The 1,140,583-nt window shown below is 42.3% G+C and overlaps 4 protein-coding genes and 1 long non-coding RNA gene across 19 annotated transcripts; 2 read left to right on the forward strand and 3 right to left on the reverse strand.

The window, feature by feature from the left end:
* The first annotated feature begins 142,384 nt into the window (after positions 1 to 142,384).
* AGAP1 (ArfGAP with GTPase domain, ankyrin repeat and PH domain 1) lies at positions 142,385 to 731,434 on the forward strand. Of its 5 annotated transcripts, none has more exons than XM_019492038.2 (19): positions 142,385 to 142,846; positions 310,586 to 310,644; positions 324,784 to 324,871; positions 353,499 to 353,584; positions 359,161 to 359,302; positions 367,945 to 368,079; positions 424,097 to 424,224; positions 437,739 to 437,894; positions 443,608 to 443,700; positions 518,012 to 518,116; positions 540,938 to 541,106; positions 566,118 to 566,279; positions 591,568 to 591,729; positions 642,923 to 643,000; positions 657,348 to 657,502; positions 662,923 to 663,013; positions 668,869 to 669,091; positions 720,918 to 721,173; positions 721,748 to 731,434. In XM_019492038.2, exons 1-19 carry the CDS (start codon positions 142,684 to 142,686, stop codon positions 721,949 to 721,951), a joined length of 2,655 nt encoding a protein of 884 aa, XP_019347583.1. In that variant the 5' UTR covers positions 142,385 to 142,683; the 3' UTR covers positions 721,952 to 731,434. The 5 variants fall into 5 exon arrangements, with proteins under 5 accessions (XP_019347583.1, XP_014449741.1, XP_059583159.1 ...); XM_059727173.1 differs by lacking the exon at positions 142,385 to 142,846 and adding an exon at positions 260,554 to 261,566; XM_014594255.3 differs by lacking the exon at positions 642,923 to 643,000 and having other exon boundaries at positions 142,388 to 142,846.
* Positions 731,435 to 764,414: 32,980 nt separating this feature from the next.
* Positions 764,415 to 767,021, reverse strand: GBX2 (gastrulation brain homeobox 2). The gene is made up of 2 exons (XM_006277573.3): positions 766,473 to 767,021; positions 764,415 to 765,712 (listed from the first exon to the last, which is right to left on the reverse strand). The coding sequence occupies exons 1-2, from the start codon at positions 766,954 to 766,956 to the stop codon at positions 765,189 to 765,191; spliced, it is 1,008 nt and encodes a 335-aa protein (XP_006277635.1). The 5' UTR covers positions 766,957 to 767,021; the 3' UTR covers positions 764,415 to 765,188.
* Positions 767,022 to 788,627: 21,606 nt separating this feature from the next.
* Positions 788,628 to 837,621, reverse strand: ASB18 (ankyrin repeat and SOCS box containing 18). Its single transcript, XM_059725552.1, has 5 exons — positions 837,385 to 837,621; positions 818,747 to 819,014; positions 794,627 to 795,131; positions 791,938 to 792,051; positions 788,628 to 788,853 (listed from the first exon to the last, which is right to left on the reverse strand). The coding sequence occupies exons 1-5, from the start codon at positions 837,614 to 837,616 to the stop codon at positions 788,668 to 788,670; spliced, it is 1,305 nt and encodes a 434-aa protein (XP_059581535.1). The 5' UTR covers positions 837,617 to 837,621; the 3' UTR covers positions 788,628 to 788,667.
* A 37,610-nt stretch (positions 837,622 to 875,231) lies between these two features.
* Positions 875,232 to 1,067,679, reverse strand: IQCA1 (IQ motif containing with AAA domain 1). 5 transcript variants are annotated; one of them, XM_019492023.2, is made up of 20 exons: positions 1,067,596 to 1,067,679; positions 1,043,205 to 1,043,532; positions 1,037,148 to 1,037,267; positions 1,035,485 to 1,035,676; positions 1,032,952 to 1,033,023; positions 1,016,158 to 1,016,363; positions 961,765 to 961,849; positions 951,907 to 952,044; positions 941,781 to 941,856; positions 937,545 to 937,625; positions 929,092 to 929,198; positions 928,510 to 928,596; positions 918,186 to 918,256; positions 912,970 to 913,052; positions 907,733 to 907,840; positions 901,971 to 902,170; positions 892,659 to 892,745; positions 886,434 to 886,611; positions 882,546 to 882,784; positions 875,232 to 875,825 (listed from the first exon to the last, which is right to left on the reverse strand). In XM_019492023.2, the coding sequence occupies exons 1-20, from the start codon at positions 1,067,604 to 1,067,606 to the stop codon at positions 875,691 to 875,693; spliced, it is 2,604 nt and encodes an 867-aa protein (XP_019347568.1). In that variant the 5' UTR covers positions 1,067,607 to 1,067,679; the 3' UTR covers positions 875,232 to 875,690. The 5 variants fall into 5 exon arrangements, with proteins under 5 accessions (XP_019347568.1, XP_019347570.1, XP_019347569.1 ...); XM_019492025.2 differs by lacking the exon at positions 1,067,596 to 1,067,679 and adding an exon at positions 1,049,288 to 1,049,393; XM_019492024.2 differs by lacking the exon at positions 1,067,596 to 1,067,679 and adding an exon at positions 1,049,148 to 1,049,213.
* LOC106738522 (uncharacterized) lies at positions 901,204 to 1,038,923 on the forward strand. Of its 7 annotated transcripts, XR_009462057.1 has the most exons (11): positions 901,205 to 901,287; positions 903,275 to 903,367; positions 915,967 to 917,173; positions 943,888 to 944,005; positions 945,750 to 945,859; positions 947,814 to 947,905; positions 965,651 to 965,810; positions 1,007,791 to 1,007,872; positions 1,013,573 to 1,013,846; positions 1,036,636 to 1,036,693; positions 1,037,874 to 1,038,923. It is a non-coding gene; the product is annotated as an uncharacterized LOC106738522 (long non-coding RNA). The 7 variants fall into 7 exon arrangements; XR_009462058.1 differs by lacking the exons at positions 1,036,636 to 1,036,693; positions 1,037,874 to 1,038,923 and adding an exon at positions 1,016,482 to 1,017,210; XR_009462060.1 differs by lacking the exons at positions 1,036,636 to 1,036,693; positions 1,037,874 to 1,038,923 and adding an exon at positions 951,733 to 951,845 and having other exon boundaries at positions 1,013,573 to 1,014,056.
* Positions 1,067,680 to 1,140,583: the final 72,904 nt, after the last annotated feature.

The following is a 1,140,583-nucleotide window of genomic DNA, read 5'->3' on the forward strand; positions in this document are numbered from 1 at the left end:
CTCCTACCTATAGCAGCCCCTTCCCCAAATAGTCTAGCATATTCTGTACCCCATCCCTGACACTGCCCAGTGCCTGAGGCTAGAAAGAACAGGACAAGAGAACCCCATCCTGGACAATGGGGGACTAGTCTGGCCAAAGAGGGGATAGTTCTGCCAAAGTCCATGCAGTGAGTGCGAGCTGCCCAGCAGTGCGAGTCACAAAACCAAGGGTGTTTATACACATGCTCCAGAAAGGGGGGGGGACTTCAGTTAGAGTGACTCCAAGAGCCCCTCTAATTAAAGCTCCCAGAGTATCACATGCATCAGTGTCCCCGCACTAAGAAATGGTGGTGGGGGCACTTTAACTACAGCTCATTGAAAGACCTTTAGTTAAAGCAGCATGCCACTATTTTTCAGTGCAGAGACACTGATACACATGATGCTGGAGTCTGCTGGAGCAAGATAATTACCATGCTCCAGCAGACTCGAGTCTGCTCCCACACACTATAATTATAGTGTGTCAGAGCAGCCTTGCTGCATTTCTACAGGTACCTCAAGTGACCAAAGTGACAAAATCAAGTGGCCAACATGTGAGTTAGGGGTAAAGCCTCTGAACTACAACTACTTAGACCTTAAATGCTGGAGGCTGTAAGTAAGAGAGAAACAGTGGAAAAACCCTAGACATACCCTGTTCACTCTCCCTTTCAGCAGCCACTCCCTGGGCATGTCTATATGAAACACTATGTCACTGTAGCAATGAGCTATGGCAACATAGCTTTTCACTATGGCAACATAGCATGGGTGGGCACTAATTGTGACACTACTGTGCAGTAACTTGTTGATGGGCCCTGGTGGCCCTGAGCTTCCAAGGGGGAGCAAGGCTCAGGGACACCAACGTTCCCTTCACCTCTCCCTGCTGCCAGGCCAAGATAGACTTGTCCTCAGTTTGCTCCCCTCAGGCAGCTGTGACATGCTGCTCTTCTGCTTAGAGAGCTTGGATTAAACTCCAGTTGCTGTAGCTAAAGACTCAGAAAATTGTTCCCTCGACTGGCGCTGAGAACGACATGTCGGCACCTGCGATTCCAGGGGCTTTCTGATTACCCTGTGATTCCGGGTGGAGATTGCTGCCATCTCCAAACAGCATTATCTGCTGGCTTTAACTCCCCACCCTTGCTAGGTGGCACCTCCAAGTTATCTCAAGGAGTTTGTGGCACTACCTGCTGGTTGGGCTGGCTCCTGATCTCTCTCCAACACCCCTCCTGTGGCACAGCCAACTGCTTGAGAGTGCAGTTATAGGCATTTTCATGATTCCCCATTATAGCCTATGGGCGAAATGTCAAAACCCATTGAAATGGTGAAACAGTTTCAACGAAACAGGACAGTGCTTCAAAACCAAACGAAACAATTAAATAAAACACTGTCCCTTCAAGACAGGGAAACAAAAGTTTAAACGAAATGGTGCTGTTCCACACAGCCATTAGTAAAATAAAGCTGTTCATCTTTCTGGGCTTGCACAGTTTCTGTAGCACAGTTTTTGGCATGCATCCCTAACCATGGAGAACCACCTTTAAATCTATTGCTGCTTCCACTGATTTCAATGGGCCTAATATCAGGCTGTCAGTGTAAAACCAGCTCCCATCTGGAGATCTTTGCATGCTGCATGTTTTGGTTTGTTAATAAATAACTGATACTAAGATAAGCTTGTTCACTCGATAGAGCTCAAATGATTTAAACAAAAAGTTATATTTTAAGCCTGCCTCTTTCATTCATAAGGTAAAAAAAAGGTATTTTGGCAAGTTTAATAAAAGCTGTATTAACCTGCAGTTCTGGTTTGATTTATTAAGTTTCCACAAATATTCCTGTACATGTCATCAATGAAATGATTGATTTATTTAAAGCTTTTACTCTGCTGGTCTAAAATCCTATTCAGTTAACCTACATTGCTAATGCTTCCCAAAAAAGTCTAAGCTACTTATCTTCCCAAACAGGCAGGAACAAAAAAAAAAAAAATTATCTATGCTGTTGTGCCAAAATTATTCTTTCCTCCACAACCTCCTCAGATCCAGAGCAAATCACTTTCAACGTGGCAAGACCTACTTTTCATCTTAGCTCAATCAGCAGCTTCTATTTTAAAGGCCTCACAAAGAATTCTCAAAACTTGTAAAGGGAAAAAATGTTCACAGTCCTTTTAGAATGATGTCTATTTTCAAGTAACACTCAAAGTAGAGATAGGCCCAATCTATAACCTCAGCTACAAACAACATACATGTGCGTTTTATGTATGAGGTTTGAAGGTTGTGTCCTTAGCCCATCTCTCATCTATAGTCAAGATTTCCTAAAACTTAATTCCAGCCAAAAGGCATATTTGGAACACCCCATGTCAGCTTTGGGCACCCACTTGCTGCTGCATGCATTGGTTGGCATTGTCATATAGTGGCAGAAATTCCTCCGTCCAAAATGTGGAACCAACTTGCCCAAAGTTGGACCAATAGGTTTGCTATGTGTTTCTGTTTTTCTTAAGCAAAACCAACAAAGAGAATTACAGACAAGTCAAGTTACTTAACTAGCAGAAAAACCTCAAGAGCAGCCAATGTGAAGATGAACCGGTGATGCTCCCATAAAGGGGTTCTTCTAGCTAGCTTCCCAAAACACACAGGAAAGGGGAAGGGAAATAATCCATCCAACCCACAGGATTCTCTTAGATAGGATTCCTCTCTCCTCCTCCTACCAAAGCCAGATACAGCTGCAGCTCCTTATCCTTTAAAATAAGCATTGCCAGTGCTGACCTGGTCGAGTTCTCTCCTTGCTACTTAATGGCAACTGCCAAGGGCATTTACAGAAAGCCATCTGTACAGAGGTTGTAAGAGCAGAGCAGGGAACCATAACAGAAACAAGCACACATGCCATTGCTACACTCACCTCATGCCCTGGTAGGGTCCATCAGAGTAGAGGTAACTTCAAAGGAGGAAACAGTACTGCAAGAGAACATTTTACCCTTTCCATGCAACAAAGAAAATCAGTTGCCCCTTTATTCGAATCCAGCAGGTTGACATTTAAACTTCCTATCTCTTTAGAAAGGATAATACAGTCCAAAGGAGAATTCCTAGCATGAGGCCCAGGGGTAAGCAGGCAGATTACTAGCAACTGGAGCCAAAAGGCACCAAAACTGACTCACAAACTACAGGGGTGCCTATACATGAGCCAAGAGGCGGCTCTGATGCACTGTAATTATAGTGCATGGGAGCAGACTCAATTAATCGAGTCTGCTGGAGCATGGTAATTACCATGATCCAGCCAGCCCCCGCATCTCATGGATCAGTGTCCCCACACTTCAAAATGGCAATGTGGGCACTTTAACAAAATCTTGTTCAATAAGCTTTAGTTAAAGCACCCCCACTGCCATTTTGAAGTCTGTGGACGCTGATATACGAGACACTCAGAACACTTTAATAAGAGCAGCTCTCAGAGCTGCTCTAACTTAAGTGCCACCCCCACTCCACCCCATTCCCAGAGCACATGTAAAAATGCCTCAGGTGTCTGGTCAAAAACAGTTGCTCATGGCATTCGAGGATGACTAGGGAAGACTTCAATATACTTATAAATAGATCAGGGGTGTCACACACCTCTGTATGCTGGGCTCAATCCAGACCACAGGGTTCCTTGTGAGCTGGCTTTGGGCTGAAGTACACCACAGCAGGTTCATCAGCTCCACCTCCAAAGCATGGCATGTAGCAGGGACCAGAAGCCAGGCAGGTTAGGCTGCAACAGTGCAGATAGACAAAGTGACCAGAGAGCTCTGAGACTATGTCAGGTCTTACTTGCCCTCCTGCCACCAATTACCACGTCCATTAGGACCCAAAGGCTGTAGTCTGGTGGGCCAGACAGTCTCTCCAGGGGCTGGAGGCCACATCTGATACCCTGACATAGATGAAGGGCTGTTTTTGAACACTTACTCCTTAGTCAGTGAGTCAAGTTAAAATGTGAAATAAATGTGGAAGACATTAAGAATACAAATATCACAGAAGTTTTGGGAAATATCATGAAGGAATTACTGAAATGACAGTAGTGCAGCGGATAAAGACAATCTTGCTGCATCTAAAGCACATTACTTGTCACCAGGACAAGCAGGCTTTTCTCTGAACTGTCAGAAAGTTTCCTGTTTAACCTTAGGCAAATTACCTTACTGGTTTCTCTGCTTCACACTAAGAATGAGACAGTTATAGCAGCCTCAAATGGAGTTATAATTTTTATTCCACACTTCAACGATGCATTGAAAACTTCCTTTTGAAGTTACTGTAAAAGTGCAAAATACTAATGAAGTGGAAAACAAAGAAGATGTTATCTGTATGCAATGCAAGACCCACTAGGTAGATGAGGATCATTTGAGCTCCACTCGGACTATTTTCTCACTGGATCACCAAATAAAGGTCAGAGAGGCTGCAGTCCTGTACTGAAGAAGATCAGGACTCCAGCATTCAAGCCAATAGACACGGCTGCTCTGAAGTCAGTACTAAAATATTAAGATTATAGATTAGATTACAAAGAGTTTATAAAACGTGAGGACCAACACAATTAGGGAATGAAAGACAACAGAATTCTAGTATAATAATTTCACAAATACTTGTGATAGTTGCCTGAAGGAATAGTTGAATGAAACCATGAACATGAATTGGAAGCATTTGCAATTTGTCTCAACAGTAGGTGATAATTAGAGAATGGTTAACAGCACTAAGGTGGGTCAAAACAAACCAGAAGAAAGGCAGTCTAACAGCCATTTCCTCCTTGTTCCAAGCATTTACATTCTTGTTTCCATGACAGTGGTCTAAGGTTACACTGCAAACACAGGATTGGGCCTGTACTAAAAGCAAGGGAAGGAAAGCCTGGAGTCCTTTATTTTACTTGAGGACAACAGGGTGACAGCTTAAGGATGAATCAAATCACTGCGCCAATACTTGTTTAAGCAACAGCAGTTGGAACCATTACTGTTAAGCACTATAGTGTTTATTGTAGCAGCTAAGTAGGGGGCAAAGTGCTTAAAGCCAATCTTCAAACTGTGCTGAGAGAACACAAAAATAATTGTTTTCCATTTTCTGACCACCCCACCCCCACCCAACCCCTATTCTACCCCTAGCATGAAAGCCCCCCTTTTCATCAAAGGCAGCCCACTGCCAGAACTTTTTGACACAAGAATTAAATGGAACATTTCATCTATTAATTACATAGTTGCCATTTTCTGGCACTCCCACGCAAAAGGACACAATGGCACTATAGAGAACAGTCAGGTTAGAAAACCCTAGAACCCACGGTCTTGATGACTGCAAGCTGCAACTCCAAAAGGGAAAAGAGAAGCTTATTCAAAAACAATGATTGCTCTTCAAATTAACTTGCAGATGTGAGGAAAGGGTGCGCCTGTGGGAAGTAGGAGGGTCTGTAAAGACAGTTCTGCATTTTGAAGTATTTTTCACTTATTGTAGCAACCAGTCAGCTTTAGTCAATACCGAACTTCTTCATCTGTGTTAGAGTTTTCTCTACCATGTTATCATTTCTACCAGAGATTTCGCTTTCCCTGTACATGCAATAGAGAGAAATCTAGATAAGCAGGTGCTACTTGCTTTTGAACCACTGCTGTCCAACTCAGCTTGACCTCTGTATCTTCACTTGTGTATAAGTGGAAAATTGCAGTAATCCTGTTTCTTTTAAAGTTTGATACTGCTGGTCTGGCTGCACAGAGCAAAACTGCATCACTTGCCATGTGAATGAAGTGGGAGTGAACCAAAGCATTTCAATGACCTCTCTTTCTGGCAACACGTGAAGAAAGGAATGGTGTACTCGACTGGAAAGGAGAATACTCTTCCACCTATAGCACTGAGTCAAGAGTGATCTGCTGAGCAGATGAAGGTACAAGGAAACATCAAGAGAGCTCCCAAAACATTTGTGGTTTATAATAAAAGTCAGTCCTTAATGTCAACAGCCACAGCTTCTATTCAAGCAAATAGGAGTTCAGAGCACTCTAAAAGACACAGATCCAAGATACCAGCTAACCTGCATTTCCAAATTCTCTGGGGTTTTCCTGCCTCTCATGAAGCTCCCCAGTGAATTGTGCAAGCCAGCTACATCCCTCACTGCATTCACAACTTGCTTAATCCAGTTGGAGGACAAAGAGACATCATCTTTACAATATGAATGCAAAATCAATACCATTTGTCTCCCATGACTCTTGAGACACAGAGTTTGGGTAAGGCATCTGGAGAAAATGAACAGGCTGGTAGACATTTGAATGCATTTAGATCAGGGATGCTTAGACCCCCCAGCCTGTGGGCCAGATCCAGCCCCTGACACCATGTCATCTGGCCCACAGGACTCCCCACAGATTCACTAGATTGGGCACACAGGGCAGTGAGAGGCCCGATCCCAGTGTGGGATGGTGCGGGGCCTGAGAGCCTGATCCTAATATGTGGGGCTGGGTGGAAGTACTATGGGACCCTGGGGCCCATTCCTGGTGCACAGGGTCCAATCCAGCCAGCGAACCATACCTGTAGGCCTCATCTGGCCTTCAGGGCCAAAAAAGTTGAGTGCCACTGGTCTAGACGAAAGCAAATTAAAGGTACCACAAAATAGATGGGTCTAAACAATTTCATGACAGATTTACAATGTTCTGAGTCGACGCATCCTCTCCTCCAAATCATTCCTGCAAAAGTTAGACTAGTCTAATATATATTGAATGGAACCATGCTCAGTATTGAATACTCAGTACAGTTACACTAACCAATTGTGCATGTGGTGAATATATATCATCTTCCCTGCACATATACACACTAAGGCTCTTCTCATTCAGTTACCCCAAGGTCCTCCCCAGAGGGACTACATGATCCTACCTGCTGTGAGTGCAGACACAAAGCAGTAATTTAACTGAGAATAGGAACAAAACTATGTTCAAGCCTCTTCTGGTGCTACATCATTAATGATGGGCCACACCCTTGCTTGCACCTTAGGCCTCTTTAGACAACTTATGGGTCACAACCTAAAAGTGGGTCACAAGAATATTTGAAAAGGTCATGAACAAACTTTAAAAATGGATTCTCCTTTAAAGGAGAAACACATGGGAAACTGTGGTTTTCCCTTGCAAGCTGTAAGAGTTCCAGTCTGCAAGGGGCTGCTTGAGGTCTCCCATGCCCCACACACCCACCCCCTGCCCCACATACTGGGGGGCTGGGGCCTGGGGACAGGGGGCAGTAGGTCAGGACTGAGGGGCACTGGGTTGGGACTGGCCATCAAAATTTACAAATGGATCCTGGCACAAAAATGGTTGAGAACCACTGCTTCAGGACACTCCAGTGCCACTAAAGCAGTCTGGAAGCCAATGAATCCAGCAACTCCCCTGAGTTAGGAACCATCAAGAGCTTAGCCAAAACAACCAGCATTCTAGTATTTCTTAGCCTGCACAGACTTACGGAGACTAGTATCTATCAGAACTAGAGACTGTATTAAGAAATATATTGGGCCAAACCAGGCCTCAGCAGCCCCAGGGACAGAGTGTCTTATGTGAGACCCAGGGGTACTTTTGGGCTGTGTCCCTTCCCACAGATAAGCCAAGAAGCTTTCTGGCTTCATATAATCCCACCAATCCTGCATTAAGTAAATGTAATGACCTCCAGCTTCTTATCATAGATTTCACATCACAAGCAACTCGCTGAGTATGCTTGCTTGATTCCTGCTGCAAGGGTGTCAGTTACATTCTACTTGTCGTGTTCAATTGCCTTAGTTCTCAATCTCTGACACCCCTCCACCACTAGTTTGCTGTAAGGAAATAAGCATGATTCCTGACACCATGCACGGCACAACATTCTGTACACCATGCTTATAGTCTCCTTTATCCATTACCGTTCATTGTCACATACCAAAAGTTTTCTTTTAGTGCAGGCATGCATACTCCCATCAATTTTGAAGGGTTATGCTGATTCTCTTGAACAGTTTATTCACTGAGAAAACTACAAGTAATTCCAACCTCCACCCACAACACTACTGCTATGTTTGTTGATCAGATGACAGGTAGACTCCAGATAGACATAGTAATAGAAGAGGGAAAGTGTCAAAGCAATTTTGCTCTTTGGACAGGAAATTCTCTTCCCTGTAATGTCATTGCATTTGATGCATCACCTGCTGCTCTCCAATTCCTGATCCTAGGATGTACCTCTTCTTAGTAAGCATGGCAACTGCAAAGGCTTTATGGCAACTAATCAAAATTTGTCCAGAAAACACCACATATTAACACATCAATAGTATTCAACTTCCCCAGCTTACCACCCTATCCAAAAATGAATTTAAATCTCATTAGGTAGGTATAATAAAACCAAGTCTTTCCCAGATAGGACAAATTATTCTCCAGGCAAGTTTTATATAAGGAATGGACAATCATAGGTCCTAAACTAAAGCCATATTTGTTAGCCTCAGGCAGGGCTCCCAGAGATCACAGGCCAGTAAATATTACTTCAAAAAAGGCAAAGTTATGGGTCAGCTAGTGAGCTATTTGATATTCAGATGTGGATATAAATCTGTCTTTCTGAAGCTATTCCATGCTGTATTAATACTTACATTCTGATTTGAAAAGGAAATAGGATTGGTGTCTCCCACCTCTTAGAATGGTGCTTTAACCAGACACTTTCTCACCTGCTCTGCTCCAAGAAATATTTAATACTAAGTAGAAAAATTCAATAGGAGAGGCTGAGATAAGAACCACAGAATATCTTGTTGTGGGGTAGTTAGAGTACCCACATGAGAGGGTTGGAGGCCCTGAATCAAGCTACTTCTCTGAATTAGGCAGAGGGGAAATTTCAACCACATCTCCCCACATCCTAAATGAATGCCCTTGCTCTGGGCTCTACAACATAAAAGAAGCACTGTCTCCTCCTCTCACTGGTTTTGTGAATCATGCTCAAGACCACTTCTACAACTAAGCCTGAAAAAAAATCTAAAATGTTTTTTTAAATGTTAAAACTAGAGGTTTTGACATTTCTAAATTTCTTCCATCATATTTTCAAAGCCAAAATCATATTTGTTCATTTAACCCCATTTGTCAATAGTTATAACTTGATCAAGAATTTTTTTTCTCTGACAAATGGTACTCTTTGAGGGAAAATCTAGTGCTACTCATCTACAACATTCAAAGCAAACCTGGATGTTTCTCTGAGTGGAGTCCTTGGGCGTGTCCACACATGCAGGCATGTGCGCTTGCAGCAGCTCAAATAGAAGTGATGCAAATTTGAGCTGGGGCTTTTTGCCTCAGTGCACGTGCCCAGACATGCACTTCAGTGTGGGGCAAATTGTGCCACTTGGGGCAAAATAACCCTGCCTGGCTCATCTCAGATCTGCAGCTAGGGGGAGCTAGAGGCTGGGGCTAGCTCCAGCAGTGCAAAAAACTGCCCTGGCAAGCAGCTCAGAGCCACTCACTCTCAGGAGCTTCTGTGGCCTGGCCAATTGGTAACTGGGGGCACTACCCCTTGTGCCAGCTGGACTGCTTTAGACACAATTTTGTGTGGGGCAAACTGTGCCATTTGGGGCAAAATAACCCTGTCAATAGTTATAACTTGCCAACAGGACAGCCCAGAGAGTTTCTTGCACCCTCTACCCACCACAGCAGTCTGGCAGTGGAGACTGTTGTGTAGCTATGATCTGCTGCACACCTGCCAGACCCAGATGGGGACTGCACCGCCACTAGAGGTATCTGCCCCTCTGGGACAGCTGCCAGTGGGCTGTGGCTGCAGAGCTGGCCTTTGTGTGGCACTACTGCCATGTGTGCCCCTACCTGGCCATCTGGGCCACTATCACCCAGAGGATGTTCTCAGCATGGTGGCCTGCTTTGAACTGTCAAAGCATGTCCTCCTGGCCCCAAGTGGCCAGGAATTCAGCCACCTCCAGCTGGATCCCGTGTGCCAGCTCTGAGCAGGCTCCTCTGCCTGGGTACTGCCGCTTGCCTCACTAGCAGGAATTCTGGTGTTCCCTATTTTAAAACTGAAAAATCCCAGATAAAAAAATCCCAAAGTCACTCTGTAAAATACCATGAAATCCATGTTCTTCCACAATTAAAACAAAAGACCACTAGAGAGAGAGAGAGTGCAAATGAGCAAGCAAGCAGTTGAGCAATGTTTTATTGATATATCTACAATGTTAAAGCAATTTGGAAGCCTACCAGTGTCTCTATCATCATAATAAAATGAATTCTAAGTACCTACATATTTTGCTGTTTGCCTTTGGTTGTTTTTTTTTGTTGTTTTTTTTTAATCATAGAGCAGTTAGAGCTCCCCCCTGACCCCTTCACTCACCAGGATTTGGGGACATCTGCCTCTGCAGCCACAGCTCCTTCCAGCAGGTCTCATCCTGTCTGGCAGCTGAGCATGCAGGGTGTATGGTGGGAGGATGTGGGGTTTGCAGGAGGAGGGTGGGAAGAGGTGTGGGGGTCCGTGGGGTGTGTGGGTGGATCGTGAGAGGACTGTGGAAGGGGACTGCTCAGGCAAGGTGGATCTCCTGTCCCCCACAGGATGCACCCCCCCCATATAGCTCACAGACTGCTCCCCCACAGGGCCACAGGCCCTCTAACAGGGGCCACCACCTCACCCCCCTGCAGGGCCCACATGCCCCAAACCCACTCCCCCAGCCCCTCCGATGGCTGCCCCACCCAGACCCAGCATCCCGGCACTTGGGAAAAAGAAAAAAAGAAAAGCCCTGCACTCACCGGCTCTAGCAGTGGCTGTGGGTGCTCTGGGGCCTCCTGGCAGAGCCCCCTCCCCCCACCCAGCCCCTGCTCCTTGATTGCCTCCCTGCCTGGCCCCACCCCCACTCGCCCCCCTACCTGGCAACACCCCTGACTGCCCCCCTGCCTGGCCCCAGCCTCCCAGCACCTGGGAAAAAAATTAAAATAAAAAGCCCCATAGCAGCAGCCGTTTGGGTCACTGGGGTCTCCTGGCAGAACCCCCAATACAGCACAGGGCAGTGGGGGGCAACGGGGACCAGCCCTGGCTGCCTGGCCCCTGCACTGCCACTGCCCCATCGTGTGCATGTGGCCCAGGTTGGCAGGGCACTGCGTGGCTCCGTGCACTGTCGGGCAGCTGGGGCCACTGTGACTGTCACCCAGGGCCTGGCACTGCTCAGCCTCAGTGGCCCCAGCTGCCTGACAGCACGTAGAGCTGTGCAGCGCCCTGCCAACCCCAGCCACCCCCGTGCAATGGGGCAGTGGCAGTGTGGGTGCCAGGCAGCCAGAGCCAGTCCCTGCTGCCCCCCGCTGCCCTGTGCTGTATGGGGGGGCTCTCCCAGGAAGACCCAGTGACCTCAACAACAGCTGCTACTGCCAGGGAATGCGGGGCTTTAATTGCCAGAATGCTGGGGCCAGAAAGGGCAGTGATCGGGGGGGCTGCAGGAGCCAGTGGGGGATGAGGCCAGGCAGGGAAGCGATTTGGGGGGGCTCAGGGCACAGGCGGGGGATGGGGCCCGCGGGGGTCCCCCCCATGGTGCCCTCCCCCCCTCCAACACCGCCACCCCCTACTTAATCGGCACAGAGCCCGGGTCCAGCTCCCTGCAGCTGGCATGCTGCAAGCCCTGCACAGGCAGGCAGCATGCTTCAGCACTGGGGTGAGGGCCAGCCATAGGAATACTTTGGCTGGCTATCAGAGCATCTTTGTGAGAGACCCGAGCCTCTGGTTGCCTCAGGGCATGGTCCTGGACCATGCCCTGCCCCGCTTTTTTTGCCTGGGGTATATTTTGACCCTTGGATATCCAGGGGTCTAATTTTGCCCCCGCACTGGAAATTTTCAGCACAGGGAATTTTTTTTTGTTCCCACACGTGCGTCTTGCACGTCTCAGAGGGCTTTGAGATGCTGCAAGAGGCACGCGCATGCTCATCTGGACGTGCCCCTTTAGTTCAAATATTGGGAACAATAACAGTGTACTTGGATGAAATTTAACAGCCTGTGGTATTTAAGAGGTTAGATTGGTGTTAATGCTTGTGCCTCAATGAATTATGCAATTCTGCTCTCCCTGATGGGTCAGCATGAGCCAATTCTAGTCCAGGGACTGATGGCACTGGCACAGGGTCAATTTAAATATAAGTAAATATTGAGAGGCAGCTCCCTTCCTGGTGCTGATAAAATAAAGCTGTTCCTAAGGCAAAGATATTTTTTCTCAAGTCTGAGCAAGTTTAAGATAGAGGCCTTCCCTTTGAAGATCTACACACTTTAGATCATTTGTAAATGTGCTGTACAGCCCAAACCAGAAACTAATAATCAAGATCTAGAGAACTAGTTTTTCCTCTTCTCCAAAAATAACTTCACCATGATACTGCTGCAAGAAGTTTGGCTGGGAAACAGCCACACCCTTTTGTCATAGCTAAACCCTACTGTACCACTCTGAATTGCTGCCTAGTGTTGGTATCCTTTAACATCCTTTGTAACCTACAGTCCTCTTCCATTTAAGGAGAAGTAATAACAGGTGCACAAATCCTTAAAAGCAAGACAGTGGTTAGTGATGAGTGTTTCCCTGTACTAGAAGCTGGAATCTATGAGGTTTCCCGGATTCTACAGAGTAGAACAGTTCAGCTAGCAGATTACCAGAAAAAATGAGAACAGTACCTCTGCATTTACAAAGAGAAGGAAGAACTATCCTGAGGTCAGGGCTTACACGGCAGACAAAGGAGGAAACTTACAGCCAGCAACTTCACCACGGCCAGGAATTCTTGCTGATAAGCCTACTCCTAACAAAACTCTGTAGTGTAACTAGGGAGTGGGCAAGAGGGGAACTAGCCCCAGGCACTAGTTTAGAGGGAGTACCTGAATGGCAACCCACCCTGGGAAGTCTTTGCCGCAGCAGTAGCAGCTGGATGTGGGGACATAATCTTGCAGCCAGGGGTGGATGAGCAGCTATGCAGCAGTGAACAGGTTCCGAGTCCCCAAGAACACAGATAAAATTGACCACACTGACCACTCTTCCAGCTAGCTCTCTCGCCCTTGGCCACCCTTCCCTCTACAATACTTTCTCTCACGCAGAATTTTGCCCAGAGTACACAATTAAGCTCAACTATCCTACATAAAGTTAATGAGCAGAAGGATGATAGTGAGAGACTGTAAGCCCACTGTGCTGAAAAAGTCAGGCAGATGGATGCTCAATCACAGATAGTTCAGGTTGGTCAATTTAGAAAGGGAAGTCCATTTGCTGATACACATATCAAAATCCTGTAAACAGATAACAGACCTGCCATGTGGTTAGTAGCATCAGGATCTAGGAAAAACATGAGCATCATGGTGAAAAGTCATCTAACGAGAAAGAGAAAGTAGTTACCATGTCTATAATGCATTCTTAGTTCTGGTGACCAAAATAAAAACACCTTTTTATCCAGGAAGAGAACTAGGTTATACCAGCAGAATAAGCGGAAGAGTAATAAAGGTTGCTCAGAACTTCCCTGGCACTATCTATACAGCTCTGGGACACAAATGCCCTGAATACAGCAAGTAGAAAGTAGTGAATCAGAAGGACAGGATATTTTTTTATTCTACCAGTAACCCACCACAAGATGTACTGAATGCCATAACAGTTGATGAAATATAAAATCGCAAAAGTCAAGTCCTTTACTTACAGGAAACCACAATATGTACACTCATAGCTGTTTATGTATGCAGGAACACCAAACTGTACAGCAGCTTGGATACATTTTGGTAGATCCTTTTCTCTCATTGTGCATACCATACCTCTACCAGAAAACCTAGAACTTACATTGATCAAAAAGTAGAGGGCAATGACCTACAGAACTAAGACTTACAAATTATTCTTTTTCTCCTTTCTGTATTTGCCACAAGCTTTCATTTAAAAATCCTGTTACCCCTGAAAGGACTTCAAGTGTGGGGAGGAGGGCCATAATTAGAAAGGAAGAGAACAACCAGGACACAGAAACAGAGAGGTGTGGGAAAGACTCCAGCAAGATAGTCTTGCCTGTGTAAGCATAAAAACAAGCAAGAAACTTGCATTTTAGAGTGGGACCTGGTGAGGTGGAATCCCAGAGCCAGAAAGGTGGCTGACCAACAGGGAAGAGCCCTTTAAAATATTTGTAACAAAATGGCTTAAAGATCATTTCCATATACATTTATTTAAATTGCATGCATTACTGAAAACAGTCATCTCCACAGCTAAGTCCAACCCTGCAACTGGCTGTGCTAAGCAGGGATCCTGGTTTTCTCCGTTTAAAAATTGCAAGTTCTCTGATAAGAACCCAGTGCAAATTATCTGATTAAAAAACACCAAATCCACATTTTTCCATTATTAAAACTAAATGTCACTATACATATAGGCATCAGTGAACATGTTTTATTGACATATTTACAATTTTAAAGCAATTTGGAAGCCTACAAGTGTCTCAATCACTATAATAAAATAAATTCTAAATACCTATATATTTTGGCATTTGATTTGGGGTTCATCATGGAAAAATCAGAGCTCCCCCCCCACATCCCCTTCACTCACCAGGACATGGGTCTCCCCCAACAACAGAGCAGGTGAATGAAGAAAGAGTACTTCACAATGAGTGCAAATGTGGCTGAAGGCTCCTCTGGAACAAAAAACTCCAGTCATCTAGGTTTTCCTTGCCATTGGATTAAGGTTCCCACAAAATACTGTGTGGTTGCTGAAGCACAACAGCAACCCCATGTTAAAAAGTATCTTTTCATAGGTACATTCACAGGTATCTTCCTTCAGTAGCAAGTCCTACAACAACAGGTGAGTGGCGAGGGGGGTGGGCATTAGTGATTACCAGAACCCCATAGTCATGGACCTACACAGAGGCAACGGTTATATGATGGTCATCTTGCAGTTGGAACTGAGACAGGTGTGCAATCTGGCAGTGGCAATCATGACTAAGTAGCCTATTTAGGATCCACTCTGCTCACCCCATATGGAGAGGGAACTAGAAAAGGCACTTGAAACACAGTCTCTTTCGTATCACCTGACTGGAAAACTGCATCCAGTGGAATCACTCTATCTGCACTCCACATCAAATTGTGAAGTTTGCAACCTGGAACATCTGCACCTAACAGTGATTGACCAAATCAAGAGGGAGCACTCATGGCCAAAGAACTTGCACAATTCCATATTGGCACTGCTGCACTTAGAGTGACCAGATAACTAGGAAAGGGGCAGCTAACAGAGCATGGCGATGACTACACTTTTTTTGGAAAGGAAAAGGTGAAAAGACAAATACATCTAGAGCACTAGTTTTTAATCAAGAGCAAGATTATTTACTTAGATGCCAGAATGTCCACCTGGCATCAAGAATCTTGTAATCCTTGGTCTTCAACTGACCAACAAACAATAACCAACAGTCATTAGAGTTTATACACCCCAACCTTTAATGCAGATAATGAAACAAAAGAAGAATTCTATTCTAAACTTGACCAAGCCTTGTCATCTGTCTCCAAAGAAAATAAGATCATTCTTCTTGGCAATTTCAGTGCTAGAATGGACAGGGACTCTGAGCTGTGGGGAGGAGCACGTGGAAAGAAAGGGGTAGGAAAAGTCAGTTCAAATGGAATTCTTTTCCTGAGCAAGTGTTCAGAACATGAGCACATCATCACAACCTTCTTATGCCACCAATGGAAGACATAACAGAAGCACCCCGGCTCAAAACACTGGCATTTGATTGACGATTCACAGAAGTTTAGGGCTGGAAGGGACCTTGTGCGATCATCAGGTCCAGCCCCCCTGCTCTGGTGTCTGGCATCAGCCCCCCTGATGTCACAGTGTATGCCTGGGATCAAAGCAATGTCTACATCAGCTGTGACCAGCGCAGATAACTGCTGAACAGATTATCATATAATATATTCCATCATGCCCATTTGTATCACCCCCCAAAAAAGTAAACAAAAGAAGCAATCAAAGAAGAGGTTCCATACTCAGTGCTTGAATGACTCTGCTAAAAGCATTCATCTCCAGCAGTGCCTCAGTAAGAAAATCTCCAACCTCCCTGATGATCTAGACACCACTAATTATTGGAAAACGTCAAGAAAGGTATCCCTGAGGTATGAGAAGATGCCCTAGGTTTCTCCATAAAGAAACATCAGGACTAGTTAAAAAATGATAGGGAAATACAACCTCTCAGTGACAAAAAAAGGAGAACCTTCAAAGCTTGGCAGAACAATATCCGTTCCAAAGAAAAGCAAAGCACTTATTACCACATCAAAGCCAAGACGCAGAGGAAAGTCAAGAGCAAAAGCATAAGTGGTGGGAGGACAAAGCAAAAGAAACTAAAAAGTTTGCTGACAGCTATGACATGCATACATTTATTCAGCACAACTAAAGTTAATCTATGGGCCAAGCTCACAAGGAGCCATCCCTCCCAGGTTCAAGAATGGAAAAATACTCATGAAAGACAGCTCCACCATGCATAGTAACACCTCTTCTTCTCTGCAAAATGAAGATGGTGCTTAATTCCCTAGTGGGGATAGCTGAGGGGCAGCTGATGTTATGCTTTTTGCTCTGATTAACCTGTTAGTGGCTAGGTGTATCTGCAATCATTTTTTAACCTTTCATGGGGTACATATTCTAAGGCAGTGATTATTAGCAAAGCATAGACTTCACTGTACAGACATACAGCAAGATGTTGTCCTTAATCTAAAATCTTACTAGAGGTTTTGGTTCATTTCAAAATGTTGACTCTCACTATCTATAAATAACTTATTGCACAACTTCAAAAGGAATTCACTTGCTTGGATAGCTTGGGTTAGAGGAGATGGTAGAACTAGTATACCTGCTCTGACAAAATCAGCTTCTTGATTTGTGGTTTTTAATAAATTGTCTGTTGGTATGCAAGCTCAAGAATAGATTATTCAGCCACCAGATATAAGTATATTGTTGCCCAGCAACAGGATTCAAGCAGAGGTCAAAATCTTGAGTGAATTTGGTTTCCCCTGAGTTAGGCTATATTTTAATAATACACATTTGAACATAAGCCAAGTAACAGTTATTAGCATGGAACACCTCACCTTCTATTTCTTAATTATATTTTCTGCATACAGTCATGCTGTTTAAGAGGAATTTTGTCTGATAGTATATTGGGTTTCCCTTAGTCACTGCAATATGGGTAATTGCTATGTAATTACACTGTCATAAGTATAATGTAACTGCACTATTGTGGTGCAGTGATTTATAGAATAAAAATGTATTTGAAGAGTATTATAAATGTTCTGCATGCCAGCAATACCAAATCCTTTAATGCTAGCAGCCTTTCTGGGCAGCTTTCCAGCATCTTCATTTTCACACATTTAAAGTCCCTTATAATGTTAGATCATCATCTAGTCAATACTCTTGAGAGCACAGTAGCTTGTTCTGATGACATTTCTAATAGCCATGCATGAAAAACACGAAACTTTTTTGTGCACAAATAAATCAATTAACTGACAAATAGCTTTACGTTTTCATAGCATGGATATCAATAAACTGGTGGTGGGTCTCAGGATGGGAATGTGTAGTTGTGCAAAACACATGTTTGGCCTGGGTGGCTTCTAAAGTCTGAAGGATATAAATTGGCAGCAGTGGCAGTTCCTTGATATGAGGATGACAGTCCACTGGTAAATAGGGGAGTCATCACTAAGTCCACAGATGACTCAGGAGGCCAATCTGAGATGTGCATGTTTAACCAAAAATGTGGCAAATAGTTCTGGGAGGAAGGAGTAGATCCTGGCAATGTCAGGTCATAGCACCTGCCCTTTGTCTCTCTCATTGATCTGCCTCTATAGTGAGTACAGCTTGCTTGAAATGATCAACGCCTTGCCATATATCACAATACTACTGGAGACAATTCAATGCTTGAGTCTCCCAGGCATTGATGTTCATATCACATTTCTTCAGACTGGCTTTCAAGGTGTCCTTGGCTCTCTTCTTTTGCCCACCTCTAGAGCCATGACCATCAGTGAACTAGAAGTATAGGACCTGTTTTGGGATCCAGTTTTCAGGCATTCTTATGACACGTCCTGTCTAATGGAGCTAGGCTGTATAAACATGGCTTCAATGGTGGTAATGCTTGCTTGAGCAAGAACAGTGGCTTTCATTCTTCTGTCCTTCCAGAATGGTTACCTCTGAGTACATGACATGTTGTTAATTCACACCCTAGCTTACTTTACTTGGTCATGTATGACTACCCAAAACTATTTCAGCTGCTGTTTTTATTAGTTATATTCGTACCACTTCAAAAGTGCATTTTCATTCAACAGATTAGACTAGGAACAGCATTATTTGTTCATTCATTTCTCTCCTAAGGAAATCACATTCTCTTGGATCCTTACTAAGTCCTCAGAAATCAGGGCAATGTTTAGAATTTTAATGGTGCAACTCTAAATTATTTGCTGGATACCCTAATCCTAAGTAAGAACTTGAGACAAAAAGGACTCTACATAAAGTAAAAGACCAGATCTCCTCTCCAAAATCAAGCTGTCCTCTTACTTCATACCTAGTTCAAAATGTAAAGAGGTTTTGTAAAGGCCAACATTTTTACATCAGTAGTTCCCATTCCCTCTTCCCTCTATAACGTGTAAAGGGCCTTTGAATTTTCAAAGCATGACATACCATTGCTATTTGATTAAACTGTTCAAGCAATGAGCTGCTCAAATGCTGATTGCGCTAGTCATCATGTTCTTTTATCCACTATAGTCCAGATTGAATGCCATTGTTTAAGATGAGATTCTACAGCTTGATTTCAAACTACTACTGATTTCAAAGGTTGAAAATAGCTGCTCATATTAACAAGCAACATCTGCTAGGAAGCCTATTCATACTATCTTTATGCTACCAGGACTGTAGGGAGCTTATCACTCAGGCCAATCAAGACCCACATGTAGTAAGCCATGCTAAAGGTTAATTTATAGCTGCTCCAGGACCAGAAACACTTTCATGTTATCCAAACTGTTAAGAGTCACCAAGTCAGGCTAAAATCAATGCCCCCTGCCCCGCATCAGCAATACTGCACTGTGGTAGAAATGTACTAGTAATATTAGGATTGCAACCACACCCTCAACCCATGCACCAGCCAGTACAAGGAGGCCGTGGCCAAACACAATCACAAGATAAATCTTCTCCTGAAGTGCAGCCATGTCCACTGAAGAAAGCCACCAAGGGTTTTGGGAAGAGAGTATTATGCTTGGTGCTTCTGTTACAATGGCTCCAGTCACCTCTGCTCACAAATGGCTATAAAATTTCTGTCCCCTCCAAAAAAAATCCAAATGTAGTGCTAGAAAAGACCATTTAGTTAAAAATGTCTAGATCATCCCAAATATTTTATCTATCTTGCTTCTAAAACCTATGTAGAAAGATTCCATATAGTCTGGTCAAGTGTTTTATTACTTCAACACTTAAAAATGTATTCACAATATCCAACAAAAGTCTTTAATGCCAATCAAGTCTTTCTGTCCTTTCCCCAGAGAATATTGAGAACTGATCACCAACCCCTCTATACTGACCTTTTATGTTCTGAAGATATATGTCCTCTTCCTTAATCTTCTTTTCTTAAAAAAAAACAACAGAAAAACAACAACAAAAACAGTGTTGTGCCAAAATCCAGACACAATATTCTGGCTATGGTTTCACCAGTGCTAAGTAGAGCAACAAATAATGACCTCATTTGATCTGCATGGAATTTCTGTTAATCCATCATAAAAGTGTATTTACATTTACAACAGCATCACATTACTGAATAATTTTGATCCAATATTGACCCATTATAACCCAATATCCTTTTTTGCCATACTCCTATCTAGCCAATTCGTCATCAACTTGTGGGCAGTTGACTTCTTCCCAAGTTTAACACCTTTCGCTTTAATATCAAATATTGATTTTGATCCCTTCTTCAGTAGATCAGAGGTCTTAATTCTGTTTCTGTCCTCCAAAGCAGTTACAACCCATTCTCCCACCCTATATCTGTAGGAGAGCCTTTGCCATCAGGAGGTTAATAGGAATGTCTTATGTTCATTCATTCAGAAAATCCCAGGGCAATTGTCACAGCACGATGCAGCTTGGGCCACCAGCACAGGCCCAGGGTCTAGTGGCTACAGCATAAGGTAAGAGGCCTCATGGCTGCTGGCTTTAAACGCATCTACTTGAAGGCCTTTGGAAGGTAATCAATAACACAAGGAGGCCTAGCACCAGACTGAAGATTCTGCTGAATCTAGATAGCCTCCTCACCACTTTTCAGCATGCCCCAGAATACCCCTGGAACATTAGTTCTTGCTAAAGGACTGAACAAGAAGTGTAACAGTAGTTTTGGAAACCATTTCAAATCCTGAAACGTGTATGTTTAGAACACACTGAACATTTCCCCCCAGCTAGATTTCTATTCATTTTCTAAACAACTCTATATATTTGAGGTTGGAACTAAATTTTCTGTGATAGTGAACCTGAAACATCTGAGGTTGGGTGACAGTCACAATTGAGATTTAGGTTCATTCTATTAGATAATTTAGGCAAATTTCACAAGGTCTCAGAATTTCACATCAAGGGAGTCCCACAGAACCAGGGGTTGTTTAAATTAGCACTCAACTAGAGCTCTGTATGGAAAGACTTTAGAGATACTCCATTTGGAGGTACTTTTAAATTTGAGGAGCCTGCTGTAGGTGCCAGATGAAACTGGACACAAGGACTCTGCAGTGGATTCTTCCAAGCAAGTCATTCACAAAGGAAGTCAAATTCAGGGAGGATGACTTATGGGACATGCAGAATGAGGAAGAGAGAATCTAGAGAACTTAAACAATTAACAAGCAAGCTGATAACATGCATCTGAAGAAACATAGAAATTGGTTGTGCATGAGACTAAAGGCACAGACAGAAGTGACAATTTTTGCTCATATGGCCATAGAAAGTGGTTTATAGCTGTATCCAAACACAAGTGCACAGCTTCAGACTGCTTAAAAATGGCTGATTGGGTGAAAATCTGAACCTTCATTGTATGTGGGGTCAGATGAAGGCATTTCAAAACAGAGCATCTTCTGTAACTTCTGTCTGCCAACCTATGGCTTTTTTCAGAATGGTAAAGGAGAAAGGGAGCAAAGGGAGTTCAGCCTGGGTTTTTTCAGCCCCTGCTGAAGGCTAGGGCAGGTGTATTGGACCTCAAGGGGGGTTTCAAGTCACCCACCCCATTTTCTAGCGCTGGCTGGGGAAGCTGCAGAACAATCTCCCTCTGCTCCCTTTCCCCCCCTCCCATTTTGAAAACAGGGGGCATTTTTACACATGTAAGTGCCGCAGCACCAGGCACTTTGAAAAGCACCCGGTACTGTGTCGCCTGCAGCTGTATAAGCAGCAAAATGCATGGCAATGTACAGAAAATGGTGGTGGCACACTTTTGAACTAAAACACATAGAAGGTGTTTTAGTTCAAAAGCACACTACTGCCATTTTTTCCACACTGACACACATTTCACCACTTATACAACTGCAACGAATGCAGCGCTGTGCGCATCAGCTCACATGCGGAGCAAACTCGATTAATCTCCGGTGCATCCGGGCACAAAAATACATGCGTAAAAATGCCCGGGGACAGGCTGGGAGGGAGGAGAGGCTGTTGCTAGGGGAAACCGACTGCAGGATCCCAGCCAGTAGCTACATTCCCCCCTGGAACCAACAGTGAGCGTCTGTTTGGTCCGAGAGATCGTGGTAATTTAGAACACTTCCTGCAAAGCGTTCTGTGTTGTAGCAGGGAGCTGCACTTCTGTCTGCACCCTAAGAGCAAATAAAGTAATCAAGTGTTGACAGCCCAGCTAAGGGTGGAGCATGTGCCCTATACAGGATAGTTTGTGCAGAAAACCAAGGGGTTTGCCCCATCATTGTACTCTTTTCCAAGACCCTAAGGGAGACTTTTAGGGCCTGCACATGCAAGTCTAAGCCCAGTACTTTCACAAGTCCCACAAGTACCAGCAGTGGAGGGATTACACAGACATGCTCTGTCATTCTAAAAGCCATCAAAACCACAGCAGAAACCAATATGAGAAAATGTGGCTTTCTGCCAGAAAGTAAATCAAGAGAAAATTATTCTGCTTTTAAGCTAGTCACAGTAAAAATAAGTTTCTAGGACTAAGACATTTAAACTATGATTTCAGCACACTAAAGACAGCTCTTAGAGTTTAGTTGCAATATATTTAGACAGTGGTGCAATATATTTATACTGTTCAGTGGTTCTAAGATGCAAGACCGGAGGAATAGATGTGCAGGCTCCTTGTGTTTCCAGCTGCCCACACACAGCAGCCACAATACCAGTTACGTTTTTGCTGAAGATGAGTCAGTATTAAAATGGCAAAATTCAGTAAGCTACAAATTTGGGAATTAATTTTTAAGTTTAAGAACACGAGATAAATCCTGCATTTTGCAACATTTCTAAGTAATATACTTGGTTACCACACATCAAGAATGGAGCCTCTGAGATCCCAGTTAGAAGGAGAAAGTACTCATAGTTCCTCATTAGTATCCTTGAAATCATTTGGTTTTAAACATTTTAAAATGGATGCCTAAAAAGCAGCACTCCCGCCTCTGAAAGTAACTGGGGGGAAAATGAAAGCAATATTTTCAGTTCTTAACACCTAAGGTGATAAATGTTGACCTTAATGGACAATGATTCAGTGAGCATTCATTTTTTACAAAAATTTGTGGGATACTTGAATAATTAGTGCAACATATTCTAAGCATACAAAACCCTGAAGACCCTTCCAAAGACTATTTCCATTTGAGCCACTGCCCAACTATTAGTCGTAAGAGAAAGAAAAAGGTGACCACAGAATTCTGAGTACTATTAACTGCCTAAAACATTCGAAGTTATCAGTAGGACCTGTCATTCTCTTCCCTTGTTACTAGCCTCTGAGGATACATATAATAATGGTCTAAAAGTAAAGTATTAGACCTGTACTGAAATGTCAAGCTCAGTCAAAGCCTGGATGACCTAGAGGAAGTCTGGATTTATACACTATGTTAATGAAGGGAAATGAACTGAAAGATTAAGTTTTATATTTTGTCAAATTTAAAAAGAGCTTTCATAATTTCAGTATGGTCTAATATTTCTTCTAATATTTGGAGTTTATTCGGATCAACCTGCTTCAGGAATATTGAGCATAGGTCTGCTTATTCTTTTTAAAAGCTGTGGGATACAGTTTAGATTTGCTCAACTGACCTAGGAACAATTGCTTTCCTCATTTCTATCTAGTGGGAGAAATAGCATTATAGCAGCAGTAAGGCCAGCCCATTATCTCAATGTTTCGGCTACAATGACCCAAAGTGAAATCGGTTCAGGGAGCTCACACATATGAGTTATTCTTTCATGTTATTTTCAGACATTGGAAAACAGCAGTACCATAGATGCAGTAAGGGTTAAAACCTTACTTTTTCAAAGGAAGTGTTATTTCTAGAGCACAAAACTACAGCAACTGAACAGGTAACTGAGTGTCAGCCCTATGCCACATCTGTATAATATACATAGGTATTGTTCTTTGTTTCCTTGCTTTAACTTAGCAAACATTTTAGGGTTTCTTCCCATATTTTTTAAGACTTAAGTTTTAACTCTACATTAGTGTTGAATTCACACTCTCCCATCTGTTTTTCTCTTGCCCATTTTTCCTTTTATTGTTGCATCAGGGAAGTACAGCTTTTGCTGTCTTTTCAGGGAGGCATTCAGTCTCTATACTTTTTGTCCTTCCCTCCACTCAGACCCTGGTCTGTGACACTCTTTCCTCTTTACATTTACTTCAAGGCCAAACTCCCTTCACTGCTGCTGGGCTGACACAGCTGAAAGTGCAAAAAGGCAGGGGGAAAGCAGTGAGGCAAGGAGCTAATGTTCAGCAGGGCTTTCTTAATAACAGAACAGCTGCTTTGAAGCTTCAAGGTCCAATTTCTGTAGCTGAAGTTGCTGGTAATAAAATAGCTACATTTGTCATGGCTTCCAAGTGTGCTTAGGTGTATGAGTTTATTTTACCTTTATAGCTTTTGGTCAAAGGTGGCAGAATGGAAGCTATAAAAAAAAGAGACATGATCAAGTTGTGAAGCAGTTATGATTGCTACATGCAACATACTTGACAAAAAAACATATAACTAAAGCAATGAAGAATCTGGCCACTGACCAAAACATGCCCTTTATTTCTTTACCCACAGAGACATCATTTACCACTTCCTCAGTTACTGGAAATTGGAAAACATGTATTGCAAGTCTGTATTCCCACACGCAGCTTCTCAAGCACACATTTCCACTATGCAAACCCTCTCCCAAAAATGACGAGTAGTTGACTTACTGTGAGGGAATTTGGTAAAGGCTGGCTATAGAAGGCTGGAAGAAATAAAGCTGTGCCCTGAAACTGTCATTTGAATTGATTGTCACTGAGACCAGACCTCATTCTATGAAGATTTAAAGAAATCCTAGTTGTTCTAAATCCTTATGATGCCTTACTTGAACTTCTTGTACTTAACTCTTTGCATGGAGAAAAACACCAAAAAATTCAGTCCAGAGGCATAGCAAGATTTTTCAGTGCCTGGGGCAGAGGTTGAGTTGGGAGGGAGAAATTACGGTGACCACTGAAGAGCTGGGGAGTAGCAGGGAATGTGGGCTCAGGTTACTACAGCTAAGGGACAGGCTCGCTGCCCACTGGTGCAACAGCCCAGCAGCACAGGTTCCCCAGGCGCCACTCCAGCGTCCCATTCATTCCCCTCCTTGCCAGATACGCTTCCAAGTGCACAGCTATACCACCCATGGCAAAACCCCTGCAGGCAGTTGGGGAGGGGGTCAGAAAACACCATGCCTCACTCACCTCCTCCTGTCCCCACATATACAATGCAGGACATTGAGCTATGCCTACCCAGCTGGCTGATTTCACAGGCAAATCTCAGGGCCAGCTGCCATTTCCAATGGCTCATTATGACCACTCCTCCCCCCCCCCATGATGCCTCTGATTGGCCAAAAGGCCCTGATGGCCCTGCCCCTGCCCACTGATTGGTGGAGAGGGGTGGGGCCACAGGACAGCCCTCTTAGCCAATCAGCGCCAAGAGGCAGGGGGCAGCAGCCATCTTACCTGCTTGCATGCAGCTTCTCTCTACCTTTCCTTTGGAGGGGGCTGCACAGCTCCCCTCATTTTATTTTTAGCAAGTTTCCCCCCCCCCCCCCCCAATGGATTTCAGGGAGATAGCCTGATTTCATGATTTCTGCAAAATCCATGCAATTGTGATTTGGGTAGGTCCCTACCTATTGCAGGGCTGCCCCTGACATGGCAAAGATTCCTGGGGGAAAGGGGCTGCACTGACACTTTATCTAAGTCAGTTCCTGGGGCTGGTGCTCTGCTCGCCTCCACACACCATCCAGTTACACTTCTTGTTCTGCTCCTTCTGTTTATCTGGCACCATGTTCTAACTCATGACTTAAGATTCTTTCATGAATGTAAGGCTGTATAGGTAGATGCAAGCTTTTGAATCCAAGTGTTCAGTGTATGACATTTACTCTGCATAAAATATGACCCCTCAAGAAATAAACGTATATGACAAGCTTTTAGAATAGTTTTACAGAAGCAGTGCACAAGCTCTTTGCACAGCAATAAAGCTCAGCCTACAAGTCTCATCTTCCATTCACTAACAGCAAGAAATGTTAGTGCTTACTTACACCATTGTCTAAAAATTATGCCCACACACCTTGTGAACCTGGGCAGAAAGTAAAGCATGGAACGTCAAGTGTAGGATACGAAAGCAGCCATCAGTTAACCAAGAACGAGGATGCAGTTAACTAAATTGTTTCACCCAAACTCCATATCACATTTCCAAGTCCCAAGTTAACATGTCATATTGTCGAGCCTAAGAGGCCTGATATTGTGGCAATAAAAGCATTTTGGTTTCACTGGATTCATATGTTCATTCAATTATGTTCTTTAAGCAAGTTATCTATGCCAGTCAGTTCTTAAGAGGCAGCATATAAGTAATGAAATCCATTCTGTCCCTTCCTATTATACATGCAACTTGATCTGAAATCAATTTGACCAAGTATTCCCTCATCATTTTCTTCAGTGTTCTTTAATGCCATTCCAGTAGCTAGCAAGTGGAAGCTAAGTAGCAGGGAAATCATAAATGCTCTAAAGCTTATTTGTGAATCTGACAGGAAACACTTTTTCTCTGAAATACTCAATTTGACAAGAAATCACATTACACACCTAGCAGATACCACATTATTCTTATACCCAGGGAAACTAAATCAAAGACTACTTATCCAGACCCTCTTTTCCACACAAAGAACTCTTTAACATATCACTGCAACTTAAGGCTTAACTTCTATGAAGTGCACTGTTGTAGCTACTTGAGTCTTGATTCAAATATTGAAGTCAATGAGTTTCAAAAAGATTCTAATACCCTCTGTCTGAGTAAGCCATCTAAAAAATAAACCTAAGATTTTAGTTAAAAGCAATTACTTTGCATACAGACGATCTCAAAACATTTGGTAGAAATCTGCAGTTCAGACCCAATACTATTCCTGTCTCCTTTCTACCTCATTTGTTTCCATGCCAGACTCAAGACAGGAAGACTTCTTTCTTTATGTGGTACAAAGCAAGTTTTGTAAGAAAAACTGCTTATGGTCCTATTCCACTGTTTACTGTAGTGCTGTATAATGTACACATTACACAGTTAGCTCAGTATCAATATCAAAGTATTTTGTATGGAGTTCAAAACCTACCTGAGAACCAGAGTAAATACTTGGGCAGTTAACCTGTGCTAAGTTCTGCACTACTGCAACTACTGCCAGTACCTGAATGAGCTAGATTCATGCTAGCTGCAGTTGACCAGTGCTAGTCACATCTGTGTAAACACTACCTTTTATTAGAGTTCCTTATCCACAACTAGGATCAACCTGTAATTTATAAATGTAGAACCAAATCCTGCAATGTTAAATATTTGGGTGGATCAATAAGGTCACTCAAAGCCCATGCAGAAGTCAGTTAGATTGTCTATCAAGCCTGTCATTACAAGATTTGAGCATGAATACCAAGTAGCATAACCCAGGGGTGGGTAAGCAGAGCACCTTTTAGACGGGGCGCCAGAAAAACAGCCTGTGCAGGAACTGCTGCCAGCATGCAGGGAGGCCATGCAGCAGTGGGGGCAATAACAGCCCCCAGCATGAGAGGAGATTGTGACATTACCACTGCCGCCGGGGTCTTCTGAGTCTCTGGTAATGTTCTCCCCCATCCAGCATCCCTACACTCAGCACAAACCACCCCACCCCAGGGCCCCAAAATTTCCAGTTATGCCTCTGTGAATATATTATATACTTAAAGATCATTGCTTCTTAATACTGGATGCAATGCTTAAGATTGGCACTTAATGCTGCATAGCAACACCGTACAACAGTACAAAACACAAAGGGACTCAATAGATTTACATGAATACTGAAGATAGTGCACCTGGTTGACGGGGTGAGAAAATGGGTTTTAACAACTTAGGGAGGCAGCCTGACAAATTGCCAGGCTGTGATCAGTCAAGAGAAGCTAATGAGCCTTCATTGCTTTGAAAGATTCAGGTGCATTGTGTTTTCAAATACAAAACCACCACATGAGCATTTGAAGCATACTGATAAAAAAAAAAAAGGTTTTTTGGTGCATGTAGCAAGCAAAGCCAGTGCTAGATATATCCATTAGATCAGGGGTGTCAAAGCCATTTGGCCCTGTGGGCAGGATCTGAATCATGGGACTTCTCAGACAAGATGACCTGTGGTAGGAGGCAGCTGCCACTGCCACACATACTCTGTCCACCAAAGACTGTTTAGAAGATCCTGGTGTAGGTAGACATAGCACTGTCTTTGCTTGCTACATGCACCAAACAGCCGTTCTTTTTTTATCAGTATCTTTCAAATGCTCATATGGTGGGTTTGTATTTGAAAACATAATGCACCTGAATCTTTCAAAGCAATGGAGGCCCATTAGCTTCTCTTGACTGATCACAGCATGGAAATGTCAGGCTGCCTCCCTAAGTTGGCTGAGCTGCCACCGTCACTCATACTTTGCCCACCCCAATTTTGTTGTTCTTAAAGCAGCAGCAACCAGGAACTCTTTTGGGGCCCTTGCATGGTAATGCTGCCAGGACACAACTTCTGCAGGGCTCAGGGCAATTCTGGCACCCCTCCTAACTTGGCACTTAAGGAAGGTGCCCCTTTTTCCAACCACTAGTTATGCTACTGAGCACAGCTCCAGAAATCAGGAGGTTAACTTGGCCACCACTCAACCCCATTTTCTTCTGCCACTGATTTTAGTCAGCAACAGTAACTAAAACCCCCAAACTGAGTGGTGGGTAAGAGGGGGGGGAGGGGGAGGGGGAGGGGGGAAGCGCAACAGAAGCTTTAAATGCCTGGGTGAGTCAGCCATGCTAACATAGTAGCTCTGGCAACTGCAGTGACAAGCCCTGTGGGTTGATTCTGGGTGATGGAGGTGGGCCAGGCAATCCACAAAAGATCCTGCAGTCCAGATAACCCACTTCCATGAGCCTGATCAAGCCCATGGGCCAGGTTTGACACTCTTGCATTAGATGAACTTCAGTATTCTGCAGTGCAAATTCCCCTAGGATATTACATCTTCAGAGTATGTTATTTGTTTGCTCTCCTCTGAGTCTCCAAGAATGAGACAAGAAACAAGACAAAACTAAGTGAAACTACCCATCCAGGGAATAGATTTGTGACATAGTTACTCCTCTATAACTGATTTGTGTAACCCCAAACCAGGGTGCCCAAGGGAAGGAAAACTACCTCTCACATAGTCATAGGACCTACAGGACGCAAATCCATGGATCTAAGTATTAAGAGAGCTATCTATGTAATGGCATTTGAGAATGACATCAACTTTAAACTTTAAAAGTGAGTGGAAGTCTTCAACCCAGTTCCAGAAAAACTAGAGATAGAAAGGTAATCTACAGAAGCTTCATTATTTCCATTCAATGGAGCAGAACAAGGAGCTTATTGTTATTATTGGAACCAAAATTATTGATATTTCTCCTTTACCCTTCAGAAACATTGTCCATTATTTCTAACTCCTTTGTCACTTGGGAGAGACAGCACACAGCAATGCAGTGCTGGATAGAAGAGCATATAAAACTTTAATTTTCTTCCTTTTGTAATTAGAAGGATAGTGTAGATTAAAACAGTAAATGCCAGGCCTGCTAGGGTAAAGATTAAGATTTTTTTTCAACAGTTGATTAAGTTTATCTATAAGAAAAAGGGGTCATTTTCCTTTGTGAAAGTGCACCCTCACATTTAAAACAACACATTTGTGTGTACATGGTAACTGCTTTGCCAGCCTAGAAAACTCAAATATCATATTTCAATAAAAACATGCTATTGGCTCAAAACTGTTAAGTTTTTTTAAAAACTGGTGACTATTTTTGTCTTTAGTGGCTGGGTTTTCAACATTCTTATTCCCAAGCTTTTCTATGCAGCTACATGCAACATACTGTTCGTGCAAAATGAGATGCAGCTCCTAAAATCAAAACACATGGAGTGAAAGCTTGAAGAAAATCAATTACTGAAAATTCAACAATAAATAGCAAGATTTAACACTATGGTAGACTGACAAAAGGAAGACATGTGTATAGGCAGTAGCAGAAAGATGCTGGTTTTAGCCATATTCTAAACCCAGCTCTGTTCACTTGGAGTAGATTTATTTCAGCAAATGCCTGAAGAAAAGGTAACTGCAATGAGTTCAGACAAAGTACAAGAAATCCCAAAGGGAGCAGTGTCAGCATCCAGAAGAGATCAGCCCTATTAGTGAAGCTGTGTCTGGAAGGGCTGATCACTCTGCTTTAGTCAAGGGATTTTGAATGCCAAAAATTCTCATACTGAGACATGAAATACAGAATAGTAAGCTATTTTCAAATTTTTTTCAAGAAAGAACCCCTGTTTAGAAAGCAATTAGAATAAGGATGAAAGATTCTGGGAACCACCTCAACTGAAGCAGAGGAACAAATTACACTTCTCTGAAAATCATCTTATTTGATCTTATTTCTAGTAAATGATTGTTCATTCTTTCCTTAGGATTTATTATGCAGTTTAGAAGTTGGTATGATCTAGTCCCTCCAATAATGGTTTAAATCGCTAGTGTCCCATTTACTCAGATCACTGCTTTTCTGATGCATTGCTGATATACTTTATCAGCAGAAAAAGTATCCCAGCTTAAGTGACAAAATGGCACTGAACACCTGCCACACCCACAATCATATCCAAAGTGTACGTTATTTTCAGGGCCAACAGTGCACTTGCAGAATCAGATATATTAGTGAAGACAAGTAATTGGATCTTACCTGTTGAATTGACATTAATTTGTTTTATAGGGATGAAAAATCTCACATTTGATATAAGCAGACCTGTGTCACAGACTGGAAATTCAAAAAGTTGGCTGACTTTACTACCAGACTTGCAAACAAGTTAATTCTGCCAACTGGATTGTAAACATAGGCCCAAATCATGGTGTTCATAGTATTCATCAGACAGGAGCCCACTTTCCTAAAAACTCAGGGGTTGCATGCCAACATTCTGATCTGGCCACATCTGTAATCGTACTGACAACATCTACCTGCCTTAAATATGGCTATCTGAGAAATTATGCCAAAAAAAAAAAATTAAATAGTATTGAAATGATCTACCATCTACCAAGAAATCAAACAATAAATCTGAAAAGAGCATTGTGATGACGGTGGTCTTACATATGGTGTCGCCTGTTGGTAAGGTAGCCCCTCATCTCGTCTCGTCTCATCTGCCACGACTTTGCTGGTAAATTCTTACGAGAGGGTTCTAGTGGAGATCTTCTCAGAGGGGTTCCCCAACACGGGTATACTCACAGTTGTTATGCGCATTGTTCCATGGGGCTCCGCCACCCCTACACCCTGTCCACTCGCCAACCGATCCTGTGCTGGTCAGATGTTAATCTTCGGTCCTCTGCAGGCTTGTCCCGCCATTGGACTCAGAAAAAATGAAGGGACGCGAGCTCAGCTGCACAGCTCAGCCAGACCGTCCCCTTTTCTCTCTCTATCTTTCGGTTTTCCCTGTTTTTCTTGGTGTCTTTCCTCCCTATCTTCTTTAGAAATAGTATTCTCCTGGGGCAGAGAGTGTCATGGAGCTGTCTTCCCTTCCCCAGTGACTTCCAGGAAACTCAGCACCCATTCCCTGCTCTATTTCTCTTAGGGGAAGCCCTAGTAGCAGCAGGGAGCTTCGGCGTTCCCCATGCTCCCCGTCTTCCAAGGGGAGTACTGGTCTCTCCTCATTCACTTTCTGTTGAGACCTAGGGGATTTCCCCTTTCTTGCCTCCACCAGAGGCTTAGAGGCTTCCCCTGCCTCTCGCGCTGGTAAGGTGCCTTAGCACGCCAGGCATGATGCCTGTTGTCTCTCCCTCTCTCTGGCTCCTCCTCCCCATGGGTACTGTTGTGGTTTTTAAACTTTCCTGCAGCAGCCATGTCAGCCGCCGTGACTGGCCCGGCTGCCTCCCTCACAGGGAACAGCTGCTTAAATAACCGGCGTAATGCCAGCTCACGCGGCTGCAGCTGCGGCCGCGGTCCCGGCTCCAGCACCGCCGAGTTTTCTGGAGGTAAGTCTCCCCCTCCGGGGTTCTGCTTTGGGGTTTTGCGTGCCCCTCAGACCTCCCTCGTCTCTTCTCATGCCTGTGGAGGTGCATTGCCCCACAAGCATCCATTTTTATTTGCCATAAAACTATTTAATTTGAAAAAAAATTGCACTCATTTATTTAGCCCAAGAAACCAATTTACCTTCTCTATGACCACTTGTTTTTCTAGCATTCAGATTGTTCCCTTACCTAGCCATTTTCTAGTAAATTAGAAGGATATTTATCCCCATAACCTTATCTTTATCATCTGAATCAGTACTTACCTGTTACAAAAGCCACATACAGGAATGTTATTCTCCTTATTATACATATTATTTCGTTGAAACTTAACATACGTTGTACTTCCTCAGGTGTCCAACCCATACTACTTTATCTTCTCCAAGGGGTAAATTCTATAATGTACCTTTTGCTCAAGATGCATTTCTTCTTGTCATTCTTCCTAAAGCCATTTCTAAATCATCCATTGATCTTCAGTATTCTACTGCAGATACTAAATTTAATAATTTTGGTATTTTATTGACAATGTACCCAATTCTCCCATTATTTCTACAAATTTTTTATTCCTGACCCAGACTGGATTTTGCAAGGGTTTGTTTTTTAGAGGAAAAATAATTGCCTAATGAAATAGTTTTTTTAATGAAGCTGTAAGTCACCCTTCCATTAACACACTGAGATGCCTGACCCCCAACTAAAAGACTTCTAGGAAAAGCTGAACACTCAAAACCCTCTATTTGATTTGAGGTTTATTAAACATTGTCCAAGATCCAGCCCTATGCGAAACATTTTTCTATGTTAATTTTCCACCAGGAGTCAAAAAAGTTGTTTCAAGCATTAGCTTTAAGTTCCATGTCAGTTACCAGTCATAGAAAAACAGTATGCTCTTCAAATTTTCAAAGTATATTAGTAACTTTTTAGTCAGAGCTCATTTCCTGTAAAGTTAACAAACAAAATTCTACAGTTGAGGGGTAAACGCTTAATTGCAAAAGCTGGAGCTTTAAAAAAATATTCAAATATCAAACAATACACAACAAAATCCTGCGAACTGGCAACGCTAGAGTTCTGCTCTGTTGCAAGATGTTAACTGCTGCCAGCAAGCAAATATTTGACCTTTGAAGATGATCTAGTTAAACCTGCTAGTGTGCTAGGCACTCTTCATGTTGAAGGACCAGTGAATTGCCTTTTGTATGACTACTGCCTAAGGCACTGGGCCTCATAGCCAAGCTAAATTCAGCCAAGCTGCACAGGCTGAGGGGTTTGTCCAAGTCTAATTGTAAACAGGGCCAACAAACCCAATTGGGATCAGCTTATGAGAGTTGGATGGAAAGTGACTGAAACGTTTGCAAAGGTAGCCCAGGGAGGGAACAGAAATTGAGATTCCTTAGGATATAGGATTTGCATAAATTTTGAGACAAAAAACTGCTGCTTGTTTCTATTGTGTCAAGGAAGAACAGGACTGTGCATACACTTTCACTGTGATGAAGCAAGCCTGCACCAGAGAAAGACTTGAGCCATACTATCCACTTCTAATGTTAATAAACTTACAGAAACCAATTATTAGCTAACTCCTGGACCCAAGAGTAAAAACTGTGCAGTTACCAGCAAAAACACTGTAATGGTGGGAAAACACTGTCTCCCTAAAACCACTGCTCCTGCTATCTGTTCCTTTACCTGTAGCTGTATGGGCTATGCCCAGATCAGGCCCCTAACCTCTGATGTTTTCACCCAGGTCCTGGTCTTGATTTGTGGAGAATGTGACCATGTTTCCAATTAAAGACAGTCTGATAAGGAAGAACTTTCTATCTGAGAGATGCTCATTGGGGGACTCCTCAGAGAACAGGTCAGAGAAGCTGCAAAAGGAGGTAACTAGGGTAAAAAACATACTTGAACACAAGGATGTCATTCACAATGTACGAAGAGACCACTAAGACTGTGGGAGAGAACTAGCCAGAAAAGACTGCAAGCAAAAAAGAACTGGATACTCCAGAGTGAAATCTGGCAGCTGGCTACCTCTGTCAGCAAACAGTGTTCAGCTTTCAAACCCCAATCATCAAAATGAACAGACAGGAAGCCCTGGTGTTATAAGAGAGGGCACTGACCTCATTGGTGGAGGAGCAAAGCTGTGCACCCCAAAGCCTGGTGAGACAAAAGGCAACATTTCCAAGAGGAAATGAAAGGATGGGAGTGTTTGGCAGTCCCATTATACAAGGGGTAGAGGCATTAATCTATGAGCCTGTTCTGATGTTTCAGAGGGTCTGCTGGGAGTTTGAATCAGATATGTTAAGAGGCTGCCAAGACGCATTTGTTCCTCTGACTATTACCTCATGCTACTCTTCCATGTGGGAACTAATGATACTGCCATGAGCAAATCAAAAGTGACTATAGGATCCTGGACACAAGGGTGAAAGAAACCTGGGCTCAGGTTGTGTTCTCATATATTCTTCCAGTCAAGGTTAAAAATAAGAGCCTGAGCAGGGGGCAGATGCATCCTGGAAAGCAACATGTGACTGAGCAGATGGTGTTGGCTGCAGGGCTTTGGCTAATCTGACTATGCCAGGGTGTTCCAGGAAGAAAGCATGCTGAGCAGAGATAGGGTCTGCCTAACAAAGAGCATCTTTGCTCACTCAACTAGTGAAAAGTTTAAAGTAGGTTTAAAGGGGATGGAGAAAAAAGCCCACCGGTAAGTAAAGAACAAGGTGACCTGGATAAAAGCCAAGGAAGAGGAAGCGGTAATACTGGAAATGTTAACAAGGTTGTAAGAGGGGAACTAGCTGGAAAAATTGTACTGAGGACACAATTTTGGTACAGATGCTGGAGAAAATAACTAGGCTCATCCCAATTCATGGCTAATAGGGAGCAACTGGTTGAGAATCTTAAAGTGTAAGGTAACTTGTGTGACCGAGAAAGAAATGATCTTAAGGAAAGAAAGAAAACAGCAAAATAAAAAAAAATCTGATTTTGAAGTCTACTTTTCTAAGAGACTCAGAGAACTGGTAGACAAGGTTCTCCTTGAGGCAAAGGGATAAAAAGAGAGTTAATACTTTCTTTAAAAGATAGGGACACGTGAGCACACTATTCCAAAGCAAAGCAAAGAAGAAGTGTAGCAAGGGACCTCCTTCACTAAACAATGAGTTGTTAAACTACTTTAAGCTAAACATTATTTTTCAGAAAGTAGAAACTTGGCCATATTACAAGGGATGAATATCAGATTATAGTAGGAGCAAGAAACCAAGAAACGAAGCATATATTAAGATATAGCTAGCAAAGGACAAAAAAAAAACAACAATAGCATAAAAGCTGGCTGAAGCACTTCAAAACTGCCATAGCTGCACCCAGTGGCATGCTCTCCAGCCAAGAGGGAAGGGGCAGCAGAGCAGATGGTCAGTGGGATATGCAGCTCACATCTCCCAGAAGCTCTACAGATGAAGACGGGGGGAGAGAGGGTAGTAAACCTTTACCAAGGTTTACCAATGGCAAAAGATACCTGACACCATCAAGACCCACCTTCCACCTTTTCAGCCCCAGAGACACAGAATAAAAGTATCAGAATTTCCCACTAAACCTTGCAAATATTTGCAAATATTTTTCCTGCTTTTTGTTCTTAGATAAAAAAACATTTTTGCTGAAACCTAAGCATTAATCTCAGGCAGCCACCTGGCATTAAATATTTTAGCTCAAATTATCATAGATTGGTTTGCAGTGTTACAGGCAACTGAAGACAGTCTTACAGGAAGCATTAAGCAACTCCTAATAGGCAGCACTAATAAGAATATCACCTGAAGCTCCTTGACTACACTTTAGGACATTTGTTGCTATGCATTAGTTGGGTCCAACCAAATTCCCAATCTACAAGGTTAGTTAAATAAGCACGTATTCAGTGTGCTAAACATCTACTTTTACATCAGTAGCAAAGTTAGAAATAGTGAAAGAAATTAGCAAAGATTTGGTGAATTTAGAGAGAAGCCAAACACGCTCTTCAATAAAAAACAAGATCTTTCCAATGGCTTAACAAAAGCATGAGTTTATCATTCCAGAGGCAAGGATTTCTTAGGGCGGTATCTTTTACTGGACCAACTGCATAGTTGGGGGACAGCGACAAGCTTTCAAATGCAAGATATTCTTCATCAGACCTAAATTATAATTCCACTGAGGTTATCGTCTCCCTCAGCTCTGAGATAGTGACTATATTCTGAAGATTTAGATATGTATTTCTGACTCCAAAAAAGCCCAAAGGTACCTCCCTTAAGAAATAAGGGAAGTGGAAGTTTCACTCCAAGCTAGTCTTTAACAAAAGGTTGAATTACTGGCATTCCAATTCCTCTCATCAGCTGTTGTCTGATATACACTGGCTTTTGAAAGAAAAATCAAACCTCATGAAACATGCTCATGAAATGTTTGCAAGTTGGAACAGGTGCTAGCAACTCACAGGTCCTAACTGAGCCTACATTCACAATATAGATCAAGAACAGCCCATCACCAAAAAGCCTACTTTCTAATGAAAAAGCATGCCTATATGTAAGAATGTTTTTTAAAGTGGAGATAGTAGTTTACTGAATTCTTTACCTAACAAGCAACAGGGAAAAATGTTTTGTAGCTTAAAAGAACTAGACCTTGTTTTAAACCAGGCAGATTTAAAACCCCTTGTGGGAAGTTAGGTTTACCAGAACCCAGGACTAAAGACAATGCTGTCTCTCAAAGCCAATAAGAATATCAGTGTGACAGAGTCAAGTGCTCAAAAGTTAGGAACTTCCAGAATTAAGGTGGTCCAGGCAACTTAATGTCATCCCCTTATATGTCTTATATGTATGTATTGTCTAATGAATTCTGTTCACTCACGCTTCTCAAAGCTGGGCATCCACAGTCACTGGTCACTTGCTAAATTTATTTGAATCTTTGCCTCAAAACCCCAGCTACATAATAGTGGTCGTATTTAATCAAAACAGTCTGTGAATTTCATTCATGATTTGGGAAGCAGTATGATATTACAAAACACCAGACAAATGCCCAGAAGAAAAATGTTTCTTATTTAGTTTGAATGCTGTATGGTTAATAAAACCTGGGTCCACATACCACATAAGAATGTAAAATCAACATCCAAGAGATACCAAGTGAAGCAGGCATGCTGTATAAGAAACAGGACTTCTATCATTTTAGTAACATGTATATGGAGGAAAGTATGAGATAACTGTAACTATGGGCAATACTACCAATACCACCTGTAATTACTAACTTCATTAAAACTTAAACAAACATTTTCTAGTTTTTGATTACATCAAACCTATACCTGATGAAGTAGCTGGGTAGGCACTACATCAGACCACCATTAATTTCCAAGTTTGTGGGGGTGGGAAGGAGTATTGTTCCTTTTAGCAATAAGCCAAATCGGAAACATTTATGTGGTTTCCCAGAACTTTGCTGGGTCTTATACATTGGGACTCTGACCTAAACCACTGCTGACTCAGGCTTTACAGCACCAAAAAGGTTTTCCTTCCTCTTAAAATTTACGGTTCACCTTCCCACTTAAGCAGCTGTTTTCTTTGAAACAAGCCCTTGGTGGGAAACTGAACAGTTGATAGATACTTGCCCTTCTCTGGCAGCATAGTTTACATAGATGGTACATTCAGTTCTGCTTTGGTATCCCAGGCATATAAGGTAGGGTCACAAGATAATCTTCACTGCTGAAATGTGTACCTTGAAAGGAACGTGTTCCTTTCTCAGCAGTTCCGAGTGTTCTATTTTCATCAAAACAGAAAGAAAAAGTCCTTAAGCCCTCTAAAAGCATGCCTTCCTTCCCCATGCCACTTAACAAGGCTCCACTTTCTTTCCCTGAGAACACAGGGAGAGTTTAAAGCAATGGTATTCTTCAAATGCCAGAAGTACATCTTCCCAGATAAGGCAGAGTACTGCAGCTGCTTTAGTATCTGATTGTAAGCAGCACAATCTGACTTCTAGTTGTCTGTTTTGGGTTCTGATTACAAGTACAGTTTAAGCAACTTGAACTTGTTCATTTATTTTTAGTCATGTTCACAAAAGAGACCCCCTTCCAACTAAGCTGCCAGCATGACAGCTGGAGGGACTTCAGAGAATTTAACCCAAACTTTGGCATATTATGTTAATTATCTACTTGTTTTCCTGCTTTTAAGCACCCAGTTAATAAGCCAGTTATATCTGACCAAACTGAATGCTCAGCTGTGCACTCCTGAAGTAGCAAAAAATGACTCCCTACCTCTGAGGAAAGGCAATTGCTATAGCTACCTTTGCATGCATATCTTTGAGCCCCAAGTCACAGATGTATTTCAATACCAAACTTCTTGTATGAGATGTATTTAAAAGGAACTTTCCTGCTTATTCCAGATCATTTATTTTTTGCAAGTCTCCCAAAATTTCTGAAAACTGTCAGAAGCTGACTACAAAGACTAGTAAAGTTCTCATTACGGCACAGCTACCCTACTGGAACATCACAGGAAAAGGAATACAAACTGAAAAATGAGTAATGAGCCAGATAATTCCTCTTTCTGCTTCGTTCCCACTCTATCACCATTCCCCATTCAGTCCATCTCTTCACCTTCTCCCATTTTCATGTACTACACATAACATGTTCCTGTTCCAGAGGGTGGGCCAGCCTGGTATTGCAGTATCTCCAGGCCTGGTGCCAGCTTCCTGTGGAGGGAACACCCACCCATTTTTTAAGGGCCAAAACAAAAGGTTCCAATCAACATGTTTGCCCAACATGGGCCACGTATTTTATAGTCACATTAAGTGCTGGCTGTATTTAATCAGCTTCATAGTTAGTTTCCATAACTGAGCATATGCTGCTTTTGGCAGCGGTTTAATGATAGACAATGTATTTAATGAGGTGTCCTTGTATGTGAATGTAAGATGAGCAGCTTTTTCCCCCTATGCTGACTGGGGGGAGAGGGGGAACCTCATCTTATATTTGAATAAATGCAGTAATTTATTACAGCACCCATCTCCTTGAAGAGGGCCTGTGCAGTGGGGATGGAAAAACAGCCAGGCAGGGAGAGCCTGACCTGCCCTTATCTGCTTCTTTCCTTACATCTTGATTATTTCCTAACAGAGTGGTTCTCAACCATTTTTTGGACCAGGACACATTTGTAAACGTTGATGGCCACTCCTAACCCAGTGCCCCTCACTCTGGACCTGCTGCCTCCTGCCCCCAGGCCCTAGCCCCCCAGTTGTGTGGGGCAGTGGATGGGTGTTTTGGGCATGGGGGTGGTACATTTGGGGCTCCAAGCAGCTACTCGCAGGCTGGAACTCTACCAGCCTCCAAGGCAAAAGCTACTATTTCCCACCATTTTCTCCTTTAAAGGAGAATCCATTTTTAAAGTTGGTTGATCCATTTTTAAACCTTGTACTGTCATTCTCAGTTACACAGTCTTCATGGACTCATCTGCGCAAAAGGGAAAAGGCACTGAGAATAAAGCCTGTGGTATAGCACATGTAATGGAGAAGCATTAACAATTACTATCTTCATTTACCTGTAGAGACCAGAGTGCAGGCCATCCAGGTCCAAAGTTTCTCTGTAGACCACAAAGATTTAAATAAGATTCAGTAAATCTTGTACCACTAAAGATGTGCATATGGTTAATAATTGCAGAGGGAAGCAAGCAAAAGGCCTTTCAGTTCACCTTCACAAAAGGCATTTGTAATAACAGAGGCAAAAACAGCAATAATAAATGTTATATTTCTGAAAGTGGGTACAGGTGGCAAATGAATGCCATTTACAATGATTTAGTACTCAGTAGGGACCAACTGCAGTCCTTGCATAAACTCCCGTTCAAATCAGTGGATGCTGTGCTCAGATAGACCAGAGTTGAAATTAGACCTCTGAGAATCTGGGAATGTTGTTTAGCCAAGCAAACATGGAAGGGTTGCTGCATTTCACATCTGATGCTGAGCCAAGATTTGCAAGCCAGCAAAGTTCAGGGAGCAAAGAAATGTAAAGAATCACCAATTCTCTTTCACACATCTTATTATTTTCTCTATTGACAGCTCTAAAAATGGACACAATACTTTCTGACTAAGAGCAGAACAAATGAGATTTTTCAAATTTTCTGCAAACCACAAGCAAATTGTCTGTAGTTCAACACAATGCACCGTTCCAATTTTGGCCCCTTGTAAATCTTTTAATAAAGTTATTAGAATTTTACATCAATTTATTTCAATCCAAAAGTGCTTTGTTTTAAAAATGACACAATGTTATGGTTGTCAGAACTTAAAGATTTTAGTCAATAAACAATTTGCTGAAAATAAACAAATTATAAAATGATTGTCAACTAATCAGCATTTTTACCAGAAGTTTTCAGCAACATATTTTCACTCAGCTCTTAATTTGAACACTCATGGCTAATATTTCCCTAAAGCCTACAGGTCTTTTATGGCCAAGGATGGGAGGGATGAGATCTGAGACCTAAAGAAGGTATAACTGTACTAGCAGGAGCCCTTGGGTGTCTATACATGTGCTCTGGGGTAGCAGGGAATTATAATTAGAGCAGCTCCCAGACTACCACTCTAATTAAAACACTGCAGCATCACATGTATTTAGTATCTCATGTTTCAAAATGGCCGCAGGCATGAATGCTGCATGTCCTGGGAGGCTGGGGGGGCACGGCAACTGCCCACAGGCAGTGCTGTCAGTAGTGGGGGCATGGCGGCAGTGAGCGTGGAGTTCCCGCAGGCAGCTGCGGTGGTGTCAGTAGCGGGGGGGAGGCGAGTGCTGACCAACAGTCGGCAACCACTCGCAGACACTGCTGGCAGTGGTGGCCAGAGCCATTCGGGGACTGCCCGGAGACGCCACCAGCAGTGTCAGCAGCAGGGGTGGGGGGTGAGCAGTGACTGCCCTCACTGCCGGTGGCACTTTTTGCAGGAGGTGCACTGCCAAGCTCAGGGGGGGCACATGCACCCACATGCACTCCCTATGCATTGCCAAAGGCTGCAGGGCACTTTAACTGAACCTCATTTGAGCAGTTTTAAAGCTCCCGCACCACCATTTTAAAATATGGGACGTTGAATACACATGACACTGCGGCATGCTAGAGCGTTCTAATTTTAAACACTCCCACAGACTCAGTTAATCAAGCTGTTTCTGCTACTTGTTGTTCTGCTCTGATATGTTCCAACTAGAATGCATTGGAGCAGATGTATAGGCACCCCTACGTTTTATATTTACTTCAGTCAAAGCCGTAAGGAGGAGTGCTGCCAAGACTTATCAGCTGTTGACACTAGGACAACTGATGAGCTAGCATCTCAGCTAAGCATTCACTGTGAGTAGTGACCTCAAGGCACCATCAAGAGCAGAAAGAAGAAGTATAATCTAGTTCAGGGCTGTCCAACTTCTGAGTAACTAAGTTGTGCTGTTGGTAGTGGCTGCACGCCTGCCACAGGCTGTACCACCAGGAGCCATCATGCCCTGACCCCTACCATAAGCTCCCCAGCCACAGGGTCCCCCACTGCAACATACCACACAGTTGCCATGGCCTAGGGGCTCCGCCAGCACTGCAAGCCATGTCATATTGTGCCATGGTACACTGCCCACTCCAAGAGGGGCATGAAATTAAAGTTTTTCCAGACCCCAATTCCTGCTCTAGCCCATGATAGCGGGGAGGAGGGGGAAGGTGGAAGGATGGCCAGGTAGGAGCTCAGTGGCCACAAATTAACCCACATACAGCCCACAGGCCACCAGTTGTTCAGCTCTGGTCTAGTGGATTAAGCTAATTGCTATCATGAGACTAACCCAGCTCTGGCCTTAATGCCTTCCATAACCTTTGTGGACATAGACCACACATTTCAATTTGAGTACAGTACCTAAATCCAAACATGCTGAGTAACTGCCAAGTTTCCCATGCTTTGTAATGCTTGTGTCTTTTTCTCTGTTTCTTCTGGTTTCAATCATCCCTCTACCTGAGGTCTCATCCTAACACAATTTCCTCTTCCATATCCTCCATCAGTCCTGCCAACTGCCCTTTGCTTCTCTCTGTTCCCAACTTGTTCCGCAAAATTCAACATTCACCTACGATATAAGGAAGGTCAGAAAAAGTCTGCATACCAATCCCCAGTTAGAGCATGCATGCTTCAATGCCTTTGAAAGCTTCCCATATAAATGATAGGCAGATGATGAACTATATTATGCACAAGGCTTATTTACATGATATATAGCATGGCTCATTATTTCTTCTCTTTTTCTGAATATTCAAAGACATGCAATATCAAGCCCTTGGCCTCAAAAATACTTTGTGGCAGTAAGTTCCACGTGTCAGTTTGTTTATTGTATTTACTTTCAACTGGTGCTGGAAAAGATCTCCCAAGACTTACTGCTCTCTCTTCTTCACAGCCTTATTTCTAGTGTCTCAGTTGCTCCAGAGAATTTTTTGATTCATGCAGATTGGAATTGATGAAAGTAAAACAGGTCAAAAAGCAACTCAAGTACCAGGACAGTGTATTGGGGATGGCAATGAAACAGAAGGTGAGGAAAGATCAAAAACTATTCTGTCACATTGTACTTTATCTTCTGGAAGTTCATGGGTGGGGTGGAGGTTGTACATGCTATATAATTGCCACCACTGCCAAGATGTAATCATATTTCCACATGCAGACAAAAATCACCACCAAAGCATAAGCTTTTAAATTTGATAGCTAAAAGAAATACAAGATAAAGATGAACCTGTAAACTTTAAAACCTGGTTGCTAAGAAACAAAACAAAACAAGGACAACAAAAAGTCAGTTATTTTCATACATAATCAACAAGGATCCTTGTTTGTCTTGAACTTCTTACAGGTCTACTGCCCCATAAGCGTCACAAAAGCATCAGGGTCAGGTTAATCCCATCTACATAATAACTGACATCTTTTAAGACTGCTTCCGGGGGGGGGCTTTTGTAAAACCTATGATCAACCTAATTGCAGACTTGAAAAAAAAACTATTTATGGATCCATCTATTTAAACCCACTTTGGTCAGTAAAAAATTTGAACTGATCCTAAAGGAAATTAATATCTACTTGCATCAGGTTGCTTATGGAAAGTTACATGCGGTACTGAACTGGAAGTAAAAAAAGCTATTTTCCGTTTCTGCCCTGTCCTTACTACCTGACCTTGGGCAAATTGTTGCTGTTTAGACTTTGGTTTCCCTTCTGCCTTTGTCTGATCTATCTCAATGTTCATTTACTAAGCTCATCATACTGGGTCCAGATCTTGTGTGAAGCCTCTGTGTCAGAGATTCTCAATCAAAATGCCGGGACACCTGGAGTGCCGCCAGATCCTCTGAAGCGTGCTGTGACGTGTGAGAAGATAAGTGAGATGTGATGAGATAAAGCAGGTAAGTGCAGGCTTGGACTTGTCCCTGCCTAGATATAATCCTCTACCTGCTATTCCTGGCCCCTCTCAAAGAAGGTAAGCACTGTAATATCTACATTAGCTTTTGAAATTGCATGCCACTTAATTCACAAGAATTATGGAGGCATGCCTCAAATCCAAAAGGTTGAGAACCACTGTGTTACTACAATCAGTAGAAGTTACCATTGCAATGGAGCTAGTGGGTCCAGTCATTTTAGACAGTTGCCACCCAGAGCCCCCAAAATAATTCAAGCACTCAACCCACATTGAGTGTCAACCACTGAATTAACTTCAAGGAGCTGGGTTCTTGTGCAAACGTTAAATTGTCAAATTTAACGTTGCCTTTTTTTTTTTTTTTTTTTTAACCTGTTGGCACTCATTTTCTGCCCAGGAAGTGAATGGACAATGAGGAGTAAGTAATGCAAGCCAGAGAAGGCAAACCTTCCCAAACAGATCTCCAAGATGATCTCCACAGACACAACTGGGGCAAGTGTCTGTTTAACATAAAATAAAAGATGGGGCACCTACCTTGAGGGGGTGACTGTAGATGGGGTAAGTCACTAAACGTTTTGGGTAGTACTGATGAGAGACTATGTTCATGCATTTTTACTCCTTTTGTTTCAGTGCAAGGGAAAAACGGCTAGTGGCCTGAAACCAAGCTTGGGACTTAGAAGACTGGTTCAACCCTGCTCCACAACAAACTTCCTAAGTAACTGGGAGCAATTCATCCAGTCTCTGTCACCAGCTCTAAAATGAGACTAAGTGTACTGCCACAAGGGGAAGTTCAGAAGGCAATTACAGTGAAGATTTTGGGGGATTTAGACCCCTATTAAGGGGGACAGACATCTGTGATAGAGTTAAGAGCATTTCTGCCTTTGGATCATCTACTATATGCTACTAACAGCTGCCTCGGTTTATTTCATTGATAACCTGACTGTTTGGAGCACATAAAGAAATATTATAATGAGTTACAGTAATAACTTGTAGCTTTCACATCTCCTGTGAGCAGCTATATTTCAAGATTTAAATTCAAATTAGACGTGTATGACCTGTCTGGAGGAAAAAGTTTCATCATTAGCATGACTGCAGGCACATTGCTGAGCAATACAAAGGAGAATAATGAAATTTTCTCTTATCCAGCTAAATAATTTTTAATCACATTAGCTATAAGGACCCCTGCTGCTAATTCTTGCTCTTGGCCCTCCAGATCCTGAAAGTAAAGCCTAGTAGGGAATTCAATCAATGATCCACCCCTATAGAATAACTACATTATTCAATCACACTAAGTGGGAAAATTATTCACATAGAAAAAGAAATTGAAAACACAGAATTCAAGTAGAAAGTCTCACACTGAAATGTTATTCTCTTAAATCAGAGGAAAACAAAACCTTTATCAGCCTTTTTTAATTTGGTGGCTGAATTTTGCTAGTATGCCACTGAGAATCTAAAATAACTTCAGGGAAACCAAAAGGAAAAAAAACATTAAGGTAAGAATCAAGCCATTTATGCTGATTCATTAGTCACCATCTGTGCAGCTGAAGATTCAGAAGGATTTAACTCCTGTTTTAATAACAGTACTTCTGTTGTTCAGACTTACCTCCAAGCCTTGAAACGGCTTTTAATATAAAACTTCAACTGTCTGAAGGCAAGCCAATGAAAGGTTTATCCCCAGTCATATTTTAGTAGTCACATCAAATGTACTTAAAATTCTTGAATTAATCAAAACACCATTCTTTGCTAATATGAAGCTGTTGTGGAGGCCCACAACAAAGGTATCTACAAAGAATCAGCCAAGGAAAATGGTTATATACCAGTGTTAGTAACAAAATGTTGTGAGGATCTGAAGCCACTTTGACTATAATTATAAAAACCCACCTCTGGTGATGGCTATTTTTCATGTCTTCCAACTGGGAAAACAAGAGATTACACAAATTCAGACTCGGTATTATTAAGAAAACCAAGATTTCCTAGGCATCCAATTTTAATAAGCAATAGTAAACTTCTCCCACAAAATCTATGCAACTGAACCTTTCCAGGGTTGTCTAAAAGCTCTTTTTAGATAGTATATGGTATGTAACTTGTACTCCATCATGGAGTGTCAATTCTGGACTTTTATTGTGATGTTGGAGCTGAATGAAGCTACAAACCTTTAGCAGCCCTTGTGTAGTGGACAGGCTCCTGGAGTCAGGCAAACGTCCTGATCATATAGTCTGTAGCCTGCAAAGCTTGTGGCTTTTTGAGTGACTTAAGTCTATAGAGGTGTCACACTGCCCTGCCTTCTTCCTAAATTCATGCTAACACAACGAACTACCTCTCTCCAAGTATGTGGAAAGGATTTCAGTTGGGTCTCTATTTTCAGTTCTTCTAGAATAGTTCCAAAAATACCTGGTTCCCAACCACATGAGGTTTAGAACAATGTTTAACACGTGGTCCCAGTGAGTGTAAAGGGCATTTTGCATCTTGCAGGACTAAGCCCTAAAAACACTGCTTTGAAACTAAGCACCAATTTTCCTCTGCCCTGGTTACAGCTGGAGAATTGCCTTGAGACAGCCTCCTTATAGGCTATCCGGCTGCTGCCAGCTGCTTCAACACTGTGTAATAATGTCAGGTAGTTACAGCTAAGTATACTGGCAAACATATCTTCAAATCTGGCCAGAATAGCCTAAAAGTTAGTGTAGTCAGGATTTCTGAACCATAAAAATATTAGCCGCTCCTACTGTTATGCAGAAAAATACAAGCAGGCTGGAGGAAAAAGCAAATTGAAGCTGAATTATGTGCTATGTTAGATAATGGTCTCAGTCCTGCCAGCTCCCAGTTGTGGCAGATGGCCAGTACAATGAATTAGCAATGACCAGATGGGCCCACTAAGTAGCTTAGTGCACTAAATTGATTTGATCACAGATTTGGTATTAATATGTCCTTTAAGGTTTGTTGTTTGGGTGCAGCTTTGATACTACTCACCTAGATTCAGCCACCAGCTGGAAAAAATGAAAGAACTTCAGTATTTAAACAAGCAGCTATATCCCTCAGCACAAATGAGGGACACTTCCATGCCATTTAAGCCTAACTTGATCTATTCCTTTCACACCAAAGGCCACGGTTTTACTACAAGCCACTAGAGGTAACAGTCTAAGACAGGCAAGTGGAATTTTGTTTTCTGGCTGGTGTTTCTCCAACCTTAATAGCAATGTCCATACTCTATACATCCATACCATTGATGCAGGATGTAGTTCAGCAGCATTTTCCCAACAGGAATACAAGCTGTAATACTTGGGCAAGGACAACCAAGAGTGTTAGCACTACTAATCTGGCATAGCTATGATCTACTCTCCATTGCACCTAATGATTCTCCTCCCACAATTCTGTATGATGTGGGCATCCAAAGTTTGGACACAGGTCAGCTCTACCACATGCAAGGGTACCAATTCCTATAGTGTCTGCTCTAAAGCTATTATCATGAAGTAAGATGAGCTATATTGGGGTAGATATTGTCTAAGTATTCCTTTGAGACTTAAGTGTTGATAAAAGCTGAAATAATTTCCTAATTTTAGCCATTAGGGTTTATTCTTCTACAACTACATATCAAGAAGAATTTCCCTGGAAACAGTGGGATCATCAGAAGAAGGCATGCATAACTACACCAAAATTTTCCTTTACTTAGCAATGAACGGTTAAACTCCATCACTTTGGCATTACTTCTGTCCCTATAGACATGCACTCAAGGAGAAAGGAGAAGACAATAATCTTTTAACAAGGAAGAGTTAGAGACCAAAGGTAAATAAAGCAAAACACTCAACATTCCTTACATTTCTTCTTGAAACCACAAGTATTTCCAGGTTCCTGAAGCTTCAGCTTCATGTTCTGACATGGTATTCATTGATCCTTTGTTCTCATGCCTACTAGCCTGTCTATAAGCAATTGCTTATTTAAGGGCTTCAACCTCAGCCAAATGCCCTTTCACTGGAAAAGCTATACAGAGTCATTAGGGTCCAACCCACAACCTACAAGAGACTTAGTCCAGTCATTTAACTTCCAACAGAGTACATCTTCTATGTTCAATACTTAGACAATTTATGGCCACCTGGCACCACTTTGACTTGTTTTCTAGGGTCTAAGCTTCTACCTAACTACCAAGTGTGCAGCACACATTTGTTACTGAAGAGGATCAAGCTGCTTCACTCGATACTAATTTGTTTCCAACCAGGTGGGGAAAGGGAATAGAGCTTGCTCTCTGCCTCATACTCCAACAATCGTACCTCCACTCATCCTTTCTTGGAAGGCTGAAAGCAGGTCATAAAGTGATCAGCAAACTCATTGAGCCTTGGTTCAATCATAGTTTCTAACTTTAGAAGCTTTAAACTTTGCCACAGGGGACATCCCAGAAAACCAGGGCACAGTGATCAATCCTAAGGAAGCCATCAACCCTAAGAAGGCCAAAAATCTCTTTGCATTCAAGTTCCTCCTGAGAATATTTCCAGAAAATTCCCCAGAGGGAAACCCAACTAACTTGGTCATTCTTCTGACCTTCCTCCATATGTATCCCATCACTTCCATTTCTTTTGTTACATTGAGCAGTCAAAGGGGCAGGTTCTTTTTTAAACAGTGGGCATAACACAGATTACATTGCCTCTTAACATGTTTTAGCAATTGTGTCAAGCATACTCAATAGAGAGGCAAAAGTTTAATTAGTGATCTTCAGGTTCAAACTCTAATCTTGACTTATTAATCAATTTTTCCCTTGATCTCAAAAATGTATTTCAGATCACTTTTCTGCCTGCACTCCTTTATGGCAGCAGACAATCTAACTTCCTTGTAGTGACTGGAGAACAATAATTTTGCATAACTGAGTCACCTAGAAACATTAATTATAAGCCCATATAAGAGCAACCTCAATAAATGCATGGTATCTGCACATTGATATCAGAGGGACTGTTTTTGAGATTGCTTTAAATTTTGTTTTCATCCCTCTATTGAAATAATACAAAGGATGAACAAAGAGTCTGTCTGTGCTAGGCTTGCATATAGGATCCAGAACAATCCCTGGATCACCACAGGGTAGGCAAAGACAACATCCCTTCACAGGATCACCTCCCTTTTCCTCTCCACCCACCTGCTGCATACATTTCCTTTTCTGTAGCTTCTAAACAGCTGTCTATTGTCCCTTTACAAGAAGTTGGCCAGCCTGTTGTCTCCCTTTAAATACAGCCCCCACGCTTTCTGATCTCCACTGCTTTGGGACAGCGCCTCAATACACAGGCAGAAGCAATGGCTGTTGTACAACTTGGCACAAGCTCCTTCAACTCATCAGAGCCAAGTAGAGATACACAAGGGGAACCTAGATGAGCAGGGACCCCACCAATCAATAAGAATCTAAGGTGGTGATCACACCATGACCAATATGCCCATGTTATGTACCAAGTGCCACTCCAAGCATCCTTGACAATAGTTTGGCCACAGGGTAGACTGTTCCTTTACAGGTATTTGCAGCAATAGTTTCTATTTTAAGTGTAGCAGCACAAATATGTTCTGAAGTCTTCTTCTCGAGTGATGAGAGCCTCTACTGCATATGAAATACCAAGCCTGCCAAATTATCCTAGTACACCACCAGGGGCACAGAAGACAGAATCTAACTTTTCTTGGCCTATGTATACTCCTTCTCCCCATAAAATAACAATGCTTATTCTCACCAAACAAGTAAGTAAGTGTAGTACTTGCTTAGCAACATACCTTAATAAAGGAGCATTCCTTAATATTGAATTATTCTACATTGATCCCTTTTTTAAAGTGTAGTTATACTTATAGGTCAATACAGTATTCAGCCAGAAACTTGAAAGGCAAGTCCTGCCTCTCCCAGAAGTTTTCCTTCTAGGTCCTTGGTGCACAAGTTTGTTACAGGTTTGCACAGGAAGAGAAGGCTGCTGACATCACACTTACCTTTAACCAAACAGATGCACTTCCAGAAAAATACCTGTATTTTAAGCAATACAAAATTTCATTTACATTTATAAGCTTATCAGTTCTCAAAAAGCCAATGAAACAAAAGCATAACAGCTCCTTAATCCCTGTGAAAGAACACTCAAAATACAATTCTAATGAACCCAGTCAAATGGCTTCTGTACCCTGTTAACAAATATAGGCAAATTAGACTATTTGAACTTAGGTATTTTACATGCTTGTGATAAGCAGCTACACTGAAGCATATTAATGAAGTACATTTGAAGTTAGATAAAAATAGGCCATATCTGATGGTCTTTTATCCCCAAGCTTCTCACTGGAGTTACTCACAGCTGTGTGATTTGTTTGCTACCAATCTATAAATTTGTGTGGTAACACAAGCTTCCCTTTGTATGAGGACGGGGTCCTCTATATTGCTTCTTCAGTAACTGTTTTCATGCAGTGCACACTATGCCATTAGTCTAAATTTTCACTAAGGAACTTTCATCAATGTGTATGTAGCTTCCCATTAGTATGAGGTCTGAAACTATTAGTTTATTTGTTATTAGATGTACATCCCACCCTGTCTGAAAGGCTCAGAATACTTTACAGTAAACAACCCACAGAATAGAAAGCGCTTTCTCCCTTTCCAGGCCACAATTTGAGTACAGGGCCAATTGGCATTATTTAATCCACGCATTGTCATCATCAGCAGTCCTTCAATATAAGGAAATCTTCCAGTGAATGGGAGAGTCATCAGTGAGTCTGGAGATAGCTGAGGCGGCCAATCTGAGATCCACACATTCAACTGCAGACATGGCAACTCAAACATGACCAGTGGGTTCTGGTAGTGTTAGGTCACAGATTTTTTCCCTGTCTCTCATGTGTCCGCCTCTATGGTAAGGCAAGTTTGCTTCAAGTGACTGACACCTTGTCATATCTCACAGTGCCACTGGTGGCAATTCAGTGCTTGAGTCTTCCAAGTACTGATGTTAATATGGCATTTCTTCAGATTGGCCTTCCAGGTGTCTTAAATCCCTTTTTCTTACCTCTAGCGTGGTGACCATTGGTAAGCTGAGAATATATATTTAGCAAAATATGGCCCATGGGCTGGATCTGGGCCACGAGGCCATTCTATCTGTCCCATGGGGCCCTTAAAAAATTTAGAAAATTAATATTTCTCCACCCTTGGTTCCTGGCAAAAATGACAGGAACCAAGGGCAGTAGGACCTAGGCTTGTCGGGGGGAGGGGAAGATGAAGGCAGGGGAAGCTGTGGACCACCAAACCATGTGGCACCCACAAGGACAGCCCAGCCTGAAGAAGGAGAACATTGGGAATCTGCAAGCCATGGGACGGCCAACAGTACAGCACAGGTAAGCAATAAGCAGGTAAGAAATAAGGGGCCCCTTGAGATTTGGAGCTGGGGGGCAGCAAAGGCACCAGTCACAGGGCTCAATTGCCTATATACTAATGCTAGGAGCATGGGGAACAAGCAGGATGAACTAGCACTCCTGCTTGCAGAAAACACCTATGACTTAGTAGGGCTAACAGAAACCTGGTGGGATTCATCCCATGACTAGGTGGTACATATTGAGGGTTATAGATTGTACAGAAAGGACAGGGTGGGGAAGAAAGGGAGAGGGGCTGCGCTCTATGTCAATGAGCAATATACATCAACCCTCATCAAGACGGAATCGAAGGATGAGGAAGTAGAAGGATTGTGGGTTAGGCTACATGGGGGGCAAGGAGAAAGGGATTTGGTGGTAGGGGTCTCCTACAGAAGAACTAGATTTGGGGCTCCTGAGGCAGCTCTTGGAGACCATAAAAGCTAAGGAGGCGGTAGTCATGGGGGACCTAAACTACCCAGACATCTGCTGGGAGATGCAGACGACAAAGTCCCACCGTTCACACAGGTTCCTATCCTGTGTACAGGACCTCCACCTGATGCAGGAGATACATGGTCCCACTATGGGGAATGCCTTACTGGATCTGGTATTGGCAACGGGGGATGATATGGTAGGGGACCTACATATCAGTGGCCATCTGGGGGACAGTGATCATCTAATAATAGAATTCTTCATAAGACATCAAGTGGGTAAGGCAACTAGTAGGGTGAAAGTGCTAGACTTTAGGAAAGCTGATTTCAATGAACTCAGGCGATTAGTCAAGGACGCACTGCAGAGTAGGAGTTTTGAAGTGATGGGAGCCCAAGAAGGGTGGCTGTGCCTTAAGGAAATGATCCTTCAGGCACAAAGGGAGAGGATCCCAATGTGAGGAAAAAGAGGGAAAGGGGCCAGGAGGCTTCCTTGGCTGACCAGAGAAATCCAGGGCAGCCTACTGGCCAAAAGGGGGGCACATAAAAAGTGGATACAAGGAGAGATTACCAAAGAGGAATATACCTCCTCTGCTCGCACTTGTAGGGGGGCAGTTAGATGGGCCAAAGCTACCATGGAGCTGAGGATGGCATCCCAAGTTAAGGATAACAAGAAATTGTTTTTTAGATATATAGGGAGTAAAAGGAAGGCCCAGGGAGGAATAGGACCCCTACTAAATGGGCAGAAGCAATTGGTGACGGACAGGGGGGACAAGGCTGAACTCCTCAACGAGTTCTTTGCCTCAGTGTTCCTAAGTGAGGGGCAGGACAAGGCTCTCACTGGGATTGTAGAGAGGCAGCAGCAGGGCACCAGACTACCATGCATAGACTCTGAGATGGTGCAGAGTCACTTGGAGGAACTGGACGCCTTTAAGTCGGCAGGCCTGCACGAGCTCCATCCGAGGGTATTGAAGGCACTGGCTCACGTCATTACTTAGCCACTGGCGGGAATATTTGAACGCTTCTGGCGCACGGGCCAAGTCCCGGAGGACTGGAAAAGGGCCAATGTGATCCCCATTTTCAAGAAGGGGAGGAAGGAGGACCCGGGCAACTATAGGCCAGTCAGTCTGCCCAGTCTCACCTCCATCCTTGGCAAAGTCTTTGAAAAAATTATCAAGGCTCACATTTGCAAGAGCCTGGCAGGACAAATTATGCTGAGGGGAAACCAGCACGGGTTCGCAGCAGGCAGATCATGCCTGACCAATCTAGTCTCTTTTTATGACCAGCTTACGAAATGCCTGGACACAAGAGTAGGGGTGGATGTCGTATACTTAGACTTCAGGAAGGCCTTCGATACGGTATCCCACTCCATACTGGTGAACAAATTAAGAGGCTGTGACTTGGATGACTACACAGTCCGGTGGGTGGCAAATTGGCTAGAGGGTCACACCCAGAGAGTTGTGGTAGATGGGTCAGTTTCGACCTGGAAGGGTGTGGGCAGTGGGGTCCCACAGGGCTCGGTCCTTGGACCGATACTCTTCAATGTCTTCATCAGCGACTTGGACAAGGGAGTGAAGTGTATTCTGTCCAAGCTTGCGGATGACACAAAACTGTGGGGAGAAGTGGACATGCCGGAGGGCAGGGAACAGCTGCAAGCAGACCTGGATAGGTTGGACAAGTGGGCAGAAAACAACAGAATGCAATTCAACAAGGAGAAATGCAAAGTGCTGCACCTAGGGAGGAAAAATGTCCAGCATACCTACTGCCTAGGAAATGACCTGCTGGGTGGCACGGAAGTGGAAAGGGATCTTGGAGTCCTAGTGGACTCCAAGATGAACATGAGTCGGCAGTGTGACGAAGCCATCAGAAAAGCTAATGGCACTTTATCGTGCATCAGCAGATGCATGACGAACAGATCCAAGGAGGTGATACTTCCCCTCTATCGGGTGCTGGTCAGACCGCAGTTGGAGTACTGCGTGCAATTCTGGGCACCGCACTTCAAGAGGGATGTGGATAACCTGGAGAGGGTCCAGAGAAGGGCCACTTGTATGGTTAAGGGCTTGCAGGCCAAGCCCTATGAGGAGAGACTAGAGAACCTGGACCTTTTCAGCCTCCTCAAGAGACAGTTGAGAGGCGACCTTGTGGCTGCCTATAAGTTCATCACGGGGGCACAGAAGGGAATTGGTGAGGTTTTATTCACCAAGGCGCCCCCGGGGGTTATAAGAAATAATGGCCACAAGCTAGCAGAGAGCAGATTTAGACTGGACATTAGGAAGAACTTCTTCACAGTTCGAGTGGCCAAGGTCTGGAACGGGCTCCCAAGGGAGGTGGTGCTCTCCCCTACCCTGGGGGTCTTCAAGAGGAGGTTGGATAGGCATCTAGCTGGGGTCATCTAGACCCAGCACTCTTTCCTGCCTATGCAGGGGGTCGGACTCGATGATCTATTGAGGTCCCTTCCGACACCAAGATCTATGAATCTATGACCCAAGGGAAGTCCGGCAGGCTCCCACAACAGCAGGCCCCACCTGGCCCCATCCCCCCAGTCAGAAGCCCCAGCCAGGGCTTCTGCTGGGGCTTCTTGCCTGGCTGTCCCATGCTGGAACTGCAGGTAAGGGGGAAGGGAGGGGGAAGAGCAGGGAAGGAGCCCAAGGAAAAGTAGCCTGGGGAAAAGCTGAGCGCGAGTGAGGGGAAAGTGGCCCCTTACCTACCCTGTGGCTGGCACCCCACACTGCAGCCACCCACAGCCTGCCTGGGGCTGCCTGTGCCTGCTCCAGACAGCTCTGTGGGCTGCAAGTACCTGCAGCAGAAAGTGCCGGCCACAGAGCAAGCGAGAGGCCGATTTTCCACCCGCATGCTCAGCTTTTCCCCTGGCTCCTTCCGGGCATGGAGGAAAGTGGCCCCTTGTCTGCCCCATGGCCAGCACTCCCTGCTGCAGCCGCTCACAGCCCATGCAGTGCTGTCCAGAACAGGCACAGACAGCCCCAGGCAGGCTGCGAGCAGCTGCAGCGCAGGGCGCCAGGCACGGGGCAAGCGAAGAGCCACTTCCCCCCCACACACTCAGCAGCACGTTGTGACCTGGTCCTGCTGCCAGCCTGGGCCCCACGCCGGCTCTGGCCTCACCTGTCAGGGCTGTGCGTGGTGACTGCAGCTCCGCCCCCCCCCCCCCCCACCACCACCACTTGCCGTGCCAGGCAGTGTTTGCCACTGTCACCTCTGGGCTGCCCAACACGTGAGCAAGCTCCAGGCGGCCACAGCTGCTGCCCGCGATGGGCAAGCCCGGAGCCAGCTTGGAGCCCAGACTGGCAGTGGGGCAGGTTATGAGCTGGTGCTGAGCATGGGGAAAAGCAGCCCTCATTTGCCTCAGGGCCAGTGCCCCACACTGTAGCTGCTTGCAGCCCACATGGGGCTGCCTGTGCCTGCTCCGGACAGCCCCATGTGGGCTGCGAGCACTTGCAGCAGGGAGTGCTGGCCATGGGGCGAGTGAGGGCCACTTTTCCCTGTGCTGAGCACCAGCTTCTTCCCTGCTGGTGAGCAAGGGGTCGGGGCTGCACACTGCCTCCTGCCTGTACCATGTGGCTGGGAGGCACTGGGTGTGAGTGGGCGCAGGAGCCAGTGGGAACACGGGGCCCACACCTGCTGTGCCCACAGCAGGGTGGCAGGAGTGCAGGGTCTCTATGGAGCTGGGCCAGCTCCCCCCTCTCCCTGCTGGTGCAGCCCAGCTTAACTCCACAGACCCCTGCCAGCCTGTGCCCCGCTTTGAGCCCACTGGTGCTGGCCCTGGGACATTGGTCCGAAGATGGTGACCAGGGGGTGGGGCACCTGTCAAGGGGCAGAGCTACTCATGCGGCCCTCAACAGCCTGCCAAAACTGGGTAAGCAGCCCTCCGCTCAAAATAATTGCCCACCCTTGGTCTACATGCATATCCTCATTCTCTGTATGACCAGTCCCAAGCCTTCAACTGAAGCCTTACCTAGCAGCACTGTGGGGTGCACTCTTATCCTGCCCCTCGTACCTGCCCCCTCGCCAACAGGTTAAAGGGCAGCATGTACACTCCCAGCTCTGCAGTCCCCCCACAAGCACAAGAGTTCTGGCACCTACAACTAAGAAAAAGGAGGAGAAAGGGTTCAACAGGTTAGGTGGTGAATACATATAAAAACTCCAGTTCCTTTCCTCCTTTCAGTAACTTCATAAAAATTTCATAACTTCATAAAACAAGTGAGCTACAAAGAAAGAGACAATCATTTGGGTCTGCATTTGGGCAAAGTTTAAAAATCCAGAGAGGTACTTCAATCTTTTGCATCTATAGAGAGACCACTGACCCTTGGTAGACACCATTCTATAAATTGCTAAGAACTAAGCATCAATAAAAGAATGTGAAACCCAAAATATTTCATTATAAGGTTCTAAAAGATGGTTTCACGACAGGCAGGAAAACTCTAGGGGCATTTATACACATGCTCTGGGAGTGGGGGGGAGAGAAGTGCTTTAATTAAAGCAGCTCAGAGAGCCACTTCAATTACTGCACTCCAGCAGCCTCCCATGTCTAGTGTATTAGCATCCCTGCCCTTCAAAATGGTAGTGGGGGCACTTTATCTAAAGCTTGTTCAACAAGCTTTAGATAAAGTACCCAGCCACCATTTTGAAGCACAAGGACGCTGATGCACAAGCCGTGGGAGGCTGCTGGAGCATGGTAATTGCCACACTCCAGCAGATTCAATTAATCAAGTCTACTCCAATGCACTGTAATTACAGCTCATCAAACCAGCCTCCCTGCTCATGTATAGGCAGTCTTGATTCCTAACCAGGTATAATACATGCAGTATCTAACTGAACGACTGAATAACTGTTTCTAAAGACTGGTGAGCTGTTGATCACTTTCTTGTTCAGTCTTTGGCATTGGCACACACTCCTGAAGAAATGGCATGCAAAATGGTCAATGTGAAAATCTAGCAGATGCCAAAGCAATTGAATCCCTATCAATGGTAAATCAGAGGGAGATAGGATTGTGCAAGGGAGCAGAAAAGTACAAGGACTTATCCAAAGGTAAAGAGTCAGTTTTCTACTTTTCACTCAGGTCAAAAAAAGTTCAGTGTGCTTATCAGCTGGTCTCCCATAATAAGAACTTGACTTTTTCTAAACTCAACATACCAGTAATAGTCCTTGAAGACTAAGTGTGTATCAGTTTTAGAAAGGAACCAAAATTTTAGTTAAAATTATCCACATTTTTAAAAATGCTTTTCACTTTTGGCACTAGAACAAAAACTCTAAAGGCTTATTTTAGCTGCATTCAGTAGCATTCATGCAAACAACAAATTAACTCTAAATAGGCATAAATCAAAAGGAATCAAAAGGAAAATTAAGTCAACCAGACAACTCTAACATAGCTTTTCAACATCAAGTCATTCCCAGGAACATTCCCTTATTTTTTTCCTCAATATCCAGTCCAACAAATGGCTTTTATGAACTTCCTGGAACACCAAATTGGCATATTTCAAGCAACATACTACAGAGGCCCCTGACTATTTTTTTTTAATACCTGAAAAACCAGAAACCAGGTACTTAACCTATCGCAAATTTGTGATGCTTTATTAAATAGGGTCACTTTATAGAACTACTCATTGTCTAATTCTCAGTGGAGAGAGATTACAAGCAATGAGTAATTTCTTGAAAACAAGCACCTGATCATAAACAAAGCACTTGATTATTGCCACCCCACCTCACACAACCAGTTACAGGTTAACACATGTAAGGTAATAAAGCAGAGTTAAGTGTTTTATTCCAGTCTTTGCCAACTATAAATTAGCCTTAACCCCTCAAAAATCCTTGGGCAGTAATGTTGGACTTGCTACACAGGTAACTGATGAAGCCTTATTATGGATGCATGTATGAAGAACCAGGCTAGAGCTTTTTGGCATAGCACATGCACGAATTGTTACAGAAATATTACTTTAAAGTAATTACACAGGTATGAATACCTGAATTCTACTTTTGCTATTACAATGTTGTCATTTGGGCATCCTTTCTAAATTATCTGAAGAAAAACTGAACTTCATCGAATACGATGTATAGACAGGATACAAGAGAAGATGTATGCACAATTCTCTGGGTGTGCCATGTACAAGTCTGAACTTAATGTTAAATTGTTTGCACCTCAGCATAGGGGAAAACAGAACCACTAGTAGGCTGGGAGATGCAGCGTCCTTTATACTAAACATTACAACTGAAAAAAATAATTTATAGTCACACTACAGGGGTGTTTTATTGTGCTCTCACCAATATTACAGTGGTACAACTGAGAATAAAAATAACGTCTTGAAGCCCTGGGCTGAAGTCATGCCCAGGCCAGCTCCATTTAATCTGCCAATTACATCAGCCATGAATTTAGCTCTGTTCAATGGCCTGGCAGTAGAAACTGTGGCTTAGATTCTAATTGCAATTTTTTTTTTTATTAGTACGTCCCAGCAGTATGACTATAAAAATACAACAGTCTTTCAGGCTACTTCCTTCTCTGTAGCTCTGCAAGCCCAAGAACACAGAGGCAGTGGTAATATCAGCTTTCCATCTGAACAGGACAGGCTGTGGTATTGTCTTACTAAAGATAAACAGCAACTAGGAGAAAACTAGAGACATCTCAGGTTCTTGTCACAGCTTCCTTGCATTCCTTTGAGAGATTTTTGACTATGAAAGATTAATTCAACTTGCACCTAAATATAGACTTGTGGATTTCTTACTGTTTCTAATTAAAACACTAACCTTACTCTAAAACATTCAATTCTATCCAATAATCTAAGTGATGGCTCAATGTATTTTGCCCTTTAAAGCTTCCATTGTGATACTTATTTTCTATACCAGTCTATGCCTTCCTTGACTAAGAAAGTCTTCCTTCTGCAGCTACAAGTTTGTGAAGAGAGTTGATTTGAGATGCCTGTTATAAATGTTAGTTGAAATCCCCACCCACCAATGGACTACAAGCCTTCGAATGAAAATGCATCAACAGTGCAGTTTTCAAGCTTAGTTCTCAGCTGGTTCATAGAAAGTAGGCATTTATGCAGAGGATCAGAGGCTATGAGACCACAGTTGTCTTTAAGAACTTCCAGATAACTTTCCCTATAGTTACCACACACTTTTGAGCCTGGTTTACTGGCTGACTCACTTCTGCCGAAAAAAATATACAAGGACTGCTCAAGAAAAGCACTGCTGCTGACTCAAATTACAACCTGGAAGGTTGATGTGTACATTCAAAAGACCCACACGATGCATCATGTTTCAAGTCACACACATCTTGCAAGTACTTCAGCAGTAACTATTTGGTGTAAAGGGGACATTTGCATAAGCAGAATGCTTCAACTAGAGCACAGAAATGCATAAAGACTTCCAGAATTACTGGCTCAATTGCTTCGCATAAGCATGCTTATTTGGGTATAATGCAAGCTAAAGAATGAAATACTCAGTTGACTCAGAGATAGCATGGAAGTTAAACATTTTGGCTGCCCATACACATGCTCAGGAGTGGAGGGAGGGGTGTTTATTAATTAGAGCTGTTCCCAGACAACCGCTTTAATCAAAATGGCTCACCATCACATGTATTAAGTCCCTCTGCCTTTTAAAATGACCGCAGGATGCTTTATCTAAAGCTCATCCAATGAGGTTTAGATAAAGGGCCCTACAGCCATTTTGAAATGCACGGGGGCTTAATACACTTGACGTTGAGGCAGCGCTGGAGCATTCTAATTAGAACGAGGAACAGACTCGATTACCGTGATTCTATTTCGAATGCGAACGAGCACATGTATAGGCAGCCTTTGAGAATGGGTGCTGTGCAGAGTTCTACTTTATATTAGATTTTTTTTCTCTACAGCAGGTTAAGGTTAAGACACTTATTTTAAACTGATGAGAACCAAATACACAGCCACACAAACAGTGTTAATTTATACCTACTTAAATAACTATGAATCACAAACCAAGCTTTTCTCAAACCAGCTGTGTCCTTTTCCACTGATAGCTCAGAAGAAAAGTCTCATTCCAGTTCTCTAGTCCACCAACATAAGAGGAATCAAGGCCATATGTTGCCTTTCTGCAATTTCCCATTCAAGTTTTGTGTAAACTTAACAGATGTCAAATCAATACCTCTAGCCATCAGCTAAGCAAACTGTTTCCTTGCTTTAGCTTGTCTTTTTTAAGACTACTGCTCTTCATCTGGAAACCAGGGGACCTTCTACTATTATCTTAAATAGTAGATTTAAGATATTATCTTAAATAGAAGCTGCTCCCAACTGAAGAAGAATATTTCCTTCCTACTTAAAGAGGAAAAATAGAGCAAAGGTGATGAAATGCATGGAGATCCAGGAAAAAAGAAACAAATAACTTCTCCCTTTCTGTGTTAAATCCATTTATTGGACAAATTTCATGTCTGAATGAAGTCTGATGCCATTGGGATTTTTCAGAAATACACTGATGGTGTTAAATAGCCTTATAATATATCACTCAGCTCTCTGTATCATCCAAGGTGTCAGTTGGGATTTGTTATAGTATCCACTGGCTGTTATCAACTAGTCAAAACGAACATGGTTATATTAAGTAGTTACCCTTTGGCCTTGTGGAGGTTCCTCTCTTTACAGCTATTGTTATTCAAGTGTAGAGCACTTGACATTTGTGACCTCTCTGCAATTCAAAGTTCTGATGGTGCTTGTGTACCGAAACATGAGTCAGGAACATGTGGAAGCCTATTTGTCAGCAGTCTCAGGGGTAGTCCTGCATCAGTTCTGTTCAGTGGCACCACTCCCATTGTCCAAACTAAAAGTAAAATCCAGGGCTCTGCACCTTCCTTAGACTCCTTGCCTGCATGTAACTGAAAGACTGAATACAGCAATAATTCATAGCTTGACTCCAAGAGAAATTAACATTGCTACATTTCTTTCACTGCCCCTAATAAGCAGACAATTCATGCTTCCTGATTTCTTGTGTTGTATTTTTCTTAATCTCATAGCTCATATTATATCAAGAAACCACTTGAACTTCTGAAAAGGTAATGTTCTTTAGTTACCAGCAGCCCACCTGTATAAAAGGGAATCTAGATAAATGCATACATACATACATACATACGTGTGTGTGTGTGTATTGCATATTAAGAAGCACAAAGGAAGAGCTTCATTTTAATCCATTATCTTCAGCTTTAGATATTCTGGGAAGAAGTTCCCTACAAGAGGCTTCAACCAAGAAAAGATTGTATCTAGTAATTTGGAAGAGAAACTTCAGACAAATACAAGGTACCTTGCCAAAAAAAGTTCTGCTAACTCCAACAAGTTAGATTTCCAACATGTAGGAATGATTAACAAGTGTAAGTATGACCATGCAGCTGATGGAAATGTGCTGTGTGCCTAAGCCTGAAAGCCCACAAGGTGTTCATTACCTCTGATATTTTTACTTCCTTATCTTTTTACCTTTCTACAACTGCCCACCTTGTTCTTTGAGCAACTTGCCTTTTCATATCAGCCTTCAAAACTACTGCTAGTATATTCATCACAGACTTGATTTTCCCCATCCTTATTCTCAAGGCTGGGAAAGAAAAGAAAATGAGTTCTTATTTTTTAAATTGTGTCCCAAGTAACATTTCTAACACAAGGTCTACGCTTTTTCTGACCTTACTGGGCATGTATACTGGGAAAAGCTACTTTGAATTCCATTAAAATGATACAGCAAATCTCTTCCTTATGTTGTTTAACAGTTCCATGTCTTATGCCCTGCTTAGCATTACTTTCTGGGCATTTGAAGATAGCATTTCAAAGCCAGATGTTCCAAAGTTGATTTAAAAATGCTAATTCAGAGATTCTGATATGCTGAGTTCTGCTCTTGTGGTTTCTTGTAGGAAATGAACCTCAATAATGGAATTATAACCTTCTAAATAAAATGAGCTATTCTACAAACCTGGGACTATTTCAGGTTCTGCCTTTTGGAAGGGACATGAAATATTAATTATTTCTAAAATAATACCAGTGGAAGGAAAACTGAAAGGAAAAACTACATAAGCATGTGCCCAAGATTCTCCAACCTAGTCAAGCTCTATATCTTTTTGGAGTAAACTAAATGGAGCTTACCCCCAGCTTTGGTAGACCATGTGACTAAGGGTACATTCTTTTCTCCATTCTCATTTATTAATGCTGCTTCTTTTCTCCTGTATTTAATTCTGAAAGGTATGTAGCTCATATGTGTAGCTCATACAGTCTATGGAAGAGGGCTGTGATGGACAGGGGCTGTTATGGCTCCTGAGAACACCTCTTCACTCCTGGTTCACAACCCTACTCCACCCCTTCAAGATATCTACAAAATAAGGTGAGAAGTGACATGTGAAGGTGAAAGAAAGAGGTTTCCTCCAAAAATTTCAATTTTCATGAGGACACAAATTCCAGTTAATCAACCCCTTCTAGGACTATGAAAGAACTGATTCAGTTCAGTTCTCAGAGTCTCAATAAGACAAACAAATGTGAATAAACCAGAAAATGTTTGTTAGGTTAAACTATTTATAAGTAGTGGAGAAATGGAGGGAAATTCTGAGAACTCAGTTATTCTATACACCATCCTCCTCCCTCTGAAGCCTCCTCAAGTAACATAGCTGAGAATATATATATATATATATATATATATATATATATATATATATATATATATATATATATAGTGCAATATATATATTGCACTATTAATAGCCAGATGCAAACTAAGGTAAGTGTAGGTCTGGTGCTTTGAGGACGTAAATGATTAAAATTTGGCTGTAGACCTGCATCATAGCTATTTCATCCATTACCTACTACTAGTACACCCACAACTCAAGTAATAATACCTCTTAGAACAGCAAGTAACTAAGAAGTTGCTTCTAGGTAATGTCAGTTATATTCTCACTACTGATTACTGAAAATTTGTTGGGTTTGGTGTATCCTAGCATTGTCTATCTTCTAGCACAGCTAAAGTTATATTTGTGGCCAACATCAGGCAGCAAGGCAATGGTAAAGAAAACAACAGCTTGGACCCCCGAACTGTCTCAAATGCATCTAAGCCAGGTTAGAATACCATATTTCACACTGCCTTTAACAGCATATACAGACATAAAACCAGCCTGACAGTTGTAGTTGCATAAAAATTGTTTCACTGAGTTAACAAATAGGCACCATATTTTCATTGTTTAATAATTTATGTTTTCATTATAAGCCATAGAGGTGCCAAGGCATTCAGCTCAGGATAGTGCCTTCATGTCTTCAAAGCATATGTTAGGGGTTTGAGTAGGGAATCAAATGAATCTAAGGTACAGCTACAGTACAAATCAAACCACTCCAACTTTGCTTTTCAGGTCATTACTGTCTCATCTTTATAATAGGGACTTTATATACAGCATAATTTCAGTCCTTGAACTTCTCTAAGGAGGTGGAAATTGTACAGTGATACTGAGAGGTTTAAGTGCTACAGGAAGTAGAAAAGTAAAGAAAAAAGGAAGTCAAAAGCATTCCTCCTTTATGGAATCTGCACTTCAGTCAAACTTCTATCAATGGCTGCACTAATTTATCCTGTTCAGGGATTTTAGTATTAAAGTATAGTGTTTTCTTAATTGAATGAAGGAATGACTTTAGACCACAAATGAAAGCATACATTAGAGAAAATATCACTATGCCCACCTGTCATTAAAGATACCTATTTTCCATCTTCTGATTGATTTTTCTGAGTCTTCACATACCTTGAAAACAAACACAATGCTCCAGAACTATTAATTTACTACATTTATATTTACTTCCCTAAAACTTAAGTATAAAAACACTGCTGTTACTTCCCAGGACTGACTTGCATCCAGAATTTATGATTACCTACACAAGGTATGCTAGCCCAGACTTCCAAATACAAGATATACTTTTACAATAAAAATTTAATTTTAGATTCACCAAAATTAGAGAGGCATTTATCCCATTATAAGCTGTCCTTTGACATTTGTATAGCCTGCTGAAGAGGAAAAGGTTGTATTAAAAATGATTATATAAACATGAAAATGATATGCCTTGTGGTATTAAAGGAGGTTCAACTAATTTCTTTCAACAAGCATCTTTTATCTCCTGGCAGGGGTGATCAGAGTCAGCCTACTCTTGGGTCTTAAAGGAGAACGAACATGTTTTGTTTAACTTAAGTTCATCCAGAGTGTTGCAAACTCCTGAAATTTTTATTACAAGTCTCATAAAGCTATGATGTTCTCCTGTGGCCAAAGTTCTTGGAATCCTTTATACCAGTTTTGCGTTTCATTTCAAGGAAATATTTCTAGCCCTCATGACCATAGAGAAAAAGCTAGAAAATATCACCCAAGTAAGCCTTAACTACCCAAACATAGAATGAAAATAACCCAAAATTAAATTTCAGTCATTTATGAGTTTTGGCAACCAGAATCAGCTGCTTTTTTATTTCCAGTGAGGCTGACAAGAATGCATGTATTTAGACACATTTCAGTCTTACATTTGTTATACACATTGAGATGCGACTCCTACATCATAATCCATGTTTAGTGGGTATACTGAGCCCTTTTTCTTCCACTGCCAGTCTTGAAAACATGTCCACTACAACAGTTTTATACATTACACACCAGAAAGTGATATTGTGCTTCAGTACCGTCTATTGTTAGAAACAAAGTTTGATTTCAAACGTTTCAGTAACTTTAAAGCCTGGTAACATGGAAGTTGAGGCCATTTAATTTTTTTATAGAAATGGAGTTAAGTAGCATTTACCAACATAAAAGCATCTGATTGTGCACTGTTTCATCTATTTAGCTCTCACTTTTAGGATTGCCAGGTCAAACAAAAGTTATACAAGTTAGATTCACGCCTACCTTACGAAGTCCGCAGATTACTCTGCACCAATTTAATCCAACCGAAGTTCAACTGTTGCAACATGCTTTTAAGCAAGACCAACTAATCGCCACTAACCAGAGGAAAAATGTCTAGAATTTTAGACAAAAATGTCAATCCCAATGGATAATGGTGTTGTATGCTGTTTGGACCAAGGAAAATAATCCCATGGGCAGATCCAGCTTTTTGTCAAGTTGGGTGCAGAAACAGCCACTAGTGTTGCAGGGGTGGCTGTGCTCCCTGCTACCAGTTGGCCCCAACACTGAGCAGGCCCACCTTGCAGTAGAAGCAGCAGCCAAGGACTTTTTAAGTTCTTCAGGCAAGTAATAATCTTCCCTCCCCTCCTGCCAGTTCCCGCTGCCTTCCCTTCTGTGCTCAGCATCATGTCCTTTCCCTTCCATTTCTCCCCTCCCCTGCCCACCACTGCTGCTGTCCCCAGCTGCCCCAGAGACAGGAGGGAGTGGGAGGCTCCAGGACCACTCCTGCCCTGCTCCAGCCAAGCTGAACAGGAGCCAGAATCAGTCAACAACAGCAACAGCAAAGGTAGGCAGGTTCCCTTACTCACACCTGCTCTCAAGCTGGCAGGGAACACCCAGGGGGATTGGACACGAAGGAGGAATCATCTGCTGCTGCTGCTCTCCCCATCTGGGACAGAAGTCAGCTGGAGCAAGGCAGGAGTGACTACGGAGCACCCTGCCACCCCTAGGTCAACAGGGATAGTGAGGACAGCAGCAGCAGGCAGGGGAAGGGGGAATGGGAATGGAGATGGAAATGGAGCCAGGAATGGAGGTGAAAGGAGAGGAGGGAATTCTTACTGCCTTCGGGAACTTTAAAAAAAAATGTCCCCAGCTGCTGCTCCTATGGCATTGACAGAAAAGGAGGTGCATCAACACCACTGCACCCCTTCTGGATCTGCCCAAGTAACCCCAAGAAAACTTTCTAGAGCCCCATTCTAAAAATATTTAGCCATCCACATGCAAAAAGATGCCACTATGTGGAACATCACAAAGTCAGATGATGCTAAACCAAGGTAGTCTTGAGCCCTCTAAAAGTTCAAGAAAATCAATGTTTCAGCTTGCCACCATCAGAACAAAGTAATCTCTATAGTTTGTGTTGCAATTCTAAGTACAGAGTTGTCAGAAAAATCAAGAGCATGTACAAAATGTAATGATAGTACAGCCAGAACATGGTAGAAGAGGGGTTGGCAATTACTTCAGCTGGAGGGCCACTTAATGAGTTTTGGTGAGCTGTTGAGGGCCGCACACATAAAATTAAGGGTGAAGATATCATTTTAACAAGTTATAGATAAAAAACAAATTATATGCTAAAATTCAAACATCTGCTATTTTAGTTTTATTTCAAAAAAGTATTTTGTCGTGATTTTATATTTTTTGAGTAGTATATACAGAGGTGATTGCATAAAAGCTTTAATAAAAGTTTTACTCTTGTATATGGATAATTAGGTTAATGAAAAACAAAGAAACTCACTGAATGGGTATTTGGGGCAGCTTCATCACAAGCAGCGTTGGCACTGCCATGGGCTCCCAAGCTGCAGGCAGGCACAGAGCTGGGCAGGTGGGCAGGACTGCTTCTGTCCAGGATCACCAGTGGAGGCTGAAGCCAGAGCAGCTCGCCCGGGGCCCACAGTGCCAGGAAGCCAGGCAGGGCTGCTTCCATCCAGCATCCATTGCAATACCAGCAGAGACCAAAGCCAGAATTGTCACCTGCAACACCCACCTACAGGCCAAGTAGACTCAACAGGTGAGCTACATATGGCCCACAGGCTGTATTTTACCCAACCCGTGTTAGAACATAAAAATCCCAATAAAGCTTGCTTATCCAAACCCAGCTGTTAGGAGGATACTCAATCACTGCCTACCATTTCTTTCTTCCCTAATACATCATTGCTGGACTTAAACTTGGTATATGTTATGTAATATTGACAAGAGTTGCCTTTTGTTTCCACCAGTTTGCATGCGCTCATAGAGATTTAACAAATGCTGGCCCCACCTTTGTCACTTGAATCATCTTCTCAAAAGATAATGTCACTTCAGCTGATATTCAGGTGCCATTTAATAGCCAGAACGCATGTTCCAGCAAAACAAAGCTGCCATCAGTCCTGGACTCCTATAGTAAGTTCTCCAATGGCACATAGGCCACCAATAAAAGCAGCCAAGTGACAAGGCACTCTAGCAATATATCAACGTCAATGAGCAGATCTGAACTCTGGAGGCCACTCTTTCTAGATAAACCAGGTCCAAGCACAAATTTAGTAGCATGGGAGACAGGAATCTACATGCCCATGTTACTCCTACTCAATTCTGGTGGCTTCTGCACAATTCAGTAACTGCTGCACAGCGCAGCTACATACAGTACGCTATTCTGCTGGCATTATTTTAACAAAATTCTTCTGTATTAACAGACCTAATACCAGTTCATGCTCCAAGCAATTCCCCTATACTGGGAATTCCTACAGCCTGCAATGATTTCTGTAACAGTAGATTTTCTATGAAACTTCTATTCTCCCATTTAGATGGGCAATACTAGCATTGCTCAGTTTAATATCATTCCAGTCTATCTCATACTAGAACCCATATTTGCCAATAAGAATAGAATTAGACCATAAACACAGAATTACATTTAGGATAATAAACAGAAATAAATCCACAGTAACACTAGCCTCTGTACTAAGTAACTTATAAATAGAAAATTCCTTATAAGCTGCTTTTGACTGAAAGCCCAGTTTGGAGCTACTATCTTTCTGTGGAAATGAACTCCACAGGAAAGCTTCCACAAAAGCTATAAATACCCTGAATTCATTAACAGATCTTTTCATTAGAAAAATTATTTTCCTGTTATGCTTCTTGCCACTGCTACTGCCAACCCATTCTCATTTCACAGGCTGCAATTGTGTAACTTTCAACTCAGGCTATTTGTGGAGAATTCCACAGGAAGAAAACATCAGGACAAAATCAAGAGCTAAGGCTTATTATTTCTGTGCCAGAAAGATAGCAAAAAAGTCAAAAGGAGCAGAAGCTGTCTCAAGGTTGTTGTTCCAAGTATCATATCCCCTGTAAGCTACCAACTGCTTTACATAGAGAAAAACTATATTTCATTTCAGTGACCTATTCTTTAAAAAACCTTGAAGAAACAAGCTCAGGCAAAGCCAAGGAAGTTGTCAGGAGCAACTACAGTGGATTCTTTTATCTATGCATATTCTAAGTTGTATCTCAGTCATATGATCATCACAGCAATGCTCTGCTGCAGGCCTCAGTCCTGAGACAGCATGGCTTTGGAGAAGGAGACTGCACAGGTGCTGAAGTATTATATTTCCAATTTAGTTACTAGAACAGGACCTCAGTGTATCACATCTGTGTCATTACTTCAGTAGTTCATCAGTACGTGTCCTTTTTCCGCCAAGACAAATTTTACACTAAGCACTTCAAGTGCTGTATCTACATCAATAAAAAATAAGATTTTGCTTCATGGCCATTCAAGCTTGTCTTCCTCCAGGCACCTGCCACTCTCCAATTCAATCAGCATATGTTTACAATGCAGGCATTTGGCCACTAAGAAGAGTGCCAGACTCTTTTCCATTTGGAGATGAAACCAGCCAGCCCCTATTTTAATAGTGCCCATCTGGGCCAGGTTTGAGGTAGCCTAGAGGAAAAAACTCATACATTCTTACAAGTTATCATTTCTCAGACCACTCCTTAAACCAGCAGCACTTAGCTGATGTATCTTTACCATGCATGTATAACTGAAGTAGGGAGACTGCGATGCTATGTAGAATTTAAGTTACCAAGCTTTCATTTGTAGTATTTAATGTGGAAAAGCACCAAGTTCTTTAAATAAGAACGAAGCTCTCCATACATTCATTTCTCTTATCTGTGTTATAAACAAAATATTTGGCAATTACTCCAGACTGAGGTAAGCACTGCTTTTGCTTAAGCACAGCAGTGTTAAGAATGAGTAATTAGTTTAACTGATAGAAGTGAGGACAGAGGTGCAATTTGCAATGCTAGATATTAGTCATTTCAAACTCTCAGTGCAATATTAGACTCAGTATTTTATCCCGTTCTCTAACGGAAAGGGGAAAGTGAAAGCAGTGTTTCTGCTCCTCTTAAATACTGAGACTTTTTAATCTTTCCCCCTAACACCCTTTTGTGGAAGTCAGACATCTTATGCCCTTTGCCTATCATCCATCCATGTTACACTTCCAGCTTCTGTTTAAACTCAAGGCTTTCAATTCATGTATTTGTTTTTCTTTGCCAGCATTGCTGTTTGTAATAAAGCTAGAAAGGGTAGAAACTGGGCATGAATCCTAGGAAGAAGTGTCAGAAAAGTCTTTATACATCCTAGGAGGAATTTTACCTTCTGGGCACAGCGCTTTTCACAGTGAAACAAAACATTAGCCAACTCTGAGTAGCTGCAATAATCAGTAGTTTGAGCAATTAACTTAATAGCCTTATCTTCAGGGTCAAATTACACTCTGATTCTTTGGGGGGTGGTCTGCGGCAGAGGCAGCCAGAAGAAGCCACTGCCACCACCACCTGAGCTACTTAGAAAGGCACAGGGTGGGCCAGAGACTCATCTTTGGGGGGGGGGGCTTTTGGGGGTCTCTCATCTCTTATGGGGGGGCTCAGCTCCTCAAACCCTCCTTATCTTAGTTTTATTCCCAATTCTGCTTCTGGTTTCAGTACTACAGCAAGCCCCTTCCAGTTCCGTAAGCAACCTCTAGTTTACTTTGAAATTGCAATCCCCAGAGCCAGTTTTAGAAGCTAACCAGGGAAATTACTAGGACTCCAATAGGCTATCGTTTCTAGAGAAAATAAATTAAGTTTAACACAGAAAACAACACAATAACATAGTTTATGTCACCATAAAATGGCAATCTGGTATGCCTGGGTAGATCCAGGTTGGGGTGCAGTGGTGCAATTGCACCCCTCTGGTTCCTGGTCCACCTAAAGTTTAAAACCAATTGCCTGATTCTTTCTAAACTTTTCATTCCACCAGTGTTAGTAACCCTCTCTCCTTTTTAATGGTCTTGAGGTTTCATTAATCAGCCTATCCTTTGTTCTGCAATTATGCTGTCTGCCAGTTGCTCCTGGTAATGTTTTGCAATATTGCAGACTGTTCTCAACTCATTCCAAATAAAATTATGTTTGTTTTTGCTTCAATCTTAAATCCTAGGCCCCTAGCATATTAGTAAAGCTTCTAGTTTCTTTTTACCTGGGGGAAAATACATTTTGTGCTATATGGGATGATATATCACACCATCTGCACCCTGCTTTTCAAAATCTTAGATCCAACCACACATTCATTGGCAGCCATTGGTCTTGGGAGACCACAGGGATTGCGCCCTTGATAGATTACCAGATACCACCACAGATTCTTGAGTGGCTGAGGAGTCGAGTGCCTAACAGGTAGACCCTCCGGCAAGTTATACATACAAACTTGGTTGAGCTTGCACTGGCATGCCGAGTACCGTTTTGTCTTGCCTGCCTCTGATGCTTCTTCTCTAGCTCATTGTTGACCCTGTCCCTCTCAAAATGATATAGACCCTGCTTCATGGTGGCTTTCCACTCACAGCAGTCTGAAGCAATTGATTCCCAGCATTGTCCACTGATGCACAGCTCACAGAGGTCTTTCTTGTAGGAATCAACAAAATAGAGTTAGGGCCATCCAAGTTGATGTTTGCCAGTAGTCAGCTCACCATAGTGCATGTCCTTGGGGATTCGGCCATTGAATCCCCAAATTTTCTTTTGAAGTTTAGCCATGGCATTGCTTTTTTTTCTAATGCAAGCATTAATTTTGGCTTCCAAGTCAAGATTTTGTGAGACACTGGAGTTCAAGTAAGTGAATTTTTCAACCACGTACAGGCTTTCATCATTTATTGTAACTTTTGGAGGGCAGTCAACTTGTTGATCCATAACTACCGTCTTCTTTAGACTAATGTTCAGACTGAAATCATCACAAGCATGATTTCTCGGGTTTTTGTTTTCTCTTTGAGATGAGCAAAGTTAAAGAGTTTCCCATCAGATCTGGTCTGAAGGTATACTCCTTCTGAACAGCCACTGAATGCATATTTGAGTAGGACAGTGAAAAAAAACCCAAAAAGCATCAGAGCTAGGACACATCCCTTTTTGATACCATGTTTTATTTCAAATTCTTCTGAATGTGACCCACTGAACTGCACTGTTCCATGCATACCAACATGGAAGGACTTGATTATGCCCAGGGGCTTAGGAGGGCAGCTAATCTTCGTCAGGATTCAGAACAAACCATCTCTGTTAACAAGATCAAAAGCTTTGGTAAGATCAACAAATGCCATGTACAGAGATTTCCTTTGTTCGCAGTGCTTTCTTGTAGCTGTCTCAAGGAGAATATCATATCCATTGTGGATCTACCAGATCTGAAACCACATTGAGACTCGGGGCAGACTCTGCCCACAAGGGTCTGTAGTCTTAGCTGAACAACTTTGGCAAACAGCTTCCCAATGATGCAAAGTAAGGATAGACCACAATAGTTATTGCAGTTGCTCATATCACCTTTGTTTTTGTAAAAAGTACCTGTGCTTGCCTCCTTCATGTCTTGGGGAGCTTCACTGTCTCTCCAACACCTACATGTTAGTTTGTGCAGATGGAAGAGGAAGACAGATTTCCCACACTTAATAACTTCAGCCAGTATGCAATCTGTACCCGAGGCATTACCACAAGCAAGCTGATCAATGGCTTTGTCTACTTTGTCTACAGTAGATTCATGGTCAAGTGCTGTCAAGGTTGAGAGGTCTTCAAGTGTGTCAAGAGGGAAGTCACAGACCACATTTTCACAAGAGTAGAGTTCGAAGTGATGTTCAACCCATCAATCCATTTACTTATTGTGGCCATTGGTGACTTCACCTGTGGAGGATTTTCAAGAGACGGTCTTCCTCGGAACAGGGCCAAGAGCTTTTCTGATGTCCCATACATTGCTTACATGTCATCTTGGTCAGCAGCTTTTTGGATACTTTCACACAGCTGTAGCCACTAATTGTTTGTGCACCATCTTGCTGTCCATTTGATCTATTGCCAGATCTTTTGAAGTGCCTACAAGTTGGAGTGGCTAGGGTCATAGGCGATGTGTAGGGAGGGCATGGCGGGGCATGTGTCCCCCCAGACATTATCCACCACCAAAGCTGCCACCAGCTTCTACAGGTGGTTGCCACCCCCCAACCACAATCAACATGGCTGTGGCCAGTCCCTGCTCACCGCCTGCCGCTTGCCACTCTCCCCGCCACCTGACTGCTGTAGCCACCTGTGGGCAGTCCCCACTCAACCCACCCTTGCCGCTGATGTCACTGTGGCCACCTGCAGGTGGTCCCCACTCACCGCCACCACACTCCTGCCACCAACACCACTACTGCCACCTGTGGGTGATCGCCATTCCCCCCACCCCCCCACCCCCCAGCTTCCAAGGGCATGAGTTGTTCATAGCTAGGGTCACACTTATATTTAAGGAGAGCTGACCATTTCTTTTCTATGAGAGAAATCAATTTCAGATGAGTTCTCATCAAACCAGTCATTTGAGCTGAGTTGCAAGGTACCATAAGAGTCCAGTTTGATAGATGGCTCTTTTGAGCTGAATCCATTTCTCTTTTGCAATATTATGTGGCTTAAGATATGATAGAGCCCCGGAGAGAGTTCTAATTAATTAAGATTATGTCTCTTCTTTGTGGTCATTGTGTTATCTATCAATATCTGGCCTAGGCTTTTTCACATGGTTCAGGGTTGCTAGTGTCACAGAAGCCAAAAAAAAAGTGTAGGTAGAAGAAGCATTTTAGTCAGTAGAAGTAGAGATCTATTGCTTCAGCCACTGGCTGCCTATAAATTTATCAGGGGAGGGCAGCAGGAAATAGGCGATGCTCTATTTACTAGGGCATCCCCTGGAGTAACTAGGAACAATGGCCACAAATTGATGGAGAGAAGATTTAGGATGGACATTAGAAAGAATTTCTTCACAGTAAGGGTTGCCAGAATCTGGAACGGGCTTCCAAGGGAGGTTGTGCTCTCCCCTACCCTAGGGGTCTTCAACCGGAGACTGGACAAGCACCTAGCTGGGGTCATTTGACCTCAGTGCTCTTTCCTTCCCCGGGCAGAGGCTCGGACTCAGTGACCTACTGAGGTCCCTTCCAACCCTAATATCTATGAATCTATGACTGTAGCTTATTTAGGATATGTTGCTGCCTTCTTGATAAATGCCTTGTTTGAGCATTATTGAGATGCAAGTAATTCATTATTACTACAGTATGCTGCAGTATATCAGTATTTAATTGCATCTACAAATTTATTTAGTGTATGCAGTTTTGGCATATTGCTTCAGCCTTTTTACGGCAATTTCTTCATCAGTCTGAGGAGCTTAAAGGCTACCAGGTAGCATTATAAATGGATACAAGTCAACAATTTGGGACATGGTTTGAACTTGTCCACAAGGGCCTCTGTAGTCATTGTGAAGGCCCCACTGGTATAGGTTTCAGACATAGTGACCCTGTCCAGTCTACAAATGACCTGTATAGAATGGTAGTGTACAAGTTCATTCCTTGAAGGCTAATACCTTGTCTATTAGGTTTAAAAAATATAAGGAAAAAGATTTTGTTTCCAATCATTCGTGGAGATGCAAGTAATTACTAACTCATAAAGATGCCTTAAAAAGTAGAAATATTGATTGGCACAAAATTATAAATGAAATTTATATTCCACAATATTTTACAGAAGAGAGTTCTTTGGTCACAGTTTATATTTTCAGTCTCCAGAAAGTGTTTTGTTGTTCCCTTTTTTAATGAAATAGCACTGTGTTCATTGAAGGACAGCTTCAGTGTGAGGGAATATCTTCCATTCACTCTGAAAGATCATGTATTTTCAAAAGCACATGCACATAACATACAGATTAAGTAGAACCTGAAAACAAGAATCAGTAGATACTGAACAATTGGCAATGTCAACATAGAATGGAAATTTTAGCAAAGGTAAGTTTTAACAAGATTGCATTCTACTAAATGAGGCAAATACAAATCTGGCTTATCATGGAACTATGGAAAAATAGCACGATCGTCTTAATCTAAACATCCTTGGTCAAGTTAAATTACAGACAAAATTTGACCCCTAAAGGAGTTAACCAAGACAAATTTAGAAAAGGTTCATTGCAGATTTTATACGTTTTCACATCAAATGATCACATCAAGTTATCACATCAAATGATCTAGTATGATCACAATACAGAAAGCAGTTACTCTGAGCAACTGTAAATAATGCTACATGTTTTGTGCTTTAGCTATAGATAACCTAAATGGTAAATTTTCAGCATAACGTATTCTACTTCTGGTTTTTTTAATGTCAAAATAATAAGGAAAGCCATCAGGTAGTCACATACTAAAGAAAGCTGCCAAACTTTAGCTCTACAAATGGGTGATACTTATGCCTGTGACTTGAATTCTGATATCTTCTTAACTGTAAGGGCCTTGCCAGATGACCTGTTTAAGTTGCTGCCAAAAAATGCTCAGCTATCTTTACAAGGAAGCGTTCTTGGATCATTCCCAATCTTAGCACCATTTCCATTTAACTCTGTCTGTAACAACGGTGAGAAGGAAGAAGCTTCTAATGTCTGAAATTATTGCACTCAAAGTCACAAAAATGTCTTAACAGCAGGGCTCAAATTACACTTTGACTCTTGTGGGGGTCAGAGCCAGTGGCAGCAGTGAAGAGAAGGCACAGGGCAACCCAGGCATGGGTTCTGGGTGGCTTCAGCAAAAAACACCCAGCAGTGACAAGGGAGAGGGCTTGCTTTTCCCCCATGCTAAACTGCAGTTTCTGCCCAGCTGCCAGGAAGGCTCTCATCTCTTATGGGGGGGAGGGGGAGGCTCTCTCATAAGTTATACTAGTCACTTAAAGTCTATATACAAGTTATCACAGTCCTTGTAACCAGTGTCTAGTTCCCCTTGTAATAGGTTATAACAATCTATTTTATTTCAGTCTCTCATAGTCTCCAGCTCTCAGATTTCCTGGATCAAAGAAGAGGTCCCACCTTCCTTTCCCGCAAGTAAGTTACCTCTGCTCCTCCGAGTTGCAGGTTTACCTCTCGCCAGCTGCTATCAGTGAGATACTGTGCCTCCGCAGTTTTCCACAACCTTCCTCGGCTGCTCTCACTTGTACTCTGTCCCCTTCCAAGGGATGAGGCTTACTCTGTCCCCTTCCAGGGGATGAGGCTTGAGTTGGTTTTTTTGACCGCTCCATGCTGTCTTTCTATTCCTGATCATTAATTTCTCTTTCTTCTCAGGCGCAGGGACTCCCAGTGACAAAATGTGGCTTGATGACATCACTGCTCCAGTGCCCCAGACTCCCGGTAAGTATCCACAGAACTTCCACTGCAACAGGTCAGCGCTTGTCTCCCTATTACATAGATCAAGTGACATGAGAAGATGGACCCTAACTACTTCCCTGTTGCTAGGTTTCTGGGCTTGTGGAGAGCTCAGAAGGCCAGGTACTGTGGCTTTGTGTGTTGCATTAAGTTTAGGTAAGGGCAGGGTGAATGAAAATGAAATGATTCTTCAGAGTAATCTAGTCTGAAATCTATTCCTACAGTGTTTTATGCCAACATCAAATGAGTCCCCCATTGGGCCCAACCTTGACAGAGAAGTGTGGGTCAAGCTGAATGGACTGAGATCTGGATATGGACACTTCAAAACAACACTGTACAAAATGAACAACTTAGACAGCCCCATGTATCAACGTGGTGTCCAGCAAACAGCACAGCACTTAATCAAAAGCTGCAATCTGTATAAATGCTCAAACACAATAAATGAAATCTGCACACTGAGCAATAATACCAGTGACTCATCGTTGACCAGAGAGAACAAGGTGGGGAGGATTAGAAACAAGAGCTTCACCACCTTGGGTCACAGAGCCCAAGGGCAGGGCTAGCCCAGCACTTGGGCATAGGTGACAAGCTCTGGCCTAGGCTGGACTGTTGTTCTGCAAGAGGGATGATGAATGAGGTGCCGCAACGCTCCATGGGATGTCGGCAAAATGGAACCTTTCCTGAGTCGTGATGGTATGTGGTACAGCTGTTTGTTACGGCACTGTAACCTACAGTGCTGAAGTCTGAGACCACATCCATCCAAGGTTATTTTAGAGCATCATCTGCCATTTTTTACAGTGTTCTGTGTGCCCTGAGCATCTCTTTGGGCACTTTTACACATGCTCAAGAGGAGGAGGGGGGGGATACTTTAATTAGAGTTGCTCCGAAAGCCATTCTAATTAAAATGTTGCAGCATCTCATTTATCAGTATACTCATGCTTCAAAAGTTCAAGCACCCCCACGACCATTTTGAAGCACAGGGACTCTGATACATGAGACGTGGAGGCTGGCCGGAGTGCGGTAATTACCACATTCCAGGAGGCTCGATTAACTGAGTCTGCTCCAACAGGCTATAATTACAGCACGTCAGAGCAGCCTCACAGGACGTGTATAGGGACTCTTTCATCACGGCTATAGAGAGCTTTCTGTGCACCTACCATGCAATAAGAGTAAGTTCTGTACCAGGCCTCCATGATTAAAAGTGGCTTTATTTATTGTTGTGTATGTTTACTTTTACAAGCAAAGTAGAAAATCTGAAAAAAGAAATCAGGTCACTTATATAAGCTGATATTTACCTGTTTCTACATATATAAGATAGGAAAATTCTGAGTTGCATTTAGTTCTTTGTTTACTTCAGACAGGAAGTACAAAGTATTCGCTATTCTAAAAGGGTTAACAGCCAAATGCACGTAGAAACACTGCCAATAAAACATACCTATAACATTTAATTATAAGTAAAATAGCAGCTTATTGAATACGGCCATTATCACTCAGTTCAAAGAAGTTTGTTCTGCAATACAATTGTAAAAAACCTCTCATGCTTAGATATTGATAACCAAACACTTCCTTTTCACCAAATGGCTGCCATGAATTTGATCTAGTAGACTGAATTTCCACAGCATAGGAAAAATTCTAGGTTGTCTCTCCCAAATCAAGAAACACAGCAGAAAGTACACAAATGAATAGTCATAACATATTTGTACCCCAGTCCTTGTCCCTTAGATGGCATTGGCAGCCAATTTACTTTACAGTAGTTCTACTTTTGGGGGGAAGGGGGGGACAGTTCCCACCACTGCACACACACCAGGAGGCATAGGTGGTATGTGCCCCTAGATATGCATGTGGGGCAAAGGTGGGCTGTTGCTGCAGGCTGGGACTGGGGGCAATGCCAGGCTCTTCCTGGTAGGGGGCTACACTCAGGACAGGTGGCAGTGGCACTTGGACGGGGGGTTGCAGCCTCCCCAAAATTCAGCCTAGCTCCTGCTCCCAGTGCTACCGCCACATGCCCCAAGCACGGCCTGGCCCAGCCCCCACACTGGAAAGAACACAGCACCACCCCAGCCCCAGCCTGCAGCAGCAACTCACCCTCACCCCATGCACAGGTCGAGGAGCACATGCCCCCCGTGCCCTCCCAGAGTGCATGAAACGACAAGAGCCTCCCCCCACCCTGCACCACTAAGATGAGCCGCGGCTCTGTCCCATGCCCTACCCCACCCCAGCTGGGCAGCACCTGCCCTGCCCTGCCCCAGCCCCACTCCCTTCCTCACCACAGAGGCCTCTATTCCTCCCACATTGCCCCTTCCCCCACAACACACTTACCAGCCAGACACCACTCTCCAGGCTGCAGGGCTGCATATCTTAATTGGATAAACATCAGCAGATAGGACTCATTAAAAATTGGCTACTGGTATCGGCCCAAAAGATCTCTATCAGTGTGCACTCCTAAAAATTTCATTTAGACCCTAAAGTCTCATTGCTTCTTGTACCACGCAGAGATTGTTAATTACACAGATTTTTTTTAGGCAGGGGCTCTACAAATGAGGAATAATCTAACCCACAAGAGAACAAAAGCAGGACCAAACTGTACCTGCATTTACTAACTGCTTCAAGTGACTGTTTCTAATATTAACTGCACATGCATTCAGCTAAATGCAACTAGTAAGAGCAGCTGGTATCCTTTGCCTACCTACCTCTACCTAACTCACATGGCTAGATCCCTACATACTGCCTTGGAATTAAGGGGATACCAAATCCTTTCGGCTGACTCATCTCAAAAGATGCCAGTTCTCTTGCCCCTTATTCCCTTCACTCAGTAGCAAAAGTGAAGCATTAGTCAACTTAAATTTTGTTTTTCTAGAAAGTATATTTTTAAAGTTAAACCAGCACTTCTTAAACATTATCCCTTTCAGAATTTAAGTAAAGCCTATAACATCCCACTTCTTAATTCATGACACACAAAGGACTTAATTTACATACCATTAAGCTGAATCATAACTGAGCCACAGTCACCAAGCATCCAGAATACAGAACTTTTATTGCTGTCAACAAGAGGTTGCAAGGCTTTGACAGACAAATCTCCTTATCCATTTCCCTTACGTTTCCCTCCCGGGTGACTGCCAAGTTTGCATCACAATATACTAGAGGTGCCTGTGGAAAAGAAGGCTGAATTCTCTCCTTACAGGCACACTGAACCTGTGCATGTAAGTAAGGCAGCTTCTTTATGTTAGTTTTGCAGATATAAATATGTATTAGGTCCTATGGCTGAAACTTTTTTTTTGGAACTGCAAAAATCTAACTAAACCAAGAGTTTAACCCTTAACGTGGCAAGGACTTGGGCCATTAACTCAAAGTCACTTTCATTATGTATATTTCTCTCATTCAATTATGTAGGGAAGTCCAGCAATATAGTGCGCATTGTTGCACATCCATCATGTTTGTTCTAACCTGGTGTTCTGAAGGAGCCAAAAGTAATGGAACTTGCAAGTTTTGGGGGTGTTAGTTATAGCCATGTTAGTCTAAGGACATAGGCAAACAAAGTTCTTTGGGTAGATGTGATATCTTAGATTAGATTTGAGGCTCCAGGGCAGAAAAACCCCTCTGCTGGCTAGGTGGCATGAGGCTGCTCTCGCTCAGTTTCTAGAGCTGGGTAGGCATCAGGCTGTTTCTTCTATGTCCTGGTATACAAATTATACAGTCAGGCAGCATGGAGCTTCTCCAGCTCAGCTCCTACAGCCAGCAGGGCACAGGGCTATTCCAGATGCAACAAAGGGGTGCTCCCCATCCCCCTCCAAAGTTTTGCCCAGGGCACCAAATTTCACAGTTATACCTCTGTTCTAATATCAAAGGCATAACAACTTGGCTGCATGCCCAGGGCATCTGCCTCATGCAGGATCACTGATTACTTTAAGTTACTGCTGCACTGCCAGTATGATTACACAGCTGCAGCAGCATCCATATTTTCTTCCCATCTTCCCTCAAAGTTGGCACCCAGGGCACCTGTCACAGTCACCCCAAACTACTTATGCCAACATCTAACAAAATAAACTCCTCCACTTTAAACTGCATGCACTTACACCCAAGAGCTATTTAGCCTGGTACCTAAAAGTATGCATTTAAGTCAGTGACCTAGGCCATGGAAAGACATTTATTTATAGTGCTACAAGTAGGGGTGCACTGATAGAGATTTTATGGGCCAATATTGATGGCCGAATTTTAACAAGCCACATTGGCTGATACCAATCCAATTGCTGATATGCAACCAGGCAATGTGGAGAGCAGCATCTGGCTGGTAAGTCTGTTGTGGGAGAAGGGGCAAAGGGGGAGGGAAGAGGAGTGGGGGAGGGCAGATCAAGGTCCCTTCAGTGAGGAAGGGAGTGGGTCTAGGATAGGGATGGGGCAGGGACTGCACAGCCAGGGCAGGGTGCAAGACAGAGCCATGAGCAGCTCATCTGGGGGGCACAGGGAGGAAGGCATGGGGGGGTGCCCCCAGATCCGCACACAGGGCAAGGGAAGGCTTCCACTGTGGGCTGGGGCAAGGGCAGCACTGGCCTCTTCCCAGCAGGGGGCTGGGCTGGCTGCACATGGGGCAGACAGTGGTGGCACTGGGCAGGGGATCATGGGGGGTTGTAGCCATGCCAAAATTTGCCATAGTCCCCCTCCCAGCAGTGCCACCACCCAACACCAAGTACAGCCCAGCCCATCCCCACACCAGGAAGAGCCCAGCGCCCCCTCCAAGCCCCAGCCTGCAACAGCAGCCCACCTAAACTGCCCTGTGAAGCCTGCCCTTGCACAGATCTGAGGGCTGAGCCCCCACCCTCATGCTCTCCCAGGGTGTATATAGCAGCAGGAGGCACCACCCTCTCCCCAGACAAGCCACTCACAGCTCTGTTCCGCACCCTGCCCTGACTGTGCAGCACCTGCCCCAGCTCCACTCCCTCCCTCCCCCAGGGGCCTCAATCCTCCCCTCCACACACCCCTTCCCTCACAAGAGACTTACCAGCTGGACCCGGCTGCTCTCCATGCTGCTGGGCTGCGCTTCTGGCCACCTGCATGATGCAGTGCAGCTGTGTACATGCACAGGGCATTTATTGGCAGATTAATTGGCCACATCAGCCAAAAAAAAGCCGATTGCCAATACTGTCAATTTTCCTTATATCTGTGCTGATCCGATATGAGACCGATGTATCGGTGCACCTCTAGCTACTGTGGGGGCTGAGGGGGAATCAAGGATTGGGAATCCTCGGGAACGCTAGCTGGGGTTGCAGCTGTGATCCCGTGACGGGCAGATGGGTACTCTCTATCACCGGAGCAGAATTAGGCACAGATGAGACACGTATCAATTGGAAAAACAGAGATGGCTTTACTTACACTGTAGAGTCGTATACAGCGCAGGCAATTGTAGTTGCAACAATTCTAATCTCTAGTTGCTAATCGAGGAGCTCTTGTAGACCGGGTAGCTCGGGTCTAACTTGGGCATGCAACACAGAGGATACGTCGCAAGGCTTCACCGACGGGGAGTCGTTGGCAGGTGATCAAGCTGCCGGAGTTCCACTCCAGGGGGAATCGCGGAGTTCTCCAACTAGGGCAGAAACGCCCCTAACCTTTTATACGGCTAGTGAGCCAATTGCCAGCCACCACGTGGGAATAATTTAACATCGGCCAATCGTGTTATGCAAATCTGCATATCCTCGGAGGGAACTCTATCCATGCCGGAACTCTTCACCATGCCGAGAATTCCCCTGCCTTACCGTGCCTTGTGCTGGAAAGTTCCACTGTGTCGAGGCACTGATCCAAATCAGCTCTGACAGCTACAAGTGCTTCAGCACTTTGGAGTACAACAGAAATAGAGTCTATGGTTGTCAAATGTAAGTAGTATCTGCTACCACTACTGACTGTCTGATCCAGATCAGTAGGGAGGAACAGGGAGCACCTTCCTAGCACCCTCCAGCTACTGGCCTGAGCCATTGCAAGCATGTGGCTGCATTTCCGGAATCAAAAGTGAATGTCTGTTCACTTGCTTATCAATTCAATCTATGCAGGTTAGATTAACCTGTGAAGATTTAATTGATTTAGCCTCAGGCTTTTTGATTATCTGTACTTAGTCGTGATGTAAATTACTAGTTTACACTCAGTGGGCACTAGCCAGGTGCTTGTAATTTGACCTTGTATGCAATGCACGCCCCAAGCATCAATTTTAGGGAGCTATAACAGCAAAGTTGTTTGTGGAGTAGATGTAGTAAAACTAAAGCCCTGAAGTCACTTAATCATCCAGTGTGCACTGGCATTTTAGATGAGTATGACATTAGCACTCCTACTGTTAAGCTGGATAATGCATTTTTTATTGCTTGGTTGTAAACCAGATTCAAACAAACTAGCTTCTTTGGGTATCTACTGATCATGTAGACCAAGCTATTGGTCCAGGGACTTGGAACCCTCATACTTATGCACCACCAATCAAAAAGGTGCATTTTTCCCCTCACTGTTTCTTGCCAGTGTTTACTAAACCTTTGGTTCTTTGTGCCAGCAGGCTATTAATCTTTCCCACTCCATTGTGTCAATTACTGGAAAACTTGTGTCCCTCAGGAGTAAGATCTGACACACTCAAATGGTCTCTCCTTCACCCTCTTTACAGTGAGTGCATTCCAACTGAAGCTACAGAATAGCATTAAAATGGCTGATTTTTAACAAGCCATATCAGCTGATACTGATCTGATTGCCAATATGCAGCCGGACAGTGTGGAGAGAAGTGTCCAGCTGGTAAGTCTGTTGTGGGGGAAGGGGCAAGGGGGAAGGGAAGAGGTGTGAGGGAGGGCAGATCAAGGCCCCTGCAGTGAGGGAGGGAGTAGGTCTGAGGTAGGGACAGGGGCAGGAGCAGGGGCTGTACAGCTGAGGCAGGGTGCAGGATAGAGCAATGAGTGGGTAATTGAATTTTAACCCTCAGTCTCACCTGTGCAAACAAGCATGAATTTGTAGCACAAATTAAAAAGCATGTGATGTTTTGTGGACTGTAGAGGAGCCAAAACAACACACATATGAAGCAGCATGAACTAACACAAGTGTAACCAATCCTTGAAGTTGTAGCTATCCTTCAAATGCAACTTTAACAAGGTTCCCAATTAATTCAATGCATGCGTCCACATCTGCAGTAACCCCACCACCACAGTGCACATGTTCCAGTAAGGCAAAGCAGACAGCTCCTCTTTAACAAAAGCGTTCATTGGGCAACTGAAGTACAGTAAATATAGCCCTTGAACTAAGCAGCCCACACAGCCTCTAAGCACTATAGAGTAAGACTGGATGTTCTCTCCCTTCTGAAAAAGCAGGAGTTCCTGACAACCCACTGTGTCCATTGTTTCAATCTTATCATCCTGCTTCTCTTGATGGCCCCAAGTTGTCACCTCCAAAGCCCCATCTAAATTGTTAAGAAGACTATTCAGTGGTGTTGGCTATAGTTGTGTTGGTCTAAGGATATAGACAGACAAGGTTCTTTGGGTAAATGTAATATATTTTATTAGACCAACTAAATAGTTAGCAAAAATGTTCTTTGCAAGCTTTCAGACACAACACCCAGGCATAGGGAGAGTCTGCTGTTGTTTTGTGTTCTCCTGGATGGAATAGAAGCCAATATGCAAAATGTAGGCTTGTGAAAATACAAATGCATGGCAGTGAGGATTAGAGGCTATGGAAGACCATAGGTATGAGACAGGTGGGTGGGGTGGAAAGGGGGGAATGTTGACCTGGTGATAGAATGTAGCTAGTAGAAGGAAAGATAACTGTGGGTCAGGTGACCCCAGCAAGGTGACTACCCAGTCTCCTCTAGAAGATTTCCAGGGTAGGTGATTTTACCACCACTGGAAGGAGCTTATTCCACAGTCTGGACACCCTGACTGTGAAGAAATTTTTCCTAATGTTGAACCTGAATCAGTCTTCCAGAAGTTTGTGGCCATTACTACTTGGTGCAGGGGGCTGGACCCAATGATCTTCTAAGGTCCACTCTGGCCTTACAATCTAGGAATCTAAGTGCATCCTATCAAGTACGTCAGGCAGTTCTGGCTCCAGTCGCTCTCAACTCCTTCCTTCCCTATTGTACAAACTATTTAGGGAAACTGAGGCGTGCAACATTGTTACAACATGAACACATTTAAAACAGAAATATTATATAGTCTGTCACAATCTGTAGTGGCAAACCTGATTTGTTCCATAAGTAAGCAAAGAGAGAATGAACAGAGCACAGACTCATATTAATAAACACTCACACTGATACCCTTTAATGACCTTGCCTCAAACACCACATAGTGGAACATGCTCATCAGAACCACTAACAGTGCAATCAGTTCCTCTGCTGCCACAACACCTGGCAATCATTTAACCTGTTCCCCAGCATCATGGTTTAACTTATTTCCTTTACCCAGAAGGGAAGAAATGTCAAATACTGGGATGAGTTTGATTTAACGAGCTAAATGGTCTTTAAGATGTGGCTCTTTTTTCTTGCACTGGTTCTCCCCCACCTGTATGATAACAAAAGTGTGTTTATAACCCAGCATTGTCAGGATAAAAAAACCCCTAGCAATCATATACAGGTAACTGATTCTCCTTCTTCTCCTATATCTTGCCAGCTTTTGTCTGTTATTCTATTGTAAGATCAGGCAACTCTGCATGTGCTACTACTGCTGTTTTATCATAATTTGGTGTACCATCTTCTCACTTCTCAGAAATCCTTAGTTTGTCTATATCCTTCTAACTCTTCTGTTCTTAGCTTCAATTCTTCTAATAGCTCATCCTCTAGATTATTCCTATTTCAGACTGCTTTCCTATGATCCTTCCCAGTCCTGGTCTTCTTTCCATTTCTGTAAGAAGTGTGTTCTCTTGAAGATGAACATCAGTGACTGGCTACCACTAACGGTGAACAACTGAGAGCTGCAAAAGACTCTTAAGTGGCATTATAGCTCCAAGCTTCTGACAGTAAGTAATACTAGGAAGGAAAAGTGTGCTCTGTTAAGCAGACAGACACTTTACATTACTCTGAAAAAAACTGGGGAGATTCCCTTAAGCCATATCAGTACTGGGCTTTTTACTGTTTGAATCCTTGCAGTTTAAGAGCCTTAAGAAATATGCCATCTATACTCATCATTTTAAATTTTGTGCTAAAAACCATTTATTACATTCAATTCTTTGGCTTCAGTGTGCCCTCTTAAGTATTTCAGCTCCAAATCCAAGGGAATATATACCAAGCAATTTGAGCATGACCATGGCTGTTGTTAATCCTCCAACAAAATTGCTAGTTTTGATTTGGGTAAGGTTTTGTTTTAATTCCTAATTTCCTGCTAGTACAGTTCTAGCTCTACAACTGCAGACACATTGGGTGTCTATACACGTATTCTGGGGTGGAGGGGGGAGCACTTTAATTAGAGCGGCTCTAATTAAAGCGCCTGCAGTGTCCCAATTCAGCATTCCACACTTCAAAATGGTGTCATGAGCACTTTAACCAAAACTTTTTCATAGATTTTTTCATAGATTTTCATAGACATTAGGGCTGGAAGGGACCTCGGAAGATCATCGAGTCCAGCCCCCCGCCCAAAGGGCAGGACGTCAGCTGGGGTCATAGGATCCCAGCAAGATAAGCATCCAGTTTCATCTTGAAGGTGTTCAATGAAGGCGCTTGAACAACCTCCGGCGGCAGGCTGTTCCAGACCTTGGGGGCTCGGACAGTAAAGAAATTCTTCCTTATGTCCAGCCTGAAACGATCTTGTAGTAGTTTGTGACCATTCGTCCTCGTCATCCCTTGGGGCACTCTGGTGAACAAACGTTCCCCCAGATACTGGTGATCACCCCTGATAAACTTGTAGGTGGCCATCAGATCACCCCTGAGCCTGCGCTTTTCCAGGCTAAAGAGCCCCAGGGCTCTCAGCCTGTCATCGTAGGGTCTGCTTCCCTGACCCCTGATCATGCGCATGGCTCTTCTCTGGACTCTCTCAAGCTTCTCCACATCCTTTTTGAATTGTGGAGCCCAAAACTGGACGCAGTACTCCAGCTGCGGCCTCACTAAGGCCGAGTACAGGGGGAGAATGACGTCCCGGGATTTGCTTGAGAAGCATCTATGGATGCAAGCCAGCGTTTTGGTCGCTTTACTAGCCGCAGCATCGCATTGCAGGCTCATGTTCATCTTGTGGTCAATGATGACCCCCAAGTCTCTTTCTTCCATAGTGCTAACCAACATAACACTGCCGAGCCTATAAGGATGCTGCGGGTTCTTCTTCCCAAGGTGGAGAACCTTGCATTTATCGGCATTGAACACCATCAGATTTTCATCTGCCCACTTGCTGAGCCTGTCCAGGTCAGCCTGGATCACCCGCCTGTCTTCTGGCGTGGATGCTTTGCCCCAAAGTTTGGTGTCATCGGCGAACTTGGCCAGTCCGCTTCTGACTCCAGTGTCCACATCGTTAATGAAGATGTTGAACAGTATGGGTCCAAGGACAGAGCCCTGGGGGACCCCACTGGTCACAGGACACCACGATGAGTGACTTCCATCAATTACTACCCTCTGGGTCCGACCCCGGAGCCAATTTTCCAGCCAGTGGATCGTGGGGGACCCAAGGCGACAATTGGCCAGTTTCTCCAAGAGACGATCATGGGACACCAGATCGAAGGCTTTTTTGAAGTCAAGATATATGACATCAATCCATCTCCCTTGTCCAGGTGATAGGTCACATGGTCGTAGAAGGAAATGAGATTGGTCAAGCAAGACCTACCCGCAACAAACCCGTGCTGGCTATCCCTTAAGATGTTGGCGTCTGCCAGTCCATTAAGGATGGCCTCCTTAATAAACTTTTCTAAGATCTTCCCCAGGATAGAAGTCAGGCTGATGGGCCTATAGTTAGCCGGATCCACTTTCCTCCCTTTCTTGAAGATAGGCACCACGTTGGCCTTCTTCCAGTCTTCGGGCACTACACCAGAGCGCCAAGAGTTTTCAAAGATCCGCGCTAGAGGCTGGGCTATGATGCTCGCCAGCTCCTTGAGTACCCTGGGGTGAAGATTGTCAGGGCCGGCTGACTTGAAGGTATCCAGCTTCTCAAGATGTTCCTTCACGAAGTCAGCATTAATGGAGGGCAGGGGATCACCCTCACCCGGACTTCCCGGCCCTGTAGCAGGCACGGGCGTCCCATGGGGCTGATGAAAGACCGACGCAAAGTACCTATTTAATAGGTTGGCTTTTTCCTGGGCGTCAGTTGCCCCATCTGGTTCAGCAGGGGTCCAACGTTGCCCCTGCTTTTCCTCCGGCTCCCCACATATCTGAAAAAGGACTTTTTATTGTCCTTGATGCTCAAAGCTAGCTGGAGTTCAGTTGCAGCCTTGGCTTTCCTGGTCTGCTCCCTACAGGACCGGACCAGTGCAGAATAATCCTCCTTGGAGGTGACTCCCATGCTCCATCCTTTGTAGGCCTTTCTTTTTAGCCTCAGGAGGTCTGCTAGGTCCCTGGAGAGCCAGGGGGGCTGCTGTGCCCTCTTGCTGCCTTTCCTCCGAGATGGAATAGACTTAGTTTGTGCATTGAGGATCGCTCCCTTGAGGAGCAACCACTCTTCTTGAACTCCCCTCTCCCTGTGGTCACAGTCCCTTAGGGCCTCACTGACAAGCCTCCTGAGCTTGTCAAAGTCGGCTTTCCTGAAGTCAAGGACTTGCGTGTTGCTGACTGACTTGCCAGCTTTTCGGCGGATGGTGAAGGTGATCAGCTCGTGGTCGCTGTCACCCAGCTTCCCATCGATCACTAGGTCGCCGACTAGGTCCTCCCCAGTAGCCAGCACCAGGTCGAGCAGCGCTTTGCCTCTCGTTGGCCCATAGAATTCTTAAGTCAGGTAGAGGTCATCCACGCACGAGAGGAAGCTCTGCGACCGCTCAGATTTTGCTGAGCGATCCTCCCACGAGATGTCTGGGTAATTGAAGTCACCCATGACAACCATGGTCCTGGAGCAAGTATATAAGCCTCCTAATTTTGCTCTTGGGGGGGGGGGGGCCCTTCCAAGTGCTTGGGAAATCCATGTCACTTTGGAACTCCCCCTACACCTGTAGTTTCTTTTGAATAAAAGCTTCTGCTGACCTGACCCAAAAGTACTCTGTGTGTGTTTCCACAACAAGTATCATCCTATGCATGTCATTCCCAAAAGCAACTAAACCTTGAATACAACATTCTGAGAGAAAGAAAAAAAAAAGCCTTCACAGCTGTGTAGCAAAACATGAATATATGACAAGAAGGTCTTTAAAACAGAAGGCAGACAATTAAGGGCCATTTTATAAGTCTAGGATTTTTGCTAAGCCTGTGGTTTGTGGTTCAGGTTGGTGATTATTATGCCTCTCTCAGACCTGACCTTCATCCCTTTAGCACAGTGCAGGGCTGTCCAACTGGTGGCCCACAGGCTACATTCAGCCCACAAGGGGTTAACATGTAGCCCCAAGCTTCCACTTGGCCACCACGGCCCCATTGCTGTGGCTGCAGCAGTATTTGGGGACTCAGGGCTCCCCCACCCGCATGCCTCCAGCCCAGGGAGTGGGGCAGTGCAGCGCAGTATAGTACAGGCTATGGTGCCCAGGGAAACAGCAGACCAGAACACCCGTGCAACATGGAGCCACAGGAGATCCAGCAGGGAGCTGAATATGAGGCAGGGTGTTGCACCACAGGATGGGAGGCATCAGTTTGTATGGTTCAGTGGAGCAGAGCAGGGGATGTCTGCTCACTCATACATTTGGGCCGTGCAGCCTGAGAGGCCTATGGTCCACACTAGTGTTGCCCCCATGGACTGCAGCCCCGGTTAGGGTGGCCCATGAGGCCTAGGGCCCCTGGCTGCTTTGATACTGCATGACCCTAGCATAGTGCATTCGCTAGACCTGCCTGCACCCCATTATTCTCTTTCAGTAGTGGGCAAAAGCTGAAGGAAACTGGGTTTAAAACAGGTACAGCAAAAGCTGTGTTATCCGGCACTTTATTAATCGGCATGCTCTATTAACCGGCATGACAATCAATGCAGCAAAGGCGAAACCAGAAGTCCCGCTGGGGCACTTCCAGCTTCGCCAAGTCTCACTTCGCCAACTTCAGACCATGGCCTGGGGCAAGGCAGCCTGTGTGGGGCTCACTGCCCTGTCCCTCAGCACGCTGGCACCAGGGAGTGAAAGCCCTGGTGCACTGAACACGGCAGGAGGGGCAGCAGCCCAAACAGGCAAAGACACTTCTCAGGTTACTAGCATATTAACTGGGGAGTGATTAACTGGCACTCCCCATTCCCCATGAATGCCGGCTTTTGCTGTACCACATTTACATGCTAGGACTCAGACCCACCACAACTGATGTCAAGAACTTAAGAAAAACAGAGGACTGAACTATCCAAGTCCCCCTACAGTATGTGCACAGTTATTTTTTTTAACTAAGTTTTATTGTGATACAGACTCCAAAGTGCTAGCTTTCACATTAAGATACTGATAGCTCAGCACACTCAACTGCTTGGTTGCTTTTCACTATCAGCTTAAGACAGGAAAAGAGATGTAGAGTTAAGATATCAATTGAAGATCTACCATAAGAAAAAATCCTGTAGGAACCATGGCATAGCAACTCCCATGTATCTTTTATATTCCCATAGGTGCATATTTTTTAAATTAACATGGTGAACATAGCTTCCTCAACCCTCATGGACGTCTTCTGTAAAATGGCATAATTCTAGACCCCTGGTTAGCAAACTGCACAGAGAAGGTTTCCTGTGGAGATGCACAGTATGGAGATACAGATGCAAGCCAGTTACCAAATACATAGAGGTAGGTCACAATTTTCTTATAAATCTTTGCAGCAGAAATATGACTGTTGTCAAAGTTAAAGTAACACATTACACATGCTTAGCAAAGTAAAGGTAAATTATTTCTTATTAAATATGTAGTAACTTAACTTTATTTAGTAAGTTAAGCTACTTCTTACCAAATAACCCTTTCAATATACCTTTTTACTATATTACCTGTTCTCTTCTGTGTTACAGTCTTCATGCTAGAGATGTATACACTATAAAACCTGACTGGATTTAGATAATAAGTTTTAACTATACTTCTAGAAAGAACTGTAGTCAAAGTAGTTTTGGACCCATATTTCAAGAATGCTTTCTGTCTTTGAGATGAGTACAAAAGACTGTTCAAGTTCAATATAATATTTTCAGATATGTTGTCTTTCACCTCCCCTATGCTACAAAGCTTGTTGTGCCCCATCCTCCCAAGTCGGACAATCCTGGCTCAAGGAACCATTCCTATTAGTTACAAGATCATTAAATGCAATTTGCTTAAAGCACTTGTATTTGTTGGCATTTCTCTGGTCTCATCCTTATTAAAAACACTTGCATAAGGCCAAAGGTATTTAAGGTTATATCTGCCTCTACATCTCTCCACTGGAAGCTATGATCTATCTGTGCCATCTCAATTTATTTTGAGTAACTAATTGTGTTGTCCAAATAACAGATTATAATTCAGGTTCAGACAGTAAACAGGAATAGAGGATGTCTGAAGGCACAAGTGATTTTTGTTCTAAGTAAGATTTCTTGAACAAAAAAGAGGAAGAGAAATAAAAGAGCAACATAAAGGACAATTGTTTCCAAATGGAATATTTCATGTTTTTCCATTAGACATCAACTGCTGTAGTTGTTTTGGAATATTTTATTAACATGTCTGCTAACATAATGGCCAGCTTCAGGATTTCACCAGAAAGACAAAGCAAGCTCCAGCTACCCTTCTGTCATTTTGTTTCCTCCCCTACTGACAAATTAATTTATTATAGCTGCATACAATTTAGGTATTAATTTTCTCTTTTTTTAGACAATATTCCTGTCTCTTTTGCAAATAAATAAATAAATAAATAAATAAAAATCTTGGTACTAGCTTATCAATTACTTCATGCAGAACAGATGAAAAGACAGGATGTGCCACACTTGGCTTCCTGGGCACCCACCCAAGGAATACATTTGGTCCATGACATGACCTTTATCACATAACACTAAAGCCCTTAGATAAGACAGAATCTTAGAAGAACAACTGTGCAATGTCGCTCACAAGAAAATTCCGATTTGAAGATATGAGGTCAACAAGCTCCAGATCATTTCTTGGAATTGCCCAGGGATTAATCGTATTGCAAGGCATTATCCTAGTCTGGTTTTGGTATTAAACTAAAGCACCTGATGTGTATTCTAGATATTGCCATCAAGACAGTTGTAAGTGGAGGCTATTAACCCACACTGTCCCGGAAGTAGCTCTAACAGAATGTATCTACATGTTCATTAATGCACTGTAATTATGGCACATTAAGTCTAGCACATACAACAACAGGTACTAACTTAATGCACTGTAAATCGGTGCTACAGCACATTACCACAGGAGAAAGCTTTTTGTGTGATGTTTAATGCCCATTGGAGTAATCTACTGCACATTAAAATGGTTTTTGCCAGCCACACTAATGTGTAGTAGAATTAGTCCAATGGGCATAAAGTGCCTTGTGTGGACGTGCCCACAGGCACTAATCCCAGCTCTCTGGTGCTATGCCACTCTTTAGAACGTGCAGCCTATTAGGGCTGTGCGAAGCTTCGGGTGCTGATTCGATTCAGAGGAGATTCGGTCCAATTCGGTGGCTGAATCACCAAATCTGAATCGAATCAGGGGACCAATAAAAAGGTCTGAATCATAGATTCATAGATGTTAGGGTCAGAAGGGACCTCAATAGATCATCGAGTCCGACCCCCTGCATAGGCAGGAAAGAGTGCTGGGTTTAGATGACCCCAGCTAGATGCCTATCTAACCTCCTCTTGAAGACCCCCAGGGTAGGGGAGAGCACCACCTCCCTTGGGAGCCCGTTCCAGACCTTGGCCACTCAAACTGTGAAGAAGTTCTTCCTAATGTCTAGTCTAAATCTGCTCTCTGCTAGCTTATGGCCATTATTTCTTGTGACCCCCAGGGGCGCATTGGTGAGTAGAGCCTTGCCAATTCCCTTCTGTGCCTCCATGATGAATTTATAGGCAGCCACAAGGTCACCTCTCAACTGTCTCTTGAGGAGGCTGAAGAGGTCCAGGTGCCCTAGTCTCTCCTCATAGGGCTTGGCCTGCAAGCCTTTAATCATACTAGTGGCCCTTCTCTGGACCCTCTCCAGGTTATCCACATCCCTCTTGAAGTGCGGTGCCCAAAACTGCATGCAGTATTCCAACTGCGGTCTGACCAGCGCCCGATAGAGGGGAAGTATCACCTCCTTGGATCTGTTCGTCATGCATCTTTTGATGCACGATAAAGTGCCATTAGCTTTTCTGATGACTTCGTCACACTGACAACTCGATTCAAAGATCTCCAAAACTTCAGAAAAAATTCGGAAAGCTACAATGATTCAGACAGTCCCCGCTGGCTGCAACAGGGAGCTGGACCTAAACGGACTGGGAGCTGGTAAGTAGGGGGTGGGGGAGGGGGAGGCTGGAGGAGAGGGGAGAGAACCATGGGGGGACCCCTGCCAGCCCCCAGCCCCTGCCTGCTCCCCCCAGCTCCCCCAACCACTCCCCCAGCCTTCCCCCATGGCTGCCCCGCTCAACCCAGCTCCCGGTGCTTTAAAAAAAGCCCCACTCACTAGATACTGCCGGGTGGGAGGGGTGATCCCCACTGCCCCCCCACACTCCACGCTGCATGGGGGGCTCTGCATAAACCCCCCAACCCCCCCGCTCCCTCAGCCCCCCCGTGGCTGCTCCACCTGCCCCGGCTCTGGTCCTTTATGGGGAAAAAAAAAAATGAGAAAAACCCTGGGATTTACCACTCCACATGTCATGGGGCAGTAAGGGGCAGTGGGGATCACACCCTCCTCCCCCCTGGGCAGGAACTAGTGAGTCCAGGGGGCTTTCTCAGCTTGTTTTTCCTTAAAGGGCTGGAGCCACAGTGGGTGGGACAGCCATGCAGAGGGCTGGAACAGCAGGGGAAGGTCAGGAGGCCTGTGCAGAGCCTCCTCCCCACACAGTGTGGAGCACTGTGGGGCAGCAAGGATCCCCCCCACACACACACCTGGCAGCACCCAGCGCGTTGGGGCTTTTTTTTTCTCCAAGTGCTGGGAGCTGGGGTGGGCAGGGCAGCCATTGCCAGGGCTGGGAGAGCAGGCAGGGGATAGGCCTGGGTGATTCGGCTGCTGCTGAATCTCTGAATCAAATTCAGCTGAATCCATTTGGGACAGTGATTTGAATCACCAATCCGAATCACTGTCCCCCAAATCAACTGAATCTGAAACGAATACTAGCAACTTCACACAGGCCTACAGCCTATATGATTCCCCCTGTGGCTGCCATGGCCACACAGCCTCTCTACACCACCCAGGGGAAGATTACATTCAAGACAAGCTGACTGAAATCAGGACTAATAAAAACTGTTGTTTTGTCTGGTCATTGAAAGAGAGCATCTGAATTAGAATTTGTGCTATCCTCAAATTGCACTTAAACTGCAGGACCAGCTAAAATCTGGCTTTAGAAATGCAGCCAGACTTTCATACCTCTAAAAATATTCAACTTAAATATAAGGGCAGTCATTAAAGCCTTCATATCTATCAAGATGCAAGTCACATTTATAACACTTGTAGTAAATGTGCAAGCACCTTTTATGGTGCGTTTGTCTTTTGTTGATACAGCTGAAAAGCTGCTGTCCATCTGCTTTATAGCCTCGCATTTGACTTACCTATCAAGATTTTACTAATGTATAGAAGTCAGTTAGCCTAAAAGAAAAAACATCTCTGCTTTTTCGCACAGTGTGTCTGACAGTAGTTAAGGCTTAATTCTACATCTATTCAGAGCTCTGAATATGTGAATGCTTATTCAAAGTAGCCATGAATTATCCCTTATTTAAAAAACAAGAACAGAATTCAAGTAATGTACTACCAGAGGTGTAATGCAGCTGCAACACACAGGGATCAGCAACTTCGGGCTGCTGCCATGTCATTGGTGTAATTGTGCAGCTGCAGCCTTTTTTTTCTGCCTCCCCTGCCTAAGTCAGCACCCAGGGTGGCTGCCCACCATGCACTCCTCTACATCCTGCCCTAGTTATGCTACTGCCTACTAATGTCACACAATAAGCTTTTTCCAAAATACAAAGAACACATACCTTCTCCATGGGCTGCCTTCAAAATTCATGGTTTTGCTTCTGCTCATGTAGTGTCTACAGTACTTAAAGTCTACAGCCATAAGGTGCTTGTACATGTAATGGGGATTTAGTCCTTCAGGGTCACATTCTATGCCCCCCTAAATTGAAATGGTGGGTTTTATTTTTCTATTGCTGTATACACATAATTGTTCTAGCAGCCACAGGCACCTGCTGAATGCAGAAGCAGTGAAGGGCTTGATCCTTTTTTCTTTTTTTCTTTTTTTTTTTTTGGTGGAGCCTGCCTGCCTCTCCCATGGCCGGGGTGAGCTGCCAGCATGCCGACTGGCCCCTGAGCTGAAAGGGGCCCCAGCTGTTCCCTCCACGGTGGTGGGGCCCCCTGGAGCTGGCCGGGTGGGCTGCTAGCGGGCCGGGTGCTGCCCCAGCTTGGAGGTGCCCAATCCAATTCCTTCCTGAGCTCTCCCAGGCTTCCAGAACCCTGTGCACTGTCCACACCACCTTCTCCAGCTGCCAACACATCCAGCCGCCTTCCTGCCACCTCCCCGCACTGACCCGGAGCAAGCCAGTCAGTTCCCAGGTGATCCCACGTGTCCTGCCAGCTGCAAGTGCCTGCTGAAAGCAGAAGCGATGAGGGGCCTGATCCTTTTTTTCAGCAGAGCCTGCCCGCCTCTCCCGTGGCCAGGGGCCAAGCCATAGGCAACACATGGTGGGGGGGGCACAGGGGGGCACATGCCCCCCTGAGATTGGCTCTGGCCAGCCAGGGGGTGGGGAGCACCAGCCGATGGCCCCCCTGAGAAGCACCAGCAGCACTTTCAGTTTTGTCACCAGTGTTTCCAGGGTTGTTGAGCAGGCTGCTGGGACACTCCCCTCACCAGCTGGTGATCGGTCACTGGGGGACCCACCCCCCTCCTCCCTGTTAGGAGGCACCACTCTCCCATGGGGAAGCCGAAAGATTGGCTGCAATGTAGTTGCAATGTTGCAAATTAAATTACATTGGGATGTGGTTTAGTTTGTGGGTTTAAACCCCCAAAACTTGCATACATGTATAGCGTGATGCCATTAAACCACACAAAGGGAAATTTTCATCACATGCTTATAGTAACATCGTCATGTGTACAAGTGCCTATAGATGCACATTTTGCCAAGTCCCTTGCCAGGCCCTTTTTTTTCAATGATATTACACCATCCATTATCTTCTTTCTATCTAATGGCCAAAGAATAAAGAGTTTACATTCCAGTGTCTGTGCTCCTCTACAACCAGCTAAATGTAGCAAGTTCCCCAATTACTCATTTCACACATATGGACATATACACCACAGCAAGGGCTAATCAGTTTGCATGATAGTTGAACTGTACCATGACCACTTTATCTACTAACTTTAGAGCCTCTTGTAAATGCTAAACCCCTAAGACCATTGTGCATCCATGGTGGTCTTGATAAGACTGAGAAAACTGAGCCCTCGCCATACTACAAACGCCTTGAGATGGTACTATGACATTTTTAGGAGCACCAAAATTACCTGTGGTTCCACCACAACCTTTCTATACTGTTATGGTCTTAGCCAAAATGCTTTCTTTTTCAAACAGGTCCCTCAGCTTATATTATGCCTAAACTACATATCTGAAAGCGATTCCATTATCTACATCCTGTTAATTGACAGTTGACACTGCCCATGGGAAGGTTGTTAAAAATAACCTCTCAAAAGGCCAACTAAATATGAATTTTGACATTTTCTTCTCTAAGACCATTTTTTTCAGTACAATAGCCTTCCGAGTGAAGCAACTGCAGATCATTCTGGTAGGCTCTGTAATTAGTAATAATGCCAAAAACTTTGGATATTAGCTTCTTAATGTTTTGCCCTTGTGATAAACCATCCCAGTGTAGATGCAGAAAATAGTATGAAAAAGGGCTTTCTAGCAGTTTACTTTGTCAGTTCTGCAAATGGATTAACTGCTATCAGTTCACAAATCTTAGGTTCATGTACCCAAGATTCTTGTAGGTAAAGATGTAAAAATCATTTCTTGACCTGTATATGCTCCAAATTCAGCCCAGACTTGGCTTAAACACCAAATCATTACATGCTTTTCTTCACATTCAGTGTTTGAGATGTTCATTCTCACCAGTCATGAGCCGTAGCTGATTTAATATGGCTAGTGAAAACAGCTAACAGCACAGGCACTGAAATAAAGTAACTCTCAAGTCCTTATTGCACCTCAGGAAAAAAGTTCTGAAGTCACTAATGATTTGGTGTTGGGTTACATTACTGTAACTTCATCATAGGATGCAGCCATGTCTACAAGACCTCTTGTGGTGGAAACAATTTATTACTGAGCCCAAGTTGAATGAACTACAAAATAAGCAGTATTTGTAACTCTAAGGCCAGGTAGAGACATTACACTTTTACCAGTATAAGTGATCGTAAACCAGTCTATACCCATAACAGAACAGAAGTTTGGCATACAAACCAGTTTAAAAATGGTGGAACCCTGTCTAAGATTTGCCCCCGCCTCTCCCACCAAAGGGGTAATGTGTGTTCTGTTCACTACCAATCTAAACTATGCCACTTACAGAAAACTGCAAAACTTAAATTGATTCCACCTCAGGCTTTTTGAATGTCTGTACATAGCCTAAAAGTCCCAGTCAATTAAATGGAAGCTTGTAAATCCAAGAAAGGCCAAATCCCAGATATTAATGTTCAGTTCTACAGAGACTGAGTATATTTAGCTTTAGCACAATATATACCAATTTAGCTTACATATAATCAGACCAGACCAATACATTAAGCCTACATAACAAAAAACAACATCCTCTTAAATGCTTTGCAAAGTTTGATTGTCAAACAAACTTGTTTTGATGCGTATTTATAATCTGTTTGATAGATTGGGTTGCTGGAAATAATATAACAAAATATGCAGAGCATTACTTTTGTGTAAAGCAAAAAGCTACAGCAAAAGAAGTCAGCTATCAGAATGCACTGCTGAAACGGATCATGTTACCAAGGCCATTTTGCTGTTTCAGCACTACTCACAGATGTATTTTAAAATGCTCCTGAGGTGCGAGATCACCATTACAGCCAGAAAGCAAAAGGAACATTTGAGGATGATTTAGAATTCAATCCTGCAGAGTGCCAGTAACCTCCTGAGGGATACTAGGGTCCTTCCAACTCCTACAGCATCAGGCATCCAGCTGTTTTGCTGATGGTGTTACCAACTGACAGGGTTGTTTTGGTCCCTGTCACAGCAAAGCACCATTGGGGTAGTAGCAATAAAAAAGGAAAAGCCAAGACAAGGCTGTCTTTATTCCCAGAATAAGTGTTTTCATTGTCTGCAGACATTGAAATGCTGCTTTATAACACAAAGGAGTTATAAAGCTCATATTAAAGACATTGGCCTGGGAAGCCAGAAGAATTTAAGTCTTACTAGAAAATGTTTAAATAATACATTTAAAATAGAAATGCATGGATACAAAGACTCAAATACAAAAGAGTATATTTCAGCTAGAAATATTAAAACTGTGAGAAACCATATGGTGAAACCTTGCATTAGTCACAACTGGCTGAGAAATTAATTTGGGGTAAGCCATGAAACTAGCAGAACACAGAAATCAAACCTGGGGTCTAAGATCTGCAATAGACCTGATAGGGAGACCCTGGGAAAGTGACTTACATTGATGTTTGCTTCCCCAATCTTTTTACAGTCTTTAAGTTGGTTCATGCTCCCAAATGTTGTACCTCATGTAGTATATATGGTTACCCACTCTTCTGCAAAATGGGTACTTCAGCAATGGTATAACAAAAATAAGCATTTGAGATAAATTTTGCTGGTGGCATGTTTGTATTCCCAAACCTAACTTAGAAGTTCTCTCTTCCACCCAAACAAAAGAGAAGAGAATGGAGCTGCACTGATCCTTGTCTTAATCAAGGTTGCTATTTGACTTTGGTTATGCTATTCCTTATGTGTAGCCAAAGCTGGAGATTTTGAGTGGGGTGTGCCAATGTTCCTGGTGGGACTAAAAAACCTGGATATTTCTGGTTCAAGTGTCTTGCCCCTTGCTCAGAGTCACACTAATTGCCACATTTGGGATCAGGAAGGAATTTTATCCTATGGTCAAATCAGCATTTTACCTTCCTCTGTAACAGAGGGCACACTTCTCTTCCTTGGATCTCTCAAGTATACCTTAACAACTACTTCATGTCTTGGAGCAGCAGGACATTGGCCATCGTCCTCCACACTGCTTTACCTGTGGCAGGCAAGGTGTCCTTGGTGTTTGGGAGGTAACGTCCCTGGTAGTTGTCCTACACATTTGTTTGTGCAGTTGTAAAAAAAAAAAAAAAAAGATTAGACAAAACACTCCTATAAAATAGCTTAGATAGGGATGATCCTGCCTTGAGCGGGGGTTGTACTAGATGATCTCCTGAAGTCCCTTCTAGCTCTAGGTTTAGTCCTAGAAAAACACTTAAGAAAAAGAAGACAAGGATACTATGTAGAATTCTGGATATTCATTCCTGCAGAAGGATCAATATTTCCACACTTAGCAGTAAGTTAACTCAGATAGATATTTATTGTGGTCCAATCCATTTTATTTTGAAAAGTGCTTTTTTTTTTTTTTTTGGTTTTTTGGTTTGTTTGTTTGTTTTTTGTGTAAACATAAAATTCTAAAGAGCCTTATGAACAAATGCATAGGGATATAAAGGGCAGCGTTCCACAACAAATTAAATGCCACGTATACCAACCTTCCAAAATAAGTGTCTTGGACTAAAGAAAGCAATGAGATCAATGAAAAGTATGTGGAAGGTTTTTGGCCAAGAGTGATGAGGTCAGGGAGTTCAGACATTTTTTAGCCAGCTGTAATGCACTAATTTTAGAACACTTCATTTAATTCATTCAAGTTTCTGGGATTATGCAAGGCACTGTTGGATAGAACATCAGAACCCAAGGGGGAAATAGAGAACATAGTCCTTGGTATCTAGTGTTCAGAGCAAGCATTCACAAAAGTTCTTTGTTACCTATATGCTAAGTAATTAGTTAAAGGGGGACCATTAGCACATTCCAGCATAAATCCAGCATTTGTTTTCCATTCTTATGGATAGTTTAACACTCAACACCCTAAATAAATGCTCTTCTAACCAGAGATACAAGTGTGACAGAGCTGAAGGCCTGTATGCAGTGCTCATCTTCAGCAGTATTTGCACTTTGTTCTTCTCGAGGCATGGCATTCTTAGTTTCATAGTAGCTAGGGTCAGGAGGGACCTGACCAGATCATCTAGCCTGACCCCCTGCCACAGGCAAGAATGAATGCTGGGTTGACAAGACCCCAGACAGGTGATCATCCAACCTCTTCTTGAATTTGCCCAAGGTAGGGGCGAGGACCACTTCCCTGGGAAGTTGGTTCCAGATTTTGGCCGCCCTAACTGTAAAATATTGCCTTATGATCTCTAACCTAAACCTATTCTCCTATTCTCTAGGTCAACTCAGCCTACTTAGACACCCCTCCCTCCCTACCCCCCCATGCAGTCTGGAAAGAGTGTTCTATCTGGAACATCATTTTGGCCTCATTTGCCATTTTACTTGTCAAAAAACATGGTCTTCTGGCAGTCAAGTGGCTTTGCCCAATGCAAACATCATTGTGAAGGGGCCCAAAGAAATGGTAGAGCAAAATCCATTTGATCAAGGGTAAAGAACTCCCTGCAGGAGAATGCAAGTGTCAGCAGGGAGCCTGCAGAGGAGGGAAAAGAAAAGATTACAGCTAACCACGCTTTGTGCAATGAGTTTGACTCAACAGAAAACCAAGTTTGAAATTCAGTCGTTAGTTATCTTTCATGCTTGAGAAAGTCTAGTTCACTTGAGATGAACTTTCCTATATTACTAAAACTTTGAACACGGGTATTTGATAACAGTTTTCAAATACCTGAAGAGTGGTTATACAGAAGGATGAGGACAGACTATTCTCTGTGGCTACAGGAGCAGGAAGAGCAAGGCTCTGAAATTGCAGCAAGGGAAGCTTAGCATGGATATTAGAAAGAATGTTCTCATGGTGAGGGAAGTTAAGCATTGAAACATTTTACCTAGAAAAATTGTGGAATTTCCATCCATGGAAATTTTTAAGTTCAGGTGGGACAAATACTTCTCTAGAATGGTTTAGACTAGTGATTCTCAACAATGGTGCCTTAAGATATTTTCAGGGATGCCACAGGGGGTCACAGCTAATGCTGTTAGGGGTGCAAACATGATTCACAACATAAATTAAGGCATTTCAAATAGGAATCCAGAGAGTTAAAAGCATTCTGTCCTGTTTTCTTCCTGAATTCTTTGCAATGAAAGAGTTTGCTCTATTAAGAGCAAAATGAAAGGGAGAACTAGGAGCTACCCATTTTCAAGGGGTGCCTAGAGTCCAAGAAAATTGAGAACACCTGGTATAGACAGAGATGATCCTGTCTTGGGCATGGGGTTAGACTAGATGACTTTTTGAGGTCCCTTGCAGGCCTACTTTTCTATGATTATATTTTTCCTAAAAAAAAGATGTTCATCTTGTTACTCCAGAGGCTGGATTTTAAAGAAAGAACAAACATTAGCAAATTCTTTAGAAATCTCACAAGTTGGCTAGCATTAATGAAGTTTAACATACTCACAAGGTTCATTTTAATGCTCACACTTACAGCAACTAAGATTTTAGCAAACGAATTTTGTTACTCCGCACCAAACCCTACCTTAGCATCCACCATAGACTACAGAAGCAGCTATCAGCAAACCTTTTTGTTAAGCATGCCACAAATTAGCCCCACACTCCCACCGAGTGCCAGTGACCCTCTTGCCCTGCCAAATCTACTACTCTCTTTTCTCCTTCCTGCCCCATCCGCTACTGTGTTGCTTGTCTCCTTGCTGATCTGCCATGTGCCACACACAAAGGCTGCCCATGCTTTCTATGGTACATGTGCCTCCGGTCGGTTGGCCATCTCTGGTCTAGAACATTAGGAATTCATAGGATAAATATTGCTCTGCCATGGCCTGCTCTGACCAACTGAAGCACTGTCTTCCAATTGGAGATCCTCATGAGCTAGTTTTTCACACATATGTATTCCATTCATCACTGAAATATAATCTCCTCTGATACTTCAAGTTCTGAAGCACAAGTTTGGAGGTGATGTATGCATGTGCAATCTAAAAACAGTTCCCTACAGCATAGCTTGCAGTGCTAAACCAAAACCAGGAAGACACTCGCTTGCGCTCACAAGATTATATCCGGCATGTTACTCTTGTGGCAGAGGGTGAGCACTAAGGCTTCACATAACATGAATTATTTTGTTTAAATTATTCATGGGAAAGGCCTAAAAATGAACCACCCCCTGAAGATGGAAAGACATTCTCTCTGAGGGCCCCTCTATAAATTGCACTTAAGGTGTGATTAGCCAGTTAATTGCACTTTAAGTTGTGACTCAGCTTAAGCTGGTCACCCAGTTAATGGTATGATAAAACAAGCAACAAGCTACAAAGTTACTCCACAAAAAGTGTGTAATCACTAGCTGAGGGGCTCCCAGCCAAAGGTATGTACCACCTGCTGCCAGCCCTGCAGCTAAGGTTGGTCGTGGTGGCAATGTTCCTATGCTGCCCTGGCTGTAAACCTCAGTGGCTATGAGGCTTGCAGTAGGAAGAATGCTGCCTCACCCACAGCAAGCTTCATCAGGTGTGGCGCTCGCAGCAGGGGCAGGGATGCTGCCACCGCAAGCCTCATCAACTGCAGGGCTTGCAGTGGAGACAGCATTCTCCCCCCAGCACCCACTGTAAGCCCTGCAGCCAGTGAGGCTCACAGCAGTGACAGCATTCCTGATGCTGCCCCTGCTGCAAGCCCTGCAACCCATGTCAGCTGATGAGCCGGCAGTAGGGGCACTACAGGGAATGTTACCATCAGTAGGAGCTCTGTCAGCTTTGGGGCTCATAGCCATGGGAACTGTTGTAGGGGGAACCTGGGATTACAAGCCCAGGCTCCTCCAGCATCAGCAATAAGGCACAAAAGGATCTAATGCACAATCCACACAATTGCACCTCCTCTTGCCATGCCACATGCACATGACAGGAGGCATGATTGTATGGATCAAGCATTAGATTTCCCTTGTGCCTTCACCTGCACATGAAGAAGGGCCCTGAAACCAAGTGACTTTATTTAGTACATTTAAATCCTATTGACTACAGTTTGAAAGAATTTAATCTGTTCAAAAATGGAGAGCCATGCACTACATGTTGGCATTTCTCCACATCATCTTGTGTGAATTACCATTAAACCAATTTGGTTAGGGCAGTTTAATATTTCTGATCACAGCAAAAGAGGCTTAGAACTATTTTTTTTTAAAGTTTTATGAAGTAATATTGCAGAACTGGTAATTTTTTTAAATTTACTTTTATTTTATATTCTGCATGACTGATGTCATACAGTAATGATACAACATGGATTGAAATTGAAATATTTTTTTTAAAAAACAAACAAACCTATGTTTAGCAAGGAAAAAATGTCAGCATGTACAGCTAATAAAATTCCATTCTGATTGAAATAGGAATTTATGACACTTCTTTGTTGTTGTATCTATTAGGTTTTATTTCTGAGCAAATCAAACAATCTGAAGTACTAAGTACATATTACAACTAAGAAAATCATTCTTTCCTAGTGCTCCCTCTTCATTTGATAAGAATTAACATGCCCCAAATCAAAAGTAGTCATATATCAGAAAGGATGTTTTCAGTGGAAGAAAATAACTAGGCAGTATTTTCCAACAGTCTATGGAAGCCACCATGTGAAGAGATGTTTGCACTGGATTAAAAGGATCATGATATATAATGAACCATTAAAAAGTGCATGGCAATTCCAGCAACTAAAGCCTGAATTTACCAGGGAACAGGGGGAGGAAGGCAAGGCAGCAGCCTGAGATGCATTCTATTTTTATTACTGAACTACCATTGACTACAGTCCCTAGGTGTGCACGCAGCATTAGCAATCTACTGAGACATGGCTTTCATCATTTCTTGCTCAAGGAAAGCCCTGTATCAAGTGGCAGACACCTGTTTATTCCCTACAGTAAGCCTAACCCAGGTATTACTACATAGTAGAAATAATTTTCAATAGTAGTTTCCCCTATTTCCCCTTCCCCCCCCCCCCTCAACTTTGTTCCATGAAATCCAACACCAGGATTTATCCAATTTTCAATACTGCTTAGAAATCAGTGATGTTCCTGGCTCTGTTGTGCTTTGTATTATACGGGTAAATAGGACAGTGACTGACAGAAGAAGCTTAAGATCTGTGTGGACAAAAATGATAGGAGGGCAAGGCAAGTGATTTACTCAAGGTCAAACATATTCATAACATAGCCACCCAGACTGATACATGCAGAAGGAACAATTATATCAGTATCAAATGTTAAGTCAGCAGGCTCTTCCACAGATACAAGCATAGCAAAACCATTGCAATTTTAACCTGGTTGCATTTAATGCTCAAGTTCCAGAGATGTAGCTCTACAGGAGCATACAGACCTAACAATACATTGCAACAACTGATTGGGAACATGGAGGTGCAGCCCAGCAAGGGAACTCCTCAGGAAGGTATAGCAACTCCATAGTATGACCTATAAAGCAAGCAGTGTAATCTTATGCTAACTAAATCACTTGCACCTTGATGCTTTGTACATAATTCATACGTTATTAAAATGAACTACTAGTATCACTTGTAGTATGTTGTTAGGTGTAGGGTAGGCACACAAAAATCTTAGATATGATGAAGATATACATATGTACTGTCTGCTGCCTTGGAGCACCTGCCTGAGGAAAAAAAATATTTTTTACCTAGTCTAATTAGTTTTCATAATGTTTTTACTACAGAGGTTTTAATGCTACATTGATGCAATCATTTTTCCGTTAGGTCTTACACACATCTTTAAAGTTAATTGTGATCATTAAAACTGGCATTTTCTGTAACCTCTAATTGGTGTAATTACCAAACAAATTACAAAGTGAAATACAGAAGGTGTAACAGGAGAAGTAGATCTTCCAATTCTTCAGGGATGAGTTTCATGTGAATTAGCAAAGGTTGAATTCAAGTTTATGCTGAATATCTGAATTTTTTAAAGGAATATAGTAATGTTTAAAAATACTCTTTAATAGAGTATACTTGCATTGTATGTCTAGTTGCAAATCAAATAATGGGTCATTTGAATTTAGTCCCCTTTAGGGCCATATTATAGTCCTGTTCTGCAACTGTTGTGTGCTCAGAACTGAAAACTTCATCAAGGAACAGCTTTATGTCAAGTACCAAGGCATTATTCAATGATAATAGGAGCTCAGGAGAACCGGTTGTCAGCACTTTCTAACTGAAGGAGCTTCTACTGGTAGCCTGAACTGTTTCAGTAGAAAAAAAATGTTTAAGTTGTAGCTAACGAGGAAGTAATAATACTGTTGTGGTTATGATGATCCAGAGAATGAAAAAAGCAAAATTTGTTCATTAATATCTTTTATTGAACTAACCTTGCAGTTAAAAGATTTAGACAAGCTAACACAAAAAGTGCCCTTCCTCGGGTTTGGAAAAGGAGCAGACACAGATGAACCTCAATGCCACTTTAAACAACTGCTTTTGTTTAACTCCATTATGTAAACCAGGAAGTAGGTGGCAAACCCTTGGAGCAAAAGAGAACATATCAGAAGTAGCTACAAGCCAAGTAAAGAACAGTTACTATAGTTAAATGTCAATAAGTAGTTAAAAATAAGAGTCAGTTCAAAAGATCAATGAGCCATAACTACTTGTGGTACAAATTAAGGTTAACAGAGGAAGTGGACAAATTATTCTGAATAATAAAACCATAATCTGTGCTAAGTCCTTTTTTTATTTTTGATATTAAGTAAGTATTTGTGATCCAGGCTCACCCAAGTATGTGCTCCCTTCTCCAAATAGAAGGGATAGGTAGCTAGGCAGGAGTGTTGTGAGAGAGATCTGCAAAATACTGGCCAGTTCCCTCTATTCCCTATAGAGTCAGTCTGGGATAAGGGACAGCTTAACTATATACAAATTTATTAATATTTACAGGGAACCTTAAAAGGTAACTGTTAATATACAACTGATACAGATGTTTACAGATAATATAGGGCTAATAACCTTGTTTCTCTACAACGGATGACTACAACCAGGGTTCAGGTAAGTTACAAGTAAACACGGGTAAGTAATGGGGAGGGGTCGCAGCAGGACCTCAATGTAGATTTTACACTCTAATGTTAGTTTTCTTCCTGATACAGGAGCACACAATTCACAGGATACAATATCACAAAACACAAAATACCACACATCACAAAACATAAAGTGCAATATCATAAATTATAAGGCACATAAGCATAGAAGCAACTTTAAACCATTAAAAAGGGTCCCCAAGGCCCTGCCACATTCCTGGGGCTTGGATTACGTTCTAGTGACCCGTTAGGGAAGACCTTATTGCCCCTTGGGCCTCACACCAAGCCCCCTAGGCAGCCCACAAACTCAGAAGAGACCCTCCCTGGACTTCCTGTCCAGGACCCCTTTCTAGCCAAGAAGGCAGGGGCGACGCATAGGGGGTATACGGGGGTGCACGTGCACCCCCTCAGGCCATGCTCCCTGTGTAACCAGAGAGCAGGGGGCAGGCAAGAGCACCAGTGCCCCCCCGTGCAAGCACTGGCCATGGAGCAGAGCCACCAGCAACAGCAGCCATGCCACTTCTGCAAGTGGCTGGGGGAGTTCTGGAAGCGACATGGCAGCTTTTCTGGTGAGTGAGATCAGACGTCAGGGAACCCCCCCCCCTTCCTCCAGTTGCTGACTGGTTTCAGGGGGCACATGTCCCCCCTGACTCAAGAGGCACCGGACACCCATGCAAGAAGGTCTTCCACTCCCCTGTGGGAACCCTATTCCCCAGCAACTCATGAATCCAATGCCCAGGTGGGGTTCCTTGTCCCCTCAGGCGAGTGGCTTCTTGTTCGGAGAAGCCTCCAGAGCCTCTGGGTCCTCCTGGACTGCTCCCTGTTCAGAGCCTTGAGCACCGTTGCGTGCTCTTGGGGGCTTTGGCTTTTGCTCAGGGTTGGAGGCCCAGACCACCGTGCACAGCTACAGGGCTCAGTCAGCTCCCAGACCCTCTGTACAGCATCTCCTGCACCGGGTTCCCCGTCATATGCCGGGAGATGGATCCTCGAACCACTGCAGATGTCTCCTAGAGTCTCGCTGGCTCCATGCACCCAGAGCCCTGTCTGCATGCCAGGGTTTGCAGACCCAAGACTCTTGCTCCCAGAGTCTGGCTCCATGCACCATGCTGTGCACTGGGAGCTCTGGCCTCATGCGCCAGGGGTTGCAAACCCAAGCCTCTTGCCCCCAAGGTCTGGCTCCGTGCACACCAGGGCTTGCAGACCCAAGCCTCTTGCTCCCAGGGTCTGGTTTCATGCACCATGCTGTGTGCACCAAGTGGCTGGGGACCTAAGCTGTCTCTCACAGCTCCCAGGGTCTCACCCCATGCTCTGCACTGCACACTGACTATGGCTGAAGCCATCCGCTGCTCCTGGCTAGTAAAAGGGGTCCACAGGGGCTCTTCAGCAGAGCAGCATCCGCCCACTGGGCAGATCTTCCCCAGCTCTTCTTAGCCCCATTCTCATCTCTGCCCCCCAAAACATCTGCCCATGTGCTGGGCACACTGCTCTTTTATTCACTCCAAGGCCTCCACTCCTAGAGTGCTGTTGGACCTTCAAGGTGCAGTCCTCAATCAAATCCAGGCTCTCCCTCTCACCCTGTGTAGGGGCGGGGCAAGCCCCTCCCTGGCCGCTGTCTGATTGGTGAGAATGTTCCACCAATCACAATGAAGATTTTCCTGAGCCAGACATGCTGGACTTTTATCAGTAAGTCTGCCACATATTGTTTGTCTGTTGCAAGGCCCATCTTGGTTGTACGGTCAGAGATAGATAAGTTGATCTGCAAGAAGTGGGTGCTATGTGCTTCTATCCATTATCATTTTTTCTGTAAGAGCTCGTTCTAGGGTACAGCTGTTGTTTAGTTTCACCTGCACTGAGTGAGGCATGTCAAATTTTGCAATAGACAGGTATAGGACCCACAGATTTTGTTGGGGTGCTGATGATGGAGATTTATTGGTAGGTTTTTTTTGTCTAAGCAGAACCTTGGTGTGCTTGATGTTTATTGAACTTAGAGAGTTTGGAGAGACCGCAAATATTTTTTTCAAGTGCAGGTTGTAATTACTTAATGATATTTCTCTATAGGTTTCAGTATAGGAACCTGTGACCACCAGTGTTGTGGGGCAGGTTCCATTGTAGTAGTTATGTACACAGTTTTTGGGAGGCTCATCTACTTCTCTACTTCCTTATCTATACATCATTTCTGTGTAAAGTGATGTTTTTAAGATTGGTGAGGTGGGGAGTCAGAGGTATTCTCCTCAGAGTAAATGGAGTGGTATCCAAGGGCCTGGCTACAGCTGACAGCCTTCACAGATAGATTCATATGATGCGTTAGGAATGACAACTAGTTTTGAAGTACATGAGGTGGTCTGTGGGATTTTTGCAAATGGTTGTTTGTAGGATGTGGTTTGTGGTATCTAGAAGGCTGACATTAGTATTAGAGTATTCCAGAGAATGGATAGAAGGATGCCTGTTAAAGCTGTGGTAGAAACCAAGAACTGAATTCATGTATTCAGTCTAGATGATAAAAACTGTGTGCATCCTAAAAAACTAGCAGGTTGGGTACATCTTCCTATAAAGCTCTTCAAGGTGGTTTATATGCAGTTGGGACATGGGGGCTATTAGCACTGGATTTATGACCCAGATAACTTTTTCTGGGCAGACCCAAACCCTCAGATCAACCATGACTTCTTCCATTTGATAATAGGTAAATTTTCTGGTTACACAGTGATAGCATATAAGAGTAATGCAGGCAAGGCAAACAATAACCACCCCCCCAACCCCCGCCCCAGTACATTTTCTAACCGTCAGCTGTGGGCAATATCTACAACATAAAATTTTTCTGCAAGTCTGTTACATCAGACAGGATAATTGCCAGTGAGCCATCTCCACAAAATAACAAAACAAAAAACAAAACCGCAAAAAAACCCCAAACCAGAACTCCAACAGGAACTAGAAAATGGGGAGAGCTTTGACACTAGGCTTTATTTGTCTTCACCTCCTAATGAGGGATGAGAAAAAAGAAATGGTAAGAAAGCCACCTAACACAAAATATTCCAAAGGGATATTAATATGTCTTCCTTCTTACTGAGATGGGGCTCATTTGTAAAAGATCCAAGATATTGCCTTATCTTTTTAGGAGATCTCTTTTGTCCAGATTTCTTTTTCTGTCTGGGGATTTTATGAGCTTTAAGGAGGAGAACCAAATTTATCATCTGTTCCTTCACTTTAAGACATGCATGCCTTTGATTCTATACTACCATTGACTTCAGCTTTTTCTGAATGAAGACTTACATTTTTGTTCATGTATTGGTTAAATCAAGGGTGCAGACAGAAGTGTAGCTCTCCCCTGTAACTTAGAACACATTGTAAACCCTAAAAGTCTCCCTTAGGGTCTTGGAAAAGAGTACAAGGATGGGGCAAACCCCCTGGGTTTCTGCACAAACAATCCTGTATAGGGCACATGGCTCCACGCTTAGCTGAGCTATCAACACTCAATTGCCTTATTTGCTCTTAGGGTGCAGACAGAAGTGCACCTCTCTGCTGTAACTCAGAAAGCTTTGCAGGAAGTATTCTGAGTTGCAATGATCCCCGGGACCAAACAGAAGGTCACCGTTGGTTCCAGGAGGCAGAGAAGCTAGCTGCTGGCTGAAAGCCTACAGCCGGTTTCCCCTAGCAACACCCTCTCTGCCCTCCCAGCCTGTCCCGGTTTTCAAAATGGGAGGCAGGGGGGAAAGCACGCATAGGGAGCTCAATCTAGGGGTTCCCCAGCTGGTATCAGAGGGTGGGGTGGGTGAATTGGATCCCCCACACCCCAGGGGAGGCTCCAATAAACCTGCCCCACCTTCCAGTGGGAACTGAATACCCCCCAGACTGAATTCCCTCTGCAACCTATCCCCCTCCCCACATTCTGAAAACAGCTTGGAGTCTAGGAGGCAGCACAGACAGAAGTTACAGAAGATGCTTTGTTTTGAAATGTCTTTATCTGAACCCTCATATAATGAGGGTTCAGGTTCTCGACTAGTTGGCCATTTTTTAAGTGATCTACAGCCGTGCACTTATGTTTGGTCACAGCTATAAACCACTTTCTGTGGCCAGATCAGATGAAAATTATCACCTCTGTCTAGGCCCTAAGTGTGCCTTGACTTGCTCTTCTGACAGAAGGACTTGGTATCTGGGATAAAGGTGTATACATGAGCAAGATGCATCATTTCCAAACACATTTTTTAGTGGAAACCAATTGGGACTGAGCTAAAGGGGGATGAGGCTTTTGCTATTTCCAATTGCCATTTTAACCAAATTCCATAGAAGTCACCCACTGTTAGTTGCTCATACTGAAGAATCTTTGTTGTTATTTTATGCTTCAGTGCAATTGTTATGCCTTCAATTGTACTCTATCCCGCTTCTGTCAGATGAAGCTTATGGTTTGAGATGTGCATGTCCTTACAGGAATCACTGAGGCTCCAGGCATAGGTTGAATGCCATCCAGTACGACAATCTACAATTGGTTGTTTTGACTTTCATTTCCTTATGATGACTAATATTTTGGGGCTTCTCCATTTTTTTTTTTACATACACATTGAACTTTATGAATTATGTTAGAAATGGTACATTCCTTCTGTGAATCTTTAACTGCAAGCTGCAGTGTATGGCAAAACAGGGCCGCCTCCTCAGTGTTACACCAGTAGCTTCAACAGCTATATTAAAGCCCAGTTTCTTCAACCAACTGAACCAAATTACTACGGTCCACTTCGTTTTGACAGGATTCCCCAAGCAGATTTTTCTGTTTCCTCTTCATTCCAGATTTGTTCCACTTCCTCATTTTCTTGGACTGCAAATCATTATCTTAACTGCTTTTAACATGTTTGGTCCATTATGTGCTATAATACTACTACATATTTGTCATGGCATGATTCTATACATCAGAACTTTCCAAACTGTGTGCCGCGACACAGTGTGTTGGCGGCAGTGTGTAGGTGTGTTGCGCAAAATGCAGAAAATTTTGCGGAAGGGTACCGCGGAGCTCCCTTATTCGCGTCTGCTTCCCTTGGCCCCTCCCCCGGAACTGAATTACTGTGTCGCGAAATGATGCGTGTCTAAAAAGTGTGTCACCAACATGAAAAGTTTGGAAAGCTCTGCTATACATATTAAGACTTTTAAGGATCATGGGCCGACAATGTCACAGGGCTAACCGGACCCTATTGTGCAGCCACAGGTGCATCTCAAGTAGGGCCAAGGAGGTGATCCGCCCCCTCTACGCAACACTGGTCAGGCCACAGCTGGAGTACTGTGTCCAGTTCTGGGCACCCCACTTCAAGAGGGATGTGGACAGCATTGAGAGGGTCCAGAGGAGGGCCACCCGCATGATCCGGGGACAGCAGGTCAGACCCTACAATGAGAGGCTACAGGACCTGAACCTGTTCAGCCTTCACAAGAGAAGGCTGAGGGGGGACCTGGTGACCGTCTATAAACTCACTAGGGGGGACCAGAAGGGGTTGGGGGAGACCCTGTTTCCCCTAGCGCCCCCCGGGATAACAAGGAATAACGACCACAAGTTGCTGGAGAGTAGGTTTAGATTAGACGTCCGTAAGAACTACTTCACAGTTAGGGCAGCTAGGATCTGGAACCAACTTCCAAGGGAAGTGGTGCTGGCTCCTACCTTGGGGGTCTTTAAGAAGCGGCTTGATGCCTACCTGGCTGGGGTCATTTGAGCCCAGTTTTTCTCCTGCCCAGGCAGGGGATCAGACTTGAAGATCTACAAGGTCCCTTCCAACCCTACTTTTATGATTTTATACATTCAGAGGAGTCTTTCTCTGTCATCTCTTTCATTTGCAGAGTTGGCACATTGTCCTACACAATATACTATTAACCCCTAAAAGTGATTGGCCAAGTCATGTGCCACTATCCACTTTAATTAAATTAGTCTTCCCTCAATTTCTTTTTTGCTTCCCTCCCAAAGGGTGGCAACTAGAGTGGCAACTTTATTTCTCATTTTCAGCATTCACTGTAGGTTTTGTCCCCAAGCCTCACAAACTTCTGAATCTTCCATCAACTGAAATGGCCTTCCGTTTACAGTAAGTAATTTTAGGCAAGCATACAATAAAAGCTGCTGAACCTACTAAAGTACCTTGTGTTGTACTAGACTTCTGGAGTGCGGAATCATCAGGACAGCATGTATATTGTGGCTGTTTGTTATTTTTATTCTGTATTTCATCCTTTTCTAAATGAAGGCCAGCATAACTCCTAGGGATGGTACCTTTGAATGTCTTTCTAGATTGGCAGCATGGTTCCCAAATATGCCTGAATTGCATTCCAGTTCCCCAACTTGACAGGCAGATTTTTTTTTTGCCACTGTCATATTTGAAGACTTCTCTCACAGAATTTCATAGATTTCTCCCCATGATTATCAATCACTGTAATAAATTACAATAAGTTTATAAACAGAAGGAAACAGTGCAGCACAGATGCGTATTTCAGAAGCTAAGCAACTGTGATTATGACTAAAGTGGTGGCAAAAACGTTGGGGAAGTAGTGACTGGGAGATATCACTGCAGATGAGGAACATAACACTGCTGCATGCTCGCCCCTCAAATCAAGCATTATTAAGCAGGCAAAACTAGATTATAACATTCAAGGTTTACCTGCTCCTCTACCAATGTCATATATACACCTGCTTGCAGTAACCCCCTGCTGTCTACAATGAGCAGGAGGAGCAATCTCTATGCAAAAGAATGAATGAACACTGATTTGACATAAATTCCAGAAAGATGCACAAGCCCAAGGTAGAACATTTGAACTTCTCTGAACATTGCACTGCTGACCAGAGTAGCTGTTTTTAAAACAATGAACCAACTTGAACAGGAAATGTCAGAACAAGAAATCACCAGACTAGATTACGTTAAATATGGCCTAAACTAAGGCTACAGATTCTTACCTTATTATCTAGATTAGTTTTTTTATAATCCTTATAGCCCTCAGTGGGTTAACTGTTGTTTTCTCTCTTTTCTACATCCTTTGCCTCTCTTACTGTCCCCCCTTCTCTGTTGCTTACAACAGCTTATGCATCTTAATTTAGTTAGCCTATAAAGCGTAAATCTACCTTGCCTAAATGCGTTTACATAGATAAGCTTGTTTCAACACCTAACAGATAGTGCCAGTTGTTTCCCCATTACCAGAATCCCTCAAACATTCTATGACAAATACTTAAACAGACCATCTGTCAAAAGAACACCAAACAAAAAACATCAAAATCCATGAGTGGGTAGTTTGACTCATGAAACTGTGGTATCATGTGTGGGGATATAAAATTGATTAATCCAGGTAGAATGTTTTAAGAGTCAGAGGTTGAGAATTCTTCCAAGCATGAGGGAGGTAATCAGGGACGTTCATCTCAAGGTCCGATGGTCAACACTAGTATTAGCCAAAGGCTTTTTCTGTCTTAAAAAAAACAAAACAAAACAAAACAAAAAAAAAACAAAAAGAAAAGAAAGAGAGCGAGAACCCATTATGACACTCTATGAAGGCTGAGAGAAAATATTGAAGATAAATATACAAGAATATTTAAAATATGTTTATTTGGATAGCAGATGTTTAGATATTTACTTTTGCTTTTAGTTCCTTCTTCCATGAAGTGCTTTGTACTTTCCTACAATGCTCATTCCGTGCTTTTGAATGAAGCATTTCTGCATCTTATTTTCAAAAGGAGCAAGCTGCTTTTTCAGATTGCACTGGTTGGACATGCCTAGGTTTGATGTGGTCAGAAATTATGGTTATAAAAAGTGTCTGTGGATGTGAAAGCCCCACTAGAAATGGAGGTTAAATCCCCATGACAACCATGTGGCTGTGGGGAGTAAATTTAAAATCTGAAGAACAGCAAAGAGATTTAACAAGCAGGGGTGTCAGCTATGACAGTTATGCTCAGAGAATTAACTCAGTTGGAAGCATCATTAACTTAAAGGAAGACAATGACAGATATAAAAAGCAGTTTTCAATAATGCTTTCATTTCAAGACATCCTCTCCGATATACAGAGAAGGTAGAAAGTTATTCCATGTCACTTAGAGCCAGTTTTCCTGGATTCACTCATTATGCTCTTAGTGGAAGGTTGTGACCAAACACACATAGTTGCTGGCTAAAACAGAGTTATTTCCATTGGGCACTCTTTAGCTATACTGCATGTCAGATAAGCTAGTAAGTTATTGAAAAGTCAGCCTTCTGGTAATAAAAAACCAGAACTAAAGGCTGTTATTCTTTCCCTCTGACCCCCACCCCACAAAAAGCTACCTGTAACAGAGGGCTTCTTCAGAGCCAGTCTACCAATGTCCCACCGACCTGTTTCTGGGCCAACCACCCGCCTTCTCTCCTGCCATGCCTTGATGATATATAATTACGATATTAATTAGGTGGGATGCTGCCCATTTCTTGCCCCGATGCCAGAGGGCGCTATCTGTGGCTCTGTTCCTCCCCTACACTGCAGCCCAAGCCTCGCAGATGGCATCCACTGTTCTTATCATCACCAGCCCCACACTGAGCCCCAGAATCCTCCAATCTGGACCCCAACCAGATCCCTCCGATCAGGTGGCCTACTTCACCCTCATTCTGGGCTGCCTAGCTCCCTGAACTCTTTCCCCTCTCAGGTATGGTCCCCCCAGGACCTTTGGCCACACAAGCCCTCGCCTCACCTCCAAGGCCGGTCGAAAACCCCAGGCCTTCAGCTCTTGGCATACCTCACAGTGAGCCCCTGGCCCTTTTGACCGTTCTGGTCCTGACCCCAGCACTGACCAGTCGAGGGTATTCTAAGTCAGGCTTCTGAGTCTATAGCCCACTCTCTGACCTGGGTCTGCCTTTTTGGCCCTTCTATGGGGTAACCCTCCCAGTTGTGGACCTGGGGTTATTAATGCACCCTGACCCACCTTTCACCAGGGTGGTAACTGGCCTGGTATTTCCTGTGGGCTCCCACACCACTGGGAGCCCCACTAAGCCACCCACTCCCAGCAGGGTGCAGTTTTAGGTCTTGCCCAAGACCAGGAGCCTCCAAACCATCCCCTACAGCTCCTGCCCTTACCTCTGAGATGTTGCATGCAGCCTTCCAGCCAGGCAGTGTTTCTGCTTGGCCTGCCAGCAGCAAACTGCTGTGTTTATACAGGTGGCCAGAGATCTAAAATACCACAATCAAGCACCTGCTGGCTGCTTGGCTCAGTCCTTAAAGTGGCAGGCACCAACAGTGCCCTGTTACACTACCCCTTATTCTTTTCATCTAGGGAGACTTCCCACCTTCTCACCACATAAATCGGGACCAATACTCACTCTTGGTACCCATCTGAGATGTTTCAAGTTTGCCATAGATTTAGACTTCTGTAGTATTCATTCAGTACTTTTACATATTGTTCCAATTCTTTCTTGGAAGACAGGAGAGAGTTTATAACGATAGTACACAAAACCTCTTCCAGATTTGTGGCTTTGAGTCAGGCCCTTCATTTCTTCTCGCCAACTCCTCCACACTTATGGGAGACGAATTTACTTTCTCATCTTATATCTTAGACAAACACCTTGACTTATAGGCAAAATCCTGGAACCACTGAATTTAAGAACCTTGCCACTGAAGCCCATTGCACCAGTAGCTGTAAACTTCATTGATTCTAATAACAAGTCTGATGTTTTAACCAAACTGACCCCATTGTCAAGGTAAAAATCCACCAGAGACTTTTTAGTAGATTTATCATGCTCTTCATTTATACCCAGACTCAGAGACATGCCTCACTGTTTTGCATATATTCTAAAATGGACTGGACTTTATGTTGATACCCAGGGTACATACAGATGGGGAAGGTTAGATCATGTTAAAAATGGCCACCCAATCTAACTTAATTCTCCCAGGTATGGACCTTACTCTTAAGGCACAGACAGAAGTGCAACTACTTGGACTAACTCATGGTGCTTCATAAAAAGCATTGTAAGTTAGACTGATCCTCCCAACCCAACAGATGTTAGCTGTTGGTTCAGGAGGGTGGGCAACTGAGCTCCAACTTGGAGCCCATCCAGGAGGAGAAGCTGCGTCTCTGAAGCCTCTTCCCTCAGCTCTGACCTCTGCCCTCTCCCAGCTCCCGTGATGACTCGGGATGGGAAGGGGCGAAGGCAGGAGAGAGAGATCCCTTCTGTGGTTTCCCCAGCTGCACTGAAGGCGGGGGTGGCTTGGAGCCCCCCCACCTCGGCAGGGCTCCAGTCCACCCACTGCACCCTCCAGCACTGGCTGGACAACCTCCAAAATGAGCTTCCTCTGCTCCCATTCTGAAGACAGCACCAGGAGCAGTGCTGGACTGTCAGCTGAGCCCTGCTCCAAGCAAGCCCAGAAAGAAGTTACTGAGGGCACTCCACTTTGGAGCACCTTCATCTTAAGCCTCATGTAATGAGGGTTCCATTTTTCCCAGGATTGGGCCCTTTTAGAGCACCCTGCAGCCACGGCCTTCTGTAAGGGCACAGCTGTAGAGCACTTTCAGGGGCCAGATCAGATTAAAATTGTCATATCTGTGCCTTTAGATCCCCAGTTGGGTCAATCTAAGTGCAAACTGTACAGAAGTTCAGGCAAGTTAGTTTGGTCTTGGACCTGATCCAAGTTAGACTACCTTGGAGGTACACTTAACTTAGATTGTGTCGGCCATTTTTAGACCAATCTAACTGAACTTCTGTATAGTTCCCAGTGCAGCCCCAGGGCTGGGAAAGCCCCACCACTGGCCCCAGCCCCAAGGTTGCTCTTTCCCAACCCCCACTGGCACTGGGCTGTTTGTACCCCTCAGTCCCTCCCCCCACCCCAGACTGACAACCCCACCATGGACCAGCCCATTCCTCACTCTCTTCCCCCTGCCCCCAAATCCACTAAGTCCCTCATCTCACAAACTGTTCCTAATGCCAGTTTTATTGATATTGGTCAGTTCTGGGAGCCAAGAAAGTAAACTGATGTGGGTGGGATGGGGGAGGGTGCTTTTCTGGGGGAGGGAAAGGTGGTTAGCTGGGGGTTGGGAGGGAAGTCAAGGAGCTAAAAAATAGCCCCAGTCCCCATCCCCCCCCCCAGCAAGCCCCCTGCAAATGCTGCCTGCACCCCAATCCCTCCCAGAACCTGGTTTCTACCCTCCTTGAAACCTGCTTGCTCCCCTAACCCCCCATTAGTCCCCCAGTCCCCCCCATCCTAGCTTACCTTAGATTGGGTAGCCTTTTTGAACTTGATCTAACCTCCCCAAATGTCTGTTTATATTCCTGGCCTGAACTACTGCAGAAACTGGAGCTGAAGGTTTATAGCTACTGGAGAATTTATCTTCTCTATTCCCTGTTCCATTTTTTTCTCATCCCAATCATATCTCTACATTCAATTTTGATTGCTATGGCATTTTAGCCCCTGAACATACAGAGTTTTGTTACCAACATGTTCTAGTCTCCCTGGACAAGTGTGAAACTGTTTCAATTGAAGTTAAAACTGTAAACAAATCAGTCCCTGGGCACCCAAAAAGATTGATGCCGCCCCCTCCCCCGCCATTTTTAAGGCAGTCTACCTTCACTCACCTGCCACATGTTGATGTTAATGGCCGAAAATGCAGGAGGCTGCCATAATTCCAGCCCTGGTGTACTGAGCCAATACATAGCTCCAAACAATCCCTACACAGTGTCCCATGCCTTGCAGATAGCATTCAAAATCACCTACAACTTCTCCAGCTGCTTTGCTGGGCCACATTCAGTCCCAAACTTGGCCTCAGGCCCTACTCTGTGGGCCTTGGCCTCCTGGCCCCTTCTCCGGGTTACACTATTTGGTTCCTTACTGGGCCACTTTCTCTCCACTCAGGCCCTACTCTATGCAGACCTGCAGGCCCCACCCAGGCCCTACTCTGCATGGCCATTCATGCTCACTCTGCCCCACACTGGGTCACACACTGACGCCTGCTCTGGGCCTCAGGTCCCACTCTTGGGCCTCAGCCCCCTCCCCCCCACCCTTGGGACCCTCCCAAGGTCCTGGCAGTATTATTGCTGAATGCTTTTCTCTCAGGGTATGCTCCCCTAGCCTTTCCCCTCCATAGGGCCACCCACAAGGCAGTGGGAACTGGGGCTTTCCAGTGCCCCACACTTGACTTTCACTCACAAGGCACAGGTGCAATATTTCCTGGAGATTGCCTGCCACACCATCCAGCCCCAGCAGGGTGCACTTTCATGTCTTACCCAGGACCAAAATGAACCTCCTCTATCCCTATGGTTCCTACCCCAACCTCCAGGTGTTCCACGAGCTGTGGTCTTCAGGCTGAGGGATGTTGCTCCTCCAGCTCTCCAGATGTAACTGCTATCCTGCTCCTATGGCCTGGGCTTATACACTCCCTGCCCAGCCTTCCTCCAATCATGTGGCTGCCTGAGGTCAGGTGACTGCCTAACTGGGCCTGAACTCACCTGTCAGCTACTCTACAGTCTGACTGATGTTTTTAAAGTGACAGGCACAAACAGTGCACTGCCACAATCCCACACCACAAAAGCTTTAATTGGAGTTCAAACCAAATTAATCTGTTGGAAATGAAGTGTAGTTTAATCTCAAGCAAACAGGGTTTCAATAAAATCTATATGTATGTTTAGACAAAGAAAAGAATTTATGGCAAAAGAGGGTGTGAAGTTAAAGTTATTAAGATGACTAGATCAGCATGTCAATATTCATTCCTATGGTATTAATTATTCATTCGCAAACTGTATGTACAAGGAAACAAATAGAAACACCCCTTATGGTAACCTTCAAACTATTAGGAGAATGGGCTCAAATTTTAATCTGTTATTGTATGCAATCAACTCTAGCTGGACATGAATTCATTGGACTGAAAAACAATTATTCTGGATGCCTTGATGTGGTGTGTTATATGACATTCAAACTGCAGATACAGGAGCCAGCTAACACTGTATTATCCATAAGTGTTCTGTAGTGGCAATCTCTATCTTTACTGTGGAATTAAGTTTTCAAAATTGCTCACTGAAGTACTCCTCGTACACAACATTCAGTTCTCTTCACTGATTTCAGGCATCTTGGCAAGCCACATGTAGTGCTCCATCTTCTAAATAGATAGGCTCAACTTTTCCTATGGGCAATCAACTTCATTATCATTTAACAGAACATGTGTTATATGAAATTATGCACATGACTCTGCTTCCCTTAAAAGGGTCCTATAAACTTTATCCTTAATAAATATGACTGTTTTAAGCAACATTCATCTGGAAGGAAACACACAAACAAACTGGTTTAAAAAAAAAAAAGTCATTAAAATCTGGAGCTGTATTCTTTTCAAGTAAACTCTGAAGATTCTGATGTATGTAATGGATATGGCAGAACACCTGTTTCTTTAGACCAGTCTTGTTGCAGCAGTAGGTTATACTTTCTGGGATTAATCCTGCAATGTACATGCTTCGTAAGAGCTACTTGCAAGACCCTATTCCAAAGAGCTTGCATTCTTCATAGGCCAGACATGAAATAAGAGGAAAAAATTTCCCCATCTTACATTTAAATGATTTTTTTCCTTGCCCCCAAATTCATTGACCTTAACGCCTTAATCCGTCTGGATGCCTCAGCTGTGGTACCCTACATCAGTCCAAACTGGAGGCCCAGAGATCTTCTGCAGCCCAAAGGAGGTTAATTGGCAGATTCTTTGCCCTCTGTGGCTGCCACTCCCTCCATCACTTCACTTCTGACACTCAGATATGAAACACCAAGTCAGGCTTACAATGAGTGTTAGTCTCAACATTTATTTACTTCATTTGACCTGAATGCTCCTACATTCCATGGTTAGAACCATGAAAATATTGATCACATACTGACTAGATTCATACTTTGTCCAAACACCTTTCACTAACTTGAAAGCATCAGCTAGTGCAGAATTGCTTTAATCCATTACATAATCTATTTACCTTTAAATATTTTGCAGTCTTCAGCTACTTAACAACAGTCTGATAAGTTTGTTTACAATATTCATGAAAGTTAAAGTGATGAATAAAACTTCAGTAATATTAAAAGCAAACAACCCCCACCCCAACAAAAAACAAATACATTTTTCACCCAGATCCAGACATTTCACTTGAGATCTAACAATCAAAATAAAGCACTCATAGATCACCAGTTCTGTAAAACACATTCAAAATGGTCTTTTTTTCTTTTTCTTTTTTTTAATCTAAAAAGAGCCATCCTTTACCAGACAGGGAAATTAAGTAAACTCGGCTGCTTCACTGAGAAATGGCACTTGTTACTACACCTCGGTACAGTTTAAAGTGCAAGCTGTTGTTTACAGCAGTCAGCTGGGATAGCCTAAGAGGTATACAAGAAAGCCCTTTGTATGGAATAAAGTACCCAGCTCAAAGTTGTATGAAGGTCCAGCACTCAAATCCTACAGGCCTTCCTCCATTTCTTTTACTCTTCAGCATAGCCCTGCTAAATCAGCTGAGCCCTAAGGACAAGCAATTAAGCACCACAACAATGCCAACTTGGCCAACACTCCCTTAGGTCTGACAAATACCTGGCAATCTAAGCATTCCTTGTGGTAGGCCAGTAGGAGGTGCTCCTGCATTGAGCCACCTGCCTCACTGCACCCGACCACCTTCCAGGCTCCAAGTGCCTCCCTGGGGACGCCTCGCATGTGGCCGACCCCCTTCCTGGAGCACACCCACAAGCTTGGGGGTAATGCTGCTACCACCCAGGGTCTAGACTGATCTAGGCCTATGCCCCCTGGAAAACACAGGCCTAGTTGTCCTTGAGGGTACTTGACCCACTGCAAGAACTTGGGGTGCTTCCATCAGTCTGAAGCACAAATATAGTGGTCTCCCTTAGTCAGCCAAACCAAGGGAACCCCAAGTCATAATCTAGACCTTCTACCAATAAGTCTCCTATGCTAGGTACATTTGGAATATGGTACAGGGTACAGCATTGTTGTGGTGCTTAATTACTTGTCCTTAGAGCAAACAGTGGCATCGTAGCCTTTGATTACACATCTGTTTTACTGTAAGCTATATATCTAGTTAGATCTCAAGTAACTTACTCACAAGTATTATCCAGAGGCAGGTGGAGATTCCGTTTAGAGGCAAGCAGTTCATTGACCATGAGTTTCAAGAGAGAGTGAGTTCTCTGACAGTTTTCATCAAGGCTGCTGCCCCTCCTCCTGGGAAGTCTTTAGCTTATATAGACATTATGACCTTATTTACCTGATCCAATGAAGGCCAGGAGTTGTTGGATGCCAGTCAACCAATTCAAAATGCATCACTGGTTGCTGGGCAGACTGGCAGAGTCTTTACCCCACTCTGTCATGATGACATTGCTTAGAATAGTAGGGAGTTTAAGCCTCCCTACCCAGGTGTGTGAGGCCAGTCACATAGGCAGAGAGAGCAAGTTTCCCTAGAATGTATCCAGATCAGGTTACAACTCAGGGTTACCTGAAGCCAATGCGACCAGGGGTGTCTGCCCACTGCAGTGACCATGGTAACCTAATTGCCAGATAGGTCATCAGCCTGATAGCAGAGTTTGGGGAGAGACAGAGATGGCATTCTGCCACATTCCTAACATGAGCAAGTGGGAAGGGAGGAAACAGAGCCTTGCCTCTATTCCATGGAAGGGTTAATAACCTGTTTGTGGAACAATGAAAACTTTCTAGCCAAACAATTGCTTCACAGTTCTACTCAAGGGAAGAAAGGGAAGGCACCACCCCAACTGAAGACCCAGCCTTTTGGGTCATATTAACCTCTCATAGGAAATCCTAACCTAAAATAAAGGCTAGTTTGTCATCTGTGTTTTATGGAAACTATTCAAGAACATTTATTTCAAAGGACAGCTGCTTAGTATACTCAACTGGCACCTTACCAAGCAGCATTATATCCCCTTTAATATTTAAGGAAATGTTTCCCTCCTCCATCTTCCCCCATCTGCTATACCAGAGTATCTAGTAAACTGCAAGGATAAATCATGACTGACTCTTTTTACCCAGTCTATTTACTATTTTCAGAAACTCAAAATTCTTATTTTCTTGCATCTTGCAAATACAAATGTATTTGCCCTCTCAGCTGAAGTCAGCAAGGTACTGCTGTGGCAGCCAGCCAGCATGAATTTCATACCTTTTCTGAGCATTTAAAATCTGGGACATATTGGTTTTGCATTAACCCTCAATAGTATCACTGCACTCCAATAGTATTTTCCAAACCATTGAGAAAAAATCTTATTAGATGCATCTTCTTCTGATGAAAATCACCTGCAACTTCAGGGCTAGGTACAGACATTCAAAAAGCCCAAGGCAGGATTGATCTAAGTTACGCAGTTTTCTGCAAGTGGTGTAATTTAGATCGGTGCCAAATAGAACACATAGTTGTTTGGTGGGGGGGGACAAATCTTAGACTGAGTTATGGCATTTTTGAACCAATCTGTGCCAAACTTTGCTTCTCTTATGGATATAGACCAATTTCCAATCACTTATACTAGTGCACGTATAACATCTGTACCTGGCCCAGGTGTTACTAGGTAAATTCCCTTAAATATCAGGAGTAGCAGTATAAGATCTAGCTGACAACAGACTTGGTTTCAAATTCCTTTGGGAAGAATAAAGTCAACATGCTAAAGTTGATGAACAGAAAAAATGAATTTTACTATAGGGATAATTCATATTCTGCTCAGGCTGTCCACTCACAGCCCTTGATACCAGATAGAAGGCAGGACAGAGTGGTACTCTGTAGATCAGGGGTAGGCAACCTATGGCTCACCTAGAGCCATTCGATCTGGCCTGGGGCTTTGGCCAAGTGCAGTAGAGAGACGCAGCAGACAGGCACTCTTGCCATGCTGATGCAGAGAGAAGCAGAAGCAGATTCTGCATCTTAGGTGCCTGCCCACCCGCCCTTTACCCAGGCTGGGTCATGCCAGCCCGCAAGCTGAAAAAGACTGCAGACTACTGTTATTTTAATTCAGAGGAGCTTAAGCTTTCATAAGCAATAGCTTACTTTGTCAGATGCTATGAATGGACTTGAAGGGAACAGGGAGTATAAATAGAAAGCAGCAATCTGAGTAAAAAGGACAGGAAGGGAAGGAGGAAAGGAAAGGAAGGAAGCACTGCTGAAAGGTAAGTATGGTAAGCAAAGCAGTAAAACCATAGGAACATAGAGGGAGCTAGCCCAGGTAATGAGAGAAAAACTCATAGTCTCCATTTTGACCATACTTAATGCAGTCCAGTCCGTGGACTATTTTGTTCCATAATTTTGCCTTCAAGTCAGTTTTTAAAGTTTTATTCTTTAAGAACACCTACTCTGAGTTAAGTGATGGAATTTCAAGAGAGGTTAAAGTGTTCTGCTACCACCTTTTAAACTACAAAAATCATTTGTACTTTTCTGAACCCAAGTTTGTTGTTTTTCAGTCTGACAGATCATTGCCCTGAGGGAGCAGTATATCTGTACTTCATAGCTCAGTTCTAAATGCAGGGTGTGATAAGGTTACCAAGCACACTGATTTTGGTAAGCTTTAGGTCAGGTTTCAAAGCCTAAGCTGTGTCTTGTAAGTTTGCAGTATTCAAATTGGATACCATTCTGTCTTGCCCTCTCCCAAGTCTTCTACAATCATCGTACATTTTCCTTTCCTTTCTATTATTTTTTTTCAGTCCTTCTAATACAGGGGTGGGCAAAATGGCAGATCTGGTCAGTGGCCAGATTCCATTTCCCAGAAACCCCTGTCCACATTGCTCCGACCGGTTTCCATAGAGGCCCCAGGAGCAGTAGGGCTGTGACACAGGGCTGGGATTTCCATGGGGACCAGCCTGAGCAGCTCTGCCCTGGCTCTGGACCGTGCTGTCACCTCCACAAAATCCTGGCCCTGGCTCCAGCCCCAGAACAGCTCCTCACCCAGCCGCCCCTGCCAGCACTGCTCAGGCTGGTCTCCATGGAAATCCTGACCCCATGCTGTCACAGCCCCACTGCTCCTGGGGTCTCTATGGAAACCAGCCACAGCAATGCAGGCAGGGGATGCTGGGAAATGGAGTCTGTTGCTGGCCTGATCCAGCCCACAGGCTGGACATTGCCCGCCCCTGTTCCAATATCTCTGTAGAATTTTAATGATCTAAGTCACTTCGTTTAGTAGATTTTTTTGAGGAAATTGTACTTGCTTACTTTCTGGGAAGCCAAACGTAAGAGCCAAATAGAGAACTTGCTCCAATCTCCCAAATTCACATGAAACAGCAAGTTTCCACTGAATAGCGAACGGCATCTTGGGTATATACTTGGCTCCTTCTGGGGTCTATTATAACAAGATATTAACTTCCCCACCAAAAGGCTAACAGTGTTTGCATCATCACTATTTATTTTGACAGACTTTTATTTTTTATCCCAGCAGATGGCAATCTGCTTAAGTCTAGTGTCAACATAATGCTTTAGCAAAAGGGAGCTTTTTACTACTGTGTTGACTGAGAAGGCTTATGCCATGTTCAGTCAAGTCATGATGATTGCTAAGGCCATGCAAAACAGCACCGTTTCATTTTGACTTTTTGATGGGACAGTGTTTTGTTTTGAGTTCTGTTTCATTTTGAAACCACTGTTCGGTTTCATTTTGTCAAAACTGTTTTGTTGTTTCAACACTGTTTCGATATTTCGCCCATAGGCTATTATGGGGAACCAAAAACCTGCCTATAACTTTGTCAGTTCTTGCCTGATTCAGATGGAACTTGCAGGGATGGTAGCTCCTTCTGAGGCCATGAAGCCTGCCAAGTTTCAAGGATATAGATACAGGGGTCTCTGGGAAACTGCACCTCAAATTCCTGAAAGCAAAACTTGTGTCACGTGTGTGTGTGTTAAGGCACAGCAGGGTGAAAACTGCAGGGATGGTAGCCCCTGCTGAGGCCATGAAGCCTGCAAGCTTTCAAGGAGAGAGGTGAAGGGGTTTCTAGGAAACGGCTCCTCAAGCTGCTGACAAGAAAAACTCATGACATGTGTGACACTGTGTGTTAAGGCACAGGGGGGTGAAAACTACATGGTAGCCCCTGCTGAGGCCATGAAGCCTGCCAGGTTTCAAGGAGATAGGTGATAGGGTTTCTGGGACACTGCACCTGAGGCTACTGACAAGCAAAACTTGTGACATGGGTGACAGAAGGCAGACCAGTTCAAACAATGCTGCCTTTTATGTTGTTTTTCCATTCCTCCCCCAGAGCACTGGGATTGGAAAGGACCTCAGGGAAGGACCACAGTCACTGGCCAGCTACACAGTCAATATAAAAGCAGTCTTTCCCACTTCTTCCCCCTCCCTCTCCTTACTTTCTGTTTCCCTGCGGGCAAGCCCTGCTTGAGTTTTGAAACTTGAAACGTTTCGAAACTTTCAAAGCATTTTGACTGCCCTTGTTTCATTTTGAGGCTGTTTCAAAGTCCTTCGTGTCATTTTGATTTAGCTGTTTTGAGCTCAAAAGGAGTCGAAACAGTGTTGAAACGAAACAGCCGGCAAAATTTTGCACAGCGCTAATGATTGCCGTTATTTAATTGGCTCCATTTTAACTTTACTACTTCATGAAACTATCTGCAGGATCTGGCATCTCAATAGGATTTGTTAAGAAGTTTCATCACAGCTTTTTGTTATATAAACCAGAATTCAAATGTTAACTTTTTTTCACTTTCAAGTTAACTGTTAATCCTCTTACAACAAACTGAGAATGCCAAATTAGCATATTTAAATACCTGTACTCTAAATAAGCCCCAAGCATACATCTCATTCCTGACTATACTTATGTCCCTGATTATACAGCCTACATTTCAGATTAATCCAGATAATTAGCCTTAATCCATTGCTGCAGATTACACAGCTCAGGAACAAAATGCCCTGTCCATCATCCATTTATTTACCTAGCACTTCACTATATTTACCTATAACTTCACAAAAGAGGTCACTATTACTTTTATTTATAGAGAAAAAAAGGAGACAATGGGTAGTGACTTATTCAAAGTCACCCACAGACCAGTAGAACAAACAGAAACAGAATATAATTCAAATCCCCAGCCAATGATTCACCCCTTAGACCAGCAGTTAGCAACCTGTTCAGGTTGCAGGCTGGAATGACCCAATTTATGTCAGAGGCATGGATAGGACCCAGCCACTAATCCCATCTCTCTCAGTGGTGGAATGGGAAGAGCTACCACCACCAAATGCCCCTGAAGCCTCACATGCATGGGCCAGATCAAATAGCTCTTTCAGCCACATCTGGCCCAAAAGTTGCCAACCCCTGCAGTGGACCATGACTTCTAATGGGTCAGGCTATTTTTACCTGGTGTTTACAATGGTAAGCAAGCTACGAGGCTCACGACTATCAACTCAAACTTGGGATCCGAAACGGAAAACATTAATTCCCCTTGGTCTCAATGAACTAAAGCCAAAGATCTGGCCCATCCACCACCTACAGTGTATTTCAGTTATAGATACAGTTGTTTGGAAGCAATTGCCTCCAATCTAACACCTGAAGACCACCCTTATTTGCCAAATACAAATATTTGTATTTCATTCCTACTAATAATTTTTCTTTATCCTACCACTTCTTCCCTCTATGCTGAGATCCCATTTTAATATCTCATATGTACTTTAGAAATTGGAAGCCTCTAGCAATTCAACATTAGAGACAAAATGAATCCTTACAAATGGAGTGGTTTAAGACTACAGTCTCTCAGATGAGTGCTCTTGTTTATCAAGTACTCTTCCCTGTAGGCAAGCTCTCTCAATGTTCAGTCTGCGGGGGACTTAGTTTCAGAAGAACATTCAAGGTGGATTAAATTAGGACACAGAGAGGAGGAATTCACATGTCTATAGAATGGTATAGTTCATTTTTAGTTAATCCTTAAACTCTCAAGATTTTATATTTACTAACACAAGTTTAGAGTCTTCTCCCTCCCTCCCAAGGCCTGGGGGCTATGAGTTAAATTTTACTTCATCTAGAAATTCCTTCTGTTCACCCATCAGTGATTTTAGGTCATGTTTTGGTTTGTCTAACACAGCTAGGTACACAGCCATCCTATGGTTATTAGCATTTGTTAAAGCACTTAAACATTACCTCTTCCAATAAGGGCCAAAATGACAACATGCTTTGTACCACTCAATTTTTAGGTGCCAAATACTTACGTTTCAAAAATTAACGTCTTTGTCCCACTAGCTCAGCTTTAAATGACTGCTAAGCTTCCCTGCTTTTGTTCAGTATTTTGAGGATCTGACACTGTTGTCATTGTCTAGAATTCATACAGCAGCAAGCAAAGTTAGCTGGATTGCTGGCAACCCCAAAAAACAAGAAAGCCGTCTTCCCTCAAATACCTTGTGTGACGGGCTAGCTGGCAGTGACCTAGCCCAGGGGTTTTGAAGGGGTAAAAGATGATTGGAGGACTTGGGATTCCCTGTCCTCACCAATCAGGCCCCAGAGACTTGCCCTGCATGTCCCCTGATTGGCTCCTTGGGTCACAGCACAGCTGACTTAGGCAGAGACCAGCAAGAGACCATGAGGAAGGAGCTTCAAAGAGCTGGCAAGAGCTGAGCCAGCAGGGTGGAAGCAGTTGCCCCAGAAGAGCCTGAAGGAGCAGAACCTGTAGGCAGCAGTTGGACCCTCAGCAGCATGGTGTGCAGCCGGCAGGAGAGGCTTCCTGCTGGGCTCCAGGATTCCCTATGAGAGGCTGTGGCCAGCAGGAGAGGCTTCCTGCTCCAGCAAGGATCTGAGCAGCAACCTGAGGGGTTCCCAGCTCAGCTTCCAGCTCCTCCAATCAGAGACCAGGCAGCTGGACGTGAGGCCGGGGCTCCAGGAAGGTCAAGACCCCTAGCAGCTTGGAGCAGGACCAGTACTGGTGGCTGTGTGGCAGAATTCTTACCTACTACATGGGAGATCCCAGTTCAAGTCCCAGCTTTGGTGACTTTGGGTGACAGAGCTAACAAGAAAAAATTCCTCTTGCAGTGGAAAGGGGCCATTGTGTTTTCTCCCTTTCCAGGTACCTAGGTCCTATATTTCTTTGTCCTTTGACATTTTGTATTTTGTGCCTTTTTATATTTCCCCAACCAGTATTGTTTGCTCTGCTGTTTGTGTTTTATATTCTGTTAACCCTGTCTTTTGTCAATGATTGCAAGTGTCTAACCTTTGTTGAATCCTGCCCCTTGGGGCATTGTAGTGTCCACTATACCCCCTGATTATGCCTGTTATGTTCCCAGTATTGTTCCCTCATTAAAAGGTATATGGTTAAGTCCCCAGTGGTGGTCTGGCTCTGCTGTATAGGGGGAGGAGAGTCCCTACACCTCCCAAAGCACTTATGCACCGGCTTTGATCCCTTCAATTGGAGAGGGGGTACCTTTTGGAGTACCGCCCGGGTTATACTTGTACTGAACCCATTGCTTCTGTAATCTATATGATGTGAGATCATGTTAGCAAATATCCAGTGACACATGAAGGGGATTTCTTAAAGAAACTGAACACCGCTTTTTTCCCCTTCACCCAACCAAACGTGTTTAGTGTGCTGTATAGAGCTAAGCATAGGAGCTCCAATGATTAAGCATTCAAGAAGGGTATGGAAAAGTTAAAAGGAACAAACATCTCTTCAAACATCTTTGGGTAATACAAGCAGCAGCTCATAATTGCTACAGAATAATTGACAAAGTAAAGACAAGTTTTGAAAACAGCATGATTTGGAAGATAAGCAAAATAGATAGATAACCTGCACTTTCCTGCACTGGATTAAGCCCCTTGCCTTTTGCTTCCTTTCCAGGAACCTACTGTGATAGCAACATTTACTACTCTAAAAGCCTATGTAGAATTACTGCTTCTTCACTTAACCTGAAGTGAGAGAGATGCTGCAAGAACCCATTTCAGCCAAGTTCTGCATTTAGCCACTAATATATCGGAGGACTTTTTGCTAATCCTATTCTTCAAAGCATTAGAAAGCAATCCAATGGATAGTAGTTGTGTAAACAATTTTTCTTCATTTTTCTTGTTCTCCATCCCATGACTGGCTTGCACTGCCCAGGCTCTTCCCTACCCCTTTGAGGCACCACTAGTAAGCCTGGTATCTAAAGCAACCCCTAAATTCCCCTGAACACCAGGGCTAAAATGCTTTGTCACTTGCCCAAGTGCAAGGGGCTTGCCTATTAATGTAATGATCACTGGACAGGCAGTTTGTGTCTGCAAGGCTGCCCTTAATTTTTTCATATAAGGCTACAAAGCTTTGACTTGTATCAACCCTAGCTGGTCCAATATCAGTATCCTGGGAACCAGAAAAGCAGTATAAGCCTTACCCTGATGCTGAAAGAATGGGCCACAAAAAGCAAAGTACTTCTATTTGTGTAGACGAGGAGTGCTCAACCTCCATCCCACAGGACAGATCCAGCCTGCAGTACTGTGTTGTTTGGCACACAGGATTCTCTACAGACCCAGAAATTTTGTGGCCAGGGAGCAGTGGCATTGCTCCCCTACTGCCAAGGGTGGTGCTGGGCCCCTGGGACCCAAATCCATTGCATGGAGGGTGATGGGGCAGTGCCAGGCCTCCAAGACCCACTCCTGGCACACAGGGGATGGGAGGGCATGTTGCTGGGCCCCAGGGCCTGGTCTGGCCCTCAGACAGGCCCCACATCACTCATTTGACCTGTGGAGCCAAAAGGTTGAGCATCACTGATATCAGCTGTATTCATTGTCATATGAAAGTTCAGCACTGAAGGCACTAACCTGAAATGCTGTATGCCATATTTTCTCACAATGAACATGCGCCCTCCTCCTCTCCTCAAGAAACAGCTGCTGGACATTATAGTGAACATTATGTGCAAAAAATATGGTAAAAGCCTTACCTGGCAAAAGTGAAGGTAAAATCTGCAGGTGACTTTCAGGGAGCTGAACATGAATGGCGCATGCCCCTGGCGGCTGGGGCGGGGGGGGCACAGATGCACTGGTGGCAGTGGGAGCCCAGCAATGGTAAGCTGGAAGCTCCCATGGATGTTACCAGCACTGTGGGGAGGGGGGGTGGCAAGTGCTGACCAGGGGTCGGCTACCAGCCTCAGGCACCACCAGCAGTGTCAGTGGTGGCCAGGGGTGATCGTGGAACACCTGCAGATGCCACTGGCGGTGTCAGCAGCAGGATGGCAAGCGGCAACTGCCTACAGGCGCCGCCAACAGTGTCAGTGGCACCTTTTTGCAGGGTGTGCACTGCCACACTCAGGGGGTGCATGTGCACCCATGTGCACCCCCTACACATTGCCCCTGGAGCCAAACAACCAGTAGGTTCAGCTCCCTAGCTGCTGCTACTCAGTTACTTGCTTCAAGGAAAGATCTTTTTTTTCTTCATTCTACCTTTCAAAAACAAAGGTGTGTATTTTATTCTGGGGTATGTTGCGTGCAAAAAAATTTGGTACTACCAAGGAGCCAACTGTAATTGTTCACTTCTCAGACACAACAGAAGCTTTATGTTAGTTGAATATTTTAGAGTACGCCCATTAGAGGCACATTCTATAATTAGCCCTTAACACCCATGTACAATGGTAGACCTTCCCTGACAATCTTTAGGGTCCTTCATATACAAACCTGAATAACCATATACTTAGTGACCTTATAGGTCTATATTTTCATTATATCCATAACCATCCAAACTTCAAAAGAAACTACACTGAACGGGGACAGTCACCTACTAAGCTGCAAGAAACATAAGTCTCACCTATTCCTTGGTCTCTCTCCATTAAGTTCTCCTGCTCCTCCCCTCCCCTCAAGTCATCTTCATTGTCCTCTTAGAATTGAAGTTTGTACTTTTCTATTCTGGGAGGTCCACCATTTCAGTAAAGCTGCAAACAGCCTGAACATGTGGACAATTGCTTTTTCTAGTGTTTAAAGGGTGCATATAGCAGCACAAAAGTAGCACCTGTCCATAGCCTTAGTAAATATTTGACCTCATTAGGTTACGTACCCCTCCAACAACAACAATAATAAAAATAATAATTATTTTTTAAAACACACAAAACTACCTAGGCAGACAAGGTTCTTTGGGTAAATCTGATATATTTTATTAGACCAACTAAAATAGTTGGGAGAGAAAGGGTGAAGGGTGTTTGTACCCAAAAGCTTGCAGAGAAGAATTTTTCCAACTATTTTAATTGGTCTAATAAAATATATTTATCCAAAGAACCTTGTCTGCCCATGTCTTTAGACCAACAAGGCTACAAACAACACCCCCAGAACTATATAGACATCCATCACTTTAAGACTCAGAATTGTCTTCTAGGCAATTTCATTATCAGCTATTTTCCCAGATAAGACTTAGTCTGGGACCCTTCCAGCTCAGTTTCCAACCTATTACTATACATGTCAGACCATACAAAGAGACATCCTTAATCCCTGGTTTCCATGCTGGACTGCAGCAATGGTGAAACGTGTATGGTACACTGTTATTTTTTTAAAACAACAGGCATATTTTCACTGATATTATGGCAAGCAAGTGTCAGGCTCTGGCATCACACATGATCCAAAAACTTAAATACTAATATTCTACCCTGGTTGCTATTATTTATCAGCTTTCCCCCGGAAAGTCAGGATATACAAACTATTAGTGCCCAATAACAATATCCACCATCCTGTTCTGCAAGAAGGAAAGGTTATCTTGGTTTGGTTCTCCTTCCCATCTGTACCCAAGTGATTCACAGTCAAACTGTAGCCACCGATAAAATCTTTCCTATTGGCCATCCCCACCTCCCCACTTTTCAGACCCAACATACTGATACAGCTTCTGATCAGGCAGCATGTAAAGACCAGTTATCCATGACCAGGGCCCATTCATGCAAGACACAACAGAACTGAGTAGAACTAGAGCTAACAAGTCTTGTTTAATGTTTTGCAGTATCCGTGACTATAAGTTCTTCCTCTCTTTGTTATGTGATACCACTGATTATGGGTTTTGAACCATTCTTACGGCGTGGGACTTGCGGCAATGGCACTGGACTTCCCCACCCAGGCCTGCTCTGCCGTGGCATGCTGGGTCCCACCCACTGGGTCATGGAGGCCCCGGGGGAGGGCAACAGGGTGGGAAGCCCACCCCTGCCCTGTGCACAGTTCTGGGGATGAGAGGGCAGCAGGACAGGCCCTATGAGGAGAGACTGAGGGACCTGAACCTGTTCAGCCTCAGCAAGAGGAGGCTGAGGGGGGACCTGGTGGCTGCCTACAAACCCATTGGGGTGATCATCAGTAAATAGGAAGATCCCTATTCTCCCCAGCACCACCACCTGGGGTGACGAGGAACAATGGTAATAAGCTGATGGAGAATAGGTTTAGATTAGAGATCAGAAGGCAATATTTTACTGTTAGGGTGGGCAGAATCTGGAACCAACTTCCCAGGGAAGTGATCCTTGCCCCTACCTTGGGTAAATTCAAATAGAGATTAGATGATCACCTGTCTTGGGTCTTGTGAACCCAGCATTCATTCCTGCCTGTGGCAGGGGGTCAGGATAGATGATCTGTTCAGGTCCCTCCTGATCCTAGCTACTATGAAACTATGAAGTGAACCAGGTTTAATAGATGGGAAGGCTTTCAGGCTCCACAGAGAAGCCTGGCTTTTTCAAGGCCAGTAAGGCATATATTAACTTAAACAGGCCAAATACAGTTATGGAGTTGGAATCCCACCCAGCAAAGCAATTCCTCTTCCTCCTCTTCCTCACAAGTCTGTGTTATTTACTCAAGTACAGCAGAATTTATCCTTTTGTACTGCTGTATACTCCACTTAAGTTCATAACCTTGGGACTAAGGAAATGTGTACTCTGAATGCCCTTACCCCAACTTAATGTAAGTAATGCACTTTAAATACAGGGCTGTCAATGCTGCAGTATTAGCAGCCCCAAAAGCAGCTAGCTTTCCCTGCATTTGAGCTTTTAAACACTGTTTGGGCTGCTATTAGCAGGAGTGAGACCAACTTTCATTTCCCAAGGCTTTTAATAGCAGCCTTTTGACATCTGCTTCCCCTTCATTTAACTATGCCACGGACTGCACAGGTAAAATATTAAATAGGCAGAAGGGCTAGAAGAGGCTATTCAGATTGCCACGTTTGTAACTGTAGCCCTACTCATGAGGGGATGCAGGGATGTGGCTGTAGTGACTCAGTTTCCCTCAAGAGTACCTCACTTTAACAAGAGGGTACAAACAAGTCAGATTTATATATAACCATAGGCATATCTACAGTATGTAACATAACTCATGAAACCTTGAGTGGAAGCCTGATAACAAGATTACCCTTTTGAACAGTATAACTTAAAACTTCAACTCCAACAGTCTCAAAAAGATGCTTTGGGATGAGACTTTTCACCTTGTGCACAGCCCCAGCTATCCCAGATGGCACAAGGACTTCCACTACTCCACGATCACATTGACTGTACTGCCTTCTTCAGCCTTTTAAGTGCATCTCCGTCAGGCCCTGCTCTGTTGCAGCAGTCAGGTTTTCTTTCTACTGGGATGTCCTCTGTGGAGGAGCAAATCCTTCTCCCAGCTGCACTCAGACCAGACTCTTCCACAATTTTCCTGGGGCTTCTTTCAATGGTACATGGAGCATAACAAAAACAAAGACCTCTCTCCTGCTCCTTCCACAGCTCCTCTCTCCCACTTTTCCTCCCACTATCCCTAGAAGTAGTCTAGGGGCTGTAGTTGAACCCAGATCTCTGAATCTGGTTTTCCTGTTTGGGGAGGCTCTCTGCTTAACCCCTTACAACCTGGGGGGTGGGTCACATAATAATAATAAGAGCAACAAGCAAATTGGGATTGGCATTTAAGTAAATTATGCAGTTACCTAGTGTAAGTGTAATGCATTGTATTTAACTAGTTGATTTATCCCATTAGCCAACAACACAATATACTATTAAGATTACTCCTAAATAGTATTTCAGTGACAGGGGGTCCCTGTAATCAAGCTCATTGCAAAAGATAAAATTATTTCACAGGAAAAAAGGTAATAAGGACTACTTTTAACCACTTATACCTTCCTCGGCTATGCTTCACAGCAATTATAAACTAGTTACCGACAATTTCAGTACGTGAAACAGAGTTTGTTTAGTATGAACTGAAATATGCACTCCACATGGCTTAAGTCTGATATAGGTTGATTTGACCCAAATTTGAGGACACAGCAATGCGCAGAACTGTGTTCTTCAGCTGTAAGCCTGATGCAATGATTTCTGCAAACAGGAAAGAGCTAGCTTACTAATAGCTATGCCCTAATCTTGGGTTCTTCCCATAGGGAAAGACACAGGAGGAGTAAATGAACAAATCTCTATTCCATATGCATTTACTAAGTGCTCATGTCATAGTCCGAAGAGCAACCAGTGGGAACAACATTTAATTGGATGGTTCTCTACAGGGAGTTCTGTAGCTGCAGTCATATTTTCAGGAAACTATTACTTAGTGCTGTTTCTTTGCCCTTCAGTAACTCGTGCACTCAAACACCTTCAGGAAATATGTGCAGATGAAGATAATAACTCCTATAACAAAACCAGCAGCCTTGGCCCTCAGAATTCCTGAAGCTGTCCAGTTGAGGCCACCACATAGAACAGCTGCCCTCAATTCAAGCCTCATTCTGCCACTTACTTAGATCACTTAGTTTTGTAGCTGCCAATATTCAGAATCTGCAAGTCTGGTGAGACATAGTGGGCCATATTCCATTCTCTTGTACATGACACAGAAGCTAAAGGAGAAAAGCAAATCTAGCCCTGGCTCCTAATATTATTATTTTTTTATATTTATTTATTTAACTGATTTCTTAGCTCTTTTGACTCCAACAAAACCATCATCATTTAGAAGCTGTAGCAGCTTCTTTAATTTCCTTATGCTAACTGAATCCTGTACAATATTTTTTAACCACCGAACAATTGCAAACCATCACATTCCAGACAGAGATGGACACACAACCAGAGTTGGTAGCGTATACCTGGCCTTTATCCTAACAGGATCTGGATTAATCAGGCTAGAAATCCCACACTGATACCTTGGAAAACGAATACATCGTCCAGACCACTGATATATTGCCCTTAGGCACACTACTGAAGCAACTCTTATGCTTCAAAGGAAGGTACTTGCAGGAAATGGAGGGGGTAGTTTCACTTAAAATCCACCACAAAAACTGCTTATCAAAACTAGGGTATGCTTAACCAAAAAATATCATCTTTTAATCTGCAGCCACAGAATAAAAGCACAATGATCATAGCCAGGATTTACCTTTCCTTTATGTCTTAGTGTGATGTTGTGCCATCTCTTTAGCCATTATATTGAACAGCTTCTATCAATTAGAAAAAATTGCACTTAACCTTCAAGAGATTAAATACAAAGTTCTTTAAACACCTTTAACCCTCAACTATAAGTCACATGTATTCTGTATTTTGCTGCCTTGTACTTTGTACAGTCACAAAAGGAATAAAACTTTACGTAATCCAAAAGGTAGAAAACTAGCCCAACCCCAAATGCTGTTTTACTTCTACTTTTAGCTTTCTTCCTGGAGACAAAGGCCATCAAAATAGGAGTATGTGCACTGTAATATGATCAGTTCAAGTAATTAATTTGGCTATTCAGATCCTTGCTGTTCTGAGTTAATGAAAGAACCGCCTAATGTCACTTAAAGTGGGAGTGTATTAGTGACTGCAAGAATAAAGACAAACAGAAGTGCTGGTAACTATTTTTCCACTCACTTGATAACCAAAGTGTTTACTTAAGTGTTTTGTGGGCAGATAATTATCCAATGGGACTTCATCTTTATTCAAGTATGGGTGACCAGAAGAAACTTTAAGTCCTAATGCACATAAAATTAACTGAGTAACACAGACCTGATTGGATAGATCACATAACTGGAATAGACAATGACATGGCTAGGGAGAAAGGACGGGCAGACAAAGAGTGTCTGCCATGTATATTAAATAGACATAGTTTTTAATGTCATTTCAAGTAAGTGGGAGACAACTCAGGAATTTTCAACAGATCTGATGTAGAAGGCGAAATCAGCAAGGGCCAGGTCTTAGTGGAGGAATCTATAGACAAAAGCAGGAAGGAGAGAGAAAGTGAAGGAGAGAGAGAAATCCAAATGAAAGTATTCTGGTGGGGACAAGAAAAAAGAGGCTACAAATACTGTGGCCTGCTGAGAAAGTAATCCTCTGGACAGACAGACATACAGTTCAGATTGTTTGGTGGAAAGCTCTTATCAATTTGGCTTTCATTAGTATGGAAAAAAACTGCTAGTGAATCGAAGGTGAGAGGCAACTTGGGTACTAGGGTCCATGACATGACATTGGCAATGCTAAAAATGACTACAGAGTAAGTTTGCTAGACATTAGAAAAGGCAAACTAATGAACTGAACAGTAGTAGATAGGATTCCATGCAAATCTAAAGGGGGTGAGGAAGAGGGAGGTAGGTGCTCAGGACAGTTGATTATTCCTTAAAGGGACAATATTTGAGTCACAGAAGCATTCTGTCCCCATGCAAAGGAAGAATGGCACACAGTCCCAAGAAGCCAGTATGAATAAACAGTGAGAATTTCAATTACTTGAAGACTTAAAAGTTATATCTTGTAGAGAGTGGAAGCTTGGTTATAGTACTAAGGATGAGTATCACTGTCATCTGAACATTCAGTGACAAAAGTCAGAAAGCTCAAGGCACCATTGAGATATAGATAGCAAGGAACAAAAATGTTAGAAGCAAGAGAATGAGTAAAGTAAATAAAGCATAGGGGAGGACAAGCCTTCAGAGAAAGTGTCAATGAGTTGTTCCCCATGTCCATTGGCTGCAGTGTTAAAGGATGTAAAATTGCAATAGAAAGACTTACATTAGATGTTAGGAAGAACTTTTTCACTAGGAAAGTGAGTAAATACTGATAGAAAGATAACACTATGGAAATGATGATGTCCTTCATTCTTTTTTTTTTTTTGCCCTGGGGAACAGTTTTCAAAGTTTCTTATTTAGTATCTAGCTTTCTAAATGAAAAGAGAATCTTACTTTCACTCACATGCCTTAAACATTACTGTATTTAGAACTGTTTGCAAGAAAAAGGGTTTTTTGGTAACCTGAGGAATGGCACTTTAGACCTAAAAGATTGCCTAAAAAAATTAAAAACTTGCTTCTCACATACTGCTTGGACCATAATGGTTACAATTACATTATTTACCCTACCATTTAGAAACATAGAAGGATGAAATCCCTTCTAGCCCAAACTTTCTATGCTCTGTTGTGTTTTAAACATTATGATTTGTTATTTTGAAAGAAAGAGGACTGGAAAGACCTCAAGAGGTCCTCTTACTCCTAAAGACAGACCACCCACGTCTAAACTTCACTAAGCATTGCAACTGTTTGTGTAACCTGCACTTAAGTTCCAGTGACTGATACTTTAATGTTTAACTGCAACAGGTTACTTAAAACATAGGAAGCTGTGTCTACCTAAAGAGTGTCAGATACTGCCAATGGCGAAAGGACAGACTGTACATTTATTTTAGCACTGCATCAGGTTATGGATAGCACAACAAGGTATTAGAGTATTTTAGTTCTTAACAGCAAAGAAACACTACTTATGCTTTACAGTAACATCTAAAGCAGCCTTACCAGAAATGCTATTGAAAAATAATTGAGTGAGCAAAATACACAGCTGCAACAAGGAAACCAGTTCTGCTAACACCTCTAATCACTGCATAGACTCTTTGGTGAAAAATTGCTTCTTTCCTTCCATATACTAAGAAGCTTGTAACATAGGAGAACAACCTTCCCAGAGACACCTGAACGGATACTTGAATGTTAAGTCCTTAAAGAGCAGAGAGCGTGCAGTGCGGCACATCCTGAAAGTAGTACAAACAGTGACAAAGATATGATCTTGTAATTTTGTAACAATCTTAACAGGCTGTACAGAGTTTGGACAAAAGATGTTTTAAAAGTACATAAAGATTGGTTCTTTCATGAGAGGACTAACAAAAGAATTACCAAAAAAGATTTGATTGCTTAATCTTACCTGAAGTTAAATTACTATGAAGTTTAAGGAATTAAAAGCCCCTCCTAAAAAAGACAATTAAAAAGGAACTAGCAAACAAAACACTAGTCTTATTTAAATTCAAAAGGTGTAACACATCAGACTGATTGATATCATGCAATAAGCATATTATTGACACTGTTATAAAGAAACCCAAATGTCATGTTGTAGATCAGATGGAGCCAGGGGAGGGGGCATTAATTAAATTAATGTTTTTCTAATAATTAAGGACATCTTAAGTTTTTTTGTGATATGCAATACATGCAACTACTAAGAGCTACTGAACAGTTAGTAGTGTATTCTAGTTTTTAGAAAAACATAGTCTATGTAGGCTTTTTCACACACCTCTGCTAAAAAGAAAAGTAGATGGAGATGGACACTAACAACCTGAATGTGAGAAAATATTCCAACATTATTTCTTGTTTTATTTGTTTTTTGCTTCTCCTTTTTTGCATTAGTTTTTAGTACTAAACATTAAATTCTCAAAAAGAAAAATACTTCTCGAGTTTTGAAGACTTTTAAGAGGAAAAGGTGCAAAACAGAGCAACATATAAGCACTCACAGTTTGTATTACTAATAAGATTATCATAGACTGACTTTAACAAAAGCCAACACCTCAAAACACTCACAAAACTCTTCTGTAAATTATAATTAATCAACAATAAGAAAACAACCTTCACCAAACTATTAAGTCACATGAAGTTCTCCAGACATGCAACTCTTCTGGAAACAAAACAAAACAAAACACAGATTAAGAAACTCACAGTACTTCAGAAAAAAAAAAAAAGAAAATTAACAAAAAGCCTTCAATTCTATTTTTAATAAAAATAATCCACCTAAAAATCTCCACTAGAAGAAACATACCAAAAGCCATCTGAGCAGGTATACAAAATAGAGGCAAGTTTTCCTTTTTTCCACTGTCTCCAGATCCCTACCTGATTGTCTTTGCGATAACAGAGTTATGATTAATCCCAGGCTGTTCCCCTGCAGACCCAGAGTACGTGGTATATTAGGTTACTGATGACAGATGATTAAAAAAAAATAAAAATAATTAGATTTTTTCCTATTAAAACTGGATGTATTTTTGTTTAAGTTATAATGTTTTAATTTCTAGGTATACACTTGTACAAAATAAAATGCGAGTTTAATACAGAACACTTTAAGGGATAAACTTCTCAGAATCTCTTAAAACATTTAAATAACAAGGTGAATGCATAAGCCTCTATCAAAACCTCAGATATTCCTTTCCATATAAAGAAAAATCAAGAGAAAAGCATCTCACTTTTGAAGTCAAGTTTCATAAATATGGCACAATAAGGCATGTACTATATAAATCTCATGAGAAAACTAAAGGTTGTGCTGCTGAGTATAAGCAACTAGCAAAGTCATCAACAGATCGAAACCACTAGCTTTTGATAGCAGCAACTTCTTCAGCAGTCACAGAAAAAAAAAAAAAATGATTCTTCATTTGAACTAATTCATTCAGAGGCGTGAAGCTGGGAATTAAAAGAAAAGCTGTACAAATGTGTTTTTCTCTTCCTGGCTATGAATAAATATGAATATGCAGAGATAAGCTCTGTTTTAAACAGTTGAATGACAGCCTAAGTAATTATAGAGACTGTCTCATTTTTAAAGGATTAAGGAATAGGAACTTAAATTCTAGTTATTTTTACCTGGGCATATTAAAAATATTCTCCAGCTAACCTAAAATAATCAGTTTTAATATACTGCTCAGCTAATCCTTTTGTTCATTAGGTCATTGAAGTTGTAAATAGGAAACATGTTTTGGTAAGAGAACTTTGTATCTAAAACACAAAGGGTTCTTTCTGGACTAAAAATAAATTATATATGATGTTTTTTGTTCAGTTATATTTCAGTTACCATCCTAATATAGCTATTTGACAAACTATGAAAAAAGCTGATTATTTATTATTTTAAACAGTTTATCTTTTGATATTTTCTAACATAAAAATATAAAATGAATAAGATTCTGAAAATTGTGAATAAGTGTGGGTGTGGCTATAGTATACCCACCTAGACAGCAAACAATCTAATAGAAAGGGGTTGTTTTTTTTAGTTATAAACCTATATGTTTAATGATTACATCAACCAATGAGAATGCACTTTTTTTTAGAAAATATCTGAGATAAATTGTCAGTTCTAATCAACCTTTCCATTTCTAAGTCATAGTTTAAATGGATCCATTCTGAATCTATGGTATATGCAGACCTGAAATTTGGCAGACAAATTTTTTTTAAAAACAAAATTACATTGACTATTTTATTTCTTTTTATATTTACATGCTAAAGCATTTTTAGTAGACTAGGAAGGCATGAATTTAATAGATTAATTGATTGTAAGGCAGGAAGAAACCTTGAAAGATCATTAGGTCCAGCCCCCTGCACCAAGTAGGAAAAACCTAAAATAAAGTTAGATATACTTGTAAGTACAGTACAATCTTCACCAGGGCTGAGGAAGAAAGCAAGTAATGTTTCATATATGGGACCCTTACCAGTTAGTCTTTATGGGTATATGCAGTGTTCAACATACCTGATCAATCATCACATATGATTGTAGATTGGGAAAAGTCTGTGCACCTGTTTATCACTGCCAGGAGGTGTGCTGGGAACCTGGTGTTAAGTAGTTTGGAGTGGGGAGAGGGGTAGGTAGATTTATAGGGGGATTAGCAGGTGTGGAGTGAGGTTTGGAAGGTCTAGAAGAGAATTAGCAAGACTGGGGTGGCTGGTAGGTTAATGGGGTAGGGGTTGTCTATCCTGGGGTGGAGATGCAGGGGCCTAAAAGTAGCCCCTTCAGGTTTGTAGGGTAGGAAGAGCACAGCCCCAAGACTAGGACCAGTGTCTGGGTTTTCCCAGCTAACCCATTCCTGATTTAATGTAGTTCACTTTTTCTGGTAAACTAATTTCGATTGGGCCATTTTTTGCCTGATTTAACCTCCCAGAATGTTTGCACAGATCAGCACTTAGATTGACCTAACCCTAATTAAGTTGATCTAAATGTAACAACTGTATGTACCCAATCAGGTGAAGTTCTGTAGGTGTTATAATGAAGGCCTTATTTTCAAACCTGGACATATATAGCTATCCATAGGCTATGATTTTGCACCAGTAGATACTATAGGATAGTTTTCTGAATTTGTATGAAGTTCCCTTATAAACAGTACAGTTATTAAAGTTTGTTTATTCTAATGGCAGAATAATTTAATGGAGTAACAAGAAAACATTTAATTAACAGGCAACTCCTTTTAAGGTTTTGTCCAAAAATAATACTTTATTTAACTTGAAAATGACCCCTTGTTGTTTTGCCGTGCTAAAAGCATTCAAAAACTCTGAAGGCAAACTATATATTTTACCCACTTCATTATAAAGGATGGAATGTGGTTGTAATTTTTTGAGAAGCAAGGATTGTCTTGGGATGTTAACGTTTATTGGACCAAATGCATTGTTGGGATAAAGTTAGACATAGCTTTGAATGCAGTGCAATCTTGTGAGAAGGGAAGCAAGTAATTTTTAAAAAGATAAATGGTAGTGCAAAAAGCTGATTTGTTTAGTATTTGAACTTTACTACTTTCTTATTCATGCACAGTAATAGCCTTTTACAGTTAAAATTCTGATCTTTATCCTTTTTATTATTTTAATGATCAAAAGTCTTTAACAATCTGGATGATGGGCCTGAGTGCACATTTTAGCAAATCTGAAGATAACACCAAGTTGCAGAGACTCTGTGGGGGTAGGGCTAGGATATAGAATGATGTGGATAGACTGGAAAAATATTCTGTGATGAACCAGATGAAATTTAACCAGCACAAGCACAAAATCCTACATTTGAAGCAGATTAACTGCATGCACATACACAGATTGGCTAGACTACAGTACTTCAAAGAAGGACTTGGGGGTCATAGTATACCATGGTTCAAAAACATAGAACCTGCTGGCTTGGGAAGCCTGAGAACTTAGCCTCTGCCCATGGCTGCACCAGGGCCAAAGAGTTGTATTAACTTAAAGTTGCACTCTTGCTGTAATTGCTTTTTCCTCTTCTCCCTAGCATCTCTCTGGCTAGGACATTGACACAGGTTCCAGCTGGTGAGGAGCTATGCCAGGGCCAGTCAGTGGAAAGCTGATTCCATGCTGCTGCTTCCTACCTCATTCCCTACCCCCCCAGCTGCAATGCAGAAGTAGTAGAAGCATGGACACAGCTTCCAATTGCCTGGCCCTGGCACAGCTTCCCCACAACAGAAAATTGTGCCTATGCCCCAGCCAGGCAGCCAGTGTCACAGGCTCTATTCCTAGCTGCCTGGCCTGGTGCAGGTACTGGAAAAGCCTCCCATTGCTGATTAATTGCTGAAGCCACCAAGTCTACATTGGACTCGAGTCAGAGTGTTTTGGCCTATGGTTTGAAAAGATTGCCAATTGCTGTAGCAGGCCATTAGCTGAATGTGTGCCAGGAGCGTGCTTCTGTTGCAAAAGAGGCCAACAGTATACTGTATTGTATTAATAGGAGTGTCACCTGCAAATCAAGGGAAGTGATTATAAATCTCTATTCAGCACTGGTGAAGACTTCCCTGGAGCAGTGTGTCCAGTAGACAGCAACAAAAATGACTGGAGGCCTGGAAAGCATGACTTGCAAGGAAAGGCTATAAGAGCTACGGTTATGTAGTCTGGAGAAGAGAAGACTGAGGTGAGATTTGATAAGAGTCTTCCAATACTGGAAGGGAAATCACAGAGAGGATGGAGATGGCCTTTTCTCTGTGGCTGTAGGAGACAGGTCTAGGAGTAACAGCCTCAAGCTGCAGCAGGGGAAATTTAGGTTGGATATTAAGAGGAACTCTCTGACTATAAGATTGGTCAAGCATTGAAACCTAGAAAAAGTGTGGACTACCCATCATTTGGAAGTTTTCAAGAGCAGTTTGGACATATGCTTGGCTGGGATAGTTTAGCAAGGGATGATCCTACCTTGAACAAGTGGCTGGACTAGATGACCTTGTGAGGTCCCTTCCAGTTCTGCTTTCCTATCGTCCTATAAAAAGTAAACAACAAAACAATGCTCAGCAAAAGTTCAGCAGGAACTAGCGAGTCATGTTGATGATCATATCGACAGATTCACAGGGCTGTGTGTTAGTACAAATGGCTGTTCCACACTGCGCTGGCAAGGAGTGAGAGTACAGATATGGTGACAGCAATCTCTGGGTGAGTGGATCCATATTATGGATTGATACCAGCTCTGACTCAGGCCTTTCTGTTGCACGGGGCTAACTGGAAAGCATCCTCCCCCTCACCGCCTGCAGTCATTGATAAAACAAGCTGTTGCTAAATGGCTTGCAGGACCAGAACGCCAGGCAGGCTCCCGCCACAGCAAAAATCATCCCTTAAAACAATGCCTTGTTTCTGTCCTCAGTATTGGAGTGGAGCAGATCAAAGTGCAAGAGAAGAGACATGGATTGGAGACCCTACAGCTAGCTACTTGGAAATCAAAGTCATTGGGGCAGTGGGGAGGAAGATGCGGGGCTGTGGTGGAAGGAAGAGGGGGGTGTTTCCAGGCTTCTGGTGGGAAGCTCATGGAACCAGCGTGCACCTTCCCTCTGCTGTGATCGCTGTGTTTCCAGCCTCCAGGCACCCCTGGTCGGGCTCAAGGTGCCTTTGGGGAGAAATAATAATAACCCAGGAAGGGTTTTTGTTTTATTTTAATACCCACAGTCAGAGGCCAGCACCCGCAGCTCCCCCCCCCCTCAGGAAATCATCAAAACCATTAAATTATTGTATTGGAAGCTCAAAATTATGGTCTTTGTTGAAAACTACTGACCATTGAAAAATACGCAAATAAATTTGCAAGTAAATCTTCTTCCTTACTTTATATTGCTCACTGCAAGTTGCCAGTGAGTGAGTGAGTGAGAGAGAACTGGGTCATCCAAGTAGAAGCATTTCTTTATTTGGAGGGAAGCAGTCGTCAGAAAGAGCTGACAGCCAATGCAAAAGTCAGTTAGACTCCCTGAGAGTGACTTGGGTTTTGCATAGATGGCATCAATCAGCTGCCTCAAAAATGATGGAATCAGAACTTATGGCAGAGGTGATATCTTTTATTAGACCAACTAGATAATTGCAAACAAGTTATTTTATTTTGCTTCCTTTTGCCTCTAGACCAGCGGTCTCCAACCTTTTTAAGTAGATCACTTTTTGAATTAAAAAGCAACCCAAGATCTACCCTGTCTTCCCCTTCCCCCAACCTGGGAGCTGCGCAGGGCGGGGAGGGGGCTGGGAGGCAGTGAATTTTTGAGTGCCTGCAGCTCCCCCCTGTAGCCCTGCTCCCAGCGCCGCTACTGCCTGGTTCGAGCACAGCCCAGCCCAGCCCAATCCCCTGCCGCGAAGAGCATGGCGCAGTCCTAGGCCCAGCCCATAGCAGCAGCCAGCATGCAGATCTGGGGGCACGTGCCCCCCACGCCCGCTCAGGATGCGCCCCGCCCCCATGAGCTGCTTGCAGCTCCTTCCTGTGCCCTCAGGGCCCGCCCCAGCCTCAGTCCTCACTCACCGCTGCTGCAGCCACTTGCACTGTTTCGGGTTCAGAGGTGATACCTTGTACTAGACCAGACAGAAAATAGCAAGAAAACGGTCCTTCTTTGCAGACAAAGGTTCTTTGGGTAAATCCGATATTATTAGCTCAACCCAAAGACCCGTGTCTGCCTATGTCCTTTCGACCAACACCCCTGAAACATGGATCTTTCTTTGCAAGCTTTGGGGCGTGTGTGCCCTTCTTCAGGCTGAGGGAAAACCAAAGGGGACATGGACAACCTTTGATGCCCCCTCAGCCTGAAGAAGGTTGCGCGGGGCCTCAAAGCTGGCCAAGAAACATCTCTTTGCTGTTTTCTAGCTGGTTTAATACGAGTGTTGCCTCTGAACCAAGAGTTGGGGAGTTTTGTTTTCCTCTGGTGCATTTTTAACTTTTTCACTATTCTCGATGGTCCACGGGTTGTAATGATTGTGCAAATCGCATCATTTCGGTCCCCGCACCCCGCCGCCTACAAGTCCCGCGCAGCAGAGCGGCGGCCCGGCCCGGGCCAGAGGGGCGGGGCGCCCGGGCCAGAGGGGCGGGGCGCCCGGGGTGCGCAGTGACGCAGGGGGGCGGGGCCTGCGCGAGTGCAGCTGCAGCAGGCAGCGGCGGCGGCGGCGGACGCGGTCGGTGCGCGGGGGTCGCCAGAGCGACGGGCGAGTCCTGCCCCCCCCCCCCCCCGTCCCTGTCCCCGGGCACCACAGCGAGGCCGGGCCGGGGGTGAGGCGCGGCCGCGGCGCGGGGTCGGGTGCGGAGCGGCCGCTGCCGGCGGCTGCCCCGCTCCCATGGGGCGCGCGCTGCGGCGGGCGGGCGGGCGCTGACCCCCGGGCCCCGGCCGCGGCCGCCGCCATGCAGTGAGCGGAGCGGGGCGGGGTGGAGGAGGGGCCGGGTCGGGCCGGCGGGAGCGGCCGCACCATGAACTACCAGCAGCAGCTGGCCAACTCGGCGGCCATCCGCGCCGAGATCCAGCGCTTCGAGTCGGTGCACCCCAACATCTACTCCATCTACGAGCTGCTGGAGCGCGTGGAGGAGCCGGCGCTGCAGGGCCAGATCCGCGAGCACGTCATCGCCATCGAAGGTGCGAGGGCCTGGGGGCCGGCCGCCGCCGTGCTCGGGCCACGTGCTCGGCAGGGCCCTCGCAGGAGCGGGCCGGATCGCTGACGTTCAAGCGATGCCCTCGAGGGCTGGGGTCGGGTCTGGGTGTAAGGGTGTGAGCGTGAGCGCTGGCTGCGGGGCTGTGCACCAGGGGTGGAAGAGGGGCTCTATCCTTGCTGGCTGCTTGTCAGAGCTGGGGGCGCAGGCAGCAGGCCCCCTTGGTGGGCAGAGCTGGGGGGTGTAGGCAATGGGCCCTTGGGGAGGGCAGAGCGGGGGGTGTCAGGTATTGCTGGGGGCCCTGGGCAGCAGGCCCCTGGGGTGGACACACCTGGAGGGGTCTGGCAGAGCTGGGGCAGCAGGCCCTGCCCGAGGTGGGCAGAGCTGTGGGGCCAGGCAGCAGCCCAGGGAAGCATGAAGGAAAATGCACTTCTAAGTGGCATTAAGAAACTGGATAAAGGTGAAGGATAATCTCCTAGCCAATGTGGGGCAGTTGTCTGCAGGTAGCGGGAACAGTTTTAACTAAGTATTTAACTCCTGGGAGCTCTCTGAGCTGGGGTCTGAAGTCTTCCTTGGTGTCATGCTCTGCAGCTGAATGTGAAAGGTGTTTAGGTTGACGGTGTGACTTATTAAATGGGGAACTGACAGCTAGCCAAAAAGTGTTCTTTTGGCGGAGAATTTTTTGTCCTTACAAACCTGTAAAAGGAAAAAAAACCTGTAAGAGTAGGTGCTGTTGAAGAAGACTCCTTGGAAGAATATTGAAAACAGTTATAAATGATTGTCTGTAATGTTACGCAAGTAGTGTTTTCATTTCAGTAACCTAGGTAGGTGATTTGAGTAGCAAATCATTGCATCTGATAGTGTCTATCACTTTGACATTGTTTGATATAGTGACTTTATTGGAGACCAGTATTTCTCAACAACTGGGTTGTGACATAATGGTGTGTGGTTCTTGTCACTTAATATGAAATAATGGCGTGGGGTTGTCCACTTAAGTTGTTTCTTTTCTGAGTGCGTTCACTTGGTCTCTTGCTCTCTCCATTCACCGAATAGAATGGAAACTCGTAGGAAGAACATAAGTGAAGCAGTTGTGCTTGTGTTCTCAGTAGTGCCAATATTTTTCCCTAGGGATAGGAAATAGACTGTTTTGTTTTCTTGTTTGTGTGCTTGTTGGTTTGGTGTGTCTATATATAGCCATCATATAACTAGTATTCTTCATGGAGGCTAAATATTTTTATAAAAAGCTATTTTTTAATTGTCGCTTTAGGCAAAATAATACATGTGCATATCTCAAATTGTGAGGTTTTTTTTTAGGTTAAGAAGCTTGCTAAATTGTATCCTTTATTTAATTATTTATTTTTATTTGTTGACACATCTAGAGGGAATGTTAAACACAGTGTTAGCCACATATACCTGTGGAGTGTAGATTTGTTCTTCTCATTTATTGGTCTTCTGTATTGCTTATTTCTTGCTCAGTTCATATGAAAATCATTATGGCTTCTAATAAAACTTTGATGTGACAGGACTCTGAATGAAATTGAAGAGCTGGTTCTAGATGGTGAGTAAAATTTTTTCAGAGTATAATGATGCTCTTTACTCTTTGGACCGTGAGTCAGGGAACTGGCATACTGTATGTGACTCACAAGAAATCTTCCTTTTAATAGAAAAGGAACTAAGAGTATTTCCCATTCTTAATGCTTAAATAGTAACAGAATATTAAACATGTGACCATTTATTTAAATCTAGACTAGTTGAGTACATTTGCTACCATCGCTTTAAACGTGTTGATGTGTTCAGCAACAATTGGTCAGATCATTTGTTCTATAATGTCCTACAGTCTGTACAAATAATGCACTTAAGCATCTTAGGTCAAATTCTTTTAGTTAAAAGACATTTTTTCTCAGACTTGTAATGAACTAAGTGGTAATTAGGAAGTGTTGCTTTACAGCTAAGGAGACCTCATAGAAAGTGGCTTTTAAAATTACCTTGCACATCTTCCATATTTCATTAGGGAAAAGAGGAAAGGTTGGTGTATAAATTGCTGTTGCTGGTATGTAGTTAGACCCCAGTACTTCATACAACCACTAGTATGTGTAAGTAGTCAGGTGGGATAAATTTCTGGCACAAGTTCATTAAGCAGAACATAAAAAAAAGTAGCTAGAAAAGAACATGCTTCTGCCTGCTTGTCTTGGCCAGTATTTGGTACTACAGAAATGAGTATGTATAGTAGCTGAAATACTAGCACATGATTCTTCAAGAGATCTGATAGAGACAGATTAAAATGGATTTGGATTTGGAATTAGAAACTTTAAAACCGATTGAAAGCTTAATTTTAATGAATTGAAAACACTGCTTTATCCTTCTGAGAGATGACACTTGAGTAGGGAATATCAAGTATTGAATCACCTTTATTAAAAATGCTGTTATCTAAAAGCTTTTATTTTAGTAATTTGGATGTTATATATGAATACAAACTGGGGAAATATTTCCAGCTACAGCTGAGTCCACACTGATATAGAGCTTTCAGCTGTAACAATTGCTTTTTATGTTTCTTTGACCTTTAAGTTGAGGTTGGTTCTACACAGAAATGGGATTAACTAATAAAGCCAGATGAGTGTGCATGGTACATTTTAAGATTTCTGTGCTTGTTTTCAATCAAAGTGGCATGGGAACATCCTAGGAACGTTCTGGTTGCCACTGATAGTTCAGCACAGGTGTTCTTTTCTTGGTTTATGAAAATCCAGGTAGTTGGTTTCACTTTCAGATGTTTCAGTGTTTAGATTGCTAGCCTGTTTGGTGGGGGAGGAACCCTTAAACACACTTTGTGCTTCTGTTAAACTTGGCCACCAAATCCATCTTCCTTTTATATTGAGTAGTCAAGGAAAATTTATAATTGCAGGTTCTAACCGGAGCATTGCATTTTATTTTAATAAATCTCTTGCTACTGCTTAAATATCTCATTCCAAAGAAAAATAACTGAAGAATATGGTATCTCTGTATTCTGACAGGAACAACCTTGTTGTAAGTACCTTAAATACCTTGAAACAAAAGATGTTTTCCATGTAAGATAAACTTTTAAAGAAGGAATATGAATGCTTATGCTTTACTTGCTGTTGGGTCTAGGCCAGGAGTAGGCAACCTTTGGGCCAAATTAGTGCAGTTTGCTCCAAAGGCAGGCCTATACTTCTGACCAGGACACCACTCCTCTTTCTGTCTCTGTCGATTGTAAATGATATCCAATATCTGGGTTTTGCAGGCCAGCTGAAATTGCTTCACGGGCTGTATCTGGCCTTTGGGCTAGAAGCTGCTCACTTCTGGTCTAGGCTTAAGAATAAACGCTTAAAAATAAATTTATGTTGGGTGTTTGAGAAGATAGTGTGTTAAGAAAGTCAGTTTTGTAGGAATTGATTTAGTGATTTTTTTTTTTTACTGTTGTTTAAGATGCATGAACCAAAATTTGTTATGGAACTTCTGCTTGATATCCACCATGCCTGCGAGAAAAGCAAGGGAAGTTGATCCAAGATGACATCAAACCCTTTGTTTCATGTAAGCAGGTGTATTACCAAAAAAGAACTTGCCGCAGGCTGTACTGCTGTCCTCCGACCCCGCTGACCCCTCGGGCTTCCATTCTGCAAATGGATTCCCTACCAATACTATATATAGCGCAAATAGTCTTGCATTTTGTATGCCATCTTTCTAAGAAATTAAATGTCAGACTCCTCCTCAGTACTGCTGCAGTCATTGAATGGATTTTTTCCTTATTGGGGAGCGGGAGGGAAACAAACATTGAATTTTGGGTGAGGTAGGAGCTTTAAATCAATCTTTGCTTAACTTGGGTTGAAAGCTTGGCTTTTAGTGTTATATCCTAAGTGTTTTATAAAACAAGGCCCGACCCCATTTTGCTGGTATAATGTGTAGGAACCATAAAGATTTCTGAAGGAAAAGGGAGTATAGGCTTAAGATGTGTTAAACTGGATACCATTCATAATAAGGAACAGGAGAGATTGAAAGATAGTATTTTTCCTGGAAGTCACTGTGTTTGTAAAGTTTCAAGTCTGTCATTTGACATTAGCTTTGGGTGAGGGTTGGCTTTCAGAGCAAATGAGTTTTGTGTTTCTTCTAGCCCTTGGTTTGTGTGCTCACTACTTCTGTAGCTGTAATGTCTTGTATTTTTAAATGAAGTGTATGGTAGGGGAGTAGCATGACATAGGAGGAAGGCTGAATTACAACAGAGAAAGAGGAGAGCACAGTCTTGGAGTTGGAATAGCATTGCTTGGAATGGCAATTACTATTTTTCAGTTAGTTGGGAAACTAGTGCCTTCCTGCTCAAAACTTAGGGCTGGGACTTTGGTATAACTTAGGGGTGGTCAACCTGGGGCACAAACAGCATGGGCAGCCTGTGTGTGTAGCATGTGACAGGGTAGGAAGCAGAAAGAGCAGCAGATGGGGAAGGGGATCAGAGTAGCTCTTGGAGGGTGGGGGCTGATTTGTGGCACATCTGCTAAAAAGGTTGGCCCCCACATGATGTAACTTAACCATGCTGTAGCCTGTTTTAAAATGTGGTGTGGTATTCCTGGTTTTCATGTTACATCAGAAGATGTAACATAACTTCACCTACTGTATCTTTCTTCCCTAAAAAGGAGCTCCTGCTGTAAAGTACTTTTTATATAGTAAAGGTGTGAGAAGAAAAATTTTGGATAAATTAAATTAGGTAATTGGAGCCTAGAGACACTGCTGAGAGCAGAGGTCCATGTAGAGAAAGCAAGAAGGGAATCATATGGCAGCATCTGCCTCCTTGTCAGGCAGAACCAGCAGGTGCCAGAGCTTAGAGGTTGCTATACTGCCACATTGCTGGGGTGTGAGGGAGAGCTTTAATGACCTGCTGTTATCCTTTAGTGTGCATATCCCAAACTAACCCTTGGGTGATCACCTTCCCCATTGGTCCACCCCTCTCTGTGCTACACCTCCTGCTCACTCCTGTGTGGCTCAGATAAGGTCACTTACATGGGAGTGGGACCTTCCCACCAATCCTGCTCCCATCCTGTCTGCCGCCCACCCTGTTTTCGTTATCAGTGGTGATGAAGGCATATGGACATGAGAGCTTCCATCCTGGAGGTTTCTATGTCCCAATGTTAGATGTAACATTGTTAACTCATTTTTTTTTTGTTTTGTTTTGTTTTTTAAGGATTAGGAGGGGCTACATCACCCGTGCACCCTGTATAACTGTTAAATATGGTGGTCTCTGGTTCTGCCCTGCTTTTCATGTATGTGCTTATGGGTGAGGGAGACAGCAGGTGACAGTGTCTTTTTGGTTGCTGCTTCCACAATCCTCTATTTAGTCTATATTAAAAGAAATTCATTTTTGTTAGGAAACCTAATTTTACATATTAAAACAAGAATGAGCATTGTATTGGTAAACTGCAGTAAAGTACGTGTGTGTGCATCCACATCTGCACCGGTGTAAGCTTTGTGATATTTAGGTAGCCCATGTGCTTCTCTGTGTTGAGGGGGAAAAAAACTGACAACCACAAGGTTACATCTAGCTTCTTAAGATGACTTGTGATTGGAGAGTGTTGGTAGATATACAGGAGGTGCTAGAAAACCGTATCAGTGGTAACTAGACTATAGGATACTTGGAAAGAGCTGGACCTAACTAGAGACATGTGATGCCTATCTGTATTTCCAAAAACTGATGCAAGGAACCGTTGACTTGTCTTTCTATTAATGTGGTTATAGATTGAAAACACTTCCATATGCAGACACACAAGGGAGCTGGGCAGTGGTGATACTAACCCCGTGGGTGCCAGCTAAGCTGATGCAGTGGCTCTGGCAGGAACTATGGCTCACCAACTTATTTCAGTTGGACATCCTTGGTGAAGTGACTTTGTGTTTGTATGTGGTGGAGTGATTCTAAACAGAAATTATTCATCTGTAAATGTATAAAACGAGATCATCCATGTTTCGGAGTATAGGTTGTAGTCATGTTGGTCTAAGGACATAGGCCAACAAGGTTCTTTGGGTAAATCTGATAACTTTATTAGACCAGGCACTTCTTCAGCCTGACAAAAATGGTGTTTGTGCCCAAAAACTTGGGAAGAATTTTTCCAGCTATTTCAGTTGGTCTAATAAAAGATATCAGATTTACCCAAAGAACCTTGTCTGCCTAAAATGAGATGAAGTGGTTAGAGCAATTCTGTTTAAGGCCCCTTTTCATGTTACTGTTATATGGGAAGATATCTTTTTTTCCTGGATGCAATAGTGCTCTATTTTTGGGCATTTTAAAAGTAATATTCCCTGACTTGGGTGGAAGTATCATGTTGGTTACTGATGGTAGTGTTAGTAAGACCTCACCGTTTGCTTTAAGAAGTATCATATAAATTATTCAGAAAGTTATTAATGGCCATTATCAAGGGAAAATCCCTTTTTATAGCAAAGTTAGAATGCTGAAGGTTTAAAAGCAGCTGTAGTAACCAAGAGAAGTACTTTCAGCTATTTGCTCTTAAGCTTATCTGGTGGTTATTTTCTAGTAGTTCTGTAGTAATAGGCTAATTGAGCAGGTATATCTTTTTAAAAGAAGAATTTAGTTGTTCTCCAGTCAGTGAGAAAATCTATATAGGAACTTTGAGTTATTCTCTGTTTCTAAGATGCTAAATATGCAACAAATTGATTCCGCTGTCAGAGAGCAAAGTTCTTTTTTATCTTTTCTTTTTAAAAGTTTTTTGGAAGAGGGTGTATCAAGAATTAAATCTAAGTTAGGCAGCAAAATCTCTTTAATCTCTGAGGACAACTGTTTTTTAAAGTGGACAAATGAGTTAGGTAAGAGAGAATACAGATGAATAGTTTTCCAGGGAGTGTACAGTTGAATCCCAGGGCTTTCCAGGCATTTTGCTTTTGGAGTGCTCTTGTATATATGCAAGCAGTGATAACACTAAAACATCTGGAGTTTGACACTACTTTATACATAACACTATTTTCATTACTGTTTAAATTAGGGCTGGGTAATTATTTGGGCCTGAGGGCCAGAAAGGCTGATTTGATGAGCTGTCCCTAACCAGAACCTCTGCACAATGACTCGCCAAACATCCGTGTGGGATGGGGCCCAGGCAGCAGTGTTCAGGAGTGGGGCAGGCAAGGCCAGGGTCACGGGGCAGGGGCACAGGTTGGTGACAGTGTGGGGCTGGGGCCAGGTCCAGGTCAGAGACTTTCTTTGCCTACACACCCCTACAGCAGGCATGGGTTCTGCAGGAAGGGGTATGCACAAGAGTGGATCTCAGCTCTGCCTTGCACAGGCCCCAGGCTGTCACTGCCACACAATTCTGGCCCCAGATGCAGCTCCCTGCTCACCCATACACCTTGACGTATGGCTCCCTGGAGCTGCAGTTGGGTCCAGGGCTGGGGCTGGGATCTTGGAGTTGTGATAGCACAGGGTTAGCCACTGGGGATCTGTAGCACCCACAAGGGGGCAAGGAGGGCTGCAAGTCCTGCACAGAAGGCTTGGAAGGAACTTAGCCTCCTTCCCCTTGCCCATCCCCTCCCCCAGCCCAGGGCATGCAGCCCACAGGTGGGGGAAGGAGGGGACAGACCTGGCGGCACCTCCATGCCCTGCCACATACTTGCAGTGGGCAGGACAGGACGGGGGGGGGGGGGGGGAGTGGGCAGCGTTGGGACACCCTGGATGAGGTTGAGCCATGCCCCCTTTCTCCCTAGGGCCAGGCTGGGGCCAACTCAAGCCTCCTTCACCTTCTCTTTTGTTCAAGCCATGCCTTTCCATTAAATGCAGATTTCTCATCCTGTTCTGTTCTTGCGTTCTAACACTTAATGTGTTGTGAAGGCCCAAAGGCAGTATTCTCTGTGGCGAAGTCAAATACAGTAAAGATAAGCATCCATCAACATGTCACTAGTTCCTTGAATAGCAGTTGGACTGAAACAGGCTGTTTCAAGTTTTTCATTATGTCAGTAGTTGGTCCCTGAGCTATAAGTTGGGAATATAGTTATAAGGCTATTTGGGTATAAGTGCCATGTAAGATATCGCCCTTGTTATCCTTCACATGCAATGTCTCTGCAGGAAGCATTACTGACATTCCTCCCATTTTATTTTCCTTAATTGAAGAGCATGGCTAGGAGCAGCACTTTCCTTACAGTAGAATGCATGGGAACATGAAAGATTTTTATAAATAACTCTCAAGGACTCTAAATGAAGTTTCAATAGCAAATCTGTGGAAACTCAAAACTGTTTAAAAGTGCTATGTTCTAAATGAACCTTTCTGCTGCCTGTTTTAGAAGTCCATATCATATGGAGTGATGTCACTTCCCCTGTATTCTGTCACCTGCCAGCACATTAATCTTAAGTTTTCAAACAAGGCATTCCTAGTAATGCTTTTGATTCATTTATGTATCTTCACAATGTGGGCGGGTCTGTGGCTCAAGGATTGGACTCTTAAGTCATCTCATGACCCATCAATGAGTGGTAGAGATCAACCTCGAATTGAGGTATTGCCAGTGATGAAGAAGCAAGGTTAGAAAGAGAAATGTTATGTCAAGTGAACAAACTGGTCCTATTTTCTGTCCTTTGGATTTCAAGAACACTATTCACTAGTTTGTAAGAACTGTGAACTAGTATTCCTCTTGCCTGTAAGTTGGTGAAAGATTATTTTGTTTTTTGTGTTTTTTGTTAAAGCTACTAGTGAGTGGGTTCTTCATAGCCCAAATGGAAAAGTATGACCAATTACTAAAAACTTAAAGCAGCCAGTTTTTGAATAGGACTTTTAACTGAGCCTTCTTGACTTTCATAAATGTGATTTGATCTCCCGGAGCCTAAATCTGGAGTACTGTGTCCAGTGCTAGGTGCTGCACTTCAGCAAGAACATGGAAAAACTTGAGAGGGTCCAGAGGAGAGCCACCCATATGATCATGGACTTGAAAGACAAGTCATATGAGGAGAGGTTGATGGACTTGGGCTTCTTCAGCCTACAGAAGAGCAGGCTAAGAGGGGACTTGGTAGCGGCTTACTGCTACATCAGGGCAGTACATCAAGAACTCGGTGAACAGCTGTTCACCAGGGCACCCCTGGGGAAGACCAGGAGCAATGAATACAAATTCCTGGAAGATGGTTTCAGGCTCAATTCCAGGAAAAACTCCTTCACAGTCAGGGTGTCCAGACTGTGGAATAAAGTCCCTCCAGTGGTGGTGCAATCACGTACCCTGGAAATCTTCAAAAGGAGACTGGACAGTCACTTCACTGGGCTCACTTGACCCCTGTTGTCTTTTCCTGCCTGGTGCAGAGAGACTGGACCCGATTATCTACAAGGTTCCTTCCAGCCCCTTACAATCTATGAATTCATGAAATCTGTCTTAAACATAATTTTGGAACTACTTAGACTTATATAGAATAACACATTTCCATAACTTATCAGATGAATAGACCTGAGTCTTAGCCTAATTTACAACAAATACAGGCTATCCATAAATAAGTGAAACTTCTCTTACTCCAAAACAGAATTATTTGCTATTGGTAGCTAACCCAGTATTTCTGACACTTGACTGCTTCATTATTTCATTTCCTAAAGATGATCAGGGTAGGATCAAACTGGGGAACTGCCTTATCAACTCTCCACTGGATTATTCATGTGTCCTTGTTTAGCTGTGAACTGCTGTAATAAAAGATGGAATTAGGTCTGCCATAGAATCTTTGTTTTTTCTTTTTAAGAATGGATTTAATATAGGTTCCAGGTAAGAGTTGATTTCAATAAATCTTTTTGCCCCAATATGTTATCTTCAGGAAGTTTTAAATTGGCTTTAAAGCTCCTCTATGGAGAACCAAAGAATGAGAAAAATCAGTTTGTTCTTCACTGGTAAAGTCTCAGTTTAAAGTCTGTAATAGATTATGTGAAATATCCTGCAAGATTCTTTGGTTGACATCTAAGTACATTTTATAGGGTAAACTTATTCTTGGGTTCTAGCCTGCTAAACAGGCTATTGAGATGTGTGAAAAAAGTCAAGTTAGTTTGACAAATTATGTGAATTTTTTTCAGCTGGTAAAGCTTGCTGCCTTCCAGCCTCTTGGGTTGTTAGCAAGTGAAAAATATGTATACAGACATAACAAAGTTTCAAACACCCCTGAAATGTTTTGAGGAGGCAGTGGCAGGTACCCCACCAGTTACCGTACAGACCTGGCAGTGGCTCCTGAAACCTCGCTCTCCAGTCCCAATCAATCAGTTAGTTCTCCTATCGTTTTGCCTCTGGGAGAGGGACAGGTTGGGGGACTGGGAGGTGAAACTTAATATTCTGGTGCTAGCACCGCCTCTCCCCCCATCTCCTCTGACCTTGATGATAGACCAGGGGTAGGCAATGTTTTTTGGCTGGAGTGCCAAAAAACCCACAATGTCTACCTTGGTAGGTGCCGGAGTGCCGGCATGCCAGAAAAACAAAATTGGGGTGGGGGGAGGGGGCAGTACGTGGCAGGATGCACTGCATATTAGTATATTTAATCATCTTAAATGTTGCCTTTGTACTTTTTTTGTTAAGCACAACCCAGGCCTCTCCCTTGCTGCTGGCACAGAGGTGATGGCAGGGCCCCAGAGCCTGGTGCAGCTGTTCGTAGCCAGCCTGGACTTTGGGCAGGCTGCAAACAGCTGTGCCAGGCTTCATAGCTCCAGCATCAGCTCCATGCTGGTGGTGACTGCGTGCACCTCATAGAGGACAGTGGGAGGAGGGCTATGCTGCCTCAGGGCCAGGCCCTATTTCCACTTTCTGCTCCGAGGTGCACGCACAGTCACTACCAGCATGGAGCTGATGCCGGAGCTGTGGAGCCTGGCACAGTTGTTTGCAGCCTACCCACTGCTTGCAGCTGCCCAGAGCCCAGGCTGGTTACAAACAGCTGTGCTGGGCTCTGGACCCTCACCATCACCTCTGTGCTGGGAGTGGAGGAGAGACTGGGGTTGCGCTGCTTCAGGCCCCTCCCACTGCCTGTTCCAAGGTGTGAGTGTATGTGCCGGTACAGAGCTGATGCTGGAGCCCGGCGCAGCTGTTTGCAGCCTGCCTGCTGTACCCAGCCCCGGCTCTGGGTAGCTTCTGCCAACCACGGAGCCCGGGTTGCTTGCAGCAGGGCTTGCAGCTTCTCAGCTGCCTGCTGGGAGCAGCCCGGGCTCTCTGGTTGGCAGCAGCTACCCAGAGCTGGGGCTGGTGGTGGTGTGTTGAGTGAAATGGCTTCTCATGCCATGATCAGCACGCATGCTGGGGGTTGCCGACCCCTGCTATAGACCCTGATGCTCCTACCTGCCTCTTTCATTAGACTCTTACTAGGTCCGTACCTGTTGTCCCCTTGCCAGGCCCCTGCTACACTATGTCCCTACCCTCGAGTTGCTGCTTCTGGAGCTGGGTTTTGACTATCTATCCTCACAGCTGGGGTCAGGACTTGGGTTGCACATGAGTCATCCAACTGAAATTCTTCTTTCCTGAAATGTTTCAAAGCGCATTACACTTGGAACTTACTATTCTCTTAAAAATCATGCATGCTCATTTATACTTCAAATAAGCAATGGTCAGGTTGCTTGACTCCTGAATTTAAATGCAAGTTAACTTTGGTACCCTCTATTCTGAGCAGATTTGAACTAATCCTAACTCCAATAAGCTTCATAGATTTATAGGTTTATCTTAAATATTTTCTTTATTTGACCTAGGTTGTATACCTCATGCTTTAGTAGTGACTTTTTTGTCATGACAGTATTGCATGTGTTAAACAGGGTGCTTTAAAAGGGAAGCTTAAGTACCTCACTGGTTTGCAAAGATATTGCTGATCGTGTGGGGCATTTATAAACACACTTTTTTGACCTGCAGTGCACTGAAGAGCTGCTGCTTCAGAGCAGACTTGATTAACCGAGTCTGTTCCTTACATGAGCTGATGCAAACTGTGCGGCACTGCGTGCAGTTGTAGAAGTGGCAAAATGTGCATCAGTATGCAGAAAATGGTAGCAGTACACTTTTGAACTAAAACATTTTCTATGTGTGTTAGTTCCAAAGTGCTGCCGCCATTTTCTCAGCGCTAACGTGCATTTCACCACTTGTACAACTATGAGTGATGCAGCACCAGGCACTTTTCAAAGCACCCAGTGCTGCAGCACTCGCACGTCTAAAAATGTCTGTGAGTTTCATCTATGCCAGTGGTTGAATGTAATCACGAAGTATCGAATACTGACTCGAGGGGAAAAATGAGTGCAGTGATGGAAATACGTTGTGTGGGAGGAGGCTGAAGGAAGAAGAACTCCACTGGGTGAGTAGAACAACACTGCTTTAGACGTGAGATTTTTCAAAAATATTCTATGAACTTGTCTGTTTCTCTGTCATTTTCACATAAAAACATGGCTTGAGAACATTGACCTCAGACTCTCAGTTTTCCTGTACATTGGTCCATCTAGAAATCAATTTGAAGTATTTGGATGTACAAGTACAGCATATTTGGTAATGGGTCCTTCAAGGTAGATTGTAAAAAGACAGTATTGATACAAATTAGCTTCATAGTTAGCAGCACTATGAAACTACCTAGTCTTAACATGAAATCTAGCTATAAACTGAGGCACTGCTAAAAATTTTTGCTCCTCAAATGAAAGTTTAAGCAGAACGGTAGCTAATAATCAAGTATTTTTTTTTGCCTGGAAGTTAGTAGTAAGTAAACTTAAACTAGATGTTAACTGTAACAGTGGAAAACATCCTTTACAGTAAAGGTTTTCTCTTAAGTGGTTAGGTGTTGAGCATTTTTGTTGCCTTGAGCGGGGCATGGAGTGATAACTAGCCAAAAAAAATGTAACTTTGTGTGTGTAGCCAAATGCCAGTAATAAATCTTTATCCAAAGACCCAGGACAGTGTGGCCTTTTTTTCCTGTGTATTTTTTTTCTTTAAAGATCAAAGCTAACAGATATGAAAGCATCTCTTAAACTGCAGGTTTTCTGTATTTATTCAGTAGACCTAGAATGGCACGAGGATGACCTTAGACTTCTTTATGTGGAAAACCAGTTGTCTTACAGCTGCTTGTTCAGAGTTGAGAAAAATCTAAAGTTCCTTCCTGTAAAAGATATGGAGATATGATTTGAACTTTTGTAGAATGAGAGATAAGGTAACTTATGCTCCCATTGCTTGGGTCCGGTGGAGGGGGTGTTGAGAGAGATTCATGCCAAATTGGGCTGAGGCTTCCAAAATCAAAACAGAATTTTTTTTAAATAGAAAAGAAACAATTTTCAGTGACATTGCTAGTGCCATGATTGCAGTTGCTTATCAGTATCAAAATGTTTCCAGAGTGAAGAGTTTCTCCAAAAATATGGAGAGGTGGTTAGCAGTGTAAGTCTTAAGTCAGGCAGGAGGCACTTTAAAGACTAACTGGTTCAGAAAGGCATGTCCTTCCACAGGTGACAAGGTCAGCTTCTCAGGGCTGACAAATTTCTACAAAGGAAGGTAATATCAAGTATGTGTTGCAGTGCTGCTGAAAAGTGGTATCAACCTCATCCTCGCGCCCCCCCCCCCCCACCCCATAACACGCTATTAGCTACTGTATTGTTCCTTTTCTTACTGCCTAATTGACCTTCAGCTAGCCACTTAACTTGATAAATACCTTGGTAAATGTGAACCAGAATAGTTTTACTGAATAGATAGTCCTCAAAGTCTCTCTTCTGCCTCACTGCTTTGCTGGTTGTTATGGACTTCCATTAATCTTCCTTGGCTTGTGGGGGTAGCATATACACAGGTGCTGGCAGTGAGAATCATTGCCTCTGGCAGACATTGGCAGATGAACTTGGGCAAGTTGTCCTTTGGACAGCTACAGTGCTTCACCCTAATTAGCTTTGGAAACAGTTTGACATTGGGCAACAAATACAGCTTGATAAACACATAAGATAGTACTTCCTATAGAGACTATAACATAATACTGAACACCATCAGTATCTGTTTTGTAGATAGCTGGACTTAATGCTAGTGATGGGTGATGTCAATTCAGTAACAGTGTAGAGCTACTTTTCTGTTTATCACCTAAGGCGAATATGAAGCAACTTGGAAGTGAGAGGAGGATAATGAGATCAAGATGAAGCTGAGAGGTGAAATCTTGGACACTTAGGTGTGGCCCAGGATGCTGAAAGCTGCTTACAGCACTAATAACCAACTAAACTAAATGCCTGCGGAGTTGAGCATCTGGGGCCAGAAGCATATCAGGTCTTGAATCAATCCGTTGAAATTGTTTGTCTTAAGGTATTCACTGAAGCTATGGCCATGAATGCCATATTTTCTTGCCTACAGTGCGCTCTGGCATCAGATATGCACCACTTCATTCTGCCTTTCAAAAACAGTATCATTCCTCATAGTCAGTAACTGAGTAGCAGCAGCTAGGGAGCTGAGCCTGCACATTGTTCTGTCCTTTGTGGATAGGGTACGGACTACCTTTGGTTTCATCTGGTAAGCAATAGAAACTGCTCTTACCATATTTTTCATGTATAACTCGCACTCCAATTTTCAGTAGCTGGTTTTTGGGGAAAAACTATGTTCTACTTGAGAAAATAGGATATTTGCTAGGAATGTGAAGAGGATTGGGGGTTTGTTGATAAAGGGCAAGAGGAAGAAGTTAGGAGGTGCTGAAGAATCAGTGCTCTACCTAGTTACTATAACATGCTGAGTACTGAAATAGACACACTGTCGAGCATGAAATTCTTCTTTCTCTGTCTTGAATTCAGGTTTCAGAAGCTTTGGAGAAGAGACAGATGATAATGTAGCCAGTGAATGGCCAAAAAACCACAAATGTGGCGGTTGTGGGGGAAATCTGCCATCCTTAAACTGTAATTTGTTATAACTAAAAGCTTGCTTCCAGGCATCAGCTAACTTTTAGTTAAAGTATACTTGCCATGAGAGTTTGTTACCAAAATTTGATATGCCATTTTACCCTTAGCAAGTATAAACACACTAATGAGGTAAATGGAGTGTACCCCTGATTATCCAGATAAGGGAACAGACAAAGTTGGTGGAGGCTTGGAACTGAAGTTGCATTTCTAGGGTCCAGCATTTGGCTAATACTAAAAGTTAGAATGAATGTGTTAAGGTAGAAAATGTCCAACACTACTTGGTAACCATGAATTGACAACTTCCTCAGCGAACAGCAAAGAAACTAATAAAAGGGAACAACGATTTCAAAGTCAAATGTAAGGGACTAAACTGCATAACAAGTGTCAGAAGTCAATTTGACACCTGTTATTCAAGGATCTTATCTTTTTTTAGTCATTGTGACCAGTGTATTCAAATTCCTGGCTACTACCTTTTTAGCTGTTACTGTGTCAAACTGGTAAATGGGTTGGTAATCAAACTCGCTCTTACAGGCATCACTGCAACTTTTTCAGGCCAGTGAAGAGAGAGTTCAGCAATAATCATTAGTTGACATTGGAAGCAGTATCATAGTAAAAAAATGCATACTTGTAGCACCTCTCTTACTTTTAGGCTGACAATGCATAGGACTCAAAAGATATGTGCTGCTGGTTGGCTTGATTATAAGAATATTAAGCATAGCTCTCTTTGTATAGATATATGGACAGGTTGGACAAGTGGGCAGAAAACAACAGAATGCAGTTCAACAAGGAGAAATGCAAAGTGCTGCACCTAGGGAGGAAAAATGTCCAGCACACCTACTGCCTAGGGAATGACCTGCTGGGTGGCACGGAAGTGGAAAGGGATCTTGGAGTCCTAGCAGACTCCAAGATGAACATGAGTCGGCAGTGTGACGAAGCCATCAGAAAAGCCAATGGCACTTTATCATGCATCAGAAGACGCATGATGAATAGATCCAAAGAGGTGATACTTCCCCTCTATCGGGTGCTGGTCAGACCGCAGTTGGAGTACTGCGTGCAATTCTGGGCACCGCACTTCAAGAGGGATGCGGATAACCTGGAGAGGGTCCAGAGAAGGGCCACTTGTATGATTAAGGGCTTGCAGACCAAGCCCTAAGAGGAGAGACTAGAGAACCTGGACCTTTTCAGCCTCCGCAAGAGAAGGTTGAGAGGCGACCTTGTGGCTGCCTATAAATTCATCACAGGGGCACAGAAGGGAATTGGTGAGGTCTTATTCACCAAGGTGCCCCCGGGGGTTACAAGAAATAATGGCCACAAGCTAGCAGAGAGCAGATTTAGACTGGACATTAGGAAGAACTTCTTCACAGTTCGAGTGGCCAAGGTCTGGAACGGGCTCCCAAGGGAGGTGGTGCTCTCCCCTACCCTGGGGGTCTTCAAGAGGAGGTTAGAATGAGCATCTAGCTGGGGTCATCTAGACCCAGCACTCTTTCCTGCCTATGCAGGGGGTCGGACTTGATCTATTGAGGTCCCTTCTGACCCTAACATCTATGAATCTATGAATAAGAAATAAAGTGGGAAGGAGCATATGCTTTATGAAGGTAAAGTTGCTGATTTTTTTTGCGGCTTTGCTTTCACAACCCTTCTTGCAATCAGAAAGGAGACTGCAACATTCAGAATGCAGTAGAATCTCAGGAAGAAAGTCTGTATGGAGCTGATCAAATAGCTGAGGGGTAATGTGAAACTGGAATATTAGGGTTGCTGAAGGGATATTTGGCAAGATTGAGAAGGAGGATGTAGAATTTACAAGAAGAAACTAGTAGTCTTAAATGGATGGAGAACTTCAGGACTGCAGATGGGTGGGAGAGAAAAGGTAGTATTTGCACAATGAGAAGAGCTGAGGTAGATGCAAATGGTGTAGGGTACGGACAACTGCCAGATGACGGGGCTTTCATTTTGACCATTTGCCACTGTATATACAACCTGGTACAGCCATTTGTCAGTCTTCCACAAGTCATTTTGTTGAATTATTTGCTCCCTCCACCTCTCCTTCATTTTTCTCGTGTCCTCTGTCCAGAAATTTAAGTTTTGCTCTATACTTGGAGAGCCCTGATGACAGGCACTCAAAAAATGGCCTTCTACTTAAAGTTGAATTGCACCAAAGAGATAAATTTACTATCATATTCTACACAAACTAGCTTAACCTCCTAGTTAAAAAATTATCCAAAAATCTCTTCAGTAAATACTGTGGTATAGTTATCCTTTTAAAGTTCGTGAAATAATTGGTCATCCTGAAAAATAAAATGAAGATTTGACTCAGTCTTAATAGTAGTAAACATTCTGTCCCTTCCTCTCCAAAAGGAGAGTGGAGTTGATCAGTGGGTTGGCATTGACTTTGCTACTAATGCCAATTGACTGATAAGCAGGGATCCAGGTTTTCCATTTCCCACAGAAAAACAAGTAAACATGGATTTTGCCTTTTACCAGAGGCAAATGTGGATTTCTCATTTTACCAGAGAAATCCATGGATTTTGCCATTTTGCAATAAGGTCCCTTCAGGCTGGCAGAGTTATAGCCTGCTGGGAGGGAGCAGGAGGAAGGTGGAGAGACAGGGGTTGCCACATGCATAGACATGCATGTGGTCCCAGGCAGCCTGCAGAGCAGCTCCTGCAGGGAAGTGCAGGGGGAGAGGGGCCCCTGTAGGGAGGGAGCTGGGCAGTGCTGGGGCTGCTGCCCAGCTGGGTGTGGCTTGGGGCCTGGGGCCACAATGTTTGGCTGCAGGGCCCCAGCAGGGAGCAGGATGGGGCCATGGGTGGCTCGTTTGGGGGAGGGCTGGTTCCCTGGTGCCATGCGCGCTCCCAGCGGACAGGGAGACTCGCGCCTCCCAGATCTGTACCCAGGACAGGCACAGGCTGTGGACTTGAGCTCCCACCCAGCATGGCTGGCTGTTGTTTGAGTGTACTTGATTAATTTTGAGATGCTACAGGGTACTGTACTCCTTAAAGTGCAGCACCTGTAACCTTCCTCTAATCCACCTCATTTCTTGAAATATAACCTCATAGGATCAAACTTTTTTTTGGTCAAAATTTTAAAGCAAGAAGATCTATCTGTCTCTAAAACAAGAAAGAAAGAAAGAGAACTTTTTTGAGAGGGTTTTTTTTTTCTTCCTGTGGGAGTTGATATGTTCAGTCACATATTAATACCTTTCCTTTCTTGCTCAAAAAAAATGCATGTCTAAGCAGGGGATGATGAATAGGATAAAACGGGTTCTGCCTGGGCGTTGGCATTTGGTTCAGTTATACTAGAAAAGTTGTATTTAGCAGTATATGGAGGCATCTGGCTATTGATTCAGGTTGGTAGTTGGCTGATTTTTTTTTTAGATTCCAAACAAAACAGGGAGGAAAAGGGTGACCGTCATATTGCAATTGTTAAATTGCCTGGCTCCTGTTTTTGGTTTTGTCCAAGTGTGAAGACACACACATTCAGTTGCTGATTAGCTCAGCAGTTAAGTGAGATGGCCTTTGAATGCTCAAATGGGATACCTAGAAGCATTGGTTCTGGACCTGTCTTTGAGTATTTGTTTATAAATGGGGCAGATTTGCAATAGCTTGTTAACTTTGTTAACTGGTGGTGATCTATTTACAAAACTCCAGACATGCGTTGAATGATTGAGACATTTCTAACACCTTAGACGCTGGATGCCTGTTTTGAGAAATGATAGGATGTCGCATACAGGACATCTTTCCTGTACCTTTTACAGATTTCTCCTGAGATGCATATTTAGTCTTTTGTCTTCTTTCATAGCTAGCTCAACTGAAATGCATACATAGTTTTCTTGCCTTCACTGGCTCAGCCTTTTTCTCTGGCTTTTTCAGATGTACACATAATGAGTGTATTAGGTCTCAGTTTTCTTGATTTGACCTTGTCACAACCCAAAGTTGTGAGTTTTTGTTTGTGCGCGCTTCGGCAACGCTAAATTATGTTCCCGCTAAAATTGCAGCTTCCTTGCATGGTGGAGTTCTCTGCTGCAGAAGAGAACTCCGGTGCAACAGGGAATTTCCCGCCAAATTTGTAGCTTCTTTGCATGGTGCATTTCTTTTGCATCTCGGAGATGCACGGTGCAAAGGAGTTCCCGCCATTTGTATAAGAGTTCGTGCCACATTATTGGGCAACTCTAATATATGCATACGTGGTGGCTAGCGATTGGCTTGCTAGCTGTATAAAGAGCTTGGGTGGCTTCCGCCCAAGTTGGAGAGAAATCACTTGGAGAGCGTGAAGATCTCTAAGTGCTGCGGATCCTCACGGACCCAATGCATTTCTTAAGCGGGCAACAGAGGTTTAAACAGCCTCTGGCCTCTCCCCGTTGCCGAGCGCAATCCTAGACGTATCCCTTTCCTATATACTCAATTTTCGAACCCACGGAGCCTTAACAACTCCGGGGCCTGAGAACCGAACAGAGCCCATGGAACTTCGACAACTCTGGGGGAAAGAATTGCCGAACCCGCAGAGCCTTAACAACTCCGGGGCCAAAGAACCGAATTTGTTGTAGTCCTCCAACGAGGATTTAAGCGGAGCTGCACCTGGAAACTGTCCAGCCTACTCCGCGACCATCTTGGGTGTAAGTAAATAATCTTTCAATCAACTATTACGCCTCTCTGACTAATTCTAGCCCGTGCGCGCCTTGCCGCCGCGCAGTTTCCTCCGGCCCCACGTGCCCGGGCTGCTGGCCACAGCCTGCGTGCGCAAAGACGGGCCCGGCTTGCCCCCGGCCCGCACAGACGTAATCAAGCACAGAGAATAAAACCATGTGGGGTTTTATTTTGTATGGTCCCAGATTGAACCTTGCATTTTTGTGCAAGGTGCACTGTCATTTTAATTTGGTGAAAAAGATTGCATGTAGGCCCGGCCAAGCTGTTACTGTTTCACCATCATCATCCCCTGCTGCCAAATAATTAGACCTGTGGGGAGCCCCAGGCCCTGCTCACTAGATCAGGGGCAATGTTGGGGCAGGGGTGGTATAGATTGGCTCTGTACCTCTTGTTTGACCTGTGAGGTCAAAGATTGAGCACTGTGTTTAGCTCAAGTACTTATCCAAAATAAATGCTACATGTACCTTCTATTTCCTTTAATTCATGGGAATGGTGTGGATTGCAGTATTGGTTTGAGGTTCTTGTTCATTTGTTTATTTCTCTGTAGAATAGAGTGAATCTGGTAAAGGCATGGGTGGCATGTTTTGTTTTATTCTAGTAATACTGTGGTTCGTGTAAACTGCGTGTGCTAGTAACCCATCCCTCTCAGACTAATGGAACTTGTGTATGAATGACAATAGACAGAATTAGGACCGCCAGTTGAATGAGCACTAATTTTAAAGGATGTTTTGGCTATATTTCTAACAGTAATACTGATTTCCTTCAGATAGACTAGTATGCCAGTGAAATGAGCCAGGTGGCTTATGTCAAAGAGTATACTAAAGTGATTTCATAACCAGATCATAATTGTACGGTTGGCTTGTAAAACCCTGCCCTATCAGAAGGAATCTTTTGAGATTTCTTCTTGGACTCTGACTTTGGCACTAGAAAGAAGTGTCCTAAAGTTCAATGCTGATCTCTTGTAATGAGGCAAGAATGAAATGGAATATTGTGTAATGCTTGGGATTATGTATTGAAAAGAGGTGTACTGATTTATATCGGTCCATATTGGATCAGCACCGATAAAAGGAAAATTGACATTATCAGCAAACGGCTTTTTCTGGCCAGTGTAGCTGATAATGTCACCAATAAATGCAGTGTGCATGTGTGCAGCTGCAGCATGCCATGTGGCCAAGAACACAGCTCAGCAGCTTGGAGAGCAGCTTCCAGCAAGTAAGTCTGTGGGGTGGAAAGGGGCATGGGGGTGGCAGATCGAGGCCCCCATGGTGAGAGAAAGGGAGAGGGGCAGAGGCAGAGTCTGCCCAGTCAAGGCAGGGTGTGGGCCAGAGCTGTGGGCGGCTTGTTTTGGGGGCAGCTCCCGCTGCTGCGTGTACCCCCAGGGGAGGCATGGGGGTATGCGTCTCCCCCAGGTTTGTGCACGGGGCGAGGGCAAGCTGCCCGCTTGGGGCCGGGGCTGCATCAGCCTCTTCCTGGCAGAGGGACTGGGCTAGGGCTATGCTCAGGATGGGTGGGGGTGGTGCTGAGAGGCGGGGCAGCAGGGTGGGCTACAGCCACCCCAGAATTAGCTGCATTTCCCTCCCTCCCCCTCCCAGCACCACCACCCACCCTGAGCGCAGCTCTAGCCCAGCCCGCCCTGCCAGGAAAAGGCTGGTGCAGCCACTAGCTCCAAGCCCGCAGCAGGCAGCCCACCCTGCGCACAAATCCAGGGGGCACGCCTCCCCTAGGGGTGCATGCATGGGTGTGAGCCACCCCCCTTGCCTGACCCCCAGATGAGCTTCCTGCAGCTCCGTCCTGTGCCCCGGCCCAGCTGGTCAGCCCCTGCTCCACTCCCTCATCATGGGGGGCCTCGATCTGCCTCCTCCCCCCTACAGATTTACTGGCCTGGCACTGCTCTCCAAGCTGCAGGGCTGCATATCAGCTATCAGATTGGTATCAGACAATACATTGCAAGCTTACTAATCGGACGTTGGTATTGGCCAAAAAAATTTTTATTGGTGCACCCCTAGTATTGAAGATGTACCATATTTATGTATCAATCCATAGTGAATTTAATGTGGCATGGGTTATAACAGATGTGAATAAAATGGTGGTGTTAAATATTCTTGAGTACAGACTTCATGAATAAAGAATGGGGGGCTTCCCCCCCCTCCTAAGACCACCTTCTTCAACCTAAAGATGTTTTTCTTTAGATTGTCCTACCTGTGCACATAATTGAGGTTGTAGGTATATATGTCTTGTGGGTGCTAGGGACAATTAAGGAAACAGTATAATCTGTAAACAAAAGAAAAGACTAACACTACTGTTTTATTTTTGACTTTCTAATTATAAATATTAAAATACATATAAACATTAAAGATGTAATACAAATATAATACAAAAGAATAGCTAGTTCTTCAGGTTTGTGGTACTCATGTATATATTAGAAATACTTGGTTCCTTGCTTTATTTACTTGGGGAGAACAGACTATGTAAAAATGAGCAGCTCCATTTTGAGGATGAGCTCTTTGAACTTGAACAAAAATTGCCTTTTGGATTTAAAGGAACTGAGGGGTGGGTTGCAGTGTGGTGGGACAAATAGGTCTTATGTGGCAAAGGGATGAGCCAGGAAAAATAAAGAAAATTCCTGTAATCTTCTGAACTGAAGACTCAACCCCTTGTATACCACCTTTTATTGGTGAAATGTTGAGATGTCCAAAAGAATGGAAACAGGTGGGAGGCTGGAGGGACTGGACATATTTAAATCAGCTGATCCTGATGATCTCCACCCCCAGAGTGCTGAGGGAACTGGCAGAGGTCATTACAGGACCCCTGGCACGGCTTTATGAGCACTCATGGTGCTCTGGTGTGGTGCCAGATCACTGGAAAAGGGCCAAGTGGTTCCCATTTTCAGAAAAGGGAGGAAGGAGGACCCAGGAAACTACAGGCCAGTTAGTCTTACCTCAATCCTGGGTAAGCTTTTTGAGAGAATTATCCTGGCGCATATCCACGGGGGGCCAGCAGGGAAGGTTGTGCTTGGGGGGGCAACCAACATGGGTTCATTAGAGGCAGGTCCTGTCAGACCAACCTGGTGGTCTTCTATGACCAGGTCACAAAATCCTTAGATGCAGGGGTAGTAGTGGACGCAGTCTTTCTGGACTTCAGGAAGACCTTCGACACTGTCTCTCACCCCATTCTCATTAAAAAAAAAAACTAGGGGACTGTGGTGTTGACTCCTGCACAGTCAAATGGGTCGCTAATTGGCTGGAGGGCCACACCCAGAGAGTGGTGGTGGATGGGTCATTTTCGACCTGGAGGGATGTGGGCAGTGGGGTCCCCCAGGGCTCGGTCCTTGGACCCGCACTGTTCAACATCTTCATCAGAGACTTGGACAAGGGGGTAAAAAGCATCCTGTTCAAATTCAATACGCCACTAAGATGTGGGGGGATGTGGGCACGGTAGAAGGGAGGAATAGGCTGGAATCGGACCTAGACAGGTTACAGGGGTGGGCAGATGAGAACAGGATGGGTTACAACACTGACAAATGCAAGGTGCTGCACCTGGAGAGGAAGAACCAGCAGCATGCCTACAGGCTGGGCAACTCCCTTCTCATCAGCGCAGAGACAGAAAAGGATCTTGGAGTCATTGATGCCAAATAAACATGGGCCGGCAGTGTGGGGATGCAGTCAGGAAGGCCAACCACACCTTGTCATGCATCCACAGATGCATCTCGAGCAGGTCCAAGGAGGTGATCCTCCCCCTCTATGCAGCAGTGGTCAGGCCACAGTTGGAGTACTGCGTCCAATTCTGGGTGCCGCACTTTAGGAGGGATGTGGCCAACATGGAGAGGGTTCAGAGGAGGGCCACCCGCATGATCAGGGGGCAGCAGGGCAGGCCCTATGAGGAGAGGCTAAGGGACCTGAACCTGTTCAGCATCCACGAGAGAAGGCTGAGAGGGGATCTAGTGGCCTGTTTCAAATTAGGGGGACCAGCAGGCATTGGGGGAGTCCCTGTTCCCCTGAGCGCTACCAGGAGTGACTAGAAATAATGGTCACAAGCTAGTGGAGAGTAGATTCAGGCTAAGACATCAGGAGGCGCTACTTCACTGTCAGGGCGGCTAGGATCTGGAACCAACTTCCAAGTGAAGTGGTGTGGGCTCCTACCCTGGGGGTCTTTAAGAGGAGATTAGACAAACACCTTGCTGGGGTCGTTTGACCCCAGTACTTTTTCCTGCCACAGCAGCGGGTCGGACTTGATGATCTACCCAGGTTCCTTCTGACCCTACCAACTAAGAAACTAAGGTGTGTTTTCATTAAGCATGTAAATATTCCATCTGTACTATCATTTAAAGGAGTAACCTGATCATTTAATTTACCAACTTGTCCTTCAGTTGAAGCTAGGGCAGGAATTGAGCTAGTGAGTATTGACATGAAACTTCACAAGTAGACTTTTTAAGACTTAAAATAAAAAGAAACATAAAATGTTTTTCTTTTTAAACAAATAGCATGTAAAATGGTTCTCAAATGTTCTCTGAATTTATAGGCTGTCAGTAGCAAAGCTATGTGGGCACAAAATAAAAGTAAGCATTAGGTCTCTCTCTCTTTTCAATGTAAGAATCTGGTAGTTCTCATTACTTATTTGCTCTGGGGCAGGAATTGGTATTTGCTACAGAAACACAATTTTGCAACTGTAAAGTTGAATGTTTTTTGGTAACCCTGAAGTGTACTGCTTCTATTAAAGTGCTGTGTCTTCAAGAGCCATTTCTTTTTTACAACTTGTCATAAAAGGTAATTTTTTTTTTTTTTTTTTTTTTTTGTCCAGAAGTCTGTCTAGCCAGAATGATCAGGAACCTACTATACCTACAGGCTTAACTTTGCTCTTGATGTGCATATAGTGTGATGCAGTTTAACTGTTTTCAAAATGTTATGGGATGATATGCATTTTACAGGCGTATCACTGGGACAAACTTAGGCAAATTTTAATAGTTGCAGCCAAAAGCATATTTGTAGTAGGCCTATGTCTCAGGAGCCATGATGGAGCTCCCTGTGTAACTCCTGCTCTACTTGGGATCTCTGGTCTTCCCTCCATTCTCTTTCTTGCCATGCCTTGCTCGAATTGATTCACTTAAGAAGTGGGAGGCTGCCAAGAACTGCTGCTGATCTGCCATTGCAGTGATGCTAGTGTGCTAATCACCTTATGGGTCTATTTTGTGGTCTCCAGCCTCCCCTCTAACCACGCCCATGCCTTGCAGGTGTTGCCAGTTAATGTCTCATTGGGCCCTCAGCCCCAGTCTGATAACTTGGTTTATTGGGCACCCAGCCCTGTCTGCTAGCTCGGTTGGGTGGGCCCTCAGTGCCAGTCCAATATCTCTGTTAGAAACTTTGCTCCACTTCATTTCTCGGTTCCCATGTTCTTAAGAGCCTCAATTGTTCCTCAGAGCCTCAATTCAACGTGAGGCTCTTCCCAGACTATGCATCTTTCAGAACTACTGCTGCCCTTTGGGCCCCAGATCAAGGAATGGCCCCTCCAAGCCTCTGGCCCTTAAGGGTTTCAGCTGGCCCTCCCTGGGCAGGAGATGACTCTCCTCACTGGCCCCAGATATGTTCTTTGCTGCTTCCAAAGAAAAGGGTTCCCCGGGGCTCCAGATTTGCATGTGGTCTCCCCAAGCTCTCTCATGCGCACAGCCACCCAAAATGGGACCTCTTCCATCCCTTCAGTCCCAAATCCAGTCTTCCAGAATGAACCCCTCAAATTAAAAATGAAAAACAAAAAAACAATGCATACAAACCAAAATGCAAATCTATGGAGAGAGAATGTATCATCCATGCCCAGTCCTCTGTGGTAGATGGATATTGCCATGGTTATCTCTTTTCCTCCTACTAATTACACGTGCATTTGTATTTGCAAATTAGAGTATAAACTTTATTCTTCTTGCTGATGAATTGCTTGAAAAAACTATTTAGTTTCTAAGTAGCATCAAGAAGGTTGTGGTTTATAAAAAGCTACTCTAAACAAAGGGGAGTGTAACTGCCTTCATCTCTACGTGGAAAGTTTTATACATTTTTTTTGTTGTAATTTTCCACATATACAGTTTAATTATTGGAGGGTCATTGCAAATTCATCCCTTCCACTCATACTTAGGGGCAGGCTGTGGGAGGGGGCAGGTAGTGTGGGAAGGTCAAGCAGCTTGCTTCCTGCTCGTGCCTGCCCCTGCTCGCCTCTGTTCTCCCTCAGCTGGCTCCATCCACATTCTAGCCTGGGCACGGAGCAGGTCCCCCATAGCAGTTGTGGGGCTGGGTTGGGGTTGCTGCAGTATGCATGAAATCTGTGGCCACAGAGCAAAGGTAAGAGTTGAGGAGGGAGATGATGCTGGGAGGGGGCGGGGTGGAAAGGCTGCAGGGGGAAATTAACTGTGCAGAGGGGGAGGGGGAGGCAGGCAGCACCTGTGGCTATGCCCTAGCAGCTACTAGCCTTCTACCACCCTTACACATGATTCTAAGATGAGGCCCCCCCCCCCGCACTTCCCAAGTTAAATGGGGGGGGACCTCATCTTAGAATTGGGTAAATACAGTTAAATGTGTACCTAGTGTGTAAATAATATCACTGTAAAGATAAAATATTTTTACCAGTATTGGGGTGCAAGAATTGGCTCAATACATGGAGTCAGTTAATAGGTTAAATAGCCTAAAATTTCAGTTACCTTTTCTTAGGTTAAGGGATGTCCAGTTTTGTGTGTGCATCAAAGTACAACAGCTGTCGTGTAGGTTGTGGTGGTTGAGTCAAAGATAAACAGCTGTACATAAGCTCATGAAAGAATGCCTTGATAAGTAGTTTTCTGTTTTAAGGTGTGTCTTTTGCTATACCTAAAAGTTTGCGATAGTGTGACGTGGGTATACATAAGCAACTCTAAACTACTGATACCCTGTCTAGCTAGCAGGAAGGCTGCCAAAACAAAGGAATATGCTGCAGGCAGTACAAGCCTGCTTGAGATGCTCTGCGTCTGACAGCCCCTGACTAATTCTGTATCATGTTTTGATATACCCATAACCTGATATGGTCAAGTTTAATTTATTCTTGTCAGTTTTATTTTTAACACTTATTTGGACTAAAACAGCTTACGCTTTTCTGTGTGTGCTCTGTTTTCTTCCTCTCCCCAATAAGTGCATTCTTGTCTTTTGATTTGGGACTATAAAACTTAATTAGGTAAAGATACTGCTACCCCTCTTCCCCCCCCCGACTTCTTCTCTTCTCCAGACTAAAGAGCTAGCGTTATTTATCTTGCTTTATAAGAAACTAGTTCCTGAAAAATTTGGGAATTAATCAAATTACATCATTTGAAAGCAGCTGTACTACTTGTGATCAGAATGGGGAATATTGAATATGGTTTGCATCATAAACTGGAAAATACCTATATACTTATCCAGAGCGTGGATGATGCTCATTATATACACAGACCTTCTGATGTTGTGGTATTAACTCTGAGACTGACTAGCTAGCCTTCATTCAACTTCTTAAATCAGTTTTGGGGTTAATATTAGAAACCTTAAGAAGTTGGGTACATGGTCAGTAGCTAGTGGGTATGAAATTGATCATTTTAAATATTTCTAGCAACTATTAGAGAATTGCTTCGTCTTCACTGTCTGTTAAACTGTACAAATAGTTACCAAAGGAGAAGATTTTATGCACAAAGTAGAAGCTTATTTACTTAAACATTTTATATGTTAAAGGGATATGTAGATAACTACCTACTGGAATTGCTTATAATATAAGCAATAGGGCTGTGCAAAGCTTCAGTCGCTGATTCTGTTCGGCGGCTGAATCTCCGAATTGAATCGGGAGACCCATTAATCTCTCCAAATTGAATCGGAAGCCTCCGATTCGTTTCGGAAATATGCAACAATTCGGACACAGACACAGCTTTTTATGGTTTTTTTTTTCTACATACCTCAAGGTACCAGGTGGCTCATGAATGCTGAGATGGTGGGACTGATGGTGGAGGGTCCCATGGGAGCATGGGGTGGGGGGGGCCAGATCACTTGGCGGTGGACCTGGGAGCAGACCAGAAGTACTTCTGGTCCACTTCTGGGTCTGCTCCTGAGCACGCAGGGGGACACCCCCCCACCTTCCTGCCCGGCACTTCTGTGGGATGCTCCATCCGTCCCAGCATCTTGGTGTTCATGAGCCATGCCTGGTACCTCAAGGTATGTAGAAAAAACATATAAAACTATGTCTATGGCTGAACTGCTGATTCTCTAAATTGGAATTGAATCTTCAGATTTGGATTTGGCTGAATCGAATCAGGACAGTGATTCAGATCAGCAGATCTAATCACTGTCCCCTGAATTGGGCTGAATCTGAATTGAATACGGCCCAATTCACACACCCTTGGTAAGCAACGAACTGGGACTGCTATTGTATTGTGCAGTTAAGGCGGTGATTCTTACCTCAGTGTCAGTGCTCCAAGACCCCATTAAGGGTGATGTGATGCTTGGCTCCCGTGTGGTAAGTAAGCCCTTTGCATCTCCCCATATCTGTCTTGGAGCTCCAGATAAGGGGCACGTGTGGCTGTGGTGTGGCTTTGATCCAGATGCATGAAGGAGGGGAAAGAGGGCAGTTATGACCCTGATCCATATGTGTAGGGGGAAGGGGTGACCCTGATAGTGACCTGAGCGGAGCAGGATTCAGCCACGTGGAGCTCTTATGGCTTCCCTGCTGCCAAACTTTCCAACCCAGGGTGATCCCTGCAGGCTGGAGGTCATGGCCTCATGGATCTGAGGTTGAGCACGCCTGTGCTAGAGGATTAACTTCTTATTCAGCAAGAGAAGTTATAAATTGAAAAACACCGTGTGTCTTTGGAGATTGTTAGAGCAGCTAGTGTAGAAGCTAAGAGGCAAGTAGCTGTATTATTGCAGTCTTAAGCTTGTCCATCCCCTCAGCCAAGTAGATGGCTCAATTTAGTTGTTTCCTGGTAGAAACACTGGTGACTATAATTCTGACTGTGGAGGGACAGTGCTTTGTCTTGGCACTGGACAAGTGAGCCATGGAGCAGTGATTTTCTTTGTGAAAATGGATAATTTCACATAGTATGGCAGGGGTTTGGAGATTACTTTTTCTGCTGTTTTTCAGGGCTACTTGGGTGTGAAACCTGAAGACTTTTTAAAGTCCTTGAGTGTAATATAGAACAGATGAACTTGCGGGAGAGCACTGAGTCTAAATACAGTAGTAGAAGTCAGTAATGATCCAATTTTTGGCTTCATTATTCTGGTAAGCTTCTAGATAAGTGACATTTTGTAATGGCCAAGTTGTATCAACGGGGATAATGGTTTGGAGAGTTTTGGAAAATCTTTTAGAAAAGGCCAGCAATTAAAAAGGCTGAACACTACACAATAAAAATGCACTGCTTCATTCTAATGGCAATAGCTTATTTATTCCATACTTGAGGAAATCCAGGTGTGCCAATTCAGCAGTGTACTTGGTAGATGCAGGATGGTGATAGACTCTACATTTTGGGAATGAAATCAAAGATGTCTGTTAGGATATTTTGACTAGTAGTGAGCATTTATGAGCTACATGTTAAAATAAATTTGGAAAAAACAGTGAAATGCTTCTTAAACAAGTTAGTCGTTAAAGGGACATGAAACATTTTGGCATGGTAGGTAAGCAAAATATTGCATCTGAGGATATTGGTATATTAGACATGTTTAATTTTTGTTGATGATGAACGTTTTTCTGTGACCACTAACTACCAGTTTGCTACCCTGTAAGAAAGTAGAGCTTGTTAGTTTTGCCTACTCTGTGTAGTAGGTTTAATGAGTGTGCACACTGGACCTGAAGAAACCAGTTAAATGCCATGCTGTTTGTATAATTGTGGCTTCTAACAAACTTGGTTTTTCTATAGATGGGGTCTGGCACACCACCTATACGAAGGTTAGTGTGAGAATACAGTGGGTGCTGTTACATCAATTTCTCAACTGCATCGGCTAGCTTGGCATGAGCAACTTTAACAAGATTTTTTTTTTAACGTGGAAACAATAATTAATGGGGACAAAGAGAGCTTAGTATGCTAAATGTAAGTGTAATTCTAGATAGCAGGCTTAGGTGAGTATATGGAATGAGCTGAAATTGCAGACATATTTGGACTTCCAAGAATACTTGATGCACAAGACTGGAGTCTGGTGAAGAGTTATGTTTGTGTTAATGGAATTGGCACAAACTGATTGCAGACTTGTACCAGTAGCTTTAAGATCAGATTTAACTCGAGTAACTGCTAAATAACACAATTGAAAGCTTGGGAGGAGTTAACGTTGAGCATGTTTGTGTGAGAGCGATGCACATCAGTTCTTAAATTTAGCAAAGGACTCTGACTTAAAGTTGAACTTCATGCTGCAGGCAGATGGCTGTGGAAGTCTGAGAGAAAGATCATTAGGTTTGTGGAACCTGCCTCAACTTCTTTCACAAATACAGGATCCTAGACTGCTCAATTTATGCTTCTTTATCTAAGTAGCAAAATACAAACCTAAATTATTGTACTTTTAGCCTAGTGGTGCCCAACCTTCTGGCTCTGCAGGCCAGGTGAGTGGCATGGGATTGGCCTGTGGGTGTGACCTCACGAACCTGGATATAATGAGGTCTTGTACTTAAGAATACTTAAGAATCAGAACTTGAAAGGCCATAGATTTTACCCAGTGAAGAATATCACCACCATATGTATTATGAAAGAATAAATAAGGATATCCTCTGGCTTCATTGTGTTGTCACTGTTAACACTTTTGTTTTAAAGCTTAAGGCTGAATGTTGTGAAAAGGAAACAGCTGGAGTGCATGTGGGCATGCTGTACAATGCCTCCAGTTTTATAAGATCATTACATAAGGAAGATGAGGTCTAATTGTTAAAAATAGGTTAGTACAGTATTTCTTTAGGCTGGTGAGAATTTTTGAGCTGTACACCCAAAAAAACCACCAAAATCCTGTGACTTGCATTATCCTGTTCAGATTTTGTCTACTGACTAACATCTCTCCAGATTTTGTCTGTGCCAGGGGCAGGCAAAATGCAGCTTGTGGGTCACATCCGGCCCACCAGGCACTTTCATCCAGCCTGTGGCACTCGCCAACTAATTGTACCCCACCCAGCCCTTTCGCCGATGAGGGTGGGAGCAAGTCATCCATGTGTACACCCCCTGCTGACATCTCCTACTGCACCTTCCTCCCACCTTTGTGGGCAGAAGGGCCTAGTCCAGCCAGCAGCAGCTTCTGGGCAGGGCTGCTGCAGCTGCCAGTGGACCTGCTTGGCTTTCCTGGCATCCTGCTCACTCTGGGCACCAGGGAGGGAAGGAGCAGGGCCAGAGGTGCCCAGGGAGGTGGCAGCGCAGAGTTCAGGCGGGCAGAGTGTAGGTGTGAGGGAGGGTGAGGGGGTGTGGGGACCCTCCTGCACTCCACCCATTGTGTGTAGCCCTGGCAGGTGGCAGCAGCAGGCAGGGGCACTCAGGGCACTCGTGGCTGGTGCCCAGTGGCACATGACTCTGGCCAGTGCTGCACATCTCAGCAAGGCACAGCCCAGCTGGCCTGCCTCGATTGCCAGTGCTCCCTGCTGTACATGCGCAGCCCTGCACTCATGCTATTGGAGGGAAGCTCCATGCACTGGAGCCAGCTGCCTGCACTGCTCCCTGCTTCCCTGCAGAGTCAAGGGGCAAGGCTACCCATGCAGCGATACATCCTTAAGTAATATTAGGATTTTGGGTAACTCCTGACTAAATTGAACACAAGAAAAATGGATGGTACCGGGGTAGACTTAGTCTCTTGTTAACTCCAGGTTTTTTATATTGGTGGAATTGTTTGAATGCCAAAATGAAATACAGAGCAGTGATGATGACAGCTACAACATTTTCCAGTAAAGTTTATTTGGCAATGATTGCTGACAATGCCCAGCCCTCATAGGTCTTTCTAAAGACATCAGCAGGTGTCAAATGTTGGAAGAAGAGGAAATGTTCCCTTAAACACTTATGTCATCCATAAGTGGAGAGAGAGAAAATATGATTTGAAATAACAGACCTTGAAAGACTTGACTGCCATGTATATGTGTGCCTTTTTAATCTGAACTTGTCGCTTTATATTTCTAATACTGGATAATTTCAAGTTATATGTATTAAGTTTAGTACAATGGGTGGAGGCAACCGGTTTTTTTGTTTTTGTTTGTTTGTTTTTTTGCAAAGTCCTGCAGATAGAACTTGGCATTTAACTATAAAAGCTGTATGCTTGCATAACAAAGTTATCCATAGTTTACTGCGAGTCTTAGGACTTCAGTAGGAGCGAGATTCAACTGGGATATACTGCATCTATACGAGTGGCAGACTGTGCTGTTGTTACCATACGGTCATTTAATACTTGTATAATCAAGTACTAAATGACTGCACAGTAACCAGTGTTACTGTGCAGTAGCCTCCCTGCATGGGTTTTTTTCTTATTCTACTGTGCAGTGGCTTCACATAATGGTTAGTACCCTCCAACGCTACTGCTAAGTTGCACCGATCTACTGTGCAGTAGCTTGTTGCTACTGCGCAGTAGCGTCTCATGTAGACGCAGCCTCTTTCTGCTTGCAGTTCCAGCTTGGAATGGCAGCTGCTCCTTCGTAAAAATAATAATGGTCCAACACGTTTGCTGATCCAGAATGTAAGGTATAATTAGGTAGTATAAGACTAATATGATCCTTCCACTGACTAATGATTGTATCCTTTTGATTTATCAAGTTAATGCAATAGCTTCACTTTGTAATAGCAATGTGTTACGTGTGACATCTGGCTAATCCTTGGTGTTTAACAACAGACATCTTCTGAGAAACTGTAAATTTAATTTTAGTTTGAGCCTTTTAGTGTAATGTGAACACATTTGACCAACTTAAATGGTATTTTGTCTTTCTTATTCACGGTCGTGACAAAACAGTCTTTGGTAGCTCTCAAACTGCCTTCAGTGAGGGTAAGAACTGAGACATATATATTACTGTAGAAATAATGAGAATTTTGTGCTTAAGGTCAAGTAAATAGGTTAAAATCAGTTAATAAGTGAGGAAATGCACTAACTCCATATATGTGTGAGCTGGTAGTGTTTTCTCATGTCCTTGTCCCTGGTTTACCATTCTGTATCTTTAACTGAACAGCTGGGTTCCTAAGTTAGAGCTTTGTAACTTGGATTCAATATTTGATGGTTACTCGAGCTTATCACTAAACTTTGCACAATGGATTGCGTTTATTCTGAACTGGGATCAACTAGATCACTAGTTCTGTTTTTTGGAGGTTTTCTTAAAGTACACATTGGGCACGTCTACATGTGCCCTTATGCCCTATATACGGTTGTTTTTAGCTGCTATGCCACCATAGTAGCATGCTATAATGAGGGAACATGTTGCTACAGTGACATAGCTGTGGCATTACGGTTCATGACATCCAATGCTACGACGCTATAGTGCGTTGCTATGGTGACGTAGCGTCATGTGCAGACGCACTCCTTATGTACTATATTCATGCATTTTCTCTGGTCACTACATGCAGAGTTAGAATTACAGGAAGCTCAGGGGGGCTGACCCCCCCCCCCCCACGCGTACAGTTTGATGAGCATAACCTGGGGGTTCTCTGATTTTATTAAGGCATCGTGATGGGCAGCCCAATTTTTTTTTGCAGACCTCCCCAAGAGCTAAAGTGTAACATGAACCCTGATTACATGGGATTTGCATGTAAGGCTCTAAATCTGACTGAAGCTAAGATTGTAGGTGGTAAGGGAAGTGTGTTTTGCTGCTTCTAAGAATCTGACTAAATAAATTACTGTCAAAATTTATTAAACAAAAATTTCTTTTGTCTTTGACATTCTGTAAACTGCAGGAAAGAGAGTAGATTAAGTAAGCCACAGCTGTGCTCTGGGAGTAAGCCTTCTAAGTGGATGACACTACAGCCAATCATGCCTGAATTCATTTCTACCCCAGGTTATTTTAAACCCAGGTTTCTCATCCTTAAACACTTAGACTACTAAACTGAAGGGGAGCATTAATGCCCTTCCCTCTTCCTCCATATGCATACATGGTTGCCATTCAAACAGTGGCATGGGTTCTTGTGCGGCCAGCAGAAACTGCCTGTCAACCATTTCAGTTGTTTGATTAAATGCTACAAACCATCGAAATAATTCTGATCTAAATGGGGTTGTGCATACTGTTCATATATTTGAGGCTTTTAATAAGTGCTCAATAAGATGGTTCAAGGGCTTGAAGACTTGGGTTCAGTCAACATTTTTAGAAAGAATGAGTAATTTTTTTTTTTTTATTTGGATTCAGATATGAGACTACATGAGTGCAATTTGTTCATAAAGGTGTTTTAGGTTATAATCTTAAAAGTAAGTAAGTCTTATTTATTAAAAGGAAATTAGAGCCATGATAATTTTCTCCTGCTCTCTCATTAACATACCTAGTTTACTGTAATGGTGGATACCTGGCTGGCAGTATTGTCAGCTTGATGAATTGACTGACTTGACCTTGATTCCTCTGATAGTTGGTAGAAAATAAATGAATAAGATGAAATATTGAAGGTCCTTTTGAATTGGGAGTGAATTTGAATAATGAAACAATTATTTGCTCCTTAAAGGTAAACGCTACCATTGGGCCTATCCTAGTCCGTGGATGGGTAGAATGGACACAGTAAAACTATTTAGACTGACTATATGAAATCATGAAAGTAAATCACTCAATATGAGCTGCATATTCATGGAGGAAGATAGATCTGATTTTAAAAAACACTGCTTGCTAGCTTCAGGTAAATATAGGGTGCAGACAGATGTAAGTGTAGTAATATCAAAGGATGGGATGCAAGCCATTGTGTTGCAGTTGTTACATGTGCATAATTCTCAAGTGTTACAAAGTAGCAAATGTAGCAGAACTGCTCCAGTTGCAATCCTGCCTCATTCAGGGTCAAAGTTGAGGGTGATTTAGCTAAACTTGTATTGATCCTGCAGATGTAAGGTAGTAACGGTTGATGCATATTCCTGACAAGCAGCTTTTCCCCTCCCACTCTCCCCCAAGATGCACACTTTTAAAGTGTTTAAAAATGTCTGTATCCATATTCTACCAGATATCACCTATGGAAAGTTGTTTTGACATGGGTAAATTAAACTGGCAGGAGTACATTCTTTGTTTTTACAAATATCAAAATACATGGATGAGGTGCACTTACTCCCTGTGGTCTACAGAGAGATATTGGGGTGCTTCTTAACACTGAAAGATTTAACAAATCTCCTAGGAAAAAAATCTCAAGATGAGAATTATTAATGAATATATTTGTCAATGAAAATGAAAATACTTTAGGCCAGCAGTTCACGAAAGCTGACAGATTGTGCACTACTAATTTTAAATGATACTACCTTAAGGTATCACCAGCAATTTTTTGTCAGATAAGGTAATTATAATAAATCTGTTAATGTGTACCGCTGACAGATTGTCTGCATACCACTGGAGGTACACACAACACGGATTGGCAACAGCTGCTTTAGGCAATTTAAGTTTTTAACCAATCCTTAATTATGCCATTGATATAGAGAGGTTGACCTAAGTATAGTGTCAAATCTATCTAGTGTAGATGCAGTTACTCTGGCAAGATTGCTTTTCTGAATATGACTTAAAACAGTCCCCCAAACAAAACTACACCAGCAAAATGACTTCTACTTGTGTAACAGTCCTTTTTTTAAAGGGACTTCTTGGTATAACTGTGGTTCATGTTAAGAAAGAAAAATGCCTGAAGAGCATAGGAGTACAATGGAACTTCTATACAGACCAGACCTTGAGCTGATTGAGACCATAATAAATTCCGTAGTCATGGTTTTTTGTAATATTTCCATCTTCCACAGCTTTTTTTTGTTTTGAACTAAGTTCCAATTTCAAAGCGGCCGAGGGCTGTACACCATGCAAGCCACACCAGTGGGGGCCTCATGTTCTGGGGGCCACACGTTGAACAGCCCTAATCTAAACTTAAGAGGCATAGGTTAAAATAGCAGTTCCAAGTGCACCCATTTATTAAGACATACTGAGAAAATTTATAGGGCTTTAGTCATCATGTAAACTCTCTTTACTTGGCAAAACGTCATTGAAAATAATCTGGCAGAATTAACTAAAAATGTGTGGCTCCTTCTCTTCCCCCCCCCCCCCCCCCCCCCCCCCCCGTGCTTAAATTGAGAAATAGCTTCTTCATCTATAGCAGAACCAACAAACTGCACTATTTGTGTTTTATTTGCGATTTTGAACAAATAGATGTCCAGCTTGGGTACGTACATGCTATTACACTAAAGGGGTTAATTTTTACTCAGAAAAAATGGCTCCTTATTTAAATAATGTTGGGATTTTCTGAGTCTTGAAGCACCATGTTTTCATAATGAACACATAAGAGCAGTTTGAGGCTCCGTAGCTACTTCATGATTTAAGGTCTGAAAAAAATTTGATCTAAGCTTTATATTGTGACCTCATTTGGCAATCAAAAAATTGCCTGGCAATCAGATAGTTATCCTAACCTATTTTAAATGCTGTCTTTGTGACAGGCTACTCTGTTTCAAGGTTGTACTGTGACAATAGCAAGACTGCTGTTTAAAGATGAGTAAGGTAAAGTAGTGGTTCTTAGTAAGGTGCAGGGAGCTGAGCAGACAGCCTCTGAGTAACAGTGTAGCTAGCATTGACAAGACTTAAAATGTCAAGGGCTGCCTGTTTCTGTACGGCTGTTAATTTTTATTTAAATAGTATTTTTAATATGGGACTCAATGAGAGAGTGTTTGTTGTGGGTTCTACTAGATCACGTGTAGTTTGGAATTCCTTTAACACCAACACGGATGTTACGATAGATGCAAAATAAGAATTAATCCAAAACTGATAATTTAGTAAGAATTTGCTCACAAGTTAGCATTGTCTGCCCTTATCAGCTGAGCAAGGTGGATGTTAAGGCTGTTAAATGTACAGCATATTTATTATGCTCCGTGTTAAGGGGGATTCTTTTCAACTAGCCGAACAAACTGATCAATAACTGTTACACTTAATTGTTCTGTTTAATAAAATTAGGATTTTTCCTAAGCAGTAAAAATGACAGCAATGGCCCTAAATAGTTGAAAGATCACACAGTACCTATTCAAGTAGTCTTACTTGAGAAGAGTTCCAAGCTGTGAAGGAAAATTAAAATGAGCACGTTGGAAAAGGGATTTGACAAGCATCATCCAGGGAAACAAAACCCCGAAACCTGTGATAAAACTCAAGTTGTTTATATCAGATCAGCACTTCTGGTTTACTAAATGTGGCTTCCTAAACTTTGTACTAGATTGTTAATGATATTGCATTACTGCAGTAATGCAAGATAACTGTGGTTCACAGACCAGGAATGAATGCATATAAAAATAAGTGCTTGACTGTGTGTGTGTTTAAATATGGGTACTTGACAATTTTTTTTACGCTCTTATTTGAATTGTGGTCATCTTTACCTGTTGCTTCTGAGCCATTCAATAAACTTGTCAAACTTGCTCATTGAGAATGAAGGATGAATTCAGTGTGCGCAGGCAGATCTACCTGAGGCCTGTTCTGCCCCAAGTCTATTTTAGAAATGTGCACCATCTTAATATTATTCTCATAAATCTTACCCTGGCATTCTCCCCCTGCAATGACCAAAGTCTACTGTTTGTGGAAGGCTGTCTTGAAAAGATGAGAACATTTATCTTACAAAAGCTTAAGTATTTGAAACAACTACCTGAGTGTATATTTGTCTAGACTGATAAGTGGGTCAAATAGTCTTTGTCCATACCTATGAAGTAGTCTCTACTCAGGTTATAATTAACTTAGTGTTATTGTCTAGCCCTGTTTGAGTAGTAGGCAGACTTCAGGCCTTAATAGTGCTACTGGGTGGTATTCAGAAGTTGTAGGTATTCATTGAGCAGATCCTAATCTGATACAGGCTTTTCAGGGGCCTCTGAGGAAGTCATGAAGTAAACCAGGGCTGCACCAGCTAGGGTCTCAGTAGTATGACCTATGGGCCCACTTGGGCCACTGCTACGCTGTATGCTTCCCCCTTCCCCCTCTCCCCCCAAGCACCTCCTACCCTGTTCCACTGCATTTATAGATGGCAGTTCCCTCTTTCCCCTCCACACTTCTCAGTTCCCTGGCTTTGGGCTCCCCCGTTGTACCACACCATGGCCTTCACAGTCAGTCACTACTTGCTGTACTGCCGCATGGGGCAGAAGCAACAAGTGAAAGCCAAAGAAGGGAGGGGAAGCCTAGAGACATCGTATGTTGCAGTAGCTAGAGCAATAGGGGGAGATGGCAGCTTGATGAGAGCCCAGGTTTTGCAGATAAACTGCTCATGGGCTACTTGAGTTGCCAGTTGAACAGCCCTGATGTAAAGCTTTCTCTGAAGTTACAGCTGTTTAGAACCATAATTCAATTATTGACATGAGTTTGTTTTGGGTTTTTTGATGCTTGCTCTCTTGGTCAGCTGCTTTGTATTATAAGAAGAGGTTCTATAAATGTATTGGCCAGAAAAGAAACACAAAAGAAGCTGGGCCCATTGCTAATAGTTGCCCATGGCTGTGTAACAGAAGATGCAAAGAAAGTGGATCTATTCAACAGCTACTCTGCTTCTACCTTCACAAAAAATTAAGTTGCAGCCATGCAACCAATAAAGACTAGTTGGATAAAGAGGGGACAGGTTTGAGGTATTGGATTAACAAAAGAGACTGTCAGAGACCTTTTGTTGGGTCTGAATGAATTAAAGTCAGCAGGATGTGATGAACTCCATCCCAGTTTACTGAAGGAGCTGGAAGAGATCCCTGAGTCCTTGGCAATGATCTTCATGAAGTGGGAGATGGGCCAGGTACCAGAGGACAGGATAACTGCCCCTCCTTAAAGGCAAAAAGGAGGACCCAGGAAACTATAGACCAGTTAGCCTCACCTTAGTACCCAAAACATTACTGGGGCATATCCTAAGGAAAGCTATTTGCAAGCAACTGGAGGAGTAAAGGCTGATCACAAGCAGCCAGCATGGATTTAGGAAGAACAAATTGTCAGACTTGATCTCCCCTTTTGACTGCTTGGATGGTTGAAGGAAATTCTGTGGATATAGTATATCTGGACTTCAGCAAGGCTTTTCATAAGAAGCTGTATGACTTCTTTTCATAAACACATTGGAGAAATGTAGTCTGGACAAAATTACTATAAGGTGGATAGACAAATGTCTCAGTAGCCACAAGCAAAGGATGATTACAAATGCCTCTGTTTGAATGGTAGGAGGTTTCAGGTGAAGTCCTACGGGAATGTTTCCGGGGCTAAATGCTGTTCAATATGCTTATTAATTATTTGAATGCTGGCATAGAAAGCCACCTGAAAAACTGCTCAGGTAACACAAAACTGGGAAGGAGTGCGAATATGTTGAAGGATGGGAGCACAATTCAGAAGGATCTCAATAGATTGGAAAGCTGGGCTGAAGCAAACAGGATGAAGCTCAGCGCAGATGAATGCAAGGTGGTACACTTTGGGAGGAATAATCGAAAATACGCATACAAAATGGAGTCTTGGTAGATCACGGACTCAGTATGAGTCTGCAGTGTGATATCACACGAAATGCACATGTGGTTTTGGGATGCATCAGCAGAAGCATTAGATGCAAGACATGGGAGGTGATAGTGCCTCTCTACTTGGTACTCATTAGGCCTGACCTGAAATATTGTGTGCAGTTTTGGGCCCCATGTTTTAACAAGCATGTGGAGGAGTTGAAGAGGGTCCAGAGGCAGGTGACAAAGACAGTAAAAGGCTTGGAAGGCAGATTATATGAGGAGAGGTGGAAGGAGTTAGGCATGTCCAAGTTATGGAAAAGGCGCTCGAGGGGACATGATACTTCTGCTTCAAATACTTGGAATGCTGCCATAAAGAAGTGGGGAAAGCTCTTATTTTCTCTTGCTGCAGAGAGCAGGATGTGGACCATGGCTTGAAGTTTCAGCAAATTAGGTTTTAATTGTATGTCAGGAAGAACTTCACTGTTAGAACAGTGGGGTAGTGGATTAGACTGCCTAGGGAAGTTGAGGACTCTCCATCTGTGGAGATGTTCAAAAAGGTTGAACAGCCGCTGAACAGGGATGATCTCAGTGTAGCTGTGTCTGTGTTCTACTGTGGGTATTTCCCATGCTTCTGGACTTCATTTATTGTTGCGTAGGGCTGGGAGGGACTTCCCACTGCTCCTCTCCCATCCCTTGCTGCTATGTGTTGGGGCTTTCTTAAAGCCTTCCTTGGAGGCATTGTGTTTTGGCTGCAGCCAAGGCTGGGGATTCTGACTGAGGTGTGCTAGTGCTCCTGCTGGGACTTAAACCTAGAGGTTCCTGGCTAGAGGGTCTTGCCCATTCACTCCGGGTCAGACTGATCACAGTATTTGGATTCAGGAAGGAATTTTACTCCATCAGGTTTGTATGGATTTTCAGGGTTTTGTCCTTCCTCTGTAGTGTGGATTGCCCTCTTCCTGGGTGCTCCTGAGCCTATATTAACAACCTTTACAAAAGTAGGACATAAGCTTTACCTGTGGCAGGTTAGGCTGTTGTCTTGTTGTGTTACAAGGTTAACTGTGTAGTTTTACTGAGAGGTTAGACAAGGATTTTGTATAGGATGGTTTGGATAGGGATAATCCTATTTCAGGCAGAGAGTGATTAGATGACCTATAGAAGTCTTTTTCCAGTCTCTGATTCTACCTGGGAAGACAAAAATCAGTTATGAAGTGTATTGGTAGCTGAATCCAGTACCCACCTCTTTGCAAATTCAGTTCTGGTATTATCTTGATAGAGACGACATACTAGGATGGAAGATAACATTCATACTGTTCATAAAGGTATGTTGTTTTGCAGTCAGGTTACCTATTATGAACTTAGACTGATCATCCAATCATGTTAACCTTAACTAATCTAGGAAAGGACATGATAACATTGTGTCTGGTTTTGTCTTGAGAATTGTGAAATCTTTAAATAAAATACTCCATATAAAGTAGAGTTGAATCACTGCCAGGAGAACTTTTGACTCCAAGTTTGCTTTCTGTGTGAGCATGGGTTTAATGAACAGTCCTTTACAATCATGGCTTGGTCTCTTTTTGCTTATTGCTTACGTTGTAACTAACATCCATCTGCATAACTGACAAATGCCTAGGAACTCTTTAGCTCCATCTGCTCTACAATGTACTGTAGCTGTATACATTCTTTTAATAGCTTTGCACTGACTAGGGCCTGTGAAGTTCAAGGCTGTTATTAGTATTATCATGCTTTGAGTAACAGGGTTTAATGACATGGGGAAAACCCTGACAGAGGTTTTTCCTATAATTAAGAAACATCATAAACATCAGAGAAAGCTAAATATTGTCAGCATACTTGGGATAAGTGCATAGCCTTGTTCTTACTCCCAGGACTCTGGGATTAAACTGACTACACTCTTCTTAATGTGCTGCACCTACTGGATGAATTGTCCCAGAGGAAGATTTTGTTTGTTCCTATTGGTGGTGGGCAAACTGGGATATAGGTACTAAGTACATTTTTTGCAGGCTTTTATCAAGACTCTCTGATAGCCTTGGATGTTCATTTTATTAAGGGCTGACAGCAGAGCCTTGCACTCAAGTAAGCTTGCTGTTGATAAGAACTGTGACTTATTTTATTTTATTAACACTAGTTGCAATGGGACAAATTCCTCCTTAAATTTTTGGGATCTTCTTATTTAGTAAGGAATAACTTGGAACCTATAAGAGGCAATGTGCTTCCATAGGTAACACAGATATATGTAGTTCTGTGCTGCTGTTGTTAGTATGCAGAGAAAACAATCGAGCAAGCATTTCAAAATCACTTTAAAATAAAACGTCTTTTTCAATAGACAGGTAATAGAAAATATGGGTTATAACTACTTATAGTTATTTGTTACCGATGAAGATCACTTAAAATGCTGTGTAGTATTTAGACCAAAATAATCATATGGAAACGGAAGACTGTAAATCCTAAGGATTAGAGTGGTTTAATTTAAAGATGCAGTTACTTATGGATACTGGTAAACTGTTATGAGGTTACGTAGGTGCAGTTAAACCAGCATAAAAGTTCCTAAGGCTGGCTGGTTATTCATGTTGTGGAGCAAAATGCAAGTGAGCATAACGTATACTAATAACGGTCACTGCTAAGAGTTCTGCTGCAGTGCAAAAGTTTTGAGTCTCCCATATGCTCCAGAGATTGGGCACTGGCCACATGTTCAGTTAGGTGTGATAGGAACCAGCCACAAAGTTGTCCATTTCGTGTAATAACTTTGTGCCTTATTCCTTGTTTTATTACACCATTTAATTAGATGAACGTGTGGCCAGATCACTATTTAAGACGCCGTTAATCATGTCTTAAATGTAGTGTCTGTCAGGAGCCTGATGTTCACTGGTATGGTACGACTGTATAGCATTACTATGGATAAAGTACTCTTGTTATAAATATAGACTGTGATTTTTGTTAATTCAGTAGACCTCTAGTTAGGCAAAATTTTCATTTACAGATGAGAGTTAAATGTGGTATCATTTAGAGGCACAAATACGCTTACTTGGCTTAGATTATTTAAAGAATGTTTTGCTTTAGGTTTCCACGCTGCTTGGCTATCAAAGAATGCATCCTCTTGTGTGATGCAAGTGTTGAACGGATAAAGTAAAACTATCAAAATCTCCGCACATGTTTTTCCTATAATGACAAAACTGTTGGACGGGAATTTAACATCCAGAAATCATATCGTAATCCCTGCAGAGTTGTACTCGTTGATACAGAAATGTACTCCTTCTAACAACCTGAATAGCAGTTCCTTAAAAGTTTTGTTGTGGTCTGTTTTGGTACAGTGTGTTTATTTACAAACTGTTAGTTCATTAGTCACTTCCAGGGGGAATTCTGTTGCAAATCACAGGTATTTGATTAAGTTTCGATATGAAGCATGCGGGATTTTGTTTGGGAAAATCACTCAAAAGTAGTTTGCATGATGAAATAGTGAAATTAAACAGCTCTAAAGTTTTAATTTTATTTACTTTAAGTGTTGCTATCTCACTCAACCTCCAGCCTGAGGATGAATGGAGGCTATAACATGTATATCCCAAATGCCTAGCACTTTTGAAGAAAGGTAATGGCGATTCAAAACTTGCTCCTACACGTTTTAAAAACCTCAGATACAACAAGTCCTCAGAACATATCTATCGTATGTATCCATGAATAGTATCTGGTTCTTTGAGTAACAAATTCTTTTTAATAAGCTAAAAAGAAAACACTTTAAAATAGCTATTAAAAGGTTACGAGCAGAAACTTCTAGATATGCGATCAAAATAGTTTTGGAGAAGCCATTTTAACTGGTTCAATTTCTTGAAACAGCCTGTTTCAACTTCTTGACTGTTTGAGAAAAATCTTCCTAAACTAGAATCTAATAGTTTATATAGGTAACCTTGGCAAAGGGACTTGGTGAGTGGTAGTAGCAGGAATTTAGTTCACTTTTGAGTTTAATAGCTCCATTGCAGCTGCACAGTTGCCAGTTCCTTCAATACCTTGTTTTCATACAAGTAGTGACAGCTGTTTTTTTGTGCAAAATTTGTCTTGGCTACTGCTCAATTACTATTGTTCTCCTGTTGTACTTTTATGCTCACTTAGTTTGAAAGAAGCTTGCTTCCCTACATTTATAGTGCATATGGAGGGGAAATAAGATTGGCGATACCATGTGCAGTACTCCAGTTAAGAAAAAATAATTTCTTGTTGATCGCTGTTTTTACTGTATGCTTGTTCAAAGGTTTTTGGGTCTAGGATCCAGAACAAAGAGCTAGAAGCACAGCTGACTGGTAATGAAATAGCAGATTATTTGCAAAGCACGCTCCATTCAGTTAATGAAGTTGTAGGCTGTTCCATGAATAATAAAGAACTGTGATTTAAGGTCCGATTTGTATGTTTACCAGTATGAAGAAAACTCTGAAACTTGTTGGTTGTGTCACGAAATACGTTTTCATCTCCTTTGGTTCTTGATCTGTCTTAATGGTTTTTCCTTACTCTTAAGTTGCTTTTTTTTTTTTGTTTTTTGCTAACTTATGGTGGATATTTTAATACGAAAAAGGCTTGTATGGATATGAGCTTTTCTTGTGGGTTAGCAGACTGAGGTCAACCTTAGTATTAGACATGAAGAAACAACCTACTCCTTTCTCACTAGAAATTTTCTTAAGAAAAGCTGAAATGATTCTTTGTTCCTAGTGAGCACAATGATTGTGCAGAGAGAGAGAGAGAGAGAAAGAGATGTATCTATTTTTTTCTTAACTAGGAAAATAACATTAAAACGTGAAATTACCTAGTGCAGGCAAGGCTAGTAGTACTTCCCTTTATATACATCAGGGCTGTTCAACTGGTGTCCTGTGTGCTGCATGCAGTCTACCAGTGGTGAAATTGTGGCTCCCATCCAGCTGCTGCTGCTTCCCCACTCATTGCTCCAGTTACAAGAGCAGCTGAGGTCTCTGTGCTCGGTCTCATTCCGCTTTTCCTTTCCCTGCCTGCCAGTTCAGTGGGGCAGTTCAGTTAGGGAAGTCTGGGGCCCAGGTGCCTGAGATGCATGATGCAATGGGGAAGTCTGGAGCTGGGGAGCTTCCTGTGTGGCAGGGTACCTAGGTGTGCAGGGAAGCTAGGAGTGGGGATATGGCTCCCTAATGTAGTAGTAATAGTAATAGTAATAATAAATCCCTTGTAGTAAAGAACAACTTAAATGTTGGCATAGCTAATGAAATTTGAAGTTGAATGGGAGCTGTTTATAATGAAAAATGGGGGCTGTATCGGATGGAGAAATGTGGTTGATTATCAGGGTAGGAGGAACAACAGTAGCACAGCTTTCTGTTCCTAGCGTGGGTGCTGGGAAAGTGCCTTACCACTTGGCCCGTGTTGGACCGGAGGTGCGTTGTTCTGGGCCTTGGCTTGCAGAAGGTTGCTGGCTCTTGTTGTAAATTAAATCCAGTGTTGGAGATCAGTTTCTTGATTTGCCACTAAAAGCTTTAATGGCATCTTTTAGTCTTGCCTTTGAAAAAAATTATATTTACAGTAGTCTTCTTAAATAGACAGTACATATGACAAAAAGCAAGGTCGTTATATTCTTAAGGCTAACAGATATGCTGGCCACACAGAACCCTGCTGATTATGTCCCTCTGTTTTTATTTTGTTTAATTTTGTCCTCATTAGCTTAATGAAAAACTAGGTTGGTGAAGCAAGTTGATTTTTTGTTTCTTTTTTGCATGGGTTTAACTACAGTGGGCTAGACAGATTTGGTACTGAAAAATACGTTACAGCAGTGGGGGCCCACCTTAGTGGCACTTAGCTCTGAGCACAGACCAATTTCCACTTCTCCCTGCTGCTGAGCCCCCCCCCCCCCCCCCCCCCCCCCCCCCAAACAACTCCATGGGCTGGATGAAATGACTCCACAGGCCATAGGTTGCCAATGTCTGCCTAATAGTAATATCTACAGCAAGAACTTAGGGGGCTCTGGAAGGAAACTAGGTTTTTAAAAAATTCTACTTATTATCCCTTATTGACTTACTGTCCCTTGCACCAGAGCTCTCAAAATGGATTGTTTGGGGCAGGCTGCCTTTTTAAATCAACAGTAATGCATGAGCCACCATGTGAGCAGGCACATTTTATGCTCTCTCTCAAGTTCAGGGGTCAGCCTTTGTGGAACAGTGGGATATTAAAGTTTCTGTATAGAAAAAGTCTTAGAGTTATGGATCTGAGACATTAACAAGAATAAATAAATTAAATAACCTGACTAGTGTCTTACATAAAGTACCCATATAGTTTGGAGTGCTGAGGATCCATGTGTATGCTGTTATGCCAAATAGGCTAGTTGTCAAACTCTTTGACTTCTTTCTCACTAGTGTAAAAGACCTTAATTAGCAGTAGGACACTAGCTGGTTGAATGTTACTGAATGCAGAAAGAAGGCCAGAATAAAGTATATACCACCACTTGTCTATACCAGTGGTACCCACCTTTTTGCCTGGTGGCCAGATGGGCAGTGCTTGATCCCTCCATGTGTCAGATCCAGTCAGTGGTCCCAGTCCAGTGACCAGGGTGGGCACCATCTGGCCAGGTGTGGGGGGAAAGGGGGGTCAGGCTGGTTTCAATGCAGCCCTGCAGGGGCTTGACCTGGTCCTATGGGGTGAGGTGGAGGGTCTGTGACAGCCCCAGCCTGGCCTGGGGGAGAGGGGGTGCAGCATAGTCTGGCCTGGCTTGGCTTCAGAAGTGGAAGGGAGGGGGAGTGGACCAATCCCACAAGGGAATGGGGCTTTGGATTCCTAAATATCCGGGTTTATCTGTGAATCACTTGTAATAGTACTAATATTCTGCAGCACCCTTAAAAAGATGGCACTCTAGGTTGAGAATCTCTGATCTAAGATAAGCATCTTAATTCTCCGATTACCTCAGTAGCGTAGACATGTGAATTAATCAATTTGAATGGAGAGGCAGGGCTTACCTTTGTTAGCATTCAGCTTGATTTAATAGTGTGGAATCGCAAGTTACAGTGTAACCAACCAGCTGTTTTCTTGTAGCTTCAGAAATGTGTGCGTGTGTGGGGGGGTTGGTTGACTGAGCTAGAAATGACCCGGGTTGGAAAACCTGAAAGTAAACCTCAATTTGAAATGCAGCTAATAAGGCAGTTCAGTATAGTCATTTTTAAAAATACTATTGGATATATTTGGAGTATAGTTAGAAGCTAGTTTAAAGGAAATGCAAACAAACAGGAAGTATTGACTGACCTTGGCAAAAACTTGAAGTGCTCTGTTAGTTGACCCAGCTGTGATCAGATTGTTTAAACAATGAATATAGGCATCCAAGTACTAGTGCTTATGCTGGCCTCGTGCCACATGCACAATAAGGAAGAGTATCCTTGTGGCTGAAGTAGCTAATGAAAGAAAGGTTTGTTTTTATTTGTTTGCCTTTTTTAATAACAGATGACAGGAAACTAGTGATCTATAGATCACAAAATGCCATTATCAATTATGTCTTGGTTGCCTTCAAAAAAGGGCACTTTTGTGGTAAGTGGGATGCTTGAATAAAGGTTACTTAACTTCCTTCATAAATAGAAGCTAGAATCTTGCTGTCCAATTTGAGATTTTGTTTTAGGTTATAAAATGAACTGCCACATTTGAAATAAATAAATAAAGCTAGCCTAGATAATTTTGAGGTTGAATAGAAGCAAAGTCTCAAATTTAACAAGGTTGAAGGAAAAAGTGAGCCTCTCATTGTGAACTTGTAAAGGACAACCCAAGTTCTTGGTGGGCAGTTCACACAAGCCATTTAATGGAGTTACTAAAACTATTGCATTAAAATTATTAGTAATAGTTAGTTGACTTAGTGATGGGACCCTAACTTGGAATCCATGGGTGTATCCACACATGCAGGCACGTGCACTTGAAGCAGCTCATATAGGAGCGGCACAGATTTTGAGCCAGGGATTTTTGCCTCCGTGCATGTGCCCAGACATACACTTTGGAGCGGGGCAAGTTTTACCACTTGAGACAAAATAACCCTGCCCAGCTCCTCCTGGATCTGCAGCCAGAGGGTGCTAGAGCCTGGGGCCAGCACCTGTGCTGGCTTCAGCAGTATAAAAACCTTCCCTGATGAGTAGCTCAGGGCTACTTGCTCTCAGGAGCTTCTGAGGCCCAGCCACTTGGTATCTGGGAACACTACCCCTTGTGCCAGCTGGACTACTGAAGTAGCTCTGACCTGGTACTCCACTGCAGCAGTCTAGCAGTGGGGTTTGCTGCCTGGCTGTGACCTGCTGCCACATGTGACAGCATCTGCCCCCTTGGAACTGAAGCCCTGTGGCTGCATGCCTGCCAGACCCAGATGGGGTGCCCCTGCTCTGCCATCTGGGCAGCTGTCGCCCAGAAGATGTGCTCCTTACGGTGGCCAACTTTGAACTGTCCAAGTGTGTCCTCTTGGCTCCAAATGGCCAACAGGTCAGCCACCTTGTCTGCCGTCCAGCTGGGTCCCCAGTGCTGGCCCTGGACAGGTTCCTCTGCCTGGGTCTTGCCACTTGTCTCACCAGCAGATCCTGGTGTTCCCTGTTTAAAAATTGCAAATTCTCTGATAAGAAACCCAAATTCTCTCATTAAAATACCCAAAATAGTGTTCTTTCATTATTAAAATGAAATGCCACTATATAGAGAGATCAGTTTGGCAATGTTTTATTGATATATTTACAAGTTCAAAGCAGTTTACAAGATATTTACAAGTTTGGAAGCCTACCAGTTCCTCTACCATTGTAATAAAATAAGTTCTAAATAGCTATACACTTTGGCATTTACTTTTGGTGTTTTTGACATAGAAAAATCAGAGCTGCCTCAACCCCCCGTTGCTCACCAGGATGTGCAGCTCTGAGCGGCACTAATATGCCAGTGCCCTGACCCTGTCCTTGCCCCTCACTCGCAACCCACAGCCTGCCCCAGTCCCCTCACTCCTGACCCACAGGGCCAGGTATATGGGTGAGGGGTTTGTGGGGATGGCTTGAAGGTGTGGGGTTTGTAGGTGGATTGTGTAGGGGAGGGGGCTGTTCAGGAGGGGTGGGTCCCTTGCTCCCCCACACAGTTCATGGACTATGCAGCCCCCACAGGGCCTGAACCCCCTGCATGGCCCACAGCTCACCCACAGCAGCTGTGGCCATTGGGGTACTTGGGGCTTCCTGGTACAGCCCCCACTATGCAGTGGGGAGCAGCATGGCTCAGCCCTGGCCTCCTGGCACCCGGCACTGCCTGTGCCATATTGTGTGGGCCCAGGCCAGCTTGGCATGGCACCGTGCGCCTTTGGGCAGCTCCACACTGCTCGGGCTGTCACCAAGGGCCCCGCACCACTCACAGGGACCACGTCATGTCGGGCTGGGTCCTGTGTGCACTGAACCAGCCCAGGCAGGGCCTGTGCAAGCAGGACCTGGCCTAGTGTGACAGGTGGTCCCCCTGAGTGGCCCAGAGCTGCCTGAAGATGCACTGCATTGAGCTGGGCCTGCATGATTTGCCACAAGCAGTGCTGGGTGCCTGCGCCGTGGGGGGGCTTTGCCAGGAGGGCCCCGATGGGCTGCTGCTGTGGCTGAGTGGGGCTGTAGGCTGTGTAGTGGGCAGGCAGGGGATCCACCCCTCCCCCCTCGCTTCAGTCCCCCCTACCTCCAGTCCCTTACTTACCTCCAGTGAAGCCAGGGTCCATGCAGTCTACATAGGTCCAGGCTGCCCTGCATGTGTAGGCAGCGTGCTTCAGCATCGGGGCACAGGGCAGCCATAGAGACACTCTGGCCAGCTACCAGAGCATCTCTTTGGAGGACCTGAGCCTCCGGTTGCCTTGGGGCACGATCCTGGACTGTGCCCTGCCACACTTTTTTTCTGTGTAGTTTTATTTATTTATTTATTTTGATACTTGAATATCCAGGTACCAAATTTTGAACCTCCACTGCAAATATGTAGCACGGGTAACATTTTTTGTTTTCAGCGTGCCTCTTGCCGCATCTCATGCTGCTTTGAAATGGGGTAAAAGGCATGTTCAGGCTTGTCTGGACACTCCCCATAGTTGCAAAACTGGGCAACATAATATTAGTAACCAGTGGTGCACTTAGTGGGCATTCACAGGGCAGGTTGGTCTGTTTCTAGTAATGATGCTTATTTTCATCTGTCAAATTTAGTTTCAGATGAGTAAGAACATTTAACTCCTTGTTTTTTTTCATCTAACCCCTTGAAGCAGTTGCCAAAGTAACGTCTTGCACAAATGCATGGCAGGGCAAGTGATTTGCACTGAAGGCAACAATTTAGAGTGCCTGTTGTTTCATCATAGCAATCATACCATCAGTCTAAACTGGGGTTGGCAGCTTAAGGCCTGTGGTTTGGATCTGGCCCATGAGGAGAGTGGATGTAGCCTGCAGTAGCTCAGGGAATGGGCAGGATGTTGCAGCCATAGCTGCAGAGGCATCCCCAAACATTCAGTATATTTTCTCTGCAGCAGCAGGGGAGGTGTTCCCAGGGTCCTAGTGAGCAAGTGTTTTTTTCTTTCCTATGCTTTGCTTTAGTAGCCCCTGTTGATGTGGGGAGGCGTGTGGTGGTGCAGCCTGCAGTGGAGGCTGGGTTACAAGCAGTGGCCCATGATGCCAAAAGGTTGCCAACCCCTGATTTTAAAGTTCTATAATAAACTTTACTGGGAGAAAATCAGAGCTCCCTCTAAGAACATGGAGGTGGGGGGAGAAGAGGTTTTTTTTGTTTGTTTTGGGGGGGGATTGTGTTGGTTTGTTTTGTTTTTTTTTAAAGCAACTGCCACAGGGAATGTTCTATGCCTGAGTAGCATGCTGGTAAACTATTATGCAGATTAACATAACGTGTGAGTTCTGGGGAGGATACAGGAGGTAGTGCCCCTGACCTGTATTCCATGACTTGCAGAATTTGCATATCTCTTGAAGGATTAAGGGTTAAACAAATTTACCAATGCAAAATAGATATATCCAAGGCACAGATTTGACTACTTAGTATTTAGTGCTTAATCGTTCGCATAAAGTGAAAGCAGGAACACTCGGTGAATACATGCTCTATGATCCAAAACATGCCTGGGAATCAATCTATTAAGAAAACCTTTTTAAGCAGCATTTAAACCAGCAAGTTACTTTAGCTTCACTGCTGTGTCTATAAGATGCTATAAGACTTTGCCATCTTCCTGAATGCTAGTTTTTTATTTAGCAAACAATTCTTCAGAAAAATAACTGAGATTTTTTTTTCTCCTGCTGAGGGTAGAGGACCTTCTTCCACTTGAAACAGCTTTTCCTTGTATTTGCCGCAGTTAAACCTGTCAGTTTAGTTTTGGGTCTTGTGAAAATGCTATCCATGCACATGAGAAATACGTGCAGGAAATGTTCTTCTGGCTAGAGTTTGCCTGTAGAAAGACAACGTACAAATGCAGAACTAACTTGTTAATACGAGATTATCAAAGAAGGGCTTTAATTTGGCCAACCACTGCCCTCCCAATACCTTAATAGGAAAACAGTTTCAGATTGGTTCTTAGAGCATATATCTAGTGTACTATCCTCTCATGCAGTTCTTTCATAAACATGGCAAGTGTAGTTTCAGTCTGCTCTAAGTGGCAACGATTAACACCATGTGATATGAAGGCTTCTGTGTTGGGAGTTTCACCTCTAGAATAGGAGCAGCGGGAATCATAAAGAACTTGAGTATTCTCAAAGCCTGTTAAAACTTTGTTCATGCTTTACGCAACAATAGTTTAATCAAAATTAATCTTTTTTTATATCAATCTAACTCTTTTTGGCAACAGCAAAAAAATCAAAAGAAGAACGGGGCAAACTGTTTGAAATTTGGTGGGGTAGTAGTTATCTAAAATGTTTTGCCTTCTGCTCCTCTGAAATGTTTACTATTTGCATTTTGCTAGTTTTGCTTTTGCATAGATATCAAAGTTATCTGAGTAGCTGTTTAAGAGTTAACCTAGTATAAGATGGAATGTACTTCCTTTGTTATAAATATCCTTATTTTGATTAGATTTTGAAGAATCCAAGCATTACAGAGCAAACTTTTTTTTTTTAAGCTGCTAATGTCAAAGGTCAAAACTTTGACAAGACTCTAAATAAAGTCATGGGCTTTTTTATGAAACGTGATGGACATCACGATGCCCTGTGAAAGCTAACTCCTAATGCAGAGGAGGCTGTAATGTCACACTTTTCAACTAGTTTAGTTTAAGTTTAAAGAATTTTAAGAAGTATTTGTCAGAAAAATATCCAATTCCTCCCTATCTTAATTACTGAAACATAGAAATTAGAAATTATAAGGTATTAATTGAAAGAATAAAGATGATTTCCCTAAGCTAGGAAACACCAATGGCACACTGGTCAGGAGGAATATTATTTTGGTGTTTGTGTCAGATAAGTCATGACTTTGAGGGTATGTGTAGGCAAGCTTTAGTTGTCAGTTAAATATTAGCTGAACCAGACCTAATCTCAGTCTTTTGTTCTAGAATATTTAGATGGGGATTTGCTAGTAACTCTTAGGTTAGGGACAAGCATTCAAAAAACCTGAACCTGCATTGATTCAACCTTTGTAGGTTAGACTAAACCTGCCTAAGTTGAACCAGTTTGCAACATACAGACATTCGCTCTGGACTGAGGAAATGCAGGCACATGCCTGCAGTGGCTCATGCTAAAAGCCAGGGGGTGCTAAAGCAGCCCGTCCTTCCCTTGTCCAGTGTTGAGCTGAGGGGGTGGGGCATGGCCAGGCCTCTGCAGGATGATCTGATTACGGAGGGGTGTAAATCCCCACCCTGGCCTGCACCATCCCAGGCTTTTCCCCGCTTACTGCTCAAGGGCAGGAGTGTTGCCAGCCCCCAGCCCCGGGCTAACACTCTGAGGCACAGCGGGGGTTTGCAGTGCATGCATCTGTTGATGATACTGAGCTTTTCAGTCGTCCTCTTCCTGCTTCTTCATATTGTCTGCAAACCCAGCAGGGCTGAAACTTCCCCCTCCCTCCACACACCATCTCTCCCCTGCCCCAGGTGTGAAGCGAAATCCTTGGTGATTTGATGAATCTATTCTATATTCTAGTTTATTCCCCCACCCCTGGGGGTACAGGAAGCCCCCCGAGGCTGGAGGCTTGCTGCAAGGACAGTCTGCCTGAGGTTTTCTGCACCTTCGGGGTGCAGAAAACCTCTGGGCTCCCCACCCTCGGAGTGTGGTGATCCCCTCGCCTCTTTTATTCCCAGCGTAGGGAGATCACAATCCCCCCACCCTGGGGGGCAAATGGGGTGCTCCCGCAGCTGGGAGCTCCTCAGCTGGGATGCATGGGGCTCCCAGTCATGGGACCTTGTTTTGCCAGTGCAGGGGGAGCCTGGGATCGGGCTCCCCCTGCACTGGCAATAAGGCACAATTGTGTAAACTATGCATTGGATCCCATTGCACCTTTACCTGTACATGGAGAGGAGACTTGCGTGTGTGATGTACTCATGATTTAGGATTTCTTACATTAAGTAGTACATTTGAAAAAAAAATGCCTCTTTCGGTGTAGCTGAGCCCCATGTGAAACTCAGTTGGCTTGCAGGCTTCCTGTTCTTTCATGGTGAATACTTAGTTTTTAGACAAGAGTCTTGCAGTATGCAGCATGTCCTTCTATTGGCTTTAGTGACAAAAAAATAAATCAACCAGACCTATCAAAAATCAGATGAAAATTTTCTGTTCAGTGTTGTAGGGCATCCTTCAAACATATCTGCTTCTCTAGCAGTATCACCATGGTAGCAACCTATTCATGAGTTTTTAGTTTGTGTATATTCATGTGGATCAATGAATAGGACTGTTTTCAAATGCATCTGTTGAAGCTTCTTACTTGGTTTAAAGCATTTAACAGCATCTGGTTTATAGGTCTAGTCATTCCTGAAGAGGTGTGAAGGGTTTTAGCAATAGGATTCCTGAGATTTTCCATACATCTTTCATTTTAGTAGGGCAGTTGTCATTTGAGCTGTGATTTGGTGACTTTTCCTATTTCCTAACTGAAGGAAGGAAAACTTAATCATCACATGAAGGAGCAAACCTTATTCTGTTGAACTTCATTGAGTGAATTTTAGCTGAAAGTAGTTTTAGTTTTCATGTCAGTAATAGTATTAACATGTACTTACTCCATAAGATGTTGTAGGGTTTAATACAGCATTATTTTTTGCGAAACATATGCATGTATGTTTTCACTAAACTTATACATACGTGTTGCAGTTTACATGGTGGCGAGATATGAAAACAGTCATTTCAGTTTTGCTGTTCCTGAAGGAAAAAAGGAGAGGCAAGGTTCTTGGAGTAAATTACTAGCAGACAGTAACATTCTCTAGTTTATTTTGTCAGAAATTTTAAGCAGGGTACTGTCACTTACATGGTGAAGAGAGGACTAGAAAGAATAGACCGTAATAGCAAATTGCAAAACAAATCAGGCGAGTGATCATAGTAATATTTGACTTGCCACTAAGCAAAGATGTTTCTTTTAACCTAATTTTACAGTTCTAAGTAGTATATAGTTGTTTGTATAGTCTTTAAAATGCTGCCCCCTTCTGGCCTCTGATCTCTGTATGTGCTCTGATTAACAGAATCAACAGTTTTACTGTAACACATTATTAAAGCAGGATAGAGATGCACCTTAGACTGGCCAAATTGGAGATGCATAAGCTTTTGTGAGCAAGAGCTCAATTTATCACCTGTTAGAAGTGATGAAAGTTTATCCATCTCAGATTACCCTACAAGGTGCACTCTGCTCTGCTCTACTCTGCTTTCAGCCTGACTTCAGACACTATGGCTAACTACCTCTCATTTTATTATTAAGGTATCCTTACAATGCTGTTCTGAATATGTCAGTGGGCTGTTCAAAAACACTGATTTATTTTTTTTTTTGATTGGTGGGGACAAGACTGATCAGGTAATCAAGGATCTGACAGTGTTATAACATGTTGGCAAACTAGCAATGGGATTGTGATTTGATCTGCATGCCTTTTATTTCATATAAGACTTGATTAAAAATGCTTCATCTCCATGACCTTTACTTATGGAGTAACAGTGTAGCTGATAATCCCACTTCCCCCCCCCCCCCCCCCCCCTTTTCTTAAATGATTTGAATTAGCTTTTGCTAGTATTTGGATGCTCTGCAGGAATAATGAAATTTGCTTTGAGTAGGAATGCTTAAAAAGAACAAAACACAGAAAGCAGTATTGTATAGATAAAAATTTACTTGGTGCATACTGAGGTACAGTTGCAAGTTTCTCTTGACCTTTTCAAAGCCTTTCTTCTCCCCTTGAAATCCTAGGTATTAGAGTTTTAGACCACAATACAAGTGAAATGATGGCTGAAAATAGGAGTAATTTACTAAGATAAAGCTTTTTGCTTCTAGGCATTTGTTTGTACAGCAGCTCACTAATAAGACCTTAAGACCACACTTAATCCCATTTTTTTCCTAGTAAATAAGGGTAATGGGACACACTCAAGACAAGTAATTAAGACATAAAACTTAAGTTCTCGGTTAAGTGAAGTAATATAAAAGTGACAGTATTTTATTTCAACATATCTGTCATCATTTTCTGAAGCTAAATATTTTGCTTACAGTATTTGCACTTTGTTAGGTCTCTGCTTGTACTTCAAAGTTCTGATCAAAAAGTAAAATAGCTAATAGCCCACAGAATGACCTAGCTGTTTGATTTGGTACATGATGGAATATCTTCTTTAATTAGGCAGACTTTTTGATAGCAAGGTACTACTGTAAAATGGCTTCTTGTAGATTAGCATGCTGCACATAGAATTACAGAATCAATGTACCAGAAGGGACCTGGAAGATATCGAGTCCAGTCCCCTGCCATAGGCAGGAGGTTAATCAACTCAAACTAGTTCAATGAGGTGCTTATGCAGCCTCCTCTTGAACACCTCTAAGAATGACAACTGCACCACCTCTACCGGGAGTGTGTTCCAGGTTTTAGTTAGCCTTATGGAGAAGAAGTTCTTCCTTACGTCCAGTCTAAATCTTCCCGCTAGTAGTTTGTGGCTATTGGTCCTTGTCCTGGCAAGGGGTGCCTTCCTGAAGAGTTGGTCCCCCAGATCTGGGTGCTCCGCCCTGACATACTTGTAGGTGGCTATCAAGTCATCTCTCAGCCTCTTCTTACTCAGCCTGAACAAGCCTTGTTTCTGGAGTCTCTCCTCATAGGGCCTATCCTCCAGGTCCCTGATGATGTGGGTGGCCTTTCTCTGCACCCTCTTAAGCTTATCCATGTCCTTGAAGTGTGGTGCCCAAAATTGGGCACAGTACTCCAGCTGCGACCTCGCCAGTGCTGAGTAGAGGGGGAGAAGCACCTCTCTGGATCTGCTGGCAACACATCGGCTGATGCACATCAGAGTTCTATTCACCGTGCTGGTGACTTCCTCACACTCCTGGCTCATATTCATCCTTTGGTCAATTTGTGACCCCCAAGTCCAGTTCAGATGTTGTCGACCAGTGGGCTACTGCCTATCCTGTAGTTATGGTGAAGTTTCTTCCTACCCAGATGAAGGACCTGGCACTTTTCCCTGTTAAACCTCATTTGATTCTGATTAGCCCATGGAACCAGAACTAGGTCATCCTGGATTTTTACTTTATCCTCTGGTGTGCCTGCCTTTTCCCACAGCTTGATATCATTGGCAAACTTAATCATACAGCATTCCACCCCTTCATCCAAGTCATTAATAAATATGTTAAAAAGCATGGGTCCGAGCACCGATCCCTGTGGGACATCACAGGAGACAGCCCTCCAGGATAAGGCCATCCCATCAGTAACAATTCTTTGGGACCGGCATCTAAGCCAGTTATCCACCCACCTCTATGTAGGCTGGTCCAGTCCAGTACCCTACAGTTGAGAGAATTTAATGGGAGACAGTCAAAGACCTTACTGAAGTCTAGGTAAATGATGTCTACCTCAGGTCCCTTGTCCAGCTGGTTAGTTACCTGGTCGTAAAAGGACACCAGATTTGTTAGGCATCATCTACCTTCCACAAAGCCATGCTGGCTATTTCTTAATACCCTATCAGTTTCAAGTGTGTGATTGATGGCCTCCTTAACAATTTTTTCAAAAGTTTTTTCCTAGGACCAAAGTCAGACTGACCAGTCTATAGTTTGCAGGGTCATCCCTCCTCCCTTTCTTAAACATGGGTACTATGTTGGCCCTCTTCCAGTCATCCGGGACCACTCCTGAGTTCCATAACATGAAACCTTGTGTATATATGTAACTAAAACTGCAGTATTCCAGCATAGAAGAGATACCTACAAAGATATTAGAACCAATTTTGCGGAGTTGCTGCAATGTGAAGTTGATATTTTAAAGTGGACGGGAAGTGCTTTTAAGGGGCATGTACCTCTTCACTTAAGGATATAGTAATGTACATAGTACATGGTTTTTTACTCATAACAGATATTATGTGGAGGATGTTGATCTTTATTTTTTAGAGCAGGAATAGTATTATTTTTCTGGAGATGAGCCAAACCAAGCCAAGCAAGAGCAGTGCAGTGTCCAACCTGTGTCCCTTAGGAGTTCAGATCAAATGGTTCATAGAGTCCATGTGTTTATGATGTTATGTATTTACACAATATTATACAATACCCTCAGTTGATTATCTTAAGGTGCATGGCATACTTACCTTATTTCTCTTGAGCTGATAGTTGAAAGTAATTTCATCCACAGAATTTAGAGGTAATGGATTGCAGTAATAACCCAATAATTAAGATGGGTAATTTTGGCTTGTGTGAACTAGGAAGGGTAATAAATTAAACTAGAATAGAGAAAATGTTTTAAAATTATTTCTTCTGTAGAACTAATTTGTTAATGTTTCTTCCATAGGGAAAAAAAACCTCATTCAAATTATGAGCAAACGTACAAATGAAGAATTTCATTACACCAACAAAACTGGAAAGCAGCAGAATTTTATCCAGTTCATGGACAGAGTTGCATGAGAACCAGATTGTTTAAAAAACTGTTTGGGGGAAATAAGCCTGAAAGTTGAACCAGAAAAAAATGATCGGACAAATTGGGATGTTCTGGAGTTGTGATTTCTAAAGATACCTGGTTTCACTGGAAATATCTTAGAGGTGTATTAAAAGTCTGTTAAAATGGTCAGAAACCTATTTTGACTATGAAGTTGCATTCTCTAGGACAAACTTGCCATATACAGGTAGATGTTAAAATTGTTTCAGTCAGTATCTATGCTGAAAATTGTTTAGAAACTTGGTGAAAATGCCTTGACCCAAGATAAAATATTTTCTGCAGTAACCAGAAAGTTATAAAAGGACAGGTGACTTCACTTGTCTATCCTAATATGTGCTTGTGTACATCTAGGCATCTGAGTGGAAGAAAGCAGTAGAAATAGTGTAAAAAGCATTGATGTCTTGAGGGAGGATAGGACTTGCCAAATGAAGCTCACATAATACATGAAAAAGTACTGGAACAAGCTTTAACAAAAAACATGGCAGGGAAAAAAAGTATTTGGCATGCTACCTTTTTATATTTAAAAATTAGCTGTAAGAATGATCCTTAAGGTAGCATCAGAAAAATATGCTATAATTGTTACCTTCAAGGGTTTACTAACCTTCTTGACTATTTCATGAAGTTCAGATTGCATGAAGTTATAATGTGTATCATTGCTTAAATAATTAAGGCATGGTGGCATTGCACAAAAACACATACTTCTGTATCTAATATGAGATTTACACAAAATTGTAATATATCCTTTTGAAACTTGTATTTGCTTTCTGAGGTACAGAACTGTAGCTAATTGCTGTGTTGCTCAGTTTGAATGTTTTTTTAAGTTTTCTCAGATTCTGTGAAATGAGCCTGCAGTCAGGTGGACATGGTTAATGAATATTAATTGCTTTTAACAAATTTGATCCCTGTATTTCTATAACAATTTGCAGTAGCAAGCAGTTTGCAAGTACTGAGCTACTGCTGCATTTAAGGTCAGACTTGTGTTCAGCAGTATCTGCAGTTTGCTTCAGGGTGAATTAGTCTAATACTTTGAGTTAAGCCGTTAGAAAATTGGAGGTATTTTGCATTTGTTAATTTGTTGAATTTCTGGGTTTTGCACATGTAATTTGAAGTATCAGATTTTATTTTTCCTTCATTATTTCAAGGTGGTACTCTTCATCTGGACATAAAAGCATCATCCACATAAGGTAGCTTTATTAAGTATTGTTTTTGAATAGACTCTGTTGAAGAGTCTGTATCTTTAATCAAGAATGTAAATGAGGAACTTCCATTAAAACACAGCAACTCTTGCCAGTAGGTGGAGGTAGTGATGTAAGCTATGATGCTTAGTTTTTCGGTTGTTGAATAAAACAGTGGTACCAAATAAAAATAATCATATTTAATCCATGTATTTCAAGGGAATTAGAAACTTCAAAAAATATTCCCAATAAAAGGTATTTGAATTCATCAAAAATGTTTTGGGTGTTTTGTTTTGTGTGGGGTTTTTTATTTTTTTTTGCATCATGTAAACTTCTGAGTAGTTTCCTCTAAGTTTCTTAATGGTTGTTACAAAGAAAATGATTGGTTCACTTTTAAGTCCGCGCTGAAGCTATTTTCATAGATGGACTCAAAAGGATAGACTTTCTTTTCCTTTGTTTGAATTTACCTTTTTTCCACTTGGGGTGTGCCCCACCATTTATTGCTATTAAAGGTTTCATTCTACCTTTTTAGACTTCATTTTAGTAAACATGTAGGGTTAGGGGGGAAACCTGGTTCTTAGAACATAGGAAAAAGGCATAATTAGATTAAAATCAATATTGAAATAAACTTTTACATGTATTCTATTTAAATGACCTCATCATTCTAAAGATTAGCTTACAACATGCCAGTCATTACTCATAGGGGATTTAGGTTTTTTGTTTTAAGTCCATTTTTCACCCTCAAAAGTCGAATGTGGAAAACTTCAGTTAAAAAACAAGCAAACAAAAGAATAGACGGATTCAATATGTAGGTTTCAGATCTTACATAAGCTATTATGAGTTCCTATTTTATAGAGTTAAGAACTTTCCCAGGTATCTTGTACTTGTATCTGGACAGATAAAAGAAGGTACCCATATTTGCTCATCTTTGCTCAGATTACATCAACAATTTACTGGTTTGAACAAAAAATCTTTTTCCATTTACCCTACAACCATACTGCCTAACTTGGAGGCAAATTAACCCCTTTGAAACTTGAATGTCCTATATAGTATTAGTATGACCTGATTCAATTGATTTGCTGTGCAACTTCTGAATAGAACTAGTATATATGCAGTTGACAACTGTGAAAAAATTATTGTGGTTCTGCCCAGGTGACAGAGCTGTTGTTAATGACAATTTTGGCTTTCCCCAAATCAGTGGACCTCAGCTTGCATTCATTGCATCTCTAATGTTTCCCTGACTAAAATGAAAGTAGTATCTTTTTTAATTTTTAAGGCAAGCATTGTTGAACTGATATCTTCATTATTGTAATATAATCAAGGTGCACCTCTTAGGACCTCATGGTGCTAGGTTTTGCACAGATCAATAAATGTATGATCTAAAATGTAGCTTCCATATATAATGCTAATTACCAGCTGCCATAGTAGCACCCCTTGGGGGAGAAACTTGTAAGTAAGTTAAAACATGGTTAACTTCATGGGATGCTATAGAATTGCTGTGGTATTAAGAAGTGAAAATTGAGCCAATGGGCACATAACTTTTTAGTGGAGTACAGAATTTATCATTTTGTTAATGAGTTGAAGCAGCCATATACAGTGTAAGTAATATACTAGCTCAAAATATATGCTTGATTCTAGGCACTGACTTGGTATTTCTATTGCTTTTTGAGACATAGGTGTGAAGAATGTGGGTGTTAAGGGATAATTTTCTGTAAGTTATTAGAGCACAGTATTCTCCTAAGATACCACTCTTCCTCAAAAAATGCTAAATTGACTCTATAGCTGAACCTGAAAGAGGGTGGAACTAGAATCCTTTTGAATCCTGAGCAACCAAGCTATGTAGTTAGGATTTGTTTGATGTTTTCCAAAATAATGGCTAGACTACTTTGATTTAGAAATAATTCCCTACAAAATAATTTTTCTGTACTGGAGGCAGCTAACTGCAGTGTTATAGCTCCAAAGTAGGGGGATACTTTTAATGGCAAAGGAGATAATGTCTCCCTTTCTGGTTTCCCACTTAACCCTTGTCTGTATCTTAGTTTTAGCTGTTCCTTTTCTTTTGCTCCAATGAGAGGGGGTGGGGAGGGGAAAGGACTAGTGGTCTGATCCAATGAGACAGTCTTTGCCAGTATTCTGTCTTTTAGTGCACCTAGTGTTGGCTCAATGATTAGACTTGGAATAGTCTCGTCTAGAACAAAAACCTTAATATTCCATATGAGAATATGGTTTCCAGACCATGAATCTTTTTGATATATCATCACTTGGCTTTGAGTTAGTCTTCCTTACTGTTTTGTTAGATGTCTTTTTTTGGTTCTTCTGGTTCTTTTAAAATACTTACTTACATACTTACAGAATGTTACTGATGTCTACTAGTTAACTGGTTGCATTAACTAGTTTTTTTTTCTTTTGACATAATTGCACACATGAGTAGTGGGGGTTGGGAGAGGACCTCGAGACCTCACTAATCTAACCCTGCCCTGAGACGGGATGTAAGATCCTACACTGTCCCCAACCGATGTTTGTCTAGCCTGGTTTTAAAGCCACTAGTAATAGGGTTTCAAAACATCTTCACAATGCCTGTTCCTACGTTTTGGTATCTTTGGAATGTTGTTCCAAATATCCTACCTAAAGTCTTTTTTGCTGAACATTAGTCTTCACTTCTTGTGCTGCATCCTCAGTCCCACCCTTTCTTGGGGCGGAAAGATAATTGAATCATGTTTTTAATATGCAGACGTATCCTCTTCGTTTTTTCTAGAGCAGTGGTTCTCAACCTTGTTAGACTTGGGGCACCTCCCTAAAAACGCCAACTCTTACTTTCACTTGTTTTTTGGCTACAGGAAAAATAGCAAAGCAATTTCTATTGCAAAAAGCTTGAAGATTGCAACAGGTCCAAATGTTTTAAGACACCATCTACACTTAAGGCATGATTAACCAGTTAATCATGCCTTAAGTGGCTACCTGACCACATGTTCAATCAATTGATGGTGTGATAAAAATGGGAATAAGCTACAAAGTTATTTCACAAAATATGTTTAATAACTTTTGTAGCTGCTTCCTATCATGCCATTAATTGAACATGCGGCTGGGAGCTGTCAGCTGACATTGGCTCCCAGCTGCGAGAGCACCCCATGCAGGCCTGTGGCTAGAAGACTATAGCTGAGGCAATGTCCCAGCCACACAGATGCTCCATGCACCCCCACAGCTGGGAGATCACCCCAGCTGCAGTCTCCCTGCTGCAGGGATCTCTAGGACACCCCAGTGGTCAGCTGATGGGGTTTCTAGCTGTGGGAGTGCATGATGCACACCTGTGGCTAGGAGCCCTGTCAGCTGAGGCAGCTCCCAGATGTGGGAGCTCACTTCAGGGTAGTGCAGGGGGAGCCTGGGATTAGGCTTCCTCTGCATTGGCAGTAAAGCATGATGGGATCTGACTTGCATAGAAAGAAGCATTATTGTGGTATCACATCTGTGAATGTGGTACAATGGTAGGAGGTACAATTAAGTGGATTGCGCATTAGATCCTGTTGCACTTTCACCTGCATATGTAGAGGGGCTCTAATGCTATAGATCCCTATTTGAAATCTCTAGACTTACCTTGTGAATTGTGTTTCACACCTAACACTGATACCATTTCAAGGGTGCTGTGAGGTGCCATGCAAGGGTCTCAATCCTGTTCAAATTGATTCCTTTGTTTTGCTCTCTTGTTAAACCTGTTAAGTAACAGGGAAAAAGTCATACACTCTTTAAAAGTTGGTTTAGAAACCAATAAGACTTAATCAGCAAATGGAAGTTTCTGACCAAGTTTTGAAATTTCTAGACAATTTATAAATTATAGCTATGGCTTCCTAAACTTAGGAGTAAGATGGTACTGAAATATTTTATACAAAGCAAAGCCCTGGATTGCTAATCAAACTCAATGTTAAGTATCCAGCAGAAAGAAAGTGTCGTTTATGCTGCTTATTTATTTAACAAAGGGGAGAAGCAAAGGGAAATGTAGGTTTTTGCTTCTCTAATGGACACTGAATTTCCATGCTTGAACAGCTTGAAACAAATTGCATGTAAAAGAAGATACTACTAACCAGGAAATGTTGTTGGCTCTAAATAAACTTATGAAGTAACCTGAAAAATTTAACCAAGTGTCTGTCTGTCTACCTTTATAGCATACACATGCAGGTTAATCTGTAAGGTGCCTTATCCTGCCTTCTACTTGACTTCAGACTAATACAGCTAACCGTCTCGCATTGCACTGATGTTAAACATGATTAAATGGCTAGCAAAGAAGGATAGATTACTTTTTCTGGAGAACTGACTCCACACAGATGCACAAGTTAAAAAAAAAAAAAAAAAAAAAAAAAATATATATATATATATATATATATAAAAAATATGTTTACCTGAATTCAAGACTACTTCAGATTTTAAGACAAGCCCCCAATCATTAGATTCTCTGGATTTTTGATTTTTTTAAAAAGTGAATGGGGGAGTTAGATTTTCAAAGGAAAATCATGTACAGCACAGTTGGAAGCATAAAATGTTTTTGAAAATCCAACCTGAAATGTTTGTTTAGTTGCTAAAATTTCTGAAGCCAGATGTTAATTCTTAAAATTTAGGTTTTCTATCTTTGGGAAAATTAGTAATTATTCCTCGTGTGTTCTCCTGCATCAGTCTTTTCCTGACTTGCAAAGCAAGTTCCAGATCAAAAATAGGATCACAGAGCTTTTGCCTAGATGTCATAACAGGAAAATGCAGGTGTTCAAAATGAATTGTTAACGGAGTTTGTTTTTAAAATTACGTTGACGTTTTTAACTTGCAATTTGGTTCTGTCCTGCCTCTTGTAACATGTTTTCCTTTTTTTTTTTTTAAAGAAGTTTTTTATTCAGCCTTATCTAAAGAAAAAAGTTCTTTTTTAATAAGAAACTTAAATATTTCTCTCAAAATGGAGTTGAGCAACATTTTAAAGGTAAGCTGATGTAAAAATATTTTTGTCCTCTTGCATATAAGTATGTGACATCTGAATTTGTCTTCAGGAAAGGTTAGATGCATCTTGCAAATAGATGTTAATTGGGAACTTCAGTACATTTGTTCATCTTGCACTGACTTTGTGAAGTGGCAAGAATTGCTAGCTTACTTATTGACGTGGCAACCGTAGTGCATTGTTTAGAATGATTTAATAATATATTCTCTGTACCATGCCTACATATGGGAAGAATTTTATATCAACTTGATTTCAGACATGGCTTTATTTATTTACTTATTTGAAAGAGCAAACCCTGAGTTTCTATTTGAAAGTTTGAGAAGCATAATAGCCAGGGGGGTTGGCTTTGGACTTCCTCATTATGCTTGCTCTGAAGTCTCCTGCTGATTGGAGACAGATAAATGAGCTGAGCTTGTGATTGAAGTTGTAGGATAGAAGCAAGTAGGATTTCACAGTGGATTGACTTGTCTGCCTATTAGTTAAGCAGCTTCTTAGATCTAGGGCTGAATTTCATATAGTTAAACTAGAGGATTATATAAAATATTTAATATGGGAAGTGAATTTTAAAATTAAGATATTAAGTCTTCTCAGTCACGTAGGAGATCACTCAGGAAGTCTGGGGGTGAATTAATTTTTTGTTTGAAATAACAATGTTGGTTGTACAATAGGGAAATGCGGCTGAAACAGTTTAGTTTAATATGCTCTGGTGCATGTGGGATGGACTTCACTAAAATGTTCTACCACCAGGCAGTTAGAACTACACCTGTATTTTTGATGAAGGAAACAATATATAATTCAATTTGCATGCAAGCTAAATTTTTAGTCTTTGATTTGGATAAAATTGTATTAGCATCAGTGGACTTGTCATATCTCTTTCATTTCATACAAAAGCAACTAACTTGACATTTGTCTTGTTTATTGGAAGGGCTGTGTATCTAAGACAAAAATAGAGGCTAAGAGAAGTGCATGGCCAGTAGTTTCCCTATTTTTGCTGAATTCCACGGGACTGGCTGAGAAAAAACACTTACTGTGGTATTAAATTTGTGTTTGAATTTAGATTGTGGTTCTGATTCTACACAACTGTTTAAAACTGGGGCACAGATGCACCTTCAGTGGGTAATGCATGTGCATAATCAAAAGCACAGAGTTGCCGTAAATAATTCATGTCAGCTGGGGCACTTGGTTCTGGTAATGAGATCTCAGGGGCAAAGCCTCAAGTGCTTGGCTCCTTCCATATCTATGAAATAGTCTTTTCTGTTATGATTATTTAAAGTGACAAATTCTTAGTTAACAGCTAATGGGATTTGGTGTGTTAGAAGGAATTAATTTATGGGGGAAGATAATTCCATATTTGCTTCCTTCTTAATGGTAGAGGATGTGTTATTAAGGAAAATGCTCCTGAATGATTTAATTTCTGTAGGGCAAGCAACTACTGGCACTCAAGCGGGGGGCGGAGAGAGGGACTCAATTGCTGCAATGGATGAAAGATGTATTTTGTAGGTAATACCTTATTTTGGTTGGTTGGCAGGGGATGCATTTTGCACACAGACTCAGTGACTTTGTGGTACCTGCCATTAGTATACTAGATGCATGTGGGTTTTCCAGTGGAGGCTGCTTCTGGAAAAACTTAATGTCTGACCACACAACTTTGTGTATAAAAGACACTGAAATTAAGCTAGCTACTTCAGTAGGTTTCAACAGCTTGTCCTTTTTGAAAATATCAGTTTTATGTTAGATCTGAAAGCAATTGCTTCTCCATTCCTTTGCTTGGATAGTATAGAACAGGTTTCTGTTTTATCCCTGGACCTGCCCCTTGCCTATCTATAGCACTGCATAGGAAAAGTGGTAAGAGATCGTATTTGCTGAATATTTATGGCTTTTAATGCCAGACTTAAACTATGTAATCACAACATTTAAGTTCCAGTTTAAATTGGGTTAAATTAGTTATGAAGGCTATACATTTGAGAAACAGTGAACATTTTGGGGGTGGAGTATTTCTCTACATTTTCAGTGAAATGAGAGCTGGGTTCAAATTTTTTGTGCCAGAAAGCTTTTACATGTATTCCTCCAGTCGTTAAGGGACTTAAAGCCTTAAGGAAAAAAGATCAAACATGCACATTCATAATGATTCTAGTTTTAGCCTCTTTTGTATCGTACCATGTTAAAGTTGCTTGCTGTTTTTATTAAAAAAAAGAAAAAAGGTTAATCACTCTAAAATATTCCTTAGTGAATGTGTTTAATAGATGCGGACTTCCCTTGTGTACAGTACTGTAACAGTTAGGAGAGACTCCTATAATTAATAGTAAATTAGCATATGGGTATGCTGTGTGAATGTTGCACTTCAGCCCATCTGCTGTTCATGACACCTGGCTTTCAGTGGCCTCTTCATAATTTCATATATAGCTATTACAGATCATTCAGTCCTCGATTAGTTTGTTTACCTTTCAGGATGTTTTAGAGTGCAATCCTCCTCTGTGGATTGTATGAAGTCTCTACCTAACTGTCTTAGGGAAGTTAAGCCTGTGTGAAATTCTGCACTGTGCCACCCCAAAAACCTACATGAGCAGTTGAGTTTTTGGTTGCTAGAAGATTATCTTGAGTTTTTTATTTTGTTTCCTCCTTTAGTTTAGTCAAGAGTTCTCAGCCTTATCAGCCAAGTGTTTGTCTATTTCTGGATAAAGCATTACCATGCCAGTTCTGAGCTAGTCTCCTCTCCTATGCACTTACAGAGATGGTACTGTGAAAAGTGTCCTCTTCACACAAGTCTTCCTTACTGCTTTGAGAAAAAAAATTGATACCTGCATGAGTTGACTACTATTCCCTTTAATTTAAGGGTAGTTTATTTGACCTGTCTTTGGGTCGAGGCCCACTCCAACTGAGGACATAAGGAGAGCAGCCACCAACTGATACATACTTCAGTAAAGAGAATGGGGAATTGAACTGTGGGAAGTTTCTTTAGAGAACAGTGGCAAGGAACAGTTGCAGATCAGTCATCAACTGCTGGTAAGATTTCCAGCTATGTAGTATCTCTCCAGGTAACTTGTTCAGAAGTTGTTTGGGGGGAGAAGACCAAGCTACTTAAGAAGTAATGGAAGACAAGTCAGACAAGGTTCCTTGGGTGAATTTGATATCTTTCATTAGACCAACCCAAATGGTTGGAGAATAGTTATTAAGCAAGCTTTCGGGTTCAAAAATCCTTCGTCAGGCTAAGGAAGCTTCAGCAGTTGGTGTGTGCTCTTCCTGGATGGAAGACAAGTCTGCATTCTGTGACCTGAATATAGGTTTGTGTGTTGGGATAAGAGCTTGTGTCCAGTGATACTTCAATATTGATGAAGGCATAAGCCAGACCTGTACAACTTGTAAGCAGCTGGGGGCTGAACAACACCCGGTGGACTGTACCGCTGGGAGCTGCATGTCCATGGGCCAGACCAGTGTGAGCTATGGGGCTCCCTGGGCTGCATTTGGTGTACCTGTGTTTTTATCCCCTTCCTGCTGCTTTCCCCCAGCCATGCACTGCTGCGCTGTGCGCCTTTGCAGCTCGAGGCTAACCCTCAAACCCTCCTAGCCATGCCCTGCTGCACCAATTCACCCCTCAGGGCAGGGGCAGGCAGCAAAAGCTGAAGGAGTGAGGGGCAGAGAATGGATTCCAGCTGCTGTTGCTGATGGGGGAGGAGGAGCAGTGGCTGAGCAAGAGGCTGTGGGGTCTGCAATTTAACCTCTCACGGGCTGCCATTTGGACAGCCCTGGATTAAGCTAATTTAGGCCAGACTCTGTTTTCCTATGCTTTTAGGCAAAATATTGGTTATGCTACCTGAGTATAAAAATTAATAAACTAGAGAATCCTAACACAATGCTAACTACCCAAGTTACCTATGTACATGAACACACCGCCTTCATTCTCCCTTAATCAGATGTTATGCTGATTTGTCCTTTCAAGCTTGAATAAAAAAAGTGTGGATTCAGACAGTCCCTACGCACTTAAAATGAATGAGCTTATATTGCTTTTGCAGCAAAATGACCTGTGTAGGAGTCATGCTGACATGGTTGAAAAAATTAGGATTTAAACTATCAATTTTGGTTATTTGCACAAAGTGTGCTTTTTGTTCCAAGACTCTTTGATTATTTTTCTGATTATAAACCCCAAAATACAAATTCTGAGTTATTCTTCAGTTGAGAAGTGAGCTGTAATCTTATGGCAAGTATAGTGCAAGAGTATTACAAAACACTTGGTTCAGCTGTTCCTGTGGAGACGGAAATCACAGAATAAGCAAGCATTCTGTTTTTTCCTGGAAGCTTAGCATGTAATGGCCCTATGGGTTTTGGCAGAAATGGGTCAATCTTCCTTTTGTCTGCTTATCAGAAAAGAAATCAAATACCTGCTTTTCAATTGTATTCAGCTTTTTCCCCCTAAACTTTCACCTAAAATCATAATAAATCCAGGTTTTTACTGTTTCGAGAAATGCATAATTGACACAGTGCTTTTTTACAAATAACTGAATAGGTAAGTAAATAAAGTAACAACATTTTGATTTTGACTACTCTGAATATTTGTCGTGTGAAGAACTCAATGAATAGTGAGCCTTTTAATATTTACTAAATTTGGAAAACTCGTCTGTTTATTTCAGGCACGTTGATGCACTTTTAAATAAAACTATTTAAATAATATTTCTTACATTGATTGAGCCCTACATCTGATAATGTAAAGCAATTAAATGAGTGTAAAGGAAAGAAGTAAGTTTACATCTCTTGGGATTGGGCATGTCCTCAAATTTTGTTAATTTATGTGAAGTACAATAGAGAAGTATTTGATTCTTGGCTGATTTTATTGCTAGCAAGTTAAATTTTCCTGTTTTTAAAATATTCCAGTTAATCATTCAAATGAGTTAAAGGAATCCGAGTGCAAACTAAAAATAAAATAGGTTAAAATAAGAGCAATAATATTTTGTTTTGATAAGAAAGGATGCATATTTTTAAAACATCCCCTCTGTCCTTATTTCACCTTGTTGTCCTTGGCTTTTGGAATGGTGTCAGAGTGCTGTGTGCTTTTACATACCATATGTGCTCTAGCACTTGGCTAAATATAGTCAGCTAAAGAAGGAATAGTACTTCAACATTTTCACTGACTTATTAGAAATAATAGTATTACTACTTATAATCTGAATGGAGTTTTGAAGGGTGGTATTTTCCATACTGCAGCTATCAACTGTTCTTTACCTAAGCGAGAAAAGTGTTGCATTATTAACACAACAGACTCCTTGCTTTCAGATCTTGTTAACACCTTCCCCATTCATGTTTTGAAGCAACAACTCTACAGCCACTTGTTCTTCCTTTGGAAATTCATCCTGACAAAACTGTTCTTTTATGCTTGCAAGAATTTACACTATAAAATGCATATAATTGTATTAAAGTAAAAATTTAGAGACAATGGGACTCCTTTGGCATTCAGTAATGGGTAGGTTGAAATTTGGGGGCTACAAATTGGGAGATCACTTATCAGTTGGTATTTTCATGCAGGTTATCCAACTCTAAAATACTCCATAACTGTGAAGCAAGTACTTTTTGAATTGGTGAACAGAAAGATATAAAGCATAGTAAGTACTACTTCCTCAAGTTAAAGAATTATTCTGCATAACAAGATCAGGATTTCATTTAAAGTTATAGTAACGCTCTATGTTGCTTTTAAAGTTAAGTAAATCATTTTTATCGCTATCTGTTAAAGGTTAGATTTTCAACCTGCCACCTGCCTTCATATTGTTACTACAGGGAAAGTTGAACACAAATGCCATTTGTGCAGCTTTGGTCCATTTAAAAATGGATAATAAATTACTGTGTTTACTTGAATCTAAGACTAACCTGAATTTAAGGCAACCCCAATAATTAGATTGTAGACATGGAGAAGATAATTTTTTGTCATAATTTTCCAAGTCTAGAACCTAATTATTGGGGGTTCTGTTCAGTTCATCCCCCTAGTACTGCAACAAGGCAGGCAGTGAGCAGGTGGTATGGGGAGGTCAAGCAACTGAACTGAATAGGTTCAGGTTAGAGATTAGGAGGCACTATTTCGCTGTTAGGGTGGCTAGGATCTGGAACCAACTTCCTAGGGAAGTGGTGTTTGCTCCTACCCTGAGTAAATTCAAAAAGAGGTTGGATGAACACCTGGCTGGGGTCATGTGATCCCAGCATGTGCTCCAATCAGTGGCAGGGGGTTAGACTAGATGATCTATTCTGGTCCCCTAACTACTATGAAACTTGTCCCCTACTTGTGCCTGTCCCACTGTCATGTCAGGGGCCGCTTTCTTGCTCTGCCTCTTTCCCCCTGGTTCTCCCGCTCCCTCCACCCCAACTTACCCTTGCTCCAGGGTTTATCCACGCTGCAGCTTGGGACACAGCCCCAACTCAGCCCTTTGGTAGCTGCATGGGTTGCGTGCTGCTGCTACATAGCCAGGCTAGGGCTGTATTCAGTGCCCCAGGCTGCAGTGTGGAGCCTGCCAGCATGGAACAAGGGTAAGTGAGGAGGGAAGCAGAAGGACAGGTAGGGGGCCAGAGCCTGCGTGGGCAGGGGAGATGGTGGGGTGCAAAGGTAGTCAGGGGGTCAGACAGCCTAGCAGAGGCTTCTGGCCTGGGACCATGGGGCTGTTCATGCCTGCCTGTGCCGGAGCAGGAAATTCAGGTAAGTGGAGGGTGGGGAAGCAGGGGAGGACCATGGGCGATTTGCCCCAGTCCTCAGGGCCCAGCCGTGCCAACTCCTGCAGAGTCCTGTGGTCTGGCCATGTGGCCAGGATCCACATGGTGCAGAGTGGCCAGCGGGTGGGCAAGAAAGTGGGGAAAGCGGTGGCGGGGGAGGGAGTGGAAGTGAACAGGTGTGCAGGAGTGTAGGGTCCGCACTGGTGTCCCAAGACCAGTGCTGGTGGGGCAGCAGGAGTGCAGGGCATGGGCTGGCAGGGGCTCTAAGGAGCCGGGCTAGGCCGTGCCAGCAGGGAGAGAGGGGGAACTGGCCCGGCTCCATAGAGCCCCTGCCAGCCGGGACCCCGTGCTCTTGCTGCCCTGCTATGGGCCCTGCCAGAGCTGTCCCTGGGACACCGTCACGAGTCCCATGCTCCCACCCGGCTATCGCTGGTTCCCGCATGCTTGCTCCTTCCCAGTGCCCCAGCCCTGCGGTACAGGCGGGGACCAGCGCACAGGGCCTTGACCCCATGCTTACTCATCTGGGCTGAGCAGCAGTGGTGTGGAACAAACTGCTGCGAGGGGAGGGGAGGGGGGGAAGCGACCTTTCCCCCTCTCCCTCCCTGTGGTTACTCTTCATGGTGCAGTCACCTGGAGCCCACACGAGGCTGTCCCTGTGTCTGCTGCCTCTGGGTTGCCCATGGGGCAGTGGTGGCAGTGGAGAGCAGGCACAGGTTGCCCCGTGTGGGATCTGAGCGGCTGCACCAGGAAGCGATAGCAGTGGGAGGCGGGGGGGGTTGCCTTTCCCCCACACGGAGCAGCAGTTTGTTCCACGCTGCTGCTGCACAGCCTGGGCCCTGCACTGGCTCTGGGCTCACCTGTTGGGGCTAAGCAGCCATGGCAGCAGCAGCTGGGCAGAAACTGCTGCTCAGCATGGGGGAAAGCGCCTCCTGCCTCTTGTCACTGCTGGGCAGATCTTGGTGCTGTGCTAGGCTGTGGTGCGGCTCCTTCACTGCTGCTTTTGACCTGCCCTGTGGCTGCTCTACACGGTCACTGCTGCCACACTGGGCAGGCAAGAAGTCATGGTGAAGAAGCTGCACCACAGCCTAGCACTGCAGTCTCTGGGCGGCCCCAGCAAAAACTGCCCAGGAGGGCAGTGGGGCATGCTCTCACCCATGCCGAGCAGTGGTTTCTGCCCAACTGCTGCTGCCACTGCTGCTGTGGCTCAGCCCTAATGGGGAAGCCCTGAGCCAGTGTGGGGCCCATGTTGAGCTGTGGCAGCATGGGACAAAATGCTGTCGGTGTGGGGGAAAAGCGGCCCCTCCCTCTCCCACTGCCAGCACTTCCTGGTGCAGCGCTTGGAGCCCACGTGGGGCTGCCTGTGCCTGCTGTCTGCTGCCACCGTTGCCCCGTGGGGCAGCCTAGAGGTGGTGGTGACACAGGACAGCCCTGTGTGGGCTCTGGGTGACTGTACCAGGAAGCTCTGGCCACAGTGAGAAGGAGCGGTTGCTGCCGCCCCCCCCCCTCCCCCCCCCCCCCGCTCAGCAGCAGTTTGTTCCTTGCGGTCACTGCTCAGCCTCCATACCCCCTGGCACCCCTGCACACCCCACACAATATACAAGAGTAAGACTGTATTTGAGCTATTATGCAATCACTTATACAGCACAAATCAGAACAGGTTTTTTAAGTTAAATTAAAATATATTATTATGTATATTTGATTTTTTTGTATATAATTTGTTTTTTTCCCTAAGATAGCAAACCCTCTTCCCCAGAGGACTACTTCCAGGGGCTAGAGGAGGGACTTTCAGTGGCAAAGGTCAGAGGTCGGGGGCAGGGCTTCCAGTCCCAAGATAGTGACCAGGGGCTGGGGCATCTGTCAAGGGGTGGGGCTACCCTTGTGCCCAAAACTTGGTATGCGGCCCTCCATCCAAAATAATTGCCCGGCCCTTGTGTACAGTTGAGTGATGAAAAAGGCCACAACCATTGTTATCAAAGAGAACATGGGGCTACTTAGGAAATGTAATAACTTTCTTCTTTCAATGTGCGTCCTAAATCACTGTATAATATCTTACCATTAGTTATTTGCAGTTCTTGGGCATAATCAGTCTTGCTACTTGGAGTAGTTAATCTGGTCCATTAGAGGGATTTATTGACAAGCCAGAAGTGTTGTTTGATAGTTTGCTTAGAAAGTTTTGTATGTGGCTGTAAACTGAAATGTAGGAAAAACAGCCACAGTAAGAACTAGGTTTCAAAGTTGCACTTTGAGTTAAACTTACAGGCATATTGCAAGCCTCAGTCTTTTTCACTGGGTAATTTTGAGGCTTCCAGCTCATTTCGTTGGGCAGAATTACTTGGTTGTATATGGAAATGACAGTCACTATCAGCCCGACTACAGGCTAAGAACAGCTGAAAGGTGGTACACTATACTCTCTGCTAAACGTACTTACATTGGTTCTGAATTTTCTCCTTTCTCTTTTTATGTAATTTTTGTGAAGAGACCTAGTTCTGTAGTTACCAGGTTTCATTTAACCATGATGTGAAGATTTTTTTTTTTTTTGTCAAGGTCTATCCCTTTACTCCAGCTTTGAGTGAGGCTCTTCATTGCTACAGAGTATTTGCTTAGAAATATGCATGGCCAGCATTTTTTAGATAAATATCACTTTTATCTTTTACAAATTACTTCTGGATTTAATGTTTTGTTTTATGCGAAATCATTTAATTATCTGCTTCTCAGGTCATCAAGATCATCTCAGGAAAGTGATCATAAACCTCTATCCTTTAACAGGTGGTATTTCATGCACAAAGGGAAAAGAGTAATGTCCTTAAATTGGGTTCAGCATTTCTAGGACTGTGGAAAACAACCAAATATGTAAGCCCTGTGTAGTGTCTAGTTTGCTATGGTTTGAAAGGTCGTCCTAACTAAGCCAACATGTACATCCTATTCTGAACAAATTTTATTACATTTATTTCCTTGTTGATTATGCAATGAACTGGCAAGATGGTGGTTTTTGTCATACCACTAATCATTAGTGTTTTTTTACTAATAGACATTCTCTTCTCAGCTGAAAGCTACCACAGCTGCGGAAGCTGTCTAAAAGATATAGTTTGCCAGCTGAACAAAACAGAACAGATTTATGTCCCTTCTGCAAGATGACCTCTATTTGTGACTTGACACAATAAAAAAGTCAGGGTTTTTAGCCATCTGGGTTTGACCTTCTTCAGAAATCAAGACTACATTGCTCTGTAATTAGCTTTGTCAATTTAAAAGTACTTTAGGAAGGCCTGGCTGAAAAAAGACGGGCTGGTTTTTAATTGGTAGTTCAGATAGTTGGGGAGATATCTACTTTACTAAGAGTTATATCAAGCTTGGGCAAAACCTTGTGAACCCTCAACCCCATTGAACATCTTGTAAATCAAGAAGGGGTAGTATACATGGTAAGGCAAAGGCACTGGGAAGAGTAGCTCAGTACTTAGTTTGGTTTTGAAGTATGAAAGTGTCTATTCAAACTTTATAAAAAGGGAATCGTAGGGTACCACTTAGACAAAGTGCCTTTTTCTCAAATGACATTCTAGTCCGAGCCCCAATCAAATTTAGTGAGATGTTGGCTCATAGGTTACTTTATGTATTATAGAAATCTTGAATTACTTAATTTCAAGAAGCTAGACAGCCCTGCTGCTGCTGTTGCCTCGTTTAACCCATTGTAATGGAAATGCAGCATTTTGAGTTAAATTTGAGGTTTTTACTCGACGTGAAATAACTTCTAAATGTAACACTTGTATCTGTTACCTTTGTTCAGGTAGCTCAAATGCTGTAGTCACTGCTACATGGGTAAAATGAAGATTGGTAATAATTGTACTGGAAAATGTGTTGGTGTAATGTTCCGGGACTGCAAATGATTTTCAAACAGCAGGAAGTGACCTACTTTTTTTCCCAGCATTTGCCTTGCTTCTGGCTATTTTGAAGGCCTTTTGAATTTGTAGATTTGCACTAAAAAGAACTTTGTTATATACAAACATAAATTGGGTAGGATTTTAGTTCTGTACAGTTAAAATGTTAAAGGATTGATAAAATAATGAATGTAGAGGTCCTTGGTCCTGGATGAAGTAGACTAGCATGTCTTAAGAAATGTCTTTGACACTGCTTCCAGTGTGAACACTCCTTAGCTGAAGAGGAGGAAGCATAGCAAAAATAAAAGCTTAATGACTTAAGCTAGCAATAAATGTACGTGTGAAGTCCGTTAAGATTTTTAATTTCTAGGTTGAATTCTCTGCCATTCCTTGAATGGTTGGTCATGGATGCTTGGCATTATTCATTTCAGTATTGCAATTTTTTTTAATTATTTTTGATTTGGTCATGACAAGAGTCAAGAAGTTGTACTCAAAGTAGCACTGACAGCACATTCAAAGGTACTACTCTAGAGAGATGACAACAGGTGTTGTGTTTAACTTGTTTCTGTGGGTCTTGGAATACTTAAGTAGCCCCAATAGAATAAATCTCACCTTTCTTTCCTGCTCCCTCCTTATAGGGAGAGCAAAACTTTTTTAATGGAAGACTTGTAGCTTCTGTAAATATGGTGATCCCCTGTCACAATCCCACTTTATGGTGATGGCTTGCATTTTAACTTGTTTTTAAGGATATTTAAACACAAAATAATGGAATTAATAGTCTTATTAAAACCTTTACTTCTGGCTATGTGCTCACACAGAGACACAGCTTTAGCCCTAATTGCCATGCCATTGACAACTGCTCCTTCTGTATTAGTCATTTCATTGATCCAAAGATTAAGGAGTTTCTCAACCTTATCTAAATGAGGAATTCTAGTCACCAGTGACACTCGAATTCACAGGGGTTGTCGTTTTCATGCAGTCACTAATTTTTTGCTCACTTTTTTTAACAGTACAAAGTTGATTCACTTAAACATAGTTGATTCTATGCAGCACTATTGCATTCTCTTAATTTATCAAGGGTTTCTATTTTCTGGGCTAGGGTGATAGACTTACGTGCTCTTTTGGGCACAACATCAAAGGTTTTCTTTGTTGCCATTTTCACAAATATTTCGGGGTTAACATAACCAAAAATGATGAACAGTTTTGGAGGAGGCAACAAGTGATGCTAACACTATGTAGGCAGACTCCAAACTAACAACCGCTCTACCACAAACAGTGTAAACATGCAGTAGGGTATCACAAGTTGAAACATGGTCAAGTCATATAAAGTGTGTATATGTGAATCAGTGCAACTCAAAACCACGTAACTGGGGGTCCGACTGTACTAAGTAAGCTCAAAATAATGTAATAAGTTGCTACACTTGCATGAGCTGTGAAGTCCGATTTTTAAATCAACAATGTCAATAGTGTGAGATGAGAGAAGTCCATAGCATATATTTAAATAAGTAGTACTTTGTAAATGAAATGTAATTCTAATTAGGGAAATCACTTTTAAATGGCACAGCTTTTTGTAAAGATAAGTAAATGTTACTAAAATGTAAATAAGAATGAAAAATAAGAATGGGTTTGTTCAGCTCAGATCATCTAAACAGATGGTCTTCTTAATAGTTTTAATCATTTGGATTTGTAAGCCCTTCAGTGTTGAGTATCTCCTATTTGCTGCTTTACAAGGCAGTGGTTTGGGAAAGCTGCATTTCAGGAGATTACATGTTTGATTATGATGCAGTCAGGCTTCTGACAATTGAGATATGAAGGTTAAACAGTGTGTTTTGGCCTTTTATTTTTGGATGTGCATTGCCTGTGACCACACTATTTGTTTGCACTAACTGATAGTAGATATCCTGATATGCATAGTGATGGTATAGTATTTTCGGCGCTGAGAAGCAGCAAGCCCTTTGATGAATGAGTCTCCTTCCTTCCTATGAAGAATCTGAGCAAGATGGCCAACAGATGAAGGCATGGAGACTGACATGTATTTTGAGTGCTGAGTTGTACCTGCCTCCTGCATTGCTTGCCAGCAGCTGTACAATCGGTCTTCAGAAGGGTGGGGAAACTAGGCCTGTCTAATGCATATATTTAAGGATATGTTGGAACTTAAGTGGAGGTAGAACCCTCAGCACTTCTGCTGCTTTCCATTTCACTGGTGGATGTAAAAATAGCTATAACAGATGTAGCAATGGACAGTGGGGCTTTTTAACCTATGAGAAGAATAGAGTTAAATTGCACCTTCCCAGCTCCTGTTACTCAACCTGTGTTCAACTTTGTGGGATGTTATGCCCCCTTAGCTGTTTATTTGGTGTTATTCCCATCAGTAAAACATCTAACGTATTATTTTTTCTGTACTGATGCTCAGTAAACTATTAATCTTTGTAGGCATAATCTCTACTGTCTCAAGTACAACTACAGCTAGTACTGCATGCTGTATCTCTGCCTACTCTTGAAACATTCTTGGTAAAATAGTAAGGCAAGAGGCTGCTTACCTGATACTAGAGGTGTATTTAGAAGTAGTCAGTTGTAGGTCTCTTGATCTTTTAAGTCCTTAAACTGACATGGATTCCCACTGACTGCCCCAAATCCTTATATTCCATATCCAGGTTGAGATAACCAAATACTGAATAGTGGAGTAATATTCAGGTGTCATTGGTGGTGTTTGTAGCTTTAGTGCTTCAGTCTTGTCACCTCTTGGCTTCCACATGACACCTGCATGGTTACATATATCCTTTTTTAGTTGATGGATCCTCAGATTGTCCATGAAGTCACTATATGGTTTTGTTTTTGCTTATTCCCGAAAACCTGGATTTTATTCACTTTTGAAGAAGACAAAACGTGTTACTAGTTAATTCTGGTAGACAAAAGTGTTTTCTGTCTGCTGAAGCAGGACTGTTTTCAAGAAATCAATCTCTAGCCCTTCTGTGCTTTGGCATTTGTGCCTTATTATGCATCTTGAATCTTTCAGGCAGAATATCTACAGATGCTACAGACTCTGTATCGGTAACTGCACTGCACAAATAAAACAGAGTGGGATATAATAGAGTTGAAACTTGGATAATGTTTATCATCTTGGGTGACTTCTCTTTCTTGATACTGTAACCAAAATGCCCAGTGAATGGCTAGGAGCAGCTATATCTAACTTGACCTCTGAAGGCTTTTTAGAGTTAGAGACTGTTTATGCACCATACTTGATCAGACAAAGCAAGCTTGAAAAGTAATGCTTACAGTAAAGAAGGACCTTTTATTAGAGTCAGGAGAGGAAAACAAATATTATTCCATAAAGTAAAACAAGGTATCCCATTCTTTAATCCACTGAAGGGAGGATAATCTGTCTGAGAAGTGTAATTTAAGAAATTTACATTCCTATATCTTCTGAGTAGATATTTTGAGGATGTGAGTATTTATTTATTTTCCAAAAATGTTTGTTACTATTGGGCAGTCCACATATTTTTCTTGTGGAAAAAGTATATTAAATATCCTCTTTCAATGATTGGATCTAGTAAAGCAGTATTAAGTGAGAATAACCAGTAATTTGACTGATCTCCAGCCTTAAAAGAATCCATAGTGTTGGCAGGAGGGAGCAACTTTTAATGCCTGAATGCAGAAACCTTCCGCTGCTTGCTCCCCCCCACCCCCCCACTTTTTTTTTTTTAATTTCTTGACTGTTCCATTAGTTTCAGCCAGTCATCTTCCAAATGTTTGCAGACATGTAGAAGCATTCATGCTATTTAGCCATAAGTAGAACAAATGGTGGAGAGCTTTTGGGGTGCCAGGCATAAAATAGATTTAAGAATTGATAAAACAACGGCCTGATGAGCTTAATTGTGTGATGCTGTTCAGTTGCATTTCAAAATGATGGAAGTAGTATTATGGAAAATAGAATTGGGTTCTAATAACTAAAACATTGACTCCATTCTCCTCAAAGCTTTTGATTAAGCAGTGTTCATGTTAGCAGTCTCAGGCATTCAATCCAAAAACTGAATGCTTCTGCTAGTTTGTTTACCTCTCCTTAGTTGGTGTACAAAGATAGCCTATCCATTTGACTTTTTAAACATTTAGATGCACTGTGGTGCAGAGTTGTATTTTTTTTGTTGATTTTCCTTCTGAACGTTGTTTTCAAGAAAATGTTAACTCAAAATCACTTCTGGCTTTCATAGGCAATCTGGATTCCTCATTATTGGTGATCAGCCAGAGGTTCTGCAGGTCAAATTTATTTTCAGGTAAACCAGCCGAAAATCATTGGCTGCAGAATCTACCCTGGATGCCTGTGCAAATACACCAGAGGCAATTAAGTAGTGGTGCTAAGAGCCTGGTACCTTCTTTGAAAGCATTTGTATCTCTGATTCAGTTAGTCTGTGAGGCCTGCCTTCTACCCTGTGTTCTGCCACAGAAAAATGTTAATCCTTCCTTGCACCTTTAAGTTGCTTTTGGCTGAACATTCACTGTTTTTTCAAATAAGTCAAGAAAAACACAAATATGTCCATCATTCTTTAGGCTGTTAAATATCTACCAAGCTTATCTCAAAAATGGCTTTCTTTACCAGTGAATATGCAACTAGCTGAGTAGATAGTTCACTTTAAACATATAAAATACTTGGGTCCTCCTGGATTACAAGAAATGCTGATTTGGTCAGCAGAGAAGAAGGCAGTTTTCTTGGGGCAGGGATCATTTCCTGTGTGAAAAGGATTAGGGTGACTTAAAATGCCTGAAGTTAGATGCTGTGACAAATTAAACTTGAGGGAACTACAAATTAAGCCTTGATGGAAACATATGGAGGTTACAAAAATGTACCTAATGTCATTATTACCATTTTTTTTTCCTGGGCACTGTAAAGGCCCATCTGTTTTGCATTGTGAAAAAGTGCATATAGTTAATAGAAGACAAAATTGTTAATAACACTAATTAAAGAGTCAAAAACAAAACCACTCGCCACCTCCACACCCCCAGCTGATAATTCCAGGAGAGCTGCTCTGAACTGAAGACTTAGTTTTCTTGAACCAAATGTTTTTTAATAGACTTTTGTTAAACAGTATCAGAGGAGGCTAATTGTAAACCTTTCTTTAATGGAATAACTTCAGTAGTGATGATTTTTTCAAGTTTTAAGTGTTCTTTTTGAGTTTAATGGCAGTTCTGATTTAGTGCATGTCAGATGATGGATAAGACTGAGTTCCTAGTTATGGATGTATTTTATAGGAGGGAAACAAGCTGATAATCAAAGTGTTTTAAAGGCATTGAGTGACTAGACTAACGTAGAGTTTGCTACCCACTTGATAACTTAAGAAGTGTTTTGGCTTTACTGTAAAGAAAAACAACTTGGCTTATCAGTGTTATTATATTTGTAAGGAAAATTCTCTAAAACATTACTAGAAATGTATTTGACAAGATTTCTCAAATGCATAACTAATAAGACTTTAATTTTCAGACATTACTTTCTAATTTGTTTTTTCTTTTTAACTTTCTGGCCAGAAAAAATTCCCAGTAATCAGCATTTCAGTTTTTTAAAACAAAGATATGCTTGATCAACAAAAGGACACTTTGGAACAGGGTAATGATTTTAAATGTGTCCATTTTGATGATTTTTAATTTCCCTACTGGTTCCGGCATTCAGCTAATGATAGGACCATTTGAAGGCACTTTGTCCTCTTCTGTTATGAGGCCACCTTCCTTTGCAGTTGCCATAGCAATACTACCTCCTTTACATTCGCTTAATTATTTGAAATGAGGCATATGTTTGTTTGCTTCCAAGATGGGTCTGCATAATGTATGACATGAGAAAGACAGACAGCAGCAATCTGAATGCAACAAAGGCAAAGTGAATGAATGGATTGCAAACCTAGCTTTTTGACCATTTTCACACTTCCAGAATATCATAAAATTCTGGTTACGCTTATGGCTCGTGTCATTGATTTGCAGATCGCATTTTCAGTTGAGAAATTTAACCCAGAGAACCCAGAGGAGCCTAGGAAAAAGTTGTAGCTATTAAGTAATCCTAGACATAAATGCACTGGAAATGTTTTGAATGATTCTGACAAGGGGGTTGCCGAACAGGTCTGCTAGCATTACAGTACTTCATTTAATAATTAGCTGAGACTACAGTCAACCTGCTATCTAGCAAAGTTATTTTTTCTCTATTAGTTGTGTTGAAGTACTTGTTTATATAAATCACATGGAGAATGTTGGACTTAATTTTGGAGATAAATAACAGGCCAGATGAAGACAAATATTTAGGAAATGAAGTAATGAAAGACGTTTTCATGCAGTATCGAGGGGTTGCTTAGTTCAACAACTGAAGCGTACTTCTGCCTAACAAATATTCTTTAATTTTCTGCTGCTTTTTCTGTGGCTTTTATGTCAAGTACCTGACTGACTTAGAAAAGGAGCAAGAAAATAAGCCAATTCTTAGACCTTGCCTTCAAGTTTTACTTAAAATAATAGCACTTTTAGGTGATTATTCTCAGACTGCATGGTTACTGTGGGCTATTTTGTAAGCCAGTAAAGTTGAAACAGCTATAAATACTTGCTTTTAGTGTGGGACCTTAGTGCTATAGTTTAACGCAGAATGGAAAAGCATCTTCAGACTACATACTATATGCTGGTATATGCACTTTTGACTAACCCAGCTACTGGAGTGTTTTCACATTAGCCATTTTAATTTTGCTTTAAGGCCGGTATTTTGTGTATGTAGGAACTTTTAAGTTTTAAACAAAATATTTGAAAGATTTCCAGATGGATAACTTACAGTTTTTTTTCCTGGCACCTTTGGTTCCCTCAAGACTTCTCCACTGGGGTTTCAAAATTCCTCATGTGTCCAGGCTTAATCTAAAAATGTTTAGTCAGATTGGATTTGGCTTTGTCTATATCCCACCGGCAAAATCCATGTGGATTAATTTGCAGCATAGAAACTGGTACACAAGTTTTAATTAAATGTTTGAGGGACATGAGCTTAATGTCAGACCTTTTAGACTGTTTAAAGTAACATAATTGAATATGTAAAAGATTTCAGATTTCCATAGGGTGTAGGTATCAGTCTTCTCTCAAACTTGAATTCAGAGGAAAAAGATGGCCTATTCTTGTGAGAACTATTTCAGAGGAGTGGGGAGTGTGTGTGTGCGTGCGTTCTTTTAGATGAAGTGAAAAAAGGTATATTAAACAGTCTTCTAAGTTGAGAATTGACTATGCTCATATGAGATTGTAGCCAGCCTGCTGTGGCAGCATGAGGGTGTATCATGAATTGATCATTTTTAATATATGTTTTGGGACATCTTGAATCAAAACCTGCTAAGGAGGGTAGCTATTATCCTGGCACATCCATCTCCTCCTTGCTCCATACCCCCACCAAAAAAGAGAGTTAGATGGTAAAAAATAAAACAAATAAATTGTGAGGCTAAGTTCAGACAGTCGAAAAGCCTGGTGCTAAATTGATTCATAGTTTAAGCTGTGTAGATTGAACCGATTAAACAAGTGAGCAGACATTCGCTTTTGGTTCCAGAAATGCAGCCACATACCTGCAGTGGCTCCTGCCAGAAGCTGGGGAGGGGTGGCGCTAGAGCACGCCTCCCTGAGAGCGCACAGCTTGGGCCACTGCTAGCCTGCTCCTAGCAGGGGAGGTGCAAAGCATCCTGGGACTGTGCAAAGCATCCCCATCCCTTAAATCCAGAGGGGATCTGGGACAGAATTTCAATAAATGGTTTTAACCTAAATCAGTTAAGTATGATACTACGTCAATCCAGGTTTATCTCAAACCAGTTTTGGCTGTTTTGAAAGTGGTTTATGTGTACTGAACCTCTGTGTTACAGATTTGAACTGGTTTCCAATCACTTATACTGGTTTATGTGCAACTACTGTCCCTAGCCTGAATGTTTACTGAGTAACAGAAACAGGAAATGACTCTCTGAATGGACTGAAACATGTTTCCATCCTAGTGTTGAGTTTTGGGCTCTTATAGAGTCAAAATAGGGTGGTGATGAGAATCAGGGGCCTGTGCCTTTCCTGGTCATGTGAATGTGATATGTAACTGATCATCTGGCACGTAGAGAACATCTGACAGCAAGGCTAGGGACAGAAATTGCACATAAGCTGGTATAAGTGGTAAACTGATTCAAATCTGTAACACAACAGAAGTTCAGTGCATATAAACCACTTTCAAAAGGTTGAAATCAGTTTGAGATAAATCTGGATAGATGTAGAATCAGATTTAACTGATTTTATATTAAATTAGTTTATTGAATTTTTGTCCCAGATCCCCTCCCTTCCAGATTGAAGCTGTCTGCTCTAGCAGGGCAGGGAGGTGTGCTGTAGCACCTCCTGGCCGGGCTACTGTAGGCATGTGTCTGCATTTCTGCAATCAAAAGTGAATGTGTGTTAACTTACTTATTGGTTCAATCTATGCAGCTTAAACTAACCTGCAAAGACTAAATTGATTCAGCCTCTGACTTTTTGACAGTCTGTACTTGCCCAAGAGAATAATTTGAGATGGAATGCCACGTAGTAGTAATACTTATAATTAACCAGAGCTTTTTCTTTGCTGTATATGCTGCTGAAATAGCTGTCTTGCTTCATTATTGTTGGTCTGCTTGTGATAAGCTAGTCATTTTTTTTTTTTCCTGACTTTCCTGGTAGTAGGGTGGAATTAACTGTATATTCTGTTTGTTGGTTTGTGATGAACCCCTTCTTCCAAGTTGAATTGAATTTGCTGTTTTAAGGTCTTGATTCACTCATTATATAAAGACAGTACTACAGATATAGTATAAACATTATGTAGCGATCTAGCATTTTCCTGCAGCATATTGTTGATAATTAGATGCTATAAATTGAGAATTTAAGATAATAACCTTGAACATCTTGTGGTTTGCAGCACTTCAGTGGTCTCATTAGAATTGTTTTGCTTATTCTTGGCTTGACATTGACTTTGCATTGCTTTGTAGTGTTGGCACACTTTGTAGTTTACCCATTTCCATTTATTCTGTGAGCTTGTGACAAAGGTTGTGGATAATATGCTGAAGTGACAAAGTGTAGTTATTCCTTGTGAGGAATAAAGGGATGCTGAATTGGCAGCTTAACTAGAAACTGAATACCTTATAGTTCAGTAACTTTCCCAGCATAACACTTGTTTTACTATGCTGATGATCACTTAGTTTGGTGATTGGCAGTGTTTTCAGTGACAGGCCAGAGTGACCCAGGTTGGGTCCAAGGCAGGCTGATGCTAGGAGGCAGCCACTACTATCATTGACCCCTTATCTATTTGCTGCTATATCCTTTATCTTTTTTAGTGATTGTAATGCTCTTGAATATTCCTTACTTTGCAGCTGAAACCTAAAGTGATAGGCAGTCTTGGATCAGGTAGAATAGAAGCAACTTTAGCCTGCGCTTTGATATAAACATGGCTTCTTATCTGCAAAATTAGACTCTTCATTTCCCTCTAGTATATTCAAGTCCAACTCTACAGCATTATTCTTTAGTCTTATTGAAACAGTGTATTCTTTCCCTCTATGGACAAGTTGAGATTTCATAGTATGGGCCAAGGGTTAAGTTTCATTAGTGTTGATGTAGAGTATATTAACTTTGATAATTCCTTCACAGGTTTCTGATTATATGGTTATAGCCCAAAACACCAATGTGCTTAATATGTCATTAATAAAATCAGGGCAGAGTTGTGATAGATACATTTTGACACTTTTTTCTAACTTTTGATTCACCTGCATAGCAATACACCAATATTTTTAAAAGGAAAAATGGAACAGAACAACAGTTAAGTTAGAAGACAAGTTGTGGTGTTAATTGATGACACTTAATAATTATTGTCAAATTTCTTAATGATCGTGAAATAAGTGTGTGTGTGTGTGTGTGTGTATTCTAGTCCTGAACGCAGAAGCAAGTCTCATCTCTCCTTTCTAGTTCCCTGAAGCTGTGTATTGTTCCATCAGGCTGCACTGTAACAGCCCATTGTACAGTAGCATTATTATCACTTTGCAATGCTAAGTTGTGGATCTGGACTGCTCAGAGGAAGGGAGATAAGGCAACTTGTTCAATATTGGGAGTGCCTTCTGGAATTGAACATAATACCTGCCCTGATACAATAATCAGATTATGTTGCTTTGCAAACTGTAGTGAAACTACAGGAACTGGATACATTTATGAATGATAGATTGAGTAATGGCTGTCGAACAGAACGGTTGGAGAGGTTTCCTTTGGCATCTCTATGCAAGACATGGTGGATGCCAGGGTGTTGACTCTAGGGATATCACTCTGAGATAACCAGTTCAGTGCTTTCCTTGTATACCATCCCCTTCTGCCTCTGTCAGAGACAGGATACTGGGTTAGATGGACCATTGGTCTGACCAAGGATGGTGCTTAGTATGTTCTTATATGTTCCATCCATAAAAAAAAGTTTCATGCAAGAGTAGGTAACATAAGGCATCTGTAGGCTGCTATGGGCAGAGCCTGGGCAGATCACAGCAGGGTATATTTGGTCACACTAATTGAGCTGACCAGTTCTACTTTCTCTGCTAGCTTTGGCCAAGGACCCACTGTTCAGGGCCCCTGCCTCTGCTGCAGCCAGGCCAGGGCTGGTTGGGATGCAAAACAAACAAATGAAGTTAAACAAATAAGTTAGCACTTAGCTGTCTTCCAGTGGTTTTTCCAGGTTTCACCTCCAGGTTGCCTCCTATCTTTCAGAGGCTTTGCAGAGCCTGCAGGCTTGTGCAACAAAGCAAAGGATCAAGCAAACAAACAGAGAAGAGCCCTGCTCCAGGCTCTCCCAGTGGCTGCTTAACTCCTGGTGGCTCCAGGCAGCTTGCACCCTGGCCAGGTGCAGCCACTTGAGGTTGCTTTCAGCGTCTTTTATCCTTCCCACTCCGGGCTCAGGTGGATAACCCTCTCTCACTCCCTACACCTGTCAGCTCCCTTGCTGAGGGACTCGCTACCTGGTTCTCCAGCCTCTGGTGAGTACTCCCATGTCTGGGCCGGGTGTGCAGAGGTGGTTCTGGGGTATGGGGCTGTACAGACTCCCCCGAGCCCCTAGTAACAGGGCCCTGCCCTGTTACAGCATCACAATAGGGAGCTGTTAATAAGAGTTCAGGTCAAGTCAGTCTTGATGCTCCCATGAGTGTTGGAGCACCTTAGATGCTGTAACAACCCTCCTCCACTCTGAGGCTAGTTGAGTTGCTTTGCATCACTGGTGATTCTTTGGGCAGAGAAACCTGGTGGCTCCCATCTCTTCTCCAGGAATGGGTGGCTGTTAGCTCACAGGGAGCTCATCCACCCTTTGACAGGTCTTGTTTTTAGTCCTGCTGGGTGTCCACACACCCTCCTCACCCAGGCAGGCCCAGGTGGGGGTGCCAGTTTAGTCTCTGATAACAGGCTGTACTAGTTTACATGGTACCAGATGGCAGATCAAGAGAGGGCTTGTCTGACAGGCTTTATATGAGTTAAGGGACCTGAAACAGCTGGACAACGACTCTATACTGGATGCCCAGCTCTTCTGACGTTTGTGGTGGCAAAATAAACACTTGATCTTCGCTTCCATAGTTGTACATTGTTCAAGCAACTGAAATACCGCGATCTGCAACAGTTTTCACTTGGCAACAGGGAAATAAAGGTGGGCTGGCTGGCTGGCGCTCTCATGCTTGCAAGGCTTTGTTCATGATTCATTATTTCTGTGCTTACTGCTCAATGTTTTGTTTGGTATAGGAAAGAGAAGCTCTTGTAAGGCCTTTGTAAGCAAATACTTTAATCTTTATTAGATGCATTGTAGTGGGATTTATTTCTTCCTTAAGATACGCCAATTTCTTGAGTCAAATTAGCTTTTGAGTGCGTCTGGTTCAGCCTGTTAGGATGTACTCCTCCTAATGCCTTTAATAGCTGCAAGCAAAAAGGGTTCTGGAAGGGTTGCTACAAACTATAAACAGGCCAGAAAAAAGCATTCAGTAATACAGTTCACTCAGATGGTTTAGCTAGATACTTAATTGGCAAGAAGAAAGGTGTCCCTCCCCTGTTTTGAATAATTTATATTTAATTGATAAATCAGTTTTAATTTTCACGCTGTTGGACAAGGCTGTTAACTTACCTATGTGAAACTGTTGGCTGTCTCTTGCTCATTTCAGATGTTAATCAGGTTGAAAATCTCTAAGCTGTTAATGCTGAAAGCCTCTCAACAAAACAAATTATACTGTTATACAGTCAGCTGGTTATTGGCCATATTCTGTGACCCGTTGTCTTCATAACATGTGACACTCTTTTCGGAGTTGTGTTTGCCTCAAGTGCTTACAAGCTTATTTCTATTATGCACATAATTACAAAGTCAGAGTTATTCAATTTATAATTTTCCCAGTTGGAAAACCGTGGTGGGAAATTTTGTGGGCTGGAACAGATTGGAAACACAAACTTCCTGGGTATCTTCCCCTAGAGGAAAATTTTCCTTTGGCCTTAACATCTGTTTGTCTCCAGATTAACCTTTATAACATCATATTGGTCTGATAGTTATTTGTAGTGAAAATAAAGTTGAGTTGTTTTAACCGTTGCATCTCAACTGTGTAGCTTTTTTTCTTTTTTCAGATACAAAATGTCAACACCACATGCATAATGATACTTTATATAAAATTTTCTGGAATGTGTTGGTACAGCGTCACTAGCAAGAGGGCTATTGAGAATGGTCCTCTGAACTGGAAAATTAATGTCTGAAATAAATGCCTTTACAAGGTAGTTTATAATAGCATTTAAGCATATGGATGGTCCAAGCAGGAGAAGGGGAGAAACCATGTATCTGTAGGCTACCCTTACAGTCAGTGAAAAGGAATGTCTTTTTTTTGTGCTCGTTTAGTATCGGCCTCTTGTCAGCTTGGATCAAGCGTAGCTTGTGTTAGCTGGTTTTTAGATGGAGTTTTGATTATCTTGCCTTAGGGCTGCAGAGAAGTATTATATACATTATTTACATGCATTGACCCTCCAGTTTGTGAGGTTATAGTACTTACTTGCTTAAGATTTTGGAGGTTGGTGGAGGGCTTATGTTACTGTTTCACCACTTCAAAAATTGTTTATGCTTATTGTAATAACTGGAATTCCTTCAAATAAATTAATTTAATTCAAATATGCAGGCCATTGTCATGATCAGGTGTTAAAAATGGTGATAGTATGTCCTTAAGGTGATGAGACTGGCAGGATTTGAGAAGGCATCTAGTATTGGACTTGTCTTGAAAATGTAATCTTCATTCCTGTGTTAAAGGATTAGAGAGAATCTTGAAGTGACAAGGCAAACGTGGTATGGGACTGGTGAATGGAGGTCTCCATAACTTCCTTCTTCCAGTGTTGCTTCCCTTTTCACTGTTATCACTTTGATGGCCATATTGTGGCCCGTTCATGAAAGCTAGTTGGAAACTGCTCAGCAAAGAGGTGGTTGCCATACTACAAAAAACTATTGACAAAAGTTGTTGAGCTTCTGGGAAGATTGGGGTCAAAGTAATAGATTTGGAAGGGAGATTTGACAATTGAAGGTGGTAGGGGCAGAGGGAAATAACTAATTTGTTTAATGAAGTGGAGAAAAAAAATATTTCTTCATGTATATACTGGAAACTGGCTTCCATTTTGAAAATACTATTTCATGAAAGAGCACTTGTGTAATCTGAGTTTGAGAGGGGGGTTGTAATTGAACATTAAGGCTAGCACAGAAAAAAACACAATAAAAATGTTCAATAATTTGTGCTGATGCCCAGCTCTTCTCCCCTTGTCCTTTTTTATACACCATCTGTCTATTACAAGGTTTCACTATTTTTTCAAAGTGCCCGATCATCTTTAGACTTGGTTGCCTTTATTACTGCAAGGCCAGTTAGCTCAACATAAGGTTGAATTTTGAGATGGTTGACTCAAAGCTTGAATAAAAAGTTGGTGTATGTGTTGGGGATGGTTGGGGGAAGAGTACACTTATCATGGGATTCTACTTTTTTTTTTCCTTCCTACAACAGAATTTTCTTGTGGTGTCTGCAGCCTTATAATGCAGGAAGGTCATTGTTTTGAAATGAAAATTATGCTCATTTACCATTAAAAACAGCTATAGCAAAGCTTATTCAAATTCTCTTATAGGAAATATTTTGATATTCGTTAATAAATCTTTTCAGTTCTTCTGAATACTTCATAGATTTCATAGACATTAGGGCTGGAAGGGACCTCGTGAGATCATCTGGTCCAGTCCCCTGCCCCAGGGGCAGGAAGTCAGCTGGGGTCAGATCACCCCAGCAAGATAAGCATCCAAGCGTTTCTCAAAGGTATGCAAAGTAAATTCTTGCCACTTCTGCAGGGAGTCAATTCCAGACTCTGGAGACTTGGACAGTAAAGAAGTTTTTCCTTATGTCCAGTCTAAAATGGTCTTTCAGCAGTTTGTGATGATTAGACCTTGTCTTCCCTTGGGGTCCCCTGGTGAACAGACATTCTCCCAGTTCCTGACCCCTCCCCCCTTATGTACTTATAGGCCGCCACCAAGTCACCCCTGAGCCTTCTTCGCTTCTGTAGACTGAATAGTCCCATGCCTCTCAGCCTCTCATCGTAAAGCCTGTTCTCTTGACCTCTGATCATGCGTGTGGCTCTCCTTTGGACTCTCCGTAGCTTCTCCACATTCTTTCTGAAATGTGGAGCCAGATGCAACCTCACCAAGACCAAGTAAAGCAGGAGGATGGCTTGCAATTGGGACCAAATAGCGTTGCCATTTGTGTGTCAGCTAGCCTGAGGTACTATGTGAATGGGGATGCCTAATCATACAATCTAGCTTGAGTACCAACGTTGTAGAAAGCCAAAGCATAGAGTGAGAAATAAGTTTGGAAGTTCCCTTGTCAGTCACTTTCAGCTTCCCTTTTCTGCACCTTCTCCTTTTCTCAATTGAATAGGAGTTGGAGGGCAGCTTTGTAAAATCTTCTTGCCAGAACAGTTCTTTTCCTGAGGAGGTGATTTAGCATTCCACTGGTTATGAGCAGGGTTGAAAACAGATGAATTTTGCTTACCAGTTTCCTATGACGAATCGCAGCCCAGTTTTCGTTGTATCCATATTTTCTTGATTTATATTTGGCCTTTTTGTCCAGCACGAGAGCCTGTTGAACAATGTCTCATTAGCAGGGATCCTGGTTTTCCCTGATAAGTCACACATTCACTGATTTAAAAACCCCAGAATCCGTGACTAAAATTAAATGCCTCCCTGTTGGTGGCCCTCACTCCTCCCCACAGCCCTGCCAGCCCTGCTTGTACCCCTCACTTCCCCCACAACAACCCCCCAGCCCAACTGGTGCCTCTCACTCCCCCCCACAACACCTCAGCCCTGCTTGTGCCCCTTGCCCCACAGCCCCTGCCCCCAGCTGCTAGGGCTATGGGGCCAGGGGCCCAGGTTTGCAGCTCACTGCCTCAAACAGAAGGAGCATGAGCCAGCTCCCCTACTGCTGCCTGCCTGCTGCAGGCTCAGGCAGGGGCAAGGCTGGCTCTCAGCTGCAGCGCGCAGTCCCGGGGGGAGGGGGGGAACCCATGCTACTCAGATCTGCGTGGGAGGCAGGGACAGGGCAGGTGTCTGCTGCAGGCTCATGCTTCCCACCCTGATGCCCTCTCCTGGGGCCTCCACAGCGCAGCATGTGTGACCCAGTGCAGCAGGGCACAGTGGAGTTGTGCAGGAAAGTTGTATGCCTCTGTAAGCTCCGCGATGCCCTGGTGACACTTCCCCTGCAGGCGGGGGCAGCAGTGATGGGCATAACTCTGCACTGCTGCCCACGCTACCCCCGTACACACAGGGGAAGCGTGACCAGGGCAGCGTGGAGCTCACAGCAGCAAGCAGGGTTTCCTGCCTGGCTCCGCTGTGCCCTACTGTGCCGGGTTGTACACGCTGCACTGTGAAGGCCGCAGGGGAGGGCAGCATGGGGGGGGAGCATGAGCCTGCAATGCATACTTGCCCTGCCCCCTTCCCTCCCCCCCCGATCTGGGGGGGTGCAGGCGTGAGAGTACACATTGCAGCCAGGAGCTGGCCCCACCCCTGGAAAAGCCTGGCCCGTGGTGCGTGGACCAGGAGCTGCACATTATAGTCTGAGCAGGCTCCACGCTTCCTTGTGCAGCTTCCCACACTCCTGCTATAAGCCACGCATGGAGATGTAAAGCCTGCCTGCCCCGGTCTGGCTCAGCTCATGGTGCACGGACTGGGAAGCTGCGTGCTTTTGGCCCAAGCAGGCTCCGCACTTTAATGTGCAGGATCCCTGAAGGGCCAATAGCGCACCGCTCTGGGTCCATGTGCCGCTGACCAGGCAGGCACTCTTGCAGGAAGCTGGCTGGGGGCTGAGGGAGCGGGGAAGTGTTGGGGAAAGCCTCATGTGGAATGCCCACCCAGCCAGCAACAGATGGACTGGGAGCAGCGTGCTATCGGCCTGAGTGGGCTCCACGCTTTCCTGAAGGGCCAACAGTGTGCCACTGCCAGTCCACATGCCACCAGCGGGCACTCCATGTGAGGCTTTCCCCAACGCTTCCCCGCTCCCTCAGCTCCTAGCCACACAACTATGCTCTGCCCCCCACCTGCCCAGCTGGCTCTTTGCCAGCCCTGGCAATTGCTCCCCGCCCCGCCCCCGGCTCTGCTGGTGCCCCCAAGCCATGACCCATAATCCCCCAGCGCTGCCAGAGGGGGGCCCCCAGGCCCCTGCAAGCCCCACTTACCTTACAGGCTCCAGGAATGAACAGTGAGCCTGAGCCAAGCCTTGGGTGACTGCAAGCCTCAGGCCCTGCCCTTTCCCCCTCTGCCTCCTGCTCCAGGCAGGGCTGGGGCTTTCCTGCCCTTTCTGCAATTAGCTCTTGCAGGCTGGAACTCAGGCCGCCTGCAGCATTCTTTGCAAAAGGGGGAAATCCGCGGGTATCCCTGCTGAAAGGGAAAATGCGTTTTTTCTCTGATAGTTGGGAAATCCATGGTTGTCCCTATTTTTCCGTGGGAAACAGAAAATCCGGATCCCTGCTCATTAGTTCAACAACTGAACCCTTCTTGTGGCTTAATGTGAGGCTAGTTAATATTGAATGACAAAGCTGGAGTGTTTACAAAAACTGTACAAGCAACTATACTTCCTGTCAAGCTAGCCGAGATGTGCTTTTGCAATGCATTTAAGTTTGCATAAGGTAGAGCAATAGGTTTACTGCTGACTAACTTTGTGGTAACATGTATACCATGGTAGGTTTAGAGGTAGCCACCAATTTACTGAAGTGGGTTTGTGGTAGTCTTGTGGAATTGCTTGTACTAATGATTTTTATGTGGATATAGTCGCCTCTTTTCAGAATGCAGGTTTCTTTTAAGGTGACGTTAAAAGGATTTAGTTGATAGGCAGGGTGTATAACTTTAGGAAATTAACACCTATTTGAATCCCACAACTAAAAACCTTCTCCCAATAATGAATTGATGGGAAGCGGTTCTTTTTCACATCTCTGTCCCCCTCTGTGCTTCACACCCCCTCCTACCCATGAGATTTTCATATGCATCTCCAGTCTATGCAACATAGTTTTAATCCATTTACTTTGTTACTTCAGCTCAAAGGTCACCAATAATTCTGAGTTCTTAAATGCAGATAAGACCTGAATTTAATTGTTTGTATCTTTCAAGGGCCATAGGATTCTTGCTTGGAAGAGCGTGTTTTAAAGTGAAACCCAGTATCAGGAAATTCAAAGTTTAAAAATTGTTTTGAGACAAGTATTTGCTGTAATGGTGTGAAGTAAGGTCATTATGTCAAGAATAACAATTCAATTCAAGACAAAGGTGGTAGACTGACATTTTATGAAATGTCTTTGGAATCAATTTTAATAATATCTTGCTTTTTCTTTTCACATGACATTTCATGTTTAACGATTTAGAGAAGTATGGTCACTCCTGAGCTGTGTATTAAAAGTAGCAGTTTTAGACTGCTATCAATAACTCTTAAGTATGCATAATAAGATATTGATAAAGAGGAATATTCTCAGGCTTGGGTATTATGGTAATTCCAGCTTCTGTACCTGTAGTTAACCAATTACCTGTTCTCAAGGGGCAAAAGTATTGTGCTTTGTCTTGTCGCGTGAAAAACTATTAAGCACTTTGTCACCCTTAATAGTCAAGAGAGTTGTGGAAAATGAGGATGAGGACAGCAGTGTTCTCTGGAGAGCAGAAGAAAGGTTGTTCAAATGAAAGCTAAAATCACAAGGAAAAGATCAATGTTTTAGTTAAAGTAAAATCAAGCTAAGCTGTTCCTGCAACAGTATTGTAGCTTTGACACTCCAGGGAGTATGCAAAAAAGCAAGATGAGTTATCCTTTATTGGACCAGGTTTATAATCGGGCAAGATGTTTGACAGGCTTTCTGGCCCTGTGCGCTGTTCCTCAGGTCTGGAAAAGAAGCAGTTACAGCTGGAGCTGAATACCATTTAAAACCATTACTCTTGTTTAAGTCCATTATGTAAGTGAAAATGATCAGTTTCTGAAAAAGTAATGGGCAGTAAACCTGTGGAGCCACAGAGTTGTTGGAAACATTTACAAGGCAAGTAAAGAACATATGAACCAGATTTTACTTTAATTTTTTTTTAAAGGAAGTTATCCATTATTATCTTTTGAGCACAGTGAAGTTACCAGAGGGCAACTTCATAACGAGCCATAAAACATTGTCTGTAATAAGTGTGTAGTTTTTAGTGTTGGGTAAAAATGATGAATATTTGTTCCCAACCCCATCTTATAAAGATATTGTGTAGGTTTCCCTTTAGGACAAGAACTGAGAGGTCAGAGATGGAGTGATGGTTTTGAGAAGTTTGTCCACAAATGTTCAGGTATTTCTGTCCTTCATCCTTCTCTGTGGGAGCTCATAATGGAACATAGTGGTTGCTTTGCTTAACCCACATCGTTTCCCTGAGCTGGTGCATTGGGTGAGGAGGTATGTCTTGTTTTGTGACAGGCATATATGTAGGGTCCCTTATTTCTGATGGTTGGATTGTGGGATGCATTGGCAGGCTTTCCATTGATTGTTTGGGCAGAATCTTGTTCCTTCTGGTGTTTTGTCAGCAGAGGCTTTAGTTCTCATTGAGTTGTTTGAAAGCTGAGCTGGGATGGCCGATGGGGTGGAAGGGTTGGGAGTATTTTCTTTTAAGGTGTCATCCTTCTCAAGTACAGGGTTTAATTATTTAATGATCTTTCTGATAGTTTCCAGTGTGAGATGGTATTGTCAAAATGAGGGATATGCAGTCAGCAGAGACTTTCTTCCTTTGTTTTGTAGAACTTTCTGTGCAGTGTTCAGATGGCATGTTGAAAGATTTGGTCTATTTCTCTTGAGTGTTCGTCTTGGGTGAAGGCAGTTTGACTGGAAAATGGGTGTTTATGGACACTGTAATCTAGTGCAATTTGAGGCATGGTTTGGGATTAATGACTTCTTTTAACAGGGCAAATGTTTGCATGTGAAAAGGACATTTCTGATCCCTTGGACATCTTTAGAACATGTATTTTTGTGTAGAGCAACTCATTTTTCAGCTTCTCATCTGGTATTAAACATAAGTCTTCCTTGGTAGACTTTGGGCATAATATTGGTTTATAGTTAATCCATCACAGTTTAAGCCATCAAACTTTTTCTTTTGTTTTTACTGTAAGCTTATAACAAAAACTGGTTGCTTAAAACCTTTTCATCATGGGAAGGGAAATGAGCAAAGCAATTTTAAACTAAAGCAGGCAACTGGAATGGACTACTTTATTTCTAATGATCTTTGGGGAAAGATGGGTAAGTATTTGACTTTTTAAATGCATTAAAGGTCACTGTCTCTTAAATTGTGCACAATTCATTAGATGTTTTGAGTGGGGATGTAAATCAGAATCTGTTACTGGCTTTATTACCTTAGACCTGCAATGTGCTTGACAAGTTGTTTGCCTTACTTACAGGAAATACGGTTTGAGATTTACTTTTATTGAAGTTAATGGGTCTCGCATTTATGCCCTGTAGGACTATTGTACTGCTATGTAACCGACATGTTGAGACAAAATAGAAAGCGGCCTTTTGAAGATTAGGTATTAGAAAACCATTATAGACTGCTTTTTCTTCCCTGTTTTCACTTACCTATCAGAACACTTGTAGAACTGACTCGGTAGGAAGAAATTGCCCAAATAATCTTAATAACTATGAAGCATCATGTATATTATGTGAATTCTCAGCAGACCACCTTAGTAGCATCTGAATGGTAGAAATCCAAATACAGATGTGAAAATGTAGAGTTTGTGCGGGCCGGGAGCGATCCGGGCCCTTTTGTGCGTGCGGGCCGTGGCCAGCAGCCCAGGCACGTGGGGTCGGAGAAGACCGGGGGCGAGCTAGAATTAGTCACGGACGCGTAATGGTTGATTTAAAGATTGTTTACTTACACCAAAGGTGGTCGTGGTGTAGGCTGGACAGTTTTCCAGGTACAGCTCCGCTTAAATCCTCGTTAGAGGACTACGACAAGTTCGCTCTCTCCCACGGAGTTGTTGAAGCTCCGTAGGTTCGTCTGTTTCTCGTGCAGGAAGGGATACGTCTAGGAATTTATCGGTGATGGGGAGAGGCCAGAGGCTGGTCAGGCCCCTGTTGCCTTTTAAGAAATACGTTGGGTCCGTAAGGATCCGCAGCGCTTGGAGATCTTCACGCGAGGCGAAGGTTTCTCTCTCACTCCGATTTCTCTCCCTTCGATTTCTCTCCAACTTGGGCGGAAACCACCCACGCTCTTTATACGGCTAGCAAGTCAAACGCTAGCCGCCACGTGTGCATATTTTAGAACTAGCCAATAATGTGGCTCGAATTCTCATACAAATGGCGGGAACTCTTTGCACCGAGTATTTCTTAGATGCAAAAGAAATGCACCATGCAAAGAAAGCTACAAATTGGCGGGAAATTCTCCGTTGCACCGGGGTTCTCTTCTGCAGCAGAAAACTCCACCGTGCAAAGAAGCTGCAATTTAGCGGGAAAATAATTTAGCAGTGCCGAAGCGCACACAAAACAAAAATCACAACTTTGGGTTGTGACAGAGTTGACAAACATGTTGGAAGACTGAAGTTCTCAAGCTAGAGGGGGAAATGTAGCCTGGTACTTGTGGGCTAAGACTTCTCATGTCACCACGAAGGATGCAACTAAAACATTTCCCTTCCTGAGTTCAGATGCTCTCTGCTGATGGCAGTAGCAATGCACTCTGACTTGCATTACTTTGCATCAAGCTCTGAAACTAGCAGCGTACTTTGAAATAAAATCTGTTTTCAAGTATTGAAGCATATCTAAGGAAAGCTTAGGAGTCCATTTCTTCTGAATTTGTTGCTTGGGGCCTCTCTAACATGTCTTGTGTCATAGCCCAGCCTATCTCAGGCATTCACAGAAATGTAACAAAGAAGCTTACCCAACCTGAAAACCTACACAATAAACATGTGTCCAGTTTGTTGCCTGTACTCTTCCTACTCATTGTTTTCCACTTTTTGCTCTTGATACGTTTGGGTGAACATTTTTGCCCTAATATATAAAATCTCTGTATTCCAAATGCTTCAAAATATTTTCTTACTGCTTTAAGTTGACTAACATATCCCATTAGCTAATACCAGTATTTTCAATGTTCTTAGAGTCCCCAGTAAAGGGTGTCTGGCTTCTATGTCTGTTCCCCTTTGAAATAATAGTGTGGGTAGGGAGCTTGCTCCTTTACCCCACTATTTGTTAGAGCAGTGCTTCTCAACCTGTGGGTCATGACCCAAAAGTGGGTCGCAAGAATATATGAAAGGGTTGTGAACAAACTTTGAAAATGGATTCTCCTTTAGAGGAGAAAAATGTGCAAAACTGAGGCGTTTCCCTTGCAGGCTGGCAGAGCTCCAGCTTGCAAGGGGCTGCTTGGGGCCCCCTATGCCCCACACACTGAGGGGCTGAGACCTGGGGGTGGGGGGCAGCAAGTCAGAAGTGAGGGGCACTGGATTGAGACTGGCCATCGATGTTTACAAATGGGTCCTTGTCCAAAAAAGGTTGAGAACCAGTGTATTAGAGGTTCAAATACACTTCTGGATCTTTTGAAGTAGTGCGCTTACAGATTGTCTCTAAAGGAATTCCTGTTGAGTTCATCAAGCTGCCTGGCGTCAGACTTTCGTCAACAGCGTTTTGAAATTCTGAATTAAACTTATTTTGTGTTTTGTTTTTCAAAACCTGGATTGGGCACAGAAAGCAAGACTTAAAGGTCTAGCAGAAGTTTATCAGAAGAATATATCTTGCGGACTTGTCCATCTGAACAGTTTTGTGAAATCGGACATCTCCAGGAAGACACTGTAGAAGCGGAAGTGCTTTGTGGGGGGAGAGGAGGATATTCAGTATCTCTTTTTTTGTGCTCCTCATGAAAATAAGGCATCAGGTCTTTCATGTGGTTTGAACCTATAATAACATTTTAACTTGATGCTTTCTAACTACGGATGATATGGGCATTTTTAGAATGTGATGTCAACATAAGGGTCTAATTATAGTGCTTGTACTCATTTAATTAGGGTGTGTTTAAAACATCTGTTAAAATACTTTGATGTTAATTTTATGTGACATATTCAACAGATTTTAATTTGAGAGACTTTCACTGGAGTTTCTTGAAAATGCTGGCCTAAATTCTGTAGTAATTGAAATGCCTTTTTTTTTCATTTCTCCCCACTGTACAGTTTTTAATGTATAAAATTGAGCCATTTAAAAAGAAAACTCCTAAGACTTGAGCCAATGAACAACCGAAAGGTCTAAACTACTGTTAGCAAGTTTTTTGAGTTATTCTTCATGTATCTCCTGTTCAGATGCATGGTATGAAAGCAGCTTGCTTAGAAAAAAAAAATGGTATGTGAAATACAAATTTAAGAATTGGCTCATTAAAAATGTAAATGTGATGCAATGAAATAGAAATCTCCTTGAGAACAAAATGTTATAGGATTAGATCCAAAGAGTCAAGGAGGATAAAATTAATTTTAGATTTAGGCTGTGCATGAAATATTTTATCTGGTGAAGCAAGTCATACAATTATTCAGAAATTAAATCTTTCAAAATATACTTCACAGAGATGGCTTGAACCCAATTTTAATATTAATGCTTACATTTGTGTTGGTGTCATTTTCTGGGTTTTCCTAATCTGGTAGCTGGTACTTCTGAATGTTCCTGGTGGCTTTTTATACCACTATACACACAACTATTAATGCATGCAGTGGGTTAAGATGCTAAAGTACTAAAAATGACTTTACTATATTAGATACTAAGTCAATACTAATGAAGTATGTATGACTTAAATGAGGTTCAAACTGTTTAAGATGGTGAATTGCAGCCTAGTCCAGGAGATAATTTCCCTGAACCCTTTGTAAAGATGATTAAAATATGGTTAGGAAACACTGGGTGCCATCTACATGTACTATTAGCATGAAACAATGAACTCTGGCTCGTATCACTCCAGAGTTTATTGCTCCTGGGCACTGCGTTTACATGTGCACCTGGGACCGCAGCACATTGAGCCAGGTCAGAGTAGCCTTGGCTGTCGAGGGCCCTGGGGGTCTCAGCCTGCCAGCCTGAGGCTGCTCCGTCTGGGCACCGTGTGCTGTGGAGAGGCTGGCTGGAGCATGAGGGTGCTCCAGTCTAGAGCTAGCTGGCAGGCTGCCCCTGGACTGAAGCACCCTTGTGCCCCAGTCATCCCCATCAGCATCTACATGTGAATTGCTGTGCACTGAAGGACTCTTCCAGAGGATAATACTTGTAATTACAAGTACTAACCTGCAGAGGAGTTGATTAGTTTCCTACGGCCTAATAGGGCCACTCATGTAGATGCTGAGACATTACTGAGGACCTAATTAGGCAGCTCTGGAGTAAACGTCTTGTGTAGATGTGCTCACTAAGAACTAATGAAGGCCTGCTGTGTCCCTTTGGTAAATGTATGCAACTCTTCCGAAGGCCAAGTGATGTGATATTTTGAAAAATTGCCTGTTTTGAAAGGGGTTATTTGTTTCATCAATTAAACAAATAAAAACTTTACTCTTGATTTTAAATAATGGCTGGACCTGCAAATAGGCAATTACTATTAAGAACTGTACTCAAAATACTTCATTTTCTGAAGGATTTCTGTTTCAGTTCAAATAATGCAAAGCTTTTTTGTTTGCTTGTTGTTTGTTCTGCTTTTTGCATTCATAATGTGAAATTACAAAGGGCAGTAACTTGTGCATTATTATTGAAAGGAGTTTTGTGCTAACTGGCTTGTTGTTGAAGAGTCTGTTATAAATGACTAATTCTTGGTAGATGTACTTCTGCCTTTACCAACTTCAAGAATGTTCTGATGAATTGCAACTTAACGTTTCTGTACTATGGTCATGCCGATACTCTCACTCACACATTTAAGTATACAGTGTTATGAACAGTAATGAATTACTGCGTGGCTGCTCAGTAGGATTCTTTAGTCTGCTGATCTTAACTCTTCAAGCACGCCCCCCCCCCCCCTTCACAAATAGAATAGATGATATGCACAGTGGCTTCATCACTTGCCTGACATCATACCGTAAGCGTTCCTAGGAAAGGTTCTGATTTCTGTTGAGTCATACCCAGAAGTGAGAATAAACATTGATCTGGGGACTCAAGGTCTTGGGTTCAGTTGGCTTACATATAGGTGTGCCTTGATTCCAGTCTCTCCCTATAAGTACACTCAAGCCAATATTAATTTGCTTAAAAGAAAATGTGGTTTTTTTGTATTGTACCATTAAATTTTGGCACCTTGGTGCTGTAGGGGATGGTTAACAATATTGCTGCAATAAAGCTAAGCACTGTGCTGCCTCTGAAGGCACAACCTGGGTAAAAGTTGAATTCTTGGGGCTCCTGTATTACAGGTAATACCTTCTAGCTTTCATATATAATTACACAAATAACATCATACATGGGCCTCTTTCCATATGTTAGGGACACTTTATGTAAAAGACCTTTTTTGTTTTGTTTTTAGAGTTCTTATAAATAGTTCAGCTCTTCATTACTCCAGGCGGTTTTATTAATTTTCTCTTGCTTATCTGTCCAGGACCTTCTGTAAAGGTTTAAGGGTTCTCAGAAAAATTGCCATACTACACAGCCAGAAAGTTGAGCCACATCTCTTACCATGTGAGCCAAGTAATCTGACTTATTATGCAACTTAACATAGCTAACATTTTAAAACTATAATGACTTAATATATGTAAATATGACACGTACACATCTACATAAGTGTAAGTGTAGAACACATTTGTTTAATTATTTTTTTTGATCCTTTGGCTATCCAAAAACGATATCTACCACTTCTGTTTACTGAAAGCTGTGAAACATTAGTTTTGTTTTTTTGGGTTTTTGTTTTTGTTTTTTAGATCCTTGTGTATTTTTAGGTAGGTTTATTTTTTCCTAATCTGTACTTGCAGTGGAAGTCAGAAAAAGAGGGTGGTGAAATAAAACAGCACCCTTCCCTTGCTACGCAAGTTTATCACTGTGATATCCAGTTGCCCGGTACTTCTGGCATTGAACAAAGACTGGAAAACGCTACATAATTGCAAAGGGTGTACTAGTTCTAGCCTATTTGCAAGGGATGATGCAATGCATTCAACTGGGAGGACTGTAAAAGACATGGGAGCCGAGCATCTATGTTACTCATTTTAACAGTGGAAAAAACTATATAACCATTGTATACAAGTTAAGTATTGTTTAAATTTTTCTTAAACTTCTGAAATCCCATTTATTTTTGAGCCTTGAATTGAAAGCTTGCCTCTAGATTTTGGAATGAATTTCATGGAAAAAGAACTAAACATTAACTTTAAATCTGAGCTTTTTCAAGGAATAACTGATACACTGGAAATGGGCATTCAGCAGTGGAAATGCTTATGTCAAGGAAGGAAGGCAAAATTGTTACAGTACAGCATGAGCACAAACCTGCCAGCCTTCTGGACAGGCTTTTTTTGCACTAGTAATTAAAATACTAAATATGCCTGCCCAGAGGAAACTGTTGACTATAACCATAATTAATTGCCATAGTGGTAGGCACTTCACTTGGACACTTGAATATTGTTTTAAGCAATGTCAGCCAAACAAAGTAATAAGGAAACCCCTAAACAACCAAAATGCAAGTGGGGTGAGATAGTCTAACCTGTCTGAGACATCATTATCTTATAAACTTAGTAGAATGAAATGGATAGTCCACTGTAGTTGAAAATAAAAACTTGACTTGGATTTCATAATTTCTCAGAACCAGGAGCAGTGTGCTGTTTTGCGTATATAAAGTTATATAGTCAATTTACTGTGTCTTGTCATTTAAAATCAGCTCGATGACTTTTCAGTTATATTCTGTTTTGTGCTGGAGGTGATGAAGTCATAAAATGGCAGAGATGTCTTTTACTTCATAAGACAGAACTTTTCTAAAGCACCAATTTGATTTCTGGGCTGTTTGCTGCATGTGAAACCTTTGACAGGAGTCCCAATTGATTCTTCCATGTTCAATAATGTGTTCATTACAATGGTATTTCCTGAACAGCTGGGATTGCTTAGCTTTGGAACTAAAACGACAAAACCAAGGAAGTGATTTTTTTCCAATCAGTCTTTTTCGAATGTAAGAAATGGTTCTAAATATCTTAGTGATTTAATGAAATGGGAAACACTGGGATATTTTTGGGGTCATGACAATGGGTTTATAGTATTGTCTTTGCTGTCATGTACACTACAAACTCTGGAATGAACTTGGGCTTTCAAAATCAATACAAAAGTTACTGCAATTAATTTTAGTTTTTAATGTGTGGCATTACATTAGAAGGTGCTCCTGTTCCAGGCTGTTTCACGACTTGAGTGATACAAGATTATGTAGGCAAAACATAGTCTGTCTATTGACATATTTAAATGACTTGGTAGGTCTTAAAATTGGCAGTTCAAATATCAGCTTTTTAGTTGCAATGATTAATAGCCTGTAGTAAAATAAAGCAAATGTTAGAGTTGACAATATGTAAATTTGAGGGAGAATGTCAACTCTCGTATTGAAGTTTGTTTAATAATTTTGGAATGGTTTTAGTCGTCTTTGCATAATATTAAGTCAGTATTTAAACAGTAACTTAACCAGCTATTGTGCTTCTTTTTCCATCTAAAAGACCGCACAATTCCAGGGGCTTTTCTTATCTGATAAATCACATGAAATTGTGCAGCAAACTGGTTTCTTCTTTGGGTTAAGTAGTAGATAGAGTAACAATATTAATCTTTCATTTCTGATGTTTGTACATTGAATTGCAAATGAATTTACTTGAATCTTATGAGAGGTGTTGGATGCCACACATTGGGCAAGGACATTAGAGTGGCTTTTAGCACAAATTGCATCTTGCAGTATGTTTTGCAGCCCTGTGCTATCTGCTCCAGAGAGCAGGGCTGGCCCTGCCCCTCTGCGCTCTAACTGGAGCAGGGACGGGGCATGGTCAGATGCCATCCCAGCATGGCCCCCTGAGGCAGTGGGGGCAGGGAGGGGGTTTATTCCCCCCTCCCCTCTCCCACTTAGGGACTGTAGCTGGAGTCTGTCAGCCCTGACTGTCATCTCTGCCACTCACCCCCAGCCAGGCAGACCCTGGCTGGGGTTCCCCAGTGGGAGAGGGGAGGAAGGGGGAATAAACCTCTTCCCTGCCCCCTTTCCCTTAAGGGGCCATGCTGCACTGTCATCTGGCCGAGGGCTGGTGTCTGGCCATACTTCCCCACCAAAAACCTGGCAAGGGCTGCTTTTCTCCTTCACCTCCAGGCACATCCTGGCTGGGGTCCCTGCTGGTCAGGGTGGGGGTTTAAACCCCTCCCCAATCATACTCAGGCCTGCAAAGCCTGGCCCAGCCCCCTTACTCAGCTCGGCTTCCCTTTAGCCTTGCCACTTGGGAAGGGAAGGGAGAGCTTGCTCTAGTGCCCTCCGGCTTCTAGCCTGAGCCACCGCAGGCATGTGGCTGCATTTCCAGAATCAAAGGTGAATGTCTGTTCCCTTGTTTGCTGGTTCATTCTACACAGGTTATACTAACCTGCAAAGATTGAATCAATTCAGTCTCAGGCTTTTTGGATGTCTGTATTTAGCCATACTCTGCACAGATCTTTTTGTAGAACTAGTAATCAGAGATGCCTAGTAAACTGATTTCTCTGTTTCCTGCAAGAATATAACTTGTGTAGTAGATTCTATCTACTGTAAAAAAAAAACAAAAACAAAAAAACAAAAAACCAGAATCCAAGTCAGTTGGTGTAACTTAACAGACACTTTAAAGTATCTCCTGAGTCAGTTCAGTTCTGGAAGATCTTTGTACAAGATCTTTTGTTTTAGCATATGTCCGACATGACCCGTGGAAGACTTTTGCACAAGTTCCAGTTCCCTGTGACGACTCCTTCTTATCACTATATCTGTAACCAGTCCCTCAGGAGGCTAGTGAAGCAGGCCCAGAGCCAGAATTTGCTTTGGAAATCTCTTTCTGGATCTTGTATCTAGGCAGTTTGTATTTCAGGTTATGTAACACGAAGTGTTCAAGTATAGTCATTTGTCTTATGTTGTGACACAAACATAGAAAAAATGTGGCAATTCTACAAGTTCTTAAAATCATGTATTCACGGTTTATATCTGTAGGTTTATGTATAGCTGGAGTGAGAGGGCATAAAAGGGGTCTTTTTATTTGTACATCTTGCATTCAAAAGTGTATGTAATTCTATTCCAACTACACCATTAGCCTGCCCTCTTCCCCTCCCGCCCCCCCCCCCGCAAAAAAAAAAAAAAAAAATTCAGCCTAAGAAATTGTCTCAATTCCTGGAGCATCACATCTACAACATCACTATAACAAAAATAAAGTAATTGTAGGATTTGATTTGATGTGGTGGGTCTTAGATCTCTCTGCTGTAACACTGTGAAGGACATCAGTGAACAGTTTTAGTAGGAAGTCATAGTGGGGTTGAGATTTTTTTTTTAATTATTGGTAATTATGCTGGGATGACTGAATTTTTGTCTGCTCAGAGTAATATTTTTCTAAAATCTTAATGGTGGTGCTCTGAGGGTTACTAGGCTCAATAGAACTGCTCAGCTGAATCATGGATACATTTCATTGAGTAGTAAAAGCATTACAGAGTAATGACTTTGAACATTCTCTAGCCTGAAAAGGAGATTGTGTTTTTTCTCAGGTTCTCCTTGTTTATTTTATATATATTGCTGGCTTCAATCACTCCAGCATAATTACCAATACATTAAAAAAAATGTCAACCATATCTCATTTTATCTTATACTAAATATAATTAGTTTAACAAAAAACCTCCTCAGACCTTAATATAAATCATGGCTAAGCAAACAAATGAAGTTGAATCACTTTTGTGTAGAATTAGTTTTTATTCACTTTCTGCTAAATAGAAACCTTTACTTTTTGTCAGCTCTTGTCATTAATAGTCATATTGTCTTCTTATTTAAACAGTATTATCCATTTCCATTCTGTTTACTGTAAAAAAAATGCTGGAAGGTTTAAGAAATTGACAACCTTTTCAGCTTTTAATGAAACGGAAGCTTCCACGCTCATTGAAGGATGTTTGTTTATATTAGTAATGTCTTACAAAATTATGTTTGGAAGGAGAAATGACTCACCATTGCAGCGTGACATCTGCTGAGGCTTCATGCAGTTCTAGGTGGTGTCTGGAAGCATTCAATTTAGAGTAGTTATCAGCTAAAAATGTGTACAAGCTTTCACTATTCTTAATGCATATATACAATAGTTAACTACATTTAGCCAAAGATACTTACTTCTGATGGCTTTAAATGGGGTTCTGCAATTTCTTGCTGCTGGGATTGGTTGCTTGCAACCTCAGACAACACACCTCTGAACCCCACCCCCAGTGCTTAATAGATGCTACAGAGGGAATAGATAGAGTGCAGCAGGCAGTAGGACCCAAGGGATGCTGCCCCTGCTGTTTCAGCTGCATTGAAGGGAATAACCTAAATGCAACTTTTGGATGCCTCTGCTCCCTGGCTGAAGCCTGCTGCTGATCACCTGAGCTGGATCCAGCCCATGGGCCATAGGTTGTTGATTCTCACTTTAAAATATTTAATAGTTTCTATCGAGAGTTGTTGATAGATTCAGAACACAAGTGGCATATTCATTCTTAAATTATACATTAAAAATGCTACATAGGGAATGCTTAAATAGTGTTGCTTAAATAAATTAACATTCAGTCTCCAGGTACTTGGGGGGGGGGGGGGGAAGCTTTTTAAAGCAGTGTGTAACAAGACCTGCAGCCCCATGCAGACATATCTAATTGTGCATATAAAATGTTAGTCAATGCATTACTTAATGTATAAAATTAAAGTTGTTGTTAAAAGAATGTTATCCACAATGCAAGAGAAGTTTATTTTTTTTATCAGCATCTTTTTACTGCTCTTCAGGATAAATTCCATGATTCTGTAGCCATTTTGCAGTATACTCTATTTAAATACCCTAACCACATACCACATCCTATTCATAAGATATATACGGTAATAGCCTGACTGTCATTAACTGAACTTGAATGTATGTTTTTATTGCTGAATGGAGGCTGCAGTGGGTGTCATAGATAGCAGGTTGGTCCCTTAGCTGTAGGTGTGGAACCATAGCCTTCTGAAGAGAGAATACGAGTGTGTGCAGCCTTTTAAATGATTCATTGAGCGATCTGTATTTTCTGTGTGCTCATCTGAAAATGTGGTGTGTCATTGTATATTTTGCATTAAGTTTATAAAGTGGCATCTTGTAAAACATAGCATAGCTTAGCATGCCTGAAATAACTAAGCAGGCTGAGAAGGTTAATGAGGAGGTGCTCTATGTTACATTGGCTGCTTACTAGCTGCATGGGAAAGACAGAGAATTCAGATTCCTGAAATTACCCTTGTGGGAGTAGGAAGTCAGTTTCAGTTGAGCAGTCTGGATAAAGGCTTGTCTTTGAAGTAGAAGTCAAGTCCCAAGATCATATGGTGAGATGACAGCAGGGCCGAATATAGCATTAGGTTTCTTAGTTCTTCCTGAAAATGGAGATCAGGCTGCAGATTGTTCAGTATTACTGTTCCTGAGAGAGAGAGTACCTCCACTAGCTTCAAACTAAGCAGTGATTATGTAGCACACAAGTGCTTTTTCCCACCCCCTAAATTCTTTTATCAGATACTCTGTTACTGTTGTAATGATGCTACTTTGCTTTTATAGTTTTATACCCTTGCCCTCTGCCTCCCCTCACCTTCTTCCCCCTGCAGCTCCTTCCCCACTTATTGTTGGACCTTGGCAGGGTGGCAGCAGAGGGATTTTGGGTGAATTATTGGGGCCCCATTTGGTGATTTTTGCCAGGCATTTAAGACTGGTAAAGAAATGAGAATACATGGAAATGGGAAAGAAAGGTACAGCTGAGCTGTGGGAGTGAAGAGGAAGTTGAAATGTATGCAATGTAATGGCTCACCATGCTGTCAAAAAAGCATCAGGGGTAAAGGGAACAATGGGCACTACCATGTATCTTATTCAGATGGACTGTACTAATGTATCCTTGTGTTAGGTTCCCATTAGCATGTTTGCCTGTTATGGGCCTTGTGTTTTGTACTCATGTTCAGTGTTGGGTGCATTTAATCAACTTCATAATTTGTTTCCATTATTGAGCACATGCAGCTTCTGGCAGCAGTTTAATGATAGTGTATCCAATGAGGTTTCCTCGTATGCAGCCATAAGACAAAGGGCTTTTTCTCCCCTTTCTAATTGAGGGGGGGACCTCATCTTGTAGTAAATACAGTAAGTGTTGTGCGTTTTTTTTAGCCCTCTTTTGCTTAGTAAGTTGTCTTTTGGTTATTTGCATGCTAACTGTCTTTGAATTTAATTGTACAGGCAACCCCAGCTTAACGCTCTTAATTCATTCCAGAAAAAACAATCGTTAAGCGGAACCACGCTAAGCAAAATCCATTTCCCCATATGAATAAATGTAAATAGAGATAATTGGTTACCGCTGCTTCTTGCCGCAGCTTTTCGCCGCCACCACTCCCCACCCCTCTGCCTGCCCACTGGCTGCTACTGCCCCACATGCCAGCCCGCGCCCTGTGCTCCTGCTGGCCTGCCTTGGACCCCCACTGGCCCTGGCCCCAGGCACTAGTGAGGGCTCTGTACTCACGCCTGCCCCCCCACCCGCTGCTTCTTGCTGCTGCTGCTGCTTCTTCCCAACCCCCGGCTGCCAGCCGCTCCGGCACCATGTGCCAGCCTGGGCCCTGCGCTCCTGCTGCCCTGCCCTGGGTCCCTGCTGGCCCTGGCCCTGCAGCACTGGCACAGGGCGTTCATGCCCTCCCACCCACTCGCTGCCACTCTGCTTCTCGCCGCCGCTTCACTGAGCGCTATAATGAAACTGGCTCAGCGCTAAGTGGAATCAGGTATGAATTTTAAATGACTGCTATAGCGAAATAGTGCTAAGTGAAACCATGTTAAGCGGAGGTTGCCTGTACTCCTTTAAATGTGTCAAAACCATGTGGAGGCAGATGTCAAAGGGCTGCTATTAAAAACCTTGAAAATAACTGTGGCTGCTGGATCTCTCCACTTTCAAAGCTTCTAATAGTAGCCCTGAAACTGACTACTACTAGGAGCCTTAAAATTGGCTACTAGAAGTGTTGAGAATAAGAGGAATTTCTAGGCTGCTTATCCACAGCACTGATAGCCCTGTAAACAGTACTCCTTAAGTACACAACCCTGTCAGTGCTCTGTATTAATTTAATGAGCATTATTCACAAAGTTTGAGTGAGCACAGACTCTCCCTGTGCCTGAAGAAGGGTGGTTGTGTCCAAAAGCTTGCAAAGAAGAATTGCAAGAAGAGGGTTGGTCTAACAAAAGATATCAGCTCTACCCAAAGAACCTTATCTGCCTGTGCTCCTGCTAAATGCATGAATTTCTTTTGGATTGAGAGACTATACAGGCAACCCCTGCTTAGCACTCTTAATTGGTTCCTGAAAAACTGAGCATTAAGCAAAACAAGTGTTAAGCGAAACTGAAAGTATTTGATGACCCAAGATGGTGACTGCAGTTGTTTTTAATGACCCAAGATGGCGACCGTGAGCGTTATAACGGTACTTGCTGAGCACTAAGTGAAATTGGATATCAATTTTAAATTAGCGTTATAGCGAAATAGCTTTAAGCAAAACAGCATTAAGTAGAGGTTGCCTGTACATTTAAGGAGAGAACGCTATGTATGATCTTGAGTTAACTATGCAGTTTTTGCAGGCATCTTAATGACATTAGGATGTTCCTTCAGTGTAATTTTTTACACATGTTGAAATAGTGTGTGAATAAAAGCTTTTCTTGACAAATTTTAATAAGAATTTTTAATAAGAACTTCAGTTTAATTTGCTTTTGGCTACTACAGTACCTTTTTGACAGAGGCAACAGGCTTATTTTAAAATAAAATTATCACAATAGGAAAATGAATCTTGCAGAGATCCTATTTTGGTCACACTTTTTTGTATGTTTAGAAAAAAAAACAGGGCTAGTTTATTTTACTTTAGGTAGAGATCAGATTGGAATTAGACTTTTTTTGGTTGAGAAGGAGAAACAGATGAGTAGGCAAACTGTATTAATCATATTGGCTCCAGGAGCTTTAGTGTTTTTGGTTCCATTCTATAAATATTACAAATGAAATGTCAGGTTTAACCATTTCAAATAAAAACATAAAATATGAATCCACTACCATTCAGATTATGCTGCAGAATGTTTCTTCAATAGATATGCTTTAAAGGAAACTTACAGACCAATGTTACTCATGCTTTTGTCATGCAGAAAGGTTCAGGTTTGTTTTTTTTGTTTTGTTTTGTTTACTCTTAAAAAGGGAAATAAATGGAAGCTAGTAGAAGGTGTGTTATATTTGTCTTTTTGCAAAGCTATGTTTTCATGAGCAAATAAGTCATGGTGTTGAGTGCATCGGTAAATGTGATATAATGGAGAGATGCGTTAAAACCCACACTTAAATATTCAAAGGAAAAATAGCTAATGCTTAACATACTATATAGTGTAATTTGTTAGTTTTTTATAGCCTTTGTAGTTATTTGTTGTACTTGAAGTTTTCCAAAATTTTCACAGATTTATAGTACTTTTACCATTAAGAGGAAGCATTAGCATTGTTAATGTTTTTGCTTTTACTTTATGAAAGTTCTTGAGTAGCATAGTCTTAAGTTTGGTCAGACACTCCTTATTGGTTGATCAAACACTCCTTATTGGTTGTAGGTTTATAATGGCACTGAAGTAACCATTTGCAGACAAACTGTAAATATATGGGCCTGGAATTTTTCTAGCAAAGACAGACTATGTTAAGGAGGTTCGTTGACTTACCGCCAAGTGAGGTTTGTCACTGGAGCCTTTTTTGTAAGGTATCTCACCATTTGCATCTCTAACAAAAAGCCTAAATAGTTGAGCTACAAGCAGAATGTAAAAGCTTCTCTGGTATTTAAGGGATGAAGGGAGAGCTGGATTCTTCTTGTACTAAATAACTAGGTAGCAACTTCTGGTTAAGGTTGGCTTTTGATTGCTAACCATTTATTTTTGTGTGCGCCATATTTACTCAAATCCAAGATGAGAATTTTTCCCCAGTCAGCATTGGTTGGGGGGAGAGCCCTTTCTCTTAGATTTGGATAGAAAATGGGGGTGGGGGAGGCAACTGCTGCAGCTCTGACTGACTGTAGCAGCCTCTTGCCCACCCCACCTCTGCTTGCCCTCTGCAGCTTCTGCTCCATCCTTGCCCCCTCCGTTTTCCCCACTTAGTGTCAGACATGGCTCAGCTCAGGCTGAGAGTGGGTTCCCTCCTGGGCATGGAGCACGTGAAAACTGTCCCCTGCCCAACCAGTCAGCAGTGATGACACTGCTGAACCCAAGGCTGGCAAGGGCTGCACTTTCATGTGCTGTGCTTAGAGGGAGCAGAGCCTGAGCAGCATCTGACAGTAAGGAAGGAGAGCAGAAGAGACAGATTGGGGAGTGGGGGGAAGAGGCAGAGGCTATGGGGATCTGGGGCTGGGGGGCTGCCAGTGGTGGGGGAAAGGGGGGAGCAGGAAAGCTGCAAGGCAAGTGTGGGGGCAGAGGGAAAAGGGGCCATGACTCCCTCAGCCACTGCTTTCCCTGATGTAGCAGTAACGGGGGGTGGCAATTCAAGAAAATCCTCTAAGAATTAGATTCTGTGCCTATAGAAACTAGTTATTGGGTAGTTGTCTTAAATTCACAGTTGACTTAGATGCAAATAAATATGGTATTAGGTAAATTAAGTTATTTGCAGAAGAACTGCATACAGTGACTTGAGGCCTTTCTTAATAGACAAAGTATAGTGACATAAGAGCACAGATCAATGACTCAATGTTAAACTGTGCAGCTTGTGAGACCTTGGGTTCAGATTCTGTACTGCTGTTACCCTCCAGCACAATATTATCTCATCCAGTTGCCTTGTCTTATTCTCTGATTGCACATTGATCTATAATAACAAATAGTGGATGGAAAGCAGTCTGTTAACTCCAGCTGAGAAAAGAAAGTGAAATCCCATTTTATTGCTGTATTGCTACAGAACAGTCAGTGTGACCTAATTTTCTCTTCCACAAAGGAAATTTTGCTACAAGAGGCAAGTATTTGGAATGATAACTGTGCCTCTGGATCTTAACCTGTCATCTTTTTTTCCTGGCACAAAGACCATATATAGTGTGTGGGGTGTTTGGTTAATAAAAGCAACAAAAATCACTAAAGAGTAAAATGGCTGGATATCTCCCAATAAAAGTTAAATGGAGGCACATAAATAAAGGTGCACTCCATGGGTGCATCCAGACAAGTGCGCATGTTCAGGGGCATGCATTTCGTGTGGGACAAATAACAGTGGTACATATTTGTGCTGCTGCTTTTTGTCCCAGGGTGTGCCCCTGCACACATACTCCAGCATGTAGCAAATTGACCTGGGTGGGGTAGAGAAGGCAATGACCCCAGGAAAAGGTATTGGGGCCATTGCCTTCTCTACCCCACCTTTTCCTGGGGTCCTGGGAGCCTCCCAGGGCAGCAGTGGAGCCAATCTAGTCCCTTGGAGCCTGGCTAGGAGCCAGAGCATGGCTCTGGCTGGCCAGGCTCCATTTCTGTTGGTGTACTCTGCTACTATGTGCTCCACGCCACTTTTATTTGTGGCTGTTTTTTTTTTTGACACTGGGATCTCAAAAATTAGTAAATTACCTGTGTGGGGAACAGGTGCATATATGCCGCATGTGGTTTGCTATGCCTCACGCTGCTTTGAAGTGCCACAAACCGCATGGGCGCACTTGTCTGGACGTGCCCCTTGTGTTCAAATTGCTAATTAAAAAAAAAAAAAAGTATCTGTCTAAACTAATCACCTTAAAGTGCTCAGCATGGTAATATTATGAAGGCCAGTGAGGGAGTAGCAGAAGTGGCCGACTTGTACATCTCAAAAATACCGAAAGATATACTTTCTGTAACAGCTAGTGTTGCCAAGATTAATACGACCCTAATGAAGATAAGACCCTTACAAGAAAAGATTTCAAAGCTAGAGTCTACATACCGTGTATATTACTGTATATTCATATGAGGGCAAGTTAAATATCTAGAACACATAGAACACAGGCTTTTAGAAACTATCATTTGATTTCCTTTTTTGGTATATTTAGTTGGTGGATTTAATGATCTTGTTGTAGTCATGCAGTCATTAGGAATGTCATGAGTGAGAAACATCTGAATATTATGAACGATATTTACATTAACAAAATCATTCTCCTTGGCAGGGTTTGGGTTCTGGTTCTGTGTTCACAGGATGATTATAAGAAACATTACATATTCAATAATAGATGTGTAGTGAATATGTTCTTGTCAAATCTGACCAGGAGATGTCTTAATTGATGCTGAAATAGAACTGCTCCTCTTCTAGTTTTTGTCTTTCCTGGGCAGGTGGTGTGCTTTAATGTTTTTTCATTCTTTTTTCCTTTTACTACATTTAATCCTGTAATCTATGTGGCTGCTGTCTGTTGACATTGTTGTATCAGCTGGGTGTTCCTAGTTGCAGATTTCAGAGAACATGTGGTGACGCTTGCATGCGTGTGAAGCCAGTTTTTAGTGTGCCAAAGTTGCAGAAATGGGTGCGGTTCTTGGATTGTTACAGAAGTGAATGACAAATGTTTAGAGGCAAACTTGGTAATTAAAGGGTAATTCTTTTTACTTAAAATTAGATTTGCATTTAAGAATGCAACTGCAATCTGGCAGAAGCAACTACTTTTAGACGAGGTGTTTTGATTTAAGTCCAGGGCAGATACAGGCTTGGAACTGGCTAGAATTGATACTTGTTTGGTGGGGGGGATTGTCATTTGGCAAAGCTTTCAGAATCTCAGCCTAAATAATTACTTGCATGTCAGTTGCTGAGTTGTATTTTGTGCTGTAGGAGTACTTGTTTGCATTGGGGGGGGGATTTTAAATGAGAAGAAAGATTGACTGACAATTTGTAGAATTACTTTTTAATTGTAATTAAGGAATCATTGAATGAGTTTCTAATCATCCCCAGAGGTTCAAAAGGACAAAAGCAAATGCCAAGCTTAAAATACCTTTTATAACTTGGGCTTTCGATTACCTGAGTCCTGAGAGATGCTGAAAGATTTCAGCATGGCATTAAGAAGTCTGAGTTTGTGGCACTGGCCACTGGCTATGATTGCACTTGACTTCCTGGTGACTCACCAGTATCTTTGTTGTGGTTAAGTTGGTATTGTTAATGTGTAAATGTTCAAAAAGTGAAGGATGCTGGAGGCTTAATTTAAGCCATAGTTCAGATTTGTTCAACGTAATAGTAGGGTTCAACATGGGAGGTTGATACCAGGAACAAAAGGATGGAGAGGTAGGAGGCAAACCTCTTTGTGCTGGTGGGTCAGTCTTCCTGAATTAAATCTTTATCTGCTATCTCTAAACCTCAGCATGGTGTAGTTTGAGCAGAATGCTGAATATCAGGCACTGGTGCTGTTACGTTATATCACTGTAATCTTAACAAAAAAATCTTGTGCCTTGAAAGGGAAGTCAAACACTGATATTTTGCAATTAACGCCATTTTAAGAACGCAGCTGAGATGAGAGAGATGCAGTATCAAAATAATTTTTAAATGAACATAATAAACTTGCTTGAATTAATACTTATATAAACACTCATAGATCATTTGACTAGATGTATATCCTACTGATTACAGTTTAGTCTATTAAAATGTTGAGATATAAGCTCATTTTGCAGAAAAGAGGTGTGTGATAGCTGTGTTTTTGGCCCCTGAATGCCAGGTAGATGGCAAATTGGCATGTAAGTTAAGACTACTAAGTCTCTTCACTTTGGGATACAGAGTACAGCAGGATATCAAATAAAAAAAAAAAAAAAGTGTATCTAATGGGGTGAAGACCTTTTGATTTAACCACCAAACCAGTTTTCAGGAATAGCTTGGTTAACTTTCTAAAACTGCTACTGATTTTTGGTAAATCAATCTCTGCATTGCTACCACCTGCTAAAAATGGGGATCATATGTTTTTGGGGTAAAGGGAGAGAAAATCCTTGGGTGTAATACTGAAGGCCATACAACAGTCTAGAGGAGCAGCCTAGGGTGATTTTTGTTTGTTTATTTATTTATTTTACTTGAAGGGCAAAATTGATTAATATAGTACTTCATTAGCTAAATATTTAATTTTATGTTGTTCCTTCATTTGAAAGTATATCAGTGAAGGAAAGTGTCCTTTGCAAAACAATACAATTTATAGTTTTCTTTATAATTATGCAAGGTGTCAAAAGCAGCTTTCATTCTTTGGGCTGTATGGTTGTATTTGACAAATCTTGACCATGCTTATTATGCCTTCTAGAGTCAAATGAAAATAACTTGTGATGTGGTATTAATATATGTTGGTTTTGTTGTGAAGAGGTACCTACTATTCAAGAATGTTCTGGAGCAACTGGTATTGATATGGACTTCCTGAGCATAGTGGGATAAGACCTCTGTCATCTATGGAGAGAAGACAGGACAGAAACTATACCTTGTGCACGCCAGCAAACCTGGTTACGCTTATAAAAGTATTCTTTCAATTTCTGAGTGGTAAATAAATCTAGGGTGAGTAGGAAATTTAAATAGGAGATGAAATAGGATTTGTTATGTAGTATTTTTGCTAAATGAGATCTAAACTGGTCATTAATGTAGTCACTGTCATAACTGAGGTAAGTGATTCTACCAAATTGTACTTGAAGCAAGGATTTCTAGGATGATATCTTTTATTGGACCAAATATGTAGCTGGGATATATTTAGACAAGCTTTCAAATGCAAGACCTTCTTCCTCATGGCGGATCACAAGTAGCCAGGCACAGTGTAGTAAAGAAGAACAGCAGAAAAGTGGTGGGAGGGGGTGAGAGAGATTCCCAGGAGTAGCAGACACTCAAAACTCTGACAGACATGCAGCTCCCAGCTGTAACTCATGGCACTTTGCAGGAAGCACCATGAGCTATAGCAGTGCCCTGGACCCAACTATGTATTTGGGTCCTGGGGGTTGGGTTATTGAGCTGCAATTTAGAGTGCTAGATGAGTCTGTACCTGCTCTCACCTAGCTTCACCCTTCCCTCCTCCCAGTTCTGGTGGCAGACTCAGAATGTGAGTGGGGGAAGGGAGTGGAGGTCGCTTGGTCGGTTTGGGGGTTGCTAAACCAGTGGTGGAGGGTGGGACAGGTGGATGGGAGCCATGGGAGGGGGAGAGGAATGAAAGGCTGTACAACCATGCCCTTACAGAAGATCACAGCTACAGAGTGCTTTTAAAAAGGGCCTGATCCTGCAACAAATCTGAACTCTCATTACATGAGGGTTCAGATGAAGATGCTCCAAAGCAGAAAGCCTTCATTAACTTGTCAGCCTGCGTGGGGAGCAAGGCTCAGCTGGTGTAGCCCATAGGGGAAGAAGGGAGTTCCCCCTAGGGTTTGCCTGAGGGGAAGATTTGTTGCAGGATCAGGCCCCTTTTAAAAGCGCTCTGTAGCTGTGATCTTCTGTAAGGGCGTGGTTGTACAGCCTTTCGTTCCTCTCCCCCTCCCATGGTTTGACAAAATGTCACTTGGCACCCACAATTAGCAGAAGAAAGGAAGCTGATGACTGGGAGATCATGGTCTGTCAAAAGAGAGGAGGGTCTTTCTCATCTTCCAGGTGTGGAAAGAATTCAGGAGTTAGGGGTAAAAAATAATGTGCCATAAAACCAGTTATTAGTGTTTAGCCCTGGTTTCTTAGTGTCCAGACAGCTGGTGAACTTTTATTCCCAAGTCTCTCTTAAAGTTGTTGGGTAGATTTCCCTTAGCATAGCATGCCAGTGAAGTCAGAGAGGGAGTGGTTGTTTGATGAGACATGTGGTCCTAATGGTGCGTTACCCTCCCTGTCATTTATATTTTTTTTTTCCTGAGAGAGCTCATTCTGGTGCATAGTTGTTTGATTTCACCTGCATAGTTGCCATGAAGGCACTTGGTGCATTGGAGCTGATAGATCACATTTTGGGAAAGGCATGTATAGAAACCATGGATTCTGATGGTTTTGCGATGAGAGGTATTGAAAGCAGTGAAAGAAAATTGACAGCAAAGTAAAAAGCCAGATGTCACAGCAACATTTTCCTAACTCTATCCCAAATACATACATCATTCAATAAAAGGTATCACCCTAAAAAAAATCCTTGCCTCTTGCATAATTTCCGGATCATGGTGGTTACAACATCAGTCTTGCACTATTCTAACAAATGTATAAGAATATGGCTTATTTAATGTAAATGTGATAACATAGCATCTATTTAAAAAAAAAAATATCTGCAGCTTTTTGCCAGAAATGTATAATTAAATGTTTACACTGAGATATTTTTACATGTGCCATTCTTTTGCATAAGGACATACCATTTCTTTCGGCTGGGTATATATAGTATGTCTTGTGAATAGATTATGGAAATGGACAGCTCACCAATGGATGAAAAGGTTTTGGAGAAAGGAATAGTGCTTCTCAAGGGAGGGGGAAAGAATACCGTTCCTCTGCACTTGTAAGTGGGTCCACTGAAGGTGCAGTCCTCTAAAAAAACACAGGAAAATGGATTGCTCTGGTAGGTTGTAAGCAGCCTACTTGCATGGGTATAGTAGGCTGAAAAATGTGGCATGGACTCTGGGAGGGAAGTGGTTGGGGGAGAATTACAATAGCCAGTGTTGTTTAAAACATGGTATTGCAAAGGTGTGATGGTATATATTCATTTCAGTATTTGCATGCTTTCAAACATTAATCAGAAGTGTTCTAGGAAAAAATATTCATGAAAGATTATTGAATATTTTACAATAACTAGAGAGATGGGTGGAGTGATATTTTACTACAATAGAGGGATGGGGGAGTGAAGTGATTAGAAGTGCTTTACCTTTGACAGCAAATGAGCACTTTGGGAGAAGGAAATACTGTATTCAGTAAATTGGAAGTACTTCATGTAGTACTTGAATGGATTTCTGAACTTGCTTTTTCTCTGAGAGCATTCCTGCTAACTTCATTCATTCATTTTAAAAAGTGTTATTTGCATTATATCTATTTAAATAACTTATGTCCTGGCAGCAAAGTGAGTTTGATGGTAGCGAGTTAATAAATAACCTTATTTTTATAACATTGTTCCCCACGTCTTCTGAATGAATATGCATCTGGCAGCTGTGTCAAGTGCAATGCAACCAGAAAATAGTATGCTGTGCATGTTAACACGCTGGTACAATAATTAGGCTGCTATTATCCAGAACCTCTTTTTTTATTGGGGGTTGAGCAGACAGGGGTAATCTGGTATTAAAACTCAGAACCAGTGTCACCTTTTAGAAGTTTCACCTCAGACCCACTCGATGCTTTAAGGTGAAATTTTGATGATGGTGTTTCATGCATAGTAAAAGATGCATTGCTGACTTTGTCCTTATTCTAAATGTATTGATTGTGAAGGGTGCTACATTTAACAACCTTGAGCAGAGAGAGATAGTTAGCCATGTTTGGCAGAACGCAGAATGTAGAGTTGCACCTTATGGGCTAAATCAGAGATTCATAAGCTTTTCTGAGCAGCAGCTTCCTCCATCGGGATGCTAAATAAGCTGTCCCCAAGTAGCAATTTACTTTGCCTTCTGCTTAACAGTTTTGGCAATAACTGACTCCTTGGACCCTGCAGACCCATGAAGAGGGGCAGTTGAGGCTCTCTCACCTTGCTGTTAAATTGCCAATGAGTTTCAACTCTGACCTTGAGGCAACATCTGAAGAGATGTGAAGATACCTTGTATAGATAGTGTTTTTGGCTTCTCTGAAGTTGTTACCAAGGCCCATTATTTGTAGCTTTTTCACTGTGAGCACCTGAAAACCAATTCTACTTAACCAGTCAGCTGATGATGATTGACATACCTGACCTGAACTGGTGTAGATTTGGTGTTGTGTTTTATGTTCATGCCAGATGCTATTCGTATCAGCTCCTGGGGAAGGGATTCTCCTTACCGAAGTGAGAGATTTTGTTGGATGTGTGTGTTTGCTGCTGAGACAAGGGTCTGGTGAGGCAGAGTCCAAAAGCACCTGCTCCTCTTTTTCCTCATTAATTAATAAGGTTGCTACAAAATCAGCTAGACCTGTTCTTTTGGTGGAGAGACCAATATGGAGCTGAGCCTGAAGAGCAATGTTGCCTTTCTTTTTGCAATGCTTTTCTTTCTACTCTGGTCAGGGTCCCTGCTGTGGACCAGTGAAACTTGGGATCTCTAAAACTGGAAAGTTTGGCTTTAGGTGGCTGTACTGCTGTGACCAAATGGTTGCACCATGAGGAAATACCACCTTAAAAATGACAGTCAGGCTAAAATGACAAACCTGGAGTATTTAGGTTATGTAGAAAATAACCTTCCTCTTGCAGTTCTTCCTGCACCTTAAGCAGCCATTCATACTAAGAGTTAACTTGGAGGTTGGATTAGACATTCTAGACTTTGGTCAAGAATAGCATCATATCGCACATTCTTCTCTCATCCTTTCTCGAAGCCCCGCAAGGGCCTGCGGCAGCCCTTGAATTGGCAAGTGATCTAGATGAGAAGAGTGGCTCCTAGTTAAGTTCCATCCTTTGCATTTTTGGGGAGGTAGACCATGTCTTAGAGACCTCACCTTAACCTTGGAAGAACCATTCAGCTGATTATGTTGTAGATCACCGTTTCTTAACCCATGGGTTGCGACCCAAAAGTGGGTGGCAAGAACATATGAAAGGGTGGTGAACAAACTTTAAAAATGGATGGACAAACTCTAAAACTAAATTCTCTTTTCAAGGAGAAAGAAGTGGGAAATCAGAGCTTTTCCCTTGCAGGCTGGCAGAGTTCCAGCTGGTGCGGGCAACAGAAGCTAGTGTCAGCAGCAGGGCTGGTGAGCACCCGCAGAAGCCAGCATGGGCATTAGTGGCGGGGATGGGGCTGCTGAGCATATGCACAAGCTGCTGGCAGTGTTGGCAGTGGGGGTATGCACCCCCTTTCCAGTTGCCCTGGGCAGAGCTGGGGCAGCAGGTGGGAGGGAGGGACACTGGGTTGAGATGGGCCAGTGATGCTTACAAGTGGGTGCTGGAAGAAAAAAGGTTGAGAGCTACTGCTGTAGCCTGCCTTTACACAGCCCTACTCTTGTTCCATCCAAGCTGCGAGTCCAAGGCCTTGCAGGTAGGTCACCTGGGGTGTAAGTGAGGGATGGGCTAGGGCGGAAGGAGACTTACCCAGTGCTAGAGCTCTGCTCGGTCTCAATTTGGAGCCGGACGATTGGGTTTCGCCTGCATGAATCTGGAAAGGGCTTGGTGTTGCCGAAGATGAAAAATAAGAAAGGTGCGGCCTGAGCCGTCTGTGTGCTGGCAGGTGGCTGCCAGACGGGTCGGGGCCCGGGTCCTGCTCCGCTCCGCAGGCGGCGGCGGCTCCAGCCCGGCTCTTGGGCTGCGCCGGCGGCGGAGCTCCCGCACGCTCCCGGCAGACGCGCGGCGGCGCGGGGGGGGGGGCGGTGGCGGCGGAGGGGCCGGGCCGGGCCGGGCCGGGCCGCGGTGACAGCGGCGGGGCAGCCCCCGGCTCCAGCCTGCAGGGGAGGGCGGAAAACAAGAAAAAGAAAAAGGCGGAGCTGCGAACAATGCGGGCCGGGCCCCGCGCCGCCCGGCGGGCTCGGGCTCGGGCTCAGCCCGCGCCGCCCGGGGCCATGTAGCGGCGGCGGCGGCGGGCGCGGGGCCATGCACCTCCGGGACAGCATGCAGCGCGGCGCGGCGCAGCGCAGGACCGTGTACCGCATCTCCGTGACGCTGGTGAAGAAGGAGCTGCTGGGCGCGGGCGGCGGCAGCCCGGGCCGGGAGCGGGAGCGGCGGCGGCGCGGGGGCAGCCAGCCTCCCGCCTGCGGCAGCCTGCCCCGCGCCGCGCTGCTGCTGGAGGAGGACGAGGAGGAGGACGAGCAGGAGCGGGACGCGCCGGGCCCCGGCCGCCCCTTCCGCGCGCTCAGCGCCGGGCAGCTGGAGCTCGGTCGCCTGCAGCCGCCCGCCCGCACCCCGGGCCCCGGCCCCGGCAGGTGGGCGCGGGCGGAGGGCGCGGCCGGCTCGAGCCCGGCCCGGCAGCCGGGCCTGCTGCGTCGCAGCTTCAGCTTCAGGCACCGGAGCGGCGCGGAGCTGCGGGTCCGCGCCCGGCGCCACAGCAGCTCGGGCTGCCTGGCCGCCCCGCCGGGCCCCGGCCCCGGCCCCGACAAGCGCAACACGCTGGACGTGGCCGAGGTGCTGAGCCAGGCGGAGCCGCTGGAGCGCTGGGAGCGCAGCAAGGGCAAGAACCGCACCCTGGACAACAGCGACCTGCAGCGCTTCTCGCAGCGCCGGGACCGGGACAGCGACAGGGACGGCGCCCCCCGCGACCGCCGCCTGCTCCGCTTCTTCAGCGGCATCTTCGCCTCCACGCCCTTCTGCAGCCCCCACGGCCGCTCGCCCCGCAGCAGCTTCTCCAGGCCCAGGGGCTACTTCAGCAGCCTGAAGAGAGCCACGGCTGAGGCGCAGTCCAGCTCCGAGAGCATCAACGGGTCCCCTCACAAAGGTGCCCTTCCTTGGCGGGGCAGGGGCGGGGGGAGAGCGTGGCGCAGGTGCCTCCAGGTCCTTTCAGGGGAGTGCCCGAGTCCTGCAGGCAGGATCAACCCTGGAGGTTCCCAGAAGAGATGGGCAGAGCCGCCAGCCCACTGCCCTGCTGTTGCCAAGAGCTCTTTTGCCCTGGTGGTTTCCATTGGGTTTCCGACTGCAGAAAAATATGAGCTGGCATTTTCCCCTTTGAGCCCAGCCAGGGGGACCTCCCGAGGAGATGGGGCCGAGAACCACCGGCCTAGACACCTGCCTGCATTTGGGCTGGGATATTGCCACTGAGGCACCTCTGCATGATCCTCTACCCCAGGGGTTCCCAACTGTTTCAGATCGTGGACCGGAAGTGGCTGCGGACCAGCAGACTGCAGTCCAGAAGCGGCTGGCACACACATACAGGCATATTTGGTGTAAAAAAGTGTTGGCTGCCGGTTCCCGGTATGCCGGTCACGTCTGGACATCCAGTCCGGCAGCCAACCTTCCTGCCAACCAGGAGCCGACCCTTTGCAGCCCAGTACCATTACACGGTCATTAATGCACCATGCTTATAGTGCATTAAGTTTAGTACCTGTAATAACAGGTACTAACTTAATGTTCCATAATTGGCGCTACTGCACATTAACGCAGATGAACTTTTTTTTTGTGTGACGCTTAATGGGCATTGGACTAAAGGTAGTGCAAATTAGCATGGTTTTTGTCAGCCACACTAATGCGCCCTGGAATTAGTCCAATGCCCATTAAGCGTCTTGTGTAGATGCACCCACTGTGTAGACAAAGCGCATGGGAGATGCGTTGCATTTCCCAGCATAGTAGGTGTTGCTTGTCACCTTCCATTTCAGGTGCAGGAGCCAGGAAGTGATGTGAAGGCAGAATAGATTATTCCCATAACAAATGAGACTTCACCTCCTTGTAGGTCTCTTCTTTGCCGTTCCCTTAGCTGGAATGAAATGCCATGGATCTGCAGCTTAATCATTTAACCAGGAAAGAGGGCTGGGTTGCTTTTTTGGAATTTGGGTCACTAGGCCACTGAATGTGCCTTCCTGAGAATGTGTTTTCATGAAGCACCTTTCCAAAATAGGATGCATCATGCTCAGTGACTTAAAATATCTGCCCATAAAAATACCCTGTGCAGGATGTGTTTAAATGACCAGTTCAAGTGGATTTAATCAGCTTGATAGTGAAAACGTGCAAGTATCTGAATGTAATAGTTATTTGTATTGCTGCTAGTCCTCCAGCCTACTTGACACCAAGAAGCTGTCTTCACTAAAATACAGGAGTAAAGGAACATGGTTTTAACATTAATGGGAAAAGAAAAGCAGATTGAGTTTAGTTGATGGTTTTATGTTAAGCTTTTCAAAACCTGTGTGGGCATATATGCTGAATTTGGGTTTTACCACTTACTTTTTCTGAGGTATTGGTTATAGACTTCTTGCCTTTCTTTTTTTTTTTTTTTTTTTTTAAGAATTTAGGGTCCCCCCCCTCTATTATATACTTCTTTATACACAATCCTAGGTTTATCGTAGAATTAGCAATTGCACCAGTCTCCAGAGTAATGGCTATTTGAAAAAGCAAAATAGGCGGTAGACCTCTAACTAAAATTCGCATTGCCAAAGGTCATGGTTTTTCTTTTCCATGCATGTAGTTAAAATCTTCCCAGAGTGTGAAACAAAGTGGTTGCAGGGAGGTAATAATAGCTGGACAAAAACAACCTGTAGATCCAGTGGTCCACCAGTTGAGATCAAGTGCCTTCCTTTCTTAAGCTGTAATGCACTGTTGCCAATTTCATTCTGTAGGTTAATAAAACATTAAAGGCATTTATGTGGGTTTACAAGCAGTCTGTACCAGAACTTGTGGCTTGACTTCAGTGTTAAGGTTGAGATAACCACAAAAAAGTGTGTTTCACACAGCTGTTTGTGTTTGCCACTTAAGAAGTATGCCCAGAATGCTATTTTGTTTGAAGAGTGTGTGTGCGTACATTCCATTTCCATATACGTTTCCTTTTTCCTCTGAGTGCATGGAAAGGTGAAGTCCAGTACTTTTTAGGGTGGGGGTAATTTCTATGATTGTGTGTTAAGACACGTCACTGAAATTTGTCTCAAATGCTGACTGAGTAAAACTCATCAGTGAGAAACAAGCTTTTAATTGCAACTCCAATTGGGATGGTAAACCATCTAATTGTTTTACTGTATCACACACATGAAGCTAGGTTTATATGAGATTTGGTTACTGTATAAACTGGACTGGTTTAACTGGGCATGCCTGTTATCACCCTGCAGGCCACTGTTTAAATTCCACCCTCAGACTAAATCTGTCCCTTTTTTTTGGTAGAAAAGTAAGTTTTGGCCTTATCTTCACTACGAGGAAAAGGTTTGTGCTTTTAGGGAAAATTGCCTTTTAAGTGCACTCCTCAGTTTGGGTGGGTGTTTCTCAGCATAATGCTCATAAATTCAGAGTTAGCTCAGTTCACGTTGAATTCACCTTGTTAGCTTTTAGGAGCTGCTAGGGTTCTGGAACTGATGAATCAAATGTGTTCCAGCATGTAAACATAATGAGGGGAGACAGGAATAGAGTTGTAGCCACTAGCCCTTTACACTTTGACTCCTGAGAATTGAACACCAACTCTGAAGGTTTTGCTAGAAACTAAAAATGAGCAGACATTTAAAAAAAAATTTCTTCTAGATTTTGTGGGGATTGGAGGTTAGCATAATGACCATCAACACAAACCGGATATACCTTGATTTAACTAATGATTCCTTTTGTTCAGAATGGACTGGCTTGTGGAAGCAAACTCACTGGGCTGTTATTACAGCTTTCTCTGATAAAACGTCTTGCAAAGCTCCCTTTATTCATAATATTGGTATTTGGATCTTTGATAGACAGAAAGGTGACATATAAATCTGATGAAAACATAAATAAATAGGTAGACTTACATTTGTTGACTTCTTATACCCAGCCCCCAAGGATGATCCAAGAAGAGAAATGATTTAAGGCCCATGTAACCTAGAAGAAAATAGACAACTGCTAATTTGTTTCCTTAATGTCATAACATGTCTCAGTGTGTACTGAATGTTTAGCTTGTTTAGGTCTTGTTTTGAAATTTGCTGTTAGATTTTTCTCCTCATTGCACACATTTGACTAACACTAGCACTTCTAAAACTTAGAGGCAATGAAGGGGTGAATAATGAGTCCAGAAATTTAATTATGCTCAGCATCACCATTGTCCAAACTCTCCAAAAAGTGAACCCTCCTTCAGGAAGTCCAAGACACTTGAGACTCCTTGAAAGAAAACCTTTATAGTGGCAAAGATAAGACCACTTCTAGGGTTTCTTTTGCATCCTCTACCAAACTTTTTGAGAAATGATTTTAGCTTTTAATAACACTTTGTTTTATTTATATGCTTTGAACATAGCAATAGTAAGATAGATGTTAAACTTTAACTTCTGTAATGTCTTCCACCCATTACAAAGTGACTGGAGCAGTTCATACCTCAGTGCTGTTGCCTGGGCTCTCTTGGGGCTTCTATACTTGTGCAGGGAGCCCAGAATTCCAGCACATTGGAGATGCGTGGGAATTGCCACGCTTCGGCAGACTCCAGTGTCACATGTTTGTGTCCCCACGCTGAAAAATGGCAGCAGGGCACTTTAGTTTGAGCTTTAGTTCAAAGTGGCCTGCTGCCATTTTTCAGTGTGGGGATGCTGATACACGTGATGCTCCAGGTGCTTTTAATTAGTGCAGCTCTCAGAAAAGAGACACAATGCTTCCCAGAGACGAGCCTATGAGCTCCATTTCATCAACCTGCTGGATACTAGAGATCAGGGACTAAACATAGACATTGGATTTTTGATACATTACAATCTGCCTGGCAACTGATTCCCCAACCCAGCCTAGCCCCTGGCTTCTTTACTTTTCATTCCATCCAGGAAGAGCACACACCAACTGCTGCAGCGTTCTTAGCCTGACGAAGGGTTTTTGAACCCCAAAGCTTGCTTAATAACTATTTTCCAACCATTTGGGTTGGTCTAATAAAAGATACCAAATTCACCCAAGGAACCTTGTCTGCCTATGTCCTTAGACCAACACAGCTACAACCTAAGCCGTGCACATGTATAAACGCCCTTGGTGACTTGTTCAGATGTTCCCTGTTCAGATGTGTAGGCCTTAACCACAGCAGAGAGGAAACTTTTCAAAAGCACCTAAATCTTATCTACTCTGATTTGGACTTATTTGCATTACTGCTGAAAGTTTTCCAAGTGATTTAGAGCATGTCTTTATTGCTTCCCTCCTGACCATAGGAAATCAGTCCATGCTCTTGCTAGAGCAGTTCAAAAGCTTACTGCCCAACACCAGAGTGCTGTGAGATCATTTAAGGGTGTCCCAGCGTGCTGTGCAATATTTGCATTGTTAGGTATGCAAAACTTTGCATAATTTGCCAGATAAACCCAGAGATTTTAAATAGGAACCCTTCATGTCAGAAACTTTTAATGTTGTCGCCTGAGTTCTTTGCAATTGAAGAATTGCTGTTTTATTTTTCTACACCAAAAATAAGTGAAAGCTAAGATCTGGCATTTTTTTAGGGCTATCTTTAACTCAAAAAGGTTGAGAGCTGCTAGTTTAAGATTTTTGGGGTTGCTCCTGAGACATTTACCTTGTCTGCTTGTCTTTGGTTCACCCTACCAGGAGTAGGTGGGTAGATTTAGTGTGGACCAGGGGTCAGGAGGGAAGCAGTATATGATATAGCCTTTAGCCTCTTTCCTATGCAGGCTTCAACATGGGTTAAATAAACTTTTGAGTGCTCTCCTTGCACTTCTTTACATCTGCTTCAGTGTTTTTGGGTGGCCAACTATTACCTTGCTTTGGAATATAGAATGTGTTGAATTTGCCAGACTGTTCCATGACTTGTTTTTTAATAGTTGCATTGTAAAGGTTACTTTAAAATACAGTGGATGGAATCCAGAACAGGCTTTTTCTCTGACAATGAAAATGTCAGATTACACTCAATATGTGTGTTCTTCCCAGTATGGACAAAATAGAATTCTTTTTTAATGGATAGCCTTTTCTAATTATTTGAAGGGTAGTTAATTACAAAGAGAATTTCTGATGTTTTTTTTTTTTTTGAGTAACCCTGTTTATTCCGAATTCTGTCCAAAGCACTAAATAATGAGAGAAAGCTGGAAAAAATCCTTCAAAACTTTTACTTTATGGTTATTTACCAAGTTGAAGTGAAAGAATGCTTTTTTTTTTTTTTGCTTTGAAGTGATCTCAGGAAATGTAAAACTCAAAAATTCATTAGAGATTTATATTCCTTTCCCTTGAAGTCTTTGTTATTGCTAGCTAGTCCAAGAAACTTTGAAAGAAGATGGTGAATGCAATGGAGAAGGATGGGAATGAGGACACATACAGCAAATTACAAAAGATGGTGTTTTGAAATCTCACCTACTTTATTCTTTTTCATTTTTTAAACACAACTAAAGTGCAAGAGTTGAAGAAGTCTTATTAGGCAGGCAATACTTTAGATCAGTATCAGAAAACCAATAAAAGAACTTCAGGATTTTGTGCAGTGATCTCTCTTGGAATGGATGATAAAGTATTTCATATCAAGGTATTGAACACTGAGTTATAACCAACTGTAAGCTGTTACCAGAACAGTGAGTGAGTGTGTGTGCATGTGCTGCAGTTCAGAGATCTTGGAAATATCCCTTTACTGTGTACTCAATACCATTAAGCCTTTTGCTTTAATTTGGTGACAATAGCTCCCATTTCTAATGACTGCATCTGGTGGAATCCTCATTTTAAAATAGGAGCATTATATTTTCCAAGCTGTTTACATCTAAAATTTGAGTCCTAGAAAAGATTTCCATGCTATTTTTCTGATTATATAAGATTAGCTGGGTGTGTGGGTTATGTCCAGATGTAGTTATGAAAATAAAATCCAGTGGATGAAAGGATTGTAATCATCTTTAAGCATCATCATCAGTTGGATAAGAGGTTTAATTTTTATTTATTGGGGAGGTTGTTTGTCAGGCTGAGTGGATGCCACCTGCAGTGAATACAGCTAGATGATTAAGAACCGAAATAAGTATTAAGGCTACTGGCTGAATTAGAAGGGACTAGATTAATGTTTGAATGCTATCAAAATGCACACCAGATGCCAGCAATGATGGGTATGCCTTTTCTGCTTAGGCAAGAATCAAATTTTAATTTTTAATGCTGTTCTGTATTAATCTGATGGGTGCTTGTAGCTTAATTAATGACCTTGCAAGCAATATAATGTTCTTTGAAGGGCCCTGATCCTCACTGAGCATTGATGTCTACTACTCAGTAATTGTTCTTGGTCATTTAGTGGCTGCCTGCTTCTCTTAAATCAAGGGAGGAGGAGGATACATACTAGTTGTTTAAAGTGACAGCAGAGTAAGTTTAGATTGGATATCCGGAAAAGCTTTTTCATTGTTAGAATAATGAGGCAGTGGAATAGACTGTCTAGGGAAGCTGTGGGCTCTCCATCACTGAAGGTGATCAAAAAGAGGTTGGACATGGTCGAGGTGTAGCTATGCCTGTGTTCTTGTTTGGGTATTTCCCATGCTTCTGAGTGTTGCTGGTTGTCCTCGCTCCCCTGACCTAGATGACCTTTGGAGGTCCCTTTCAGCCCTACTTCTCTATGATTCTGTGATTCAGGCATAGTAGGCTAACATGTATACCATGTGCCAATGATGTGACCTCCAGCTCTTTTTAGTTTTGGTAGGTTAGACTGAGAATTAGGAAGCTTTCCTATATGAGTAGGGCATTAGTCAATGAAGGAGAACACTCTTCGCAGCCATCTTTCCTTGTATTTGAATAACTTTTATTTGAGGTGCTTGTATTTGAGGGGCATTTTGTAAAGGGTAACAGGTAAAGAGCTTTTCTGGTGCTTGGTGTTCTTAGTATGGGGTGTCTTGGTGTTCTTAGTATGGGGTGTTCACAGTTTGTAGCACTGTATTTTTTTTTTCAGAGTAACAAGTGCTTGAGCACCCTTGCCTTTTCTGAGATAAGAGTGGTGCTTGAGTAATGAAAGATCTTGTTCCTGGAGGAATTAACACCTTCCCGGGTCAGGCACAGCTGTTAATATAACCTGTTAAGCCTCTTTAAGATGGAAAAATGACACATTACTGCCAACAGCTGGTTGATTTTCCTTCCGTTTTAGCATGTAACTTGTAATTGCTGCAGGTAGAGAAGATACGTTTTTAAAGCACTGTGTTGAAAAAATGAGGACCTTCCTTGGAAATTTATTTGCAGTTCTCCACTGGGAGGTTATCTCTAAGTGAGCTTCTTGTTACTTAGGAACAGTTATATATATATATATATATATATATATATATATATATATATTTCAGGTAACACATTTTGTCCCAGGCTAGATTAAGATCTGATCCTCGATTTCATGAGATCAGTTAGCAGTTCCAGTTTAATACTGCTGATTTTTCAAATACAACTATAACATTTTTCTCTCTTAAGTTGAGAGTGTAGCCTTTACTCATCAACATGTTCACCTTTTGTTTAAAGTAGAATACATAGTGCTTTGTTATATTCCTATTATAAATCTTATTTGGATAACTGATCAGAGTGCAAATTAAATTCAAGTGCTTGTTTCATTTCTGATTTTGAGCCAGATATAAAAATGAGCATTAACAAAGATTACTAATGTATCAATGTTGCCCTTGACAATAGTGTTAGGATTTTCTCTAGGCAACTGCAGTAAACATACAGTAGAAGCAGGTTTCTATGCCAAAAGAATCTAGAGTGGGCTTTTCATATGTAAGCAAATTGGAAATGAAAAGCAGTGTGTTATTCTGCAACACAAAGCTGTTACATGGATGAGTCTTAAAAATAGGTTATTAGCCAGACTGTTGATGTTTCAAACAAATGTACAGTGATGATATTTGTCAGATACTTTACTGTGTGTACAAAATAAGTCTGTGTTTCTTATAACAATATAATCAGCCAAGTTGACTTAGGGATGATAACACGTGGTGAGTTCTGGGTTTCTAGAATTTCCTTTTATATATGTATTTATTTTTTGTAGAGATTTTTGGAGAAAAAGAATAGTGTTTGTTCTTATTTGGGGGGGAGGGGTTGGTGCGGCTTAAACAGTCTGATAATGGGAAAACACTATAGGACCAGATTTTTTTCCCTTGCTCCCAGACCGCATTTAAATTTCATGGGAGCTGCAGTTCTTTCTGTGAAATTGAGTGCCCTAAGCTTTGAAAGCTTACACAAGGTTGTTGTTGTTGTTAAACCCAATCCTGTAATATTACATGTAAAAAGCAAAATCATGATGGAAGAAGCTGATAGGTTTATATAACACAAACTGAGGCTTATTGGTTGGTTGACAGGTTTAAAATGTGTAAGCAGGTGGGTACTTAAACTTTTCAAAACATAATCAACATTCACTAGTAGGTGTAACTGTTGTGAACAGGTGTTGGTGGCAGTTCAAGGAGTGCATATCTTTTTCATACAAGGTACCCTTTCTATGATGGCATTTATCTCCAAAATAGAATTTTATGATGTGGAAGTAGGTTCTGCAGAGCAGGTCTTAACTTATACACTTAATTCTTGGGAAAAGTCTAGCCTCAGCAACCATATTTTATACTATGATTGGTCTCATTAGCTTTCAGAGACTAGGGTGGAGGTCAGTCTATATTTAACCAACTGTAAGTATATCATCCTTGAAAATACTGCTTTGCTATTCATGACTTTATCTGAACAAAGTGCACCTTTAGTAATACATCTGAGATCCTGTTTTAATGTGCAGTCTATCTAGTCATTGATAGCATCAACTTGTTTCTTTCCCAAAGGCAGAACATAACTTTTATACCACTTGGAAGTAAAAGTATTTAGGAGGAATACTAAGATGTAGAATTAAAATGGTAGGGAAAGTGGTGTGTCACTTGCTTGTGATGCATATCACATGTTCTGTGTCTGTAAGGACTGTTATCTATGTTTATTTTACAAAAAAAATGGGACATTGTTTAAAATTTGTAGTCAGTTTTGGAGCAAAAAAGGCACTCTCCCAGTTACTTTAAGAATACTAGTTACCTCCATAGAATAATTTTAGAATGCTTCCATTTCAGTGATAGCACCAGTTCCTGCATGTGGTTTTCCTGGATGTGGGTCTTTTATTTCTAGAACGGCACGGCAGTGAACTACAAATGCAGTTCTTGGAAGCTGAATTAAAAGCTCTAACTGTCCAGTGACAGGTCACGTGCAAGGTTTTTAGTATTAGGAAACACAGCTCTATCCTTGTGTGTGATTATAAAGCTCCAAGTATTATATCCCAACATTTTTGGAAGCATGGTTGATTGTGATTGTAAAATAAAGGACAGAAAGGCCTGTGTTTTGGCTATAGCCAACTTTAGGCTTTCCAAATTCCTATTTATATATTGTAGCTATGAATGGCCATGACTTTAATTTGGCCTGTCTATTTAATTTGAGAAATAACTGTGTAAAGCTTAGATTTCCCCTTCCATCTTGTTTGACCTATAATTCTATGAACTTGAAACATGTAGATGAAGAAGGTTCTCAATTTCTTGAGTGCTAGTTTTGTTCAGTTGGCTAATTTTTAGAGTAAGTACAAAATTGAAGGCAAAAGGAAGCAACATCAGAAACTTCCCTTAGGATCCTGATTTCAAATATTATAGTAGGCAAGCTTATTGGAGGAAAGGGACTGCTTCCCCTTTAGAGCTCGCTCGACCCATTGACAACTATATTTGTTCCTAGGTGTACCTTTATGCTCTTTGGTACACCATCACTGAATAGGGCAGTTGTCAAAATTTGTCAGATCCTGGGAGCTTGGTGATTTCATTCTCAGTGTAGTATGTTGAGGTCTAAGACATAGCTTTTCTGTTAGTTCTTAATCACCATTATTAATTGTCCCTTGACCTAGAAAGAAATCTTTTAGTAAGGAGGAGATACTGTGAGGATTTTTAGTATTACTGTAAAAATAAGCAAGCACAGACACAAAACAGTTTTGATGCCCCACACTTCCTGGAAAATAAAGGCAACTTTGGACTGAATTTGAAAATTTTTCTGTTACAGTATGAAAATTCTGTGCTTATGTGGCTGTTGCTATTATGGGTCTGTTGGAGATTGACAGCCTGAGAAACTGGGACACTGACCCTAATGTCCCTTCTGCAGCTGCCTGATTTGGGAATTCTTCTATTCTGATAGACATTTTTATATACATTGGCAAAGCAATTGCTTTTTCCTCTCAATCCCTAAATCCTTTAAATAACAGCTTTTGTTGTATTACTAGAGAACCTAGATTTTAACTCTTTTGTAACCATTCAGTTTTAATAAACAAAGCAGTTAAATCTAGACTTGCAAATCTCTTCAGAATGTTTGTGCTATTAAATGCAAGATTTGGGAAACATGACTTGGCTTATTAGCCAGGTTGAAAAATTCTTGTGCTGCCACATTAGCAATTAAAACTAAAGTCTTGCCTTGTTTTAATTAGATATTGGACAACAAACGTGACATCTTTCTAGTTAAAACCTAATCATAATTGTAATACTTTGTGTTAAAATGTCTCCTTTTCTTGTTTGAAGCTACTCTTACTAAGAACACAAATATATATGGTGCATATTTCTCTGCTTTGTTTTCAGTATTTGATTTTGCTCTTTATTTTCCCCCTGTCACAGTACTTTACCGTATTTCCTGCATCTAAAATTATTGTTATCCTTCAGATGATTTTTACCTCCCTTTCCACTCTTTCTCTAGCTGCAGAAATGAGCAAGTAGTTTTCCTAACTTTCTTCTTCTATCTCTTGGCTGCTGTGATTAGGTAGAATCTCTAATTTGCACTCCTCTAACTTGTATTTTTACCTTAATTTCATATGGTATAGAAAGATGGTCATGCCTCCATGTAATTTGCATCATTTTAGTATGCAAATTACAACAAGACCAGGAGTGAACAGTTTACTGTTTATACTGGTATAGCTGCATATTTTAGGTAACTGCTGTTTTCTGATTTATTTGATTTGATTTGATTTTTTTTTTTTTTTTTTTTTTTTTAGTGGTAGGGAAGCAGGTAGTCCATATCTGGTTAGTAAACAGCTTCTCTGATATTGAAGTGGTAGAGACTTCATTTGTCCACATCTATCTTGAAGTTGTAATGGTTTACCTTTTAACTTTTATATTTTAGGGGTAACTTTCCAGCAGTTGAGGTCATTTTGTGGGGAATGTGTTACTGGTCAGCTGCTTTTCTACACAGTGTTTGTGTAGCCTGTCTTTGACAGCAGGGAGTAACTCAAGTATCTTTTTTGGCTTTTAGTCAGGGGTAGAAGCGTGGATTTTGATTTCCTGTTGATACTCACTGTATTGTCAATTGGGAAAGCGCCCAAGCAGCAACAGAATCAACTAAATGCTACAGTATGTTTCAGAAGTTTCATGCATTAAATTGTTGGAAAAGTAAGTCATCCTTACAATTTACCAATACAGGTGAGTTTGTAGAAGTTCTCATTTGAGAGTAACTTCTTATTTTCCAAAGACAGTCTGGAGTTTTCAAACCACAAATTCCCAAGGCCTCTGTGTTCCTTGTTAATTACTTAATTTTAAAATAATTTATAGGTAATAATATTTCAACTTGCTTTGAAATACTATTTCATTTTCATTTCAAAAAGAGTTTGTAACAAATCCATGATTGTTCTACTTCAAACTCACTGCAACAGATCTCACTTGACTGGTAAGGTGCTCTTCTATATGCCCATTGGCTTATTACCACATCTCCTTGTATGATCTGATCTGTAACCAGTAGTTGATGGCAACATTGTATCTTACCTGCTTTCTAGATAACTTTCTGTTATGTGAAGATTATCCTTCCTTACATTTTTTCAATTCTGTTATGATAGCAGAGAAAATAAATTGCTTAACTTGGAAGGCATTGAATTTGTAGATTTACCATATCTGTTTGTTTGTGAACTACTTACAGGTGATGGTAGATAGGGAGTCAAAGTTGACCATGGTTTGAAAGGCGTTTAATAAATTCTTGTCCATGTGTAAATAGGCAATGTAATCTTTCTTTACTTAAGTTATTCTGAGCTTGCTTAGTTGGGTGGCTTTCCACCAGGTACCTGGAAAAGATTTTAGTTTTTAATAAGACATCTCAAACATAGTTCTCTTTCTGTACAAGCAGAACAAAAATTAAGTTTATCCTAACCAAATTAAGATTTTACAACCCCCCCCAAAAAAAATAGCCAGTGACCCAACACCCACATCTGTTGCTCTGTAATGTGAGTCATTCAAATATAATTACTACATACTATAAAAAATCAAAATCCAGGATCTTACTGGCCTGTATATCTTGTTAAAGCCATGAAGGTACCCTTTATTAAGTTATTTAAGCAGTAATTGATTCTTATCCTGGTATAAAAATACACCATTACAAAATGGCAGCCTTGTTATTTATGACAATTTAAGCTATTAAATTTCAGTAATTCACATTTGCTCTGGATAAACTTTTATATCTGTTCTCTCACAACCTTGTTTTACTTGTGGAGGATAGAGGCATGTTTGGCCCTGTTTAAATTGATCATGTTCATGAAAAGTAGTAGATCAGAATGCCTTGAAACTGTAATCTTTATACTTAGTTCTCATCAAGTATAGTACACCATGCAGTAGTGCAAGTTTCCCCAGCTACTGAGCAGATACCATGGAGACGTGCTACTCAACTGTTAAACAGGAGAGTAATTAAGAAGGCTTTCAGATTTGTGCATGTTATCATATTAGTTTATTGACAGAGTGCACATCTACTTCACTGTCTGATGGCTCTTCAGTGAATGCATTGAATGAGATTAGTTTTGGTTTTCTCTCAGTTGCACTCCAGTTAAGCTTATTATGGTCTTGAGCCAAATAGCACAAAAGGATACAAGGTGTTTGCTAATGAACTTAGATAGGTGTGTGAGGTAGACATTTTTCACGGGTGCCAATTTCATTACTATATTGTAAGGCAGTGTTAGAGAGATATTGTAGTAGCGATGGTCCAGGAATTATCAAGAGGCAAGGATTTTTGGGGGGTAATATCTTTTATTGCAGCATTTCTCAACCCATGGGTAGTGACCCAAAAGTGGGTCATAAGAATATATGAAAGAGCCATACACCCACACCAAACCCCACAAATTGTGGGGCTGGGGCTTGGGAGCAGTGGGTCGGGAGTGAGGGGCAGTGGGTCAGGACTGGCCATCAATGTTTACAAATGGGTCCTGGTACAAAAAAGGTTGAGAATCACTGTTTTATTGGACCACCTGCATGGTTGGTTAAAAAAGATTTAGATGCACGAATGACAGTCAACATAAGAATAAAGTTAGATAAGCTTTTGAATGCAATGTCATGACATCAAAAAAGATACTCTGCCTTCCCCCCTCTATGGTGACCACCTTTTCCAAATTGAAAGTCAGGACATATGCCCCCCCCAAGCAGCATGGCTGGACTAGGGCTGTGTGGGGTGGGGGGGTGGGGGCGATGCGGATGCTGGCTGCCTGTTGCAGGCTCAAGGCTCCCTGCTCTTCTGCTCTTCCTCTAGGAGCCCCGTGCCAGCCGTGTGCCCCCTGCTTACCCAGCAACAGTGGGCATCACAACTCCACATGGCCGCCACACCGGTTACTGCATGGCAGCATCAGGCTCCCAGGGGAAGGGCAGCAGGTCAAGGAGCCGCGAGCCCACAGCAGGCAGCTCGCATCTGCCCCTGCTCCGTGGACAATTCTGGGAGGCCACGTGCCCTGCCCTCCCCATGCCTCCTCCTGGGGGGGTGTACGCAGCAGTGGGGAGCCACCTCCTCATGTGCTTCCTGGCTCCTGGACAAGCTGCCTGTGGCTGTCCTGCTCCCCGCCCCAGTTCTGTGGCCCCATGCACTGCCCTGACTGGGCAGTGCTCCCAGCCCCTGCCCAACTCCCTCCCTCACCATGGGGGCCTCCATCTGTCCCCCCTCCTCCATGCCTCTTCCACCCCAGAGACTTATCTGCAGGGAGGTGCTCTCCAGGCTGCCTGGCTCTTTCTCAGCCACGTGCAAATAAAAAAAATCCTTGCCTCCCACATTACTCTTCTAGGACATCCTGGAAAGGTAGTATTTCAAGCTTACAAATGAATTTTGGAATTTCCCCTTCTGAAGGCGTTCAGAGAATAAAAATCTTTTTTGTTTCAGATTTGTTAGTATACTTTGTATTTTATCTGCTGATTTTGTTTCTTTTAAAACGTTTTGCCTTTTTGTCTTAAAGATTGAAATGATTATAAATAGACCTATGTTTCTAAGAGAAATGCTGTTTTGAAGAATTTGCTACATAATTTGATTGAAGGAATTTCACTCCTCTGGTGCACAGTTTTTATATTTGGATTTATTTAGTGCACTGGTTTTGTTGGGTTCTGATATGAAGTGGTTAATTCTGTTGCACAAAACTCGGGTGATGGCTTTTTTTATAGTGCTTACGTATAGCAGCTTATGTTAGGAATCTTGAACGGTGGAGGAGGATGGTAGATGTGAATGACTTGTTTTGAATTTTGTAAATACAGTGTTCAAAGGTATCTCGTGATTAATGATCTTTTCAGGCTCATACTGATATCCTTGTTGCAAAGAATGCTGGTTTTGCTCATACTGGAGTGGCAGGTAGTTAGCTGTCAGAGTTGTGTATTTTCTACTTTAAATCCACATTCCAGAAGGGGTTAATAGTATACTTAACTGTTTCTTCAAAGCCACTCAGAGAAAGTGAATGCTTGGGGTTTTTGACACTAGAAATGGAATTCATCTGTGCTATTACTCTGGCCTAGATTAGGAGTAAATAAAATGTCTCAGCTAGTTTTTATTTTTTACAAAAAATAAGGCTGTCTCCTTTTCACTGTTTGACCTTTGAAACTGTTTGTTTACTTGAGGCATGACTTTAAGGTAGTAGTTAATCTAACTATTGCTAGTAAAGGGTACTGGCCTCTGGTGCTCTGCAAGACATGGAATAAATTAGGTGACTGTTCAGTGCCACCGGATGTCAGACAGCAGTTGCACTTCAAAACACTTATACCAACTTTGGTTTGAATTTGTGCGGTTTTTATTCTGATTTTGTTCATGTTTCCTTAAAGTATATGTCTTTTTTGTAGTTATGGTTTGTCTGATCAGTTAAGAAGGACTTGTTTAATGTAATTCTTGAATCAGTAGTCTTGCCTTTGAAGACTGAAACCTCAAGAAGATAAATCCAGTGAACAGCAATAAGTTTAGCATGTAGTAGTTGTGATGCTGTAGACAGGGAAGAATTTGTAGATATTAAGTATTAATTTTGTATTTTAATTAGGAACCTGCAGAGCTACTTGGGGTTCATGTTTAAGATGAAAATAAACATGATAGTGCTTTTGTTTCTCTAGGAGTGTGGTGGTTGATTTTCCAAGCTAATTTCTTTCCTGTGTTTTGCTTTTCAGTATTTAATCCCATTTTTAATTGTAAAAAAAACCTAAAACAACAAAGTTTGAGCAGTGGGATTTTGAACCCATGTCCAGATGTTCATTGAAGCTTCATGGTTTCTTTGGCAGGGAGGGAATGTCTGTGTTAGATGAATGTAAAAGAACCCATGGGCAATTAAGAGTGGGAGCTGTGGTGCAAATATGCTGTTTGTTTGCCACCCTGTCCTCAGTCTCTGTTGGTAATATAGATGTAATTAAGTTAGTTGGAGAGATCCCTAGTTAGGCTTATCTTTCCTTGATCTTTTTTTTCTCTTTTTTAAACTTCTGCCAGTTCAGCTGCTTGCTTTCAACCCTATTCTGTGACTAGAATGAAGTGTGATAGGTTAAACTTAAACTAAGTTTTTTCTTCCTTTTTTTTATTGCCACAGTCTAATATGTTTTATTGCTGTTAATATGTTATATTGATACATCAACACAGAATAACAAGGAGCAACCTGGCAGGAGGAAGAGTTTTGCCTTTTTGTCTTATCAACACACATTAAATTAAGAGAACAGATCAGAGGTCAGAAATGATATGGGCTGAAACGTGTATTCTGAAAATGAGTTCAGGGCCAAATACTAAAAATGCTAGTTTAGTGTTTTGTTTCTGCAGTTTGTAGGTGTAATGAAGATAATAAGTAATGAATGATCTTGGGTCTAGTCATGTGTATAGATGTCTAAAATAGCTTATGTATGAATGCAGTAATGGTGCACAGAAATGATTTAAACTTACTTGGAGCCAGTTAGGTAGAAATCTTTCCCTAAATTATCTCACTCCTCTCCCCCTCTCTCCAGTCCCCCCCCCCGCCCCCCAAATATCTTCTAAATTGATAGGTGAAAGGTGTGGGAATGATTCTTCAGTTAACTTTTGCTCTGCTTTTGCAACTCTACATTCAAATTAAAATATTCTAATATGGGTTACTCTTTATAATTACCTTTTTTCAGTTGGATTTCAGTGCTTATAATGCTCATAATACTTTAAAAAAATCATCAAAGAGCAGACTTCCACATGTGGTCTTAACATTTTTGGCTGTCAACTAACCTGTTAACACATTTAGCTGCCAACACCTTGGCATTGGATCTACTTTTAACTTCAGGCAAGGCTTTGTGGGGTGCTCAAGTCTCAGGTGTTGAGTTAATCATACTGCATTGCAGTCACTTATGGCCTGTAACTGAAGCTGTCATTTTTCCTCTGGGATAGATAAAACTGATGCATAGCATAAAGCACTTTTGGGTTTCAGTTCTAAGTCCTCAGCTTTGTAAGCAGAGTGCTTCTGCTGTAGATACTGAACCTTTTCAGTTTCATTGTAGCTAAATAAGGTATCTAAAAAGAATAAGGTACTGGAACACTGGAAAAAGTATCTTATAAAGTTAGGTTTTACAGTTTGACAGAATACATTGCAAAATGTTTAGGGTCTATGTTGATTTTGTGGTTTCATTTGGAAATTGCAAGGAGGAATGGGGCAGATGGCTGTGTGTTTGGTCTTAGGAATTTGCTCAGGGATGTAGATTTATGTCCAGTTGCTGTGCTATGCTTGTTCTCTGCATGTATACCCATTCCTGTTTTGTCTACAGTTAGGTTTTTATTGTATTTAGCAAGCAGCATTACACTATTATGGGAGGTGTACGATTGGTACATCTTTGTTACATATTTACACTTAAATGATCATGAATTGGACACCTTTTTAAGTAATAAAATGTATTATTGAACTAAGTCTGAGTGTTGTATGAAGCCAGTGCCATTAATTATAAAACCTCTGACATCTGGAACTGTAAAAGATGTACCCATACATTCAAACATGAAGTGTTCAGCCTGAATTCCAGCTTTGGGTACAAGTGAGTGAAGCCACAGGTAAGTAATAGATTTCTGCTGCAGTCTAGCAGTTGGAATAATTTGAACAGCAGTACAATCTACACTCAGCATGACTGATCAGGAAGAAATAAGGCAGCCAGTGGCAGATCATTTAGTTTCAATTCATTCTTTAAATGGTGTCTCCAAAGATTGGGACAACAGTGGATTGACTTGTGCAATGGTTCACCCCCATTCTGTGCCCATACTTCTATCTGCTTTAAGCCATTCTCTGAACTTCCTGAGGTACAAGCTGAATTTTGCTGCTTTGTTCAGTGGTCTTTGAGTAAAGGTAGACCTTGATTGTTAATGCATTAGCATTTGGTAGATCTCAACAGCTGTTATCAGGGGGTTAATAGAAGTAGCTGGTGGATAATTAGAATTAATTTTGTGTGGCTGATGTGTGCTTATTTTTGGTTCTGTGGAAAACCTTTGAAAAACAAATTGTGTATTTATATTAAATTTTGGGGCGGTAGCTTCAGCCAGTGCACATCAGCAGCATAGGAAATTGGTGTTTTGTCTTACTTCTCCAAGCAAGGTTCTCATTTGATCGTTGTCTCCTTGCAGGAAAGTGGCTTGAAATGTGCTGCCTTAAGTTATTCCTTTTCGCAGCCTTTTGCAGCTGGCCTTTAGATTGGCCATGGATTTGAAGCTCTGCTTCTCCTGCTTTGTTTGGTTCCTTCAGGGGAGTCAAACATAAAGCTCATATGCTGGATACAATGTGTGGAAGTGAGTAATTTAGTCTGCTGTCTTCTCCCAGGGCCAGAATGGAGGAACAGGGGCAGGAGTCGCCCACATGTATGGTCTGCATCCCTGTCACGCTGCTACAGAGGGATGTGTCAGTATGGCACTTACTGCAGCTGGTGCCAAATCTACTTTTCCCCATTGCCAGTTGTCTCAGCAATCAGCAGCATTCAGCAGAGGGGGTGAATAGCATCAGCAGCAATGGCAGCAATTCTGACACCTCCCTCTGCAGCAGCATGAGGTTGGTCAGGACACATGAATCCTCATTAACCCCTGGATGGCTAGCTACACCAATATCCCTCCCCCCAATAGTTCCTTTGACTGCAGTGGCAAGGCTTCTCACCATGGTTTCCAGAGCCCTGGCAACATGATGGGCAGAGTCCAATGAAGCCACAGAGTGGGCTGTGGGTACCTGCAAAAGGGAAATGGCTCACTGATCAATTTGATACCCTTGGTTTACTTGAAACTCACTGTAGTGGGGTCAGTTTACCCACCGGGTTTTGTCTTTTCCCATAAAACCTTCACAAGTTCCAATCTAATATCTCCTAGGATCTCTCACCATAGGTAAAATTAAAATGAGTCCAGGATTTCCTCAGGGTAGTGTCTTTTATTGGACCAACTGCATAGTTGGGATAGAGTTAGACAAGCTTTTGAATGCAAGTCTATATCAAGTCTGAACAGTGAAAGCCAATACAACATATTAAAAAATGGAGGGACATGGAGAGATGGGATCAAGGAGTGCTACAGCTCCAAGGAGAGGGGATGGGGATCTGAGCATGCTACAGCTCTGGGGAGGGAGGGCAGGGAGAAAGGGAGAGGGAATGGGGATCGGGTTGTGCTATAGCTAGAGAGAGAGAAATTGGGGCATACTACAGCTCTGGGGAAGGAGGGATTTGGTGGGGGGGAAGGGATGTGGTCTTCAAGAGGATATCAAAGCTAATTAAGTGGCCCTCCAGCCAAAATAATTGCCCACCCTTTGTATAGACTGTAGTTGTTTGATGATTCTTCTGATTGGTTCCAGTGCGGGGTGGTAGGTGACCACCAGGGTTGTGTGGTCTCAGGGGGATTTCTTTATGAATTATAGCAGGTTACTTCAGGAAATATAGTCTTGTTTCTTTACTGGAGTGTCCTTGTTTGTAGAAAGTCAGATTTTAGCCTGGCCAGGTGGGCATTACAAGTGTTCTCAGAGCAGATGTAGAGGTGTATTACAGTGGATTATGGTGTCTAGGAAGTTGATTTTAGTGTATGGAATATTCCAGGGAAAGTTTGATCAAGGGATGATAGTTGTTAAACCTGTAGTGGAAATCAGTATGTGAGTCCACGTGATGAAAATACCATCTATGTAGCACAGGTATAGTGCAGGTTTGATGGTTCAATTTTCTATAAATTCTTTCTTGAGGTGGCTCTTGAAGAGGCTGGTATGTTGGTGGGGAGGACACCTTTGTGCCATGGTATGAAGCAAGTGTTGATCATTGAAAGTAAAGTTGCTGTGTGTGAAGATGTGGTGGGTGATTTGTGCAATGTTGCAAATCTGAGTGTACTCCATGTTCTTGTAGGGATTTTGGGAAGGAAGCTGTGCTTCATGGGATGTTAGGGTACACGCGGCTGACATCCATGGTTACAAGTGGGGCATTCTTGGGGCGGTGGTGAATTTTCTGGATTCTGTTGAGGAGGTCTGTGGTGTGTTGTAGAAGAGTTGCTCTTTGAGTGACAGGTCATTTCAGGATGGTTTCTGTGAATCCTGATGGCTCTTTAGTGCGAGTGCCATAGTTGGATATGATGGATCTGCCAGAGTTACCTAGTTTATGGGTCTTTGAGAGCATATAGAAAGTTCCTGGCATGGGAAAGTGAGGAATAAGTAGAAGTAGCTTTTCCTGAAGCTGGCATGGGAAACATTTGATATTTTCCTGTTCCAGAGCAAGTTCTAGTGTTGGGTTCTGTCAAATTTCTTCATAATATTTGGTGCCTGAGGGTTGTCTGTTGGCTTCATTCATGTAGTCCTGATGGTTGCAGATGACTATAGCTTCACCTTTGTCTGCTGATTTGATTTTAATTTTGTTGTTGGCTCTTAAGGGGAAGCATGGCTTTTCTTTCTGAGGGAGGGAGGTTGTTGTGGTCCTGGCTTTTGTTGAGAATGTCAGTATCAGCTTTCTTCCTGAAACAGTTGATATAGCAGGCCAGTGTGTGGTTATAGCCACTGGGAGGTGACCAGTCTTTCACAGTTGTGGCAGGAGAGTTGTTAGATTTGTTGTAGTTGTGGAAGTATTCTTTTCAGGTGAAGTCTGTAGAAGAATTCTTCTAATTCTCTACATATTAGTATCTTGTTGTCAGGGTTTTTTCTCTGGGCAGAAGTTCAGGCCTTGGGAGAATACAGGTATGTCAGAGTGTGGTAGAGGATTTTGAGAGAAGTTGTGTTGTTGGTGTTCCAAGCGCTGCTGTCTTCCTTCCCGTGTTGCTGGCGCACTGCCTCTACATCACTCTATTACTACCATACAATTGAAACAATTTTAGCAATATTCAGCTTCTCTGAAGTCTAGTATTTCATGTATTTTGGTATCACTTCTAATAGGTGAAAGGCAATTTATTGATGGAGTCGCTTTACGTTTCCTTTCCTGCATTTTAGTAGAACTATTTGTTGAAGTACAAGTTAGAGCTCAAGCGCTTTTCTTTTCTCTTTTTCAAAACCCTGTGAGTTCTAGGGGCTTGCATCTCCTCAGGTGCTCCCATCAATAGTGTTTTGGCATTGGTGAGGGCAAGTCCCATTACACCTAGAGGAGACTAAATCCCTGTTTTGGGCAGCAGCAACCCTAATATGAAAATGACTAAAGTTATCTTGACAGTCGGAGAGAGAACCTTAGAATGTTTAGGCATACATCAAGTTCTAGGAATAGCTGCACCTAATGCTAGACTTGTATCAAACTTAAACTGCTGAAGATAATCAAAAGCTTTCTGCAGAGGATTTACAACCTTTAGAGAAATTTGCAAGTTGTTTGTGTGTTAACTGTTAGATACTTGTGTAACAACCTGCTACCTTATATGTGAGGACTGAACTGTATATATGCTACTGTGTCCTGTGATGATTACAATGTTTCTCGAGTTGGGTGAGTAGAACTGATATTTTTCTTAGAACTCTGAACACATCACACAGTTCTTTTCTTTACAGCTTGCAGATCTTCGGATTTCACAGATGCTAGATTGAAGTGCATCTAATTCATGGTTTATCTTTGCCATTGCGCGCAGCACAGAGGATTTAAGGCACTAAATCCCCATATAGGGAAGCACTAACATTTATTGGATTCCAAATCCAAATGCTTTTCTGCCCCTTGCTGGCTGTTAGTATAGAGATTAAATTTACCATGTTTGCCAAGTAAGAGTTCCAGGTGATTTTGCAATTTGATGGCTTCAGCTAGACCTGTAATAGTTTAGCTGGAAACTAGAGCCTTTTTTGGTACTACTTCTCAAGCATTTTCCAGAGGTGTTCATCATGGTATTACTGTAATGCGTGATGGTTGCTATTTAAGCTGTCACCTAAGATATAGGAGATGAAATGTATACATGTGGCATTATACTAAGAGACTTAGGAATTACAGTTATATTCTAGGCCTTATCATTGAGAAAGTAAAATTTAGTCTAATAGCATTTCATAACTATTAAGGAAATTACAAATGTTTGCTAAACAATATACTGCATTGCAAAAAATTAGTGGGAAGTACTGGGTGATACTACACAACCCTGAAATAACTATAGAGTAAGTAAATCATTGTAAAGGGGAGAGCCTGTGAGAGGGTGTTGTTTGCTACTTTTGCGCGTTGGAAGTGGTGCCGCGTATTTGCTCACCTATAACTTAGTCACTTGTTGGAGTGCTTGAGCCCTTTCCAGAGAGCAGGCTTCAGTTATCGCTATAACCTTAAATAAGGGTTACTTTCAGATCAAAGTTTAACTGTACTGAAGATACTGTATTTCCTCACATATAAACTACACCTTTCCCCCAAAACCAGCTGGTGGAAAATAGTGGCTCCCCACAGGTTTGGAAATTTTAAGCCATGATGATTAACTCTGCCACTATTCCGTTCACCCCACTGCCAAATTTCTGGAGCCATTGGGAAGTCCTCTGCCACCCCCCAGCCAGACAACACAGTTCTGTGTGTGAGATTGAGCTGGCACCCAGGGTGTGACCTGATGTGCCAGGTCTGGGGCCATGTGCTGCACCAGGTCCATGAGAAAGTGATTGATCAAGCAGAAGCCAGGGTTGCTCTGTCTGCTGACTTTTCTCTTGCTTTTGGGGTTGTGGGACTTGGTGGGTGGGGGACGGAAGGTTGGCAGGGAGCCACAGCTAAACTCCAGGCACCAGCCCTGCTGGCACAGAGCGGGACTGGGTCTAACCTTAAATTGACCTTGTATCCCAGCCTAATCAAACGTGATGGGTCCTGGGCCACACGCTGGATTGGCCATGCTGTATGCCAGATCTGGAGCCACCTGCCAGGTGGGTTATGTTCTACACACTGGGTCAGACCTGCTGTTTGAACGAGGTACTCCTTGCACAGTTGCATCTGCAAAAAGAAGTTACTCAGTGCCTGAATTTTCCATCAATACTTATTGCTACATGTCTGTGTTGGTTAAGAAATGAGCAGTTAAATGTTTGCTTTTGTTTGCTTTTTGGCATGAAATGCATGTGCAGATAACCATATTTTCAAATGATATTCCTTCATATTTGATTGTTTATGCAGATCTTGTTGGAATTCCTAGCATGGCTTTACTTGTTTGAATGGTTTTTGACAAAATTTTGAAGTAGGACTTTTTTTACTTAGCTTCCTACTTCCATTGGGATGAAAAAATAAATCTTTTGGAGGGATGCAGAGATGGAAATATTTAATAAAATAGAAGATTACAACCATAACCTTCCCTAAAACTTATTGGGGGGTGGGGACTAATTAATACCTTTTTTTCAGAAATAGGGATAGTAGAGAGATACAGGTTACTTAAGCATCTACTGTTAACAGATTTGAATTGGAAGCCTTAATATATTTCCCATTGTCTCACTAAAATATTAGTATTCTGTTGCACTGATGTGTAGAAATGTTGACACTGAAACATTACGTGGGTAGTAGTATGGGTAGTAGTAGTAGTAGTATAATTCCCCTGTGGTAGATAGTGTTACATTCTTTTTTTTTTTCATCAGCTATTACAATAAAGGCTGTGTTGCTGCACTTCTCCAGGTCACTGAGCAGCGGCACTAATCCTTCAGTTATTCTTCCCACATTCTGTATGACTTTATGTTGTGGTTTCATTCCTTTATGGCAGGGATGTCAAATATATGGCTTGTGGATTGGATATGGCCCATAGAGCTGTTTCTTTTGGCCCACAGGGCTCCTAGAGGACCTGGGAATTTAGAGGCAGAGTGAGAAGACAGGATAGGAAGGGAGGAGCAACAGCTTGCTGCATTAACCTCCAGACAACCACTGCTTTCCCCATCGCCAGAGCTGTGGACCTGGATCTGTCCTGTGAGGAGCTCCAAGGTCCAGATGTGGCTCAGGCGTATTGAGTTTTTCACCCTTGCTCGAGGGTTTTCTTTGCATTGCAAGCAGAATCAGACATCTGAGAGAGCTAAATTTTGGAATCATTAGCTAAGCAAATTTTGAGGCTTTTCTTTAGTTTGCTACACAAGATATTCGTAGCAATATGGTGTTTCCTTATGTTTCCCCAAGAAAACTTTCTACAAGGTACTTCATTATTGAATTGGAGTTTGTATTCAAGGATGTAGCAAATAATAGTGGAAGCAGAAGAGCTTATGAAATCAGAGAATTTGACAATTTGGCAGCTAATAAACTTATTCCTTCAAAACCATGAATTTGTGCTGCAGTATGATCATATAATCAGTTTTAATTATGTATTTGTCTTTTTGCCCTGCACTTAATTTCTGAGTTGCAATTACAGAATAATCTTGAGATACTAAATCTAGAAACAAATGCTTTATAGCATACAACCTTCAGTAGTGAGACACTTACTTAAGCAGTCCATGAGAAAAATTAGCATTGTGCCCTCATGGAGGGTAAGAGAAGTAAAATAGTACTTGGTGTCATTTTATGGTTTGATACTACTTGGCCCTAGGATAAAAATACTGAGCTTTTTGGAAATAATGCCTTCAAGACTCGTGATCTTGTATCGTGATGAGAGAGTACGAGTGGCAGAGAATTTCTACATAAGGTTTTGTATACATGATTTATGCTTTTCAAACCAAGATAATATCCCTTCAGAGCATTTCTTGGGGCTTTTAATCATTCTGTAGAATTTTCCTGGTCATCTCAGTGAACATGAAGGAAACTGTCCATGCCTTTGTCTTCCCATACAGCGTCTACCTCATGCCTAGTCTATATGAGAGAGTTCAACCATTTTAAGTTTATTTTATCTTCTTGGTTAAACAAATGCAAAATGTATTTACTCAAATCGCTGTAGATCAACATGGAGGCTTGTAGTGACACCCTTCATGGTATCACTTTATTAGAGCCTCTTGTATACAAATGAAGGGATTTGGTTTTCAGCATCACATTGAATTACCCATAGATGTTGTTGAACTCACCACGTTTAATTATCCATAGATGTTGTTGGCTCACTTCGGAGACTGCCAATCATCAACAAATGTTCCAGATAAGTACTTGTAGCTCTCCTGCTTGCTTCAGTCAGTTGAGTAAACTTATGTTCTCGTGCCTTCATAAAGGTTCATTCTTATAGCTCCTTGCAGCATTATCAAACCATACTAATGGAGTTGCAAGAGCTCTCACATCAGAAAAGGCAGTCATCACCCGAGATGAAAGATTAGCTAATCTGGACTGTTTCCCCTGAAGTGTAAGTTTCAGTGGTTTTGAGCTGTACAGGCTATTCATCCATTCAGTAATTTATTATATTATACCTTTCTCCTTGGTAGTTACCCTTGCAGCTGAAAGTACAGGTGGCCAGCAGGCAAAATAAATTTGTTTCTTCAGTCTGCACTATAATGCAGTTACTCGGAAAGGCTGGTTTTGTCCAAACTTATCCATGTAGACGTATCTAATTTCTGCACTGCTGGTGTCTCCTAGACATGCTATAGGTAGGATTGTCAGAGGCAAGGATTTTTGTGCATGATGTCTTGTACTAGACCAACTGTGTGGTTGAGATAGGCTTAGATAAGCTTTTGAATGCAGTGCATTCTTTAGTAAGTGCATATGATTTAGGCACTTGCAAATAAAATATGAGGTTATATTGCAGTAATGTATACCTAGTCTCTGAAATTTGAAAGAAATATATGGTATGTACTCCAGCCCTGAAACTGACTGTTACAATCCCCGTATGACAGGTGAACTAGTTAGTTACTCATGATAAAACATCTGGCTAGCATAGAGGCAGAATGATAGGCCCTGAAAAAAATCCTATTAAGCCTTTGTCCTATAAGTAAGGCCTGGTTTAAATCATGGGCCCAGCTCACAGCGCGGTGGCTCCTTTAATCTTGGCATTCACCCCACGTGTACCACTGCTACTGATTGGCTGAGGCCCCCCCCCCCCAGTCAGTGGCAGGGAGGCATGTGGGGGGGAACTCCAAGATTAAGGGACCCACTGCACCACACGCTGGGCCTGTGATTTAAACTAGGCCCTACCTATAAATGTCAGTGATGTGTAATCTGTTGTTAAAGTTGTAATTATTTTAATGTATATAAAGAACCAACTTTTTTATTGTATTACTTGAAAGCTAGGTGTTGTTAGGCTTAAGACTACCAGTGCAGAATTAATTCTGTCCTCTGGTTTGTCCAACCTGTGCAAGTCGGCATTACAGGGTAGATGCAGAAGTGATCAAACTTTGTGTGGATTTTGATATTGAACCTTCCAGTATTGCAGTGTGGATTGCCAGCCTTTGAACTACAATATCTAGCAGCAGCAAAAGGCACCTATTTCAAAGGGGTTGGGTTGTCTTGCCAGCACCATATACTTGTAATCAAGCTACTATTCTCTCCCCTCCCTTCCCCCCCAGCCTTTTCCTATGAAAATCTGCTTCCCAGTGCATGTGTTCTCTTGATGTTAGTCAGTCATGGTCACTTAGCAAAATGACTGTATGGTATTGCTGGGAGACTGAATGTTAAAAAATATTCCTGTGCCACCATAATAATGGTTTACTCATTTCCCTAAGAATGCATCCCTTTAATTAGTGAAACAGTGAAGTCTATTTTTGGTTTTGGTTTGTTTTTAACCTTGGATGTAAACTCGGGCACACCATAGTTAGCAACAGATACAGTCATGATGAAGCCAGAAAACAGATATCCCAGAATGTGGCTTTCCTTCTCCTTAACCGAGAATTTTTAAAATGGAGGATCTAAAAATGGTATGACTTCATAGCATTAGATGACCAGCCTTCACACTGTAATCAAAAGCTCTTTTTTTTTTCAGTTAGAGTCTTTTTGTTTTTCCTATAGTTTGGTGTCTGTAACAATGGGATCTTGACTTAGATTTTCAACATAATGGAATTTAGGAACCGTGAATTCTACTCAGGTTAAACCTCTGTTGGAAATATGTGCCTGGTTTTTATGCATAAGTCTTTTTTCCAGGGGCTAAAGTAATTTCTTGTCTTCTTTTTATCACATGACAGCAGAATTGTGTAAGGGGAGTGAATTCTTTGTGTATGTTTGTGTGATTTACTGCTAGCAAAAATATGGGCAGTTATGAAGTCTTGAAGCCTCTTCATTTGTAGTCAACAGGTTAGTTTCAGACTGCCTGTATTATTAAATTGCACATTTTGTTTCTCGTTGTATTTTTCATAGCTCCCTTCCAGGGCTATATTTAATGTGTAGTATATCCAGTCCTGTTTCCGGTATGGGTCTTAAAACTCTTATGGTATCACAGAAATCCATTCAAGCGTTTTCTTTTCCGCTTCCAGTTCAATTCTCTCTCCCCATCCCAAGCAAGTGTAGGATGAAGGTTGATGTTGTAGTGAAGGAACAGGTTTGGAACAATTTTTTTCTAATTCTTAACCCTGCTATAGAACAACTGAATTGCTTAAGGCAAAGGGATTCAGAATACTACTTAGCTCCCTTACTAGTTCAGTGTCTTTTGGTTGTGGTACAGCTAGGAGCCAAGGGCACAGTGGAACAGATTTTATTCCAACCTGTTTGAGTCCCCGAAAATTTTCATATGAATGGTGGATGGGCCCATTTCTTCTTCTTTTTTTTTTTTTGTGACATAGCTTTAAGATTGAGATGATAGCTTGGAACAAAAATAGACACATTACTTGATATTTTGGGACTCTTAATAGGATGGAATAGAGATTGTCCTTAGATGTCCAAATAAACTCTAGGCACCTAATATGTGGAATAGGATCCGGTCCTTTGAGTTCCAATCCAACCTTCTCTGCTGTTGTCATTGAAGTACTGTGGAGATGGAAACTCACAAATATCTTCATAGGGTTGTTCAATTTAAATCAGGTATTTCTTAATAATGATGGTAATCTTGAACAAGTACTAGAGATAGTCATTACAACTTACTGTTAAGACATAAATGAAGAGCAGTTTGGTATAGCTTATATTGGTGCTTCTTCTGTGGTGTTAATTAGAAACAGAACTGAAAGAGAGAGAGTTGCATTTTTACTGTTATCTAGAGAGGAATCAGTATTCTTGATTTATAACATAATGCTGTGAGGTCAGCTCAGGAGAACAGAGAGAACGGATAATAATGGTGAATTAGATAAACTATACTTTCATAATGATTCTCATTACAATGAAGGGAGTAGTCTCATTTATATATGCTGTTTTAAAAGAATGGCCATCTGATGCATTAAAGCTGATTTTGTGTCCATTAGAGAAATGGAGACCTAATGCATTTCAAAATAGGCCTCTCTCCTTCCACATGATTGCATTGGAATGAAATGTCTCAGAATAAGCTTTGACCAGCAATTGACAACCTTTTTAGGCTGGGGCCAGTGATTCAGTTCAGATCAGAGGTGGGCAGGCATTGGGACCCAGGTGCCACTGTTTTTTTTCCCTTACCTTCACCTGTTAGATCATCCAGAGCATGACAGTTAAGATGGAGAGAGAGTAGCTAATAGCTGTTGAGTAAGAAGGTTTTGATGATTTCATTGCTATCTAATGTCAGAGAGTTCCCAATAAATCTAGATATCCAGCAATTTTTACTTTTCAGAAGAAAGCCGAAATGCATGCACAGTTTCGGGGTCTTAAAAAAAAAAATTGGGGGTGGGCAGTAAAATTGTGCCAGAGTTACCTAATTGCTGTGTAGATTACATGTTCCCACTGAATTAAAGAATGGTTATGTAAGAGAGATTTCGTGATTTCAAATGCTTATTTCTTTAGCATATGTGATTGCATCGTGTTCTAGAGTATGATTAATAAAAACAATTTCCTTTTTAAAAGGAAGATGGGGAAAGGGGGAAGTACATCTGTACCATCTGTCAGACTATTTGCGGAATTTTCCAGATGACAGGACTGACTTAATCAGTTGCAACTGGTAACGTCAAGGCACAAGATAGTAATCGTGCAGTGTGCCTGGCTTGGCTGGTGCTTTCAGTCAAATGGGATAAGTTAGGATTAGGAACCCTAAGGAGGTTTTTAGTTCAAGCAGCATTTTTTATTCAGAGTTCTGTTGACTTCAGGTAAATCCCTACTTTATATACTCCTGCTTCAAACACCATGTTGTGGCTGGGTGCTGTCAGGCACAGCTCTGCTCAGGCACAGTTTGGGTTTTCTCCCAGGCATGGAGCAGGTGGAAACTGTCCTTCCCTGGTCAGTCAGCAGCACCGGCACTGCTACGTGACCAACAGGGGTTGTACTTCCATGACTGGGGAGCGAACAGCGCCTGAGCAGCATCTGACAGTAATGGGGGGAAGGGGAAGAGGCAAAGACTGGGGAGTTGGGGAGGAAAGACGCAGAAGCTGTGGGGGACTGGGGTGGGGTTTGCAGGTGGCAGGGTGGGCAGGAAAGCTGCATGGGAAAGAAGCTGGGAGGCAGAGGGTAAGGGGAGGCTGCCTGATTCCTTGCCCCCAGCCACATAACTCCCTTCCTCCAGCCACTGATTTCCTTGCTCTAGCAGTTGGGGGAAGGGTGGGGTGGGATTTAAGACAGCTGGCTGACATTTAGATTCTATACCTGGAAAATTATAACAAAAATATAAATTTTCCATTATACAGAATCTAATTATTGGGGAGGTTGTCTTAAATTTCAGGGTCATCTCAGATTCAAGTAAATACAGTAATTTGGGGTAATGTGCAGTGTGTCAATATTTCATGATTTGAGACAGTTAGTCATCTTAGCCTGAAGTCAAATAGAGGGCCAGGTAGATTTGCACCGTGCAGACTGACCAAAGTCTGCATGTTGAAAGGGGGAACTACCTATAGCTCATGCTCAGCATCTATCAAATGAGCTTCAGCCTACAAAAACTTTTGATATCTCATATATCTGAAGGAGTTTTTTTTTTCCTTGATTTTTATCCTGAAGCCCTGGGGTCAGCCCAGACAGTTACACAATTTAAAAATATGAAATTGAACAGAAATAAAACACACAAGCAAACTATAAAAACAAAATTCAGTTTTTTAAATCAAGTAGTAGGCCAGCTCCTCAAGCATTTTGCTGTTTTCCTTTGGAGATGCCTGCAGTCACTGCAGATAGCCAGTAGGAGAAGGTTTTCTAGATTGCAGCGCTGAGTAGGTCCTGCAGCTCCACGTGGCTCAGTGTGGGGAAGGGAAATGAGACTGGAAGAAGGGCATGTGCTCCATGGGTGGTGGGGAAGATGGGACACTTTAATTAGATTGGCTCCAAGAGCTGCTCTAAATAAAGGGCTGCCGTGCCTCTTGTATCAACACCCCCACGTCTAAAAATGGTGTTGTCTAACGAACTTTAGTTCAAGCATCCACAGTGCCATTTTTAAGCGTGGGGACACTGATAGCTGAGATGCAGGAGACTGCTGAAGTGTGGCAGTTGCTACGCTCCAGTAGACTTGATTAATGGAGTCTGCTCCAACGTGGTGGAATTCGTGTCAGCCTGGGTGCTCGTGTATAGGCCCTGAAGAGCTCAGGAGCAGAGCTGGGGATAGAGTACCTGCTTCTAAATGGGGGGGTGTTTGCGTCTGTGTATGCACGTGTGTCTACTGACTAATACAGGACTGAGGAGTGAGGTGTGTATCCTGCTTGCCAACAGACTACATACACTATGATTCAATTAAAAAGGTAGTACACAAGGGCTTCATGGAATATTTGAAAAATTTTGACTGACATTTGGCGTTATGGCTGCTGGCAGATGTGGAGTGTGGAAAAAAGGCTCTTTACTGGAAGAAGAAGCATGTTAGTTCAACCTGGCTACCTGGCATTTGTATATATTAGGAGCTGCAGCAGGGCTCTTTGATGCTTTTATCTAAAGCTGATTCAGGTATGAGATAAAAGCACCAAAAAGGCCCACTGAAGTATGTGATCTGTACAGCCATTGGGTGAGCTGGGTCAAACTAATGCAATGCCTCTTATGGGCATGCGCTGCAGTTGGGGCGGGGGTGCGCTGAGCTTAAAGTAAAGCTCTGGGGTTTGGAGGTTTTTTTCCCCCCTCTGTTTGTAAGCAGTCTATTTGACCAGTCAGTTGACTGCCTTGCCAACCCTAATTTGCTGAGTTTTGTAGGTTTGAATCCTTGGGTTCTGATGTATATAGGTAGGGTTTACTTTCTTTTGTATTAGTGCAAGTGGTGATCAAACTGTTCTTCTGCAGTGTCCACAGCAGTATAAGAACAGTATTAAAACCAGATTATGATTTTTTGAAAGTTACTTTGTTTGTAATCTATATATTTACTTAAATATGCTCTTTTAATTGGGATTTACACCTTTAGTTATCAGTAAATTTAAATTTTGGGACCTTTTAGACAATTTTAGACCTCAGTAACACTTGTGTCTTTAGAAGTGTGAAATATTTACATCCTTCTCTCTCTTCCCCTTTTTGTCACTGTGTGGGAAGGTAACAATCTGCAGTGAACTGAATGACAAATAGAAAGTTTCAGTAAAACTGTAAGTGTTATTGAATGTTTGTTCCTAAGTTTGCTATAAAAATAGTGAAGCACATACTAACAAATTGGTGGAAAAAGAAATTTAGGTCAAGTGTATTGTTGTGAATGCCAGTGATACAGTATTTGAGTATCATGAATTTATAAGCATAGGTTTCTGTGTTTTTAATCTGTGTTGAGTATTTTTGAAGGAAAGCATTAATAAAATGGAAAAACTGGTGTTTTTGCATAAACATCTATTCATGTTTTGTTTATCTGTAGCCCAATTAAATAAATCATTTAATGTTCTATTACATTGTGCAAATAAGGGGTGGTGAGGGAGCAAATTAAACAAAAAATGTTTTACAACGAATATCTTCCTCATTTTTTCTCTCTTTTCTTTTACAAAGTCCAGAATAAGTAGATGTATCTTTAGTGCCTAAATTAATGTTTCTGGCTGATAAGGGGTAAAATAATGTTTTTTCTTGTGACCAGCTTATGTTAAACACGTAACAATAACATAGCAGTAAACATCATTGCTTTCTTTTTTTCATTTAGTACAAAATAATCAGCTTCATAAAGATTACAAGCTGACACGTAGTACGATAATTCATGTAATTTCTGGTCTTTCCATATGCCAGAAAACAGTTTACTAGTTTCTCAGTTAAATTTCAATTGTAGGTTTGAGTTTATGGATTTTCATGAATCTGATATGAGTAGGAAGAATAAATAGAAATGACTCTTTGAAATAATTGTAGGGATAGCAATTATTTTTTAGTATTAAAGTGTTGAACTGTTGCCTTTTTAGACCAGTCTTCAAGTGGTTTTTACTGCAAGTTGTAAAGGGAAAAATGATTGTGAATCTCGGTGCTTCTTGTTCCAAAATAAACAAGACTAGAAATGTGAAGTTGACTTTTTATAGTATTATTTGTAATGAAAACTCTGCATTTATTCCTTATACTTACTGCTTATTTGTACCACTCTCACAGAGGTACCTGGAGCTCAAAAAACATCTAAGGAGATAAGGTGTCTGCTTTTAGCAGTTTATCTTGATTTTTAAATAAATGGCCAAGATTCAGATGCCAGTTCTTCAGCTGTTCTGTGTTCCAGTACTGACCTTTGGCGTACAAGTAGAAGGAAGTTCATGTGTAGAAAGCCTCTTCAAAAGAAGAAGCTTTCTGGTGCATGGGAGAAGGACACTTTCCGAGAACAGAAAGCATGGGAAGGCAGCGTTGGAAGGGACAAAAAAGGGTAAACGGGTGGAGTTTGAGGAGAGTTATGTGGTTTAACCCAGAGAATACATGGTGTTTAATAGTCAAAGGATACAGGTTATTTTTTGGTTATGAATGCAGTACATTGAAAGATGTGTAGAGTAAATTATGTTGATAAAATGGGTTTTAAAGTTCTTATTTTTTTTCTACATTTGTTTCTTGAAAAGATCAAGGGGGACTTAATGGTTTAGATAACTTGCTTTTGCAGTGCATTCTTTGTTTCCTCCAAAATGAGGAGGAGGAAATGAAGTAAGCTTATCAGATTTATGTTTAATCCCACATAGATAATGGCTTGATGGATGTCAGGGAGGGTAATGAATAGGGATAGATCACTCTAGATCCATCCAGTTCAGTGTCTTCCTCCTAGCATCCACTTCTGCCACTGTCAAGACACAGAATTCTGGGCCAGATGGACTGTTGGTCTTGACCCAGTATGGTACTTCTTATGTTCTTATATTACTGAATCTCATCCTGTGTAGGATAAGTAGTGGCAAAATTAGCGTGGTGAGCTCCAGTGTTGGTTTTAATAATACATTAGTATTTAAAAGTGTTTAGTACAGAGATGCATCCTCATTCTGTGTGTGATTATGTGGCAAGAATGAAGGAAACCATAACAGAATTCCTGTCAACATTTTACACCTGGGTAGTTCATCTTTCAGTTACATTAACTGAAGCGCTAAACCTTCTTTTCTGTTAGACAAGTAAGTCTCCAAGCAAGTTGCAAGGAGACTGAAGGAAAATGTTGTTCCATAACAGATTGCAGTCTTGTGTTTACCTAACCTGTACAAGGCCCCATACACTATGTTTGTAAGACTGATTTATGCTAACTTTTTAATAATATAGTTCAAAGTACTTAATTCAAATAAATAAATAACCCTATCTTTAGGGATTAGGAACAATGCAGTTAATAATCTTTACTTAATTTTTTAGTGTTGGAGTACTGTCTTCCTTGTTTGTGCTCTGGGGAAAAAAATTTCATTACATGTGTAACAGCCATTAGGAATTTAGTCGCACCTTGTGTTCTGAAGGAATAGAAAAGGGATCATGGGATACGCAGGAGCAGACCTTTTGAATAATCTTTTGAGGAGTGATGAAAGATTCAAACCTTTATTTCTAGGGGGAGATGTCAGGTCTTTACTCTTTCATCACTTTAAGCTGGATTTGCCATGGCTTTCAAAATAGAAGGGATATATTTAAAATACATGGGCGCTGGTTACAGTTAACAGGCATGGCCAGAATAGTACCATGAACAGGACCAGATTAATAAATGGCAGTAATCTTTTCAGGTTCTTCTTCTCAAGTCCTTGTCAAACTAGATGTTTTTTTTAGAATTGTGGATTTGATTTAAATCACTGGTCAGGAAGCCTCAATCCAATCGTTGTTTTCTACAAAAAGTGCATTCTTGTTGTTTGATGTCCTTTATTCATTTAACTTATTGAAACTTTGCACTTTTAGAGAAAGGTAGGGGCTTGACTATGTGTACATAAACTTGCAGAGAGACAATAGCGCTGATGGGTGGGTAATCAGGTCTGTTATCCCTCATCTCCATATACTGCTGTTAACGAGGATGTTATCTCTGGAGACAAACTCTCCTTATGCCTGAAGAAGGGTATTTGTGCCCAAAAGCTTGCAAAGAACAATTTCCCCAGCTATTTAGTTGGTCTAATAAAAGATATCACATCTACCCAAAGAACCTTGTCTGCCTGTGATCTCTCCAGACACAAATCTACAGTTTGAGACCTGAAACTAAGCATCACAGAGATGCTTAATGGGATCTTCCAGACCAGTGGTTCTCAACCTTTTTGTACCAGGGCCTATTTGTAAACATCGATGGCCAGTCCTGACTCAGCGCCCCTCACTCCCGATCCACTGCCCCCTCCCCCAGCCTCCTAGTGTGTGGCGTGGCGGGGGGGTCCAAGCAGCCCCTCCCAGGCTGGCAGTTGGCCAGCCTGCAAGGGGAAAGCCACATTTCCCACATTTTTCTCCTTTAAAGGAGAATCCATTTTTAAAGTTTGTTGATCTGTTTTTAAAGTTTGTGACTCTTTCATATATTCTTGTGACCCACTTTTGGGTTGCAACCCATGGGTTGAGAAATGCTGTTCTAGACTAAGCATTGAGTCCCTTTGGGTAAAGTGGTTTTCTTTAATCTTGCCTGATTTATAGAGGAGCCTCTGGGAACCCTGTAAGATTGGCCCCCTAATACAGTCCATGGCTTGTTGTGACCTAGTTATAAAACTTCTAAAAAGGTCACATGAATATATTGTCTCAAATTGTATGTAAGTAGGAGTTGTAATCCCTATTACATGATGATGCCTTTGAACTTTAACATATCTTAAATTAAAACTATCTTTATATAAGTTTATCTTTTTAAAGCATCTTAAAAAATAAAAAATACAATTAAATTTAAAAATCTGATTTAAATAAAAATCAGATTAAATTTTTTTTTAAATAGTTTATGTTTATCTACCTTGAGAACTGTTATATGATTGAAATGGTTGGTGACAAGGTACATAGCTGAATTTAGCAGATTAGTTGGAATCTGACAGGGGGTGACGTGAATGCTTCTGCTATGGCTGTTGAAGAGTGATTACAATTGTAGATGATATACCATGGGGGCATTTTGGTCACTACTTATAATACAAGATATCTGCTCTTGTTGATACCTTGACAGGATGCAGACACAGAATTTAAATAACTCATACTACAAAAATGGAGGGGGAGTAGCAGTCCAATTAGGTGCCGATACCAATGCTCAGTCTGTAGCCCAATGTTACTGAGTTGCCTTGCTTCTGTTACTGAAGCTCTTTTGGTGGAGTAAATTTAAAATTTATCAAATCTTATTTACTCAGCCATTTCAGGTTAGGAATAGTGTGTTGAATTTCTGCTAGTGAGACAACTGCTTGTCCTATAGCCAGTTGTAGGTTTAATGTTCATACTTTTAATGTTTTCTTGTTGGTATTTGGAAAAGTACTTGTTTCTTTTTAAACAAGTCAACACCTCTTACTAAACCAAAATATGGTTAGGATGTGCTAGAAACCTAGGTTTATTTATAGAAACACATAGCTTTTATGTGGTTTGAATCATGGTTTATACATGGTGAGGTGAAGGATTTATCTTGTGTTAATGTCCATCTACTTTTCTTCATGGTGAGATCTACAACTCCATTATAAAGGCTATTTATTCAGCCTGCTTTACTGTTTAGGAGCAGAATCCAATTTGTCAGTGACAGCTGAAGAATGACTTATCTGCTGAAGTTTTGCAGTTCTCCAGCATCCCAGGATGTTCTCCCCTCTCTTCTCTCCCATCCTCCTCCCCCACTCAGCAGGGATATAGCTTAGTTGCCCCGGCTTAGAGCTATGCCCTTGCTTGCCAGCCTTCTAGTGGCAAGTTGAAGCTGTGCAGGCAGCAAAGCAGTATTTACCTTTAATGTGCGACTGCTCACAGCGTGTTCTAACTTTAACACTGCTTAACATTCCACAGATTTAGTATAATTTAAGTGTAACATATAACTTCATTCACCCTTAGTATCCCAGACAGTGCTAGAATGCAACATAAACAGATTGAGAATGATCTGTGATAAATTCACAAATTATTTCTCTCTCTGTTTTCTTTAGTATAACATGTTGTAGGTTACATTTACTTTAATTCCAAAATCAAAGTAATGCAAACACAAAATCCCTAGTTAATAAATGGACACATTAAGAATGTTCTGATGTGATAGTCCCAGTATATTTAAATCAACAACAGAATGAGGTTTTTTATTTCATTAAATGTGTACTAACCTGACTGCAACAGAGTAAAAATATTGAAAAATGAACTGTATTGCAAGTGCTTTGTCAACTTTGTGGCTTAGCACACCTATTAATTCATGCTGTGTTGCATGAAAAATTGTCCAAGATCCTGCTAGTTGTGTTTTACCTGAAACTCTTTGACTTATTCCTCTAAGCTTTCAAAAGCCACATGTTAAACTCAAGATTCCCCTTTTTTTTTTCTTTCAAGATTGTTCAGTTAAGATGTGTATAGTGTTCATGTCTAGTGGTGGAAATTTCCACTGCTAGAAATTGTTCTGGGAGAGGGAGCAGTACAAACATTCAGCCTGTAGCTGCCTCTTCTCTCTGCCTTCTGCAGACAGGGATCAGTCTGGGGAAGGTGTGCAGAGCAGAGGCTGCTCCATTCCACCTGGCCCAGGGAGGACTGGAGCAGTGGGGCCAAGTGTCCTTCCAGGCACTTTGAAGCCAGTCGCCCCTGCTCCCCTTCCAGGCCAGTCCTGGAGTGGAAGGGAGCAGGCATGCAAAACCCCCAGCCTCTGGCAGTCTGTGCTGCTCCCTTCTCTTCCCCTCACCTCCCATTTGGACAGGGAACATATAAATAATCATTTGTTCCAGAGACTCTGTCTCACAGGGGGCGCCTTCCATACTGACATGTGGAAGATCTTCCAGAAGGGGCCAGTTTCAAATAAATGCTTGCACACTTGTCACTTCTAGCAAGAGAACAGAGAATCAAGTTTTTGTATAACCAAAGTTTTGTTAATTTTTTATGAGTATAGTTATTTTCACAGGAACTCTTAGTGACGTGCATGGAAGGGATGCTACTTCAAGAAATACTGTATTTTGTATTCTAATTTCTAATTACATATAATAATTCTGGTTTATAATTGCCTGTAAACCTAACTTACACTGTGAAGAACATATCCCATCAAAACCAGCTATATCAAAGATAAAGTCATTATATTAAAGGTTATGTTTTTTGCTTATGGGAACAATATAAGAACAATTTTTTTGCTTACTGAAGGTGACCTCTTCACTGAGTCTGTTACAACGGATAGAGTGGCACTCATTACAATAGGCAGCTGCTTTGCAGTATTTTGCTAAGTCATGAGTTGTTCCAATGTTGTGAATACATTAGATGCTTAGAACATAAATATGGAGCACTAGATAGTGGATTAGTGATAGACTTGCCCTACTAATGTCATTGAGCAGCCGGTTGTAAACTAGCAACAGACAATTTCTGACCAAAGACTCAAGGTGCACAAATTACTGATGATGATTAATGGGGCAAACCTTTTTTTTGCTCCATGATTTTGGAAGTGTAGTGAGGAGGAAAAAGGACTATCTAGATGCTGAAATTACTGTGATGTTCTTGTGTTTCATTTCTTTATGGCACTTGTGGATCACTTGCAGATTTTAAACCCAAGAAATTATTTAAAAAGCCCATTTTCTAAACAAAAAAGTCAAATGTACAATATGTGTATTCATTGTTATTGTAATCTGGGGTTATGTTAGTTTGGGAGTTATTGTCATTAATTCCAGCAATTTAACAACAAATGGGTTTTGTTTAAAACATTTCCAAATAAATGCCTTGTTTGGATAAAATAACAGGGAATCGCAACTGTTATATGAAAATAGAAAGCAAAGAACCACATGCTCAGTTTGGAGGGATGGGGGCGGGGTTAGATTTTATTGACTGAATGTATCTTTTACCTTTTTGGAGTAGGTGGTATAGAATGATATAGGATGTCACTTTCAGAGACAGAGAGGAAGCATGTCCTGGGAAGTCTTTTTTGCTATCCTTTTGGCATTTAGTCCAAGAATGAGAATGAAACACAAGTGTATTTAAAGGCACTAGAATGTTTAGTTTGCTAACTCATTAAGTCATTCAGTTTTGACTTAATTGTGATCTTATGTTTGACTTGTAAAGTGAAATTGAGGTTGTAGCTATCAGTCTGGAAGCTTTACTTCTTGCCTAATTAGTTTCACAATAGTTTATAGCTTGTGGTGTTTAGATTTTGGTATTTAAAAAAAAACAAACTGTTATTTTTTTAAAATCTAAAATTAATGGTATATACTGCTGTTTAGATTTCTTTGCTTAAAACATTTCCAAATAAATGCCTTGTTTGGATAAAACAACAGGGAATTCTAATAATTTCGTAACAGTAAAATGCTTAATAAAGGTGGATAAACATGGAGAGTAATATTTGTCTTAGGTGCTGTAAAAAATTTTACCCAATGGGTTAAGTAATATGCTCAAGGGATTATAATTTAATGGTTAAGTGAGAGTAGAACTTTGAAGTTACCATGTGCAGCATCTGGTTTATTCCAGTAGCATAGAGCCCGTGTATGTTTAATCTGGAAGTCCCCCTCTCCCCTCCAAGAAGTAAAATATTTTGTTTCTGTAATTTCATGCCGTAGAGTTGAGTTGTGTATTTTATTTTTTTCCGAGTTTCCTTGTTCTCAGACCCCTGCTTTGGATTTAATGGCATGTTGCTTTGTGCTCCTTATTTTTGTCTCCCCCGTCTCAGTTTTGATATGACTGCTGATCCCCACGGAAGGTTCTCAGATCTTTTTCCTGAAGATTTTGCATGTGCCATGGGACTCTTAAATAGTGAAAAGATGGTGCCACATTCCATAGCATGTTTTTGCTGCTCGTTTAGGCAGCTAAAGGTGTCATTGTATGGCTAGATAGTGGGAGAATAGTCCTATTTTAGAAGCTTACTGAATTTGTCTCTGCGGTGCTCTTTTTTGTTCCAGCTTGGGGAAGAAATAACCGATAACGCTTCTCCAGGGAAGAAATAACCAAATCACAAAGTAAACTGCTCTGAAAAATCATAGTATATAATTCGACTCTTCTAAATTGGCAGCAGCTTCTTTCTTCTTCCTGTACATTTTCTTCTTGTTTTCCGTGCCAGCTCTTCTCTCCTTTGTCTCTAATTTATGCTACTGGTCTTTCCTTTAATATAGATCCACATTCACTGCTTTTCTTTGTGTATGTTTTTTTAACTGAAACTGGCCTGTGTCATTGCACTTTAAGTACTGACATTTAGAGGCATCAGAGGGAGGTTATATTGATTCAAAATAGCTGCCTGATATCAGGTAAGTCAGGATGAGGGGTTGGGAGTCTAGCAGGCTGGAGGGGATCAGGGGTCTGTCAGGGGAGTAGGTGCAACCTGCCAGTAGGGTGGGGAGGGCAGGCACAACCCATGGGTGGGGAGAGCAGGCATGACCCACGACGTGTAGCGGGGGTAGGCATGACTTGCGGGTGAGGTGTCCACCCATTGAACCTACATCCCTATCTTTCCTTCCCCACCCCGCACTGGGACTTACTTGCTTGGCTCTGGCAGTGGTGAGCACTGATAAAAGCAGCTGCATCTGGAGTGGCTGGTGATGGGCGTTGAGAGCACTGGCTGGCGGGGCGAGAGGGGGGGGACCAAAAAATAGAACAGTGCGGGGGAAGTGGGGAGTGAAAAGAGCAGCTCTGATGCTGGGGCTCCTCAAGGTAAGTGGACAGAACATCCATGTACCGGTTTGACACAAATTGAATGAATCTGATACTACATAGATCCAGGTTTATCTTAAACTGTGTTCTGCAATTTTTAGACTGGTTTGTGTGCATAGAACATGCGTTCTGTTGCAGGCTTAGACTGATTGGCAGTCACTGAGACGGGGCTTGTAAGTGTAAGGTTGGCACCGGTATGAGCCAAGTTTAAATCAGGCGGCCATTTTGAACCTGATTTAACCTTCCGTATGTCTGTACTTAGCCTAAGTGTAGAAGCATCAGAAACACAGACTTTCAGTTCTTCTTTGCATGATTCTTCAGAAATGGAACTTGTAAATATAGTTGAGGTTCTTCAAGTTCTTCTGTGTCTAAGCCCATGAAAACTTCTGAATCTTTGACAACAATAGAGCCACTGTCACATTTTACTATTGTTCCAGATTATTTGATCATTTTACAACAATTTCTTTTTGTATGTTTCTTTTTGATGGTAGTGTTCAAGAGCAGAATCAATCTACAGTACTGGTTTCCCAGTTAATGCTTTCTCTGTACCTGCAGCTCATTTTGTAATCATCCCAGTGACTACTATCTTCGATTCCTTTTTCCCAAGCCCATACTATTATTTTTTTTATTTTTTGGTAAGATGGGGGAGAAAATGGGTGGCACCAGGGTCAGGATTCTGGGGTCAGACCTGAAGAAGGTCTTGCATTCGAGAGCTTATCTGACCTTATCCTAACTGTAGCATTGGTCCAATAAAAGATACAACTCTAAGATGGGTTCCCAACCCCCAGGCTGGGCCGTGAAGGGTTGGCTGCTGGTCCCCAGGAGGGTTGGCTGCTGGACTGGAAGTGACCATGGACTGGGAAACTGCGACCTGGAAGTGACCGGCATACTGTGGACTGGTAGGCAACCCTTTTGCTTGCAGTATGCCAGTCACTGCTGGTCTGTGTGGTCCACAGTCACTTCTGGTCCGTGGTTTGCCAGTCCTCAGCATAAAAAGGTTGGGAAAACCTTCCCTAAAAAATATTTGCCTCTTGTATAATCTCTGGACCATCACAGCTACAACATCACTCTTTACACCCAAATATCTCGGGCAGGTTTGGGTTTGTGAGAGACTTGTTCACCCTGTTTCATGCTTTGGAGGGTTTTGGATATATAACAGCTAGTTTTATTTTTAATTATGCTTGATGAGCTAAACAATGGACTCTGTGCAAATTATTCTAGCCCCGAGTTGTGTTGTAGCTTATATTAAGGGAGAAGGGCTTTTTCTGAGATGGTTGTTTCCTTAGTTAATAAGAATATTTCTGGGGATTGAATAGTACTGTAACAAGATTGGGGGAAGAGGAGGCATTAATCTAGTCTTTTTACGGGTATAAGAAACACGTCTTGAATATTACAGGAGTAGAAAAGGAGACCTTGAATGTGGAAGTTACTTGAGTCTGCCTGTTGATTTTAAACTTAATCTCCCATATGAAACTAAAACAGGACATATTTACCCTGAATCAGTGGTTGAGATCTTTCAGGTTTACTGGAACCATCTACAGTTAGCTGTAAACTGACCTTGGACATGAGTATTAAGGGTAGAGATCTTCAGGGCTTAGACTTATTACTTTATTCAAGGCACAGTTTTAGCTTTTTTATAGTTTTCTTTGTGAGTGCTTTAATATAGTGGATTAAACATACAACTGTAGAGTAGATTAAATGTGCAAGGTTTGTTGTTTGAAATCTTGCATTAGTATCAGACTTAAAAATGGGGATCTATTTGGTTCCATTTAATGGCACTCCTATGAGTTTGCTAGTCTGCCTTCTACAATAGATCTTACTACTTGTTAGAGCTTTTTAGTGGGGCTGATTCACTAGACGATTAGATTTTTCTTCCATTTTTAATTTGTGATTATTTTTAATCTTTGCCATAAGACACAGTATTTTGTTTGGATTTGGTTCAAGTTTATAAATATTTAGAAACCTAATTTTTAAAGAAGCCTGTGGCAGAAACTAATCGATGTAATGATTTTTAAAATTACCATATTTACTTGAATCCAAGATGAAGTTTTCCCCCCAATCAGCATACAAGGAAACCTTGTTAAATACATTGTCTATTATTAAACTGCTGACAAAAATAGCATGTGCTTAGCAATGGAAACCAACCATGAAGTTGATTAAATGTAGCCAAATGCAGCCTGAGCATGTCTATTAGATACATGGTTCATATGGGCAAATGTTCTGATGGGAACCTACCATAAAGATCTGAATAAGATATCTGGTAGTGCCCGTTGAGTGCCCTCAGTGTTAACTTTTTTTCCAAGTCATGTAAGCCACTATGCTACATATCTTTTGACAACTTTTTCACTCCCACAGCAGAGTTGCGCCTTTCTTCCCATTTTCATTGATTCCTGTTTCTTCATCACCTTAAACATCTGGCAAACATCACCAAATGGTCGCCCCTGTTGCGTGTGATTGTCAAAGTGCTGCTTAAAAGTGTGTTTATGGAGTACCTATGCTAAAACTTGCAGCAGTTTAAAAAAAGTTAAAATACATCAATTCTGGATGAACTAAGTGCATAGGTACTATATGCAAATTACAACAGGTATGATTATTTCAAGGTCATTGTTTTCAGATTTACTCCTCACTTCCATGTGTTCAAAGAGAACAGGGTCTAACAGGAGAGGGGGAAGGGGCTGCAGGGGGAAGAAATTGAGGGGGAGGAAGATAGCAAAGGGGCTACTTTATCCCCCAATCCCCCCACCTCCCCCGATTTATTTTCCCTGCTATAACAATGGGAGGTTGAGAAATTCAAGACAGACCTCCAATAATTAGATTTTATACCTGGCAAATTATAATAAATGTATACATTTTCCATATATACAATCTAATTATTGGGGAATCATCTTATATTCAGTGTTTTCTTGCATTTGAGTATATATAGTATTTTAAATCTGGGGGCAACGTGGTCTGGAAGAGAAGAGGTTACTTGGGAAGTCTAGTTTGAAAGAGAGCTGTATTGCAGGTTTTTATGTTTATCTATCTACTTTTTGTCTCCTTCATTATGACTGCTAAAGTAGCTCCAGATAGATTGAAAACGTGTTTGAAACTAGGCAAAATGGTAGGTTTTATAATTTTGCAGGTGCAAATAGGGGACATTTTTAATCTCTTAAATATAACTTTGGATATCTGAACTATAAATGCTATAACTACCTAGGGACTGTTTGTTGTAACTGACCTTCTATTTGAAAGTGGAGTTTGAAAAAAAAAATGGAGTGATATTTCTTCTCCCCTTCACTGTCATTGGATCTGTAATTGCTAAGCTGTAGCACAAAAAGATTTAAATACATTTGAAGTTGGTATTTTGTAGCGTGCTTTGAAGGTTTGTGCTGTCTGCCCAGAGACATATGGCAGCAGTGCACAAGGCAGGCCTGATTGGCTGACCCGGACTACTCGGAGTCAGCCTGTCTCCCTGCAGAAAAATGTGGGATTGTGAAAAGGGCATGTATTGTTCCCTGTTTACTTGTGGTAGTAGAGTCCAGCTGAGAGAGATGCCCTCTTCTGGGGGTGGGGAGTGAAGCACCCTGGAATGATGGAGTACTTCTGTAGCTTCTCTTGAAAGGTTAGTCATACAGACATTCACTCTCCCAGGAGTGATATAACTAGTTGTTCCCAGGTTATTTTTCTTTTGGAGTTACTGTTTTTGGCCTGGGAAGAAAATCCTGAACATCTCTACACTCATGGTTTCTATTGGGAGAGCAGTGACTATTCTAGGAGAAACTGAATGTCTGTACGTGGCTCTAGTTTCTGTTCATCTTGGTTTACTTAATAACATACTAAGTAATCATTGGCTTACCTTCTCTCATAATTAATGTATGTTTTGTAAAAGGTCGCATACACTTAGAAGTGAAGGAGATTAAAAAACAGTGAAGCATAATAATATTGCAACTTGTAACATTTTATGTAAATCGCTTGATTATAGTAACTTGCATGAAAATACTGAAGAGACTTGCTTTGCCTAAACATAGCATTAACTCCAGATCTCAAATTCCCGTGGTTAAGGACAGACTGTTCTATGCATCAAGCTTGTTGAGGAGGCTCATTTAATATTCGGGTTATAATACGTAAATCTAATAGGGCTGTGCGAGGCTTCAAACCCTGCTTCGGATCCGTAGAAGCTTCGAATGCTTCGGCCGGATCAAAGCTGGAGCCCGGTCCAGAGCTCTGGACTGGATCCCTGGCATCTGAAGTGGCTGGATGCGAAGCCGGATCAAATAGCTGCCTACTTGCACAGGCCTAAAATGTAATAGTAACTGTTCCTAAAATAGGGCTTTAAAATCCACCAGAATTCTGGCGTACCAGTTTATTTTATTGGCTGGAAGCTTCTTCCTCATTTTCTTTGGTTAGGAGTGACTTAGATCCTAGTTTAGTATGACTGCCAAAATAGATTTGTAGCTCTGAGCCTATAAAACTCCTCTATGTTGTAGGGGACCAACAGGTGCCATTCCCCCAAAAGACTTAAATGAGGTTTGTTAACTTTGCAAATTACTAAACAGTGTAACTCGTCGTAACTGGGCTGTGTCTGGAAACTTTTTCCTCTCTTACTACTTTTGCTGTAGTTAAAGGGTTAACTTCAGAGCTATTGTATGCATCTCAATATTGGATGTAGTTCCACTGGGTTGAAAATTGATTATTGATTTAATGTAGTAAACAAACTTTACCTAAAGTGTCAAGATTATACCAAAATTTGGTATGAGAGGTGCATTTGGTATTTTTTGCATTAGGCAGTAAATACTATTTGATTTTTCTCAGGTTGGCTGTGAAGGAAACCAGCCTCTCATCTTAGGAGTGGAATGTTGTTAATGGGGATACCAGTCTTAGAAAGGTTGTAAATGGGTCTAGAGAAACTGGATTGGAGTATTGTAGCCATGATGGTAGGAAATACGCAAAATGCAAAACTATTTTGGAGATACCTTTTATTTCACCAAACTTTTTTTTTCCTGAGCATAAAAAACATATTTTACATCTCTCTCTCTATATATAGAGAGACTATAAAACTATATATAGTTTTTCCTGTAAAAGTCCCCAAAACAAAGCAAATGAGAAAAAAACCCTTACTCTTCTCTGTAGAAACTGATCATTTTGGCATACATTAGTAAGACTTTTAATGGCGTCTCAAGTTTAGATAGAAATAGTGATACCTCCCACAATATCCTCCTTCTGGTCTGTTTCAGTGTATGCCTCCCAGATCTTGGAACCTTTAATGTCATCCAGCTTGACAAGGAATCATGTAATTCTCATAGGGGATGCTGGCTACAGTCCCATTTTATCAGTTGTTGTTACCATAGTTTTGGATGTAGGTCCAGACCTTGCAATTTGGAAACAATGGCAGTGGTAACCAATAACTAGATAGGCAGGTGTTTACTGGAACCAAATCTTTTGGGAGCAGGGTGGGGAAGCCTATCAAATGTCTCACTTGCTTGTCATTTGTCCTTTCTGTGAGATTTTCGTAGGTCCCTCTCCTTTCTTTCTATATTGGGTAACTTGTTTCTCAGATAAAGAATATTTCCCCTCTGCTTGAAGGAGTCATTATCAGTATTGTTCAGTCCTTTTGTATCTGCAATTAATAAGAATCATATCACCTTATTAACTATTTTAGTCCTTTGTTCTGGAAACTCTTAGCTTTGATAAAATGAAGCCTTTTAACTTGTTGGTAGGAGGAGGTAAGATACCCTCAGGCTAGGAACAGAAGTTGCACATAAACCAGTTTAAGTGATCAGGAACCAGTTTAAACCTGTAACAGAACAGAAGTTCAGTGCACATAAACCAGTTTGAATGTAGTATCAGACTGAACTGATTTAGGTCAAACCGGTTTATGGGACTTCTGTCCCAGATCCCCTCCTGATTCAACTTAACTCACAGACCTTTTAGGGAGGAAAAATGTCCAGCAAGGGAGGAAAAATGTCCAGCAGGGAGGAAAAATGTCCAGCACACCTACAACCTAGGGAATGACCTGCTGGGTGGCACAGAGGTGGAAAGGGATCTTGGAGTCCTAGTGAACTCCAAGATGAACATGAGTTGGCAGTGTGACGAAGCCATCAAAAAAGCCAATGGCACTTTATCGTGCATCAGCAGATGCATGACGAATAGGTCCAAGGAGGTGATACTTCCCCTCTTATCGGGCGCTGGTCAGACCGCAGTTGGAGTACTGCGTGCAATTCTGGGCGCCACACTTCAAGAAGGATGCGGATAACCTGGAGAGGGTCCAGAGAAGGGCAGCTCGTATGATCAAGGGCCTGCAGACCAAGCCCTACGAGGAGAGACTAGAGAAACTGGACCTTTTCAGCCTCCGCAAGAGAAGGTTGAGAGGCGACCTTGTGGCTGCCTATAAGTTCATCATGGGGGCACAGAAGGGAATTGGTGAGTATTTATTCACCAAGGCACCCCCGGGGGTTACAAGAAACAATGGCCACAAGCTAGCAAAGAGCAGATTTAGATTGGACATTAGGAAGAACTTCTTCACAGTTCGAGTGGCCAAGGTCTGGAACGGGCTCCCAAGGGAGGTGGTGCTCTCCCCTACCCTGGGGGTCTTCAAGAGGAGGTTAGATGAGTATCTAGCTGGGGTAATCTAGACCCAGCACTCTTTCCTGCTTATGCAGGGGGTCGGACTCGATCTATTGAGGTCCCTTCCGACCCTAACATCTATGAATCTATGAACCTCCAGTATCCCAGGATGTTGTGTAGCCCTGGGCTGTGCTCTCTGCTCCAATGGAGCAGGGCTGGCCAGGCCTCCAGCTGCCATCAGGAACTTTTCCATTCCTGGCAGCCAGAAGCCAGGTGGATTCCCCCGGCCCCACCCCCTCCTTGGCTGAGGGTATTGACCCAGCTCCCAGCTGGGGTGGGGGAGTACAGCCCCCACTGTGGACTTCCCCCTTTGCTGGGTACAATGTATAGGGGGAGTGTTCCCCTCCGTCCCACTCCCTCCTCAGCTGGCCACCAGCCACGGAGTGGGCATGGCCAGGGAATTGCCTCAGCTCCGAGCTTGGGTAAGAGGAGTGCCAGTGTGGGCTTCACCACTGCCCCTTGTGCCAGGCACAGTTGGATGGGGGTGGGAGAGGGAGGGGGAGGAGGTTGCCTTTTTTCCTCCCCAGTCCCTTCTTAGCCAGCCTGCCAGCTGGGGAGGCACTGTCACCAGCAAAAGGCACCCCCCTCACCCGGTTTTGGATTCCCAGCCAGGCTGTACCCATCACAGGGGGTGGGAGCCCCCCCACTCCCTCCCCAGCTGGTCTGCCAGCCGAGTAGGGTTGTGGCCAGGTGATGAGCCCAGCTCCTTGCAGTGGGGGCTTTGCTCCCCCGCCCAAGCCAGGAACTGGGCCTATCACTCAGTCATGTCGTTGCTCGGCCAGCTGAGGAAGGAGTGGAGGAGAAAACAGCTCCCATTGAGGGCACCCCTTCCTCCCCCTCCTCCCCCCCACACCTGGCACAGCCCAGCTGGGGGTCTGGAGCTGGGCAGGGGGACCATTCCCTTCCCTCCCTTCCTCCTTATCTGGCCCACTGGCCAAGGAGGGGGCATGGCTAGGTGATTGACCCAGCTCCGGGTTTTGGGGGGGAGTTCCCCCCCTTCCCGTGACACCAGGAGACCCCAGTTGGGGGTTCAATGCCTGGCAGAGGGGAGGGTTTTCCACCCCCCACATCTGCCTCAGCTGGCCCAGACTGAGGGGTAGTGGCTAGGGAGACCAGCTCTGGGCACAGGGGGAGAGGGAGAAACACCCCACTAGGGGCTTCCCCCCTTGCTTCTTCCCCCTGCGTGGAGGAGAACGTGCCTGGGATTGTGGTGTGGAAGGGAGTGGAGCTGAGGAGGGTGGTTCCCCTCAACTCCCTCCTCAGCTGGCCCAGACTGATGAGAGGGCATGGGGGGGGTGGGGTGGGAACAAGCTCTGGGCACAGGGAGAGTTGGAGAAACACCCCAATGGGGATTCCCCTCTTCTCCCCCTTCCCCAGATCCGGGGAGATCCCAGCTGGGGGTCTGATGGGTGGGTTTCCCCCAAACCCACTCCTCAGCTGACTGGAGGCTAAAGAGGAGGGGGTGTCATGAAATCGCACATCTCTGGGCTCTGTGCACTGGCCAGCAGGTTGGTAGGCAAGTTCTAGTGCTCCATGGAGGTTAGATAGGCATCTAGCTGGGGTCATCTAAACCCAGCACTCTTTCCTGCCTATGCAGGGGGTCGGACTCGATCTATTGAGGTCCCTTCCGACCCTAACATCTATGAATCTATGGCACCTGATATGGGCCACTGAAGGGGTCTGGCTGCCTTTCACTTTTGAAAAGTGAACTTGAGTTCACTTTCTTATTGGTTCAATCTAAGCGGTTTACAGAAACCTGCCAAGATTGAGTCAGTTTAGCCGTGGGTTTTTCGACGGTCTGTACTTAGCCTCAAAGTTCAGTTCATCAGACTTCCAGTGCACACCTAGATAAGGGCATCCAGGGAGTGACTGTATTGCATTTTTGCAGAGGCACTGTTAAATTCAAGTACCTTTTAAGTTTCACTTTGGGTCTCAAACTTTTACACATCTGCTTTTAGACTATTAAATAGCAGTTCTACAACTGTCACTTAAATTTAGTTTATCCAAGAGGTTTCCCTGTGAGAGATTTGAATTAAACTTCAGTATCTTTACGTAGTTGGGTGGAGTGGGAAATTAATGTTACTAATGGTAGTTGTTGACATTCAGTTTGACTTGACATGGAAAGAAGAGAAAATGGATTGTTCTTGCTCTGTGTTGAGATTGAGAATTAAGGGGGAGGATTTTCCTTAACATGCAAAGATTGAATTATACATATTTTAATTACAGCAGTAATACCTGTTCGATCGCATCATTTTACTAGCTATGGACATGTCTTCTGTGCTAAGTCATTACAGTAATTTTCCAATGTCTTTCTGGTAATTTATACACTATAGTAAACTTTTTCTGAGCTGCGAGTGTTAGAATTTATGGCATTTATACACGTGCTCTTGGACCTGCTCTAATTAAAGCACACAGAGCATCTCATGTATCAGCATCCCCGTGCTTCAAAATGGTGGCAGGGGCGCTTTATCTAAAGCTCATTCGATGAGCTTTAGATAAAGTGCCCCCGCTACCATTTTGAAACATGGGGACACTGATGCACAAGATGTGGGAGGCTGCTGGAGTGTGATAATTGCCACGCTCCAACAGACTCAGTTAATCAAGTCTGCTCCAATGCCCTGGGTTTATAGCATGTCGAAGTAGTGTCCCTGCTCCTGGATAGGCATCTTAAGTGTTAATCTTCCCTGAGCTTTGGAGAAGGCTTCTGGCATGATTTCCATTTGCGGCCTGTGGGCTGTGTTGGCAGCTATAGCATAAGTAAAGAGTACAACTTTGCTTATCTAATTGTAATTTTACTAAATATTTTGTTTTACAGATGCCTTTGTAAATAGTCAGGAATGGACACTAAGTCGATCAGTGCCAGAGCTCAAAGTGGTGAGTAATAAATTTGTTTATACTTGCTCATTCCTTTTCTACATTATATTCTTCATATGTTGCACAAAACTATAACTATTTGTGAGGCTATATATTGAAATCTACCAGGTTTTTTTGTAAATGCATTTACATCTTTTAAAACTGGAGTATAAATGGTAAAAAAAATATATCATAAATGCTATTTATGTTTAAAACATTTTATTTACTACTCTTAGCCTCAAATTATTACTTGGGGCATGTTCATGCTGTCAGAGGACCACTGCAGGGAACACTTCATTGACATATAGCACACCTACTCTGTGCTCTCCACTTGGCTTATGCCAGTAAACTTGCTGTTTTAAGCATGCTTTATTGGTGTCTGTCTGCAACTGCACTAAGTCATTGCATCCATCTTGGGATGGAGCAGGCATGCCATGTTTCATTTCAGTTCTCCAGCATAGTTTTTTGATGTAAATGTGTCCTTAAATCAGTGATTCTCAACATTTTTTAGATTCAAGACACCCTTCATTAGACTCAAGGCACCCCTTGGAAAATGTCAGCGCTTACCTTTCGCTTCTTTTTTGACTAGGGAAAAATAATAGAGCAGTTCTATTGCAAAGTACTTGGCCAGACCACAGCAAGTCAAAATGTTTTTAATACTGGATTCCTATGTGAAATCTCTGGGTTTATCTTTTAACTTACACATGTAAGTAAGTGTTTGTACACCTAACAGTGCTAATATTGCATGGCATCCTTAAAATAACATACTGGCATCCTAGGGTATCACAGCACACTGGTTAAGAATCACTGCTTTAGATATTGGAATATAATGTTTTCCCTTTTGGCGGAATTGAAAATGTTTTGTTCGTAGACAGCATTTTCATGTAAATTCTATATTTTCTGGATGGGAGAGCAATGGACAGCACTAATGACGAGAAACAAAATATTTTAAATGTTAAAAACAACAAAAAAAGAAAGCAAAAGCAAGAACAAAAGCCCTTAACTGAAAAGTTAGTAGGTAAATGTGAAGTTGTTACTTAAAACTACTTCTAATTTCCTTGTCTGCAAATCAAATGGTTTGTCCATCAAATACCCCAAGGTTTTTGCTTAGGACCAATCCTTTACAATCCCTGTTTTAAGAAAATGGCAAAATAAACTTTGTATAACTGAATTATTCTGTTTCCCCCTCTTTGATTTAGTTAGGGCTCTCTTTGACTTTGCAAATAACTTAAGAATTTTGTTAAGCAAAATACCAAATGATCCTAAAAATATTCTTGGAGTATTCTAATTAATAATTTGAAATTTTTGGCTCAAAGCTTGAATGTGTAGGTGGGATAATGTATCAGTGAAAGGAACATGTGGAGACAGATGGGTTGCAGGGTTTGTAATTTCATAGTTGCTGTCTCAAATGATTATGGATACTGGAAGCAGGATTTAAAGAACTCAGAATGACAAGAGACTGGTAGAAAGGCAGTGCGAATAGACTTTTGGGTTGTAGAGAGAGACAGCTCCCTCCAGTTGTCCAAAATGGAAGGATTACACTCAAGCAGAGGTGTAACATGATGCCTGAGTCGCCTGGGCACAGTGGGGCATAGGTGGGGCAGTGTCACAGCTGCTTCTATTCCCCACTCTGGGGTTGGTGTCTGTCGCTGGTGCCATAGTTGCCCCCCTTATTACACTACTGTATTCTTGATGCCCACATTGCATTAGCAGGCTCCATGAGCAGCACTGAGATTAGGTATTGGATTTATTGCCATTGAATCTCTTCGTTAGTGATGATTCCACATATACCTATATGTCACATTCATAGTAACCCCTTTTTAACAGGTTTTAGCCCTTTATTTATTAAATGTAGGAAAATGTTAAGTCCATGGCATAAGCTCAGTTGTTGCAGTGTTTACTGCACCTTTATGGTCTAGGAGTTCAGATTTGTTTTAGTGGTTTCAGTTTTAAAAAGTCAACTTGATAAATCGTCCATAAGGTTCATAAAATGTCAGTGACATCCAAATGACTGAGGTTTAAAATGCTTCATAGTAACCTCCTATAATTAGTCTGCCTATATAAAAGTGGTAGACAGTAATATTGCATAATTCCTTTAGTTTGGTTATCTATAACTTTAAATAAAGATAATTACAAAAACTGCTCTCATTCAAATGAGGATAAACCAGGGAAGTCTTATGACCTGCATTTATAAGGGTCAAATTATATGATCAGTTGTCTCCTTTTTTGGCCTTAATTATGCATCAGAATAATAGTGCAAATTCAGTTGTTCTGGATTAACTTCCTAGTGGCTTGCTTTTGGATCTGGTTTTGTTTTACAGTTCAAATCAAACTAGGCACCAAGGGGAACGGTCTAGATTTTTGCTGTGGTTCTGAGATTTTTGAGATATAGTTAGCCATTAGTCTGAAGTCAAGACTAGCTACAGTAGTTTTATAGGGAAAGGGGGACATATATATAGCACAGACTTTCATGGGCTGAAGTTTACTTCCAAGGAGGGAAGGAGAGGGGTTGTGCTGGCAGAAATAAGCAAACAAGCAGTAAACCCATAGGAACAAATGGGTCACCAAAACTAAAACAGGTAATGGGATAAGAAACTAAAATGGATAGGGGTCACATGACTTCTGAGACGAGGGTGAGGAAACTGGGCTTATTTAGTCCGGAGAAGAGAAGACTAAGGTGGGATTTAATAGCATTTAACTATCCAAAGGGAGGTTCCAAAGAGAATGGAGCTAGACTGTCTTCAGTGGTGGCAGATGACAGAACAAGGAGCAATGGTCTCAAGTTGCGGCAAGGGAAGTTTAGTTTAGAGATTAGGAAGAACTTTCTCACTAGGAGGGTAGTAAAGCAGGCTGGAACAGGCTACCCAGAGATGTTGTGGAATCTCCATCTTTGAAGGATTTTAAGATCTGGGTAGACAGAGTTTTATCTGGGATGATCTACTTGGGGATATATATATATCCCCAAGTATATATGTTATACATATATAACATTGGTGGAGTTGCAAGTGAATAAACCTGTGATATTATAATCTGAGTTATTTGGTCCAGCAATGATATGATGTGTATTGATATTAGGCCCCAAAAGGCATTTGGGTCAGTTGTAAGGTCTTGCATCTTAGTGCAGCGTTTCCCAACTGGTGTGCCATGGCACACTGGTGTGCTGTCAGGCATGTTCAGGTGTGCTGTGGCATTTCGGGCAGGAGCCATACCCCATGCCTGGCTGGAGCCACAGCCTCCACCTGCTGATGCTGTGGACACACAAATAGATGGGGAGTGTGACTCCAGCCAGGCATGGGGTATGGATCCAGCCCAAAATGCTGTCCGGCTGGCCACGTGCTACAAACCCCCACCCTACTCCACATCCAGTGTGCCGCATTGCTTTTCTATTTAGGTGAGTGTGCTGTGGGACGAAAAAGGAAACGCTCTCTTAGCGAGACTGAGGGTTATGCAGCCTGTAACTTGAACGATGCTGTTTGAGATGAGGGGGCTATCTGTAACCAAGACCAGTTTGTTCCCCAGGAGGAGTTTTAGGTAATCAGTGATATGTCTTTAGGCAGTGGGGCTCAACCTTTTGGCTCTGCAGACTGGACGAGTGGTGTGGGATTGGTCCATGGGCCAGATCCCATGCCTGAATCAGGCCACATTCCTACCAGAATGAGCCATGTGCACCTGGATCCAGCCTCTCACTGGCTAAGCTCTGTGATCTATCATGCAGTGCCATGTAATCTGGCATGTAGGACTCCCCACTAGGGCTTCATTTGTCGATTTGATTCGGAGGAGATTTGGCCTGATTTACCAGTCGAGTCTCTGAATCCAAATCAAATCGGGAGACCCATTAAAAGGTCTGAATCAAATCCAAAGCCTCCTAATTGTTTTGGAAAAGACTCGGAGATTCGGATCAGCCGGGGAGAGGCAGACACAGCCGGGCGGCTGCAGGTTCTCCTGCACCTCCTTTGGCTGTGCCTGCCTCTCCCCAGGCGGGGGGATTGGGGGAGAAGTCCCCATGGCTGCCCTGCCCAGCCCCATCCCCTGCCTTGCCCCACACCGCACAGCCCCTGCTCCCCAATTTACCCCCTGCCTTGCCCCCTATGGCTGCCCCACCCAGCCCCAGAATCTGAGCAATGAGAAGAAAAAAAAAAAGTCCTGCACTCACTGGATGCAGAAGTGGGGATCAGGGCCTCTGAGGGCTCATGGCAGAGCCCCCTCCCCATGCAGTGTGGGCAGTGGGGGGGGGCAGCAGGGATTGCCCCCACCCCGACCTGGCACCTGCACAGCAGCTGCCCCATGGTGCAGGTGCAGTGCAGCTTGGCAGGGTGCCATGCACGGTCTGGGAGCTGGGGTGGCTCCACCTGTCACCCAGAGCCCAGCACCACTCAGCCCCAGTGGCCCTAGCTCCCAGACAGCACGTGGCACCCTGCCGAGCCATGCTGCACCCGCGCCATGGGGCAGCTGCCGTGTGGGTGCCAGGCGGGGTGGGGCGATCTCTGCCGCCCCGCACTACACAGGGGGGCTCTGCCACAAGCCCCCAGAGGCCCTTATCCCCACTGCTGCAGCTGGTGAGTGCGAGGCTTTTTTTTTTTTACTTGCCAGGATGCTGGGGCCAGTCAAGACAGCCATGGGGCTCAGGGCTGGGTGATGGTGGGAGATCAGAGAGCAGGGGCTCTGCCACATGTCCCCAGAGTCCCCACAGCCGCTGCTGCTGCTGGTGAGTGCATTTTTTTGTTTGTTTTGGTTTTATTCCTGCACTGCTGGGGCCAGGCGGGGGTGGGGAACAATTGGGGAGGAGGGGCTACATGAGGGGGGCTCTGCAAGGAGGCCCCAGAGCCCCTTCTGCAGCTGGTGAGTTCAGGGTTGTTGGGGTTTTTTAAGTGCTGGGAGCCTGGGGCCAGGCAGGGAAGCCATGGGGGCTTTTTCTGCAGCTCCCACCACCGGGTGAGAGACAGGCACAACTTGAAGGAGCTGCAGGTGAACATGCAGCCGCCTGGCTGTGCCTACCTCTCCCCAGCCAAGCTGAATCTCTGAATCGGCACCAAATCTCCAATTCTGATGCAGCCAAATTGAATGGGGACAGTGATTTGAATCACTGAATCAAATTCGTCCTCCAAATCATCCGAATCTAAATTGAATACTTCCCTATTTGCACAGGTCTACTCCCATGGGTCCAGAATTTTGACAGCAGGGGAGTGCTAATTAACACGACCCCTGTTCCCCCACTGCCAGTTTTTCGGACCTGTGTTGGAACTCCACAGGCTGGATGACATAGATCCGGGGCCTTCATCTGGCCACTGGGCTGGAGGTGAGCACCCCTGATCTTATTAGAGCCAGGGACTGTAAGTGACAGCCCGAGGGAGTCTGTTGTCCTTGTCCTGGGGTTGGTGTTGTAGCAGGTCACAGTGGTGTCTGAGCCTGGCTTTGTTGATTTGAGTGGCTACAGTTTTGGGGTTGTATTATAATTGTAGGGATCCCTGCCCCGGATCCTGAAGGTGTGCATCCCAGTTGGTGGGATCAGAGCAGATGCAGTTGTAGTGTAGAGTTTGGCTGTAGACAATAAAGTTAGTTGTGCACTTAGGATGAAAGCTGCTGGTGTAAAGACAGCTGTAGTTGATTTCCAGTATCACGTGGTAGCAATGTGCTCATTGCAGACCTTTACTGTCATGTCTAAGAATTTACTAGGTAAAATGTTTCAGTTAATTTGATGCAGGAGTGAAGTTACGGTTGACCTTGCTCCACCCTGCCACTGGGGATGCTGCCCTGCCACTGTTATCGTTACTTCTTAACACTGCTGGGGGGGAGAGGTGACACTGCTCCTTTGCTTCTCACCAAAGTCAGTGAAGTTATGGTAGACCTTTAATGAAAGACCAATTTAACTAGATAGAAGATAAATTTTTTATGAACGTCTTGTGTCAGTTGGGTCTGGAGTATCAAACACCAGCCAATACCAGTGGTTAATTTTTCCTGTGGTTCAGGGGCTTTGGGCCTGGCTAATTCAAAGGCAGTGGGAGTCGGCTCTTGCTGCTTTTCATCATTGCTGGAGCAGCTGAGTAAGGGGCATTTCTGTACCATTTTAGTTAATGAGCTTTGTTTTTAGTGCCAAAAATGTTAATGTCCATGGTAAGTTGTATAGTAGATTCATGCTTTTTTATCAGAGAAAATAAAGCCTGAAACAGAACTAGGCACACACTTCATTCATGCAGGAGTTTTTACCACATTGTGGTACTGTATCTTTTATTCACATTTTTAGCTTAAAGAATGCATGCAAGAAAGATTAAACATTTCAACTTGCTTCCTTTTTGGGTTTGGGATGGTGCAGTGCCACCATCACCTTGCTTTTTTTGTGGAAATATGTGTCAGGCTGTGATTTTCCTACTAATGGTTAACATGAGTTCTAAGAGGTAAAAGTGAACTTGTTTTTTAGCACAGACTTAATGCTGTTGTTGGGTTAAGGAAGTGGGGAGAAAAGGAGAACAGCAGAGCTGATTGTGAATATTACAAGTTTCGATGAAGAGAAGTAGTAAAAGCTCATGGTCATTAGTTATGGTCATTATGGGTTTTTGTGTTTTCTGCTAAACTTTTCCGTCAGCAAGCAGCCAGGTGAAATATACCTAGTTGCATTTATTTAACTTGAGGCCAGCTAGTAAAACTTCTTTGTCAGGAGTGGGAGTCTCTCTCTCTCTTTCAAGCTTTGGTTTAAATGGCAAATACTGCAAGTCAACAAACAGCCATAGCAAAAGAGGTATGCCTTACAAATTTTCTTACAAGTGAGAATAATAGGTCAAACAGGTTGACTTTTTCTGCATTTTTTTCTGTTCTTGTTGTCAGAGTTGCACAGGTTAAACCAGTGGTGCTCAACTTCTTTCCCTGGCAGGCTTCATGGGCAGTCCCTGGACCACCATGGGCTGGATGGTGACTTTGATCCAGTTCCCAGTGTTGGTGTAGTGGCCACCATCCAGCCATGCAGAGGTGGATGGCAGGCAGCCTGCCCCTGCAGGGGGGAAGGGGGCTTCACCTGGCTGTGCAGGAGTGGAGGGATAGAACACGACCAGGTCCCATGGGATAGGGAAGGGAGCTTAACTCAGATGTGGAGGGGCAAGGGGACATGGCTGTATTAATGGCTAACACCCCCTCCCTCCCAATTTGCTTGATCTATGGGGAACCCCACGGGCCAGATGTGATGGCTCTGTGGGTTGCATTTGGCTTATGGGCCTAGGGTATTGAGCGCTCCTGGGTTAAACAATGGATGAAATATCTAATGGTGATTAGAGTCAAATTATACAGAATGAAGTGCTTGTTCCATTACCAGATTGACATGTGCTAGCAATTCATTGCTGATTGTACTTTATTTTGAAATGTATTTTGAAATACATGGACAAATGATAGCACCTTCTGGTAGTTTACTCATAGTGCTGGGGAAGGGTACAGTAAGTTTTGAGGTGCAGATTTTGGATTTGAAGGGAAATTAATTTAGGTTGCCAGGCTATACCAACCTCATGATTATATTTCACTGAAGCTTACCATATTTACCTGAATCCAAGATGACTTTGAATTTAAATTGACCTCCCCAATAATTAGATCCTAGACATGGAAAAATGCAAATTTGGTATAATTTTCCTTGTTTATCAATAATTGGATTCTAGTCTTAAATTCCTACCTCCTGGCCCCCATCCACCCCTTTGCTGTGACAGGAAAGCAGCAGTAGGCAGCAGAGAGGGAGAGGGCAGGTGGTGTGGAAAGCAGCAGGAGGGAGATAGGCAGATTCTGCTGCCTGTGCCCCACCCCTTGTCTTCCCATCTATTCTCTGCCCTCCTCCCCTCCCCACCAGCTACTTTTCCTTGCTTATCTGAGTGCAAGGTGATACTTTGCAGGAGCTGCTGTATAGGAAGCTCAATTCTGCTGGGAAAGTGGGGTCATTCCACATGTTCCTTCTCTCCTGCCAGGCTTCTCTCCGTTGTCCCTCCTGTTGGGTGGGAACAGGCTGGAAGAAGGAACCTGTGAACTTCCACAGCTGTCCGTATGATGTAGGAGCAGCTCAGGAGCTGCTCCCTCTTTGACTGTATTAACTAGGAGTCAGACTGCTCCACTGGGGAGGTGTGGGAAGTAGCTGTGCAGGGTGATGGCTAGAAAATTATATTTAGAGGTTTGCTTTTGAGAATTAGCTTGTAGGTAAAGTAGATATTGCATTAGAACAATGGTCCAGGGCAACAGCAAGGGTTAATTGATTTCTAGAAGCCTATTTGTAACAAAGTTTCCTTCAAAGCCCACTGTGTTTGACACAGGCAAGCAGCAAGCAGACACACAGGCTGGGAAACTGAAGACATGTACCATGTACCATACTGTTTCATAACAGAGATAAGGGATTCTGAAGCATTAGCACCAGGTCATAGTGCCCAACTGCAGAGCCTTTGAGATTTCTGGTTTTGTACCACATGAGAAGAAACCAGTAAACAACCAAATTAGGATGTGTGCATGTGATGGGTTTGTGAAACAAAGAAATATGTTAGCTGGACAGAACTTGGACAGTATGATGACTACAGGGAGACCAATCAGCGATGCCCAGAGATGAAGTGTCATCAGAGGAGAGAAATAATACAAAAGGAGGGATTTCAGAGGAGCAAAGGGTCCCTGAGAGGGCAACCCAAGGCCACCATGGACAGAGGGAACACCACTAGCCTGTCTGACCCACCCCAGCTGGGGGAGGGTGGGCCTTGGCTTTTGACCTCCAGGCTGCTGACATCTGATGTTCAAGAAAGAACCTCAGGGTGAAGCTTGCATACTGACCAGACATATCTTCCCTCTGTGACAGCTCTAGGACTAGTAGATAGAGAATTGTTTGCACTATTCTTATCTGCTATCACTGTATATCAATAAAATTAGCCTATTATTGAATGGAGAAGTTGTAGTCATCATTGATCCCAAGATGAACATGGGCCGACAAAGCGAGGTCACGGTCGGCAGGGCTAACCGGACCCTGTCGTGCATCCACAGATGTATTTCAAGTAGGGCCAAGGAGGTGATCCTCCCTCTCTACGCGACACTGGTCAGGCCACAGCTGGAGTACTGTGTCCAGTTCTGGGCACCCCACTTCAAGAGGGATGTGGACAACATTGAGAGGGTCCAGAGGAGGGCCACCTGCATGATCTGGGGACAGCAGGGCAGACCCTACAATGAGAGGCTACGGGACCTGAACCTGTTCAGCCTTCACAAGAGAAGGCTGAGGAGGGACCTTGTGGCTGTCTATAAACTCACTAGGGGGGACCAGAAGGGTTTGTGGGAGACCTTGTTTCCCCTAGCGCCCCCTGGGATAACAAGGAATAACGGCCACAAGTTGTTGGAGAGTAGGTTTAGATTAGACATCCCTAAGAACTACTTCACAGTTAGGGCAGCTAGGATCTGGAACCAACTTCCAAGGGAAGTGGTGCTGGCTCCTACCCTGGGGGTCTTTAAGAAGCGGCTCGATGCCTATCTGGCTGGGGTCATTTGAGCCCAGTTTTCCTCCTGCCCAGGCAGAAGGTCGGACCTGAAGATCTACAAGGTCCCTTCCGACCCTACTTCTATGATTCTGTGATATGATAGTCCATCTGAAAGTTTGGGTTTGTTCGGAACAAACTATCTGGGTCAAATCCAGTGCCAACACAGGGAGCCTGACTCATCTGGGGACTGCAGCAATGGTGCACACATCCCTCCTTCCCTGTCAAGCTCCCTGCCATTAAAGGTGATGAGGGATGGCAGGGTATCTGGAAGGGAACAGAGGCTGGAAACAGGAAACTGTGTGCTGGTGATGCTGTCCCCTGACCTATCAGGCTGCCCTGACAGCTGGTTCCCACAGCTCCCAGCTGCAGCAGTCTGATAATAGGTTCTAAAAGAATCCCCTAGAATCCTGTGCTTTTCTCCAAAACAAGTTTGGGAGGGGGGAACCTCCTCTTCGAATGGAGTAAGTATTTTAATTATGTATCACCACTGCTGAAAGAAAGCTCTTAATTCAAGTAATTAATAAAAACAGTAATTTGGTTATTCCACTGAAACATTAAAATTACCATCACCAGCTGTGACTGTGCCCTTGTCCTGTACCAGGAAAAATGGGCAAGTGGCTCTAAGGTCTTTTAATTTTTATTTATAAATAATTTGACATAAAGGAACTTGTGTAGTGAGTCATTGCCTTGTAACTCATCTTGCTCCCAGACTAATGATCAGCTCCATATAATGCTTGAGGAAGTGAAGGGCCATATTAACTGCTAGGCCTCTCTCTCTTGTGCCGCAGCACTGTTATTATGCTCACCACTACTTAAGGTAATTGTGGGTTTTTGATTTCTGCTTGTGGGTCTTTTGTTTGAGGATGTTTTTGAAATACGAAGAGCAAAACACTGTGCTTTTGTCATAGAAACTTCAGTATTAGTGGCTTTAATTAAATGGAGCATTGGGGATGTAGAGAGCAAGAGATCTTTGTTGTAGTAAATGTTATGCATCTTGGAGCTTACTATTGCAGGCTATTCCTGATTGTTCCCCACATCCACCTCCTAAGCAGACAGTGCCCTTGTTCCAGGGATAATGTTGGCTATGAGCTGCCTGGGAAGGGATTGACTTTCCTTCACTGAAACTGGAACACTTCATTGATTCTGCTGCATGATTTCCCTTTTTGAGACTTAGCTGCTCTCAGAAATCCATTCTCCTACTGTTTCATGAGTTTTGCAGGTGAAACTGGGCAATGAAAGTGCCAAATGTTTTTTCAAATGCCTTGCACTCAGGGCACCCAAATTAAATTACACTTATAGCATATTGTGCTGAGGCTTATAGTAGAATCTTTTTGCTCTACCACTTGTGATGAGAAGTAGTGTTGACTTTGGTTATGCTAAATAGGCATTATACATACTCTGAGATAAGAGATATGAATTGCTCTGCTTCAAACTGTTGTTTCAGGCACTTATCAGAATGGGCAGGCATCCTCCCTCCTTTGATTTGCTGTGTTTTATGTACATAATTTCTGTTGCAATCATTAGGACTTGTGCTTTTTTTTAAATATGGAAGTGGAGGAGTTCAAAGATGATGGGAGCCAAGAAATAAAAATACTGTTGACTTTTGTCCCACCTGAATATGAGCCTTCATGTGGCTAATCATTCTCTTTTTTATCAAGATCTTTTGGAAAGGATGCAGAGAAAGGGATTTTTTTTTTTCCAACTGAAACATTTCTTTAGGGTTATACTCAAATATGTATGGTGCAGAGCAGCAACATCCAGACAGTCTGGAACCAGAAGTAGAATTGTCACTGTGACATGGTTGCTATGCCTAGGGTATTATACAAGACTTTTGCAAATAATACCATTCTGGTTAGAATAAGCATACTATGTACAATAATGGTCAATTAATGGGCCCGTTCATATGTTGACTTAGTACAGGTGTTAAAATCAGAGCCAGAAGCAGGTCTTTGACATCCTTGCTTAGTCTATATGAGGGCCTTTGTTTATCGATTGTTGGCCTCCGTTATTATTTAACTGCCTTGTTAGTAATATCAAATTTAGACATCTTCTTAAAAGGCTGACTTTCAAAAATTCTTGATCATACCTTTTGTCTCCCTAGTTTACTACGTCAATCATTGTACCTGGTAAATGGCATAAACTCAGTGAGCAACTAATTAAAATTTTTTATGCTCATTGAGTAAGGACACATACATTTAGAGCCATTTCAGGAAAAGAACTTTTTAAAAAAGGCAGCTGCTGTTCATTTCTGATTGTTACATGCAGACAAGATGGGGGCCGTACAAATGTAGTAAAACTGCTCCAATTTTAATATTGGATGGAGCAGTGTTAAAGTTGGAGTGGTTTTGTTACATTTTTATCATTCCAGGTTTCTCCACACATAACAAGTACAATGTAAAAACTGCTGCTCTTTGGAAACATTTCTCTTTTGAAACTGATCCAAATGTACCTTTGTCCATACACAGAGTTTGTTCAGTGTGTGGTCCCAGGCCTTATTTTATACTGCAAACTATGAGGACTAATAAGTCTCACCTGCAGAATTTGAGACATTTAGCTTTCTCAAATCTGGGCACATGGGTTTTTTCCCCCCGTAGAACAAAAAAAAGGCATGAGGGGGCATGAGGGTCCACCCCTTTTTTGAGTGTCTATTTTCAAGCATGAAGGCAGTATCATTGTTGAAAAAAAGAACTTTTAAGTATTTATTTTTAATGTGGGGAGGTGAAGTAGGAGAACGTTTTCCTAATCTGATTAGAAATAGCCAGAATGTTTTTGCTGATAATTTCTAAGGTACCAAGCATGGTAGATTTCTTCTAAAAATGTTAGGTTGCAAGTACCTGAAAAGTCCTTTGTGGACTATCTGCCAGCCTGAAAGGTGGGTGGCATTATATTACTGCTGCAATATTAGGGAATACTTCAGCATATATTTCAATACATTATTTCTTTCAGTTCCCTGATGGTTCTCACCTCATGTTACCTAGTGTTTTTATGTTCTGAGAGGATCATTAATGTCTAGGATAGTCTGAATAGTTTCATTTATAAATATTACCAGCCCACTGAAACATAGCCCCTGACTATTTTTGTCATGCCCTTCAAGAATTTTAAATTTATATATTAAATGACTCTGCAGTTCAACTGTTTTTTTTTCTAGGTTGATTAGTAGTAGCCTCACAACATTTGTTTTTTGTTCATGTTTTCAGCCTCCAAGTTGTAAGTAAATGTTTTGACCCCTTTTGTATGCAGGCTTCTTTGTACATAGACTGTGAAATGCAAATGTCTGTTATCAGTTCAGATAGTTTAGCCACAGAAGTTTTTATCACCACGTATGTGGAGCATTCTTGTATGCTTTCTGTTGTGCCAAGGGAAGTGGTATGTCCATCAATTTGAACATATTTTTTACTTATTTCTGCAGCTCTTATGCCTAGAACTCTTTATCTTCAGATGAAGCCATGTCATATGTTTTCAGAGTATCCTAATATTTATATTGTGGTGTTTACAGAATTGGGATTTGCTCTTGCTATTTTTTTTCAGAGTTGTACATGTCAGCTTATACCAGTGGTGTTTAATAATTCTGTCTAGACAAAAATAAAATTCTAAGCTTTTAGATTATCTTCCAAGTTATGCAGGAGGTTAATGAACAGATATTTATCCCCTTTTGTTTAATTTGGTCGTCATTTTCTTGGTAGCACTTACCTTTATCAATGTCTTCACTATGTATTTCATATTATTTATTGCAAAAAAAATAAGAAGGTTTAATTTGTTTTTAGATGGTCACTAACTTGTTCAGGCTTATTCTCATTAACTTGGGCAGTAAATGAATATAGGATATTCCCTCATGTAATATGGCCTGATGCAGTAACTGCAGGAAGCCCTGCATTCTTGGACAGAACAGGATACAGGTTTTCCTCGCTTTATGCTGTAACGTGTTCCTGGAAAACGGCTCATAACTCGCATTCGCGTAAAGGTAACCCACTTTACAATGTAACGAATAGGGATACATTCCAAGACCTCGACTGTACTGACCCCCAGACCCATTTGTACCACTTTTACAAGACAATTTTGGTACTTGTCAACAGCAGACAGTACACACAAGCACAGGGCACTATCATAATGGGGACAGCAACTACAGAAACACGTCATAGACAACGAGCAAGGAGCATATATCCTCACAGGAGACTATATTTTGGTGCACTGCACTCTCACAATGCACCGCACAAAGCAGCTGACTGCAGGCTTCTACGACACTGATCGCATAAGAGTAAATTTACCTCTCCTATTACAAATATTTGGTATAAAAAGAGTCATCGCATAAAAGTGAATTTGCACATACAGAACCTGCATAAAGTGAGGGGAAAGCTGTAGTACAGAATTGAAATTATTGTGCAACAGTGTCCTGCATTTTTCAGTAATGTACCTGTTAATGAAAGAGGAGAGAATACTGTAGATATGCTCACCTTCAGTTTGACTTGTTTTGTGTTCTGTATAGCAGTCCTAAGCATTCAGAGTTCAACGCCAATTTGTCACTTGTTCCATATTTGTATTTTTAGTCATCTTTTTCATAAATTCAAATGGAAAGAATATTCTTTATCATTAGAATTCTGGCTTTTGTTTCGAGTTACGTAAATATGATATTTGTTGGATTAATATTTGGTAGTATACCTGTAATTATTTACACATCGTCACTTTTTCATTCCAGGGAATTGTGGGCAATTTAGCTAGCGGCAAGTCTGCCCTTGTTCACCGGTATCTGACTGGCACATATGTGCAGGAGGAATCACCTGAAGGTATGTAGATATGTAGGTTCTTTAAAAACACACGTATTGAACAGTTGTTAGTAATTTTTAAGAGGTCTAATGCTCATAATTGATCCTTCATTGACTGCTGACAACTTAAGTATGTTTCATTTTAATATTCGTCTTATTGGAGTACAGACAAGGAAAATTTCTATATGCTTTTTCCCAGTTTCTTTAGCATAGTTCTTACGTCTTATTTTTCCATATTGGAACCTTTCATAATTCTGTTTTGGCAAAGCTGAACACTTGCTGTCAGATGTATTGCTCCCTACTAGTGATAGTTCTCTTAATGTAAATTTGCCCACTGAAGACAATAGCCACTTTAACTGGCACTGGCTGTATGCAGAACTGGGCCTTCCTTGTTCTGGTACTGCAAACTTAGTTTTTCCAAATACAAAATATTTGTATTTAATATATTTCTTCTGTTATGTTTAGAACATTAAGTTTTGGTTTAGTTTGCTTAAATTGTTCTTTGTTAGACCACAGTTAGTATGTCATTCAAAGCTTGCACTCTATTCTTTATTTTAGATTAAACTTAGTCAATTTTATAATTTGAGATGATAAATATAGTAGCACCTAACTTAGGTGTATCTTTCACTAAAATTTTTCTTGATTTTTATTTTTATTTATTTTCCTTATGAACTTTTAAATCCAACTCTGAGACACTGAATTTCTGGTTCCTTCTTTTCCTTACTGGCTGTTCCATTCTTTGCAGATATGGATGCAGGTAACTATACATTCCCTTCATGGCAGCACTTGTCTTGTTTTGAGGAGAGAGGAGACACGGCTTTTGTACTGTAGCATTTTACCCTTGTTCTGTGTATCATAATTTTGTTTTTCTTTTGATTTTAAGTCTTAAATGCATCTCACTGTCTGTCTTAGTCTAGATGTCCTTAGCAGTAGTCATGTGTAGCTTCATGCATTTGTTGTAACACCTGTTTCAAATTAACACTTTTCTAAGGAGGTTGTGTAGTCCAGTGTGTAAGAGCCTAGTTATCATGAGGTTTTAACTATTGTCCATTATGAAAAATAGTGTGAAGCTTCACAGTGGATTCAGCCTTTCTAACTGGAGAATTGCAACAATGGTGCCCAGTAGTGCAGCTGTGTGGCGGGAGGAAGGGGATCAAAAAGAGCTATCACTGTTGTCATCACGGTAGCTACTAGCCAGCACTGCCCCATGTGCTGCTGCTGCATGGAGCTGCCTTGTTACACTTCTGTGGTGCAGTCATTTTCTACTTTATAATTAGCTCATGTGAAAAGGACTAAAGTCCTTTCTCTAAAATTATAACACTGATTGTAGGGGCTTAAGGGCCACTGTAAAGTTGGATCCTTCATATGCGTGCATGCATGGGAGTGTGTTAAATTTTTTTTCTACTGGTTTATTAGCAGAGGTGTTGAACGATTGCCAGTTAGGACCTTTGCTTCTAGGTAGAAGTCCAGTTCAAGTGATGGGGGAAAAAAAGAGAAATGGTATGTAGTTCTCAGAAAGGGAAAACCTCAAGATAGAGAGGATTATTGGTGTTTCTGTGGATTCATTTTTGCTCCAGCAAACAGGCTGATCAGTATTGTATTTTTCCAGTACTCAGTCTGTTTCTGGTTACTTAAATAATTTATATTGGTACTCTTTTCCCTAGATCATGAGCATTTAGCTGCATTTTCCCTGGTTTCATCTGCCTTGCTTACCTGTAAGGATAGTTATTTATTATACTTGAATGACATTCACACAGTTTCCATGGATAAGATTAGATTGACAAAGCAGGGCCAGATCATTTTTTTCCTCATAACTGTGGCTGACAAGCCTTACTAATGGCACAATATGTTTTCATTAATGTCCAGGAAAATAATTAAAAGCCATAATTCATTTTGTAAGTGATAGGGTTAAGAGACCTAATGAAATAAGTGCTTAAGAACTTAATTCCTTCAGTCTGCCTTTAAAGAAGCATTATCTTCAGACACACTCTCTAGCTCTACATCATATGTAGGAGATTAGTTTTTCTTTTCCCAGTTTCCAAGCATAAAAGCATAACTCTGTAGATCATATGGGGTCATAACAGTTTCACTAGTTGTTCGTTTGCATTTGGGAAAGGAGCTTGTGGTTTCACATTCGATGCATAATGAGAATGAGGTCAGAAGGTGGCTGAAAGATCAGAAGTAAACTTCAGATTAGACATTAATGTAAGATGTTACTTTTTCCCTTTTCTAGGCATTTCAGACAAATATCTACTCATTAATTTGGACAAAATAAGAGTTATGCCATCTACTGCTGTCTAAAATGTTGAGAATACAGTCTTTTGATAATAGCTGGATGAACTCATGCACAGCATATCCTACCAGAATTTCAGTGGAACATGTTTGATGAACAGATTGTATAAAAGTTGCTGCCTTCAGCCACACTTCCTTTTCTTTTATCCTTTTGTTTTTTAAGTTGCTTGGACCTCACTCTGACATGGGTTGACTGAATGCCATCTGTTTTATGGCTTTTGAGTATTTCTCACCACTGATTTTTTAGGAACTGCTTCCACCTTTGTACAATACTTCCTTCCCTTCCTCTCTTACAATCAAATGTTTCTGAGCAAAAAGTGCATCCTTACAAAGAAACCAAAACTGCATCAGCCCTATGCCACAAAACACCTTTGTGTCATCTCATCTCCCTTTTTGGCCAATTTCTGAAGTTCTGAATTAAATAAACTAATTCCAAGACATGTAAGTGAAAGCTAACTTTTTTTCTTTCCTTTAATCCAAGAATTGATATTTGTACAATGGGTGTTTAATTCTTTGCATTAACTTTTTACTATGCATATGGGCTTGTTTTTCTGGGAGAGGGTTCATTATGGAGACATTTTAAGGTTTGACTGAAGAGATAGGTATCTGAAACTAATTTGAAGGTTGAAAGAAGCTTAAACCCAGGGTTGTCTGTGATATGCAGTTTTACATTTTTTCAGCAGAAAGCTAAGTAAATATAACAGAACTGTTAAAGTTTTGTATATAACCTTGTACTGTTTGGAATTTTTAGAAATAGACATTGCCTAGCAACTTTTTCCTAGTTACAACGTATATAGTTGAGTCACAAACAAGTAATTTGCAAACTAATGCAACCACCGCACCTACAATTTTTAGAGGGATAAATTGTATCGTTTTAAAATGCCAAATATCACCTCTAATATCAGTTACCTATTTAGGATTAGCATAAGCAATCTGTTTTTTCTACAGCCATGATCTGATCTGATTGTTTTGTTTGTTTGTTGTTTTTGGGTGTGTTTTTCTTTTTTTGTCATACACCAGTTAAAGAGGCTGGTCTCTGGTTCTGTGGCATTTTAATTTGAGATCATCAGAGTCCTTTGTAAACACACATGGATTAAGCATTGAACCACCATGTCAGGCTGGAATTACCATATTTTCTCTCATATAGTGTACTCCAGAATAAGATGCACACCTTGCTTTTTCAGTGAGAATGAAAAGAAAAAGATTTTTTTTATAGTAAGTAACTGACTAGCAGCCGCTGGGGAGCTGAAACTGTTCATTGTTCTGCTGCTCTCTGTGGACCAAAGTCTTTACTTGCATATTTGCCCAGTAAGTGGAAGAAACAGCTCTTCCTTCATTTCCTCATGTATAATGTGCACCCTAATTTCCAAAGGTTTTTGTGAGAAAATATAGTAACTTCATTTTATGGAAAGAGACTGAGGCAGGGAACACCTTAATCAAGACTATGAGTTTTAGGAACAAGGTCTGATCTATTTTTCTCAAAAACTGTAAACAAGTGAAATTGAAAGCATGATAAAATACTTCTTTTACTGAGAGCAGCAGTCAGTCTGGTCAGGAACCCAGTACATTGTCTTCCCTCAGCTGCATGCTCCATGTTGCATACTGCTAACAAATACTATTTGAAATATTAGAAAGGGCCTTGTGCCAAAGAAAAAGGAGAGGTAGAAGGGATGTATATATTTGATATGCATATATATTTGATTTTATTTTGGAGATAAGAAAAGAAACATGGTGAAGGTTGAGGATGGGTCATTAACTAGCCAAATATTTTTAAGTATTATTTTTTTAGAATAGCAACAATAGGAGTGAGGGTTTCTATAATCTTCAGAAAGCTTAGATGATTTATATCTAATTACAAAAAACAAGTTACTTAACTACGTTTTAACTCGGTTTAAAAAAATCCCTTATTTGTTCTAAAAAAAATTAAGAATTATTTCAGTTTCTTTAGGGAGGTACAGCTGTAGTAGGCCAGCTCTTCAAGCCTTCTCTCTTCATTAGCAGTCTCAGTTGCCTTAATCCATATTGTCATTATCAGTATTTCTTCCTCTACATTTGGTTAATTCTTCATGTGTTGGTTTCTGCCCTAATTTTAAATTAGTGCAAGGTCATCAGTTTCTTGACAGTAGAATTCTTGAGTCTGTTTCTGTTTTGAATCTCACTTCCTAAACTAACCAGTTCAATTCCACAAGTGCAGTGGTATGTGGAAATGTTTAATTTCTGCTATTATAAAGTGATAGTAAGACTGAACCTATTCTGCCATGTTTTCTTTCAAATACATTGCATTCCACATTGTTTTGTGAGTGACTGAGCTAGTTAGTGCTCTTTAATTTGCTACTTCTGCCAGAATTTTATAGCCAAAATGACCATGATAAGTGTCTTGTCTCTGTAAACAGGGATGAAGAACATAGGCAACATTATTTGTGGGAGTGAACACTAGATTTTTTTCAGATTTATATTTTGTCAGTCATCTTAAATCTTTCAAGTGGGCTTCATTCATTAATCTTGAAAGTGTATTTCTTAATCTTAAGGAACTCCATCCTTGGTATTAGACCATTCAGAACTGTCTTTTTCCTTATTCTGCAAAGACTTGAGCTATAGATTCAAGAAGTGAAATTTATTTTGAATTTCACATCCAAGACGGCTGTTGTCAGTGTCAGTGCAGATCACTTGAGGGCTATCTATGCCTGACTGTGCCTTCTCCAACATAATTTGATTAATGTATCTTCTAAAATTTTAGAAATACAAAAGAAAGTGTTCTGATTTGAAAAGGTTTGGTTAGTGTGGCAGAAATTAAATGCTGTATTAAATGGCACTGAAACCTTGGTGTTGATGCATTTTCCCCCCCCAAAAAATATCTTAGCAATGCTTTTAACTTCTAACAAGTGCTGCTAAAGTTGGCTTATCATCAGTGTTAGCAGTTTAGAGCTGCTTCCCATAAGCAGCAAATCCATAACTTAAGTCAGGGCTGTCCAGTTGGTGGCTGCAGACTGCATGTGGCCCACAAGGGGTTAAATTGCATCCCCTGGGTTCCCAACCAGCTGCTGCTGCTTCCCTCTGTTGCTCTGGCTGCAGCAACAGTAACGTGGGGGCTGTACACTCCCCCTCCCTCTGGCTCCCGTTCCTGCCCCTAACATTACCCCAAGGATGGGGTGGTGCAACGCGCAGTGCAGCATGCAGTGCAGAGTGAGCCCATAGCCCAGGGTGTGGTGCAGCTGAGAAGCTTGTGACTGCGATGCTAAGGGTGAGTCAGAGTGCCAGAGCATTTGGTGCAGTGGAGAGGTGGGGGCAGCAGGGTTGGCACGTTGGTGCTCAGTGCAGTGGGATGGGGGCCATGCAACCCCATGGGACCATGGCCCCCTTTGATATGTCCTGATGGGGGCAGGCTCCTAGTCGCTTATAAGTTGAATGGCCCTGATTTATATAGTGTAGATATGTATGAGGAACTCAGAGGCTTAGCAGGGCAGCTCTCTACCGCTTGGGCAGCCATGGCACGTGGGGCAGCACTCAGCTGCCATGCTGCCGATTTTGCAATAGTGTGGTCAGTCACCACTGTGGTTCCTTTCCTCCTCCCTGCAATAAAGCTTGTGCCCATGGCTCCTGCCCTCATTGCCTTTCCTCTGTTATACTGCTAGAGGAGCTTGCTCAGTAATATTCCTATTTCCACTTAAAACTCCCTGTAACTCGGTCCCATTTAGACTATTGTAAATTGACCAGAATTTCTGAATTTCTAGGATATAAAGACTACCTTCTATGTGAAATGGTTTATTACTTGTATATAGGTACATCTAGCATGAACAAGTCAAGTTCATTTTTTCTGGTCAGCACATTTTTGGTACAAGGACCTCTTTATACCAATTTGTGAATTTGAAGACTTTGGAGGAGCAGGAACATGTGATGCTGAAATGCATAGAATAGCACAAATCGTACAAGAAAGGTTAAAACAGTTAGTTTCCCTTCTGTTGGCACTGATGCTTCTTTCAAAAGACTGCTTTGTCATGGTGCTTCCATCAGGTAGATAAAGAATGCAAACAGGAAAATATTTTTTATGTAAACTGGCTATTTGCTAATTACCTATTTGATAATTTCCCATTTGATATATTCAGATGTGCAGTTAAATTCTGTTCAATTCTTGAACTTTGTAATTATACAAAGATGGATTTAGGGCATTTACTTTCCTAGTGACCAGCAGAATTTCTTGCATGATGTTTTCTGTTTAAAGTGGTCAGAACAGTAAGACATGAGAAGTACATCCTCAGGTCCAGATTTTTTTTTTTTGTCCAAGTGTTTTAATTGCCCAAAGGATGATCATTTCTGCAATGAAAGCTGTAGGTTTACCTTACTGCTATCTCCAAGACTTCTGAACCTGAACACTTTCTGGTTCCATGTATGTTTTCCTATATACGGAAAGGTAATCCTGTTTCTTCATCCTATTGGGTTACAGGGTGTGGAGTAATCCTAAAAAAATACACGCAACAAATTCATGCATAAATAAGGGGTTTCCCAAAGAGATTTTTGGGACCATTACCGATACTTAAGGAGGCATATCATCTGATTCCAGTCCTATCTATTTCCGATAGCTGCCTCCTGCTGGTAAGTCCAGTGTGGTGGGGGAGGAAAGGGGAAGGGGGGGGGGCAGATCAACGTCCCCTGGGGCCGGTGCCACCCAGCCTGGGGGGGAGAGGGGGCTGGTGCCACAGCTCATGATGGGGGTAGCTCCTGGTGCTGCTTGTACCCCGGGAGGGCACAAGGGGGCATGTGTCCCCCTGGATCTGTGTGGGGTGGGGCAGGCTGCAGCCCTGCCTCCACCCACACGCCAGGAACAGCTGGGGCTGCACCAGGCAGCTGGCAGGGGTGATGCTGGGAGCAGAGCGACAGCAAAATCTGGGGTGGATGCAGCATCCTCCTAGCACTGCTGGTGCCCTCTCCGAGCCCAGTCCCCACGAAGAAGCCCTACCTGCAGCCCACCCCACGCAGATCCAGGGACATCCTCCTCCCCACCTGTGCCCTCCTGGGGTACAGGCAACAGCGGGAGCCGCCTCCTCTCACAAGCTATGACTCTGGACACCCCCCCGACCCACCTGGGCAGCATCTGCCTCTCCCCCCTCCCTCACCACAGGGGGCATCGTTCTGGCCCCTCCCCCCCCATGTCCCTTCCCTCCCCCCTCCCTTTCCAGCACACTGGACTTACCAGCTGCAGGCAGTTTTCCCTGCTGCCAGCTCTGCCCCTTGCTGCAGCACAGGCATTTATCGGCCAAATTATTAGCCCCATCAGGCCGTTATACAATACAGTCAACTTTCTTTATATTGGTACGGATCTGATACCAGACCGATGTATCAGTGCACCTCTAATCTTTATAGTCCTAATTCTATAAATAAAGTACTTTAAGCAAACGTATATGGAAATAGATGCTTAGGGCCTATCCTTACAGTTCAGTTAGTAAGGACAGAACAGGTATTACAGTAAGGGGATGCTTGTTGAAATTGTTATGTAAGCTAGAGCTGGGTAGTATGCAAATCAACATCATCCTCCTGATCTAGAGATAAGAACTTTGTTGCACAGGGATTTTTCTTGTCTGAAAGTGTGAGAATAAGTAAATAAACAATACAAAGTAAGAACCACTTCATCCACAAAGGACCTCATGCCATTGAAATTTTACAGATCACACAGTAAAAAGCTAGATTTTAAAGTTATATAAGCAGCTCAGCTCTACAGTATGTATAAAAATAGAATTTTTGAAGCAACATGGATATGTCTTTCATATTGAACTGTGTTAAGAATGTGATTGGACAGTTAGAAAATGAAAAAAAATGAATTAGTCATAATAATACATGTTTGCAAATTAGGGAAAGACTGGCATTATTACAGAGAAGGACTTTGGGTTTATAGTAGACCAGAAGCTAAATGAGCCAACAGCGTGCTGTTGTTGCAAAAGAAAGCCAATGGTACGCTAGGTTGTGTTTAACAGGAGAGTCTCTTGCAAATCAAGTGAAATGATTCTTCTTTTCTGTTCAGCACTGTGGTAAGGCCTCACTTGTGTTGAATTCTGGGCCTTACACTAAATGATTTGGGCCTGGAAGGCCAGACTTTTGAGGAAAGGCTGAATGAACTAAAGTTATTTAGTCTAGAGATGAGACTAAAGAAAGATGAGAAGATGAGAAGATTTGGGGTGGGGGGTGGAATTTAGTAACTGTCTTCAAATACCTGACGGACAATTACAGAGAGGATGATGATGGGCTTTTCCCTTTGTCTGTAGGGGACAGGACTAGAAGCAATGGCCTCAAGCTGCAGCAGGGGAAACTTAGGCTGGAAATTAGGAGGAACTTTCTGACTATGCAGCTTTGACTATGTTCAAGCATTGGAACAGGCTACCTCAGGCATGGGCAATTATTTGGGCTGGAGGGCCACTTAAGGAGTTTTGGTGGACTCGGGGCAGGGACTGCTGACCCATCCTTGTTCCCCCATCATGGCTATTTAAACTTCCCAGCATGGAGGGAGAGGGAGGGGAGATGCCAGTTGATTCTGTCCGGCCTCATCCTCCTAGCATCTACTTCCAGAGGTGCTGGATAGAGCAGGCAGGTGTGCGGGCTCTCCATGGAGATCAGCCTGGGACCCCTATGGGCAGGGTGCACTTGGCTGGGGGAATGGGATGGGGCTGCGTGCAGGCGGAGAGCAGCGTCCAGGAGCGGGACGAGTGAGCGGGACTGGGGCTGGGATTGTGGGGTGGTGACAATGTGGGGCTGGGGCAGAGCCACAATCTACTCTTTGCTTGTCCCATGCTGCAGTTTGTGAAATTATGGTGAAAGCATGACAGATTTAGCTGAGATGAACTTTAGAGCAGTAGTGTAAGTAGGAGATTATGTATGTTTGATACAAGGAACTCCAGAAGATATGTTAATGTTCAAACTAGCTACTATTTATAGAAGTTGAAATATTCTGCTCTGTGAATGTAAGGAGGTACTTTTTTGGTAACTACAGTCTGTTGTTGGCTAAGTTCAAGTGCATTCATTGTCTAAAGAACATCAAACATATTCATAGATTCATAGATGTTAGGGTCGGAAGGGACCTCAATAGATCATCGAGTCCGACCCCCTGCATAAGCAGGAAAGAGTGCTGGGTCTAGATGACCCCAGCTAGATGCTCATCTAACCTCCTCTTGAAGACCCCCAGGGTAGGGGAGAGCACCACCTCCCTTGGGAGCCCGTTCCAGACCCTGGCCACTCGAACTGTGAAGAAGTTCTTCCTAATGTCCAATCTAAATCTGCTCTCTGCTAGCTTGTGACCATTATTTCTTGTAACCCCCAGGGGTGCCTTGGTGAATAAATACTCACCAATTCCCTTCTGTGCCCCCGTGATGAACTTATAGGCAGCCACAAGGTCGCCTCTCAACTTTCTCTTGCGGAGGCTGAAAAGATCCAGTTTCTTTAGTCTCTCCTCGTAGGGCTTGGTCTGTAGGCCCTTAACCATACGAGTGGCCCTACTCTGGACCCTCTCCAGGTTATCCGCATCCCTCTTGAATTGCGGCGCCCAGAATTGCACACAGTACTCCAACTGTGGTCTGACCAGCGCCCGGTAGAGGGGAAGTATCACCTCCTTGGACCTATTCGTCATGCATCTGCTGATGCACGATAAAGTGCCATTGGCTTTTTTGATGGCTTCGTCACACTGCCGACTCATGTTCATCTTGGAGTCCACTAGGACTCGAAGATCCCTTTCCACTTCCGTGCTACCCAGCAGGTCATTCCCTAGGCTGTAGGTGTGCTGGACATTTTTCCTCCCTAGGTGCAGCACTTTGCATTTCTCCTTGTTGAACTGCATTCTGTTGTTTTCTGCCCACTTGTCCAACCTGTCCAGGTCTGCTTGCAGCTGTTCCCTGCCCTCCGGCGTGTCCACATCTCCCCATAGCTTTGTGTCATCTGCAAACTTGGACAGAGTACATTTCACACTCTCATCCAAGTCACTGATGAAGACATTAAAGAATATCGGTCCAAGGACCGAACTCTGCGGGACCCCACTGCCCACACCCTTCCAGGTCGAAACCGACCCATCCACCACGACTCTCTGGGTGCGACCCTCCAGCCAATTCGCCACCCACCGGACTGTGTAGTCATCCAAGTCACAGCCTCTTAACTTGTTCACCAGTATGGGGTGGGATACTGTATCGAAGACCTTCCTGAAGTCTAAGTATACGACATCCACCCCTCCTCCTGTGTCCAGGCGTTTCGTAACCTGGTCATAAAAAGAAGCTAGATTGATCAGGCACGATCTGCCTGCCACGAACCCGTGCCGATTTCCCCTCAGCATAATTTGTCCTGCCGGGCTCTCACAAATGTGAGCCTTGTTCATTTTTTCAAAGACTTTGCCAAGGATGGAGGTGAGACTGACTGACCTATAGTTGCCCGGGTCCTCCCCTTTTTGAAAATGGGGACCACGTTGGCCCTTTTCCAGTCTTCTGGGACTTGGCCCATGCGCCACGAGCGTTCAAATATTCCCGCCAGTGGCTCTGCAATGATGTCGGCCAGTGCCTTCAGCACCCTCGGATGGAGCTCATCCGGGCCTGCCGACTTAAAGGCATCCAGTTCTTCCAAGAGACTCTGTACCATCTCAGGGTCTACTCATGGCAGTCTGGTGCCTTGCTGCTGCCTTTCTACAACCCCAGTGAGAGACTTGTTGTGCCCCTCACTTAGGAACACTGAGGCAAAGAACTCGTTGAGGAGTTCAGCCTTGTCCCCCCTGTCTGTCACCAATTGTTTCTGCCCATTTAGCAGGGGTCCTATTCCTCCCTGGGCCTTCCTTTTACTCCCTATATATCTAAAAAACAATTTCTTGTTATCCTTTACTTGGGATGCCATCCTCAGCTCCATGGTAGCTTTGGCCCGTCTAACTGCCTCCCTACAAGCATGAGCAGAGGAGGTATATTCATCTTTGGTGATCTCTCCCTGTTTCCACTTTTTATGTGCTCCCCTTTTGGCCCTTAGGCTGCCCTGGATTTCTCTGGTCAGCCAGGGAAGCCTCCTGGCCCCTTTCCCTCTTTTGCCTCGCTGGGGGATCGTCTTGCTTTGTGCCCGAAGGATCATTTCCTTAAGGCACAGCCACCCTTCTTGGGCTTCCATTTCTTTAAATCTCCTACTCTGCAGTGCGTCCTTGAGTAATCGCCTGAGTTCATTGAAATCAGCTTTCCTGAAGTCTAGCACTTTCACCCTACTAGTTACTTTACCCACTCGACATCTTATGGTGTATTCTATTATTAGGTGATCACTGTCCCCCAGATGGCTACCGATCTGGAGGTCCGCTACCATGTCATCTCCCGTTGCCAATACCAGATCCAGTATTGCATTCCCCCTAGTGGGACCGTGTACCTCCTGTGTCAGGTGGAGGTCCTGTACACAGGTTAGAAACCTGCGTGAGCGGTGGGACTTTGCTGTCTGTGACTCCCAGCAGATGTCCGGGTAAACTCCCAGCAGATGTCCGGGTCTAATCCAAATTAATTACTGGTAAATAAATTATTAAATTGAGAGGAAATTATTTCAGAATGGCTACTGGAAATAAAGAGCAAAAATAGCAGTAGAGTAAGAATAGTGTCATTTAATTTTTCTGAACATAAGATTATCTAGAGCTTCCAGGTTAGGAGTCTACATTTTGATGTTAATTTGTAAAGTACATTAGTACTAGGTTTGTATAGAAAGTGGAGTAAATTAGGTGTTGCAGGCAGCAGATGAGAGTTGTTGAGTGGCTACTAAACTCTCTGGAAACTGAAAGCTGCCTACATGTAGTTTACATTTCCTTTTTCTATCAGTTAGCTGAGTTTTCAGCAAATTCAGAAGAATGGAGGTTGCGGTCATTTGGGTGCAGTTGAGGGCTGGGTTTTGATTTGGACGCTTCTTCACTCGGCTTTTTCTATACATACCCCAGTGTTACACCTGTATGAGTGCTTGCAATAATGCCACGCCAGTGAGGAATGCCTGCTGCCACTTACCCTCTCTCTGCTTTAACTGTGCAAGTATAGATGACATTTAATACACAGTTGCTACTCTACACTGACTTTGTTTAGTATTACTCCTACCAAGAGTGGAGATTTGGGTGAAGATTTGGCAGTTTAGGTACCTTATTTTGTTGGGTTTTTTTAAATGCTCCCCACCCCACCCCCAAATATCAGTACCAATTGATTCTTTCTCCCTTCAGGTTAGTGAGGATTAAATGCAACTTTTTCTTTTTTTTTTTGACAACACAGAGTCAGCAGTTGCCTAGGCATTCTAGGGTTTTGGGAATAGATATTACAAAGAAAACAGGAAGTGCTTACTTCCCCAGATTACCTATATTAAAAAATACTTGCCAAATGAAAAAATAAGAATCGTTTCACAGTGCTACTTCAGTATTGTGGACTTCAAAACCTTGTTTATACTGAAATGATCTGTAACCATTATTTCAGTAATGGGACAACTGTAGCGGTATAAACTCCAGTGTACAGGGCTCAGGTGCTTTTTGCTATGTTATAATGAAAGCCCGTTACAAGGTGGCAAAAACTGCAAATCATAAAGCAGAAACTTGAGGATGATAGATTCTATAATATTTGTTAAGTATTTGAGCAACACTTGTGTGCAGGTCAGTTTCCTGTGCATCAAGGATGCAAAGGCAGTCCATGATTTTAAAAAATAATAATTTAAAAGGTATAGGTTTTAGTATATACTACATACATTTGTTAAATAATGTTCTGAATATGAACAATTTTTTCCCCTCTTTGTTAAGGTTTAAACAGTAAGATGCACAGGAGAATAGACGTGAGATCAGGAAGGTGCAAATTAATGCATCATTTTTGAACACTCAGCAGAAGTAACTAAAGAACAGTATCAGGTGCACTTTGTGTAGCTTAGTGCACATTTTCATAGGAGGTATCAAGTAATATCGGAAGCAGTCTGTTGGATGACATTAAAAATTAGGTTAATAGTGGACCAGATATCACCTGATGTAAATCAGTTTGTATATTGAAGTAAATGTGACTGTGTTCTTTAATGTCCTTAATTCTCTAGGGATCTCAGTCTGGTGTTTCGTACAGAAACTAAGCTGTCTATTCATCAACTAAGTAATGTGTTTTAGATGATGGCTTAATGCGGATAGAAGTGGTGGAGTACCTCCAGTCTTCTCAAAGTATTGTATGCCTCTATCAGTAACAGTGTAGGTCAGTCCCTAAGGTTGTTGGTAAAATTGTTTTTCTTTTTTTCGGTTTAGATTCCTTATTGATGCTTCCATTAGGTCAGCTCAGCTGATACTAATTATTGAAGGGGTGTTGCTTTGGGCAACATACTTATTCACTTAACATTGGAAAATTTTAGCTTAGTCCTGGTGTAGATAAGACCCAAGGCTGTTCAATACTTGGTCTCTTCATAGGATTGCCAATACGAGACCAAAGGTAACAGTGAATTTGTGAATATGGAATCTTGGCAGCAAAGCCTTTGTTTCTATTACAGTAGATTTATTGGGGCATGGACATACTGAGAAACTCTGAAAATGGGTTTGATACTGAATTCATTAGTAACCTCTATGTTTATGAGATTTGTTGGTATCAAAGGTCAAACAAGAGTTGTCCCAGTCCTATTCAACAGCTTTTTCCTCGTGATTTGGTTTGTATTACCAGGGAATTGCCAGTACCTTACAGGCTAGGAGATGTCAGATTTCAGATTCATGCATGACTGGCATGATTTCAGTGGAAAATCAGAGATTAGCTTGCGGGAGAGAGGGAAGATTGCTGCTCAGGTATTTCAACCACACCATGATAAATAACATAACACATACAGTATATACGTAAGCAGAGAACAAGCATGCTTCCCAACTTAAAACTACAGACCAGTCTTGTGGCAGAGAAGAACATCAGCCAAGCTTATCCTCTCTATAAAAGTGATATTCATTAATAGTATATGATGTGGTTCTAGTTTATACTGAATAGCTTTAGCTGAATGGATTTTCTAACCCACTTTTTAAAAGTAATAAGCAATCCAGCTATTGATATGTTTGCCTGAAAAATAAGATCTCCTCCAGGAAAAAGAGCTCAAATGACACCAATAATTAGAAACTTGGACACGATTCAGATAACTTTACAAAAATATTGGCACATCCAGCAAAGATAATGGTGAATCCATATCCAGGAATTCAAGAGAAACTGTCAGTTAGTATGAAAAGCACCAATAGTAAAGTTATAGATAGTTCCTCTGTTCATTACAATTCAGTCCATGGGAGGCAGACTTTTCACCAGAATATTAAATGCATATTTAGATGTTTTGTTTTCTTTCATATCTTTGGTAATGATACTGAACAGCATAGGGTAAAAGACAAAAAGTTGCAGATTTTCATTATAAACATTCCACTTGTGACTTGGGACCTACTGAAGTTGTGATTCTGGGGAAACCATGAAATCAGGCATCATCCACAAAATCTGCAAAATAATAATAAACCTCCCCAAAACAAACAACCCCCTTCCCCTCCCCCAAAAGTAAAATGCCGACTCCCCATTGGGAACCCACTGTGACCTGGCTTAAAGCCATGAGTGATTGGCAAATGCTTTGCAGAACTCAGTTTGTCAGCGCTTTTACCTTCAGCAGAATTTGTGATTTCATGGGGGAAGTGGTTTGACAAAGCCATGCTGATGTTCCTAGTAATTCAGTTCTTGACTGAGAGCACTACATATTCTTGTAGATGTAGATGATTGGTTAAGGCTAGCTGGCCTGCTGTCTGGTTCTTCCAGTTTTTTGCTTAGATTAGCTGAGTTAGGATAATTGTACAGCTTGATGATCGTTTCTATGAATTAAGTATTACTGGTTAATTGGCCTTCAGGTTCTGAAAAGGCAGTACTGTGAGAGCAGCTTCTGGTACTTAATAGTTGAAAAGTGAGTGGCAGTTGCACACAGGGAGAGTCTGTCTACATGTGATGCTACATTGCTGTAGCAATGCGCTCTGATGACATAGCACTGATGGGCAAAAGCCATGGCGCTATAGCTACATGGCCATAGCAATGCATTCCTTCATTATAGCGTGCTGCTACACCATCGTAACAGCTAAAAATAACCATATGCAACTGGCACAGCGCAGTACAGGCTGTTTCTGTGCCGTCATTTAGTACTTCCTTCTAACAACGGTGCCGTACAGCCATGTGTATATGCACCCGCTACGAATCTTTAACCTTTATGTTGGCATGGCCAGGGTCCTCCCGGACTTGTCTGAAAGGCAATGCTGGTCTCTTGCCTGTCCAGATTGAAAATTTGCTGATGATAAATACTGGTGCTAGCAGTTCTTGTTTACAAAATTTCTTAAATTTCTACTGTCACTTCTTCCCTGACATGCTTGTTCCAGCTAGTTCTAGGTAATAGAGAGAAGCAGATAATGTAGTCTGAAAATCTTAACCTTTTGTTTCTTCAGATTTTCTAGCCACATGCTTTACTGTGAAGGGTGTGTGCACAGTCTGATGTTTTTAGCCGTTGGTCAGGAGTGCTAATAATGCTTCCCAGTTTTTTGGCAATCCATTGCAGTGCTTTAAACTGAGCCAGGCAATCTTGACTATTTTGTTTAATGCAAATTTTGCCATCTTGGAGAGATGCCTGGAATGAACTTTTAACTTGCAGTAAGTAGACATTTAAAGGCCAAATATATTTCACCAAAAGTGGCACAATTTTTTTTATATCAAGCATTGTACATAACAGTTTCATATAGTGATAAACTTAAGGTTTTAAGCACACTCTTTAACCTGATTAAAAAGAGATATTATCATAGGACTTCTAAAATAAATCAAATTGTGGTTAGGCATGCTATAGAAGAAAGCGTCAGGAGATCTTACCAAATAAAGTTTTTCTTTTATTGTTTTTCTTCTTTTTAAATAGACAAATATTTGATATTGAAATCTTTCTTACATTTCCTTCCTTACCTTTTTCACCCCCATCTAGAGTTCATTATTGATTAGTTAAAGAGGACTTTTGAAGAGTGTGGGGTTTTTTTCTTTGAATGAAAAATTATCCAAATATATTTGTTGCAAGGGGAGAGAAAGAGTGACAAATGACTTGTTATTGACTGTTTTTAAGAAGCCACACTCATCTTTCTTAAGAATATATATGTTGAGGACAAAAAGAAAAATGAAAACAAAAATTGTAGTCACTGATAGGGTATACTTCAATTTCTAGTGTGAGCATATCAGTTTTTTTGGATGCACAGTCTTCTCAGACTTTCCTTTCTTGTTTATGGTAAACATCCCACTGCAACATGCTTATGTTTGCATGTCAGCCTTAATTTTGATCACACTGCTAAGAAATTTGAACCTTTTGGCAATTTACAAGGACTGAAAAAGATGGGTAATGAAATAAAGCCTTAAGGCACCATGGAGAATTAGTGATTGCTTCACTGAGCAATTATGCAGTGAAACAAATAGTCATAAGCTAGAATGCGAGAGACAGGGCTGTATGAAAACTAGATTAAAACTCTGAGTTGTGGCTTTACCTGAGTAAAAGGATCCTGCAATATGTGGTGCTAGTGCTTAAAAACATGTTTATTATTTTCTAAGCAAATTAAATTAATTAGCAATGATTACTGCATTCCTCTAGTTGCTAGGTCCAAACCAAGCAATGTTCAAGGTATAACACACAGATTTTAGTCTAACAAGCCTTCCCACATCTCTTCAAGTTAGTATCTTGATGCATGTCAGGTCTAACTATGATTGATGAATAAACTGCTGATATGCAGATGTCTGTTAGCTTTATATTTATAAAATCCAGGCTTTTTGTTAGATATTTCAAAGATATATGACAATACAGCTATATCCTATAACCATTTAGCACAGTTTTTGGCATTTAGCGTGGATTCAGTTGTGTATTGTGTAGCAGTGGAGATGTGCTGTAAATTCATACTCATTTGTCTTCCTTATGATTTGTGCATGTGCGTAAAGATAGCCTAGAGCTGGGGTGACCTAGTCATGGTGTGCGTGCTATACATGGCACGTGCAGCTGCTCTGTATGCCATGCAAGGGCTTGGGGGCAGGCTTGCAAGTGAAGAGGGGTAGAATATGGGTGGGGCAGAGCCTGGGATTGGAGGGGTACATTGCGACCTGCTGTGTCTGTGCTGCCCTGTTTATCTTTACCCCTGTTTATCTGCTCATCTGTTCTGTGACAAAAGCAGCCCAGCCAGAGGGACAGGGCATAAACAACCCTAGGGTGCCACCAGGTTGGAAGTTGGGGGGTAGTGGGGAGTGGAGAGGAGAAGACTGAGCCATCCAGCCAAAAGGAAGGAGGGAGATGAGAGTGAAGCCCCACTGCCTGTCTGGAGGCAGAGGAGGGGAAGAACAGCTGCCTCAAGGGAGGGAAAGGGAGAACAGTTCTTAGTGCCTAGCTGAACAGAGGGGAGGGGGAGAGCAGCCCTGTGCAGTCCAGTGCAAGATACGAACGGCAGCACTCAGGTCTTTACCTCCCTGGTCCAGATAAGGCTGATCACCTTGCTTCCCTCTCCCTGCTCTTTGGCACTTGTCAACCCTGCACACGCACCTCTGGGTGTAGGGAGGGTTTTGCCCAAGTCACAAGCTTGTTTGTTACTCCTTTGCTTGGTCCCAGTCCATCCTCGCAGTCTCAGTCTGGCACCTACATACCCGCAGCAAGCTCCAAGTTGAGAGAACTCAGAGTGAGACCACCTGTCTCCTGCCACCTGGTCACCTTGCCACCTGTCATTGACCCCTTTGCCACCAGAAATGCAACTGGCACGTCTCATGCAGCCTCATGTGCACTGGTGCTGCCTCTCACTAAGCCCTCTGTCCCAGGTGTCCCGTTATGCCTAGACCTGGGGTTCCAATGTCACTGTACCACGAGGAGTCCTCATCCCTGCAGTACCCCATTGTGACACCAGGATCCGAGAATTCTTGGGGATACTGATCCCACTGTCCACTGGAATTGCCCAGACCTGAGGGTGCCAGCCAGCTGGGTCCTGAGTGTATGACTGGGAGGCAGGTTCACTAAGAGAGTTCCCAATGAAGGGACTGCCTAGTGATGAGGATGGAGGCTGCTCCAGGGGACCCCAGTGGAACCTCCTAGGCAGCCTCTGGTATACACAGTTGCCCAAGGGTACAAGTTCCCCTATCAATGTCATGGGCACTGAAGGTGCTATCTCATGAGATCCTGCAAATGCTAGAGTGTTACTTTGTTCCTGGGAATGGAGGCATCAGCTGGTAAAGAGCATATGTCGCTGAAGTCAGCATCCTGTCCAGAGGGCAAGGCCCTGATTTTTCTTTCCCATGGGAAGTGTGAGCCCTCAACAGTAGTGTAAGTAGGGTGGGCCAAGTGGAGCACTGCCTCAGGTGCCAACAGTAAGGAGGTGCTGGGATGCCCCAACTGGACATCTTTGCCATGGTAGTGACAGCGGGGACCTGTGCATTTGTGAGCAAGTAGAATGGTGCTCCCTCCACCCAGTGGGGTTCAAGTCTCTCTTCAGGGGAGACTTGCAGTATTATCCACAATTGGTGGGGGGGAGCAAATGGGGCACTGACTGTGGGGCAGTGGCCGCTGGAGTGGAGCTGACACTACTACAGTACAGCAGCAGGAGCGTTCTCAGTGAGCTGGCTACGCCGCTGGCCCCAAAGCTGTTGCTGAGCACATGGTAAACCCATCACTGAAAGTATCTTGACAGCCTCACCAGGTGCATCAACTGAAGCTATAGCAGGGTAAAGGTGTCTGTTACAGCTGTGGCCAGAAAATAACGAAGCTGTTGCAGCTGATAAGGGACATAGAATCCACCCCCCTATCCAGCCTTGAGATGCCATTGCCAAAGACCCCATGCATGAATTAGTGCAGAGCAGTGTTTTTTCCCTACCTCCTTATAATGTTTACAAGAATGCTTTTTATTCTTTTTAATTAACAGCCCAAAAGATGCAAGGCAGTCAAATACGTGGCCAACCCATAGTACATGTGGCACAGATAGATGCTGTTTGTGGCACGAAAGCCCCACACTCTCAATGGAACAAAGGCAGTTGGGTTCAAGTCTCCAGTTAAGAAGTGGTAGTATGTTTTTGCAAGAGGAAGTATCACTGCCAGAAGCCAGGGTAATCCTTCCGTGGCCTTGCAGCTGTTGCCAAATAAAGGGCTTAGGATCCTCATTTGTTATATAAAAACTGCAATACTTGCAGGACCAGGGAAGATTTCACTTGGCTCTTGGTTGTGGCATCTCCTTTTTCAGCAGCATCCTACTACTGCTCTGCTCTGCTCTGCTTGTCTAGAGACTTGAACCCCCCTGCCACCATTATGGCACCTCAAGGCACAAGCTGTTAGGTATGCCTCTGGGGGATCAATCAGAGTGGCACTTAGGGAGAAGAGAGTGCTTAACTTGCAGCACTCTGTCAGAAAGGTTGGCTACCACTGCTTTAGAGTGTGCACAACTGAAATGTACATATACTGAATGCATGCAACTATTCTTTGCAAAATATTTAAGTGTTTTCAAATGGGTACACAAAATTAAGTATGTAACCTGCATAGATGAGTAAGTAGTTAGTTAAATACACATTTTTCAGACATCATTTCCAAGGTAATAGATTACTGGTTTACGTTGGTGTGCAGCTTGGGCTTCCTGTCTGCTGTAGTATCCTTCCAAATGGTTTTGACTCTTTCTTGAGCAGATTTTCAGTTTGTAAAGTTGTGATGTTTTAAAGCCACTGGATTCAGAACATTACTTTTTTCTCATATGGTTACAAAGGATTAAATTTTTCTCAAGCAGCATTTCCTTGTCCTTTGGATTGGAAAAGCTGTTTTTGTCTAGGAATTTATCAGTATGCTTAGCATATGCTTTCCCTGGCAAGGGGCTGTAGGGCTTTTAAAAGCAGTAATTTATTTTGCCTTTAAACAGATTAACACAACTGATTTCCCGGAGGAGATGGTATATGATGATTTCCTCCTCTTCCCCTCCCCCCCCCCCCAACCAATCCCTCCCCAAATTTTTTATATTGCTTAATATTGTTAAGATCACATTAGGTGTTGAATATTTCACAAGAAAGCTTTTATTTACAGGATTTACTAAATATTTACATTACTTTTTCTGTTTAATGAGAAGTTGATATAGATTAAGACTCTCCATATTGCCTCTTCTTTCTTAGCCTTTATTTGGGTCACCTTGCTCTTTGCTTATCTGTGGTTTTTACCTGGACTGTTACGAGAAGGATTGATGAAAACACAAAGTGAGTCCTTGTCTTCATGCTCAGAGCTCTGCAGTCACTTCTGGTCTGTGCAAGGTCACCCCTGGCAATATCATGAGTCTCCACATGGATGGTCAGTATGCGGTAGTCTTCAGAAGGATACATTTCAGCATTTTTTCCGACTCTTCAGCTGTAGATTAACACAGGGGAACCATGTGGCCTCAGCTTCATAGGTTGATAAAGTAATATTTGGGGTGTTTGTCTTCTCTTTGTCGTATATCACATCCAATGCACCAAATGCCCTGATGGAAAATACGTAGGAGAGACCAAACAACAACTGTGCACACCAGAATGAATGCATACCAGAAATCTATTAAAGACAAGAATACCCAGTTACCAGTGGGGGTACATTTCTCCCAAGAAAACCACTCTCTCTCCAATTTCTCAGTTCTAATCCTCAAAGGGAATTTACAAAACACTTTTCACACGAGTCTATGAACTTCACTTCATTAACCTCCTGGATACAAAAAATCATGGACTAAATATAGACATTGGACTTATGACACATTATAACCTGCCTGACATCTGACTCCCCAGGTACCTCTCCAAAATTTACCAGCTACATTCATCCTCCTTCCCCCCACCCACTCCCAGCCTGTTTCTCACCCACTGACTCTTCAGTTTACATCTTCACTGACTGCCTGTCTTGCATGCATACCAGCCTCTGGCTTCTTTACTACTTGTTCCATCCACGAAGAGCATACACCAACTGCAGATGCTTCCTCAGCCTGATGAAGGGTATTTAAACCTGAAAGTTTGCTAAGAAGAATTTTTCCAACTATTTGAATTGGTCTAATAAAAGATAATGGATTTACCCAAAGAACCTTGTCTGTCTATGTCCTTAGACCAACATGGCTACAGCCTACACCCCTGTCTTCTATTTGACTTATAATGCCCTGTCACAAGGACTTCTCTTCTCAGTGCCTAGCACAAAAGGATCCCAGTCCATGACAGACTAATAGATACTGTTGCAATAAAAGTAATATGGACGTGCTTCACTTCCTGATGTCCCTAGATTTTTGTTTCCCTTTTATTTCAGGCGGTCAAACACTACCATTGTAGTGTCCTCCTCTACCATTGTAGCATTTTTTTTCTGTTAAAATATTTAAGCGTGTATTTTAAAATATTCATACTTGTTCATGATTTTAAACCAAATCAAAATTCAGATTTGAAGGGAACCAGTAACTATATATTATCTGCATTTCTTTTTTTTTTTCTTCTTTTTTGTGCAAGGGAAAGGGGGTGGCAGTTACTCTAATAGCTTTGTCTTGAAATAAAAATGTGCAAAGATTTTTTTTTAATGAAAGGAGAAAATGTGCTAGCTAGCCATGTGATCCTGCATTTTTAAAAAAATAACCTAACCCTCACTTTTGCAGGCTTCATGTTCTTTCCTTCAGAAGTTGGAGAAACACTGATTTGAGTCATATCTTTTTTTGAATTTTAATATTAAGTGTCCCAGTCCTTTTGAGGGGGTAGACTTCTATAACTGGTTTCATTTTTGAGAGGTCTTTTTTTTCCTCCATGTGAAATTGACTGGAAATTTTCAGTGCAGCAGATGAGTGTTGGTGGTTCATAAACACTAGTAGGTGTTGTATGTATGTCATGGTGCTAAAATAGTATTCCTACCTTTTGAGATGCACAGCATTTATCAGCCTAGGAATTCTGTCAGTTTCTTATGTAGAGACAAAGTGAATGAATCGTGGAAGATAATTCTGCTTTTCAAAATTACAAAGTAATTGTTGTTATCCTAGGCTTCTCCTGAATGAGTTGTGATCTATAGACTGTGACGTGCATAGTAGGGAAATTCAAAACAAAACAATACATAATATGGTTTGTCTGAATGTTTTCATTAAAGAGATGCTATCTCTGTATTACCCAGATTATTGTATATGAAGTTTCTCATAGACAACATGCAAATAGGCAAAATTGTACCTTTGGCAGGTAAGGGAAAAAGATGAAAATTGATCAAGTTCCTGAGAAATAAATTTACCAATTTGCAAGAGCAGAGCACCATTTTTGTTGAATTGGAACTAAGCATATAATATGATGTTAAACTGGGTATGACATTAAACTGAATCCAGCCATGGGACAGTTTTAACTGTTAGGGTAATAGTGAGATAAGTACTCTCTAGCTACTGCAGTCTCTGGTTCACCCTTAGGCAAGGCGTTGCACCCATGAGCCTCATTGGATGAAGACACCTCAAAATGTTTGCATGGTTTTTGGGCAATATCTGATAGAGTGATGCTTGTGAAAATAAAGGCTAACCCTTTCAACATTGCCATAATACAAGTTTATGACAGCTGAAAGGAGGGAAGAGGACAATGATCTATTTCTATGAAGACCGTGATAAAGTGAAAAAGCAGTGCAAACCATAAGAAGTGGTCATAGTGATGGCAGATCTAAATGCAAAAGTTGGTTGTGAATGAGTGGATAATATTGGAAAGAAAAATGAAAGAGGAGAGAGATGGATTGATAGGTGTGTTGCAAATAATCAAGTTATTATAAATGCATGGTTTTGAATACAGCCTGAGAAAAGGGTACACATGGAAAAGCCCTGGAGATTGTTAGAAACCAAATTGATTTCATCACCATCAAGGCTAGGGACAGACATTCAAAAGCCTGAGCCGGAATTGATTCAATCTTTGCAGGTTAGTATAACCTGTTTAGGCCGAACCAGTTTGTAACCAGACAGACATTCTCTCTGGACTGAGGAAATTCAGGCACATGCCTGCAGTGGCTCAGGCTAGAGGCTGGGGGAGGTGCTAGAGAAGCCCTACCTTCCTTTGTATAGCCCGGAGCTGAGGGGGGGCGTGGCCAGGCCCCGCAGGAAGTTCTGATTAGGGAAGTCTGCCTGCACCATCCCAGACCTTTCCCTGCTTGCTGCTCAAGGCACGGGAGTGTTGCCAGACCCCAGCCCTCTGATAGCACTCTGAGGAAAGGGGGGAGGGTGCAGTGCATGCATCCATTGATGATGCAGAGATTTTCACTCTCCCTCCCTGCTTCTTCATACGGTCTGCAGCAAATGGACAGGCAAGCAAGCCAGCAGGGGTGGGGGGTGTTGATAACAGTGTTTCTCACCTGATCAGCAAAACAATAACCTCTCTACATTACTTCAAACTCTTCTTAAACAGCTTACCAGCTGACCTGTTGATTAACACCAAACAGTGCTAAATGGTCACTGTTCTGTCTGCCTGTCCCAATGAAATTGGAGAGACACACGTCTATATTAACTAGCATACCACATGTCTAGGGTCCATGGGGCTGGGGTCCCTGCTGTGGGAGATGGCAAAGGGGGATTTCCTGCTTGAGCAGCAAGCAGTGAGGAAGGATAGAGTGGGGGGAGTCAGGCAAACCCTGCTGTGCCTTCAAGTCTCTGCCGGAGCTCCAGCCAGGGACAGACATTGCATAAGATGGTTTGAACCATATCAGTTAAGTCTGATACTACATTCAACCAGCTTTATCAAACTGGTTGCAGCTGTTTTCAGACTGGTTTATGTGCACTGAACATCTTTTCTGTTACTGGTTTAAACCAGTTTCTGATCACTTAAGCCAGTTTATGTGTAATGTCTGTCCCTAGCTCAAGAGAAGATTCAGGAATGCAGCTCAACAATTGAAAGCTTACCCAGGTGCTGACTCTGGGAGTGATCATGTACCTGTAATATGCACCATCAAGATAAGTTGAGGAAACTTAAGAAAATAAAAATAACAAAGAAGCTTGTTTATTCAACTCTAATGGAAAAAGATCTCATTAAAGAAAGATACACAGTTGCAGTCAAAAAAAATTTTCAGAAATTTGAAGGAAATATGTCAAACTGGGAAATGTTCAAAGATGCGCTACTTGAAACAGCCAAGGAAGTTATTCCATCAAAAGTATGGCAAAAGAAACAGAAATGAATGACTGAAGAAATCCTTGAACATATGGAAGAAAGATGAAAACCTGTGGTATGAAAGAGTATAAGAAACTGGACAAAAGAATTTGATCAAGGTGCAATGAAGAAAAGGAACAGTGGCTTAATGAAAATGTACAGAGATAGAGAAACAAAAGGTAAAGTTGTTACCTCGGTGTATAGGGATATCAAAGACATCACAGGCAGAGGAGGATGTACTGCTAGGGGATCTATAAAAACCAAGAATGGTGATGTAATTATGGAATGAGAACAAGTATTGAAAAGATGGACAGAGTATATTGAATAGTAAGTCCATGATGGCCGAGAAGAAAAGCCATCTATTAGGAAGAACATGAATGGTTTGAAAATTCTTGAGTCAGAAGTACAAAGTTATCAACCAAATAAAGACCAATAAGGCTATATGACCAGATGAGATTACAATAGAGCAAATAAAATATTTGGAAGAGTTTAGTATAGAAAAGTTAACAACTGTTACCAGTGAGATTTATGAAAATGGAGAAATACCTGAGGACCTCAGTAAATTGATCTTTATTGCACTCCCCTAAAAATAAGGAGTCATTGAATGTAAACTCCATTGAACCATCAGTTTAATGAACCATATGATCCTATTAAAAGTTATGATGAGAGCTAGAGATTGCTTAAGTTCAGTGTAGTTTTGCTGAAGATTGTGGTACTAGAAATGCTTTCTTCATGGTACAGGTGCTTTTGGAGAGGGTAAAAGAAATGAGGAAAGACCTTTTCTTGTGTTCTATTTATTGTACCAAAGCTTTTGATAGTCAAGCATGAGGAGTTAATGAAAATGCTGGAAGAATTGGATATTGATGGTAAAGACTTGAGAATTTTAAGAAACTTATATTGGGACCAAACTGCAGCAGTGCAGATAGAAAACTAAGTGATTTGCATCCAAATTGAGGGGTGTGAGGCAAAGCTGTTTTTTCACTTGACTTGTTCAACTTGTAGAGTGAGAAAATACTGAAGGAGCTTGAGGATTGATTGGTGGACAGAATTTGAGCAACTTGCATTATGCTGATGACACAGTCTTAACAGCTGATTCAGAAGAGACGCTGCAAGGAATTTTAGATAAAATTGTTAGTGAAAGCAAGAAGAAGGGTCTGAGTATCAACTGTAGAAAAATGGAATGCATTGCAATTACAAAAAAGATCATTCTGGTATGCAACATCAAAGTGGCAAAGGAACAGATAAGGCAAGTCAATACATTTAACTACTTGGGAAGCTGGATAACTGACCATGAAATGTGATCATGAAACAAAACAGAGCATAGGGATGGCAAAAGATGCATTTCTGAAAATGAAAAAGATACAAATAGTAAAATTTGTATTGGGACGAAGTTGAGTTTTGGATTACTGTTATACCAGTCTTCATGTTTGAATCAGAATGTTGGACAATATCGCCAGATATGGACAAGAGAGTTGAAGTACTTGAGATGTGGCTCTTAAGCCGCATCTTGAAGCTAGGTTGGATAAGTCGTGCTTCAAATGAAGATATTTTGTGAAGAGCAGGCTGCAAGAGGAAGCTGCTGATTAACATCAGAAAGAGACAGTTGGAGTTTCTCCGACACATTATGAGGAAAGAGGAAATTGAAAGCATGGTCATAACTGGAAAGATTGAAGGAAGAAGAGATCGTGGATGACAGAGGTTAACTTATGTCAAGAGTTTATCTACACTGGAAATTCTGTATGCCTCAAAAAGAAGGGATCTGTGGAAGACCGTGGTCACCAACATCCTGTATGGATATGGTACAGAGACAGATTGAGAGAGAGAGATTCACCTTAGTGCTGTTCTTTAGAGTGTAACGTGACTCGTGAAGTGATGCATGGGTATATATACAAGATGGGAATATAGTAATACAAACTGTATTGTAATGTCATTGCACTTTAAATTTATGGCATATGTGTTGGCAGTAGGACAGCAGCTTAGTACATGGCAATATCTCATTTGAGGGGAAATGGAATGATGAGAAAATAATTGCATAAATTGTATATTTATTTCCAATTCTCTCCCACCCAAAACCAGGCTCTTCACCAGTCTTTTAAATGATACTTGGTTCTTACAGGTCAATGCTTGTGTGCTACCGCCACTTGATAGATAAGTTACATACTTATGCAGATAGTACTTATGCCACTGTATTTTATATGCAAGGTACCTTGATTTTTAGTTCTGTTTATTCATACACTTTTTTTGTCTTCAGAACTATTTTGCTTTTAAAGTTTGTATGAAGAAAAAGCACTGTTGTCCACTGGGTCTGAGTAACTTTTTTCTCAAGACATATACTATTTGTTTTAAAAGGCCATTCCTTTCACTGTTTTGTAATTGATGAGTTTAAAGTTCCAATGTTCTTTTTAAAAAAATGGCATTATCAAAAACTAAGGGTTGCTGCAGCAGTTTTTTGAAATCTTCACTCATCTGATAATACTGATTTTTTTTTTTTTCTCTTTCCATTGCTTAAAACGATTTATGTTGTCCCTGGAGGAGTATATTTTGAGCACTTTAACATTTTATTTCTCTATTATTACCTTAAGTGGATTAAGTGATTTTGGCCAATTCAATTATTTTACAAAGGAAATAAAGAGATATTTAATGGGAATTCAGTGATCTAATTCAACCATCTAAGATGGTCTGCTTTCTTTCATACATTTACCTTTTGTTTTGGCAATTCTATTAATAGTGGACTTAAAAAGATTTTTATGTGGCAGTTGACCGTGGGAACCATGGGCTCAATCCAACCTGTGACCAAGATAACCAAAATGTTCTTGCTCTGTAGTTGGTCCTAGTTATGTGCAGTAGGATAACAGAAATAAAAAGGGGAAATTCTGTTAGTTCCCAGTCTTCACCTTTTTTTCGCTGTTTAAGAAATGATGCACTTAAAAAATAATTTTCCTATCCAGAAATTTTAATAGAGTACTCAACTTTCATATAAACTATTTTAAGTCTCTTTCAGCTTTCCTAGCATTACAAATTTGTGAAGGAAATTTTAGTTGAGAAATTGTGAAAATAAGATTAGAAGGATTAAATGGAATATAGTGTAAATTTAAAAAAAAATTAGACAATGCATCTACTGACTTAATACTGTCTTTTGCCGGAGCTCAGATGTGTGTTTAATTGGACGACTTCATGCATAGAGGGCTGAGGGCCTGTGTGGCTTAGGCGGTAAGATAGGAGTGCTTTCACTTCTGTGCTAAATCTGTCCTGAGGCTTTAAGTGGACCAAGTTTGCTAATCCCATTTTAGGCTCAGTCACACCAGAAATTCTGAATGTAATTTGTCACTATCTGGAGTCTCGCATGAGAAACAGCATGGTGTTTGAAATGCCCTCCTTCCCAAGGGAAGGGTAATCTCTATTACCCATCCCTCTCTCCCAGTCAGGCTTGGAAGTCATTGACAGGCTATTGATGAGGCAGTACACAGTGCAACTGTGTGTCACATCTTAGTCTGAGAGTATTGAAGAGGAGGTCAGTGTTTAGTGCCAGTGCCTGGGTCTTTACAAGGGCTAAATAGTCTCTCTCCCCTCAAAATATTCCTCTGATGCCCAGATAGAATTCCTGCTTTGGTTGAGGTCTATAACTTACGCTCTGTTATTTCTAACCCAAATAAGTCTCCGATCCATCCTGTTAGTAACTTGTACAGCATTTTTCTCATAGTTTTTAGTACATCTGCACAGAGGTATCACCGTTGTAGTTTTTGTCTAACGTGTCTAGTATTTTACAGCATTCTTTCCCTAAGTGTGACCTGTAATTATAGAAATACCATTTTCATAACATTACATGTTTAGTTTCAAGAACTGGGCTTCTCTTGAGGAAAAAAAGGGTGCAAAAAGCTTAAGTTAGTTCACATATTACAATAATGGGGGCAACCATTACAGTATGCAACTGTCCAGAGTAGCATTGCTTTTATAGATTTGTTTCACAAAATTTTTTTTCAAGAAAAGATTATAATTATTGGAAAATTAGACATTTAGTCTTGTTATATTTTAAATTGCTACAATATGAGTTTCTTGGCAGTGTATATACTAGAACCCCTAACATTTTTTCTGTCCCTAAAAATGTATTTTGTTTAACGTTATTCAGTAAGACTTATGTCCTTGAAACATTATAGATAAGAGCTATGTGTATAACTAATACACAGTGGATTATGCTTATCTAAGATCTTAGAAAAGCTTTTTCCACAAGTGAAGCCTTTGTTTGTTTATGTGTTTACTTTTTCTCGTCTGTAATGAGTTATTTTGTGTGACAGGTGGGAGATTCAAGAAAGAGATTGTAGTTGATGGACAAAGCTATCTGCTGCTGATTAGAGATGAAGGGGGCCCTCCAGAGGCACAGGTGAGCATTCTGTATAGAGCTCTATTAAACTGGATTATATATCAGAATTAAAAATTAATTTTAAAAACACCCCAAATTCAAGCCAATTTCAGGACAACGCTTCATGATTTCTTACCAGGTTAATTTTAAATTACTTTAAGAATGTAAATGTAATTGATTAAATATCTTCTAGGAAAAGATGGAATATGCTAATTACTCTTTCAAGAAGGCAGTAGCATATTGCTGGGCTGCAGTCTGCCCTCTGTTGTGAAGAAGACATCTGATGTGCCTCAAAGAAGGCAGCTAATGTCACGCTTCGATCAAGTGACTAACATATACACTGTTTGACCTTGCTTTCCTTAATGGCAAGATGTACATGCAGATGTCTTGCCTACTTTTGGGGTGAAATTTTTTTCATGTGCTTGAGCATATTAAGACTTTTTGTGTTCTGAATCCATGCACCAATTGCTAATGGGTTTTCTAGGGGCACTAATAACCATGAATGCATTTCAGATGAGAAATGTTTTTTAGTGTTCTTACTTGGTTACATATCTGAGTGCATAATTTGTTTAACTACATAACAAGAAACTACTCCAATTTCTATTCCTCTTGTTTGTATTTTAAAAAACTCTGGTCCCCAGCCCACTATTTAAATGTATAAGTTAAGTGCATAGGAACTCTTTGGCCCTACTGTATGCTTGGTAACTAAATTGTAAGCTCTTTACTTCCATAACTGGTAAAACATTCTAGGAGCCATCAATTTCAAGACTGCTAAAGGAGACCTGACTGAATATGTCCCATCAACAGTGTTATGCATAACAAGGTGGAAAAATATTGGGGCAGACTGTTCCTCTTTTTAATTAGTATTGTTTGTGTTGAGTTTAGGTAAGTGTAAAGTTTATTTTTAAAGACCCAAGGCTATACACTGAAGAAGTACACACTGTACTTGTAGTTGGGTTATAAATTACTTCCTGACAAAGAAATATTAGATACAACATGGACTTATTTTCTTTGATGGTTCATTTCAAGGCTGTCTCTCTTCCCTGGGAAGATTGGTATTATATATTCAATTTTTAATTTAATTTAAATCCTTTTGTAAAGTGAACATAGCAGATGTGTATTTGCTTTTAATTTTGCCCTTCTCCTTCATTTCACCTTTTCTTCATTGCTTTCCCCTTATTTCTTCATAGTGGTAATGTCTGATTTTCCAGTCTTCAGTAGGGTGTAATTGTATTGCAATATATTTCTAAATTGGCTTGTGTGTCTTTTTTAACATGTTGTCTTATGGAAAGCAGTTTCTCCACTGTGCACAGGATTTGTTGTTCTTGGGAGAAGATATAGCACATTCATTTTTTTCCTGGTTACCTTACTTTGCCATGATGCAATATGAAAACAGTAAATGCTACTTATAAACATGTACTCATGTGGCCGTTCCATGAGCAAAGATGTTGAATACACAGTGATGTACAGGGGTTCTAGATCTCAGAGAACAGACTGCTCTCTTCATTTTCTCTGCACCTGGCTATTAGCAAGGTTTCTCTGGTGCATCAACTGCTGCTGGACTCAGTCCACTCAGCTGTTCAGTGATGGAACAGCTTCAAGCAACAAGCAGCCAGAACTGCTCTGAGGCCAAACAGCTGAATGGAGAGGTGCCAGCAACAGCAGCTTGTGTTTCAGTGCCCCACTATTGCTTATTAGTGATGGGAGGATTAAAGCAGGGGAAGAAGTGTGGACAAAGACAGGAGGGAAGGCAAAGGAATGAAGGGATACCTGTAAACATGCTGCGGAGCAGAATCGATTAATCATGGTAATTACTGTGCTCCAGACAACCTTTGTGTCTCATGTATTAGTGTTCCCGTGCTTCAAAATGGTGCTGGGGCCGTTTGAACTAAAGCTCGTCAAACACTAATATATGAGACGCTACTAATACATGCGCATAATAATACATGTGACACTGTGACACTTGAAATTAAAGCACACCCCCAACCCCTACTTCCAGAGCATGTATAAAAGTGCCCACAGAGACTAAAGCAGAAGATGTGTTTATATAATACAGGTTGGAGCCTGGGAGGTATGAGGTGGAGCTAGGCTGCTTAACTCTTGAGGCATGTATAAATTGCGTAAGACATGCTTCTGCTGGCTGGCCATTATGTAAAGAGTGTTTATAAAAATAATATATAAACACTTCAAAATGTGTATGGGCCCACAATAAGCTTACTGATATTTATGTAACAAGGGAAAAAAACCCAGCTTCCTGTATTTTCTTGGTATTGTTTGCTATTCAGTATTTTGTAGACAGAAAATATGTATTTATAGGTAACCTTCTGAACTGAATGTAAAATTGATAGTGTATTCCTTTTTAAAGGTCTTGATTTTTTTACTTTCAAATGAATATGTCCCAAAATAAAATGTACTATTTCCAGGCACAAATATACTAACAAAATCCTTAATGAAAGTGAAGCATCCTCTGAAGAAAAAAAAAATTAACCTTACACTGCTATTTCATGAGGTTATAAGTCCTCCCCCCCCCCATGCTGTCTGCTCCTCAGGAGCTCAGGATTCAAATAGCTGTTCAGGTGCATCTACCAGGAGAGCAAGCCTGGGAGAATTCTCCCAGATCATTTGAATGCATGTACATAGCCTTAGTGAAAGATGTTAAGTCAGCTGGTGGTGCTGTGACTTTCCTCCTCTTCAAACCATATCACTTGTGTTTACGTCACCTTTACCTTCCATCTTCAGCTTTGATTTTAGTTCTTATAGTTCAGTTACAGAAATATAGCAGCTTTTTCTGATAAAATACTATTATTACACCATGATCATAATTTGTTGGTGGTACTTGCTATCCATCCATTCAGAGTCTTTGATTCATCAGCTACTGGCATGGTTTGATTGTCTACTTGGACAGGTGTTCACCTAATAAACAGCAGCACCACATGCATACATGAGGGGACTTGATTTCTAACCCAGGTGATTTTGAAGCAGATTTGGTGAGGAAGTGGAATAAAGTTGAATTTGCCACTGCTTGTACTGCTTTCCAAAGAATCTACATTTTTGGTGCTGTCAAGTCAACTTAGCACTTCTCACAGACATTAAATTCATTCTGAGAATAACTAACTGTCAAAAAATAAAGTAATTTGTAACCAGAAGGAACTATTTTAAATGGTCCCATATTTTTTGGAAATCCTTATAACCTCTAGTAGATGGAATACCATTGCAGTATGGTATATTGGGAAGGAGTGGGAGAGAAGTTTTAACATTCTACAGAAACATTTAACCTTAAGAAATGAACTATTTCCAGGCACAAGTATACTTACACATTTCTTACTGAAGGAGGCATCTTCTGAAGAAAAGCTTAAAAAAATGACGCTTTAAAAGAATAGCAGTGCTACAAATAAGTTCCAAACAAAATACAACAGATTCTAGTGCATGATTGTATATTAAAGTCTGAAGAATTTAGACTCCCACAATTTTGTATGTTTAATTTGTTTATTACATCTAGCATAAATAACATTTCAGTACTGTTTTTTCCCATGGTCACAAATGGATTAGATGGAAAGAAATATATATAAAAAACAGTATTGCCAACTCATATATTAAAAAATAATCGGGTTGCAAAACTGAAATGTAGATTTCTTATTTTTTGTCTGTAATTTGAGCTTTTAGAATTTTGGAATTTTTAAGAAATAAGAGCTGAAGTACTTGCATAATTTCATGACTTCAGAAGCAGGTGCTGAAAATGTGAAGTTTTGAAAGAACAGAAATATAACCTCAAGAGCTGGCAATACTCAGATACTAATGAGCATAAACTCAGGGCAGAAATATTGTGCAACATATTAATTGGCTTATAGTAACCCATTTTTGAAAGAAAGCGAAAAGGGCACTTCACTGGGACTTGGAAGACCGTGATATTGTTCTGAGCTCTGCCAGTGACTGCTATATCAGTTCACTCTTTTGCCTGTTTCCCTCCACATTTTTGTCTTGTTTGCTTAATTGTAAATCCTTTGCCAGCAGAGTCTGCATCTTTCTAGGTGTATATAGACTGTAGTCTTTATGTTGAGGCTCTAAACACTCTGGTAATAAACTTAATTAGATGCACATTATTACATCATGGTTATGGTGGGAGTTGGTAAGCTTTCCATTAATATAAAATGTGCAATAGGAATGGAGACCTTCATTTATTGACTTATGGCAGGAGGGACCAACCTTTTTGGCAGGTACGCCACAAAGTAACCCCGCACCTTCCCTAAGTGCCACTCCAATCCCCTATCCTGCCTGATCTGCTGCTCTGCTTTCTGCCTTCAGCCATATGCTCCCTGCCTGATCTGCTGCTTTGCTTTCTGCTTCCTGCTCTATCTGCCATTGTCCCTTCTGTGATCTGCTGCATGTCATGCACACAGGTTGCCTGTGTCACTTGTGGCACCCATGTCACAGGTTGGTCATGTATGGCTTAAGAGATTTCTCCCTTATCCAGTTTCATCTGTGATAAGAGAATTTTTCTGTTGGCTTGTTCCCTTAAATACATTAAAACATACTCTTGAACCATGCCTATGTATACATCTTTCAAACTTTCATAAATGTGGTGATACCAGGGAGAACCACCTTACTTTTCAGATGATAAAACATTACATTTATTTTATTACTTATTCAGTTAGGACAGTTGTAAATTTTGGTAACTGATAATTTGGTTTTATTTTATAAAAAAAAAAAAAAATATTTGTGGGATTTTGATATTATTTTGAAGTTAGTGCAAATCACTAGTTAGTGAAGTTAGTTAACTTTTATGCTTTCTTTACCTAGGGTATCAATATGCACAGGTAAAAGGAAAAAAGAGAAGTAAATGGTTGCTTCACTAACCTCTGTGTATTATATAACAAAATTAATTCTCTGAAAGAGATTAGGACTATATTTACGTAGGCTCATGGGAAAATAGGGCTGAAAGGGACCTTATGTAGTCCAACCCTCTGCATAAAGGTAGGGTCATCCCTGATTAAACCATCTGAGCCAAGTGTCAGTCCAGCCTGCTCTTGAAAATTTCCAAGGGCTGGAGATCCTACAACTTCTCTAGGTAGCCTGTTCCAATGCTTGACCATAGTCAAAGTTCCAGTCAAAAAGTTTCTCCTAATCTCCAACTTAAATTTCCTTTGCTATAGCTTGAGTCCATTGCTCCTAGTCCTGTCCCCTGTGGCCATAAAGAAAAGACCATCTTTTTTCCCTGAATAATTGCCCATAGGTATTTGAAGACTGTTATTAACCCTCTCCCCGCCCTACCGCCAGACAAAATAACCCTAGCTGTTGCAGCCTTTTTTCAAAAGCCTTACCTCTTAGGCCCATAATCATTTTTGTAGCATATATTAGTGAGGTAAAGATGTTTGGGGGACTCTACTTTATCCACGCCATTATTATAAATGTTAATCTACACCTTAACAAGCACCAAACACACCACAAATATAAAAATGAAACATATTTTTTTAGCATTGATGATAACATTTCTCTAGTGGATCATTCTCCCCCTCAGCTCTGCCAGTACAAGATAAACCCATTGTTTTTATTCTTCGCTTTTTCACCGAATGTCTTTCCCCCTCCTTTATTTTCTACAGTTTGCCATGTGGGTGGATGCAGTTATATTTGTCTTCAGCTTGGAAGATGAAATTAGTTTCCAGACTGTTTACCACTACTATAGCCGTATGGCCAACTATCGTAACACTAGTGAAATCCCAATGGTACTAGTGGGAACCCAGGGTAAGTAAACTTGATTATAATTTCTCTAGACAGATATAAGTTCCTCACTTCCTGTCTTTTATAGTTCATTCTCTTTGGTTAGCTACCTATCTTAAAGTGTATTTTAAAAGGATAATTTTGTAATGACAACTTTTTAAAAGAAATATTTAATTAGATCCACTTACTTTTTCATAGATTCATAGATGTTAGGGTCGGAAGGGACCTCAATAGATCGAGTCCGACCCCCTGCATAAGCAGGAAAGAGTGCTGGGTCTAGATGACCCCAGCTAGACGCTCATCTAACCTCCTCTTGAAGACCCCCAGGGTAGGGGAGAGCACCACCTCCCTTGGGAGCCCGTTCCAGACCCTGGCCACTGGAACTGTGAAGAAGTTCTTCCTAATGTCCAATCTAAATCTGCTCTCTGCTAGCTTGTGGCCATTATTTCTTGTAACCCCTGGGGGCGCCTTGGTGAATAAATACTCACCAATTCCCTTCTGTGCCCCCGTGATGAACTTATAGGCAGCCACAAGGTCGCCTCTCAACCTTCTCTTGCAGAGGCTGAAAAGATCCAGTTTCTCTAGTCTCTCCTCGTAGGGCTTGGTCTGCAGGCCCTTAACCATACGAGTTGCCCTTGGCTGTACCCTCTCCAGGTTATCCGCATCCCTCTTGAATTGCGGTGCCCAGAATTGCACGCAGTACTCCAACTGCGGTCTGACCAGCACCCGATAGAGGGGAAGTATCACCTCCTTGGACTTATTCGTCATGCATCTGCTGATGCACGATAAAGTGCCATTGGCTTTTTTGATGGCTTCGTCACACTGCCGACTCACGTTCATCTTGGAGTCCACTAGGATCAGCTTGTTTGGCAAAATTAATATTTGCAGTCATTTGGTTGCTAAAGTCCAACATATTCCATGTTTTCACAAGTCACATGCTCCCTTGTCCTCTGCCCCCCTCCCACTGCACCATGTGGGGTTATCCTGAGCCCTAGGGACAGAGGCAGGAAGTTGGAGGTGGGGGGGAGGGGAGACTGGAGAATCTGGGAGCAGGAGAGTGATGGGGCAGTGGGGAAGTAGTGCCTGGCTGGGGAATGGCGGGGGGGAGGGGGGCAGGGACAGTGCTGCGCTGCATGTTTAACCTTTGGGGGTTGTATGTGACCTGTGGACTGCCAGTAGGACAGGCTTGGCCTTTGTATAAATACTTTAGGTAAGACTTAGTTCTCTCTTTTTTTTCTTTTTTAAACGTGCTACCACAGGGGTAGGCAACCACCGGCATGTATCCCAGAGCGTGGACCTCAGAAAACCTCCCATAATAGTACTTAAATTTTTCCCTGGAAAAAGAGTAATCTTATAGAATCATAGCCATAGAACATGGGTGCTCAACCTCCAGCCATGGGCCAAATGCAACCTGCAGAGCCTTGGAATCGAGCCCATGGGGCTCCCCATAAGTTGGGAAATTTGGCAGGAGGGGAACAGTGGCAGTATTGCAGGCCCTGCCAAATCGCAAGCCCCCCCAGCACCTGTGCATGGTCAGATTGGAGCCAGGCCATGCCCCCTTCCCTCCAGACATCTGGATTGGGGCTGGGCAGCACTCATTTACCTTTGTGACCCCAGACCATACCCAATTCCTTCCACCCAGCCAGGTTGGGGCTGGGCCATGCCCCTTTTCTCCTGTGGGGCCAGTCTATGCTGCCTCCTCCCCTGAGGGTCCACGTTTTGGTTCAGCCCAAGTCTCCTTGCACCACGTGGCTGGATTGAGGCTGGGCTGCCCCCTTCTGCTCTGGGTGTGGCCAAGTGTGGCCCTGCTGGGTTCAGGCCACAGACGGATTGGGCACTGCCTTTCTGGCCTGCCAGCTGAGGAGGTTGAGTACTACTGCCATAAACAGTCTACAGTTTTAAATTATGAAAGGACTATGGGATTTTGTAGCTGGGAAGCATGTCAGGACCATCAACATCTGCGTTGCTGTCCAGTTGTATTGAAAGATTTCTGTTTGGGAGCAGAAGGAAAAGATAAATGTAATGAATTTGTCACATTGATTCCTTTCCCCCTGTCCCAATCAGCATAACTATTGCAGGTGCAATTTCAGATGTTTTCTTTTAGCTTGCACTAGTGTGAGAGAGTGTAGAGGTGATTTAGTGCTGATAGTGTTTTCTCGGCTTGTATTTTTGAGATACTGGGGACAGGGAGTGACTTGTGAAGCAAGGGAAGTAGGGAGAAGGCACATGGCAAAGAATAGTAACAGAGCATTAAGGCGGAAGCAGATGACAGATAAAAACAGGGAAGTAGATGACATGAAAAATCCTAGCGTAGCAAAAAACTTCAGCAAAAACCAGAAACAGATTGATGAATGGGCCAGTGTCAACTTCAGAATTGCATTTTTTTTATTTTTTTTTAAACGTGTATGTGGGATCAGTGAAACTTAGCAGACCTATAATGGAAAAATTGGAGGGGGAAGTAATTTTCTTCTGCTTTGTTCTTTTACATCACTGTACACGTCTTTGTCTTTGGTCCTTGTTACGCTGTAAGCCACATTAATGTTAATCACATTAGTGTTGATTGACTTGGTGGAGTAGTTGTATTTTAAAGAGAAAAAACATCTCTGACTATACTTGCACAGCTATGATTTGCCAGTAGAGGCTTGTTGAGCAGGGGCAGGACTGGCATGCTGTTCCCACCAGGCAAAACAAGCGTCACAGCTTTGGAGCTCACTTCCTCTGCCCAGTGGGAGCAGCAAGCCAGTCAGGCTCTACCTGGTGGGAGCAGTGAGTGCCACAGCCCTGGACCCATATTGAGACTTTCATTCAGGTAAAATAATTGCTGCCTCTGTGTTTTACTTATTTTATTTTTTTGTCCAAGCCTCCTTTTAAAGACCCCTAAGGTAGGAGCCAGTACCACTTCCCTTGGAAGCTGGTTCAAGGGAATGAACATTGCTGTCTCTGAGTTTTGTGTTAATGGCAAAGAACGGAAATAGAGTAAAGTTTTACTGATTTTGAAAAAAACCTTCACTCTGGTCACCCCTCCTCCTTTCTTTGGGAGGAGCCAGACCTGAGAGCAGAGCCGAGCTGCTGCTGTTGCTGCTGCTACTTCCCTGGGGCAGTAGCTCAGCAGTGCAGTGTCCAAGCTGGAGCCTGAGAGCTGGTGGAGTAGGGATAGTGTGGGCTGGGCTGTCCAGCAGGGTCCTGGGCCTCCTGCCACCACTTTGCTTGTTGGTGGAGGGTGTGGCTGCAGGGGGAGCTTGGGGTGGTGGGGCTCTGAACCCAGGGTTGCAGTATTCACTGCCCCTGCCAGCCAGAACTCAGACTAGCTTGCTGCTCCCTCTGGACAGAGCAAGTGAGCTCCACAGTTGTGGGGATTGCTCTGTCCAGGGGGAGCAGTGAGCCAATTCAGGTGTTGGCGGGAGGTACCATGGCTGGTGGTCATTCCAGGACTGTGCCACTCACTCTATTCAGTACATCTGGGGGATAAGGCACCATGCCCAGCCCCACTGCAGTCCAGTGGCCCAGCTCATCCTGACTCGAGATGAGCCCCATTGCATTCTGGGATGCTGGATGACTTTAACTTGCGTAAAATAGCTATAGGGAGTAGCCACATCTTGGGAACAAAGTTACGTGGATTAGAGATAATCTTGCCCAGAAGTGGTGTAATTTTAAGCCAAACAATGAGTGCTTTAAGACACTTAAAGGTGTTAATGTGCATCCAGTTCAGGGGTTAAGAGCTCTAGAAGCCACCTAAAATTACTATTCAACAGTGCCCTCTCTTTCCATGAGCTTGTCTGAGTTTGTATAGAACTTTTCCACTGCAGCACTGGGGAGGGTAAATGACACATGCTTCTTCAAGTGACTGCCACTCAAGTTGAAAATTGGGGGGCAGAGGAGGAGTTGGTTCCCTTCCCCCGGAATTTTATGGTGACAGATGTATCTCTCTTACTGCTGGCAGTCGTATTAATTGTAACTAGTCACTGGGAAGATGCTTCTAAGTGTTATGTCCCTATGAGGGTCTGACTTTCTCCTGCACGCTAAACTGAAACTTTTGCCTTTTGAAAGAGGGTGGAAAATAGAGGGGTGCTTTCTTTCCTAATTCCCCAAGGAAAAGTGCAGTCCAGATTACAGTACTGAATTCTGTTTGAGAGCCAAAAAAGATGATCGGTTGGTTGATTCTGCTAATTTTAGATTCATTGTTGGCCAGATGCCTGTAGCACCCTCTGCTGGTTTTTAAAAGAAATATCTAAACTTCATTCCCAACATAGTTGTTTAAATTGCTTGATTTAGATAGGAAATACCAAAATATAAATAATATATTTCAGTTGGTACACTGGCAACCAAGATGCATAATATTTGCAAGTTTTTAAATTATATACTTGAGACATGAGTGCCAAGCACTGCCTAGTCAATTAGCATTTCTCTGAATGCTGAGCACTAAGCAAAGTAGTAGTGGAAGCTGAGCAATAACACTTCCAATTACTGGGAAATCCTGGTGTACAAGTGGTTTATGGTATAAGATCAAGTGTAGTTAACTATAGAAGCAATTTGATATCTTACCTTTGAAATGAAAGAATGATAACTGATTAAGTATTGCTTATAATGGTACCAGTTGTGCGGGCCAGGTGCGAACCCGTGGCCCTGGTCGCGCTGCACGCGGGCTGTGGCCAGCAGCCCGGGCATGCCGGGTCAGAGAGGGCGGGTGCCGAGCTAGAATTAGGCACAAACACTTAATGGTTGATTTTAAGATTGTTTACTTACACCGAGATGGTCGCGGTGCAGGCTGAAAACTTGCTTGAGTTGTGGTTACAAACAGAAAAAACACGAACAATCATGTGGAGTTTGCTAGGCTCCACGCAGACAGAACTCTGGATGTCCAGGACAAGCGCGCCTCAAAACTCGTCGATACGTCTTATGAAAGGTTACCGCTCGAAGACGGGAAGAGGTGGGCAGTGGATCAGGCCGCCACACTCCTCTGAATAACACACAGGGTTTCTGTTACCCTGCCGTGCACCCAGAGTCCCCACGAGATGGATGTGGAGTCCTCTTTGGCTTGGGCGGAAACTGCTCAAGCCTCTTATACGGCTAGCAGGCCAATCGCTAGCAGCCACGTGGGAATAATTTAGCACTAGGCAATAGCGGGGAACAAATTTGCATTCGAAGAGCGGGAACTCTTTGCACCGTGCATTTATGTGTTGCAAAGAAAATGCACCCTGCAAAGACAGCTGCAAAGTGGCGGGAACTCTCTCCCTTGCACGCGGGTTCTCTGTGCAGCAAAACTCCACCGTGCAATGAAGCTGTAATCCCACGGGGATAATTCTAGTGCCGAAGCACACACAAAATCAGACCTTTGGGTCATGACACCAGTAAGTACCATCCTCTCAGTATCTTCCTATTATTATATTAAAAAGGTTAAATTCATGGGGTGCTAATAGCAAAAAGTATTGTCAGTTTGGGTATATTTGGAGGTTCAGTGACTATCCGTTAATTTCAGGTAGAACAATTTCCTTTGCAATCCTTTGTTTCCCTTGAAACTGTCTTGAATTGTTCTCTTACAGGTGAGTGTTCTGGTTAGAGCACAAATTGTTTAGCCTCTTTTGAAATAAGAAGGTAACATTAAGGGAATATAGTGTAGATCAATCCTTAGGTGATATATGAATTTTGAGAATTGGGTTTCTGAAGAGCTGTGCATGATTTTATCCTAGAAGAAAATATGGTTCTAATTAACCTGGCCCATCTAAATTATCTTCTAAGTGTGTGTAGGTTTGTTTTCCTAAGCTCATTGTTGGCTTTTTTATAACCAGACTCCAACAATCAGACAAAGTCTTTTTGGTGAGTAGTGAGTTTCAGATCAGGACTTCAGAGTGAGTGAAAGGGAATCTGGGCAGCATGAGCGAGCATATGCTTTGACACTTAGGGTTTGAAAGAACCTAGCTAGTCACTTAGGCAAAAGTTTCTGAGGAATTCTTTGCATTGTGGAGGGGGCAACTGTGTTTCCCTCCGAGGAGACAAGAGAAAAAAAAATTGTCAAGTGGTGTAGGTGAAAGCTCCATTTAACATACCGCTGTGCCTCTGAATTCACCTTCAGGACATACACTCAGGTAAATGAAAAGCAAAGTTAACTCTAGTGTTTGTAGGATGTGTAATGTTTAAAACAACATGCTGCTGAAAATAAAAAGTATGTAGGAGTTAAGGAGCACTCTTGTGGACAAAAAACATATGCTGGGCATGAGGGGAGAGTTAACTTAAAATGTATATTTTGGAATTCATTGGAGGCTTATTCTTGATCTGTAACAACCTTTTTTGTTTTTGTGCATTTTTGTGCAAGAAACAGGAAATACTGTACAGTACAGTTACATGGAGCTGTCATTTTATGTTTCATGATTAAACATGCAAGTTGTGAAACATGGTAGTTCAAGGTTGCATGTGCAAACAATAACCTTTCTCCACTTAGGCCTCTGTGTTACAATAGGAGATGACACAATATTTCTTTTCCTAGTGTTTTGTATACCCAAGTATCCATGAATATTTTTAAAATAAATGTAATCTGTAACCTACCAGGTATGGAGTAGTGCATAATAATGAGAGTTAGGTATTCAGAGTCATTTCATGATTTCAGGGTCATTGGCTGTATTTTATGAATTCACCTTTAACTTGACACAGTTACTGTTTTCTGTCCAGTAAGCTAAATGAATCTCTGTTATCTTCAAGTAAAATTCAGTTTCCAGTTTCTTGTCTAATTAGAAAAATGTTGTGTGAAGTTCCAGTAGCATGGAAGCATAAATATGGAAGATACATTTTTCATTAGAGTTCAAGCATATCAAATCCTTAATGAAATAATTATTTCTAATTACTTCAAATTGTCTTTAATTACTTTAATTATTGTAATTGTGTTCCGTATGTAATTGTAACCTAAGACATGGTTTTGGGTTATAATTATATATAGAATATAGTAGCAAAGATTTTGAGAGAGATTCATTAAAAGGATTCCGCCTATCTGTGTTTCTCTGAGATATACTTCCTAACAATGATTGATAACTGTGTTATGACTTCTGTAGATATTTTGTTGAATGTGTAGTAGTTGAATTCAGAGGAAAACCACGGAACTTTAACACTTCAGGGGGAAGATGTTTTCTATAAATAAAAGATAATTTACTGAAAGTTATTTATTGAGCACTTGCAACTTCCATCAATGCTTAGAAGTCATAATTACTCAGCAGCTTTGATTTATTCCTGCACAAAACCCCCACCCCATAAAGATGCAACTAAATATTAGGGCTATGTGAAGCTTCAGGTGCTGATTCGGTTCAGGGGAGATTTGGCCCGATTTGGTGACCGAATCTCCAAATCTGAATTAAATCGTGAGACCAGCAAAAAGGTCCGAATTGATTCAAAGCTCTCTGAATCGATTTGGAAAAGATTCAGAGAGATTCGGAGATGCAGTCAGTATCTGCTCACCGCCACGGGGAGCTGGACCCAGACTCCGCGCTGGTAAGTGGGGAGGGGGGGAGGAGGGCAGGAGGAGGGGGAAGGGGACCATGGGAGGACCCCTGTCAGGCCCCATCCCCTGCCTGCTCCCACAGCCCCCCTGAGTAGCCCCCAACCCCGCCTGCTGCCCCAGCCCCATCAGTGGCTGCCCCGCCTGGCCCCAGCATCCTGGCTCTTCAAAAAAAACCAAAAAAACAAAAAAGCCCCGCATTCACTGGCTTCTGCTAGGCGCGGTGGTGATCCGCGCTGCCCCCCACTATCCTGCACTGTGTGGGGGGCTCTGCCAGAGGCCCCCTCCCCCTCCTGTGCAGCGTGGGGCAGTGGGGGGCAGCAGCCGGTGAGTCCGCACCTTTAAAAAAGAAAAGGGGGGGGCCAGGCCACTGGGGCTGGGCAGGGCAGGGCAGCCATTGACTTGGCTGGGAGAGTGGGCAGGGGAGGGGGGCTCGTGGCAGAGCCCCCCCCATGCAGTGCGGGGTAGTGGGGTACAGCGGGGATCCCCACTTCCCCCCTCCCCCCGGCCTGGCAGCAGCCAGTGTGTGGAGGACTTTTTTTTTTAGAGCTGGGATGCTGGGGCTGGGCGGGACAGCCATCGATGGGGTGGGAGGGCTGGTGGAGGATGGGGCCTGTTTGAATCGAAGATTCAGCAGTTCAGCAGTGGCCAAATCTCTGAATCAGATTCAGCCATATTGATTCGGGACAGTGATTTGAATCACCGAATCAAAATACTGTCCCCTGAATCAAATGAATCCGAAGCGAATAGTAGCCGCTTCACACATGCCTTCTAAATATATCTAAGGATGTATTTGTATCTAAAGATATGACTAACGATATAACTAAATGCTTATGTCAGTGGGAGAGAATAGAACATAAACTGATGTATATTGTTTCTCATTAAAACAATGGTAGTTTTCATGTAAATGTGTGTGTAGCTGTCAGAAGCAATAAAATAATGCTGCATGGTATTTGATGAATTTTAGAATTAGCATGTGATGTCATTTAAGGTTGTGCACAAACTACAATCCCTTTTACATGTTTATATAAACTGTGCAGACTGCTGGATGAAGGTTTCATATATTCTTGGATTACTTGTTGGGCCTGATAAGATTACTTTTTTGTTAAATATAATATAGTGTTGCTTAAAGATATAGAGAAGGGCAATTGCCAATGGTGTGTTTTTTTTCCTACTGCTACTACAGATGCTATAAGTTCCAGTAATCCTCGTGTCATTGATGATGTCAGAGCAAGGAAGCTGTCAAATGATTTGAAGAGATGCACTTACTATGAAACCTGTGCTACTTATGGACTGAATGTGGAAAGGGTCTTTCAAGATGGTAAATTTCATTTCATTTCTTACACAGCATTTCACAAAATACCATAATCTGTGAATTCTTGGAATTTAACAAGTGTCTGTTGCATAGCTCACATCCATGGAAAGATTTCATCTCAGTTTTGGTCAAAATTAAAAAAACAAGTTGTTGTTTTTGTTACTATTTTTTATTTTTATACCTGCAGAGTCCAATGAGTAATTGTGGTGGTGGTGTTCATAGCACTGTACATATACAAAACATTGTTCTGTCTCTGCTCTTATGTGCAACTGCAATTGATCTGTTGCATATAATTACCACATAAATAGATATATAACATAAAGATGCAACTAAATATGTCTAAATAGGTATGTCTAATGATATGACAAAAAATGCAACTAAACGTTTAGGTTGGTGGGAGAGAGAAGAATATATATTGATAAGATTATGGTTCATAAAATCAGGATTAGAAATTTCATAGTATCCATGTGGTCTGTATCAGGTGGCAGCTTTGTATGCCCATCAGAATTGCAAACATGTCTTGAGGAATTTGAGAGCGGATGAAGGGGGTTGTTCATGGAAAGTGTTCAAAATTATTAGGGGCAGCAAGTATAAACCCCCCCCCCCCAGCAAATATGGCTTGATTGACTAATGTAGTTAACTACTCGTGTAGTTAACTATTACTCCTATACTTAGAAAGTTTGACTGTTCTTGAAAAGAGCTCCTATGTGTTCCTAAGGGAAAAAAATACAGTGCTGAAAGTATTCTGCTTATGAAAATGGTCTTTGTGGTCCCCCTAGTGGAAGTTCTATATGTTGTTTGTTTCAGGCGTGTATTATATTTATTGCTGTGATAACCAAATCATTGTGTTAACCCCCTTACAAAAACTGTTCTCTACAGTACTTGTTCTGTTTTTTCTTTAAAAAAAATAATTAGCTGGAATTTGGCTACCATCGGTATTTCTGGCTGTGCGTGCTTGTACAGGAAAATTGACAGGATTAGCAATGACCAGCTCCTCTAGGAGTTCTCAACAGATCCCAGGCCTTTTAAATGGATTGGCAACAAATGAGTAGGGTAGGCTTGCAGCTTTGGAGGGTGAGATCTGCTGAAGTTTGCCAATCTTGTTCTGTAAATTTGAACAGCCAGAAAATAGAGAGGGCATCTTAAAGGAGAGGTCTCTCTGGCTGTGTTCTTTATTCTAAACTGTCCTCTGCTAGTAGAAATGGTCTACCTTTCAAAAAGCCTTTCAAAAAATTATGATCAGTAGTGACAGATTGTTCAGATTATGAGGTTTAGTCTGGTGTTTAGGTAACATGGTACTGGTAATTTTTTTTTTAATGTTTCTACTTTCTCTGCTATTTTTCCCTTCAGGAACTGCCCTTCTGTAGTTACAGGAGAGATTTTATTGTGTTAATAAGTGTCTATGTGGTGTACATGCAAAAGACTCCAGTCAAAAATACAAGTAACTGACCCACTGAAATGCAAATACTGAAGTGAATTGTCCAAGATTAAATTACAAATGAGATGTTCTATTCATCTACTTCACGGTGCTTCTGCTAATACAACTTTAAATAACTTTCTGAACATTTGGCACAGATTTTATTAACACAGGTGCTAAAAAATCCACACTGTGTACTCTAGAAATTCCCTGAATCAAAGATGATTTTCTGAAGTCTTGATTGGATAAAGACAAACCGTTAAATTCCTTTGTGTTTTGGCTTTACTTGAAGTTCACTTTTCATTGCATATCTTGAGCAACTCTGTATTTCTCTCTGGTATACAGTTAGTTTACAGGGCTGGATTGAAACAAGCGCAGCCATGCAGTGTGGCACCACATACTGCACATTCAGTTGTACTCCATACTGCAAGGGAACAGAGCAGAGTGGTTTTTTGACCCCTATTCAGGGGTCAACAAAAAAAAGCAGTGTTGCATGTGATGGAGCCTGCGGTGGAGCCGCCAGAGCCGGAGCCTGGTTGGCTGGAGCTGCACTCCACTGCCAGTCAGGCTCTGCGAGGCAGGACAGCTACAGCTGCAGCCCTGGGAGGCCCCCAGGACCCTGGATAAGGGTAGTGGGCCCAGCCCAGTGCTGGTCTTCCTCCCCCCACCCGAACCTGGTGTAACTTGCTGCGCACCACAGCACATGTGGTACAGGCATTCCCCAGGGACAATTAGTGGCAGCACAATGTGCACCACCACTAGTTGTCCCTGGGGAACCAAACGTCCACGCATGTCTGGATGCAGCCCAGTTGCGCATCATGCTCCAAGTGAAGATAATTCTGACATTGATTTCAATGACAGAAGTGGTAACTTTGGTTTCCTGACCACAGCGAATGGCAAATAATCCAAATTGGAATCAGAAATTGACTGTTGAGCTGAATTACACATCTTTGGGGAAATGTTGAGAAAGATTCAATATAATTTACCTATGATTTATACCTCTAGGAAGTGCCAGATTGAATTTATATTTAAGAGATGGTATGGTTGCTCTTTCTAAGGGATCCTGTAGGGCAAACAAAATTACAGTTCACTGAAAACTAAATAAAAGGATCATTACTGTATTTCAGTGCTTTGCCTTAAGTGATGACTGAGGGAGGATAAAATTATTTTCAGCTATTAAACCAATCTGTAATTTATAAGAAATATCATCCCTAGTTTTGCAAATTTGCCCCTTTTACCTTGCTAGTCAAAGAACTGCAAAACTGTTAGTGAAACCATACTTAACAGTCAAATAAAGATTTTTTGAAAAGTTCAGTATTTTAAGTATTTTAACTTATGCTGGCATGGGGTGATACTGAATATACTTATTCCTGATCTAATTCACTGAAGACACCTACAGTATCATTATGACTGTACCAACAGGTCATAAGAGATTGCTCATTTAAGGGATTACTTATTAGTGGGGAGATGGCAAATACAGAGGATTTTAGTTTCTTGATATTGATTTTTCTATGCTTAGTTTAATGCTGTATTCGCCTTTACATAGTGCTTCATGTCTGCAAGCAGCATAAAGCATTACATTGTAATTACGTTTTCACTGTACTGCCCAAGATGAGAGATCATTTATGAGGAAACTGAATCCTTAGTTCAGCCAGGTTCTGAAATCACTGCCTACCCCTTCTTCTTCAGTGCGACTGTTCATGGGCTTAAAATAAACGAGTATGCTTAACTACCTGTAGAATTGGTGCTTAAAGAGATTCTGCCCATGAGAGCCTGTCAAGTGAGGGGACAAGCAGGATAAGACCTCAGAAATTGCTTGACTCTCCAACAGTTCATCATTCCTCAAAACCAAATAGCATTCAGTATTATTGTTACAATTTTTTCAGGTCCGTTCCCTAAAGAGCTGTCAAATTTTAAAGACTTAATTTGTAATTGTGTATAAAAACTGAAAGAAGTAGATGGGATAAATGAAGACATGTTGTGGTAGTAAGGTCCTGCTTTTTATTCACTTATGAATATGGACATGTCTTCATGACTCAAGATTTTAAAATTTTGGTTGGAGTTTGTTTTGTATGTGTTGCTTACGCTGATTGCGAAATAGCTCATTCAAGGAAGATTTCACCTGATTGTGCATAAACTTGGTGTCCTGGGGGGAGGGGTGCGATAAGGGTCAGGAGACTCCTCCCATGGCATGGGTCGCGGTGGGGATAACCCGCCATGACAACGAGAAGGAAAGCCCCGAGAACAGGGCAAACTTACCTCCCTCAGACACAGCCAGGCCAGACGAGCCACAGAGGGGCGGAGCACCCGCACGGTTCACCAGCTGCTTTTCTCTGTGGATGGGGCTGGCCCAGCCCGATGATGTTAGCAAGGAACGCCGCCTGGCAGGGATAAAAGCTGGCAGCGGGAAATCAGCTGGGGGGGACTTTGCATATGGTCAAAAGTTCTTCTATAGACTTTTTATTGGGAGCTTATTTTTGTCAGGTCATGTTTTTGGTCATTCTAAGGTTTAAATTGATTTTTTTAATGGACTTGTCATATGAGTGCCTGCTTTTAATATTTTTCTGTACCACCTCCCATGGAATTACTGTGAGGTAAGGTACTATCACAATAGGAGTACCAGAAGTGGGTCCAAAACTAGAGTTCCTAAAATCATATTTTCTGCTGCACTTGGTTTTTTGGTGACGGAACAATTATCTAAAGGTTTCTTTTAATCCCTATCAGTCTGGATGTTTTTAGATTTCTTCATTAACATGTAGTTCTCAGTTGTTACTCATCAAAATAGAGTTTATCAATGACAGTGAAATCATTATTTTAATATTTCTTGTCAGCATAGTATTATACTGACTGTGTTCTGCCCCAGGATGTCTCTCTAATGACTTGAGCCTTCTTGAATTAGCTTGATGTACCATTAATGCATAAAAATTGCTTTTATATTTGTTCAGGATGTAGTAGTAATTGCATATCTTTGCTTTCCTTTTTTATGTTCAGATGCTCTCTGACCCATATATAACCTTTCTCTATGTAACCTTTGCATCAGATACCCATGGAGAAACATGTCAAAATGTTACCTGTCTTTGTAACATTTTTGTTTGAATATCTGACTACAAACTTGAGTTTTTAATGTGAATTTGTTTTAGCCTGAAGACTACATTGTAGTTAATTTAGGTTTGGTTTTGTAGTTAGTCAGTTATTGAAACTAATTCAGTGTGTATTTCAGTGAGCACAACTGAATCTAGACAAAAAAAATCTTTGTTCTACATAGTATCATTGTTCATATAGGTTAAATGCTGTTGTAGTATAGCTAGTTTTAAAGTACAGAGTTGGTTCATGTTTCTTAATTACTAAGCTATGTTGTTTTTTTTCTAGAACAAATTGCTTGGTTAGTATAGATCGTTTGGTTTGGTAGCAGTGATACATAATTCAGGCCTTGCCATTATGTATAGAGGTAAGCTAACAAGAAGCCTTGTCAGATAAAGGATTGCTACAACTTCAATGTTGTCTGCTATGTTGTTGTTAAGGTTCCACTAAATAAATTAGTGCAGACTCTGGAAATAAGCTGTCAGTGGAGTGGAGTCTTTCAGTCTATTTAATTATCCTCATTACTGTAGGTAGCATGGCTGCAAATTGCATCCTACTAATAACGGTGATTTTTTGACATTCTAAGGTAGTTTACAGCATGCACCAAACCAAACAAGGAAAATGGTAAAAGACCCTCAGAAGAATGTGTTTAGTTGTGTATTGGAGAAGGTATTTGACTGAACTTTGTGCAACTTCTCACCTCCTTTCCTGAACCTTGGATTTTTCCTATTCTAGCCACTTTTGTAACATCCAGTTTCACTAAAATACATTAGCAAAGCCTTGACATAGCAAGAAAAAAGTGATGCCAGTTTATAAAGTGTATCCTTTGCTCACGTTGTGGTGTTTCTACCTTTTGTTGTGCCAGGTTGATGAAATTTGAAAATGAAATTGTTAGAATCCTGAAAATGCCTGCTGGACATGAAAATGATTGTTTTGCTTACAATTTTCGCTTGGTCTAGTAATGACCCAACTGTGTGAGTAAAAAGATATTTTAAAGAATGAACTCAAATCTCTTTAAAGGACAAAGATGACACAATCGTTTGTGTGTACTTGGGTTATACAGAAAGACTGTCACTTGCTATCAGTAGTGTTGAGCTCATTTTTATCGATGTATATTCATTAAGAAATGTAAATCAGCTTAATGGGTGGAAAATAAAGTCTTAGTCCTATTTACACTGACAGATTTTAGGGAGAGGCAATATACCCTCTATACTAGATATGACCTGAAGGGTTCCTCAATTTTGAAATCAGGCTGGAGCAGTGTAGACCAAAAGTGCCATGTGAAGCCAGGGAGCAGGTCCTCTGGCTCTTATAATTACTTCAATTTCAGTAATGTACAGCTGTGACCTTTCAGTAGAATGCTTATGGCTACAGAGCAGCATTTGGAGTGACATGCCCTGATTACTCATTAGCTAGTCTAGTCAAAAGTGGACAATATAGGCCTATTTAAATGATGATTCATAGTGCATAGCAGCAGCACTGCAAAATAAACGCTTTGGCTCAAATCACTTGCAAATGTGAGTGGTGCATTTAAAAAAAAAAAAAAAAATTCTTCGGTTTATTTCTAACCTAAAGTGGGGTCAACCATGTTCTGCAGTGTCAGGATAAAATGAATGTTCCAGCTTCGGTTGAAGACAGGCTGACACTAGGACCAGGCCACCACCACTTTCTTCTGCCACCCGGTGTAGCAAGGGTGAAGTACTTGGCTATGGCATAACATAACATGAGCAAAGCCTCTGGCTGTGGAAGCCTCTGCTCCTCAGGCTGAATCCAACAGTTTTGCAGGCTGGATCTGGCCTGTAGGTTTCCAAATTTTCACCTAGAGCACCAGACTCTCCTGGTGTTGGCTACAAAGAACCAACTCTCAGGATCATCATAAATTCTAGTTTATTGTATGGGATGTGAAATTACTTATAAAATCATAAATGCAAACTTTGAGTTATGAGGGGTACTGATCACCTTAGTGGGCGCGCGCATGCACTCACTCACTCACTCACTCACTCACTCACTCAAAGCCATGAATGTATAGTGTATAGTAGTATGTAGTGTATAGTAGTATGTAGTGTATAGTAGCTGCTGTAGTGATTGTTGGAGCACTGGTGTTAGTATATCTACCTATCCGAGGCCCTGGAGTCTGCTGTCGATGGTCAGCTTCCTTCAAGGCGATGTCTTCTCCAGAAGGCGATCGCTTGCTTGTCCTTCTGTTTCAGTAGATTAGGTGTTGGATGGGAGGGCACCACTGAGGGTCACGCTTCACTGCCTTTTATCCCTTTTTGGTAGACTTATGTGATCCCCCAACATCATCTTGGCTGCCCAATCTGGAGGTCGTTGTCCCACATGGGTCTTGAGTGTAGTGCCTGACAGCTGCCAGTCACAGGGGTCTCTGCCTGCCAGTACCCGCAATTTGGGGAGTCCACCCTTAACTTGAGTGACCCAATGGCTGTATTGCCATGGGTTACAGGGATAGTCAATAGAGTAGGTGCTCAGTTCCAGAAATCAGTTCCTTGGCTTGATTAGCCTAAAATGACTTGTAGAGTTTTTGGGGGGTTTTTTGTAATGGTAAGTTCCTCTGGCTAGCCTATTGTCAATTAACAGCCAGAAGTTCTTGCTTTGTCATTTAATTATCTACTGATCATCATACATACTCGCATTCACTCAAGGGACCAGCCCAGTATAACAGCTTTTATCACTTTAGAATTACAGTTTCAATGCAGTTTTTAACAAAGGTCCAGAGTGTAACTTAATTCTACAGGGAGTATATTCCTTAAGGGTTTAAAAGTATAAAATATAAAATACAAAATGCCATGGTAAAGATGGGACAGATTAAATATAAAACGTGCACTGTGAGAAATATATAAAAATGCAATGTGAAGTAGTGAGCATCAGTGGCTAATGGGGACAGTAAGTAAGTTATATTAGCACCAGGATATATTTACAGTCTTTGAAGTGGATATTTTAGTTCTTTTGTTTTCTTTAGTGATACTGAGCTTAATTGATATGTAGATGCAGTTTCTAGGTTTCTCCTATAGAAAGCCACTTCAGCTTTCTGGCTTGCTCTGAGCCTTGCCTCACCTACTAGGTCTCTGCCAATAAATACTCAGAAGGAAAAAGAAATGTACAAAATGGGGGGTGGGGGAGCTGTCAGGAAGGGGCTTTTTGTTATACTAGTACATATTTTAAGGAGCTGCTTGTTTTCTATGAAAAGAACATTTTTCTTAAACTTTTTTGTCATGTACATATATGCTAGGCATTGATGGATTGGTGTATGCAAGCAATCAACAGTTCTCTGAATAATTGTTCACATATGCATTCTTGCCTGTGGTATACTCAGTCTCTTGAGCTTTTGACTAGAGACTTTTGCCTTAGCAGTACCTCTAGAATATGTTTTAGCCTACCCTTGTCTTTTCCCTACACCTAAGGGATCAAGGGCTATGTACACTTCCCTGTTGCTTAGTTCCTTTCAACTACCTGGCTGGGATGAAACACTTCATTGGGCTGTCTTTGCAACTTTTTCAGTTGAAATCTAGCTATCTTCCTTCTCTTGTCATTTATGTTTGCTTTTCTCTTGTTAACTTTAGGGTTGAGGGCACCCCTTTTTGCACAAAGTTGTGAGTTTGACACACTGCCTCCCTCCTTTTTAATCATAAGTTTTTCTTAGGTGCCATGGGTCTCCACTGTCTTAGTTCCTCAGCTTCGTTCAGGACTCAGAGAATTTCACAAACTTCTGGCTTTTTGTGGAGGCTTTCTCTGTTTCTCAGTTTCAGAAATTCTTCCTCTTGTCAGGAGTGATGCTGGCATTGGATGCCAATTCGAAGTATTTTGGTTTGGAAGAGTCACGTATCACTATTGCATGTAATCCCCTAGCATGATGTACTTAGGCCTTTCTCACCTTTTACCTCCTGGCCTTTTGTTTTTGGGAGCTTGAGCTTCCCACTGATTATGACCATCAACTGAGTTTATCCATCTTCACATTTATCAGCAACTTCCTTTCCTGACAATTCAGGTTCCATGCATCCTTAATCCTTGGTCAAGCCTGTCTCTCCAACATACATATCAGTGCCAGAAGGTTCAAAGGAGCTTTTTATTGAGTTCTCATTCTCACTCCCTGAAACGATCCTGGACTGTTAGAATTTGCATTCCTGATTAATTATGTCATTGAGCTAGAAAAGCCTTGTGAGCACACACTTGCCTCGCTCTTCAGTATTTAAGTTTGTGGACATAAGATACAGGGTCCTATCTAAAAGGTTCAGTCTTTGTTTATACTTCCTGCTCCCTCCTCTAGTGGGAGCAGCCAGTGAAAAGTCTGAGTACCTAAGGCTAAGCAACCAAAATGCATGGACCATTTTTTAGAAAGGCTTATTTTTGTGCAAGTTTCCATTTCTGAACTCCTAAGTAGCAAGTGCTATTTGTAAGATATGGCTTTAAAGTTTCATAGCTGAATCAGTAAAACTGACCTTCTTACTTGACAGAGCTCTTAACTTTCTTTCGGAGGGCTTTTGGAGGGCTAGGTGACTTCCATGGCATAAGTGACACTAGATATACTGTGAGGACAACTTTCTGATCATTGGCTACCAAGAGTCTTATGAGGAAGCTATCTTTGTTACAGGGCTCTGGCCTACCTGAGGAAGCGCACCCCTGGTCACCAGACATCTACTTTACAACCTTGCAACCTCAATCTATAGCCACCACTACTATGTTGCTGTACAGTGCAGATTACCAGTGCTCACTTATTTACAGCTGCTGCTTTATTAGAACTGTTTAGTCATTGAGAGCCTCCCAGCAAGAGAAAGATTGTTCAGAGATGTAAATAGTCCTGCCTTCCTTTCTACAGTTCATCATGAAGCTAGGCAATGTGGTCAAGTTGTGGGCAGCCCCTCAAGATTCCTCTCTTTCTGGAGCATTTGTGGCTTTATCATGTGTAGACTAGGATAACTGCAGACTTTTGAGTCCTTTAGTAGTGAACAGCAGTTATGCCATTACACTGACTTCAAATCCCACTTCCTAATCCTTTCAAGGAATCCATTTCATGATAGTCTGCTACAGGAAGCAGTTCCCCATCACAAAGGAAAGAGGTTGTTTAGTGATGCCAGTAAGGAAGGGTACATGGATCTAAGAAAGCAAAACACATTTATCCACGAAATCAAGTTCAAAATGACCACTGTACCATCTATTATTTTGTCATTTGCAAAGGGGGTTATGGGCCCACTTCTTTTGAGTTACAGAACTCATGTTTTCGTATGACCTTTCATACTGGTGATATCTTTGTTTTTTGACGAGACAGGCCCACTATATGTATATGTATATGACCCTCATGGTCTTTTCCTGACCCTGTGGATCTTCATCAACATTTTCTTGATGGTATATGAGCACCTCAGAAAACAAGGAACAGTGATTCACCTGTCTTTTGATGACTGGCAAATAAGGGAGAGACTACAAGAGGAAACTTGAGAGGATCTGCAGATCATAGTGACACTCTTTGACTCATTGGGCCTTCTTACCAATGCCAAAAGACTGCTGTGATTCTGACACAGACACTGGACTTCATTGGTGCTGCCCTGGACCCAGTACCAGCAAGGGCTTACCTTCTGGAGGTAGGTTATTCAGAGCAGATTAGAGCTGGGTCTCCTATGGCATACATATAAAAACCTGTGTTTATACTTAGCTGCAGGGCTTCTTGCACTTGGATCTCACTCTGTGCCAGACTTCCACAGGTCTGGTTAAAGACAGTGTATTCTCCAGGATGATGTCCTCTAAGCATAGTAGTTGATAATTCATATGTTTCTGGTGTCCATCTCACTTAGTAGATCTAAGCACTGCTTACAAAGTGTATGCCCTTCATCTTTCCCTTCCAGCAGTGGTAGCATAAGAGTGAAGTTGTAGCTGTAATGTTCCAGAAATTATGTGAAAGGCAAGAATTTCTTAGGGTGATATCTTTTATTGGACCAACAATATAGTTGGGATAAAGTTAGGCAAGCTTTGAATGCAAGACATTGCAATCTCAAGTTTGATTACAATGATCCAGATACAGCAGAGACTCTGAAGGGATGAGACCAAAGTGTATAGTTTGGACTGTGCCTGGCTTGTGAGCCCATGTGCATCTAGCAGCTACAATAGTTTATTGCCATTCTCTGTTGATGGCTGATGAACCGTTTCAAACCCAGTAGGTTTTGACTCAAGGACCTAGCTGAAGTGTTATTTTTTGTTAGGGACTATGTTCTTCTGTAAGACCCAAATCAGGTCCTTATGGCCATTTGACCCCAGCATCCTTTCCTGCCCACAGCAGGGGGTTGGACTAGATGATCTGCTTAGGTCCCTTCCAACCCTACCAACTATGAAACTATGGCCCTTATGTGACCAATTTTTGAGCCAATAGTGAATAACAATCCCTAGAATTGTTGGTGATTCTTGGTAGTGGTTACCTTTGCAAGGAGAATCAACCTTCATGGCAGATCTTTCCTGCAGCACCTTTAATCTAGATAAAATAGTCATTTGGACCCACCGGATGTTCTTCACTAATGTGCTCACTAAATTCCATCTGAGTCATCACCAATAAACTTCCCCAAGTCTCATCCCTCTTGAGGGAAATCCTCCATATTTGCTTAATAACAAATTGTTGGCTTACATAGGACCAACATCTCTTAGTAGCTGTACCTAAAAGATGTAAAGAAAGAGACTACCCCACTCTGGGCTATCAAGCTGCATGAGGTTGATGTGCGAGTGCTAGTGTGGAGCCTCTCTCTCCCTTCCATCAGAGCTCAGACTGCCTTAACAGTGTTTCCATAAGTGCAAAGTTTACTCCAAGCAGCAAGGTGCCTACTTGGAGCAAAACTTTTATCTTGCACTTGTAGAGTAAATACTGTGTCTGGCAGTATAGTCATTCAGCTAAGAAATTCCGACCCACCTCCAGATGTGTGTGGGCAGGGATGTAGAATCTGCCACAAATTAGAATGTATATGGGACCATTCTTGGCAACCGTCAATCCTCTGGATCATACATGCAAGAGGTCCATGTGATCATCATACTAAGACCTTCCATATGCCTAAGCAAAAGGATGGAGGAGTGGAGGCTGCCCTAGACCTACTATTATCCCCCTTTTTAGACCATTGAGACAGAGTCCAAAGGCAAGACATTTAGTGTCTTGATGATTGTTGCTTTTACCAGAGAGAAGCAGATTAGAGCTGCTGCTGACAGGCTAATGCTTCAGCAAGGGCGTGTTTCTGTCAGGATAATTTCCCTTAGCCTTCCTCCATCTAAGTACCCACAAGGCAGTAGGGGCTAGGGTTTTGAGATGCTTATATACTCACCTTACTCTGGAGATTGGAACATTGTAATATTTTATAGGAGCTACCCTGCCACAAGTAGCCCCTCCATATTACCACCAAGCCCTCCAGTCAGTTACAGTTTATGGTGATACCCAGGACTTATGTGACCATTTCCCAGAGAAGAAAAGTAAATTACCAGTGACGACTCCTTGATATACATTTGTGCCCTATTCTCCTTTTATTTCTTAGAATCAGGTTCCTAATGTTCTCTGGTTAAGACAGGGGTGGGCAATATACGGCCTGTGGGCTGGATCTGGCCTGTGGAGGGGCTTTGTCCAGCCCACAGTGGGTCCCTTGGTTCCATCTGGCCCAGGCACCACCTACCCATGGTGCATCCTGCTGCCCACTGGGTACGCATCAGGGCCAGGGTGGCTTCGCAGCTGGACTGCCTTTCTAAGCAGCCCAGGCTGTGGTGGCTTCTTCTGGCTGCCGGTCTTGTGGTACTGGTGGAGATGTGCACGCAAAGCGCCTACCCGGTGTGCCCCATACCTGTTCAGGACTTGCTTGTCCAGGCTCAGCAGTGGCAGCAGCAGTGGCTGCCAGGCAGAAACTATTGCTCGGCATGGGGGAAAAGTGGCCCTTCCTCTTCACCACTGCCGGGCAGTTCTTGGTGCAGACACCTGGAGCTTGCACCGCACCAGGCTGCCCTGCATCACCACTGCCCAGGCTACCCTGCGGTTGCTGTGCACTGTCACTGCTGTCGCACTGGGCAGTCCAGAGGTGATGGTGATGGCGGCAGAGCCTCAGGGCAGCCCAGTGCAGCATGGGCTCTGGGCAGCTGCAGGGAGATGGGGCCACTCTTCCCCCACACTGAGCAACAGTTTCTGCTGGCTACAGCCCTGTGGTACTGGCAGGGACCTGCCCCAACCCAGCACGGCCTGCTCCTGCTCTGGACTCACTCGTCCAGCCCCAGCCCTGCTGCATGCCCAGGGGGAGGCAGGACATGCCATGGCCAGGCAGTGTGGAGCAGGCACAGGGTGCACTGAGGCTGTGCACTGTTGGCAATGCAGGGGAGGTGCTGCAGGGCGCACAGGCTCCAGGCTGTTGTGTGGCAGGGGCAGGTGTTGACTGGCTCAGGGGGGCGTGCACGGGGGGTTCCCATGCACACTCCACCATACCCTCAAATGCTCCCCCACAAACCCCAAAACCACGCCCTCCCCCACACAATTATACACCCCACAAACACTGTGCCCACCCCCCCACACATACACCCACACGTCTCTGAGGAGAGCCCCGCTAACTGCTACACGCACACACCCCACCACATGCATGCACCCACACACACACCCCCAACCACCCTCCCCCTCCATACAGCCCACCACAAACCCCATGTGCACCCACACATCCCCTCAACCCCTCCCATATTTGCCCACCCACATCCACACACACCCACAACCCCCCACAAACCCGTTATCTGCACATACTCCCCGCCACATGCCGCACCCCCTGTAGTATACAAGAGTAAGACTTCATTTTGTGCTGCTGTGCAATCACTTCTATATACACAACACAAACGCACACAAATCAGGACAAAAATTTTTTTTAAATAAAATTAAAATGTGTTATTGTGGATGTTTGATTTTTAGTATAATTTGTTTTGGTTTTTTTCGTGTTCCAAGATGGCAAACCCCCTTCAGAAAAGGAGTACTTCTGGGGACAAGGGGAGGAACTTCTGGTGCCAAAGGTCAGGGGTTAGGGGATGGGACTTTCTGTCCCAAGATGGTGACCAAGGGCGGGGCCCTTGTCAAGGGGCAGGGCTACCCTTGCAGCCCTTGACAGCTCACCAAAACTCCTTAAGTGGTCCTCTGCCTGAAATAATTGCCTGCCCCATGGTTTAAGAAGACATAGAAGTAGTAAGTGCACAACAACCGTTATCCCCTTGGCTCTGAGGCCTTGGCTGAAAGTGCACTCTCTAGGTACTGCTTGGCTTAAACAAAAAAAATCTCCAGTCAAAGATTTGGGAGCAGAGCGTTCCTGCAAATAATCTTAAATTCCAGTTACGATTAAGTAACATCTTTTTTTACTGTACCGTAAACATCAGTATAAAGATACAGACAGAAACATCAGGCTAAATAAAGATAGCTGCTTGAATGCCAATCACAAACGGTTTGTTAACTAGTATTTCTAGAATTAAATTATGTACAGTTGCTATTTATAGAAAATGCTTGTATAATAGACAGGTGTTATAAATGCATGTGTCACTTCCTGTGTTAATTTCATTTAGAAAGCAGGCATTTTGAATTAGCTGCTGCATATCCTCTGTACCTACATGCCATTTTAAAGTCTAAATCAGTGGTCAACAACTTTTTACGAAGGTGGGCTATAGCTTGCAAGCCAGCTGGTGCCGTGGGCCTCTGATGCCCTTTTGGCTGCTCTAGCACTCCATGCTTTGTGCAGAAGATTGCTCCCCGTCTTCCCCCATGAAGCCTCAGCTGAAAAACATGCGACTATCAACTGTGGTGAGAAACAATTTGGGGTGGTTATTTCATTGGGGCACCAGTAAGCAAAAGCGGCAAGGGGGAGAGAGAACATCCATTTGCATGCTTAGAGTAGGGATAGCTGTGGCAGCTAGAGGAGATTGGTGTGCTGTTAATAAAACATGTAGTGGATTGGACAGCTGGGAAGCCATGCTCTGTTCACGGAGAAGCCGTGCTCTATTCACGGAGTACACACCAGAATACATCTTTGTGGGCTGGCTCCAAGCTCTTTGTGGACTGACTCCAAGTTCTTTATATTGCCAGCCCCTAATATAAATGATTAATACAGTCATTTAAAGAATGCCACTTAAAATAACAGATAAAAGTGTGTGTGTGTGTGAAAATCCGTAAGTCCTTTCTACTTCCAAACATTTCTGACTCTAAGCTCCTTAAGTATTTTTTGAGGAAAAATACCTGTATCTATTAAATGTGTGTTTTATTTACTAGATTGGAATGCTGAGAAGAAACACAAATTTATCAAGTGTTCAATTTTCTTAATTAATTATTGTTTTGTATGGAATAAAGAATATTTCTTTGTCAGTAGACCTTTGCATTTTCTCATAAACTCTAATAAAACATTTAGGTATATTTAGGGAAAGGTCACTAGGGGGCAGTGTAGCAGTATTCAAGGATTGCTTTTATGCAACTTCCTCTTCCCCTACCCCCATTACTTTTGAGAATACAGACATAATAAAACTAACACACTGGTTTAAGAGACCATTTAGGCCTGCAATAAGACACACTCCATAAAATATGTGAAGTTACTAGATCAGCAGTACACAGAAGTAGAAGGGGGGAGGGAAAAGTTTTAACTCATTGGAAAAAGGAATGAGGGAGGGAGAGAATAGAAAGGTTAAATGGTGCAATTCTGCTATAGAGAACTGCATAAGATCTCTCAATACCTGCAGTGAGTGAATTAAAAACAGTCATAGGTATGTATTTAATAGATAACTTTATGATATTACAATGTTGGGTGTTCTAAAAATGAAATACATCTACCCGTTAATATTCTAGTTACAGCTCAAGAATCTGTCCTCATTTTTTCTGTTGTAAAGAGACAGTGCTGGAGGCCCCATATTGCAGCAACTCTTTCATTCTGAAGACTAGGTACAATTATCTTCATAATCGGCTAAGACTGCTCATAAATTGGCCAGAGGGACTCATTAATAGCATGACAGCATGCTAGGTATTCTGTGGCACGATGACCTAGCATTCTGAATTTTACAGCACATTGAGATGATCTAAACCTGTTAGAAAGAAATCAGAGGCTTTTATGAAATTAAATATTAAAAGTAAAAATCAATGCAGTATATCTTGCATTATTTATTTTGCTCTTACATTCACTAAAATAATGCATTCTCAACTTATGCTGCCTTTAGATGTGGAATGTTCATGCTGCTATAGAATTTTAAATTAATATTTAATTGTAGAGATAATTAAGGGAAAACTGGACCTTTCAGTAGGGAAAGGATGAGGCATGGTAGATTTGGTGAGAATCAGTTGCTTATGGGAAATGGTTGCTACTCATTTTTGTTTTCTAGAGGTCACTTATAGCATCTGGGGAGAGTGGATTTATTTAGTCATTTATTTAAATTTTTCTGCTTCACTAATACTAGCTGACAAGTAAAAAAAAAAAAAAAAAAATACTTAGCCCACACCTCTATTTGGGTATCTGTTAGCAATAATAGATACTAGGGCTGTGTGAAACAGCTATGTTGCATTTCAGTTCTGGATTCGGCTGTTTCAGAGGACAGTGATTCATTTCAGTGTTTCAGATCACTTTTCTGTTTCAATTTGGCCGAATCTGTTTCGGAGTTTTGACACTGTTTCGGCACTGATTCAGAGATTCAGATTAGCAGGGTTCTCCCACACCTCCTCTGGCTGTGCCTGCCTCTCCCCAGGCAGGCAGAGCTGTGGGAGAAGCCCCCATGGCTGCCTTGCCCAGTCCCTCACTCACCAGCTGCAGCAGCGGCAATCAGGGCCTCTGAGGGCTTGTAGCAGCGCATTGCAGGGCAGTCGGGGGCAGCAAGGATTGCCCCTGCCCTGTCCCCACCTGGCACTCGCACAGTAGCTGCTCCATGGCATGGGTGCAGCACTGTGCGCTGGCTAGGAGCTGGGGCCACTGGGGCTGAGTTTTGCCAGGCTCTGGCTGACTGCTGGAGCTGCCCCAGCTCCCAGACAGCGTGCGGTACCCTGCTGAGCCATGCTGCACCCACGCGATGTAACAGCTCCTGCGGGTGGGGGGGATCCCCACTGACCCCTGCTGCCCAGTGCTGCATGGAGGGGCGCTGCCATGAGTGCCCAGAAGCTCCAATTGCTGCATCCAGTGAGTGCGGGCGAGGGGAGGTTGTTTGGGTTTTTTTAAGTGCTGGGAGGCTGGGGCTGGGCGGGAGATGGTGCTGGGCAGCCACTTGGGCTTCTCCTGCGGCTTCCTCCACTGGGGCAGAGGCAAACACAGCCACATCCCTCCTGAAGTGCGGTGCCCAAAACTGGACGCAGTACTCCAGCTACAGCCTGACCAATGCCACATAGAGGGGAAGTATCACCTCCCTAGACCTGTTTGTGATGCACCTCCTTATGCAAGAAAGAGTGAGGTTAGCTTTACGTATTACCTCGTCACACTGGTGTCTCATGTTCATTTTGGAGTTGACTACTTTCCTCAACTGTGCTACTTGGAGTGGTACCTCCCAGGCTATAGGAGTGTTGATGATTCTTCCTTCCCAGGTGTAACACGTGGCACTTATCTTGTTAAACTGCATCCTATTCTGTTTGGTGCATTTCCCTAGCCTGTCCAAATCAGCCTGCATTCGCTCCCTGCTGTCTAGTTTATGTGCCTCCCCCCATAGTTTGGTGTCATCAGCAAACTTGGACAGGGTGCTTTCTACTCCCTTGTCCAAGTCACTAATGAAATATTGAATAGTACTGGTCCAAGGACAGAGCCTTAGGGGACTCCGCTGCCTATGTTTTGGAGCCTTCGGTTTCATTTTGGATTTGGTGTTTTGGGCACCAAAACGGGCTGAAACATCTCCAAACAAAAAGGCTGCTGAAAAGGACAGAGCCTTGGGGGACTTCGCTGCCTATATTTTGGAGCCTTTGCTTTCGTTTTGGAATTGTTGTTTTGGGCACCAAAATGGGCCGAAACACCTCTAAAACAAAAAGGCTGCTGGATTTCGTGCAGCCCTAATAGATACTTGGTGGTTGGATGTTTTTGCTAGAACAATCAACAGTGAAATTTAAACTGTTGTCATCTCAGCTTTCATTTTTTGACACTTGATGGACCATTTATTTGGGTCTTACAGTGCTGGCTTGTATGCTTTCATGTTTCTGGTGGTCTGGGTATGCCCTTGCCCTTGCCACTTGTTTTTCTGGCATGCTTCATGGGGATAGACAATTTACACATTAGCCTTTCATGGAAGGAGAACCTCATGGTCCAGCTGACCTAGGCTACCAGTAGTTATGTTGATGTTCTCCACAGACATGCTAGTTGATTAAACATACCCTTTCCAGAACTCCAATTTTACACGCACTTTTGTTTACAGTTTATTCCTCCAGGGCATACAAATGAACACAGACATTTAAAAGCATTGTTGAAACACAGACTTTCAAAAACTTCCAAAATCCATTCCAGAGAACACAAGAAATATACATTTCAAGGTGAGACACCTTCCCTGATTCATTTTCCTCACCACTCCGAAGAATTTCCTGGATTTGTTCAGTTCTCTGCAGTGTTCCGGATCATCTATCTGCCTGCAGCTCATGACTTCTTATCTTAGTAAGTCTCCCTTTACAGCAAGCTTGCTTCTTCCTTGTTTGCTTCTTCAACCCATAGATTCTCTTATGGGACAAAATTTTGTCCTTTCAATCCTGTATCTTGGCTGCAAGTTTCCTTTGTTTCTGAGTTTCTCAGGGGTATTTAAATGCTGTTACTAATATCTTACATTCATATCTTATCTTACATGTTTCTGTAGAAATTCTGTTCATTCAAATCATAGCTCTTTAAAGGAAAGCTGAGAAAGTTATAAAGTCAATCCATTGTCCTAAAGTGTTAATATTTGTATGGGAACCACTTACATAAATAAGCTTCTAGTATCTGAAAGAAATGCTCATAGTATATGGCTGATTCCACATCGACTGAAGCAGTGGGTAATGCAGCAGCTTCATAAAAACACCCTGAATTAATACGGTGTATATACATCGAACTTTCTCACAACTCTATTATAAAGTATGTGATTTCATTGACTACACTGAAACCATGCCTTGTTACAATTAAGCAGTGTGTGCAGATATGTTTACTTAGCGTGACTATTCATGTTAAATTCTGTACTCGGTAGCAGTCCGTTTCCTAGTAGGAAGTGATATACTTGGTCTGCAGTACCCGAGAACCAAAAAATGAGTTATTGCTGCAATCCAAGGCTGCTGAAAGCAGAAGCATAACAACACACAACAGAAGTTCAGAATGTGCAACAGCACATCATGAGTTATCCAATTTTGTCTGTTTGCCAACTAGTGTATGAACTAAGAACTAGCTACATCTGTTTTTATAGCTTTTGTTTAATATGGTCTTTGCCTGTTTTCCTGATCAGGAGTGGATATTTGTCCCTGCTCAGGGACATGGACTGGATCTGAGGTGCTCAACCTCCAGCCTGGGGGTCCCTCCCCATGGCTTAAATGGGGTTGAGCCACACCCCATCCCCTCACTGCTTGTTTGGGGCTGGGCCATACCCACTTTTCCCACTGCAGATCAATCAGGGCTGGGTCATACCTCCTCTCCTCTCTGCTGCACAGTCGGGGCCAGGCCATGACTCCTCTCTCTCCCACTGCATGATCAAGACTGGACCATGCTCCCTGTCCCTCCCGCCCCCCAGCTCAGCCATACCTTAAAATCAGTCTAAGGCAGAAAAAAAATTGGGAGGAAGTGAATGCAAATGTTAGAAATATCATATAATTGCTGTACCTAGTATTTTCTCCCTTCTATTTAATTTTAGTAATGCTTAGTTATTAAGGGGAGTGGAGCTTTTGGCTGAAACAAGAAGTGTTGGGGAGAGAGCAGGAATAGGACACAAAGACATATCAGGATCAAGGAAAAGAAATGAGTGAGAGAAGTATGGTGGGTCAAGGCAGATGGGTGTAGTCTGAATCAGGACTATCCAAATTCTAAGGGGCTGGTACCTGTATGTCCCTTGGGTAACACTGGGAGGGGGCTGTAGTCCCCAGGGGCTGCATCAGTTATTGAACTACAGTAGAAGAAGGCATGTTCTTTTATAATAGAAGAGCTTCTGAGTTCCTAGGGAAGTTGGGACCTTTTGAGGCCTAACACTTTCATGTGCAACTGAGGGCCCTGGCACATGTTACCATATTTACTCAGATTCAAAGATGAGAGTTCTTTCCCCCCAGTCACCAGGGTCAGGGGGAGCCCCTCATCTTACCTTCACATACAAGGAAACCTCATTAAATGGAATGTCTATCATTAAACTGCTGCCAAAAGCAGCATGTGCTCAGCAATTGAAACCAATTATAAAGTTGATTAAATGCAGCTAACAGTGAGCATGACTAGAAAACACATGGTCCATGTTAGGCAAATATATTGATGGGATCTTTTTTTCTTTTTGTCCCTTAAAAAACTAGGTGGGTCTTCTTTCCACACAACTGGCACCAGGCCTCGCCTGGACATACTGCAATACCAGGCCAGAGCCAGCCCTGATACCCTCCCTTTGGTGCCAAAAATGTTTAATCTTAGTAAAAAAGGCCAAGATGCTGATGGGAACCTACCAAGATTAAGTTAGTGCAGTCTGTCTCAATAAGATAGATAGTAGTGCCCATTGAGAACAGTGCCTCTCAGCTCTGATTCTTTTTAAGTCATGGTTAGCCACTATATTACATACATTTCTACTTCTCTTCACTCCCGCAGCGGAGTTGTGCCTTTCTTTCCCACTTCCAATGATTCCAATGATGCATATACATTTTTGGAGGATTCCAAGGCTCATGACAAGAACATCCAGTTCCAGCCCTGATTGGGGGCTAAGTAGTATGTGGATCCTTTGTGCGGGGTATCTGGAATACACGTGCATACTGAGTAGTGCTGAGTAGTGCTGTGGGGTCACCATGGCTTGAAATGCAGTTGACTCCTCTGGGGCCCAGGACATGATCTATATGATAAACCCTAAGCCTTTTAGCTTTGGACTAACAACTAAGGAGATGCCATGAGGTGCTTTTTGGCCCAGGTGGTTTTACTTATGTGGCAGAGGACATACCTTTTTAGTAGCCTTGAATGATATGGTCTAGTTAGAGAGTGCAAGCTTGTGCCTTGCACTGTGGGTAGGCTGACTGACACCTGTGAGAGTCTACAACTGCCTCCAAATGCAAGCATCTCGGCTGCACAATTTATGGTAATGGGGGATTGCTTTTAGGCTTTCCCCCTAGCTTGCTCCTTTGGCTTTTTGGCTATGGGCAGACAAGACTAGGGGGCATCTGAACTCCAAGGCCTCTGGGCTTGGACTTCCACATAGGATGATGCCTGCCATAGATTTGGGAGTATCTGAAGCTCTAGCCTAAAGAGTCTGGAAGGTAGGATACTTGCCTGTAGGAGCACCACACAGACTTGAATGATTGAGCTCTGCTCAGTTAATAGAATTCAGAACTGTGTGGCTGATTTGACCCAAGAGATGCAATTAAAAAAAAAAAAGTTTGTATTATATATAAGTAGGTACAAAAATGCTGCTTAAAAGTGTGTTAATGGAGTACCTGTGCTAAAACTTGCAGCAGTTTCAAAAAAGGTAAAATACATCAATTCTGAATGAATTAAGTCAATGAGTACTATGTGGAAATTGCTACAGGTATGTTTATTTCAAGGTCATTGTTTTCAAATTTGCTTTCACTTCCATGTCCTCAGGGAGAGCAGCATCTGTTAATAAGGAGCGGGAGAAGGGACTGCACTGGGAAGAAGTTAGTGGGGGGAGAAGAAGGGAGGTGGCAAAGGGCAAGGGGTCTATCTGACTTTTCAGATTTATTTTCCCTACTGTAGCAGTGTGAGGGGGGACAAATTCAAGACAAATATCCATTAATTAGATTCTCTACCTGGAAAATTATAACAACTGTGTCAATTTTCCATATATAGAATCTATTTGTGGGTTTTCTTATATTCAGGGTTATCTTATATTCAAGTAAGTATGATATGTTTATGGTGCAATTAGTGTGTAAGTCATGCCGTATATATTAACATGTCAAACATTCAGTCAATTTAAGGCAGGATAAAATAAGAAACCAGCCACAAAGATGTTCCACATATAATGTGTAATATGATTCCAGCTGGTGTGCATTACACCTTAAATTGAACATGAACCCCTCCTGCCCCATGCCCAATCCTAACACTCAGGTGGGCATTGGAATTGGGTCTGGGGAAGCTCTGGGGTCTGGAACATGGCCCTCCCCTGCCTCATCCTCAGGATGTCAATTGGGCATAACCCTGAGTCTGAACTGGGACTGGGGATGTCTAGTGTCAGATCCTGACACTCAGTTTAGCATCAGGATCCTGCATCAGGCAGCCCTAGGGTATGGGACAAAGCCACCCTGCTACCCAGTCCATGGGTTTGGGCTGCTGGCAGATCCAGGCCCTGAATCCAGCTGTCACCTGCTCTCTCCCCAGAGGCAGCCCCAGTTCTCAGGTATTCAAATGGGCATGCAGCTGGGGATGGGGGGAGTTTCATCCCTTTAAAGAGGTGCACAGCTGGTGATGTGGGAGTTCCCCCATCCTTTGCTGTATGTGTTTGGGTTAAAGGTGCTCAGAATGAGCAATGGGGGATGCCGGGCTCATGGCATACAGAAAAAAAGTTAAAAAAATAAATAAATAAAGATGGGTGGGCATTCAGGCCTGAATTTTAAATGTCCAGAATACCTTTAGCTTGACATCAGGGAAATGCTCCCCAAAGTTGGGTTTATGGTGTCCTGAACCTTTAAAAACCAGGTGTGCATCTGGGATCTCCAGGTGCACATCTGCTTTTTTAAGTTCCCTAAGTCCCATGGAAGTATGAGATGGGGAGTGGGGAGCTTCTGACTCCCCAGCTGCAGCATATGTATGGCATGTGCTGCTGGGGAGCAGGAAGCTTCTTGTTCCTTAGCTGGATGTGTCCCCATTTCTGATGTGGTGCTCTATACATGCTGGCAGTCACACATTTGGGGTCCGAGGAATTCCATTCCCAGAATACTGCAACCTGCCATGCACATGTGGCATGACAAGTTGCACAGTATGAGGAACGGGGCATACAATTCCTCAGGTTCTAGTCTCATGACTGCCTTAACATCTGTCAGCAGCCTGAGCAAGCAATTTGCATATCCATTCACTTGATTTGGGGTTAGTACAGGGGTGGGCAATTATACTGGACAGAGGACCACTTAAATGGTTTTGGTGTCTTCTCAAGGGCCACATGAGTTTTGGTGTCCTCTTGAGGGCCACATCTTTTTCTCTTTCTCTCCCTGGAGCTGTAGAATGCCCCATCTTCTCCCTTTCTCCCCACACCTTCTCTCTCTTTCTCCCCCCTCCCCCCCACATGCCCCAATCCCCAACCCAGAACCTGCTGTCTACAGCTTACACTACAGCCTGGTGTGGTGGAAGCAGCCCTGGATGGGCATTGGCATCAAGAAGAATCTGCTTGGCTCCACAACTGATGCCACCATGTCAGTACTGGTCAGAAGCTGTCGTGCCTACCCACCCAGCACAGTGGAAATGGCCTCACCGGCCTAGCTCTACACGGTGGCTGGAGCTGCTGGCTGCCTGTTGTCTGCCACCCATGGGGCAGATCCTGTGAGTTGGTGGCTGCTCGCCTGCTGGATATGATCAGTTGGTGGGCTAGATCTGGCCCATGGGCCATATTTTGCCCACCCCTGGGTTAGCATCATTAGTTCTGTTTTTACCTACCTCCAATTTATTTAAAATGGTATTACTTAGCACTCATATTACTATGGTACCTACAGACCTGCCTCGGTTTTTGTGCTATACAGACATGTAGTAAAATCTTAGGTAGATATAATCTAGGTATAAGCTTCTGAATAAACACCGGTTTAGGTTATAATGTTATTATGGCTGAGATACTTTATTTTAAAAAACAGGGTTCGGGGTGGAAAATGAACCATATTTACATTTCCACTGCTCCATAGGTGTCTGCTGTATCACTGTTTTGTATGCTGCATGAGTCATTTCAGTTATGCTGCTTTGTTAGTGCTATATTAAAATATGCTGGTGCTTCTAATTTTTACTTTGTCAGAACTTCCAGAATTCTGTTCTGAATAGAATGGAAGTAAGTAGCTGTTGTGTCAGTCTGAGATATGTGAAGTTATGAAAACTACCCAGATGATTTGTTTTCTCTGCAGAAGTTCCTTGTTGTACCAGTGGACAAGACTGGATAGAGAAAATTTAAATTCCAAGTTTCGTTTCAATGCAGAGTTTTCTGAACTACAGTTTCGTTATTGAATATTGCTTAGCAAGTTACTTTAGAAACAGTATTAACGCATTAACATATAGAATGTTCAATTGCAAGGGGTGTATCTCTTGGAAATGGAGTTCTCTTTTTGTAATAAGCTACTGGCTAGATATGTTAGCCCTTCTTTTGTTGCTAATAATGCTGTAATCAAGGCTGGTTGAGTTAACCAGAAGGTTAGATAAGGGCTAGAAAGGCCTTTACCAAAACATATGCAGTTTTAAATGGTTCTTTACATTCCTTTGTCACATGGACATCCTTTCCTTTGCTTCCAGTTGTCTTATTTTCAGGCCTTCTAATCTTCTGCTTGTTTGCTGCATGTATTGGGAGGGGGCTACCCTCCCATGGCCTTTTTACTATTTCTCTTTTAGGCTAGGGACAGATTCATAGATTCATAGATGTTAGGGTCGGAAGGGACCTCAATAGATCATCAAGTCCGACCCCCTGCATAAGCAGGAAAGAGTGCTGGGTCTAGATGACCCCAGCTAGATACTCGTCTAACCTCCTCTTGAAGACCCCCAGGGTAGGGGAGAGCACCACCTCCCTTGGGAGCCCGTTCCAGACCTTGGCCACTCGAACTGTGAAGAAGTTCTTCCTAATGTCCAGTCTAAATCTGCTCTCTGCTAGCTTGTGGCCATTGTTTCTTGTAACCCCCGGGGGCGCCTTGGTGAATAAATACTCACCAATTCCCTTCTGTGCCCCCGTGATGAACTTATAGGCAGCCACAAGGTCGCCTCTCAACCTTCTCTTGCGGAGGCTGAAAAGGTCCAGTTTCTCTAGTCTCTCCTCATAGGGCTTGGTCTGCAGGCCCTTAACCATACGAGTTGCCCTTCGCTGTACCCTCTCCAGGTTATCCGCATCCTTCTTGAAGTGTGGCGCCCAGAATTGCACGCAGTACTCCAACTGCGGTCTGACCAACGCCCTATAGAGGGGAAGTATCACCTCCCTGGACCTATTTGTCATGCATCTGCTGATGCACGATAAAGTGCCATTGACTTTTCTGATGGCTTCGTCACACTGCCAGCTCATGTTCATCTTGGAGTCCACTAGGACTCCAAGATCCCTTTCCACCTCTGTGCCACCCAGCAGGTCATTCCCTAGGCTGTAGGTGTGCTGGACATTTTTCCTCCCTAGGTGCAGCACTTTGCATTTCTCCTTGTTGAACTGCATCCTGTTGTTTTCTGCCCACTTGTCCAGCCTATCCAGGTCTGCCTGCAGCTGTTCCCTGCCCTCCGGCGTGTCCACTTCTCCCCATAGCTTTGTGTCATCTGCAAACTTGGACAGAGTACATTTCACTCCCACGTCCAAGTCGCTGATGAAGACATTAAAGAGTATCGGTCCAAGGACCGAACCCTGCGGGACCCCACTGCCCACACCCTTCCAGGTCGAGACCAACCCATCTACCACGACTCTTTGGGTGCGATCCTCTAGCCAATTCGCCACCCACCGGACTGTGCAGTCATCCACATCACAGCCTCTTAATTTGTTCACCAGTATGGGGTGGGATACCGTATCGAAGGCCTTCCTGAAGTCCAAGTATACGACATCCACCCCTCCTCCTGTGTCCAGGCGTTTCGTAACCTGGTCATAGAAAGAGACTAGGTTGGTCAGGCACGATCTGCCCGCCACAAACCCATGCTGGTTTCCCCTCAGCATAATTTGTCCTGCCGGGCTCTCACAAATGTGAGCCTTGATAATTTTTTCAAATACTTTACCAAGGATGGAGGTGAGACTGACCGGCCTTTAGTTGCCCGGGTCCTCCTTCCTCCCCTTTTTGAAAATGGGGACCACGTTAGCCCTTTTCCAGTCCTCTGGGACTTGGCCCGTGCGCCACGAGCATTCGAATATTCCCGCCAGTGGCTCTGCAGTGACGTCGGCCAGTGCCTTCAGCACCCTCGGATGGAGCCCATCCGGGCCTGCCGACTTAAAGGCATCCAGTTCTTCCAAGTGACTCTGCACCACCTCAGGATCTACGCATGGAAGTCTGGCGCCTTGCTGCTGCCTCTCTACAGCCCCAGTGAGAGACTTGTCGTGCCCCTCGCTTAGGAACGCTGAGGCAAAGAACTCGTTGAGGAGTTCAGCCTTGTCCCCCCTATCTGTCACCAATTGCTTCTGCCCATTTAGCAGGGGTCCTATTCCTCCCTGGGCCTTCCTTTTACTCCCTATATATCTAAAAAACAATTTCTTGTTGTCCTTTACTTGGGTTGCCATCCTCAGCTCCATGGTAGCTTTGGCCCGCCTAACTGCCTCCCTACAAGCACGAGCAGAGGAGGTATATTCATCTTTAGTGATCTCACCCTGTTTCCACTTTTTATGTGCTCCCCTTTTGGCCCGTAGGCTGCCCTGGATTTCTCTGGTCAGCCATGGAAGCCTCCTGGCCCCTTTCCCTCTTTTGCCTCACTCGGGGATCGTCTTGCTTTGTGCCCAAAGGATCGTTTCCTTTAGGCACAGTCACCCTTCTTGGGCACCCATCCCATCAAAACTCCTACTCTGCAGTGCTTCCTTGACTAATCGCCTGAGTGCAATGAGATCAGCTTTCCTAAAGTCTAGCACTTTTACCCTACTAGTTACCTTACCCACTCGCCGTCTTATGTTGATCATAATGATGTTACACATAAACTGGTTTAAGTGATCAGAAACTAGATTAAACCCGCAACAGAACAGATGTTCAGTGCACATAAACCAGTTTCAAAATGGCTTTGAGATAAACCTGGTTGAATGTAGAATCAGACTTGACCGATTCGGGTCAAACTGGTTTATGCATTGTCTGTCCCAGACACTTTCCTGGTTTAACTTAAACCAGTCCCCCAGCATCCCAGATGATTTGCAGCCTTGGGCAGGGACTCTGCTCCACAGCATGGCTGGCCCCTTCCCTCTGCTCCCTTGCTGGAGCTCCGGCAGAGAAGGCAGGTACAGCAGTGCCTGTCTGGCTTCCTCCTGCCCCTCCCCCCACTCACTGCTCAAGCAGGGATCCCCCTCTCCCTCCCACCCACAGCACAGACCATAGCCAGCACGTGGTATGATAACTAATGCTGAGAGGTTTCTGTGTAAGGCAGACAGGACAGCGTCTGCCTTGGGCTTTTTGGAGATAATCAACAGGTCAGCCGGTAATGTCCCTCCATTCCTTCTTTGGAAAAAGTTATTTAAGAAGAGCTTGAACTAATGAGAGAGGCTTTTGTTTTCTGATGGGCTGATAAATGCTCTTTTATTAACTTCCTGCTGGGCTACTCAGGAGGTTGGGGGGGATCCCCTCCCTAACCAGAGCATCCTGCTGGCACCTGGCCACACCCCAGCCTCAGTTCATCACTGTGGAAGGGAAGGAAGGGCTGCTCTAGCGCCCCCCTGGCTTCTAGTCTTAGTCACTGCAGGCATGTGCCTGCATTTCTTCAGTCCAGAGGGGATGTCTGTATGGTAACAAACCAGTTAGACTAACCTGCAAAGATTAAATCAGTTCAGGCTCAGGCTTCTTATATATCTGTGTTTAGCCCTGGCAGGGCGTAAATTCTGCATCTTTCCATATTCAGTAACCTTTAATCTAACATTTTTGGTGAAGTTTCTATTTGAAGTCCCAAGAGAACTCTAACTTAAATATTCTATAGCACCTCTTCTTAAAAGCTTGCAAAGGTTTTCGGGGTGGATGTTAACATGGCATCAACAATTAGAAAATAGGAAATAGTATTTGAAGTTGTTACCTTTTTAATTGTCTTGAATGTGTCCTCTCTCTGCCAGTGTTGCAACTTTGTAATCCTCTGTTTTTGGTTTTGGGTTTTTTAAAGTGTAGAATAACTTTTAACAGTGCATGAGCTTCACAAATTTCTATTTCAACTCTATATTCATTGACTTCTTAATACTAAAACAACAGGTCTGTAATAAAATTTGCAAAAGAGCTGACATGCTGATGGTTTCTGCACAACACAGGCATTAAGCCCAGCTATCATTGCTAAAAGATTAACAGGCTTGACTATCAGCTGCCAACTGTGAACATCACCAAAATGTCATTTCAGTGTTTAGATTTTGACAGTTTTACAGGAGTCAGTTAAATGAACTATAGTGTATTCATACACTATGAATTAAATATGTAAGAACGATTACTTCTTAAGAGCATAAGTGGACATCAAGATAAAATACCTGTGCACAATGTAAATGATCTATTGAAAGTGCTTCATGGCTTAATTTCATGTTGATGTGAAATTTTCTCAAAACTCCTTACAGTATATTTCCCATTCCTTCACTTTGAATTTCTTGACTCTTAATTCTGAAGCACATTTCATTTTTACATTTTTGTCAGTTTCCTGAGCACTCTGTAATCTTATATATGCTTAGATGGAGCTAATCGGATTTTTTAAAGATAAAAATTGCTTTGGCTGTCAAGTCAAATTTCTGTCAGGTGCATCTAATAGCTTAATAAATTATATAACCTATTTGTAATTTGTATAAGTTTAAGTCTGTGATTTAAACATCAAGTTTTATGAGAAAAATTGTTTAAAAGCAGTTTTTGGAAAAAAAGACGATTTTTGCCTACGGTTGCTCTTCTACATAATTCCATTTGAAATAATGTTGCTTTGGTGGCACCTTTATATGTTTAACAGATTTAGCCTAGGTTTTCACAATGGAGATTTACCGATGCAAACTGGCTTCATTTTGTTGTCATTAAGAAAAGAATGTCTTCATTTTTTTTCTTTCTTGGATAATTATAATGAATATTGAAATTGGGGTTTAATTAGGTTTCTGGAAGTTATTTTAATTATGGTATTAACAGTATACATTTACAATAGGAGCAGCCTCCATAGGGAAAGACTTATGGTTACCTATTTAAAAATAAAACAAACAAAACTGCACAGTTACCCTTAAATGTAAGTTTATATTTTAACAGGTGTCGGTTAATTCTGTATTCCTCAGGTGGGTGCAGGTAAGGGCTTCCAATCCCATTAAGGTAACAAACATTTGAAATGTGTCTGCTAAACAAATAACTTTGGCACTTGAACTAGCCATTCTATCCATTTCTTGTCATCAAAGCATGTGTTAGGAAACTTTGTAAAATGTGCCTGCGTATGTCTGTTGTAGTTGTGGCACCAAGCTAAGCATACTCTTTGGTAAGACTTTTGATTTCCATATAGCTTTAGTACAGTATTTTGTGCTGAACAGGATATTTGACAGCAGCTTAAGTTAACTACAAAAATCAAAGTTAAAGAAATGAATATAAAGAGTAATAAACAGATATTTTTCAGATTGGGTTTACTTTGATCATTCTCATATTTATTTTGATAACTTTTTCAGGCATAATGTTTCTGGGTTTGTATTGTGTAATAATTGCATCGTGTAAGTGTTCAGAAAGAAGCTGGATGAGCCAGTGAAAAGGATTAATTGACACTTCACTGAACTTGGACAGTTATCCAGCGTTGAAAATGGTGCACATAATGGGGGGCAGCCCAAACCAGTTTTGGTGGAGTGCCTGCTGAAAGCAGAGTATGGGTCACCCAACAGGTTAGGAGTTAAATATTTGTAGGTCTGAAATTATATAAAAGACAGTGGGTGCGTCATAACATTTGGGAAGTGTTCAAGAGCATCCTGAGATAGAGGATGGTAGGACCAAACCTGAAACCATAGAAGCAAAAGGAATGCCATAACTGAATTTGTTTATTAATAAATTGTAATGGTGCATGGCACCAAGTATGATTGATCATGAGGAAAACGTTGAACAGTACCCCCTGAAAGGCAGCCGAGAGCATCCAAACATTTAGGATCTGTTCAAGAACATCCCGAGGGGATAAAACCGATATATACATGGAATTTACTAAGTTCACTAGTCAGTAAATTGAGAAGTGCATGGAACCAAACATGATTGATTATGAGGAAAGCCTATAGGGTGGTACAGCCAAAAACTGGTATAATAAACATAGAAAACTAATTTCAAAGATCTTTAATCAACAAATCATAATATGCTATGATTCAGGGTTGATCTTAAGTGCTTCTGATATATAAAAAAAAAAAGTAAAATAAAACTGCACTTCAGTTTTTTGTTTAGCCCTGCATTTTCTGCCAGTCTGATCACCTGGTTGATTTTATGAATAAAGGCTACAGTAAGCTTATATTCACTTTATAGTTGCTATGTTTTTTTTTAGCTTGTTTGTCATTGTAGAGCCTAACAGGTGCTTGGAGGCAACAACACAGACATCCCAACAAGGTGATTTAGTGAGTTGTTCCCTGCATATACTTCAAGTTAGTAAAGCATTTTAAGACCTAGTTTGAAAAGCAGTGTGCTGATTCTCCTTTAATGCTGCATAATTCTCAAACTATTCTTAAGAATTGGTTTACCCTTTATATATAGTTTCTGTGCTGCCTCTGCTTCACAGGTCACGTCTTACCTACATGTTTAGCTTTGGCAATGCCAAATATAATGGCAAAGGAAACCTTCAAGTGCCTTACAAATGTTGTTCACTATGAAATATGGTTTCCACCCATTTGGTGGCATCTGGAGGTCTGAAAGATTAAAACAAATCAAAACAAACCCAGTAGAAAATAATTGTAATACCCAGAATATCTGGAATAATTTTCTGGTGAAGGATTAATTACAATGCATTGCAGTAACTCCAACAGATGGCCTACTGTGATAGTACTTAACTTGTGTCTAGTGGTATTTGGTAAGCATTTTTAACTTAGCCCTTGATTCTTTTTACTCTGTCAGTTGAATGAAGCACTTTGCTTTATTGATGTTTGGACCCTTTCCTACTTCTGCAGATTGAAACAGAAGTTGTTTTTTCCTTACACTTACACCAGCAAGCCATCCACAGTTACAGTCTGCCCTCTTTTTAGGGACATGTCTGGTATTATGAATAAAATTTGATCTTTAACATTGACTCATTTTAAATGTGTGTGCATACATGTGTTTTTATATGCATCTGATGGGGATTATCATTTTAGGTTTGTTCCTGTAAGAACTTTCATACCCTTTTATGTATTTATTTATTTATTTATTTATTACCTCACTGGAGTAGTTCCACTAATCAATGTGCTTGAAGTTTAGCACTTGTGTGTTTGCAGGACTAAGGTCTTAATTGACACGTGATTTCCAGTGGTATCTGTAAAAAGAAAATTAGTTTTTACTTCCCAGTTAATGCTGGGTCAGAAAGATCTCTGTCCCTTGAAACCAGAGAAATATTGCGTTTAATTTATTTTTTGTCCACCAGGTGGCACTGCTGTAACATCCAAAATGTAAAAACCCCCTCAATTTTAGCTCCATGTCAGCTTTTGAAAAAATGAGCAGGAACTGTGTCTTCTAATTTTGGGAAATAGTCACTGTGTTCCATTTATGTTAATTTGAAATAATTAATATAACTAGGCATAAAGCAGATGTGATGGGAAAACTGAAAGCTGTTTACTAGTGTGTCATCAAGCACTGGCATATTGCTGTTGCAGTCTCACAGTTGAGCATGCTGCTTATGAATCATTTGTGCTTTTCTGTGCTCAGGAGTTGAATAAATATGACAAGCACTAATGATGGGAGTTTGAGAGAGTTCCTTGGCTGCCAGTTTTTGAATCCAGGGTTTGCCCTGTTGAACCATACATAACATCACATTAGAATGATCATTCATTCAGTCTCCTAGGAGGAGGAGACTTGGCTACCTTTGTGCAGCCAGTTAGTACAACATTGGTATTAGCTAAGCAGAGAGCAGCTTCCCTTAGCACTTGGAGTAAAGGTAGTTGGCCATAATTTAGGGAGCTTTTATTGGGTTTGTCATGGGGAAAGGGACAGAAAGGAGAGGTGCTATTGCAAATCTGGCATACCGAGACAAGTGCATACCTTGCACATTAGCAAGTTTCTGCTTATATTAATGCACTGAAGATATATTTTCAGCTGTTTTAGTGTCACAATTCCTAAGATTGCTGCTTTACTTGTCACTTGTTAAATACACATAGGCTGCTGCTTCCTTAGATTAAAATCTTCCCACGGGTATAGTTTTGTACTGCCTATTAAAATGCATCTATGCAGTTTTTTTTAAAGTTTAGTTTGAAAACAGTTTCTAGAGTTAAAATTATTTTGGTCTTAAAGCTTTAAAAAAAATAAAAAGGTTAGGTACAGATGACAGCAAGGAACATTACTGGGTGAGGCAGAAGAAACATTTTCTATAGAAGATTGGATTTTATGCATAATATAGGTCACTTTTAGTTTCCAGCCAAATACAAAACTCCAGGAGATGAGTCTGATATGGATGCACTTAAGAAAAAAAGAGAGATTATAAGTTTAGCATGTGTATATGCTTAGCATGCAACTTGTTTCCATCATTTATGCCATTTCTAATAGCAGATATGATTGCTTGTCTTATGCATAGTAATTTACAGTGTTAAGGAAAGGTATGCTTATATTTAGGATGTGCGCTGGTGTAACTAATGAGAAATATATGAAAAATGTATGGTCCTAGTGACTGATAGGATAGGTATGTAGACATTCATTGTAATCTGAGAGCCCATAGCTGTTTCCCAGTTTAAATGAAAATTTTTGAAGATATGGAAAACTTTGAATTTACTTCGCAACATTCGGAAGATGGTTTTCATGCTGGCAGTAGAAACCAGGGGGTAGTAATTGTTGGTACTTATCAATGCTTGGGTAACTGTTATGGGTGATTATCATGTTGCTCTCTAACAGCCCTATTTGCTTGATTGTGTGTTCATACATTTAACTATTTAAAAAAAAATTTCCAATTTTTTACATAAAAATAAAAGTCACTTTTAATTAATCTGTCTTCTCCACAGAAGCATCTTGCGGTTGACTGTGTTCTTGTATCTGTTCAGCCTGGTTTTTAACCTATGGTCTGTAGGCTGACCTCACTGCATTGCCTGTATATGTTGAATAGGTAGACACAAATACTTAGTTGCTGTGCAGAGAGTTGTCCAGATAAATGCTTGACACTAGTCTGCTTCTTAATCACTTTGTTGAATTGGTCATCACTAAAGGAATTGCATAGCTCTCTTCTCTGCCTGTCATTTTGTAAATGTACCATTCTTGCTGAAGCTTAGTCTTGTGAAAATGTCTAAATTTTCCCATTAAGTGCTTAAAAAGTAATAAAACTAAAGCCATTAGCCTTCACTCGTCAGATCTGTATCAAGAGAAATATTCTTTGGTGCAATAAATCTGATCAAGTGTTCGACATTTATATCATTCGAATTCATTCTCTGGAAATGGACCTTTGAAGGTAAATTGCATTAAGTAGGGCAGTTTAAATTTTTAATACAATCTTATTGTAACTGTTAGCAAATGATTAAAGTGCAAGAGGCCTTATATGTTTTGTAAGATTTATACTAAATGCTATATGATGCTTTTACTCTGGTGGGTTACTAATTTTTATGATAGCTAAAAGCACATAAAGGCCCCAAACCCACAAATGTAGAGTTTAGCCATTAGTATAGATTAGATGGCTTTCTAGCTATATTCTGATTTGTGATGAACATTTTCGACGGAGGGATTTATTTCACAACAGACTTCAGCATCTGTCTTATTAACAAGCTAAGCTACCGGATTTAAGGGAAAATGTAAGATTTAAACAGATTTAAGAAAAAAGAAACATTTTCCCAGTGGCAAATTATTGTTTCTGAGGTGGATTTTGTTGTCTCATGAGGCCAGCCCAGTTTTTCAGTTATGGTATTTAAATCAATGTAATTGGGTCTTTACAGGCTGGGTCTGATAAGCAGGGATCTGGGTTTTCCATGCACCACAGAAAAATGCGGTAAAACCTGGATTGTCTCATTTGAAGGAGAAAAACCTGGATTTTCTCCTTTAAAGGAGAAAAATATAGGAAAAGGCAGGTTTCCCCTTGCAGGCTGTCAGAGTACGAGCCTGCAAGGGGCTGGGGGGGAATGGGAGGAGGGCAGTAAGGCAGGGGGTGCCATGCTCATGGGACCATTCACACATGCACATGGCAGGCAGGCAGCATGGAGAGCAGCTCCTGCAGCTCCCCACAGGTAAGTCTTGGGGCAAGGGGGCATTGAGGCCCTCATAATGAGGGAGGGTGTTGGGCAGGGCTGTGGCTGGGGCTGCTGCCCAGCCACAGTGGTGCATGGGGCCTGGAGCTACTTGTGGCTGCAGGGCCTGGGCAGGGAGTGAGACAGAGCTGCGGGAGGCTTGTCCAGGAGCAGTGGGGTGGGGCTGACGCCTTGCTGTTGCACACTCTTCCAAGGGGAGGCACGAGGAGCATGGGGTGGTGGCAGGTATGGGCTGGCCACTGTGGGCTTGGGGCTTCCTGCCCCTATGGGGTTGGGGCTCTGTGACCCAATGGGCAGGACCTGGTGTGGCAGAGCAGGGCCAGGCAGGAAGGCTTTTGCCACTGCCCAGAGCCCTGTGTCACCATGGCGAGGTGCCCTGTGCTCACCTGGCACTAAGATGCTACTAAGTTGTGCTCCTTGCTGCTGCTGGGCGGGCACAGGGTGCCGTGCCATGGCAACACAGGGCTCCCAGTGGTGACACATAGCTTCCCCACCCCTCTCTGCCCTGCCATGCCAGGTCATGCCTGCTTGGCCCCAGAGGCTTCAGGGGGAGGGCAGCAAGGTGGGGAGCCCTGAGCATACAGTGGCCAGCCCATACCCACCAGCGCCCCATGCTCCTCATGCCTTCCCTTGAAAGAGGTGTGAGGGGGGGGCAGATTGAGGCCCCTGTGGTGAGGGAGGGAGTGGGCCTGGAGCAATGCCAGGTGCTGCCCAGCTGGGGTGGCGCAGGCTGTGGCTCCCACCACTGTGCACACCCCCTGGGAGAGAAGCGGGGGGGGGGGTGCTCCCTGAATCTGTGTGGTGTGAGGGTGGGTTGCCACTGTGTGCTTGGGGCCAGAGGCTGTGTCAGGCTCCTCCTGTTGTGCGGGGCTCAGCCGGGGCTCCATTTGGGGTGGTCAGCAGCACTGGAAGGGGTGGTTGTGAGGGAGGTCTAGAGCTACCCCAGGATTCAGTGTATCCCCCCATAGCTTCTCTCTCAGTGCTGCTGCCTGCCCTGCCCCACCTGGCCCGAGTGCACCCACTGGGGAGAACCCAGTACAGCAGCCTCTGATTCCGAGCACAGGCCCGGGCTGCTACGTGGGGCTGGAGTGCCGGCAGGTGGGCGGGGGAGTGGGGAGAGGCGGCAGCGGGGCCGGCAGTAACCAGTTAATCTCTACTTACACTAATTCCTATGGGGAAATGAGTTTCGCTTAGCGTGGTTCCGCTTAACGCTCAGTTTTTCTGGAACCAATTAAGAGCGCTAAGCGGGGGTTGCCTGTATATATAATATAAAATGCACTAAATACCATGGTAAGTGGGTGTGCTGCTGAATCATTACATTGTTTTGAAATATGAAAGGGCTATTTCAGATTTGTTTTTGTTGGATTTTAAGAACTTACTACCACTATTCTTTTTGTCAGATCTGATTTTGGTAATGATAAGATTTTTGCATTGCAGGTAGAAAGAGATGGTGGTATATCTGTCTGGAAGTTTTAACTGAATTTAGTATGAGGTGAACAAAATAAATTTGATTTACATTCATTGAACTAACTTCTCCATTAATAGATAATAAAGTTGTCAATGTCACCTCACCTTACATAGCCTTTTTATATTACCAAACTTTAGAAATTATTGCAGTGTTTTGGTGGTCTTGGTTCTTGCACAAACCACTTTAGGACTTAAAGTTAAAATAAAATGCCAGATAGTAAAATGGTTGCCAATAGTAATGTAGTACCTTATTTATGTAGCAATGAGTTAGGTCAGGGATGGGCAAAATGTGACCCACGGGCCGGATGCAGCCCACCAGGCCATTCTATCCAGCCCGCAGGGCTGCCCCAAAATTTAGAAAATTAATATTTATCTGCCCCTGGCTGCCTGTCATGCGGTCCTTGACACCTTGCCAAAACTCAGTAAGCGGCCATTCACCCGAAATAATCGCCTGCCCCTAAATTAGATTATTCAGTTTTGAAAAAGCGTATTACAGCACAAAGTTTCTTGTTACTTTGAGTATATGTTATGTTCAGTTTTCTTTGAGGTGAAACATTTTGACTGACCTCAGTCTATTTTCATTTTCATAATGCTAGCATTTTCTAGTTTTTTAAATTAAAACAATCTCTATATTAGGGAGAAGTGCTAGGTTTTATGTATTGTTCCCACTTGAAAAATAGGAGTAGCTGAACTCTTATTATGTTTTGAGAAGAATTCAAGTACAAAGATCTTTACCTTAAGTGCAGTGTCAGAAATATTTTTGTCTTCAGAAAATTCTTTCTTCTCACATGACAGCTTGATAAGTTACAAAGAAAGAATGGGCTCATTTTTTCTCATTTATATTTTAGATGCCAGCCGTTACCCAGATTGTATAGCTGATGTATTGGAATACTCACTCACCTTATCTGGGAAGACAATTTGCATCAAGCAGGGGGCTAAATGATACGAAATGCTAATCATATTCTTACTTGTGGAACAGATTTAGATTGGCAGTGATTAGAGGGTTTTAACACACAGCCTTATTTTTAACCAGATTTCTATGCTTGGTAAAATATGAATTGCCCTAATATTCAGCTTTAACAGCAAAATACTGAAATCTATTTTTTGACTGACATATAAGTGAAAAATGTAATGCACCAAGAAGGTACTGTTTTAATTTACTACTTCTTATGAGTACTTAAAAATGCACTGAGAAAAAGTAGCCTTAGAGTTGCAGAGGTCATGACTACTAGAGATCATGGGAAACTCATATCATAACTTACATTAATCATTTGTTTACATTAGTTATCCATAGCTCTGTCGGTTATGAATTACCCTAATAAACTGCTTGGATCTAAGTACTCAAGTTTAGCAGAATGAGAATTGTTCTTTCTTGGGTACAGTTCATCCTTGAATTTTCTGTGGGATGATAAGGCTGAAATCCTGTCCCACCTTGCTATGGTTACTTTGTGCATTTCAAGCATTAGAAATAAAACAGTGGGTGTTTAAAAAAGAATTGTTAGCAGGTCTTTCGGCTGATTATTTTTCTTTTGACTGTTTAAAGAACTTTGTGATTTCTGTGTTTAAAGTAACTCTGGGATAGGTTTGCGTTGTATGTGGAATTGACCATAGAATATAGATTTAGTTGTTCAAATCCAGATTGGATTTTTCACTCTGAAAGTTAATATTTAAATCTTTTGGCTATCTGTATAAATCGTTTCTTGATGCTGTGCAATACAACAGGAGTGTAGTATTTGTATCAGAATAGTGGCAGGCTCTTTTTATGGCTGCAGTTTTATGGTAGAAACGTAACTTTTCACTAATAGAGAGAAGTTGTCCTGCAAGCCAAAAATAAGAAATATATAAATCCACCAAACCCTATACTAGCAAGTGAGCAGTTTTGTCCATAAACCTGCTACTACTCTAGCCATGTCTAACAGTGCAGGTATGTCAGTCAGGGATTACATTTTCTTTCATCCTTTCTGGATGTATACAAGCTTGTTGAAGTTAGTAGTGCAGATCTGACCTAATTAAATGTTTTCAAATGCAGTCCTTCATACCTGGTATACAGAACACATAATCCAAAGATCTTTACCACTAGAAACAGTTACAGTAGCTCTTAGAGTTGAGGCATGCATTACTTACGAGGTGTCCTATTGAAGATTGTTAGCATTTTTCTGTGCTCACATGACAGTCCTCCAGGGTATGGCTGGCATCCCATAGGGTGGCAAGACTTCACTTGTGTACAGTTTTGGGACGATCTGGACAAATTGGGAATAGCCTACAGGAGAACAACAAAAATGATTGGAGGATTATAAAACATGGCATGAGGAAATGTTAGAACAACTGGAAGAAGAGAAAACAAAGGTTGGATATTTATATATTTGACTATCCTGAAAATTTTAAATATATAAATATCAAATATTTTATAAATATCAAAAATGTATATATCCAACAAAGATTGGATTTCATTTTCAAACATGTAAATGGTGTTAAGGGAATGGTGACTAGCTGTTCTCTGTGCCTACAGTAATGGGCTTAAATTTGCAGTGCGGGAGATTTAGATTGGATGGAGGATCTTTTTAACTATGATGGTGGTCAAGTACAGAACAGATGATCTAGAAGAACTATGGAATTTGTCATTCAAAGTTTCTAAGTTTCTAAGTGTCTAGGTTAGACAAATATTTGTCTTGGATGGTTTAGACACAGATGATCTTGCCTTGAGCCAAGGGGGGTGGTTTAGATGTCTTTTTGCAGTCTCTCTGATTCTACATGTGCACTAAATCCACTGAGGAGAATATGCTATTTATTTTACATTTTATCTTATGCAGTGGCATCACTATTTGTACACCGGCATGTAAATTTCACCCCATAAAATACACTCTGGCATAAAAAACAATAAACTATAATTAAAGATGGAACAGGAAACACTGTTCATTTTCCATTAGTGTCTGGGCCACACCAGGGAAGAAAAGTCAATGCATGAAATACCATAGTGCCTCAGAAAACGAGAACAACTGAGGCAGTAGAAGATAGTTTGAGGTGATAAGGAAGTGCAGTACCTACCTTAAATGACTTGCATTGCTCCTGGAACAGGAAAAATCTTTTTTTTTTCTTTTTTAAGTTTTATATAATGACGGTTGGGGTAATATTGACCTTGAACAGGCTCATTTTTTGATAACGGACGAGAGTTCATAGTTTCAGTCTCAATTACAGCACAGTATAAATAATCCAATCAAGTCATGGTGCATATATTTGAAAAGTTTCCTACAGCAGGGGAAAACTTATGCAGTTAAACACCAAATAAGTAGCATATACAAAATATCACCATTCACTTGCCTTTCATGAGAGGTGAGAAAATACACTTCTGGTTTGATATTAATGTTTGACTGTCCTGAAAATTTTCTCCAATTCAAAATTAATGTTAGCAGCCTTGACATTGTTCCATTCTGAAGGTAACTGTTTATTACAGTCGGCATTTAAATCCCCAATTAATAGGCGCAATTAAACAATAGCTTCATTTCCAGCAAATTAACAACCCTAAGAGGTAACTGTGACATAAATGAAGATGAATTTGTTTTAATACAATGAGATAAAAAGAATACAGACAAGCACTGCATCTCTGATTAAAAATTCAGTCTCTGTTATAACAATCAGGAGAAACTTGAAAGTTTTCAGTAGTCATCTTAGGTAATGATTAGATTTCATGCAGATGTTCATCTTGGAGACATGGGTGTGTACAATTTGAGGAATCAACTTACTGTGTATGTTTATGTACAATACACATTCTATATTTCATATAAAACTTTTTAATACTGAACCCAAGTGTACAAAAGCCAGTAAGATTTAATAAAAGATTCATAAGTTGACTACATGAAGAAATCACATACATATCTGTCCCATGTAGGATGATGCAAGGAAATGAATTCCTCATTTTAGAAAGAATAGATATATTTTAATCAGTGCTAACTTAGTATGTTCTATCTTAAAAGCCTTTCCCAACATTACTCAACCTACCCAATATTTCAGTAATGATGTATGAACTGTTTTAAGAAAAGTGGAAATTGCAACAAATTTAGATTTTGGCTTGCCAAAAATAAAACCCTGAAATGCCTGACTCCCAAATATGTTTAGTCTTCCTACATGGAATTGATGCATTGAGAGGAGGCAGTTCAGAGGGGCAGATCAAACTACTGAGACATATGTTGATGGGCACAGCTTATGGACAGCAACCTTTTGAAAAGAGATCCAAAAAGCAATTTGAGGGTTACTTGAGTGTATCAGAGGTAATGGAGACAACACAACTGAAAAGGAATGTGTACTACCAGTTCCCCCAGCAACCATGTCCAGGTTTTTCCCAGTTTCTGCTATGGTGGTGAAGAAATTTTGGGTTTTTTAATTTATTGGGCACTTCTAGAACCAGCAAAATTTATACAGAGATTCAAATTAATGTGATCAGCATAAATAATGCCTAAGATCAGAGCTGTCCAATCTGTGGGGCACAAGGTACTTGCAGCTCTGGACCGGTAAATTTGCCTCTCACAGGATCCTGTTTGGGCACTATTCTTTCCACTGCTCTGGATGCTGCTGCCACCATGGTCTCCGGGGGCCAGGTCAGCATGGCTCATCATGGGACCTAGGAACCCCTGACTCAAGGTGGCCTTGGTTCCCATACACTGTGGCATAGTGGAGGCACAGTGGCCTCTGTTTTCTCCAAGGTTGGACATCCCTTTGTATGAATAAACCATAATGGATGTTTTTAACTTTTATCCTTACATTGACTAAGGACAATGTTGCTTGATGTGTTGCCATGTGGAAGAATCGTGTAGATTGGTACTTATGCCCTTTCTTTGCTTGCCTTTGGATACGTGCTGCAGAGGAGAGAGAGAGGGAAACTCTAAACACAAAACATGAGTCTTTGTACCTTGTATGTGTAGCCTATATTCAGGGGTGAATGTGGTTTAATAGAGTCATCTAAGTTCAGTGAATAACTATAACTATATATGTAGCCAAATAAAAAAGCCTGTATTGGGCTTTCATCTTCTGGCCTAGAATGATTTTGTTTGACACCTTAAAGTGATTATCTACATATCTCTATGTTTTGGTACTGCTGAGATGACATTGTAGTTGTGATGGTCTAAGAAATATGTGAGAGGCATGAGTTTTTGTGGGTAATATCTTTTATTGGGCAAGGTGCATGGTTGATCTAAAAATCTATCTTAACCATGAAGTTGGTTCAATAAAAGATTTCACCTACAAAAACTTTTCCCCGTCTACATATCTGTAACAAATGTTATGTAAATGTTTTGGTTACTTTGCTAACCTTGATGCTTTGGTTACTTACCCATACAGTTCACCAGCTACACGTAGCTCCTAAGGAAAAAATGTTCTCTTTTGACCTGAAATGATAGTTTGCACCATAAATACAACAGAAAGCCAGAGTGAAATTCCATTTAACTGATTATTGTGATATGTTTGCATTATTTACTGGTTGCAAATGCCAAGAATAGCCTTCATCACAAAACTTTTTTTTCTCCCCATCTGATTCAGTAACCAAGGTACTTTTAGAGTTTCTTTCCCTTTGAAATAATTTTTGAGCTACTTTTTCTTCTTTACTCCCAATTTCTAGAACACAGTACTTCATGGCTTACTTGCATATAATTTAATTTAAATTGATTTTACATTCTATATAACAGCTTGTGTCTGGATGCCACACATGCTTGAAACGGGAGCATGGTCTTGTTTAAAAGCATAGCATGAAAGCAGTTTGGCCTCAAAATTGACTTGCATTTGAAATGGCATGCAGAGCAATTTTAGGAGGGGATGTTTATGTTAATGTTCCCTTTTCACAAACATTTTAGTTTTAGTGCCAATTCTTATAGTTATTACTGCTGTGCTCATAATGTGTAATTGCAGAATAAATTTATTTTTTATTGAACATTTATTTATTGTAAACATGGAATATTGAACTAAAATACAGTTGCAATAAAGATGTAAACCAGCCATATATCCCCAGTTCTAGCAATATATTGTTGTATGTAATGGCCACTTAGGAGAGGAAGTTAAGAAATAGTCATCAGCAGGGCCTGTTGGCATGATGAAAAAAGGCAATTATGATGTAAGAATGTACCTATGTATCATTTTTCTAAATCTACTAAATCAAAATTTTGCTGCTGTTTTTCTAATTCTGGCTACTTAATTTCCATGCATGCTTTTCCCCTTTTATTTAGCTCAGTTGAATAATTTCAATATAGGAGCTTCTGCAGGGATTACTTCATAATGTAAATTAACTCACTGGTATAATTTGTGACCTTCTTCCCTACTTGGGAAGGCCCTAGGTGGTACAAGGCAGTGGTGCGGAGAAGTGGGGGTGCTTCCAGTTTTGCTGCCAGTGCTTTTGGTTTCGCAGCCCCACTACCCCCTGCTCATTGACTGGTCAGGGGACTCCCTGCTTCTCGACTGACCTGCTGGGGATACACTGAAAAAAAAGGTTGAACATTTCTGCATTAGTCCATTACTTGGATACTGTTTTCTATTCCATAGCTTTTTTTCTTCCATCACCAAAAATGTATTGCTTTCAGTCAGGGCAAGGACACTAGTTTTAGTGATTTGTAAAATATTAGTATTGTTGGTAATTGAAATAAGGCTGAAAATTGGTATTGTGGAATAATTTATGAATAAAATTGACACTTGCTGTTTTGGAAAACTTGAGATGGTTCAAATTAAGCCATTTGGAAAGGTTTTTCTGTGGTTCTACTTGGAATATCCTGAAATATTTTAAAGAATATCTATGCATAATGGATGGGAAGCAAACTGAGAACTTTGAATTGATTTAGGCTGAGCAAACTGAGAACGTTGAATTGATTTAGGCTGAGGAGAGTGTTCAGGAAGGTCATCAGTTGAAGACATAAGAAAAGGAAAGGGTTGCAAATTTTCTGAAGTTTCTCAGACTCATTGCCGGCTTGCTAATCTAAGTACTAAACAAGCATTTTCATTTGTACCTGGGATGCTAAAAGTCTTGTCTGAAACTAAGCCAGGCGTGCTCTACAACTGTTGCCATAAAAATTGAGGATCAGACTTCTTGTTGTAACTATCAGGGTAATCTTAAATTTCTCTCTTAAAATTACCACCAAGCCCTTCTAATAGCTGGATACTGTTTAATTTTTTCCTTTGCATAGACCCAACAGAATGCATGTGGTGTTCAGCTAGCTTCAAGGATCTCACATCATGCCACTTGCAGTGAAGGCAGATGACAGCATTGTGCCTTGTTTTCTAGGTGGGGATCTTCTATTATCAAAGCATTGAAATCAGCAGTTCTTATAAACGGTATTCACTCTTGCAAGTTTGAGCACAGAACTGAAGTTTGTCATGGAACTGAGAAAGAACTTGATCGTCTTTTAGATAATTGGCCACTTATGTCAGCAGGAGCTTTGGGGCTTCTGCAAGGCAGGGTTTTTTTTTCTCATTTTTAAATTCTTGGCATTACATTTATTGAAACTGACTATGTGCATAGGCGTTTTATTAGACATCATTTGAGAAATGATCTGCCTGATTTTTAAGATGTTGGTAGTGTTACTAGCAATTTAAAAGGATGGCTTCTGACTGCAGAAGCTATTCCTTCCTGGCAAGTACCTGGAGATAGTATGCAGCAGAAAAAGTTTTTTGCTGTTCCCTCTTGCAAACCAGTAGGGATTGAATTGAGCTCAGTGCTTATAACTCCAAGTATTGACTGTTGAGGTAAGTAAGTGACCTTGATTACTAACTTATTGTGCATTTCTAAAACCATTCTTAGCAAAATCAACAGAATTGAAATCCCTCTTGTTGGTTCTCAAGTCCCATAAATATGTAAAACTTGTATCCTTAAAAAAAAAAGAAAGGTGTTGGATTGGCCAAGGGACTTTACGTGTCAGTGTGTTTTTTTTCCTGTTATTTCAAAATCGATGTGTAGAATGTGCTGTGGAAAATTTAATAATTGGATTTTGGGTTAAATAGCCATGTTGTTTTCACATAGACGATTTCCCAGGATCTAGCTTTTGCTTTTTGACAGGTTTTGGATGTGGGTAAAGATTTGGTCTTTCCAAACTAGACAAGACTTCACTTCACTAGTGTTTTGTGCAGTTCGTATTTATCTTTGTACTCTTGGCTGGGGACAGACATTACACATCAGCTGGTTTAAGCAATCAAAAACTGGTTTAAACCTGTAACAGAACAGATGTTCAGTGCACATAAACAAGTTTAAAAATGGCTGAAACCAGTTTGCGATAACCCTGTTTGAATGTAGTATCAGACGTAACTGAGTTGGGTGAAACAGGTTTATGCAGTGTCTGTCCCAGACTCCTTGCTGGTTTAAATTAAATCAGACTCCCCCAGCATTCCGGCATGCTCTCTGGGCAGGCCGGGGCTCTCTGCTTCACAGCAGGGCTGGCCCCTCCTCTCTGCTCCCTGGCTGCAGCTCCAGAGACTGTGGGCTGCTCCCCCTCACCCCTTCATCACTCTCTGCTAAACAGGAATTCCCCGCTCCCATTTGCCATGCAGAGAGGTGTCTCCATATGAGCTAGCAGACCACATGCTGATTATGGTCCGTGGTGAATCAACAGGTAGAATCAACAGGCAGAATCAATGTCCCTCTTCCTGGTAATGTCCCTCTCCTGTTTTCTTAATGGGGTGATAAACACTGTGTTAGAGGTGATAACCACTGTTATCAATTCCCTGCTGGGCTAATCAGAACATCTTGCTGGGTCCTGGCCACTAGCCCCCTCCCCCCCAGCTCAGTGATGTGGAAGGAAGGGAGGGCTGCTCTAGCACTCTCCGCAGCTTCTAGCCTGAGCCACTGCAGGCATGTGCCTGCATTTCTGGGATGTCTGTACAGGTACAAAGTGATTTAGCCTAGCCAGGTTAGACAAACCTGCAAAGATTGTATCAATTTAGGCTCAAACTTTTTAAATATCTGTCCCTAGCCTTTGAAACTAAAAAGGTGGAGCTAGATTACTGTTTTGAATGAAGCTGTTTTGATTATCTTGAGAGACGGATCCATGTCTAAGAAGTTTAAAACTTCACAAGAAGTTAACACATGAACAGCTTTTTGAAACATTAAAGATGGGTCCGTTAGTCCTGTTACTGTGGCAACAGTGTTTCTAATCGTGATTAGCTCAAAAATTGAGCACAGTGAGGACTTGTTCATTATGGAGGCATAGTTCCTGTTTTTGGCGAGAGGTGGTGACCTGATATACCTCTTTAACTTTAATTCAGATCTCTGGTACTCAGCTAACCTTCTTTTCTTGCATCTATATCCTGGAGTAGAGCAGTGGTGCTTTATTTTGCTTTTGAAACTCAAGTAACCTCTTTCTTCAACAATGCTTAACTCTTGTTTCTTCATGTGCATGCAGTGGGGTTGGAAAGAGCAAACAATTTTCATAAATAATTTTTTAATGTAAGAGGGGTCGGGAGTGTCCTGGATAGAATTATATGGAAACACTTACATTGAAAAACAGAATTTTTTTTCTTTTACAATCCATTTTTTCAACCCCTGTACCAACCAAATTTTCTATATACTAATGCTATGATTCAATTATTTGACATATAATAAAGCAAAAGAACAATGCTTCATGATCTGAAGGTCCTAGGAGATTATTAAAAATGAATGATTTTGCAGGAGTTGTATTTATGATGAAAGTTACATGGGGGTAGAAGGAAGGTTCATTTGGGTTGGGCATCAAGAAAGAAATATTCAAGTGAAAACTTCTTGGAAATGTTGCTCTCATTATAGACCAAAAACTTAGCATGCTCTGATTTAGAAAAACCTTGAAATGAGACCTCTCATGTAATCATATATGTTTCGGAAATAAAAATGTTAGTTGAGCAATAGTTTTGTGAATCTCATATAACAAATATTCTGTAATTTCTTTATCAGTTTTATCTTTTTTGCTGAAAAATGTTCTGTAGGGCTCCACGAAGCTTCGGGTACTGATTCGATTCGGAGGAGACTCGGCCCAATTTGGTGGCCAAATCTCTGAATCTGAACCAAATCAGGAGACCAGTAAAAAGGTCCGAATCAATTTGAACCTCTCTGAATCGATTTGGAAAAGATTCGGAGAGCTTCAGAGATTCGGGCAGTCCCTACTCATTGCTGCAGGGAGCTGGACCTGGACTCCATGCTGGTAAGTAGCGGGCAGGGGGAGAGGATTGTGCTGGCGGGGACCATGGGGCACCCGCCCACTCTCACCTCCGCCCACTCTTTCAGCCCCCCCCGCCCCCCATGGCTGACCCTCCCGGCACCAGTTCCTGGTTCTTTAAAAAAAAAAAAAAAAAAAAATCCCCTGCTCACCAGCTCCTGCCAGGCAGGGGGGCCATCCCTGCTGCCCCCACTGCCACAAGCCTCCATACCCCGCATGGCCCCAGCTCCTGGTTCTTTTAAAACAAACAAACAAACCCCGCATTCACCAGCTGCTGCAATGGCTGTCAGGGCTTCTGGGGGCTCATGGCAGAGCCCCTCATGCAGTGAGGAGAAGCAGGGATCGCCACCATCCCCCTCCGGCCTGGCAGCAGCCAGTGAGTGCTGGGCTTTTTTTTTTTCTTCAAGGAGCCAGAAGGCTAGGGCCAGGTAGAGCAGCCATTGATGGGGCTGGGAGAGCGGGCGGGGGATGGGGCCTGTTTGATTCAGAGATTCAGCCAAATTGATTTGGGACAGTGATTTGAATCACTGAATTGAATCTGAATCTGAAGTGAATACTAGCTGCTTTGCACAGGTCTGCTGTCCTGTTAACTTCACACATGCTGACTTTTTTAAAGAAGGCAAATAGATTTTAGGTTTACATATGTACAGGCTTTGTGGCCTACTGTAAAACCACTCTGAAACTGATAGCAAGATTTTGTATATTAGCTGAAGGAATGTAATTAATTTTTGTAATAAAGTACTTACCAGTGTCTTCATTACTTTAAGTATTTTATCACATGCCAAGAGTTTGCACCTTTAATATAATGGTGGCTGTTTGTCTTGTTAGGGCGCAGACAGCATTTACTGCTTTTGTTTAAATTCACAAGCACTGAGTTCTGTTTTTTGGACAGACCTGAATCTGTAAATAACTCTATGATCTTGGTTATCTAACCTACATGTTAACAAGTTTTATTTCTGCTGTGTTTTATGGGCATTCCATACAAATTGTCTGTACAAGATAACCAATGCAAATTAATAATTTTCCCTTAATTGATCAAATATTTCAAATTATTTAGACACTCCAGTTTTAAGTTAAGCCTTTAAATGAATGGAGTGCATTCTTATGTAGGTTAGAAATCTACACATGCTAAATTTCACTTTTTAGAAGATATTGTTCACACACATTCCTTGTTTAGATTGTGCATCCCAGGCATGTTTAGGAGAGAGCATAAAATATGTATGGCAGCAGATGTTAGTGATGCTGTAAAGTTTTAGACATTGATACATTTCTCTAAATTTCAGTTTTTAATTATCCACAACTATCAAAAATTCTCTTTTATTCCTAAAATTAAAATATGGTCCAAGTCAAAATTCAGTTAAATCACTGGGGCCATGATTTGTCCTTTTGTCTGAGCTTCATACTCAATTGGTAGTTGGTGGGTGTGAATGTGAAAATATGTGTTCCACTTTATTTTTTTCCAATATTGACATGCAGCTCGTCCCCAGTGAAGAATGATCACTCAAGAAAATTGAAATTAAATACAATGTAATCTGGTTAGTTTGTCACTGTAAGGGGGTTGGTGATGATGACTAATTATCCATGAGTGACTAATTATTAGTAGTTAGTCATTTTCAACTTTTCATGGGATGAATTTTGCATGTCAAATCGAAACACAGTGAACAGTGATTTTTTGGCATTTAATATGAGGAGAAAGTTATTACAAAAAATCAAAACATAATTGGTATGCACTCTGGTTCACTATGTGAGAAGCATATAATCATAGAGATAAATGCTTGATGTACTATTGCTATTAAAATAATTCAAGGTGCTTGTAATTTAGAATGAGGGAAAAGAATAGTCAAAGAAATTTGCACTTTTGCATGTACTCATCACCAGAATAGAAGCCAAATCTTCAAATTTGGATCATCTGTTTTGGTGGGTCAAGAGAAGCTGAAGAGCATCCAGTGCTTTGCGCACACACATAATATATATTATATATAGAGGCATACACACATTGTAAAAAAATGTGTGTGTGTACGTGTACACACACATTAATAAAAGTGGTTTCTTGAGGGTTAATATGGTGTAATTTCTCTTTTAAAAGGCTGTAGAGGCTTTGGGTTGGTCTGGTAGAATATAGGAGGAAATTAGGAGAGACAGCCAGTTCAGAAGGGCATTTCAGTAAGGGGCACATTTTTTCTGCTTTTGGCAAAGACTAAAACTAAACTAGTCTATGTTAAAAATATATAGTGGAGAACTTGTAAAAGAAAAACTTTTTCTAAATGCTCAGTTTTTTTGCAATTATGTATACTTCAACGTTCGAGTAAATACTCTAACTATTTTGAGATCTCAGCCTTTTTTTGGCTGCATGCAAAGTGCAGTGTTGCTAGACATGAGCTGTTGTTGTTTTTAAATTGTTTATTTAATCTTTATCTGGATTTTGAACCTTTAGAAGCTTTGGACCTTTAACTGGGGCAAAAGTGTTAGAGTTGCCTGAATTGGGATGTAGTGTTCAGAACTGAAGCAGCCCAAGCAGTGTCTTTAGGCCATGGGTGCTGCTACACTGAAGGTGCATCTACACACACACGTGCTTTATTGCAGTTGACTAATTAGCTCCTCAGTAAAGCATCACTGTCTACATGTGTGCCCATATTAGGGCACAGTAAGTTAATTAATTCTGGTGTAGGATAGTAGTGTCTGGGGTAAGTACTATCCTATGGTGGAGTAGTTTACATTGCCACAGTGCACATGTAAAAGGTGACCGGGGCTGGGGCTGGCACAAGGGTGCTAAAGTGTGAGGGCTGCCTGCTGCATAGCCCTGTACTGTAGTACCCTCGTACCCCAGCCAGGCCCTCCACCACCTGATACTGCCATCTGGAGCCCGGGGCTAACCCCCTTCGCACCCCCCTCCTCCCAGGGTCCCTCCTAGCCTGGGGCTGCTCTGTCCTGGCTTGAATTGCTATGATTCCGGATGCACGTGTAAATTCTGCTCCTGGGAGCAGCTGACTGGTGCAAACTGCACTGAAGTTTATTGCATTGGTGTAATTGCACCTGAAGATGCAGCCAGAGCGTAGTCACCACCTAAGAAATAAGTTTAAAGATGTTGATATGGAAATATCAGTGTGAATCAAACATGGATAGTATCCAGTCAGGCAGCTTTGAAATAAGGTAAGAGAAACTTCCCTCTTGCATCCTCTTGTGTATTAGAACTTATGTTTTAAATGGTGCTTATGAAATAAAACTTTCTTATTTTTTGCAAAGAAACTTTCTTCAGAGAAACTGTTAAATACAGGTCACGGTAGAACATTTTAAATCCCAGCTCCATGTTCTGACACCGATTCAGAGCAGATAAAGGAAAGCAAATATAAGAACACACTTCAGAAAAAATAACTTATATTAGGATGTCTGTAATAAATGTTCAGGAAGAAGAGGATTTGAGAACTTTGAAAGTCCAGAAAAGGTCCCCCCCCCCCCCCCCCCAGCTTTCTGAGTCTTGTGTATTCTTTTTAACTTAAAAAATCTAGCTTTCTAAAAAGAAAACTGATTCCTTTGTGTCTAGCTGCTGTGTAAGTGAAAGATTGTGGATATGTGCATGAGCACATAAGAAGAACTAGAAAAATAGTTCTGTAACCACTTTTTTTTTTCTGCCCTAGGGCATCAGTCCTCAGTTCTTAAATGTAAAAGTACTTCAGTGTATGGGCTATATTGATCATTGAAAGGAAAATATGTATGATATTGTATAACATTACTATCAGCAAATGGTTATTGGTTTGTAGTTAGCAGTGTATAAACATCCTGAATAAAATATTTCTTTATGATAATTTTAAATTAGTCCAGCAGTTTGTTTATTGGCTGTTTATTGGTTTGTTTTGTTTGTTGGGGGGGGTTTGGGGGGGTAGGGGGGTTGTGGTTTTCTTCACTGTTAGTTTGAAAAAAAAAAAAAAGCACAAGGCAAAACTTGGTTTATGGAAGTGAAAGTTCATGGTACTCATTAGATACAAGTGCAGAGTTAAAGGATAAAGCAAGTATTTGCCATTGCTATTAATGTGTTAAGTGAAGAATTTTTTCCAGAAAGGTGGCTTTCATTTATCTGTGTGACTTTCAATTCAGTTTTGGTCTTAATTTAAGCCTTTATCATGTGTGATGAAGACAAATCCTTTGCAAATGTTAAAATCTGACCTTAGCTTTGCTCACTTACCTTCCCATAATGATTTTAAAAATATTTTTATATATGGCTTCTAGGACCCTAGATCAATAAACCAATGGTTCTGAAATGACAGAGTGTTACGATATTCCTCTGTAATTTAAGCATGATTAGCTGATGAAGGTTATGATCAATATGCTAGAGGAAGATAAATTAATTGATAACATCCTTTCAGGATGATAAGAGGCCTATTGGAGGTGGGATGTAACTAATGAAGCTGCTGCTTCATATATATGAGCCATTTTTTATATCATGTATTCTCACTAAATCACAGTTATGCCATCATTCATTTATATGAAAAACATAAGCTGCAAACCAGTTCCTCATTAAAATTACATTCATTTGAAAAGAAATAGTATGCAAATACAGCTAAACAATATCTGTCTGTTATGATGTATTCTAGAAAAATAATCTCATTTGCATAAATAGCTTTTTATCCTATCTGATCAAGACAGCCTGAATAATCTTAAATTTAATTACTGCAAGTTTCTGTTTTATTTCTTAGACCAACAGTGGTTGTCGTAATTTTCCTTAAATGGTACCTACTGGTGTTGGCAGAACTAACAACTGCAAATTCATTTGTCAGTTCTTTTCTAGAACTCCTGCAGTGTAATGGCCTTATTCATACAAGAAGCTTCCTGTTTGCCTTTGCATATGGTGTGCTTTTAGAAATGTGCAAAATGGGTATGGTATTTGAAAAGGAATTTTTGAACAAACAAGCAACCCTTAGACTGAGTTTGTTGTATCCATGTATAACAGGGAATTTGAAGTAAAATCAGAATCCTAAATACAGAAATGAATTTAATTAAGTGAAGAAAGCCAACATTTAAGTACGTTCCACAGTTTGAGGTTTTACCTAAATGGGAATATGTAATATTATGTGGCTTGTTATAACAACCTTTACCTCTGCTCCTGTATTCCTGTTTCATATTGGTCCATAGGTCAGTTATGTTACTTATAGTCTCCCTTTGGCATGATATATAAGTGACAGGTGCTACGTATTCATTACCTTGGGTGGATCATGAAAACTTTAAAGCCATCTCAAACACTGTGCCACCTGCAGCCAATACTCCATTTCCCCTCCTTTTGTTTCCCCTCCAGATGGACCAGGACAAACCAAAGTCCAACACTTTCCTGTCTCAATTACTACTCACTCGGGTGCAGGGACAACAACACAATCCCATCCCAACCTTCCTGTGTAGTCCAGAAATAACATATTTTCCTAACTCATAGCTCAGTTATGAGGTTGAAAAATATTGTCTCTTATGTAGGGATGGGAAAACCCACTGTTTTGTTAATACTCACGGAGTTTCAGATTTTGAGGTAAATCTATTGAATAATGGAGGAGAAAAAGGAATCTGCGTGTTTTTGGATGTAGTATATTTTCATTTTCACTTTCTGGTTTTTAAAGCCATCACAAGAAAGTACTGATGTGTGCATCTTTGTTTAGAATACACGTGCATGTATGTGGGCTATACATATACTTAGGTTCCTGAAGTGAGGGTTGAATTTACTTTAAAATATATACTTGTCTCCTTAATGGTTGATTTCCATATTTTAAAACATTTACACTTTCTAGCTAACAGTTCATGGTGCACATAATAACAACTTCAGCTCTCAATGAATAAAACTCCCTGTCTGTTTTTCTGCTTCAACTGTTTTCTTCTCTCCTAGTGTCTTTGCTACCCTTTTGTTGTTGCTCAGCATTGTTCCCTAATTCCCACCTCCTGCTGCGTAGCACTGTCTTGTGGAGTTTTTTTCCCTTGGTTTGTTATGCCTGCATGCCATAAGTGCCCGTCAGCTCTTGTGAGTTAGACAGTTGTATGACAGCCAACTCATGCAATTTTTTCTAAATAGTATGTTTGATTAGCTGTTACAGTAAATGTTAGTAATAACTAACTTTATGTGAACTTGGCATAATCAAACTATTGAGCTTGTGACACATTATATTACTGTGAAATTATTAATTAAAATGTTGTACTGGCCCTCTTCAGAGTTATAGAGGAAGACACTGAGTTTTGAAACTGGACTCTTCTGTTTTTAATTATAAAATTATTACTGGCTGGATCTATATACAAGCTCGTTTTAATGTTACTGGACTCAGTGTAACAGATCTTGTTCTTTTAAATATTACAGAAAAAAGTGTCAGTCTCTGGAACAAATCTCTCAAATTTCTAGCCATTCTAGTGTTCTAGAGCACTGTAAAGGAAGACTACAGTTAGTTATTATATGTCAGCTTTCAAAATTAACTTGACATTTCTTGCCTAAAAGATTACTTGGTTTGTGGCTCTGGTAAGAAGGATCCCTGTGTTAGAGATTTGTGGTTGCTGTTTGTCCATGTCAGTTTTTTATCTCAAGTTCATAAATCTTGGTAGTAGAAATGACTAGCTTCATCAGAGGTTGGAGGCAGGTGAACCCCTTATGTATTTGAGCTGGATGAATGACTGTGGCAGGAGCCTGGATGCTAAGAGCTAGCAGGTGGCAGATGTGGCTGGAGGCATTCAGGAGCCACATGACCCAAAAGGTGGCTGAGCTTAGAAAGGTTATAAACTAGGAGCAGGCAAAATATGGCCCAGGAGCTGGATCCAGCTTACCAGGTGATTCCATCTGGCCCGGGGGGCCCCTACATAAGCTGAAAGAATTATCGTGGGTCCTAACCCGCCCCACTGAAAGCCAGCACCTCCATGCTGCCAGGGACTCAGGTGGGAGTGTGGAAACGCACACTCTGGGGCCAGGCTGGGCTGGTCCTACTCACTGCCACCATGTGAAGCCAGGGACTTGGGTGGGAGTACTGTAGGGCTGGGCGGGGCTGGCCCCACTTGCTGCCACCACATGTGGCTTGAGGACTGTCACACTCTGCGAAATCCAAGGCCTGCCCCCCCGCCACACACACACACACACCCCCACACCCTCCCATGCATCCCACCCCCCACCATACCCCTGCACACACCCCACCCCCACTATACCCACACCCTCCCACACACCCTCACCTCCACACTCCCTGGACCCACCCCTATACCCCCCACCCTTCCCCTGCAGACCCCACCCACCATATCCACATCCCACACACACACCCCACCACCCACACACACACTCTCCCCAACCACACACATACGTCCCCTTACCCCCCACCATACACAGTATATATGAGTAAGACTGTATTTTGAGCTATTATGCAGTTGCCTCTGTATACATTATGAAAGCAAACATAAATCAGGACAATTTAAAAAAAATAAAATTAAAGTATGTTATAGTAGATGGTTAATTTTCTTAGTATATGATTTGTTTTTCTTACAGTTCCAGGATCCCCCCCGAAAAGAAAGGAGTACTTCTGGGGCAGGAGGAGGTGGGGAAAGGTCAAGGGTTAGAGGCAGGACTTCTGGTCCCAAGATGGTGATTGGGGGTGGGGTTACCATTGCAGCCCTCAACGGGTCACCAAACCTCGTTAAATGGCCCTCCAGCTGAACTAATTGCCCACCCCGATATAAACCCAGGCCCTGAGCTGGGTAGGAAGTAGGGCCCTGGAGGCCACTGAGGGAACATCGCCTAGGCCAGATGGCTGTAGCTCCTGAATGCTAATGTGGAGAGTACAGCCTGTGGCAGTCTGGAGGTTTGGGGAAGGGACTAGAGGGTCTGGGAGCCCAGAGAAGGGCTACGAGTGGGACCAGAGGGCGTGAGAACCCACAAGGTGCTCAGGTAGGGGCTGGGGGCCCAAAGCCTGAGAGGGACAGTGTGTGTGACTCCAGGTAGGAAGGCTACACTTGGGAGTAGCTGAGAGAGAGGCAAGGTGCCTGGGGGAAACAGGCCAATTAAATTAACAGTTGTGAGTGATGGTACCTGTGAGGCTTGGGGCATGATCTAGGGATGGATAGAGCCACACCATTAGCCCTTAAGGCAAGGTCAAGCTTGGGAAGCCCTGGGGCAGCTTCCCATTTTCTGAAGATTAATTGCCAACAAGGCATGGCAGGTGAGAGAAGGGGAGTTTTGCCTAAGAGCAGTGAGGCTGAGGGCTAAGAGGGTACTCTAGGGCCAGGACAGCCATGCATGGAGCGAGGACCCTGTTATAGTGATATTCTTAATGAAGGATGACTTAGTTTTCTATTATGGGACAGCACTTGAATGAGTGCTTTTGAAATGCCCTTAGGAAAGGATTACAAATAAACTGCTACATGTAAGGAAAGCATCCAACAGAAGACGTTATTATAGTACAGTGGTATTTCTGGAAAGTTAAATGATGGATGTTTAACAGTGAAAGAAATATCATATTCCATAAAAGTAAATACATACTTGTCTGACCTCATGAAAAAACATTCCCTCTTACTAAACCTGTCCAGTAGTTTATGCTGATTTCCTATGAGAAAGAGTGCATCTGTGTGTGTTAGGGGGAGAGAAGGAGGTGGTGTTCTAAATTTTGGTTTCTAGCCACTGGTAGTGGCTTAACTGAGATGGTTTAAGAATCCTCATTTTTTGCAAGTGAGAAATATCTATAGACTTTGCTGTAGTGTATAGGAAATGCCCATATTCATCATCTTTGTAAATTAGGGTACTGCAGTTGGTCTTTTTACTTTTTTTGGATTAATGCTAAGAGAAGCTAAACAGATAGGTCAAAAATAAAGGGAGACAAAATATTAAATATAAATATAAAATATTAAAATAGATGCTTGCATCCCCTTTTTACATACACTGTGAATATAATTGTCACAAAAATACTTAACCATTGTAGCTTGTAGAGGAGGGGTAGAGTTCAGCATTGCTATGATTTGAGGCAGAAAGTTTTGAGACCCACAAGCATGGCTTCCTCCCATTGTGTCACTGGATTTTCTTACGCTAGAAGCATAAAGAGGTTTCCAATTATTTACCAAGTCTCTAACAGAAGCAAAAAAGAATCATTTATATATTGTGTTCACTTCATTTGAGGTGAACCTCATGCCATTCTTTCCTTGCTGTCCTATACAAGCTATATATTTACCTCTTTTCACAACTGTCATGGATCATGTCTCTTTTGGGGGAAATCTCTACCTCAGGATCCCCTAAGAAATAGCCTTAGTCGGTCCCCCTCTTCTGAGAGGACCCCTGGAAGTCAGCCCTGGCATGGTTTCATGAAAGGCAAGCCTTTGACTTTGAGAACCTAGCTTTTCTTAGTCCCTAGCTTCCAGCCATACATAGGATCCCTGCCTCCAAGAACCCCTCATTTGGTCAACTCCTGGAAAGAGGTGTTTTCTTTAGGGGCAGTGGGAGGGGTAGGGTCAGAGTGCCAAAATCCCAAATGGCAGTTCATATTCTGTATTGTGTGCCACTGCCATTCCCTCTGTCCTTCCTTGGACTCCACTCTGTCCTCCTTAGGACTGCTCTTTTTCTGCCCCCCAGTTCTCTTGGGCTAGGAACAGACATTCAAAAAGCCCAAGGCGGAATCAATCTAACTTACGCAATTTTCTGTAAGTGGCATAGTTTAGATTGGTAGTGAACAGAACACACTTTTGTCCTTTGGTGGGAGGGGCAGGGGTGCAAATATTAGACCAGGCTCCACCATTCTTAAACTAGTCTACATGTGTCATACTCCTGCTCTATTACAGGTATAGACCAGTTTCTGATTACTTATACTGATAAAAGTGTAATGTCTGTATCTGGCCTTAGAGCAAGGGTGGACAAACTACAGCCTACAGGCCAGATCCAGCCCACCAGATGACTGGATCCAGGTTGTGCCTGCACCTGCAGCACTCTGCAAAGAGAAAACCTGGATCCCCGATCATAACAACCCCAGATTATTATGGAGAAATATTGAAAGCTATATAGTATAACCATTTATTCTTCACTTTCTACCTCAAACAAAATATTCCCTGTACAAAATAAATAAGAAAAGGTTAGAGTATTAACAAGACAAACTTTCTCATGTGACAGTCCCATTTTAGAACCAGCCGAACAAATAGGTCCTGCGTGTACTACATACATGTTAATGCATCTTTTAATTAAGCATCTTTTGCATTTGAGTTTTCATAATTTTTCAACATTTCTCCAGAATTTTCTCTTTTGAGTTGCATAAAAAAAAAATCCATGGCCATTGAGTAGTATTGCACCCATGGGTCACCTCCTTATCCTAGCTCAAAGCACCATTTTTACACTGATGTTTTCATTGGTACAGGTACTGTTGAAGTACTGAATATTGTCAGTAATGGGTAAGAATTTATAATGTAAACATGTTACTTCTGGGAGGCTGACTTTTAAATGACCGTTGGCTGAAATAAATCCAAATGAATATATATATATATATATAATATAGTGATGAGCACACCACAGAAAAGCAAAATTATCATATCAACCACCTTAGGTTTTTGTGAAATAAAACTTAAAATTTAGGAGTCAAGTTTTGGTAGCTGAGACTCTTTCCTATGTCTTGCCTATGTTCTGTATACTTTAGAACTGTGATATTTTGAAGTCTGTACGTCTCCATTTACATGCATATCTCTTATTTTTCAGTTGCCCAGAAGATTGTAGCAACAAGGAAGAAACAACAGCTTTCAATAGGACCCTGCAAATCTTTACCAAACTCTCCGAGTCACTCATCTGTGTGTTCTGCCCAGGTTTCTGCTGTACATATCAGCCAGGTACAGAATAGAATGTTTGCCTTTAAAAGAATATGATCAAATATTAGTTTATTTAAAGCCATTATCTTTTGCTGCCTGGTCAGCAGTTTGCTTTCTTTACAAGCTAACTGTGGTCTCTAATATCTAGCAGTATGTTTGTAATTGGTTTTAAAACAGTCCTTGGTCATGCTGGTTATATTCTGCAGCCTGCTGCTCTGAGCAGAGAAGTTATTACAGTAGTAAGATTTGCTGTACAGCTTTGTTAATTAGCTTACAGGGGTTTAGTCATTGGCCTGGTTTAATTGTATGCTGAACAGTAGTTGGTATATCTCAATAGTTAGCACACTTGCAACTTATATTTGGTAACACCATTCAGTTTTAATTGTCCATCACCCTTTTACTCAGTTTACTCAGTTGAAACCTTCAATGACATAAAGAGGCATATTTTGCTAAATTATTTACATAGCAGCAAATTATTTTACATCCAACAAATACTCAGTAGAAGAAAAACTGCTGCTGTCCAAGTGGAAATATATTACTGATTTCCCTTAAACATTTTTAATGTACACAGTCCTGGAAGCTACTTAAAAATAAGAGAATTTTAATCCCTTACTTGTATAGTACTAGTATTTGCCCCATTTTTAAATATAACATTGTGGGGAAAATTTGTTATACTATTTGCAAAATATGATCCATGAAATCTTGGCATCTGTTACAGGAGTAGAGCTAAGGCATTACTTGTATTTAGGCTAACTTTTTGTTTTCTATGTAATAATAAATGCAAACATGTACAAGGTAACTTTTGCTCTGGTAAGCTTTTGTTGAAACCTGCCACTTGATTTGAGTATATGCTTTCCTATGGTGCATTGGAGAGTAGTAATACATATTAAATACAAAGGCAAAATTGTGCAAAATCTTTCAGATACATAGGCCATGTGTAGACGAAACGAGGGTCTTGTGTGCATGGCACTTTAAAGCGGGCTAAGTGCTTTTGCACTGCTTCAATGGTGTCAGTGTTTGCATGCCTCGGCAGCGTATTGTGCATTAATTCCATCCACTGTAGGAAATTTGGTGGCGTAATGCGCCTTAAATGACTTGGGGCGCAGCACCAGGCTCCATGCAGCTCCGTGGCTCTGCAGGACGCCCTGCAGGCAGCCTGGCAGCAGCTTGGGCAGACTCCACTCAAGAGCAGCGGTGAGCCTGATCCTCTCCTCCTTCCTCCCCTCTGGAGCCTGCCTACCTGTCTGAGCTGTGTGGGGACCCAATGCTTCCCTCCGTGGCTGCAATGCCCCCCAGGACCACCCAAGCTGGGGGCCTCCTCTCAGGGCGCTGCCACTGCTGCAGAGGTAAGCACCACACCCTCCACAGCCCAGGGACTGCTCCGCCCACCAGCAGCTCTCCCTCCCCTCCCTGCCACCGGAGAGGCAGGGAAGTGGGTGTGTGTACAACACGGGGGCGTTCAATCAGCCCTAAATTGAAGGAATGTTTTAAAAAACCCACTGCTTCATTTTAGGGCCTCCGTTTTCTCTACACACGCCCATAAACTGAATTATCAATATAAACTGAGAAAAATGAAGGCTGCTTTTGTTTTATTTTACTGCATCTGGGATTTTGTGCAGTCTCATTACAGATGAACCATAACAAAGGGTAGCACACATGATTTTGGTAGGGTGCCATTTTCAAGGACTATGAAATCATTTTGTTGCAATATTTAGGCATATTGAAGTAGTCAGCTTTAATGATCACTGTCCCTTTGTCTGCTTAAAACAGCACCATCTAATTTAAAGAAATAAAAATAAGGGAAATAGAAGTTAAAGCATTTAATAACATTATGGACTATATAGTAACACTGTACTTACTAGATTTTTGTAGCCGTGGGATTATTATTTAGTTTATTGCTAAATCTTTGAAGTGTCAGAAAAATATTAGTTCTCATGATGTTGCTGTTACTTTATCTGCACTATCATATGAATCAATCTTGTGTGATTTTATGGACTGGCTTTTGTCACACTGATTTGGAAACTTTGTGACCTGCAGCTGTTTATTTTTTCCATGACTTCCCTCAAGCACTCTTCAACCAGGTACCTCTGTTTATGGGCTTTTCTGACTGACATTGGAAGCCTTTAATTTCTCCTTCTAGATCAGTGATGCCCATCAGTTCATGGATATCTGTTGCAGCTTTTGACAAAACCGTCCATCAGATTCTGTTAATAAAATGTTATAACAAAATATCTTATTCCTTTGTTGCTACACCAGCTCTGCTTTAGCCAGGACACTTTTCAGGTTGTCTTCATTTTCACAGGGGTACCATATACCCATTTTCAGGACTTTGGGATAAGTGCACCTTCTCTTCCTTCCTCCTCTTCCATCTTCCATCTTTGGGGAAAGAAAGGATAAAAAAATTCTGCCAGAGGGGTAGCATAGCATGCAAGCTGTAAATCATAAAAGATGAAAAGGATACTTGGACCTTTGTGAAGGGAGTTTTCAACTTGAATTAATTTGTTGTTGGTCTGGGAAACCTTAGGACTAGTCTTGCTTGGTACCTGGCCCAAATCCTATTCTCAAATAGGTTTACTTTATCCTTAAATTGTATTCTGGGTGGTTCAGTGAGGGTATGGCAGTAAAGAAGTATGTCTTTTCCTTGAATACTCTGGATGCGTAGTACAAAATAACTTGTTAAAACTTGTGGGAGTGGGTATTTCAGGCTATAACTAATTCTTCCGAGGTCCCTTACAGCTCTAATGTTTATGAAATCTTCAGAGTTGAAGTGCAATATATTTAGTCAATAGTCTGATGAAAAAGAGTGGGCCATCAAATTTTCTGTGAAGAAATGGTAAAATTGTACGATATGTATACAGAAACCTTTCAAGTGTGGGAGCAGACTTAGGCCACAAGGGATTCCTTCTGGCACATTTATCTGACAAATAAGGAAAATGTTATCATGAAGTGGAATTAGCTAGGAACATAGGAAGGGACCTGCTATTGAGTCCATTTTAGAGCCAGTCCTTGTTGTTGTTCTCTAAGAGCATGACTTTGCACTTCAGACAACTTCAGATACTCCACAAAATTTACATAAGCTTCCTGATATATAGTTCTTCTCAACTTGGCAATACCCCTTACGTTAACGTCCAGGTTGGAAACAGAAATGTTTAACATGATAGTTCCCAAAGACTGATCCCTGAAGAACACTGCTGGTAACTGCTCTCTCATCTGATCAAACTCACGATTCAACATAACCCATTATAATCTCCCTTTGAGAAATCTCTTCATCTGTCTCATCATTGTATTATTGATCCCTGTCCTCTCCAGTTTGGTTAATAATTCCCCATGAGGCCACAGTGTCAAGGATGCAAGGATGTTTTTTCAGTGATACCTTTTATTGGACCAACTGCATGGTTGGGATAAAGTTAGATAAGCCTTCAAATGCAAGGCATTCTTCATCATGTCTTCTGAGGAAAGTAAGTATAGAAATTGAAGAACTCTGGGTAGAGCTGTGAAATTGCAGAGGAGCAATTTCCAGAGGTAGCAGACAAACAATTAGCAGAACAAAAGAAGCTCGATTACTAGGAGATCAAGATCTATTAAAAGAGAGTTTCATGATCACCTATAGTGTGTAGGAAGAATTTCAGGAATCAGGTAGATCGTAGTATATCATAAAATCAATATTGGTGTTCAGTCCTTGTTTCCTAGTATCCATCCAGCTTATGAATTTTTGTTCCCAAGCTCACAATTTAAAGATGTTAGTTAGATTTCCCTTGAGCCGAAGGATAGTGCAGTCTGAAAGGGAGGGAGTGGTTGTTCTGTTAAAAAAAAAAAAATGTGCTGCTACTGAAGTATGTATGTCTCTGTCCTTTATATTTTTTCTGTGGGAGTTCAGTCTGGTACATAGTTGCTGTTTAGTTTCACCCGTGTAGTTGCCATGTGAGTATCTGGTGCATTAGATCACATTTGGGGAAAGGCATGTGTAGGATCCATTGATTCTGATGGGTTTACTATGGCTTGTGGGGCGGGGTGGGGGGGAGTTTTTATTGCAGTAGCATTGGAGATGCGTTGACAGGTTAAGAATGCATTATTAAGGCAAGGTTGTGTCCCATGTGATGTCTGCTGAGCATTGGGGAGTTTGGTTCTGATGAGGAGTAAGGCTTGGGTAAGGCTAGGAAGTAGTTTGAAAGCCAGGATTGGAGCAATTGGGAATATTTCTCTCAAGGTCTTAGCTTTGTCAAGTATAGACTGCAGTCATGTAGCCATGTAGACATCATAAGTGTTCTTAGAGCAGATGTGTTAGTATCAAGGGCCACTAAGGTGCTGCTAATTCTGAGGTTCTGCTAATTGTTTGACTGAAGATTTATGGCTTTTTTGCTATGTTTGAGATGATTGCTGCTCGTGTGAACCTAAGTATAGTGGTCCTTTTTCTTTTTTTTGTATATGGCGGTTTTGTAGGATACTATCCCTGATATGGATTATGGTGTCTAGGAAGTTGATGTTAGTGTAGGGAGTATTCGAGAGAAAGTTTGATCAAGAGGTGATACTTGTGAGATCTTTAATGTAAGTCCAATAAGTGAATCCAAGTGTTCAGTCCCAGTAATGAAAATATATAATGCAAGTTGAATGCAGGTTTGATGGTGCAGTTTTCTAGAAGTTTCTCCTCCAGGTGGCTGTGAAGAAGTTGTCATGTTGGGGTGAGCACTTTTGTGCCCATTGTCGTGCCTATGGGGTGGAGGAAATTTCGATCATTGAAAGTGAAGCTGTTGTGGGTGAGGATGAAGTGGATTATTTGTGCACTGTTGCACCATATTCTTGTAGGGACTTTGGGAAGGCAGCCATGTTTCATGGTATGGGATGTTAGTGTACTGGCTGAGGACATCAATATTTGCACGTATGGCCTTCTTGGGGGGGTGATTGATGTTCGCTGTACTGTCCTTACCCAAGAAGTCAGTAGTCTTATCACAGGATATTAGATTAGTCTGACACAGTTTTTCTTGGATAAAGCCATGTTGTGTTTTGTCCTACTTCCTGTTTATTTCTATATATTTGATAATTCTTTCCTTTAGTATCTCTTCTAAGAGCTTATGTAATATTGAAGTACAAGTGGTGGACCTATAAATCTCTGTGTTGCTTTTTCTGCATTTTGAATATATGTACATCTGTTGTTCTCCAGTCATATATACAGTATTATCCTCAAGTTGAGAGATGTTTTGAAAATCCATGCTAAAGAAACTGTTATTCAATGTGCTAGTTATTAAAGTATTCTGGGATGGAAATAATTTCCTCCTTTTACATGACTGTATAACAGTAAGCAACTGAACATCAGACACAGTAGTTTCTGTAACAGTCCTTATTGCTGGCTGATACCTTACTGTGGTCCTCAATTACATCTTCATCCTTATTGAAGGCTGAGGTAAAATATATATTCAGAACTTGAGCCATAAGTTGTCCTTATCTCCACTCCTTCAGCATATACGAGCTTCACTTCTTTCCCTTGATTCTTTTTATTTATATAGTTAAAGAAGTTTTGGCTGTTTCAGTAGTATTTGTGCTTCATTTAAATTACATGCCATTTCTGCATCGAAGTAATTTAGCTCTCAGATTCCATTGGTTCTTAACTTATAGCCTTAGTTTCTCAAAGTTAACTCACTAAGTCCAGAAGTCTCACTACAGGCTTCCTTTTTCACTGCAATTTAAAGTTAACTGAGCTAAATCATAGTAGTTTGGTTCCAGATGGTTTTCCACAACTAGTTCCTCAATATGGGCCAAATCTGGATTTAAGATATTGTAACATGTTGTTCATATAATGACCATTTCATAGAGAAATCTATTAGCTATTTTTTCCAATATTATGTTTACCATATCGTTTTTAGTAATGTTCCTTGTTAAGTTAATATCAGGAGATTGAAGTCTGTCATGGTTGCATCATTTCCAATTATATTAAGCTTTATCCTTATCAGTTAATGTCTGGCTGTATTGTTTCTTGGTATGAGAAGAAAAATTAGTGGATTCTTGTCTTCTTCCATCAGAATCCTTTTTAGCCTCCTTTTAATCGGTCTGTGCCCTGTATAGTTAGTAAATAAATACTCCTTATTTTAAGTCTATGAAATTAGATCTTTGGCTAGATTCATTAAATTGTCATGAACAAACACACCAGTGTCTCCTCCTTCTATGCATCAAGAAAAGATGACTGAGCAAGCCACCTTCATAAGATTGGGAAGTAAGTTCATCTATGCTTTCTCTTCAGCACCTCTGGCAATAGTTGCTTTAACAAGTGTTTGGAGGAGAAATGATCAGTTGATTTTTAATAACACCATTTTGTCCAAAAAAGATATAGCGCTTCAGAACAGAACATATCTTAATAGCAGAGCCCAATATCTTTCTCCCTGTTTAGGGGACAGGTGTTCAGAACGCCCGAGCCTGAATTGATTCAGTCTTTGCAGGTTAATCTAGCCTGCAGAGAGTGAATTGGTTTGCAAATGGAGAGACATTTGGCATATGCCTGCAGTGGCTCAGGCCAGAAGCCTGGGGATGGTAGAGCAGCCCCTTCCTTGCAACAGGGAAGCTGAGCTGAGGGGGGGCATGGCCAGGCCCCAGGAGGCCTGAGTAAGACTGAGGAGGGGTTTAAACCCCAACCCTGGCCTGCAGGGTTTAGAGGGTGGGGGAAGAAGGAGTGTCTGCTGTGTATGGCGGGGGGGTAGGGGAGGAGGGGAGAGCTGCCGTCACCCCAGCGGCTCCCTGACAGCTGGGAGCAATCACAGCGCAAACACCTGCCTGGCCCCAGGGGGAAACTGTTCCCCTTCCTCCTTCTCCCGTACTGCTGTAGGGCAGGGAGGGGGGCTCTGTTCAATGCTGTGGGGGGCTGTTCTCCTCTTTCTCCTCCCCTGCTGCTATGGGGTGGGGCAGGGGGCATTGCAAGGCTGCCCAGCCCCAGAGGGGGACTCTTCCCTCTGCTTCTCCCCCATCACCAAGGGGTGGGGAGGGGGGAGCTCCATGCAGTGCTGCCTAGCCGCAGATGGGGACTCTTCCCCTTCTCCCCCCACCCCCGCCGCAGAGTGGGGAGGGGGCTCTGTTCAGTGCTGGGGGGTAAACTCTTCCCCCTCTTCCTCTCCCTACCCCCACTGCCACAGGGTGGGCAGGGGAGCCTCTTGCGGTGCTCCCTGGCCCGGTTTGGCCTGGCTCAGCTGGGGCACAGGGAGCGGCTGTAACAGAGCCTCAGCTGCTGGGGTGGCCCTGCCCCCACGGCTAAGGCAACTGCTTGGTGGGACCAGCTGCAGGGGCGGGGCCACCCCAGCTGGTGCAGACCACGCCAGGGAGCACTGCAAGAGCCTCCCCTCCTTGCCCCATGTCAGTAAGGGGAGTGGGTAGGAGGAAGGGAAAGAGCTCCCCGCCCAGCACTGAATAGGGCCCCCCGACCCCGGGGGGGGGAATTGTCCCCCCAGGGCTGGGGCCAGGCAGCCTGCACACAGCCCCTCCCCGCCCCTCAGTGGTGAGGGCAGGGAAGGAAGAGGAGGGGGAAGAGTACCCCCCAGCATGGAACAGGACTCCCCTCCCTACCTTGTGGCAGCTGGGGAAGAACAGGGGGAAGATGGGACAGGGGCTGTATGCAAGGCTGCTTGTCCCAGCCCCTGCCATGGGGTGAGGGAGGGCTCTGTGCTCTGTGCGGCACTACCCAGTCAGGGAAGTGGCTGTAACCCTGTGGGTCGGGGAGCCTTGCATAGAGTTTCCCCAGCCCTGTGCAGGGCAGGGAGTAGTAGGCCTCCTCCAGCACCCCACAGAGCCCCTCTTCCCTGTCCCGGGAGGAGGAGGAGGGGGAATAGTCCCCCCCACCCCAGCGCAGAACAGAGCCCCACTCTGTACCCCGCAGGACAACCATCAGGGCAAGGCCCAATTAAGGTGAAGGGGGCAGGGAGAAGAGTTAATTCCTCCCTCCATCCCTTCGTGGTCCCTTCTGCCCTGCAGCCGGGGTCTGCCAGCCCCAGGGGCCACCTCCGCATCCCCCTCCCTCTGATCCCCAGCAAACAGGCAGACCCTGGCTGCAGTGGGAGAGGAGAGGAAGGAGGGAAAAATTAATCTACTCCGTGCCCACTTTGTCTTAACTGTGCCATCCTGCCTGGTATCTCGCCATGTCCCATCCCTGTTCTGGCTAGAGAGCAGAGGGGAGGGGCCAGCCCAGGTCTGGAGCAGAGCAGAGCCCTGCCCAGAGAGCATGCCAGAATGCTGGGGGAGTCTGGTTTAACTTAAACCAGCAATGGGTCTGGGACAGACGTATAAACCAGTTTGACTCAAATCAGTTAAGTCTGATACTACATCTCAAACCAGTTTCAGCCATTTTCAAACTGGTTTATGTGCACTGAACATCTGCTCTCTTACACATTTAAACCAGTTTCTGATCACTTAAACCGGTTCATGTGTAATGTCTGTTCCTAGCCCCTGTCAGCAAGTATTATACCTAACTATCTAGGTAAGGAGTCTATTTGGGGAGATGTCTCAAATCCATCTAGCTTCTTGAAAAGGCCGTACCTCTTGTTCCCTGAAAGAAAACAGTAAAACTCTTTCCCCACCCCCATTTCCACCCCTCCCCCAAAAAACCCTACTTTATTAAAACTTGAAAAGATTAGTCTTTTGGTGTGTAATGGACCCAGTATAAAAAAATACTCTCCATTTGCCTGAGTAGCTTAAACAGCTTTTGCTATTATGAACAAGTAAGCTGGACCTTTTTGGAAAAAAAAAGCAAGCATTTTTTGAGTTTATTCAGAAGTGGACACACCTATAGTATTGCCAATGCAGTATAACCCAATGCAGTATTGCCAATGCAGTATAACCCAAGCTGATTAAGAAGTGCTCTTGTTGACTTAGGTTTATTATGAGAAATTCTGTTTTTCACATGCACTGAATTGATTTTATGGCATAAAAGAGCTTAAGGCTTCATTGATGGACAAACCTTGTGTTCAGTTCTGAAGAACAGCCATTGCCGCAGTTTTCTTCAGGTCCTGGTGGCTTCAGCTGGCTCTAATGAACCTTTTCTCTTTGCCAATATTTTTTTCACACTTGCAGGCTAATCCCAGCAAGTTACTGTTCTGCATCTTGATATGAAAACATTCAGGTAATTTTATTTGAAGTAACCTTATGGCCTTATGAAGCCCACAACGTTTTTTGTTTAAGTTGACAATGCATTAGGTTCAGATGTTTCCAAGCATATATTCATAGTACTTGTCTGATTGTATTTTTCATTGCTACTGTCTGGGAAGACTTCAACTTGAAAGTCATGTCAAGCCTCATTCAGCTTTATTTATCAGCTTCAGTACCCCAGAGGTTCATAAAGCAGCCACACTGACTACCTTGCATGTTTACCAAGGTTTTTCTTATTGTGGCCTGAAGTTCTCAGCCTTCTAGACTTAGTTCTGTGTCCTGTGTCCTTTATTAAAATGGGTCCCTCTTTTTTGACCAATAAGCTATTTTAGATATTCTTTGATATCTTTGCTTTTAACAGTAACAGTCCAATGAGATTAGATGCTGAAAAGATGTTCTTGTCCTTGTTCTCTGTTGAGGTACGTCCACAAGGATTATTCCTCTCTGCCTCCTTTATTTAAATGGATAGCTTTATTTATATTTTGATGCATATGCTTGTAAATTTCCTGGTTTTGGAACCAGTGTTGCTCACTTGAAGTGACATAACTTGAATATTTAGGGAGAAATATTAATATATATGATTGAGGTGAGTTTAAGATGTTTCATAGGGGTACTCAGAGGTTTAAGATTTTAGATCAATAGGATTTCTTGCTCCCACTGAAGCTGAAAGTGAGACCTAACTATAAAACTGTAAAATACCTCTTTAGAGAACAAAAATTGCAAGTTTTTAAGTAACAATATTTCTTTTGTTGCAAAAAGGGAACACGACTGCCTTTATTTCCTTCTAACTGTAGCTCATCCCTTGTTATCATTTTTAACCTTTGATTCCTTCCTTTAAAGATGTCCCTCCTTTCCTCCCTTCCTTCTCTGTAAGACTTTTCCACCTTTTTCATATACCCAAATCTGTCACAATTAATCCTTTCTTTGGCAGTCTGACCATTTTGTCACCCCTTTGTTAGAAAATTTGACGACCTTCACATTGTCCATTTCCAGTCTTACCTTTCTTCTTATTCTGATCCTCCTATCTGATTTCCCTTTTCCATCACTGCTTTTTTTGCTTCCCTCCACTCCCCAATTCCTCTTTCTCTTCTGGCTTTTTACTATGAAAGCATAAGAATACCCTGGTCTGTTCTAATCTTAAAGCCACTCCTCAATTGCATTTGTGTCTCTTACCATATTTCTTTCTTCCTTCAGCTTATGACATGTTGTTTTACGATCATTTCTTTGGGCTTGTCTTCCAGCCCTATCTTGAATTCTATCCAGTTGGTTTCCATTGGAGGTAGAAAGGTTTGGCCTTTTTTGACACCTGTACTCTGTCCCCTTTTGACCTGATCTTTACTGTGGGGATGTTTGATCATTCTTGACATATTGCTGATTCTCAGTTTTGGTCATATGATCATCTTTGGCCTTTCCATTTAGTTCTCTGGCTATTGCTTAAGCATCTGTTTTGCTATAGGTATCCATAGAGTGACTTGTCTAGCATTATACTCTACAAGATGGTTTGAAAGATACTAAACTTAAATTGAATACAAACAGAACTGACCTCCTAACTTCATTTTAGCCCTCATATTTGTATTTTTGGTTCATACTGCCACCATCCTTCCAGTAACTAGACAAAATGTAGTGTCGTTTATTCATCCTTTTTGCCTCATATACATCTACCTTGTCCAGTACCTGCAGTTGCTTCCTTTCCAACACTGGTGAACCCTGTTTTTTCTCTTTCTGTAGGTAGAAATTCTCTTGATTCTATCAGTTCCCGCCTCCTTTTTCTCTGCTCCACAGTCCAGTCTCTACAAAACATAGCTGCCAAAACCATCTTTGCCATATGTTCTGAGCTAGTCACTTCTTTGAATCTAGCCAGTGGCTCTCACTTTCACACTCAGTGTTTTTATTAAAAGTTCTGCTTCATTCAGAGCTGTGTTGGTGAAATATGTGCTTCCTATCTTGTCCTCATCGTATCCAGTACTGATGTAATGTTAATACACCTTTCTTTACAGTCATCCTCACTTCTTTCAAAGCAGATAATTTACATAAAATGCTCTTTGAATTGATTTGATTTTTTAAGTAATTCTTTTTATTTCATAATACTTTCTGATAATCTTTGTCTATCATTCTGCTTTCAGTAAATTTCCATCTGATAATGGACTGGTTAGTGGACCAGATGAGCATAACTAATATAACCAAATGGGGAGGTGGAAATAGCAAACTGAATATGGGGCCAACACTTTGACCCTCTCATTTTTGTGTGCATTTGTTTTTCTATACTGTAAGCACTTTAGGGGCCATGACTTCTTGTATTAGCATAAACCTTGGATGCTTGAGGGTAGGAAATAACTAATTATGTACACCTGAGCAATCTTATTTTTTAACTTATGGTGAAGACCCAGTAAATCAATTTTACCACCTGTGATATTGTTTAGTCTAAAAAGTATTGAAAGGTTATTTCATAACTGTTTTATTGCTTCTCTTCCTATCAAAAAGAAATGAAGTGAGAAACATCTTGCTACATACTGGGAAGCAAAGAACTGACATCTCATCCCTGAATATATAGATATGAATCAGACTACTTCCATTTAGCATCCTTTGGAAACAGTGTCTGTCTCTCAGCCCTCATTCTCTTTCTTTATTCTGGATCAGCATAGGAGGTAATTTTGAAGAGGGCAAAACCAGGCGAAGAACCCCAAAACATGAAAAGTTTTAACAGGATAAGGGAAGCGTAACTCAGGGAATGTTGTCCTGTGGATGAGCATCCTTTTTCAGGGTGGTGGTGTTTCACTTGGAGTCAGCATGGCTAGATACCTGGGTTTTTGCGGGGTGTTCATGGTCCTGGTCTTAATCTGCCTTCCAAGGAGCACATATGATGTCCACCCATCTACTTGATAGTTCCTTATACTAGCTAGCTTCTTTTTACCACAACTTGCTGAACTCCACGGCTGGGTGGTCTCTACAGTGAGTCATCAACATAGGGATTGCATGCCAAAGCAGGCATCAAGACAAAGGTGGCTGCTTTCTCCTTAAAGGGTTTGGTCTATTTTGTAAAACATTAGAGAAGCCTTATTTTAAAAAGGCAGTGTGGAGTGTCACATAGTGAGAATATCCTTCTCTGTCCTGTTGCTTGATTCCTTTCAGGAAAAAGGCAATTCCCCAAGGTAATATACTCCCCTTTACACAGACCTTCAGAGCTTAATTTGCTGCAACTGAATTTTCTGTAGAGGTCTTTCCAAGCATATCACATTGCTCCTCTTTTACTAAGTCCTGTTAAAACCAGAGTATCCTCTTTGCCAAGGTTTAGAACTCCTGAGAGAATGTCCTGTGAATTATGAAGCAGTATGGAAGAGAAAGCACTAAATGGAGGTGATCTGATTTCATGCCTTTACGTTCAGTGATGTCGTCTCAGTTACTGGCTTTCTAGCCACTCAAATATTTATCTGTTTCCTGCCCTCTGCCTTCTTAATTTCTCTTGATTTTTTTTTTCTTTCAATAAGAGAACTTATCCTGTTGTCCCTGAAAAGTGCAGCTTGGGATTCCATTTCTATTACTTTTTTTGAATGTTTCCAATCTGGATTCTCTGCACCTGTTAATAACCAGCAAGATACTTTGCTGTTGCTTACTAGGACATATTCTACTTTTGAAACAACTTGCTATCCTTCCCTATCTGGACAAGATGTTCTTTAGTGATTGGGTCATTTCACAGCATGTATGGCTTTGGAGAGTTGACTTTGTGCTTCATTCCTTATATGAGACTTTGACGTAGTTTGAGGTTATTTGCGGCTTTCTGACAGTGTAATATCAGTGGATCCCTTAAGTCTGAGTTTTAATATAACAGTAATATTCCCTGGCTTCAGCAGAGGTGTAAATCAGTTCCTTATATAGTAGTAACTTGATAACACTGAGTTAGTCTCCTTTTTTTAAAACTGTTTTTTTTAATAGCTCTAAGTGTGGACTGAAGTCTTTAAGGGTGAAATTAATTGGTGATATAAATCCACTGACCTAAAGACCCACTTCTGCATATTGGGATTGAATTTGGCTCCAAATGTTCCAGACAAGAAAACTAAGCTTCTATATCTATTTAATGAAAATGTATTGCTTTTCATTTTACTTTATACTATAATGAATTAAATAAAAGTTTTAACTGCTTGTTAAAGCAGCAGATATGCCTAGTTTTTCTGTGATGTGAATAGTTGTTTCTTTACCAAAAAAAAAACAAAAAACCAAACAAACCAAAAAAAAACTTGGAAGTGTCAGCGAATTCTCAGCCACTATATAACAATGCTAATGAGGACTTTTAGGGTAGGCATCACTTTTTTCATATGCCTAGGACATCTGTTTAACATTTTGGGCTTAAATAGATCAGGCTGTGAATTGTAGGTTTCTTGAAAGCAGTGTATCACTGTTAAAACTAACTTTAATCATTACAGACCAGTAATGGAGGAGGGAGTTTAAGCGATTATTCCTCCTCTGTCCCATCAACTCCAAGTACCAGCCAGAAGGAGCTACGGATTGATGTTCCTCCCACTACCAACACTCCAACGCCCGTTCGTAAACAGTCCAAACGCCGATCCAACCTCTTCACGGTGAGTGAGCCAGGGTAGAGAATATTGCTCTTAGTTGCAGTCCATACATATAAATTAAACTTCTTTCCTGCTAAGTCAAACTGGTCTAGTCTTAAACAGAGGTACCGAGAACATTCAGTTTTTTTAGGCAGAAGTTTGTGATTGCTGAGGGTTTTTTTCTTTTGAGGACTTAAGAATGCTACCCATAATGAAGCTTTCTTAGCAGGTCCAGGGATCTTCCTGTCATGAAATATAACTAGAGAAACATTGAAGCCCCAGTGAATTAAACCTGTCAGGTTTAGTTCCACAGGTGTGCGAGTCAGATACCCAGACCTACCTATATTTTCCTGAATTCTTCAGTTTCATCTCCTTTCCACTTGTTATCAGTGCGAAAAATGAGCAGGTAATCCATGTGATCCAAAAACAAACTAGTTATTTCGGTTGTGTAAGTTTAAGTAATCAGTGTATAGAGCAGCAGTTTTTTTCTTGTAAGAAAATTACATATAGTAAAAGAAAACTAATGTATTCTTTACTGGCCTGTTTATGCAATTCAGTTTGCTTTTTTGCTGCCTTTAAAGTTGAGAGATCCAGAGGTGAAGCATCTTGTTTTGACTGATGTAAGAGACAGGGTACTAGATTAGCTAGAACACAGATTTGATCTAGTATAGTAGTTTCTATGTTCCTACTCAAGTTATCTGGAAAGTCTTTGTTAACGTTACTTTTAAGACTTTTAAGTATTCCATTATGATGACCCATATCAATAATGCAAGTAGATCAAGGTAGCTAGCTGTATTAGTCTGAACTGAGGTAGAAGGCAGGGCAGGGTAGCACTGAAAAGACAAACTGGTTCAGGGAGGTGTAAGTTTTCATAGGCAATACCTGACTTCATCAGATGTTGTCATCTTCAGAAAGCTTATGCCTCTCTGAATCGGTTAGTCTTTAAGGTGTTACCCTGCCTTGCTTTCTGCAATATAGGTGTGCAACTGTGTAACCAGCTCTGAATGCTCCTGAGACGCTTACCATTGCAGAGTTGATTTTGATCTAACAACCCATTTTCTTCCTCATAGCCATGTGCCAACCAGGTTCATACATTCACATCTACCTTATATCTTTAGTGTTGTTGAAGTGCTGCCCCAGTGAGGAAGAGTATGAAGAGTATATACAGAACTACACTAGCAGGACATGGAATTGCTAGGCCTTTAGCACGTACAAAATGCTAATTGCTGCCTGCTAAAGTTACTGAGTATTAACCATGGAAAATGTGGGTCCAACTATTTTTAGTACCACTTGTGTCAACAACCTGTGACAAACTTTGTTAAAAGTTTCAGTGTAGATAGGTCCTAAAGCATTATGCAAGCAGTTAAAATAATGATTTTTTTCTAAATTTAAGCAGGGAGAGAGAGTGGCAGGAAATTAATGGTACCAGAAAGCTTGCTAGGTTTGGGTTTTGACTTCAGTTTGGGAGGTCTTGTGAATTATTAACTCCACTAGATGTCAGTGTCATCTTAGAAACTGAATGCAGGGTAATAAATTTGGAAACCGTCACAATTGAGAATGGCTACAGACCTATTCGGTAAAGCTTGCCAGCCTTCTCTTGTTCTAAATATTTGTAAAATACTCTTAACAGTTGGTTATATATATAGCTATAATTTGGAAAACCAGTCATATTTTCAAATTGGAATAAGACATGCATAGAAAAAAATATTAAATATTACTCTGGCCTGTCTTAAAAAGAGCATTATATAAAAGAAAAATCAGCTCTGTATTCAGTTTACTAAAAATCTAAAATCAATCTTAGTTGGCAAGTAAGATGTAAAATACTATCCCAAAAGAACAAAATTATTAACCTTGTTGAAGGAAGGGTTTAAAAAACTTACAAAATGAAAAATATAATTTTAAAATTAGTGTGTTGAATAAAATAATAACTTGGTATGAACTGCTATAATAGTGGTATTGAATAGTTCTTAGCATTGTTATGACATTGTACCAGTATTGTATAATATTGTAGAAACAGTTACTTAGGAAGACCTAAGTATAAACAGTCACAGCAGTATAATAATTTACATGAAGGTCTAAACTATTTTAAAGAGTTTTTCAGATACTGATTTGGTCTTTAATATGTAGAAGATCATTTAATGAGGTACTATATAATATTGTTGATCTTGGGTATGACTGTAAACTGCATCTGACTGAAGGGCCTGGTGGCAACATGATAGGGCTAGTTGTGGTGGTGTAGCTCCTATAAAACACCACAATGTTGCAACCTCTAGAGTAACACGAGTATAGGCACCTCAAAACCCTACCTCCCACTGTCTTGTGGGTACTTCTTGGTTGGAGAAAGACTAAGGGACATCACCCTGACAGAAGTGCACCCTCACTGACGTGTAAGGCAGTCAGCAGCAGTTCTTATCTGTTGCTCTCTGGCAGAAGCTACAACCATTGAGGCACTGAACGTCTAGACTTGGTCTGGACTTTGAACTCTGTCTTAGTGGTCTAAAGGGCAAATGGTAGGTCTTGACCAGCCTCCACTCCTCCATACTCTTGGCTAGGCATACATGTTGAAGATCTTGGTGTGATGGTCGAAGGACTCCATACAAGCAGATTCATCAGACACCTGACTATAGACCTCTTATTCATACACCATAATCCAGAGGATCGATGGTTATCTACTATATAATATTGTATCCTAATGTATTGTACAATAGTACTGTGTACAAGTATAGATGAACTGGAAGTAAGGTCAGCTAGATAGCAATCTGAAATAATATTGAATAAAAGGGTGCCAGATGTCTTCTAATCTTGGGCTGGGATGTGCTACTAAATTCAGATAATCCTGTAAACGTTATAAGAATGCTGTCTTAGACTTTTTCTCTTTGCCTTGTTTACATGAAGCTTTCAGTTGGTGTTTGAAAAAAATAAATGCTGTAGTAAATGCTTTAAACAGCAAATGGATTATGTAACTTCATACCTATTTATATTTTTGGAGTGAGGACAGATCTGTGATTTTTTTTAATTTTTTTTTTTAAGAGATGATGTGTAATAGATGCAGTAACTGGTTTTCATACCTTTATTGTGCATCAACTTCCTATACCGGAGCTGTTAAATTATTTGACTTATCCTTTGGGGGCACACTGTGTCACTAGATGTAACCTTAATGCAAGCATGTTGTATATAGTATTGGTGGGTGACAGTCACCTATTCATAGACTTCCTGTTAGGCTTTAGGATGTGCAGAGAGTGAATGCTTAATTCTGTTTTAACTATTTTTGATTACAAGGCTGTAGTTCAGTAGGATCTCACTTCTATGCACTTAACTATCGTATATCAGTGAATCATTGTACAGTTTTAAGGGATAATGACTTAAATTTAAAATTAATACTTTTCTGTCACTGTTTGTAGTTATAGGCAAATGTACTTGACTGTTTGTCTACCTAGATCCTGTTGCATTATTGTCTATTTGTGTTTTAAGTAAAGCTCTGCCTTCCTCATTTAGCATTATCTGCATTGCAGAAGATGATGTACACGCAGATTATAAAATAAATCCTGCTCCAAAAATGTGTATCCTGTATAAATGACTAATGTTTTAGTAGGCTGAAATTAGGATTATGCTGCACTTCTGTCCACTCTGACTTATCTGAAGGAGTAATGGACCAAAGAGAATGTCAGTGTGTGAGGTGCGTCTGGGTGTTTGGGGAATTTTTGTGCTACCTCTTAAAAAAAAAAAAAATGTAGCCTTAATAAAGGAATTGTGTGAAAAGGACAAACAATTTGCAATTAATGTAATAGAATTTGCACTGTCAAATTCTGTTTTCAAATATGGCAGTATATGAAAGAGCTCACTGTTAAGGGAGCACTGTTTGAAAAGTACATTTGCAAGTTTTGCATCTGTATTTACATGTAATTTCTAGTGTTTTTATAACCAAAGTGGTTTAGCAAAAAATCCTGTGTTTATATTCTATGTATATTTGGCAGCACTTTTGTGTAGGCATTTCACTGTTTCCCCTCTTATTCAATTAATTACATTCTTACTGAAACAGCTTTTATGAAAATAGAAGGGAACAGCAGCTGTTTTTTATTTATTCTTTAGGCTGCACATTACTGTTCATAAAGAAAAACTGAGGGTTTTTTTTTTAACTAATCAAATTTAAAAGAATTTTTGGCAACGGCCTCTTTTTTTTTGAAGAAAGAAGGGACTACCTTTGTTCCATTCCCTGAATCTGTCACTTTAACTCCTCCATGTACTGAAGCATTGTCTTTTGTGTTATTATTGGGAAGTGGCACTTTTAGTTTTAGAAATCTGTTTTGAAGAAAGAAGAACAATAGCTGTCCTGGCCACTAGGTCTCATCCCTCCCACTTGTTTTGCTTTTTTGTTGTTGTTCTTTGTTTAATTCCCTGGCATGTCATTCCACAGCCTTGAACCATAGTAACTAGTGATAGGAACGTACCCACAGCAGAGCTAGGAAAAGTATCATTTCCTGCTGGGTAAATGTGTTGCTTACAATTTGTGTCCTCTTCCTTCCTCATCCCTGCCACCACACACATACCTCAGGGCAAGTTTAAATAATTTGCTTCTTTTAGTCCTTTTAGCTAATACTACATGTAAAATGGGTGCCAGTATTCACGTGATTCAAAATTGCCCCCAATTTTCATTGTCTTTTCTGATGTATCTTTTTAAATATATTGAAAATTAGAATCATTTTCTCTCACTGCTCTGGCTTTTAGCTTTCTTTTGTGACACTGGACACCACAAGTGTATTCATTTCATATATCATCTCTGATTTGAAAAGCACATGAAAATGTTTCCCCATTTTCAATATTGCGTGAGTAATGTTCCCATTGAAAAGTAATGGAGTGAAGTTGTCACTTGTCAGCACAGTTATTAAGGAGGACGACTCTTGGATCTTTCTCTCATAATAAAATAAATCTGTCAGGAAATCATTGTGCTTGCACATTCTCACACCATAAAGGACAGGCATATGGAATACTTCTTAAATTAGTGTTTAATTTTGTATGGCCATGAAGTAAACACTGCAAACCCTAGCCCCTGGAACAGTTTTTCATTTGGTGCTACTAATATTTATAGAACATAGTGATAAAGCAATTTAGACTCTTAAATCTCTCCCTGTATATTACCATTTTTTGCCTATTCTTTAATGGATTATTCGTCATGCTTTTAAACTTTGCCTGTACAACTTAGATTTTTCCCACATCAGTTACTAGCTTCACTTTAAAGTTCGTAATCTCTAACCATCTAAAAGCAATAAAAAAATTATATGCAACTTGATATCAGCAAGAGTGCATCATAAAATTGCCCAGCTGAATAGTTAACAGTGTTTTTAAATCCATCCAGACATTAATTAAATATATAGATTTATATATTAGATTTTCTACATAGGAAGCTAGAAATCTTTTTATTCTTTTTAGCTGTTACAGGGGGCTTCAGATATGTGTTCTACTGTTTGGGCTTTATATATAATATGGTTTTTGTCTTGTCTTCAGTAGTTGAAATATCTGTCCTTCAAAATAAATCCCAAATTTTTTTTTAATGCAAATGGGTGAGGCACATTTTAGAAAGACACTTTGGTTGTTGGGACAGTTGTGTATGCTTAGATTTTTGAGATCTCTTACTGTATCTTAAATTAGTATTTTTTTTTATATAATTTTTTTTTAAAAGAGCATTCCATCTGTGTGAAACACTGTGCTTAAGAGTGTGAACTTTTCTTTTGCTCTACAGTCTCGGAAAGGGAGCGACCCAGACAAAGAGAAGAAAGTCCTGGAGAGCAGAACAGATAGCATTGGAAGCGGCCGTGCAATCCCAATTAAACAGGTATGCTGCATTTTTTTTGCTTTCCTGTAGTTGGAGACACACCTCTGGTCTTAAACACTGATGCTGGTCCTATGCGCCAAGATTTGTTTGATGTGCTCTGGTGATGAATGTGGAAGTCACTCACTTGACATCAATTAGGAGAGGTTCCTATGTGTATTAAAATAGGATCATTAGAATAAGAAGAGGGAAAATGTGACAACAGGCCTAATGAAGTGCAGACTGCCGGCCTGCATATGGAGCGCGTTTCTAGGCTGTGCTGGCTTCAAAGCTTGCCTTTGTAGAGGGTGCTTTGATTGGGCCGTTTGCTGCCAGTCGACAGGGGTAAATCAGATCGCTGTACAAGAGCCCCTTGTGATCGCAGAAATAGCCTGATGTGGCCCTAATTTGCTATTGCAGACGGACATCTGAACACTGTTTCAGGCTGGTTTGTAACAACGAGGCAATTAGTTGTGATAATCATAGCCGGTGTGTCAGCTGTGCGCTCTTGTTTGTAATTTGCTAATGAAGGAATTGTAACTTTGATTAGGTTCAGTTTCATTTAGACCTTATTATATAAGAGAACATTTACAGCTGTAATGTGTGGCCTTAATTAAACTTCCTCATTATACAACAGGACTCAAATTCAAGGATTTGCTTTGGCCTGTTTTACTAGCCTGCACACACTTTCATTAGCCCAGCACCAAATGCTAAATTATCATTCTGAATACTGTTTTGTAAGGGAAAGCCAATTTTGGAAATGGATAAGCAGTATCTGTCTGTAATCACTGACTTTTTCAATGTAATTTAATCTGAAAACATGCAATTGCAAAAGCAAAGCATTTTAAGTGTTTGTGTGAGGTGGCTTACAAACAGTTTAAATACTGGTTGCAAGTTGTTATTTTTGTGCAAGTTCTCTTCAGTTGGTTAGAAAAAAAGTATCAAGTTGAGAGAAAAGATTCTTCCCTTCCCACACAACAGCTGCATTCTTTTCTTCTGATTCCACTGTCCATAAGCCAGTTCGATCTTGGCCCCTTGTTCCTTTCTCATCCTTGCATTATGCTGCTAGAAAGGCTGGGTTTTCTGGTTTTGTTTTTTAATATTAGTTATATGGCATTTTCTTTCGAAAAAGGAGCTTAAATGTTATTTTCGCATTATCAGAGAGCAAAATTTTGTGCTATGATCACTACACATCTCTATTAAATGATTTTAATCATGCACATTGCTAATTAACACAGTGATTCTAAACCACAAGTTTTGTGCATTTCACACTGCAGGTGTGGGAGCAGGGTGTGGATAGAAGGAAGTCAGGGGGCCATGAGGAGGGGTGAAGTTAAACCAAATTTTTCCCCCAAATTTGTCCATGGTACCAGGTTGGTTAAATAGAATCAGGACTCTTTTTCTAGGTAAAATAAGAATTTAACAGTAGAAGTAAGTTGCAAAATGTGACTGCTGTTAATGCAAATAGCAGAAACAGAGAACATTGAAGAATATGCCTTTGCAAGTTTAATCAGGATTGCTTATATTATTCCTTCTAGGTTAAGTACAGACAGTCAAAAAGCCTAAGGCTGAAGTGATTTAATCTTTGCAGGTTTTTGTAAGCTGCTTCGATTGAACTGATAAGAAGGTAAACATACATAGGAGCCAGGGGGCACAGTAACACTCCTCCCAGCCTGCCGGCCAGTGGAGAGAGCCCAGAAATGCATGATTTCCCCAGACATGCCCCTTCTTTAGCCTTCAGTCAGCTGAGGAGGAGCTGTGGGGGGAACCCCCCCCACTGGATCCTCAGCTGACGTCTCCCCTGTGCTGGGGAAGGGGAAGAAGGGAAGCCCCCAGTGGGGTTTCTCCCTCTGCCTGTGCCAAGAGCCAGTCACCCCAGCCGTGCCCCCTCCTGAATCTGGGCTGGCTGAGGAGGAGGTGTGGGGAGAAACCCTCCCCTCTGTCTGGCACTGGACCCCCAGCTGGGGTCTACCTGGTGTAGGGGGAAGAGGGAACCCCCAGTGGGACATTTCTCCTTCTCCCCAACACCTGGAGCTAGGAGCTGGGCCAATCACCTGGCCATAACCACTCCTTGGCCAGCGGGCCAGCTGAGGAGGGAGTGGGGGGGAATCCCTCCTCCCCGCCAGCTCTGGACCCCCAGCTGGGCTGTGCCAGGTACAGGGATGGGGAAGACCTCAGTGGGGCCATTTTTCCCCTCATTCCCTCCTTAGTTGGCCTGCCAGCTGAACAGGGATCATGGCCAGATGATCAGCCTGGCTCCCAGCTATGGGGAAGCCTGCAGTGGTGGCTTTACTCCTGAACCTGATCTGAAAGCTGGAGCGATCACCAGGCCATATCCCCTGCTCAGCCGGCAGGCCAGCTGAGGAGAAAGTGGAGGGAAAATAGCCCTCCTTGGCCTGGCTTTGGACCCTCAGCCAGGCTGTGCCTGGCACAGGGGATGGGAAGCCCATAATGGGAGCCATTTTCCCCCCCATTCCCTCCTCAGTTGGCCTACTGGCCAGGGAGGGGTGTGGCCAGGTGATCGCCCTGGCTCCCAGCTCAGGTGGGGACTGCAGGCTTCCCTGCAGCCAGCAGTCCAGCCGATCACCCAGTGACATTTGCTCCCCAGCCGGCAGGCTGGCTGGGAAGGAAGTGGGTGGAAAAATGGCAGTCTCCTCTCCCTCCTACTTCCACCCCCGTTCCAGACCCCTGCTGCAATCCCAGGAGCGGTGCAGTAAGCACGGCCCATGGTGCCGCCACTTTGCTGGAGCTGGCCTATGTGGTCAAATCATCACAGCTGCCTGGTGCCTCCTAGACAGAGCTGCAGCCTGGTTCCTTGTCCCCACCCAGCAGCTGGGCCCCGCTGCCTCCACCCCAAGCTCCCTGTGGGTGTCATGCGAGTCCTCCCTGCATCTTCTATGTTTGCCCCACCTGCTGCGAGTCCTGCATGGCCAGAGCCAGCATCTCCTGCCTGTCAGTCCTGCCCGGTGCTGCCTCTGTGGCTCTGGGCCTGTTCCACCCACCAAGCTGTGGTGCAGGGCAGCAGCCCCACTGACACAGGAGGAGGGAGGGGGTTCACATCACTGCCTGCAGCTCTGCTCCCCCAGACTGTCCTGCAGCAGGGGCCACCCCAGTGAGTGCGGCCCACAGCCCAGTGGGTCCTGGCATGGCTGAGGGAGAACAGTGACTGGGAGAGGATGGCCTTTCAAGGAGTGCATCGGGGCCTCTGCTGCCTGAGCACCAGGTCTCCCATGGGCTCCAGGCCCACCCGACGATGCCCCAGTGGGGGCAGGGGTGGAGCCCACGGTGGGGGCTTTACCCCTCTCACTTGAGCAGGGTGTTGGGTGATTCCCCAGCCATGCCCCCGCCCCAGACTGTGGGCCAACTGAGGTTGGACTGGGGGTGGAAAAATGCCCACCCTGTGCCCAGTGGAGGGGGAAGCCAGCAGTAGTGGCTTTACTTCATAGCCCTAGCTGGGAGCTGGGTCGATTTCCCAGATGAAGAGGGGGTGAGGCAGGGGAATGCACTCCACTTCTGGCTGCTGGGGATGGAAAAGTCTTTGTTGATGGCTGGGGGTGGGGCCAGCCATGCTCATTGGAGCAGAAAGCAAAGCCCAGGGCTGCACAGCGTCTTGGGATGTTGGAGGACTGTAAGTTAAGTTGAACTGAGAGGGGGTTTGAGGCAGAAGTTTCATAAACCGGTTCGACCTAACTCATTTAAGTCTGATACTACATTCACCAAGTTTATCTTAAACCAGTTTTGGCCATGTTGAAACTGGTTTATGTGCACTGAAGTTCTGTTCTCTTACAGGTTTAAACCAGTTCCTGATCACATAAACCAGTTTATATGTCCTTAGTCCCTAGTCCTAGAGATTGGGGGCTGGTTGAAAGGTTGCAGGCTTCTGATATAGTATTTTAATGCACATATGGAGGAAAACCATGTCTTTCATGGATGTCATAAAATCTCTACTATATACAACAAATGGGACATCAGGTTTTTTAGAGGGACCGCTCATGATTTGAAGATGGGTGAATGATTTCTCTCCCATTAAACAGTGTCACTTTTTAATCCTTGGGTATCTTCCATTAGCCCCAATTATAGTAAATACACGTGTAAGTACAAGCAACTCTCAAATAATCTAGCAGGTCATCAGTCAAAAATTTCTCCTATTCACACCAGTGAAGCAGGAGAGAGGTAAGGTATGGTGGCACTGCTGTGCCAGAGTACTCATTGGTGAATTTAGCTCTGCAAATTTGAGTAGGAGAGGGGATTTGTAGAGGGCTTCATACGTGGGGGGAGAGGAGGTTCTCCATTTTTGACAGTAATCTGCACCAGAGATCAGGAGAGTCATCACAAATTAGCAAATTACGTGAAATAGGAAGCAGTAGAAAAAAATGCTATGTTAGCCAAATGAGGGCACTTCATCAAACAAATGTACAGAAGCAGCTCACTTATCTATGCTAATGGCATTGACCCTGGGCAGACTGAGGTTTCAACTAATGAGTATTGGTGTGGGAGAAGCTTAAGCAGTAGTGGGCCTAGTCTTTTTTTGGTACTCTATAGAGTGCTGAGGAGGGAACTGGGGAGGTACCGTGGCTCTACTGCTTTGGTCTCCAGAAAGTTTTTGTTTATCAAAGCAGTATAGTACGCTATATCCTTATAGATCCTTATTGCTTTTTCAATTTTATTTTAAGAAAACTTAGTTACGAGTCAACTCTATTCCTTTTCTTAGTTTTACAGAGATTGTTAATGGACTGCCATTTTTTATCTTAATCTCCTTTATTTATTTGTCTGTTGTACATTACCTAGTCTTACTTAATTTTCTTAGTACAATGCAAACAGCTTCTGAGTCCACTTAGTTTTTATACAGTAATAATTAAATATTTAAAAGTATGTACAAAATAAGAATCTTTCAGTAACTGTTAAAAAGGTACATTAAGTTGAATCTGGTTTATTAAAATCTAGTTAATATTTTAAATACATTTGTTTAAAAATGTATTTTGAGTACACTTTCAAGTTTTACTCTTGTGAATGAGGCAGATGTAGAGATGTTAAAGGGGACTTTTTTATCTAAGAACTTTGGTTGCATGTTCTGTTATTTCTGTACTTTTTAGAATGCATTGGTTAAAACGAAAACAGCTTAATGTTAATAGACCTCATTTAAATGAAGCGTGGGGAGAAGATATTCTTGACTTGTCCTGAATTATCTTATATCACAGTAGTATTTAGAGCTTCTTTTTACTTTTATCGTGTCCTCATGTTTTCCTGTATTCATCCTCCCATTAGTCCAAAAATGACCTTGCCATGCTGCCTCATGCTTGAGGTTACTGACTTACATTGTATCTTGCTTTGTTAAAAGTCTTGTGACTGCAGGACCTTTCTTTAACCTACTGTTGTGAATGCTTTTTCCAGGTTCAAACATACATACAGTATCTTTCATAATACCTTTTGGACTTCTTTAAAAACATGTAATGGTTAGGCTTTTTTCATATCCTTTGTCGATACTTTATTCCTGTTCTGTATTGTTTCTTATGCTGCACTCGTTATTGGAATATTTTATCGACTCACTGGTAAGACCGTGCTTTCAGTACAAGATATAACATACCTTTTCCTTCAGGAGTCTAAGCTTATAACTGACTAGCAGTTTCATAAAAGTGGTCATGTATTAGAAAGTCCTTGCAAACAAGCAGAAGCTAGACATATGCTTGAAACTGTTGAGATGAAGTCCAACTCTAACCTGCTTCTCCCAAACTATTTAGTTTTATGCTTCATTAAAAATGTAAGTGCTGAAATAGTCAAAGGGACCAGGTGATACACCAACAGCCCTGGATGCTGTTGTGCCCACTGTTGCCTTGCTTGAATTGTGTTGTTACATAAAATCCACAGAAATATATGCAAAAATCAGAATAACAAATTGGAAGATTAGCATTTGATCCTGTAGTTGACAAATGAGTTGGTTATAGTTCTGGTTTTAAAGAGCTACATTCAAGGCAGATGGTTGTTGTAGGTTGGGGAGGGGTATGCTGGATCATGTGAGGAACAGATAGTATTCCTTAGGTATTTGTGTTCAAACATTCTGATCTTCTAAAATATATAGGCATTTCTCTACAAAATCTCTTGTGTGCGTTAACTGAAATTCTCTAAGGCCACGTGATTGCTAGAAGTGGAGTATTTTTCACATTTAACTATCTATCTACACACACACACGTACTATAGTAATTAAATCAATCCTAGTGTGGAAACAGCTTAATCTGGCAAAAATATGTGTTTCCTAATATCGCTTATCCCAGCCTATGCTTCCCTCTTTTCCTCCTTTACCACAGTCTATAAAACCCAAAGCGTGGTTTTAGTGGGATAGCTATATTTATGCTATTGTTTTTTGCTTGAACAGCTATTTGTCACGGATGGTACATTCTTGTGCTCCTGCCACTGGTACACCACAGCTTTGTAGTGAGTGGAGACCTGGCTTAAGCCTTTTGTTTGTAGATTTCCCAGACTTTTAATAAGGAATACAGTATACATCTGGCTGGCTGTGAGGCCCACAGGAGCAAAGTCTTGCTCTGGTCAGTCTTCTGAGTCCCATTCAAGTGGGAGTATACCTTGGGGGGAGTGAACAGAAGAAGGATTTGTCTGAATAGATACGGAGGCAGTGAAGACGACTGAACCAAGACTACTTCCACAACCTCAGCCCTCCCTCAGGAGCTGCTTTCATGCCTACCTGACCCTTCTTTGCCCAGAGGGTCTTACTTGCCCCAATCTTGGGGAGTAGCTAACCATCTCCCACCCCCATTCTCTTCTACCCTAGAAACTTCAACCTCTCTCATTCTGCCCACTGGGATCAGGCATGGCAAGCTCAGCTCACAAGGGAAGGCTCAGGCTGCCGGACCCAGCCTGGTTTAGCTGGGTGGGATGTGCTAGGTCTCTCTGCCACCTGTATAGGAAAGTGAGGGTGAATGAGCCTCACATGCCTCTGGTAGCTCTGGGCATGGGGGTAAGTGCAGACAGTCAAAAGGCCCATGGGTGAATCGATTCAGTCTTTGCAGGTTAGTTTAAACTGCAGAGATTAAACTGACTACAAAGTGAACAGACATTTACTTTTTGCAGCCATATACCTGCAGTGACTCAGACCAGAAGCCTGGGGTGCTAGAGCATAGTTCTCTGGCACATAGCTAGCATGGGCTGTTTGCTTCCTCTTCCTGCTGCCCCTGAGGTCTCTGGGATTTGCAGTCCACAATCACAGCAGAAGGAATCTGTGAGTTGCTCAACACTTCCTCTTCCTGCTTCCAGGTACCTCTGGGATTTGTAGTCCACTGTCGCAGCCATCTGTAAATTTAGCAGGGCAGGGCAGCTCTGTACTCTGAGGAAGAGGGGTTTAACCCTCTTCCCCCAGACCTCAGCCATGGTTTGCTTGGTGGGGGAAATACGTTTCTCACCCCCCCCCACCCCTTCTCTGCTGGAGCAGACAGCACAGATGATCCCAAGGCTGGAAAGCATGCTGGGATGCTGTGGGACTGTGATTTAACTTGAACCAGGAAGGGATCTGGGACAGAAGTTTCATAAACTGGTTTGACCCAAATCACTGAAGTCTGATACTCTGATACAGGTTTATCTCAAACCAGTTTTAGCCATTTTGGAACTGGTTTATGTGAACTGAACTGCTGTTCTGTTACAGGTTTAATCCGGTTTCTGATCACTTAATCTGGTTTATGTGTAACTTCTGTCCTTAGCTAGCGAGAGAATGACTAGGCCCCCTGGACACAGCCCATGCCAAGGGAGCCCTGCCAGCCAGAGTCTAGGGGAGTTTGAGGTGCCCTGGCATGGAGGTCAGAGGGTGGTAGGTCCAAGGATGCAACATTGACTGGTGGTGGTTGTAGAGCAGTCTGGTGGCCGGGCTGAGACACCACCAGTTCCAGGCACCACCTCCATTTCTTCCTCCAAGAACCTCTCCTGCTTCTCTGATGGAACAGGCTTGCAGGATGAAGCTATCTAGCCAGCTGGAGTGCATGATCACCCCACAGACAGGCCTCAACCCCAAAAGCGACTTCTCAGGAGCACTTTAGGAGGGGGCCATGGGCCCTCTAACCTGGGGGTTGACAGTTTGAACCATCTTCTGTGACTAGGAGCCACTCTGCCTGACATTTAGGGCCACCATTTGGCTTTTTCTATGGAAAAAAAAAGGTTCTTTTCACCTGAGCAGAACAAAATATCAGCAGTGTTTGATGCATGTTGCAGACACCTGTTTCCTGAGAGAGATTCCTGATAGTTTTTTAAAGTTTTAGTTAGCTGGTAACTTTATTTTACAAAGTTCAGTGCATTAAGAAATAGGTGTTTGTGATTTGGACCCCACTTAGCTTACTGGGTTGCCCCTGAGCTCAGCCCTTCCATGGTATCAAGAAACAGGTGAGAAACAAAATGGTTCGAAGGAGTCACTCTCTAAATCCTTGGCTCTTCCAGTGACCAGCAGGCAGAACAATCAGCTTGGTAGCCTCTTAAAGCAGAGGAGGCTGAGGCCTCTGCAGTAGCCCAATGTAGCCTCATCCTAATATCAAAATTATTTTGTTGATTTTTTTTTTGATGTTGCACGTAAGTATTGCTACTGTCAAGAACAGCTTTAGTAAATTAAAATTAGTTTAAAACTACCTAAGGTTTTGTTGGCATAAGAAAGGTTATCTGACATAGCAATCCTGTCAGTTGAGTAAGACACAGCAGATTTGCTAAACTACAATTCTGTAATTGACAGGTTTGCCACATTAAAGGCAAGAAAAATTAAACAAGATGTCTACTGGCTCAGGATTCCCTGAGAATGCTGGAAAAATAGAAGTTTTGTCTTTAATCTTACGTTTTCTTAAAAACTCTGGAATTTATATTAATTTGGGGTAGTGTTTTAAAAAAATATTGTTTTTGATTTGAAATGGGGCTCATATTAATAAATATTGTTTATGCATTTTAAAACAAGAGCAGCATTTTATTTGGGAACATTCAAGTACCTCTTCTTGTATATGGCATTTTGTATTAATCCAGGCAGGAGATTGGGAAACTTGCAATCTTCTTTTCTACTTTGACATGAATTGGGGCGTAATAATACTGCGCTTGAGAGGCTGTGCTCTTCTTTATTGTTATTACATTATATTATGTCATACAAGGATCTTCTTTAAAAAAACATAATAAATGTTGTTACATAATAATATATATGGGATTTACTGCACATGGCCTGCCTGGCTACAGCTCTGTTGGTTACCCTTAATGTTCAGATCCATATCTGAAATCAGGAACAGGGCAGTGAATGTTTGCAGTCTCCCCTTCTCGCTCCCCCCCCCACCCTTCTCTATGACCTTTGCAGTCTAGAAAACAACTGTGAATGGCCAAAAGAAGAACCCTGAACACTCTCACATCCCATTTAGGGGTATATCAGACAAGATTGGGTACATGCTGGGCTCAGTTAAGTCATGTCTTGTATCTCATAGGGAACATCTACACCACAAACTTAACATGCCAGGCAGCACCACCCTTAAACATGCTCGATGGCCAACTCCTGGCCTGGAAGCAGGGTAGGAACAGTTACTTGGTGGTGTAGCTGGACAGATTAACATTGCTGAGTGACTGAGCAAATTAGCCCACCTGTGAGGTTATGTGAAAGTGGTTACCAGTGGCTACATTGCTACCACATAGGCAGCATGTTAGATTTGAGGGTGCTACTGCTTGGCAGAACAAGTTGGCAGTGTAAATTTGTCCTTGGTTATCTTCCTTGGTATGGGTTGGGTTGCACCCTGATGCAGTTGATGAGTGCAATGACTGTTTTCTTTTCACAGTAAAAATGAAAAAAACATGTACTGGAGTCAGGTAGCAAAACAGGAGTCACCCCTCTAACCATTAATAGAAAGGCTTGAGTTAAAATTGTAGTATAACTGTGGGGCTTAAAATACAAATCTCAGATGGATCTTTGTTTTGGCTTGGTGTTTGTGAGAGATGAACAAACAGCAAGCAGCTAGAGGTAAGGAAGTGCCATCTATAGATAAAGAGTCAGTGGTAATGTGGCCTTGAAAAAAAACAAGTATAATTTTTGGCCAGATCTTGGAACTGTGATTTAAGAAACTGTCTCCTCTTTTCTGACTCTTAATATGTTCACAGGCAGACCTGTACAGTCTTTGATACTATTCTAGTTCCATCGGTTTTTGTTCTTTGTTTTCCCCTCTCAGGGTAAACAACCTGATTGAAAGGGGCCAGTGTACTTTGTTTCCTATCGTCATTAGTGTTTTCCTTATCTTTCCAAAAATACTAAAAAATTTCCAAAATAAGGCAGTAACACAAATACAGGGATTTTTTATTCAAGTCATATAGAAGTTGTTATAAAATAAAAGCTCAACTACTTATACAAGAAACACTAGTAGCAAACTTCCAATAAGCTTATAAAACTCTTGAACATATTTTTCCAAAATTCTCTCTAGGATGTGAGAAACGGAATATGAAATTTCAGGAAGATTTTTTTTTTTAAGGTAGGGAGATTAAATATTAGTTTAAAGATGAAAAGATAGGTTTAAACTTTATTTGCTAGCATTAACTCTCCCCCTCCCCCAAATAATTCCATATTGTATTGATGTCAACAGGCTAGGATGACTGTGAATTGCATCATTTTCCCAATAATAAGAAATTGAAGTAAAAATGTGAAGAGTGCACAATTAATCCCTTTAAAGTTATGAAAAAAATTGTGTGCACACAAGTATAACACTCCCTTTTGTGTCTGTGCATACCTTATAATGCAATTTTCAATTAGACTTGCTATTTTTTTAATACTATAACCACTTCTTTCTGCAGTTCTAGATATGTGGCAGTATTTTTGCCCATTTAGCAGTCAATGAAAACCATTTTTATTCAAGTTAAATTTTAGCCCCAAAACTGAAATGTTTTGATTAGTTATGGACAATTAAGAAACTGGAGCTAAAGGAAGGAACATTTAGAAAACCTTAACTATTGTTTCTGCTAGCACTGCTATTATAAGATTAGGATAAATGTCAAATGCAGATTGGAAAAGGAAAAACCAGACCTATTTTCTTTGTTGAAAAATGTTTGTTCTGAGAAAATTAATCCTAATTTCTTAACAGTGCACAAGTGAATTTTATAAGAGCTATATTAGTCAAGACGCTTAGGTTTTTTAGATTTACTTGTTTTCTATAAAGCTTCTCTTGTTGGAGCATTTTTGGGAGGTTTACTTTGTTTGTTTTTGTGGACCTGCTAAACCTCTGTCAGTGGGACATATTCAAATAAAAAATCACAACAAGGAAAATAAAAGCAAGAAGCTCAGCTCAGCGGTGAGTGGGCTTGTCATGTATTAATTTTTCATTGCAGTGGAGAATTGTACATACATAATCACTTGATTGCAGTGGGAGTTAGCGAGCTCCTATGGTGTCATTTGCATAAATCTTGTTAAGTCAATGGCAGTTAATGAAGTACAAATGAGCCTGGAGAAGGTGACATGCAAATCGTGGGTGGCAGATGGGAGGTCTGTTTTTGGGATGGCAGCTGTGTGCTCTTTCTTTTTTGGGGGGGAGGGGGGGTTCTTCTAGATTAGAGTGTAAATAAATGCACAAGAGCTGGCCTTGACTTTCTGTTTTCATAGATCCTTGTGTTTGGCATTTGTGCTTAATCACAGATGCTCATATTATTGTATAGCTGCACTATATAACCTTGACTGTTCTTTTACGCAAAATTGGAAGACCAAAACTTTGTTGGAAATAGCTTTTGATGTACTTGAGTTAGGTGACATTTCACAGCAATACACATTTTTACCCCTAAACTGAGAATTTATTTCCCCAAAATAACAAATGTGAGGATTTGTTGAGAACTAAAAACTTAACACTAAAAATCACACTGTTGACTTGCATAAAAAGCTTGTAAGAGGTAGCAAATGAGGACTAACAGTATATGTTATATTAAGGCTTCGAAGGTGAGGTACAAGAAGCCAGTATTTTTTATCAATCTCTAAATGTAGCGTATACTAAGGGAGACAGTTGATAAGCTAGCATCTGAGTAATACAAGGTTTTTAAGCAATGTACCAAAAGACTTTCTTTATCAATGTGGGCATTCAATGCATGTGATGATGTTATTGTGATTTGATACTAAGTCATGGTAGTTCATTTTGTATTAAAGACATCAGCATGTTGTGGCTCCCTGTCAGTGGCTCACTTGACATAGCTGCCTTAGTTACATTTTCTGTTGTATCTCTTCTTAAAATTAATTTAAATTTGAAACTATGAATTAATTATAGCCTCCAAAATAATGGGAGCAAACAAACATATCTTCTGACTTTTTCATTAAACTACTTTTCAAAAGTTGTGTTCTGTTGCTAGGAGAGGAAGGCACTTCTTTTGGCAAAAACAGGAAAAGATTTTGAACCAGAAGTTTGGAATCATTTTTGTCAAAAAGAGAGGGAATGTCACCCTGGTGTTATAAATGGTTTCCACAAAATATTTTTGAATAGTTCTTCATACTATTAGATGGACTCATTGCTTATTTAAGTTGTTAAGTTTAGACCCATACATTTTGTTTTTGTTTTTTGAATCACTTTCCTGTTTTCTGAGTCATAGATAAATAAAAAATATTTTGGACTTTAACCCACACAGGTTAAAGATAAGTTTTAAAGGAAGTACAAAAATCCAACATATTGTTTGCTTATTCCTTAATTACATTGCCTATTTGACTTGTATGAGAAGACTGTGAAGAACCAGCAAAATTGCTTTATCTATATCCTGCCTGCCCTTTGTCTGCGTAGTGTATTTAGACTATAGCTTTATCTATACAAGAATGGCTGGGCCTATCTGTGGAGTGCCTCTCACAACAATGCCCATATTTGAGGCACTACTGGAATGAACATATTTGAAATAGAAGAGTTGATGGGAGATAATTTTATCTTGCATGAGTAAAATTTTGCTTCATTTTGTTTTAAATTCTTTTAACCCCTGTTTTTAAAATGCATTCGAGAGAAAAAAAATTGGACCAACTCAGCTTCTTGTGTTAAGAACGTAGTTCACATATCAGTTCTCCAGATCATCCATCAGTGCAAACAGGATGACAAGAGGTATTACTGATATTTCAAAAAGGGAAAATGGGCAAAAATACCTGTCAACATTTACAAGCAGGGAGAACATTTTGGGAGGCTTGTATGTTGCAAAGAGAAAAGGGCAAAACAATTTCCCCCCTCTTTGCAAGTCACATTTAAGCAAAAGAAATGTAAGAACAGATACTCTCCAACCTGTTGCATATTCTTGACATAGGCTGGTTAGTGACCTAGACCGTAGTTTCTCAACCTGTGGTATGTGTACCCCTGGCGGTACGCGACACACAAGGAGGGGGTACGCGGGTACCCTAACACTCTCTCTCTCCCACCCTCTTTTCCTCTCTCTCTCGCCCCTTCCTCCTCTCAAAACTATGGCAAAAGATTTGGTGCGCCGTGCTTTGTGCGGCGCTTTAAATTCCCCAGTAGTAATTTGGTGTTCAGCCCTCCTAGCTTTGGCCAACATCACCTCTAGCCCCGGTACATACTTGAGATGTGCACCCCGGGTGTAAAAGGTGGCAACCCTACCCACGCCAGATCAGACATCTGTCATATCATGGCCTTATATACCCAGGCCTTCTTCCAACATATGGCACACATTAGTCTGTAAATATGAAATCCCCTGGAAAATTGAGTGTTGGGGTACTTATTAGAATTTTCAGAAGTTGCGGTATACTTGTTACTAAAAGGTTGAGATACACTGTCCTAGATGAACAGTAGGTACCACTTCATTTAACGAGTGGCACACAAGATAAAAATGTACTTTGTTTGCAGGATCCCCTTTAAGGATTGATACTCTACACTGATGATTGGTCTACTGACCTGTGGCAGGATGCTCCACTTTAGACTGGTTTGTTCTCTGCCTTCCTTAGAAAGCAAATATTGAAATTGCAACAAAGCAGACTCAGACTAAATCTCAGAAAAATCTTCTATGGAACAATGGAATAAGCTGCCTAGGGAAATTGTTGAATCCCCTTCATTGGATGTTTTGAAGAAGAGGCTGTCTTCTAGACATCTGTTTGGTATAGCTTAGGAATAATGCATCCTGAATCTATGCAGGGGCTAAGACTATAGGACCCTTGGGGTCCTTTCATCCCTATAATCTTATGGAAACACACTACAATATAGATAACATCATGTAATGGCAGTGTGACTTTCTGTAATCTTAAGCAACTTTAATATAGGCCAAATTGTAAATATTAGGTGGTTTTTAAAAAAAATCTTATCATTAAAGGTTCTCCTAAAGTATTCTTTAAAATGCACAAATCTTTTGAGAATCTTAAATAAAGAGGATATGTTTATTTTACTGTAACTTTGATGTGTGGGGACAAAAAAAAGGAGTCTAACGATCATCACAATGCCCTACTTTTCTATGATCTGTGACAGTTTGTAGTTCTAATAAGTTTTCAATTGGTCATGAATATATGCAAGACAAATATTATGTATGTAGGATAGCTTATTTTGAGAATTAGAATTAATGCTTACTCTTGGACATGTATGGAAATCCTGGTATTTATAATGGCCATGGCTCATTCTTTGTTGCTGAAGAAATTTCTGTTTATGCCTTCACCACTTCCTCCTACAGCATCTTTTGTTTGGTCTTCACTAATGTATGTGCTTTAAATTTTAAGGGTGTTTAGGCTAGCTATAATATTGTATTTTGATGTCTTACCCCACTAGATGGGACCATATCATACCCATCCTCTGGCATCTTCACTCTTTTCTGTCTCAGTCTTTGAATCTGATTCAAAGCTGCCGTTCTGATTTTTGCAACTGTTAATGGACGTTGCTCCACCTTACTTCTATGACCTTCTGTCCAGCTACTCACTTGCTTCTCAAAGCCTTCTTTCTCTCTTCTCTTTTGGACATAATGAAATTATAGGACACTTACACGTGTGCTGTCTCATCTGGAATGGATTATTTCCTCCTTCTAAATAATCTTTCATTTTTTTAGTCTTCAAGTCTATCTGGTACATTTTATGTGCAGTGCATTATGGCACTGTATACAAATGTATGGTACTGAATAGTAATTTGGTTTATTTAATCTTTGACCCTTCCATTGAACCAGAATGTGTCATTGTTATATCATCTGCAGCAACTCTCTATAAAATATTTAGGGCTCTCTGTTCAGTTACAAGACTTCAACAAGGTTCAATGGAAATATCTTTGGAATAGATTTTGAAAAGAAATTCTGAATTACATATAGGCAGTCAAACTGATTTCATTAGTCCTCTTCAGCAGCAGAAGAGCACTCTAGTGCTTCAGGCAAGTGTCAGACCTGAAACCCACCATCTTCATAAACAAGCATTACAAGCAGGTTTAATGAATCTCAGATATTCCTGTCCTGTTCCCCAAAAGAAACCAAAGCAAACACCTGAGCAGTAAATGCTACTGTTTATTTCTGTCAATTGACAAAGTGAAGTAGTCAGTATAGCAGAAGCAGCACTGGTTCATGAGTAAATTCATTAAAGGCCACATTGTCATGGATGTCCGGCTCCAGGTATAACCGTCTATTTTATTCTGTTACGTATATGCAATATAAAATGATCCTGACATTATAATTTGACTTTTTAAAGTCAACATTTTGGTCACCCAGAAAATCTATTAGACTTGCTGCCACCCTGTCTTGGACAAAATCAACTCCAGAGCTCTAGGTTTGCCCTCAGAAACAAATGCATACACTTTTGTTTTGTTTCTCAGGGCAAGCCGTGTGTGAAATGCATATGGAGTTCTTCTGGCTACACTGTTCTTCTAGATACGCAACATTTCCATCCTGTTGCTCTTGTTCATTCTAGACTAGCTAAATATATATTTGAAATCCATTTTGTCTAGGAAAATAGCCAGTCAATATGACTGCTGCCTTTTGAAGAAGAAAATAGTACTTAGTGTTAAATAGTTTGCTTCCCTTCTGATTTTCCAAAATTTGCTTCCGATCATATTTCCTTTATTGATGCAGACAACATGGTGGAAGCATGTTCCTTTGTGCTTAGCTAGACATGGGTCCCTAAGCTTATCTCTTGTTTTGCTGCCATTGAAATGGCATTCAGTTTCTAGCTGTCATTACAATCACCATGGCAGAGAATAAACCTGTAACTGCTTTGATCTTATTCAGCAGTATTTTTATCCTCCTGTTTGGACTAGAGACCGTATTTCTAGCACCTGAAAAAGGATGATGGTCAAGGCCTTATTACTAGGTGCTTTAGTTAAAGCAAATGAAGTCACGTTTTGTTTTGTTTTGCTTTGTTTTTTCTCCAATATTTTGGCATTCCTCTTGTGTATACTTTTGTTAAGTGGTTTTCAGATATGATATATTAATCTGTGAACTGGTAAAAATATCCAAAGGAAACTGTACATGATGTCTAGAAAACTTGCTGTCCCCACACCCTCATATGTAGCTGTATCTTTATAGCATGTTTTGACAACAAAGGTACAATCCTGCATTGTGGAATAATATCCCCCAACTGAAAAAGAAGAAAAAGATACCAGTAATTACACTGTGAAAGACTTAAGTCTCAAAAGGGTAATCAACTCTGTACACTACACAGATGTCAAAGAAAATAATACCTAAATAAATGTATGTGTCATAAGGGCTTTATATGCCATATTTGATAAATTAAAGCACCTAGGTAGAGACTCATCAGTAAATTTCAGTTGAAAGGTAAAAAAAAAAAAAAAAAAAGCACTGAATGAAACGAAGAACGTGTCATTAAGTCTCACTAATACTCTGTGCTCTGAGAGTGATTGTGTGAGATCCTGTTCTTCTCACACATATATTTTTTATGTCTCGGCTGTTAAGTCAAGTAAAATAGACTGTACCAAGTAATAGTATGCAGGTAAAATGCTGACCTTCATTTGCAGACCCCTCAGTACTAGAGAAGAGGAGAGTTGTACGTGGCTTCAAAGAACACAGCCAAATTACTAGACACCAGTATGTATGTATATACATTGAATTTTAAAGATGGAACTCTTCCTATCAAACTAAATAAGTAGGTTTTCCTTTTACTCTCAAAAAGTAAAACAAATTACAGTGGCCAGACCAACAGTTTGACCTGTCATTCACTGCCTGGGAGGAACAGCTGAGACTTCAGTCTAAACAATTAGACGTTCAGTCCTCTTCCTGAACATGTCTCAGTCTCTTATAACTCCAAACAAATGATTCCTCAGATTCCCTTAATTGACATCTCTTCTCTTCAGGGAAACTGAATGGAATCTGCATCTTGTTAACATCCTTGGGAACCAGTGTGTCACTAGAATGAATTTCAGCTGACTTTTACATGACACAGTTGGTATGAAGATATCAATTGATATCTTCCCTGCTTTAAACTAAGCCCGCTGGGGGACGGGGGGACTACCGCCACTGCTGGCCCGCTGAATAATCCTTGCAAAGCCAGCGGATCACTGCACTCAAGGGAGCCCACCCCAGCCCCAGCCCTGGTAAAATCTGTGGGCAAGGAAGGAGCCCCCCAGGGGGCACTTGCCTGCCTGTACACAAATGCCAGGAGCTTGGGGAATAAGCAGGAGGAGCTCATCCTCCTGCTCAGTGCAAACAATTACGATGTCATAGGGATCACGGAGACCTGGTGGGACTCTACCCATGACTGGACCACGGGGATAGATGGCTATACCCTGTACAGGAGGGATCGTGTAGAGAAAAGGGGCGGGGGTGTAGCTCTCTATGTTAAGGAAAGCTACGCGTCCCTGCAAGCCGATATTGGCGACCAGGGTGGACGGCTGGAGACCCTCTGGGTTAAAATCCGTGGGGAACACGGCACAGGGGACACAATGGTGGGAGTCTATTACAGACCTCCCACCCAAAGTCCTGAGCTAGACCAGGAGTTTGCCAAGGAACTGGCTGAGGCAGCTTGCTCCAGGACCATGGTTGTCATGGGTGACTTCAATTACCCAGACATCTCGTGGGAGGATCGCTCAGCAAAATCTGAGCGGTCGCAGAGCTTCCTCTCGTGCGTGGATGACCTCTACCTGACTTAAGAATTCTATGGGCCAACGAGAGGCAAAGCGCTGCTCGACCTGGTGCTGGCTACTGGGGAGGACCTAGTCGGCGACCTAGTGATCGATGGGAAGCTGGGTGACAGCGACCACGAGCTGATCACCTTCACCATCCGCCGAAAAGCTGGCAAGTCAGTCAGCAACACGCAAGTCCTTGACTTCAGGAAAGCCAACTTTGACAAGCTCAGGAGGCTTGTCAGTGAGGCCCTAAGGGACTGTGACCACAGGGAGAGGGGAGTTCAAGAAGAGTGGTTGCTCCTCAAGGGAGCGATCCTCAATGCACAAACTAAGTCTATTCCATCTCGGAGGAAAGGCAGCAAGAGGGCACAGCAGCCCCCCTGGCTCTCCAGGGACCTAGCAGACCTCCTGAGGCTAAAAAGAAAGGCCTACAAAGGATGGAGCATGGGAGTCACCTCCAAGGAGGATTATTCTGCACTGGTCCGGTCCTGTAGGGAGCAGACCAGGAAAGCCAAGGCTGCAACTGAACTCCAGCTAGCTTTGAGCATCAAGGACAATAAAAAGTCCTTTTTCAGATACGTGGGGAGCCGGGGGAAAAGCAGGGGCAACGTTGGACCCCTGCTGAACCAGATGGGGCAACTGACAACTGACGCCCAGGAAAAAGCCAACCTATTAAATAGGTACTTTGCGTCGGTCTTTCATCAGCCCCATGGGACGCCCGTGCCCGCTACAGGGCCGGGAAGTCCGGGTGAGGGTGATCCCCTGCCCTCCATTAATGCTGACTTCGTGAAGGAACATCTTGAGAAGCTGGATACCTTCAAGTCAGCCGGCCCTGACAATCTTCACCCCAGGGTACTCAAGGAGCTGGTGAGCATCATAGCCCAACCTCTAGCACGGATCTTTGAAAACTCTTGGCGCTCTGGTGTAGTGCCCGAAGACTGGAAGAAGGCCAACGTGGTGCCTATCTTCAAGAAAGGGAGGAAAGTGGATCCGGCTAACTATAGGCCCATCAGCCTGACTTCTATCCCGGGGAAGATCTTAGAAAAGTTTATTAAGGAGGCCATCCTTAATGGACTGGCCGACGCCAACATCTTAAGGGATAGCCAGCACGGGTTTGTTGCGGGTAGGTCTTGCTTGACCAATCTCATTTCCTTCTACGACCATGTGACCTATCACCTGGACAAGGGAGATGAGATTGATGTCATATATCTTGACTTCAAAAAAGCCTTCGATCTGGTGTCCCATGATCGTCTCTTGGAGAAACTGGCCAGTTGTCGCCTTGGGTCCCCCACGATCCACTGGCTGGAAAATTGGCTCCGGGGTCGGACCCAGAGGGTAGTAATTGATGGAAGTCACTCATCGTGGTGTCCTGTGACCAGTGGGGTCCCCCAGGGCTCTGTCCTTGGACCCATACTGTTCAACATCTTCATTAATGATGTGGACACTGGAGTCAGAGGCGGACTGGCCAAGTTCGCCGATGACACCAAACTTTGGGGCAAAGGATCCACACCAGAAGACAGGCGGATGATCCAGGCTGACCTGGACAGGCTCAGCAAGTGGGCGGATAGGAATCTATTGGTGTTCAACACCGATAAATGCAAGGTTCTCCACCTTGGGAAAAAAAACCCGCAGCATCCTTATCGGCTCGGCAGTGCTATGTTGGTTAGCACTATGGAAGAAAGAGACTTGGGGGTCATCATTGACCACAAGATGAACATGAGCCTGCAATGCGATGCTGCGGCTAGTAAAGCGACCAAAACGCTGGCTTGCATCCATAGATGCTTCTCAAGCAAATCCCGGGACGTCATTCTCCCCCTGTACTCGGCCTTAGTGAGGCCGCAGCTGGAGTACTGCGTCCAGTTTTGGGCTCCACAATTCAAAAAGGATGTGGAGAAGCTTGAGAGAGTCCAGAGAAGAGCCACGCGCATGATCAGAGGTCAGGGAAGCAGACCCTACGATGACAGGCTGAGAGCCCTGGGGCTCTTTAGCCTGGAAAAGCGCAGGCTCAGGGGTGATCTGATGGCCACCTACAAGTTTATCAGGGGTGACCACCAGTATCTAGGGGAACGTTTGTTCACCAGAGCGCCCCAAGGGATGACGAGGAAGAATGGTCACAAACTACTACAAGATCGTTTCAGGCTGGACATAAGGAAGAATTTCTTTACTGTCCGAGCCCCCAAGGTCTGGAACAGCCTGCCACTGGAGGTTGTTCAAGCGCCTTCATTGAACACCTTCAAGATGAAACTGGATGCTTATCTTGCTGGGATCCTATGACCCCAGCTGACATCCTGCCCTTTGGGCGGGGGGCTGGACTCGATGATCTTCCGAGGTCCCTTCCAGCCCTAATGCCTAATGCCTATGAAGGGTGTCACAAGTAAAACGATGCTAAAATAGAAGTGAAATAACAAACATAATGTTTATGACCTTATTTCATGATTTGGCATTGGAGGGTTTAGCAAACCTCTGAAGTTCACTAGCATGTTTTTCAAAAACTAGTAGATGGTAATCTTGTGAAGATCAGAAGGGCCTCACACCCTGAACTCTTCAGTTATGTGGAAAATAAATGAAAAAATGTTGGACTTCTCAGAGAGCAGGTGAATCCCAAGCTTTTCCTTTTACTTGTAGGCTCATTTGGTGGTCCACACTTAATAGTGGAACAGTTGATAAACTCTGAGGTACCTTTCCATCTTTCTTGGTAGGTATTAATATTTTCATTGCTAAGGACAGGAGAGATGAAGTGGTTTGTACAAACCTATACCGAAGTCTGGCAGAACTGGTAATATAGTCTTAATCTCTAATGTTAAGTCCAGATTCTTGGTCACGAAGATATCCCATTTTTCTTCTGCCGTATATCCTACCTGGCTTTAACTATAGATAATGAAAGAAGGAAGGTAGGTTTCTTTGTAGTCCTAATTCACAATACAAGATAGCAATAGTATTACTTTCTCTAATATTTGTATTTCAGACATTTATTCATTAGTTTCAGCATGGTTGCATTGAAAGAGGAAGAAAAATATTCTTTCTTTGTGTCTACCTCTGTACCAGTGCACAACTTCTTCTTTAAACATGTGTATATTGTCCCAACCAGTGAATTGTAGAATCATTGATTTGGATTTAGTTAAACAGCACTAATTAACTGTTTTGGGGGCAGTCTTGCATAGTTCAGACAGTAGATTTTGAATGGCAAATTGAAACAGGGTTATAGAGATACTACTGGTATTTTAATAAGGGTGGTATTTTTTATTTACCAATCAGGCGAGACCATAATCCTCTGCCTCCCAACCTCAGGAGAGAATTCCATGCTCCCTATATTGAATTGGTTTTCGTCCATGCCCATTTAGACTGGTTTAGCTTCTTTTGTTTGTTTCTTGCTGCTGAAATAGCTGACTACTCTCTGTCACCAATTGCCCAACCATCAGTGCAAAAGAATGACAATCAGTTTGGCAAAAGCACCAGCAGACTTAGATTATTTTATGCATTTCTGACTACTGATAGGAATTTGCCAAAGGAAACAGGAGTGCAGTGCAAATCTACCTGCCTTCTGCCTAACTAGGAATTGACAAAATTAATATATGAAAGTTGTCTTCCTTTACCTTGCACTGTGCACATAGCTTGCTTCTATTGCAGCTCCTTTTTCAGCCACAATTTTTCCATTGCACTCCTATTTCCTTTGGCACATTACTATCCCACCCTTTAAAACCTTGATTCCTGTATGCATATACACTAACACACTGCTTTTTCTGTCCCAGTGTTCAGAAATGCATAAAAAATCTAAGCCTGCTGGTGCTGTTACCAAGTTGACTGCCGTTCTTTTGCACAGACTGTTCTGCAACTGGTGATAGAAAGCATGGTCAGGGATTTCAGCAGTGTCTTTTGCACCTTATCACAGCACTTGGAAAAACCTCATAGAGAGAACATGGCAAGTGAGACAAGTTGTCCTAGCAAGCAACCAGGAACTTAAGTCAACTTTATTCACTCAGACTGCTAAAGAATTGTTCATCTGGGTAACAAAGAACTGTTAGTCTGGAGTCAGGCAGAAGGCAGATGAGATTTGCACCTATCTATAAAATAAATGGTACTCCGTTCTTAGCATTTGATGAAGCAAGCTGCTGCTTAAGAAACCTTATGCTTTAGTTAGTCTATAAGGTGCAAATCTACCTGCCTCCTGCTGCCTAACAAGGAACTGGCAAAGGTATTGTTTTATTTGTGTTTTTCTGGTTCAAGGGGTAATTTTCTTCAGTATCGTTTCGATCTAATCTCTCCTCTTCTACACACCATAACACATACCAAATATGCTTATCTGCTTCATAACCAAATATTTCTAATGCTGAAATCTTCTGTGTAATTCTTCTACAATTGTTTATAATCAGGACATCCACAATTTTCTATGGTTTTAATTAGTTGATTACTAGTTATAAAATGTTTTGTACTCACTGTGGTTCTGTAAATTGTTAACTGGTAGCTACCAGTATAATTAAATATTTCAGAGCGCTTGGCTACAGTTCCATTGAACTGTGAAGAAATAATGTTATATAGCCAATCAAAAAGAGATACTTGTAAACTCATTTAAAGCGTCAGAGTGTGTTAGAACTATCATGGTGATGCTTATTGCAGGAGAAATTAAAGATACAGTTTTGTGCTAAGAGGCAATACAGAAATTAGTTCCTGAATTAGTTGTTAATTGATTTGGTAATTCCCTCGGGTCTGCATGCTCTTTTTTCCTTTTTTTGTTGTTGCATTCAGTTAACAGTGACTATTCCCAGAGCACTCAAAATATTTTTTCCAATTAGATCAAATGTGCCCTTACATCAGAGGAGTGTCTATTGCTGTGCGTACCTGCTTAGAATAATAGTTTAGTTGATTGTGAAGGCTACTCTCTGTGTTCTTAATGTTTTGTTTTTCTCACAGCATTTCAAGGTAGGCAGTATCTTTCAGTATTTAAAATCAAGTCAAATGCAAATCTGTATTCCAGATTCTCTATTTAATAGAAATGTTCCTGATTGTTGGAAAGAAACCTTCTTCTAAGTTTAGTCCTCTGTGATTCTAAGCAGGGAAACAAGTGCAATGCACTTTGATTTATTTATAGCTCTGTTTTTTCTTTTCCAGTTTAGAAGAAATAATGTATCAAAAGTAGAAAAAAATTGTTTTTGTTTTGTTTTTTCCCCCTGGAAATGAGATTCGGACTGTGCATTCTAGTTATCATAAATTGATCATGTGAAAAGGAATGCAGTTAGTCATTAGGGTTTTGACTTTTTATTTTCAATTCACTCCTATTTTCAAGTAATTGAATATTCAGCAAAAAATATACTGAACTGAAATTTTGACTGGGCAGAGTCCTTTCCAGCAGAATGTGCACACTCAGAATCACTTCCAAATTCACCCACTTCCTTTGGTTGGATATTGTGTTTTTCTGTCAAAAAACAACAAACAAACAGCTACAGTCTTAAGGTATGGTCTTCAACCATTCATCTCTAAGAAAAAGGTGGTCTTTCTTGAAGAAACCCAGCTCAGCAGTTACAAGAGAATGGAGTTATCACATATCTCTCTGACTTGTTCTTTTGATCCAGGTGAATTGCATGTGTTAAAATTACTGGAGGGTACTTCCATGCCACAAAGAAGCTGCTATTCAATGAGCATTTTTTGGTGGTTGATTTGCCATTTTTATCTAGGAATTAAACTAATTTAGCATTTGGCATGTTATGATTCATTTCATGATACTCTTAAATAACATGCAACAAATGTAACATCTACCAGAGTCCTAGGCATCTATGCAATAGTCTCTGAAGAGCTTCTTCCATGGACATATTCTCATTCAAATCCAGGGGGAAAAGAGAATAGTTTAGATCAGGGGTTCCCAAACTGTGGTACACACACCCCTTGGGATACACAAGACATCTTGGGGGGGTACACAGGATAAATATTGTAATGGCAGATTTAATTTTCATTATAATAATAATTGGCATGTAAGGGGTTAGAATATAAAATGTATACTGGTAGGGCTATGCAGGCAGCAGGTAAATCTGGAAGGGGGTACACAATGAGAAAAAGTTTGGGAACCTTAGGTTTAGATGGAATTAAATTAGAGAAACTGGTTGCATGGGTAAAGCAGCAAGACCAGGGATACGCTTGGCCCCAAGAATATACTTGGACTTCCATACAATCCAAAATCTTAACATGCAGTTAGATAATGTACTTCTGAGGCTACTTGCAGACATTAAAAAAAAACACGTTTTACCAGAAGCAGCAGCACATTACATTGACCTGACTCTGCAGCGTCTGTACGGATTGGGTGCTTCAGTGGGGGGCTTTTTGGTGCTTGTAGCTAAAGCGATTCAATCAGCTGTTAGATAAAAGTGCCAAAAAAGCTCCACTAAATTGTTCCCACACTGAGCCCTGTGCATGCCCAGAAGAGGCAGAGCCACTAAATTTAGTGGAGCTTTTTTGGCACAGATGTCAGGTGAGCTGGGTCCAATTAAGGCTCTGCCTCTTCTGGGCATGTACAGGGCTTAGTGCAGGAACACAGAGTTTAAAGTAAAGCACTGTTTTTTGTTTTTAATGTCTGCAAGAAGCCTGAGAATGCTAATGGAGTTTGCATTTTTCCTCCACCAGTACACCAAGGGACTTAATCTTGACTCTGTTAGATTTCTGGGGCGGTGGAGCATTAATAAGTTCAAGCATTTCTTGCAAAGTTAAGAGCAGAGACATGGGGAATATGGGAGACTGGGTATGAGGAGACAAAGGCTCTGTACAGGCCTTCAAATGATCCAAAATAATTCTCCTGGTTTTGTTTTTCTGGTAGAAAAAATTGCCCAGGGAGACCTTTACAGAAGTTGATGAAGAACCGGAGAGCCTTGGGTATTGACGCTGCTTGGATAGGGGGCTCTGTAGGCTTCCTTGTCTGCCCAGAGACAGATAGTAGAATGCACAGAGCAGCCCTGATTGGCTGGCCCAAACTATTCAACATGTGCAGGGGACAGTCTTGCATCTCCTTGCAACCCTAGGTGGGGATGGTGAAGGGGCTGGGCTTCCCCAACCCCAAAGCACTATGGAGGTATGTTGTGCTCCCTGCTTAGCTGGAGCAGTAGAGTCCAGCCCAAATGACACATGCTCTCCTTTAACTTGTGGGTATGGGGGCAAGATAGGAATAAAGCACACGGGGATACACAGCTTCTATCAGGAGTGTAAGTATATATATGTTCAGTCTCCTGGGAGAAATGCTCCTGGGAGCAATTTAACCCTGGTAGTTCCCAGGTTATTTTTCTCCCAGTGTCCATTTTTTCTCTGAGGAGAATAATCTTAACATCTGTACCTGCATGCTTTCTGCTGGAAGAACAGTGACTCTCCCAGTAGAAACTGAACATCTGTACATGGCCAAAGGACAGCATAATATGGCTTATGTTTTCAGAACCTGTTCCTGGGTCTGTATAACTAGAACAGTGATACTCAACCAGGATACCTTGGCACCCTGGGATGCCACAATAGCCTTTAAGGGTGCTATTGGGAAAGAGAAGGTAAGCACTGTTTTCAGTGAGGAGATAAGTTCAGGATCTTGCCTTCCAGGCACTCCTCCTCCCTGTACTCGCAGCAGTGCAGGCTCTTCCCAGCACCTGCTCCTCCTCCTTCCTGGCCTCTGTACTAGCAGGTAAGCAGTGGGGTGCTAATGAATTCATAAAATTATGGAGAGGTGCCTCAAGTATAACAAATCTGAGAACTAGTGACCAAGAAGCAATGGATCACGGACTCTTAAAAGAGCATTTTTTGTTGCATAAAGTGGATGGATGAAATAATTTTTCTTTTTTTCCAAGACTATTAAAAAAGGAATTTCAGAATAAGGGGGAAAGAAGCAAAACTGTTGACCTCTGAAGAGGTGAGAATTTAGGTTTTTGAGGCTATACACTCTGGGTTTCTCTCTAGTGTTATGGTTATCTCAATCTAGGTAGCTTAATCTCTCCTCCCCTCACTTGGCTTCTACCAAAGAACCTCAGGGGTGACATAGGTCTTTAGTGTGTCAGAACATGGCAACTTTCATAAGCCTCCAAGGGAACAAAGATTGTGGTGGAGATGGATGTCAGAAATTTAAGGAAGAGGTGGACGGAATGATTGAATACAATGAAGAAGTTATAGAAAAAAGCTACAATAAAGGAAGCCATAATGTAACTTTAAAATATTTATTAGGAGTTTTCAGTACTAAAATGTGTAATAAGTCATGATGGCATCTCATTGTGACTTGCAGAGATGGACAGGCACAAAGTCACGAAGATGTTTTCAGTGGCACTCTAGGGCTGAGATGTGGCACCTAGCCAAAAGTCTAATATAGTAAGAGAATATTTGTTAAGTCAATTTCTCCATGTTGCATCTGAAAAATATTTACAAGGGGCATTCTGTTTTTCAGCTAGCCATATCTACCCAAACCAGGAATGTCCAAGTTCTGGGTGCCTGGGGGCCACAGAACTGTACACGCCCTCTCCCCCCAACCTTCCCAACACACACGCTGCAAATGCCCCCCTACTGTACGATCCCAGTGCCCTCACACCCTACATGCTACATCACATGGGTCCTCATCACTGCACCATGCAGTGAGCACCTTGCTGTACTGTGCCTGAACCCCTTATTGCACTACATGAAGCCCTGAGCCATCTGGTAGAGGCAGGCAATGGAAGTCAGAGGAAGGAGAGGGAGCCTGGAAACTCCAGAAGGCCGCAGTAGCTGCCAGAATGGTGTATGGAGCAATGCCTAAACCAGGAGCTTGGGGTTCAGATGCAGCCCACAGGTCTCCAGTTGGACCACTCTGACCCAGACCATTAAATATAGCTGTTTCTCAGTGACTTTACTGTGTGATTTTATAAATGGTGATAAGAAATAACTGACTTTCAGTTATTTTTAGTTGATGCAATTGTATCTGCTTTCATAGTGGTGAGCCCCTTTTAGGAGATAATGGTCATAAAGAAAATAATAGCAAGCACCTCAGATTGAGATTTTATAGTTAGGTGATGTTGGCACTCACTCCATGAAAGCTCATTCAAGCTATCAGTATAAAATGTGCTTTAAGTGTCCTGCAAAAATGTCTTTGCTTCAGATGAGATATTTTGAGTAAGGAGCACACAAGTTAGAATGCATTAAAACTATGAGCACAAGGGTCCTTTCATCATGTGGCTTGTATGGGGGAATTAGGATGGAGATCCACAACACAAAATAAGATTAAGTAGAATGGTGATGACAGTTAGCAAGTCAGATTGCTTGATAGACTTTGGTTGACATAATGATTATTAATATGTTGTAAAGATGTTTTGGGGATTCTGCCATATTTGTATGGTTGCCAACAAAATGTTGACAGTTGCATTGTGGTTAATAAATTCATTTAGATTTATAAGCATTGTTTACAGAACCTGTTCGCCTGCTGAAACTCTAACAGCATCTGTTCCTTCTTACTAATTAACTGCTAATTACGAATGAGCTTTGTGTGTTTGTCAGTATAACTGGCTCATGCATTTTGTAAGGAACATTAACAAATTGATTTACATAGTGGTAAAGCAATCAAAAGAGTAAACTGAACAGCAAGCATTTAAAGCCCGTTAGCCTAATTTTGAATGAAGCAAACTTTTGGCATTATAAATATTTCCATAAATTTTCTGCTACCTTTAATTCTGTGGTACTGACACATGAATCAAAATAAGTATTGTTTGACCTGGTAGAGCAGAGGTAGGCAACCCCCAGCACGGGTGCCAGAGCGTGGCACGTGAAGGCATTTTGCTTGGCATGCGTGCCTCGGCGGACAGCAGGGGAGGGGCTGGGGCTTCACTAACACAACAAGGACTGGGCTTCTTGCAATTGGGCTCCTTGCTCCACTGTATGCCCCAGCACATCAACATCAAACAAACTGATGTTGCCAGTGTTTTTTGGCACGCTGCCCAAAAACATTACTAACCCCTGCAGTAGAAGATGCATTTGACCAGTTTAAATGTTTGAAGCGGAAATAACAGTGGAAGATTAGACCAAGGAAAAGATGAGATGGGAAGACCAAGTATTCTGGAAAAAAATACTTGCCTAGGGATATGTGAGTTATTGAGTCACTGTATTATTGTAGGTCTTCTGAAAGAGTAGTTGTACAAATTTTAAAGCTCTTCTATGGATGTATGTTTTCAGTACAGCACTATAGATTTTGGCTCATTCCTACTCAACATCTAAAGAACTGATATCCATTTGCAACCCTTTGCTCCTGTACTCTCAAAGCTACAGTAATTAGCCTGGTATCTATAAAGCAGCCTTGACAGATGTGCCAGATGTTGACACTTAACATAAATCTTCAAAATGTAAATGGAAGAATCTAGCAATCCAGTTTTAAAAAAATATTTTAAAGTTTATTTTGTACAAATGAGTGCAAAAGAAGACCAGAACTGAAGCTCTGAACAATGAGGAGAGGTGGAAATAAGGACATTAATGTTTCTTTATAGAAATAAATATGATGTAAATAACAAAACTATAATGGCACTAACATATTGCCCTGGCAGGTGACCAAGAACACACTGGATTTTATCAGCCTTCCGCCCAAATTTAAAGCATACACATAAAGCAACACAAAGACATAATAAGAGCGCACAGTTTTCCTGAGCTGCGGCATAGAACCATGAGCAATAGGCCAAAACTTTTAAAAAGCTAAACCTTACCAGAACAAGTTGATTGCTTTTTTGATAATATCACAACATTTTTTTTTGCATGAAGAGAACACAGCAGATATAAAATATTTGGATTTTGCTAAAGCATTTAATACTGCCTCACTAAATCTTGTTTGAAAAATTAATTCAGTTTGCTAAAACCATTCAGGTAGACTGAAAACTATAAAAATGGTAAACAAAGGGTAATGATAATCCAACCCCAGGCTTGCCACTAGACTTTAACTTGAATTGCTTGTCCAAGTTGCCTTATCGTCACCGTTACTGGTACCCAAGTTAACAACATACCTTTTATCTTTTTTAAGTGTTCTCATAGCCCATGTCATCTAGATGCTCTCTGAGAAAGTTTAGACAGTGTAGTGCAGCAAAGCAGGATATCTATATATAGAGCACACTCACCATTGCAGCCAAACAAGTGACAGCCAAAGTGTGGAATATTTTAGGGCAAATAGGCTACTTCAGATGTTTCAGTGAGGGAGAGAACTTGGAAAGAATTGATGATAGAGAGCCAGAGGTAATGGGATTAACAAGTTAGACTTGAGTTTGCTGTTGGAGCTGTGTGCAAAAAAAATGGATGTAATTTAGGACTGCAGTTAAAAAGTATGTCATTCAGGAAAATGATGACAGACTAACAAGTTTAGCAGTCAGCATGCTATGAGGAATCCATGAACTAAATAAAGAGATTCACTGGTTGTCAGTGAGGCTGGCCATGTACAGTACTAGAAAGTCATAGGTTCCAGTTCTAAAAACTGGCTTCTGGCATATTGAGCTGAAGGATATTTTCTTTATCTGGCTCTTCTGCTAATCAGTGCAGCTTTCCAAGTGGGGCAGGAAGGCCAACACAATCACTTCTATTCATGTTGCATATTATAAGATCAAAATATGTAATTTTGCTAGGCCATAACTAGGGGTGCTGGAATCCAATACGGAACATACAAAAGAGAGAATTATTTGCATTATATTGAAAATAGACTATCTAATTGTTCTTTTCTTTCAAAAATGTTGTGGGGGGGGGGGTTCACTATAGTAAAAATACAATGGACTGAAGACATACCATTTTAGAGTTGGTTTATAGTACAGTATATCACCTATTATGAATGACAGTATTTAAGTGATTGGGTAGAGGACTGGAGAACAGCTACAAATCAAGTAGCTAGATTAATACCGATTATGCTACTGCATTGAATCATTGTTTCATAAAAAAGCAGAATTTTGAGTAGACTTTACATTCAAGAGAGCAAGGTAATTATAATAGCATAAAATTATAAATTAACTTAAATATAAATTTGAAAATGAAAGATGTATAAACAAACATTTAGTAATAGAGAAAGATTATCTGTTTATGCTTTGTAAAACTTATTTTTAAGTAGAAGAAAAGGGAACTCAGAAACGAAGGTATTTCTTTGGCTTTTCAAAATACAGGCATGATAAAAACTGGAATACATTTCTTAGAGAGGCTGTGGAAATTGTCATGGAAATTTTAAGTGCAGGTTTAAATAAAATTTTGTCTGGGATGCTTGAGATAAACAAGCAGAACCTGCCTTGAGCAGAGGTAAACTAAAATACCTCCCTTCCAGCCCTATTTTTTTATTATTCTATAACACCTCTTCCATTATTGTAAACAGGCCAATGGGTCTATGAATGACTGCTAAAAATGTATTCAAAATTTGCTTCTTGACTTAGCACCAAAACTGATATGTCAGTGGCATAGAAAAGAACTGCTCTTGTGCAACTCAAAATCAGGCTCTTGTATTCCGTGTGGTACATCTTTGCTGCCTACTCCATCATTCACGGCGATACTAGATGTACAACGAATGAACTCCAAAGTACATGATCACTCTATTACCAGAAGTTGAAGATGGAATCATGGTTATTTCTAGGAGTTTTTTAAGTTTATAGTTATGCCCTGCAGAATTTGTTTCTAATTTCTTGAATGGGAAAAAAAACCCTAATTCTGTAAAGAATAAAGTACATTTTACCATGTTATACGTTAGGTTTATCTGAACTCCTGCTTTTTTTCTTAAGACCTGGCTTTTGTAGGTCTGTTGGGGAGAGGGGGGAATCAGCCAGGTAAAGTGGTATGCAGTTCCTATTAAGGTTGTTAAACTGTTGGATTCTGTACTGCTGTAAGTTTCTGGAAAAATCTGTTTAATTTAGAAAAAGAAGTCTGAGAAAGTATGAGTGATTTTAAATCTCAGTTTAATTTCAAATTGACTTTTTCTCTAGATCTCAATACTTAGTGATAGGTGTTTTTCCTCCCCTGACTACTTTGCCCATTCTTACCCTTAAATGCAACCCAACCCCTCCCCCCCAACCAGCCAACCTCCTCCCTACCTCCAAACGTACACACAAAGCACAGACTTCCCTTGAACATTCTTCTCAAAGAGCCTGTACACATGTGAGAGGTGCAAGGATTGTTGTAGGTGATATCTTTTGTTGGACCACCTGTGTGGTTGTGATAAAAGATATTACCCAAAACAGTGGTTGTCTTGCATAATTGCTGGACCATAACAGGTAAAACAATACTCTAACACTATATGCATATGATTATATTTACCAAGTCACCATGGAAAAAATTCACTTTGTGATTTCTACAGGTGACATCAGAGTTTCCATAATTGGAAACTGGGTCTAGGGCAGGAGCAGGCAATTATTTTGGGCGGAGGGCCTCTTACTGAGTTTTGGCAAGCCTTTGAGGGCCGCATGACAGGCAGCCAGGGGCAGATAAGTATTAATTTTCAAAAATTTTAGGGGTCCCGCAGGCCAGATGGAATGGCCTGGCGGGCCGCATCCGGCCTGTGGGCCGCATTTTGCCCACCCCTGGTCTAGGGCCTATTGCCGCTAAAATTTAAAAACATACAGCACTAGTTAATGGCGGGGTACATGACCTAAGCTTTTGTCCCCTTTAAAAACTTAGCTGTACTTGGTGGACATGACTAGGAGCAAGCATTGTGACCTACACAAGCTTAGCTGCTTCTCAGACTGAGCGGTCTAGCAACAGAAGTCAAAGGCCAAGTAAGCATCAGTGTGAATCTCTCTTGAGTAGCCCTTTTGCAGCTGCTGGTGCTTACTCCCAAGTATGTTACATTTGTACTGGTGCAGTCACAGTTCCCAAAGTACAAATCCTAGATGTACAAATGCGCGCACAGTTTCTACCAGACCAAAAATGGCAGGTCTGCTAGAAAAATCTATTGTCTTCCCCAGTAGAGTTTCTACCAGGGGAATGAATGCATGTACACTTACCCTACCAGTAGAAGCTGCAGTATTGTCCAGCATCATCCTGGTGTGCATCATTCACTCTTCTACCACTCCAAAGACAGTTTGTGACTCAGGCTGTGCTTTACTGCTGCAGGCCAGCATGCACCAAACTACTCACTCTGATAGCTTCGGAGCCAGGAAAACCAAGCCCTTCTCCACAGTACTGGGCCTGTCGGGCTTGCATAGGCTTCTTCCCCCCATGCTGACTGAGGGGGGAAAAAATCAGCTTGGATTCACATAAATATGGTAAACTTTTCAAGCAGTAACCATGAGAAATCATGGGGTGGGAGAGGGTCAAAATTTGTAGAGTTAAAAAAAAAAAACAGTGGGAGGGAACTGAGAATAATTGTATTTCATTTGCGTTTTTGTTTTTAATTTTCTAATGGTATTGGAAGTAACTACATACCCTCAATCAGGAGCATTTGCCTACTGAAAGAACAAAAGTCTAGGGCAGTGCTTCTTAACCTTTTTATCCTCCATAACTTTCCTAAATTTAGCAGCACCCTTGGGTTCCCATTGATATTTACTGAGGTAGAACCTAATTTAGAAGTTATGAAGAGCTGCCTTGTGGCTAAAAAAAGTTGAGAAATGCTGATCTAGCTGGTGTCTGCAGAGGGCAACGGGGGCAGGACCTCACTCTTTCCACCATCTGCTCCCCCTTCCCACCTCTGCTCCATACCTGAGGGAATAAGCGTGGTACCAGCAGGTGTGGGGAGCTGGACAGGGGGAGGAGAGTGCTTTCCTGCCCACGCATGGCCTTGGTGCTGTGACACATGGTTGCAAATCTCTTGTCTAGGGAAATGTAATGGTCACCCACTAGAAGCAATATCTGGTACTTCTATGAGTGTCCAGGAGCATAACGTGTCAGTGCTGCTTCCAATTACTTTGGCCTTCAGGTTTCATATCAGCAGGTTTTAGTGACAAATCCATTTGTGCTTTTGGACTATTGCATTCAAAAAGACCACATGTGCCATGTTGAAATCTATAGGGTTGAGGTGCAAAGATCATACTACAGCGTCTTTTACAGGTTTGTTAAATATAAATGACTATGGAGCAGGGAATTTATTGACTTGTGAAAGAGGTGGCATGAGGGGCTTGAAGAGCAATGGCATATCCCCGTCATAATGAGCTATACTTCTGTCCTCTTCCTTCATCCTTCTTGTCCGTTGCCTTGAACACGTTAAGTGTTAAAAAATCAGTATTTCTTGTTTGAATATCTAAAGCTCCGGTGGAGCAATGAGAAATGGAGTCGGGGGAGAGACTAAGTAGAAGGGCATGAGTTGTGGGGAGAAGAGAAAGAATGAGCCTGAAAGAAGAGCACATAAAAGCTAGTCATTTGTTACCGGGGCAGAGTCGAGAATACATAGAGAGCAAATATGCTAGACAGGGCCCTTGTCCAGTTACTTTCTGTTGCAGTGTGGGAACATATGATTTAATATGTCAGATCAGACTAATGCTGTCTAGTTCAGTGTTGTGTAATAGATGGAGTTCATTATTTGATGCTTTGAAGAAAAGTGGTTGTGGGATTAACCTGTCCCCAGGGAAAGATGCCTCCAATCCCCAAACAGCTAAAGTTAGGTTTAATTTTGAAGCATAAAGGTTTATATGCCTTTAAAAAGAATCTGTTTAATCCTTTTAAGCATAGATTGTTGTAACTGTTTTCTTGTTCATGTAAGTGGTTGGCTAAATCTTTGGATTCTTACTTAGCTCCTGATCCCCAAGAAAATTTGTGACATAGAATTTGACAGGCTTATTTGGCTTAACCCTTTAAGAAAAGACAGGGCTATGTCCCTCGATTCCTTCCTCGCAAGTCTCTTCTACTCTATCTTTTACACTTCTGCAGTATACTTATAGTATTCTTCTACACTTAACAAACATGTATAGATGTATATTATAATACATAGAACCCCCTAAACTAAGTTAACACCTCTGTTTGAAAACTGCTACTCATGACAAAATAATTTATATGTTTAATTACATTATATTATAAGAAAAAGTAAATTGTAGTGCAGGGTCAGGTATACTGTTGTCCTTTGGCCAAAGGGTGGTTGTGTTCAGGGTCCTATGACTGGTCAGTTTCCTTTACTGGGGAGTAAGTGATGCCACAATCAGATATATTTAATTTATTTGTCATGAAAGCACCTGGTAGTGACTAATATTAGAGTTTAATAAAGTGAATGGCAAACCCCTGAAAGGCAAGGGTTTGTACGGGTGATATCTTTTACTGGACCAGCTGCATTGTTGAAATAAACTTAAGCTATCCCAACAATGCAGGCACTCATTTCTAGCAGTAAGAATTTCAGAGAATTATTTCTCAACGCTAGAAAAATAGCCCGGGAGCTGGAGTGTACATGTGGTCCAGCCCCCTAACTGGAGAGCTACATAAGCAAACTCTCCAGCCAGGGAGCACCAAAGGGTTGTTCTCTGGGCTAACCCTGCTGTTATGGAAGTCCACTAATTGACAGCCCGTCCTCTCCTCTGCCTCCCCACACGAGTTCCCTTCTGCAAGAAATCTGTTGAATGGCTTTATTATACTCTCTTTTTTGTGCTGGGAGAAAGGCTTTTCTCCCTGCAAAAATGTAATGCCTGTTTGTGGCCTTAGACAAGCTTTCGAATGCGGTCACAATCAGCTGACTTATATTATATTGTACTGACCAATTATAAGGAGTTGGTAATTGGGAAAGGAGGGAAGATGCTGGCAGAGAACTGGAAAAACCATAGTGGTGAATTAACCAGTAGGTGAGTGAATCAGAATTTATTATAGCCACCTCTCTAAGGATTTTAAGCCCGTATCATTTAACACATTTAAGATTTTAAACTTATGTGCAGTGCAGGGTGCTTTTGACCCTTACAGTATGGTCAAAGAAAGATATGAGAGAGTTGCAGCAGATTTGCTGTATTTGTATATTGGCATTTTAAAATTGTGCATGTCTAATTTTCTACAAGTTTCACAAACCTATTATGAAAATTCCTTCATCGAAAAATAATGCACATTGAAATTTAAAGGTCTCGTCTTGCAAACACATTTAACCACAAACTACTATCATACATTTTTTGTTTGGCCTTATTTACATACAATTGCAGCCATTACAATTATTAAAATATTTACAGTTAATTTAAATTATTCCTCTACATCTATGCCAGGTGGAGGAACATATACAATAACACTAGCTACCGGCAAAGGCAATGCTTAAAGAAATGTAATACTTAGCTGCTATGTGTTCTGCTTTCCATGACATTTAGATTTTAAAAATATATGGATGGTGTTGTAATTTTTAAAAAATCATTTAACTAGTGGTAACTATAGTTTTCCCTTAGTTTCTTGAAGCACTTTCTTCCTTCATCTGAGCTAAACGGATATCCTGGCAGTGTTGTTCTCTGGAGCTCTCAGTAAAAATGACTTTGTTCTGTGCTATGTTAAATTGGCTGGTTAATTCTGGTGTTATTTACCCTGTAATTCATTAGTTTTACTCTACCATTGGCAGCTGACAGGCTGTAATTTCACGCCTCGCAATAAAAGATGTCTCATAATCTGCTTCATTTAGCAGCAAGAGAATTTAATGAAATTAACTGCAGTCCTAATTATGCCAGTGAATACTAAAGACCGCTATCAAGTTTCCTCAGAAAAGGACAAGGTCCACCTCATGAAGGATTTAGAATGTAATTTTCTGGGGAAAGTTGCAAACTTCTCCTTCTGTTGGCCAACCAAGGCCAATATAAGTGCTGATATGACTTTAATAAACTAGTTTGTTCTGAATATTTCTCATAAGAAGACATTGTTTTACTTTTTTCAATACAGTCTTTTAAAGAGGCTCCTTCATTTGGGGTGATGGCTATCCTCCAAACACAGATGTCTTGCTTAAATTTCCAAGCATCAGTTTTGTCTTGGTGCTGACTTGTTGCTAGTATTTTGAATGAAGTTCTGGGTTCAGATGTTCTATATTTACATGGGAAATGAACAGACCCTATTATCACTGTTCCTTAGGTTTAAGGTTATTGTGTACATTTTTTTTTAAATACTAAAAATATTGCTTTTGAGCAATGGGAAGTATTAGCTTAGATTCATGGAGAGGGGACCCGTTTGTTTTATTTCAAATTAACCATTTAGTGAAAGTAGCCTGAAGTTTTGTGATACCTAGGCCTAAGAAGATAATGTGTGTGCATCTTTGCATTGTCCTGAAAAACCTATGGTATTGAATGGCTTTTCTATTGTTCCCACTGCATAAACACATTATGTATGTAGAAATGAAAAATAGAAGTATAAGGGATAGAGATTCATAGCTGAGCTAGATTACCCATATACGACACTTGAAAAAAAATGTGAAAACTCACAAAAGGAAGCATGATTGAAGAGTGCAAAAATTGCATGATTGAGAGATTCATTTATACAGATGAGCCAGCCTGGGGCTATGGAATCCTTAAGATTTCTCTTTGAAGTTTTTGTAAAGTCTCTTCTGATTCCTGCTTTTTATGTGTATATTTGTAACTTCAATTCAGAAGATCTGTTTTTAGTTTAATATTTTAAGAAGTATATTGATTTCTTAAACCCCACCTATATTCAATAACTTTATGTAGTTACTCACTATCACTCTTGGACCACACAATGCGGAATTTAACCACCATTTTATGGTTTAAATTATGTTAAATGTAGTTAATTGGAAAAACTTTTAACTGCAGAGAATTTCTCTATGAATAGCCTTCACAATAACCATCTCGCTATAAAACGCAAAATGCTTTGTTCACAAGGACAACTGCACTATAAAGGTGAAGTGTATTGATCAAATTACTGAGTTAATAAACTTGGGATGAATAACTTCTGTATTGATGAATGGGAAAAATCTTCATTTTTACTTCCTTGTCAGTGGGGTGGGGAGTGGAACAGGGAGAGCACTGGTATTACTGGGCTTGCAGTTACCTCCATAATTATTTTTCTGTTTTCTATTGTAGTGTTTACAGGTTAGTGTCAATGGAAAATTGCTTGGTTTTTGACCAGTTCATTGTCCCTTTCTTCCAGCCGAGCCTTAGTTTGCCATAGTTTGACATTACTATTGTCATACTTAAAGTTTTCAGTTGAGGTAAGGAGCAAATATATTTGAAGCTCATATAATCAGTCCTATCAAACATCTTGCAAAGCTGTCTGGATATGAACATGTGTGCTGTTAACATGTGTGTGATAGAGGTGGGTATATTGGAAAAGAGAATTAGTCTTTTAAGTCTGTTCTGCCAGATTTAAAAATAAATGTTTTATTTTATTTTACTATTGTATTTTTGTTGAATTGTTAAAGGAAAAGGAACAGAATCTTTCCAGTGAATTTGTAGTATATTTCAATCAGCATGTGCTGTCCCATCAAAACCTGTAAAAGAAAGGACGTAAATGGTTACAAATCATGTGAAGAGATTGAATATGATACTAAGATAGATAATCAAGCCAAAAAAATTAAAAATCAAGAAGTTACGAAAGGATATACTGGTACCTAGATAATTTAGGTCATGATAATTGGTGGGAATGTACATAGTATAGGTCTGTGTACCTCTTCCAACTTTCTTTTAAAAATAAAAAGAGTGTGATTGGAGAATGAAAGGTAGAAAAGTATCTGACGCATAGTAATCATAATTTGTAGTTACACTGACAGATTAGAAATGAAGTGAGATGTGAAATAATGGGGAGGCTAAAATAAATGTATGATGAAACTCTAGACAATATATTGTAGATGAATACAAGAAATTTGTATCAGACAATAAAGTAAAATGAAAAGAAAGTAGCTGAAGATGAATCATAGTTTAAATGTTATGCATGCCTTTGAGAGAGAGGGAAACTAGGAATGTAAGAGAGCAACACAAAAATATTTTATAGAGTAAAATACAGAAATTAAGATTACAGAAAAGTTGTGTTTAACAAGAAAACCAAATGTCTAAAGCACACACAATTTTTGTTTTTATATTTATACATGAGATTACATAAAATACAGCAAAACCTACACTTCGCCAAGATAATGCCCTAAAATAAGAGGTATTAGATTAAGAAAATTGCTTTTGTGTGGATAGTAGAGGATGTAGGACAGTGTTAGGTAACAGTTACCTTTCCTAAAGATAGAAACAGGTTATGTTGTATAGGCATTCAAATACGTTTCTAAAGGTACTCAAAATAAGTTGTGTGTAAACAGTGATCAGACCTTGGGCCAAGAAGATGTTCACCTCTGATTTAAAATGTGCTATCAACAAGGCAAACCTGACTTTTCTTTTTTTCATTTGTCTGTATCATGCTCTAAACGCACACAATGCATTAAAAATACTTTGGCCCAAATGTGTCAAGCCATTCTTTGAAAATGGCCCTTTTGACAACTATAGCAAATATAGATTTCATTCCCCTGCTTAGGAAAACCTCTAAAAATAACACAATCTTGTTAGCGGGTTGAAATCAAGTCTCTAGCAAACCGAGATGGGAAAGGGACAGGCTTCAGGGAAACTGAGTAAGGTACACATTTGTGAGTATGTGAGGCAACCAATCCAGAGCAGATTCTGCAGAGGGGAATGCTAAAAGAGCAGTATCTTAGTGAACAACTAACTTCTGTTTGATGAAAAGAATTTTACACAGGTTAAGTTAAATAAAACTATCTAGATTTAAAAATTCTAGTGAAAAACAGTCTGGGATTTCAGTTTTTCTCATTAAGGTTTATGTGGCCATTGAACCAGTGTAGCACTTGCACTTGATCTTGAAAACCAAAAAGTTAAAAATAGCTATACTGGATTTCATTATCCAAGGTAAATCTTGATTAATGGTGGAAAACAAAATTGATTTTTCCAATTTATTTCAGTTTCAGGCTCTTGATAACGCAGGAAAAATGTTAATTTTTAACTTTTTTTTAATGTAATAATGCTCTTTTTGATGAAAGGTTCACAACCTGGAGTTCATGTGTTTTAATTACTGAACTTTTAATAAGAAACGTACTAATGATACAAGATTGATCAGTGGGACAGGGGTCTCCATATCAGTTACAATATCTATCTACACTCCAGATAATTTAAAAAATATTATTATGTATGATGCATATCAGTTATGAAAAAATAATGGTATATATATGCTTGGCTGATGTTAATTACAATAGGCAGTCCTAAAATGAGTCTATGAACTAAAAGATTGATTGTGAAATATATTCACTATTAGTCTTGTTTTCAACAACAAACCATCATGGATTTCTGTCACCATCAAGATAGTGACTATCTTCAAAATATTGGTTATGGAAATAAGAAAAGGATAGAGTAAACCAGTTTGATTGTAAAAGATTTACCCTACTTCCTACAACTTGGAAATAACTATTCTTGCTCAGTAAAAGAGGACATATGATGAGAAATACTGTGTAGCTCTGGTCACTGTATTATAAAAAAATAAAATAAAGAGCGTAAAGAAATGGAAAAGGCTAGAGTGGAGGGCAACTAGAATGATGCAAGGACTTAAGGATCTTTGTTGTTCAAAAGGGTTAGAGAATTTGGTCTGCAGTCTTTGGAAAAGAGGAGCATTCATTGAATGGAGTGGATTGATGCTACAAGGCTGTTTGAGCTGGTATCAAATATAAGACAAGGGGGCAAAAACTTAAGCTAAGGAAGGCCAGACACTATTGGAATGTAGATGGCATCTAACTTGTGATTAAAATAAAAAATTGTCAATATATTGCATGCATAATCTTGTTTGAATTGTTAGTAATTGTTAGTATGTTTTAGGTTATAAATGTGCATTCCTTAGCTATGGTTAATTTGGCCAGTTAACTTTAAACTTTGGAGGAATACGAGTTAGCTGAGTACCAATGAACTACACTGCTGAACTTTTAGCACCCAAAATTAAAAGCTTAATTTAAAATGTGGAATAGATCAGAAGGCCATGGAGGCAGAAAGTCAGCAATGAAAAGGAGCTTTGATGTCCATAATGTCTATTGTTTAATGTCTGGTTTTTTCTTTTAAATGCCAATGCACAGCATGGAAGCAATGCCCTCCTATTGTGCAACAGAGGGTGCTTTGGGTGGTAAGGAAAAAAAGAGAAATGTTCCATCCTGTGAGGAAAAAGTTGACAGGTGTGAATGCTTTTGGAGATCTTTTTTAAGGAATTGTGTGTTTTAAAGTGTGCAAATTTGTAGTAAGCATGCTGTGTGTGCATGTGTGCAAGAGAAAGTTAGCAGTCAGTCAAGTTTTATCTCTTAATGAATAGAGACTGCTGAAGTAAGGGTTAGGTAATTGAGTTTATAATTAATTAGCCATAACCCTCATCAGATAAAGCAGTTGTCGAGATTTTTTTTATCTCCTTTCTCTCCCCAGGGCCTGCCCTTCTTTGTCCTTGCACTGACAGCCAACACTTATCTCAGGCCTTCTCCAGACCTGTGCCCATCAACCCCTCCCCGCTTTGGCTGATTTTGGTGGTCAGCCGAGACCCGTATTGTACTATAAGGCTCACAATCAGCTTAGCTGTCGGGCGTTTGGATGATGAATTAGCAGTAGGAGTTAACATATAGGTGAACTCTAGATTGGACTACTGATAGCTTGCAGAGAGAGGCTTCTTTTTGTTAGTCACTCTCTGCAGTTCTGATATACTGGTGACACTTTGCAACAAAGAGGTTAAAAGGTAGATGTAAAAATGGTGCATTTCACCAGAAAGTTCAGCTATTTACAAAGAAACCTTAATTTCTTCTGCAGTACAATTCCATATAACAATACAAAGAAAATAAATGAGATTTGATGCCATTTCTTTTGGTTGCCTTATCTCCTTTCACCTTGGGGGTTAAACTGGTTAGCCTATAGTGGAGGTATACACCTGAGACTTATTTTAAAAGTATAAAGATTACATTACTGAGCCTTATAAAGAGGACTTGCATGTAACATTCTTGCTTTTTGAAATCATCCTTTTATAGATATTTTGGAGAAAGGGCCCTATCTTGCTGTGTTTACAGTAGGCTTGGGACATTGAGTGGGTTACAGACAAGTTTAAGTACTGGAGAAGAGTAACTTCCAAAAAAAAAGCCTGAGGTTTCAGTTAGTTTTGAGTTCGTTTCTAGTTTCTGAAATAGAGATGAAAGAAGAAGATACATGGACTCCTGTGTCTTGTAATATTGACTTTTCAGGCAGATGGATCTGCACAGTTTTTTCTTAATCTGGTTGAGAGAATGGGGACATTTGTAGCTGAATCTGTAATGGGGGATAGGATTGAGTGTTCTTAAAAGTTTATAAAGTGTCATTCACCTGTGGCCACCATTAGTTTTAGGTAGATTGATAAAGTTTTTCCTTTATCCCTTGTTACAGCTGCAAAGTGTGTTTCTAGTTTGATATGATGGTTCTTTGGGGAATCATGCACCAAAAAACTTCATCATGCAGTGATGTAGTAGATAACCTCTGTTTAAGATTTCAGTATAAGTGCATTAAAAGATATTATTGATGACAGGACAAATCAGTTCCTTAACAATAGGCTAGCAGTTGGCCAAGTGAGTCTTATAACACTATGGCTATTTTATCATAGCAATCATTACTGTGCTACTTATTTTGTGAGATCTGAACTCCTGATTATCAAAAGACCTAATGAACAAAATTAGCAGCTCTGAATCTAAACTGCAGTGCTTTTGTCACTGAAACTCTTCAACTGTGGAAGAAAAGCATGTAGTTCAATGCAAGAGAAGGGAAATTTCACATACCCACTGGTAATGGAGTTAAATCCAAGAAAGGACAATCCTATAGATTTGCTTTAAAACCAGTTCACATGCAGATGATATGACAAGCAACTATAAATTTCATTTTTGTAAATTATTTTTTAAATTTTTGTGAAGCTGTCAGAGTTTACAATAAAACATCAGAAAATGAGTTACTTTCAGCTGCACTAAACTCAATTTTCTGATTTTTATCTAGGTCTGTATCTCTTTCAGTTTCAAGATATTTGTTTTATTTTCTTGGCTTTTTTCATATGAACTAATCCAATATTAATACAGCATAATTTTAGAGAGAAATCAAAATGAGTAGTTTATACTGGTAATCACAGCATTTACTTTCACAGCTGCAAACGTTCCGTCATCTTCTGCTAGTAGAACTACCTAATTATAATTTTAAATGGTTTTCAGTAGAAACAACTTGCTGGGATGTTTGAACCTTAATTTTCATCATTAAGGAGATGAGAATTTGTCTAGCTTGTGTTTGTTTCTGTTAAGCCCTAAGGTCCCTGTCACACATTTATTCAACAGTGCCATGGGATCTGATCCTCAGTCCCAACAATTACACATCCTGCCATGCCACATGGCATGGCAGGAAGCTCAATTCTGGGACCAGAGATCTAAATTGCACCCTTTCTGCTTGCAGGTGCAGGGGGAGCCCAGGATCATGATCCCAACCTTCCACTGCACTGGCAAGTTGAGAGCCAGGTACCCATACATCCAAGCAGGGGCTCATTGTTGGTCCTGGCCTGGGTCTGCATTGGGGGCCTGAACCAACCTCATTGTGTTCCTGGGGCCAACAATCAGTTGACTGTCAGCCTCAACCCCTGATGTGCCACACATTCAATTTAAGCCACTATATAAACCAGCCATAAAAACTTCTGCATGCTTGTACATGTTCTGTGCTTGGCTGATGCAACTTAGGAAAAGCAATCCTGAAGTGAGCCTATGATACAGCTGTTGTTATATGTAGAACATATCTAGCTATATAGCTGTTACATTATATGTAGAACATATTTATGGCACCTTAAATTGGGTGCATGTATAGCACCCATGCCATTTATGCTGCAATTAATGTGTTATTACAACATAAATGTAACATGTAGAGGCAGCCTAAAACACTTTTGGTTGCTTATAAACATATGACTTTGGTGGAATGATAAGCAATCGAATAAAGTATTGAAATAATTTTCCTGGAGAGGGTGAGGTGAATGAAAGAAAGTGTATTGGTTACATTTTTTGTAATGGGGCTCAAAGACTTGCATGTGTCTATGAAAGTTTCTGATTTGTTAACTTTAGTGACTAGGATAAGGCAAATTTATTTTCTGCTCGCTAACTTCATGGAGGACTTGTCAAGATACTCGTATATTTAATGGAAGTAAATATAATACTACTTGCCCAAAATGGCTGTTTTGCTGTGTGTGTTGCAAGCTTTGCATGTGTTCTTCTGGTGAGAACACTAGCATTATATAGATTTCTATTTTTTTCTGTTGAATAGAAATAACTTTCAGTTAGCATCATATTTAAATTGTAAATAATGCTTATTTTATGTTTATTTAAAATCAAGACAACAGTGCCTAAATAATACAACTCCAATAATAAGGTAGTTGTCTTCTATTTACCTTCTACTCCAAACTTTTCAGCTGTTTTCAAGATTTTGCAAAAGTATATTTTCCATGCTTATTTCCTTAAAAATGGATGGTTTATTTGCTCACATGTAAAATACCTCTGTATTCAGAAACCAACCTTACAATGTGACTGGATGTAGTGCAATGTTAATGCAAGCTGAGTGACTAGAAGCTGCTATGGATTTTTCACCTATAGCTGGTATGTGTGCAGATATGTTTTTGTCGGTCTATTACATTTGCGTGTGTATTTATAGGCTCTTTGGAGCAGCATAAAAATAAAATTCATTTTAAATGGGTAAATTTTTTAGTACTGACAGAATCAAAAAACTCTGCCAAAATACATTTCCAGGATGAGACTGTGTATTTTAAGTAAAACCAACCTTGCATTACATTCATATAGTACCTCTCCCTTAGAGTGATCACAGATATTTTTACAGACTATACTCTGCACACCAGAATACTTTGATCCACTACAAAACAAAGCTGTGGCTAGCTTAGAACATGAAGCATTTTGTACCAGTGCAACATATCTCCAAGTAGGAAAGAGACAAGCATAGGTCTTCATGTTAAAATGATAGGATAGGAATCTAAGCCATTCCAAGTTTTAGCTGAGATTACATTTCTAAGGGTGTTTTAATAATACCGTCTGAAAAATGGGCATAGAGTAGAAATATTGATTCAAGCTTAACTTGACTAATTCAAAGATACACTGTTTCAGTGATGTTGAAAGAAGTTGATTCTGTTAAAATGTCTTTCTGCAAAATCTCGGGGGAAGAATATTGATGGGGACAGGTTTTTTTTCATCATGCTGATATGAAGCTGAGATTGCAGCAGACTGTAATAGTATAGTAGAATATTCCTTTTTAGCATTTGTGGTTTTAGTAATGGGTCTTAGTGTTATTTTAGCTTCATTTGATTGAGTTTATGCATAGTTTCACTCATAAAACAATTCAGTAGAAATGTTCTCTTTACTTTAGTGGCAAGGAAGAAACATATAACCTTAACTATATAGAATTATGACCAGTTTAATCTCTTTGAGAGGGGAGGTCAATTTTCTCTAAGAAAAAAGAGTACTTTTAGCTGTTCCTGCTGTTTAGAACTGTCTCAAGAAACAAGGGGAAGGTGTGCATACACATGTGCAGTTTCTCTCTTGCTAAACATAGCTTACAAATATGCCAAAAACTTCAGCTTTTCCAAAATTAGAAAAACATGATATTTGCAGGATGGCTCAGAGAAAGGTTTAATGATATCGTTAAAGGTAATGCATTGGAATTTCAGGACTTTCTACTCCTGCCTGTGCCAGATTGTCTGTGTGACTGTGGCCAGATCACTAAATCTCAATCCGTTCTCCATTTATAAAATCACTAGCTCACAAAAGTGCTGAGGTTATTATAATTAAATTATGGTAGGGGCCAATATGGTATGGTGACGAGTGTGATAAGCCTCTAGGTAAGCTTTGTAACTGTTCTTCATTTCGAACCACTAACATTTTTTTTGGTCTTTCTGCTGTTTTTTTTCCCCCCATACGAAATAGCAATCCTGTTAAGGGAATGAACTAGATGAACAATAGACCTTTCGAACTTCTGCCCTTCTTTGAAAGTAGCCAAAATCAGATCAGGTATTGTAAAAGACATCTACCCAAGATAATAAAATGCCACTTGAGGACCAAGTTACTAGTAATAGTCTGTGTGGTTGCCTATGTAATGCACTGGAGAGGAATGATGCATCTGCCTTTGTAAGTTGGAATCCTGTTTAATGATATAAACTTCCTTTTCATAAGCTATTTTGCTTTCTTTTCCACTTGAATCGTAGCATAACTTTACTGAGTGCACTCTTAAGAAACTTCAGAGCTAGGAGCCATTGGAATTACAGTAGGGACATAAAGCACTAGTCTGAGTAATGCTTTGGATTTTGAAACATCACACAATTGCAAATTGGAAAATAGTTAGGAAATTAGAATGTAATTACATTTTCATATCTTGTGACCTTCCATAGTTAGAATCTCTTTGTTGATCTATGAAAATGCTTTCAAGATTAATAAATCTTTCCAAGAATTGGCATAAAACTAGTGGTCAGAGAGGTTCCACCTCTGCAGAAAGTTGTATTGATCAAATATATTTATATTTTACAAACTATAATAAATTATTGGGAAAAATACCTGATGATTTTTTTCCCAAATATTTTTTGTGAACAATAATAAAAGAAGAAAGCTTTTCCTTTTTTTCCTAAAAGAGAGTTAAGTGTTCTGAAAAAAATTATTTGGTTTTATTGATTACATGAGCTCATTCTTCCTTACATGTTATACTGGATCTGGGAAAGAGGGTGTGCTGAGAAGACTGTACTGTCCCTCTTCCTTGATGAGCCTGGTGATGTGATTAGGTAATTGTTTTAGTCGTGCCGAGAACTAGCATTTAAATGACGAAAAATGTCTGACACACCCAACCATGGGGGTTTTAAAGTTGGTGGTACCAAGTATCATCAGCAGCCATAATTGACAAATAATACCCCTCATAAATACTGCCAGTCTTTTCAATTTGTTTTCTTCTAAAATTCGGGATGCAAAATGATGGCCTGTCAACTGACAATGGATGACAAAAATTAATAAATTGTCTTCTAAATAGTATGGACACTTAAGAAAAATTGGGCAGCCAATTTAGCACAGCATGAACCGGGGGGGAACCTTTTGTACTGCTGCCTTGCCACTAATGTTGTCTGGGTCTTTATTAATGGTGCTTGGCTGCTGCTGACAGTTTTGTTGCTACTGGCAACTTTCTTCATTAAAATTAAAGCCAGCGTCAAATCCCATTAGCCGCACTCTGGGTACCTTGCATTTTTATTTATATAATTCTTTTTCTTTATTAACATGTTCTTCATCCATAGGAAGTTGCAGGACTTAGTTAAAGAGTAGTCTTTCAACTGGTTCATTGTTGGCTACTCTTAAAAATATATTAATTTTTAAAGGGGCAAGTTTTTTCTTTTATGTTACATTGCATCCACTCTAACTAAATGACCTGGCACAAAAATCCATTGAAGTTCCTTTAAAACTAAATCTTGTGAACCTACTGTATTCTGTTCAATCTGCCAACTGCTTGGTTTTTCCAGATGTGCCTTTATGAAAGAATGAAGAACATTAGTTTAAACCAGACTCTCCTCTTTTGTCACTTCAGGTATCAGTCTAGCTCAGGGGCAGGTAATTATTTTGGGCAGAGGGCCGCTTACTGAGTTTCAGCAAGCCATCGAAGGCTGCATGACAGGCAGTCCAGGGCGGATTAATATTAATTTTCTAAAATTTTTAGGGGCCCCGCGGGCCGAATAGAATCGCTTGGCGGGCAGCATCCAGCTGCCAGGCTGCATTTTGCCCACCCCAGTCTAACCAGAAGAACTAGAAGTACTGTTAACTGTGGTACCTATATATGAAAGAACAGCTAATTAGCACAAGTTAGGTATCTGCTTTTACAGAATAAGACCTGCTGCCTTGTTTCTAAAAGACTCTTGTTCGCATGAATGAAACTTTTTTTTAATTCCTTGAAAAAGAAAGGCTTTAAATGTTTACGGCATAAATAATAGTATTCCGTGTTTATACAGTTACTTGCACTCACAAATGAGATAGTTGGTTAACCACATCTAGGTTCTGCCCAATTGGAGGTCAGGACTTGGCTGCATGCTATATGATTGGCAAAATGTTGGCTGATTCTTTGGATGTTAAAAGCATCTAGATGTATTATCAGCAACTGAATTATGTTTTTATTTCTGGAAAAATATTTTCTTCATTTCATTTAATTAAAGGCCAAAATCAATATTCTAGTGGACATGAACTCTCTCCTCTCTTCGCTTACAAATTAGGCTTGGAGCACGAATATCACATACAGTGTTATGAAGGCAGCTATTATAATGGCACTAGAATGCCTCACGAATACTGATGACCTATACTTTAGTACCTTTATGAGATAGGAAAGGGTTAGCATTCTCATTTTAGGTTACAGATGGACAAATTGAAAGACAGGCGTGTGTAACCAAGAGAGTCAGTCTGAGAAAGAGACAGGAACAAGGCCTAGATCACTTATTCTCCATTTCTGGGCCTTAACTAGTGTTGCCATATATCCAGTTCCAAAAAAGAGGACACCTGTCAGGGGGGATATGTCACTTCCCACCCACAGCCCCCTGGCCCTACCAGTGCCCCTCACTCCTGCAGACCCCTGGCACTGCCAGTGCCCCTCACTCCTGACCCACACTCCCTCACCCCCCCAGGCTATGCTGGAGCCCCTCAGTCCCAATGCACAGCCCCTCAATCCCTGCTGTTACCCCTCACTCCTGATCTCCAGCTCCCTGGCCCTGCCTGTGCCCCTCACTCCTGACCTGATGCTCCCTGTTCCCCCCAGCCCTGCTGGAGGGGACCCCCAGCTGGCCCCGTTCTGACCAGGCTGGAGTACAGTGGCTCCAATTTGCATGGCTGGTGGCAGAACAAGTCCAGGCCTGGTGCGGGTGAGAGGGAAGAGGGGATGCTTGTGGCACCACCTGTCCTGGGCTGGGGTGGCTTGGCCATGCCCCTCTGGCATCTCCCAGCTGGCCTGGCCCCAGAGCTTCCTGCTGCCCTCAAAGGGCCCCCCTGCTCTCTGCCACAGTCCTGGTGCCTGGCCATCACTCCCCAGCACTGGCAGGCACCTGCCCCCCTTGCACACCCATCCCTGCCCCCCTCCACCCTCCACACCTGGACCGTCCCCAAATCTCAGACATTGGTTCTTATTTCAAAAAACCTCCTGGATGGAGATTTGGAGGATCCAAAAAGAGAACACGTCCAGGAATATCCAGGTGTATGGTAACCCTGCCTTCACCGTAAGACTCTTCTGTTCAGATATCTTCTGTCTGTCTCAACAGTGGCTTAGACCATGTACAGCTAGCTTCTAGGGGTAAAACACAGTTTAGTCATTAGCACCTCTGATAAAGTTGCAATTGACAGTATCAAAAGTGGGAAGTGTGGTGCTTTGTGCAGTGGATTACTCTTCACCAGAATGAAGACCCAGCAAGCTACTAAAGAGGTCACATGAATGTGTATGTTTTTCTGATGTGGTTGAGGTTTGAACTAGTAAATCCAAGGTATGAAAAAACTTTTGTCCACTTAGCTGCTTCTTCAGGCGTCTAGTGTCACACTGGGCAGAAAAAAACCCCTATGTGTTAGAAGGATCAAGGTCACTTTTGTTTGTTAGCTTGGATAAAGTAGTAAATCATAAAGTGTTCTATGGCCCATTTGCCCTTACTAATATGACAGTAAAAGCAATTGCTCTGTATGCTTGCATCCGTATTTCAAACATCATGCCTGGGATTCATAGTGCATACCATCAGTTAATTGCTCTATGACCCTGTTGTTTTTGTTAGCATGTATAAGAGCTAGTGAGTCCCTTTAAGAAAACTGGCAAAGAGTGTTCAGTTACTAATGTCTTCTGGCATACCATTTTTATATCAATATAAATAGTGCAAGTGCTGCATAGAAAATACCATTTAAACATTCACTTAAATGTCTGCGTTCGTGAGTTATCTTACATGCTAAGTGAAAAACAATTAACAGTTTAAATGGTAGTTTAAATGGTTGCACTTACAGTAATTCTTTTGACTAAAAAATATGTGCTCTGTGTTTCTCAACTCTGAATTTCAAATCAGCTGAAATGTAGATTAAGTGAGTGTATCATTCTTGAGAATGGATATTTATATAAAGAAAATAAACTGGTGACAGTGAATTAGCACCAGTTCAGTAAATTCAAGTTCTGCCCCAGCCGTTACCAAAAAAACCTTTATGCTTAAAAGATAGTGTCAGTTGTTAATTGTTGATTGAGGCTTAATATCTGCTGAAGCAAATGAGGCATGAAATATACTACATAGAAAGTATTGTATCTGGAGTGATTTTAATGTTAAAACAATAGTACAATTTTTAACTTGCTGACACAGTATGCAGCGTCCTTTATTGTGAAATTGCACTGATTAATGCTGAGCTGTTAAACAGACAGTATTTGTGTGTGTATATATGGTTTAGGTGCTTTAAGTAGAGTAGGTCCAGAGAATGACAAAATCTGCACGCTCTAGGTCTTAGTAAAAGCCTCTGACCAAATATGTCTTCAGTTGGGTGCAAGCTGTTTTAAATGAATTCTAATTAAAAACCTGTATTTAATTTCAAAGCTTGGATTTATCATTTCTTGGAACCATTCCCTCCAAAAGTGAATGCTGACTGCTTTTTGGTTTAGCATATTAACTTCTATAGTATCTATCACATTTTTTTATCTCGGTGTTTCATTTACAGATAAGAAAATTTACTAATTTACTATTCCATTTGCTGTAGAAAATTAAGAACAAAATATAATAAATCTGTGCTTAAGAGTTAGCCTTACATTGTGTCCTTAGACTTCCTACATTAGTCACTGATGAATTGCCAGTGGGGTTCAAGAAGAAACTGCAAAGGTAGTGAGTCCCTTAATTTGATGCGGTCTCCAAACGTATGACAGAGTGAGAAGAGATATGTTAGAACCAAGTTTTCTTTAGTGATATCTTTTATTGGGCAAACTGTACAGTTGGGAGAGGTGTTAGATAGACCCTAAGAAGGGTACTTCGTGCTCAAAAGTTTGTCTAACATCTCTCCCAGTTATAGTTGGTTCAATAAAAGATTCACAATAAAAAACCCTGCTTCTTACACATTTCGCGGACCATTGTGGCTACAAAAACACTCCAGCCTTACTAGAACTATGTGTTGACATTTGTAAGGCCTGGAATAGAGAGAAATAGCCTCAATCTTCTGCTCAGAAATATTTGATAGTTTGGGCTATTGTACTTCTCGTAGAGAAACCACTTAAGTTACCAAAGTTGCATAACATTTTTGTTGATTCAGATGCCTAAAAAGCATCCCATTTTATTAGCCTGTTTTTCATCCAGACATTAGTCCCCTCTCACCAGACACTGAGTCCAGGAGGAACTAAGAGTCAAATCTTTGAACAGAGACAAGCCATCAGTATACCTGAAGCTCCAAAAATCTCATTCTGCTGTAACGGTTTCCAGTGACCGTTGAGCAGGAAAGATCCTAAGCTTTTTTTTATAGAGAACAAGCAAATCCAAAACAAAAGGCTTGTTCAATCCTTTCTTTGTGTCAATATCCAACAGATATTAATCAGCAGTGTATTTGTGGTAAGTGATGGCAAAAGTGGGGCATCACATCCCTGTCCAAGTGATAGCATACTATTGTTGAGTACCATGGTTTTTCCTTTTTATTCTAGTCTGAGCCCAGAGTGGCTCTTTATTTTCAGGCTGTAATTTTGACTTTAAGCACAGTCCAGAAATTATATTTTCAAAAGTAGCTTGTGCCTGTTGAGAAGGAGAACTAAAAAAATGGTGGCTGTTGCTGCCACCAGTTAAGTAGTTCTGTTTTGAAACCCTGGCATCCTCTGTCTTTAAAGGATATTTTATCAATTTCCTAAAATGCTGTAAAGCACTGCTCATCAGCTGCAAGGCGTGATCATCTGCCAGCACACCCCAATGTGTATTCCCTATGTCCTGGAATAGAGTGCTAAAGTAAAATATGCATTCTGTTACCAGTAGCAAGCATATGCCTGCCTTTGTGCATGTATCATATATTGTGTGTGAATGAGCATGTTTTAATAAAGAAAAGAAAAACTGTCATAGAACTGCACTATAGCTTTATTTTTTTTTAAAGTCTGGTGACATTACAGGCTATTTTGTTGACCTAAACCTGTGTTCTTACTGGAGGGGAGGCTTCAGAGGGGTTTAAAAAGATTTCTAACTTAGCATTTCTACAGGTAGCTCTCAAGGTGAGCAAACTGAAGTGTAAGCTCTCTTTGATAATTAAATCATATGCAACTTATATTCTCCTTCCACCTGCCCAGTAGTAGAGAGTATATGGAACAGTGGCCAAGTAGATCAGATCTGATGAAAAGGAAGGTTGCCAAAGGCAATCAGGTGCATTGTCCATTATCCTCCAGCCTGCTATCTCTGGTATTTTTGAATAGGTGCAGAATTTGGGTTGACAGTATGGAAGAATCTTCCTGTATGCCTTCCTCTCTTCCCAATGTTCATGTGTTTGCATAAAGCCAGTGAATATGTGTGCTTAATTCTGCTGGTATTTTGTGACCCAGACATCTAAATAGGATTCCTTTCTATAGTTTTAGGTTCTTAAATTTATGTAATGAACAATATATGAGAGTTTGTATTGACCAGTGAAGATTTTGACTGGTGAAATTGCATAGTTTAGGATTAGTTATATAATACAGTTAAAGACCCAAAATGGAGTTAAATTACTCGTTCTTAGTCAAAATATTTGTGGATGGTGGTAATATACTGGGGAGAGTACAACAGTCCAGACCACTGCAGCTGTACATAAAATTGTACAGTGCGGGTGTTCGTTACAAATGCCAAACAGAGTGTTCCTTGTAATACTAGCTATTTTATGAAAGCATGGTACTGACTCAAAGCTGAGTTAAAACAAGAAAACTACTGTTCAGGACCATATTGGATGAAGCATCTCGGGTCCTTATTGGTCTTTATAATGTCACTCGTTTATAGACTTACTACTCTTTCTGACGTGGAAAGAAGATGCTTTTTTCATGGGGGTGACATCCCCATGATAAAGGTAAAATAGAAAGCTGTATTTTTCTTAGTGATGCTATAGTACAAGTATAGTAAAAGCTGCGCTATCCAGCATCTTACAAGCCGGCATGCTCTACTAACCAGCATGCCAGCTTGTAAGATAAAGTGAAACCAGAAATGCCCACTGCAGCAATTCTGGTTTCTCTGAGCCCTCACGTCCAGGGGCAAAGCAGCCTGCGCTGCCAAGCCCCCACGGCCTGGGGGCATAACAGGCTGTGCGGGACCTGCCTCCTTGTTCTGCAGCAGAAGATGCGGCGGGAGCGGCAGAGGGACCCCTGAGATGTTGTGGGAGAGGCAGCAGCCGGGGCCACTCAATTAACCAGCATAGTTTGTTATCCGGCATCCCCCATTCCCAGGGGATGCCGGATAACAGCTTTTACTGTACATTTTTCAGATTGTTATGAAACTACATGCTTGCAGATTGCATGAAAAAATGATATTTCTAACGGTATTGAATATTTTTGTCTTTTTTTCTGAAATTCAAGGTGTACTACAGGTTCCATTTCATCAATAAAACGTCATCCTTTAATTCCAATAAGTATTAACCATAGACTGTGGCTCAGTACAGACAGTTAAAAAGGCCAAAGCTGAATCAATTCAGTCTTTGCAGGTTAATCTAAGATGCACAGATTAAATTGAAACAGAAGTGAACAGACATTTACCTTTGATTCAGGAAATTCAGCTACATGCCTGCAGTGGCTCAGGCTAGGGGGAGGGAGTAGAGGGGAAATGCTAGAGCACAGCTCTCTGTCTGTGTGTTCTCTTCCTCTTCCTGCCGCCCCACAAGATCTTTGGGGTTTACAGTCCAGAATCACAGCAGCACGACTCTGCAGGGCTTCTCATCACTTCCTCTTCCTGCTTCCAGGTGCCTCTGGGATTTGTAGTCCACAGTTGCAGCCAGCAGTAAGTTTGAGTGGGAGAAGTAGTGTTTAACCCCCCTCCCTGGCCCCAGATGGGGTTTGCCTATGGGGGGCAGTCCCTTCCTGTAGACTGGGTTGTATCCCCAGCCAGGCTTGCCCTCTGCCCCCCTTTGTCAGCCAGCCAGCCAGCCCTCAGTGTTCCAGCTAGGGAGCAGGGGGGCGGGGCCAGCCCTGTTCTCTGGAGCAGACAGCACAGCCTAGCTCAGGACTGGAAAGCATGCTGGGGGACTGTGGTTTAACTTGAACAAGGAAGGGGTCTGGGACGGAAGTTTCATAAACCTGTTTGACCCAAATCAGTTAAGTCTGGTATTCAGCCAAGTTCATCCTAAACCTGGTTTATGTGTGACTTCTGTCCCTAGCCTTTGTGTCCTAGTTAAAATGGCTGCTTTGTATTTGAAAGTTATTATTTATTGTAAACATTTCCTTACACTTCTAGAAATGATTACACCATTCCCAGCAAAATTGTCTTTAGTATCTAGAAAGAGCTGACATGTTAAAAGATTAATTCTTCCTTTAATGAAAAGGGAAAAAAGTATTAAATTTCCTTTCTAAAATTTGGTGAGAGGTGTGCTAAGGATGCATCCAAAAGTGTCAAGGAAGTAGTATGATTATAGTTCAATTTCATGTAAGCAGTTTCAGGTATGTTCTGCACTTTTTTGTTTGTTTTAATTTTTTATTGTCTCTGTGTAACAGGTTGCATTCTGTATTGTGTTTGCTATTGATTTCTCAGTATTTTGGCCAACAATGAATATTCTAATATTTCTCCAAAGTATTTATAATTTTTCATTACATTCTTAAACCAATAAAATAAGAAATATGATACATTCTTTATAAAGACATCCCTCTTTGAGAACTTAATTCTTTGAATGGCTAAGTTAAACAAAATACATTATAATGAAATGGATTCCCCTCTTCTTCAGCTTTTCAGTTCACTGCTCCTATATGTAGTTTTATGAACCTCAGGGAATAGGTTCTGGACTAGCCTTAATTATGTGGTGTTTGTCTTGGTGATTTCAAAAGCTAACATTTTTAAATGTATTGTCAGCATTTTTATGTTTGTTAGGCGTTATTTGGAATATATTGTAATGTGCATACACAGTTACCTTTTACACTTCCACAGGTTCTTAAGTATACAGAAGGCACATAATATAAGGAAACAGAATGCTATTTTTGAAGGCAAGCATGCTGTCAGGTTTCCATTTTCCAGTAGATTTCACAGAGTTATCGCACTTGATTCTCTTCTTTTGGCAATCAAAATATTGGCTATTAACCCTTGTACTCTCAGGTACTGAGCACACTAGTCACCATGTGTTAAACTAGTTCAGTAACATTACCCATGCCTAGGGAAAATAAATTGGTCACTGTACATATGATGCATTTCCATTAAGTGCTGCAGACTGCTTCCTTAATTAAGTTCCTAAAATAAGCATACGTTTCTGAAAAATGCCTGCCAATTGCTGATTAAACGCATAGTTTGTTGGCAGGTTATTTGTTGGTAGTTTGATAAAAATAGGAAGGTAATGGCATTTCATTGAACTTCTTACTCTATTCCTAGTGCCCACTATAATGGCTGAAATCTGCTAGGAGGCTATCATTAACAAACAGCACCTACTAAAGATTACAGACTTGGTGTTCTTTTAGACACAGAAGTCATGCATTAGACCATTTTAAGTCTGAATGCAGTATGTTGTGAGGTTCTTTTTAATTGTTGGCCTTGGGGAAGGCTTGGGGTGGCAGTAGGTGTTGGGTGGAAGGGAAAAGTAATTGAGCATCTTTGCACCACTAAGCCAGCTCAGTAAGTCCCTGGGTGATGGCCAGCATCATGGAGTAGCCCAAGAAGTGTCACTACCAAGCTATTAAATATAGCTATAGTAGTCTCTGGATCTGAAGATCCTACAACAGGAGAGGGCAGGGTGAAAGCAAATAAATGAGTCAATCATGAAATTTAATATTAGCTAAAATAATCAGGAAGGTACCTGTTTGCCTTACAAGAGAGATTTTTTTCCTCCCCCTTAACGCTTACAAAGGAATAAGGATTGAATATATAGCAGCTCAGTGAAATTATTATTTTTAAACATGGGACAATTCTATTATTTAAAAATCCCATCATCGTTCAGTTTCTGAGGGCTGTTCATGGAGACCTTTTTTGGTCCCAGAACTTCACAACATGAAGTGTGAATCCTTTCTGTGCAATAACACAGACCATGATTTAAAAAAAAAAATAAAATAAAATAAAAAAAACTTTCTCCATCGGTGTGCTTGGTTTTGTTATTCAGTAGATGCTGTATTAAATTGGATTTTGTGTCCATCATTATTAAAATGTGAAGTGTGTCGGTCACAAAGCATACATTTCAGGGCAGTTAGCTGAATAATTCTTTTCTTTATTATCCCAAATTACTGCTGAGCTCTGGAGAGGTGAGCAGTTTAGCCAATTATTGCCATTTGAGCTGGATTTGTGGGTGATTAGCTCCTGGTCGAATTCAGTCCTGGCAAGGGCTTTGAAGCCTTCGCTTGTGTGATTTTCACAGCAGTGAGGTAGGAATAGACGCGGCTAATGACAGGAAGGTCGCTTGGGTTATGTGACCTGTGAGGGGGGGGTTTGGGTTTAGCAAATAGGGCATCCACAATAACAAGTGTGTCACTAACCCTGCCGTGCATAATCGGAGTTTTATAGGATTGTTGGAGATGCTGACAGCTCAATTAAAGTGTAACCCTTTGTACCATACACCCTGGCAGAATGACAGAAATATTACCAACAAAAAAGGGAGGGGGCCACAAGGGAACTGGTTAAAGATCCGGTATTCTTTTTCTCTCCCCCTCTTCCCCCCCCCCCCCCCTCACCGAAGCCTGCACAGAACAAGCTGCAAAAAGCATCCATTTGTGAAATAATAGGTTGTCCGGGGGAGGGGTATGGTGCCAAACATGGCTACAGAAAAAAAGCTTCTGTTACGTCGTCTTCCTGATGTTTCTATGGAAACGCCTTGGATTGGGATGGAAAGTTAAAATCTGTTTTTAAGCATTGCAGGGCTTTCTTCTATCCACTGCTCCCCTCCCCGTGTACTTTGCCTCATATGTATAAAGATACGATAAAAAGAATTCAGAGTTCAGGGAATAGTTAGAGCGCTGTATTGCCCACCTCTGAGTTGACATGTCTGCTTAACAATTATGGTTGCCCCCCACCCCCTCCCCAAATCATGTTTATTTCTTGAAGGAAAAAAATTGTGTTTGGTTGTTCATTCTCTTTTTATACCTAACTGTTCAGGCTACTTTCCCTCCATTACCATTCCTGTATTAAATGGTGCACATTGCAGTATTTGTTTGTACTCGTCAGCTTCCCAAGAATGTTATTTATTTTTGAGTAGCAGCATTTCTTTGATTATTCGTTTGGATGGTAACTTCATTTGCGCCCAATATAGTTAAGAACACAGTGCATCCTATCGTAGCCTCAGCAAGAAGTAATGGTTCAAACAGAGCTGATAGCTGCTGGCACGTACTACCGACCTAGACTGCTTGGCATCAGCTGCCTGGTTTCCCCAACTCTAAGATAATGATTTGCATTGCAGCACATTTCACATTAGGACTGACTGTGTCAGGGAAACCACAACTGCCAATGCCAAGGGGTTAATAAACCTGCTACTTGAGATTATTAAAGACTGATTTCTACAGTGTAAATGGGGAAAACCCTCAGACGGCAACAAAGCTCTATATACTTCAGCACAGAAAAATTTTGTTTGACATGCCAGGTGATATGGCTAGACCAGAATAGCTAACTGAGCTTAGAAAAAGGGAATATTGTTCTTTAACAAATAAATAAGCAAGTTAAAAAAATGCATGCAGGTGATAAATAAGTGGCATATAATGCGCTATTGATATGAAACCTTCAGCATTGTAGAAGTAGTGATGCAACACTTGGGATACCATGTTATGTCGGTATTCATTTATCACAATACTGGCATCGTAAGAGGAATCGAGATATCTCTTGAACTTTGCTGTGTTTCTGCTTTCTTAAGAATGTACGTAGTATGTTATAATATTATGCTTCGTCCATTTTAGAGCTTCGTACTCCCATGGGACTAGTAGTTACTCGTAAAGCTTTCAAACAGTACATTTTTATCAGAGTATTTTGTGCCCTTGCCCCACCTGTTGTGTTGTATCAGTACATACTGCCTTCACCTGCTACTTCTATTGCACTTCCATGGTAGGAGTGGAATGGTCTTATTCTGCTGTTGCATAGTAGCCTTTTTACCTTTGTAAAAGAAGGTAGCACCCTGTCAGACAGCTGAAGAAAGGAATATCTGACACCAATCCACTATTTTTCTCTGTTCCACAGAATGCCAACATTGTCTTATCAGACTCTCCATGTTACAGTTCAGTAACAAAGGCTGTGACCAGAATTAAAACTAGCAAGGCCCAGTATACATCTGAAGTATCAAGACGATACAGGCAAATTTCTTAAAGAAGTTGTTGGGTTTAATGTGCCAACCTTTAAGTGACTCCTTCAGCATTTTCTTTTATGAAGAAAGAAAAGAAGGAAGAGTCACTGCCAATAATTCAAATGGTAGGGTGCAGTTTTAAGCATGTGCACTGCATGTATCTGAGTTCTGTGGAGTGCCAAACTCTGTCCTCTCCTATCAGCCCTTGGGGGAATCTCACTGTGGAAAATAGATTGTAGACTTTCTGTCCTTGATGACCCTAATCACCTTAGACACAGGTGTCCTCAGGATTATTGAACAGATAATCTAATGGCCATATTGATAATCAAATGGTCATATTGGTAAAATCTCTGAAATACAGCAATATCAAGTAGGGATTCTGGTAAGCTGTTGCACCATAGAAATGATTTATTCTAGATAATTACTGAATATTTCAGGCATAGCTCTCATAGGTTACATTATTTCTACTTTAAGAGAAATTCAAAAGGGTATGCAGCAAAGAAACTATTTCTACTGGGGGAAAAAAACACTCCCTGTGCATTCTGGACCTGCTGTGTGCTTTTGTGCACTACAAGAAAATGCACATTAACCTAGTGATTCTTATTCTCTTCCTTCTTAGGGCATCAATATCACCAACTCACTACCCTTTTAAATTGCAATCAACATTATATGCATTTCCAAAGTGCTTTGTGACTTGTGGAAGTGTACATACCCAATATGGAGGTTGAGGTTCTTCCTGTATCATGATCAGTGCATCAAGACTAGATTTTTTTAAAAGGGCAACAATCTATAAGGTATTGTTTGCAGACTAGCTTTGTTAAATGTTATCATAGGCTTCCTTAACTCTAGGTTGTCCCTCAGAGACGATGGTGCAAGTGTTTTGTTTTGTTTTGTTTTTCTTGTCATGAAGTCCAAGGCATCCTAGATTTGGAAGGAGATATTTGATTCTCAGCTAGATTAATGCTGCAAATGTTGAGTGTAATAGCTAAAAACAAGACTGGATGGGTGCATCTATATATGCTATTAGAGAGAAGAAATAAACTCCGGTGCAGTTTGTGGCAGAGTCAGCTGCTCCTGGCCGCATTATTTACACCTGCACCTGGCACCACAGCACTTTGATCTGGGATGGAACAACACCAGGGTGGCAAGAGGCCCAGAGGGTCAGCCCTGGGCTCCAGGTGGTAGCAAAGGAGCTGGGTGGGGTATGAGGGTAATAAAATACAGGGCTAGGTGGCGGGCAGCCCCCACACTGTAGCATTGTCATGCCCCAGCCAGCCTCTGTCACTATCTACATGTGCATTTTGGTGGAGTAAATTGCTCCACCATAGGATAGTACTGTCCCCAACAGTACAATCCTATGGTGGAGTTAATTTACTGCGCTCTTATAGCAGCACACGTGTAGACTGTGACACCTTGCTGTGGAGCTAATTAGTCAACTCCTCAGTAAAGTGCACATGTAGATGCACCCAATATATCCCAAATGTGCCCCCCCCCTCCCCCCCCCCCCGAGGGAAGCTGCATGGACTGTGAAGTCTCAGTGGTGAGAGATCACATTATTCCCCTTCTTTGGGCCAGGAAATGGAATCCATTTATATCAAAGTAAAAAATTTGCTGACACACAACACTCAGCTGTATGACTCTGGAATTTACTCAAATAAACTATATAGAATTGGACAGGGGGTGGAAAAAAGCTGCACTGATGTATATTACACCAGTGCTTGTCATTTGTCCACAGCTTACACTAAGGTAGCAGACAATTTACGGTCTAGTGAGGGTTTCCAAATTCTTTCACTCAAAACTAGTAACCATAACCACACTGGGATAGGAAGCTCATACATAGGAGTTTCATACTCAGGGCCACTGTATTTAGTGTTGTTTTCAAGAATCCTGGTTCATGGATGCATCCTGGACGTGATAGAAGACCTGTACACTCTTTCATAAGTCTTTCAGAAGTCTGGTAAAAGATGGCTCTAATTTAAGTGGATAGCACAAAAAGTGGAATTGTATTACACAGGTTGTCAAGTCTAGTGTGTTTAAGTGTGTTATACTCAGTAGCTGAGTGAATGATATTGTGCTAGCCCCAGAGGGAAGCAGCAGTCCTGGCTGGTGAATGACATCCTCCAATGTCACATTCTCTTTGTTCTCACCAGCTGCAGCAGCAAAGCATAGTGGTAGGGATAACTTGAAGGCTGTCTCTAGTCCTGCTACACTTTAAGCAACTCAGCATTAGCTACAGATGACATGGGATCAAAACTAGTAGGCTGGACCTCTGGATCTGTCATGAGACAGGCAATGGCCATGTTTCAGAGCTTGCTCTTGCCATGTAATATGTCATCTGGAGATGACCTTAGGTTTCCAAGAAGAATTGTCCGAATTGAAGGAGGGTTCTCTTGAGGCAAGATGACTTGATAGATAAAACTCATTAAACAAGGGTAGATGTCACATACCTTAGAGCACATTCTATGAGATGATTATCTTCGAATGTCAAATAGGTAATGTTAAACATAACTGGCAGCCAGAACAGTCCACCATTTTATATATGGTTTAATTCAACTGAGTGTCTTAGTCCTGCATGAGAAGAGCTGAACCACACCAAGTACCTGTATTCTGCTACAGAAGAGCACAAGGCAGGCTCTCAAGTTTCACAGGCTTTGGATGCAGATCCAATCTGTCTTTTCAGAAAAAAGTTCAGCTGTTTGGCCTTTTTGTCATTTAAGGAAAAGCAGATGAAAACTGTCTTGGACACTTTGGTTTAAGATTTTTTACAGTAATGTGCCATATCCTTTATATTAGCATTCAGGATTTCTAAATGTTCTCAGGTCTTGATTTGTACTGCTGGATACGTGCTAATTAAAAATCTGGTATTGGTAGTGGTGTTAGGCCCTTTTTAAGAGGTTAAAAAGCATCAGCGCTAAAACTGAGCCTTGAGGCACTCCATTGTTCTGGTGCCTCCAAAACTCATTTTGTCAAAATGAAACTTGAAACCAGCAGTCTTCTCATGGCTGGGAAAATCTATTGTCATAGGGTTGATAGTTGTTTGTACAGTAAATCTGTATGACAAAACATGTTAAGAACAGCAGTAGCATACAGAAATAATGTGCCCATCTTCTGCTTTTCCTGTCCATGAATTGTATACCATCTAGAGGTGACACTGAGGTTTCTTAGAGGAATTTGCAAATCACTCCCACTAATAGTGGTGAGTGTCAGCCCTTAATCACAGGTACTTCAATTTGGTCTGAAGCCTGCTTTGACTTATATTCAGGATACCATCAACAGTGGAAAGGATCCTTTTGAATGAGAACATTTACAAGTTTATGTTCTTTCTTGAGTTGTAGCAAAGCTTTGGCTTTGCCAGATCTTAAATATTCTGCGCTCTTCTGTGATGTTGGCTAGCCAGTGTCCAGCATTCCCTCTAAACTGCGTGGCGTGCACGGCCACACAGGCATGCTCATGCTGTGCTGTCAGGCATGCCTGTGAAGCCGCACATGCTGCACAGCTTAGAGGGAACGCTGCCAGTGTCTGCAGGTTCTTTGGATTTTTCTCAGGAAATTGAGGCAGAAGTAAGCGAGCCTGTTTTTCAAGTGTTTTAATAGCTTGGTGATACTTCCATCTTTTGGTTTCAGGAGTTTGCTGCTACTGCTGGCACTTTTTTCCCCACTTTTCCTTTAAAACATTTTGCCTCATGTACTTTGCAACATTTATCAGATGGTAACAATGCTGTTTGGAGAGACTTGGTGACACTGTAGTGAAGTCTTCTGAGCAGCATGAGTTTTCCCTATTAATGACTAAACTTTGTGACTAGATTGTGACATGTAGCCTACTCCTGTTCTGCTGTCTAAAAGTGCACAATAAAACCATCATTTGCTGAAAAATAATAAAGGACAACACAGTTCTGCAGGGGATAGAATTGGGTAATGTCTCAAGACATGACTGTGGCTCATTTCGCAAGAAAGAAGAGCATAAGGCAGATGTGGTAGCTTATTGGTAACAGTCTTTCATAAGGGGTTCCAAGATGAGAGGGCAGGTGACAAATATTCCTCTAGATGATTATACCCAAGAGTGATTTGTTTGGCTTATTTGAATGGAAAAACACCCTTTCTCATGAGTTGGTGGACACTAAAAACACACCTGCTCCATGGTGGCAGATATTCCCGCATGTTCTCTCCGGTAACAAAAGTCGTAACCAAGAGAGAAACATTTTATCAGCCTTGTAGCTCATTAGTGGCTAAGAAATGGGGCTAGGTCTTCATTCTTGGCCCATGTTCTTTCATAGGGTATAAAGCTGACACCTTCATTATTTGGCTCTCTTCCCTGCCAGTGGAGGAATATTCTACAGATGGGAGGTGATTTGACTATAAAAGCTTGGACCCAGATAGTCCTTACCTCTTAGGATGGCTTCTGATTTGTCCATTACTAACAGATGTAACTTAAAGTATCTGTTCAATTCTTTTAGGAATCAAAACTGAGAAGAGAGTTTATGACTGATATTTGGCTACTTCACTGAATATAGCTTGGCTTAAACCAGCAATCTGGCACTTGCTTTTAAAATGGGATGTAAAACAAGGGATCACAAGAGTCCTGGTGCACATAAGATATAGAGCCAAACAATCCATTTGGAGTTTAATCTTTTTTTTAAACTGGTGGAACTACCAATGTGTACCCCCTTCTGAGTTCATGTCTCACTGGCTTTTGTCCAGGAACAAACCACATGTTAATGACTAATTGATTCTCGGTTGTTTGATAAAGATACAGTTCTTGTAAAACCATAGTCAGGTTTATTTTGTACAGTGTGTTTTACTACTCATTCATAAAGGTTAACTACTGTGGAAAGGTACTGGCTGGTTCCATTTAATCAGGCCTCCCAATAATGTCATGCCTATCTTTTTACTCAATCACATAAGTTCACTTGGTCAGTGGACTAAAACGCTTAGCCCAGCTAATCCACTTCATTGGGCAAAATGCACATGGCCCGTTGTCCCGCATGTTCATCGTGGGGGACAACAGATGACGTGTTCCATGGTTGCAGAGATGTGCCCCCAAAAATCTCCAGAGCATGTCTCTGTAAGCAGAGAATCCCAGAGATTACCCAGGGCACATCTCTGTAAGTGGGGAATGTAAGCTGGGTAGGTGCTTTTGGGGCTTGATGGGCCCATTCCTACCTGGGAATTCCCAGGGTGCACATGACTGGGCCTCTGCAACTCTAGGAGCACCAACCTGGGGTATTTGTTGTTTGTGGGCAGCCCTGGGCTTCCTGCACTCTCTTATAAAGCAAATAGACATCTGCCACAATACAGCAGCACAAATTATTACTACTTTTTGTCTTGGGCACAAATTTGTGTGTTTGTGGTGAGACAAGGTATAAACATCTATTTGCTTTTGCTTTGGGTCACCATAAAAACCATTATGCTAGCATAAAAGCGATGTCTTATTTCCAGCCTTAGAACAACTGGCTTTTAGTTTTAATTTGACATAGATTTGGTTGTCCAAATCAACCAGGTGTAAATGCCCTTTCAATTAGAAATTCATGTAGAAAATCTAGTGTTTATATTTGAAGTATTTATTTGGGTTTTTTTATGTGTTTACATTTTTGTATTGCCTGGCATAGAACCCAAGATCATGTCTTAAAGCGGTCTTCTCTATTCTGAGTGAATGCCACAAATGCCCCAAAAGACTCTTATTCAATATACGAAATCTGTGACTGGTCAGCTTGGGCAATTTGGCCACTGAATAAAATAAAAATGAAGACAGGTGCTGTGATACTCAAATATTGCAGCTGGGGAAGTATCTTAGCATCTCTAGCAAAACTCCCAGTAGGTTCATACAGTGCAACCTTTTTAAAGGAGTTGCTTGACTTTGTCTGCACTCATTATTATTTACACTTGTGACAAAATCAAGGTTTTTCTTAGCTTAAAGTTAAAGAACTTTGATGTTAAGAATGCCCCAGCTTTTCCACTCCTGAGGTATACTTTTCTGGATTATTTTACCTGTTTTCCTTGTTTTTCATGAGTTTTGGCACTGGTGATCTCACCATTCTGTTGCTTTGTGGCTTGCTTGTTACAGTTTTTCTGTTGTGATAGCTTACACCACTTATGAATAACTCTCCAAAAGACTAACTAGTACTGTAGTTTCAGGAACAACTTTAAATGTAGAGAATAAGAAAACATTTATGTGTATCCTTGTACTCAGCAGGTATGCTGCAATGGTAGATCTCTAGATATCTGTTTTCTTCCCTTGGGAGTTGAACTTGAATGCTTTCTCTAGCTTTTTGCTCCAGTGAATTGATGCTTAGAACAAGGGCCACTACCATCACCTCAGCAGAGGCATGTATACACTGCTTACTGGTGAGCTGGTTTAATGTCTGTAGAACTGCAAAGCTGTGGGAGTTATTGCCAATCACATACTGGAAGTATGGTCTCTAGGAGTGGAGACATAATTAGACATTCTGAGAGCAGAAATTGCAGGTTAAGAAATTTCCCCCTGCTCAGTGGGACAAAATAGTCTGCTGCGGTACAATTTATTTTAAGAGAGCGCAAGACTTAACAAGTAGTATTGCTGAATTTCATGGTGTAACTACATGATTTTCCCAATGCATATTCATAGCACTCATAGATTTGAAGAGAAGCAGATGCTTTATAGACCAGAATTCATTCGGAATTCAGAATATGATAAAATGTCATTTTTTATCATATTTATTAAAGGGGAAAATGAAAATGGGCGATTTATAGAGCTGCTAGTTGCTAATCACTGTGACTCCTGAAGAAGGGGTAAAATTAAATATTTATGCTATTTATGTGAAAGATTCCAAATTTCATTCTGCCAAAATATCATCAAGATAAGACTATGGGCCAGTTAGGTTTTTTGGGCATGGGGTACGCTAGGTCTGCACGTTATAAATATCTCAGTGATGGAAATGCTGTAATTATTTCTTTAAACTTACATTCGTTTTTCAGAAGTTGAACACTTTGGATGAATTCATGGTTGCACTGCAGTTAAGGTCCTGTAATTTTTTTTCCTTACTCATTATAGAGAATATTTAAACTCATTATATGAGAACTATTTAAACTTTTTTAAACGTTGCATTTGGAGACATAGAACTTAAAATACATGTAACCTAATTCATGATGGCTTTGCCATTGACTTCCATTTAAAGCTGCTTAAGCAGCTAAGGATTGTTGCTTAAGGGAAAGGATTCTTAAATTCTACTTTAGCTGATAACTGGATATTCCAGCTGACCTGGTTTATAGAATACATACTAGTCACTTGACCAGGAGCTAACCATTTTATGTGCGTTTGATCTCACATGGGAGTCTTGTTATTAACTGCTCTGATTGTCACCATAATGATCAGGATGCTGAGCTTGATAGTGGTCTGTAACTTCTGCTGGTGCCTTGAAGCTCAACAACAGAGGCTGATTGGCTCAGTTAGGGCCCCAGTCTCTAACAGCAAATGCAATCAATAAATCTTTGTTGGTAAATAATTGCTATTGAACAGAGTTTTTAATATAAATTTATGAGCGGTGTTTTATCACAGCTTGGGGCTACAGCAGGCCACTGAGTGATGGATTTCAGATAACACTTACATTCATTACATTAACTTTGTAAGTTATTTAAAGCTTGTACACTTAACATTGCTTTTGGCTTGCAATGACCTCCTGGGACTAGACACAGAATACACATTACTAATAAAGAGATAGCAATACAGACAGACAGTTCCTGTTTTTTGCACAACAAAAAAGTTCCTTAAGCAAAAACCAAGAAATGAAGTACATGTATGCTAACCAAAGTATTTTTCCTCCTAGCTCATTAAAACCACAAATAGCACTCTTTAGGATTAAATACTATAGCTAGGAAACATCCCACTATTAGATCCACAGTTGCAGTTTTTGGAGAAGGTGGTAAAATATAATTTGAAGTGTTAAATTCTTTTCATAGATGGTGAGCAAATTGGAAGTGTTAAATCCTGAAAATATCGAGTCTTTAAGCTTGGGGCACCCACACTTAATTTTAGTGCTAAAATTCAAGAGTGAATAGAGTAAAAAATTGAAGTATTTATCTGGATCAGTTGTCAGGATAAATAATGATACCTGATCAGTGAAAGTTTTTTTTAGAAAAGATGGGTTTAATAAGTGGTATCTTGAAATAGAAATTATGATTTATTTAGGCCCACTATTTATGGCCTAGAGATAAAACATGAGATTTGTTCGGTGCAGGCTGTTAAACCAGCTTTGGAAGCAAAGTCTATTCACCAGCTCTGAGCTCTGTACTGCTACTTCTAGACAGCCATCGGTCCTGAGGTCTAAAGCTAGCTTGGATATATTTTCATTATACCTTAATCACTAATTTGAATGCTTTGTAAACATCTCCTTAGTGTTAAGCTTGACTGGTATGGAATGAGCTAAATGATGATTTAAAAAATAGTGTTTTTCTTTTGTTTGATATATCTATTTAAAATCCAATTTATGTTGAAGTGTGTTTTTAGCTGTTCTAAACTGCCCTAGACAGATCATTTCTCAAGATCATTCCATAGAGTTGTCACATTTTCACATTAAAAGCAGGTATGAGTTTGTATTTTTGTTTGGCAAAGTATTGTGTAATAAAATAAATACTTGTGTAAGAAAGGCATAAAATTGCCGTTAGAACAATTAATAATTCTAAATAATGTTCACTAACTTAATGGCATAGGAAGCAAGCTTGTGTATTTTCCCACTTGCCCTTTGTTTTCTCTTATTTCTTGTGCCAGTATTGCTTGTCTTTTTTCAACAAATACATTATATAAATATAAAGTGAAATGATTCATTCAAACTCATTTTGCCATTCTGTAAAGAAGGGCCCTCTTCTGTTATGTATCAAAAAGGTGTAGAAGGAATAGAAAAAGCTTTGGGCTTTGTTATCCTCTAAAGATGGTGCACAGGGTAGTTGTAGTTTTTTGCTCTTCTACCTTTTTCTGCTGCATACACAGGCTAGAGCAGGGGCATCTAAACTGTGACCTAGAAGCTTTAAATGTGGCAGTTAAAAAAGGTTCATGTGCTTAGGAATTGCAAATAGACTCCTGAATCAGTACTCTAGCACTTTGAAAGTAAAATGTCTGAAATAGCCCTGTTATGAGGAGCAGGTAGCGGGTACCATTTCTTTTGTAGGTTAAGGAGCACTCTGATAATCAGGTACCTTTTTTTTTTACCTCTGTAGCTTTTTGTAGCCACTGAGCTCATTCCTACTTGGCTGGAAAGGAAAGAGAAGGTAGTTCCATTCCTAGCTTCCTTCCTGGCACAATATTACAACAGGCTCTTCCTGTAACTAGAGGGGTGGCTATCAAACGGTGATTCCCCTTCTGAGCCATGTAAAACAACCAGCCACACCTTGCTCATTTTTGTCACGGTGAAAGCGCAGCCTGGGAATTGGTTTAACTTTTGCTACCTGCCTTCTATCTGCAAAGGACCATGCATCAGCACAGCATTCCAACTATACTTTCTGGCATTTTGGGTACTGGACTTCAGGGAGAAATGTGTACCAGTCCATTGCACTAGTTGCTGAGACAGTCCTGACTAAGAAATTGTGAATATTTTGTGAACCTAACTGTCCTGGTTCACTTTAGGCAGAACCAACCACAACAGCTTTTTCCGTGAATTGAAAATAGTTCAGCTGAAATGGAACACATACCATATTTACCCAAGTCCAAGACAGCTTCAAATTTAAGAGGACCAACAATATTTGGATTCTGTTCAGGGAAAAGTATAAATTTGTTATCATTTTCCATGTATAGAATCTAATTATGGGAGAATCATCTTAAATTCGTCCTGCTGTACTGATGTGGCAGAAAAAGCAGTGGTGGGGGGCAAAAGGCCAGACCCCAACACTTTGCCCCCACTAATTGCCCCTCCCCACCCTTTGCCCCCCTGTGCCTGTCCCCTTCCAGTGTCTACCACCTACCCTCCAACTGTCCCCCTATCACTTCTGCTGTCTGCCCCCTGCTACCCTGCCACTTGTCCCCCCCACCAACCCTGCCCCCATGTGCCCATCTGTCCCTCTGCCATGGGCCCCACTTAACTCCTGCCCTTTGCCCCCCATGCCTGTGACTGAACCCAGTGCCTACTCCTCCTACTACTTGTCCTCCTTCCCTGCCCCCACCCACATGACTGTGCCTGACCCCAGCTGCCTGGGCCTCTCCCATCTGCCCTCACTGCTTACCTTCTGGGCAACTCTGGTTCCAGTTCTAGGCAATCAGAGGCCCTGGCCCAGCCAGGCAGAAGCAATGACAGCAGCTCTGGGTCTGGCCAGGTCGGTATCTGAGCTGGCACTGAAGGTGAGTTTGGGGGGGGGGGTTGGGGGTTGTGTGGTCTCTCCCCTATGCTCCCCCAAACCACAAACTGCATACCTCCCTGTAACAGGCATCGCTTCCAAGCCAAGTTGTGGCCCGCTCACCTGTTCCTGCGGCAACCGCCCGCCTTCGCCTGCCACGTCTTGATGTTAATTAATTAATTAGCGGGAGGCTGCCCATTATAATGCCCCGATGCCGGGGGGGGGGGCGCTCTGCAGCTCCAACCTCCCCTAATACCGCAGCCCAAGCCTCGCAGATGTAATTGCTGTCATCTCTCTTCTGCCCCCTTTCGGAGACTCACTATGCTGCCCCCTTTTTGGGGCTCCCTATGCCCACACTTGGGCTCAATCGCCCCTCTCTGGGGCCGGGGTCTATGCCCCTATAAACTGCGCCCTCACTGGCGTCTGGCTTTGCCCCGCTTGGGCTTACAAAATGGCCCCCGTCCTGGCAGCTTGCCCCGCCCACACTGGGGCTTCAGAAATGCCCCTCCCTAGGGCTGGGTCTATACACCCTGTATGCTGCGCCCTCCTGCGCACCGGGGTCCCCGCACTCTGCTGCAGGTCCCTATAAGTAGGTTGCGCCCTCACTGGCGCCGGGGTCCTCACTTTATCGTGAGCCCCCCTATGAGGCCTCCTCCAACCCCTAATAGTCTCGCCCACACTGGGCTACTCAATAACGTACAATGGCGCTCCCCCTCTTTGGGGCTTGCCGCGCCCCCACGGGGCTTCTCAATGAAATCGCCCCTCTTCCTGGGGCCGGGGTCTATGTTCCCCCACACGCAATCCGGGGTCTAGGTCCCCGTCCACAACCTACGGGTTGCGCCCGCGACCCACTGGCTGCGCAGGGCACCCCACACTCTCTGGGGTCCCTGTGATTGAGGCCTCCTCCAACCCCTACAGCCTCACCCAAGCCTCCGGGTGTAATATCAAAGCCAAACAAACACAAGCCTCCTGGCTGTAACACAAACATAAAGCCCCCTGGCTAAACCTTTAGTGCCCAATCCTCTCAGGGCTATCATGAGCTGTACTTGCCCCTCAGACTTCTCCCCATAGCTTGGCTGAGTGAGCTCCTGCCTCTCTGGCTGCTGGCAGAGAACTGCCAGCCTGGCCTCAGCCCTGGGCTTTTATAAGGGCCAGGCCTTGCCCCCTTCTGGCCAGCTGACTCCCATTAGTTGCCCCAGCAACCTGCAGCTGTCCCCCTTATGTTCGGCCAGGGCTCTCTCCCTGGCAGTTTTTACTCCTTAGGAGCCAGGCACTGACGTGCCCTGCGACACTCCCTCATGTGGTTCTCCATCCCACACTCAGTCTCCTCCACTTCCCTTCCACTGTGTGCCTCCACCCCTGTTACACAAGCCACCCTCACCCAGGGCAGGCCGCAGCTCAGCTCTTGCTTCACTCCAGAGCCAAACCAGAGCTGAGCTGGCACCTGCTCTGTGTCAGTACTTGAACCTAAAACAGGGCTTTTTTCCCCATGTGGATTGGGGTGAAAAACCTTGTCTTGGATTTGAATAAATGTAGTATTTTTGGTGTGTTAACTTCTTAAATTTGCCATGCTAAATCAAAGTGAAAAAAGATTAAATGGTTCATTTTGAAATGTTGCGAGAGAGGAAAGTAGTTGTGTTAGTCTGAAGTCATGCAGAAGATAGGGCAGGGTGGCATCTTAGGGCAATTATATACGTGCTCCAGGAATGGGGTGGGGGCACTTTAATTAGAGTGGCTCTGAGAGCCACTCTAATTAAAGCACCTGAAGCATCGCATGTATCAGCGTCCCCACACTGAAAAATGGTGGTGGGGGTGCTTTAACTAAAGCTCGTCGAAGGAGTTTTAGTTAAAGCACCCCCACCGCCATTTTTCAGCACAGGGACACTGATGCACATGACACTGGTGTCTGATGAAGCACAGTAATTACCACACTCCAACAGAGTCAATTAATTACAGTGCATTGGAACACTGAACATGTATAAATGTCCTTAGAGACTAACTGGTTTAGAGAGGCAAGAGCTTTTGTAGTCAACAACCTATTTTGTCAGAATATTTGAAAATGTTGAAACAAAACATTCCAGTTCATCATAAAATCTTTTATTTGTTATTCAGAAATATTTTCTGAATTCACCTGGTTTTATAATATGTTAGGCTGCCTTGAAAATCCATTTAGGCAAATTTGTCTAAAAGATTCATCTAGCTTTAGGTAAGTAATGGTTTCCCTTCTCTCCCGTTCTATAAAAATTCAGTGGAACAAAGAATATAGGAGACTCTATCCTGAAAGTTTTATTGTCACTCATTAATTTTTGGAAAAGAACATGTTTGGGTTTCTGACTGAAAAGACTTTACAGAAGCAGAGTTGCAGAATGAACCAGCACTACTTTTGGCAGAGCTGCAATTCCCTAAATGAGGACTTGGGTACAAATGACATGTTTCTAATTTCATATCTTCAGCTGATGCTTTTGATACTGAGAAACTGTCTTTTGTGGGAGTATTAATACTGGAACCAGTATTGGAATGTATTTTGTGTATACAATGACTTTTAAAAGCTTTACAAATTAAGCCAATGGTGCTCAACATTTTTAGACTCAAGGCACCCCTTGCTAGACTCAAAGCACCCCTTGGAAAATCTCAGCTCTTCATTTTCACTTAATTTTTGACTGCAGAAATATAATAGCGCAGCTCTTCCATTGCAAAGAATTCAGAAAGATCACAACAGGTCAAAATGCTTTTAACACTCTCATTCCATTTTTAAATCTTTTGGTTTATCTGGTAAATAGTGTTTTCACACTACCTGTGCTAATGTTGTGGGATCCACGGCACCTTTGAAAGGATCTCCAGGCACCCTAGGATGCTGTGGCACCCTGGTTGAGAATCAGTGACTTAAGCTATGCCTTTACTGTCAAACTCTCTCTATATTTAATAGAGAAATTGTCGTAAATAGCATGATGCTCTGAAATGCGCTGAAATGGTGACAGCTCTGCCAGTGGTGAATTTGAACTGGAGCCCCAGATCTACTTCATCACAGAGTTTGGGAATATTCATGTCCAGAGCTGACTCTAGTCTTGAATATGTGCTATATCATATGTTATCCTATTTTTTCCTTCATATTTAGCTGGTTGCTGTTTTTCCTTAAGTGCAGAAATTTTGATTGTTCTACTGTGTACTGAGCATGTGTGTAAGTCAAAAATAGCTTGTGAAGTTTGTATTTGGTCTGATGGAACCTATGGTTATTATTAGCTATGCATACTTTTTTTATTCAGCTACATAAAAATCACGTGGCAGAGAGATACACTAACTCTTTTTGTTCCTGTTGTTGTTTGCTGCCTCATTCTAGTGATTTGTGTAATTATTATAACAACCTTTGTACATGGGGATTGTTTGGGGTACCGTATATATGTACTATCAGGCTTTTGTAGTTCCACAAAATAATATTTTAGGTTTCTCCTGTGCCTTGTATATACTTCTAGAAGAATGTTTCAGCTTTTGCTCTATTTCCTAGCATTTCCTAAACGCATCTAATTCTCTCAAATTAAGTTGATTTCTTCAATTTGATTAGTATATTGGGGTTATACTTGCCAGAGGTTTTTGCACGCAGTATTTCTCAGGCATTACACTTGTCAGAGGTTTTTGCATGCAGTATTTGTTTAAGATTATTTCTGTTGTATAATACAAAGAATGTTTGCTATAGCACACATATAAAATATATCACAACTTTTTTTTTAAAAGACACACAGATAAGCAGATAATATGCCTCATTCATTCCTATTACATACGTTTAATACTTAATAGAACCTGGTCCTACCTAAAAGTCCAGTGGAGTCCTTAAAAACAATCAAGCAAAGACCTGTCTAACCACCATTTTGATTGAAATGTCAGGGTGATGACTTCATCTGGATCCATAAAATGGAATTTTCTAATTCATAAATGGAAGAGTAGCAAAGTTTCTACCTTGTGAAATCCAGGTGAATATTGAATATTTTATTGTCATCACAATGCATTGAGTTTATAATTTGGTTTAACTATGCTCCCATAATAGTAACAAGTTTTACCCATAGCTACAGGACATTCAAAAAGTTGTGAAATGTAATTCTACCTTTTTTAAACTTCAAAGATAATGGAAAGAAAAAATTGTCAGTATGTGATCCTTTGGGCTTAATTCCCTTTAAAGTGTTTTAGGAATAAGCACCTCAGTACCCATGGGGGAAAGAGCTTTGGGGAAGTAAGTTTTGATCCACATAACACAGTGATAATGAAAACTGAATTCTAGAGTATAAAAGATTGGAAAGGTGAAATGACAGATCACCTATTACAGACAAACATGGAAATCAAAGGCAGATGTAAGCTTTCATTTTTAATAGAAGAAAACAACTTCTCTTACATGAGAAGACTCTGTAATTGGCGCACAAACCTCAAACTTCTGGAAGCATGTAAGAAGCTACTTCAGAACCCTGTACCATTTTTTAAAAGTTTGAGATCATGAGTACTAGAAGGTTACAACCAACAGTACAGAGAAAAACCTGACCCTCTAGAATATCAGATAGTTAGATCTTCGCACTGATGCCTAATTTCAGTTATGTGAGGACTGCTTTTGTATACAGTGTCTTCCGTAGCATGTTTGAATTCTCAAAGGTCACTTTGTGGCCTTTATCTAGGGAGTGTGTCCAGTAAAGGGCAATTATGATCATAGGGACTTCCCTATGGAAATATCTTGATGGTTGCTAAAGGAATATTATGGGTCCATCTGGATTGTGGCACACGGGGTTTAGTTGAGGATTAAGTATCTCAGTGTTTCAGGGAGGGAGCCAGTTTTCTGAGGCAGTGGAGCAGTTCTAATTGTGCAGTGGCACGGGACTGACCCTTGTCCCTTTATTGTTGGGATTCATTCTGGAGTGACGTAATTTTATAAAGCAATCTGTTGATAAAGTAAGTACATAGCACATGTACTCTAAGTGTAGTATTCTTCAGAAGTGTACTATTTCCAGTTACTACGAATTTGCACAATTTCGTGTATTTCCTGCTTCATTTTCCATATACTAATATTGAGTACTTTCATTTCATTTACTGGAAGCTTTCTTCAATCATATTTATAAGGGAAAACTTATACATGTTTTAGTTCAAATTGCTGGTTATGGCTAGGTTTAATTTAATGAGCATAAGATATTGATTTTTGTTTCAGCTGTTTTCTACAGCTGCAGAGAGCCCATAGATAGTACAAGATTTGCCAATTTATAGGTATTTGTTAATACAGAATGGTCAGAGTTTAAACAGTAGTGTGATGCAGTCATAGAATTATGCTGGAGTAAGAAATTTTAACTGGGAAAAATCATTTTCCAATTTATTCTATTTAGCATTCAGATTAAGTAATACATTCTAGATTATTTTGGATCAGAAGCAAATCTGTGCATAAGGATTGCTTTGGTTTAACCTAATAGTATAGGTGGTAATTCACTGAATTCTTTAAAAAATGCTTATTTTATTTCTAGTTTAAAATAAATTGGCTGGAATTTCTGTAACTTTGTAATCTAGATATGATGGATTTTGAAAACCTAAACTGTGGCATGTAAAATGCTAACATTCAGTGGAAGAAGTGTTTAGGCCTAGTGATTGTCCAAATATAATTTCTCCTTTTTACTCACACTGGAAACCTTTGGTGGTTAGTGCTAGTTATGGAAAGGTGTAAATTTCAATATTTTTCCAGCTGAGTGTTAAAACTGCCAGTAACATGTGAAGTATACTATAAACTAATGTTTTTTCCTTCGGCCTTTTATTGGTTTTATTCCTTTTCCTGTGTATTTTGCTAAATTCCAGCTCTTTGTAAATTCCAGTTTGGTTTGTCTGAATCTGGATTCATCAGCTTGCTTACAGATTTTGTTTCCTGTTAATGTTCTTGTTTGTCCTTGTTCCTCTTTTTTCTTCCAGTGTTGCTATACATTTACATTATTTTTAGTTCTTAATTGACTGTTTAATAATTCTGTCTTTAATCTCTTAATCTGCAGTAAATCACTTCCTGCATGTGTGCTCTCATTCTCTCTGCCACCCTGTGGGGAAAATAGTTGCTGTCGTCCCTCCCAACCTATCCCTCCATCTGTGTTTTCATTTTATTCCCATGCTCCACTCTCAAGATTTCACTCACATATACAGTCTACTTTAGCTTTGTTTTCCCACAAGGATCTTTCCTGCTGCTGACACCTGTAGTGAGTACTGTTTCCTCTTACTAGAAAAAGCAGGTGAAGGAAATTCTCTTTAGTGCCATATCATGGAAAAGAGAGAGCGAGCACACAAAACTATAAGTGTGATATAGAAAAAGTCCAGCACTAACCACTCTGAATTCTTTGCCTGTTCAATAGCCAGTGCAGGAGAGGAAGCCACAAGCAGCAGACAATGGAACCAACCCATAATTGCATGGAAAATCCATGTTGCCTGACATTTGCTCAACTTGAAATTCATTGTCATGGGCATAATCTGGTTCAGTACCACCAGTAAAATATGAATTCCAAGGGAAGTGTAATTCAATGCAATATTTTCTGTTACTATGCTAAGTGGACAGAGTAACATTGACGCAGATAAATTTTTTGTTGGCTTAACCTACTTTACTGTTTTATTGGAAGCAATATAGAAGAGTTGTGTTGTTACTTAAGTCTGGTAATGCTAGTAGGTATTGCTCCAGAGAGGAAACAAGCTTAGGGGGATACGGACACCAGCAGAGTACTAAAAAGATAGTAAATATGGCCTTTCTCTTTTGTCCTTTAATTAATGGTGTATGCAAAAGTTCATATGTTAATTCTTTTGTCTTTTATCTTTCTGCTTCCTACCAGGGTATGCTGCTAAAGCGAAGTGGCAAATCATTGAATAAAGAGTGGAAGAAGAAATATGTTACATTGTGTGACAACGGTGTACTGACCTATCATCCCAGTTTACATGTAAGTATGTTATACTCTTTGCAGTCAGTTGTTGTCAGATTGCAGATCAAGTACTGTTAGCTGGGTTTCATTAAAACATCTATAAACATCGTGTCTCTGATAGACAAAAAAAACACCCTTAAGCTATGAATCCCATGCTGTACAGTTCTATAGTGGAATTATACCTGTACATCCTAGATAACCTTCTTTTGTGCAGCTTACTAACACTTCAGTAAATTCAACTTGATTTTATGTTTGTGGTTTTTCTGGACTTGCAAGAGAAACTGTAAATAACAGGATTGTAAGAAATGCTCTTTTGGCTTGGGAAAGGGGTTCCAAGTGCAGTAAATTATATTGTACTTTCTAAGGCTAATGTAGCTGTTTTTTGGTTGGCAGTAGCTGTGGCAGTTTAAAAATAATTAACTTTAGCACCTTATAGATTTTAATTTTTTTCAGAGTTTTTATATGTGCCATTAAAATATTTTCTGTTGCAAACTTTGTTGCCTCAACATTCCCAAAGGGATGAAAACATAAGGAGCCTTCCTTTCCCTTTAGTTCTGTGTAGCCTTTATAGCACAATCCACTGTGGTTACATGGTTACTACTCCATAATAGTACTACCTGCTGGAGATGGAGACGTGGCACTGTTGTAGTTCTACCCCAGGGGTGGCCAAAGTACAGCACATGAAGAGATTTTATCTAGCTTGTGGTGGGTCCCTCAGCCCTGCCCAGCCTGGCCACAGGGGACAGTTCAAGCTGTGGTGCATGCAGCTGGTCCTGCTGTCCCCAGACATGCAGCAGGGTGAGGGTGGCACAGTGGCTGGACTCCACTTCCTGGCAGCCTGGCAATGGCTCCTGCTTGCCATTGCTAGCGTCTCCACCACTGCCGAACCCAGGCACCCCAGCCCCTCTATCCTGCACCCACTGCTGGGGGCACCAGACAGAGATTGACCAAGATCCCTGTGGGCAGGGCATTTTCGGTCGGGTGGATGGGATGGGGCTGCAAGCAGGTAGGGGGAATCAGCAAACCAGGGAGAAGGGTGGTGACAGCATGGAACCAAGGCCCAGGGCAGAGCCATGATCTACTCCCCACACAGCAGGGAATTGTGGGGAAAGGAACGTAGGTCTGCTTCAGGCCCAAGCCCTGAGTTTTCACTGCTCCACGATCTCAGCCCGGTCCCTACCTGTCCTGCTACCAGATACCACTTCCAGACACCGCTCTGCCTGCCTCCTCCCCCATGACCCCATCCCATCTGCCTGGCTAAGCTTGCCCTGCCTGTGCAAGTCCCATGGAGACCCCACCTGTCTGCTCCATTCAGCACCCCTAGTGTTGGGTGCAGGACAGACAGACCTGGGACAGAAAATGTCAATTGCCCTCACCATGCCAGGCCAGGTCAACACCCCCCCCCTTGCACTGGGCCAGTCCTCCCCACCCCCACACCACCTGCAACAGCTCACCTAAATTCCTAAAGTGCCCCTTCAGCAAAATAATTGCCCATCCCTGCTCTACCCCAACTGTCAGAGCTGATTGGGAATGGAGAGAACATGTTTTTTCCCCATTTGAGGGAGCTAGAGCTGCTGTACTAAGCACCAGTAATATGGTAAAAAAATCAATCAATTTGTCCTTGTCAAACCTATAGTAATCTGGCATTTCTTTCTCAGTTATTTCAGAAGCAAATGTTTTAAATTGTGACCTCTCTGTTTTATTTCTCCTTCAGATTATGAGAATCATCTCTCTAAAGGGTTGCCTTTCACTAGATATTTTGTTGAGTGCAGGACGTCTGGATATGTTTCCAGAGGGGACCCCGAGTTTTTAGATGTTTAAAATTTACTGTCATCGCTAATGTCACTTCCTTATATCTCCTAAATTACATTGTAGTTAATGCTAAGGCACTGATTCTTTGGCTTTGTCCCTTGTTCTCTTTATCCCACTTGATCTGCTAGAGGAGTCCAGCTGCTTGTGGCTTTAGTTTTTCTGTTAAGTATTGCAAGTCGAAATTGGCTTCAGTGTTGCCCACAGAAGAGCAGCCCCTCTTCTTGGAATTTTGGATTTCAGAGGCATCTCCTGGACCAGAGAGTCCTGTCCCCATTAATTTTCAGGCAGCCAGTTACCAAAAGATCAGAGTGAACGCTTCAAATTCAGGGGCAACTACAGGATACAAAACTGGAAATATAAGGAATACAACAATATGCTATAGGTAAAAGCAGGGGAGAGAATGGCACGTGAAATAACATGGAAATAAAGGTACTTCTGTTTGTTTTGAAGCAAGCAGTTGGATCTCACGTGGTCATGTTGGCAACCTTCAGCAGCTCAGCTAGTAGTGCTCCATGTTTGCTTATCAGGCAATAAGTAGCTAAACTGCCATTATCTGCCTCTTAAGACCTTTCTCTGTGTATATGTTCTTATTGTTCTTGCTGGTCAAGGTGCACATGCATTATTAGTTTTTCATACTGCAGATGAACCTTTTTCCAAGGTTTCCCTGGAGCTGCTTAGTCTCCCCAAGAGTGAGAATCCATTGAGAGTCAAGGTAATTACTTTGAGATTAGAGGTAAATCCATTAGAGATTAGAAGGAATCAATTTAAAAAAGAGGTAATTACTAGCTTGTAATTGTTTTTTGCTAGAAGTGTACATCTTGGTGTATTACCACTTGCTAACACTCCTCCCCGCAGCTCTGAAGGTTGTGTAACTCCTTATTCCTTTTCCTTTAGCTATTTTTAAGTGGTTTAGTAGTAAGGAACTACTGGAACTACTTGCTTAAAAAAGAACCAGCCACTGAAGCACCCACTGTAGAAAAGGTTTTCAGTGGCTAAGAACATTAAAGCTATATGCCATTATTTCTACCAAACCAGCATGTAGCATCACAGAGCCAGCAAAAAATGCACTGACACGTTCCATGTTATAGTATATCTTAAAAATTGATCATTTGCTGTATACCTTTTGTTCTGGCATGATACGTTTTCACATGATATGAGCAGATTATTTAAAATGCCATTCAATTATATGGTTGAAAGAAAATGGCAGTGCACGCCTGTATTTTAACCTCTTTATGGGGTGAGTGTGAACATACAGCATGACTCTTAAAACCTAATCTTAATTAATCTTGATGGGCCATTGGAAAGCATAGCAAAAATAGTGCAGTGAGGTTCATGGACTGTTTTCTTTTCATAGATTGGTATTATTAATGCATGTTGTGAAGTATTCTTATACAACATGTTCACCCTGTGGCATCCAGTCTCCAGGGATAATTGTTTGCATTCTCTGGGCCAGAACTGTTCCCTACCTTGTGTTCTGATGTGCTGTAAAATTTGACTTTGAGTTAAGCGTTTGTAAGGCTGTAACAATGTAAAGCCAGTTTTGTTAGATTTTGGTAAGATTGCCCCTGTCATATTTCATGGACAGTTCTTCACTGTCTTGGTTGCAAATACAGATAGCTTCTGCTTCATATCCAGTCATGTACGCAAACCATAGCACAAGACTGAGACGCAACCACATTTCTGTGCAGAACTCGTTGTACAGAATTTGTACATAAGCAGCCTTCTGTAGATTTATTACTCATTGATATAAAAATACAGGATCCAGAAGTTGTTTCTCTGGTAACTGAGAGGAACATTCATAGAATTACAGGACTGGAAGGAACCTCAAAAGTAATGCAGTCCAACCCTCTGGACAAATGGAGGATATGCTGTTCCTAAGCAAGCCCAGACAGTTACTTGTGCAACTGCTTTCTGAAATCCTCCAATGAAGGAAATTCCAAAACTTCCCTAGGCAGCTTATTCTATTAGGGTAGGAACAAACATTCAAAAAACCGGAGCCTGAATTGATTCAATCTTTGCAGGTTAGTCTAACTTGCAGAGTGTGAACCGGTTTGCAAGTGGATAGGCATTTGACACATGCCTGCAGTGGCTCAGGCCAGAAGCCTGGGAGTGCTAGAGCAGCCCTTCACTTCCACACGGAAGCTGAGCTGAGGAGGTGGGGGTGTGACCAGGCCTGGCCAGGCCTGAGTAAACCCCAACCTTCGCCTGCAGGGTGCCAAGAGTGGGGGAAGAGGGAGCATGGTCAGACCGCTGTGGCAAGGGAGGAGGAGGAGGGGACAGCTCTGCCCGCCCCAGCGGCTCCCTGACAGCAGAGAGCAATCCTGGCACACAGGGCTGCCCAGCCCCAGGGGGGAACTCTTACCCTTCCGCCCTCTCCCCCACTGTCGCAGGACAGGGAGAGGGACTCTGTTGGGTGCTGGTGGGGAAGGGGGCTCTATGTCAGGCTGCCCGGCCCCAGAGGGGGACTCTTCTCCCCGCTTCTCCCCGCCCTCCCCCCGCCACTGCGGGGCGGGAGAGGGGGGCTCTATTTGGTGCTGTCAGTGGGGGGCTTTGCCCCTTCCTCCCCTGCCCCCACCACTGTGGGGCACAGAGGGACCCTGCAAGGCTGCCCAGCTCCAGAGAAGGACTCTTCACCCCACTCCTCCCCTCCCCCCACCCCTTGCTGCTACGGAGTCCTCCTCTGGTGCTGTGCAGCCTCACAGAAAACCCCTCCCCACTCCATGGTGGGGGAGAAGCAGGGGAAGAGTTCCCCTCGGGGGTCTAGGCAGCCTTGCAGAGTCCCCCTCCCCACCCTAGGGGGAGGATGGGGAGGAGAAGCAGGAGTCCCCCTCCAGCGCTGCACAGAGCCCCCCCACCCCTGTGGGGAGGAGGAGAGGGAAGAGCCCCACCCCCTAGCACAGAAAAGAGCCCCAGCATGTCCCTGTTAAGGTGATGGCAGCAGAGAGAAGGGTTCATTCTTCCCTTCGTTCCTTCTGCCCTGCAGCCTGGGTCTGGCAGCCCCAGGGGCCACTGCCACAACCCCCTCCCCTCTACTCCCTGGCAAACTGGCAGACCCCAGCTGCGGTGTGGAAGGAGGGAAGAGTTAACCCCCTCCCTGCCCACTTTGCTTTAATGAGGCCATGCCGGCCAGTGTCTCGGCTAGAGCCAGTTCCTGCTCGGGGTGGGGAGCAGGGGGGGTGGGATCAGCCCTGCGGCTGGAGCAGAGAGTACCCCCCAGGCCAGAGAGCATGCTGGGGTGCTGGAGGGCTCTGATTTAACTTAAACCAGGAGAAGGCCTGGGACAGACATTACAAAAACCGGTTTGAGCCAAATCTGTTGTTGTCTGATACTTCATTCAACCAGGTTTATCTCAAACCAGTTTTGGCCATTTTCAAACTGTTTTATGTGCACTGAATGTCTGTTCTGTTGCAGGTTTGAACCAGTTTCTGATCACTTAAACTGTTTTATGTGTAATGTCTGTCCCTAGCCTTAGAGTTAGGAAGTAGGGCTTTGCGAAACAGCAGGTTCCATTTTGACCAGCGTTTCGACAGAACATCGTTCCATTTTGAACCTTGTTTTGAGATGAGACAGGTGGTCCGTTCTCTTCCGTTGAAACAGTTTCACGATTTTGACCGCTTCGACATTTGGCTCATAGGATATAATGAGGTAGGTCGAAACAGCCTATAACTTAGTCATTTCTGGCCTGATTTGGATGAAAGTTGCCGAAATGGCCTCTTCTGCAGGCATGAAGCCTGCCAAGTTTCAAGGAGATTGATGCACGGGGTTCAGAGAAACCACATCCCAAAATCTTAAAACTTGTGTCACATGTATGTGTTAAGCCACAGTGGGGTCAAAACCAAGTCCCTTCTCAGCCTTCTCTTTTCCAGAGAAGTGGGGTGAAGAGTCCTTCTCTGGAGCTGGGCAGCCTTGCAGGGTCCCCCCTTCTCTTTTCCAGGCAGCAGAGTCCCAGGTCCCTCAGCCTTTCCTCATATAGCTTGCTGTGCAAGTCTCTTATCATATGGGTAGCCCTTCTCTGGACTCTTTCAAGCTTTATCACATCCTTGTTTAAGTGCGGAGCCCAGAACTGGACACAGTACTCCAGCTATGGTCTCACCAATGCCGAGTAAAGCTGAAAAGAACAGGAGAATCACTTCTTTGCAATGGTTTTGCTGGAGATGCATCAATTGATGCATGCCAGGGTATTGTTGGCCCTGCTGGCTACAGCATTGCACTGCTAGCTCATGTTCATACTGTGGTCAATTATTACCTCCAGGTCTTGGTGGCAAGTGATGGGGAATCTTCAGTTTTGCCTGTCAGCAGCTAGTGGTGCAGGGCCCCAGGACCCCCTGCACCTATCTCCTTAATAGCTGGCAGGCGTCATGGCTGCAGCAAGGCCTAGCAGGCCTGCAGTTTTCACCCCCCTCTGCTCCAAGACGGACACAGTCAGTTGCACAAGCACCCATGTCACGAGTTTTGCCTGTCAGCAGCTAGAGGTGAAGGGCCCCAGAAGCCCTGCACTTATCTCCTTGACAGCTGGCAGGCTTTGTGGTGGCAGCAGGGGCCACCGTCCCTGCAGCTTTCACCCTGCTACACCTCAACACACACAGCCTTACCTGTGTCATGAGGTTTGCTTGTCCACAGCTTGAGGTGCAGTTTCCCCCAAACCCCTGCACCTGTCTCCTTAAAACTTGGCAGGCTTTGTGGCCTCAGTAGGCACTACCATCCCTGCAGTTTTCACCCCCCTGTGGCTTAACACATACACGTGACATCAGTTTTGCTCTCAAGACTTTGGGGTGCAGTTTCCCCAAACCCCCGTACCTATCTCCTTGAAACTTGGCAGGCTTCATGCCCTCAGAAGTGGCTACCATTCCTGCAAGTTTCATCCAAATCAGGCCAGAAATAACAAAGTTATAGGCTGTTTCAACCTTTCCCGTTATAGTCTATGAGAGAAATGTCGAAACGTCAAAATGTTTAGACGTGCCTCATTTTGTTTCGAGGCTGTTTTGACCATATCTGTTCCATTTCGATTTTGCTGTTTTGACCTCGAAACAGCCTCAAAACAAAACTGGCAGTGAAATTTCGCACAGCCCTATTAGGAAAGGTTGTGGTTTTTTCAGTTTAATCTAGAATGGCTTTGTTGGAGTTTAAAACCATTGCTTTGTGTGCTGTCCTCTTCAGTGAGGGAAGACAGTTGTTCTCTCTTCTTTATATGGTAATTTCTCACATTTGAAATCTGTTATAGTTTCCCTCTCTTCATTTCCATCTCCCCAGACTAAGGGTACCTAGTTGTTTCCTGATGCAACTTGCAGTCCAAACCTCTGTCATCCTTGTAATTTGCCATTGGGTCCTCTCCAGTGGCAACCTTCCTGAAACCCAGTGTTCAGAACTGGACACGCTATTCCACTAAGGCGTACCCAGCACCAGGTTGACTAATACTGTCACATCTTGTGTTTTAGAATACTTTTGTTAATGTAGCCCAAAATGGTATTCACTTTTTTTGTGACACCATCACATTGCTGACTCATGTTGAGTTTATAATCCATCATAAACCCTGATCATTTTTTGCAGTGCTACTATCTAGCCCAGTGGTTCTCCCAGCGTTTAACTTTCACTTGTTTTTTGGCTATGAGAAAAATAATAGCAATTCCTCTGTTGCAAGGAACTGAGAGCAATTCCTGTTTGAAATATCTGGCAAGGAACTGGATTCCTATTTGAAATATCTAGGCTTATCTTCTGAATCAGTGTAGGTGTTTACGCACCTGGTAGTGCTAATACTGCGTGGCACCCTTAAAAGGATCTCATGGCACCCTGGTTGAGAGTCATTCATTTGACCAGTTACCTTCCATTGTGCATTTGTGCATTTGAATTTTCTCCTGTAGATCCATCACCTTACATTTGTCTTTGCTTCATTTCATTTTGTCATTTATTGCTCAGTTCTCTTAATTATCCAGATCCTTTTGGGTTCTAATCTTATCCTCCAAAGTATTTGCAGCCCCTCCCAGTTTTGTGCATTTCTGCAAGGTTCATCAGTAAATTCTTTCTTCCTGAATCCAAGTCATTAATAAAAATGTTAAACAGCACTGGACCCAGAACAGACCCCTGTGGAATACACTTGAGACATCCTGCATTTAAACATCCATCCCTTTTATAGCTGCTTTTTTCCTAGCAGTTAATCAGCAGATTACATATCCACCTAACAGTAGTTTTATCTGGTCCATATTTGCCTATCTTAGTAACAAGAATGTCATTTGGTACAGTGATAAAAACCTTGCTGAAGTCCAGGTATATCATGTCCGCTGCATTCTCCTTATCACCATAGTTACTCCATCAAAGAGAAGATATGGACTCACATATATTTGGAGGCATTTCAGAAGGGGAATGTTTCAAAAGGGTAGCAGCTGTTACATTCTGATTGTTATATGCGAACAAGCCAAAATACAAATGTAGCAAAACCTCTACAACTTCAACTGAGCATTCTGTGTTAAAATTGGAGCAATTTTGCTACGTTTGTATCGTTCCCATCTTATCCACACCTCACAGTTTGAATGCAACATGGGTTAGTGTCATTTTGAAACATTCCCCTTTTGAAAGGACTAAGTGTATGACACATACACCATCCCAAAGAAATCAAGCTGGTTTAGCTTGATTTGTTATTAACAAATCTACATTGGCTGCTGGTGATCACCCCTTCTTTCTCCAAGTAGATTATGATTTCTCCAAGTATTTTCTCCTTCTTTCTCCAAGTATGATTTGCTTTAGTAACTTCCTAGGTATTGAACAAATGACTAAAAAGGTAAATCTGGTTGTTTGCTGTGTTGTAGTATTTTCTTGTCGGCCTACATCTGTACTTGTCTGCACAAGAAGCTAGCACTGTTTTAACACCAAAGTCATACGTCTACTACCGATTAGTCTCTATATTTCATTTAAGTTTTCTAAAGGAAAAAAAATTATTACCAGACTTAGAGCCTTGACAAGGAAAGAGAAACTGTTTTGGTACTTGTAATTGAAATTCCTAATATTCATGGGAAGGTGATTTTAGTCTGAGTAGTTATTTTTAAATAAGATCATGCATTTAGTATAAAATGTTGTTCTTCAAAATTCTGCAATTGTTATTCCATAATATGAAATAATTGATAGTGCTTTAGCAGTATTGGAGAAGGGAAAGAGGGAAAGAAATCAATCTTAATTTTATTCCATCTATATAGTAGCCTCATTTGGAATATAAAGCTGCTAATCCAAAAGTTATGTGGACAGACAACATTAAAATATGTATAAAGTGCTAATAACATATGTAGGACTGTACAAACACACTTCGTATCTTGTCTAAGGCAGTAGTGATTAGAAGTCCTTACTAGAAGGTATATATTCAGTTGTCTCCGAGAAACAGGTCAGTGGTTTCTCTCTGTATCATAGCATATAGGTCCATATCACATACATGAGTATTGCAGTTTTGCACCCTCACTGGGAAACTGGTAAAAACATAAGATTTTGTGGAAACAAATAAACTAGCATCTCATCTCTGGCAAAGCCAAGTCACAGTGGCAGAGCACTGAGGAGAAACTGCTGCTATATTGTGCTAGCTAAATACCTTCCATTGCTGTTACTGTCAGCTGACACCTTTCACAATCACAAAATTCATTTTCCTTTTTAAGGAAAGGCAGAAAAATATGTACATAAGTATCCCACTGTTTCATGTTTGGGTCATGACAGGCTTTTTTCAAGAACCTCAAACCTTCTCTTCCCTTGGTATGCCTAAGGGACTTCATTGATAGAAAATGGAGGGATAATGAGAGAGAACTCTGACCTGCAGGCTTCATAGTTCACCATAGCTACCTATTCATCTTACACTTCTAGAGCATAGCCATTGAGTAGATGACTGAAATTTGGCCGATAAGATTTCTATGTCAGGCTCCCCAAAGGGACCCATGGGAATTTGTCTAGGCATCTCTTGGCTCTTAATGGCATAGTACCATGCATTAGGGCTCCCTAAATTTATGCGCTGGAACACATGCTGGGTAGTGTTGTTCTCACTGTCTTTATCTGCTCCTCAGCCTGATGAATACCTGTTCGGACACAGTCTACCTTTTGGGGTTTTAGCCATGATGCCACAGGTCAATAGATGAAAAGGCCCTTATCTGTGATTGTTGCTGGTGTTGAATTTTTTGCCCCTGTAGCTACTTCTCAGTTGCTCCCTTGCATTTTTTAATGTAATTTTTTCAGAAGGGATTTAAATCTATTTTAGTATTTCTTTTTAACCTATCTATGTTGCATCTTGACAAGGTGCGGGGAATGGAGGACTTGTTTACATGTATATATGTATGCTAATATATATCATCTGGTAGATTAGGGATTCTCTTTCTTTGAGTGAGAGATTCCCTTTCTAAGCTTATAATTGTGTATTTGTGTTTCAAGGCAGAGCTTATCTTGAGAACTTGTGAATGCTGCTCTGATCTATAATTCACATAATGAGGGGAGGTTCCCCATCTGAGATTTCAGTTTCCACACTTTCCAGCTTATAAATGTACATTTGATACACAATGCTACCCAAAACTAAACTTCTAAACAGAAAACCAGATTCAAGACTTTATGAGGGTACAAACAAAGCTTCAACAATTCCCTTCCAATTACTTCAGTCTCATTTCTGTATCGGGCAGGGGATGTGGTACTAAAAATATTGGTACCGCCTGTCATGCAAAAGGTGATCATTTCCACCATCTCCCCTAGGGAAAAAAACAAAATGTCTCTTCATTGTGACTTTTCTGGGAAATTGAAATGATTTTATAACTTTCCCTGAGAAAAAGTTCCTATGATTGTCATTTCATGGTCTTTCAAAGGAAAAAAAAATGAGGGAGGGAGGGAGGGGAGAAGGGAACAATCTTGCTGACCATTCTCGTAAAAAGCTATCTATATATATTGGATACATGCTGTATGAAGAGAAGAGTTGCACTGTGACTTCCTGGGGGCTACTTTTCTAGACCAGTGCCTCTATTACATCTTGCTCCCATTCAAACTAGCTTCTGTTGTAATGACCTTCACAGAGGTCATTGGGATTCTGTTAGTGCTGCAAGGGAGAAAATCTGTCACGCTCTGTCCAGATGAAATTTGCCTAAGCTACATCAGTCTGAATACCAGGTGGCTGCCACAACTCTAGAATCTGGTTTGCGGGTGTGTTCACTCCACCATTTGTGTATATTTCACTCCACCATTTATAGAAAATTAGCCCATTTTAAACAGACATCACCAAATGAAGCTGATCAGCTGTGGCGGGATGTGTCCTGCCACAGTTCATCCACTTAATTGGGCAAACACACATCACTTATTGTCCCGCATCAGACAGAGGGCCAATCCTGCAGACAACAGACAACATATTCCCCACTTACAGAGTTCTGCCTTGGAGATTCCCTGCATTATTGTAAGCAAGGAAACCCAGGATTTCCTGATTACAGAGACTCACCCTAGGGAATCTCCAGGGTGCATCCCTGTAAGAGGGGAATCCTGGCTTTCTCTGTTTATAGAGATATTCCTTGGAGACTCCCCAGGGTATATCTTTGTAAGAAGGGAAAGTTGTGGTTCCCCATTTACAGAGATGCCCCCTGGAATTGCCTAGAGAATCTTTGAGGTGCGTCTCTGCAAGTAGGGAAAGCCAGGGTTCCCCACCTACAGAAATGCTCTCTAGAGGTTGCCTGGGGCACATCTCTTATGAGTGAAAAACTGGATAGGAGCTTCCTGGGCTTCAGGAGCCCAATCCTGCATGGTAATTCCTGGGTTGCGCAGGATCAGATCCCTCAAGCCCCGTGAGATGTCCTGCCTAAGGCAGCTGGAAAGTGTGGGCAGCTCAAGTGCCTGCACTCTCGTGCCATAAAGCAAACAAACATCTGCTACAATAAAGGAGCAGAAACTGTTACTAGCTTTATCGCAGCCACAAATTTTGGGCATTTGTGACATGACAAGGATCGTGGACATCTGTTTGCCAAAAATTTTTATGGCAGCACAAAGGTAATATATGTTTCTACTGTTAAGTGTTAGAAATGTATTTTCCATAACTAAACAAAGCAACTACAGGTTAATAATAGTATTTGGACTTAATTATGGCCAGTTTTCATCTACTGTAGGCTAAAACATCATGCACATGCGCCAACAATATATTGCAATCACACCCACCCTGTTAAAAGACAGTAACAAAATCTGAACCTGTAAAACTCTTCAGACTGACTGACTTTTTATAGGACCCTTGCAGCTTTTAAATTACAGTCAGCATAAGTCTATTGAAATTTGACACACACACACAAAGACCTAGAAAATTTGTGAATGTTTAACCAGTTTCTTACAAATCTCACAATATTTAATGCTTTTTTCTTAAAGCCCTATAATTATATATGACTGCTTTCATTGTTAAAAAATTTCCTAGACCTCATTCTCAAGAAAGCATCATCTTTTTCAGGCTTTGCTGTTGCTCAGAAAAATGTTATGTTGGACTGCTTCGTCTCCCAAAAGTATTTATAGTTAATTTAGATTAATACATTTGCCCTTGATGTTTGATCACACAATATAAAAGAAAACATACACGCATAAATCGTTGTGATTCCAAAGGACATGAAACTGTCTGCGTGCTATGTGTGAAACTCCTTTTTTAATACCTTTCTGGAAAGTATGCAAGTAATAATAAAATTATTTCATCATGGTAACTGAAGCAAAGCAAAGAGAACTATGTTCCCAAGTTCACATTGTTATGTACCCTTTATGAATGTTTGTGTTCCCTTTGAAAGGCTTGCACGCAGTCTAAATTCAGAGGAAAAGAAATCAAAGAGGAGAAGCATATGTGTTGGTTCCTCCCTGCCCCCATTGATTAAGTAGAGAAACAAACTGATACAGAGGGTATACAGTGTTGTATATAACTTTTGCTCATTTTTTAATGTGTTGATACCATATCCACCATTCAAGCAGAAATGCAGATCAAGGTTATTCTAAACCCTTATCCAGAATGAAATACTGCTAACAATTTACCAGTGTGTAATTCTATTGTATTTTGTGCAAAAGTTACAACAGTTACTAGTAGCAAGTATGTAGTTATCCCCTTGGAAAACAATTTAAATGACTGGTAATGCTCCCATTCCCAGCTTAGTCATGATATGGGATGCAAATATTTTGCTGATCTCTGTTTCTATCTAGGGAGCAAAAGGGTTGGAATACCATTAGGAGACTAACTCTCACTGTAACTAAAATATATCTTCCATGTTATGGAATGTCTCTCTTGAAGTATATAGTTAAGTAGGAGTTGGGTTGATCCCTGCTATGATAAGGGATTAGATTTAAAAAAGCGAGAGAGAGAAAAGCACACAAAACACATGGCTGCTACCTTTAATCTAAGACCCTGCATTACAGGACAAATGTCAAGGGTAAGATAGTTTTAAAGCCTAACCGGCGTAAGTCTCACTTCAAATTGAGTATATCCGTGGATAAAAGCCTTGCTGCATCTGCTGTATACCAAATGAAAAAAAATCCATGGCAAACCACAGGCATAATGTAATGTGGAGTTTTCAGTATCCAGTATAATAGCCAGTAAGCTGCACCATAAAAGACTGCACTTAAGTACTCTGTGCTTAGGGTAATGAAGAGTGATTATTTCTGCTTTTTCCATGTTGCTAGTCCCATGACCTGATAGAAACTCTTCTTGTTTCTGCAAGAAGTGACCTGTGAATAGATTAAGCATTTTTGGCTTTGAGTTCATTTGTTTCAGAGTGTGTGACAAGATTTATCACATGTAATTAGTGTAGGATGTTGCAGCACCCAGGAAACTGTTACTTGCAGAACAGTACAAATGTACAGTATGTAATAGATACCAGTGAAAAGTGCTGCTCACTGAAAAAAAGACAAGGCAAAGTGTTTGGATATTGCACATTATAAAATTAAACAGTGAAAGCCAAGTTACTGATTTATTAAACGGCTTTCTTAAAGTAAAGCTCCCTGTTTAATAGAGCTAACCATTAGATATTTTGCATAAGTTATTCAGAATATACAAACTCTGATCCAATGTTTACTAAATGTTTTATATCTGTCCTTGCTGTGTAGTCTGAGAGGAGTGAGTCTGTACATTGTTATATATTGAAAGACTCGGCCAACCTTTTACCCCTTTTCAGAGCACCAATTGAACTGATTAGGAATTGCAGTAAAGGCACAGTGAATGCTTTCTTTATATCTTTAATTGTATGGTCTTGATTCCTAACTTGAATAGTAAAGGGCTAGGGTGACCTTCTCTTTGCCAGGACCCGGAGGAAGCTTTAGGTTGGTCAGAACGTTTCCAGAACAGACTCTTATATTGTAAAATGACCAATTTTCTCCTAATATAATTTTATGAGGAGGTAGCATTGTGGTGCCTTTTCATAAGATTCATAGTGTATTATAATATTAAAGGACACTGTGTCAGTATCTGTGTGGGAGGGAATACAGCAAGAGTATTTTTTTTCCTGTTACTTTTACAGAAACACTTGATAAATATATTTCTGTTATGGCTCATAATATGATTATAGCTGAGATCCTTGCAAGGAAAGGATGGGGAGAGTGGAGTTGCAGGCTGTTTCTTCTTAGGTGTGCCTGTGGTCCCAAATGGAAACCAATCAAGGTGCGATTTATGTTCATTAAGTGCTTGTCAAAACTGAAAAATTTTCTAATCAACAGCAATCTAGCTGAGGCCCCCTCAATGGCTGGGAGTGTCGCCTCCGCAGTATCGGCTATTTGCCTGTTACAACTCTAGGCTAGAAATCCGCTGATGATTACATTAGGCTAAGCTGCGAAGTAAATGAACCATGTCTTATTTAGGTGCAACTAGCTTCAGTGTAGTCCTGCCCCGCAGGGCACTTTATAGCGTTTTATGGCTTTAAAATTAGTGTAGCTTCCCATTTGCTGCAGGGTGCTGCATGTTATGCCTTTGAACTCAATAAGCAAAGGGAAGGGGGCCTTTTGTGTTTTCCCCCTTATTTTTTTTTTCCTCTGCAGTTTAGCAATTTTGTTTTGCATCTTTTCCAGACGGCATTTTGCAATAAAAATGTCTGACTGCTTTGTACACGCTAAAAAGTAAAGGCTTCAGCATTTACCAGTCCACATGGATTTTTTCCAAAGCAGTTGTTGCTGACAATGAACAATAGCTTTTCAGGTTACTACACATGGCTCACTAAATCAGAATTGTTCTCTGAAATATGTCATCTACTCTTAGCTTTCACCATCCCAAATCTTCTAAAATATCATCTTGTGATAGAAACTTATGCTTTCTTTTTCGTGCTTTTGTACTTGTACCATATGTTTCACAGGGACATCAGAAAGCACTGTACCAGGCTTAAAGGATTAAGCCTCTCAAACATTTTTGTATGCTTTTTAAAAGAAATAGGCATAAAGATTCAAATATTTTTGCCATCATCATAGGGCAACCCAACAGCAAATTTGGGAACAGAATTTCTGGCTATTTGCCCTGTGCATAAATCACTTTCTAGAATGAAAGACATTAGGTTGTCTGCTTGTCTCAACACGAACCCCTTCAAAAGGGAAGAATTGAGATTTTTTTTTCTTGTTGTGATTAATACCTTGAGACCCTCAAAAATATTTGGGTAGCATTCATTAAGTAGAGAAAGGCCATGCTGTTTGGGTCAGTCTGTGCTTTATTTTCTGCAAGTAAGTTACAGATGAAGGGAAGGATGCTGGCAGGAGGAATGCAAGTGAAGAAAATAATAGTGGATTTGACCACTTTCTGTTACAGTTTTATGAGAGAATATGCTTTAAAAAAACAAAACATGTTCTGTGACATGAGGCAACCATGAAGTTGACCCCAGGGAAGAGCATCCACAGCCTAACTTTACAGCTATCATGGCAAACTTTCTGACTGAGCTTGTTCTTGATAGAGCCAACTGGAAGAAATCATAAGTATTCCATGCTATTAATGCTCCTTTGAATTCTTTCATTGAGGCTTCACCTGGTTTGCAGGCACATAGCTTTCACCTGGACTTCAGAATTGTCCAGCAGGGGTCATTACAGAGCAGTAGAATATGTGCATCATTTCTCATCCCTGGTCTACTTTGGCAGCAAGAGTCTTAATCAGAGAACTTGCTTTGTTTATTGCATGAGATAGTGAAGGACTCTTCCACTTAGACTATCAGGAGCTGTACCTATCCACTTAATCATTTTTTGTTCCTTTTTTAAAGGTCTTTCATGCCTTGAAGTACTCAAGCTCTGATTCTCCATTTCCTTGTTTCTTGTACAGTTATTTGCTACTCAGCGAGAGTAAAATGTTATCACATCAGAAAGGTTGTATTTATATTTCTCCTTTATACAAGTTTAATAACTCACACAAAAAGCCAGGCACTGGATATTTATGCCCTCCCCCCCCCCCCCCCCCCCAGTTCTGTGTCTGTGTGTGTGTGTATATCTTGAACTTTTAATGTATATGTTAAATATATACAACATCTGTGTTTATATAACATTACATATATTAATATAAATGAAAGAGTCTGTATATTTTCTATACTTGTATACTGTATATTTGTAACTATAACAAAAGTATGTTTGCTTATTTGGATATGTTGTAGTGTTTCATTCTTTAAATAATAGCAAGAAGTAGAACCAGAAGTGCCTTCTGTGAATCAGTAGGTGTTTACTGATGGCAGAGGTGTTTTCCTCTTACAATAAACTAGTCTTTGAAAATGGAATGCAGTGGTTAGACCCTGCTATTTGCCATTTGTAAACCAGGCACAATGCATTTTGTAGTTAAATCATATTAAAAATAAAGTTCCTGCATCAAGAGACTTGAGATCCAGATTAGGAGACATTGAAATGAAAGCAATATGCACTATCAGAAATAGATCCAAGATTTTATGGAGATGAGCGTGGGAGCAGCTACTGGTGCTATAGGCGTGGCTTCATGCATCCCTGCTCCCAGCTTCCTCCTTCCCCTCCTCCCGGCCAGTCCAGGAAAACTGCACCCTGGGAGTAACAACTAGGGACTTAAGTCCTAAAGAAGGTAAATATGCCCCCTTCCTTCCCCTCCATTCTCAGAGGCATGTCTTCTACTTGTCTCATCCCTTCCCCTCCCCTGCGTTCCACCACTGCTGGTATACCTGTTGTCCATGCTTTCCTAATGGAACAGCTGGGCTGTGTCCAGCCTGAAATGGTGATATTGGTGGCCGGGTGGGTTCCCCTTCCCTGTGCCTGCTTCTGGGCTGGTGGGGAACACCCAGGGTGGGGAGGGGAAGCAGGGAGGGAGAGCCCAACTGCCAGCTGCTGCCAGCACCACAGTATGAATGAGCGTGATCCTATAATTCAGCTTTTAAAATAAATGTGTATTGTCTTAGTCAGATCCACTCCTCAAAACACAGTAGGATTTTGTCTGACCTCTTTCGTTTGAAGTGGCATTAAAAATCACTAAACCATATTATCATGTGGACAAATACTATGTAGAAAATAAATTAAACTGGGATGCCCAAAGTTGTGTTATTGAGGTTTTGTGCAGACATTACAGCTAGCAGTTTGGAGGTTTAGATTGGGTTCTGAAGACAGTGCTGAGACCAGGACTATTTTCAGAACCCAGTGTTTACATGGCCCCAGTCTAAAAAGTTGGGATAGGGGCGGGGTAAGCATGATGGGGGCCTAGCTGGGGTGGGGGGTTGGGGGCTTTCAGGGTTTGTGGGGGTATTGGGTAGATCGGGGCAGGTTGGCAGGATTGGAGAGGCTCTCTGAGCTTGCCAAACCCCCCAGACCTTTCCAGCCCCAACCCCTCCCCCCCCGCCTCAAGCCACCAAACTGCATTCAATCCCACAAACCATTTCCAGGGCTAGTTTACTGGCCTTCACCAGTCCAAGGGTCCTGACTGAAGTAAAGAGGGGGGAAGGGGGAGAAGAGGAGCTAGAAGCTCTGTGGTGGGGAGGGGTTGGCAGGATTGCGGGGCTCTCTCCCCCCATTGGGACCAGGGGCTATTTTCAGCCCCACTAAACTCCTCCCCCACCTCCAGACAAACAATCCCTTCTTCCCAGTGAACTAACCCCCCACCCCAACTCCTTTCCATCAGCTCCCAGCACTGGCAAACACTGGTGGAACTAGCATGGGGAGTAGTCTGTGGGTTCAGAAGGTTTGGTGGGGTGGGGTGGGGAGGAGCTGGCTGACTGATCACTGGCGGGGGTGGTATCTGTTTGGCAATGGGAGGAGGGGTGGGGAGGGGGAGCTAAAAATAGCCCCTGGTGCTGGTGGGGGAAAGGGTAGGAAGAGTGCAGTCCTGGGGGCAATGGTTGGCCTTTCCCAGCCTTGGTGCTGCACTGGGAACATATACAGACGTTCAGTTAAATCACTTTACCTGATTACTTTCTGTAATCTAGTAAACTGATCACTAACCTCCAAGGCAGAGTTAAATTTGATCAGGTCAGCCATTTTTTGACCGATCTAACCTTCCTGGAAGGAAGAGAGCAGAGAGTTTGATTTGGGGGGTTTTCAGCCATACTGGATGGTGGGGCAGGTGGATTGGAGTCGCTCCCTCCCCCCGCCCCCCGACTTGGGAGGGATTCCAGTCCATCTGCCCTACCGCCCTGCACTGGCTGTGCAACCCCAAGAACAAGTTCCTTCCACTCCCTATCTCCCTTCCCATTTGAAAAAAAGTACCAGGGTTGGGAGTGGGAAGGAGCATTACTAGGGGAGAGCAGCTGCAGGTTTGCAGCTGCTCTAAACAGCAGCTGAATCCCCCAGGCCCTGGGACCCAACAGTGAAAGTCTTTTGGGTCCAGGGAATCATTGTAACTCATGTTGCTTCGTGTGAAGTGCCGTGTTTTACAACTGGGAGCTGCTCTTCTGTCTGCACCAGAAGGTAAGGTCTGAATGTGGGTGAACTAAGTTATATCGGGTGGCCATTTTTAACTCGCTCTAACCTCTCCCTAACTTCCCTGAATGCCTGTACATACCCTGAAGGTACACTCTTGTGGTGCTTCCTAATCTCTGCAATTTCATGTTTGTAATATTTTCTCCCCTCCTCAGCACAGTTGTGCTTTTCCTTTGAATGAGTAGTAGTTTTAAACTAAAGGATTCTTCATAGCAATCAATAATCCCTAAAAATACACTCTCTGTATTGATTCTCATAGCTTTTCTTCCTGAGGTTACCTTTAGCAGTCTGCACAAATATAGTGCTGCTGAAGTGTTAATTTGATTACTCCAGGCCAGGGACCATTATCTTTAGGACGAAATAAATTCCTATCATGTCAGTGTTGTTTTTAAGCACCGATTTGTGGATGATGCAAAATGTTGTTTCACTACACCAAAAAATAAACTGCTCCCAGTCAGAAAACATGAACGTTAATGTAAACTAAAATAATTTTAATTCATAGATTCATAGATGTTAGGGTCGGAAGGGACCTCAATAGATCATCGAGACCAACCCCCTGCATAGGCAGGAAAGAGTGCTGGGTTCAGATGACCCCAGCCAGATGCCCATATGGCTAACCTCCTCGTGAAGACCCCCAGGGTAGGGGAGAGCACCACCTCCCTTGGGAGCCCATTCCAGATTTTGGCCACTCTAACTGTGAATGCTTAAATACATTACAAAAGATTGTTTTGGAATGCACATACGACAGCTGAACTGAATTGCTTGTAAATGTGTATATTATATTTTTATTAAAAATGTAAATACAGTTGATATGTCACCATTAAAGCTATATTTTAAATCAGAAGCCAACATTAGGCCTGTGCCAACATTTTGTTAACACTTTCACTGTTAGTATTTTCCTGTGAGTAGGGAGCATCCTTAAATATCAGCATAAAATATTCTCAAGAACAGGTGTATTTTGAAAAGTCATGGACATTTCTTTGGTCTCTTGTGCCTGTATAAATGATTGCTTTAATTTTCATGTTAGTTAATGTGTTTCTATTCTTTTATTCTAAAAGAAAGCTTGTATTTAAGCATTCACAGTTAGAGTGGCCAAAATCTGGAATGGGCTCCCAAGGGAGGTGGTGCTCTCCCCTACCCTGGGGGTCTTCACGAGGAGGTTAGCCATATGGGCATCTGGCTGGGGTCATCTGAACCCAGCACTTTCCTGCCTATGCAGGGGGTTGGTCTCGATGATCTATTGAGGTCCCTTCCGACCCTAACATCTATGAATCTATGAATTAAAATTATTTTAGTTTACATTAACGTTCATGTTTTCTGACTGGGAGCAGTTTATTTTTTGGTGTAGTGAAACAACATTTTGCATCATCCACAAATCGGTGCTTAAAAACAACACTGACATGATAGGAATTTATTTCGTCCTAAAGATAATGGTCCCTGGCCTGGAGTAGTCAAATTAACACTTCAGCAGCACTATATTTGTGCAGACTGCTAAAGGTAACCTCAGGAAGAAAAGCTATGAGAATCAATACAGAGAGTGTATTTTTAGGGATTATTGATTGATTGATGTGTTCTGGGCTTAACTTCAAATACCAGCATGCCCCAAAGCTGACTAAGATGAAATCACCAGTTACTGATAACTGTAGGCCATTACCTATGTAGTATTTCACAAGCTCAGAGATGAGATGGTGAGGGTTTTCTTTAGTTTTAGATAAAGAAATTGTGTACATGTGGTGTTTACAATATTGGTTGTACCTACCACACTAGCAAAAAGCTATGCATTTTTCACTTATTGTGCTGCTATCAGCCATTGCTCTGAGAATTGGAGACAACATTGATTTGATTCAGTGCTGCACGTTATTCCTGTAGGGATCTATTTGGTACACTGAGGCACTAATGGCTTCTCTCTCCCCCTCAAAAGTCAGCTCCACAGAAGGTGGTAGCCATGTTAAGCTGTGCTTCTGTCAGCAAGCTGAGAGCTGTGGGTCTCTCTGACACAACTCTCAATTGCTAGCAGGTTTCTCTCATTGCACCTCATTTGCATCTGGGACATCAATTAGCATGTTTGTTGAGGCTAATTGAATGAAACTCAATCATAGCTCTTAATTGCTTGACTATGTGAAAAGAAATCACATTAATGCAGCTAATTAAGTGTATGGCAATAGATGCAACATAATTAGGAGCGAAATGTAAAAAACAAGCGATGGCAAAGGTGCAGGAGCATGAGTTCTGGGGATTCAGGCACTCAGTTATCTTGTTATTGACGCATTTGGGGAGGGTTCCCTTTGCTCTGGTGCTTGCTTTTTTTTTTTAACACTGCTGAATGATGAACATGGACAACTTGAGAAGAAAAATGCAAATGGATTTGCAATTACTACTTTTTCAAGCTGTTGAGGGGCAGAAGATGGCACTTCTGGGGTGGCCCGCTGTTGAGTGGGCTCTAGGGACTTGTTAAGTGCTGTTTAAAAGTACTTGGCTTTGAATTACCCTCATGCCTTGTTAAAGGGTTTTTTCCCCTTTTTCTCAGATCAGCATTTTCTACAACTAACATCTAGGGGAGTTATATGTGTAACATTTGCATATCAAAATCGGGTTTGCTGTCTTCTCTTTAACACAGCATATTCCAGATGACAGCCAGACCCTCATCTGTTCTAATCTGATCAAGCCGCACTGCACTTTTGAAGTTGATACATTATTTTATAATTTTAACTTTTAATTCCCCAAGTGCAGATCTAAGAAAGGTAGGTATGGGGGGATGGGAGGAAGCTGACATTCCACTGCAAGGAAGTCCACCACTTCCATTCTCCTTCCCAGGGAGATGCACAAGATTACTCTTTTGTACCCAAGAGTCTTTGTTTGCATTTAGTACATTAATAGAAGCAATTTAAGCTGACATTTAGTACTTGTAAGAGGTTCTGTTTTGTTTGGGCTTCCTCAATTAATAATGAAATAATATGCCAAGAGCATGTATATTCCCTGTTTACCAACATTCTTTTACTCATTCTTGACCTATTCATACATCACTGTACCATGATATTTCATAAACTGAAAGCTAATTGTGAATTTGTATACTCCATTTAGTTTGAGAATTTTCAATGAAGACTTTAAATTTCTCTGTTAACAAATGTAAATAAAATACATTAGATATTGTATGTTAAATAAAACGTATCTATTAAAAGAACACATGCTGAGGTTGAGTCACTATCTGATTAAGCTTCATTTTAGAGCCCATAAGCAATAAATGCTCAATTATGTTTCTGTTACTGTATTTTAATTTGTGCAAAACTGACACTGAACACGAAGGTTATACCAAATTGTTGTTTTGTAAATAGAACTAGGCTCTTTATCTCTTACCCAGGACGTAGTAAAATGAGATTCTGGCCACATGCAAATATTCAGTTTCTACCAGGAGAATCACAGTTCTCATGGAAGAACCTCAAAGTGTGCAGACATTCAAGCTTTTTCTCCCAGAGCAAATATGGTTAATCTGGGAGAAAAGTAATCTGGGAACAGCTAGGGCTAAATCACCCCCAGAAGAGTTTCTTCTGGAGACTGAATGTCTACACACTTTTCCCCAGCAGCTGCTCGAGTAGATTTGGAGGGCAGGGCTTCCCTACCTGCTTCTCACTCTGCAGTTCTAGTGTAGGGTGAGGTGGGACATTTTGGCTACACAGCAAGGCTCATGACCTTTGCCACTGCAGCACAGCAGACTGCTTTGTGTCAGCTGAGTGGCTAAGATGGCAAGAAGTCAGAGGGGCTGAGAGCTGGGTGTGCACAGACCTTCCCCATCCCAGGCTCCAAGCCCTGCCTACTTTTATGTCACTGCCCCTGCCACCCAGCTAAATTTCAGGGGGATACAAGAGAAAGCTGGTGTGGCTGAGAGCCAGGCTCTCCTCTTCTGCCATTTTGAACTGAGGAGTCCCAGAGGAGTTTTAGAGAATTTTTCCCTATGTGTTCACATTAGTCAACACGTGCAAAAGCCTTGCTCCTAAAGAATAGGGATGTGGTTTTGGTATGGAGTCCTAAGAAAAAGATAAGTTGGAAAGTGGGTAGGATTAGCCTGTTAATTCATTTTTATATGCTTTACAAGCTAGAGTTTTACAAAAAGTTATTCATACTTTTTATTCTCTGGCTCCCAATATATTACTATAATCTGGAACTTCATTCACACCATTCTCCCCATGTCATTTTGTTTCTCTGCAGGACTACATGCAGAATGTTCATGGGAAGGAAATTGATCTATTGAGAACCACTGTGAAAGTCCCTGGAAAGAGGCCACCTCGAGCTACATCAGCTTGTGCACCCATCTCCAGTCCCAAAACTAATGGCCTGTCCAAAGACATGAGCAGTTTACACATCTCGCCTAATTCAGGTAAGATGCAACCCTGTTATGCAACATAAAAAGGCATTTTCTTCCAGGCAAATGTTTGCATGTGTAAATATATGTGTGCATTTATACATATATGCTACCCATGTAGGAATATCTATATAATGCATCTCAGACCTGTGTGACAAATGATGTTTTTGGCCTGTAAATCTTCCCTCTGCCCACTAATTTGTTTCCCATGAGAGATCCCAAAACTTTGAGCAGCTTTAAATTGCTACTTTTTAAAAAATAATTTTAAAGCACTTGCCAGAGAAATGCTTCCTAAGGCTTGAAAGGGTATTAGTCAATCCTGCTCCAGTGCTAGTTTATTAGATCCAATATCTTTAAAAATAGCAGTCTTATACCATTGTACAGGGCAAACCCAAATTTGCCAGCATGATTCACAAAAGGCAGGTCTAAATTATTGACTCTAAATTTCTGAAATTCATTGTGAAACCCTGTTTGAGGTCATTTAGAGAGAGGTTTATAGCTTCTTGTGAACCCTGTAAAGTGGTTCTGGTTTTGGTAACTGAGGCATTTGTCTGTAGAGTTAAGGGGATAACAGGAAGCTGCAGTAAAAACAAACCCATTTCCTGCAAAACGGAGCATTCTTGATGTCCTGTTGGTGGGATGAAGACTTTCTCAATACATTTGGGATGACATGCATAAATCACTGGCTTTGCCATTCATGATTAATGTGGACATCCCCTGCATGTGCTGACAAAACCTTTCTAACACAATGTTGTCTGTATGCAGTATGCACTACAACAGTAACTGACATAAAACAGTAGGTATAGCCCTAGCAAAGCAGTCCAGTGCTCCCACTAATCAAGTATTCTGTCCCAGACAGTGACAGATGTCATATGCTTTAAATGAAGATGTAATCCTCCAAACATCCATAATGGACCTAAGTACATAGTGTTATACTGGTGGAAGAGGAAAGAAGAAATTATGTGTTGAAACAGTATAGATCAATAACACTTGTGACCTTATAATAGTATAGTTGCAAATGTTATTACTTATCAAATTCTTATATGGCATATTATATTAATTTCACAGATGACGTTGACTATCCAGAACTGTATTTTTGATGTTGTCCCCAAAAGCTCCCTGTAGCTCAGTACTGGCACCTTATCACTGAAAAAAATGTAGTTTATACCCACTGCTTACGGTTTTTTTCTTTCTCCAGCCAATATTTTCACTCGCTTTTTTTTTTAAACAAGTTCGTGCTTTTCTAATTTGGGGGGAAGAAAAATACTAAAAAGTATTCTCAAAGTACTACATGAATTAATAGTAAAATATCCATCTAAGACATCCTTATAGGAGGTGCTGGGCACCCACAGGTAATCACAAGTGATTTGGCTGTTTTTAATACAATAAGAGTTTAAGAAATATTCTATATTACTATATAGATAAATATTAAAAGCAAATTTGTCATCTAAACTGAATAAAGACAGACACTAGGTATTCTTCCCATACATTCATTCAGAAGGCTTTAGATCTTTTTTATATTTCATTTTAATAAAACATTCTAAGTTAAAAATCTTTATTTTAGGACTATCAGTACACACAAAATATAGTCTTTGAATTGCTTTCACAATTGCTGTCTATGACAAAGACAAGTCTACTATATGATGATGGGTAAATACAAAAGTTTGAAAATAGTTGAAAATTGTTTAGGGAAATCATTGTGGGAAATGTACTTTAAACCTTGAAATATTATGCAATTTAAATATATCTTCAAAGAAAAACAGAGGAGGAAGGAGAGAAGTGATGGAGACAGGTATCAAAGTGAGCTTGAAAAGAGGTGTGTCCCATTCTTAATGCTCCATTCTCTTTGTGGCTTCTTCTCTTTCCCTTCCCTGGCTAATTCCCCTGTGCCTGATGGCAGATTGCCTTTTTTCCCCTGCTCCTATCAAAGTCTTTTTTTTCCCTCTATCCTATTTGTTCAGATTCATGTATTACCCTCATGGCCATGAGTCCTTTACAGTGGCACATTAGTACAGGGGCGGGCAAAATAAAGCCGGTGGACTAGATTCAGTCTGGCCAGCCATTCTTTCCCCTGCAAGGCACCTAAACAGTTTACAAAATTAATATTTATCTGCTTCTGACTGCCTGTCAAAGATGGCAGGAGCTGGGTGCAATAGGACCCAAAGGGAGCCCACAAGACTCGGGAGCAAGGCCGGCCCATCCCCGCCCCCCCCAGTCCCCTCCCACCTCTGCCCCCCCCAACCAGAAGCCTTTGCCTGCCCTGGCTTTCACTGCTTCCCTGCACACCTGCTCCAGCACCAGGCTGCATCACCAGACCGCAAGAGCATGGGCCGCACTGGTACCCCAGGGTCAGCAGCTGGAGGGGCTGTGTGTGTGTGTGTGTGTCTGTGCAATAAGGGAGGTGGGGAGGGAGAGAGCAGTGAGGGAAGGAGAGAGAGTATGTGTATGTGTGTTTTCATAGGGCGAGTCCCATAAGCATGCCCCATCATACACATATACCCAACTCCCCCCTTGCTCTGCCATACATGCAGACCTCTCCCCCACACACACAGTTCCCCACAAACCCCATAGCCACCCACATCCCACATATCCACACACACCCACATGTTCCTTCACCCCACAGCCCCCACACCTATCCACCCGCACAAAACTCCCCCACACCCCATATACTCACACACCCATCGCTCCCCAGAAACACCCACCCCCATGCCCCACACCCCCACAGTATAAGAGTAGGACTTCATTTTAAGCTATTTTGTGATCACTTCTGTGTACACTACACAAAGACATGTAAATCGAGCCAAAAATATTTCTTGAAGTCAAATTAATGAATGTTGTAGATGATTGATTTTTAAAATATAATTTGGTATTTTTCTGGTTCTGAGATGGCAGAACCCCTTGCTGAAAGGAGTATTTCTGGGGGCAAGGGAAGGCTCTTCTGGTGGCAAAGGTCAGGGATTAGGAGGTCCCAAAATGGCAACTGGGGGGCAGGGCACTTGTCAAGGGTCAGGGCTACCCATGCAACCCTTGACAGCTTGCCAAAACTCGGTAGGCAGCCCTCTGCCTGAAATAATTGCCCACATCTGCATTAGTGTGTCAGTAATACCTTTTGCAAGTGACTCATTCTTTTCTCATCCTGTTCCTTCTGTGGCTGTTACCTTCTTGTGGTGGCTCATTCTTTTTTCACTAATTTAACCTTCCTTTTGGTAGTGGCTTCTGCTTAACTTACTGCAGGTATGTCGAAAGATGTTAAGCAAAGGAGAAAACAATTAGGCTTGAGTCCTTTTTTTATCTGTGTAGGGGATAAATATCATACTCTTCCATCATTAACTTCGTTGATAGCTAATCACAATGAACATACATAATAACTGTGTGTGTCCTCAGCTGAGCTGTTGCTGTTTTACATTTAAAGAAACAAGTAATTTAATTAGTATTTGAAATTTTTTAATTGTATGAAGTTGTGCAGTTATATATAACAGACGCTTTGTTGTCCTGATTTGTGTTCTGTGAGAGGCACTTATTGGTTTGGCATACTCTTCAAAGTCAGTCCTGTTGAAGCTTTTCTCTGTAAACAGTAGAAGCACTACCTTCAGATGCAGAACATGGAAAGAATTAAAACTGCAGAGACCTCCAGAAATTGGATTGTTTGGAAGGGTTACTGTGGCAGGCTGAGGTGGGGTTTGTAATATTTCTGTTTGAAATGTGTTCATGTTATAATAATGTTGCATGCCTCATATGTCTGACTTGACTTGTACGGGGGAAGGTAGGGAGCTAAGAGATAATGAAGCCAGATTTGTCGGGCCTATGTGACAGAAGATACATCCATCAAGGATCTGAAAAGCCTTGCTGACACTTCAACAAGATAGGATTGTAGGTGACGCACAGGAGGTGTCCAGGGAAGGTGAGAGGGAAGCATCACCATAGATGGAGAAAGCCTGGAAAAGACAGGCAGTAAGCTGTGAACTGGAGATTCTAAAGAAAGTGAACAGCTGGGCAACTTTTGATCTTGGTCTTCTGTAGACTGGATTAGGGTCAGAAGGACTACTTAAACCTTTGGAGGCTACCAGAGAATCTCTGACTGGGTGGGCTTTACACCAGTAAATATATTTATGGAAGAGGAACTATCTGTTTTTCCACTTGGAACTTTAGAGTGCACTTCTCCTTACCAAGAGGTAGAGTCCCTCCCTCGGTAACTGAACTGGTAGGTAGCTCTCTAAAGCAGAGCCAGTGAGATGGGCAGAGAGAGTTAGGGACCAAAAGACCAGGGTCTCAGAGTTAAAATAAGCAAGAGCTTTCCTTTAATCTAGGAGTCATGCCTAGGCTGGCTTCAGGTGGTAGTCAGACCAGACAATGCTGTGGAGGTCCTGAGCAAGCCCCTCCACTTCCCCCCTACTTCACTTGTCCCAGGGGTTCCATGACAGTCACACAGACATGAAGGTACATACATTATCTTGGGCTGTAGTTGAAATGCTAAGTTAAACGCTCAGTTGAAGGAGCATGGACAGGCTGCCACTAAATGGCAAATGGAGGTGGAATTGGGGAAACCATGCCAACACGGTTTGTTCTTGCAGTTTGTGAACTTCCAACACACTTTGTTTTGTAAATACTGCTGTCTTGAGCAGTAGTACTTCTCACTGTGCAACTTCAGCAGACCCTGGGGAAAGTGCAGTTTTAGGTGGGCTGGCCAGCCAGTAGTAGTGTTTTAAAACCAAGACCTCTCCTGGAGAACAGAGATTTCTGGGATGAGCCTCTTATTCATGCAGAACTCATCCTTTTGAAAATTAGAAGCCCGATCCTCAAACTGTTTCTTGCTGCTGTTCCCAGTTACTGCTCAATAAAGGTCATGAATCTTTAGAAATAATGCTGCTTGCAGATGTAAAAAAAAAAACCAACCCAGCTCTTTACTTTAAACTCCATGCACCCTCACACCAAGCCCAGTGCGTGCCCAGGAAAGGCATCACATTACAAATCTGGCACTTCAGCGGGACTTTTTTGGTGCTTTTTTCTAATAGCTGATTGAAACAGCTATTGGATAAAAACATCAAATAAACCCACTGAAGCACCCAATCTATACAGACTCTGCAGAGCCAAGTTGAACTAATGTGCTGCTTCTTCCAGTTCTGGGGGTTTTTTCCCCCTCATCTGTCAGTGCTACCTGTTCAACATTTGAGATTTAACTTTCTGTTAATTCTGAGTGACTGAAGTCTTTTTGTACCCAGAATAGCTTGAATGAGTTGGGTTTGGCAAGGGACTAGCCATCGTTGCTTCTTCCCCCTTGTTGCTTTGAAGAATTAAAAATATATCCAATAGCTAAAAGAAACGTTTGTGCTAAGGAGCAGGATGGTATATCAGAGCCTTCCATTCGAAACCTCTTCTGCCATGGTTACTCTTAAACCAAAACAATTTGTCTAAGTAGCTAAAGGCAAGATCCTCAACCAAGAAGATGAAACTGAGGAGAAGAGCATTGCAAATGAAAGGGAAATTTCTTCCCTTGGAGATACTTTCTCTGCCATGTAAACCAAATTTTGGGTACCCTTTTAATCTTTTGACTAACATAAAATGACCAAAAAAAATTAAGGAAAAAAAGCAAGATTCTCAGACTCACTCACTGATAAATCAACAAGCATATTTCCAAATCCTGAAAAGGTGACAGATTTAGAGTATCAGGTGTCTGGTAAAGAAAGGCCAGTAAGTAGACTCAAATATTAATACTAATAATGAATAATCACATTCTTCTGGTAGAAATGTAAACTCCATGGAATATTGATATGATTCATGAAATGCTTCGGACCAGTCTGTTGATGGCACCCTGGTAAGTTCAAGTTGTTGGCCTGGAGCTTAAGAAAACAAATCTTGGGGCATTTGGAAAATCTAAACAATTAATTTCCTTCTACCATCCTGAAAGAATTACAGTGCTATTTTTTTTCTAAAATCAGGATTGGTCACAGCTTACCTTCTTTTTGTATCTGATGAACTCATTGCAGGTCTGTGTCTCAGATCCTTTTTGATGTCTACATTAGTTATCCTTCATTTATCTGTGTGGGGAGCAAATCTCCAGTGGCTTGTTCTCACAGGTTCTATAAAAGTGGCAGATCTGCATCCTCTAATGTACTTTTAGGTGGGTGGGAGTGGCTCTAAATCATGGTGATCAGTCATGGTGATGGTGTGTGGGCCAGATCCAGTCCCCAGAGTGACTTTATCTGACCTGCAGTATGTGGGATCAGCAGAAAGCAGCTTGGCCCAGCTTGTCCCCTTTCCTTTCTGCCACCATGCTGCTGATCCTCTCCAAAATCAGAGGGTACAGTTTTTCCTCTCCCTCCCCTCCTTCTGACATGGGAAGCCACATGCCTCCACACTTCTCTTTCTACCCTCATCCACTACTGGAGAGAAATGGTGGCTTGCAGTGCTGCTGGGTCATAATCACCCAGTCCACTGCACTTAGAAGGTTGAGCTGGCTCTAAATAAGTGACGTACGTTAAGAAAATAAATGATCCACAGATAATCAAGTAGGTGATGCAGTTATATTCACCTAAGTCTGATGGAAAATGAACAAATTAATTTATTTCTGATATGGCAAAAGAGTAGCTTCAAAACTTTATTAAAATAAACCATCTTGCTCCATGCAGCAGCTATAAAGTAAAAACTAGGTACACTATTAGTAGCACTAAAAACACCTGGAACCGTTGTATAGCTATATCTGCCTTTAAGCTGTCATTCAAATGAAAAATCCAACTTTTTTCTCAATGGAGCTTTTTTCTCAATTGCGTTAGCATTCATATCAACAGTAAGTAGAGGCAGGTACATAGAAGCAATGGATTTAAATAATATTATGGAAACATTAGTGTTTTAGAAGTTTACATCACCAGCTGTAAATCTGAGATGTGCTAGAGGCATTCTTTGCAGAGACAGAATATCACAGCTTCAGTTCAGCTAAAGGAGAAATGTAAGCATGTGCTGTTCAGCTTTGATGTATGCTAAATTAGACTCTAATATTTCTGCAGTTTTTGTTTTTTTTATTTTGAAAATACTTATTTCAAAGTGTTCTTATTATGAGATTTTCTATTGGATTATAGAGTGACTACAAGGGAGAAAATGCATCTAAACATGCTTGAAGTACAAGGAAAATATGCACAGCATTTGTTTCTTTTAATTTCAGGCATTGTGTCTTTGAAGATATTTCTTATTTTAGGACATTTAAAAAAAAATGAGTCATGGTGAGGAGATTTGAATATTTGGTACCAGAATGGTGGTTTGAAACCTGCAGTGCCTGCCACTTCAAGATTTCAAGTTGGCAGTGAAGCAGCCAGCAGGTGGGTGCTGCCAAGTGCAGCCCTAATGAAGGGGCAGAAGGCCCAGTGAAGGGCCAAGTGTGTAGAGCAGCCCAGTTGAGGGCAGTAAAGATGAGTGGCCCTAATGAGGGGCAGGATTACTGAATTGGGAATATGGAAAGACTGGATGTGACAATATGGAAGGACCAGAAGTGAGACTGAATATCAACAAGGCATGGGACACATGTAAGGGAAGGCCAGAGCATGTATCAAGGTCCTTTGCATCAGAAGGGAAAGCAATGGGTAGCCTCCTGCCTTAGAAACAGAAATCATATTTATTTCCATCAAGGCATGGCAGGCGAGCAAGGCAGCGGTTTAGCCCTGAACAGGCAGCCGGCCGGCACTGAGACCTGACCCTTAAAAGCCAGCCTGTTACAAATGGCACTAGTAACTGCTATGATATGAAGAGCAAGATATGAATTTGCCAAAATGCATCCTTTTTTTTTTGAGGGAATAAAAGAGGAAATTCATGACCTATTGTAAAAAAAGTGCAAAATATTAATACTTTTAATATAATACCACTGAAAATTGTATCCATTGTGCTTTCAGTTTTTATTTTAACTTGCATATGAAAATGATGTATAATATAGTTACCTTCGAGTTGAGGGAGTTGAGTAAGACCAGTCACATATCCAAAGTCATCTAGTATTAGTTTTTTTTTCCTAGACTGGACTGCCATGTTCAGAGAGGTAGCCAAGAACACTGTTTTTGACTTCAGGTACTCCAACACTCTTATCATGTTATATCTAAGTATTTTTAGTCACATTAAGCTCCCTTTCTTTGAAAAAGCTAGGTAGAAAGTATTTTCCCCAATTTTTTAGAATCGGTACAAATTACATGCTCCAGTCATTAATTACATGCTCAAGTCTGAGAAAGGCTTGCAGCTGGTGATATAATCTTTTAAAATACTAATGTTTCCATAATATTATTTAAATCCATTGTTTCAGTGTACCTATCTCTATTAAGTTGATTTCTTAAAGTTTATCTGAGATCAAAGTTCTCGTTAAAAGTTTTAAGAAGCCATTACTATCTTATTGATTATATTTTTAGAGGTGCACCAATAAAGATCTTTTGGGACAATACCAATGGCCGATTATTAACAAAACCATATCAGCTGATACAAATCCAATTGCCAATATGTGGCCTGGCAGCTTGGAAAGCAGTGTCAGGCTGGTAAGTCTGTTGAGGTGGGGGGGGAGGGGGGGAGGGCATATCGAGGGCCCCACAGTGAGGGAGGAAGTGGGGCTGGGGCAGAAGCAGGTGCTGCCCAGCCGGGCTGGGGTGTGGGAAGGAGCTGTGAGCAGCTCATCTGAGGGACATGGCTGCTGCTGCTGCATGCACCCTCAGGGGAGGCATGGGGGGCATGTGCCCCTCGGATCTGTGTGCAGGGCAAGAGCGGGCGGCTGCTGCGTTCTGGGGTTGCAGAGCAGCACTGGGCTCTTCCCAGCAGTGGAACTGCGCTCAGGGCGGGCAGCAGCTGTACTGGGAGTGGGAGCTATGTGGGGTCTACAGCGCCCCTGCCTGGAAGAGACTGGTGCCACCCCAGGCCACAGTGGCAGCCCACTCTCACCCCGCACATAGATTCAGGGGGCATGTGGCCCCCCTCTCCCAGGGGTGCATGCAGCAGCAAGAGCTGCCTTCCCTCCCTCCTCACACTCCCCTGATGAGCGGGTCATGACTCTGCCCCATGCCCTGCCCCAACTGGGCAGTGCCTGCCCCTGTTTGAGCTCCATTTTCTCCCTCACCTCAGTCTGCCCCCCGCCACCCATTCCCCCCAACAGACTTAACAGGCAAATGCTGCCCTCCAATCTGCTGGGCTGGCCACGTGCATGCTGCAGCTGTGCACATGCACACGACATTTATTGGTGACATTATCGGCCACATCAGCCAAAAAAGGCTCGTTGTTGATAATGTCAATTTTCCTTTTATCAGTGCCAATATGATAAGGACCAATGTATCAGTGCACCTGTGATACTTTTAGGTATTCTTTGGCGGATTCTTATTTAATTTCCTCCATTTTATATAATTAAGGGACTGTTACATTTTTCTGTGTTTGATATTAACTCATTTTGTTTGTTGCCTCATACACCACAATTTAAAAGTAGTTGCCTTCTCTTTTCTTGTCATTGTAGAGTGAGAGTCTCTAAGATGGAGCAGAATTTTGTCACTAGTCTCGTCAGCACTTTGGCCACTTACATTATCAATACTAGAACATCTTTATTAGGAAGAGAAAGTAGTTATGGGTCATCCTGTGCCTGTTCTCTTTGCTGCCTTATGAGCTGCAGCCAGATTCATCTTTTTTGTCATGAGGCAGCTCTGCTGCAGTACATTACTGTTCAGGAATAACACTGAAATGAAATGGAATAACTTCACTGCTGAAAAAATAATTAAACACTTTTGCACACTTTTCCTGTTGAAATCCAAGTGCTTATAATCCCTTCATGTATTACCCAGATGTGGTGTCAGAGGCTGGGTTGTGTGCTTCAGTGATACCTCTGCTTGATGTTCTAAGTACAGGACCTAGTGTTTCTCCCATAATAGGTCAATCTCAAGATGTCATTACATGGGTGACATGTTTTCTCCTCCCCTATCATTTTTCATTATGTGATGTAGCAGTCCCAGTTCTTACCTGTCCTTTCACCTTCCCTCTCACAAGCCTTTCTATGCATGTACATTCAGTATTATGTTTCTCTCGTGTATACATACCATTTGTTTCTTTTCTACCTACCAAACTCCATAAAGTTCTATTTCAGAGATGTCTGTTAATAAAATTTCTGCTTCCTGACACATGTAATGCAAAGGGAAGTGTTTGTGTTTTTCCACAGTGACAGCATTTTGAGCATCAAAATTTCAAGGTGTGAGAGCATGCAAGGGGATAGCAGAAAAAAATTATATGATGACCAAGTGACATTTTTGCCCAGTCTTGTCATGAACCAATATTTGGAAACCCTTATGGGTATTTGTTCCCATTGATTTTATTTTTTTAAATGCAATGTCCCAATTTTGTAAAAAGAAGTGTATTATTTTAGTTTTTAAATTGTTCTACTGAACAGTAGGCCTAACCATGGTTATATATTTTTGCTAAAGTACTGTTGGAGTAAAAAAAGGGAAATAGACTCTTTGTGTTGAGGTTGTAATAAAATGTGTGAATGGTTGCCTTACAATATTTTGGCAGTGGCAAGTGATGTTGTAGCTGTAATGATCCAAGAAATTTGCAAGAGTCAAGGATTTGCAAGGGGGGGGGGGGTGATGATATCTTTTACTGACCCAACTGATTGGTCCAAGATAAGATATCACCCCCAAAAATTCTTGTCATTGTATTCAGCTATTACAAATCTGCACACTAACTGGAAATAATCGGTATTAAATCTGTTCTTTAAAATAATTATTCATAGCAGATGGGGCATAGACTTCATGTACATATTTGTTTAATCCTAGAGTCACTGTGTAAAACTACTTGTAATAATGTTTGGAATGGCACTTCAAATGCCATTATATGTCTGAGAACAAAGGTACCTTTACCTGGAAATATTTCTCCCAATTTGAAATAACTTTTTACCTGTCTTTGTTTTCCTGACTTCGAAGGTGTCAACAAGAGCACAGATACAACCATCCATTATTAAGGACCACAGTCCTGACATCTGCCAATTGATTGTTGCATCCTTAGCATCTAAGAGAGTAATCTGGGGGAAATAAACACCCAAAAAACCATAAATCGTGTTCCCATTCTTTGCTTTGTTCAGGGCCCCTGAAATTAGGCCACTGAGGAAAAAAACAGTTAGTGAGGGAATCTAAAGGAGAGTTCTTCAATTAACTACTTATTTTCCAAAACCCATAAAACTAGTTAGCTAGAGACTGTGCATTAAGGGTTGTACTTACTGGTAGAAAGCCAGCCATCCTCCTCCACAATAACAAACCCTTTTTTACTTCTTCACTTCTGACAAGTCCTGGCATTTTATCTGAAGATGTTTCTGGCAAAAAGAGGGTGGGGACTTAGTGTTGCAGTAAAGTGCCATTTGTGGGGTGCTCCTTTGAGAGATTCAAACTGAATGCATCCATTCCTCCAAGCTAACTTCAGAGATAGTTTGTTTGCAAGTATTAAGGGTTTGCACACATTTATCCATGGGAAATGTACACTTGAGTGCCAAGTTGCTTAGAGAGGAGGATGGCATAGGTTCTTCCTTCACTTTATTGTGCCAGGCTTGTTTACCCCACAGCTTTTAAAAGATGTACTGCTAATGTTGCAAGAAGTCCAACTTGTAGGATATCCCATAAAACATTTAACTTTAAAATAAATAAATCACAACTAAAATTTATGAAAATGATGAGCCTTGTCTTGTGCCTTATCAGTGTGCCTCAACCCTGGCCTGAAGAGAGGTGGTTCTCAGACGTAGCCAGCTCCTGCTGTTTTCAGAAATGCTGCCAACAGGGAGTGCCAATTATAGTGGCTATATTATTAGGATTTGACATCGGTCCATCCAGCAAATTGATCACTGAACAGCTCTCCTTCTTTAGAAGTTGTTGGCACAACTTTCATTGCTTTCACCTGGAATAGGATCAGACCCAGTTTTTAATTATTGCCAAGCTTGGTTAGATCAAAGTGGTGACCTTGAAATGAACTCCATATCCCATAATCTGTCCCAGGAGTCATCCATTTCCTCTCCTCTTACAAACAAACAGAAACCAAATAGAAACATACATACAGCAACTGATATAGAAAGTTTGCCTTTAGAACTAGTAACTGTTGCAAGTATATTGCTTCCTGGTTAACACAATTTAAGAAGACTTTACTGCTTTTAAATTTACATGCAGTGGTGTATGTGCAGTATGTGAAGTGTGTTAAAATATGTTAACTACACAACCGTCAGTAAGTTTGTTAAACATTATTATTTGCTAACTATATGTGACACTTTGAATGTTTTACAAAAATGTGAAGATGCTCTCCTAAATGTGAGTTTCATATCTGTTATTAATCATGATCATCTATCAAAGCTATGCAGTGGCCATTAAGTAATCTTATTTTACACCAAAGTGCTTAGAATCAGATTAAGTTGTAATGGACTGCCTTCCAGACATTCTTTAAAAAATGTTAAGCACAGTATTTATTTTTAAGTTGGAATAGTATACTTTTAAAGCGTAATGCCTGATGTGACATCATCAGGTCCCAATAGCAATACAGATTTTCCTTGCATCTAAATTATCTTCCTTTTAAACTGAACTGAAATTTATAGTCTTCTCCATCAGAGCAGATAGTCATTTTCCACCAAAATTTGTCATTACAGTAAACTTAAAGAAGATTAGTTGTAATAGCCTCTGAATTATGGTGTGTCACTTCCTAGGAGATAGGGAACGCATAGCGTGCAACCTAATAATACATGGATGACATTATCTATCTTTAGTATGCATTGTTGAATTGGGACCTAACCTGAAATCTGCTGGTATCAATAAGTGTTTTTTCATTGACTTGATTGAATTGTGGTTTATGGCTTTTTTTAAATTGCGGGTATTTTGTGGGATTAGGTTGTATAATCAAACTCATGCATCAGTTTAAGAAAAAAAAAGGTTTAATCAGGTGTGGTGCTTAGTAAACTGTATAGTTGTACCAAGTCCAATAATCATGAAGTTGTTTTACAGTGTTATTTTTTGTTCTGAAGTATATTTTAATAGTACTGGCTGTAAAGAAAGGAATGAAAAAGGAGAGGCAAATATTTTCGAATTTTCAAAGACAAGGCCGATTTTTTTTCCCCAACATGATTTTTATGAGTATGCATATATTGGCAACAGTTTGCCTGAATTATTTAAGCCTGTTCCAGTACACCAGACAGGCTTATATAGTTAACACAAGAATGTTTTCTATATTTTCTGCATGCAAGTATGATTTTGCTTCAGACTAGAAACTTGGTGAGTTTGGGCCTTGGTAAAATTTGAACAAAACTCCTTTTATTAATTAACAAAATCTGGTTTTCATTTGATTTGCTAATATAGGAGATTCTCAAATGAATCATTTTATTCTGTTGCTAATTTCATTCCTGATAATCCAGGAACAAGCAATATGTAAATAAAAAGAAAGCTGTCAGTTTACATACAGAAAAAAGTGAATTTATAAGCGCCTTGGAGATTACACTCTCATCCCAGTTAAGGGTGATCCTTCAAGGACGTTTTTGCAGTTCACTCATGAAATTGCTTGCCCTGATCAGGACTAGGAGAAAAAATAAGCTGTAGCTTACAGTAGCCTGAGCTTCTCCAATTTGTAGCCAAGGGAGAGAGAATTATTCAAGTAAATTTTCTTTAAATTTCTGTTAATCTTTTAACAGTTCCTTGCTTGGGTTTTTAGCTGGGCTAGAGATTGAATTGGGTTAGAAAATGCTGTATTTACTTGAATTCCTTCTTCCTCCCACTTCCAAATAGGGCTGATTGCTAATGACAGTTACCAAGATAAACAGTAAAAATATGTTTTGAACTTTTGTGGACCCAAATGTAGATGCTCAACTAGACAAGATCATTTACTGATTAGACTTCACTGGTTTAAGTCTGACTGATATTTATGCCTCAGTGTTCTCTTATGCTATCTCCTATACAAGATTACAAATTTGCCTTGTGCTGCTGATGTGATCTTGTTGAGTTTTGAGTATTACATATTGAAATACTAACCAGTTGGATGTTAAGACCTTTGCAAAAACTGCTAGCTTTTCCCCCCCAGTGATTTTAAAATATTAAAGCCATCAGGAGGGTTTAAGCTGATTTACCAAAAGGGAAAAAAAATTCACAAATGTGTTTTGAGTATTGAACTGCCGTTGACATCTAAAGTCCCAACCATGCTGTTTTCCTCCACACTCCAGCAATCAGGACATCCAGCAAACCCATAAAAAACCAAACTAATAGCATGAATATTCAGTGACCTAGAATACTAATTATTGTCATGAATATTAATGTGATCGGACTTGCTTTTTCCTCTTCTCTTTCTCTCTCGCTCTTTTTTTTCCACTCAGCCGGCTCTAAAGATGGGCCATAATGAGAGCATTTAAGAGAGAGAGCGCTCTCCGCCGTGACAGGGACTGGGGTAATAAGGAGAGCTTGATTAACGTGGTGCACTTGGGGGAGAGATGAGAGGATTCACGTGGTCCTGTTGTGGGGGAGGCAATGAGGCACCGGCGGCTGTGTTGCTGCTCCCTCAGATTAATGAGGCCTAAGAGTGCATTAGGAACAGTGACAAAGGTTTGATCTAATGGGCTCAGTCATTTTTCCTTTGAGTGACAGACGCACAGAAGTAATTGGCTGTGCAGAATGGCAGCTCATTGGCAGTACTTAAGGATACATTATCCCCGTTGTGTGGCCCGCAGAGGCTGTTTATCAAAACTGCTCACACTGCAGACATGCATTCGCTAAGCTGCTGTTACCGTGGTAATAGCTATAAAAAAATTTAACATCAAAATAATATCTATTGTCTTTTAGAAAGAAAGTTTCTTTGTTTTAGTTTAAAATGGCATAGAAAATATTTTTATAATGATGGTCTACTGAATACCCTAAGAGTCAGATTCTTTAGGTACACAATTACAGCTGTTAGTGTTTAGGGAAGTGTATTGCTAATACAGGGATTATGAAGTTATTTCTCTTATCCATTAATTTTCCTCAATTTAGATGTTTATCTGATGTATGTATAAGGCTTTTTTCCCCACTGTAGACATTAATAACTTCCATAAGCATCCAGAGGGATAATGATGCACTTTATGGAAGTGTGGTCACAAGCCAGAACACGTTTCACTTACACATGGAAGTGGTAGTTCCTTTTAATTAATTGATGTTACATTATTAATTTTATAAAGTTAAGCACATATGTGTTTGCAGCATTCAGGGCCCAAAACAACTTTGCACATCAATGCAGTGCAGTCACCTCTAGGTTGTTAAGTAACAACTCATGAACAGCACATGGAGATATGAAACAGAACTTGTGCTGAAGGTAAAGAATAGTTTATAGACTAGGAACAGTTCAAGGTATATTAAATGTGCACATTATTATTTAGCTAAAAACACCCTTTATTGAATGAAAAAGTAAGGAGAAATGTCATGCGAATTTGAATAAAAGTAACTGGTCAAGATCAAGATCTTGATTTTAAGTTTCATTCAAATTACAGCTTATCTGATACTGTTCATCTTATCTGAGGCTTTGGTTCAGTAATGGCTGAAAGGAAAATGCCTTTTTACTAAATCATCAATCCTCCTTCTGTGGCACCAGAGCATTTATTGTGTTAGCATTCTCCCAATCCATTGATAAAGACTGACCGTACTTAATTTGTGCCTGCAAATAAGATCCCAGCCTGGCTTGAGTGGTGAGTTCAGAATTTTACATAAGTATTTGAGCAGTGTCAATAAACTTATTTTCATAAAATCACTAAGGAAAAAACAATGTCAGAAAAATATACTAAGGAGCTTTTGGACTGCTAATAAAAAGAAGTTCCAGGAGTCTCGAAAGAAAATGTGAATGCTAGCTTCTTTGACTTGAACTGTTTTATGAAATGCTATGAGCCCCTCACTTCCTCTACTCCAAGTAAGGTACAAAAGCAGAAAGTTATTTAGACCCTCAACATCTCCCAGATGAAAATGTTGGGCTGCTAACTCATATTGTACTTGACAAGATGGAATCTATAGCAAGGAGATGATGAGTAAAATACAGATTTTTCTTTTTCTTTCCCCTTTCCCATTAATAACTCTTGTCAGTAACCTTAATTTAAAAGTTTAAGTTATCAAACTCTAGTCCCGCTATTTCTCTTGCCATGAATGTTACCTACTAATGATGCTCCTGATAGCTGACAGTCCATTTCTTTATCATTTTGACTTATTCTGCTTATTCAGAATAGACACGGCTAGATGCTGCCCAATTAGTAAGTAGCAGCAGTACATCTAGATTTCAGCACTGGGCATGAACTTGGATTTTGGGTCAGCAGGGGAAGAAAAAAAAGCTTTTTTTTATCTTGGAGGGTTATACTGTGATAGTCAGTGACTCATTACTGGATTCTTTAAGGGCCAGTTTTAAGTCCATTCTGCTAGGTTGGGGTGTCCAAATGGTGGCCTGCATGAGGGGTTAAGTTGTGGTCTCCAGGCCCCCGCCCAGCTGCTGCTGCTTCCACCATTGCTCTACCTGCAACAGCTGCTGGAGTCTCTGGATTCCCACTTCCTCCTCTGGCTGCTGCTTCATGCCTCTAGCCCAAGGAGGGTTGGTAGTGTGGCATGAGTTGCTGAGGGTGAGTTCGGGGCCACCTGCAGGGGGACAGGGATCATGCAGTGCAGTGGTGGGGCAAGTGTCTGTGCAGGCATGTAGTGGAGTGAGAGCTGGAAGGAGCATCTGCTCAAAACGTAGCCTAGTGGCCTGTGGCCTGCAGCCCCCAGAACATGTGGCCCCCAAGGGTTTACAAGTTAGACAACCTTGTGCTAGATCATTGTAAAAATGTATGTTAATAAGCATCGAAAGGAATGCAAGGCCAGTGGGTCATTTCCTGAATCATCACCAGCCTCCACAAAATATTAGCCTACCAAAAATAATTTCTGCATAGTTCCAAGAATTGGTTTACTAGGGAAGTAAAAAAGGAGTAGAGATGGTTGGGGTTGGAGGGGGTAGGGGAGGGGGTGGAGAATAAAATGTTTCTTGCAACTTGTAAAGTAGTGTCTTACTACTTACTCTGGCTGCTTTACTACTCCATCCGCGAAGAGCACAGACCACATGGAGATGCTTCGACTACCTGACAAAGAGTATTTGTACCTGAAAGTTTGCAAAGAAGAATTTTTCCAACTATTTGAGTTGGTCTAATAAAAAATATTGGATTTACCCGAAGAACCTTGTCTACCTATGTCCTTAGACCAACACAGCCACAACCTACACTCACCCCTGTCTTACTACAGAAAATTTTTGGCCATAATTTTCTAACACCAGGCCAAGTTATGGCCTAAACCACTTGACAGTGCCTTTTGCTGAATTAGAGGGCGTTCAAAAATATGCTGTATCTTGCACCATAAATTCACCCAGTGTGATTTAGAACAATTAACCCTCTGATATCAGGAGTCAGAATTTCCTGACCCACCATTCTAATGTATTTTTCATTAGTGTTAACAGCTGGTGAGCTGAGCCCTCTGGCCTTAAGAGGTTTATTTCCTTTTGGAAGAGAAATTCATAGTAAAAATAAAGAACATTGCACAAATAAAGCATGAATGTAGTGATGGAAGATACTATACCCTAGCTGGACAGGTTTCCTGGCTTTCTTTTTATATACTTTTCCAGTCTTTCTCCTTATGTCTTGTGTAGATTGGTTTGTACAAAATGTACAATTATTCCTTCGGAGTGTATTTTTTGTATCTGAAGAAATCTAAAACCAAACTGTTTACTTTGGGGATGATGGGAAATCACAAATGTACAGGCTGCAGTGAATGAAGACTGCTTGCATGCATTTGAATTGCTTGTATCACTTTTTTATGGTACAGTTGTGAATTATATTCATTTTGCATTTGTAATTAGTGGGCGGAACAGATGGTGAAGGCTTAGTTTGAAGTGATGTGTCCATTAAAAAAAACCTGTGCTGCCCAGTGATGGTTTGCTCTAACTTTTTTTTGTTGCTAAGTTGTAATGTATTGGAAGAAGACAGACGTAACCAAAATAGTTGCCCATATAGCATCCCAGTAGATAATAATTTTGCATACAAATAAAATTTCAAATGATAGACTTGCAAGAAGCAAGCTACCAGATAAGTACTGAACAAAATGTATGAAATCGTGTTTGGATAGAATTTGTTTAGTACTTCCCTCCCCATTGCACCCTAGCCCCTCCAAAATGTCTCTAAATATTATGCATTGGATTTTTATTGAGTTAGGAAGGTTCTTGATGTCATTTTGAATCTGACATATTTAGTCCCTTTCAGTATGTGTGAAGAGTTTAATTGAGCAATGTGGACAATGCAATTTGCATGCTATGTTCTCACAATGTGAACATGTGTGTTCCCATTTTTTAAATTATATTCATACAAGCTGGGGGTAAATATGGTTCCCTAATTTAGTTCATGTGCATTGGGCTGAACATATGGACATGTACATTTTTTATGTTTTCAGTTTTCAGTTTAAGTTGGTGAGTTAAAAAAAAACATTCTTTTTCCATGTGTCCTTTTATATTACAATTCTCACTTTGTTGAATGAGTGCTCTTTGTAAGTTTTAACCAAAATTGTAATGTGCCTTGAATCTTAATCTTGATTGTATTTGTAGAGGTTGTTTATGAACATGTAGTTGAGTGTTCTATGAACTGTATCATAACAGGATATTTTATAATATCTGAAAAGGTAGCTTAAAATATCATAAGGCTGTCTGTAGTTAGAAAGAGGAATTCTTCTTTTGATGCCACTTCGGTAGATGAAAACATTTTTATTCAATAGGAAACCAGCATCTTTTTTTGCTCATCGGAGACCAGTTCTGGCAACATACTGATATTCATACAGATATAAATGCCATTTTCACTTTGAAATGCAAATTGTTTAAAGAAAAATAGCATATGGTAGAAGTAAGTACTTTTTCAAATCAGCTCTTACACTTTAGGGACGTGAGTACAGCTAAAATTATTCTTTGGAAAGAATCTGGAGCCTTTGACACATTGAAGCTTGAACTAATCAAGGCTTCCCAGTAAGCATATACACATATCCATATCAAGGAAATAGTGCTGAGAATACATGGATTAGCATAGTAATTTAACTGCCCCCTGCTAATCAACTTAAGCAACCAGCTGATGCATATATGATGTATTTGAAGAAGCACTCTTTCAGAACTCAGAATAGACCAGGTAGTTGACCATGCATTTCATGTTAATGCTGATATATTGAGAGAGAGGGAGATAGATGCAGAAGTGCAGCAAGACCTTGCCTGTAAGAACTTGACATAAATGCATCATAGTGTGCAAAATTCACTTTTCTGTAAATGTTGACTTCCTCTTGTGAGCTAGCTGACTTATTTGCTGAGAGACTGGAATGGTTCCTGCTAGTAGCCGTTTCATTCTGACCTGCAGAATTAAAGAAATGTTGCTGCTTGGATGTGGGGAGTGGAGTTAGCCTCCTGGAGGAGGAAAAATGAGTAGGAGTGTAGCTTTGTGTAGTATAACAAGTCCATAAGAACAGCAGTTGGCATTCATAAGTCCTTGTTTTGGTGCAAGCACAATATCATTATTTCCAATTGATGGTATTAGATAAGTGTCCAATGCCTGCTATAATTAGCTTAACTGCAGAATGAAAAATGAACAGTGGATTGGAAAACAGAAGTGAATAAGTAATTATAAGAATTGTCCTGGAACTGTATAGATTGTCTGAGAAACCCTCTAATTCAGTTTTATAAAATTCAGGCTCTCTGAATTTTTTAAATAAAGAACATTTTATACAAATTCACATGTGAATTTATTCAGAAAATATTCTTACCTTGACCGAAATTTAAATTAATAATCAAACAATTGCTTCTATCTTAAAATGAGTAAAGTATCTGGTTAAGCAAGTAGACTGGAAGCAAATTGTATCAGTGGTCAGAAAAGGGTATAGAGCAATATTTAATTTAATTGTATCACAGTTCCATTAAAGAAAGTGTTTCCTAGGTTCCAAGTGTCTTTGCTGCCAACTATCCAAAATTCTTCACAAGTCTAAATTGTTGTTGCACAATTCTACCAAATAATTAATTTGCTTGATAGAAGAGAATTTCAGAGGCTGAATCTGTTTCAGCATGAGTTTAAGTCATACATGAAGTTTTGAACATTGCAATTATAACATAAAATACTCAGTATATTATGGACAGTCATCTTAAAAGTTTTGCTGTTGTATCACATTGATAGTTAGCGTGTGGCCAGGCAGTTCTGCTTTTAATAGGCAGAAAATGTCAATTTACAAAATACCACCTCTTTTTCCAACTCAGCCCTACCAGTTCAGACTGATAGGGATATGTCATTCAGACAGAGATGTCCAATAATTGTTTTCTATCTTTCCATGGTCTTGCAGAAATATTCTGTCTTGTCTTTTACCACTAGTTTTCTCTTTCTTGATCTCTGCTAGGAAGATTATTTTCCAGGAATCCATCAAAAGTCACTGTTTCATTTTACTAGGCATAGAGTGAAAAAAATGTCTGCATCATTCTTCAGTCCAGCAGGATGGATGCCATTTTTAGGGCATTTGAGAAAGATTTGGAGGGGTTTATCAAAAGGAAACCTAACTTTGCTTCTGAAAAAAAATGTCTTTACAAAATCCTTTACTATTTTGATTCCAAAAGTGTTAAAATAGGTGCTGCAGCAAACAAGAACAAAGGATTACTGTGTTGTGGACCTTACCATGTGTTAGGTTCAATCAGTACTTTTATTTGGAAATGTTAGGCTAATGAACATGAGAGAGAATGTGTATGGAAAAAAAATGCTATAAAGAGGAGCATATCAGGCCACCTTTTAATTTGTTTCCTCTATAAAAAGACTTTCAGGAGAACCTAAAACAATTGTAGGCTTCTCCTCCTCCTGTACAGCTCAAGCTGGAAATTGTAATTCCTATCCAGAAGAAAAGAGGAACCATTTACTGTTCAAAGATTTAAGTAATGTACAGACAGTTAGGGCATGTAGAATAAATGAAAAAATGGTAATTCTGAGGCTGAGGATATGCAAGTAGCGGGGAGCAGTGGGGGCCATGGCAGTGGTGCGGGGAGTGGTGGTGGTGGGCAAGTGTGTGGGAAAGAAAGTAGGGAAACGGTGCTGCAGGCGGGTATAGAGCCCCTGCATTTGCTCTGGGACCAACAGGGACTCAGGTTGGGGTGGCAAGAGCTCGGAGCCTGAGCATGGGTGTCTGCCTGACTGCATCGCGTGAGGCTCCCGTGCAGTCCATAAGAGGCTCATGCAATGGAGCCAGCAGCCCAGCCCCATCTCTCTCATCCCACCCACCATACCCACACCCCAGCATACCCACACTCCCCCCACTCCCCGCCACATACACCCCCTTACCACCCGCACACAATATACAGTAGAATAAACCTCTAGGCTGTTCCTGAGCCTCAGCTGATGTCTCTCACAGCTGCCAGCAGCAAGCTGCTGCTTCACCCTATATATATCCTGGACCACAAAATGGTCACCGTACTCAAGCACCTGGTTGCTGCCTGCTCCATCCCTTAAAGTGTCAGGCACCAACAGTGCCCTGCCACAGATGGTTAGGGTGGGAAAGGGACAGAGGGGTGGGCAGAACTTCAGGGGGCAAGGAGAGTGGGATAGGAAACTGTGGTGGGTCTGACTCTGCCCCTGACCCAGACTCGGGGCCAGAGTCAGAACTGCAGCAATTGCCTGCTCTTCTCCCCTTCTCCTTTGTTAAGTTGAAACGCAAAGGACCAAAAAATTTTGGAGTGAATATGAAGTATGTGCAAATTAGTGTGGGTAAGTACATCCAGAATTGATGCATTTTAACTTCCTACAAACTGCTGCAGCTTTCAGCACAACTACTCCATAAACACACTTTTGAGCAGCAGTTTTGTACTTTCTTATATAGAGGGACCACTGTAATTTGGGTTTCAGGGTATTTTAGGGGAAAGCCCAAAATTTAGCATTTTCCCCAAAGCCCTGGAAACTGCTATTTGGCTGGAAATAGCCTGAAACAGTAAGGAGAAGAGAGGGTGAGGATAAAAGTTTTAAAAAAAGAAAAAAAACAAACCTTACCTGGAGCATGGAGAAGAAAAGCAGCAGAGCCCTAGGAACACGGTGGAAGCCCCATGCATTTCCAGGGGTAGCCTAGTACAAGCTGAACCCCTGCCAGGGCTCAGCCAATCAGGTTGTTCAATTCCTTGCTTTGCCGGGGAGTTTAAAAGTCCGGTCCAGAGTGGAGCAGGTAAGTACCCCCTGCCTGAGGTTTGCAGGCATAGGCATAATAAGTGGTGAGTTTTTTACTTTCTTAAAACAGCTGAAGAACAACTGTGTGCTGCTGTTCAATGGCAATCAGCCCCATAGTGGACTCCCTCTGCTAGTCAAAGGCATAGAAGAGCCCACCCTGAAAAAACACCTGGCTGTATTCAGTCAACTCAATAGCTGGTTTCCATGACTGACCACTTGCTGCTTCCAGCAGCAATTTAATGATAGACCATGTATTTAATTTGCAGGGGGAGGGCGGGGCAATGCTGGTATGCAAATATAAGACGGGTTTTTTCCCTCCATGCTGATAGGGGGAGAAAACCTCATCTTATGTTTGGGAAATGTGGTATTATGATTTAAAAAACAGAACTCTAGACTGAACTTTTCAGCACATCAGACATAAAAAGGAGAGGCTGAGACTAAGACCAGGCTACTAGAACCCAGGGTTCATGGGAAAGGTTTTTAATTAAGTTTGACACTAAAATTGGTTCAACCAGATCACTGTTCATCTGTTTTTAATGCTCAGAGACCTGTTCCCTCCATTAAACATTTTACTGAACCATTCTCTCTCTGTCTTCATGGATCATGAAAATGCTAAAACTGTTTCTAATTCATATACTGTATTTAAGATTATTCTTACTGGGTCTCAATTTTTAAAAGCTGGGCATGTCAGGAATATGGCTGTGCTGTTGTCTGTTGAAAGGTAGGACTGAGTTTTTACAAAGACAGTAGCAACGTTCTGGTGCATTGTTTGTGATGTTTCTTTTACTCCAAAGAGAAGAGTTTTGTCATTGTACTTGTGACACTAATACTAGCTTATTTACTGGCACTTTAGATTTTGGAATTGTGGATACACTCACATGCACTTACTTAAAATTCTATTGATGTAAGATTGTTTTAATTAATTATTACAGTTTTTGTATTTTAGGAGTGTATGTCAATGTACCTGTCACGTGTTGGATTTTGGCTTAAAAGGGAATTGAGAATTGGCTAAATTGAGTTAATATGTATATATTAAACCAATGTTCCCCAAAAGTGTGCAGCAGAAGTCTACCTGGTGTTTGTGAATGACTAGTTTGGGGGCAATGCTGGCTAATGTGTACAGCAGGTTTGCAGGAAGGCCATGCAAGAGTTTCCATTTCCATGAATGTGCAAGGATGAACATGGGTTTAGGTTGTAGCCGTGTTGGTCTAAGGACTTAGGCAGACAAGGTTCCTTGGGTGAATTTGATATCTTTTATTAGACCAACCCAAATAGATGGAGAATATTTATTAAGCAAGCTTTCGGGTTCAAAAACCCTTCATCAGGCTAAGGAGGTTTCAGCAGTTGGTGTGTGCTCTTCCTGGATGGAATGAAAAGTAAAGAAGCCAGGGGCTGGGCTGGGGAGTCAGTTGCCAGGCAGATTATAATGTATCAAAAATCCAGTGTCTATGTTTAGTCCATGATCTCTAGTATCCAGGAGGTTGATGAAATGGAGCTCATAGGCTCGTCTCTGGAAAGTGTTGTGTAAGTTTCCCTTGAGGATCAGGACTGAGAGATTGGAGAGAGAGTGGCCAGTATCCAGAAGGGTAAAATACAGACCACAGTATACAAGAAACCCACAGACCAACATACATATCTGCACAAAACCAGCAATCACCCGAAACACACCAAAAAAGCTGTGATATACAGCCAAGCCCTCAGATACCAACGCATCTGTACTGAAGAGAACACCCGGGATTGCCACCTCACCAATCTTAAAAAGGCTTTCACCCAGCAAGGACACTCCTCCAGAGAGGTAGATCACACGTTTGAAAGAGCCACCTGGATACCACGTGACAAACTGCTGCAGTACAGAAGAAAACCCCCCACAAATCGTGCACCGCTGGTTATGACCTATCACCCCTCCCTTGAACCTGTACAGAAAATCCTCAAAAAATTGCAACCCATACTAGACAGAGACCCTATTCTTAAAAAGATCTTCCCAGAGCCACCCATCCTAGCCTTTAAACAAGCACCGAACCTTGCCAACCTCATCACCAGAAGCAAACTTCCTCAAGCCCAGAACACACCAAAAGGATCCAGACCGTGCCAGGACAAGAAATGCAAAACCTGCCAGCATGTCTCCACCACCCCCACTATTACTACACCCCACAACAGAGCCATCAGCATCCCAGGATCTTACAGCTGCACCTCCAGAAATGTAATATACCTCATCCAATGCACCAAATGCCCTGATGGAAGATATGTAGGAGAGACCAGACAACAACTGCGCACCAGAATGAATGCACACCGGAAATCTATCAAAGACAGAAATACCCAATTACCGGTGGGGGCACATTTCTCACAGGAGGGCCACTCTCTCTCCAATCTCTCAGTCCTGATCCTCAAGGGAAACTTACACAACACTTCCCAGAGACGAGCCTATGAGCTCCATTTCATCAACCTCCTGGATACTAGAGATCATGGACTAAACATAGACACTGGATTTTTGATACATTATAATCTGCCTGGCAACTGACTCCCCAGCCCAGCCCCTGGCTTGTTTACTTTTCATTCTATCCAGGAAGAGCACACACCAACTGCTGAAACCTCCTTAGCCTGATGAAGGGTTTTTGAACCTGAAAGCTTGCTTAATAAATATTCTCCAACTATTTGGGTTGGTCTAATAAAAGATATCAAATTCACCCAAGGAACCTTGTCTGCCCAAGGATGAACATAGCTTTCAGATGTTTGGGGCAAATACAGTGATGACATGAGCACTCTCTCTGTGCCATGATAAGATGCTGCTTATTTAATGTAAATCAGTTTTATTTTCTATAATAATGCGATCTCTTTATTTCTAGGAAATGTGACTACTAGCACTTCTGTGTCTCAGATGGCAAGTGGGATCAGTCTAGTCTCCTTCAACAGTCGTCCTGATGGTATGCATCAGCGCTCCTACTCAGTCTCCAGTGCAGACCAATGGAGTGAGGCAACGGTCATTGCAAACTCTGGCATCAGCAGTGGTAAGACAGCATCTTTCTTTCTGTCTCTCTCCTTTCATTCTTATGTGAAGACTTATGTCACCTATTTAGATATGGTGCCATGAGTAAAGTTACTGCTCTTCAGTGAGAGCAGAGAGGAGACGACAAAGTAAATTGACAAAGCCTCCTTTTCAGCCACAAAGGTCAAATGATATATTTTTTGCCATATCTAATTTTCAGACAGATAATGTAGAAAACTAATATTTTTTTAAAATATTACTTTTTATAGTAGAAGAAATTTTAAGAGTGAATTATCAGGCATCTTCACTGATACTGCTAAAGTACTGCAACAAAGGAATGTCTCTGTTGCTGACATAAGTTTTCTTGTAGACTGTTACAGTATTTAAAGGAACAACGAGTATTGCTTATAATCAGTTATCAACTAGAGGTTATAAAATTTTTAACATTAAAAATTAGTTTTAAAAAAAAGAAAATATAAATATTCTGACACTGAACTTACAGATGTAAGATACAAAACTGTGGTGATACGATAGAAACAGAAGTCATTTTTTTCAGAAATCAAGGGACCAACTTAAGGTAGAAATAGACATTGCAACGTGAAGCTGATCAGCTGTGCTGGTATGCATCCTGACACAGCTCATTCTCTTCTTCGGGAGAAATTAATGTTGCCCATTGTTTAGCCCGTTGATGCTGCAGGGCAATAGGCTGTGTCTTCTCCCAGTCCTGGTCGTCTCCTGGTCCTGCGCACCCTAGAAATTCCTGCACAAGATCCCGCCCCTCAAGCCTTGCGAGTGGCCCACCTGGGTTTCCCCATTTACCAGATACGTCCTTGGGATCTCTGAGGATATGTTTGGATAAGTGGGGAAATCCCATCCTTCCCTACTTACCAAGGAGCACTCTGCATATCCCAAGGATATATCTCTAAGTGGGGAAAATTGGGGAGGTGCTTCCAGGACTTGAGAGCTCCCAGGACTTGTGCCCAGGAATTCTTGAGGTGTACTCAAGTCCCCTGGGCTGTGCTCAGCTCCTCAAGTCCCCAGATCACCTGCCTGGGGTAGCTGGAGAGTACAGGCAGCACTGGGTTGCCTGTGCTCTCATACCATAAAATAGACATCTACCACTATATAACATCATCAATTGATACCACCTCTGTTGTGACGACTGTTTGTGGCATAACAAGGAGTATGGACATGTGTTTGCTTCACTTTTGTGCCTCCATAAAAATTTCCACCTTTAGTGCTCTTGAATTCCTTGTACCATTACTCTTTGCATCTGACATTGAAAGACTTAGGTTTTGTAGAAATAGCATATGCAACTTCAGGTGGAAGGAAATGCCTTATATTGGACAACTAACCTCATCCTGAAGTTTCACATGGGCTTAAAATTATTCAACGCAGAGCAAACCAGGATTGTCATCAAAATGTATTGTTTCCAAGGCATCTTGACTACATCTGCAAATGGAAGTACGTGGTCTTGTCTTTGTTTCCTAGGCTTGCTCTCTGAAGAATGGAACTATTTGTTTCTATAGTTTAATGTTTACTGCTGTAATAATCTTAATAGTCTACAAACATTTTCTATTTAAAAAAAAAGTATCCTGATACCGCTTCTAGAGAGGGTCTTCAAAATGCAGACTGACTGTAAATGAGAGAGAGATCTATTGAGCAAAATCAGAGGATATATTTGTGAGTCTCATACAGCCAGCTTTGCAGATGGTAAATCTATTCCCATTGATATCTTGATTTCTGAGAAGACCTCACATTAATTTGAATGCTACCTCTTGCTAGCTGTCACTAGTTCTCTATCTCTGTACTGCAAACTATAGATCTGGCTTCTAGCTTCAAGAAAGAACACCTGCATATCATGAAAGATGGGCATGATCCAATTAATTAAATGTTGAGAGACAGATTCTTATATTCCCATTTTAGCTTGGACATGTAATTTGTCCAAGACCTTGACCAACTCACTATCTGCCTTAGATCTTCACATGTGTAAAATGGGCCTATAGCAGGTCAGATGGAGAAATGTGAGTTGTTCATAAAGTACTCTTGTGACAAAATCATAGTGTCAGGGTGTTCCCTGAGATGCATCTTGGGTTTGTGTAAGCCTGTTGGTACCTCATTTTGCTGAATGGATATGCCCAGGTTTTAAATTTGCGTAGAAATAATTTGCTTAGAAGGCACTTCAGTAAAGTAACTGACAAACAAAAGGGTTTTTTTGCATGGAAGAACAAATGATATAAAAAGAAAAAGTGATCAAATACTCTTCTGTCAAAGTATGGTAAAACAACATTGACAAAATTCTTCTTACATTTTATTCGCACTATCACCAAGCGCTCATAAAAAATTCCTGTGCAAATCTCCCGAGGTCAACCTCCTCTTCAGTTGCATGTGGCTCCCTCAGGCAGGGACCTTCATTCCCCTTCGCCTCACCAGGGTCTAATGGTCACTGCCTCCAGGACATTCCAGACAGCCTCCCTTCCACCTACCTTCAAGAGAGCCATGTCATGCCATAGATGTAAATGCATTCCTCAGAACATGGTGTCAAGAAGTAGATTTTGAATTATTCAACAGTAGGTTGCGAACAGCAGTTGAGAGATGGCACCCACCTGATGAAAATTGGAAAGCATGTTGTTGGGCATCATTTGATTAACTGGTGAGGTGGGCTTTAAATTAGCTCCCATAAGAAAAGGCAAAGAAAACTTACTAACCATGGTGCAGTAAGCCAAGGAATGAGAACCCAGAAAGATGTTTGCTTCTGAAGGAGACTTGAGGAACTAAAATTTGGTAGAGAGAGATGCAAGAGGAAATGGCAGTGCAATATGAAAAAAATCTTCAGAGCTTGCTTGTGGGAAAATAAACAGGATGAACTTGGAAGTCTTAGTTTGTAATAAAAATTATGACTTGGCATTACATAAACTTTGTGGGATAATTCCTGCAATTGGAATATCAGCATTGAGAGAGATACCTTGCTTTAGAAAGGGAAGGTGAGAGTGAGGGTGGGGGAAGGTGGTAGTATCCAGCTATATCTCAAAAAACTATATGCCTCCTCTGAGGTCCAGGAGGGAGAAAGTGAACTTTTTTAGTATAGCTGTATTAATATAAAGAAAGAAAAGAACAGTTGTGACATTTTGGTGCAGTCATTCTATAGACTATGAAACCCAGAAGATTGCTGAAGCATTTTTCAAGTAGGTAACAAACATACCTAAAATTTGTGAATGAACTAATGAGGGATTTTAACTTCCTTGATATGTTTGAAGAATATCACAGCAAAATATAATATGCAGCAGCTTCTTAGTATGTTTAGAGGACAAATTTTTGTTTCAGAAGTTTCAGGATACAGCTGTGTGGTCATCTCTCTTGGGTTTGGTCTAAGCAGAAAGGAAGAATTGGTGGCAGCATGCAAGTGATCAGAATTTGGGGAATAATGAAATGATGATGAAATGATAGAATTGATAATCCAAAGAAAAGGAAGGCATCAGAACAGCAAAACAAGGGCACTGGACTTCAGAAGGGCAACATTTATCCAGTTCAGGGAAAGAGTAAATAAAGCTAGACAGACTGAAGGATAAAAAGGGGTCCTGGCAGTTGCTAAAGGACATAACACTGGAGACTCGACAGTAAACTACCAATATAGTAAAGTGTGTCAGAGCTTTTGGCAAATTTGAATGCATTTAAATCAGCAGGACCTGACTCAGTGCATCCTAGTGGACTGAAGGAAGTGACTGAAGAAATCTGAGAGAGACAGGCAGTAATATTTGCCTAGTAATGGATGACAAGTCAAGTTCCAAAGGACTGGAGAAGGGCTAACAGAGGAAAAATGGAAGATTCAGGGAATTACAGTTTGGTCCGCCTGATTTTAATCCTGGGAAGTCACTAGAACAAATTATATGAGTCAGTTTATAAAAATTAAGAGGATGAAAAGATGTACATAAGCCAAACTTGATTTAAGAACAAATCAACCAAACCAGCTTGATTTTCTCCCGTCACAGAGTAATTAGCTTGGTGGATGAGGTGAGTGCTGTGGATATAATATATTTGGACTTCAGTGTAAGTGTCTTGACACAGTTCCATATGGCATTCTTATAAATCAACTGGTAAAATGTGGGACTGATAGAATTACTTTTTGGTAGGTATACAATTTGCGGAAAACCTGCAAGCAAAGAGTAGCTATCATTGGCACAAATGTCAGAAAAACTCAAGTTTGGTTCCAAAGGGGCTTGTTGTGGGCTTGGTGCCAGTTAAGATTTTTCTCAATGACTTGGATGGAAGAATGGAGAGCTTACTAATAAAGTTTGCAGAAACGCACAAAACTAGGAGGGGTTGTAGATCCTTTGGAGAACTGTGCTATAGATGACAAAATGAAAACCGCACAGCAGTAGCACTGCCAAGAAGGACCTCAGTTTTGTGGTGTCACAGACCCAGTGTAAATTGGCAGCGTGATAGTATTAAAAAAACCCCAAAGCAAATGTTTTTTGGGGCAGTGTTAACAGAGGTATTATGTAAAGGACATAGCGAACTAATGGTACTGTTCCACTTGAAGCTGGCTAGACCTCAGTGAAATGTTATGCCTGTCGGGGACCGAGTGCGGTCTAAGGCTATGGCCAGTAGCCCGGACCGTCAGGTGGGGTTTTTCCACGACGGAGTAGAGTTAGGCACGGAAGCGTATTGGTTTTACAAAGAAAGCTTTACTTACACTACCGATGGTCACAGTGCAGGAAGGAAACTTACTTGAGTTGCAGTTGCACACAAACAAACACAAGTGAGATCTCTTCCGAACCAAACCGAACCGAGATGAGTCGTCGATGCACGACTCCACGAGCGCTTCACGCGGGGGTACGTCAAATTTCGACTATGACGGGGAGTGGCTAGAAGCTGATCAGGCCCCTATGTCCTCCTCCAAGACACGCGTGGAGTTTGCTAGGCTCCACAGTGCACTCAAAGTTCCCCACGAGATGGTTGTGGAGTTCTCCAACTTGGGCGGAAACTGCTCTAACCTTTTATACGGCTAGTGAGCCAATTGCTAGCCGCCACGTAGGAATAATTTAGAATTGACCAATAGTGGGACACTAATTTGCATACGTGTGGCGGGAACTCTTTGCACCCGGGATTTCTCTCTGCAGCTGAGAAATCCACCGTGCAAAGAAAGCTTCATGTGGCGGGAAAATTCCAATGTGCCGAGGCACTAAAAATCATTGGATTATGACAATGCCCAGTTTTGGGCACTTCATTTTAAGAAGTATGTAGAGGTACAGTTCTATATGTGAGCAAAAAAGATGATAGCCATATGAGGAAAGATGGAGACGACTAGGTATGTTTAATTTGGAGAAAAGGAGATGAAAGGGTGGGGGAAGGGAAGGACACGATAGCAGTTTTCAGATATTTGAAAGGCCATGAAGAATAGGGTAGAACATGAGACAATGGGTTTAAACTTCAGCAAAGCAAATTTAGAGTACAACTCAGGAAAAGCTTCCTAGCTATAAGAAGCTTAAGACAATGAGACAAGCTGCTGTGGGAAACTGTAAAATCTCCTTCATTAGAGATTTTCAAGAAGTAAATGGCTAGGCATCTATCTGCAGTGGTTTAGGAATAACACATCCTGCATCTATGCAGGAGGACCTCTTGAGGTCCCTTCAAATCTATGATTCTATGACTTAAAGGACATAGCACTTGTAGTACCTTTTTGTGATTTGACAATAATCATGGATCATAAGAAATAACAGTTAAGGCTAGCTGTGTGGCATATTCAAAAAATGCATTTGCTCTGTATTTTGAAGATATTAGGAAAACTTTTCAGTATGTGAAAAAAATTGCTAATGGACAGTCTTAAACAACTAAATGGCAACATAAGCATTAACTGTTATGATAGAACTATGACAAAAACTCAAACATGATTCACTGCTACCAGTGTATCCTTTTTCACTTAGCTCATAGCACTTGTCCTTTGTGTTAGCAAGTTGACACATGAAAAACCCTTTTTAATTTCAGTCTTTTTCCCCCCAATAAAAGGTTTTGAATTTTAGAGTCATAAAAAGATAATACTGTGCAAACAGCAGGGATGGGGAGAAGCTAAGCATCTTTAGGAATTCAAATGCCAATGTACTGGAGAATATGCCTGCTTATTGTCACGTGGCTTTATTGTAGACAAAATAACGTATTGGGATTCAGTTTTTCTCTGCACCTTTTTCACATTAAATTAATACTTTGTGTAGCTCGGGAGAACTTTTCAAAGTCTTCTTATCCAGACCTTTGGTTTCCTGGGGCTTCTGTCTTTTAAGCAGCTGTGAGCATCTCCTAATTAGATAAATTACTTTGTAGTGGGCAGAGCCACAAAACAGGAGGTGCTGGTTAAATTAAAGGGGAAAAAATAGAAAAATCCATTCTCTGAAATGGAATGCCCTACTGCTTTATGACTATTACTGTTGTAAGGTTTTACATTTAAGTACCTGAGATTTAAAATTAAATGTCTTATATAATTTGGCACTGGTAACATGAAGCCTGTGACTGCCCTTAGAGAAAATCTAGACAGCTTAGTTCAGTGTTTCAAATTGCTCTCTGCTTGATTGTGAGCAATCCATGGGGTTGGATCACTATTTAGCTAAATACCACACGCTGCTCAACATAATTTTAAATGCGTTAACATGTTAGTCTTTAAGTTTCTGAACGTAAAAAGACTATTCTAGCACTACATGAAAAATTAATTCTTTTTACATTTTTTCATACTCTTGTAAGTGTTTGACAGAAGTAATTTTAGCAGCAAGAGAGAATAAAAACTGGGGGCAGTAAATCCCTGTCCAAGAACCTCTTGTGTAGATTCTTTATGGACCCAGAATTGATCTACATGTCAGATCCTGATGTAGTTTAAACTGTTTATCACCCTAATGGCAGTAGTGAGACCATGAACATCAACTTATAATTCTCTGTGAAAGAAATTGGTGTTTGCAGTCAATGAAGGAGCAGCTTAGCTTTATTGATAGATTTAGAACAATTACCTCTGCAACAACTATTGGCCGATGGGTTTTCTTGAATCTGATAGGATGCTTGTGACTTTTTCTTTGATTAATCATTTTCCTGATGGATAATTTTCTCTGAAGTATTATCTATGGTTTCACATTCCTGGGGGATAGGAGGGTCATATGGTCTAAGGGGAGTCATTCATAACTTGCTTAGTTTTTAAATTTTGCTTCAAGACAAGGTCCTTTGTGTCTGCTTCACATGAGCCTTTTCAGGTGTAAATACTCCACCTAGTCATGTATCTGTCTGTTTCTTCTTTAGCAGAGGAGGGAAAACCCACTTCTGCAATTTCTTCTGCAAATTGTTTTTTTTTTTTTTTTTAGTATTTAGAATGTAGTGTTCTAATTTTTCATACTATAAAGGAAATAGCAGTACAGTTTTGAAGTACCTGTGAACTTTTGACCAACAATGCTAATGCTTGACATACACATTGAGCACTTAAGACTTAAGTGGGAAATTCAGTTTTCCATCAAAATAACCTGCCTGGTAGTTAATCTTACTGACTCTGGCTTTTATTGCTGATAAACACTGCTCATCTCTATTCTCAAATACTTACAGATTTATGGGTCTTAATAGAACTCTGTCTATTAATAGAACCCCCTTTTTGAGTGTTCAGAGAGCTTTATTAGACTACAAAATTAACATTTCAAGACCACATTAATAAGGAACCAACATTCTTTTTTTTCCTTCTACCCCAAGATGGAATTTTGCCCAACCACTCTGAGAAGCTAGTGGGTAAGATTTGGTGTGTTGGAATATGTCTCCCAAATGGTACATGTTTTCAGTTTCAATTTATACTAACACGTACATTTCAACATAATATAAAGGATTACAATGGCACACAGTCTGCTTGAATATCATGCTTGTATACTTCATGCCTAAAAGTTTAATGGCCTCAGTAATTTGTATAAAGCACAACCCCTGACTTTTGGTCTGTCTCTAGTGGTTAGGCATTTACCAAAGTTTATCAGCCTCAAGTTAAGAGTATGGGATATGGATTGAAATTTAGGCTTCTAGTGTCAAGCAAGCCTTTCACAGGTTACTTTTCTGATGCCAGGCTCTTAAAATGCTGAGTTATGTCTCTGATCACTTAATGTATCCTACAGCAGGGGTCGGCAATGTTTTTGGCTGGAGTGCCAAAAACACTGCAACCCTGACTCACGCCTTTACTTTGCATGCCAGGTGGCAGACCAAAAGGAAGCCACGAGGGGCTCGATGCTTGTTGCTGGCAGTGACTACACACATGCCTCTGGGCAGACAGCGGGGGAGGATTTGGGGTTTCCCAGCAAACAGTTGCTCCCACCACAGAGCCAGTGCCAGGGCTCCAGAGCCCAGTGCAGCTGTTTGCAGCCTGTGTGCTGCCTGCTGCAGCTGCCCAGAGCCTGGGCTGGCTGTGGCAAGCAGCTAGGGGGATGCAAACAGCTGGGCTGGGCTCCTGAGCGGCAGGTGCCTGCATGCCTCTGGGTGGATGGCAGGGGAGGGACTGGGGCAGCGCAACCCCGGCCTGTCCCCTGCTGTCTGCCTCGAGGTGTGAGTGCAGCCACCACTGACATGGAACCCAGCCAAGGACTCTGGAGCCTGTTTGCAGCTGTTTGCAGTCTCCCAGCTGCCTGCCACAGCCAGTCCGGACTCTGGGCAGCAGCAGCAGGCAGCCTGCAAACAGCTACACTGAACTCTGGAGCACCAGCATCAGCTCCATGGTGGTTGCAGTTGCATGCATAGGTCTGGGCAGATGGTGGGGGAGTGGCCAGGGTTGTGCTGCTCCAGGCCCTTCTTCCACCATCTGGACGGAGGTGTGCGTGCAGCTATTGCTGCCGTGGAGCCTGGCCAGGGCTCCAGAGCCCAGTGCAGCTGGTTGCAGCCTCCCAGCTGCAGCTGGCCCGGGCTCTAGGCAGCTACTACTAGCCACAGAGCCTGGGCTGCTTGCAGCAGGACTTGCAGCCTCCCAGCCGCTTGCAGCAAGCAGCCTGGGCTATATGGCCAGCAGCAGCTGTCTAGAGCCTGGGCCAGCTGTGGCGTGCTGAGCAAAATGGCCTCAAATGCCATGCTCTGGCCCAGGTGCCAGAGCAGGGAGGGGGATTACCAACCTCTGTCCTACAGTACATTTAAAAAGACTTTGTAGGCACATAAGTTGCTTCTAGAACTTGTGTTAGTCTTGTTTTACATATAGAACAGCAAAGTTCTGTCGTACGATTATGTATTACAAATCACAGAGCTTTATTTAATTGCTATATTCTGCACACAAGAACTTCCTTTGCTGCAATGTTTGTTAATAACACACAACCATCTTAAATAATTATCTCCTGTTTCAGATGGGAAAAGTTCTGGCTGTCAACTGTTGCAGAGTTCTAAGCTTTGGTCTTAAAATGAAAGCAAATAAAAATTAGTTTGTCAGGTATCCTGTTTTTAAATGCTAGTGTACATTTACTTCAAGTCTGCTTCCATATTAGGAGTCTGCTTTGTGATTTGGCTTAATTAAAGGTTTATTTTTTACTATTTAATTCTTTATTATAGTTCCAATATGTTTTGATTCCTCCTAGTTTTCAATATAGCAAAGCTTTCTTCTGCAAATTTGATTAAGAAAATGAAAGGTATGGAAAGCCATTTTTGTTTTCCTGTAACAATGGGAACATAAGTTTGTGTCCAAAAGAGCCCTTATTATAGCCCATCAGCCTGCACCTCTCACTGTTGCACCATAGGAGCAGAATTGAAATTTGAAGGGATCTGTCAAGACTCTTCAATCAGGACTATAGCAGCACCAGCAAGACAAGTTTCGGTCAGTCCCACCAAATGAGATCTACAAGGCTGCAGCATAGTATTTTGGTCATACATTTTCAGATCATTATTACAGTATTTTGCTACAGCAGCAGTCAGGATATGGGTTCTTACCTAACCGAATGTTGAGGTCTTTTCTAAATATGGTTTTTATCTATCTTCAGAGGGAGTTTGTTAATCATAATGAAAGAATGATCAAAGCACAATGTGTACTTGTTTAAAAAGACAAAGTTTCAATTAAGCCTTTAAACAAAGAAGCTTACTTATCTAATACTACTTTACTACTTTTTCTTGTACTTGTCCAATAGCAGATAAGCATTCGTTGGCTGGTTTTCTGTCTAGGGCCCTCATACGGTGATATCAGATTATCTTGAGGAAGTTTGACTTTGACACCATGCTCTTACAGAAATGATGCATAATAGTTGTGTCATTTGCATGACTGCATGATTTTGGCTGCATCTCATTCACTTATTCCCCCGATGGTATTCCATACCTGCTGAAAAGACAGGTTTGTACAGACCCATGCAGAAACCTGTGTAAAATGTCAAGAAGAAAAAATTTCATCTTTAGAGCCTCTTGAGGAGAAGGAATCTGGTCCTGTAGGCTAGTTAGCAGAATTAAAAGGTGCTAAGAGATATAAAATGTTAGATGGGGATATCTATTTTCCACCAGCTTGAGATCTTCAGTCTAGTGCTTTCTGTGCTGTATCTAATTGTAAAGATAGAGAGGGAGGCCTGAGAAGCAAGAACCTAACTGCCTGGTTATATGTCAAGCTACCCTGTACTTCTATAACAAGTGGGACTTCAGTTAGGTCCCATCTACACGTGATACTTAAGGCATGTTTAACCAGTTAATCACACTGCAAGTGGTCACTGGCCACACGTTCAATCAATTAATGATGTGATAAAAAGAAGAGTAAGCTACAAAGTGTGTGTTTCTACACGTGTAATTAATGCACATTAAATTGCGCCTGGAAACGTATCTACACGTGTCCTGTTGGGCGCAGATTCGCTTCAAACGGGCTGCTCCTGCCCGGGTGCTGGAATGGGGAAAGGGGCCGGTTCTGATGTGCACAGGGCTGGGAGAGCTGTTCCCACAGCAGGAGCATCTGTCACCTGGCCCCAGGAATGTGGGGATCCATCCCCACATGCACAGAGCAGGCAGAGCTGTGAGACTGCGGGGGCAGCTGTCTCCCAGCCCTGTGTGCATTGGGACCTGTCAGAGAAGTCCCGCAGTTCTCCCAGCCCCATGCACATAGGGGTGGGTCCCCACACGGGCCTGGGAGATGGCTTCCCCTGCAGCCGCACAGCTCTCCCAGCCCTGTAAACAAAGGACCCTAGGATCAGGCTCCCCCTCCACCAGCAGTAAGATGTGATGGGATCTGATTTGCAACCCCACAGTCATACCTCTTGCCATGCATATGTGCTGTGGCAGAAGTCATAATTGTGTGGATTACACATTAGATCCTATCATGCCATTACCTGCACAAGTAGAGCGGCCCCTGCTTTCCTTCAGCATATACAGCATATACACTTTATTTATGTTCTCTGGCACACAGATCTGGTGCTATAATAGTGAGTAAACTTGTCATAATAAGAATGATATTGTAGATGAGAAGTTCTCCCAGTAAGATTTGTTTGGGCAGAGGCAATAACATGTTACTGATGTATTAATTAGTCAGAACAATCTACTGATAATAATAGCATAGAAACAGTGAGAAACAGTGAGAAGTGACTAAAAAACATATATAGTCTCTTTTACCACCTCCACATCATAAGACCTCAGATGCTGTATATTTGCCACTTTTAGTTCACCTGTTATATTATCCAATCAATATAAAATCATAGAAAATGACGGTTGGAAGGGACCTCAGGAGGTCATCTAATTCAACCCCAGGCTCAAAGCAGGACTATCCCTAACTAGATCATCCCAGCCAAAGCTTTGTCTAGCCAGGTTTTGAAAACCTCCAAGGATGGAGGTTCTACCACCTCTCTGGGTAACCTGTTCCAGTGTTTTACTACCCTCCTAATATCTAACCTAAACTCCCTTGACACAGCTTGAGACTGTTGTTCCTTGTTCTGTGATCTTCCACCACTGAGAATAAGCTACTCCACTCCATCTTCTTTCTAACCCCCCTTCAGGTAGTTGAAGTCTGCTATTAAATCCCCTCTGTCTCCTCTTCTCTAGACTAAATAAGCCCAGTTCCCTCAGTCTTTTCTCGTAAGTCATCTCCCCAGCCCCCTCACCATTTTTGTCACCTCCAATTTGTCCATATCCTTAATTTAGTGGAGGGCCCAAAACTGAACACAGTACTCCAGGTGTGGCCTCACTAGTGCTAAATAATCACTTCCCTTGACCTACTAGCAACACACCTACTAATGAAGCCCAGTATGCTGCTGTTAGTCTTCTTGGCCACAAGGGCATACTGCTGGCTCATATTTGGCTTATTGTCCACTGTAACCCCCAGGTCCTTTTCTGCAGAGCTGCTGTTCAGCCAGTCAGCCCCCAGCCTTCACTGGTGCATAGGGTTGTTCCATGCTAAGTGCAGGACTTTGCACTTGTCCTTGTTGAACCGCATGAGATTCCTTTTGGCCCAGTCCTCCAATGTCTCTAGGTCATTCCGAATCCTAGCCCTACCCTCCAGTGTATCTACTGCTCCTCCCAGCTTGGTGTCATTTGCAAACTTGCTGAGGGTGCACTCTATGCCATCTTCCAGGTTGTTGATGAAGACACTGAACAAAGCCAGCCTCAGGACCAACCCCTGGGGCACTCCAGTTGATACCATCTGCCAACTAGGCATTGAGCCATGGATTACTACTCTCTGAACCCGATGCTCCAGCCAGTCTTCTGTTCACCTTACAGTCCATTCATCCAGTCCATACTACCTTAGGTTGCCTGCAAAAATGTTGTGGGAGACTGTATCAAAAGCCTTGCTAAAATAAAGGTATACCACATCCACCAGTCTCCCCACATCTACAGAGCCAGTCACCTTGTCATAGTAGGCAATCAGGTTGGTCAGGCATGACTTGCCCGTGGTGAATCCATGCTGACTGTTCCTAATCACCTTCTTCTCCTCCAAGTGCTTAGAAATGGATTCTTTGAGGATCCATGACTTTTCCAGGGACTGAGGTGAGGCTGACTGGTCTGTAGTTCCCTGGATCCTCCTTTGTTAAATATGGGCACTATGTTTGCCCTTTTCCAATCATCTGAGACCTCTCCTGATCACCATGAGTTTTCAAAGATGATGCCTCCACAATCACATTGGCCAACTTCTTCAGCATCCTTGGGTGCATCCCATCCGACCCCATGGACTTGTACATGTCCAGATTTTCTAAGTAGTCCTTAACCTGTTATTTCACCAGAGAGGACTACTTACCGTCTCCCCAAGCTGTGCTGCCCAGTACAGTTGCCTGTGAAGACTGAGGCAAAGAAGGCATTGAGCACTTCAGCCTTTTCTTCATCCTGTCACAAGGTTGCTCCCCCCCCCCCCTTCAGTAAGGGACCCACACTTTCCCTGATCCTTCTACTACCAACATACTTGTATAAACCCTTCTTGTTACCCTTCAAATCCTTTGCTAACCGCAACTCCAATTGTGCTTTGGCCTTCCTGACTTCATTCCTGCATGCCCAAGCAATGCTCTTATGTTCTTCCCTAGTTATTTGTCAAAGTTTCCACTTCATTGTAGTTCATTGTATTTGGAATAAATCTGCTGCCATTTGCACTCTGCTCCACTGTTTTCAGATATGGCGTCATGTGTTACTTCATGTTAACTTCAAAGCAGTGTATCAGAAGAAGGTTCTTAGGATCTATTTTATCAATCATGGAGGTAAATATTATCTTAATATGCTGTCAGGCCATTGATAATGAGCTACTAGTTCAAAAGGATACACTGGAGGCATCTACACAGGCAATTGATGCAGCACAATAAACTCCAAAGCAGTTCGGGCCAAAGTAAGCTTCCCCAGCCTTGGTGTTTGCACATTCACCTGAAACAGCAGCAATTTGAGATGGGGCGGCTGACCAGGCCCAATTTATGCTCCAGTTAGCATTTACACGTCTGTTTCAGTGCAGTAAAGTAGTCCACCGTAGGATAGTACTGTCCCCGACATTCCTAACCTATGGCAAAGTTAAGTAGTTTTTTGCAGCCTAATACATGAGTAGACTGTGGCACTTTATTGTGAAAGCAAGTGACGCTTTGCTTACTAAGCAAGTTTGGAAACAGAAAAGCAACAAATATAAATATTTATGTTCCCATAACTTTGTTTTGGCCATCATAAACACATTTTTTTTGGTAAATGTGGAACTTAGTGATGCTTACAGTGTGACCAAATTAACTTTTTCTAATTGGAGACAACATTTTTGTAGCCTAAATGATAATTAAATGTAGACTTTTACATTTAATTTAGTGTGATATTTAAATTTGAAAATGATCAGAATGGCCATAGTGTGTACCTTGTCACTAAGAGTGTTTTCTAATTTACTAATTACTACTGATTAATTTAGCATGGTATCTAGATACATTCAGTAAATCAGTGCTTTTTCTGTACTTGGTTACATTTGGGTTTTCCTTCCCCAGAAAAAGTTACACATCATAGAGAAAAAAAATGTTGCTTCTCAAGATGTACTCAGAGTAGTGAATGTTCTCTGTATCAGGTATTCAAGTTCATATCCCAGAGAGATCATGCAGTTAAAACCTTTCAGGTGTAAGGTTAGTGCTGCAGTACACTATGCATGCAATTTAAACACCACCAAAACTTAGTGCTGATAAAGTACGGAAAGTAGATATCTGGCACCGATATCCCCAGAAAGAAGAACTTTTAACTTCAAGTTCTGTAAAAACAGCTGTCTGCTTGTCTGATTTCAACTACAAGGTGGTCCTTTGTAGCTCAAACACTTGACATTTGACAGAAATAGTACTTAGAAGATTGTAAAATATCTTCAGTTCTCAATTTTTATATTAGTATTTGTCAGAACTTAAGGGTCCTTATTGAAGGTGACAGTGCTACCATCTATACCTTTAATGTATACCTCATCACTCTTGTTGTCGTTTAATTTCATTTACATAAAAAGTTGGTTTAAACTTTTAAATATGTTTTTGTTTGTTTTATTTTATTTTAATCTTCAAATTCATAGCCATAGTTTTAAATAAGAATTTCCACTGAGACTGGTGGCTGAGTTGCCACCCTCCCTAGCTGAAGCTATAGTATAGACTTGAGGAATTTTTCCTGATCTTTTTCAGGAAAATTGTTTGTGATAAACTAAAATCCCAGAGAATATACAAACAGTTGTATAGATCTGACCAGAGTGGCTAAATTAATCAAAAATATTAAAGACAGGTGTTCATAATAGCTATTACTAAATGTTAGCTGAGTGTATTTTATTTCAAGGTGGGGTTTTCTTGTGGAGCTTTTTAATAGCTGGTGCCTTCAGCAGTTTATAAACTTCCTAAATCCAGCAGTTTTCTTTTAAGGCACCACCATCTTTGCCAGTAGATTGAATAAGCTTCCCAGCTCCAGAAGTTTGTGTTTTTCATCATGTTTGTTTGAAGTAAATGTAGCAATATATTTAAGCAAATAGCAAACAGTGCATTTCTTCTTTCATGCTTAATGAAGTTTCTCTTCCAATTAATAATGAAATGATGTCTCATCAGGGATGTCTGTTTTCAAGTTTTATTTTCTTTGTAGTGCAGATCACAAAGTGTTAGGTGCAGGGTCACCCGGTATACTTTACCTATGGAATCCAACACTTCAAAGCATCTTCATATTGTGTACAGTTCAAGGAGTGAAGGAGTCTTGTGTGCTAAATCTGATATGCATCTCCTTTACAACCTGGTGATTGTTCGGGCACAGGTGAAGCACAAAGACTGGAACTTCCTGCAGATGGAAGGACATTTCTTTTCAAGTTGCTGGGCCCTTCATTTGTTGCAATTGATACCATTACTTAACTCTGTGATCATGGTATGCCACCCAAAATACAAGCTGGTGCTAAAGTATCTGGTTTAAGGACTGCAGTGGAGCCCTGTGCATTGCCTTAGAGCATTGCTTTCAGGAGAGCAAGGGAATTTCTGAGAGCTAGAAGTCCAGAATTAGGACTTACTTCGATTTAAACACTCCAAAAGAGCTACTAATTTCCACAAAAATAGAATAAGGACTTGATCCTGTCGCAATAAATCTGCTTACCAGTGACAATTTACAGAAAGAGAACAAGGATGTCATATCAATAAATCTCAAGTGCCTTTCTACCAAGACTAGGATATAATGGTATTTGAGAATAAAAAACAAAATTCAAGTAATCTGAATAAATTAGTGTACCCTATGAAAAGTATAACCTTGTTTGGATTCAGCTGTGCTCAGCTGTTTTGGAGCTTGTATAGTGACAAAAAAGCCATGTTTGTTTTCTAGTTAGAAAAGAGTACAGTTAGTGTTGCTTCTCTTGTTTCCTTTACTTTCTCATGCTGATGCTCTTGACATACATTACCAGGAGGACCATAACATTCTCCTACCTAGCATGAGGCAATTAACTGCCTGTTTCTTATATAGCAGTTGCTCAGCTTTAATTGTAAAATGTTTAAATTAAATTATACTTGATTTTTTTAAACAGTAGTATCAAGCCATTTTAATTTAAGTTTTGTGAGCTGACAGTTACAATTATACTAAACACTTTTTCAGTTGATTTTCTGATGCTGAAGGTTATTTGTGGGTTATAAAGAAGAAAGGATAATCTTGTGGTTAAGGCATAGGATTAGAGTTGAGAGACTAAAATGTTGTCCCTACCTCTAAGGACTTCCTGCATGACCTTGGGAAACTAATTTCTTCCTTCAATTTGCCCATCTTGTAATATAGGGAAAATGTTTTACTCTTGTTGTTTATTATAGTGTACATTAATATTTTCAAGGGACTTGGGATTTCACAATGTAAAAGAGCAAACCGTTGTTAAAACAGACACTTGTAACAGTTGGGATAATAGCAATAGAAAGATTACAGCAAAAGCCTCTCTCAACTCTTTGTTTAGTTGGGAGTGAGCTGCGGTTGTCACTATTAACCTCAAACGGTAGAAGGTAGAAATCTGGTAATAAAAAGATACTGTTTATTAAACTTTGATAAGTAAGGTTTCTAGGACTAATTCCTTTTCCTGTACAAATTCAGGTTTTTGTAAAATTAAAGGAAGATAAAGTGCTGCAGGTTTTAGAGGTGATATTCTACCACCATCTTTAAAACATGCATATTCTGTTTAAGGTAAACCTTGTCTGCAATCAATAGTACGATAACATGCCAGATTCCAAATTAAATGGACACCCAGAAGTTCACTGATGTCCAGGTTCATCTGAGTAATAGCTGCTGTTTTCCCAGTTATCCTTGCCTTTCAAAAGGGGAGGTTTAACTGAGCATCAAGAAAATTGCTTGAAGAGAGGATGGAGCACTGTGTAGTTGAGGCTAATCAGCATACTTGTTTCCCTAAGCAAGAACTTGATAAATGAATGTCACTAACTGTGGCTGCATACGGGAGTGAGGTTTCTACCGGGAGAATTGCACATCTCCAGGTATAAAGCATAAGAGCGCAGGCATTCGCACAGTTTCTCCCAAAACAAAAATGGCAATGCCAGGAGAAACAAAACCTATCTCTGACACGGTAGAGGTTACTTCCAAGGGAAATTTACCCAAGAGAAAGAATGCCTGTATACTTCCCTGCCATTTTTATTCCTCCCAGGGGACCAGGAGGAGTTGCGCAGTGGACAAATGATCCCCACACCTTCCCAAGACCAGAGGAAGGCAGGGAAAGCAGCTGCTGCTTACCTCCTCCCAATCTGCGGAGAAGTCCAGTGGTGAGGAAAATCTCCCATGCCTTCCCCAGACAGGGGTCACCCTAGTATAGAGAAAATGTGGGGGGCAGCTGCTGCTTGCCTCTTCTCATGGACAGGGAAGGAGGGGAGTATCAGCCACCCACTACTTCACATCCACTTCTCACACCAGAGTCCCTGGTGTGAGAAGTGGGCAGGGAGCTTTGCCCTGCTGCTCCAGTCCCCCTACGAATGGAAGCACTGGAGAAGCTGCTGGTCCACAGAAAAATTGCCAGGCCCAGCCAACTCTTTAAGCTGATTTGTTTTAATGTATAGGGGTCTGACTTGAGTCTACATGTGGTAGGTAATTCATAGTGAACTCAGGAATTCTACCTTTCGTATTTCTACCTTTGTCTACATGTCCTGAACCTTCTTCCAAAGCATGGCTAATCTTTACTGCACTTACAAATTTTGCTTTGTCTCAGTGCAGTAGGGTGAATTATGGGTAGCTTTTTCTTCTGTTTTGAAAAAGGGGCACTGTGAATTTACTTCTGTAAACTTACTTTAATTTCTATCTGCAGTTAACATTCATATTCTCAGGGAGAAGGCAGCTGATGCTGAAAGAGTTTAATTCTTTGGGGAGCAAATCTCTGGAAAATGACTCTCATAATTTTTATTTTCGTAGCTCCTTTCAGTTATTCAGAAATTACAGGGGCTCTTAAAGAGAAGCAATTTGGGGTTCCGTGGATACAAGAAAGCTTGTGTGCAGAAGATACTGCCTTTGCAGTGTGTATACCTTGGGTAAACCAAGACTATCCCTACCTCCCTCCCCCCCACCGCCAATTTGCAGAGAAAGTGTCTTTTTGATCTGTGCTCTAAACTTGATTCCAGGCAACTTTTGCTTGAAGCATGCAAATATATGTCAAAAGCTACATAGTAACTACTTAAGGCTTTTCAAAAAGTAGAGAAATCTGTGTTAAAGTAAAATCCTTGTTTTTGTGTTTAATTGAAATTGCTGTTAGAGGAGGGGAACGCAATCAGTAACTTGTCCATTCAATGGGGCATTCTATACATGACAGGATAGCTTTGTGATTTACAGGCTCTAGGCACAAGACTGGAAAAATGGTAGATGCAGTGGAAAGAGAATACTCCTGAGGCTCTTTCATCTCTATCCCACAGTTCTGCTCAGAGCTCCCTTTTAATTTCTTTCAGTGCAGCAGGTTAATTTAAACCCTCTACAGCTTGAATGTCCAACCTAAATTCAACTAAACAATGACCAGATGCCAGTATCTAATTCCAATTAATGATCTGACCCTTGCCTATCTTGAAAATATTTCCACTTTATGCCGTTCCTCATACAACCCCCTTTAGCTAAAAAAAAGGGGGGAAAATCTTCACTTAACTAATACAGACTTATACTGAGCTACAGTTTTGTTAGGTTTCCTATAAGTACTGTACATTCCTGTCTGATTCTAACCCAGGCTGCTTTGTGCACAATTATTGTGGTATTGCAGCATCCCTTTAACTTCAGTGTGAAGCAGAATGGAAATATAAAGAACTTAATAGAACATTTATGACGATTGCTGTAAAGGGAAGCTGTGGAGAATTGGATTTCACAGCCAGAAGAGCCACAGCTCAGAAAAATGGATCTGATATATAACTACAGAAGGTTTTAGTCTAATTCTTCCTCCTTTTTTTAAATAAAAGGTTGCTTTTCTCACTTCTTTATTTAAAACACATGTACAGATGATGAAAGTGTCCAGCTATTTTTGATTATTCAGTCCAAGTAGCTATTGACATCTTTGACTTATTTTATTTCACACTAGTAGCGTGGTAAAAATTCTGAAATGTATTCAATTGGATTCAGCCTTTCTTGGGTCTTGATAAGGATTTTTACTGCAGTCAAAGCTGTTGCTGCTGTTTTTGTCAGCACTCTTCCCTCTGTTGAAGCTTCTGGTGTTAATTCTACTGTTTTTGCTTTTCAATTGATCCCATTAATAGTTTCTGCTTTTGTAATATCTGACTTCTTGCCACTTTAGAAAATCAGAAACTAAATCAATCTCCAGCCTCTTAAGAATAAGATTGCATTAGGGAGCTATGTTTGACAGACTCTAATTTCACTTTGAAAGTTTGTTGGAGAAGTTTAACCAGATGCCAAAATAAATGAATAAAGAAAAATGTAAACCAGATCAAGCCAAACTTTTGGGGGAATAGCATTAGCTGTTGAAGTTTTTTCCCAAGTTTTGCAAATAGGTGATTTGACAAAATGTAAAATAAGTTGAAACAAATATAGATTGTAAAGGTTAGAATACCTTTATGTCCATTTTAAACTGTTACATAGGAGAGAGAGGGATAGCTGCGTGTTAATGGGAACTGTGGTCTATGTAAGAACTTAATTTTCCTGCTTTGTATCTCAAATCATCTTTTGTGTTGCATTTCTTTCCTGTCTGTCCTAGGTTGCATATTTCCCCTTGATCTTTCATTCTCCTCTTTGTTGGCTCTGGAATTAGGATCCAGATACCTTGTTTGGGGCAGGGGAACCCACCCTCAGACCGACCACGACTTTTCCATTTGATAATAGGCACATTTATTGATACTCTGAGGCTCTTTCTCTTCGGTGTCAGTGGTCAGGAGGTAGGATGCTGAGGCACACTCCCCACCCCACCCCACCCCTTCCAGTGGGGTGTATGAGACAGGCTGGTCATATGCCCTCGGTCCATGGTGGCCTTGGGAACCCTTCCTGTGGGACGGGGATGGGGACCCCTCTCAGGGAGGAGGAGCAGGAGGAACCTGGGTGGGGGACGAGACAAAGGGAAGAACCGAAGGGAAGAAGAGTGACAGGGAGGGACAGAAAGGAAAAGAAGAAGGGACCCCTTGTTTAATCTCAAGTCTCTGCTTGTGTCTTCTCCTTCTCTCGATGACTCTTTATCTGTGGCTATTTCTGGTTGGTTCCTCTGTGTGGTCACATGTCCATGTAGCCTTCCAGCCCTTCTCCTTATTTGGTCTGTTCCCCAAAACCGGGACTTAGCCCCCTACTCTGGGGCCTTGTAGCTGATGTCACTCATCTCATGTTATGGGACAGTATGGTACATACTTCCTTGGTTCCCAGGCTTTTTTCTAGACTGCATCTTTGTTGTGTTGGATAACATGTCTGTCTCCAGGGCTATATGGAACTCTGTGTGTGAAACCCAGGCTCTTTCAAATCAATTAACCCCTGCAGCCCATCTTGCACCCTTATAATGCAATAATAATCTATACCTATAAGCCAATTCCCCAAAAACCAGATCTTTAAATACCATTTTCAAGCCAATACTCTTCTCCAACCCCAAGCACATGAACCTACCTATTGTCCCTATTCCTCCTCCCTGATTCCTTTATAGGAATCTTTTGCTCCCTGATTCCTTTATAGGAATCTTTTCCTCCTCCCTGATTCCTTTATAGGAATCTTGTTTGCATTGCTAGCATCAAAGTAAAAGTGGCTAGAATACCTATCTCTACAGTGCTCTGTGCAGATACTTTGGAGAATGGCATTCAGTTATCACCATACCGCAGGCACCTGCCTGAGAGGACAAAAACATAGAGGATGGTTTGGAACCAACCTCCAAATGCTCCACAGATTCCATAGGAAGGATCTTTAATTGTGCTTGGGTGATGATAATGGAGTTAAATTTTAGTCTTGGTCCTGGAACACACACCGTAATAGAAACCATAAAGAACCATCAGAAACAGTAGGGCTTATTTTTATTTTTTTTTAATTTTATTTTCTGTGACTGAGCAAGGGAAAAGAATATCAAAAGAATGTTTTTTTCCCTTTCTGTCTCTTCCCTTCCCTCCCTCACCCCTGGAATAATTTTTTTTATAATCCAAGGGATATGCATGTATATAACATAAGAGAAGACACAGTGGTACAGTGCAAAAGCCAACAAATCTCTTCCCTAAGTGTCATTTGCTTAAAACTCAGTTTTTAGGGCTTTGCAGGACTAGAAATTAGTCTTATGTCATATTTGCAAGGTGAGAATCTCCCTTTTTCTTTAATGTAAAGCTTCTTAACTCAAATTTTATCCCATTAATCTAGGAAAAATTCCCAGACCCATATCTACAATACAACAGCAGTGCTGTTGTTTACTTTCTGGGTACACTGAGGAAGAGGCAAGGAGCCTCTTTAAGCCAAATCTTGATTTGTCGTTGTGTGGAGTAGACTACACCACCGATGCATGCACCACGCTCCAAGGGGGCATGCTCTGTTGGGTGAAGGAATGTATTTATATGCAGTGGTCAGAAGCAGGGGTATGTGGTGTTCTTTTTCAGAAAAAAAAAATGTCCCTCTGGAAGATATTGCCTCAGATGCCATTTCCAAAGCTGCCTTAGGCGTTCCACAGCTAAAGATATACTGGGTAGCTTACCTGGCTCCCTAGCAATGTGGTTAGGGAGAGAGTTTTGTCCTTTATGTTCCATAGATATACACTCCTGAAAATGATGACCATCATCAGGGAAAGTTGCTTGTACATTCCATCAAACACTGCAGAGCTAATGATGGGCTGGGCAGATAATCGTGGGAGAGTTAATTGTAAGGTTCGATATGGCATCTTGTCAGCAGAGATAAGTTGTCACGTTTTCCACTTGAGCTGAAACTAAATGATTGTAAAATAAGTTATGAGTGTCCTTGGGCCTGTCTGCCAGAATGATGGCTAAGAATACATTCCTGGCCCATCAGTCTCAAGCAGCCTGCTTGATATTTATGCGAACTGAATGTTATTTTATTCCCCCTCTAGTCATGCTTGTCAGCTTCCCGAGTGAAAAGTGAAACTGCTTCTTTGACTCATACTTCAAGTGTTGAAGCTCGGAGAGTCTGCAGATTGTTATTATTATTACTAGTATTATATATTTTTTTGGGTGTGCGTTGAACATTGATGCCCGATTGGGAAGAACTAATGGCTGACATTGAATGCACAGGATGGCTACAGAACAGCCCAGCCCAACTCAGTGAAACACATCTTATGAGTTCTAGTGCCTCTGTCAAAGCTGGTTTAGATGTGGAGTAATGAGGCGCTTGCTTTTTTAATTTGGCGTGCCTTTTTCCTTTCCTTTTTTCATATTTAATAGTGTCGGCAGTGGTCGTCTGTTCTCACGCGTGGTAATTGATACCAAATAAAATGCATTATTTGTATTCAGTCAGGAGTATGAAATTGCATTCAGTGGGCTGAAGCTTGAACTCATTTACAGTTTTCCGAAGCTGGGTTTTCAGGAGCCCTCTTTTCAATTTGAAGAATACCTTGTCAGGCTAGAGAAGTAGTCAGAAATGGGAAAGCACAGCATGTAAGCCTAGTACATTTTGATTGCTCATATTTTAAACCAGTAGAATGTTAAATAACTTCTATCTTCAAAGGGTGGTCTCAGAAACTGGAATATAGGGCATCAATACACTAACAATATAAGCCTGGCATCCATTTACAAAAGATTCACATTTTTTTCTGGTTGAAGGGGAGGGAAAATATCTCAGACTCTTCACTTTCAGAGCAGTTTGACCCAAGGACAGCAGGTAATTACCTAAAAAGGTTGTGGGTAATGAGGACTCACCATAGGATAATTCTCTAGATTGTATAGACTAGAGAAGTTGGGTTATGTCTTTGTAAATCTCACCTCATGTTTTTAGTAAGCAAATACAAATAAACAATTACAACATGTTTTGCTCAATTTTATAATTGATGTTTTTACCTTTGACAGAATATACCAGCAACTACAAATACCTTGGCCAGCTACTGTAACATATGAATGGTTCATTTAAACACAGTCTTAACTTATTGCAAACTCATGTTTTTATAGTATCCAAAGTAGGATCATTCCTCATGACAATCATAAAGGTAAAACATGCAGAATAAATGCAAAATAATATGAAGAATAAATTATAAAGTTTTCTTTATTGATCTAGTCAGATCTTCTGTCTTATTCTCTTATGCATCCAATTTTTTTCTGCACCTTCTCTTCTTTCTGTATCGGCTAAAGAGGATAAAGGACAAATAAATCCTTAATAATGGGTGTAATTCTTGCATAAATTTTTTAAGCCTGTGGAGTTCACCACCCACAGTTCACTTTCTGAACAAGCAGATCAGACAAGCAATTAAAAATGAACATCTATTCAAAAGTTAAATGAAACAGATGCTTCATTACAGTTGGCATTTCTTAATAGTTTTATTAAACATTAATAAAATTGGTTTTTTATTTTTATATTGAAAAGTGTCAAATTGGAGGCAAGCAAATTTAGACATTGGGTGGAAGAATTTATCTTAGGTGGACCATATTTAGTATTAAACATAAAGGAGTTCCAGAAAAATAATTTAATCTCATGTACTATTATTGTATTTTTTTTAATGTATAGAATATTAAATAAATAAAAACATACACTTAGCACTGTTCTTAGATTGGAGATTAATTGCTATTAAACTGAAATCATATTATCCACCTTTAAAAAAGCTTTAAGTACTTACTTCCCTGATAAAAATTCACCTACAGGTTCAGAGAGAGAGTATGATAGTATTATTTCTTTCAATCAGGGATCATTTCATAAAATAGATAAAACTATTGTTAAATGATACTCCTGAATATTTTATGACTGTAGAAGTGGAGAAAAGTTGGCACTTTTTAAAATTAAATTTTCTGAAATCCTTTGGGACTCATATTTAGATGCACATGTTTTAAAATTACTTAAAAATGGTATGAGATTAAAGATATACTTATAACATTTCATGCATAACATTTTCCATTTATATTGTATCAGCAAAAGCATAACTTGAGTTCAGTCCATTGGATTTTACAAATAGGTCGTCTGTTCAAATTCTCATTCAGCATTTTTGTTTTTGCTTTTTATATCAAATAAGTTGGTTATGGATTGCTTTCATGCATTAGTCCTAGGTTTTCCCATCTTTAATTGAAGACTTTTGATGCAGACATCTGTGCCTATGCAGTGTCCCATCACCTGCAGTTGGGTATTAATTTAGACATTAGTGGGGCTGCATATAAGTGAGAAGCTCTCACTAACAGATGCAGTTTCTAGGTTTTCACATATGACAATGGCTCAGCAATAAAGAATCAAATGAGACTTTTTTTTTTTTGCCTTATTCGAAAGAGAGAGGAATTTTAAACCATTTTAATGGATTGTATGCTACAAGAAAAGATCTTTTTCTGCTGGTATTTTTTTTTATATTTCATTCCATCAGGGTATGTTAAAATAAAATTAAGATTGTCAAGTTACACACGGTGTAGGTTAGGAAAATAAATGGCTTTTATGGGGTGCCAAAGCTATTCTTCCTAAAATTGAACCCAAAATTGTGGGTTCAACTTGTAATCGGACCAATACAGTAAGTTATTTTGGTGACAGGAAACTGTTAATGAGAAAACAGAATACCTGGTTAAAAAAAATAAATCTATCTTTGTGCCTCAGTTGAATTCCCATTAAAATCTATTTAAAGACTCAAGTTGACTAGGATTGGAGCCGGGACCTTGTCCAGGTTGCTCATTAATACTTTCTGCAAGAAGACTAGAGTTTTGGGAGATTTTCCTCGGTCATTGGATGGTAGCAAATTAACAAGAACCAGAATTTGCCTTAAAGGAGGTAACTAAGTGACATCACATAACTTTAATACCCTGTAACATTCTTTTTGAATGGGAACAGTCTGGTTTTTATTAAAATGATGCAGTAGTCATATTTTATTTTTATTTTACCTCTTTCCAATTTTTGTCAAATTGCAGATACTGGTTTGGGAGATTCTGTGTGCTCAAGTCCAAGTATATCCAGTACTACCAGTCCCAAACTGGATCCTCCACCTTCCCCTCATGCCAACAGAAAGAAACATCGCAGGAAGAAAAGCACTAGCAATTTCAAAACTGATGGTATCTCAGGCACTGCTGAAGGTAAGCTTTCTACATCGTGTGCAGTTCCAAATTCCCACTCATTGTTCCTGGAAGCCTCTGTGTTTTTTGTGAATTTGTTGGATATTACTTTAACTTGACTGTTGGACTTTTGTTCTAAAGTTGAACCAAACATGCAGGCAAAAAGCCATAAACTTAATTTGTCATTTACCAGCTGAATGGTTTCTAGATATCAAAAAAGCACTAATTTCTGTAATCTTAAAAATCTTGCTTCAACAAATGTTTACTTTCAGGGACATCCTTCAGCTGATGTTCTGTCACACTCATTATCACTATCAGGAATGAGGGTTGGACCTGTTTTTAAGGCAAAACTAAATCATGGCCCACTCAGCAGTGAATGGATATTGATGGGATGTATATGTCCTCATTCAAAATTGCTTAAATCCTATATTATCTTCAAGCAAGTTCCTTGATCTGGAGGCAGTCATCAGTGCCACTGATGCTTCCTATTGTTTGAATATTCAGCTGCTTATAGAAAGGATGAATTACTTAAGGAGAAAAGGGAAAAGGGAGAGTTTAAATGTTTGGGTTCATTTTTAAGTACCAGAAAGCAAAGGCCAAGTAGAGGGTTTTTTTTCTTTTAGCTTAGCTTACTCTTTCCATTGCGGTCAGTGTTAGCTGTTCAATAGCCTGCAGAAGAGGTAACAATATATATAGTAGCTAGCTATCATATAAAAACATACTTATCTTTAGAAAAGAAGAAAAGAAACAAGCTATGATTCAATCGAATGAGCTCCAGAAAAAAAATGAACAAGGGTAGTTGGAACGCATAGAAACTGGGGACTCAACATATAAGGAAAGATGAAAAAGGGAGACAATGGGATAACAGTGTGGAGAAAGCGGGAGTGTTAAGTAAAAAAAGCATATGGTTGTAAGCTTTGGAGAGTAAAAACTGCTAATTCAGTATCAAAGAACAAGGGGCAAGTTCTGAAAAAAAATGACAACTGTAGACAGCTGAGACATTCAAATAGAGATGTGATAATAGTATACAACTGAGAAGGGACATATTAAGTACTACTTAGTCATCCTTATTTTACATATATTTTCATTTCTTGCTTATGCTTTTATTACATCTGTATATCTTTATTTCTTTGGTTATCTGTATGTACCCTTTATTTTTAAAACATTGACTTTCACCATAAGAATTTCTAATGTTTTTTCTCCATGTAACTTCACTATCTTTATAGCTCCACTCCCTTTAATCCATGGCTTTGTAGTCAAATTATATATTTAACCTGTCTTGTCTTTTTCCTCTTCATTTTCTTTATGGGCCTCAGTTTTCTTTCAGGGTGCAAAATTAAAGTTGGGCATTATCAAAAGCAGGGGTCAGACACCTACAGCCCATGGGCCAAATGTGACCCATGGACCTGGGGCTTTGACCGCAGGAGGTGTCAGCATCAGTTGCTTTCACCTGCCGCTGTGGGGAAAATTACTGGCTGAGGGTAGTCTCCCCATACCGCTGTAGAGAAAAGCTGTGGTGGTAGGCACTTTCCCCATGTCGCCAGAGTCAGCCCGAGCAGGGTGCGGGGCCTGGGGCAAATCAGCCTGTGTGGGACCCCACTCTGATCCTGGCTCCAAAGAAACTGCCGCCACTGTCGCTGCCATCGGTGGCAAGGATACTGAGTGGCTGGACTTCACGCCACCACTGCTCCGTCCCGCTCCGCGGGCCTCCCAAAGCATGGGGCCCAGGGCAGTCGCCCTAATTCGCCACCCCCCCCAGGGATGGCCCTGCACGTTGCCCACCTGCCCCGCTCTGACCTGAACTGGCTGAGTGGCCCACAGTCTAAAAACATTACCAGCTGCTGATCAAAACCATTGAACTCATTATCTGTTTTCAGTGAAGTTAAAAGGAGCTGAGACTAGACAGTCCTGAAGGACTTCTGAAAAATCTCATACTTAATAGTTAAACTGTATAATTTACAAAGGAGGATGAACATTATCTTCCTGGATTAACTGTGCCATAAAACAAAAACTTGAACCATTGATAGCAACTGACTGTTTGCGAGTTCCCTACCTTTGTGTCTTATGACATTATAAAAATGTGTTTATCAGGGTACTATGCCATACAATAGTAGCACTTTTAGGTATGTAAACATGATTCGCAAGATAAACCCAGAAATTTCACATAGAAATCCATAGTTGTAGTCTTTCTGAGTTCTTTACAGCAGAAAAACTGCACTATTATTTTTCTGTAGTCAAAAAAAGAGTGAAAACTTAAGAGCTGGCATTTTTGGAGGGGTTCCTGGAATCTATCCAGGGACACCTCAAGCCTAAAAAGGTTCAGAACTACTGTACTACAGGCATAAAAATGACAAATCTGAACACAAATTCACACCATCTACGAATAGTAACCAAACACCACAGAAGTCAATCAGATTTGGGGGAATATCCATGCATGTCACAAAGTGAACCACAAATGCAACTTAATTTGAAGCAAACACTCAAAAAAGGAAACCTCTAGTTTTGAGGCCTTAAATTTCTAGTATGCAGCATGTTTGAAATAATTTACAAATCCGCCCATATTGCACCTTAGAAATAGGGCAATCTCTTGTCCTCCCTCATCTAGTTTTCTCAATGAAAATTTCACGTATGCAAATAAGAGATATGGTTTGTGTGACTGCAGTGTCTTTTAAAACTATATCACAGGAAATATCTGCAATTCTCGATGTAAGAAAATCATTTCTGTAATAAAAAGAGGGTAACTAAGATTTTGCTGGAGCACCTTGTAGGTCTGTTTACTTGTGTGGTTTCACAGAGGTAGGTACAATCTAAATATTTGTAAGTTTACCAAAGACAAAATTTAAACTTGACAAAGCAGCTAAACTACATCAGAAAACTCAAATTCAGAAAACCTGGGCTCTCTTTAAAAAAACAAAAATGCAAAGCCTATTTGTAGACTGACATTTGAAATAGCCAGGGACCACTACAAATCAACCTAAAAGCCACTGAATAGCATTGCCCAAATCTTTTGCTTTGATCCTGGAATACCTGAATGAAAGCAAATGATTTGAATAACTCTACTCAGTGGATTTTAAGCTGATTTGTATTGGTCCCTGGCCAGTTTCAAACGTCAGTCTACAGACATTTAAGCTAGGGACAGACATTACACATAAACCAGTTTAAGCGATCAGAAACTGGTTTAAACCTGTAACTGAACAGACATTCGGTGCACATAAACCAGTTTCAAAATGGCCGAAACTGGTTTGAGATAAACTTGGTTGAATATAGTATCCGAGTTAACTGATTTTGGTCAAACCGGTTTATGCACTGTCTGTCCCAGACCCCTTCCTGGTTTAACTTAAACTAGAATCCCCCAGCATCCTAGATGCTTTGCAGCCCTGGGTGGGGCTCTCAGCTCCAGAGAGCTGAGCTGGCCCCTCCCTTCTGCTCCCTGGCTGGAGCTCTGGCAGAGACAGCAGGCACAGCAGCATCTGCCTGGCTTCCCACTGTCCCCCCCACTTCCTGCCCAAGCAGGGATTCCCCCCCACCCCTGTCCCAGAGCCCAGATGGTAGCCAGTATGTGGTATGCTAGCTAATGCTTAGAGGTGTCTGTGTAAGGTAGACAGGACAGTATCCACTTAAGGCTTTTTGGAGCTAATCAACAGGTCAGCTGGTAACATTGCTCTGTTCCTTCCTTGGAAAAAGCTGTTTAAGAAGAGCTTGAACTAATGAGAGAGGCTTTTGTTTTGTTGATGGGCTGATAAATGCTCTGTTATCAACTCCCTGTGTAACTCCCTGCTGTGCAAGTAAATGCTGTGTAACTCCCTGCTGGTTGGTCAGGAGCAACAAGAGTGGGGGTGGGGGGCCTCCCTAATCAGAGTTTCCTGCCGGGTCCTAGCCACCCCCTCCCCCCCTCAGCTCAGCAGTGTAGAACGATAGGAAGATCTGCTATACTGCCCCCCCCCCCCCCCAGCTTCTAGCCTCACCCACTGCAGGTGCCTGCATTTCTTCAGCAGGGATGTCTGCGCGGTTACAAACCGGTTCAGCCTAGCCAGGTTAAACTAACCTGCAAAGATTGAATCAGCTCAGGCTCAGGCTTTTTTTATTTCTGTCCCTAGCCTTAGATTGTATCTTTCAGTTTTTTCTCTCCTTGCAAGTGGCTGTTTTAATCAAATACTCACTGTGGTGGAAATGGCATATATTGAGTAGTGTTCAACCAACAGTCCATGGAGCCCTGTCATCTGACCTATGGGGCTCCCCACAGGTCCTAAAGTTTGGCTGTGGCAGGAGAGCTGTGACAGTGTTAATTGCCTGTAGACTGGTTTTGTGCAGAATTGAGGCCGTGGACCAGACCCACATGCCACATCAAGGCCACAGATTGGCCCTGTATCACTCATCTGGTCCATGGGGCCAGCGATACTTTGGGTACCATTGCCATACATAAACCTTAGTCATTAATGAAGTCCAGGCTTAGCTGTTGATGGTACTTCTCTCTTTCGTGGTTTTTCCTAATGGCTATGTTGGTGTTTCAGCCCATCTTCCCAAACATTGGTGGAAGGAGTAGTTTGACTTCAACTTTTGTCTTCCTACTGCATTTTAAAGCAGTCAGGCACACAACTGCAGCAACATTTTCTAGTTGTAAAATATAGTGTCTTGACCACTTTTTACATAAAAACAAATCTGCTCACTTCTGAAAGGGTTGGTTCCCACATTAAATACCAATAATCTAAATAATCTGGATTCACTGGAGAGAAGATGATGTGGAGACATTATTGGAAAACTTCCTGTATTTCAGTAAGTAGAGGTGCCTTGCTTTGTTACTGTAAAGCATCAGTGAATTGGATATGTCAAATAACAGTAAAGCCTTCATTTTGAGTTATATCATGAGATGCTCACTGTAAACTGAAGGATGTTTTTCCTGCCGTTGTTGCTGTGATTTCAGTTCCTGTACATATGACTTAGTTAGCTGGGCTACTTCTTCAGCGTATCTGCAACAGCATGCAGTTAAGCACAAGCTGCAAAATCCACCCAAGCAGTTGAGGTAAGTACTTGGTTAGCTCTCAGTGAGCTGTTTACTCTCTTGCCTACACTGCTAGAAATATCAATGATAGTTCAATGATAGTAAAGATATGTCTGCATAAGCTACAGTCACAGCACTAACTTTAGCACTGGTCATGACTCATAGCCTGAGATAACAGTACCAGTGCTAAAGTTGGGGATAAAGAAGGGGGCATATCAGATTAGTCAGTAGAGAGAGGAGCAAAGTTACTTTCCTGAATTGATTAAATATTATAGGATTTGTGGTAGTTATCATCTTAAGACTATCTTATTTGGTATAACTAAATGTAAATTACTACCTTACAAACACCTGAGTTCTGGACTTCCCTGGACAATGAAATTGCCCAGGATTGCATAATATAAACACTTATGATCCAAAAGCATCTTCCTGTAAAAAGATCCTAGGATATTAAGACTGAATGGTAGGGCCCATGAGGTAATGTAGTCCAGCCCCCTGCTCCAGGCAGGATTAGCCCAGCTAAGTGTCTGTCTAACCTGTTGTTGAGGACTTCCAACTGATGGAGAGTCTGCAATTTCTCTAGGTAGCTTGTTCCAATGCTTGACCACCCTCATAGTCTGAAAGTTCCTCTTAACCTCCAGCGTAAATTTCTCCTGCTGCTGCCTGAGGCCATTGCTCCTAGTCCTAGAGCCACAGAGAAAGGTCATCCCTGCCCTCTCTAGACTTGTACATCAGGTATTTGAAGTTTGTTATCAAATCCCTCCATAGTCTTCTTTTCTCCAGACTAAATAAGCTTAGTTCTTTAAGCCTTCCCTCAGAGGCATTGTTTGCCAGGCCCCTAATCTTTTTTGTTACTCTGTGCTGGCCTCTTTCCAAACTGGCCACATCCTTCTTGAAGTTTGGGACCCAAAACTGGACACAGTACTTCAGGGTAGGCCTCACCAGTGCTAAATGGAATGGAGAAATCACTTTCCTTGATTTGCTGGGGACACTCCAGTTAATACAACCCAGTATGTAGCTGGCTATTTTGCAACAAGTGCATATGGTTGGCTCATTCAGTTTATGGTCTACTGTAACCCCCAGGTCCTTCTCTACAGTACTTTATCCTAGCCAGTCATTCCCCAGACTGTATTTATACATACCATTATTCTATCTCAGGTACAGGACTTTGCATGTGTCCTTGTTGAATATCATCTGATTGATTGTATACTATTTCTCCAGTCTGTCCAGGTCATTCTGGATCCTAGCCCCATTGTGGAATATCTGCAACTCCACCCAACTTGGTGTTGTCTGCAAATTTGCATGCACACAGTCCCATTTTCCAAATCATTAATGTTCAACAATACCAGACCCAGGACAGAGACCCCTGGGGAACCCCACTTGATACCTTCTCCCAACTAGACATTGAACCATTGATGACTGCTCACTGACCCTGATGATCCAACCAATTATGTATCCACCATACAGTACTCTAGTCTGTATTTTCTTAGCTTGTTAATGAAAACGTTATAAAAGACGGTCTCAAGAGCCTTGCTAAAGTCAAGGTGTATCACATCCACTGATTTACCCCCATCCACTTTTCCACAAGAACTGAAACTTTGGGTTTTGTGATACTGCAAACATAAAACTATCCAGTTTGAATCCTGTTCATGTGCACAAGAAATTGTTTTTCATCCCTCATATCCTTTCCTAACACGCTTTTCTATGGGCTGCTCTTCATTAAAAACCTCATCTGGAAGTGGACAGAAAAAATGTTATTTACAACATTTGCATTTAAAGTTATATAGGTCTGTATTCCAACAAGGGCTGGCAAGCTCTATGTTCTAGCCTTTGTTTTTGTGTGTGCAACTCTGGGAGCTTTTAAGACATGATTCTTAAGAATGTGCCCAGCAGCTTCTGAAAATAGGCCCTTTCACAGTATCTCAAACTGGGTACCCAAACTGATATAAAAGTGGTGTCTGAACTTCTATGTTAATTGATTGAATAGGTAAATGTTTGGGACTCACAACTGTTGTTCAAGAGCTGCTTGCTTTTACCTACCTGCATTGGGAATCAACAAAAAAAAATATTTAAAGTTGGTAGGTTTTAAATTAATTCATTATTACCACTCAATTCCATTCATTATCATTTAGTTCACCCCATTTATTTACTGTACAGAGCAATGTAGTAAGTATTGTTGAATATATATATATTGTTGAATATATATTTTGTAATTGTGGAAATCTGTAAATTTGTAAAATACCAGACTAGAAAGATGGAATGTGAAATAGATTAGTTTAGTAGTTATGTGTCTTATCTTGAAACAGTCTTTTTTTTCTGGATTCAGAGGTTTTGTGCTGCAGTTTTCCTGAAGGCACAAGAATTTTATTCTTCATCTCAAAAAGTGAGGGTAGCAAAAGGTTTAAGTACATCTTCCTTCCATGCCTGGATAGAAATTTAGGCAATGTAAACTATATTTGACTGTAATTGTAATCTGTGATGCCAAATGTGCCTGTAAATTTAAGTCTTAAATCTCCAAAGGTTACCTTCAAAGGCCCAGGGTCAAAACAGCCTTTAGTTTTAATTCCACTGATCATCAGTGGTGTCATTCAGTGCCTTGAAGGAGATATAATAGTGGACTATCACTGAACACCTGAGAAACAGGAGGGCAGAAATTAATAAAATCTAGACCGAATCTACAGAGATTCACTTTTAACCAAGGTACAAAGGTCACTAGTTGGGAAACCTTCAGCCTTAGTTGTCACAGACGATCCTACATAAAAGGTTTGCTGTTGAAAGGCCGTTATGTTGATGCTGAGGAGTGGAAGACAAGGGAGGTGAAACTCATCTATTGTTTTAGCCTACTTCATTGCGGACTAAACAAGTTGAAAGGTTCTTTCTGGTCTTTAAAACTCCTGTTAACTCCAGGGTGAGAAGAGGCTGCTCGTTCCGCCTTCCTGGTTGGAGGAAAAGGTGCACAGTGGTGGTCAGCAGAAAAGGGGGATTCTGGGAAGGATGAGTCCCAGGATTAAATGGTGGTTATTATATACCTACATATCTAGAAAAAGACAGTTGTAGAATAAAAAGGAAAAAAAATCTGTCTCAAGTGATCCAACTATTTGCTTGGTATATTGGAAACTGCAACATTTTTATAGTGTTTAGTACATCGTCTTACTGTGATATGTTTTGAACTGACTTTTTTGTGGAAAAAATTACAAGTATTCTTTATAGGTTTATGAAAATAAGGGACACCTTAGAATCTTATTAGCATCAGATACCTCAATATGCACAAAACTGTTTCATCAGTGAAAGGTAATAGCTTTAATTACAAAATGTCTTGATCCTTTTCTACACAATTTGAACAGGATAGAAAAGGAGGGAAATGTTTTTAAACAGGAATGTTTTCTATAACAAAGTTTAAATTTAGTATTGATTAGGAACAGAATGTTTCACATTGCAGGACCTCTTCTGCTGTATTATGGAAGCCATACTTCAACATTTTGGTTAGTCTATCTTGTAGTTAAAGAGTAGATGAAACAAGTATGTTAAAGGCAATTATGAATGTAGTTCTAAGTAAGCAACTACTTGTACAGTGAACATCCTGCAAAAATTAATATCACCCCCACAAAATCTCAGTGTGCAGCAAAGATTATCTAAAACTAAAATAGTTCAATTAAAGCTAATAAAATGTTATTAAATAAAATCAGGGTTTTTTTTTAAAGAGTATTAACATTCGTTATGATGGGGGCTGTCATAAATACTTAAACTTGATATCCATAGAGATGATGAAGTGTTGCTAAAATGTTTGTTATGAGATTCTTCTGTTAAACAAACCTCTACAGTTTGGTTAAAATAAGAGCATGGCAACTATTTGTATAGCTTGCACTTACACTTATACTCTTCTTATGTTATTTGTTCAGCCTGAGGCAGCTTCGTAAAGGAATGTTATATATCCTGAATGTAGAGTGTTTCCTCATACCATCAAGACCTGCAGCACTCTTCTCCCAAAATTCCATTAAAAAGATGGATTTTCCAGTGTTCTTTGGAGATGAATGGGTTATTTTGGACTGATGGAGTGAACCTAGTTCTAAAGTTGAGGCAACGTATATAGAGAAATGCCCAGTGATCAACTTACCCTGGTTTATACCAGCACTTTTCATGCACGTAGTTGGAGCACTAAGGCATGGGGAAAAGGGTGGTCTTTCAAGATGGCAAATACTAGTGACTGGATACACAGTGTGTTTACACCGATGTTATATACACTGATTTTGCACACCACTGTAGATTACACCAGGATCTGGAGTGGGCAGATGAACAGCTCTTTTGAGGTAGTTTCCATCAGTAGAGACTATTACAGTGCCATACCATTCAGTGGCAAATAATCTTTATATTAAGTCAGTGGTGTTCGACCTCTCTGGCTCTGTAGACTGGATGAGTGGTGTGGAGCAGGTGCACAGGTTGAATCTCATGCACAGGATCAGTGCTCAGCAAGATCCAGTGCAGGGTTGGTCTATGGGTGCAGTCTGGCCCACCAGGGCACTCCAGCATGGCAGATTCAGCCTGTGCCTGAAACCATGCATCAGATCCAGCCATGGAGCAGCCACACACTGGTGCAGTCTGACATGTGGGGGCCTATCATCTGGACCACAAGGCTCCCCATGGGTCCAGAAATTTTGCATTAGGGGGGCAGTGGCAGCATTAACTGCTGCAATTCTGGGAGCAATTAAAGCTGCTGCCACTCCCCCACCATCAAATTTCCAGACCTATAGGAAGCCCCAGTGCTTACACAGGTATACCGTACACCAGTGTAGTTTTCACACCTGATTTTTTCTAAGGGTGATTTTTATATTAGCTTGAAGTAAGTTACAGTAGCATAGGGCTATGCATTGTGAGTGCATCTACATGTGCTTTTAAGGCAATGAAGTAAACTCCAGCACAGTTTATACCAGAGTCTGCATGTGCACCTGGGAACACAGTGTTTTGAGCTGGGGTGGAGCAGCCCCAGACTGGCAGGGGCCACTGGTGGTGGTGTTGGGCAGCAGAGGGGCTAGCTGAGGCATGAAGATGCTACAGCATGGGGCTAGGCAGGAGGCAGCCTCTACCCTTTAGCAGCCTTGTGCCCCAGCCAGCCCCTGTCATTGTCTACACAAATTTCAGTGCATGTAATTACTCTGCCGTAGGATAGCACTGTCCCTGACAGTACTATCCTATGTCAGAGTTAATTAACTTACTGTGTCCTAATACCAGTGCATGCGTAGATGGTGACACTTTTCCACAGAGCTAATTAGTCAACTCTGCAGTAAAGTGTGCGGGCCGGGAGCGGTCCGAGGCCCTCGGGCGCACGGCGGGCTGTGGCCAGCAGCCCTGGCACACGGGTCGGGGAATGCAGGCCGGCGGACTAGAATTAGGCACAGACGCGTAGCAGTTGATTAAAGATTATTTTACTTACACCGTAGATGGTCGCGGTGCAGGCAGGAAAACTTGCTTGAGTTGCAGTTACAGACAGGAAAGAAGAGAAGCGGACAAGAGTTCCTTCCACGCGAACCTCTAGCCCAATCCCGTTGAAGGCTCTAAACACGCGAGCCCGTCGTGTCAACCAAAGAAAACAACTCGGAGAAGAGCTCTGGATATACTCACACGACATTTGCTAGGCTCCGTGGAACTTGCGCGCAGGGAAGGGGTTCGTCGAGGGATCGTTCGGCAACGGGGAGAGGCCAGAGGTTGATCAGACCCCTATAGCCTTCTTAAGGTACACGCTGGGTCCAATAGGCTCCGCAGCGCTTAGAGATTTTCACGAGACGTGAAGTTCTCCTCCTCCTGATGGTTGTGGAGTCCTCCCTTGCGGGGTTCTCCTTGGAGTTCTCCAATTTGGGCGGAAACCGCTCAAGCCTCTTATACGGCTAGCGAGCCAATCGCTAGCTGCCACGTGGGAATAATTTAGAACTGGCCAATAGTGGGACACAAATTTGCATGCGGGTGGCTGGAATTCCTTTGCACCGTGCATTTCTCTTTGCAACTGAGAAATGCACCTTGCAAAGAAAGCTCCTTGTGGCGGGAAATAATTCAGCAGTGCCGAAGCACACACAAACAAAATCACACCCTTGGGTTGTAACATAAAGCACACATGTAGATGCACCCTCTGTGTCTACTCTTTGTTTACATTACTATTAATGTGTGTCCAAACCTTCATCGTTTTAGAGTTCATAGATCAAAACCAAGTCCTTTAAATTCTGTGCAGTAACTCATAACTAGGTACTGCAAATGACAACGTGCTAGCATTGGGAAATGTTCATATAATGCACCCAGAATTAAACAAAAAGGTGCACCCTGAAAAGTGCACAGTCTTCTTTTTGGGAGACAGATGGTATCAACTGACTAAGACCTTACTCTTTGATTCATACTGTATAAAACAGGTTAGTGATTAATAAGGCTGTTTGTACTGATGACTTGCTCATGGAAGTGCCCTCTGATTTTTTGCATGTAAATCTGAGACCTGGAATTCAGTGGGGAGCATGTGAATCATTCTGATCTTATGCTGGATTTATGAATCATAGTTGACATTTGACATTATGTTCTAAAGACTTCTTAATTAGAAGCTACACACTCCAACAGAATCTGAGATGAATTATGGGAAAAGTTACCAATGTAGGGAAAGCAAATTCCCATGTTAGATTACAAGACAATTCCTGACAATAGCATTCCTGTTCATTACTTTGTCTGCTGTGACCCATGTAATAGAAGATAATTCCTTTCTTAATGGAAAAGTCCTAGAGTGGACTGTAGGATCCTATGAAAATTCTACTTTAAAAGCATAGAGTGACTATACAGTGATGATCATTTTCTGAGGTTTTAGAATTACCATACAGAACATGATAAAGAAGTACATTTCTGTTAAAAAGTTCAAATACGTTTGGTGTCCAAATGAATCACTCGTCAGAAGTTTGCTTTTGGGATAGGTGCAGATATGAGCATAGGCAGAATGTAATCTTTCTGAAGAAGACCTTGCGTGCTCAGTTGCACCATTCTAAAGTACCTGACCTAGTAAGAAAACAATGTGTGGTCCAATGTGTCTAAATCCAACAGAGACAATAACTAGGTATTCTGCTGTGCGCCAAGACTCTCTTCAGTTCCCCATTCTTCTGTGCTTACATAAGGGCTTTCCAAGCAGGTCATCTGAACAAGGCAGACGTGGCAAGTCTCATTTACAGTAAGGGAATCCAGGTGTATCCTGGTGCCACCTACATCTAAAGAAAGTAACAGTGAAAATGTTTTCAAGGGAGCAGAGAAGATTCTCTCCATAATGGTAGCTCCCTTGGTTCTGTCACTTCCCTTGTTATTATTGTATCAGAATGTATTGCCTTTGGAGAAAGAGTTGCTTTCTTCCCAGTAACATGCTTGAGTAGTGTTGAGCAGCATTCTTAGGGTCCAGAATTCAGGAACAGCTTTCAGATTCAGAGACTCTTCCTTGCCTTTCCACTCTTTCTCCCCATGCAGGTTCTTTGGCATGTTGTTTGTGGCTTCTCTTCTGGAGGTGCTGTAAAATGAAAGTAAATAGAGCAAAGTTAGTCTACATCCAGATGATTTTACTAAATAAAAATTAAAAACAAATTGAAGACAGACTCTAGTGTTCATATCTAGTTCATTTGTTTTCCTTAAGTGTGCTGACTTGCACAGGAGATATTTTGGAAACACCAGCTGCCAGGACTTACAGCTTGTGACCTATTTTACTAACTGCCCATGTTTTTGTGATCCTGATGGTTACAATTTATGATAGAGGTGTGTGGAAGTTTAGATTTTTCTAACCAGGAAGATGGCATTACTTCCCTTTCCTTTTCTTTTCTAGATTAACTTCTGGTTATTCTAAACTGAGCCCCTATTGATTTTTGTATCTGTCCATCATTCCTTTCCCATAGGTGCTTGTGTGCCTTAATCTTCTCAAGTTATAGAGTAACTTCCATGGGTAGACAGAACAGGGGAGTTAAGTTTAGATGTATTGGGCCTAATGTATCAGCCCTCTGGGGATCACAAGCATCAATTTCAGTCATATACATATTATCTGCTGACTTTATGTAGAGCATCTGTGCTTGTGATATTGCTCCAGTACACTAATACAGCCTAGAATGACATCTGCTTTTAATGGGGTATGTCCCATTCTAAAATACGGGTAAGTTAAGCTCATCATTCTTCCTAAAGAGGGAGACGCAAACTATGACTCACTTATGCGTTTATGTGGCACATGAATGAAGGAAGAGTTTTGTGACAAGAAATCACTGGATACCTGGAGTCATCTGTGGAATTAACTGTCCCCCAGTTTCTCAAAAATTGTCCTAATATTTTTCTTATAAAATAAGAAAACGTGTGTTGGGAAGTGGGGTTTGTTTTTAAACCTTTGTTAAGTATATGGAACCAGATGTTATGTTAGTATTCAGCATTCAAAAAACTTCTTTGTTTTTACTTCAGGCAGAGACAATGGCAAAAAAAAAGCCCCAAACAAACAATCTTGTCCTGAATTTTGCTTCCCCTGGAAGCAGTTGGTGCTTTACTAGAAAGACCAGCCCTCCCCATTTGCGAAATGTTGCCCTGTATGATTTTAGTTTTGATGCTATTGTGGTATTGATGTTGCCATTACAGGAAGGCATTTACAAGACAGCCTTCAGTTGAGGGAAAGTCCGTATCGCTGTATATTTATTTCAGACTCCTAATCATTGAGTTATTTCAAGCCTACATTGTTGTTCTAAGTTTTAATCAAATACTTGCCTTGAATTGGCTGTCAGATTTAGTCAGCAACACTGTATCTTTCTAGCTGCAATGTACCTTTCGTGCCGTATGTAAGATTTTTGCCTAGCTTGCTGCATGTTTGTTTAATACTCTGTTCATTAATCTACTTGTCTACCTTTCCAACCCCTACACCTTTCTTTTCATAGATCTAGATTGCCTATAATAGATGTTCTGCATTAAATATAGTGTGCATCTCCAATAAAAGGAGTAGGTAAAAAGAAAACTTCAACAGGCCCTGCCATTTACTACTCCTCCTTCCCCCCCCCCCCCCCCACCACACACACACAAAATTAATAAAGGCTTCTTTTGTAAGTGGGAAATGGAGAAAATTGGCCATTTGTCTGTGAGGTAATAGGCTTTGCTATAATATGAAAATCTATCAAATGATTAAATTCAGCGACATTAAATCAGAGTTCATGAAAAGAGAATACTGCACACAGTTTAATTCTATTTAATTTTTGAGGAAAAAAAGCAAAGAAAAATTGTTTGAGTTTCTCTTAAGCTGATTTCTCTGTGCTTTTTCTTAAAAGTGCCTTTCTAGTTGCCACACAGTGATGTGATCATTATCTGTCACCTCGTCGCCTTGCTGCCTCAACACGCAGTAAAATAAAAAAATAAAAAAGACCAGAGGAGCTTGTGAAGTATGACTTCCTATCCCAAGACTCATTGCCTGCGATTCGTACCGCTTGACAGTAATGATCTTATTACAGTACTCTGGACCTTGAAGAGATTTCATGAGGAGAGTGAAAGGACGTGCCTCCATGTAATCAAGTGGCGCTGAATATTCCACGCGTTTTTGATCACACACTGATTGGGCACAGTTTTAGCCCATCTTCTAGTCAATTATGCATGGCCCCTTGTGCTCCTGTGATAGTCAGAAACATTGATAGCTGTTGTCTGGGTTTTGGCAGCCAGCCAGGGGTTTGAAGTGCCTTACGCACAGTCATTCCAGGATAAGTGCTTTTTAGTTGGAATTGATTACCTTTCTTTAGGTTTTGCTTAATAGCAAAACTGCATTGGAGAGGGCTTCAGGTGAAAAATGGACATATTAGCCATTTAAAGTATCTGAACTCCTAGTCAATTTTTAGCTTTCCCCTGTTTCCATCTAATTTATATTTAATGATGGTAACGTTGGATAATATTTAAGATATTTCATTTCAGTTGCTGCTGAGCACACATGTTGAGCACATGTTAAATTATAGTGTATCAATTTTCAGGTTTTCCAAATTAATCCAGTTTAACCTTCAAACTGCAAGAGGATGTGTTTTTCGATGCCTGAACTAGTGGGTACTCTGTTTAGCAGTGAATGTTAAAGATAACCTGATCATTTAGACTGAACACCATTCCTAATCCCACAATGAGGATAATTTCTTTCTAAAAGAATCAAGGGAATATATTGTCTCTTTGTTCTTGGTTTAGATTCTTATATATTAGATGGTGATCAGACTTTGTTAATTTCTTTCATGTAAAAATGTCTTGTCTCTTAGTAGAGATCACTCCTAACATCAGAAGAAAAATCACTGTTTGATCATTTAATATCAAGGGCCTGAATATTACACTTTAAATAATTGTCTGTATGACCTTGTACTATAGCTTAGAAAATGGCTATCTTTCCAGCACCAAAAATGTAGCATTTTACTTCTGAATAATCTAAAGAATAGAATTACCTTGGGTTAGATCTGAATAACCTAAAGATTATTCTGTGTAGATTCTCTATTCTATGTAGGTTAGAAAACAGAGAAACATATATATAAATTTAAGCCATTGTGGATATGTAGAGGCTACAAAGTGTGTGCATGTGCGTGCGTGCACACATGCACATTCTGCATATATATGTATGAATTCCAGGAATAAAAAGGAGATATATAATAAACTTTTTATCTAAGCTGGATATCAAATCTGCAGCAACTTCACCTATGGTCTGAACTTGGCATTCAGGGAAGGACTGCCAGTGAGAAGATTAATTTATGTGGAAATGCACAAATTCTGTTCCAGTTGTCAACAGTTGAACGTATGCACTTGTGAAATAAAACAGCCTCACACAAGTAGGAAAAAAACATTGGTGCTTTAACCATATGAGCTTGCCCCTCTAAAGTCCTCCATCATGGAACTGCATCACTCAAGCAGACAGAACAGCAGAATCTCCAGGGTTGCTGTGAAGATCTGAACAAAAGCTCAGCACCCCTTACATTCGAAAAGTGAAACTTCCCTTTTGGAGCCTAGCACTGTTTGGAAGATCCAAAAAATCCAATAAAAGGGAAACAGTGGAGTCTGGTAAAAATTGTCCCTAATTTAACCAACCTTACTCCTTATAAAATAGCTTTGACTTATGTAGATTTCCACTATTCTTCATCAAATCCAGTTATGACTTCTTGTTTAGAGGCCAAATCAGGAATGTCTAAGCAAGGTCATCAAAATATCTTCTTTTCCTTTAAGATCTTCAGAATATAGGTTTTCAATCCTCTTTTAATGCTTTTGAGGTTCAAGGAATGCCTTAAGTTCCAAAGGATGGATGGATATATATGTCCATACATGTATATCAGTTAAAAATATATTTAAATAAATAATATATACAAGCAGTCCTCAACTTACAATGTTTTGAGTTACAACATTTTGCACTTACAACGTTTATAAATTGACATCCTATTTCAACTTTATGACATCAGTTTCGACTTTACAACACTTGATCCAATATGATGCCATGCCAGTGAACAAGTTTGCTACATCACTCATCTCCCTGGAGAACATCTGTCCAAACTTCCTTGGACATTTTCTTTAAGAAAGCAGACAAGACTCCAGAAAAACCTGCAGCCAAGACTCCTGAGAAGACTCCAGCCAAGAACCCTTCAAAAATTCCAACCAAGAGCCTTTCAAAAAGTCCAGCAAAGTCACCTCAAAGAAGCCCTTCTAAATCAATATGATTGCTTTTTGCAATATAAATACATTAATGTAGCTATATTACTCATCTATAATTGATGAAGTCCAAAACTGTGGGGTATTTTTGGTAAAAATAGGGTATCGGGCCTTGGTTCAGGAACCCCTGCTGGGGTCTGTAGCCAGGGAGAGGGGTTAAACATCCCTTCTCCCATGTACAGAGCTATCCTGCCCTGCTTACTTAGTGCTGGTTGTGACTGTGGACTACAACTCCCAGAGGCACTTGGAAGCAGGAAGAGGAAGTAATGAACAACTCTGCAGAATCCTGCTGCTATGATTCTGGACTGCAATTAATTTAATTTCATTAATTAATCCACATAAATTTAATCTTCTCATTGGCAGTCCTTCCCTGAATGCCAAATTCAGACCGTGGGTGAAGTTGCTGCAGATTTGATGTGTAAATTAGATTAAAAGTTTATCTGAGACCTCTGGGGCAGCAGGAAGACGAAGTTAGCATACAGCCCATACCGGCTACGTGCCAGAGATCCATGCTGTAGTGCTCCCTAGCATTTGGCTTGAGCCACTGCAGGCATGTGGCTGCATTTCCTGAATCAAAAGTGAATGTCTGCTCATTGTCCACACTGTTCATACATACCTTCATTGTTTTCATGACCAACTCTAGGTATAGGGATGTCATAGCATTCTCAAGTCTTTTCTTTATTGCTCAGTTCCCAAGGACTTAAACAAGAAGGGTGGATTTAAACAATATGCATTCTTCTCTATGCAAAGGAAGGCATGAAAACTTGTCTTTATTATGTGCAATGAGGCAGTCAGTCCAGTATTACCATTGGTGGTGGTAGCAACCTGTGAATGGGTAAGAAGCTTTGTCCTGTGGGACAGAGACCAAAAGCATTGATTTTTTAGGGAAGTCTAGATCTCTGGGACTTTGAATGCATCTGTGGAAAGAGTACCAAGCTGTCAGAATCAAATTCAGATGCTTGTTTTAATTATTTATATTCCTAAGGAGAAGAAAAAGACAGCGATGGAGAAAATAACTGAGCAGTGTTGCATAGTGTTCATTTTATTCCTCCATCCACTTCCCCTTGTTTGCTTCATGTATACAGTGCATATATGTGAAATGCCATCATTTCAGAAAAACAAATGTAACACTTTATTTTGAAATTAAATTACTAGGTTTATATTCACAACAATGTTTTTTGTGGGTGAATTCTTTTACTGAAATAACTGTATGGATGGGATAGACTTAAGCTTTTGGGCAAGTTAACTTCTCGTTGCAGTTCAAGTTGTCACTTGTTACTCTTAGCTTGTCAAGGAAACAATATTTTTGGTAGAAAATTGGTTATTTATACCACACAAGTAATCACAAAAAAGTTCATAAGTGGTACTGTCTTTAGGATGTAATCGTGTGACAGCACATGGACTATGATGGTGTCATTGAGTGGTACCTTTTGTGTCACTTATTTCTGTCTCTATATTTTTTTTCTTTTTTCTCCCCCTCTCTCCCCAAGAAGCTTTTTCCCTGCTATTTCAGTTAATGTCTGAGATCAGGGATTGAATGAAAATTGTTTGTTTTAGTTCTGTCAGGGAAAGATTTGAATAATGCCGAACTGGAAGCAGAATTGTCTTGAAAGATTTCCAAGTATATGACCGTTGCACTATTTTAAAGCATGTTACTACCCTCCTTGGTAGCCTGTGGGTCCTAAAGTCATCCTAAATGCATCTCTTCTTATGCTAACATCAGTGGCCAAAAACACTTGGCACAATATCTTTGGCAGCACTCCATGTTGAAAATCTTACCTCAGTCACCCCTGCTTTCTGACATCCAAAAAAAATACAACAATATAATTTATCCACTGTGACTAATCACAGTTATCTTCTTGTACATTCATCTGGTTGCAGAATAGAGCAACCTGTCTCTTGAGCAGAACTGAACCTGCTCAGTCATATATCTTTCCTATACCTTGCATTCCTTATAGGTAGATGACAGTAAGCTACCAGGTGAAATTCAACATGCTGGTTGTCCTCTATACTTTACCCTGAATGAACTGGATCAGTTACTTAGGAAAGGTTGTCAGATTTGTCTTTATGCAGTTATATTCCAACCCTTCTGCCCACCCCCCTCGCGCCCCCCCCCCAAAAAAAAAACAACCCACCTCTTTCTGTTGTCCACTTCTGGTGACCTCACCATCTGTCCTTTTAGAAGTGATCTTACTGTGCGTAGGAATTAGGCCACAAATCTCTCCACAGCAACATACTCTCCCTCCCTCCATTTTCCTTTTGTTGCATGCTTATTACAGAATTCTCAGAATTGCTCTTGTAGTTGGTTGCATTATGACTGTGTAAAGTCACAGGCTAGCTAAAATAACTATTTTTATTTAGTATAGATGTGTATATTTGAGGTGTCTTAGAATATAATATATTATGGGTAGTGCTGACATTAAACAAGAATATTGATAATGATTAAAATAATTGCACATGTACTTTTAAATTATTGCTTTTATGAGAATTTGTTTGAGGATATTTAAGGAAAGATGTCTGAAGATCAGACTGATTCAAAATTGAAAAGACATCTGATTAGAATAACAAACATCAGAACATAATGCTATCATTTCATTGCATGGAATGTAAAACTTAACACATAGTTGCAAATTTATGTATGAAATGCACATGTTCTTACTTCTCTATCCTGGGGCAGCTATGGGGGGGCTGGGAAAGTGAGCAGGGGATGGCGGCTTGTGACAGAGTCTTCCATGCAGCGCAGGGCAGTGGGGGGCAGCAGGGATCGCCCCCCTGCCTGTCAGCAGCCGGTGAGTGCCGGGCTTTTTTTTAAAGATCTGGTGGGTTGGGGCCAGGCAGGGCAGCCATTGACGGGGCTGGGAGAGTGAGCAGGGGATGGGACCTGTTTGATTCTGAGATTCAGCCGAATCTATTTGGGAGAGTGATTCGAATCACCAAATTGAATTGCTGTCCCCCGAATTGGCCAAATCCAAATCCAAAGTGAATACTAGCCACTTCTCACAGGCCTGATACACACCCTATGTCCCACCATACACGCACAGCCCCCGCACTCCTCCAAATACCACCATACACCCACACATCCTCCCATGGCCCCCCATGCCACCCCCACACAATATGCAAGACTAAACTTTTTTTTTGAGTTATTATGCAAATCACCTCTATATACAGTACACAAATGCAAATCACGGCAAAAATATTTTTTGTAATAAAATTAAAATATGTTATTGTAGGTGTTTGACTTTTAGTGGATGATTTGTGTTTTTCCTAAGATGACAACCCCCCACTCCTAAAAGGAGTATTTCTGGTGGGCAAGGGGAGGGACTTCTGGTGGCAAAGGTTAGGGTTTGAGGCAGGACTTCAGGCCTCAAGATGGCGGCCGGAAGGGAGGGGAGGACAACTGTCAAGGGACGGGGCTACCCATGCGGCCCTTGAAAGCTCACTAAGCCTCCATAAGTAGCCCACCAGCTGAAATAATTGCCTATCCCTGAGCTAGACTGTTCTCAGTGGTGACAGATGACAGAAAAAGGAGCAATGGTTTTAAGTTGCAGCAAGGAAAGTTCCAGTTGGGCATTAGGAAAAACTTTCTCACTAGGAGGGTGATGAAGTGCTGGAAAGGGTTACCCAGAGAGGTGGTGGAATCTCCGTCCTTGTAGGTTTTTAAGGCCCAGCTCAAGAAAGCCCCGGCTGGAATGATCTAGTTGGGGGTTGCCCTGCTTTGAGCAGGGGGTTGAACTAGACCTCCTGAGGTCCCTCCCAACCCTTATTTTCTATGATTCTAGTAGAAAATCAGATGGGACTCTTCAACTGGCTTCCAAGTGCTCAGTTTGGAGTAGAAATCCGTTTTTTAAGCATGCTGGCTAATTAAGATGTTCTTTTATAAGTTTAGCAAAAATAAAATGTTCCAGATAATTAAATGTGTGTTAATCACTTTAAGACAAGCGCTTGTTAAAGACAATTATCTTTAAAAACTACTGTTTTAAAGTATCTTCAAGGTTTCCACTAGTTTGCCTTAAGATAAGTACTATTTTTCAGGTCAGGGGACAGCAATTTACAGCCTACAGGCCAAATTTGGCCCTGGACAAATTCAGATCTGGCCTGCAATGGTCTTATCCAGTCTGCATTTTACTAAGGGCACACCAATACCCCAGCTGTTTGACCCATATTTTTCTAATGACATGCCTATCATTTCCACTGGCTCCAGCTCCCTGCTACACATAACATGAAGGGCTGTTCTTTCTCACAGCAGCCTCTGCTCACTGTTGCTGGAGTGACTGGAGGGCAGTGGTGGCATGCAGTGCCAGCCAGGTTGCAAGTTGTGTCCTATGTTTGCTAAAGGTTGCCAACCCCTGTTCTAGACAAATGGATAAAGTCGACTAAATTAGTGCTTAAGTAGGGCATATTTGTTGTAACTGTCTTAAAGTTAACTTTGCTGTAATTATATTAAAGCATATTTATATTTGCTGAATTACACTAAGCTCTAAAACTTATCCAGACATGTCTGATGTGATGGTGCAAAATAATTAGTAGAGGAGAGTTCAGTAGATATACTGAGGTGAGTAGTTGACTTGACCTGATTTTTCTTTCTCTTCCATGATTAATTCCCAAAATTGAAGGAGCATGCAATGTGGAATCTTATTCATTATCATCTTTACCTCACCCTGCCAAGTTAAATTCATACTAGCCGTTAGATTACTGATGTTATGGGAATATTCAAGTTCTTTGATATCAAACATTTTGAGATGCAAAGATTTAAGGTAGAAACCAGTAAATAGGTTTATTTAGTGGTGTCTGGAAAATTAACATGGCAGCTGCATTTAGAAAGACTGAAATAATGTTTTCTTAAAAAAGGAAGATGGGTCTTTAAATCTAAAATGTGTTACAAAATGTATACATGCTTGGTAGGGAAATGGATTTTAGCAGTCATATATAGGTGATCTAATTAATTTTTGCTGATTCAGAAAGCAGGTAATTCTGTAGGACACCTCAGAAAAAGTCAGTTTGAATTACAAATAGCCATCTAACTCAGGAGGAGCAATCCCTTGCAGTCGAGGTTAATTATCTTCCATGATTTTCTTCTCTGTGGGTCCGAAGATGGTTGGTGGGACTTACGTGCCTGAGCTGCAACAGAATCTGTTGATCCCAGCCAGATGTTTCCATGTGGGGTGGGTGGCTCTGGCTTCTTCGTTTGACTTGCGACACTGTTTCTGCTGCTCCCATTTTTCCATCTCCTGTTGTTGTCATAAGATTTCAAAGTACTGAGATCCTCCATTTGGGGCAGTCCTGGGCAATAGTCTCCCATGAGCTGATGTCAGTGTTGCATTTTTTTCAAGTTAGCCTTGAGAACATCCTTAAATTGCTTTCTCTGCCCTCCTCTTGAGCATATGCCTTGACTGAGCTGGGAGAGTAAAACTTGCTTTGGGAGTCTGGAGTCAGACATTAGATGACATGGCCAAGCCAGCAAAGTTGACATTGGATGATCATTGCCTCAGTGCTTCTGGTGTTTGCTTGCGAGAGGGTGCTAATATTGGTTCATTTGTCTATCCACTGGTTTCAAAGGATTTTGTGCAGGCAGCATTGATAGTACTTCTCCAGCGACTTGAGGTGTCTTCTATACATTGTCCATATCTCAGCTTCATACAGTAAGGTGGAGATCATTACTTAATAAAACATGAGCTTGGTTTCAGATCTGACATTGTAATCTTCAAACAGCCATTTTCTCAGGTGTCTGAAGGCTGCACTCTTGCACATTTGAGACAGTGGATTTCTTTGTCCATGTCAGGCTTCTGTGAGAGATGGCTTCCGAGGTACAGGAAATACTCAGTGTTCTTCAGAGTCTCACTGTGAATGTGAGTTACTGGAGCTGGAGTCCATTCATTAAAAGCTTGCTGATGGAGGACCTTAATCTTCTGAACATTATGCATCAGTCCCATTTTCTTGTATGCCTCTGGTGGCACACAAGTCAGTGATTTGCCTGAAGGTCTGCTTCTGAGAAGAGTACTCATTATAGCATCATCAGCATACTGGAGCTTGATGACTGAGGTTGGGGTGCCTTGGTTTTGTTTTGGAGTCAGCTGAGATTAAACAGCTTGCCATCCATTTGGTAGTTAGCTCTGCTCTCACTGGAAGCTTGTTGGTGGTGAGATGTAGCGCTGCAGTAAGGCATATTAAGAAGAGTGTTGGAGCGATGGCACAGCCTTGCTTAACGCCCATCATAACCTCAAAGAGATCTGTGATAGATCTGTTATTGAGAACCACTGCTCACGTGCCGTCATGAAGCAGGGAAAGAATGGTGATGAATTTCAGTAGCCATTCAACTAAAATAACTTCCGCTGCCTCCTAGAAGTTTAGTTTGAATGACTGATCCAGATCTGAAATTCTTGGGAGCAGTCAAGATTTAGAATCTGCCTTTCCTAATTGGAAAGCACCCACAACTTCAGACTTTCAGATTAAGGATGGTGGTTTAGACTTATAGGATTTGTCCAAAACCAGGATGCTTTATGTATACATTTTATTAATGGTGATGGGAGGGAGAAAATAGGGATTTTCCGTATGTATTATGGTAATTATATGCTAGCCTTAATGGTGCTTCGTAGTATAATAGCATTGTCTTTTTTAATGGATTAGGCATTATGAATATTAAGAGTGAATTATTTGACAAGCAACTGAAGACAATTAGAAAATACTTTATTCTGCTTACATGTTGTACCATATATTTTTGGTATTTCTTAATTTATTCCATGAAAACAATAATTCCCAGGATCTTGGCTGCTGCTGCTTTTTAGTTCTGAACCTGCACAAAGTAGTGGCTTTCTATGACATCATGACAGTTTCTTCAGTTTTCTTTTGTGGTGTCACAAATGGAGGATTGTTCCTTTCTACAAACAAAAAGCAGCAGAAACAGTTTTCAGATTATTTTGGTAATGAAGAAAGAGGGGAAATACAAAAAAATATGACATGAAACAACTTTGTTTCTAAAATGAATGCATTTTAAAAGTTTTCATGAGTTGTCCATAGCTTGTTAAGAATAGGGCAGAGTGCATATGAATTGCTCATGTGCATAATTTTTTCAGTTGCCAACTGGCTTTAAGTGAATGCAATCACTGCACATGAATACCCTGCTTTGTAGTTAATTAGTAGATTTCACTGTCTACAATTCTTTTCACTAATGAGAAAAAAAAATCTTTCTTCCAGAAATATTTCTTCAAAGTTTTTATTTCCTCAACAGGCTTTGACTTGGGAAGATGTTCTTGTTACATATCATTGGGTCCCATAATTTGTCATAATACTACTCAATGGCTCATCTCAAAAATTTTAAAGGGATGCTGTCAAGGTTGTTAGGCCCAAAGTTTAACTTACAGTACCTTTGAAAAGTAGGAAAAAGGTTGACTTAAAGTGTCCCCCAGAGCCAGAAAAAAATATATATGACAGCTTCCAAAAAAGTAAAACTGCAGCCTTTATAAAATCCAATTTTTCTGGTGGTATCTCCTAAATCAGCATATATTGATTACGTGAAATTTTTCTGTATCCTGGCTGTGCCTATCAGCACCCTCATTTAGGAAGATGCTAACTCTGTAAGGAACTTCCTGTATGGTACTTCACATTTCAAAGGCCCCACATTTCTCACAAGAATGGAGTTCATTGGAGAAAGAGTATACCTATTTGTATGCTCGTGGGTGTGCACACTTTTGCAATCCCCAAGGACAGCTGGTCAGCCAAAATATAAATATTCTAATACCTAACTCCTACATGGTACTTTTCATTTTTTACCTTAGGTTTGTCCAACTACAGTTACAAGTACTATCAAATGCTGTGTTGTAAGTCTTACTAGTGGTAATGTGGGTGAAAAGACCAGACAATTTTCCACCATATGAGCAGGAATGGAGTTGATTAAAAAGACAGCAGTGCCATACAGATACTTCTCGCTTAATGTCGTAGTTATGTTCTTGAAAAACGTGACTTTAAGCAAAGCGATGTTAAGCGAATCCAGTTACATCACAGTAGTTACCTACTAGCAGGCAACGGCCAAGCAATGTTATAACCAAACATTGTGTGACTTTAAACACGTTTGCTCTCTAATAGATCAGTGACATAATAACGAAACAGTGTTAACCAGGATGACGATAAGTGAGAAGTACTTGTATATTAAACTAGTGGGGCAAGTCCTATTAGACCAACCTGCTGGCCTTCTATGACCAGGTCACAAAATCCTTAGACGCAGGTGTCATGGTGGACGTAGTCTTTCTGGATTTTAGGAAGGCCTTTGACACTGTCTCTCACCCTATTCTCATTAAAAAATTAGGCAACTGTGGCGTGGATGCCTGTACAGTCAGATGGGTTGCAAATTGGCTGGAGGGCCATACCCAGAGAGTGGTGGTGGACACGACGTGGTGGAACGTGGACAGTGGGGTCCCGCAGGGCTTGGTCCTCGGGCCCGCACTGTTTAACATCTTCATCAGCAACTTGGGTGAGGGGGTGAAAAGCACCTTGTTCAAATTCACGGGTGACACTAGGATGTGGGGAGAAGTGAGCACGCTAGAAGGGAGGGACAGGCTGCAATTGGATATGGACAGGTTACAGGGATGGGTGGATGAGATAAGATGGGATTCAATACTGACAAGTGCAAGGTGCTGCACCTAGGGAGAAAGAACCAGCAGCACACCTACAGGCTGGGGAACTCCCTTCTCATCAGCACAGAGGCAGAAAGAAATCGTGGAGTTGCAGTTGATTCCAAGATGAACATGGGCTGCTAATGTGAGGACGCAGTCAGCAAGGCTAACCGTACCTTGTCATGCATCCACAGATGCATCACAAGCAGGTCCAAGGAGGTGGTCCTCCCCCTCTATATGACATTGGTCAGGCCACAGTTGGAGTACTGTGTCCAGTTCTAGGCGCAGCACTTCAGGAGGGATGTGGACAGCATGGAGAGGGTCCAGAGGAGGTCCACTCGCATGGTCAGGGGGCAGCAGGGCAGGTCCTATGAGAAGAGGCTACAGGACCTGAACCTGTTCAGCCTCCATAAGAGAAAGCTGAGAGGGGACCTGGTGGCCATCTATAAACTTTCCGAGGGGACCAGTGGGGAATGGGAGAGTCCCTGTTCCCCCGAGCACTACCAGGAGTAACTAGGAATAACGGCCACAAGTTGACTGAGAGTAGGTTCAGGCTAGATGTCAGGAAGCACTATGTCACCATCAGGGCAGCTAGGATCTGGAACCAACTTCCAAGGGAAGTGGTGCTCACTCCTACCCTGGGGGTCTTCAAAAGGAGGCTAGATAATCACCTAGCTGAGGTCATTTGACCCCAGCATTCTTTCCTGCCCATGGCAGGGGGGTTGGACTTGATGATCTGCTCAGGTCCCTTCCGACTGTACCAACTATAAAACTATGAAACTATGTTTCAGATCTTTGTCAGGTGGCTTGTGGCTTAAACTCCTTTGTGTCTTGCTCAACTATGCCTCCATATATAAGGGATAGGAACCACACATTCCAGTCACACTAAAAATGAATCATTGGGCTACAACTCTGCTACTTACCAACTGTTACCTTAGCAGGTGACCAAGTATTTACTTCTCTTTGGGGAATAATGACCCAGTGAGTTTACAGTAGTACATAAACAGCTTCTTCAAAACACAATATAGCAAAAGGTATTTATTTGCCAAAAGGGACACAGGAAATGGGTTGAAAAAATGACCTTTCTTTCCTTAGATCAGATGGACCTAGCTTATTCCCATCTCTGGTGGTGAAAACCAAACTGTCTTGCTTGCAGTATGCTGTACCTGTGTAAATCTGTGGCCCCTGCTATGTGTTACATATACACAATTAACTGGTTAATCACTCAATAAATTTAGATGGGCTACACAGTGCAAAGTAATTATCACACAATTAACTGGTTAATTGTACTATAAATGTAGACCTCTCATGCTGGGCCAGGGGCAGCAAGGTCTGTGAGTCAACTCAGGGTCCAGAGAAGCAGCCATAGTCTGGGGGCAGTGTGCCAAGTCAGAATGTAGAGAAGCCAGAGGCCAGGAGATCTGTCTGAGGAGCCAGGTCCTAGATCCAGAGGGTCAGGGTCAGGCATCCAGGAAATCAAACCAGGTTCAGATCACATATCCAAAGGGTCAGGCCAAACAAAGGTCCATGGGAATACTGAGTCAGGTACCTGGAGAATCTGTCAGGAAGCCAGTAGCAGCACAAGCCAAGAGTATAGCAGCTTTGGGTACAGAGTTCACCTTCCTCTTTCAGGTCAGGAAGAGTGCCGGGCCAGCTTACCTAGCCTGGCCACTCTGGTGACAGGAGTGGTGTGGCTAGGCCCAGCTAGAGGGTTCTGTCCACTTGTGGCTGGCCCAGCATCTTGTTCAGGAACTGGCAGACTGGGAAGAGCACCTGTCCTGAACCAAGGCCCTTGGTTCAAGAGCACAGTCTGACAAAGCCAGCCATGGGTGAAAAGTAATTATCACATGATTAAAATCACTGTCTACCTATAAAAAGAGCCAACCAGCTTTAAAGTTAGTGCCTGAAAATGTGTAACAACTCTATCCAGCTTTAATTTGAATGTATACCAGGGCCCTGTGGCTTGGGACAGACATTCAAAAAGCCTGAGCATGTATTGATTCAGTCTTTGCAGGTTAGTCTAACCTGGCTAGGCTAAATCAATTTGTAAGTGTAAAGACCACCCAGACATGCAGGCACATGCCTGCAGTTGATCAGACTAGAAGCTGGGGGGTGCTAGAGCAGCCCTCCCTTCCCTTCCAAAGGGCTGAGCTATGGCAAGATTAGGGAGGGGTTCCCTCCCCTCCTTCATAACGGATCATTTATAAGCTCTGTTATTAGCATTTAACACCCCATCAGAAAACAAACGGCCTCTCTCATTTGTTCAAGCTCTTCTTAAACGAAGAAACAGAGGGACATTATCAGCAGAGCTGTTGGTTAGCTCCAGAAAGCCCTAAGCCAACACTGCTGTCTGCCACAGCATGGACTGTAGCCACCAGGTGGTCTGCTAGCTAATGCTGAGGTGTCTGTGTAAGGCAGAGGGGACAGGGGATCCCTGCTTAGCAGGGAATGGTGAGGGGAGAGGGAGAGCAGGAGGAAGCCAGGCAGATGCTGCTGTGCCTGCACATCTCTGCCGCACCTACAGCTAGGGAGCAGAGGGGAGGTGCCAGCCCTGCTGTGGAGCAGAGAGCCCCACCCAGCCAGAGAGCATACCGGGATGCTGGGGGAGTCTGATTTAATTTAAACCAGCAAAAAGTCTGGGACAGACATTACATAAACCAGTTTGAGCCAAATCAGTTAAGTTGGATACTACATTCAACCAGGTTTATATCAAACTGGTTTCAGCCATTTTCAAACTGGCTTATGTGCACTGACTGTCTGTTCTGTTACAGGTTTAAACCAGTTTAATCACTTAAACCTGTTTATGTGTAATGTCTGTCCCTAGCCTGTATGTCAGCTCATCCCAGTGGCAAGCCTGTTCTTCCTTGCCTCCCCTTTTCCATGGACTAACATCTTTAAATCTGAGGCTGCATCCACAAATCCCCAGGGAACCAAATGTCCATGTACAACTAGCAGCGGCACACCTTGTGGTACCACTAATTGTCCCTGGGGTACACCTGTGCCACACACCCTCTTGCATGTGGCAAGTTAACCCTGGTGGGGTAGGTGAGGCTGGGGCCAGCACTGGGCCTTACCTAGGGTCCTGCCGCAGTGCGGCTCCAGCCAGCCAGGCTTTGGTTTTGAGCAGTGCACGCTGCCCCTATGAGAACCATTCAGGGGTCAAACCCCCCCCCCCCCCACACACACACACACACACACACTGCTCCCCTGCAGTGCAGAAAACAACTGAATGTGTGGTATGTGTCATAACGCACAGCCACACTTGTCTGCATATGACCCGTGTCTTCCTTGTGTGAGTTCTTACTATTTCCTGGTATGCTTCCTTGATGACCTACCATTTTTCCATTGCCTCTATAGTTTCCTTTTAGTTTTGAGGCATTCTGGAAGCTCCTTGCGTAGTCACATTAGACTCCTGTCATTTTTGTGCTCCCATTGTGTCACAATATCCTCTTGCTGGACTCCCAATACATGCCCTTTAGTAGTTAGAAACTGCAAACAGGTGACAAAGGAAGCTAACAATATCAGCGAAAGCTCCGTTACACTAAAGGACAATAAGAAGGAATTCTTCAGTTCTGTCAGGAAGAAACAAAATCCTAGTAGTGGTACAGGTCCGATACTAGACAAAAAACAGTAAAATTCTCAATTGTGAATCAGAAAAGACAAAAAAAGTAAAACATATTTTTCTGCATTTAGAAAGAAGCAGACTGATATATTCATATCTTACATTCAGTGAAATTTGCGCCTATTCAGTGTGTGATTAGGAAAGATGTTAAGCATCAACTAATTAAGTTAAACTTTCTTTTTTTTTTCTCTCTGCAAGGTCAGCTTTCTGAGCATTAATGGGGAATTTTTCACAAATTTTGCAACCCTGGGAAAGTTCAGGGGACTGGCATAAAGCCAAGGTTATGCCAGTTTTTCAGAAAGGTAGATAGGATGCCTTGAGAACTAGTTAGCTTGTATTGAACCCGGCCAAAATCATGAAAAGACTGGCATGTAAAGAATGAAAAGATATTGGGGAAAATAAATGTGAATCAACATGGTTTTATGGAATATAGGTCTTATCAAAAAGCTTATTTATATGAGACATCCATGCTGGCATAATATACTTAGGTTTTTAAACCATAGTCTTACATGTTATAATAAAAAATTAAAATAGCACTATATAAAACCAGTGTAGTCCATATGAAAGGGTTTTAAAACTTGTTAAGCAATATCTTGCAATAAGTAATTGTAAGTGGTTAGCTAGCTATCATCCAGTAGGGATGTTCCTGATGCATTCCCCTAGATATCTGTTCTCATCCTTATGTCATTCAGTATCTTTATCAATGATCTGAAAGCAATTCATGGCTATAATGACACAGAAATTGGCAAAGTGGAAACTGGAGTGTAGAGAGGGGAAACCTGGAGACCCTGGCAGCAGATGCAGGGGGGCAGAGGGTGGTCCTCAACCAGGAGCCTGAGAGCAGCAGGTTAACCCCTGGTGGGGGGTGCTAGATTTCACTCCTCTCTGCTTTTTTCCTCCTTCTATTGATGTGATTGATTATCTCTTGTTTCATTCTCCTCTGACTTGACCCTTTGGTTCCTTTTCCCATAGTAAGGTGTGACCTGCCAGCCCTAAGCTCTCACCAGATAGCTGCCATCCTTGCTAACTCTCCTTCTCCCAAATCCAGGTTTGGGCCATTTTTTCACCAGGGATCCAGGTTTTTCGTTTCCCATGGAAAAATGGAGTAAACCACGGATTTTACCTTTTTACCAGAGGCAAACAAGGATTTCTCATTTTACAAGAGAAACCCACAGATTTTGCAATGAGCTCCCTGCAGGCTGGCAGGAGGGTGGTGAGATGGGGGCACCACGTGTACCCAGGCAGACAGGGGCCATGCACATGTACCCAGGCAACCTGCAGAGCAGTTCCAGCAGGTAAGTGGAGGTGGGGGAGAGGGGGATTGAGGCCTCTGTAGGGAGGGAGCTGGGTAGATCTGGGGCTGCTGCCCAACCAGGCAGTGCTTAGGACTTGGGGCCCAGGACCACAATGTGCAGCTGCAGGGCCCCAGAGGGGAGCAGGATGGGGCTGCAGATGGTTCATCCAGGGGTAATCACTCAGAAGTTGAATGGCTCTTCATTAGTCTTTCCCCACTCTAACAATAATAATTTTAAAAAGATACCCTTAACCCTACATGCTTTTCCATTTATGTTCCCATCTCTCTTCACCCTTTTGTTTCAAAGTTCATTGGATGTGCAGTTTATAGTTGTTTGTAGGAGTCTGTCTTTTCCTCCAGTTCCATTTTAGATTTTTTCCAATCCAAATTCTGCATCACTAAAACATTCTTCTTCATAGCCAGACTTTAGAACCAAGTCTCCATCCTCATTCTCTTTCACTTGTAATGTGTGGACACACACGTGTGCGCACACACACACATGCACACACACACATTTTGTCCTTCCTTGGCTTCAGTGGAACTCTCCTTTCCTGGTTCTTTTATCTCTCTACGTGTTCCTTCAGTGTGCTTTGCAGCATATCCTCCTAATTTAACCTGCAGCTTTTTGTGGATATTCCTGAGGGCTTCACATTTGAGTCCCTTTTCTTCTCTCTCTCCATCGTATTGTTGTATAATCACATCCAAACACCCCTGAATTCCACTATACTTTCTCTGGCATGGACTCACAGATCTACTTTACCCAACCTGTCTCCTTCTATCTAAACCTAGTACAACAGCCTGTCTCCAACATCTCATTGATTTCTAACCATTAACGCAATCTTAACATAGAAATACTATCCTCCTGTGTACAACTTGGTCTTCATTTTTGACTTACACCTTTCTCTAAAGGGCACTTGTAGGGAGGCAGTTAGATGGGCCAAAGCTACCATGGAGCTGAGGATGGCATCCCAAGTTAAGGATAACAAGAAATTGTTTTTCAGCTATATAGGGAGTAAAAGGAAGGCCCAGGGTGGAACAGGACCCCTATTAAATGGGCAGAAGCAATTGGTGACAGACAGGGGGGATAAGGCTGAACTCTTTAATGAGTTCTTTGCCTCAGTGTTCCTAAGTGAGGGGCAAGACAAGTCTCTCACTGGGATTGTGGAGAGGCAGCAACAGGGCACCAGACTACCATGCATAGACCCTGAGATGGTGCAGAGTCACTTGGAGGAACTGGATGCCTTTAAGTCGGCAGGCCCGGATGAGCTCCATCCGAGGGTACTGAAGGCACTGGCTGACGTCATTTGCACAGCCACTGGCAGGAATATTTGAACACTCAAATGGCACAGGCCAGGTCCCGGAGGACTGGAAAAGGGCCAATGTGGTCCCCGTTTTCAAGAAGGGGAGGAAGGAGGACCCAGGCAACTGTAGGCCAGTCAGTCTCACCTCCATCCTTGGCAAAGTCTTTGAACAAAATGATCAAGGCTCACATTTGCGAGAGCCCGGCAGGAAAAATTATGCTGAGGGGAAAACAGCACGAGTTCGTAGCAGGTAGATCATGCCTGACTAATCTAGTCTCTTTTTATGACCAGGTTACAAAACACCTGGACGCAGGAGTAGGGGTTGATGTCATATACTTAGACTTCAGGAAGGCCTTCGATATGGTATCCCACACCATACTGGTGAACAAGTTAAGAGGCTGTGACTTGGATGACTACACAGTCCGGTGGGTGGCGAATTGGCTAGAGGGTCGCACCCAGAGAGTTGTAGTGGATGGGTCAGTATCGACCTGGAAGGGTGTGGGCAGTGGAATCCCACAGGGCTCGGTCCTAGGACCAATACTCTTCAATGTCTTCATCAGCGACTTGGACGAGGGAGTGAAGTGTACTCTGTCCAAGTTTGTGGATGACACAAAACTGTGGGGAGAAGTGGACACGCCGGAGGGCAGGGAACAACTACAAACTGACATGGACAGGTTGGACAAGTGGGCAGAAAACAACAGAATGCAGTTCAACAAGGAGAAATGCAAAGTGCTGCACCTAGGGAGGAAAAATGTCCAGTATACCTACTGCCTAGGAAATGACCTGCTTGGTGGCACAGAAGCGGAAAGGGATCTTGATGCCCCAGTGGACTCCAAGATGAACATGAGTCGTCAGTGTGACGAAGCCATATCAGAAAAGCTAATGGCACTTTATCGTGCATCAGCAGATGCATGACGAACAGATCCAAGGAGGTGATACTTCCCCTCTATCAGGCACTGGTCAGACCGCAGTTGGAATGCTGCGTGCAATTTTGGGCACCGCACTTCAAGAGGGATGTGGATAACCTGGAGAGGGTCCAGAGAAGGGTCACTCGGATGGTTAAGGGCTTGCAGGCCTCCCTGTGAGGAGAGACTGGGGCACCTGGACCTCTTCAGCCTCCACAAGAGAAGGTTGAGAGGCAACCTTGTGGCTGCCTATAAGTTCATCACGGGGGCACAGAAGGGAATTGGTGAGGTTGTATTCACCAAGGCGCCCCCGGGGGTTACAAGAAATAATGGCCACAAGCTAGCAGAGAGCAGATTTAGACTAGACATTAGGAAGAACTTCTGGAACAGGCTCCCAAGGGAGGTGGTGCTCTCCCCTACCCTGGGGGTCTTCAAGAGGAGGTTAGATAGGCATCTAGCTGGGGTCATCTAGACCCAGCACTCTTTCCTGCCTATGCAGGGGGTCGGACTCAATGATCTATTGGGGTCCCTTCCGACCCTAGAATCTATGAATCTAAACAGGAGTCAGTAATGTACTGATCCATCCCACGGACGTGGGGCATCGACATCAGGCAGCTTCTCCCTTGCTGCTCCTCCAGTTCTAGCACTATCCCGCCTCTGACCTGAGCTCGGTCATTGCAGCCCTCAGTCTGAAAAGGTTGTCAACCACTGCCCAAAGGTATTCAGCAGTCTATTATTGTTTCTCTGTATGACATCTTCAAGATATGGCCTTCCCTGTGTGTATCCACAGAGCACAGAAAAAAATGCTCTTCTGGGCTGTCATAATCTTACATCTCAGTTATAGCAATATCTTTCTTTCTGGCCTTGACAAATTCAGCCTTGCCCTACTCATATCCATCCATGATGCTGCTGCAAAGATCATTTTTTGTGCCTGTCGCTTTGACCCTGTCACCCCTTTCTTGCATCCCTCCCCTTGATTTCCCCTTTTCCATCATATCAAACATACCACTTCACTTCAAGGCCTTTTATGGCCTATCCCTACCCTATCATCTCTCATTCTCTAGTGAGATGTTGACTTCTGCCTTAGATTAGGCCATTTTACTTGCCTTCATTGTCCACTTCCCCAGTGCTCTTTATGGGCAGAACTCTTTGTAAACAGTCACAAAACTTGCATTATCCTTAAAACTCTCCTTTGCCATGATGCCTGTGAAAAGCATGACATCAGATAGGCTCCTGTTAGACTTGGATCACTGTCTAGCTTGCTGACCAACACAGTCTCAATGCTTCTTTGATCTTCTCCATTCTGTCATTATCCTTTTTTTTATCTCTTCTCATCACCATCTTCTTGTTTTGTGTTAGTACAGCCAAATCACATCCTGGTCTGAGTTGGGCTCCTAGGAGCTATGGTGATATGGTGAAATAACAAGGTATTATCTGAATATGCTTTTTAATAGTCAAATGTAAGTCCATACACCAAAAAGTGTAGGTCACATTTGTAAGAGATACAGTATTACCTTTGTATGTAGCCTAAGTGAGACCGTTCCTGGAATGCTGTAGCCACTTCTGGCGACAGCACTTTTGGGGATGCAGGAAAACTAAAGGGTTAAAAAATTCACTACAAAAAATATTAGGCTTTGGAAACATGGTTTACAGTAAAACATTTTAAAACAGTATAAAAGTTCTATATAGAGAAGATGGAGGTGACTTGGGCCTTTTGTGTGCAGAAGTTCTGGCTACAGACAGAGGCTACCTCTAGGTTAAAGAAAGAGCACGTGCAGCTCACCCCCTTTCACCTGTCCCTCATGATTGGCAGTGAGATCTGTGGCTCCTTTTTATCAGCTATTCTGACATGGCATGGATGGCATGGAAGGTGCAGTAGCTGGGTGGCTGCAAAAGCCTACATTCACTTAGAGAGGTGGTGTTTCTCTACCAGCAGAAGGAAGAGGTTCTGCCATTACAGAGCAGCTTAGAGTATGGAGACACTCTCAGTCCTAATGGCAAAACTATATAGTGTAGACTAGGCCTCGATCAATGTCTACTAGTATGTACATGAGGAAGACATTTCTGATAGCAGAGAGCTCTTTATCGTATGGCCTGCATTATGCAAACAGTTGCAAGATGATTATGATGGTCTCCCCAGGCCTTAAAAACTTTGCTTCTATGCTTAAGCACTTTGATGATTCAGGACCGTGGGGAGCAAATACTAGAATGATGCATTACAAAATACACTTTGTTCATTTAGGCCTTAATCTAGCTAATCAGTTCTGAATTTGCTCAATTTTGCACATATGAGTAATTCCCTTCAGGTCAACGGGACTACTCACTTAAAGGTAAGCACATATTTTTAAGTGTTTTGATGGATCAGGGCCTTAACTTGTGTGGTGGGGGGGGATAAAATAAAGAATGAGACATTACCAAAGGAATCTGCATATAAATTATAGTTTTTATATGGTTTATAAGGTGTGAGATTTAGTGAAGTATGAATTAGCAAGGCTGCACTGTAAGAGTATAAAAACCTTTGGCACATGACTTCTGCTCACTTGGCAAAAAATGAAATACTCTTATTTTCTTGCTTCAGATTTTTTTTAATCGCATTGTCCTTATTAGAATGGAAAATTTTCTGTTTGATTTCACATGCAAACTTAAAACTGCTGAATACTAAGTTGTGAAATACTTCTAATGAGAGAAACGGCACCCTGAAAAAATCACTCCGTTCTGTTTGCATGTAGTCTTTATGAAGGACAGCCATTATAAAATACACTTGACTTTGGCAAAAAGTAGAATGGAGCTGATAGTACCAATCAGATAGAGGTGCTATTGGTATGCTGCTTATAAATATAAAGTTTCATTCATTTCTCACAAAGAAAAAAAATTATCTCGTAACATCTTAAAAGAAGCCACATCCCTCTCCCATGTGAGGGAAAATAGGATTTGCTGCGCACAGCAGGGATTCTATTATGCTACAATGTAACAAACAACCTTGACAGGTCTGTATGATGCTGCAGTTCAGATTTTGCCATCAAGGAAATCTATAAACTATACTGAGCTTTCTGAAATCATTAATGCCTTGGTTGTATTGATGATTTCATTTCTGTGTTGCAGGTACGTGGCCTAGATACCTAGCTGCAAGCTGCAGTTTATAGTTTCCATGATACCCCTTCTCTTTTTTTTTCCACACACAGTCCCTCCCCCACCAAAAAAAATCCATTGCGTAAATTGATTTGGGGATCAGCCTTGATAAAATACCAGCATTCAGCCCCTCGCAACATCATAGCTGTATTGTTAGCTGTTCTTGATTATTTGGATGCTCAAGCAGAAGCTGCCACATCAGAGTTGGAGGTGTGCAGAGATTAACTGTTGTCTGTCCAGCCATTTGTCATACAAATAACAGTGCCAGTAGAGTGAAATACTATAAATCATTTTTTTCCAAGATTGAAACCTTTTATCAGTTGTGTCAGTTTCATTATTCAATAAGTGATTAGTAACAGCCATTGTCATGTAGCCATTTAGTAGTTAACAGGTCAGATCTTTGGCTAGTAAGGAAAGGTTTGACACTAGCTTCTAGTTGTGCTTTGTCACACAGTTGCTTTGAATTCAGTTACAAGCAGCCTGTCTCATGCAGATACTCTAACAAAATATGTTAAAGTATATATATGTAAAATTAACCTCCAGGGCTTTTATAAAACTTTATTCACAGAGCTAGTCACTAATTTCTTGTGGTCTTTTTCTTCAGTTCTGTCTGTGTTTTAGATAAGCCAAGTTGTAAAAGTCATAAAATGATATTAATGAAAAACAACTGAGTAGTGTGACAATTCAATCCTAATGTGTTCTTCATATGTTCAAAACGTAACTTGGATTGTAGAGTATACAGGATACTTTTTTACCACATCCACCTAAAGATTTAATAATAGTATTTTAGGTGTGTCACATGAATAGTCCTGACAACATTAGGACTTCAAGTAAAGTTGAGGAATTCTAAGTTAAATAAATACGCATATAGGATGCTTTCTTATAAAGTAGTGAAATGGCTTGGGGGAGAGGAGAACTAATTTATTTTAATAGTGAGAGCAATTTAAAGTGTAACTTTGTAGTTGTTGGACATTTGTTTCCATTTTAAAGGAGCAATTGAAGATCAGTTAACTCCCTTCCCACCACCCATGGAACTATGTATCATGAGTCATTTACCCATTAAGTGACTGAGATAGTCTCATTGAGTATAGGTCACTAGTCTCCATCAGGTGATAATGACTTTTGATGGGTAGTCAAGACCTGGTCAAGATTTGAACTGTACATAAAGATGTATGGAACCTCACCTATTACTCTTTTGAACCATTTGGTCACCATCTTCACTGTTAGGACACCAGCCAGTCCTAAAAGGTAAATTATGTTAAATATCTCTTATTTATAGAGGTAATACAGGATGATGTGACAGAAAAGAAGGTGGGTACTAGAGGCCAATTAGTAGACTTCTGCATAGAGCAAGAACCTCTAACTCACATCCTTCCCCCTTTTATCCATGATGAACTGCATGCCCCTTACTGACATTTATGGAGAATCACTCAGCATGGATTCTGTGCTGCTTGGTCCAGAATGGTTCTCTGCATTGTGACGTGGAACCAGTGAACAGGAGGGAAACGTGTCTCTTCTCACTTAGCAAAGCAGCAAAGGGAGAAGCCGAATCCAGGAGTAAGGGGAGGTTTGGGAACAAGTATCCACACCTCTCATCCATCACCCTAGAGTCAAGGTTTGGGGGAATAAGTCTGTGTGTTTATAAAGTATTATATTATAAATTCTGTGTAAAATTTTCTGTCAAGGTATTGTTGTTTCTGTGTTTCTGTTGTTGAGAATTGTTCATCATCTGATCTCTCTCATGTCCCATACATTTTCCCCTTCTTCTGTTTTTCCCTGTTGCATTTAGATTCCTCCTGCAATATCCATGTTTTGGTTGAGAAATGAAGTCAGGACCACAGTTTAAGTTGTTTTTCACATGTTATTGGGTCCCTAGGGATTTTCTATATTGAATCAGAGCTGTGAAGTAACCCATCTTTAAGGGCTGTCCAGTTAGCTGCCCGCAGGCTGTATGTAACCCCCAGGTGGGGCTAACCTATATCTCTTAATACTGTGGCCTGTGCACTGCTCCCCACCCCCTACCCCCCATCACTCTCCTGCTGAGGCTGCCAGAGTCTCTGGGCTGCCACTTTCTCTGCCAGTTTCCACTTCCTGTCCCTGCTCCTAGAGGGTGGGGCAGTGTAGTACAGCCTACAGGGCAGAGGGAGCTCACAGATGGGGGGATTTGGGGGAACTGGTGGACCCTGCATAGTGTTTGCATGGGGGGGGGGGGAGTGGCACAGTGCAACACAGCTTGGGGGGGAGCCCATGCATCATGGTTTAGCCCACATGACATGTGACCCGAAGGGCATGCTGCCTGTATGGCATGTGGTCAGAGGGCCTATGGCATCTGACCACTCAGAAGTCAAATAGGCCTGGTAAAGCTGTATCAAGTAGCATGCTCCTGTGAACATTTGTTTATTCTAAATCCCATCCATTGGCATTTGGTCTGTGTCCTGAGCAGGGGAATGTACATCCTTCAGGGAACATAAACATTTGTATGCGTCTTCTACAGTACTTGTAATAAAGCTAATCTATAGTAGGTAGTAGTAATAGTAGAGTAATCTGGTGAAGAATGCCTTACATTTGAAACTCTATCCCAATTATGTAGTTGGTACAATAAAAGATATCACCCTAGGAAAGCTTTTCCTCTCTATCATTGTAGACATTTCAGCCAGTGCTGCAACAGCTGTAGCATATGAACTCTTCTCATTAAGACTGTGTAGGAGAAACGTTAGCCATTTTTAAACTGGCTTTTACAAATTAACGAAACAATTATTTTCAGAGTTATCATAGCAGATGGGTTTTTATTACCTTTTCTGATAGGTTTACATAAAGTTCAACTTCAGTACCATGCCTTAGTTTCTTAATTTTGTCTTCAGTCCTGTATGATTAGCTAGTAACTAGACTTTGTGCATCAGAAACATTGAAGGATGATGATCTATAGAAGTTTTCAATAGCACGACTATAATTAGGTATGTCTTCTGTTATGAATCTCTATTTATAAGAGCCAGGGCAGTTTACACATGACTTAAACATGGTCTTAACCATCACCGTAGACTAATTTGGGGTGTATGAGACTTTACTTTTATTTTTCATAGTCTTTATCCCCCAGGAAAGGGACTTGGTCACTATCATAATTTCAGGTAAGTTATTTGCCCTGTTTCCCTATGGTAGATCTATGTTAACCCATTAATACCATAAAGTAAAGGTAAATGAGGCCTTTGACATTATTTAAAATATTTTCTGATAGATTTCTTTATTTACAGTTATTAAAAATAACTCTAACATTACATGTCATTTAGGATTTCTACCTCTTATTTTCACCTCTTACCTCAAATTTCACATTTTTCTCAATGAAGAATGTTTAAAGGAATAGTAGACAAACTATACTCTGTGTGTGTTTGTTAATTTTCTTTAGCTTTTTGTAATTACAGAGATATTGATTTATTTAACTGCCTGCTTGAATTTCTCTCCAGCCACACTGTTATGCATTGTCTTATTTTTTGTAGGCTTCATAGTAACAGTATGGCTTCAAAAGAGGTTTGAAGGAGAGATTTATAGATCTGTTAGGAGAGTACTTTCTTTAATTCACTTTGCTGTACATAAATATTTTTTACTTTTTTAATACTGCATGGTTTTTTTCCCTGTATGGAAAAATGTATTTGCTTGAGGCTCATCTCTAAATTTCCCAGCTCTCTCTGGTTTTAATTCATCCCATTACAATTCTTTATTGTAGCAGATTTTATTTTTAGTTTACTGTATTTCCACTGTGACATCCAATATAAATTAGAAAAGAAATTGCATGATAAGGAAGTGGCAGAGTACTTCAGATATTTCAGGATTCCTGCATTGAGAATAACTTTTAAAGCAAGAATTGAGAATAAAACTCCTTTGAGTGGAAATAGCTCTTTTTCTTGTTTTGTAACTGTTTTCTTGACAGTAATTGCTTGCACTATCAACAAAATGTGGCTGCTTTTTGTTCAAAGGAGGAGAAAGTATAGAACAATGCATCTTTGGTTAATGGATTTAAATGTTCCTTGTTTATCAGCCTATAACGGGCAAGATTGCAGGCTCCCTATCCATAGATGAAACTGATGGTCCGAATCAAGAATAAATCCATCATGCCATAAAAGTAGTGGTTCTCTGTGGAGTAAGCAAGTGAGAATTTTCTCTTTGCAGTGAGTTAATACTGTGTCTAAACAGAAGTAGTAAGGTAGGCTTACTGAGAATACCATGTCCCCTTTATGCTTGGTACTATGCTAATAGTTTCCTTTAAATCCATTTTGGCATTATGCCACAGTTGCTTTCCGCCCTTGCCTCCGTCCCTTTTCTGATGTCTCATGATTTTTTTTACTTTTTAGAAATAATTCTGTTTGCTTGCAGTATAACCATGTTACACTATGTGTTGACAGCATTGCAAAGTAGAAACTGCAATCCTGTAAATCACTTAATTTGTAATCTAAATATGAAAGTGATTTGTTTTCTCAGATTAAATGGATTACTCACCATGTTGTAGCAACTTGAACAGAAGTTTTGGCTGCCATAGCAATACACTGTTATTTTTGATTCTTTAAATTATAACGTCGTAAGACTGAAACAAGCAGCATGAGGGAAGTTATTTGGTTGAAATGGTAGCTTAACAAAAATGATCCAGTTTTGTTGGTGATGCCCAGTGCCTTTTGTCCTGTTTTTTTTGGAAGCTCAATCTATGTTAAATACAAAAGTAAGACTCATCTTGGAATCAAATTGTTGGGTAGTTAAGAACACAGGAATCTTTTGAATAATAAACCATGAAATAAAAATTGAGTCAATAAGGGTAACAATTCATATTATGATTTTAGCACCCCACATTGAAACATTATGATTCAAGCAGTTTCTCTATAATAGGCTATCTCTAAGTAAGTGTCTTACTGCAAAGCCAACAAATTTAAAAGCTCATGTAAATAAGTAATTTTGGATAGCTTTAATAATGTCAACTGAGATATCAGACTTTAGGTTCCAGCATTTCCATTTGTAGGAGTTGCTAGTATAAACCAACCATGTTTAGAAGATCAGCTTATGTGTTGTTCCGCTTACTCAGAATAAATGGAGTATTGACAATAAGTATTAAAGTGCAGTTAAGGGGAAAAATCCTTTGTAATTACCAGTTTGTTCTTTTATATTATAATCACTAGAATAAGGTAGGCTAAGATTTATAGAAACCTCCTCTGTGTCATTAACTACTACTAAAAGGTGGTGGTGGTGGTGGTAGTTGCCAGTATATTGTGTCCAGGGTATTGGTACTATGTTGTTTGATACCTGACACCTTTTACCCCTAGAAATTATTTCTAATTCAAATATAAGCAGAAAGATGGAGGTAGTATAACTGATTATCTGATGCCATAATAACTCAACTACCTTCATAAAGTCAACCCGACTGAAGAATCTAACCTTAGAAATTGGTTGATCAAATGCTACAAGCAAAGTACTTGTTTTCCAGTATTGAAGCTGGTGGTCTAGTGATCACAGCCAAGCAATCATGGCCCTGTTAGATAGCATGAGTACTAGTCATTAAATAATTATGCCTTTGATTAGCTGCTTTAACTGTTCGTTGACTTTGAAATATGATAGTACAATTTAAAGCTTTTATTAAAAGACAATTTTTCTAGGTGGTTGAAAAAGATTTTTGTGTGTATAAAAGACCTATAATTTTCTTCTGCAGGAAATGAAAAACTGAGAAAAAAGAAAAATGTTTCCAATTAAATGTATTTTGTCTCTGAATGTTGGATGTTTGTAATGTATTGGTAGCATGCTGGATAGTCATCCTAGTCCTTTACATTCTGTAGAATATTCATTGAAAAAAACCTTACTCAGGAAAGAAAAATTAACCATTTTATGAACTGCTCCTTATTAATATTAATTGACAGTGGTCTTATTCCTAAATAAGTAAATATGATACTTTAGATACTTACTCAGTGGTCACAATGAATCTTTCACATCCCGCTCTTCTCTTTTCTTCATTTGAAATATACAAAGGTGAACCTGCAGACTAAATTTAAGTAAAATAGCAATACTTTCCAAATACCATTACTTTTCATTGTTTCACAGTTTTAAAATGGATCATTGACTGTCAGTCTCCAGTCCATCATCAGATATTAAATTATAATATCAAGTTTAGAGTTAGTTGGTTTACAAATTCACAAATCACAAATTTTTAACAATTTCCCCTCCCAATTGGAAAGAATCATTGTCAGATTTTCAGAAGAGCTCACCACCTATCAACTTGTCTGGTTCTGAGTAGATGCCTAAATAGGAGCTGTTGGGGTGTTTCATCCCCTTTGAAAAATCTGACCCATGCTAACCAAGCTTGAATTCCTTATTTTATAAAATACCTTTTGCCCTTTGCTTTTGTTTTTTATCTTACATTTGTCTCCCTATTAGAGTCCACATTAACTCACTAAATGGAGACCTTTCAAAGCCTTCAGATGTCTTTCAGGAGTTTAAAGTAGTTTTGCCATTTAAATCCAATATGTTAAAATCTGCAATGCATACCACTCAGTGTACTGGGTAAGGCAGAGAAGGTATAAATGTGTCAGATATTTAGACTGCTTTTTAAATATTTTTATAAAGTTGTCTTTTTATCGAATTTACAGGCATCACGTTACTCCAGGTCAGAAAGTCAATTCAGCCAGGCTATTTTATTCTCTAAATATATGTCCTGCATTGTATTTTCTTGGTTTAGGTTTTTTTTAATCCTTTCAAAGGCCTTTTAATGGATGTTTGAACATTACTACTTCCCTGTATGGTGTCCTCTAGGAAAAGAGCATTGTGTCAAGCCCCTTCACAGTTGAAGTAGCGAGTTCACATAGTGTAAGAATCTTCTGGGTTGCATCTTATGAAATAATTCTGCTCCTGTTATGAAAGAACAGAACATTGGCACAGTCTTGTTGAGCAAATGAATGTTCAGATGGCCAATACAAAAGAGAAATCTCCAATCTGCAGCTTTACAGTGAAATGGCTCCTGATGAAAGATCATGGGATGCAGAGTACACTAAAAAGTGCAGGAGAAGGGCAAAAAAGTAGAATCCAGTCCCCATTGTGGTGGTAGCTTTATGCAGATTGCCCCAGAGCCTGTATCTGACTCTGCTTCTCTGACAGATAAGCTTGCCTTTCTGTAAAACTGGCATTTATACAAGTCTAGTTTAGTTACTAGCACATACCAGTTTAACTTGTATTTTTTAACCTGCGAAGGTTAGCATCTTACAGTTTCTTATGCTTTAACTTGTTTCATAAAAAAAATAAACTTATGTGAATGGACAGGGTTATTTATTTTGTGCTTGTGATGTTGAGATATTCTCAGAAATGAGTGGCACACTGACTCCGTCCCCAACCCCCTTCTTCCAGTGTAGGTGAAAAGATCCTATTATTTCTGATAATTGATGCTGAGGGCTGTGGCGTGCCTCATTTAATCAGCACTGTTCAGCACACTCCAGGGATGTAATTCATGCACGCTTTAACATCCAACATGGCTGACAAGGCTTGGACACACAACCTAACGGCTACATCATTTTTTAATCAGCTATCTGAGGACTATTTATCTAATCAACAAAGAACTCTGTCAGATGGAGACCAGAGGTGACATTAACAAGTCTGTAGTTTCGTAGTACATTGATAAAGGAAGACTTCAGAGTCAAAACTATAGACATTAAGACATTCCTAAGAATTGAAGTGTGTTTTATTATACTTACCAAAATACAAATAATAAGTTTTAATGTTTTTCTTAACAAGACTCAGAAGATTACAATTTTAAGTTCCATTGGGGAGCACTGCACATTTAAAATTTGTGCACAGGCACCCTGATAGGCAATACATTATTGGGTGTTTTTAGAATTAATGTCGTAGTAATAGTAATGATAGCACACATATTTACTATAATACCAAACTAATAAAAAATGAATGAACAGGGAAAAATAGGTTCATTAAAGCAAAATACCTGGGATCCCTATAAAGAAAACAAAAACAAAATCCTGTCTGCAATGGGATAGTCACAGATGTAGAGCTGTTAGCTGAGCAAATACAAAGATATGTGGTAATTGGGAGTCATTAAGTTTAAATGATTCCCAATTACTCCCTATCTTAGCAAAAGGCTTTTCCAGAGCAGCATTTCTCTCATATGTGCAGTCTTCCTGTCTTCAATAGGTTTATATGTATATTTTAAAATATAAATATATGCTATTTACAAAATAAGCTAAAAGCATATTGTTTGGATAAAGTGAAGTGTTAAAAATTTAACAAAAAGCAAATTTAAGGTTATCTGCATCTTCCAGATACTAATGGATTTGTCTTCCCAGCATCCCTATTGAAATAGCAGAGTTTTACAGAAGGGGGATGACATCAAGGAAACAGACCAACGTTTTGTAGTCCCTGCTAGTTTGGAGTGTCTTAGTAATTGCATCAAATTTTCATAGTACTTATACTTTTTTAGCGTGTTACAAATGCAGAGCTTTGTATAAACATTAACTAATTGATCCTTACAATTCCCCTTACAAAAGAATGTTTACCTTTTTGACATAAGTGAAAGCTGAGACAGAAGCAAATACATTTTACATGAAGCCACGCACCAAATCAGTTGCAAGCCAGTTGAGAACTCGGAACCTCCTAACTTTCAATCCTTATGTTTTTTCTCTAAACCACATTAAGTAGTTGACAAAAGGTCTAAGCATTCACCTGTCCCATTCACTACAATTGTGATGATCAGTATTAAAAACTTAAGTAAATCAGTAACGTTGGGTCTCAAGTCGAGTACATAGAAAATGAGGAACACACTGTTATAGTCCCATCTAAAATTATTTTAATTTGTGATTTGCTCAGGATTTACTCATAGGAACTCCATGACAGGCAAGGCTCGAGCTGAGAGTTTCTGTCATTTGCTTGCCTTCATATTTGGAAACTGTAGGTTCAAACACAGCTAATGAGTTGTAAGTAGAATAAATGTATATAAGATGGTGGGATGATATATAACTTGCCAGTTACCGATACAAATCCAGACCCACTGAATAAGAATTAAGAGTTGTACCCATTTTGTGGATTTTCAGTGTCACACGAGATATAGTAGATGCCACTCCATCATCCACTGATATAGTAGATGTCACTCCGCCAGGTCCCAACCAGCTATGCAGTAATTACCAGATTCAGCAGAGATACCAAGAACTGGAGGTTAAACAAAATTACACGTCTGGAGTGCTTCAGTATTAAGAGAGAGTGAACATATTGGTAGGGGGAAAGGAGCTTGGTATGCTGCTGTCCTTCTAGATCAGGGGCGTCAAACATATGGTCCATGGCACTGCCCTCTTTGCTGCACCCGACCCTTCCTGTACAGAGTGCCCAGGCCATGTGCCACCTGTGGCACTAGCTCGGGCCATCGCAGGCCACAGCATTTCGTCAGTCTAGTCCTGGACAACACCACCACTGGTGCCTACTCGGGCTGAGTGCTGGTGCTCACTCGAGTCACAACCTGGACCAGTTTGGGCAGATGCGACCTGCACTGGAGCAGAAACGTGGGCAGGTAGTGGGGTCCATGGGCCTGATCCGGCTCATGGTCCAGTACTGCACCACCCATCCGGCCTTCAGGGCCAGATGAGTTTAACATCCCTGGAGTAAATAAACTGAGAGCTTCATTTCATAAGTAGTGACCTATGCAATTTGTGATTTTGCAGAAAATATTAGAGGGAAAGGGGGTTGCTGGCACAAAGAAGAGCAGCCAAGATGGGTGCCACCCCCCACCCCTCACTGCTGAGAGGGCTGCCTGTCATGCAGCTCTACCCCCTCCACCAATCAGCAGCAAGGGGCAGGGCCCCTTGGCTTGCCAGAGGCATGGATAGGGCATTACAATCAGCCTGCAAAAATGGTGGCTGGCCCCACAATCTGTGCGCAAAATCAGCCACGTGCTCCCTCTATTTGGGTGAGTCCCTATTCATAAGGATTGCATGAGTTCTTACTATGCACAGTATTTTTAAAAACAGTTTATGGACAATATGCAAACTGATTGAAGTTATTTTAACAAAATATCACACATGTAACTAAACAGTATTTAGCGGCTGTGTAATGACCACACGGAAGGCAATGAATTGCATATGCAGGAATATCCCTATTTACAGACACCTTGTTTGAAAAGAAATATTTGGCAAATGACCCCAAATGAAGCCAAATTGAGATATGGGTTACCAGATTAAAGATACATATTGTATTCCTATTTTATGAGGTCATGCTCTGAAAGACTCACGTTAGCACCAGCTAGTAGATGTAGTGACTTTGGATTTTATGGTCTCCTGAGTTCCAGTGCAGTGCAGTTTCCCTCCAGATCAAAGTGCATTTTGATGCACCAGAGGATGAGGGGGGTCCATTGGATCTGTGTCTGGGTAATGGCTTCACATGAAGTGCACTGTTGAAGGGAGATATTCCACAACATCTTATAAATCAGCCAACTTTGATGGAGTTCAGATAGAGATATTAAAAGGCACTTTTCTGATAACAGAGCAGTCAGATTTCAAAATCATCCTGCAAATTCTGGAAACTCTAGAGCACTTCAGAATAAATAAAATTGATGAATGTTTTCAAAAAATGATAAGCAGCCTAAATAGGGGAGTCACTGGGGGTGCCTAGACAAGAGCAGCAAGGCCACTTTAACTCACTATAATTACAGTGCGTCAGAGCAGACTCGATTAATCGAGTCTGCTGGAGCGTGGTAATTACCGTGCTTCAGCAACCTCCAGTGTCTCGTGTATCAGCATCCCTGCACTTCAAAATGGCAGTGGGGGTGCATTATCTAAAGCTCATTTAACAAGCTGTCACCATTTTGAAGCATGGGGATGCTGATATACAAGATGCTCTCAGAACCACTATAATTAAAGTGTCCCGTTCCCCCCACCCCCCGCCCCCCGAAGCACATGTATAAATGCCCTAGAACTCCAGCTCTAAGAGTCGCATCTTACTTTTGAGGAAAGAAGATCATGCAATCCTGATTTCTGAATACAGAATTCACTATCATGGAGTTCCAAATGGATTGGGATGTGTTGGTTACAATGAAAGCATGTACTTAGGGGTTTCAGTGTTTCTTCTTGAGAACTGGTAGAATGTCTTAAACTTGTACAAAAATTAAACCAAAAATTCCCAGATTAAACCATGTACTGTATCACATCTCTTGTCAGGTACTGCAAAAATGCAGACACGCTAACTGATTTTTAAAAAAAACATGCTGCATATCCACTGAGTGTACAACTAAGCACTAAAAGTTAAAACAAATTTGGGGGGTGCAGTAAGGAGGGAACAAATTCTTAATAACTTAATTCATAGGAAAAATATCTCATTAGTATAGTGATAGGCGTATATCTAAAAGCTTAGATTGCATATAGAAGTTTTTGTCTGAAACGGTTAGTGAGTGGCTCTGTTAGAACAGTTAGCCAAAATGAGTTAAATTTTCTCCAAGTTGAATTGAACAACTGCTGTAACAACTGGCTTGCCTGTGCCATAGTTTCCATGATAAAGACCGTCAGTATGTCCTATTGTAACATTTCGAGAAGGTATGTTCTTTGTGGAAACTCATTGGTCTTCCCTCCTTATGAATCAGTTAGTTTACTTGATCTGACTGTTTTAATTTATATATTTTACTTAGGTTGCTGAAAGAAGTTTCTGCTATGCATAAGCAGTAAATCAGATTCTAGAAATGATTCAACAAAAGTGGCTGGATTTCAAGATTATTTTTAACCCTTCGTTTTCTAAAGATGCCTCAGCATCACAAAGATTGAAATTATAATCTCGTGCAAGAGTGTTCATAACAGGAATTGCTGGATTATGATTTGTGCTGAAGTAAACTATTATAGCAATTATGCTATTGTTTGGCAGGTGAGAGCTGTGTTCCTAATAGTATAGCTCTGTATCACCAAGTAACGAATAATGACTTATTGTACCAGTCTAGTTTGCGTGTCAGAAAGCACAAATTAAATTGCTGATTGAAGGGGTAGAAATTTGATCTCATCAGTCTAAATTCTGCGTGTTAATTAGCTTTGATCAAAAATTGTTCCTTGAAGTCTGTATATACATTCAGGTTTGATTTTGGGGACAGTTGGGTTTAGGTTTTAATAGGCAATGTATACAAAACAAAGGCAAGTTTAAAGGTATTGATAAAAGACTTCTTTGACACCTTGTGGAACACATTAATAAGGCAGGTTATGATATTGCAACATACTAGATGGAAAACTCAATATGTCAGGGCAAACTAAAAAGGTAAAAAACTTGTGTGGGATAGATTTATTTAAATTTAAAGATCTGAACCCAAATTTATAGTTTAAAAAAGAGAAGCTTTTTTTTAATGGAAAAGTAGCCTCGTGAAAACACACTAGCAAATTCAAAGTATCTTAATGTCCTTTCAAAATAGAATGTTTCATTAAGCAAAAGACAGCAAGTATTTCTGTAGTTAGATTCCCAATAAGTGTTGTACATCCTAGTATGGACATAACTTACATTGACCTGGTTTTTGAACTAGAAGGGGACCCCAGACTAGATTAACTGAATGCCCTGGGAGGCAAGCCAATGACAAACCAGGCAAAATGATTTCCAGTAACTGTTAAGGCTTTCCTTGTAAGTAACAAAAATTTATAGTCAGTACATAATTTTGAAGGCAGTCAAAGTAGGTTGGTTAAGCTGGGCCCTGGTGTTCTTATGTACATCAATCAAAATCCTTCAGGCTGCATTTGGCATTGTCCAAAGCCTGTTGATGGTTAATGTTGTGTTATTTAAGACAGCACAGCACCCCAATAAAGAAGTTTACTAGGGTCTAATCAGTGTTGCAGGACATGCAAAGATGTTCCAGGATCTCAGCATCTGCAGGAAAAAGTCCATTTGTTTGAAAGCAAGAAAAAGGCATGACATTTAACACATTAAAATTGATTATTTCATCAATAGGTTAATAGAAAACCAGGCTGCAAGTTCACTTCCTGCTTATACATCCATACTCTAATGTGCGATTAGAGTATGAAAAATGAAAAACAAAGCACACTGGGAAGGGGCTTTATGTACTGGAGATATTCTCCCCTTTCAAAGGGGAGGCTAAGCCTAGATTTTGCCTATTTATATGTAAATTTTGTCAGGAAAAGTAAGTTTTCAGCTGGGAAATTGAGCCTCTCTAGTTGTTAGTATCTGCTGAGACTTACTAAATGTTTCTTAAAAGAGAAGGTCCTTAATATTAAAGGACATAGTAAATACTTTTAGAATTGACTATAGGTATACGTGAATCTGACCCAATCACTCAGATGTCCAGATAATATTGTATATCTTCATTTAAGTAATATATTTTTAAAAGTAAGGCCATGGGTGACAACACTCAAATCTCTACTTTTCCATTTTTCCTTTCTCAGTGCAAAGCATTAAAAGTTGGATTCCACTGTATTAAAAAAGTGTATGTATATTCTAATGTTCTAGGGTAGTTGGATACTCTTCTTCAATTATAGTTTAATAACTTTTATAGGAATGCTCTTGATTGTGTGGGTATGGTAGGTCATTTTCAGTGCTTATTTGGAGAATTTTTGAAATAGGGAATGGGAAGGAATTTCTCCCTTTAGCATTAAACTGAATTGAGTTTGTGATTACATCACCTACAGTGTAAATCTAGTTGCATATTAACATTTCTAATTGGATTCCTTATTTGTGTTCTTCTGTGGAAAATGAGTATTTTTCCCTTTTCAGCCATTTAACTTAAGGTATAATTTTGTTTAATATATGAAATAATTAATTGCAATGTTACTTTTCAATATGCACGGGTTTTTTGGTGTTTGTTTGCGGGTTTTTTTGGTTGAAGCAGTCCTTGATGGTGATAAAGGATATATATCCGGACAAGAAAATAAGAAAAACGCTTTTTCAAATGGTTGCATATTTTATGTAGTATATATATCATCCCAAAAGCTGAAGGACAGCTGGGGGAAGGAAAAACCATAATAACCTATCACATTCCTGAAATTTCTTATCATAGACTCTATATGAACTAAGATGGTAAATTTTCTAGTTCAAAATATGCTGCACCATGTACCATGACCGTATATGGAGAGAGACTAAGAAACTTCCATTTTCTTTCTGATACATTCTCTGCAAGCAGTGTAGTTCAATACAGAGGGTGCTGGATTTGTAACACAAGAAACCTGGGTTCTGTTCTCCATTCCAGCCCTGTGCTGCTGGATATTCCTAGATAGGTTGCTTCCATCCCTATGCCTCAGTTTGCACATCTGTAAAATGGGGGTGATGATACTGATCACCTGTACCAAGTGTTCTTTTCATCTACTCAGAATTATTATGGGTGCATATTGGTGGTTGAATGAATAAGAAGACTGGGCAGAATATGAGGCCTGCTTCAATGTTTGGCATTTGTGTCTTCCTATGCTTGCATGGCTTGAAGTCACAAGTTTTACTAGTTCTGACAGATGATGGAGATTTGCCACTCTCACCAGTGTTACAAGTGAAATCTGTTCTCTGTTCTGCACCTGTTCATTTTTATGAAAACAATACCTGCTAAGTCATGCATCTACAAATCGATAATCTACCACCTCATCCTTAGAGATGGCTCTTCTAGGTCACATGTAAGAATCATTTTGGGTGGGAATGTCAGATGTTTGCCATGCCCATTATTCCTATTGTGCATGTTCTATGGATAAAAAACAGACATGATTTGAGGGTTGTATACTGTTTTGTGTTGAATGCCAGTAGCGTGTTTGGGGTTGCTTTTGGTTTGACAAGGAAAATGAAGTTTGTCTCATGGAACTTTAGTCTGAATATGCTGTTGGGTTTATGTCTCATGTTTTGAATTTGATTTTGAGGTAAAAATATAGAACCAAATAAAGTGATGGAATTAATCTTCCATAATGAGTAGAGGACTTTAAGTAGTTTCTGTAGAGCTATTCCTGTTACTATCAGAAGCAGGAGCTTGAAATTCAAAGGACAGAATAGGCATTTAAAAGTTTGCTCTAATTCTGCTAAAGCGATGAGAGATTCTGTTATAAACAGACTGTTTACGTTACCTTCCAAATAAGCAATTTTGCCAGTGACCTGCTTCTGAAAAAAACAAAATTTGCATAGTGACAGCATCTACTTGACACCTAAAATAATTATTAAGTATCACGTTTAAGCCTAACACTAGGAACAGCATTCATAGTTGTTTGATGATTTAAATCTATTACATGATCACCAGAAATTTAAGTTTTTATTGTTACAGGCATGTAGCGATTAATACTTTAAAGTCTTAGCAATAACGAAAACCCTTTGTTTGGCAGGGGGGGTTTTGCCTTATGAATTAAACAGCATTACACCTCAATAGTTGTCTTCTCTCTAATAGTGCATCATTATAGAAGTACTGCAAGTACATTTTCTATTCCATTGTCTGTTTCTGTTTTACAATAGCAGATCCAATTAATCTGGACAAGTCTTGTCATGTTTTAAAGACTTAAAAGTGTCTTTTTTTCAATTTAAAAAAATAGGGGCTGACCATATTTTTGGTGGTATAGAGAAGCTGTATTGTTCTGTGCGCATTGTGGATGTGTGTGTGGTTGTGTATGTAGCTGCTTGTGCTTGTATTTTACTTCACATGATACTTTGACATTTCTTTTCTCCCCTTTTTCGTTTTTCTTTTCTTTATTTTTATTCTTTTCTCTTGTTTTTTTTCTCTTTCCCTTCTGCTCTCTGGATGCAGCCAAACGCAAAGCTTGGAAACTAAACCGTGTTGGTAGCCTGCGAAATATATACAGCAGCAGCAGTACCAACACTGAAGGTAATAAATTAAAACAGCACATTTTAGATTAACACCTCCCCTCTGTCCCCTTTTTACCTGCTTCTCCAAGACTTGTCCCCATTGCCTCTCTCCCTTTCCAAATGCAGGAATGGAAATCAAATTTGCCCAAAGCATGCGTGCTTTCATTTTGTGTTTGCAGAGTCATTCCAGTGGTCTTTTCATCTTTTTGTTTGTGCATTTTATTTTGCCATTCATGTTCCTTTCAGCTTACTTAAATTTTGACCTTTCCCTCTAGTCGTGGAGTGGTGATGTTTAAATTACTTCAGGAACCCATTTTCTTTTTTATTTTTTTTCTATTTTCCTTTTATACATGTGGGCACTCAATGTAATATTTTCCAAGTTATTACAGTTTTTAAAAGTGTTAGTATCAGGTGTAATGATCTGTAGCCAAATACAATAGTGTGCCGTGACATTTAAGTAACAGTCTTAATTTGTTTTGTGAAAGCGTTCTCCATAATGCTCTTTGTAGCTCTAATCCAAAGGCGAGACAGTACCGGGTCATTTGCATGTGCTACTCTTGCTTGTAAATTCTGTATATTGTTGTATTTCTAAAGGTCGCCTGGTGCCAAAGTTCACAAATTGACTTACATTGCTTTTTTTCACTGAAGACAGCCGTCATGGCTTTTGTATAATAGCAGATTGAATTTTTCCCCCACCTTCATTTGAACAACACAATTATAAACTGCCTTCGTTTTTTATTATTACAAATGTCAAAGGTCAGAATTACTTGGAAGCCAGGCAAGGAGAAAAAACCCTCGGCCGCCATCTCAGGCAGCATGTGAGAAAGGATGGTGTTCAAAATATGGAATGCAAAATAGGTCACAATTCAGTAATCTCAGTATAATAGGGGGAAAATTTTTTTCACTTAAGTGCAAACCAAATGGGTCAAGTAATCGCAAGCGCATGCCCTAACACTAATTGACTTATTTTGGAATGATTATAACTGTAATATTTTTCTTAATGTCACTGTTTTCTGGGCTGTTGATTTTAGCGATTGCCAAGCAGTGGCATTAAATCTCTTGTAAATTTTAAATTGCATGCTATTTCTGTAAACAAGTCCCTCTGTTCACATCCTGATCATTAACCTTTGGTGATTTATATCACCGTCCTCTTTTTGCACAATTACTACTGTATTGCTGTCGGATGCCTTGCTCTCACCACCAGATAAAATGTATCTGGGAAACAAAAGTGCATTTTTACTGCAGCTTGTTAAGGAAGCATTTTTTATTATAATTTTCTTTAATTCCTCATTGTAAACCTAAAATTTTCACCTTTTAAAGCAACAACAACAAAGCTGTATCATTTGATCCTTTTGTTACCTTTTCAAGCATTGAAGCACAAAAAGTGAAATAAATTGGAGTGAGATAATAGTTGCCAACAATTAATAACCAAGTTTACTTGCTATTTTAAAGGAATTTTTCAAGATACTTTATTATAATTTGAAAAATATTTTCATATATTACCTGCATGTCACTCTCATTTTTCCTCAGATCACATGTGCAGGAATGTTGTTGGATCGCTGCTCCCAGGCCTGGGTTTTATTGGTTGCTTTAGTAAAAACATTAACAATAAAAAAAAATTGTCTACGTCTTTACAGACACAGTGATCGTTTTTGGCAACAGTTTAGTCTCAGTATCTTGACTAATATTTAATATTGATCATAATAAATATGACAGGCATACTAAGGATATGTTAATTTGTGGGACAAAGTTTCTGTCAAAGCTATGCTCTTAAGAGTTGTGATTAGCAACACCAATGAGAATTTCTGTATCTAAAAAAATTAGGCAAGGGTATCTTTCTTGGAAGTATTGACCCCAGGGGAAAGAGAAAATCCAGTGAGAAAGGTGTTTTGAGCAATTTTGCATTTGTGAGCTGCTACATCAAGTCTCTGGATAATAATTGGCATCACAGCACTGGCAAATGTACAGTTAATCATCAGTCCACGTATTAAAAACCCTCTATTAAGGTAACTGTGCTTTCAAATATGGGAACTGTAATAGATCTAACAATCCAGAAGAATAATTTTTTTTCTGTTTTTCTGGCCCATCTCATTACAAAACTACTCTGTGCTGTATTTTGCATGTTTCACAGAGTGAGCAGCAGAATTTGGTGATGAAGAATTTTTCAAGGTCTTATCTTCAGGTTTGTACCTAAAGTTGCAGGAAAGGGTACAACTTGAATGTGAAAAAGTACAAAATATAATTGTATTACATATTACAATATTGCTGTAGAATCCGTACTAAAATTCTATGCGAGTAATTGCAGAAATGCACGTACTTCCTAGATACATTGAAAAGTGCTGCCTTTTTTAAAGTGTTGTCTTGTAATTATAGATCATTGTGTAATGCAAATTTGCATGATGTAGTTATGTTTTGATAGCAAAGTTTATGAATCTGGTTTTTAATTGAGAACTAAAATATTACATGATGAGAATTTTTGCTTGTTAATGATGTGGTGTACTTATTTCAGAACTGGAAATATTTTACTGCTGTCGGGCGCACAAACATTAAATTTCACCTTGCATTAAAAACGCAGCAGACTCAACATTTCTTAACATACTGGAGGCTGCAGGTGGGAGAAGAGCAGGAGGAAAACCCTGCTCATACCCTTTTCACTCTCTCTTTCATCATCCTCTCTCTTCTACTATTTGAGACAGGATACTGGGCAAGATGAACCTATAGTTTAATCTAGTAAATGGCAGTTCTGGTGTGATTGTGTTATCATAATTCATTACACAATCCTGTCATATTAATGATTTCCATACAGTAAGGTAACAGGAACTTGAATTAAATAAGTTTCAGTTCCTAGAGTATAAATAATACATGTCAAAAGGAACCATTGGGATCCCAGAGAATCAACAAACTTGAAGACTAAATTCCACCTTCATTTAGACATTATCGGTATCACACATTGATTCAGTTGCTTATTGTAGGGGTGTAACTGATGCAGAATCTGTGCAAGTATACCTGTCTAATAAGAAAAAGAACTTAAAGTTACCTTACTTTTATAATTAGAGAAAAAGTAAGTCTTTTTAGACCAATAAGACCCTCTGTCTTTCAGACTCATCTTTCTTCTCTTCCCCTCCAGTTTAGCAGGATCACCTTTATTTATTCCTCCCATGACTTACTTCTACATTTACAGGGCATTTATTAGAGATGGTTGCAATCACTAGTTTTAGATTTTCTTTTACTATAGAATCAGTGACAAGTTGAAAAGTCAAGGACTATTCTTTTTGCAGACAAAGCAATAGTTAAGCAATATGTATTCAGAGTGAAAAAGGAGTGTATAAAGTTGGTATATTTATGAAAGACCCCAACATCTTTCAATATTATAATTTCCATTAGAATCATTTGCACCTATTTCCATTATTACTTAGTTAAAATACAGTTGTATCATCACATCTGAAGCTTAACACATGGTGGATCTTTTTAACCTTAAAGACCTGACTCTGTGCATGCTCAGAATGCTGTAGTTAAACATCCATAACTATATCAAAACCATGTTTTTAGTCTTCATGACTAAAATACATAACAAGTTTCAAGTGTTAATCCCGAAGTTGTATACGGCTTATAAAGTATCTGAAACTGTCTTGCTACATAGAAAATGTTGTTTTATATTAACTCCTAAATGCTTGAGCAGGCTTTTATGAATTACCTCCTTAAAGAGTTAATACATAAGAGTAGTCTTTAATGATAATCTCTCTCTCTTTTGATGACATTTTAGGATTACAACATTCATAGATTAATATCTAAATCTGATAGCCATTCTACTGCTTCGGGGTAGCGGCGTGGATTGATTTTAGATTGCCATTAAATGATCTAATTGGGCAATCGTTCACGATGTGTTGCACTGTCTGAAAAATCACACCACAGTCGCAACCCAGACTCTGTTTGATTTTCTGTTTATGGAATAGGTGTCCACATTTTCCATGAAGTGTCTGGATGCGATTCAGGGAAGACCAAATCTTTATTGGTAGATCAAATCCTAGCTGAAGGATTGTAGGGTCACTAACAATGTATTTCTGTGGCAGGTTAGTATTTGCCCAGGCTTCCCTCCATTGTTCTTCGCTGCTCCTGTTATCATCATAGAGCTTCTTGGCGTATTTCCAGAAGGGTTTTCTAGATTTGAGCCTATTCAGTAGTGGCATAATGATGTCCTTATTGATTGGGAGGTTTGGGTTACTGTTGGCCTTATGGTATCCCCATTTAACAGTAATGATAGCGTCACTGTCACAAGACTGACTTCTTCCAAAAGTGCTCTTGTGTTAAGAAAGTCCTTTTGATTTCAAATTATATGCCCAATTAAAGTTAGCTTTAGAACTGCAAGCTGAAATGTTAGTTTTTACAAAAGTATTTGGAAGGCTGAAAGACTAGTATTGACTCCCATATTGTATAAAGTGAACTGAAAAAATATTCCATGGATTTCTTAAAACCTTCATCTCTTGGCATCATTGTAAAACAACAGATATATATAATAAAATGATCTAGTCCCCTGAGCTAGTAATGAGCTTTTCATCTCCAGTTTGTCATTAAAGGGTAGGGTAATATAAAATAGTACCACTAAAAAATTCTTCCAGTGGAACACAACCTTTATCAAGAGCTGTGGGCAACTGATGACAGAGTTACATTGTCCTGATAGGGTTGAATTTCAAAACTAATTAGATTTAGACACTGGATTTGGAAAGGGGAGAGAAGTATTAGCATAGTCATGCCCAGTGGGACGTGGCACAAATATTTCCTTAATTGGGGCTGCTAACAAACATACTTATAATCATCCAAGTTATGAAGATAATTTACGCTAAGTGACAAAAGGTAGTGATAGCTAATATTTTGTAGTGCCTAAATAAATCACATGCCTTTTGCTTGCTGTACTTACTTCATAACTACAGGGGTAGAGTATAAAATAATGAATACTGCAAGAGCATAAACACAGTTTTATACTGAAATATTACATCTGGTTTAAAATGTGTATGATTAGGATTTGGTGGGGGGGTGTCAAGAAGGCAGGACTGGAGTTTAAATAGGTCTCTGAAACCACCTTATTATGAATCTAATCTTGCAAGGTGTCATTTCAGGTATGTCAAAATAAATTTCAGGCAACAGTCCCAAGTGCCAAAGATACTTTTTGGTATTTAGAAATATCTCATCAATACCTTTATTTCTGTACTTAATTTCTTGCCACCTTATATTTAAGGGACACGAATAAGGTCTCTGTGGGTGTGTCTACACACGATATTAATGAGACACAATAAACTCCGGCACAGTTCACACTGGAGTTCATTGCTCCTGGGTGCAGTGTTTACACGTGAACCTGGGATTGAACCAGGGTGGCACAGCCCTGGCTGGCAGAGGGCCCCGGGGGGTCAATCTGCCAGCCCAGAATTCCTCCCCACTTCCCCACCCCTGCCCCCTGGCTCAACATGCTGCGGAGGGGCTGGCTAGGGCATGACAGTGCTATAGTGTGGGGCTAGCCAGCAGGCAGCCCTACACTGTAGCACCCTCATGCCCCAGCCAGCCCTGGTCACTGTCTACACATGTATTACAGCGAAGTAAATAACTGCCGTAGGATAGTATTTGTGTCAGGCAGTACTGTCTTACAATGGAGTTAATTAATTTACTCCGACCTAATAGCCTTACCATGAAGACAGTGACACTTTACTGCGGAGCTAATTAGTCAGCTCCTCAATAAAGCATCTCATGTAGATGCACCCTGTTAGAGTTAGTGTCATCATCCAGCTTAAATGTATAGAAAATGAGAATTAAATATCCGTTAAGCATCCAGGTTAATATTCCTGTTATAACACCTGTATCATAATCAGTATCTCAAAAATAAAACAAAATATAGAACTAGTAAAATGAAAATAAGTCTTGTGGTCAAGGCACTGGACTAGGACTGGAATTCTGGTTTCATTTCTTTTGTCTGCCACAGACTTCACAGATGACTATGAGAAGTTGTTTATTCCCACTATTACACATGTATAAAAAGGACATGATGCTTCTGCTTCCCATCTCATTGTGTTGTCTGTTTAGGTTGTAAGCTTTTCAGGATAGGCACTGCATCTCTGTACAGTACCTAACAAAACAAGCCATCGTCTTACTTGAGGTCTCTAGATGCTACCATAATACAATTCCCTACCCGTCAGTGGAGATGATGTTCAGTAGATGCTTGATGTAATTCATGACAGTAAAAGCAGAAGATGCAGGAAGAGACATCTAGAAAGCAGGCCAATTTGCATGCTATTTTAGAATAATTCTTGATAAGGCAAAACAATTGCTCAGCTGCTTGTTTCTTTTGAAGATTTTAGCAGAGTTGAGTTCATTTTTCTCAAAAGAGATATAGCCTTTATGAATATGAAGTGATTGGAGTATATCTTATTACTGTAAGCATTGGTCCTGTCCAGTGTAATTTACCAAATTAGACCTCTCTCTGTTTGCTGTCATAATGTCAGATATGGTAAGCCACTTACTGACATTCATTGGGTGGCTGGATACATTACTCTGTTTTCCTTGGGATCCTTCCTTGCTTTAACGTTTACAGGCTTACAGAGAAAAGGTAGCAGGGATTTTGACAGAATAAGGGATGTCTCCTTGGTTTCAGCTACTGAGAAGACCTGAAGCTATATTTTATAACCAATTTTAAGCTTTATTTCACTGGATCCTTACAGAGTATTATCCACTTGTATGTGCTGTTTACAAATGTTTGTTTTTAGTCCTGTAGCCTGTTCCATCTAAGAAATGGTTGTTTCTCACTTTTATCAGGGGGGTGGATTGCTGTTAAAACAGCACACGCTTCTTGCCACAGGGAAAATAAATATTAATGACCTGTTACTCAGGATAAATTCAGTAACAATGTTTTTAAAAAGCAAGGTTAATGGTAAAAGCAATATCTACAGTGTAAACAATGGTATTCTAACATGAAAAGGGAGATGTTACATGAGCACCTACTCGTAAGCAGAGCACTGTATATTTTCTGATGCATGTTGACTCATATATCCGGTTCTATTGGTCGTTTGAAAAAGCATCACAGGAATCCTTTATTTCTTGGATTCCATTGCATCATTATAGCAGAATTGTCTCCCTCTAGCTCTTTCCCTATTTCAGCGCCCAATTCCCACACACCTTCTCCCCCCAAAAAAGAAAGTGTAGTCTTGTCAGACATCTCCTGTTGATAACTTCCAAATGTAAAACAGTTGCAGCTGTTTTTTTTAGCACTTTAACCCTTTGTCTGCTAGGCTTCCAGGAAATAATTGATGACTGATTGGCCCATTAACCTTTTTAAAAAAAAGTTTGATAGCCTGGACTTGTGTAATGAGGAGGGATTCCTTGTGAAATCAGTTTGATGGCTATGTTGCTTGCCCCTGAGGATGCAAAATTAGCCCCATGGGACCTCGTCTGCATAGAAACTGGACACAATTAGTGTAATATCCGGTGTTATTAATGTAGTTTGGAGTAATTGGGCAGGTTGATTTCGACAGGTTGATGTTGCTAAAATACTATTATAGTGAACTTTTCTATGAGTAACTGTTAAAGGGTGAAAACTCTTTAATAAAATTTTGTGATTGGGCTCATAGGGATTTAAATAGCACAACCTGTAATATTGCTGTGTAACAAAAAGAACAATTTAATTTCATTTTGTTAACTGGATTTTTCTGTTTTGTGTCTGTACTGCCTAATATTTTAAACATATGCTGCCTGGCACTGCACATATTTTCTCTGTAGACATTGCTTTGTGGAATCTTGATGAGCTGCAATATGCTCTGTTATTTTAAGATCACAAGTTTAACACAGTCTGTTCATCAAATTTTGTATTAAACAGCAAACTTCCAATAAAACACATCTTCAACTGATGCAATTATTTCTGATCTCCTGCATCTAGCCCCTTTCTTTTGGTACGAATTCAAAGGTACAATGGATTGAAAAGGAAATACCAACTTCCATCTCCTTAATGGGCTGCTATTCTCAGCTACTGATGGTCAGTATTCTGGCAAGCTTCCAGCCAGTTTGTTGATCGGACCAAAATGTCTTTATAGCCTACCGCTGGAAAATGATGCATCCCTTTTTATCCAGAAGTAATATATGTTATAACCTAGTGAACCCTTCCACCACTGGTGCACACCTCCGTATCAGTCAGGGTAGCAGTGGTTTTATGCCATTTGCTCACAATAAAAGAGGATCAAGAGGTTGGACAAGAAATTTATGTATCAAAAAGTATATTTTGGGGGAATAATAAGTTATATATGGAATAAAAATAGTGGAAAATGCCTAGAGGTACCCCCCCTAAGCTGTGTGCAGTGTTCATAGCATTTTTTTGTACATGCTACAGTAGATACTTGTAAACAAGGAAATAATGAACAAACTCAGAGAATTCTTGCATCCTGATTTCAAGTTCTGGTTGTCTGGAAAGACAGCGTCCAATTTAACTTTAACAGGTATTGTTGAAAAGACTTTAAGGTAGAGCCAGCATGATGGTTGGAGACTAGTATGTGAGGACTGAATACTGCTTGTAGGTTACTTGTATTTTAAGTTCTTTAACATCAACAATGGATGGTGGGAGCCTAATACAAAGTTTGGTGCATCAGGAGACGAGAGGACTTTTAGCAATGAGAAAAACAGATCCTGCCAGAAAACCACATAAAATAACAATGCCTAAATGCTTTAATGCTAACTGATAGTGGGTATGTAACAAAATTGTAGATTCTATTTCTAATCTCCATATTTCCAGTGCATCTGAAGTTAGTTACCCTAGCCATATAGGTACACTCAAGGCTGTTACCAGTAAGAAGGTAGAAGGGTTTAGTTAAAGCAGTCTTTGATTTTCTTTATTGTTTCCTTAACATTAGAATTATGATTTAATCATGAAAATTGAGTTGGTGATAAAGATAAATCTAGATTTTAGACAGTGATTGAGTAGAGCAAAGATTTACCAAATGATAACAGGCTAAAATCACAACTAACTTACTAGTATACATAGCTGATCTAACTTGTATGCATTCAAAAAAGAAGTCCTTTCTTAAATATTGGAATTGCCTCTCCTTTGTATTTTCTTTAGGTGTCTCCCACTTCCATTTATTTGGAGCTATACAAAGCCTTCTCTGTACTCAATAAAGGACTTATGTGAGTAGGTGTTTTCACTCAGTGGCTCTCTTTAGGTTATTCTACTTAGGCTCATGAATTTCTTCAGCCAGATTTGGTTTCAGCTCTTTCAGCTGTTGTCTAATAGTCTGTGTGAGGTTGGCAAAAGTTGTCTTTATCATTTGAGTTAAAAATTTGCTGTACTTGGTCATTCTCACACTTGATTCTGTGATTCACTAGACGCACTCATCTAGCTAAGAAAAACTTATCTTTTATAAATAGATGAAACCTGCTATATGGAAGGTTTCTAGATGAAACTGTCTATATTAGGAGGTTTTCATGAAGTGGGATAAATGGTGGTTTAGATGAGCTCCTTTTTTGTTTGTCCATTTCAAGGAAAGTCCTGATGATCACTTGGAGAGGGCTCCACCTATTGGAAATGGTAAAAATGATAAATTTCCTAAGAGGGCTGCTAAATTTGTTGCTGGTTCCTCCCCTTACTCGTATTGAACTAGTGTTTCTAATTTGTTCCAGTCCTCCTTCCTCCTCAACGGAACTCATGAGACTATGTCAGCATGACCTCAAAAGCAAGCCCAGAATCACACAAATTGCCTGACCACACAACTGGAACAGCGTACATGGCTTAGGAGCGTACCTGAGTGACCTGAGCACATGCTCTTCAGAAACTAAGCTTGGGGTTTGTGCTTGAAGTGGCTCAGGCATGATCTTGAGCTGTCTGTGCCGGGTTGTGACCTGTCCATAAAGTTCATTTAAAAAAAATGAAGCCATCTGTTGGCGGGGAGGAGGGGTGGGGTAACCTAAGCAACTTGAAAGTTCATCTGCAGGAATCAGCATTGAAGGACTGACTGAGCAAAGAAGAATTCTCTGCTGCCTGCAGGGAACATTCTGTCAGGGCTTTTTAGCCCCCAACCTCCCCAACCATGTGCTGCTGCTGGTGAAGGGTGCAGTCAAGGGTATCAGTATGGGAGTGAGTAGGAAACCCCTAGGGTGAGGGCAACATGGTGTAAAACCATTGTTGCAGGACAGATTTGCCAGGCCAAGAATTTTTTTTTTTTTTACGGACAATCTGTAAACTTTTTAGTGACAGCCAAGCCTTTTTACTATGGTTCATGTTAAACCCCTGAGTTTGAACCTGGCCCTAGTCCAGAGCATGGCAGAAGGGTGACATTTTTTGTTATATAAAACACATGTCAGTAAAAACATCTGTTAGTAAAAATGTTTGGTTGTCAGTAAAATGTGTGCAGATTGCCAGTAGCCAGTAAAATAAATAATGTCTTGTGTTGGCAACTATACATCTCTGTTACCTAATTTGGGGGTTGGGAAGGGTTACAAATGGACAGGTCTTATTTCTTGGCAGTACCTCATGGTCATGTATGTATGTAGATATGGACACAGAACCATTCCCAAATGTCATTGATTAGGAACTGGTTCACAACTGTGTGAAGTGCTATGGCTCTGACATCAGGGGGTAGGAGTGAGCACTCAGCCCAGCATTTTTTTTTCAGTGGGCAAGTGTGGGGGTGCTTGCATGCTTTGGGGAGCTCCTGCCAGGGTGGGTGACCTCTGACTGGGGACATTTTCACTGTTCATCTTCCCTTTTTCTCTTAAACAAGAGGTCAGTAAACTTCAGTGACCTGCAGATGACTGAAGTCTGCAGTGTTCTTGCCTGACTTGCAGGAGGGAACACGAGAGAGGAGTGCCTTGGACCCATGGGCTGCCTATACACATGCTTGAGGGTGCTGTTTTAATTAGAGTGGTTCCCAGACAGCCGCTCCATTTATAACAGCTTACTGTCACATGTATTAAATCCCTGCATGTTTCAAAATGGCCACGGAATGGTTTATCTAAATCTCATTCAACAAGATTTAGATAAAACACCCCCGTCGCCATTTTGAACCCTGTCGGGGCTTAATACCCATGACAGTGAGGCAATGCTGGAGCAGTCTAATTAGAACTAATCAAGAATTAGTCTTGATTAATCAAGTCTGCTCTGACACATAATTAGAATGTGAATGAGCACATCTCTAGGCACCCCCAGGTTTTTTTGGTTCCCAAAGGCTGTGGTAAAATAGGGAGTTTGGGACACAGCTGATTCGTTAGAAGAATAGCTTTTTATACACAAGCAGTGCAAGGGAGCTCATTGATAAAAAGTGCCAACGAAAGGGAAAAAAGTGTGCTTGGGTGCGGGGGGGAGGGCAGTAGAGTTCTGGCTGTGTACCATAGCAGCCAGTTGCAGCAGTGTGTGTGTGTGTGTGTGTGTGTGTGTTCTGCAGGAGGGGGTGTTATGCGTTGGATGCCTGGAGGGCACCAATTGTTCTGTAACGCACAATGCCTGATATCTACATGTAGCACAAGCAGTTCACAGTGAAGTACTTGACCTTCCAGGTACACTTTTAAACTATTACAGGCAGATTTAAATTGGTTCAACAGGCTTGCATGTCTGTCCACTTCTAGTTTAAGCTGCATTTAAACCATTTCAAGTGCTGTGTGTGTCTATGCCCTTAGCCTGCCCTAAGAACTTTCTTGTTGCTGTTTTACATAACTGCATTGTCACAGGCTGCCTCTAGACACTATTTTTGCAGTGCTGTGAAGCTTGTCTATTGCAGAAATAGCAAATGCTATGGGCTACTGAATGTTCAGAGTCCCTTGGTTGGAGTGCAGCCATGGTATGCTCTCAGTGATAGGGGTACCCGCTCCATAGCTCCACCCACCGGAGCCCTATCACTGAGCTGGACAGACTCGCAAGGTTCCTGGGTGGCCCAAAAGCCTGGCTGGTCTGAGATTCTCCTGGAGCTCTTGAAAGGTCCTGGTATTTAATGGGCTCCTAGTGTTCCAACACCAGGAGCCCTTCACTATTCCTGAGCTGCAAGAATCCTCTTATCCTTACTGCCAGGCAGCAAGGGTGCCTAGCAGTCTTTGAGACTCCAGTGGGTTCTCCACCCCCATCAGTCCCTGTCTCTGCCCAGACATTTAAAATGCGTGCCTGCATCCTGGGAGCTGGGAACGCTGATGATGGTATTCCCTGTTCCCCTTCTGCTGGTGTGCTGGGACATCTAAAGCATGTGCCTAGCTTCCAGGCTGCAGATACACGCTTTAAATGTCCTAGTGACCCCTCAGCATGAGTCAGGATCACAGGCAGCAGACATTCCTGGCTCTTGTGCTGCAGGCACCCCAGACATTTAAAGTGTGACTGCAGCCCGGGAACTGAGAATGCCAATAACTAGCATTTCAGCTGTTGGTGCCCCAAACAAGCAGCCCAACAGAGCATGGAGTGCTCGTTTTTCTTCCTGGGCAGCTCCTGCCAGCAGCTCAAAGTGGCAGCTGGGACAGGGCAACTTGCAGACCTCCATGATAGCATGCCCCTGGGTGGGCTGTCAGGGAGCTAGCTGCTCTCCCTCTGTCCCCTGAGAAGGAGGGAGGAAGAGGAGAGCACTGTGGGATTGTGGAGGTTTCTCTCCTTGGCCACACATCTAGTTTGTCGCAGCATGACAAAGAAGTTGCCATTTAAACAGCAACTTCTTTGTGGCAGATCCACCAGCGTTTTTTAGAACAAATTCCTTCAACGCATGGCACGTTACAGAATAATCGCATATATCCTGCAACAGATGTAACATGTCGAGGGCACTGTACAGCGTGTGAGCCCAGAAGGAACATCTGGATCATCAAATCCAGTATCTTGGTATCACAAATAGCCACATAAGATAATATGTTTAATAAATTTGTCAAACTCATTCTTAAAGGTACTTAGTAATATCTTGATGTCTAACCAGTGAATCACAAAGTTGGGACCCTTCATAATTCACTGATGTGGCTTGTTACAAAAATGAGATTGGCAACAAGGCATGGCTTTCTAAAGCCTTTGCAGGAAGCCAGTGTTTTCCATGTTTTATTTAAAGGGACAACTTGAGGCATCCCGATTCACCACAAAATAAAATTAACCCTCTGTATTTGCATTTCCTTTCCATGTCCATTTCCAGGTTGTACCTCAGAGTTGACTTAAGCTAGAGAAGGCATCTTCTTGTCCAGTGTTTGGGAGGTTTCTTTTTTGAGCCTAGTTCTGCCTGACCTGTCCGGGCCAGGTAGTTTCTTTGAGAATGGATGTAAACATCTTTAAAAGTTCAATAAAACACCAAAATATCAGGAGTTTTTAGTCAACAGAGCTCTGATGAATTTCTGCCATTTTGTATCAGGAAAATTGTTTGCCTGAAAATTGGAATTCAAGTTTAATAGGGAAAAGCGTTTGTCCCATAGGTCAAAAGAATGACTCCCAGTGAGTAAGACTGCTGCATTTAAATAGACTTAAGATTTTATCATTTACCGTTACATGTTTATGGATGACAAAATAATGCAAGAGTTCCATGGTTCTAAATGTATAAGTCATTAGCAGGCAAGTGCTTTTATAACTAAAAGCTATTATATTTGATGTTCAGCAAAACTGTATAGTCTTATTATTCTGCTCTTTCTTTACCAACTTTATTATCTCTATTTCAGCTTCTTTGAACTTTTTTTTATATTTGACTTTGGTGTACCAAGTGTATTTGAAATCAGAGTTCCTTTTCCTACAGTTCTGCTGATACTTCCTTAAATTGTGTTCCTTGGGCCAAGTTGTTATTTTTTTTCAAAGGCTATAGGAACATAATTCATTGACCCCCTTTCACTAGCTTCTCATGTTATTTTCCCTGTTCTTCTAGTTGCTAAAAACTCATGAGCAGAACATTTTGGACTAATGTTCATTTTGTGTTGCAATGCAATATATTTGAGCTCCTACATACAATAAACACTCTTAAATGAATGTATCATGCAGTGTATATACAAAACACTGAAGAACTATGGGAAATTATACTGGACCATTTGTGCTGTCATTTTTTTTATTCTGTGGAATATTTACCCAGAAGGATACTTTGATAAATAGGAAAAACTTACATTAGATAGGTCCTCAAGCCTTACTTACTCTGAAAACTGGAGAAATAAAGAAATATTTTCTGTAAAATGTGCATATTTCCCTGAAATAGTATATACTTCAACTGCATGAAGTGATACTATGAAGTCAGAAACAATCATAACAAGGGTTTTCTTGAGGCATGTTCTGACAAAGATTGCTTTTTTGTGAGCATTTGGATGTATATTCAAACCTACATTGGCTCGTAGAACCGTATAGATGCTGTTCAAATAAAAGGCAGTATTAATGGCTAATTGCTGCTTTAATTAAAAGTGGTCTTCCACCTCTTTTTCAGAACAAGAGGAAAACTTTGAGTTTATCATTGTGTCCCTCACTGGCCAGACTTGGCACTTTGAAGCAACCACATATGAAGAAAGAGATGCATGGGTGCAAGCCATAGAGAGTCAGATACTGGCCAGTCTACAGTCATGTGAGAGCAGCAAGAATAAGGTAAGGTGTATAACATGATACTGGAATTAAGCAAGGCTCCTAGATCATTAAAGAGAAATCAGGATCTAGATAATGTAAGAAAGAGGAAAGCATGTATTGTGAGGGCTTTGTACTCTTTAGACACAAAGTACTGAGAAGAGTAAACAATGCAAACATGTATGTCTTGGAAACAATTTAATGCAACTTATTTTATACCCTTTTTATATTTTTGCTTTCATGTTTAATATAATGTGAACCTATCAGGTATTTTTCTCCTCATTTTTATAATTCCAGATGAATCATTAACTTTTTTAACTAATTTATGGGTAGTTATACATTTTATCCGCTTGTCAGTCCACACTTTGTTTCAGAGCTGGTCTGTAAAAGAGCTGTTTAAGGGCTTGTGCCTGTGAAAATAGCAACTTATTTAAAAGTCATGTCTGTACTGACAGCTACTGGGCTTGTGCAAAGTAGTATTCCATTAAATGCCCTAGTTTGCCTAATAGTAACAACATTCAGTCTTATCCATCCCCCAGACCAAGAGCACTCTCGCTTACGATCAGAGTGTACACATTTAAGAAGCAATGGTCAATTATTCCTCTATTGTCCAAGTCCTGTTTTGGTGACACTGCTGTGAAGTTTTTCTTTCCATTAATTAATATTAATTTGTTCTTAGTTGTTTTGTTTTAGGCAAGCTAATGGGAAAATAATCAGGAAGCAGAAGTGGTGCCATGGAACAGGTGCCACATCACAACACATTCATATATGGCAAAAATAATTTTTTCTCCTTACTTTAGCTGTTTTTTAAATCTCTGTCTCCCAAATCCCAGTTTCTTTCTGGGGAGAGCTTAATCGTTTGCAGTTCTTGAACTTCTTGGTTTTGAAAGAAACTCCACAAACTGAAAGGTCTTTTTACATTGTTCATGTTGACTTGGTCTACTTCATCATTCATAGAATCATAGAAGTAGGGTCGGAAGGGACCTTATAGATTCATAGATTCATAGATGTTAGGGTCGGAAGGGACCTCAATAGATCATCAAGTCCAACCCCCTGCATAGGCAGGAAAGAGTGCTGGGTCTAGATGACCCCAGCTAGATGCTTATCTAACCTCCTCTTGAAGACCCCCAGGGTAGGGGAGAGCACCACCTCCCTTGGCAGCCCGTTCCAGACCTTGGCCACTCTAACTGTGAAGAAGTTCTTCCTAATGTCCAATCTAAATCTGCTCTCTGCTAGCTTGTGGACATTATTTCTTGTAACCCCCGGGGGCGCCTTGGTGAATAAAAACTCACCAATTCCCTTCTGTGCCCCCGTGATGAACTTATAGGCAGCCACAAGGTCGCCTCTCAACCTCCTCTTGCGGAGGCTGAAAAGGTCCAGTTTCTCTAGTCTGTCCTCGTAGGGCTTGGTCTGCAGGCCCTTCTCTGGACCCTCTCCAGGTTATCCGCATCCCTCTTGAAGTGCGGCGCCCAGAATTGCACGCAGTATTCCAACTGCGGTCTGACCAGCGCCCGATAGAGGGGAAGTATCACCTCCTTGGATCTGTTCGTCATGCATCTGCTGATGCACGATAAAGTGCCATTGGCTTTTCTGATGGCTTTGTCACACTGCCGACTCATGCTCATCTTGGAGTCCACTAGGACTCCAAGATCCCTTTCCACTTCCGTGCCACCCAGCAGGTCATTCCCTAGACTGTAGATGTGCTGGACATTTTTCCTCCCTAGGTGCAGCACTTTGCATTTCTCCTTGTTGAACTGCATTCCGTTGTTTTCTGCCCACTTGTCCAACCTGTCCAGGTCTGCTTGCAGCTGTTCCCTGCCCTCCGGCATGCCCACTTCTCCCCACAGCTTTGTGTCATCTGCAAACTTGGACAGAGTACACTTCACTCCCTCGTCCAAGTCGCTGATGAATACATTAAAGAGTCTCGGTCCAAAGACGAGCCCTGCGGGACCCCACTGCCCACACCCTTCCAGGTCGAAACCGACCTATCCACCACGACTCTCTGGGTGCGACCCTCCAGCCAATTTGCCACCCACCGGACTGTGTAGTCATCCAAGTCACAGCCTCTTAACTTGTTCACCAGCATGGGGTGGGATACCGTATCGAAGGCCTTCCTGAAGTCTAAGTATACGACATCCACCCCTCCTCCTGTGTCCAGGCGTTTCGTTACCGGGTCATAAAAAGAGACCAGATTAGTCAGGCATGATCTGCCTGCTACGAACCCGTGCTGGTTTCTCCTCAGCATAATTTGTCCTGCCGGGCTCTCACAAATGTGAGCCTTGATCATTTTTTCAAAGATTTTGCCAAGGATGGAGGTGAGACTGACTGGCCTATAGTTGCCCGGGTCCTCCTTCCTCCCCTTCTTGAAGATGGGGACCACATTGGCCCTTTTCCAGTCCTCCGGGACTTTGCCCGTGCGCCACGAGCGTTCAAATATTCCCCCCAGTGGCTCTGCAATGATGTCGGCCAGTGCCTTCAGCACCCTCGGATGGAGCTCATCCGGGCCTGCCGACTTAAAGGCATCCAGTTCTTCCAAGTGACTCTGCAGCATCTCAGGGTCTATGCATGGCAGTCTGGTGCCTTGCTGCTGCCTCTCTACAACCCCGGTGAGAGACTTGTCGTGTCCCTCACTTAGGAACACTGAGGCAAAGAACTCGTTGAGGAGTTCAGCCTTGTCCCCCCCGTCCGTCGCCAATTGCTTCTGCCCATTTAGCAGGGGTCCTATTCCTCCCTGGGCCTTCCTTTTACTCCCTATATATCTAAAAAACAATTTCTTGTTATCCTTTACTTGGGATGCCATCCTCAGCTCCATGGTAGCTTTGGCCTGTCTAACTGCCTCCCTGCAAGCGCGAACAGAGGAGGTATATTCATCTTTGGTGATCTCTCCCTGTTTCCACTTTTTATGTGCTCCCCTTTTGGCCCTTAGGCTGCCCTGGATTTCTCTGGTCAGCCAAGGAAGCCTCCCGACCCCTTTCCCTGTTTTTCCTCGCATCGGGATCGTCTCGCTTTGTGCCCGAAGGATCGTTTCCTTAAGGCACAGCCACCCTTCTTGGGCTCCCATCCCTTCAAAACTCCTACTCTGCAGTGCGTCCTTGACTAATCGCCTGAGTTCATTGAAATCAGCTTTCCTATAGTCTAGCACTTTCTCCCTACTAGTTACCTTACTCACTCGCCGTCTTATGGTGAATTCTATTATTAGGTGATCACTGTCCCCCAGATGGCTACCGATCTGGAGGTCCCCTACTATGTCATCCCCCATTGCCAATACCAGATCCAGTATGGCATTCCCCCTAGTGGGACCGTGTACCTCCTGTGTCAGGTGGAGGTCCTGTACACAGGTTAGAAACCTGCGTGAGCGATGGGACCTTGCTGTCTGCGTCTCCCAGCAGATGTCTGGGTAGTTTAGGTCTCCCATAACTACCGCCTCTTTAGCTTTTATGGTCTCCGAGAGCTGCCTCAGGAGTCCCGAGTCTATTTCTTCCCCTTGGTGTGGGGGTCTGTAGGAGACCCCTACCACCAAATCCCTTTCTCCTTGCCCCCCATGTAGCCTAACCCACAATCCTTCTACTTCCTCATCCTTCGATTCCGTCTTGATGAGGGTCGGTGTATATTGCTCATTGACGTAGAGCGCAACCCCTCCCCCTTTTTTCCCCACCCTGTCCTTTCTGTACAATCTATAACCCTCAATATGTACCGCCCAGTCGTGGGACGAATCCCACCAGGTTTCCTTTAGCCCTACTAAGTCATAGGTGTTTTGTGCAAGCAGGAGCGCTAGTTCATCCTGCTTGTTCCCCATGCTCCTAGCATTAGTATATAGGCACATGAGCCCTGCGACTGGTGCCTTTGCTGCCCCCCCGCTCTGAGTCCCAAGGGGCCCCTTATTTCTTACCTTCTCGTTGCTTACCTGTGCTGTAGTGCTGGCCGCCCCATGACTTGCAGGTTCCCAATGTTCTCCTTCTTCAGGCTGGGCTGTCCTTGTGGGTGCCACATGGTTTGGTGGTCCACAGCTTCCCCTTGTAGATCTTCAAGCCCAACCCCCTGCCTGGGCAGGAGGGAAACTGGGCTCAAGTGACCCCAGCCAGGTAGGCATCGAGCCGCTTCTTAAAGACCCCCCAGGGTAGGAGCCAGCACCACTTCCCTTGGAAGTTGGTTCCAGAAGCATATTAAGAAGCATCATTAAGAAAGACACTTCTATTTTGAAATGAGTGTTGCCTTTGGTTACTTGTTTAACCACAGTAAATTAAACCAGGGTATTTATTGTTCTAATGTAATTTACTAGCTGTTTTTTGTTTAGCTATTATTTCTGTGGGGAGAAATTATTGTCCACTTCTGTTGCCTATCTTGATTGAGTCATACGCTATATTACATACATTACAACAGGATACCTAAACAAGTGCCACTGTACAAAAACATTAATATAATTGCAGCAAATGCTGGTTTGCATATTTAGCACACAGAAATGAACAAAGAATTTCATTTTTGTTATAATAGATATTCACTTTTTTAAAATAAATGAAGCCACTTATAATGTTTTGTTTGTTTAGGGATTATTGTGTAATGAACTCTAAAACAGCTTGAGCATAAAGGCCTTCTGTGAGAGAGTTTTCTTATTCACCTTTGGAAGAAGGGCAAAAGAGGAGCTTAGAAACATAAGTAAAACGATTTGGTGGTCTTATTTTTGTGACCCATTGACAAATCACAAGTATGCTACAAATCAGCATGTAGAAGGTCAGATTCTGCTCCCATTTTTAAATCAGTGGTAGTAAGTCCATTATTCAGTACAGTTAGCAAGTTTTATCCAGACAGTCTGTAGGGCCTAGCTGATATAGACAATGAGCCACATCTACATGGGAAATTGCATCTTCAGATCAAAATATAGGTCACCGTGGGGAGAAATTCTCATTACAGCCCATTTGCTGATAAAAGGGTTTTGGTTTCTTTTGCAAACCATTGATAAATCTACTTGAACAAAGATATGCATGTATGCACATAAATAAAATAAATGGAATTTTTAAAATGATGATATTTCTCAAAAAATGTATTAAGCTATGATCACCTTTCTCATGAATGCTATGCTTCAGTTTTAAGCTCAGCTTTTTCTGTCTAATTCCACTCTTGGTCAAAATCCAGTCCTATATCTTAGAAATGCCCAGACTTCCTGTGTTCTGTGTAGAAAACTTCAGAAAAACTCTGTGCTGTCAGAAGTAAGGATGGAGATTGGAAGTTATGCGTGTCAAGCACTGAATTGCAGTACTTAAAGATGCCAAAGGATCAACTCTTTGAGAAGCAAACCAAAAATGTCATATTCCCTGATCATGTTCATTCAACCTGATCTGAACTTTTTTTCTTTTTTTTTCCCTTTCACATGGATGACAGTTTGTGTTATCTAAATCTTTTCATTGGGTTTTTATTTCTTGTATGTGTGTTTCTTTAAATATACACAGTCCCGACTGACAAGTCAGAATGAGGCCATGGCCCTTCAGTCAATAAGAAACATCAGAGGCAATTCTCACTGTGTGGACTGTGAGGCTCAAAGTAAGTACAACCATTGCTACACAAGAAATGTTATCCTTGACTTATAAAGCTTACACATTTTCTTTGGTCCAGGGTTATGTGAACAGCTGTTCTGGTTCTTGCCCTCTCGGTATTGTATCCCATATCCCTTTTCACATTTGTAACTCACTATTGAATTTGATTAGTTAGGTAAGTTTTATGTTTTTTTCATACTTAATTCATGGTGTGTTCAAATGTCCTGATTTTTTCCAGTGTTTCATTTTTCACATTAAGTATGAGTTTATATACTTCTTTCTGCACCTTGTATTTGTACACTTTTCTTTGAAGATGGCTTTCTTTCAGCTTTTTTTTTTTTTTTTTTACAACATATGATGCTCCCATTACCCTTCAATAAAGGCAGTACATGATCTAATAGGATTATGTACCCTATCAATCCTATTAGAGGTAGAAATCTTTACCTGGCCTTACTTTTTTTTTTTTTTTTTTTTTTTTTTTTTACTTCAGTGGCAAAGAAAAATAAACCAGTTACTATTTGGATATTGATATTGGATTTTTTTCCCCTAGTGCTTTCTTTTATTCTGAGTTCATGCCACTGAGGTTGAGCTCACCAGTCTGTTACCCCCTAGTTCCAGGTTTTTGTGCCTCCATTATAAGAATTAGCTTTTGGCTAAAATTACAAGACCATATTCTCACATCAAAAGCAATTAGTTGTAAAACAGAAGGAAATGGCATTCAAATTTTATACCCTCTTAAATATGAAAAACATTTATTTCTGGTAATTATATAAGCAATAAGAAATTAAGTTAGTCAAATTTTTATTTTTATATTAAACATTTAAAAATGAAATTTTATAGACCTGTTGATTTAAAACATGATTCAGTTCTCTCTTTAGCACCCATCCTAGACTTAAGACTAAAATGAACAGTTCAAGAAAAATGCAAAAGTCTCTCCCATATCATTCACTAGGCATACAAATAAAAATAAAGCTGATCGCAGTATCCTATCAATAAACCCATCATATTACCATCCTGTCAACCTGCCTCTTGAATGGCCTGAGTGAGGGGCCATTAAAACACTAGTGAGCATTTAAAATATAAGTTAATTTTTTAAACTGCAACATTTAAATGTCCAACTACTAATCTTAGAAAGATTTTTTTTTTTTGCTTTCTAAAATATGGGTAAAATACAACTTGGTCCCTTCCTTTTTGTTTTTCTCCCTTTCCTTTTGCCTTCAGAGGAACCAGTTCATGCCAATACGCCCTGCAATAAGGGAAGTTTTGTCACTACTTCTTTTGAAGTTTTTAAGATAATAAAAGGCTGTCCATGGAGGGAAACTCAAGAGTAATGCCAACGCTTTCAGGGTCCCAGGAGCTGAGTATGTTGCCTGTGTAGTGATTGAGGCCTTTGTTACATTGGGCATTGAGCACCTGAGCTCCAGATCCTATTTCAGATACCTTCAAAGCTAGGCATTGACATGTTTTGAATAGATCTTTCATGTAAATTTTATGGGAGCTTCTTGCAGGCAGGTACCAAAAGGGGTTATACAAATAAAGCAAAGGCTTTACATCCTAGTGCTAGTAGCTGAGCAAAGAAGAATATAAGACAAATTCTGAGTTTTCTTCTTTACAATATATTTTATTTTCCACAACTTCTTAATGCATTTTTTATATTAATAGGGTTACCAGTGTTCAGACCTTCTTGGAAGATTGGCATAAGTTCAAATTAAATGTAAAATATGCATACAAAAATGATGCATTTCTATGTAACAGAATTTAATTCTGCTAAATGATCTAAATATGTACTTTGTTTATTTGCAGTATTCATTACTATATGTGAGCAGACTGCATGGTAAAATTGGTTCTGCTTCTCTCTCTCTCTCTCTCTCTCATTTTCCATTATTTCACCAGAACCTTATTTTCAGTTGGCTAGAATGGACTGAAAAGGGTATATGACACCCTCACAACAATGTCTGCTTGCTCAGTGGTACTGCTTACTAAAGTTTAACTAGTTATGCATATCCTCCAAGACTTAATCATCAGGTTCTTTTAAGATTTTTAAGAGACAGTATGTAAACATCCATTTATCTTTTGGAACGTACACATTTTTTTATTCATGACTTGCCTTTACACGTCCCCTGTTCCATGCCTGAGTGTATGAGCTTCACCCATCAAAGCTCAGAACTCTTGGGAAAGAAGTGGGTCTCTGCATCTTCACAAATCTAAATGTTTGGTAGCAATGGAATATATGAAATTGCAGCCTCAGCCATGTCCCTATTCCTTCCAGTCATAATGAAGTCTTCAAATTCAAAATTCTTATTCATCCTGTTTCCTGAAACCATTGTCTTGTTAGCACCTTGTTTTAGTATTTAGTTTCTGTTGTTACTACTACTGTTGTGGTTCTAGTAGTAATAAAGAAGCCAATCATCTAACCCTTTTGCTGCTTTGGACTTAGTTCTTATTAGCACAAAGCAGTAGAATGGGTGAGCCCAAGAAGAAAGCTGTCTCCAAATACTGTACTTGAATGATTTGGATGTTGTGTGGATCTTGTCAGGAACGCTAAATCAAAGCCCTTTGTTAAAGTAGAAGTCTTCTGAGGGATTTTTTTCCCCCTTAAGAGGCCTGTTTCCATCTCAGTCCTTTCCTTTAGGTTCCTCATACTGAAGTTCTTGAAAGAGATAATGACCCCAGACCAAATTCTGAATCTGTTCCACTTCCCAGAAATGCAGATAATATTTTTATCACCATTATCTTGTTGATTCCTCAAGTTTTCAGAACTCCTTATTCAGGACTACAGAATCCTTTAGTCTGGAAATGTTCAGCAATCAAAAAAGCTCATATTGTCTGTTTGACATACTGGGCACATCTACACATTAATTACATTCATTAATGTGATGAAGTTACTGCACATTAAGTTTAGTACCTGCAGTAACAGGTACTAACTCAATGCGCAGTAACCAGCACTACTACACAGTAGTGCTAGTGCACACCTTTTAAGTGACGCTAGTGCGTGGTAGACTAATTGTACTGTTCATTAGCCTATTTGAATGACCTTTACCATGACATGTTAATACACAGTAGAATTAGTCTACTGCTTCTTTAACATCTCGTGTAGATGTGCTCCCTATGTAGGTAAAACAAAGTGGAAATATAATCTTTTTTTAAAACAAATAGAGACTTTAGGGACTTTGTCTCATTCTGTCATAAAATCTAAGTGTATCCAGAAAAGAGAGACCACAATTCATCATGTCCATGCACCATGGTCCTGAGCACTTTTATAATACTTTAACCCCAGGATTATTGGGGTAGAATAATGGAGGATGTAGACAGAAAAATAGTTGATCTGCATCTTCAAAAGGACTACAAGGTTTGCCAAGTACCAAACATTACTTACTGGTTTTCCCCTGTGTATGTGTGTGTTGGGGTTGGGTTTTTTTTTTTTTTTTTGGTTCTTTTATTTTTGTTTAACCTAGATCAAGCTTAATGAATCATGTTTGTGCCATAAGAGAAGAGTTACAAAAGAAATGCTTTCCTACACATGACATGCTGAGAGGGCAAAAGTTAACAAAACTTCTATGTTAATTTTCAGAAGAAAGCCATTCTATGATTGTATCTAGTATAGTTTACAGCATACATGCATGATGAGCTCCATATTATTAGTCAATCCGTTCCTGATGGCCAGCCAGCTTGTTGTTTTCTATATTCCAGAACATGGAAATGCAAAACCACATACTCGTAGGTCTCAGTCAAACTTCATAGGGTACTTGAGGGTTGACTGACAAAAATGTAAGAAGTTGAAACTTGGACTTCTGCTCAGGTTTTTTGTAGAATTATTCACTTGATCTGCCTTCTAGTTGTAATGGCCAGTACAAGAGAGGAGCTGTCTGTCAGTAGTCATTTAATGAAAGTTCCCCAGAACCTGACTCCTTTGTAAGACATTACTGCTTGATAATTTTCCAGTTCAGAGAGAGAGTTCTTGAAGATCTATTGTTCATGAAGATGGTTGCCTGTCACCGTCCTTGTTTGTGAAGTCAGAAGAAGCCTTGAGAAATTGTCCTTTATGGGTTCTTCATTTATAAATATTTTAAGGCAAGAATAGGGAGCTGTCGTTCTATCGTTAGGTGTTAAACATTTCACTGATGTTTGAGGGGTAACCTAAAACCCCTGAACATTGGTCTTGGCAAGTCAGCACAAGAGATTTTACTCCAAACCTTCAGTCTTATAAATTTTAATTGAAAATGCATTCTGTTATTAGCCTGGCTCTTAAATGGTTATTTTAAAATATATATTTTAAAGCTAACATTCAATATTGCATGAGTTTCTTCTTGTAAAGGTGACCTGAATGCAGGGGGAGATGAGAAAGGTTTGTTTCTCTTCATACTTCATCTATGATTTACATATGTTGAAAGGAATGTGAAGTTTTGCCTTCCTTGTTCTTAGAAGGCTCACTGGAAGGCTAAAGTTTATACTGTGCTTAGCTTTCTCAACAATTAATATAATGTTTGGAAGTGGCAGAAATTTTAATATATAGACCTGTTCTTCATTTTGAATAAATGTTAATTACATTACAGTTGAATAGATTTGTCTGAAGAAGTTTTAGGACTGCTTGAAATTTTTGCATAAACTTTTTAATGGGACATTAGATTTTCAACTGAAAAAAAAAAATCTGTCTGCCTTTCTAGATAATATTAATTTCTTGGCTGAAAACCAAGAAATATTTTTGGTTTTCAGTATCTTTTGGTTGTCTTTTTTTTTTTAGTTTCTCATTGCAGGAAAGGGGAGAGAGGGAATAATCTTTTACCAACCTTCTCCTTGAGAAAGGAGGGAAAATTGATGGTCATTTTCTGACCAGCGCTGGATTTTATATGGTTTAAATAAAAATCTTCTGCCCTGTCATTTTAATCAGGTTTTTCCTTCTTGATATTTGAGATATCCTGCTCATTCTTCAGGGGGCCATCGTTTATCCCAGGAAAAGGAGAATGGAAAAGATCTGACAGGAGAAAAAAGCCACCAAAAATTCTCCCATAAAAAGTCTTTTTATTTCATTTGTTAAACTGAATGTTTGTTCGAGAGAGATTCATACAAATCTAGATTTAAATAATATAGGATGGTAACAAAAATGAACCATCTTGGGAAATGACTTTGAATTTCCCGGCTTTTGTCAGGTTTGTCACAGCCTTATCGTTTGTGGGGTTATTTTTTTTTTTGTCTGCAGAATCTTTCTGGCTAGTACACTAAAAACTAGGACTGTTCAAAGTAGCACATTTTCATCTTAGTACTTATCTCCCTGATCCTAGAGATGAAAACATACCCCATAGTGTGTTAGATGTAAAAAGCCATATGTAGGTGATGATATAGATGGTTATTAAGGGAGTTGATATAGTTAGCAACAGAGACATTGTATCTAGTAGCTCTTTCTTTTCCTTTTTCTCTTGTAGTAATTGGCTACAAGTGGCTCCAGATACCCAAGGAGGGGCTTTTTCTACCACTTCACCCTGAGCTACCTGCTACTCTGTTTATATTTTCCCTATCTCTTCTTTTCTTTCTAGGATTAAACTTTCCCTTTGACTTTTGAAGGAGTGACATGTGTGCTTGCCTTTAGGACTACCACAGTTCCTTTTTTGAATCATTTGGGGTCTTTCGGAAGAATGCCACACAGATACTACTAGACCTTCCCTAGAAACCAGACTGCCTTTGCTTCTTGCTAGGATTCTCAACAGTGCTGAGAGCAAGAGACACAGATATTGCCCTTTGTTTCCCAAATCAAAATTGTTATCCATAAAGCTCAGCAATTCCAAATATAACAGAGCATGTATCTCAAGTATTTTGTTCTGGTGTTTTTCCCCCTCCCTGATGATTGCTTGTTTTGTATTTCTATAGACCCTGACTGGGCCAGCTTGAATCTGGGAGCCCTAATGTGTATTGAATGCTCAGGTATACACCGAAACCTTGGCACACACCTATCACGTGTCCGGTCACTTGACCTGGATGACTGGCCAATAGAACTCATCAAGGTGATGTCCTCCATTGGGAATGAATTAGCAAATAGTGTTTGGGAAGAAAGTAGCCAAGGACGTATGAAACCATCATCAGACTCCACAAGGTAAGCCATCTTGGTCTCTTTGAATGAACGCATACAAACAGCCAATATGTTAAAAATGTATGACCGCATTTGAAAAAAGAACAATGTCCGTGTTTAGGCATGTAGGCTGCCTGTACATGTGCTTGGAGGTGGGAAGGGGCAGCTTTAATTAGAGTGGTTCTGACACAGCCACTCTAATTAAAAAGGCTCTCTATCATGTATATCAACCCCCCTCCTGCTCCCCTCCCCCAGCATTTCAAAATGACCGTGGGGGCGCTTAACTAAAGCTCATTCAACGAGGTTTAGTTAAAGTGCCACACAGGCATTTTGAAACACGGTGGGGGTCTTAATACACATGACAGTGGGGGGATGCTGGTGTGTTCTAATTAGAACTCATCAGAGCACACCTAAAGAACTTATTAAAGGTCTAAATCCTTAAATCCTTATTTAGGCACTTCAGTGGTAATTGCTAGTGTTGGCACATCTACTGCTTTCAGGAGTCTAAATTCAGGCACCCATTTTTAAATAGATGGTGAGGTATTCCTAGTAAATATAAATTGTCCCACCAAAAAATGACAAAAATTCAGGGAACTTGATACATTTTGTATTTGACAAGGTTGTCTTTGCAGTCCTTTGCCAGTTCTCTCTCTCATGAAACAGCAGGTTTGAACCTCTCAAACTTTTGTTGCTTGATCTATATTAGACTGAATGTATATTTTTTTTAAAAACTGGACTTAAAAGTCTCTCTTTCTTGGAATACTTGACTGTAATTAATAATGTGTTTTCAATAACCATAAGCTCTGCCAGCATATTGCTTTGTTCTTTTATACCTATCTCTAAATACCTGGGTTTGTACAGTCCTGCTGCTGTTGTTTTGAGAGTTCTTTTCAAAATGAGTTTGCTCACTTCCTTTATGCACAGTATGTAGAAGCATAAATCTGTTGGATGTGTGTGTGTCTTCTATAAGAGCATACGGATCATCATAATATTTTATGTACAGGATCAACAAAATGAAGATCCTCTTACTATGGTATGTCACTTGAAAAAAAAAAAGGGTGGTTTTGTATTATTCTGTATTCAGTTTCAAATGGTATAGAATAACAAGATGGTCTTAATTATCATGAGTATTAAATGTAAGAGCTAATATTCACAAATAGCAATTAAGGAATACTGCTTGAGAAAAGCAAGGTGACTGTTAGCTGTCTCTTTTTCAGTAGAGCAGGTTTTCAGACATGAGGAGGAGCCTGGACTGCTTTGCCCAGCTGGTCAAACCTTTTAAGTTGCTTTCAGAAATGCATGTCTTGCAGTTGTCACAGTGCCACACTCCAGGGGGTTAGCACATAGAGCCGCCTGCATCTGAGCACTGTTCTGTCCCCAGGTATCAGATATTATGATGGAGGTTTAGCACTTGTGATCAGTGTTTGCCTCACGCATTTGAAAGAAATAAAACAAGGAACTGATTTATTAATGTATACACTTTATTTTTGGAGTTTATTCTAATCCAATACCACCATTTACCAAAAGGGTAATAATGAGTCTGTACATGGGCCTCTTGGTGAAGAAAAGAAATCAGTTTTAGCTGTTGACTGTAATAAAGTCAACTGTATCTTATTGCATCATTTCGTTAGCACTGAAAAATGAATTTGTGGTGCCACCTTTGGTTCATCTTAGAGAATGAAGCCAGTATATTAATCGGGCTATTTAGATGAATAGTTGTGTGTACAAATATATTCACAAGACATGCATACATAGGGTTTGTGTGCATGTGAACTATGTGCCTTGTGTATGCTTGAGGGCATATATTTGTTACATGAATCAAATAAATCAAGAATTTCATAAATTAAACTACACAGAGCTTAACATTTTGTCACTAATGCAGCAAAATTATTTAATAATTTTAGGCTTAGTCAGAAGACAGTGGTTTTGTTATTGCATAAATTGAATATCTGTTATTTTGTAATCATGAAGGGTTAGAAAGAAAGCTTAATTCAAACTATTAAAAAAGACTTCCTGAATTTAGTTGATTCTTAAACTTTATTAAAAGAATGCATATAATAAAAGACATCATCTTAGTATATGTATAACCCTAGTTTTGAATGAAAATAATTCAGTTCTATGACTGATTTTGAATTAAAGCTTGCTTGCGGGATAGAGGAGAGTTGCATTTTCTGTTACAGGTGTACACTTCATTTTAAACCATCTTTGCTGCTTCACAGTTTCTTCTTATTTAATCTTAATTAATTTTAATTTATTTTAACTTTAACTTATTTTATCTTAATTATCGGGTTTTTCTCACAGTGTTTGGAGAAATCCTTTTCAATGTTCAGTTGCATTTTCTGTGACTTTTTAGTAAAAGTTGATATTTCTTCCAGAGGAAGCATTTTTTTAAAACTCCATTTTTGATGTTTTACTTTGTTTTTGGGACACTTCTTTGCATTTCTCACTTTCCTGTAGTATTAAATAAGCATCATAATATTTACAATTCTGCACATTTTGGACATAAGTTAGGTGGTAGAGTTTTCAATTTAACAAATTGTTCTTCTAGTGTTATTACTGCTGACTCCAGTTTTGCAGTGATACTGTTATAGGTGTGGAGACTAAAAGTGAAAAAACACTTTTCGGGTTTGGGAAATGGTGTAGGTTATAGTGGGAATGAGCAGAATTAGATGAGCAGAATGAGCAGAAATATAGGGGCATTCAGATGTTATGAGCTATGGTAAAGAGTAAGTTGACATGGGGGGGACTGAGGACAAAAGGAGTAATCAGTAGCCTTCCTTTCTTGCAGCTTAAGGAGAAAGGGATTCAATTTATTGTGGCCCATATCAGGAGTGCAAAATGAGCTCCCATCCACTGCCCTAACAGCTTAATGGTCCTGCACATGCCAGACAGCCCAGGTACCCTCTCTGGACCTGAGGACTGCTGACTGATATATGATACCTTAGTGAGTCCTCTGCACAGTGAGTTATTGAAGCTCCATCACATAGAAGAGATAGGAGAAATGCCGTTGCACCCTGATTTTCCTTATCCTTCTGCAGTTACTCATGTCTCCATCCCCACACAGTTGCTCAACTTCCATTCTCACTATATTTTAATTTCCCTGATCTAATCCTGCTTATTCCTGCCTAGTTCCTCATATTCCCAATTCTGTTGCCAGTGACCACACTCCCTGTTTCATGCCAACTGGTAGTTACTCAGGCTTCAGATCAGGACCTGCAGACACAGGCTAGGAAATTCAAGAAAAGATTAGGAGAAGACAGGTAATAAGATCCCACTTAGTCCACCACATGATATAGTGAAAGAAGGTTTATTTGAAGTGCATTGTGGAGCTGATTGGCTGAGAAGAAAAGTTAGGTGGTAGAAGCACATCTGTGCAAGAGATGGAGCTTTCTCAAGGATCAGGTCAGAACTATGTAAGTTTTCCATGGGAACTAAGGATGTTGGCAAACCTCATCACTCTCTACTTACGAGTGCAAAGCACATTTTCTTTGACCTTGCCTTCTCTAACATAAACATGCAGCAGTGTGTGCATGTATGATATTTAAAAACAAACAAAACCACTCCACTTCATACACCTCCTCTTGATCAGAGAATGAGCAAACAAAAATATGACAGATGTTAGTCACACTGCTTAATGCATTATTGTAGATTGCTCAAATACTATAATGATCAAGGCAATGTAAGAATGTACACTGTATGAATTTGCAGAATAGAATAGGGTTTTTTTAGGCAAGCTTTTTTAGGTACATGTGATATCTTTTACCTTTAATTAGACTCGGTCTAATAAAAGATATCACATCTACCCCGAATAGAGTAGTGAAGATTTGGGCATCTTTCACTCATCACATCCAAGCTGCTAATATTCTCCTAGGAGTATCTTTATACCCTACCAAAAATTCTTTTTACACCAACATCTATTTATAATAGTTTGTCTTTGAGCTGTGACAAGCTGGTTTGTTAAACATTCTGCAGCACATCCATGCCATGCTCCCCCACCCTAAATAATAACCTCAATACAAAATCATAGACTAATAACACAAACTCTACATGTCTCTCTGGCAGGCATGTTTCCCAACAAAAAAAAATTAATTTTTAAAGATGACATGGCCTAAGGGTGGGTTGTCTTTTAAGATAAATTTGCTGAGAAAAACAAAGCTGTATGCATTTCACCTTTTTATGGTATAGTCCTTCTGTCTCAAGTGATCCCACCGATGGCTGCCTACAGGCTTGCAGGGGCAAAAGAAAATTATTGACTCTGGTGTGCAAACAAAGTACATTATTCCAGGAAGCTTTAGGCAGCATTGAATAAAGGTCCAGGAAGTAAAGACTTTCTCCATTATTTTGTGTGTTGGAGCAGGAGGAATTTGAAAATGCTTGGTGTTACTTCAAGAGCAGATCCTCCAGCATGTTAAGCAGCAGCATATATGCACCCCAGTCTGTTAGACAGAGATATAAATTAAGTCCTATGTATATCCGCTCAATGGAAAGAAGTGGAGCTGAGAGATGCATATCCTTTAGGATGGAGCAATGGGAGAAAGTCCAATAGTATATCACAGCATATAGGGTGTTTGGGACTGTGGTATTTAAGGGTACTAGAATAGGCATCCTGGAGGAGGAGCCTTTTGAACAAATGGTGGCCTGCGAATGCAGAGAATTGGGATTGGTGACCTGGGAAGGCCATTTGTAGCCATACATAATATGTGAAGATGTTGAGCTGAACTAATGTCAATATGAAAATTCTCCCAGTACACCAAAACCAGATTCTCCTTCACCTATCCAATCCCTCCCTAATAAGTCTTCTCATGGTTTCCTTGTCCCCTATATGAGAAACAGATAAGTCTCACAACATATTCTATCGGTCAGCACATGGAAAATCTAACAGACTGGGGGGAACAGGTAACAAAGCTTGAAGATTTCTTGCTAAAAAATGTCTTTCACTTGGCATTTTCCCTTTAAAGTGAAGGCTCTTAAGTCAGACTTCTCCACAACTGTTCACATCTGTGGAATCACACAAAGGGTAAGAGGTTGTCTGTAAGGTAAACAGAACTCCAGGCCATTTAAAGCCTATATAGGTCAATATCAACACCTTGAATTGCACCAGTAAGAAATTGGAAACCAGTGCAGACTATGGGTGCACAGGTGTAATATGCTTCTTGGAGGAAGTGCTGCAAAGCAAAGCAGCAGCCACATTCTGCACAAGCTTGGAGTTTAAGGATATTTGCATGACTACATTGAAGAAAGAAACAAGCAAACATGGGTTACTAATAAGCATGGAAACTTGGTTAAGCAACCAAAAACAAGTATGGTAGAATTTGTAAAACTAGAAAGAAAATGTGAACAGCTGGCCTTCTGATTGTTGTCCATGGGCCCCTGATTAGGTCAGCTTTAGAAAGCTTGTAATTGGTTCCAGCAATTATCAGCAGCCCTGAGAACCGCTGTTCAAACTTCTGGAGCATTGTGACAAATTGAAGCTGACTGCTGCTGAAGAAGTATTGACTTCCCATTTCTGAACAGGGGGATCATTAGTCAAGAAAAGCATCTTTTAATTACTCCCAGGAAGGGGAAAAAAAAAAAGATCTTTCAGTATGGATCCTGCAACAACTGCCATTTTTTTCAAGTGTATTCAATATTAAATTTATTGTCTGGGGGGGGGATTTGCCCTGAATCCCTCCCTCAGTAATGTGGGTTTAATTTGGAGTGAGAAGTCAAATTAGAATGGATCAATGTTATGACAATTAACTGGATCTGGGGATGAAATCAGGATTTTCCTCTCTAATTGCTATTGATACTATTTAAGCACACACTTAAAACATTGATTTTGGTACGATACTGAAGTAGTGTGTGGACAGTAGCAGTTGGGCAGAAGTTTACTTTGATAAAGGAATCTTGGAAAATATTGTTAGAGATAAGTGAGGAAAGTCAGCCTTGGGGGTCACAGTTAATGGAAGTCACAAGCTCTTTGCATGTGCTCTTGTCAGCATTGGTTGGAAGTTATCTAAGCAGTTGTAGGCTTTCTTGCAGATATTTGCATGTCCTCCAAATGTCATGTATCTCAGAGTTTTCTGTTTGCATAAATCAGTTTGCCCATATGACTGCTGAATCAGTATGTGCTAGTGGGTCATGTCTTCTACGCATTTATTTCATTACGGTCAACGTTTTCAGAAATGTTTGTTAATTTTGTGTTACAGGGGTATAGGTTGTAGCCATGTTGGTCTAAGGACATAGGCAAACAAGGTTCCTTGGGTGAATCTGATATCTTTTATTAGCTTGCTTAATAATTATTTTCCAACTATTTGGGTTGGTCCTAATAAAAGATATCAGATTCACCCAAGGAACCTTGTCTGTTAATTTTGTGTGCATCTTGAATTTTAATGCTCATCCTTTTGAGATGCCTCATTGAGGATTGTTATAGATCCAAATGCCCCTAATCCCCATTCAAAATTTACCTCAAAATTGAAGTATGTACAGTTAGTGAACTCAAACCTATGAGTTGCTTTTGCATCAGCTGAAACGTATAAAGTTCTGCTGACACGGCAATCAACTGAAATCCTTTAAATGCCGCTGGGAGACTTGATTTTGCTTTTTAACAGATAATGCACATTTCTGAATGTAGAAACAAATGTATTGAATTCTGCTGTCCATTTTTTGCGTTCGAGCTGGTATACCAGAGGGAAAAATGTATTGCTTAAAAACATGCAGCAAAATTGTTGTGATTTGGATTTCAAAAAATCCTCCAGGAAAAAAAAATGAAGAAAGGTAACTTAATCCCCCTACAGTGTATGAGTTTCCTATTTTCAGTCGAGCATTCTTAAAATACAGAACAGCTCTCAAATCAGCACTATTTGTTATTGCCACAGCATCAGTTCTCTTCAGTTTTGTTCATGTAGATCGTTTGCATAGCAGTTACAATGTATGTTTGTTCTGTTTAGCAAAGGTCATAGGAAACATGAAAAGGTTCCGGCCTCTGCCTGAGAACCCTTGAATAGGGAGTTGACAATTTCTAGAATTGACTTTCTCCTTAAGAGGTAAAATCTCATTTGATCTCCCACTCACAAATGAACTGAGTGTAATGATGTCAAAGAAAACATAATGCAGTTTGAATATATTTAGCAGACTTTTTTTTTGTAAAAGCTCTAGTCTGAAGCCTAACCCATCTTCTTGCCATACAAATGCAAGGCTTTTGTAATAGAAGGTGTATTAGTCCCCTGGCAGTGAAAGCTTCTTGCAGATAACTTGCAGGTAAAATAAATTCATGCCTTTGTGTTATTTAGAACGCTAAGTTCAATCCTATTTATTCACAAAGTGAATATTGAAAGGGGCAAAGATACAAAAAAGAGCAGCTGAATTTCCTTAGCGTACGCTGGCATTTGTTGAGAGATTCCATTTCACCCCCTCTGTTTTGTTGATATTGATCATAATATCCTGATTATAGGCATATTGGTCTCAAATTTCTGGCATAAAGATGCACTGTACAAATGTGGCCTCGGGGAACATTAGGGAACCTATATGCTTGCAACGGTCGAGTCCTATTATTTTTTAACAGTTCTTGGCCTGATGAGGTCAGTGTTTTGTCCCTTTTGAATGTTCTTCCATGCTTGACACCTTTCCCACTTTTGGGGGGGGGGGGGGATTAAAAAAAAGGGTTTTATTGTGATGGGCTGACCAGAGCCCATCTGCAGTTGGGTGGCATCTGCTCCCCACATGTCACTTCCCTCATTAACAAGCAATTGAATTAATTAAATGCTACTCAGAACACGCATAACAAGCTACCGGCAGTGTCCAAATTAGCACTGATAATCAAGGATGATTTCCTTTATTATCCTGCTAAGTGGTGTGCAGGCTCTGATCTCCCTGTCTGCCCTCATCTATTTACATACCCCCAGCTTCTGCCTTTAGAAGCTGAGGTTATCTTACCTAGTTAATTTGCCACGATCACCAAGCATGGCGGATTGATATTTCTGCCTCTGCTGAAGCAAGCCCCCCTCTCCCCCTTTCCTTCCTCCCCAAGCCTGGTCCTTTGTATCTCAAGCTCACTGATAAATTAAAAGCCACCCCTGTGGTCTCTCAAGTGAGTAATAGAGGCAGAAATTTCATTTTGCAACTGGCTGATTTAATGATCCAAAGGGTAATTAATGGCCTGATTATCTTAATGTTAAATATGTCCGGCAGCAATTACTGTGACCTCCCGCTTGTCAAGGTCCAGGCTATGCTCTTCTTTCAATTAAGTTCTCTGGGGCTTAATGGTATGAATAAACTCCTCTGATTCTATCATTCCGGACTCTGAGATTTAAGCGAGCTAGGGGCTCATTTGGAGTTTTAATCAGCCCGTCTTCTACTTGAGCGATCAGAGTTAACAATTATAACAAGGACAGTTTAACTTTCTTTCCCCCTACCCCCCTTTCTACTTCTTTATATTTTATTTTATTTTTTTTAAGCGCTCCAAGGGAATTATGTTGGCTGCAGCAGCAGCTTTGCTAGGCTAGTCTCTCTCTATATAAATTATCATGTGAATGCTGCTGTTTTTCCATTTGACAGGCTTAATTAATTGGCAGGAGCGCCCAAAAATGACAGTGCCACTAATTGCAACTCAAAGTAAATTCCTGTCATTGTGGCACGCTTGTCAGTGGGCATGCCCCAGTCCTCACTGCGGCCAGAGTTTGTTGACGTTTTCCATTTCGGTTTTCACATCTCATCGGGGAACGTGATCATATGTGATAGCATTAACAGACCAAGATGTGCCTTTGGGTTTTCCAGGCATGCAGTTTGTGTGCAAGAATGACATTTACTGCCAATAAAGTTTAGACAGCTGTGCTTCCATGGACCAAACAGCTGCTAGGGGACTTAAGATTTTGCTTAAGATATTTTAGTGAGCTCTGTTAGTAGGGAAGACTGAATCAGATTGTGAGCTGTAACTAACTCATGGTCTTTATCATGACTCTGCCCTCATTAACCCATTTCCAAGTATACTCAGATTTATTCTAGGTGTATGTTTGGATTGTGAATACTTTATTATAAGCACAAAGACAATTAGGCAAATGTATAAAGTAGAAGTACATCAATACATTTAGAAAGGTGCACTTGTATATAAAACTACTGATCCATTACTGGTAGTAAACCAAAACCTGCCCCTTATATCTCTGACTAAATGAATAAACCATTTCTGACATGGTAGACTGCCATGCTTTCAGATTAAACTCTTGTCCATTAGCAATAATTGTTAGAAAATGCACGTAATGAAGATACTTGAGCAAAATAGAATAACCACCAAGGATTGTTCAAATTTTACCTTTAGCAGACCTCAAAAGACAGCGCTCTACAGCTATTGACAGACCTTGAAAACCAGTACTGTTACAGTAAAATACTGCTGCCTAGACAAAATCATGGTTGGTGCTTGATTGTTAGAAAGATGGTCCAGGCACCTTACTGATGATCAGTTTAGATATAATGCTGTTCAGTACAAATATATATTTTTATTAAATAACACTATACCTTTGATTAAGAACTCAAGACTTTATAAAAGTAAGGTTTTCAAACAATTTCACTTCAAAATCTATTTAATTTTTGTCCTGTGTTTGTGTGCTCTTGATGGATTTCTCCACTGCAGTGTACATGAAAAAGAAACCTGTAAAAGACTATTTTGGCTCCCTCCAAAGTGTGCCTTTGTTAAAAGGCAAATGTCTAACATTTAGACAATTTTAAACTTTTAAGCCTTGCTTAAGTAGTTCGTTTTCAATCATTTGCCTTTTAACAGGTTTGCTTTGCATGTGGGGATATAGATATAATCTATCTGGGCAGGCACATACATAACTGTTACAACATGCACATATACAGCTTTGTGTATGTGACACACACATATATAGTGAAACAGTGATTACAGCAGTGTGATAAGATAAGAAGTCATGTGATAGATTGTTATAGCCTGCCTTGAACAGAGAATTTCCATTATACTGTAGAAATAGTTTGTTACATGCACTCAAATTCTGCTTCTTAACTACCAGTAAACTCTTGGGGCGTTTATACGCATGCACCAGGAGGAGGTTCTTTAATCAGAGTGGTTCCAAGAGCTTTAATTAAAGTGCCCAGAGTGTCACATGTATCAGAGTCCCCATGCTGAAAAATGGTGGCGGGGGCGCTTTAATTTAAGCTTATCAAATGAGCTTTAGTTAAAGCGTCCCTGCCACCATTTTTCAGCACAGGGACACTAATACACGTGATGCTGGAGTAGGCTAAAGTACAGTAATTACCACGCCCCAGCAGACCTGATTAATCAAGTCTGCTCCAACGTACTGTAATTACAGCATGTCGGAGCAGCCTCAGTGAACTTGTATAGGCACTCTTGGTGTCATCAACACAAGGTAGTTAATGTTGTTTAGGCACCTTGAGGGGAAAAAGCGAGAGGGTCTTCATTGGTATTCTTTCTTTCATATAAAGGTGAAGCTTGTCCTTCCTTGGGTTTTGACATGTGTGGTTGTACATGGATCTTTCTTTCACTTGCACTATGTATGGTTTATACGAAGCCACCAGGAGAGTGAGAGATGTTTTCTCATTACCATGTCATCAGCTAGTTAAGGATGTTCAGCTTTTCAGCACCTTCTCAAATTTAGATCTTATATTATCACTACTCTCTCAGTATCTGACTGAGTTAAAGATCTGTATAAAAATGAACTAGCTGTGACAGTTTCTTTAAGACAGAAATTGTTCGTAGGCAGATGATATGCAGACATTTTCCCCTTCTGAAAACAATAATATACTGAAGATTTACAACCAACTTAAACCAAAAATAGCTTGTTGTAGCCTTAATCCTACTTCATCTAATGTTTCCCATCTACGTTTCATATGTCCCATCATCATCTATAACTGATCAGACGATATCAGTAATTCCTGTCAAATGCAGAGCTGTAATCCAGGGGTGGGCAAATATTTCAGGCAGAGGGCCGCTTACCGAATTTTGGCAACCATCGAGGCCACATGGGTAGCCCCCTGGTCACCATCTTGGGGCTGGAATTCCAGCCCCCTAACCCCTGACTTTTGCCCCACCCAGGAATTACTCCTTTCAGAAAGGGGTTTTGCCATTTCAGAACCAGATAAAAACCAAATTATATTCTAAAAATCAAACATATACTACAATAGTCATTAATTTCATTTCAAAAAATATTTTTGTCCTGATTTACATGTGTTTGTGTAGTGTACATACAGGTGATTGCCCAATAGCTTAAAATGAAGTCTTACTCTTGTGTATATTATGGGGTGGGAGGGTGGGTATAGGTTTGTGGGTATGTGGGGTGTGGGGGAGGGTGTGTGTGTGTGGGATTTGTGGGAGGTGGATAGGTGTGGGTGTGTGTGGGTGGTTATGGGTTTTGTGGGGGGTTGTGAGTGTGTGGGGGGAGGGCGATTGGGGAGGGTTGTGGCTTGTGGAGGGGGAGGGCTTGCCTACAGCCTGCTCCCCCCCACCACGGCAGGCAGAGCCCCCACCAGCACTCCTGCAAGCCTGAGCTCTGCGCTCCTGCTCCTTTTGGCCCTAGGGCACTGGCATGGGCCCTGTGTCCCGCCTCATGTCTGCCACTGCTGCCCATCCCCTGCCGCTTCCCATCTTTCCTGGCCACTCCAGCACCACGTCCCAGCTGCTCCTGTAATCCTGGAGCTGCATCTGGGAACCATGTGGTGCTGGAGTGTGGCGGGCAGCAAGGGGAGCAGGGAAGTGCCTGCAACGGGCAAGGGAAGGGGCAGTGAGCAGGCACGCGGAGCTCAGTGACAGCTGGGCAGGAGTGTGGGCCCAGAAAGGGTCAGCAGGAACATGGGACTGGGCTGCCAGGGGCTCTATGGAGCTGGGCTGGCTCCCTCATCTCCCTGCTTGAGCAGTGCAGCCCAGCTCCATAGAGCCCCCAGCAGCCCAGCCCTGCACTCCTGCCACCCTGCTCTGGGCCCCGCTGGCACTGGCCCCAGTGTACCGATATGGGCCCCGTGCTTCCACCCAGCTGTCACTGTGCTCCACATGGCTGCTCACTGCCCCTTTCCCCCGCCTACCACAGACATTTCTCACTTCCCCTTTCCCCCCCGCCAGCACCACGCGGTTCCTAGCTGCAGCACCAGGACCACAGAAACCAGCCTGGCCAGCCCCGAGGACTAGGGCAATCACCCACAGTCCTCCCCTGTCTCCCTCCCTCCCTCTTCCTTATCTGTATTTCCCTCAGTGCATGGAGGCAGGAGCAGCCGCAAGCGAGAAGCCTCCAGGAGCCCCTGCTAGGCAGAGGCTTCTAGCTGGGGTGAGGGGTGAGGCTGGGCTGGACTTGCTTCTGCAGCCGATTGATCCTGCCGGCAGCTCCCGGTGGGTCCTACTGCCCCAGCTCCTGTCATCTTTGACAGGCAGCCAGGAACAGATAAAAATTATTTTTCTAAACTTTTTAGGGGACCTGTGGGCTGGATAGAATGGCCTGATGGGCCAGATCCAGCACACGGGCTGTATTTTGCCTGCCCCTGCTGTAATCTGTCATGGACACCTTTACTTCCTGCCTAGGCTACTGCAGTGTACCGTGCTTCAGGCCTAACTTCTGAAGTCTGCTTAGAAATGCCAAATATCATAGAATTGCAGCTGCCAAAATTCCATGTAAAATGGACTGCCATATATGGTACATAATCATGGTTGTCATCATCATAGCATTTAAGGGGAGCTCCTAATCATGAGCTAGGACCCTCCTGTAGCAGGTGCACTTGATATTCCTTATCTCAGACAGCCTGAAATCTAAATATAAGATATAAAAAATTCATGGATACAGGCAGATAGAGTTGTACAAAGAAGCACTGAAACAGTAGGTCAGCAGGGTAGACAGTGCACTCAGTACACCCAATAGTCTAACCAGCCTACAAGATTTGTATAGACATCATGAGAAAGGAAAATTTCAAGGAGGGATTTGAATGATAACAATGAATTGGCTTCATGGATGTTTATAGGGAGGTCCTTCCAAGCCTGAGAGAGAGAGTGGGTCAAAGCATGAAGTTTACTTGATAATTTATAAGTCTGTGAGGGAGCTTGGCCTCCTGGGGCAATCACAGGTGAGAGCTGACCTTTTGATATTGAGAAAAGATAGAGGGGGAATAGGCTACAGAAGGACTTTGAAAGTGGAAACAAGTAACTTCTGCTGAATGCAACATAAAAGGGGGAGAAGTGAAAGAATGCAATAATAGGTTGATGTGGTCAAAATGACATGCTGGTAAAAATGATTGGCAGCCGTGTTTTGTATGGACATGTGGTGGGGTAAGATTTCATTATCAAGTCTAAGGAGAAAATTGGTGTCATAAGAACAAAGAATGGGAAGAGGCCTCTTGGCCCATCTAATTGCAGATAACCATTTACCCAAAGATTCCTAAAAGGTTCTATTTCATATCATCACACACAGCAAGGCAGAAAATCAGAAATGCCAGAAATACCCTACAGCAGAGGTGTTAAAGATATGGCTTGCAGGCCAGATCTAGCCCATGGAGTTTCATCATCTGGCCCACTATGCTACCCCATGAGTTTTGCACTGGACCCTCATGCTGCATATGGCACATGGAGCTGAAGCTGGCACGTGCTCTGCATGGCACATGGGACTGGTTCTGTTGTGTCCATGACAGGTAGCACATAAGGCTGGTCTGGGACACTCATGACATGCACGCCAGACCAGCCCTGCGCACTGGATCCAGCTTGCAGGGCCGGTCAATGAGCCTGATCCAGCCCATGGACTGGCCTTGTAGCATTTATCCAGCCTGTGAACCAACCCTGCTGGGCCAGATGTGTTTGACATCCCTACCCTATAGTGTGCTGCAGATAAAAGCAGGGTTGGAGTGAGGCATTGCTAATTGCCTACCATTAATGACAGTAACCATTAATGTTACTGTATGCTCAGAGGCTCCTTGGAAAAGGACACTGCCCCCACTACAAACAAAAAAAGCAAAATCTTTCCTTGCCAGTCTGACCTAGAAGAAAGAATTCCTTCCTGTCCCCACATTTGGCAGTCAGTATGATTATGACTGGAGGAGCAAAACCATCTTAGGTGTGTGGCCATTGTCCTAGAGATGTAGAAGGTAAGGGGCAAAAAGAAAAAGATTTAAAAATGAAAAAGAAGAAGCCAGTAGCATTATTCATTAGAGAGGGGAAACATCATCCCTGGCCCTTACAAGCAATCACCAAAAGCCTGGAAGTGTGGGGTTAATTAGACATCTACCACACTGAAAGGTACCTCTCATACCCCAAACTCGGGGATCACAAATTCCTGATTCTACATACCTTGCATACTGATTTTTGAACCAAGAACTCCCATTTCTCTCGCACTGTCCTTTCAATCTTCAAGTGATTCAAGTTGTTTGCATCCCACTACATTACCAAGAAGACCATTAAAAAACCTCACTACTGTGATAGAAATCTTCTATTTTCCAGTCTAAATTTGTTCATGACCAACTGCAGCCATTTGTTTTTGTGCCTGCATTACTTCTGAATCAAGATATGGAACATCAGACTGGAAGGGGCTTCCCGGGCCATCAGATCCATTACCCTGTGTTTGTAGCCAATCATTTACCCAACACTCCCCCAATTGCCTTCAAACCTTCACACACAGCTACAAGGCGGAAGACTTAATAAAAATGTTAATATGCTGCAGGTAAAAACAGGGAAAGGAGTGCAAGAATAAGAAGACGTAGGAGTCAACAGACAGGAAAAACTAGCAATCATGACTCATTGTCCCTTCAGTGCCCAAACTGTAGTATTGGTGGCATAGAGCTGCTTCGGAATTGTATTAGTAAAACAGTTGTTTGTCAGAAAATGCCAGTTTGTCAAAAACAAAGCATTTCCTAAGAAAGTGTCAGTTTCTTGAGCAAGGGAGTGGGTTAGATGGCAGCTGGAGGTCCCCTCCAACCTCATTTTTCTAAGAGTAGCTCCATGACAAAAGCAATATTACTTCTTCATCACCTTTGTGGGTAGAGCAAGAGGTAATATCCAGTTCAGTATGTTGGAATCTGTATAGGCCAGGTAAGTGAGAAACAGACCAACATGTTCCTCAAATGGCTAAAAATTGGGTTGTTTATGTTTAATGACAGTCAGAAAAAAGGAATGTGGCTTCTTTTAAATTAATGTCCAAAAGGGCAGTGACACTTAACGTAAATCAAGGGCCAAACACCTTAAATTTGTATTTTACTCTGGAATAGTCTAATAACCACTCAAGCAGTTTGGAAAAACAGAAGAGTGACTGCCAAACCTGGATAAATTTTTACAGTGGCATAAATAAAAATAAATTCTGTAAATATAATAGAGGCATAATATTTAGATATAAATATATTAGATATATAATAGAAATAGAAATATATTTAGATATATATCTATTTAGATAGATAGATAGATATAAACAAAGTTAAATATAAAAGAGGTATAACTACTTCACATTAGTGAATGGAAAAAGCAATAGTAGTTCCAGCAATAATACTGTATTATTGCCCTAAAATGGAGTCCTCCAAATTTACACAACACTGAAAAATGATTAGAAATGGAGAAGTAATAAATAAATTGATATGTAAGAGCAATTCCAAATAAACCTAGCAGCCCCTCTACATGATACAAATAGTGGCCAGGTCTTCAGCAGAGAAATTAAAAGACACAGCAGAGAGCATTTTGACTGCAGCAAAAGACTACCCATTAAAACGGCGCTTTCTTCACAATCACCACCTTGTAACCTGAATCAAGACCAAGTTTCTCAGTTAGATCTTGTGTGTTAGTGCAAATGCTGCTATAATGCCAAAAATTCTAATGAAACAAGTTTTAAAAATTGGAAGCTTAAAGACAAATTGATACATCTTATTTGATATTCCCAGTTCTGATCAAGAGACAAAATACATCAGTGATGAATGATTTTGAGAAGGGTAACATGGGCTCTGACAGAATACATTTTATACCAGAAAAATTCTGACAGCTTGATCAGCTTGAAATTTGCAGTGAATTTAGCATTTACAGTATCTGAAGTCTGAACCATGATTCTTGTCCTGAACTAATAACTTAAAAGAAAAGTAGAGCATAGGTATTGCTAAAATCTTGATGATAGCTAATGAGTCTCCCAAACTGAAAATACAGTTGGCCTTGCAATACTATTGCCAAGAAGGTATGGACAAACACACATTTTAGCTCCTTTAAAAAGAAGTAGGACCTGCTGCTGAGAAAGTACATCAGTTGTTAAACTGCAACTCTTATACCTGCATGATCCTGTAGGGATGCAAGTCAGCCAAATCACCCTAAGTCTGACCCTGAATAAAGCAGGATTAAAGTCGGAGCAGTTTTGCTAGGGCTTGTATCATTATAAAATCCTGTAGATATAACAATTAGGGTAATAGCTTATATCAGTATCCTTTGAGGATGACACAATTTGTATGTCTGTCTATACTCAGATTTACAACCAACAGCTTTTAGAATCTGGTGTTTCAGAGTGAACTGTGGAAACTTATATTTAGGGTGCACATTTTTCAGCTAGTTGACATAAATTAATTATAAGAAATGACATTGGATCGGAGAGCTTGCTTGGTACAGCTAACACGTAGAAGCTCCAGGGCTGGGCATACTTAGTACAGGCAGAATCTTTCAGTGTTTTAGTAGTATTCTTTTTAAAAAGCTCTACTAAGTATGTACTTATAGTAGGTTTCAGAAGTTATGACTGCCAAACCTGGATGGATTTTTACAGGGAAAACAAAATGCATTGTTCTAGTAGCAGAGCCCTCCTTCCAAATTTCAAAGCATAAAGACAATAGAACTCTCTTCAGACAAACAACTGGGGAAATAGGCTTCCACCAGCTAAATACAGTATTTTTTTTCAAACTCATTCTTATAAAAATTCTGCTGAAATTTAACAAAGAAATTGGCTTGAGGAATAAATTAAGCATGGGAAAAATCAGTTTACATGTTTAAGCAATGTTATAAGTAGCATTAAATGTTATAAGTAACTGAAAATGGGGATTTAATATGGAAAGTATATTTGTAGGGATCACTTCCAACTGTCTTTAATAATTGAACTATTCAGTCAAGAATTTTTTAAAGAAAGGAGTTCAAGTTAACAAGTCAAGATGAAGACCTATTGATATCTTAGTCCTCTGACAAGAGGGGACAAAGCAGGGATTTTTTTAAAGGAATGGGCAAACATTAACAATTTATAAAATCCTTAGAAAGAATTAGAGCCCAAATGTTATCTCTGAAATATATTGAACTTAGACATACATCCTAAATAGGTCAGTTATTGTTGAGGATACAACTATATATATAAAAAGCAGGAACTTATTTTAAGTTTCATAGCTGGCTAACAATGACCAGCATTTGGGGCCTTGTTGTATGTTACACTCAGGGGGTGCATCCTTGTGAGCATGCACATGCGGTTTGCAGCGCTGCAAACCTACCTGTGGTTCCACAAACCACACATGCACGCGTTCACCATGCTGCTAATTAGCAGTGCAGCATTTTTTTTGACAGGTGAGATCCCGATTAAAAAAAAAACAAACCATGGCAGAAAAAAGCGGGGCAGTGCACATGGCTATAGCGTGCGCTGCCCAAGGCCAGAGCCTGGATTTGTCCAGATCACTGTTGCTGCAGCCCTGGGAGGCCCCCAGGACCTCAGATAAGGCTGCTGGAGCCAACCCAGGTGCTGGCCTCAGCCTAACCTGCCCCACGTGAGACAATCTGCCACACTGCAGAGCATATGTACAGAGGCGTGTCCAGGGACAACTAGTCCCCAGGGAAATGCACATTCCCGCTGTCAGAGCTGATTTGGATCAGTGCCTCGACACAGTGGAACTTTCCAGCACAAGGCATGGTAAGGCAGGGGAAGTCTCGGCATGGTGAAGAGTTCCGGCATGGATAGAGTTCCCGCCGAGGAAATGCAGATTTGCATAATACGATTGGCGGATGTTAAATTATTCCCACGTGGCGGCTGGCAATTGGCTCACTAGCCATATAAAAGGTTAGGGGCGTTTCCGCCCTAGTTGGAGAACTCCGCGATTCCCCCTGGAGTGGAACTCCAGCAGTTTGATCACCTGCCAACGACTCCCCGTCAGCGAAGCCTTGCGACGTATCCTCCGTGTTGCATGCCCGAGTTAGACCCGAGCTACCTGGTATACAGGAGCTCCCCGATTACCGATTAGAGAATAGAATTGTTGCAACTACGATTGCCTGCGCTGTATACGACTCTACAGTGTAAGTAAAACCATCTCTGTTTTTCCAATTGATATGTGTCTCATCTGTGCCTAATTCCGCTCCGGTGATAGAGAGTACCCATCTCCCCGTCACGGGATCGCAGCTGCAACCCCAGCTAGCGTTCCCAAGGATTCCCAGTCCTCGATCCCCCGTCGGCCCCCACATGGCATCATGAACAGGATCAGCGGGATCGGGATTAGGATTGACGGGATCGGAGTCAGGATTTGGGGAAGATCTAATGGAGCAGGAGCTAGTGAGAAGTTGCCCCTGGCGTAGTGGGAGATGCCACGTGGCCAGCTCCGAGGAACTAGGCGCCCACATCGCATATCACTAGGCGGGAGGAGTGGGTGAAAGGTTTATCGATGGCTACCTTTCACTGAAGGAAAAAGGAGAAGAGGTATCAGAAGTATGGGAGGCACATCTGCACCCCGAGGCGTTCGGGTGTGTGATGGGCAGTGAGAGAGTCCAGTTCAGGCCCCGGGAGAGAGGGAACACCGCACCCCTCACCAGATGGGAATCGGGTGACGTGAACCCGTCTCTCAGCCAGGAGTTCGCTCGCTGCATTCAGCTCGCATGGGAGGGTGAAAAGCCGACGATGGCTGACCGGTTTAGCCCCCCGCTGGCGCTCGGGTTGAGAGGCCATACGAGTGTAGCCCCGAGGGATAAAAGAGAGAGAGTGTTGGATGTGTTGCTCCGCACTGTGACAACTTTGCTGCGGAGGAATGCAGACCTAGAAGCCCGACTGCTCGTGGCCATTCCGGCGGCACGAGAAGCGGCAGAGGAGAAAAGCCCCGAGTCGACGCCACTTCAAGATGGCGCCGAGGAAGGATCGAGCTGCCTGGAGCCGGAAGAGAAGGGAGGAGCTTCAGGAGAATTGGTGGGAACCCGTTCGGCGACCCCACCCACCGACACAACGTCGCTTCCGGCAGCCCCGCCTCCTTTCCACGGGGAGGGGGCAGTGAGCAGAGGACATCCGCCCCTCTCCACGGATGCAGCAGCAGCCTCGACAGCGGCTACGTGTTCTACAGCAGCAAGCAGCCGAGTGAGGGAGACGATCCATACCACCCATCACACTAGAACCTGGACTGAGCTACAGGAACTGTGTAAAGAGTCGAGGATCAAGCCCGATGAGACCTTGGCTGTATGGTTAGGACGTCTGGTTGTGGAGTTTGGATCTGACCTGCTTGATCTAGAAGAGGCTAGTTTCTTCGCTCGACAAGCCTCGTGGAGTGGAGGACACACCACTGATATAGAGTGGCTAACGTATAACACTCACTGGCCTGTTCCGCTCCCAGCACTCGTCGCGGGTCAAGTGGAGCACAAGCCCCACGTCTGGCACGAGGGTCGTCCGGTGAGGATCAGGGCAGAGCAGATCCTACTGGCGGTGATAGGAAGCTCGTACAGTTCCTGGAACCCCAGGGAGCACGCGCTGGGACTGACACCGATCCAGCAGTGGAGACCGTGGCCACATCGCCACCTACGAAACCCTGGAACTGTTCCAGTGACTTTTGACAGCATAGAGGCTTGTGTTGAGGTGTATGGAGGGAGGAACGATGTGTGTTGGTCCACCGTCCTTCGAGCCCTCCTCAACCCGTTAGCCGGCCAACCGGCCTGCAGCCTGCTGCGACAGCTTCCGCGAGTCAGAGCGCTCATAAAGTCAGACACAGGGACTTCGGATGACCCAGAGCAAGTGTGGCAACCACCGCAGAGGACGAAAGAGGAGAGGATTATGTTTGGTTTCCTATTACACCACTCCAGACTCACGAAGCGACAGCTGCGGATCCTGGGAGACGAGGGTCATAGATTCATAGATGTTAGGGTCGGAAGGGACCTCAATAGATCATCGAGTCCAACCCCCTGCATAAGCAGGAAAGAGTGCTGGGTCTAGATGACCCCAGCTAGATACTCATCTAACCTCCTCTTGAAGACCCCCAGGGTAGGGGAGAGCACCACCTCCCTTGGCAGCCCATTCCAGACCTTGGCCACTCTAACTGTGAAGTTCTTCCTAATGTCCAATCTAAATCTGCTCTCTGCTAGCTTGTGGCCATTGTTTCTTGTAACCCCCGGGGGCGCCTTGGTGAATAAATACTCACCAATTCCCTTCTGTGCCTCCATGATGAACTTATAGGCAGCCACAAGGTCGCCTCTCAACCTTCTCTTGTGGAGGCTGAAAAGGTCCAGTTTCTCTAGTCTGTCCTCGTAGGGCTTGGTCTGCAGGCCCTTAACCATACGAGTGGCCCTTCTCTGGACCCTCTCCAGGTTATCTGCATCCTTCTTGAAGTGTGGTGCCCAGAATTGCACGCAGTACTCCAACTGCGGTCTGACCAGCTCCCGATAGAGGGGAAGTATCACCTCCTTGGACCTATTCGTCACGCATCTGCTGATGCACGATAAAGTGCCATTGGCTTTTTTGATGGCTTCGTCACACTGCCGACTCATGTTCATCTTGGAGTCCACTAGGACTGTAAGATCCCTTTCCACCTCTGTGCCACCCAGCAGGTCATTTCCTAGGCTATAGGTGTGCTGGACATTTTTCCTCCCTAGGTGCAGCACTTTGCATTTCTCCTTGTTGAACTGCATTCTGTTGTTTTCTGCCCACTTGTCCAACCTGTCCAGGTCTGCTTGTAGCTGTTCCCTGCCCTCCGGCGTGTCCACATCTCCCCATAGCTTTGTGTCATCTGCAAACTTGGACAGAGTACATTTCACTCCCTCGTCCAAGTCACTGATGAAGACATTAAACAGTATCGGTCCAAGGACCGAACCCTGCGGGATCCCACTGCCCACACCCTTCCAGGTCGAAACCGACCCATCCACCACGACTCTCTGGGTGCGACCCTCCAGCCAATTTGCCACCCACCGGACTGTGTAGTCATCCAAGTCACAGCCTCTTAACTTGTTCACCAGCATGGGGTGGGATACCATATCGAAGGCCTTCCTGAAGTCTAAGTATACGACATCCACCCCTCCTCCTGTGTCCAGGCGTTTCGTAACCTGGTCATAAAAAGAGACTAGATTAGTCAGGCACGATCTGCCTGCCACGAACCCGTGCTGGTTTCCCCTCAGCATAATTTGTCCTGCTGGGCTCTCATAAATGTGAGCCTTGATCATTTTTTCAAAGACTTTGCCAAGGATGGAGGTGAGACTGACTGGCCTATAGTTGCCCGGGTCCTCCTTCCTCCCCTTTTTGAAAATGGGGACCACGTTGGCCCTTTTCCAGTCCTCCGGGACTTTGCCCGTGTGCCACGAGCGTTCAAATATTCCCGCCAGTGGCTCTGCAATGATGTTGGCCAGTGCCTTCAGCACCCTCAGATGGAGCTCATCCGGGCTTGCCGACTTAAAGGCATCCAGTTCTTCCAAGTGACTCTGCACCATCATGGCAGTTGGCCCATGAGTTGGGTTTCCAGTGTCCTAAGGATCTAGACTGCGACTCCGGAGCGTCCTCATCGTGTTAGGACAAGACAACGCAGTGTCCATGTGTGGATCGTCATTCTTGACGGTGCATCTGGGGGCATGCAGGAGCCATCCGGAGCTGAGTCGAGTTCAAGCGCCTGTGTCACGTGCTTGGGGGAGAGTGGGGAACCAAGAGAAGAGATCTGATTACCTCTCCAAATAGATAGTGTTATATAAGTTAATTAACAGTGTCTAAGAATTCTTTTTTCTGCAGTTGTTTACCCTAGGTTAGAGATACGTGTCAGAAGCAGATCCAGAGAGAGAAAGAGAGACGCAGAGGTCGTCTGACATGTGACTCCGCCATGACACCTATTGAACTCCTCGTGATTGAACTTTTCGTGACCAATATATTGATGTGTGTGTGTATGTGTGTTGGTTACTATTTGGTTTGATCCATAGAGGACGAACTACTGTCATTGTATACTTTTGTACATAGTCAGTTATCTTTAAAAAGGAGCGATAACTTGAATGGCGTGCACGTGCTTCAAGTCCCAGCTGTTTCTTCGGCAAGGGGGCATGTCAGAGCTGATTTGGATCAGTGCCTCGACACAGTGGAACTTTCTAGCACAAGGCACGGTAAGGCAGGGGAAGTCTCGGCATGGTGAAGAGTTCCAGCGTGGATAGAGTTCCCGCCGAGGAAATGCAGATTTGCATAATACGATTGGCCGATGTTAAATTATTCCCACGTGGCAGCTGGCAATTGGCTCGCTAGCCATATAAAAGGTTAGAGGCGTTTCCGCCCTAGTTGGAGAACTCCGCGATTCCCCCTGGAGTGGAACTCCGGCAGCTTGATCACCTGCCAACGACTCCCCGTCGGCGAAGCCTTGCGACGTATCCTCCGTGTTGCATGCCCGAGTTAGACCCGAGCTACCCGTTCTACAAGAGCTCCCCGATTAGCGACTAGAGAGTAGAATTGTTGCAACTACGATTGCCTGCGCTGTATACGACTCTACAGTGTAAGTAAAACCATCTCTGTTTTTCCAATTGATACGTGTCTCGTCTGTGCCTAATTCCGCTCCAGTGATAGAGAGTACCCATCTGCCCGTCACGGGATTGCAGCCGCAACGCCAGCTAGCGTTCCCGAGGATTCCTGGTCCTCGATCTCCCCTCGGCCCCCACACCCGCTAGTGGGGATGTGCCCAGGTTGTGTGAAATGTACTTAAAATGTGCTAACTGCACTTAAAACATCTGAGCATTCAAGCAGTAAAACGTGCTAAGTGTCATCATAGTGTAGCAAAGGAGGACTTTTCCAGCTAGGAGTATCTCCAAATTGTATTACCTAACATGTGGTTGAGCTAATGTCTGACTGTTCCACTGAAGTAGTATGATCACAAGAGTCCGGTGTGATACAGGAGGGGCTGGGACCAACAAACAGAAACAGCTGTTTGTCTGTCTCAGCTGTCCCTGGCCACCACCCCCTTCTGCCCACCGCCACAATGGAGCGGATTCAAGTCTGGTGCGGTGGGGGTGGAACCAGCACACAGCTGTTGCTAAAACTGCTATGTGGATAGTCTAAAATGAGCTTGTGTATGTATGAGCTCAAAAATTTGCTTATATTACTTATATTTTTTAAGCGTTATTTGCACACACTAAATCAGTTTGAGTGTGTACATAGCTGTTTAACTTACTTAACTAAATCTATTGTTAAAACCTCTACAACTTTGTGAGAATTCAAGGTCTCCATAATAGGCATCTGATGAGGACAGGTGCCGTGTTGCGGACTGTTCCTGTCGGCTAGCCCTCTAATTCTCTAGTTTTTGTTTTGGTTCATCAACACACAGAGTTGTATGGCTTGCCAAAGTGTTTCTAGCTTTTTGTCATGCTCATGAATGGTAGTTCTGGTTTTGTCAAATCAGCAGCATGCATTACAACCAGCTTGGGTGGCTTTCAGTAATTGTCAGGATATTAACAAGCCTTGTGTGATCGTCTGTTACCATGTAATGGAAAAGAGGAAGATGCCTAATAAAGAAGGTTAGTGATGGGCAACGCTTAACAGCATTTTAAAGAAGGTAATACCATGCAGTGATACTGGTTTCTTTACTGGACGATGACACTGGACACAGAAGTAGCAACAGCAGCATGCCTTTGCTTTGGTCCTGGCTACAGAACCTGCAGGGCTCCACTGTTATAACTGTGACCAACTTTCTCTCTTTTGTAATTTTTTTCCTTTTTTTTCTTTTGTTTAAGACTGAGCTTTGTCTCTCTCTCTGCAGGTAGCTGGTAGCCTATGGCAAGGGACTGGGGAGATGAGACTTCAGTAAGATAACTAAATGAAAAGGACAGTAGATTCCATTGAAAAGATGGTGCTGGCTTTTGATTGGATTGATTCTTGAAATACATGTCAGCCCAAATGTAGTTTCCTCCACTTTTAAATAGTTTAACTTTGTAAAAGGTAATGCAGGTTTTGGTGGTTTTTGCAAGCGCAGTACATGTAAAGCTGTTGAAGGCCTGGTGGAGAACCCATGCAAACTGATACAACCAGAAGAATCCACCAGCTTTAAAGAAAAAAATATATCAAATTGCAGACTACAGTGCACTCAAGTGAATGTAGACAAGGCATCTGAGAGCCCTTAGAGTCTTTCTGAATTTTGCAGTATAGTGAAATTAAATCCCTACCAACTGTGCCCATTATCCAGATTACATAGCTAGTTCTAAGTACAATAGTTAACCTTTTTATTCTGGGTTGACCTGAGAGAGAGACATACCAAAAAGACATCTCAGCAATGGATAAACCTCAAAAAGGTTCAAGTGGGGTATGCCTTGAAGTGTAAATGCTTAGCAAGATTATTTTAATGGCCTAGGAATCTCCAAAGTACTTCCTGTTTTCAGCCAGTTCAGAAATTCTAAGTGAGAAACTTTTTTTTTTCCTTTCTTGTCACCTCCACTGCCAGTCAAACTAGGAGGTGTGGAGACTAACACAAATTTAAAACAAGCCTTTGGTTCAATACCGTAGGCTTTCCCAAAATGAAGAGTAATGTTTGTAACCTGCATAGTCACTCTGTCCTTCTTTCCATGACCTCCAATGAACAATACCAGAAGATATAGGCTTAAGAGATCTACCCCATATTAGTCTCCTATAACCCCAATTCTGATTTACATGCATGCTCTCTTGTCTTTATGTCCTTCTGCATGTCCTCTGGCTTCTTTGTACGAACTTTCATTTTCTTGGGAAATCTAGCTTGAATTTTAGATTCACAAAGAAACCCAAAAGCCAGTAATATCGACTAATAGAAAAATTCCAAATTATTTGATTCATTTGGGTTCCATTTTAATTTTTAAGGAATCCTGATTTAGGCTGTTTCTACGCTGTATCAGTCAGAGACATAATTGCAGCATGTATAGAGATAACCGAACTAATTTTCAGCTAGCTAGTTCAGATGCCAGTGGCAATTAACATGTGTTGACATAGGTGTTACTTGGGTGCATAGTGTATGCTGAAGCCTGTGTTGTTACATCCTCATTGCTTTTGGTGTCTAGGTTAACTAGATTTTAGTGTGGGTATGTTTATATATGCTGAAACCAGACCTCCAGAGTGATGTAGATAGTGTTATGCTCCTGTCCTGCCTAGACTGTCCAGTGAAGCCCATGAAAATGGTCTCCTAAACTTTGAGCTAACAAAGATTTCCAAAGTACTTTGCACCTACCAATTGGATGGATCCCTGTCGGGTCTGTATTGGACACCTAGTAAAGTTACCGAAACTGTCGGGTCACTTTGAAAATCTTGGCTTTTGGGTTTATGAGCTGAAGTTAGATTGCAATTTATTTATTTTTTCCTTTTTATTTTGTTACTGAAATGCCATAACTAAAAAAAATCCTGTGGAATCAAATCTTTTCACACATGACACCAGTTAATATGGATTTTTTCTATGAATGTATACTTTAAAGCATTTAGTTTAGTGTAAAGGTCATCAAGCAGCATAAGAAAAGAAAATCTTGAAGATTCAAACAAGAGATGAGCAAGAAATATGAAAATGCTGCCTGTGAAATAAACTAGACTTTTACTTTCAAGAGTTCCCCAACCTCTCTTAAGCCCATTGCTCTAAGGCAAGTTTAATTAAAGTCAGCAGAGAAATGGGGAAGGGGAACAAGTAAAAAACATGTTTCTTAATTATGGTATGGAATTTCCCTCTCTAACCGCTAATGTAGCTCCTTTTGAAACCAGTTCTTAGTAAAGTACCTGCATGTGGCATCCTTCACAGATCAGCACTACATCTACATGTCTGACACACAGATTTTTAATTTCTAGATGCTTTTAGCTAGTCAGATTATTGGAAGTTAAATAAACTCATATGTTTCACATTCCTTGTGAATACCAGCTGTCCATTCTGTGTTATTGATTACTTTCCTGTGTAAGTTACATATGTATATATATAAATATATCTAATGTATGCAAGTATTAATCATTATAATTTGTAGGTTTCTTCACATGGACATTTGTGTAATTTTGGAACTGCTGTTGCTTATAAGATACCTTGAGATCCTTTTAGATCTGTGTGATCTTTTCCTAAAAAGATCTGAAGGAAAAACATTCAGTTCAGGGGGAGATTTTCATAAGGCACAAAATAATTAGGCATCCAGCTCCTATTGATATTAACAGCAATTGGGTGACTGACATCCTTGAAAATCACCCTCTAAAAGTACAGCTTCTACAATTGTTAGTATTTAAATAAAATGTAAAGTGGCATGAGTTATTTAATATAGCATATGTACTATTTCATGTATGAGGATTTTTACCACATCTCTGCCGAAAAACAGGTAGTGCACCAAACTTAATGACATGCAGAACACACATAAAGGAATTTCTCGGAATCCAGTTGGAAAGAATAGGTGATCAGAACCAGTCCATAAATTTTGGTATATTTGGACTCAAGAAGTGAAAATGAGCCTTCAATATTCTGCCCAGGGCGCTGAGGGAGTGCACAGCATGGTGCAGCAAGGGAGCTGAGATGGGAGCTACACACATGAATGGCGCATCAGTGAGGTGGGGAGGCACCCATGCAAATGGTGTAAGAGCGTGGAGGGGAGAGGAGGGGAGGCTGTCCAACCATGTACAGCACAGCAAGGGTCACGCAACTTGCAGTAGTGCAGTGCCTGCTGGTATGGCCTGCACCACGCAGCCCCCAGCTGCTTAGAAGTTGGACAACCCTGAGCAGTAATTCTGACGTGCTGTGTTGCAAAGCAGAACAAGCCGGACCTGAAAATGAAAGGATGGAGTGATCATTCATGATGCTGTTTTGGGGCTTTTAACATAGGCTTTAAAGTGGATGTTTAGCAGGGACAAGAAAAATACCCACAGAAGTTTGAAAGTATATCATACACAAGGGGCCTTCTTAAGAGCCCAGCCAAGTGTGAGGAAAGCCTAGATCTTCCTCTGTTGTTTTTATGGACTGTGTATGTTGAGAATTAACTCAGAAAGAAAGTGAGATGATCACATTTAGATATATTGCTAGCAAGACTTGGGAATCAGATCTCAGACAAACAATACATTTCTTGGGCCAAGAAAATCACTTGCAATGTTGTTAGCTAAAATAGAGAGGAAAGAGAACAATACTGACACCAATCCTGATTCCAAAGCAAGGGAAAATAGGTCAAGGCTCAAGTTAATTAAGGGAACAATTTGATATCCAATAAATGCATAGTGACTTAACAGTATTTGTGTACAAGAAGGATGTATTAGGATTTACTGATTTTTTTAATTGATTCTGATTAAAAATCGTAGGTTTGCTTATGTATTTCCAATTTTGCTCATTTTGTTTTGTCATTATGTTCTTCCAGAGAGTAATCAAAAAGACAAAATTGAATGACACTTTTTTCTGTCTCACAGTCAGTGTTGCTCATTTGTTTACTAGCAAGTGAAAGGACATGCACAAACTTTTTTTGATCTGGCTCCTTGCTACCCAGATGACAAAAATGGGCAACTCACTAAGGGGGTGACACCAATTGACTTTCTCATAAATTTGTTAATAGTGGAATCTGACCTAAAGACAACTGCAGTGATCAGTCCTCATTTTAAATAGCTACAGCCAAATATCCTCAAGGTTTGCATTCGCAGTTTTGTCAAAGACCTCTTTGTCCTGCTCATTTTAAGATGCATTTAATTACCTGTTTAGTGGAAGTTTGATCTGTGTGATTTTCTTAGTGCATATTTATTTTTAAATGAAACAAAGCCATAGATGAATTTTGTAAAAGATAAGGTTTTTAAAGTGTTAGGGAGTGGTCTTCTTTGTAATTTAGACCAAGTGTAATTTATTGTATTAAGTTTTAACCATTGTGAACTTTACAGATCAATTATAAACTCCTAGGAATGTTATTTAAAAGCAGAATCCTGTAAGTGGTTGTCTACATTCCAGCATCCATATTGCACAGTTAAAAATCAAGTTAAAGACCTTACCATTTTGAGAAAGTACAATTTTGTTTATACAAAAAGAGATGGGCAATTCAATTTTCCCATTGGAAATTGTTGTTCAGATAAAGAATTTCACTCACTTGGTGGGTGTACAGTATCCCTGCCATCACTTTAATCTTGATTATCTTTAACCCAAAGTTACTGCCAGAATAAAGCTGAAATAACCTAAATATACTGCTGAAGAAAGTTGAAAAATGTGATCATTTGAAAATAACCTAAATATACTGTTGAAAAAATACAGCTGTGTGCCTTTTAGGGTAACAGGGCTTAAGGCAGGGATCAGCAACCTGTGGCATGACGACTGAATCCAGCTCTCAGAGCCACCAGATCCAACCTGTGGAAGTGGGGCTTCAGCTGTGGCACTCTCCCTGTGCCACTGTGGTGATGAGCAGCAATGACGGTTGGGTCCTAGCACTCACTTCTGACCAAGTGCAGGTTGCTCTGACCCACAGCTGGAAAAGGTTGCCTACCCTGGGCTTAGGGGGAAATGATTATAATTATGTTCAATTATAGGCATGTTGCTACCGGAAAACTATTGCAAAATTAAAGGTAGTCTAGAGGAGCACTACAAAAGCAATTCAGAGCAGCAGGATATAACTTATGAGGCAGTACTAAAAGAGTTAGGCTATGGTTAGCTTGCCTAAGTGATAACTGCAAGGGAGCAAAGGGACAGACTGGTTTGCTAATCTTTGAAGGGTATACATACTTCAAAAGAAAGCATTATAATAGTAAAAAGAAGAATGACTAGGAATAATAGGATGAAATTAGAAAAAGAAATGTTTCAGCTGATTATAGGAGAATCTTTCCTACATTCTATGTCTATTAGGCTGCAGAATAGCTTCCCAAGGGAAATGATGGAAACTCCATCACTAGTAAATTTACAATATGAAACAAGCCTCCACTGGCAGAGAAGAGGAACTGAATGATCCAAAAGGTCTTTGCCTTTCCTAGATTCATTGATTCTGTTATAAGGAATTTTAGGAATAGAGCATTTTAACTAAATAATCAACAGGGTTTAGTTTGGTTGTTTTACATATTTTGTTTACTGTGTACCTTATCCTCATCATTCAAACAAAACCAAAGAAATAAAAAAATTAGCCTGCAGCTGAACAGCAAGAGAAAGGAAGCTACTACTGAAATAAAGGTCTAATGCCACTGTTGTTTCCTCGGGTGTCCCTTCTCCCCCTATTGCATCCTCTAGATGTCCATTTCTGTAAGTTTTCCCTTCAGAACAAACCTATCATTTTTCACTGCAGGATATTTACAACTTCAATCAGTGCCAAATTCAATTGGCTTCTGATCTCATCGCTGGAAGTTATAGATGCAGATATTATTTGCACTGCGGTTAATTATGGAGCAATCAAACTTTGGCTTTTCCACTGTAATTTCCTCTGCCAGCTAATTTAATTAATCACCCCCAGCTCAGCTCTTCCAGCTGCGACCGGCAGGGTCATTAATTAGGCATGTGGCGGTAGCTCATAGACCAGTTCCTGTTAAGGGGCTGCTGCCCACTTGATCTCTAAGGGAGCTTTTTCTAAGCAACCAGGCAGGATTAGAGGTGGTTGACACATTTTTGTATCCCCTGTAGAAGGGAAAGCTATTCCCAAAAGATAAACCAAGAGCGAATAACTTAATTGCTGTGGCTACTGGCTTAGTTTACCAGCATGGCTAATAAAAGTATAGGGGGGTTCACTTCATGCAATACTGGAATCAGTGCACCATTGAGAACATGTGATTATGGGTCTGGCTCCCAATGTTGTGCATCAAACTATCATCCTAGTTTTTTAGTATTTGTTTCTTTTTAATCATACAGTTATCACATACGAATGTGTATTGTTCAGGTGTTCTGGTACAAAGAGTGTCTTATAGCCCAAAGATGATGCTCAAAGGGCCCATCATCTCTTTTGTGCTCAACCCAAAACAGTTCTCTGAAAGTCCTCCTTGTAGCTGTTTTGGGAGCTGATCAGCTTTCAACAAAAGGAAAGTCTTAAATTTCCTGGTGCAGAAATGCAAAATGCAAATGCAGTTGCAGCTGTAGTTTTGTTTGTGAAAAAACCAGATAAGTCTGTATATTGCTTTGATCAAAAACAATTAGCAAAAATGATCTGAAGAGCTTCAAGAATTTACAGAAATGCTAGACAAAACTGCAAAGAGCTACAGAATGGAAATAAGTGCTGAGAAAAGCAAAGACCTCCACGATCACCAGCAGCAATGTTGATGTGAAGATCGGCAATGAACAACTAGAAAGAGTAGCAAGTTTTAAGTATCTGGGAGCCACCTTCACAGAAGACTTAACATCTGAAAAGGAAGTCAAGACCAGAATAGCGATTCCCACCAGCCAACTAACAAAGCTAAAGAAAATCTGGACAAACAGTAATGTTACACTGAAGGTAAGGTTACATCTGCTGCATGCTGTGGTCATCGTTAAGATGCTTTATGGCTGTGAGGCATGGATGCTTAATAAGAAATTAGAGAACAGAATTGAGGCATTTGAAATGCACAGCTTTAAGAGACTGTTGTGTGTCTCGTACACTGAGCATCAGAGCAATGAGTCTGTCAAGCAGCAAATCAGTTGAGAAATTAGAACCTACAAACCATTGTAGGAGGTTCTGCGACGAAGCTGCAGTGGTTTGGACACATCACAAAAAGGCCATTAGAACTTCGGAGCAGAAATCTTCCAGATTTTCCTGTCTGAAAGGACCTTTCCAATATGGAGTTCTTTTTTTGTCTCTGGTTAGAAACAGACCTGGGGGGCTTTCACCAAGATGCACTTAATAGTCATATCCCACTTGACGTCATAAAAATGCACATATCCAGTTTTCTTATCAAGCCTAAAAATCCAGGAGGAATCACACCCAAGTCACCATAGAGACTGAATGAGAGAGGTTTTTAATTGTCATTCTGAAAAGCAAGCTCATTAAAGCAGTATTAATTCTTTGCAGAAAATGCTACACCTTCAAGTCTTCAAAGCCATGGTACAAGAATGTACAAGCATTTCAGAGACAAGTTTCTGCAAATTCCAATAGACATTAACAAAATTACTATTCCAAAAGAAATCCATTTTGAAAACCTTTCTTGGCCTCGTAAAGGTAGATAGTCTCATGCCTGAAAAATCTTCTTCTGGGAAGACATAACACATGATAATTTGTCTGATTCTCAGCGCTTGGCAAAAGCATCAGGTTTCCTGGATCACAAATTGACATACCAGGGTACACAAAAGGCACCTTTCTTCATATGAATAAGTAACTTGAAATTTATCTATCACAGCTTTTCATGTAAAAAGAAGTGGGAATGTTAAATGGACTGGCATATAATCTTCAAATAATCCAGTAGAGGAAGAATAGACATATTCTAAATTTGTGGATTATGGGAGACGTTGAAAAGTCAATAATAGTTCCCTTTCTCTCAGCAAGGGACTAAAAAATGCACATTATTTTCCCAGGGGAAAACATCCCAAAGCTAAAGTGGGAGTTTTGCTGTCACAAAACTTGTCAGTAAATTTATATTTGCCTTTCCCCAACTGGTTTAAATGTCAGTTCAGGGCTCTTTCAATCTTCTCAGATCATCCATCTTAGGTTTCAGTAGTGTATCAGAATGATACTAAAATGGAGATGATAGGAAATAGTTTATGCTCCCAAAGACGTCATCTAAAAGAATATCTATTATAAATGTTTTTCAGGAATGAGTTTTAGTACTGGGAAGAAGAAAAAGATAACTTCCCACAGTAACCAACTTCACCAACATTTTAGATGTTCTACAGCAAAGCCTAAAATTGAATTTGTGTTTGCTCTGTAAAAATTAGTCACACTTGGTCTAATCAGCAGATTGCAATCATCCTATGCCACTTCACCCACATACCTCACTAAGTTTTGTTTTATTTGCACAATAAATATCTTAAATCTTTCCGAAGCTTCTGAATGCTTTCTGTAGAGACTCATCAGAGTCCTGCAGGCATTCATCAACACTTCCAATGAACCACTGCATAAAGTATCCCTCTGCTCCTTATCAGTCAAAACAGTTTACTTATAACTTTCCTTTTGCCTCCCAAAGTAATCAAAATTTGATATTCCACAGATTGCAGAAAATTATCCCTCCCACATTCTGTGCTAATCCATCACATGAAACAGGCATAATTTGGACATCAGAAGAGCATTAAAGATTTAAATAAGCAAGAGGCACTCAATGAGCAAACCACTCCAGATGCCAGGGCAAAAAAGTGTTCAGACTCTATAGTTAGATTAATCAAGAATTGCTGTACAGAAACATACAGAGCCACAGGCGCACACATTGTGCTATATAAATACATTTTTTCATAGCATCCTGTTCTATCACCGGCTGCAAAAGGAAGTGCTCCAAGGAGATGTGCAAACCAATAGTGTGGTCCATAACGTGTACCTTCACAGAGCATGAATTCAGCCTCCTATACATGTGTTTTTTATGAGAGTTGCACTGTTGATGTATCTTTTGGAGAAAGTGACACGAGCTATTGTAACCACTTTGCATTGGTTTTCAAGATGGCTGTCAATCATCTTGTCCCAATATGCAGGTCTTGGACTTGCTTCAGTACTTCAGAACTGAATGCTAGAAGGGATATAACACCTCACGTTGTGAGGCTTTCAAGCCAGTCTCTAATTATTAACAATTATGAGTGAACAGTTTCTCCCATTTTCCAATCTGCAAGTTTTCTTGTGCTTTCCCCTGGAGCATCTTATGCTGATTGGTATTGGAGAGCAGATAGTACTCTAGACTGATCACAAATTTCTTCCCTTATGGCAGTTCCTTTATTTCTTTTTTCTGATAAAATATCCAACCCAGCAGTTTCAAAAAGAAGAAAATGATAGGTAAGGAGAAATTTACTTCTGTAGAATATAGTGTGCCAGTATTGGAACCAGAAAGTGTCTTATGCTTGTGTGTGCATCCACAATAATTTTGATTAAGGCTTCATGAATTCTGTTACAAGGTGAACAAAATTCTGTTGCAAGTTCCAGTTTTCCTTGAAGTAATTTTTCCTTTTATTATCAGTAACTGACCACATGTAATCTTTTTCTACTTGGCACCGGAATCATATTTTCCTTTCCAGGAATGACCCCATGTTCAAGCAGAATGCAGTTCTGAAGCAGGACAGTGTCACCCAACTACCACATATCTTTTCTTTTAAAAAAAAAAATGTAATTTAAAGATTTTGAGCCCTTTTTAAAGGGTGAGTGGCAAGAGGAAATTATGAAGACTTGAGACTAATTATCAGTCACTGAAATAGCAAAGCAAGCTGTCTAGGCCAATATACAGAAGCAACGTGTCACAGGGGCCATGTAGAATGGTTAGATTAGACCCGCCTGAGTGCGATCGTTCTGATCACTGTAAGGTGCTGATTGTAGTTGTCAGTTTTTGGCTGTTATAAGCTTTCCTGTTAAAAGTATACCTCATTCTTTGCCGTATAAAAAAGCTTCCCTAAATCTCTCTTCTATACTCTTCCCCTGCTTAAAAAACACAGCAGCTGACAGTCCGAATGTTTGAAATAATTGGATTCTGCATTCTAATTCATCTGTAAAGTATTCGTTGATTAAATTAGCCTAATAGATATTATTTCTTACATGACTGCATAATTTCATCCTGATTGGATTGCTATGGCACTAACGAGTCCCCCAATTTACTATTGACTTGAGAATCACAGAAGGCTAGAGATAACTATCCTCTTGTTTCACATTCTTTTTCCCAGGCTAAAAGTTAAACTGATTTATACTAAAAGGGCATACTGCTAATGCTCAAGTGCAGTTGTGCAGTGTATTTTATTCTTCAAGACCAGTGTTAGAAGAAAAAAATATTGTTTTATATAATCTTGAGCCCTCTTCTGTTTACTCCAGTGAGTTGTTCTGAAGCAGAAAGATTAACTGACCATTTAAATTCCTTTGGGGGGAAATTGAAATATTTTTAAATACATTTTATTATCCCATCAAAATAGATTTACGAATTGCAAAGAAGCCTTATAAGAACAGCACGTATTCAGGGAACTGAAAACAGTCCTTTTATGGATAATGTTTCAAATAAAGTAGTTTTATCCTTTATTAGTAAGTTTTTTCTTTGAGCTGCAATTTGAATTCCTGCATGAATAAAGGAAGGAAAACAAAAACAAGCATCAAATTTAAATTCTACAAATCAGATTTTTACAGGGGTAAATCAGAAGCAGGCACCTCGGAATGCTACTATTTTCAATCTCTCATAAGGAAAAGATAGCATGTGGTTGTATCAGTGGGCTCTCTTATATGTTCTGTATGAAATTGGACCATCCAAAAAAATTCCAATTCTGGAAATAACTTTATGTTGGGAAGGGGTTAACAGTAAAATCCACTTTCTCCCTGAGCCAGTAGCTGGAAACAGCTGGTGGGTTTTGTATAGCGCCGGTGAACTGAGCAGTAGAAAAAAAAGTTTTGGCAAACACTCAGCCTACCCAAGACAGAAGAGGTGGGTAAACTCAGGAAACTGTTTTCATGAGTAAACGGAGGAAACAAAGGCAGCTCAGCAGGAACAGAAGGGATACCCACTCCTTTTGAATAGCTCCCCTAAAAACAGAGCTGAAAAGGAAGAAGGCCCATTTGCTTCTGGGAATCCAATAAATTGTTTCAGGAAGTGAAAGTCTGTCCACGCTAATGGAGCTGTGATTGACAGTTGGTTCTCATTACGGTGCCCATCAGGGGACAAAGTGAATTCCAACATTATTTAAGAGGTTAAGTAGAAATAAGATGCAGGTGACAGCCCAAGGCTGAGCCATCTTGTGATGCTGTTCTTATGTTTATATGGAGAGACTGCAAAATTTTCTTGCTCTTCCATGGCAAGTAAAATTAAACTTTATCAAAACTAAAATTTAGCTCACCAGATAAAAGGAGCAGGGAGGGGAGTCGTCATTTTTCGCCCAACTGAAAATCCAATTATGAATTTAGGAAAGGTACCTGATTGGCAGTAGTGGTAGAGACTAGCATTCTCTGTCTACGGAACTGCTAGGACACAGGTTGTGAGAAAGATGAGCTTCCACGTATTACCCAACTATGAGTCTCAATCTGGATTTTTTGGTCCAGGGATTGCTTTCCCATTTAGCCTTTGTCCATTCAGCTCATAGGAGTTCCATTGCTAAAATTGCAGATGAAGAATCAGTGTAGATTTGATGTTTGTTATATTCATCCAGTAGGAACTGAACTAAAACTATACTAAGTCATTTCACACAGGCCATTGATCATGAACTAGTAATGACTTAGCCCCAGCGTAGGCTGAATATAACTGGATCCAGATCCTCTGGCACAGCAGAATAGAAGCTTGAGGCACCTCTGTTTTGATTTGAAGAAGTGAGTTTTAATTAAATATAGAAAAGATGACCATATTCACTTTTAGTTGTTAGCATGCTAACAGATACTATTGGCGGTACATACCTGCATCATAAAAATGGTCAGGAAGTGGGAAACAGAGGTTAAATAGCATTTGTGGGGCAAGAAGTTGAAGCAAGAAGAAGGTAGTTTGGAAATGTCGAATAGGCATGTGAATTTCATGTTTTTGCATAAATTATCTGCAATTGAAATACAGTTATGCTGGCATTTAAATCATAATCTTTAGGTGTCAAAGTAAACAGCCCTCTGAAATGAGCAAACTATTTCATGTCTCCTGTGGCTTTTATTTTAACTAGCCTACTAAAGAAAAATTGATACTGTGTCCATTTATGCTTGCTTTAAGTTTTCATAGCCATCAGGGTTCAAACCACTTTATACTCATGACAGTTTGAATTCCAAAGAACAATTGAGGGCAAGAGCTGGATTTGGCAGAATACATTTAATTGTACTCTGTTCCATACTGGACCAGTAATTTACTGGTGAAAATGTCATTCATCCTGCCCGTCCTTTGAGCCATCCAGTCCTTTCTTAATATACTCTGTTGCACTTAGCTGACAAAAATAATATAATTGTACAATAGCAGTCAAGTTAGGCTTAGTATCTTTTGTGAGCTCCGGTGAGCTTGTTATATCACCACAAGTTAAAGTGGAAAATGGTAACAGAATCAGTTTCCATGAAGGAAAATTTGGAATGCAGTTCCTGGAGGCTCCATAGACCTCTGGAGTTGGAAGTAGATTATGCCACCTCTTTGTTCTGGATGGTGTGGTGCCATGACAGGCTAGGCTAATTTGCTCTGCCTGATTTCTTGCTCTGCTTGGTAGGAATTTGATCAGCAGACTTACAGGGACCCCCAAACTTTGTTCAGAGCCCCCACAAGTGTACCTGTCAAAGCTGCAAAAAGCTAGTGAGATGCAATAATAACGTACAGTTTTTGTCTGCTAATGGTGCTATTAGTACTTACTCTGGCAGCTGACTACAGCAAATCATGTAATGTTTAGTTCAATCAGATCACATTTGATCAGCTGCTTTGCACAAATGGCAAGTAATTTTGAAATGAAATATGTAAAGGCCTACATAGCAGTATTAACATCATGTTTGCATTGTCAGATTCAGTTCTTAGACTTCTGACGAAAAAGAAGATAATTCAAGGAAAATGTGTGCTGTGTGATACATCCAAGGTGCCTTGCATTGTCCATAAATGAATATGCAATCCATGTCAATGAAATGCCCTGGGGTAGAGTCTTAAGAATTAGAAATGCATGCATCTATCCTGGCTTTGGACATGATAATGCTGACTAATGTGCACCTATACTGCCTTAAATTACAGCCAAAACCCAAAGTTCTTATGTGGCTCTTTTTTACAGAGGACAGTAGTACACTTTGGAAGGCCATTATGTAATCTAAAATATAAACTTTTTTGCATAGGCCTAAGCACAAAGAGGTAAGACAGATTGTGGCAAGAGTATAAAATGTACTGAACACGTTAATTCGTTTTTTTTTCTTTCTATACTTTTTATTCTTTCGCCTTTTCCAATTGCAGTGCTATAATAACCCATTGCTGAGTGTCTGCTGCTTTTGTATGTCATAGTGAGGAAGACTGTATTAGCTAAGGGAACTAATATGAATCACTGTATTGATGGAATATTGCATGGTGCATGATTAAATACAGGGATGTAATTTAACCAAGAGATTCACGGATGGCTTGTGAATGACTATGAAACTCCCCAGTATGAAGTATGTAATAAATCTGGTTCTGTGCAGAGTGAATATGGTATTCAGAATGATTATTTACCAGTTGAAGTACTGGCATGACTGTACACAAGAAGAGAATAACTAGGCACAGGGCATTGGGGAAGAGCTCTTAGAGAAGAAAAAATGCTCACTGCGTTGTTTTGCAAGTACATTTTCTGGGTAATACTAATGAGAATTGTGCTTTGAAAATCTGAATGCAGGATTGATTTGTGATGAGATCAGCTCTAAAGAGTACATTTATGGAATGATAACCTGATTGGTGGCGGTGCCTCTTGAATGGCTGAAGGGGTCTAATTGGCATATAACGCACTATAAATTTATTAGCTTTTTCTGATCTCTCATTGGTGAATCCGCTACTGCTAACCACCAGGAAATTACCAATTTTCAGGAGTTAGTCACTCAAGTCACACTGTGTCTGGATTTCAGAAAAATATCTACATGGCTGCTATTATAAATCAGGGGTTAGATCTTATACATCAGTAGCCCTGTGAAAATTAGTTTCATGGTGGACTTCCTGAATAGAGTAGAAAGCTGAGTGTTTACTATTAAACTTTTGCCTCTTCCTTAATAGTTCCCTCCCCCTAGTCTGAGTTTTTGACAAAGACCATTAGGAACTAACTAATCAGTTTGAAAGGCCTTAGGTTCCAGCGGCCACAAGGCAACATGCACTTGGTAGAAATTACAATTTTGTGGCAGTTCATGTTCAAGGCTTTGATGTGCTTATCGATACATTCAGCCCTGGGGCACATCAGGCAAAAGAGGACATACCTGCTCTCTTATTTCAGGAGCATAATAGAAATATTCAGGAGCAGCTGTAATTATTTCAATTACTCCTCTCTGGTTTTGAGACACACTCGAGTCACAAATTAGAAAATAATATTCACATGTTTCTTCTAATTGGTAACAGATTAGAGGTATTTCATCTTTTTAAATAATTTCCAAATGTGCCCTGAAGAGACTATGCAGGAAAGCAGCAGGAAACAAAAAAGTGTCTTTTGGGCAAACACTTCTCAGGCAAAGGGCTAAAAATTATCCATTCTGGCAAATATCTTAAATCCCTGTGCATTCTTCTGTGTGTGACTGGAGCTTCCAGTCATGTTATTTGGTGTAAATTACCTATGCATTTTCTTTTTTTTTCTGTTAACTTTTCTGCACGTGTTTCCTAGGTACAAATTCTTATCTTTCTGCCACTATATTGCAAAGCTTAAGGTTGTGAAAGTGACTGATGCATTTGAGTGTCTGACCTCAAAGAGACATGAGCATTTGCCTGCTCTATGAAGATCTAGTTGCTTTAGGCTAGGGAAAGACATTCAAAAAACCTGAGCCTGAATCAATTCAATCTTTGCAGGTTAGTCTAACCTGACTAGGCTAAACCGGTTTGTAACTGTACAGACATCCCCTCTGGACTGAAAAAATTCAGGCATAATATGCTTGCAGTGGCTCAGGCTAGAAGCTGGGAAGCGGTAGAGCAGCCTTCCCTTTTCTTCTACAGTGCTGAGCTAAGGTGGGTGTGGCCAGGCCTGGCAGGACGCTCTGATTAGGGAGGGGTTCCCCTGCCCCTTTCCCCCCCCTCCCCAGCAGCCCAGTAGGGATTGTTTATCACCCCTAACTCAGTGTTTATCACGCCATTAAGAAAACAAAGCCTCTCTCCATTAGTTCAAGCTATTCTTAAACAGCTTTCCCAAGGAAGGACATTACCAACTACCTTTGATTAGCTCCAAAAAGCCCATCTGCCTTGTCATCTCCCGCAGCCTGGACTGTAGCCAGCATGTGGTCTGCTAGCTAATGCTGAGGTATCTGTGTAAGGTAGAGGAGTGGAGGGCATAATCCCTGCTTAGCAGGGAGAAACCAGGCAGATGCCTGCAGTCTCTGCCAGAGCTCTGGCCAGGGAGCAGAGGGAAGGGGCCTGCTCTGCTGTGGAGCAGAGAGCCCTGCCCAGCCCAGAAAGCATGCTGGGATGCTGGGGGAGTCTGGTTTATCTTAAACCAGCAAGGGGTTTGGGACAGACATTGCATAAACCAGTTTGACCCAAATCAGTTAAGTCTGATACTACATTCAACCAGGTTTATCTCAAATCAGTTTCAGCCATTTTCAAACTGGTTTATGTGCACTGAATGTCTGTTCTGTTACAGGTTTAAACCAGTTTCTGACCACTTAAATGGGTTTCTATGTAATGTCTGTCCTTAGCCTTAGTATCTAATAATCACCCTTGAAAATGTTGTCCAAGGCCACTACCCTAACTTCCAAAGTATGCAACTCACTTGTTCCCCTAGCATCACATTCTTACCTTGTTCCTGGCAGCTTGGCTATATTGATAACACCAGTGCTCTGCTGAAGGACAACTCTGATACGTTGTTACATAGTTTTTTAGTTGAACCAGGGCCCATATTCTTGATAGTTTTTCATAGGTAATAAACAAAACTCAGTTGAGTGTCGTGACTCTCTATCAGACATCTAGGTTAATAGTCTCAAAGACTTGGGTCAAGTTTTTAGCTGTATTATTTTTACTAAAATCAATGGGGATTGCACAGATGTGAAATAGGTAGTCCAATTCAAAGTGAAACACCTTTGTCTATACATGCATCCTCTTCGTTTAACTTACTGTTAACTTTTCTTATTGGGACTCAGCTGAATTCCATTTTAAAGGCATCTTTGCAAACCCTAACATAGAAATATTGGGCTTTTAGAGCCAGAAAGGCATTTATACAACACCCTCTGTTTTCTTTGTTACCCTTAAAGAAAGTGAATGATGGTCATGGAAGTAACTACAATTACTTTTATTTATTCAAGATTTCATTTTATTTTTATGTGCTAGAGGAAATGCTAGAGCTGCTTTATGCTTCCAGAAAATGTGGGAATCTGATTATGGCATTTTCACAACAGTGGGGCCTTGTTTCTCAAAAATGCTGAGCAACAACTGTTCATTTCATTTTAACTTGGGTCTTAATCTGTGTAACCTGTTGACTAAATGGAGGGACGACTCCAAGTGATCTAACACACCAGTTAGAACCAGAGACTTGTGATTTAAAACACTGAAGGAGTGTAATAGTATATTAATATTCAGTTTCAGCTCCAGAACCTTGGAGTAAATGGTGATGGAGGCAGAAAAGGTCCACAGTCATGGAGGTGAAAGAGGATGTGGTATACAAGACAAAGATTGCTACTAAGGGGGAGGGTATGGAGAATAGAAAAAAACTGAATTGTCAAGGAAGGAGATAGGGAAACAAGGCAAGAATGGCCAAGAGAGAGAGATGGGAAGAAGTCAGTCAAAAACAGCTGGTGAAAGAAGCAAGAAATGGAAGTACCTTGATGCAAGGTGCTGAAAAGGGAAGGGAGGTCTGGTGTCAAGGTGAAGAAAAAGACGTTCCTATGTTACATTGTTATCAGATGTTTATAAATTGGATTGATTTTAATTATATGTTCTTTGTTCTTCATCTCACTAAAACCTCAGCTGTAAATGTCTTTCCTTTGCTACTGACTTTAGCAGAATCGAAACATTTATTTTTATTTTCTTCTTGCTCTGAAAAAATGCATGTTTTTCTTCATAATCTATGGTAAAGTACTGAATTTACTACTGTTTTATTTAGCTTTTTAATTTTATGTGTATTAACCAAGGTAATCTTTTCGTTTCCTCAAAGAGAGTGTTTATTTTTTTAGAGAAATATAACGAACACAGTTGCTGTTTTATTTGCATTGATGGAAGTACAGTATTTTTAAAATAATTATCAAAAAATAAAGTAAACAGATTAAGGTTTTGGTTGGTTTGTAGCCCAAATTATGTTAGAACAGGAGGGTAGGTTCACCAAGATTTTAAACTTTTCCTGTAAGCTTCTTCATGTACTGCAAGAATACCATTTGGTTTTTGGTCTTTAAACAAAAATTATATTCAAAATTTGTAGCTCAAATCTTGCCTTATCTTTCCATTCCTTATCAATATAGAATCACGTACAATCTGCTTTAGGCAAATCCTTGTCTGAGACCCTTTTTATTGTATAAATCACAAGTTTATTAGCTCTTGGGTAGACCTTGGATTCTCCCCCTTGTTATTTATAAAGCATTGGTGTGCTCATAACTAGGATACTTACCCACTTTATAGCACTATGAGCAGAGGAAAAGCTCCATTTCTCTTCTTTCATCTGTTTATGATGCGATATGTTCCAAAGCAGATCACATCAGCGACTGTTATGGTATCCCTAATGCAGTGTGATAGTCGCATCACAGGAAGAACTGCTGTAAAGTGCATTGCTGATGTACATCCCTGTTATATGCCACATTACACTGGGTCTATGAGAACTTCACTTGGCTACCTCGGTCTGTCTCTCACCTGGCACAGATTTATTGAGATTTATGCATTGAGATATTTGTGCTGCACTTTTTCTAGTATTTAGATATTATACAGGAGCTCTACATAATCATGAGCATGAAAGCAAAAGCCTGATAAATTTGGATGTACTTTAGATTCAAATAGCTAAGCATTTGTTGTATAAACAGCTATAATGATATTTAGATCCCAATTTGCACAAAATTTTCAGTTACAACATCCATTCAAAGCAGTCTCTCATTCCTTCTGTGCTTTTAATATGAAAAACTCAGTGTCCGAATAGAAATTATACCATTTTTAAAAGAAAAGAGGAATTGTTACAACCTCTTGAGCCAAATTTAAATATTGCTTATAGTTTTCTGAAGTGTATTTTTCATATTGGAGAAACTTATCCTTAACTATTAGCAAATGAGTGAAATGCTCAAAATGAAGTGATATGTATTAAACAGTAAACTAAAACTTTTAATCAGTCAGTCATAAACTATTGTGTATATTTTGAATTTCATGTTTAGGATATCTACACAAGTAAGCTAATATAGGCATAATAAAATGCCAGAAGTATATCTTTGTAGTTAATACTTTCTTTATTTCTATACTTTGTCAATCAAGAAACTAAGGTACACTGTGGCTTATAGTTTGTACCTGTATCTACTGTAAGATAACTTGTAACTTCCTTTTTCTTTCTTATTTTTAAGCATTATATTTTTAGTATTCTTGGAAGTTGCCTGATTGGCAACCCTGAAATTGGAATGGTCTACTTATATGAGTTGTACATAGTTTCATTGCAAACTTCAAATACTGTTGTGAAAAGTGTGCCTCAGCCTCGTTCTCTTGGCAGACTTTAGAAGTAGTAGATTCTTACTGTACATTATATAGGTCCATGGGCTCCTAGTGATGACACTGTCAACAAGAAAAACAAGTATACTGTTGTTTCGCCTCAACAGTTTTTTTTGTTTATGTCTGGACATCTCTTTACAAGAAAATGGACAGTCCGCCAGCTTTTGCAGGTTTTTTTAGGTAATCAAACAGTGGTTGGAAAGTACCAATTTTTAATTTGACGTGGGCTAAATTCAAATAAGTGAATGTTTCTATATCCCAGTGGAAACCTCATAAGCCATTCATCCAGGCATTATATGCTCCTTTTAAAATCATAGCCCTTGAGGTCCCTTTCAACCCTATCTGGTCCAAAGCCCCATAAACAGATGCAGGAATATTGTGCCTTAGCTGTCTCTTGCAAAAGCTTATCCAGGCTCCTCTTGAGGCTCTTACAGCATTTTTCCCTAAGTTGGATATAGAGAAATCTGACAGTTTCCCTTTTTTATTTCTCTGCAGACTTTGATGGTAGTCTCTTAAAATATGTATAGTACACATAGTGGTATATGCTAGGGTTTGGGGCTTTGATACAAGCCACAGAAAAAAATCAAGCTTTTTCTAGTCTGCAGGGTTTTTTTGCTTCATAGTTCACATGTGAATGAAAACATGGTTAGTTTTTTTAACAAGAAAACACTGGGTAACAGGCTTGTAGGATTTATAGTTGCTACAATTAGATTTCTTATTTTCAGTAAATTGAGCGTTTTCTTAATGTCCTCAGTGTTCTCTCTACAAAGCATATTGTGGAGTTTTTATTTAATCACCCACAGAGTAATCCTCTGATGTGATGTTTTACCAAGTGTGCCTTAAAAACTGTTTGATTTAGTGGTATGTTCTGCAATGAAAATGTTACATTTACTGCTGCTTTATACGATGTATCAGAGTCCACAATTGCAGTATATTTATCCAAGTCAATTCACGTCAGTAAACTTCAATGTGCTGGTCTGGCCAGTAATTATTGTTATATGGTTGTAAATCCAGCAGGTGTCTCGCACCTGAGGGGGAGGTTCGGGCATTTTTTGTGGCATCACTGAAAGCAAAACTAGAAGCACAGGAAATGATGTTAGTTGAGAGAGATGTTATTTGGGTGCTGAGGGAGTGGCAGAAGCAGGGAGCAGAGAAGGGGTGCTGGAGTTCTTATTACATCAAAAGGATGGGTGTTAAATATTGATAGGTGATTTTCAGTAGGTGATCAATTCAATAGGTAAATTCAAACCAGGCTGCAAGTATTAGAATTCTCTGCAACTAGTGAGCTGTAGAAATTAACACAAGTTGTTAATGATATCACTGAAATACTAGGAGTGGCAGTGGTGTTAAGTGATAGGAAGGCATTCATATCTTTGGACCGCTAAATAAACTTTTGTGACTGACACTTTATTGGTTGGATGACAGGTAAAACATGAAACAATACCTCTTTGCCTTTGTAAAACCACCGTTTTGTGTATGCACATGCAGACATATGTGGGCACATCCACACATGCAGGCACATGCGCTTGCAGCAGCTCACGTAGCAGAGGCCCAAATTTGTGCTGGAGATTTGTGTCTCGGCACACGTGCCTGAACATGCACTTTGGTATGGGGCAAATGCCACTTGGGGCAAACTGGCCCTGCCCAGCTCCTCCCATATCTGCAGCCAGTGGGAGCTAGAGGCTGGGGCCAGCACAGGTACTGGCCCCAGCAGTATCAAAACCTGCCCGGGCGAGCAGGTCAGGTCTACTTGCCCTCAGGAGCTTCTGAGGCCCAGGCAGTTGTTATCTGGGGACACTATCTCTTGTGCCAGCTAGACTGCTGAAGCAGCCCTAATCTAGAGTGGCCCCTGCACCCTCTACCCACTGCAGCAGTCTGGCTGTGGAGTCTGCTGCCTGGCTGTGACCTGCTGCCGCATGCGACAGCATCCGCCCCCTTGGACCTGTGGCCCCGTGTCTGCATGCCTGCCAGACCTGGGCAGGGACCACATGGCTGCCTGGGCTGTGGTATGGGCACCGCAGCAGAGCCTTCTGCACCTCTGGGCCACCTGCCAGTGGGCCGTGGCTGCACAGTTGACCTTTGAGCCAAATGAGGCAGCATGCTGGAGCAGCAGGGGAAGTTCTGGCAAGGTGCCAGAGCATCTCTGGAGGACCCAGCCTCTGGTTGCTTCACGGCATGCTCCAGGAGCGTGCCCTGTGCTGTTTTTTTCCAGCGTGTTATTTTTTGACACTGGGATTTCCTGGTGTCAAATTTAGAGTTTGCACTGCAAATACGCAGTGTGGAGAACATTTTTTTCTTTCCCAGCATGCCTCCTGCAGTATCTCAAACTGCTTTGAGATGCTGCAACAGACACATGCTCGCTTGTATGGACGGGACCCATATGTGTAAAATATGTGTCATTTCCATCGGAAAACAGGCTGGTTATTGATGCAAAACAGACCCATATTCAAGTTTAATATGAAATGAGAATAAAATTGAATTTGGAGCAGTTGTGCAACATTAATTATGAGCATCACGCCTCTATTTTCTAGTAAACAAAGCTGCAGTTTGGATGAAACTAGAACTCCAAATCCATGCAAATGGTCTCCTTGTGAAGCGAGAATAATAGAAACATAACCATGCAAATTTACCTGTGCTGATGGGCTGTCAGAGCACAGATCTGGAGTTGTACACCAAACGTGTGTGTGCTATTGACCCAGTGTATTTGCATGTCATACTGTCCACAGCTTTTCTAGATGACTTTACTTCATCTGCCTGGCATGTTTAACTATAATGTGTAAGAAGTAATAAGCTTAATAGGTTGACTTTATTTAATTATTAATGATTCTTTTCTGTCCTTACAGCACATAAAACACCCTGCAAGTTGGCAAAACACTTCAAGTATTGATCAGGAGCCACTGGGATATTTATTTCCTCTTGGCCCTGGTGCACATAAATCCTTGTCCTGTACCTCCCTTTCTCAGCATGCGGGATTTACAGTGGCCAGTTTTGTAAAAGCTTTCCGTAATTAAGGAATAAATACCCATCAGTCTTTGTTTGCTGTCTGCAGCCTCCTTGTTTGTCAGGGACCCATATTCCTAGTGGGCCTCTGCGCCTTTCCCCTTAGCAACGCAGCCTAGGAGAGAAGGCATGCATGTTAGGAAGCAGTCAACTGCTAAGCACTTACTTTGCAATAGAGTGGGGTCTTCTCCTGCAGAGAGAGGAAGCCCCCTCTGTTTTCTCAGCATATTGTTCCCAACTCCTGTTCCATGCCTCTCCTCCCAGTTCCTGCTTTGCTTGAGGCAGGAAGACACTTTGGAAATTCCTTGCTGCTAGCTCTTTCTTCTCACCCTCTCTTCTCCCCTCCCTTCTAGTCACAATTAAAAATATTGTGAATCTCTCTCACCTTTTCCATTCTCCCTCTCCCACCCCAAGCAAATGTCTCTGTTCCATTGCTTTTCCCTACCAAAAACACCATGTTGAATATTCCAACAAAACAAAGGGGACACAAGTTATTGAATATTGAAAGGCATCATCTTGAACAACTTTGTTAGAAGAAAACCTGCAGCATAATCAGAAGCCAAGCTCTCTGATGATGAGGCTACAGCACTGATTGTCTGACGCATGCTCTCTACATCACTAAATCACTGAATCATTGACACATCCTGGGACCCTACAGGAGATGCATTTAAAGCCAGTTTTGGGGTATTGTAGGGGTTGGGTTAATATCATTTTCTTGAAACAGACCCATTAACCTTGTCAGCTCCTGATGGGATAGCAAGTGGGGCAAGTCTGTAGCCAGTTAACTGCCACATTAAATGTTAGTATGCTGGTTGTATTAGAAGTACAGCCATAAGTGGCAAAACAGTGAGGTTTGAGTATATGAGATGATCAGAGCCTGGAAGCTTTCCTAGAGAAAGCATTCCTTGTGTCAACAGATAGTTTGTCATTTAAGTGCTTTATTTAGGATATTTTGAAATATATCAAATTAAATAAAAATGTAAATGTTGATTCTGAAAACTCCTTTGTGTTTGGCTAGTCTGTGAAACAGGTGTGAAAATAATTTATTCCTACACTGCTGAAGTTTCATGTTGAAATGTCATGTGTCTTCTCCTATATGCTCGGACTAAACAATGAGTTGTAAATTCCTGTGATTACATTGTTCCTAACGCCAAAGTGAATGTGGTTTTTTTTCTCACCTTGCTTTCCTGTTTCTCTTCTTAATACATTTGTCCATTTGAAGAGGGAGAATGAGGCTAGAGGTGGAAGAGAACAGTAGGGAGGAAGAGTAGGAGGAGCCAAAATAAAATCAACAGTGCTCATCTCCGACTTGTATCTGTGTTAGGTGTACACATATGCATTCCCCATTGAAAATGGAGAGTCAAATGATGCAGTAGAAAAGGGTCTGAGTTACACAGGACATGGACTCTTAAATGTGTAGCTTCTGCTCTAACATGAAAGCACAGACTACATCCTAGTTTGTGAAGCAAAATAATTGTGTCAAAAGCAAATCTGCTGTTTGTATCCCTTCATCCTGTCGGCTCTGTCCTCCCTCTTTACAATTCCTTATTTTGCTTCCAGCTAATAATGATGGGATATGGCTGACAGAGTAATTTCAATAATAGGTCACTATCTTGAGAAGCAAGCAATTAATTAGATCAAAATAAACTGAGGGTTGGAGTTTTGTTCTATTTCTAATAAACTTCAACCCACATACAATACCCACATACAATACCAAAATCCTGACTGTGTTTCATTATCACACTAAAATGATTTCAAGTTCAGTGAGAATATGGTGACACCTACTAAAATCAAGAAAACGATGGCGCTTGTTGGTCAGGGCTCAGTGGTTCTGCACTTTCCTAGCACAGTGAGGACAGCATGATGATGATTAGTCCTTGTCTCTGGCCTTTGTGTAAACAGTGAAGCTTTATTTGTCAGTAACCTAGGTTCCAATATATTGGTATTTGCTTTTAAAAGTTGAAAAGCTCAAGCATTGCCTTATCTGATTTCTAGTATGCTTCTGCTTGTTTGTAAGTTCATCTAGTAATTTGCAGTTGATTATTATTTCTCCCCATGTATGTATGTTCAAAAATGAAAATGACTGCAAGTAAAAAGCCTGTGTTTTGAACCAGCAAGGTCATTGAAGAAAATCTGTATCCTTAATCAGTGTATACAAGAAGAGCAAACATGCATTCTCCTGGGCCAGACAAGCTAGAAAAGATCCAAACATATCATGTTGTAAGATCTCCAGTGACGTGGCCTTAGCCTGCTCTCTGATCCACATAAAAGGATGTTCATGAATTTTGGAAGTCACAGTAAATAAGGAACGTAATCATGGTTAGGGTACGGTTTTTCACATGCAAGGGTGGTTACAACTGGGGGTACCTAACAAAGAAGAGATTGCCCAGAGAAGGGGCTAATAGGGTGGCAAATGGGGCTAGGAGGAAGAAAATATTTACCAGCAGGTGTTCAATTGTACATTTCTTTTATTTTTAGGGATTGGTTCAGTGTCTTTTTCTGATTAGTTGCTCTTTCTCTCATTTCCTCTCACTCTTATTCAGTTGATTTATTTAAAGGTATGTCAGCAGAGGCTGAAATGAAGCACTGTACCTCCTCTTTCTGCTTATTGCTGACCGTTCCAATAATTCATTTTTTAGCTCATTAGCTAACAGGGGATGTGAACAGTGGTCCTCCAGGGTATTGGAATGAGGTTAAGTGATCTACTGCTGACAACTCTGCTCTTGGACTGGCCTTTCCTTTGGGAAAATGAAAGCTCAACCAAGACAAGCTGTGGATCCCAGCAGTGAAATTGTGACATCAGAGAAACAATTGTAGTCATTATGTCCTAGTGGCATGATTTCTGGGGTGAACAGGTGCAGCAAGCCAAAATGTCTCCAAGAAAAATCCCCAGAACTTTCCACAGAAAATTAAATCATTCATACCAAATATGAAAAAAGATGTAACACGAGGAACACAAGAGAGGATGTCAGTGAAGCTTCCTGGATTTTTTTTTACTCAAGACAAATCATTCCAAATTTTGAATGCTTTGCGAGCAGGTTACCCATCTCCCAGCTATCCATGAAGTGATTAAGGATCGTTTACTATACAAATGTCTAAATGAAGTATGTTTCTTGTGTCCCACTTAGAACACTGTTTGTGTTTTGAATCCCATTTGACATTGGGTATCAGAAATAGTCTGTGCCAGGGTGTCCTATACATTGCGTGTGTGCGTGCATGCGCGCATGCGCGCATGTTTGGATTTATTGGTCTTTCCATTACTTTCTGATAAAAATTGTGAGTGGAATTTTAGGAATAATTAATCAGGCAGGTCATTCATACATGATGGTATTAGAGCTTCAGACACTGATCAGGAACGTACTAAGAAAGCATTGCATATCTATATATGTGTAACAGGTTGTAGATGGACACTGTCCAGTATACGCTCCCATAACTGCAGGGTTTGGAATTGTTTTTAAATATAAATTATTCTTTCATGTTAGAAACTATCACTGAAATTGCAGTATCTAAGGTTATACCTTCCACTGGAGGATGTCAGGGTTCCTTAAAAGCTAGTACTGCTGCTCATATTGAGCAGAACTGCACTCCACAAATACTCCCATGGGACTGTTCACTCATTGAAGCATGGCAGAATCTGACCTAATTAATTAAGCACCCATAACACGTAGGTGTTGCACCTATTTTACACATGGGAAAATTGAGGTGCAATAAAACAGCAAGCTAATGGCATGGTGCAGTATCATGGTCTTCTGTAAAATGCAGACCCTCCCCCCCCCCTTAGGCAAGGACTCTAGAGTACTTCCTGAATATTTTGGGTAACAAATAACTCTTCAGCTCTGCAGCAAATGTTGTTGAGTTAATACCGAATCTTGATCACAGAACTGAGCGAGACAAATAGTAGTGTGTGCCAGCTGGTTATGCAGCAATATAAATCTTTTGACTAGAGGATGGGTAGTATCCTTCTTCTCTTGCCTTCTCTCGTGAGCCCATGGGACAAATAGAAGTGATGGGATGCTCTCCCTCTCAGAATTAATGGGCTCCGCATAAGTTTGCATTCTGCTTTCTGTCTGTGTGTTTTGTTTTCCCTTCTGAATAAACCTTTTGATGCATCAGGATAATGCGGGTAGGGCTTGGGCATTTTGTGACTCAGTCGTGTTTCCCAAAGAGAGCAGGATCCCCATCTTTACATCATTCTCACCCAGCAGCGTTGTTCACTTTACTGTGTGTAAGAAACATATATTTAAATGATTTCTTGTTCCTCTTCTTTCAGAATGTATGTAAATTTATGTTAATTAATTTGTAAAACCAAGGTAGCCAAGTGATCTGATGGCTTTCACCTGAACTTGGAGCATTTGGTTTTGCTTCCATATAGTGCACATGCAGTCACATTTTATGACTTAGGCTGAAATGATGCTCGCCCCCTCCACCCCCCAAGGATCTTGTTCTCATATCCAGCTTGTGAGTGGAATAGAAAGTTTTTCTTAAACTCTGAAAGCAACTCCTATTCACCCTGGTTACCACAGCTGGTGTCATGACTGTGATTAGAACTGCATGTAACCAATTTCAGGGAAGATGAGGGGAAGAATAGAGTTGTTCTGTATTTGGTGATCTTCCAGTCCACATAACTAATATTTTAAAAATGTATTGTTCAGCAGACAGAGGTAGAAGCAGTTTTTTTTAAATAATGGTTTCTTTTGGAAAGAATCCATGCACTTTTTTCCATAGTAGAACTGATTAGATCCATCAAATTCTTTTGTCCTGCCCAGTTTGTAAGTGTAAATTATGTGTTTATAAAATACTTTGTCATTATACTCAATTTCATTTTTAATAAATACAAAGCATACTTCAAATGAGCCTTACCAAAGCCTGCACCTTCTTACTTTGTTGACTTGATGATGTACTAGCTTGGGATAAGTGATAGCTATACAACAACCTCTGATTTTGGGAAAGCACTTAAAATATATAAATGGCCTCGTGGAGCCCATTTTAAGCATTTGTGGCTGTGCTGTTCCATCCCTCTCAGACCACTCTTTCTCTGCATGTTTGATTTTTTGTTTAGTTATTTTTTAACACAGTAGCACAAGTTAAAACTTGGAATATTAATCCTTCCTGTGAATGTCCTCATTCTTGTTGCTTTGTCTCACAACTTAAACATTATTTACAAGCATTTTCCCTTCATTCTGAGCATTTTAAAATATCCTGTATTTTAAGTATCAGACTCAAAGGCAATGTTTCAGCATTCAGAACAGTGTCAGTATTCAGATGTAGTAGCCATTCAGAGCTTTGAGCTTGCCCATTTTTCTCATACACTGAAAACTCGTACTTTTCTTTAGACAGGAAAAATTACTGCATATGGATAGGGTAAATTATTATTTGTGTTGCAAAACTCATGCTTTTGGAGGCTTTGAATGAAAAGTGTCTAGAGAGGTCAAAGTAAGGTCACTCCACATGTACCAGGAAGTGGTGCAAAACTAATCCAGATTTGCTGTTGGAAGTATCTGTTTACATAAGTATTTAAAAACAGATTAGGGCTAACCTGACACTAGATTACTAGGAGTAGTATAAACACTACTGAAAGGCATAAACAGAGCTTTTCTTTTTTCTGCTAGAGGAAAAAATGTCAACAGTAATGAGTTTCCTTGCTAGATATTGTATGCGGTGTCCACAGGTAGGCAGATTTCCATTTAGATACCTGATCTGTTGGCCAAGAGCACCTACAAATGGGAATTTACCTGTGACAGGATCTCCCAGAGCACATTACTGAGTTCCAGGGGGGGGTATAAATGAAAGACTCAACCAATAGCAGAGTAACCTGCTGTCCTATGATATAACAATATTTTAGGACACTTTTTCCACTTACTTGTCCCAGCAAAAGAAGCCATGCTTCAAATTTTTTGTTTTCCATTTTAAAAAATTCCTAAACTTCTTTCCCTTAGTGAAACTTAACTGTCCTGTCACTGTTCACTGATAATGTTCTGGTGAGAGAGAGAGAGACACCATGAGTGACTTCAGTGCTATCACTGTGCACGTCTAAGTATAATTCAGGAAACACAGATATATATTCTCCCTGATCTGGATCCTTTTGACTGCTTTAGTCCTGGGCACCTCCTGAGTAAAGATTGCAAGCTGTATGGTTAAGTTATATGGCTACATCTGCCATGATTTATGTCCTAATGCACTCTTGAAGTAAAAGGCTATTACATATACTCAGTATGTAACTTAGATCTCTAGTCCCTTATGATTGTGGAGAAATGTGAATGTACACGGCCCAGAACAGTTGGATGTTTGCCCATGACTGGGACTCCTAGGCACAGTGACAGTACAAATAAATAATAGTGTTGCAAGTTTCAGGTTTAAAGGAAATGTTTCTGTGTCAGGTCTTTTGCTAAAATTTGCAAGACAAATAATTTTTGCCAACCAGCTTCCATATGTCACTGTGTCTTGAAATGACCATGTATGCTATTACTCAAAGACAGTGGTACCAGTTTTGAAGGTTGTATTTCCTCTTCCTTCTCTAGGGAAGAAAAAGAACGCTGGATACGTGCTAAATATGAGCAGAAGCTCTTCCTTGCCCCGCTGCAGTGCTTGGAGCTTTCCCTAGGCCAGCACCTGCTGCGAGCTACAGCTGAGGAAGACTTGCGGACCGTCATCCTGCTCCTGGCCCATGGCACGCGGGAAGAAGTAAACGAGACGTGTGGAGATGGAGATGGGCGTACTGCCCTGCACTTGGCCTGCAGGAAAGGAAACATTGTGCTCGTACAGCTCTTAATTTGGGTGAGTATCTCCCTTGTGATGTTAGGTACGCAGTTCTGATTTACTTCTCACTTGTTCCTATTGTTTAGCAAAACTTTTTTTTTTAGTAAGGTCTTCTGAAGTATTGCTTGCCAGCATATTTCAGAAGGCTGCTAAAGTTGTTCTTTATTTTCCTTAGTCTACATGTTCCTATTATAAGCTTTCAGAGCTGCCTTGACGAAAATATGTCTCTCTTTTTACTTCAATGTGATAGAAGCTAGGTGATGTGCAGGAGACAGGGAAGGATTCGTGCTCTAGCTCTAGAATAGCCATACAAAATGCATTTGTAAAGAGATTGTTACAGGCAGTATGTGAAGATGTTCTAGAAGAAAGCTGTTTGTGCTTGAAGCATGATTTCTCTGCCCAGATCTTCTATAAACCCACAAAATAAGGGCTGTGTCATGCATTCTGTCTTGTGTATTTTTCTCTTCCTCCCCTCTTTCCCCCCTCCCCCCAACCTCCACTTAAACTCAGATATAGCTCTTCCATTTTCATTCTCTCCATGCTAATACTGTGTTAGCAGCAGGGTCTCAAGTGGCATCTCTTCTTTCTGCAGTATGGTGTGGATGTTATGGCCCGCGATGCCCACGGAAACACAGCATTAGCCTACGCCAGACAAGCCACAAGCCAGGAATGCATTGATGTTCTCCTGCAGTATGGTTGTCCTGATGAGCGTTTTGTCCTTATGGCTACACCCAATTTGTCCAGGAAGAACAATAACAGGAACAACAGCAGTGGAAGAATGCCCACCATCATCTGAGGAACTTGGATAGTTTTCAGTGACCTAAATAGTGTCTGCAGCCTCATAGCTCCATTTCTTTCACAGCTCTGACTTGTGTCAGAGTCTTGTAACTTTCCTTTCCCTTTTTCCCCTCTATCCCTGTCCCATCAAAAACAAACAAGCAAACAAAAAGCATGTGTGGACAGTGCGAAAGGACAAGAAGGAGAAAAGGGGGCTGCAGAAACCGTTAGTTAAAAAAAAATGTCTAGAATGATGAAAAGGGGGGTGAGAGAGAGTTTGGTTATGGGTTCTCTAATCATAGCACATGATATTGGACCATTTTACTGGCTGTCTCCAGGCATAGGCTGTACGAGTGCTGAAGGAGGGGATAGAGGCAGAAGAAAGGAGGAAGAAGAAAAGAAAGAAAAAATGGTAACTTTTCTTAAATGACAGTTAAGCACATCAGTACATTTCACCTCTACCAAACGGAACACTTGGATTTCATTCTCTTCTCTGAAGAGCTTGACGGCATAAATCAGAAGCAAGCACAGAGTTTGTCAGGTTTGAAGCTCCTATGATGGTATGTGTCAAATCAGTTGTAGCTAATCTGTCCAGGGAGAATACTGGCTTCATTACACTTGTATAGTTGAGTTCTTCCAGCATTACCGCTGTTTAATAGAACATGATTAGTCATCACGGAGAAAAAAGCATATTAGCTGAGGAGGTAGTTACATGGCACGCTTCGGTGATTGCTTGGATGTGATTGCAATATTCTTAGAAGCATCATATTATCTCAGACATGTTCTTTCAAGCCCTTGGAGCCCTCCTTTCTAAATTCACTGTCATAATTTAGTATCTGTTTAATTTTTCAGTCCAAAGAGAGGAAATCAGTTGCTGAGTGTTATTTGACTGCAGTCTCCTTAGTGTAAAAACAAAATGGAAAAAATAAATAAGGGTAACTATGAAACACAAAAAGGAATAATGAATACTGCTAAGGAAAAACATTTCAAGTACATTTAGTAAAATAAATAAATGCATAAAAGGCTAATATTTTTTCAGCCACGAGACACATGTCATTTTGCCACGGTAAATGTCTTGCATTTTTGGTCACTCCTGTGATGCATTGCCTAAGTTATACAGATTTTTGTATTGTGTCGTTAGATTATATGTATGTAAAATCTATTTGAATAAAAAAATTCATAAATATGCATTGATTTTTGTACAGACAAATGACACCTCTGTTAATTTATAAACTGTAATGGATGTGTACTAAATAATGTGCAACTAGCTAGGATCTGTGGGTTACAGATCATTGTACATTGAAAATATTTCCAGCAGTGAACTATATTTCCATTTGTTTGATGCAAGTCTTTTGAAGAACATATCGGAATGAGATGATGGCATATTTGGCATACAAAAAAGGCATACTGAGATCTTTTAGAAGGGAAAGGAGGATGTCTGTCAGCAGCATAAACATATTTTACTTTAGACACCATGAAGCTTTCATAGATCGAGACAAAAAGCCATAGCCTGCGTCCATGAAGATCTCATATCAGAATTGATGTCCTTCTCCAGGCTGGGCATGGCATGGCTCTTTTGACTCTGAACTTGGCTGCTTTGTTTCACATAAATGACTTACAGAAGGAGTTTGGCCAGTTGATTCAGACTCATTTTTAATACTTGATTTATTTCTGTGGTATCACCAGACTGATGCTGGCTTTTGCCACCTTCTGAAAACTGAGATTTTGGTATAGATAAGCAAATAGCAAGGTTTCTGGGGAAAGCAAGTGATTTTTATATGGCAATATGAGGATGGGGGAAGCTATATTGCGGAGAACGTTGAAATCTGAGCTGAATTAGATGGCAAAGGAACAATTATGTGAAGTCAGTCAGGTGCACATAGCATAGTAATTTGCAAATCTCCCCATTCTTCATGTATTTCACAGGCCTTCAGTGTTGTGCTTCCTTGGGGGCTCTGTGTTTATGTTGAAATAAGAAAGGAAGGAGAAAATAAAGAACCGAATGAAATATATCTGGACAGAATTTGAAAGAAAAATGTTAATGTCCCAAAGGTATCCAAAACCTAAAAAAGGGCAGTATGGCTTAAGACCCAGAGTCCACAAAAGATTGATTAAGAGATGCCCTAAGAGAAAAAGCAAGGGAACACTGAATGCCTTTTCTGCTCCTTTACCATTCTGTGTTTGTTGTTGTTTGCTATATGGAAATTGAACAGAGAATAGAAAAGGCTTTCCTGTTTTACCAGCCTAGACCAGCAATATCATGTGTGCATTTCAAAACCAAATGCTTTTTGAGTAGTTTCCACAATTGTTCCTCCTCCACTTATATGCACCCTCCTGTCCTTAGATATTGACAGATATGTTATTTCTGGTGGATGACTTAACTTTAACATGTACAGCTAAACATGGGACTGCTCACTCAGTCCCCTGCTACTGGGTTCTTGTGACCTTATCACCTGTTGCAAGGGACACAGTAACCTGAACTCACATCTCTTGGCATGTAAGTAAGGTAGGAATCAGGAATATGTTTTCCTGCGGTGCTAAATACCTCCAGCTCGCTTTGACTTGAGCTGTGGCTGCAGGTGCACAATACTTCTGAAAATTCAGATCCACTTTTTAAAATACTTTGCTTTAAATCTATTGCTGTTGTTAAGCCTACATTCCATTTCAAAGCTGGTATGTTTTCCAAACTGAAAATACTTTTCTATTTCCCTTTTAATGATCTCTTTTTACTACTCTTCCTGGCATGAAACACCCAAGGCCATTGACATACTAGGGCAACTGAGCTGTCTTAAAAGTTTTCTGACTTGGTGGCAAACCATGAAGTCCATCATGAACTTCCATGGCAAAAGTTTTCTCTTTGAATAAAGCTGTCCAGAAAGTACTAGAAAAGGAAATTTCATTCTAGAATAGGAAGAATGAGTTATCCACACAAGCTGAATGTTAACTCCTTACTTTAGGTAAAGCAGTTGTGTTTAGTTGTGTTTAGTCTAAGCTTGGGATTTCCTTAAACATCAGAGTTGTCAATTCCAATATGGACCAGGGCTTTTGTATGCAGCTTACCTGTCTCTGATTGCATAGCCCAAATGCGAAGGGTTGCTGCAGGGAAAATATACAAGCTATCCACTTCCCAGCATTCTCCTTGAAAAATTCGGAGGGCCAGCAGTACTATATCTGAAGTCCATGTAATACACACTAGATTGTGTTAGGGGTTGGCATTGTTTTGATTGATATGTTACTAGGTTTTGGCAAGCCTTCATTCTTTGTGTTAGCCTTGCCTATAGCCAATTCCCCCTTTCCCTCCCCCTCACTGAAGTTGATCAGCACAAAAGGTATTTAAAAGATAATTAGGCTTAAACTGGCTGTAAGTGAGCAGTTTCAAGTATATTTTTCTCATAGGAAAATTGTATCCGCATTTGTGTGTTCAAGTATATTTGGTCAGAATTGCTTTGAAAGTTATATAGCACTGCTTGAGCTTACAGGACTTTAGAACGGGTCATATAGTCATAAATATGGTGATGAACTCAGGCTAGTATAAATTTTGTCCCCTGCTTGTTGCGAGCCCTGTATCTTGCACAGTGTAATCAATGTGAACTGTATTTAAAAACCAAACAAGCAAACAAATCTTCCCACCTGATATCCCAGTCTGTCCCTTGAATTTAAAACCAGGAAAAGTTTGATGTTTTCATTTGTATGAAAAATCCCATTCCACCCCCTGCATACTAGAGTTGGACTAGGGTATAAGGTGTCTAATGTTGATGCTTAATCAATATTAGCAATCCTTTGGTTATGGTTAATAGATAAGGGACAGGAGAAAAATCTCTTAGATATCCAGTTGGACTAGCCTAACCTTGCTTGGCACTGGAAGCTGGGATTTCTTGACACCAGGTGCTTACAAGGGATATATTAGCACTTTGTAGAGGGTGTTCTTGACCTGTCCAGATATCGAGGATTCAGGGACACTTCCAGAAACTATAGTAATTGTTTACAGTGATTCCATTCTTTTAACCTGTCCACGTCTGTTCCTTGCTCTTGCATTTAGCCCCTCTTGTGGCTTCTGTAGAACCCAGAATGGTTACGCCCTTTGAGCATGTTATGAGCAAATTAAAAACAAATTGAAAGCCAGTCAATAAGAAATCCCAGTAGAAAAATGCTAGAGAGCTAAATCTGTTTCTGTTTTCTCAGAAAATGGAGTTTAGTAGTTGATTTTCATAACATCCCCCATTTAACCACTTTCATGATTTCATTGTACTCTTTCCAGTCTCATCTGCACTTTACACACCGATACTAAGACCTTATGGCAAAGCCACCTTTGGCAAATGTCATTGACTTTTTTCTTCTATATGTTGTAACCTACTTGCTATAGAACACTAGGGATGAGGCTGATGTGTAAATTTACATCTGGGATCTGAAACTTGGTATTCCCAGAGTTTTGGGAGCCTTTAGTTCACCTCATTTTAGATACGTAGACTGATGTCCAGTGTTCACCTCATTTTAGATAAGTAGAACCTCCAGTGTTTTGGGAAGTTCAGAATCAATCCTGATCCAGTGGTTTAGTCAAGGACCCACTCTGCTGATTTTAGACTTCACTTTGTGTATCTACATAGGAGCAGTAGATGAGGCATATCTTGAAAATCCAGCTGTGATCCATGTCTTGGTGCTGTTCAGAAAGCTGTTTGAACTGTTACTAGAAAAGCGTAGAGTGCATTGTTTAGGGTGTAATGTGCGATTGCTGCATTAAGATGCATACTGTTTATTTTGCCATGATTCCCCCCACTTTAAATTAGGCTATGTAGTGAGTGCTTGTTTGGAGATTTGCCCATGGGAGGGAGACTTTGAGTAAAGTGGGAAGATTACAGAGATTGTATGTAATATTAAGTATTCTCATACAAATATATATCTCCAGCACTATAATGTGGCATAATAAATGGTACAGTTTGTGAATAGCTTCATCTCTTATATAAGGTGAAGAGGAAAAATGAAGTAATGTTGGGGAGGGGGAAGTGTAATATAAAGCAGTAATAGTAAAACAAGCACAGATTTCACAGAAGAGCTCTAAGTGAATGGAGTCCTTCACAGTTGTCTTGAGGAGCCATTTTTTCACCTTAGGAGGGAACAAATGCTCATTTTAGCTTAAGAATGCAAACACAGGGGACCAAATGCTTGGGAGCTTGTCACTTTTCTGGGAGAACGTTAATTTCCCTGTTCAAGTTTATAATAAAGCACCTTTATTTTCCCACATTGGGCTATTACTGTCATTAGTGTGTGGGATCTCTGACCTTTTACTTCATTAGTCTTGGACCCTGATTTATTTTAATATCTCTTTTTTTCTGTCTTTGTAGATATAAATAAGTTTATAATTTAGAAAGGTGTTCTTTAGCATTTCATCTGCATTCTCCATTGTAAAGGCACTCCAGGTTCAAATTATTTGTGATAAAAGAAGTAAAATAACACTAATAAACCTTGGACTGGAGTGTTGTAGCCATGATGGTCCAGAAAATACCTGAGAGCCAAGGCTTTTTTGTAATATCTTTTATTGGACCAACTGTGCTGGTGGGGGAGCTATTGAATGAGCTTTTTGGTCATCAAGTGCCCTTCCTTGATGGGTGAAAGCCTGTCCAACAGTTCTCACAACTGGACCATTGGTTCAGTAAAAGATATCACAAAAAAGCCTTGCCTCTCAGACTAATAAATCTAAAGTTGAAGCTGATTTTTTTTTTTTAAGATGGGGATTTACTTCTTGCCTATTGAACTACAGGAAGATGATCGGTAAAATAATTTCTTTGTGAAGGGATCTCTAAACTGCAAAAGGCACCATGAGCAAAACAAATGTTTAAAACTGTAATTAGGTAACTTTATTGTAGGCCCATGTTTTGACTGAGTTGTGTTATCCTGAGCAAGGTTTTAAAATGAAAAAAACTGTGGTTCTCCCATCTCTCAGAAATTTCTCCTTATTTGATTGAGTCCATATTTGAGCAAATATAGAAGGGCATTGGCCAAGATTTTCAGAAGAAGAGAGTCATTTTGGGTGCCTTAATTTCAGAAAACTGGTTGCTCAGCACTTTCTGAAAATTGAGTCCCCTGACAGTGTCTCAAGCCCAAAATCACTAGTCACTTCTTTGAAAATCTTGGTTTCTGTGTTTTATTTCAGGTGATGGCAATATGTGGGTGAATTAGTTCCCCATTGTTTACTAACGTCTCCTGAGTAGTTTAGGAATTTGTAGTTTTTCAGCAGGTAAAAATGAATATTTTTTGCATTTTAACACATTTAGCTCTCAGATTAACATCTGCACTTCTCCAGAATTTTTGTGGCACATTCACTTGGCAATGATCTGCTTCATAGACTCTCACAGCTGAGGTCTCCTCTTTTTGGTCTCCTGTCCGCAAACCTCTAAGTGTTTGCTTTGAATATCTCAACGCTCCAAGTTCTAGCAGGTGAGATTCTTCCAGTGCTCTACACCTAGTCATTTTTAATTTAGTGAGTATGTGTCTGTATGTGTGTAAGAGATAGAAAGAGACAGGGGAGGAGGCCAGTATGTTTATAAAGGTCTTATGGGCAAAACTTTAGGATGACCATAATGCAGACCATCAGGTACCTTGTGTGTGCCACATATTTTACAGAATAACGGGTCAATATTTTAGAGTTTCTAAAAATATTTATGGTACTATTTTTCTTGTGTCCTTCCACCTCTAAGAGCAGATTACCCTGGTAGCATGAGTCCAGCTATATGGGTGGAAGAAGAGAGTAAGTAATGTGTTTTAGAAACCTCTACATTTATCAAGGTATTTCATAAGTCACATTTTGCAACTTTGAAGTCTGATAGCACATAACATCTCAGGGCTATAACTGGTTGCTCTGATCATAAAATGGGGCAGTTCCAACTCCACTCCAGTAGCATAAAACACACCTTTCTAGTCCTAATGGATCACAAGGCATGGGGCCTAGAAACCTGTCACTTGTTGGTGACTTGATATTGTCTAATCAGCACCTATGGCCAGTGTAAGTCCAATGCTAATTTTATATTTTGAGGGAAAGGAAATACGTAGCAGGCTTTTTTTTTGTAAACAGTTTTGATGTGTGGTTATTTGACAAGTAGTCCCAAAATCTCAAATCTTTAGAACAAGACCCAATAGAATTTAGTAGGCAGAGTGCAGGGCAGGTCATGAGAGGAGCAAGATGAAGACAGTGTATCACAGGATACTGCTAAAAAAAAAAGTGGTATAAAATATTTTGCACTTCATTTCTCTATACACTTAAACTTCATAGAATGTGTAGTGTGTGTATTATTATATAATATACTGTGTGTGCATATACACGCACATGTATATGCAAATGTTTAGCAAGAGCCAGGTTTTCAGTTAGTTATGCATAGCTGTACACATGTTTCCCCAGACCTAATTTATATGTATAGATATGTGCATGCATGAGACATGTTTGGAACTACCTAAACAAGGCATTCCCAGATAGAGGCACAAAATTATGGATACCTACTCTGCATTACACACCAGATATATAGATATAATTTTGCATAGATTACAGTATCTTTGGGTATACATTGCATGTGTGGGATTCTTACTTGACTGAGGAGGGCAACTGGTTCCAAGGATGTATCAATTCATCCAGAAAACCCCTTCAAACTGAAAGCACACTCAACTTTGAATTAAAACAAAAACCCCTAAACTTACTACTACGGTTGGGACATCCCAGCTCCACCATAATTATAAAAGGCTTAGCCAACCCTCAGGGTTAGCCACTGTGGTTCAGGCAGCCATAGTGTTACATGTATAGTTTATAAAAGATTTGTGAGTGAGAAAGAGAAGTAAAAGTTGAGAGGGACAGAGGGCACACCACTTGGAAGCCCTTTCTTATATAAAATTAGATACGAGTGCTAGGAAGTTCAGCGGGCTGGCTGAATGTTACTTGAGAATGACAGGCTGCCTCACTGCAGTTGACTAGATGTTTTAAATAAATGACATTTCAGGTCTTACAGCCACTTGTGCGTATGTGTACATGTGCGTGTGGTTGAGATTGTTCAGGAATATGCTTTCAGCAAATTGTTTAAAAGTGCAGCATCCAGGTTGATTGTTCCCTCAGATCTCTTTGACACCTCTCTTCAACATGTCCTTGTTAGTTAAACTTCGGCAAGTTATTTTGTGTTTGAGGAGATCATAGGCATTGTGTAAAAGATGTGTTCAGGCACTACGTAGTACTAGATAATCCAAGAAAATTAGATCAAATGATGTCCTCACAGTTTACAGCATTGTTTCCAGTGGTGACTGCAGCTTATAATTGTATTAAGTAAAAGCAGCAAAAAGAAACTAAGCTTAACAAGGAAAGGATGCCACTTCTCTGTAGCTAGACAAGATACGTTGGAAAATATTTGGAGGAGGAAAAAACATTTTACTTACCTCTTGCACCTGAAATGACTGTAACAGAATAATTCTTCTTTGAAATGACATTTAAAACCTTTTCTGGGCATTTTTCCCCATGTATGCTGGGTTTCAGTTGAATTCAAGCTGTACATTACATCTCTCCACTAAGGTCATTTTACCAACCCACAGAGAAGGTTCATATCAAGTATCCTTTAAAGCACAGCCCTCTTCTCTGTGGAAATAATTAGATTTCTGAGCAACAGAATAAGGAACACAAAATGGTGCAATCATCTTTATTTTTTTAAATTTCAAGAAAGTCTTTAATTTTTACACAATAGGTTGATGCGCAATGTGAGAGGGAATATGTGGGTTGAGAGTTTTTAAACCTATTAGAGATTTGTACTGTGTAGATACGATTAGATATAGATTTTTTTTTAAAAAACAAAAAAAAGTTTTGATGGGCCCAATAATGCAGTGCTTAGTATGATGAACCTATCAGTGGCTATAGTAGAATTTGAGCATGTCCTTGAGTACTTTTACTGAATCAGAGTCTTATGAAGAGCTGTGCAGAATCATCTCTAAATCATGAAGAGCCAAATTCTGGTCTCACTGAAGTCAGGGAGTTTTGTTTTTGACTTCACTGAGATTAGAAGTTGGTGCTCAATCCACTCAGTGCGTTTATAAGGAATTCATTCTTTTGGAACAGCAGTTAATCACCAACCTCTGGTAGTTACATTTTCTTTTTTTCACACCCCATTTGAATGCAAAACACTACGTTTTAAATTCTGTCCCTTCAGCCCTCAGATCCTTCAATTTCCCTGCATTGTAATCTTGGTGTTTCTTTAAAGTGGGGGTTGGGATGGAGAGAAAGGGAGCAAGTGAATAATGACTCCTGAGAAACTTGTCTTCAGTAGAGGAAGAAAATACCTAGCACATGGCAGACTTTATAGCGAGTTTTTTTTTCTGTTTCTGTAAATAGTAATGTATAAATGATGACAAAGCAGTGTGGAAATTATTAAAAAAAAGGCTCTTTTTGTTTTTTATATTACCTCATTCAGCAAGTTTGTTTTACAATGACTCAATGATGCTTTATTTATATTGTTTGTACTGTAATTAAAACAATTGACAGACATTTCACTTTGCTTGTCGTTTCATATGATCTTGTTTTGATTAAATATGCCAGTTTGTATTATGTTTTCCTTCCCCGCACTCTCCATCTTGAGATTTTTGTGTCAGCTGTACAGTATTCTGAGTTAAAAAAAAAAAAATAGGAAAAACTTGTAAAGTAATGCAGAGAGGGACTACTATATTGTATAGGTCTCTTTCTAATAAAGAGGGGAAAAAAACCTTGTCTGTTATGACTTTTTGTTCTTTGCATACCACCATGAAGGATATTAGGAGATGTCTATCCTGGACCTACTTCTATGAATGAAATGAACTACTAAGCTAGCAAAATATTGGCCATCTTTCATTAGAAACAGCTACCTTCCCAGGGAAATGAAAAGTAGGCAATGTTGCACCTAGGCTTTAGAAAAGTCTCCAGGGGTGACCCTGGGAATTAGGCCAGGAATTGTTATATTCTGCTAAATTGGTTGAAATGATCATTTAAAATACTACTACTACTACTACTAATAATAATAATAAAACACCTATTAGATGATAGTATAGGAGAGTCTCTGTGGTCTCTGCAAAGGAAAATCATGTATTAGATTTCTTTTAAAATGTCATTTAAAGCAGCAGATAATACACAACCAGTCGACATTTACATAGGCTTTGAAAACGCCTTTAACAAGGCCTCTGACAGGAGGCTACTAAACAAGCTAGACAACCGTGGAGTGCAAGGCAAAATATTGTTATGGATTAAAAAAATTAGCTAATAGGTACAATAGCAAAGCATGGGGGGAAGGCGGTCAGCTTTCACCAAAGGAAAAAGTTAATAGCAGTGTATCACAAGTTTCCATATTGGGCCCTGTATGTTTAATGTATTTGTTAATTATTTGGATGGGGGGGTGAGCAGAGGAGCCACAAAACTTTCAGGTGCCATAAAATTATATTGTTAATCAGGTCAACAAAGGACTGTGAAGACTTTCAGAAAGACCTAATCAAACTAGTAAAATGACAGTATAACTGCACATGACATTCAATGACTGTAAATGTAAATACACTTTGATACAGAAAATCGGAACTACTTTCACACCTTTCTGGGTTCTTACATATTGGTTCAGGGAAGAAGAGTTTTAGGTATCATTGTGGACAGCTCAAGGAAGGGCTCTTGGATGCACAAGTGTGGTTTTCTTTTTTTAAAAACAGAAAAGCAAATAAGAATTAGGATGTATAAGAATTGGGGTAAGTAATTTTTAAAATATAAATAATGCCATTGTATAAATTAATGGCTTTTTTTCTACCTGGAATATAGTGCATAGCACTGATCAGAACATCTGTGAAAGGTTTCTGTAAAACTAGGAGTTCAAAAATGTGAATGAGCAAGGACGTGTTTGAAAAGATTAGAACTGTTTACCTTAGAAACAAGACTCTTCCCCCGCAAAAAGACATGCTAAAATTACGGAAGAAACAATAGAGAAGGTGGATCAAGGGTTTCTCTTTGCACTGTTATAACACAGTAATATGGGGGGTTTCATTAAAATTGAAAGGCAGTAGATTCAAGACTCATTTAAAAAAACATTTTGCACATAACATTAATGTAAACTATGGAACTCGCATTGTTGAAGCCAAGAGCTTATCAAGGTTGAGAGGTGTTGGGCATTTATATGGGTACTAAGAATATCCAGCTGTAGTAAACACTTAGGGTTTGTTTGTTTTTTTTAAGGAGAAAAAAACGTGTTTCAAGGCTCAAAACAATTCTCAAGGGGACTCTGCTTCAGGGGATGGGGAATGAAGATTATGCAGGTTTCTTTCAAAGCATCATAGCCACAAATACTGGACTAGATTGGCTGTGGCTCTGATCCAGCATGGATATTACCAGGGATCCTGGTTTTCTCAGTTTAAAAATCACAAATTCTCTGATTTAAACAAAAATTGCAAATTCTCTGATTAAAAAAAACCCAAATCTGTGTCTTTCTGTGATTAAAATTGAATTCTACTATATATATAGGTATCAGTTGAACACAATATTTTATTGATATATTTAGTTTGAAAGCAATTTGAAAACCTACCAGTGCCTCAATTGCTATAATAAAATAAATTCTAAATACCTATACATTTTTTATGCTTGATTCTGGGGTTTTTATCATGGAAAATTAGTCCCCCCCGCCCTTTGTTCACCAAGACGCAGGTCCAGCTGCAGCTGTCCCACCTGCCCCCCGCACTGCTTTGTGGTGCTGAGCAGCCCTGATATGCTGGTGCCCTGCCCATACCATTGCCCCTCACTCGCAACCCACAACCCCCAGCCCTGTTGCTGCCCCTAACTCGCCACCCACAGCCCCCCCAACCCTGCTGGTACCCTTCACTCCTCACCCAGAGCCTCCGCCCCCAGCCCTGTCAGAGCGGGGCCCCAGCTGCCAGGAATATGCAGGAAGGGTCCTGGGTCTGTAGCCCCCTGCCCCAGACCACAGCAGCACCCAGCCCCTGCTGCCGCCCGCAGGTGGCAGCTGCTGTGGTGGAGCGGAGCATGGAGCCCTGCTCCCCCTCCCCCACGGGCAGCACAGCCAGAGCAGAGCCTAGTGGGGGGGCAGGGGCAGGTTGCCCGCTGCGAGTTCAGGCTCCCTGCCTTACTGCCCCCTCCCCTTTGGGGCCCAGCAGGCAGGACCCAGCACAGCAAGGCAGATCAAGGCCTGGTGGGGAAGCTCGTTGCTACTGCTGGGAGCTCCATAACATCACAACTCTGTGCCACCACCTCCACTGTTGCCAGGCGGGCAGGGGGTACTTCACCATGACAGCATGGGTCTTCTGACAGTGGCATCAAGCTTCCCTGCCCCACTCTAACCTCCCGCACTGGGTCCCATCCACTGAGTCACAGAGACCCTGTGGGGAGGGCGGCAGGGTGGGGAAGCCAAGCCTGCAGCAGGCAGCCTGCCCCTGCCCTGCGCACAGGAGTGCATGCAACAGTGGGGAGCCAGCCACCCCCTGCTCCCCCCCAATGAGCTGCCTGTGGCTCCGTCCCACTCCCTGCCTGGGCCCTGAGGCCATGCGTTGCATCCCTGAGCCCCATTCCAGCTGGGCAGCAGCCCCAGCCCTACCCAACTCCCTTATGATGGGGGCCTGAATTTCACTGCCACCCCCTGCCACCAGACTTATCTGCTCTCCTGGCTGCCATGTGCATGTGTATGCACGCATGTGCACATGGTGCTCCCTCCTGCTGGAACTCTGCCATCCTGCAAGGGGACACCCACCTTTTCCTGTGTTTTTCTCCATTAAATGAGAAAATCCAGGTTTTTCTCCTTAAAATGAGAAAATCTGGGATTTACCACATTTATTCTGTGATGAACAGGAAACCCAGATCCCTGGATATTACTCTTGCTCAGCTACAGAACATAGCCAAAGCCAGCATGGTAAGGTAGCTAGGGGCTGCAGCCCTGTCTTGAAACATGCCATGAGATTGCTAACTGGGTAGAGCTGCAGCCCCTCTCTCAAAGAACATGGTTTTAAACCAAGCCCACCTCATGTTGAGCCTAGCAGCACCTATAAGCCATGTTACCAATCATGGAATGGGGCTGAAGGAGAAAAGATCTTCAGCAAAATAATTGTGCATCCTCCTTTGAGAGGCTGGGGTTTTTCCTTTCCTTTGGAGAGGGCCCCTTCTCCATATCTGGAGATTCCCTAGGCAAGGCCAAGGTTTTTCCTGCAAAGGTCTTGTTCCTCAGCACTGGCCTTTCACTTGTTCCGTTGGATCCAGTACAGAGGACTACATTGTAGTAGCCACCAAGATGCCTAAGTTGTCATCAGTACAAAAGAAGTCTTGTGGTTTCCAGGTAAGACAAAACTGGACATCAAGGGGATGATATCATTCCTCCGATTCACACAGGCCCTTGTCCCAGTGCCAGTGTGAATCTTGAAGAAGAGATGAGACTCCAGTAGATCCAGAGCTATGGAGAGAGCATTGTTCTATACACAATGGGACGGGAAGCAGATATAATTCACTTTTGATATTGCTGAAATCAGATGAGCTGATTCTTGAGGGACTGCCACCATTTTGGCTTTCCCAGTTTTGGTGTGGACCAGCCAGAACCTGAACTGTGAGGACATTCAGTTGCAGGCCTCGGAGTTGGAATTTGGAAAGAGTTTGGGTTTGAGAATTTGATTATGGTCTCCCCATGCTGCTGCAGCAGTGCTTCAAATAAAAACAGAAGGAAAAACAGATAAAATACAAACTGGGTGGGGGTGGAGCGAAGAGAGAGTTTATTAGCTTTAGTTAGAAACCTTGTTGTACCCTTTCCCCACCATCCCAAGAAATATGGATTGGACTATGACTGCTGTGGTTGAGTGCCATTGGACAGGAATCCCCTTCTCACTTTAAAACAAACTGTTTAACAACTGGCTTCTTGTGGAAAGTCCAGTACAAAGATGTCTGAGGAGATTTAAGAGTGCAGACATGCACATGGCCAGCAAGATTGTCAGATAGTGGTGGAGAGCAGCTTCCCCAGCTGCCTGCAGGTAAGAGGGGGGAGGGGTGATGTGGGGGGGGGCAAAGATTTGAGGCTGTCACAGTGAGGGAGGGAGTGGGGCAGGGTTGGTGGTTGGGGCTGGGGTAGTGCCCAGGAGTGGCCATGAGTCCATGCAGGTGGGGCAGGACAGAGCCACAGGCAGCAGTCCAGGGGGCGGCTGGGGAGCTGGCTCCCTGCCACTGCACACACTCCTGGGGAGGGGGACATCGAGAGGCATGTGCCCCTCCAGATTTGTGCATGGGGCACAGGAGGATGGGGGCTGCCCACTGTGGGGCTCAGGGCTCCCTGCCCTGCTGCCTTCTCCCTGGGGGGCCTCTGCAGCCCAGCAGATGGGACCTGGTGTGGCATGGCAGAGTGGGGTGGGGTGGGGAGGCTTGGTGCTACCACTACTGCCATCACCACCAAGAGCCCCGTACAAGCCACGTTGCCGAAGTGAGGCACCCCTTGCCTGCCTAGCAGCAGTGGGGAGCATAACTCCGTGCAGCTGCTGCCACCCACACTGCTGCCAGAGTCCCGCTCTGCCCTCCCACTCCAGGTCCTGCCCACTGGGTCGCGGAGGCCCCCAAGGGGAGGGCAGCAGGATGGGGAGCCCTGCAGCAGGCAGCCTCCCCAACAACGGGCTCTGCTTGGCTCTGCTCCAGCCATGCTGCCTACTAGGGGAAAGGGAGCCCACCCCACTCTGGCCACAGCAGCTGCTGCTGCCCATGCACAGCAGGGAATCGGGTGCTGCTGGCTGGCTGCGGTTGGCGTACATGGAGCAAGGAGCAGGCAGCATGCAACTGCTGGGTCCTGTAGCCCTGGCAGCTTGTGGCTTCCTCCAGCAAGCCGGGGCGGGGGGGGAGAAGGGGAGGCAGGGGACTGTGGATCAGGAATGAGGGGCCCCAGTCCCGGGGGGGGGGGGCTGTGGGTCAGGAGTGAGGGGCACCAGCAGGTCCAAGGGGGCTTTGGGTTGGGAGTGAGGGGAACCAGTAGGGTTTAGGGGTGGGAGGCTGTGGGTTGGGAGTGAGGGACACTGGCATATCAGGGCTGCTCAGCACCACAAGCAGTGGAGGGACAGCAACATGGTGAGCAAAGGGGGCAGAGGGAGCTCTGATATTCCATGACAAAAAAAAACAACCCAAATCAAACACCAAAATATATAGGTATTTATAATGTTTTTAATTTTAATGATTGAGGCACTGGTAGGCTTCCAAGTTGCTTTAAAATTGTAAATATATCAATAAAGCATTGTGTTCAACTGATACCTATATATATAGTGGTGTCTCATTTTAATCATAGAAAAACATGGATTTGGAGGGGGGTTTAATCAGAGAATTTTGGACTTTTTACCACCAAATTTGAGATTTTTAAACAGAGAAAACCAAGATCCCTGTTGATAACCAAACTCTGTGCATCCTTAGAAACAATCTCAGCTGGTGGCATTTTGACTCACAGTAAGACAAGAAAATATATCGCAAGGCCTGCTGCAACAGAATATACAACTACGGTAAAAATGGGAATAAAGAAAAACAATATGGTATCCCCTAACAGGAATGGGAAGCCCCTTTTTTAGGATAAGATAGCAAGTACCATAGATCCTGCACGGTCCTGTGTATCTCCCCCCAACCGAAGTATTGACAGTGCCAGAACCTAGAAGTAATAAGTCAGTTACTTCCAGAGCACAGAAGCCATAAGTGTGATCTGCCTAAGCACTGCGCTCTCAGCAGCTATTTGAAACATCTTATCTTCCCGTTTCCTTTTTTTTTTTCCTCCTTAATTTAATCCAAATTGGAAAAGCAGGTTCAAAGGAATGAGAACAGAACATGCAGATCATGAACAGTGTGAAGTCATAGTCTCTTCTAATAAGCATCTCCCATTTGAGATTGCCTGTCAGTGTTCTGAATCAAGCTAGAAAGCAACAGCAAGCCCATGCAGGGATTTTTTTTCTTTAAGAATTCAGTTCTCTCAGTCATGACAGTTTTCACAGAAGTTGAGGGAAACTTTGTCCTTGTTATTGATGCATCTTTTTTGCCTTTTGATCCATATTTTGGGCTATAACTTTCCCCATTTACTTAGAATGAACAAATCATTGCAGGTAATCTCCTAGAAAATGCTGACAGTTTAAGACAGGGGTAGGCAAAATGCAGCCCAGGGGCTGGATGCGGACTACCAGGCCATTCTATCTGGCCGTGGGGCCCCTAAAAAATTTAGAAAATTAATATTTATCTGCTCCTGGCTGCCTGTCATGCAGCCCTCGATTGCTTGCCAAAACTCAGTAAGTGGCCCTCTGCCCAAAATAATTGCCCATCCCTGGTTTAAGAGTTACTACTGCATGTTACACTGAATCCTGGCAGCTGAGTCATACCTCTGACAAAAGTCTGTCTGTCTCCTTGTAACAAGACAGCAGATACAGGGATGCAAAGGTCCCATGCAAAAACATCACCAATACTTCTCAGCACAAGTTTTTTCCTCGTGATCCCAGAGGCCACACAGGGAAGAAGGGTGATGAAGGTAACCCACTCTGCTTCCAAGGCCGCCTTCACCTTTGGCTAAGGAAACTTCTATGCCAAAAAATGAGTTATTATATGCACAAACATTGGTACTTTACAAGAACAATGCTCTTGATTGTGTATGTTGCAGAAGCATTTGTATTCCTATTTCACAGATAGGTACACAGGGTGAATAAAATGACTTGCCCAAGGTATCAGAGTCAGTGGCAAAGCTGGAAATAAAGCATAGGGCTCCAGTTTCCTGTACATTGTTATCCTTTATGCTAGCAGTTGAGTGTAATGCAGGGGTGGGCAATTATTTTGTGCAGAGGGCCACTTACTGAGTTTTGGTAAGCCATCAAGGGCCGCATGACAGGCAGCCCAGGACAGATAAATATTAATTTTCTAAATTTTTTAGGGGCCCTGTGGGCCAGATAGAATGGCCTGGCAGGCTGCATCCGGCCCACGGGCTACATTTTGCCCACCCCTGGATGCCTGCACATGGCAAATCTAAAGAAAGACAAGCTCAGGATACCCTGTTAGGGTAAGGCCATAAATTACATGTAAACCAGTATAAGTGATCAGAAACCGGTTCAAATCTGTAACACAACAGAAGTTCAGTGTGCATAAACTGCTTTCAAAATGGCCAAAATTGATTTAAAATAAACCCATATGGATGTAGTATCAGACTTAACTGATTTAGGTGAAGTCCTTTTATTGAATTTCTGTCCCAGATCCCCTCCAGATTCAAGTTAACTCACAGTTCCGCAGCATCCCAGGATGCTTTGCACCTGCCCCATAAACACCCTCTCGCAGGGTGAGTAGGCTAGTCTTGGCCCAAGCTGAATGCTCCAGCTGAGCAGGATGGCATGCTTTAGTGCCCCCTGGCTTCTGGCTTGGGCCATTGTAGGCATGTGTCTGCATTTCTGAAATCAAAAGTGAATGTCTGCTCACTTGCTTAGTGGTTCAATCTACGCACCTTAGACTAACCTGCAAAGATTGAATCAATTCAGCCTCCAGCTTTTTGACTGTCTGTACTTAGCCTTAAGGTTAAAGTTGACCTGAGCAGAAATCCCCTCCTTTAATATGACTTTTCTTAAGAGCCTTCATTTTGCCTCTGTTTCTTTAACTGGACAGGTGCCAGACAGTCTTCTGAGGGAGTTGCAGATTACTTGATTTCCACCTGATGACATAGCCCTACAGTGTTACACTTTCCACGGTGTTTTCTGGAGTTTTATTCAAGCCTTGGGGTGTGTAAGTTACAAACACCAGGCTGTGCACTTTATAGGGAAAATGCATTTACTTCTGCTGAAACCACTAGCTGAACTGTAATAAAACCACAAACCACATTCTTTCTGTGACAGGCCAGGAGAACCCACAAAGCCATAATTTGTCTCTTGTTATGTCCAGTAAAGCTCTTAATTGGCCAATAAATGTGGTCACAATAACTGCACTTGACACACAGTGACACTGCCTGTAATTAGCACTTATTTATTTGCATATGATATTGACCAATCTCCATCTCTGCTCATTTTCAAGACCTGTTTGTTTTTAAGCCAGAAAAGAAACCTCTCATTTGCTACAAAGAAGAAAGAAACAAAAGCAGCCAGAGAATAAAGGAAGAGAAGCAAAGATGATAAAGGATTTTAGTCTTACAAAGCTATCTGCTGGGCATTTTACAGCATTTCTATAATTAATTTTATGCTGGCACTTGAGGTAATGCATCTTCCAAAAAAAAAAAAAAAAGTTGCTCATTAGCGTTGAAAAATCTGAATTATCCCATTACAAGGAAAAGAAAAAGGTGTGTGGGTTAAATAAGACACCCCAAAAATGGACTCTGATCAAAGTGACTGATTTGTTACAGCAGTTCACAACAACTCAAAAAAACCTTTCTAAATTAGAGCAGTCAATTGAAAACATGGTGATTATACAAAATGCCTGGGATGTCTTGATTGAAGCAGAACCCCTTGAGTGGTTTTTATTCTCTTTCCCTTTTTAACTTTTATTTAAAATTGGGGGCGGGAAATATTCATGTTAAAGAGCAACTGGGAAATGATGTCCTACACTAACTCTACAGGCCAGGTGCTTTCTAAAACTTTTTGAACAGTGCTCTAAAGGTCAGTTCCACAACAGGACTTAAGCAGTGAAATACTGAGCATAGCAAGTCATCAAGCAGCACTGAGTTCAGTGTTTAGGCTCCTTAGACTGTACATGGGGAGAGGTAGGTGATTCTGAAGAAGATTCAGACCATCCCGTACACAGCAGAGAATAAGAAATGCTAGAAGTGGGGCGTAGTCCTTTCATTTTAAATATCTAACTGGAACATAAGTTGTTTGGGCCTTACCTGAGATGCTCATCTCACTTTGCAAGTGATAGCTAAGGAGCAGATAATATGTTCAGGCCATTTCAGCTCTGGTATCTCCCCAGTGGCCACTGCCACCTTACCTGGATTCTGCCTCATTGCATGTACATAATTGTACAAGGACTGAACAGCGACCAGAGTGTCATCAAGGCAGAGACCTGTGACTGGGATTTTTAATGGCAAACTCAATTTTATTTACTCTTTCCAAATCTTCCTTTTTTCTCCTTTGCTACCAAATCATGTAGGACATTCATATTTGATCTTCCAAGATGCAAAATGTTCCCTGTAAGATACTGACTGCTCTCAAATATCCAGCGAGTACAATGGGACATTAATTTTCGCATTAATGTTTTAACTGGGTCAACCCACTTTCCCGAGATCTCACAGATGTGACAGCAACTCCTTGGCCGCATACAAAAAAAGATATACTTCAAGGAAAATATAAACATGTTTGAGAATGAGTTTACTGTATAATAGTATTGGTTAATAGCAACAATAATGCTTAGTAGTCCTACATAGTCCCTTCCCTCAAGGAACTCGTATCTTTTCTCTGCTGTTTTCATGTGTTATTCAATAAAGTCGTCATGCTTCTGTCTGTCTACAGAGGCTGCACAAAGGAGATGGTATGAATGCACGGTGTGATTGGTCTCGACAAAATCTCTGTTACTTACAGCTTTTCAAAACTGTGCTGTCACTAAACTGTACATCAGGATGCTGCCATAGCTGGCAGCAGCTACAAACAATGCTGATGCCCAAAAGCTTTAGGCTGGATACAGAAGAAAAGAATTTGGAGTCAGGCATGGAAAATTGAGGGGAACAAAATGGGCCAAAAAAAAAGAAATAAAATGCTGTGTTTACTCTCCTGCATAGGTAGCATTTTGTGATGTTTATCGCCTGGTTTCTCAGACTTTGTGGACTGGAAAGTGGATGTAATGCCAAGCAGTTGTAGTCAGAAGCAAAGCAGTGCATCTCTACCTGGTATTTCATGGTGAGGATGCTGTTAAATGATGGAGAAAAAACAAACCCTAAAGATTCCCAAGACTGATCATTTTTCCTCACTCTTGACAGATGAAGAGGATTTGATGCAGTCTTTCTTCCCAATCTCAGTTAAAACCTCACCCAGCAAAACAGAAATCTGTCATAAGTCTATTGCTACCAGTGCACAGTTCCAACTGGTAATGACCAGACTGATTGACTGCAGATTTCCCTGTAACTGAGCTTAATTAGCAAGCCAATCAGGTCTAGAGATGGTTCCAATTTATTTATTGGCTGATGGCATGCCACTAATCGGCCTGGCCAGTTAATATTCAAATAGTTGAGGTTTTGTGCCAAGTGAACAAATAGAACAAGATTTGGCCAATCAGCCACTCAGTGCTTGGAGAGCTGGCAACGAAAGACCTCTGTTCAAGCTACCAGGAAGCCCCTGGTTTTGGATTTTTACGGAGAGAGAGGCTGGACTGATGGGCACTCAGTTCAAATCACAATCTCTTCTCCCAGTGAAAAAGGGAAAAAGCAACTCTTGGAGAGGTCTGGTAAGAAAAATATCACCACCTTTCTCTGGTGAATTAGGAAAAGAGATGCATACATTTTTCAGACTGTGCAACAACATTCAGGACCAATTATAGTTTCAAAATCACATAAATGTATGTAAATAGAGTGAGCACATTATGATTTTTTCTAGTGGGCCAGAGGGGGAATTGAACAAAACACAGGAATTTCTTCAGGTTAGGTTTATGTAATGTCTGTGATGCTGAGCCGAATGTAAATGGTCGCTGAAGGGCTGTACGTGATTAGGTGACTGGAAGGAGAGGATGTCATTTTATTTCCTGTGCATGGCACCTTTAAATGTAGAGAAGTTTCTGTAGCTGCTGCAGGGTGGTTGTGAGGAAGCTGCACCTTGTGCTCTGCTCAGATGCATGGCTGAGTTACCAGTATCACTGCTGCAGAGACTTTATATTTTTCCTTTGCATATGGATTTCCTCAATCCTAAAGTCAACTAGAGTGAAAAGAGTATGCTTTGCCCTTACTGCGTGGAAAGTATTTAACCTGCCCTTTGAAATTGCTGAATATCTCTGCTATCATGTGAAGGACACTTCAGTAGAGAAAACTTGTATTTTCCTTGGTCCCTTCTGGCTGCAGTTATCTTTTTATCATCATGCTTAAAGGACTTAAAATGTATTTTTACAAGAACAGGTGTGTAACTTTTAACTTTCTGAAGAAATGATGTAAGGTACGGGCTCCCCCCCCCCCCCCTCTTTTCTTTTAAAGGAAGGGGATTTGGTTTCTAAAGACCAATCAGGAAAGCAAGCCCTGTTCCCTGGGTTTGGTGGAAGCACCTACTTGGATGCACCCTGGAGATACACATTGTTACTGCTCACACCCTAAGTGAAGAAGACAGGGATGCTGTATCTTCAAAAAAGGAGAGATCCTGTCTCTGGACTGTTAATCAGTTACTGATGTGGAATTTGTTAATAAAAACATGTTTAAAATAGTTTTTTCAAAAATCCCTCCCCCTCTCTATTGCTCAGTTTTCCTTAGCTCTAGTGATGTCATGATCTTCTTCAGAAACCATAGTGTCTTTCAGAAGAAATTTCTAATGGAAATGAAAAGGGATGGAGGAAAAAAAGAGTCTCTGGAGTCTCCCGTATCCACCCAAAAGAAGCAAAAAAGGGACTCCAGACATTTTTTTTCCTTTGCCAGTCAGCTTTAAGTCTCTTTGCGAGCCTGTGAAATAATCCAGGAAAGGGCTCAGTGGTATTGCTGTTTTTACTAAAAGGTACCAGATGTCACCTGGTGAAAATATCACAGTGTATCTGCTGGCTGCTGTGTTTCATAAATTTTAAGGCCAGAAGGGACTATTAGATCATCTATTCTCACTTCCGAATATCACAGGCCATTAAATTTCACCCATTTGCTCCTCTGTTGAACCCAATAACTTCCATTTGACTAAACTACATCTTCCAAAAAGGCATGCAGTCTTGACCTAAAGACATCAGGAGACAGAGAATCCACCATTTCCCTTAGTAGCTTTTTTCCAAAATGTTTGAGCACCCTTTCTTTTAAAAGGTACCTTATTTCTAGCATGGATTTGTCTGCCATTAGCTTCCATCCACTGATTCTTGTTATACTTTTCTCCAGTAGATTAAACAGCCCTTTAGTACCTGATATTTTCTCCCAGTGAAGGTACTCATACACTGCAATCAAGTCACTTCAACTCATTTCTCAATCTTCTCCCTGATAAGCTAGACGGATCTGAGCTCTTCAAGTCTCTCACTACAGGTATTTTCTCCAGCCCTCAAATTATTTTTGCAGGTGTTTTCTGCTCCCTCTCCAATTGTTCAAAGTAATTTAAAAAATAAGAAATACCCTCTTCACTTTTGTTCAACAGCCAGCCAACAGAGGGCTCCCAACTGACAAGTTAACACAAAAGAAAATGAACTTTCTGAAGAAAGGAGAGAGGAGCACAGCTGAGAAGTCTACCAAAGGGAATTGGGACATAGGGCGCAGCTGACAGTACAGCAAGATAAGCTGAAGCAGAAGCTGAATGGGAGCACCATGCTAAAGACAGAAGAAGCCTTTGCTTTCCTGATAGCAAAGGGAAAGTGAGGAAATCTGAAGTCAGGCAGTAGGCAGGGTAGATATGCACCTTATAGACTCATTAAATAAGCTATATATAGATCACAAGCATTTCTGAATTGAGTTCACATCATCAGCTGCTGTGAAAGGACAGCACAGAGCAGTGTATCAAGTGCCGTCCTTTCACAGCATCTGATTAAGTGAACTTGAGTTAACAAAAGCTTGTGCTCTATATATATATATCTCATTCAGCTAGTCCAGGGATGGGCAAAATCTGAGGGCCACATCTATTTCCTAGTAGCCCCGGTGGTGGTGGCTCCTTCTGGCTGTCACTGCTGGACCCAGCCCATTGCCCAGGCACCCTGGCCCATCTGCCCTGCACCCACCACGGGGGGCAGGGACTGTGCAGGCAGGGTGCGCAGCCGGGCAGCTGGGTTGGGGCCACAGGCCAATGGGGAGCTGCGGGCAGGGCCGGGGAGACCCTGAGATCTGGGGGAGTAATGACGTGGGGTCAGGGCAAAGCTGCGATCCGCTGCCTGCACATCCCTGCGATGGGTGCAGGTTCCACAGGGAGGAGTGTGAGGGAAACCGATCACACCTCTGCCCCGGTCCCAGCCCTGGCCCCGCACTGTCACCACCCCAAGTTCCTGGCCCCGGATACAACTCCCCAGCCAGTCTCCATGGAGATATGGGGATCACGGGGCAATGACAGAGCGGGGCTGGGGCCCGCTTCTGTAGGCAGGAACATGCAGGGAATGCATTGTGCCTCTGCCCCAGCCCTGCATTGTCATGGCCCTACGATCCCAAAGTCTTCGTAGAGAGTGGCTGGGAGCCATGCAGGCAGGATGCACGGCCAGGCAGGAAGCTGTGTCTAGGGCTGGCTGAGGCTGGGATTGTGGGGCAGTGACGGAGCGGGGGCAGAGCCACGATCTGCCCCTGCCCCACACTGCCCCCACTCCAAGACCCTGGAGTCTCCTCGGCCCTGCCCACTGCTCCGTTGGCCTGCAGCCCCATCCCAGCCACCTGGCCATGTGCCCTGCTCACACGGATCCAGCCCCCAGCGGTGGGTGTGGGGCAGACAGGCTGGAGTGCACAGGCAGTAGGGCTGGGGCTGGCAGTGGCAGCCAGAAGGAATCACTATTGCTGTCACAGCCCCTGGGCAATGGAGTCTGGCCACAGGCCAGATCCAGCATTTTGCCTACCCCTAAGGTAGTCTATCAGGTGTGTAGCAAAGGGAGTCTCATGCAGTGGGTAGTTGGAGAGAGAGAGCATTGGAAGGCTCATAGCCAGGGAGGGACAAAGCTGGCCAAGGGGCTGCAGTAGCCACAGAAGCCATAACAGGAAGATGTTGGGCACTGACCTGTGGATGGTGTATAAGAAGAGACCTTTGTTGTTACGGGCCAAAAATCCAGTCTGACACTGGATACTAAATATCTTAATGTGCTATTTTAATTCATGTTAATTCCCAGCCTAACAATCAATTCACTCTTAAATCTCAGAAACTTCATTCCACACTCATGTAAAAGCAATAACTGGGGGGGGAAGGGGGAGGGAGGCCTTATGCTACAGCTTTCATATGTAGTAAAGAGGTGTAATCCCCATCTTAAGTGCAAAATTCAAGTCAGCCTTAACTATATGGTGCATCTACCAGCATTTCTGTAATACCTAATACTGGACCTGCCCTTAGGATATGAAAAATTCACCAGCTGGCAGCCTTCCATCATATTTTGTGAAAAACATTATTAAAAAGAAATCCCCAGCCACTGGAGTTATGATGGAGTTGTGAGATTTGGTAAAACTGTTTTGAAGATAGTAATTTAAAGTAAATGTGTCCAGGGTATTTGCACCTTTTAGTTTCTGGCATCTTAATACAGAAGTCTCTAGTTACCCTTTTACCTTCAAGTACCTACAGTGTTTGCCTCTAAGCTCCTAGTGCACAGAGCACCCAGAGGATCATGTCCCATAGTATTCGCAGCCACCCTGTGGCATTGGTTACAAGACCATAATTTGCAACTACTTTTAGGCCAGTGAGACTTAGCTTGGTCTCTGGAGAAACAACGTTGGCAGCCCACATGATATTTGGTGTTTTCCATGAGGTCCCAGTCCCTGAAGTTAGGTTTGTTTCTTTGTTTTTTTAAGGGAGCTTCGAGACCTTGCAGGTTGGAAGAAGAGTCTGCAAGCATGATCACTAGAGTCCTGAACATCATCAGATATGCTTGCTTTAGCCAGAAACAGATAAAAGACCAATGTTGTGGTCTCCAGCACTGTGAAGGAAGCAGAGCACTGCGAGACAAGTGAAGAGGCGGAAGGCAGATGAGGCTTGAGTGGGCAGGGAACTCACTGTGGGGAGTGGCCAGGGTTTGTTTCGGGGTGGCCCATTACCATTGAAGGTCTTCCTTGGATCAGCAGGTAGAAGATGGGGTCAGGGAAGGGGAATTGTTGAGGTAGGGAGCTTTGGGCATCCAGTGGATATAAATACAGGCAAGGGGGGGCCCAATCCTGCTTAGAGGGTGGGAGATTGGCAGAGGGGTAGCTGGGCATCTCTGCGCCAAAGGCAGACGCACAGTGCCCGGGACAAATGGGTTGCTGCAGCACCAGTCACAGCGGCATGATCAGCTGCTGCTGTGGCTGCAGCTATTTTTGTGCCCCAGCAGAGTTCACCTCTCTCCTTCCTCCTTCCCTCTCTGCCCTACTACCCTTTCCCCTGACCTTGTTTTTCTTTGTCTCCTCCCCTTGCCTGTTTTAACTCTTTGCCTGGCCACCTATTCCTCCCTGTCTCTGACCAAGTAGTTCAGTAGAGGCTTGATCTAAAGCTGATTGCAGCTTAGCAGGTTTTTTTCCTTTGCCTTCCCTGGATCCTTCTCTGTCCTGATAAATGAGTCATTCTCTTGAGTGCTGAACAGGTAGAGGTATTAGCTTAAGACTTAGCAGAGAATCTTGCTAGCTGGAGGTCAGTGAGGTAGCTGTACAGGTGTTTTTACTCTGGCAGGTATTTCTTAAGCTGCTGGGTAAGGATATTTTTTTTCAGACTGTAAATGCATTGCAAAATATATGAACATCAAACTACTGATGTTGGACATGTGCAAATAAGAGGTTCCTACAGAACCGATGTTGGATGCATTCAGATAAGAGCTCCCCAGTGAGTCTGAGGTTCAACTGTGTCAGCCCTACGCACACACATAGTCAGAGACGGTTCTTTCCCAAATACTTTGTAACCTAATTAAAGCGCGAATGGTAAATATCAGTGCAGGGTAGTGTGGTGCCTGAGGTCACAAAGCAAGTCAGTGGAAGAGCTGAAAATAGAACACAGCACTCCTGAGACCCAGTCCAATTTCCAGCCAGCCTGTGACCACTGCCAAAACTGCCTTATATGGGTACTGTTTGTGATATGGACCTGAAACCAGTGCCTTTTCTTCTCATGAGCCATGGAGCATTTATCATCCAACAGTAATTTTGGATCCCTGGGTTGAAATCAAACTAGAGACTGAGACAGAAAAAAAGTTCTGTCTCTGCTCTCCAACCTCTTGGACCATCCAGTGCCCTCAACATACATTTCCACAAAGAAAGAGTCAGCTGTTTTGTTTTGCTAGTCCAGGTGAGATACTGTAAAAACAAATTAAATTGTAATAGAGATGCTATAATTGATTTCTATCTAGAATACATTAATTCCACGGTGAAATGATAAATCTATATAGGTACATTGATAGCTTTGAATAGTATTACACAGATAAACAATGGTATTTGAGAAAGAGAATTCATAAACAAGGAGCAAAAAGTTGAGAGAAGGGACAAGTTAATAAGAACCTAGTAAGAGCCATAAGCAGAAAGGAAGAAGGATGGTCATTGTAAAAGATAAAGGGATGAAATGAGAGGCTTGTTATAACTGTTTTACATTAGTTATGTTTATTCATGCACAAAACACCCCATACACTTTCAGTGTTAAAATTAATTTCACTTTAGATTAAGGAAAAACATTTGCAAGAAGAACAAAAGTAAAGTCCATCTGCAAAAGGGCAGTATCTGGGCATGTCTTTTCTTTGTCTTCATTTCTCTTGGGAAAATTATTTTCATACAGTAGAGTCAGAGTATTAAATGTACAGGACCAAAAATAAGTTATGTAGCTAAATAAATCATGCTGTCCTCTGTTATGTGGATGATATTTTGGGGTATACTAAAGCAGTACTTCTTTCATACTAATACTGGAGGGGTGTCATCAGACATGCTCTTCTTTTCCTGATTTCCTCAGTGTATCTATGAAACCTCTTTCTGAATTGAGACAGTTATTAGAAGGAGTAATTGGGATCACCTCACTTTACAAATGTGACTTTGCAAAATGAGGCAGGAAGACAGATTGCTCTCAACTATTATTCATTAAGGAAAGTCCTTTATAAATTCCAAATTAACAATTTCTCATAGAGAGACTTGCTATTATCTTACTTTCATGGTAACTTATCACAGCTTTGGAAATGTTGAAATATGAAAATTATTGGGGAGGGGGGCAAAGAAGCAGTTGTGGCTGTAGAAGCAGGCATCCATTTAAGAAATACAAATATGTCTTAGCAATAGCCATTGGCCTATTGCTGAACAGAACTTTTTTTATTGATAGATATTACTAGGCTAAGAATATAACCATAAGCACCCAGGTGGCTATTTAAAAATGAACAGATTATTTGTAGATGGTCAGTACCAATATCACTGTACAACTGTTTATGGTTCTAATAAAGTCTTTTTTATTGTGCAGTCCTTTTAAAACAGGGTAATGAATGTACTGTGTGAGATTAGAGAAGCCATTGCTACTGGTTTCATTTAGTTAACTTTATTATGCATAACTGTTAGTTGTGGGTCCTATTAGCAGCACTACTTGTGGTTAAGGTTCCCCAATGCTTCCCATGGTAAGACTGTTTTCAAATTTGACAGATATACTTTGACAAATTTTATCTGGGTTAAATTTTTCCAGGCCAGGCATCTGTCTCAGGCCAGCTCTGAACATGACAACCAAAATGGTTTGGCCATTTCTGAGAAGGATGCTGCGGAAAAACATGCTTTTTTTGTAGTGTTAAAAAAATGGTAATTTTTTTTCTTTGAAAAGCTCTAGACCCTATGCTTTGAAGCAGAGACTTGGAATTTGGTCAGGAGAAGTACCTACCCTTTTTACTGGGGACAGTATGTATGCCTTTTGCCATCTCCTTACTAATTGGCCCATATTTGGCTAAATTACAAGCTTTTGAGAAACTGCAGTTTGCACATGATAAATGGGGTTTGGCTGTGTAGATTCTGTCCTTGCTGATCATGCTCAAGTCCCTTGCAGCTTCTAAAACTGACTACCCTACATTTATACCATGACCTCAGATCACATTAAGCAGGAGCTATCTACTCGCTGTCCCTCTGTGTGACTGGATTGTGCATGGGGCCTTTCAGTGAACAGGATTTCAGGATTCACAGAAATGAGACAGCTTTCTTTGTAACGGCTGCCCCAGGCCATCAAACCATGGGATGGATCACAGAGCCTTTGTCTCTTGGGTCTCATAGCTGCCCCTGGTGGTTCCCTAGTGGCAGCATGGAGATGCAAACCCTTTGAATACAATTCAGAGGGGACAAAAACCAATTAAGTGGGTTGTGGTGGAAAACTGAGGGCACGGATTAGGAAAATAAGTCTAGGAACCAGGGAACATAGACTGGCCAGGCTGGGCAAGAGAGGCCTGAGCTATGAGACCTGAAAGGGGAAAAACAGGGGAATGGGAGACGGTAGATAAGAGTATTGGTATTAGAGTAGGAGTCCCTGCCACTGTCACGGAGTTCCTATGTCATGTGAAGGAAGTTCCTGAAAGCAAACTTTCCAGAAGTGGTCACTAACTGTGTTCCTTGTTTCCTGAGTGATTTTTTCAGAAGTTACTGCTGCAATTCACGTCAAAAGGAGCTGTTCTTTCAGAAGGCTGATTTCTATCTAATATACTAAATACTCTGATTTCTATCTAATACTAAATACTCTGAAAAATCAGGTTCTAGGTTTCTCAAACTGAGCACTTGCCAACTGTGGATACTGTCAAGGCTGCCTCTGAGCCTTGGCTTTTCATCTGTAAAATGGAGATAAATAATACCCAGTCAGGGGTGCTGGTGCAACTTTTTATGTTCTTATAGCATGTGGGCCCATTCATTTGGAAGCAGTTGTTATTCTGTGTAGAGGTTTGTGTTACAAAATGCTGATCAGTTAGAATTCAAAAACTACATGAAACAGACCTCTGGCAAACTCCTGAGCTATGAGTGATTGCTAAAAAATGACATGGTACTAGGAGTAAAATGATCCAAGAAAATAATTTGAGTGAAAGAATGGAACAAGGTAAAAGCCCTGTCTGAGATGAATTTTGGAAATGTAGAAGACAACTGGAGAAGGCTAAAACAGTGCTTCACTCTATTTCTGCCAGCAGAGGGTATCAGGAAAGAGGAAGACAGCTAGAAAGTAGGGAATAGTGAGGGCAAAAAAATGGTTTGAGGTGGAGCTTCATCAGTTTATGAAAGTGATTATATGACCTGGTTACTTAAGGAAGTCAGGGACTGGATTTGATGACCCAGGGGGACACTGTGAGTCCTGTGTTCCTGGATTGTTAACTTGCATTTGACGTTCTGTATTATTTTAACATTACCTTGTTGTCACTTAAGTTTGGCTGCAGTAGGATGTTATGGGGAACTGTATTTTTAAGAGACTGGCAAAAGTCAGTTGGAACCGATTGTTTTGTGCAGTGGCTTACAATACACAGCACTGATCCTTTAAACCTTGAACAGTGGATGACTACAGACCTCAACAAGCCTGAGCAATCACTGAGCAGCACAGAACGTATCAGCTAAGAGTTCTACAATCCTATCAAAAAGTCCTGCCCTAAAGAGGTTATAGCTGAAATAAAGATAAATTCATGAACAGTTGTAAAGTACTCAGGTATTGGCATGGTAAGTGCCCTAGGAAAACCTTTAAAGGAATTAATAATTCTGCCTTTTGAATGCAGATTGAATAAAGTGCAGTAAATAAGGCATAAGGGACACACACAGAACAATAAGTAAACCTAAGATTAGAGAATCACTGTTTAAGAAAACACTGCCACTATATGCACTGAATGAGGTTGGGGCCCTATATAAAAAAAATAATGTGACTTTTTAATTAAAAGCTATTACAGTACAGATGTAGGGAAAGGGACAAATTCAAGTGGTACTGAACCCCTTAATTCTTGTATTCCCTATCTTTAGAGGGTGTGACTTTGCAACCTTCATTTTACAGCCTTCATAATGTTCTTTTAATGTAGTTTTTTGTGTTACTTTTTTTTCTCTAGCACGGTATCTTTGAGCCCCAAGGAATGTTTCATAATTTGGTCCATTACATATACAGTACAACTGTGTTTACCCAGAACCCCTTGGGAGCATCGAAAGCATTTGGATGCATGGCATGTAGGGTATCTGAGTGAGTTATTGGTGATGTGACACACATTCTGGGGATCTCATTTAGACTTGCATAAGAGTGTTTCAGGTAAATAGGCCTTTACTGAACTGTATCGATTCCATTTTCTACAGGAAAAAGGAATCGGCCTGTTTTTCTTTAAATGTTTTTGCATTATAGTTCTTTTTTCAGCTATAGCTTCCAACCGTCCCTGTTTTGTCATGTTCCATATCGCACAACAACTTCTTCTGTCTTTGCATGGGACTCCCGCTAGCTTGTGGGTTGACTTTGCTGGGAATTTTGCCTGTGTAAGGACTGCAGGGAGCAGAGCCAGTGAAGGGTTTTTTTAACCTCAATGTTCTGTTGTAGCAAAGTGAAATAGTGGGATGAATCCTGTTTGTCACATGTCTCTGGTGCCAAACCCAGCAGCTTCTCGGTTTTGGTTATGAGCTGAAGCTGCCAGTGGAAAAACAATTATTTAATTTGCATAATTAGAACACGATGTCCCTGGTTTCTTTCAGTTGCTCTTGTTTTGGATATTTCAGCTAGGGATGCTATCCCTTAAAGTGCTTGCCAGTGGGTTTGTGATTGTATATTTTTCTTTATTGTTTATTATTTGTACATGCTTATATTACAATAGTAGTCCAAAAAAATGAATGAAAAATACAATACCAGATGATGGCTTGATTGAAAGTACATAATTCTTTGCCATCTCACATTAGGGCCTTCTCAGAGAAAGCATCATTTTAAAAATATGTAGCAAAAGCCCATCTTTGAAGAAACAGTCTTCAATTTATTTGAGAAGAGGTTCAGAGTAAGTTCGCTCAAGTAACTGCAGCTATGGAGAATGTTTTAATGAACCATGTTTTACTCTTCCAGAATCTATTGTAGTCATTTGTTCATAATGGGAATTTGTAAATGTATTTAATTTATGTGTCTGCTTTAACCAAACAGCAATGTTGTGTGTATTTACTCATTTTTCTCTTATAGGCAGCCTTTTTCTGTCTTTCTGTGAACAGGAAACGACTCTAGACACTGTGAGGTGTTTGTTTACTTTGTTAGATCAAATCACTCTTTTTTTTTAAGGATACTCCTAGGAAATTATTAATGGGAGCTATCATTTGAGCTTCATATGTCTTCGTTACCACTGCTTGAGGACAAAAACTGCTCCCTCTGAAATCAATAGTAAAATTGCCACTGCTGCTAACGAGAGCAGGATCAGGCCTCTAGTTACTGATTTAATCATCCTGATAGGTGAGTATACATTTCCCATATTTTTACCCAGATTTTTGGATTATTCTAGAGCCTGGTAATTATATTTTCCCAGTGGAATGAAGAGGCAAATTCCAGGCATCCTATCCCTCACAGATGGTAGTGTTGTATCTCAGACCCAATGCAATGTGAAGCATCTACTAGCAATGAATAATGTAATTCAATGAATTTAGTTAATTCAAACAGACACTCCTTTGCAAATGCATTTTCTACTCCTGTTGTTTTCTGTTAGCAAATGGGAGTGGTCAGAAATCAGGGGGACTCTTTCCACTGGTTTGATTTCACTGGACTTTGGATCAGATTCTCAGTGACCTGTTGGTAAGCCATGTTGTGTACCCCAACCTTAGCAAGGGGATAAAGTGCCTGCATTTCTGTCCTGATTATTATCAGCGAGTGATCATTCTCCAGGCTGTGCTGTGGAGGGATACTTGATTAGGAGTGGCTGAGTCTCACTGAGACCCTTGGGTGAGCATGAGTTTGAAAAAAAAAAAAACAATTCATTTTGTAAATTTTAATTTAAGAGACTTTCAAGATCCTATCCTTTCAACACATTATGTAGACATGTGACATATGCTAGCATTTAAAGCACTGTTCTCAACCTTTTTAGACTTAAGGCACCCTTGCTAGACTCTAGGCACCCCTTTGAAAATGTCTGTTCTTAGTTTTTGCTTGTTTTTTTGACTACAGAAAAATAATAAAGCAATTCTTCTAATGCAAAGAACTCAGAAAGTTAAAAAAAAACAGCTCAGAAAAACTGTAGCTCAAAATGATTTTAACAGTATTGACTCCTACGTGAAATGTTTGGATGTATCTTGTTCGCACACAGTGCTAACATTGTGTCGCACACCATGGCACCCCTGAAAGGCTGTGGCACCCTGGCTGAGAATCACTGATTGAAAAGCAAGTTGTCACTCTGTCTTTGTTGTTAGATTCGAGCTTCCCTTCCCCTACTTAGGGTGATGCAAGCTTTTTGAAGATGTATGCCCTGACACACAGTAGCTTTTAAGAAAACAATACCAGATCTTCTATCCTTGATTCCCTAAGCATCTCTGTCATATCAAGTCTGCTGTCCAGACTTCTTTGTTGCTTCTACTGCAACCAACATCACTAATACATTTCCTACATTCTCCGCACAAAGTGCATTCCCAGTCCTGGTCTGCAACTGTATTCAGGCCCCTCTCTGCCCTAGGCAATAAATCTATTGCTGACAATTGTCATAGCGAGCAGTGGGTTCCCTTGAATCAGTGCTGAAAACAGTCCATCTTCTGTTAGCAATGCAATAAAACTGTATTTATCACTATTACAGAAAACGTGATGGGGACTTGTTTCCGCTAGTCACTAAAGGCCATGCTGTGCACTGGAGGGGTTCTGCCTTCATAGTGCTCTCTATCTGTGGTACGGGACAGGCCCCAGCCCATATACATTTTGTAACACTAGGGGGAAGTGCTCTCAGAAAGGCAGCTAATGGAAGAAGACCAGCTTGTGCGGAAGGCATGCTTAGTCACTGCTTACACTACTTGCGTATCCTATTACATTATGCTGTCATATTGGATGTTCTCGATATACATTTTCTATATTGTTAAACTATAGCTAATGTTAATGTTGTCAGGCAGAAAACCAAGGTGAACCTAAGAGAATATGTGGGGTCTCTGTAGATGATTATGTAGCAAAGCAGGTGCTAGTTATACAAGTTGTTTTTAAAATCCTTGTGCAGCTTTAAACTTTAATAACTTTGGATGTACGCATGATGGAAGTAAACTATAAATGGCGATTGCAAGCATAATTTATTAAGTTTTAACATAAGACAATTCACATTTCTAGAGTTCAACATAACTGCCATCTTTCGTGATATGTTGTTCAATCCGATTTTCTAACTCATAGAAAACATTTCCAGTTGCTGCTGAGTGATTTCATGAATTGTATTTGTGATCCTTACCCTATGCATAGCTTACACTATGCTAAAAAACTTAATGAATTATGCTTTCAATCACCATTTACAGTTTACTTCTATCATGTGTATATCCAAAGTTATTAAAGTTTCAAGTTGTACAAGAACTTTACAAAACCCTGTATCTTAGCATCGGTCTGTACTCCCCACTTTCTGATACTGGTCTGGCACTGATTATGTTAAGAGGGTCTGTGCTGGAGCAAAGCTGAGATGTCCAAATAGAGCAGACTGGTAAGTGCTTGTTGCCCTCTCAGTGGTTGATTAGGTTCATGGTAAACTTGTCATATGCGGTTCCATTGACCAGTCGGCTGTCATAGCGTGAATTCTCAGTGGAAGGTCTTGTACCATATCTGCTTCAAAAACTCATTTGGACCAAAACCTCTCCCCTCGGGAAGCTGTCCTTGTAACAGTGTGAAGGTGGTTAACCATGTCAGTATGGACTCAGGCCAGAGGTAGGGCAGGGTAGCACCTGATTCAGAGAAGCATGAACTCAACCACTAACTTTGTCAGGAATGGATTACAAATAGCTAATAGACAAAATGCAGAAGTTGGTGCTCAAGAGTATTAGGGTGGTTCCTGGGTTCTGTTCGACCAAGAAAATGTTGTGCTGTGCAAATTACTTTCTTTGGATGTTCTCAACGCCAGCTCTTAACAGGGGTCAGGGAAAGAACTGCCCACTTCCTGCTTGAAGACTGCGGAGCAGAAGCAGAGTCATATACCATCACCAGTATTGATGACCTGAGACTGCTACAGCTTTTCCACCCTAGCAGGCTGGATTGAAATGGTTAGTGTGAACAGTGGCTGAGCATGGCTAGGCATACCCACAGGCTGGTAATCTTCCATTAGCTGCCTTTCTGACAACACCACTCCCTGGTGTTACTAAATGTCTGCCAGCTGGACCTCATCAGTTAAATACAGATATAGAGCACTCCAAAGGCAGAACTTTTCTGGTGCAGACCTTGGCCTTTAGTGACTATTGCAAACAAGCCCCAATATCACGTTTTCTGTAACAGTAATCCATGCCATGGTCATCTTTTTGGTCCTGTTCGGCCCTTCCCCCAAATGCATCCTGCCAACTGTTGAGCAATTCCTGTAAGAGTCCCCTTAAAGCTTTGTCTCTTCTCATGTTGGTGTGAAAAAAGCAGTATTTCCATTGTCTTGAGGCCTTTCTACCCATGGATACATAACTGGCCCAGGATTAGTACACCATGTCTATAAAGTAAGATTCTCAGATGAAAAGGCAGGGAGGAAGTCTATTTTAGGGCAAGAGAGGTGGTCTTACAATTATTGTATTCACCTGAGACTCAAGAAACAGGGGTTGGATTCCCAGCTATGCCACTGTCTGTATGGCCATGGGCAAGTCACTAAATCTTTTGTCCTAATCTCCACCTGTTAAATTAGGAGATAACAGTACATCATCTTCTCCCCCTGCTTCATCTGTCTTACACATTCAGAATGTAAATTCTGCAGGTCTGGGACTATCTTCAACCCCACTTCAACATGTATGTATCTTTAACACATATGTATGTACAGTGCCTTGCAAAATGTGGTGAGTTGTAGTAGTAGTAGTAATTAGACCAGATCTTGTTCCCATTTAAATCAATGGGGGTTTCCCTTCCCCCTCCCCCCCCCCAATCTTCTTCTCCACTGCTCTCAGCTTCCAAGACAAAAAATACAAAACGTTTCAGGGGGGAGACTAGCCTCAAGGAGCACTGACAACTGCTACTGTTTGACCACTGGAGTTTGCCCTGCCTCCTTCCCCCCTGCCCCCAAAAAAGCACACAACTCTGCATAATCTGAATTATTACTGCATCCATTTGATTCTCTTTTTTGACTATCTCATACATTTAGCCTGATTCCATACTATGTTACTCCATGTTTGTGCTGGATGGAGTAACTCACTGCAATCATTGGTGCTGAACTGGCTATGTAACAGTAAGGAATCAGTCCCATTGATTGTAACGGGGAGGAGGGGGAAGGGAAGAGAATTAAGTTATAAATAGCTAGGAACTGTCCCAGAATAATCAAAACTCTGTGTGAGAGCGACCTGGAAAATAACCCTTTTCCTGCTGACGTTTGGCCTAAAATCAGTTCCAGGGCTGATCCCTTCCCTGCCCGGCCCCTTGCATATATTTGCGTCTAAATCAGCAGAGAAGAAAAAAAGTTTTAAGTAAGTTTGCAGAACAGGCTGGAGGGAGGTCAATGCAGATCGCCTGGCAGAGTTTAATAGGATCAGGTCAGTGTAATCCTGTTTTATCCATTGTAATTCAGGCAGCCAAGGAGACCCCAAACTAGAGGGGAAGGGGCTTTTAAAAGATCAGCGGTCATACCACAAAGCCAGGGGCTGGGGCCATGACAAAAGCAAGAGAGTGGATGAAGTGGCTTGAAATAAATAGATTAGAGTTCTCTATGGCTGAGGCGCAGCAGGAAAAAAGAGCAACTGAGGCCCATGCAGACTCCATTCTCTCGTGCCCAGTTTGCCTTTGCAAGGCGCTTCCTCCTTTCCCATGGCAGGGTTGCACTTTGCAAAGCCTGGCGGGGGGGCGGGGGCAGGGAGGGGGACCAGGCCAGTGTCCCCTCTGCTGCTGGCAGTAGAGAGACCCGTGCTAGTGGCTGGGAAGCCCAGGCCATCAGAAAGCGGGAGAGGAGGGAGAAACCTTTGAAGGACTGTATCAAAGGGCAATCCTGAAAGGTAGCAGAGGCTCCAAGGCTTGCAGATCCCACCCCCCCAGCAGCAGGGAGGGTGGAAGAACATGCAAATGTTTGGGGAAGTGAATGGATGGCACTTACTGCACATCCCAGGAGCTTGGGGGGGCTAGTGCCATGTCAGAGCCTTGCTAGCCCCTGGCTGTCCAGTGGGAAGCTACAGGATGAGTGCTGCCTTCAGGCAGAGATCAAACCTGAGGCAAACACTAGACGTGTGCCCACGTGGATCACAAGGAGTGGGGGAGGGGGTGACATCTCTCAGTCTCACCTGCCATTCTCTCTCCCTGCCACTTGGAGTGCAGAACTGCAGGATGTTTCTAGGCAGATCTAAGCATCCCTCTCACCTTCAGGGCTGTCCTATAGCTGTAATATACAGGCCTAGTACATTAGTGATGGTAAGTGGCCAGGAAGGCATGCAAACTCTGCTACAGCCCTAGGTGGTCTGGCATTTGGGTACCACTTCTCTTAGCTACCTCTCTTCAACCCAGAATGATCTGTTGAAGATTTTTGGGACAGGGAGGTGAGGGCTGACGCCCCCTCTGGAGCCTCTTGTTAGTAGTTGGATGTAAGTCCCTGTCTGTGCCTAAGTCTGGATTTGTGTTCTGGTGTCATTCCCTCCTGGTCACAGCCCGAGGTTACTTGGAGTCAGGGATGATCCTGCCTTGAGCCTTTGCTTTGGGTTGGATCTTTAGCTGAAGGCAGGGGGCTGGACTAGATGACCTTATGAAGTCCTTTCCAGCCCTACTTTCCTGTGATCTTACCATCCTGTGCCAACACCTTTTATCATGGGAAGAGGGTTATGGACTCATGGTAAAATAGAGTGGAAGGGCTCTCAGGAGGTCTCCCAGTCCCTTGCTCTAGGCAGACTTATACCTGTCAAAACCATCTTAGGCAAATGTTTGTTGATGGGTGGAGGACTGTGCTGTCACCTTTCCACTGGGGCTCTCTGCAGCACCCTCCTGTGCTGAAATCCAGGAGGATCCAGGAAGACCTAGATTACAAAGCTGTAGCTCCCTGTAGCAATGCTTAAGAGGGCACTTGGTGACATCTGGCAGATGACATTCTCCAGTGAGCCCCTTCTCCCCCACATATAGGTCACTAGCACCTTTCCCTCAGGCTTGCAAGCAGCTGTCTCCATGGCCAGTGGCAATGCCTCTCAAGGTAGCCAGCAGAGCACGTTCAAGTTCAGTGCATCCTGCAGCACTCCAGAAGCAATGCCACCTCTGTGATGCCACCCTGGCCTTTGTCCTTTTGTGGCCTGGACCTCCAGGTCATCTGGAAATGGGTCCTTGGGAACCATGGTCCAACCAACGCCCATCCAAATGCCTCTGAATCTAGGTCTGTACCTAGATTCTCATAGCTGGGAAGCAGGAAGGCAGGTCAAGAACCAAGCAAGAGCACTGTGTTGACATGCAGTGAGAAACCCTCCACTTTGAAGGTCTGGGGTCTAGCAAAGCTCCAGGGCTCTGCCTCTGCCTGGCAGGACCATGCCAGAAAGTTGGTGTTGAGAAATATATGGGATCCTTGGAAAGCAGCATGACCTTTAACAGAAGAGAGGGAGGTGAAAGTCAACACCAATTGTGTGTGTGTGTGTGTTTCTGAACGGTTAAAATAGGCAATCAATTTTTATGATGTAATTTATAATTCATACAGGTTGTCTTCATACATATGGTGTTGCTTTTGTGTGTCAGTGTTTCAGGTACTTTATTACTGTGACAGTGTGATTTGCATTCATGTTCAGTTACCAGGCTCATATTTCTCTTGTTTACACCGTAAGGGCCGAATATGAAGATTGATCTTGCTGCCTATGGTGGCAACATCCGAGTACAGAAATGCATAAGGGTTGCCTGCGACAGCCCTTGCTATCGGATCACTGGTAAGTGAGTATTTTTAAGCTGTGGGTTTTTTAATCACCCAGGCTGGAAAAAAAAAAAAGGAAAAAGATTTGCCAGGCGCGGTTCCTCTTAGGCAAAAAACATCATGTGCTCTCTTGCTTCATTTCAGTGACTGCTGCTCGACCAAATTACTCGGTCTACCTAGAGAGGCATAAACTTTCTCTAGAAACAGTCTCCAGCTAAGAGGAGCTGGGGACCTGTTCAGATGCTTCTCCAAAGATATATCAGTTGCATTGGAACAAAAATTAACTTTATTTTTCAAGTCGTCATTCATTTTTAGATTCATTTCGAAGGGGGAAAAAACAAATACATCAGAACCCCAATTTGCAAACTCGCTGTGCTTCTCTCCCTCTTTGTCGGGAAAAGGCTTAAGAATATGAAAGTTCGTCCTGTTTTAATTCTGCTTTGGCTCTGCTAAGGGAGGGTTCCTGTCGGTGCGACTACCAGCTGAACAACACGTTTATTTGCAAATGAGCTCAGTCAGATCTTTCTTCTAACCTCTTACATTGTCCGGTTAAGGCGGGGGAGGGGGGGCATCCTCCCTCGCTGCTCCTGATGACAGTCGGAGTACAACACCAACAACGATAATAAATGAATTGTGAAAGCATCATCTTCCCTCTTGCCCCACCTTTACGGGAAGAAAAAATAATAAATCCATCCCGCACCCTCAGTTCCCAGTGGAAGGAGAACAGTCCCACTTTTATCTCCATTCCCCAGCACAAAGGGACCCTTGTAAATTGCAGGATGGCTAAATAATCTGCCTCCTTCTGACAGAGATCACTGGCAGACCCCTGGGGCAGGAGGGGCAGTTAAAAAGATACAATGCTGAGTATTGCCAATCACAGCTGAAATAATTAAACCAATTAAGTCAATACAAACAGAAACAAGATGGAAGAGAGATCTGACCCTTCAGAGGGGGAGGCGCCTCGGCTCCTTAGAACAGATGTGTTTACCCCAGAGACATATGTGTAGTGGTAAATTGCATGCAATACAGGGCATAGCACGATGAGTTTACAATATTACAACATGGGATGATGATCATCGGAGCTATAAAAACAAAAGGGAGAGACGCAGACAGCCAGGATCCCCTCCCAGAGGCGGCGGGGGGGATGTTCAAAGCCCCCCCCAGGGCCGAGGACTAAAGAGATGGTTGTGACGCCCACAACGAAGCGTTTGACCCAAACTGGACACACGGGCTGGAAAATGGCAGCAGTCTCCGCCGCTCCTCCCGATCCCTGGGGAAATGCTTTGAAATCCCCATCACCCTGGGAAGACCACTCTGCCAGTGATACACATCAGGAACAGCCCTTTTCTCCTGCTTTTCTGCCATCAAGTGCACTGGAAGTAGCTAAGTTTCACCATATTCTTCTCGTCAGTTAAACACAGCTACCGTGGCCAAAAAAAAGTGTCTTCCCGGAGGTTTTTTTAGACGCATCATGGGAAGGGGGAGGGGGGGGGGAATATTGCCTACCAAAATAATCATTCCCCTCGTTGTCCTAATGGGATGATTATAAACGCCAGTAGTGTGTTTAAAATGAATTGTCTGTCTGATTTAAGAGACAGGCGAGTAGGGGAAAATAGCACCGCACAGGGAGATACAAAAATGCCCTTTTAAATAATAATTAGCGGTGAATTTACTTTGCAAATAATCCAGTGCTTATAATCAAGTGTCAAAGAAAGGGGCAGATGAGGGGCTAGGGGAGCCAAAATCCAACTTGGGGCTGTTGCAAGTTGGCCCCCGATTTCTGTTCTACTACCGAAGCCTTGTAATTATTTGATCTGCAGATGTAAGAGGAATTTATTGTAACAACAAATATAGTGATGTCAAAACCCAACCTTGGATTAAAGCAGGCAGCCGAAGGGGAAGTGTATTAATTTCAAACAGCATCACAGGCCAGTGCCTATTAGGACGAGCTATTCTTCAGGCCCCCCCATCAGAATTAATCATTGGGAGTTAATTTGAAGCTCAGACAAGTTGCTGTTAATTTAGTGCAGGGAGGACGGGATGGAATAAAAAGCTGAGGTGCTGGCCAAGCCTCCTGGGTCTCATTAATCAGCGAGCTGAGACGGCCTGGCTTGATTACAATTTGCAAAAAAATTCATTAGAGCCTGGGCGATTGACAATTTTTCTCTCTGCCTGTGATCTGACTCATTAGGCAGCCAAATGAAAAGCCATGATGGTGGTGATGATGACAGCTATCAGCCCCCCTCACTTGTTTATCTTCTTTTCTTCTGTCCCTGTCTTAGTGGCTTCCACTTCAAGAGCTCCCCCCCGCTTTTGCTCTCTTCCTTGTACACTGCCGTTATTTTACTAGGGAGTAGGTGGCGGGGGGGGGGGGAAACTTTGATTAGTAAATAACTTTGCTGAACATTTGGCAGCTGCCTGCTTTTATCGCATTCACTGTCGCGTGTGTCTTTTCCCCTCCCAGCCCCCTTGGCGGAAGATGGGGCAAAGGAACAGCTGTTCGTTCCTAAAATGAAAATCCCTCCCAGCTCCAAAGCGGTGTAAGTGGCTCTAGCGGGCTCACCGCCTTTTGCGCAGCTCCAAACTTTCTCGAGTCACTTGGAGCTTCTATTTCAGCGGCTTCTGAGAAGGGACACGGGGCAGCAAGAGCTTCCGTTTGCAGAAGAAAGGTTTCATTGTAATGCTGCTCGCATCGTTTAAAATAAATCGAGATGGGGGGCGGGATACTGCAGTTTGGGCTCTGCCCAAATTGGTCACGGGGGTTTACGAGTCTGTGCCTTTGCTTTCGTTTCTTTTTCCCTTTTCCAGAAGCCGTGGGGAAGTCTCGCGTTTCTCTGCTTCGCTGTGGGAAGCGTGTGCGTGCGGGGCTGTGGGCAGCCCGGCGCCCAGAGTTGCAATGTTCCATGGTTAGAATGTTGGGACACACGAAGGTTCTCTTCGCCTAACAAGTGTTAGTCGGGACTTCCCCTCTGCACCGCCCACCCTTAAACCGCACTATCTCATACACCCTCACAGCTGTACTTTATTTCTCTAGTACCTCAATAGCTATAAATTATTTTCTATGAGGTAGGATTCATTTCAAACCCTCGGTATCAACAGATCCTTAGGGGAGGAGGGACCAGGGCCAGTCACTATCTGTTGTTGCTAAAATGCATAGACTCCTTTCAGTGCCCAAGATTCACACTGACAATAAATGTGGGCTATCAGTTGCTGTCCCTCTGGATTTTTAATTCGCCTCGACCGTTTTTCAGTCATTATAAATAATATAGTTCGTGTAGCAAAAGGAGGAAAAATCCATGTTGATCGGGCCACTTGGAGATACTTGGGGTTTTTTTAAGGACAGTTTAGAAGGGAAAACACGCATAAGGCTCTGTCCTCACAAAGCTTCATTTCCAGACCATTCTAATGCAGTTCAAACTCAGCATTAAAAAAAAAAATGATGAAGTGCAACTGATATAAATTATGTCAATATTGGTATTGACCTTCTGCAACACTTGATTTACTCACTGGAGCTTAAACTAGAAGTCTCATCATTATCTGCATAGCAAATTGCTCCTTGCAGCTCTCCTTAATTATCCACATTCACAGGCAGTTGAGGAGCCTAGTACCTTTTTTTTATTATTAGTTGCGGGGGTTGTTTGTTTGAAATTTTATTTTAGTGTATGCAGCAAATGAATGATTTCTTTTAAATTCCTTTCTTCCTAGCTTGTAAATCGCTTCTGCCCTTGCTACACACAGTAGACGCCTCATAAGTGAGTTGCACAGGGGATTTTTGGGGGGTCGCTTAAAATTCTCTGGCAGGAAAGGCGTTGAAATGCACGGTAATAATCGAAGTGTGTGGGCAAAGAAGCAAATGGGGCAAAAGCAAAATTATCAAATGTGCATTTCAACGCCACCGATGTGAATTCAGAGACATACTGAAACCAAGTGTGTGTCAAGATCCGGTCTCCCAACCCCCTGGTCGTGTGGGGGGCAAAGGAAAAACACCTCTTTCCAAGGAGTTCGCTCGTTTGGTCCCTTTAGCAGAATATTGCCCTCTCCACTCCATTGACTGTGTTACATTGTGCTCGTGCCAACCACCGTGGCATAATGGCAACTTTTGAGGGGGACGGGACTTTGCATGTTAAATACCGCTCCAGTCCTGCCAGTTTCGCTTGGTTTCAGTTTTCCTTCTTGCTCCTCAGACGGATCAAAGCCAACACGCCCCGATTTAGCCCCGGTAATTTCCTGTGCAGAAGCAGCGCAGCCCGGTGGGTAACAATCCCGAAGCAGCTTCACTTGCAAGAGCAACCCCTGCCTGGATCCCTCTCGCTCGACACTCCCCAGTAACCCTGCACACAGCTATTGGGTAGCGAGAGCAGCCCCAGAAGTGCGTGTGATTTATCCCTCTGTCGGAAGTAAAAGCAAGGCAGTTAATTTCCTGGCTTTTCAGTGCTGGCTGCTTCTAAGGCTCCGGGTAGTTCGCTGTGTGTGTGTTTAGGTATTTATAGCAACTGGGGGGAGAGGAGCTGCCTATTCCTTTCCAATTCAATGTACCGAGCAGCTCACGAAGGGCAACCTTACTCTCTTCTGATCAGCTCCCACCTGGCCTTGATTCTTCAGTCCCAGCCTTTCAGTTGTCAGGCTGAACCACCTCCCCCTCCTTCCCTCTCCCCATCGCACCCCTCTCAGCAGCATTGCTGTTTACAGCATATTACAAGGCATTTCTTTCCATATAACCCCAGTCATCAGCCTTGTGGCAGGTGCCCTCGCCCCCAGAGGGGAAATTTAGGCATGCTGCTAAATATTTCCTCGTTGACCATAAACCTGGCTTTAAAAAAAAAAAACCTACAAAAAACAAAACACACAAAACAAACCCAAAACGAAGGGCCACATCGTTAAAATCTTCCCAGGACACTGGGATTCGTCGAAAATTTGTACAGAATAGTCGTTCAATTGCTTTTTTTTTTTTTTTTGCTTTTTTTTGTTTCTTTGTTTTTATTCACAAGACTGAGTTTGCTTTTAAAATTCATAACTTATAATGAAACCAGCTACATTGAAATAAATTAAACACAATAGAGAGGATCGTGCTTTAAAAAAAAAAACAAAACAAAAAACATGGCTTAATAGAATAAGCAACCAAATCTCGACAGAAAGCCAGGCAAAAAAATAATATATATATTTATATATATTAAAAAATTCACCCAAGTGACTGCCACTCAGCCAACCCAAACAACAAAAAAATACTCTTAGTTTTGTTTCATTTTTTTTTTTACCTTCAAAACGGTAAGAAACAAAAACCAAAAGGTGGTTAATATGTACTGCAGTTTGGTGGTGGTGGTGGTTTTCTTCGGGAATGTAAAGACTTGGTGTGCCTAGTCATTTGTCCCATCACAGTCCAAATACTGCAGCCGAGATCCAGCACTGTATGTACAAAGTAGGACAGCATAATAAATATTTGTTGTGTCTCTCTTCAAGGGCCTGGTACTCCCGCTGGGAACCAAAACACAGCTTTAAAACCTCTTTATTCATAAATTTTCGCTTTGCTCGATATGTGGCAAGTTTCATATCAATGTCTTTTTTTTTGTGGTTTACTGTTTAAACCCAATTTCAAAGCTTTTGATCCAAAACTTTTGGATCTGAGAGGGGGGGGGGAAAAGAGGGAAGCGGATTAGGGTCTGGCTTGTTCTAGTTGCTGATGCTGACTTCTGATGGCAAATCTGCTGACATGGACGGGAATGGGTACCACGATCTTGGGGTTTCTGGAGGGCTCTCCTGTCTTGGAGTTGGCGTTACCTGCTTTCACCCTTTTCCACTTGGCTCTTCTGTTCTGGAACCAGATTTTGACCTGCACTTCACTGAGTTTGAGGGCATGGGCGATCTGAGATCTCTCTGTCAGAGACAGGTACTTTTTGCAATGAAATTCCTTTTCCAACTCCAGCAGCTGCTCGCTAGTAAAGGCTGTTCTCCTCCTCCTGTTTTTGCCCGTGGACGTGGTGTTGTTGGAGGAGTTTGTGCTCTGGGGGTTCTCTTCCAGCGCGTTGCCAGAGTCCTCTTCTTTGTGAGCCGCCTGGCTGGTGATGTTGTCGTCCGAGCTGTAATCGAGATCGCTGTCCATGGAGAAACTTTCCTCCTTGCCTTTCGGGTCGTCCTCCGCTTTCGAGTCCTCTTTCCCTTGCGCCCGGACAGCCCCCACTGAAAGGAACCAGAGGCACCTCGTTACACAGCGCGGCCACGGGCCCTCTCCAGCCCGGCACCCGCAGCCCTGGGGATCGCGTGCGGCTCCGCGGCTGTCTGCAGGGAGGACCCGGCTTCGCGGTGCAAGGGAAGGGAAACAAATGGCATGGGAAGGGGGCGGCATTTTTCTGCCCGGCCGGGTCTCTGCAGGGCTCTCTCTTCCCCCGATGAGCATTTGCAACCGTTCACGGGCCGGTATCTGCTCCCGATCCCCTGCGGCAGGGGAGAACCGTCCTGCCCCACGGTCTCCTCGCTTTCCACCCAGCACCAGGCGGAGGGGCCCGGACCCCCGGGAGGCGGGATGCGGCTGCAAAGCGCGCTCCAAACTTTCCTTCCCGACCCGGGGCGGGAAGCAGCTGGACCTGGCCAGCCGCGATCGCAGCCCGAGCTGTTGGTCCCCGGGGTCGCCGATTTAAGTTCCCAGCCTGGGGAGGGAGGAGTCCTGGCTTGCCCGGGTCCCGTAGATCCCTTCCGTTATAAGGGGGCTAGGAAAGAGAGAGGCTCGGCTAACAGGGAGCACTACAGCAGTCCTCCCCCCCTTGATTTTTGGCTGGGGGTGTGTATTAGCGCCGCTGGGCTGGGGCAGGAGCCCGGAGCGCCCAGCACGGCCCCCCCTTGGGATCTCGGTGCCCAAAGGGATGGAGGCGCCGCAGGGAGTGCCCGAGGGGGCGGCTGCAGCAGCATCCCCCCAGTCCCGTCCCGGACCCCGCGGACTCACCGAGCGACGCCTGCACGGCGTCCGCGGCGGAGAAGGCGAGCAGGGCGCCGTCCTTGCCCAGGAAGGGCTTCCCGTCCTCGCCGTCCGGCGGCCCCCCGTCGCCTTTGTCGAAGCCGCCCTGCAGCGCCGGGCCCGCGAACTTCCTGGCCGCCTCCTGGTGCTGCGGGGAGGCCGAGAAGCCGCCGGGCAGCGTGGCCATGAGCGCCATGCCCTGCGCCAGGCTGGAGCAGAAGCCGCCGGGCAGGCTGGGGATCTGGTGGTGCGGGTGCGCGGGGGGCAGCGCGGGCGGCGGCAGCGCGGGCGGCGGCGGCGGCGGCGGCAGCACCACGGGCCGGTAGGGCATGAACATGGGGTAGCCGGTGTAGACGAAGTGGCCCGGGCTGGGCGGGGGGGGACTGCCGATGAGCGAGTCGATGCTGAAGGCAGTGCTGCTTCCCAAGGGGCGCTGCATCATCATGAGCGAGGGCGGGAAGGCCGCGCTCATGCAGGCTGCGGCCGGGGGCAGGCACACGAGGAGCAGAGCCGCGGCCGCGGCGCCCGGGCTCGGCTCGCACCCGGCTGCTCCCCAGCGCGGCGCCAGGTCCGCCCCGCCTCAGCGCCCCGCACGGCCCATGGGCGGCACCGGCACCGGCACCGGCACCGGCACCGGCACCGGCACCGGGAGGGGGGATGCAGCCCGGCCGCTCCGGCCACGCGTGGACCCGACCCGACCCGGCCCGGCCCGTCCGTGCCGCCGCGCGCTGGGCTCCGCCGGGCGCCGCCAGCACCTTTAAATCGCGCTCGTCTTTCTCATTCACATTTTGCCCCGCTCCGAGCCTTCCCCGCCTCACGTGGGTGCCGGCCCGCACCCCCATTGGCCCAGCGAGAGGGGGCGGGGCTGGGACGCCGGGGGTGTGTGCGGGGGGGCGGGCTGGCCACGCCCACGCAGCCTCTGCCGGGAGCGGGCGCGGGCTCGGGCCGGGGGGGCAGCGGCCGGGGCTGTGGGCAGGGGCGCAGAGCCATTAGCACTTCGAAGGGCTCTTCTCGGCCATTTATGTGCGGTGGATCAAAGGGGTGGGGGGAAGGGGGTGTTCGATGCGGACACTCGGCTCCGCGGGTCTGGGCTTGAGCCCGCCCAGGGTCCCGGCCTCTGCGCTTGTTCCGCGGGAGAGATCGGACGTGCCCCGGGATTCGTGTGTGTGTGTGTGTGTGGGGGGGGGTTGTATGTGTGGGTGTATATTTGTGTGTCTATGTGGGGGGGGTTGTGTATATACGTGTGTGTGTGTGTGTGTGTGTGTGTGTGTGTGTGTGTGTGGGCGGGTGTCTGTGTGCGCGGCTCCGTGCGTCCCCTTCTCCCAATCCCGCTGCCGATCCCTCCTGGATCTCTGCGATCCGAAGCGCCCCCCTCCACCCACCCCCTCGGCAGGGCGAGCCCGCCGGGGCCGGGAGGGGGCTGCCCCGCCGGAGCCTCCCCGGTGCCCGCCTCCACGAGAGCCCGGCCGGCGTCCCCGTGGCCTTGGAGGCGCTTTGTTAGCAGGGGAAGCCCCGGCTGGGCCGGGAGCCGCGCTCGCCTCCGCCGGGCTGGAAGAGCTGCCCCGGGGGCTGCGCCGAAGCCGCCTGCGTCTCTTCTCCATGTGAACCCGGGGTGAAACGTGCCGGATCCCGCCGGAGCCCCGGGGGGGAGGGGCGGGGGGACCCGAGTGGCGGCAGGAATCTGCCCAGAGGATCCCTGGGCGAAGCCCAGTCTGCACAGGGCCGGGCCGGGCCGAGGGGCCGCCGGCTGGGGAGCATTTTGTAACGATCCCCGCGCTGAAAGCTGCTCGTCTGGGTTTGTTTGGTTGTTTGGGGTTGGGTTTGTTTTTTTTTTTTGTAACCTCTAAAAAATAAAAGCGGGGAGGGGGGCTGCTACGCTGGGAATGGGACAGGCACGTTTCATAGGAAGAGAAAGACAAATCGATAGTTATGAACGGATCGATGCCTCCGCAAACCCGCCTGTCCTCTCCTCCCTCCCAGCCCCGCCACAGCTAGCTCCATTCCGGTCTCACTACCAGCAAGGGGGAGGGCCGGGGGGGGGGTGGCATCCTCCAGTCCGGCGGTGATGCCGGGGACTCCGCCGCACTGTCCTGAAAGGGGGGGTAGGAGGCACCGTGCAAGTTTTAGAGCCAGCCGGGAAGTGCCCCGGGAGCGACCAGAGCTCCTGGGCGTCTGGAGGGGCTCCGTTGCAGAGCATGTTCCCGTGCAGAGGTGCCGAGCCAGAAGGGGCATGACTGTGTGGGCAGCAGAAGCCCCCGGGAGCGCCGCTCCGGGGCACCCGGCTGTCATGTGAGCCGGGACGCAGGTGGCCGCGGGGACGTGAATCGGGCCCTCTTGCCAGGGCGAGCCCCGCGCCGCCTGCTCCGGAGGTCCCTGCAGAGCCGCAGCCCTCCCGCAACTTGGCCGGGCTTGCTTTGGGCTCTGCTCTCGGCACCCACGCAGGCTGCCAGCCCGTGATCCCGACCCGGCAAGCGCTGGGGGTTTCCGACATGCCGATCGTGATGATTCCCACTCGCGAGACTGAACACGTCCCCGGCAGATGCCAAAGCCGCGCACAGCTGTCGTGACAGGCGGGCTCGGGGCCATCGCGACCCGGTCCGGTCCCACCGCGGGGCTGGCGGGCTGTGCTCCAGCTCGGCTCGCCAGGCCACCGCCAATCCCTGCAATTACCTCCCCGTTTTGGATAATTTGATGCCATGTTATTTGCATCTATAAATCGCCAAGGGAAGTATTGGCTGCAGAGGGCTTGTTTTATTAGGGATTCCGGCGTGATCCCATGAATGGGAGTCCTTATTTACCGGCGTGCTTCCCTTCCTCCCCCCCAACGCAATAGTCATATTTTCTCATCTAATGTTTAACTGCTTAGAAAACGACTCTTCGTGTCATAAAAGTATCCTTGAGTTTTGTGGTGATTAACAAGATCGATCCCAGACACCTTCAACTATCTGCAATGCGTTTCAAGCTTCGGGACTGCAGACAGTAAAACCCTTTTACAGGTTTTAGTCTGCTTTTTGTAGAGATTTATGGCCCGCATAGGACAGGTACACTATCTATCTATCTATCTATCTATCTATCTATCTATCTATCTATCTATCTATCTATCTATCTATCTATCTATCTATCTATCTATCTATCTATCTATCTATCTATCTATCTCCATTTCTTCTCTACCTCTGTTTCTCTATATCTTTCTCTGTTTATTTTTGTATTTCTCTATTTCTCCCCCCCCCCCCTTTCATGTACTCATTAGCAGAGGGCCCCTGTCTCCTTCCTCTCATGCCCTATGTGCAATTTGCATATATGCCTTTGCAGTTTGGATCACGCGAAGAAAAGCGCCCCCCCCCCCCAAAAAAAAAGAATACAAAAACAAAACCCTTGCAAAAAAAACCTCTCGCGCTTCCCAAGCCAGGCACGAGGACGAGCGCTCCGTCTGGACACAAACTTTGCCAGGGGTCTGACACCGGGAAAAGCCTGCCACCGCATCGGGGAAGCTGGCAGCGAGGTGCTTATGGCAATACTAGATCCTGTTTGAAATTTCCGCCTCGTTTTCTAATGTCTCAGCCCGGTGTGTGTGGCTTGGAGGGAGCTGGCTGGGACCTGAACACGGCAAGGTGAATCGCTCAGTTTCTACACGTTTATTTCGCTGGGGTGCCAGCCTTCCCCTGCCCCTCTGCTGCCGTTCCCGGGCTTCCAGGGGAAACAGACGTGAAACCACCAAGAAGGCAGCGTGGCGGTGTCAGCTCCCAGCCTCCTTCCCTCTCCTCGCAGTGCCTCCCTACTTGGTCTGGGTTTATCTAGCGGAACAGCCCCGATTGCCCTGGGGGAACATGCTGGATTCGCAGGGAAATCATCATTATTATGATGATCATTATTATTATTGCGGATTCTTTACAGAAGTGGGATCATTGCATCCTGGTTTTATTTAGGGGCAGGACGGTTGCCATTCACATCCAGCTAACCCAGAATAGTCCCTCAAGTGTCCAAGATGGGCTCACAAAGAGGTTCTTGTGGAAAATTCCCCATCAGACACACCAATTTGCAAGTAGCAAAGCATTGAAGCCTCATCTTTTTAAACTATTTTATTCATGCTTTTTTTCCCCCCTATCTGAAAGCCCAAAATAGACTCCATGTGGTTCTAAGTGAAGTCAGCCTCTGGCTCGGCTTTGAAACAGCTCCTGCAATTATGTAAAAGAGCCATTCACTAACACGACGGAATTAAAAGCGATCTAGCCTGCTCCCTTTTCACTGGCAAGCCTCTCATGTTTGGCGTTTCAAAGCACTTCCAACACGATGTCTTTCTTGAGGACAAAAGGCCGAACAAAAAAAGTCCCTAAACTTGTAAATTGAACGTCAAGGGAACTTTAAACAATTTAAAGCCCATAAATAATGATAAAGGGACCTGGCAAAAAGGCAAACCCATTCAATTAATAGAGTTTCCCAAGCACAGATCAAGTGGTTTATAAACCGAAATAATAATAATAAGAAAGTTTGACTCCTATTCTTCTGCCTCGGGGGAATTTAAAAACCTGGGCAACCCCCTCCCATTCACTGGAGGACGAGTCGGGAAATAAATTTCCCTCCCGATCAGTTTGTAGGCGAGAAGTTTGGTTGTCTGTATTTTTGTTCGGGTCTATCGGGGTCTTTGTAACTTTGCAGCCAGGAGAGGTTTTTTTTTGTTTTTTTTTTTAATCTCAGCGTTGCGGATTGCACTCTGTAACTTAGTCAAACTTTGCTCGATTGGGCTCATTATACTTGCAGATGCCATAACAGCACGCCGATCGCTCCTAATTAGTATTTCTATGCTAAAAAAAAATAAATGGTGCTGGGGTCCGTGAAGGTCAGAATGTCTTTAAAAATCTTTTGTTCCCCTGAACATTGTGCTGTGCAGGGCTCGGCTATTTCTTTGCCGTTGTACAGTAGACAAAGATTCCTGCAGTCAGTATCATTTGAGCCAGGATTTCTGCCTTGGTATTTCCCTAATGGCTGGGGTGGAGTTGTCAGATACAGATTAGGGAGTAATTTGGGGTAATGGATAACCTCGTCTCTCTTTTCTTTTCTTTAATTCCCCCCCCCCCCCATCTTATTTTCTTCCTGTCTCTTATTGCTCCTCTTTAGTACCTCCTCCCCCACTCTCAAAAGAAGAAATAAAACGGATAAAATTTGCCCAAAGATTAAGGAAGAGTTTTTGTGAAGTTTCCAGCTACAGGCTTGATGGGGACAGAGGGTTGCGCCCAAGAAAGTCCTCACACAGTGGCAGGTCAACACATTCCCAATGGGAAAGAGTCCCACGATTGTGAATTAGGAGCAGAGTTAGGGGACAGCACGTGCCGGGGCAGAGAAGGGAAATCTGGTTTGCCAAAGGAGGCTGCCCAGATACAGTCACACGAGCCAGGCTGCACTTTTGAGGGTCTAGGGACTAAAACCCAGCACCGATTTGAATGGAGCGGGCATCAGTGATGGCAGGCACTGGCATCAGTGGGGCTGAAGGTCAGTGGATGCGGCTCTTAGGGTGGTGGAAAAGGAAAACCTCTTCTTCTTCTGGGATGAAGCACTCCAGTTGGAAAGCACGATCTGTGGCAGGCAGGAAATACTGGAGAGCTTCCCCTGGGGCTCTTTCCAGCGGCGAGGTGAGCAGGTGAGCAGTTATCTCTCAGCCCTATGGGTTTTGTTTATCGGCCTCCAATCTGTTAAACAAAGCTACTGATCCCTTGTGAACTTCAAACGAGCTGAGATATCCCTCTGAAAACAGTAGCCTCACTTTTTTTTTTTTTAAATCTGCCTTCCCTGATTGTTTGCCAGATCATAGATATGTTAATCCTTTCTACCTGTAAACAGAGAGCTGGGACAGGGGAAGGGTTAAAGGGTGAGTGAAGCTGAGCATTGTTGTGTGCTCTGTTTGTGAATAGCAGCTGCCCTGGTGAATTCAAACGAGTTGCCTTTAAAGCCCCCCCATCATATAGGACTATCAGCCACCATTTAGTGAATCTCCTAAAACGGAATATTTGCAAGGCTTAATAAATATGCCCCAGCTTTTCCAATCAAAACATACCTTGACATTATTCGCCAGAAAAAGAAAAATATAACAAACCTTGTTTTACTGTTTGTCCAAGGCATGGGGGGGGGAGGGCAGAGGGGAGATTGGCTTGTGTGCCCAGGCAGGTCTTAATTACATGACAGTCATTTATAAATAATTGGATCAAATATTTTCTGGGGAAATGAAAGAAAAAGCAAGACAGATGTTTGGCACTTGGCTAAAAAGAGAGAGGGGAGAGAAAAAAAAAAGGTGAGCAAATGACAGTAAATCAAGGTTGAATGATGGGATCTGAGGAGCTGGGTCAGGAAGGAGGAATAACTGGCATGCATGCATTGCTTTTTAAGATTTTCCAGATGAAATGCAGAGTAAATGAGCTCCGTTATTATTACTGTAGCCTCCCGTGAGGTACAGCCCATGCTAAGGTATTGCTGTCAGCAAAGTTTATAAAGCTGGCCCAAGACCAGCTGGAGAACCCACGTGGGAATGGCATCAATTCAGGGGAGAGATTAAAGTTTCTCTAAGTGAGAGAGAGGCTGTTTCCCTTCCTCCCCCATTTTACCTTGGCTATTGTTGTTTGATACGTGCTGCAGTAATGCCAAGTGAGATTGGGGTTGTGTCAGGTGCTGTACAAATGCACAATGAGCGTCTTGGTGAAGGGGTCAATCCTTGCGATAGATAGGACATGGATAGAGAAAGGACTAGTACACAGATGCAAAGTGAACAGAGCTGCATTGCTCAGGAGGGCTTTCTTCCAAGGTGAGACTAGGTTGCTTTAAATCAACTCTCCAGTTAAAAGTTCACTTGAGTCAAACAGCCCATTGGGCTGCTGTGGTTAAGGCATACCAGTTTATGTAGGTTGTGGCATTCAAAGGAGTGCTGGTGGCTGAACATGGTGTGAGCTGCTTGTATTCCTCAGTCCAAACTCACACTTGCAGTGCCGCAGCAAGGTGCCTTTACTACACTGCCACCACACCTCTACGTACAGCAGCACACTCCTTAAACTCACATGGTTGGGGCCTTGCCTTACATCTTCCTTCTCTTCCCATCCCTGCACCCCCAAAATGCACAAGAAGTTTGGCTGCACAAGGGGAGCAGAGATGGTCTCAGTGGGGCATGAACTGCTAACTGTAGCAGCTTGCTAAACATCTGCCCCGTGGGCTAGGTGTTGGACAAAAGGCTCTTCCTTGGGGTGCTGCCCTTAAGTTGCAACTCAGTGCAAAATGCTTCTGGAATAGGGGGTGAGGCTTGCAAAGCAGCGAGAGGTGTTAGGACCCTGTATGAGGAAAACAGCAGAAGGCTAAATGCTCCTCTTTGCAAGGGTGGACTTCTAGGACAATTCCATTCAAATGCATTGAAATCAGTAGAGTTCATCTGCAGTTTAATGCCTGGGAAGAGAAGAATGAAAGAAGAACTCAGTCCTAAATTATTCCAGAAATCTGTTAGGATGTTACCGCTGCTGTCATTTGCCTGTTTCCCTTCTGGTGGAAAGCTGTGTAGGAAAATGTTTTTCCCTGCTGTGCTGTTAGGATAGGCTGCCCCTTAGGTATCTCAGAGAGACTTTGCAACCCAGGCCCTGGAGACCACAAGGCTGGTTTAAGTAAAGTCTTGTTCAGGGCTTGTCCTTCACAACTAGGGCAGAGGGCACCAATGGCAGCATACTGTCTCACGGGGCTGACCAGTTGTATTACCTGTCTCCCTCTTTTGAGGGTGTCTCCTGCATCAGTTGCCTATAACATTGTGGCTTGGTTTGAAGTGCCACTTGTTGATATTTAAGTCCCTTATTGCTGTGATGCCTGGCTATACCATCAAATTACCATGACCATTTCTGCTAGTGTCCAACCTTTGTGGGACCCCAGTGTCATATAACAGCTTAATTTACTCCTTACCATTATATTATGTGAACTCCTAGAGATTACAGTTGAGGTTGAAGTCCGTCTATGATGGGCATAGTAAGATACAGAGTAAAACAGTTGGTGCCTTGCAGAGTACACAGTCCAATCTTCTTTTTCTAATCCATGTTATGGTAAAGGAAACATTGGTATCACTATTTGACAGATGGGGAACTGAGGCACAGAGAGACTAAAAGTTTGTCTACATGAAGAAATTGACTGGTGTAGTGAGAGTGGAATGATTGTACCTCTGTAGCTTTGCTTGAATGACTTTGCATGTGAGCATTTAATTCCCAAGTAAAAGTGACTTTATTCTGGTATTTAGAAGCAGGGTAATTGTACCAGTATAAAGTCACCTTTATTCTACAATAGAATGCTCACAAAGGGAGTTATTGGGGCATAGTTATAGCAGGATAATTATTCCACTATAGCTGTGACAGTCAATTTCCCTCTAGATGAGCCCTAAGATCCTGGTTTTTAAAGGTATTTAGACAGTGCTCTGTTTAGTGTTGCAAGGCCTTAAATGTCTTAGACAATTTTCAAAATGACTTGGGGACAGATTTGTAAGGGTACTTGGGTGCCTAAATATGAAAAGAGGTATCTAGTGGAATTTTCCAGTCAATTTTGATGACACATTGTGAAATCAGCAGGAGGTAGATGAGCAAATATTTTTAAAAATCACAACAGACACCCACCTGCATCTTTCACGCCCTAAGAATCTTGAGGAATATGGCCCTTAGGAGTGTAAATCCTATTGACTTCCAATGAGATTTAGGTTCCATAGTCTCAAATTGTTGGTGAAAATGTGAATTAGCCATCTAATTTGCTTGAATTTTTCAATGCATACTGAAGCGACATCCAAGCACCTTGACAAATCTGGGCCCAAGGGACTTGTCCTAGATCATACAGGCAGTCTGGTATAGAGCCAAGAATCTGGCAGAGCCCAAATCTTTGGGAGTCCTAATCTAGTGCCTTTACCACAAATTCCTCCTAGCAACTCCTCAGGTGTGGAACTTGCTCCCTCTGCAGATCTTTCTCCGTTTATCCATTTCCATGTTAACTAACATCTGAAAACAGTTTTGTGGCAGAGGTGATTATGGTTTTAGTGTGGCTGGGCCCCTATGCAATTTCCCCACCCCAAATTTTAGTGCAGGGAGAGTGCATCATCTGGCTTTCAGTTCTCATGACTGTTTATAACAGTTTTAATTGTATTCCACTTCAAATTGCTTGTGTAGTATCCAGCACCTTGGTTTGGTGAGCTGTCTATAATTAATGTTCATATATTATTACTGGCAAAAAACATGTGCCTTGATGTGGCATATTATAAATGTTTCAGTGGCTGTCTAAGCATACAGAGGCCATCTGTAGATGGTGTGTGTGTGTGCTTTTGGGCCTCCTCTCAGACTTCAAGGGGCTTCGAAAAGTTTACTTTTACTACACATTTCCATATGCCCTGGCCCCTTATTACAGAGGCCATATGTGTAGTAGTTCAGGGTCTGCAACTTCCCTAACACAGCATCTGTAATTATTTGATCTCTTCAGTGGGTATTTAAGGCATGCCCACAGCCAGTTTCCTTATCAGATACACAGCTAAAACAAGCAAATGGAAAACAAAAATCTGTTTTGTCTTCCTGCCTTTCTACCTTTTTGTACTGTCATTTGATTCCATCAGTTCTCCCTGCACTTATTTTTACAACACGGGGGAGCACACAACCCATTTTACTGAACAAAAGTATTAGAATTTCAGCAAATCTTTGGCCCCATTCTCTTCTTGTCCTTTTCTGTGCAGCCCCACTGAAATGAGGAGAGCTGCACAGCTTGACTCACTGGGACCTGGGTGCGCAACACTTTGGAAAACATGGCTGTTTATTTGGGTGCCAAAATATGGATTACTGAGCCTAGCCTTTAAAGCTGTGCTTTTGAAAATCTAGTCTCTGAGCTTTCATCTATTTGCATTAAGGCAAGTATAAAAAATCAGTGTAGCTTGAACTCGGAGGTGTCAACTCTGCACCGTGCCCCATCTCTCTGTGATGCTGAGAGTGGCAAAAGTCCTGTACACTGAGGCAAGTGTCCCTGTGCTGCCTTACATGCCCAATGTAGAGGATGTGGCAGGGATCATAGGGAGTGCCCAATAAGCACCATGAGGGACTCTGTACTATTGAACAGTCCTTAGGCAACACGAAACAAGTGCTGTAAGTTAGAAGAGATGAAAAGGGCCATCTTGACTCCTGGACTGTTTGTGTTTCCCATCCCAGGTGGAACAGCAAAGAACCTCGCTCAGATGATAGAATTGTCATTAAGAGGAATGGCAGTGCGGCCGTTGAATTCACAGCAGAAGGCATGGTATTGTAAAGAGCAGAAAAGTATATATTTATTATTATATTATTGTTTAAATAATAAAAAGTATTTCAGGAGGTAACATTAGATTGCTGAAATGATAGATAATTAGAGGTGGTAATCTGTCAGCATATGGAAATGTATACCAACATTCAACTCCTGGAGCTGTTTTATTGTCAAGCCTCTTAAAAGTTTTCCCATAAACAAGTACATTTGTAAGACATGAATATTATCGCAGATAAAAAATGGGCTTCTGTGCAGCAGGTAATTAGCTGGGGGGTTTTCCCCCCTCAAGAGAACGTCTGTGATTTCTGATTATCAGAGAAGTGAGCCAAGTGTGATTGCGTCCATGAAGTGTAACACACAAGGGCCAGACTCCTCACTCCAGTCTGCTGGGGAGCCAAGGGTGTAGGTAAGGCCAAGCAAGGCTCCTACACTTGTAAAATGCGGGGAATTGATGCTTATTGCTGGACCGTGTCCTTACTCATGTGGTTAAAGCTTCTGTGGGTTTAGGGTGGCAGGGTAAACATGAGGGAGGAGGCAGAGCTGGGTAACAAGTGCAGTTATTTGAGATGTTCATTTAGGGAACCAGTGTTAACTTCCTTCCTTTCTCCGTGCTCTTCCAAGAGAAGGCTAAAGTCCAGGGGTTATATTGTAGGATGAGGGGAATGGGTGATAATGTCTAGAGCTCTGAATACAGACCAAGAATTCCCCTATACTCATGGCACCTAGATGTGACCCATCTGGCTTGGTCTACAAGCCTGTCACGGAGCCTGCTAGACTTTGGGCTTGGGTTACCTCTGGCAGGGTTATTTCACCCTTCCTGTCACCTTCTGGCTCTAGAACGATTGGAGCTGTTCTCATGTCTGGTTGAGCTCGCCTTAGTGTGGTACTAGTCATAGTTGCAGTACTGGGGGCGCTTTCTCAGCAGCATTGTTGGAAGGCTCCTTCTGGAGCACATTTCAAGGCCTCCCTGGGGTTTCAGTTAGGTTTTCATGCTTCAGTTCTGTTGCTGTTATAATGTCCAGTGACGCTTGTATCAGCCAGGGGGAACCTAGCAGCAGGGGAACCAAATAAGGATGTCTGAAAGGAAGTGTCAGCTTACTGTTTACAGGTAAAGTGACTCTGCCAGTCCCCAATGTTTGGAAGAGATGCCTGGGGTGGGAGCTCTTCAGTGAGCCATGCTAAATAGAGCCTTTCCAAGCCCTGTGGTCCCCTCCTAGTTGCCCCAGTATCTCCAGTGCGTGCTCTTGAGTTCTCTATAGAGCTGGTAGATCCATGAGATTGGCACATCACATTACTTATTTGGATTTTCATAATAATTGGGAACCTCAGACACAGAGCAGAGAACCCCATGATGTTAGGGGTGGGCAAAATACGGCTCACAGGCCAGATGCAGGCTGCCAGGCCATTCTATCCGGCCTGCAGGCCCCTAAAAATTTAGAAAATTAATATTTATCTGCCCCCAGTTGCCTGTCATGTGGCCCTCGATGGCTTGCCAAAACTCATTAAGCGGCCCTCCGCCTGAAATAACTGCCCACCCCTGTTAGATGTTGTACAAACATGGAACAAAAAGACAGCCCCTTCTTCAAAAAGCTATGCTCCTTTCCACTTGGTGATGCCATAAAGCCATCTCCTTCAGGATGAGGGGAGAAGGAAGAACTCGTTCTTACTCATGGGCACCTGCCACATGTTGGTTTAATGTTTTGTTTTTTCCATGAGAAGTTCACACAAAACCTTGAGTAAGTGTCCTGAATAAATTAAACGAGGGCTGTCCAAGTTGTAAGGGGCTAGGAGCTTGACAGACTGCACCAAGGTAAGCCTCAGGCTGCATCCTGTGAGGAATCCCCCAGGCTGCACCTTGCACCTTTGTCCTTCCTGCTTCTTTACTGCTGCACTATATGCCCCTGCAGGCCCTTCCTCCTCCTCCTCCCAATGGCACGGTGTGCCTGTCTCTTTCTACAGTGTGAGCCCTACTGCTGCATAGTGTGCCCACACATCCCAGGCTCATCCTCCGATCCCCGAGTCATGCTGTCCCTGCCCTGCCCTGTCGCACCACCAGGACAGGAGTAGGCAGCGAAAGCAGGATGAGAGAGAGGCAGCCCAAAGACTCTGGCTGCACCAGCAGCTGGAGCAGTTGGGAGAGCAGGAGCCTTGAGAGCTGCAACCTAACCCCTCACAGGCTGCATGCGGCCTGGGAGCCTCATACCTTTCCTCATGTAAAGGCAAAAAGACGGGCTGTTCTCCCCAGTATTGGTTCCTTCCCTCTATCTTGTGGGATGATCCCATCATACTGAGTCAGGCTGTGGTAATGCATATGGATTTCCACACTACATGGCAATGGGCAGCATGGCTCCTGAGGGGCTGGCAGTGTACTGCATATAGAGCCTGGCTCCTTTATGTGGACAGTCAGGCATCTGGCAGATTTCCTAAGGCATGTGGCAGATGCCTTTCTAATGCCCATCCATCGTGTGGAGAAGGGAGCTGGGGTAAATATTCATTCACCATAGGAATGAGCAGCCAGAAACTGTGGAAGCCGGGTCTCCATTATTCTCCCAGCTCTTAAAGTAAGCACTCTTGTCGACTTCAATAGTCTCCCCTTTGCTTCAGCGAGCTTTGGATCAGACCTGTACTTGGACTTAAATCAGAGAGAATGATTTGGTCAACAATTATGGAAGACAGACAGTTGTGTCTGAGTAAGTCCTCTTACCACTTGGCTTAATATTTTTGTCACTACAATTGCAGTGAATTCACAATGTACTGTGGACATCAGAGGGTCTTGCCATGACAATCATCATTGTGATACCATAAGCATAAGAATGGGCTGGCACAGAAGGACCAAATGGGTATTAAGAAGGAAATATTTGCAAATGCCTTTGAGTAGTGAATGGATGTGACAGGAGTAAAATCAGCACCTATTTAACTTTGGAGTCAGTGTCTCATTAGGCTCCTAAAACATTTAGGCTCTTCTGAAAAATTTGCTAAAAGTAATTTCCTGAAAAGCAAATGTAAATTAAACAGATTTATGATTCAATAGACCACATTATGTGAGAGGAAACCTGAAAAAGAAAAAGAGAATTTGTTCACAGTAAGTAACCAAGATAATTGTGTTAATATGGGAATGTACGAATGCCAGATCATGGGTCAGGTGCCTATCTGAGCAAAATGATTGCCTCCAGCTTCATATTAATAACAGCACGTTTCTATGGTAAATCTGCTTCTGTACAGTTTGAAAAACATGGGGTTTCTGTTTCACTTAGATTTTATTCTCTGATTTTGTTAAACCTTCAGTCCTGGGAATAAGAAAGCTTTGCTGCAACCTCCATCCCAAGCTCCAGGTTAAAGTAGATACTGTACAGGGAGAATATGAAAGGAAAGGGGACATATACATTCTTGCATGGGGGTGGGTGTCTCACACCAGTTGTTAAAGCCATCCCATATCACAACTTCTGCACTAAATGAGGTAGCATAAGATATTGTGTCCCTTATAGTCATGTATTGCTAGGGTGCAGTATGAGAACAGTTGAAGTATCTTGCTGCAGGTCATAAGAGTGCAACTCCTGCTTGGTATTATTTGGAAGGCTGCCCCCAGTTACCCACATGTGAAGGAATACCTGGTTGTTAAGGCTGGGCAGTGTAAGACTAGCCACCTTCGTTTATTGTATGCTGATGGCTACAGAAGGCTACCAGTGTGCCTTTAACATGGCCTGCTATGGCCTGCCAGGTTTTAGCCTTTTTTATTTTGCGGGTAGAAAGAGGAGATGTTTTTAACAGCTGGAAAATAAAGATTACATGTTAGGAAGACAATGTGCAATACATAAGAAATAAAAGCAAAAGGAAACGGCCCATCCCTTTTACATGGAGATAAAACCTATGCTGCAGGGCAGTCCGGACTGCCAAACCTGAAATTGTGATGTGCATGTAACTTTCCATGTCACGTATATGGGTATAAATCTGGAATAATCCCATTTAAATCAATGGAATCACACTGGTGTACCCTGTTGTCTTTTTTTACCTACCCACCTAGGCACATTGCAGCACCTGAATTCAGAATCCCCTCAGAAATAATTGGATTAAAGCACTCACTCCTCCTTTGAGGAGCTGGAAATGGCTTTCTGTGTGTATCAGCTGACTGGATGGTGCTGTCTTCATACATGGCATGGGAAGTCCTCTGCTATACCTTCTTTCTACCTAGTGTTTTTTATGGGTTTCCACAGGTTTGGGTAGGAGAGGGGTTTCCATCAGCTGTGCAGTCCATCAGCAGACAACCACCATGTAAGCTACTTGAGCCATGTAATCAGATAAACTCCAGTAGTGTAGATGAGCACCATATCTCATCTATACTGACTGGCTCCTTTTGCAGCCACTGGCTTGGCCTTGTGCAGGGGAGGGGTGTACAAGAGACCTCCTGCAGGCAATATGCTTGTTGGTCTATGCAGGATCATGCCCACAACAGTATGCAAACTAACGGCCAATTCCTGATGCGTTTGGGTATGTATTTGCTGTGTTACAACATAATGAGCAGCACTGTATCTTGGCTGGATAGTCTTTGGTGGCTTGGAGAAGATCTATACGGGATCAGCCTATGGTCTGCAACCTGTCATTCCCTGCTTCTAACTGTGGATCTGATCCAGAGCCCATTGAAAACAACCTCTAGTTTTTATGGGCTTTTCACCAGGCCAGTCCATCATGCTTTATACTTGTAGCTTTAAACAAATCTCTCTTTACATCCTTGGGGCCCAGAAGCTCCAGCTTTCTTCAGAGGGATGCTCATTTTAAAGGTTTCTGTAGTATCCATATGTTCATCTGGTATATTCAGTTCCTAGGATCTAGTATGTTTTATTTTCTCATGTGTTTTTTTTTAGATACTAAATGCTAGGAAATAACTGGCCACTTTACAAAGCAAAGCTAACTTACAAAGACCCTAACAAGGTAATCATTTAGAGCAAGTTCTGCATTCATCAGGGAGGTCTAGTGAAATTTTAATCACACAGTACCTGCCTTTTAAAGCTCCTCACGCTAAAGATGTAGACCACGTGTCATAAATACTATTTTAGTGGAAAAATGCCTACTGCAGCAGGACAATGCTTAATTATATGTAGGCTGTGTGTGATCACTGAAGACTGGAAAACAGGAAAGAGGTAAGTACATAGCATCCTCCAGGCTCTTTGATTTCAATAGGGGTGTTGCCACATTGAAGCCTGCAGGACTGCACATTGTCACCACATCACACAGAGAGCAGTGGCTAATCATCAGAGTATCTGCGCTTGTGATGCCTCTGTTGTGACTTGCTGTGGCATGAAGTACTTTGGACATGGCACTGTTTTTGCTGCATTCTCGTTAGCCATTTCCCTTTTGTGCTCTAAGGGCAAATCCTTCCCTCCTCACTCCTGGCCTTGCAATGACTGCGGCAAGGATCCTCGCAGAGGGAGCTGCCTGGCGCTTGATCCGCACTGATTTCTGCAAGGCTGATTGTGACCAAATCGCAATTAACTGTGAGGAGCCTGCTAATGTATCGCCCCGTCAAATGCAATCAAGCTGCTGCTGCTCTGAGATCCGGAGTTCTGGGAGCAGGATGTGAACCCCCAAAGCAGGCTCCCTGCAAAACTCTACAGCCCAATCCTGACCATCTCTTGCACAGTATTTCAGAGGGAGGTGGATATTGTCCACCCCCCGTCCTTGCTGCTGTCAGCCCCTTTGATTGAAATCTTGATCTCTTTTTTTGTTTGTTTCCCGGGAAAAAAAAAGAGAAAACACTCTCGATGCTTAATCCAATTAGCTCGTTTGCATGTTTCTCCCGAACTCATTGCAAGCTAGTAAATATGCTCCAACAACTAGCTAATGTCTCCAGGATTGCTTTTCTCTATTTGCATAGAGAGCACATCAGGGCGGGTTGTGCTCCGCGGTGCACCTTGTGCAAGGTTTCTGGTCACTTTTCCTTCTTGACTCGACTCCGCGCTGTTTGCTTTGTTTTCCAAACTTGTGCAATGAAAGCAAACCCTAGGTGTTAATCTCAATAGCAGGGACGATGGAGGAGAAAGGCTTGCCAGAAGACAAGCATGGGGGGTGGATTTCAGAACCACGGAAAGATGGTTTGATGACCAGCCGTCGTTTGGGTACTTAAATTAATTCGGGGGAATTCGGAAATAAATGGCTGTGTTTTCAAGCCGAGCAGCAAAAGCAGAGAGCTGCTTCATAAAAAGGTGTTTTGCAAAATAATCTCTCTGTATACGCGCACGTGTACGCACAATGTCACACGCAATTGCACAGAAGAGAGTTGAGAAATCTGCTGGTTTAAAAATCCCGAATAAAAGTCTAAAATATTCCCAGGTCAGAGGGGCACTGTCTCATTAAAACCACCATCGTCCTGAAACTGCAATGCAGACATTAAAGTGCAGTATTTTTCAATTAGAGCTGACGAATTCAATCAAAATTCCATAGATTAGGATGAAATGAGGCATGGGTCATTTACAGGGGAATTTAATTGCAGAGCCATTAGACAAATAGTATATTTGCCATTCTCACATTATCCATCATTTTAGACATCAATAGAAGGAACAGCATCTTTACTAATACTGCAGCACTTCCCAATCTCAGCCTGTAAACACTCCCTTTCCCATAGCTCCTGATTATATCTGATTTCATTTAAAGCCATGGGGGATTGTAAATGTTCATGCAATCAGGTTCATTAGGACTTCAAAATCTCATTTCTGATTTGTATTGCTTTGCGGATCACCCGCCTCAGTGCAGCTTGTGCAAAGCCTCTGCTTTTAAAGTCAACTGCTACTTCATTACAATGGTCAGCTCGTACAGTATTATTATTATTATTATCATTATTATCATGATTATTATTATTACTTTGCCCACTCAGTCCCAGACACATTTTTAAGGGTGTAAAAAAAAAAAAAAATTCCCACGTCCGTATAGGCTCCCCTCCCAATAAAAAGCCGGGACCCGATTCTTAGTATTGACTGAAAGTTTTAACATTGCTGCTTAGGGCTCAGGATCAGGTCCCGATTCAGTAGCGCGTCTTGCTGTTAAAGTGTTAACAGCTCCCCTATGGGGATCAGACAAAATGCAAATAGAGGAAAGGATCTTGCAATACCCCATATCCGAAAAGAAGAAAAAGGGGAATTGTCACCCCCCCTGTGTAGCATCTGTGGGGAAGGGGAGGCTTGCATTTCTATGCCATCGAGCGTTGCAATGCATCCCAGGGGTGATCTCTGGGACCAGGGGAGTCTTGTCATGGTCTGAGATAATCTCGGGGATTATTGGATCTAAAACAACTATCTGTGGCAGTGCCAGAATCCCCCCTTGACCGGGTTAGAAACCTGAGTCACCACTTTAAAAAGAGCTGGACCATATTGCAGGGCAACGCGGATCTGTCCCCAGTAGCCTCGGTTGAAGGAGTCACACTGAGACCAGCACAATGTTCCTAGTTCATGTTCAAAACACACATTTTTATTAACTTCCGATGACTCATTTAAGTATGGGGAGTTTCTATGTGCATGTAAAACAACCTTGATTTCTCTAGTATCTATCTATCTATCTATCTATCTATCTATCTATCTATCTATCTATCTATCTATCTATCTATCGGTGTAGATGTATATATATATATAGATATATTTAAAAAGCCAAGGCGTCGTAGCTCGGTGCTATTTGCATTTTATTGTTGCAAGGCACAAAACAGAACCAGAAAGACAGACTAGCTGAAGTCTCGGATATTTTCTCTATAATAGCACTTTAATATTAACTGCATTTCATAAAACACATTCGTATCCAGATAGACTTAAAAAAAAATCCAGAAAACCCTCATTTCACCCAAATGTATTGTGTGCTCATTGCTGTGTTAGCTGCCTCAGTAATTTAATTGGAATGAAACGTGAAAAATGTGTCATTTTTGAAGAATTTATGCATCACTTCCTAGAAATCTCATTGTGTTAACTAGCAGCCTACTGTGTTCTGTTTAGCAGTCATAATCGCATTTTTATGTGTCTCTGTATTATAAGTTAATGTGACCTCCTGTCTTTAGCTGATGAAAAAAATGATCCCTTCCCATAACATCTGCATCAAAACAAGGAGCTGGCAGGAAAATACTGAGATGTGCATTTCGAAACCTTGCAAGGAAACTTGCTAACTTTGCTCAGAGATAGGGAACAAAATATGTATAGGGAACTGCCTACCACACACATGAATAATTACACCCAGAGTAAAAAACCCTGCATTAAGCGTTGTCACGGCAGCTACTGCGTTTTCCATCATGTTTATTGCTTACAAATTATATTACAAAAGAAATTTAGTCCCTTTTTATTGGAGTGCTTAAGCAAAGACTGTTAGTGTTGCAGAAGCATTGAAATGCCACTTCTCCAGATAAGATGTCGTCTGCAAACCTATGTAGTTACACTCCAGGGTTAAGTGTATAATTTTACTAAAGGACTCGTTGAGAATGATGCTGTCATTATAGCATCAGGATTTGAAAAAAAAAAAAAATAGGCAACTTAGAATTGCATTTACGTATAAATACACAGCCTATAAAAATGCTGGAGCTGAATGCAGAGACGGCAGGAGCACAACCCAATAATCAATATTTTAATTACGGGATCTCGCATTTATTGGGGTGGGAAGGGCTGTGCAATGCTATAGGCTCCTATCGCTAAACAAGGCTGACAAGTAGGATGTTTTTAAGCCCTCTGGATTGTAATGGAGAAGGATTCACTCCCCAAGCCAAACTCCTGGAGCAGGTAACTCCACTGGCCGGGCGATGGGTGCGACTGTTGTGCCTATGGCGCCACCTGGGGGTTGTCATAAAGATGCCTTTAAACAATGCGGCAATCCCAACTCCTTTCAGACGGGCTCTTTCTTAGCTACAGAGAGCTTTCTGAGATCTTTTGCACAGTGGCCGATGATGCCTATAAACCTAGATGCCGATCTAAAGCCTCCCACAGGCTTTTTGTTCCAGACCTGGGTTGGCAAAGATGACCAAAAAAACCCAACAAACCCCTTTTAAAATGGTTGGGGTAGGAACATCTGGATAAACCAGTGACATCTGCATCAAAACAAGGAGCTGGCAGGAAAATAGAGATTTAGAAAATAGAAACTAGAGATTTAATTTACTATGATGGACTTGAATTCATCTTCAATAAATTACAGGCCACTCAAATGCTGTGCATCAATTAAGACCTTTCTCCTATTTGCAGGTATCCAGGTTGCAGCCCTCTACTCTAGAGGCAAAAAAGAATCAGGGCTCATGGTAGAGGTGATATCTTTTATTAGACCAACTAGATTTTTGCAATTTTTAAAAACAATCTAGTTGGTGTAATAAAAGATATCACCTCTACCATGAGTCCCGATTCCTTTTTGCAGAGCAGTTTACCTTTCCATTGTGGTTACATGCTCTGTTAGATTATACTTTGGGCTGCCTGTTTTTACTACCTTGTCTCATGTTTCCATTCTGAAAGAATTAATCACACGTTATGACTATTGCACTAAAATATGTTACTTTATTGAACATACCCCAGGGAGGAGTTGCCTGGCTACTATTTGTGACAGGTAAAATGTGCCAATATGATATGTGAATTTTACATACCAGTGTAGTATGTCGTTGTGTCCTGTCCATCCTCCCCCATCCCCCCCAGTAGACAAATTGAGAGGAAATTTGCTGATTCTGATATGATGGAACTTGAAGCTGACACTGCTTTACAGACTGAAAACTGTCAACCAGAAAAAAAATCTGGAAACAAATCAACCTGAAAAATACTACAGAAAATCAAAAACAAATACCTACCACAAGTCATGGCCTCACTGATACCTACTGAGGACTTCATTATTGCTATCAAATGTATATGGAAGGGACTTTCATACTACAAGGCTGGGTGTCTGCATCGCATGCTCAGATAAATAAATAGAGCTAAACACATTTGCTTCAAATTTTGCAAATTCAGTACTTGGCCTTCCTGGCGCATTCCTTCTGGAATGATACAAAATAGTGTTCTGAATTAGGCCTCAATTCACAGGGTACCCAAGTGTGTGTGTAACATTTAGCAGGTCATGTTCTGGATCCCGACAAATCAATGAGACTCTTCAGGTGCTTAACATTAGACATACGTTTGCTGATCTTGTGCCTAATTCCTTTCCCCAGGACGTTTTCTTGCACATACGCAATACCATGAGCTACAGCTGTCTAAGACAGTGCATCTGAGGAAAACATTTTTGATAATGGAGGATTCCTCACTCTAGTAGGCAAAGGTAGGAAAAGATTTAATGACTGGAAGTTGAAGTTGGATGCATTTAGACATGAAACAAGGCACAATGCTTTTAACGGTGAGAATAATTAACCATTAGAACAACTTATCAAGCACTGTGTGGCTTCTCCATCACTGGGGAGTCTTCTATGTAAAACTGGATGTTTTTTGCAAAAGGCATGTGTTAGTACTAACAGGAATTAATTCAAGGCCTATAATATGCTGGAAGTCAAAGTATATGTTCATAATGGTCACTTCTGTATTTATAATTCACAGGTTTATACTAAAAATGGGTGAAATCTTGCTCACACAGAAGTCAATAAGAATTCTGTCATTGACTTTAGAGAGTCGGGGATGTCACTCATTATGTAATGTTCCTTTACAATACGTGCTGTAGACTTGGATGTTTTCAAAACGAGCCAAAGGGAGTTAGGTTCCTTACTGATAGCCATGGAGCATTTATTGGAAGTTTGGCAGACAGGGTTCTTTGGGTGAATCTGATATCTTTTATTAGACTAACTAAAATGGTTGGAGAACAATTTTTAAGCAAGCTTTTGGGTTCAAAAACCCTTCGTCAGGCAAAGGAAGTTTCAGCAGTTGGTGTGTGCTCTTCCTGGATGGAATGAAAAGTAAAAAAGCCAGAGGCTGGGCTGGTATGCATACAAGACAGGCAGTCAGTGAAGTTTGGCACTTAACTCCCTTAAGCTTGTTTGAAAACTCCTGATCTCCTACTGGGATGCCAGAGGGTTAAGAAGGGAACAGCTGCTATCATGCTAAATTTCCATGTTTTCATCAAAATTCTGATACTTAGTTTTAATTTTCATTTGTCACATGTTAAATATTCTTTGGAAAAAACACAGTACTAAACAAAAACCTGACATTCTTCCCTTCATCTTCAAATGGAAGCTCCCTAGTGGTTTTGTGTCAGTCTATGCTGTGGCGATTTGAGGTGCTCCATCATGTGCCAAGGCCTGGTGCACAGAGATGCCTCTTCAAAGCTGAGTTATATGCATATTTGTCAGAGGAGATCCTCAGAGTATCTTTGGAACCATTACAAGCTGTTCAAGGTAGCCTGGAATCATTTTAATCATAATGTGAATCAAATTTTCTGGTTGTATGCAGAGCCAGCTTTCAGTCAACAGCTCTTTCTTTGAAAGAGAAAGAATGGGCTAAGAGGGCCTAGTCTATATTACAGATTATCCTTGTCAATTGCCGCATTCCATCCAATGAATGAATAATAGGACCCGAATAAAGACCAGTCCTGTTTATTTTGCTTGCTGGAGAGACCTTACTAAAATCACTGGTGCAACCCATGGGCTGGATCTTGCTGATCCTTACATGCATACTTATATTTATGCTAGTAAGTAATTCTATTCATTTCAATTAATCCCTTATAACACATAAAATTCACATATACCTTGCTTATAACCCCTGCTAAGCATTTATTCACTCCCTGTAAGTGTAACCATAATATGAAGTGTGATTAAAAAATTCTATACAAAGTTTCAGCTCAAAGCAAATGTGTGTTTACATTATAAATCACTGAAAACCCCCCCAATTATGATGGAAATAGGTTTTTAACTCTAATGAAACAAAAACTCCTACTGTAAATACAACAAAGTGGAGATCAGTCAGTGAGAAGACTTCAGGAAGATTTTAGTTTGGTTCTTATCAGCTCTTCAAAGCAGTATTCCTTCAGGTTCTAACAGCAGGTAGTTTTGTAGGGATTTGGGCACTGGTAGTAAAGGGATAAGGGAGTGGCACTGGTGGCCAAACTTTTTCCGAATGGCAAAGCGGCACAGATGTTGCAGACACCGGGCTCTGCATGACAGCTTAAAGACAGATTCATAGAAAGTGACGTGCCTCTGAAAGGAGAGAAAATAAGTAAATATTAAATTCAAGCTTTGGACAAGTTAATCAGAGCATTTTCCAGTTCAGAACAGTACTGATTAGACTAAGTTTATGATTACCAGTATACCAGTATGTTCATGAATGAATATTACAGTATATTGGTGTGATACTTGGAGATAAAATGTAAAGGTAAAAGTAATTCTTCTAAGGAAGGACCACAAATAAAATTACTGAAGTTACAAAATCTTCAAGAAAATCTTTTGTGTGTGTGACTCTAAATGCAGTAACTGCCAGTAAAATTCTGGTATACAGGTATAAAACTGTTGTGTGCAAGACTATGTTTAATCCATCAGGGAAAACAACTGTAGAATGTCATTATATGAGAGATTTTGTCTTATTTTCAGGTGTGGCTGGGTTATATCTAAAGAGATGAAGGAATGAAATTGTATTCACTAGAGCTGGCAATCAGTTGGTTAGCACTTAGAGATGAGGTGTGGCTTGGTCTTCATTTAAAACAATTCCATTTAAATCAAGCTGGGGGAGGGGGGAGAGGAGGATGGAAGTTGGGGTAAGAACATACTTTATTGGACAGAGTAGGAAGAACAGCTTTGTGATTAAAGCTGTGCACTGGAGACCTCTACTCTATTTTGAAGTCTGCCACACACTTCCTGTGTGTCCCTGGCCAACTCGTTCAATCTCATATAGGTAAAATGTTTGTTGTGAAGCTAAATGCATTAAAGTTTATTAGATGTTCAGATGCTACAGTGTTATGGGTCATGTGATGACCAAAGATAGATAAAGTAGATAATCTGGAGTACATTAGTATACTAGCTGGGCAGCATCTATATTTTGTACCACTTCCTGCCATGAATTTCACTCTTTTACCAGTGCAACAATGATGGCATAGTCATCTTGTGCTCTAACACTCTGCTGTTGACTCTTCACTGCTTCATCTTTTCAGAGGACTAAAACATTTTCAGGATTATGTAATACATCTCATCAGGAAGGGATCTGTCCTCACTTCCAGAAACAGAAAAACACCCCAAAACAAAACCCCAGCTTAAGTAAATTTTTCCTGAACTTCTAAATTTGGTTGAGTGAATCCAGCCTTTCTGTAAGAGGCTAAAGGGACGCAACTCCCCTGCTTTTTCATGGAAGAGAGATAGTGCCTCTCTACTCCTCCACTTCTACATGCCTCACCTGGGACCTGGAGCAAACTCCTTAAAGAATGAGAGGGCAATTTGAATTTCACTCTTTGGTTTCCATATGGAGATGGCTGTGGAGTGAATGCCCAGTGGTTTTGTGATGTGGAAATCTGCCAATGACTTTTGGCCACTACTGATCTTATGATACGTGTGCCCTGAATAGAGCAGGGGTCTTATTTATAGAATGCCGTGTGCTTATGTCGTTTAAGATTGTATCAAAATGCACACACGCAAGATGCACCAGATGAAGTTTATACTTAAGGCAAACTTCAGTCCGGTGTTTCCTAATGTATGAGTGGTTGACTTTGTTGCCTTCATAAAGGTCTTTTGATGCAGTTTTCTATGTGTAATTGTTTACAGTGTAGTAATGTTTAGAGAGGTGTGTGGGGCAAGGCACTATACAGACACCTGGTAAAAGGAGAGTCTTCACTCCACAGCTTTTACAAAGTATCTATGCAAGACGGCAGCATAGGGAGAGAAAGCAGTTTAAGGGAGGTCACAGATCTGTGGGAGGACCAGTTTCCGAAGTCATATCCAATACCCAGTGCTGTCTGTGTCTCTGATCTGAGATAACTGAACTTGTAATCTGGAAGACAAAGGCTCTCTTTTCTTTTATCTCCTTCTCTTAGCTGTTCATCACCCCTCAAATATTGTTGTTACTTTCCAAGATTTAGAGAAAAAAAAAAGCAAAGCGAATGAAACCAATTCCTAATGTTTCTCTTATCAAGGACATTGGGTTCAGTAGGTAGGGCTTGTGCAAAATTTGATGAGAGGTAAACTAAAAAGGAGTAGTTGGCAATTTTGTCCTTTTAGTTTTTACTTCAGAAGGCTGAAGGTGCTTGCCTTTGTGTTGACTGTCACCACTTGGTGTATATTATCTACGCTACTTTCTGTGTAGAAGTGATATTAAAAATATATGTATTTGTAATAATCTTGGGACTGCACTCCCAAACTGATGTAAATAAGGGGAATCTATGAAGTTAAATCAGTGTAAAACTGCTGCAATGAGACTCTGGTCTGTACGTAAAACAGTCCCAGAGGGACCATCCTTTCTAAGGGAAGCTTCAACACGTTTTATTTTTCATCTTGGATTTCCTTCTTTTCATTTGTACAGACTGTCAGATACTCTAGCTCTCCTCAATAGCATGTGACTGTTTTAGTTTTTCAGTGGAGGATCATTACTGATCATTTTAAAAGCAAGGGGTGTGGATTTCCTTTGTCTTGTACTTTGTTTGCCCATCTATGGCTTTACAAGGTAGATAGCGGAGGCAGTCATTCTAATGGTGAGGCTGATAGGGGCGATACAAGGGTTGAGTCCCTTATCCATTGTTTAATGAGGTCCTGGGCCCAGCTGAGTTCTAGCTAGTTCCTGCTGGTCCAGTCAGCCTACCTGATTGATCCTGGCCCTCCATTTAAGAAAACCTCTCTGTCAGGTGACTTTTGCTGCACAAAACATTTTGTTTCCCTGGTCTACACAGCTTCACCCCCTGCCTTGATTTCACTCCTGGTTTCTGACTCATGTGACAGTTGGCTCCTGGCTTTGTTTGTCTCTGGCTCCTACCCTTTGCCCTGGCATTCCATGCAGATCTTCAGCTTTGAACCCTAGCCTACTACCTTGGATCTGTCTCTTGCTTTTACCCCTCTGACTTGGCTTGTCAGGCTAATGACCTCTGGCTTTTGACCTGCTCCTGGTTTCTTACTAAACGTTAATGCACGTGGCTTTAGCTGTTAGCTGGAGCTACCCCAGACCAATCATGCTAGGAGGGAACTTGAATTGCTTGGAGTTACATGAACGTGGGATTGCTTAGTACTCTCAGGAAAGGGATTTGAACTGCTGATTTGGTAGGCAGACCTACTTAACTGGTCACAGGAACCAGCCCACAACTCACTCACCTGAAATATTTCCTCTGGGATGGCTTCAATCCATTTCTCAGGAATGGGGATCTGAGAGTAGGAGTTGAAGAGGATTTCGATGATCTCTGGCACAGATGCACATGACCTCAACACCTAGCCATGAAAGAATGAATGTAGAAGTGATGTTATGAGGTTTCACTGGGGGGCTGGAGTGGGTGCTGTACTCTCCCCAGCAGGTAAGTGTCTTCATAAGCTGAAACATGAACCATCTGAAGCTTCACTTCCCATCATGTCACTTGTGGAAGAATCAGATGTTTCACAAATGGTAGCCTGTCTGTTAGCCAGTTAAATGTGTCACTGCTTGTGGATGGTGTCCTTAGTATTGAGAAAAGTTTGGTTCTGTGCAAGTTCCTAAATCTTGTTCGCACATGAAATTATTGGAAGAATTATTGTGACATTATTTTCTTTGGATGCGGCATTTGCCTTTTGCTTACATGTTTGGCTTGTACATTTCAAGCTGGGATAATATTTTCTTTATTGTTTGATGTAAAATCAATGAAATGCAAAGCCATAATGAGACTGGTCTGAAGGCAGAAGTACCAAGCTGGTGCCCCCTGGCTCCGAGACAGGGTGATTTTGATTCTGCTGCATCCCCAAATGGCTAATTATGACCTGTCCTAACCCCTTATCCACTAGCCATAAACTTATCACTGCTGAATATTACATTCTACTTTTTGACACTCCAGGCAGGAAGGGGGGACTCTAAAGATTTCTTTCCTCTCACAAGCCAAAATGAATTTGGGCACTCTCACAGGATGCCAGAGAAAATATATCTGCTGTCTCTGACTATGGTAGGGAGTGCTGCAATGAGTGTTTCTCTGTGTACATCAGATATCAAAAAAGTAATGTAACTGCCATTAGAACAGCATTAGGTATGTGCACACCAGAGCCTGGTCCCTGAGAATGGGGCTGGACATGCATCAGACAGTATCTACAGGATATATCTTTGGCATATGGTACACCATCAACAGGAGTGAAAAGATGGGGCATTTTTTCTCATGGTGGAATGCCGTAGCATGGTTTGACAAAAGCCACCATTTTACAAAGCAAGGCCTTCTAGGTAAACATTTGAAAAGTACCTAAATGGGATACAAACCTGCATGATCATTGAAAGAAATTTCCAAAATGTATTATGGAAAACCTTGAGGTGGTAAGTCCTTCAGGTAATAAGCCTCATTGCAGGTCAGTGAATCTAGGGCTTCTGGGTATATACGTCCATTTTGAAAATGGGACTTGAGAGCCCAAATTACTTAGACATCTTTAAAACGTTACTTCTGCAATGACACAGCATTAGAACATAAATACAGACTGGCTTGTTACCATTCTTAAATGAATAGAGGCTCAAAATTCACTCCTTGACCAGTGAACTGGGCTAATGCCTTCCTTTAAAAAAGGATATCTGTCCCTTTCTTCCCTGGCTTAACGAAGTGAGAATTTAGTGTACAGGAAAGGTGGTGGCTTGACAGCTTTGAAGAGTTAGGTCTTTCACTCAGAAGAGAACAGTACAAACTTCAGCCCTCACAGACTGTAAGGGCTTGTCTAAACTGCAGAAGCAATGTGTCCCAGAAAGGATGGAGTGAGCATGCTTCACTAAGGCTGCTTTGGGTTTGTCCTCATGGCAGCTCCTCAGCCCCCTGTCTCTGATGGGCCTGAGAATAGCCACTAGGGATGAGCTCAGGGCAGCTTCACTGATGAACTTCCGGACCTGGAGCATGCCAGTGGACTAAGATAGGCGGGGGGTTCTTGGCTCCCTCTGCCATGGGACTAGCTGCTGTAGCAATCTTGACAAGCCCTAAGTCTATATCTACACCACACTCTGCAGAACCTGGGATCACTGCTGAGACCATCTGCTCTTGCTCTGTGTGCCCCTAAGCCTGGCAGTTAGGCAGAGCAGGTGGCTTAGAAGGGTTTTAGCTACCTGCTCCAGCATATCACTAAGGTTCTTTCAAGCCAGAGAGCTAAAGAGCAGCACCGGGGGATTTGCTCAGGACCCCTCTAAGCCATTTATGCTGCCTGTTTCTGGGCTTGGTTGTGGATATTTTCTTCACAGTAATCCCAAGCTCTGCATGGAGGAGTGGGAAAGAGGCCATTTCTCTTTCTATCAGGACTGCTGCCAGAGGTGACAACTGACGCCAGTGGTGTGATATAATCTCCTGTTTGTTGGGACCATTTCCCACAGCTTACTGAAAAAGCTCTTAGATGCTAACTGCTTCCAGTCATTTCTTTTGGGCTACATTTGAAACAGTGATTAAGAGGCAAACTTTTCTGCAGCACTTTCAAAATCAAAGGTCTGTCTGAGCCTAGAAAGCCATTTGGGCTGGCAAGGGTAAGGAGGCATGCTGGTTTCTTTAGCCAACAGAACACAAGGGAGCAATAACAGCCATTGTATAATGATAGCCACGAGCCCAGTGTTATCATCACTGTCCATCGTGTCCCATCCTAAGGTATCCACTTGCAGCTGGACTGACTCTTGATAACCTTTGCTCCTGGCCTGAATCTAGATTCAAACTCATATCTCTGGCATTTCAGTGAGACTCCCTCACTGCTCTGCCCCTGCACACATACTGCTTTATTGATCCCCTATAATAACCTGTCCTCTTGAAAAGGTGTCTTTAATATGTAAGCTGGAGGATCTCAATCTGCATCTAGTGAGTCTGCAAGACCATACCTTTACAAAGGCTGTAGGCCATATTTTTTGGGAGCCATAGTTGAGCAGGGTCTGCACTGTGAGATGTGGCCTCAGCTCCTGCTTGAATGCTGCAGTCTGCAGAACGCAAGCCATTGGGGAGGATCCATTGTAGTCTATAGCATTCACATCTGCTTTAGTCTGCAGCAAAAACTGGACCAAACTGTAATTAGCATTTTTGCAGGCTTTGTGGAGCGGGCTTTTCTGTTCTTCATCTGTGGTATTTACATCTGCTCCATACATAATCAGCAATCTGCACATCTGTAAGTAGATTTCTTGGTCCTCAACATTTTTTCCTTGTCCACAAGTCACACTTAGTGCTGTTTCTTCCTGACTGTTCTTCTTATCCACATTAGCACCATACCTCAAGTACAAGTGGGCATGCTCATAAAGCCCGTGCTTAGCTGCTATGTGAAGTGGTGTTTCTTGGGTGTCTTCACTTGGCAGGTCAACTTTAGCACCGTATTTCACTAGAAGCTTCGCACATCTGGAAAAAAAGGGTAACATTAACACTTAAGGGAGGAGAACTGGAAAGTGATTTTTTGAGTCAGAAGCTGGCTTCATTCCATTATTCGGCTATCTTTTCCGCATCCTATTGATCAGAGCACTAAGATTATCCCCAACACTAGAGAAAATAAGTCTGCCAGCCTCCAGCTTGTTGGGTGAAGGCTACTAACTTTCACCAGGGCTTGTTCACATAATTCAGGTGCCGCTAGTAGGACAGGTTAGTAGGTTGAAGGGATAGATATGATGCCATTCAGGCTGGCATGGTTAAATTAGACCTTTATGTTGTACCAATGTATATTCAAAACAAATGTTTGGCATTTATTTAAAAAGGAACTGAAATGTAACTTGAAGATGCACATGCATGACAGTTACTTCTGGGTTATTTACTCTGCATTTAACCACTGTGTAAAATCACAGCAGGGTCCCTGCTGGACACATGACCTCAACTTCAGAAGTAATCTGCAATATGCATTATTACAGTGTCTCACCACTAGGTGCCAGAGGAGTCAGTAATACCATGTTTGTATAGAGTAAACACTTACCTCTGGGACAAAACTGACTAGAGCTGTAGACACACAATTGTACACCAGTGTATCTTAAATGGATGTGTAATTGCTTTTCACTTTCTAAGATGTAACTGTGCCCTGGAGTGGTATATACACCGGTAAAATGCTATACTTTGTGTGTCCATTCCACTTTTATCCCAGAGGTAAATCAAATTACTGTAGAGTAAATACATGTGTAGCATGCCCACACCTTCAATCATGTTTTCTTTAAGTACTGACTGTTTGTTCAGTTCATAGAAATAAGGGCAGGTGTTGTGCTGAGGAGTTTGCAGTACTACTGACAAAAAAGGCAGACAGCTAAGTTAGGACACCAGGGTGGAGGAGAATTTTGTGAGCTCTTTTTCTTCTTTGATCAGAGATTCTCAACCAGGACACCACAACGCCTGAGATCCTTTTAAGGGTGACACTGTTAGATGTACAAATACCTACATGTGATTTGTAAGATAAACCTAGAGATTTCAAATAGGAATCCATAGTGTCAAAAACATTCTGACCTGCTATAGTCTTTCTGAGTTCTTTATAACAGAAGAACTGCTATGTTATTTTCCTGCAGTTAAAAAAAACAAATAAAAACCAAGAACTGGCATTTTCTGAGGAGTGCCTTGAGCCTCACAAAGGGTGCCTTGAGTCTAAAAAGGCTGAGAACCACTGTTTTAAATAGTATGTCACTTGTAACTTAAGGACAATGCAGAAGTTGCAAATATTTTGCAGAGTTCTGAGTGAGGAGCTGGGAGATGCTTGGCAAACTGGGGTGGGGAATACAATCCAAATGATTTATCTTAGGCAGAACAGAGAGGGACGAGCATACCCAAGGTCTGAGACACAGTTGCATACAGACTTTTGAATGGGCAACTCAGGTGTTTTAACTTTCTAAGTGTAAGATCAGTAGGACAATGGAACAAGCTGCCGACAGATGTTGTAGACTCTCCATCACTGACAATTTCTAAGAGGTTGGATAGATATCAATAGTATAAGGCATCCATCTTGGACAGTTTAGGAGCAGATAATCTTGCATGTATGCAGGGGGTTACACTAGATGACCCTTGAGGTCCTTTCTAAAAATATGCAGTGAGGAGTTTAATGAAATGGAGGGATTATATAGGGGGATATGATTAGCAGATATGGAAGATGGCTTTGGCATTTATGCTTGTAAGCAAGGATAATCAGGAACTAGGGTTTAGTAGCATCTCCCACTCCTTGAAATGAGGAGCTTGGAAACATACTGTTGTAACCTGGGTATACCCAAAGGTATACTCAATTGAATGGGATGGGTAGGCAGGAGGTGGTGCTGTGAGAGGGATGCTAGAATGTAGGGCGGATCCTCTTTCATTTATAGAGTTAGCTCAGGCCCAAAGTTCTTAACTATATACATTTTATTGAGTTGCAAACATTTACATGTATAAAACTCTTTCAAATAGATACAGGTATAGGTACAAATATACATATAACAGTCTGTTAGCAAGAGGACGTCTGCCCCAGCGAGGGCATTCAGGTAAGTACCTGTACCCCAGACCCAGAAGAGGGGTGGATTCCAGGACAGTCAATCCAGCAAGTCTATATTGCAAGTGAGTTAGCTAATAAAGACATCCTTACAGAGCCCATTATACAGAATTAATACACCCAACTATTTATAACACCAACAATAGCAATAGATACCAAATAGGAAGCATAACTGTACCAGATATTAGACACCCCCTATCTGGGTTCCAACCATGTGGTCCCTCAAATGGCATAGGGTCTTCTCCCCCTAGGCCCCCTGGGTGTTCCACAGTGTGGATTTGGGGTGTCCTCCCCTTCTACCCTGGGGAATGGAGGATGTGTGGGGCCTTCCCCCCTGCCCACTCCTCCCAGGGTTCCTTGTAGGGCTGTGCAAAGCTTCAGGTGGTGATTCGATTTGGAGGAGATTCAGCCCGATTCGGTGGCCGAATCTCCGAATCTGAATCGAATTGGGACCAATTAAAAGGTCCAAATCAATTTGAAGCTTTCCAAATCTTTGGAAAAGATTCGGAGAGCTTTGATGATTCAGACAGTCCCCAGTGGCTGCAGCAGGGAGCTGCAGCTGGACTTGGAGCTGGTAAGTAGGGGGCAGGGGAAGGGAGCCTGGGGGAGGGAGGAGGAGACTATGGGGGGACCTCTGCCAACCCCCATTGCCTGCCTGCTTCCCCAGCTCCCTGACCTCCACCCGCTTCCTCAGCCCCCCCATGGCTGCCCTGCCCACCCCAGCTCCCGGCCAGCCCTTTAAAGAAAAGGCCTGGTAGTCACTGGGTGCTCCCAGGTGGGGGGTGATCCTGACTGCCCCCCACTGGTCCATGCTGCATGGGGGGGGCTCTGCCACGAGCCCCCTGACCCTCCTTTCACTCTCCCAGCCCCCCCACGGGTGCCCCGCTTGGGCCAGCTCCGGCCCTTTAAGAAAAAAAACAAAACGGAGAGAAGCCCTGGGATTCACCGCTCCTGCAGCGGCCTTGGGGCTTTGGGGGCCTCGTACAGAGCCCCCCATTGGGCAGTGGGGGGTAGCAGGGATCACCTCCTGCTGGCAGGAGTGGTGAGTCCCAGGGTTTTCTGTTTTTTTTTTTTCTTAAAGGGCTGGAGCTGCAGCAGACGGAGCAGCCATGGGGGGCTGGGGGAGCAGGGAGGGGTCAGGGGGTTCGTGCAGAGCCCCTCACACAGTGGGGGGCAGTGGGGATCACCCCCCACCCGGCAGCATCCAGTGAGTTCAGTTTTTTTTCAAAGTGCTGGGAGCTGGGGCAGGCGGAGCAGCCATTGCCGGGCTGGGGAGGATGGTCCTGGCTGATTTGGAGATTTGGCACCAGCCAAATCTCCGAATCAGACTCGGCCAAATTGATTTGGGGCAGTGATTTGAATAAATGAATCAAATCAGTGCCCCTTGAATCGCCCGACTCCAAATCCGAAGCGAATACTAGCTGCTTCACACAGGCCTAGTTCCTTGCTCGGGGGCACCTCCCCTGCGGGACCCGGGTTCCTGGTAACTCACGGTTCTTCTACTGGGGGCTGTTGATCTGGCCTCTGGGTCCCCGCACCATCTCAGGCCTCCTGAGGCTATTGGCCTGGAGCTGGCAGCCCTTCCCTCTGGACCCTGTGCCCCATGCTGGGCACCTAGGGAGCTCCTCTGGGCACTGAGCCCTCACTGGCTCCAGTCCCTGCCTCATGCTGGTGGTCTTTCCCCTTCCTGGACCCTGCTTTGGCCACCGGGGCTCTTTTAATTCAATGCTGAGCCACACTGTGGGGCTGTGGCTATCTGGCCTAAAGCTGGGGAAGGGGGGAGGGGCTAACTTGAGCAGCTTCGAGCTGCTGTTGGGGTTGACTCTGTGCACCGACCTGCACACTGTGTGGGGCCCGAGCAGCCTTGAGCTGCTCCCAGGGCCGGTTCCCCATGCGCCAATTCATGCACCGCCCCAACCGGCTGCTTGCCAGGTTCGCAGGCTTAAGCTGCCTTGCCATGTGCTGATCTGTGCGCTGTTGAGGCTCAGGCAGGGCCCTCACAGTGGTCTCTCCAGAGCTCCTCTCTCCTTGCCATCCCTTGCCGCATCTCTCTCATGTGGCTCATGCCGCTCCTTCTATTCCCTCAGAGGGCTCCCTGAAGTCCAGCAGACCTGCAGTTTGCGGGTCCCAATTAGGTCCGGGTGCTCGTCACCCCTCCCTTCAGGGTAGGGGCGGTGCCAGCTCCTCCCAACTCTTCCCCAGTTGGTGGTTGGGCTGCACCAATTGGAACGAAGAATTCTCTGCCCGAGCCACGGCGGGGGCTTGAGTGGGTGAGTCTGCCACAACTGCATGAAGTAACACTGCTGTGTGTGGAAGGTGGTCCATTCGCAAGTGATCAAGCTGCCCAGAATAAGCACTGCTGAGGACAGGCCAGATGTCTACCTGGTGGGATGGTCTCAGGTACTTGACATTTTCAGTAAACACTCCTTGTTCTATGGTCCAGCTCCCTCTCAATGTCTGAAGGGCATTGAGTTTAAAAACTATGAGTATTTAGATTTGTTAAATCTCCTTAGGAGTTTTTCAGTTTCCAGTCCCTTCCATCGGCTCCCAAGAAGCTATCTGAATCACTAGCTTTTTTGAGTTTCTCCTTAAAAATCCCAGCATGAAATGATCCCTGAACACTGCATCATGGTAGGGTTGGTCTCTTTGTTTTTCTTGCCTGGCAGAGATGCGGCTTTGGCAGTAATGGCCAGCCTAGAGATGGGTGTGGGATGGGGATTCTGGCTTCCTCCTCCTAGAAAATACCAGGCAGGAAGGGAAACAGTCATAGAAATCTCTATGCCTCCTTCAGAAGTTACGGCGGGACCAGGGAACGGGAGTATCAGGAGTAGGGAAGGGAAGGTGAAAACTTGATGGAGTTAGTGGAAGCTGGAGAATGCAAATGGGAATTAGAGAGGATTATGGTAAGGAGGTTTTGCTTTCATTGACAGACAGATTGGAATATTGACTTATGTACCTAAACTTCCAGATTTTTCAGACTTTCAACTTTAATGGTTTTGAAACATGGCAAATACAATTCACTCCCTATATGTCACAGCTGTGGCTAGCAGTTAGCCAATCCCTTGAGCTTTGGTGACTCTGCTGTGGGTATGAACTGGCCATGAATGCAGTTAGACTGCAAAACCAAGGCAATTTTTAACTATAAAAGGAATGAGGTTCTAGGACAGCATCCCAAATAGTGGGGGGCAAAAAAAATGAACAGCTTTCATGATCAGGTTTGAAAGGGGATAGCATTACATGGCTGTCCATAGTAGAATCTGCCAGGGCCCTTTTAGTCCTAAGTCCTTTGATCCAAAAAGCATTCCAGGTCCAGGGTTAGAAGCTGTTGTCTTTTCTTCCTCCAGTGCAAATTAACTTTATATCCCCAGCTGTTAGATGTTAACGCCAAAACTGGATGATTGTTGAATGTGTGGGGCAAGTGTACTGGGCTAGCATTTTGGGTTATGAGGTGAAAGGGCACAGGTTTGAAAGGTTTGTGAATACATAATACACACCCGAAGCATTTTACAAATGTTGAGTCTATAAGTAGGTTTCAGTGCTTGGGCCATGGTCTTTAGATCAGACCTGTCTGCATCCAATCTGGTGGTTTCTCTTTTTGTGTGAATGAAGAGCCTCAAGCAATAAAGCTGCATGACTTCTGTTCTCTCATTGCCATCTGTAGCATTTGGGAATTGGCCCAGATTCCCAGTGGGATGATGCTCTAGCTGAGGATGTGTCATTTTCTGGGATGCTTGTCATCCTCACACTAGCCAGCTATTGGATGTTGTGCTTGCAGGAAGTTACCTTGTCACAAACGGTCTTAAAACCAGCAGACTAGATGGTGGAAAATTGTCTGCTTAACAAGTCTTCTAGGACCTTTGTACAGGCAACAAAATTGGCTTTTAAAGTGGCTTAACTGCCCTTTTGCACTGCTTTAATGGCATTGTTGTTTGCACGCTCGGTGGCGTATTCCACTTTAAATGACTTTGTAATGTAGCAAGGTAGAATACCTCTAAGGTGTTTAATTTGCTACCTAATAAAGTGCAACAGTGCACAGGGCACTGGAAGCTGATGTGCTCGGGGAAGCTCGGGCTCGGTGGGCTTCTGTGCACTGCCATCTTGCCGCTCTGTCCCAGGGGCAAGCCAGCTGTTCCTGGGTGGTCCCAGGTGGCGGGGATGGTGCAGGGGTGCTGGAGCTTACCTTAGGGGCTGTGCGACCTGGCAGCATCTTGTGCAGGCAGGCTCAACTGAAAGGGGGAAAAAAGTGGCAAGAAGCCTCATTTTTTAAAATTATTTATTTTTCTCCCAGAGCCTGCCTGCCTGCCTGAGGTGCATGGGGCCTGGTGCTTTCCTCTGCAGCTGCAGGGGGGCCGGTGCTTCCCTCCGTGTCTGTGGTGCTCCCTGGGACTGCCTGGGCTGGGTGCCAGGGGGCAGGTGCCACCTGGGTGGTGCTGGCGCCACCGCAGAGGGAAGCATACGCCCTCCTGTTGCTCAGGGACTGCTGGACCCACCAGCAGCTTGCGCCCCACCCCGCTGTGGGAAAGGCAGGTAAGCTCTAAGGATCAGGCCCTCACCCTTGTGGACATGCCATGGGGCTTAGTTCAGTTTAGTTCTCCCAAAATTGAAATGGTGACTTTTTAAAAACACACCGTTTTAATTTAGGGAGAACTAAACCAAATAAAACCCCTGTGGCATGTACAAGCACCCCTATAGAGTTTATAGACCATCCTGATCTTAGCATCTTGCCTCAGCCGTAGCTCCTGCACTCCTGGCATTCATGTTTGGCTTCTTGATTTCTGACTCTAGTTTCTGACTTTGGCTAGCCTCCTGGCTTCCTAATTCTGGTTCTTAGCCTCTATCCAACTAGCCATTGGGGCTGACCACCTGTACCCTGGTCCCTGATGCCCATCTCTCAGCAAGCATTCTGGGCACCACAGGCTAAATGCTTCTGGAAGTCCAGTGTGCATGGGTACAAGCAAGGTTATAAAGCATGCAGCATGCACAGATGTGCTAGAAAGGTTTTGTCAAAATCACTGTGAGGATGTATTAAACTGTTCTGAAGTCATAGGGGATGATCAACCATTTCCTGCAATTGATCTGTCTGCAGTTGTTTCATCTCTTGGCATAGACACATCCCTGGAGTGTTATGTAGACTGTCTCTATAATCCACTTCTGACATCTGTTCCTTCAGGCAAGGGTCTGCCTGCATAGGCTGGAGGTGGGTGGGAGTTTAGAAAGCCAATGGTCTTTCTATATATTCATCAACTCTGAGAAGATTAGAGAATGATTAACAGCTGAAAACATCCAGACCACTGCCCTGACCTTGATTTAGCACTATGTACAGTAGTACTGAGATGGATTAACTCAAGTTGGTATGTGTTTCTATGGCTACAGAAGGCAAGGTGCAGCGATTGACATTTAAAAGGTGTTCCCTACTTGTTTTTGATTTTCCTATTTAAGTGGTCACCTTATTTTCAGAAGATAGTTGTAGGGAGATGTGGGCTGCAACTTATCCTGTGGCTCTCCGGATGCAGCATAACTTGATTTGCATTAGAAAAGTCTATTTCCACATTACTGAAAGGAACATGCATGTGGATAAGCCATTTTCTGTAACGTGGGATCAATGTGGGAGCAGACCTATGCCCTGTGAAGTAAAGCCCTTACTTGAAAGAAAATCAGAGTGTTACGGGCAATGATTCACCAGAAGTAACTTTTTCTCCCCCCCACCTTTCTTCTTCTTGGGCCAAGTCCTCTAGTAGGTGGGAGAGGAGGGAGGGAGCTTTGGAGCTTATGGGGACTTTTGGTCTCTTTTTTCCTGTAGAATCTGATTGAGGTCCCTGGGAGGTCTTGCCCCAGTAATGACTGTAGGTGTTCACCTGTCATGTGTGCTTAGGGGGTCCACCTTTTTATGTTTCAAGAACAGACTATGAGTTGCAAGTGGTGTATAGTACTGTTTGCAAGTTGTTTGGCAGTGTCTGCTGTTTCAAGAATCAAAGAGATTGTGATTTTTTTTTTTGAAGGCACTCTCTCCTCCACACTATCCATAAACCACCAGCAATAAAACCCCAAATCTGTAACAGAAGTGATCTTGAAATTTCCAAAGCGTAATTTCAGAGCTGGAAGACTCATAAACCCTTGGACAACAATGGGAGACATTCTCTCCCTTCACGGTCTTACATTCACAACTGGGAATATATTCTGACAAACAGAAGGGGGTTAAAGATAAACAGTCCACACCAATTTTTTTTTAGTGCAAGTAAATGAAAGTGATAAGCCAGTCTAAATGAATCAAAATGACTGCTACTTCTTGTGCTAGAAGTTGACGTTGTAGCTGTCGTAATGGTGACACAGTGGCAAAACAATGTCTAGTCCTGCATTACATGTAAAGGGCAGTTGGCAATGAAGCTAGGACAAGTGGTTGTGCTGTGTTTAGCAAAGCACATGGGATTTCTTTTAGATGAGTAGAAGGAGGTGGTGGTGGGGGGAGACCAACGTATACTATATGCAAGACCTTGAATACGTTGCAGAATGTCGAGGCCATCATAAATGGTGCTCTGAGAACTGGACCCAGCTGTATGGCATTTGTTACCTAGTGTATCTTTCAACCTCCAAGTCAGTTAAGTCTATAGAGGTATTAACCTACCCATGGAGCTCAGCCATTAAAGGTTCTCTGCTTAAGAGTCGTTGTTTTTTTTTTTGGCTATGCAGTACACACATGTCTTTGCTCAAGTATTTTAAGTGAAGCTTAGTGCAGGTATTTAACAGAAATAAGACTTCCTCAGATCCAGCCTGACTCATGCAAGCTTTTAGCACTTTTTCTTCCTTTTCCTCCCCCCCCCCCGTACACTGTCTTTGTCTTTTGTGACAAACAATATCTGATTGAGTTGTGATCAGTCGAAAGACTAGCAAATTCCTAATGAGAAATCTCTCTTCCTCTGTCTTTCTTTCTGCTTTTATTAAAGGGATCTGTTTCCAGGGAAATAGGCTCCTCATGTGGTGCAAATGGATGTAGTTCCATTTCAAGTGGAGGGTCTAACCCTTTGTTTTTCAGGTGATCTCCAAAGGAAAAATACACTGATCACAGAACTGTGGTGTCAATTGAGGAAATCCACTGTTTGGCATGTGTGTTGTGTTCCCTTCTGTGACAAAAGGAGGCAAATCTCTTACTGCCTCTGGTTCTTTAGCTCCAGCTTTACAGTCTCTTGTTTAGCCCTGGAGGTCCCTGGTTCAGTCCCCAGTGTTTAAGGTGGCAGCTGTCTGCCACATAGTGGGAAGTCATCTGGAATTTGCACTGGTGGTGTGGGCTTCAGCTGCTCAGGGTAAGCTTTTCTCTTTCTAGGGAAAGTACCAGCTAGTGCATTACATACCCACTTTGGTGCCTGACCCACAGAGGATACATAGTGCTTGCTACTCTCCATTTGAGTCTCTCTGGTTCATGTTTAGTGAGCTGTGTTTTCATCTGTGGAATTCCCATATTTAGTCACTAATGTTGGCCCAGAAGGGGGCAATTTGGTTTGTATTTAAATGCTTTCCTGAACTGTAGGCAATGAGGTTAGGTATTCCATTAAGTCTTTAGGGGCATACTCAGAATGTAAATACAGTATAAGCTAACCTGTAAAAATTGTTTGTAGGTCCCATGAAGTCAGCTGTCTGGTCCTGAACTGGTCACTGATTCTCACAATGAATTTTTCTGGCATCTAACAGCTGGCAGGAAAGTCTGCTTGAGCACTGAGATAGCCCCCCAAAAACTTGGGCAAGTTCTGGGATTTCCCCAACATGGTAGAGGAGTATATTATTATTATTACTATTATTACTGAAAAATTCTAAGGCTAGAATATAGTTTGTGGTGTAACTAGTAAGTAAACATAGTAACACATGGCAAAATTGGCTGGTACAACTTATTTCTGTTCTTACAAGGGGATGTGTTAATGTGCGTGACCAGTATATACAGTCCCAGAACTGCATGCTCTGCTTACAGGACTCTGAAGGGAAGAACAAGATTCGCACAGTGCAGTGGGGAGGTAAGCTGTCATATTAGCTGACCTGGGAGGAGATTAATTTTTCTTCCTCTTTTTTCCCCCCCCTTTTCTTTCTTCTCTTTGCTATATGGACCTGTAAGGCTGCATGTATCAGACATTTTTCCCCTTTTAGGGTCAAAAGCCCTGGGGCCAGCCAGCCATGCAAAATGATCATTTCATTACACCTGTGGCTTGTTAATGAGGACCGATAGAGGACACCTGACTCCTTTGCCCTGAGGATGCAGAAGTTGGAAGTGGTGAGAAGCTTGGGGAGGGGAGTAGTAAGGTGCTCCTGAAGGAGTCATGAGGAAGGAAGCCTAGGAAGATAGCCCTGGGGTAGTGAGGACAAGCTCATGGTGAGCAGATTGTATTTTGCTTGAGGCCTTTCTTGAGTGCTGCAGAGGTGGAAGGGACTTCAGAGAGAAACCGTAGGTTTTTCCACACTGAAAAAAGAGCAGGCTTGAAGAAGACCTGAGGAGGGAATGAAGACCTAGTTTTGAGGACTAGTACTGCTTGGGATGTTGATTGTTTCATCTGAGAGTTTGAGGTTCTTGCCCAAGAAGGGGTATGACTGAGTATGACCTAGCTGGAAGGCTGAGTGACAGAAGAGGCTGACGATCCCAAAGCCCAGAGTGGAGCTCTGACAATGCCACTTGAAGACAAAAGTCTATGGTGTTATTTCAACCACTGGGGACATGGGGGTGCACTAGGTAGCTAGTTAAAGTCTCCTCTGCTATACCATTACTGCTTCTCATGTTAGCATTATGTCTGTTCCTATGTGGCATAGTGCTGGGAGGATAGGGGGAAGGTATACAAATAGCATCCTTGCTTGTACAATAGCTAACCCTAACTCAGCTGCTGGTATGAGGGAGTCTTGAGTGGGCTGGCTGGTGCTGCCAGCTGGTGTAGGTCTCATTTCTCTGGCAGCCTTACAGTTCCAGGCAGGAGCCTCAGCAAACATGCTGCACTGCTCCATGTGTACTGCCTCCTGAACTGGAAGCAGTATAGTCTCCTTTGTGCAGTGCTCCAGGCAAGCTAATTCACTCCGCTTGGCATGGTAGACATGGCTTAAAAATGCTTTATGACCGGTGGGCACTTTGGTAAAGCAGGGCTTAGATTCCAGTCTCTGAGTGCTAGGCATTGTCAAGAGCTTGAGACAAGAACATCAAGACTAGATCCCTATAAAACATCCTGTCTTGTCTTTACCGAGATCAAGTCTGGACAGAGGCATCCCACCTCTGGGGACTGCTGTTCAGGTGGACTAGCAGCTTTCCTACCTCAGCTCTGCTCTGCTTCTGGGGGGTGTAATAGGTCTGCAAGCATTCTAGCTTAACTGCCATGACTGCTGTTTACTGGAAAGCTAAATAAAAGATGAACAGATTGCTTAATACTCCAGGTTGCCACCCTAGAGAGTGTCAAAAAAGAGAGCTGTTTTCTTCATTACAAGATTTTTCTTTTCTGAACATTTTGAAAAATAAACTGGGTTTTTTTGTGTTTTTTATTTGTATTGTATTTTTGGTGGCGGTGGTTTGAGCCTTAATATGTCACTGGAATCATGTTTTCAAACTTTATCTCTCCATCTGTGAAGGATAGACACGGTCTTTTAACTGAAAATGTGGTTTTTACCTGCAGTATAGGTGGTTGCAACAGCTGTATCTGTATCATATAGGTACACAGATATAAACTGTTATGATGTCACTAGTATATATGCATGCCTCTATGGTGATATAAATATAGTTAACCCATTGTGACTTTAGCCCTCCCTTTTTTCAAAGTTGCAGTTACAGTGATTTAGCTGAATTGTGGGGCTACATGAGCATGAAGATTTACCATGAAGATGCATTGTAACAGCGTATGCATGGTATTGCTTCCAGGAACAGCTAATTGAAAAAACATTGTTTTTTCTTGCTGTAATTTCGCTTATCAAAGTTTTGGGCAAATGCAATTTGCAACAAGAATTTCATTTTGTTTAGTGTAACATATGTTTAAAATTTTGAATTTTCATTTCTCCCTTTGATAAATTGTGGTAAAATAATGAGAGAGACAGAGAGCATGACTTGGAAAGCGCAGAAACAATCATTCTGGAAGGAGGAGGAAAAAAACAAATGCATTAAAGAAAAAGATCAGTTTTGGAAAACCAAAATTTAAATTTAAAATCTCTTCAGAATTTTTTTAATGAAAATTTTTTGTTCAAAATTATTTGCAGGTGGTGGTGGTTGTGGTTGTTATTATTTTAACTACTGCTGTTGGTAAGAGCGCACTCTTCTTTTTTTCTTTCTGTCCCCAGTCAATCTCCTGTGGACTTGGTACATGTTAGAGTCCTCATGTTAGAGGGCTCTGAATGCTCCAATGGTTACTGTTACACCTTTCTTTTTAGCAAAAAGGTTTTGTAAATGAAATTAGCCATTAAGTTATTAGCCAGCTAGCTAATAATTTAAAGACATCTGGAATGGAGGCCAGGGTAGATGTGTATAGCTGCTTGATGGAGTGGAGGCCTACCCCACTCCTAGTGGACATCTGTCAGTCCCTACTCTCTCTAAAGTTCAATGGCTTGCTGATCGTACAGATGTTTGTTCTCAAAACAGTTTCTTCTACCAAAGCCTATTTATCTTTCAAGTTGGATTCATCATCCAGTACTTCTGTTTAACTTTCTTTCATGATATCGTTGTCCGTGGGAATGTGGATGTGCTATTTTTCTGAACAGAGAAGCATTGACAGTTGTTTTATGGATGTGTTCATCTGTCCTGATGCCAAAACCCCCATCCAGGCCTTCACCATCTCTCACCATGCTGTTGCCTGGTATCCCTGATGCTCACATTGCAGTTTCTCTGGTCCAGACAAAATGCAGCTGTTAAGATCATCCTCCTTGCCCATTACTCTGACCCAATACTATCCTATTTGAATCCTTCCATAGATTCCCCCATAGATGGATCCAGTATTTTACAAAGTGGGGTGTTAAGGCAGCAAACTCTGCCATATGAGTGGTTGAATCCCCACTCTCAGCTTCCTCTTCACCCCAAATTGGGGTGAGCAGACCATGCTGCAGAAGCAGCAGTTAGGGGCTTTAAGTCCCCTAATCAGGTAACACGCTTCCTCCTCCTCTGCTCTCAGCACTCCCTCCATGTACCCTCTGTGCTTATGGCACCTCCCCTCCCACTCTTCCTCTTACCCTTTCCACTTATACCTTTGGGCACAGAAGGAGAGACCCACCTGCCACCACCACTGTCCCAGCTGCTCCTGGCCTGCTCCAGCTGGGGCAGTGGGAACTGGTTGCTCAGTTGGGGACAGTAGCAATAGGCAGATTCTCCCAGCCCAGAAGCAGACACAGGGAGTGGGAGTCTTACCTGATTCAGGGACTTAAAAATAAAGTCCCTGACTGGTGTTTCTGCAATATGGTCTGAAAGGGAGTTATGACTGCACCGCTGCACTCCCTTTGAACCTGCCCCTGGATATCCCTACTTTATTGCATCAAGTTCAGTCTTCTTCTCATAACCTTGAAGGCTCTTCTCACTTCTCTCCTTCGTTATTTCTCTGCTCTTGCCTCTTATACCTTGGTAAATCATACTAGTCTGGTCTGCTTGAATCAGCTGGTTGTTCAGTCAGCTCCCTCATATCATTCCAAGCACAGTGCCTAATGCATTGAATATCCTGTGTTGACAAATCTCAGAATAGTTGGTGTTCTTAATCCTAGCTTGTAGAGGAGTGACTGTCAACTGGGGTGTCACTGCACCTCGGTATGCTGCAAGATCCTTTAAAGGATGCCATGATGTGTAAGTAGATAAGCGAGGTGTGAAGATATAAGGACAGGTTCAGGCTTCTCCCTGCCTGGCCTCTCTGCAAGGAGGTGAGCACTGTATTAAACAAATTAGCTTTTGACATGGAGTACTGCTCAGTAGGGGTGTGTGAAATGGGCACTATCCAATTTGGATTTGGCCTGAATTGGGTACAGTGATTCGATTAATTGATTCAGATCACTGTCCCCGATTTGGCCGAATACGAATCTGAAGATTCAATGCTGATTTGGAGAATCAGTGATTCGGCCATAGACGCAGCTTTAAATGTTTTTTTTCTATGTACTTCAAGGTACCAGGAGCAGCCTGTGAATGCTGTGATGCTGGGATGGATGGAGTGTCCTACAGGAGTGTGAGTGGGGGGGGGGGGGAAGGGGGCCTGCATGCTCAGCGATGAACCTGGAAGTGGACCAGAAGTACTTCCAGTCCACTTCTGGGTCCACTGGGAAGCATGCTGGAGGGACCCCCCCTGCGGCTTGGTGATCGGCCATTGGAGGACCCCAGGTGCCCCACCCCCCCAACCCAGGAGGCACCAGTTGCTGAGCCGGGGGGGGGGGGTCCGGCGCACTCCCTGACGGACCCAGAAGTGGATCAGAACTGCTTCTGGTCCACTTCCGGGTCTGCTGCTGAGCACGCTGGGGACCCCCCTGTGCTTCTGTGGGACACTCCATGTGCCCTAGCATTGCAGCATTCACAGCTGCCTGCTACCTAGAGGTATGTAGAAAAAACATTTAAAGCTGGGTGTGTGTCTGAATTGCCAAATGTTTCCAAATCTCTCCAAATCGATTCGGAGGGTTCTGATTCAATTCAGAGAGATTTAAAGGGTCTCCTTATTTGATTCGGAGATTTGGCCACTGAATTGGGCCGAATCTCTGCCAAATTTGATCAGCGACCAAAGCTTCCCACAGTCCTACTGCTCAGTTCACAAAAGCTACAGAAATATGCCTTAAATCTAAAAAAGGTTGAGAACCGCTGTTGAAGAGTCATTGTACCGCAGGGAAATCCTAACACAAATTACAGGATATTTCTGTCCCTTATGGTTGTACAGAAAAGGCTAGAAATTGTGAACTCTGAAAGCTCAAACCAGGGAGCAAATTAAAACAGTTAGGGCTGACTGATTTTTTTAATGCTTGAGGTTGGCAATACTACTCCTATCTGAACTGATTAGTGAAACCAATACCTTTTGTTCTGCCAAGATACCCATCAGAAATCTATCAATTAGTGTTTACTTGAGAGCTACATGATGAAAGCTGGTGCTTACATGATGAAAGCTGGAAGTGTGTGTGTGTGTGTGTGTGTGTGCATGTGTACCTAAATGCTGTATCCACTTAACTATGTCTTTTCCCCTTTTCAGTGTCACTTAAGTTGGACTAAATTCTATGGGGCTGTGTTGGGTTCTTTGGATAAGTGCTTACATGGTGCCCGGCACAACGAGGCCTTGAGTTCTCTTGTGGGGGTGTTCTCCACTCATTCATGGAGCCCCGTGATGCTTGTTGACTACTTATCTTTGAGGCACATCACCCTTTCTAAAAAGAAAATCTAACAAGATCCAGGAGAAGGGAAAAGTCCTGGGATATCTCCCTGGTATTACCCCTGCTGCTTGGAAGGGTGCATACATGTATTGTGGTTTTTGGAGGCTGTGACTTTTCCAACCTCATGGATCCTCAGGAGACTCCTTCCACTATGACAGAGGACCTATTGCTGATTGGCCTGTCCGTAGCTGCTCCTTTTGAGAGTGATTCTCACTACACTTGAATTATCAGGTCTCCAAGTGCCATGGGTGGGGTTCCAGAATGTATTACTGCCTGGAAACTGTAGGGGACAGCTGTCATACTGGTATGAGGAGCAGAAATGTCTCTGCTCTACACTCTCCTCCCACTGGCCTCTGTGGAGCTCCTTGAGAAACAAAAGGATAGGGTGAGACACAGCCATAACAGAGCCTTTTCCCCCCACTTCATTGTGGAAATCACAGGTGTATGAATGGCAGATCTAGCCCCACAGGTAGGTTTACCTGGAATAATTCATTTATTAAAAGTCATCCTTTATTTGAAAATGACCATCATTAAGTTTCTGCAAATGCCTCTCCATCTCAGCCTGAAGTGGATAGCAGCTTTCCACAGATCTCAGTAGATGTTTCAGATGTCCTACACCACCTGACTCTTTCTAGGATCCTGTTTTTATTTTTGCCTGGTGCCACGGACAAAGTTGAGAACCTTTTCTCCCCCTCGATTTTAGTCTCAAAAAAGTGATTCTCCTTTAATCATTCCAGCTTTAGCAAAAAAGCAAGAGACAGAGTGTAGTGAATTTAGAGACTCGTCTTACCCCACCATGTTAATTATCTCTGCTGTAAAAAAGAGGTCAAGGAGAGGAACTCTACTAAATAGGGCGAAGTTGGCATGCATGGCTCCTAAAGTGAAGAAGGTAAGAGTGAACTTTACTGGAACTTTTTTTTTTTTAAATCTCTTCAAAAAGCTCGTAGATTAAAGCTCTGATATCCTTTTTGTTGAATTCTCATGGATTCTGAAGCTCAAATGGCTGGAAGGAAGCCCAGATAATTTTTTTTTATCCCAGTCACTCAGAGGCTCAAAGGTTTTAAGTCCTGCCCCCATGGTGAATTTCCGACTATACGGGAATACAGAAGAACCCGACACATAGGTGTTCTGGCCATTGTTATCAAGAGGGAGAAAAATAAAATAGCTCTCTATGTAGGTCAATGACCTGCTCTTTATTGTCAGTAAAAAATTAAGGATGACCTAAAATGTACTACTTAAAAAAAAAAAAATCAGGAAAGTAGTCTCCCCTAATCAAAGAGGAAATGTTTATGGAACCTAAAGTGTGACCTCCTCAGTGTCTAACTTTAGCAAAAGTCTTTGCAATTGAAAAGCACTGGTCGAAACCTCAAAACCTGTCTGAAATGTCTATTAATTTTTGATCCTTCAAGGTAGTTGGCTTAGTTATTGTAGAATCACCCGTAGCGCTGCTGTAGTTAAGGGTCTGTCAGCATTTCCATTATAAAGCCCCAATATTCAAGGGCTTATAACACAGCTGTTTCCACGTTGCATCTGTGTGATAGTTGTATTACAGGTTGGCAACTCACATGCTATTTATTTTCCCCCCTCATTTCTGCAAAAACATGTATATCAGGAAAGGTATTTTTAAGTTAGAGAATGGCTAAAAATAACCCTTGCAAAATCCCATTCATTTTTATGGAAGGGGTAAAGGATCCTTTTTATGTTTTAGACCAGCAATAACACAATTGCCATCTTCTTCCACTAATATTTTTATGGGGTTGCATAAAAAGTGGATTGGGTGTCTGGGCAAATAAAAATTAATGATTTTTGCAAGTCTAAGGCTAAGAATTATTATTATTTTTTAGGCCAGGGGCTTTGGGGCTAGGCTTTAGCTTTTGTGTGGTTAAAAAAGAAACTTGGAGGTAAATGGGGAAAATTGAGTCCTGAATTAGCTGTTAGGATTCAGCGTGGCCAAAAAAACCAACCCATTTTTCTTTTGTAATGTAATTTTTTATTTTTGTTGTGCATGAGCTGCATCACTGAGTTGTTCAAGTATTCAAGTATGTGATTTGGTTCGATTTTTATTGGTCTGCAAAGACTAGCATTTATATAAAATGCCTGGGATATTTACATTTGAAAACTGTCTCCCTCAGCTTGCAGTTGCTTTTTTATGGAACCTTTACTTGCAAAGTATCTAACATCTGGCCTGTAAGACTTTTGTTCTGTGGTGTTATCTTGGATTCACAACCTAGTTCTGTTTAGCCTCTCTGTCTGTTTAAAGGGATAGGTCTGAATCAAGGGTGGCCTTTCATTTAAACTGGCAGGCAACTAAGTTCACTACAGCTGTAAGCAATGTTACTAGGATATCAAGGTAGTCTAGCTTTTTAAAAACCTGATTTCCAAGGTTTAATGATTCAGTCACTTAAAGTCATACTGGGCTGAAACTAGTCACAAATCACAGCTAGCATTAATAACATTTGTACTAATGTCTTAAGCCATGACATCTCTTCTGCTCTAACAAGGGGCAGATACACACACTTCCTGAGGTTCCCTTACTTTGTTTCCAAGTGGGACTAGAATCAGCGTAGTCCTTGATGCAAGACAAAGAGAGAACCTCTTCTGAATTCTTCTAACATCTCCATCTACACACAGGGCTCCCCCATGCCTAAAGGAATTCAGTGCCAGAGGAGTGCTTACAGTGTTTCGATGATCATACCCAAAGGAAAATAAATAGCCCATTAGAGAAGGATGTCTCAAAACCCTCCATGGGGCTCCCTGGTTAATTGGCACATTTCATGGCATCCTCATCATGTGCAAGCTATAGCTCTCACCTGTCATGTTGCAGACTGTGCTGGTCCTTTGTCTACCCTTGGGAGATGAAAGATGTGGCTGCTTTCTACCATCACTGCCTCTGCTCTGTGGATTCCTGTCTCTGGGGCCCCTGTGCAAATAGCTGTGGGGTGGCCATTGTCTTGGCCAACACACTGAGGGCTGAATCTGGGAGCTTCAGAATCCATAAAAAGCACAGATTGCTACAGCTTAACCCAAAGAGCTGAGGTCCTGTAGTTGGGGGGATCTCTAGGATTGGCCAGAATAGACTTACAATGCTCATCAGTGGGTTACAGCTATTGAATATGACTGTTTTCTCTCAGTCTCATCTATGCTTATACCAAATGAGAATAAGTGTAGTTCTCCTTACATATTAAGTAGGAGCATCTTTACCTGGCTCTAAGGGCAGTTGGATAGTCATGTGATCTGCTTTGTGTTGTTGCTCACATCTTTGCCTTGATGAAGGGAGGAAAATCCTGTTGTGAAGAGTTTTAGAAAAGGGTGTACACCTCCTGGAATCTGAGAATTCCTAGGAGTCAACTGGAGAGAAGGAACCTTGGTTTAAAAGTGTGATCAGATCTAGACTTCTGGAAATATTAATTCTGGTTAAGGAGTTTTTTTGAGATGCTGGGAGGAAGGGAGAAAGGTAGAGGGAAGGATGTAAAGATACATGTGTGTTGCTTTGTATCTTGTAGTCATAAGCTAAAGAGCAAGAATGTGGGCAAGGTTCTAGGCGGAAGAAACAGAGTCACTATGTGAGAATAAAGGAAATGGAAATTCTTGCCAAATTCTGTCTTCATTAGTAGAAGAGAGGTAATTCTTTTGTCATTATCATGTGGCAAGAACTGCTTTTATAAAACAGATCTTTTTAAGCTCTTTAAATACTTGTCCTTTTTGAAGACTAATAAGGTACCAATGTAATAATAGTCTTTAGGCAAAAGGTCTTTCGGAAGTCCATGGGCATTTTTTACATGTGCTCTGGGAGTGTGTGTGGGTGCTTTAGAGTGGCTCTGACAGTCACTCTGATTAAAGTGCCCACAGCATCTTGTATATTCAGCATTTCACATTTCAAAATGGCAGTAGGGGCACTTTAACTAAGGCTCATTGAACAAGCTTTAGTTAAAATGCCCCTGCCACCATTTTGAAGCACAGGGACACTGAATACGTGAGAAGCGCTAATTACAGCACATCGGACTGGAGTGCGCTAATTAGCGCACTCCAGTCCGATGTGCACCAGATGGTAAAGCACCAGATGATAAAACTGACCTCTTTAACAAATTTTTGCTTCCGTATTTCTGAGCAGGGACCGGGACATCCCCCGCACCAGAATCCTGGACAAACTCATGAGAGGCACAGCCGGGCCCAGGGTCAGAGAGGACCTGGTCAGGGAACTTCTGGTGGGACTGGAGGTCTTCAGATCAGCAGGTCCAGATGATCTCCACCCCAGGGTGCTGAGGGAATTGGCAGAGGCCATTGCAGGATCCCTGGCACAGCTCTACAAGCACTGGTGGTGCTCTGGCAAGGTGCCAGAGGATTGGAAAAGGGCCAGTGTGGTCTCCATTTTCAAAAAAGGGAGGACCCAGGAAACTATAGGCCTGTTAGTCTTACCTTGGTCCTGGGGAAGCTCTTTGAGAAAATTGTCCAAAAACACATCTGCGAGGGACCAGCAGGGGAGATTATGCTTAGGTGAACCAGCATGGGTTCATTAGAGGCAGGTCCTGTCAGACCATCCTGATGGCCTTCTACGACCAGGTCACAAAATCCTTGGATGCAGGTGTCACAGTGGATGTATTCTTTCTGGACTTTAGGAAGGCCTTTGACACTGTTGCTCACCCCATTCTCATAAAAAAATTAGGTGACTGTGGCATTGATGCCTACACAGTCAGATGGGTTGCAAATTGGCTGGAGGGCTGCACCCAGAGAGTGGTGGTGGATGGGTTGTTTTTGACCTGGAGGGATGTGGGCAGTGGGGTTCCACAGGGCTCGGTCCTTGGGCCCGCATTGTTCAACATCTTCATCAGTGACTTGGATAAGGGGGTGAAAAGCATCTTGTTCAGGTTTGCGGATGACACTAAGATGTGGGGAGAAGTGGGCATGTTAGAAGGCAGGAACAGGCTACAACTAGATCTGGACAGGTTACAAGGGTGGGCGGATGAGAACAGGATGGGTTTCAATACTGACAAGTGCAAGGTACTGCACCTGGGGAGGACGAACCAGCAGCATACCTACAGGCTGGGGAACTCCCTTCTTGTCAGCACAGAACAGGATCTTGGAGTCATTATTGATTCCAAGATGAACATGGGCTGCCAATGTGAGGATGTGGTCAGTAGGGCCAAATGCACCGTGTCATGCATCCACAGATGCATCATGAGCAGGTCCACAGAGGTGATCCTCCCCATCTATGCAACATTGGTCAGGCCGCAGTTGGAGTACTGCACTTAAAGAGGGATGTGGACAGCATTGAGAGGGTCCAAAGGAGGGCTACTCGCATGATCAGGAGGCAGCAGGGCAGGCCCTATGAGTGGAGGCTACGGGACCTGAACCTGTTCAGCCTCCACAAGAGAAGTCTGAGAGGGGATCTGGTGGCTGTCTATAAACTTACCAAGGGGGACCAGCCGGGAATGGGAGAGACCCTGTTCCCCCGAGCACTACCAGGAGTAACTAGGAATAACTGCCATAAGTTGACTGAGAGTAGGTTCAGGCTGGACATCAGGAACCACTACCTTGCAGTCAGGACGGCTAGGATCTGGAACCAACTTCCAAGGGAAGTGGTGCTTGCTCCTACCCTGGGGGTCTTCAAAAGGAGGCTAGATAATTGAGATCCTCCACCGGAGGAGGAGATGACTGGCACAGGAGACAGGTGCTGCATTGTCAGTGTCTGGAGGAGTTGTGAGTAATCTGGGGAATGGGGTTCCCACAGGGGAGGGAGGCCTACCCCACTCTTGGTGTCCCCAGCTGGGGAGACAACCCAAAGGAAAGGGCTCACAGGTCAGGGCCAGAGTTATGATACCCCTTTTGGACCTTAGGGTACCGTTCTTTTCTTTCTTTTGCCTTTTCTTATCCCCGGGGTAGTTTATTTTGGGTGTCCACAGTTGTGCTTGGGCAGAGTGTTAACCTTGGTTTTAGGTAAACCCTGCACCTCTCTGAGCTCTGCACCTCATTGCTTTGTAACTTCACACCCTATTAGAGCATAAGACTGCATATTGTTCTATGAACCCACCCTGCTTTGTCTTTCTGTATATGGAGCATTTTCATTTAGCTCTGTAAATATCTATAGCTGTAGTTTATATATATATATATATATATATATATATATATATATAAATTTCTATTAAATCTGTATATAGTTAAATCTCAACAAGTGTTCTGGTTTTTCTCAATAGGGAGGGGGAGGAAAGCTGCATGCAGCAGAGCATCTACTCCTCCAACAGTGCATTTGTACCCAGTTAACATGCTTTCATTTGAAAAGGGGGTATACACCTGAGTACCACCTGGGTTACACTTGCTACTGTCAGTTCTTATTCCCTTGACATTTAACTTCTTTGTTTTGCACGTCCATATATTTAACCAGTGAAAGCCACAATACTTGGCAGTGGGGGTCCCATGTGTGTTTTTTATTCAGTGACTGGTATATGCAACTTATAGCTATTAAGACCATTTAACATACTTGGCACTTGAATGTTTTCAAAACTGATAAGATGACTAATGTTCTGTAGCAAAGCTGACACAACAGAGAGAACCCCACACTTGTATTATGCTCTGTCATGGAGACAGCTTTGCAATTTTCCTTTACCCAAGACAAGAAAAATCAGACTCATTTTATGGGAGGATGCAAACATTTCCAGACTTTGCTTACATGTGCTCCATCCAAATCAACTTTGCTAGTCTAAGGGCAACCTGAAAAATCTAGCCATTTCTGGTGCATTAGTTCCTGTCCTTAAGGGAAGGGGTATGATAGCAGTTAAGTTACTATTTTGGTGGATGCATTGGTGCATTTACCTTGGAGGTTTTACAACTAGAAATCAGCCAGACTAGGCTCTAGTCTAGGTCCATCTCCTCTTGGTTCTATAGGGCTAAAAACAGTGAATACATGTTCCAGTTGCTAACAAAGTAAGAGGATGACACTGTGTACAAAAAAGGGGTACATCTGCTGAATAAAAAGATACCATTTGGATGCAAGTTCTTCTGACATCCATAAATTTACTATTATTATGGGGCCGGGTAGTGGTGAAAGAGCTCCAAGATGCTATACAGGAGGGCTGCACGAAGCTTCAGGTGCTGGTTCCATTCGGAGGAGATTTGGCCTGATTCAGTGGCTGAATCTCTGAATCTGAATTGAATCAGGAGACCAATAAGAAGGTCTGAATTGATTCAAAGCTCTCCCAGTCAGTTTGGAAAAGATTCAGACAGCTTCGAAGATTTGGGCAGTCCCTGCTTGCGACTGCAAGGAGCTGGACCTGGACTCCGTGTTGGTAAGTAGGGGATGGGGAAGGGGTGGGCCGGAGCAGGGGGGACCCCTGCCAGGCCCCATCCCCTGCCTGCTTTCGCAGCCCTACCCCATGGCTGCCCCACCCGGCCCCAGCTCCTGGCTCTAAAGAAAAAAAAGCCCCCACTCACCAGCTGCTGCAGCAGCTGTTGGGACTTCTGGGGGCTCATGTCAGAGCCCCCATGCAGTGGGGGGCAACAGGGATTGCCCCCCATTTGGCAGCAACTGGTGAGTGCAGGGCTTTTTTAATTTTATTTTTTTTTAAGATCCGGGAACTGGGGCCAGATGGGGCAGCCATAGGGGGGTGGGGGAGAGCAGGCGGGACTGGGAGGCTCGTGGCAGAGCCTCCCCCATGCAGTATGCCCTCCCACCTGGCAGCAGCCAGTGAGTGGGGACTTTTTTTTTTTTTTTTAAAGAGCTGGGAGGCTGAGGCCAGGTGGGACAGCCATTGACGGGGCTGGTAGAGTGGGCAGGGAATGATGCCTGTCCAATTTGGCCAATTTGGCAGCGGCCAAATCAATTTGGGACAGTGATTCCAAACACTGTCCCCTGAATCAGCTGAATCCAAAGCGAATACTAGCCAATTGCACAGGCCTACTATACAGGGCCTAATCCAAAATGCAATGGAAGTCTTTTTATGGGATTTAATACAATGTGGATCAAGCCCTCATCTGGAAGAACTGATCATAGAATCATAAAGAAGCAGGGCTTGAAGGGACTTTTATAGGACTTCAATAGTCCAACCCCTTGCCTGAGGCAGGATTATCCCTGTCCATGGGCTGGCACATTAGAAGGTGGAAAGGAAGCTAGGACAGAGACCATTAAATCTAAACTGCAATTAAAAGGGATGTGATGTTAATATGAGGGAGAAGAAGGGGGTTAGGTATACAGGTTGCCTGAGGTGGGCTCTCTTACCCCAGTGTGTTCTGTTTGGTGCACAGGTGAAGTGGTGCCAAGCCTTCATCACTCAGGAGGTTGGGGTTGGCTTTGTGCTCCAGTAGCAGCTCTACGCAGTCTGTGTGGCCCCCTGCACAGGCCTCATGCAGAGCACTTAGGCCTCCTGGAGCCAAGTTGGGGTCTGCCCTCCAAAAGAGCAGGTGACGTAGGCAGGTTGTGTGCCCATGGCTGGCAGCAATACACAGTGGGGTGGTCAACTCCCTTTTGTACTCTAGGGACCACAAGCCTGTAGGACAGAAGAGAAGAAAGGTGGTTAGGCCACAGGACTGGGACTCCTGAGAAATGAGTTATGTGGGACCAGGGGTAAACTTTTAATTTTAAGTGACCCAACCCCCCTGCCCTCTTCAAAATCAGTACTTCCTTTATGACCGACATAAGACTGACTCCATTAGTGTTTACATAGCCCTGTTCATACATGTCCTAGTGGAAACCAACAGATAAAGAACTGAGTTCCATAGTAGATGGAAATGCCAAAAAGTCTTTCTCGCCTGTGAACAGAATACACATGTGCCCTTTGGTAGGGGCGGGGGCGGGGAGTGCTAATTTTGGACTGTCTATGTCTGTGTGTGCCAAACTTCTGTTCTTTTATGGATATAGATGAGTTTCCAATCACTTATACTGATAAAAGTGTAATGTTTGTACCTGGTCCTGTACATGGCATCTAGTAAGTGTTAAATCTTTCAGCAGTGGGAGCTTCAGTGGTTCAAATGCAGAGCAAACAGGCTTGATATCTGCAACAGCCTGGCACACAGTGCATGCAGAGGGTGTTTTGGGAAAGTTTCAACTGGCAGAAAATGCTAGGGTTTTAGCAGCTGTTTAATGCACTTTGCTCTTGAACAGAATTACTGGCTCCTTATTCCACACAAGTCTGATTTATTTCATTCTGCTTTTTAGTGGTGTGTGTAGCCATTGCTGTCTCCCTGAATAAATCAGAACAGTACACTGCATGTTTTTATCTCTCTGAAAACTTTGGGGGTTTCAAAAGGCCTGTTTAAGGCTGCTAGCCACTCTGCAATGGTGGCTGTAAGGGAATAAAAATTCCCCAGTGAATACACATCAATGGACAGGATTTCATATGGCAGGAATACCTTCTTATAATGATGGAAGAATCGATATCGTGCCTGTAATGAGCCGCAAAGGGTATCTTATTCACAGACTTAACTTCTTCCCCTGAGCCCCATGCTGCGATGTTTTAAAAGGCTGCTCATTAATTACCTACCTGCATCTAATACAGATTTGTAACCTGTTGGGAGCCTCGACTTGCCCCTGAAAGCGTAGCTTACTGGGAAAATGTCTGCAATGGTTGGGCATGGACGGTGCCTGAGCCAAAGTACGGATTTGATGTCCTTTTGGACTGGTCGTGACAGTTGCCCTGGCAATGACAGCATTGGTCCCATTGAAAATTCCCTTCTTGAGCTGTTCATATTCCATTCAGGTGGGCTGGCTCTGCTGCATCCGTTTTATAGTGATCAGATGTACCAGCTGTTCTCTTCTACTCTTCCCTCCTCCCTCTACCCCCTTGCTCTATGTACACACACTCCCTGCAGGTCAAGACGCCATTACACACAGTAGGCCAAGCCCTTTGCAACTCAGAGGATTGGTCTGGGTCAGAACAGGAATACCTTTATCTATCCCTGCATGTTGGTGGTATCCTAGTGCCTCCCAAATGTGTAGTCACTTACTTTTCACAGCACTTCCGTGAGGTGCTAAGGGAAGCATCATCCCTTTTTGCACTGAGGACCTGGGCAGAGAGAGAATGACTTGCTCAAGGGCATACAAGAAGTCTTCTGGAGAGCCAGGAAGTGAACCCCAGTCTCCTGTGTCCCACAGCAATACCTTATCTGTGTGAATAGCCCCCTTGCCTAAATCCTGAAAATGTTTTTATTTCCCTTATCTTCAGTTATAGACCCAATATGTACCAAGCTGCTTCATTATAGGGAGGACGGATGATATTGATTCACAACAATGTTTTGAAAGAGATGCTTTATATATATATTTTTTTCTTTTGACTTTCTAGTTGGGGATTTTTGTCCCAGCTTTTCCTGTGGCTTGGGATCGTGGAGAACACTTATTAGTGCTATAGAGCTTATGAAACTCAGATGAACATTACTGAGTCCATTCAATACAGTACAGTGACAAACACACAGTAGGGAGAATGTGTGGACTCACTGTGACACATACTTTCTCCAGGAAGTGTTTAAAGAACTGACTAGATAAATTTCACCCCTCAGACATCTGGGATTTGGTTCAAATCTTATTTCTGACACCACTCACAAATCCCTGACACCTAGAACTTCATGGCACCGGCTGAGAGAGACTTCAAATCTCTCTGCTTCAGAAGTATACCCCCTGCCACTTGAGCTAAAGGGACATTTCTGTTAGCTGTTAGTAGGATAGGGCCTGATCTCAATTATGGTTGAGTAAGTGTGACTCTAAGGGGTGGCACATTGTTAACATGTGGTGTTTTTATTCACCTGTCCATGAGTGGTTAATGTTTGTTCAGAGTTCTTGTTAGAGACAATGTAATAATAAGTGTAGTTAAATGTTAATTTATTAACCTACAAGGATTTATTCCTATTTTTACACTGGCTTTATGGAAGCATTTTCACTTAAATTCTTAGAAAATCCTACCCTGTTTTATTAAGCTCTGTTGAAGCATGTGCCTAAATTCTAGTGAGTGAATAGGTCTACTGGGTTCAACTTCACTTGCTTAAAGTTAGGCAAATATTTACCTGCACCTAGGCCCCCAGGGTATGGCCTGGTGGCACTCTCCTGACCATCTAAATTCTTTTGCTAAGCTGAAACCACTCAATCTTTGCTGGATTTTTTCACTGGCTTCCTGGATGAACTTGTTCAATCCCCTTTCTTTCTTTGTGCCTCAGTTGTCCAATCTGTAAAATGGGAGGGGGGAAATAATAGTGCCTATCTATCTGTTTTGAGACTGACCAATTAAAAAGTGCTATACAGCAACTAATTACTGTTTAAGTGCCTTGCTGAAGTAGGATTCCAGTTTTCATGAAGGCAAAATCCCCATAAACTTCACCAGGTTTTGCCTGAATAAGGGTTTAGTAGAGAATGCAGGATTTGGTTTTATTTTATTTATTTAGAGTTCTTTGTAAAGCATATCATACTATTCCATAAAAAGAGTTTAAGAAGTATAACTAGCAAAGTTACATGGGGACTTTCTATAATTTTGGGTTAGGTATGCATTCTCCCTTGCTGCCTTGTTTTGTTCCCTCTAACTTTGGCTCAAGATGGCTTTCAGCATCTTGTCATTGTGGTCAAAGCACAGTTTAAAGCTGCTATGAGCATCTTGATTGCTGTTTTTGGCAATGCATTGTTGCTTTTCAGATAAACCAACAAAAATGAGAGGGGTTTAGTGCCGCTGGTAGTGCATTGTTATGGAAGGTTTCGTACAGCCAGTGAGCTTGGTCCATGGGGGAGAACAGGGCCATAAAGTGTACAGAACACCATTTCCCATGAGGCATTGTGGCCGATCAGGCAGAAGTAAAGATTTACACTGACCTGAAACAAAATATTTAGTTTGATTTCCTTCCCTCCCTTCCTCCCCCTTTCCCCTGGTGGAAAATTTCAGCCCTATGTCTTTCACCAGGGGAAAACTGATTTCAATGAAACTCCCTTTTCTGACCATGAAATAATTAGGTCAAAGTTGTTGTTGTTTTTTTTTTTTTAATCTGCTTCAGTACCGGGCATGGTCCATTGTCCTTCATAGGCTAAACTAGGGGCACAGTAGGAGGGAAATAGGGTATAGAGAGCACTCCCTGCCTTTCATAGCCCCTCCTTAGTGCTTCAGCTTTCAAAGTGGGCTGTGAGGGAGCATGTTTTCAGTACCAAGAGCATATCATGCAGTTCTGAATTACCATGTAATTCCATGGGCCAAGAGCAGGGCCAGCCTTAGGGGTAGGCAACATCGGCAACCACCCAGGGCGCTGTGGTCAGGGGGTGCCATGTGCACATACACATGTATGAGCGGCCTATGCGGACACACAAGTATAAGTAGCCCACACTCACAGCAGCGCTCTGCCCCAGCCTGCCCTGGCTGATCTTCACACTAGGCAGGAGGAATGGTGCCCAGCCTGGCCTGCTCCCACCTCTAGCCGCTGTTCAGGAGGAGCTGGGCAGGGCAGGGCAGCATGGGTGGCAGCAGCAATGCCTGCCTGCTGGCCTGGCACACCATGCCACTCCACCTCCCCGCAGGACTGTGCCCCATGCTCCTTATGCCTATGTCTGCCTGCAGCAGCGCCACTGACTTGGGAGGGGAGGAGGGATGCCAAAATAGAAATTTGCCCAGGGCACCATTTTCCCTAAGGTGGGCTCTGGCTAAGAATAGGCAAAACCAACACAGGTGTGAAATGCTCTGCTTCCAGTCGGGTACAACAGATCACAGACTTCCTTTTCCCTATGCACTGCAGAGCCCCAGGAAACCTTCCCCTTTTCCAAGATGCAGTGTTTGCAGGGTGCCACCTTCCGCAGTGCAGTTCTGCATCCTTTTATCTCTCTCTGCCATGCAAAACAGCACCATCTAGCCAAATGGGACTGTTTGAGAGTAAGCACTATAAACTTCTAATGTGCCCAAGTGCTTTAGGCTCCCATGTGCTGTTTTCGAGAATGATTTAGGCTCTTGAACCCCGGAGATGTTTGTTTGTTTGTTTGTTTGTTTGTTTGTTTTACTCTGGTTCTGGCAGTGAACATTTGCATAAGCACACAAATCCCCCCCCCGCCCTTTTTTTTTTTTTTTTTTTTGCTTGGAACACTTGCTAACAGTGAAGCACTTCAAACATTCATCACAAAGGTAGAATTCACAGGACAGACAGTATATTAATCTAAACAGAAATTAGCCATCTCTGTAACTTTCTAGCAGGTTATTAAGCACAGCATAATGCATTTAGAACAAATGCATTACATCTCTCTCACTTTGGGTTAGTAAGTGCCTGATTATATTTCAAACTGGTCCTTGCAAGCAAGAGTACCTGACAGTCCAAAAGAGGCCTGGCTTTTCACTTGCCATTCCAGCTCATCTTTATTGATCTCAAAAACCACATTCACATCTTCATAGTATTTATCAATCAGGACCTGGAGATTTCTCAGGTCTCCTGTGACCAGTGCTGCATAGTACTTGTCCACTGGTGCATGGGCTGTTAGTGGGTGCTCTGATTCCGGCTTGGGAAAGATCTGTAGCTTCTCTACAATGGGTCCTGGCAGCTCATCCATGGCAATGCTCTGCATCTGATTTTAGTATAAGATCTAGTAGTGAGGATGGATGGTCTTTTATAGTTTGTTATTTCCATTGTCCTGTTATCATTGTCCAATTATAATTCAGTTAGGGCTCTATTGTTGTTATATTTATAACTCTAGAGGGGTCAGGTGATAATGGTTACTTGATACTGTTAGGGTCATATGGACTTCTGGATACAGCGACAGTGAGCTTTGACTAGTTACATATATACATATGTATGTAATCACAAGGTGGTAGCTGAGGTCAAATGTTCACAGTGCAGTCTTGTGTCAGCACCTCTGTGATTAAACTCCTTTTTTAATTCCACACAGCAGCCTGGCAGGGGAACATGCAAGTTTAGTCTTTGAGGAAAATTTTTCTCATAATATGAGTCAGCCCCGTAACTCCTGTTTTTCCCTGGGGAGCAAATGTTAAATCACTTGTAGTGCTTCTAGGACTGGTGGAAAAAATATGCATTAAGTGTCTTAATGTGAGAGACTGATTTCCCCCCCCAACACTTAGTACAGTTTCTGTTGTACAAAAGACAGCCATTAGATGGGATGTGGTTATCATTCACTGATAAGACTATCCTGTTTACAATTCAGCAGTATCTTCAGAGATCTCTAAGCACTTGGCAAATATTAATGAATTCAAAACTTTACTCCACCTTTGTGAGGGAAGGATTCTTATCCCTATCTTATGTCATAGGAAACGGAGAGAATCCAGTCCCGCTGCCATGCAAGTTAACGGCAAAACCCTCTTGGACTTCTTAAAGGGATCACAAAGGTCTGTGCCTTCACTAATGTCAATGGGAATTTTGCATTGCAGACAGGATCAAGCCCTGTGTAATTTACTCAAGGTCATGGGAAAAGTCTGGCAAACACAAGAACAGAATACAGGTCTCCTGACTCCTGTGGCTCAGGGAAAAGACTATACCTCTAAATGGATAGGTTTTGTATAAACTGAAACTTTTTAATATCAGTGCCCTAGCTGCCCCACCTCACCCTGTTCTCTGAACTGATAACTAAACATCTCTGCTGGAGAAAATACTCTAAGAGCAAATGGTCTAAAGAAATGGGAAAGCAAATGAAGCCAGGAAACAAGATAGAAGTGGAGGGATCTGGGATTTGTGATACAATTCTGTTGCAGTTTCCGGAGTAAGCAGGGTCAATCTTGGGAGAATGAGAGATTATGTGGGGGCACAGACAGAAGTTACATTTGTCATATGATCAGCCTCTTGAAAATGCTTTATAGCCATGCCCTAATAGAAGTGCATGGCTGCAGAGTGCTTTTAAAGTCCCAATCACATGACAAATTAACCCTCATTATATATGGGCTCAAATGAAGGTACTCCAAAGCACAGCAACCTTCATTAACTTGCGTCTGATTGGGCAACTGGGTTGATACAGCCCAGCTTTGCCCCCAGTGCCGTTTGCATGATGGGAGTGGGGGAGAAAGGAGGGGAGGAAGCTCAGGCTGGAGTTTGCCCAGCCTGTGCTGGAGTGGGGGTGGATGGATTGGAGCCCTGCCATGAGGTGGGAGGCTCCAATTCATTGCCCCGCCTCTAGCGAAGGCTGAGCAAACCCCAGCCCAAGCTCCCTTCTGTGCCCCCTGACACCCACCCCCCTGGCTCCCATCTTGCAGACAGTGCAGGAGCTGGGGTAGTGTGGGGTAGAGGCAGAGCTGGGGGAGAGAAAATGCAAATATTCAGCTCCTAGCTAGATTGGTTCCAAATTAGAGTTCGATCCCCCACACTCCTGACCCAACAGTGAATGTCTGTTGGGTTGGGAGGGTCAGTCTAACTCATGGTGCTTTCTGTGAAGTGTCATGAGTGAGACCAGGGAGCTGCACATCTGTCAATGACCTGAGTAATGGTAGGAAGTGGTTTCAGCATTTCTGTACAAGGTGTGTGTCACAGCTGTTTCCATTATATCAGTTATCCAGCTTCTCCACATTTTGTTAACTTTTACTGCTTTACTTTCCTTTTACCTTCTTATTTCTCCATTGCACTGGTGTATGCAGGGACGGATCCAGAGGGGGTGCAGTGGCATGGCTGCATCCCCACTTTTCAGACTGGACTACCCTGTGGGAGCTTTTGGAGACTTTAAAAAAGCCCCCAAAGCAGATGACAATCCCTCCCATCCTTCTCCTCTGTGCTTAAAGGCACATTCCCTCCCCTCCTCTTCCCTCCCCTTCACTCCCCTATTGCCTGCTCCAGCTGGGCTGCATGAGGGCTGGCCTCAGCTGGGATAGCAGTGGCAGTGGCAATGGGTGGGGATGGAGTCCTTCACCCTGTCTGATCCCCCAGGAGCAGATGTAGAGAGAGGAACCCTTCAACCCATAGCCACTGCCACTGTTGTCTCTGCTGAGCTCCGTGCAGCCAGCTGGAGTGGGCAGCAGTGGCTCTGAAGTTTCCCTCACCGCAGGAACAGAGGGGAAATCAGCAGTGGCAGGCAGGGAGGAGAAGGATGGGGAGAGGAGGGGATGGCATGTGTCTTAGAGCATGGAAGAGAAGGGGGAGGGTGTTCGTACTTGCTTTGGGGACTTTAAATAAAGAGCACTGAGAGGTGAAAGGCTCGGTGTTGAGGGTGCAGCCACCCCTTCAGCACAAATTGCTGCTCCCACAACCCCTTTGCTAAATCCTGGATCTGTCCAAGAGAGGGAGAGCACATCGCTACAGAAGTCACGCTGAACTTCTGCAGTATGGAGTCTAGAAATACCAGGCTGGATCCCAGATGCACACTTGATCTAAAGAACCTCTAAAGCGTAGTCTTGACATTTGGATTCAGATCCGATTATTCTCAATGCTTGAAGACTGATGAATCCTCAGCTCCTTGATATTGTAGTTTTTCCTTTAGACTTTGAAAAAGGAGACTCTTCCTGAATTTTATATTGGCTTGTATCCATGTACTCAAAGCTTATATACATCTCTCTCCAATTTTCACATGACCTATAGCTTGGAGTTGCTCTGTGTGGTCTTGACCAAGCCTCTTTACCTAACGTGTTACCCTGCCTGTGTTCTGCCTGATATAACATCACCCAGAGCCTTCCCAGCATTGCTCCATCTACTCTATTCAGCCTTCATGTATTGCATAAGTAGCCCAGGAGCTGTCATGCTTTAATAAAGTATATGATCCAACTGATCTTAGGATCATAGCTAGGGCTGGAAGGGACCTCAAAGATCATCTAGTCCAGGCCTCTGCTCAAGGCAGGATCATCCCTGACTAGACCATTCCAGCCAAGTGTCTGCTTTTGAAAATTTCTAGGAACGGGGTTTCCAAGATTTTTCCAGCTAGCCTGTTTCAATGCTTGACCACTCCCATAGTCAGAGAGTTCCTCCTAATCTCCAACCTAAGTGTCCTCTCTCTGCTGAACCTTCTGATTCCCACAATTGTCTTTTAAGCAATGGCAGGAAAACATTCTGGAGGAGTGTAAGACAGCAATGAATATGCAGTGCTGAATTGGAATAAATCTACTTGGTTAGTATTTTTGGAGTTTGCTATATTCCAGCAAATAAACTCATAGCAGTATTTTGTATTGCTGTAGAGGAAACCTGGTTTCAGCTCCTGATCTTTTATTGACCATAGTATTAGCAACTATGAATGCCATGAGCTCTCTGCTATTGTAGAAAGAGATTACCTTCCTTGTGTGGGATAAGCAGTCCAGGCAGAGCAGTCGTACCCTGGTGTAAGTCTATGCAAGAGGACATGTTGTAAATGGAAAGGGAGGGATGTGTGTAACATGAGTGGGAAATGGAGGAAAATTCTCAGAATCTAAACAGACCTTAAAAAGCTAGGGACAGTGAATTGACCTGATCAGAGCTACATTTGATCTTCCTCTTGTTATAAGTTTTGATTTGCATACAATACACCAGGCATTGTGGTCAGTGCAGGGACAAGTAATATTACAAGCATTGCTGACATGTCAGTTAAAAATAGTCACGACTGGCAGCATTTTAAAAATCCCTCAGTATTCATGAGTGGTGCATGTAACAGAGTCCATCTCAATTACTTCACTCACATGCCAGCTAAGGCAAGATTTTTTTTTCCATCAGTGAGCAGCTGTGGCAAGGCTAGGAACAATAAACCATACTTTTTAGCTAATCTGTGGGCCTGATAAACAGGATTGAGTTACTGTTTTTGGACTGGTGTGGATTGGGGAGTTATATCCTGGGTGTCTGGGCTTCTGATAACAAACGAACAAACAAACCTTGGGTCCATAGAAGTGTTGTGGTGGATAAGCAGTTAATAAAGAAAGCTTATTAGATAGGTTGCTAAGAAAGGCAAGAGCATAATGCTTCCTAGCTTCCAGCTTTTTTACTCAAATTGTCATGAGTTGTTAGTAGGGATGTACAATCTTAGTACCTGTGAGAGACCTGGGGCATTTCTACACAGCCTTCTAGGTGCTCTTATAACTACTGCTGAGAAGTGAGCCCAGTCTGCTTGCTCCTGCACTGTGTGTGATGCATACTGAAAAAATGTTGTATGGTAGTTGTTAGGGCAGTGCTGGGCCCAGCACCACCCCCAGGAGTGTACTGGAGACTGAGATAATCTTTCCCAGGTTTTGGCCAGCAGTGCCTACAGGGCAGGAGTGAGTGAGCAGGGCTGATTTCTCAGTGATGGTTTTGAAATTGCTGCAGAGGCAGTATCAGTGCCCATTGGTTCAAGGAAAGGAAACTGGATTAGGACACGGGAGAAATCCTAGCACCAGTGATGGCAATTGGAAATTTAAAAGCTAGTGTTTTATCCAGGTGGCTTACTTCCTGACACCTTGGATTTGCTTGCTTCTAGATTACACAGCATGTCTTAGCTAACTCATCCCTGGGGATCTGGTGGAGAGAAATGGCATTTGACAATCCTTTAGCTGGGTAGCTCCTTTTAGGATCAGGTGCTTCTGAGTTTCTTTTGTTTTCTGTAAATGGCATTTTATGCCTGAGGTTCTAGAAATGAATTTTAAAAGTTTATAAAAAAATACTGGAAACAATCATGATCAGAACTCTGATGGATATTTATTTTCCAATCTCTCTTAAAATATTATCTGCCTGTTACTGGCACTAACACCTTTTTCATAGGTAAACCTCTGAGGACTGTCTCATTATCCATTATATAGGAAATGGGCATAGAGAGGGAAAATGACTCACCCAAGGTCATTCAGCAACTCAGTGGCAGAGGCAGAAAGAGAGCCCAGGTCTCCCAGGTCCTAGTGTGGTGTTCCAGCCACACTGCCTCATCTAACAGATCACAAATGGGGAGACACCATGATCTAGCAGACATCTTCTCTTACCTGACAAGGGAAATACCGTGACCACTAAGGCAGTTTTCCTAGGGACAGGGGATGACCACTTTTCTGGTACGGGGTAGTACCTGGGTGGAGGTAATGTATAGTTAACCTCCCACTTTCATTTCCAGTGGGAAGATCTTGGCTTTATACCCACTTTATGGAACTGGGAGATTCCTCCCTAGCTTGCTCTTATGGCCATATGGCTGAGGGCAAGCAAAACTCAGGGGCATCTGAACCCCAAGCCTATGGGCTTGGCCTGCACATAGGATGCCTGCCAAATGATTTGGAAATATCTGAAGCCCCAGGTCACGTGTAGTAGGGTCACGTGGGTTTTGAATGAATCATGGATTTGGAATTGATTTGGCTAATTTGGCTTGGAACACAAAAACATTTAATTTGAAAAAAACCAAACCAAAACCATAAATTGGCACACACAACGGGAAGGAAATGTGGTCATATTGATTATTTCTACAGGGTAGACTGCAGCATAGTGTAGCACTAACCATAAATGAATTAGCTTGGGTACTGGAAGCTGTCTTGCTGCAACACCACAGAGCTCCATGTATGCTAATTCTCCTTGCTTCTCTGCACTACACCGCAGCCTTTGAGGAAAGTGTACCCTTTCTTTATTGTGTACTGTGTTTTTAAAACTAGAAGAGTCTCTCCACCCTGCAGCCTGGAAATAATCATGAGGCAGTTGCTATTAATGTTCAGCTCAACAGGCAGCAGAACTTCAGTGACAGTACGTCAGTGAGCTCTTAGGGTGTGTCTACACCGCAGTCATAGCAGACTGCAGTGCAGTGCAGGCACGACCAATTTAGCTTTAATTTTCTTGTGTTAGCCACTGACAACAACTTGGCTGCAGCATAACCATGACTGGCGTGAGATGATTTACCCTGCTCCTTGGCTGAGCTCTGTGCTGCCCCAGGTAGATGGATGCTAGTGTAAAGTCACTGCAGCGACTGCGCCATTCTCACTCGCAGACCTACTACTTTGTTTTTCATGATTTTATATGTTAATAGTTAATTATTTTATTGTAGCTCGATCAGAAATAACATCAGTGATGGTCAACTATCATGCCCTGATCTTAGAGAACATGACATACTCTTGGTGGTCTTTATACAAAATGCTCTCTGCAGTCACCGTACAGAGCAGGAACTTTTGCTAACAGAGGGCCAGACTGCAATAAGCGACTCATTGCTCACTCTGATGAAACCAATGAGACTAGTTGTGGTGGAAGAAACTTTCCCACCTGAATAATCTGTCCCACTGTGATCTGAGTTTTGGTATTTCGGTCATCTTTCTTCCCTTGAGAGGCAGCATGACCTTTGAAAGGAGAACTTGTTCTCAGCTGCTCATCTGTGGCCTGATGGCAAGCTCTAGCTATCATGGGTGGGCTGCAAAGGTGGATATAGGGAGGTCTGGCCATCCCACTGCAAATGTTCCTGTGTTGTGCTGAGATATGACGTGGCTCCTCATGTGCTGTTTCCTGAATGGGAAGTCACTTAGTACAGCCCTGAGGCAGAGCCAGTTAGCCTGGCTACAACACCATGCTAACACAGCTGTACTGCTGCTTGTTTCGGAGGTAGTAAAAAGAGAGCTGCATGGTGCTTGCCTTTGCCCACATAGTGCCACACTAGGGTGGCTATACCAGCTCATACCCAGCATTGTGTGCATTACTCGGTAGTTGTTAAGGTGGACCATGGGATCAAAAATATGAGTACCTCTGACCTGGAGGATAGTGCACTGGACTGGGAGTCAGGAGTCATGATTTCTAACTCCAGATCTGCTATGGACATTCTGGGTGACCTTGGGCAAGTCATTTTACTTTTCTCTCTGTGTTTTTCTCTGTGTGTAAAACAAGCATCATGATGCTGAGCTCCATATGTAAAGTGTTCTTAAATTTCTGTGATGAAAATCTCTAGGTAAGAAACAGTGGTGGTATCAATTGATGCAAAGTAACAGTTTTGGGGGCTGATCCTGAAAATACTTATACACATAATTATACGTTGTATGCTGCTCAGTAGGGTTACTCACATGAGTAAAGTTATTCGGATCTACTTTTGCAGGATTAGGCCCATAAAGTTACAGCACACAAGTGTGCCTGCTCCATTAGCGGTAGCCTTGCAACCATTAATCTTTAATATGTTATAGTATTTTAACCTTCTTTCTGAATATGGATGTTTGCAGAGTACACCTCATTTAACAAAACATTAAGCATTTTGCTTCCTCAGATCAAGTGTATCTATTAATAATGACTTAAATTGTCTGAGCTGATTTCACATTATTAGGAAAACTCATTCCTGTCACATGAAAGAACAAATATGCCAAACTGAAATGACTAAGTTAAGAGCATGTTTACCAACTTACTGCCCTTCAGCTGCTATATAACAACTTAGTTCATAACACTATAAAGGCTCAAAATTGTAACAATTAAGATTGTCATCCCCAAGGGCTCCAAAATTGTAACAATTAAGATTGTCATCCCCAAGGGCTCCAAAATCATATGGTTGGCTTAAAAATCGTGGCATCTTAAAATGTATATTTTTGGGTGTTATCATGTCCTTTTGGCTCATGTCTCCTTCTGATATTTGTTAGGTTTGAAAACTTTTCCTCACAACCAAGTGAACAAGGGTTTTTGTTAAAGTGAAATTTAAGTTTGCTGTATTATTTTAAAAAATCCAAGCCCCTGTATATCAGGGTGGGCACAAGAGTTGGTAACACTAAACATTTCTTGTCCAACAATCCACTAGTAAGGAATTTAAAAATAAATAATGGTAAAGCATGACTCACTCATTTGCAAATATGTAAATACAGCACTGAACCGAGCAAAAGATACTTGGGCAGCTCTTATTCAGATTTTTAAAACAAGTTGTCTTTGAGCAAATATTGGATGTTAGTCATTAAATGAAATTTGAAGTTGTAAATGCAAACATTTAGTTCGATATATTTTAAGCTTTTTAAGGAGAAGAACTTCTTTAGAGCTTAAATTCTAGTGTTCTTTTTTGTGCAGTATTTTTCCCTAAGAGGGTGGGTTAGGTAAAAGTCTGCATTTTTAAAGATCCAGATTCCTGCTTTTAGCAAACAACTTTGGGAACATGCAGTTGACACATGAGCTTCTTTTCTTTGCTCTTTCAATGAATTACATTTACTCTGTGCCATGTTTTTGAATGTGGTGTCCTAGTGGAAATGAGTCTTCAAAGATCTACATCCCAGTTTTGTTTTTCTTGTTGTTCAGTCTTGTTTTGTTATTGTGAATAGAGGGAGATGAAATCTCTTGTTACAGAGCAGGGTTCCTTTTTCTGAGGCATCTGATTCCTAGAAACAGCTTGTTCTATCACAGCAGTGCTGACATTCATAATTATTTTACGGATTATTCACTCACAGAACAGAAACATGGCATTTGACCTAGGTATCCAGTTTAAACACCTCAGATTGGCATATCAGATACTTGCAACAGGCTATTGTTCACAAGTTAAGACCCAGTACTAACTACCAAAATTATCAGGAAATGGTTTTGAATAAGGATTACATTTGGAAAAAAAACAACAACCCAGCAATCTGTTTGCAGGCAATTTGGAGAAAGCAAAATGTATCCAATAAACATACTCATCTAAATTATTAACAAAAGCTTATACCTCAAGTGGAAGCTTAACGCTCTTGGACCCGATTCTATGTTGTTATAGGTGGATATAGGAATTTGAAAAAAGGGGTGTGGGAGATGGGCAGACTGCCAGGGCAGCAACTGCTAGGGACTTTTTTGAGTCCTCAAAGCAGGTAAGACTCCCTTCCTCCCTTCCCCTACTCCTCTTGCCCCCCACCCCTGCACAGATACCTCCCCTCCCATTCCCCATCTCCAACAGGGTTGGACCAGAGTTGCCTTTAAGCATAGGGAGGGGAGATGCACCTGTTGCTGCCACTGTCCTCACCTGACATAGGGTCAGGGGGACCCCAGAGGTGTTCCTGTCTCACTCCAGCCACAGCTTCTGTGAGCGGCTGTGTCATGCTGAGCTCAGCTTAGGACAGTGGTGGCAGGAAGGTCCCTCATTCCAGGTGCTCCCACTCTGTGCCACGTCCTGCTGGCTGTCTTCCACTGGATGGGAGCAGGTGCTGTAAGGAGGACTGCTGGCTACTGCTACTTGTTCCCAGTCAAGCCCAGCACCCTGCACAGCTGCCCCCTGCAACTGGAGCCCCTGGGCCAGCAGGGGAAACAGTGAAGGGCAGGGAGCAGGGACCCACCCACTGCTGCCACTGAGCCCCAGCACCCTGCACAATGGTTGCTTGCAGCCTGCAACTGGATTGGGGCAGGAGTGGTCCTGAGTCAGTTGGTGACAGCTGCAGCAGGGTGGATCCCAGTCTTCCTCACCTGCTCACTATTTGGTACCTCTGGGTGTCCCACACCAGCCAGGGGCTCCAGCCATGCCTGAGACTTTGCAGGGACCCAGGCAACTGGGGCATGGGGAACTGGAGCTACCAACAGATGATCTACACTGTGGAAGTGGGGGTGCATCTATGCCATTGCACCCCCCTGAACCTGCCTTTGTTTGTTATCCTGCATCTGGTTCAGTTGCTTATATTGGTGTAATGTGACATTTTAGAATAAACATCTGCCATTCTAATTTGGGAGCATTTTGGGTGGGGTGGGGGGAGAATTGGGGGTGGATATGCAAATTATTTTGGTTAGTTGAGACCAGGAAGAACAACGTGGGTTTTCAAAATACCCTCATCCAGGTTAAGTGAATGGGCAGCCTGATGGCAAATGCAGTTCAGTGTCAGTCCCTGCAAACTAATGCACACTGGAGGGGGGAAATGAAAGCTCCTCACATGATAATGGTACAAACTTTGGAGGGGGATATGGATGTTGCAGTCAATGGTTTAATGATTTTATTTTTTTTTTTGTGACTAGATAAGTAGAGCTAGGGAAGAAAATTTGAGGGAAAGTTTTCCGTCAGAAAATCTGTTTGACAAAACTGACAAATGTTTCTGCCAGAACCTAATGAGATGTGTCAAAATTCCATAAGAAATTATCAGCGTCAATAATGACAAAATGTTTTGTTCCAACAAAATGTACCTATAAACCTGTTATAGACTTTAAATCATTTTGATTCAATAGAAAATTCCCTTCAAGCTCTAATAGTAGTGTAGCTGCTTGCCCTGAAGCCTTGTAAACTTTGTTTCAGGAAGGCAGAAAAATTAAAGCGTTTTGTGTAATTATAAACAAAGAAGTTCAAAGGTTTGTTTGCTACTTCATCTCCTTAATGCCCACATATAAATTTCACCTGAATTGCATACTGACTTACAAGAAATCAAATTTCTGTTTAGTAGATGTTGCAACTCTTCCTATTATTGTATCCCTGTGTGCTGTTATAAAATGGTAAAGTGAGTAATGATGTGTGAAGCTATGGCAAATTGACCTCATGCCACGTAGCTTGTGAAATTCCATTGCTTACGGTAGAAGTTTGCTAATTAGCACACGCCATAACATGGTCTCTCACAGCAGTTTCTCCTTCACTCCTCAGCAACAGCTCAGTACAGTAGCGAAGTCTCATGTTACCAAGACTTCATTATTTTCATAAATTACACTAGAGAATGCTTACCAGTACACCATGGAGCATTATAAATAATTAAACTTCATTTGTCAAAGTCAATGCATAACATATAGTATGATGCATTAGCCTGTCTCTACTAAACTATGTGTTCTCCTCATTGCTAATCCATGAAATTTTGTAACCTGCCATGGGGCTTTCAGTCATCAGTGTGAAATAACAAGATTTTACTTTTTTGCTTAAAGATGTGGGATGACAGAGAGAAATGATTGTCAAACTTTGAACCCAGTTGACTTCAAATTTAAGAAGAGTAAGACTTGAATTCCTCCACATTATCACCACCCAGTCTTCTTCCCCCGGGTACCCCAGTATATGTTTCTAAGTGCATTGTATTTGTTAATTTATCCTTGCAGCTATAGAAGGTTCATGAAACCTTTGAAAACCAGGTGCTAGGAAACTGTCTACATGAACAAAAGCTGCCTATGGCAGAGCTGAAAATTAAACCTACATTTCCTGAGTCTTAGGTCAGTCCATTAGCCACAAACCCATCCTTTTAGGCTGTGCATCTTTATCTACCCTCTTTGTAACTTAATGCAAAGTCCAAAGACTAATTTAATGCAAGGTATTTAGGTAGTGGCCTTTCCAAATCCTTATTCACAGAACTGGTGTAAATCATTAATTCTGCCAGCCCCCTGACAACACTTGCTTCTGCCTCTCTTCTCCCTAGTTGCTCCTGTGGTGCCTCCCTCCTGTGTCTAATGCTGCACTGAATGGGAAATGCAAAGAGAAATTTAAATGATTGTTTTGTAGGCTAAGTTCTTCCCACCTGGCTAGTCTGCCTACTGTTCTTTCCTTCTTGTGATTCTCCTTTGTTTTAAAGTGTTTCATATAATTTTTTGTTCAAAGCAGAAGAAATAGGAGAATAATATGCTCCTGCATGGATTAGACAATAGCAGGGCAGCACTCTTTTTGTATCCAGAAAAAGAACCCATCCTTTTGCTCTCTTTTATGAAGAATTTTTATTAAGGTTGCAGAGCCTTACATCTGTAGCAGCTGCAGTGTAGACAGAAATCCAGAAGGTTTGGCGGCTGTCTTGAGAGCTATAGAAATCCCTACGAAGCTCAGGCCTCATCTCTATTTCCTGCCTTCCTGTGAGAAATGGGTACAAACCACTGTTGATATCTAATCTATCTGTTGTATTTATTGTTCATACAGGCTGCATCTACACATGCCTTTACTGCAGAGTAGACTAATTAGCTGCAGAGGAGAGTGTCTATACATGTGATGCTATTAGGTGGCAGTAAACTAATTAACACTGTCAGGGACAGTACTATATTATAGCAATTAACTGCAATTAAATGCACATGTAGATGCTGACTGTTGGTGTAAATTGTACCCGGTCAGCAAAGGGGGTCTCCTACCTGCCATCTAGCCACAGGGTTCTGCACTTGCAGCACCCTCATACCCCAGTTGGCCCCTCTGCTGCTCAATGCTGCCACCCAGAGCCTGGGGCAGAGCAGGGCAGGAGTGGCTCTGGGATAAACTGCTCAGGAGTTTATTGCTACAAATTAATTGCATGTGTAGATGCACCCACAGAGTTGTACCAATTCCTCTTGCACATTGTATACATAAATGCAATACAATATAATTTAAATACAACATAATTTCTGGTTGCTTTACTTTTTAAAAATGAAGCAGTATTTAAAGTCTGGTATAAAGGCTTTCTTTTAAAGGTCCAGTTCAAAGTCCCACAAAGAGTTGAATGATAAGTATTTTGGGGGTTGGTAGTGACTGTTTCAGTACAACATGAAATCCTCCTGGTTTGAAAACACAGCTGTAAAGGAAGTGGAATAACCCTGATCTCTTTAGGGGAGGAATTTGGGGATCAGCAACGTGAAGCCAAAGAAGCAAAGGAGGCGCATTAATATGGGACTGATCAAAGAGCTGAGTGCAAGGTTTGCAACCAAAAAAAAACCAAGCATCGTGCCCAGAATGTGGGCTAGTGAGTTCAGTTCTTTCAGTTCTTGACCATTCAGTTCTTGGCTTTGTTCTGAAAGACTGGTTCAAATTCTGTTTTACTGGCAGAGGAGGAAATTAATGGTAAAACTTACAGAAGTTACCTGCTTGGAAATCATTCTAACACATGGTAGAACTGAGAAATGCTCCTTAAAATGCAAACCCCCCCCAATTTGCTCTTTGATTCTGACCTAGTTGCTGCATGTAGGGGGGAGCCAGCATACCTGCATAATGTCTGGTTGCTTTAAATACAACAAACAAGCATACCATAGAATTCAGTAAAGAAGTGGGACTGGTGTGATTAACCCAGCTTGAAGTTTGATGATTTTTTTTGTGTACCAGCTTGTAGCCTGGCAAACCTGCTGGAATAGCTCTAATTCACTGGAAAACAAGACTTCATCTATCAAACATCTTCCCTGTCATGAATGCTAGTTTTTCCCATAATTAAAAAGAAATTGACATTCTATGATAGGCATATCTCTCTCCTCCTTTTTTTTAACAGGAAACATCACAGTTACCTACTAGCACCAAAGGGTGCAGCTGAGCTGAAGGTTCCTTCATCCAGTCATCGTTCGATAGTTCTATGGTGGCATTCACGTGCTTAACTTCGGTACAAATCAAATCCGTCACTGTCTTCTTATTCCCGGTTTCCAGAGCATACTTCAATTTTTTTACCAAATCTGAGTTGAGTGGGTGATCAGGAATACAGTCAAAGCTGGACTTTTTCAATACTTTGCTTGTGGGAAACATTTTAATACAGGGTACAAAGTCAGACAGTTCTAAATTAGTATTGTGTGTGTGTGTGTGTGCGTGCGTGCGCGTGCTATAAAAAGAATGTGCTCAGATTACACCAGTGGGGAATTAAAAGCAGAGAAACAGCCAGATAGAACGGAGCCACTGAAAAGAACCATGCACAATAAACCATCTTTTGAAAGGTGGAGGTGGTTTTTGTTAACTTTGTATTTATACAATAAGTATAGCAGGGGGAAATATTGAGAGAGGCTCTTCCAGAGGACTTGCACAGGAAAAGCTGTTGCATTCAAAACCTGTCACGTGGAACAACTCTCCACCTCCCCCCCTACTCCGGTGCTTAAAAAATAGTTTGCTCAGATGAGAGTTGCAAAATTTTTGCCCAACGGGAGAGAAGTCTATTGATATTTTTTTCACTTGAGAAATCAATTCCCATTCAGCAAATGGTCTATCTTGCTGGACCTGTCCAGTTTGACCAGAACTTTGTTTTAATTTATAGTTTTCTTTTTGTCTGTTGAGAAGACAACAATTATCCTAAGAAAAGGATACAAGTAAAACAAGGCCATACTTGAGAAAAGGGTCTACTAATTTAAGCATTCCATTATATATTGGGTGTATTTGAATTGTAGGATGGATCTAAAGGGGTGTTTTGGGGAGAGGGGACAGAAGTTTCACATGCCTATGTACTGTGCTTTGGGCAAATATGGAAAAAATGCTTGTGTAGATGGCAAGAATTTTCATTAGTGAGGTGACTTTGTGACTTAGTGTTATACTTTGACTTTAGCAAGTCTTTTGATACGGTCTCCCACAACATCCTCTCAGGCAAGCTAAGGAAGTACAAGTTGGATGAATGGACTGTAAGGTGGATAGAAAACTGGCTTGATCATTGGACTCAGAGGGTAGTAGTCAATGACTCAATGTCTAGTTGGCAGCCAGTATCAAGTGGAGTGCCCCAGAGGTTGGTCCTGGGGCCAGTTTTGTTCATTGTCTTCATCAATGATCTGGAAGATCGCATAGAGTGCACCCTCAGCAAGTTTGCAGATGACACCAAGCTGGGGGAGTAGTAGATGCACTAGAGGGTAGGGTTAGGATTCAGGGAGACCTAGACAAATTGCAGGACTGCAACAAAAGAAATCTCATGAGGTTCAATAATGACAAGTGCAAAGTCCTGCACTTAGCATGAAATACTCCTATGTACCAGTACAGGTTGGGGGCTGGCTGGCTAGGTAGCAGCTCTGCAGAAAATGACCTGGGGGTTACAGTGGGCAACAAACTGAGTATAAGCCAACAGTGTGCCCTTGTTGCCAAAAAAGCTACCTGCATACTGGGCTGCATTGCTAGGAGTGCTGCCAGCAGATCAAGGGAAGTGATTCTTCCCCTCTATTTAGCACTGGTGAGGCCACATTTGGAGTACTGTGTCCAATTTTGGTCCCCTAGTACAGAAAGGATGTGGACAAATTGGAGAGAGTCCAGTGGAGGACAACAAAAATGACTAGGGGGCTGAGGCACATGACTTAGGAGGAGAGATTGAGGGAACTGGGCTTATTTAGTTTGGAGAAGAGAAGACTGAGAGGATGTTTAATACCAAGCTTCAACTACCTGAAGGGTGGTTACAAAGAAGATGGAGCTAGACTGTTCTCAGTGGTGACAGATGACAGAACAAGGAACAATGTTCTCAAGTTGCAGCAAGGGAAGTTTAGTTTAGATATTAGGAAAAACTTTCTCACTAAAAGGGTAAGAAAGCACTGGAACAGGTTACCCAGCAAGGTTGTGGAATCTCCATCCTTGGAGGTTTTTAAGATATGGCTAGACAAAGCCTCATCTATATATATAGTTGGGGATGGTCCTGATTGGAGCAGGGGGTTGGACTCTGGGTTCAAATTACACTTTGACTCTTCGGGTGGTCTTCAAAAAAACTGGGCTGCCCATCATGATGCCCTAATAAAATCGGAGACCCAACCAGGTTATGATTTTCAAATCTTTCAGGGGGGCTCAGCCCCCCTGAGCTGCCCCACAGTTCAAACCCTGGTTTGACTAGATGACCTCCTGAAGTCCCTTCCAATTCTTATTTTGTATGATTCTATGAAACAGTTAATATTTGATTGTCCTTGGGACTAAATTCTGTTCCTAAGTGATAAAAGCCAGATGAAAGGTGCAGACAGAAGTGCAGCTCTCCACTGTAACTAATGGTGCTTTACAGGAAGTGCCATGAGTTACACTGATCCCCCAGGCCCAACAGATGGTCACTGTTTGGTCCCAGGGATTGGGGAGCTGAACTGCAGTTTACAGCAACTGCAGGTCTGTAGTTGCTCTTTCCTAGCCCTGCCTCTCTTCCCTCCCAGCCTCAGTGCTGTCTTCAGAATGGGGGGGTGACGGGGGAAGGGAGCAGAGGGAGCTCATTCAGGGGATCACCTAGCTTGTGCTGGAGGGTGGGATGGGTGTATTGAAGCTTCCCCCCCACCTCAGGGGGATCCAATCCACCCTCCAACACTAGCTGGGCAACCCCCAGAATGAGCTCCTTCCACTGCCTTCTCCCACTCCCATTCTGAAAACAGTTCCAAGAGCAGGGCTAGGCTGCATCAGCCCAGCTCTGCTCCCAGCACATGCAGACACAAGTTAATGAAAGTGCTCTGCTTTGGAGCACCTTCATCTGAACCCTCATGCAATGAAGGTTAAGATTGTTGTGGGATTGGGCCCTTTTAAAGCCCTCTGCAGCCATGCATTTGATTAGGTCATGGCTGTAGAGAATTTTCAGGGGCCAGATTGGGTGAAAATTGTCACTTTTGTTTGTGTCTGAAATTGTATGACTAGAGTATCTGGGCTGGATGCTGAGAAGATGCAGTCCCTTCAGTTTTGCAAGCTACTTTATCCCAACATAGTAGCTTAGGGCACTGAACACTTAGGAATGGCTACACAACTGCAATCAATGCTCTAGTGTTAGCTTTGTAGTATAGAGGCTATGGCAAATCAGAGTTTGTACTAATAATTACATGTATGAGTAAACCTCAGTTAGCTCAATACTTGCAAACCCCTACATACCTTTTGACCAGTCTTAAGAGTTGACACCTATCAGTCACGCCCATCCCCCTCTTTAGTGATGTTTATCATGTCCTATGCCTCTCCTATTACACCACAAGTCCCCACTGCTTGTATATGGCCCTTCATAAATTCATATTTATGAATTTATCCCAGGGTAATCCATCAACTTCTGTGTTGTTCTCTAGATTCTCACTGGTATAAGTGAGAAGAAACTGGCCCAGTTCCATTGATATTGTAGTGAACTGGCTAAGCAGATAACTAACATTCCCTGTTCCTCTCTTCCTTCCTCACATACTTCCTACTTCCTACCTCAGCCAACCAAGGAAGGGGAAAAGCTCTTCTAGGAAAATCTCTGATGCAGGAAATGCCCTCTCTCTGGGAGAAGGCAAGACTAGTTGATTGCAGGGAAGAAATCTGGGACTGGCAAGGATGGCAACTTGTCTTAGGCCTGTACAGAAATTGTTGGTGAGCAGCAGTGAGTGGCTGAAAGCCTGCAGCCAGGAAGGCAGAGAGGGAACTCTTGGGCATAGCCTGTTCTGATTCCCAGAGGGACGGGAGTCCACAGAAGTCTATTGTAGACAAAATGCCTTTGGAGATTGGTTGAGGAAGGGGTCAGTAATCTCTAGCTAGGTTTGGGCCCAAGAAAGGGGTTCTCATCCTTATATGCAGGCAGAGGCATACTAACAAGTTTTGTGCCCTGGGCAAAACCTCCTGCATCAGGGATGGGGGTGTCGAGTACTGGAGAGGGAGAGGTGGAAGGATGGTGGTCAGTCTTAAGTGCCCCAGTGGTGCAAAGATTCCAGCTGCTGTTGCTGTGTCCCCACATCAGCTCCTTTGGCTGCTGCCACCATGGCAAATGCTCTTGGTGGGTGGGGGTGCTATTTCAGTATCCCCTCTAAATGAATGCTGGCACCCTGCTCTCCCCCCCACTCCTTCCCCAGTTGTGCTAATGTATCTCAGTGGTGACTGGGGAAGTAGCCCTATACCCTAATACTGTTGAGCTTGGAATGCTTCATTATTGGGAGCAGCATAAAAATGGTTGCTGTAGCACTAGAAGGGATAGCCAGAGGGGGCCCTGTGAGAGATAGCGAACAGACCCTGGCCAAGAAACCTGCATGTTATCTCCATGCTTTTAATGTAGGGCTGGCCAGGAGAGGGTACCTTGGCGCAGCATGGCTGAGGAGTCTTTGCTGTCAGTGGCACATCCTGAGGTACCAAGCTAAGAGCTACTATGTTTACTTTGAATTGTAACTGGTGAAACTATGATGTCTCAGATATTTACAACTTTCTTTTGTTTCTTCTACCTGCCCAAGTAAAATATCCTGTCACTCAGAGATCTGGTGTGTCATAGCACATAGAAGCAGTATGATGTGGTATTCTTAGGGTTGTGAAGATAGTTCTCTGGGGAAAGCTGTTGCAAACAGCAAGGAGCGTGCTCTGCTCAAGTAATTGTGTGGTTACAGAGATGAAGGCAGAATTGTTTCATGGAAGTTGCATGGGCTAAGATTCCTGAAAGAATTCCAGGTGCCCGCCTTTGGGATACTGCTGCTTATAGGCTATGCTAAGAACATATCCATACTTCACGTGACTGATTTCTTCTCTGGTGCAAAACTGGCATGCTTTTGTTGATATAGCAACATTTGCTGTTGCTTTTCTTTGGGTGACCAAAATTTATCCTCTGTGATTATAGTAGCTAGTTTCACATCAGAAACAATGAAAGGCAGTCTTATGTCCAGAAATCTTTTAATGCGTATGGGACTTTACATTTGCAGTGTAATTCCCAGGACTGCTGTAATGGGTTAAGTGCACCGCTAGTGTTGCCAGTTTTGGGTCTTCCTCACTGTTTTTTCAGTACTCTTAAGAGGGATGTCTCTAGAATGGGTATTAGTTTTATTTGTCTGTCTTCATCAATATTGTCCAGGATGTGCCTCAGCTATGTCATAATTTGATGAATGCCCATTTGTAACCTACGTATTGGGAGAGAGTTACTGGCATACTAGACTGTTTATTACATGCCTGTATTACTTTAGTTCAGTGGAGGTGGTTGAAAGAACAAACAGCATGGCAACAGTTAAGAACATCTCAACACACAATTTGAAATTGGGGTTGACAGGGTAGATGGAGTTAAATCAAGGTGATTTGAATCAGTGATTTTAAATTGCCAAGTGGAAAACTTAGATATAAGTTATGAATTTTTATCAGCCTTTTCATTTGTACTTAGGTTGTTTCCTAAAGAAGGAATGGTTGACAACCATGAAAACATGTAGATTTACAATTAAAGAGATGTACTCTAGGTTTGGTACTGTGCTCTAGGTTTGTAGAGGGTGCCCTACAACTATATACATTTATTTAAGCAATTATACAGCTTAACATTATCAGTTTTGTATTAATTATACAGTTTTGCGTGTTAGAAAATGGCAAATGATATATTGCTTATTTACTAGGTAATTAACTTTTTGCTCATGGTTTGTGTCAAGCAGCTGCATTAGGCTGTTAACTGGAATTTAATTAAACACACAAAACAGCATATTAAAATATTTTTAGTAAACAAAACAACTCTAAACATTTTGGATACATAAACTTGTACATAAATTTGTGTATTAAATCTATTAGAGCTCAGCTCAGGAAACACTCAGTGCATGAACCTAATAGGTTGGAGTCAAAAAATGGGGAGGATTATAATTCTAGAGACTTAGTGGGGGTGTAGGAAGCAAAGAGTTTACCTGGAAGATGATTAGATACCTGGCATATGTGTATAAATACACATGTAGATGTGTATATTGCCTGTTTATTATTTTAAGGTCCATCTTTTCCTGAAGTGCTCTTGCTCTAGATCAATGATTTTTCCACCAGGATGCCTTGTGATCCTTTTAAGCTAGGTACAGACTTTCAAAACACATAAGGCAGAATTGATCTAAGTTACATGGTTTTCTGCAAGTAGCATAACTTGGAGCAAACAGAACACACGTTTGCCCTTTGGTGAGAGGTGCAAGTCTTAGACCAGGTTCTGCCATTTTTAAATCAGCGTGTGTGCACTGAGTTTCTGTTCCATTATCATTATAGACCAGTTTCAGATTACTTATACTAGTAAAAGTGCAATTTCTGTACCTGGCCTTAAAGATGCTGCAGGGTGCCACAGAATGCTAGCAGTGTTAGGTCTGCAAACATGATAAACCAAGTTATTTCCAATAGGAATCTGCAGTGTTAAAACCATTCTGACCTCTTGTTGTCTTCTGAGTTGTTTGCAACAGAAGAATTGCTCTGTTATCTTTCTGTACTCATAAACTGAGTGAAAACTAAGTGGTAACATTTTCCAAAGGATGTCTTGAATCTATCAAGGGTGCTTTGAATTTATTGTGGGGTGCCTTGAGTCTAAAAAGTCTGCTCTAGATAAATATGACCTTTTGTAAATAAAGTGTTGGACTTACTAGATACCACTATTATTGAGCGGGGAAGAAAGAAAACAGCGGATACTAAAAATAATTCAGGCTCCCTGAAGTAGACACAGTTAATCAGAATGTACTAGAGCCCAGAGCTGAGTCCAAGTGGGAGAGTCATGTGATTTAACCCTGAGACTGATGATGACTGAAGTCTAAGACCTGAAGGAGAAGAGGATGAAAGAAGGCTAGGGGGATGGTAACTCTTGCTTCCTAAGCACAATGTTGGCACCTGTTCTTAGTGCCGTGTATAAGAATTGAGCACTGATAATCTTACCAGAAAACACATTAGCTTCTGATATGGGTACACAAAGCCATACTGGGATCTCAACATAGTGCTGCCCTTGGCACAAAGGGACACTGAAGGCATCTTGTTCCAAGAGGAGTTGGTTTTATCATGTTGGTTAGAAATGCTTTGCAACTTCCATTCACGGTGAAGGCTGCTGAGAGAGGCAGTGTTGGGAGCACAGAGACTCATGATATTCCCCCTACAGGAAGGAAGGAAAATCATAGAGATTACTTTGTAATAGGAAGGGGGAAGGAGATGGACCAGAAATGATTCTAGAGGTAATATGCAACACCAGTGACCATGGCAAAGAAATTAGATGCACCCAAGTAGATGGGTGTATGTCCTCTTTCCCATGTTACTTCTGTTGTCATTTCTCCCTAACAGGATTTCAACATGGCTCTTGCTATGTGTAGGGGGTCTACCAAGCCTGAGGTGGCTGCCACCCAATTTCCTATGCACATCATAGGGCCAGAAACTGTTTTTTGTAGACTGAGTGTGGTGTCCACCCCATGCCTCTGGCTGAGGGGCTCTGGTGGCTCTGCCCCTTGTCACTGATTGGCTGTGAGGGCCCTCCATCATGCAGCTGTTCCTCTTGCTGCCAATTGGTGGAGAGGGGCAGGGTCATATGATGGAGAGCCCTCACAGTCAATCAGTGGTGAAATGCAGAGGTGGGGCAGAGGCGGCAGCTATCTTGCCTTGCTGGAAGCCCCTTCTCCCTTCCCTCCAGGCCTCAGTGGCCATGAGGACTGCTAGCTTTCTAGAGGGAGCCAGCATTTTATTTTTGGTAAGCTTTTTTTTTTTTTTTTTTTTTTTTTTAGAGAGCCCACACTTTTTCACAGAGCTTGCCTGAAATCGCAGTTTCCATGAAAATGGCAAAATCATATCGTGATTTCAGTAGGTCCCTAGCTATGAACAGTTGGTTTCACTTTACCAGTGAATGCTGTTCTGAGGGAATAAGTGGGAATTTTCTCTCTCTCTCTTTTTCTCTCTGTGTTCTTTGTCTCGAAGACCAAGTGAGTGTTACTATTAGTAACCACAGGTAGAGAGAACCCAGCTTACTAGCAAAGAGGGACAGTGAGGAACTGGAGAGAATGCTAGCCCTATGGCTTGAGATTAGAGGACACATGCAGTGAAATGAGAATTAGGTCCTCAATGCAGGACCTCCAACTTCAGATGGGAGACTTCAGAAGTGTGAAAATACTGTGATGTCTAAATGAAAAGTGACATGTTCAGTTTCCAGCCTATGTCTAGGAACATAGCAGTGGTAAATGAGATATTTTTACTGACTTTGAGTTCTTTCCTGATAACTTAAAAAGTCAACAGGTATATTAGAATGTTATTTTTTTAGTTGTGTTGCTAGGTATATGATGATGATTGCATTTGTGTAGTAAATTTGACCCTTGTAAGATACATAATTATGAAAGTGGATAAAATATATATGCTAATTTATAAAGATCCAAAGGATGATTGCACTTGAAAGGGAATTTTCCTTTCAGCTCATGTCACCTTCAGATTACTTTATTGTTTTTGCTGTCCTGCAGGTGGACTTGCTTGGCGGCATGTTGCTCACATCACTGTGCTTTTAAAGATGAGTATGTAGAAGCAGGACAAGTTGGTACGGGAGACAATGCTGAATGAGATGATCAAATATTTGGTGCTTATGATACAATAGTCATATATTAAATCCAGGACTTTTGCATATCCCTAAAATGTGTCATGAACAGTAGGGCTGTGTGAAACAGTACTGTTTCATTCGACTTGAGTTTTGAGGTTTGAACAGAACAGCGTTTTGTTTTGAATTTCATTTCGAGTTGAAATAGCTGTTCCATTTTGCTTTGTTGAAACAGTGAGGCTGTTTTGATGTTTCACCTGACTATCGAGCTGGGGAAAGGAACTCAGCTCAGCTGGGCTAAGTTCTTTTCCCCAGCCTGCTTGTGGGGTTGGGGTTGGGATCACAGCCCACTTGGGCTGAGATCATGGGGTTGAGGTTGAGAACTCAGCCCAGCTGGCCCAGCCTGATCTAGCATGGGGGATGGGAACTCAGCCCAGCTGGGCTGGCTTCCCATCCCCCATCCCGATTGTAGGGCTCGGAAGGGGAACTGAGCGATTGGGCTCGGTTCCTTTCCCCAGTACAAATTTCAGCGCTTGGGAGGGGAACTGAGGCTGGGCTCAGTTCCCTTCCCCTGCGCTGTGATCGGCTTCCCGCAGCCCAGCAGCGGGAGATAGGGAGAGCCAGGGCTGCGCTCCTGGCTGCTTCTGGGAGCACAGCCCTGGTTCTCCCCTGTTTCCCACCACCTCACTGCTGGCTTCGAAACTTGAAACATTTCAAAACTTTTGAAACATTTTGACTAGCCTTGTTTTGTTTTGAGGCTGTTTTGAAGCCCTTCATTTCAATTTGATTTCGCTGTTTCAAGCTTGAAATGAGTCGAAACAGTGTTGAATCAAAACAGATGGCCCTAAGAACAGTATTTTTAATTAAATAGGAGTTATGCTTAAGACCTTTTGCATCTGGCCCTCTAGTTTTAAGTGGGATAAATTTGCTAACTCTATTAAGACTCCTAAGATAAATATGATGGATAGTAGAAGACGGTCATTATTTTTTATAAGAGGCAAAAAACAGATGCAGAAAATTTGGTCATTGTTCAGGAGACCATTAGCTAACTTTAGTTCAGGTAACCTCACAATAAGAGATTGCTTTGAAAAGTTAAAATAAAGGCAGAAGTACCAAAGAATAACAGAGAGAGACATAGCCCTGTAGCTCTCAGTTACACTGCATGTAGCTAAATATGTGCATTCCCTTTGAGTTTTATGTACATAAACATCTAAATCCAAGCTAATGGGAGGATGATTTAAGGAATTTGAGTGAGAGAGAAGGATATTTAATTATGAGGCCCACCTTTCTTTTTAGAGGGGAAACTGACTATAATTATGGGGAAAAATAGTAACATAGTTTTGGAGGTATTCTCCAAGTACCTATTGCTACAGAGTTATGCAGATAATTGCTTACCCTCTGGGATGCCAAATAATAAACTCAACTAACCCTTTTAAAATTTGTGCTTTTTGGGGGATTGATTTATTTCTTACCAGTGGATACATTTGAACTTCACTTGTCAGCATTAATTAGTGGGGATTCAGCCTGTATCATTGTGGATACAATGCGTTTCAGGCACATCTGTAGTTTAATGAGAGAGCCATCTGGTTCCTTGTGATTCACCTGCATTTCTTTGCCTTCATTCCTTTTGGGTCACGGCTTTTGGATGGTGACAAATAATGGAAAAGAATGGCCTGTTCCCCTTCAACATCAATTTCTGAATTTGAACTAAAATGTGTAGGAGATGATGCATTCGAAATTACAGGATGTTGAAGGCCTCAGAACAATGTGCTAGATTCTTTGGGTTGGGTTCCACACCTGGTTCCATATATCATTTTGGCAGCTCTCAATGTTTTACTGTTGAACTCTTCTCCCTAATGCTGAGCTATTTGTCAGTAGGCAAGCAGCTACTATACCCAACAATTATGAAAACGTTCACTTCACTAGTGAAATGTGTCTTGTATTCATTTCTGCAGTCTTCATGAACAATTCCTGAGTGAGGTAAAGAAACCTAAGTTACAGTTTTCCTGAGGAACTCAGACAACTGTTTTGAACAGAAAATGGTAACCAGTAAGGAACGCTATCTATGATCTTAGGAAGTTGATTAATAGTTCAAAGCAGATGGATGTAAATGCTTCTCTGACTGGTGACTGGAATGTCAGATGGGGAGGGAGACTAGTCAGTGGAATGGAAGCGGATTGTAAAATAAAATGGTAAATGATAACAGTACTGTCACACTGTGATAGCTGTGTTGAATCAGTACCTTAGCCTCTATCTGGGGGCGGGGAAAGAAAAAAAACCTCTGCCAGCTCTAGGTTTTGCAGGAAGCAAATCAGAGAGAACTCAATAGATTTGGGAAATAAATTAATTCTGACTTGGGCTTTGCAATCAGTGCCATAGCAGTGAAGTTTGGCACCTGGGAGAGAGCCTGCAGCAGCAGCCTGCCCTTGCCCTGCGCACAGATCTGGGGGACACATGCCCTCCCATGACCCCCAAATGAGCCGCTCCACCTCCGTTCCGCGCCCCACCCAGCTGGGCAGTGCCTGCCGGCACCCCTTCATTTCAACGCCCAGGGCAGTCACCCACTCCCCCCCACCCTGCTATGGCACTGTTTGTCATGACATTGAGGTCTCCAGCAAATGAAAAATGCCTTTACTGAAGTGTTTTTGAAAGAAGAATGGTTGTGAACTTTGGGCCAAATGCTGCTGCTATGTCTGTCAAAAACTAGAGTGATTCAACTGGAGTTACTTATGCAGGTTTGCTAGAAGGCAGATAAAGGCATTTGATTTCATTTCTAGTAGCTATAGATCCCATCAAATATCTCCAGTGATGGTATTGCTATATCTTGTTTTGACTTGGTTTGGATATGATTCAAAAGTAATCAGCACATGCTTTGCTTCCTGCTTTGCATAAAAATACATGCTATTACCATGTTTAACTCAGAGGTAGGACCTCAAGATGCAACAAGTCCAGGCATGGATTGAAGGGTTTCACTTCATGGTTTGTAGTTTCTGTTGGTTACACCTCTCTGTAGGCCACATTGTACCATGGCACTGTGGCTGGTCATGTGGTTCTGTATAATCTCTTGGGAAACTGATTTCAGTAGTTTACAGAATGCCTTTAATGGTTCCACAAAATACCGGATAAATGCTCTTTTTTAAACAGGGTCCAATCTTCTTCCACAATATGCTTTGTAAAATATCATAAAATATTGTCATGTCTGTCTAATGTTAATAACAGGTCACATGATCTGCCCAGTGAATTCTCTGATTATCTAAGGTTGTTGACATTTTGCACCTTTTGTTGCTTCACTGGATTTCTTCCTGACCGTAGGCTAAAAACACATGTTAGGTTAATTCTGCATCTGATTGTCCTGGACAGGCACAGGACAGTTATTTACACGTGAAGCTTGAATGGCAATTAACTTGAATTAGCCTTGATTTTCTTGGGAAGAGGAGGGGAATGTTGTTTTGGTATTTTACAGGTACTTTGCAAGCACTTGAAGTGGGACAGTGGGCTTGTAGGATCCCAGAATCACAGGGTTTGTGCCAAGAGAAATCCAACCTCTGTTTTTAGCTTAATTGGGTGTATCTGTTCAATGCAAAGACGCAAATGGTGCTAAAGGGGACAGAGTTCAGGAAGACTCTACAGTGGGGGTAGGCATTCTCCCTCTTCTCAGTGAGCAGCAATCTGGATTTCAAAAGCTGACAGAAGCTTTGTCTTCTCTTAGGACAGGGGTGGGCAAAATATAACCCACGGGCTGGATCCAGCCCACCAAGTGACTCCATCTGGCCCTTGGTGGGTTCTTGGCCCTGCCTGGCCCAGGAGTGGGGGAGGGAGGGTGGGGGGAGCAGCTCAGGCTATGGTGTATGCAGTCAGTCCTGCCACCTCTAGGTGAGGAGGTGCTACCTGGTGCAACCTGCCCTGTCCCAGCTGGTGGCTCTTGGGCTGTAATCCACTGGGTGGGGGTGGGGGCAGTGGAGCAGCCAGACTTGACTTCCCAGCAGCCCCCACCACTGCCACCCAGGAGCAGGGGTGTGCCCCACTGCTTCCACTGGACCCAGCTGTGCTGCATGGGCACCTCAGCATCTCTGTTCTGCACCCACTCTTGGAGCTGTTCTAATTATAGTGCCCCCCCCGCCCCTCCCACAGCACATGTAAAAACACCCATAGGGTGTGCAAGCATTACATTTGGATTGCCCTAATTGAATTTAGGGCAAGCTAAGTGACTGGGTATGCAAGTTTTCACAGGGCTTAAGTTGCCCTTAAAATGTCATACTTGATCTAAAGTTAGTCTCTTTAGATGAGAACTAACTTTTGATTGGCATGGGATAACCCAAACTAACATAGGTTAAGTCAGCCTAGTGAATGCTTGCATGGGTCCTCAGCTCAGCCTTGGGGCTTGGAGAGCCCAGTCACACTCCACAGCCCTGAGGCTATGCTGTTTTTACCTCCTGGCCCCCCACCCCCTGACTAGGCTATTTCCCTCCCCCTTCCTCCACCCCATTTCACCAGCACCCCCTGGACAAGGCAGCACCTCCTACGGACCTGCCAGCACCCCCTTGGATTTAGGTTTAGGTGGCTCAAAGTAAACTGCCTAATCTGAGCTGAGTCTTATGAACACTTCTTTGCACCCATAAACTATGTGACTTTATACAGGAACAGCAAGGCAGCCTCCTAATGCAGGAATGCATACTGGTGAAGACCTAATGATCTGCCCATGTAGGAGGGACATCTCTAAATCATATGGGGAATATGATGAGAAGGATGCTATAGATCATGATAGGACATACAAGATAGGAAAGGAACCACTTTTGTGCTGCTTCATATACAGATAAATAGGTGCTCTTGCTTAGGTCATATGTAACTTTGAAAAAGATAAATTCTCCTACTAGTAAGTGAGGGGAGTTAAACATTGAAACTGTGACCCATGCATGGTGGCAGGCTAATCCTAATTTGGAGTCTTTAAAGCAAAATTAAATATCTCTTTTTAAAAGTTTTGCTTTAATCCAGGTTCTGTGAGGAATCAAGCTGGTATATGGTTGGGGGGCAGAGGTGGGGAGGAGGGAGTCAGTCTGGATGGCTGTGTGTGGCCCCTTCTGGTGCTAGAATCCCCTTGTTCTTCCTTCTCTCATAGGTTGTGTTCCAAGTGCATCTGTAACACGGGCACCTCTGTGTTAAGAGGGTGATTTTACAACCATTTCTCATGCTTCAGCTCTGGGGTCAGGAAGGAATTTAGTTCTGAATGCATAAATGGCAAGATATATATCCCTCTGCGTCCCCTTCCTCTGAAGCATTGAATATGGGTTGCACTAGGAAACAGGACTTTGGATAGCTGGACCAATATTCAGAGATGGTGCAGAGAATCCTCTGACTTTGAATATTTGGCTGATGTATCTTGTTGCTCTTAGGCAGCAGTTTAGGAAGAAAGTTGACCCTGGGTCACATTGGCAAGGACCCTGTTTTATCTATTTATTTTTATAATTTCCTCTGTGGCATGAGGTATGTATGTGCAGGACCTGTGTGCCTTGAAGGTTAACCAGGTCTGGCTGTTACAGGCCCAGGGTGGGAATTAAATTCTAAAAGCCAAAAAACCTTATAATGCAGAATACCCTACCTGTCATCCCTTCTCTCACATTGAAGGGGTTTTGCCTAAGGCGGATCTGCCTTTGGTGTGTTGCATGCATTGCTTAAGCACAAGAGTAGCCATGGATTTGAGCCTGCAAGAGTTAAAGATCTTTGTGATGAATATTATTTAAGAACTGGTCTCACAGTGCTCTTCCTTTTGAAAAAACATAAAGACTCCTAGACAGATGTGACATATACTTGTTAACCAGAATACTGTAACTCTTTCGTGCCTGACCAATGTGAGTCTAAATAATCAATGGTGATACATAAGTGCTCTCAAAGAACCTATTTCATCACTGGCATTTTCATTCCCACGGCAGATTTGAGTGGTGCATATACGGCGAGAGGGAGAGAGACTCCCTACCTTCCTTGTTCCCAATCTCTTTTTCAGGTGCTCTGAGAGTGGTGGTAATAGATCAGTGTGAGCCCTCTATAATCTCCAGAACTGCTTACTTGACACAGGCCTTTTAGCCCCTACGCACAGTTAAAATGAACCCAGAAGATAAGGCACTGACTGAAACAGAAATAGCAACGTTTAGAAAGAGGACAAGAAAAAAAAATCTGGCAAAGAGCAGCTTAGCTTGTTAAGAAAACTGCGTTTGGAATTATCTGTCCTGTCAAATGCCACTTCAGTGAAAGCTTCAGGAAACTTGTCAAAATAAGTGACAGCGAACCAGCCAATGTCAGCCCTTTGCTAGACCTCTTCCATTCCTCATGGGTTTTCATACTGCCTGGAGTCTCTTTGTACTTTGACCTGAAACAATAAAAACAGTGTAATATCAAGCACAGGCCTTCCTCAGAACATCAATATTCTACAGTATCAAAGGGAGAAGAGGGAACTGGGGTGTTTCCTCCTGCTGGCTATTTATAGGCTAACCTGGCTTGAGGGATGCAGGAGCATGGGAGCAGACGGTGACCTAGCAGGGCTTTAAGTGTTCTGTCAGCCAAGTGCTCAAACGTGTAGTACATAATCAGGGGCTGCTGGTAATGCAGTGCCAATTATTTGAGCAGAATGAGAAGACCTGTATTGTATGCCTAGGCCCTTAGGCATATGCTTGTCACATTTCTCTGGGGTGAAATGAGTGCTGTATGCCTTAGAAAAAAGGTTTCACAGCAGCAGGAATATCAAATATATGTAACCACAGGGATCTTTACTGAAATAATGGCAGCCCACATTCTTGTGCTTAGGTACTGCAGCACATACCGCATGGCATGCTTAGGGGCCCCTCTGATACTTTAACCCAGTGAAGTTGGTGAAGGACACCCTATTTCAGCTTTAGCTCTGACGTCTCTGGTCCTTGCTCATTTAACCACTGATATGCCAAAATGTGCTGGGAATAAGTAAATGATCCTTCTTTACCCTTTCTTAGAAACTATACCTGCTCAGCATATAGATACCTAAGGACACTTTATCTTTGTTCTGTACTGTTCTTCTAGACAAAATTCATCCGTGGGGAAAAAGGCATATGGGCACAGTACTTTTATAAAGACAGTGCTCAACCTGTTTACTTGCTTTACAATGATGCAAACATTTGAATTGCATGTAAATGATGGTGGGAACCAATCGCTGGAAGAAGCTCCTACGAGCAGGAATAATGGGGAGGTTTCCTACATATTCTTCTCATGGAGCCAGCTTCAAGAGCTTTCTGTTGGCAGTTAAGGTGAGGCAGGATGGTCTAGTGGTTAAGGTCATGGCATAAGACTAAGGTGATTTGGCATTAAATCTTCAATGTGATCTTAGTCACATTACTTCATCTCTGCTGCTGCTTCTGTATCAGGGTGGTGATGACTCCTATTGCCTACTCTTTACCTTGGCTGTGTAGACTGCAAACTCTTTGGGACAGGGACTGTTTCTTCCTATCTGCATGTGTGGCACCCAGTGTAATAGGGCCTATATGTGCCCTATTAATAAAAGTGGCCACATATACATGTGTATTTTTTAGGAGTAAAAGTGGTTTTGTCTCTGCAGGCTCCCCAGGTTTGTGGGTCTGGGCTTGTCTGTCTCCTAAAGAAAGATCCCTGTTGCAGAAAAGTAATATAGCCCTTATTACTTTATCTCCCTGAGACTTCCTCCCTATCTTCAGTCCCAAATTCCAAGAGCAGAAGAGGACCCTCCTTGGAATTCAGGAGGAGTTGGGAAATGAGGGGACACGTGTATAATAGGTGCCTCCCATTTTTCAGAAGTCTCAAGTGCATGACTAGGGCTTCATTAACTGCAGCAATAAAGCACATGCTTTATTAGAACTGGCGCTCTGTATCTGGGAAGAAATCTGACTGGCAGCTGGGCACAAGGCTGGATAGCAGTGAATAGAGCTGGGGTTTACAAAGGCAAATTAGCTAGAAATTGTAGCAAATTCTTCTTTAGTTGTTTGTCTAGGGCAGTTGAAACAGTACTTTATTGTCTCATGGACAATATTATGCAAGTAGTATGCTGTGGGCAGCATTTTATTTTTCTCTCCCTTGCAACTGCAGTTTTAACTTTGTCAGAGTGACTTGCAAGCAAACCATGGGTTGGGGGCTGCTAGTTCAGTCTTTGATTAGACAGTAAGCTTTCTGAGATGGGGACTGTCTGCTAGTCTACATGGTACTGTGCCTAGCACAATGGGGCTTCAATGCAGTTTGGGACCATTAGATGCTAGCAGAATCAATGTTCTTAGCATCTAAAGGGTTGTAACTCAAACCTCTAACCTGACAATTTTTGAGAAGGAAGATGGCTTCTGAATATTTAGAAGATTTCTTCTGAACATACATCCCAAGTGTTTCTATCTTTTTCGTTGTTATACTCTAGAGAAAAGAGGTAGTTGAGTTTTGCATTCAGTTTTGGCATTTGTTACAAACTTATTCCTTTTAATGTTTTTTATTTTCCTAAGGTATTTGTTTAGGAATACATTCAGGCATCTGTCTTTACCTTTGGGAGATTTTAAGTGGAGACATTTTATATACCTTTAATTAAAATAACTCTGGCCACAACTACAAAAAACTCTGAGTAGAAAGCAAGAGCACTGCCTGGACCCGAGCTGGAGGTATTTGCATGATCTCTATTATTTCTTTCAGTTTGTCCAATCTATTCCTAGCTCCAATTATTCGTAATAAGAATGCTGTATTCTACCCAACCTTTAACCTCTGTGCACTTTATTCAGGGCTTGGTCTATATTATATACTTTCCAATCTTAAAAATCCTTTCCCAGATCTCTGCATTTTCTTTTAATACTCTTTGATTGTTTCCCCCTCTCCACACCCTCCATAGTCTTTCTTTTAATCAACTGACTTTTTGGTATCCAATATCAATTAATTTTTAGTCAGAAAACAAATGATTCACTCCTTAAAATAGCTCTCGTGTTCAGATACAGTGTTTTCTCTCTGCATTTCAATAGGATTTTTGACAATTTATATTCATAAGAGCAAACAGCATGGTTATGGGACAAATGGCATTATATAAGAGAATCAAATAGAGATGTGTTGATTCTCTCCAGTATAAATTAACCTCTTGATGTGTGGAATCTGGGCACTGGGGCATGGAGTAAATTATGGAAGTAGGAAAGATTAATGTACATGTCACCCAACTTAACTTCTGTTGGACTGAGATTCTTGTAAAGTTGGGTTCAGTCAGCCATGTTTTCAGTTTATACTTTGGCCAAGTATTATTTCTGTGCTCTAGTTTGACACGAGGAATAATATCCACTTTAGTTTTGAGTTTGGATCACTGGTCTGTGTGGCTTTCAAGTGGTGATCACTTTCTAGATTCCTTTGCTATAATCTAAAACTCTTCCTTCTCCCTTTAATGTATTCCTAGTACTGTGAGAGGATTAACATAAAACCTCTGTATTATAAACCTATGAAAATGTGTGCAAATAATAAAGTTAATTGAAAAATCTGTTCAATGTCATGTGCTAAATCCACTGAATCAGTTATTTTGAATGGGTGATGTGAATATCCTAGTTCTAATTTCTTGCGATAGACAAAGTCCCTGATGACCCCATTTTACAAGTAGAAGCGGGAAAACTCTTAGGTCATAACTGAAAAACTCTTAGGTCATCACTGAAATAAAAATCTCCAGTATTGCTACTGTAGAGGCAGAAGCATGTGGCAAACCTGTAATTTCTATACCAGACTTTCCAAAATCTTGAAATCTAAACAGAAGACATTCAGACAGCCAGAGCTGCTTCAGATCACTTAACGGACTGAAGTCTCTCTGCTTGGAAACACCTCGTGGGCTATATAAGTGGATATAAAGGGGAAGTGACATGGTAGAAACAAATGTAATTAGTAATTATTATTGTAGTGGTGAGGAGTCCCATCACCACAGGATCCCTTGTGCTAGGCATTGTACAAACACAGAATAAGACTATCCCAACCCTACAACTGTTTGCTTAGGAAGTGTTTACTCGGCCCCGGTGAGGCTGCAACTAGAATACTGCATCCAGGTCTGGGCTCCGCAATTCAGAAAGGATGTGGAGAAACTTGAGAGAGTCCAGGGGAAAGTCACGTGCACGATCAGATGGCAAGAAACCGGGTCTTATGAGGAAAGGCTGAGGCATGGGACTCTTCAGCCTGGAGAAGTGAAGGCTCAGGGGAGATTTGGTGGCAGCCTATAAGTATATAAGGGGGTATACATCAGGAACTTGGAGAATGTCTGTTCACCAGGGCACCCCAAGGGAAGACAAGGTCTAACAGTCACAAACTCTGAGAAGAAGGTTTTAGGCTGGACATAAGAAAAAACTTCTTTACTGTCTGTGTACCCAGAGCCTGGAATAGACTCTCCCCGGAAATGGTGTAAGCTCCTACTCTGGACACCTTCAAGAAACACTTGGATGCCTATTTTGCTGGAATCATTTGACCCCAGGTGACTTCCTGCCCCTTGGGCGGGGGGCTGGACCTGATGATCTTCTGAGGTCCCTTCCAGCCCTAATGTCTGAGATCTATGAAAGTGTGTGTGCCTTGCAAGGGACTAATCTGCTCAATACGGCCTTGCTGGGGGGCCAGTGGAATCAGAACTACATCTCCATAGCCCACATCATACCTTTAATCATAAGTCAGCCAGTCACTCATTTCTTGTTTATGGTGAACCCTATCCTGATGGCAAATTCTTTCCTAATGTTAATATTACAGTTATAAATCAGTACCGGAATTTGGCACTCCCCTATGGATGGGAGTGGGGACTAAGAAGACAGGACTTTGGGAGAAGATCAGTCTGTATTTGTGATTATCAGATACCACATGTGATTTCACACCTCAAATCTGAACCTGCAGAAAGAAATTTGTTTTGTTTCAGTAGGTGAACAAATTCAATACGGCCACAGGCTATAACGAGGCAGCCATGAGGATTCTAGTTAAGAAATTTGTTTTCTTCAGCAAGTAACAACTGGCCCCAATATACAGCCTCCTATTCCAAATGAAAAATGAATTCCTGGCTGCTGAAGAGATTGATACAGATGACATGGCAGGGGCCATGTTAAATGTTAACGTTCTTTGCTCATCCTTTGGAAAAGTCTTCAGTCTCATTACTGCTCCCTCAATCCCTCCAATTCCGTTGCTGGTCTTCTCAGAAGTCCTCTAGAAAAAAGGGGAAATAATTTAGTTTGGAAGTGGATTCTCCAATATTTTCTTGGGTGCTTATTCACCAAGGAACTTCGGGAATTTACATAGGAAACTGTATAGGACCAAGATCAAACTGTTAGCTTGCCCTTCATATTCAGAGCAGTTATAATTCCAGTCTCCTGAGGGCAGATGGGGAAGGAGTGAATTCCCTTGACTCTGTAATGATTAAGTATGTGAAAAGTGATGAGCTGATTTGTTTCTTAATCTTGGGATTATCTACTATGGCTTAGAGGTGGGAAACAAGGAAGATGAGCAGGTCTAGACAATGGAAAGTCAGTACATCTATTTCATTGCAGCATCTCTGCATGAACATGTAGTTGCAGGTGGAGCTGAGGTCACTGAGGTATGTTTATTGGCTGTTTTAGCAAGCGTTAATGTTCTAGCCCAAAGTTACCTACTGATTTTTTTCACTTCCAGAACTCTATTTGCTAGGTTTTGCTGTATGTATGTGAAAGATTAAGAGATAAGTTCCTTTATTGGATTAGAAATAAAACTACAGGACATGATACATTTAGGCTGCATTTTCTTTAAGTGTCCCAACTGGTTGACATTAGCATGGGCTGAGAATTGGTAAGGAGGCATCAAGGTTTCTCCTTGCCGGACATGCTCACGTGTTTTAAATAGGGTCTCTGTTACTTATGCTCCTGTGATGGCTCAGGGGGATATCACGAAGAGCTGCTGAGACCTCTTGGGTCAATAAAGTCCAAGGATGCATGAAATCTAAGTAGCACCTGGGTTTGGTCCTGCCTTTCTGTTTTTCTGTTCTCCCCCTTCCTCCCCCCCCCCCCCCTTTTAGCTCTTTAGGCCCTGCAGCAAGATGCAGAGCCTGCCTTGCTGCACCTATCTTGAGACTGGAAGGCAAAGGGCTTCTTGGAAGTGCCTCAGCTGTTGTTACCAAAATAGCAATTTTGGGTAATCCGAAGGAGAAAAGTAGTAGACAGCATTTTCTCAGTCTTGAGTCCTTGACTGCAGCCAGTCCACAGTTAGCCCTGCTTGGGGGAGCTGTGACAGTTCAGTTGAGAATGTGAATGCACAACAAAAAATACCAATAATATTTGTCCTGCATATGAAGTAAAAATGGAGGACCTGCTTGACAAATAGCCCTACTATGTAATAAATTTCTTAGATCAAGGGTATAGGTGCCCCTTTGAAAAAATGTGTAGTAACTTTACTGTGTGAGAAGGTTACAGCATAGAAAATGTGTGCTCACTTCTCTAGCCAGCAGCTCCCATGGGGAGCTTGGATGCAAACCAGTTTTCTTGCCATCTGGTGGCCAGATTATGTAGTAGCAGCTACTGTGGACAGCTAACTTGGGTAAGCTAGTTGTGTACGCCTTCTGGTTACAAGGGAGTAGAAGCCAGGGTAAATTCCTTTGTCGAGTCTTGTGTGTGCACGCTCAGGGACCAGGGTGATGCATGCAGTAGAAGAATGGCTAGAACTGGACTTGTTTAAGAGACACAGGAGGGAAAGTCTCACCATAAAACAAAGTCTCCTCGGACAACAGCTAGCATGGGTTGGCAAGACGCAGCATTGTCGAGCACTGCACCTGCCCTGGGACCTGTCCTTCACGGGTGTGTGAAGGAGGGACAATGTAGACATGGAAGAGGAAATTGATCTTCCAGAGCAGTGTTCCGACATTGCACTTCCCCAGGGAGCAAACTGCAGAGGCTCCTTCTTACTCCTGCAGGAACTGCAGAAACTCCTGTTGTTCCTTGCCAGTGTCATTAACCAGTGTTCTGCCCCATCTCTAGGCCTGAGCAATTACCCATTGTAGCAAGGTCCTAAACCTCTGTAGCTCATTACACATTTAAGAGTCCCTTTCTCCTGTGCTGCAGTGTGTTTCAAGCCCTCTCTCTCACCAGACGATGCATCACATCTAACTAGAACTATATGAGATAGCAAACGGGTGACATAATTTGCAGAGAATGTGGCTGCTGTCATCGGATCAGGTTAAGTGAAGCGGATGGAAATAGCTTGTCCTGGTGTGGAAAGTCTAATAGCTTGAAGAGCTGAAGCTGCTCGCTGGAGCATGTGACAGTGGTTCATGCAGTGGAATCTTGCTGGGGAGGGAGAAGGGGGCATGCCAGTAATCCCCTAGAAACGGGGAAATAAATGAGGAAGACAAACCTTATAATAGCGTCTCCTTTAATGATAGTAGAGACTTGCTTTTGACCCCTTATTCAGGTGGAGTAATGCCCCAGTGAGTAGCCTCATTCATTTAAATAGGATTACATATGAAAAGGTGGGGAGGAGGAGGAGGAGCGGTGTATCACAGTAGAGTGATTAAGGCATCTTGCTGCCAGACCAGAGACATAAGTTCAAGTCTAGTTCTGACCCTATGCCAGCAGCCATCCCCAGTGGATGAAATTGCAAATGGACACCTGGGTATTCAGCCTGGGAGTCAAAGGCAGCTTAACATGATGCTGGCCATGTTTCTCCCTTGTGTGCTGTTGACTGTAGAAACCAGTATGTTTTTACTGTGCTATCTAAAGGGGCTATCTGGACTTGAGACAGACCTTCTATAACCTGACTCATGGAATAAGATACTACTCGGTAGTAGAGCAGTAAGGGCAATAGACAGACCATAGCATTTTACATGTTCAAAGTGTTTGCATTAATCTTCACTTTTGGTAAGGGTAGTCCTTATCTTCCTTTTCCAGATGATAAAACTGAGGCAGAGACTGGAGCGACAAACAGATGTTGCATTTGAGGTGGTTCTGATTGATCTGAGGCAAAACCTGCGACAAGCGAGACAGGCACAACTCTACACACAGTAGCTTATCCCTGAAATGAATGGCACTTAACTTGAATGAGCCAGGATTGTACCTGGAAGCAGCAGTTAGCGCATTTAATCTTGCATACATCACCAGCACTTTGGCTTATACCTCTGTAGGATCTCAGGTCAAAACAGCTTTTTCCCAGGAGAAATACAAGTTTGTTTTTAGCCCAGGTGTCTAAGGGCACAGACGGAAGTGAAAATTTACGCCCAATCTGACCTATCTGGTATTTGGTGTATAGCCATGACCAACCACAAGTGCATGGCTGCAGACCACTTAAAATGGCTGATCATGCGAAACCTCATTGCTCACAGGGTCAGATGAAGACGTTTCAAAACATAGGTCATTCTGTTACATGTGTCTGTGCTGCTTCAGCCTCCAGCTGTTTTCAGAATGGGATGGGGGAAGGGAGTGGAGGGAGTTTGGTCTGGGGTTTTTTCAGCCTCCATTGGAGGGTGGGTCGGATGTATTGGAGCCCCATCCCCAAGGTGAGGGGAGGGGGGGCACTCCAATTCACCCACCAGCTGGGGAACCCCTAGAATGAGCCCCCTCTGCTCCCTTCCCCCCCTCCCATTCTGAAATGGGGACAGGCTGGGAAGGAGGGGCTGTTGCTAGGGCAAACCAGCTGCAGGCTCCTAGCCAGCAGCTTGATTCCTGTCCCCCCTGGAACCAACAGAGAACTTCTGTTTGGTCCGGGGGATCGTTGCAACTCAGAGTGCTTTGTGGAAAGCATTCTCCATTACAGCAGGGAGCTGCACTTCTGTCTGCATCCTTTAGTCATTCGGTGAGTCAGTGGCAGGGGATGGCTCTAGAGGTGTGTTTGCAGCCGTAATCTAATTGGCTGGCTGGGGTTTTGTAATGTCACACACAGTCATTGACTGCCACAAGTGCACAACTAGATTTTCATTTCCCCAAAAGCTCAAGTTGCCTCAGTGAAAGAGGTCAGAGAAGGAAAAGTTCAGTATTAAAGTCCTGCCTCCTTTCAGGCAGTCCAGCTACCCTCGCATCCTGTTTGTGACCTGCCAGGCACTTGAAAACAACAGACTTGTGTGTCTGTGTTCTTTTGTTTTGGTCTTGTAAGAACAAGACTGTTGGATCAATTTAATTAACTTATTATATTTTTATTTCATTTTTGATCAATGAAAGACTATATTAAGGAAAATGACTGTCCTTCCACTATGGAAAATTGTGTGTAGTTGAAATTAAGAGAAATAATATAGAAAAATTTTAAGCACCCATTCCCTTCTTGCCTGAATTGTATGTAAGTCTCATCCCTGGGGCAGAGGGGTGGGAATGGCTTAGTCTGACCTTTTCTTTCTTGATCAGATAAGAAAGGCTTGCTAGCTGGGTGGGTGTCTTGAGATGAAGGAAGGTCAAGGATTCTGGGTAGGATTCCTTAAATCTTTCCTGTTTGATGCTGTCCCACTTTACACAGAACAATTATTCTTTGGGCCAGAGAGAGAGTGGGACTCATCTGAGAGGAAGAGATGTTGCTCCAATTAATATCAAAGTATTTTATACTTCTACAGGACAGACCCCCCACATCAAAATACTCAGCAGCCTGTGGTACAAGGCACTCTTTGAGGGGTGGGAGAGGTGAATTCAAGTCCCCTTAGGAGAGAATGATTTGAACGACATACATCCAAGCTGCTAGCCACTAAGATGTTGGTAGAAGTGTTTCTCATCCTTCTCCATATGTGCTCTGGAAGAAAGGCAGGGTTGGATGTGCTTCAGTTGCACCTGATAGATTGGGCCCTTTAGGTTAGAGAGGGGGAACAAAAGTTCAGTGGGGCTTAAGTGTGAAATAGGCCCCAATTTGCTTTAGTGCTTTCCAGACTTCGTGCTTTCTTCTGCCCAGTGGCAGAAATTTCGGTGATTCCAGCACTGAGTAGCGATATTTTGAGAACCTGAATTTTTGATTTGGTGGAAATAGGACATGTTCCTTCCAATTCTGAATCTAACCCTCTAAGATTATGGAACTTTTGAAATTGGACACAGGCTGCTTGAGCAGCTTTGTAGATCAAAGTTTAAAGCGGAACAAAAATCGTATTAGAAAGAAGCATATGTTCTTTCTTAACTAGAGATAAAAGAACAAACACTTAAAGAACAAATGAAGAACAACAGCTTTGCAGATTTGCCCAGCCATTATACAGTGTGTAGGTTACAAGTGTCATGGGTGACAGAGTACTATTATATCAAATGTTAGAGCTATTACAGGTCAATTTATCCCGGCATTTTCCTGAGTGTGTTGGTTTATGGTCTGCTGTAGTAGGGTTGGGCACTCCCATGCCCCCCTTACTTCAGCTAATGCTTTTCCTCACTTCTGACTGCTGCTGGTGTCTAGGGAACCTGGCTACTGCCACTGACTACTGCTGATTTTTTTTTTTTCTTTTCTGCTTGCTAACAGTGGATGGAGGCAGGGAAAAGTGGCAGCAGCAGCTGACGTGTATGGGGGTGAGCACATGTTTAAAATTATTGGTTATAATGTGCCTGTTCCCCCCACTCCACTGTTCCCTGGAACCTTTGGAAAACAGTCATTGAGTGAGCCAGTAAAATAATCTACCCCTGGTTTCTGTATAACATCATAGGCTCAGGCCTGATCCAGACAAAGCTTGTGGCAGGAAAAAAAAGTCCTATTGTGGGTTGAATCAACCTGCTATTTCAAGGTATGAGCAATACATTTCCACTGAGGAAAAATAAATTTCAAAACTGTACTGTCTTAGAGGTTTTAGTTGAGCCATGCAATTGCTCTTAGCCAGCACAGTGTTTGTTTTAGCAGTGTATACTATGCTTTGTGCATCCTGAAGAATTGAGCTGAATCCACCAAATACATGATGAAAAAAGCAGGATATTTGAGATGTTCAGTTTACCCAAGAATCCTATCAGCCCATTAAACACTACTCTCTCCTTGTGAGGGTGGGCTGAAAAATCTGGAGCAACAGCCATCTTGAGGCCATTGTATTTTAGATCTCATATTTGCCAGGCTGCCTTTAGTTTAGCATTGAATTTCAGCACTTTTGTCTCAGTCCTGGGCTAAGAGGACTTTTCAGCATCTCTCCATCAATGCATTGTGCTTGTTCTGTGTTAAGTAGAGGGAGCTATGGGTTTAAGCTGACAGGAACAGTGAGAACAGGGAGTTTTTATCAGTATTGCGAGTCTAACGTGGTAGAAAATTATTAGTCAAGTCCCTAAAAATGTGACTGGCTTAAAATCTGTGATTTTTTTTTTTAATAACTATTTTAGATCCCCTGTCTTCCCCCTACTTTTGTTTTCTTTTTTTCAGCTCTTGGGAGCTGTAGAGGTCTCTTAAATAAAAGCTGAGAGCCTCAAAATAATTTGACTCCAGCACCTGAGGCTGCCTGCACACATGCTGGGAGGGTGCTCTGGTGTGCTGTAAATATAGGGCGTCCGAGCAGACTTGATTAATTGAGTCTGCTGGAGCGTTCTAATTAGCACGCTCCATCCAGCCTCTGCTTCCTGTACATTAGTGTCCGTGTGCTTCAAAATGGCAGGGGGGCACTTTAACTGAACCTCGTTTGATGAGCTTTAGATAAAGCACCCCGCCACCATTTTCAAATATGGGGATGCTGGTACATGAAATGCTGAGGGCACTTAAATGAGAGTGGCCCTGAGAACCATGCTCATTAAAGCACTCCCCTTTACCCCCAGAGCACATGGAAAAATGCCCAGAGTTTTTAAGGGGAAAAAACCCCCCCAAGTCCTGGATAGTGAAGATAGGGAGAATTCATAGTTATACAGCTTGGATAGACTAAGAAACATAGCTTTTCCTATTTACCAAACAAAGTGTACTCCAAATAGACTGCCAGAACTGTGTCCAAACCCTGGAACTAGGTTGGAGAGTGAAATGCTACAGCTGTTGCTCAGCAAGCCCGCAACATCATACAACATCAAAGTCTGCAGTAGTAAGCAAGTGCATTTCTGGTTTGTCTACAAGGACTTAAACAGAAGATCATCCTTGTCTCTAATGGACTCCTGGTGTATTTTGAGGCATGAGACTAAAGGCCAAAAAGCCAGGACTAGAAAGCTGAATGGTCTGAGTGGTCTAATTCTGGGTCTGATAAAAACTTCCTAGCTGAACCTGCACTTAAAAAAAAATCTTCCATTGGCCTTCTACCAGTAATGGCCAGGGCAGACCTGCCTCAGGAGTCTTGGTCAGACTGTCATTGCAGGCTGCTCATAGCAGGCTTAAATGACATGCTGGTGAAAACTCCTTCAATCAGTCTGTCTCACCCATACTACTGTGCACTAGTGGAGATGCACAGTTGACTAACAGAGTAGACCTGCGTATAACTGTCAGTATAGACAGCTCCCTTGTGATATTGGCTCAGTCCCCCAAGCCTTGATTATTTCTGGGAACTGTTTATCATCTCCAGTGTAGTTCCATCAGGGGAAGCAATAATAGTGGCAGGCAGTGGTCTGTGGTTCTGGTTAGGCACATTCCCTCTCCATCTGCCTCCATTTACAGGCCTGTAAAAGGGTGATGATAATTCCCTACTTTACAGGGCCACTGTAGGAAGTACATTATCATAGAAATTATAGAGAACTAGGGCTGGAAGGGACCTCTATAGGCCATCTAGTGCAACCTCCTACCTGAGGCAGGATTATCTCTATCCAAACCATCCTCTACAAATCTATAATGCTAACCTCTTAGAGCAAGTGCAGACAGTCAAAAAGCCCAAGGCTGGATTGATTCAGTTTTCACATGTTAATCTAAGATGCATAGATTGAACTGACAAGCAAGTGAACAGATATTCAATTTTGATTCTAGAAATGCAGCCACATGCTTGCAGCGGCCTAGGCCAGAAGCCAGGGGGTGCTAGAGCATGTCTCCCTGATCCGCTGGAGCAGGCAGCTTGGGTCAAGGCTAGTCAGCCCACTCTCCTAGGAAGGAGGTGTGGGGAGGGACTTGCAAGGGAGGTACAAAGAATCCTGGGATGCTGGGGGACTGTGAGTTAACTTGAATCTGGAGGGGATCTGGGGCAGAAGTTCGATTAGCCTATTTAACCTAAATCAGTTAAGTCTGGCACTACATCCATCCAGATTTATCTTAATCAGTTTTGGCCATTTTGGAAGTGATTTATGTGCACTGAACTTCTGTTGTGTTACAGATTTGAACCAGTTTCCGATAGTTTATACGCGTTTATGTGTAATTTCTGTCCTTAGCTTTAGTAAAACTACTGTCAACCCTGACACAACATATGACATAACGTCGTATTTATTTGAGATGCCAGCCAATTCATGATAGGCAGTAGGAGAAGCTTTAAATAACACAATAGCACTCTGTGTTGTGTGGCGTTGCTATATTTCTCCTCAAAGGTAGCTTGTACTAAACTGTGTGGACAAACATTTTCCTGCATATAATATTTATGGCTCTGTTAATAAAACATGTTCATTCAATAGGTGTTACATGAATGTGTGTAATTCTCTCTCAAAATGACATTCTTCTTCCTTCAAGGCACTGCCATGTTTGTGCTGCATGTCTCTACACAGAATAGCACCCATTTTATCCTCATTAGCCTTCTGTCTCTCTTGGATGCTCTGTTTTTTTTTTTTGCCTTGTCCACTTCCCCTTCTAGTCCCTTCAGAGAGCTAATGCACAACATGGTAAGTACTTCCATGCAGGGAGCAGCATGCCAGTACAGGTATTACGACAATTTTAGTGGCTATTAGTTGGAGACAGCTGCCTCTAACTGGAGAGGGTCACCTGTAAAGGCACCCTTCTACAGTGCTGTGGCCCAGGAAATCTCTTACCCACCTTTACAAATCAAGTGATTTTCCAGAGAAGTGGGAATTTAGCATAGAGGTCATAATGCTGAAGGGCCAACAAGAGGGCAGGCTATGCTCTTTCATGAAGGCTAAGCATACCAAAAAAAAAAAAAAAAAAGTGCTAGCACTTGTTTGTTCTGCAGGAGAAAACGCCCCTCCTTTGCAGTGTGAGGACAGAAAAATATCCTTGCAGGATGCAGTCCTTTCATTACACAGCCTTGTCAATACCTTTTGTTGGAAGAAGAGTTGGAAATTAGCTAGAACCACGTACACTTTTGCTTTTGATTGCTCTGCTGCTGTGATTTTATCAGCCAGCCTCTGAAAAGCTTCATCAGCCTGATGTCGGCGTTGTAGGCCATTTTCTCTTTGCACTGTGTGCACATCAGGGCACTGGGCACAGGCTCTTGTCTGGACCCCAGATTCTGAATTGTGGGAGAATTCTAGAATTCCAAACTAGGTCCCCGCTCCCTGTGAGCTGAGCTGGGTCAGCCCCATGGATGCTGCACAACCAGGAGCAGGCAAAACAAATGTGGAACAGAACAGAGCCCTAAATGATTTGGGGTTTTTATCCAGCTTGTTATCTTATGTATTTTTTTAATCCCAGCAAGAAATAATCCTTTTTTGTAAGAATAAAAATGGCTTGATGCCACAAGAAAATAAAAGGAAGCCCTACATAGTGCTGTGATGATTTGCAAGGCTAGATAGAGACTCCATAAGGCTTTTTCAAATAGACTCCAATATTTTCAGTGTTTAAAGAGGAGCAAGTATGTGACACTTTTTGAAGTGCTGATTTACAATGGACCCTAGCTGAGTGCATTATAATTTGCTACCAGAAGTTCCAAAGTACCAGTACTTTCAATAATGAGAAGAGAAACCCTAATATGACAAGACTTTTGTATTGTGTTTAATGAAAAGCTAAAATGTGCTAATTTGTAAGTCCTGTTGTGGTAGGGGCATTAGAGGCTTTTGAAATGCATTACTGACTTATGAAGTATTAAGAAAAAGTGACATTTTGCTACTAACAGAAAAGTCAATTATAACATTTCAACATTTTAGAAACTTGCTGATGCAGGAGGGAAGTTAATAGAACAGTCAGTTTCACTTTGTATTACAGAATTTTGTTTTTGCTGCAGAGAAGCATGTTCTGTTTTTTTAATGGCCACTTAAACAATAAGTTGCAACAAGCTGTGCATGAATGAAAGGCAGCTGCATGCCCGTTGAGTGTGCTGTGAGGTCCACATTGGCAGTTAGATTTATATGTGTGTGCCTACAGGCCCCAACCCATTTCTACCTACTGTTCATATGATGGAAGAGACAGTCTGTGTCCTGCTGAGCTTCCATTCCAATCAGTAGTAGGGTGCTACTGGAAACAGTCCTGCAGGTAAAGGGACTTGCCCAAGATCATACAGTAAATCAGTGACAGGGATGGATGGAAATTGAATGGAGGCCTCACAGTGAGGCTTAAATAGCATTCCATTCTTGGATGAATTTCACCTTGATGTGCACTTAGCAAAAGAGAAATAAAATTTATTTTTTTTTAATGCCCCTCCCGTATGCTACTTTTGAACACTTTTTTTTTTTTTCTTTTCTGCCTGGGGAGAACTAGAGCCATGTGTTTGCTAAACTTCTTGAAAAACGAATATTGAAAGGTAGTGGAAATGATTTCAATCTTATTGTAACATTGCCAGAACACTTCAGTACTTCCTGGAAGATCCCTATGAGAAGTAGCTGACTTTCTCTAAATCGCTGTAAGGAGTACCAAAGAAAAATGCTTCATATGAAGCTGGCAAGGATAAAATGCAAATGTTAGTTCTGGTTCTACAAGGAGTTATGATATCTAATTAAATGTTTTTGGCACTGAAGACATAACCAAAAAGCTTGACATAAAAGGAGGGCTCTAATAATACTGTAGGTCTGTGTTCTGAAAATACGACTTCATAGTATTTACAGTCATATTTAACTAGCTGTTTCCATTATTAATAACGTATTGCTCCTGGAGCAGACTAAAGCTTGGAGCTTAGGTACTTTGGTGTTCCCTCTTTGCTAATTAGGATCTGGTACATGCACCATTTGTCAGGATTATAAGGATATGTGTTATGGTTGGTCAGATTACTGAATAATCGAATGGGAGCTTGAGATCCATGATTTAAGTTGGCAGATAAAATTGCTCTTGTTATCTTGGCTGTATCCTTGAATTTTCTTCCAAAAAAGCAGCAAGGAGACTTGCAGTAAAGGACCCAGAAGGAGAAGAGTGCAAAGCAGTTGCATCTGAATCACTCAAATGATGGATACTTTTTAGGTTTCATAGGGTTAGTGCAGGTGAGATTTGCATAGATACATGGGTCACGGACACATGTCCCCACCTGGTCTTCCATCCATCAAGTTGCTTTCATTATCTTTCCCTTAAAATGCTGAGTTTCCTTATTTTGAGTTCTAAACAGCACCCATTACTGTAGTATCTAGATACCATAGCTGAAATGTTGTCCTGATGCTTCTCCCATTGAATTAAATGGAAGTATTATTCATTATCTTTCCCTTAAAATGCTCAGTTTCCTCATTTTGAGTTCTAAACAGCACCCATTACTGTAGTATCTAGATACCATAGCTGAAATGTTGATCTAATGCTTCTCCCATTGAATTAAATGGAAGTATTATTATTGACTATAATGGGGGCAAAGCCAGTGTAGCACTGAATGCTTCTACAAAACCCATCACATGTATGTGAGTTATACCACACTGGCAGTGATGCAAGGACTTAGCAGCTGTTTGGTAACTGCACCTCTTATTGAGATGGAGTTATTGTGGAGCATTTTTATTTTAATCATTTTCATGGAAAGATAATATAGCAATAAATGACTTTGGTTAAAGTGATATTATTATTTGGTTACTATATAACCAAGTTATACTGTGGTCATTATGTAAATCCGTCACATGGGTGGACTCCTGAAATGAGGTCAAGTTAACATTTGTGAGCAGTGGTTGCCACTGGAATTGTAACTGCATTAATGCCACTTTTACCATTCAGATATTTTTGTATTTTTTTCATCATGTTCATTACAAGTTAAAGGCACCACTTAAAAAAAAAAAAAAAAAAGAGCAGTGCAGATAATGCTTTTTTTGATACAGCTGCCTAGACCTGCAAAGGTTGTGACAATTTAGTTCTTCTAGTTAGTGGCGTGTTTCTTTGTTTCTGTTTGTTTATTTTACTGATAGCTATGCCAATTTAGATGTATTTACATGTTGAAAGCTTATTTCCCTTTCTGGATAGGAAAAAGCTATACTTTTATTACTGTTTTCATATCTGCAATTGTGGGAAATGTTCTCCTTCAATTAAATAAATATAGTTAATTAAAACTATACAGCTGTTGAATAAGTAAGGCTTTACATCTGGAAATTAATACCTGGTATGCTTCCTCGATATTTAGTCAAACATTATTTTTAAAATACTTTCAATATGCAAAGGTATTTCCTAAGCCTTAAAGTATAAAATGCATCATTAACATTTGACTTAAAAGGTGGCACTGAGGTAGGTTCTAAGGGTTTGAATCTCCTCATACTTCTTCCCAGTTTAATAATGGTTTTGGAGGAAAATGAGTAAATAAAAAGCTTATAGCTCCTGAGTAGCTCTTTTGTGGCCCTTTGACATCCCAGCTCTGAGAGATTAATTTAATTTACAGTTATCTAATTACACGCCAGCTCATATAGGAGTTTTGTTTCTGAAATGTAAATAGTGTTGTCTTATGGACTTATCATCCATCAGAATTATCTTAGGCATATGCTATCTAAGACTATTTCCTATAATGTAAGGATCCATATGTTTTCAGCTTTTTGTCTATTCTTTTTCTGAGTATTGTTGGTAAATTATTTGTATTTTCTGTCTTAAACCTAAAGAATGTTTAAATTTCCTTTTTGCCAATGTTTAATCATTTAACACAAATCTAAAGCAACTTGTGTTTATGGGGCCTTTCAAGCAAAGAGCCCTCCAAAGTCCTGCACAAGTGCTGGCACTCGTATCATTGCTGTGGGGGAGACAAAGAGTATTTCACACAATAGTAAACTGCAACAGCTGAGAGCATAATTTTCACGAGTCTGGTAGATTTGGTTGGCTTTGTTTTTGGTGCAGTTTAAAATGGCTAGAAATCTTAAATGAGGCACACAGTATTAATGGGTTTCTTTGAAACTTGGAGCAGCTTTCCTGAAGTTATATAGGTAGGGAGATGCCTAGCCAAAATAGGACCTCTGGGTTTATGATACTACAACCAACTGTGCTCTGACCACAGGATAAGCCACCTGTGGAACCATGCAGATTTATCAGACTGAATTGTCAGTATCAAAGTTTGCACTGAATTTACGCATTAGCTCTAAGGCTGTTTCTAAACCACATTACAATGTGAAAGGCCAGACTGTGGCTGAGCCTTTGTACATCTTGGGGTAGCACAGTTGCGTCCTGCTCTCTACTCATGACTGCATTGAAATGGTGCATGAGGAGTCTGAAAAAGTCTAGTCTATCTATTTTTCACCTCATGTGGTTAAAGAAGAAAATAGGAAGGAAGAATGAACAGTTTAAAAAGTCATGTCATATGCAGTTCTCTTGGGTTTGTGGAAAGCAATTAAACCAATTAATTTATTGGTAAATTATCTTATGATGAAGTACAAAATAACTGCAATGAAACTGACATTCACATTAATACCAAATTAGTTACTGTATTATGACTGTTCTTACAATGAATGCCCAGTAATTTAATAGTAATGGGACATTTAAATAATTTAACTGATAATTCTGCAGATCACTTACATATATAAATGAGCATGACAGTTTCCTTTCTCTTCTTTGTTGGTGCTTTTGAATTAGCTTTCTCTTGCTAGGACTGCAGAATGAACAGTTCTGGTAGGTGGACACCTTGACACATTTGCATTGGGATTCCACTGGGAGAAATCAGCAGGAGATGGTTCCACTCCGCCCCTTTCAAATGCCCTTCACTGAATCATTCCACACTACTTAAGAGTAGTATCATTATAACAAATTGTACTAATCCTGTTGGGAATTTTCAGAATGAGGGATTCCACTCCACCCAACCTTTCAGTTATTTTGGAGCTGTGATTTTCCATAAATGCAAAATGTCAACAGAAATGCTGGTAGTCTCTTGAAATGGAAAACCCTAAATGTTCACTGTATTGCCAGATCTGTCCCTAAAATGGTATGTGCTACAAGAAGCCTTTGCCACGGACGCATCCTGTTGGGGTCCTGGCCATGACCAGGGCTTCTAAGCATTGCCACAATACAAATAACAGTTCATGCTTCAGGACATCAACCAATTGTATATTTAATTATAGTATTTCTGCAAGCAGAAAAATCAGATCCCCTGTGTTAGAAAATCTGGCCTTTGTATAGACAAGCCTGCTTTGGTAATTTTTTTTAGCAGATACTGAAGGAGAGCTGGCAGTCCTGATAGCATTACAGTATTGCCACTGTTGGTGAAGATACAGGTGTGGCTAGTGTAGAGCTTTAAAACTAACAAGCTTGAATACCAGTAGCAGGCAGGCTGCAGCAGTCTGGAGCTCAGCACTGACTGAGAATACACTTGAAAGAGCAGGGTAAACTAACCCACCCTTAGCTCCATGCTGCTGTAGCTACAGTTTGTTTAAAGTTATCTTGGATAACCTTTACACTACCCTGTGATTTGCTTCAGTATAGACATACTGACATAGGCAGGCCCCTTTCTACAAGACCCACAGTTTAGAGTTCAAAATATTTTCTTAGTAAACTTATTTATAGAAGCAGCTATCAGAATGTTATAAAAGAAAACCAGTTTTACATTGAGTGTGGAGTGTAATTACACTGTACCTGGCATACAATTTAGAAGTAATTCAACCTGTAATTTTTGTAAATAATAAAAGCCAGACAAAATACCTCTAGCAGCATTGCTTTTGTGAACACTATTATCCTCACAGTGGGACTTAATGTTAGAAAATGAAATAGGGTCACTTAATTACATAGTTCTGTCATTAACACTGATTGCTGTGTGCACTGCCTTTGCTTCATGCAACAGCTTTTTTTTCAACTAGCTACACTTCCCCTAATAATGATTACATTGAGTGCTTAGATAGCATTAAAATTGCTCCCTAATCTTTTTAGAGGACTGAATCTCTTTAAAGGAGTGTTACAGGTATAAGGTTATGCACCTCAGAATGATCTGGCTACTTTCTGCCATTCTGGCAATGCAAGTCAGCTGTAAACCCAGCTTAACAAACCAATTAAACGCTCCCAGAGTGTTTTCTTGCTATGTGGATATGCCAGTTGTGGTTTCTACACCCCAGTTCTATTAAAAATCCATGTAAAACACAGCTTTATAGCTTACAAGAATAGAAGCAGAACAGCACTATTATGTACAGTTGAAAGAGAAATTGAGAAGATAAAGAAATAATTTTATAAAATGTTGAATACTGGAAGGATATGTGGGAAAACTGGAGGCTAGAGTCTATCCTGATATACACATCTGTGCAAGAGTATAAGGAAGCATAAGGTACTCCATGCCCCTGTAAATGGAATTAGGAACGGGGCAGCATATTTCTTCCTGCTTTTGAGTTGAATACTGGCATTATGGGTGAATTTGCTTGAATATTATAGAATATCCTTACTTGCATCTAGCTTAAATTTTATTCTTAATCTTATTAGATCACATCCTACCATCAACTCTCTTGAAGCTGAACATAACTATTATGTTTTTAGAAGTCAAAGGGGTTGATGTTAAACTTGTCTAAATGAATATTCCCACTGACTGTAGACAATAAAAGGTTAAAGCCAATATGGCAGTGCCACTTAAAATTCTGACATTCTTCAAGAAGGATTGTTGGAGAATGATTATTTGGAATATGATGTGCTCAGGGCCCCAAAATTTGGAAAACATGCTGAGGCTATAAGTCTCTGCAAAAAAAAAGACACCAAATTTTGTAGCCATTCTGTGTAAGTGATTAAATACAGGGCAGTATAATTTCATGCTTATAGAATTTCATTGTTCAGGACATGACAATACTCTAGCAGCCAGGGGGGCTAATTACCAATGGGATTCCAACTGCTATAGATAGAGGGGAAAATCTACACAAAGAAAGGTCTTGCTTTTCTGCTCTGAAATGTTGTCAGGCTCAGGTGGATTTTTGTTGGAATTATTTAATTTCCTGAATACAAGTACTGTTGTAGGATAGATGAATCAGTACCTAGGGCACTGAAATAGTGTCCTCTCCATTAGAAAAATTGTGTGTTGAGTTCCATTTCTCACTGTCACACACAGGTCCTGTAGGACCTTCGGGAAGTCAGTCAGTGAACTTTGTCTCATCTCTCATTGGTAGAACTGGGAACACTATTTATATAACCAATTAGAGCAGCTTGTTTTAGCCCTACTAGTAAACTATTCTAGATGCTAGTAACACAAGAGGCTTATTTTTGAGATAATCAATACTTAGCAATTACTATTTGTAATTACTAATGAGTTAGCATTCCTCTTCCCCTCTTATTTCCCTTTCCCCACCATGCCTAGAAATATTGTTAAAATCTTGTACAGTTGATCTTTCACACAAGGCTTGTCAGGCTTTTCCAAAGTTGTATCACCTTGCACATCAGTAGCTTCTCCAGCATTATTTTGGGGGTATGGAAACCTGCATTTTATATAGCTACAGATGCCCCCTTTCCCACCCTACTTTGCTAAGAGAAGTTAGAAAAGCAGGTTTTTGTTTTCTGTTCTGTGTCAAGAGAAGTATCTACTGCAGAGCGATCTGTGACCAGTTTCCAGGTAAAGACAAATTTTCCAGGATTTATTTTCCAGTATCATTTTTGGAAATCATTCTTCTAGTGTGGGTAAATGGGGAAAAGAAGTGACTCTTGACATACCTTTTACAGGTCTGGGTTGCAAACAAAATAGAAGAATATATTGCGTATTAACGTTGTAGTTATGTTCTTGAAAAATGCGACTTTAAGTGACTACAATTACATCACAGTAGTTACCTACTAGCAGGGAGCAGCCAAACAATGTTATAACTGAATGTTGCACGACTTTAAATGGGTATGTTCTCTAATAGATCGGCGACGTAATAACGAAAAAATGTTAACTGGGACAATGTTAAGTGAGGAGTGCCTGTACAATGTTTTAGCTTTGAGCTAACAAAGGTATGTTCAGGCACTTGCATACCATGGTTATGATGAGGTTTTGATGAGCATGGCATTAAAACTTAAATAGATGAGACTTATTTGCTATGGATTCCCCTTGTGAGAGGAAAGATTTTAAGCCCCTGGCCACATAGAGATGAAGGTTGATATTTGTGGTCATAATTACTACAGTATGTAGGAATTTAGGAATACACCTGTCGTACCTGTGACCCCCTCCCCCTTGATCCTCAACAGCTGTGTTTGCTTAAACATGATGTAATTATCCCAATTTTCAGTTCTTTAATGTTTTTTTCTAGGCCATGCCCCTAGCTACAGAGGAAGGCAACTCCCACAAAATCCAGTAATCTGACCATGGTATAAAATTCCCTCTTGAACCCAAAGGTGGCAATAAGTCTGACCCTGAGCAGAGGGGCAAGACCCTCTAATGAGGAACCTTTGAGTTTTAATCCCAGCAAGAACGCTGACACACCCCAGTAAAAATCCCCAGCCTTGACTGCAGCCAGTGCCCAATACTTCTGAGGAAGGTGAACCCTGCCCTTTCCTTCCACCTGCCCCTTGACACCGGTAGCAACAGGCAGGAAAAAAATTCCTTCCCAGCCCTATGAAGCAATGAGCAAATCCCAGAAGCATGGAAAATAAAATCCCCAAACACCCTATATTCTGTTCAGCAACCTGGAGTGTTAGCAACTCAACTTTTCAGCCATGTGGTTTGATCTAGTCAGTATCACAAAATGGTATTTCCAAAACACTCAAATAAATACTATCAAGGTGAACTTCCTGCTTTGATTCTTTTGTTTGCTTGTTTTTTACTCGCGTTTGGACGTATGAATTTTTGTACATGTGGTACTTGTGGAAAGGCAAAGTGCTATTGGTCCTCATGTGAAAAGAAATGCTTTGTGACCCAATGGCAAGGATCTTTGGGTAGATGTGCTATCTTTTATTAGACCAACTGAGTAGTTGGAAAAAAAGTTCTTTGCAAGCATTTGGGGTCAAGCACTCTTCTTAAGGCATAGCGAGCCTCTGCTGTTGTTCTGAGGTCTCCAAGGAATGAACCACAGCAGAGGTTCCCTATGCCTAAAGAATGGTGCTTGTGCCCAAAAGCTTGCAAAGAACTTTTTTTCTAATGACTCAGTTTGTCTAATAAAAGATATCACATCTACCCAAAGAACTTTGCCTGCCTATGTCCTTAGATCAACGCGGCTACAACCAAAAACTCTGTAACTAATGTTGCTCAGTCTGAGAGTAGGCTGCATTAAGAGCCTTGTAATAGCCCCGGTCAGACAAAGATTAGAGACGGAGCTCTTACACTTTTAACTGGTTTATTGGGAATTATAATATATTAGACACACAAGTATGTAAAAGGGTTAGTTTTAGAAAGTATACAGTTTAAAATAATTGAGGAACTTTAATGTGACATCAATTTTTAAACAGAATTCCTCATTGAAATAAATGAGGAGTTTTGACTAAATATTGATGGACTGATACAGTTTTAAGTAATTAAAAAAACAAAAACCCTAACCTGTTAAAATCAGTGATGCTTGAGAAATTCAGTGGTCATTAACTCTTTATCCTGAGAGTTAAAAGTCACACTGGTGTGTTATTTCATACTGTAACTTTTTCTCTAGGATACATTTAGAAATAAATTCTTCGGTGAAGTCACACACACACTTGGGATTTGGTTTCACCTCTTTTCTCTTTTTAACCTCCTCCTTAGAAACATGGATTGGTGATTGTCGATGTGTTCTTTGAGGAGTCTCATCTAGGAAATCACTTCTTTTTTCCTTTCTTTTCTCCTTTCTTTTTTCTTTTATCCTTTCCTTTTCCTTTTGCCTTTCCTGGTTCCTCACCTTCCATTAGTGCTTTGGCTCGTGCTTTTCCCAAGGGTGTCTTGGCATACCAAGCCTGGATAACAAAAAAATAAAGCATGGGACCATATAAGGTGTTTTTTCCTGTACAATGAATGGAGTATTTCTTGCAGAATCTTAAAATCCTGCTTGGCTTGTGGAGAAGCAGAAATGAAATCCTTAGATCTCCTAAGAACACTGTTATAACAAGTGCAGCAACTGTCTGCTTGAAGGGTCCCTCATTAACATGAATACATAGCTGTGCCATTTGTGTTGCTATAGTTATAGGAATGTTAGAACTTCTATGATCAACCCTATTTCCAGGGGCATATAGTGCTTGTCAAAACTCCCTCTGGTCTGAAACTTGGCATTATAAGGAGTATAATTTTTGGTTGTTCTACAGATCTGTTCATTTGCTTTTCATTTCACTGGGAGAGTAAAACAATCATTAAAAAGCTGTTTATTGGTTTCAGATGCTTGTTCATAGTCCTGTGACTTGTAAATGGCTTTGTTTTAGTTGCTTTGCAAATCTGCCAGGCTCTCAGGCTGTAATGTTAGCAAGGCCTCACTAGGCTCTGTTAAAATAATTTAAATGGTTGAGTTGGGGATGTTCTAAAATTGGTGATGTGGATTAAATGGCCTTTTCCCAAACGGTACTCACAATATTGAAGGCTGGACTAGGGACCAAAATGTTACTACATATTGTTGTCCATAATAAGGTGCTTTTATTTTTGCAAAGACTGGCCATTCCCATCTTTCACATTACACCAGGAATGAATTTGCCTCTCTCCCCTTCAATCTGAAAGAGCTGGATTTTCATGTCTCCGTTTGTTTTTCACTTTAGAACCTCCACCAAAGCACTCCTCTCTTTTGTCTTGCACTCTGGTCTTTTTTCGAATTACATCTGCACCTTCTTCATTCCTGTTCTTTCCTTATCAATTGCACACCAACTGCACACTTGTCCACAAGGCTCTCTTCCCATCTGTTGTTAACTCAAGTACTGCCTGTAAGCATAGAGTAACTTCCTGCAAGTTGTGCTTGATATGGCTGCTAAAAGAAGCTTGCCTTGTCTCACTTCTCAGTATGGGACAGGAACAAGCAGTAGGGAAAACTATCAAGACCCTCTGGCTGGGAGAAGTAAGGCCAGTGAATTTGAGGAATTGCTGCTCTTAGCTACTTTCTTTTTCCCAGCCACAGAGCATATTACTCATCTCCCAGGGAACTCACTGCTCCCAAAGGTGTTCATCTGATCAGAACCTGTAGGGCCTTATGGATTAAAATGCCTTAAAAAGGTAAAGGAAATATAGCAGGTGCAAAATGTCCAAGCAGATGCTCAACAGGTATGACTGACTCTGGCCTAGAATCCCTGGTATACAGCAAATATCATCGTCCAAACATGCTTATCTGATTCCATCTCCTTAAACTTCATCTTGTACTAATTCAGGACTTATCCAAACCTAAGTGATCTGAATAATTAGATTCTGCCATATCTTGTGGGCATGCAATGCACATACACTGTACTTGAATACCTTTGAGAGACTGAAAGCTACATCGCAAAAACCTTGAGCTCTTGAAGCCTGCAGAATTTCTGAAAAGTAATGAAACAACGTGGCAGGTTCCACAGCCCCCTCTATGCATTGGCAACAAAGGCCTTGCTTTATATGATTTGCAATATCTGGTTCACTTTTTACTACCTTTTGTGTATTTCCAATTAATTTAAATTAATTTTCATTAAATTAATTAAACTATTTTAAACTGTGTGTAGCATGATACCTTCTCCAGAGATTCCTTGAACAGGTGGAAATGCTTTATGAAATTACTGACAGCATAGTCTTAGCCAGAATAAAAAAAGATTAGGTATTCTTATGAACAACAATATCCACAGTTAGGGTAACAGTCTATCAGGGATTGAAACGCTCCAGTTTTGGGACATAAGATAATAAATAACTGCCTGGAGCTAGGAAAAACTATGTATGAGGTATGCTATTTCAGAGCTATTTCAGTAAGGGCTTTCTTGTACCCTTTTCTGACAGATTTTGAAATGACCACTGTCAGGGGCAGGATGCTGGACTGGTTGGATATAGCTACCCATATGTCTCTGTTTAAATATTTGTGGGTGCATCTACATGTCCAATTAGTGTGGCCGAATGAACTCTGGTGCAGTGTGCCAGAGTTTATTGCTCCTGGGTTCACATGTGCACCCAGGACCACAGCATGTTGAGCTGTTGGGGTGGTGCCAGAGGTGACCCAAGCAGGGTGTGGGGCCCAGGGCAAATCAGCCCATGCGGGGCCCTGCCCCCACTCTGATCCCACGGGCCCTGGATCTGAAGAAGCTGCCACCGCCATTGGTAGCAGCGGCAGTGGCAGCCATGGGGGAGGGGTGACTCTGACCAGCTCCACACCGCTGCTGCTCCGCCAGGCTCCACAGGGCCCCCCAAAGCGTGGGGCCCGGAGTGGTTGCCCTGATTTGCCCCCACTTAGGGATGGCCCTGGGCGGTGCAGCCCTGGCTGGCAGAGGGTGAGCCTAAGAGTCTGGGGCTGCTCCACCCTGCTCAAAGTGCTGCAGAGGGGTTGGCTGGGGCATGACGGCACCACAGTGCGGGGCTAGATGGCAGGCAGCCCCTGCACTGTAGCACACTTTGTCCCAGCCAGCCCCAGTCACTATCTATGTGTGCGTTGCAGTGCACTAAATAACTCCACCCTAGGACAGTACTTGTGTCGGGCAGTTCTATTCTATGGTGGCATTAGTTTACTCCTGCCCAATAGTGCTGCACGTGTAGATGGTGACACTTTACAGTGGAGCTAATAAGTCAACTCCACAGTAAAGTGCACATGTAGATGTCCCCTGTGTTTACATATTTAAAGCAGACATTTTGAGAAAATTCATTTTAAGAAATCATATTATGATAACGTTTGCATTCTTTATATTTGTTTTGGGAACAGTGGCAGAATAATAAAGGTCAAATGAGATGAGTATTCAGAGTGAATTGAAATAAAAGATTTTTCACAGTACTAATCCTCATTATGAATACTGCTTTAAGTTTTAGCCATTTCACTTCAAAAAGGACAAAGCAGAGCAACAAAGAAGGTCCAGCAGAGAGCAATGAAAATGATTAGGAGCTTAGGGGAAATGGACCTCATATGCAAAGAGATTAAAAGACGTGACTTAATTAACATTGAAGGCTTTCTTGACAATTCTTTCCACTAACCCATAATACCAGGATTGTGGCTAAAGTATGTGACATTTAATGGAAACAAATTTTAAAACTGGTAAAAAGATATATATTTTAAGGAAGTAATTAAAGCAAATAAATAATTGCCACAGGATGTTGAAGAAACTATATTTTAGTGAGCTTCAAAATTGAGTTTTATCATTGTACTTTCTGTTGTACAAAGCATGTATACTTACACTAATAGAATTAACATTTGCCATTTTACCCATTCAATTAAAAGTCACAACAAAGACCAGGCCTCACACTTGAAAGCACAAGTGGATTACTACTTGAAGTTAAGAATTATGATTTTTTTTCTATGCTATAACACTCAGCTATTGTTATCTGAGGTGAGATGCTTAACTGGATGGCAAGTGTGATCAAAAAGAATGATTTGCCAAATTACACAAATGTTGGCCATGTTCAGTGTGGCAGAGCACCTTTTGGGGTGCTCGCCACTTGAAGGTTCTCACAGGCTCTGAGGGGAAGCTGCTTTGGAGCAGCAGCTGGGGAAACCTTCCCCTTTAAAGGTACCATTTAAAGGGGAAGATGTGTGGCAGGGCACTGTGGGTGCCTGCCACTAAGACCAGAACCAAGCAGCCAGCAGGTGCTTGATTGAGGCAGCCATTTTAGATCTGTGACTGCCTATATAAATAGCTTAATTCCCTGCTGGCTGGGAAGGCAGCAACATTGCCTGGCTATGAGGCTCCATAACATCCTGGAGGTAAGGGAGGAACTGTGGGGGATGGTTGGGAGGCTCCTGGTCCTGGGCATGACCTAAAACAGCACCCTGCCGGGAGTGGTGCAGGAGCCCCCAGGAAATGCCAGGCCAGTTACCACCCTGGTGAAAGGCGGGTCGGGGTGCCTTAACCCCCAGGTCCCACCCTCGGGTGGGTCAAATGACACCAGAGGTAGTTGGGGGCCAGGCACGGCTGAGACCACCTGAGTCCTGTGGTGTGCAAGACACCGAGAGACCCTGAGGAGGGAGAGTGGAGGCCAGGCACGGCTAAGGCCACCTGAGCCCTGTGGGGTGTGAGACCCTGAGGAGGGAGAGTGGGGGCCAGGCACAGCTGAGGCCACCTGAGCCCACCGGGGAGCAAAGCCCCGTGGCCCCAAGTGAGGGGGCGGTGTAGAGCCCCACTGAGGGAGGCGGAAATGAGGACCCCAGTGAGGGGGTAGCCCTGAGTGAGGGGGGCGGTGTGGAGCCCCGAGTGAGGGGGAGTAGAACATAGCACACTGACAGGTTGCTCCAGGCAGGGAGTGAGAGACCCCTGTGAGACCCTGGAGCACCAGTCATGGTGATGGATAAGAATGCCCTGGTGAGGGGTAGCTCCAGTGAGGGGGCAGAGATAAGGACCCCAGTGCGGGGGGAGAAGAACCAGAGGGCAGAGCACCCAGTGTGTCTACATGTAGTGAGTTGCCCCCAGAAGGGGCCAGAGTAAGCTTAGGCCCGGTTGGGGAATTGGCTGGCCACTACCCTGGTGAGGGTCGCAGGAGAGGCCCAAAAGACGGTACGTTTGCCAACCAAGGGATGGACTAGCTAAGCCTATGGCCTAAGGGGCTTGCTCCAAGAGGGAGCAAGGCAGAATAAGTTGTCAACGGATGAAAGAGACCCTGTGAGAGAGGGTGGAGTGTGTGAGGTTTGAGTGAGAGGTGGGCAGTATGAGTGTGCGTGAAACTGAGGCCTGACGGCGTGGCCTAAGCTTGCTCCGGCCATAGACTGGGAGCATATTGTCATCTGGATGCCATCTGCGAGGCATGGGCTGCAGTGTAGGGGAGGTTCGGAGCCGCAGATAGCTCCCCTAGCATCAGGGCAGTAAATGGGCAGCCTCCTGCCGAATTAAGATTGATTAATTAATAACAAGGTATGGCAGGTGAGTCAGGTGGGGCGTGTGCCCAAAGGCAAGTGGGGCAACTAGCACTGTGGTTAATCAGGGCGTCCCACTTCACCACATTCAGAAAACCAAATGTTTCTGAATAGAGATGGGAATACATTCATTAGGAGGTAGGGGAGTACATTCACCAGGATGATTTTAACACTAAGAGATGAAGGTCTAGACAGATTCCAAATCTCATCTGAGCTATCTGTTAGGTGATGAGTGACTCATTTTTGTGTGTTCAGGTTGCTAGAAATTATGTGCTTTTTGTTGTGAGAGGAATAAAAAAGAACCATATTAGGGTTCTAAATTAATATTTAAAACAAACATAGATGAACCAAATCCCCTTCAGACTATCGAGAGAGTTTTTTTTTCCTGCAGCACCAGGTAAGCTCTATGCCAGGTACAGACATTACACTTTTACAGGTATAAGTGATTGGAAACCAATCTATACCCATAACAGAACAGAAGTTCGGCACACAAAACCAGTCTATACCCATTACAGAAGTTCAGCACACATAGATTGGTTTAACAGTGGTGGAACCCAGTCTAAGATTTGGACCCCTCACTAAAGGGTGAATGTGTTTTCTGTTCACTAGTTATCTAAACTATGCAGCTTACAGAAAACTACATACCTTAGATCAGTTCTGCCATGGGCTTTTTGAAAGTTTGTACCTAGCCCTAGTGCTCTGCTGAGGGCTGTAGTAGAAGTACTTTATCTTGCCAAGTGCTTGATGACTGGAATCTGAACCAGCTAGTTTAAAACTGGCTTTGATATTTCTACTGCAGTCACTGTTGTAAGTTCAGTATGGGCACGTGTTTTGGTAAACTATAGCTGCCAAGAAAGCAGAAAGTAACTCAGTGGGTGCATCTACACATGTAGTTTATGTGCAGAAATAAACTCTGGTGAATTTTGCACTGGAGTCAGCTGATCTTTGGCACAGTGTCTGCACGTATACCCAGAACTGCAGCACTTTGAGCCGAGGTGGAGCAGCCCCAGGCTCTGGGTGCCCTGGCTAGCTGGAGCACGAGGGTACTAAAGTGTGGGGCTAGGTGGCAGGCAGCCTTCACACTTTAGCACTCTCATGCCCCAGCCAGCCCTGTCGCTGTCTACATATGCGTTTTGGTGGAGTAAATTACGCTGCCATAGGATAATAGTGTCCCTGATGGTACTATTTTATAGCGGAGTTAATTAATTTACTGGGCTCTAATACCAGTGCATGTGTAGACTGTGACACTTTACTGTAGAGCTAATTAGTCAACTCCACAGTAAAGCACATGTGTAGATGCACTGAGTGAAAGAAGACTTAATCTCTGTGTAACTATATAATCTTGGTCTACAGAAAGAGAATTCTGTTGCAGAATGTTGCAAGTGATCCATGTGTATTTGATGTGTATGAAGGGGGAGTCTGTGTACCCTACAAATTCATTTACTTAGTGAAATTTTCTGGTGCAGAAATATTTTTTCTTCCCCAGTAGACTAAGTAGGAAAAACAAACCATTTTTCAGAGAACGTTCTTGCTCTCCTTCCCCCACCCTCCTCCGAAAATAGTAGAATGTTATCATTAATAAATAGCAAGAGTTTTGGAAGACACAAAGCTGAATTCTCTCTATTATCAAGCAAAAACCTCAAATGTGCTTGGGTGACAACATGGAAAGAGACATTGTTAATATGGATCTTAATTTCACCTTGAACATATCTTCTTCCTCTTTGTATACTGGGTCCTGCCTGGCCAGGGCACCCATGAGCTCAACAGCTGTTAGTGGTTTTCTGTTCAACTGCCTGATGCGTCGTTCGCTGAGGATAGTTTGCGCTGCATAGATAATGTGTCCCTGGGTGAAACCATCAGACATTTTTGCCAGGCAACTAATGGTTGGTGATTTGGACAGAGAGCCTCCATTCTGCAGAATGATGTGTTTCCATAAGGCTTCATCGCCAACAGGAGAGGAAAGAGAAACCCAAAAACATGCATTTAAGAACAAGAGAACCAGTATAGATGCCTTGACTAATCACATTGGCTAAGGACAGAAATTACACAAAAGTATAAGTGATCAAAAACTGGTTTAAATCTGTAACACAACAGAAGTTCAGTGCACATAAATTGCTCTCAAAATGGCCAAAACTGGGTTAAGATAAACCTGGATAAATCAGGCTTAGTTTATTGAACCTCTTTCCTATCTCCCCTCCAGATTCATGTTAACTCTGTCCCCCAGCATCCCAGGATGTTTGCAGGCTCCCTCACTTGCAGGGTGGGTGGGCTATCCTTAGCCTAAACTACCTACTCCGACTGAGCAAGGAGGTACGCTTTAGTGCTCCCTGGCTTCTAGCCTGGGCTACTGCAGGCACGTGGCTGCATTTCCGGAATCAAAAGTGAATGTCTGTTCTCTTGCTTATCAGTTAAATCTGCATAGCTTAGATTAACCTGCAATGATTGAACTGATTCAGCCTTGGTTTTTTGACTATCTATACTTAGCTTTTGAGCTTCAAGTTGTGGGAGAGAGAAGAAAACCATGAACTATCAGAATCGGCAAAATCTGATCTGATTTGTGAGTGTAGGCACACTGTACACATGGAACAATATAGCTTATAATGTGTTATAACATGGATACATGCAATAGTTTGATTGTTTTTTCAGAGGTGCTGAGTAGTGACGTCAGTTTAGTTGTAAGACTTGCTACTTTGATTAGATGTCTAAGGCTGTTGTTAGTAGCATAACTGCGGGGTGGGGGAGATGCAGAAATAGCTAGCACTGTGGTGGAAGCCAGTGTTGAGGTGGAAGCCAGTGCTACCTTGAGTCATGGATGCCCCTGGCATGGACCTGTCCTGCTACACATCTGGCCCTGATTCTCAAAGACTGGCACATTTAAAAAGATGTAAGTTTTTGAGAACAGAACCTATCTTTATATATTCTAAAGTGCATTTATCTCGCATCTGTCTTCTAACTTGTGCCCACTTTTGTTGTTTGGAAAGTACTTAGTACTTTATGGATGCAACAGAAGATAAGACTGGCAAGAATTACTTATTTGTAGCTTCATCCTTTGTAAATGAATGCAAACATCTCAAAGACATGCTGATTAAAATCTTTATCATACGTCCCATGCATTTCTTATATATCTCTAAAATCTTTTCTAATATTTTCCCTCATCTGAAAAATTATGAGATTTGAAATTATTCCTTAATACGATAGTGTAGTTTATGTCATCTGAGTAATTGGGGTTTGAAGACACAGTACATGATGACATGCAAAGGAGAAAGTTACAATTAGAGGACTGTTGCTGCATCTAGTAATAGCCTTCATGTAACAGAGATAATCTGCTTTCCCTGTTCTTCTATTGTTATGTATATGTTATGGACTTGTACTCATAATCATTGACAGCTTTGTATCACATTTTTCATTCTGGCAAACAGTGATCTCCAACTTGATTTATAACTAAGCTCAATAACTATTGGCTAAATCACTGATTCATAATAGAGAAATTGATGCATAAAGCAGTTGAACATTTATTTTGTATGTCAGGGTTGTGTAGTGCAGGGGCCCTCCTTTGAGGTGACGATTTCAGATGGAGTGAAATCTTTGTTTGCTAATATTGAAGATTTAATAAACTGTGGTAGGAACTCTCCTTTTGATTTCCAAATTCATGATGAATAAAACCCATAAAATAGTGGGTCAGTCCTGCTGGTTTAGATGTGCGTGGGGTTTTGTTTTTTCTTCCTTTTCAATTTCCAAGCCATGCCCTCACTCTCCTAACTTAAGGGAAGCTTCTATTATTAATTTGTTAGGTGTCCAGAATATTGCAACACATTATAGTTCTATGTAGAGTCCATGTCCCCTTTCTCCTACAAAAACTATAGTGTAGGATGGAATTACAAAACACTCTCTTCTTGATACAGATAAAATCTGTATTTGCCTGTATGTTCCCTGGAAAGGCAGCATCAAACTGTTTTGACTATTTTCTTCAATGCTGGACTTCACAGGACCATAGAACAATTTAGTAATAAGATAAACATAAACTGTAATGCTGCCTATTTTATTTAGGGCACAATCATTGTGTAAATGCGTGCCTTGATATAGTTGTAATTGCAGCACAGCTTGGAATGAGGAGGTTTATCTTAATTCTGTTTTCCATTGGGACTAGAGATGAAAGTGATGAAATAGCATAAAGAAAGACTGTTGTAGCAGTTGTAATCAACTCAGAGGTTCATGCTTATTTCTCTGGGCTGAGGGTCTTGATCCAGTATCTTGGTGTGTAGTTTTGTTTTGTTTTGTTTTTCCCAATTCCAGTCCAACACAGCAAATCTTTCCAGGCAAAGGGAATTTACTGACAAATTAAGTTGTTCCTGTTTTTTGAACTTCAACTCAGTCATCCATATTAGTTTAGTGGCTTCTGTGGCTATGAAAATCACTGGGCTCTTATGAACCATTGGAAAGTGATTTCCAAAGCTGAAAAACTCACCACTTGGAGTGCCTTGTCACCCTAATTCTCTCTCTTTTAAATGAGGAATCCATTACAATGAGTGATGTCTCAACTGCTGACTTCCATTTAATGGTATCAAAGGGGGAAAAGGTCTCTTTCATGGGTGGTGATGAGGGGATTACTGTCAGTTTGCTTTAGTGCTAGTCACATCTTTGAGATGGCTTTTATAAAAGTCTGCTTGCCACATATGACTCTGGTTTGGATTTTGAACTCTGTCCACAAAACTATTGATAGCCACAGTGCAGAAATGTGCATATCTATATTAATAACTAGAACCTGTTAAGCTTTCAAGAAACCAGAACTCCAGGCAAATCATTGTTAAAACTTATATTCTATTTCACTCCTGCAGGAAGGAGGTTGGCCAGACGGCAGAAATGCATTAACTGAATACAGAGTGTAAATGTTATTTGTAAATATTTTCCGGCATCTGTCAAGTTTGCCTTGGAAGCTTAGACTTTCTAAGCCAATTTTTTCTCATGCATCTCTGCTGACTTCAGTGGCAGAATTTAGCCTTCTATTTAAAAAAAATGCTAGACAATCAAAATAACTAACAATGTGAATTAATGGTAGTTATGAAGCACCTGTCAATCATAGCAAAGATGTCAGATTTGACAGGCTGGATATATACAATCTTGAGGTTTTGTAATTTTTTGGTGATCTGTAAACACAAAAAAGATTTTGATAGTGATGAAACACAACCTTCTAAAAATGTATTTTTTTTTTATAATGGAAAAACCAGGTAGAAATAACAGCAATTCAGACTTCACTTCCTGCTAAAAAAAACCTGTTAGAAATAAAAATGAACACCCAGATGAGTTCTCTTCATTCATACAGATAAAAATAATAGTCCAGGTTCAAAATTCAAGGTAACTTAAACATAAATACATAAAATGAAGGATGGTCACAGCAGAACAAAGATTTTTTTTTCTCCTTTATTTTTTGTGACACGATTTTTAAGTGATCTGCCACTGTGTTAACTGAAATCTTGGGTGCCAAGCTGCACAGAGTGTGTTAATTGAATTGAACACAGCGTGTTGTGATGATAAAGGATTTGGATAGCGGTCAGTAGTAAAATGCTATATAGTGACTTAATATACTTGCCAAATCTTGAAGCATAGTCTGGCCTGGGAATCAGTATGATTTTTTTATACACTTTGCAGAAGGGTCTGAGGTCAGCATCAAAGGGTCGGGTGGTGGTCCCCACAATCAGCACTCTGTCCTCTGCTTTCAAACTTTTTAGAATTTTGGGGAGATTCTTCTTCAAACGCTTAGGTTCCATCTTCGACAACATGCATATAAATATAGGGAACAATGAAATGTTAGCACCGATACTTTAGTTAAACAGATGAAGTAACTCTGGTTGATGAAAACAACTAAAGGACTCAGTATGCTTTGCGCCTTTGCTTTTCAGAGGTGCATTTACATTTACATTTAATGTAAACAGAGTAGATGCTCAGCAAAAATTGAACTTACTGGGCCTTTGTCTCCTGGACTTTTCAAGGTGAAGCACCACTTGATTTGTATTATGGATCTATGGTTTTGATTGTTAGTATTACCCTGTTCTAGCTGCTTGCACTGACTTATGGGAAAGCAGGAAGGTAGGAAGCCTGTTCAAAGCAAAAAGTCCCCTCTTTGGCCTGTGGATGAATATCACATGGAGCTGTGTGGACTTGGCAAGCTGCAACAGCAAGAAAACTTGTTAGGATTTATCATCTTGTTTGTGCTGCTTGCATAGGTTGGAGATACAGCTTTACAAACGGGTAACTGTGTTTTCCATGACGGAAATATGCATATCCTTAAACTCTGCCCCGATTTTACCTTAGTGAGACTCAGAATTTATAACCTGAAATACCTGGCTGCATAAAGTCAGTGCTTGCTTATCTCAAGTTGTTTGCAATCAGATTTTTATTATGAACATTCTTACACCAATTTGCAGGGAAAGCAGAATGTTCTGCAGAACTTCTTATTGTTTAGGAATTTATTGTGATGTTCATCCAAATAGTGCTAAAACACTAAAATCAAGTTGCTGGGGTGTTACTGTATCGTTACAAGTCATTTACAAGAAGATATATGTAGATAAAGTCACAAAATAACTGTGAAGCAAAAGGTGGGGCCAAATTTCCAAGAATCTACGTGAGCCTGAGAGGCAGAGTCTCATTTTCAAAAGTCATTTGGGTGGGCAGTCTGGATTTTGCCCTCAATGTCCACAATTTGGGCAACAAAATGCTTAAAAATGAGGTACCTGGCTGTAGCAGGGTGATTCAAGGAAGAGAGGGTTACATCCCTAGGTTTCTAATACAGTCAGTGGGGAGAATCGAGCATATTTGAAGGAGGGGATGTTTAAAGGTAGCCAATTCAGAAATGCTAAGTATTGGGATGTGTCTGAACTCTTGCCCCTTTTAGAGCTTAAGTGCCTGTGTCTGGGCTACACATTAGGTCAGGGGTGCTAGAGAATGGCATGTGAAGGCAATGTGCTTGGACATGTGCCTTAGGGTGGATGGTAGGGAAGGGGCTGGGGCTGTGCTGTCACAACAAGGATCAAGCTCCTTGAGGTTCCCCTGCCATCTGCCCCCTGGTATGCTAGCATCTTACAAGTTAAGGTTGCAGGTGTTTTCAGTACTTTGCCAAAAAATGTTGCTGACCCCCCTGTGTTAGGGCATATTCCCATCCACTTGGGACCCAGTGTGGGGTCTTCTGAAGGTGGGTGCCTATCTGGGCAGGATTTATGTATTAGCAGCACCTGTCTTTTGTATAAAAACCTAGTAGTTACAGTGTTTGCCAAGGAAGTGTGTGGAATCTAGATTATGGATCCCCTCAGCCTGGGAAAGGATTCAAATCCACATACTCCTTATAAACATCAGTCAATGGAATAGTCTGGGTGAAGGGACTCTTCATTCCTGCTCTTGAAGTATGGCCACTGGGCAGCCACGAATGCAAAAGTCATGGGACCAGAAGGAGAGGAAGTAGAAGAAGATCTGGTTCTCTTAGTGTTTAGGGCACTTGGCTAGTCCTTTCAGGACTTCTTTCTACAACTTAGGAATGTAAGTGTCAAATAAGTCCTGTTCAAGGATCTACTTTACCACTCTGGATCCAACCAGGCAGGCATTTAAGTGCCAAAATCTTCTAGGCTCTTAAAAATTGGAATCTGGGTTGCTTTTCACATTTTACTGCATATCAAGCAGCAACATTTTACTGTATACCAACCATGGAATGGTCTCTTCAATATAAAGTATCTCAGTTTCAGTATTATATAGTTTATGCCTTGTGAATCTACATCACACCCTTGTCAGACAATAAGTTATTTGCAGCTGCTTGTAATAGTAGTTATAATGCCTACCTAAGATGAGAAAGTGGGAAGTCAGGGAAACTTGCCAAAACCAAGGGCTGGAGGATTCCCAACTTTTCTAGCTTATTTTGTAAAAAAAAAAAAAAAAAAAAATAGATGTACTCTAAGGCTGTGCAAAACTTTGGTCCCTGATTCGATTCAGTGGAGATTTGGCCTGATTTGGTGGCCGAATCTCCAAATCTGAATTGAATTGGGAGACCCTTTAATCTCTCCAAATCTATTTGGACATAGACACAGCCTTAAATGTTTTTTCTACATACCTTTAGGTACCAGGCAACTTGTGAATGCTGAGATGCTAGGGCAGATGGAGCGTCCCACAGCAGCATGGTGGGGGGTCCCCAGTGTGCTCAGCAGCAGACTTGGAAGTAGACCAGAAGCACTTCTGGTCTTCCTCCAGGTCCACTGGGGAGCGTGTTGGGGGGGTCCTCCCAGCTCAGCGACTGGTGCTTCCTGGGTCTGGGGGGGCAGCACCCGGGGTCCCCCCACAGCCAATTGCCGAGCTGGGGAGGTTGGGGGGGGTCCAGTGCATTCCCCAGTGGACCTGGAAGTGGACTTTCAGGTTTGCCAAGCATGCAGGGGGGCCCCGCACAGCCCTGGGGGGTGCTCCATCTGCCCCAGCATTGCAGCATTCACGAGCTGTGCCTGGTACCTCAAGGTATGTAGAAAAAACATTTAAAGTTGTGTCTGTGTCCAAATCGCTGATTCTCTGAATCAGTGTTGAATCTTCAGATTTGGATTCAGCCAAATCGAATCGGGGACAGTGATCCGAATCACTGAATTGAATCACTGTCCTGGATTTGGGCCAAATCCGAATTGAATACGGCCCACTTTGCACACCCTTAATGTACTCTCCCTCTCTTCCTAGGTTGTTTTTCAAAGATATGTTGAGCATCTGTTTCTTAAATTGCTGACTGATTATTAAGCATTAATAAGCACTGACATGTTGGTGGACAACACAGCTTGGAGGACTGAGAATAAGGCCTTTGAACCCCAAGCTTCCAAGTTCTTAGCTTTGCTACTGACATGTTAGGTGCCCTTTAGTAAGTAATTTTATTTCACTGGTCTATCCATATAAGACTGTCACTGAAAGAACTTCAGAAAAGAAGCCTGACTTAGTAAATTTGTTCTGTTAATGAGGATTGGTCCTAGGTGCATTAAAATGGGCTTGTGCTTAGGTAAAGATATAGAGTGTCTATCACTAATACATAGGGACCTACCAAATTTACAATTTCACAGATTCCACAAAATCAGCAGCAGTCCTTAGCATGCTGTGGCAGCTAGGTGGGAGGAGAAGGCGGGGGGGGGTTCCTGCTCAAAGGGCTGCGAGCAAGATGGCTGCCATCCCCCAACACCTCACCACTGACTGGCTGTGAGGGCTACCTGTCATGTGGTGCTGCCCATCTCCACCAATTGGTGATGAGGGGCAGGGCAACATGATAGGCAACCCCTGCAGCCACTCAGTGGTGAGGGGCAGGGCCAATGGGCTCCCTTAGCTAATCAGAGACATGGGAGTCCCACTGCACTCCACCTGCAAAATGGCTGCCCGGGGTCGCCTTCTACCTGTGAAATCGAGGGGCAGCCCCTGTGAATTAGGTAGGTCCCTACTCATACAGCCATATGGGTTGATGCTTGATTACTTTTTAGAGGTGTTGGAATGTTAATGTTAAAGTGTTTTGAAGATAAAAGCTTCTACATCAGTGAATTATTATTATTATTGCATTCAGTGGGTTTGGAAATTAACACCTCACTGAAATAAGTGGTAGAGGTTAAAGATACCACTTGGTTCACAGGCAAGCAGTACATCCCCTGCCCTGGGAAGCGTGTTTGTAATAGGAAATGTCAAACAATTAAATTCTCACCTGCTATTTCCCCTGGGACCCATGCTAAGTCCTAATTTGTCAATTACATCTTGAGCAATCAATTTTGTGACAGATGATATTTTATATATTTTCACTGACACAGAGTTGATTACAGTAAGTGCTTATTCTGTAGAAATCTTATTCTTGAAATTTAAACAACTCTACCTGTGCCAAAAACAGTCTAAATTTTCTCTTCCTGTTAGAAGAAGTTGGGTGTATTGTGAAGGTGACCCTTTTTTGTTCCAAAAGACAGTTGGTAACTATTTCTTGTCAAATATCCTTGGCAACTGGGTTACCATAATGAATGTGTACTTTATTGTCTGGCTGTCAGCTATGGGGAAGATAGTAAAGAGCTGGTCTGGCCAAAGGGACAACGAAGGCCAGTTATATAAAGGGCCTTTAAAAAATTTAAGGTAATTTATTAATGAAACCTAAGCCACAATGGCAAAATTGTTTCTGGTTGCAAGACTGGCTTTCACAGTTCATATCCGTTCGGGGGGAGAATTTAGCTTACATTCTCCAACAACTTTACTGCTTCTCCATTTTTCTTGACTCCATTTTCCTTATGCTGTCACTTCTTTTGGGCCTTTCTTGTTGAGTCCTGCACTGGATAACTGTTAGTGTTAAAAGGAAGAATAGGTGCCTTTATCTGGTTTATATTATTGTATGTAGCTCATAGTTTCATAGTAGCTAGGGTCAGGAGGGACCTGAACAGATCATCTAGCCTGACCCCCTGCCATAGGCAGGAATGAATGCTGGGTTCACAAGACCCCAGACAGGCGATCATCCAACCTCCTCTTGAATTTGCCCAAGGTAGGGGCGAGGACCACTTCCCTGGGAAGTTGATTCCAGATTTTGGCCACCCTAACTGTAAAATATTGCCTTCTGATCTCCAACCTAAACCTATTCTCCATCAGCTTATTACCATTGTTCCTTGTCACCCCAAGCTCATGCTATGTATATAGGAAAATGAGCTCGGCTGATGAGCCTGTCCACTGCCTCCAAAGGGACTGGTGATTTTCTGCTAAATATTAATGGATCTGGACACAATTATGCAAGTGCCTCTAGTGCAGCATTTCTTTTTGAAGTTGTATATCAGCCAGAAGCTTTCCTTTGATCACAAACATAACTGAAAAGTGGACAATGACGAACACTCGAGGCAGTATTTGACCTACAATCTTATTTTCAATAGTAGCTACTATCAAGATTTGAGACTAAGGAAATTACTTGCTTTCAGTATAGTATGTCAACCACCAGAGGGCATCAATTGCTACATACATAGATCATGCAATAAGCAGTCTAAACAGTTTTCATATGATAGGCTAATCTGACACAATTAGTATTTCAACAGTTTCCTAATATTATTACTTTTATGTTTAGGTAAAAATAGAGCCATTTTAACTTTAAAGACAGACTTTCTAGCTGACATGGGACTGCCAGGATCAAATATATTTGGAGACCTGCCGCAAACTATGTGAATTTAATCTGAATATCCCATCTAACAGATTTTTTGCTATTGTATAAATTGCTCAGGAACGAGTATTGTTCTTATCTACAAACCTTTGACATTTCTTTGTGGTGGGAAGTTGCTAATGATGGGAAGGAAAGGAAGTAATTGAACAGTACTCCCAGGTGGCAAAGAAATTTGTAAACTTAACTGTTTAACACGTGTTCTTTGTTTTTACAGTGGGAATTTGTCCTTGCTATGTTATTGTTGACCATAATTAGGTCCAGTTTCTAAAATTAATAAAGCTGAACCACTTGAGTTTATTTTAATTCCTAATTTCTTGCTTCATATTTTTAAATTCTCCCAGATTTTTTTCCCTTCTTTCATTCAGCGTTATTTCTGTTGCACTTCCATCAGCACTGATGAGCAGTGGCTGGATTACTTTTAGATAAGGCTGGTATAGGTGTGCAGAGAGTTGCGACTTTTAAAGCCTGTGAGAGGTCACAAGAATGTCTTTAAAAAAGTTAGAGAGACAAGCTATTATAAAGTGAGCATTGGCAGGTCTGGTAATACTGGTACATGTTAAGCTAGGAAATGCACCTGTTCTTTTTTGTCAGTTCTAATATAGTATGTGAAATTATTATAGGCACTGGAATCAAACAGGAGTATTTCACCTCTTTTTCAGCCTTCGGCACTTTTTTGTAAAACGTTTTTTCTGTGTTTCCAATCCACACGACTGAAGGCTGCAGTTGCTTAGCCACCTGAAAGAAAATGGTAGAGGAAATATGTGAAGTTGATTAAAATGCTTAATATGTCAAATCTGGGTGTCTCAAACTATGCTCTAAAATTCATGTTTAGGCTGTTACATAAATGTAGTTTGACTATTTTTTCTTCCCAGAAGTGCTGAGCACTTGCAATTACCATTGCTTTACTGACAAGTTAGGCCACTTCTATTTAGGAGCCTACTGTTATGAACTTCACCCATGTTCAAAAAATTTTGGCAAACATGTTTACTGCACATCTCCCAGCTCCAATTTGATCTTGAATTAACAGGTAACGTGGTTTTATTTTGGCAACAGAAGGTCTGTGTTCCAGAGTTACATAATAAGTTTAAGCAAAATAGGCTTATATAAAATGACCATGTGCACAAGGCATTGCAGATTTAGGAGCTTAACATAAGAAATAAAACACAATATATGAAGTTTTTGTGAAGACTTTTTTTATTAAAGTCTTTACTAGCTCAAAATGTGGATGCACTATACTACTGGTTCACAGCAGGATGGCAGCAACACTACAGATTTTTACACATCTGCACGCTGTCTATTGCTATAGTAACACCATTGGTTTAGAAATTTTGCTGCCAAATATTAATCACATTTTGGTTGCATGTGATCATCATAGCTATGCTAGTTTGTCCAGTGACAAAAGAACTGGTTGTTCAAGTAAATTGTACCACACACCAATTAAATATAGTTACATTTTTTCCATTCTGCATTTTCCAGCTGAAGCTCTTCCTACTGAAAAGGAGCATATAAATATTATAGGTTATATGCATCATAATGTTTGATTAACAACCATTCTAGGATTTACAGTCAGTGAAAGAAGAATTACATGAAATAAACATTCTTTTCAAAGTACTTTAGCCTGGTTAGATCATTAAGAACAGTAGGGAAAATGTGATAGGTTAAAGTGCATTTTGTAACTCAAGTTAGTCTTCAACGGTATTGATAAATAAAGAGGGACTAATGCTATTTTGTTAAACAATACTTCTGTTGAGATTATCTAACAATTGTGAAATATGACAAGTGGTATCCCTGAATTCATTACTAATTAAAGGAACAGGACGCTTCTTCACTCACTTTGGAAAGTGTAAAATAAGTGCTATTATTGAAGAAGATTCATGATGAAAATATTGGAAAACTAAGTTGCAAAATTTCTCACAGGCAGATATCCTTGTGTCTATGTATCCATATATAAAGGAAAAGAGAGGAAAAGTCATCAAATTGCATAAGGAATAAATAACTTGGATGAAAGGCTAAAAGAAAGAAAATTGCACAAGAAGAATATTTAAGACGAAATGACCTTAAATAAACTAGCTGATATTTTCATAGGCATATCCGGCAACTTAAACACTGTCGGGATATATTTGTATGGTACTCTTGAAAACATAGTCTCTATTCTATTGTAATAGCATAGCCAATTTAGAGATGCTGGGCTCTTCTATTGAGCCATCTTCATACCAAATATTTGATTCCTGCATTGCTAAATAATACTAGTTAGGTAGATTGTTAGCTCTATGAAAGGACAGTCTGAGGCAGACAAGTCATGGAGGGAGGAAAAAAAAAAATCCTAGGTCTAGCCAAGCTTGCAGAAGAAAATTTAGGCTGATATTTAAGTAGTCTTATTGTATGTTACCTACAAAGCTAAATCTCCTTAAAGGGATAAGTTTGGGCAATATCAAGCTTGTATACAATCTATTCAGAGAAATGTGGGAATCCTATGTGATTGTTTGAATATAGCATAAAATCCATAGCAAACTGAACAACTAACCAGCCTGCAGTCATGAATTACTTTACATCAGTTGCAGAGAGAGTTTGTGCTTCTACTTGTAAGAGAACACAGGGACTGTACTGTCCATACTTCCCTGGAAAGGCAGCCACGGAAGATATGGGGCAGTGGGATTTAACAGAGGGACTGTGCTAGCCTGAGGTCAAGTGTCTCCTCCTTGTCTCCCATTTGAGGCTGGGGTTAATTGCTACAATTTAAATTTCTATTTATGGTCATATGCTTGGTGGAGCTGTAAGTATGCACTGAATGGAGAGCAATTTCCTGCTGGTATTTTTAGTTTACATGGTAAGCTGGTCTGTCTTAAGTCTGGTTATAAGTCCAGTCTTTCCAATCGTTATACAAAAATATATGCTCTGTACCTCTTATTAGAAGGTACAGAGCATATGAAACATGTCTAATAGTACTCTGAAGGTTAAAATATGGGGGATAATGATGGCAGTTGCTTAACTGAGAGATGGCGATGGGGCCAGCAGCTGTGGACACTGCTTTTGCCGGGGTGGGGAGATAAGGGCACAGAAATAGCTGCAATCACAGTGTTGGTTGATCATGATACTGTGATTGGCACCATGGCAGCCAGAGCTGCCCCATACATGGAGCTGTTCTACCATGCTTCGGAAGGATGGGGATTTACCCAAAGTGTTTGGCAAATAGTGAAACACCCATTACCATGAGTGGGCAAAATTAGGCCAATGCTGGACTCTTCTGGAAATCCCACCATAAGTGTGGTATGTTTTATATTTACATGTCCACATAATTCACATACAAAACCCCATTTTACTTGAGACATTCTCTGGTATCACATAATTTCCTCGGTTATCCTACTATGGCCTTTCTTGAGGCAAAGAATGCTGGATGCAACTTCCCCTGGTTCCCCCTTGGTTTTGTCCCTTCACTGAAGATGTTGGAGAGATGAGGAGCATTTCTCTCTTCCGCTCACAATTTCAGTGGATTGCTTCTACAGTACCATCAAACTTCAAAAACAGAATGAATGAGACCCATACCTGTTGCAGCACATTGTATTGCTAGCTAGGCAATAGTGCCACCTTTTATTTTCAATAACATTTAACACTATTCTTTCTTTTGGCATCCCCATTACTTTCACTTCTCATCTATTTCTCTGCTGTCAAAATTAACTGGAAAAAACAGAGTAGAAAGTGGGTTCACTCACTGACTCTTGAGTGAAGCAGATACTTTAATGATTTCTGCTTGCCAAATCACAGCATTGATTTTTATGAACAGACCAATGTATGTGGAGTTTGCTGGTTTCATGTTATACACTGGTGATTTTGATTCAACACACTGCTTTTGTGCTGATTTTTTAAAAAGAAATAAGACACCCATAATCCACTGGTATCTAATTTAAATTGTTGGCAGATATGAAGCAGACTGTATATCCCCATGAAACTGCTTCATTTGAATTATCCATGGGTAGTTTGAATCCATGGCTAATTAAATGCACTTTAAGTAATTAATCTGTAATTGAAATTTTATTAGCATTGCTGCATTCAACAATTTGTTGGAGTCACCAGCAGATGGCTCCTTAACCCTTCTAATACTGCATTAATGTAGCAACAGCATTTGCTAAAAACAGATGCCTATTGTTGTTTTAGCTACTAATCTGATACAGGTTTGAGAACAAATGTTCTTTCCTGTAACTCTTGCTCCCTGAATCCACTCACATTAATAAAAGGTGCATAAATTCAGCATGTACTTAAATCTTCATTTTTTTCATGACAAGCCTTTGTGTAAGTGCCTTACCTGGGTTATCTTGCACTTCTGTATTAAACAGAATATAAAGCAACAATTCTGGTGCTTTTGTTGTGTCTGAATTTCTTACAAATTACATGCACTGTGATTCTACTCAGGGGTTCTCTTGTATTTAAAAAATACTGTCACAACATGTTGGAAGGGGGTGGACATATGTTATCTTAAAGCTATTTCAGCTAAGCTTTAGATTTGATGCTCCCTAGCTTCAAGTAGTATGATAACTGTAAAAACGTACACTAACATTTTCAAACTTGCATCTTAGTGTATAGTCCCCCAAATAAATAGCCTGATTTTCATAGTTGGGCAAATGGCAGTTTCCCCAAGCTTGAAGATTTCAGCTTTAATTAAATATATAGGTTCTGCAGAAGGTGATGGATCACTGAAAATCAGATCAGTCTATCCACTGATCGTTATAATTTATACAGCTGCCCCTATGTGAGATGATGAGCCTACATAAAGCAATACTGGATTAAAACTGATGAAAATTGGAAATGAATATTTGATCAGAAAAACATGAGTCTGGATAGGGCAACTATTTAATTTTTATGCTGATAATTCAGGAAGCCTAAAACAGAGTTCCTTTACCAGGCATTTTTAAAAACAAATAATATTGTGACTTACTATAGAGTGTAATGATTAAAATTCTTGAAAAGGATGAGTTATATTATGCTTTAACTTTGGGGGAAAAACACAAGATAAAGTTGACCTCTTTAAAAAAAAAAAAATATTTACTCAAATACAAGATGAGGTTTTTTTCTTACATTCACATACAAGGAAACCTCATTAAATACACTGTCTATCATTAAACTGCTTCCAAAAGCAGCATGTGCTCAGTAATGGAACCCAACTATGAAGCTGATTAAATGCAACCAACACTAAGCATGATTTTAAAACACAAGGCCCATATTGCATAAACATACTGATAGAAGCGTGCGTGTCCGTGTCCCTGTCCCTTAAAAAAACAGCAGTTGCTCCCCAAGGAAGGAATGAGGACTGGGCCTAGAGGTACTGCAATACTAGGCTGACACTCAGAGAGGCTGAAGCAAGCTCCAACACCCCCTGCAGGTGGCAAAAATGCTAATTAAAAAAAATAAAATAAAATTTGTTTCCAAGGGGCAAGCAGTTCTGAATTAAGTTCCAAATTTTGACTGAGAAGAGCTCAATTGTTCCAGTCTGTGTGGTCCTAACACAAGCAAATAGCCTACTACCCAGACTCATCAGTCTGGGGCTTCCGATACTCCCAAATCCATGTATCCTAAGTGCAAGCCCTGAGGCCAGAGGCCTTGCCAAAAATGTTGAAAGGAATCTGTTTTTTTTGGGGGGGGGGGGGGTTTGGCTTGGGTGTGTATTCCCTTCACAGGGAACTGACACCAGGCCTGGAGGTACTGCAATACTAGGTTAACACTAGGAGGGCCAAAGGCAGCCCTGACACCATCCCCTTGGTGCCAAAAGTACTTGATCTTAGCCAAAAGGCCCAGATTTATTTATTTTTAAAAAAAAATTTCATGTTCCAAGTCAAATCAGCTAAATCAATTCCAAATCTGAGAGTCATTCAAGAACCACATGTGGCCCTACTACCAGCAGACATCCTCCATCCTCTCCTGGGGCATCAGATGCTTCCAAATCCTTTGGCAGGCATCCTATGTGCAGACCCAAGCCCGGAAGCTTGGGGTTCGGATGCCCCTGAGTTTGAGTTGCCCTTGGCCATATGGAAAGCTAGGGAGGAGTCTCCTATTTCCATAAAGTTGGCATATAGCTGAGATCCTTCCACCAGAAGCTGGTCAGTAAGAAGCTAACTATGAGGCTCTAATAGGGAATTCTGTCTACAAGCAGACAAAGGTGCAACCCTCTACTATACAGTACCATTTTAATTGCATTATCTCAGTCAGGGTAAGGGTATTTCCCCTGCCACCATCATGGTCATAGTATTTCCCCAGATCATGGTGTCTCCCCTGCCAGGTAAGTTTACTGAAGTATAGATTAATACAGCCCATCTTAACACAATATATGGCAGTGCCCATTGCATTCAGCCCCACTCAGCACTCTCTTTCAAGTCATGGTGAGCCACTGTGTTGAACACATTTTGATTTCTTCTTTACTCCCATAGATGAGCTATGACTCTGTTTCCCATTTCCAATGATTTCTGTTCCTTCAACAGCCTTAAATGTTGGGAAAACATCACCAAATGGGGCCCCAAGCAGTTCACTCAGAATCTCTGTTGCCCCCTCTCTCAACCTGTTGCATATGATTAGTGTGGTCCTACCTTCCATGAGGTGGAGCTGGACCGGGTTGTCCTGCACCTCATCTCCATATATGTTTTTGGAGGATTCCTTGACAAAGAACACCCATTTCCAGTCATGAATGGTGGCTAATTAACACATGTATCCTTTGTGGGGTGGTATTTGGCGTACACACACATAGTGAGCAGTGCTAAGCTGTGGGGTCACCATGATTTGAAATACAAACTCCTAACAGTGAAGCTAACAGTGAAGCTGTTTGAAATACAGTGCAGTAAATTTCAACTCTGTATATCTGATTGTGTGATATACTTTGAGTTGCTACACATAACTCCCATGTTGGTATTTCCTCCTTGGTATCACTTTCCCCACCCCTTTAGCCTGGCTAGGATTGTGTTAGTTGCCCTTTTCCATCCATATGCTATTTGCATTCTTGCCTATTGCTGCTGACCCTCCTGTCAAGGTTGTTAGGTGCAGTGTGACTATATTTGTGACTTAACCTGGTTGCTGCCCTATAATATTGATGCAGTGCCAATTTTTGTCATTTTTCCTGCCTCACAACTTTTGCTTATAAATTGCTTGCTTTTTTCGCTTCTGTTACAGACTCATGCCTTTTTTTCTTGCTCTTTTCTGGGCTTGCTGTTATCATTTCTATGATGCCCTCTTTACTTTGTCAGGCAGACCAGGCTCTTATTTCTCCCTTGCAAAACTGTGTATATAAGATGCAACTTTGTTGAAGTTATACTCATGCGCATTAATGGGAGTAACTGAGGGCCAATCCCTCAACTAGTAAAAGTTGGCAGGGCTGCCTTGTCTTTAGTCTGGCTCAGTGCATGGAAAATATTCCACTGTATTCTGGTTTATACTTCAAGGATCAGATTTTTTTCAGGGCTACTCAGACACAGTCAAATATCAGATGAAGGACCTTCTTTTTTGCTTGAAACACTGCTACCGCTTCACTATATGACTATTCTCTGCCATTTAAAGAGTACACAGGTGCTTAGTCTTTGACATTCACAGTGTCTTTTAGTACTCTTGCTATTGAATATTTAATTTCTCATGCATTTTTGTGGAGAGGCAGAGTGGAATCTCTGTTTTCCTACAAAGGTAATTTAAGTCAATTCTTCTGTATGACATTCAAAAGTGACTGCTTTGAATAACATCAGTCTCTCTCTTTGACAGAGCTGGTATGCATCTTGTAATAGACCCCACCCAGAAATAATGATCTGAAAAGTATTTGCATTTTTGCATCTGACACAAATTTAGAATCTAATTTTTTCCAGTGTTATTTCTTTCTTTAGGGTGTCTCCCATGAAATGACTGCCATCTGCTACCAGCAGTTATGGATAGAAAGTATCCCAGTGGTTATTTTTGTGATCTAGAGATTAGCAGAGTTGTACAAACTCCTTTGTTTGTAGAAGTGATTGGTAATTTATGCGTGCTAGGTTACTGCACCTTCATCATAGAGCACCATACATTCAGAGAAAGTAAATCTCATGGTTTAATAGTGATTACATGGATTGCATAATAACATGAAAAATAATTACTGTTATGTTTCCTGTTATTTACTTACATGTTCAAATGCCTAATTTTGTTTGACTAACTATATAAGGATTTTTTATAAATGCTTCTTATGCCACCCTCACTAGGGAAAAAAGTGCTGGTGTGTGCAAAATTTATCACTGAAACTATCTGTTACTGAGACCTGTGAATCTTTCAGTAATCAGCTACACGGACAAGGATCAATTTAATGAGGCGCACTGTGTCAGGCAGCAAGACAGAACTGTGAGTGTGTGTGTGTGTGTGTGTGTGTGTGTATGTATGTATGTATGTATGTATGTATGTATATATATATATACCATGTGTACTGCTGTTTTCTAGCTTTTCTCATGTCAAATGTTTATACCGTACATGTAACTACTATATCCTTGCAACAATTCAGATATAGTAGGATCTTTAATCAGCACTGTGAAGAAACTTTTGATGGAAAAAAATAAGTTCCCTGCTTATTGATTAGGAATTCATTAGGTGGGGCTTGTTTCTCCTACATACAGTCTTGTTGTGAAGACTTAGAAGAGAGGTACAAGTTGAAGAGCAAGACATAGTTAGTGGTCTGAGCTCAGACTACTTAAGGATGAAGCAGGATGGTGATTTTCTCAGTGAATGAGAAAGGAAGTATCTTAGAAAGCTTGGAGTGACAGGAAATTAGGAACTCTATTTTAGCCATATGGACCTGGTGGTGACTACTAGTTATCCCCAAGGGGATGTCAAAAAATCAAGACAATATTTTAGTTTAGACAGAGGAAGACAGGTCTGGAGTATGGAGGTAGATCTGTGAGTCATCAGTACAGAGATGGTAGTCAAATTTGCATTTGTGAGATTACACAGAATGGAGTGGAGAGGAGGATCAAGAACAGAGCCTGGTGGGAGCTTCACAGAAAGGTGAAGAGTGTAGGGGAAAAGGACCCTCTGAAAGACATGCTGAAGAAGCAGGAGGAGAGGAGAGGAGAAGCAGGAAAATATGAAGTCACAGAAGCCAAAGGGAGGACAAGATTCAGAATGTAAAAATGTGGTCAAGGGTTGAAAGCAGCTGACAGGCCAAGGCTAATGAGGGTGGATATTGGTTCTGAGAGCTAAGCAAAAAGAACTCGCTCATTTGGCAGAAGCATTTGCAGCGGAGCATAAGGGGTGGAAGCCAGACTGCAGAGAAACTGATGACTGGCTGTAAACGGTACGTTGCTTGGGAAAAGGGGTAGTGATTAGAGAGAGAGAGAGAGAAATAGGGGCAAAGGAGTTTAATTGATCTATATTGATGTAGTAGTCCAATGTGTGGTTACAAAGCAGTTGGTCCAATAAAGAAATCCTTTTCTTTTGAGTTTTTGTTAATGTAATTCTAAGGTAAGACATTCTCTCTCAAAAGGATAGATTTTTAGATAATCAGACAGCTTTTGCAGTGACTGTCCTGTGCAACAAATATATATAATCAATAGCAACCAGCATTATTTGACTAAATATTGTTTGTCAAACATTCCCGATTAATGTAAACATGAACATGAAACAGTCTCTTATTTTACATAATGCTTTTCATATTCAAGGTAATGCAAGGATTGTTCAAATAGTGCTGCAGACAAATGTTACATGAAGTGATTTCCCACAGGGCAGTAAATCCTCCACAGTGGTGAACACAATGGCTGTTCACAAATTGTTTTAAAGAAGTTTGAAAGCAATAAAGGAATCTCAAATATGTGCTGACACTTGTTTGACCTTGGCCAGTTCCACCACTGTATTGAGCCGAGTACCTGAAGAAAATTAAAATTTATTTAAAAGAGAGTAAGCTCTGATCTGACAGGAATCTTAGAAAAAGACATTACAAAGAAACCCACAGTAGGACAGGGCTGTTAAGAAGTATAGTACCTTAAATACCATGTTGAGCAGCATTTGCAGGCCACTCTTGCCTGGGTATTTTCCTGCAATGTTAGAGGCAGACAAGTTGAAGAGGTTGGCTCCTGTTTCTGTGCAGAGAGCATGGACTAGCATTTTCTTTCCTACTCCTGCAGGACCAGCTAGCAGGAGAGCTTTCACCAGTGGAGACTTCTCATGTAGTGCTTGAGAGCCTATAAAAAGTCATAAGGGGCTATTATTGGTTTCATTTATGTCTGCTATAAATATAATGGTGTATGATTCTTTAGTTTTTCTTCATGATAAATATTTCATAATGTGAACTCTGTCTCATTAACAAAGTACAAGTGGTGTAGAACACACTTTTGTATAAACCAGAACTATAGCCATATGGTAAGTTAGCTACATCCCTCTTGTTCCTGAAGAAAACAGCAATTAATAATGAACTCATTTGAATTTTAACTCTCAGAAAAACTCAATTTTAGCTATACACACAGGTCAAGGGCTAGTGCTTCACTCTGCTAAGTTGTGGGGTATGGGCAGTAGGGAAACTTCAAACTTAACAGGTTAAAGAGCACTGAAATGAAAGTGAGCCAATACAGTTAAATGCAAAAGACAAGCCCAGCTAGCATTATGTACAGTACACATCTGCTTCCAATTACACTTAAACTGTTAACCCACTCTCTGTCAGCTGTCACACAGATGGATGGTTGTAGATATACCTGTGATCTAATTTAAAAAAGACAAGCATTCCACCTCAGAGCTGTTCCCCACTTTCTTTAATTGGACAAGGGCAGGAAATCCATGTCACATGTTAAAAAAGCAGAATCCTTCAAACCCACCAAAATGACACTCTCCAGTCCTCCTTATGCTTTACGAAAACAAACTAATTGGAATATTTTCCTGACAGGCATTTGTCAGTATAATTTAAAATCTTTAGTGTTACTTTCTCTCTCTTCCTTTCTGCCCTCACACTTTTCCTTGGGAAACTTCCTTTTATATTATATTGATGCTGTTTAGTAAGAACTGCAGAGTCTGATAATTTGTTTTTTAGAATATAAGTTATTTGAAATGAGCTAGGCAATGACAGTGCTGTTGTATGTGCCGTCAAGTCATTGCCCAACAGAACTTGGCTACTGCACTTTGCAGTACAAGCATTTTACAGCCCTACTTACTGGCTGATTTGTTTTCTGTTTGTTTCCTCTGCTTTTTTTGATGGAGGTGGTAATGTATATCATCTATATCCTATATTCTTTCTGCCTGCTTGCTCAGATAGGGAGGATGATGCTCAATCTCTGTCTAAGATTCCCATTTTCTAGGGCTCTATCCTTTGCTTCTCCTGACCTGAAGAAAGCTGGTCGCCCACTTTGCCCTGCTGACTGAAGTAGTGAGTCTTGGCTAAATCAGATTAGGTAAGTATCTGCGTTGTGTTGACAGAACAACAGAAAGAAAAGCAATTTAGCTGGTAAGTGAGAGGAAGATATTTTCTGTGGTTGTCTGTGACTGCAGGGAGTAGATACTCTAGTGGTATTGTATCCTCTGGAAATATCCTCTTGGGAGAAAAGGAAGCAAACTGCACTAAAAGGAGCTTGTGGACATGAAAGGGTGGTACCTTCAAACTTCATGGTTAAAGGGTACTTTTGTTTTCCGGAGCTGTAGCCACCTTATCCACATTTTTGGGGGAGAGTCTCTGCTCTGGTGCATATCAATCTTTCCCTCCCAGGCCTGCCGAGTAGCTGTTATCTCTTGCACCTTCAGACATAGTTTCATTCCTGTCTTGCTCTACTTGGGGACTGGAGGGTTCTTCAGTGAAGGTAGGATTAAATGCTAGATATTCCTCTAGAAAAGTGTTGCAAGATGCAGAAGCAGGATTTTTTTTTCTTTTGCCTTTTTTCATTGACAATTACCATACATGGCACAAGATACTGCAGTCCAGGTTGATTTCCTTTCTCATGCTGACAAAGGAGGAGGAATCAAAGAAGAGAGACTAAGAGCTGGGAAATGCTCAGTAGTGTTTGTCATCCTGACTTGCCTGTCAAAATGGGGAGGAAGGATGTAGCACTTGTGCTGTCAGGGAGCAAGCCATTGAAATGTTTTATTTAGAAATTACTTTATCTATCATAATACAATGTGTGTACTGGGCAGTGAACGTCAAAGTAAATGTATCAAATGCCTGTCATGCCAATATATGGGCCATTAAAATGGTCATCATTTCCTTGCTACATAAAAGGGTATATATCCTTATACAGTAATTACCATTTCAACATTGCATTTAAACAGTAATACCTGCATCATGTCTAGAGGGCTTGTAAACTAGGTGACTAACAGATTATTGGGGTATGGAAAAAGTCCCAAAGGTAAGAGCCCTCTGCAGAGATATTGTCAGTAGGTGTGTGCGAAGTGGGTAGTATTAACTTCAGATTCGGATTTGGCCAATTCGGGAGACAGTGATTCAATCTGGTGATTCGAATCACTGTCCTGAATTGATTTGGCCAAATCTGATTCAGAGATTCAGCTACCACCATCACCGAAACTCCAAATCGGCCCCACCCCTGCCCGCTCTCAATGGCTTTAAAAAAAAAACAAAACCAAAAAACAAACAAAAAAAGGCCCACATTCACCGGCTGCTGCCAGGCTGGGGCGGGGGGACGATCTCTGCTGCCCCCACTGCCCTATGCCACGTGGGGGGCTCTGCCACAAGCACCCTGACACCCGCCTACTCTCCCAGCCCAGCCCCATGGCTGCCTCGCCCAGCCCCAACTCCTAGCCCTTTAAAAAGAAAATTAAAAAAGCCCCCACTCACCGGCTCTTGCCAGGCGGGGGACAATCCCTGCTGCCCCCCAATGATCCATGCCATGTGGGGGGGCTCTGCCACAAGCCCTGAGACCACTGCAGCAGCTGATAAGTGGGGACTTTTTTTAAAGGGTTGGGAGCTGGGGTGGGCAGGGCAGCCATGGGGGGGTGGGGCTGGGACAGTGGGCAGGGGTCAGGGTTTGTGGCAGAGCCCCCCCCATGCAGTGGGGGGCAGCAGGGATTGCCCCCCTGCCTGGCAGCAGCCAGTGAGTGGGGGCATTTTTTTAAAGAGCTGGGGCCGGGTGGGGCAGCCATGGGTGGAGCTGGACGGGGGGCTAGGGGAGCAGGCAGGGGATGGGGCCTTGCAAAGGTCCTCCTATGGTTCCATCCCCCTCCTCCAGCCCCACCTTCCCCACCCCCTACTTACCAGCATGGAGACCAGGTCCAGCTCCCTGCTGCAGCAAGCAGCGATTGCCCGAATCACTGAAGCTCTCTGAATATTTTCTGAATAGATTCAGAGAGCTTTGAATCGATTTGGACCTTTTAATCTGTCTCCTGATTCGATCTGGATTCAGAGATTCGGCCACCGAATCAGGCCGAATCTCCTCCAAATCGAATCAGCACCTGAAGCTTTGCACAGCCCTAATCGTCAGTTCTAGAAAACTTCAAAAGTTTTATTCCAGGCATCAGGAACAAGACAGACTCTGCCTTCCTACAGCCATAAGGCTTGACCAGCAAAGGAGATGACAGTTTAGAAATTATGTTAAAAGGAAAGCAATAAGCCTACTTTTCAGTGAACTAGTGACTTAAAGCAATGGGGTGTGCACCGCTGGCGGGGTGTGAAGGAACACTGGGAGGTTGCAAGAGGCGCAGACATCAGGGCAGAGGGTGGCGTGAACAGGGCAGGCAGATGGTGGTGGGCAGCAGCAGCAGCAGCAAGGTAAACTGTTTGCAGAGAAGCAGGCAAGCCCTTCACATTAATTGACACGCACATTATCTGTGAATTTGAAATCTATAGGTATAGGTAATTTAATTAGATAATGTAAGTTGTGTTAGTCCGTTAAGTTTATGAAAGCATATTTTGCATGTCTGTTTTTGTCTGGGTTGAGGCGGGGGGGAGGAGGCATGAACAAAATTGTAACTCAAAGGGGGCTCATCTCAAAAAGTTTGAAAACTGCTGACTTAAAATATTATAAGCCTTACTTCCAGCATCATGAAGTGTGTAGTAAGATTGTTAACCACTAAAGTTCTATGAATATATTTGGTCACCCCATACCAATCTACTATTATTATAAGTAGGCTTATTATAATGAGAACGGTAGACACCTCCAGAGTTAATGCAACTTCTATTGTAACTTCTCCTTTCAGCTGCTGACAATTTTCTCAAATTTCTTTTGAGCTGAAATGTTATCTGCCATCATGTGAATATTTTAAAGAAACTCTTACCTATAGACACACAATTAACTAGTACTGAGGGCAGTTATCTAAAATATTAACCATAAAATATCACTCAAGGATAAAATAATTTCTGTGACTCTTTTTTATCCTTGGGCTATATATACATACGTTTCTTTTACACAAAAGCATTCAGACTGCCATCACAAATATAATCTGTTTTACTAATTCAAGGTCTTTTCCTCAGAGTTTATCTCCAATTTAAAAAACAGTAGAAAGTATATGGACCCTCTTAACTATGTAGGAGGAGCCTTTGGCTTGATTTAACTTCAAAATTAGCTACTCCAGTGTCATGATTTAATACAATCTAACTGATATGTGAAATAAGACTGGAGTCTGTGTAGACAGGCAAGAGTCATGTTTAACTTGGTGTCAGTTAGTTGTGGCTAAACCTCTGGCTCCAGTAAGGTTTACCCATGACCAAGTGACATGCTCTTAAACATGAAGGTCCTGGTTTACTCTCCACTGCCAAGTCCCTTAACATAGTAGTTACCATGATTCTTCAAGGTTGAGTGCTAATGCTGAAGACTAAGCCCTTTGAGGAAAAACTGTCATTCCTCCTCCAAATTCTTAGGTTTGAAGCAGTGTTGTAGGGTCAGCCACCTGCTATCTTGGGTACACCCACTAATATTTGGAAGGGGCTAGAACCAGAGAATGCTTTGAGAATGCTCCTGAATGTATATTGAAAGAACTGTTGAAGTACAAGGTCCATTATTGATCCTGGTCTTTGTGAAAAACATGAACAAGGAAAGGGAAAGGAAGGTTCCTTTTCTCCCTTTGTTTTGCACACCAGAACATGAGTCTGAGACAATCTGGCCATCTTGTACTACAAACTGGATGAATGGCCAAGAATGATGCTACATGGGACTGAACTGGGTGAATAAGGATTTGCCTCTAATCTGACTGGAAATTTTTCCCAAAGTGAAAATAATAAATACCAAATGTAAAGCCCCTTGCTGCATTAGGAACCTGTACTCCACAAGGTTGGAATAAAATATTGGTATAGACAGTATGTTTAAACCCCCCGCAAATATCTTCTTCAATATTAATAGTTGCCAGCACTTAAAACTACAAGAGCGTTTAGAAGTGTGCTCTTTCAAATATATGAAATCTACTCAGACTAATTCTTTAAATGCTCATATTGTTTAGTACCAAGTAACATAAGCCGGCTTGTAAAAGGTAAATTGTAACCCCAGCTTTTCCCTTAACTTGATTAATTTTAATCACTGGAGCTTGTTTTAGCTATTATCTTTCCCAAGTGATTTCCTTTATGTGCTGCCATTCACAAACTGTTAAAATGCAAACAGAGATGGCAAGTAAATGCAGTACCTGAAAATGACGTGCATGCTCTTTTATGCTCTATTAAAATGATATGGTCTTCATTCAAAATGTTTAATTGAAAAACAATTATACTGCAAAATGCTTTAGATTACAATTAATCAACACTGTCAAAGCTAGTAAAAATATATGTTTCTGACAGGAAGCAAACCATTGTATTCTGCCCTCCAGTAATTTTGCTGTGCTCTTACCTAATGGCAGTATTCCATACAGTGCTATTAGCTGTCTGACATCTGCGAGAGAGGGCATTGGCTCTATATCTACCTGACGAAGTGTAGTCCCCAGATAGCTGTACTCGCCTGCAGGGAGGAAGCATGAGCTTAATAAATGTAACACAGTATTGTTATAGAATGCATAACTCAAGTAATGAAAAACTATCATGGAATACAAATTTAAAATGCTCTTCTCACACCAGTAGTGTCAGGGGGCAGGGATTTAAAGAGGGCAATATTGCCATGGAATGCAGGCCCAGGAAACTTTAAAGGTGAACTGAAAAGAAACATGGAATTAAGCAGAATTTCATCTCTGCTAGCCAGGTTCTGGAGGGCATTCAACAAAGCAGTGCTGTGTTCCCATGAGTGGGAATGTGTGGTTTGCGGTGCCTCAAAGCCTTTTGAGGCATTGCAAAATCCATGTGGTGAATCCATTCCAGGAAATCCCAGTATCTAAAAAAAAAAAAAGCGGGGGGGGGAGGGGGAAGTGGCGCAGCACACGTGGCTGCAGTGTGTGCCACCAGAAACCGCAGCCTGGCTGGGCAGAGCCACGCTCCAGCTGCTGGCCAGGCTCCAAGTGGCTAGATTGCTGCTGCTGCAGGTAAGGCTGCTGGGGCCATTTGTCCTGTGTCAGAGCACATGTGCAGGCGTGTGTCCAGGGACAACTAGCAGTGGCAAATATATGCTGCTGCTACTTGTCCCCAGGAAAATGCACGTTCCCACTCATGGGGACGTGCCTAGTATGTCTTAGAATACCCCTTGGAAAAGGTTCTTGGTTCACAAAAGAATCATTAGTGATGCTAGGAATTGAAACACCAGCAAAATCTTGGGATGTGAAAGTGTTGTATGTTTGTCATTGCAGTGGAGCAACATGACTCAAAAGGATTTCAGGGCTGGAAAACATGCATTTTAAAAGGCCAACTACCTCATTCCCTCTACCACATTTTACCTAGTTGGGACACTTAGTGCAACAGTCTTGTTTTAATTCAAAGTTTGTGTTTTGCTTTGCAGTATACTTTTTATTTTTAAGAAGGAGCAAAATGTACTGATGCACATTGGAGCAAAAAGACTGATATGAACTGGAGCAATCTGAAACTCAAATGCCTATTTCTTCTCTTATTAGAGTTGTAATCACACTGCTCACACTGTCAGGGTCCCCATTCAGAGCACAGTGTAGCACAGATATCTGGAAGGGTTGGACCCATACAAGAAAATTTAATAGTTTAGGAAAAGCAACTTCAGCGAGGATTAATTTCTTAAACATAAATAGCATGTTTTTAACTAATATTGTTTTGTATGTCGATGTAAATACCTTAGAATAAGAAGGGAGAGCACCCAAGTTATCTGGAAGGGATGTAAGATAAAGACAGTTGAGAGGTAAAGCTTAGTCATATTCAGGGTAATTTTGTGTGCATGCAGTGATACAATTGCCCCCTTCCCTTGGATGGTTAAATTCATTTTACATAAATTTCTCCTTTTTATCTCTTAAGGAGAAACCAAAAAAAAACCTGGATAGGAATTAATCTTCAGAGACTTAATTAGAAGGCATCAAATGGTTTAATTGCAACTAGGCATAAATCACAGTGGATATTCTCTGACTAATTTAGATAAGGTCACTAAGAAAATTAGCTCACTGATGTCAGTTTGTCACATGGAGGGACATTTCAGTACTTTCACTCAGTGTGACTTCTTGCAATGAACCTCCCATTGTGGTTCCCCAAGAATCGTGAGCAAATGACCTTCCTTGGTTTCTACTCTGTATTGGTTACAGCTGAAAGATGCACACTTATTTCCAAGCAGGCTTTGATCTGACCTTGTAAAATTCTGACCTTTTTAAATTAAGGGGGGGTGTGTGTATTTTTTTTAATTTTTTTTTTTTAGCTTGTATTAAATAACAAATTTTAGGGCTGGGCACAGGGTCAAACTTAACTACTCTTTGTATTACTCTGAAAACCAGGATTTAAATCTGCCTTAACTGGAAAGCTGAGGATTCCACTATGACAGAATCCTGTCCTGGTGCAACATTGGCCTTGAGTAGCAGGTCAGGGGCTATATGGAGACGTAACGGAGTAGGAAGAGAATGGTTAGAGTATTCGGTGCTCTAGAAATTCTTCACCTATTTAATGACTGTTGGATGATGCAAGTATTATTTGGAGCAGCTTTGAAGCTGCTCTGTGATGTGGTGGGGCCAAGCTGATGCACAACAGCCTAAAAATTGAAGGAATATAAAGTTAACTCGGACATCACTGATTCTCTAGGAATCATCTTCAATCATTCGATGTGAGGAACTAGTGCTTAGTGTATATGAAATTATAGGAGAATGTTTAGATTTTTACAAAACTGCAAAATGTCACAAGCTGCTATTTATTATTCTGTTGGCTGAGATGATCTTTTAAAGTATCCATTGTTGAAATGTCTGTTAGACTTCAATGACCTTGACAAGGACAGCTGGTACTGGTTGGGAGAGTGCAATAATGAAAAGCTTCCATCATTGCTCACAGTATTCTCTGCTCTTTAATGAGTATGTAATGAATAGAATACTGGTTAATTTAGCTTTTGCTAGAGTGGTCAAGGACTCTATTGCCATGTTACTTTTAACAGTTTATAAAAAAAGAACAACATGGCACTTAGAGGTGATTTGAAAGACTGTATTTTTTTTCCTGCTTAGGTATATAGCATTTTAAGGGCTAGATGCATTGTATGTTCTAGGTACTGCCAAATTCTTTAAAAAAATGTGTAACCCCTGGCTCTGTTACTGGTGAGGCCAAAGAGAGCAGGCAATTGAAGATAGCAGTGCAAGTGGACTGAGCCTGGTACTAATGAAGGCAGTGGCTTAATGAGTGACTGACCCCACCTGGCCATGTGGGGGGGAGAGGGGGAAGAGAGGGTGGGGTAACAGGTCTGGTCAGGTGACCAGAAGTAGGTTGGATTCGGGCAATGTTTCTCCCACCTGTGGGTTGTGACCCAAAAGTGGGTCACAAGAATATATGAAAGGGTTGCAAACAAACTTTAAAAATAGATCAACAAACTTAAAAAATGGATTCTCCTTTAAAGGAGAAATACATGGGAAATCATGGCTTTTCCCTTGCAGGCTGGCAGAGTTCCAGCTTGCAAGGGGTTGCTTGGGCTCCCCCTACCCCACACAGTCCACCCTACCCTACATACCTACCCACACACTCAGGGGCTGGGGCCTGGGAGTGGGGGGAAGCAGGGCAGGAGTGAGGGGCACTGAGTCGTGACTGGCCATCAATGTTTACAGATGGGTCTTGGTACAAAAAAGGTTGAGAACCACTAGATTAGGGGATTTAAACCTAGCACAAGGCTATACCAGGAGGGCAGGAGGAGATGAGTGTGATGTGTGCATTGGCATGGAGGCAGGTAGGCAGGCAAGTAAGTTACCCAGGGAAACTGGGAGAGGAGGTCTCCTAGGCAGGTAAGTCTTATGGGATGCTTTTACAAAGAGGGAAACCTGTTTCTTTTGTGGAACAGATGGCTTGTTCTTTTGGCATACTTTTTGGCTTGATTTGGACTTGGGAATGGGAGGACTGGGTTGCAGCTGCAGGGAAGGAGGAGCTATGGATAGGTAACCTGCCCCCCCTCCCCAACTTTGTTTTGTCATGGGGTTAAAAGACAACCACAAGCTGAGGAGCAGACCGTAAAGCACACAGATGGAACTCTAAAAAGGTGCAAGACAGCTATTGAAGCTGGACCTAAAGCCCAGAAGCTGAAATCTTTACCAGTGGGCCAAGGCAGGCATGGCCATAGAGGAAAAGGGGCCTAGGTTTTAACATCTGAAGCCTTGGCAAGCCCTCAGAAACCCACAAGGGCAACCCTGTGAAAGAAGAAACCCTGTGTAGATGCTCAGGGGTAAAAGGACCTGAGTAGGGCAATGGGTCCAGTGGAGCTGACTAAGCTGCCTGTGGAGCTGCTACCACTCCTAGGACTTCCTTTCACTTCTCAATATCCAGTAACATCAGAGTTGTGGCAGGCGAGTAATGGAGGTATAGGGAGACCAAGAGAAGACAGCAGCAGAGCAGCACAGCCCCCCCATATCCTTTTATAAAATGTCTCTTTAAAATTAGGGATTTTTTTGGTGGGATACTACAGTGGATTCCAGTTTAAAAAATGTCACAACTTTCTTGGAGAATGCATCAGGTTGGTGTACCCCATGCAGAATTGCACTTCCTTTTTTAAAGTGCTAACTTGAGTGCACTCGAATCTTTCCTTGATAAATGCTAAAAGGAACAGATCTAGAAAACTGAAATTCATCCCAAGGTCAATTGGCAAATACAAGGACTGTGCCTCTATTAAGCCCTATTTTGATGGTTTACATGGCATTTGAGTGATTCATGGGTTTTGTGTTGCTTCTTTGCACAGGGGTGAATTTCACCTATGGAGTATTAGACTATACACATAAAATAAAATTGAAGAAAATATTATGTGGAAGGTGTTTTGGGTGCAATATAAAACACAAGGCTGCTGTGCAGAAAGGATCTAGGGTATTGCAGACATTAACTGATGGGTCACTTCTCCTGAGAGCTTCTTGTGAATTCCTAAAATTCAACCTTTTCAAATTTGAGTCCATGAAGCTAAGTACCTATCTCAGTATTTAGGCACTTAATTTACTAGTAGAAGTTAGCGTGCCAGGTACCTTTTAAAATCTGGCCTTTGTTCATTTGGGTGCCTAATTTCAATTATTTAAGTTTGATAATGGTGGCCTAGAATCCTATTGAAATTGCAACTGTGCTTCATTTCATTTTGACTTTACTGGTATTAGTAATTAATGAACCTGAAGAAGTGTGCAAATTAGATTAAACATTTGGATGTTGCAAAGACGCATCAAACATGTGACCTGGAAATCTTGTGCAAAAGATTTTTTCAGCACTGTTATGTCTTGACTGTAGACATGCAAACAGCTTTCTTGCAGTACTTTGATATTTCTCTTTCTGGTGCCAGGCTAACTCAGGCATGACAGAGTAAAAACACACACACTGTTTAAGGAAAGGGTGGGGGTGGGAGGTGGGAAGAAGCAGAAAAACAAATTTACATTTTAAATTTCAGAAAAGTGAGTTCATGTTCATTAGTTTTTTTAGTCTATTGTTTCATTCAGACTTGTCCATTTAAAATTTGTTCTGATTGGGGTTGCACTGTGAATTATTATTATCTATCAAATATACATTAGGTCTGATGCAAAACATTAAAAATGTGTACTTTACCAACATAATCGGAGAGTTTCACAGTCTTCGGCTTTATTAATAATCCTCCTTCTACTAGCTCTTTGTAGAGAGAATCGATGGTTCTATACACAATGTACAAAATTTAAGAAAATTCTAGGGATCTGTGAACAAAAGCCCAGTACTTCACTAATAAAACTGTATTGAATCACATGTCCTTAATTTAATAAAAATGTACCTTTTTATTGGGAGAACAAAAAGATTAGTTTAGACAAAATTTCATCAATAACCATCTTTTCTCAAGTACTTTCTCAGTATTTTCTCAAGTTATTGTTTTATTTCCTGATATGCCAAATGATTTCTTAATACTCATGACATTACCCTTTTTCAGGTAGTACTATATCAGTTATGACTTCTTGTAGCAGACTTATTCATTAATATCAATTACTGAGAAGTTATTTTTAAATGATATTATAACAGCAATCCTAACACAACTATATATGGTCACTTGGCATCTGCAATTAGTAGCAATTCATTAATTCTTCCCAGAGTTAACTTCATTTTCAATAAACCAGCTATTAGTTAAAAAGATAGGATTAATCTTTTGAGTATCTACACCAGTTGTTACTCTAGTTCAGTAGTACCCTGTGTGAAGGTGACCAGAGCCAGATGCTGGAGAGGAAGGTAAGAGAGTGGGAAAACAGGTGGTTGAAAATAAAGAATAAGCACCCATAGGGGAAGTCCCCTCCCTATTCTGCCGTCTTCTATTAATGGTTGTCTTATGTCTTAATGAATGAGGATATAAATTATTAATTTTTTATCCTACTTAATAGTATCTAATATTTTCTCTTTTCTAATGTCATTAGCCATAGGAATGAAGGAGAAGAAACTTTTTTGGTGTCGTGCCTAAACATTTTGCTTCAGTAATATTTTGTGGCAATGAGATATACAGATCAATTCATATTGTGTCAAGGAAATAATTTATTCAATGTGCATTTATTAACTTTCTTGTTTTGGTATTTGAAGGGTTAATAGGAATGTCTCTATTGACCTCTAAATCTTATGGGTTTTTTTTATATACATCACTTATATATCATGTCTGAAAGTTAAATAATTCCAGTTTTCAGTCTCCTAAGAAAATTGTTTTGTGCCTTTAATTGTCACTGATCTTAATTTAGGCATTTTAGTTCAGTATCCATTTTATTTTCAATAGATTTTTGCTATTTCACTTGAAAAAATTAGTCTGTGCAGTGTTAAGGCTGTGTAGCTTAATATATGAGCATTCTGAAATATAAAACTTAGTGTACTTACAGCAACATTAATTCTGGCACTTTGATTCGCATTTTCATTGCTGAGAATATAACTTGATGCTTTTTATGGTAAGCATATATCATAAAATGTACAGAAGGTAGAATGTGGTGTTAATGTTGCTGTAGGAACCATAACTTCTGCATTTCCTGTCTTATTATTTTAACTGTTCAAATTTAATGATACATGAACGGAGCCTCCTCCAAATAAAAGTGTGTTCGCACCCTTTTGTTGACTGAGGCCCCTGTGTTTCTCTACCAGTAAAAATGCACAAAGGTGAACATAAGCCTCTGCTGGCTATTTCTGAAATTCTGTCCCCTGCTCTGCACAGCAGGAAGGAACAAAGCATGGCTCTCACAGGCCAAAGAAATCATACTCACTATTTAGCTACTAAAACCAGATGTGATCTTTATAATATTATAGAATGTATATACTTTAAGTGTTTGTAATCAAGTAGGTCTCTTCTAATTTAGAGAGAGCAGAAGTATGTGTTCATTAGTTACTTGGAGCAACTAGGATATGAGAAGTCATTTTCCATATACTTCTGTACAATTTTTAGTTTGGCTTGAGGGGTTTAACATTTTAAACCAAATATGATAGCATGATTGATTGTATTACTTGGGATGCAAGAGGTCTCATTATATTAGACTCTACAAAAATGGACTGGATTCAATATAAGGTACTTCTGCCTACCAGGGGCTAAGCATGACTATCTCTACAATGTTCTTGGTTTCTGCTCCCTTATGAGTTCCCCATCGTAACTTGTCACTAGGTTAGCTGGTGTTAGTTGGTATGTCAGCATCAGCTTCTGTTTTGTAATGTACAGTTGAAGTGGGCAGATTATTGTAAATGTATCACGTGAACATTGAATATTGAAAATGCAGGTGGCAACTGACTCCCCAGCCCAGCCCAGCCCAGCCCCTGGCTTCTTTACTTTTCATTCCATCCCATCCAGGAAGAGTACACACCAACTGCTGAAACTTCCTTAGCCTGACAAAGGGTTTTTGAACCCGAAAGCTTGTTTAATAACTATTCTCCAACTATTTGGGTTGGTCTAATAAAAGATATCAAATTCACCCAAGGAACCCTGTCTGCCGGTGTCAAAATGAGAAATTTGTTCACATACTTCAAGTAAAAAAAACTTTGTTCTCTGACCAGGAATATTTAACATTATAAGATGCCTTTAAGAATGTATATAGATTTTTTTAGATAAGTAGACTGATTTATATAACATGCACATTTTGCGTGAGAAAATGTGGTATTTCATGAGCTCTTATCTCAGGGACTTTAAATTAGATGTAAAATCTGACTGACACCTGAGACTGATGGGTGTTGCTGCACCTACTGCATGAAATAGTTATCAGTAACTTATTAAAGAATTGGGCGAAGATGCTGCAAATGGTTTGCATGTGTATCGTTTTACATATTTAATTGGTATAATTTGAAGTCAGCGAAGTCTGGTTATTGAAGCATTGGTTTGTATGCATCATTGAAAACAGTACAATAGGACTATACATTATCAAAGGAGCATTTCGTTATCTTGTGTGTGATGCAAGATCATTCTATTAGTCAAGAAGGGAAGTGGTATTTGTTGAGGATGCAGTAAAGCCTTTTTACTTTGAAATGTTGAAAACATTAAAGGAGGTTATTTGCAAATTTGTGATGCATTGTTTTATCTAGGCTTGCATGTATGTTTCATAGCTGTTATTAAAGAGTGTTTATTCATTGTAGGGTCTGTTACGTCTCAGCTCTGTGTTCTTGGGCAACCCTGGCACAGGATGCAGTCTGTCTGACTCACAAAGGACTCACACCCCTTCCCTCCCCTCCTCTACCTAAACGAAAGTCATTAAGATGCAGTGAGAGACGCACCTAAGACCCTCAAGATAAGGGTGACAAGAGTGAACCAACTGCCCTAGGTCTCATTTACATCTGAGATGGAACCAGATGACCATTCATTTACATGAGAGATGGAGAACAGAAAGCCTGAAGCAGAGACTGCAGTGAATTCTGGGACCAGAGAAGCAGGGGAGCACTGCATGATGGGGAATCTGTGCTCCAAATTTTTATCAACCCATGTTCACACACACCCAGCTCAGCATTTATCAGACCAGTTCTAATCTGGATTTACTAAGGACTTTTCCCCCCCCAGACACACACACACCTCTAAGTTTAATAGGCATCTCGGGCCATACATTCCCCGGTCCCACTATGGGAGGCCTATTTAAACTTGATTGACTAAAACTCGGTTGCTGGGTTAGGGAATGCTGAGGCAAGACACCGAGTCAGAGGGGGTATGGACAACATTTGAACAATGGTTAAGGGTTCATCACAACGTCCAGCCCGTTGGAACCCTAATCACAGGTGTTATCGTACCTTTCCCGAGACGACTGGTGGGAGTCCTCTCCACAAAAGGTTATGAACACCCCAATAATTGCTTTAAGTCTGTTAAAAGACTATAGTAAAATCTGGAAAAGTCATGCTAAGCTGAGGCTTGTGCACAACAAGTACAAATCCAAAATCCTGATGCTGCAAGCTATCTATTGTTCCTGAAGAAACCATGAGATATCCCATCAGGATATCTGCCATCCATAGGAATCTCAAGCTGGCTCCCAAGTATTTGGTTACTCCCTAATCTTAAGTGTTTCCTGATTATCAGTGTTCCAAACCAGATGTTCCAAACCAGATAACCCCTTGTCAATAGAAAAGACAATGATTTACACTACTGAGGGTGCTTCGAAGCAGCTGAACTGAGGGTATAAAAATCTGTAAAAAGTGTGTGCGCTTCAAGAAGAAGGAAGAAGAAGGAAGGAAGGAGAGAAAGAAAGAAGAAAACTCCTGTGCTGACACCATCCCCTGTTGTTCTTGGGACGCTGGAAGAACAGATCATCTCCCTTCAAGGACTGTGCCTGTCAGCTCTGCAGCCTGAGTACCTTGTGTGGTGAGATCCCAGCGCTCTCTCTCTCTCTTTTCTCTCTAGGCATAAACTTCTGAACCTGAACTGTATCAGTTAAGCTTGAGCTAAGTTTCCCCAAATACTTAGTGAAACCAGGGTAGTATTGTCATTGTTTGTGTTTGTTTTTCTTTTGCATGTCTATTACTACTAGTACTATTATATATTTCATATGCTTAGCAATAAATAACTTTTATAGTCAGACTGGTAGTAACTAGGTACATTTTTTCTTCTCTGCTTCTTTTTCCTCCCGTGCTCTGCAGCAATGCTTCTTTTACCTAAGCTAAAGATCCCTGTGAAGCCCAAAAATATTGTGGGGTCTGCTCATCAAGAGGCCAAAGATTGGGATGTGCTGAGTTTGAAACACATAAGGGGATCAGCTTGTACAGGCTGATTGACCCAGTTTGACTCAGACGTGCCCTGTGAACTGAATGCTGGCCCATGAGGGTGTCAGCTGGACACCCAGCCGGATTCAGAGGGATTCTGTTCACCTGTGCTTGTGTCTGACTACATTTTATTGTTGCTCTTATGAACTGATTCTTGGCATATGAGGGTGTCAGCCTGTCCATGCTGATCAGCCCGGCCAAGTCAGGCGTGTCACGTTAATTTGTGTGTGTTTGTGTGTATGACTGATTTGGTGACTGGAGGAACCCAGTCCCATTGAGATTGAGTCCTGCAAGATAGCTCCACTGGGGGTGATGGCTTGCAGAAGGGAGAAATACAGCTTCGTATAGTAACACAAGCAGCACATTGACAGAATCACCAAGACCCTAGAAACTATCCCTAATAAATGAGCACACCCCAAGGTAATGGGCAAATTTGGTAACAGGTCCTTCATGACTGCTAGGCTGCTGACACTGCTAGTTTGAACTGTAAGCTTAACAGCAGTCCACTGTTCTACTATACTTAAACAGATCTAAAAGAGATGACAGCATGGCAAATATGAAGGATACATAATTTGTCACCTTGTTAATCTTGGGTAATCTGGTCCAATATTTACCTGTCAGGAGTTAGATCTTTCTCTTTCTTAGATTTTTTCTTCTTTCCATCCTTCGTCCCTTTTTTCTTTTTCTGAGGGCCATAAATATGGACAGTAATTAACTACATGCATAACGTGACTATATATTTGTGTTTGACAGGAACTGAACTGATATGAAAGACAGAGCAGCACTACTAGTTCAGTAAATGTCAATACATTGGTACCTGTTGTTTACTAACCTGGCATTTTTTATATAGTCCTCCACAGCAAAAGACTTGGTTCTTGTCTTTGTTCCACTCCTTGAGGTAAGAAGGTTGTAACCCCATTTCTGAGTGAGAAACTGAGCAGGAGGGATGACTAAGCCTGCATGGGAGACTTTGTCCTGCCAGACACAAGCAACTCGGTTCCTAATTGTGTCTCAGACAATGGGGATCTATCCACAGCCTAGGTGTTCCTCTCTGGTAGGCTTTTTCAGAGTATACCTACCAAATTGAGCTCAATACAAAATTTAGTGGTGGTTGCTGCTTTGTTTATTAAAAGATGTCTGTCAGAGAAGAAGGTGGCAGAGGACTCTTTTGATGCAATAGCTTACTGATTACATACTCACCCAGGAAATGAACTCAAATGTACTTCTGGATTTCAATATAATTAACTAAAGAAAACCATTTGTTAGTCTCCCTTGTCATAGACTAGTGCACAACATTGTGAAATTAAGCTTGGTATATTATGCCACTGTCCAGCAAGGTATTTAAGCATGTGCCTAACTACAATGCTTCACATGTTTAAAGTTAGACAGACGTGGTTAAATGATTTGTTGGACTGACATGTTACCCTTCAGAAAAAATTTACTATATACATAATAACCTTCTAAGCAGGAATTCATAATTATTTTATGTCCTTAATAACAAATGCCTTAGAGTTTCATGGATTACAACTGTTTTTTAAAATCTTTTCTGGCTATCTGAAAAATGTTATTTTTCGTGGAGCAATGCAGCAATAATGAAAAATATTTCAATTATAGCTTTTCAAAGAGTGAGTTATAATCTATATAATCTACTGTGCAAACCACCTGTAACAAATGTTATACAAAAAAAGATGTAGAAGCATATGTTATTTAATTAAATCCAAAACTATAAAGAGAAGAAAACTGGAGAAGGTTTAATATTTTTAATGATCCTATGTTAAAATGCAGATATATCCAAACATGCAGAACTATGTCTCTGGTGTCTTTACATGAACAGGAGTAGTTACGTGGCTTCATAGGGCAAGAAATATAGACAAGTTGGTCCCATAAAAGATATGGCCAAAAAAATCCTTGCCCTATATATGTCTTGGACCATCACAGCTACAGCCCTGTTATCTATAATATTGTCTTTTCAACATTTCTAGCACATTAGAAAAGATCACATTATGTGGATTAATCGGGAAGGATAGATTCATTTTTATCTATATGAAGACACTAAACATATGTTGAATTTTATTAGGCAACTGGTATCTTCCTCAAGGCTCGTTGACCAGTAAAGTAAAGCAAATACTAAAAAAAAATAAAAAGTAAAAAAAAAAAAAAAGTATGATTATGTAGAAAAATGTTTTTTGTAACTAAAATGAATATTTCTGGGAAATTTGAGCAAACAATCAGATAAGATGAAATATGAATTGCTAGACTGGCTTCCTTCAAAATATATCTTACTGAAAACTGCTTTTTAGGAAAGGATGGCGCCTAATGAATGAAACAAGTTAATCATTTCGAATAAAAAATATATTTGATTCTCTCTTCAAATGCTGGTCCATTCCTTTTACAGTGCTTTTCAGTTTTCTGTACTGCTTATTCTATATTAAAAGTGCATTTATTTAATCTGGTTGGTTGGTAATCAATTCTAATTCTAGCAGTGGTACATACAGAGTCTTGTCTCTCGCACAATCACTGAACCTGTTTTGGTTAGTTCAGGTACTGCTGTAAGCAATGGGCTGTGTGAAACACCACCATTTTGTTTAGACTTCCATTTCGCCATTCTGAAGCACTGTTCCATTTTGTTTCGTCAAAACTGTTTCACTATTTCGACACGTTTTGATGTTTTGCCCATAGGCTATAATAGGGAATCATGAAAATGCCTATAACTTTGTCATTTCTTTCCTGATTCAAATGAAAACAGCAGGTATGGTAGCCCCTGCTGCAGCCACAAAGCCTGTTAAGTTTCAAAGAGATGGGTGCAGGGGTTTCTGGGAAACTGCACCTCAAACTGTTCAGATCAAAACTTGTGTCACTTGCAAGTGTGAAGGCAAAGAGAATTCTCAGTTCAAACAAAGTTTTTTAATTTAATGCTGTTTTTCTGTCCCTTCCCCAGAGCACTAGGACTGAAAGAGACTTCAGGGAAGGATCACAGTCACTGGCCAGCTACACAGTCAATAGGAGAGCAGTCCTTCCCCCCTCTTCCCCCTCCCTCTCCTTAGTTTCTGTTGCAAGCAAGCCCGGCTTTGAAACTCGAAATGTTTTGAAACTTTTGAAAGGTTTTGAGTGCCCTTGTTTCATTTCGAAGATGTTTCGAAGCCCTTAGTTTCATTTAGATTTTACTGTTTCAAGCTTGAAACGCCTCGAAACGGCTTTGAAATGAAACACCAGTCGAAATTTTGCACAGCCCTAGTAAGCATATACAGCAGGGGTTGTCAACCTTTTTAAACAAGTATACCCCTTTTGTCTCAAAGTTTCAGCTCATGTACCCCTTTATATTAAAATTATTTGGGGGGGGCTGAGTGTGTGCATAAGCAGCTAAGTTTGTGGGGAAGGGGAAAGGGCCATGGGGGGCGCAGATTGAGGCCCCCACAGTGAGGGAGGGGCATGGGCAAGGGCTGGAGTGAATGGAGGACAATTAGAGCCTGGGCAGCTCATCCAGGGGTCCGGAGGGGAGCTGCCCTGGGAGCGGTGCAATGCCACGTGTGTCCTGCCGCCAGGTGGGCAGGGCGTGCAGCACAGAGCAGTGGTGGTAGGCACTTGGCATTGTACTGCTCCTGGAGCAGCTGCAGCAGCGCGCAAAGCCCACCATGCAGCGGCAGCTGCCTCCATCCTGCACACAGGTCAGGGGGGCATGTGCCCCCCAGGCCTTTGTCGGGGTGCACACAGCAGCAGGATCCTCCTGGTGTCCCTTATGACTTTTTAAAGTACCTCTAGGGGTGTGTATACCCCTGGTTGACAACCACTGATGTACAGGATGAGTTGCAGCAAAGCTCTACAGCCTGGGTTTTCAGATATCATAAGATGGAGCAGAATTTAACAGTGACATAGAATTCCTTCCCAAGTCAAAATTTCATCAGCTGCTTTTCTTATTTGTAGCTGTGTTTGCTACTATAGCAATTGGTAGATGACAACAACAGTTTATGTGAAAAGTAAGAGAAAGAAACACTTGAATAATCTTAGTGTTTAGGACTTAGAAACAACGTGTACTCTGAAGCCTGACCATGACTCTTGCCTAGATGGTACAGTAAGATCTTTCTTCTCATGGAAGGTGCTAGAAGTGTGTCTCCCAGTAAGTTTGTACCATATCATATTTAATTGATTTTCATGGGAGATTAGAGAAGGAGGCAAACTGTTAAGAAATGACAGCAACTGATTCCAAAATTAAGCTCATTTGCTAACAAGCTCCCATGCAGATTTGAAATGATACTGCAGCAGTTATGTTTCCTCTGCATTTTTCTTAGTGTAGGAAAACAGGATTGTACAGCGCTATGATGAAGCCCTGAGTACCCTAAAATGACTTTTGGATCTGTTCCTGGCAAATGCCACTATCCTGTTCTATGTCCCACTCTGCTAGAAGGTTAATTATGATCCCTTTTATTTAAACCATGAAACAAGTAACACATGCATATGCTGTAAGTGGATTTATGTGTAAACACCCATCCACTCTTGGAGTCATTTGCTTTCCTCAAAACTTCCTGCACATTTTTCCTTCAGAGTGATCAGATATTTTGCAGAAATATTACAATCCTGTAAACTGCATCCTGTTCAGCAGTATAATTGGAGACACAAATACTTACAAGATAAAAACGTTCAGAGAAGGCAAAACTTGGATTTGTGTGTGCACCAGGTACACTTGGTCAGGGGTGCTCAGTCCCTGGATTCATGTCATTAGGTCTGTAGAGAGCTCTCCACAGGTCTGGAAATTTGGCAGTGGGGGAGCAGTGGCACCATTCCACTGCTGCCAAATTTCCAGACCAGTGGAGAGCCCTGCAGGCTGGATAGCGTGGCCATGCGTACATTAGAAAGGGCATACAGGGTGGCACAGGGCCCGATCCTACCATGCAGGGCTGGGCAGGGGCAATGCAGGGCCTCAGAGCCTGATCTTGGCATGTCAGACTAGGTGGGAGCAGCATAGCGCCCAATCCAGCTTGCGGACCAACCCTGTGCCATTCATCTAGCTCATAGGGCCAAAAGATTGAGTACCATTGCTCTAAGTTAATAAAGGCTAAAGATTCTGAAAATGAAGAGCATCTTGTCCCATATGTGCTCCGTTTACTATTAAGTTATTTCTAAACTTTGCCACTTTATTTTTGAACATCTTTCAAATCCATTCTTTTCTTGCTGCCCACATAGATTATATATCAGGTTCACTGCTCTGGGATGGAGGGAGCCCCAATACTCTCAGTGCTCTTTTTGCATCTTGCATTGCATAGTCATGGATTAAAATGCATGAACAGCTTTGGGGGCAGAGAACATACTTCTTCAAAGGGTCCTTTATCTGACTGCAACTTCCTCCCATGGAGGATAGAAGAGTATTTATTGGAAAGGCTTCTAATGGGAGTCCTCACTACAGTACTTCATGCAAGAAATCCCAATAGAAAGACATTACCAAGAATCCTCAATAGTGAAAAGTGTGTGCCTGTGTTTGGGGAGAGGAGAATAAAGCCTGGTGTCTGCAGCGGCAGCGATCCCTCATGGTCAAGGATGGTCACTCCCATGGGTCAAGTAAGGACTGTAGATGAGTCTGTTGATGGTTAAGAAGGTGGCTGATCCTTGAGCTGCAGACTCTCTGGCAGATGCCACAGGTAGTGGTTAAAAGGAGGGAGGACTGAACTGTGGATTTCTCAGTCTTGTTTCCTATCCTTCCATTTCTTTTGTTTCTCTTCCTCCAGGGGAAGACGGTTTTCCTCAAAGAAAGATGTACCTTCTCTCACAAAGTGTCACCATGTAGCCCTGTCCCAGATTAGTTTGTCTCAATTTATGATGTCAGTACCACACTTAATGTTTGCCTTGAAGTTGTCCTTGAAGCATTTCCTCTGGCCTCCTTGTATCCTTTGTCCTTGGCTGAGTTGAGAATATAGCAGTTGTTTTGATAAACATACATCGGGCATGCAAACACAGTGCCTTGTCCATTGCAGCTGATGTTGAATAATCAATGCTTCCATGTTGGTGGTGTTAGCATTGGAAAGGATACTAGCATTTGTGCGATGATCCTCCCACTTTATGCTAAGGATATTCCAGAGGTAGTGCTGCTGAAGGCATTCCAGGCTTTTCAGGAAATCCTTGTAGTTTGTGAAAGCCTGACATATTGTTAGTAGGAATCCTTAAAGTTTTTGACTTTCATAAAAATTAAGTCCACATACCTATGATATTCAGGACTGTCTAGCACTCTATCAGTAGCCCACCCAGTCTTATAGGTTCTCTGCCTATTCCCTCCATTGTAAAATCTTTCCTGAAACCACACTTCTGTGATACCTTTCAGTGTTCGGCTACTTTACATAGAAGTGTGGAGAGGACCTGTACTAAGGAATGTCAGTCTACTTGTTTTTGGATCCCTCTTTGCACTGCAGTGCAGAGCCTGTTTCTGCTTGCATTGATACAACTCCCTTGGGTCAGATCCTGCTTTCTGTTATGAAGCATATTCCAGAGTAATGTTATTAAATGCAGACTCACATCAATAAGTAACTGAGTAAAATGCATAAACAGCACAGGAAGTAGGGGCTAGAAAATGGTGGCCACCTCCCTAGGCCAGAGTTATTCTTGCTTGCTCTTCTGCTAATCTCATGAATTTTTTCTTTTGGCTGCACAGGGGGCAGCTTCAATAGGAGGTGAGGAACATGTTCTTAGCCATGCTTAGCCCATAGCTTAGTAGTTAGAATACTTTTCTGGCACATGAGAGATGTGGGATCAAGCCACCTGAAGCTGATGCAGGAGGCTAGAATTCAGGCCTCCCATTTTCCAGGCAACCGCTCTAATTGCTAAACTAAGGAAGAAGGGAACTTACTTTATGCTGAAGTCAGTGTTGCTGTCTGTTAGATGTACTTATTCAAGTAAATATCTTTTCATTCAGTCCCAAGGCCTGCTAAGATGTCTTACGCCACATGCATCAAGTAGAATTGCAACCAGATACAGTTGTCGTAACAAGTTAAAACTCCACATTGAGAGAATAGAGAGGTATGTGCCTCCTGGGAAAAACAGAATCCATCTCTGTGGGTTCCTAAATGCTGCCCAATGAAAAGAATGGGAGAGCCCTGTGATTCTGTAGGGCAAAGTATGTTGTCTCTCCAGAGGTACAATACACTCCCCATTGAAAGAATAGGAGATATGGACACCTCCACAGGTGACATAGGATCCCTAGTCATACTGGATTAAAACAAGTGATGGTTATGATGGAGATGTCTTGTCAGCGAAGGAGGACTTGTGCCTTAGTATTTACATGTAGCTTCATAGAATTAGCATATGCAGAGAACTTTGCAGTTCCATGATGCTCTGCGAACTGGGCATACACACTTATTTTACCCAGGGACTTGAATTCCAAATAATGTTGGTGTATTAATCACCAAAAGCATATATATTCTACCATGCAATCTTATTTCCGAACGCTAAGGGCAAAAACGGCCAGTTCTAGTCTAGGGTGGTAGTCTCACTCTTGTAATCCTTTTTGTGTTCAAATACTTAAATCTATGGTACTGTCAGTTAGATATTAGTTATGTTCAGGGTGGCAGTGCACTGGTTGTACCTGCTACTTTAAAACCATCAGGCAGGCTTTGGGGCAGCTGGCAGGTAGGTTCAGACCCAATTAGGTAGTCACCTGACTGCAAGGGGCCACCTGATTGGAGGGGGCTGGGCAGGGAGACTATAAGCCCAGACTCTGGGAGCAGAGCTGGCAGTTGCATTTGGGGAGCTGGACGAGTAATGTTGCACAGCCTGGATCACGTGGCAGTTAGGAACTATGGGGATGGAGGAGGTTCTTCGTGGTTCTGGGTAAGACTCATAGAATCACAGAATCAAAGGGCTGGAAGGGACCCCGAAGGATCATTGGGTCCAGCCCCCTGCATGAGCAGGAAAGACATCTGGGGTCAGATGACCCCAGCCAGGTGACCGTCCAGTCTTCTCTTGAAGACCTCTAGGGTAGATGATTGCACCATCTCTAGGGGGAGCTTGTTCCATAGTCTGGACACCCTATGTGTAAAGAAGTTTTTCCTAATGTTCAGCCTGAAACTATCTTCCAGGAGTTTGTGGCTGTTGTTTCTAGTTTTCCCCCAGGGTGCCCTGATGAACAGTTGTTCACCGAGCCCCTGCGGTAAGCTGCAATCAGGTCCCCTCTCAGCCTTCTTCTCCTTAGGCTGAAGAGTCCGAGATCCCTCAGCCTCTCTTCATATGGCTTGCCATGGTCATATGGGTGGCCGTTCTCTGGACCCTCTCAAGCTTTAGCACATCCTTGTTGAAGTGCGATGCCCAGCACTGGATGCAATACTTCAGCTGCAGCTGCACCAATGTTGAGTAAAGTGGGAGAATCACTTCTTTGGATTTACTGGAGATGCATCCATTGATGCATGCCAGAGTTTTATTGGCCCTAGTGGCTACTGCGTTGCATGCCAGCTCATATTCATGCTGGGGTCTATTGTTACCCCCAGATCCCTTTCATTTGTAGTGCCGCTCAGGTTAGCGATGCCTAGCCTGTAGGTGTGCTGGGGGTTCTTCCTTCCCAGATGCAGCACTTTTCATTTCTCTATGTTGAACCTCATCTGGTTCTGTTCTCCCCAACATGGCAGCTTGTCTAGGTCTGCTTGTATCTGCAGTCTATCTGTAGGTGTGTCCACACAACCCCATATCTTGGTGTCATCTGCGAACTTGGCCAATGGGCTTTTCACCCCTTCATCCAGGTCATTGATGAAGATATTGAACAGCACTGAGCCAAGTACTGACCCCTGGGTTATGCCGCTGCCCACATCTCACCAGGACGACACTGATCCATTCATTTGGACTCTCTGTGTCCTACCCCATAACCAGTTTCGCACCCACTTGACAGTCCCGCAGTTGAGCCCAATATCTTCCAGTTTTCTGATCACTACCTCATGGGATACCAGGTCAAAGACTTTCTGGAAGTCAAGATATATGATGTCAACCACTTTTCTGTCATCCAGGTGATGAGTCACCTGATCATAGAAAGAAATGAGGTTGGTCAGACAAGACCTGCCTGCGACGAAGCCATGCTGGCTGTCATTCAGTATCATTCCTTCTGCAAATTTGTCACATATCGCCTCTTTGATGAATATTTCCAGGATTTTCCCTGAAATAGAAGTTAAGCTAATTGGCCTGTAGTTTCCCGGGTCTTCATGCTTCCCTTTCTTGAAGATGGGCACAACACTGGCCCTCTTCCAGTCCTCTGGGATTTCTCCAGAGGCCCATGATTTTTTAAAGATCTTTGCCAGGGGCTCTGCGATTACTTCGGCTAACTCTTGCAGCACTCTTGGGTGGAGTTCATCCGGTCCTGCTGATTTATATATGTCTAATATATTTAATTGATTGTACACCAGTTCTATGGCAATGGTGGGAACGGTGTCAATCCCGCCCTGCTCATTCTGTGCCCTACCTGGCATGTTGTTCCCCTTGGTCTTGTGAAAGACCGAGGCAAAGTAGTCATTTAGGAGTTCTGTTTTTTCCTGAGTGGTAGTGACCAGGTATCCTGAGGCATTGAGCGGTGGCCCCACGCTCCCATTAGTTTTCCTTTTACTCCCTATGTAGCTAAAGAAGGACTTCTTGTTGTCCTTGATTCTTGTAGCTAGTTTTAGTTTGGTTTCTGCCCTAGCTTGCCTACTCTGTTTTCTACAAGTGCGGGCCATTGCCAAGTAGTCTTCCTTAGAGGCTGTCCCAAGCTTCCATTGTTTGTACACCTCTTTCTTTTTCCATAGGAGGACTGCAACTTCCCTGCTTAGCCAAGAGGGATTTTTAACCTTTCTGCTACTTTTTCTCCATAAGGGAATGGATTTTCTCTGAGCCTTAAGGATTGTATCCTTAAGGAATGACCATTCTTCTCATGCTCCCTTTTCCTGTGGTCCTTCGTTTCTCAAGGCATTCTGTACTAGTGACCTGAGCTTATTAAATTTTGCATTTTTGAAGTTTAAGACTTCGAACTTGGTACCTGTTTTGTCAGCCTTGCAACAGACCATGAACATAATGATTTCATGAAACTACACCCTGCTGGGGATGGATGGTGTGGTGGGGTTGTCTGTGGTGGGGCAGCCCCCAGGAAATGACACACCTGTGCCTCCTTGGTGAAAGGTGAGGATGGGGTGCTGGAAGGCCTCAGCCCCCACTGCCTTTTGAGTTGCTTGTAGAGGGCCAAGGTCCACTGGGAGGGACCTGAGGCCTGGGGGGTGAGTAGCCCAGTGAGGGGCTAAGGCCCAGTGCAGGGTCTGAAGCCTACAGAGTGAATTGTGGCCCAGTGAGGGATCAAGGTGGTCCAGTGAGGGGCCAAGGCCCACTGAGTGGTACCTAAGGCCTGAGTGGGCCAGAGGCCAAGTGCAGCTCAGTGAAGGGCTGGGAGAGTAGTATGTTAAAAAGGATGCCATAAGTGAGGCATGGGTCATGGTGTAGGGACGGTTTGGAGCAGTATGTTTGGCTCAAGACACCAGGGCTGCAAATGGGGCAGCCTCCTGCATCACATCTATTCATTTTACATCAAAGTTATGGCAGGTGAGGACAGGGCAGACTGCCCTAAAATAGGGGGAGGAGGGGCATCTATCTCTTTGGGTGCCTGGGGACCCCTGCTGTTACATTTAGAATTGTCCTTTGCACGTGACAAAGTGCTGAGCACCAACTCCCCATGACTTTAGTTGGAACTGCGGGTGCCCGTCACTAGAAAGTGAGATCGATGTTAGCATTCTTCTTTCAAAATGACTTCTCTTGTCCTGAACAATATTTATAATAGAAGTCAGTTAATACTACAAGTTAAAATACTATAAAGAAAATGGCTTAAAGAGACCTTACATGTGACTTAAGGTTTTCCAACCACTTAGGTTGGGGGTTTTGCCATTGACTTCAGTGGAACAAGGATATCACTCTTAATATTCAGAGTTACACTGGCTAATTACAGCTTTCTGCACTCACCTTCTTTCCACTTCTTTTCTTCTTGTCCTTCTCTCTGTCTACTGCCAGTTTTAAATTCTTCAGTTCCTGTCTCATGAGCTCATCAACCTATTGAGGCAGACAGATTAAGTGAATCTTTTTCTAAGTCTCTAGACAACTGAATCTTTTTCCACTACTTAGGCAAATGTTCATCCAAACAAACATCTAAAGAAAAGAATGGAGAATGGAATTCTAGAGAAGGCAAGGTTTAGATGTCAGGGTCACCTCTTGCAACTAGAGAGAAACTCGCATTCAAAGAACTGCTAATACAATTGTCTTGTTATTGTAAGCCGGTGATTTTCAACCAGAGTGTCACAGCCACAATATTAGCACTGTTAGGTATGCAAACATCTACACATGATTCACAAGATAAAACTAGATTTCAAACGGGAATCCATAGTGTCAAAACATTTTGACCTGTTGTGGTCGTTCTGTGTTCTTTTCAGCAGAAGAATTGCTCTGTTATTTTTTGATAGTCAAGAAATGAGTGAAAGTTAAGAGCTGGCATTTTCTGGGGGGGTGCCTTGATTCTAAAAAGATTGAGAACTACTGTTGCAAGCACACCTGCACTCTGATTTCTTCCTTCACTTCTTTCCGCTTTTCTTCTTTGACTAGTTCTGGGTCATACTCCTGATGAAAATTCCATCCCTCCTCTCTGTGCTGCCAAACATCTGGCCATAAGAAAGAGAGAGGGAAGAAAGTTATTGAAAACATTGGATTTCCAACCATTTCTAATGGAAAATTCAGTAGCTGTAAACATCTTCTATTAAATTAATTGTATAAAAGTAGGAAGTGCTAGGGAAGCCAGCTAAGATCAGAGCTCTTTTGTGTCTGTCTTAATGCCCAGATCTCGGGTTATTGCTTGAGGTTTTTCATGTGTAGTTTTAGGTAATGATACACTACCAGATGAATTCTGTCATCCTCTTTCTTTTGTTGGAATACCTTTTTGCCTCCCTCTTGCCAACTGCATCAAACCTAGACTTCAACTATGGGGAAGTCACAAAATGTACTCCTGCCACAAGAAACATATATTCCCAAAAGACATATACACATAGGAGAAGGCAGATTGGGAGACGAGAGGGTTGGTGTTTAAAACATTAACTGTTCCTGTTCATTATTGAAATTCTTGCTGTTTCATAAGCCTGAGGTTGAATGGGCATTTGACTGATGTAAGTTAGCATTTGTGCCTCACTGAAGTAGTCTTAGCAGTAATTTGAAGATGTACCTGTGGCACTGCCATTGGAAACCATTCTATTTTTAAGGGGAAGGATAGAAAGCATGAATGTGAGATTGATATATGAACAGGGCAGTGAAGATAGCATCAATGGAAGAACAAACGGGTCTGTGAAAAAAAATCCAACCTGGAGGTGGAGCAGGACTATGCAGAGCCTCAAAAAGGAAGGCAAAAACTTTAAACCAGATAAAATAGGCAAACTGTGTGTCTGTCTGATCCTGGGCAAGGGTGCTTCAGAGTTTTTTGCTCCTGGGAGTGTTGTTTGAATGTGCGCCCGGGAGCAAACACTCTGGAGTATATTGCTCTGAAATTTTTTCGTGCACAGCACATGGAGCCCAGTTGGAGCAGCCTGGACTGGCAGGGGTGAGTCTGCCAGCCCAGGGATGCTCTGACTGGGCTCCATGTCTTGCAGAGGGGCTGGCTGGCAGCCAGTGCCCATACTGAAGCACCCTCGTACCTCAGCCAGCCCCCACTGCAGCACATAGAGCCCACTAAGAGCAGTCCTGGGCTGGCAGGGGACTCAGTGTGCAGCAGTGGGATTTGCTGAGGCCTGAGGGTGCTTCAGCATGGGTCTGTTAGCTAGCCCTGTGCTGAAGCACCCTTGTGCCTCAGCCAGCCCCTCACTGTACATAAAGCCTGGCTGAAGCAGCTTGGGCTGGCAGGCTGACCCTTTGGGTTCCCTGCTAGCCCAGGACTGTTCCAGCTGGGCTTCATGTGCTGCAGTGGGGGGGGGAGGGGGGGCAAGGGGCTGGCTGAAGCACAAGAGGGCTACTCATGCCTCAGCCAGCCACTCTGCAGCATGTGGAACCCGGTCAGAGCAGCCCTGGGTTAACAGGCTGACCTCCAGGTCCCCTGCCAGCCTGGTCTGCTTCGAGTGGGCTGAATGTGCTGCCTAGGAGCTGGCTGGGGCATTAGGGTGCTTCAGCACAAGGGCTGCCTGCTGGCTAGGCCAGCACTGAAGCACCCTTGTGCCCCAGCCAGCCCTGTCACCATCTACACATGCACTGCAGCGCACAAAACACTGCTGCCACAGGGTAGTACTTGTGCTTAGTCAGATTATCATATGCAGCATTACGTGTAGATGGTGATGTTTTATAGCAGAGCTAATTAGTCAGATCTGCAGTCTCATATAGATGTGCCCAAAGTAGAGGAAAAATAATACGGTCCATCTGGTATTGCACCACTGCTTTTTCATGCTGCATGTTCAAAGCACAAGCAATAAGTAGACTGCATTTCAGGCACAGAAGGAAATCTGCATCTCTGACAAAATTCCTCTTTATTTTAAAACATCTAATGATTTCATCTGTATCCTTTTATTTCAATGGAAAGTGTTTTTTTGTTTTCAAGAAAGTTCACTGATATGGGCAAACTGTATTGGAAATGTATGGTATTAACAGGGTATGAAATTAGTAAAGGAAACTTCTCTTCTCTATTTTATAATTCTTGGATTAATTTAAAAGGAAAAGCCCATAACTCTACTTTTCCCCATGTTTTGAGTCGTAGTATGTCTTTAGAATGACAGCTTGCCTCCAACAATAGCTGATAGTTCAATTTCCTAGTGATTTAAGGTGACAGTTCTCCAAAACACAGGCTCTTTTATGAAGGTGTTTTTTATGGGGTACTTGTTTCTATAACCAATATAGTTTCTAAAATACTGCAAATTCAGGGAGAGAGTCGTAGGCTAGAAATGACATTGTCAAATGAAGCATATCGGTTGTGTCTCTGCAAGCAGGGAAAGTCAGGCAGGCACTCCTGAGACTTGAAGTCCTAATCCAGTCAAACCCTGTGAGCCCCTGTCCTGGGTGATAGGAGAGTGCAGGCAGCTCCAGCTGCCTGTGCTCTCCCATCATAAAGCAAATAGACTTGTGGCATAATTTATTACAACTTTTCTCATGGATACAATATGGCTATAACAAAAGGTATGGATGTATGTCTATTTGGTGTCACTTATAAATATTTTTATGGCACAAAGGTGATAAAAGGTGATGTCTGTTTCTACCAGTAGTAACCATAGGAGATCATTCACGGTTTAGTCTGTTGACTATAATATTGGCTGCTCTCTCTCACTTGACAATTCTCTTCTATTTCTATGACGTGCAAGTAATGCATGTTGCAGGTAAGTAATCTTTTTCTTTTTATAACTAAAAATGGTAAATATTAAAGGACAGTAAATTTCTGGTAATGAAGAAAGGCACTCAGGGGTATAGGTGTCAGTTTCCTTCAGTTACTCCAGTCCTTTCAAATAACATGATAGATGCCACACGGTATTTCAAAGATGAAAGTTCACTTGCCCTAGACAGAAGGCACCTCATTCAGGGTTATCCTAGTTTGGAATTTCAGCCTTGGGGAATTGGGATATTACATAGGAGTTATGTGATTTTTTTTTAAGTGCTTTCCTGGCTGGGTCACCAGGTTGTAAATGCTGTTTTCACAGGAATATTAGGCTTTAGGAATTTATTTTTTTTTTTCATAGATGGATCCATACTTCTTGTTTATTATTTTCATAATTGTTTATTGCTGTTCTGTTAATCAATTAGTAGGTCATATTCTCTACAAATAAATCTGTGGTAGCCTCCTTCACACAACTTGCCTTTGACAGTCCATGACACCCAGTTTACTGAATACGAAATTAGTCCCTAGGTTAGAGGTCTCTTATTTTAGAATATTGATCACTAGCTGGTTTCCAACTCAGGATCTTTATTTTTTTTTTTTTTATTATAGTTAAATAAAATGTTTCTAACTTATTTTTAAACCAGGGTTAGAAGGTTAAGGATGTTATGCTTACACTGACTAGTCAAGTGTACATAGTGTTTGGTTACATACAGGGTCATTTTGTTATGGGATTTTTTTTGGGGGTGCAATGCCAATACATGCAATTTTCTATATTCATACTTCTGTTAAATCTCTCTATAGATGATAGCAGCTGCTTTTTGAGCTAACATGACTGCCAGCCTCAGCACCTATGGAGTACCTGCCCATTCTTAGCAAGTTTAGCTTTTTCATTACTGATAATATTTTTTTTTCTTTTCATTTTTAATGGCAGACAGGAGTCTTTTATCAATAAAGAGGATTATTTTATCTTTATTATCAGGCCTTTTTTCTTAAATATGAAATTTCCAATCTGCTGATTAACAAGGTTTAAGATCATTTGATGTAAGACAAAAATGTCTGAGCAGATCCAAAAACATTGTCAACTAGGAGAGGAAGGATGGTCTGACAATTAGACCACTAGCTTGGATTATGAGAGAAACAGGCTCAGTTCCTCTTCTACCTCAGACATCCTGTGTGACCATGGGCAAGTGAAGAGCTTCTGTTTCCTCTCTGTAAAATGGCACTTTCCTATTTCAGGGATGTTGTAAGGATAAGAGATTTGTCACAGAACACTTAGGGGAGCACTTGCTTGTGATTCCAAGCCTTACATAGTCTCTTGGAATAGCCCCTGAATCCAGCCTAGGCATAGCTTCTAGAGAGGATGAGCCCCTGGCTCCTGGGACTCTGAGACCCAGCCTTTTTGTTCCTTACCTCCCTAGTTATTTGTAGCCCCCTTCAGAGAGCTACCTTCTGGCTGGGCTTCTGGGGAGGGACTTTACATTTTTGAGGGGACAGAATACATCAGAGCAAGCAGCTCTTCTTAAACCACTACAACTTTTATTGAACAGCAGCAGTACAACAGGCAGAGTCCTTATGCTCTAAAGCCCAAGCAGTGCTTATCAGGAAATCCCAACTACACATTTGGTCGAGACCCCGCTCCCCACCCTGGTACTGTTGCCCACAGGGAGCAGGGCTTGGAGCTGCTGCTAGGAAGCAGCCACTGCAGCAGCCAAGCAGACAGAGGGGAGGGGAAGGGAGGTGGATGGAGCCATTCTTGGTGCCACCGGAGAGGGAAGGACTGGGTCCCCCCACAGCTCAAGGCCCTACGCATGTGCCTAGTTTGCCTATGGATTAATCCAGCCCTGACCCCAACCTGACTACAGTATGGAAGCTAATGAAATTAATTATTTACAATGGAAAATCCACAGTGTGGTCTGCCACAGCACTAGATTCAGAAAGGGTGCAGTGGCATAGTCGCACCTCCCTTTCAGACCATGCCATAGCAGCAACAGCCAGGGATGTCTTTTAAGTCCCCAAAGCATGCAAGAATGCTTTACTTTCCCTTTGTGTTTAGTGGCATATCTCTTCCCCTGCCTGCTGCTGCCAGTGTTCCAGCTGTCTCTGGCTACCTGGCCTGGTCCCCTCAAGTGTTCCCTGCTAGCCTGGGAGCAAATGCAGGGAAAGGGCACCCACTGCTAACACTGCTGCCTTTTCCAGATGAGCTGGGCCCCCTGTGTTAAAGATTTTTAAATTTTTAAGGATTTTTGCAATTCCTGTGCAGTGCAGCCCTGGCTGGAGCAGGGCAGGAGTGGCTCTGGAGCTTCTCAGCCCTCAGGGCAGCTTGGGACAAGGGTGATGTTGAGCAGGGGAGGGGTGGGGACATGCTGGCGAGCACAGAGGATAAAGGGAGGGGTGCTGAGAGTGGTGGGGTGGGGGAATTCTTACCTGAATCAGGCCCTAACAAAAAAAAAAAAAGTCCCTATGTGCTACTTCCACATCATAGTCTGCCTGCCTCAGTGGGGAGAAGGGAAGCTGGGAATAAAGGTGCAGCCACTTTTGCAGTACTAGCTCCTGTTCCTTCACCCCCTTACAAAGCCCTGCCCATGGTCTACCATCTCACCCAACAATACAATTAGTCCAATGAAAAATATCACCAATGTATGCTTCTCCTATATTTCCCAAACCATCAAAGTTAGAACAATCCTCCAACCCCTTGTCAGGAAAAAAGCCTCAGAGAGAGAGTCTTAGCAGTTATCTCTCAAGACTCCCAGCCTCCTTATCCTGTCTTTTCTCTCCCTCTCTCCCTTGTCTCTGGATATAGCATTTTTCAGGATCTTCTCTCAGATATGCTGTCCTTCTCCAGTGCCTCCCTGGCTCCAGAAACAGCAGGGAGTTCCTTCAAGTGCAGGGCTTGGTGTGTCAATATTTGCAGAGTAATTCTTTGTTTGCTTAATGGCGTATTCTCCCCTAATGGAGCACTGGGGCATGTTCTTTCTAGACCTGAAGAAGGGCACATCATGACAGAAACATTTCCCAACATGTCTCCCAAATACACAGTTGATCTAATAATAGATATCACAAACAAACCCTTGCCTATTCTTCCAAACATAATTAATAAGCCAAGTAACTTTAGGCCAGTCAGTCTTACCTCTATCCCTGGGAAAATACTGGAAAAAATCATCAAAGAGCGCATTTGTGAAGGCCCAGCAGGGGAAATGATGCTGAAAGGAAACCAGCACGGGTTCATCACAGGTAGATCCTGCCTGACAAACCTTATAGCCTTTTATGACCAGGTCACACACTGCCCTGACATTAGAGCTGAGGCAGATGTCATCTACCTGGATTTTAAAAAGGCTTTGACCCAGTTTTGCATTCTATTCTCATAGGGAAGCTAGCAGGCTGTGGAGTGGGTGCCTACACAGTCAGGCGGGTGGCCAACTGGCTTAAGGACCGCACCCAGAGAGTGGTGGTAGATGGGTCGTTCTCGGCTTGTAAGGAGGTGGGCAGTGGGGTCCCGCAGGGTTCGGTCCTTGGACCAGTGTTATTTAACATCTTCATCAGTGATTTGGACGAGGGTGTGGAAAGCACCCTCTCCAAGTTCAACAATGATACCAAGTTATGGGGCAAAATTAACACACCGGAGGGCAGGGAGCAGATACAGGCCAACCTGGACAGGTTGGATCAATGGGCAGAGAGAAATAGGATGCAGTTCAACAAAGATAAATGTGAGGTACTCCGCCCAGGAAGGAGGAATCCCCAGCACACCTATAGGTTGGGGGATGACCTCCTTAGGAGCTCAGAGGCTGAGAGAGATCTTGGAGTCATAGTTGATGCCAAGATGAACATGAGCCGGCAGCATAACGAGGCTATCAACAAGGCCAATTGCACCTTGTCATGTATTAGCAGATGCATGACCAACAGCTCAAGGGAGGTGATGCTTCCCCTCTATGTGGTGTTGGTCAGGCTGCAGTTGGAGTACTGTGTCCAGTTTTGGGTAACACACTTCAAAAGGGACTCGGAGAATCTGGAGAGGGTTCAGAGGAGGGCCACTCACATGATTAGTGGCCTCCGTGAAAGATCCTACGAGGGAAGGTTAAGAGATCTGGATCTCTTCAGCCTTCACAAGAGACGTCTGAGGGTAGACCTTGTAGCCGCCTATAAGTTTATCAAGGGAGGACAACAGGGAATTGGTGATGTGCTATTTACCAGAGGGCCCCAGGGAGTAACTAGGAATAATGGGTGCAAACTAGTGGAGGGCAGATTTAGATTAGACATTAGGAAGAAATATCTTACAATAAGTGTGGTCAGAATCTAACATGGGCTTCCAAGAGAGGTAGTACTATCACCTAACTTGGAGGTCTTCAAGAGGAGGCTTGATAGTCACCTAGTTGGGGTCATCTGACCTTGGTCCTCTTTTCTGCCAGGGGCAGGGGGTCAGACACGATGATCCATTGTGGTCCCTTCCAACTCTACAATCTATGAATAAAGCCCTTCTCTCCCTGTGTACCAGCAAGTTAGGAAAGCTGAGGCATGCAATATTATAATAATACTAGCAAATTGCCTGTCAAGAATGACGGGGGGTGAGGGAGGGTGGTGGGGACGGAGTGCTGCCGTCCACCACCCCGTGCCACCGCTGCTTCCTAGGAACAGGGTGGGGTGGGGGGAAGTTTGCCCTGCTATCCCCTCCATCCCCCTCTGCCAGCATTCTACACTGCCGCTGCCTCCAAGGAGCAGGGCTGGGGGAGGGCCAGTGTTGGAGGGCCAAATACATATGTCTGGTAGTTTATACTAACATCTCAAGAACAATTGGTGCCTCTGCCATACATATAAATTATGCAGATACTACATTCATAGGCAGGCAGAGGTTACTTTCTTTAGACTACAGTACATAAAATGTGTGTTGTAAGTACAGCCGGGAGAAATTTTGGCAGTGAATACTAAATTCACCAACAAAAATTGCAATGGGGTGAGAGGGGGGAGCTTGGGGGAGGGTTAAATTCCACAAACTGACTTTTCTGGAATCTTTTCCCCCCATTTTCAACTATAAATAGGTGAATTATTTTGAGATTCCAAAGTCTTTTTGCTGCTTGAAAGCTTGTGAAAAGTTAAAACTATTAAAGTTTTTTTTAATTTTTGCTTTGAAATTGAACTCTATAAAATGGACAGAAAATGATTAAATAATATGAAAATTAGACGTGTTGTTTCAGATTGCTCTGAATTGAATTTTTTGTGGGGGATTGTTCATAGAATAAAAATATTCTACTATTCACACATTTCTAGTGGATGGTAGTGACAATTATAATTTAGGTTCCTGTTGTAAAGCCTTGTCCTCAGTCATGCATATTAATGCTTGTTTATTAGATTTAAAATGTTTAAGTTTATTCACTGCCAAATGAGGATATCAGTGGTAACTCTGAAAGATTACAATCTAGCGTTTTTATGAAATAACAGAACAAAAATATGTTCCCAGTATAAAAAATATGGATGTGTTCTGAATAGTTTCGTGATGGAAGCAACCACAAATTAAAACTTGAAATTTGAAAGATGCCTTAGAATGTGCTTGTGAAAAAGTGTTCTTGAATTGATTTGGAGACTTTGGAAAACTGCAGTTTACACATAAACAATATATTTTTGAGTAATATTAATCCAAACAAGAATAATATAGCATTCTGAGCAAGCATTCTTTGCTTACCTATCTTGTAAGGTAGTAAAATGTACTGAGGGCTAGTTGCAAATGAGGTAGGCAAGGTGCAGTAAATAGGAACCAATAACACTGAAATGCAGAGATATGTGCAAGATCATGGATTAGATAGTGGATTAAATAGTTTTAAGCATAAATAAAGAAAAACAAAAAATGGAGCAAACATGGAAAACTTCAGACTCTTTATGTATGTAAGTTGACCATGCATAGAACCACAGCTATTCTTTCAATCTTTTGGGTAGTATTGTTCCTTCTTCAAGGATTCTGGGTGTTATGTACATAACATATGGGCTAAGTACAGACAATCAGAAAGCCTGAATCTATTCAATCTTCATGGATTAGTCTAAACTGCATAGATTGAACCGCTAAGCAAGTGAACAGACATTCACTTTTGATTCCAGAAATGCAGCCACATCCCTGCAGTAGCCCAGGCTAGAATCTAGGGGGCACTAGACATGCCTCCCTGCTGGGCTGGAGCAGGCAGCTTGGGCTAAGGTTAACCCTCCCCACACCACAAGGTGCAGGGTGGTTTGCAGGGGAGGTACAAACCATCCTGGGATGCTGGGGGACTGTGAGTTACCTGGAAACTGGAGAGGAACTGGGATAGAAGTTCAATAAACTTATTTAACCTAAATCAGTTAAGCCTGATACTACATCCATCCATGTTTATCTTAAACCGGTTGAAGCAGTTTATGTGCACTGAACTTTTGTTGTGCTGGTTTGAACAGATTTGAATTGAGTTCTGATCACTTCTACCTGTTTATGTATAATGTCTGCCCCTAGCCATACAGGCTGAAGTATACAGTTACTGCCTTGGGTCTGCTCAACAGCTTTGATGGGCTGGACTAAACACTAATGCACAGAATTGAGTTAAAACTGAATCCTAGGTTGCAGTTCCAGTCTTATCACAAAATATCCTAGCAAAGTCTTTGATCTAAAGAGGCTCATTGTTAAAGGCTCCTGGAAACATAAGCAAGTGTGTAATGTGGACACATAATTTATCCAATAATTTATCAAGACTTGTAAAACTTCATATTTTGAGCCCCTGAAAATGTATCCTCTTAAGGAGGATTAAAAAATAACATACTTTGGCTACATGTAGAATTTATAGCAACATGTACACATCTGTTTTTAGTTAAGCTTTTAATAATTAACTTGCCCCCTATCCGCGCTCAAGCAGGAGAAATAACAAATGGATATGTTTTGCAAGAGCTAACTGTTAAATTTGGGACTCTGCCCCCACTCCACCCACATCTCTAGAGACTACTCTTATTCTCAGTAACATACATTAGTGCAAATGCTTAAAAATACTATTTAAATGCCTGAAGATGCGTGGACCCCAAAAATAGTATGCTATTGGAACTTGCTATTCAAATTTTATACACTTTGTAAATGAGCACAAATTAATGAAGCTGTTGGCAGTCAGTTTGCAAAATTTCTGAGAGCTGAAAAATTAGCTTTTAAGTTTTTAATTGCCTCCATGGAAGGCTAGGGACCATGGAAGCACAGTTGTAGCACCCCTACTCATTAAGAGGGGATAGTGTGCTTCATGAAGCCCGACCAGCAGTAACTTGAAGGAGGACTTGCCTTCTCCTTGCTTCCTTCTGTAGAGGCTGCCATCAATAATGCTACTAATGCATTGTTCCTTACCAGGGAGAGAGGAGGAGCAAGATTAGGAGCCACTGATTGTACCCATCTCTCTGCCTCTATTTTGAATCCATGCTGGGAGAAGACACAAACTAGCCTTAAGCATGCTAGGCAGGAAGCACAAAAATACCTCACAAGTTAAAGACCTGTATCTTCTGCCTTTATGTGTGTGTATGCAGTGCATATACAACTCCTGTTGATTTCAGTGGGAACCATATGTGTGCACTCAATGGCAGAATATGGAGCTAAGACCCCTTCTTTGATTCTTTGCCATACAGCAACTCTGATTTATAATATATAAGAGAAATTCCACTTGTTAGTAAGGTAGAGGTCAGGGAGAAGTTGGCTGATATAAAGTTGGAAATTAGTTGTGAACTTGTTCTTCCCACGGCCGACCCACATCAGACATGAAACTTGAAGCCAGTTATTATAATACCTCTTGAGAACAATGGAGAACTTCAGATGAGGAATTTAGCAAGTCAGTAGCACTGCAGAGTTCTAAAGGAAAGATTTTTTCAAAATTCCAACTTTCTCATAAGGGAAATATGGATGGAAATGGGTGATACTCCAAGGGAAACTCAAGAGCTTTGATTATGAGTTTGGTCTCAGGCATTTCCAGGTCAGATAATTATTCTAACTGGTGCTTGTCTGAACCTTTGAGACATTAATTGGTCCTTGGACCGATACTCTTCAATGTCTTCATCAGTGACTTGGACAAAGGAGTGAAGTGTATTCTGTCCAAGTTTGCAGATGACACAAAACTGTGGGTAGAAGTGGACACGCCAGAGGGCAGGGAACAACTACAAGCAGACCTGGACAGGTTGGACATATGGGCAGAAAACAACAGAATGCAATTCAACAAGGAGAAATGCAAAGTGCTGCACCTAGGGAGGAAAAATGTCCAGCATACCTACTGCCTAGGAAATGACCTACTTGGTGGAACGGAAGTGGAAAGGGATCTTGGAGTCCTAGTGGACTCCAAGATGAACATGAGTCAGCAGTGTGACGAAACCTTCAGAAAAGCTAATGGCACTTTATCGTGCATCAGCAGATGCATGACAAACAGATCCAAGGAAGTGACACTTCCCCTCTATCGGGTGCTGGTCAGACCGCAGTTGGAATGCTGCATGCAGTTTTGGGCGCCACACTTCAAAAGGGATGTGGATAACCTGGAGAGGGTCCAGAGAAGAGCCACTCGGATGGTTAAGGGCTTTCAGGCCAAGCCCTATGAGGAGAGACTGGGGCACATGGACCTCTTCAGCCTCCGCAAGAGAAGGTTGAGAGGTGACCTTGTGGCTGCCTATAAGTTCATCACGGGGGCACAGAAGGGAATTGGTGAGGTTTTATTCACCAAGGCGCCCCCGGGGGTTACAAGAAATAATGGCCACAAGCTAGCAGAGAGCAGATTTAGACTGGACATTAGGAAGAACTTCTTCACAGTTAGAGTGGCCAGGGTCTGGAACGGGCTGCCAAGGGAGGTGGTGCTCTCCCCTACCCTGGGGGTCTTCAAGAGGAGGTTAGATATGCATCTAGCTGGGGTCATCTGAACCCAGCACTCTTTCCTGCCTATGCAGGGGGTCGGACTCGATGATCTATTGAGGTCCCTTCTGACCCTAGCATCTATGAATCACCCTAGGGCCTAAAGGTCACCTTTTGCATTTACTCACTCCTTTATTTTTCCCCTCTCCGGCCCTTTTGTTGGGGAGGCTTAGTGGCTTGTTCATTTGTCTGTTTAGGGTGTGTGTTGCAGACCAGTGGATGGGAGACGGGGACAAAGAAGGTGCATGGAGGAGGGAAGAGAATGGAGGTGGTAGAAAGAATCCTGGAACATTTCAAACTTTTGAATAAAAACATCATTTTTTATGTTCATTTACAGAAAAAATGGATTTCTTTTCCATGAAACAGTCAGTAGGTCTCTACCTTACAAATATTTTTGTAAAAATAAAACTTTCAATTTTTAAAAAATTACAATAACTTTTGTAAGAAATGAAAGAGCTAAAAATCAGTTGCTTTTCACATTTTTTTTCTTTTAGAAAAAAAATCTATATTTCATTTTAAAAATAAATTTGAATACAAAAACCTGCCCAGCTACAATGTAAGAAGGAGTGAACCAAACAGGTATGTTGATGAATGTGACAAAAGATAGTGAACAGAATGTAAGAGATTCTGGCTGTAACCTGAACTACCAGGTAGTACTTTCTATTTAGTGACTAGTCATTGCTAGAGACCTACTTAAATTGCAGTGAGACCAAACAATTTTCAGGGGTTGGTCATGGCATAAAGAGCAAGTTTCATGGATATTTCTTGCATGTGCTTCTCTGGCCCTGCCCTTCACTGCTGATTGGCAGAAAGGCCCTGGTGGGAGGCGGAGGGATGAGAGGTGGCCACTAGGGCTGTGCAAAGCTTCAGTTGCTGATTTGATTTGGAGGAGATTCAGCCTGATTCGGTGGCCAAATCCGAAATTTGAACATGTGTAATGTTCTAAAACTTGGGCATTAAGGTTATTTTGATATTACATATCCAGTCTAAGTTCAGTTGAAAGATTAGTTCAGCTATGATGATGTTCATTTTTCTACTGACCTTTGTACCAGTTGTTTCCTTCTTCCATTATAGGAAGAAAATTACTAGGAGCCATTTTCCAACCTTCCTTTTCTTCCTGAACAAAGAAAATATAGAATGTTATTTAATTAATTACTGAATATAAAGTATTTATTAAAAATAAGTTGGTGGTATAAAGAAAGCTGGTATCAAGCATAGTTTTAATTCAGATGTGATGACTAAAAACCTGTTTGGTCAAAATTACTGGATAAGGCATAGAATGAATTCATAATAATCTTCCAGCTTATTACAGGCTAATATTTTTGTAATTATATTAATTACTAGAGCTGGTAAAAAACTGGATTTCCTATCTCTTGAGACCCCCCCCCCCCAGGATTTTGACATTTCATTAAATCTTGAATTGGGCACAAAAGCAGGAGTCTTGGAATCTTTGCAAAACAAAACATTCAAAATACTTGATGTTAACTCAGAGTTTTAGATTTCCTGTCACATTTTAACAAAGATATTATCTTCCTGAAAAATGTTTTATTTTAATTTACTCAGCATTTTCTAATGGATAAAAAACCCTGCTTTTGTATTTTTTTTTATTTTTTTTTTTACCAACTCTGTGGGTGCATCTACATGTGAAATTAATGCAAATAAATAAACTCTGGTGCATACTGTACCAAAGTTGATTGCTCCCAGGTGCCACGTCTTCATGTGCGCCTGGGACTGCAGCATGTTGAGCTGGGGCAGAGCAGCCCTGGCTGGCACGAGGCATGGGGGGTCAGCCTGCCAGCCTGGGGCTGCTCTGACCCCACTCAATGTGCTGTGGAGGGGCTGGCTGGGGCACATGGGTGCTCCAGTGTGGGGCTAGCTAGCAGGCAGTCCTGCAATGAAGCACCCTCATGCCCCAGCCAGCCCTGTCAGCATCTACACATTGCCGATCACTAAAGAATGCTGCTGAAGGATAGTACTACTTCTATTTACAAGTACTAACCTATGGTGGAGTTAAATAGTTTCCTGTGGCCTAATAGGGCCTCACATGTAGACAGTTAGACTTTACTGTGGAGCTAATTAGGCAGCTCCACAGTAAGCATCTTATGTCCACAGTAAGCATCTTATGTACATGTGCCCTGTTAGATCTTAAGGATACAGACAAATATAAGAATTGCAGCAGTATCAAATGAGACCAATATGGACCATTGCAATGTAGCAGTACAACTGTAGCAAAGCCATTGAAACTTTAACTCTGTTTCATTAAGAGTTAAAGTTACAGAGTTTTAGTAAACTTTAGTGTATTGACATGGGATTATGTGCTTGAACACTTAAATCATAACAGCTGAGCGTGCCCTTGTGTGGCAAGTACCTCTCCTAATTTAAAATGCTTAAAAGTTACTTTTGTCCATAGTTTTAGTGTCATAATAATCATTGCTCATGGGGAAAGTAGAGGATCCTTGTTTGAGTTTTTAGAAAGGATGTATGGTGAAAAGGATCAGTGAGTGCATAATCTTACAAAAACAGTGGACAGCATGGGCAACTGTACTGAAGAACAATGCAAGCATGAGAATTCAAGGATGGAACTTAAATTTCCTGGTGCTTTGACTGACTTCCCAGCATCTGCAGAGCTTAAGATCTGAGGATCCATATTTGGATCTCCTGAGTATGCAATATTCAGCCCTTTTCTATTGCTACTGATATTTAGAATAGTTTGAGTGATTTTATACTCTGAAGAAAACAATATTTCAACTATTAAGGTGTAACATATTCAAATGGATTTGTTTAAAGTAATTGTGCATATAAAGAACCATGACAATGACGATAGGCTTATATAGTCTTTCCTTACCTATATTAACAGTGTAAGTATTTTTATTACAGTGATAGAAAGATAAAGGGTTCTTTTTTCTGAAGTCAATTTAATATTATGCCTTTTATCCATCTGCATTCAGATAATAGAATAACTAAGGAATCAATGTTAACAGTAGTTAGGTACCTCGAACCAACAATATAGGTTTTGGTTTGGCTACAGATATGGGAATAAGTTGGCTGAAAATTAAATGTGCTCAAATCTTTCCATAGGCAGAGCTGTATTGGGAATGCAAGGCTGTGAAGAATCTCAGTTGTTTTCCACTGGTTTATTTGAATGCAGGTTTCTGCTACTATGAGAAGATTCTAATGGCGAATTTCCTTGATGGCTCCATCCTACTTACTACGGTGAGAAGAAATTTAAAAATATCATCACTATGCTCATCTTGTTTTATGAACAGGTCAGTATACAGCACATTACTATGTTAAATAGTTCCAAATGGTTAAACGTATGTCTTGGAAACTCGCAGGAATGAAACAGTTATAAAGAGCAATTATACAAGGCTAGGTTTCTGTTATTTCTTTCTTAGTGCCCAATGGGAAATCAGATCAACACCTTACAGAGATGAAAATGAAGTTACTTTGATTTTAAATGCCCATTTCTAAAGATCACTATCAGACTTCAGGAATATTTAAATTTCCTTTTGGGTTCACAACTTTGTTTTCTTAAACTGAAATTATGAACAAGGCTTTTTTTGACTGCATCGCTATGACTTACAGCCTACACTTATTTTAATAAGGGTCCTGCTGTTAGAACTTTTCAAAATACTTCTCAACTGCTCTTCAGCACTGTTTTTTTTTTGCAGTACTGTAGCCCAGGAAATAATGTGCCCTTTGTTCTTTTTCAATGAGCCACAGAACACCTGATATAATGGCCTAGAATTTACTTGACAGCAGCTGGGGTGGCAGAGGAGAGCTATAAAGCCCCCAGAGTTCTGTATATAACAAGATATAAACCCCCCAGGGCTCTGTACTGATCTCTTCTTTCAAATCTTCAAAATTTTATTCTAAGAATGAACTATGGCTGTGATAAAATTGGGATGTGTTTTTTTGGTATCACTTTATCTTCTGAAAGATGAGAAGCAAAAGAGGAATTGTTTTATTGCAGAAAAGATTTGGCAGTTCTGTTGTTTAAGTTCATAGGAAAGCAAGTTTCATCTCAATTTTTGAAGCTAAGATTTAGTTTAGAAAGATGACATACAATCCCAACTGGCTGAAGAGATGCATGAATAGTCAGTGCTATCCCAAAGTCTACAGCACCATAACCACCCCTAGCAGGTTATGCAACTAACAAAAAAAATCTCCAGGTGAGAAGCTGAAGAGCCACATGTACCTTGAGAGCTGCTGACTGAGTATTGCTGATTATGGGTCATGGATCTAACCATGTTTTCTCCTGAACTTTTTCCTGATGATTTAAAAGCTGGTGTACTAAAAGGATCCTGTTCTGTAGCATGTACAGTAGAGAGGATTCTTTCAGATAGGCTGAGGAACAGGAGGTAGACATAATGGGGATCTTGGTTGGGGCAGTTTGGAAGAGTGGCAGAAAGGAAGGCTTCAGAAAAACAGTTTAATGCGATTTTAATTTCTTTAAACTTTCCTTGAGTGAAGAGCTACAATAAATTTTAAACTAATTTTTCACTTAGGACAATATTATGGCCTGCATGGAAGGGATGGGCAGAGTAGAAAGTTGCAGTGTGGCAGTGCTCTGTAGTAGTAAAAGTCATTTGGGTTGACTTAGGCAAAGGTCTCTGAGAGCAGAAGCTTGGTAACATGGGGTGTTGCGCATATTACAAACAAGCTGCCCAAAGGCTGGCTCAGACTTTCTGGCTGAAGGAGAAAAACTGTCCTTCTTGCCTCTTTGGCCATGTCTCTACTGCCTCTCTAATGAGCCTGGGACTGCTGAGAATCAAGACCTGCCCGTTTGCTCCTACTCTTCGCATGACCAAGCAGAGCTATTAGGCAGCATAGACATCTTAGATTGGCCCTGAATTTACACTGGTAAACATGCCTGACACAGAGCAACTGAGAGTGATACTGGGGCATGTACTTGGGACCACTCTAAGATATTTACTATGCCCAACTAACAAGCTTGAGTGAATATGGACTGGGGAAAAAGTGGTTATTTTTGTTTGTTTTTCTACACAGATTCACGTATTCACAGAAGTTTAGGGCTGGAAGGAACTTCATGAGATCATCAGGTCCAGCCCCCCTGTTCTGGGCAGGAAAGACTAGTGGCGTCAGATAACCCCAGCAAGGTATGTGTCCAGTCTCCTTTTGAAGATCTCCAAGGTAGGTGCCTGCACCACCCACACTGGGAAGTCTATTCCAGGATCTGGTCACATGAACCCTGAAGAAGTTTTTCCTTATAACAGACCCCTGCAGTGTCAGGCACAATCACTACAGCCAATGAGGGATTTACCTTATATTGAGTGTCCTAGGGGTTAAGGTCACAGGCCAACAGGAAGGGACAAATACAAGTACATAGGCAACCAAAGTATAACAACATACACTTAGAGGGCAAGTAAATAGGTAGTGGTCAGTACTGCTGGGGTACATACATTCAGCACATAGGGTCCCATGCCCACCTCTGGAGGTGTCCCCAAGAACCAGCCTTTAGTCCAGAGTTGCTCTGTGCAGGTCTGTAGGTCGGGGATCATGTGCAGTCAGTCTGTGGCTCCCCTACACTGTGCAGAGGTTTTACTCTCCTTCAGTCCATCTCAGAGCAGGCACCATGGCCCCCAGGCACCCTGGCTCATTGCCAGTCAGGGCTCAGAGGTATTCCCCCTTCCCCAAGGTTTTCTGGGATTTGCAGTCCAGAAGCAGGGCTCTGCAGGGTTTCTTGTCACTTCCTCTTCCTGCTTCCAGGTGTCTCTGGGATTTGTAGTCCATGGTCAGTCAGCAGGACTCCACAAGGTTGCTCTCCTTGTGTCACACACTCATATCACATTTTCAGTGCACACAATGCATTACATTACAAAATGCATACATTATAACTTCTTCAGGGGATGTTTATGACCGTTGCTCCTGGTTTTCCCCTGGAGCGCTTTGGTGAATAGTTGTTCACCTAGCCCCTGATGCTCTCCCCTGATATATTTGTAAGCTGCCACCAAATCCCCTCAAAGTCTTTTCTCTTCTAGGCTGAATAGTTCCATATCTATCAGCCTTTCCTCGTATGACTTGCTCTTCAGGCCTCTAATCATGAGTGGCTCTTCTCTGGACTCTCTCAAGCTTCTCCACATTCTTCTTTAAGTGCGGCACTCAGAACTGGATGCAGTACTCCAGCTGCAGTCTCACCAATGCCGAGTAGAGCAGGAGAATAACTTCCTTAATTTTGCTTGAGATGTATCAATTGATGCATGCCAGTGTATTGTTTGCTGTGCTAACTGTAGCGCATCACCGAGCCTGTAAGTTTGTTGCAGATTTTTCCTCCCCAGGTGGAGCACTTTATACTTCTCATTGTTGAACAGCATCTGGTTCTGATCCACCTGTTTAACTAATCTGTCTATGTCTGCCTGGACCTAGTGGTAGTCCCAGGGTTGGCAGGGAGATGCTGCAAGTATGTCCTTAGGGTCAAGTGCAGACACTGGTACTGTATTCTCCTGGTTCTTGCATGATGAGAGAAGGGGACCTCATGAAGTTCAGGAGCCAAAGATTGTGATGAAGATTGTATTCCTTCTTACCCCAGTTTCCTACCCAGGCAGACTGAGCTGCTAACCTTTGTAATTTGTTGTTCCATATCAATCAAAAAGACTTTGGAAAAATGTAATTGTGCTGCTGCTTTCAAGTTGAAACAAATTCTGGCTTGAAAAATGACTTGAAAAGTTGCTGTACAAGTTAATTTTAGAATCCTTTACAACCTATTATAACTTTATTGACATCTGTCCCTCTGATCACTACCCCTTGATCCTCATCCATGTGGGCACTAATGACTTGGCCAGGAATAGTCTGGACTGTGTCATGAGAGACTATAAGGCTCTGGGGGCCAAGCTTAGGGAGACAGGAGCACAGGTAGTTTTCTCATCTGTTCTTCTGGTGAGCAGACAGCACCACGAGGCCTGCATCGGAGAGGTCAACCAGCAGCTTCAGAGCTGGTGTTATTGGGTGGGCTTCAGATTCTTCAATCACTACCCACACTTCTGTGCATAACATATGCTAGGGCAGGATGGGCTACATTTCTCCCCGAAAGGTTAAGCGTGTCTTCTCTTCCAGGTTGGCTAATCTCAAATGGTGAGCTTTAAACTAGGTTCATGCAGGAGGACACTTTGACATCAAGCCAGGTGACTCGAGTAGGAACAACCCAGGTAAGTGACAAGGGCCTGGGCAAGCTTGGAAACAAGAGGGCAGCATGAACACCCATAGGAGGTCTCACTTGCCTCTACACAAATGCTAGAAGTATGGGGAATAAGCAGGAGGAACTCGCCCTCCTGTTAGCTAGCAAAAACCCAGACCTGGCTGGGCTTACAGAAACGTGGTGGGATTCTACCCATGACTGGGCAGTAGCCATCAAGGGCTGTAGGTTGTATAGATGGGATAGAGTAGGGAAAAAAGGAGGGGTGGGTTATAGCTCTCTATGTTAAAGCGCAGTACACATCCTCGATGATCAGGATGGGTTCAGAAGTGGGGCAAACAGGCATTCTGGGTTAGAATGCAAGGGGGTCGGGGGGAAAGGGACTTCTTAGTGGGCGTTTACTACAGACCACCCAACCAGGGGGATGAGCTGGACCTGGAATTTTCAGGTCAGCTCACGGAAGCTTTAAGGACAAGGGATGTGGTTGTCATGGGTGACCTAAACTACCCAGACATCTGCTGGGAGGACCAGTCAGCCAGGTCTGAATGCTCGTGGGTTATAGCCTGCATACAGGACCTCCACCTAACCCAGGAAGTACACAATCCCACCAGAGGAAATGCCTTGCTGGTCTTGGTCCTTGCCACAGGTGATGATGACCTGGTGAGGGATCTGGGGGCGCTTGACTACCTAGGTGTTAGTGACCATCGTCTGCTGGAATTTACTATCTGGTGCAGGGTGGTGAAAGCAAGCAGTAAGGCAAAAGTCCTTGACTTCAGGAGGGCCGACCTGAATGAGCTAAGCAGTTTAGTAAGACAGACATTGGGGACTCAGAGCCTCAATTAGATGGGAATCCAGGACAAGTGGTTGTTTCTTAAGGAGACAATCCTTTGGGACTGACTCCCTCTGGGCTCAATGCTAAAAAGTCCCCTTGGCTCAGTAAAGGCATCCAGGAAGGCCTGAGGGCAAAACAGGTGGCATACAATCAGTGGAAGCAAGGGGCTATCATCAAGGAAGATTACATCTCTGTTGCTCATGATTGTAGGGAGGTGGTTAGGAAGGCCAAGGCAGAGATGGAACTAGGGCTGGCGACCAGAATTAAGGATAACAAAAAGTCCTTTTTCAAATACTTAGGGAGTAAGAAGAAGGCACCAGGTAAAGTGGGCCCCCTACAGGACAGGCTTGGCAATCTGGTGATTGCAGCAAAGGAAAAAGCTGATCTCTTCAATTATTTCTTTGCCTCCATATTTCTGAGCAGGGACCAGGACAACTTCTCCTCTAGGATTATGGACAGGCTCAGGGGACACAATGCCATGCCTAGGGTCAGGGATGACCTAGTTAGGGAACTTCTGGAGGGGCTGGATGTGTTTAAATTGGCAGGTCCAGATGCTCTTCACCCAAGGGTACTGAGGGAATTGGCAGAGGTCATAGCAGGGCCCCTCGCATGGCTGTATGAGTGCTCATGGTGCTCTGGCCAGGTCCCAGAGGACTGGAAAAAGGCCAATGTGGTCCCATTTACAAGAAGGGGAGAAAGGAGGACCTGGGTAACTATAGGCCAGTTAGTCTCACCTTGGTCCTTGGGAAGACCTTTGAGAAAATTATCAACGGGCACATCTGCTGGGGCCCAGCATGGGAGGTAATGCTGAGGGGCAACCAACACGGGTTCACTGCGGGCAGATCCTGCCTGACTACCCTTGTTTCCTTTTACGACCAGGTCACAAAGTCCTTGGATGTGGGCATTGAGGTGGATGTCGTCTACCTGCCCTTCAAGAAGGCCTTTGACACTGTTTCTCACTCCATTCTCATTAAAAAACTAAGCGACTGTGGCATTGATGCCTACACAGTCAAATGGGTGGCAAATTGGCTTGATGGTCACATCCAGAGAGTGGGGGTGGACGGATCATTTTTTCACCTGGAGGGATGTGGGTAGTGGAGTTCCCCAGGGCTTGGTCCTTGGGCATATGCTATTTAACATCTTTATCAGTGACTTGGAGGTGGGCACAGAAAGCACACTGTCCAAATTCGCTGATGACACAAAGATGTGGAGAGAAGTGGGCACACTGGAGGGAGGGGACAGAATCCAACTAGATCTAGACAGGTTACAGAGGTGGACAGATGAGAATAAAATGGAATTCAATGCGGACAACTGCAAGGTGCTGCATCTAGGGAGAAGGAACCTGTAGCACACCTATAGGGTGGGGAACACCCTTCTCAACAACACAGTGGCTGAAAGGGATCTTGGAGTCATTGTTGACTCCAGGATGGACATGAGCCACCAATGCAAGGAAACAGTCAGTAAGGCAACCGCACCTTGTCGTCACAAGCATGTCTAGGGAGGTGATCCTCCCCCTTTATGCGGCGCTGGTCAGGCTGCAGTCGGTGTACCCTAGAAACTATGAAACTATGAATATCTTAATATAAGCTATACACAATTTGTTAATAAAGAGTGCTCCTAAAGTACAGGATCAGAATCTGATGATAATATCTATATTAGATGGATTAACACTTTCTTGCTTCACTTTGTGTAGTTCTTGGCTGCTTAGTATAGTTTCAGCCAGCTTGAATATTACCTTGTAAAAAATACTTTGTTTTATGAATCTTGGAGTCAGAGCTAAAATTTAACTTCTGTTCTGAAGAGCGTTCGGTGAGGTATGCCTTGGCCCTAGGAGGTTCCCTTCTTTCTGACACTCTGTGATCATGAGCATAAAGACTAAAGGTTAATGGTATTTGCAAAATAGTGAAATCATTTGAACTTTGTTTACCCTTAAAGTTAATGAGAAACAAAAGTTGCCATTTCAGCAGAAGTCCAAAATTCCAATTTCAGAGTGTTTTTAATTAAGATAATACTGTTATGGTACTTCACAATCTTCTAATGAGTGTATCATTTATCAGGTGTCTTCTTCTATGGGTCTGCTCTTGAAAAAATTTAGAGAATAACCATGGAAAAACAAACTCCAAAAGTACAAGCCTTTGGAGGAATATAGATTCTAGGCAGCTTTATTAGCAGAGAAGTAAACCTTATCCACAGGGGTGTCAACACATTGGTTTACTTTGCATGAGACAGGGTGTGTCTACATGTGTATTTACATTCGCCTAAACTTAATGTGCCTTTGCTTAAGGCGCATTAAGGTGATTTATGTGTGCGCCTACATGTGGACGCACTAATGTGCATTAAGGTGCATTAAATTTAGGCATGAATAGCTAAGTTGCATTAGCACATGTGCAGATGCGCTAATGCGCATTAACACAGTGTGTATTTATTGCACATAGTGTTAATGTGCATTAGGGTGTTTACACGTGCGCTAATGCGACTTAGCAATTCACACCTTAAAAATGGCAATTTGAGGCTACGCCTGCTTAAGAGGCACATGCAGATTGTGCCCACACAGTTTTCATTAAGTAAATTGGAATTAAAAATCAGTTAAAAATATGGGCAAGTGTGCAGACCAGATTGACAAAATGGAAATAGTGTCCTTGTTTCACAGTATAGGCATCTGCCCCCAGCCAGGATGCTGGTATTTCCATTTTCTGAGAGAAGTGGTAGCAGTAGCTAACTTTGCCATAAGTACTCCACAAGCTGAAGTGGAAAAGCTTGGGCACAGGAAGTTGGCTGGGAAAAGCATACACTGCTATAAAACCTGTTAAAAGTCTCTAAATGTCTTTCCCCCCATCTCTGCACCTGGAGTAACACTCTCTGTTTATCAGCATTCCATAGCCAGAAGTCATCCAGCCGCTGAGACAGATATATGTAGCTCCAAAAACATACATTCCTCTTATCATTAAGGCTCTGCTTGTGGAAGTTCTAACAAAAACCCTGTCTCCACTGTCACCACTTATTTGCAGTAATATGTGTGAGGACCTCATCCACTCCCACCCCTTCTATAACTGGGCCTGAAGCTCTGATGGCATGTCTACAGTGAATAAACAGAGTTAATGGTGACAGGTGGATTACACAGGTTTGGAGATACCATTGCTTTAACAAATTACTAAACAAACTTATACTGTATAATGCCTTACATTAGCCTTCTTTTCTTGTTTCTCTTTTCCTTTTTCTTTCCCTTTCTTCTTTTTCTCCTTTTCTTTTTTCCCCTTTTTCCCCTTGTCTTTGGATTTTTTCTGTAGTTCTTCTTCTTTAGCAGCCAGTTCAGCAGCAACCTGGAAGAGAATCAAAAGAACACATGAGGCCATCCTCATGTTGTTAGAAATACAAGGTATAATGAAGACATGTATAAAGTGTAGGGATCAGAACAGGGGATACTTTTTACTGCTTGAAATAAATTTTCACTTTCAGAAAGGGTTATGACCTGATATTTCCTTCCTTCAGTTTCATGTTCCTGGGCTTTTCATTAGTTGATCTATATTTCACAAAGTTGTGTATGGGTAAGTGGCTCTCAGTGAGTATAAATTGACTGTTTTTTGCTCATTTGAAATAAATAAAATGTAACTATGAAGTGCTCATCCTATGCTTTGTGTACCTAATCATAAATTTCAAACAGAAAATCAGCAAAGGATGGCCATAAAGGTATCCACCTTGATCCACTCCCTCTGTAATAGTGCTAGAGAAGAAATAAAAAAGGTATGTTTTGTAGTGTAAAGCTAACAAATCTGGGTTTTGGCAGACCACTGAGCGGGGTAAGGAGGAGGCATGTGTGTGGGGTGGGGGATGGGGGATGTGGAAAACAGGTTCCAAACCAGCAAATCCTTCAGAAAGCATAGCCTACCTACAGCCCCATCATATATATGAGGGGGCACCAGCTGGAGAGCTTTTACTGATGTCAGCTGTGGCAATATTTCATGGTAGAGAGGTGATTTCTGAGGTCATTTGGGGCTTTATAGGGTAAAAGCAAATTTTTGAATTCCACCTGGAAACATAACATGCCAATGGTACATAACTCTAGACTTGGATCATTCTTCCAATTTGATCTAGTGTTTCTAAAGCAGACTGCTTTTATAAAGATTTCTTTTAGGAACGTATTGGAGGTGTAACATGGGTAGAATATTGACCCTCTCTTAAATCATATTTGGCAGAAGACAGATATTAGATAGAAATATAAATGCATAGCTTAGCTCCTCAGCTGGGCTAAACTAGTGTAGCTCCAAAATCACCAGAGCTATGTCAGTCAGCTGAGACTTGGTCCTTTACACTTGCTAGCCCTTTATTTTATTTCATTACCAATGATCTTGCACATTTTTCCATATGATTACCTGCATTTCTATGGCTTCTTTTCTTTCTGTAAGTTACTTCTTTTACTTTTTTTCCTGTTCATTTATATCGTTCCCCATATTTCTCATTTTGTTTCAGTTCCTTTTTATTCCCATATTCATTTTTTTTACTAGGCCTGAGAACCCTTCATAAATCTTCCCTCTATTTGAATTTCTAGGACAATAAAAGGCCACGTAGGATTTGCTTTCTCAGAATTCACCTCCTAAAGAGTTCAATGAATATTTGGGGTCTCAGTTTCAGTTAGCAGCAAGATAGTCACATGGCTTGTTTAATCAGTCTTCAGTTTTTAGTATAAAATGTTAGGGCACATGGCTTCCAAATCTGGGTCTTATGACTCTTTGTGCAATGTACTGAAATCTGGAACTGGTCCTTACTTTAGCAAATGCATTATTCCCAAGTGTAATCCCAGACTTCTGTCAACCACAGCTACTTTTGGATTCAAAATAGGTATTTAGTAACTGGTTTGCTATAGCCACATTGAATAACTGCCTTAAAAATTCAGCTAAATTCTTGTAATGCTGAATGATATTGGTCTTGGCTTCCTTACTTCTATACAAAAAATAGGCTATGCTAAGGAATAAACTAAAAAATGGAGTTGTAATGGAAAGCACCAAAGACTGCCATGTACACAGCAGCATTTGAAGAGAGGGCATATAGAGTCAAATTTACCTAGGAAAAGAAGGTTCTTCCACAATAAAGCATGTATTTACATCTCACTGTCCCTATGTTATAACATAGAAAATTTAAGGCAGTCCCATAAAAGAAGACTAGCAGAAATTTCAAAGGAAGAAGATTACATTTTCCATCCTAAATGGTAATGTCCCAGACAGATGAACTGAACATGACATTAGAAAATTGAACAAAGACTATTTCTTGTGGCAGGATTAGTGGCAGCAATGAAACAAAAGATCTGTGATACTAATGTTTGTTCACAGAAATAGATTTAAAAATGCTGACAATGCAGCAACATTAAAATAGGGAAAATGGAATATTTCCAAGGCTAAAATAAACATTTCCTATAACAGTAAAAATATTTGTTTTCTGAAGAATGCCTTTTAATGCATAAAAGATTGGGTAGGAGTAAGAAAGGGAGGAAAAAGACATAGCTATACATTGCAGTCAGTGAAATCTCATTAGATGATTTCCCCAAGCATTTCAAAATCTTACATTTAATTAAATATGGTAATTTGAACCCTAAGCACTGTTCAGTCATATCTTGCGGTGATAAGCAGTGAAGCATTTCATTTGCCTGCATAAATTAATAGATTGACTAGAGTCCAAAATAGATTTTTATTGTCCTAGCTGGGCTGTTGTATCCAAAACAAACAGAGCTACTTATAGTTTATCCCTGACTAGCGATAGTATGATGCCAGGAATCCAACCTTGAAACCTCTACCTCTAACTTTTCTTCTGACCACCTACAACAGGAGTTCTGGAGTGGGTTTATGTAATGGGTTTTATCAGTAACTATGCATGACATTTCCAAAAGGTTTTAATTTTAGGAATAACTTTGAGTTCGGTTCTGATTATTTAAAAAAATTAAATATCTCTAGACTGATTAAAGAAACTTGCTTATGTTTTATGAACATGAATAATGTGATACGGAAACAGTTTCTGTATTGGAGCTTGTAATGGAGTTGAATTGTGCTGTTCTATTAAGTTTGGCTCATTCTTATGCTGCTGAAAAATAGGAATCTTGGAGGGGGGCATTTTTTTTTGTTTTTAATGATGACTAGAGGAGCTGGTTGCAATTAATGATAAAAGAGCAAACTTTTCCCACTGCTCTTAGATGTTGAGACTCTTCACTATGTGAGACTGAATTCCAGTTTCTTGTGTGAATAGTCTTAAATTTTCTAGTCATGGATATCTTGAAACTCAATATACCTGAAATTAGCTGCAATCATTGCCAACAAATGTGTGATAAATATATTTTCCGCAGTTCAAAAGAAATAAAGGTAGTTCCTTATTTTCACAATGGTTAGCTACCAGAAAAGCACAGATAAATCTGCACTGCTCACATCTGAGAAATGTATACAATATATATGGGCTTTGTAAATTGTGTCAGTCGTGGTGGCATGGGTTACACAAATCTTCTTAAACCCTTGATACTTCCCTACATTGCCACATCTTTATTGCTATTGGTAACTCAAGTACTGTAGCTAAATTAAAATTAGATCTCATATGTCTACATGTGCTGCACTCATACATCTGATTATAAACTAGGTACAGCCTCAGATCAGTTCTGAGAGACCAGAGAATGGACAGTAATAACATAGAATAGACAAAGGATATCAAGCCCCAAAATATAGCTGTATCTTAGGTAGATTTTGCCAACTTCCAACAGATTCCTGGGATGTTTTCCTTTTTAACAGTTTGGCAACACCTGTACAGTTTTGCCATGCCAATAATTAATTGAGCTGAAACTACACAGCAAGTGACAAAGTACTTTCAGAACTTAGTGAAAGTCATCTTTTCCTTTTCTACATGAGGAGGAACATTTTCCTTCATATTTCTGAGAGATGACTTCTAGGGCTCTATTTCCACTGCTGCTCTGAGTGTTTATTAGAGATCCCTGAAAAGGGTGGATGGCAAAGTTGGGATGTAGCATAAAGTGGAACTGCATGTCCAACCTCTTACTGATGAGCAGGGATCCTGGTTCTCTCTGTTTAAAAATCCAAAATTCTCAGATAAAAATCCAAAATTATCTGATTAAAAAAAAAATAATATATATATATATATATATATATTTTTATCCAAAAATCCAAAAATATCCAAAAAGCCAAAATTATCGTATATATATATATATATATATATCCGATAATTTTGGATTTTTGGATATTTGGATATATATATATTAGGGGTGTGTGTGTATATGTATATTAGGTATCAGTTGAACACAATGTTTTATTGATTATATTTACAATTTTAAGGTAATTTGGAAGCCTACCAATGCCTCAGTCATTATACTAAAATAAATTCTAACTATGTACATATTTTGGTTTTTTATCATGGAAAATAAGAGCTCCTCCTGCCCCCTTTGCTTACCAGGACACGGGTCCAGCTGTGGCTGTTCCCCCACTACCTTGTGGTGCTGAACAGCCTTGATTATGCTGTGCCCCTCACTCCCAAGCCACAGCCCCCCCCATCCCTGCCAGTGCCCCTCACTCCTGACCCACAGTCTCCCACTATCCCAGCCCTGCTGGTGCCCTTCACTCTCAACCTGCTGCTCAATGTGTGTGGTGTGGGGCAGAGGTGTGTGGGGCAGGGGGCTGGGTGCCTGATGATAGGTGATACCATAGGTGATGCATCAGCAGGCACGTGCCCCCCCAGATAGGTGTGCCCACAGCAGGGCACAGGGCTGCAGCTTGTCCAGACCTGCACCAGGCAGCAGCCACCTCTGTAGCCCAGTGGCCGAGATGTGGCATGGGAGGGCAGAGCAGGGCGACAACACTTGCTCCTGCTGCTGCCGCTGCCACCCCCAGGACCCTCATGCCAGCTGTGCTTCCAGCAGCATGAGGAGTAATGGACCAGATGCGGGGGTGGTCGTGCTGCCCTCACCTCCACCCCCCCACCAGCCACTCATGCACCAGGCCATGGTTCTACCCCGGAATGGAGGTGGGATGGGGGGCAATGCGGGTGGCCTGACAGGAGTGGTGGTGGTGGGGGCTGGGCTATAGTGGCAGGGTAGAGCCATGGCCTGGCACATGAGCAGGTGGTGGTGGGAGGAGGTGAGAGCAGCATGGCCTCCCCCAGCCTAGTTCTGTTACTGCTTGCACTGTTGGTAGCATGGCTGGCACAGGGATTTTGGTGGTGGTGGCAGCAGCAGCGGCAGCAATGAGTCTTGCTGCCAAACTCTGCTGTCCTGCACTGGATCCTGCTCACTGGGCCACAGAGGTGGCTCCTGCTTGGTGCAGGTCTGGCCAGCCTGCAGCCCCATGCCTCACTGTGAGTGCACAAATCGGGAGGGGGAGGCATATGCCCCTGACTGGTTGCCTCTGGCACCCAACCCCTCCACGGGCGTGCATAAAGCAGTGGGCAGCTGAAACTCATGGTTTCCCATGTTTTTCTGCTGCCGCTGTGCAGCTGTGCTTGGAGCTGTGTGGCCGGTGGTAGCGGCATGGCGCGGGGTGGTGGTGGCCAGGTGGCACGCAGCCATTCCCAACCCCACTACTGTGCTGTTGTGGAGGCAGTGGCCATCACCGCTGGCATGGGAAGCCACTGCCGCTTGCCTGTGGGGCTGTCTGTGTGAGCGGTGATGGCCACTGCCTCCACAACCTCCTGCTGCCTCCACGGAGCCATGCTCGGAGCTGTGCGGCTGGTGGCAGCAGCACAGTGTGGGGTGGTGGTAGCGCATCTAGCCTGCAGAATCCTGACTGTTCTCATTTGTTGCTTAAATTAACTTATACATTGGATATTTCTGCAACTTAATTAATTAACTTATACATTGGATATCTTATACCTTAAGGGAATGGCTGTGTCAGTTTTTCATGGTATCTAAGGGCTCCTATACATGAGCGCAGAGGCTGCTCCGACGCACTGGAATTTTAGTTCATTGGAGCAGGCTCAATTAATTGAGTCTGCTGGAGTGTGGCAATTACCATGCTCCAGCAGCCTCCTGTGTCTCATGTATCAGTGTCCCCGTGCATTCAATGAGCTTTAGTTCAAGCACCCCCACCACTATTTTTAAGCATGGGAATGCTGATACACGAGATACAGTAGTGCTTTAATTAAAGCAGCCTACCTTGTGGGCAGGGTTAGAGAACACGCAGGTGGACTGGCAGCCTCTCTCTGCTAGACTGGCTCCAAAGTGGAGCTTGATTTTCCTCCTCCTCCTCCCCCCGATCAAACAGTGAATATTCTCTCCCTGTATAAATCCATTTCCGCCACTGTCCAAAACACGATATAGGCTAAATGGACCGATGGTCTGGCCCAGTATAGCACTTATGTTCTCAAAGCTGCACGTGGAAAGCTATTTCTCTACAAAAGCTGTCAAGTCAATCGTTCACTTTCTTAGGTATTCCAGTTTAAAAAGTGATCAAGTTATACATGAAGAATGCTGATGAACATTCAGAATGACTGCATTAATGTATAAAAAATGCAGTTCAAGATATGAAACTCTACAAATTGGAGTCTGTCATAGGCATAATGGGCATATCTGACGCACTGCTGTTTATAATTGTACAAACTGACACTGTGAATAGATTACTTTTGTTTCTTGGTGATTAATAATAATAATAATAACGATGATAATTTGTATTATGGCGCTGAAGAGATCACTCAGTTGTGAGCAGGCACATGTGTTTGTGCAATATCTATTACATATATTTTCCCCTCTTCCTCTTACTGCCAGCAGGTTACAAAATAGAAATTACAGCAGTTCAGAATTAACTTCCTAATTTCCCCACAAATTTAACCTGCAGGCCAAATCCCAGTAAATGGAGTTTTGTTTGATAAGCTACTGAATTTTGGAAGTAATTGTAGGAATAATATGATTTTTTTTTTAGATTGCAACTTTGATGATGGATTGATTTAAAAATAAAAAAGAATTAATTGGAGAAACAAACTGTATTCTTTTTGGCAGTAGTATAAAAACAAAGCCAAAAAATGTCACACATAATGATTATCTTCACAGAAGAATCTAAGAGACATTTGGGATAGAAAACTGAACCAGATGCAGTAAGATTACATTATCTTATCCCCTGAAGGGTCTGTGAAGAAATGGAGAAAAACCTTTTCTCAGCCAAGATAGCCAAACTACTTTACACTCCCCCCAAACCAAAAAAACCCCCTAAATCAGTAGGCAGAAAAAATCCTATTGGGACACCTTTGGAAAACTATTTATTTATTTATTTTTACTATTTCACCATTGTGAAATAGCTGTAAAAATTAGGTTAAAAGCCTGAAAGTTTATTTTTGTGCAGAAGGCCAAGTTTCATTATAAAGTCAAACAAGGTCATAGTTGTCAAGGGATAGAGAAATAAAAAAATGTATAGTAATGCAGTAATGGTTTGTGAAATGATTAATTTTTATTTTATGTTCCCCAATGTGCCTTTACCTAAGTCTTATAAAAAGTTCACTTTAAATACATTTCTATCTTGATTTTTCATGGTGCTTAACTTAAGAGTAACAAACCCATTCACAGAAAGTAATACATGCAAGAGATGAAAAACTGACCCCACTGAAGTTTACTGGTGAAACTCATATTAATTAAGCGGAGCCAGGATTTCTACTAGTACCTGAAAGTTGAATGAAAACAGTTGCCTTCAGACATACCCAATATGCAGACTGAGTCAGATGAGAAAAGGATATCTTATTTATGTGTTTGACATTCACATAGCAAATTCATTAACATATTGTAGTACCCTCTGTATAGAATAAATTTCATTTGACTATCTGGGAGACTATGGGACACATTTTGATCTCAGTTGCACTGGAGAAAAAAGAAGCCAGAAATATCTCTAAATCAGATATTTCCCACCATAAGTTTGCCAGTAGAAGTAGGTATATTTAAGTTCTAGGTATTTTTTTCTTTGTGCAGGGAGAAAGTAGGCAGTAAAACAGTCTCTCAAACTGTTTTTCTGGCTTTCCACTTCCTGTATTTACAATGCAAAGAGGAAGCAGATGCCCAAGAAACAACAAAATAAATGAGATATGAATCAAAAAGCTGGAGGGAAAAACTATTTTCCAGCATCTACTACAAACGTAGGTCTCGCTTTAGTACCATTTCTCTTCATAATTTATTTGTAAATTTTGTTTATTCTTGTTGTTGGCAGGTCTAATTATCCTTACGTCCCCTGAAGCCTTGTCTAGTAATAAGCTATACCTGCTGGGCAGCTCTCCTGCTGCTTAGAACAGGCAACAAAGCCCTCTTGACTCCAGCATATGTTTCTACTTTAAATCTGAAAAACTTAACAGACTGGTTGGTCATTCTGTCTGCAACAGAACAATAGAGACGCTTAGATACAGAGGGTGGCAGGCTGACCCTAGCAAACTGTGAACTTGATCAGTAGCTAAAGCAGGAGTATACCCAAAGTTCATTTGTAGGGAGTCATAGAGGGTCTTCATGTGATTATTTTCTTATTCTAAGCAAAGTAACTGGCTTTTACAGCGGTCTGCCTCATGCTAGACTATTTGCGGTCAAAACTGCAAAGATACTGCTGACATACCCCAGGCCCTTCCCTGCAATTTTCTAGAAAACTATTAAATACAAAAGAATGTTTTATTATATTTTCATTAAGTAAGAGTATCAGTTGCAGGCAGGTAATGCATACAATTATCTTTAGCAACTGGGAAACTTTATTTTAATAACTACAGAGGCCAGTGGGTTTTCCCCTAGCCCACTAATAGTCACCACTGGTTTACTCGGTAGGTCAGAATCTGTGTACTTGTGCTGGGTTTCCTAGTAATTTCCTCCCAACAGATTTATCATCCTACTAACATTGTTGTTGATGGAGAAAATGGTTCTGAGTGCCAACCTTTGCCTTTACTCCTCCAACTGGGCTTAATGATATTCTCCATGTGACATCGTGGTGACCAAGGAAAGAGATTACAAACATCTTTTATTAGTTAGAGAGGCCAAAAGAGGATTTTGACAGGAAAAACAACTAACAGGGGTTGCAAAAAGGTGTAAATTATATAAAGATCTCTCACTGTTACTTGTACTGTCTCTCACTTCTTTATGGCCCTCTTGGCAGCACATTAAAGCCCCTTAATCCTGGCCTCTATTAGAAACGTTTCTCTGGTTTAACTAAATAGATATTTAAGATCCAATAGGATTAGACTATTACAAATCTCCAATGTAGAAATACTCCAGTTTACTCCATATTAAAATAGTTTAGCTCAGGGGTGCTCAAACCCTGGCCCACAGATCAGTTCTGGCCTCTAGCATTGTCATCCAGCCCATGGGGTTCCCTGTGGGTCCTGAAATTTGGCAGGGTGGGAGTGTTGTCTCTGCTGCCAAATCTCTGTGCCTGTGGGGAGCCACAGGCCTTGCATGCTGGATCGGGTGCTCAATCCCAGTATCCAGGGTTGGGTGGGGGCAGGGCAGTGCCAGGCCCAGGGCCCAATCCTGACATATAGGGATGGAATGGGAAAGCGCTCAGGACCCAATCCCAGAGCTCAGGGCAGGGAGAGGGCAGGAACTGGACCCTGGGGATCAATCCTGGCCCATGGGGGCTACCCAAGGCCCTGCAGGGTCCAATCCTGGCACAGAGTTTAATCTGGCCCTTGGACTGGCCCCATGCCACTCATTTGGCCTGCAGGGCCAAAAGCTTGAGTACCACTGTTTTAGCTTAATTGAGTAATTTACTGATACAAACTAAACTGTTTTAAACTGGGGTTAAACCAGCTGAAACCTGTGTACATCAGTCTAACTGAACAGATTCAGTTAAATGCATGAAACTCTTATGAGACAACTGTGCTCATATGTCCCTTACACAAGGGGAAGTGAACAATGAAACAAGTGAAGCTTATTTGCTTGCTTACACAACTGAAGTCATTGCGATCCCAATAAGTTTTTTAATCATAAACTTCTTGAATGAAGAGCATATTATAAAATCACATTTGTATAGTAACGGAAGCTTTTGTTTCTCTCTAGTTTGGATCACAATGCATTCAGTTCTTTTTTTCAGGAGAGAAAGAGACTGTGATACCTGTTCTGGGGTTTTCTGAGAAAAAATAACAATTGAACCTCCATCCTCTTCATCAGGGTAGTCAGGAAACTTGCCTGTAATGTGCCTGTATGAGAAACAAAGGGAAAATATTAAGTGCGTACATTAAGATACTACTGTTGCTAATTATATTACCTTAATTACTAATGTCAGTATACTTATTGAGGCACACCTTTTATTCATAAGCAGAGACTGCCAGTATTGTATTGCCTTGTGAGATAAAGTTTTAGTTCAGCAAGATCATTTAAATTAGAAAAATTCAGCTGAAACTTCTCATGACTTAGCCTGTAATAAAATACTAATGTTCTTAGACAAACTTTAATAAATCAGATAAGTGTGTAGGACAGTGGTAACTGCTGGACTTTAGAGGTACTGCAGTGGAACATAAGGGTGGACATAGTGTTTGGGAAGGGGAAGAGAGGGAAGTAAGGCATCATTTGATTCTTTCAAACTGTCCCATGGCACCAGGCAGCATTTTCCTTGAGACATGAAGACCAGAAATAACCACCTTATTAGGCTGTGAGCAGGTTAATTAGGAACTGAGGAACATAACAAGCCAGTTCAATCTCTGTAGTACGCCTGGGAAGAGGAACCCAGGGGTAGTAGGCTGGTCAGACCATGGAGCTTAGTCAGGATGTTTGGGGCATGGCTGTAGGACTTGTGAGTGTGGTTAGGTGGAAGCTGACTGCAGGGTATAGAGTATAGGTGGATTGTGAGGCACGTGGGATTGTATATTGGGTTGTGGGGCTACACAGGATCCAATGTGGGGCTGTGGTAGAGATAAGACCGTGGCTTTAGGTAGAAGTGAGATTTAGTAGGGATAGTTAAGTGCAAGGACCCACATATGCCTACAGCCTACCTATTTATCAGGCCCATGCACTGGCCCTCAAATCACTTTTCAGTTGTTAAGATAGGCTTTGGCTTTCATAGTATAAAAGCATATACAAATTATATATATATATGAAAATCACTTGTTCAAAGCAACATTGAAAGATGTTTGGATCCTGGGAAGATCCTTACATAAATGTGTTTGAAATGTCAAATTTTATACATTCTTGCAGAACATTTTTATTTGAAAGATTTGACTTATTCTGATGGAAAAAACATTGTATCTGATATTTTTTTACTACCTCTGCTAATGACCGCTTGTATTTTTGAAAATCTCCATTTTTATTTAGGGTTATGGCTTTTAAGATATGAAAAACAGTTTCTTTTAAGGTTTGAGACAGTGTTGATGAGTTTTTTTATAACAGGTTAATTTAAAAAATCAATGTTGAATTAAAAACATTTAAATAGAATACCCTCAATTCTTATTTTAAAATTTTTTTTAAAGAATTCTTTTGAAGTTTCTTCTGCTCCCTTAAGGTTATACTGATCTTTCAGGCAGGCCTGAAAACAAACATGCAAGGGCTGCTGTTTGGTTTCTGTGCACACTTCTTCTTTCTGCTTCCTTCAGTTCCAGGTTCTGTTTTTTTGTTACAAATTCATATCCTCCCAACAAAGCGGTGCACAAGTGATGTAACCGACCATCAAAGCAAGAAATTTTCTGCAGCAAGTGCCGTTAAAAGCACAAAATTCTGTTCTTAAAATCTCAGGAATTAAAGTAACAACAATAAAACATTGCCTCTATGGAAATAAGCTTTTTAAGGAAAACAGTATCACTTTTTTTCTTTTTTCCAGGAATATATGTTTACATTAGGTGATAATAGTTACTACTTTACAATTAGAAAATTGTTTCTATTCTTTAATTTTTGCTCACCAGATACTAAATTCTCAAACATATCTGCAGGCCTTTTTCATCTTTGAGTCTCCAGAGTGTTAACGGCCTTTTAATTGGCCTTTCTGAATGTTTCCTTATTTTTTAAAAATATATTATCAACATGGCCATAATTTTTTAATACAGATCAGATTTTTGGTACACAACATTTCAGTATATTTTAATACTTTTTATTTAAAAAAATCAGGAAAAATACTAATTCAGAAATTTGGGAGAAACAATAAAAGTTGGTGTTTTTCAAACATTGTGAAGTGAATATATCTTAGGAATTGGGGAAAAATAATCACAAAACCTGGTTTATATTTTTCAAACAGTTTTTTTTAACAGAAATGTTGGCTTTTCCTGTGTAACTATAACTTTATGTTAATCTATAGGCTAAACTTTAAATTAGCGTATCTGTTTCTTAGAGCGAAAATGTTGGGGTTTTTTACTACATTTCTACAAAGTTGCACCTATGATTGTGGTCCCTAACTACCACCAAAATACCAATTATAAAATAAAAATGAAAATGAATCTATTATAACTACAGACATTTCTGCTTGTGTATTCAGTGATTATTACTTATACATGCAATGAGATTCAGAAAATATTGCTCCCCTACATTTACCAGAAACTCCCATAAATAAAAAGATGCATTCACTTGTACTACAGACATGATTTTAAAAAGCAGTTAGAAAATGGCCTGAGAATCCAAAAACAAGTATGTATTATCAGGTCTGTTAAATGTTAGGTCACATTTGATTTTACAGACACATTTTATCTCTAAGAAAAATAAGGACTCATTCAAATTCTTGACTCAATGAAAGAGTTTATTGTTGTATTAAATTCAACCTCTATGTTTAATCACTGCTAAAAGTTTGACTTAAAATGACAAAAGCCAGAGTATTTAATGCTAAGACTGTCCTCCAACTAACATTTATTATTAATGTTAGTTGGAGGAGGAAAAAATGGGAATGTGCTCTAAAGATAAAGAATCAATTTGAACTCATATCCTAAAGTAATTTGCTTTCTAATGCTTGTGGATGTTATGTTCTTCAGAGAGAAAACTTTGGTCTGTTGAGCATGTACGTCAGTTGAGCGTTAGCGTTCTGAAGTTTTGGTAGCATGGACTAAAATTTAACAAAGACTGTTAAAGTCTTGTACCATCCATCTTTCTCTGTTCTCTGTTTGGTGCATCACCACTTCAGCCATTCATGATCATACATCTTTCTAGAAACCAATGCAATTATTTACACTGAAAAATAACATTATGAAAGATTAATTCCCAAGATTAATTATGTTAGGAACTTTGAGATGGGAACCAAAGTTATAAGTGTGCTGTATAGTGGGGAGAGGAGAAGGCAAGGAGGAAGATGACTTAGAGGGTCATGTAGCCAAGGCTGGTTAATCGTATCTTTAGTGACCTGGTCACATGTTCATTCAATTAATGGTGTGATAAAATAACGAATAAGCCACAAAGTTATCACATAAAATATGTGTAATAATAACTTTTTGGCTGGTTCCTATCACATTTTTAACTGACCCTATGGCCTCTGGAGCACACTGGAGCCTTTCAAGACTGTGTGCTTCAGAGGCTGTGTGTGCTGGTTGGCTGATTGCAATTCCCAGTTGCAGGAGAGTACCCAGGAGCTCTGCTAGGGCTGCCAGCTGGGGAGTGCATCAGAGTCAAGGGTTCCCCTGTGCACCCCCAGCTGGAAGCCCTGGTCGGCTGATTGGGTCAGCCTGACTCAGCTCCCCCTGCACGCACAATATGGCGTGATGGAATCTGATGCTCCATCCCACAAACACTCCTCCTGCTGTGCACGTTTGGCATGGCAGGAAGTGTGATTGCTGGAGTCCTGCCTCAGATCCCATCACACCTTTAATTTAACATCTGTCAGGGGCCTGAAGGAATACAAATATAAATTCAAGTTACCCAAAACATTATATAGCTTAATTGGCTTGTAAGGTATTCAGATACTGAAGTGATGAGTAAAACCAATAAATAAATTTACTTTTGATCTGAAATTATTTGCCACTCTTTTGTACAGATATATTAGCTTTTCTCTGCCATACACATTTCACATGTTTCTGGCTTCCCTTTTCCTTTAGGTTTGGTCTTAGGCACCACTGCTTTTTTTTAATGCCCATAGAAGGACTTGGGCTATGTCTACAGTGCACCTGGAAGCATGAGTTCAGCTTGTGCAGATGTACCCATGTGAACACCCATATCAAGGAGACTGTAGCAGCAGAAGTTTCAGCAGTCAAACAGGTACCCAGGGCTCTGGGAGGCTTATGTGGACTGTGCTGTGACATCTTTATTACTTTCAGTACACTGGCTAGGGAGATTAAAGTCAAGTTGAGTATGTCTATAGGTGTAGAAATCTCACCTTCAGAGTGCAAAGATGACTTTTAAGGTATTGGTTGATGGGCTTATTTCTTCTTTCTCTGGCAAAACAGTGCCAATAGCATTATGAAATTAGCTCCACCATGATAAGCCTGGGAAAGAGTGGAAAATTTTCACTAGACATGTGCTACACAGCATTTGTGGAGGAGCATATTTCTCTAAATACTACATACTGATTGTAGTTCTGGCCTGGCCCATGTGCTCTTAAGTGCTAAGAAGTAACTTGGCTGTATTCAAGTGTAGCTGTGCTTGGCAGAAAACAGGATCCTTCCCTTTTTCCTTGGTGTATCCCTGCAAGTTCAGGATTTGGCCATAACTCCGCTTGCATATTCACTTTTCCAAATGGGGCTTTAAAGAAGTTGTTGGGTCTGTTAATTAAATCCATATGCATAGAGTTATTTTTAAAGAGGCATGCTTTACATAATTGCTACAATTATGTAGTTGATCTAAATTGATGTCTTCTTTGAAAATTCTGTTTAATATTCCTGACTATAGCAGTTTTTAAATGCTCAAAGCAAGCAAACCAAAATATGAAATGCTGTGGCAAATTTCAGTCCAGAGAGACGTTTTGCTTTGCCCATATTAATAGTTTTGGCTTGAGTGTGGCTTTTATTTCAGAGGTGCAACTGGTGTAACTCTGGCATAAGGTAAATGTCTCAAAAGATGTAGCAGCAGAATTCTCTAATGTGCATCAGATCTGGTAATCATAGTAGTATTTAAAACAACATTACTCTGATATTTATGATATTTCAGGCTTAAGGAATTTGGTATTGATGACATTTATTGCAGCCCACAACCTTTTAGGGAAGGCTGTTGTTAGCTTCGTCCAGGGGCAGATCTAAGGGGGTGGATGTGTACTCCCTCTCCCCGCCCCCCCCTTGATACCTGAACTATGCAAACATTAAAACCAACTATCTGAGAGGGGCAGCAGCATTTCTATTCTATTGAAGGAGTTAATTGACTCCATGGCTCATTATAGTCGACCTGTTTCCTGTTAATCTCTCTTCACTCCACCAGTGTTAATGACACTTTCTCTTTTCTAATGGGCTTGATGTTTCTTTCTCCTGCAGTTTTGCTTTCTTTTAGCCATTCCTAGTAATATCTTTCTTCTGTTTCACAGCCTTGCAGATTGTTCTTAGCTCTGGCTAAAAATCTTAACTCAGGTACAGTAATATTAATTTAGATGAACATTAATTCTGGTATGGAAATGACTGACAGTGGAGTGTCAAGACACTCAACAGGGCTAGATTTTGTTTTACAAATATGAATAAGAGATGTACATTAAACTATGACTACAAGACTAATAAAATAGTTTCTAGACTATTTTTTGTCTTGTTTGTTGTGTTTTTTAAAATAATTTATTTAAATTAATATGCATTCCTATAAAGTTATATTTGTTTTTGCTTTGATCTTAAACTGAATAATAAAGCACTAGACCCCTGGCATTTTAGTAAAACTTCTACTTTCTCTGTAAGTGGAGAAAAATGTGTTATGTTATATGTGAAGATTCACCACATCAGCTGTACCTCTCCCTTTTTCAAAATCTTAGATCCATCCATGGATCATTCTGTCTTCTGATTAAGGATTAAAAAAAAAGTATTTGGTCCATGTTTCCTTCTAATCTATTTAGAACTCATTTCCAACAGCAGCATCACCTGAATGTTTTCTCTGCATCCATAATTATGTCTACATATGGCTGGTTGATCATTCATAAAATACATGGGCATTGCTACTTTTTTGTTTATTGTATTCAAAATATAATGTTGATGTCAGGAAAGAACTGTGTGCTTAGCAGTTTGTGGATGGGAAGCTTTAATGGTAAGAAAAAATTCGGCTTTTCCTAGGTTATATAATATAATCAAGAGGTAATGGGTAAAGTAAGATCTAAAATTAAACCCCTAGTTCAGAACAAAGACCAGGAATTTGCCACTTATTATTTTAATGGCACTGCAGAAAAAAACCTGGTCTTGCTTCCCAACAGCTCTGCAAACATAAAAACTGGAAGAAAATAATTTTATTTTACACTGATCACTTAATGGGAAAAAGAACCAAAGAATTGCAAGGAGCATAACAAAACTAGAGCAAGTCAAACCGCATGCTGTTATTTTCATATGTGGGATACAGTTAATCAGAAAATCTGATTACCATATTTACTGAAATACAAGACAAGTCCCCTGCCCCAGTCAGCATGTGGGGAAAAAGCACCTCATCCTACATTTGCACACAAAGAAACCTCATCAAATACATTGTATATTTTTGAACTGTTGCTAAATACAGCATTATTCGGTAATTTAAGTCAACTATGAAGTTGATTAAATGCAGCCAACACCGAATATGACTATTAAACATATAGCCCTTAGTGGGCAAACATGCTGATGGGACCTACCACCAAGATAGGTTATTGCAACCCATCTGAATAAGATATATGGTAGTGTGTGTTGAGCACAGTCCCTCTTGGCACCTATTTTTTTTCTAGTCATGGTGAGCTACTATATTGCATGCATTTCAACTTCTTCATTCCCACAGCTGAGGTGTGCCTTTGTGTCTCACTTCCAATGATTGCTGTTTCTTTACCTGTTACCATACAGTCTTCAATGTCTGACAAACATCACCAAATGTGGCCACAGACAGTTCACCCAGAATCCCTCTGTCACCTCCCTCTCTCAACCTGTCGCATATGATTAGTTTGGCCCTGCCCTCCATGGGGTGTATCTGGACCAGGTTGCCCTGTGCCTTATCTGCATATAAATTTTTGGAGGATCCCTGGACTTATGACAAGAACACCTGGTTCCAGTCATAAATGGGGCTAATTAGCACATGGATTCTTTGTGGGAGGTATCTGGAGTACATACACATAGTGAGCAGTGCTGAGTTGTTGGGTCACCATGCCTTGAAATGCTGTTGACCGTGGTGGGGCTCAGCCCAATGAACTACATGATAAATCATGATTTTTTTATTTGGTTACTGTATGTTGCAGTACAGAATGTCTAATATGATATGTGTAATATGTGTTTGATAGCCAACACTCAGGGATGTTGTATATATTGTGTACAAATGAGATGATGTGAAATATGATATCAGTTCTGATGTTTTGTATTATGTTATTTAAAATGTTGTATTACCCTCTTGTGAGGCCTCTGTTTGGGGTTGTTTTGAGTCTTTTGTTATAGTCTGGTTTTCTAATAAAATGTTAAAAAAAAAAAAAAAAAAGTTTAGCTGGGACAGTCCCAGAATTCAGAGGATAGTCCTGGCTGACTGTTGGGAATTATAATGGGCAACCTAGGAATGCAGGTACAGTCTGGCCAGGAGTTGGAGTGGCACAGAGTGCCTTGCAGGTGGGCAGGCAGGCACTCCTGCATGCCCCTGCTGACTTGTAAATGTCCCACAGTTCCAGGATTTCCATATGGTCCGCCTAACCCTTTGGCTTTGAAGTATCATGCATATTTTTTGCTATATATAAGTAGGTACACAAGTGCTGCTTAAAAGTGTGTTTATGGAGGAACTAAATCTGTGTGTATTATATGTAAATCATTATAACTTCCTTATTTCAAGGGCAGTTTTTTCAAGTTTGCTCCTCACTTCCACGTGCTCAGTGAGAGCAAGGTCTGACAGTAAAGAGCGGGGAAAGAATTTGGGGGGAGCAGAGGACAAAGGGTGTACCTGACCCCCCAGATTTATTTTGCTTGCTGTAACAGGAGGAAGGGGACAAATTCAAGACAAACCTCCAATAATGATATTCTATACCTGGGAAATGTTATCAAATTTATACGTTTTCTATATATTGAATCTAATTATTGGGGGTATGCCTATAATCAGGGCCATCTTATATTCAAGTAAATATGGTAAATGAATCAAAATAGAAGATTCTGGTTTGCAAAGAAAAATTTCATAGTATGGTCAGTGTGCTGGATTGCACACACAAGCCAAAAAAAGATAGGGCTAGACAGGGTTAGAGGGAGGGGAAAAATACTCCTCAATAACATATCTAAGGTGACCAGTTCCAGACGTTGTAGAATGACTACTTCCCAGGTGCTGGACAAGGAGAAAGAGAGTGTTCCTTGTGACCCTTCTTCCACATCATATACTGACATGGGTCTCCATCTGATGGAATTTCCACCTCTGACAATTTTCAAGAGCAGGTTGGACAGACACTTGGCTGGGATGGTTTAGATCTTTCAGGGATGATCCTGCTTTGAGTGGGGGGCTAGTCTAGATGACCTGGTGAGGTCCCTTCCAGACCTACTTTCCTATGATCCTAAAATGAACCCTCAGTGGGTAGGGATTATTTCCAGGAGCCAATCTAGTACTGCTGAAAATCAAACTGAGCTCCAAACAGAGGTCACTGTAGGCAAAGTATCTTAAATACCATAAATCCAGTGGCTCTGACCCAATGAACTACTAAATGCATTTGTGCTGTAGAAGATGCTGCATTTCTTAGGGATCATGGAAGAATAGGATTTTGAAAAATGGCAATCTCTAAGTGAGCAAAAACAGAGGAGAAATCTATTGCATTTCTGAAAAGCAGGGAAGTCCTTTCAGTTGTTCTGTACTATATTTAATAGCTTTGATTTAGATTGCCTTAGAGACATGCTTTGTAAACTGAAATGTTAGGAATTGTAAATCAACAATTACATTAAAATATCCCAACCAGATAGTTACAGCATGAACAAGGTTGGGAAAAGAGAAGAATCCTTGGTTAAGGAAAAGGATCTATACAGACATCAGTCTCTAGTTACCATGTGTTTTTTGTTACTTTTGTGCTTCCCAAAATTATTCCTTTTAAAATCACTTAGATCTGTTAGAGTATAATTGCAAAGGAATGCCTTTTTGAGGCAAATGACACTAGATGTTCACTTCTGGACACCTGGGGTGAAATTCTGGTTCTACTGAAATCAATAGAAGAGACTTAAGTCGGGCCAGTATTTCACTCCTCGGCTTAATTTTTTCTCAGGGCACAATTACAGTAAATTGGATAGCTGTGTGATCCTTTGACAGCACAAAATTACCACAAGACTTGGCACCAGTCAGCATGACCGGCAGTCTCTGTGTAGGAAAACCCCATGAATTGAATGTCAGATCGTCTCAATTCTGATTTATGACAAATGCCTACTGGAGATGGGCGAGGATGCCACACAATGCACGTCTGTATTGTGTTTGGCTTGCTTTGCATCTTTTAGCCTCCCCGCCTCTCTTCTAGGAGAGCTACAATTAATTCCTAATTTTTCCTCTTTGCATTCTTTAATGTTCAAAGATGGGTATAGCTAAGGCTAAATGTGGATATTGATTTATGACAACACAATTTTAACTCAAACATTTTTCTAGTAATAGACTCAACAACTTACTACCTACTCTCTGTACTCTAGTGCGGTTTAAAATATGTTATTCTTTCTTTTTGGCCATGACTTCTCTATCTAATTGCACAAAAGGCCCTGTCAGGAAAATAAAAAATGTTCTTCAGAGGAAAAAGAATGTGTAACTCTCTTCAGGGTAAGAAAGGATGTGGGATTTGTAGAAAAGAAAGGGCATTAAAAACTGCTGTATAGTCTAGCACTTGTTTTGCACAGACTGCAGCAAATAAGAAACAAAAAAAAAATAAACTCTTTGTTGTTTTATAATTCCTGTCAGTTTTTAAAAAACAACCTGCCACAGGCTCTATGAAAACACCTACATGGATGCCTTAATTTATATTGAATCGCTTTTCTTACATCATTTTCCTACATTTTCTTCTTTTTTATGCTTTTCATGGGTCATTTACAAAAGTATTTGGAAATCATTGCCAGAATAAACAACACACACATATATAGTTTTTATACACAGAAAGCTTAATTTCCACATACAATTTGTCATCTCTGATGAGATTGGCAGGGGGCCCAATACCATCATCCTCTATGATGATTTTCCAAACACTTACTCATATAAGTAATGTTATGCACACAAGTAGTTCAGCTGAATCCAATAGGGCTATTTATGTCTATAAATGAGTGAAGAATCAGGGCTTATATATAGTATAGTATAGTATTTAAATATAATATTTTAAGACACACAAAATGAAGTATTACCAAGCCAGCCCAACAGAATACAATTAAATTCTGTTATGGGGGATGACAGATGATACATAGATTGGAATATGGTGATTATTTGCCACTGTTTTATTATGTGCAACCTTCTTAAAAGTGCCCAAGGACGTAGTTCTTACAAGAAAAGATGCATGTTTTTATGTGGACTAATACTGTTGGGAACCATCAAGTCCCCAGATTTTCCAGTTCTGCAGGGAGAATACTTTGCTAGTTGCCAAGCTGGAATTTGCTGATAATGCACAGCAATGCTCCTTTAGTCCTCTCTCCCACCATCCTATGAATAGTTGAACTCTCCATTTGTGGCAGGTCTGAGTTGAACCCATTTTTGTTCCTGCTGACTCCTTAAGTATACAATTAAGGAAACTAGGATAGCATAAAGTAAGAAATAGGGTCTTTCAGGTAAATCCTATTTCTGGTATCGTAATGGTGGTCATATTCCCCAAACTTTTCTTTTCTCTGCCAGGAGATATGGTTTCCCAGCCTCCTAGAAGTAGCTGAGCAGAACTGTTGTTGGCAATTTGAATACAGAAAAAGTTGACATAATTTACACCATTACAAAATGTTTTGGTGTGTGTGATTTTGATTTTTTACCAAACGAAGTTTTGCCTAAAAAATGTCACCCAGGCATACTCCTATCCACAATAGGATTGAGAAACAATGTTATCCTGGTACCTGCAATACCTTAAATAGGTCAGATAATGTGAACCCTTCTGTGAGGATTTAAAGTCCAGCTAAAATTGCAAACTTAGAGTCCTAGCAAAATAGGACTAGAAGGGACCTTAGGAGGTCCTCTATTCCAACTTTGTGCTGAAGGCAGGATTATTGTTGTCAAAACCATCCCAGAAAAATGTTTAACTTGCACTTAAACTTCCATTGTCAAAAATTCCACAGCCTTGCTAGATCATCTTTTCCAGAGTTAGAAATTTTCTCCCAATATCTAATATGAATCTTCATTGTTGGAATTTAAGGCTATTCCCATTTCCTCTGGACTCAGAACAGTGGGTTATTATTTTCTTTATAACAGTCCTTTTTGTAAAGAAAATTTACACAAAGCTAGAAAAAAGTATATTAATTTTCCCCAGAACTGAATAAAAATGAAATGTTCCCTGTTTCTCTAGCAAAGTGTTCCATCTTCCAGAAAACACCTATGACTTAGTAGGGCTAAGAGAAACCTGGTGGGACTCTTCCCACAACTGGGCGGTACATATTGAGGGTTATAAACTGTACAGAAAGCACGGGGTGGGGAAGAAAGGAGGAGGGGTTGCGCTCTAAGTCAATGAGCAATATACGTCGACCCTTATCAAGACAGACTCGAAGGAGGAGAAAGTAGAAGGATTGTGAGTTAGGTTACATGGGGGTCAAGGAGAAAGGGATTTGGTGGTAGGGGTCTGCTACAGACCCCCACGCCAAGGGGAAGAGCTAGATTTGGGGCTCCTGAGGCAGCTCTCGGAGACCATAAAAACTAAGGAGGCGGTAGTCATGGGGGACCTAAACTAGCCAGACATCTGCTGGGAGACGCAGACAGCAAAGTCCCACCATTCACGCAGGTTCCTATCTGGTGTACAGGACCTCCACCTGACGCAGGATGTACACAGTCCCACTAGGGGGAATGCCTTACTGGCCCTGGTATTGGCAACGGGGGATGATATGGTAGGGGACCTACAAATCAGTGGTCACCTGGGGGACAGTGATCACCAAATAATAGAATTCATCATAAGACATCGAGTGGGTAAGGGAACTAGTAGGGTGAAAGTGCTAGACTTTAGGAAAGCTGATTTCAATGAACTCAGGTGATTAGTCAAGGACGCACTGCAGAGTAGGAGTTTTGAAGAGATGGGAGCCCAGGAAGGGCGGCTGTGCCTTAAGAAAACGATCCTTCGGGCACAAAGCAAGACGATCCCAATGCGAGGAAAAAGAGGGAAAGGGGCCAGAAAGCTTCCCTGGCTGACCAGAGAAATCCAGAGCAGCCTACGGGCTAAAAGGGGAGCATAAAAAAAGTGGAAACAGGGAGAGATTACCAAAGAGGAGTATACCTCCTCTGCTCGTGCTTGTAGGGAGGCAGTTAGACGGGCCAAAGCTACCATGGAGCTGAGGATGGCATCCCAAGTTAAGGATAACAAGAAATTGTTTTTTAGATATATAGGGAGTAAAAGGAAGGCCCAGGGTGGAATAGGACCCCTACTAAATGGGCAGAAGCAATTGGTGACGGACAGGGGGGACAAGGCTGAACTCCTCAATGAGTTCTTTGCCTCAGTGTTCCTAAGTGAGGGGTAAGACAAGTCTCTCACTGGGATTGTAGAGAGGCAGCAGCAGGGCGCCAGACTACCATGTGTAGACCCTGAGATGGTGCAGAGTCACTTGGAGGAACTGGATGCATTTAAGTTGGCAGGCCCAGATCAGCTCCATCCGAGGGTACTGAAGGCACTGGCTGACGTCATTGCACAGCCACTGGCGGGAATATTTGAACACTTGTGGCGCACGGGCCAGGTCCTGGAGGACTGGAAAAGGGCCAATGTGGTCCCCATTTTCAAGAAGGGGAGGAAGGAGGACCTGGGCAACTATAGGCCAGTCAGTCTCACCTCCATCCTAGGCAAAGTCTTCGAAAAAATTATCAAGGCTCACATTTGCGAGAGCCTGGCAGGAAAAATTATGCTGAGGGGAAACCAGCACGGGTTCGTAGCAGGTAGATCATGCCTGACTAATCTAGTCTCTTTTTATGACCATGTTACAAAACGCCTGGATGCAGGAGTAGGGGTTGACATCATTTACTTAGACTTCAGGAAGGCCTTCGATACGGTATCCCACACCATACTGGTGAACAAGTTAAGAGGCTGTGACTTGGATGACTACACAGTCCGGTGGGTGGCAAATTGGCTAGAGGGCTGCACCCAGAGAGTCGTAGTGGATGGGTCGGTATCGACCTGGAAGGGTGTGGGCAGTGGAGTCCCGCAGGGCTCAGTCCTAGGACCGATACTCTTCAATGTCTTCATCTGCGACTTGGACGAGGGAGTGAAGTGTACTCTGTCCAAGTTTGCGGATGACACAAAACTGTGGGGAGAAGTGGACACACCAGAGGGCAGGGAACAACTACAAGCAGATGTGGACAGGTTGGACAAATGGGCAGGAAACAACAGAATGCAATTCAACATGGAGAAATGCAAAGTACTGCACCTAGGGAGGAAAAATGTCCAGCATACCTACTGCCTAGGAAATGACCTGCTTGGTGGCACAGAAGCGGAAAGGGATCTTGGAGTCCTAGTGGACTCCAAGATGAACATGAGTCGGCAGTGTGATGAAACCATCAGAAAAGCTAATGGCACTTTATCGTGCATCGGCAGATGCATGACGAACAGATCCAAGGAGGTGATACTTCCCCTCTATTGGGTGCTGGTCAGACCGCAGTTGGAATACTGCATGCAATTTTGGGCACCGCACTTCAAGAGGGATGTGGATAACCTGGAGAGGGTCCAGAGAAGGGCCACTCGTATGGTTAAGGGCTTGCAGGCCAAGCCCTACGAGGAGAGACTGGGGCACCTGGACCTCTTCAGCCTCCGCAAGAGAAGGTTGAGAGGCAACCTTGTGGCTGCCTATAAGTTCATCACGGGGGCACAGAAGGGAATTGGTGAGTATTTATTCACCAAGGCACCCCCGGGGGTTACAAGAAATAATGGCCACAGGCTAGCAGAGAGCAGATTTAGATTGGACATTAGTAAGAACTTCTTCACAGTTAGTGGCCAAGGTCTGGAACGGGCTCCCAAGGGAGGTGGTGCTCTCCCCTACCCTGGGGGTCTTCAAGAGGAGGTTAGATAGGCATCTAGCTGGGGTCATCTAGACCCAGCACTCTTTCCTGCCTATGCAGGGGGTCGGACTCGATCTATTGAGCTCCCTTCCGACCCTAGCATCTGTGAATCTATGAATCTTCTCATGCCCAATGATCAGAAAAGTGAGAGTAGCCTCTGGTCCAGTCTTGCTTCCATTGACTTCAATGATTAAGCCTTTTAAAAGGTTCTTTACAGCGCATACATTTTTTTAACATACATTGTAACACTCTCTCTATCTCAGAATATAAGCACCTCGCATGGGACCTCAGGACAGCAGGATATCGTACCTGTAATATACATATGTGAGGACTGGGGGATAGTGACAGTGGAGTGCCATGGGGCATTCTCCATAGTTTGCATTTCTTGATTAGCAGCAAGCCAAACTGAGGCCAGCTGGGCTTGACAGTGAGGTTGTGTTCATTCTAAGGAGCAAATTATGATTGCTATAGTTCAGTGGGACTGTGTATGGAACAAGTCTTAATGGGTTAAATAGCTCCTATCAGAATATCTGAAGGACTCTACTCTGGAGTAATGTGTGTGTGTTGAAGCTCCAAAGTCTCATTAAATTCTCATCTGAATTGATTTCCTTTTACCTTTTCCGTTCTCTTCAGGCTGAGGTCAAAAGTGCAGAAACTAGCTCCATGAGATGCCAAGCAAAACTCCTCTATATTTACTGAGTTAGAAAACTCTTGCCTTTAGTCAAATGGAATTTCTTAAAAGTCAAAACCATATCTTTTTTATCAGTGAAAATTTGGTGTTAATATTGATGGCAGATAATGAAACAATTAAAATAAGCACAGTTACTTCAACTTAAAAGCTGCAAGAATAGCTTTTATAGAGATTCTGAGAAAGAAAGCCAATACTGTTTTATTAACACAATATAAATTCTGGAAAGAAGAAAATAAAGAATTCAATTTTATAACAAGTTTAGCTAAAATAAATAACCTATAAACCAAACTCATTGTTTCTCTTATGGAATTTTGGTGGAATGCAAATGATATTATAAAACCGATACAGAATAAAAAAAGGTTTTGTTTATAAGAAGTTGGAATGAATACCGAGGCTTCTAGAGCCATAGAGGTTTTAGCTATAGAAACTGAATAGATCTCTTTTTTCCTTCAAAATCTGCATGCCAGGTTTAGGTAGAAAGCCACAGTGAATTTGCCCTATCACTTGCCTGTACTTCAGCCTGAAGGGATTAGTTCTTCAGGGGTGAGAAATAGTGCAACACGTTAGACTCACTAACACAGAGCATAAAGACTAGGCCTGTGCAAAACAGCAAATATTCTATTTGGATTCAGATGATTTGGAGGGACAGTGAATTGATTCGATGATTTGGATCACTGTCCTGATTCAATCTGGCCAATTTGGATTCTGAGATTCAGCGCCAATTTGGAGATTGGGCCATAGATTATAATAGGGAATCACTAAAATGCCCATAACTTGGCTTTTTTTTTTTTTTTTTTTTTTAGATTCAGATTAAAACAGCAGGGATGGTAGCCCCTTCTGAGGGCATGAAGCTTGCCAAGTTTCAAGAAGATCGGTGCAGGGTTTTTTGTGAAAGGGCACCTCAAGGTTCTAAAAGCAAATAGGAGCAGAGTGAGGAGGGTGGCACTCACTCCATCTGCATGTGGAGCTTAGGGAACCCCTTCAGGAACACCAGCTGCTCTACCTAACTAGGATCCAAGGAGGTGCGGTGGGGTGTCACAACATCACCAGCAATGCTGAACACCCTCTCGGTTGGAACACAGGTTGGTGGACAGGATAGGTGTTCCCAGGCAACCATGGCCAGATCCTGCCACACCTGGCTGCAGGTTGCCCAATAGGCCAATGGGTCACAGTGCAACAGCTCCACGTCCTCGGCAAGATAGGTAGCCACTGAGGCCTCTGTGCTACTTGCCCGATGGTGGGGTCTGGTGCCTGTGGACCCCAACATTGAAGCCATGCCCTTGCCCCACATTGGTAGTGGCTGTGGTGGAGAAGATTGCCTTGTGGTTAGAGTGCTGGCATGGGAAAATGGATCCCCCTCTTTCACATCCCCCTGCCTCTGCCCTTCTGCCTCCTTGACTGTTCATCAGAACTTCCATCCAGTGATCGAGGGTTTTGCTGCTGCAGATACTCCCCTTCACCCTCGGGTCACACATGCCCACCAGCATGTGGACCTTACTGGACCACATTGGATCTAGCCATTTTTTGATGCCTTCCTTCAGCTGCTTCACCAGTGACTGCACCTCTGGTGAAAGCAGCTTGACTCAGCCAGGGACATCGATCTCCTGGAACTTCTCCATTTTATTCTCAAGCTCGTTCACTATGGGAAATCACCTGCCTAAGGAGGGCATTGCCAGTGCTGAGGCTCTTGTGGCCTTGAGGAATGGCTTGAGGACCACCGAGATCTGGGAAATGGTATCCCGCTTCGTTTTTTTAAGGGGGCCGCTGATCCCAATCTCCCCGAGCAAGGCCATGTCATGGATGACCTTCTGTTGCTCCACCAGCCTTTCCAGCATCAGGTATGTGGAGTTTCAGTGAGTCTCCACATCCTGCATGATTTTGTGCTGTGGGATGCTCAGCTCTGCCTGTTTGTTCCACAGCATCTGGCCCCTCTTGATGCTCTGGTGGAAGTAGCCTGTCACCTTCCTGGATTTTGAAATAAGCTGGCTGTTAGTGACAGCACCGTCACTGGGAGCCCTGTCCCCCTCCAAGGCATCCTTGATGATGAGGTGGAACTTGTGTGCCACACAGTGGATGCCTGGCATCATGCATTACCTTGACCATATTGGCCCCGTTGTCGGCAACCATGAACTCACGTGTGAGCTTGCCCTGCCCAAGGAGCCACCACTGCACCTTGTGGTTCATGGCCACCATGATCTCCCTTGCCATGTGGGACACATCTATCACCTCTGCTTCAAGGAGAGCCCATCGATGCCTTAGATTCATAGATTCATAGATGTTAGGGTCGGAAGGGACCTCAATAGATCATCGAGTCCGACCCCCTGCATAAGCAGGAAAGAGTGCTGGGTCTAGATGACCCCAGCTAGATGCTCATCTAACCTCCTCTTGAAGACCCCCAGGGTAGGGGAGAGCACCACCTCCCTTGGGAGCCCGTTCCAGACCTTGGCCACTTGAACTGTGAAGAAGTTCTTCCTAATGTCCAATCTAAATCTGCTCTCTGCTAGCTTGTGGCCATTATTTATTGTAACCCCCGGGGGCGCCTTGGTGAATAAATCCTCACCAATTCCCTTCTGTGCCCCCGTGATGAACTTAAAGGCAGCCACAAGGTCGCCTCTCAACCTTCTCTTGCGGAGGCTGAAAAGGTCGTTTCTCTAGTCTCTTCTCATAGGGCTTGGTTTGCAGGCCCTTGACCATACGAGTTGCCCTTCTCTGGACCCTCTCCAGGTTATCCGCATCCTTCTTGAAGTGTGGCACCCAGAATTGCATGCAGTACTCCAACTGCGGTCTGATCAGCGCCCAATAGAGGGGAAGTATCACCTCCTTGGACCTATTCGTCATGCATCTGCTGATGCACGGTAAAGTGCCATTGGCTTTTTTGATGGCTTCGTCACACTGCCAGCTCATGTTCATCTTGGAGTCCACTAGGACTCCAAGATCCCTTTCCACCTCTGTGTCACCCAGCAGGTCATTCCCTAGGCTGTAGGTGTGCTGGACATTTTTCCTCCCTAGGTGCAGCACTTTGCATTTCTCCTTGTTGAACTGCATCCTGTTGTTTTCTGCCCACTTGTCCAACCTATCCAGGTCTGCCTGCAGCTGTTCCCTGCCCTCCGGCGTGTCTACATCTCCCCATAGCTTTGTGTCATCTGCAAACTTGGACAGAGTACATTTCACTCCCTCGTCCAAGTCACTGATGAAGACATTAAAGAGTATTGGTCCAAGGACTGAGCCCTGCGGGACCCCACTGCCCACACCCTTCCAGGTCGAGACCGACCCATCCACCACGACTCTCTGGGTGCGGCCCTCTAGCCAATTCGCCACCCACCGGACTGTGTAGTCATCCACGTCACAGCCTCTTAACTTGTTCACCAGTATGGGGTGGGATACCGTATCGAAGGCCTTCCTGAAGTCTAAGTATACGACATCCACCCCTCCTCCTGTGTCCAGGCGTTTTGTAACCTGGTCATAGAAGGAGACTAGATTGGTCAGGCACGATCTGCCCGCCACAAACCCGTGCTGGTTTCCCCTCAGCATAATTTGCCCTGCCGGGCTCTCACAAATGTGAGCCTTGATAATTTTTTCAAAGACTTTACCAAGGATGGAGGTGAGACTGACTGGCCTATAGTTGCCCAGGTCCTCCTTCCTCCCCTTTTTGAAAATGGGGACCACGTTAGCCCTTTTCCAGTCTTCCGGGACTTGGCCCGTGTGCCACGAGCGTTCGAATATTCCCGCCAGTGGCTGTGCAATGATGTCGGCCAGTGCCTTCAGCACCCTCGGATGGAGCTCATCCGGGCCTGCCGACTTAAAGGCATCCAGTTCTTCCAAGTGACTCTGCACCAACTCAGGATCTACGCATGGAAGTTTGGTGCCTTGCTGCTGCCTCTCTACAACCCCAGTGAGAGACTTGTTGTGCCCCTCACTTAGGAACACCGAGGCAAAGAACTAGCTGAGGAGTTCAGCCTTGTCCCCCCTGTCTGTCACCAATTGTTTCTGCCCATTTAGCAGGGGTCCTATTCCTCCCTGGGCCTTCCTTTTACTCCCTATATATCTAAAAAACAAGTTCTTGTTGTCTTTTACTTGGGTTGCCATCCTCAGCTCCATGGTAGCTTTGGCCCGTCTAACTGCCTCCCTACAAGCACGAGCAGAGGAGGTATATTCATCTTTAGTGATCTCACCTTGTTTCCACTTTTTATGTGCTCCCCTTTTGGCCCTTAGGCTGCCCTGGATTTCTCTGGTCAGCCATGGAAGCCTCCTGGCCCCTTTCCCTCTTTTGCCTTACTCGGGGATCGTCTTGCTTTGTGCCCGAAGGATTGTTTCCTTAAGGCACAGCCACCCTTCTTGGGCTCCCATCCGTTCAAAACTCCTACTCTGCAGTGCGTCCTTGACTAATCGCCTTAGTTCATTGAGATCAGCTTTCCTAAAGTCTAGCACTTTCACCCTACTAGTTACCTTACCCACGTGACGTCTTATGTTGAATTCTATTATTAGGTGATCACTGTCTCCCAAATGGCTACCGATCTGGAGGTCCCCTACCATGTCATCCCCTGTTGCCAATACCAGATCCAGTATTTGATCCAGCCTTGACTGATTGCATCAGTGTCCTGTGAGGGAGAGGTAGGCATGATCTCCACCCCAGCTGCTCCAGATGTCCAAGGTGAATTGCAAGGCTACCTGTGAAACTGCCTTGCACAGTTCCTCCCTTAAGTACTCCCTGCATGCCTCATACAGGGAGGGTACCACCATCCTGCTAAAGGTGGCGCGTGTGGGCACTTGGTATGATGGAGCCATGAGTGCCATGAGCCACCTGAACACTGGACGCTCAACAAAGAAGAAGGGTTGGCCATCCAGAGCAAGCATCTCCCTAATACTCTGGGTGACCTTGCTCACCTTTGGAACACACCCCCATTTGTCTCCGCCTTTCCCTCACTGGTCCAGGGTGGCCTGCCTCTGCTTCTTGGGGACGGGGGCTTTGGAGTGAGGGGGACTTCTTTTTGGGCATGCTCCCACTGGTGCCAAGCTGAGGAGGAAGAAGGGCAAGGGGGTGCTGCCTCCTAAGATTCAGCAGCATCGCCATGGTTGCTAAGTGTTTCATGTCCTTGCCCCAGCTGATCTGCCTTCAGCAGTGCAGGTAGGTAGCATACCTGGGATCATCTGCCACCTCAAAATGATCCCACACTATACTACCCACCTCCTTCTGGGTTGAGGGTAGGGATCCTGCCTTATCTCCCTCCTCACCAGGCAGAGGCACAACAACAGGAAGAGCTGAGCCACCTGCCCCCACAACCTCCTCCAAAATGCCTTCCAGAGGATACCTGCCTCTGGGGAAACTTTGAGGGTTGTGGAGCACAAACTCAGATTCCCCCTCGTTCCCCAGAATTTCCTTTGCTATGGCCCTGAGCTCCTCTGCTTCCAGATCCAGCTCCTCCTCTGGCACTGGAAGGCTCATGCTGGGGACTGAAATTGGGGTGGAGAATGTCATGCTACTGCTGGTTTGTGGTGTTAGTGGTAGTGGTGGTGCAGGTGTAGGCACTGCTACCACCTCTTTGCTCCCACTAGCAGCAGAAGACTCGCTGCCAGGAAAGAGGGTGCATCTATGTTTGGGGCAGGGGGAACTTGCATCTCTCCCTCCTCTGCGAGAGGACCCAGCACCTGCCTTCCCAGCACATTTCATAATGTTTGGTGTGCTACAAAGTGTGTGTGTGTGTGTGTGTGTGTAATTATATGTTGTGCTTTCCTGCACAGTGATGCCACACTGTCAGGGAAAACACAGGAATGGACAGGGATAACAATAGGGGTTGTAGGCAAGGGTAAGTAGGAAAGGATGGGATACAACTTACAAGAAGAGAGACTAACTACCAAGAGACTAGAGAGCAAGCCAGAGCTTTTCAGATGCTGCAGGTCCAAGAGAGAGAGAGCTCACAAAAGGCACAGATCACTTCAGATACAGCTTAATATGTTGTTTCCTCATTCCTCCCCTAGAGCACTGTGATTGGAAGGGAACTCAGAGAAAGCTCACAGTCATTGGCCAGCCACAGATGTCAGTATCAGAGCAGTCTTTCCCCCTCTCAGCCTTTTCAATAAATGGAAGATCACCCAATCCCCCTCCCTCTTCTCAGTTTCTGTTTCCTGCAAGCTTTCCAAATCTCAGAATCTCTCCAAATCAATTTGGAGGCTTCTGAATTGATTCAGACCTTTTAATGGGTTTCCTGATTTGATTTGACCCAGCATGTTCTTGCATATGTTTTACTACTTCTGCCATTCAGATAGAAACCTGATTATAAAAAGTACTCAAAGTATTTCCAGGATTCATGGCTGTAATGACAGATTTCATAGTTAAGTCCTTAGGTATGACTTAACTCTACACAAATGGAACAACTTTCACTGGAAAAAGGTGATTTGACACAATCAAAAGGTTTCAGGAAAAACTACAGATTATACTGACATTTTCAATAGGAAACTACCAAGATAATTTTGAAGGGAGTGAAATGTTTAATTTCAACTTGTAGAAATTATATAAGAATTGAAACAGTAAGCTGAAATGCTGTAACTTTGTCAAAATGTAATGTTTTGGAATATTACATCTTGCAAAAAAATTCCAAGATTTTGACTTTCTTTTCTTACTCTAGACTGGAACAAAATCTTCAAATCTCAGTTTCCCTTGGAATGGAGATTTCTGGCTTGGGTGACCTCTAAAGCAGTAAATGATACTTGCTTCACATAATAATTCTTACGATAAGTATAATGAAAAAATGTTGGCATACATACGTATTACATAGTTAATAGTCTTATTCCCATATTCCCCAAGCTTCATCTAAGGAAAGATATCCTGATTTTAGTGAGAAATTTAGAGTGCATGAGTGCTGACAAATGATAAATACCATTGAGATAAAAATCTGTCATATTAAAATGACTAAGCCAATAAAAACACTTAAATTTAATTTCACTGTCATAATGGTCCTAAGTACAGTAATCATCCTTAATACATTTCTTACTGTCTTAGATAACTAACATGAAATCAGTTTTATACCAGTGACTACATTTACTTAATTTAATTTTGGAATTAATATATCAGTGTAGGTAGAATCAAGTTTATTGTGTTTGTGATGAAAGCAACCCAACCCTATTCCAAAGCAAACTAATTTGAATTTTGATTGTGGAATGAGAATGTAAGAACACCATCGTGCAAGCATACAGTGTACAGAGTTTTAAACAAATATATCAGGGTAGGGGGCTTTTACTAACATTCTCATCCACTTAACTTGAAGACATCCAAAGTTCTCTGTAGTCATCTTGTGTTTTAAATGAACTATTGCATCATACACCTGAAGCAATATCATGCATATGAAAATAATCACAGTTCTTGATTTTCAGTGTTCATTCCAACTGATTTTTGGAACTGTCTGTGAATAAATCAGAGTCAAATTTAAACAGAAAATAAAAAGGGGAAAAGCCTAGACCAATATTGGTGAGTTTTAGAGAGAAGCTGTAGAGAAAGTTAAGAGAGGTTTAAAGACCACCAGTTCTAATGGCAAAATAAATAGCTTTTTAAATTGAAAGTTACTAACATATGACTGTAGTGATATAAACTGTCTCAAATCTATGATTTCTTTCCTGTAATTCCTAAAATATGAAGGAAGATAGGGAAAAATATTCCAGATAAATTCAGTTAGAAACCAGTCTCAGTTTAGAATGAAAAAAAAACATTTATCAACATTGCTAATTGAAAAATGTAGTCCTCTTTGCAGTCCAAGAAACACGTTACAGTATCTTGAGATGCCAAGTTCATTAACCCTCATCTCTTTGGTTTATGAACGGGAAATTAGTGCCATATTTTTATTTGTTTGGTATGCCTGTTTTGGGTCACATTCTATTCTCCTTTCATAGGTTGACATTTTTTCTATTCCAGTTATATATTTGTTGCCATGTAAAATGCATGGCAACAAATGCACCCCCCCTTAGTAATGTTCTATCAAATTTGCATCTGCACATAACTCGCATTGGATTCCTTTCATATTTCTTGAGATTTCATTTAAATCAAATACAGGAAATGAACCTGAGTTTGACTTTTATCTACATGCTATGGTTTAATCATGTGCCTTTCAAATGTATTTATAGGCTAGCCAAACTATTGGAGCATTTAGCTTACTGTAGCTCTTGTTAACAGAAAAAATAAAGAAAATAGATTGGCTATTTTTTCTTATGATATAGCTACTTGCACACTCAGAGATTGCTCATACGCTTGGGTACTTCTGCATGAAGATCTTGAGCAGCAGGTTAATGGCATATCTTTCTCTTTTTTCCTAGGAGCCCGGTGTGGGTTCTGTGAGGGGTTAAGTTACAGTGGGCATGTCTGCATGAGATACTTAATGCGCAGAAGACTAATTCTACTGCACATGTGTGTGGCAAGCAAAACCCATGCTAATGCATTAATGTGCAGTAGAATAAATCCATTAACATCACCAAAAACCCATTCAACTGCAGTAATGCGCAGTAGTGCCAATTAAGGAGCATTAAATTACTGCTTGTCATTACAGGTACTAAACTTAATGTGCCATAATTATGGCATATTAATGGACGTGTAGATGTACCAAATGGGGAAGAACTGCTTTATTCCCCCAGTTAGTCTCATGGGGTGCCTGTATACAAGCGGGGAGGCTGCTCTGGCGTGCTGTAATTACAGCGTATAAGAACAGACTCAGTTAACTGAGTTTACTGGAGCGTGGTAATTACCACGATCCAGCTGCCCCCTGTATCTTATGTATCAGCATCCCTGTGCTAAAAAATGGCATCGGGGGCACTTGAATGAGCTTTAGTTCAAGTGCCCCTGCCACCATTTTTAAGCACGAGGACACCGATACACAGGACGCTGCAGCACTTTAATTAGAGTGGTTCTGAGAGCTGCTCTAAAGAGCCAGGCTTGTGACAGAGGCCTCCATGCAGTGTGGGACAGTGGGAGGCAGTGGAGATCACCCCTCCCCCCACCTGGCAGACCTGTACAGACCTGTAGCCCACTCCTGGGAGAGGATCAGTTGCATAAGCATTGGTAACTTCTTACAGCAACTGAGATGAGTTTCATTCTTCTGGGTTAGTGCAATGGGTGCAATATGAACCATGGTTATTTTTCCATATGGAACTATTTTCCAGTCTGCAACTTTAATAGTTTCAGGTACAATTGGTCTTATGTTTTGGCCTCAGACTGTGTTGGAATCTGCCATGTGGAGTATGAGCCCTGTGGATCTTGAATTCTATGAAGATTAATAGAAGATATGAGGCACATTGCTGAATATCCTGAATTTTCAAAACCCTAAATTAGGTGTTCCTATAGCCAACCACTGCAGTGACTGCATTATCATGTTAACATTTATTAACCCACTAAACAACACTGCAGTCCTAGTTCTTCATTTTCCAGAATATTATGATCACATCATCAGGTGGTTTGCTTGTAGAATGTACCCTTTCTTCAGAGTCTCTCTGGAAGAAGATTTTTTTTTTTTTTCATTAAGCCAAGGTAGGATTATATTTGAAGGGACAAGGACACTTCTTTTCTAAACTGAAACTGTTAAGGAAATCTTCTGTGATACTATGGTGAAGTCTTTCAATTCTCAAGTCCTAATACTTTTTTTTTTTAACAGGGAACTACAATGGATTAATTCTGTAGGACATGAGCATATGGGGAAACATAAACATGCCATGTATTTCCTTAGGAGCAGAGATTTAAAAAGCATAGGTGAACTATACCTGTTATAGGTAAAGAAACCTTCAATAAGCATCTCTCTCTAGCCTCCAAGTTTTGCATCCCTATCATGTACCATGCGAGTCTAAACCTGTCAATCAGGCAGCATTCTTCAGAAGAGGTTGGCATGATAGCTCTGTCTTATCTACAGCAACCAACAGAGCAGAGCAGATGATGAGGAGCAAATGCCTGCAATACATAAGCCACCAAGGCTCCTTCTATTTGTGCTTTATTTGCATTCGAATGCTATCTGGGACTACTCCTTCTGCAGTGTGACACCTGAAAGTGCAGACTGTGGTTTACACTCATGCTATAATTCAGTATCCTTAAAATCAGTATCTGAATTTTCCAGAAAACCTCCAGTCATGAGGTTTACAGAATAAAGTAGCTGTCCTGCTCAATTCATGAATTACTTTCAGTAAGATTATCTAATCCATTGGTGTTCAAACTCTGCCCCATAGGCCAAGTCCAGCCTGTGAGCCAAAATTCCAGAAATTTGGCAACAGGGGAGTAATGGTACTGTTAATTGCCATGGGTTACAGAGATGCACCAAATTTCTGAACCTGAAGGGAGCCCTGAAGGCTGGACGACATGGCCTCACATGCCAGGTTGTGCCAGCACATGAGGTCAGGCTGTGGCTAGATCTGGTGCACAGGGCTGGGCCAATGTGCCAGATCACATTCACGGACTGACCCTAAGCACTGTCCCCATGCTGTATTTGGACTGGCCCTTTGCCATTCATTCAGCCTGTGGGAAGATGAAGCACTGCTTCTTTAATCTATGAGACCAAGGTATTTAATTAGATTTTAGTCACAGATAAATTTCCTTATGGTGCACATACATATTTCTCAAATATTTATATAAAAATGTCAAAACTTCTAGTTTTAATGATGTTATTATTCATACATAACAGATGTTTTATTCCATATGAATTAGCAGCTACCAGATTTTTGTACAAACAGACTCCAACAAGAAATGTCATCTCACAAAAATATACTGTCAATCTCTCTCCCTCCTCATCTGCAAATGTTGGCTTTTAACAGTTCAACTGTGGGAATCCTAATGAGGGTTGCAACCACACACGAAATGTGGCTGGTTTATGAATGCTAATGGTTAAGTATATTGCAAGTAAATTACTACAAATAATTAGATTTTCTGTTGTATATGCACAGCACTGAAATACATCATGACTTGAAAGCCATGGACTCTGACCTGGATAATAAAAACAACCTGTTTGATGGAATCTGACTAATCTACCCTAAATTGAAATTTTTGGTAAACTGAAACATATTGGTTCTGGAAGGAATAGTTGAGACTCAGGTTTCATTCAAGCTCTTGTTCCACCCCTAGAAATACAATCTTTAAACCCTTCCAGTGTTAAATCCCTTATTCAAATTTAGTCCAAATTTAGGAGAACCAATCCTAATGTTAATTTTGCACTGAGGAAAGTTTACCTTGCTAGGGCATGCAACATACATCGAGTCAGGGGACACTTGTGACCTTCTAAGTGTCCTTGACTTGTTCAAAGGAAAAGATATGTCTTACCTAGCACAGCCTCATCACACTTGGCCAAGAGTCCATTTACTTTAGAGTCCAGTTACCCTCGGCAGGCTGTACTAGCTTGTTCACAACAGTGTGAGAGAAACTTTGCTGTACAGGGAAATATCTACTTAACCTCCCAATAAACATTGGTTTATGTCCTGAACCATAAGAGAGGTTAATCCTTTCTCAAATTCTTGCTCTTTAATATACTGTTATAAATATAAATACCTAATCTTAAGTATCGTAACGCTCTTGTGGTTAATAGCATCCTCTGGCAATAAGTTCCATGGGTAACTGTATATTCTATTTGATCTAGATTAGGAGATGAGGCATTTTATTCAGTTAAGTAGAAGAGGGCAAATTAAAATGAGAGAGGGATGCACTGGGAGAAATTTCTGTCTCTTGATAATTTGAAATACCAGGTCTGATTTCCTGAATTTAAAAGCAAAGAAAGAACCCACACATGTTCTCATTGGAATCACTGAGAGCTGTGTCTCTAAGGACTGAGTTTGACTGAGAGATTTTTGTGTTAAATGATGTAAGCCTGCTGAACATGATATCCATCTGAAATTCTGTACTAAAATAACTTGTGAGTGACTTGTTAAATAAACAAATTGGCACACCACAATCACAGTGCCCCAAATCAGCTCCATTTCCCAGGAGACATTTTTTTGCGTGCACTATAATATAAAAACTTGTTAATCTCAGCTTCAACATTGCACAAAAAGAAACTAGACAATTTATTGAGAACCAAACATATCTTCCTACATCTACTGAAGAAATGCCTCCTAAGTGTAATAGAGTTTAATCCCTACTTCACATACACAATCAGATCCTGCATGGTGTCCCTCATCCTAAGTAATCAAATATGCCAACCCACTTAGCTAAACTCTATGTGAACCTTTCCTTTATGAGGATACATCATTCCAGTCTTCTATGATGCATATTGGCATATTGTTCTCTTCTGGTTGCTGTTTTCCTCCCATTGACTACTAATTCTTCTCTCTAGTTTTTAAAATGGGCAATTTTATATTTTTTCCTTTCTTTCACTTCTTCTTTTGTTGTTCTTTTTCTTCTCATTAACTCTTTACTCTTCACTCTGGTTCTCTTATTGGTCTTTGTCACATTCCTTTCTCCCATTAGTTTTGTTCTCTTCCAACAGTTTCATTTGACAAACTACACTATTAAAGCATGGTCTTCTACTACTCACTGGACTGATTCTCAGAATATTCAGTTTTGTGAACTGTAGATCCTCGTTGGACATCTATGGCCCCATTCCCCTCATTCATTCTCTGTCTTCACTTCTGGAAAGCTATCTGTCCTTTTCAATCGTCAGTCATTCTTCTACTTATATCTCCCCTATTTATCCATTAGTTCTCCCAGTCTTCTGCCCTACAGTCTCTTAATACCTGATTTATTAAATTATAAATCACCATAGGAACCCATAATCCATTCTCCTCCACTTGCTGGCATGCTCCCAATCTTTCATTCTTCTCGTCTTCTGTACTTCATTTCCATCCCTTTTTCAATTCGTTCTTGCAAAGCAAGATGAGATGGAATTTATTTCATTGCACATTCTCTTTCCTAGCTTACTGTCATGTATCTCCCCCAGAGAGATGGAAGGAATGAGGAGAACCTTCTGATGCACTGGGCCTGTTCTTTTCAATACATCTTGCTTTGCCTGAATAAGTGGGGTCATGCTTTTTTGTCTAACCCACTCTTTCTTTCAATAAGAGGAACATATCTGGCAAAACAGCAAACCCTTCTCACTCACAGGGTGCTGATTAATTGTGACAAACTTCTAGAAGTTCAGACAGATTTTCAGTGTGGTGAGTTCTTTTGAAAATAAGACTCCGGTTATTGGTAATGAGCACTCAAAAAGCCAGCTTTCACTCTCAAATTTGGCCTGTGTTTGAAGCACTGTTTGAACTAATTACAGACTGAGGGAGAGGATGTGGGATATGGGAGTTATTTCTCAGTTGCCTTACTGAGAAGGTTATCACTTTGAAGTAGAAGGGAAGAGGAAGCAGCAAACTCTTGGATACACCTAAGGGAAAGGCACAATTTAACCCTTCACCAAGATATCTTAGGTTGTGTCATAAGGCCAATAAATTAGAACATAAATCTGACTTTATCTGTGTTCTGTTGCATATCTATGGCAACAAATATTTGTTGCTCTCAAAGCTTTGTTGAGAATAGCAGAGTTTCATAGAATACTCTCTAAGTAGTGTTGACAGGAATTTCAACATTGGGAAAACAGACTAATTAATTACCAAATTCTATTAGCTTCAGTGCAAGCAAAATTTTTTACTGAGAGCTGCTGATTTGTTTTAATCTACACTAGACAAGCAGATGCTTATGCCTATGTCATACATAGCCAATAAGAACAAAATGACTAGCAGACCAGAAACAAGGGGAACCTGACTTTCCAGTAATGACTGCTGCTGCATGTCCAGTTTTTCTTATTTAATACAATAGAACCCAGATAATTTGTATGAGAAAATGGTTCACAGGTTTCTGAATTAAGAACAAGCTGCTCAGCTGTTTCCTGCAATTTTTACTTCAAAGGGTGCTGTGTCTCTAACCAGCTGGAGCTCAGTAGTGGTCCTGTGCAACTGCCTGGAGAAGTAGCACCTTTTGAAATAAAAGCCACTGCAAATAGCTGGAGCACCTCAGCAGTCCTCTGCAACTGTTTGCTGTAGTTCTGTATACTCCCAGCTACTTTGCAAACCCACATCTTCACAGATGGGTAAGAACCTAAACCTGTGAAGTACCCAGGTACAGTAGATCACTGCAGGGATCATAGTGCTACATGCTAAATTCATATGTTGATGGATGTGCTCAAGCCTGCCTGAATAGTGTCAAGCCAAAGGCATCGTCCTTTTAAGGTTTTTCTGTGTTCTTGAAAGTAAGGGAGCAGAAACTACCTGCTAAGCCACCTAGCACCATTAAGACAGGTGCTTCTGACCATGAGCAGAAGCAGAAATGTGAGTATCTGAGAAACTGTAATGTTGAAAACTCAAATGCCTACAGACTGTACGATCATCCTGTGTGATGCGGCACGTTCTGAGGATCTAAATATTGGACTTATGTGCCTAAATGGGAGTTAGGTGTAAGTAGGGCACTTAAGCCCCTCTGTGGATTTGGCATCCATTAATAAACTTTATTTGTACATGTTTCTATGCTCCATTTGTACTTGCATTACAATACAAGGACTGTGCTCTATCTGAAGTGCTCTATGTAGGGATTTGCATGACCAGTACCAGAGTACTTCTTGCACATGTGCACAAACTGAAGGTGGAGCTGGTAGCACCGTCTATAATTAAGGTTGTCTGACATGTTCTGTGGTAAGATCTTGGTTTCTGTTCCTTGTACTTTTGTCAAATGGTAAATGTTTGGGTTGAAATCTTCTTGGCCTGGTGACTTAATCCTAGTGAATGATTTGGAAAATTTTAGCCCAAATGATCTGGCTGCTTCAAAAAAAGCAGCTAGTGAAAGGCATATGATAAAAAAAAAACCTGGTGACCTTTCCTTTGAGAAGCTCTAGGGAATAGGTACACGCCACAATTTTTGCCCTTTCATGTGCTGCAACTGCATGTCTGTTTATACGAGTGGGATTTCCCAGTGCTTTAAAGGTTTTTCTTGTGCATTTAAGTAAAACTCCTCGGATGTAGGTTAGTTTTGTTCATGGCATAGGCGACATGTGGGGGGGACATGTGTCCCCACTGAAAGTGCTGGTGCCCCCCTCCTGACAGCAAGTGTTCCAGCTGGTAGGGGGGCATGGAGAGCACTTGTGCCTCCCCCCCAAATTGGCTCTGCCGCTGGCATGTGCTGCATGCGGTAGTGCTGCCGTGCCACATGCGGAAGTGCTGGCAGTCCTGCTGCTACTGTGCTGCCGGCGCACTCGGCAACTGGCTGCTGGGGGCCGCCCCCCCAGTTGTGCCTTACTGGTGCCCCCTCAGACTACCAGTCACCCATGGCTCACCAGGAATTAAAGCGTCATATCCATGGATTCATTGCATGCAAACACAAAGGCACTCAGACATGTAATTACCCTCTTTTCCCACTAGGTGATTTTTGTAGTTCACCCCTTTGTCCACAAGATGCCGCTTTGGATTGCTCCTGCTTTTTGGGGAGGGGTTTGGGTTGTTTTTTTTTTTTTGTAGCATTAGCTGGCTGGCTCCCTGCTGCCACAGTTGCGGGCATTGCATGGTGTGGGGGTCCCCAGCCGTGGGACAGCTCATCCCTCCTGAAGCCTGGAAGCACTGCTTTAGAATTCAGAAAATGGGTGGTCTTTGTAACTGCTTACCTGTGAAAATTCACTCACTCTAGGCCAAATTACAAAATTCTGAAAAATTGCAATTGACACATGCTTTATGGCTTTATCAGGGCTTTGCAGCTAAAAACTGCAGGATAGAGGGGGCTTGAGACTAGGAGCTGAAATGAGGAGATTGGAACAAGGGTACAGAGTTAGATGTTATATGACAAGGTCCTGGTGGACTGCAACTAAGAAGCTCAAGGTAAAAGACTGGGCCCCCTTCTACACATTCCACTTATGGTACAAATAACAAGTGAATCTTAAGTTGTGACCCAGCTACATGTTCACCCAGTTTATGGTGTGATAAAACTAGCAATAAGCAACAAAGTTATTCCACAAAAAATGTGTAATAACTTTGCAACTTGTTGTAATCATACCATTAATTGTACATGTAGCTGGGAGCCCCATCAGCTAAGAGCATGTAGCAGGGAGAATGCTGGTCCCCCATGAACCTCATAAGGTCTGGGGGTTGCAGTGGGAATGCTGCTGCCACTGTGAGTCTTGTCTGCTGCAGGGCTCGCAGTGGGGGCAGCGTCATCAGCTGTGGGACTTCGTTGGGGTCAGCGTTTCCTATGCTGCCACCCTGCAAGCTCCACAGCCCACATAGGCTGCAGAGCTCACAGTGGGGGCAGCATTGTCGGCTGTGGGGCTCCCGGGGGGGGCGCAGCAGGGAGAATGCTGCTGCCACTGCAAACCTTGGTGGCAATGTTTCCCATGCTGCCACCCCTGTGAGCCCCAAACCTGTTGAGGCTCGCAGCAGGGGCAGCGTTCTCCCCTGTGTGAGTCCTGCAGCCAATGTTGGCTGCAGGGCTTGCAGGTTGGCAGTGCAGGGAATGCTTCCCTCACTGTGAGCTGTCAGCTATGGGGTTTGTAGCTTTGAGAGCCAGTGCAGGGTAAGCCTGGGATCATGATCCTGGGGTCTCCTTGCACTGGTGATAAGGTGCGATGGGATAATGCATGATCCCACAATTGCACCTCCTGCCATGCACGTGTAGGATGTCAGGAGGTGTGATTGTGTGAAGTGTGTATTAGATCCCATTGCACCTTTACCTGCATGTGTAGAGGAGCCCTGGGGCAGGGAGTCAGTGGGATTAGAGTACTTCATCAGAGAAGACTGAGTCACAGGAGAGATTGGATAAAAAGCTACACATGGGAACTGGAACAGACTAGAATGGTTAGTTTGAAGAATGAAGACTGGGAAGTCAAGAAGGGAATGGAAACAAGGAGCCAATGTGTGTAAGACACTGGAATGACTTTGGTAGTAGTTGGAAGGCACAGAGAAGATGAGGTCATGTTTTGGGGCAAAAAGGCAGAAGAGTCAGTACCAATCTGAGCAGGAATAGAATTGACACCTGGAACTGAAATTGGTGTAATAATATTTTGAACCTATAATTAGGTGCTCTGAAAAATCAGATTCTAAGCGACTCTGAGCATCCAAACTAGTGGATATTTTCTACCTTAAACACGTTCTCCCCATCTGCACATTGCAGACACTTCTCACCTCATAGGACTATTCTGAAAACATCTTTATGCTTTTGAAACACTCAGATACTGTAATAGTGAATTTCAGTAACAAAGCTAATTCTGCATTTAGGACAAGGTTTGAACAATGTTCAGTAAGTGAAGCCTAGGGCCACACTGAATACAGGGTGCATCTACACAAGATGGTAAATGTACAGTAGTCTAATTCTATTGAGTATTAGTGCATCATGGCAAAAGCCGTGCTAATGTGCAGTGCATTTAGTCTACTGTGCATTAGTGTCACTAAAATACCATGTGCCTGCTGGTACTACTGCACAGTAGTGCCAGTTACTGTGCGTTGTGTTAGTACCTGCTATTACAGGTACTAAACTTAATGTGCAATAACAATGGTATATTAATGTACAGGTAGATGCACCCATAGAGTAGTAAATACAGAAGTAATAGTGACTAGCTGTTTGTTAAGTGAGCACTGACATCTTATGTACTGAAAGAGACAGGGGAGGACTGTGGGGAAAAATATGTAATCCCATAATTAGACTGCATTATAATACAAAAACACAGGGCTCAATAAATATTTCACAGGCAGTAATAACACTGTTTTTTCCTAAATTTGAGTGCTTGATTTTGCAACCTTCACAATTGATTTATATAGCTTTTTGTGTAATTACTAGGCCTGTGTGAAGTGGCTAGTATTCGCTTCGGATTTGGCTGATTCAGGGGACAGTGATTCGATTCGGTGATTTGAATCAATGCCCTGAATTGGTTCAGCCAAATCAATTGGCAGGGAGCTGGGGCGGGTGCGGCAGCCATGGCGGGGCTGGGACAGCGGGGGAGGGGGAGGGTCAGGGGGCTTATGCAAAGCCCCCCATGCAGCATGAGGCAGTGGGGGGCAGCAGGGATTACCCCCTCTTCATGGCAGCACCCAGTGAGTCGAGACTTTTTTTTTAAACACTGGGCGCTGGGGCAGACGGGGAAGCCATGGGGGGGGTGGGGGAGGGGGAGGAACGGGACTGGGGAAGCAGGCAGGGGATGAGGGCTGGCAGGGTCCCCCCATGGTCCCCTCCCCTCCTCCTCCAGCCCTACCTCACCTGTTCCCTACTTACCAGCTCGAAGTCCTGCTCCAGCTTCCTGCTGCAGCTGGCAGGGGCTGCCCAAATCATCAAAGCTCTCTGAATCTTTTCCAAAGATTCAGAGAGCTTCGAATTGATTTGGGCCTTTTTATTGGTCCTCAGATTCAATTTGGATTTGGAGATTTGGCCACTGAATTGGGTTGAACCTCCTCTGAATCAAATCAGCACCTGAAGCTTTGCACAGCCCTAGTAATTATATATGCATATCACATGAAATGCAATTTATGTATGATTAAAAGGTAAGAACTTGCCAAGAGAAATTTGATACTGACTTCTTTGTGCTAATAAGCATTTGATCCTGCTGAAATTTCCTTCTGAGTTCTGCTCTTGACACGGAATATGTCTTGTACTGCATCACTTTCCACACTGGCTTGTCTATGTTTTGGGTGTAATCTTTTTGGGTAGCTAACTCTTTTTGGCTTGCACTGCAGCAAAACACATCCTACATATGAGTACAGTACTTAGTATAACAGGGATTCTGATACCCTCAGGCCCCCTCTACACATGTGGGAAAAGGGGCAGTGTAACCTAATGTGTGATTCACACAATCATGCCTTCTGCCATGCCACATGTGCATAGCAGGAGGCATGATTGTGGGATCATGCATTAGATCCCATTGTGCAAAACAATTGCTGGTGGAAGGGGAGTTCGATCCTGGGCTCCCCCTGCACTGGCAAGAAGCAAGCGTCTGTGACTGGGAGCCCCATGCTCTCCAGTTGAGAGGCTTCCAGTTGTGGGGATGCCCCACTGTTGCGGTGACTTCTCTACCCTGGGGATGAAGTTTACCACACCCCCAGGATGGGGGGAATCACTGTGGTGATCCTCTTTGCTGTGGTGGCTTCCCACATCCACAGGGTAGGGGGAATTGCCCTATAATGATCCTCCAGCTCCAAGGGTTTCCTGCACTCTGGATACCTAGGGATCACAATAGGCATAACCCCCAGAGCTTGGGGGTTTCCTGCACCCCTGTGACCTAGGTGTCATGGCAGCCATGGTCTCAGGGACCAGAAGCTTTATGCTGGGCAGGTGCACTCCTGTATTTGGAAGCCCTGTCAGTGGACAGGGTTTCCAGCCACAGGAGGACCCTGCTACACATGGGAATTAAAGCTCAATAGCAACCAGCTATAAAGTTAGTATATACTTTTGAGGTCTAACTTTATAGCTGGTTGTAGCTTTTTATTGTGTGATAGCTACTTTGCATGTGTAGCTGGTCTCTTAAGTAATTGCACAGTTAACTGGTTAATTGCACAATACCAGTAATGTGTACAGGGGACCTTACTGACAATAACTTGCATCTTTCTCTTTTCATTGGATGTAAACTTGCAATAAGGTACCCATATACTCACTGAAGAGTCTTACCTCAGTCCTGGGGAAGCTCCTTGAGAAAATTATCCAGGAGCACATCTGTAAGGGGCCAGCAGGGGAGATTATGCTTAGGGTCAATCAACATGGGTTCATTAGAGGCAGGTCCTGTCAGACCAACCTGGTTGCCTTCTATGACCAGGTCACAAAATTGGATACAGGTGTTGCAGTGGACGTAGTCTATTTGGACTTTAGGAAGGCCTTAGACACTGTCTCTCACCCCATCCTCATTAAAAAATTAGGTGACTGTGGTGTCAATGCCTACACAGTCAGATGGGTCACAAATTGGCTGGAGGGCCACACCCAGAGAGTGGTGGTGGATGGGTAATTTTCGACCTGGAGAGATGTGGGCAGTGGGGTTCTCCAGGGCTCAGTCCTGGGGCTCGCACTGTTCAATATCTTCTTTGGCAATTTGGACGAGGGGGTGAAAAGCACCTTGTTCAAATTTGCAGATGACACTAAGATGTGGGGGGAAGTGAGCACACTAGAAGAGAGGGACAGGCTACAACTAGATCTGGACAGGTTACAGAGGTGGGCAGGTGAGAATAGGATGGGTTTCAATATGGACAAGTGCAAGGCGTTGCACCTGGGGAGGAAGAACCAGCAGCATACCTACAGGCTGGGGAACTCCCTTCTTGTCACCACAGAGACAGAAAAGGATCTTGGTGTCAGTATTGATTCCAAGATGAACATGGGCCACCAATGTGGGGACGTGGTCAGGAAGGCTAACCATACTTTGTCATGCATCCATAGATGCATCACGAGCAGGTCCAAGGAGGTGATTCTCCCCCTCTATGTGACATTGGTCAGGCCGCAGTTGGAGTACTGCGTCCAGTTCTGGGCGCCGCACTTCAGGAGGAATGTGGATAGCATCAAGAGGGTCTAGAGGAGGGCCACTCGCATGATCAGGAGGCAGCAGGGCAGACCCTACAAGGAGAGGCTATGGGACCTGAACCTGTTCAGCCTCCACAAGAGAAGGCTGAGAGGGGATCTGGTGGCCACCTATAAACTTGCCAAGGGGGACCAGCAGGCAATGGGAGAGTCCCTGTTCCCCTGAGCACTACCAGGGGTAACAAGGAACAACGGCCATAAGTTGACTGAGAGTAGATTCTGGCTAGATATCAGGAGGCTCTACTTGACTGTCAGGGTGGCTAGGAGCTGGAACCAACTTCCAAGGGAAGTGGTGCTTGCCCCTACCCTGGGGTCATTTGACCCCAGCATCCTTTCCTGCCCATGGCCGGGGGGCGGACTTGATGATCTGTTTAGGTCCCTTCCAACCCTACCAACTATGAAACTATGAGTATTAGAATCTGGTTCTATTTGTAAGTAGCGGGGGAAAGAGTTATTACTAGGAGAAGGACCAGGTGCATCTACATGTGCATTAACATGCTTTAGTTAACGCACATTAAATCTAGTACCTCTGGGTGTTTATAGATGTACTCTGGGAGGCAGGGGGGAGCTGCACTAATTAAAAGTGCCCATGTGTTGCATATATCAATGTCCCCATGCTGAAAAAATGATAGCGGGGCATTTTGAACTAAAGTTCATTCAACAACCTTTAGTTCAAAGTGCCCCACCACCATTGTTTAGCGCGGGGACACTGATACACGTGATGCTGGAGGCTGCTGGAGCGTGTTAATTTCCGTGCTCCAGCAGACTCGATTAATTGAGTCTGCTCTGATGCTCTGGATTTACAGCACATCGGAGCAGCCTCTCTGAATGTGTGTAAGTGCCCTCCATTGTGAAGTACTAGGAAAATGTGCATTAGCCCGATTTAATGCACATTAACTAAAAAGCATTGGGGTCCTATACACATGCATTGAGGCTGCTTTGATGTAATGTAACTACAGCACATCAGAGAAGACTTGATTAATTGAGTCTGTTAGAGCGTGGTAATTACCATGGTCTAGCAGACTCCAGTGTCCTGTGTATCAGCACTGAAAAATGGTAGTGGGGGCATTTTAAAACTCATTCAATGAGCTTTTAGTTAAACCACCCCTATTGCCATTTTTCAGCGCAGGAATGCTGATATATGTGATAATCTAGATGCTTTAATTAAAGCAGGTCTCAGAGCCGCTCTAATTAGAGTGGCCCCACTGCCTCTCGGACCACATGAATAAATGTTTTTTAAGTGACAATACACATTAGCCTATTTTAATGCACATTAACTAAAACGCATTCTTTTAGTAACACTTTAATACGCATTAAAATAGGCTAATGCACATTAAAGTGGATGTGTAGAGGTGCCTGGATTGTAACAAGGAAGGTCATCGATAACTTTGTGACATGATATTTGAATGCTTCTCTGGAGAGCAACATAGATTGCAAAGGGGATATGTCTAACTAGTGAGCCTTGCATCCTTGAAACTATCTACAAGCAAACTCTTATATGTGAAGCACTCTGCAGCATACGATGCTGGGTTTGTTGTTTTTTTTACCAAATAGTATGTTTGGTTTTTTTACCAAATAGTATTTCATTGAAGTTATTTGTTATGCTGAAAGCCTTGAGGAATTTTGATTTGCACCCAAGATGTTGATGAATCTTTCTTTCTTGATTCTTGATTGCTTCAAGGTTTTGATGGTTCAATTAACAAACTAAGAAATAGTAGTGGAGTTCTTTGCATATGTTTTAAATCATTCAGTAATGCTGGCAGTCATTTTAAATTGAAGTGCAAACTCAAGGAGCTTTACAAATATGTGAAAGTGGCATGCTTCATAGTCAGTAAAAATTTAGAAAGCAGAGTTAATGAAATTATCAATTTCTCTCTGGAGGCCTGACATAGGGGTTCAACTGGTTTTCATGTTTCAGACTCATGCCATAGAGATTTATCTATGTTTCACCAAGTATTAAAAATATATGAATCTAGGGGCTTCCGGCTGATCCCCAAAAAAGCTGTCAAGCCACCTCCATTAATGTCAGCACACTCATAAATTTGCACTGTGCAGTGAAGTAGGCAACTTTTGCCACTGCACAGAAGCTTCCTAAGTGTCCCCTGCTTCTTGTAAATCTAGTGACACTCCATAAAGCAGATTAACTACACATGGACTTAATTAAACTTGTCCCTCCTTTTGGAAATGGAGGGGTTCATACTTTTGAAACAGAGAGTGGTGTGAGGGGTGTCCAGGCAATCTTTAAATTGTTAACAAATCTGGACTGACTCCAATCAGTGGGAAAATCCTACAGAACCATAGTGGAAGACTTGTTCTTCTCAACATGTTGTGCTTCAGAATCAACTTGTTTGTTAATCTTCACTGCTCTTTTTCTTCCTCCCCTACAAAACAGTCATCCTTGTTTATTATAATTTTATTTCTGTTAAAAGGAACAGTGCATTACATGCTGGGCTATTGATTATGGCTACTTCTGCTGAGCAAAGGATGCCTTTCTGTTCCATTCTTGTGGTCTTCTGGTCCTAAATATTTCTGTCAAAATGAGTTAACCAGTTCTGTAATGGAAGCTGATTTCAGGAGTGAAGGAAAACTCAAATACTGTTTTCAGTTCCATAATTACAAGCTATTCTGCAATAACTGTTCTGCACTACTGTCTGAAGCAGGGGTGTCCAACCCTTTTGAATTGGGGCCGGATCACGAACTTTTTATCACCCAGTGGGCCGGTGAGCCATATTCAAAGACCTCACAGGAAGTGATATCACATCAGGAAGTGATGTCACGTGACCTTTGACATCAATGAAGTTGCAGGAAGTGACAATGAAATGGGCCTGGAAATGTGGTTTAAAATCCCAAATAAAAACAATATAAAAGCAACAATGAAATAATACCAAACATTTGACTAAAATAAACACTGTTGCATAATGAAAGAAGCATAATGCAAGTCGACAGATCAAATGTGGAAAAGATATCAGCCAGAGTGGAAACTAATCAAAGGTGGAGGGATGTGTCTCAGTGGGAGACACCTGCGCGGTGCTTTGCAGCCTCCGCCGCTCACTGCCTTGCAAGGGACAGGTGGGAGGGGAGGGAGGAGGGAGCGGGGACTCCTCAGTGCATCCGAGAAGCTACGAGAGAGATTTGTGGCTCATCTGGGCACAGCCGCAGCTGTGGCTGGGCACGGAGCAGAGCAGGGTGGGGAGAGCTGTTGCCATGCTCAGGAGCCCCAGTCCAGGCTCCTCCTTGTCCTCCCGGCCACAGCCTCCCTGGGATGTGCGGGAAAGGCGCCCTCCGCTCCGCTGCTGCCCACCTCGCTGCCCCGGTGGCCGCGTGTGCCTGCACCGCCTCCTGTCCCCAGCAGCACATGAGAAGTGGCCCCCTCAGGACTTGGGGCCTCATGCGCAGGTGGCCGGGCCTGGAGAGCCGCAGCGCTTGGGGGGAGACTGGCCGGGGGAGCAGGCACCGCCTTGCTGTGGGGCAGGGCAGTGGGGCTGGCTTGAAGCTGGCGGGTGAGGAGGAAGGCGCGGGCCAGCAGTGCCAGTGGCCGCTGCTTGGCTTCCCATGCAGGGCCGCTCTGGCAGCGCACGGCACGGGCATAGGCATGGGTTCGTGTCGGGGTGGGGAGGCAGGGGCAGGAGCATGGGTGCTCCCGGATGCGCGTCCTCCCCACCAGTGACCAGCGTGTCCCGGGCCCGTGAGCGGAGCCACTCCTCCGCCACCTGGTGGCAAAATTGTTACATTAGGGCTCCGTCCTGCACCTGCCCCGAGCCCATGGCACCGGCTGCGGCCGCCTGGGCGGGCACCGGCTCCTTGGGTCAGGTGGGCGAGCGAGGCCGCTCAGCAGCCGCAGCCAGTGCTGCCCCCGGCCAAGGAGGGGTCTGGCCCCGTGAGGGACCGACCCGGCTGGGCCGGGCTGCGCCAACACGGTGCGTGTGGGAACCTTGTCTCTTCACCAGACCTTCAGCAGCCATTAGGAAGTTGCTGTTAAGGGCTGGGGGTGGGACAAGGGGCTTCCTGTTGCAGCACCACGGGCCACAGAAAATGCCTTGACGGGCCGCGTGGCGGCCGGCGGGCTGTATGTTGGACAAGCCTGGTCTAAAGAGACAACTATTAGTAGCAATGTATCACAGAGCTTAGCATGGCTGCCCAAACATTAACAGAGTCCATGGGAGCTGGGGGTTATAGGCAGCATTGAATCTTTCTGCTCCTCCAATTACACTGTTATCAGTATCCAGTTACACATTATCTGATGAAATGAGTTTCAGCTCAATGAAAGCTTGTGCTATATGTCTATATATCTACTTTTATAAGGTGCAAATCTACCCTGCCTTCTGAAAGTATCAACGTTAGCTTGGTTAGAACTGGCTCAGCTGTGTTTATACAAAATGAGCCTCCCTTTTGTAAAGGATAATTTCAGATACTTTGGTCAGTTTGGCAATCTGCATGCTGAAGTATTAAGCTGTTCATGAATTGGCCAAATAATTTGTTTGGAAAATATATTACTGCTGACCTCAGTATGTTACCAGTTACTGTCACAGGTACTCTGTACCTCCAGAAATTAGTTTTGAGTTAGAGAGACCATTGCTGTCACGGAGTTGAGAAAAGTTGCTTTAGAAGCTATCCTACAGCTTTGTGTAATAATAATAATAATAATAATACCACCAATACCAGGGTCTTTTCATCAGCAGTTCTCGAAGCACTTAATAATACAGGTCAAGGTTACTGTCCCCATTTTACACATGGTGAAATTGAGGTACAAGTAAAGCACCTTTACCAAGGTCACCCAGCAGGGCAGTGATATAGATGGGAAGCTTTGAGCTACAACTTCAGCCAGACCTTGTGTTATGGATAAGCCAAAGAGGTTTTTTTTTAAGCTGTGATTTTTTGCCTTTATAAATACTTAGGTTATTTCCTATCTGTATCTGAACAGAACATAATCTATTTAGTCAGAAAGTTTATTAATCTTTTTTGGCAAAATAAAAGAATAGTGGGAGTAAAGACCCCTTATCTCAGGTGTGGAATGAATATATTTTACTGATTCTATTGGGAAAAGAACTTTTCTTAATCTCCCCCCCTCTCTAATGGGTAAGATACCTGAAAAAGGTGGAGACCGTGTAATGGAGAGTGACCTAGAGTAGAACCAATTGAACAAACTTCATTTTGTTATCAAGCATCTTTTGAGAAGATGGGATAGAATTACTTTAATAAATGGGACTCAGAAATTACCCAAACATTCTGCAAAGGCAAAAAGGGATGACTATAAATTCACTAAGGCAGTGAGCTAAAGGCTTCAAGGTGTATCTGGCTGTAGAAGAAGCAAAGAATGTACCTTGTTCAGAGAGAAGCCTTCTGTCACATTTATCTCTACCTTCCTGAAACAGATAGCTCACAGAAAGGCTTCCAAGGATGGTCTATGTACTTATCTAGGCCCTGTATCTGGAACTTAATCAATTTTTTTTCTTGTAGGAAGTCTTTTTAAAAATCAAGATTTTTTTACTTTCCATCTATACAGATCCAGTTCCTCACATAGAAAGCTCTCAGTTATGCTGTAAGCATCCTGTGACAACCACAGAGCCACAAAAATCTCTTCACTGCCATTCCCTTTTGCTCCAAAACAGCTGTAGCAATTGATACATCAAGGTCTGCCTAGAAAATAAACTTCCTTTTTGGCCTTCCAAATCTCTGTGCCTTTTCTTGGATTCTTCTCAAAAATGCTTGTAAAAAGACAGATCTTATCCCAGAATCAAAAATCACAATAGACCAATAACACCTGGTAACTGATGACCTGGATTTATAATGTCCTACCACAAAAGGATTTCCTCTCCAGAAGGGATATCCTGGCCACCTTGTTTTGTGGGTAGATTTTATTGGATTTTTTTTTCTGGCCCTATTCTCTCATTGGCAACTGGCCTGACCAGGAAGCCAGGCAAAAGTGTAACCAATTCATATGTAGCAGACAGACGTAATTATTTGCCTTATAAATATACTTAATTTTATATGGGGACAAATTGCCTTTATGGAGCTAACACTGGTACCTTGGGTGGTTGTCTATCAAAGCTTCTATCATCACTGTTCTATATGATTTAGAACGTCTGTTCTTGCCAAAATCCTGATGAACCAGAGAAGAAACACAGCCTAGATGATTGCCTTCTAATCAATAGAAAGTAAAAATCCACCTAGAAAAGACCTTTAATTAATGTCACCTCTAACTGTCCTGTTGGGAACTTTCCACACAGATCTAAAATACACAGGGTATAAAGGGTCAGGGTTGGACACTCCATGCAATCCCAGTCAAAAAGGAGGGATAGGAATGCAGATTCATACCTCCTTAATTCAGACTGAATTATTTGAACAGACCTGAATTCATCCTTAATGACTGAGACCAGCTCCAGAGATCCTTGGTTTTGAGGAGGCAATCTGCTTGATAGAATCCCGAGGTGATGTCACAGACAGTTCCATACACAAACAAAATCCAGAAGAAAGAAAGGCAAATAGTAGCAACTGACAGCTTTCCCAGGAAGGAGAAGGAACAAGCTATGCTATCACAAATTTATTTGCTGTCTTAGTACCAAGAAAGTCTTAGAAGTTGGGGGAAGCTGGAAAAGTTCTCAAGAAACTCAAGAAAGTTCTCAGATGCAATCTCTGCATCTGAATGAGATATTCCCCCTCTGCAGAAGATGAAGATGGATCTAATCAGTGACTAACTATCCTTCTGTCCCTGGGAGGTGAGGATATTAACACTCCTCCCCACGTTTACTGTGGGGCAAGGTCTGTCATTGTGCAACATTTTGAACATGCAGTGGTACATATTGTGCCATCTGCTTCCATCAAAACTAGATAAAATTTGCACTGACCTCAATATCTAAAAGTAAAGATAATATTTATTATGATAATATTAATGACCCTATTCAAGGTCAGGGCCCACTGTGTTCAGTGATTACACGCTGAATGTAGACAGAAGGCAGCAAGCTGTGAAAGTCAGAAAGAGATAAAGAGGGTGATAGACATGTATTTTCTTCTCTAAGATTCATTAGTTGAGTCATCTGCACTGAACTTCATGTTTTTGTTTGTTTAGCCTTTAGTGCAGTGATTCTCATTTGGGGTGCCAAGAGGGTGTGAGGAGATAATCACTGTAATAAACTAAATCAAATTTTGAAATGGGATATTTCTAAATTCAGAAATGTTTTAGAAGGGTGCCTTGAATCCAGAATGATTGAGAACCACTCATCTAAATGAAGATAGCATATAGACTTCTAACCTAAATTCTTACTGGATTGAACTCTGGACTTTTCTTTACAGGAAGCATCACAGGATGGAGGGTAAAGTTGGGTGGTTCAAAGTTGACTAGAGTAACTTTAAAGATTACCTCCTTCAGGAAGGGCCAAAACTCTGACTCATGTTATTTTGTAGCAAAGACACTAAAACCAGCCCTGCAATCATGGTTCTCATTTGTAAATGCATCTTGAGCCGCTAAGGCCCAAGAGGGGCATCGTATATGGGAATCAGAAGCCAGTAACTTGTTTTTATTTGTATAACCCCATTGGCTGCCTATGCACATGCTCGGGGTGGGACATTTTAATTAGAGCAGTTCTGCAGTAATGCTAGAGCGTTCTAATTAGAATACAGGGAAAACTCGATTAATTGAGTCCGCTTCCAGGCATTCTAATTAGAATGCATTGGAGCATGTCTATAGGCAGCCATTGGACCCAGTTTTATTTCATATTCTGTTTTAGAATCAAATTATAACACAAACCCGATGGATATAGTAGATGAGATACCACCAAAGACTGCCTTGCTCGTGGTCTTGGTTGGATTTTCACAATAGTATTAGACACCCAAATGACTATTATTCTAGGAAAGTACCAAGATAGAAAATATTAACTATACACAAAAAAACAATGATAATTGAGAGAAGAGACTAGGAGTTGTATCCTACAGTGATTGGAAGGATTTCAGGGGACTATGCCAATAGTTTCTTTTATAGCCTGGCTATTAATCTGTGTTTCTGCATGGGATGGCATATGCATATTGCCTGTGATCATGCCACATCCCTATTAGAGGGGGCACTAATAGCCATCTGCAAAATATCTTCTTTTGGGTTGCAAGCCATTGCTTCTGTTGAATACAAGAGTCCAGCTTTCAGATACACATGCTGGGAAAAATTCCTGTAAAAAGTTGACCCCATGTGGGTGGGAGAGGAGGTTCAGTAATGACTAAGCAGTTGTAATGAAAGATGGCTGTGATGGAGGGACTGCTGTTCCCATTTATTTCACTGCAAGACATCCCAACATTTCTCAGGTTGGAGCTTGCAATCCTTTGAAATAACTCTTCTGTTTTGTGTTTTTATAGCAGAAACCAGAGAAGTAATTTTAACAAAAGCTGCTTGCTGTTTATCATGTACTATTATTGGGTACTAGTCTTACCCCTGATGGAGGAAATGCTGCCAAAACTTGTGGAACTGGAGTCCATTCCTCGATACGGTAGACTGGACTCTTTAGCCACTAGTCTAGAAGTGAAGCTACAATAGACTGACACATGGATGTCCTTTGCTCTGGCAGCTCCTTCAGCCAAGCTGGTTCCAAATGTAGTGATGTCTGCCTTTCCTTTTGGATTAAATCAGCAAGGCCAAGAGAGGGACACTGGTGTGTGGGCAGCTCAGTGTCTCCATATATATTGCCCAGGCTTTTGCACCCTGGAGAGGTCACTCTAGCTTCACTTTATTTTCAAGCAAGGATTACATGCAGAGAGCTGATTATTCACTCAACATAATTCTACTGTCTTGTGGGACAGACAGATGCCTGCCTACTACTACTGCTGTATTGCTTGGTCCTTGCGAGCCAGAACATTTCTATTACATCTCAGGATACACATGAAATAAGGAGTCAGTTCCTCCAAATCAGAGCTAGGGTTCAGCAGAGAGGCCACCACTTAGGACTGCCATAGCTCAAGCTGTATCTGCCCTAAGGGCAGGATTTCAGTTGTTAAGGACAGTCACCTAGTACCTTTTGCAAACACTAAAATTACTTTTACAAAGAGTAATGAGTGTGGAATGTGAAATATAATATGGCAGCTCCGACCTTAAACTAATACATGCTTTCCTAGTCTGATACTTCTGATATGAAAACTCTTCCTCTGTTCATCTTTCTTCTGCCTTTTCCATCCCCTGCTTCCTACAGAATCCTGCAAACAAATGTATTGGTATTTTAAAAACAGGTAAAATGAGCAGGGGTTGTGCTCTGGGAAAACCCTGTGGGAGAGTAGAGGTGGGGCACAGGGGAGATGGAGGTGTCACTGAGCATCAAAGGCAGGGGATTCTGAGAATGGGAGGGATGGGGTACATGTAGGAATCTTACCTATGTGGGGGACCTATGTGTGGTACAGTCTCCCTGCCCTGACTTGCTTCTACAGCAGCAGCCCAGTCCATGCACCTAGTTGCTGGCTGCTGCAAGAGCAATGCTGTGGGGTTGGTTCTGCTGCTGGGGCACAGATTTTGGGAGAGGGGGAGGTATGGGGGGGAGGGGGGAGGCGATGCCAATGCCCCTACTAAGTTGATGTCCAGGACTGGTGCCCCTCTCACTCGCCCCAAGTTATGGTACTGGGTATTAAACTCAGCTCAGTGAAACATCTTTATGAAAAAAGGAATTATAACTTAAAAACTCTTATTTTTACCTCCCTTTTGGTCAGTCTGGCCTGGCAATAAAGAGTGCTTAAGAAGAATAAATAAAGCACAGGAACCCCCTGCTTTAAAATGAGTCTCATTCACTCACCATGTAGCTTGGATGGTTCTTTCTGACAATACTCAAGCCAGCAGGCAGAGAAAGCGGACATTCAAAACTAATCAGTAAAGTGTAAACCTATTATGAGAGCACATTTACCCCTTGCCTCCTCCTTTCTCCAGAAAATCAATCCCCATATCTGTGGGAATAACACATAACATGTACATAAAAGTTGCTATTACTTGGATCCCTTGTTATTAGGTCAGCAATGCCACTGATGAAAAGCTCCCTAGAGCGCTGCTGGGAGACATATAAATTCTCCAAGAAATGCACAAAATAAATTGTTACAGCTAGAGGGCATAAGATACATTATAGTGAAGCTTGTGTGTTTAGGCTCTCCCCTGTGATTCTGCAGGCAATCTCAAGTAATAAAAACCTCATCTTGATTCCTGAATTCTTCATTTTGAGTTCTGACCAACATATAGTCATATTTCCTGGAAGTTTTTTTTAACATTAATGGAGGTTTTTGTGTTTGATATAAATGGGACTTCCCTAATATTATTGATTGTTCTGGGGTAATTATCTGAACATTATTAGCCTGATTTTGTAGTTATCATGCACAAAGAGTTAGTAATGTTAAAGAATTAGGAAGACCTAGTATTGCTGTTGTACTTGGGGTGATAATGTTTTGTTTAAAGTAGTATATAATTCAATAAAAAGCAAATTAACAATAATTTTCTGATGGAGAAACATGGCATTCTTGCACACAGTGCAAATCCGCAAAAGGACTCCATTTACAGAAAAAAACCACTTCCCATAACTTGAATACTCCAGAAAATAAAATTAGAATGATATAATTCCTCATTTTTAAAACAAAATCCTTTATGTTTTAAACGCAATGGGGTAAGGGTTTCAGTGACAGTTTTATGGCTAAAACCTGAACAACTTGAAGGTTGATTGCAGCTGTTATTAGGTTTGGAATGTTTGTATTCTTGTTGCACAACTCATAGGGTATTTTTGATATATGAGATCTTTATGCACATTCCATTTCTTTAAAGTGAGGGCCTATGTTTCCTTAAATTATTTTAAGATTTCAAAATTGCCTTTTTTTCCCAGGGTTGTGGGCAAGGACCAGATGGTACAGAAGCTTGGAAATGTTTATGTTAATGATTCACCAGACTGACAGGAACAGATCCAGGTAAGCAGAATGATGGATAGCGGGAACATAAAATAGATGTGAGTTATAAAAAGCATATTTCTCCACTGAGATTCTAGTGTAAGTGCTACAACAAAATAGAACTCTTCATTAAATTTACTCCTTTGGGAAGGTTTTTTAGAACCTCTATAACCATAAAATCTGTCATAGATTTCAAAATGACTGAAGTCATGGTCACTCTTTTCTGGGAAACAAAAGGGTAAATATTTTAGCAACACTCCCTTTTACAAGCAGGGAATCCAATATCATGTTTACTCAAATCGAAGACATTTTTCCCCTCATTTAGCACAAAGAAAAAAACCCTTGTCTTAGATTTGAGGATGGGCCAGACAGGCAGCTGCTGCAGCTCCAGATGGGGTCAGAGTGGCTCATGCAGCAAGTAGGAGGTTCATAGAGCAATGGGAGAGTACAGGGGAAGAGAGCATGCAGTACGGGGGGAGCACAGGGAAGGAGCACATGGTGTAGGGAGGATCACAGGGGAAAGGGCAGCAGGGGTAGCACAGGGGAAGGGACATGTGGAGTAGAGGGAGTGTAAGGAAGGGGGGTGCAGGGCAGGGGGCACGCAGTGCAGGAGGGGAACATGGGGAAAGGGCATGCAGTTCTGGGGGAGCACAGGGAAAGATGCACAATGCAAGGGGTAGCATGGGGAAATGGGTGGTGGGGGAGCACATGGGAAGGGGCACATGGAGCGAGGGGAGCATGGGAAAAAGGCAAGGGGAATGCAGAGAAGGGCCATGGGGAAGGGGCTAGGGTTTCCACCCATCCCTAAATAGGCATGGCAGTCCTGAAATGGGAACCTGAAATTCCAGTGCTGGACTGCATGATTCTGGGACAGCATTTGTCCCAGATTCCCAGTGTTGTGCAGGGATCTAGGTTTTCCATTCACTACAGAAAACTGTGGGAAATGGTGGGTTTCCCCTTGCAGGCTGGTACCATTCCAGCCTGCAAGGGGCTGCTTGGACTCAGAGGAGTGGGATGCAGGTGGTGCCACATATATATGTGCACCCACAGACATGCATGTGGCTGGGAATACAGCCAGGCAGTGTGGAAAGCAGCTCACTGCAGGTAAAAGTCTATGGTGGGGGAGGGGACATAGAGGGGCAGATTGAGACCCCCATGGTAAGGGAGGATGTGGGTCGGAGGCTGGGATTGTGGGAGCTGCCCAGCTGGGGCAGTGCATAGGGTCTTGGTGGGGAACGGGATGGAGCCACAAGACGATTGTCTTGGGGGGACAGCATGGCTCCCTGTTGTTGTGTGTGCTCCTGAGGAGGGCCAGGAGGGCATGGGAAGGCACATGCCCCCCCCAGATTTGTGTGCGGGGCCAGGGTGAATGCAATCTGCCTGCTGTAGGCTTGGGGCTCGCCACCCAGCTGCCCTCCCCCCAGGAGCCCCACACCACCATGGTGAGGCGCTCCCTGCTTGCCTGGCAGCAGGAGTGTGTGGCAGCGATGGCGGCGTGGAGTTGTGCCCCTCAGTGTCGCCAGGTAGGCAGGGGTGCACGGCCAGTATGGAGCTCCCGGGGGAAAGGCAGCAGGGTGGGGAGCCCCAAGCCTGCAGCGGGCAGCCTGCATCTGCCCCCACTGTGCTCAGCTCTGCTCCAGCTGTGCCACCAGCAGGTGGGGGGAGGAGGGGTGGAATAGGCATGTGTCCTGCCTTTCCATTTTGAAAAGGTGGTCACCCTAGAAGGGGCATGTGGTGCAGGGGGGAGCATGGGGAAGGGGTATGCAGGGGTAACACATGGAAAGGGATGCACAGAGAAGTGGGGGAGCACAGGGAAGGGGTGTATGGAGTGGCAGGGGAAGCAGCTACAGCTCTGGCCCTGACTGATTTGGGCTGGGGGTTGGAGGCTGGAACTGGAGGTGTCACTTCTGCCTGGCTTGGTGGAGATGGAGCCAGAGCAGCTGTAAAGGTAAATGAGTGGGGGGAGGGCAGGAAGGACAAGTGGCATGAGGAGAAGTGACAAGTGGGGGAAAAGGGGCATGGGACCTCGCTGCTGCTTTTCTTGCTACTACTTTCCTTGTTTCAGCGATAGATGGGATGATTTTAAGAGGACTCTCCAACAACTAGATTCTAGAAATGGGAAATTAGATGTATAATTTTCCATGTTGAGAATCTATTAACTGGGGGGTTGTCTTAAATTCAGAGTCATCTTGAATTTGGGTAAATATGGTATTTGCCTATTACTTTTAAAAGCTAATCATAGAGTTAACAGCTATGCTTTGAAAGACAGCACTTGCAAATTGTATTTGTCACATTCTTTCCTAGTTAAAGGTAAGATATGGGATGGAAGAATAAAATTGTTTTTATTTTTTTTCTTGGTATTTGCAACAAAATTTACTGAGGAGGATGAATGTTTCCCTTCTGTTACCTGTTTTTAATAAGCTATGTACAATGTATCAATAATGCTAATTAAAAAACAGCTTCTACACTGTATTTACATGTTGTTCACGTTAGTTTTATAGAGTTCAAAAATACATCCTGGCAAATACTAAAACTTAATGATTATGATTCTGAGCCACTGTTCAGTGATGCATACAAGGAAAAGAACAACATGTCCTGATAGCACGATAGGCTGCCTACAGATGTACTCATGCACATTCTAATTAGAACATGTTGAAGCAGACTTGATTGAGTCCTCTCTGCGTTATAATTAGAACACTCTCATGTCACTTCACCAGCATGTGTGTTAAGCCCCCCATGTTTCAAAATGGCCGTGGGGGCGCTTTGAGTAATAGGCATGTGTACAGGCAGCCACACAAGTTTTGTGGCAGGTTTCTCCTGTTTTATGTTGAAAGTCTGGCTTGGCATGTTAGGCCATCCATGTGAAGAAATCTGAGGATTCTCTTTTGACTTATTCAAATGGAAAAGAATACGGGCATAGTAAATTTGTTTTGGTTATACATGGAGGCCTTTCATAGACCGCAAAAGGTTAGCAGATGATTCATCATGACTAGCCTCACTATCAAAACTCTTTATCACTCAGACAGATTCAAAGGAACTAAAACATTGGGCAAAATCATTCTGAAGTCATTGGCAACTTTTCTGCAAGGCCAGAATTTCACCCACTGCATTTGCAACAACTGTTTTTGATCAATAATGCATTGCAAACACAGTTTAGAAATGGAACCTGTCCTTAGCCTTGAGGTACACCCCCAAGTGATTCACAAATTTGATGAGGGGCAATTTATTTACAAAAGAAAGTAGCTAAGGGCTTACCTACAGATGGAGTTGTTCCTGATTACCTGTTCTTAATTAACTCTATGTGCAGACACTCTTATTTTAGAACATGAGTCCCTTAGCCGTCTGTCTGTTTAGTCCCTTGATGGAAAAGTACTGACAATCATTTCTAGTACCTCTCTTAAAATAGGTTTATGACTTAGTGTTATTTAATGTTCTGGGATATCACCTGTCTGCTACTGATTCTAAAAAACACAACCCAAAATCCTGTTGTTCATGGGATACTTCAGCTAGTTCTTCTCACCTCTAGAACAGTGGTTCTCAAGCTTTGCAGACTTAAGACACTTCTCATTAGACTCAAGGCATCCCTCAGAAAATGCCAGCACTTAGCTTTCACTCATTTCTTGACCACAGAAAAAAATAGAGCAATTCTGGTACTTTAAAGAACTCAGAAAGACCACAACAGGTCAGAATGTTTTGACATTATGGATTCCTATTTGAAATCTTAGGGTTTATGTTGTGAATCGTGTGTAGGTGTTTGTACACATAAGAGCTATTACTGTGTAGCACACCACACTGCCCTTCAATGGATCTATCAGCATCTCAGGGTGCTGAGGCACCCTGATTGAGAATCACTGCTCTAGAATCAGTTTTACCGGGCATGACTGACTTATGCTAGAGGTATTACTAAGTCTGAAACTGTTGATCAAAGCTAGTGGGATCTTTCTGCACTTCAGAACATGTGGGGAGAAGTGGAAGGAGGTAGGGAGTGACAGAACAAGAAGGGTCCAGGGCAGCCTGGGCTGGAGCTGTATCCTTACTAATGTAGTAATTATGTCCTTTGCACAAAACCTGAGATTAGCAACATAGACCATGCTTTTGTGGAATAGGCTAGAAGAGGTAGAAATAAAGTCAAATATGGTAATTTAGGTAAGATATTAAAATCCCCAAAAGAGGAATGGACCGTGTCAAATATATCCAGGTATATTTTATGTTTGGTTTTCTGATTCTGTACATATATGTGATGGTAAATGCTTCCTAGAATTTTTATGTCATTTTATTTTTATGTTCAGAGCTTTGAAACCCAGCACATGGAGATACACCCACACTATCATTTATTTAGGGCTTGATCTCATGCCCAGTAAAGTCAACATATAATTGTACATGGCCACCAGCTGGTTGGCTGAGACACGTAGCCCCTGATTTTGTTGAGATAACATGTTTTTTCCAGTATGTTACATGTCCTTTAAAATCTTCAGTTTTTCCAATCTATCTATCTATCTATCTATCTATCTATCTATCTATCTATCTATCTATCTATCTATCTATCTATCTATCTATCTATCTATCTATCTATCTATCTATCTATCTATCTATCTATCTATCACACTTTACTTTTTGTCTTGAGTTTTTTTGCCTGCTTTTTTTGAAACCCATCATCCTAATTCCTCTATATTCACTCTTACTCGTTTCTAGGATAAGATTCTGCCACTATTGCTCATAGTGGGTGCATCATGACAGTATACACATTCAGGGACATGGAAGCAGATTTTCTGCTCGTAGGAGCAGACTGCTCCCACTCTCTGTAGCCCTGCACCAGGCCTCTGCTGCAGTCAGCAGAGCTCTAGGCTCCTCCTGGGTCAGCAGGGAGCACAGGACCCAGGGGCCAGCAGGGAGCACAGGACCAGGAGACAGCTGGCAGGGGCTCAGACATTGCTCCCTGTCCCTGGGAGCTGCTTGTTGCCGGGGTGAGCTCTGCCACTGGAACCTGGGTGGGGATATTGTCCCCCTGCCCCAGCAGCAGGGAGCTCCCAACCCCCACTTCCCAATTGCAATAAGAATCTCCAAGCCCAGGCCCCATGACTGCAGAGCTCAGGCTGGGAGATAAGAAACTTCCATCGGCGGCCCTGCAACCGTGGAGCTTGGGCTGGGAGATAAGAATCTCCCAGCCCAGGCCCCACGACCATGGATCTTGGGCTGGGAGGTGAGAATCACCCAGCTTCCGCTCCCTGATCGTGATCAGGAGAAGAGGACTTGGGAGCTCCCTGTTGCCGGGGCAGAGGGACATTGGGCTCCAGTTGTGGAGCCACCTAGCAGCTGACAGCTCCCGGGGGCAGGGAGCAATCCCTCACCCCCTGCTGCCCAGCTGACCAGGACCATATTTGCTCCTGATTGGCAGTCTACATGTGCTGTACTGCACAGTAAATAATTGAGAGTAAAAATTCTACTTTTATTTACAGGTAGCAAATTAACTCATGGTTAGAGCTAATTACTGAGCAGTAAGCATCTGCACATGTAGATGGTGATGCTTACTGCGCAGTAATTAGATCTAATCTCAAGTAAAGCATCTCATGTAGATGCACCCAGTGAGTAGTAACACCAGCAGTCCATTGTTCTCAAAAGTCCTATTCATTCTTGCTTTATGAGTAGAGGTAGAATACGGAAGTAGCTATATTGCACATTATAATGCAATAATCATTGGAACTATTTCCTTAAAACTTCCAGGATTTAATGTATGCTTACACCTACTGTTACGTGCCAAGAGAACCCTAAATGAAAATGAACAGAAATCATGTGGGCACAAGAAACTTTTCAAGACCAGGATTTACCAGAATATGAATTTTGGAAACACATGAAGACTAACAGTGGATGTGATATCTGGATACTGCATTGGAGGCATATTGTGGGCCAATACACCCAACAGAATAACAGACATGGATCCAGAAGACAAACTATCAGTTGTGCACAGTGGGCAAACAGCACAAGATACAAACCACAGGTAATGATAATGAACAAAGTGTGCAAAGCATTTGCAATAAGGTAAATACCGTGATTTGCCACCTCTGTCAATTTTTTTTATTAATGCATCTTATCAGTCAGATACTGGAGACAGAGTATTTTGCAAACAATCTATTTCTGTATTATCCTCCTTTCCATGATAATACCATTATAGAGCTTAAAGCAGGGGCAGACAAAATACAACCTGCAGGCCGTATCCAGTCTGCCAGGCAATTTCATCTGGCCCAAGGGGCCCCTTCATAAGCCCTGGCCCTGGGCTGCCCCTCTGCAAGCTAGTGCGTCCCTGCAGGAGGTGTGGCTTTGGTTGCTAAGCAACCACCCCTCCACCACAGCCTGGCCTGGCCTGACCCGCCCCAGCCCTGAGCGGGGGGGCGCTAGAGATGAGAAGCCTCTGCCTGGCAGAGATCTTTGCTTGGCCACCCCATGGCTGGTCCCAGCCTCTCTGCCTGTCAGCCTGGGTATTCAGTGAAGGGCCCCATAGGGCCAGGGCCTCTCACTGGGGGAAAGAGGGTGGGAGTGCAGGGAGCTGTGTACTGTGGGGCTGGGCTGGGTTTGCTCTGCGTGCTGCAGGAGCTAAGTGCTTTGGTGCTAGGTCAGACTGGCCCCACGTGCTGCCACCACATGCGGTCAAGGACAAAGGTGGGAATGCAGGAGCCGCATGCTGTGGGGCTGGGTGGAGCTGGCCCCACATGCTGCTGCCACCTGTGGCCAGGGACTGGGGTGGGAGCACAGAGAGCTGTGAGCTATGGGGCCAGGTGGATCTGGCCCTACTTACTGCCACCACATGCAGCTCCATGGACTCTCACACTCTGGACTCTGAGGCCCCTCCTCACCCCACACACATACCGACACCTTGCCACACACATCACCCCCCAGCATAACCCTGAACACATCCACAGCCCGCAAACACACTCCCACCCCCCATCCCATCATACCTACACACACCCCCACTCCAACCACGTGCCCCACACCCATACCCCTTCACACCCACGGCTCCACCTTCCCCCCATACCCACATGCCACCCCGCCCTTAACTCCCACACAGTATACACTGTATAAGACTGTATTTTGAGCTATTATGCAATAGCCTCTAATCGCCTCTAGATACACTATGCAAACACACATAAATCAGGATAAAAATATATTTTTACATAAAATTAAAATAAGTTATTGTAGATGTTTGATTTTTTTAGTATATGATTTGGTTTGGGTTTTTTTCTGGTTTCAAGATGGCAACCCCCCTCCCAAAAGGAGTACTTATGGGGCAAGGGGAGGGACTTATGGTGGCAAAGGTCAGGGGCCCAAGGGCAGGACTTCTGGTTCCCAGGTGGCACCAGGAGGCAAGGCACCCATCAAGGGGCAGAGCTACCCTTGCAGCTCTTGATAGCTCACCAAAACTCATAAAGCAGCCTTCCAGCCAAAATAATTGTCCAGCCCTTGCTTAAAGTGTAGAATTTCATCAGCCAAGGACTACTTGTCTGAGTTAAAATTGCTCAGAGATCCTTGTGTATCAGTAGCCTGAACTTACACGTATGTACTTAACATGGCAAATGTCCACCGAAATCAAAGGACTAATGATGCAAATAAAATGAAACATGCTAGTGTTTGTAGAATTGAAACCAAGTAAATTTTCATTCTGGCTAGAACTGGACCTCATTGTCAGGGACTTGATACACTGTGGCAAATCTGTATTGCTTTATCAGCTGGGAGGTTTCTCAGTACCTCATGAATCCTCTATATCAGCTGGTGTGTTTTCTAAGTGAGCCCCAGGTACTGAGTTAAACGGTGCACCGGAAGCCAGGGTGGGAGTCCGAGTCAGGGAAGGGGTGCAGATTGGAGCAGCACTGGAAAGCAGCGGACATTGTGGGGCCAGTGCCAATTTGAGAGTTCGGCCCTGTGGGATGCAAATTCTGTGTTGCCACCTCAGGTGGTAACAAGATTCTGCAGCACTGGGTAACAGCAGCAGCTGATCATTCAGAGCGGCATTATCTCATACTTTGGACTTGTAGCACGCTTGTCAAAAAGGTTGTACATCAGTCCTCTATATTCAAGCAGAGATGACAGTGTTTCCTCATAACCTCTTATAAAAGTAAAAGATGAAATAAAATGCTATTTAAATACATTCTGAGTTTAATCTTTCTGGGCCTGATTCTGCCATTACTTCTGAGCAATACTTCTGTTCCCAGTTGAACTACTGGAGAATGAGAAACTACTAACTGTAAGGAAAGTACAATCTAGCCTTTTGGCACTAATACAACGTCTGCAGTGGTAAATGTGTTTTCTCTTCTCACCGGCACTCAATGAACCATTGGCGTATCTGCTCTTGGAGACTTTCCTTGATATCAGGACCCTCCATTTCTCTCAAACGGTTCTTGATGGCTACCAGAGCTTTCTTGTACTCTTCCTCATGCTTCTCCTGGACCTCACATCTCATGGCTTCCACTCTCTGGGCTTGCATTAATGAAGCACTAATTCTATGGAAATGTGGAGGTGGGCTCTAAAAATGGAGAGAGAGAAAAATACTCAAAATAGAAGTTACAAATTAAAGAAATTTAATATAAATTGGAATGTGATGGTGATAATGAGTATAAGCCTACGTCTTGTTTGATTTGTAGGAAATGAAAAAAACCAAAACATGCTCATAAAAAGTGACTGGATGCATACAATAGTCTATTGTTAGTGTTTCTACATTAATTAAGAACATTGCAATGTATGAAAACAATCCACCGTGGGATCCTGAGATCTCACTGAGACAGGTGAGAAGACTGCTGTTCAGAAAATGCCAACTTTATCCATGTCAGAAGGGTGCCAGAGCTTTTTTAATTGAATTTTCAAATGTTTGGACTTCCCATTGGTACTTTTTAATTAGACAGTATTGTTTTTAATTTGTTCACTTAAAATTTTATATGCACTGTTTGGTCAGTTGTTTCCTGGTATTTTGTTGCAGCTGTGATATTTCTTTAGGAAATCCACTTCCCTTGAGTAAAAATAAATCAATAAATAAAAATACACTGCCAATAAAAATGCAGCTTTTCAAGTTTCCCATGAATTGATAAACCTGGCAAGAAGAAGGTGTCGGGCAGTAGAAAGAGATACACATATAAACCAGTAAACTCTGCTGTCTGATTGAAGTAATATCAATATAAAAATGAAAGTCTGTTTTACTCATGCAATCACAGAAGAATGAAAAGCAATTTAAGTGGTTAACCAAAAATGTAATTGGTTGTATTTTCTATTTTGTAGTTGCTTATAAGCTTAACATGTGTTTCTAGTTGTACATCATTAAGTATTTGATGCAAATTACTTTCCAATCCAGAAAAAATAAATACTTAGCTTTTCTCATATTTTGAAGTTTTTAAAATACTTTATATCAAGTTTAGGAAAACCGAATAGAAGAATCAATGGAAAAATGGGGGGTGAGGGGTGGGGCAGATACCTTCATACATGTTTAATTCTCCTGTGAACAAAAATCTGACTGAGGGAAAATAAATCCTACAATTCCTCCCCAAATTGGGCACAGCACCAGAAACCTGATTCAAAAGCCATTGAAGAAATTCTCATTAATTTAGAGGAGTTTTAGGAACAGGTCTTAATCTCCCTAACAGTGTATTTCCTAATATAGTTTCAAGTGAGGGTTACAGCTCTAGCGAATATCAATGAAAAGATACTGAGGTTTTTTGCCAAAGGATCAGCCAGCCTCTGTTCAATATGTATATCATCAGTAATTTTTGTCAGTTTTGGACCAGTTTCTGGCAAGCACCCAGAAGAAAAGCTTCCAAGTTCACTTTTATTTCAGAACATATATATTGTGTTTTATGAAATATCAGAGTATACTCATAGGCCGAATTTAAGAAAGCAGCCATTTTTCCTGTATCTGCACTATATTGAGGTGATTTACAACAGATAAAGGAAATGGACAAGACTACTCACAGAGCAAACAAGTATAAAAAAATTAGAAAAGCAGTTTCCTGCTCTTCTTCTGGGAAACTGTTCTATATGTCCTGCACCTAAACCTGTTACCCCAAAACATTGTCTTCAGTAATTTTTAAAGTTCCATAGAAGTTGAGCTCTTCCATTCTATAGTAGGAGGCCTCATAAAATACTCCACAATAAATATTAGTCCTAATAATTATTTATATTTTCTTCTAAGAATATTTATGTCCTTTATTACCATTAAACAAGCATCTGAGTACCTCTGTGTAGTAGGTATTTTGCTTCTTTCTCAATACTGTTCTGTTTATAGAGCCAGAAGTGACCCCATAACTCCTGTCTCTCAGATCCTGCCCTGACTACCAGACTAACTCTCCTTAAACAATGTCAGAAATGAAGACAGACATGTCTCTTCCTAGAATTTCTCTAATAGCTCCCATCAGATAGACCTGGTTGGATCCTTACTGGAGGTTATTTTATTTAGAGCCATTTTTTATTTCTCTTAGTGCTCCCAATCCAAGATTAATGAGAAGAAGGAATCAGAAGTGTATTCAAGTGAAAGGGAGGGATGTGTTTCTTGGAATGAAGGGAGCTGGTCGAAAAGAGTGTTTCTTAATAAGCAGAGAAGGTCATCTTCTCACTTCTTTGAGCATAAGGAATTGAGAAACGGAGAAGCTTTTTCTGCCCTGGGCAACTTACTATCTCTCTTTGTAAGGAATGATTCCCATGTTATGGCATAAACCAGTACTGCTAGGACTGAGGTTGGTCCATGGGTACACAGTAAAGCAAAAGGTGGAGGGAAACTAATACAGGGTGGCTGCATCTATACATGCACTTAATTTTGAAATAGACTACGTAGCTGCAGAAAAAAAGCATCACCATCTACATGTGCACTGGTGTTAGGCTGCAGTGAGACAGTACTGTTGGGGTAATTTACTATGTTTAAATACATGTGTAGATGCTGACCATGGGTGTAAATTGCACTCAGTCAGCCCAGGCAGCTGGGAGCCACCACCCAAAGCCTGGGACTAACCCCCCCATGTCTTCTGCCAACCTGACCTGCTCTGCCTCAGCTCTAAGTGCTGCTGTCCTGGGTGCATATGTGGATGCTGTGCCTGGGAGTAGTTTACTTTGGCTCAAACTGCTGTGGAGTTTATTGCTTCATGTTAATTGTACGTGTAGATGCACCCAATGGTACCCACATCACCCAATAGTGACACAGCGATGTGCTACGTTGCTGTATAGCACCCTATGGCAGTGTAGCAATCACGTGCGTCTACACCTGATTGTCTGCTACACCACGGCAGTGGTGCACTCCCCGGTTCTAGTGTGCTGCTATGGCGACATAGCCAGTGAATCTAAGCCTGCGCCACCTGTATGCCGCAGTATGGGCGGTTACTGCACCATATTTTAGTACTTCCACAAAACAAGTACTAAAACACGGCACAGTAACAATGTCAGCATAGAGCAACACGTAGACATGTCCAGTACGTATGAATTCCAAAGGTGCAAATACAGAGTGTAAACATACCCCAAATAACTTTAAGCTGACTATCTGGGATGCTTATTACTCTTTAGATGCAACAGCATGGGAGTTAGCTCTTGGTAAGCTCTGTGTTCTAACAGTTACACTAGGGGTGGGCAAAATACGGCCTGAGGGCTCGATCCAGCCCACCAAATAATTTTACCCCGCCCGTGGCTACTTCTTTGAAGGAAAACTGTATCTAGCCCACAGCTGCCATGGCTTTCAGTGCCTCCCACGTTTCCCTATGCCAGTCAAGCTGCAGCATCAGCAGCCACTCACCTCCCCTCCCTGGCTAGCCTTCCCTGTCCTGCCCCCTAGCTACCAGTGTAAGTTCCAAGGCAGGGAGTGCTGAGCTCCTAGCCAGGCTTCTGCTCTGCAAGGCTGTCTGCACGCCACTCTGACCCTGTTCCTGGTGAGCCAAAGCTCAGGCAGGTTCTCCCTGCTGATGGGGCAGGGGCTGCAGGAGGAAGAGGGCCAGGAGCCACGGGTTATCCAGACTTTGCCATATCAGGGTCTGGTAGGGGCATAGGCACAAGTGCTGCAGTGTGTTCCTGCATGCTGTTTTGGGCTGCACCATGTGGGTGCAGCTGGAGCAGCTGGTGAGGCCCCTGTCCAACCCTGAATCCCTGGCACATGGCTGGGTTGCGCAGGTGTCATGCCAGCTGCACTCACAGGTCCTAAAGTGGTGTGTGGGAACACACACAGCATGGCACCAGCCTGGACACATGCTGGGGAACTTGGGGCAGAAGAAGGGGTGCAGGGAGAAGAGGGGAGCACAGAGCATCACCAGCCCGGCCAGGTTCAGATAACCCACAGCTCCCAGCTCCCTTCTCTCTGTGCCCCCTCCCACATCCTGACTCCCTGGCACAGGGCCAGGCCAGTGCTACACTGTGTTTCTGCATGCTGCTTCAGGCTTCATGAGTGCAGCTGGCGTGGCTCCTGCCTCACCTGGCTGCATGCCAGGGACTTGGGACAGGGAAGGGTACAGGAAGAAGGGGCCAGGATCCATGGGTCATCTGGGCCTGGCCAAGTCCGTGTTGCACTGTTTCCCCCCTTCTCCCTGCACCTCCTTTCCCACCCCGAGTCCCCAGCATGTGACTGGACTGGGCAGGAGCTGGGCCAGCTGGCCCACGTGGCCTGAGCCAGCATGTGGGAATGCAATGTGGCACTGGTCTGGCTGTGTGCCAGGGACTTGGGGTGGGGTTGCAGGGAGAAGGAGGGAACAAAGGTTTCCCTAACCCTGCTCTCTCTGCCCAGGCATGGGCAATTATTTGGGCTGGAGGGCCACTTAGAGTGTTTTGGTGAGCTGCTGGGGTTGGGAGAGAGGAGTGGGGAGGCATGGGGAGGTGCTGACCCAGCCTGCAACAGCTTGCCCAAAGTCCCTGAGTGTCCCTCCAGCCCAAATAATTGTCTACCCCTGAGTTACACTGATATCAGTACCCAAGCCAGTTAGTTTAAATCTAGCTTGGGCTAATATATACGGGCTGTAGCCATACCTACAGAAATATCCACAAAAGCTGTCTTTCTGGATGCAAGATAGTCTGTTGGGTTTTTTTTTTCATTTTTAATTAACAGAGTATTGGTTTACTAAAAAAAAAATAACTGCATACTACTTACACAATAGAGACGGTGAACATTTTCTTTGTGAGTCTTGATAATGAATGAGAGTAAAAGGGGAAATGAATAAAATGTACTTTTTATTAGACTTTATGGTAAACTGTATGACCATCAATCTGGATTCCTTTCTTTTCTTAATATTTTCTTAATTAAGTTACAGTAATTATTCATGTGGAAATTGTTTATTTACACAGAGTAAGAGGCAGTTGTTGACATGAAATGTGTTCCTGCTTGATTGTTTCCATCACTGAGAAAATGGAGCTGGCTCAAATATAAAGGGCCAGATAAACAAGAATTAGAGGGTGGACTGCATGCACTCATACATGTAGAAGGGAGCCAACAAGAGAGTGACAGCAATACAATGAATCCCAAAAGGACACCCGCTTTAAGTGGGAGTTAGTGTTGACTGGTAAATCAATTTGATGAGTAACTAAGGTATAAGTTAATAAAAAGTGAATATTCTGAAGTTCACTTAACACTGAATAAGCAATTGCAAATTGTGAGTTCTTTGTGAAGCACAATGCCTTAATAATACATTCCCACAGTATAGGGGAGAGACTGGACTAAGAAACAACAATGGCTGTGATGAGTACTGAAGGATTCATAGCAGTCTAGTGTAGAACACACATAATGATTCTGTTTATTAGTGAAGACCACGAGGTCTATATGTGTAAGATGTGAAAGCTGGCTTCTGTTTTCACAGAAAAGGCATGCTGTTAACTGCAGTAAAAAAAAATCATGTAATGCATACTTGCCACAAAAAAAACCCTCCCGATACAGGGAAAGAGCTAGAAGCCCTATCATGTTGAAAAATTACAAAGAGCACGCTAATGTGATTTATCTAGAAACAAAACTGGCTAGTTTTAGGTTCTTCCCCTACTCCTGGGTACCACCACTGACTTCTGTATATTTATAATTGAATTTTCAAAAATATGTGTCATTTAAAAGACCCAAACAACTTCCAGGGAAAACGGAATACACAAGGAAACAGGGAAACTGATTATATACAATATATGTTAATTCTTTTACACCAGTTGAAAAGTCTATTTTTAATTTTAAATAAAATTGACAGTAATCATGACATTTTGAATTAGAGAAAAAACAGTCTGTCTTCTTCATTTATAGATAACCAAAGAGTATAGTGTATTGCAGCTGTGCTTAGGCCTTAAGCTGTCAACTTTGTAATGAAAGTTTCTAAGTCCTCTTAAGTTTCACCTACTGTAGGATTCCAGATTTCTCAAACCCTTGTATGTATCCTAGATATACAGTGTTAACATTGTCTGGTCTCTGTAAGCTGCTTTAAGGGCCTCTTGTATATCAGAGATAACAAAGAACCTACACAACCCAGCAGGGTGACTCTGGTTGAGTTCTTTTACGTCCTTTAAAGGAAAGAAGCATGGACCATAACCTATACATGTAGAGCAGTGGTTCTCAATCTTTGGTACCACCTGCCAATCGATGTGGCAAAAGCGAAACCAGAAGTCTCACCGTGGCACTTCTGGTTTCGGAGCCACGAGCCAAGTCCTACTTTTTTCTTGCGGACCACAGCCCTGGGCTAAGCAGCCTGTGCAGGGCCCCCCTCCCTGTGCCCTGGCACACTGATGTTGGGGAGTGAAAGCCCCAGTGCACTGGTCGTGGCGGGAGGGGGGTGTTGGCAGGAACTTTCAGCCCCAAAAGGCAAAGACACCTCCAACCCGCCAGGCAGGAGGGTGGACCAACCTCAAAACACGGCACCTGTGTACCCCCTGCCCATGTCTCATGTACCCCTGGGGGTAGGTGTACCATGGGTTGAGAAACACTGATGTAGAGCATCCAAGACTAGAGGAAGTAAACAGTAAACTGTTAGAAAGTTTGACCCTCTGTGTCCCCCATGACAGTAATGGTCCCACTAACTCCAGTTACTACAGGTTCCAGCTGAAAAGTCATCTGCTATAATGTTTCAGAACATTATTCCATTCGTAGTCACATTCTTAAAGTGCCATACAAAACAGGATGACAGGTGTGTTTTCATAGATTTATATACTTAATGAGCATGTTAGTAAAAAAAATAAAAACCAAATCCTTTTTCACTTTGTTTCTTTGAATGCCTCTAATGGGGCTACTTCTGAATCTGGGGGAGGTATTCTCCAGTCAGAGGCTAATAAATAGCTTTTCCTTGGGGGCAGAAGCATTTTTTCATCTTAAAGAAATTTCTCTGGCCATGTGAAATTCAAATTTGTTAACTTCCCCAACAAACAGCAACTCATTTAAAAACAAATTGCAAATATTAGATGGAGACAGCGAACTTGATAATGCACAACCGCCACATCAGCTGTAGAATAATGCATCTTAATGAAGGCTTCCCATGTGAATAAACCATTATATTTACAAGCTTTCCACAGTTAATGACCCAGAACTGGATAACGAAACTCACATTTTTAGAGAGGTCTTCTGTCAGCAAAAGTATACATATTAATAATTGATGTTGCTGTAAAAATAGGACATAATGTGAAGCTTCCTGAGTTTGTGGGGAAAATAGGACTATATGGTCCATTAACTCAAAATGCTTAGCTAATGTTTGATGGGCTTTGTCTTTAAAATCCTTGTTTAAATTAATAAGGCAAAATGGACATTTGTCTAAAAGAGAATTTTATTCCATCTCATCAGTCACAAGGATACTGATGAGCAAGCTGCTTGCTTCTATTCTTTGCTTCTTTCCAAATAATATTTTAAGTTTTATAGAACAAAAAGGTCTTCCAGTAGGAGGAAGTAGATGCTCCCTGCATTTTTAAGGTAAGACCACATGAAGCAATGTCTCTTCATTTAATACTCTTCACTTAAAAACTCACTTGAGGAGACCACCTTAGGTTGAAAAGACTCACTTTGTGCTTAGTCAGCTTCAAAACTCTTTTTCCAAGCCAGACTGCTTTATTGTTCATTATAAAACACTTAGAGGTGTGCAGGCTGGCTGAACATCCTTAAGGCTATACTTCTGCGTATAGAATGCCCCATGCTGTGGAACTAACTGCTCTTCAATTGTTCCATTAAGAGCACATTTAGGAGGAAAAATAGATTTTGATCAAATAAATATATATATTTTTCTATGTTATATATCAGGACCAATATTCATATAGTCCCTGAAAGATAGGTTTTACAGTACTTTTATTTACTTCTTTCAGGACAAAGTATTTCAGTTTCTTTTTTTCTGACCTGTGGGTCAAACCAAAACTGCACATTTTTATGGGATTTCTAGAGTGTATATATTTCTCTTTTGTATAATTCAATGTTTTATAATCTACAAGGTTTTATTCTTTAACTAGATTTAGTTTATTAGCTATTTGGGGTTTTTTTGGTCTTTTTTATGTGTTTGACAATACGCTTTCTGGTAGAGAGCCATTTTTCTCAGCAAAAAGCATATTTATTAATGGTTGGGTTACAGACACCCTTACCCACACTGAGTTACACTGAATTAAAAATGACCGCACATATGAGTAACTGCTTACCAGAAAGGGTTAAGCAGTTCATCCTCTAGCCCATCAGAGGTCAATTACTCTACAGAATATCAAGCTTCAGTCCAATGAAAATTCACTTAGTCTGCTTTCAAGCTTCTCATGCTATTACTTAATTGGGATTTTTTTTGTGGTACTCCTTTATGCCTCCAAACTAAATATGAGAATATATTTTAAACATGTCTCTCTTCTTACCAAATACAGGTTTTCCTCACTTTATGCAGGTTCTGTATGTGCAAATTCACTCTTATGTGATGACTTTTTATACCAAAAATTTGTTATACTTGAGGTAAATTCACTCTTACATGATCAGTGTGGTGGAAGCCCTCAGTCAGCTGCTTTGTGCAGTGCATTTTGGGAGTGACACGCACCAAAGTATAGTCTCTGGTGTGGATCTGTGCTCCTCGCTTGTTGTTTGCGATGTGTTTCTGTAGTTGCCATCCCCATTATGATAGTCCCGCATGCATACGTGCACAGTCTGCTGTTGGCGAGTACCAAAATTGTCTTGTAAGAGTGGTAGAAATGGGTCTGGGGGTCAGTACAATCGAGGTCTTGGAACGTATCCCTATTTGTTACATTGTAAAGTGGGTTCCTTTTATGCGAATTTGAGTTATGTATCCAAGTACTGGATTCTGTTGCACTGGATACATATTGGTAGCCTCAAAGCACCACATACATTATATTTCTGATGTCCCAAATCAGGCACAAAAAAGAACTGCTAAATGAAATGTACTGTATTCATTAAAACTCATCACTATATGACCCACTGCAGTGGCTCTGCCAATTAAAATACATGTCACATAAAAACATCCATACTTATTGTGGTAGGAGGACATAGTAGAAAACTACTGAAAAAGCCTTCATTTACATTTTTTGTTATTTTTTTCTAACAATAAGTTTTTATTGAACAATAAAGACTATAAAATGCTTAAAGAAGATTATTTTGGTGTGGAATTGGGAAAAATATATTTTTATTCAGAATGACAGAATTCCCTATAGTTCTGATTATTTTTACTTCAGATATTATTTTGCGGCATACTATCAATTTTCTTTTACTACGGATACTTTTGATTGCAAATGCCACTTGTTTAGATATTAGCATGGCTTCATAAAACAAAGGCACAATAGCAGAGAAATAGACAGCCTCTATTACTTCCCAATAACTTATCATTTTGAAAATAAAAGTTTAAAAAAACCTACCAAAACTAGCATAAATTAGTTCAGATTTGAAAATACATACAAATGGTAAAATACCATATTTACTTGACTACAAGATGACAATGAATATAGGATGACCTCACAATAATTAGATTATATGTATGGAAAATTTGGAAATTTGTTATAATCTTCCAAAATTTGAATTTGTCTCCCTTTCACTGCTGCAGGAAGGAAAATAAATCTGGGGGTCAGGTGGCCCCTCACTCTCTGCTCCCTTAACTTCTTCTCCCTGCAGACTCTTCCTCTGCCCTGACTGTCAGACCCTGCTCTACATTGAAGTGATGGGCAAATTTGAAAACACTGACTTTGAAATAAACATGTCTGTAATAATTTACATATAGGCAAATTACTATGGGTATCCATAGACTTCTTTTTTTTTTTTTTAATTGCTGCAAGTTTTAGCACAGGTTTTTGGGGTTTTTTTTGGGGGGTGGGGGGTTGACTTAAGGCCAAATTAGTTCTGAATTCCAAATCAACTGAGTCAAGCTCATTTCTTCATGTCTGTTCAGCTCTACCACCAGGAAAGTCTCCTCCCAGATCCATCAGCCTGGAACTTTGGATACTTCCCAAACCAGAGTCAACAGCATTTCAAGCCATGGTTACCCCATAGCTCAGCACTGCTCAATGCAAACGTGTACTCCAGACACCCTCCACAAAGTATCCATGTGTTAATTAGTAGGGGTGTGTGAAGCGGGCAGTATTTGATTTGGATTTGGCCAGATTCGGGAGACAGTGATTTGATTCGCTGATTCAGATCACTGTCCCAATTCGATTCAGCCGAATCTGAATCTGAAGATTCAATTCTGATTCGGTGAATCAGCAATTCAGCCATAGACACAGCTTTATATGTTTTTTCTACATACGTTGAGGTACCAGGCACGGCTCATGAATGCTGAGATGATGGGGCAGATGGAGTGTCCCATGGGGTGGATGTAGAAGTGGACCAGAAGTACTCGGCGGTGGACCCAGAAGTGGACTGATTGGCCAAGGGGGGGACCCTGGGTGTCCCCCCAGGCCCAGGAGGCACCAGTCACCAAGCTGGGGGGCGGAGGGGTGCCCTGCATGCTCCTCAGCAGAACTGGAAGTGGACCGGAAGTACTTCTAGTCCACTTCCGGGTCTGCTGCTGAGTGCATGGGGGCCTAGGACTCTCCATCTGCCCCACCATTTCAGCATTCATGAGCCGCACCTGGTACCTTGAGGTACGTGGAAAAACATATAAAGCTGTGTCTGTGGCTGAAACGTCAAATCTCTCCAAATTGATTCAGAGGCTTCTGATTCAATTCAGAGAGATGAATGGGTCTCCTGATTCAATTCGGATTCAGAGATTTGGCTGCCGAATCTCCTCTGAATCAAATCAGCGACTGAAGCTTTGCACAGCCCTACAAATTAGCCACCAATCATGACTGGAACTGGGTGTTCTTGTCATGAGTCCTGGGATTCTCTAAACATTTATATGCAGATGAGGCATGGGGCAACTTGGTCCAGCTTCACCTCATGGAGGGGGCAGGACCACACTAATCATATGTGACAGGCTGAGTGAGGGGGCAACAGAGGGATTCTGGGTGAAGGGTCTGGGGCCCCATTTGGTGATATCTGCCAGACATCTAAGGCTGGTGAAAAAACAGGAATCACTGGATATGGGGAAGAAAGGCACAGCTCAGGTGTGGGAGTGAAGGAAGTTGAAATGTATTCAATGTAGTGGCTCATCATGGCTTGAAAAAGAGTTAATGCTGAGAAGACTGAATACAATGGGCACTACCATATATCTTATTCAGGTGGGCTATCCTGGACTTATCTTTTTGGTGGGTTCCTACCAGCATCTCAGTCTTTTGCTAAAATCAAGCATATTTAGTACCAAGAGGAGGGTTTCAGGGCTAGCTCACTCTGGCCCTCCCAGTGCTGGCCTGCTATTGCAGTACCTCCAGGCCTGGTGCCAGTCACCCCCTGGGAGAAGCAACCACCTTTTTTTTTTTTTAAGGGCCATGCAGCATCTTGGCTTTTTGGCTAAGATCAAGCATTTTTGGCACCAAGGAGAGGGTGTCAGGGCTGCCTCTGGCCCTCCTGGAGCCAGCCTGGTATTGCAGTACCTCCAAGCCCAGTGCCAATTCCCTGTGGAGGGAACATCTGCATATTTTAAGGGCCAAAAAAAAAATTCCTATTAGTATGTTTGCCCAATATATGCCACACGAGCATCACATATATTCAGTGTTCCATGCTTCAAAATGGTGGTGTGGGCACTTTAACTAAAGCTTGTTTAACTAAAGCCCCCGTTGCCATTTTGAAATGCAAGGATGCTAAATACACAACATGGAGGCTGCTGAAGCATGCTAATTAGCACACTCCAGCAGACTTGCAGCAGACTCTATTAATCGAGTCTGCTCCAATGGGTGCTAATTAGCACACTTTGAAACAGAGCTCTGTCACATGTATAGGTGCCCATCATGCTCAGTGTTGGCTGCATTTAATCAATTTCATACCTGATTTACATTACTAAGCACGTGCTGCTTCTGGCAGCAGTTTAATGACAGTGGATTTAATTAGGTTTCCCTGTACGCAAATATAAAACAAGGAGTTTTTATCCCCATGCTGATTGGGGGGGGTGGGGGGGGGGGAACCTAAATATGGTAATACAAAAGGTTCTTTATTCTGCCTTTGGGAACATCATGTACATGATAAAAGCATTTAATCCTTATGTTTAATACAAACAAACTTTTGGGTACCTCTCAGCTCTTCTCTTTGCCCTTTTTTAGGAGATTGGAATTATTTCATGTTCTACTTATTTATAGAGTTTGCAGTTTGTTATATCCAATGTAATTATATATTTAGCTCTAGCCTCCAATGTTTACACAGAAGACTATTCTGGGAAATACTGATTTTTTTTGAATGGTTGAAATGTAATGTATTTTAAGAATTTAAACCATACAGAAATGTTTGGCAAATCCAGACTGTTTCCTCCAATATAAATATAATCATTACTCAAAACAACATGCCTAAATTAGGGTAGGTTTAGAAGAGGTGAATAGGAGAGAAAAGTTATTTATTTAAAACCACCTAATATCCTTTAACTTGAAGACCATAGAGAAGAAGGAATAACCATCCAAAAAACAATATGGAAAAGTTTTATGTTAACACACATTGTACCAGAGACTCCCTTTGGATAGGAGTATAAATCCTGCACAGTGTCAAAGCTACATAACAGTGTACACTAGCTGATATGCCTTTGAGACCAGGCTGGTATTAATGTATCCACACATCCAGCAAATTGTGGGCCCAATCCCATAAATTCCTTAAATATGTAAAGCACTTAACTTTAATGGGACTGACTGCCTCTGTGTTTCAAGTTAAACATGTATTAGTTTTGTCAGATTCGGGACAAAGTGCTTAGTGCCTTGTGGGACTGAGCCCTCAATCCCTTGTAATGTAGAGTGAAATGGACACACCAACACTAGATGCAAACAATCCCTGCTGCCTATTCTACACTTATAGTCTGCACCAACCAGTTATTGTTGCCCAAGGCAATCCAAATTTACAATATCACAGTTAGTCTCCAGGGCATACAATATTTCCTATCCTCTTTCTCTGATTTTTTCAGACTTTCCCACAGGCTGTACATATGCAGAAGCAGCCAGTTTGCAAATAACCTCTATTGAAAATCTGTTCTAACATGTTTCTTTAAATTAATCTGCATTTTGAGCCTATGAAGTGCAGCTGGAGAACAAGTCTGTACTTCTAAAAGGATTAATCCAGCCAGGTTTTGAGAATCATCAAAGATGTGCTGACTATCCTCAACTCCCACTGACTTCAGGAGGCCTTTAGTTCCTCAGAGGATTTGGCTATGTTATGAAAGCAGCTCCCCCAGATTTCAGTGAAAACAGGACCTCTGTCAGCAAGTGAATCAAGCAAGGAAATTGAGTAAGGCCAGGTTAATGGTTGATTTGTATCACTGGGACAACACAAAACCAACTACAGAACACTGATGAATTTGGTCCCTAATGACTAAAACCTTAACAGCTGTCTGTTTCTGATAGGTAAAAAACCAGACACTGGGTGCATCTACATGTGCAATTAGCAAATAGGAATAAACTCCAGCACAGTTCACATTGGAGTTTATTGCTCCCAGGTGCAGTGTTTAAATGTGTGCCAGGGGCAGCAGCATGTTGAGATGGGGTAGAGCAGTCCCAGTTGGCAGGGAGACCTGGGGAGGGTGGGGGGCGGAGTCATAAATCTGAAACATGGCACACTTTGGCTGATCTATACCTTTAAAATACTGAGAGTAGGAGAAAAAGTTAGGTTTCCTCTGGATACAGTATGCACTTTCAAGATAATCAAATGTAGTGGACTTCCCTCTCATCCAAGTCATAGTTAAAAGAGAAAATAAACACTGGAATGTTGGTTGCAGCCTTAACTATAAAGCTGCTAGTACAAAGCTCCATGGCAAAAGTATGAGGAAGAGCAGGAAGCAGGTCAGGATACAGTTATGAAGATATATGTGTTCCTGGTGAGGCTGCTGCTTTTTTGAAATTAAGCACATTTTGTGAAACATGATTTATTTGAGATTTAGAAAAACAAGTGCTGAGGGAATCATGCTGTTCTTGCAATTAAATTCTAATAAATAATAATAACAACAAGACTTTGCTCTAGAGCCAAGAAAAATCTCTGGTAAATGGGCTACTTTGACACTGGACAAAATAAATAGAATCCAAACCCAGAAAACATAGAATTGTCCCTGTTTTAAGCAGGCAACAAATATAATGGCCTTTCATGAAGCACTCTGAATTCAAAGGCAGACAGGATGGTTCTTGAATCATCTTTGTTTCTTGTATCATCACATTTTTGTTAGATTAATATAACTGAATGCTACAAAATTGTTGTTAAGAATTTCAATGTCAATTTTAAAGAATCAGCTAAATGATAATAATTTACACATAATTTAAAAACAGTAGTCACAAGAGAATTTATATTTATTGCGATAGAAGTTGGGACTCCTTTGGAGAGGGTTTAAATTAGTGGATGGCCAGGTCTCTAATTTATCTAAGTCTGAAAGAAATAGAAAAGCAAATTCAACATATTTACACATGAAGTTGTGGACTCATTTGTTAGAGGCCTGACATGGTCATACATCAAAGGGGCTTGACCCCTGGAGCTCACTGCCTATCTATCAAAATGGACTGATGCTTGTTTGCCACTCATTTCCCTTGGAGGCCACAGAAGGGAATGTGGCATGAAAAATACAGGAAAAATGCAAATCAGGACTATGAAAACTTTGGAAAAAAAGGCAAATTTTTATTTGGTAGATCTGTTTCCCCCATATCCTTTGATTAGATATTTGATAAAGAGTAAAGGCTATAAGTGCAGAGTTGCATTTATCAATTTCTAAACGAAGGTCAGGATTCAAATAGACTCGATGCCATGTTAAATTTTTATCCATTCATGGGGATGAGAGGGATTATGTTTCCCGAAGTATATAGTACCTGGCTGTCTTCATATCCATTATTCGTCTCACTCTTGATACTAGCCCCATGAAAAAAAATGCAGCTATATACCAAATCATAACTTACTATCTCCTACAGCGTTCTACAGTGGTCTCAACGTCTTTTAGGTAAACATTATGGAATTTGACAAAAAATGATCCCTTAAATTTCCCAAATTATATTTTCCAAAACTTTTATGTTCAGTAAATCCCAGCATTCTAGAAGTTTGAGTCTGCTCCTGTTGAAGTTTCTGGGAGTTTGCTCACAGACTTCAGTGAGAAAATCAGAGAGAATCAAAATAAGCACCCACTCCTCATCTGACCACAAAGGACCACAACATTCATAGAAGCTACAGGAGAAATGAAAGACTCTATAACAAGATTTTATTTAAGACGGGAAGACTTTATTTAATGGGAAGATTTTCCCACGCAACTTGATATAACGTTAGGTAATTTTAATTTATTTCTGTGGAAAGAATCAGAAGATTCTTAAGTAATGCTCCTTTTCTGTAAATATATACTCTTAGGGATAGAACTGGTTTTCATAAGTGTGATCTTGCTAAGAATAATTTCACTGTTTGGTAAGAAAACCGTACAACCTATGTTCGGAGGAAGTAGAGAGTTTAATTATAAATGTTAATTCTGATTTTCTTTAATTATATTTTAATAGCTGTAGAATATAAAACATCATGCCCAGCAGACTAAAGCTAACAAAATAGAGTGAATATTATTGTTGTCAGTAAATATTATTGTAAGGCAATATTGTAAAAGGGCTTTGTTTGAAATTTAGTTCTAACTGGGTGCATCTACATATGAAATTAGTGCGCCTGAATAAACTCCCCACACTGTAGCACCCTGTAGCCCCAGCCAGCCTTGTTACAGTCTACACATGCATTTGAGTGCAAGTAAATACTTCACCATTGGATAGTAGTTGTACCAGGCAGTATGATCCTATGGCGTAGTTAATTAGTTTACTGTGCCCTAATAGGGGTGCACATCTAGATTGTGACTCTTTACTGTAGAGCTAATTAGTTAACTCCACAGTAAAGTGCACATGTAGATGCACCCACAATGTATTGTAGCAGTAGTTAAAAGAAGCTTGTGGGTCTGGTACCTGTGCAGTATCACGTGAAATAAAAACCAAAGAGTAATGGTGGAGCACAGATAATAGATTTGAAGGAAGGGAATGTCAGTTGTTAAGCAAAAGTCTATTCACATTTCCAGCTGACTGCTGGTAGAAGCTCCATATCCTAGGAACAAGGAAGCCAGGGGAAAGCAACACTTCTCAACCCACGCAAGTAAGACATGATGTTGGAATAAGAAGTTGATTTTCCAGGGCCCTTCTTTCCCCCCTATAGGTCACATGGATTTACATCTCCATATGTTTTGGCAGCTTCTTTTATTACTTCCCCAATCATATACCTGCAATGAGAATAGGTCTGTACAAGGGCATGATACAAAGATCTGACAGCTTCAGCTCTGCTTCAAAATTATGGCAGCTTGAGTACTCAGACATTTTATGCTGGACTGATCTAGCATCATTTCGTTCCTTTGCTATATCTGCCTTAAATTCCCCTAAGCCTGGGGCAAATGTTATTCTGGCTGAATCCACACTAGTGTAGACACGGGATCTATGTATAACACAGAAGTTTTCAGTACAAGATTAATGGTGTGGTAAAGGAACAATCCATCATTTTAGTTCTTTAATCACAGAGACCCTTTTAAAATAGGTGGATTTCTTTATGAATTAATTTATTGTTTTCTCCTGTTAAATTATAAAACTCTAAAAGGCAAAATCTGAAAAATATTTTATATACTTTAGGCAGCACAACTTACCATTCCCAGAAATATCATTTCCTCTTCTCTAATTTTCTCAGTTCTCTTCATCTGGATATAACCACGCCAAACCTGAATTGTAAACACAACTCTAATGAGATAAATGGACCTTGTTACAGTTTCCTTACTGCAGCAGGCACAGGAAAAAACAAATAAAGGAAGGAAAAACAGAATATACAATTGAAGCAATTACTCTTTAACAGGTTGCCATCTGCTGTATTTTTTAAAGAGGCAAGGATTTCTTAGGGTGATATCGTTTATCAGAATAGAGCTAAACAATTAAACAAATTCTGTAAGTCTGGTATTCTGTTCTCACCCTCAATACCTTACAAAGATTTTATCATAAAACAGTCATAGTTGAAAACATATTTATATCTGAGGTCCAATGCTCTCACTGAATTAGTGATTGGGCAAATATATATGCAGTCTAGACTAAAATACTGTAAGATGGATACATCACTGTATGGATCTTTAATCATCAATGGTTCAATGTCTAAAGGCTCTCAGGGGTCTGTCCTGGGTTCAATATCTTAATTAATGATTTGGAGGATAGGACTGAGCAGATGACACCAAGCTCGGTGGAGCTGATATTCTGAAGTGTAGGATTGGTATTCAGGACCTTGCTTAACTGGAAATTGATAAACTGGATTAGGATCTTGATAAACTGGAAAAATGGTCTGAATGAATTGACTTAGAACAGAGCAATTACATATGTATATACAGACTGGGCACATCTACCTGAGACACTACATGCACAGTAGACTAATTCTGTGCATTAGTGCCTCATGGCAAAAGTCGTGCTAATGTGCAGTAGAATTAATCTACTGTGCATTAGCATCACTAAAAGACCATGCACTGGTACTACTGTGCAGTAATGCCATTTATTACAGGTGCTAAACTTAACGTGCAGTAACAACGGTGCATTAATGTATGTGTAGACATGCCCACCAGGGAATAATTGGTTAGACTGCAGTACTGCAGAAAATGACTTGGGTGTTATAATGAACTAGAAGCTGACCAGTATGCTCTTGTTCAAAATCAGGCCAAGAGCATACTGCACTGCATTAAGAGGGAGATCACTTGCAAATCAAGGGAAGTGATTCTTCTGTTCTATTCAGCACTACTCACGTAGTGTACTGTGTATCTGGAACCCAGTTTTGGGCACTCCCTTTCCTGTAGGATGAAGACAAATTAGAAAGAGTCTAGCAGAAAACAAAGCAATGACTAGAAGTCTAGGAGACATGATTTAAAAGAAAAAGGTTAGAAGAACTGGGATTATTTATTCTGAAGAAGAGGAGATGGGGAGTAGAGTGGGGTTTGATAACAGTTTTGAAATACCTGAAGGGTGGTTATAAATAGGATGGAGATAGGACTAGAAGCAATGGTCATCAATTTCTGCTAGGGAAATTGTGGTTTGATATTAGGAAAAATGTTCTAGCTACAAAGGTGTTGAAGCATCGGAACAGATTTCCTAAAGAGGTTATGGAATCTATCCTTGAAAGTTTATAAAAGCAGATTAGACAAACACTTGTCTGGAAAGGTTTCGATGGGGGGCCTGGGAATGGGGTTGGACTAGACGGCTTCTTGAGGCCCCTTCCAACCCTATTTTTCTATGATTCTGTATTTGAGTGCCTGCATAAAGCTACTCATACATAAGGGTATGAAGATTAGATGTGCCCTCTACTCATTGGCTATATTTTCTCAGTGGTTTTTTTCCCCTTCCTGCTGCTTCTTTAGAGAAGGGCTCTTTGTCCACAGAAAACAGTATCTTTTACTCAAAAAATACACAACTCACCTGAGATGCACTGAGATCTGAAGGTGGAGGTCAGAGAGGAAAATGTGTGGGCCACAGAAATCAGATGTAAAAGACTGATTAGGTTCTCTAATCCATCCTCTCACTAAAACAGGATTGTTTCATTCAATTAGATTTTAGTGCATAGTCCAGTCTCAATTGAGATGTCCTCAGTGGGCATGTTCAGATGAGCATGCAAATGTGGTTTGCAATACCTCAAAGCAGTTTGAGGTGCCACACACCACATGTGGTGCACATGAGCCCTTTTGCCATGCTGCTAATTTGTAGTGAGGTGCCAAAATTTGGCACCGGGAGATCCTGGTGTAAAAAGAAACCACTGCTGAAAAAAGCAGTCCAGTGTATGCAGCAGTAGCATGTGTCACCAGACATGGAGCCTGGCTAGCCAGAGCCATGCTTTGGCTGCTGGCCAGACTCTGAGCAGCCAGACTGGCACTGCTGCTTCCCTGGGAGGCCCTGAGGACCCCAGGAAAGGCTGCTAAGGCCAGCACAGGTGCTACCCCAGCCTTCCCTACACCACCTGGGTCAATTTGCTGTGCACCAAAGTGTGTGTGCAAGGGTGTGCCCTGGAACAAAACAGCAGTGGCACAAATATGTACTGGACTCAGGCGACAATTCAGAATTCTATGCACTTTGAGCTTTACTGTTCACAAGAATACAAATAAGCATAACACATTGTATTCATTCTGCCAACATTGTTGTTCTTACAGATGCACATTTCACCTTTTGAATACAAACTGCAGAAGCATCCAGATTTGGACTTTTCCCACTATGGAGTCTAGCTTGTCTTTCTCTCTTTTCTTCCAGGTAGATTTGTTTCATGAATTCAGCCCTTAGGCGACCTTGCCGAGCCCGCTCAGAGATCTGGATGATTCTAATGGCTTCTTCAAAAGTCATGACCTTTATATGTTTCTTCTATAACACAATCAACAATAAATAGATAAATTAATGTGTTGTTAGGATGTGCAGTTCCTAAGAATTCTTTTCTAAAATCATTTGAAAACTTAGATGTTACATTTATTCACTGAGTGCTCCAGTGAACTGAACAGATAAAGTTATTTTAGTGGAAGCCCTCTGAGATAAAAGTAGCCCCACTGCAAACAAGGTAAAAGTTGTATGTCAATACCATCTCATGTTAGCAAAAGGTCCCTGGATGTGCCACCAGGGCATACAATTCAATTTCTGGAAAGGCAGAAATTTTTCCTCTCCTGTTTTTGAAACATGCTGCTGGATATAGTACCACACTTGATACATCTGTAAATAGTTGTTATGCTAAGCAGGCTGTGGTAAACTTTTAAATTTGGCTGTCATAGAAGGACAAATACAAGAATATATAAATGGCATGCTTAGCAGTCCCTTGCTGAACTATTTAATTTTTAGCATATGCTCTGTAAGTTAGATTCTTTGCAATAGTTTTCTGTCATATAGAGTTTTAGAAGTCTTGTAGATGACAAGAAGCCTTGTTGATGGCAATATGAATACATATGCAAGAAGCAAGGGTTTTTTGGTGCTATCTTTTACTGGACCATCTATAGAGTTAGGAGAGATTTTAGGCAATCTTTTGGGTACGAGATTCCCTTCTTCAGGTCTGAAGAAGTACAGGACATGTAAACTGTTCATTTGGGGCTCCCCATCTGGCAGACTCAACTTTAATTGGGCATTCTTTTGTCATGGAGACGTGCATGCCCAGTCATGCATTTCAGGTTAACAGGGAGAGAAATCTTATATGGAATACTGCACATATATAATACTTTATTTTCAAAGGTGCTTAATGTTATCAGATTTTAAAAAATGATTTTAACGTGCACTCAAATGCATATCTCCTTTCTAAAGCCTACCTCCATGCTAAATTTCAATTTTCTTACTCCTTCTAGCAACAACTGTGAAGAAAATGTCACAACATTTTTTGGCATGAGGCACTGAAAGCAAAAGGTAATACCTATGCAACCTAAACTAAGAATGATCTCTGTTCCTATTACATTTCAGCAAAATACCTAATTGCATGCCTGATTTTAATCACACAAGTAATTCCACTGTAGTAAAGTCAGTCATACACATGGGTAATGTACTGAACTGGGCCCATCGTTCTATCCCTCCTGTTACTTGCACAGAATAAAATGGAGTGAGATTATTTTAAGGTTACCATTTTAATCTTACTCATACTGACAACATGATTTCTTGAAATAGGCAGAAATAAATTTATAGTATGTTTTTTCCATTGTGGTCCATCTATAAATAATTAAATATACAGTATACTATATAAAATTATTTTCACTTCAATGTCTTTCAGGTTGGTTATAGAGAAAATGAAGTTCATTCATTCTTATAGGTACAAAAATGTTCAGTTTCAAATGACTAGATAATTACCAAATGTTTGAGTACTAACCGGTTCAATGTCTTGCAATCCAGCATTAACTAAAATCTGAGCAAGGATTTTCTCCCTCTCCTTCAGGACCTTGAGTTTTTCCTTAATAAAGTACCTTGGGATAGGGATTTCTATATGCTCCTAGGAAAGAGAAACATTCATGGGACACTTTTACAGCCATGTCTACAACCACGTAATAGCTTTTGGTTTCAGACTGATTAATTTGACCTCAAAATCCTTGAATTTAGGGAAGCTGTGTGACTTGACCTGTGTAACAGCTGCTGTGCCATTACTCTGCAATTACTTAGAGTTTAAATCAACAAGAACAACAAAAAATCAATTCATTTTCTGAACCATGAAAATCCAGAAGTTGTTTCTGTTTTCATTCATTTTCCCCAGCCATCCTTTTAAATTGTGCAATTATTTTTGAGCAACTATTTTGAACATTTTGGGGGACAGGGAATCTGCTAGACATTTAAAAATGTAGAGAGAGTGACTTCCATTGAATTTAATAAACATGTTAGTACAATCCTCCACTTCTATTTAATCAGCATCCTGGAAAACAAATCAGTTGTTTTTTTAAATGTTCACAAAGAATTAAATACAGCTAATTCGATTAATCTTTTCTCTTCACTGTGATACCTTATGACCTCTCAAAGTTGAAAACGATTGAATATTCCTGTCTTTATTCATCTACATCCTAAAAAGTATAACTGGCTCACATTTCCACTGATTATCTTTCTGCAGCATTATACACTGACTCTGGAAGATGAAAGAAGCCATTCTCCTTGGCTATGATCTGCACCATCATGAAAACATGGCAAGAAATGTGTGTACAGGCATTCAAGTGCCCTTTTGTCTGGAGTGCTTCAAAGCGTTGCAAGAGCCCACACAGTTGATGCTCCTCATCCATGAGGCTGGTGTGCAGAGATCCCAGCATGCTTTGCAGGGGCCCTTGTCTCTGGAGGTTCCTGAGGACAGCCAAGTCCAGGGAAAAGAACTGATTAGCTGGCCACCCATGGAACCATACCCACCAAGGACTTCTTGCTCAGCCCTCGGTACTGGGCTGCCAAAGCCACAGGACAGAGACTGGCAACAGGGAAGGGCTCTAACACTGGCTCCACTTCAGGAGGTGGGCTTCATGGATTCCTCTTGGTCTCCGCTATGGTCTTTATGAATTACAGCAGACAATCTCAACACTAAGCACACACAGGTTATGTTACAGTCCTGCAAGGCTCCAATGTTGCCTCTGCTTTGGAAGAAGTGCCGAAGAGTCTCCCCTTCACTCTGGCCATCACATTTGCCATGTGTAAAAGGAAGGACCTGGACATAAACTCAATCCCCCATGGGTGCTTGGTTGGTTTCTGTAGTGTCTTGTCGGTTTCTGTACTGTACCAACTACCACGTTTGCCTTACAGAAAGTTTCCCTGGTTCAAGACCCATAAAAGACAACCTCCTGCTTGCTGCCTTCCCTGCAGCCTGGCTTGTAAATAATGCCAGAGATGATGATTCAGCAGAAATCAGTGTTTTTGGCAGGGCAGAAGGGTCTCAGTGGCAGATTCCTGCTCCATTTGTTGGGCATGAAGGACTTTCTCTTGTCCACAAAGAGAAACAAGGTGAACAATGCACAGCAGGGGAAACATGGCTGTTTGTGGGCCAGGCTTCACTTCCTTGGGGTAGCAGAGTCTGACGTGAATCACAAAGTCTCTGGAGCCATGGCAGGGATACAGAGCACAACCTCCTGGGATAACAGAGGACCAAGGTACATCCAGTGATGCTCCACATAACTGGACTGGTGTTACATGTAGTGCTGGAAATCCTTGTGCTGCTGAGAAGTTGCTGTTGTAAAGAGGTTCTTTGTGGAACCACTTTGCTTTTTCCACAAAAAAACCACTTGAACAGCTTTGCTTTTTGCTGAACTAAAAGGGTGTATTTCTTACTAGAAATGTAACACCTATCCATGGCCTTAGTCAGATGCAGAGGAAACGAAGCTCAAAAGATCTTTGAATTAATGGAAACAAAGGCACTACAGAATGGCTTAAACCATGTTAGGGACATGCTTAGGATAGATACAGCTCTTTAAGGGTACACTGTTAGCAGCAGTCTTTCATGGCAAGCATAATGCTAAAAAAAAGTTAAACATGTCTTTCTTGAACTCCTACTAGACCTGGATGAAAATGGTTCCACTACCAAAGATTTTACTGAAGGAATAGCTAAAGTATTTAAAGCAATCAGATTGTTGCTTTTGTTTCTATAGAAGCTTCATTGTCACTTTAAGGAGAGGCAGCCATAGGGAACACAAGCAGGAGGTGAAAAAGCACTGAATCTGACAAAAAGAATACCACTGCCTAGCTCAAAATAACAGGGAAATACTCAGGGGTGGATCCAGAGATGGTATAGTAGCCTTTCAGTTGATGATGACAAAGGAGCAGCAGCCAGGGATTTCTTAAGTCCCCAAATCAGCTAAGTACTCCCCTGATCCTTTTGCCACTGCTTCTGCTGTCTCTAGCTGAGACTGTCTCCTAGCCCAGCTGGAGTAGGCTCTGGAGCTCCCCCCAGCCTCCAGGTCAGCTGGGGACAATTGCAGCGGAGGGCAGGGGACGTGAGAAATTGCAGGGAAGAAGTGCACGGAGGGTAAGGAAGTGGGAGGGAAGACTGTTATCTGATTTAAGAGACTTTAAAAAAAGACCTCAGCTGCTGCTCCTGCGGTGGGTTCTGCCCACCCTGGGGGTGGGGTTGGGGGAGCTGGGAGTGGGAGGCTGCACTACCCCTGTAGGACTGATGCAGTTCCTGCATTCCATTTTACAAAATCCTGGACTTACTGCTGGATATACTGTACGATTCTGTACCTCATGAACTCTAGCAAAAGAACATATATGAAGGCTTAGTCACCATTGAAAGCTGTTTCTGTAAAATAACAGCCTGTTGAATGTGAGCAGTAATCACATTGATTGCATTTCTGGGAACTTGTGCTTCCCCACTGTGGCAGTGGGGATCCACATAAGGGAAAGCTATAAGGTGGGCTTATGTCATGGCACAAAGTTTATCTGTTACATCATTGCCTATACAGAGGCCCAGTCTGGGATGTTTTCTGACTGTTACTGCTCTCTGCTCCTTCCAACATCTTAATTTTTGACTGGCATTCAACCTGCTGTTTCAAGCTGTCCTCTTGGTTATCTACAGATGTTCTTACATGAGTGTCTCATTCGTGCTTTTTTTTCCACAGAAGGGAAATGTATGCTCTATTGTTTTCAAGTCCATGAGTTGACTTCTGTCCTGAGGGCCCTAGAATTGGGAGATGAGCCTTTCCATACAACAGGTTCAGAAGACAATTTCTGCTTCAGCAAAATTTTTGGTTGTTAAAACATGAAATGAGATGTACACACTATATTATGTTGTGATTGATGAGCTACCACTGAGAATGATCAAGAAATCAATCATTTCACATATTTCAAGGATGTAAGACACCTTCTAGTAAATTATAAAACACTGGAAAATTTCTGCACAGTTTAAGGAGGAATTAAGAGCATTAAGTAGAAAAGAGTAAATTCTTCATTCTGAACCACTTTGTAAAACACAACATTATGAAACATCAGGCTTGTGATAATTGCCTACAAACACCAAGTCATAGATGCAGCCTTTTAACCATTCCTTACTTCACAGAGAAGTTGTTAATATAAATGCATTTAAACGTACCCATACAAGTTCCACAGACAGGCAGAGCACATGTTTGAAGGTAAATTATAAAAGGTGATGCACAGGAATGGAAGAAATATAATGCTTGAATTCTGAGTGGCAAAGAAACAATAACACCAGCTTCTTTTTGGCATCATACATACAACAGAAGATGCCCACGATTTTGAAACTCTTTACTGACCACTATCGCTATTGGTATATTGGGTTTCAAGCCCTTCACCACTAATGAAAATAAGGGCTACTGCATGAAGTTACCTCTGGACAGGTCACTTAAGGAACTGGAGTCATGAGCAATTACCACAACCTTTCTACAGAAACCAATGTTGCTACAGATGATATAATAGAAGTTATGTTCCATTCACTGATGAGAACAGATTTAAAAAAAATACCTTGGGAGTCTCAGTGGTACCTTTTACTTGTCAGCTATGCCTTAGCGATAACGTCTGGAACAGAGTCAAGAATTTATGCTGATTTTTTTTTTTTAACACTGAATGTTAAATATGTTATAGTTCAGATTTTCAAACTCTTCTCCCTAAGTGGGCTTAGAAGTCATGAAAATACATTAATATTTTTAAATATGGTAATTTCAATCATGTAGTGATGTGGTTTGAATTATCAGCTGCAGTGATGTCATCACATTCTTTAATATTCTGTCTGATGGCTAAAATAGTTGTCATATAATTAAAGTAGCGCATAAAGATTAGATTGAAATATACACATTACATAATTTGCAAGACAAAACAAATACATAGTTTAAAGCTGCAATGTTTTTAAATCTAAAAATGAATGCTATAATAAGTTAAAAAGATACCTCTAGGCAATTTATTTTACATTAAAGCTAAGATCTAGAAATTAGTAATCATTTGAGCTACAAATCTATTTTTCTTTTAGAAAAGCTATTATCTACAGTACCCAACTTTGACAATAGGTGGAGCTGTCTGAGAGAAAAGGAATTATCAAATGAATGGCCTTTATTTCTTATCAGTTTTTATACCTGCACATGCAAAGTTCTATGTTACAACCATATTCATCTGGGTTGAAGGTTAGTCAGGTGTTTTTCAGAGAGCTTCTTTTAAAGTTTTTATATGGATTATTGTAACAAAGCATAAGGCAAATCTTTTCCCTAGAAAATAAATGGGCCCCTAGTCTAGCCCCTAATTGCTTTGCATTTAAAGATATGGCCCAGATTTCATATATGGCAATTTGGAAAATTAACTACTGGATCACAACCAATTTCATTTTTCCTTTCTGAAGGTGCATTCAGATAAGCGCAGCCATGCGGTATGTGGTGCCGCAAACACATTTGGAGTGCCACATATCCCACAGTCAGGTATTCTCCACACTGCAAGGATGTGCTGCCCATGTGTGCGCTGCTCCGTTTTTTTTCCCGTGTATTTTTTTGATGTAGGATATCCAGGGGTCAAAAAAACCCACGGAAAAAGAACCCAGAGCAGCGCGTGCGTGGGCAGTGTGCACTGCTGAAAAGTGAAGCCAGGTCGCCTAGAGCCATGCTGCGGCTGCCAGCCAGGCTCCACCCGGCAGGATCACCACTGCTGCAGCCCTGGGAGGCCCCCAGGATCTCAGATGCTGCTCCCAGCTACCCTTATCACTGCCAGGGTAACTTGCTGTGCGCTGAAGTGTGAATGGCACAGGTGTTCCCTAGGGTCAAATAGCTGTGGTGCAAGGTATGCTGTTGCTACTTGTTCCCAGGGAACCAAATGTCTGTGCTCATCTGGACACGGCCTTAAAAAATGCAAGTGCTCAAACTAATTTACCTCAGGCAAGAGGCAAACTAAAGTGAAATATCAAACTGGCTGTCATTTGATCATAAGTGGCTCAGCTTCTCCAGTTTGATCCTACAGTAAAATATGGATGAATTTGTGATGCTATTACTCTCACTGGAGGATACTGTGGTATTTTGATTTCACATTAGCCCAGAACGAACAAGTTAAATAAGGAAGGGGAGCACCATCCTCAGTGTTATTACAGATGCATAGAAACAGAGGATATTGATCAAGCAGCCTTTTAGAAGCCTGCTGCAGTGCAAAAAGTCCCTGCTAGAACACATATATTCTGCATATTTTTGAAGTACCATAAGTACCTATCATGCAATAAACTAGTTGCCATATAACAAGCCATGTCCTCTACTAAGGTCTGCTGGGGTAGCTTGATTCAAGTAGATGGTGCTGTGCTACTTATACTAACACACAGTTTAGCTTTTATATTTTACTAGTACTACCTTTCAGATATATGCTAGTCTAGATCCTCAGATGAGATGATATCAGTGCATCTCATGTAGTTGACTTCAGCAGAACTAGATTGATTTACATTAGAATATAGGACTCTATATTTCTAACCTATTTATGACAAAAATATACATACAGGGCACAGTTTCTGATCCTGCAGGATATCATCAAAGTAATGGAATTCTGAGTTCTCCAACTCGACCATTTCATTTTTCAGCTCCAGGATACGGCCCATCACTCCTTCCAAGACTTGCCGAATCACTAACCGTTTTTGTGGATGAACAATCTGGTCATAGGCAGTTTCCAAGTTATGGAAGATTTGCACATACTTGACGTAGAAAGTGGCTAACATTTGGAACACTATAGGGTGATCTTTCAGTGGCTTTGGGGACTTATCTTCTGTCTCTGTCTGGAGCAGATTGTTGAGGCCTTCCTGGGCTTCTGCCCACATCTTATTGTAAGTGCTAATAGAAAAGAGAAGAGAATATTTTAGCTTCAGATATAGTTAATAATTACCACACAAGACATAGGGGTTGAATGTGCCCAGGACTCCAGAAGCTTAGATATCTAATAAATGCAAGTCCTGATATTTCCAGCAACATTTTTCAATGTATTTTATTTCCAGAAAGATTTTTAAACATATATTTTAAATGTATTTTGAAGGATACTGGCGAAGAGGTACTTAATAAACCATAGCTTCTTCATTTTTTTACTCTACTTGTAAAGCAGTTTAGAAATATAATGCTTAATTAACGTAAAACTGAAGGTTTTCAGTGGCACTGCTTGTATTTCCAAGCAGTTCCTGTGGTCGTGGCAGCATCAGCAGGCTTCTCTCACAAGCCACCCTTCCTAGAATGGCTGCTTCAGAACTAAATGTGCCTTTGTAGTGTCTACATCAGAAAGCCACTGTTGATGCTGTTTGTAAGATGAAGATGTGACAAATGGAATATTCCTCTTCAAAAAGTCCATTTTAAGTCATGTCAGAAATATTGAACTGTAAAAGGAACTGCCTTGTCACAAAGGTTTGTATCTCTGTCTCTCACATACTGATATACAGGTTTCCCGCACTTCATGTGGATTCTGTATATGTGAATTATGCGAGGACCCTTTTTATACCAAAAATTTGTTGTATGCAAGGTAAATTCACTCTTATGCGATCTGTGTGGTGGAAGCCTGCAGACAGCTGCTTTGTGCGCTGCATTGTCGGAGTGACGCGCACCAAAATATAGTCTCCTGTGTGGATCTGTGCTTCTCGCTCATTGTCTGCGACATGTCTCTGTAGTCGCCATACCCATTATGATAGTTCCCTGTCCTTGTGTGTACTGTCTGCTGTTGGCGAGCACCAAAATTGTCCTCTAAAAGTGGTAGAAATGGGTCTGGGGGTCAGTACAGTCGAGGTCTTGGAACATATCCCTATTTGTTACATTGTAAAGTAGGTTACCTTTATGTGAATTTGATTTATGCGCTGTTTTCCAGGAACGCACATTACAGCATAAAGCGAGGGAAACCTGTATAACAACTAGTTAAACAGGAAGACAAAGGTAAGAAAAGTTTTCAAATGAAGGAAAGCATGATTGTTGTGGTTAAGATGCTGGGTTGGGAGGTAGGTGATCTGGTTACATTTCTTAACTTTTACATAGACTTTATTACCTCATTCAGGTTATTTAATCTCTCTTTGCTTCAGTTCCAAATATGCAAAATGAGGAAAATAATACTGTTTTTACCTGTCTTAACTAAGCTTTTCAAAACTGGAGGTTTTACTTAGATATACGTATGTATGAGGTAGTAGGGATTCTGTCCAAAGGTCCTGTTTGGTTCTCTTTCCTACAAGATTGCCTAGCTTTATTGAAGGATTTAAACGGGAGGCCTGCCTGCGTTATCACTAATGGAGGGGTTGATCTGACTCCTGGAAAAGGCCCTTTTGGCAGTCTAGAGCAGATTGTTCTACAGAAAGGCCTGGCCATCTTACTGTTGGTAATACTGAGCTGTTTTGACAGTGTCTCTGACAACCTAACTGGTGGAAGTGAAGTTGAAATTACTGAACCAGTCCTGGTAGAGTAATTTTCTGAAGACTGAAGCTGGCCAGCAAAGGAGAGCCATCCCACATATGTTGGTTACCACTGAAGCTACCACAACCTGTGAGTGAGATTTTTAATAAGTGGAATTTGTAGTGGGAGAAGGTCCTGGATCTCTATAAACTGGATTTTTACTATCAAAGAGATGGTATTGACCAAACTGTTCGTGTATTAATTTGGGTTGCTCAACTTCTTGCATACAAATTGTATATACCTTTGTTTCATGTTTTTATTTGCACTCCCCTTTATCTCTAGATTAAAAGGATTCTCCTAGTCCTTGTTCCCAAAGGACTCATGTGTGCTTGTCAGGAAGGAAAAACTGCCTGTAATGGAAACCAGGGAAGCTTTATTATTATTTCCCAGAGCTTTGAACCAAGAATATTCCTGGAGATAGGGGTTTGAGCCAAAGATATTTGACAGAAGGACCCTTAAAGGCCCTTGTTACAAGTTGCACATTGAACTGCTCAAATGTTGATTGGCCAGTGCTAGTTCAAGTTTGGAGCAGATGCATCTGAAGGCTAAAAACTTTCTCTGACTGTCCACAACCTGCACAACTATGAGTTGCCGCTACAGAGCTGGTGAGCCAGGATAGGCTTCTATCCCTGCTGTAAGTGGGAGTGTGGTGAGAGATGGGTTATGGGGGCAGGCACATGAATATGGGAGCTGGAGAGTTAATGGGATGCGGCATGGGTGACTGGTGCCACCTCAGTCAAGGAGGGCACATGCCCCCCCAGCAACCAGTCAGTGACCAGCAGAGGGGAGTCCCCATCCCCCAAAGCTGATCATGCCAACAGGCGGGGGAGCAGGGGAAGGGTGCCCCACCTGCAAGTGCTGACTGGGAAGTGGCCGTGGGGCTCCCGGAAGTGGCTGCAGTGCTTCATCTGGCACTCCCACTCCATGGCTAGCGCTCACAGATGGGGCACTTTAGCTCCTGCCTGCTCCCCCTGCCCATCACCTAAGCGGGGAGCGCAGCCTGTCATGGGGTGTATCTGTGCTGTCAAAGGGTGCACCACACTCTCAGGGGGTGCACATGTACCCCTGTGCACCCCCATGTGTCACCACTGGGATGCAGATGGGTAATAGAATGGAAGGTGGATAGGAAATGGCGGTGAGGGAAGGGTGGTAAAATAAAGGAAGTCAGCCGCTGAAGGATGAAATAAGAATTAGAAAGAAAGAGGAAATAAAGAAGGTCTCTTGCTTTAATAAATTGGGATTTGGAACCTGGCTGTAGGGAGTGCTGGTTGTGCTTCTCAGAGTGGCTGGGAGCAGTGAGGGAAGGCACTTTAGGGTTAACTACTGCCCCTGTCCCAGGAAGGAAGCCTCAGCTCATAGGCTCCCATTAGATCCCGCTCCTGGACATGTCCATGTTCTGTGACCTAGATAGCTGGCATGTGCTTTGCAGACTGTTTGCACAGGGTTGCACCCCTGGGAGTGGGACACCCCCAGGGATGGGAGGGGGAGTTGGCTTGGTCCCAGAAAACTCCCCCCTCCTGGCAGTGGAGTTCTGGGGGTAGAAAGGTTGTCAACACAGAACAGGAGGGTGGGGGAGGAGACACTGCATCCTCGGATGCTGGAAGACTACAACTTGGGTGGCTCATCTGTGAGGAGTGGCCACATATGAGTTGGGTAACTTGGATCAGAAATAAACCTGCCCTGGAGTGGCGTAACTTTAAGTTGCCTAAAGTGTGCTTAAAACTATTTTTAGGTGTTAATGGGTGTGTCTACACATTGCTGTATGGCACCATTGCTACAGCGCTGTGCTTTAGTACTTTTGGAAGTATTAAGGCATGGTGTAGTACGGGCAGCTACTGCGCTGTGCATGTGGCACACAATTAAGATTTTGTCACTTTGTTGCTGTAGCGGTGCGCTATAGTGAGTGCGCCACTACAGCACAGGAGCTGGTGATCAAGTGTAGACCTGCATGATTGCTACATTGCTGTATAGCACCATACAGTGACGTAGCATGTCACTACATCGCTGTAGGGCGACATGTAGACACACCCAGTGTGTGGACAATCCAGGGGTTAAGAGCTTCAGGAGCTAAAATTAATGCATATAATAAGGCCCTTAGATATGCTTAACCCAGCCCTTGTTGCTATCATTTGTATCTATAAATTGGGTTATGTTAACAAATACATGAGTAAGGGAGCAGCACAAAGATATGATTATCTGTCTCAGAGCCATTTTAGAAAGGACACTTTGCTGGTGGGATAGGTAGGTACCAAGAATGTAGTTTCTGTATTTAATCTGATAAAGTTGTGAAGCCATTGCCACCTGCAGGGTTATCATCAAGTACACGTCAGAATCTGTATTAACATTATACCTGCAGCCCTACCAATTTTAGAGCATGATATAATGTTAGAATATAATATGATGTATTTGTAGCAGAAGTGAGGCTATGCTGCTGCCAAGACAATATGTAGAAATGTCTTCTATCTTGAGCATAGTAGCTTAATGGTATTTATTATTTCTTTACGATATTGAAGGAGATGTGTCTCAATCTGACTGGTCAGCAAAAATATTAATAATCTGTGCCGTTACTGAATTGAGACCTTTTTAATTTTAAGTATATACTTTTTGTTGACCTGGGTGTCTGCAGGATGCAGCTGGTTTTGAGTTTCTGAATGCATGTATAGCCCACCCAGATCTTCCCCCCTCCTTTCTTCGTACTTCATTTACATCCCATTGCACCAACTGAATTGGTAGATTGCAGCAATTAACCCAGGTGCAAGAGATAAACAAAATGAGACCAGTAGAGTAGGGAAGATTGGCACAAACAAGAGCACCATTAGCTTTGACCTGACAGCTTGCCCAACTGATCAATGGGGGTTTTGTATACTTTCTTAGAATTTAGGACTCGGATGAGTGTATACCAATGAGATTCATGGGGTATTCTAGCACAGAAGAACACAATACAGCATTGTACTTTGCTAGCTATGTCTACCCAGAATCAGTTTTGTAGCAGAAAGGTTATAAATCTTTGAGGATGTCTGGTCTCTGGGCTGTCCCCACAACTAAAAGGCTGATTTATGAACAGTGGGTATCCTCAGGCTAAAACATTTCAAATGCAGGTTGTTTCTGAGCTGACAATAGACAGCAATGCAACAGTGACTGGCTATGCAATTGTCCACTCCAATTTACAATAACCTCTCTTTATCTTTCTCCCCTTCAAACTCTGGAGAAAGCCAAATGTCCCCCCCCACTGTGACAGCTAATGTTTAGTTCTCTTTTATATTTCTAAACGATTCTTAACGCCCCCCCCCCCCCCCTTTAAGGCATGTTAACACAAGGCAATGCACAAGGGAGATAATTCGCTCCATAACATGTTAGATATCAGATAAATGTAAGATAATTACTACAAGCATGTTGGTATAGATTGATTTCAAGTATGTGCAACCCATGATATGCTTGTGATTTTTCCAGCATTAATGATCAATGTCAATAAAAGTGAAAATGGGAAAACATACCAGGAGATGCAGAATGAACTATAAAATACTGAAGAAAAGAGAGAAGAGGCAAAAACAACACCAGAACAATCAGAGTTAAATCTTCAGCTGGTGAAATTTGATACCTCCATTGAACCCACTACAGGGAGGCTGATTTACTCCATTTGAGTATTTCACTCCAGTCTTTGAGGTGGTCAGCCTACTGGCCTTTAACTAGAATGGCAGACATTCAAACATTGTTGGAGGAAGTATGATGTGTATGTGATTCGTATCCTAGATTACTTTGAGAAAATAGGTGGAAATACAGCCATTTGTTTCTAAAATCTAATCACAGCTGAGAAAATAATCAGTTATTAAAGAGGAGCTGGTCTATGGCTAGACCAAGGGTGGGCAAAATGTGGCCGGCGGGGCCCCTAAAAAATTTAGAAAATTAATAGTTATCTGCCCTTGGCTGCCTGTCATGAGGCCCTAGATGGCTTGCCAAAACTCAGTAAGCGGCCCTCCACCCAAAATAATTGCCCGCCCCTGGGCTAGACCCACACTAGGGTGCAAATTTACCTGTTGGACATACCCTGGAGTGGAGATAAGGCAGAGCCACTGCGTCTCAACAAAGCCCCAGGAACAAGTGTGCTTTAGTGAGGCACAGTCTCCTCTTAGCCTTATAGGCACATAAAAGGAGCCCACCCACCGCATTGTACCTTAGTTTCTACAATCTCCTCTTCTCCTGCATGAAGGCTAATGTTCCCAAGAGTGCAAGGAGGGAGCAATCCTTGTGTTAACTAGAGCAAGGGAAAGGCAGAACAGAGTCTAAAGATCACAGGGGAACAGTGAGGCTTCTTGAACCCTCCCAATCTTATTCAGTAACCAAGCACCATATGGCCCTTAATTCATAGTGTACATTTTGCCTCTGTGTTAAGCTTTCCCTCCAGCCACCACTAAGTTTAAAAGGACCTCTATCTTCTGGAGAAAGAGGCACATGGGCGAAGAAGGGTTCTACAAAAAAGGAGAGAGTAAACAAAATCCTGCATAAAGTAAGACTTTTTTCTTCTATGTTTAAGGAACAATCTATGCAAGTTGTATTGTACATTAGCAACTGCCACTGAGTCATTGTAAAAGTTGATCTTTCCTTTATTACTAGGCAGTGGGTTATATCCATGACTGGTGAATAATTTACATCAGTGAGAGAAATTACACCATTGCAGTAAAAGCACAAATATGGCCTCGCTATTGATCACACTCCTACACACGCTTAACTTTAATTTTGTGGGTATTGAAACAAATGAGGTTTACTGTAGTAAAATAAAGTAAGAAAGTAAGCATTGCAAGATCTGGCCTTGTATATATATATACATGATTAGGGAAGCATTCTGCATACTTAGTTCCAGGAGGAATCAGTGGCAAAAAGTGCTGGCAACTGCAGAGACAAAAATAATTGTGTTCAAATATTGAAAGTGTAATTCAGTAGGAAACAAAGAAAGGTAGAGTATTTAGGATAGTCTGGAGGGCTAGCATACTTGATGAAGGAACTAACACATTTGAGAATAATTTTCATACTTAAAAGATTAGATGAAGTCCAGGGAATGCACCAACTCAGACTCTTAGTTCATCTCTGTATCTACATACAGTATAAACAGCGGTATTGCTAATTGCCATAGCAACTACAGCACAGGACTATTACAAGAGAAAATGAGCAACACTGTGTAACGGATGAGAAAAACATACATGTTGACTTAACTCCAAAGTCCCTAGAGAACTTCCTGGCAAGCAGTTCTGATGGCTCTGGGGACAGAACAGAGTCCTGCATTCCTGATCAGTATGTCTGCTGAAGTCTCGCTCCTCCCAAAGAGAGTAAGGAGACACCAGATAGTAGCAGTAAAAAATACTTTATTAATTTTCCAGCATTTTTGCCGTATGCCAATTTCTTCCAGCTAGAGCTTCAATTTTTTGCTTATACTGTAAAGTAAGACCTTCTCCTTTAAATGGGCGTAAAGGTGCATTTTATGCTCACACTAAACAATGTTGTTGAAAACGTTGCCAAGCGTAACATATAACACATTTATTCCAGAAACCTCTTTGAAGCCTGACAATTCATTTCTGTCCAACAAGCTTCTGTTTCAAGTTTGGGGGGAAAAACTAATTGACATGCTACTTTTTCTATGGAACTTAAATTAGCCTGGTTATTTTTTCTGGACAGCTTTTACTGCCTCAAGCATAACTTACATGTTTGAGGGATTAATGTTAACCATGCCCGTCCTAATTTGCTCCCAGTTTTGTATGTGTGTGGGTGCATCTACACATGCAATTAATTTGAAGCAATAAACTCCAAGGCAGTTTGAGCCAGAGTAAACTACTCCTGGGCACAGCATCTACACATGTACCTGGGACAGCAGCAATCTGAGCTGGGGAAGAGTGGACATGGGGTGGGGGGGAGAGGGAGGGGGAAGGGGAGTCAGCCTCTGGGTCCAGCTGGCAGCATCAGGCAGCAGAAGGGCTGGCTGGGTCATGAGGGTGCTGAAAGTGTGGAGCTGTGTCTAGGCGGCAGGCAGAAGTCTGGGCCCCTGCTGGCTGGGATGACTGGACACAACTTACACCTGTGGTCAGTGTCTAGACATGCATTTAATAACATTTAATTTCCCCACTGTAAGATAGCACTGTCCCTGACAGTAGTAACTTACTGTGGTGTAAATGAGTTTACTGCAGCCTAATAGTGTTGCACATGTAGATGGTGATGCTTTACTCTGCACCTAATTAGTCTACTTTGCAGTTAAGTGCATTTGTAGACATGGCCTGTGTGTGTGTGTGTGTGTGTGTACCAGTAGTAGTGCTGGTAGTTAACTGTAGCTGCTGAGCTGGCAGGAGGAGTACAGCATAGTTTCAGTCATACAAGGGCTATCATTTGCAGCCCTCTCTGAGGGGAAAAGGAAGAAGACGAGTACTGTACCAGAAGTTATTATAGTGTCCAGTACTGTAGCAAAAGGAAGAGGTAGCCAGGCCTACAGTATACTGCAGGCTTGTCCAACATACGGCCCGTGGGCCACCATGTGGCCCGCCAAAACATGTTCTGTGGCCTGCGGTGCTGCGACAGGAAACAAAAGTAAACACGGTTTACTTTCGTTCCCACCCCTTGTCCCTCCCCCAGCCCCTCAGCAGCTTCCTAATGGCTGCTGAAGGGCTAGGGAAGGGACAAGGTTCCCACATGCACCACGTCAGCTTGATGTTGCCGACGTGGTGCGTGTGGGAAGAGGAGTAGCCATGTGCCTCTCGGGACAGGATGAGCCGAGCTGGAGCAGCAAGGGGCTCAGCTGCACTTAGGCAGAGGGAAAATGCAGCTGAGTCCCTGCCGCTCTGGCCAGGCTCATCCCCTCCTGAGTGGCACACGGCTCCGCCGCTGCTTCTGCTGGCCGGTGCAGACCCGGCCCGCCTCCTCCCATCCCCATCCCCACGTGGGGAAGCCACCGCTTCCTGGCCCGAGGAACTCTCCGCTCCCTGCCCGCAGGCGAGAGGCAGTCTGGCTTGGTCGCCCAGCCCTGGGTTGCTGGTGGAGGCGGAGTGGCATGGGCAGGTGCCTCCTCCCACTGGGCTGTTGGCACTGGCTGCACCGCGTGGGGTGGCCCCAGGCTCAGGCGGAGCCTGCACTCGCTGCGCCCCAAGGTGCCACCTGGCCCTAGCCCCAGCTCCGGCTCCCTCCAGCCTGGTGCAGCGTGGCAATGCGGACCCGTGGCTGGGCTCGCCCTCGTTGTCTGCCTCTGCCACCTCCTGCCTGCCCGGGGTGCCACAGGTAGGGCAGGGCCAGGGCTGGGGTTGGGGCAGGAAGACAGCGCCTCCCCTGGGGCCAGGCCGGTGACTGTGGGCTCCCGGCACCCGTGTGTATGGGGGGGGGGCTGGGGTGCCTGCCTTTCACAGGGGAGGGAGGCTCAGCTCTGACCCCCATCTCCTGGGGCAGAGGCTTTAACCTCAAAACCTGGTCTTCCCTCCTGGGAGCTGGCTGTGCCCACATCCCAGAAGCCAGGTGCTGGAGCATTACAAAGGAAGGCAAAAACCTCCACAGTCTGCTCTAATCTGACTATGGGGTAAAATTCCTTCCTGACCCCAAATGTGGCGATCAGTGGGACCCCAAGCAGAGGAGCAAGACCAGGGCTCAGCAGCCTTTTTTGGGCAGCGCCAAAAACACCCACAGCCTTGACTTGTAAAATGTTGGCGAGCCAGTGGCAGACAGCAGGGGAGCCACGAGGGGCTCTATCCTTGTTGTGGCAGCACAGCCCTGGCCCTTCCCTTGACGTCTGCCCTGAGGCACATGTGCCAAGCAAAATGCCTTTGTGTGCTATGCTCTGGCACCCATGGAAGGGGTTGCCTACCTCTGAACATAACCCTGTAGCCAAAAACCTCTGGATTCGGTCCCAGAAGGAGCACTGGCACACCCCAGGCAAAGTCCCTAGCCTCGGCTATAGCCAACACCCAGTACCTCTGAGGAAGACTTAAAAACACCCTGGTACATATAGCAGAAACGGGAAGGGTGGTGGTGGGGGCAACCAGCAAAGCCCAGAAGCATGAGAAGTACCTATAGTAGAACATGGGCATAGCTATGCCTAGATCAGGGGTAGGCAAAATATGGATTTTAAACCACATTTCCAGACCCATTTCATTATCACTTCCTGCAACTTCATTGGTGTCAAAGGTCACATGACATCACTTCCTGATATGATACCACTTCCTGTGAGGTCTTTGAATATGGTTTGCCAGCCCACTGGGTAATAAAAAAGTTTGTGATCTGGCCCCACGTTCAAACAGGTTGGACACCCCTGGTATACTGTAACAGTAGCTTTGTTACGACTTTGCAGGCTGCAACTTTCATTCTGTGCTGTCTGTTTGTTGATGCGCACACAGACAGGACTGTGGCTCCCCAGTGGCAGGGTCCTCTCTCAGGCATGAGGAAAGAAAGATGCCTCAAGAACCCAGGTCTCCTGAGTCCCCTATTCAGTACTGTACCCACTGAACCTGCTGCTTTCTCTCTGTTCTGTCTTAACTTTAATGGAATGTTAGAATTATTCAAAGACACAGAATTTGCCAGACTGGACTGGTAATCTAATGAGATCAGATATTCTTGGGTGATTGTCAGTGCTGTATAGGCTGGAAATACAGGACAGCCTCATTATAACAAACTGTTTATGATACATCCTTGCTTCTAACCATTCGAACAGCAGGAACCAATTTTTCCTTTATGATGATGCAGCAAATTGATTAACTCTGGTCCCTGGCAGATGTTAAAGTAATGGTGGGATTTGGATCCAAGGAATTTTTATGCTACATCCCAAAAATCTAACTTCCTTCCATGTCAAACCAGAACCTGGGGCTGCCCCCAGCCTGATCCTGCAGATCAGGCTGTGGGGGAAGCTCCCAGTCCTAAACTGGAACCTAGAGCTACCCTGGTCCAACATTCAGCTGATTGCTGGCATTAGCCTCGGGCAGCCCCAGGTCTGGTCCTGTTCCTGGGGCTGTCTGGGGCAGATGTTGACAATCAGCTGATTGGGACAGCCTGGACTGAGACATGTGCCACATGTTCAATTTAAGGCCTTATACAGTCCAGCCAAAAAGATGTTCTACATTTATGTGTGTGGAATTATGCATTATATGTGAAACATATTTGTGGCTGGTTTACCAGTTTATGGTGCCATAAATTGGTTGAACATGTGGCATATTACAATTTATGGCATGATTAATTTGCTAATTGTGCTGTAAAAGCAACGCCTGCCAGGGTCCTGTATTATAGCGAGCCCTTCTTTCAGTGAGCTTTTCTCCTAGTCCCATGGATGTTCATTATAATGAGGCCATACTGTATTATAACAGCAGCAATCTTTTTATATTATTTCTGCTTTCAATACCAGAAAGAACCAGGGGATCTAGAGGCCTATGAAAGTGGAAAAAATGACTAAAAAAGTGTTATCTAAGCCTCTGCTGTTCTAAACCTTTCACATCCAGTTTGGTCCAATGCTTTGGGTAGGGTCTTATTTTGTTCAACCTTGCTCATTTTATTCCTGAAATTCAGAATGATTTTATAATGATTCCAAAATTATTCTCAGACGATGGGGCACACAGTATATAACTACATGAACTCCCTTATGTGTTTCCATGCTGGCCAATTATGCTTTAGAGATTTAGTAGCAAGAGCCAAAATAGAAGTAAAAGCCTGATAGGCTATAACTATTACTGGAAAAAAGTAAATGCAGCACACTGGCATTGTTAACACAAACAGTCATGCACTTCCACCTTCTCTGGTTTCAAGCTTTGGTAATATAACAGAGGGTGAACACAGGATAAAAGATTTTGTGGCATAAATGTAATGGGAAACCTCAGCAAAGGCAAGGAAGCCTGCTTCACTAAGCACCAGCTGTAACACTGCACGTCAATAGCTTTCAAGCACCTGCTCTTACCCAAACTCACAATACTGATGAAAAAGACACTTCTTCTCTCACAGAAGGGCATTGTGCTGGTGAATTTCAATACACTGGCAGGAACAGAAACTAGAGTCATTAAGGTGGGGAAGAGATTGCCATATGCTGAACTTCACCTTATCATGTTCCAAGGTGCATATTTTTATTGATCAGGCTGCAGCTCATCTGGCTTCAGAGCCATATGAATATCTCTGCTTTGAGGTGAAAAGAAGAGAAAATGCATTCTTTCTCTGGCAAAATAGGAAATGTAATTTTATGCTATCTGTGGCATCAGGAATGTGGTAGGATAGGAAGTGACGGCAATGCAGCATGATACTGCTGCACTCCATAGGCAATAGTAGCATCTCCATATCTGACGCATCCAACATGGTACTAAATAATGCACACTGAAATCATGAATGGCATATGGCTAGTCAAAAAGGGTCCAGAAATAGACAGCAAGCTTTCATACTGAGTATGCTACATCTCCAAGAGTCCTTGACTTAAAATGTAATTAACTAATAATGATGATAAGCTGCATTACAGAATTAACTCCTTTCTATGCATCCTTTTCCTGCTTGGAAGGGGAAATAGTGCTCAACTAGCATGTTGGTTTCAATGTCACTGTGCAAAAAAGAAAAAAGAACAATCCTTATGAAAATATAAGATTCTATAGGCATGTGCAGTAGAATAAGCACATTTGATATTTGAAACTTTCCTGATGCCATCAACTGATTTATTAGTAGGAGTGTGTGAAATGGGTCCTATTCAATTCGAATTTGGCCCAAATCAGGGACAGTGATTTGATTCGTTGATTCAGATCATTGTCCCTGGTTCGATTTGGCCAAATCTGAATCTGAAGATTCAATGCTGATTCAAAGAATCCGTGATTTGGACATAGATACAGCTTTAAAAGCTTTTTCTGCATACCTTGAGGTAGCAGTCGGCTCGTGATTGCTGTGATGCTGGGGTGCATGAAGTATCCTACAGGAGTGCGGGGGGGGGGGGGGGGCCTCCACATGCTCGGCAGCCCCCCAGCATGCTCCCTGGAGGACCTGGAAGTGGACTAGAACTGCTTCTGGTTCACTTCCCAGTCTGCTGCCGAGCGCACTGAGGAGCCCTCTGCGCCTCTGTGGGACACTCCATGCACCCCTGCATTGCAGCACTCATGAGCTGCCTGCTACCTAGAGGTATCTAGAAAAATCATTTAAAGCTGTGTCTGTGTCTGAATCTCCAAATCTTTCTGAATCTCTCCGAATCAATTTGGAAGGTTCCGATTTGATTCGGAGAGATTAAAGGGTTCTCTGATTCGGAGAGATTAAAGGATTGTCTGATTTGGAGATTCGGCCACTGAATCGGGCCAAATCTCCGCTGAATTGAATCAGGGACCGAAACTTCACACAGCCTATCTATTAGTCATAGATTCTATAGTTAGGAGGAATCAGTCTGATCATCTAGTGTGAATTTCTGTATAACACAGAACTTGGACTTCTCAGGACTTCCCTAATTTAATCCCCCTTTGAACAATATCACAGTTTATAGAAAAAAACATATCAACTTTATTTAAAATGTCCAGTGGAAGAGCATCCATGACAACTTTTGGTAAGTATTTCCAGTGGTCAGTTCCCCTATCTGATATTTCTAGTCTGAATTTGTGCAAGACCAGCTCCCAGGTACTATATCTTGCTATACCTTTGCCAGTTTGCCTGAAGAGCCTGCCAAGCAGATTTCTGTTCGCCATGTAGATATTCACAGACTGAAATCTTAGTCTACATTACTCTGGTTAGGCACTGGTAGTTCTCATTAGCCTTTCAACAAAACTTCAGGTCTGTTGATTATTCATATAACCCCCAGGTCCTTTTTCTATCACAGTTTCTCAAGATAGAAATGTGAATTGCATTCACATTCTTTGTTCCTAGAGCCTTACATTGGCCATATTGAAACACAAAGTACTTATGCACAGCTTTTCAAGAAATCCAGGTCACTTTGTATTGTCCTTTCATTTTACTGAAGATCTCTCCCCCAGTCTGTACATTATCTGCAAACTCTGAATAGCAATCTTGTTTTCTTCAAATGATAAATAGCGTAGGGCCAATGATAAATAATGAAGACCACTAGAACTGCACCCATTTGTTGACAGTTCTTCATTAGGAACTTCATTCGGTGACCCGTCAGCCATTTTTAAAATCCATTTACTAGGTACGTATTGATTTTGTAACAACCTACCTTGCTAAGAAAAACATGATGTGGTACTAAGAGATTCTTTACAGAAGTCTAGTTATATTACATCAACACCATTACCTTCATCAACATTTGTAATCTTATAGGATAAAACATTACCAAGGACATTTGAGAAGATCTTTTTTTTTTCTATAAGCCCAGGTAGAAAAAGCACAAATCACCCCCACTTTGAGCCTTTATTAATCCTGTTCCATATCAGCTGTTCCATCTTTGTGCCTGTGACGGATTTCGGGCTGTCAGTTCTTTAAGCACTTGGGTCATCCCATTAGTATCAGGCATACTAACTTACAAACTTATTTTCAATTCTCTGGAACGTCCCTGGTGCTCCAAAATTATTGAAAATCATCATTTAATAGACCAAGAACCTCATCAGCCAACACTTCTAGAACTTTTGGGTGAATCTGATCATACTAGCCAATTGCCCCTCATGAATGATGGAGTGTTTCAGGGAGTGTGTACATGCCCCCCACTCTGCTTACCCTTTGGGGCCGGCCATATAAACAGTCCCTCCACTGCCTCCTCCTCCAGCCTCCAGCATGGTGGCTGTCTCCCCCCCGCCTGACTCCACCTCCTCCCGGGGAGCAGTGGGGCTTCCCTCCGCCTGAGGAAGTGGTGGTGGCAGTGGCAGCGGCAGCAGCAGCAGCAACTCCTTCCCCCCAGCCCACCTCCCTTTGCTGCCTCCTGAGGAGCAGCAGGGCTTCCCTCCACCTGAGGTGGCAGTGGTTCTCCCTGCCCCACCTCCGCCTCCTCCCACAGAGCAGTGGGGCTTGCCTCTGCCTGAGGAGGCGGTGGCAGTGGCTGCGGCTCCCTCCCCAGCCCACTCTCCCACCTCTGCCTGTGCATCCTCCCACAGAGCAGCGGGGCTTCCCTCTGCCTGAGGATGCGGCGGCGGCAGCGGCTCCTCCCTCCCCTCCTGCCTCCACCTCCTCCCGCAGAGCAGCAGGGCTTCCACCTCCTTGCCTTAAGCAGTGGTGGCTCCCTCCCTGCCTGAGGTGGAGGCCCCACATCCAATCACCGCCGGCCCTCTCAGAGGCACATGCACAGTTGCCCCAAAGCATTATGGACAGACAGACACACAGGCAGACACACAGACAGACAGAGTAAGCCCTTTATTATATTAGACTATCAAGCACTAGTAGCTGCTGCTTAAAATTCCCTCTAGTTACTTTTGGAATGGGAAGTGTTTTATTTCATATGAAAACCTCATCTAGCCTTTTCTCAAATACAGCACAAACAGCTGCCAGTATATCTTAATATAAATAAAAGTTTTTGTTTCCAATAAAATATCAGTAGTCTAGCTGAAAACAAACAGGAAAGCTCTGTTACTGCCTTCCAGAACTAGAAAATAAGTGCTGAAAATGCCTCTGTTCTACAACCATCTTCATTAAAAGAGAAGCTTGAAATGTAATATGTCGCCAGACTAGCTATTTCACTTACTTGCAACAATGTCCAGGAAGTCTTACTAACAACATTTTCCCTAGGAACATTTTCTCATACCGTGTATTCAGATGACACTCCATCTAAGGTCAACAGCCACTCAGGAGCAACATAGCTACATGATTCTGACCTGCTGATGCTGCTAACAGGTGTCAACTTTATTAATGAATTACATTTGCAACCAATTCTGAGTAATTTTCTGAATCCAGAAAAATACTTTGAAAACCTAACATAGGGGTCAGCAACCTATAGCCTGTGGGCTGGATCCAGCCCATGAAGGTTCACCCTGGCCTGGGGTGACACAGTAAACTGAGAGGCACACAGCTGTTCTGTGCTACCTATTCCCTCCACAGCAGCCTCTCTGTTGCTCTCATACCTGCATTTACCCTTACTATGGAGTTGCCAGGTATTTGCAAGAATATTAGTCTCAAATGTGTTTGTTCCTTCACCAAGTATGCTAGCCCTCCAGACTATCCTAAGTACTCGACCTTCCTTTGTTTCCTGTTGAATTACACTTTCAATATTGAATACAATTATTTTTCTCTCTGCAATTGCTAGCGCTTTTGCCACTGATTCCTCCTGGAACTAAGTATGCAGAATGCTTCCCTAATCATGTATATATATATACAAGGCCAGATCTTGCAAATAAATACTTACTTACTTTATTTTACTATAGTAAGCATTCTCATTTGTTTCGATACCCACAGGATTGAAGTTAAGTACATGTATGAGTGTTATCAATACAGAGGCTCATATTTTGAGCTCTTCAGCTCATGGAGGGAGGGGTGGGGAGTGGGGGGAATTGTGGTTCACAGCAAGGGGCCAGGTCTTGACCTCTAGCCAATGGCAGCAAAAGGTTGCCAACCCCTGCCCTAACACAATTAACTCTGAGTTATTTTAAAAGTTGTGGTAGATACGGATCAAAGCATGTGTTTCCCCCATAGTTGAAGGGCTTGGCATATAGATTGTATATTGCCAAATTTGTATTGCTAATACGACAGCTTTCCTGGTTCATTAATGTATTAATTGTACAAAGCTGCATGAATATAATAAGCGTTTGACTGTGCATTCTTTGTTTATGTTGATGCTTTCTCATATAAGTCTTGATTCCACAACCTTCAAGAGACAATGCTAGTGTTCAGAGTCTTGTGGGGAGAATGGATAGAAGCAGAGGAAGGAGAGTAGAGCACCTAGGCAGCAGAGATGGCAAATGAAAAGGAGTGGTGGGCAGAAGTCAGGATGGAGGTAGATAATAAGAGAAAAAAAGAGGAGTGGGAGGAGAGACAAAAATAGGAAAAAAAAGACTTGGAAGGGACCTCTGCGGTCATCTAGCAAGATTATCCCAGCTCGGTGTTTGTCTAACCTGCTCTTCAAAACTTCTAAGAATGAAGATTCTACAATCTCCCTTTTGATAATTTGTTCCAGATCTTAACCAACATCAAAGTTAGAATTGTTTTTCTAGTGTCCAATCTAAATTTTCCTTGTTGCTATTTAAGGTACCTAATCCTTGTCCCATTCCCTATGGCCACAGAGAAAAGTCTATATCACCCTTTTTGTTATAAGAGTTCTCTGTTTTTGCAGATGGACTTCAAATCCTTCCTTAGTCATCTTTTTTTTTCAAATTAAATAATCCCAGTTTCCACAACCCCTCCTTGGGAATCATGGTTTCTACATCTCTAATCATTTTGCTGCTCTCTGCAGGACCTTTTTGAATATGTTCAGGCCTTCACTGAGGTGCAATGCCAAAAGACATACTGAAGCAAAGCAAAGAAAGGACTGTAACAACTAGACATATATATTTCTAAACTTGGAATTACATCAAGAAGTTTTGTCTCATAGTTTTTGATTATTTTGACTATGCCTCTGTTTCTCAGTTGTAAAATATGATTAGAGAGCTTTGTGATGGTAAACACATTAATATTTATGAAGCACTCAGATGTTATAGGGAGCATAGCATAGGAATGCCCAAGAGGAAACAAACAATGTTATCTTTGGTGTGGAGTTTAAGTGGAGTTTGATAAATAAGTCTTGAGGACACACACAGAATAAGGAGGATGAAGAATTTTGAATAACTATCTATATTCACTTAATAAGGTAGGAGATCTAGGGGAAAATGGTATGTGGTTATGGAATTAAAGTTTTTATCATAATGCAGACACAGAAGAGAGCTGATCTGAAATTGCAGTTGCAATTCCTACCTTTTCAGTGTTGACTTTGCAAGCATAATGTTCCATTAATATTTTTTTTGGATGAAATGCAAAATACGCTGTTGATTTATTTTGGTTACTTAGCTAGAAACTGAAGAGGAGACACTAATGATCCTCTTAATCTAGGTGTATAATTATCTGTTTTACACACATTCTTAGTTATGACAATTAGATTATGTTTAATAGTGATGGATGTTTAAATGTCCTTCATTGCGTTCTTTTCATGGCAGCAGTAAATGCCATAGAGCTGAATAATACCGAGAACAATTAATACCATTGTCAAAGGTCTGTTTCAATTATGCCCAAATTAGTGCTGGTAGGGCAAATCAAAACGTTACTGGTCAAACATTTACAAGTTGTATACAAGGTGAAGGAACTGTTAACAGGAAAAGGCTCAGCCAAAAAATTTGCAATTCTAAAACATTTATGCAAATTTCCGGCTGAACAAAAGTATATCTGCATGCAAATGTTAGTCTGTGGAATAGTTTAGAAAGTGTGACACATTGTGTATTTCCTGAAGACCTCTAAGTAAACCCCACTATAGGGTGTTCTGATTACAACTGTCCTTTAGAAAACCTTGAGCATGTTCAGGCACATCAACTCTTCTTTCAGCTATCTCTGAAATGTAACTAGTCTTAAGTAGCAAGGTGCTGGTGTCTCCAGCATGTAGATTCAAAGTCTCCTTAAGTCAATGGAATAATTTACTTCAATGGATCTGTCCTCAATTGAAGTTAATGGGTGCTGAAGTGGGTGCTGAATGGGTGCTGGGTGAGTGCCTCTCGGGATGTATTTAGTACTTTATGGGATTAGATACCCATAAAGGTTCCCTCTGACATGCCTATATTGACTAACTGTCCTTTCCAGGAGGGGCAATTTATACTGCTTGACAAAATATTGATGTTTCCCTTGTTACTGCCACAAAATAATTTTGCTGAATGTATTTCACTTAAAGTTGTGTTCTCAAACACTACAGTGACTATACGTTTGCTAACTTTTCCCATAATTGCCTTCGGATACTGACATTGAGTTTTAACACTTAAGATCAGCCTTTGTTTTCGCATTGGCTTGCTCCTTTGGCCTTTTGGTTAGGAGCAAGCATGACTGGGGGGGATCTGAACTCCAACACCTTTGGGTTTGGGGCCTGCACATAGGATGCCTACAATGGATTTGGGAAGTAGCCAACGTCCCAGATCGATGGGTCTGGGTGGGAGGAAACGTGCCCGGTGGTAGAGCCACATAGAGTTGAATGACTGATTTGGAATTCAGAACTTAAGCCTTAAGCCAAAAAAACTATGGTGGTTTCCCAACAGCATATTCACCCTATATGGGCCATGTGTTTTATAGTCATGCTCAGTATTGGCTGCATTTAATCAACTTTGTAGTTAGTTTCCATTACTGAGCACATTCTGCTTTTGGCAGCAATTTAATGAGGTTTCCTTCTATATGAATGTAAGAGAGGCACTTTCCCTTCCATGCTGATTGCGGTTGGGGTAGATGGTATTCATCTTGTATTCAAGTAAATAAGGTACATTTTCAAGTATTTCTCTGCAGAAATTAGGGATGCAAACTTTTTTTAAACAAAATCTGAAATTATCAGTCAATAATCTGATTCTAAAAGCTGAGGCTCTAAGGAAATACCAACAAATACGAGTATTAGCCCCAGTGATATACTGATGTGCAACCGTCTAACTACACAGACCTGTACTGCAGACCCGTGGCCATTTGGACTGACCTACAGATCTATCACTTAATTCAAATATCCAGGGGGAACACAAGTTGGATGACTGCATATTCAGATGTCTTCTTGTGCTCCATTTTGACTGAAAACTACAGTCAAGCCCATAATAGGCACAGCTTTGTATAGCTTCATACAGTGGTCACACGTACTGAGCCAAATAACAGTAAGTAAAGCTGGAGTATCTCATCAGCTTTGTTATCTAGTTTGGAAAGAAAACTACAAATTCTTACCTTGTGGTGGCCAGGCTTTATAACACATTTATTAGGAAGGACCAGTCAACATTGTTCTATAAAGAACCTCACAAAAGTCTGTCCATATTATAACTAAACTGCTCAAAGCTAAATGTTGCCTGACACAATTTTGTCAGAGGCTATGTCTTAACTACAATTAGCAATACTCAAGTTAAAAACCAGGGCCGTGTGAAGCTTCGCCGGCTGTTTCATTTCGACGCTGTTTTGACTCGTTTTGATCTTGAAACAGCGAAACCAAAGCAAAATGAAGGGCTTTGGAACAGCCTCAAAATGAAACGAGGGCAGTCAAAACGTTTAGAAAGTTTCAAAATGTTTTGAATTTTGAAGCAGCCTGGTGGTGGTGGGAGGCGGAGGTGGGGAGAGCCAGGGCTGTGCTCCAAGCGGCTCCGCAGCACCATGTGGCTCAGTTCCACAGGGAGCGCAGCCCTGGCTCTCCCTGCCTCTTTGGATTGGCTCTGGTGCGGGGCCCTGGGAAAATCAGCTCATGAGCAGACCTGCCGCTTCCCCAATCCCGAGGAGGCGGCGCGTCCCTGCATGAGCTGATTTTCCTCTGGCCCTGCATCAGAGCCGATCAGAGGAGGATGCGGGGCCTGGGGCAAATCAGCTCGCATGGGGACCCACCACTGCCCCGGGATGGGGGTCCCTGCATGAGCTGATTTTCCTTGGGCCCTGCACCAGAGCCAAATGGAGAAGGGTTCAGGGCCCAGGGCAAATCAGCTTGTGCGCAAACCCACTGCCACCCCAATCCCAAGGCGGCGGTGGGTCCCCGCGTGAGCTGATTTTTTCCCCAGGCTCTGCACTACAGCCAATCAGAGGAGGGTGCGGGGCCCAGGGAAAACTGGCTCATGCGAGGACCCGCCCCCGCCCTGGGGTCAGGGCGGGTCCCCGAATGAGCTGATATGTCCCGGGGCCTGTACCAGAGCCAGCCTGAGGAGGGTACAGGGTCTGGAGTAAATCACCTTGTGCAGGGACCCGCCCCACCCCAGGATTGGGACAGAGGCATGTCCCCACACAAGCTGATATGCCTTGGGCCCCATACCGGAGCCAGCCCAAGGAGGGAGTGGGGCCCGGGGCAAATCAACACATGCGGGGACCAACCCCCACCCCGTGATCGGGGCAGAGGTGGGTCCCCACACAAGGTGATATGCCCTGGGCCCCATACCAGAGCCAGCCCGAGTAGGGTGTGGGGCTCAGGGCAAATCAGCTCGTGCAAGGACCCGCCTCTGCCCTGATCCTGGGGTGGGGGGAAGATCCCCGCACAGTGGGTCCCCACACAAGCTGTTTGCCCCAGGCCCACCTGCTGCTGGTTCCAGGCGGCAGCGCCAGCCTTCTGTGATCCGGAAGGCAGATCGTGGCCCTGCACCCCCAGGAGCAGTCTGGCACAGCCCCTGAAGCCCTCCCAGGGGTGCAGGCGAGTCCCCAATCTGCCTGCTGGATGACAGGAGGTTGCTGCTGCCGGCTGGGTCCAGCCTGTGTCGGGAAGATCAGTACTGCTGCTGCTGGCTGTGGGCGAAACGTCGAAAACGGCACTGAAACAGCCAAAGAGTTTCGATGAAATGGAACAGTGCTTTTGAAATGAAACTCCAAATGAAACACTGTTCCGTCAAAACGTCAAAACAGAAGTCGAAGTGGAACAATGCTGTTTTGCATAGCCCTATTAAAAACCTTTTGTGTTAGCTTAGCTTGTATGAGAGCAGCCTTAATGACAAATTACCATAGTTACAAAGTAGTTTTGTTAGCTGCTAATGAGAGTTGCTAATACAAGCTGTACATTTTATTCCCTAAGGATGTCTGTACATGTGCTCTGGGGTGGGGGTGGGGGGGGCATTTTAATTAGAACAGTGCTCAAACAGCAGCTCTAATTAAAATGCTACCATGTTTTTCAGCATCCCACGTTTCAAAATGGCCGTGGGGATGCTTTAACTAAAGTTAATTCAACAAGTTTTAGTTAAAGCGCCCCCCACTGCTATTTTCAAATGCTTGATACTGAATACATGTGATGCTGCAACGCACTGGAGCCAGAATTAGAACGTGTCAGAGCATACTCAATTAATTGTGTTCATGTATAGGCACCCTACCAGAACAGCTAACTCGGTAAAAGCACTAGTCCACGGCATGAAAAGGTTTTTGCCTGGGCTCAGATCTGAAAAAGGACGTATGTGTTTAAAGTAGGACTTAGGCAGAACTTAAGGGTGTTTATACACATGCTCCAGGAGTAGGGGGAGGGGGCTGCTACATTTTGGGCTCCGAGAGCTGCTCTAATTATAGTGTCCAGAGTGTCTCATGTCCCAGCGTTCCTGCGCTTAAACATGATGGCAGGGGCACTTTATCTAAAACTTGTGGAACAAGCTTTAGATAAAGTGCCCGGCCACCATTTTTAAGTGCAGGGATGCTGATGCATGAGACACTGGCTGCTGCTGCTGCTGCTGCTGCTGGAGCGTGGTAATTACCAATTGATGCGCTGTAATTATAGCATGTCAGAGCAGTTTCACTGTCTAAACCCAAAATCCCCACGCAGCTGCAGCCTAACTTGGACATGCCTAAAGTTTTTAACAATGAAATACTTCCAAATACCAAATATTCTCCAAATACCTGAAGTTCTGCTTCTGGGCATGCCCTGCTGAGATCCTCAAAATAGGTGTACATTTACTTGTCTTGCTTGCTAGGTGTTCAAAATGTAGCAGCAGCCAGCTTGTTTGAAAACTTATTGCTGTTATGGTGATAGTGGTGTTTCTCCCTATAGTGAAGTGGTTAGAGCGTTTGATCACGATGAGTGGAGACATGAGCTCCAGTCCCTGCTCCAATAGTTATTTCAGTATTTTATCTTGCAACTATTTAACTTAAAATACATGAACAGTCCTTGCAGCAAGGTCTAAAACCCCCATCTCCCTATCCAAGAAAAGCTTACACTCTGGTAGTTAAAGCTTACACTCTGGTGGTTAAAGCCACACTTGCCATATTTTGTGTTAAAGCCACACTTTGCCATATTTTGTGTAGAGCAGGGGTGGTGAACCCATGACATGTATGCCAAGTGTAATATGAGCAGCCTCACTATGTGGTATGCAGGAGATCAGGGAAGAAACAGAAAGCAGAGGAATAAATCAGGCAGGGGAAGGGGGTCGAAGTGGCACTTGGGGAGGGTGCAAGGCTCATCTTGTGGCATGTCTACCAAAAAAGTCGACTTCCATTGGTGTAGAGCCAAATCTATTATGTGAATTAAGCCAAATCTAATGAATTAAATCCCTCTGGCACCATATGTGGAGAAACACCTACTCTGATCTTGATAGGACTGGGATGAGCCAAGATTGTGAAAGAGACCAAACTGGGACAGGTACTGTAGGAAGGGGATGGGGGAAAAAAGTATCAAAGAATATGGATATTGTAATTAAGACCATCTCATAATGCACTCATAGGAGGGAAATAAACTTAAACAGAGCAGACAACTTAACTCTGGTCTTCCCTACGCTCTAAGTCACTGGTTCTCCCCCTTTTTAGACTTGAAACAGCCCTGGATGGACTCAAGGCACCCCTCCGAAAATGCTAGCTCTTAGTTTTCACTCTTTTTCTTGCCTACAGAAAAAAAACAGAGCAGTTTTTTTCTGTTGCAACAGACTCAGAAAGACCACAACTCTGGATTTCTAGTTGAAATTTCTGGGTTTATCTTGTAAATCAGGTTTGCACACCCAAAAGTTCTAGCATTCTGTGGCACCCTTGAGAGGATCTCAAGGCACCCCAGGGTGTTGTGGTACCCTTGCTAAGAATCACTGCTCAAAGTGCTTGATTTTGCAAGCTTTGGCGTGTCCTTTTAATGTTGGCATGTGTTTAATCAAGTGTATCTTTTTTCCCTGTGAAATAAGCATGGGTCCTGACAGGCATTTCCGTGCTGCCCCATACCACTCAAGTCATATTAGATTTTACTCAAGGTGAATTTTGCAAATGAAGAATCTTTAAAAGCCCCGTAGTGTGTTAGTGGTCGTTATTGTGGACAAACGCTTGTCTTAGAGGACACAGGGCTCATCTACACATTGCTGTACGGCAACGTTGCTACAGAGCCATACTTTAGAAGTACTAAAGCATGGCGCAGCATGGGCTCTTACTGCACCGTGCGTGCTGCACATTGCTGTAGTGGTGCACTATACTGGGGGAGTGCGCCACTACAATGACATAGCTGGTGATCACATGTAGACTCGTGATTGCTACATCACTGTGAAGCGCTATATAGCGACATAGCACATTGCTATGTTGCTGTAGGGCAGTGTGTAGACACACCCAGAGACTTCTCCATGGCAGTGGAAGAACAGGGGCCTGTACCACGTTGCGGGTGATGGCAGAGCGCAGCTAATACAAGAGGGAATCGGCAAAACAGATCGCTGGGGTAAACCTCGGGCCCAGAGACGGATAAAAGGAACCAAACTGCAGGGAACAAAGGAGGTTTCCACCTCTGCGCCTGCCCAGGAAGTTGCATGTCAGGTGCTGCCTGGGACAGCCGGGGGTTGTCCCCCCCCCCCCCTCCCCCTCCAAAAAAATCAGATTAAAGTAGGATCTGGAAGCTGAAGTATTAAACCCATGTGCCTTTTTCCTTGTGCCCTCCAGAGCCTGCAGGCACTGAGCCCACGGAGGGGACACACAGGAGTGGCACAGGGGTGTCACCCTCCCACCCCCAGTGCTGCCAGCGGTGCCCCACCAGGCACTGGGCTTACTCACACGTGAGACATGGCTCCGGCGCTGGCTCCTGTCCTCGCCGCCCTGCGCTGCCGCACACACACGGACACCCCCCCCAACCACAGACACACACACCTACCCCCACGGACACCCCCCACCCCCACGGACTCTCACACGGACACACAAACACACACACTCACCCACCCACACGGACACACACAGACACCTCTCCTCCCCGCCCCCGGGCTCACACACAGGGATGTACACACGCACCCAACCACACAGACACCCCCACGGACTCGCAGACACACACGGACACAAAAACACCCGCAACAACACGGACACGCACACTCGTGCCCCCGGGTGACGCCCCCCGCGCGGGGCCGGGCCGGGCCGGGTCCCGCGGAGGCCGAGGGCGGCGGCGGCGCTGGTTGGCGGCCCGCTCCGCTCCGCTTCCCTGGCGACCGGGGCCGTTGCTATGGAAGCCGGCGGGCCCCGCGGCGGCGGCGGCGGCGGCAGGGCCCGGGTGCGGGTGGTGGGCCGCCGCCTCCGGCCCGGGTTCGGACAGTTGCAGTGGAGCCTGCCCGGCCGAGGACGCGCGTCTCCGCCGCCGAGCCCGGCTGCTCGCTGCCCCTCACACCTCGCCCATGCCCCCGCCGGGGAGCTCCGCTGCTCCAGCTCGTCTACATGGCTCAATAAAGCCAGACCCGCCACGCGTGCCCAGCCCCATGTCAGCCCCGCCACAGGGGCAAAGGGATTACCACGCAACTGGGGAATCGTGCAATAAATTGACACCGGCTGCAGGTGCAAAGTCATTATCGCCCCACAAAAAATGACTCTCCAGCTATAAAAAAGAGCCAGCCGGCTGTAAAGGGAGCGCTTGAAAATGTCGCTGGTTTCTATCAAGCTTTCATTTGAACATGTGCGGGGTCCCTAGTCAGCGGGTCATTTCAAGTCCCTGCTGCGCGTTACATATATTACACAACTTGCTGGGGAATCTCCCAAGATATTTAGACTGGCCGCGCGTGTTAGGTAACGGTCACGCAACTGGTCAGTCATGCAGTGAATTCAGGCCAGCCACGCATGCAAAGTAAGACCGGTCATCAGGACAAAGTAATTGTCACACGATGAACTGGTCGGCTGAACAATACATTTAGACCAGCCACGCATGCAAAGTGAGATGGGCCACAACTGCAAAGTAATTGTCATACGCTTAACGGGGCAACTGCACAATAAATTTAAACACATGCAAAGTAAGACCAGCTACCAATGAAAAGTAGTCGTCACACAATGAACTGTTGAATTGCACAATACATTTTGACTGGCCACAGATGCAAGGTCATTTTCACACCACAAAATGACTATCCCCTTATAAAAACAGCCAACTGGCCACAAAGTTAGTGCTTGAAAATGTGTAACAACGCTATAGCTGGTTTCCCTCCAGTTTAAATTGGAACATGTAGAAGGGCCCTCAGAGTCCGTTAGGAAGTTTGCTTGGAGACATTTTCTTTCCTTTCATTCCCAAAATGCTGCACATCAAATCTCAGTCATTTGTACCCAGACTCAGAGCTTCATTTATTAAGCAAATGTGTTGGGGTGAAATCTCGCTTGTAAAGCTCATTCTTTTTCATTCTCATTTTATATTGACTTTAGCAATTTGGATTGTACACCCTATTTCAGCAACAGTAGGCTGGCCAGAAGAACCAGTTCCTAATATACTGGCATTTCAGGAATCTTTTCAAATCATTTCAGTGGAATGCTTTCCATAAATATGGGAAGAAAAAGCACATAAAAAGAATGCAAAATATTTCTTTGCTAATAAAGCAGAGTTATAACCTCTTTCTGAGGACACAAACGAACAAAACCCCCCTGATGAAAACCAAGCAACCACTTCCTTAAATTTCCATTCTTCTCTTTACGAGTTAGGAAGGAAAGCAAAACTGAAGGAACTAGAATAGTGGTTCCCAAACTCTGACAGATTGCGCACCACCAATTTAAAATGATACGACCTTAATTACTACTAGCAAATTTTTGTCATATAAAGTAGTTATAATACATCTGTTAATGTGTACCACTGACAGGTTGTCTGCGTATTACTGGTGGTACACATACCACAGATTGGGAACTGCTAGACTAGAAGATTTGGGCCTTTTGCAAAGTTATCACAGATTTTTTGATGCTTGGTAGGGGTTTTTACTCATGTAATGATGTGAGAATCTTGGCTTTGTAAAAAAAAATTAGTCTCTAACCCTCAGGGATTTGGAAAAAGCTTGAAAGCATGAACCTTTATAAAAAGAACCACACATTTATTATGTTTCAATATAATGTGATTCTTATTGGCAAGCTCATGCTTTTGGGGATGATTATTGATTTCAAACAGTTTGGGGCAACATGCTTGATTGAGGATCAGTTACATTTTATTCATAGAGAAGGAAGTAAAATCAGATCACAGTGGTTTCAGTTAAATTCTGAGTAGCTGAAACAGTAGAGTCACTCCAAACTTACACTGGCACAATTTATATAATTTATCTTTACCCTTACACCATCAGGAGAGTCTAGTATTATAGCTGAACCAGTTCATAAGTTTTAAGGTGATGACAACAATTACCAGAAAATTATTCACTGGAGCTCAAAGACATTACCATTAGAACCCTTGCAGTTTCATATATTTTCCTTACATTGATGTAGCCTTTTGGATAGCTGCCTTTTTTAGCTAAAATAATTTCAGAGATACAGTTTGTAGCAGATTCCCTTCCATGTGTAGTTTTAAAGGCCAATTTGATCTCATTTCCTAAGCAACATACCTTTTTCATAGGTCTCAGAATACTTGCTGTCTATTTCCATATATCTCAGGCCTCCAAGAGAAAAAGAATGGCCCTTACTTGTTTAATGAGAAACTAAAACTTGCAGGAAACAAATACAATATCTCCAAACTATGTTTAAAATAAACAGAAGTCCCCCAAACCAAAATAGAGTACAGAACTAGCTTGACCCCTGCAAACTGCCACCTCATTAGCTTTGTGTTCAGTTTCCTACCTCAAACCCGTTGTCATTCATGCTAGTCTAGATCTTCTGCCAGAGAACATGTTTTGTTTTGTGACCCCACCACTGCAAAGATATGTTCATATATGCTGAATTTTTTAAGTCTATGTTTGCAGGACTGTTGTATATGCAGTACTTTCAAGCAAGGCTCAGGAACTCTAGATTTTACTACAGTATGAACATGAGAATAGTTCTTCAAATCAAAAACTGTTATGTACACTACAAACAAGGAACTCATCCTCCAGGTTATTCTGCATTACAAAAGCAGAATTGCATGCAGAGGCTAACTGGGAAACTCCACAATCTGAGCAATGGAGGTGCATGGGACACTACTGACTGCTGTGCTGCAAGTGGCAACAACATGGCTGGTCACCAGCTGCAGCAATGGCTTTTTCTACACCCCACCCAAGGGCAATGGTGTCTGGGACTGCCTACCCTGTCACCCCCTCACCCCCCATCAATTATACTACTGATTGTATATTTAAAAGGCTTGAATGTATGAAATATTTTTACAGAACATTTCTTACAGGGTCTGCAATTGTTTAGGCTCCTGTAAACCTAGGTTTAAAAATACTGCTCCCCAGGAAACTAGTTGCTATTCTTTCCCAACTGGCCATTATTGCAAGCTTAATATGGGGGCTAGTGAGCTTACGAAGGGGTAGCCTATAAAACTGAAGGGGCTTGTTCCTCTAAATTCAATTTTTTGGCAAGGAGCTTAGTGCACCTGTCTTTTATTGAGAAAGGGGCTTAAGGTGAAGGAAGGAATATAATAGAAAAAATGTTATGCCTCTGTAACTCATATTTCAAAGCCTTTTACAAAAGGCTGGACTGTGCCTTTAGGCGCAATCCCAAGGAAGGAGTGGTTTGAAAATTGCATCACCCTAGGAGTAGCCTCAGAGAGTGGTGGACTTCAGAGACACCAACCCCCTCTTCTTCCCCGTCAGAAGGGAAGGAGGTTAGAGTGTTAGATTTGGCTGTTTGGTGACCTGGGTTCAGTTCCTTGATCTGCCACAGATATGTTGTACTTCACTTATATGCTTGCCAGATAAGTGAGTGATTCACTTCATAAGCTTACTTGCCCCCTATTAAGTTTGAAATAAAGGCTAGTTGGAAAAGGATGGCACCTAAAAGTTTCTAGGGGAGCAAAATTTTAAAGCTTAGGTATTGCATAATGCAAAGCCAAGCCCAATTTCTTACATGCTGTTAATCAGTGCTTCTTAAAAGGTAACCTACACATAGATTAAGCGCATGGCATATTTCAGCCTACCAATTTACTTAGTAATTGCACCCTGGTTAACTGCCTTCTAATTGTAATTCTCTGCATTGTAACTAAGCAGACTCCATTTAACTAGCCAGAAAGGGGAAGCATCTGTCAAAAGGCTGCTGTTCCAAGCCTTGGACATAAGGCCCAGTTAGTTATTTACAAGGTTGCTCTGCTTTCTCATTTTTAAAGCTACTAATAGCAGTCATGCAACTGATTAGCTCCTTCTGTCATTTTCATGGCTTCTAGTAGCAATTCCAAAATTATTAGAAGGCTTGAGAATGATTCAGTTCCATGGCTATTCATGCCACATCGTTATGGTACTTAAGGAACCTTGCTTAAAGCTCTGTCACTGTTGGGGGTATTAACCCTGAAACTATTAAAAATGTTGAAAATATTGGACTCTAGTCAGCTTTAAGGCTGCTGATACTGCAGAGCCGTTAATACTACAGACAATGCTCCTGAGGTATACAATGCTGTCAGAGCTGTATCTTAATACGCATTCTTCCCGTTAAGTTTGGATAGGCTGTTCTCTGGTTTCAGGGGACAGGGCAAGGAGCAGTGTTCTGAAATTGCAGCAAGGGGAATGTAGATTGGATATAAGGAAGAACTTTCTCACTATGAGAATGGGAGAACATTGGAACAGGCTACCCAGACAGGTTGTGGAATCTCTATCCTCAAAAGAGGTTTTTAAGAGCAGGTTAGACAAACATTTGGCTGGGATGGTTTAGTCATGGTTAATCCTGCCTTGAGCAGGGTGTTGGACTCGATGAGCTCTCTGAGGTTTCTTCTAGCCCTACTTTCCTGTGATTCTAACTGCATAGGCCAGATAAGTGTGTAGCCGTTTTTTTGGTTGTATGCACTATAAAAAAGAGGCTATGCACTTTGAGGGAGCTCAGGGAACTGTTGCATAAAGCTATCAGCCTACAGTGATGATTTGTACTCTAATTCTGGCACTTTCCCCCATATTCAGAAGTATAGTGCTCATCAGGTATCCCCACTGATATCTTTGGGGCCTATCCACAGGGTGAAGTGCTGGTCAGAGTGAGCAGGGGGAGCAGGACAAAGTAGTAGTGACTTGAAAATAATCCAATCAAACAGTCATAAGCCCTCAACATTGTGAAGAACAGCACCTGACAAAAGCATGTATTTTACTGAGATAGTGTGCTAGGCTTAGACTCCACTACAAAGTTTCGATGGCAGAGTCTGAGTTCTTTGTAGTGTGTTAACACTCCAAGCTTCTCCATAGTGGCAGATGTCTTCTCTCTGCTGGTAGAGTTAAATCACCTGTGCTGATCAGAATAAGGGTTCTGGATTTGTCTGGCAGTTGTGAGAAAACACATGTTGACACCCCTGTGCTTTGTGCAAGCAGGCATAGCTCCTTCAGCAACTTGTGCCTTCCCATTCGAGAGTGTGAATGTGTGCTGGCAGAAAAGCAAGCTTAGACAGGTCTCAAGAAGTGAAATTCTCTAAACCCTTCAAAAGCTATCAGGGATTCTTATGCCTTATTCTAGATATTAAGCATGGGATTCTCTCATATAACCACCCATTAGAATGATAACATCTCTAGCACTGGATAAACGTAAGAGTTCCCAGCAGCAATGCCTCTGTGCCTCTAAAGGGCCACCCTGAAGTGAGTGGATGAGCTCTAGCTTCATTGTGGGATCTGGTACTGTAGCAGTGGCACTGATTTTGAACTCAGGTACTAGTATGTCCAAATCTTTGTGTCTAGAAACAATAGTGCTGCCAGAAATAGCAATGCTGAGCAGTTTATTTAGTAGTGTAATGAGTTTCCAAGCTGTTGTCCATGAAAGGGAGTGGTTGCTTGCTATCACTAACTACCATAATCTATGGTAGGTTTGCTGCTTTCTTCAAGCCTAAATGAAGGGGATTTGTAGCTGAGTCTACTGGACTTTGATGCAGTACCAGCATGTTCATTGGGCCTATGTACATGGAGGAGGAGGATTGGATGAGAATTAAAAGGTACAAAGTTCACATTTAATTTGAAGATTTTTCCTCTGCACTTAAATGTGGGAAACTGTTCCTGTGGTTTCAGGTATAAAATGTCATACTTCATAAGGAGAGTGTGTTTTAAATCTCAGCCAGATATGAAATACCATGCCACACTCCACTTCTTTCTGTTAAAAAATAAAACCCCCAATTGATGTCTTATGAAATAATTTGTTCAGTAAAATTAAAGCTTCCAAAAATTGACTCCATGGTACATGAACTCCTGATGCCCTGTCATTAGGAACCAGCTGGTAGTAATATATCTATTGATTTTATATTGTATTGACTACTGCTTATCAACATTCAGTGACTTCTTTATTTAGGATGTCACTCCAAAAGATATCTATCACCATGATATTAAAGTCAGTACAGATTGCAATTAACATACACCAGATGTTTTTTGTGAGAAAAAAATAGAACTAGGGATTGAACCTAGACCTCTGGCTATTATCCATATAATTTGTTAGCAGAGGTTTTGGAATACTAGTTGCTTTATCATTTGGCTTCAGTCAGTATTATCTGTAATAATACAGTTGATCAATAAGGCGGATAAGGGGTCACTACTACATTATATACAAGTATTAGAAACTAAATAGTATAGTAAAACAAGTATTAGAAACTAAATAGTTTTATGCCAATCTGTGCAACACAAAAGATTTATTTTGTGCAGTGATTTAAATGGCTACACACTATTTTATTTCAATCCATTTAATGTAAGCAGACACTATAACAATTTTTACTTTTAGTAGTCACTGGACAGCACATCCAATGTATACTTTCCTCTTAGTGTTTGTGATAGACCTGAGGGCCGGATTCAGCTGTTCTTTTTCTATTTGAGTACTGTATTGTGTCAGTCTACAAGACCCCAATCCTGAGTGATCACAGATGCTAAAACTACAATTAAGTTTTTTGTTAATTGTCATAATTCATAGTGTCCATAATTTTCTCATTGACACTTCTTGAGGTAGAAAGATAACTGAGTCTGTGGATCCTGTAAACAGTAAGGAAACAAGAAATGTGTGTACAGCTGGAGGTGCCTGCCAGGTCAGAAATTTGGTGATGGGAGCTGCAGCAATTAACATTGCCAAATTCCAGCCTCATGGAGCAGATGATATGTCTCTGTGCTCCAGATCCAGACTGTGGACCAGCCCCATACCACTCATCTGGCCTGCTGGGCCACATAAGTTGGGTACCACTGTATTATGAGCTACAGTATCATTTGAAATTCTATGTGCATCATTTCTCTTATACTCTTGCTTATTCTTAGTATAATGATTTAGAAATTTGTTCTCGAGTTATGTGAGGCAAGGATTCTTGTAAGTGATATCTTTTATTGGACTGATTAAATGGTTGGATAAAGTTAGACAAACTTTTGAATGCAAGGCATTCTGCATCAGGTCACTTCTCTTGAGTTAGTAACTTACACAGAGTATTTTCTGGAAATCATTCTGTAAATGTTGTCAGTCCCATTTTCTGCAGAGTTGGGTTAAAGGTGGAGGAAAAAGGTGAGGAAGGCTTGTTGCAAGCAAAGCTACATTCACAGTATAGTAAGTTTGTAAAAAAATTTCTGAAATAAGACTCAGTGGGCTAAATATTCCTTGTTAATCTTAAGCATCTTTAAGTGTGCTGGGATTATCAAATATAATACTGGGTCCAATATATTTCCCAATAATGTGGTTTTAGAATCATCCTTTTAGAATGTTCACTACTGCAAATTTTGCTGGTATGTGAGCTGCCTTAGGTGAGATCCAAATTCTGGAGCTCCGTGGTCAGTCTTTGAAAATACTCAAATGCCTTCAGCAGTTTTGGACACACATGACCTAATTCTAGCCTCAGACACAGGGGTGCAGTTACCATTGTATTCTGTCTAAATGCTTTACACTGATGAAGATAAGAAAAGGCTTGACTGGGATAAAGAGGCATAGAGAGAATCCACAGTCTCACTAGGCTGGTGAAATCTAGAGATAAAATATAACAGCCTTAGGGTTCAGTTTGTTAGAAAAGCCTCTCACAGCATAAACTGCATTGTATTTTATTCTGTATATTTGAATATGTAACTAAGGGCAATGAAAATGGGTAGGTACCGGTATCCCTAATGGTCACGCTAAGTACAGACAGTCAAAAAGCTTGAGGCTGAATCAATTCAATCTTTGCAGCTTAGTCTAAACTGTATAGATTGAACCAATAAGCAAGTGAACAGACAATTCACTTTTGATTCTGGAAATGAAGCCACATGCCTACAGTGGCCCAGGCCAGAAGTCAGAGGGTGCTAGAGCATGGCTCCCTGCTCGGCTGGAGCAGACAGCTTGGGCCAAGGCTAGCCTGCCCACAGTGCAAAGACAGGTGTGTGAGGAAGGTACAAAGCATCCTGGGACACTGGGGAACTGTAGGTTAACTTGAATCTGGAGGGGATCTGGGACAGAAGTTCAATAAATGGATTTAACCCAAATCATTTAAGTCTGATACTACATTCATTTAGGTTTATCTTAAACTGGTTTTGGCACCCTGAACTTCTATTGTGTTTCAGATTTGAATCAGTTTCCAATCACTTATACTGATTTATATGTAACTTCTTTCCTTAGCCTTACAGTTGGGCGGGGAAGAGAGGTTGGCTCTGGCCAATGTGAGGCTCCCTCTGACTCTAGGCTGCACCTCTTTCAGACACAGCAAAAAACTAGCAGCTCAGTAAGAGGGCTAGTGTGACAGCTTTAAGTCACCCATCCATCCTGAAGTTTTGTTGCTCCAGAAGAGGCTCTTGGAGCAATTTAGTAGGGCTGTGAAATTTCACCGGCTGTTTCGTTTTGACACTGTTTCGACTCATTTTGAGCTCAAAACAGTGAAATTGAAATGATACAAAGGGCTTCAAAACAGCCTCAAAATGAAATGATGGCAGTCAAAATGTTTTGAAAGTTTCGAAACATTTTGAGTTTCGAAGCAGCCTGGCTGAATTCCCCTCCCCAGTGTTGCGATTGGACTGGGGAAGGGAACTCAGCTCGGTTGAGTTCCCTTCCCCAGCCCAATTGAAACCTTGAAACAGCATTGAAACAGCGAAACTGTTTCCATGAAACAGAATGAAACAGTGTTTTCAAAACAAAACAAAACACGAAACGAAGCACTGTTCTGTCAAAAAGTTGAAATGGATGTCAAAGCAGAACGCTGCTGTTTCACACAGTCCTACAATTTAGCTAGTCCCAGGAGCTGTTTCATTTAAAAGAAACAGTGCTGCCCAACATTTCTGAAATGTTGAATGCTGTGTCCTCATCTCTGGCATGTGCCTTCCATCCTCCAACTCCACCCTGTATGATGGAATTGGCAGGAATGTATTCAGAGGGCAGCCCTCAGGGCCATCACTGAAGTGTCTGTTGCAGAACAATGCTTCTTAGGTTGGTTTTGGGTTTATTTAGGTCCTGTGGTCCTGCTCTGGTCCTTTGAATTTGTGCAAAGGGATTGATGGGAAGTGGAAGTCACCATCTCTGTGTACCATAGTTCATTCATTTATACACTGATCTTTCCCAACCTCAGAGAGAGCCTCACAGAATTTAGGACTAGAGTATATCACTCTTATTCAAATTAAGTAGTACTACATGAATGGTCCCATGAGCTGTAGTCAGATAATCCGCACACACAAAAAAAAACAATAAAAATATATGGTGAGTAAAGGTGGCAAGATCCATTCCTGGTTTAATTAATTATTGTAAAATGATTTGAAATTGTTGTGTGATAAGTGCTAAAACAGAAATTATGATGATTAGAAGGGGCTGAAAATTTCAAATTTAATTTTTTTGATGAAAAAATGTAATGACTAGGGCTGTGCAAAGCTTTGAGTGCTGATTCGATTTAGAGGAGATTTGGCCCGATTCAGCCTGAATCAAATCATGAGACCAATTAAAAGGTCCAAATCGATTTGAAGCTCTCCAAATCAATTTGGAGAAGATTCAGAGAGCTTTGGAGATTTGGGCAGTCCCTGTATTGGTAAGTAGGGGGTGGGCAAGGGAAGGCTGAAGGTGGGGGGAGGGGGCCATGGGGCTGCTCCCCCAGCCCTCCTGAGTGCCCCCTGACCCCCGCCTGCTCTCCCAGCCCCCACCATGGCTGCCCTGCCTAGCCGACCCCAGCTCCTGGCTCTTTAAAAAAAGAAGCCCCCACTCACCGGCTGCTGCCAGGTGGGGGGGTGATCCCTGCTGCCCCCCACCGCCCCGTGCTGCATGGGGGGCTCTACCACAAGCCTCCCAACACCCACTCACTCTCCCAGCCCTCCCTATGGCTGCCTCACCTGGCCCAGTTCCCAGCTCTTAAAAAAAAAAAGCCCCACACTCACTGGATGCTGCAGCAGCCTCAGGGCTTCTGAAGGCTTGTTGCAGAGTCCCCCATGCAGCGTTGGGCAATGGGGGGGAAGTAGGGGTTGCCCCCCCCCCCCGGCAGCTGCCAGGAAGTTGGGGCTTTAAAAAAAAAACCCCAAAACATCTGGGAGCTGGGGCCGGGAGAGCAAGCTGGGGATGGGGGCTCATGACAGAGTCCCCCATGCAGTGCAGGGCAGTGGGGGGCAGTGGGGATTGCCTCCCTCCCACCTGGCAGCAGCCGGTGAACATAGGGCTTTTTTTTTCAAAGAGCCAGGAGCTGGGGCTGGGTGGGGCAGCCATTGGCGGGGCTGGGAGAGCGGGCGGGGGATGGGGCCAATTCAGAGATTCGGCAGATTTGGTGGCAGCCGAATCTCTGAATCTGATTTGGCTAAATCTGATTTGGCTAAATCAATTCAGATTTGAATCACCAAATTGAATCATGTCCCCCAAATTGGCCGAATCCTAAGTGAATACTAGCCGCTTTGCACAGGCCTAGTAATGACAGTTTTTGCAGAATACGCTAATATTTTTGAGATGTTTGAACAACACAAGAAAAACTGAAACCACTTTGATATTCTGTTTTCAGCAGTAGGTTTACTAGGGATGGCCGAGTGGGGCGCTAGCCCCTGGCACCAATTTAGAAGAGGCACCATAATCACTCCCCTACCTCCCTCAAGTCTGCATTCTGTCAGCAAAAGCACCTCTATAGTGTTGCTTTTGCAGCAACATCCAGGTGTACTAACAATAGGCTGCTGCTGTAAGAGCAACAGCTGGGATTGGGCAGACCACGAGGAGGCTGTAGCAGGGGACTCTCCCCAGCATAGGTAAGATATCTACATAGCCACCCCCTGCCCCAGAACTCGTACCCCTCTGGTACTCAGCAGCACCTTCTGTAGGCCCCTTTCTGCTCTCTGAACCTGTGTCCCTCCAGCACTCTCACTGCCTTCTGCCCCTCCCACAGGGTTGGCCCAGCTTGTTACGCCTCTGGTTCTCTGTGTTTCTTTTGTTGGTTTTGTTCCTTTATCTGTTACCCTCTTTTTTTAATGGCAAAAAAGGGAGAAGAGGACAAAATCCTGAATCAAAAAGGAAAAAAAAAAGTTTAGTTTTGAAAAGAAACAAAAATGTTTTTATGGTTTAGAAAACAAAAACAGGGTCATTGAAATATTGGGACCTTTCACCTTTTTTCAAAGAAAATTCCATACATTCTAAAATTTTTATGAAAAAAAATCCAGCTGCTTCTAATTGTTATAGCTCTTGAAGATTTTATTTGAGCTAAGGATTGCCTGTGACAGGATGTGCATGTTCAACTCATATCAAATATTGAAGGCTTAGAAGGGGGGAAAAAGACAATTTTTGCTGCTGTTCCAGCTAGAAATGAATGCTGGGTCATGAAATCTAGGTCTGGAACAGGGTGGGGAAAACCATTTGGAGCTTTGGAAAGTGCATGAAAGTTCTGGATCCAAAGGTCAGTTCCCATTTGTATGCCTCCTAAATGAGAACACATTTTTTTCAAAAAAGATGTATATTCAAATAGAAAAAATGTGTTAAAACATAGAAAATTAAAAACACACTATTACATTGGAATAATGCATTAAATACTGAATCTATATGAGCTAAAGCTCAGCAAAACTGAAACTCAGTTTAGTTTTTCTGCCTCTGTGCCTGTATGTGAATGTATTGATCATGTCCAGTTCTATGGATATATGGCCATAGACATAGGTGTAAGCAATATTATATGCAAAATCCAGTATCTACAGGTTTCATCCTGTTGAGAGTTCCAGTATTGATAACAGCCATTGAGAAGCTGGCTTTGATTTTAAAAACACACACACATAGGCTTGACTAATCTAAAACAACACTGCAAGGGTTAACAGCCTAACCAGAGTTGAAAGAACAATGTACACTGCCCCCGCAGTGGAGAGCCCCTCTGTACGTTTCATGTGCGTCACTTCCAGATGGAAGCTAATATGAATATTTTCCTCCTCATGGTTCAAGTTTATGTTCTATAAATAAAGCAACAGTGTGAGAAAAAAAAAGAATAACAAGGAGCTATAGTTTTTATGTTCCAGTGGCAGGATGTTTTTTGATTATCCTGTTTCTTGTAAACACTGAGACAGCTTTTGTATCACAGATGCAAAGGAGGCTGGGGCTCATTGTTTTAACACCTGCTGTCCCTTAAAATGAACCTAGCATAAGCCATTGATAAAATTCAGATTCAGAAACCTTCAGTGCAGACTGACCTATCATGGATAATTTGATAAAACCCTTGAGAGTCTAACATACGTCCAGTTTCCATTATATTTGATTTGGAGTGGGGGTGGGGAAGGGAAACCTATTTTTTTTTTCTTCCTTGTTCACACAATCGTTATACAAACAATGCTTTGAGGCTGCAAGGTGTCAAACAGTGAGAAATATAAATGATAACTATATTTATGGTATCATAACTATGCTAGGATTGAGCCAAATTTATGAATGAAGCCACCAGTTGCATGTTTTCCTGGACCAGCTTTGGCATCATGAGACAAAATGAAAATTGTCATTTAAAACAGTGTGATAACTGTGTACGTCTATAATTTACATGTTCTCTTTGCAGTTAGACCCATGCAACCACCCCCATGGTTAGTGTCATAGAAGTAAATGAAGGCGATATTTTCACTTTACTACCACCTTAATTAAATCCTTCAGGTGCAGGATTGTGCTTTATAATATAACATACAGATTAGTCCAGATTAATTCTAAATATGTGCATCTACACATGCAATTAATGCAATGCAATAAGGTCAGGAATACTTTGAGCCAGAGTACACTGCTCCTGGGTGCAGCACCTACATGTGCACCTAGGACAGCAGCACTTTGAGCTGGGGTGGTGTATGCCCAGGCTGGCAGCAGGTTTGCGGGGTCAGCTCTGGGTGGAGGTGTTGGGCGGTGGAGGGACTGGCTGGGGCACAAGAGTGCCTAAAGTGCAGAGGAATGTGGCTAGTCAGCAGGCAGGAATCTTGTCCATTGCTGCCTGGGCTGACCGGGTGCAATTTACACCTGTGGTCACCATCTTCACGTGTGTTTCACTGCAGTTAATTACTGTGCTGTGAGATAGTACTGCCCCCGATGGTACTGTGTTATGAAGGATTTAATTCATTTACTGTACCCTAATACCAGCACATGAAGATGGTGATGCTTTACTGTGGAGCTAATTAGTCTGTTCCACAGTAAAGCACGCGTGTAGATGCACCCAGTGAGCAGTAGAGCTTCCTTATGGATCTGTTTTGTAGTATCAGAAAATACATAATAGTAATTATTATTTTATATGATAGTGTATTTATTTATATAGCTATTTTTATGTTATTTTGCACATTGTGCAAAGTATTCAGCTCTGAGTTGCACCGTGGCAATTAAATGGAGCACTGGTGTTATGGGAAGGAGGAAAAAGTTAGAAGAGGGACATCAGGTCAACATCCTGTTTTTATAAACAGCTCTATGGGAACTTTATAAACCAACTATATATCTCAATCAAACTGTTTGGTTAGGCCTGAAGAGTAAAGTCAGTGATATGTTTAGGATATGTTTGTTCAAGTTCATTCTAGGGTTGTATTCCTTTGGCTTCTCCGTAGGCAAACACTGTATTTGTTTAATTCAAATAGCTTCAGTTAAATCTGTGCACCATTTGGGCCTACACTCTCCGGTTTAACACTGGCAATATAGGTTTAAGTTTTGCCTGTAAATTTGCAGAAGCATGCTAAACCACTGCAACCCAGGCCTAAAACGGTAAATGTCCACCTGCAAAATTACACCAGGCAAGCTAAGTCAATATAAAATCTCCCCCTACAGTAAATCAGCATTACTATGTCTTGCTTTTGAAAACTCATCTAACTTTATCGCATTGACATAGTTGGTCCAATAAAAGATATCACCCTAAGAAATCCTTGCCTCTTGTACTACTCTGAATGAAGACCAAGCCTTAGTTTAAAAGATCCTATGTTACTTCCTGATAAAAGGCAAAACCTGTGTCCAAAGCAGAGAGTAGGTTCTCAAGGAATTCATAAGCACAGATTGTCTGTGCACATGCTTCCTGCATGTTCTCCTTTCCTTCCTCACTTCCCAGGGTTTAAAGCAAAGCATTAGAGCTGTGGGAGCTGCTATAATTTAACTGAAGAATGGTTCTAAAGCCTGCAGGGATGAACCTCTTCTTCTTTCAGACTTACCTGCCACATAGACTTGCCCCCAGCCAATGTATTACATTTATACCACAATTAAAGTGTTAATTGCAGCGTAAATATGTGCCCTCAATTTAAAGCACCATAAAATGGGGAATGAGCTATAAAATAGTTCCACATATAAGGTAGAACATTTTTATGGCCTGTTTGTATGATGCTTTAAATTAACATATAGTTGGTGGCTGATTGTTGGCCCAAGGGCTTCTCCAGCCAAGGACTTTAAACCCTGCACTGGGCAGTCCTGACTGGCTGGGGACTTTAAAACCCTTGCCAAGCAGCAGTGGTCAGGCAGCCTGGGGCAGGTGAAGCAGAGGTTCCAGGCAGGGAGGAGCAAGGGCTTCCATTCTCTGTGGACTTTAAACACCAAGCCAAACAGCTCTGACTGGGCTGCTTAGCACGGAGAAGCAGAGGCTCCTGGCTAAGGGGAGCCTTTGGTTTCCTTTGCCAGGGTTTTTAAACCCCATGTGGAGCAGCTCTGGCTGGCTGGATCCAGAACTGCACCAGAAGCTGTCAGTGGACTCAGCTGATCTCATTCTGAATGACAGCTACTGATGCATCACAGGATGTCTGAAACCTACCAGCCTAAACAGTGTGTATATGCTGTCTGGCATTACTCCATCTGACATCACAAGAGCACTGGCCAGCAGAACAGAATGATCAAGACTAACTGAAGAGGTAAGATAACCCGCTGCAGGACCATCCTGTAGCACACAAATGTCCGAAGTCATGTAGGAGCTTCCTCACCAGTACCCAATGCCTCGATCCCACATCCAGCGAGCTATAACTATAGATGTGGAATGAGAGGCTGAAGAAAATACCTGACAGGGAAAAAATGTACATTCCAGTAGTCAAGTCCTTACCACCAGGGGCTGATCAAACATGGCAAAGGTGGCAATGTCTCAATCGCCTATGTACTAGGCCTGTGTGAAGCAGCTAGTATTTGCTTCGGGTTCAGATTCGGCTGATTCGGGGGACAGTGATTTGATTTGGTGATTCAAATCACTGTCCCAAATCAATTTAGCTGAATCTGATTCAGAGATTCGGCTGTCACTGAATTGGCTGAATCTCCAAATCGAATAGGCCCCATCTCCCTCCCATTCTCCCAGCCCTGTCAATGGCTGCCCCGCCTGGCCCCAGGGTCCTGGCACTTAAAAATAATAATAATAATAAAAAAAGCCCTGTACTCACTGGCTCCTGCCAGGTGGGGGGGCAACCCTTGCTTCTCCCCACTGCCCTGCGCTGTGTGGGGGGGCTCTGCCATGATCCCCCAGAGGCCCTGACAGCTGCTGCAGCAGCCAGTGAGTGTGGGGCTTTTTTTTTTAAAGTACAAAGATACTGGGGCCAGGCAGGGCAGCAATTGATGGGGCTGGGAGAGTGGGTGGGGGGCACTTCAGGGGGGTGGGGGAGCAGGCAGGAGATGGGGCCTGGTGGGGGGTCCCCCCCATGGTCCCTTCCTTCCTCCTCCAGCCCTCTCCCCCACCCCCTACTTACTGGCATGGAGCCTGGGTCCAGCTCCTTGCGGTGATGAGCTGGGACTGCTCGAATCTCCGAATCTTCTCTGAATCTTTTCTGAATCAATTTGGAAGGCTTTGAATTGATTCAGACCTTTCAATTGGTCTCCTGATTTGATTCAGCTGCTGAATTGGGCTGAATCGCCTCCAAATTGAATCAGCAACCGAAGCTTTGCACAGTCCTACTATTTACCATAGTTTGACTTCCCAGGGAACTAATGAAGAAGTGGGGCTATACCATTGGTTCAGTTGCCTGTGACTATAACATAGAGCCTCAGACTATGCAACACCTGCTGCAGTTCCCGCGGCTTGAAGGCATATGTACAATGAAAGATCTTGCAAAGGACAGTAAATGAGCACAAGCGTGTGTAACAGAATGGTTAAATATGGTGTAAAGACAAGAGAAGAATATCAGGTGATTGTCAGCCTGGTGGGGACTGAACCAGGGCTGGTTCCAGACCCCAATGCAGTCTCTTGACTGAGGGGACAATCAGCTGATTGTCAGGCACCTGACTTACAACCTGCTCAGTGCAGGGGGAGCTCAGGATCATGATCCCAGGCTCCTACTGCACTGACAAGTATGGCATGATTGGGATCTCATCCCCGGTCTCAAACCCACATGTCCTGCTATGCACATGTAGCATGGAAGGAGGTGTGTTTTTTGGGATGGGGGATTAGATCACATTACACCTTTAAATTAATATCTGACAGCAGGCTTGGATATCTGCTGTGCCCAAAAAAGGATAAATGCACATGCAAATATCCATGTACACATGAATATACCATGGTATTTGTGCACACAAATGTGGGTACATGTACAAACTGCAGTCTTAGCTTTTTGGAAGTGGAACTCTTCAATTCACATACTAAAAAAATAGTATGATGGAAGGTTCACTTTCAGGGAACCTGCCTAGATTGAAAAACTGATTTATAACTGCTGTGTCCCCATGGAGCAGAGAGCTCCACAGAAAGCAAACTGCAAGCAACTTAATTTATCACAGAAGGACAAGGGAGTGATTCATTAGCTGGCCTGACTCCATAGGTCCAAGGAATTTCCTGCTGGATCTCAATATGTTAGGTGTTTATTCTGCTATTGGGGCTTATTCAAAGGCTGCTAAACTTAAGGGGAAGACTCCCATTGGATCAAACATACTAGAATTAAATTTTGTTTTGTTCATTTTCTTCCCTTGGATTAAGATGAACAGTCCTTTCCACTCTTCTCCATTTACCCATTGGGTATGTCAATGGCAAAGTATTGGTACATATATTGTGACAGAACACCCTTTTGGCTGTCTGTCACTTTAAGGGCTGGAGCAGGGAGCTGCCAGGTGGCTGATGAGGGCAGCCATTTTAGGGCCCAGCTCTGAGAGAGTAGAGAGCAATTTGAGATCAGCCAGCAGGGAAGAAACATTTCCCTGCTGAACTCCGACTCCAGGAACAACTAGGGGGTAAGGGCAGAAGCTATGGGGATGTTCTGGAGGCTCCTGGTCCTGGGCATGACCTAAAACTGCATCCTGCTGGGATAGGGAGGCCTGATGGACCCTTCAATGTTGGCAGGGCCAGTCAAAGGCCAGGACTGAGAACCTACCTGATGTAAGGTGGGTCGGGCACCTAAATCCCTATCCCCACATTCGGGTGGGTTACTAAGAGATTTAGGGGGAGCCAGGTAAGCTTAGGAGATGCGCCTCAGTCCCATGGGGTTCTGGACCCTGGAGGTGGGCCAGGCATGCTCAGGAAGGAGCACCGGGGTACAAGAACCCGTGCCCTGAGGAAAGGGCAGAGTGAAGGTCAGGCACGCTTATGGAGAGAAGCACCTGAACCTGTTGGGGTAGAAGACCCCAGGTCCCAGTGTAAGGGGTAGAGTTGTGGCCTGAGAGAGGAGTGTAGTGGTCCAGTGATGGGGCAGGGGCAAAGTTGGCTCATAGTTGAGCAATTGCTCAGTCCCATTCAGGAGGGGGTCACAGGAGAGGCCCAAAAGACTGCACCAGGGCTGACCAAGGGGTAAAAAGCAAAGCCCAAGAATCTCTTTGAGTAGGGCAGAGTGAATGTGGCCTGAATAGGCAGTGTGCAAGAGACTGGGTGAAAGCCAGTGGAGTCCAAGAGGCCCTGGTGAGAGTGGGGTGGGGTGTGTGTGGCCCTGAAGGGGGCAATATGCTAAAGATCCAAATGTGTGCCCAGTTTGGCCTGGCCTTGAGCCAGAGTACCATCACACAGTGTGACATCTGCGAGGCATGGGGCACATACAGGGATGGTAGGAGCATGTATATATCGCCCATGGACATTCAGGTGCACGAAGGGCAGCCTCCCTCCTATTTAATATCTTAATCATTTACCAACACGGTGTGGCAGGAAAACAAGATGGGTGGTTTGCCCAGAGACAGGGGTGGGCCTACACTAGTACTGGGCCTGGAAGTTGCTCTTGTCACACACATTAAAAGGACAGATGGGTACCAGATGGTACAATGATGTTCTCTTCTTTTTTGTGATAGATACTTGAACCATTACAATGAAAGAGTCTGAGGGAGTTAAGTCCCCAAATCCAAGGGAATTTAGGGATCTACCTCTTCAAAAACTTCAGTCTACCTTGTCAGCTGGAAGTCATGCGTTTGCTTTTATTTTTCACTGGATGAATGTCTACATGAGACGTTTACTGAGGAGTAGACTAATCAGCTGCTCAGTAAAACATCAGTGTCTACATATGTGGTGCTATTAGAATAGCGTAAAATTAATTAACTGTACTGTAGGATAGTACTGCCAAACACAAGTCCTATCGTAAGGCAGAATTATTTACTCCAACACAGTGCATGTGTAGACACTGATGGGGCTGACTGGGACACGAGGATGCTTCAGCATGGGGGCTGCTTGCTAGCTAGCCCCACACTGAAGCACCCTTGTGCGGCAGCCAGCCACTCTGTAGCACGCTGAGCTACATCAGAGCAACCCTGGGCTGGAAGGCTGACCCCCAGGGCCCTCTGCCACCTGGGCTACTTTGCCACAGCTCAATGTACTGCAGTCCCAGGTGCATGTGGAAGTGGCATGCCCAGGAGCAATAAACTCCGGCATGAATTGCACCAGAGTTTATTCAGGCACATTAATTGCACATGTAGATGCACCCACTGAGTATTTTTCAGTGTGTTTGCACTTCTCTTTCCTGGCCTTATTCATAAACAAGATAGGAGTGAGAAATTGCAACATAATACTTTTCTAATACCTTACTTTTCTAATTACATGTAGTTTTCTAAGCAATATCCTTTGCCTGTATTGTCCCATATAGTAAAACGTCAGTGTATTGCCATGATATTTATGAGGAAAACTTCTAACAAACACTAACCGTATGAAATGATTTTATGAATTTATCTAGACTAGTCAGATGCCCCTGATAACCTTTCACAGTAATTACAGTAGATCTGAGATGTTTGTCCTAGAACCTCAGATCTGTAGACAGGTATAATTTTTTTTTTTACATTAGTCATCAAATAAGCACTCTGGCCAGTATTCTGTCAGTTCATTCCATAAACTCTATGGATTACTTCTGGAGGTACTTAAAATGACTTGGCATTTTTACAGAGACTCTAACTATGGTTTTGGGGAAACATTTATATTTATTGTTATGCTTGTACATTCATGCCCTAATTCTAGGAATTATCTTTGTTCAGGAAAACATTGAAGCCCCATTGAAGTATAGCAGTTATTTTTTCAAAGTTAGCTTAAAAATGTTTTTTTAAATGCCACAAAAGACAAGATTTCTTTCAAGAGCTTCTGAGCAGAATCAATACCCTATTCAAGTAACTTGCTATAAATTACTGCCGGTTTTATTTCCTGTGCAGACTCTCTGCATTTTGCTTTTTGAATATACTTAAGTATATTTTCTGTGTGGGGTAAAACCAGAGGGAAACAACAAATGAGGGTACAGTGGAGTCGCATCTTATGCGGGGGTTAGAAGCTGAGATTCCTTTTTTTAGTCAAATTAAACCTTGTTTTCAAATAGGACTTATTCTAGCTGGTACAAATTTCAGCTTTGCTAATTACGCATGGGATTTCTACTGGTGCAGGTATGTTATAGGGAGCGCTATGAAAATTAGTTTACGCTGATGCAACTGGCTCATGAAAATTTGTTTAGGCTAATGACAGTGCCTTTGCCACCCAAGCTTGTGACTCTTCAGGCGTGAAACTCACGCTTGATGGAGACATGAGACCCATGTCCAAGTAGTGCCTAAAATGGTGTCTCAAACCAAATATCTCAAAGACTGTTTCAAGTGTTTTTCATCTGCATAATGCCAGTGCTAATTGTGAACTCACTAACACTTTAAATGGTCAGCCTCTCAAATTTGAAACCCACTCAGTTTATCTTGGGATCACCCTTGACTAGACTTTAACTTATAAATCATATCTCCAGAAAACTGCTTTAAAAAAAATCAAAACAAGGAATAACCTACTTGCCAAACTTGCAGACTGAACTGCAGGTATCAATGCCTCCATGCTATGTTCATCTGCTCTCACACTGTGTTATTCAGTTGCAGAATACTGTCCCCCTGTATGGGCTCATTCATCACACAGCAAACTAGTGGACACCCAACTGCATGCTACAAAGCATCTTGTGTCAGGCACATTGTGCCCCACTCCACTCCCAGGGTTGGTTACCAGTCTTCAGTAACATTGCTCCCCTTCATCTCTGCCACACAAATGCTGAAGCAAACTTACTAGCTAGACTCTGTGATAATCCTACGCCGCCAGTGCACTGGGACGTATTCCACCTACCAATAGCTGGGCTTCCCTCAAGATGCCCAATATGGTCCACCATTTCAAAATCCTTTGACTTTTCCTTACTTACTCAATGGTGTGAAGAATAGTCAGCACAAGCACCAATCAATCACCACATCATCTCTGACCCTACAGTCAGCCAACCAGGATTTAACTGGCTACGTTGTTATTGGGCACTTCTCAACTGTTTTTTTTAACTGGACAGGGTCACTGTGCCTCAAACCTATACCAATGAGGCCTTCACAATGACAACAAATGCCCTTGTGGACAAGTTCAAACCATGGCCCACATTGTTGATTCATGTCCATTTACACTGCTACTTGGTGGCCTTCAGGCTCTTCACACTGGTGATGACATCGCCTTAAGATGGCTGAAACAATATGTTGAAACCACGTATGGTAAATAAATAGACAGAGCTAGATACACAATGGGTGCTGTTGTGCAGTTTCAAACCCCCCCCCCCCTTTTTGCTATGTTGCAGGTGAGCTCCTGGTGTGGGAGTCTGCTCAGAGCCCCTACTTATGCTGAGCTCCAGACCCATGGGCTAAGTGCTGCTGCCCCCCCTCCCCCACTCAATCCTTTTCCCTTTAGCAGTTTGGGGAGGGAGGGGAAGGATGAACAGCAGCAGCATTTAGTCACATGAAAGCAGGGACTCTGGCCAGGTCCTGCCTCCATCAACTATCGAGTCCAGAGCTCACTGCTCACTTAAAACTTAGGCAGGAGCCTGTGGTGATAAGACAGTGAGCTTAGAGCTCACTGCCTATGTGCAGCATAGACAAAGTACCACCTATCCCATTTCTAGAGCTGCTATGGTTATTGAGAAGGCCAGAGTGAGATCACAGGAAGCTCTTTCTCTTGTGCAAGAGGCATATGCACTATCACAATCTTTATGCTTCTGCAAGAACTCCAGGATAGTGTGCTAACTCTTTAGACATTCAGGGAGACTATACATGCTTCAGCTGATGGAATATATGAAGCAACTGCTGTATTCTCATTTCTTCCCCACTATATATGTCTGCTTAAGGCACAGTGACTATTTCTACATAGTAAAATTATCCTCTATGGCAGCAGTACCTGCAGTTATGCTACACTGTTTTTGATGGGCTATCTCTTAAATGAAAGCAGTGTAGCTGTATGGTGCTTCAGATGGGCCAGTTGTCACTGCTGAGTGACAGGGACAATTAGCCCATCCCCAAGTTAATCAGCATACCTCTAGCACCACTGGGATGCAACTATACTGCTTCCAGGAGGCAGCCCACCCAGAATAGGCTTTACTGTTTAGACATAGGCAGCATTTCTCACGGTGGGGTAGTCTGCAACATTTCAATGCAGGGCTTTGACTAAGAGCCACATTCATACTGCATATCATCATGACATAAACCAGCTCTTCAGCTGGGGCAAATTATTACAGCTCTTTGAAGTCAGTGGAACTATACCATTTTACATTTGCTAGGGATCTGAACCCACTTAACTTGTTTTACAGCCATTTTAAGCCAATATGAGTCCTTCTTGCTTAACTGTAATGTGATTAACACAAAAAAACAAATAGGAGGATACAGTCAGAGCAAAGCAAATGAGGGAGGGATGTGATATGACCTGTTTGCTTAATGTTTATGAATATAGTACCATGATGGATATGTACCTAAAGATTAGAATGGTGTTAGCTTTAAAATGTATTGGATTGCTGAAATTGTTCTGGCCTTAAAAGTTTTTAACTAATTTCTAGCTCAGTCACTGAACAAGAGCACAAGCTATATACTCCAACTATGAATTAATGTATATATCATTTTAGTCTTTTCCACTCCTTAACTTTTTGATTATGTCCCTAGAAAAGTGCTATTTTTTACCATACATGCCCTCCAAAACCAAAAATCTTCATTTGAAACATCACATAAAATATCTAAGGAACAACAATATATTTACCTTCAGCATCACTAATATACCCCAACGGAGACTACTGCCTCCCCCCAAAACCACCCCCAACCAAACAAACCCCCCCCAAGGACATAGCACCTTTGATGAACAAAATGCGTTGGCCATAATTTTAAAAAACAAGTTCATGCATTTAGGAATCTACACATATTTATTCATCTCAATGAGAAGTTAATTTATTTTCACAAATGCTTAACGTTGATGATTATAAATCAGAGGAGAGATTAATTTAAATCTCATTCTTTTCTGACTGTAGTGTGCTGAGATGGTACAACCTTGCTAATGCACTTGCTTTGTGAACAAGGTTCTGGTTTCAATAAAAGCATACTATTCATGAGTGTGTTAGCATGGCAAAAAGTAAAACCTATGAGTTTACTTGTAAAGATTAAATACAGAAAAGAATTGGCAAAACTTTGGGATAATTAAAATGGTGTTTGCTTAACCTCAAAACATCTTTACTTTTTAAAATCAAATTTTGTGGGTAATTAACCTTTTCCCCAAGAAAAGTGACGCTTATGCAATGGATTTTGATCTTATCAAAGGCTGCTAAGGAGAAGAACTCACAAGAGTACATTTTTATATAGACTGTGCAAAAAAGGGCCTCAAACTGCAGTGAAAACATTTGGCACATGGCTCTTGATTAGGCCAGTTAACTGCTCCTTAACTCTTTTTAATGTTACAATACCGAAGCAGGAATGATTTATTTATTATTAAACAGTGCTAAGAGCTAGAGTTTTTACATTTGTTAAACTCTGTTGCAGGCTGCTGTCAGGGTAGTGTCAACATACTTCCATGGGAAATAATGATGTGTTGCCAAGAGTCTTCCAATGAGTTGTACAGGGGTGACATGAAACTGTCTGAGTTTTTTTGGAACTTCTAAATGGACAGCCCCCAGCACCTTCACTAGAGCAGGTAGGGCTAAGATTGATTCAGTTTTCAGTTGTTTAAAACAAACTGATTATATGCTAGTCCCCTTTTTAATTCTGAAAACAGGGGACTTGAATGAAAAACTAAGTGAATGTTATAACTGGAGTAACAATATGCTCCTTAAGACCCATTTTAGGGCTGCGTATTTACTTCTACCAGCCTTCAAACTCTTTGAGGTCAGTAGGGGTTCTGCCTGGGTAAACAGAAGTGCCCTGGTCCAAAGTCTATTGAAGACAATAACAGTTTTCCTATTGATCTCTATTATTAGGGTTTGTTTGCTTTGAAGTAGTTTCCAGGGGCTCCAAGCACTGTGCTAGGTACTGTACTAACACACCACAAAAGGATGGTGCTTGCCCAGAACAGTACTGAAGTATGTGACTTGGGGTCTGGATCTGGGAGGCAGTGAGGAAAGTATTGAATGCGTCCCCCACCCCTTTTTCTTCCCCAAAGGCACACCACTAAAAGGGACGGGAAAACAGGAACCAAACTAGTTCTGCACATTTTTCCCAGAACTTCCCCAAGCATATCCTTTGATGAAATGTAAAATATAAGAAGTTTTGGGTAGGTGAGTTGATCAAAAATGCCAGTTATGTTAATCCTTGGATTCTTCCTTGCACCTTTCTTTTTTAAATTCATGTTTCCAAGTGTCAACAGTTATTTCTTTTAAGATTATGAAATTGGAAAAATGTTGACCAATTGTAAATAACATTTATCGTGGGCTAAATTGCAAATCCCTTTCTTCTATTTGTGATCAACTACATGCATGACTTCAGTGGAGTTACTCATCTGAGTAAATGCTCACTATAAAAATTAAGACATTTTGATGGACCTTTGGGGGAAGTCATGTGACCTAATTACATTAGTAACATTTTATTTTATTAAGGCCACGATTATAGAAAGGAAGGAGTTAAGGACATGTTTTAAGTTTGAGTTTGTGCTTAAGAGCTTTCCTGGCTTGGGATCAAAAGGCTTTTAAGTCTTTTCTTACCCTTTCTTTTAAGCTACATATTGCAATCTCTGAACTATTTTTAGCAGGAAATAGGGATTTTATTTAGTTACAAATGGCAGATTAATTAAGGGTAGAATATGTAGAACAATCCTGTACAGGCTACGAGTAAGATATATGGCTTAGTCTTTTCTTCCTCTAGGTTTTGGAGTCTTAATTATATTCTAAATAGATTTGTTTAGTTTAGTGTGTTTTATTTTCATACACATACTTATATCTATTTTTAAATCTGCCTGTGTAAAATGTTACTAATAATTGTAGATATTGTTACACATTAACATGCTTGGCTGCACTGTACTAATGATGGGGCACTGGGGATATATAAATCAATTAATTGAATGTAGCTGATGTGGGACCTATTTGGTGGCAACTGTTGAGAAGCACCTGCAAGATGATCTGAGACATTTGGAAGCACTGAAAGAAAGGGGTCTTATAACAGTGAAAGGAGTCATGAGTCTGTACTCTTTAGTTTTAAAGATTTTTTTTCACCTAGGAATGTTGGGCATGATTTGCCACTGCTTCGCCTGAGCTTTACACTGGTATAATTCCAGTTAAATGTTTCTACGGTTTTCAAGATTATCAATCTATTTATAGTCTATTATTAGAGTAACTGGAAAATGTATTACCCCCCCAACCCCCCCCCCCCCCCCAAATAATTCAGAAACATGAAGAATATCTCTATTTTTTTGAGGCCTAGTTTGGGGTTCCATAAATACATATATTTTCAACAGTGAGACACCAGATAAATGTTCAGCGTTTGGGTGCCAATTTGGTTGCTAAAACTGAAAATGTTCTAGTTCATTTCTTCAGCTGAAAAAAATTCAGCTAAAAATTTTCAACAAAAGTAAAAATTGTCTGTGAACATTTACATCGGGTAATTTAGGCACTTTTCAATGGATTCTTTGAATACACTTTTGATCTGTACTATATAACAGATTATCCTTACATTTAGAACAGCTGGAGTCTAATTCCCACTTACTCCATTCCTTGGGCTGGGAAAAGTCATGGAGGGACAAAGAAGGTATAAATCACCTCTGGTCTCCATATTCCAGGTCCACAGGAGGGGCTTCTGCAAATCTTAGTGTGAGTTAGAGTAGCCTTGGTACAATCTGCTTGTCACATAGAATTGTACTGTTCTCTAATCATCCCCCTAAGCCACCATCAAGAAAGATGTTGATAATTTGGAAAGGGCTCAGAGAAGAAGCACAAGAATGGTTAGAGGATTAGAAAATTTGCCTAACAGTGAACAACTCAAGGAGTTCAATCCATTCAGCTGAAAAAAGGGAACATAAGAAGTGTTATTCTGAGTCAAGACCAAAGGTTAATCTAACCCAATATCCTGTCTTTGACAGTGGCAAATAGTGGCTGCTTTAGGAAGAGTAAAAGAAATGGGGACATATATAAAATGATCTATTCCCTGTCATACTCTCCTGGTTACCATTAGTCATAGGTTTAGGATTGTCCTGAGCCTGATGTTACATCTCTGGGTCTTGTGTTTAATAGTCCTTGGTGGACCTATCCTCCATAAATTTCTCTAATCTCTTTTGGACCTCTTACATTATTTGTCTCTAGTGGTAGTAAGTTCTACAAGCAAATTATACAGTGTGTAAAACACAGGATTTTCTGTCCTGTCCTGTCCTGTCCTGTCCTGTCCTGTCCTGTCCTGTCCTGTCCTGTCCTTTCCTCTTCACTTTAAAACTTCTGCCTAATGATTTCATCGGGTGAGTCTGTTTTTTTTGATTGAAGGGTAACTTGATAGTAGTTCACAGTACCTGTAAGAGGGAACAGAACTTTGATCATAGAAGGCTCTTCAGTCATATGCACAGAGGTATGACAACAACACCTTGGTGGAAGTTCAAACAGGATACATTCAGACTAGAAATAAACTACACCTTTTTAGTAGGGTGATGCTGGATTTTTCATCTTTGCAAATCAAGTTTGAATGGATTTTTATTTTTTGAGAGATGCTCTAATTTAAACAAGAATTAAAGATTCAGTGTTATGGCCTGTGAGATTATGGTCTCGTATTCTCTTATTACTTATGACTCCATGCTAGGATCAGGGTTAGCAGCATAGGTGTAACTAGACAGGACTGTCCCTGGGACATTCCCTCCTCCTCCCTCCCCATGTGCCTTTTTACAGGGCTTTGGCTCTGAAGGCTCTGGCAGCAGGCAGTGCAGAAGTGCAGCAGTGGATTTCAGGGCTACTGACAAGAGATGTTGTCTCATTTTCTTGCCATAGTCAGGCAGGTAAAATAGCCTCCTGCTTTTGGTGGCAAAAAATAAGGTGATATCTCCACCAGCAGCCCAAAATCCACTACTGCTGCTGGACAGAACTACATGCCCCACAACTCCCTTCACTCAATGATGCACACTCTTGCACTACTGCTGGTACTGAAGCCAGGGGTGGAAGGGCAGCAAATACAGGAGGGTGAGATACTCCCTCTTCTCCCCCTCAACCCTTATGCTACTGGGTGGTAGAAGAGCACTTTCCCCCAATAGTTCAGTAACCAGGGAAGCCACCTACACAGCGGGTATTTTCCTCTGTTTTAAAGCCCCTTTACATTGCCAGGGAGACTTTAGGTGGCTTATTTGGGCCTTGTTGCACGTTACATTTTGGACATTTTAACTGCTCTTAGACTGTAAGCATCTGCATGCTCAAGCAGTAAAACAACTGCTAAGTGCAATTGTATTGTGCTAAGTGTGATCATATCATAGCAAAGTTAGGACTTTTGGGGGGAGGAGTATCTCCAGATCATAGTAAGTAACACGTGTTCAGTTGTCATCCAACCTCTCTAAGAAGGTACTAGCACAGCTTTCTGGTTGGTCCCAGCCCTGGCACTGCACCAGAGTCTTAAACCAGCTCCAGTGCAGTCCTGGGGATGGGACTGACAATCAATTGATTATCAGTCCCAGCCCTAGCACTGCACAGAGTTTTGAACCAACTCTGGTGAGATCTTGTACCATGTCTCACATTACGCTTAGAAGATGTTGTAAACATGACTATGCAACTGCTCAGAACATGTTCTAACTTTGAATATGGCACACTAATGCTTACTATGATCTAAATAAAACAAGTGCTATCCATGTGACAAGGTTCTTTGTAAATGAAAACCAGTGTCATTGTGCCCATTTATGCCAATGTCCTTTAATTGGCCCTTGCAGTAAAATGGGGCCTTAAAGTAGACGGGAGTATAATGTAAGGCCTATTTACAGATCTTTTTAAAGGTCCTTAGAGTAAATGAGAATCCTCAGACTCTCCCCCTCAATCCCCCAAACACAGATACTTGCTGCCCCCATCCTTGTGCCCTATTATTTAATATTCTTTTTTCTCTGCTTTCTCACATTTTTGTCTGTAGCCTGTGCACTCTGTGGTGAATTTTCAATGTGCTGCACAGATGGTATTTCCATAAACCCTGGTACTTGTTAAGGGGATTTCTGCAGAACATCTTCTCTCTATGATTTTAAAATGTACTCATGTTTGTGTAAATTATATCTAGACTATTTGGTCCTCATGTTCACCCTGTGAAACATCCCCTCTCTCAGAGCTGACATTTCTTTCCTAATCACAAATTGGTTCCTTTTAGGAGAACAAGTAATTGCAGAAACTGGGCAGCCCTAAGAGGTTGTGTTCTCTTCCTATACAGAAATGTTTCAATTCTGACTGCAAGATTAAATAAATGGGTAAAAGGTTCTTTCCAAATCACCTAAATGAATCTCAGAATGTCACAATCCTGCCATGTTTCACAGCCAACTCTGCTGGGGTACCATGCTCCCTTGCTGAGGGTCCATGGCTTTGTCCATACATTTTGCCTTATTGGGTAGTGGAATTATTCATCCACCCACCAGCTTCCCACAGAATTGAAGCCAGAAGTGTCAAACTTATGTAATGTTAGGCATTATGCAGGTGGGCCCCATCTTCATTCCTTATTTTTTCAGGATGGTGTGACAGGGTGCTTGAAGCACCCTGCCATGGACAGAATGAGAAAGAACCAAAAGAGAAAAACTTACCCTGAGGAGCAGAAGGAGCTGCAACAAACCCAGAGACATCAAACGCTGCACTTGAAACAACTGGGGGAATCAGCTGGGGCCATGGCAGATCAAAGGCTGCCACGGCAAACCCAGCTACCAGGTTTCAAACCTGAAAAGAGGAAAGTGGCGCAGGAAGACAAGAAGGAGAAAAACAAAGAGAGAAACCATGACGGAAAGCTAAGGAGGAACAGCTGGGTTGGACAGGCAGCGAATAGGAAGCTGCCATGATGGACCCAGCTGGGGAGTGGGAGATTTAAGGGACACCGAGAGAGCGTCCTGGGAGTGGAGGAAGGGAGGAAACAGAGAAGAGAAGAAGAGAAGAGAAGAAAAGAGGTGTGGGAAGGAGATCAATTGAAGAGCCAAAGTGAAAGCTCCGGCCTCGCGACTTACCTGATAAGCACCAGTGGGGAATTGGAGCCGATGGAAAGGCTTGAACAACCGGTGAGTCCAGTACCGGGAGGTGAAGAGAACCACTCTGGGGACCTAGGGGAAGAAGAAAGCATAGGCAGAGTTACTCCCCAGAGAGGGGAGGAAGAAGAGAGAGTGGGTCCCAGTCACAGGAGTATGATGGGGGGACCAGAAGAAAGAGAGAGAGCTGTCTTAGGTTCTGTGCAGGGAAGAACAGGGCAAGCAGCTACTTAGACAAGGGTCTTAGTCCAGGATCCTTTGAACAGGAATATAATTGATCTTAGAGGCAATCAACAATTCCCGGAACATCAGGTGTGGTGAGGGCAGGGGATGGGAATGGTGGAGCCGTGCGAAACACTGCCGACATCTTGAGTCTGTAGCCAGTTGTCTCCTAGAAGTGTCTACGCATATCTCCCATAACATTGAAGGGGTGGCAGGCAATCTACAGCAACAAGACACTACTATTCCAGCCAGGAGGTGACGTGACTCTGGGTGGCGTGGCAACCCCCTTACAGACTGTTTAATCTTTTTTTTGCATTTACTACTAGTTTCAAAATAGGGCAAGCGTAGCTTAACTTCTGGACAATGTTACAGTCATATGAGAACAGGCAGAGGCTTTGGCAGCCATAATCACTGGCAATCATGACATTGTAAAGATGTTTCAGGAAATTAAGTTTCCATCTGTTTACTAACACAACACTCAGGATGTTTCCTCAAATCCTTCTCAAGTCTGTACGTAAGCAAAGAGAAAGACCTTTGGGTCACCATAAAAATTTGTATGGCAGCACAAAGGCCAAGCAAACAGACATCTGTGCCCCTTATCACACCACAAATGCCCCAAATCTGTGACTGTGACATCAGTGGTATACATTTGTGTTGCTTTTTTGCGTTGGACATTTGTTTGCTTTATGATGGGAGAGACCGGGCAACCCAGAACCATCCATCCACATCCTCCAGCCACCCTAGGCAGGTTCTCACAGAGGTCCTGAAGCCTCTGGAGCACCTGCCCAGGTTCCCCTGTTTGTAGGGATGCAAGCCAGGAACCCTCCAGCAGGGGATTCTCTAGGCGCAGGTTGTGCTGCTGCACCCCAACTCAGGTTATATGTCTGCAATTGAGGAAAACCAGGTTAACCCACTTGCAGAGTCATACCCAGGTATTCTGATTTGGGGCATGTCTCTGCAAGTGGGGAAATCTGGGGTTCCCCTATTTGCAGAGGTGTACCCTGAGTGTCGTCCTGCAGGATTATGCCTTGCCTGCTCCCAGGTGTGGCAGGGGCTTGACCCTGCAGGACAACAGGTGGTGTTACTTCTGCCAGTGAAGCAGATCAGCTGTACCAGGGCATGTAACAACATCTGTTTATAGCCATGGACTCATCCCTACTACTGAAAAGGGATACCAGGTGGTTATCTCTGTGAGGCTGATGTTTGCCACTGATGTCACAGGCTCATCACAGCCAGTTTGGAATGTGTACCTAGTTATAGGAAAGGACAATTACATAGGTTGTACAGGTTCCTGTTGCGGGGATGGGGGATATGATCTCAAACTAGATTATTTTGGTAGTTGGAGCCTGGCAAAAAGCTGCCGAATATGCTAAGGTAAGGATATATGTCTGTGTCTGTTTTCACTCATCCATAGACTGAGTGGACTCTTCTGATCAGTTTTGCTGGAAACAGCTCCAGTTCAGACACTATGATGTTTCTTTTGAGTGGACACAGAAAAGCCCTCCAGTTGCCCAAGTCTGTAATCCATTCCTGCCTGAAACCCCCAAGAAAATCACCCTAATTAGCAGGAAAGGATGATAGCACAGAGGTGTATACTCCTAACCATACTTTATACATTATAAGGCATAGGACTCACCTAACTCTTAACCAGTTCAGTGACATGATGCAAGATCTGAAATATCAGTATACAAACCTCCAAAAACCCAAGTAGGTCTTGTTTGGTCTTGAGGTAATTTTGTAAAAACAGTGCTTTCTATTACAAACAACCTCATAAGCACTCCTTTGGTAACTCTGGTGCTTATGTCTACTGCTGGCTATTTAAACTCAGTTTTTAAAATACTGTTAGGATTTAAAGTGAGGTCTTCCTTTTCAACTTCTCTGATATATTCATTTCTCTCTTTCTCTCTCTCTCATTTGCATGGGCATTTAACAGTATAGACACTTGCTATGAGCCTCACTGTGACAGCTGCATTTTCAGTGGGCAGGTCTATGAAACGCTTTACTGCATGGTAAATTAATCTAATGCATAATAAAGTGTCACTGTCTACATGTACTTAGTGTGTACCACATTAGTGTAATTTGCTAGGACCAACACATAGAGGTACTAGATAAACAGCACATTAATTAATGTGCCATAGCGCATGTGTAGATGCTGACTGGGAGACTGCTGCTGCCTGGCTAAACTCTGATGTGGGGGGAGCTGTGCCAGCTGCAGGGGCAGCTGTTTCCCCACCATTTGGGTATCAGGAGGAGTCGGGCCATATGTTAGGGAGACAGCTTCCCCAGCAGCTGGCACAGCTCTCCCAGCCATGTGGGGATGGGGATCAATTCCGATTCCCACATGGCTGGGAAATAGCTTTCCCTGCAGCTGGCACAACTCTCCCAGCCACATGGGGATTGGGACCCATCCTGATACCCACGAGGCTGGGAGACAGCTGCCCCTGCAGCCAGCACAGATCTCTCTGCCTGGCAGAGATCAGCACTGGCCCCCATGGCCCTGCCAGCCCCTCCGGCTGGCACCCGGAGGAGCCTGAGCTCCCCTTGCCTACTGCAGGGCAGGCAGGAGCAGCCCTGGACTGGGCTGGTCCAGGTGTAATTTGTTCCTGATGGGAGCACTGCATATAGATAAACCCAAACTGGTTCTAAGCTAGCTTGCTGAGTACCAATTAAAGTACCAGCTGAGTACCAATAAAAGTAGTGGTAACAGCACAGAACACAGATTAACTGCCCAAATATTTACTTAACATTTAGGTGATTTCTCTGGTTGTGGGGACCCGAGCAACACTCACCTGGGACATGCCCTCAGCCAGAAGCGTGGTCCTTATCAGATGGAGGCATCGGTGCTGTGGCAAGAGCTCCCTATCTGCCCCTGCTTGTCTTTATCACCTCAGCAGGTGAGGCGGATTGGTGGAAGCCCACAGCTGGGGCAGTATCCGGGGGCCAGAGACGGGGCAAAAAGAGGAAGAGGCCTGATGGCAGACAGTCAGGAGAATGGAGCTGGGGATCCCGAGATGCTGGGAGAATGCCCCACTGCTAGGGAAAGCATCTGGGAGGGCGCTGAAGAGGCAGCGATGGCCCTGCTGCAGGAGCAAGCAAGAGGGGAACAAGGACATAAGAGGCAGGCTGGGAAGGTGGAGGGGTGGGTGCCCCAAGCAGCCAGCTCCTTTTTTTTTCTTTTTCTTTTCCTTTGACCTGGAGTTTATCCGGAGGCAGCAAATCATTTGCCACTGGAGCAAGAAAGGCGGAGACAGCCTTCCTTCCAGCCGCTCGGCTGAAGACTGGAGTTCCCATGCTCATTAAGTGGTTGCGTGCCACCAATTAAGCCAAGCACAGCCGCAATTAGAAAAGAAGAGCAGGGAAGCCCGGAGCCAGGGAAGGAACCTCAGAGCTGCAGGAAAGCCCAGAGCTGTGGAGGAGCCTCTGAAGAGCCCCAGATGACATCTGGGACCCAGTCCTTTCCCCCGGCCTGGGACTAAAAGAAAACCCTTCAGGCTTTCACGGAAAAAAAAAGCGAACAATAAATAAAAGGAGAAAAGAAAGAGCTGCTTTGGGCTGGTTAATTCAGGTACCATCCCTTCTTCCAAAACCTTGGAAGCTGGGTGGAACTTGATGGTCGTCTAGGTGGAGGCGGATAGTCACCACCTCCCTCTCATTAATACTTCTTAATTGTCATAAACAAATAAGTTCAGTGCCCCTGTCACAATAGAACTGCCCTGAATAACTGCAGTTACTTTTAAATTTGGTCATGTTCCGCCTCATTAGTATTCAGTCCGTTATTGGCTACTGCGGACATATAAAAGTTCATGCAACTTCCGCCCAAGTCAGAGACCTCTGAGCATGCGGCAGAGTAACCACGGAGAACTCTGTAGCGCGATCGAGGAAACTTGGCGGACTGATCACCCACCGATATCTCCCCGTCACCTGGTCCTTTTGACGTACCTCGCTATCCTGCAGGTTCCTTTTCTTTTGTAAACTCGTTAACTCGTCACTCGTTTTGCTATCCGTGACAACGCAAGCAAGCTACCTCGAGGCCTGTGCTGCCATTCTACGCGGCGTAAGTAAAAGAAATCTTTTAAAACCATGTCCCAGGGACAACGGGACTAGAGGGAGTCCCCGGCCCAGGGCCAGGGGAAACACTTACGTATGCTCCGCAGGAGAGGGGAGCAGTGGTGGCGTGCAGGCCAGGGAACCTCCCGTGCGGCTCGTTAGCTGCGCTTTCATATGGCTGAGGCGGAGCGACGTCAGCGAGAGGCGCCGCTCAGCGGAAATAAAAGGCAGCCCCGAGGAGAGAGAGGGCGTGCGGCAGGAGGACGCGGAGCCCAGGAGGAAGCCCGGGAGTGGAACCGGGCCCCCGCAAGGGGCTTTGACCGTGGGCCGAACAGGCTGCAGCCGCACCGGGAGCAACGGAGGCGGGGAGAGCCGCGCAGCCAGAGAAGAGCGGCGAAACTGACGAGGGAGCCGGCAGAAGCCCCGAGGAGGAGCCCAGAGAGAGGGCCAGCTGGATCCACCGGTGAGGTAACGGGGGACGAGCTGGCAGAGGCTCCGGGGAGCCGGCGGGAGACTCCGGTGAAGGAACCGGATTGGAGCTGGCGGGAGACTCCGGTGAAGGAACCGGATTGGAGCCGGCGGGAGCTCCGGTGAAGGAACCGGATTGGAGCTGGCGGGAACCCCGGTGAGGGAACCGGGATAGAGCCGGCGGGAACCCCGGTGAGGGAACCAGAGAAGACCGGGCAGAGGCCCTGGCGGGGTGTCGGGGAAGAGAGCCGCAAAGGGCGGAGAGGGCCCTCAACGCCCAGTCCTCGCTCGGGGACGAGGGATGGAAGGTCCACGACCAAAGGTGGCATTGGCCGGGGTGTAGGGGAGGTTGGAGCCCCATGTGAACCCGCCCAGGGGCGCTTCCGCGCTGGAGGCCACAGTGAGGGGGACACCCCTGCGGCAGGCCCAGCCGCGACCACAGTCGGTGAGTTCCAGGGACTCCCCAGCGAGAGCAGGGCAGGCCCGGTCAGCCGCCCGCGCAAGAGTTGCCCGGGAGCACCTCCTGGAGCAGAGGCGGGCACAAACCAATAAGCTGTCTCGCCTCTCCATCGCCCGCCTGACGTCCAATTAAACTAGCGATCCTCGGGTCGGCTCCGGCCGCCCGAGACATGGCGTCATGAGCAGGATCCAAGGGCACAGCGGTGGAGAAGATTGTAATTGAGTGTTGCCCCTGGCGCACGGGGGGGCGCCATGTGACTGACTCGAATGAGCTATGGGCCCACATCGCATACCACCAAGCGGGCGGGTTGACCGAAAGGCTCATCAGTGGCTACCTTTCGCTAAAAGGGGAAAAAGGAGTTTCAAATGAATGGGAAGCACAGCTTCACCCTGGGGCGTTTGGGTGTGTAGTGAGTAATGAGCAGGTCCGATTCAGACCCCGAGACGAAGTAGGCACCGTGTCTCTTGCTGGACTAAAACCGACGGGCGTAGCAGACCTAACTCTCGCCCAAGAGTATGCCTGCTGTATAAGGTCTGTATAAGGGCGGAGAACCGACACCGGTTGACCGGTTCAATCCCCTGACCCTAGCGCCCGGGTCAAGGGGGCACGAGCTGCTTTCGGATCTCTGGGAAAAGTTGGAGTCGGAGGACTGTGTCGTGGCGTGGTGGACGGGCCCGAAGTGGGACAAGAGGAAAATGTTGAACATAATGTTCCGCACTATTACAACCTTGCTGCAGGAAAATGCAAATTTAGAGGTTCAACTGCTCACAGCCTCCCAGACGGCTAAGGAGGCGGCAGAAAAGAAAAGCTCTAAACCCTCAGAGAACCCCGAGCCGCCGCCATTCCAAGCCAGGGAAAAAGAAGAGCGCACGAAAAGTCTTGGGGAAGAAGGGGCGGTCGCGCGGTCCTTGGCCCCGCCCCTCGGAATGGCGCCAAAAGAAACCCCGCCCCCTGACGTAGCGCGAATGAGGGAACCGGCAGAAGCCCCGAGGAGGAGCCCAGAGAGAGGGCCAGCTGGATCCACCGGTGAGGTAACGGGGGACGAGCTGGCAGAGCCTCCGGGGAGCCGGCGGGAGACTCCGGTGAAGGAACCGGATTGGAGCTGGCGGGAGACTCCGGTGAAGGAACCGGATTGGAGCCGGCGGGAGCTCCGGTGAAGGAACCGGAGGGTTCCAACCTTATGAGGGTTGGAAGTTATATTCAGCACTCCCGCCCGACGAGCCAACACCCCTTCCAACCGCGGTTCACCCGATAGCGCTAGTCAAACAAGATACAGACGCGCAGGGTGCGACCCGCATCACCACTATATGCCACACCTGCACGCGGGGAGAAGTGCAAGAATTGTATAAGGAATCAAAACTGAAGCCTGAAGAGACCCTAGCTATGTGGTTAGGACGCCTGGTAATAGAATTTGGGTCGGACTTGCTAGACCTGGAGGAGGCTGACTTCCTAACCCGCCAAGCCTTGTGGAGTGGAGGGCACGCCACAGACCTAGAAGTATAGCGAGTAACGCTCGTTGGCCCATCCCACTCCCAGCGCTTGTTGCAGGCCAAGTTAGCTATAAATCCCACATGTGGCACAATGTTCGCCCACCAGAAGTCAGCGCGGAACAACTCTTGCTGGCCATAATAGGGGTATCATATGCCTCTTGGAACCCCAGCGTACACCAGTTGGGACTGACACAGGCTCAGTGCAGAGGAGGGTGGCCTCACCGTCATCTATGGAACCCTGAGACTGTTCCTGCAACCCTTGATAGCATAAAAGCCTGCATAGAGGTCTATGGGAGAGACGACGCCACAATGCTTCGACTTCTCCTCAACCCGATGAACGGGCAGCAGGCGGGAAACCTCCTGAGCCACCTCCCACAGTTGCAAGCCTTTATGAAGCCATCCACGAGAGTCTCCAGTAACGCGGAACATCAACCCTCGGCGTACCCCATCGAAGCCCAAAGACCGAGGCGTTGTGAGTTCGACGCCCCACAAGAATCGCAACAGTTGCCGCAACGAACACCGGAGGAAAGAACCATGTTCGGGTTCCTCCTACACCGCTCCGGGCTTACGAAGCGACAATTGTGCATCCTGGGAGACGAGGGTCAACAGAACCTAGCAAATGAACTAGGCTTCATCTTTGATGTATAGGAAGAAACGATGACCGATTGCCAACCCTGGTTCATCGCAACCGGCTAACTCGCCGCCTTATTGTTCTCCCAGTTTCCTCTTTCTTTTGTTTGTTTGTTTGTTCGTTCCCTTTCAGGCTCGACGGTGACAAAGCGGTAATCAAAGTCGTCACTCTATTCCTGATGTTACTGACAAGTTCCTCGGCGAATGAGAACCAACTTTGAAACCTCCAACTCGGTTCTGAACCTTCTGTCGTTCTAGGCCAAAGCTATAACTAACGGCTCATTAACAGATAACCTCACCGTGTGCTTACGGTTCCTCCTTTTCTGTTAATGACCCCGTGTTTACACCCTTAGTTTATAGAATTGTCTTGTACATACTTGTTTTTGTTTTGTTTTGTTTTGTTTTGTTTTGTTTGTTCAAGACGCAGTGAAGCCAAGCCATAATGTTTTAAGTGGGAAGGATAACTCACTTAACGGAGACATGCTAACTGTAACCAGATTATGCAAGCTCTGAATTACTGAAAGAGCATGAAAAATCAGTGTTCTAAGAGCATAATGAGGTTACTCCACTAAACAAATATCTTCGTGTGCGTATATGTATATATGTGTATATATGCATGTGTGTATGTGTGTGAGTGTGTGTTTATATATCAGTTATAAAAAGTAACTTGTTAAACTGTATATATGTATATCCATGTGTTATGCTAAACATTGTAACAGTAATGAGTTCCTGGACAAAAATTGCCTGTAACCTAATTCCCTTGTCTATTGTGACATGGTCAAGGGGGCATGTCATAACGAAATGAGTTGAGTGCCCCTGTCACAATAGAACTGCCCTGAATAACTGCAGTTACTTTTAAATTTGGTCACGTTCCACCTCATTAGTATTCAGTCTGTTAGTGGCTACTCTGGAGATATAAAAGTTCATGCAACTTCCACCCAAGTCGGAGACCTCTGAGCACGCGGCAGAGTAACCACGGAGAACTCTGTAGCGCAATCGAGGAAACTTGGTGGACTGATCACCCACCGATATCTCCCCGTCACCTGGTCCTTTTGACATACCCCGCTATCCTGCAGGTTCCTGACACAACCCAAGGGTGTGATTTTTGTTTGTGTGCGCTTTGGCAGTGCTAAATTATTTCCCGCCACTCATAGCTTTCTTTGCAGGGTGCATTTCTAGGTTGCAAAAGAGAAATGCACGGTGCAAGGAGTTCCCACCATTCGTATACAAATTTGTGTCCCACTATTGGCCAGTTCTAAATTATTCCCATGTGGCGGCTAGCGATTGGCTTGCTAGCCGTATAAGAGGCTTGAGCAGTTTCTGCCCAAGTTGGAGGACTCCACGACTATCAGGAGGAGGAGAACTTCATGTCTCGTGAAGATCTCTAAGCGCTGCAGAGCCTATCGGACTCAGTGTGTATCTCAAGAAGGCTATAGGGGTCTGATCAGCCTCTCGCCTCTCCCCGTCGCTGCCTGATCCCTCGACGTACCCTTCCCTGCGCGCAAGTTCCACGGAGCCTAGCAAACTTCATGTGAGTGTATCCAGAGCTCTGTCCGGGTTCGAGTCCTGCAGGTTTATCTTCCTGTCACCGAAAACCCATTGCAACGTACTCTCGTGTTTTGCATCTTCCCGTCGCCGAAACCCCCCTGCGACGTACTCTCGTGCCCTGCAGGTTCGAGCTTTGTTTTGTTTTGTTTTGTAACTGCAACTCAAGCAAGTTTTCCTGCCTGCACCGCGACCATCTTCGGTGTAAGTAAAATAATCTTAAATCAACCACTAAGCGTCCGTGCCTAATTCTAGCGTGCCGCCTGGCTTCCCCGACCTGGCGTGTCCGGGCTGCTGGCCACAGCCCGCCGCGCGAACCCCTCCCCCCGAGGGCCTCAGACCGCTCCCGGCCTGCACATTGTGACGAGGATGGGATCAGGGGAAGGCACGCTGGAGCTAGAATTAGTTAAGAACTGCCCTTGGCGCAGTGGAAAACATCAAGTGGAAAACTTTATGGAACTGGAGGCGCATATCGCTTACCACCAGGTGGGCGGAATGGGTGAGAGGTTTATCAGCGGACGCTTTTCGCTGAAGGGAGAAGAGGGAGCTTCCGAAGACGGAGCCCCAAAAGAGAGGGAAGTGTATTTGCACCCCGCGGCATTCGGATGTATAATGAGCAATGAGCGGGTCCTGTTCAGGCCCCTCGACACTGTGTCCCTCGCCAGAGTCAACCTGGCAGGCGAAGTAAACCCGACCCTCACCCGGGAGAGTGCCCGTTGCCTAAGATGTGCTCGGGAGAGTGAAGAACCGGTGCCGATCGACCGGTTCTCCCCCTTTATGCTGGCGTCTAGATTAAGGGGTTGCGAGCTTCCATCCGAGCTCCACGAAGATCTGGAGACGGAGGACCGTGCCGTGGATGAGAGGGTGGCCCCACAATACGACAAGGAGGGAGTGTTAACTGCAACTTTTCTCACTGTAACCGATTTAATGCAGAAAAATTTAAGTTTGAAAGCCCAGCTGCATATGGCCGTTCGAGCGGTCAAAGAAGTGGCTGTGAAAGAGAATCCTGAAATGCCACGACAAGATGGCGCCGAGCAAGAGGGAGACCGCGTGGAAGAACCGGAAGAGAAGGATGGAGCTTTGAAGGAACCCGCGAGAGTTTGGTCAGCAACTCCGCCCACCGACGCAGTGTCATTTCCGGCGACCCCGCCCACCTACGCAGCGTCGCTTCTGGCGACCACGCCTTCATGCCGACAGAAGGGAGAATCGAGCAGAGGAGTGCATCTGCCCCTCCTGCCCAAAGTAAGAGCAGCAGTGACTCCTGCAGCAATAGTTCAGCCTGTAACAACATTGACTCCTGAAAGAGCAGCTCGTCCTGTAACAACGATCAACCCAGTGACTGATGCACAAGATGCCGCCACCAGTCGCATTCGTGCTTGGATGGAGTTACAGGAGCTGTACAAAGAATCTGAAATGGAGTCTGATGAGGCTATAGTCTCATGGCTGGAACTCATGTCCATGGAGTTTGAGCTTGACTAACCGCCTTGTTGTGTGTAAATGTTGTAAATATTTTGCTATACGTTAACTTATTTTTTGAGAGTTTTGTTTACAGATCCGGAATTCAGAGTGCGTGGTGAAGAGAAGCCCCAAGAAGGATAACATCATCGAAAGAAGTGGGGGCCTGATGCGCAACTTCACCATGACGCCTACTGAAGCCCTGATCGTGCAGTTCTTTGTTATGAATCTGATCACATGTATATGTATTTGTGTTGGTTATTATTTGATTCGATCCCTAGAGGACGAACTTCTTACGTTAGCAAATTTTGTGTTTATTCGTTTAGTTCAGCAACCCATGGTAACAGCTCTTAGTCACTCGAGTGACGAGCGTACAGCATAATTCAGCTGTGCCTTCAGCAGGGGGGGATGTCACAACCCAAGGGTGTGATTTTTGTTTGTGTGTGCTTCGGCACTGCTAAATTATTTCCCGCCACTCGTAGCTTTCTTTGCAGGGTGCATTTCTAGGTTGCAAAAGAGAAATGCACGGTGCAAGGAGTTCCCACCATTCGTATACAAATTTGTGTCCCACTATTGGCCAGTTCTAAATTATTCCCACGTGGCGGCTAGCGATTGGCTTGCTAGCCATATAAGAGGCTTGAGCGGTTTCCGCCCAAGTTGGAGGACTCCACGACTATCAGGAGGAGGACAACTTCACATCTCGTGAAGATCTCTAAACGCTGCAGAGCCTATCGGACCCAGTGTGTATCTCAAGAAGGCTACAGGGGTCTGATCAGCCTCTTGCCTCTCCCCGTCGCCACCTGATCCCATGACGTACCCTTCCCTGCGCGCAAGTTCCACGGAGCCTAGCAAACTTCGTGTGAGTGTATCCAGAGCTCTGTCCGGGTTCGAGTCCTGCAGGTTTATCTTCCCGTCACCGAAAACCCATTGCGACGTACTCTCGTGTTTTGCATCTTCCCATCGCCGAAACCCCCCTGCGACGTACTCTCGTGCCCTGCAGGTTCGAGCTTTGTTTTGTTTTGTTTTGTAACTGCAACTCAAGCAAGTTTTCCTGCCTGCACCGCGACCATCTTCGGTGTAAGTAAAATAATCTTAAATCAGCCACTAAGCGTCCGTGCCTAATTCTAGCGTGCCGCCTGCCTTCCCCAACCTGGCGTGTCCGGGCTGCTAGCCACAGCCCGCCGCGTGAACCCCCCCCCCCCCCGAGGGCCTCGGACTGCTCCCGGCCCGCACAGTTCCTTTTCGTTCGTAAACTCATTAACTCGTCACTCGTTTTGCTATCCGTGACAACGCAAGCAAGCTACCTCGAGGCCTGCGCTGCCATTCTACGCGGCGTAAGTAAAAGCAATCTTTTAAAACCAATAAGCTGTCTCGCCTCTCCATTGCTGGCCCGCATGACGTCTGATTAAACTAGCGATCCTTGGGTTGGCTCTGGCCGCCGGAGACATTAATCATCGAAGTCATGGCAGGCGGGAAGAGAAAGCACCGGACCCCACCTAGACCGATCAAACCAGGTTCTAGTCACCCTTAGGGGATCGGTGTATGTCATCAGGATGTAAGACTGCACATCCCTACACAGTGGCTACCCGATACTGGTCCATACTAAGTTTCTTACTGGAATTTGCACTAGTCAGGTTAAAGCTAGCGGGAGTATGTCTACTTGAACTACTGTCACAGGTATGTTAACATATCCTTGATTAAGGTTAAATGGCAAATCAGTGACACAACTGGGTACCAAACTCAGATCACCCAAGTCTCAGTGTCTAAAAACCACAAGGCCAATTTTCCCAAAATATAGTTTGACTAACAAGCCACAGATAGCTGGACAAGAACCTCGTCGAGCAGAGAGGCTAACTGTGTTATAGTGACAGATGTAGGTTTCGTGGCAGAAAGTATGTAAAACTGGGCTGGCTTCTCTAGTTTATGTCTTTAAAACTTTTAAAACTATGTCTTGTCTGAGTTCTTCCCTCCATTCCAAACAATAATAGGCAACTATGGGAGAATGGAGGTAGCTTGGATTTTACCCAAACTTTAAATCTCTTAGTTCCTATTGCAAGCTTGTACAATTCTAATTTCTTTCTTGATTTTTAAAATCTGGTTGTTAAAAAAAAGTTTAGGAAATTGAACAACAATAAACTACACTAAAGTAATATTAAAAGAAAAGCTCACAGAGGCAGGAAATACTAAGTAAAGTTTGAAACACTGTTTATACCGCAACCTATTGAGATTAATTGTTCAATGGTTCAGAACAATTAAACACCTATGACTTAGTGGAGCTAACAGAGACCTGGTGGGATTCATCCCATGACTGGGTGGTACATATTGAGGGCTATAGATTGTACAGAAAGGACAGGTCGGGGAAGAAAGGGAGGGGGTTGCACTTTATGTCAGTGAGCAATATACATCAACCCTCATCAAGACAGAATCCAAGGTTGAGGAAGTAGAACGATTGTGGGTTAGGCTACATGGGGGGCAAGGAGAAAGGGATTTGGTGGTAGGGGTCTGCTACAGACCCCCACACCAAGGGGAAGAAATAGATGCAGGGCTCCTGAGGCAACTCTCAGAGAACATAAAAGCTAAAGAGGCGGTAATCATGGGGGACCTAAACTACCCAGACATCTGCTGGGAGACGCAGACAGCAAGGTCCCATCGCTCACGCAGGTTTCTAACCTGTGTACAGGACCTCCACCTGACACAGGAGGTGCACGGTCCCACTAGGGGGAATGCCATACTGGATCTGGTATTGGCAACAGGGGATGACATGATAGGGGACCTCCAGATTGGTAGCCATTTGGGAGACAGTGATCACCTAATAATAGAATTCAACATAAGACGCCGAGTGGGTAAGGTAACTAGTAGGGTGAAAGTGCTAGACTTTAGGAAAGCTGATCTCAATGCACTCAGGCGATTAGTCAAGGACACACTGCAGAGTAGGAGTTTTGAAGGGATGGGAGCCCAAGAAGGGTGGCTGTGCCTTAAGGAAACGATCCTTCGGGCACAAAGCAAGACGATCCCCGAGCGAGGCAAAAAAGGGAAAGGGGCCAGGAGGCTTCCATGGCTGACCAGAGAAATCCAGGGCAGCCTAAGGGCCAAAAGGGGAGCACATAAAAAGTGGAAACAGGGTGAGATCACTAAAGATGAATATACCTCCTCTGCTCGTGCTTGTAGGGAGGCAGTTAGGAGGGCCAAAGCTACCATGGAGCTGAGGATGGCAACCCAAGTAAAAGACAACAAGAAATTGTTTTTTAGATATATTGGGAGTAAAAGGAAGGCCCAGGGAGGAATAGGACCCCTGCTAAATGGGCAGAAACAATTGGTGACAGACAGGGGGGACAAGGCTGAACTCCTCAACGAGTTCTTTGCCTCAGTGTTCCTAAGTGAGGGGCACGACAAGTCTCTCACTGGGGTTGTAGAGAGGCAGCAGCAAGGCGCCGGACTTCCATACGTAGATCCTGAGGTGGTGCAGAGTCACTTGGAAGAACTGGATGCCTTTAAGTCGGCAGGCCCGGATGAGCTCCATCCGAGGGTGCTGAAGGCACTGGCCGACATCATTGCAGAGCCACTGGCGGGAATATTCGAACGCTCGTGGCGCACGGGCCAAGTCCCGGAGGACTGGAAAAGGGCTAACGTGGTCCCCATTTTCAAAAAGGGGAGGAAGGAGGACCCGGGCAACTATAGGCCAGTCAGTCTCACCTCCATCCTTGGTAAAGTCTTTGAAAAAATTATCAAGGCTCACATTTGTGAGAGCCCGGCAGGGCAAATTATGCTGAGGGGAAACCAGCACGGGTTTGTGGCGGGCAGATCGTGCCTGACCAATCTAGTCTCTTTCTATGACCAGGTTACGAAACGCCTGGACACAGGAGGAGGGGTGGATGTCATATACTTAGACTTCAGGAAGGCCTTCGATACGGTATCCCACCCCATACTGGTGAACAAGTTAAGAGGCTGTGATGTGGATGACTACACAGTCCAGTGGGTGGTGAATTGGCTAGAGGGTCGCACCCAAATAGTCGTGGTGAATGGGTCGGTCTCGACCTGGAAGGGTGTGGGCAGTGGGGTCCCGCAGGGCTCGGTCCTTGGACCGATACTCTTTAATGTCTTCATCAACGACTTGGACGAGGGAGTCAAATGTACTCTGTCCAAGTTTGCAGATGACACAAAGCTATGGGGAGAAGTGGACACGCCGGAGGGCAGGGAACAGCTGCAGGCAGACCTGGATAGGTTGAACAAGTGGGCAGAAAACAACAGGATGCAGTTCAACAAGGAGAAATGCAAAGTGCTGCACCTAGGGAGGAAAAATGTCCAGCACACCTACAGCCTAGGGAATGACCTGCTGGGTGGCACAGAGGTGGAAAGGGATCTTGGAGTCCTAGTGGACTTCAAGATGAACATGAGCTGGCAGTGTGACGAAGCCATCAAAAAAGCCAATGGCACTTTATCGTGCATCAGCAGATGCATGACGAATAGGTCCAGGGAGGTGATACTTCCCCTCTATTGGGCGCTGGTCAGACCGCAGCTGGAGTACTGCGTGTAATTCTGGGCGCCACACTTGAAGAAGGATGTGGATAACCTGGAGAGGGTCCAGAGAAGGGCAACTCCTGTGGTCAAGGGCCTGCAGACCAAGCCCTACGAGGAGAGACTAGAGAAACTGGACCTTTTCAGCCTCCGCAAGAGAAGGTTGAGAGGTGACCTTGTGGCTGCCTATAAGTTCATCACGGGGGCACAGAAGGGAATTGGTGAGTATTTATTCACCAAGGCGCCCCCGGGGGTTACAAGAAATAATGGTCACAAGCTAGCAGAGAGCAGATTTAGACTGGACATTAGGAAGAACTTCTTCACAGTTCGAGTGGCCAAGGTCTGGAACGGGCTCCCAAGGGAGGTGGTGCTCTCCCCTACCCTGGGGGTCTTCAAGAGGAGGTTAGATGAGTATCTAGCTGGGGTCATCTAGACCCAGCACTTTTTCCTGCTTATGCAGGGGGTCGGACTCGATGATCTATTGAGGTCCCTTCCGACCCTAACATCTATGAATCTATGAATCTATGAACAATGGATGATCTTACATGCAATATGGCCTATAGTACTTAATTATAACTGGGCCAAATTCATTCCTGGAACAAACCTGCTATTTACAATGGGTTTATACTGGGACTGAATTTAGTCCAATATATTAAGGATGGAGTTTCAGTCTTGATTCAAATTTCCTGACTCTTGTAGATTTAATTCTGGCTTTTAATATTGTTCCATTTATATTTTCATCTTATGTTTTACTATCGGGGATACACTTAATATGAAACAAACTATGGAAAATTAGGAAAAATAGGTATTAAAAAAAGCACCTGACAATTACTGTTGTCATATAATTTGCTGTTCATATAGTCAGGCCAGACTTTCAGACATTAGGTTAATTAATGCACTAATTATATGGTCATGACCATGATTAATTGTATTGTACTACTCCATTGCAGTAGGCATGATACTTACGTATAGTCCTGGTCCCAAAGCACTTATGTTTTAATCAGATGTATTTTCCATTGTCAGACAAACATACTAGGTTATACCTGGAATTCCGCTGCTGTCTGGATAAACCACATGAACTGCTCAGTGTCTCTCTTCAGCCCATTGTAAAATTGGGGATGTTAGCATTTTTTTGGCCTTTGTAAAATGCTGCAAAGCCTTTAGGGAAGAAAAGTATGAGTACGTTTTTGAAGTGAAAATAAAACTGACTCACTCATTCTTTTGCTGCCACTTTTATGAGCCTGGTAGAACAGTTGCACTTCGTACTGGACTATCTTATTTTGCTCATATTAGAGCTATCAAAGAAAAAACTACCTCTGGTTTAGAAACAGGTCTTCTGCAAAAATGTTAGTTTCTTTTAGAATTTTCAAAATGTTTGATGAAATGATTATACTCCAGTTTTTAGAAAAGTTGCCTAATCATTGCAAAATGTTTTTAAAATATATTTTGAAGTATGTTTTGATAGCTACCACTTTCTGTTGTTTGAATAATTTGTATTAACATCTTAAATGACAAATCTGTATATCACTCTCTTTTTGTGGGTAGGGGTGGAGATACTGTACCAGACTCAATTGTGGTGTAAACCAAAGTAACTCACGCTGAAATTTGAAATTTTGCTTGTTTGTGCCAGAGATGAACTTCATCTGGTCTTTGGCCTGACTTCTTAATTTCTTTGAAAAAGTGTTACACAAGGCTACCTTTAGCTCCCATGAGCCTGGACTGAGTCATTTTTTGGTCAACAAAACAAAACCGAACATTTGTCAAACCTTTTTGTAACAGGCCTTTTATCTTTCTAGGTGGCATTGGCAGAACTGATACCAGCTACAGCCATAGTCATAAAAATGCTTAAAGTGTGCCCATGAAACTTTGTGCCCACAAAAAGTCTCACTGAACTCAATTGGATTATTTAGGTATGTAAGGTTATCATATGCTTAAATGGTTGCAGAATCGGAGTGTACAAAATACTTTCCTTAGCTAGAGAGACAGTACCTCAAGTTAAAAGGAACACCAAACTCTAGGCCTCTTTCTGCTAAAATTACCTTCTGTTTATAATTAGCTGTTGTTGACTGCAATCATGATTCCCCCTTCTCTTCAGCCTTGTCTCTTCTTTTGGTATGTTTTCATATTTTTACTAATTCAAACATATCTAACATTTTCTGGTTGGCATGAGAAAGCTTCATATGATACAATTTGAACGTAGCTTAGTGATATCTGACTGAGGCTGAATTTTCACAGATTGGATCAGTAAATTTTTGCAAGGAAATGGTCAGCTTTCAATCAGGAAAAGAGCAAATCATAATGCAATGAGATGAGGCCTATGGTAAGCATAGTCAGGGAATGGGCAGAATGAAAACAACTTTGGCACAGGTATGCAATGCAACATTAAACTTATTTTAGATGGATGCGGTTAATTCTCACAGTGAATGGCTTTTAAATCTAATTTGGTTTGTAATTAGTCCCTCTATTGTGTGTATTTCCATATATTCTTCAGAAACCGACATTGCCATTTACTGCTGCATATCACTCTTGGTTCTGAACTTTGGTCTTCAGTATTAGATCTTTAGCAGCTTCTCCTGGGCAGTGTGCAGAGCTCTCTTCACATCTTTACCTTGACTATTTCAGGGTAAGTTGACTGTGCTAAGCATTTCTTAGTTGTAAACTTAGACATAAGATAGCAATCTTCAGCTAGAATGACTTTTTAGAGAGACTCTCATACATCATGTGTAAAATATTTAGCCTATTCATGGCTTTGCTATGTAGCTTCATAGATTCATAGATATTAGGGCCGGAAGGGACTTTAATAGATCATCGAATCTGACCCCCTGCATAGACAGGAAAGAGTGCTGGGTTCAGATGATCCCAGCCAGATGCCTATCTAACCTCCGCTTGAAGACCCCCAGGGTAGGGGAGAGCACTACCTCCCTTGGGAGCCCGTTCCAGATTTTGGCCACTCTAACTGTGAAGAAGTTCTTCTTAATGTCCAGTCTAAATCTGCTTCCTGCTAGCTTGTGGCCATTATTTCTTGTGACCCCCAGGGGTGCATTGGTGAGTAGAGCCTCGCCAATTCCCTTCTGCGCCTCCATGATGAATTTATAGGCAGCCACAAGGTCACCTCTCAACCGTCTCTTGCGGAGGCTGAAGAGGTCCAGGTGCCCTAGTCTCTCCTTGTAGGGCTTGGCCTGCAAGCCCTTAACCATATGAGTGGCCCTTCTCTGAACCTTCTCCAGGTTATCCACATCCCTCTTCAAGTGCGGCGCCCAAAATTGCACGCAGTACTCCAACTGCGGTCTGACCAGCGCCCGATAGAGGGGAAGTATCACTTCCTTGGTTCTGTTTGTCATGCATCTGCTGATGCACGATAAAATGCAGTTAGCTTTGCTGATGACTTCATCACACTGACGACTCATGTTCATCTTGGAGTCCACTAGGACTCCAAGATCCCTTTCCGCTTCCGTGCTACTGAGCAGGTCATTTCCTAGGCAGTAGGTATACTGGACATTTTTCCTCCCTAGGTGTAGCACTTTGCATTTCTCCTTGTTAAACTGCATTCTATTGTTTTCTGCCCATTTGTCCAACCTGTCTAGGTCTGCCTGTAGCTGTTCCCTGCCCTCCGGTGTGACCACTTCTCCCCACAGTTTTGTATCATCTGCAAACTTGGACAGAGTACACTTCACTTCCTCGTCCAAGTCGCTGATGAAGACATTGAAGAGTATTGATCCAAGGACCGAGCCCTGCAGGACCCCACTGCCCATGCCCTTCCAGGTTGATACCGACCCATCCACCACCACTCTGTGGGTATGATCTTCTAGCCAATTTGCCACCCACCAGACTGTGTAATCATCCAAGTCACGGCCTCTTAATTTGTTCACCAGTATGGGGTGGGATACCGTATTGAAGGCCTTCCTGAAGTCTAAGTAAACGATGTCTACCCCTACTCCTGCGTCCAGGTATTTTGTAACCTGGTCATAAAAAGAGACTAGATTAGTCAGGCATGATCTACCTGCTATGAACCCATGCTGGTTTCCCCTCAGCATAATTTTTCCTGCTGGGCTCTCACATATATGAGCCTTAATAATATTTTCAAAGACTTTGCCAAGGATGGAGGTGAGACTGACTGGCTTATAGTTGGCTGGATCCTCCTTCCTCCCCTTCTTGAAAATAGGGACCACAGTGGCCCTTTTCCAGTCCTCTGGGACCTGGCCCGTGCGCCACGAGTGCTCAAATATTCTTGCCAGTGGCTGTGCAATGACGTCAGCCAGTGCCTTCAGTACCCTCGGATGGAGTCCATCTAGGCCTGCTGACTTAAACACATCCAGTCCTTCCAAGTGACTCTGCAACATCTCAGGGTCAACGCTTGGTAGTCTGGCACCTTGCTGCTGCCTCTGTACAATCCCAGTGAGAGACTTGTCTTGCCCCTCGCTTAGGAACACTGAGGCAAAGAACTCCTTGAGGAGTTCAGCCTTGTCTCCCCTGTCTGTCACCAATTGCTTTTGCCCATTCAGTAGTGGTCCTATTCTGCCCTGGGCCTTTCTTTTACTCCCTATATATCTGAAAAACAATTTTTTGTTATCCTTAACTTGGGTTGCCATCCTCAGCTCCATGGTAGGTTTGGCCTTTCTAACTGCCTCCCTACGGCTGCAAGCTGAGGAGGTATACTCTTCTTTAGTTATTTCTCCCTGTTTCCACTGCTTATATGCCCCGCCTTTTTGCCCTTAGGCTGCTCTGGATTTCTCTGGTCAGCCAAGGAAGCCTCTTGGCCCCTTTCCCCTTTTCCCCCGCATTGGGATAGCCTCCCAATTATTATTATAATCAATTATACCAATTGAAACTATAGTATTCAGCTGTTGAAAGGTTGGTGGCATATCTTTATTTATAATATATTGCAAAAATCTATAAGGATAAAATTGCAGTTCTTACTAGGATATTGGACAAATTCTGGAGGAGGTTGCTATCTTGTCAACAGAACATTTAAATCTGGCATTCACATAGGTAAGGGAATCTCATTGATGTTTCTCACTTCAATGCTTCATGAAGTCTGAGTGCTGAGTGCAGCATAACGTTAATGAATTTGGAGGAAGTGAATGTATAGCATGGGAGCCATTTTTGCAATCTGGTACATTTTCATATATTAAAATTGAGAGGCATATAATTTATTAGGCTTATAAAGCTAAGGGCCATAGCTCTTAATTGTTTGTTTTTACTCTGAAAAGCTCCCACGTCCCTCTCATTAATTTACATTAGTGTTGCCTTTGGCTACATCAAAAACTCATGCATTAGTGTTAAAATTAAGCAAATCTCCACTATGAGAGAGGCATGTTGTTCTACTTCCAGGTTTCCTTTTAACACTTCAGTTCTTTAATGATAGGTCTGATAGATACAAAATAAAGTTTCATGTCTTGAGTTCTGGGATTCATAAAGTTTAGCAGCCTGTGATCATATGTAGGGAACAGCTCCTAACCCTCACCGTGGCTCTTTATGCAAATGAAAAGGGTCAAAAAGTGTTAGGTGAACCTAAAATCCCGTATCTGGCCAGGGGAGGATTATTCAAACAAGGCAGTATGGAAACAGCCATAAGGCTGCCTTATGAGGACTCTCCTCTCCTCTTGAAAGCCCAGGTCTGCACTACAACGTTTTGTTAATGCCATAGACAAATTAGACAAAAACTGTGGTGTAGGGGCAGCTTGGCTGACAGAAGAGGGCTTTGATTGGCTTAATTTATGTAATTTGGAGAGGTCATGTTGGTATGCTGGCAGACAGAGCCCTCTTGCAAGTAAACACTATGTCTTCTGCTGGGACCCTGCTGACATAGCTATAACAGCAGAGGCTGGCAAGATGTCAGAGGACATCCAAGAAGTAATGCTGGCAAGATGTCAGAGGACATTCAAGAAGTAGGGCTGGGGACAAGAATGCTGGCTGTTAAAGTCATAGAATAAAATCTCACCCATGTCATTGGTTGAGGTTACTCTTTTTTATTTAAGATTTACAAATTTTAACTTTACCTGTTTGTTTTGTTTTGTTTTGTTGAAAAACATTGGTTTATTGAACAGTGCTGTAGGGTGCCTGAAAAAACTTCCAGCCCTTATTATTGAAAAAAGATTGTTCTAGAGTTTTGGGTATCATCAATTGTAAACCCCTATCCTCTTTGGAGTAAATGTTTCCAGGATGAATGTAATTAATGAGAGCCTGATCTAGGAAGGTACCGCATGCTGTGGTCCTGATCTTGCAAGTCAAATAATCATGTTTCAATATAATCTTCCTGATATTGAGCACTTGTACACATGCTTTGTTGGGTCTAGTGCCTTGTAGAATCAAGTCTACAGCTTACCCACCATTTTCTATGAATATCAGTAGTCTATTCAGCTCTATAGCTTCTAGCTCTGCAACTAGTTTAGTCGAGGTACATAGTACTGCAGTGCTAGAATTGATTTCTGGTATGTTTGTGTTTCTTGTAGCACACATCATTTTGGCCTGATTTGAAGCCTAATGAAATCAATGGAGTCAGCCCTATGACCTCTCTTTGGTTTAAGGGGACTCTCTTCTGCCATATAGTGCTGAATGAGACCTTTAGCAGCTGGTCTGATTCTCTTACCCTGAACAGTAACTGAGACTGTCTCCTTCCAAAGATCTCAAAAGGCTCTCTGTTTTCACCAGGTGTGAATCATAGAAATTATAGAGAAGAAGGGCTGGAAGGACCATCTAGTCCAACCCCTTGCCTGAGGCAAGGTCATCCCTATCCAAACCTTCCTATACAATCCATAATTTAAATTCCAGTTAAGTAGTCTTATGTGGAGTTTAGATTATGGATATATAGGATGACTTGGATAGGGATGGTCCTGCCTCAGGCAGGGGGTTGGACTAGGGTAGGCAATCCCCGGCATGGGTACCAGAGTGTGGCATGAGAAGGCATTTTACTTGGCATGTGCACTGGGGGGGGGATGGCAGGGAAGAGGCCAGATGCATTGCCACAACAAGGATTGGGTCCCTTGCAGCTCCCCTGCCATCTGCTCCTGGCACACTAACATTTTACAAGCTGAGCTTGCAGGCGTTTTTGGCACTCTTTCCAAAAATGTTGCTGACCCCTGAGATGGTCCTTGCAACCCTGACACAACACTGTAACCTGGCACAGGAAAATCAGGAGAACCATGGCAGCCAGTGTCTTGCTTCTATAAAAAGTTGTTAATATACACTCAAGAGACCCCAGGTAGAGGGCCATGTCACCCTTGATAATCCCCACCCCCTGCTTTAGAGGAGGGCAAAACCCACCACAGTCCATACCAATCTGACCAAGGGACAAAATTCCTTCCTGATCCCAAATACTTCAATTGAACAGACCCTGATCAGAGGGGCAAGAACCTCCACCCAGGAACCTCCACTTTTGGTCCCACCAGGAACTCTGGTACACCCCAGTCAAAATCCCCAGCCTTAGCTGCAGCCAAATCCAATGCCTTTGAGGAAGGCTTAAAAACACCCTGACACATGTAGCAGAAAGGGAGAGGTGGGGGCAACTAGCCAAGCCCAGGAGCATGGGAAACACCCCTAGTAGAACAAAGGCATAGGTACACCTAGATCATCCCTGATCAGTGGCTGTCCAGCCTGTTCTTGAACTGCTCCTGTGATGGAGTGTCCACAACTTCCCTTGTCAGTCTATTCCATTGCCTCATTGTTCTAACAGTGAAAAAGTTTTTCTGGATATCCAACCTAAATCTACTTTGCTGCAACTTCAAGCCATTGGTCAAGATCCTCCTTTCTGCAGCAAGAGAAAAAACAATGTTTTCCCTCTTCGTTATGGAAGCCCTTCTTGTATTTGAAGACTGCTATCCTATTCCCTCTGATGTACCTTTACCATAAGCTGAACATGCCTAGCCAGCCTCTCCTCATATATATTGCTTTCCAAACCTTCTGTTATCTTTGTTACCTGCCTCTGAACCCTCTCAAACTTTTCCATTTCCTTTTTAAAATGTGGAGCCCAGAACTGCACACAGTACACCTAACCAGTGCTTAGTAGAGAGGCACCTAATGCTTCTAATGATGCATCCCAAAACCATGTTTGCCTTTTGTGTGGTTACATCACACTGCAGAAACATCTTGAGTCTGTGATCTACCAAGACTCTCAGATCCTTCTTCATCATGCTACCATTCAGCCAGATATCACTATTTTGTACTTGTGTTTTTGATTATTCCTCTGGAGGTGTAGCATCTTACATTTTCCCACATTAAACTGTTAGCTATAGCCCAGTTTTTGCAATATGTTGAAATCCTTCTGTATTTCACTCCCATCCCCCAACATGTGCCAGGGATTTAAGGTGGGCTGCAGTTTGCTGCAGGAGGAAGGAGGTAACACCAGTCTTAGAGGCTGCTCTGAGAAATATCAGGAGGTAAAGGCAGGGGCTATCGGATGGAGGTGACCCCTTGTCCTGGGTAAGAGGTAAAACTGTACCCTGCCAGGGAAGGGTGGTCTGATGGGGCTCCTAGTGGCGTGAGAGCCCCCAGGAAATGCCAGGCCAGTTACCTCCCCAGTGAAAGGCGGGTTGAGGTGACTTATAACCCCAGCCCCACATCCCTGCTGGTGTCCTAATAAGCAGGGGGAGCCCAGGTTCATTAAGGAGCCCTGAGGCAGAGCTCAGGCCAGAGAGTGGTGGCATGTGAGTGGCCCTCAGGGGCTGTAGAGAAAAGCTACAACTGTGTACCCAGTTTGCTCTGGCCATAGGCCAGAGAAGTAACACACACAGAGTAACACACACAGAGTAACATCTGCGAGCCATGGGACCCTTGGAGGGGAGTTCAGAGTGGGTATTAGGCCCTTGTCAGCAGGGTGAATAATGGGTAGCCTCCCGCCTTAGTATCAACTCATGTTTTTCCATCAATGTGTGGCAGACGAGTGAAGCGGGCGGTTACCCCAGGAGCAGGGTGGCCGGCGGAGACCTGACAAGGAGGCCACCCTGTTAGACAGTCCTTCCCAGTTTTGGGTGCTGATGAATGTGCAGCTCCCTGCTATAACTCATGGCACTTTCCAGGAAGCACCATGAGTTACACTGTTCCCCCCTACCCAACAGACATTTGCTACTGGATCCAGGGGGTTGAGGGATCAAGCTTTGGTTTGGAACAGCTGTGTTTCTGCAGCCACTCTCCCCTGGCCATTCCTCCCCCCCACCCTGGTGCTGCTCTGGTGCTGTCTTCAGTATGAAAGGAGGGGAAGAAAGTGGAGGGAGCTCTGCTTGGGGTTTGCTCAGCCTGCAGTCGATGGTAGGGTGGGTGGATTGGAGCCCCCTTCCCACCGTATGGGGCTCCAGTTGACCTGTACCACCCTCCAGAAAAGGCTGGGCAAACTCCAGACAGAACTCAAGCCCCTCCCTTCTCCCCCTCCAATTCTGAAGACAGCACCAGGGACAGGGCTGGGCTGACAGAAGTTAATAAAGACACTCCATTTTGGAATACCTTCATCTAAACCTTCATGTAATAAGGGTTCAGAAAGCTGTAGGGTGCTTTCAGGGGATTGAGCATGCAATAAATGTTAACTTTTGCTTGCAAACATGCTCAAAAACTTTCTGTACCAGCATCAAAATTATTAATAAACATTTTGAACACCACTGAGCCCAGGACAGACCCTCATGGGACTCCATTTGAAACCTCCTGCCATTCTGACATGGATCCATTAACAATTACCGTTTGCTTGCAGCTATTGTAGCACATCTCCCAGAACATCATGAAGATCATTGCCAAATGCTCCAAGATCTCCTCTGAATATCTGTATAAGTCAGCAGAGGTGTGTGAAGTGGTCCGTATTTGAATCTGATTTGGCCCAAATCAGGGACAGTAATTCAATTAATTGATTCAGATCATTGTCCCTGATTTCGATTCAGCCAAATACAAATCTGAAGATTCAATGCTGATTCAGAGAATCAGTGATTCAGTCATAGACACAGTTTTAAATGTTTTTTTCTACATACCTTGAGGTAGCAGGCATGGCTCATGAACACTGCAATGTTGGGGTAGATGGAGCTTCCCACAGGAGTGCAGGGGGACCCCCTGCGTGCTTGGCAGTGAACCTGGAAGTGGACCAGAAGTGCTTCTGGTCCACTTCCAGGTCTGCTGCCAAGTGTGCTGAGGAGCCCCCAATGCTTCTGTGGGATGCTCCATCCAACCCTCCATCGCAGCATTCATTAGCTGCCTGCTACCTTGAGGTATGGAGAAAACACATTTAAAGCTGTGTCTATGTCTGAATCTCCAAATCTTTCTGAATCTCTCTGAATTGATTTGGAGGGTTCCAATTCGATTCGGAGAGATTAAAGGGTCTCTTGATTTGATTCGGAATTGGGCCGAATCTCCACCAAATTGAATCAGGGACTGAAGCTTCTCACAGCCCTATAAGTCAGGATGGTGGTAGTTCCATTCTTTTCATACAAACCCATTTTTTTAAAGCCTTGCACCTGTACTCTTAATGGATAATAATAAGAGCTGGTTGGTTGGAAAAAAACCCTCACAAAGTTGATCAAACTTTATTAACATTCCATATTTTAATAAAAATTGTAAACTTCTGAACTTTTATTTTTGACAAGCCATATTATGATTATTCATAGTTTCATAGTTGATAGGATCGGAAGGGACCTGAGCAGATCATCAAGTCTGACCCCCTGCCATGGCAGGAAAGAGTACTGGGGTCAAATGACCCTGGCAAGGTGTTCATCCAGCCTCCTTTTAAAGACCCCCAGGGTAGGAGCCAGCACCACCTATCTTGGAAGTTGGTTCCAGATCCTAGCCGCCCTGACAGTGAAGTAGCACCTTCTGTTATCTAGCCTGAATCTACCCTCTGCCAGCTTGTGACCGTTATTTTGTGTCACTCCTGGGAGTGCTCGGGGGAACAGGGACTCCCCCAATGCCTGCTGGTCCCCCCTGACTAGTTTGTAAACAGCCACTAGATCCCCCCTCAGCTTTCTCTTGTGGAGGCTGAACAGGTTCAGGTCCCTTAGCCTCTCCTTGTAGGGTCTGCCCTGCTGCCCCCTGATCATGCGGGTGGCCCTCCTCTGGACTCTCTCGATGCTGGCCACATCCCTCCTGAAGTGCGGCGCCCAGAACTGGATGCAGTACTCCAACTGCGGCCTGACCAGTGTTGCATAGAGGGGGAGGATCACCTCCTTGGACCTGCTTGAGATGCATCTGTGGATGCATGACAAGGTACGGTTGACCTTCCTGATCGTGTCCCCACACTGTCAGCCCATGTTCATTTTGGCATCAATAATGACTCCAAGATCCTTTTCTGCCTCTGCACTGACAAGAAGGGACTTCCCCAGCCTGTAGGTATGCTGCTGGTTCTTCCTCCCCAGGTGCAGTACCTTGCACTTGTCAGTGTTGAAACCCATCCTGTTCTCACATTATCATGTGACTTAAGTCCTGACGCTCCACAATTATAGTCAATAGGAGTGTTGTTACTGATTGCAAAAGCCCTTATTGGCTTTTTGACTGAAGTGATTGCCATTCATAGAAATAGCTTGGTGAAACAGCTTTTTATTTTATAACTTCTTGTATAACACAGCCCATTTCTAAAATTCCCAATGTTATCAAAACTCAAGGTGCATGCACTATATTTTTTTAGAAATGTACAGTTGCACAATGCTGAGTAGTCTCTTATTGCCTAGCATTCCACCACTTCATTGGCTACACCTTGTCAATTATTGCATCAAATGAAATCCATTTAGTAAAATTCATAAAGACATTTGATTCAAGTCTAAAACTTTGCCTCACAAATGTTGGGCAAAATGACTAATTCTGGTTCAGTAAAGAACTGGTCTCTCTCTGTTTTTTCCTGATTAATGGCATTCTAGAAGGATCCCAGAAGGTAAAAACTAGACCTCATCAAACTAATTCAAAATTTAAAAAAAAATCATTTTTGATTCAAAATTAAATTAATAGTTCAGAAAAAAATGTTTTGTATTTTGATCAGCTCTAGTAAAGAACAGGAAATGCAAATACGTAGGGGTGGGGCTTTATCTAGTGTGGATTAAATAAACGATGTTAACTCTTCACCAGCCAACAACTTCGCCTTCTCAAGGAAAACTAAACATTTCTGGAGATTTATAAGAGTTTGGTCAGCTAAATATTGTTGTCTGTAGTAATATTGTTGTCTGGGTCTGTAGACCCAGAAAAGAAAGCACCAAAACAGTCTTTTCTTATTGTATCTCTAGGTTACCAAGAGTCAGAACAAAGTAGGAGTAGAAAAACTTCCTTCTCTTCATTTGTATCAGTTTGAATCAGTAATAACTCCACTGCTGTCATTTGCATCACACTGGTGTAAAAGTAACGTGAACAAGAAATTGGGCCTTGGCTTCTGAACTGAACAAATGCCTTACTCCTGCTGTCTTTCTCAAGCCAGATTTTTGCTCCCCTGGAATCTGGTGGGAGTTTTTCCTAAATGGAAATTATAGGATAAATTGTAAACCTATTAAGGATTGTCCAGCACTAGTAATATCCTGCTTTTAATAATTTACAATTTTTTTTTAAAGAATGTAGGGACCAAATCCAGCAGTCCTTATTCAGGAAAAACTCTCCTTGGTTTTGGCACAATATAGGATCCCATAGTGTGAGTCCAGCATGTTGTTTAATGGTACTGTTCACTTGAATTGATACCAAGCCCACATCTGGAAGGTGCTCAGTGCCCTTTACTATTACCTACTTCAATGAGAATTGGAAGGGGTCAGCATCTCTGAGGTTCAGATCCTATATTAAGAACTGCCATTGACTCAGTAAAATGAAATCAAATAATTTGGTTTAAGAGGGACTCCCATGGGCAGGAAGGCTTACACGGATCAGACACAATAGTTCTCTCCAACAGCTAGGTGATTTACTAAAGCCTTTTCTGTTGACACTATACTGTGTATCTGCATGCATTCTACAATTGCATGACATGAATTATATGCTGCAAAACAAAAATAACAGCAAGACTTACTAGGAAAGAAACCAAACTTGTGCAGATGTATCCTCTGAATATTATGATTAGGAGTTAGTGGTTTTTAGTAACACCCATTATGCATTTTCTAGACATGCAGGAAAGAATGGTTCTTTCCACAATCAACTGAGACACACAGAGAGGCAAGAAAAGATTAAGATCAGTATACAACAAAAGGGAGTTTTAAAACTAGTCAATAGAAGAAGTCACATCCAAGCAACATGATAGACATGGCTTCTTAAGGACTTTAAAGAGGCTTATGGATGAGCTCAGGGATGTCTGGTCATTAGGGGTGTGTGAAGCGGGTCCTATTTGATTTGGATTTGGATTCAGCCTGAATCAGGGACAGCAATTTGATTCATTGACTCAGATCACTGTCCCTGATTTGATTCAGCTGAATCTGAATTTGAAGATTTGATGCTGATTCAGAGAATCAGCGATTCAGACATAGACACAGCTTTAAGTGTTTTTTTTATACATACCTCAAGGTACCAGTGTGGCTTGTAAATGCTGCTGGAGTGACCCACAGGAGTGTGTGGGGGCCCTCCACATGCTCGGTGGCAAACCCAGAATACTTCCAGTCCACTTCTGGGTCCACCAGGGAGTGTGCTGGGGCCCCCACCCCTGCGCCCCACCCTGGCTTAGTGATCAGCTGTGGGGGGACCCTGGGTGCCCTCCAGACCCAGGAGGCACCAGTTGCCAAACTGGGGGGTGCAGGGGGTCCCCCAGCATGCTCTCCAGTGGGCCTGGAAGTGGACTGGAAGTGCTTCTGGTCCATTTCTGGGTCTGCTGCTGAGCATGCTGGGGAGCCCCTACACTTCTGTGTGGTACTCCATGTGCCCCAGCATCGCAGCATTCACGAGCTGCCGGGTACCTAGAGGTATGTAGAAAAAACATTTAAAGCTGCGTCTATGTCTGAATCTCCAAATCTTTCTGAATCTCTCTGAATCAATTCAGAGGGTTCCAATTCAATTCGGAGAGATTAAAGGGTTCTCTGATTCAATTCAGATTCGGAGATTCGGCCACTGAATTGGACTGAATCTCTGCCAAATTGAATCAGGGACCGAAGCTTCGCACAGCCCTTGTGGTCATGTAGCAGGGGCTGTATAGGTCAGGCAGAGAGACATTTACTCAATAGACAGATGGTTTGACCATGGGAGGAGGGAGTGTGAGGGTTCATAGCATAGAGAAAATGGGGATATGTAAAATTTAGCCAAAAAGTGGAGAAGAACAGATGTATACAGAGTTTGGAGGAGGAGATGACAAGTGAAATCTTGAAATTCTGCCCAATTGAAGATGACGATAGTTTTGCCATTGACTTCACTGAATGTGTCTACATGTTATATTAATGTGATGCAATAAGCTCTGGCGCAATTCCCACCAGAGTTTAATGTTCCTGGGCATAGTATTTACAAGTGCATCTAGGACTGCAGCATGTTGAGCCATGGTGGTGCAGCCCTGGCTGGCAGGAGTTGCGGAGGGGTCAGCCTGCCAGCCTAGAGCTGCTCCTCAAAAAGAAAAAGGGATATGATCAAATTTATGAACAAAGAGACTACTGATTTATCTACATGACTGCCAGTTATATCCTATGCAAAGAAATTTAATAATGCCTGCAAGGTCAGCACTCCAACTCAGTGCAATTTATCTCTAGACTAAAATATAAAATGTTTGTTTTCAAGATTTTTTAATGGTTTGAACGTATCAGATTAAACATCTCACTGCAGGTTTGATTAAGGAGACAGATTCTCTTAAAACATAGCAACAGGCCAGCAAAGCTGGGGAAATTATTTCCCATGTCAGGAATAAATGGAAGGTAGTGTAATTTCAGCCTGCTGCTTTGGCAGTGTAGTAAACCTTAGACTCTGTGGCAGAAGATAGGGGCAAGTCCAGCAGTGGGATTCTGTATCTTCTCCACAATAAATCTTCACATCAGTGTGATTTATAAGTTGGTCGAAGATGAGAGATGGGTATTTAAATGAAAGTGTCTGGATTCAGAGAGCAGATCTTCTTAGACATTAATTTATGTATATGTAGGATGGATGTGCCAGCTGGAGTAGAGGTTCTTTGTGACTGCATTCTTGAGTCATTCAGCAAGTGCTGAAAGGACTTTAGCTTAGTGACCCTTTGGCTCAGAGGCTTCAGAAATGGAACAAGTAAAAAGGGAAATATCTATAGCAATATGAAACTGCATTTTCTTGCTATCCCACCTCAGTTTGCCAGCTGATCTTCAGTCCATGTTCTTCACAGCTGTGCTTCACCAAAGGCAATTCTCCTCATCCACTTTGCTTATGCAACTGGTTTAAGCACGCTTCGGAAAAACCCACATTTGATACAAATGTTTTTTTCTGATGCACCCTGTCCACATTACTTCTTGTGAGATCAACCTTTTACAAACTATAGTTTAAGCCCCACAAGAGCATGTTCTCTCCATAAACACCACAATAAACATATTTTGAAAAATCTTCCATTGTGCTCAATAAAACAAAGTAAGAGCAGTGAACCTAGGAAAAGTTAATGTTCATGGGCTCAATCTTACATGACCTACTTTGAAAGGGAAAGAGATAGTAACTGGAAATATATTTCAATCTATGGGGGAAAGTGTAAATGCTGAGAGTGCTGGCGTGTGCAGATATTTCCATGTGTTGATTTTATGCATGGCAGCCCTTACTGAAGAACATAGACTTTGTCTTTTTGGCAAAATTAAAAGTATTTTTATGCTGATTAAAGAATGTGTCAATGGAAAATTGTAGAGGAGACAAGGTATAGTTCATTCCTAACCCCAGTGTAGCTAGTCAGGTCAACACAATATTTCTTACCAAGGTTTTATTTTAATTACTTTAAGGTAAAAACTACAAAGTCTTGTGTACACCAGGATTTTCATTGACATAGATATCTTGAATGAGCTAGCTTAGTGTAAAAACACTCTTCTTCTGAAATAAAGACAAAGGCTAGGCAGTCAGAGCTGACTAAGTTTTCTACGGTGTCCCCACCATTCTGCCATTGTAATAACTTTGATGACCCTCAATCTATTCTCCATTGATCATTCACTGATGTGGGCTGGCTTTGAACCAAAAATGTAGAGGTAAAAACTCAGTGTTGCATTACTAGGTCCCTTCAGCTCTTTCTTCCTTAACACCAGCTTCCAGTATAAACCTTTCACCACGTTTCCTACCCATACAGCTTCCCATGCCTGCAGGAAATGGCCAACACCTGTGCCTGGCAACATTTCCCCTCATGTATCAGTTATTCAATGGTGATAACATTGTAAGTCCCCTGGCTAGACTTTTAGCTGTGAAGGGTATTGAGTTCCACTTGAGAAAAAAAGTTTTAAGGATGACTTGGAACATGTAGATTGGTGTTGCCATTAACTAAATCAATACTGTTGTAAAATGGAAACCAATAACTTTTAAAGCTTCATTTTCTTCCCTTAGCAGTTGAAGGAAGTACAAGTGTGTGGAAACATACAGTTTCTCAGATTCTGGAATCTGTGTGTATCTGCCTATCCTACCATAGGGTATATTCTCCCTTTGATATGACAATTCAAAGCCAGAAGAGCTGAAAAATGCATTCAGGTTAATGTGTGTTCCCCATGGATTAAACTAGAAGATCATAACCTACTCATAAACTTTAAGTAACAGCAGCTTTAAAACAGCTCTCTTGCATTGATTTACAATTGTTTTTGTTTCTCTGTAGAAACAGTATTTTTTTAAAGGTACAAGGGATTTGTTAATACAGTCATAAATTATTCTTGTAAATATCTTAGGTACATCATGGGAATCCATTGCGACTTAGCATGATTTGTAATTTACTTCTTCTTATATTTTTTTAAAGTACAATAAAACATTTGTAAATGTCCAGTCATAGGGAGTCTCTACAGATGTCATCAGCAACCCCAAGGTGCATCTGAAACCTCTGCAGGAAAGCAAAAAAAACCCTTAGCAGTGAGGGGCATAAAACTACCCCTGCCTATACTGACACTGTTGAGCAGTACTGATACACAACTTTTGCTCTATGATCTCCAGTCCACAGAACTTCACCATAGAAAGCTTTCATCCCCTCTTTATGGAATGTAGCCTTGATGCTCTGTAGGAGGCGCAGGTGAGGGAGCTCCAGGAGGAGGTTAGCAGGCTGAGGAGAATTAGGGAGGTGGAGGATGAAATTGATGGTTATTTCCTTTCCCTGCAGGACCATGCGTACAAGGAAGAAGCACCCTGGGAGGTGTCCTCCACTGCAAAGTGACAGATGGTCACATCCAGAACCAGGGCTGCTCGCAGCAAAGCAGTACCAGTTCCTCCAGTCTGGCTGGAGAACAGGTACGAGGCCCTGGCAACACTGCAGGAGAAGGAAGGAGAGGAGGAAACCTCCAGAGAGGAGGCAACTCCACACTCTTCACACTCCAAACAGGCCAAAGGAGCCAAGCAGACCTGGAGGAGGAAATGTTGAGTGATCGTCATAGGCGACTCCATCCTGAGAGGTACGGAGGGCCCCATCTGTTGCCAGGATCCCTCAACACACGAGGTCTACTGCCTCCCCGGAGCAAAGATTCAGGACGTGACGGGGATGATCTAGGACGTGATCCAGCCCACCGATTACTACCCCATGGTCCTAATCCATGTGGGTACTAATGATACGGCCAGGAGAAGCCCTGATCACCCGATGACAGACTCATGCTCTGGGGGGGCGTGCTGAGGGAGATAGGAGCACAGGTGGTATTCTCCTCTGTCCTACCAGTGAGTGGACGTGGAAGACGACATGAGACCTGCATCAGAGAGACCAACTGGCGGCTTCGGGAATGGCGTCTCGAGGTAGGCTTCGGCTTCCTAGACAGCGACCTGCACCTCACAATGAGACACATGCTTGGATGGGATGGGCTTCACCTTTCCCCCAAAGGTAAGCGTGTGTTCTCTTCTAGGTTGGCAGATCTCCTCCGGCGGGCTTTAAACTAGGCTCGTCGGGGGATGGGGAAGATGAGGGCGGAGGAAGCCTTGGACCACTAAACCAAGCGACACCCACAAGAACAGCTCAGCCTGGACCAACGACGAGCAGAACAAATACCCAGGTAAGCAACTGGGGCCCGGGCAGTACTGAGATTAGGGGGCCAGTGCACACGTCTTCAGGAGGCCTCAAATGCCTCTACACAAATGCTCGTAGCATGGGGAACAAGCAGGGGGAACTTACCCTTCTGCTGGCTGACACCAACCCAGACATGGGCTCACAGAAACGTGGTGGGACCCAACACATGATTGGGCAGTGAATATCAAGGGCTATAGGCTGTACAGGAGGGACAGAACAGGGAGGAAAGATGGGGGAGTGGTGCTCTACATAAAGGAGGAATACACATCCTCATCTAGTAGCACAAGGTCAGAGGAGGGGCACACTGAAGTGCTGTGGGTTAGAATACAAGGAAGTCGAGGGGAAAGGGACTTAACGGTGGGGGTCTACTACAGACCACCCAACCAAGGGGAACAGCTAGACCGGGAATTCTTAAGTCAGCTCACGGAGGTAGTTAGGTCAAAAGACGTGGTCATCATGGGTGACTTGAACTTTCCAGACATCTGCTGGGAAGAGCAGTCAGCCAGGTCTGACTGCTCACATAGGTTCTTAGCCGAGATACAGAACCTCCGTGTAACCCAGGAAGTGCATAGCCCCACCACGGGTTCATTAGAGGCAGGTCCTGTCAGACCAACCTGGTGGCCTTCTATGACCAGGTCACAAAATCCTTAGATGCAGGGGTAGCAGTGGACGTAGTCTTTCTGGACTTCAGGAAGGCCTTCGATACTGTCTCTCACCCCATTCTCATTAAAAACTAGGGGACTGTGGTGTCGATACCTACACAGTCAAATGGGTCGCTAACTGACTGGAGGGCCGCACCCAGAGAGTGGTGATGGATGGGTCATTTTCGACCTGGAGGGATGTGGGCAGTGGGGTCCCCCAGGGCTCAGTCCTCGGACCCGCACTGTTCAACATCTTCATCAGTGACTTGGACAAGGGGGTAAAAAGCACCCTGTTCAAATTTGCTGATGACACTAAGATGTGGGGGGATGTGGGCATGCTAGAAGGGAGGAATAGACTGCAATTGGACCTAGACATTACAGGCGTGGGCAGATGAGAACAGGATGGGTTTCAACACTGACAAGTGCAAGGTGCTGCACCTGGGGAGGAAGAACCAGCAGCATGCCTACAGGCTGGGGAACTCCCTTTTTGTCAGTGCAGAGACAGAAAAGGATCTTGGAATCATTACTGATGCCAAAATGAACATGGGCCAACACTGTGGGGATGCAGTCAGGAAGGCCAACCGTACCTTGTCATGCATCCACAGATGCATCTCGATCAGGTCCAAGGAGGTGATCCTCCCCCTCTACGCGGCACTGGTCAGGCTGCAGTTGGAGTACTGCATCCAGTTCTGGGTGCCGCACTTCAGGAGCAATGTGGACAGCATTGAAAGGGTCCAGAGGAGGGCCACCCGCATGATCAGGGGGCAGCAGGGCAGGCCCTATGAGGAGAGGCTAAGGGACCTGAACCTGTTCAGCCTCCACAAGAGAAGGCTGAGGGGGGATCTAGTGGCCTGTTACAAGCTAATCAGAGGGGACCAGCAGGCATTGGGGGAGTCCCTGTTTCCCCGAGTACTACCAGGAGTGACTAGAAATAACAGTCACAAGCTGGCAGAGGGTAGATTCAGATTAGACATCAGGAGGCACTACTTCACAGTCAGGACGGCTAGGATCTGGAACCAACTTCCAAGCGAAGTGGTGCTGGCTGCTACCCTGGGGGTCTTTAAGAGGAGGTTAGATGAACACCTTGCTGGGGTTATTTGACCCCAGTACTTTTTCCTGCCATGGCAGGGGGTCGGACTTGATGATCTGCTCAGGTCCCTTCTGACCCTACCAACTATGAAACTATGATTCCTGGTATAATCCATAGTTAACCAAAGCAGTTATCTGTAGGAGAGGTAATGCTCCTCAGAAAAATTAACTTTCATTCTGTACACTATTCCCTCTGGCTTTTCTGCCCTTACCTGTGTATTCCCTGGTGAGCTGTGGGCAGAGGAGCTAATAAAAGTAGGGCTCCTTCAGGAGAAAACGGAGATAGCACTGTGCAAAGTCCTTTTTGTAAGGTACATGCATCTTTTCTTATTTCTATGCCTAGCTGAGTAAGAAAGCCACACAATTGCCTTCCCCTTTGGGAACTCCATTGGGAAGCTCCTCTTTTAATAGATAACATATTTTACTGGTGAAATGTTCAGTAGCATTTAAAAAGGTGTGCCTTACAATTGGCAATATTTTTCCCCCCAAGATGTAACCCTAATACATTCAGATAAACAGAACTTGCTGCATTAACTGGAACAGTACCATCTAGCGAATCTCAATAATGTTACCGTATCTGCAACCTATTTGGTGAGCTGTTTGGTGAGAGCTCCTAGACTCAGTTCATTTCTTAGTAAACAGTTGTATCAAAAAAGGAATATCTTGAATAATACTCTCTTAGGCAATTTTAACAAAGAGACCAAAAACCAAATGTAAATGGTAACCAGACTGTGTTTCATCCTCAGAACTCCTCCCTCCAAAACAGGATTGAAACATCTTCAGGAGGCCTCAAATGCCTCTACACAAATGCTCGTAGTATGGGGAACAAGCAGGAGGAACTTACCCTTCTGCTGGCTGACACCAGTTATGAGGCACCATTGCCAATTATGAGGCACCATTGCCAATCATGCCATATTTGTTCTGTGAATAAATAAGGAATAGAGGGCACTGACAGACGTACACTCCCTGCTGTAACTCATGGCACATTGCAGAAAGCCTTATGAGTTATAGTGATTTCCCCAGACCTAACAGACATTTGCTGTTGGGTCTGGGGGTGGGGGTTGGGGGATTCAATTGTAATGAGGATTCAGATTGTCATGTGATCGGGCACTTTTAAAGCACTCTAGTCTGCAGTCATGTGCTTCTGTAAGGGCACAACTGAAGAGTGCTTCAGGGGCTTGATTGCACAACAAACCATCACTTCTGTGAGCACCCATTGTGAATAAAGATGGGAGCTATCATCAGCATTAAATTTATTTCAAGAGTTTTTACTTCTGCTTTGGCTGTTTCCATCTTTTTCGAACATCTGCTCGATATCCTCTACTATGTATTAATGAAGGTCCCTCTTATGTCATGATTAATTTATCAGTTACGATCTAATGGTAAGAAATGGTACCTGATGTGGTCCTATGCAGAATTCATGAAGACCACTGTTCCTGTATAAAGGCAGATTATTAACAGTTGAGATCCAAACAGCTCATGGCATCTAACATGCTATTTTGTTTCCAGATTTATACCTCTAAGCTACCACATTCCTTCCCAATCCTTGTCAAAATCCATATTCTACACTGTTAGCCATGATGGTTTCTAAAATACTTTTAAAGGCTTCATCTAGCTTCATTCCACAGTTACAGTTATGTAATGGTCTATGTGGATTTCTTACAATAAGTACCAATTGGAATAACATAGAAATACATATTTTTCTTGATTGAGAAGACCCAGAAATGGCTGCACAGTAAGTAAATACACTGAAGTGGCATTTCTTTCTTCCTTGACATTGGGAATTCTAGTTTCCCTTTCCACTATCTTTGCTTAATGCCAACAATTTCTTATAGAAATGCATGGCATAGTGGGGGTCTTTTGACAAAACAGATCTTGAGGGGTTGAGATATCATCAGCATACCACAGTCTGCTTATATTAGCTCACGCAGAACTGGCAGAAGTTATATTGCTCATGGCATAAAGTAAATACCAGCCACAAAAGAGCATTAATCTTCTTCATGAGGGAATTGTTCCTGGCACATTGACCTGTCCTGAACTTGCAGTAAATCAAAATGCATTATTGATAGTTTACCTCATTTTCAAGATACAGCATAAACAGCATAAGTGGTACCTTTGACTCTGTGTAAATACATGGTGCACATTTTCAGTCATAATTATGAGTTGCATCCCAGGTGCTGCACTGGATTCCCCCTGGTTTTGTTTTTGACATCCCAGGATGGCCTTCCTGGGTGTGTCCCCACAAGTGGGAATGTGTGTTCCCTGGGCACAGATAGCAGCGGCACATATTTGTGCTGCTGCTAGTTGTCCTTGAGGAATGCCCCTGCACAAACGCCCTGGGTTCCTGGGGGCCTCCTGGGACTCCAGCAGCAGTGATCCAGGCACCTGGAGCCTGGCTGGCAGCCAGAATGAGGCTCTGGCCAGCCAGGGTCCAGTTTCAGGTGGTGCACACTGCTGCCACGTGCACCGCACCACTTTTTTTTTGGTGTGGGTTTTTTTGACACTGGGATCTCTTGACACTGGGTGTCAAAACCCCTCGCCCCCACACTGATAATTAGCAGTGTGATGAACGCCTGCCTGTTAGCATGTGTGGGGTGCATACTCATGGGGACACACCCCTTGTGTAGAGTATGCTATACTGAAACTGACCGATCATTGGCTCCACATGTTTCTCCAACCATTGCTTAGTTTTTATCTGCAAAAAACTGTCTCTGTAAACCAAACAGATAAGGACCAACAAATATTTTCTTTATAAACCCTAAAGAATAAAAAAGATGCCTCCCTAGAAAATGAAGGATGGGGGCGGAAATCATGTAAAATAGCATCTTTCATGTTTATTTTAGAAGTAAGATAATAGTTTATGCCTGGGCCTCTTTATTGGACACTTAACTACTCTATGGAGCTCTTTCAGTTCACTTGGATTTACCTTTTGACCTTACGTTCATCAATCTGGCCACTAGTTATTTGTTAAAGAGTCCAAATTGAAAGCAAGGCTAGTTCAGAATGGGCAGCATGAGTGACAGTTGGCCTGGTTGCAGCCAACTGCTTGTCCTGGCTTCCCTGATGTCCCTTGATTCCATGTACAAACTAATAAATAACCCCAGATGACTTTCAGAGCTGTCTGTGGGTGTGTGGTGCTCTCACCATTGCAGTTACTTCCACATTTTGACTGTATGCACCATAACAGTTGGAACACTTCAAGCCTAACCATAAAAATCTGATTGATTGTTTGTTTGCTTTGAGAATACAGTTCTGCCATCTGCTTTTGTGAGCAAAGAACACTAGATTCATTCAAATCTGTGAGCAGAAAATATGAGCAATGTAGAATACTTACCTTGTGTGAGATCCTCCATGGGTGCTGTGTAGGAATTGGACTCCTGTGAAGAAGGGGTCATAGCCAAGTATAAGGAACAGGGGAACAAGCACCATCCTTAGCATTGTGCCCATACTTAAGTCCCACAGGGCATACCCAGGTTAGTTCATGCTAAACTGTACCATTGTGGATCCCTTGCTGTAACCAAGATATAAAATTCCTGAAGGAGGATTGGCAGGGACATCAAAGGACTCCACACTATTTCAGAAATAAGTCTGAGATCTGCACTGAACCTGGGTCAAATCACCATCTATCTAAGTCCTGTATATAAAATGTGTTACTGAGGTGACTAAATTTGGGAGCACAAAAACATGTTTCCCTCTCCTTTCCTCCTTGACAGGTAAATGCAAATGTGTGTAGGGGACAGTTTTATTCATATATTCATAAGTTATATAGCCAGATGGGACTACTGAAGTCATCCAGTCTCAATTCCTGTGTAATCCAGGTCATAGGATGCTACTGAATTAAATATCCGAACTTGAGTTAAAATTTTCTAGTGACAAAGAACCTACCACAACCCTTGGTCAACTGTCGCAGTTATTAATGAACTCTGCCCATTAAAAGTATGTACTCTACTGCTTGTCTGAATTTGTATAGCTCCAGTTTCCAGCCACTGGCCCTTGTTATACTTTTGTCTGCCAGAATAAGAGTTCTCTATTATCAAATTTCTGTTCCTCATGTAGACTGTGATCAGGTCACTCCTTAACCTACCCTTTGTTTAGATTCAACTAAACAGATTGAGCTCCTTCAGTCTTCCACTGTAAGGCCTGTTTTCTGACCCTTAAACTATTCTCATGGCTCTTCTTTGAACCCACTCCAATTTAACAGTGTCCTTCTTGAACTATAAACACAAGAGCTAAACGCAGTATTCCCATAGTGTTCACACCAGTGCCAAATACAGAGGTAATCTGACCTCTTTTTTTCTTCTTTATTTTCCATTGTTTTTATATCCAAGGATCACATTAGCCCCTTTGGCCACAGTGTTACACTGGGAGCTCATATTCAGCTGGTTATCCACTGTGACCTCTAAGTTCTTTTCAGAGCTACTGCTTCCCAGGATCTCCCCCCACCGCCCCATAAATATGGACTACATTCTTTCTTCCTAGACATATGACTTTACATCTAATGTTATTAAACTACATATTGTTTGCTTGTTCTCAGCTTACCAAGTGATCCAGTTGCTCTGTGTCAGCTGAAGGGCTTTGTGGAGGGCTGTTTCATGCCATGAGTAAAACTTTCTCATGACTGGGTTCAGTCTAAGCCAGTGGTCTCCAACCTTTTTAAGGTGAAGAACACTTTTGGAAGAAAAGGGCAACCCAGGATCTACCACCCCACTCCCACTCGCCCAGCAGGTCAGTTAGGGTGGGGGTGGGGGGTGGGCAGAGGCAGATTAAGGAGTACTGGGGCCCTTGGCAAGCACAAAATTGGGAGCTCCCCTTGGGAGCTGAGCTGCAGGGATGGAGAGGGACCCCTTCACCTCCCAGGGCTGGCAGAGGAGGCTGGGTGGACCCTACTGAGGTGAGGGGCACATGCCTGCCTCTTCTCCCTGCTCCCTGCCCCCTCTATGGCAAAATGTACACACACACACACACACACACACACACATGCACACACAAAGGCATGCACACTCTGTCATTCTCTGCATATAGACACAGACAGACACGCACACCCATGCACGCACACCCACGCAAGCACGCACGCATGCACACACACACACACACACACACAGATGCACACTTTCCTCTCACAGGACCTCCCCCGTCCCCCACTCTCGATCACATGAAGGCAGCCCTCTCCCCCCACGAGCTGCCTGCAGCTCAGTCTCACTCCCTGCCTGACCCTGGTTACACTTACCTGCAGGGAGCTGCTGCCTGGCTGTCCCGTGCAGCCATGCAGATGCAGAGGGCCAGGTTGGGCTGGGCTGGACTGGGAGGACCGAGACATGTCTCTGAAGATGGATGGCAGCATTGGAGGGGTGGCTGCAGCGGGGCTAAGATGATCCATAAGGCTACATGTGCCCCTGGGGGCATGTACGGGCATGGAGGGCACATCGAGTGTGAAGACTATTTTGAGGACAAGCAGGGTCCAAAAGGGATCCACTGGCAGAAAGACAGAGTAGGGCTGTCTCTGGGACCCTTGGGCAGCCTCCCTTTCCATAATTAACATAGAACAAGTCATGGGAGGCAGGAGAAAAGGGAACATGACCTAGAGCCAGAGGAGAGCAGGAGCCATGTGGCCATCAGGGGGCATCACAACCACCCAGGAGCACCAGTCCTATTACAGTCTCATTTAGTGAAATAGTCTGAAGTCTTGAGATATTTTGTTTCTTCTTGGTTCACTGTTTATCTGCATCTGCCTGAGCTGCTCCAGTATCTCATGGGAGAGATAGTTTAGCTAGCCTGGCCCAGCCTAGCCCAGACTTCTGAGGTCTCCAGCCATTTAATTTACCAATATACACTATGATGGTGAGACTTCAATGATGCACTGCACTACAACTGCTAACACAAAGGGGATATTGTAATATCATATTTACCTGAATCCAACACAGCCCTGAATTTATGATAACCCTTCCAATAATTAGATACTATACATGGAATATGTATAAATTTGTTATAATTTTCCATGTATAGAATTTAATTAATGGAGGGTCATTTTAAATTCATCTCCTACCACTGCTGCATCAGGGAAAGGGGGTGTATGGAGTGTGGGGCAAGTAGTTGGGGAGGGCAGTGAGGGGGCAGGCAGTAAGGATCAGGTAGTGTGTGTGGGAGGGTCACCCCCCCCCAATTTCCCCCTGCTGCCTGTCCCTCTCCAAGTACCCCCCTCCCCACTGTCTGTCACCTTGTATCTGGTCCCCTAGCATTTCTGCTCTGTCAGGCCTCAGGCCCCCTATCCCCTTTCCCCCCATCTCCCCTCCTGCAGCCTTTCCCCAACACATTTCTCCTCCTCTTCAACCTCAGGCCCCTGGCCACCACTGTCACTGGACCAGGTGGGGGCCAGAGCAAACACACGCTCAGTACCCCAGGCTGGAGCAGGGATGGAGCCTGCAGTGCTAAAGCAAAAGTAAACAGTGGGTGGTGGGAGTCAGGGGGCATCTCCAGGGAGAGACAGGAGATGAGAGTGGGAGCGAGGGGTTTGAGGCTGCAAGCAGGAGAGGCTGGGGGGAGGTAGAGGCTGTGGGAGGGCAAGCAGCAGCTGCCACTCTGGCTCTAATCCTATGGATAAATGGGGGAAATTTTAAATGGCGGGGGGGGAACCCTCATTTTGAAATCAAGTGAATACATTATGGCTAATGTAGTCTGATCTGGAAGCCTGACCCATCCAGGAGAATGAGGCATCCAAGCAGCAGTTCCCATAAGGCACCATGGCAGCCATGGGCACTTGGTGCCGCCTTAGTTGGGGGGCATGTGCCCCCCCCCGCAGTGACAAGTCAGCGACTGGGGGGGTGCCCTGTGGCCAGTCGTACTGACCAGGGGGGGAGTCTCCCGTTGCTGAACACATTGGCTGGGAAGTGGCTGTGGTGCTCTTGGAAGCAGCTGCAGCGCTCCCACTCCCTGGCCAGTGCTCACAGGGGGGGGTACCGGCACTGCTGCCTGCCCCCCTGCCCATTGCCTGAGCAGGGAGCGTGGCCTGATAGGGGGTGCGCTGATGCTCTCAGGGGGTGCACATGCACCCCATACGCATCGCCACTGATGGCAGCTCAGGTGATTGCTAAGTAATGTCAGCCTGAAATGGAACTAAACAGTGTATTGGATTTTCTTGCTAGAAAATTGAAATATTTCCACAAAATCAGTATTTTCCCCTGGAAACACATTTTCTGTCAAAAAATAGGGATTTTGTGGAAATTTTCCAACCAACTCTACTGGTGGGCAAGGGAGATTTCCACGATTAATGTGTAGCTTCCATTTAGCTATGTAAGGTTATTTAGTTAGGCAGCCAAACCAAAATAAAGGAAGAAAAAACAAAACCCAGATGCTAGCTACAATTTAAGTGCATGATTTTTGTTTATAAAAATCTCTGCAAGGAGAAAAGGCATTTGTAGTGCTAATTATAAATACAATTGCTTCACTGTCCAAGTAGGAGTTAATACATCGCTTTGGTGTTTGTTTCTGGCTGAATGCCTTATTAGCATTGAGTTTGCCTTGTTAAATTCATCCTGCAACTCAGTAAATCTGACTTTCCTTTACATTTCTTAAATGGTTCCGGTCCCCTTTCAAACATTATCTTATATATATATATAAATAATATGACGTCTAATTTTACAGGGATTTTAAATATCTCAAAGGCAAATGGGCCCAATAATGTAAATCAGAAGTGTAACTTCACTGCTGATTTTTTACTATTGCAACTCAGATCAGAATTAGGGCGAGGGTTCTGGCCTTTATTTTTTTAGTGGAGGAAGACCATTCCCCTACTAAGAAGGCTACTCTTTGGGGAACCTGACTCCCCCACTTTGATGTACACCAGTAATATAATACTTAGAAAACAGCTACATTTATTTTTCTTTCTTTCTTTCCTCTCCAGTGAATTCAGTGCTGTTGAAAGGTGCTGGATTGGCAACCCTAGAAGCTGAAGTGTTCTGCTTACCCTCAGAGTACTATAAGAACAGCTACCTCTTAGTGGTGAAGGTAGAGTCAGCTTCCTAGTAGAAAAAGGGAAGAGGTGATACAGGTTCTTTGTCTAGCTTTCCATTGCATCCAGACATCTTAAAACGTAACACTCTTCTTTCTCCTTGTTACAGTAGTCATCTAAGCCCACTAAAGCTCTGAGTATTATCCAGTCTATGGATGACTTAATATCCATTTAAAGATGGGAGTTAGATAAATTACACTTTTATGCTAGCTATAGACACGTTTCTCCAAGCCTGGGGTAGCAGTGTGTCTATTTGCATCAGGGAGGCCATAACATAGCAAAAGGGCTATCTTTATGCTTATAAAAATGCTTTGCTTTCATGGCAAACTGAGAAACAACAATAACAACAAAACAAACTTGAAAATATATTATGATTGAGAATTGTTTCTTCCTCTGCTTATGCAGCCCCCTTGCATTTTTCCACAGTTCCTGTGGTTTAGACTAATTTGAGTTTAAGCACAGTTTTGTTGGTCAGTGTTGGGCCAAGATGGGTGGAGAGTCACAGGACTTAAGTTTTCCCAGTGTTGATGTAGGATGGCTTGTCAAGCTGAATTGGTTTAAAGCATTTTTAATCTGGTTCAGTGAATGTAATTCTTGCCTTAATACAAGAGTGGGCCCAAGATTGCAAACAAAGGTATCAACTGTGACTACATGTTATTGGGATGTGACTCTCTGTGCATTAGACAGGCAGCATCTTCTAACCATAATTGGCTAGAGCTACACCTGTCACAGCAGGCTGTTTTTACACTGTAAGAATAAATGGATGCTAAATGACTATGAAAGGCAGCAAATACGAAACTGATGAGGAAATATTTTCATGCAATACAGAATTAACTTGTGGAACTTACTGCTACAGGATCTTAGCAGGATTAAAAGAGAATTGGAAATTTGTAGGGAGAACAAGACAATCCCTGTTATTATAAAGATAATGGAAAGTATAATGGAATGTAAAGTCTCTTTCAAGGTATAAACTCAAGCTGACCTCTAATTTATTTGGGTTGGGAAATAACATT

This window comes from Alligator mississippiensis, chromosome 4 (assembly GCF_030867095.1).
Source record: "Alligator mississippiensis isolate rAllMis1 chromosome 4, rAllMis1, whole genome shotgun sequence".
NCBI classification, from domain to species: domain Eukaryota; kingdom Metazoa; phylum Chordata; order Crocodylia; family Alligatoridae; genus Alligator; species Alligator mississippiensis.

Bases quoted from the DNA above. Each gene is read 5' to 3' on its own strand.
- ASB18 (XM_059725552.1), bottom strand. From the start codon at position 837,616: ATGTTTCCCACAAGCAAAGTATTGAAAAAGTCCAGCTTTGACTGTATT. The intron at 795,132-818,746 runs GTAAGAGAGCCC...CTTTTTTTCCAG, and splicing joins ACCAAACAGAACACACTGGG to ATGTGCGAAGCTTCTAGTGA. The intron at 792,052-794,626 runs GTATGGTCTTGC...TTTCATGGCTAG, and splicing joins GGCCTACAGCCTTTGTAAAG to GTGTTGAGGTCATGTGCATC.
- GBX2 (XM_006277573.3), bottom strand. From the start codon at position 766,956: ATGAGCGCGGCCTTCCCGCCCTCGCTCATGATGATGCAGCGCCCCTTG. The intron at 765,713-766,472 runs GTGAGTCCGCGG...GGTTCCTTTCAG, and splicing joins CGCCGTGCAGGCGTCGCTCG to TGGGGGCTGTCCGGGCGCAA.
- AGAP1 (XM_059727173.1), top strand. From the start codon at position 260,729: ATGCACCTCCGGGACAGCATGCAGCGCGGCGCGGCGCAGCGCAGGACC. The intron at 324,872-353,498 runs GTATGTAGATAT...TTTGTGTGACAG, and splicing joins GCAGGAGGAATCACCTGAAG to GTGGGAGATTCAAGAAAGAG. The intron at 591,730-642,922 runs GTAAGCTTTCTA...CTCTGGATGCAG, and splicing joins TATCTCAGGCACTGCTGAAG to CCAAACGCAAAGCTTGGAAA.
- IQCA1 (XM_019492023.2), bottom strand. The intron at 952,045-961,764 runs GTATCACAGTCT...ATTCTCTTCCAG, and splicing joins CTCAGAAAACCCCAGAACAG to GTTGCTGCTGAACTGGCTGC. The intron at 941,857-951,906 runs GTAAGGCATTAT...TTCTTTGTTCAG, and splicing joins AACAAGAAAAGAAGGCTAAT to GAAGAAAAGGAAGGTTGGAA.